Source organism: Balaenoptera acutorostrata, chromosome 3 (genome assembly GCF_949987535.1).
Source record: "Balaenoptera acutorostrata chromosome 3, mBalAcu1.1, whole genome shotgun sequence".
NCBI lineage: Eukaryota > Metazoa > Chordata > Mammalia > Artiodactyla > Balaenopteridae > Balaenoptera > Balaenoptera acutorostrata.
Genome location: NC_080066.1, coordinates 146,825,891 through 147,916,094, shown reverse-complemented (window position 1 = coordinate 147,916,094; position 1,090,204 = coordinate 146,825,891). Strand labels below are relative to the sequence as shown.

The window sequence follows — 1,090,204 nt, the reverse complement described above, 5'->3', positions numbered from 1 at the left end:
CAAATGACTATAATTAAATTAATTTTCAATCTGTTAAAGAGGTAAAATCTTAAAAATTGATTTCTTAAGCTTTTAAGGTCATCATGGACATCTTGTTTTATTGATAATGTAATTTTTCTGTAAAATTAAAACACTCTTCCTTGTCCTAATCATTCATACATTTAACAGATTTAATACCCCAAAACAACCCCACTTGCAAATTTTATTAAATTCCTTTAAATATTTTAAATGTATTTATAAGTTTTAATAATTCTTTCCGGGACATCAGACTCCCAACCCAGGAAGATTCAAATCCAAGTGGCAAAGTTTCACTCAGCACAAAGCAACTGAAATATTATAAATGTAGTAAATCACGTTCTCTGGAGCAGTTCAAAGCTGTTTACTAACAATTCTCTTACACGTCCAGAATTAAAATCACATATCTCATTTCAGTTATACATTTCAGATGAAAAACCACAAAGCTAATATATGCCAGGTTCTCTGATGTGTTCAGTCACCTTAAATTAACCCACTGGTTGTCATGATGCTTACAAAACTGCTGAACACCACCAAAGTATTAGTACTAAGAGTTTGATTTAATTCATCTGTTTACTTATTTCTAAATAGGCGATTTCAAGTCCCTTTCCTACTCATTGCTGGCTTTTGGGGTCAAAGGTTCAGGTGATAACATATAATGTACATCTAGGAAAATACCATTAAGAGGAGTCCTCTTCTAGTCTTTGAACTCTGTGGTGGGCTGAATAACGGTCCCCACAAGATGTCCATGTCCTAATCCCTGGAACCTGTGACCGTGTTACTTTACATGGCAAATGGGACTTCGCAGAGGGTAATTGAGTTAAGGTACTTAATGGGGAGGTTATTCTGGATTATCTGGGTGGGCTTTTACTAAGAGGGAGCCGGGCAGCAGTGTCAGAAGATGTGATGATGGAGGTGGAGGTTGGAATGACATGAGGCCACAAGCCAAGGAATGCGCTGTCCTCTAGAAGCTGGTAGGAGTCAAGGAGATGGACTCTCCCCTAGAGCCTCCAGAGGGAAGGAGATGGACTCTCCCCTAGAGTCTCCAGGGGTCAGCCTCCTGCTGACCCATTTTGGGTTTCTGAACTGTAAAATAATAAATTCATATTTTAAGTCACTACATTTGTGGTAATTTGTTACAGCAACAAAAGGACACTAATACTTGCTCCATTATCCAGGCCTCTGGGAAGCCTGGCTGTCTCCCTGACGCCAGTGACCCATGTTACAGGCTTCAGGCTTTGGAGAAACCACCCCCGCTTCAAAGGCCTGAACTTGCAACGTCAGCCCTGGGAGGCTGTCACAGCTACTGGACCAGAACTCCTAACCCTAAAATCGCCAGTCTGCAGAGGAGGGAGATGGAAGCTTCAAAGCTCTGAAACCCCAAAAGGGCCAGAATGACTAGGCCCAGCAGGAGGTGGGTAGGCTGATTAGCTCACCTGGTTAGTGGCACTGGCTGAGGGGCTGAAGGCTGTGGGCTTAACCCCTGATGGGGTAAATGACCTCACACGGACAAGTCTGCCCCGAGCTCATAGGCTGCTCCTTCACCCCCAGACCAGGCCAGACCTAGGGGGACAGAAGAGAGGTAACTAAACAGCAGCACTGCCACTGAAACCATTGAAGAACCTTGTCTACATGCAGTGCCCTGGAGGATGGCACTGGACAGACACCCCTCTCACACCCAGCACCGGGCAAACCTGGACATCAGAGCTGGAAGCCTACGTCGAGGCAGGGAGGGCCCAGAGATAACAGGACACTCAGACATGGTGGGATAGGGTCCTTCAGCTAAACTACAGCTCTAGAAGCCACTCTGTGACCGTGGAGGCTTTCAGAGCCCCAAGAGTGGTGGGGGAGCCCCTGTCTGAGCAAGCACAGCTAAGGTGCTGCAGTGGGACCCTTTGCTAGTGATTGGACCACCTCGCCGGCTTAGAGACAAAGGGGAAATAGGCTTCAGGGTGTGTCTAGAACCCAGGGCCTAGGCGGCAGCCCAGCTTCAGGTAGGAACTGGCCACAGCCCCCAGAAAGCCCTTGGGAAGCCAGGAGCCTGCCATCTCTCCATCTCATCTCGGCCCCTCTCTGTGTGGGAGCTTCGCTCCTCTCTCAGGCCCAGCTCTCTCTGGTCATGACCCCTGTGGTGGGAGAGGCTGACCCCACGTACCCCAGTGTTTTCCTCTACACAAGAAGCTAGTCTCAATTCCAAGATGGCAGGACCCACTTGGCCCAGCCTGGCCTGGTCTGACTCGGTGATTCCTACCAGTGGATGAGGCTGGGGCCATCAGTCAGGAGCTGGGTGGGACAGATAACTCAAAAGGCGGCCTTATAAGAGCTACCTCAGTTCATTATCAATTTTCACATCTCTGAGATTGGGATGTAGCTTATGACCAATCTCACGTTAGAATGAATGGTATCCTACCATTGCTGTCGGCAAGGTGGCAGTCATGACCTAGAGTCATTGCCTGCCCTTTTGAAGTAGGAAAGTGAGTCCTGGTTTTGTCTCAAACTTCCATTAACACCTTCTAGTAAGATCAGGCACCAGGATCAAAGCCTGCAGAAGGGGTATACAGAAAGACAATCTGGAGGTCATAGTGGCGCTCTCTCTTATGAAAAGCTGCTTTATTAATGCTATGGATTGAAATGGCGTGTGGAAAATGCACTTAAAGACTCTGACAAGGAATTCAGAAGAGTTGGACTCTGCGTTTGAGGAAGTTTTAGCAAATTTGTTTTGCTCATACTTTCTTTTTTATCTCTGCACAGGAGTGACAGATGATAAAAACGTTTAAAGTCTAAAAGAGCTCTTTCAATAAGTACATAATGCACATAAGTACAAAATAAAAGAATGATAAGAAAGCATTGTATTACAGTTTAGTTGGTTACACATTTTCTTTCTTGATGGTTTATAAAATAATGGAACATCTTCTAAACCTGACCGTATTTTAGATTCAATGAAATATGGTCCACGGAACAGATTCCCTGTCAACTCCCCAACCTTCTGGATTCTACTTTTGATGAGAGAACAAAAGAAAGATTCATCCTAAACCTACTCTATGTAATTCGGCAAGCTAAGAGATCCTCAGGCAATGTAAAACATCCATTCTTATCACAGATTACTTTAACATATGGTCTCTAATCGCCCCTCTCTAGCATCTTCCATTTCTAATTATCCTTTTTTTTCTTAGACATCTCCTTGAATCCTACTTTTCCAACAGAAAGTGCAAGAGAGATTTTGCAAACTCTTAATACCTGGGAAGATGGCTTCTGAAAGCAAGCTATTTGAAAGAGGTTTGTGAACACTTGTAAAAGGATGCAGTGATCCCTGGGGGCAGCCCGGTTCCATGAAGAGCAGGCACTGCTTGACTAACATTGTCTTCTTTTGGGGTTGGTACTGGGCTCTTCAGAAAGAGCAATATAAAGATGTCTCAGTCCTTGCTGAAATTCAGACAAGCAGCGTCTTCTCTATTCCTGGTGGGGACGATAGAGAGACCCACTGCAGTGCTAAGTGGCTGTGTAAACAAAAAGCGTGCCCAGAGTGTGCTGCCTTATGAATCTGATGACTTCTGAGAGGTTGCTATAGGCTGTAAGGACCGATTGTTGGTTCTGTTTTGTTTAAGTCCTACTGACTTGGACTCATCAAACCCACAGGTGCTATGAAGCCTATAAGGTAAATGAGAGAATTAGGATCTCAAAAGATCTCAACAGGCAATAATGATGGGAGTAATCTTATAAGGTTACATTTCATGGGAGTGCATGTAAAACCCTGAAAGTGGGTCTAAAAAAAGAAACAGGATGTGGGAGATACCCTGGAAAGGAGACCAAGAAGATCCTCAACTTAATATGAGTGAACAGTGTGGAGAAGCAGCTTCAAAGAGCTAATTTGATCTTGCGCTGGACCAATAGCTTGGAAGCTCAGAAGACGCTTGTGCTCACATTATCTGCCAATTGCAGGAGAAGCATGGAAAGCTGGTCTTTAACAGACAAAATGAAGCAATGCTGCAGTCGGGGAGAGACCTAGCCCCATGTCAGCTCAAGCCTGTGAGTGAGATGAACTGGATCCTGGTACCTCGTGACACGTTTTCCTTTTCCTGCTCTGTCCAGAACAGCCAAGCTTGGAGCCAAGGTGGGTGGGAGGAGAAAGGGGAGATGGAGAGAGAGAAAAGGATATTTTGGTTTCATACATAATCAGCCTGAGATGATTAGATGTAATACCTCATGCATGTACTCAACCCAGCGTCATTTGAGCATGATGCTCAGTAACTATTAGCTTGTGTATTTGGTTAGGACCCTTCTAGACCAAGAGCCACAAAACCCAACCCAAGCTGGTAAGGCCAGAGGGTGATTTACTGGCCTGGATAACTGAAGTGTCCAGAGGTAATGCCTGAGGCAGGGGCTTACATGCTGCCAGCAGGACCTGGTCTCTCTGGATGGACTTCATTCTCAAACATGCTGTCCTGCTTCAGTCCAGTGAGTTCACAGCACACCATCGTCTAGAGCTTTCCTTGGGGGTAAGTAACCCAAACTAAGACACAGACCATTCTTGGGGACATGCTTGGGAGAGTGACTTCACCTGAGACTCTTGAGATGGGCGCCCAGGGGCCCCATGCCTTGTCCTCATGCAGTACTAGAACACTTGGACCCGCTGGCTGCAGAAACTGTCCTTGCTGCCGCGTTGAGAAGGGAACACCAAGGGTGTGGGAAGGGGGCTGCCACCTCTCTCTGGGCTGCCTACATGTTTCTTCATGTGCAGCCAGCAGCTGGCAGGATTGGAAAATAGGGAGATTCCTGCATGCCTTGGGGAGGTGTGGGGAGTCCTGGTGGTCAGGCATGTGGGCACTCAGAAAACTGTCACTGGACGCCTGTGGGAGAGCCCAGAGTTAGGATCAAAATTCTCATTTTATAGTTCAAGGCAATGGGAAAATAGGGTTCTTTACGTAAAACTTCTCTTTATAGGTTATATTTTAGAACACATCTATTCACTAAGGGTTGCCTAGAGTAGGGTGGATGTAAATGAAATCCTAGAATGAAGCAACTAATCCAGTGTCCAGTAAGCCCCCGTTAAGGCTTCCACCTTCCCCACACTGCTACCAGAAGGCTCGTTTTTTGAAAAAGCTGTTCTTAAAATTAGCTAGGTGGATGCTGCCCTCCAGTGGCCAGATGTGTCCTTACAGCGTTACCCAGTTTGAGAGGAGCAGGGGGCAAGACCCGAGCCTGAGCCCTCACATCCTCCTTGCTTGCTTTTGCACTGCTCCCAACGGGTCCCAGCTGGGCTGTTCCTGGGATGTTGGGGGCCATGGTCTGTGCCACAGAGGGACAGCAGAAGCAACATTTAGCAGGAGAAAAACAATGACTAACACTTGTTGACACTTACTTTGTGCTGGCCCAAGTCTTAAGCAATTTCTCTGCATTTAATCGTCACACATACTATTATTATCCCCATTTTAAAAACCAGGAAACCAAGGCATAGAAACCTTAAGTTAGTGGCCAGGCTGAGATTTGAACCCAGGTCTGTCTAATCTCCAGAAACGATGTTTCATTCACTTTACTAGTGGTACTCAAACTTTGCTATGCCCAAGAATTGTTTAGGGAGTTTGTCAAAGATGCAGAATCCAGGGCTCTGTCCCCTAAGATTGTGATTGAGTGGGTCTAAGAGGAGCAAAGACAACTGGAAATCTGTCCCCGGGACATTATGGGTAGAATCTAGTAAGTAGTCCAAGCAGGGTCATGGACCACACTTTGGGAAGCATTAGATTAAGATCTCATCATTAATAGGAGGGATAATTTGTCAGGACGTAAGAAAGAACTTTATAATAGTCATATATTCTGATTCAAACTAGTGTCTACATGCCAAGCATTTTGGTAGGTGCTCACAGATGCAATCTCACTTCCTGTCCTTGGTGACTCTTGGAGGTTGATGGCCCCAATTTGCAGATGAGGATGCCAGGGTGTGAACCTCCAAGAGAGAAGAAATCCCTCCTCTCCTTTCTTCTATTTTGAGGTTCCTTTCATTGGCACTCCATCATGGTGGGTAGCCCCTGATGCCACTCCAAAATATGCCACTTCAACATAAGGATTATTTTGAACTGAAGGCAATTGAGAAGAAGAAGATACAAGAAAAGCTCTCTTCCCTTCTCCTATTTGCCTAAAAGCAGGACATAAATTTGTAAATGTATGTATCATTTGTAAATTTTGCTCTCTACCAGGAAGTCCAGAAGTTAATCATTGGCTGCAACTCTAGATCCTCAGCAACCCAGAGACAGCATCAGAGGAATCTACACACAAACCTTGCTAAAACTAGCTCTTAGCTACCATTGGCTTCCCCATATATTTGCCTTCCCACAATTTTCCACCCTAGAAACTCAGTCCTTTTCCTGTGTCTTATCACTTTTCTAAAAAAAAGTTTTTTTAACATCTTTATTGGAGTATAATTGCTTTAAAATGTTGTGTAGTTTCTGCTGTATAATAAAGTGAATTAGCTATACGTATACATATATCCCCATATCCCCTCCCTCTTACGTCTCCCTCCCACCCTCCCTATCCCACCCCTCTAGGTGGTCACAAAGCACGGAGCTGATCTCACTGTGCTATGTGGCTGCTTCCCACTAGCTATCTATTTTACATTTGGTAGTGTATATATGTCCATGCCACTCTCTCACTTTGTCCCAGCTTACCCTTACCCCTCCCCGTGTCCTCAAGTCCATTCTCTATGTCTGCATCTTTATTCCTGTCCTGTCCCTAGGTTCATCAGAAACATTTTTTGTTTTTAGATTCCATATATATGTGTTAGCATGTGATATTTGTTTTTCTCTTTCTGACTTACTTCACTCTGTATGACAGACTCTAGGTCCATCCACCTCACTACAAATAACTCAGTTTCGTTTCTTTTTATGGCTGAGTAATATTCCATTGTATATATGTGCCACATCTTCTTTATCCATTCATCTGTTGATGTACACTTAGGTTGCTTCCATGTCCTGGCTATTGTAAATAGTGCTGCAATGAACATTGTGGTACATGACTTTTTTTGAATTATGGTTTTCTCAGGGTATATGTCCAGTAGTGGGATTGCTGGGTCATATGGTAGGTAGGCCTATTTTTAATTTTTTAAGGAACCTCCATACTGTTCTCCATAGTGGCTGTATCAATTTACATTCCCACCAACAGTGCAAGAGGGTTCCCTTTTCTCCACACCCTCTCCAGCATTTATCGTTTGTAGATTTTTTGACGATGGCTATTCTGACTGGTGTGAGGTGATATCTCATTGTAATTTTGATTTGCATTTCTCTAATGATTAGTGATGTTGAGCATCCTTTCATGTGTTTCTTGGCAATCTGTATATCTTCTTTGGAGAAATGTCTGTGTAGGTCTTCTGTCCATTTTGGATTGCGTTGTTTGTTTTTTTGATATCGAGCTGCATGTCACTTCTCTAAAAATGTATTGTTCTTTTGTTAAGATGCTACACACGCCCAAGTTCTAACCACTCTTTCGAGTTACTCAACTCTGAGAGCTTCCATGTGCAAGTGGGGTGCACATGTTAAACTTCTGTTTATTTTTCTCTTGTTAATCTGTGCTTTGTTAGTATAATATACAGGGCCCCTGTACAGTGAACCTAAGAAGGGTAGAGGAAAAAAAGACTTTTTCCCCTCCCCTGCACCCCCATGGAAATCAAGCACCTTGGCATTGCTGGGGACCTTTGTGTTGCCTAGCAGGAGGCACGGAGAAAGCACAGGATGGCATCCTTGTTGAACCCAAGTTTGTGTGCCCGATACACAATGAGGCCAAACAAACCGAAATGTCGGAGTTTGGAGCAGAAAAAGGTCTATTGCAAGGACCAAGCAAGGTGAATGGGCAGCTTATGCTCAAAAGACCCAAACTCTCTGAGGGTTTTCAGGGAAGCATTTTTAAAGGTGACATTTGGGGCGAGGGCTGCAGGTGTGTGACTTTCCTCTGATTGGCTGGTGGTGAGGTGACAGGGCGGTGTTCCAGGAATCTTAATCATCAGCCTTCTGGTTCCAGCCAGTCGAGGTCTCAGCATGTAGGTACCATCCTCCACATGGGTAGGGGCCTTAGTTCCCACAGAACAACTCATAGATATATATCAGATTGTTATGTACATCCCTTGAGGAGGAACTAGGACTCTTTTATCTCCGTACTGTTGGTTCTTGCCTGCTTTTCCTTGGTTTCTGCATCCCCTCACTTCCCTAATTAGTAAGTGGCTGAATCTGCTCTTTGGAACTCAGGGAAGGTCTAGGAGACTAAAGCCTTTTTCTGCAAATGAGAAATGGAGGTTTTTGTACCTGGGAGGGCCTCACAGGATCCTGCTCAGTTTCAATCCCCCTTTTCTTTGATACTCCTCAATCCTGAGGGTACAGGGTTGGGACAAGAAAGGAAATAAAGTTTTGCATAGAGAGGGTAATCATAAACTCAGCAGAGGAACTCGGGTTTGGGAGACTGGGTTTCAATATTGTTGAGCTGACTCGCCCCACCTGCTGCCAGCAGGCTTGAGTGAGGGTTTGGTGGGCCTGCCGAGCAGCCGCCCCGGGTGTCACTAGGGTGGCATCAGTCCTGGGATCTGAAGCGGCTAGTTCCTGGGAAGGGCCTCACAGGGGAAGACGAGGTGCTGTAACAAGCGTTTTGGGAGCCAAGTCCCAGTCGCTGTGGGGCTGCTTTTCAAGGGAGCCCACAAGTGCCATCCAATCGGGACACACCCTCTGCAGTGAAGAGCTCCCACAAGGTAAACCCAGGGCTTGCACAGGAGCGGCAGGAAAACTCTGAGGCAGGCTGGGAGGAGGGAGTCCAGCTTTTCAATCTGGGCCCCGCTGCCACTGCTGTTGCTGTGCTTCCCCCAGTTGAGGCCCCTGGCCAGCCTAACAGCCGGGGAAGGGCACCCGAGGGAGTTGGGAAAGCCTGCTGGGGATGTGGCCACAGGCCTGATGTTCACGCAGGCTCAGGGCCTCAAGGGTCTTGCGGTCCCTGCCTAGACCTTCAGTTCTTTGGGCAGAAGACAGAGCCTGTGAGTCCTCTGACCCGGCTCTGTGGAGAAGGGCTGCGTGGGGAAGGGGGCTGCCTCCGTGGCTGGGCCCCGAGGGGCCGAGGGGGCAATGTGCGCCCACCCCTCCTCTGTGCCCCGGGGGTCCAGGCCCTCCAGCCAGAGAGGGCCTGGGAGTTTCTGTGAGCTGTGCGAGCCGGGAGGGGAGGCCTGCGGAAGGAGAGAGCTGGGGGCAGGGGCACTAGGTTCTCGGCTTCTGCTTCACCTGATGCACGGCCTCTGGCAGTTGCCAGAATGTGTATGTGATTTACGTGGGACCCGATTTTGGTTCGGTAACACTGGCAGCCGAGGGAGAATTCTGGGGCCACCTGGCCCTGGTGTACCAGAGGCTGGGGGTGGTGGCCACACCGGCTCTTCCTGCCCAGGCACTGGGTCCCTAAGTAGGAGCCTTGCCTGCAAGAGGATCCCCACCCCCGCCTTCGCTTTCCTACCCAGGAGGACTTCCTCCCCACCCCCAGGACCCCTCGGGCTCCCCCTCACTCCCCCTCGCCCGCCATAGCTCTCCTTTCTTTAGGGTGTGCCCTCCTCACGACCTCCTCTTTGTACCATTTGTATTACCTGATTTTTTTTTTTTTTTTACATGAAACGAGTGTTATTTTTACAATTACATATATTAAAATACTTTTCATTTGGGGAAAAGCACATATTGGGCAATCCTCAGGAAAACAGGCTAGTTCACCGGGAGCAATAATTTCATTTAAAAGGAACATGTCCTCACAGATTTTTAAGAAAATCTCCCAGAACCCAGTTTGAGAAATTCTGACTTGAAAATTTATTTTTTTTTCGACAAAGTGTTGTTTTTTTGTTTTTGTTTTTTTTAAATTAATTAATTAATTTATTTTTGGCTGTGTTGGGTCTTCGTTTCTGTGAGGGCTTTCTCTAGTTGCGGCAAGCGGGGGGCCACTCTTCATCACGTTGCACGGGCCTCTCACTATAGTGGCCTCTCTTGTTGCGGAGCACAGGCTCCAGACGCGCAGGCTCAGTAGTTGTGGCTCATGGGCCTAGTTGCTCCGCGGCATGTGGGATCTTCCCAGACCAGGGCTTGAACCCGTGTCCCCTGCATTAACAGGCAGATTCTCAACCACTGTGCCACCAGGGAAGGCCCCTGACTTGAAAATTTAAGGGCTAATTCAACTTTAAGTGTCTTTCAGTTTTGAAATATCGATATAAAAACCTCACCTTTAAAACTTGTAAAAAAATCTTAGGATTGTTTTTTACAATGAACACAAAACTTAAAAATACGCATAGGATTTTCGATTCCTGAACTTGGGAAGGTCTAAGGACCCTGATTTGAGAAAGGCTAAAGTCAGGTGTCAGGCTGATGCTGAGAGGTTTTTTTTGTTTTTTCATTTGTTTTTGGTTTTTTGGTGGTGTGGTTAAACCTTGCTCACTAAGAAATACAAAGTATTACACAAATGTAGGAGAAGAATGCATGATGGCATGGAGGAATGCCCAAAATTTAAGCCCAAAGTAGGATATAGAGGAAATTGTAGAGTCATGTAGGGGAGGAAAGATATCTTTCCTTCTACCTGTCTAAATTCTGGACTCTGAGCTGGGGGCCATGTAAAAAAAGACAGATTAACCAGAGAAAAGTGTATGCATTTATTTAATATACATTTTATGTGACCTGAGAGCCTTCGTAAGGAAAATGAAGACCTAAAGAAATGGTTAAACCTGAGCACTTTTATATTAGGTTGGATGAAGAATGGAAAGTTGTGGAGAAATATGAAAGGACAGAAGTCATGAGGGAAGTGTAGTAAACTGGGGGAAACTTAGCCAGGCCTGTTCCTTCAGATTCCTCTCTCTGTCCCTTCGTCTTCAAAGATAAGGATGCTCTTTTCCTCTGGGCATAGGGAGGGCACCTCTCACACGGGGTTCTTTTTTAACGTGCTTCAGGGGAAGGTCAGAAAGTCCTTCCTGCAGGTACAATTTCTCAAATCCTTCAGTTTGGCATGTTCAATATGCCAGGTGCCGTATTTAAGGGTAGCGTGTCCTGAACCCTGTCACTTGAAAGCACAGGCTCCAGAGCCTAGCTGCTTATGTTCAACTCCCAGGCTCTGTCCCTTCCTGTCTGTGTGACTTTGGGCAACTTAATTAATTCTCTTAACCTCCGTTTCCTCATGGGGTTTGTTAAAAGCAAGACAACAGGCCCAAAGTGGAGTCACTGATGCAAAGCTGAAACAGTGCAACTCAGATTGGGACTTGAACTCAGAGTCTTTTAACTGAGATCACACACCTGGTCTCAGGACTTAATGAAGCTCAGGTTCTTGATGTCTCGTTGCAGAAAGAATTCAGTGAGAGACAAAGTGATAGGTAAGAAGTGCATTTATTTAGAGGGAAACACTCTCCACAGACAGAGTGTGGGCCATCTCAGAAGGTGAGAGGCCCTGAAATATGGCGTGGTTAGGTTTTATGGGCTGGGTAATTTCGTAGGCTAATGAGGGGCAGGATTATTCCAAGTATTTTGGGGAAGGGGCAGAGATATCCAGGAATTGGGCCACTGCCCACTTTTTTTTTTTTTTTTTATAAACCTATGTAGGTTTTTATTTATTTATTTATTTTTGGCTGTGTTGGGTCTTCGTTTCTGTGCGAGGGCTTTCTCTAGTTGCGGCGAGTGGGGGCCACTCTTCATTGCGGTGCGCGGGCCTCCCACCATCGCGGCCTCTCTTGTTCCGGAGCACAGGCTCCAGACGCGCAGGCTCAGTAATTGTGGCTCACGGGCCCAGCCGCTCCGCGGCATTTGGGATCTTCCCAGACCAGGACTCGAACCCGTGTCCCCTGCATTAGCAGGCAGATTCTCAACCACTGCGCCCCCAGGGAAGCCCACTGCCCACTTTTTGATCTTTGATGGTTGGCCTCAGAACTGTCATGGCACTGGCAGGTGTGTCATTTAGCTAATGTATTACAATGAGTGTATAATGAGGTTCAAGGTTCACTGGAAGTCAAATCTTCCACCATCTTGGATCTAGTTAGTTCTAACCAGTTTTTGTCATGTCCTATGGCTATGTCATTCTTTTAAATGTTGTGCCCTGCCCCCTTCTCTCCTGTTTCAAAGTCGCATGTTACCAAACTGAGACTTAATTATAGTTTTGGCCTCTCCCAGAGATGGAATTTTAAACCAGTCAATCAGGAATCACCTGACCAGCACTAGGGAGGTGATCTGCCTGGTAGACCCCTGCCACCCCCTAAAGGAAAGTGATCTTGCAATAGCCAATCTGCTTTTTTGTCTGGTTTAACTTCCTTGTCCCTGCTCCCTTCTGCCTATAGAAGTCTCACTTTGTACACCTCCGCGGAGCTCCTTTCTTTCTGCTAGATGAGATGCTGCCCAGTTTGAATCAATTTTTCCTCAAATAAACTCATAAAATTTGTAATAGCTTCAGTCTATTTTTTAACAAGAGCAAATACATTCTATCCCAATATTGAGCTTATACATCAGTGAATGACTGTATACAGGAAACATACCCCAAATGTTCAGTGCTTATTTCTGAGTGGTGGTATTGTTGTCGAACTCAAGTTTGTGTGCCCGACACACACACTGGGGCCAAACAAACCAAAACATCGGAGTTTGGAGCAGAGAAAGGTTTATTGCAAGGGCCAAGCAAGGAGAATGGGAGGCTTGTGCTCAAAAGACCTAAACTCCCTGAGGGTTTTCAGGGAAGAGTTTTTTGTTTTTTGTTTTTAAAAAAATTTTTTTTGGAGTATAGTTGCTTTATAATATTGTGTTAGTTTATACTGTACAGCAAAGTGAATCAGCTATACATATACATCCATCCCCTCTTTTTTTGGATTTCCTTCTCATTTAGGTCACCACAGAGCACTGAGTAGAGTTCCCTGTGCTACACAGTGGGTTCTCTTTAGTTATCTATTTTATGCATAGTATCAATAGTGTATGTATGTCAATCCCAATCTCCCAATTCATCCCCCCCTCCCCCAGGGAAGAGTTTTTAAAGGCAACATTTGGGGTGAGGGCTGCAGGGTGTGTGACTTTCTTCTGATTGGTTGGTGGTGAGGTAACAGGGCAGTGTTCCAGGAATCTCGATCATCAGCCTTCTGGTTCCAGCCAGTCTGGGGTCTCAGCATGTAGTTACCATCCTCCTCCTGGGTGGGGGCCTTAGTTCCTGCAGAACAACTCGAAGATATGTATCAGATTGTTATGTACATCCCTTGAGGAGGAACTAGGACTCTATTTTATCTCTGCACTATTGTTTCTTGCCTGCTTTTCCTTGGTTTCTCCGTGCCCTCACTTCCCTAATTAGTACTGGTTGATTCTGCTCTTTGGAACTCAGGGAAGGTCTAGGAAACCAAAGCCTTTTTCTGCAAATGAGAAAGGGGGGCCCAGAAAGGCTTTTGTATCTGGGAGGGGCCCCTAGGGTCCTGCTCGGTTTTGGTATCATGCTGACTGTAACTATTTATACTTTTCCAACTTCTCCATTAGAAAAGACTCCTTTTAAAATAATAACTGAGTGCATGCGCGGCGGCAGCAGGGTCGGCGGGCTGGCGACTGCGGCGGTACCCGTGCGCTTGGGGTCCCGGTCGCGAAGAGGAGGAGGATGTGGCGGGTGGAGGGGAAACGGCTGCTGAAAACAAGCCGGAAGAGCGTTTCCCAAAGTGTATTCTGCGGAACTAGCACCTACTGTGTCCTCAACACCGTGCCACCTATAGAAAATGACCATGGGAACAGCAATAGTAGTCATGTAAAAATCTTTTCACGGAAAAAGCTGCTTGAATGTCTGCCGAAATGTTCAAGTTTTCCCAAAGAGAGGCACCGCTGGAACACTAATGAGGGCTCATGATACAGCCGTCCTTTTGGATTTCTTTTTAATAATGTGTGACCCTTCACCTTTGATCCCCTGACCTGCATTACCTTGGTAACCATTTCATTTTTTAATTTAATTTAATTTTTTGATTTTGGTGTACAAGCTGTAACATTTCATCTCTCAAAGTGTAACACGCTGATTTCCTTAAATAGAAATACCCCTGTGAGTGATAAATTTACAAAATGCTGTCTTCATTTTCTGTATTAAAATTCATTTCAGTTTAAAAAAATAAAATAAAATAAAATAATAACTGAAAAATATCAATTGCCTTTTCTACAGAAAGAAATAGAAAATATTGCAGGCCACCTAAATAGGGGTCACTTGTACAGTTCTTCACCCAGCAGCTGGGTTCAGAGGTAAGTGTGAGGGTTTTAGAGTCCGGCCTGCACTCAAATCCCAGCTCTGACACTTTCTCTCAATTTCCCATTTCCTGATCTCTTCTCTAAAGTGGGTGTAACAGTGAAACAGGAGGGAAGGGGGCAGAGCACAACCTTGAAAAGAATGACATAAACCCATTAGAACCAAATAAGTCCAAGATGGAGGATGCGTCAACTATCACTAGACCTTGAGTCTCAGTATAGCTTCATTGTAACACATCAGCAAGCTAAATGACACACCCACAGGCGCCATGACAGTTCTAAGGCCAACTATATAAAGGTCAAAAAGTGGGCAGTGGCCCAATTTCTGGAAATCCCTGCCCCTTCCCCAAAATAGCTGGAATACTCCTCCCACTCATTAGCCTATGAAATTACCCACCCCTATAAAAACTGACAGCCCCATACCCTGATGCCACTCTGGCCTTCTGAGATGGTCTACACTCTGTCTGTGGGGTGTGTTTCCCTCTAAATAAATCCACGTCTTACCTATCACTTTTTCTCTCACTGAATTCTTTCTACGATGAGACATCTAGAACCTGAGCTTCATTAAGTCCTGAGACCTGGTGGATAATCTCAGTTAAAAGACCGTGAGTTCAAGTCCCAGTGTGGGTTGCACAGTTTCAACAATACCTCAGTGGGGTTCCTGGGGGGATGAAGTGAGATAACCTATGTGAAACAATGTTGTATGTGGCGCTGTTTTCACTATTTATTTGCAATTTTCTCCATTAGACCAGAGGCAGGGGCTCAGAGGCCCTGGCAGTTTCTGTATGCTGGGCTGGGAGGTGGTCCCATCTGCAGAGTGGGGGCTTACACCCCACCTTGCAGCCCCAGAGGACTAATCCTAGGTGGGGACCAGAAACACTGGCCTCCAGCAGGCTCTCGTAGATTGTGTGGCCTGCTGTCTGCGGGTTCCAGGCTGGCAAGCTGGGATTCCGCCTGGAGGAGGCGCTGGGGTGGTGGGTCACCTGGGACTGTCCCTTCCCCTGACCACCCCCTTGGGTCAGCTAGATTCTGAAGGCTATGTCGTATATATAAATGTGTAACATATATACATATATGTGTGTGTATACACATGTATACTTATGTGTGTATTTATAAACACATCCCCACACATATGTGGAGAGAGAGATGGAGAGAGGGAGACTGAAAGAAACTGGGGTTACAAAATTGCCCACATTTTAAGCGTTTACATTTAACAAATGAATGCATCACAAAATCACTGCAGGATTAATTAGCATTTTAATTCAATTACCATAGGTTCTATGGTCTCGTAACGGGCCTCAGATTTTAACTGTGTGATGAACTTTCCTTTCAAATTTCATCAAAGTATCTATAAGCACAGTGATGAGGACCAAGTCCAGCCTGGCCACATAGCCCTGTGGTCTCCCTGGGCCCGTGGCCCTGGTCACATTCCTCTAATGGAGATGGACCAGACACCAGGGCTGCAGTAGAGAGTGTACATTTCTCAGTTTTTGCTGCCTCTAAAGTAGACTCAACAGCTAACAGTCCCAGCAGCCTGGCTTGCTCCTCTGGGCTGACAGCTGCAGGTACACATGTAACAGGGAAGAGCAAATCTGACTCCATGTTGGATCTGTTTCTTTGACTTTAAACTTTGCTTTTTGTTGCTTATGTTATTATAATCATACATAATGGCCTGCCTCAGGGAACCCTGCCCCTGTGCCTGAATGTTAAACTAAACTGCTTTTGTTCAGCTCACAGGGAGACAATCTGACCCGGCCCGCCTGTGAATGGCTGCAGAAAAGAAGAAATTAACACATCCCCTCCCTATGCTGGCCAAGCCAGGCAAAACTAATGGCATTTTTACTTTACTTCCTCACCTCCTCCGCCTCTCTGTCTTATGACACTGGCATCCAGACCCCAAGAAGATGGTATTTTGGGGACACTAGTCCACCATCTTCTCGGTCTGCCGGCTTTCTGAATAAAGTCGCTATTCCTTGCCTCAACACCTCGTCTCCTGATTCACTGGTCTGTCGTGCGGCGAGCAGGGTGAGCTTGGACTCAATAACAGAAGCTGCCCCCATAGTGTCTCTGTTGACCTGTGTGCTTGGCTTCCGTCCCCAGTACTTGGTGATGGGGTTTTTGTATTGCAGCCAATCTGGTCCCCTGCTGAGACTTTGTTAAGCACTTACGATAAGGCTCAAAGATCTGGGAAAATGACAAAGCATCTTGCAAAACAGCTTTGCAGTGGGAACAGGGTATTTCCTTTTAGATAGGGACTGTTTGCCTTGAGTTAAGTTACATATTGTCATGACAAAGACTTGCTCAGTTGGAGCTGAGCTCCTGGTCTGGGTGGACTGTGGCCTGGGGGACTGAGGGTCCAGTAGGGTCAGACCATCCTGCCTGGGCCAAATCCTGAGGGTACTAACCTTGGGCAAATCTTTCCACCTCTCTGAGCCTCAGTTTCCTCATCTGTAAAATGGGGTTGATGAAAGAGGAGATAATGATACATGAAGCAATCATCTGGTATGTTCCTAGTTTTTAAAGTTTCAGGCCTAATTCTCCCCAAAGAACCTTCTCTGCATGGTCACCACAACACATCTGCAGTTTGTTCCTTGAGCTGAGCCCACAGTGATTCTCAGACTTTTTTCCCCCTTTTTTCTCTTAATTGTGGTTAAATACACATAACAAAATTTACCATTTAAATTATTTTAAAGTGTAAGTTTATAAATTATTTATTTTTATTTTTATTTATTTTTGGCTGTGTTGGATCTTTATTGGTGAGCGCGGGCTTTCTCTAGTTGTGGCGAGCGGGGGCTACTCTTCGTTGTGGTGTGCGGGCTTCTCATTGCGGTGGCTTCTCATGTTGCGGAGCACGGGCTCTAGGCGTGCAGCCTTCAGTAGTTGCAGCACGTGGGCTCAGTAGTTGTGGCTCGCAGGCTCTAGAGCACAGGCTCAGTAGTTGTGGCGCATGGGCTTAGTTGCTCCGCGGCATGTGGGATCTTCCTGGACCAGGGCTCGAACCCGTGTCCCCTGCGTTGGTAGGCAGATTCTTAACCACTGCGCCACCAGGGAAGCCCTAAAGTGTATTCGTAAAGTGCTGTAGCGTTAAGTACATTTGCATTATTGCACAACCATCACCATCATCCATCTCCAAGAACTTTTTCATCTTCCCCCAACTGGAACTTTATCCATTAGACAGTAACTCCTCAGTTCTCAAGCTTTTTGGTGTCAGGGCTCCTTTACACTCTTAAAGAATTGTGAACCCGCAAACGCATTTGTTTGTATGGGTTATAGCTATCAATGTTGTTTAAACAAAATTCAACTGAGTAAATTTTAAAGATCTTATTATTCATGAATTGGGCAACAGACCATGTAGCAGGAGCTGTACAAGACAAAACATTTTATAGGCAGAAGGGAGCAGGACAAAGAAGTTATACTAGCAAAAAGTGGATTGGTTGCAGCAAGGTTACTTTCCTCTAGGGGCTGGCAGGGGTGTACCAGGCAGATCACCTCCCTAGTGGTGAGGAGGTGATTCCTGATCGACTGGTTTAAGATTCCATCTCTGGGAGAGTAATTACGCATTTAAGTCTTTTTTTTTTTTTTTTTTAAATTTTTATTTATTCATTTATTTATTCATTCATTTATGGCTGTGTTGGGTCTTTGTTTCTGTGCCAGGGCTTTCTCTAGTTGTGGCAAGCGGGGGCCACTCTTCATCGCGGTGCGCGGGCCTCTCACTATCGCGGCCTCTCTTGTTGCGGAGCACAGGCTCCAGACGCGCAGGCTCAGTAATTGTGGCTCACGGGCGTAGTTGCTCCGCGGCATGTGGGATCTTCCCAGACCAGGGCTCGAACCCGTGTCCCCTGCACTGGCAGGCAGATTCTCAACCACTGCGCCACCAGGGAAGCCCAAGTATTTAAGTCTTAATTTGGTGACATGGGGCTTAGCATAAGTGACTCCATTTTGGACCTGTTCTGTTGTTTTTAACAGTGTTTGCCATATTATAACTGAAAACTAAGAAAAATTTAAAATAGAATTTATTGATTAAAAATAACAAAGAATGTAAATATTGTCATATTTATAATGAAATACTTTTTAAGAAAAATAATTTTACCTTCCAAAGCAAAAAAAGTTAGTAGTGAGAAGATCAGTATTTTTTCTACAATTTTACAAATCTCTTTAATGTCTGGCTTAAAAGAACAGCTGGACATTCACATTTGCTTCTGCTTGCAATCTACTGCAATATTACATGTCATGCAGCCTCTGGAAAATTCTACTGTAGACCCATGAGAGAACGAGAAGGCAAAACACTAACGTCTTAGTGTTGTTATAGAAATAGTTTTGATTTCATGGATTTCCCGAAAGAGTCTCAAGAACCTCAGTAGACAGAGTAGCAGAGTCTCTGCCCTGGGGGATTTATAGTCTCCGGAAGGCAGGAGTAGGTTGGGTCCAAGGAGCCAGGGAGTCAGTGCCGACCAAAGACTCACAGGGGTGAATAAACGCCCCAGCTTCGTCAGGGCTTGGTGGGTGACTGAGTTCTGCTCCTCGCTGTCTGTGGTCCCCAGGATTGAGCTCTGCTTGCCCATGTTGGCGAAATGCCTTGTAATACCCCCTTAAATAAGTTCCTTCCCTTCCCTGCCTCACTGCTGCTGTCCGCTGAGATCACTTTTGAAATAAACCACTTCTTCCTAGATCCTTGTCTCAGGGTGTGTTTTTAGGGGGAACCCAAACCAGTGGCTCTCCCTAGGCCCATGGCCCTCATCATTCTCCTCCCACAGTGGCCTGCTAATCCATCTTTAATAACTTGCTGTTTAGGGGGGAAAAAAGGTCCTGGTTTGCTGATTTCCATGGAGTAAATCCTCCCAGCAGGGCTGAGTTCCAATACCAAGCTGACGTCACTGAGACCGTAGGGTAGAGCGGAGGTGCCCACTGCTGCTCTCCGGGCGGTGTGAGCCCGCTCCCTGGCAGCGCTGCTGCCGCCTGCAGCCCTCCACCGTGTCTGCTTCTACGCTGCATCCCCTCTGTGGTGTCCTGTCCCTTCAGCACTTAGGAGAGTGTCCACCTATTGTAGGCACAAATATTTGTTGAGCCTGTTGACTAAAAAAAAAATGCACAAACTAAAAGTTGAGAGTTATGTTTTATTCAGGGACCCTACTGAGGACTATAGCCCGGGATACAGCCTCTCAGATAGCTCGCTCTGAGGAACTGTTCCAAACAGGTAAGGGAGGAGATAGGATACACAGTTCTTGCTGAAAAACAAACAAACAAACATGTAGTAAAGATTACTGCTAATCACAAAAGCAGACATCTCAAGTTAATGATTTTAGAGATTTTCTCTGTAGGGGAAGATGCAAGAGTCTGGGCTGATTGAAATCATTCCTTTGATATGCACCTCAGCTCTCTGGGGCCAGTATCCTGTTTCTCTCCATCCCGAATTCCCATCAGGGTGCAGCTGTTGGGGGCAGCTGCAGTGGCTGGTGGCCTGGGGGCGGGCAGCCTGTTTACTGAAATGGCAGGCAGCTTTTTTTGTCCACAAGCCAAGGAGAGTAACAAGGCCACATGGTGGTACAGGTGAGAACTACTCAGGGAGGCGTGTTCTGGCAGAGGGGAAGGGGACCGGTGGGCCTGGGAGGGCTGAAGGCTGCCTAGAGGCAGCAGTCTTCCAGCAAAGATTTGAGACCCAAAGCATCGACTTCGGGTCCACGTAAACTTCAGGGCCTGGCAGGGGGAAATTGAACACACAGGCAAAGCCGGAGCCCCGAGGTGTGGGGCGTGGGCCTGGGGGGTGCTGTCAGGTCCTTGGGCGGGGGGGTGGCTGCAGCATAGAGGAGGAGAAAGGAGAGGGGTCCCTCAGACTCTTTGGGACTTGTCCCCTCGCTTCACCCTGGTTTGACCTCCAATCCTACTGGCTCCCCCAGGGCTGGAACCCAGGCAGGCCTTCCCAGTGGCCTCTTCTGTCACGGGCTGTTTTGAAAGTGGGAGCCCTGGCCTGGTCATCCTGTCAGTTTCAGTCTGCTGAGACAACTAGCAATAGTGTCTTGCCCCAAACTGCCGCCTTGTGGAGCTCCTTTAGCCTCTTTCCCCAGAATCTGGGGTGGGCGGAGGAGCAGGAGGTAGGCTTGGCCAGGAAAGCACCCAGTGAGCCTGGGAAGGCAACAGGAAACCCAAAATTAGAGCTGGGGAGGACGGGAGGTGGAGACAGGCCAGGGATGTCTGTGCTGCTGCCCCAGAGCCAGGTGAGTTGCGAGCCATGAACTAGGGCTTCCTAAGCTTCTGAGCTTGGAGCTGAACAGTAAGGATCCAAGTAGAGCTGACGGAGTAACCTACCCAGGAGAATCATCCAGGACATACACATCCAAGACAAAAATAACAACCTGGATTTGACCTTGTCCCCCTCATTTCATCTAGAAGGAGGGAGGCTAGGACAATGTGGTGGGAAACACAGAGGCATTGGGGACCAGCAAACCTGAGTGTGAATCCTGCTTTGGCTGCTTACTAGCTGTGTGACCTTGGGAAATTTACTTAACTTCTCTGAATCGCTTTCCTCATCTGTAATAAGTTGTATGATAATGAATGCTAATTGACCAACATGGTGCCTGCAACATATTCAGGGCTCAATAAATAACGTATTTCATTGAGTCTAACATGCCATCAATTTTAAGAAGCATCTTTCGAGGGGAATCCTTTCATAATGTATGTGTGCATATTGTACACTTTAAATATCTTATAATTTTATTTGTCAATTATACCTCAATAAAAAATTTTAAAGAGACATCAAAGAAAGAAATAAAAGAAGGAAAGAAAGAAAAAAGAGAGAAAGAAAGAGAGAAAGAAAAAAACTGCCAGATAAATTGACCTGCCAGCAATTGTGAGATACACTCAGATTTCAGAGGTAATAAAATATGAAAAAAAATGTACATCTTAGCTTTGATGAAATGTAGTTGTTCTTTTTTGCTTCTCATCTAAGATTTTTCTGCCCCTGGAGTATTCGAAGGGTGCTATAGCCTCTCCCCGCCTGAGTACCCCCACTGGAGAGGTCATTTCTGACCCTCTACACTCTCCGTTCCAAACTGTGCACGTGTGCTGCCCTTCCAGGGCTTGTGCTTGGGGGTCTGGGGCATGCATGTGGTTGCTGGCTGCCTTGAATGTCCATCTTGACATCCAGGAGGCTGGGCAGCCCTGCTGAGGCCACGGAAGCTGTTTTCTATCTCTCGGGTCCACTCTGCAGTTCCTGGGGCAGAGCTGAGCACACAGGGTTCTCAGAAGATGGGAGGTAAAAGTGTAGTGAACTGTGGATGAGGACAAATGAGCCCATCCCTGGCCTTGCCATGAGGTTGGCAAGGGTTGGGACTGGATCCTCTCCACCCCAGGCCCATGAAGGAAACAGGGAAACCATTGGGCTCCCCATGTTCCCCATGAGGAACTAGAGTTAGGGAGTGATTTGATAGCATTACCTGTCTCATAAGTGCCCGATTAGATCCCAGGCCAATCCTAGTGGCTTTTTTTCCCCTGTTACAAACGCTCTGTAAGGGGCTCCCGGGTGCAAAGCACTGTGAGGAGAGCAGGGGTGGAGAGATGTCAGGCTGGGTGGGATGCTACTGTGGGCCTGTTCACATCAGGGGTGGTGACTACAGGGGACCAGGGGTGGGGCCTGAGCCGTCCGTCTTGCAGCCACCAGCCTGCGTGTCCAGTGAGTGCTTGAAATGATGTAACGAGTCCAGATTGAGTTGTGCTGTCCATGTAATATACATGCTGCATTTCAAAGACTTAATATGAAAAAAAAGAATGTAAAGTATATGAATAAAGTTATTAAAATATCTCAGTAATTTTTATATTGAATACATGCTGGAATGATACTATTTTCGATATACAGGGTTTGATAAAATATGTTAAAATTAGTTTCACCTGTTTCTTTTTACTTGTTTAATGCTATTACTGGAAAATTTTAAAGCCATGTAGGTGGCCCGTGTTATATTTTCACCGGACCGCGCTGGCCTGAGAGACAAAGATAACTGCCTTCTCCGCCATCCCCAGGCCTGTGGGGCTTCTCTAAACAAGGAAGCAATGGCCTGCTGACTGGGTTCTAATATCCCTTCGGGGTCAGGTGTCCAGCCCAGAGGCCCCTGTGCCAAGGGGCCCAGGAAATCAGGGTTTACAGTGGCTTATGTTGTGTCCAGGCTCTGCCACTGCCTCTGGGCCGTGGATGTTGGCCCACGTGGCTCTCCCATCTTTCGGAGGCTGACAGGCCTGTCTGATTTCTCCTGGCTACTTCATGCAGGGGTTTAGGACCCAGTGAAACAGGCCACAGGCTCGCTCAGCCCTGCTTGAGCTGCAGCCCTGACCACTTGCACCCCAGGGCCTGACTGAGGCACTTGGGAGGCTCTGTTGCTCACCCAGACACAGGCCATGATTTGGCTCTACCGTCATTCTGTTCTGTCCAAGGTTTTTCAATCCACGACTCACGACTTGACTTCCCTTTGCCACACTCTTAAGGTAAGGCTGATGGTTATGAATCAAGAATTTGTTTCCCAAAAGTTTTTGTTGTTGTCATTTCCAGTATCTTGGCTAAATGGTTGGTGGTTTTGTTTGGGTTTGTTTTTTGTCTGCGTGGAATTTATATCTGCATTTCAAAACCTATTGACCAATTCATGGACCTACTCAATTTGCTCTGAAACCCTAACTGTGGCCCCAGGTACATGGATACCTAGAAAAATGGTTTTCTTTGAAAATTTACCAAAACTTTTTAAAAATTGAGGAGCATGTGTTTTGGACTTCGATGGACCTGATGTTCGGGCCTGGCTTTGGTGCAAACTGGGAGACTGACCTTGGGTTAGTGTCTGAATCTTAGTCTCAGTTTCCTAGTGGGTCAAACAGAGACAATAATAACGCCTCTTTTGTTGTGAAATTGAGTGAAATCATCTGTCTCAAGTGCCTGGTGCGGTGCTCTGTACATAGCAGCCGTCCAATCCATGCTGCTACCGCTGCTCTTCCTCCAGAGAAGCAGTCAGGGGCCAAGCCCCTCCCACCCCACTCACCCAAGTGTATGACCTTCATGGAGGGGACTTTGGCAAACTGTTTCCAGAGTGCTGAGATGAACGTGTCCTATGATATTCTAGACATTCCACCTCTAGATTCAATCCTAGGGAAGTTGTCAGGAGGGGCGCAAAGATATGCCAGCCTGAGGGTCACTGCAGTACTAGTTATAAAGCAAACTCTGGAAGCAGTCAAAGTGTCCAACAAGTGAGATTGGTTAAACAAATTAGAAAATCCCTATAGGATGTAACATCATACACTCACTAAAAAGCATGTTCTGGGCTTCCCTGGTGGTGCAGTGGTTAAGAATCTGTCTGCCAATGCAGGGGACATGGGTTCGAGCCCTGGTCCAGGAAGATCCCACATGCTGCGGAGCAACTAAGCCCGTGCGCCACAGCTACTGAGCCTGAGCTCTAGAGCCCGTGAGCCACAACTACTGAGCCCGCATGCCACAACTACTGAAGCCTGCATGCCTAGAGCCTGTGCTCCACAACAAGAGAAGCCACCACAATGAAAAGCCCGCGCACTGCAATGAAGAGTAGCCCCGCTCACCGCAGCTAGAGAGAGCCTGCGCGCAGCAACAAAGACCCAATGCAGCCAAAAAAAATAAATAAATAAATTAAAACCGAAACAAAAAGAACCAAAGGGCTTCCCCAGTGGCGCAGTGGTTGAGAATCTGCCTGCCAATGCAGGGGACACGGGTTCGAGCCCTGGTCTGGGAGGATCCCACACGCCGCGGAGCAACTGGGCCCGTGAGCCACAACTACTGAGCCTGCGCGTCTGGAGCCTGTGCTCCGCAACAAGAGAGGCCGCGACAGTGAGAGACCCGTGCACCGCGATGAGGAGTGGCCCCCGCTCGCCACAACTAGAGAAAGCCCTTGCACAGAAACGAAGACCCAACGCAGCCATAAATAAAAAAAAAAAAAAAAAAGAACCAAAAAAGAAGTGCAAAACTTTAAAAAATAAATAAATAAAAAGCATGTTCTTGAAGAATATTTTAAGGACATGGGAAATTTTTCATGATAAGGGAATTGATGGAAAAAATGGGACACAAAATGATCTGTAGTATGTTTATGACACTGTAAAACAGAAAATATGTATACATAAGAATAGGCTGAAAATACACCAACATATTAGCAGTTGCTGTAATTGGGTAGGATTATAGGTGATTGGAGTTTCCTTCTTTTTATATTTTTCTTTATTCAAAAATTTCTATAATAGACAGACATTATTCTGAAAATTCAGAATATTCAGAACCCCCCCCCACCCCCCGACTATGTGAGTTTGTGTTTGTGTGTGTACACGTGCTTAATCTGGGTCTTATCACACTGGAAAAAAAGAGTTTTCTTCAAATTCTATTTATGAGAAAGTAAGTGCCTGTGTATAAAACCTGTCTTTGGTGGAAAAAAATCTCTCTCTTTTCTTTAAGTTATTCATCTTTTTTCTTTTTTTAAAATCTTTTGGCCGCCGCACCACACGGCATGTGGGATCTTAGTTCCCTGACCAGGGATCGAATCCAAGCCCCCTGCCTTGGAAGCACGGAGTCTTAACCACTGGACCACCAGGGAAGTCCCTCTTTAAGTTATTAAAAAATTGAAATAATTTCTTATTCTATTTAAATTCTTGGGTCAGATGCTGCTGTGGTAACTATGGAATGATGAATGCAACTAACTATTTACTGAAAGAGCATGCATGCTCATAGTAAAAATACATATATTGTACAAAGGGTATATAATAAAAATTTCCCCTGCCCAAGAAGCAACCACTATTAAGTTTCTTATATATTCTTCCAGAATTTTTCTATGCATGTTGTCATGCAACCATCACCACAGTCCGGATATTCAGCCTGGGGCTTTGTCATTCAACATTACGATCTGGGAGATGGTTCTGTATCAGCAGGTATGGTCTCCCTCATTCTTTTTGATGGTTCTATAGCTTTCCATCGCATGGGTGTACCATCATTTATTATTTAACCAGTGCCCTCCTGGTAGTTCCCAGTGTTAAGGAGGCTGCGGAAGAAATCCCCATGCATTCTTCTTTGCACCCGTGATCGTGGATGTGTATATAGGGTTCATTACCAGTAATAGGGTTGCTGCTCTGATGCACTGAGATGTATGTACTTTTATCATTTGATAGACTGAAAATTATTTCTAATTTATGTTCCCACCTTAATGTTTTTGAGAGAGCCTATTTGTTTGAAGATGAGTTTAAGACAATCTAATAAGATAAAAGCTGCCTAGTCTAATTTGGTACAAGAAGTGGCAGAGATCATCATCAGTTAGATGTCTCAGTATATTTGTACGTGTGTGTATAGAAGTACATAATCTTTTCATTGCCTAATGTATATAGTGTGTCTGGTACTTTAAAAAAAAAACTGCTTCATTGAGGTCTGGTTGATAAACAAAAAACTGTAGATATTTAATGTATACAACTTGATGTGTTTGTGTCTGGTACTTTTTAAATCTCTCAATCCCTGGAAATCACACAATTAATATATGTGGGGGACAGTAAATTAGACATCACTATTGTGATGGGGCTTTTAAAATGAGAACAATCGGGGAGGGCCGAGCCGGGTCTGGGCTGCCGCTCGGTAGCTGTGCGGGCCTCTCCCCAGGACCTTGCTGTGAATTCTGCTTTGGGCCAGCAGGTGGCGCTTGTGCTCCCCACTGGCCACCCGGCTGTGAACTGGACTGAACAGAGTAACCCGCTGTTGCCCTGAACATTTAATTCTCAAACCTCCTGCCCCACCGCAAGGAAAACCTCGGAGGATTTTTTTCTGGGAAGAGAGATTGGCCTAACCTCTTAGGAGGAGAAATTCCGTCGCCGAGCTTGTCTGGGAAAGTAAAATCTCCTCCCGAAGTGATCTTAGGGGGAAGGAGAAAAACCAGCAAAGGCCATGCGGGAGGAGGGAGGTGGTGCTGGGCAGGGCTGGAAACTGCGGGACAGCGGTTAGGGCTCCGCGTGGGAAATGCCTCCCGTATAGGCTGGAGGGTGGTGGAGACACCGAGCAGTGCAAGATTACTTGGGGGGGTGGGGGGAGGTAGTGACCTCCCACCTGAGCTCTGCTCGGACCTCAGGCAAGCGCGGGAGACCCCTCCCCCATCCACCTACTGTGACTAAATGCCACTGGGGACACCGCTGTGACTAGATGGGCCTGGTCCCTGCTCTCACAGAGCCTGCGGTGCAGGGGATAGTGTTTGGGATGGGAGCAGAGGAGCCTTTGGTGGGGTCTCCTCCAGATGTGAGGGGGAAGGGGGCCCAGGCTGACGGGTTTAGACTCTGGACACCCTGGGGTGGGAGAGAAGATTGGAAGGATCGGGGAGCAGAGATGAGCCGAACCAGAGGGGATGGGCTGGGAGGCCCACTCAGCAGGGGAGAGAGCTGGCTACCAGGGGTCAGTGGGGGAGCCAGGAGCTCTGAGCTGGGGGGCACCCACACCAGAGTCCTGTAGGAGGAAGAGTGGGGCATTATGGCCCCCACTACAGATGAGGCTGTGCTGTGCTTGGGCACTGTGTCATGTCCTGTTTTGAACAAGAAGCCCTGATTTGGCAAAGGCTCTGATGGGGGATGAGGGGCTGGGGAGGGAGAAGAGAGAGGGGGAAGTACCCTGTCCCTGCTCTCAAAGACAGTGTGATGTCAGTGGAAAGAGAAGACAAGTGTGTGAGTGTGTGCACATGCAGACACAACAGCTGTTACCATAAGGCTGTCAGTAATTGGAACCAAAGGAAGCATCCAGATGGCCAAGGCTATGTGACCTTGGGCAAATACATAACCTCTCTATACCTCAGTTTCCTCATCTGTAAAATGGGAACAATATTAGTATCAACTTTGTAGGGCTGTTAAAAGGATTAAACACAAAACAATGCTTGTAAAGCATGTAGCACAGTCCCAGCACCTAGTAAGTATCACAAATGATTGGTGTTGCTGTCATTTATCATCATCATCATTATTATTTGTCATCTGCTGGAAGAAGAGGGGTGGGGAAGGGTAGGATATGGATGGGCACTGAGAAGACCAGTCATGGGGTGGGCAAGGCAATTGCAAGCTGGAGGGGGGAAGAGTGGAAGCAAAGGAGAAGAGGCAGGAAGTGTTGGATGATAAAAATAAAACAGTTCAGTAGTGAGTTTAATGTCCTTTATTCAAGGGAAAACAATCCATGGGTTGGGGGAGTACAGGGCCTCACAAAGGGTGGAGCACCCTTCCTGAGGGATTTGAGGCTAGAGTTTCATAGAGCATTAGAAGCGGCAAGGAGGAAACAGGGCATGGTTGGCTAAGGGGTCAGGGGTTTCCTTGTAAGGCCAGCGGGTCCTCTTTTCTAGGGCCAGGTAAGCTAGCTCCAGCTCAGTTGGAGGATTGCCATTGGTGTGTGTTAGGTTTCCTTGACAGTGAGGTGTTTCAGTAAGTGGGGCCTGATTTAGGTTTAGATTTGTGACGTGGGCCAGGCCACTGGGGCGACCTCCATGTTGTGGATCCTGATAGATGAATTATCTTTGTCAGAAGGTAACATTCAAAGTCCTTGCTACTCAAAGTGTGGTCCGAGGACCAGCAGCAGCATCACCTGGAGCTGGTTAGAGATGCAGACTTGGGCCCCAGCCCAGGCCTACTCACTCAGAAGGAGCATCTTATCAAGGCCTCCTGGTAATGTGTTTGCTTGTTGGCTTTGGAGAAGCCCAGCTCTCAGCCCCAACTCATGGGAGTAACCAGTTTGGTGGGGCAAGTTGATAGAGGACTGGAGAGATGTATGTTGGGACCTACTTCCCCCTAAATGTTTCCACATGCAAGTTGTTAACTAGGATTCAGTATTTGTTTATAGGTTTTTTTTTCCTTTGAGGTAAAACTTATATAACATGAAATGTTCATAATAACTGTCCCTTTGAATTTTCGACGAATGCATCTAATAATGAAACCAGACTCCAATCAAGATATAAAGCATTACCAGCAACTAGAAAGTTCCCCATGCCTCTTTGCAATCAATCCCTGCCCCAACCCCTAGAGGCAACTGCCATTCTGATTATTTTCCCTCCACAGATTATTTTGCCAGTTTTAGAACTCCAAATAAATAGAATCAGATGATAGGTTATCTTGTGTAATACTTTTTTCACTCAGTATAATGATTTTGATACACCCCTGTGTTGTGTGTATCAGTAATTGTCCCTGTTTATTGCTGAGCAGTGTTCTGTTGTGTAGGTATGCCACGGTCTGTATATGCGCTAGCCTATTTCTGGGTTTTTGCTTATTATGAATAAGGCTGCTAGAAACATTCCCGTACAAGTCTTTTTGTGAATGTATATCATCATTTCTCTTGGGTAAGTACCTAAGAAGTGGAATTGCTAGGTCATGGAAGAGGTGTATGTTTGGTTTTATAAGAAACCACTAGACCTTTTTCCGGAGTGGTTGTACCATTTTATACATTTACCAACAATGTATGAGTGTTCCCGTTAACATTCTAGTTAGCATTTGGTTTTGTCAGGCTTTTCAATTTCCGCTGTTCTGGTGGGTGTATAAGGTGTTATTTTATACTTCCTAATGATGACTAATGATGATGACTAATGATGTTGATTATCTTCTTTTCTGTGCTTATTGGCCATTCATATGTCTTCTTTTGAGACGTGTTTGTTCAAATCTTTTGTCTATCTTTAAATGGGGTTATTTGTCTTTTTACTACTGAGTTATATGCGTTCTTTCTATATCCTGGATACTGGTCCCTTGTCAGATATGTTTTGCAAGTATTTTCTGTGAGTGGATTTTTACAGAAATCTTGGGTATTGGATTTGGTACCAGGTGGGGCTTATGTGGGTGCAAGGCTGGAAGTTATGTGGACCACTGACTTTGGAGTTGCATGTTGCATGTCCCTCACAGGCCTGGTGTGAAGCGCAAATGAGATAACACAGGGGAAACTCCTTTGCAAAGTACAAGATAAGCGAAGATTTAACACCGACCCTTTGACCATGCGAAGAGGAAGATCCATTTCTCTGTCTTCTCCCCAGTAGTGCAGTCTCTCGGGAGCAGGAGACAGGAGAGAAAAAGCTACCCCTAGGCTGGAAACAGTCTCTCTTATTAAGATCTGAGCGGTTATAGTGCCTAAACCACAGTTCAAGCTTGGCATCACACCTCGGTTCAAATCCGGGTTCTATCTGAGTGCTTTTGTGCAAGCCTCCGTTTCATGAAAACTGGATATAATAAACACCTACCTCCCCAGGGTCACTGTGTCATCATTATTATTATTTGCAGAATGTCATGCTGAGAGGGCTGCACATGTTGTGCAGTCCTCACAATGACCTTTTGATGTAAGTCACATCACTTTTTTTTTTTTTTCCTTAGGAGATTGTGGATGAGTTATAAGATGCTCTTGGAGCCTCTAGGAGGCTGCGTACACGCTGCCCTCCTAGGAGTCCTGTCGGGGGAGTGTGGCTCTACGTGCCTGCGCCCCAAGAAGCCACCAGGGGGCGCTCGCCTCCTCTTCAGGGCCGGTGCTGAGGCCGGGCGGTTCCCTGCCCCCCACTCTGCTCCCACGTCCAAACTGACTCTGCGGCATTTTCCAATGCAGTGTAGTTTCCAGAAGGTCCCCATGTGGGGAGAGGGGGCTAACAAGCCCGAGGACCCGACGTGGAAAGGCCAGGGAGGGCAGTGCTGGTCTCTGTCCCCTTAAAGACTTCCTTGGGGCAGGGGGCTCACGCAGGGCTGCGGGCGCAGGGGAGGGAGCCAAGTTGTGGAGCAGTTTTCTGTGCACCCGGGCCCCGCCCCTTCACACGCCCATTACCTCCCTGGACTTCAAGTCTTCCCCCTCATCCCCCCCCCGCCCCTGGCGGGGGGAGGCATAGCATCTCAGGGCTGAGGGCGGTGCCTGGCCAGGCATGCCCCCGGGTCTCCTGGCTTCCTCTGTCCCCAAGGTGAGCAGTACCTGGGGTTGCTCTCCAGAGACACTTGGGCCTCCACCTGCCAGCCCCCCCGCAGAGAGCCGGCTGGGGGGATGGTAGGGGAGAGTTCCTGTGAGAGCCCTCCGGGTCACAGAATTGCCCTTGACTTGGTCCGATTGCTTTCCCTTGGGGCCTCATGGAAGGTGTCAGGGGTGGGCTCACAGACCCCTAAGCGCCCCTCCCTCCAGCTCTAAGATACTAGGGTTCACGCCCCACATGAAAACGACGGCCTCCTCCTCAACCCCTTTCTGCCACATCGTCTCCACTCCCGGGTCCATCCTGCTCCCCCCACCCCCCAGTCCGGAGCCCAAGTGGGGCCTTACCCCAGAAGCAGGGGCCCTTGGCCCTCCCTGGCCACAGCAGCGACCCCTTGGTGAATCGCTTCCATGCCAGCTTGCACCCACTCCGGTAGGCAAACAGGCCTGGGCACTGACCCTGGGGCCGGGTGGCCGCTGTCCTGGCCAGGCCTACCTGCCTGCATGAGGCAGCAGCAAGGCCCTCTTGGCCACCACCCCCTACCTGCCCCTCGGGCAGGGCCAGTGGACCTCTTGATCCTCTTTTCCTCCCAGCAGGGGTGGGCAGGTCGATACCTGGCCCAGGGTCCTCTAAAGCAATCAAGCTCTCGATGGCCTGTCGATGCCTGACCAGGCCAGCCAGTTACTTGGTCATGGAGTGTGCGTGCATGTGGCGGGCAGAGGCCCTGGGGCCCCTTGTTCTGGAGACTTGCTGTCTAGGGAGGGAGACTTGAGGGGTATTCTTTATGGTCAGCCAGCACCCGGATGGGCCACCCAGCTTCTCATAAGCCATGTTCCTTCCTGTCTTCCAGAGACCATGTGACGGAGCTGCAATTACTTTTGCCTCCTGAGCCCTTTAGCCATCCTACCGTTTGTGTACTAGTGCACCTGCACACCTGTCCACTCGCTCAGCTGCTCGGCAGCCATAGAAGTAGGTGCACTTCTTCCCTCACTCATCCCTACCTCTGTCCACTTGTCCACTCCTTGTCTGCTCACCCCCTCATCCAGCGAGTGTCTGAACAGCTCAGTTGCCAGTCCTGGTGCTGGGCACAGCCAGCAGGGAAGCTCTAAGTGATCCAGGGCAAAGCCTTTGGGGTCAGAGGGACTGGACGTGAATCCTGACTGTACCGTTTCCAGGCCACATGGAAATGGGCACATTTCTCAAACCTCTGAGCCTCAGTCTCCTCATCTGTAAAATGGGGACCCTGTGCACCTTCCTCCTCCCAGCCTGGGTGTAAAGATTGGCTTCAGGATTAATTAAAGTGCTTTAACCAGAGCCCAGGGAATGGAGTTGCAGTCACTGGGCCTCTCAGTGGCCATGTCCTGGCTGTGGGGACACCACTTGGCCTGTTCCCCATGACGGCCCCATCTGCCTCAGGATACACCTGGGACAGGTAGGGGCTCATCCCTACCTCTTGGCCAGGCCAGGCTCCCTGGGCAGGTGGCCCCCACACCTAGCCCTGAAACGGAGGGCGATAATCACCGCCTTCCCACACACCCCGTCCTCTGCCTTCTGGCCCGCAGGGCACTCTGGGGTTGCATCAGTTCAGCCAAGACACCTGGGAGAACCAGCTTGCTCCCTCCCCTTTTGCAGCCAAGGTCTCCATGACAGCTGTGGAGGGTGGGGACAGGCCTAGAGCGTCTGACCCCTGGAAGGATCATTTCCCCTCCCACCTGAGACCTATACATGGCCAGGACCTGTGAGTCCCCACCCCATTCCCTTCCTTCCACAGGCCCAGTGGGACTGTTCCCTCCAGCTGCTCTGGGGGCTCCTCTGGGGGCGGAAGGTGCTTCCTGACCTCAGAAAAGTTAGTCGAGCTAGAGGGTCAGCTGGGGCGGGCAAGGGGAGAGGGCAGGAGCACGGTTGGGGTGGGACTCTGGGTTAAGGGGGATCTCTTCCCTCTCCCCCAGACAGTCTGTCCAGGAGGCTGCACGGTACCTGGGGGAGCGTTGGGTGCCAGCCTTGTCTGGGGGAAAATGTGTAGAACTGTGGGTGTGGACTTCGGAGTGGGTCAGACCAGAAGGCAAATTCTCCACTCGCCCTGGCACCTTGGGCAAGTCACTGGTAAAAATCTTACTGGTTTAAGAAATGCATGTGATGTGCTGAGCATGTGCCCGGCACCCAGCAAGTGCCCTGCGGCTGGGGTGCTGCTGTGGGCGGCAGCCCAGCCTGGCCATTTGGGTCAGCCCAGCACCCCCATGGCAGCCTCTAGGAACGATGCGATGGAGCCCTTTTGGGGCTCTGGGTGTCCTTTCCTCCCCTCTGCCAGTCCTCAGGGGACCTTTGGGGGGGCATTTCGTGCTGGGGAAAATCCTGCATCCTGGATGGGGGTGCAGGTAGGGGCAGCGGCTAAGGAGAACAAAGCCCTCAGGCCCATGTTTTCAGCCTGATTTACTGAATGGGTGTGTGTGTCAGGGGAGGGGTTATAGTCTAGAGATGGGCGCAGCTGTGGGACGTGTGGGACCCATGCTCCAGCTGCAGCTGCCTGCTGGGTTGGGGCCCTGGCTCTGGTCTCCTTGCCCCGGGCCACGTGGTCATTGCTGGTTTTGCATAGTCCCGCTCAGTTTTAAGCTCTTGAAGGACAGGGACTATTTGTGTTTTTTTAACCTTTGTATCCTTGTTGCCGAGTAGGGTGATGGGTGCTGACCGACCGAATGAGATGAATGAATGAATGAATGGACGCTAGGTGGGCACGCGGTCAGGATAGGGTACGTGGATAGTGAATACTGCTTCCTGCTTGGGCACTGAAGAGCCCAGGTGGGCATCCCAGGCGGGCATCCCAGCGGCCTGTGCACGAGCTGCCCTGCGCCCTCCACCTGCCCTGAGGCGGGAGGGAGGCTGGCAGGCCTGGCACGTGCAGCCTCCTTGACCGAGGTCAGGGATTCCCTGTGTCCCATTCCTTGGTCCCAGCACCCGCTTTCTGTTCTGGGGTTTGTGCCTTCCTCAGAGAGGGAGCACCTTAAAGGTGGGGCCCCTGGCATAGAATGGGCGCTTAATAAACGTTTGTGCATTGAGGTATCCACTTGCTGGGTGGGCCAGCAGCTCTGCCCAAGATCATCAGCTGGCTGGGACAGTGCTCCTGACCTGGCCGGCCCACCAGGCTGCCCCAGGGCTGAGGCGCCTCACAGCCTCATGACTCAGTTGAGAAGGAGGGTTTGGGGCCCAGGAGTGCCCTGACCTGCGGTTGGCCAGGACCTGGAATTCCACTCGAGGAGGTGGCCGCTTCAGCCACGCTCTGGCCCAGCCTGGAGCAGGGTGAGTGGGAGGCCATCTCGCCCACACCTGTGAACCTGTGCTGAAAAGAGGCGGGGCCACACCGGGGGGAACCCGCATCCGTCCGCAGGGGCAGCCCTCCCCAACCCTGGGATGCAGGGCTAGGCTGGGGCCCTCTGGGGAGCGGGCCCGCGTGGCCAGGTTTCCACGGTGTGGACTCAGGCTGGATTCCAATCCTGCTCTGCCACGGACAGGCTGTGACCTTTGGGTGTTGCTTGTTTGCCCCGAGTCTGTTTCCTCGTCTGTACAATGGAGATGCTTACATACAATGGAACAGTATTCAGCCATAAAAAGAAACAGAATACTGATCTATGCTATAATGTGGGTGAACCTTGAATACAGGCTACGTGAAAGAAGCCAGGCACAAAGGTCTGGATACGTGGAGCATCCAGAATATGTAAATCCACAGAGATGGAAAGTAGACTGGTGGTTTCCAGGGGCTGGGGGAGGGGGGATGGGGAGCAACTGCTTAATGGATATGAGTTTCCTTCTGGGCTGGTGAAAATGATTTGCAACTATGTACAGGTGGGAGTGCACACTGTGCATGTGCTAAATGCCACTGAATTGTTCACTTTAAAACGGTTCGTTTTCTGTTATGTGAATCTCACCTCAGTGAAAATTATGGGGCTGCTACTGACCTTGCTAGGCGGTTGGGAGGGTTGAGAGAGATGTGAGGTGGATGTGAGGCCCTGGCGGATGTCAGGAATGGAAGCTGCGTTACCCTGGCAGCCGCAACCCTTCCTCCCTCCAATCCAGACTGCGGTCCAGCGCACAGGCCAAGGCGGAGATGAGGGCAGGCGGCTTAGGCTGGTGCATCCTTTAGCCAGAGGTAAAGGGGACTTCTGTGGCTGCTTCCACAGCTGTGGGTCAAGGGTCCTGTGCTGCAGACCCAGGTTCTAGCCTTGGATTTGCTGGGCGGCTTTGGGCTGGGCCTTCAACCTCGGTCTGTTTCGTAATCTGCCCAGACCTGCCTCTACCTGCCTTGGAAAGTGCATGTGACCACTGCGTCTGAGATGTCACCCTTGCCATATCCCTGTACCTCGCTCAACCCCTGTCTTCTTCACACTGCAGACCACTGCCAGGCAGAGTATTAGGAATATCTTGGTGCTTGTGTTTATTGTCTATCTATGCACGAGGTCCTACAGTACTAAGTGCTGTGAGGTCAGAGCTATCACCATCCCCACTTTGCAGATGAGGAAACTGAGGCTCTGGGACATGGAAGGGCCACTGTGGAGCTGGGATCTCCATCAGGCAGCCTGGCATCAGCGCCGTGGCTCGGACCCACCCTTCCCTAGGCTGCCTCCTGGCTCCGGAGCTCCTGGTCTGAGATGCAGCCTAGGGCCTGGAGTGTTCTGCCCCCTCAGCCACCCAGCTCCTCCCACTCCCAGGACCTGGGTGTCCCACACCCACTGCCCTGAAGCCTTTTTCTCAGGCTCACAACCACCCCAGCGCAGCTCCCTTTCCTGAGAACCTCTGTCATAAAGAAGGCGAGGCCCTGATCTGGCCTGTCTCTCCACCCCCAGGGCCTTCCTCACCCAAGGGAACCTTGGTTATAAATATGGGGGTCACGCCTTGCATTTGTATTAGGCACCTTTCATCTGGGGAGCTCCTGGCTAAGAGGAGGCTAATTAGCTGCTCTCTGGGAAGAGTAAGAGCTGACGTCCCAGCCCAGGCACTGGCTAACTAGGCACGGGGCTGGCCCTCTGGGGAGAAGTGGGTGTACCATCCTCACGGCACGCCTCCTACATTTCCCTTTGCTGCAAGAACTCTTCACAAGGGTCCCTTCTGTTTTAACAATAAAAGCTATCTTTTATTGAGTGCTTACTATATGCCGAGGGCTTGCTAGTCCCCTCCTGTCTACTGAACGTACCCACCTGTGCAAAGTACTGGGGGCAATTGTGAAATGATAACACCAAGGCTCCTATTATTGAACCTCACTCCTTGCCGGCAGCGGGCCAGTGCTTCATGCATGACCTCATGTAATTCCTGAGAAGCCCTTGGCGTGGGCCCTCACGTGGAATAAGTGCTTGATAAGCGGTAGCTATCACTATTCGCCTTCAGATCAACCTTATGAGGTAAGGTACAATGTTATCCTCATTTTCTCAGACGAGGAAGCTGAGGCTCAGAAAGGTTAAGCCACTTGCGGGAGATCACACAGTGAGTCAGGAGCAGAGCCAGTATTGGAACTGGATTGGTTTGACTCTGAAGCTGCAATAGTTTTCCAGATGCTCTTCTCTCCCTCCCCCCAACCTGGAGGTGATTAGCCTCCAGGCCTGACTTTGTAGAGTTGTGTGTGGGGTCACTGAGCAGGAGCTTTTTTTTCACCCATCCCTCCAGCAGTGCGCTGGTAGGCTAGGCTTGGACCAAAACACCTTGGAGATCGTCTAATACAACTCATCCCCACCCCCATTTTTCAGATGAGAAAACTGGGGAGGGATGTGACTGTGCAAGGCGACAGCCTAATGGGCAGATGCCTCCTCACCGAAGCATGAGGCATAGAGTCAGTGGAGTGGCTGGTGGTCACCTCACCCCCCTGCCATCAAACTGGCATTGATACCAAGTAACAAGCATCCTCACAATAGAGTTCCTGGCTTCCATGTGCCATCTTGCTTCCTCCCCCCTTCCCTGCCAGGAGCTGCCCCGGGGATATTTGGGTGGGATGCAGGTTCAGGCAGCTGGCTGAGAACTGAGACTGGAGTCAGGGATGGTGTCCTCCACTTACCTGCCCCGCAGGACAGTCCGGGGGGCAGGCCTCACCCCTTGTAGCACACCTCACGCATCACTGTAGTGCCTCCAGAGCAGACACACAGTAGGTACTTAAAAATGCTCACTGGAGAAACGGCTGTATCCTGGACCTGCAGTAGGGAGGAGATGAAACATCCAGTGCACGGGTGCGTAGACGGTACACCAGGTCTTCTCACCATTGCTCACCTGGATCCATCAAATGCGGCACTCCCTCAGGCCTTGGGAAGGAGCCTGGGCAGATCTGGTTCAGGAAGCAACAAGTTCATGGGTCATGGGCACTTGGCTGAGGTTCCCGCAGGTGGGACCCCATTCTTGGGCACTGAGGAGGGTGGCTAAGGGCTCAGTATCCAGGTTCCTCTGAATGTTGCCCCTTCTGAAGAGGCAGGTCTTTGGGTACCAGATGCATAGACCTGGGGACTCTGACCCTCTGCCCACCCGCTCCCCCAATCCAGCTCTCTCCCTCCAGTCTCTGCATCTCCATCCACCGTCTACAGCTTCTCACCTGCTCTACCTGCAGCCTCAGTCCCTCTCCCGGCCTCCCCAGGATCTCTTCCCCCCTCCTTCCCGCCTCAACTTAAGGGTTTCCTCGGAGAGGGAACACCTGCCGCGGCATCCCAAATCTGAAATAGTTTTCCATGTATGTATGTTCTTTGAGCATCTATGTTCAAAGTATCTATGTTTGAGTATCTATGTTCTTCATGGGAATTTGAAAACTTTTTCAAATGGAATCTTGTATTTATTTATGAGATTATCTGTTTAAACAAACCTCTCTTCTCTGTTAGAGTGGGCCCCATGAGGGTGGGATCTTGGTGGCGGTCACTTCTGGTCCTCAGTGCCCAATGGGTGGATGACAGAATCCCCAGGACAGGATGAGCCACTGAGCCAGTGGTTCTATAAACGTAGTCCCAGCAGCAGCACCTGGGAACTTGTTAGAGAGGAAATGCAAATTCTCTGACTTTGGGTGTGGGACCCAGCAATCTGGGTCTGAACCAACTAGGCACCAGGATTCCGGTGCACACAAAAATTTGAGAACCACTGGCGCAGAGGCAAGTCCCCTGCTGTTGGATCAGTGTCCACTGTGGCAAAGGGCCACCTGAGCCGCCTATAAAAGGCACTGGGGATGAGCAAGGCCACATCTTCAAATGCAGCAAGGGGAAGGAAGCCCTTCTCTAAGGAGGGACGGCCGAGTGTGCGGACATTGCGCCATCACCGGGACCCCGACCCCGGCCCACCGTGCCGTTCGGCGGACTGGCCACTGGAGGGCAGTGCGACCACGTCCATCGCGCCCCTGCCCGGCTGCTGCCGGCAGCAGCCCTCGGAGGCCTACCCGGGAGACAGCTGGGGCGGCTTCAGCCAGGAGACAAGAAAATAGAAAGGGATCGCGGCCCAGGCTGCGGCCTCGGCTCACGGGCCCCAGACGTTCTTAGAGGCCGAAGGGACCCCGCCGGCGCACATCCCCGGCCCGGTATCTCCGAGGGGGCCTCCCTGCCTCGCTCCTCCAAGGCCCGGTCTGCTGCCTGGAAGGCTGGGAGTTTGGCTCGCCTGGGGCCTGAAAGGTTCGGAGGTCCCGGAGTGCAGGACGCGCAGGGGAGGAGATGCCGTCAAGCCGCCGAGGGCAGAGCGCCAGGGGCAGGACCTTGACCGCCTCCCCAGAGGCAAAGGGCAGCCTCCCGCGTGACCCCCTCCGAAGTGCAAAACAAGGCGGCCATCTTGGCGGCGCCTTAACCCTCTCGTGGCCGGGGCCCCGGCCCAGCCAGGCCAGGGCGGGCTTGCGGTTGGAAGCTGCGATGCCACGGGGACGGCGAAGAATTTCCAAGAACTTGAAGAAAATCCTGGATCCTGGCAACTCCCTCGGGGGCGTTTGGAAACCCCATCCCGTTAGCATTAGGAGCCCGAGCCTTTGTAAGTGCATTGGACTTGTTCCAGCCCCCTGCTTTCTTCTTGCCCCGTGTTCCAAAAGAGAAAGCCAGAGGCAGCAAACAGGCAGCAAACGTCGTTCCTGGTGGTCATCAGGTGTTTGGGGCTAGCAGAGCGTCTGGAGCCCAGACGAGCGTGTATCCAAGTGTTGTATCTTGTTGCTCACAGCATAAAGGGCAGCTTCTTCACAGGCAGGCCAGCCTCCAGGCCAAGGACTGGCAGCCTGGAGCTGACTCCAAGTGGCCGCCTCCTTTCAGCCCCTCTCCACCGTGAGGACTTTAGCTGCCATTCTGAATGCCATTTGAGGAACCATAGGCCCTCCAGGCCCCACCATTCCTGTGGTCTCATATCTGATCTGGCTCACACATCCATACTGTCTCTCTGTCATTTGGGTACTTTTCAGCTTCTAGAATACCCTTTCTTCTTAGTATCATCAGCCCTTCGAGATGCAGCTTAAATATCAGCTTCACCGGGAAGCCTTCCTCCAGTTCTCCCCCTTCGTTTCCAGCAGAGCCTGTCATTTCCCTCCCTGCTCACCGGAAGCTCCCCTGGTCTCTGCTGTAGGATCTCCTGTTTTCCTCTCTGCATCCCCCGCCACTGAATCGTGGGCACCATGAAGGTAGGGACTGTGTGACGGTGGTCTTTGCGTCCCCCTTGGTGCCTCGCACGTGTAGGTCATTCAGGAAAGGGTTGCTGCAGGAGCATCATGAAATTATTGAATGGGTTTTGGTGTTGTAAACAGATGTCCCAAACACTTTGAACCTTGAGCAAAGGAACATGTAATGGTGTTTTCTTAAGCCCTGTAATGGAGTCCTTTTGTGTGTTTAATTGCTTTGTTATTTTTGGTGGAAACGGTCAGGGTGCCATAGGGACAAAATCCATGGGTCCTAGTTTGACCAGGAGGACTAAGCACTGAGCCCCAAGTGTTCTCATTGCTTCCTCTGTGTGGCCTTGGGGTTGGAGCCTGTGACATGCGATGGCCGGCAGCAGGGCAGACCCCAAGGACCAGCAAAGGAAGGTCTATGCACCTGGCTGGGCTTGAGGTCATGATTTCAGGCTGAGATCTCAGGATGAAGCAGAAAACAAAGTGCCTTGAGAGTCTTGGAGAAGGTGGAAGCTAAAGGAAGAATCCTTTCTTTTTCCTTTTAAAAGAAAAAGCCAAAGTGCCTCATGAAGGACTCCAGAAAACTCCTTTCATGCCTCACCCGCAGATGATTTGCTGAACGCTCATTAAGGGGAAAACAAAGAGGTGGTTTTGTTTATTTATTTAAGAGGAAAAATAAATGAGCTGTGACAAAACAATTTGAAACCAGGCCCCTCCGAGACCTGGGCTTTCACTTCCTTGATGGGAAGTAAAACAGAGAATCTGAATCCCCCTCCAAATAAAAGTGAAGTTAATAATCAGACAGCTCAGCCCTGGCCACATCCTGTGTCAGCTCCCTCCCTCTCTTGGCTCACTGTTTATAGCTGCAGAGCCCAGAGTCGACTTAACTCTTTCCTCCCCATCCCTCTTCATCCCGGTGAAGCCCAGCCCTGCTCTGAGGCCGGCAGGTTCCTCACACCCTCTGGTGCAGGCCTCGCCTCTGCAAGGCTGGCTCTCCCCAGTCCGCACAGGGCGGCCAGCCTGCCTCTCAGCCTCTGGCTGAGGAGTTTAACAAGCCCAGCTTAGATTTGAGTGATGTCTTCTGCTTGTCCTGCACAAAACCCAAAGTGGGCACAGGAGGGCTGCGCTGGGTACCTGCTTACCTCTCCACTGCCCCAGGGAAACACTAGCTAAACCCATTCCCACTCCAGACGCAGGGCCTGTGCTCCAGGCAGCCTCCACAGCCTGGTCGTCTCCTTGAACTGAGTTCTGATGGAAAGAAGCACAGACCTTTGGGGCTTTTGGCCTGTGCTGAGAGCAGTACTATGCACGTCTCTGAGCTGCTTTCTATGAGGACTTCACGCTCTCTTCAAATGCCTTCCCATATTGTAACCAGCCATTGTTGTAAGCAGTGATCCTAGAGAGTCATTGTTACCCTCTTTTTAAAAATATTTATTTATTTATTTTTGGCTGCGTGGGGTTTTAGTTGCTGAGCGTGCGCTTTCTCTTGTGGCGAGCGGGGGCTACTCTTCGCTGCAGTGCATGAGCTTCTCATTGGGGTGGCTTCTCTTGTTGCGGAGCACAGGCTCTAGGCGCGCGGGCTGCAGTAGTTGTGGCACGCGGGCTGTAGAGCGCAGGCTCAGTAGTTGTGGCGCACGGGCTTCGTTGCTCCGCGGCATGTGGGATCTTCCCGGACCAGGGCTTGAACTGTGTCCCCTGCATTGGCAGGCAGATTCTTAACCACTGCGCCACCAGGGAAGCCCTGTTATCCTCTTTTTACAGAACAGGAAACTGAGGCACAGAGGGTTAAGTACCTTGCCCACTATTGCAGAGCTGGGATTTGAACCCAGGCTTGTAGCTCCAAAGGTCTCACAACAGAGACTGCTCTCTTCTCTGGAGCCAGGGGGCTTTCTGAGAGCTTAGAATAATCCTGTGAATGCATTTCAAAGATCCCAAAGCCCAAGGACCTTTAGAGAACTTTCGAACTTTGTCTTGGGCTCTCCTCCTTTCTGTTTCTTTCTGGGGTGAAGGCACAGAGAACATGTGGTGGGGCCCAGTGGACAGTGGAATGAGAGAATGTGGAGCAAGTTAGGATGGGACAGACCTTTCATCCGCTTGGCAGGAGGTTCTAGAGCAAGGATCCAAAGACTTGGCGTGGCCGTTCTCTCAGCCACCAGTCTACCTTCTGCTTTTACTATCTCCCTCGTCCCTGCCAGCCCTGTAGCCCGTGGGTCCCTCACCTGAAGTCACAAACACCCTCTTCTGGCTGAAGCTGGTCTTGCAGGAAGCCACTCACCAGTTGCCTGGGGCAAGTGGCAAAGACTTCTGAACTGGCGGTGTGGGCCATCTGTCTCTCTGGGATTCTTCCCTCTGCATGCCCTGGCTCCTGAGATTTGTCTTGGAAGCTGTCTGTTGCCAGGTCACCTTTGGTGGGTCCCTCGGACCCCTGGAGGGTGTGTTGTGCTGCCCCCTGGTGTCTAGAGGCTGTGCTGCCCGCTCAGCTGCTTAGAGCTCCAGAAGCTCCCTGTCGGGGTGCTGCTGAGCACAGGGCCTGCTGTCTGTGTGTCTGTGCGCCTCGGACCCCTTGCCCCCATCTTTGGGAGTGAGCTGAGCTGCTGAAGATCTGCTTTCTTAGGATGCATTTCTCCATTCAAAGCCACAGCCCAGACTAGGCAGTGCCCTATTCCTCATTTTCTGACTCTTTCTTCATCTAGAGAGAAAACTCTGGGGGCTTCATCCCTGTTCTTCCCAGAGCAGGGGTGGCTCCTCTGGGGAGGGAAGGGGACAGCAGTGGCTTCTTTGTGATACCCAAAGGGGCCGACACTCAGCAGGTTGCCTGGCCCAAAGAGGTCCCAGAGAATGTGTGCCTTGACTCGTATTTAATTTAGATGTTTAAGTGAAGCATCTACATATCAAACAGAGCGCCCAAGCTGGGGTGGTTCCACCGTGGTCGACATTTGCCAAACAAACACCCCTCAAATCAGACCCGGCCTTTATCAGTGCTTCCAGTGCTAGGGCACTTTAGGACCATTGATCTCATTTACCCCACACTCTGGGAAATGGGGTACGTGTGATTCTCCCCACTTTACCAGATGAAGAAAGTGAGGTTAGAATACCTGCCCACTCTGCTATAGTGGCTGTCTGCTAGAAAAAAAAAAAAAGTTCATTGTGGTTTAAAATACATTGAAACCAATTAAATAATTTTCACTGAGTTCAAAAGCAGTGCAAATGGACAATAGTCCCTCTGAATGTTTTTTCTCGGCCTGGGAGGCCCTGAGGGGCAGGACGGCATTCTTGGTCCTCAGCATGTGCGAGGAGGAGGGTTTGGGGCACTTTCCTGATCCCGGAGTGGTGGTCTCCCTGTCTGTTCTCCAGCCCTTCCCAGCTCCTGGCAGGTCTCCCCACAGCCTTATCTCTTGTCCAAGAGCACATGTCCTTGGGAAGTAAATACCGTGTTGCAAGAACCAATAAGAGGAGAATCCCTGAGTTAACATTTTTTTTTCAGCTTTTATGAACTTAAAACATTATGCAAAACTTCAAACATATACGGAAGGAGACATACCCGTCACCAACATCACCAACTCGGCCAAGTTTGTCCATTTACATCACCATCTGCCTCCCCACGTCCCATATAATTTTAAAGTAATTCCAATGTATCAGGTCATATCACTTCATCTATCAGTATTTCAGTATGTATCTCTAAAAAAAAAAAAAAGAACTCATTACACTTACCCACATTGTTCTTTTTTTTTAATATATAAATTTATTTATTTATTTATTTATTTTTGGCTGTGTTGGGTCTTCGTTTCTGTGCAAGGGCTTTCTCTAGTTGCGGCGAGCGGGGGCCACTCTTCATCGCTGTGCGCGGGCCTCTCACTGTCGCGGCCTCTCTTGTTGCGGAGCACAGGCTCCAGATGTGCAGGCTCGGTAGTTGTGGCTCACGGGCCCAGTTGCTCCGCGGCATGTGGGATCTTCCCAGACCAGGGCTCGAACCCGCGTCTCCTGCATTGGCAGGCAGATTCTCAACCACTGCACCACCAGTGAAGCCCCCCACATTGTTCTTATTTCACCTAAAAATTAATAATACCACCTAAATATTACCAAGATTCATTTGCTGTTCACATTTCCAGAACATTTTTTGAACTCTTTGCCTTTCTACTTAAAAAAAAAATCGGCCCTGAAATAAGAATTTCTCAGTGTTTGGTCATATCCTTACAATAGCTCCTACAAGGACAGATTTCTGAATCTGGGCAAAAATGGCCAGTTACGAATTCTCTGAGGCCGGCGATCATTTTTAAGCTCACCCCCTGCTACCGCCCTCCGCTTGGCCAGGGCCGTGCACGTAGTCGGGGCCACGTCAGCGTGAGCGGAGTCTCACGTGAGGTTGAACACAGGGAGGGTGGGGATGCAGCACGTTGCGCTAATGCGGAAGGACTGGAGAGCAGCCCCCTGTGTCCTCCCACCCACGGTTTGAGTAGCTGTCCTTGGCTTTCCGTGCCGTGCTCCACCCGCCAGCTGCCTGGGCCTCCTAGGGGACCCTCTTCTCTCTCTTGCTTGGGATACTTGACTCTTTTCCAGTGACTCCGTGGAGCCCCACTTTGTGGGGCCTCCAGCCGTCTTGGTTTTGCCAATTTGCTGCTTAACATACAGCAACAGTTGACGGGGTGGTTCAGGGAGTGAGCTGCTCACTCATGCCAAGTGCTTTGCTCATCTGTCCTCACGGCAGCCCCAGGAGATGGGTATTGCTGTCACTGCCATTTCATAACAGACGAGACTAGGGGAGGGCAGGTAAGCGCCTTGCTGGCCTAGGAAGGGGCAGTGCTAGGATTTGAAGGGGGTCACTCAACATCGGGTGCTCTCCATTGCAGCACACTGGTTCTCAAACTTTAAGATTTGTTTAGCAAAATGCTAGGCAACTTGGCCTAGGACCAGGCACTTGCCCTCTTGAGGACAAATCTCGACAAGTTAGGATCTGCAGTCGCCATGCACTTTTCCCTGCAACATTCCCATCTTCCAGAACAGATACAGCATTACTTATTATCATACACACCCTTGTTAGAAGATTAGCTCAGTTGAATGGAATACATTTTAGGTCATTCAGCCTCTAATTTCCTGCTTTGTCTTTTTTTATGGTTAAATAATAGTTTGAGTCATAGATTACATGACTGTGACAGGTTTGAAGGTTAGGAGGGATGGGAAGAAACAGGGTTGAGTATCTAGGGCCACAACCTAGATATTAGCCCTTCTGTACATTTTGTCACATCTCTCAGTTGTTGATACTTGGAAAAATGTGACTTTCGGAATGTACAGAATCAGGGGCAGGTACTTAAGAATTCTCGAGGGAGAAGGGCTGGTGTGGGCACAGTTTCCTTTGCCTCAGTCAATCAGAGTTCAGCCCGTGTGGCTTCCCTTGGCTGAACTTTGGAGGAGCCGTCTTAGGTGGCCTGGTGAGGCTCAACCCCTGTCCATGGGGAGCCTGCCTCACCCACCGCGGACAGCCTGGGCACAAAAGCTGGGTGCTAAACTATATAAATTCACTCGCATTTTACTTCCTTTACTTCTTGATTTTGCCTTGGTTTGTTTCAGCTTTTTCCCAACTCCTGCTGCCCTAGAGAAATGGAAGAGTAGGTAGAGGTGGGTTTGATTCATTAAGGGAAATGGAAAAACCAAAGCAGACACAGAGGAGAGAGGCATTGGCGGAGTCACAGAAGAAAGGGAAGCAACAGAAGGCAGAATCAAGAGGCCAGACAGACAAAAGGAGAGGAACCAGTGTCTTCTGTAAGTGTTCATGGGGTTTATGGACACTAGGCAGTGAAGGCAAACTTCCAGAAGTTGTTTGCCCACCATGGCAGTGAGAAAACTGTGGCTATCATTAGGTCCCCTTCAGAATGTCTGGAGATGAATTTAGATCGTCAACATTGTTTCCAAAAGTTGCATTTGCTGGGACTCCTCTAGTTTTGCCTAGAGTTGGGTATACCAATCTTCCATGAGTCCCTGTTGTTCCAGGAACCGTGGGTCTGTGGATTGGGTTAGCCCTGGTCCTCTGAGAGCTCCCTGGAAGATGCAGAACTGATGACCCAGCTCCATCACACCTAACGCTTCTGCTCAGATTCTCCAGTGCGCCCTCCAGAGACAGCATGATGGAAGCCACCAGGTTCTGCAGTGAACTAGACTGGCTTTTGGCCTTGCCCCAGGAAGATCAGCCCTCACTCTGCAAAAGACCAATGGTGGGGGTGAATTGGGAGAATTGTAGGAAAAACAAGGGCAAGAAGGAAAGCTTGCTTTTCTAGGACTGTCCTTGCTCAGTGTTTGGAAGAGTCTGAAATCCACAAAAAGCAGTAAGGCTCAGAACATTCCTGACTGTGGTTGGTTGAGGGTCAAAGCAGTTGTTTTAAATTCATTGCTGTCTCTTTTTCTCTCCTGGGTCTCTATTTTTAATTTTTTTCTGGTGTTGTTTGCTTTCACGTTCTTCTTTTTTTTTCAGAGTATTCATATCTTCCCCCCTCTTCTTTTTCATTCTCAATTCTCCTTCCCACCCCACTCTGCCTTCTTAGCATAATTTTTCTTTTCTTTTGGCTTTCCTTGTTCTACATCTGGATTCCCGGATGGTTTATTTTGTCTGTTTCCTGAATTTCCCTCCTCTCCCATTTCTTATCGTTTTTTGTTGTTGTTGTTCTTGTTCCTTTTCCTTCGGCTTCAGTTCTGTCCCCTAAAGCTTTCCTCGGGCCACACAGGCTTTTAATTCTTGTTCATCTGTTTAAGCAGTGCTGGCAAGAAGCAGGCCACAGCCGGCAGGCAGAGCCACGGTGGCAGAAGAGGACCTGGGCGTCTGCAGATTCTCCCCCAGCCCCGGGGTCCTTGGAAGAGGGGCTTCCTTCTGGAGAGTGGGCTGGGGCAGTGCTGCTCTCCCTCTGTGCGGCTTGACGTCGTCTGCCAGGCCTGGGCTGAAGGTTGGGGGCAGATGGTGTTTCCTCCACGGTGTGTGGGCCTGGGCCCCACTGCTCAGGGAGGCGATGGAATCAGCCCTTCTCGGTGGACAGGTGGAGGACTCATCAGGTTCCACCCAGAAAGGCTGAGGCTCAGGGGAGGTGCCCCATGGGGAATGTATCACTTGCCAAGCTCTGTGCTGTAGGTGGGAGGCCTTGCAGCCTGGGGGCTGCCTCTGGGGGAAGTCTGGGGATCCTTTGATCCTCGGTCTCTGGCCGAAGCCAGCCTGGGCATCTGGAGCTGTCTGCTGGGGAGACTGAGGCAGTTTTCCAGTGGAAGGTCCTTCCTTCCCAACAGCCCCTCACCCCTGGCCAGTGGGCGTTTTGAGGGCCCAGGAAGAATGCAAGAAGAGGCTGATAGCTGCGAGGTGTCTTAAAGGCTCTTGGCCACTGGGAGCAACACAAACCCCATCTGTGGGAGGCCCTGAGGGTCAGGTCTGGTACCGATAGAAGCAGGTGGCACTTCTTGATGGGTGCGGTGGCAGAGAAATCCTAGAAGTTGCAGCCGCACCCCTCCTTGTGTGGAGTGGCGTGGGAGGCGGTGGGAGCGGCCTGGCCCTGCTGCCCAGCTGTCTGAGGCAAATCAACTGGAGTCCATCTGGCTGTCCTCCCTGGCCCAGGCTGGCTTCCCACCCTGGGCCGTCAATGCCATTGGGTGCTGGCTGAGTCCTTAGCGGGCCCAGCTGAGGGGTGGATGTGTCACTGCTCCGCCAGGGGCACAGCTGCAGCTGAGTTGCACCCTGGGGTGGAGGGGCCCAAGAGCGCCAGGTGGACGTCCACTGGGCTGCGCTGCCTTCGCCTAGGCCCTGTGGTGATGGTGGCCACGTGCTTCTCTGGAAGTGCCATCAAGTGCCCCCTCGCCTTCTCCACACCTTGCTCCCTTGCCGGGTCCCATCCATTCCTCCTCCTTCATCAATGCACAATCTCCGGGGCCACTTTAGAAAAGACTGTTGACTATATCAAAGCTTGAGAGAAATCTTTGCTTATTTTATATTTTGCTTATCATTTCCTTATGTTTTCTAAGCCTCCAGTCCTAGAGTCCAACTCTTGGGTCTAGCATCCCTCAAGACCCTAGAACCATAGCCCCAGGAGCCCCCAGGCCCTGATTCCTGGGCCCCGCAGAATTGGTTTATCAAGGCAGAGCCTCCCTCCTTCCCTACATAGAGGGCCAACCTAGACAGGAGGGATGATGAGGGGATAGATGATGAATTTTCTTCTAAGTTCTCCCTTCAATTCTAGAGGAGGGCTGGGGGCGAGGACCCGGCCTCTCTGATGTAGGAATTTAGGTGGGGATTAGGATCCGGCAGCCTCTTGCCCTTCCCACCTGAGCCCAAAGCACACGCTCCTTCAATCTGCGGTCTCAGTGCCGCCTCGTTCCTGCCACCTCTCTCTGCCTTCCCCCTTCCCACGCACCACGTTGTATAAATATTTACACCCCCGGGCTGGCAGGAATCTTTCTCCAGCTGCTTCGCTGGTCTCTGGGAGAGCTTGTTCTCTTACTGAACAGCTGCAGCAGATCTGGTTGCCTTTGGTCAGACAAGGGCAGGCCCTGGTTTGGGGGCCCGTGGTCCCCCTCTGGGGAGGAGGGTGCAGTTGGCGGGAGAAACTCAACTCTAAAGAGGTCACAGGGTTGTGGCAAAGACCCATCCTCTCCTCTGCTGGCTGCCTGTGTGGCGCCCCTCCGAGAGTTGTCTGGTCCCTGCTCTGGCGGGGACGGTGGGTCCTGCTTCTCACAGGGACAGCTCCTGAGGGCGGGGTCTGTGCCTCTCTGGGCTGGGTTTTGCTGGATAGGGCTGGAGGATAATTTCAAAGCAAGCTGGCTGGTGCTAGGACAAAACAGGAACTTAGTGTACCTGCAGGCACTTTACAGTTTACAAGTTAAGTGCTGTACCCTTGATCCTCGCTGAAGCAGATCCCCTGGTTTAGAGCTGGAGAATCTTCATATTGGGCTTCTCCCCACCTCCCACCCCAGGCCATCCTCCCTCCCACCAACCTACCCGGGGGCTGGGGAGTAGAGAGGACAGGTGCCTCTTTCCCCACCTAACTTGGTGACCCAGGAAGTGGGAGTTTGCCAAAGAATCAAGCTGCCATTTGTTGGGTTCCCACCGGCCTGGCACTGTGTGAGGTGCTTCCCCATATTCTCATGTAATTATTCAAGTCTTAAGCCCAGCAGATTTTTTAGCTTCCTTGTGTGTGTTTCCTCTTCCTGCCCTCAAGACAGCTGCAGCCGCGTAGCCGTGAGCTCCCAGACACAGGGCCCTGCCTTTCTCTGGTGCTTTCGGGTTCCGTGGAACCTCCAGGGGCCAGCTGGTGGACACTAGTCTCACCTAACCTGCAGTGGGTGCAGGTCACCTGCTGCCGCCTCCTCTCCCGTGCCTCAGTTTCCCCCATGTCTGTGGGAGGTAATTAACCTGTGCCCTACAGATAATTCTAAATGCAGCGCAGGGACAGGTTTTAAAAAGAGACAGGGCGGTGTCATTTAACTCCTTTTTCTGTGTTGGGGGGTTGTGACAGAAGACAGTGTTCAGGTATCGGGTACTATGAGGCATGTGTGTTTGGTGCTTGGGGAGCCTGAGGAGAAGGAAGACAGGGATAAAAAGGCCTGGATTTCACCAGGTAGTGGAGCCTCTGGGGGTGCAAATGGGTGGGGGGGGGCGGTCCTGATGGGGGCCTGGGACAGAGGCCCTAGTCTCTCCCTACACTCATACTTGTGCGAGAAAGTAGACACGTAGATTCAATCTGTCTGTCTCTCTCTGAGCTCAGACTCTTTCTGGGCCTGGGAGGAAAGCTGCTGTCAAAAAGTAAAAGGCCTGGCCCAGTGCTTGGTACTCAGTGGGTAGAGGGCCATCCCAAGGTGAGGCAGGGGAGGGGTGCGCTGGGTCTGGCCTGCCAGGTAATGTATAGAGAGGAAGGTAGGAAACCACAGCTCAGAGACGTGCTGCTGGGAGATATTCCTGTTGCTGCCTGCCTCCCCACCCCCAAAAGGTAAAAGAAAACCCAAATAAAAGTCTGACCCGGCAGATATTAATACTCCAGAGCCAGGGCTGGTGTGCAAGCAGCCGCCCCCCGCTTCCCCCTTCTGTTTCTATAAGCGGCTGAAATAAATTTAGCGAAACAACCCCACCCGTCTGAGGGCCTAAGATTTCAGAGCAGTGGGACTCTTTACTCTGAAAGCCCCTGTTTTTCAGAGCTGAGAGCTTTTTGTTTAAATTCCCTTTGAGAATGGAATGCTCTTGATCTAAAATAATTATTGTACAGCAGTCATCTATTCCTCATAGATAAATGCTTTGACACAGTATGGCTTGCTAGAAAGCCGATCTACAGATGCTGTACAGCTTAAAATAGTCAACTCGATGGGGCCACTGCCTAGTTGGACCCGTTGGGATATTTATTGTAACATTATTCTTTGCGATGTCTGTGTGTGTTCAGCCAGTCCCCTCTGTTGTCTGTCACAGGACAGTGGTTATTGCTGGCTAAGTTGCCAAAGTAGAGAATTACTTAATTTAGGGCCTACTGTGTGCTAGGCACTGTGCCGGTCGAGTTGAGAGCAGGAAGAGCCTGCTCCTGGAGCAGACATGCTGGGGGGAAGAGAGATGTCGAAAAGTAAGATGACTACAAAAACCCGGCAACTAATATCGTACTTAATAGTGAAAGATCGAATGCTTTCCCTTAAGATCGGGGTCAAGGTGAGCGTGTCCAATCTCACCACACCTATTCAACATCATAGGGGAAGTCCTAGACAAGGCAATAGGGCAAGAAAAGAAATATAATGCATATGACTGGAAAGGAAGAAGTCAAACTATTCCTATTCACAGACAACATGATTTTCTATATTAAAAAAATAAAAAACCAAAACTCAAGGAATCTACCAAAAAAACCTTCTTAAAACTAAAGTGACTTTTGTAAGATCACAGGATGCAAGGTCAATACACAAAAATCAACTGTATTTCTATAAACAAGTAATGAGAAACTGAAAACTGAAATAAAAAATTACAATACAGTTGGCCCTTGAACAACACTGGTTTGAACTGCATAGGTCCACTTATCTTTTTCAGTAGTAAATACTACAGTACTACGTGATCCGAGGTTGGTTGACTCTGCAGATGCAGAACCATGGATATGAGGAACTGCTCATATTCCAGAGAGCCAACTATAAGTTATACGTGGATTTTTGACTGTGAGGAAGGTTGGTGCCCCTAACCCCTGCATTGTTCAAGGCCCAACTCTAGTTCCAAAAAAAAAGGGAAATATTAGGTATAAATCTAACAAAATGTATATAAGATCTGTGTGCTAAACACTACAAAGCACTGATTAAAGAAATCAGAGAAGACCTAAATAGACATATCATGTTCACGGATTAAAAGACACAATAGTAAAGAAGTAAATATGTACTTCTTCCTGAATTGATCTATGGACTTAATGCAATTCCAATAAAAATCCCAGTAGGAGTTTTTTGTGGCTATAGACAAGCTGAATCTGAAATTTATATGAAAAGGCAAAAGAACTAGAATAGCTAAAACAATTTTGAAAATTAAGAATAAAGTTGGAGGAATTATACCACCTGATTTTAAGACTTACTGTAAAATTATGATAATCAAGACAGTGTGGTATTGGCGAAGAATGGACACACAGATCAACAGAAGAGAATAAAGAGACTCATACAAATGTGGCCAATTGAATTTTGGATAGGTACAAAAGCAATTCAATAGAAAAATGGTACTCTTTTCAATAAACAGTGTTGGGATTAGACTTGCATAGGCAAAAAAAATTTAACTTCAACCTAAACCATGTTATATAAAAACTAACTCCAAATGGATCTAACATAAAACTATAGAAAATCTTAATGACCTAAGGTTAGGCAAGGAGTCCTTAGATGTGTCACCAAAAGCATGATGCATAATAGATAAAACTGATAAGTTAGACCTCATCAAAATTTAAAAACTTTTGCTCTGTGAAAGATACTTTGTTCCGAGAACGAGAAGATAAGGTACAGACTGGAGAAAATATTTGCAAACCACTTATTCAACAAGAGCCTGTATCCAGAATATATAAAGAACTCTCAAAACTCAACAGTAAGAAAACAAGCAACCCAATTAAAAAGTGGGCAAAAGACTTGAACAGACATTTAACCAAAGAGGACATACAGGTGGCAAATAAGCACATGAAAAGTTGTTCAATATCATTACCTGTTAGACAAATGCAAATGAAAACCACAATGAGATACCACTACACACCTACTAGAGTGGATAAAAGAAAAAATATTGACAATTATAAGTGCTGCTAAGGATTCAGAGCAACTGGAGACTCTCATATATAGTTGTGGGAGATGCAAAATGGTATGTCCACTCTCAAATAAGGTTTGGCAGTTTAAAAAAAAAAAAAACCTTAACATACACTTAGCATACGACCGAGCAATCCCATTCCTACTTATTTAATAAGAACTTACGTTCACACAAAAATCTATACACAAGTGTTTACTGCAGCTCTATTCACAATGGCCAAAAACAGGAACTAATCCAGTGACCTTTAACAGGTGAATAAACAAATGGTGGTATACCCATACAGTGAAATACTATTCCTCAATTAAAAGGAATGAACTATTGATACATGCAACAGCATGGATAAATCTCAAAGGCATCATGCTCTGTGAATTCATATAGACTGTATGATTCCAGTTATATGGCATTCTGGAAAAGACAAAATGACAGTATAGGGAACAGATCAGTGGTTTGCCAGAGTAAGGGATGGGCAGGGTCTGACCACAAAGGGAGAGCGTGAGGGAGTTTTGTTTTTTTTTGCGGGGGGTGGTGATGGAAGTGTTCTGTTTCCTGATTGAAGTGGTGGTTACGTAAATCTATTCACACGTTTAAATTCATAGAACTGTACACCAAGTAAAGGTCAATTTTACTGTATGTTAAATAGTTAAAAAAAAACAACTCACAAATTGAAATAACTACTTTGAAGGAAATGAATATTCCATGAAGACAGAAGAGAGAAGACAGATACCTTGCCTTGATGGGGGGAGGGGCGCCAAGAATGGCTGAGGAAGTGATGCTTGAGCTGGGTACTAAAGAATGACTTAGAATTTACTTGGGGCCAAGGAAGGTCAATCAGATAGAAGAAATGGCATGTGTCAAGGCCCTGGGGCAGGAGGAAGGATGGTTCATTTTCATCTGAAACTGACTAGAGCACAGGGAGTACCTTGGAGGGGTGGGAGAGATGGTGGTGGGGAGGGGAAGGGGTATGAAAGTCAAGACTGGAGCAGTAAAAGAGTCTGATTACGCTAGACTAAGGGTTTGGTTTTTATTCTAAAAGGGATGGGTAGCAAAGGGTTTTAGGCAATTGTAATACAAGATCAGATCCAGGTTTTGAAAAAAAATTACTTGGGCTGCCGAAAAGAGGGGGTTTTGGGGGCACACAGGAATCTTGAAAAGAACATCTCAAATAGGGTTTCTCAGTCTTGGTCCTATTGACATTTTGGGCCAGATAATTTTTTGTAGTGGTGAGGGGGTGTGGGGGCTTGGCCTCTGCATTGCAGGACGTTTAGCAGCTTCCCCGGTCTCTACCTTCTAGATGCCAATAGCACTGACCTTTTCTCCTCCAGTTGTGACAGCCAAAAATGTCTCTAGACGTTGCCAAATGTTCACTGGGGTGCAAATCACCCCCAGTGGAGGACCACTGCTCTAAAACAACCAAATCCAGTGCTTCTGGCTTCATAGTAGAGTCATCTAGGGAGCTTAGAAAATACAAATGCTGGGCCTCACCTCAGACCAACTGAAACAGAATGTTTGGAGGTGGGGTGGGGCCTGGCACCTAGCATCTTCATCATTTTGAAAGCTCCCCAGATAATTCTGCTCAGAGTGATGTCTGAGCACCACCAGCCTAGTCCACCCTTTCCATCTGTATCTCAGAACACTGAAGACCAGACTAGAGAAATGACCCACTGAACTGGAGGCAGAATAGCTCCAGGATCCTATTCCTAACTCCTAGACCAGTGCTCATTCCAGTGCCTCTTAACAGCTGCACAGAACATGCCCTGGGCGAACTGTGGAAGCCCAGCCTCCTTGAGTTACCAGCTCTGGCCCTCTGAACATCCCAGTGTTAAGGCTGCCATCCCCCCTTCCTGCAGAGCCCAAGCCCTCCCTTCCTGCCACCCCTGGAACTTCTGCCAGTTCCTTCTTCTACTCCTGCTGCTAGATTCACGGTGACCAATGTGTCCGAATGGGCTCAACAGCAAGGGTTCAGTGCAAATCGAAAAAATTTACTGACCACCTACGCAGTTCTACTCATGAGTTCCAGGTAATATAGAAGCCCCGGCCCTGAGGAGTTCAAAGTCCAGTGGGGAGTAAACAGGTGATTTCCATAAAATGCTGCAGGCTGCAAGGCACCACTGGGAGAGAGGCATTTTGCCTGCTGGGGAGCTGCCTGAAGCCCCAGCAAAAGGAAGCCCCAGGGAGGGGTGTGCAGCAACCACCAGCAACTGCTAGCAGCTTGGAGTGGCTGGGGGCAAGTGGCTCTCTGAGGTAAGCACTGTCTGGAAAGGGCTTCACCTTCCTGACCATCCCAGAGGTGAAGTGACTTGCTCGAGGTTGTGCAACTGGTAACCAGCCAGCAGAGTTGGGCTTCCCATCAAAGTCTAGGTGGCTCAAAGCTCACGCGCTATCCTGTGTCTCTAGGCAGGCCCAGGCAAGGAAGGCAGGGTGGGGTGGGGTGCAGCTGTGGGCTCGCCTGAGAACTTAATGGAATAGTGGAACATCTCTGTCAGGAAAGTGTTATAACAATTGACCTAAGGAGGGTTTAGGTATCTCACTGCCAGGCAATGAGAGCCCCCAGGGCCGTGCTAGCCCTGGGGCTGGACTCTCAGTCCTAGCAGGAGGTGGTGGGCTCCCTGAGCTGTACCCCAGAAGTTCCTGACATTGTGCAGAGCTGCATTTACAGTAGACGTCAACTGCCCTCTCTTGAAGCCTGTGGCTGGTTTGGAGGATACTGGCAGCTGAGCCATGCCCACTAAGCACTACGAGGGGCTTGAGGATATTGAGAGAAAGAAGAGTCTGGCTTTTACTGGATATCAACAGGCCCCAGTGATCTAGTTTTCAGAAATATTTGTGGCAACAATCAGGTGTTTTTCAGTTGGGCAGCAGATCCCCATCACCTCATCCTGACTCACCTTGCTCTTCCCCAGGCTCTGGGCCAGTGCCCTCTCCCCCTTTCCAGGCCTCGGGGCCTGCCTTGTCCAGAGCTGGGTCTGGGGGTCACAGAGTGATCGGATCAAAGCTGTCAGTTGACCATTTCATGGACCTCTATACTGAAGAATCCTTTTGCAAAGTGAATACACCCAGAATTTGTTTCATAGTTTAATAAGGCCCCAAGAATGGTTTAGTTTACATACAATGGCTGGGCATATACAAGGGCTCAGCTAGACATGAGACTAGGCACTTTACTGGCCAATTTTAGGCAGAATTATTATCCCTATTTTAGAAGCTTTGGTCAGTGTCTTGAAAAGTCACACAGCTAGAAAATGGCAGAGCCAAGATTTGGATCCAAAACGGCCCAGCTTCAAAGTCCTGGACCACTGATTCTCAAACCTTGGTGACTGAGTCACGAGCAGGAAATTTACAAGGAATGCAGATTCCTGGCCCCACCCCAGAGCATCTGATTCACTGGGCCTGGGTCCAGGCTGAGGAATCTGCATTCCGCAAGCACTACACCTGAATCTGAACCAGGTAACTCTCCAGCAGCACTTGGCCCGTCCTCCCTCTTTCTAATCCAGGAACCCTGCCGCTGTCCCAGGGTCTCGTGTAGCAGAGGGTGGGGTCCGATCCGAAGAATTTGGGTTCTTTTGCAAATGACCTGAAGGCGGAGAGGAAGCGCAACATCGCAGGGCTCCACAATGGCAGGGCCAGGAGGGGGCTCTGGGAAAGGAGTGCCTGGAGGGCGTTGGTGACAAGGCCTGGCCCTCCAGGGGCCAGTGGCCCAGCGCCCCACACCCTCACCTGCCGCGAGGTGCGCCCAAACTGGCCGGTAAATACATCCATAGCGCTTCCCTAATTCCGAGGGCTTTCACGTTCCCCCTTCACAAAACCTAACAACCCCAAGCCAAAAATACCTGGTTAGACCCTCCTCGCAAGGGGACCGTCTCCGCGCGAGCGGGGAGGGCCCGGAAGTCGGGCCTGGGACGGCGAACCTGGCTGGCTTATCGCCTCCCGCTCGGAAGAGACCGTGCAGGTGAAGGGGAGGCCTTTCCGGGCCCGGCGCGGGCGAGGAACCCTAGGGCTGAGCGCAGGAGGCGGGGGAGGGCCGCGCACGCCTCCCGTCGGGCTTCCGGCCCGGGTCGTGGCTCGTAGCCTTTCCCGCCACTACCGGGCACCTGCCGAGCACGTCCGGGCGGGGGCAGGCCGGCTCTGGCCCTCCTCGGCCCGGCGGGACGCTGCTCCCCGGTCCGCCGCGGCGCGGATGCCGGGTCAGCGAAGGGTTAAGGAGGCCGGCTCCCTCACCCTTGGAAAGTCCCTGAAATGACGTTGCAACCCGACAATTAAAAAAAGAGTTTAATTATAGAGACAGGCTCCGGGAGCTGGAACAAACCCGGTCGGTCGGTGGGGCCGGTAAACAACTCCGGAGCGAGCGGGCCAGGCTGGACGCCGCCCGCGGAGCCCGCGCCCCTGGGAGCGGGGGAGGGGAGCGCCCTCCGGGAGTTGGGAAACGGAGGAAATTCGAGGAATCGGCGTTCTCTTTCCGGGGGTGGGGGAGGAAGACTCTTTAGCCAGACTGGGGCGCCCAGGCCGTGTCAAGGTGCTCCTGGCCGGTCCCGCAACCGCGGGGGGAAAGTGGCGCCGCCCGGAGAGGGGGACATCGGGTGCGGGTCGGGACGCGCCCTGGGCCCAGCCCGCTCCGGACCCCTTCCCCCTCGCTTTCCACCCCCACTTCTCCGCCCCTCCCTCGTCCCCCCAGCAGAGCTTCGCGAACCCTCCAGAGTTAAAGACCAACGGGCCTTTTTTTTTTTTTTGCTGGGGGAGTGGGGGAATCAAAAAACCGAAATAGCTTCACATCGGGACGCAGACAAACCTTGTGGTTTTAACGCGCACCCTACTCTGTCCTGAAATCTGGAACTCATTACCTCATCACTAAGAAACTGCACAAAACCGCTCCCCCAACCCCTCCTTCTCGAGGCGGCGAAGGGAGTGAGCAAACAGCCCTTTAAGAAAGAAACCTACATTTGAATGATTTAAATTAAGGTGGATGGAAGTTATTTCTCCTTCTGGCGCTTGCCAGATTTAAAGAAAAGCTGAAAAATGGGAGCAGGGAGAGGAAAGCAACAGGCAGCTGGACAGCAAAAGAAGAAAAGCAAGGGGCAGCAGCCGGGTTAAAAATGGGGGCCATCAATTTAAGCCAGAGGGGACAAATAAAAGCAGACCGGACTGGGGATCACATAGGTTTGTGGCTGCAGCCAAAGCTGTGTGTTTCGCGAAGGTGAAAAACAACAGGTTCCTAAAACGGTTGTGATTTGGAAGGTTTCTGGGTTTGCCCGGCCAAATTTATTGACAAATAAGAAATGCAGTAAAAATATGTGTGGGGGGGTGGTGGTGAGAGTGTGACTCCAGCGCTCTGCTCGGCCCGCCCCGACCTCTTCAAAGAAACGTGCTCATAATGGGGTGACCTAATTACATCGCAATGGAACCCGTTCTTAGCCACTCAGTGCACAGGGTTTCATAACAGACCCGGCGGCCTCGAGTGCTGGGAAGAAACGTGCGAGGGCCGAGGAGGCGGCCGGGCACGCGGGGAAACAGGAAAGAAACGCAGCGCCGCGGTTTCCACCTCGGTCTTGACTCCAGCACTCCGGCGGAGACCGAGGGGGCGGTGGGGGACACGTCAACAGTTTTTTATTTGGGTGGGTGGAGGGGCATCCGAACCTAACATTAAATAAATATATTCTTTCCAGTTTTCAAAAGAGTGATAATTCAGGGCCTTTCGGTTTCGAGGATCCCACACCCCCCTCCCCCCATCCCGCCAAAACAGCGCAGTGTGACAAGCCATATGTTCCGTTCCCGTGCGGGCGGGGGAGAAGCAACAGTAAGTTGAAAGTGTTGCCTGCCCCCATCTCTTTACCTACATTCTTAACAAAGTAACTTTTTTTCATTGTTCTGGCATCTAGGGGGTGTGCGTGTGTGTGTGTGTTGGTGGGGGAAGTTTCGGCGCGGCCCATGGTTCGGAGCGCGCGGGGAAAATCGTGCGTTGCTGGCTGTTTTTTTGGGGGGGGTGTGGGGATTAGGGGCGTTCATGAGGATTTAGGTTTTCTTTACAAAAATATTTAAAGATTGATGCGTGAAATAAATACCACAAGGAGGCCTGTTAAAACAACCCGGCAACTATACTCCAGTAAAAATTAAACAAACACCCAAACAATCCGCCCGGACGGTGGTCTTTATCGCGACGCTCTCCCACCCCTGCTCCTGCCCACACTCGGAGAGTGTCCGCTGCAAAACGAGCGCGAGTGGAGACGCGTGCGGCGCGCTAAACCGCTTGGTGCTCGCCCGCGCCAGGCCGGGTCCTCCTGGGGGGGGGCGGGAAGTCTCCCTAATCCTCCTCCCCCAACCCCCACCTTCGCCCCTGAAAAAAACAAAACCCTAGGCTTGAACGCTTTGTGCGCCCCTTATTTCCAATTTCCTCTCCCCTTGGGGTTTGCCGAGGGGAGCCGAGTGCGGAAAAGAACTCGGGAAAAGAGTTAAGTTGTGCGGCAACTTGGAGAAGTTTCAAGGGAGATCAGCTCAAGATGGGAACTGCAGCCCCGGCGCTAAGGACTGGTTTCTGCTCCCGCTTGTAAAAAGAGAAAGTCGAGCCCGCCTTTCTGCCCGACAAAAAAACAACAACACAACAACCAGAACCCCGAAGAGGGTGGAATGAGTGATGTCACAGAGCCGCGCTCGCAGGCTGACAAAAGGGGGGCGCCCCTCCCCCACTGCGGGGCGCGCGGCCCCAGAGAAGGGCGCCTGCAGCGCGGGGTAGCCAAGCGAGCGGACTCGAAACTTTTCCTCTTTAAGAAAAAAAAAGTTGTGCGCGGCTCGCAGTGGTTTTTTTTTTTTTTTTTAATTCGCCTTCTTTCCTCGTCTCCCCTCCCCCTTCTTCCTTTCGAAAGTTTCTTTTTTTTTTTTTTTTTTCCCAGAGTTTGACCGCAGGGCTGATTCAACTTCAGTGTCAATCAACTTTTTTTCCTCCTCTTCCTCATTTAAATAAGTTTAAAGCTCCTCCTCCCCCTCCGGCCCACCAAATCTGAAACTTATATAAATTGGGCTTCGCGCGCCGCAGCCCGGGAGCGTCAGAAAGGCGAGGGGCGCCGGGAGCAGGCGTGTGGGACTCCAGACCGGAGAGCCGGAGGCTGCGCCTTCCCCGCACCGGGACCTTCACGGCACACCAGATCCTCGTCCCTGCCCCGTGCGAGCGCCCAGGATGACCACCACCCTCGTGTCTGCCACCATCTTCGACTTGAGCGAAGTTTTATGCAAGGTAAACTGGGGCGGAGCGTTTGCTTTTCAAAGTCTTTTTCTTTTTTCTTTTGTCTTCTAAAAGAACCCCCGAAAGTTTAGGTCTGGGAACGCAGGGGGGAGAAGAGGAGAGGCGAGATGGTTGTTTTTTCCGCCCCAGTTTCCCCCCTCAGTTTGAAGGAATTTGACTCTCTGCTCCCCACCCTTTCAGTTTCAACAGTTCCTGGCGGGGATTACATGGGAATCCGGAGACCAGAGTTTTGGGGGGCAAAGTTTGCGTGGGGCTGTCTGGGGGACGCGGGGCATTGACTAGCATTGGGGCAAGTTTTCGGTGATTCTTTCGTCCATAATGTGCTGCTCTTGAGCCGGGTTTCGCGAGTCTGCTCGGTTTCCCTGTGCGCGCTCTGGGTGTCGCCGCTGCCGGGAGGGGTTCGAGTCTCTCCAGCCCCATTGCCGGACTGTGGGTCGGGAGGTGGGGGTCCCTCGGGGAAGTGAGTCTCGGGATGACGTTTTGCTGGGAGATTTCCCCTTCTGGTCTGGAGAGGCCGGGAATCTGCGAGAAAAGGCCAAGAGTTGTGGTTCAAAGGATGTTGCCAAACGAGTTTGCAATGGGACTTAAGTTCGTCCCAGCTCAGCCAGGCTTCCTCTGTTATAGCCGATCGTGCTGCAAACTTTGGGGTGAGAGTGGGACTCGGGTTCACCCGCTTACCTGTTTTCTGAGGGACCGCGACTCCTCGATATGGAGGGGATGGGGGGACACGACTACAAAATGCCGGTCTGAGCTCAAGGGTCTCGGCGAGGAAGGATTTAATGAGGCCCTCAAGCCGTGTAGCTTGCCAGCCGGTGTGGAAAAAAGCAAGTTTTAAATCCGGAATATTCCAGGAGTGCCGTTTAAGCGTACATAACAGAAGCCTGTGGATGTTCAAGTTCTTTGGCCCCCTCTCCCCAATTTGAAAGAGAGAAGCTGCTAGGCTACTTTTAATTGCTAAAGTGTTTTGCCTGCTTTTAAACACGTCGGGTCATGTTGCTCTCTTTTCCCAGCTTGCTTCTCCAGTCCGTGCAGCTGCCAGGGCCCCAGGGCTGCAGGGTTGGGGTGCAGGGATACCCTGGAGCTGAAGAGCAACATCAAAAAAGTTTGAATTTCAGCTTCCTTCCCTACCTGCGCATTCCCAAACTTCTGTTGCCCTGGCGGCTGCCTGAACTCTCCCGGCACTTCTTCCTTCTCTTCCTGGCTCTCCCGCTCTTTGATCTATTTCTCTTTCTCTGGCTCCCTCCCCCCGCAGGACTTTTTAAATGAACCTCATTGTTGGGAACAGGCTCTCAACTTGGTTCCTGTAATCCGCTCTGTGGGGTGGTTGCTGTTACAGATTCCCGATCCCCCGCAGCTGATCCTAAGGGACCAACTTTAGAAATCGCACAATGACACCCACATGGGCTGGGAGCCAACTCCCAGGTCCCCTGCTCACACCCTTTCCAAATCTTGGGTACAGTTTGGGCAGGTGAATAGGGTCCCATTGGAACAGAGACCTGCCTTTGGTGCCTCTGCCCCCCTCCCCCAAATCCATTATTGACTGGGAGGAGGCTGGGGGGATTTGGTGCTTTCCTTTTCCTTCCCACCTGCAGCTTTGCGTTAAAGATTAAACACTGGCGCTCTTATCCAAGCGTGCTCTTGCAGCCAGGAGACTAACTGCAAAGGCATCTTCCCAGTGGAGGGGGTGGGGTGGGCAGTGACTGGTGGGAGAGATCATTGTAGAAGGCACCTCTTCTGGGAGCACAGGGCAATGAGTTTTGTATTCGGGAATCACATCCCTCTCCCTGCCAACCCACCCCCCTGCCAATCCGGGATTTCTCTTCCTGCCCCTCCCTCTCCCCTCCCATCAGCAAGGTAAAGCAAAGGCAGTCTGGAAATCTGTTGCCAAAGGAATGGAATGCTTCTGAAGGAGGAAGTTGAGAGTCTTAGGCCAGGTTTGGGGGGAGGGCGGCGGTTAATTAGGCAGGGACTGATTAAAAGGAGACCTAGCTCATAGTCTCCTGAGGGTGGGAAACGAGAGTTTGTGAGTTGTGTGAGATATTTTCAACGCAGGCATCTATTTGGGAGGTGAAGAAGTTGGATTTCATGGATGAAAGTGGTAGCTTTGGGGACAGGATATGAGGGTGCATTCCAGGGATCGGCGTGGAGTAGGTGCATGTGTAAAACAATTTTTTCACACAGGCCAGGAATTTTGTGACTTCTTATGCCTGGGGCCAGAGTAAACCCTCTTGGCTGGTTGAATGGGAGAAAGAGGGCGAGGGGTTTGCCAGGGCAGAGGTGGGGATGGCGGGTTCCTTTGAGACGGAGCATTTCTGATCGTGGAGGGGGCTGCCCTTAGTGGGTACCCTTCTGGGCCTGGCGGATGGCCTTTGTCACTAACCGCCGTCTCTCTTCTCTCTCTCTCCTCCAGGGTAACAAGATGCTCAACTACAGTACTCCCAGTGCCGGGGGCTGCCTGCTGGACAGGAAGGCGGTGGGCACCCCTGCCGGTGGGGGCTTCCCCCGGAGGCACTCGGTCACCCTGCCCAGCTCCAAGTTCCACCAGAACCAGCTCCTCAGCAGCCTCAAGGGCGAGCCAGCTCCAGCTCTGAGCTCTCGGGACAGCCGCTTCCGAGACCGCTCCTTCTCAGAAGGGGGCGAGCGGCTGCTGCCCACCCAGAAGCAGCCGGGGAGCGGCCAGGTCAACTCCAGCCGCTACAAGACGGAGCTGTGCCGTCCCTTCGAGGAGAACGGAGCCTGTAAGTACGGCGACAAGTGCCAGTTCGCGCACGGCATCCACGAGCTCCGAAGCCTGACCCGCCACCCCAAGTACAAGACGGAGCTGTGCCGTACCTTCCACACCATCGGCTTCTGCCCGTATGGGCCCCGCTGCCACTTCATCCACAACGCTGAGGAGCGCCGTGCCCTGGCCGGGGCCCGGGACCTCTCTGCTGACCGTCCCCGCCTCCAGCATAGCTTTAGCTTTGCTGGGTTTCCCAGTGCCGCTGCCACCGCCGCTGCCACGGGGCTGCTGGACAGCCCCACGTCCATCACCCCACCCCCCATCCTGAGCACCGATGACCTCCTGGGCTCGCCCACCCTGCCCGATGGCACCAATAACCCCTTCGCCTTCTCCAGTCAGGAGCTGGCGAGCCTCTTTGCCCCTAGCATGGGGCTGCCGGGGGGTGGTTCCCCAACCACCTTCCTCTTTCGGCCCATGTCTGAGTCCCCTCACATGTTTGACTCTCCCCCCAGCCCTCAGGATTCTCTCTCGGACCAGGAGGGCTACCTGAGCAGCTCCAGCAGCAGCCACAGTGGCTCAGACTCCCCCACTTTGGACAACTCAAGACGCCTGCCCATTTTCAGCAGACTTTCCATCTCAGATGACTAAACCAGGGTAGGGAGGGACCCCCCCCCCCCACCGCCTATCCACCCCACCCCCGACCCCGCACCCACATCCCCTACCCTTCCCTCCCTACCCATCCGATTCCTGACAAACCCCTACATTAACAAGGTTAAGCTCAACCCCTTTCCCCCTGGACCTTGGAATGCCCCCTCCCTCCCCCCTCTTTAAACGCCCCTCCTCCCCAACATAAGGACAAGTCAATTTGTCAATAGCTTCTTCTGGCTAGAACCCCCCCCCCAACCTCAATTTTATAGCCCACTTACCATGCATAACAGACAAGTCCCATATTTGTCAGTAGATGCGTTTTTTTCCAGCTTAAGCCTTAAGTGCCAAATCACAAAAGAAAAAGCAGTAACAGTTTACAGAAGCAACTTAGTGCCTTGTGATCTAACTTTGTCACTGTGACTACATTACCTCTTCAGCGCCAGAGGGCACCCGTGGGCCTCCCCGGAGCCTCTGCCCAGGGGGAGGGGGAGGGGAAGGGGGGGCGGGGGAGGGGGGACTTAGAACCAGCAGCTCCCTCCACTGGCAACACAACTGCACCTTTCCTGATTCCAGTCTCCCACACACTTCCTTCTCCCCTCTCCCCAGTAACCCCCCGCACCCGCCTTGGGAGAGTTGTTGCCAGACTTGGGTTTTTGGGGAAACCTAGCTTGACATTCAAAACCTTTTTCTTCCCGACCTGAACCTCTGTTGACTAATCTTGCCTGGGTTCGTGTAGGTCTGCAGGAAGGAAGACTGCAAAAGCGGATGAAGATTGTGACATAAGTGGGACTTTGTGATTTAATTTTTTTTCTTTTGTTTTAAGTGGGGAGGAAGGGGAAGCTAGATGGACTATGAGAGACTTGATTTTGGTGCTAAAGTTCCCCAGTTCGTATGTGACATCTTAAAAGAAAAAACAAAAAAATGAGAGTAAAGCTTAAAAAAAACATGTAAGGGGTGAGCAGTTAATGGTATTCATTCCACATACAATATCTGTGTAAAACGATTTCCTGTAGAAGTAGCTTTAATGGTTTTTGCTCTAGAATACCGTAGGTCTATCCTTAGAGCACTCACGCCATGCTTTTTTCCCTGGGTTTTAAACTTCATATAACTTCAGAAATTGGAGAGCAAAAATTTTGCTTGTCACTGCACATCAATATAAAAAAGCTTATTTAACTTATCAAAACGTATTTATTGCCAAACTATGCTTTTTTTTGTTAATTTTGTTCATATTTATCGGGATGACAAATCCATAGAATATATTCTTTTATGTTAAATTATGATCTTCATATTAATCTTAAAATTTTGTGACGTGTCTTTTTCCTTTTTTTCCACAGTTTTAATATATTATTCTTCAACGACATTTTTTGTAACTTTACACTTTTTTTGGTTATTTTATTTTAAAAAAATGAAAAATTAATTTAAAAAAATGCAAAAAACTGTTGGATTATTTATTTTAGAAATTTCCCCCCTTTGTGTTGGACTGCAAATTGAGTTTCTTTCTCTTTTGGCCTTTCACAACTAGGACTGAGAATGTATGTAAAAGTTCTGTGACAGTACAGAAGGAAAACAACTTTTAATGTATAGCTTCTAAAAGGGAAAAAAAAAAAAAAAGAAACCCTTTGACTTCACGTGCCCATCTCTAGACATTCCGATTGCAGATTTGAGGTTCTGGATTCCAGGTTTTGGAGTTTTCCAATGTTAATGCAAACAGAACTGGCACACACACATTAAGATGAATGTAATTATTATTCCTCTTGCTGGTCACTACCGTCGCTTTCTATTTCTCTTTCTTTGTGTGAATTTATTTAAAAGAAAAAAAAACTTTTTGTAACGACTATTTGCAGTTTAAAAATCAATAAACCCATTTTTTCAAGAAATTGATGGTGAAACTGGTTTTGCTTGGTTTGTGGTTTTTCCCTCTGCCTGTAGGCTTGTGCTTTGTAGACGATGTAGGTGCTGGGAGGAGGAGGGGGGGGGGCATTGGTTGATTTCTCATCCTTACAGCTAAACCAATGGCTGGTTCCTTTGGTTGAGGCTGGAAGTCTGCTGAGCTTTGAGGGGGTGGGTAGAGGTTTATTGCAAAGCAGCCTGTATTTGTATTATCTGCCCTGTTGTTGGTTGTTGACAAGGGTCCAGCCTTACCTACCCTTGCAGCCTCGAAGGTTCTTCAGAGAGCTGAGGCACGGGGGCTTACTGTCTTCTCTGCCTAGCCTGTGGTCTTTAATTCCTTTGGGTAACGTTTGGGGGTGCTGAAATGGTGAAGAGGGGGATGTAGCACGTGGCATTCCAGCAAACTTGGATTTGAGTGTGTTCGTTTATTTGGGTGCTTCCAGGCTTTTTTTTTTTGGCCACGCCACCTGGCATGTGGGGTCTTAATTCCCCGACCAGGGATCAAACCCGCTCCCCCTGCACTGGAAGCGTGGAGTCTTAACCACTGGACCGCCGGGGAGGTCCCGCCAGGCTTGTTTTTTTTCCCACAGGAAATTGACCTGAAGCCCTAGCCTCATAACACTTATCGGGTGGGTATGATGAACAATTGCAGGCTCAGAGAGGAGCTTCCAGGGTGGTGAGGGGCTCAGTCACAGGGGGCTGGGAGCAGAGGTGGTTTCACTTGGACCCAACATGTGCTTCTGTATTTGGAGGACTGTTAAAAGGAAGGGGTATGAAAATGGCCAGCGTAACAGGAAGTCATCTGTTCTTGCCGCCTTAGTCTTCGTTGTACCCTTGATGCCATGCAGAATAGGTAGGCCGTCATCTTGGGAAGGGTGAGGTCTACTTGGCTAGAGGAACCCCAGCTGATCGATGTCAGGTGACCACTTAGAGGGGATGTTTTGCCTGCCAGAGAGAGGTTGGATCCTTCTGAAAATCCTGAGTCTGGTTCTTGGGAGGTTTTCTTTCCGAGGAGGCAGAGATGGATATTGTTATCTGAGGCCTAGCTGCCTTCGGTTCCTTGCACTCAGTAATTTTTGGGCAGTAAGCTGAATTTCCACTTGAATTCTACCCGGACTCTCCCGAGGCAGGCAGGTCTGCAGCAGACATCAGCTGGGCCAGGGCTATCCTTGAGGTTGGAGGAGACCTACCTTAGGCACCCTGTCGACTCTTCCTTCCCTGGCCAGCAGGTGCCTGCTGGAGGGCAGGGCCGTGAGGTAGAAAAAAGGGACTATTACCTCTTTCAGGGCAGGGGCTGGTGGTGGAAGAAGGGGGAAGAGCAGCTGTTCCTGGGTCTGGAGGAAACCTAGGCCTCCTGTCTCTTGAGGAGGGAATGAGTGTGTGTATTTGCGGTGGGTGGTGATGGTGGTGGTGGGGACACGTGAGCTTCCTCTCTGACTAAAAGCAAAAAGACATATAATAGTGCACCTTGAGCTTGTTTTCCGTAGGAGTAGTTGAGCATGTGGCAGGTATCTTTCTAATTCCCCAGCTCATGGAGACACCGGTTGGGTTCAGAGAGGGCTGAGCATATCCACTGACCAGCCCAGAATTCCCTCCATTGGAGTCAGTCCCTTGAGTGATAACAAAGATGGAAGCATTGATTCCCAGAGACCCTGGAGTGCAGACACTGGCTGAAAAGGCGAGGTGAGGTTCCCTATGGCCTGGGGAAGCTTTCTGTCCCCAGGACTTGACCCTTCACCCCACCTAAGTGTCTCCATGGGAAACTCACACAGGCTGAGATTTAGGCCGCCCAGGCCCATGCATGGTCACCACAAGAACCTGATTTTTTACCATATAGATCTTAAAGGTAGAAGAGATACCAAGGTCCAAAGCTACTTGGGAAATATAGTAGCAGAATCTTTTTAGGCCCATGCTTTTTCCAGGATATTAGGTGATGAAAGGCCTCAGCAGCAGCAGCCCTAGTCCTGCGCTCTAGGCTGGCAGGGAATCCAGGGAGACGTGAGCCCAGAGCTGGCGGGGGACCTCCATGGGCGCCTCTACAGCTGGGGGAGATGGGAGCCATGCAGAGAGAGCTGGAAGTAAGGCCTCCACAGAGGGAAGTGGGGCAGGAAAGGCCAGGCCTGCATTTGTCAGCCAGCTTCCTGGGGCATGAGGCCTACTTCCCCACCTCCTGCTCTGGACCTTGGGACATCTCTCTCTGGGGGGCCTTTACAAGGTCTGTCCTGGCTGGGCAGGACCATGGCTGTTGGCCCTGCAACTCATGGTCTGGCTTTTGGTTAAATTTCTTCCCTCGGAGCAGCTCAAAGACATGAACTCTTTTGGCCACTGAGCAATGATTTACCTTTTTAGGTCTGGAAGCCTCATTTTCGGGAGGAAGGTTGGGAGCCTGCTGTACCTCAGTGTCACTCTGGTGAAAGGAGGACATTTGGGAGAATGTGGAGGCAGACATGAGATGGGTTTTGCAGCCAACTGGATCACAAAGCACCAGTTACTGGGCAGATGGGGTCACGGCCTGAGGAAGTTTCTATGGCATGGAGGTTGGAGCCCTTCAACTTGGGTTCAAATCCCAGCTCTGCTTATGCCAGTTTGCACCTTGGGCAAATGACTCAATCTTGAATTTTTCATCTGTATCTTGAGGGGTGACTGTGAACCACAGCAATGATGGCTCTTCATCAGTGCAGGTAGTCTGAGAACTTTACGTGTGTTAACTAGTTAAATGCTCATAGTGACCCCTCAGAGGAAGTTCTGTACTACCACCATTTTACAGATGGAGAAATTGGGGTGTGGAGAAGTTCACTCATTCGTCGCACAGTTAGAAGTGTCAGGCTTTGAACCCAGGCAGGCCTGCTCCATGACTGCATTTCGCTACCATGTCATAGGCTCGCACGCTGAATGCATTTGGCATGGTCCTTAGCACATAGTAACTGCAAATCGACAGTGTTAGTTCCTGTCTCCCTTGGCCTTTGTGGAGATTTTGCAGGGGCCTGAGAGAGGACCAGTTGGATTAGATGACTCTGCACACACCCCCTCCACCGGGGGTCATGATCTCATGTCCCACAAGGCCCTGGATTGGTGCGTTTAGAGGATGGTGCCCAGGAGGAGGGCAGGCCACCCCCTTGGACTTTCTCCTTCTTTGCCTGTCATGGGGTGGCTTCTGTTAATGATTGACAGGGCAAAGGGTGCCCCAGGGCCGCCTTGGGATTTGGCCCTGTGCCCTTCTTCCCCCAGGGTCTCCCTCCCTACACGTAGCCAACCATTTAATCACATCTGGCTGGACTGCCCTAAACACTACCTGAGTTCAGTGGGCAGGGGCAGGGAAGACCAGCCAGGCTCCTCACCACCCCCTGGCTGCCTTGCAGATGGCCCTCCTCAGGCCGGCCTCTAGCAGCAAACAGGGAGTCAGAGAGTTGGGAAGCAAGGTGAAATCTTGGCCTTTTCTTGAGGTCAGGTCAGCACTGGGGGGCCCTGTGGTGACCCACCTCTTGGTGGGTAAAGCTTGGCCTACAGAGAAACCTGGCCCAAGGACTTAAAGATGCTTTTTGCAGGAGCCCCAAAGGGTTACATCTGAGTTACCACTGTGGGAAATTAGTGTCTGAGGAGCCAGGGCTGCCCACATGCTGGGCCAGGTTCCCTCCTCCTGCCCACGAGAGCCAGCTGCTGGTTGGGGGCCGAGGACGCCTCCACCACGCTGAGGCTGTTTGCAGTTGTTTCGACATATTGGCAAAGGCTGGGTCTCAAGGTACAGGGCTGTGAGTGACGACGGTACCTGCGCTATCAGGGGGACAGTGAAAAATAAATATTGGCAATGGCCAAACCTGAGGCAATTTTCTCACCACCAGAAGCCAGTCAGGTAGCTGCCCCTGACTCCTAGTGGCGCCTCAGGGAGAAGGAGCTCATGACCACATGGAACAGAGTTCATTTCTGCCCACCCCAGCACTGCAGGAGGAAGGGAGGCTCTGTTGCCCAGGTAACGAGTTGGTTTTGGAGTCAGGAACCTGGATTCAAGTTCCTGCTTGGAGTCAATTGCACTCCGAGACCTCAGGCTAAAAACTTAGTAAGCAGCTCAGGGCCCCAGTTTTCTCGTTTGCAAAATGGGATTATGATGATGATAATGATGATGATGGTGGTGATGAAGGTGAAGACAAACACCTAGTTCAGTGGATAAACAAGCTGTAGCACAGTCACACAATGGAATACTGTGCAGCTGTGTAAAAGGATAAATGACATATATACACAACAACATGGGTGAATTGCAAAAACAGAAAGTTGAGTGAAAGAAGCCTGCCACAAAAGAGCACATTTTATATGAGTTCATGTATATGAAGTTCATAAGCAGGCAAAACTGACCTGTATCGATAGAGACTTGATTAGAAGGTAGAGTATATACACATAAAAAGTTCATTGAGCTGCATATTGAAGATGTATGCACTTTACCGCATGTAAGCTACACCTCAAGAATAGAAACAGAGCTGCTATGAGTGTTAAAAAATACATATAAGGAAAAAAAAAAGAAATTCCGTACCTGGCCCGTTATAGGTACTTAATACATCGTGGCTGGTTTTTGTAATAGCAACAACCTGAAGATGGTGGTGCTGATCCCGTCCCCTTTTTATAGAAGGAGGGAATTGGCCCAGAGCAGGTGAGTAACTTGCCCAGGTGAAGTGGGATTTGAATCCCAGCAGATCAGTTCTCAAGCCTACACAGCTGCCAATGACCTGACGCTGCCCCTTGGTACCCAGGTGTTGCTTCTTTAGAAAAGCTAAACGTACAGTAATCCAGACTGGGGCAAGCTGCTAATTACTTCATGGGATCTTCCGCGTTAGAAAAGAGTTTCTCTTGGCAGATTCAAAAGAAATCTCTGGTAGCTGGTTGATGCCTCCCACGCTTTGTGTGAGGTCGAGGGAGGCCAAGCTGGGGCCTAGCTGGGCTCTGAGGGGCTGTAGAGAGGAGAGCTTGGCTGGGCGGACCAGCATACCGGGGTCACGGTCCTGGGAGTCGCCCACGTGCCCTGCCTGTCGCAGCCCGTCTCTCCCTAAGGCTGGTGGGGACTGTGCGGCCTCTCTTCCCAGGCCCTCAGGCTCAAGGGTGCGCCGTTATGGCTTCCACCTTTGCCCTCCGTTCCATTCCACTCTTTTGGGAAGTGGTTCCAGCAGCTGGGCTCTGGGAAAATGTTCTTGAATTCTGACGGAGGAAGACGCCCTGCTCAGCCAGTAGACGTGGCCACCCCAAGGCTCTGGGGGCGGGTTCTCCCAGGGCTGACCTGCAAGTGCAGCGTGTGGGAGCAGCAGCCTCGTGCTCCGGGAAGGGCCCATGGCTTGGGGTCAGGCAGCAGGGCCGAGGTGAAGGAGGTGCTCACTCCCAGGTGCCAGCGAGTGCCTCCTTACATTTTACGCCCCAGGCACCTTACTTGCTTCCCTCTCGTTCCAGCCCTATCAGGCAGGAGCCTGCATCTGTGACTCTCCTCAGCCGCTTACCAGCTGTGTGACCTTGGGTAAGTCACTTAACCTCTCTGAGACTCCTTTTCCTCTTAAAAGCAGGGGCACAGGAAGCATACTCACCCTGGCCACCTTCTAGGGCTGTGGTGAGGATCAGATGACATGGAGAGGAAGGAGCTTCCGGAGTGAAAAGACCCTGGACAAAGGTGGTTTTGAGAGCGTGGGAGCAGTTTGTAGCCCTCAGGGTGACAGAGCCCTTCTGCAGAGATGTTTCAGTGTCGTCACTTGGCGTGCTTTCCTGCCTTGGCCCACCCTCTGGATTTCCTGCCTCAAACTCATGTGTGGTGTGTATGTTGTAGGCGATTCTTTAAAATTTACATTAAAAAAAACCTACACAATTCAGCATTTGTGGAGACTGACCAAGCATGCTAGGGTCTGGGCCCAGCCTCCGTCACACGGTCTCATTTGACAGTACCTGTGAGTAAGTACTATCATTAGACCCATTTTACAGATGGGGAAAGTCAGGTTCAGGGAGAAGTCACCATTCCCAACCACCTATCATACATGACCAAGCTGGGACCCAGGTCTGTGTGACCCCAACACCCAAGCTCTCAGCCCCCATACTCGACTTGGGAGGCAGATGTCAGATGGCATTGGGGTCACTCAGCAGGTCTGGGTTCTGATATTTGCTCTCCCCTGGGGACCCACAGTTATGGAGGAGAATTTGTCTCCTCCCAGCCCATCCCTCCTTGGGATGTTTCCATCCCATCTGGTCACCCTCCCTGCAGCCCAGGGGGTCGGGGTGGTGAGCAGAGGGAAGGCTTGTTTTCTGCCTCTCTTACCAAGGGGGAATCTGAGGTACGATATGGTGATGGCAACTGTGCTGGGCTTGTCCTCCGGTGCAGCAGCTGATTGAAAACCAGGTCCTTGCCTTGGCTATGCTGCTGCATGGCTAGTGGTGGAGGGAATAATATTGTACCGCTCAGACGGGTGTCGTCCTGCCTGATGAGCGATGGGAGACCCTGGGGATGTGGGACCCTCCCCAGGGCTAAGGTGATTACTCTTTAATCAGCTACCAGCCTTCTTGTCTACCTGAAACTGGGGTCTGCTCTGGAAGGCACTGGCTGACTGCTGGAGTTGGTGTTTCTTTTTTTTTTTTTTTAATTAATTTATTTGTTATTTATTTATTTTTAGCTGCGTTGGGTCTTCGTTGCTGCGTGTGGGCTTTCTCTAGTTGTGGCGAGTGGGGGCTACTCTTCATTGCGGTGTGCGGGCTTCTCATTGCGGTGGCTTCTCTTGTTGCGGAGCACAGGCTTTAGGCGCGTGGGCTTCAGTAGTTATGGCACACGGACTCAGTAGTTGTGGCTCGCGGGCTCTAGAGCTCAGGCTCAGTAGTTGTGGTGCACGGGCTTAGTTGCTCCGTGGCATGTGGGAGCTTCCCGGACCAGGGCTTGAACCCATGTCCCCTCCATTGACAGGCGGGTTCTTAACCACTGCAGCACCAGAGAGGTCCCGGTATTTCTTTTTTTGATGCTTTCTTTTCTGAGAGATGCTGCCCATACTACTGAATTGCATTCCAGCGTTCCCCTTCCACCCAAGAAAGTCATTTATTCCTGCTAATGCGGGGGGTCAGAGGGACAAAAATGCTACGTTCTCAGAGCTCCAGCCAGCAGCAGACGCCAGCAAGGGCAGAAGAAGGAGGCCCTGCCAATCAGCTCTGCCACTGCTCAAATCCTCCCTTGCTTGCCTGAAGTGGGGGGAAGGAGGGCAGGGCCCGGGCGCTTCATTGACTGGCTTAAGACTCAGCCCCCTTTCCTCTCGTGTTACTGACCATTTCACTGCTCGGCTTATAGGCATTGCAGCCAGGCAGTTGGTTCCGTCAGATTTTTGGACTCAGATAGAAGCTGGAATAGGTTTGGCTTCGGTGTGGTCCCTGACCTTGGCTTCTCTTCCCACATTCTGCATCTTTTGGTTGGCTTTGGAGCAGGAGCTGGTCTTCCTGCACAGTGGAGGACCCCTTCCCCACTCACAACCAAGCAATGCCTGTCTCCGGCCCCTTCAGTGTGTAGTCAGATGTCTGGAAGGTCTCTGCGTTGTGGGTCCACATGAAAAGGGAGTTAGGGAGCTGGGCTTTCTCTTCTTAAACATGCATGAGAAATCACTGGAGGACTGGAAGTTTGTCCTAACACGCAGGCAAAGCTGGGAGTTATACGTTAAGTGCAACTGCCCGACCATGCCCAGCTGGTTTGGGGGCTGGAGGAGCTAAGTCCCACCCTGGCCCCACAGCTTGCTGATAGACCTGAGTGGTCATTTCTTATTTCCGGGCTTCCATTTCCTTGTCTATGAAATAAGGGGGTTGGGCCACATGAGTTCTTAGTTCTATGATTCCACGAATATCTTAGAAAGCAAAACGCGCAGAGCCAAATATCCTTTGCCATCTCGAACAATGGGGCAGCAGTGTTTGATGCTGTAAAACCCCAACTAGAGTTCTAGGCGGAAGGGAGTTAGTTGGTGTGTCTTGTTGATGATGTCGGGTGACTCACATGGACAGGTCCAGGACTCTAGAAGTTGGCTGTCTGAACCTCCTTTGAAGTGGTGGTTTGAAACCCTTTTATGAACTGGAGGTTTACTGAGAACATGTAAGTCATCTTGTTGGTATGTTGTATTTTCCCAAACACGCCATTTTAAATTAAGACATTGAAGCAACTGTCTTATTTGAGGATTGTGTTTAGCATTTGAACATGCTGTTTAACATCTCTTAGCTGACTCCTTTCTGTGACGTTCATGAGAATGAGTTACTGAAATCTGAAGTCCCAGGGAGGTAGATTTCAGCTCGGTCTAGGAAAGAACTTTTTAACAAGCTGAGCTGGCCTTTGGAGATGCTCAACTTCCTGTTGTTGGTAATGTTCAAAACAAAACCCGGTGCTTATCACCGGCCCCCTGCCCACCCCGCATGTTCTCCTGCCCCTATGCCCCCATCATGGACATTGCAGAGTGATTCCCTGACACCCTGTCCAAAGCTGCCCCCTCCTCCCCACTCTGTCATACCATCCTGGTTGGGTATTTTAACACTTGACACTTTCTTTAAGTGTCACGTTCATGTATTCTTTCATTTGTTCTCTATCACCCCACTAAACTTGGAGGTAAATCTGGCAAAGCAGGCACCTGGACTCTTGTTCACTGTTCTGCCTCCAGTGTTTCATCTCCTGGCATTTAGCAGTCACTCAACAAATACGGAATGGATAAAAGTTTGCTGTTGGTTTAGGCTTTATCACTTCCAAGTCTACAAGCCCACTGTGCTATGGGACTAGGCCCTTGTAGAGCCTGGCTGGGGAGGTTCGAAGGACCCCTGGTGTCCTGGGTTAATGAGAGTGGGGCAAGCACTGGGCATCGGATGAGGGTAGTCTCCCTCACTGGCTGTGGGTCCCTTGGGTGAGTCACCCAACCTTTCTGGGTCTTGGTTGCTTCATCTGTAGAAGGAGAGAGTTGGATTCGGTTATCTTCAAAACTCTTTCCAGCTGGCCTACCTTGTGATTCAAGTACTTTGTGTTTGCATTCACTCCTCTGTTCTCAGACTGTTTGTTCAACTCTCTTTTATTAGGGGTTCTAGGCCTATTAAAATAGAAAAAGAAATTAAGTAGCCTTGAGAAGGGAAGAGTAAATACAAGTGCAAATGGGTTGTTTTATTCTGCCTAACAAATTACAGAGAGGACAGGGAGACCCCCAAAGGGAATGGACTGTTAAATAATCGCCAGGTTAAATATAAGTAGTTCAACCCAGGCATAAAGTAACAATTGAGATTCTTTTTCTCATGTACTTTAGCCACCTAACAGTGCTCTCAGCCGCAACATACCTAATATTCTGATTTTAAATATACTTTATAAATGGAGATGGTGGAGATGGATTCTTTCTTCTCCCTGGCCTCTCTAGAAGATGGCTAGTAAGCCTGGATGATTCCATTTTACCAGTAAGAAAATTAACAGTAAGCTACTCTCAAGGACAACATTAAAACACCCCCTGCTGCAGGATTGCGCTCTATGGCTGGCATGGGCTGGCATGGAGGGCATCCAGATGGTGAATTTTTTTTTAGATGAATTTAGGACCAGCCCCTATATATTCCTCTTTCTTCGTGTACCTGGAAAAGATTTTTTCTGTAGCCTGAAGTATTATCCACATGCCACCCACAATAGCAACACATTCAGAATTACCTCTGTAATGAAGCAGTCAACGTATAGGTAGTTATTGGGTGCTAATACAGTATAAAGGTGTTATATGGTGCAAAAAGACATACAATGTGATCCTTGTTCATAAAGTTTACATTTTAGTTGGGGAGATAAGATATAAACTAATGAAACCATCAATTAACAAGACTGGATTTTGTACTTTGATAACATTGTATACTGATACAATAAAAGACAAGCTTGAGATAATTAGAGGTCAGTAGCTTGTGAGACCCTGCTGATTGGATAGTACATTTAGTGCCAGTGAGTCAGAGGAGGGAGATTGGCAAGGGCCAGCAACGGTCTGGAGAAAGGCTTGCTTGCAGCTCTACACTGGCTCTGTGGGTACGGGAGGGCCCCTGCTACTGCTCTGAGCCACAGGTCTCAAGGAGTCGAATGTGAATGGTGCCCACTGAGGCTGTGTAGGGTAGCAGCCCTGCATCATGAGGCTCAGACTGCAGAGACCTTGAGATGAGCAAAGGATGGAGAGGCCTCAATGTCACCGCCTATGGGTCTGAGTCAGCCCATGGACCCATTAAATGTACTGCACTGTGTACCAGGGGTCCCCAATCCCTGGGCCGCACAGCAGGAGGTGAGTGGCGGGCGAGTGAGTGAAGCTTCATCTGCCGCTCCCCATCACTCGCATTACCGCCTGCACCATCCCCCCCAACCCCCGTCTGTGGAAAAATTGTCTTCCACGAAACTGGTTCCCGGTGCCAAAAAGGTTGGGGACTGCTGCTTTACACAGTATTTCTAAATATTTTGAGCCAACACTTAAAAAATGAAGAGATTTAAAAAATAATAATCCAGTTGTCGGACATCTCTGGAAATATTGGGAGATCTGGCCACGTAAGACTCAAGGTCCCCTTTGGCATCAATTGTGGCATCAGTCATGTGGATCTAAGTAGCACCAGTTTCTTTTAAGATGAGGCTCGTGCTCTCCAGCCTGCCCCAGTCCCCACCACTCCCTATAAGTCCCCAGGACTGCCTGAACCTTTTCCCCCTAATGGTAGAGAAATATTTCTCTGTACTCATATTTCTATCAAGAATAAGAAAAATAAAAGCCCAATAGGGCTTTTTTTCTAAAAAAAGGCAATGAGAAGAAGCCTGTTCTTCACAGAAGTGAAGAACATGCAAACAAAGGGTGGCTATGTTGAAGGAATTTAGACCACCGGCCTCTCTCATGTACATTCCTGCTGGGCCCTGTGTTAGTGGAGTTTGTGGGAGTTTGTGGGAAACACGTCAGGTTATATAACAGAGATGCACCGCCTTAAGAAAACTAGTCCTAATAGCTGAGGTTTATTAAGGGTTCATATATATGTCTACCTTCCCAACAACCCTGTAAGATAGGTACTGCTATTTATCTCTGCCTCACAGAGGAGGAAACAGTCACAGAGAAGTTAACCAACATGTCCAAGGTCACACAGCTCCTTGAGGATGGAGACAGGATTTGGATACAAGTCTGCCTGATTCCAGAATCCATTCCCACTTCTGCTTCTTCTGTGCTGTGAGGCTCTAAGACAGATGCCCCTGGCCTGGGGGATAGATATATGGTGTGTGTGTGTGTGTGTGTGTGTGTGTGCGTGCGCGCGCGCATGCGTGCAATTTATCCTAGCACCCAGAGCAGTACTCGGTGCCTAACAGGCATCTGGTAAGTATCTTTGAATGTATGTGCTGGGCAGACGGCCCCTGAGCCCTGGGGTCTGGGGCTGTGTTTACTGAACTTGCTCCTCTGACTACAATGTCCTGTTGGGGGCTCAGATCTGATCAGAGGAACAGGCGGGGACAGCCTAGCCTGCTCTACACATTTTTCTTCCAAGTCTGGGTCTCCTCTAAGTCTTTCCTTCTCCACCACCTTCACCCTCCAGACCATGAGATGAGACAGTTGGCATATTTTCTTCACTGGAGAGTGAAGGAAAAAGCTATAACTGTTGACAAAGCCAGATGGTGGAGGAAGTGGTCCTTCAAGCCGCTGAAGCCTTGTGAGGGGCTGTGCTGCAGTGTTTGTGCGCGGGAGCAGTGGGGTGGGATAGTGGGCAGTGTCTGTGCAGCTGACTCGCAGACTGGAGTTGGGCGGTAGTAGTGGAACACAGAGGTGAGGGGCTGATAACAGAAGTGTTTCTGTGTGGATGCCCCGTCTCAGTGCCCAGGGGTCTAGTTGCTTAGAAGCAAACTCTGAGATAAGGATTTGAGTGTAAGTAGTTTATCTGAGAGGTGATCCCAGGAAACACCAAAGGGAGAGATGGAGAAGTGAGTCAGAGAAGGGAAGGCAGCCGATAAAAGGTTTGTTATCAAGTTAGTTATCCCCAGGGGTAGTTGGACCTTGATCCTCCTGGGATGCTCTGGGAGCCAGTGAACGACACATGCCTCAGACACAGCATACCCAAGGGGCAAGGGAGCTGGGGTGTTCAAACACCAACCCCTCAATGATGGGTTGAGGGCCACTTGGCACTCATGGCCTGATGTGAGGGTGGGCAGGTGGGCTCTGGTAGCAGAGATACAGGTGCTGGCAACTGGCATTTGGACAGGCATGCACTGAGATGGTGAGGGTGAGGGGATGTCGGTGGGGAGCAGTGCCAACTGCATCTGCAGCCTCCCTTCTATCCATATAGGCTGAGCATCATGTCTGGAGCCCAGGGTGCTTTGCAGAGGTACTACACCTGTCCTATATCTGTTAGTTTTTGCTACATAACAGACCTCCCCAAAATTTAGTGGCTTAAAATAGCAACCAGTTTATTTAGCTCTCAAATCAGTGGATGGGCAACTTGGGCTGGGCTTAGCTGGGTAGTTCTGGTCTCAGCTGGGCTCACTCGGCGACCAGCTGGCTGGTCTTAGATGGCCTCGTTGGGACAGCTTATCTGTTCTGCATGGCCTCTCTCCAGCAGGCTAGCTGGGGCTTATTCTCATGGCAGAGAATGAGCCGAGACAGGCAAGTGCTCTGAAGGTCTGGGCTTGGAACTGGTACAACATCACTTCCTCTACAGTCTGTTGGCCAAAGCAAGTCATTAGGCCTGCCCAGATTCAAGGGGTGGGGAAATAGACTCTACTTCTAGGTGGGAAGAGCTGGAAAGTCATACTTAGGAGGATGCGTACAGGAAGAGGAACATTTGCAGCCACTTTTGCAAACAATCTACCACATGGCCTGTGCCTCGAGGCATCTTATGTTCTGGTGGACCGTGAAAACCAGCGTGTGCTGTGCTCTTTTAGACATAGTAGGAGTCAGAAGCTGTCTGGGTCAAGTGTGGGAACACCTCTGTCCTACAATACCTCCTCTCCATAGATGCTTTCTTTTAAACACTATCCTTTCCTTTGGTCATCTGTAAGAAAGAAGTTGTTTCTGAGGGATAGCACACAGCGTCTCTGCTTACCAAGGCAGTCATTCTGCATGGGTCGGAAGAGGAGAAAAGAGCTGAGTGGCTTTGGAGAAAGGAGATGTGGTGTGCATGTACTTTTCTTTTTGGCCAGTGTCTGGACCCTTTGCCCTGTGTTTAGGGAATTCCTTCTTTCCTAGTTCTGATGGGTGGCAGCAGAGCCGGCCACTTTAGAAGGTGAAAAGACCATGTCTTCTCTTTCCTGGCCTCCCTCTGTAGCCAGGATGTGGGTGTACAACCTGGGCTTTGCTGATCAGACATGCCTGCCTCTGGGCTCAGGATAGGAACTAGTGACGCGAAGAAGTGGGATCAGTAAACTCTCTCTGGAGGTGGTCTGAATTCCTGGGGCCGTGGTGGCTGTGGAGCTAGAGGCTGAGTCCAGTGTCCAGGGGTCGTGTGCTGTTGGCACAAGCGATGGTGCCCAGTGCCCATGGTGGTGGTGTTCTCGCTAGACAAGTTCTGTGGTGTATTTTGGGGGAATTGCTTCTGGCTGCAGAGTCCCAGACTTGGTTCTCTAGCTCTCCCAGAGATTATGTGAAGTATACAGTACCCTCTTAGTGAATTTCTATTTGGTTTAAATCAGCCAGACTTTATTTCTGCTGCTTGCAGCTAAGAGCCCTAACTTGTAAGGTGTGAGTGGAGAGGGAAGCATAAGGAAAGAGGGAAGAGACTGGCCCAAAGGAGACACTGGTTCTACTTCATTATTTTGCCCGATGCTGGCTCCACTGGGAACTGTAAAGAAAACTGGGTAAATGTTTTTGAAAGCATGTGATAGTTTATTTGTTTATTTATTTTTTAAAAATAGAATTTCAGAAGGTAAAGGGTTTGCCCCTTTAAGAAGCCGATTGGAGAACCGAGGGATAACTGAGAGAGAGGCTGACCAGGAGGCACGGGGATGTTGTGTGCTTCCAGTTTGGAGCCCTGGAGCAGACACCAGCTTCTGGGATGCCCCCGTGGGAGGGGAGAGGGGGCTGTAGAGGAGACGTGAAGCACAGTCATGGATCCCAGAGTAAAAGGACCAAGGACGAAATTCATTATTTTTCTCTGAAGAGCATCCAGGGTCGGACGGGGATGTGTTGTAACAGTGAAGTAGAGTCAAGGACACATAATTTGTATTTAGTGGTTTACTTTTTTAAAGCCCTGTACTTGCTTAGCTAAATAAACAAAAAAATTTTTTTCCTTAAGATATTTTTATAGAAAAAAACATAGGTGAGTGAATCACATACGATGTTACTGCTTCCCTTGGTTTAATCACCCATTAAAGAAAGTTTACTTTTGAGCTTAAGGAAATTTGGCAGCTACTTCAAATGTAGGTGGCGTCACCAAGAGGTATTAATTCACCTCTCTACATAAAAGGCAGAAGAAATACACATACAAAAAGCTAGCCAAAGAGCTTTGACCCACTGTATAGTATGGCTCTGATGTTTACCTTGTGTGGAGTGACAGTTCTTGTCAAGACATGAATGCGGGAGCACGTGCCCAGCCATAGGTGTTTCTTGGGCTGCCTGGGGTCACACCTCCACCTTTGGGTTACCCACCTCCCCACCTTCACGGCTCATGTTCAAATGCCTCCTGCAGGTCCCTGGCCTTTTCTCCTTCTCCACCCTGCTCTGACTAAGTGACCCGAGCTGCCCTGTAGAAACCCATTGTTCTCTTTCCTCACCGTTGGGCTCAGAAGAGAGCAAATCTAGGTATGTTCCCCAAAGTCTGCAGAGCCAGACTGGGCATGGAGGAGAGAGACCCCAAGGCCAACCCACCTTAAGGGCTAGGAGATCCTCCCAGACTCAGGAGCTAAACTTCTATGTGAAGAAAGGCTGGGAAGCTCTGGCCTCATCCTCGTTCCCTGGCGGTGTGGTCTTTCTGAAAGGTGCAAACACCAATATTAAGACATCAAGTGTGCAGTGATCATAATGGAAGCCCCTCCTTCCAACCCAGGAAGCAGAAATATTCTTGCAGTATCTCTACATGGGACCAGCTGGATGTGAACTAAGCATGCAGAGCTCAAATATGCTTGGGTTAGGATTGATCTGTGTGAGTGGCCCTCACTGCAGTGCTCACCATGCCTCTTGGAAGCCGAAGGGAATTTCTTCTTGGCTTTTGGTGTCATTGACTGAGGATCTTCAAATGGTCAACCAACTCATAGCCGTGTGACTGTTGGTGTAGAAACTCTTCACCTTGAAGGGCTCTCATTTCATTGGCTCCTCACTATGGTCCCCATTTTACAGATGGAGAAATTGAGGCTTCTAGAAATCAAATGATTAGCCCAAGGTTATGGAGGTAGTAAGGGATTTATTTTTTTATTTTTTAAAAATGTATTTTTTATTTTTCATGACTATACCACATAAAATTTTTAATTAAAAAATTTTAAAAATAGTTTTTTGAGATATGATTCACATACCATATAGTTCACCCGTTTAATATGTACAATTCAATGGTTTTTAGTATATTCGCAGAGTTGTGCAACCATCACTAGAGTCAATTTTAGAACATTTTCATCATTACCCCCAAAATAAGTCCCACATCCCTTAGCCATCCGCCCTCATTCCCCCGCAAACCCTCCCAGCCCTAAGCAATAGCCAATCTACTTTTCACAAAACCAAGTCTTTTAATTCCAAATCCAATGCTATCACAATACCTCACTGTTAGTCCAGAATTTGCTCAAATATTGTATTGAAGAGAAATGACTTAGAGATTTAAGAATTGACTTCCTTCAAAATGTTACACACTTTAGGAATTGTCAAGGCATCAACTCTGTGATGGTTAATTTGATGTGTCAACTGGACTGGGCTAAAGGATGCCCAGATGGCCAGTCAAACATTTTTCTGGGTGTGTCTGTGAGGGTGTTTCCTGTAGACTGAGTAAAGATCATCCTCGCCAATGCAGGTGGGCATCGTCCAATCATTGAGGGCCTGAATAAAACAAAAAGGTGGATGAAGGACAAATTTGCTCTTTGCTTGAACTGGGATGTCCATCTTCTCCTGTCCTCAGATGTTGGCACTCCTGGTCTGAGGCCTTCGGACTCAGGCTGGAATGTACACCATGTGCCCCCCTGGTCTTAGGCTTTTGGACCTGGTCTTGGACTGGGATTGACACCGTCAGCCCCTGCGGTTCCCAAGCCTTCAGGTTTGGACTGGAACTACACCTCCAGCTTCCCTGGGCCTCATGCTTGCAGATGGCAGATGGTGGGACTTCTCAGCCTCCGTAATCACCTGAGCCAACCCCTCACCGCAAATCTCTTTCTACGCCTCTCTTCTTGTATATGGCCTATTGGTTCTGTTTCTCTAATCCAACCCCCAGTACCCCTTCCCTATCCCTCATCCAGAGACATCTCACTGCCTTCAGCCCGCACAGCTCTCTCCTTCTCCCGACAGAACACAGCCAGCGTCTGAGCAACGTCCTCCACCCCCATCACCCCCAGGAGCGGCTGGAGCCCAGTGGGGTGTCAGGGAGCTTGGGAAACCACAGGTCAACAGGCCCATCTCCCCCGGGTGTCAATTTTACTGGAAAAGTTTTTTGGGGAGAAAAATAAGACATATATCTACCTACTATGTAGTAGAAAGTACATTTGAGGACTAGTGTTTTTATCTTTCAAATTAATGCAAAGAAATTCTTGCTTTCAGTGGCTGTTTCCAGAGACAGCCCTGGATCTCCTAGAGATGGTTCAGTATCCTCAGGCTGTGGCGATTACTGTGGAAATTTAACCCCCATTATCTGAAAGGCTCATGGGGTATCTACCATATGCCTTAGGACAGTGTACCCTGCTGTTGTTTTTCTCACAAACAACATATTGTTAGGTAACTTTTCCAGTCTGTAAGTCTTATTTACCCTGATAGGTTACACCCTCCTGGAAGCTCTTGTGGTAATAACAGCAACTACCTACTACGTGCCAGGAATAGGGATGGGACCAGGGTGAGGCAAGTGAGGCATTTAGCATACAAAATTTAAGGCACGCCCCACTGCTGACCCTGCACTAGGGCAACCCTGAGAGGGAGCGCCTTGTTGAATTTTGTACTGTAGGTTCTCATCACAGGTTGAATTTTGCCTCACCCTGGATCTGCCCTGGTTAGATTCTTTACATACATTTTCTCATGCAATCTTCATGACAGCCTCATTTTACAGATGGGGAAAATCTGAAGCACATGGTGGTTAAGAAACTTGCCCAAAGCCCCACAGATGGTTCCAGCCCACCGATGGTTGACACTGACCTTATCTCCTTCAGTTTTACAAGAGCCCTGAGAAGTAGTTGGTCATGGTAGAGTATTGGTTCATGAGAGCTGATTGCTAAATTTCCAGGAATTTTGAGAGTCAGTTGTAACACACAGCCATTATTAAATAGTAAATTATACAAACTTGTAATTAATTAAATAAATTATATTAAAAGTGAATATAATAAATACCCCGCCTCATCACTTCCTAATTCTGATGCTACAGGATTGGGATGGAATCCTGGCTTTGTCACTCACCAGCTGTGCCACTTCGCTATACGGTGAGAGCTACAATGGAGTGCTGAGGCTTATGAAGAGTAGAGGATTTGGACCCAGGGCCTCTTGATTCAAGTCCCAGTTTCACACTTACTGTCTGTGTTAGTTTTCCCATCTGTAAATTAGGAGCAACTACTGTTGGTGTCAGCTTTCTCACTGGCAAATTGGAAGCAATTTACAGATGAGAACACTGACACGGAGGGTAGTGTCTGTTTATCTCTCACGTGCTTTTGAACGTTTGCTGAATACTCGCTATGTGCCAAGCATTGTTCTAAGCTCCTTGCTTATATTTTTGTATTAATGTTCCAATAACCCAATGAGATAAGTATCGTTCTCCCATTTTCAGATGGGGAAATAGCCTCAGCACAATTGAATACCTTTCTCAAGGTCACACAGCTGGTTGGTGGCAATGCCAGGAGTCCATCTCAGACGGTCCCTTGCACCTAGGGGATGCTCAATAACTGTTAATTGATCTGAACAGACAAGGGGCAGAATCCAAACCCTGCACTCAAACCCGCCCATGCTCCCTGTCCAAAGGTAAGGCAGAGGGAGCTGCTGCTTTGGAGCGAAAACCCCTTCTCTGCAGGGTGGGAAGAGGCCCTCTCCTCCCTGTGCCAGCCGGAAGCCACCTCTTCCGGGCATTCTCCAGGGCGGATACATTATAGGAAACAGCCATGAGGCCACAAGGAATAAAAACACCCGCTTCCCATGCTCCCAGCACGGTGATGGAAACCTCCAGGTTTGAGCTCCGAGACCTCTCCCTGGGTCCCAGGGGAAGCAGGCTTCCTACTAGGGTGATGCAGCCTCTGTATCCCACAGGCCTGGAAGGGTTTGACGAGAGAGGCTCTTGCTATGAGGCTTGAGGTGGCAGCGGGCCTGCAAGAGAGAGTTTGGCTTTGGGCACCAGACGAGCCTGGGTTTGAATCTCACCTCTGCCTCTTATAAGTTGGATGTCCCCAGTTAAGGTCTCTGAGCCTCAGTTTTTCCATCTGTAAAATGGGAGAATACCTACCTTATAGACTCTTATGGAATTGCGGTTTAAATATCAAAGAGAATGTGTATGAAGCATATGAGACAGCAGTGGAAGAAGGAATGGAATAAATGTTAAGTGAATGAATGCCAATAACAGATGTGTGCCAGGCACTGTGCTGGGCAAGGAGGATTCCAACAGGGGTGGATAAGAGTCCTATTTCCAGGACTCAGTGCAGAAACAGAGAAATGAACCAAGAGAGAAGGTGACAGAGGACGTGTGCTGTGGTAGCTGTGTGGGGAAATAGCAGGGAATGTGGGACGGGTCCTAACTTTCCCTGCACAGGCACTTGTTGAACAAGTAACTGCTGAGCCCTACTATGTGCCTGTGGGTATTATGGGGGATGCAGCTATGCATACGGTCCAGAAACAACACAATCCCTCTCAGAAACAAGACTAATAGGCATGAAAAGGTAAATGACAATACAAGCAATAAAAGTCTTAGAGACCAAGGTACAAGAAACCATAGAGCGAGGAACGTGGCCCTTGTCCACTTGAGAGGAACGGATGGCAGTGAGGACCCCTTGTTCAGACTTGCAGGTGGGGGGCTTCTGGGAAGACCGAGTTCTTCAATTCCACCAGGTGGAGGATGGAGGAGGGGCCTGGGTTGAGTTCGCCTTCTGCTGCCATAAAGATGCTCCGTGTGCCCCAGCTGTTTCCCTGGTCCCTGCTGCAGCCGGGCTGCGTCTCTGCCTTCACTGCTTGGGCCCAGACCTGCAGCACCACCAGAACTGTCTTGGTGGGACCACGAAGCCAAGCTGGGTATCCCCATTCATGCCCTCCTGGCCTGCTGGGGACATGTAGGGGAGGGAGTACAGGAGCTCAGGGAACAAAACAGGCACTTAAATCCTTTGCCGGGTGGGAGGTCTGGACAGGAGTTTGTCCTTTGTCGCTTAACTATCCCATCCTCCACCGGCTCCTCTTATAAGTCTCCTTCTCAGCTGAGTCAGGTTGAATCCCTGGTTGAGGAAACAGTTTCAGGAAGAGTTTGGAGGTAGTGTGAGGCTGGCAGATCAGAAAATGAGGTCCCCCCAAAACTCCCCAGTCCTGGCCCCATAAGTTCCCAGCAGGAGGGGCCTTCTTGCTTTCTCAGAGATGTAGAGTGCCTTCCTGCGGCTACCCTCCCCTTCCCTTTGTGTGAAGTGAGTTTCTCCTGCAGCACGCTGTCTGCTGTGACAGTGCTGGTGTTTGGGGACACAGTCTCTTGGCAGGTGTGCCCTTACGTTCTACCAAGAGGTACCTTTTCTCCCCACCCAGTAACAATGGACCCATAATAAGCAATAAAAAAGACAGCATGATGATATTCCACTCAGCGATCTTCTATGTCCACATGACATTAAAAAGGGACCTGTTTTTAAAATTAGAGGGTGGGGGCTTCCCTGGTGGCGCAGTGGTTGAGAATCTGCCTGCCAACGCAGGGGACACGGGTTCGAGCCCTGGTCTGGGAAGATCCCACATGCCACGGAGCAACTGGGCCCGTGAGCCACAATTACTGAGCCTGCGCGTCTGGAGCCTGTGCTCCGCAACAAGAGAGGCCGCGATGGTGAGAGGCCCGCGCACCGCGATGAAGAGTGGTCCCCACTTGCCACAACTAGAGAAAGCCCTCGCACAGAAACGAAGACCCAACACAGTCATAAATAAATAAATAAATAAATAAATAAAAGAACGTGAATTTCTAAAAAAAAAAAAAATAAAAAATAAAATAAAATAAAATTAGAGGGTGTAGGAAGAGCAGATGAAATGCCAAGTCCACTGCACAGTGTGGGGTGAGATGGTGCCCGGCACCCGCCCCCGGCCCTGCCATGTTCACACCTGTGTCTCCAGCAGCATCATTTTGTGGCCCTGCAGAGCCTGTCCTCATACGGGGGTGTGTTTCTTTACACGCATTTTCATGTTACGGATCACATTACTCTCAGAGAAGGTGACTCTTTTCGGAAGAAGCGAGCTGAACTCCGCCTGCTCCTATGTGGGGGATGGGAAGGTGGGTAGTGGAGACTGGCGATTCCAAGTGTGAGCTCTGAAGTCGGAAAGCCTGGGATTCCATCCTGACTTTGCCCCCTTGCTCCTTGCACAGCTTTGGGGAAGGCACTTGACCTCTTTGAGTCTCAATATCCTCATCTGTGAAATGTGAATAATAACAGTGCATGACCTCACGGAGGGGTTACGTGGATGACGCGAGGTCACGTGGTAAAGAGGGGAACCCAGAGCAGGAGTTCGTTTGGCGGCTTCTGGGCCACTTACTGCTGTGTGACTCTGGGAAAATCACCAGACCTCCTGAGTTTTGCTCATGTCTGCGGTACGGGTGACTCGCCCAACCCATTGTAAAGAGTTGCTGTGAGTTGGGGACAGGTCAGTGGGATCTCAGCACAATGAAGAGCCCATGGTACGTGCTTAATAAACGTTGGCTGTTATGGTGGCCATAGTGGGCTCTTGTGAGGGGGATTGCAGGAAGTCGGGTCCTGGGGTGAGGAGCAGACCCCCAGGCCAGGCAGGTGCTGCTCCCTTCATGGTCCAGCCCTCCCAGCGGCCTCCTCCCTGCTCCTTGGCTGGCATCAGCAGGGCCATCTGTCCCTCTTGGTGGGTCCATGGCCTCCAGCCACAGCAGAACGTTCATTTCACAGCCTCGTCCGTTTGGAGGCATAAACTCCCCGGCTCTGAGACTGTGCAGCCATGTCCTCTCGCGACCTGGCCACGCCTTCCTTCCTAACCAGCCCCACTACCCGGGAACACTCGGGAATCTCTTGTCTCCCGCAGATCCCCAAATGCCTCGCCCCCACCTTGTTGGAATGGTGCTTAATTAAGTGTCTGTCAATCATGGAAACCAGATACCGGATGACTGGTGAGGGCTACTCGCTCAGTCATCTTCCTCCAGGCCCATCTGGGCTGGTTTTCTCAGCTCTCAGCTATACCCGAGCTCCTGTACTGCCCATCTTCTCGTCCACTAAGGTGGTCGCACTGAGGCTGGTGACCAGCTGTTCTCTATCTCCTGGGGACAAGCAGGAAACTTCAGCTGCAGTGGACTGCCACATGTGAGAGAGGCCAGAGGGAAAACAGCCCACCAGATTGCTGGGCTGCAGTGAAACCTCCAGCCCCGGAGGTCTTCCACAAACAGGATAGAGTTTCATCTCTCTAGAATGTGTTAGGGCAGCAAGGCCTACCCTGTCCTCCCCGCCCAGATGAAATTCGTCTTCCATGAAGGCTGGGCCCCACTTCTGAGCTCCACAGAACTCTGGAGAACTCCATGAGCTACACAGAACATAGGGTACTACTCATGGCCTTGACTGTCTTGAATGAATATCTGTCTCTAGGTACGTGTTTATTTCCTTAACTCCCTCGAAGGTGAGGTCCACGTCCCATTGATACCCACACATCACTTACCACAGTGCTGCATGCTTACGAAGTATCTACTGAGAGCTTATAGCACATAAGTGGCTGCCACTAACAGGAGAGCAGAGCTTCGGAGGATGGGTCACAGGACTGGTAGGTTTTCATGGCTTAGTTTCGGGTGCTGCCTAAGAAAGGTGGGCTCCACAGTAGGGGCAAGGCAATGGGGCTCCGAGCTGGAACAGCCAGAGAACGTAGTAGCCTGGGGAGAAAGGGCTGGAGTGCAAAGAAGAGGCATTGGGACAAGGAAGACAATCGACTTAGAGCTTCGTTGAGAACCATCCCTGGAACCCCCTGCATGGCCCTTCTCTTTGTGTCAATGTGGGGTTCAGACCAGGTAGGCCTCTGCTGACCTCCAGCTGGATGGGATGGGGTACAGGGGAAGCATGAATGAGATGTGGCTTCAGGAGAGATGGGGACGCGGATGGGTGGAACCAAAACAATGAGCCCCCTGGCCAGAAGGGGCATGGGAGACAAGGCACTCAAAATGCCACGACCACAGGGCTTCCTGCGAGCCTGGGGATGTGACCAGGCTCTGTGTCCTTAAGTAGAAATTGAGCCCTGAGGTTGACAGAACCTGGGCTGACCTCATGGGGCAAAAGAGAGAATAAATAACAACAACAACAACCATGGCAATACTTTACATTTGTATGTTGCTTCATAGTGTACAAAGGGCTTTCATATCTATTAGCTCATGAACTGGGAGAGGAATTCAGTTGCCTCCACCCCATGTACTCCCAGAAGGGCCTTAACCCTGATCCTCCCATCCCTCTCCTCCCTGTTTCTGGGACCAAGAACTTGTACAGGATGTGCTGCCTCGTGCAGCTTTTGCGCAGGGTTGGAGGAGGGGATATGGCTCTGGAAGGGTGCTCCTCCTAGCAGTCCCTCTTCCTCTCCCTTCATCCTGCTCCCCTTCTCCTCCCCAGGCACATGTCCCCACACCTGGCTTACCTGGGCTCCCCTCTTCCTGTGTCTTCCAGAAGAGAGGAGCTTTAGGCTAGGAGGGGGACCAGAGCTCCCAGTACCTTGTTGACATCAACAAGGTAACCCCTGTTTATTTCCTCACCTGTCTCACCTACTGGGTCTTCCCATGGCTCTCCATCTTGTTCTGCCAATAGCTCTGCAGGTCCATCAGCCATGTGAGGCAAAGGTCAATACTGTCTGCCACACTGACTCAGGTCTCAGCCTCCTTCCTGCCAAATGGTCCAGGTGGCAACCCCAGTCCTGGCCTGGATAAATATGCCAATATTTCTCCATAAGCACACCAATCTTTCCAACTTGAGGAGTCTAGTTTCAGAAACTCCAGCCAACACCTGCAGGCTGCCCCAAACTGGCCAGGGAAGTAACAGAGTCAGAAGAAGGGTGTGTAGGATCCCAGAAGACAAATGTTTTTGACAAGGAAACTGGGACATGCACTAAAGAACAAGAACGGTTGGCCACAGGGGAAAATGGCTTCTCATGTAGAGACGGGTCAGAGTGGGCTAACACGAAACACTCTCAACTTAGAGGATAGGATGAGGAAAAGTCAGTGGGGCACAGATGAGCAGATAATACACAAATAAATTTGATGTGTATGACTTTGAACTGAAAAGACAGACACATGAGGATGTGGAGATATATATATATATATTTTATATGTATATTATTTTGAAGTACAGTTGATTTAAAATGTTGTGTTGACTTCTGCTGTACAGAAAAGTGATTCAGTTATACATATATATTCTTTTTCATATTCTTTTCTTTCATGGTTTATCACAGGATATTGAATATAGTTCCCTGTGCTATACAGGAGGACCTTGTTGTTTATCTATTTTATATATAGTAGCTGTATCTGCTAATCCCAAACTCCTAATTTATCCCTCCCTCACTGCCTTTTCCTTTGGGTAACCATAAGTTTGTTTTCTATGTCTGTGAGGCTTTTCTGTTTTGTAAATAAGTTCATTTGTATCATTTTTTAGATTCCACGTATAAGTGCTATCATATGATATTTGTCTTTCTCTGTCTGACTTCACTTAGTATGATAATCTCTAGGTCCATCCATATTGCTGCAAATGGCATTATTTCATTTTTTTTTTATGGCTGAGTAATATTACACTGTATATATGTACCACATCTTCTTTATCCATTCCTCTGTCAGACATGGATGTATTTTATAACCAGTGGATTCCCCTAGAATCTTCAGGCTAGGATCTGTAAGTGTGAGTAAGATGGTTCCACCTATTTTAAAAATGTGAGATTACAACACAGATCGACCAGACATTGTCCTTTGGGGGCCACAGAAAGAAGGTATGGGGAGCTGTGAGTGTACCAATCAGTCATAGTGAAAAGTCTCATGGGGAGGCCTGTGTTGTACAGGAAGAGTGGTGAAGGGTCCACGCAGCCTGTGGAGCATTTCATGTCATCTACTGGAATCAGCTGAGCATTTTCCCAGTGAGAGTCAATGGGGAAATAGAAAAAACACATACAGTCACCGCCACTGGGACACATCTAGTTTCCAAAACCAAGTCAGGGTGTATACGGTTATGCTGTGGTAACTACCACAAAATCTTGGTGACTCACAATAACAAAGGTCATTTTTCATTTGTCCCACAAGTCTGTTGTTTCTTGGCTGTAGGTCTGCTGAGTGGTTTTTACTCCTGGGCTGATGGAGGGACAGTGGGACTCCTTGATCTGGGACACTGATGGTTTCATAGCAGAAGGAAAAGAGACTGACGTGATGAACCACTCCCTGGTCCTTAAAACTCCAGTGACACCTGTCACATCTGCTCACATTCCATTGGCCAAAGCAAGTCACATAGCCAAACCTAAACTCCCCTGGGACAGGGAAGTGTATTCCTCCTCTAATAATAATAATAAATTCTACCCCACAGTAACAAAGTCTACCCCACAAAGGTCTTTATAGCCTGGTCTGCTTTAGGCCATTTGGGGTCCAGCCTCACCAGTTCTCATGAGGTGTAGACACCTCAGAATCTGGTTGTGGACAACTGTCTTGGGATAGAAGTATAAACCAGTCACAGGAACATAAGCTCCACAAGGGATGAGTCTTGGTCTAATTTGTTCACTGCTGTGTCCCAAGGGCCAAGAACAGGACCTTCAACATGTATTTGTTGCTGAATGAATTATAAATGGGTTTAAGATGCAATTTGAACTTTCCTGCCTCAGCCAAGGAGTATCTGTGTCCCAAACTCTGATATCTTTGGGTGTGGAGACGGATACTCTCAGAGAACCTGCAGCTCTCTGATGGAACCAGAGGAGCTGGGACTTCACGTACTGCCTTGGGATGCTGCTTTCAGCCCCTGTTTTGGTTTAGCCCAGGAGTCAGCAAGCTTTTTCTGTAGAGGGCAGATAGTAAACATTTAAGGCTTTGGAGGCCATGTCATATGGTCTCTGTCACAACTATTCAACTGTAGTAGTGCAAAAGCAGCCAGAGACAATATGTAAGTGATCAATGAGTGTGACTATGTTCCAATAAAACTTTATTTGCAAAGACAGGCTGTGGGCCAGAATGGGCTGGTGGGTTGTAGTTTGTCTACCCGTAGTCTAGCCACAAGGCTGCCTTCTGAAGCTCTTGCTTTCCCCCTTGCTTCCCCCAATGTCTTTTTCAGGGACCATTTTAGGGTCATATACGTATCATTCTCAGCTCCATAAAATGAAATGCCACAATATTGTAGTTTCGGGACCTCCTGACATCTGCTTCCAGTGTTTGTTTTCTGCTTTGGTTTATTTTGCTCCAGGGCATGTCTATCCCCTAACATCCCTGGCCTGGCTAGGTTTGGGGTCTCACTGTACTGCTGTAAGTCTCAGGTGCTCCACTCCATCGGTGCCCTCAACTGTCTTGCTTTGGGGCATGAGTCCACACTCCCTGTCTGACTTCTCCAAGGGGGCCCTGGACTATTGGGAAAGAGAAGGGCATAGGTGAGGCGGGAGGAGCTCATCTCTCCCCTCACAGTTCAGTTGGTCTGAGAAGTATAGAAATCTATTTTCTTAGGGATGTGGCGCAGATATTTTCATGTCATGGAACCTGATGCCTCGGACTCACAGATTTTTTCAGGTTGGAAGGCCTCTGGTGTAATATGACAGTTGAGAGAGTATTAGCCGGCCACCCCCTCTTTCTGGGTCAGTACCAGACTTATGTAATTAGAAGTCCAAAGAGGAGACAGGCAGACAGGCAGACCCACCCCAGCCAACAACCTTCCCCCGCAGCCTTCTAGCTAGTCATCACACAAGTTTAGAGCATGAAGAGACCTTGCAGCTAATGAACTCTCGTCCATCTGGTTCCAACTGGGTATTTGAATGGCATGAGGCCCAAAACGCAACCCTCTTGTCCTAGGTGTCAAAGCCAGAGCTTAAGACCCCATGGACACTCCACACTCTTCAGCTAACTTCCAGACAGCTGCCCACTGCCCCTCCCCATCTCCTCCTCCAAGATAAACACATCTGCGACCCCATCCTGAGGGAGCAGGGAGGGAAGGAAGGAGGGAGAAGGGAGCCTCCCCAGTGCAGACAATCAGAGACTTGGCCTTGACTTGGGTTGTTAAGATAGGACCGCCTCCCTTCTCCAGCTGGCGGGAGCAGTGACCCCAGGGAGCTCAAGCCACAGGGGAGGAGGTGGTGCTGGCCAGGGAGAAAAGATAAAGGAGAAAAGGGGAGGAGTCTGGCCAGCTCCCACCTCCTGGCTGCTGTTTCAGCCAAGTAGCTGAGCTGGAGAAAGAGAACTGATAGCAGATAAGGGTGCTTGCTTTCCTGTGGCCTTGTTTACACAAGCTTGGGTTCTTGCCGCTGGTCCCTGAGGGTGGGTGTGGAGGAGCTATGTGGGCGGAAGGCAGTGTGGGGTTCCTGGACTGAGGCTTGCTTTCAGCTGGCCAAGTCCTGAGTGGCTTATGGATCTCTCCCTTACCTCCCACTCCCAGCCCGGACTTCCTGCAGAAAGCTGGCTAGGCAAGGGCTTGAGCTGAAATACAAGGCTTTCACCTAGGAGTGGGGCTTTGCACCCCAAAAGCAGTGGGTATGGCAACTCTGCCTCTCCCCTGGCCTCCTGGGTCTCTGGGAAAGGATTTCAAGCCGCAGTAGAGCCTTATGGTAATATGCTTAAGCTAATTCAAGGGTTCCCTGCCTTACTTTTTCAGTGCTGTATTCCTCAGCCTCCCTGAAAGAAAGTCAGAACTGTACTATAGCTGGGAAGCTAAAAACAGTAGAAGAGTAATTGCTCTGTGCTAGGTGCTGTGCTAGGGAATAGGGCTAGAGCAATGAACAAAATAGACATGGTCCATGCCCTCATGGAGATCAAAAGCAATTAAGTGCCTATATGAATCATGGGCCAAGGCAGGATGTGCTGTGGAAGCACACGGCAGGGACCCAACCTTCCTGATGGTTGGGGAAGGCTTTCTGAAGGATGAGCAGGATTGTCTAGATAATCCAGAGAGGTACAGAGGAAGAGCATCCCGGACAGAGGACATACTGCAGATGAAAGCACCGAGGAAGTGAAAGAGAGTGGGGTATTTGGGAGAAAAAGAGAGTAGTGGTGTTTTGTGAGACCCAGAGGGAGAAGGAAGCAGTGGTGAGGGATGGGGCTGCAGAGACAGGCAGGGGCTGGATCATGGTGGGTGGGGGCAGAGAGAAATAAGAAGGGGCACCTGGAGGGAGGGAAAAAAAAAGGAGCAATGGTGGATTGGTTGGGATGGGAGGGGGTAGGACTCCAGGAGACTTTCCTCTACGGAGAAGTGGGAACCACAGTCAACTCTGAGATGGTCTTAGGTGGTTAACTCCCAGGGCAGAAGCCTCATCAGCCTCACCTGGTTGCCTTCCAATGTCAGTGCTCAGCAAATGCTTGTGGGTCTGGGGCTCCGTCCCATGGGTGTTCCTCTTGACCTCCACCTCATCTGTGGCCGGCATCTGTCTGGTCCCTCAGCCCAGCCTTGGATGGTTTGAGATGACGCCAGACTGGCGATGTTGCCCTGGTGGTCAACATCTCTGAAGTAGGACAGGTGGGATCCAGATTGAGGGTTGAGCTGCGCCTCATGCAGGTAGGGCCTGATTCCCCTGAAGCTGTCTGCATCTGGTTGCCATCCCCATCTTGTCCTCGTAGGGTGGCAGTTAGAAGGATCCAGTTGCTGATGGCCAACTCAACATTCTCATGCGTGTGTATTACCCCTGAGACCCCCCCCCCCCAAGGAAGTCATCCATTTGCTCTGTACTCATCCCTTCCTTCCTTCCATTCCACTCAATGGTTACTGAGTGCTTACTGACTCTGGCACCAGCCCACAGTAGATATCTTCATTGGCTCAAGCTCCATCCTTGGTCCAGGAAGTCCCAGGATAATGTTAAGTTTAAAGGGTCAGGGTACAGGCTCCAATATCAGACTGTTGGGGTTCAAATGTTCTAACTACCTCAGTGACCTGGGGGAAATCACTTTTGCACCTCAGTTTCCTCACCTGTAAAACCGGTAACAACACTGTAGTACCGATTGCATAGCCATTGGTGGGTTAAATGTGGGTGTTCTTTTATAAGACTTTATGCAATTAAGTGGTCAATGAATATTAGTTGCTACTGTTTATATACCTCAGCTGTTTACTTTGGGAACAGGAAATTGTTGGGACGGAATCCTTCTGGTATTTTTTTACTGAGAAGGTAATACAACAATATTAAAGATATCTACCCTGACAGCAACTATTTTTACCTTTGATACTCACTTTCAGTATTTATTGTGAAATCATAAAAAAAAAAAATCCAGAAGTTCATGGAATTTTATGCTTTCTTTTTATCTGCTCCTGTAACTCTGCTATACATAGATTCAGGAAATGACCACGGTGTATGCCATCACCCCCTACCCAAGTCGAGAGGTGAGAACCCTGGATTTATATTCCTGTTCCATCCCTTCTGTCTGGTGTGACTGTGGATACGTTTCGTAGCATCTTGGAACCTGTTTCTCCTCATCTGTTAAACGGAGATAATAATACCCTCCCATGGGTTATGGGAGGTAGCCCTAATGTGGGTACGTAACAGAGGATTAGTAAACGTAGTTCCCTGCCCCTCCCTCTGATTTAGTGTGGGATTCGGAAAATGGGAGGTACCAGATGCTGCCACCAGCCTGGCCCAAGCCCACTTCTGACCCCCACACAGGAGGCCCCTGACTGACCTGAGAGGCTCTGCCTTAAGGACTGGGGGTTAGCCAGCCTCTGGTTCACACTGTGATATCTCTGCAGGGAGGGGAGGGGCCTCGCCAGCTTCCCCAGATCACCTGGTCAGCTCACCCATTGGAGGGGAGCTGGGAGTGGGAGAGGGCGAGGATGAGCCCTTGGGGGCTCCATCCTCCGTGGTCAGGGTAGGCTGACGCCTGCTCGGGAGAGGGACTGTGGGATGTGTGGGCGTGTGAGTGGGGATTGCAGAGTTCAGGAAGAGCTGATGGAACCAGCCAAGCACAATGAGAGAGGAGCTTCAATAACTAAGAGAGGGGCTCATTAAATCAGGATGGTGGGAGCAACCTGGCTGAGTTACCTAAATCCCCCTCCCCTCTCCCCACCAAGAGCCTGTCTCAAATATCAGGAGAATATTATGTTAATCGCGAATAATTGCCTATGTTTGTAGAACACTTTACAAATCACAGCATTCGTTTTTATCCATTTTCTAATTTCAATGTCACACAGAGGCAGAAAGGGAGGTAATATTCCCATTTGACAGGTGAGAAAACTGAGGCTCAAAGGGACTGAGAAATTTGAGCAAGTTCACACAGCTACTGAGCTGGGGTGTAACTCCAGGCCTTGTAGTGCCATGATACCCACAACTGAAGGATGAGTAGGAGTTCTCCAGGAGCTAGTGATTTGGCGACTTGAATAATTTAGAACTTTCTTCATTAACCGTTTTTTATAAAAATGAAAGTACTATCTGGCCCTTATTCCTTTTCTGATTCATTGGTTTCTTTTCTGACTTGGGAACTGAATCCCCATGTGGAGAAGCTTTCCTGGGAACAGAGATGTATACAGTACCCTGTAACGGGAGGGATTTATGGCAGCCCTGCCAAAGGATTTTCAGAGCTTCCTGTTAATAGGTGACTAACTGAGGTTACAAAATCACACTGTCTGGACATTGGCTGTCATCAATAGGACTGGGGCCGCTCATCCATTTAGTCTGTATCTAGGAGATCACACTAATAAACTGTGAACGTGGGGCCTTGGGAAGCCCCCTTTACCTTTATGGGCCTTGGTTTCCTCATCTGTAAATGGATGAAACTTATTCTCCTCCTAACCCCACCCACCACCCCAATTACCTTAATTTGACTTTCTGTGTGCAGGTTGGTGGAGCAAACATTTCTTGAATTCTTGGACACCAGTTCGGCTCTGCTATTACCAAATGGGTGCCCTGGACCTGTCACTAAGACTCTGTGGGTTACGGTTTCCTCATTTGTGAAATGCTGGTGGTGGCTCTTTGGGGTCCTTCCAGCTCGAATGTTCTCGGCCGAAGCCATTCATCAGGGGTGGGCCAGGAAGACTGGTAGGAAACTGAGGCCTAGTGGTTTGCCTGGGTGGGTCTGAATGGAGAGACCAGTCGGGTGAGCAGGGGAGTCATAGAAGCCAGCTGAGGGGTAGGAGTCAGGGGAGAAGGCCTGAAAGGGCAGAGTTAGGAGTTGGGAGTTGTGAAGAGGGAATCAGAGTGCCTAGCTACACTCTCAGGCTTTGCTCATCCTGCTTGGCCATCTCAAAAGAGGCCCTAAGGCCCAGATCCAGCCTTGGAGGCTCGAGTCAGCTGCATGATCCCCGCTCACTGAGACAGGCCCCCTTGCTTCCCAGGCTTGCCTGGCCAGCTCTCTGCTGAATGGATCTGTCTGAGGCAGGTGAGGAGGCGAGAAACCCCTGAGCTGGACCTTGCTGTGGAGGCCAGCGTGGCCGGGCTAGCACAGGGTTCAAGCTAAGCTCTCTGGGCAAACAGTATCTTTGCTCTCTGTTGTTTGGATGCCAGCATGGAGGAAAGGCGGGGTCCATAGGCAGCCGGTGGTGTTCAGAGCGGCCCCTGCATGTTATCTCAGGGCAGGGCAATTAAGCGGGAGGGGAAGGTGGGGAGGCCTGCAGATAATGGCCAAACTGTTCACTCCAGCTGTCTGGACTCTTTCGCATCAGGGCCACTGCCTTTCTTTAAACAAGTGCCCTGGAGCTGCCTCTAGTCCAGCTGCCTTTAGAGACCTAGAAACCATCATTTTTCTTGGATCAGGATGAGGAGTGGAGGGGCCCTGTGGCTCTGGTCTCCTGGCAGATAATGGGACCTGAGTTTCAGTTCTTGCTATTAACTGTTGGCAAACCCATTCTCCCTTCTGTGACTCAGTGTCTCCACTTTTTAAAGAAGGAGAAGGGCCCCTCTGGCCACCGCTCTCCCTCTGGCTCATGAGAGTATCACGAGCATACATTAGGTCGTGTTTGTCACAGAGCAGTGGGTCCTTAGCGAGGCCCTGGGAAAATACGGAGGTTTGAGGTTCCAGAAGAGCCCAATGGTGTTATTACTCATTAAGTCCCGGCCACCACGCTGATGCCGGCAGGACGTGGTTAGCCAGGCCCAGACGGAGCAGGAAGTCAGGTGCACTCCCTTTTTTCCCCTTAGTGCAACCTCAGAAATCTGGGGCTCTCAGCCCTCAGAGTCAGCTGATACCACTTGCCCAAACAGGGTAGAGGTGAGGGCGTTGGTTTTTGCATCAGAGACCCTGGGTCTTCTTGCGAGATGACACACGGCTGCAACCAGCCTCAGAGGCCAGCCCCAGTTGAAAAATGTGACTATGGGGCCATTGGCCCTGAGAGTTCAACAGCCTCTGCGATGGGAGGGTGGGAGGTGGGACCTTGTGAAAGGTGCCTCCTGTCAGCCGGAGCCCAGTGTCTGGAACCTGGAGCTTGAAGGCAGATGCCAGTTCTGCCGCATGTCAGTCACGTGACCTGTCACGCACAAAGCTCTCTGTGCCACAATTACCATGTCTGTAAAACCAGCACCACGGTTACAATACATGCCTTGTAGGGTTGCTGCAAGAACTAAACATGATCTAGAATATTAATGGTTCCAGTGGAGAATTTGGCATGTCAAAGTGCTCAGTAAATGTTACAGAAGGGAGAGAAGATAGAGGGTGAGGTTACGATAAGCAGAGAGGGAACATTTCCTAATCTTGGGATGCCATGAAGTGAAAGCAGTTTGGGGTGCAATCCAGCGGTGACATGGCTGAAGCCATCAGTCCAGGGCTGTCTGGCCCAGGCAACAGCATTCTTTGGATAAACTTATTAAGGGAACAGAGGTTGTGGAGTAGGAGAAACTTTCCAGAAGGATCCGCCCTTCTTCCTCCAGAGCCTGCAAACAGTTTAACTCTTGAATGCCCAGAGCCCAAAGGCCTTTGGGGACAGGTGTGGGGTGAGAGGGTGGGTTCTGGTGATCAGAGCCCAAGGCCAGGTACAGAGACTTCTATTCTCCTGCAAGCTGTCTATTACATCCCCTGGAACAAATTTCTTAACCAATCATCCCTGGGCAAAGGGTGAGGCTGCAGACAGTAGGTCTTGTTGCTTCCAAGCTGTGTGACCTTGAGCATGTCACTTGACCTTTCAGAGCCACGGTTGCTCATCTGTGATGGGGTCACAATCAAGCCTTCCTAGGAGTGGTTGGGAGGATGGTGCGCATTGGCTCTGCCAGGTGAACGGAAGGGGAGGTTTCGAGGAGCAGCCTGTACTCATGTCAAGGGGCAGGACAGCTCACTACCTGATGTGAGCAGGAGGCAATTGTAGGCTCTTCTCTGTCCCAAACATGGCCTTCAGGGAACTTAGGTGAGGCCAACAGCCCAGTGTGCAAGGCTGAACAGGAAGGAAGGTGCTCAGTTAAACTCTCCAATAGCTTTTTGGTGCCGTCTTAAGAGAAATCAGTTCCTCAGTCAATTGGGCAGGTCCCAGCCCCGCTGCCTAACAGAAGGAACAAATGAGAATTAATTAGTAAACGTGGCTGTCAAACGTGGTTGGTGTTATTATTAACTTAATGTGTTTGTTTAAAAGGGGAGGCAGGCTTGCTTCAGTGCAGGCATGTAAGCTGCCAGCCAGCCAGGTTTGATGGGAAATCCTGTAGATTGTTTACACATGGGAGTTTACAGCACGCATAATTAGTTGCAGCGGCGGAAGGCCTTGGAGGCAAGGGATGAGGGGTTCTGATGATGGATTTTGCAGTCCTTCATATAAAATACAGAGATGATCCCTAAGGGGAGGAGTTATTGTACTAGGGAGAGGGTACCCCAGGGGTTTAGATGCCGCAGTCTGGAGCCAGCAGGCAGGGTGACCAAGGGGTTGGGGTTGGCTTCTTCTTCCACCAGTAGGAGAAGACTGGTGCTGAAAGACTGGTTTGTAATGAACAACCTGAGTTTTCTAAAATTTCTTTCTGTGTGCTGGGTTCCCAAAGCTTCCTAGTTCTTTCTTCTAAGGCAGAATAGAGAAGTGACCAAAAGCGTAGGCTCTGGAGCCAGACTGCTTGGATTTAAATATTGGCTTCTCTACTTATTAGCTGCATGACTTTGGTCAAGTGACTTAGCCTCACTGTGTCTCGGTTTCCTCATCTGTAGAATGGGGGTGATGATATCTTACAGGCTTAATCGTGGGGCTTGAAAAAGTTAGCATTTGTAAAGCTTTTAGACCAAAGCCTAGCACATGGGAAATGCTGTATAAAGGCCGGTTAAACAAATGAATGAGTTCTCATTGCCCTGATGCAGTGGCAGAGTGGGCTGCTTTAGTTTGCCTGTATCTCCATATCATTTCCTTCCATCCCGCCCCTGCTCCGAGCCATTTTCAACACACAGTCAAATACCAGTATGCTGGCTATGCATTTTCTTTTTAAAATTTATTTATTTATTTAATTTTTTTGGCTGCGTTGGGTCTTCGTTGTTCCAGGCGGGCTTTCTCTAGTTGCAGCAAGCGGGGGCTACTCTTCATTGCGGTGCGTGGGCAGGCTTCTCATTGCGGTAGCTTCTCTTGTTGCGGAGCATGGGCTTCAGTAGTTGTGGCACGTGGGCTTAGTTGCTCTGTGGCATGTGAGATCTTCCTGGACCAGGGCTGGAACCCGTGTCCCCTGCATTGGCAGGCAGATTCTTAACCATTGTGCCACCAGGGAAGTCCCCGGGCTATGCATTTGACATTCCATTTGTCAGCTTGTAAGTTGCCCTACCGTGAGTGTATCATGGCTCTGTGAACCAATTTTCCTCATCGGGGTCCCCAGATCCTGCCAGCTGCTGTGTTCTTTGTTCTTTGAAAGATGATTTCTCCTCAGCGGGGAGGGTGAACCCAGCCTCCACCTATACCCATCCTTGCTGTGCGTTTGCCTTCAAGTTGACTCATTACCTTGAGTCCAGGAGAGCACTGTTCTTGGGGCATGTGGGACAGGGGTGCATGGGGTGATACTGTGTCTGTTTGAGTTCTGGTTAGCATCTATAATCCCTGGAGTGCCCGTGGTTATCCTGTGGCCCTGGCTTTCCATGGTGTTAGGCCAGAGTCTTTTATGTATCAATAAAGGACATTTTATTGACTGTCTGCTCATTCCTTGCCTACTTTATTGTGATCCAACTCAATATTTTCAGTGAGAAAGATAGAACTCTGTTGAAAAGAGAGCTGGAAAAGAAAAGCTAGTATATATCAGGAATACAGATAAGTAATTGGCAACTGACTTCTCCCTGACACCTGAGCAAGCTATGTGCTTGAATGTGTGTACAGGTGTTTTGTGTGTTATCAAGAGTCTTTAAAATGTTCATATCTTTCAAAATAGTATCACTTCTGGGAAACCATCGTAAGGCAATGCTGTAAAATTTGCAATATGCTTTATGCATGAAGATGTTCTTCACACAGTTGTATATAAAAGGAGAAATTGCAAACAATGGAAGTGTGCAACATTTGGGGTAAGGTGGTATCAAACTCTGGTTACACCAATTTCAGTGGTTTTCAAGTTTTTGTAACTTGATGAGTTACCTGAGAAGCTTATTAAGCTGAGGATTCTCAGCCTCGACTCCTAGAGATTGACATAATGGGTCTGGGATGAGATCCAGAAATCTGCATTTTTAACATACGTCATGTAATTCTGGTGCAGATTTTCTGCAGTTCACATTTGAGAAAACTGATCAACTTGATGGGATATTTTGCAGTCATTTCAAATGATGTTTGCAGAGAGATTATAATAACATGCAGGAATGCTTTATAAATAAAAAAATATGTAAAACTATATATATAACTGTATTCAATTATGAAATACAACTATGTAAAACAAAGCAAAAATACACAAAAATGTAAACAAAGACGGTCTGGGGTGGTAGGGTTATAGTGATTTTCTTCTTTTTTCTACATTTTCTATATTTTCCAAAATTTCTAAAAGGGAGTATTACTTTATCATAAAAATACATAAATCCCTACTTTTAAAACAGAAATTGTCTTCTTTGGAACAAATTAAAGGGCTTCTTATTTCCTAGGATTCATATGCTGAGGGATTTCATTTTATCTGTAAATAGACCGAGGACCCTGAAGCAAAACAATGTGGGGTTCTTCATCTTCAGATGGGCCCAGATCCTTCTTGGAAGTGTTCCCACCACCTGGCTTCACCTACAGACATTTGCTAAGCTAGAGTTACCCAAGGCACATTTGTCCTCCTCACTTATTGTTGAGAGGTTCCACCTAAAGAATTCTTAGTCTAGGATAGTAGGACTGATTATTTTGTAGAGCTGGACTATCTTAATGCAGGTCTCTTGAGAATTTTTTAGATGATATTATGATTGTACAGGAAAACGAGGTCCTCTCTCAAGAATTTGGGAGGTGAGGAATACAAAATTGTTCCCTGAGAGATGCATCTATTAGTTTGCTAGGGTTGCTGTAACAAAGTACCACAGACCAGGTGGCTTAAACAACAGAAATTCATTGTCTTGGTTCTGGAGGCTGGAAGTCCAAGATCAAGGTGTCGGCAGGGTTGGTTCCTTCCCAGGGCCGTGAGGGAAGGACCTGTCCCAGGCTGCTCTCCTCGGCTTGTGGGTGGTCATCTTCTCCCTGTGTCTCCCCATCGTCTTCCTTCTGTATGTGTGTATCCAAATTCCCTCTTCTTATGAGGACACCAGTCATATTGGATTAGGACCCACCCTAATGACCTCATTTTAACTTAATAACCTCTTTAAAGATGCTATCCCCAATTTCAGTGACATTCTGAGGCACTGGTGGTCAGGATTTCGACACATGAATTTTGGGGGGACACAATTCAGCCCAAACCAATGCATTACTAAGCAACAGATGGCGGAAGACAGAGACGTGCAAAGATACCTAGTTTCAAGAGCCAGGATGGGTCCCTGATGTGTCAGATTTCACAGTCAGATTTGACTGTGTCAGCTTGAAAATGAAATGTTAGGAGACAATGTGGGTTGTTTCCACCGAGACCTGACCAGGAAGAGCCTGCTTTGGCCCAGTGGCACCTCCTGTCTGGTCCTGGTGACAGGTATGCTCCTTCACTGGGAGACAGCGCAGCAGCTTAACTTGCTTCTGACCAGATGCAGGGGTGGCTCTCTGACTTTCCAGTCATGTGATCAGGGGCTGGATCAGTAACTCCCCCATCTCCACCCCCAGCCTCCCCTATAGAAATGGAAGTAAAAAATCCTGTCCTGTCCATTTCCCAGGATGTTGGGAGATACCTTAGGGAAGGCACCGTGTAAATTGCAAAGCTCTTTCTGTCTGCAACAAGCAGACAGAGCAGTGAGCATTTCCTCTCCCCTGGCAGGAGGTGAGCGTGCATCTTTCTCTGAAAGCTTTGGGTTCAGCATACTCAGAGGAGTATGGAGCCTGGAACAGTGTTCATGGAGGTGAGGTGGCCTTGACTCTGGTCGTGGCATGTGTTGTTGACAAAACATCACTAAAGGCCTCCATACTTTCTTAAAAAAATAAAACAACCCTAATAGTAAAGTCATATATGTTCCTTATATGAAAAAAAATATAAATTTGATATAGAAAAACAACAAATAAAAGTCCCACATTCTCTACCCCATCACCCAGAGCCCCTCCCCCCAAATGACATAATATCTTCCTAATGTTTCCTATGCTTATACAAATATATATATATATACTTTTTTTTTAAAACGTAATTTGGTTCATACTGTTTGAAAACTTGTGTTTTTAACTTAATGAGCAGTTGTGGGCTTCTTTCCATGTTATATCATTTAGGTAGATCTTAACCTTATTTTTTTAAACTGCTGCGTAATATACCATAAAACAGATATACCATACATTATTTAACTATTCCTTTATTAATGGACATTTAGGTTATTTCCTGTTTTAAAAAAATGATAAAAATGGCTGCAGTGAATATCTTTGCTCATATATTGTTGAGCACTTGTGTGAATGCACCTCTGTAGGATAAAATTCTAGACATGAAATAACTGAGTCAGAGAAGGTGTGTACACATTTAACATTTTGATAGGTTTTATAATTTGTGCTCCAAAAAAGAAATATCAATTTACACTCCCTCCAGCAGTTTATGAGAATTGCTATTTCCCTACATCCTTGCCAACAATGGGTATTATGCCATTTTTGGTATGCATTCCTTAGGATGTTAAGGCTGAGTATTATTTTGAGGCTGTGTTCTTTCAATGTCTTCCCAGAGATACTTAAAATCATGATCACAAGTCCTGTTGGAGAGTAGCATCTGGGTCTAAGACCACAAGAAACTGTCAACAGATTTCCCAAGGAACCCTCTGAGCCCTGGGAGTTATTCAACGGGGACCAAGATTTTCTACCTGAAAATCTTGTGCCGACCCATGGAGAGGTTACACATCTATCTTTTCTTTTCATGTGAGAGGGGAAAAAAGAAGTGAAGATGAGTTTGAGCATCCAGCCAAATCCACTGACCTTGAAACAGTTCTCTAGTTATCTCTCTATCTGGTTATCTCATGGGCCTCATCAGTGTTTTCTGCTTCTCTAAGTCGTGCTTATAAGGGACGCCCCTATGAAAGGCTTAGAGTTGATAACTCCTCAGCAGCGGGCTTTGGACATAGCTGGCCTTGCCTGACCTCATTCACCCCTGATCTGTGAGGACCCAGTAGACGCTGGCTGCTCCCCAACCCAATAGGCAGACCAAGGGCCTCATTAGGGTACTAGCAAGTCAGGGGTCCCAAAGCAATAAGGAAAAAAAAATGCAGCTTTGATAAAATTATCCAGAACATTGTGTTTGGAAAGAGATACATCTAGAAAGAAGCAATTTTAACTTCAGCATACACGCAAGTTTTGCATTTTATGAATTTGTAGTGTCTTTATTTTGAATCACATTGCAGATGTTACCATATGTTTAGGGCTTAGGACTTCTGCAAGTTTGAACTGGTTCCTCTGGTCTCTCCCTAAAGCCCCAAGTCATGGCAGAATGATTAAGTGCACTCTGAGTCTCGGGGATTTTCCAGCCCTTCATGGAGGCCCTGCCTGCTGGGACTCTAGAGATGGGGCTTCATTTCAGTGATGTGTTCAGAATACCTGCGTCACCTGGTGGCGGAGGGAATTTCATCAGAAAGCACTTGAAGGCATCTGACAGTGTTGGTACTCAAGCAATAATTTCCTCCCCTCATTAAAGCTTATTCCATCTGAATCATGGGATTAACAGAGCAGGACTTTAAAGACTTTAAAAAAAAGTCCCTTATGGCTTTACACACAGAGTTCTAGAGGAACAAAAAGAGAGAGGTATGAAATTGAAATTTTGCTATCTTCTCCTTAGGCTGTCACATAGCCGTGCCCAAAGCAGGGTCCTTACAAATAGTTTTTTAATGAGTTGAATTGAATTGAATTGAGTCATGCTTGAATTCACCCTACCCAAGGTCAAACACGTGTAATTCATGATGCGGCAAACGCTTTGCTCCTTCCTGGAGCTTCTTAATCTCTACCATTTTCCTTGCCTGTGGAAAACTTCTATTCCAGGTTGGAGAAAGGTAAGTAAAAATGTTCATTTCCACCATTGTGCTAAGCATAGCACCTCATTTTATCTTCCCAACAGCACTAGGAGTGTTATTATTTTATAACTGAAGGCCCAGCGTTTCAACCATTTCTTCCCAGGGTCACACAAGCGACCTGGGGCAGAGCCAGGATTCAATCCAGGTCCATCTGACTGCAGCCACCTTCTCGTCTCACTGGCTGCCTCCATGGCGTCAGGCTGGCCAGAGTAAGTCCATTTCAGAAATACCAGCTCTTTACTGAATCTCAGTTTCAGGTATAAACCGAATCCCTGCCTCCCGTACCTTGTGGGTTAGCTTGGACCTTGTTCAGCCACAGAACATCAGGTGGCTCAGAGGCACCAACCACAGCTGCAGGATAAAGCTTTGTCATCCAGGGCACAGGAGCTGGGCACAGAGGGACACAGGAGCCTCCATGGTGGTCATGGTGATGCAAGTTCACAGCCGTTCTAGGGCCCGGGCTCTTCAGTGTGTCCTAATCAAGATTCTTCTTCAGCCCCTTTCTTAGGAGAGATCCACCCCCTTAATTAAGCCCCATGGCCACAGCAGCCACTTGGAGTCCATCTATTCATGTGTGTGGTGGTTCATTCATCCATCCAGTGACTCTTCATGGTGGCACCCCTCAGGCCGCCATCACTCTGGGTGCTGGGGATAGAGCAAAGGAGGGTGCTGTCCTTGCCCTCCAGGGGCTAACCAGGTAGCAGAGAGATACAACAGCCACAGAGGTATTGTATCCATCACAATTTTATAAGTGTGACAAGGAGAAGAAGGCACATAGAAACCTAGCAGCAACATTTACACTGAGACTTAGAGTGTGAGCTGAGGTTGGCCAGGCGAAGGGGTGGGAAGAGCATTTACTTCATAAACCTACCAGGCATGTCTTAGTGCTCTGCAGATACCAACTCACTTAATCCTTATAATAACAACCCTATGAACAGGATTCTATTATTCACCTCATTTCAGAGATGAGGAGACCCAGGCACAGAGAGGTTACATGACTTCTCCAAGGTCACCTAGCTAGGAAAGGTCAGAACCAGGATGCAAACTCGTCAGCATATGGATGCTTCTCCAAGCAGGGATGGGATGCGGTCGCCCCCGGAGTGAGCATAGCCAGAGAAAAGGAGGGACGCTAGGATGGAGCCTGGAATTAAGGATGACCTAGTCAGGTGGACTGAAAACAGTGGTGAGGGAGGTAGAATCAGAGACAGGCATGTTGGGAGACATGTTGGGAGAAAGAAGTTTCTAGAAGGAGGGAGTGGTCTACTGGCCCAATGGTGCTGAGAGGTGGGGAAGATGAGGACTGAGAATTGACCAATGGGTACTGTTGTAACCCTTGGCAAGAGCAGTTTCGGGGGAGTGGTGGGGAGCAAAGCCCAGTTGTAAAGGGTTCAAGAGAAGATGGGAGGAGAGAGGATAGTGACTGTGAAAATCAATTCTTTTGAGGAATTTTATTCCAAAAGGGAGAAGATAAATAAGGTGGTAGCTGAAGAGTTACCTTGTTCCAAGGGATTTCTTTCTTTCTTTTTCTTTCTTTCTTTCTTTTTTTTATAAATTTATTTATTTATTTTTGGCTGCGTTGGGTCTTCATTGCTGCGCACGGGCTTTCTCTAGTTGCGGCGAGCGGGAGCAACTCTTTGTTGCGGTGCGCGGGCTTCTTATTGCGGTTGCTTCTCTTGTTGCGGAGCACGGGCTCTAGGCGCGCGGGCTTCAATAGTTGTGGCACGTGGGCTCAGTAGTTGTGGTGCACGGGCTTAGTTCCTCCATGGCATGTGGGATCTTCCTGGACCAGGGCTTGAACCCCTGTCTCCTGAATCGGCAGGCGGATTCGTAACCACTGAGCCACCAGGGAAGTCCCCAATTTCTTTCTTTCTTTCTTTCTTTCTTTCTTTCTTTCTTTCTTTCTTTCTTTCTTTCATCTTTCTTCCTTCCTTTCTTTCTTTCTTTCTTTCTTTCTTTCTTTCTTTCTTTCTTTCTTTCTTGATGGAAAGTAGTAAAACATGTGTGTGCACTGATGGGAATGCTTCAGTAGAGGAGGAGAAACTGGGCAGGGAGAGTGCACCCAGTGCAGAGTGACACCCCTGGGCAACACGAGGGCGAGGAGTCCAGGTGGAGTGCCAAGGGATGGCCTTAGACAGGGCTGCTGCCCTGGACGTCCTCCCCCGAAAGGTTTTCAATGACGGGTCCCTGAGCAGCATCTCTGGATGGTCTGATTTTCCCTTCATATTCATTGTGATCTCAGCAGAGCCACTGAGAGCGGGAGGCAGTGTTCTTCTCCGGACACTGCAAAAGCTGAAGGGCGTCTCCGGATATTCTGTCCCCAGGTGTTACCAGCCTTTGCTTATGGTGCAGGCTGAGAGGAGGGTCCTGATGCGGGATGGGGTGGCGGTGTCAGCAGCAGGTGTGTTCCGGGAGCTGTGAGCTGACCGAGTAGGAGAGGGTCAGCTGCATCAGCTAAGGAGAGTTTTCTCAAAGGCTTGTGTGGCCCTTGCTTTTCAGGGGCCCTGGGGAGCCCTGCTGTCATGTAACATAGCATCAACTCATTGGACCAACAAGATGGATGTGAAACTGAATTCCAGCAAGTTTGCTCAAATTTATCTTAGAGTTTCTAATGCATAAAATTGGCCAGTTGGTGCCCTGGAATGATTTACCCTTTTTCAAGGCTTGAACTTAAGAAATGCACAGCCCACAGTAGACCTTAAGAAATGTTCCACCCCAGCACTTCAAAGTGTACTTTCTCAGTCTGGCTGTGTTTGACAGATAAATACAAAACAAAAAGAGGGGAGGAACTAAATTTGGAGGGCTCTGAATGCAAAATCAGGGGATTCCCCATTAGGGAAAAATTCCTCTGGTTAAAAAAAAGAATTGGGTAAATGAAGCAGAAACACCAGTGGTATAAGACACCCGGCATACCACAGGCCTAGCTACTTCATTAATCACCTTCTCATTTAAAAAAAAAAGTCTTAAAAATAATATATAGGTATATATCGCCCACCCTCCACCCAGGAGAACTTGTGTCAATTTCTCTTTTCTTCCATTTATTGTAGGTTGTATTGTAAGTCATCTTCCTGCAAAGTAATAAAATGTAAATGTGGGTTTTAGGTATGCTAATGTTTCAGGTTGGCTGAGCATGAATTCCCAGCCAGTTATGGGTCGAGGGGCCTCAGAGGAAACTGTGAGAACTGAGTGGGAGGTGGAGAAGAGAAGGGAAAACTGAAGTTCCCCATTGTTCCCGTTTGAGAAAACTGGGATTTAGGAAACCATGTGATTTGACGTGAGCTAGAGACTTTGGGGGATGTCAGGAGGGGATCTATACATTAACCTCCACAGGTAAGTTGGCTCCAAAAGGCCTGAAAGCAGCAAGCAACCCATTGGGAAAATCTTGCCAACCACAGGGTAGGAGAAAAGGAGGGACAAGCTCACCTCAAGGCAGTTCTCTACCGCTGAGAGGCTGAGCTTGAGTCCTACTGAAGATCCCTAGCAGAAAGGGGGCCAAGAGAGGGAGAAAGTAAAAGGCCGAGGTTCCCCAAGGAATGTTGTAGAACAGGACCCAAGCTGTGGTTCCCGGTGGAACGGCGTGGAACATGACCCTCCAGGTCCTTGGGATGGGAACCCATAGTTGTCCCAGCAGACATTTGGGAGACCTTCCATGAGCTCATTTTCTTTCAAACCATCTTCCAATTTTATAATGGAAATAGGTGGTGAGAGAGGGTTCATGTACAGAAATTTGTTAAAACCAAATTGATTCGGTAAAATAGGAGTGGGCTGAAGCTTCAGGGTGGGATTCATATAGAAAGCCTTCACAAAAGAATGTGACTATGTCACTAAGAATGTTTCGTATTTCTGGATGGAAAATCCAACTTTTGCTACACTTTGAAGGCAGGCTGGGCCCGGCAGGGACCCCAGGGCAGCTGGGGAGACTCCAGGATGGAGGAATAGAGGGACAGGGAGGGGTGTGTGAGGATGCTTGGGGCGGGGGGTGGGGGATGGTTGCCTAGGGGACCAGACAGTAATGAAGACCAATGGGATGGGAGAGAGGTTGTAGATCCATGATTGGCAAGTGAGAGTTTAATAATGGCCGAGAGCTTCTGCAAGCTTCAGGGAAGGTGATGTGATTCAAAGTAGTCTTAAGGAAGGTAGAAAGGTGAGAATAAGGAGAGTCTGGAAGGGGCTTCTCTCAGCCTGCAGGTGCGTGGAGAGGTTTTTGAACTGTGGTGGGAGAGACGATTGTGAAATGGGAACGGTGCTGAGAAAGAGTCATCAACTTGTTGTAAGAGGAGGTAGATGGGGAGACAAACCGGGGCAAACAGGGAAGAAGCCCAAGCCGTGCATTTGTACTGTTTGTACCGTTGCCTGTGCCTCCTATGTGCTGCCATGCTACAACCTCCCCGTGAGTTCCCAGAACCTAGCAAGGTGCCTGCACACGGATGACACTCACTAATTGTTTGTGTGATGAGTGAATGGATGAAGAAATAATAACTAAAATGTATTGAAACCTCTGCGGAAAATAATTTGGCGATTCCTCAAAAAATTAAACATAGTATTACCATAAGATCCAGCAATTCCATTTCCTGGTATTTGTATATCCAAAAGCATTGAAACAGGGACTTGAACAGATATGTGTACACCTATGTTCACAGCAGCATTATTCACAATAGCCAAAAAGTGGAAGCAGCCCAAGTGTCCATCATCAGATGAATGGATAAACAAAATGTGGTATAGATACACAATAGAATATTATTCATCCATAAATAGGAAGGAAATTCTGACACATGCTACAATGTAGACGAACCTTGAAAACATTATGCTAAGTGAAATAAACCAGGCACAAAAAGATAAATATTGTATGATTCCATTTATATGAAATATCTAGAATAGTCAAATTCGTTGAGACAGAGTAGATCAGAGTTTACCAGGGGCTGGGATGGGAGGGATGGGGAGTTGTTGCTTAATGGATAGAGAATTTCAGTTGGGCAAGATGAAAAGTTCTGAAAAGAGACAGTGGTGATGGTTATATAACAGTGTGTATGTCCTTAATGTCACTGAATTGTACACTTAAAATGGAAAAAATGGTAAATTGTATGTTACGCACAGTGCCTGGCGTTCGCTGGAGAAATGGTAGTCTCAACAGGGTCGTTGTGAGAATTAAGTGAATTAAAGCACATAGGGGCTTAGGAAAGGTTTTAGTATATTGAACATGCTCAATACATTTTGGGGGGTTACTGTGTTCATTTTACAGATGCGAACTTGAGCCTTAGAGATAAAGAGAAACACAGGTGGCCAGTGAGGTGCCTGGTGGGCTGCAAACCCAGGCCTGAGTGAACACAGAAGCCACATGGTTTCCTGACACCATGTGGTCTCTTCTAGTGCCAAGCAAGCCAACATTAGAGGGAGAATCATAGCGTGGGCAGCAGAAGTCATGCAGGAGGCATTTTTTTTTTTTTTTTTTTAATTTTTATTTATTTATTTATTTATTTATTTATTTATTTATTTATTTTTGGCTGTGCTGGGTCTCTGGTTCGTGCGAGGGCCTTCTCCAGCTGCGGCAAGCGGGGGCCACTCTTCATCGCGGTGCGGGGACCGCTCTTCATCGCGGTGCGCGGGCCCCTCACTATCGCGGCCCCTCCCGTCGCGGGGCACAGGCTCCAGAAGCGCAGGCCCAGCAGCCGTGGCTCACGGGCCCAGCCGCTCCGCGGCATGTGGGATCCTCCCAGACCAGGGCCCGAACCCGTGTCTCCTGCATTAGCAGGCAGATTCTCAACCACTGCGCCACCAGGGAAGCCCCCCAGGAGGCATTTTTAAGCACCGAATGTCTACTCAACTTTGTACTTGTTATTAAGAAGACCAGAGAATTAGAAAACACTCTTCCTGCCCTCAAAGATTTGACTTAGGTACATGGGGCTATGCAGCAGATATCAACATAAAAGGATCTCAGATTGTACAGCACCCACCCCCATGGGCTATGGCATCCAAGGGGAGAGAATTAAGGTGGGGGTGAGATTGCAGGGCAGACCTCTGGAGCCAGGGCCTCCTGGGGAGGAGTCATCGAGCACACATTACATTCTAGGTGACAGAAAAATCCCAATGTGTAAATATGAAAACTATTAATACTATTAACATGAATCACAATCCCTTGTCTGAAAGGCTGAAATCCAAATATCTCAACAATAAAAAGTTTTGTTGTTGTTAATGTGTTGCCAAATCTTATCTGGCAGCAAAGCCTGACCTGAACTGAAGAGGCTCTTTGCTGTCTTTACTTAACCCTCTCCCAGTGAACATCGACATATTTGCTGCAGAATCACAAATGTGCCTGACCATGGGGCACTGCCCTGGCACCCACCAAGGAAGGTATGTTAAGAGATGGTTATATACCATATTACCTTCTAAAATAAGAAAAGTTAGGTGCAGTAAGTCAGACAAAGAAAGACAAATACTGTATAATTTTACTTATAGGTGAACTCTAAAAAAAGAAAGAAAGGAAAGAAAGAAAGAAAGAAAGAAAGAAGAGAACACCAAACTCATAGATACAGAGAACAGATGGTGGTTACCAGAGGTGGGGAGTGGAGGTGGCAGAAATGGGTGAAAGTGGTCAAAAGATAAAAACTTCCAGTTATAAGATAAATAAATCCTGAGGATGTAATGTACAGCATGGTGACTATAGTTAACAATATTGTATTGTATATTTGAAAGTTACTAAGAGTAGATTTTAGAAGCTCTCATCACAAGAAAAAAAATTTGTAACTATGGGAGAGACATGTTAACTAAACTTATTGCAGTTGATCATGTCACAATATATACACGTATCAACTCATTAAGTTGTGCACCTAAAACTAGTACAATATTATATGTCAATTATATCTCAATTAAAAAAGAGAAAAATTATGATCTTTGGCCACAAGTATTTCAGATGAAGGATTGATAACTTGTATTCATCACATGATACACCAAGGGAACCAGGCATTTCTCCAAGTGCTTTCCCTACATTAACTCATTTCATCCTCACAGCAACCCTACAACCCAGTCCTATTATTATCCCCATTTTTCAGATGAGGAAACTGAGGCCAGAGAAGGTAAGTAGCTTACCCAATGTCAGAAACTTCTAAGTGATGACGCCTGACTTGAAGCTACAGTCTTCTTGTTTGGACAATAGCATCTTGGTGATGGCCTTGGTGGGAACAGTTTTAGAATCAAGGTGAAGGTGGAGGTCAGACTATGGAGGTCCTTGGAGAAAGGAGCTAGAGGGGAAATGGGACCCCAGGACTGGGTTATCCATTTGAGTGTTGACCAGGAGAGAAGGACTTATGAGGGTCTGAAGTGACATCCAGGTCAGGTGGGCCCAGGTGGGTAGCCAGGGTTGGGGGCTGCAGAGGGGTTGGGCTCTCAGGCTCCCCGTGGCTGAGGCTGTAATTTGGAAAACACAGGGCCCCAGGGAGCTTGGGTCCCTGAGCTTGGCCTTTAACTTGTCGCCTACTCTCAGACATAAATGGCCACTCTCAGGCCTGTAGCCATTCCCCTTTCATTTGAAAGAGGAAGCAGCCCCAGAAGGTCCCTCTTACTTACTCTCTATGGTGTGAAGAAGAGGAACCTGGCTCTGATTTGGAGTTTTTGAAGAAATCTTGCTTTGATGTGGTCCAATCCAACTTCTTCATTTGCTGGTCTGATAGGGACCACAGTGGCTCTGGCTCCTCAGGGACCGGCCAAGGGGACTCTCTCAGCCAGGGACCCCTGAAGGTGGAGTTTCCCAGCCCTGGCTCCGTGACTCCTTGGGGTACCTCCAGTTATCTCCAAGGCTACCAGAATCTTCTCAAGGCAAAACTAAAATATTTATTTACATATTGAAATAAACTTTCTGCAAAAATAGACCTACGGGAAAAAATAAGCCTATACCAACCAGTATCTTTTTGGAGAGGGGAGGGCAAAAGAGAGTTACAATCTTTTTTAAAGACGCAGTTAGGTGGTGTTAGGGGGGAAGGCCTGGATTCTAGCCTTGGCTCCATCATTTCCTCACTGTATGACTTTGGCCGTGTCTTTTAAAGTCCTAAGAAAATACAGCCGAAGATGGTCCTGCCAAGATGGTTGCTGGAGGATTAAGCAAGGTAGGGTCCATGAAGGTGCTTTGTAAATTATAAAGCACCACACAGAAGTGAGCAGATCAATGCAGCCTGACCATCACCCCTGTACAGAAAATCCTACCATTGTACCCACACTGATTCTGCTTTCCTGATGGAGGAGGATCTGATAGGCATCATTCAAGTTTACTCAATATTCATACTTCCCTTCTTTAGGACTCAATTTCCATATTAGTCAGGCTAAGCCAGGCCATGCTGAAGTGACAAATAAACCCAAAGCATCAGTAGCTTTACATGATCAAGCTTTATTTCTTGCTCTGATGAGGATGGATAGAACCTCTTCCATCTTGTAGCCATACTATTGAAGCATGCGGCCTGTAAGGTCACCACGGCAGGGGAAGAGAGAGATGGAGGAGGCATACCATCTCTTAAGAGTTTGGGCCTGGAATTGACATGTCACTTATAGTCTATTGGCCAGAATGAATCACATGATCCCTAACTAGCTTCAAGGAAGACTGGGAAATGCAGGGGGGGCACTGGATATTCTGTGAGTACAATGGACTCTACCACAGTTTCCTCATCCCTCTAATGGGAGGGCTGGACTAGATTGTCTCAGAACAGGTATCATCCCGCTCTGGGCTTCTAGGATTGTGTCCACCAGAGACCTGGAGGTTGATGACTTACGGCAAGTGATAGTACTCTGGGTTACTACACACAGCTTCCACAGGAAGAACTGTATACCACCCCCTAAAAATCAATTTCACTTTCCTCACTTTTTCTCAGATCTATCTCTAAGCTATTTTCCCTCTGCTGCTCCTCCCAAGTCCCAAATACTCCACCTTGTGAAATAAAATGGCCTTCAAGTGACCCCCTTTCAGTGCAGATGCTTTTCTTTCTGAAAGAAATGGGGCATGCTTTGAAGCAGGACATTGAGGAAGAGCCAGGTTGCTGGCAGGCTGGGACCACCTGAAACCCCGGGGCCTTGGGATCCTTTTCTTCTCACATCTCTAGAGGAATTTAGGAATAATTCTAAAGACCTCCTCCTTGCTTTCTCCTATTTCCCTCTTGATCTGTGTGTACTCACTACTCCCTTTCCCAGTCTGGGGAGATCCACACTGATCTCAGCCAAGATGGTTAAGGATGGTCTATGTGCTTTTGAATTGCACGGTGATCACTAGAAGCTGGCATAGGTTCACCAGGAACAAGCCTTGGTCCCCTTCCTTTTTTGATACAATGTCTGAATTGTCAGATCAGGAACCTGCCATAGACAGTTTTAAATTTCAACGTGGGCATTTGATAAACTCTCATGCGCTCTCAGGAGGAGGATTGCAGGTGTTCAGCTAAACCTGTGTGATGGCATCATGTCACATGCTGTTGGTCTGACCCTGTGCATGCCCCGGTTGTGATATTGGGCTTCTGGAGAATATCAGGAGACCCACCTGGAATCTCAGTTCTGTTAAAGTGTCCTAATTGTGGAAGCCTGGCCTATATTCTTCTCTGCAGGCATTTCAGAGACCCTGAATATTGCTTCTCCTTGATGACTTATTGCCACTGAGTAGCCTGACAGCAAGAACATATGCCCTGACTTGGTGAGGGACTCCCAGCTCTAAGTGCTTCTGCACCAGTATAGGCTTCCAGTGCTGTTCTAAAATACTTTGACATTCTTATTCCTTTCATCCAGAGGGGTGTCTGTGTTCTTCCCCTTGAATCTGACAGTCTTGTGACTGCTTTGATCAGTAAAGTATGGAGAAAGTAATGCTCTGTGACTTCTGAGGCTTGGTCATAAAAGGCTCTATAGCTTCTGCCTTCTGGAATATTCACTTGGAGCCCAAATGCTAGGCTATGAGACACCCAAGCCACACGGAGAAGCCACATGTCGGTCTAAGTGGGGCGGTCCCAGCTGAGCTCACTTTTGAGTCATCCTAACACCGGTCCCAGGCGTGTGAATGGAGAAGCCTCTGGATAATTCCAGCCCCCACTGCTCAGGTGACCCGCCCTTTCCCCGTCATTCACTTTCCCCAGCTGAAGCCCTCGACGTGATAAAGCAGAGGAGAGCCATCCCTACCGTGCTCTGTCCAAATTCCTGACTCACAGAATCTGAGAGCATGATAAAGTGGCTGGTGTTTTACAACGCTAAGTTTGAGCTGATTTGTTTCATAGCAACTGATAACAGGAAAACCACCGTATCCTTTTGCCATTAGCATGGAGATGGGCGGATAAATGTCAGCTTCCAGGAAGGAAGTCTCTAGCAGCAGGCTGCAGGACCCATTCCTATCCAACCTGAGGACGAAGACTTATAGGGAGCCGTACCAACAGCAACTATAAAAACATTGGAAGGATTATTTGGAAATAGTAGATGTCACACGTTAAGATAAATAGGCAGGACACTGGGGGCTGGGGTTAGCCTCCTGAAAGATCTCAACTGGCTAAGATGAACCTAAATCCTGCACTTAGGTTTTAAAACTCAAATGTAGAAGAACAGGGTGAAGTAGGGGTTAGCCAGGCAAGGGGAGGGGTTGACTATCCCAGGCAAGAGGGTACACCTGGGTGAGATGGGAAATGCTTTGGAGTAATGGAGGGAGGGCCTGTGGGTGGAACACAGAAGAACGGGGAGTGACTCAAGATGAAACTGGCCAGTGGGCAGGGTCACGTCAGACCGGGTCTCAGGAGCCATGGCAGGAAGTTGTTAAAAGGTGCTGGGACCCTGGGGTCATTTTACCCCTCATCCTCGCCCTTGGGAGCTCAGGAGTCTAATGGATCTGGCTGTTTAGCATCTTGGGCTGGCAATCCTCCTTGCAGATCCTAAAACTGAACAGAGCTACTTAAGCCAAGACAGCTTCTAAACATACAACCCAGGGACCCAAGGACAAAAACGGCTGGGTTTCCCAGGAATTTTTTCTGTTCAGGTTCAGTCCACCTATAGCACTGGACACACAGCATGCTGGAGTGACCCCATGGGGAGACTGCTGGACTGGGGGTCCTCCTGACTCCTTTCCTTGGTGAACAGTTACCCTGGCAGTGCCCATGGATTATGTTGTTGTGGGTCCACATCTCACCTTGTATAAGGAGTTCCTGAAAAGACTGGAGTGGGAGGACCCCGGATGGGGGTGAATTCCCGAGGCTACCGTGTCAGAGCCTGGTGGGATACAGGCACTGTGGACACTTCTTTTCATGCAGGGTCTGGTCTGGGTGCGGGGCCTGGAGAGGGCGAGGACGCTGCCAGCACGTGGCCCCCGGGTGGCTCAGTAGAGGGGGGTGTCACAGGTGCCAGCGGAGCACAGCGTGGGCCCTGCCCGGCCTCTCGCTCCCTCTCAGAGTTTATCAAGGGGCTGTGCTGGAGCCAGACTCAATCCTCCTCCAGGCCTACATACCAGGACTGCAGAAAAAAAACTAGAAACTCGCCGGCTAAGCAGGCAGTGGCTGTGTATGGAAAGAGAGGCCTTTCTAAACAATCTCCTGTGCTGTGTGGGTATGTTTTTCCAGGGTCAGGAGCTAAGGGTGCTTTTGGAGACTCTGAGCAACAAGGGGCAGGAGGGCCTTTCTGTGCCCTGAAATTTAGGAGGCAGAGGCCCACACTGAGACTGCTAGCTTGACCGATGCCCTCTCTCACCGGTGGCTGCCACTTGCGTGAGTCTCTTCAAAGCCAGCCTGTGGACAGGTGGCCCCCAGCCAGGGGACCACCTGTTCCTTGTGCTCAGGTGCTAGGCTTTGCAGGGCAGGTGGAGGAGAGACAACTGTGGCCACTCTTGGAGCATTTGATCACACCAGACTGAGACTTTTAATAGCATCACCTTATTTTTTAAAAAATATTTATTTATTTATTTATTTTCTGAGTATAATTGCTTTACAATGGTGTGTTAGTTTCTGCTGTATAACAAAGTGAATCAGCTATACATATACATATATCCCCATATCTCCTCCCTCCCACCCTCCCTATCCCACACCTCTAGGTGGTCACAAAGCACCGAGCTGATCTCCTCCCCGTGCTATGTATTTTTATTTTTATTGAAGTATAGTTGATTTACAAAGTTGTGTTAATTTCTGCTGTACAGCAAAGTGATTCAGTTATACATATACATATATTCTCTTAAAAAACTTTATTGAAGTATAGTTGATTGACAACATTTTGTTAATTTCTATGGTACATACATTCTTTTTTATATTCTTTTCCGTTATGGTTTATCACAGGATATTGAATATAGTGCCGTGTGCTCTACAGTAGGACCGTGTTGTTTATCCATCCTATATATACTAGTTTGCATCTGCTAATCCCAAACTCCCGATCGAGTCCTCCTCCACCCTCCCTCCCCCTCGGCAACCACAAGTCTGTTCTCTATGTCTCAGCATCATCTTCATTTAATCCTCATAGTAATCCCCCCAAATAAGTATTATTTCCATTTTGTAGATAAGGAAACTGAGACCCTACGAGGTGAAGTGGTGTACTCAGGCCAGCTTGTGAGGGGCAGAGCCAGGACACAAGCCCACAACTGCTTGACCCTAAACCAGTGCTCATAACCACCACACATACCGTCTTTCAAAATGTTATTTCAGGGGAGTCACAGAACGGCAGGTGGAAACCCCTGGGAACATGACGCTGTCTGGGGTGGTCCCGAGCAGTTAGGGATCAGGGCACAACCTCAGGGGAGGAGTGAGATGTGGAGTGATGGCCTGGCAGAGGTGCCCACCCCGCCTTCCCCACTCCCACCTGTGCCCTGCTGAGGAGCATGTGGACACCAGCTGACCAGCCCTCGGGCCTCACCCGACTGTGACTTGGCAGAGAGGGGCCTCCAGGTCCCCAAGCCGCTCAGCCTCCAGGCTGGTCAGGGCTGGAGGAGGGAGGAAACTGAAGATCTCTGTCCTGGGAGGTCTGTCACCGGGGGAGGGCAGCTGGGTCGACTGAGCTGAGAAAGGGTGGGGTGGCTGAGGGAACACTGGGGTAAGGGGCGGCCTGAAGCTTGGGGCCCGGCAGCTGAGGGCTCCATCCTGCCTCACAAAGGGCCAGGGGCTCTCTGGGAACGAAGGAGCGTTTCTTTCTCTGCAATGCTGACGTCTGGCCGCGCTCCCTTTCTGCAGCGTTACTTTCTTCTCTGACAAACAGACTGTTGTAAGTTCCTCAGGGACCTTCTTGGATATGGTGCCTGAGTAAGAAATCTCTGGGGTGGACAGAAGGGTTTGAGGGGATTTGAGAATGACTCTGTGTCTGGGTGAGAGTTTTAGGTGTGCAGCTGGATGGGAGAGAAACGTGGAAGCAAGCTGGGAAGAGACTTGAAGGCATTCCAGTCAGGAACACTTCAGGGTCCTCTCTTTCAATTCCCTGTGCAAAAAGGCATCAGGAACCTCCCTACCCGCTGATAGGGTAAGAATTCTGGAATGCTTCTTTGAGTGAAAAAGCCTGGAGCACAATACTATATATATGTGATATCATGCTACCTTGTGCAAAAGAAGAATTGAAAAGGCAAATATCTATAATTACATTTGCTTATGATTACACAAAGAAATTCTGGAAGGCTATGCAAGAACTGAATACAGATGGGCATATGGACATGAGAACTGCACAGATCGAGGGGACAAGGTGGGAGTGAGACATTATCACTTTCTCTGTTTTTATTTCTGACCACGGATTGTATTACCTATTAAAAAAAAAAAGTCCTTTTTTACTTTGACAAAAACAAAAAACAAAAAAACCAAGACCCTCTAACTCTTAGGTGCTCTCTGGGTCATTGCCTGTCACCTCCTGCCCCTATTTCCTGTTCCATTTTTGCTAACGTTACCACTGCTTCCTTTGCCTGATTTTTTTTTTTTTTTTTTTTACCATCAGTCCAATTCCAGGGCTCCTTGTTTAAAACAAAACAAACAAAGCTTTCCAGACCTCACCTCTCCTCTGTGACATTCTCCTTGTGTAGACATGCACAGTGATGGTAGCTGGTCCCCTTCCTCTCATGGGACTTAGGCTCTGAAACCTGATGGTCCAACTCTCCTGGGAAGGTAAGGCCGGCCCTGGCCTCGGCAATCTGCTCCACTCTCCAGGCACCTTCAGCACATCCTTGAACTTTCCACGTCTCTACTCCTGTGCAGGCCTCCCATTCTGTGGTCACAGCTGCGGAGGCCCACCTCAGCCATCTCGTCCATCAAGTAACCAACCCTCGCCAGCTTTCCGGTTCCTCAGGTATTTCTTGGTCCTTTCTTCACCAGGCTAAATAATCTCGATTCCCATAACTAATTCCACAACGCAGGCATCATTCCTTCTTTTGAAATCATGCCAAGCATCTCTCTTAATTTCAGAGCCTCTGTTTTAACAAGAGGCTAAGCCCTAAGTACATAGAGACCAATGAAGAGATTGCTGCAGGGTTTCTCTCCGCCTCTCTGCTTGGATCCCTATTGAACAAGCGTTCAAATCTCTTACATGTCACTGTTTTTTTGCAGTTCACGGAGTATCACTATCCCCTTTATCTCAGTCCATCAGACCTTCTTAGTGTCTTACTCTTTCCACTGATTCAGGTTAAGCTGGGCCCACTGTGGTCTTTATTTAGATCATCTTTATTATACCTGTAGGTAGATCTTATAAGCAGGCCTTGGCACTGGTTCACTTGTGGGTTTCCTTTGAAAAGGTCAGTGTGAAACAGGAAATGTGACTAAGAAAATCTTTCTCCATGAAGCCTCACTTCATTAACTGGAAAAAGGCACCCGTCCTCTCTCTGCCAATACTTACTCATGACCCAAACAGACACATTTCAAAAGAACACATAGTTCCCCAAACACTGAAACGTGCATAGTAAAGCTCATGTGTGGGGTGAGTGGTGATTTGTCAGGTTTGCCCTGTCTGGAGTCCATCCTCGTGCCAACTCGTGCTGCCTGTCACTGTTCTTCATAGAATCTGAGGATGGCCAGGGACCTGGGAGGTCTGGGAGACCTCGTGCCTGACCAAGGAGGGCAGTGGAGCTTAGGAGCTGGGACAGTCTGCAATACTCGCGTGGATAAAAGGCCGAGCCAGAATGGGAATCCGGGCCTCCTGACGCTGGCAAACAATCTAGGCTTCTGGACTGGGCTCCCTTGGGGAGGCAGTAGTTGTGCACTTGGGATTGCCTGCTTTGCAGCCTTGCTTTGGTTTCCTCATCTATAAAATAAAAAAAATAGTAGCTCTTACCTTATAGGATTAGCATGAGGTGAAAATAATGCACAGAAAACATTTAGAACATCCTTGGTGTGTGATCACTCTGTAACTGTTAGCTATTATTATTCTGATGGCTTGGTCAGCTTTCCTCCATTCTATTCAACTCAGTGAGAATTTGGCACCAACCAGGAGCTTTGCTGGGGCTGTGAAAATGGCCACATTGAAGCTCCACCTTAACCCTGGCCAGTCTCCCAATGGCCAGCATTTTGTCTCAAGAAAAGCTGCAAAAAAGAATATAGATGGTCCAATGCACAGTCAACACTGGTGGGGGCTAGGCTATGTGGCACTGAGCCCACCTCTGAGATGGCCTGGTTCAGGGCTGCTGGCAGTGCCCGGTTCTCGGAGACCTTGGGCTCAGTGTCGATTCTGGCTTGGTACCTGATACTGGGATGGGAAGTATGGATTGAGGTGCAGGAGCTTGGGGCTCCACGTACGTGGACCAGACGAAGAGAGGGAGCAGGGGATGACATGAGGGGAGCCACGGCCAGGCTCAAGGATGCTGAGCCCTGGCTTGACTCAGCCTTCTATCTGCTCTCTCAAGGCCTCTGTCTGTATGCTGGGAAATTCCTGGGGGGAGGTTAAACCCCGATCCTAAAAGGCACGTAGACACTTCTTCAGAGCTTTGAGTTGCCTCACTCTGCCCAACAGCTTTCTGAAAATGTAGTCTTGCCACACTGGAGGAAGCACGGACCAAAAGCAACGTGGGACCCTGTGTCAGCAGGATTTAATAGACGGGGAGCCAGAGCCTCAGCTGAATGCGTGAAAAGTTAACAGGGCTGAAGTTTTAATAAAATTTATTTCTCCTGCACACGTCCATACGTTATGTACCAATCTGCGTTCTTCCAACGTGAGCACGAACCTTTGATTCTATCAGCTCACATCGTCCTCTTCCCCACCTGCCTACACACCAGGGTCAGGGATCCTCTTTCAAGGAGTGAAGCAGGTATGCCCAGGTACAGACCACTTAGGTACAACACTTAGGCCTGGCTTGTGTTCATTTGCATTCTGTTGTCTGCAGAGTGACAAGAGCATTTTCTGTCTCAGCCGTTCCTGATGGAGAGACCAACAGTCCGTACTTGAATACACCTGGGTGGACATTCACTACAGCTGGTTGGCCTGCTGCAAGTGGAGCGGGTTGATGATTTCTTAGAAATTTGCTCTGAGGTCAAGTATTTCTCAATAAAATTGGAAGAAAAAGAACGCATATGATTCATAACAGACATTCAATAAATACAAACAATTACTACCTTAAAAAAATAGAAAAGAAAAAGAAATTTGCTGTTTCTAAATGGGATCAAAATAATCCTTAAATTCTTTTATGGATCCCTACCTGCGATTCATTCGTTCTTAAAACAAAATGGCAGTGGGCCAAACTTTTCATTGATTTCTAGCTGATTTGCGATGAAATTAAATTCCTGAGTAAAACGGATTTTTTGGTAAACGTAGAAGTGGGACTGCTAAGTGTTTCCATTTATTAACCTAGTATTTAAACGCATCGTGTCTTGATCTTCCTATTTTTTTACTTTGAGTTCCTTCCACTTTCCTTCCAAAGTTCCTTATGCAGATCTGGGAAGGAACAGCAGGGGGAGAAAAGCATGAGTCGGTTTGGGGGTTTGAAATGGGAAAGAGCAGACATTTCCAGTTCCCAACATCCTTATTTCCTGAATATCTTCTGAGCCCCAGAAAATGGCTCTCGGCTGCTTTGCCCGTCTTGAAGCGGCTTCCGCTTCTGCACTAGCCCCTGGGGCTCAGTCGCAGCCCCGGAGCACCCCGCTCCCAGCCTCCTGGGTATGGGTTGGGGAGCAGATGTGTGTGCAGGGGGTGGGAGCCTCACACCGCCTGTCTCTCCCAATTCATTCCCCAAAGGGAACAAAGCCTTATTTCTTTCCTCTCAGTTCCCAGGCATTTGCTGGGGAAAAACAATCCTTGGCAGCTCAGGGGTTAAAAACGAAACACAGCGAGGGGGAAAACAAGCCAGGCAGCTGCAGCGGCTCCTCAGAGCCCACTCCAGGCTCATCAGAGGCCCCAGCAACTCCTTGGAGACTTGAACCCTAGGCGATGGAATTTTCCCTTGCATGGAGGCTATTGTCCTCTGGAAAGGGCCAGGGCCAGAGGAGGGCCTGGGGAGCCCTGATCTCCCTGAGCTGCAGCCCAGGGAGCTCCTGAGAGCCCAAGGGCTCCATGCCACCCAGCTGGGCTTGGGTGAAAAGGCAACGGGGGTGCAGCTCACCCCTGCCCGCTTTGAGAAAATGGAGGGTCTGGTGGGGGGCTTCTAAAGGCCTGGGCACCAGTTGTTACCCCACTCCTCAGCCCCAACAAGCCAGTCACTGGGATGGAATAAAAGGCTTGGTTCCCTTGGCAACCGCAGGGGCTGCGGTCTTTCACAGAGTAGGAGATGGGCTTGGGGTGGGAGTGAGGGGGGCAGTGAGGGGGAGGGGGGGATGGGCAATCTGTTTACCAGCACTGTCTGAGGGACACTTTTGTAGGTTCTGGCCTGGGAAATGCAGGATACCCTAAGTGTGGGAGATGTTCTTAACTGCTTCCCAGTTTCGAGCCACAGTTGGTGGTCCGTGGTGGGAATGGAACTGTGTAGGCCTCGCATGAACTTCATGGACGGCTCAGGAGAGTTCAGCCGAGCCTACCTTCATAGGTACCAAGGCCTGGCCCTGTTTTGTAACTGGAGACCCCTGAAGTGTTGATAGATGCTCGAGCTCATAGAGAGCTATTTGTGAAGCAGAGATAGAATAACAGGCACCTGTCTCCTGGGTCTGATCTCAATGGACAAGGCAAAGCTATTTTTAATATCAAGCGAAAGAGTTGCTGAAATACGGACAAAATGCAGAACCTGGGCTGACTTTGTCTCAAGCACTAGACTTTGTGAAAGGCATTAAAAAATCTATACACATACCAAACAGATGCGTTTTGCCTCAGTGAAAACAAGTGATAAGGGCCAGGAGACCTTGACCCAGGACTTTGGGATGAGAGGTCCCAGCATGTTGTCACTAGTACAGAGGTGCATGGGAATGTTGGTGTAACCCTCCGGGGTGTTAGACCGTGAGGCCTCGCAACCTGGCATTGACAGAAAGCACCTTTCATGATGCCCTCAAAAGGGTGGCATCTATCACATGGAACAAGCAGAGTCAATAAAGTGATACGGTGGTTTAAGAAGAGACATGAATAGTATAAAGCAGCCCACTGTTCAGGACTCTGAAAATGATTTTTGAAAATGAAAACCAAAAACAAAACCCAAACCCCTATCTGGTGTAGCTGGGCAGTTCTTTTTTTTTTTTTTTAATTTATTTGTTTATTTATGTATTTATTTTTGGCTGTGTTGGGCCTTTGTTGCTGCACACAGGCTTTCTCTAGTTGCGGTGAGCGGGAGCTACTCTTCCTTTCAGTGTGCGGGCTTCTCACTGCAGTGGCTTCTCATTGCGGAGCACGAGTTCTAGGCACATGGGCTTCAGTAGTTGTGGCATGTGGGCTCAGTAGTTGTGGCTTGCAGGCTCTAGAGCGCAGGCTCAGTAGTTGTGGCACACGGGCTTAGTTGCTCCGCGGCATGTGGGATCTTCCTGCACCAGGGGACCAGGGCTCGAACCTGTGTCCCCTGCAATGGCAGGCAGATTCTTAACCACTGCGCCACCAGGGAAGTCCCCAGGGCAGTTCTTGGAGACAATGAGGACGGGGCTCATGGCTGAAGCCTTGCTGGATTCTTCTGCTTTTGCCTGAGGATCTGGGGGTGGGGAGGGGCAGGGGAGAGGTCTCTGTGCTTTCCTGAGAGAGTGGCTGGGGCCATCCCCCGTGAAGTACTTCCTCAGACACCACAGGGTCAGTCCCTTCAAAGCTCAGCTCCAGTGGGTGGGTCTCTTCTGAAAGACCTAATTTGAGGAAACCTCAAGGGTGAGCCCTCAGATGAGGAAACACCTGGGTGACAGGTTCTGGATCAGGAAATAATCCCGAGGTACCACTGCAGTTGCTTCGCATACATGACCTATGGCCAATCAGATGGCCACCTGCTTTAATAATCATCATCAAAATGATAAAGATAATAATAATAAAAAGGTCAAGGAAACACTTATCACCTAATTAATTTACGTACAGACTGGTGGGCTGGCAGAGAATAAGTCCGGGCAATGCAAGATGACAACCTATTTAGAAAATATACAGAGAGTGGAACTTGGAGGAGAGAGACTGACATGAGCTTACCTTTTGAGCACTCTTGTGTATATATAATCTCATTTTAGTTTTATGACAAGTCAAGGACGGGGGTGTGAGTGTTATTCCCATTTGTAGATGAGAAAACCGAGGCCTGGGTAGGTTAATTAACTGAAGCAGGATCTCACAGCTGAAGATGGAGAGAACTGGGCTTTTTGTTTGTTTGTTTTTTATCTCCTCCTGTTTTATTTTTCATTTTCATTTAAATTTTTTCAGCTTGATTTTCTTTTATTATTTTGAAGTATAGTTAAAATTTTAAAATAATGATTGTTTTAAAATTTAAAAAATTTAAATACCATTTTTAAAGGTTACTTTCCATTTGCAGTTATTATAAAATATTGGCTATATTCCCCGCATTGTACGATACATCCTTGAGCCCATCTTACACCCAATAGTTTGTACCTCCCACTTCCCCACCCCTATATTGCCCTTCCCCCCTCTCCCCACTGGTAACCACCAGTTTATTCTCTATATTTGTGAGTCTGCTTCTTTTTTGTTATATTCACTAGTTTGTTGTATTTTTTAGATTCCACATGTAAGTGATATCATACAGTATTTGTCTTTCTCTGACTTATTTCACTTTGCATAATGCCCTCCAAATCCATCCATGTTGCTGCACGTGGCAAAATTTCATTGTTTTTTTATGGCTGAGAAGTGTTCCATTGTGTATCTATACCATATCTTTTTTATCCATTCATCTGTTGATGAACACTTAGGTTGCTTCCATGTCTTGGCTATTGTAAATAGTGTTGCTATGAACATTGGGGTGCATGTATCTTTTCCAATTAGTGTTTTTATTTTTTTTCAGATATATACCCAGGAGTAGAACTGCTGGGTCATATGGTAGAAGAACTGGGTTTTGTATCCTATCTGATGATCTTAGAACTATATAACAGCCATTTTCAGATATGACTTCTCAGTTGAATCTCAAAACTCCTTATTAAGGCAGGAGATTATTCTCATTTACAGCCTCAGAAGCTGAAGATAGTGGAGTTTAAGTGACTTGTCCCAGTCCAAGACTCATATGTGGTAAAGCTATGACTGCTCTGGGGCTTTTCCCACAATGGCGTGAAGCCTGGTCTCATGTTCCATTCTCATGGATCTAAGAAGATTTGAATGTCTGCCGTCCATTCATTCATATACTCAGTCATTCAATTAATATTTGCTAAGTACCTCTCATGAATAAGGCATCAAGGGGAAGAGAAAACAAATTAGATTTTTTAAAAGTCCCTGTGAGTAAAAGAAGTTTTATAATCTCACTGTCCTGTGTCTGCAGTTGTGGCTGTCAGTGGAGATTTTCTGAAATCGATGTGCTGATTTGTCTCATTCAATAAGCTGATACATTCACAAAGGGAGAACTAAAACATTAAGAGCTACGGGATCACAGACACTCCCAGGGCACCTCACTCCTTAACGTGGACCGAGTAATTCAGCAAGCTTGGGATGGACTCATGGTGACACCTGAGCAGAGGTAGAGGGAAATGAGTTCCAGCCAAAGCTCCCTTGGGCGGTCCATGTTTACACAGCTCCTCAGCCTAGCCAGCATTCCTGTGTCCCCTGGTCCCCTTAGGCTCCATTGTGAGGGGCCCCTCCCACGGATAGACTTCCTCCCTATATCTGATTTCATGGTCCAGCTACTTCCTGGACAGGACCAAACACTTCTCAGATGCCTAAACTTATATCGGCCGAAGTCAGGGTATACACTGGTCATATTCCCTACTCACCCATCTGTACAGGATTACTTATTAAAGATGACTTTTCACACGGAACTACCACGGGGAAAAACTAACCCCCTAAGTGACAGGAGCCACCATAATATGTGTAGGGCAGCCAGAAGCATTTAAAGACAAGTGGGACATGGTATTGCCCATGAAGGACAGGTAGGGTCAGGCGGGCCCATGAACAAAATTTCCATCCCTGTCCATATGGCCTGACATTCATTCATTCATATGGGTCAAGGTGCAGGTATTTATTAGAGTTCAGTGTGGAGGGAAGCTAAGGAGTTTTTATAAGGAAAACGGAGACCGTAAGAGAATGCTGGGGACAGACTTTTGAAGGGAATGAGTTGATTCAAGTATTCATTCAACAAATACATACACTGGGCGCTTTCCCTAGGACCCGGTACTTGGGCTCTTGTTTATATGGTGTCTGGTGCTTAGTAGGTTCCTGTGGATTGAGGCTGGGAGCAGATTGCATAGGCTCGGGGGGTTGACCTCTAAGAGGTTAGAGGGTAGACAGGGAGGGTGAAGAACACAGGTGCTCGAATGCTGCATCCACCCCAATCTGCACGGCTCAGGTTTTGTTGCCCAAAGGCACCCAGGGGACATTGACAGGGAGGCACAGTTAACCTCTGTGATGGGAAACATTCTAAATTTTAGAGGCTCAATTAGGAAAGCTTTCACAGTCTGTATAGTAAACCCTGATGACTCCATTATTTATAAACACTGATGACTCCATTATTTATTAACTCCAAACCTTTTTAAAAAGTCTTAACATTTTGCTAACACTTGCTCAGTCTCTGCCTCTTTTTCCTTCTGCCTAACTTCCCCTCTCCAAGTAGAACTGCTGGACTTAGCAAATCAAGATACAGGACCCTCAGTTGAATTCTAATTTCAGATAAGCAACAAATAATTTTTCAGTGTAAACATGTCCCAAAGGATGCATGGGAGATACTTATGCTAAAAATATGTGTTGTTTATCTGAAATTAAAATTTAACTGGGTGTCCTATATTTTATCTGGCAACTCTGGCCCCCAGCCTTCCACCCCCAAGCCTCTTTGAATGTATTTTAATTTCCTGTCAGTACACAGTACCTCTCAGGGCGGAGTTTCAAGGTTTACTGTCCCTTGGGTGAAGCAGTGTTATGAATTGTCTTCACCCCTCCTCACTAAGTAACCCCCCTCCCAGATAGTTCAGAAAATAGTATATCTCTGCTGAGGTTATTTTCTCTTTAATGCTATTTTCTCTTTAACGCCATGTTCACGTTTGGCTTTTCAAACAGGAAAGTGCCAGGCATATCAGATAATTTTTCCACAGCTGTTTTTTATATCTCTTCCATCTTTCTGGTCACTTTTCCTCAGGTTTTTTGTTAGAGACCTCTGAATGGATAACAGCCAGTGGTACCACTAATCCAGATGTGAAGACCCAAGGGGATTCAATTTTGGTGAGAGAGTATTATCTGTGGTTTTCTCAGTTCCCTTCCTGATAATGCCCACATTAGTCAAAAGCCAATGTCTTCTGAGCACATGCAAGATTGAGAAGGATCATAGGTAGGGCAGGCCCATTTGATAGAATCCTTGAAGTTTATATATTTTGCCCTTTTTAATATTTTTTGTGTGTGATATGTGTGTGTGTGTGTTTTAGTTTGATAACAAGCCAGTAAAACAATTGAGCAATTGAGAGAATGGGGGAGGGAAGGCAGGTAAGAAAGATTATATTGTGGGGCTTCCCTGGTGGCGCAGTGGTTGAGAATCTGCCTGCTAATGCAGGAGACACGGGTTCGAGCCCTGGTCTGGGAGGATCCCACATGCCGCGGAGCGGCTGGGCCCGTGAGCCACGGCTGCTGAGCCTGCGCTTCTGGAGCCTGTGCCCCGCGACGGGAGGGGCCGCGATAGTGAAAGGCCCGCGCACCGCGATGAAGAGCGGTCCCCGCACCGCGATGAAGAGTGGCCCCCACTTGCCGCAACTGGAGAAAGCCCTCGCACGAACCAAAGACCCAGCACAGGCAAAAATAAATAAATAAATACATAAATAAATAAATAAATAAAATTTAAAAAAAAAAAAAAGATTATATTGTGGTTTTGAGGGTGCTTTCAATGTAAGAGAATAACAATGGAGATGGTGGCTGTGTTAGGAGGGTAGCATTATGATTTTTCTTCCTCTTTTCTGTTTTCCAAATGTTACATAACATAGTTCTCTAATTTAAAAGCAAAACAAAACAATTGAAAGAGTGATTAAAGCTTCCTTTTTAAAAAATGCAAGGTCTTGCTATTAAAATGACTATAAAAAGAAAACATGGCATTATAAAATTATCAAAACAGGTAAATGCTTTATAAACTTCACAAATTATTTTCTGAGTAACTGTTCCACGATTACATAGCTAGAAGGTAGTGTTGCTGGGACCAGGACTCACATTTGCCTAGTTTAAGACCCAGTCCCTTCCATAACATTACAGCAGAAATGTACCAGTTGGATCTTGTAGGAATGTATCTGTTCACAATCTCAGGAGCAAGAATCACACGGATTTCAGGACTTTGTTACTAAATTATTTCTCTACAGTTTGAATCTGACATTGCTTCCCTGCACAATGAATGATTTTCATAATATCAACTCTTTGGCACAAAATTTCTAGAGCCTATGAATGAATCAGCAGTGAAAAGTTGATTATAATAGTAGTTACTCTTTCCTGGATGCCATGTGCCAGGTACTGGTATGATATTTGAATTCATTTAACTAATTTAATCTTTGCAACCTAGGTTTTAGCCCCATTTTGTAGATGAGGAAATGGAGATTCAAGAGATATGAAGATCACACAGCTAGTAAGTCTGGAGGCTGAGATTCAGAATTAAAAGCCTAGTTAGGTGCGACATGTTTCATTGTATGCTAATCCTTTAAAAACTCAACAACCCCTGTTGAGGGCAGTGCTTTCGTCCCATGCTCTTTCTCTAAGCAGTGGGTAAACAGGTCCCACTGTTCATAAGACCAGTAAAAGAAGAGAATAAGAGGGAAGGCTTGGATTGAACCACAGTCCATGGTGTTGACTTAACCTTTTAGATGACTACAATGAAACGGAGAGGCAACTTTCTGAAGAAGCCACAAATTTCAGATCTTTCTTATGTACCCCATTAAACGGCCCCTTCCCTTAGAGTTTGTTCTGTGAAGGCTGCAGAGGAAATCGGCTTCTTCATTTCTTCCCAGGCCTTGGGAGGATCACTTTCTGTATTTTTAAAAAATTTTTATTTATTTATTTAGGCTGCGTTGGGTCTTTGCTGCTGCGTGCGGGCTTTCTCTAGTTGCGGCGAGCGGGGGCTACTCCTCTTGCAGTGCGCAGGCTTCTCATTGCAGTGGCTTCTCTTGTTGCGGAGCATGGGCTCTAAGCACTTGGGCTTCAGTAGTTGTGGCTCACGGGCTCAGTAGTTGTGGCTCACAGGCTCTAGAGCACAGGCTCAGTAGCTGTGGTGCACGGGCTTAGTTGCTCCACGGCATGTGGGATCTTCCCGGAGTAGGGATCGAACCCGTGTCCCCTGTATTGGCAGGCGGATTCTTAACCACTGCACCACCAGCGAAGTCCCACTTTCCATATTAAACTGAGCATCATACGTTCCTGAGAATGCCTCTCCCACAGATTTGTTTTGACAACCAGGAGGGAAGATGGGAGGCCTGTAGAATGGGATGCATGATAATCTAAGAGGATCTAGGAGAGCCCTTTCCAAAACAACGGTTGATTATTTCCAGCTCCCTCTCAAGCTGGGCTTCTCAGAGAGCACCATTTATCAAAGGGAGACCCGGCCCTCTAATTACCTTCACCCTTGTCAGAGGTGTGTTCAGAGGCTTCTATCACCCTGATGGTGACCTGCTAACGTCCATGCCTCTGGTCAAAGGTTTGTTTATGTATTTCATTAAATAGGGTGAGCATTTATCAACCATTATTGGTATTTCATAACCAATCCTCTTGGTGTTGTAATTAGAATTCTTTTGTATCCTCCAATTTTGACATATGATTTTTTAAAAATAGGATACTTGGGTTTCAAAATCATGCAGTTTTCCCCTTTATGTGTTTGCATGGGAATGTAAAAAGGAACTGGGGAGAGAGGTTCTCCTAGGACTTTTATGCACAATGCCTTCTTTCCAGAAAGCCCCATTTAGTGTATTTTGGCAATTGGTTTTATAATAAGTTATAGATTTCCCTTCCTTTATATCTCTGGGACAGGCATTCCTTTCTATTTTATAGGCAAGGAAATATTGCCTAAAACCTTAGTGATTTTGCTTCCTCACCAGAATAGTACTTTTATCGTTGTGTAGCAAGAATATCTACACAGATTTATTTGGTAAAGATTCTATTCAAAGGTCTTGGTACTGATTAACGATGCTTGGCCCGCTGAACAATGGGCGTAACCTGGGCTTGGTAAACCAAATAAGACCTTTGTCTTGTTTTGCTGGCTGCTCAAAATTGCCTCTACCATAAAATCATTCAGCCTCCAAGGAGAGGCCAAGATTCTTCTTGTAAAGACCTGGTGTTTATTTTCTGGCCTTGATGGGTAGTTGAATACAAGTGGGGATGCTGATAGGAAAGGCCTTAAGGACATGTGTGTGTGCTTGTGAGTCTGTGTGTGTCTCTACACACTTGTACGCATGCTCACAAGCATACTACTTCCCCCTGGGACCCAGGGTGTGGGGGATGAAATGGTGAAGCAGTTAGTTTACCTGCATATCAGGTAAGGCATGAACACAGGCTGTTTTCACCCAACTTTTGCTCTGAAGTATCCACATCCTCTTCCTCTCCCACACTGGTCGAGGCCACTTTGCCCAGGTGGATAAAACAAAGAACTGCTGCTCTAGATCCAGCAGTCTCCAGACAGAGCTATTCTGCTATCCTCATAGGTGCCTGGAAAAGAGTTAAAGTGAGCTTGAGTATGTGATTGGATTAGCATGAACCCACCCCTCTCCTGGGAAAACTACTTGGGCTTGTTGCAGATTGGGGTCAACAGTGTCACACTTATTTCCCAAAAATACTCCAACTTGCTAAAAACTTTTTTGAAAATAAAATCCTCCGATACCACAGTATATACCTTACATTTCTCAGAAGTGCTGCCTGTACCTTTGGGCAAATCCTTGAGAGTGGGTTCCCTGCCCCGATCCCTGACATGGATCTGGTTTTCAAGACAAGGGAAAGAAGCATTAGGAAGACTCCACTCCAGTGAATTGAGGCCTGACCATGGCTGTGTTTTATAATGGAGTATTTGGAAGAACTGGGAAAAAATACTCTCAGAAGGGATCAGGCTGACAGCCTTAAAATACCCAAAGGGCTCTCATGGAGAAGAGGAAATAGATTTATTCAAACTATGACTGAAGGGTGGAAGTTTCCAGAAGGAGTGTTTTGGTTCAATGTAAGGACGGGTATCTAACAGTCATCCAACAATGAATGGAAATCTTCCTCGGAGGTGCTGAGAAAGGCCCCAGTCTCAGGACCGTGCAAGCAGAGGACAGCAGGGATGTCGTAATGTGAATTCCAGAAGTAGGCGTGAGGTTCAACTGATGACCTCCACGGTTCCCTCCAGCTCTAGGATTATATGATTCTATATCTGTAGTTTTCCATTTCCCTATTAAGAAGAAATTTTCCACATTCAAAATTGTTTCAGTATTTGATAAATGTTGTGGGACGATTTCTGCTCTGTTTAACGTGGGGCTTACTCCTTTGCCCCACGGCTTAACAAGACATAAATACATCAGTGCCATTTGTCGGGCAGAGGAGATGGAAGTTTACTGCTGGAGAGGAAGGTCCTGTTTAGATGGGACCTAGTGTGGAGGGGTTGGGAATGCCATGTCTTGCCTCATACCTCTGTGTCTCTGAAATTCCTCCATCCAAAGGACCTGGGCATCTTACCACAGTTCTGGGTGGTGGACGCTGCAGAAGCTGTCTGTAGTTGGACTGCTCCTTTCACCAAATGCCTCGGCAATTCTCTCAGCATCCTCCCAATTGCCCACAATTCCATATCCTTCCCAAAGCCTGGACGATATGAATATCCTAAGGAATCTCCTGAAATTCTTACCCAACTTGAAGACAGAGTAAACTGTCTTTGAAAAATAACTGACTCTCTTTCAAGTGCTCCTTTCATTAAGCTATCATAAATAATTAAAAAGCCTTCTGTTGAAAAACTCCACTAGCCTAAACATCTATTACGTACTAGATCTGACTTTAACTTTTAAGTGGAAAGTTCTTTTGTTTAAACATGGTTAAATCTTGGCCTTGAAGTTTGGTTGATTTTTTTTTCTTTAAGAATACTCTTTCTCCATCTCTCTTGGGCTAAGGATATGTTGCAAGAGAGTTCTAGGAGCTGGAAGTAAAATACTTATTATTCAAAAATGAATAGGGACTTCCCTGGTGGTCCAGTTGTAAAGAATCCACCTTCCAATGCAGGGGACGTGGGTTCGATCCCTGGTCGGGGAACTAAGATTCCACATGCCCTGGGGCAACTAAGCCCACATGCCACAACTACTGAGCTCGCACGCCTCAGCAAGAGAGACTGCGTGCCTCAAACTGCAGAGCCCACGCGCTCTGGAGCCCGCGCGCCGCAACTAGAGAGAGAACCCTGCATGTCACAGCTAGAGAGAAGCCTGAGCGCCGCAACGAAAGATCCCACATGCTGCAACTAAAACCTGACTCAGCCAAAAAGATAAATAAAATAAATAAATAAATATTAAAAAAATGAATAAACTCACACCAACTCATTTTATATCAGTGTTCACTTTAATTAGTAGAGTGTGATCAAGGATCTGGGATATAAAGACCTCACCCTTGTTGGGGGATCCAATTCTTCAGCTCTTCCAGCAATCACCAAGGAGAGGTAAGTATTAGCTATCAGATTCCTTTAGCTAAATTTCAGACTAAAGGCAATGAACAAAGGGCTCAATGTGATTAGTGCAAATTAAAACCACCAGGAGATACCATTACACATTCATCAGAATGGCTAAAACTTAAAAAGCCTGACGTGTTCAAATACTGGTGAGGATGGAGAGCAACTTGGAACTCTCATGCACTGCTGGTGGGAGTATAAGTTGGTACAATCACTTTGGAAAACTGGCAACATCTACTAAAGCTAAAACTACCCCATGATTCAGCAATCCCACTCCTGGGGATATACCCAAGAGAAATGAGTTCATATGTCTTCCAAAAGAGATGTACGAGACTGTTTTTGAAGTTTTACTCATAATAACCCCAAATTGGAACCAACACAAATGTCTACTAATAGGAGAATGGATAAATAGATGGCAGCATATTCATACAATGGAATACTACACAGAAATAAAAAAGAACAAACAGCTGAAACAACTGATACCACAACATTTTTTGAATGAAAGAAGCTATACCCCGAAGAGTATATTCTTTATGATTCCATTTATATAAAGCTCAAGAACAGAAAAACTAATCTATGATGATGCAGAGCTGTGATTACTTTGGGTAGGGGGATAGTGACTTGGAGGTGGGACGAGGGAAATGTTCTATATCTCAGTCTGGGTGGTGTTTTTTTTTTTGCTTGTTTTGTTTTTTAATGTTTAGGCTGCACCGCACAGCATGTGGGAATCTTAGTTCCCCGACCAGGGATCGAACCTGTGTCCCGTGCAGTGGAAGCACTGGAGGTTCAGAGTCTTAACCACTGGACCGCCAGGGAAGTCCCTTGTGTGGTGGTTTTATAGGTGTATACATTTGCAAAAATCCATCCAGCTGTGCATTTAAGATTAGTGCACTTCAGAACCACAGTGGGATACCACTTCATTCACCACCGCAAGGAAGGCTAAAACAAAAAAGACAATAACAAGTGTTGGGGAGGATGGGGAAGAACTGGAGTCTTCATGCATGGTTGCTGGGATTGTAAAGAGGTTTTTTAGCAAACAGTTTGGCAGTTCCTCACAAAGGTAAACATGGAGTTACCACATGGCCAGTGATTCTACTCGTAGGTACATATCCAAGAGAATTGAAAACATATGTCCACGTAAAAATCTGTATGTGAATGTTCATAGCAGCATTATGCATGATAGCCAAAAAGTGGTAACAACCCAAACGTTCACAAGCTGACAAATGGATAAACAAAATGTGGTCTGTCTACAGAGTGGATTTTTCAAGGATAAAAAGGAATAAAGTATTGATACATGCTGCAATATGTATGAACTTTGAAAACATGCTAAGTGAAAGAAGCTGGTCACAAAAGGCCACGTATTGAATGATTCCATTTGTATGAGATGTCCAGAATCGTAGACAGAAAGTAGATTAATGGTTGCCAGGGGTTAGGGGGAGAAGGCAATGGGGAGTGACGACTGATGGGTACAGTATTTTTGGAGGAATGAAAATGTTCTTAAATTAAATAGTGGTGATGGTTGCATGATTCTGTGAATATAGTAGAAACCACTGCATTGCACACTTTAAAAGGGTGAGTTTTATGGTATGTGAATTATATCTCAGTAAAGCTGTTATTAAAAAGAGATTAATGCACTCTACTGTGTGTATTTACACCTGAGAGAGAGAGAACAGCAAAGGTGAATTCTTCAACTAAAACCAAACCAAAACAAAACAGGGGAAGGGGTGTGGGTTAAGAAGAGAAAGAAGAGAACTGATTTGCTTGAACATCTCAAAGTGCCAAGTACTCTATGTACAGCATTTCACTTAATTGTCAGAGAACTCCTGTTACATATGTATTCCCAAATTAAAGGTGAGGAAACCGTCTTCTTCAGTAATCTGCTAAGATTTCCAAAGGCAGGACTTAGGGTCCAATGTTGTTCCTCCTCCAATTTACTGCTCTCCCCCGGGTGCATTCCCACGAGGGGCTAGACTTGGCCTCGGAGCTGACTTTGTCTGGAACACTCATTTGGCAGGAGAGGACCCTGAGACCCAGACAGGTGATGTAACTTACATAAGACCCCATGGCCAGCCTGTGGCAGAGCTGGGTTAAACCCTGATGTCCCAGCATAGAATTCTTTTGTTAATAGCTAATAAAGTTAATAGCACTATACTGAGCTCCTTATTAAATAGATCCATTTGGTGCAACCATCCCAGAGAGCAGTCTGGAAGGGCCCAGTGCCGTGAGGGTGTGTCCAGCTGGGTCACGGAATCCCCTCCTGGGATTCTCACTAAGAGCAATTCTTGCACAGGTCATTAGGATATTCACTTCAGCCTTGTTTGTGGCAGGCTAGTTGTCCATCACCAAGGGAATGGATAAGTTAACTGTGGTGGGCACTTACTATGGAATACTCACAGCTCTTAGAAGTAGGGAACTACATGCACATATTATACTATACAATTATCTTAGAGCTGGAAAAAAAAAAAAAGCAGGTAGTCAAATGCTACTTAGAGCACGCCATTTGTAAATTAAAAATAGAACTCCCCACAAAATACTATCAGATATTTTACAAGGAAGTATGCATATCAAAGGCTATCTAGAAACACATTAGTATAGTGGCTATTGGGGTGGGGGGGAAAGCAGGGAGCATGGTGACACCATGAATAGAATAGTATGATAACAATTCTTTACTGCTGAGGCCTAGAAAAAAAATGAATAATAAAAAAAATAGAAGCATCAGATATTTTACAGAGACAGAAATGTGTCTCCTTTTTTAACTGACAGAGGCCTGAGTTCACCTGGAAGTGTCTAAATCAAAATCTACAAACAATGCCTTTGGAAGTAAGGAGAGGGAATTCCAAAGAGAAGAGGGTCTCTAGCTGGGGCTTGTTTTTCTGCAGATGCCTCTAGCCTTTCAAGGAGAGCTCACAGAGGGCTCTTTACTGCTTCCCACTCTGCCCTTGGCATTTCTTACACAGTTCTTCCTCGAGGCCTACAACCATACTGTCTTCCTCAGAAAGCCTACTGGCCTGGAAATGGGTTCCAAGTGAGGAAAATAAAGGCACAAAGTGGGAACATGATTTGGCCAAGGCAGGTATTACGGGCTGAACTGTGTCCAAAATAGTCCTAACTCCTCACTACCTCAGAATGTGACTATATATTTGGAGATAGGGCCTTTAAAGAGGTAATTTAGTTAAAATGAGGCCATTAGGGTGGGCCCTAATCCAATCTGACCGGTGTCTATATAGGAAAAGGAAATTTGGACACTCAGAGAGACACGGGGTGGGGAGGGGGTGCTAGGGGTGGGGGACACGCACAGAGACCATGTGAGGACACAGCAAGAAGTTAGCCATCTGCAAGCCAAGGAGAGAGGCCTCAGAAGGAACCTGCCGACACCTTGATCTTGAACTTCCAGCCTCCAGAAGTATGAGAAAATACATTTCTGTTGTTGAAGCCACGCAGATTATGGTCAGCTCTCAGTAATTCCTTTACGAGTGCCACAGGCCTGAGTAAATTTGGAAATATGTTGAATTCTGTGGGATTTTCTTGTGACAGCCCTGGCGAATGAATGCAGCAGGAATCGGCAGAGCTGGGACATAGTCTCACACATTGAAGAACAAGTCTTTGTTCTGGGCTTCCTGATTAGTGAAGTTATTCTGTAGGTCTTAGTGAGCAAATCTCGGGTCAAATTTTCCTAATCAAGACGCCCCCGTCTCTGAGGGGTTGGAAGAGCTGACTCAGGTGGGTCTCTGGCGAGAGCAAGAGGAATCCTATGAGCTCACCCAGTGCCATTCCCCTACTCTGGGCAGCAGTTAGGGAAGCCTTCCGATTGACAGGGCACCTGGCAGTTATGGGGCCCCAGGTGAGGGAGTCACCACACCTTGGGAGAGACGTTCAGCTGAAAGCGCCTCTCAACCTCCAGTAGTTCCTTCACAAGTGCTGAAGGCCTGAGTAAACACTTGTCCTCACGGGCTTTTGTAAAGACTGCTCACTCCAGCAAGCCCACTGCAGGTGTTTAAAAGCACAAGTCCCTTCTGATATCAGACCAGAGATCATTGCTCCTATATCAAGGGATGCGTGAAGGTCAACAGAGCTCAGGCACAGAGGGGCTGAGCCTGGGTCAGTCCTCGGGGCAGGGCAGCCATGCCTGTACCGTGTGTACACGTAAATGTCCCAGCGGGCAGTGGTGAGTGAGGTCACTAGTATTGCCTGTGTTCCTGCTTGTCAGTTCTTACCAGGCTTCTGGGATCCAAGGAGTTTCACTGGTAAAAGAGAAATATGTTGTGTGTCTGTGTATTTGAGGTGGGGGGGAGACCTTGTATCAGGGATTTGGGGTGTATGTATGTGATGGGAGGGTGGGGGTAAACAAAGGCAAAAAAGAAGGGAGGAGGGACAGCCCAAGCTCCATCAGCTCCCCTGAAAGGTTTGAGAACCTCCTGAAACCTGGGTTCTTTCTCAACCAGCATGTGTTGCCTAAGAGGCCGCATTGATAAGGCCCTCCTACTGCTCACAGGCAACACCCTTCCCATGCTGTTACCCTGCTGGTCCATGACAAACCAAGCCAAGTCCTGTAGGACTGAGGGCTGTCTGGGCCTGGCTGAGTCATATGTACTTGTTTGCTTGGCTGGTCCAGTTCAAACACCCGTTGAAGAAGGCGTCTCAGCTTATCCTCATTCAAGGGGGTTGCCTGCTTCCCATGCTCATTGAAGGCTCTGTGCTGGAATCCAGCCAGGCAGTCCTGGGGGTTTACAAGCTACACCTACAACTGACATAGTGTGAGACATTGGTGAACTACTTCATGCTCAAGGCTCAGTTTGCCCAACCATAAAGTGGGAGAATAATTTTGATTCCATCGGACTGTGGAGAGGAGCAAACAAAATAAAAACAGAAAATGCTCTTGGCATAGGGTGGACATTAAAAAATATTAGTTTCCTTCCTTTCACCAAAATCTCACCTGGGCAGTTTGTGCCTTTCATTCATTCATTTATTCATTTATTGAGTGCCAGCTGAATGCTGCACTTAGGCAACATGGTGACCCAGTTGTCCCTGTCTTTATGAAACGTACAGTCTAGTGGGTAAAAAGCAAAGTGAAATCAGGCGTTAGGGAGGTTTGGCATCATGTTTTCTCAGCCTTGTTCTTTGACGTCTTGTCACTTGGCCATGAGGCTAGGCATGAACTTGATGCTCAAGGGGAATTCTCTGAACCGACCTTGAGAATAAGACGGTGGTGACTCACGACGACAGGTTAGTTTCCGGCATCAGGTTAGTTTCTGGCATCAGCAAATGAAGGGCTGGGGAAGAGTTAAGGGAATCAAGCAGCTGTTACAACCACCATCGTCATCTTCTGTTTATGTGGGACTCTTCTCCCTTTGCAAGCTAAGTGCTTTATGTATGTTACTCAGTGAATTCTCACAGCTTCCTCCCGGGGCAAGGAGGAGGCAGAGATTATTAGAGATGAGGAAACAGGCACGGCCAAAAGACAACCGTCTTGCCTGAAGTCCCAGCCGGCAGAAGCACTAGACCCAGAATCGGGTTGCCCAACTTGGAGTGCATTGGCTCATACTCTGACCGTCAGGGCAACGAGGTCAGGGTGCCGTGTGTGGCTGTGGGAAGCGGGGCTGTACAGTTTGTTCTGATGCTTCCCAAATACAAGTTCTAATTTGACACTCCATTCTATTCAGGTGGCTCTGAGCATTACATCTAGGAAGACTCCAATGTCGGTCTCGTCCCTGACCTTTGATACTGTCCTTAGGAAGTAAACGTGATGGGACTTTAGAGGTAATTCAGCCCAATCCCCTTGTGTTGCGAACGAGGAAACTGAGGCCCCGAGAGATGGAACGACTCACCCGAGGCCACACAGATAGTAAGTGGCTGAGCTCGGTCTAGAACTCAGCTCTCTAGCCCAGGATTCTTTCTTCCCCCAGGAAAGTCCCCAATAGTGGCATTTGCTTTCCAGTCCCAACCCTCTCAGTCTTCATCTGCAGCCACCCCATGTTGGAGTTCCAAGCCTCTGGTTCTCCCACCAGCGCACGTCTTTGGGATTTTTCGAGGAGAACTGTTGGTCCCGAGGGCTGTCTGGAATACTAGCCACAGGATGGGTACCTGGAATTTGCAGTGAATCCTGGAGATTCAAGGGTGGGAGCCACTGCTGCTCCCATACTTGCTCTTGTCTGCAACGTCAGCCCTCTGAATCACCTCTCTCGCTGGAGTGCTGAAAGCACTTAGCACATGTGGGAATATTTTCCGATGACAGTGACTTCTTCTGCAGCATAGATAACATCTGTGTTTGTAAACTCTTTTACCTACCCGCCTTGCCCCTGTCTTCCACCATATCATCACATGATCTCGGAGGCCTCCCGTGGTCAGTCAAGTGCTGGTGTCTTGGGCAAACCTCAGTCTATGGCCTCTGTCCTCTGACTATCCTGCCTCATGTCGTGTGCCTTCTGGAGCCTCATAGACCAGCCGGACAATCTTGCTTTGCTTCTCCCTACGTGATTCCCACACTTGAAGCCCTCTGGTGCAAATGTGGGTAGATGGCCGTACGTGGAAATTAGCTATTTTTTATGTTTGTATTTTGATGTTGACTTTGTGTTTTTTAACTTTGTTTCTCTCTTGGGGTCCCGGGAGCAGGGAGTCTTCAACTTTACAGCCCCCCCGGCCTACTTCCTTGGTGCGATCGCACAGATCTCACAGACACTGCCACTGCTGGGGTAACTCTGCTGGGACTTTCTCTCCGTTCCTCCTGGAGTATAGCTGGCCTGATCCCCTCCATCCCTTAGGAGCTTGCTGTGAAGGTGGTACAGCTGCAGTTCACACAAGGCAAGAAGGGAGACGGGAAAGATCCAGATGCAGTGTGGGCAAGACATTGCCAATTCCGCTGATGCAATGAGTCCCCCGTGGCCAGAAGGTGACACTGTCTCATGACACAGCCTTGATGGGAGGCCTCCCCATGGAGACGAGGCTGAGCTGTCTCGGTAGTGAGAATGTGCCTGCATTGTGGGCCTGGGCACCGGAGGGAAAACGCACTCAGCCCGCCCTTCTCAGGCGTGAGAAATCTGCTTTGGGTGCCTGCTGAGGCTTCGTGTGCTACCTGCCCTCTTGGGGGTTATCTAGTGCTCTCTTCCTTGATTGATGCTCCAAGCGCTTTACATTTATCTCACTCATCTGCACACTCTGAGGAGTGGGGAAGAGACACGTATTATTAGGGCCATTTTACAGATAAACTGGGACGCAGAGCAGGTGTGGCACAGGGGTGGAGCTGAGAACACATGTCTGACCCTGGCTTGCAGTACATACTGTGCCCTGTCCTGTCCACATTGTCTCCTAAGCCCAAACAACAAGAAAAAAATAGCTTCAGAGGAAAAATAGCATTAGTCTTTTATCTGATGGCAAACCTAATAGGTAGACTGTAAAACAGTTCAGATGGTCACCAAATTTGGGCTATAGGTTTTTCTCTGAAGGGGAGGAAGGGGAAGGGGCTGATGGTGTCAGGATAGCCTGGGGGCTTCAGCTGTAATAGTAATGCTTTGGGGGGTTTTGTTGGTGTGAACAGGGGTGTTCTGTTTTTCTTGATTTCCTTTCTGTATCTCTTAAATATTGCACACTGAATTGAAATCATTCTAACAATACAAAAAGCATAACATTATTGTTCAGAAGGAAGGCGTTTTAACTATTATTTCCAAGACCTGGGGCATTAAGGATTGAAAGAATTGTTTAAGGAAACAAAAGGGGGTGGTGTACGGGGAATAGTTTGGCAGAGAAACAATCACGGAATTTATTATTATGAAGTCAAAAATTGAATCAGGCATCCCAGAAATATTTAATGAGGGCCTACTATGTGCCAAGCACTTTAGGGCTTTAGGTTTAAGCCCTAAAAAGTGTAACACAGTTCCTGTTCTCATGGAGTTTTGATTCTAACGAGAAACAAAAGTAAAAAAAAGTCAGTAGTCAGCAAATATTATACAAATTAGGCTGAAAACAACAGAAAGGGGTTTAGAAATAACATTTTGGGGACAAAGGCCTCTTGGAGGTAGGGATTCCCCCGTGGACCCATCTCTTGGTCCCAAAGGGCTCCTCTGTCATCTCCCACTGCACAGATTTGGGGAGCAACCCAGCTCACTCAGGGGGAATGAGGAGAGGGTGGGGGCAGAGCTAGTATGAGGAGCACCAGGGAGGCCTAGAAGCCTAAAACCAGACCAGTCTGGGTGCTGGTTCCACCCTAGGTGTGCCCAGGGCTTGTGCATTATACTCTAATGAAGGGTTGGGCCAATGGTGGTGTGTTTCTTTTCTTTTCTTTTTTTTTAATGAGGTGCTGTTTTGCATAGATAAATACTATGATTGTGATGTGGGAACCAAAAGGCAGATCATTATGCAAAAAGCACTGGCAGAGGTGAGATTATGAAACCAGTTCTGCTTCAGGCCTGCTGCCTGAGCGTGGGAACTAGGAGGTGTCTGATTGTCTGGGCCTCAACCTGGGCCAACTGGATGGAGGCGGCCCTCTCTAGCTCATCTCTTGACAGCTGGGCTGGGACAGGAAGCATTCCTCTCTACTCTTTATGTGAGATTCAGAATTATAGGAAGAGGAAGTGGAGGGGGGATGCAGGTGGCTTCCCCCCTGTGGTCCCCACATGAATGTATGGTCTGCGATTGGTGGAACCAAGACTCCGCCTTTAACATCTATTCCTGGTTGTTGTAAAATGAGATAGGGGGCTTTAGGTGCCCAGGTGAGGCTCATAGAGATGCTAGGCCTGGGAGGAGGCCGAGCACAGAGAAAGGAAGGACTTCCTTGGTTCTGAGTTTACAAGCTGACTTCTTAGCTGGGGTAGCTGGATCTCAGAAGAGGAGGTGGAGACCTGCCAAGAGATGTTGCTTGGACAGCCAGGGAGGAAAACTCAAGTAGGCTGGCGAGAGATGGAGAAGACAGCTGGGGAAGAAGAACCCGGGCTCCAGTTTCTAGGCAGAGGATGTTCCCATGATGCCTTACAAAAGGAGGCTTCATAGCTGCTAGAGTGGTCAACCAGCTAATAAACATCCTGCACGTAGTCTGTGCTTCAATGCCCCCATCTGCCTGCCTTTTGTCCTGCGGAGAGTGAGCCCTGTTGACAGCTTCCAAGAGGTCAGATGAAAGAGATAAATAAAGCCAAGGTCAGCACTGCCCAGGATGGAGACAGAGCTGCCCGCATCCCAGGTGTTGGCTGCAGCAAAGGCCGTAGTGAGAGTGCCCCCTACAGAGCACATCAACGAGAGGCAGCCTGGGGGACAGGGAACCTGAGGGGTCCAGGAGGCTACGTAAAGGCCATCTATTCATTTACTCAGTCAACAACTCTTTGTTGAGTACTTCCTAAGGCGCCAGTAAGACAAAGATCCTGTGTGCATGGAAGCAAAATCAGAATAACCACTTTATGTTACACATCTGGAGAGCAACCAGATTGTTCCTCCTGGTTTTCCCTGGTTCCTCAGCACCCTGTTACAACATCAGCTCTAAATAGGAAGTGAGAGTTGGCTAATGGTCTTCAGTACATACTGACCTCCATTTCCAACTTCTACTGGCGGAATAGCTGGGGGCAGGGCCGAGTGGGAATTGAGGGCATTGGCTCCACCCTTCCCAAGGTCTTAGAACTCAGCGGGACGATGTTACTTAGATGCTTTGGGTGGTGTGGCAAGGAGTATCAACGGTGAAATTCAATTATGCCAGGCTGCTAACGAGCTAAGTGCTGTATCTTTATTATGCATCGAATACTGGACTCATTAAGGACCTACAGTGTCTCAGGACTTCACAATACATGCTACACGAAGATCATGATGCTGTAAGAAACTCAGAACCCCTACTTGTCCAACTTCTTCAATGACCTGATCTTAAATTGATCTGTAAAACTAACTGTGATCCTTATTCCTAGGGCTCCATGAGAATGACTTAATGGAGGATTACAATATTCACGTTTCATGTCATCCTAGGAATGGCCTTTGGACCTTATTTCTACTCTGTTCTCACTGCAGGGAATGACTGTAGATTCCCACCACACCACTAGTACCAGTCCTGGAAGTGAATTGTAAGGAAATTATTCAACAGAAACCAAAAACTGCACATTTGAAGATGTTCGCTGCTGCTAAAAATTGCAAACAACTTAGCACAACAGAGATATAAAAGATTAGAGGACTAGTTGAATAAATGATAGCAAATCTGTAGGTGGTATATTACACAATCATTAGAAATGATAGTGATAATGCCTTTGCAAAATGATGGGAAATGTTTCTTATATGGTAGTAAAAGGACAAGGTAGAATGTCAGTAAGTATGTACATTCTGGTAATATGTAAAGTATGCATTCATATTGAAGATTGTTTGCAAAAAAGTTAATTGTGTTAGAATGGTGGGATACTAGGGATTTTATTATTTTATAAATCTAGTGTTAATGTTAGATGTAATTTCACAGCACTCTAAAAAAAGAAAAAAAAAATCCTGTCTTAGAATATCATAGTAACTCTTCAAGATTAGCCATTTCCCCATCACCCTAAAGTTGATTCTTAAAGTGAGGCATGGGGTCTACTGGCATCTGAGTGACCTTGGAATCATATTAAACATGCTGATTCCCGGTCCCTGCCCAACTTAGAACAAGAACCCCTGGGGCTGTAATCCAAGAATCAGCAGTTCAGCCAAGCTGCAAAATGATTCTAATGCACATTTATGTTTGAGAACCACTGTTCTAGAGGTTCTCAGAAACAAATTGTAAATAAATGACAAGAGGGAGAAGTTGATTTTCTCTCATGAGAACCAGGCTGGTTCTCTGAAAGCCAAGGTACTCAGGAATCAGTTAGCCAATTCTTTGAATTTACCAAATTTGTCAGTTTACCAAAATTGTTTTAAACAATACTCTTCTGAAATATATTCAATGAAAATGTTCTCCACGAACATCTGATTCGTTCTGCCTGTGAATGCGTTAGTAACTCTGCATCAAGAATATATTCTATTCAATTCAATAGATTCTTCTCGAGTAGATTCCTTCATAAGAAGAATGAAATATTTTCATTAAATAACATATTTTTAAAAAATGTATTCATAAGAAGAACATATTTCTGAGAACACTAAATCATTCTAGGTCTCCGAGCTTTGGACAAACTGAATATTTCTTAAATTGCTGTTAAGAAAAACATATTGAGAATATTCAAGAAGGTTTTGTGAAATTAGTGAATTCAGTGAATTCAAAGAGTTGTCACTCAACAAATTGATCCTTTGGGGTTTCATATTTGTTGAATTGATGTAGAGTCCCTCCAAAAGCCCAGGGTACTCCAGCCATGTTGAGGTTCAGGAGAGTCGGAGGTCTAGGAGGGTGAGGGCTGGGTGGCAGGCCATGGAAAGATCTGGGTGTGGGAGTTGTCTCCCCAAGGCCTTGATGGTCCCCCTTAGAGTCCTAAGGAGGCCAGTGGTGGTTCTTCCTCTGTCCACATCTGGTAGGGTCTGGAGCCTGGCAGCCATTTCATCACAGAAGACAGTATCTCTCACCACACTTTTAAAGATGTGAGACCCATTCTTTAGGGAGCTTCAAAAAGGAGGGTGACGGTTTGCAATGTAATTGGAGAAGTGGGGCCAGACTGCACTCTTAGACAAAGGAAGCCACTGTAACTCTTGCTCCCCCTCACCTAAGGTGGGAAGTCCTTTCTCCCTGGGTCACCCTGCCCCTGTGAGTACCACAGCTCTGTTGCTTGTGCCCATTCACACATGACCTCCGTTGTGGGTTTCACTCTGACAGCTTAGCAGCTAATGAAAGGAGATTGCTGACGCCAACAGCCACGCACAGCCTCAGATAACCACTGACAATGTCAGCTCACGTTTACTGAGTGCCTTCCACGTAAGTAAGAGTACTCACCAATTTCCATGCACTATCTCATTTAATTCCCACTGCAACCCTCTAAAGTAAGGAGTATTATTATCCCTGATTCACAGATGCTAAATCGTTGCTCGGGGCTTCACAGCCATTATGCAGACGATCTGAGCTTTGAAATCAGGCAGGTTGGCTCCAGAGCGTCTGTCTCCTTTGGTTAGCAAGAAACACTCCGTTTTATTACCTGGAACCCATCTGCTGCCAGTGCGGGTTTGAGGACGAATGTTAAAATGAGGAAGGAGAAGAGGAGGTAGTCTCATAGGTGGCCTGCTTTGCACTTGTTACAGATGTTCAGACTGGACCAAAGGCATTTAAATGGACTCTGGGTCTTGGGGCCAACAGCAGATGAAAGCCGGCAATTCCCTACTGAATATAGAAGGAATCAATCAATAATACAGGTCCTGAAGAACGCCACTGAGTGTCAAACACCAAAAGAGATGGAAGGCACCAGACAAGGGCTTGTGTTTTCTTTTTTGGGTTGCCAGAGAAAATACAGGATGCCCAGTTACATTTGAATTTCAGATAAACAGCAAATAAATTTTTAGTATGTCCCAATATTACATGGGATACACCTAGACTAAAAAAATTTTATTGTTGTTTATTTAAAATTCAGATTTAACTGGGAGTCCTGTATTTTTATTTGCTAAATCTGACAACCCAACTTCTTTGAGGAGACAGCTCACAACCCAGGCCGTGTGTTAATAAGGACAGAGTGAGAAGTACAGATAGTGAGGCCTTTGGAGAAGGGAGAGTTCTGGATTTAAACCCAAGGAGGTAACTCAAGCTCCTGGGTAACAGACTCAGTGGAAGGGGGCTTGTGATGGGAAGGCTTCCTGGCAGAGCTGGTTCCTAAGGATAGATGGGAAGGATCTAGAAGGGTGGAGAGGGAGGAAGGCTCGAGGCACACAGGGTGGTGGTGAGCAGATAGTGAAATATCTAGAAGAGACTTCATGCTGGAAAGGACCAGAGGTGGAAGATCAGTCTGTGGAGGGTCTTGAGTACCTTGGTAGGGATTTTGGACCATGTGCTTTGGACAAGGATGGGTAACCAATCAAAGTAGTATTTTAGGACGGTTAATTGGTCATGGCATGTAAGATTGGTGGGAATGGTCAATGCGGTGGGGAGCTAAGCATGAGGTGGTGAGAGTCTGTGGGAAAGGAAAGATGACCAGAAGGACATTCCAAAGCAATGGCCTCGTCTTTTAGGTAGGATATACAGGTGACCATCAAGAGGATAGGTGGCCTAAAGTGGCTGTCTCCAGCAAGTGGGAGATCTGGGCCTTGCTGGATGAAGAGGAGGAGAAGGAAGCCTTGGTGCAGAGTCTCAGAAGGAAGATTTTCATGTTAGAGGCACCGTCAGCAGTCTGTCACCATAGAAAGACAGACAGGCAGAGTGAGTGTCACATCTTGTTCTATTCTTCCTGCTCTCTGCAACAACCCCCCCTCCCCGGTGCTTATTAGGTTTGTATAGATTTCCATAGAAAGGCAAATCCTGCTTTAACCTCAAATAATTTGTATTAGGGATGCAATTTCAGCTTCTGGATTCTGTTGTTTTGCTTTCCTTGGAGCCAGTCTTTTAGACCATCCATTCCACTGTCAAAGGTGCCACCCACTTGGCATGTGACCCTCCTCCTCTGGGTCCTCCCACAGCTGGCACAACCCCTGTTTCTTGTAAGAGGTTTTGAGTTCCTCTAAAGAAAAGTACTTCAGCAACATGTAAGATTGCCAATCCCCAAAAGCCCGCCCCGCTGTTCTAGGTTTTCCCAGAAGAGCTACCTGGGCAAGAAAAGAGAGGTCCAGACATGTTGGAAATGGAAACTGTTCCAGGCTTTTCCTGGGACTGGGTGGGACAGGACAGACCCACAGGGACAGGGCAGGGAGGGGCTGGGCCCTGGGTACCCTGGCTCTCTCTGATCTTCTCCCTGACTTGGGGTGATTGAGGGATGGTCTTACAGCAAGGGTGACTTTTTCCAAAATGGCCTGGAGGAAAGGGGTGGCCCCAGTGGGCCAGTGCAAGATGAGGAGGGAGAACAGTAACCACCCCCCATCACTGATCACGGGGAGTGATCAGTACTCAGTGACAGCAAGGTGTTCAGACCCTGTCTCAAACACTCCATTTCTTGCCTCCTGCCCCTGGTCATGGATCAGGTGATGGTACCTTGTCCTCTTGCTGGGCAGGGCAAGGGGAGGGCCTCAGTTTCTTCCCCAGGGAACTGACCAAGGCCAGGGTATACTTGGGGTTGGTTTCTTTTTTTTTTTTTTTTTTTTTAATAAACGTGTTTATTTTATTTTATTTTATTTATTTTATTTTTTTTTTATTTTTTTAAAGAAATTCACGTTCTTTTATTTATTGATTTATTTATGACTGTGTTGGGTCTTCGTTTCTGTGCGAGGGCTTTCTCCAGTTGTGGCAAGTGGGGACCACTCTTCATCGCGGTGCGCGGGCCTCTCACCATCGCGGCCTCTCTTGTTGCGGAGCACAGGCTCCAGACACGCAGGCTCAGTAATTGTGGCTCACAGGCCCAGTTGCTCCGTGGCATGTGGGATCCTCCCAGACCAGGGCTCGAACCCGTGTCCCCTGCATTAGCAGGCAGACTCTCAACCACTGCGCCACCAGGGAAGCCCCGGGGTTGGTTTCTTGCAGGAGCAATGGCCAGCTCGCTCACACCAGGATAGCTTGACTTTGGAATCAAGGTGATTTGAACTTCAGTGGTGAGATGGGGCAGGAGGGAGGCAAAGTCAAACTGCCTGTTCTCTACATGGCCACCAGCCACTCTCCCGTGGGGGAGACTCAGAGACTCATCCCACCCTCTACCCCATGGCCCAAGGGCTAAACCTGGTGCTGCCCACCAGGGGTCCGACACCAGCCCCACAGAGCTGCGGCCTTTCCCTCTTCTTTGGGTGGCCCTGGCCTGTGCATGGACTGTGCACCCTTTCCCTGAATGCCCTTCCTCCATTGGCTTCTCTGGCTGGCGAATTCCTCCTCATCTGACAAAACTGGCTCCAAAGTCACCTCCTCTGTGAAGCCTGCTGGTTTCCTCCTCTACACCTTCTTCTTAGGGCTCTCTTATGTCCCTTTGCTGGAACTTATAAAACCTGTTGCAGTGGAAGCTTTGTGCCCCCGGGCCCCTGTGAGGCTCCAAAGGTGGCCAGCCTGGGTTCACTGCATATTTGGGGTCCAGTCTGGCTGGACTTTCAGGCCCTTGGGAGGCAGAGCCTAGCAGCCGGGGACCTGAGCTCCCTGTCAGCTCTCAGTGGCCTCCCCAGGGCTGGGCTGCTGACCAAACAGAAAGTGCCCAGGTCAGCACCCATGCACACCACCTGTGGCCTTGCCTCTGCCTCACGCCTGCCATCCCTGGCTCAGCTCAGGCACTGGAGTCTTCTGTTAGCCTCCAGACTCCTCTGCTGACCACTCCCTGGCCCAGCGCTGGCCTTTCTTGCTGAGTCAGCCCATCCGCTAATTGCCACCAGCTGGGCCAGGCTACCTTCCCAAGATGCAGCGGGCTGCCTGCTCTTGGAGGCCGACTTTGGGTGGCTCATTTACCAGGCAGTTGGCACTGCTTCTTCCAGTGGATGTTGGGGGAGACATGCCAGCCAGGCCTGGGGTGGGGGTGGGGAGTGGGGAGGAAGGCCCAGGAGAATGCAGGGAGATGGGGGATGGGCCTGTGGAGGACCAAGGGGCCCCTCTCTACTGCCCACAGCCTTCCTTTAGAGCAGCGGTTCTCACTGCGCCAGCCCCCAGCCCCGGGGCATTTGACAATGTCTGGAGGTAGTTTTGGTTGTCACAGCTGGCAGGGGGATGCTAATGGCATTGACTGTGTAGAAGTTGGAGATACTGCTAAACGTCTTACAATGCACAGAACAGTCCCTACAACAAAGGATTATCCTGGCCAAAGTGTCAACAGTGCCAACGTCGAGGAAGAAGAGAGAAGAGGCTGGGGCAGCTGGCGTGGGGAGCCTCGTGTTTGAGAGGGGGCCTCAGGTGGGCTTCCACGTGTCCAGGGATGGCTTGTTCTCAGGGCACATCTGCAGCCTTCTCTGCCCTTTGGGTCCTCGCGTGGAGCTACAGTCCTCCCTGCAGGACCGGTCCTGCTCTCACGGTCCACCCCCATCCGCGCCTCCATAACTGGGGCCGGGGGCTAATTTCTACAGCCAGAGGGTATAAATGCTGAGAAAACCTCTTACCTTCTTTTGTTCCATGTCAGCCCATGGTTTCAGATGGGCAAGGAAGCAAGGGATTCCTTACCGTTTTTCAATAAATGCTATATATAAAGGAATCCTTTTTTCTTTTATCTCTATATAATAATAGTAGTCAATACCGTGAATCAAGCGCTTATTTTGTACCAGGAACTTTCACATATGATGGTATGATATCACTGCCACAATAGCCCTATGAGATGGGTAATATTATTACTCTTTGAAGAAAAAAAAACCCAGCTGAAGTCCAGATGGGTTACTTAATTTGTCCAAGTTAAAGAGGTAGGAAGGGGCGGTGCTGAGATTGGGACCAAGTCTTTGCCCCCAGATCTGTAATTAGAACACCCCCGAAGATTTCTCCTACGGGATGTCGGTGTCACAGAGGAACCTTTTAAACGAAAAGGACCACGGGGGCTCTCGTGTCTGTCTGAACTGTGTGGGTGTGTACGGGTAGGGGTCGGCGGGAGAGACTCTTTGGGCAGGTAACCACGGAGAAGGGGGCCCCTAGGAAAGAAGAGGCTACTAGAGGACATGGCTGATCCTTGTGAGGGGATGACTAATGACCTTCCCGGGGAAGGGTACTCTTTTTCCTCCCAGGCCCATGTCCTAACCCTCGGGAAGGTGGGTCATGCTATCTAGCCCTGGAGTTGATGAAACTGACTGAAAGGAGAGACCAGAGCGTCACCCACCGCCCAGATAGCAGCCATCCGGCCTCGTCTGTCCAGGCGTCCAGGCGTCCATCCGGGGAGCTCTGGCTGGGCTGCTGGCTGCTGCCTTGGAGCTTGGAGGCGGCAGGAGACAGGCAGTAAACAGGAAATGGTTAAGTAAGAGCAGGTGGAGCATGCGGGTGCTGGACCAGGGCAGGAAATAGCTGAGCAACTGAATGGGCTCCGAAGAATGCCCTGCCCTCTTCCCCAGGGCTCTGGCAAAGGCGCTGTCCACCCACTCCTCCCTGGCCAGCACTTCAAGGCGCCCAGTCTGCCAGACCTCCACCACCCTCTTCAGATCTGCAGGGGCTGGGGAGGCGGTGCTGGGGGGAGAGGGGCCCGAGGAACAAGGGGGTCCAGCCAGAACCAATGGGACAAGGAGGAGGGAGCTGCTTCCCTCCTGGGGCCGCCAACGGGGAGGCCCATGTCCAGTGGCCCAGGTGTGAGAGGCGCAGGAGGTGGGCAGGCTCTCCGAGAACCAGAGGCCGTTTTCTTCTTTGAAAACAGGGCCCTTTGCATTGACCGGGGCTCTCGTGAATGTTACATCCCACCCTGAGTAGAGCACACAGCCAGGTGTGTGGCCTGAGGTCGGGGAGGAAGGCTGGACGCACCGGGGTTCCCTCCCTCTGCACCTCAGTGTCTCTCATCTTCAGACAGTTTTCCGTGCTCTGCCCTGGAATAAAGTCAGTGGTGCTCTCTTGACCCCTTCCTTCAGGGGGACCCAACCTATGGGCAAACAGCACTCTGCTTCGCGGGGTCCCCTTGCAAGTGAGCTTCCTTTCGCATAGCAGATGGTCTAGTTGCTCTGGCCTTGAAGCTGACACATCTCTGTCCAAGGACTCCAAGGCATCCGGGTCTGAACTCCCACCCAGGCCTCATTAGGTAGGGATTTCCACAGTGCTGGTCATCTGAGTGGTACACAGGGACACTGAGGCAGCGGTAGTCTGTCCCCAGTGCTGGCTTGTTCCCCAGCATGTGGCTTCCGGGAGCAGCAGTGCTGTAGTGGGGAGCTGATGGCCTTGACCTCTGCCCGAAGTGGGTGGTTACTGGTGGGATAAGAAGCTGTGCTCACATGTTTTCTTGACAGCAGTGGACATCAAGGGTGTCTCAATTCCCAAATAATGATAACAACCCAACTTTATTGGGTATTTGTTCTATTTATTATAGTAAGTATATAATTAAATATGCACCTATATTTATTTATTGACTCATTTAATCCCTACAGCGAACCAAAGAAGAGGCACTTTGATTGTTCCCATTTTACAGATGAGGAAACTGAGGCCCAGAGAAGGGAAGTAACTTGCCCTAGAGGTAAGGCAGCAGTGGGTTTGGGTACTCTGAATTCAGATCTGGGCAGTTGACTCCAGTCCACACTCCAGCCACAGAGCTGAATTGCTTACATGGGAACCTTTTGAGGAGGCCACACTTGTTCCCCTGGCTATTCCTAATGAGATCCCGAATCTTTAGGGGAAATTCCTTTTCTCTCAGGAGCCAGAATTTCTGAACATCCTTCCCTACTAGCTGAGGCTTCCGAGGCCTCTGACAAGAACACTGGGGGGAGGAGGAGAAAGTGGTAGACAGCTGATCACCTCTCTAGGCTGGGCTGTGAGTTTGGCATCTTCCCATTGTCACTGACATGGGGCCCTGAGGAACATGCCACCGATTCTGTTCATTCAAGAGCCATGTGTTGGCACCAACGTTGTTCCAGGTGCTGGGCTGGGCACCAGGAGAAGCCTGCTAAAGTAGACACATTGTGTGCTCCGGGGAGTTGGTGGCAGAGGAAGAGACAGTCACTTACATGTCTACAGATTGAATGTGGGATAGAGGGAGGCTTGGGGGCTAGAGCATGGAAACAGTGAGTCGGGCACTCAGCCAGCCCCGGAAGTCAGGGAAGGTGTCCTGAAGGTGAGCATGCCTTAGCTGAGCCTTGAAGGATGATCCAAGTTAACCAGGAGAAGAAAAAGGGGTGGGGTGGGGGCAGAGGCAGGGCCTGCCAGGCAGAGGTTGCAGTGCAGGCAAAGACTTGGAGGTCTGACGTTGCTGGGTAAAAGCAGAGAACATAAGCATGTCGTTCCTGCAGGCAGGGTGATAGGAGATGAGCTGGTGGGGATTGCATCACAAGGGCCGGCAAGGCCACTTCAGGGCCTTGGAGCTTTGTCCAGCCTCTGCCTCCTGGCCTGAAAGACCACAGGAAAGAGGAGGGCCTTGCAGGAACACAGTGCAACTAGGTGGACTCACATTCCCTGATTTTAAGAATCACTATCAAACTAGAGTAATCAGGACAGGAGAATTGATGAAAGGATGGACATTTATAACAGTGGAACAAAATAGAGAGTGCAGGAATATACTCACACATGCATAGTCAGTTAATTTTTGACAAAGTGCAAAGGGAATTCAATGGAGAATGGACATTCATATGCAAAAAGAAGAAAAATAAAAGAACCTTGGCCTATGACACAAAATAAATCATAGGCCTAAATGTAAAACATAAAAGTATAAAAGACAGAAACAGGAGCAAAAGTATAAAAGGAAAAAAACCTAAAAGGGTAAAAGAAGAAAACATGGGAGAAAATCTTTGTGATTTAGGTTAGGCAATGATTTCTTATACATGACACCAAAAGCACAATAAATCCATAGAAGGAAAAGCTGACAAATTGAACTTCTCGAAATTAAAAAGTTCTTTTTTTCAAAAGACACTGTTAAGAAAACGAAAAGACAAGGCATAGACCGGGAGAAGATGTTTGTAAAACCTGTATCTAACAGAGGACTTGTATCGAGAATATATAAAAAACCCTCAAAACTCGATAACAAGAAAACAATCCAGTTTTTTTTTTTTAATTGAGGATCTTGAATCAGATGCGTATGTTTGATTGATTGATTGATTGATTGATTTTGGCTGTGTTGGGTCTTCGTTTCTGTGCGAGGGCTTTCTCCAGTTGTGGCAAGCGGGGGCCACTCTTCATCGCGATGCGCGGGCCTCTCACCGTCGCGGCCTCTCTCGTTGCGGAGCACAGGCTCCAGACGTGCAGGCTCAGCAGTTGTTGCCCACGGGCCCAGCCGCTCCGCGGCATGTGGGATCTTCCCAGGCCAGGGCTCGAACCCGTGTCCCCTGCATTAGCAGGCAGACTCCCAACCACTGCGCCACCTGGGAAGCCCCCCAATCCAGTTTTTTAAATGGGCAAATACTTGAACACACACTTCACTACAGAAGAAACATGGATGGCAAATAAACACATGAAAAGATGTTTAGCATCATTAATCATTAAATTAAAATCCTAATGAGAAACCACTACATACCTTTTAGAATGGCTAAAATAAAAAAAAACACTAAAAACAAAAAACTGACAATACCGAGGACTGGGGAGGATGTGGAACAACTGGAACTCATTCATTGCTGGTGGGGATGCAAAATGGTGCAGCTCACTTTGGACAACGTTTGGCAGTTTGGTGTAAAGTTAACCATACGCTTATGACCCAGAAATCCCACACTTGGGTATTTACCAAGAGAAATGAAAACTTATGGCCATACAAAAACCTGTATGAAAATGTTTATAATAGCATTATTCATAATGGCTCAAAACTGGGAACAACCCAAATATCCTTGGATTGCTGAATGGCTAGACACACTGTTATGCCCCATATAGGGGACACTAGTGACTCAGCGATGGAAATGAACTATTGGTACATGCAAGAACACAGCCAAATCTCAAGTGCACTGGGCTAAGTGAAAGAAGGCAGACCCTGGGGGCTACATACTATATGATTCCATTCATACGAAAGGCAAAACCACAGGGAAGAAAAAACTGAAGAGTGGTTTTCAGGGGCTGGGGCTGGGGGCAGGGGTTGACTACAAAGAACACTGGAGAATTTTGGTGCGGGGATGATGGAACTGTTCTGTATCTTCATTGTGGTGGTGGTTACATGTTGAAACTCATAGAACTATATTTTTTTTAATTTTTATTTTATATTGGAGTATAGTTGATTAACAATGTTGTGTTAGTTTCAGATATACAGCAAAGTGATTCAGTTATACATGTACATGTATCTATTCTTTTTCAAGTTCTTTTCCCATTTAGGTTATTACAGAGTATTGAGCAGAGTTTTCTAAATATAGTGGTGTGTACAACATGTCAATCCTAAACTCCCAATCTATCCCTCCCCACCACCCTTCTCCCTGGTAACCGTAAGTTCGGATAGAGCTATATTTTTAAATGGATGAATTGTACTGTTTGTAAATTATATTGAAATAAACCTGACTTTAAAAAGACACAGTGTAACTAGGTTCTAGGACGAAGAGTTGGGGAGACCCACCTTGGGTCTGGTTCCTATTGCCTTTCAGCCTCCTCAGACCCCATCCCGTCCCAGAGGCCCCAGCAGGCTCTGCCAGAAATCTTGCTCCTTGTGTTCTGAGGGCCAGAAAAGGAACTGTTAGGGAGCTCCTGCATTGGCACATTGAGACCCTTCTTTTTATTAAACACAAGTACCCCTGGGAGGGTGAATAGGTTAAGTTGAGGGAGGCTGTAGCAGAACGGGGGGGAATGAGAGGGTGGGAGGAGAGAAGAGTGGAGGTGGGAGATAGCCTTCAGTGTCGTTGGTGGCACTGGGCTGTACCCGTGCATTATGGGCATGTTGGTTGGGGCCTTAGGAGCCACATGGAAGGCAGAGCCCCTGCCTCCCCCCATCATTGCCTTTGCCTTTGTATACAAAGTCCCCCCACCCCACCTGGCAACCACAGTCCCACCTCCTGGGCTTCCTCCCCCACTTCCTTCTCTGCTTCCTAGTTATCCAGTTCCAAGTACAAATTGCCCAGACAGGTTTGGGGGATTCTTTCTTTATGGCAACTAAACACTAAAGGCCTCAGCATCTTCTCTCAGGATATTTCCACTCCTCTGGGTCCTTAGGCATTTCTGTCCTGTTGGAAGTTTCCTAGCCAGGGAGGAAAGCGGAAGGCCCTGAGCAGGCACAAAGGCCCCAGGCTTCAGTGATCTTGTGTTGCAAATTATGGGATAGGAAGGTTGGTTAGGACATCTGCTTATCCCCTACAGCTGATACTTGTATTTTTTTTCTACAGCATTTTCTTCAAATGTACCATTTACCTTCCCAACACAGGACCTTTGCACATGACAAACTTTCTCTCTGAGGCTCCTCACCTTCTGAAGTTTAATTTAATCACCATTTACTGTGTCTTACTGTGTGCCTGGTGCTGAGAATGCAAAAATAAATAAGACAATAAATAAGGCTCTTTATGTGATAGACAACTTTGGCCCAAGGAGAATGGTGGTAATAGTGGTAATAATAGTAACAACAACAGCAGCACAATGGCAGGACCGTTTAAGCAGCACTTATTATGTGCTGGGCATTTATGAACACAAGGTCATTAAAAACTCAGTAGAACAACAGTTCTACAAGGTTGTCGCTATTATTACTCCCATTCTATAAGAGAGGAAGCTGAGGCTCAGAGAAGTGAAGTCATTTGCTGAGCTGGTATGTGGCAGCGTTGGAACTTGAGCCCAGGTCTCTGGGTCTCCAAAGCCACATTTACAGCCACAGCGTTATCCACTATGCCCAGAAAAGTCCCCCTCTGCCCCATGTGAAGGAAAGCCACTATCTGATTCCAACTCCAATTTGGTGGGTCCTCAATTTGATCTGCATAGAAGGAGTGAAAAACAAAGATAACATTGGTCTATCCCATAGGATGCAGGATGCGGGTTGCAGCCAGAAGTGCCAGCCCAAGACGGTGGGCAAAAGAGGGCTGGACCAGGATGCGGCAAACACTGGCCAGCCTGCCCCCACCTTCCCCCCAGGACCCTTCCCATTCATTGCATCCACAGGGAACACTTTTCTAAGGTGTGAAATACAGGACTGACTGCTCAGGGGTGACCAGAGTCCTCAGGAAGATACTCCGAGGATGAGCCTCGTTGACTCGGTGCTCTAGCACTTCATTTTTTGGATAGAGGTAAGACGTGTACTAGATGCTGAGCTCACAGCAGACCAATAAGTCATGCTCAGGCTCCCAAAGTCCTGGTTGGGCTCTGCTGTCTAGTAAACCGAAGATGATCACTCATGAATAATGCGGGTGTGATATTGTGTAACGTGAGGGTTGATGGGCTGAGGGGTGACTCACTCCTGAAGGCCTCAAATCAGACCAATGTTATTTCCTTTGGCTTCCACTGGCCCTCACCCAGACTCTCTTAAACACCTGCCTCAGTTGCTGAATCAGGGATGTGGGCTCTGGTTGGCAGTGGAGAGCTGTGACCTTACTGCAGGCCAGAGACCAGTTACAGAAAGAGGAGGAGATGAGATAATGTTACTAGAGCATAGCTTTCCTGAAGGGCTGGCGGGTCTAAGCGGGAGGAGGAGGCCTGGTCCAGGTGACAGGGCATAGATTCTGAGCCCACAGAGAGAAGGGGGGTGCAGTGTTTTGGCTGAAGCCATGAAAGTTCAGAGGGAAAGACAGAAAATACGATTCTTGAGCATGATTGGATTTTTTCTCTCCCGCTCTACCCCTCCTCTCATGAGTTGGATGGAGGAGAAGCAAAACTGGGACAGGTTAAAGGCAGCCTTTGGAAAAGTCAGGGCTTGCTGCCGGCATTGCAACTGCCTGAAAAATGCCTCCAAGCAAGACCTGACCAGGTGGAGCCTGGGGCAGCCCATGTGGGGCTTCCCATGGCCCAGGGGCATGCTGATACCCCAGAAGAGCAGAGCAGGGGGTCCCTCCTCATGGGGAAGTTCCCCGAGGGCAGGGTGGAGTCTTCCCTCCCTCCCTCCCTTCTTCCCTTCCTCACACCCTCAGCATATCCTGAGCTTCGGACAGAGTTAGCAAATGCTCACTGAAGAGAAAAAGCCCCAAAGAGGGTATGGAGGAAGGTGCTTGGGAGGGTGACTCTGGGGCAAGTCACCAGGGGCCGGAGATGCCAGTGAAATCAAGTGCGGAGTTCAAGACTTAAGAGGGACATTTGACAGACTGTGCAGGTCCAAGTGGGACGCCCCAGGCCACACACAGTCAATGCTCCTGTTTTGGTTCGGGATGGCGCCTGGCTTTAAGCCAACCCAAGATACATGACAGTTATCCAAATTATCCAGATTACATGAACACACTGTACAAAGACTGACTCCTCCTGAGACATCTAAAATTATTACTTGAATTGCACCATTTTAACCCCGGACAGCTTTGGGGGAACATATCTATTGTACGAAGTCTATTGTTTGCATGTGAAATGTGTGAATGGCAGGTTATTCAACTCCTGGATCTTGAGGAACATCATAAAGATGAGGGTTGAGAACCATGCCCTGATCTTTGTTTTGTTCCCCATCTCCTGTGACTTCAGAAGTCCCATGCCTAGGACAATGTGCTCTGCAGAGACTTCTGGATGTCTTGGGCTGCAGAAATGGGCTGCAGAAATGGGAGTCCTGCTGCGTGCGTATGGCTTGCTCGGCCTGGGCTGGGCAGTTTACCGCCTTCGCAACAGGAAGCTAAAATGATGACTGGATGGGCTTGTCTGCTACAAAGCACCAGCTCTGGTATCACAAAATGTGGCATTGGAAGGACCTTAGAGACCCTAGTCCAACCCCCTCCCAGGAGTTCCTTCTATAAAATTCCAAAGGCTGCTCTGTGGGGTCCTGGGCCATGGGCAGTATTTTCATTCTCGCTCTACATCCTCCCTGCCTCGTCTGTACATATTACCAGTCCCTGTGTAGTTTGCTCCAAACCTTTCCTGTCTCCCGCTTTCTAGGGAGAGAGAAGTTTCCCCTCGCGTGTTCTACGGACGCTCCCCAGCTCAGGAGGCAGTGATGAGTGCTTTCTGCAGCAAGGCCTCCCGGAGAAGAGCCTGTCTCTCTTCCCTGGTGCAGCAGGGTAAACAAAGTCAGGGTCTGAGCCCGTGTAGCCCTACAAAGAAGCTAGCGGTGAGGGTGAAGGGGGCGGTGGGCTAGATACAGCAGCCCTACCTCCTTCAGTCTCCTCTTTGGGTTTCACGTGCTCTGAAGCTCAGCCACAACGTCCAGATCCCTTGGCATGGTGATCACAACCTTGCCGCTGCCCTTCCGGGCTCATCTCCCCACAATTCCCTCCTCCACATTCTCTGTGCTGGCCACGCTGATCTGCCTAACACCAGCACATGTGGTGGCTTGGGGCGCCTCCATGCCTTTGCACCTGCTGTTCCCTCTGTCTGGAATATGCTTGTTTCTCTGATAAGCTCCCACTCATCTTTCAGACTCAGATCAGGTCCCCCCATCTGCAGCCTTCCCTGGATCCCCCCCACAGAGAGAGTTAGGTGAGCTCAGCTCCAGTGGCCAGCCTCTTTATGAAAGAGAGGGCTGATCTACTCACACTGTAATTAATGGTTGGCCCTGCTGTCTAATTCCCCCGTTCCAGAGTGGCCCTGTCAGGAGCTCCCGCTGCATCTGGCACAGAGCAGGCACTCCATAAAGGCCACGTGAGTGAATGAATGAATGAATGAGCAAAAGAAACAGAGATGTATCCTTTAAGGGGAAACCTGCCTCCGAGAACCTGATTCAGGATATCCTCTCCAGAGATCGCTTTTGGGTGCTGCTTCTCCTCCTGCTGTCCTCAGTGCTACTAAGTAAGGAGTTCCTCGAGATGGGTGCCACCTACCCAGCCTCCTGAAGATTTCTTCATCGCTGTTCGCCTGCGGCTTTTCTGGTTAGTGCATTGCGGGACTTGCACATTTGGTGGTGACTTAAAACCTGAGAAAGCCTGGGACTCAGATCTGGACTAAATCAGAGGAAGGACCTTACACTCTCCAGGGAGATTTGCGAGAGTCTGCTGGAGGGGTGGTGCAGCACGAACAGACAGGAAAGAAAGGTTCCGGGCTTTGGGGATGATTCCTTTGGGGGGCAGGAAATAATAAGGACAGTTTATTGAGTTGAGGTTGGGTGGAAGGGGGCGAGGTGGGGGGGGAGAGTGAGTGGCCGCATGTGCCGCTGCATGTGGGAAGGAAAGGCGTGGGCGAGGTTCCACTGAGAGGGTAGGAGGGAGCGGGAGTGTGGGTGACTCAGTGGCCCCGCTGGTAGAGCAGCTGAACAGTAAGTGCCTGCAAAGCATCCACAGTGAGAGCTGGAGAAAGGAAATGAATCAGGGAAGCACAGCGGCCAGGGTCACATTGGAGGGGCAGAATCAGTGGGGCCCGTGAGCGCCCTCCACTTGGAATGGCTAACTCGGGCCCAGAGGCTGTTCAGGACCCAAGTTAGGACCCCCAGAAAAGACTGAGGAAGCAGGGAACAGATATCAGGACTTGGACCACATCGGGAATGGTTCCGTGCACTCCCCTTTTCTTTACAGCACAGCCTTCAGAGGACATGAGAGAATTGGGGCCCAGGCTAGTCCCTGCACAATCTGGCCCCAAGCTGCTGAAGAGTGCCAGCAGCCTGTTTCCTCACCTGCCTCTGTCCCCTGGCAGTTGACATACTAATAGCCCACAGCACCCCAGGAGGGGGTGAACGGGGATCCATTTGTTTTTCCAGGGTTTGACCTCTGGGTAAAACTCTTCCCCCAAAATGTGCCGGTTTAAGTGAAATCGATAAATCAGCCCCTTTGAAATGCAGAAGCAGCTTGGGGAAGCCCCCTTTGATATGCAGCTTGGAAACGGAGCACTTAAAACCTGGGTTAATTCTCCCGCTTTATTGGAGGCAGAGAAAGGGAAGAGGAGGAAACCCAGGGCCAGTCATTAAGTCTGGGCACTTGAAAAGCCTGGGGCAGGGGCCGGGCGGCGCAAAAGGATCACGAAGGCACAGCGGCCCTGGGAAAAGCATCCCGGGCCCTGACGAACTCTAATCCCGGTTCCCACCCAGACAGATGAGACGCCAAGGGCGCTGGGGGGGAGGGGCGGGCAGGACCGGGAGAGGCTCCCGAGGATGGGGAGGCGGTTGCTATGGAGACAGAGCAGGGGCTCCGGGAAGGAGAAAGCCAAGGGCCAACTTGGCAATTTCCTGAAAGGAGCTGAGAATTCAAGTGAGTGTGTGTTCCATTCACTAGGCGGCTCCTGCTTTCAGGGGCTCGGGGGCTGCGGCCCCTCCCTGGGAGCCGAGGGGCACGGCTGTCCTGTTCTCCCCCGGGGCCCTAGTCTGGGCCCTTCATTGGAAACATCTGCTCCTCGAGGAACTCCTCCGCAAGGGGCACAGGGCCGCGGAGGAATAATGCCTGAGGGCGATTTCCAGCCACTCGACTTCCCCCATCCTATTCCCAGAAGGGAAGCAAGGCTGGGTGTGGAGACACAAGAGGCCCCAAGGCCACTTGATGCTGGTGGGATGACCTTGCATCCTGGATTTCAGGATGGTTCCCACTGTTAGCCCTACAAATGACAAGTCCAAGTTTTGTCAGGCAGAATACTCCAGTTCCGGGCCTGGGACAAGCAGCCCCAGTAACTGTACTCTGTCCTAATTCCCTGGAGCTTCTGAAGCTTGTAGCCCCTACAGCTGATGGCCAGTCCTGTCTACTCCAGACAGCCGCGTGGCCTGCCGGTGGGCAATGGGTGGGGATGAGCTGGGTGACAACTTGGTTGCGGCCTGTCCACCCTGCTCTGCTGGGTCTGTTTTTTGTTTTGTTTCGCTTTTGAGGGGGAGGCAGGTTGGGCGGAGGATGGGAGCTGAGAAAGTAGAAACTTGAGCCTCTAGAGCTTGGTGCTCCCATCCAGACAGGCGAGGGCTGGAGGACGGCTCACGAGCTCTTGCCACCTGCCACCCCTGCTCTGACCTTGCTCGGGGTGCTGAGTTCTGGGGAACGCATTAGGTGCAGCTAGACTGGGCTTCTGGCCCGCACAGGTCCTGGGTCAGGGTTCACATACACAGACCCTCAGGATAAGCTTAGCCGCCAGAGACAGGAAACTTTCCTGGGCCCCCAACACATCTGCTTCCTCGTCCCTCCTCTTGGGAATCTGGACCCCGTCTGTTTGGAGGAGCTTCACCTCCACCTGGGCCTCCCGCTCAGACACCAGCCCACCTTGGGGTGAGCAGGGCCTCAGGGGTCTGCCTGCGCCTCCCAAAGCCTTTTCCTGTGTCAGGGTCACATGCTTACGATTGCATGGCTCAGTAGTCCCAGACAAGGAGTCAACTAAACAAATCGCAGAAATAACTCCCTTCAGCTCTTTTAACTCAGGGCAAGCTGAGAGCCCCCGGAAGGCAAGGGCAAGGAAGTGATTCTTTTATCTGCCACCCCCAAGCCCTGGGAGAGGTGAGAGAAGAGGGACAGAGGACCCCCAGCAGGCCCAGCTCCCCACAGAGCTGCTGCTACCTCTCGTTCCTAACCTGTCCTTGGGGTGGCCAGGAGGAAGGAGGTTGCCCTGTACCTGCTGTATCACACCTCTCTAACCTCATTTAGCCTCCAGATTCATGAAATTAAATGCAGAGCACCTTGCCAGAGCTAAAGCAGCAGGAGCTGTGTGACACCGACCCAGCTCCATGGCCTTCTAGAAGCCCAGGGCAGAGGCACCATTTTGTTCTCTCTTCCTTTCTCCCTGATTTCAGGGAAGGTAGGGCTTGGGAAAGGGAGTGGGGAGTCAGGCTCACAAAATGCCTGCTTGGATGCAAAGTCGAGGGGGGATGAAGAAACGCGGGCAGGCCAATGGAGACACAGTCAGCAAAGGCCCCAGAAAGAAAAGATGTTGGTCGGAAAAAGGGGAGGTGCATGGGTGCAGGGTCCAGAGAGAGGAAGGCAGCGGAGAAAAGGCAGACCACATTGGCCCAGGAGTGTCAGAACCAATCCCGGGGCAAAGTGAGTGAAGGCCAAACTCAAGGTGTCTGAGGTGTTGCCGGGAAAAGATCTGTGGTGGTGGTGGAGGAGGGGTGTGTGTGTGTGTGTGTGTGTGTGTGTGTGTCTTTGAGTGTGCTGCAGAACAGGAGCCTGTACACACACACACACACACATACACACACACACAGCTATAGGGTAGGCCTGTGCCAGAAACTGCTACATTCCTCTTAACCCCAAAGCCAGCCCTCTTTCCAAAATGCTTTCTCATTATTTGCAGACACATTTTTCCTCACCGCGCTCGGCTCTTGTTTCTATATTTCTATATGCTTGCTGCAGTTGAAACCCTTTCTTCCCTGCTCTGTAATGAAACTGTAAAAACACCTGCATTTTATTAATGCTGCCTGGAATGGGGTGGGCTGGGCCCCTCTGCTCCCCCCTCCACAGCGAGCCTCCTCCCACTGCGCTCAGTGAAGCGAAGCATGTGGATTAACCCTGTGAGGCTGGGTCTCTGTCCTGGAGACATGGGTACCCATGAGGGGTGCAGCAAGTGCAGAAGATGTAGAGGTCCCCAGGGTCCCTAGACAGATGGGCAGGCGTTCTGGGAGGTCCCCTGACTCCTTACTTCCCTCACCCTAAACTTTGGCCTGTTCCTCTTATCATTGCCCCTCATTTTCTCTCTTCTGAATTCGAGGACACCATTCTGTCTTGAAAAGAATCCTTGCAAAGTTCTCAGAGAAACTCCTCAGAAGGCTGGCCCTTTAAGCATCTATTCCATCCTTTAGGAGCCAGTGGGACTAAACCATTCCAGAAAAATAGCTGCTTTTGTCTTTAAAATATTTTAAATAAGGAAAGCATACATAATATAAAAATGCCCCATAATCCTATCACCTGAGAGTTCTGCTAACATTTCTTTTAATGCAGTACATGTACATGGCTTTAAAAAAAAAAAAACATAAGAAGGGATATCACGAAACTTAAGTTTCTCTACCCTTAAACCACAGTTGCTCTTCCCAAAGGTAATGATTGCTAACAGTTTCTTGTGTAGTCTTCAGGGAAAGAATTTAGATATATGCTGACATCTTTTTTTAATTAAAAATAAGTCTAGAATTCTTGCCATATCAGCACATGGAGACCCCCTTCGTTCTTTTTAATAGCTGCATGTTAATTCGTCATATGGCTGTACCATAGCTTATTTAAGCAGTTTCCCGGTGATGGGCATGGAGGCTGCTTCCAGCTTATAGTTTTACAAACATTGTTGCGATGAGGATCTTTGGACATATGTCTTGGGTGTATATGTGTGAGTATATCTTCAGGGAAATTCTTACCAGTGCAGTGCAGGGTCAAAGGACATGTTCTTTTAACATTCTGTCTACTCTTTTTTCTAAAAAAAAGGGTTATTTCTTTTCCTGCCCTTTTTCAGTTTTTCTACCAGGCAAACTCTTAGTCATCTGTCAGAATCCAGCTCAAATTTTATCTCCTCTGTGAAGCCTTCCCAGATTGATCCAGCAACCCACTGATTCCCTCTTCCATGCTTCCTTAGCTCTCTTACCTAAGCCCGATGGTAGCTCCATTTTTTTTTTTAACATCTTTATTGGAGTATAATTGCTTTAGAGTGGTGTGTTAGTTTCTCCTTTATAACAAAGCTAATCAGCTATACATATACATATATCCCCATATCCCCTCCCTCTTGCATCTCCCTCCCACCCTCCCTATCCCACCCCTCTAGGTGGTCACAAAGCACGGAACTGATCTCCTTGTGCTATGCGGCTGCTTCCCACTAGTAGCTTTATTTTTTAAGGTGTCTATTCTCCATACAGGATTGTGATATGAGCATACTGACATCTTTTCTCCCAGGCCACAATGCTTTTTGAAGTTTTTCTTCTTGCAATTCTACTTCTGGGTATATAACCAAAAGCAATGAAAGCCAGGGAATTGAACAGATATTTGTACACCCATGTTCATAGTAACATTATTCACAATCGTCAAAACGTGAGAACAACCCAAACACCCACCACAGGTGAATAGATAAAACGTGACATATGCATACAATGGAATAGTATTCAACCTTAAAAAGGAATGTAATTCTGACACATGCTACAACACGGATCAGCCTTGAAGATGTTATGCCAAGTGAAATAAGGCAGTCATATAAAAAATGACAAATATTGTCTGGTTCCACTAATATGAGGTACCTAGAGTAGTCAAATTCATAGTGACAGAAAGCAGAATGGGGCCAGGGAGAGAGTGAAGGGGAGTCAGTGTTCAATGGGTACAGAGGTTCAGTTTGGGAAGATGAAAAATTTCTGTAGGTGAATGGTGGTAATGGTTGCATAACAACGTGAATGTACTCAATGTCACTGAACTGTAAACTTAAAAATGGTTAAAATGGTAAATTGAATGTTATGTATATGTTGCCACAATAAAAAAATTTTTTTTTCATATGAAAATGTACCATTTCAGGCTCAAAGTTCCTGGCAAGCTCTCTCCATGGGTCGATATAACCATCCCCTCACCTCAAGGCAAAGCTGACCCATCCAAGACTGGGGAGTACTTATCCTATTTTCAGATATTTCCAGGGAAGGGAGCCCAATTACAGTATTAAGCAATCTTTTCCAGTGTCTCAAAACCCCAGACATTCTTGGTACCAGACCTTTCCTGCTGCACCTGAAGTTAATTTTTCCTTGGTCAGTAAGTGCTTTGTCAGGCACTGACTCTTCATATACTTGAAGGCTCTTGTTACATTATCCCCCAGCATCAGGGCTGAGGGCACCAAGGAATAGGCTGGTGAGTGGACTTTGAGGGCCTTGTGAGTCTGCCCCTCATGCTCACTTGTCACCAGCATGATGTACCAACATTGCTGGGCTTGATTCCTAAGCAGAGTCTGGAGAACAGGACCCCTAAGCCCTGGCAGGTGAAAGAGTTCCCCCCAGCCCCTTCCCTCACCCCACTTGGAATGTGTGGAGTTTTTGGTTTTTTTGGGTTTTTTTGGCACTTAGAGCTTTTCCCTTTTGGCTCTCCATCTGCAACCTCTGTTGAAGGCTTTTCGCTGACGGGATAGAGCTCCCCAAGGGACAGGGGCTAAGTTAGTGAGTCATTTCAGCAGCCCCCTTGGACTTTCCTCCGACCAGAGACGGCCTGGCATCTTAATCAGCTGTTTGGAAGGTGTACCTGGCAAACATGTTCCCCACAGCCTGGAAGATGCTGAGTTGTCGGCTTAGAAACCTCAAAGGGTTAATGAGAGAAGAATGGGCTGAGAAAGACTTCATCACCTGGGTGCCTGTCAACCGCAGGCTTGCAAGGCCTGACGAGGCTGAGAAGTGTTGCTGGGAGGAAGTGGAGGCTTCTCTGCTGTGAGGACCTGCCCCCAGTCCTCTTCCGGGGCACAGAGGGGAGGGCGTGAAGCTACATGGCAGCCCCACGCCCAGTGACTCAGATGTCACTGTCACCACAAAGGGAAATCTGCATGGGGGTGGGCACCTCCAGAGACCTCATTCACCTGCTAATCAGGGGATGAGGACCTCCCCCCATGCTCATGTGCCAGGCCCGTCAGCCCTGGAGCATTAGCCAACGGGCTTGTGTTGACGTTTCTGATTTGAAGTCTTGGTTTATATGAAGGACCTGGCCTCAAGAAGGGCTGAGCCTTGAGGGAGACAACAGCCCTCGAGTAATTCCTGCACCTAAAGCTGAGACAAGGAAGGAGTCCCCATGGGTCAGTCCAGCAACTGGGCTTTGATGTGAGCTAGGTGATGGGCATCAACATCAACATAGTTTGTGCATCATTAAGCAGTCTTGGTCCTTTCCATGTCCCAGCGAGCTGGAATGTCTAACAGAGGGAATTCCAAATGCCCTGCTAGAATTTTCATTATGATCAGGTGGCTTGGGGCAGTCCTCTGTCTAGAAGCATTTTGGAAATGCTAGTATTAGTATTTGCGTTTTGTTTTTCTAAAAATTGCAGTGCATTTATTTTTTGTTATATTTGCTCCTATCCCAACCCTCAACCCCCAGACTCATCCACCCAAGGAGCTAGTTTCAGGAAACTCAAGAAATCATGAGCCTTTCTGGTTCCTTTCTTCATGTGAAACTTGGGCAGCCTACGTGCTGCAGCAGGTATGGAAAAGGCTGCCCAGGTTTCACATGAAGAAAGGGACCAGATCTGTGTTCTCCACCATTGAATTCCCAGTACCTTGCACATTGCAGGCATATAGAGGCTCTGACTAATAGTTGATAAATCTCTAAGGGAGGAAAAAATAGTCACAGAGCGTTCACTTGAGTGGCCTGAAATTCCATAGCAAATCAGCAGTGAAGCCGGGGAGGAGAATCTGCTCTTCCACCTCACAGGCCAGTTCTCTGCAGGAAGCTGCCAGCATCGTTTGGATGGCTTTAGGTGTTAATTAGCTCTCCCAGGGGAAGCAGCGGCCAGGGCTGGGTAGTGAAGCTCAAGACTGGCTTTGACACTGCGCCTCAGACAGGATGGGCAGGGCTCAAAGGCCCGGAAGGGCTGATTTTGGTAAAATCAGGGCCTTCCTGCAGTCAGTTGCTGGAGAAGCAATCAGGCATGGGGATTGACTCGGTACCTGGGGCTGGAGTTCCCTTGGGCTCAAATTGCCAAGCAGCCAAATTAGGACCCAGGTGGCTAGAGGTGCTCCTGGAAAGGATCTTCCCCCAGCCTGGCTCTGTGGAGCTGAAGCAGGGCTGGGATCTCTCCTCTGGGACAGGCTCCAGAGAGCCCAGAGCAAAAGCGGTACATCTGTCTGTTCCTCCCCTGTAGGCCTCTGTTCTTTTTCTTAAGGGGAAGGCGTCCTGCTTTTTTTTTTTTTTTTGTCAACTGGGTTAAGAAAGCCCATTCCCCATGGACAACTTTGATGGATCAGAATGTGAGCAGGAGGGAAATTGTGACTTTCCAAGAGTACTCTGTGCCTGGACTGACCATCCTTTGTGTCCCGGTCCTGAGAACCAGGGGACCAAGGGCGTGGCACAGAGGCAGCAACCGAACCAGGCTTTAGAACACCTTGGTTTGCTGTGCTTCCACTTCCCCACCAGGACTCTTGCATCCAGGGGTTTTGAAAAGCCAACCCGGGAAAATTCCTGAGATTGTAGGCAGTTCTGGTCCTTCCCCAGCTCCTGTTCTTCAGACTTCCCCAGAGTCAGATGTCCTGCTATACAAATTCTTATTGTTCATTCTGTGGCCCAAACAGCCTAGGGCATGGTGGAGGCCGGAGACAAGGGTGGTTTCGCTGAGGCCATCAGAAAAGCTTATGAAGCCTGCTTGGCCACTGGCTGGGCCCATGCCATGCTCACGAAACTGGTATGGGCTGCCACAGGTTCCCTGTGGGACACTTAGCTCACCCACTTAGTCTATCAGAGGCCTGGTTCAATCTCCCTGTCCTTTGCCTGTTCATTTCTCCTCTCCCCCTGGGCCTGTCCTCCTCCTCCTCGTCTCTCTTACCTTCCCTCTTCTTACTGAGCTCTCAGCACCATGTAACTGCATAGACTCTGAGACCTGGAACATCTCACAGAGCCAGCTTTTTTCAAGCTGGCTCCGTCGCTGTGAAGAGTCTGAAGGCTTTTTCTTTTAAAGATAAGTTGGAAAGGGGGTTAGAAGAGTGCTGAGAAGTTACGCCTGTTTCTTCTTTCTTTTCCTTTCCCCCTCTGGGGCTGAGAGACCAGATTTTTTTCCCTTTTTTTTTTACAGTACATTTTGGCAGGCCCCATTTTTTTCTGACAGAAAAAAAATAACAGGCATATTTTGGGCGATTACTCAACTGGGGTTCTTTGTGACAGGATATGCAGCTGCGTGACTAATGGAGCTGGCTTTCTCCTGGCTTCCTTCCCCTTTCAGAGCTCTTGTTTACTGCCCTATACAAAAAAAAAAAAAAAAAAAGCCATAAGTTACAGATTTTTATTAAAAAAAAATGCCTTGTGAGATACTCAAAAGCAATAAATCCTTTGGATAGTCCATTTCCAGGGCTGCAAACTCCCCGCCCTCTCCCACTTCTTCTTTTCAAATGTTCGAGCTCTTGACTCATGGCATGTGAATCTTCTCCCACCCCCATGTCCCTGCTTTCTTCTGAACATATGTCCAGCAGATCATCTGTGTGAGAGTGTGTGTGTGTGTGAGTGTGTGTGTGTGTGTGTGTGTTTGTGTGCGGCGAGTGGGAAGGGTGCAAGATGGAAACCATATTTTTACTGCTTAACTCAGCAATTGCTAAAGGAAAAAATAATGACTTCCAGGGGCCTCGGGACATTTTTTTTCCAAGGCCTTTGTGTTTCCATAATCTATGACAATTTTGTGGTGTAAGCAAAAGTTATTAGGAAACATGGAACTAGCTTCATGGAGAAGGGTATGTTCTTCACGGGGAGGGACTGTCTCTTTATAGAGGAAATCCACATTGGCTTTGGAATTCAGAATCCTCAGGCTTCCCATAGAACTTTTGGAAGAAACTCTCTAGCTTGTAGTGTTTGACAACTGGAACTGGCCTTTCAGTTTTTCTAGAGATCAGTCGGCTTTTTATTTCAAAATGTGTCTGGCCTGTGGATGGGAAAAGCTGACTAGCTAGTTAGGTTTGGTAGAGACAGCTTGGTGTGGATGAGTTGCAAGATTTGCGGCCACTGAGTGATGGGTTGAGCCTCAGTGTGATCTGGGGCAAGTCACTTAGTGTAAGTCTCAGTTGCTCCTATGTTAAAATTAGGATAGTGGCCCTTCTCCTCTAGGTTGCTGGCAAGAAGAGTGAGATGGTAGAAGTCCAAGGCATGGGGAGAACTGGACAGAAGTACACAGCGATCACTCATAATGCTTCCTCATCCAAAGGGCCGGATCAAGCTCTCAACAGAGGAGACAGTCTTTTTTTTTTTTTTTAATTTTATTATTTATTTATTTATTTATTTATTTATGGGTGTGTTGGGTCTTCGTTTCTGTGCGAGGGCTTTCTCTAGTTGCGGCAAGTGGGGGCCACTCTTCATCGCGGTGTGTGGGCCTCTCACTATCGCGGCCTCTCTTGTTGCAGAGCACAGGCTCCAGACGTGCAGGCTCGGTAGGTGTGGCTCACGGGCCTAGTTGCTCCGCGGCATGTGGGATCTTCCCAGACCAGGGCTCGAACCCGTGTCCCCTGCATTGGCAGGCAGATTCTCAACCACTGCGCCACCAGGGAAGCCCCGAGGAGACAGTCTTGTTCTCTGAGAACTACGATGCCAGGTGATGAACAGGAGAGAGGTTATTTACACAGCAGCCCAGGACGCAGTTCCAGGGGTGTTTTCCAGGATGGTATTGCCTTCAAGTTTACCTACTCCCTGGTCGTCTTCCACGCAGGTCTCAGAATTATAACTTTGATCACATTCCTTTTCTACCCAGGAAACTATCTCATCAAACCCAAACAAAAGGTACCACTAAATCCATCTCGCCTGCTTTTTCTTCTGTAACTAACTCACCCTTTGCATGCACTCTGTCCTAGAGAAGTGAACATGGGGCCCAGGTTCCTCTAGCTCCTGGCCCAACATTTTCCCTGGATGTCATTTGGAGGCCCACCTCCTCCTTTACCTTCTACTGCTTTTCCTGTTCCTCTCTGTTAGACCCTGCTCATTTGTCGCCTCTTAGAAGATTTCATCTAAAACTGAGCTCCTCCTAGAGTCTCCACTGATGAAGAAAGCCTTGAGTGGTTGCTCCAAACCCTCTGGCAGCCCTAGCAACGATGTTTTTCACTCCCCAGAGCTCAAGTCTAATGACCTCAGCTAAGGCAGTTGACTTGATTTCACCAGAGGGTAAACTGAGGCACCAGCCAGGGCACTAACTGGAGAGGGATTTCACAGCAAGTCCTTGACACAGACAAGAATAGAAACCCCACATCCTGATTCCAGTTTGCCTGGAGTTTAAAGAGGCACCTTAGCTTGGATATCCCAGAATAGCTCCTCCCAGGCCGACCAGCTGTGAAGTGATGTGTTGCAAGGGTTATTTTTTGCCTTGGCTTAACTCTTAAAAAAACACCCCAGACTCCTAAAATCGGCCTAAGAAAATCCATTTGTCACAATGTCATCCGCTTGCCAAGTTTAAACCTAGTATATTACATCATGAACGCCTTCAGGCCTCATTCTCAGCTTACGGTGATGCTCAGGTATCTGAATTAAGTTCAGAAATCACGGTTTATTGAAGGAAACAGATCATTAAGTCACTCCACTGGACTGAAGCCGTTGACATTGCTTATTTGGGGAAGCTGAGCATTGGATAATTTTCTCTTGATTCCTGTGGACCTGGTCTAGCTGGAGCTTTTTAATGAAGGGTGTGGCCATCAGATGGCATGAGGCCCATAGAAACTAAAAAGAAGGAGGGAAGGGACAGTGGTGTGCTGGAGCTGGCTTGCGTTAGCTGATTGTTAGATTTTCAGGAATTTTGCAAGCTGCTTGTTCAACACAGCCATTATGGCAAATTAAATTATATAAACTTATAATTAAGTAAATGATATTAAAAACAAAGGTAATCAATAGTAAAAAACAGATTACATCCTAATTATTTCACTATCCTTTGCTATTACCTACGCTCTTGAGTTATTTGCTATTACATCAATATAGTGGGAATACTACATAGTGCTATGTCCCTATGCTCCTCTTCCCAATTTCACATTCAGTAACATCACATTGGGTAGTTGGGAATTAGCCATGGTGAGACTCTTTGCACCACAGAAACTGGCACACTCTACAAATTGGGGCTTTATTGTTTTGTTGATTGTCTAGACTTAAGAAAGTGATAGAGAAAATGTTAATAAGGCAGATTAAACATAAAAGTGTGCTGCATCTGTAGCAATGACTTTGTGAATGACACAACAAATCAAGGTCATATTCTTCCAGTACTCAAAAATAACTATCAAATTCAGCAAAGAAGTCGCTCCTGATGTTGACAAATGAGTGAAGTTCTGGAATCCATCTTTATTGTTTCACTTTTGACTTACTTATGATTGTAAATGCAATTATCAACGAACATTCATGTCAGTCCCACACGTGGGAAGCCAGTGGTAAATGTTGACCATCACACTACTAGAAAAGAGTGCATCTGGATTGCTCCCTTGGGGTCCCAGAAGGAAGATCATTGTAGAACACCTACAACTGAGTAGTAAGGGGCATGTCTGAGGGACAGTGTGGAAGAGGTGATACTAACTGCTGGGTAGAGAACAACACTGATGATACAATTTAGAGCCAGCAGCAGAGACTAGCCCATCAGAACAGGAATGTGGAAAATAAACTAGATAGGCTAAATTGAAGTGTACCACTGGATACCAACAAGGTTAGATAGTAGAAAGCCATAATAACTTCTAAGTTCAAGGTGAGGATTAATACCATTTATTCACAGTGCCTTAAAGTTCTAAAGGTCTTTCCTATTCATGGGCTCATGTGACCACTGGAACAGAACTGTGAGGTAGATAGGTAAGTGAGCTATCAGCATCATACCCATTTTACAGATGGGAAACCGAGGCTACGGGTGGTTAAGTTATTGGCCCAAGGTTTCTCTTTCTACGTAAATGGCTAAGCTTGTATCGATACTTGATGGAGAAAGAGAAATAGCACAGACTTTGGGGTCAGACATACCTGGGTTAAAAACCCAACCTTATCATTTATGTAACTTTGGTAAAGTTACTTTACCTTTTGAAGTCTTGTTTGTTTTTAACTTACCAAATGGGGACGATAATGCCTAGTTCACAAGTTTGCAGCAAGGGTTGGTTTAAATAAGATAATAAGTGTAAAGGCCCTGCCACTTAGGAGGCCTAAGTCTGACCCCCGAACTGGGTCCCAGCACCAGGCCGATTTAGGCCCAAAGATCCCTGTTCTGCTTGGTGTTTTAAACGCTGTGGGTGCTCAGGACAATATGGTATATGTGAAGATATATATGAAGACGGTTTGTTACAGGGGCCAGGAGATTTCATTTGAGGTTCCCGAAACGTCATTTTCTAGCTTTGACCTTGAGCCTCGGTTTCCTCATCTGTGACACTGGGAGGAGCATGCCTGGCTCCTCCACCGGGTCACTGCCAAAGCTGAATGAGATAAAGCATTGAAAGGACGTGGCCGGTCCCGCAGGCCCATCTGTTATGAACCCCTGGGGCCTCTGGCTCCGGGTGCTCGGGGGACCACTCACTGCAGCAAGCCAACTGGGCTGATGTACCTCTGCAAGAAGAACCGGGCTCCTCTGGTGGATGCTGACCTCCCGCTGGCCTGCCGGCAAGCGGAGACACAGTCCCTGGATGCTGGGCAGAGAGGCTTGTCAGCCAATCAGTGCAGCTCAGGTGCCAAGCACATGGGAGAACACCCACAAAGCACTCTGGAGCCAGACAAAGGGCGCCTTCCCTGGCTTCATTCCTCAGTAGGGGGCTCGCCACTCCTGCCTTGCCCCAGAAGTGCCTGTGCAGGTGTGGACACGTATGCCTCCCTGGATGCTGGCTCTACCCCGATAGTGTGCATCGCAGGTGCAAACTCCACTCTCTTGCAGCTGCCTCTGCAACTGTCGGCCATGCAGCCCTAACCTCCCCGGGTCTCAGTTTCCAGAGCTGCCAAAGAGGAGCCACAGGCACCCTAAACCCCCTTCTTACTGGGAGATCTCCCAGAAGCTTAAGGATAGTTTTAGATTTGGGGGGACCTCTTTGTGACAGCCTGCCTTCCCAAACTACATGCAGCCATGTCCCTTGTTATAGCTCAGAGACTTCGGTGTCCCAAGCTGTCATCTACTGTGAGGATCTAGAGCCGGCCTGCCAGGATGGGGTGCTACCTTTCACTTACTAGCTCTGTGACCCTGGGTAAGTCACTTTAACCTGTCTGTGCCTATGTTTTCTTATCCCTAAGAGGAGGACTCACAGTCACACTTCCCTTATAGGTTGTCACATAGATGGTATGTCACTTAGATGGTAACTCACTTATGAGTTAATGTATGAGTTAACACAAATGTATGAATTCAAAATTTACATGAAAAGCACTCCAACCAGTGCCTTGCACATAGTAAGACTAATTATAAGTGATGAATCATAATATTAATTATTATTATCCATTTTCTACCCCAGTTATTATTCTGGTCCCATTTCCGTGACTTTCTCACCATAGCCTCAGGGCCTGGCCCTATCTACCCTAGATTGCTACTGCCATGAACACCCCGAGACTCGTGGAAGCAGGGGTGGAAGAGAAGTTGCCTAAAACAGGTTGGGATGGAGGACTGAGAAGGTGATGAGGCTGGGCTCAGGGAGGGTAGGGGAGAAGACAAAGGTCATAGAAACAGGATGAGGGGACAATGCCTGGGCTAGCCTCTCAGAGGCTGATGGCCCAATGCAGTAGCAGAGCATCTGTGGAATTGGTCCCATATCTAGGCTCCCCCAGCACCTGCCTTAATCTGACTTTTAGTAATGTGTGTACCACAGTGGTATAGAAAAAATTCAACTCTCCAAATACTGAGCTCGTTGAGGGAAAGTCTCATCTTTGCCTTTCTTGTGTATGGTGGGAACTCAACAAATGGCCCTTAAATTGAACTGTATTTGAAAGTTAGTGTATTCACCACACACCTCCTCCCTTGACTTAAGGTGGAAGGTTGAGATAACTGGGGCCTCTTGGTCCCAACCCCAGGCCTTTTCTCAGTGCTTCTGCTACTGTGCTGGGCCTGCAAGGGAATCCGGAATCCCTGAGACACCCAAGCGAGCTGTGAGACTCATGCCAATATGCCAAGACCTACGCCACTTCCTGCTGTCATTTCTTACCCATCCTATGGCCCTGTGTGGGATCAGTGCCAGGTGAACCCAAGAGACTTGAAATCTCCTCAAACGATATATCAGAAAAGCAAGGTCTGCCTCAGATGTTTTTAGATCCCCCCAAACTCCCTCTAGATGTTGAAAACACCCCAATCCTCAAGATATGATGTCAAGGAAGGGGAGCAGGAAAGGCCTGGCTAGTCTAACTGCTGCCCCTCTTCCTCTCCCTCCTCTGCCTCTCCTCCTGACCCGAAAGAGCTTTCTGCTGTCCCCTCCCACCTGCGGGAACTTCCGTCAGGTTGCCTACCATCTTATCTGCACTGTAGCTTACAGTAAGTTCCGTTATCAGACCTCCTGGCTCTGCTCTTGTAATGGAAAAGGAAGACTTTAAAATTTAGGATTCTTCAAGAGTCAGCGTGGACCTTGGAGGCCAGGCAGTGGCCCATCGTCACAGAAGATGTCCCCTCCACAAGAAGAAGCCATAGCACAAGGTGACTCCCAGGGAAAGGAAAATACAACAGTTTAAGATGTTCATCGGTATTGCCCCAGCATACCTACGAAATCAAACAAGTATCATGATGCTACATCTGTATAATTTGACATATCATTTCATACTTACGAATATATATTTAAAATAAATGGAAAGGGCACACAGCAAACGAAAGTGGTCTTTCTTGAATGGGAGGAATAGACATAATTTTCACCTCTTTCTTTCGGCTCAAGCATGTTTCCGATTTTTCTATAATTAACATATGTTACCTTAGAGTAAAAATAAAAAAACAAAATTGAGAATTTCTTAACATTTTATGTGAAATTTTATATAAACATGTAAGAATATATATGAATGAATGAATATTTTATATGTAAAGGATTCTATATCCCTCCTCATTTATATAATTATATATTATGGAATATATAATATAGCATAATATAATATATATTACGTACAATATACTATATACTATGCATTGGTATATATTATACTATTCATATATAGGTGACTATTCATGAAGAAATATTGGAAAGTAATACAACAAAATACTATCAATAGTTTTCCAGTTGTGTTTTTTCTGTATTTTCCAAGTTTTCTGCATTGGGCATTTATTATTTTTGTAATTAGGAGGGGAAAAAAGTGTGTGCACATGTATGTGTATGTGTGTTTTGCTTTGGTGAAAACAAAAGTTTTCAAGTTATTTTTAGATCATTATTTTTGTTTGTTTTCTGGGTACAGGATATTTGCTTTTCTTTTTCTTTTTTCCTTCACTTATATAATGTTTTTTGTTTCTTTGTGCAGTTTTTGTTTGTTTTTGGCAACTGTACATTGTTTTTTCATTTAAAAGAGAAGGAAGCAGAACTCGTATGCTTCATATCCCTCCATCATTATCACCAGTAAATCCATCTTTATCCTTCAACTAACCTAAATTTAGAGGATAAGTATTAACTAGATTTTTTCCCTTCCAGTTTTATTGAGATACAATTGACACACAGCACTGTGTAAGTTTAAGGTGTGCAGCATAATGACTTGACTTACAGACATCATGAAACGATTATCACAGTAAGTTTAGAGAACATCCAGCAACTCACATAGATACGAAAAAAAGAAATAGAAAAAAATTGTTTTCCTTGTGTTGAGAACTCTTAGGATTTACTCTCTTAATGACTTTCATATATAACATACAACAGGGTTATATATTTACCACGTTGCCGGATATCAGCTTTTCTTGGCATGAAAACAGGTACAACTTTCTTCCTGTTGGCTCGCTTCTAAAAGTCGGGCTTAGACTCTGAAGTCTAAGCAGGATCTGATGTTTCAATTTGGCCAGATCTGGCTGGTCCATAGTGCTGGTCAACATGGGGGGTGAGCATCCAGCATTGTTTACAAACAATGAAAAAACCACACAGTCGAGAATGTTCTGGACTTAATTTCCAAGCATGAGGAGCTCTGTTTTGTAGGTGCTGCCTGTCTGGGGATGGGGGTGGGGGAATGTATGGACGATGAATCCGGAACTCTTTTCACAGTCCAAAGCAAGAGAAAGGTGAAACGCTCTCCGAAGGGGGGTGATGAAGCTGCATCCTGGATGTCCAGGCCCCTGGGGAGACGAGCATGATGATCTCATGGTTATTTTCCATCCCCTATGATCTATGGGACTTCCCTAATGCTTGTGTAGCTGTTTGTAATTTGTTCTTTGGCTAGTACTTTCTAGATTGCTATGAGGGAAAACACTGATTTCTCCATTTGTATTCTGGGCCATATAAATAGTAGTTTTAGGTTCCCACCCTCTGTTTATAGATTTTCCTCTGGAAATTTTATCCAATATAAAAATGGTCTCGAGAGAAAGAAAATTCTTAAATAGGTGGCTCTAGACATTCTGGACCCTCTGGGCTCAGATGGGTTCATCTGCAAACAAGGACTTACTGTTCCTACTCCCAGCCCCGTTGCCCTTGGAGTTCTCTGAGGGCAGATAGGCCTTCCTTTCTGCCTAGAAATTTGACATTCTCTGCTGGAAGTTTCGGTGTAATGGCAAATGTCATTTTGAGGCCTCAGAATGTTTTCCACTCATCACCAATCATCCTTCCACAAAGCAGTTTTTCTTTTTTTAAACATTTTTTTTTTTTTTCCTACTTTATTTATTTATTTATTTATTTATTTTTGGCTGTGTTGGGTCTTCGGTTCGTGCGAGGGCTTTCTCTAGTTGCGGCAAGCGGGGGCCACTCTTCATCGCGGTGCGGGGACCGCTCTTCATCGCGGTGCGCGGGCCTTTCACTATCGCGGCCCCTCCCATTGCGGGGCACAGGCTCCAGACGCGCAGGCTCAGTAGTTGTGGCTCACGGGCCCAGCTGCTCCGTGGCATGTGGGATCTTCCCAGACCAGGGCTCGAACCCGTGTCCCCTGCATTAGCAGGCAGATTCTCAACCACTGCGCCACCAGGGAAGCCCCCACAAAGCAGTTTTTCAATCCTTCCCTAGCACTAGTAAGGATTGAGAAACAATAGAGGTTTCATGCTCTTGTCCAAACTGCATGGAAAGTTCCAGGGGCTACAGGAGGGAAGGATGGGGAGGAGAATAAAAACAGAACGTCAGGGTCTCAGGATGTCCAGCTTGAAATATTAGCCTCTGGGACTCACTGCTTCAAACATGTCACTGAGTCTATAAATACCGTTCTCATCACCTGGAGTTGTGAAGCTAACATTGCTCAGCTCTCTCCTTTGCATTTATGGTGCCCTTGGGTTGCAGAACACGGTTCACCCAACCACCACCTTCCATGGGCCTCTGTGGGATCCTAGGACTATCAGAGGTCAGCCTAGAAAGGAAAACCCATTACACCACTTCCCCTAAGCAGGACCACCTGGACCCACACTCAGTTTCACTGAATATTCTATCATTCTTCCAGCTGATGTATCTTTCTGATCACTTAAATTCCTTTTTGGATAACCAATCAAATCCGTAAGTATTGTCTAAGGCCCTACAGTGTTCAGAGCACTGGGGAGGTGTCCTTGGGACAAGAATTTGGGGACAAGATTGGGGACACACAGGGAGACAAAGGCCAACACATCTGAAAGAGAGAACATATGGGATGGCCATCCATGAAGAAGTAAACTGTGTAGAGTGGACAAAAAAGTACCACGAGTGGAGAAGGAGATGGGTGTGGGCTCCAGGCTTCTCTGAGGTTTGGCCAAGGGTTGGGGTTTGGCGTGAGGGCAGGCTTGGAACAGGGCCTTAGAAGATGGGCAAAATCTAGATAGATATTGTGAGCAAAGGGGATGGAAGGAGCAAGGACAGAGAGCAGGAATAAGCAGGATGTAGGGTGGGTTTGTATGTCTGGCCAAGGTGGAATTCAGGTGGGGGGAGGCCTTCAGAGCAGACTGGAGCTGTGGTGGGATGGGGTTACATCACGGAGGGCTTTAAAATCTTCTTTTTCACCGTGTTCCTGTGTGCTGTTTTCCAGATAAAGACATGTTGCCAGCAATGAATGGCTTGTGCCCAGATCTGACACTTGCCCTGGACTTCTTCCTCCTACCTCCTTCCTTATACTGGCCCACTAGTAAGCCCCCAAGCACTGACCAGCCCAGGACAAGTGGTTTGCCCAGTTACCATAGGTGCATCATGGGCAGTCCAGCCTGACTTTTCTTCATCAGGGAATTTCATTTTGCCAACAGAGCTGGACTGGGAAGAGACTGGATCAAGGGTTTGGGCTGTGTCTCCCCAGGCTACCATCTTGGGAGGGCCAGTGGCAGATGCCAGGAGCTGGCTGGCATCAGGGTGCAATCTGGTAGCCACAGAAGAGACTCTCATCCTTGGAGGGTCTGTGAGCCCACAGACAGCTGCTTGGCTTGGCTTGACTTGGCTGGGAGCATTTCAGCAGAGATGAGCGGGAAATGGATGGCTGGTTGAGAGCAGACAGTGAGAGGGGAAAAAAGGGTCTTCAGAGCTGAAATGAGATATGTGTGAGCCCCTATCTACAAAAGGGTAAGACTGGCTTTGGACAACGTTGCTGGCAAACTTGAATCAAGTTTCATTGTTGCCTGAAGCTCCAGGGGAAGATGAGGGTGGAAGGCACCTGCCAGCGCTGCTCTCCACGCGAAAGGGAAGATGAAGAGGAGCAAATGGCCGGGAGGGCCAGGTGGATGCGGTAATGAGACAGAGGATGTGAGGTCAGGATGTGAGAGGGAAAGTCACGGCTGGGGATGGCTGGGGATGGGGTGCTCCCAAGGATGGGAACTATGGCAGCAGTTCTCGGGCCTTTACCATGTCTGTGCTCCTGGCCCACTGCCCTCTACGTGGATTTGTGAGATCAAGAAGCAAAAGTAAGGGAAGAAGGATATTTCAGCAGAAATTTCCCATAAACAAAGACTTGCTCCCACCAGCAGAGGTGCAGCAGGGGGGGGGGGCACTTGCCACTCCTCCCTGCCTCAGAACCATGACTTTCTCACTCAGAGATGTCCATCTGTCCAGCCATTTCGCCAAGCCCTGGAGCCCCATGCTGATTTCCTTTGGAAGAGCCCCAGCTCCTGGGGTGACCTCAGCAGCAGCAGGGCCCACGGATGGCTCCAATTCCAAACTTCCCATCCTGGGCAAGGATCCGCCTGGTCTGTGGAAGTTAAAATAACACACTGGCTGTTTATGAGCAAGAGCCCTCAATAAAGTCATAGGGATGGTTCTCTCTGCAGCGTGTCTAATCTTCTCTGGCTGCCTTTCTGGGCCCTCGGCTCCCGATCTATTTTGGTCTGTCTCTTCTTTGACTCATTCTGGGACTTCCGTGCCATAAATCTGAGCCCCCTCCAGTGCTTGGTCCCACCAGCAGGCAGACAATTCAGAATTAGCTGTGGTCATGGTTGTCCAAACTGACAGGCAGGGAAACTGAGGCACAGCAGGCTACAGGGCCTCATCCCGCTTCCCACAGTGATGCAGCGGCACAGCTGCCAGCAAGGCCCAGGGTTCTGGCTGGGGCTTTAGCACTGGAGTTTGTGGGGAAGGCTGGGGGCCATGTGACCTGTTAGATGCTCTTACTGGGCCACACTTGGCCACAAATCCCAGGGCTGTCTGGCAAATGGGATTGCAGTGTGTGTGTGTGTGTGTGTGTGTATTTGAGGCTTGATGGTGCTGTTCGAAATCCTCCCCATGCCTGGAGTTTGACAAGCGCAGAGTAGAGGAGGACCAGAAAACCCGAAATAATGGGGATGAGAGAACAAAGAGCCTTCCCGAAGCCATGGTTCAAGTTGTGGGCAAAATATCTTCCTGTTTCTCAGGCAAACCACGCCCCCGCCACCCCCCCCCCCCCCCGCCCCCGCAAAGGGCTGGCTGGGCTGGTTTGGGCAGTCCAAGGCCAGAGCTGAAGTCCTGATTCCAACCCCTCCTGCCTCTACCAGGCCTCCCTGGGTGCAGGGCCTACATGCTCTGGAGAGGGGAGTCGTGGAGTGGGGGAGGAGGGGAGGCTGTTAGGGTTTCAGACACTTTCTAGGTGCTGCGGGGGACCTACGTATTTCCTATGTAAAGTTCAGTCTGTTTGCAATGAGGCCTCTCTTCTTTGCTTATTTCTGGAGAGATTAAAAATAGCGAAATCAGCTTAATCTGGGACTCTCTGAGATCAACAAGGCCACTGTTTCCAACAGTATGAAAATACCAAGCAGCCCCACCCACATGCATGGGTCACACGGCATGGCAGGCCTGGTAGGCTTTCTGTAATGTAGGAACTTTAAGTTGCATGAATTCTCAACAGATAAGACTGTTTTTAAACGCCAGCAAGGATATCTCCAACTAAAATGGAAAGGATTCCACACGGTTTAGGGCCTGAAGTCCTCTCTTTCTTTCCTTCTAACCGAGCTCAAAGCTGTGAAAGCCTTTTCAGGAGAGCCTACTGTGGTTCAATTACTTCACCAGTTTGAGACTTTCTGTAGGGATTTGGGCACAGAGTAGATCCTGGGCAGCTATAGACACAAGGATGCTGCTCCTGACCTGCTACCATCAGTGCAGCAGATGCCCAAGGTTGTTCCATCAGAGGTTGGGAGAGATGGTGGGGAACAGCCCCCATCTGTGAGATGGCTCCCTGAGCTGAGGAGGGCCATGGGTCAGAGGAACACTCCTTCTTGTGCTCTGCATTAGTCAACATGGGCAAGGCTGTGTTGCAGTAACAAACACACCCTCACATCTCAGTTGTTACGCCATCTGAAACTTGTGACTTCAAGGTTGTTGTAGTTGGGGAAGACAGAACAGGAGGGTTGCTGGGATGCTTTTAAGGGCCTTTCAAGTGGCTGATATCACTTCTGTCCACATCTCTTTGGCCAGAATCAGTCACATGGCTTCGACCTAACTGCAAGGGAGTCTGGGAAATGTAAGATTTGGGATGAGCAGGCATCATTGGAGGCTTTGACCTGGTATCATCAGCCATAGCACCAAAGCCTAAAGAACATCCTCAGAAAAACCTCTTACGAGGCTGTAGGCAGAGCAATACTGTGGACCGACAGGGCCTGCTGATTGCCCACCACCGTTCCCTCCTGGCGTAGGAATGTAGCTGCTTCAAGGAGACATCCTGGAGCATAACACAGGTCTGGATGCCAAGATGGAACCTAGAGCAGGTAACAGGAGAGAATAAAAAGTACCTGGCTTATAGTGTAAGTAGATGTATCCTAGACCTTCAGAAGGCAGGGTGAGGCCCTTTGGTTGAAAGCACAGGAATTTGTAGTAACTTGTGCTTATGGGGACCACAGGTCAGTTTCCCTAGCAGACCCAGGCCAGGTGAAATGTCTTCTTCATGTCTGCTTCACTTGAGGCTCTCCTACAGGCAGAACTCATGAGGCAAATGCTTTCTCCTGCTGGAGGTGCCTCATGCCAACACCCCAAGGCTGGGTTGCCTTCAACTAGGACACAGTGGTCACATCCTCAGCCACGGGGGGGCCATGGGGCAGGGCTCAAGTGCTTTTCTGGGATGGTGTTAGGAAGGGAATTCTGCAAACAGTGAAAAGTAAACCAAGGGAGATTTAATAAATAAGAGCTAATTGACATACTTTAACAGCAACAGAAGTAGTAAAGCATTCAGTCCAGACTGAACTGAGTGATCATTATGGATTTTCTATGCTGGGAACTAATAGAACTTTGACAAGAGGAAGTTATTTGTAGAGTCCACCTTGGTATTGGCTTGAGAATCCAGAGTTGAACCCTCACTGATATGTGGATGAGCCGGAAATATTGGCTCAATCTGGGTGTGATGGTTAATTTGATGTGTCAACTTGGTTAGGCTGTGGTGCCCAGCTACCTGGTCAAACACTAGTCTAGATATTTCTGTGAAGGTATTTTTTGGATGTGATTAACATTTATAATCAATTGATTTTAAGTAAAGCAGATGACCTTCCATAATGTGGGTGGGCCTCATCCAGTCAGTTGAAGGCCTTAAGAGCAAAGGCTAAGGTTTCCTGAAGAAGAAGAAGGAATTCTGTCTCCAAATTGCAACATAGAAATTCTGCCTGAGTGTCCAACCTTTGGACTCAAGACTGTAACATCAACTCTTACCTGAATCCAGGCTGCCTGCTGCCAATTAAGAAAAAACTCTCTCTTGTCTTCTATCTCTATCTCTACCTCCCATTGGTTCTGTTTCTCTAAAGAACTCCGATTAGTACAATGAGGGAGAAGTCAGATTAAATTAGAAGTCATTTCATGGATTAATAGACATTTTTATTAATTCATAAGGAAAAGGAGTAAATTATAGGGAATTACAAGTTGTAACGATATAAATGGGGGAGTTTTACTAAAGTAGCAGTATTTACTATTGCATTAAATACACAAAGTGAGGTGTAACACAGACTAAACTCAATAGAAATGGTATGGTGTTTTAGTAATTTCAGTTCTAAAGAGGTGGTGTTTGCTGGGAGAACTTCCTGTCTGGGGCTCTTCCTCTTCCTGTCTGAGTACATCCTTGTGTGTTCTCCTCACATTAAAGCATGTGATAAGCCTCTGTCTGTGCACCTGAGCCACAGACTGTGCTTGCAAATTACAGGCCTAGTGCTGGCTCTGCCTCCTTTCTTTTAGTTCCATTCAAATCATATATGTCCTTTTAAACAACAACTGTCAACTAGGGCCAGAAAATCTGCCTCAAACTGCTTTAGGAAAAGGAAATCTAATGGTCCCTGCAACCAAAAGATCCTGAGGGCTAGCATCAGACACAACTGGACTCAGGGCCAAAAGAATATGTTGTCAGGACTTGATTACTTTCCATCTCTCAGCTCTGCTCTCTGCTATGTTGGCTTCAGACTCAGTTTTCACATGACAGAAAAATAACCGCAGTTCCAGGCCCTACACCTCTCAGATTTGAGGTTCAAGGGAAAAAAGTGAGTCTCTTTCCCAGAAATCCTAGGGAAAACCTCAAGGTATCTTATTGAATCTGTTTGATCAGATGGCAGTTCCTAAACTAATCACTATGCCCAGGAGAACGGGCTCCACTGATTGGCTTAGGCCTGGGTCATGTGCTTCATCTTGAGCTGCCCTGGAATCTCATGGACCAAGAACAGAGGACAGGGTGGGGTTCCCCAAGAAGAAAAGGGGGCTTGGGTACCAGAAGAGTAGATGAATGCTGAATAGTTAAAAATGACAAATGAGAAAGCTTAAACATTCATAATCTATTTATTTATGGAAAAGCACCTCTGGGGGCAAGGCCAGCATGAAGTTGCTTTATCCTTTTTTTGACTGCCCCAGGATCTCTTTCCATTAGTGCTTGGTGCAACTGCCGCTGCCAGGGTGATGCAAGTTCTATTAGTAAAGTGTCCTTCCCTTAAGTCCCTTTCCCAACACCCAGCTCTATTTCCAGAACTTGATTATAGACATAGCTGGGGAGGAGGTGGGGGGGAGTATATTTCTGACAAAGTGATGTTTCCATTTCACACATATGACTAATAAGGAACTTGGCCAGGAATAGTTCTTTATACAGTTTTGAAAACCCTGGCCTAGACCATAAATCACTGAATGGAGCTCTATCCACATCCTTTAACTTGAAACTCAGTTTCCATCTGCCCAGTATCCTGCCTGAAGAGTGGAGGAACAGAAGAGTTGACACTGAGTCTCCAATGGTGTCATCCCACTGGGATAGCACCCGGGCCTGTGGGGAGGTCACCTTCCCATGGCATTGCCCTCAGCAGCAATCTGGGGTCAGGCAGAAACTCTGAGCTTGGTCCCTCACTCCCTTCTCCTTATGCCTTGCCAATATAAGCCTTAAAAGTCATGGAAACATCTCTGGTGTTCTAACTCAAGGGATTCCAGCAACAGAGGTCAGAGAGTGGAAGGTCACGTAGGAGTATGTGGAAGGGCAGATATCTCTGGGCAGGAAGATGCTTGCCCTTGATGTAGCCATGTGGGAGTAAGGGGCTGAAAAGACAGAAGGGCATGGCCGAGCTTGGGGCTCTCAGAAGAGAGAAACAAGGAGTGAGGTGCACTGGCTGGAAAAAGAAGTGTGTCCAGGTTGAGACTCCAGAAACCCGGCAAGCTTCCAACACAGGAGCTGGAGGATAACATGGTACGAGATGGTCCACAGGATGAGTTGACACATTGACAGCTCCATGGGAAAGGCTCAGTGGTAAAGGCTGGGGTTGGAACAGCAAATAAGCAGACCAACCCAATGTGATCAAATGCAAGCAAGACAGAGCAGGTGGAAGATTTGTTGGTAGCAAATGGATACCCTGGGGTGATGAAGGAAGGAATTGTTCTCTCTCTTCCAACAGGGAGAGCTGTATTCCTCCATCTTGGCAGAATTTCCAACTTTCACAGGGCCCAGATCTTTGGGGAAACTTGTTTCGCCCTACGCCAGCTAAAAATAGTTGGGTGAAATGTGACTGACCAGAGAACCTTTGACCTCTCTTGGGCTTAGCTTTTGGACAGAGTTAAGAGATTCTCTTCTGAGCCTTATTTTGGTAAGAACATCATTGGGGGGAGGATGGGGTGGGAGGAAACCCTGCAAGGGCAGGCGAAAGGACACCACATTTCTGGAGCTTAAACATGTAGAAATTGTGCTTTGTGGTTGGGGGACTTGAAGATCATGCCAAAAAAGGGATAGGAAAGGGGTTCAGATAGAATGTAAAAAACAGCCTCCTAGAGTATTCTTTGCTAAACCTTCTCTTGAAAATAAGTAATAGAACTGACAGCTTCTCCAGCTACTAAAATAACAACAACAAAAATGTTTATGTTTTCTTTCTCCTGTAGTGTGTGGGCAGATTACCTGAGGTCCAAAGTCCCCTGTAGCCATAACTAGTAAAACCTCGTGGCAAACTGCTAGCTCATCCTAGTGCCAAAGCAACACCCTCTATGGGTGTTGATGGATTTTCTCTTAATATAATCTAGGATAGCTCTCATTAATAGAGTGATGCACTATAATTTGATGCTAAACTCAGTGTTTTACAAATATAATCTCATCAAGTCCTTGCAATGAAATTGTGAGGAGGGATTACTGCTCCCATTTTACAGAAGAGCAAGCAGAGGCTCACGAAGCTAAATAGCTACAAAAAGAGAAAATGGTGGAGATAGAATTCAACCCCATTTGGTTAGACAACAAATTCTGTGCACTTAACCACTATGCTGTTCTCACCGACACCTACACAACCCCCCACATACCTGAACACTGTTGTCCTAAGTCTTTAAGCAACATGATTCAGAATAGGAGTGCATCCATCAGCATCCTGGCAGGAGAGAGACGGCACACTCCAAAGGGTTAATTGAGGAGAATTTAGAAATGGGAGGACTTACAGGTTGAGTAAGGTTAAAGGAAACTAACAAGACATGGTGAAGCCTTCCAGGGCTGGCAGGAGTGAGGGCCTGCATGGACAGAGGGAGAGAGGCATGAGAGAAAGTGCCTTAGGAGGGAGCTGCCCAACAGGAGCTATGGTCTTGGGTAGAGGGACAGTAGAGAGACACAGCCAAGTAGGGGCTGGTAGAGAGAAACCAGGGGGATACATACCCCTGACGTTGCCCCACCCTCTTCTCTCTTGGTGCCTCTCATTTGCTGAACCCAACTGAAGCCAGAGGGCAAGGGGACCCAGTGATGCCGTCCTCAAAGTCAGCCTCCTGGGGCACAGAGCAGGGTTGGGGGGTGCGGGGAGAAGGATGGAGAGGGGATCTGGAGGAGAGATGGACATGCCCAGCACAATGAGCTAACAAGCCTGGCTGTCTGAGGGCAGCTTCTTCTTTGGGATTCAGGGCTAATCTCTTTCATCTACAGGTAAAGGAATGTCTTCTAAAGACTTGAGAAAGAAAATGCTGGCCATTAGGAATCAGCATGGAGTCACCAAGAAAAGAGATGGTCTACCAGTTGCCCTTTTAGGGAGGGCATGGGATTCCTAAGCTGGGAGTTTATGGCATTGCAGTAGGCAGCAGAGCAGGTACCTATGGCACTCTTGAGGACAATGAGGCCTGGAAGACAACATAAATAGAGCGGCTGGGGATGTGCTGACTGGCCCTAAAACACAGATAGATGAATGTCAGCCTGGACAGACGGTCCCACCAGTGTCCCAAAGCTCTCCCATAGCCCTTACATTTCAACAGTTCCATCAGAGACTAGGAAGAACCATCAGAGATCAGGCTTACCCACTTGTGGCTAGAAGTAGTTCATACTTTGGATTAAAGAATTAAAATCTCCCCAAATCCTGACAGGGAGATTGGATGAATTCTGGCTAAATATAATATGATGAAAAATAATAGGGTTAAAGGTACATCTGGAACTTTGGGGCCAAAACAAATGGAGCTACAAAATCTCCAATGGGAGGATGTGAAAGACTTGTGGGTTTACGTTGATGGTAAGCTTGAGATGAGTCAACCTGCATGCTTACCAAGAAAACTGGTGTGATTTAAGGTGACATTAACTGAAGAAGAGCATTGAGGACAGGGAGGAATTTCTCTTACTGGACCCTTTACTGGTCCGTCCCATCTGGAAGGCCAGAGGGAGCGTCTCTTTGAAAGGAGAAGCATAAAGAAATGGTACTGCATTTGGGGAGAGGCCTGGGGATGGGGGAGGGCGTCTGAGAGAGTATCGCGTGAGGAACGTGTGAAAGAAAAGGAGCGGCAGATAAGAGAGCCAACAAGAGAGAGGTCTTCAAGGTGCCTTGTCTGTGTTGTGCAGAAAGCAAGCACCGTGCCCAGCGGCTGAAGCCTAAAGAGAGGCAGATCAGAGCTCAGCCTGCTGGCGGTCAGAGTGGGGCGTGAGCTCGTGGGCCTCTCTCCCTAGAGATGTTCCAGCCAAGGGTTGGTGCAGAGGACACTGAGGCACTGAGTGAAAAGGCGGCCTGTATTGTTTCAAAGGATCTCTGGTGAATCCAAATGCCCGGCTGCATGAGTAATGTTTGCAAACTGTACTTCCTTCCCACCAACAATCCATCAGCCGTGATCACTGATGACGGAGCACACCCAGTAACTGTTTGAGAACCTTGGGGAATGCAGGTTTCCCCAGTGGAATGGAGAGAGCCTGGGCTTTGGGGTCAGGCCGACCTGGGTTGGAGTCTCCTCTTGGCCATGTTTGGCTTGCAGACTTCAGACAATTCACTCAGCTCTTGGGTGTGGGCCCCGTGCAGGTGAGCAGAGGTCACACACTGTTCCTGTCCTCAGGGAGCCTGCTGCCCTGTCTTCTGCCCTGCAGCGCGTTGTGAGGCATACAGGGGCTAATATGGGTGGAGCCCGGGGTCAACCCAAAGTTGGTTCCCTTTTCCTTCTCTTCCTTGCAAGGAGCTCAAAGCTGCGGACGTTGGCAGGAAACCACGGGTGCCCAGAAACCTCGTGGGCCCTTATGTGAAATCTGTCCTCTTTCCTTCCCAAAGGTTGCTGAGAACCAGGCCTGCCTATCACTCCTTCCTAAGTGGCAGCCTTTCCTCCATGGCCTGTGCTCGGCTCATCCCCTCTCCACCCCCCGCCCATAACTTTTCCTTGAAGACCCTACCCATAATTTGGTGGCAGTAGGGGTGGGGAGGTGGGTGGCACTGGTAGGGCGGCCACTTTTTCTTAGCAGGCAGGGCCTCCTGTTTCTGTGCTTCTGGGTCCTGATTCTGTAGGGTTCTCAATGTCCTGGGTGGGGCGAGAAGCCTTCCAGCTTTAGAATTCACCATCAGCCTGAAAGAGCGGGTATGCCACCCATTTGCTGAGGTCTTGGAGGCGGTGCCTGGTTTCTCCCCATCCCCTGAACATTCTGTACCACACAAGCAAGTACTGTCAGGGTGGGTCTCCTTTCCTGCGTCACTGTGTCTCCCCAACCCCAGAGCAAACCCTCGAGGGCTGGGACCAGGTCATCTGATTTTCTGAATCCATCACAATGTTTAGCTCTATCTTGGGGACACAGTAGGCACCCAATAAAAGCTTGCTGCTTGATTTTTTTTCAACCTTCCTCTCACAAATCTCTTTAAGTCAAGAGAAGGAGGAGTAAACAGAAAGCGTTCATTCATTCACTTATTCAGCCAACATGCTGCAAATGTCTCAGACTCGTGATTCACAAACTAAAACTGCCCATAGGCATGCATGTCTCATGAGGCCGACAGTGAGTTTTGTTGTTGTTGTTTTGTTTTAAACTACCGCAAATATTAGGAAAAAAAACAACCCTGGAGATTTTACTCTGAATTTCTGGGCTCTCTTAAATGTTCGGCTGTCACTGAGCTGTGGCTGGCCCTCTTTAGACGGACCTTCTCCGGGTCATGGCAGTCCACCCAGCTTCACTCTTCTGGGTTCCTGCCAGCCCCCTTAGGCATCTGAGTTTCGTTTAAGAGCTACTGACATCAATAGGAATCCTATGGCATTTTGAGTTTAGAGACATCTGACTTCCTGGGTTTATTTCCTGATGCTCTGTACGATGTGCTCCTCCAACCCAATCCAGCCCAAGATTCCTTCCTCTCTTGGTGCAACCAAATCCCAATTCTCTTGGCGGGTCCCCCTGCCTCCTGTCGCTCTTGCTGACAGAACCGCTGGAAGCAGGCTGAGCATCCCTGCCCCCAGGCCTCGCCCAGTGCGCGGGCAGCACTAGGCGGGCAGGTGTGTGTCCCAGCAGGGCCCGGCTCCAGGTTGAGCCCAGAGGCCCCAGAAGCTGCTTTGCATGTGTCAGGTACCAGGCAGTGTACAGAGGCTGTGTGAGGAGACCACCCACTCCAGGGGCCACTTCTCTAGAGCCTCCTTTCAAAGACACCCTGGGAAGTGACCCTCCGCTTGGCCCGGTGCAGTGACCCGAGGTTGCCCACTCTCTGAGGGCAGTAGGGACCCTGCCGAGGGCCTGCTTCCTGCCCTCCGCAGGCCCAGATTTCAAAGCTGTCGATTCACTCTTCCTTCTCCTCCCGCCCTCCTCTCCTCCCCAACATTCTTTGCTTCTTGTTTATATTGCAGAAAACATCTGCGAGAGTAAATGACTGAGATGAAAGATCTTGGCAAAGGGCTATTTTTCTTTGCTTGGCTTAAAGGGGGACAGATGAAGACTTCAGCCTCACCCTCGCCCTCCCCAGTGTGACTCCCTCCCCCACCTCCCGGGGAGGGGAGAAATGGGATCTGAATGAAGACAGACCAGAAGGTGGCCCAGCCGGCCCCAAGTCCCCAGGCAGGGGAGGTTGTTTTTCCAGTGGAACAGGCTGGCCTGGAGGAAAAGGCCCTGGAAAGAAGCTCCGCAGGCTTCTGCTTCTGCAGCTGGTTCTGCAGCGTTTTTCCTGCCGGCTCTCCGCTCTCTGCACGCACTTGCTCCAGGCAGCACGGCCACGTCCACCGGCAGCAGACTTTGTTCTGGGTTCCGTGGCACATTATGGAGGAGAGACCACCCCACCAGCTTTCCTCCCTTATGCTTCTCTCTCTTGACGGCTCGTGCAGTTTTGCAGGGAGTGACAGCCTGGGCTTCACATCTTCTCTCCCGCCTCAAAGGAGATGTGTGATTCTGGATAAGTTAGTAATTTCTCTGATCCTCAGTTTCTCCATCTGTGAAATGGGGATAATGATACCTACTTCACACAGGATGGAACAATATAACAAAGCATGCTCCACACAAAACTGGGCACTTCATAAATACCTAGTAAATGGGGATGAGGGAGGTGGTGGTGGTAGAGATGATGACCCTACGGGAGGTGGGTGGGAGGGAAGGAGAAAGCCGATGCTGAGTCTCTAGGTGACTTTCAGGACCTCTATCTTCCCCTCTGTAGATGGAGTTGAGTTCTTTCCCTCTCCTCTTTGTAGAGGGATTGGGATTGTGAAGTAGGGGTGAGCAGATACTCTTGACACACCTGAGATGAAGGGGTGATGGGGAAACCAAGCTTCACCATTCTTAGCACCATAAGGGCCATTTCTCCTTGTGTCTTTTGGCTCCCTGGCACTTGCCAGCTCTCCTGCCTGGTCATCGTCACTAGTGGAAGGAGGTCAGGGGTCCTTGTCATCTAAATGAACCCCTGTGCCATGCACCACGAGGACAGGTCTGTCAGTGCTGGCTGGGGCTGAGTGTCCTGAGGTCTCCAGGATGCTGGCTCAGAGGCTCCCACGGGAAAAGGCAGAGGATGAGGCTGCCCTCAGAGAGTGGCTTGGGGAGCCCTTCCCACCCCATCTCACCTGCCCACCTGGCCCAGAACCACCCTCCTTTTCCACGTTGCTGACACTCCTTCTCCTGGAGTCCTGCAGTGGCCATGGGCTCCTTGGAAAGTCCAGGGTCAGATCTTAGGAAGACATCAGTATCTGGGACCGGGGTAAGGCAATTGCCACTTGGGAAAATAATGAGCAGAGTCTTACCAGGATGCACGTGGGACAGGTAAGTTTTGACGCGAGTACAGGAAAAAGAAAATTGGCACAGGTGAATGGCTTAGGAGGAAAGCAGCTGGCAGCAGAGGACCAGGGAGGGGAACTTCCTCCTAGCCTGAACACGGTCCAGCCCGGGTACAGCAGGCTCGCCAACAGAGTCCAGGGACGTTTGTTCATGGAGGACCAAGCAGGTGGACACAGAGCAGAAGGTCCGGGCTGGCAACCTGTCCCGAGGCTCCCAGACCTGCCCTGTCAAACCTTTCATGCCCCATGGAGACGTGACCTTCTCCTGTGCACAGGCCTCACTCCGTGAAGTACAGACCTCGGAGGGAGAAGGCTGGATCTGTTCCCTCCTCCCAAACTCAGATGCTGAAGCCCCCGGACTGACCCGTGCTGGGGGAGGATGTATCCTGGCCGAGGCAGCTACCAGCTCATCTCTGCGCCTATGAGCTGGCTCCCTGGGCTCGGTGCCAGGCTACTCAGAAGCCTGGTCCCCACCAGGCTCACTTAGTATCATTATTCAACCATATATTGAATAATGGGGAAACTGAGTCAGAGAAGTCCAGCAGCATGCCTCAGTCACACAGCAGTGAGTTACAGTCAGGATGTGAACCTGGTCTGGGTGGCTTCAGAGCCTCAGTGACCCCTCTGCACTAGACCAGCGCTGACCAATGGGGATGTCCCTAGCCCGGCGACTCGATTAATTCAATTAAACAAAAAGCTCAGTTCCTCAGTCACACCAGCTACATTTCAGTGCTCAATAGCCATGTACGGCTAGCAGCTGTCAGGCGGAGAGGGTACATATGGAAGCTTCCATCTTCACAGAAATTTCTATTAGGCAGAGCTGTGACTGTGCTGTGCTGACTCGCTATCCTTTTTAGCCATGTCTTCTAAACCATTTTATTCAGCTACAAACTCAGCTAGTCTCCAAACGCCTATGCCCTATGCCCCCTCCCTGCCCACCTCATCAGTCCCAGATGGGTGGGTGGTAATTATTCACTGGCTCTGGGAACGAACGGGAGCCCTGCAGAGCAGAGGGGTCAGGGGCCGGGCACTCAGCCCTGTCCTCGGGCCCCTCTGCACCTTCCTTGCTGTGTCTGTGCAGAATCAGGGCCCGGCCGATCCCTCAGGGTAGCAGGGCTGTGCAGCCTAACTCCCTCGTCCACTGAGGCAGGCTCAAAGGTCGCCCTTTCAATCCCTCAGCCCTCTGAATAGGCTCTGTGAGTGAGCTTTGTGCAGGAGCGCGGAGAAAGGGGCTCTGTCTGGGAGCCCGGGATCTGCTCTGAGCCCCGCACAGAGGCCAGCGCTGTGCAGCTCTGCCCAGAGAGGTCGGGGCCGGCGGGGGTGGGGGGCAAGGGGGGCGGCAAGCTCCAGCGTCACACATGGGCCTCCTTATTCTCACACTGGCTCGTGTGGGACGGACAGTCACCCTCAGATACCATACTGGGAAAAGGGGGAGCCGAAGAATATGAGAATTAGACAAAGCTGTACGCTTTGCCAAAGAGTCGTGTGCACAGTCTTACCTGAGTCTTGCTGCCATCCTGGGAGGCAGGTGGGACCCCCAATGACCATCTCCTTTGGTGGATTGAGATGACTGATGGGCACGGAGAAACTGGCCCCGGGTCACCCAGCTAGATGGTGGCAGAGAAGGAGGTTGCCTGAAGCCTGTTGAGCAGGTCGCCAGGTCTCTCAGAGGAACTGAGGGTCTCAGATCTGGACTCGCCCTGACCGAGCCCCTTCGCTCTGTCTAGACGCGTGGACTTCTTCCTTGGGTTCTCCATTAACCGGGGCTCCCCAAAGGCAAGGACCTTTCTCTGTTCCTTGCTAAGAGCCAGTGCCTGGACCGTGCCTGGCACTAAGAAGACCCTGAACAGACATTAGACGGATGGATGAATGGTTGGGGTTGAATGTGGCTGAATGCAGGGACAGCAGTGTCGCCTGGATCCTGTCTGCTGTGAGACAGTTAACTGCCTGGGAGAAAAAGAGCTGATGCTGGAGCTGGGAAAGTACCACCACTATTCAGCATCGTCTCTATTCCCTCCTTAACAAGACACCAGGATGGAGAGAAGACACCACTCATTTGTACAACCAGGCCCACTGACATTGGTGCTCCCCCAGGACCCCAGATCTGAGGGCCAGCCTCCAGCTCCTCTCCTGTCCCTTGGCCTTGGTGGTTGGTTGGAAGTCAGAGGCTCGGTCCCTGGGGCTGACTTCCGGTGCGGGCTAGAGCCTCACAGGCTCCCGGCAGGCAGGCAGGCCAGGGCTGGGCGGAGACTGTAAGTGGAGCAGGAGCTGCGTGTCAGAGGGGCCGGGGCTGCACGAGAAGACCTCAGCCAGGATGAAATCAATCTGCCCATCTCCCCCTACCCGCCTGCCCTCTCCCCCGACCTGCACAGGTTTGCAATTCATCCGCCGTCCTCAGATGCTGTTCCTGCTATCAGATGATGAAAATGGAGCTTCGTCTTGAAGAAAGAAAGAAGTAGCTCACTTCCCCCCTTCCGAGTCCATTCGAGCCCCCTCCCTCCCCCCCTCACCATGTGTTCCTGAAACCTGGGGCTGTTCCAAGTCCTAAATGTGCTGGAAAGTATATCCCTGAGCAGCTGCGAACCTGCTCAGGCTGCAGTGGCCCGGGGTGAATCAGAAACCAAGAGACAGGCAGGCTAACAATGCAGCCCCTTGTTCGTGCATTGAGAGAGATCACCATCAGTGCTGGGGCTCCTGGGAGCGAGGGGCAGTGAGCTCACACACACACACACACACACATTCACACACACGCATATGAACACACATACCACATACTCACCCCCACCATTTCCCTCCTGGTACCGTCCACCCACCTTGCAGAGTAGCTGCCAGGAGAGGTGCTCCGTAGCAGGCGGGAGCCCATCATGACTGGCTAGCTGGGCTAGCCTCTATCTAAGCTCCTTCTATCCCAGGCTGCTCTTTCCTTTCCCTCTAATTTAACTGGGAAGGCAGTGAGGGGAGTTGGACGGGAGGGTTTGCATGAAGCCAAATGGAGTGGGATTGTCTCAGCTTCTCACTGAGCTGGGGGACCACGAAGGACAGTGGGATGCATAGCCAAAGGGGCTTCTTGGAGCCTGAGAAGGTTTGGGGAAGACTGTTTGCAGGAACCAGACACCCTGAAAAAAAGAATTTGCAGGCAAATCTCAAAGCAGGCTGGTCACGGAGCTGGCAGCTGCTCAAGGCCGCGGTGGAGTCAGGGGCCTTTCCATCAGGCCTGATTACAACCACTCACGATCCTGGCCAACTGCAGGCATTAAGTGCCAAGTACCTATGGGGGTCCGAACCACCCACAGAAACTGCCCTATTCACACTCACCACATCCTGGTGCGGCGGGGGGAGGGGCGGCGGGTTCTCCTTCCATCGCAGATGGACAAACTGAGGCTCAGAGTCATCTGACTGCCAGGTGCTGCTGGTGACAAAACAAGAAGCTCGGTCCCTTAAACCCAATTCCTAAAGGTTGGGTTCTTTCCACCAGATACCTCCCACGAGCCTGGTCAAAAGGCAGGCGAGGAAGAAGGATTAATGTAAACACTCCCCAATGTAAACGTATTTCCAAGGCTTCATCTTTCCCTGGGAGGCGGGCACGGTGCAAACTCCAGACTGTTTCCAGGATAGAAAAAGGCCTCGATTCTAAGACTGATACAGAAGGATTCCATCCACTCTGAAACACCGGGGTCACGTCCAACTCTCTTCTCTCTCTCTGTCCCCCCCATCTGCTGTGTCTGAGACCTGCATGTTCTATCTCAGAAAGAGCTCCCAAATCCTGCCTCTTCCTTCACTTCCAAAGCACCACTGCCTTAATTCAAGCTCACATCATCTCTCCCTGAACTACCACCATAGCTTCTCCCCCTCACCATCCCATCATGCCAAAAATGCTTCTGTTCATGACGCTCCCCAGCTTAAAAGTCTTGTTTTCCCTCATCCCTAGGATCATGTGCAAGCATCTTAGCCACACAAGGCCCTTTATAAACTGGGGCCAGCCCCAATTCATCCTCATTACCTGTTCTTCCCCAGGCACCTGCCACACCAGGCACGTTGAACTGTTCTCTGATGCCCCCATGCCTTCGCAAGCGCCATTCCCTCCACCTGGAATCTCCTCCCCCCTAACGTTGTCTCTACCCAGAAAACTTGTATCCATCCTTTAGAACGCAGCTAAAAATGCCCTCTTACTCCACGTACAGTCCTCTATTTATGCATCTATTGTAAGGCTTCTTTGAACTGTAACCATCGATTTCATATTTGTCCATCCCCCGGGGGTGATTTTGCCTTCAGGGGACATTTGGCCATGTCTGGAGACGTATTTGATTGTCACAACTTTGGGGAGGATTGTCACTGGCATCTACAGGGTAGAGGCCAGGGATGCTGTTAAACGCCCTACAATGCACAGGACAGGCCCACAGCAAAGAATTATCCAGCCCCAAATATTAATAGTGCCGAGGTTGAGCCACTCTGTACTAGAATGTGTGTCTCTTGAGGTGAATTCTTATTTCTATCTTTTTACCTGCAGTGCTTGGCTTAAAGAGGTATCTAACAAATAAATGAATAGACTGACTAATAGTATTATATAATCCCCATCTCTATAGCATGTGGGTCACTTTGAGCCTGATAGTTAGAATTTAAGAAAGCTGACCAATAGCGAGTGAGTATGTTGAAAAGGATGGAATAAAATACATATTTGTATTAAAATTTGCTTTCACTGCGGAAAAGAACCTATATTATACCATTGGAGTAGATGTCAAGCTCGGCATGGACACACATCTCCACTGTAGCACCTCTTTTTTCATCAGACAGAGGCCTGTGATTGAGAAGTATCGGGTGAATTCCTCCAATACACATGCACAGCAGGGGTCAACCTGTATTAGGGCAGAGAACTCAAGGCCCAGCTTCATATCTTACTGGCGGGATACAGCTAACTTGGAGTCGGTACAGACAGAATCTATGAAAATGATTAAAGCTCTGGATGCCTAGGCCTGGTGATGAAAGGCAAAGGAATTTATATTGTTTTACCTCAAGGAAGCGATGGCTGAAGTGAGTCCTAGTGGCTATTCTTCAGTAACACAGGAGGTTTCCTAAGTGGAGGAAGTGACCAGCCACTCTTTGGAGCCCAGGACCCAAGAAGAAGCCCAGAGGGGTGTGGGGAGGGATGGAGGTGAAATGGCCCCTGGACAGAGCAAGTAAGTGAAGGGATGGCAAGGACTCTTGGGAGTTCATTGCTGAGGGTCCTAGAGGACTCTGTGTTTCCTGCCTCTTCCTTTGATTATATCCCCACTCCACTGTTAGCACTGTTGGAGATCCGGGGAGAAGGCTGGCCAGGTTCCAGGCCTTGCTTCTAGAACTATCCTTTGAACTGGGGAAGCAGGAAAAACAAGAGGAGCCTGGGAGGCAGAGGGTAGGAGTATCAGGGAGGAAAAAAAGGCGAGAAAGAAGGAGAAAGGAAAGCAAGAGCAGAGAGGCAGCTGGAGAGACATCAGGAAAATGTCAAGACCTCAGCATCTGGAAAAGAGACCGGGGGCTATATTTAGACTGCCATGACTTGCAATAATTTGTGCGAGGGGGGAAAAGGAAAATGTGAAGTTGGTGTCGTTGTGGGGAGTGAATGAGTTATAAGAGAAGAACGGCTTGATAGAGGAGAGCAGTGCACGAAGCCTCAGCCCCAGGCCCTTAGGAAAGGGCGTCTGAACAGTGCAGGCCGTCAAGAGTGAGCGATGGTGTTTACCGAGCCTAATCCAGCTCATGCCCTTGTCCCCGGACAAGCCCTGTGCTCTCCATCAAGAAGGCGGGTGCATTCCTGGGCATGCCCACGGGCCACGGCACGGAGATGTGTTGGCGAGGAGACAGGAGGCTTTCTGGAGAGTGAAGGCCGAGGCAGGGGCTCTGCATGGGGGCTCAGAGCTACGTGAGCAGCACTCTGTAAATCCTAGGAATTTGTATATATTGCCGAGGCCTTTCTCCAGCTGGATTATAAATAGAGGATTAGTTCAAAGGCAGGCAGCCTTTTAAAGAGATGGTGCCAAACGAAGCCTGCAAACCAAATACAGTAAAACCTCCTTAAGCCCCTGTTGCTTTATTCCCAATAGCACATAAGTCAAGGCAACAGCATTTCCCCGGCTAACTAAATGCCCCACTGCCCTTTAGGAAAAAGTCTAGAGGGTTCAAATGGAGCTGCAATAAAACTTCAGTTATCCAGAAAGCAACGTATTATTCTGGTTAGTGGAGCTTTCCAGCTAGCTAAAGGTTTGCCCTTTGAAACATTACATTTAAAATGTAATCATTTTGGATGGAAATCTTTCTAAAAAACAAAAAAAAAAACACTCACCTGCCTCCCAGGTTTTAAGATGGAATATGCTGATTTTAATTTAACGTTGTTGTTATGCTTAGAATAATTTTGATAAACTTTAGTCACCGTGCTGTTATTCCAGTGGGCCCCAAACCTTTGACATACGTGTGGACATTTGTCTCTATCCCGAGTCGCTTCCGATTGCTGTGCTTTGGGTGTTCCTGGGTCTACTTTTTATCAGGGAGCATGCCACTTTACTTCATGACCTAACTTTTTTTAGCTTGTTCTGGGTTGAGAAACCAGATACGCAAACTTATTAAAATTCTGTGTAAACAGAAAGTAAACAGAATATGAGTGAGGAATTTAGCCTTTTCTATTCCTATAGGATTCATCCAGTCTTTCTTAGAGGGTAATAGTTCACCTAGTTCTCTGAGGACAGTTGCTTTGAATTAGATGCTAAACCAGTATGAGCCTATGCAGATAATTTTGGCCATTTGGACGTCAGTTGGCTCGTCTCCAGGTTCTGGTCTGATTTTAGATAGTGAGGTGTCTGGGTAGCTGTGTTTTGGGTAGATGAAGCCTTACTCTCATTTGAACCCTATGTTCTCATGGCCCTTGCATTTGAGGTCAATGGATTTTTTTGCCGGCCTATATGTGAGGCTGGTAGTGTGATTAGACCCAGCACAGGAAAAAGACCACGAACAATGAATGACCCTGCCCACTTGTTCATGAATGTCTCATTTTCTACTTGCTGGAAGATGATGGGGATTTCCAGGCAGGATGCTGAGCAGAAGAGCTACATGTAGCATCAAAAAATGGAAGGACAGGACTTCCCTGGTGGTGCAGTGGTTGAGAATCTGCCTGCCAGTGCAGGGGACACGGGTTCAAGCCCTGGTCCGGGAGGATCCCACATGCCGCGGAGAAACTAGGCCCGTGAGCCACAACTACTGAGCCTTCGCGTCTGGAGCCTGTGCTCCGCAACAAGAGGGGCCGCGATAGTGAGAGGCCCGCGCACCGCGATGAAGAATGGCCCCCGCTTGCCGCAACTAGAGAAAGCCCTAGCACAGAAACGAAGACCCAGCAGAGCCATAAATAAATAAACAAATAAATATTTTTTTTAAAAAAAATGGAAGGACAGTGGCTCAAAGGAATTGGGTTGTACGTTGATTCTAGGTAGAAACTGGATATCCAAAATGGATGCAAACAGGCCAGGCCAACCTGGGAGGGCCTGAAAGTTCTTGGGTTGCTTCTGGTATCTTCTGGTTAAGCAGTGAAACTCCTTCTGTGGTTAATCAGATTTGGTGCTTTGTAAAGTCCTCAAATAGCTGATCTCCCATCAGCAAAGTTCAGACAGAGAAATTAGGCTCCACCAGGGGAAGTGACTTTCTATTCTCCCAGGCCAACAGGCCAGAGGGGACTCTCAGAGGCCCTGCAGGCCAGGCCACCGCCTCAAAGGCAGAGCTCTGTCAGGCTGCCTCGAGGCAGGAGGAATCTCACATTATTTCAAAGAGGGTCCTATGAGGTGCTATTACAACTTTCTCCTGTGTACGAGCTCAGGGTCAGACTTATTTTATTCTCATGTCAGTGTCAGATTAAGACAGTTGGTCCCTTTGCTGAAGACGTTGCTCATGGCTGGTCTGCCCACATGCTGATCTGAGGAAATGTGCCCTAAACAGCCTGCTCCAAAGCACACGACCCATCTCCCCATCTCACATGATTTGACCAGGGGTGGGCACCCACTTATTGGTGACCCACCAATGATGACCAGCGATTGGGATGGCCTGGCTCAAAAACATGAGCTAGGATAAATAAACCCTTTCAGGGGAATCTAGGATTGGAAGTAGACAGATTGGGCCAATTGGACACTGATGTTGAAAATGTGGCTGTGAAGTGGGGGCCGTGATGCTCGGCTATGAGCTGACCTTTCTGCAGTGAAGTGGCAAGCATGAGTAAGAAGTGGAGAGCAGAGGTTTGGAGAACGTGCAGAACATGAAGTCGCTAAGGGAGGGCTGGCCCAGCTCCTCACAGCTTTCTGTTCCCGTGAGTCCTGGTGACACTTGGGTTTCTGACTGTGGATTTCTATGATCTAGCTAGAGTAGGTCTCGTCTTTGCAACAGAAAGTGCTTTGTCTAAGACTGCTGCAATCTCTTTAAAACGTTCGCTCAAAAGCCAGGAGCTCGAGGCTAGATCCATCTTAATATGCCCTTCTTTAACCCAAGGAATTCCATGTGTTTAACTTTTCCTCAGAGGACCCATTTTCCAAGGCTTTAATCCTTATGATGTCTTTCTCTGATCCCTCCTAAAGATTTCCAAATTCTTCATATCCCATTGCTTTGATTGCTGCCAGGGTTGCCCCTGGTGATGGCCAAGACTGATTTTAGTGCACACTGCACCCCTGGTCATCCCCCCTAGAACTGCACTCTGCTTGATTTCCTAATAACAGAGCTGTCCGGCTGACTGACATGCAGACCTGCTTCTCCCCTAACCCGATACCCCCCCAGGGTCATCACTGTTACAAAATGTCAATGCGAGGAGGGGTTTGGCAGTTATCTAGCCTAACCCTGTCATTTTAGTAATGAGGAAACTGAGTCCCAAAGAGGCTACATAACTTGCACAAGTTCAGGCAGAGTTGAGTAACTTGCTTTTCCTGTGTGTGTGTGTGTGTGTGTGTGTGTGTGCTTTTGCAATTATTGAGCTTAATCCCACTGGCTTAAAAAATTCTTCAAGCTTCAGGGGGCATTTGGAGTTGTGCATATTCAAATTTAAATACATTATTTGTTATCCTTGGTGACTGATAGGGATGAGTGTGCAGATGGTCCACAGAACTCTGTATTCGCCATGGTGGAATGAAGCCCCCAAACATCCCACTAATACTCATCTTTTATATGACTGCTCTCAGAAGTAGGGTATGTGCAAGCTGATTTATTGGGGTAAGGGAAAAAGATTAGAATGTTTATGTTTAAAATTTTAATTTGTTGTGTTTTACAGTGTATGTATTATGGTAAATATGCACATATATGCATATAGTATATGCTTATTTGCTATAATATACACATTGTAAAACACCACATATATATATTTTATATATATATATATATATATATATATATATATATATATATTTGTGGGGTCCTCAAGTTTTTTTATTAGTAGGCATGTGCAATCAAGATTTTAACACATAGTTCAAGTTCAGAGCTGCTGCTCACAAAAGTACCATATAATATAATGTGGTAGAGATTGTCTGTATTCACCCTAATTCTGCCTCATGCAATTCCATAAACCAGCAGTACTTGTACTTCAAATGTAAAACTATATTTTTTATTTATTTTTATTAATTAATTAACTAATTAATTAACTTGGCTGTGCTGGGTCTGAGTTCTGGCATGTGGGATCTTTGCTGTGGCATGCAGGATCTAGTTATCTGACCAGGGATTGAACCTAGGCCCCCTGCCTTGGGAGCGTGGAGTCTTAACCGCTGGACCACCAGGGAAGTCTGTCCCCAAGGCTATTCTTAATGGCACAACATTAGAAATATTATCATTAAAAGTGGAGATAAAATAAGAGCTATTTAAAACTATACAGTTTTATTATATAACAGTCATTTGAAGTTTCTTCCAATGCAATAAGACATGACACAGCAGTAGGAGGTAAAAGTCCTGGAAAGGGAATGAATAACATTAAGTTTCAGTAAAACAGATTATTGTTAGACACAAATAAAAACCAACAAGTGAAGCAAATTATGTCCATTTCCTCCAATGATCTGAGAATAAATAGACAGAAGTTCCTGTATATTTAGAATTTCAATGCTGGAAGAAATCTTAAATATTTACCTGACCTGCAGAAGGTGCTCAATAAATATTTTTTGAATACATGAATGATTCAATGACATGAATAAGGTCACTTTTAAGAAAAATGGATTTTTCTTTATGTATACGATTAAGAGGTACCACAAATCATTGAGAAGGGAAGGATTTTATTCAGTGAATAGAGCTGAAACAAATTAGAGATTTGAGAGAAAAATTAATTTAGAAACTCACTGCACATCATTTCCAAATAAACTCCAAATGGTTTAAAGAGTTAAATGTAAACAAACAAACAAAAAACAGGTAAAATAACCTACACAAACTTCTAGAGGAAAATATAAGCGAAAAGATATACCTAATCTCTAAACAAGAAGGGACTCTAGACTCAAAGCAACTGGAAGAATCATGAAAAAACTAGAGGTTTGACCACATAAAATGTTTAAATGCCTTACTTTGAAAATTATGGAAGCATAATTAAAAGGCAAACAACAAGCTGGGAGAAGTATTTACAATGAAATGTGAGAGACACAAGGTTGTTATCCTTTAAGAGTTCATATAGTTTGACAAGAAAAACAAAAAGATAAATGAGCAAAGGCAGGAACACATAGTTTATACAAAAGGAAGTGCAAAAGACCAGCCTTGGGAAAGGAAGGGCCAGCTTCACTGATAATCAAAGCTTTGTGAATGATCATTTTATTCCTATCAAAGAAGCAAAGCTTTGCTAATTTTTAAATGAAATAACTCAAAGATGCCAGTTTTGTGGGGAAACAGGCATTCTTATTCACTGTTTGGAGAGAAAGAACTGGCATCACTTTACTGAAAAGACCTTTGGCCATATGCATCCAGAACCTTGAAAATGTTCATCAACTTTGATACATTAATTCTGCTCCTGGGAAACTACCTATGGTAAAGTGGCTAGATTTAGCAAATAAAAATATAGAATGCCCAGTTAAATGTGAATTTCAGGTATACAACAAGTATGTTTTACGAATAAGTTTGTCCCTGGCAATAGTTTGGGCAACTTGTACTAAAAAATCATTCATTGTTTATCTGAAATTCAAATTTAACCAGGCATCCTGTATTTTATCTGTCAATCCTTGTTTATGGAAATAATCCAAAATGCTGCAAAGATTTATGCACAAATTTTTGTTACAATTTTATTTATGATAGCAAAAATATCGAAAGAAAAGGAATCCTAAATTTCCAACAGTAGGAGAATGGGAGAGGGGTCTCTGTCTGAAGTTTTTAATGACAATACTTAACAGTAGAAGGTAAACTTAAAAAACAAGCAGGCGCTTCACACCCATTAGGATGGCTACTATCAAAAAACAAAACAAAACAAAACAGAAAATAGCAAGTGTTAGGGAGGCTGTGGAGAAAAAATGGGAAGCCTGGTGCACTGTTGGTGGGAACGTAAAACAGTCTAGCCAATGTGGAAAACAGTACGGCAGTTCCTCGAAAAATTAAAAATAGAACTAACATATGATCCAGCAATTCCACTTCTGGGTATATACCCCAAAGAATTGAAAACAAAGGTCTCAACGAGATTATTTGTACACCCATGCTTAGAGCAGCATTATTCGTAATAGCTAAAATGTGGAATAAAACAAAGTGTCTATTGACAGATGAATGGATAAGCAAAATGTGGTATGTACCTGCAATGGAATATTATTTGGCCTTAAAAAGGAAAGAAATTCTGACATGTGCTACCACATGAATGAAACTTGAGGACATTTTGCTATGTGAAATAAGCCAGTCACTAAGAGACAAATACTACATGATACCACCTATATAAGACACTTGAGTAGTCAGAGTCATAGAGACAGAAAGTACAGTGATGGTTGCCAGGGGCTCAGGGGAGGGGCAGTGGGGAGTTACTGTTTAATGGGTACAGAGTTTCAGTTTTGCAAGATGAAGAGTTCTGGAGATGGAAGGTGAGGATGGGTGCACAACAACGTGAATGTATTTAATACCACTGAACTGTACACTTAAAAATGGCTCAGGTGGGCTTCCCTGGTGGCGCAGTGGTTGAGAATCTGCCTGGCAATGCAGGGGACATGGGTTCGAGCCCTGGTCTGGGAAGCTCCCACATGCCGTGGAGCAACTGGGCCCGTGAGCCACAATTACTGAGCCTGCGCGTCTGGAGCCTGTGCCCCTCAACAAGAGAGGCCACGATAGTGAGAGGCCCGCACACCGTGATGAAGAGTGGCCCCCGCTTGCCGCAACTAGAGAAAGCCCTCGCACAGAAACGAAGACCCAACACAGCCAAAATAAATAAATAAATAATTTAAAATAAAATGGCTCCGGTGGTAATTTCTCTGTGTATTTTACCACAATAAAAAATTTTAAAACAAGTGAGGCCAAAGTTGTGGTCTCAAGTATTAATACATAGAACAATAAGCACAGGAGAGTAACACATGACATATCTAGGAGGGTCTGAACAAATGACACTCCGAGGTGAGATGGGAAATGGATGGAAAGGTGATGCCCCTTCTAACACAGCCCTGCTCTGGAGGCAAAGATTCGTGGAGGAGGACAAAGCCTCAGGGTGGTTTGTGGGCTTCAAAAAGCAGCAGCGGAAACCTGGGCCCTGTTTCCACTCGGGGCCGCAGGAAGGAGTCCTGGACTCACAGAAGATCTGCTGCAGACTGTCCCTAGATGGTGTCACAGGGAAGGATTCCGGGGTCCCTAGATGGTGTCACAGGGAAGGACTCCGGGGTCCCTAGACGGTGTCACAGGGAAGGACTCCGGGGTCCCTAGACGGTGTCACAGGGAAGGACTCCGGGGTCCCTAGACGGTGTCACAGGGAAGGACTCCGGGGTCCCTAGACGGTGTCACAGGGAAGGACTCCGGGGTCCCTAGACGGTGTCACAGGGAAGGACTCCGGGGTCCCTAGACGGTGTCACAGGGAAGGACTCCGGGGTCCCTAGACGGTGTCACAGGGAAGGACTGCGGGGTCCCTAGACGGTGTCACAGGGAAGGACTCCGGGGTCCCTAGACGGTGTCACAGGGAAGGACTCCGGGGTCCCTAGACGGTGTCACAGGGAAGGACTCCGGGGTCCCTAGACGGTGTCACAGGGAAGGACTCCGGGGTCCCTAGACGGTGTCACAGGGAAGGACTCCGGGGTCCCTAGACGGTGTCACAGGGAAGGACTCCGGGGTCCCTAGACGGTGTCACAGGGAAGGACTCCGGGGTCCCTAGACGGTGTCACAGGGAAGGACTCCGGGGTCCCTAGACGGTGTCACAGGGAAGGACTGCGGGGTCCCTAGACGGTGTCACAGGGAAGGACTCCGGGGTCCCTAGACGGTGTCACAGGGAAGGACTCCGGGGTCCCTAGACGGTGTCACAGGGAAGGACTCCGGGGTCCCTAGGGGGCAGAGAAGAGGCGGAAAGAGGTCGTTCCTGTAGCTGGGTGACCAGGAACAGGCCCTACAGTAAGGGTCCTAGGGCTCATCCTGGCACCAGAAGAAGAGCAGACCCCACGGCCCTGCAGAACCCTCCCCTGTCCCCGAGACCTTAGGGGCAACCTTCCTGTCTGAGCATTCAGTAGGCACTCATTGTGTGAACTGAGATGAACAGGTAAGTGTTTGTTGCGTGAATTAGGATGGAGCGGTGCCCAGGGCACAATCACCCTCCGAAAGCACTTCTCCACTAAGGGTCAGCCGGTCACCTCCTCCAGCAAGGCAGGGCTGGGTCTCCCCATCTAGAAATACCGCCAATGTAGCATTTATCATGCTGTATTTTAAGGATCTGCTTCTGTGGCCGTCGGCCCTACCAGAGTATAGGCCTCTTGCGTAGGAATTTTGTCTGGGTCCTTTAAATACCCAACACCTAATCGGGTTGCCTGGCTCCCAGTATGCGCACAAGAAATGTTTGTTGCACGAATTGCCAAACACTGGCACCAAACGAAGTGCTTTACACAGCAGATTACTTCTAACCCTTCCAACAGGCTTGGAAAGTAGGTAATAGCGAGGAAACTGAGGCTTAGAGAGGTTAAGTGGTTTGCTCAAGTGAAGGCGACTATGCCTGGCTGCAAACCCAGATCTTCTGACTCCAAAGCCCGTGTTCCTGCTGCGATTCCACAGCAAGTCAGTAGTGATGGGAATGTCCTACCAGGGGTCGCGCACACCTAGTTCAGGGACGTGCTCGTGGCTAGTCCTAGGGAATCATTGCCAGCTGCTTCCCTGAGCCTTGAAATCTGGCTTGGCCTGCCCCTCCCCCAGGCCTCGCAGGAGTCAAACCCAAGGGCCTCTTCCTCAGTCCCCCTTCCTTGAAGTCTCTGCGGAACTGACCCATTCTCTCTCTTTCCCCTCAAGCTGCCTCCCTTTGCTTCCTTCCCTGGCTTCTCTTCCTCCTAACTCCTAGATGTGGACACTCGGCCCTCTTCCCCCGTTTTCATTTCTGTTGCGGACATGCTCCTTCAGATCTGAGTTCCCCTTCCTTGTCCTTGTGGCCGAGATGACCTCCAGACTATCATGTTCCGAAAAGCATGGCCAGCCGGCGACTACCCATCGGGGCCCCTGCATGCGGCTGGGGCCGTGTGGCTGAGGTCTGGCCAGAGGAATTCCTGGTTCATATCAATAAACCCTGTGCCAGGTGGATGTCAATTGCAGGGTGACCGCCAGGGCCACATGCTGAAGGGGACAGAGCCTTCCTCAGCTAGGATCCTTGAATCACTGTAGCAGCAGAGCCTCACCCCTCAGCCCCGAGCCGAGTTAGCTTTATGTGAACAAGAAATAAACTTCTATGGTGTGTCTGAGGTTCAGGAGTCTGCTGCAGCAGCTAGCTAGCGTGCCTCAGCGAACTCAGAGCCCTCACTGATGTTTGTGTCCCTGGGCTCTCCCCACCCCAGAGGCTCCCCTGATCTGCTCCACCCTACACCTCATTGTCAAAGTGACCTTCCTTCAGTCTATCTGGGTAGTGTCGCTGCTTTCCCCCCAAGTCTTCAATGGCTCCCCTTTGTCTACAGACTCAAGGACAAGCCTCTGGGAGAGGCATGGAGGCTCCAAGCCCCTCCCTGCCACTTACTCTCTCTCTCTCTCTCTCTCTCTCTCTCTCTCGTTCTTGTACTCTTGTCAAATGCAAACACTCAGGGCCACCCAAATGTATACTGTCCACTCTTGTCTCTGCTTCTTCTTGCTCTCTCTCCATCTTTGTCAAAATCCTCCTACCTAAAATCCTTTCTTCTCCAAGATGGGCTTCTCGGGTCCTCCAGCCATGTGGAAGGACGCCCACAGCCCTCCGCTTGTCTCTTGAGTGGGGACCATCCTCGTGCTGCAACGCTGTGTGCCTGCTCAGCCCTGCCGCCCTCCCTCCCGCTGGACTGTGGGCTCCCGGAGCACAAGCCTGGGTCTCCACGGTGCCCACCAGGCCAGGCAGAGCCCAGGTACAAGGTGGAAGCTTGCTTCCCTACCCCTTCCCCCAACAACCCTCCATCTCTGCTGCTGGAGGGTGAGGCCGGGGATTGCAGAGTATTCACGGCCAGCTCATCCATCTTCCTCCTCCCAGCACACCCAGAGGGCTGACTGCGTGACCTTCTGCATCTGTGGATTCCTCTCTCTCCCCCTTCCCCTTTTTTTCTTTTTAAATACAGGGCCTTGGAGCTTGCTTGGAGCCCTGGCCGAGCTGGGAAGAAGTTGGCTGCTCGGTTATATTTAGGCTAGCAGAGACATCAATCTAAGGCTCTTTAAAAATAAAGTCCTGTTTCAGCTGGATCCCCAAGCATGTCCCCACCCACTCCGAACAAGCTCGTTCGCCTCCCCTGGGTCCCCAGTCTCAATGACAGCCCCCTTCACGTGGCCCTCACATGTGTGACCGTGTGTTAGAATGTCAGCGAACAGTTGCCCTCCCTGGCTCGATTCAGAGGAGGATTTCTCTCTTCTTCCAGGCTTTCCTTCACTGGGGCTTTCCTTTCCGTCTTGCAGACTTGCGAATTTCTTCCATGCCTCTTCCCTCCCAAACTAGGCAGAAGCAAATCTTGTGAATGAAGAAGATACTGCCTCCGCCAGAGTTTCTGGGTCCTGCCATTCTCTTTCCCCACAAAGCTGCCTTCACGGGGATGGGAAAAAGCAAACAGAAGACAAAGACCAAAGATTGAAGCAGAAAGCGGGGTTTGCAGTTGTGCTAGAATGTGTGATGGAGGTCTCTGAATGAACGGCCCTCCCGGGCAGCCTAGTGGGTGCTGGCGTGCGTGTGGGCGTGTGTGCAGGTGTGCACGTGTGTGTGCGCGCCTGTGCGTGCGTGTAGCACACTGCGGGTGGATGAGAGGCAGCCCATGGGAACGTTGCGGCCGACCCTTCCTAGTCCTTGACTTGGCTACCGCAGCCCTGGTTCTTTTCCATCCCCACTGATGAAACACTTCTTTATGTCTTATTCACATCCTGTCTTGACTACCACAATTGTCTCCTTGCCGGGCCCATATGTCTCTCATCACCAATGGGATCCAAATGTTGCTGACAAAATAATCTCACTGCCTTTGTGCTGCAATCACATTCCTCCACTTTCTCAAATTCTTCTCTGTCTCCCATTACTAGGGGAATCACACACACAGACCACCATCTCTCTCTGCATCTTCACACCCCTCCCTGCACCCACCCCACCCCTCTCTGCCTTTCCAAAGGGCTCGCTCTCCTCCTCTTGCTACGCCTGAGACCACAGCTCTTTGGGGGCCTGCACCACCTCCCAGCACTATTCATTCAGTCAACAAATGTTTACTGAGAGTGACAGGCATTCTCCTAGGCACTGGAGTGCAGCAAGAACCAACATGAGGACAGTCAACAAAGAAAAATGTAATAGCATGTTGAGAATTAGAAGGACTATGAAGAAAAATGAAGCAGAGAGAGGGGGCCAGAGAGCAACTCTTACACGGGGTGGTCGGGAAGGCCTCCCCACGAGGCCTGGAACCTTCTCCCCACCTTTTCTCCATGTGAGGCTCATGGTTTTAACATCCTCCTGCTTTGCCAGAGGCCTCCCCTCCCATCCTTCTCTTTGCATCATGTTTACCTTGATTTTAAGAGCAGGGGAGGCACTGGGTATAACTCAGCTGCTGCGGGAGACCTGCCACATTATTAACTCATTAGAGACTCACTATGGGCAGAAGGAACCACACACGTGCACAGGAATCACCAAACACAGACCCGGTCCTCTCTGGTTCCCTGCTCAGAACACAACTGGTCATTTAAATATGGTGTCTGAATGACTAGTAGCAGCTCTGCCCGAGTGTCCTGTCAATGTCTGACTTGTGTCTCCTCCTTCCTAGAATCAGGGTGCATCTACTGGCGTTGGTGACCCCAATCTGGCTGTCTACTCGAGCCAGGACTCCCCCCTCTTCTGACAAAGTACAGTGGAGCTCATCCATCCATTGGCATGGATGTTTGGTGCCAATCAACACCATCTTCACCTTGAAAACAGCCCAGAGGAAAAGTATCTTAGTGATAGAGGCTTCAGTGAACAAGTTTATCAGCAGCTGAAATGACTAACATTAGATACGCAGCAATAAAGATTGCTACCACTTAGGGCCTTACCAGGTGGCGTAGTGGTTGGGAATCTGCCTGCCAATGCAGGGGACACGGGTTTGAGCCCTGGTCCGGGAGGATCCCATATGCTGCGGAACAACTGAGCTCGTGCGCCACAGCTGCTGAGCCTGGGCTCTAGAGCCCGCGAGCCACAACTACTGAAGCCTGCGTTCCTGGAGCCTGTGCTCCGCAACAAGAGAAGCCACCGCAATGAGAAGACCGTGCGCCGCAACGAGGAGTAGCCCCCAGCTCGCCACAACTAGAGAAAGCCCGCGTGCAGCAACGAAGACCCAATGCATACAAAAGAAAAAAAAAAATTGCTACCACTTAAAAAAATTGTTTTGAATGTGTGTGTTTTCCTTCCTGGGAGGGGAAAGGCTAGTGGGGTAGGAAGATGGAGTCTGGGTCTTGGTTTTGAACTGGGAACAAACTTGTGGATTGCCCACCTTCCCCCAGAGCCTCTCGCTGGCAGCCAGCTCAAGGGTGACGGTCATGCTGCCTGTAACAGTCTGTCCTGGCCCTGGCTTTCTTAGTGTCATCTATCTACAGCCTCCCAGACCAACACAATAGCCACTAGCCACAGGGTCTACAGAACACACTTGGAATGTAGCTAGTCTGAATCAACACATGCTGTAACCGTAAAACACACACCAAATTTTGAAGACTAAGTACAAAAAAATGAATGTGACATACCTCACAAATCATTAGTATATTGATTACATGTTGAAATGATACTTGGGGGCTCAATAGAATGTATTATTATATTAAGTATAGTAAATAACTATTATATGATTAATCATAATTATAAATGAAACGTACTCAAAATTAATTTTACCTGTTCATTTTTACCTTTTTCATGTGGCTATTAGAAAGTATCAAACGGCACGTGGGCTTGCATTTGTGGCTTGCCTGACATTTCTATTGAAAAGCCCTGGTCAAGTATCAGATCTCTGGTTTTAAAGCATCATTTAAGGCAGTTACACTTTGTCCAATGAAAATCTTATGCAGAACTCCACTATACAAAGCAGGTAAAAGTGGAGCTGCCCAGGTGGAAGGGGGGGAGAGGAGGCTGGGGTTATATGGAGGGGGCCTGAGAGTGTGGGGGGAGCCCTATCCATTATCAGAGCCTGGTCTGCCTCATTTATTATTGGATTGGACCGTCCATTCATTTGAAATTGTGGGGGAAATACCCGGAGGAGGCCCCCATTCAATCATCCTAAGTGGAATCTGATCTTTATCTTGGGATAAACATTCCGAATGGAAGGTGAGTGCTGGGAGATAAGGAAGATAAGGAAACCATATGGCCCTGTCAGAAGGCTCCCAGGGCCTTATTCTTGAAAGGATTAATGAATCCAAAGGGGGGGGGGGGATCATCTTGGTTCTGTTTTGAGGAGGCAGAAGCCCCAAAGCCCCCAGTGGGGATGAGAACTAACTGACCCCAGGCAGGGAGAAGTCGCACTCAGAACCCTCTCTTGCCTTCCCTGGGCTCCCCCCTTCCCCGACTCTTGTCCACTCCCCTTCACAACAAAGCCCTTCAGGCTGCTGTAAATGGACCCCCAATCTCTAAACTGCACTTAGCACCCCAGGCCTGTGGAGTCGAGTTTGGGATCTGGATGCCCGCACTCTCTTGATTTGGCAAAATTTCCAGAGACTGCACCCCTGTGCACACCCGCCCCCCCCCCCGCCCGACCCCACCCCAACTGGCTGTTGGTGGCCGCCAAGGTGGGCACACAGGACAGAGGGGCTTTTCTGGCAGGGGTGGGGCTTTTGGTGGGCCTGCTGGAACTCAGGCCACGCGGCAGGGCTGAGGACCGTCTGTGGTGGGGAGGGCAGGTAATATGAGCCCCGAGAAAGGGATCTGGGGCTGAGGGGAGGCGGAGGCAGAGGCGACTGGCTTTTGAGCACGTTCTGTCCTCCCCTACGTCACGAGGCACCTCATCCTTCATTCCTCTGGCACTCCGGTCTCGCACAGCTGTTCTCTGACCCCCAACTGGAGATTGTCAAAGGCATTCAGTGTAGGGACAAAAGTGGGTGCTTGAAGCAGAGGGGGTGGCTTCAGGATGGTGTGATAGTGGTCACAGACAAGAATGAGAATAACGCAAAGCATAACCAGTATTTACGGAGGGCCGTGCCGGCGTCTCCCTTGACTGGCGCGTTAAAGCCACAAGAGCTCTATGAGGGAGGTGTCATTTTACCAAGGAGGAAACTGAGGCTCCGAGAGGCTAGGTCACTTGCCCAAGATTGCACAGCTAGTAAGAGCTGCAGCCAGGAGGCAAACCCAAGAGGCTGACCTTTGGAGCCCAAGTCGTTGATGCAGACAAGACCCGGCACACGAGTGTCATTGTCACACTGCTGTGGTCAGCGACAAGCAATTGGAAGAGACTCTCCCGTCCACGTCGCGGCCCGCCCGAGGTAACGCGGGCAGTTGTGCCTGGCTGCCAACCAAGTGAGCCTGGGCTGTGGCCTCACACCTTGCTCGGGGCAACAGCCCAAGCCCACTGTGGTCCAAAGAGCCCTGGCTGAGAAGAGGCCACCTCCTCTGCCCCAGCCCCAGCAGGGTCACATCTTAGGGAGAGGTGGGAACAACTGTCAGGGGGAGAGGAGGCCCACAGAGTTCCAGCCTCAAGCTGGCCCTGGCTGATGGCCTTGGTTTGGGGCTTTTCTGTGCTCTGAGCACATCTCAACATTTGGAGAAAAACAAGAAAGTGAACAATAGACGCTTGTGGGCTAGAGGACAGGGCCGACTTCCCCCTGGGACCCAGCGCTGTTCATAAACTGCCCCAGCTGCACTCTCAAGGCTGGGATGTCACAGGAGCCTGGCTGAATCACAGCCTTGTCCTCGCTGGGGGCCGGCGACTGGCTCCTTTTATATAGCGTTGGGAGGATGCAAATGCTGGTGCGGGGAGCCAGGCGCTGGGTGTGGGGGGTTGAGGCATGCTTTCCTGCCTGACTTTGGGAACTCACACAGAAAGGACGCATCCGAGCCCTGGCACTGTAGCTCTGCCAAGTCGCCCCCTGACTGACTTGTCTTGATCAGAGCTGTTTGCCCCACAGGAAGAGAATCAGCTTTCTATCAAGTGGACTCTGGGCTCCACCCCAGAGAGCTCGCACTCCAGAGGACTTGAAGAGTCAGTGGGACTGACCAGTGCTGAGAGCAGCTCAGCCAGCTGGCCAAGGCGGCCCGCTGGGCACCATGCTGCGTGGGGTGGGAGGTGGGCCAGTGGTGGGCTTCTCTGAGCTGCCCCCACTGCTGCTCAGGCTTTTCACACGGTTGCTTCCCACCATCACAGCCAAGGGCAGCCAGGAGAGGTGTGTTAGGCCAAGAAAGAGTCGGTGGGTGGAGAGGTGCAAACCGGAGCTCAGACCCCCTTTTCATTCATGGCCGACCCAGTGAGGCCAACCGAGGCCCAGTCAGCTAAGTTCCCTGATTGGGTGCTCCCCCATCTCTCCCCAGGACCCCAACAACCATGAGGGGTTGACACGGTGCGTCCCCATCTGGATGGCATCCCTGGAAAAGGCTGTTTCTAAAGAGGCTGTTCAGACATCACATCACAGTCTCAGACAGCCGAGAGGTGCCTGCACTCACTTGGCCGCCCTCGCTGGGAAATGCTTTGGATCAGACAGCATTTCTGGGTTGTTTTTGCCTGAGGAAAGTGGTAAGAATTCAGCAAGAATCTTATGGTTGGAGGAAAAGTGAGTGGATTTACTTAATAAAAATATTCGTAAAGAACCATGGAGGGGGGGTGGTGAGGGGAAGCGTTACAGGGCTGAGACTGAAGACACCAGTGTGGGCAAGAAGGCCCACAGATGAGGGCAACTTGGGGCAAAGGGAGAGGAATTTAGAGACAAATGGTTTGCCGTCTGGAGGAGGAAGAAAGGTTGTTTTGCTTTTTTTTTTTTAAGAGCGTGAGGAGTTCAAATGGATGTGCTAGGTCGCCCCTGCAATCACCCATGAACGGTCTGGCCTTCCCGAGGGTCTACGGGTCCTTCAGTTCCTCCCTCACTTAGCAGACACTTCCTGAGGGCCGCTGAGCCTAGATGCCGAAGCTGTGAGGGTCTCCTTGCCCTCAGAGCTCTCCCAGGCAAGCCAGTGACGGTGTGGAAAGGGCAACAGCGGAGGGTGGACACAGAGTGTGCAGTGGGAGGGCAGAAGCGAGAGCTGAGTCTTCAAGGAAGAGCCGGGAGTCAGCAGGCAGCCCGAGAGGAAGGACGGCTAATCCACACAGAGGGCATGGGCTGGGCAACTGCTGAGAGGGGGAGCATGCCCCCGCCCTCACCCCGGGGACAGCTGGGACAATGGCTGTGAAAGGAGCCCGTGCTCAAAGAAGAGGCCAGCCTCACATTCTTTGCTTTTGACTCTCACGATCTTCTGACAGCCGGGCACATGCGGGCTGCGAAAATCTCCTAGCATGAGGGCCTCTGCTGAGTTCCATCCATTCTGGCACGTCAGTTCAAGGCCTTGTTCCCAACTTTGGCGTTGGGGTGACCCCCATGGTGACCACGTCTATAGGTCACCCTCTCCTTTCATACCCAGTGCTTTCCTGAAAATCCACTGGTCTGACACGCAAGAGGCAAGCAGCCGACTTGCACGTTCTAAGGGAAGGTTCTGTTCCCAGGAAGTTAAATATTGTCAGTTTAATTAATATAATATTAAGTTAATATTTTCTGGGATTTCTAGTCTCACGGAATCTCCCTCACCCCAGCTCTGAAAATCTGCAGCTTTAGAATTCAAGAAATATGGTAAATCCCTGATCACATCCGACCTTTAGATAGACTCTTTGACAGTGTATGTTCAGAATTTCATATATACTCTCTAGTTTTATTCTTTTCCTTCCTGATTGAACACACAGTCGACTGGCTCACATCCAGCGAGCAGTTGATTGAGGCTAAATATTCCCCATATTCGGCCTGCCTAATGATTTCCATCTTTGTCTCAATTATATTAGGTTTATGAGACCTGCCCTTCTTATCACTAGCATCGGCACTTCATTTTTCCATTTTCCACTCAGTCTTATAAAATAATAAGGTCAAAATGCAATAAAATATTCAAACACTTGCACAAACACTGCTGAATGGTCAAAAGGTAACACTGCTGAAATTGAATAGTTGGCTGCCAAGCTGAGTTTCCATGTGATGGCTTGAAACGTTAGTTCATCCACCAACCTGGGAAAGCTTGAAACCAGCATTTGGCTCAAGGGCGAGGGGGTGGGATGGGGGGGTGTGGGTGGTAGAGGCCAATGCAGGATAAAAAAGAGGCTGTGCCAAAGTCAGAGGTACAAGCTCAGGGTCATCTAAAATGATCCCACCCTCTGAAGCTCAGTGGGGTATAAGTCCTGCCACCTCCTGCCCAATTGGGCAGGCACTGCCACGCAACGAGGCTGGTGATGGCTTTTCTCCGAGCAGTTCGTATGGCGTCACAGACATCCTCCAGTAAAACTTCCAACATCTCTGAGGATGCAGGTGCGTGAGGGGAGGGGGGCTATAGGGACCTCCATCCTATTTCGCAGCTGGAGAGATTCTGTACACTCATCACAGGGAGGAGTCAAGTTCTAGGTACAACTCACGGCAGGCTGGTCTGCTGGCGGGGGGAGGGGGGGAATGGGGGGAGGCTATCACCTCCGGAGATAGGGGGCTTACCGGCCAACAGAGTGGTGAAAGGACACTCAGTGTTGTTTGAAGAAATTCCTCAGCAGACTGACGAGTTCCTGGAAACAGACACCCAGGATTTCTCTGCCACTTAGCAACCCTGGCAGCAGAGCATGACTTACGTCTCTAGGCTTGTAGCTAGTGTAGTCCTTGCAAACTCAGCAGTTCTAGGGGATATACTGAGAAGCGACTCCTAGTCTCTCCTCAAAGCTACCTGAATATCAAGAATCTTTCCTCAAAGCTTCTTACTCTTGAATCAGAATACTTTACTGGGAAAGGATTTTGTGTGGAAGCAATAGGTGAAAACCTGGTCTTTTAGTCTGCATCCTGGGCGTAGGAGACTTGGCCTCCAAGCCTGCCTCTGCCTGGTCTTTCTGAGTGGCTCTGAACAATTTCCCTCATTTGCAAAATAAGACGGTTGGTTTGTATGAGCTCTTGGCTCTAACCCTCAAGGGTACTGGTGAAATGAGACAACACGTGAAATGTGAAAATTATAAAGCATGATTCTAAAAAATATATCTCAGGAAATATTTATGGTCTTCGCAGCTGAGAAATGTGACCAAGGCAATGTGAGTCCCTCCCCGAGATTCCTAACAAACCATGAAGGACGATTTGGGGGCCCCCAGTCAGGCCTAGAACAGCCACGTCAAAATTACAAAGCCCTTTGCTTCTGAATCAGATCCTCCAAGCCAGTTCCTCCTACTTCACCTGCCCTGGACACAAGGGTCACAATTTCCCTTCAAGACTCTGAGGGGTATGGGGGGCTCTGGTGACAAGCTGGGATACAAAAACCTCCTTTTGATTAAACTTAAGACCAAGCACGCTTTTCAGAATTGCTAAGGCCCACATTTTGCGTTTTGCTTTAAGTTTCCAAGACCTGGTCTGAAAGGCAGTGTTTTCCCTACCTTTAAAGAAGAAAATGGGAAAGAGAGGTGGGTTTTGTGATTGTCGTTTTTGCAAACCTCCCCTCCTCCTTCTCAGCAGGTAAACAAACACCTGATTTGGGAAGAAAAACTACCTGGGAGTCTGCAGGGAATGCCAGCAAGACAAGGGAGGGGCGGGGGTAGGGCAGGGCGAGCTCTCCAGCGAGCTGAAAGCCTACTTTTGTTTGAACCCCATCCCAACCTTCATTACCTACCCTTGGGAGGGAGAGGCCACACCAGGGAGGGTATGATTTCCCCGGAGGGGGGCGGAATACAGTATTCCTAAAACGGAGCGGGGCACCTCGAGGGCCTGAAAGCTGTGGGTGAAGACAGTCCAGGGTGATGCCCTTCCGGGAGCTCCTCCTGGGCCGCGAACTTGGAGGAAGAAGGGATCCGCCCCACCCCCTGTTCGGGTGGGTTTGCGCTGGAATGCCACGCTTTTCAAAGCGTCTGAGTGATGGCACTTTCTAAATATGTACAGCGATGGAGAGATAAGAAACCCAGCGTCTGGCTTCGAGGGTTCGAGGCCCTCCTGGCAGCCCTGGGGCTCGGGCTGGCCAGCCCCCACCCTGCTGCTCGGCTGAAACCTCAGCACCTCCTCCCGGGCCCGCTTTGGAAACGATTCTGCTCGTTCCCAGGGTCCCCAGGTCCCAATCTTTACGTCTGGGATTGGGGGAAAAAAAAAAAAAAGACGATGAGCTACCCCCGCCTCCTTCCTCTGCACCCACCCCCACGACTCAGCCCGGGTGACCCAAATGGCTGAGTCAACTTGGCGAAACAGGAGCGTCCCCAAAGGGGCGGCGGCCCCCAGCCCCCTTCGCCCCTCGCTCAGCCCCACAATGCGCCCTTGTGCCGCGCCTGCAGCCAGGCCGGGGATCTGGCGCAGGGGTGGGGCGAATAGCCGTCAGATATTTAAAACAGAGCCGAGGGAACAAAGCAGGCCTTTGTGCACCAGGCGGCCGGGAGCGGGGAGCCGCGGGCGGGCGCGCGGAGTGCTGCCCCGGCGCATGCGCGCGGCGGGCCGGGCCGGGCCGCGCTCGGGTTACCGAGAGTTTTCCACCCCGGTCCGCGGGGCCTTAGTTAACTCCTTCCCGGGCCGCTCCCCGGGGCAGGGGGAGAGAGAAGCTGGCTTTCATCTGCCGGCCGTTACACGTTTAATTGAAAAAAGAAATAGTCATTTTCCATGTTTCTATAGGAAGCACAGATCATTAAAATAAAATATACCAATTGGGAACCCAGATTTTAAATGAACAGGATTTCACGGGACGCTTGGGCCATGTAAACATCGAGGCATTTCGAAAAGACGCCTTCTTCGGGCGCTAGCGAAACCTTTTTAAAGGCCTAGTTTCTTCTGTCTTGTGTATGCTGGGTGACTGGCTGTCTCATTTTCCTGTTTACTGTCACTTGGGATTTGAAAGATATGTTGGTTATTGTCAAGACCCTGGCTTTTGTTTGGGGTTGTGGGCTGGACGATGTTTATTTTTTTTAAATAACTAAATAGAAGTGGAGTGTGCGTGGTACAAAGATAAGACTGGGTCACGAACCAAGAAATGTAATTCATCCAATCTATGCACTGGAGTTTCTGAGAGAGAGAGAGAGAAGAGAGAGAAAGAAAGATAGTAGTTATTAAACATTACGTTGTTTGAGGGGAGGATTATTGAAGAGGTCTCCCAAGTAGAATAGACTAGGAGTGACTTGGTGGGCGATGGGATGTGCAAAGTACCCCATCCGCTTTATACTGGCAATGATGCCCCCTCACCCCGCCCCCCGTCACCCCACGTCATGGAGGAGTGACAGGCAGAGGCTGGCGGAAGCTAACTGCAGGCTTAGAATTGTGAGTTATTATGCTTGAATTATCCAGATGGATGGGAAGGGCAGTCTCAGACCACCAGGTGATCCCACAGCCTTCCAAACAAGGGAGGTTAGATGGACGCCCCGTCAAAGCAAGTCAGGGGGAATGGAAGGAATCAATGGGACGTCTCATAACTTGTATGCTAGGACCCTGTGCCGTAGCCCACTCTGCTCTGCCTGTGGACACACATCTGAGGAACTAATGGCTCTTTCTCTTTCCTTCATATCTCAGTTACCAGGTGGTCACAAGAAAGCAAAGAGATTTCTATGTGAGATCATCTTGGCAACAAGCTCCCTCACCATCCTTGACCTCTGGTTCTCCAGGGAACCACTACTGGGATGTCACTGGCACCAGATTGCATCCTGTAAAGGCCATGCTGCAGCAAGGGCAGATAAAGAATCTTGTGGCAACAGTCACGTAGCAAACTCATTCTCAGATGAAGGCTCGTTAGTTAGGATGATGTAAGTGATTTTTTTTTCCATTCTGGGCCTAGGACATAGTCTAAGAATGTACCTTGGGATGTGAGGTAAGAGAACAGTGTGGGGAGGGACTTGGCCAAGTACCTTCTTCTAGACACAGGGAGAAAGTCTCTTTCCTCTTGGCTTCCTTAGCCCGGAGCTCATTTCCTCTCCCTCTTCCAGCTCAATAAGGGAATCTTATCTTTATGTAAAGGATGTTGTGGTAGACAGTTTCCAAAATGGCAGCCCTCAATCATTTCCCTCCTGGTGTTTGTGTGCTGCTTCTCACCTCTTGAAGTTGGGCTGGCCATAGACACTTGCTTGATCAACAGAATTTGGTGGGAGTGACATTATGGAACTGTTAAGTCTTGGTCATGAGAAGCCTTGCGATATCTGTCTGCTTCTCTTAGAAACTTCACGCCTGGGACACTTGCTCTAGAAACCAGCCACTATCCTGTAAGAAGTCCAGGCCACACAGAAAGGCTCTTGTCAAGAACCCTAGCTGAGCTCTCCACCAACATTCACATCTCTGCCAGCTTTGTGAATGAGTGACCGCCACTTGGCTGTCCAGCTCAGTAGAGCCTTCAGATGACTCTAGCAGGAGCCATCATTTGACTAACTGCAAGAGATCCTGAGTGAGAACCCGCCAGCTGAGCCCAGTCGGCAGAGGTGTAAGAGATAGTAATAAATTGTTTTATGCTGCTGAGTTTGAGGGTGGTCTCTTACGTAGCAATAGGTAACCGAATGGGAATGAAGTGCTGGATGGGAAGGGAAGAAAGAGGAGAGGAACTCATGATAACTCAGTCATTTCAAGGGGCTCTCATCTCAGTCTTTTCTGTCCCCCTGTGTGCCCCCAATGCCACCCTTCCTTTCTGAGCTATGCTTGGCACACAGCACACAAACCTTGCACTGCTGCTAATTGTTCCATGTGCATTTGTCTCCTCAGTGCCATGGTGGACATCCTGAGGGTAGGTTCTTATTTGATTCTTACCCTCCCTAGCACTGACAGATTTGTCAAGCTGTTCTAGTGGATAAACTTGGAGAATAACAGCATCGCAAGGTGCTTAAGTGACTTGGCTTCTGATCTCTGACATTTGATAGCTGATGTCTTATATCATGGCTGCCTGGGCCCACCTGGGAACCAGCCACACCATAGGGGAGTCTGAACCCCACCAACACTGTGGTCACTCAAGGGGAAGAGATCAAGGTCAAGAGTGTAGCTGAAAATCTCCTGCTTAAATTTGCACCTCTGGAGGCTTTGGAGCCAGGGAGAGGACACACATGATAGCTCTGGAAACCAAAGGGAGGTTACAACTGTGTGGATGGGAGAAAACCCCACAAGGCTGTGAGCCTCCAGGACTCCCCATGCCCACCTATGGACTTGTGTGTTTAAGCCATGCCAGGGTCAGTGGTGGAGATGCAGGGCTGCTTGTGTAGAACTTGGTGCCTGCTCAGGGGCCCTGCTGAGCCCAATGCAAGCTCAGAGCTTGGGAGAGAGGGAGGAGAAAGAGCAAGAGCAGCTAGGAGTTCCTTCATCCCTTCAATAAACATTCTCCTGTGGGCCCCGCCCCGCCCAGCTCCAGGCACTGGGGATGTCATAGGGAGTAAGGCAAAGTCCCTGTGCCCAGGTTAAAGAGCTTCTGGGAGCATTGTATCTCAGATACGCTTGTCACCTACTTGGTCAGTGCTTGGCTGGCAAAGAGAGTCAGGGGAACTGTGGTCTTCCCTCCTCGTTGTATCTCAGCCTTCCAACTTCATTAAAGACCTGGAAGTTCTGGTGCTTCGAGGTGGTAATGTGTATGGGCACTAAAGCCACACCATCTGAGTTCGAGTCCTGACTTCACCACTTATTCGCTGTGTGATCTTGGGCAAGTTGCTTAACCTTTCTGAACTTCGAGTTCCTCAACAACTCTCTGGGTTGTCTGGGGATTCGATGAGATCCTGCTGGCAAAGCAAGCACTCTGCTCCATGCCTGGCACCTGTAGGTGCTCATGAATTGTTGGCTCCTGTCATATGTGCTTCCCACGAGGCACAGGAAGGCTCTGGATGTGCAATAATCTGCAACATCCTGACTGAGGTAGCACGAGTGGCTTTTGCTTAGAAGAATCAAAAGGGATGATGGGGTTAGAGAAGGGAGTCTCACCTGGGAAAGAAATTGCCCAGGGTCCTGGCTGTTCCAGTCATCTGCTTCCTGAGAGGATCACACAGGACCCATACAATATTAGCCTGATTTTCCTGGCCAAGATGCTGTCACGTGTCCCGCCACCAAGGACCACTCCTGCATACTGTGAGTTTCACATGGCCTTGGGAGCCTAGGCTCCTCTTCCTGAAACCTGGGATAGGTTTATCCCCACTAATCCCCCCAGGGACCACTCACAGGGAATTGCGTGGCCCAGGAGCCATTGAGTACTTGGGGCTGTGAGGGCCCCAACTGAGCTTTGGGGGTCCCCAGAGCCTCAGGAAGCAATTTAGTTCCATCCCTTGACCCCACTTCAAGCTCCGGCCTGTGAACATGTCAGAAGGTCTAGGAGAGCTGTGATTTGCAGGCCCTGCTCCTTCCTCATCTTTCCTCTCAGGGTCCCCAGCCATAGCTCGTTTTTTGACCTCTAGGAAGACTGGGCAGATGGGCAGACCCCAAAGGAGACCATGCAGGGAAGACATTTCTGAGAGGGGGCAGCTGCCCCTGCCCAGGGTTATGAGTTATCTTTGCCATACATCCCTGCAGTGTAAAGCAGCGAGCAAGGGGGACCGCGGCCCTGTCTTCAGCGTCCATCAAGCATTTGCTGGAATCACAGTTCCTTTCCCAAGTGGTACATCGTGTTAGGCCACTGTTCAGACAGCACTGCCAGCGAATCATTCTCAGTGTGGAGTGCGTTCTCTGGTGAGAAGCCTGGCCCTCCATGGGGAGGGTCATTTTCCTGAGAAAATGCCCACTTTACCTCGTCTTACGGGGGCCTACTTCCTGACCAACAGGCTTAAGGTACGTGAAGCTAGAGCCCAATGTCTGGGAAAGATTCCAAAACGCTGGTGTTTCCAACACAGAAGGGTTATACTTAACAGTAAATCTTTACTCTCCTTAAAGTAGTTTAACAGAAAGAAGACATTCGATCCTCCTTTAGTACATCTCAATAGTTCGTTTTCACTGTCATCTGAACTCGGGACATAGAGAAATAAAACACAAAGCCTTACTGGACTTACTGGTTTATCCATCATATTCCATCACCTTCTAAGAAGGCTGCCCTATTAACATATCTAATCACTTGAGGAACACCTGGTTAGACTAGGTGGTGACAAGGGAAGGATTGGCTTATTTCCTTCCCCAGATGTAATTCTTTGTGCTCTCCACCCAGGGTCACTGCTCGCCCGCATGGCACTTATGTGCAAATTAGAAAAAGCCACCCCTTCCTCCGTGTGGATGTAACCAGGCCAGGGGACACAGCTTGGCAAGAAGAGTGAGGCCTGGATTTCAGCCCCCACCCACCCTCTTGTACAGTGAACAGCCTGTACAACTGGACATGGTGGTCCTGCCTCCACTCAATGTCACTAGCTTCAGTTTCTTTTCTCGGAGAGATGTTTGCTGCAGAGGGAGGGGGAAGAGGATGCTTACTGCTGTATGTTAGACAGGTTCCTGGAGGCCCAAGAGCAACACCTTAATGTGGGCATGTTTTGAGGTCTGGGAGAGTTTCAGGGCATTTCGCAGTAGGGCCCACTTTTCCTGGGAAAGACAACTTAGTCTTTGAAGTTAAGACAGACCTGGGGGATGGAACAGCTGGCCAGTCTGCCCATAATCCTGCTGGGAAACCTGACAACAACCAGCCCTGGATTGGCTCATTTGGATGCCTTACGGGAATTTCCAAGAACACTTCACCCTCTTCTGAGAAAGAGAGGGTAGGCCCGTGGAGCTAGTCTTCCCTCGCCTCCTCTTGAGCTTTGGTCTGTGGTTAGGACATCTGGACACAGGGAGTTTTAACCCATCTCTGCTTTCAGATCTAAATCCAATCACCTGTCAAGGGGCTGGCCTTCCCTGCTTTGATGAGTCCGTTTACGGAGTTCTCCATGGTGTGATCTGCGGGGGAGGGGGTGAGTCCGGAAGACTTCCTGTGGAATCTCAGGAGTATCATCTTCCCCAGCTGTGACCCAGCATACTCACCTCTAAAGCGGAATGACAGCATGCAGCACGTCCATAACATGAGTAGACCTCATGAGGACTCATGACTTCAAGTTCACTTAGATTGTTCTGTAAATGGATACATTAGTAGACCCAGCCCCAAATCCTGTGCAGAGCCAAGGGCTCTCAAGAAGCGTGGAGACATTTGTTCATTTCCTTGTTCATTCATTCCATAAACATTTACTGAGTATCTACCATGTGCCAGCTCTGTGCTAGGCTCGGGGTAAAGAGGCAAATGAGAAAAATACTTTCCTGCCTTCTGTTTAAATGCCATTTCCTTGGGAAGGCCTTTCCTAACCACCCCTATGTACAGCATTGTACTTAGGTTGCTCGATACATTTCTGTTCTCCCCACTAGACAGCTTCAGTAAGGGAGGGACCATGTCTACATCCATCAAATGCATCTGCACCAATCCTGGCTAAGCGTGGTCCCAAGTATTGTGTGTTGATTGAGTCCATTCGCTCTCCACCGAGTGGACCGGAAGTCAGAATGGCTCCCTCACCTGTGATACTCCTGTGTTGAGGAAATTCATCTCCTGTGGGGGGTCGAACCCCAAGCAGGGATTGCTCTGCTCCTGAGGGGGTTGGGACCAGATGATGGTTAAGGTCCTCATAGCCAGCAATTCTAGGACAGATGGGGCTCTGGAAGCCAGGACAGTAAAGGGGTAACTGGAGCGTGGGGTGCAGGCCAGGTAAGAGGCATGCTTGCAGAGCCATTGTGGGTGCCCAGGCTCTGGTCCTGCTCCCTCTTTAGGAAACAAAGCTACGAACTGAGATTTCAGCTCAGAAGAGGAGCCCTCATCAGTGGGCCTGATGCTGACATCAGCTACTCCAAACCCACACTGACCCCACAGAGGCAGGAGGAGAGAGGGGAGAGGGGGCGGGGCAGTGGCTGTGGGCCTGCCTCCTGCACCTCAGAGCTCTGGGTCTGGTTACACTCATTGCCACTGTGCACAGAACCCAGGTCACCACTGGAAGGAGATTATCTGGGCCCTGGTTTCCAACAGCACTCTTTTATTCTTGTCGGGCCACTAAATCCTAACCCTCTGTTGTTCTGTTGTCAATAGCAACAGGAAGAAAGGCAGTTTTCTCCATGTTGGGAGCTCATTTTTTTCTCCTGTAGATGGGCTATAACCAGCCCAGGGGCCCCCGCACGGAGGCTGGATACCCTGGGCGCCCCAGAGAAGCCTTAAAATCCAGACCCTGGTAGCCAGTGCGGAGGCCAGCTTAGTTCTGCCCCAGGCAAACCAGAGGTGGCTGGGGGAGGGGGACCTGTGAGCAGGAGCTATCAGCTCTTCTAGGATGGGGCTCAGTGGCCCCTCTTTAACTTTAATGGCTACACAATATCTATGGGGCTGCCTTGGGTAGGCCTAAAGCACAGGGAGTGGAGAAAAAAAAGGAGAGAAAACAGAAAAGGAACTTGAGAGTAGAAGAGAAGGGCTGGGGAGGGAATGAGAAGAGGAGAAAGGTGATGTGGAGAAGTATGGTGACACCGACAGCAGCCTTGGGCACCACTTGGGGTGTGAAGCCAAAGTGGGGTGGCCCCAGAGGCCTGGATGAAAAAAACAGGGTTTCTCTCTAGCAAGGGGGCTTCACTTCCCATCGGGAAGGAGCTGCCATCTTGGATGGGTGGGTGGATGGATGGATGGATGAATAGGACAAAGACCAGTGGGATAGGATTTGCCAGGAATTGAGTGAATTAAAAGGGGGAGAAATAGAGTCAGCAGTGAGAGAATCCAACAGTGGGTGAAGCCAGTTTCAGCAGGGACTGTCAACTACAATGTTGGTGCCAAGGGGTGGTTTGAGAAGGCCTTCTCCCCTCCATCCAGTCTCTGTCCTAAACAAACAAGAAGTCTAAGTGAAAAGTAGTGTTTACTATACAAACAGCCTGAAGCAAACCTCCCTAGACTCTGTATCACCCAGATTCCACATCTAGGTCCTCCTTTACAGAAACTCCAGAACTGCCACTAGTCAGCGGCAAGGCATTGTGTCTACTTTCCCTCCCAAATCTCTCCCCAGACCAAGTGAATGAGGCTGTGGACAGACAGGTGAGGGCCTGAAACATGATTAGAGGAGGCGGGGAAAATAAACTCCAGATTAGTTTGAGAATAGGCAGAGTTAAAGAGCCTTAAGCCCTTCAGTCACTCCTACTCGGGGATTTGGAGTATTAATTACTCTAACAATGGCAAATCATTGAGTGGATTGTCTCTTCTCTCCCTTCAGTAAAAAATGTTAAGTATAGGCTTATTCCCAGGGAAGGCCCAGTGGGAATAGTTCATTAGGATCAGGGTCAAGGGTTAGGGGGTCAAAGGGTTACACCCTCCAAGCCATGAACCAATAGTGTGGGCGGCTGGTACAGGGGCGAGCAAGGCTTCTTTCATGGAAGGTCCTTATCCTTACAGAGGGACACTGTGAGTCAGATTACAACAGCTATGTGATGGGGGCGGGTGAGAAGGGGCGTCAAGCAGAGGCTGTATGGAAGGGGTGCCATTCTAAGGGTCCTGCCACGTCAGGGCCCTACGGACTCACTCGGGAATCCCAGAGCTCCTGGATAGATCCAGTCCAACAACCTGCCTGGGTGTATTCTCAGGTAAGTCTGTGTTGCCGTTAATGTCCACAAATAACAGGAAAACATTGGCCTTTTCTCTAAAAAAAGGTGCAATGTCATGTTTAAGGCTATGTAAGACTAAGGATGAGGAGGTCTCATTCCCAAAGGAGTGTAAACCTTACCTGAAATCAGTCTTAGAGGGAAGAGGGAGAGAGAGGGACTGACCCAGGAGCAGTGGCCCCGGAGGCTTTGGCACTGAGTCCCAACGTGGGCAGAGAAAAGGTGCATTATATTTGGGGCAAGGGTCAAGTGAAACTCTAGGAAAAATGTCAGCCCTGAAGAGTGAACAGGCTTGTCATGTTAGATGCCTCAAAGGGGGCTTAAGTGTTCCTTTGATCAAGAGGAAGACACAAAAGGTGCACTATGCAGAAATAACCTCCCCAGGAAGGCAAGTGGGTATAGTGGGTTTTCACAGAAGTGGGGAAGGCCACTTCATCTTCACTCTCCCAGGACAGGAAGCTGGTGGGATGCCTGCCCGAGAGGTCGTGTGTTCACTTATAGGGTCTTCACTGGAGCTGAAGGTCTTTCACAGTAGACTGCCACCAACTCTGGCTCCTCTTGTTCGTGGATTCCTTCCGCCATACCTTTGGTGTCCATTTCTAAATCTGCTTCAGCCTGCAGGAGGCTGCAGTGCCCCGCTCTGTCTAACTTGCTTTATTGACCTTTATTGCTTTATGCACTGACTCCCTTTATAATACACTAACCTTTAAAACTCATGACTTTTCCCTCTTTATTATTTAAAACCTTGAACTTTCAACATTTTTCTTTACTCATGCTATTCATCTGTCTTTCTAGTTAAAAACTAAAAATAAGTCTTTTCCAGGAAGTATGCGTCAGGAGGGAAAAGAGCCTCCTATTTGTTTAGCCCTACTGGTCTGGGCTGAAAGCTGTGTAGCTTGTATGAACTTGACCTTGACTATGATCCCCACTTAATGGTCACGTCCATGTAAGTGGTCTTCATGTGGCCTGCTGTCTTAGCCCTCTCCAGGTTGTGTCTGTTGCTAAGAGCTGGAGGGAGGGACTTGGATGACCATACGAAGCACAGCAGCTAAGCCAGGAATTGCAGTGCGGGAATAGGGGACAGAAAAAAAGGTAAGGGATAGGGAGGGGTCGCTATTTGCCCCAGGGCTGCTGCTGTGGTGCAGCCTCCTGAATTAGGGCAAATGGATGGAGTCAGTAAAGTGATCTGCCTAAGGTCATACAATTAGTGGACAGTAGATTGCTCACATTTAGGGGAAGCATCAACAACTCTGTAGTATCAGTCAGGGTCCTGGTGGGGAAAAGACAGGGAATTTAATGAAGGGATTATTTAGCAAGGTATGGGCAGGGTTTAGGGAACTGACAAAGGATGGTGTGATACTTTTGGTTTAGTAACTTTGAGGAGGCATTACCATCCCTAAGTCTGAAGGGTCAAGAAGAAGAAATAGTTACTAGAACCCAGAGTGAGTACCTGTAAGAAGAAGGCTGCCTGACAGGACTTGCGACCTTTGGTGGAGACACAAAACTAATCCACGGTGATTGGCAGGGAAGGAACTAGGGGAATAAATAATCTTCTTGCCTTCCAACTTCCTGCTGTTACCTCCCTTTGCCTGAGCATGACTAGAGACCAGAGGTCAAGGAGCCCCAGGGATGCTATATGGACAGGTTAATCAGCTGTGGTACAGGGTAGGGTGAAGGGTGGAGGCTGGATCTGAAGGAGCACATAGAAGCTATCCAGTCACCTAAGAAAACAGGTAAGGTTTGTTCTTAGTAGCCTACACATTTTTCTCTTCCTTCTTTATTGTCATACCTGTTCCTACATGGCTGTCAGATGCTAGAGTTTTCCTGGTCCCTTTCTATACACTGGGACCCCCAGCCAAGTTATCAGTGTCTAGTTTTGGGGCCTACCCTCTCTCACTATTATTTCTTTATCAAAATCAGTTATTACAATTTCTGCTTCTAGCCATGATAAAGCAACAGGATCCAGATTTACTCTCCCACCATCAACAACTAGAAAACTAGACAAAATAAATGTACTGTGGAGTTCATAATATATGTAGAAGTAAAATTTATAAAACAAGAGCATAAAGAGCATGAGAGTATAGCTAATAAGCCAATGTTGTAGACACAATTAAATCATAAAAAAGAACTGTCAACCCAAAAGGAGGTAGGGGAAGGTGAAAAAGAGAACAAAGAACAGATGGGACAAATAGAACACAAATAGTAAGATGGCATACCTAAACCAAACATGATGTAAGTACATTATATGTACTTGTAACTAAATGCAAATTGTCCAAATACCCCAATTAAAAGGCAGAGATCACCAATTGGATTAAAAAAAAAAAGCATGTTAAATGAAACCCTTTTTAAATGTAAAAACATAAATAGTTTCAAAAAAAAAGAATGAGAAAAGATATACCATACAACAATTATAAGAAAGCTGGATAACTATATTAATAACAAAAAAAAAGATTTGAGGACAAGGAATATTACCTCTTTATCAAGAGGGACAATTTCACAATGATAAAAAGAAAAGTTTTTAAAGAAGACATAACAGTCCTAAACATGTGTGCATCCACTAATAGAGCTTCATTATTATGTGAAACAGAAACTGACCAAATTGAAGGAAGAAATAGAAAAATCCACGATTATAGTTTGGTATTTCATCATTTCTCTCTCAGGAACTGATAGAACAAATAGGCAGAAAAAATAGAAAACCTGAACAATACTGTCAACCAACTTGACCTAACTGACATTTGTAGAACACTCCACTTAACAAAAGCAGAATACATATTTTAAGTTCCCATGGGACATTCAGCAAGATAGAATACAACTGGGGCCATAAAAAAAAAAAATCTTCACAAAACAATTAAATTAGAAATAAAAAACAGAAAGATGTTTGGAAAATACTCAAATATCTGGAAGTTAAACATTATACTTTAAATAACCCATGGGTCAAAGAAGACAATGCAAAAATAACTGAAAATTATTTTTTATTGAATGAAAATGAAGGCATAATGTATCAAAGTTTATGTAATGCATCTAAATCAGTTTCAATGGAATTTTAAAAAATCTTATTTAAAACATATTTATTGAGGTATAATTTACATATTATAAAAGCTCCCTGTTTTAAGTGTACAATTCAATGACTGTAAGTAAATTTACAGAATCATGCAACTGTCACCACAATCTAGATTATCTTCTTAGAGTCCCTCAAAAACTACTGTTATGTTGCACCTGCAATCAAGTTATAATTGTCAACTTTTTTCCTTACCTATGCAAACAGCTTAACATTTAAAAAATTGAAATCTAATTCAGATAACATAAAATTCACCATTTAAAGTGTCTAATTCAGTGATTTTCTTTTTACTATATTTTACCATATTCATTATGTTGTATCACCACTATCTAATTCCAGAACATTCCTATCACCCCAAAAAGAAACCCCATACCTATTAGCAGTCAGTCCCCAAATTCTCCTCCTTCTACCCCTTGGAAATCATTAGCCTGCATTCTATTTTTCTGGATTTGCCTATTCTGGACATTTCATATAAATGAAATCTTACACTATGTGGCCTTCTGTGTCTGGCTTCTTTCATTTAGAATTCAGATGAAATTTTAATGTTTTAAATGCTTATATTAGAAAAGAAGACAGATCCATTTTTGACATACTTACCAAGAAAATTCAATAGGGATAGAATAGTCTTTTCAACAAATAGTACTGAGACAAATACATATGCATATGCAAAAGAATGAAGTTGGACCCATACTTCACACTACATACAAAAATTAACTCAAAATGGATCAAAGACCTAAGTGTAAGAGCTAAAAAATATAAATCTCATAGAAAAATATAGGTGTAAATCTTCGTGACCATCGATTAGGCAATGGTTTCTTAGCTGTGACACCAAAAACACAGGCAACAAAAGGAAAAAATAAATTGGACTTCCTCACAATTAAAAACATTTGTGCATCAAAGGATGCTATCAAGTGAAAAGACAAGTCATGGAATGGGAAAAATATTTGCAAAGTACATGTATGATAAAGAACTTGTATCCAAAATATACAAAGAACTCTTACAATGCAACAATAGAAAGATAAACATCCCACATTTTAAAAATAGGTAAAGGATTTGAATAGACATTTCTCCACAGAAGATATACAAATGGCCAATAAGTACGTGAAAAGACATACAATATTTTTAGTCATCAGGAAAATGCAAATCAAAATCACAGTGAGATACCATTTTGCACCTCCTAGTATGGCTATAATAAAAAAGACAGACAATAACAAGTGTTATAAGAATGTGAAGAGATTGGAACCCTCACATATTACTGGTGAGAATGTAAAATGGTACAGCTGCTTTGGAAAACAATTTGACAGTTCCACTAAAAGTTAAACATAGAGTTACCATATGACCCAGCAATTCCACTGCTAGGTGTGGTCCCAAGAGACCTGAAAATACATCTCCACCCACACTCATACATGAATGTTCATAGCAGCACTATTCATATTAGCCAAAAAGTAGAAACAGCTCAAATGTGCATCAACTGATGAATGGATAAACAAAATGTGGTATATCCATACAATGGAATATTATTCAGCCATTAAAAGGAATGAAATTCTCATACATGCTACAACTTGGATGAACCTTGAAAACATTATGTTAAGTGAAAGAAGCAAGACACCAAAGATCATATATTGTATAATTCCATTTTATTTATTTATTTATTTATTTATTTTCTTGACCATGCCACAAGGCATGCGAGATCTTCCCCAACCAAGGATCAAACATGTACCCCCTGCACTGGGAGCACAGAGTCTTAACCACTGGACCACCAGGGAAGTCCTAATTCCATTTATATGAAATGTAAAGAATAGGAAAATCCATAGTGACACACAGTAGATTAGTGGTTGCCAGGGGTTGGAAGGAGGGAGGAATGGGGAGTGACTGCTAATGGATATGGGATTTTTTTCTGGGTTGATGAAAATATTCTGAATAATATTAGTGATCATTATAAAACCTTGTGAATATATTAAAAACTACTGAATTATATACTTTAAAATGGTGGATTTTATGGTATGTGAATTAAAAAAAATAAGGAATCTGATAGAAATATATCAGTGTTGATACTGATAAAGACTTTATGTATGTGCTGCTCTTCTCAGGAATATCTGATTTAGCTTGACCCCTCCCCTCAAAGGCTACAGAATCTATTTTCTCAAAAAGTCTAGCTTCTAGGACCTTTGATTTTATTCTCAGCTGTGGATGCTACTGGGCTGCCCCCAAAGCCAGAAGAATCCTATAACAGACAGTGCAGGTGAACTTGTATTTTAGGGTCTATGCAAACTTTCCTGCAGTATGAGTTCTTTAAAATCCGTTGCTAATTTGTTCCCACAGCCAGGCTTGATTAAAAGGATAAAAGATGATGATGAGGTACTCCACTGTTTACAAAAAGTATTTTCATATTTGCCGCTCTTTTGATCTTAGGCATTTAAATTTAAATTAAGCATTATGACTGGCCACACAGGGGCAGGCCCTGAACTCTAGTCCCAATTTCTCTCACCCCAAAAATCTAGCCTTTCTTAGAACAACTGAAATTCATTTTTGAACAGGTCATCCAAGCCCTCCAAGAATATTACGCAGGCTTTTTGGCATTTAAACAACAGCTTCCACTGAGAATCTTCCATTGGTCTGCATTATGAAGAATGACCTCCAAAGTAGTCATGGGGAAGCCCAGAGGTTAAATGGCTTGGTCCAGAATGCTCGCCTCCTTGACTACGCTGTTTGTACTTCCATTTTCACTCCTGCAGGGCCACACCTCCCACAAATGCATGTACCTGTGAGTGCACACGTGCACACACACACACACACACAGACACACCACCCCTCTTTAGAGGTGGGAATTGAGAAGTTGGCTGCCTTCTCTCAGCAGTGCTATGACCAGAGCTGAGTCCCCACTTGTATTTCTTTTGTTCTTATTTTACTGTGGTAAAAAATGCATAACATAAAATGTACCGTTTTACCAGTTTTAAGTAAACAATTCTGTGACATTAAGTATACTCACATTGTTCACCATGCATCTCCAGCACTTTTTCATCTTCCAAACTGAAATTCCATACCCATTAAACACAAACACCCTATTCCTCCCCCACGAACCCCTGGAAACCACCATTCTACTTTCTGTCTCTATGAATTTGACTCTTCTAGGTACCTTATATAAGTAGACTCATACAATATCTGTCCTTTTACAACTTATATTTCTTGCTGGCAAAGTGGCATCTGGTTCCAGAGCTGGCCCATAGGACTGGGGGTTTGATGGGGTAACCAGCCCAGGAAATGTGATAGGAGAGACCAGAGCACAAAAACAGCCCCAGTCAGAATCAGGAGGGCTCTCTCACCACGACAACAGCTGGAAATTCTTTCTGCTCTTCTGTAAGTCGGCTGTTACAAACAGGAGCCTTTTCAAACCCAGTCCCAAACACAGGAATTTTCCCCTCATTGGTCTGTCTCCTGGGCCCCATCGAGACAGCTGCACTTCCCATGCAAGTGAAAGCATTCAACTGTGAGTGCCCGTTCCTGGGTCAGCCTGCTCCCACTTACCTTGAAAGAGGACATAAGCTCCTTCAGAGAAATGAATATTTTTCTGTTTCAAGTTACATAGAATGTAATGTGGAGGACTTTCAAAATGTCCTTTGCTGTGACTAGCAGTGGTTGATGCAATCTATGCCCTGGCAGGTTGGCATGACAATGGTATTTACTCAGCCAGGTCTTTGAAATTCACTGCAAAGATATGTCTCATGAATGATCCTTCCACCAGCTTTTGTGAAGATGAATGAACCAATTCCTTATTACTGAAAGAGAGAACCTTTCACTGGATTTGCAGTAAGGCCACAGATAGACTGAAAGCAAGGAGACGTGAAAATGAAGGTGAATCTCACAGACACTGTGATGTCTAGGCCAGATCTGGTGGTGGAGCGCTGAGTGAGTTCTGGGTGGGGATGCCCAGGCACAAAGCCATGTAATCCTTCGCCAAGTGAAAAAGCTTAGCTTTCCCCAAAGCCCCCATTTGAGAACTTCAGTGTGACTACCCAGTGTAGACAGCTACACAGATAGGTGGTACCCTACTTGACTTTTACAAAGCACACTAATTTGTTTATTTTTGGATGGTGCATTTCCTCCTAGGAGCCTACAGCTTCAGAAGTCCTCCTGTAGTGCAGACGATGCTGTTAGGAGGGCAGGAGAAGCTCTTCCCACCTCTGCAGAAGACCTGGCCACAGCAAGGGAGATTGATCATGGGTGTCAAGGGTTGGAGGGGTAGGAGAAAGATTTAGAGGAGATGAAAGAGAGATTTTTCACTGGAGACATTGTAAGACGATGATGTCCTTTACTGAAAAAGATGAGAAAGCAATTTCCCTGGAGGTTAAGGAAACAGGATTATACTCACTGTTGGATATTCAGTGTAGACCTGTGGGTGTCGGAAAAATAAGGCTGGATGACCTCTGACTGCTCCTTGGCTACACATCTGAGGCCTCTCTGTTCTGCTCCTAGTCTGTCCAGTTTAGAGGAGGAAGAGAAGAGCTGAGGACAGTTGGGTGCCCCTGTAGAGGGCGTGTGTAATCAGACATTGGGCAGCTGAGCCTGGGATTCCTAATTTCCTGAGTACTGCACCAGGAACCAGGAGATTAGGGCTGGGATTTGATTCTGCTGCCAACTAGCATCTAAAACCTGGGGCCCCTCTGGCCACAATTTTATCATCTGTGAAATGAGGGAATAGGACACGATTCAAATGCAACAAACTCTTATTAAGTATGTGTAGGCTACAAAGTTGAATAAGAACTATTCTCTGGCCTGTAGGACCACACAACCAGGGAGATGAGACACACACACATGTGTTTGGATGTGGTTGTAATAGGAAACAAACATTTCTGTAAAGGAGAATGGGGAAGGGGAGAGATTGAGTCTACCTCTGGAATCTTATAGGCTTCTTGGATGAGGTGGGCTGTGAGCTAGGCCATGAGTATGGTTGGATTAGGTGCTGACAGGTGGATATGGGAGCAAAGGAGAGGAGGCGTCTCTGGCAGGAAAACAAGTGAACAAAAAGAAGAACCTTGTAAATCAACTATACCCCAATAAAATTTTTTTAAAAAAGGACATTAAAAAAAAGAAGAACCAGCAAACTGGGTGAGGGCAGGGTGGTAAGTTCTGGGACTAGAAAGTAGGCAGCTATGACTAGAGCACAGGCGCACATCACACAGTAGGTCCTCGGTCACTATCCGCTAAGTGATAGTGGCAGCAGTGAGGATTGGGCTGGAAGGCAGGCCGGGTCTCTCCCCCGCAACCCCCCGGGGAGCCATGAGCAGTGTGGGGTTCACATGGGTTTCTGAAAGGGAGATGGGCCACTATGGTCAGCTCTGTGTTCAAGGGCAGGTGGACCACGAGAGGGGAGCCCAAATGTCCAGGGGAGACTTGATAATGGCTTGAATTTACATAGCCACATTGGGGTGGGGAGGGATATAAAAAATAGTGCAGAAGAAGATTCTGCAGGCTTCAGGAGGCCGATCAGAAGTGCAAGGAGAGGGAGAAGAAGAAGACGAGGACAATTTTGAGGGTTTTGAGCTTGGGCAATGGGGAGAGTGGAGATTCGTAAACAGAGACAGGTAATCTCAAGAAGAGAGATGGGTTTAGAGAGGAGATGACCAATTTAGTTTTGTGCAGAAAGACTCTGATATGCCCACAGGGAGTCTGTGTAGAGATGGCCGGCAGGCAGGCAGAAATGTGGAAATTTGGGGAGCTAGAGATCTGGGGCTCATGGAAGCAGTGGTTGAAGATATGGGCGGGGATGAGATAGACAGCAGGTAAAGAGCACCGGGACGGAGAGGAAAACGGGAGCCTGGCAGGAAGTAACCAGGAGGCTGAGGAGTAAGTCCCGGTGGTAGGAGGAGGGCCCGGGCATGTGAGGAGGAGGCCGCGAGGTGGCTCCTGGCCCCTGTTGTGAGGAAGGCCTGTGAAATGGCCCAGGATCAGCCAGTTGCCAAGTCCTGAGGAGAGGAAGTAGAAGCAGGTGTAAAGGACCCTATAAAGACGTTTGTAATAAAGGGAACGAGAACAAAAAGATGGTAAACTGAGAGGCAGCAGGGCCAAAGGAAGTCGTTTTAGGATAAGGAAGATGTGGCCATGCTTCTCACATGTGAATGTACATTCGGATCACAAGGAATCCTGTTAACATGCAGCTTCTGACCCAGAAATGAGGGCAGGAGAGACATGGTCTGGAAGAGATGGGAGCCCATGGTACCATCTTGGACCAGGAAAGTAAGTTAGTTGTGCAAAGGAGGCGGGGATGTCAGCTGCACTCAGACTGAGGGAAGGGTGAGGTGAAGGAGCTGTGAGGTGGGGGAAAGGAGACTGAGGGATTCCCCGTGGAAAGGCCTGGACCTTCTTGGTCAGGTGGGCAGTGAGAAATTCTATAGGCAGAAGGTAGACGTGGGGCCTGGTGGGGGGGGTGGTCTGAGGACAGTGAAAGCTCAGGGACAGTGGTCTGGCTGACTTGCTGGCCTGAGAGCAGAGCAGGACTCAGGTAAGCTGTGTAGCCAGGGTGGCAGCTGTACCCCGCCTCAGGGCCTGGAAGCTGCAGCGACTGGGCTGGTGGGGCTGAGGGTGCAGATGAGAGCCTGGTGGGAGGGCAAGCTCCTAAAGGGACATGGGGTGGGGTGCGGGTCACAAGAGACAGGGTTAGAGGGGAGAACAGGCGAAAGGAAGATGTGAAGGGGGGAGGCTGTGGTCTAAGAGCCATCAGCAGAGAAGGTCTCAGAGGTGGGTGGTTAGGGGCAAAGAAGGGGACCAGGCAGGTAAGTGGCCGAGATGGAGAAGAATGGAGGCCAGAGAGATGAGGAGCGGCCACACCACAGAGGAGGGGGAGGCTGGTCTCGTGGTAGAGTGACAGGTGATGAGGAAGAGCTGGGGCCCAACAGCACCGGCCGGGGTGGAGCCCAGGGCCTGGCCTGCGAAATTGCTGGGGAAAGCCCTTCTCCTCATTTGCAATAGCACCTGTTTGGAGGCCGGGATGGTTCCTAGAGGCAGAGGAGCCCGCCCTGTTCTCATTCCCCCTATTCCTGAGGCTCCTCGATGAGGTCTTGGGCTGGGACGCTGAGGCCTGAGTTTCACGTGTTTGCACTGTGACACGGAGGGGAGGGCGTGAGGGGGACTCCTTCAGCGGCTGACCCACAGCCCCGGGGCCTGCTCAAGGGCACTCTGCGGTCACCCAGCCACCTGCAGCCAGTCTCCTGGGCCAGGGCAGATTAAAACCCGTTCTCAGGTTAGGCCCTTAGGCGCTGAGGTTCCAGCAGGTCCCGCTTTCTCAGCTCCTGGGATCTGCACCCACCCCCTCCCCAAACTGTGAGGCCCATTGTGCAGCCGGTGAATGTCCCCTGCACACCCCCAGCCAAGGAACTCTGCTAGGACAGGCTGTCGGCACTTCCTGCCTTGGGAGGACCAGCCAGCAGCATGGCCGGACGCCCGGCTTGCAGGTTGTTCTGCTCAGTTGGATTCTCTTTCTCTCCCTGGTGAGCTTCAGCTTGTGGTTGTTTGCTCTTCATCAGCAGTTCGGGGAACCAGTGGTGTCTGGGGAGGAAAGAGGAGGGAAAGGAACTCCAGATGCTGTGCTGGTGCCTAGCCGGGCCCTGGGACCTCCCAGTCGGCCTACTCGGGCCTGTGTGGCCTCCACGGGCACACGCCCATGGCCAACCCTCAGACCCTCAGCCCTTGTCAGACAGCCCATGTGATCCTTTCCAGGCCCTTGGGACCACCGAGCTCATACCACCCCTGGCAGAAACCGCCGTGGGCTCCTTCCCTCCAAATCAGAACCAACCTTTCTTTATTCCCTCCACTAAGCCCTGGGATTTCTTTGCCTTTCAGCCCAGCTCTTCCTCCCTGTGGAGCTCTTTGCAGGAAAGGGGCGGGAGGTTGGGGGCTGGCCTTCCTTTGGCCTAGCCTCCCTGGGTGACCTATGGCCAATCCTGTGTCGCCAGCCTCGCTCTTTCTCCCCAGAGCCACAAGGGACAGCCTCTGGCCCATCCCGGGGTGTCCTCCCCTGTGTCCGTCTGTCCGTTGTCCTCGTGTTCCTTGTCCCTTCCCTGCGCCCCCTGGTTATGTGTCCACAGGAGGGGAGGAAAGCTCAAAAGGATTTCTGCAGAGACCCTGGGCAGAAGATAAATGGAATTTGCAATAAATCCAGGAGCAAAGTTGTAACTTGACTTAAAAACAAACAAAAGGGCCAGAACTGCACTTAAGCTCAGCAGAAGCTCATCTCTCAGTATAAACAGAAAAGGGCAGACGTGGGCTGCAGAGCCTCGCTCAGGCCTGGGACAGCGAGGGAGGGGTCTGGAGCGGCGGTTCGCCCACTTCCTCTGGAAGCGACGGGCTGTGGGGAAAGGTCTCTGCGGCCTCGTTAAAGGAGAGAGAAGATGCAGGCACTGCTCTTGTTTGCTAGTCGTTTTTCCATGCCTTACCATTTTGAAGAGACACTCTCAGGATTGGGCAGGAAGGTCGTTCAGGGGAAATGTTTTCTTAGCCTGTTACCGAGGCCCGGGGCTGGGCAGATAGAAGCTTGGACCCGCTGAGAGCAAAGTGAAGCGTGGGCGTGAGCTCCCAGGCCTCAGCTTGTCCTGGGACGGGAACATCGGGGAGCTTGCCTGGACCTCTCAGCTGGCTCAGAGGGCCCGGTGGCACCCCACTGGTCTTCCTTCCCTCGGGCAGTGGCCTGCTCAGCATGACCCTGGAGGGGTCTCTCTTGCTGGAGCCTCCATGCCTCGTCTAGAAGTGTTAGGCTATAATTACCACAATTACAGCACCTTGCCTTTATGTAGAATTTTTTTTTTAATTAATTAATTAATTTTTGGCTGCGTTGGGTCTTCCTTGCTGCGTGCGGGCTTTCTCTAGTTGCGGCGAGCGGGGGCTACTCTTTGTTGCGGTGCACGGGCTTCTCATTGCGGTGGCTTCTCTTGTTGCGGAACACGGGCTCTAGGTGTGTGGGCTTCCGTAGTTGTGGCGCACGGGCTCAGTACTTGTGGCTTGCGGGCTCTAGAGCGCAGGCTCAGTAGTTGTGGCGCACGGGCTTCGTTGCTCCGTGGCATGTGGGATCTTCCCGGACCAGGGATTGAACCCATGTCCCCTGCATTGGCAGGCGATTCTTAACCACTGCGCCACCAGGGAAGTCCACTGACATATAATTTTAAAGTGCTTCCACACACACCCTCTCACGTGAGGTAGAACAGATAGCATCAGCATTTTATGGGCGGGAAAACTGACACAGAGAGGAAAAGAGATCTATCCAAGGTGACAGAGCAAGTCAGCAGTTGACATAGGTGAGTGCAGTGGAAAAGGTGGGTCCTGAGGTATAGTTCCCATTCAGTTAATAACAAACTGTGTGATCTGGGGTGAGTGCCTTAATCTCTCTGGGGCACAGGCTTTCCTCTGTAAGATGCAATTCCTTCCAAAGTTTAAACAGATCGGCTGCTGTTCCCTCTAACTCTGTGGCCGGGCTTTTCAAAGTCAGGAAACACAAGGGCAACTAACAATGTGTCAAGGAGTATAAACATGGTGCATCTTTCTGGAGCCTCCTTTCTACACTTGGATATTTCTGGAGGGGAAAAACAAAGCAATTTACAAAAAACTTGTAAAACAAGATGGCTGTACTCTAGAAGAGGATGCAAAATTCAAACTTTAAAACAGGAAATATCAAGGAAATTTTGTCCCTGCTGTCTGTTTTGGTTCCACCCCCTCCCCCGCAAAGTATGTACATATTTGCACTCTCCTGCTGCCTGGGAACGGGGTGGGAGAGTTTTCTAATGGGTATTCGGGCCCCCGCCAGGCAGTGAGCTGCAGAAACCCATACTGCTGGTGAATGCGGGGAGGGGGCTGCATTCCCTTTGCTAAGGAGAGAGCTGTTCGCATCCAAGGCTTCACATTAGAATCACCTGGTGAGCTTTTGAAAAATACCGAGGCCAGGTCCCAGCTCGACCCAGTGAGCCAGAATCCTGGGTGTGTGTTTAGTGCCCCATGAGTCTGAAGAGCTTCCTGGGTGTTTCTAATATGCAGTGTGAGCTGGGCGCACTGCCTTACAGTTCAGACTTGGGAGTACAGGAGACGCAGAGGGCCCATGTCCAAGGAGGGGAAACAGTGTCAGGCAGCTTCCTCCCCTCTACCTCCCAACTGCTGCTTAGACTAGGTGAGACTGAGTTCCAGAAGCCCACACCCCCAGCTAAAGGAAAGGGCAGTGAGGTTGTGGGGTCAGGGGGAGGTGAAGAACAAGACAGAACTTTGCCGAGGGGGTAGGAAGGCTGTTCTGGGTTGGATAGTGTCCCCCTAAAATTCACATCATTCCTGGAATCTCAGAACATGAACTTATTTGGAAATAGAGTCATTGTGGATGTAATTAGTTAAGATGAGGCCGTACTGGAGTAGGCTGAACCCCTCATACAACATGACTGCTGTCCTTGTAACAAGAGGAAAGAGACACACAGGGAAAATGCCACGTGAAGATGGAGGCAGAGATTGGGGTGAGGATGTAGCTATAGACCAAGAAATGCTAGAGACTGTGGGCAACCGTCAGAAGCTGGGAGAGGGGCCTGGAACAGATCCTCCCTCAGAGCCTCCAGAAGGAGACAACCTTGCGATACCTTGTTTTCAGACTTCTAGCTTCCAGAACTGTGCGAAAATAAATGGCTGCTGTTTTAAGCCAAGCTTTACCAAGTTTGTGATACTGTTAAAGCAGCCCTAGGAAACGAGGGCAGAGCCTGATGGTAGTAAATCCTTGCTATGGACGCTGCTCCTGAGACACTTGTGACAGGGACGAGGCCTCTGCCCCAGCCAGCCTGGGGGCACGTGGGGAGCTGCCCGGTGTGGCCAGCTCCATGCCACGGATTCTGTGAGGAGGGAAGGGGACACACGGCAGCGGGTGCATTCCACCGACAAGCTGAGGGGACAGAGTAAGATGCGACCTGTCCAAAGTGTCACTCTGTGAAGGTAAAATGAGAACAAAGGAGCCAATCCCGTCATTCACTCACTCACTCACTACTTATTAATGGAGCCCTACTGTGTGCTGGGCTCTGGGAACCCAAAGGTACAGAGCCCAGAGCCAGCCCTGCCCTGCCGTCAGGGAGCTTGAACCCGAGTGAGGAGGTTGGGTCCTAAGAGTTCCTCCAGCTCTGACATTTGGTGACTAAAAGGGAGCAAAGAGGGCAGCCTGTCTGGGGGCCATCGTGCTGCCCCTGGGGCATTTTGGGGGCCACTGCTGTCTCTCTGCCTGGACAGGGCCCAGGAAGGGCTGCAGGGGGTGTGCGCCTGTTAGGATGTGGAGCTGGGCTCTGCTTTCCTCTGCAGGCCTTACTGCAGGGTCGAAGTGGTCCAGGACAAACTGCCTTCACTGGCGGGATGCTGTAGGCGGTGAGACGGGCCTCAGCGGCCACCACTAATTGTACAAAACTGAAAAATCTCAAGAACATTTTCAGCCCATTTGCACTTATCAAATATCACACTGGAAACTCCAGCAATTTGTGCAGGCTCCTGTCCAGAATGAGGGGGATTTCACACACTTGGCCTGGTGCAGGGGGAGTTTCTTGGAATGGCAGCCTCGGAGCGGCCCTGGCCTCCCAGTCTGGGTCACCCGCCTTCGCACACTAGCCTAGCTGCTCCCCGTACACCTGGTCCCACGTCCAAGGCTGCTCTCAGACTCTCCAGCCACAAGGAGTCTGCGTTCCTCGGGCTCTCCGGTTTCCCCTTCCCATCTTTGGGAGTCCCTCGCAGCCAGGGATTCTGGCAGTCTAAGAAATACAAAGTTCAGGGCCTGAGGCTGTGGATATTTTTTTGAAGCTCCAGTTCATTTGGGCTAGAGGTGAACGCTTCCCTCCCGAGACCCCAGCAGGCGGGGCCTGAAGCAAAGTTCAAGGAACAGTCGCTTCCCCCACGGTTGGGTGGTGCTACCCTGGCAAGACTCGGCCTGACAACACGCTGATAGGCGACCGGCAGGCCTGGAGGAGAGGCCCGAGGCGAGACGTGGGTACCTGGGTTCCCTGTTCTGTCCCGACAACAGTTTCACAGCAGCCATAATCTTTAACTCCCCGAAGGCTTTTATTAAAAGTTCCATGTTACCTGACACTTGAACATAATCAAAACAGAACAACCGTTAGCAGTTCACTTTACCTTTTATGACCTCATGGATTTTTACAAGGACGTCCCAGAACGCTTTCTTTTCAAAGGCTAAGTAGATATGCTGAGGGCCCCCAGAAAGTACCGAGAGCAGGACCCCGATCTCCTCATACTCATAAAGGAAAAGATGAAAGAAAAAACAGGTCCTGTTTCTTACGGTTATAAAAGTAACACATGGTCACGGAGGACACGTTGGAAGACACAGAAAAGAATAAAAAATCAAATAGAAGCCACTCACAATTCCACCCCTAGAGACCACGGTCAATGTTCTGGGGTATATATCCCCTTCCTGAGTATGAAAATACCTCTTAACATCTGCACCTTAAAAATAAAAGTGGAAACAGACTGGTACGGCAATTCACAATTTCATAACGAGGCCCTAAAATCGCAGGTAAATTTGATATAGAGATCAGTAAAAAGGAATCAAATTAATTAATCCACAAGTAATTGAGGGCCTGCTTTGTCTAAAGTACTGTGGGGATTAGAGACATCTGCTGCACGGGCCTGGCCTTGAGAAGGTGGAGGAGAAGACAAGTGACACGTAGAGTGGCTTTTGATATTTGGATCCTCAGCTCCTGGCAAAGCACACTATAGAGCTCTCACAATGGTTTGCTGCCTTGAGCTGAGGGGTGCCCATCACCAAGGCTATTCGTTATTCATTTACTCAACAAGAATTTACCTTGTATCTGCTATGAGTCAGGGGTGAAGGTGTTTAGGTTTTAGAGCAGGGGACCATTGTGATGAGAGTGACGTTTAAGAGATCTATATGTGCGCTGGCTTACCAGGTGGGTGGTGTGATGGTTAATTGTGTGTGTCAACTTGGCTAGGCCATGGTACCCAGATATTTGGTGAAACAGCAGTTTACATGTTTCTGTGAAGGTAATTTTTAGGTGAGATTAACTTTTCAATCAGTAGACTTTGAACAGAGCAGATGACCACCCATGATGTGGGTGGGCCTCGTCCAATCAGTTGAAGGCGTTAAGACAAAAGACTGAGGTTCCCTGAGGAAGAGGGAATTCTGCCTCCAGACTGCCTTCTGACTCACGCTGCAGCATCAACTCTTCCCTGTGTCTCCTGCCTGCTGGCCTGCCCTGCAGATTTCAGACTTGCCAGCCCCCATACTTGTATGACCCAATTCCATGTATATAGAGAGAGAGAAAGAGAGAGAAATAGGTATATATAACCATATAATAGGATATTATATATCCTATTTGTTCTGTTTCTCTGGAGAGCCTGACTAATACAGATGGGAATGGAGAAAGTCAGCAATAGGGGGACCAGTTCAGTCTGTCAGGATGCTGGGAATGCAGCAAAAATGGATATGTGTGTATACACATTTGTGCCTTTGTGTGTGTCATTATGTGCATGCCTACTGGGTGTGTGTGTGTCTGTGTGTGTGCCTCTGTGCATGTCCATATGTGTATGTCTGTGTCTATAACTGAGTATCTATGTGTTTGTGTATGTCTATACAAGTGTGTGTGTGTCTGTGTATTTTGCCTGAAGGTCTGTGCGGGCCTGTGTGTGTACCTGCATCTCTTTGTATGTTTGTGTGCCTCTGTGTGTGGCTATCTATGCAAGTATCTATGTATCTGTGTCTGTTGGGGGGATGTCTGCCATGGTATCCTAGAAAGGGACCTCTGTTGCTAGACTTTCAGTTGGTTCAGACAGCTTTTTGGGAGCAAGAGTGCAAGCTGGGTCTGGGAACCAGGCAGGAAGGTGGACAAGCATGTCCCGTGGTGCATGGAGCAGAAAACAGGAAGGTGGCAGGAGACTTAGGTGGGTTTGGGAACAGAATAGCCAGAGGCCAAGGTGGTGTAGAGACCAGTTCAGGGACATACACATCACACCTGCCTAGAGTCTGGAGGTTCCACCGGCCAGGGACAGGTTTTTGCAAGGACCAAGCAGGTTGGGACAACGAGGGCCTGCACTGAGGGTTGGCATTGGAGAGGGAGATCTGGAGGCTGGGCCCCCACAGGAATGGTGACAAGAAATAGGGCAATTAGGGTAGGAATTGGCTTGGGGACGATGATGACTTCAGTTTAGACTGGTTGGGTTTGAGGATACCGCAGAATAAGATTTTCAAGGGTGAGGAGGGGGTAGTGACCAGTATCATGCTCCAGAAAGGGCAAGGAAAATAAAGAATGAGAAAAAGCCATTGGGCTTGACAATTTGGTAGCCTTGGTAACCTCAGTGGAGGGGACAGAGGCTGGTGTACGGGAAGGAGGCAGTGGGTAGGCAGGATTGGTGGATAACATCTGTTGGACCCTACTATGATATGGAAATGAAAAACACCAGGATAATAAGAAGAGTGGATAGCAAAGTTGAGTGATGGGAGCCTGGTGCATATTTGAATAAAGAATGAAACTCAGTCATCAAGATATTCACCCCTGATCCCGTTAAGTACTTCCTCTGAGAGTTGGCAAACTGATATCCTTTAATCATTCCTTGTATTTATAAAGGCCTTTCTCCAAAGAACTCCAAGTGCTCAATAAACATTAATTAATTCACTCTCGCAGCCTCCTTTAGGGGAAAATTGGTGGTAGTTATCATCATTATATTTATAGGCCACAGACACTGTGGCCAAGATGAGAAAAATGCTGCCAACCAGGGTCACAAAGCTAGTCGGGGTGGGAGGTGCTGTATCTGGCTCCACCCCTTCCGCTGTTAGGCCATTCTTAAATCACCCACATCTTGCCAGGCCCCCCAAGTTGCTGGTGAAACTTGGCTATGAGACCAACTACAGAGTCTGATGCTTCAGGGGGTGACTGCAGGATAATCCCAGAGGGATTCTAAGGGCCAGCCGGCTGTGGGGCTCAGGAATGGATCTTTTGTTTGCTCAGTCCTGGACCACATGGGCATCTAGGCAGCTTTCTCTGCTGAGTCCTTAAGGGTCCCGAGCAAATGCTGAATCTAGGAAAAAACAAAATTGCCAAACTCAAGAAAGCATGCAGTTGTTCCACTTGTTTTTTGTGCGTTCCCTCACACAAGAAATTCTCTAGTGCCCTGAAGTAGGGCAATAGCCCCAATCCTTATGCTTTGGGCTGTGCAAGATCCAACCATTTGCTCAAAAGCAAAATGATCTCTAAATGAAAAGAATAATCAAGGACAGCCCACTGAGAGGGTGATTTGGTCACTTCCGGTGGTGAGTTTCGGTTTTATTGGGCCAAGAAAGGAAGAGATTCCTGAAGATCACAATGGTGGAAGTGGTCTGCAAAGCCCCCAGCTGCAGCCCCGGAGTGTGCAGACGTGGGGACCATTACCTTAAAGTCATGCTGTACTTCCGGGATTGGGCCTGCCTATGCCCGACAAGCGCTGGGACCTAGCGATACTCAGGCTCTTACCTATTGAGGATTGGCTCTTGTGGGACCAGCTAAGTGGTTCACATTCCCAGTCCAGTGTTTATGCCACTTGGGTGGACCTGGGAAATTCAAGGGGCCACCGGCTTGTTGGTCCAAAGCCAGGGTTTTATTAAGCCCTCAATCTCCTGTGATTCCACCAGGGGCCTGATCCCGGGGAGACTAGCCAAAGTGAGAAGTATTCCAAAGAGCATTCGATCGGCTTCTTTTGAGTCTTTACCTTAACCCATTGTTTGTGGAGGCCTTGCTCGTTAGTGGGAATAATTCCTTCAAAGTCACAGAAAACTGGAGGACCAGCCCTGCACAGGATCAGCTTAACTATGGTGCCTACTACAGCATGTAGTACAGCAGCATGTTTCTGCAGCATGCCATGGAACATGAATATTCACGAGGAAAGAGAGGCTAGATTAGCATAATAACACTTTCATTTTGAGGTTTCCGTTGAAGAATCCTCGGTGATTGATCAGAAATTACCAAAAACATGTCTTGTTCAGGAAATGGAATGATCAGTGTTGACTATTTGAATTGGGAGACCCAGAAGGCCCAGCCAGCCTGCAAGGCAGAGGCCTGGGACCCACAGCCAAGGCCTCATCTCTGGAGGACCAGCAGACCCCTGGGAAGGAAGAAGGTGATGTGAAGGGCTTCTGAATGGAGGAAGGACCTGGGACTTTCAGTCTTCTTTTTCTTGTCCCCATCCCTCTTTCACAGCCACGGAACAGAGAAATTCCAGCTTCTTACAATAAGGGTGAAGTGGGCCAACAGCAGAATGGGCAATCATGGTGCAGACTTACCCCATGGTCTAGGTGGCCAAGGGTGAGAATAACATTTCCATGGAGCTGACTGATAAAGGTCATGGGTGCAGGTTGAACATCGGGGGTAAGGGTGGGCTGAGGCAGGTTGTGGGAAGAGAACTGTGAAGTCGTGTCTTTCTCGGACTTTTTTTTTTTTCATTTGAAGAGAGTAAAGGGTGAGTCCTTGGGTCTTGGAGTCAGAAGGCCTGAGTTTGCACCCTGGAAGATGCCCTTTGGAAAGCTGGTCCCACTGCCTTTGGGAGCCTACAAGCCCCATGGTTCTTCTAGCAACACTGAGGCCAGTGGGCTTCCCAAAGGGGGCAGAGCCACATTTCTGCCTCGTGGCATCTCCTTTCTGCTGCAGCTGGGGAAATTATGAAATGAATTATGATATATAATGTTAGAACAGTCTGGCAGCTAGTAAGTTCTAGGTATTAGTCCCATCACCATCATCATCCTCAGCCTGGCGTTTTGGTTGGATATGGAGATTTGCCCGCACTGCCACGGCTCCTGGCAGCCTCCCTGTGTTCACAGAGTGTGGGAATGCGGCACTGGCCGGCATCCGAGGGTCAGCGCTACAGCGGGTCACAGAGCGACAGAGGGAGCGGCCAGCTCAGATAGCACGCTGGAGATGAAAGCCGCCGTGTTTGCCTTTCCAAAGTGCCGCTGTGTTCCTCAAGGCCTGCAGCTTCCTCTGCCCTGCTGGGGTTTTTTTCTTCCAAGTTCCTCTCAGTGATATCTTAAGAGGCAAACTTCCAGCACTAACAGGAGGTCTTTTGTTCTCCTTTTCTCTAAGTGGACTTTAACCCAGTTACGACAGATGAGTCACTGTAAAAACAAACAAATAATAATACTCCATTTTCCTCAAGGCTCTTCCATGCCTGCTGACAGCAAAGGGGGAACCTGACACTGCACTGGGCCTGTGGGGCTTCTCCCCGCCCTGACCTTCTGGAGGCACAGCCCAGGAGAACCTTCCAGAACACTCTGGAGCCCAGCACTGTGGAACTGTTCAGTGGGGCTCTGGCTTGTTTAGAATTTTGTCTGATTTGGGGTGGCCCAGGGGCTCCGAGGAATTCTGGTCTCAGCATGATCCTGGCTGGGGTTTACACTCCAAGATCCACCACAAACTAAATTCTGTACTTACTTCCCGTCACACTTTAGTTTCATTATATGTGATATTTTTATATGTGTTAGACACTCAATGATTTTTATCAGGAAGGACTTTGCAATAGAGTATCTTCTGCTCTATTAAAAGACTCCAGGGCATGCTCAGTACACAAGTGCAGCCTACGTTCATTCAATAAAAGTTCACTAGGCACTCAGGTAGGCACTGGGGTTACAGAGATGGTGCCCTCAGGGAGACAGATGTGTAAATAGAAGAATTCGGTGACTTCTGATACAGGTAAAAAGGCTGAGGTGCCAAGGGTGGGGTATGGTAATAAAGGAGATGACCATTCGATCTGGGAATGTTGAGAAAATCTTCTTAGAGGAGGTGGCATTTGAACCGAGTCTTGAGCCCTGAGTGCATGTTCATCAGATGCTTGGGTGAGAAGGTTACAGGCAGAGGGAGGGAGGAGCAGAACCAAAGGACTGAGACCCATGGCAAGTTTGGACCCACCCTTGGGCAAGCCCTTTCTAATCTTTGTCCAGGCATATTTGCCTACATGCTTAAGTAGAGCTGGACTCTCATTTTCCTGAGAAGGAACCGTCCCTGGATGAATAGGCCGCTGGCTTCAGGACTCTGGTCTGAGATGTCTTCTGGCTGCACTAAACATGAAGGCTTGCTTTGGGTCACCAGCCCCCTGGGCGGGCTCACTGCCGAAGAGTGGCCATGGCTCCTGATGGGTGGAGGTGTATATGTTCTCCAGAAGGCTGTCATCCACTGTCACAGCCACTGCATCCTGACTCCCTGGAGCTCAGATGCATAGTGAAACACACACATGTCTGCAATGAAAACATCACTTCAACTGCCTGGAAAACTCCTGCTCATTGTCAACGCCAACTTACAAGTCTCTTTTACTGTGAAGGGCCCCAGAAGCCGTGGGTAGAATGAGCAGCCCTTGTCTTTGTGCTCTGGGGCTTGTTCTTACGTTGTTTTAGGCTCTAACTATAATCTATTGTAGTTTCTCAGTTTCCCTGAATGCCCTCTTCCCGGGCTGTGAGCTCCTAGAGGGGACCGTTAAGTAGTGTACAATATTTGGTTCATGTACATACAAGGTGTTCAATAGATGTTTGTTAAACAGACACAGGAATGAATGAAGAGGTTTGAGTCGGTCTGTTTTGCATGGTCTGACAGTGAGCTCAACTGAAAGCTTCACCTTCATCAGCTTTGATAATAAGATAGTAGGGTCTCAGGATTTCCTACCAATAGCACTGTTTTGTGCACAAGTAGATCTCTCTTCCCCAGAAGCTACTTGCACTGGAGAATTTAGATTTAAAATCAGCAGGAGCCCGCTACGGCACTCTAGGGCAAAGGGGACCCTCGTCTATTTTTTCAAGCTGACTTCCTTGCTTTTGCAAATCCCAGGAACCGAAACAGTGAAGATCCTCTGTTTAATCTGTTGGGTTTGTGCCCCCTAAAACACAGTACTTCATATTTCTGTGTCAGTCATCTGAAAAGTGAACATCTCCCTATTTTGCGATCTGGCAAGGATAGGATAGCCTTCCTTCCATCAGGGTCGATCTAGGTCTATCTCCTTTTATTTATTTATATATATATTTGAGGATTCTTATCAAGGGCCAAGGTGGTGGAAGCCTTATTCTACAGGGAAAGTGCTCCTCAGCTGGCCCTTCCTTCAGCGGTCTCTATCTATTCTGCCATCTCTAGGTGTCCCCAGGCAATCAAGAGCAGATGACATGAAATGATTTCAGTGGTGGGGCTGAGAGGGTGTGGACACAGCCGGGCCTAGCCTCAGCTTATTTCTCTGCTTTGGGAGAACTCAGGCCCCTGCCTCAGACTTCGTCTCTTGGGGTTGGATTATAGTTTTCAAAGAATGAATAAAAAATTCCAGGAACAACCTCGGTCTCAATGACAGTAGCTGGTTAATTACTTCTGAGAAAATGGAAACCTTGGTCTCCTGATGTGTGCAATGACAGGCACAAGAGGAATTTTCCAATACAATAGGGGAATGAAATTTCCAAGGACAGGCTGACTGAGAAAAGCCACCATCTGACTCTGCCCCAGTCGGGTAATGTGGGACCCCCCGGGGTGGCGGAGTCGGCGGCGGGAATAGCGGCCGGGGAGGGCAGCAGTGTCCCCGTTACTGTAAGATCTGCCGTCCACAGGAATGGTGCCTTCAGGACAGCAGGAGTACTTGTAGTGCCGGTTCCTGTGGTGAGGAGGGAGATAGTCTAGGCCATTTTGCTTAGGACGGAGGTGGTGATGAGGAGCAGCTAAAAGCTAGGTGGGGTCTCTAAAACCTGTGGCAGAAACGGTGTGCACTAATGTCTGTCTCTGTTCGGACTTTCCCTCGGTCCCACTGTTCTCTCCTATGAACTCATTTCTTACCCCCTGCGTCCGCTCTCTGGGCCCTCCCTCCTTCACGAGAGACCCTGTCCTAGGAACTAGACACAGCAAGCAGGACTGTCTTAGCCCCTCAGTTTTGTTCTCTCCAATTCCCCTCATCATCCTTCCATAAAAGAAGCAGGGCCGTGGCTCTCCCCGCTCCTTCCCATCTCACTGGGACAGCAGGTTTTCAAAACTCCAAGGGACAGGATGCTGTAAAAAGGCCCTGGGGAAGGGATGAATCATGCTTATGTTTGAAAACCCACGGAGCAGCTGTTGAGGGTTATAATTGTCCTCTGTGAGCCCCTTTATACATATTAAAGATCCCTTGGAGAAGCTCGGCCCTGATTAGAAAAAAAAAATGATTTGGATACAATTAATTCCCAGTGTCAGGTGGAAATGAAATCTTTCCAAAGCTGTTACTGTCAGTGACTAACTCACCTTGGTGCTGTTGTTTAGCACCAAGCACTCGGCCTCCTGCTCCATCAGTATCTGTTGTGGGAAGGGCTGTGGGATTTGAATCTCCAAAATAAAATGGAGAATAGACATGGGATAAGAAACAGGAAACACATCTGTTGATTCCTCAGATAATCATTTTTTTTAAATATAAATTTTTTCCTGATTTTGGAATAATATGTATTCATGGGGGAAAATCTGAAGGATAGAGACAAATCCAAGAAAGAAAATAAAAGTCACGCCAAATCTTAATACCCAGAAACAGCACTATTAACGTTTTTATACGTATTCTTCCAGTTAAAAAATGTAAAAAATATATTTTTTCTTGCAAAACTGCTACATTCTATGCATATTGCCTTATAATCCGCTTTTCCCTTTAATGATATGTTGTGAACACTTTCCCGTGAGATTAAGCCTTCTTCTAGCCCGTAATTCTAATGACTGCCTAGTCTTCCATCATACAGATGTTCATTCAACTAATACCCTGTGGGTGAACATTTAGGTTGTGGCTATTTTTTTTTTTTTTTTTTTTTTTTTGCTATTGTAGATAACAATTCGTACATACTGGGGAGACTAACTCAGGCTGCTTCATTGTCCTGGTCATAAGTCACTTAGTCCTTCCTCAGAAGCTATTGGTCATTTGTGGGCCAGATAAACTCTATCACAGTTGACTTTCCAACCCTTGCTCAGAACACAAAGACAAACAATCTACTCAAGCTTGAGCAGCCCTGAAAGTTCTCTCAGTCCCACAGGAACACCTACCAATGTAAAAAGATAGCTGTGCTCAACTTATTTCCTCACAGATGCGTTCTTTCAGACAAAACGGGGTCCCTTAACTGGTTCCCCTTTGACTTGGTCATCTTTTCGACAGGGGAGGCAAGGTTACTCTAATAGCTGTGGAAGCTTGTAATTAGCAAGGGTAAAGCAGTAAAGGCAGCTGGGAGCATGCCTTCTGGTCTGGACCATCCATCATTTGGAATCATCTTCCATGTTTCATATTTTCAGTGTCGCTGTTCTGCTCCATTAGAGTAGATAATTGTGAGGGGAATAGCACAAAGGCCCAGGGCTCCCCTCATGCCAAGTAGTTTACACTGTGCTTGGCTTGGCCAGAGGAGAGCACTGAGCAAACTCCCAGTCGAGAATCTGGGGCAAAATCTAGGTCATTGGTTCCCAGTTCAGCTCAACTTCAAGAAACCCAAGCTGCCACGTTGGGGGGCGGGTGCCTTAGACACCTCCAGTTTCCATATCGCTGGCACTTTAGCCCAGAGGAAGCCAGAAGGGAAATGTGCTCTGAGGTGGAAGGGCAGGTGCTTCAGGACTGGGAAGCTGGGCCTCGGTGGGGCAGATCAGTGGTCATCTCCCATGCCATCGCCCCCTTTTCATCCTAGTGGCCCCATGTATCTTCAGCAGCCTTTGGATGATAAGGTCAAGAAGGAAGAAATTCTCATTTCAAGGCAAAGTCTAAGACCCTCTTGCTATCCGCTGAGGCCCCGAGGCTTCCGGAAGAGGCCAGTAGAGGAAGACTTCATGGAAGAGAATGAGTTCAAGGGGAATGTCATGGGAATGCATATGATGGTTAAACCGTGCAAAGAAGTAAGAGAAATTAAAAGTAGGTGGGGAAGAACACTAACTCACTCTCAGTTTAATGGGATTTCTGGGAGAGGAGATTGTAGTCTCTGATGCATATGAAAAGTCCTGGAGTCAGCTCTCTAAAGAGAGTGGGGCTGGGGAGCTGGGCCAATCACAAGATTCCCCTTAGGCAACATGTTTGTCCCACCTCCAAAAGGCCGTCTTTGGTTCTCAGCTGCTCTACTGTGTCGCCAGACGCCCCTGCCCAGTCTGACAGTCCCACGTCCATAAATAAAGCACCCCAGTGAGTCTTTCTTTTCCCAAGCTGCTGAGGGGTCTTCTGGGGGTTGGAAAGGATTCTTTCTGGGCCGTTCGAGCCCTGGCTGATGAGCTCAGCTGTCTCCTCTTCTAGGAAAGCAGGCAGGGCTTCTAGGAAAGATTCACTGAAACAGGACATGGCTGCCTTCCACCACCTTCCCCGGTTAGCCCCGTCTTTCTTCCAAGGCAGAGACTGAGGTTGGGGAAGTTTATAGAGAGGATGCTGGGAATATATCAATAGTCCTGTCCTGGGTGATTGAGAAACTGTGCAAAGGCAGCGGGAATCTCTCTTCGTGCCCATAATTGGATAACAGTGGTGACACTATAAATGCCAGCCCAGAGAAACGCCCCACTTCCATCCAGCCCAGCTGCTAGGCGCCTGCATCTTGGCCTCTGGTAATTGAGAAGGAAGAGCCCAATGCCTGTTTGCCAACCTGTTACACTAAGGATGTGAATTCCCTCTCTGTCCCATCAGATTTCATCTCTCCCTCTCTTTGAAGCCTACAGGAACAGTTTCTAATTGGTTCCTTCTACAGTTTTGTTCTCTCTGCCGCTGGGACAACTTGGCCCCCTATCTGGAGCCTCAGCCTGCCTCAGCCTCAAGGATCCAAAGTGATCACAGGCTGATGAGAGCTTGAGAGCCAACCACGGGCCAGGCCCTGTTCTAAGGGCGTCTCATGTATTAGTTCATTGAGTTCTCACAACTCTATGAGGTGGGCACTGTTATTAACCCCATTTTCCAGATGAGAATAGTGAGGCCCAGAGAGGCTCATTAACTTGCCCAAGGTCACACAGCTGAAGAGTAGAAGAGTGAGGATTTGAACATGGCAGCTTGGCTCTGGAGTCCTGCTCTTTAAGGCCCCACCGCAGGCAGAATAAAATGGCTCTGGTTCTATCTGTCCTGCTGCTGGTCCAGATCTGACCTTGGACCTCAGTCTGACAGCGGGATTCTGTCTTGCTCCTGTGCTTGGGTCCCTGCTTTGGAGACCTCCAGGTGTGCTCAGCTCTCTAGGATACCTTAGGATGCCCTATTTTTACCATCCCCCATTTCAAGTTCTGGAATTCCACCCTGAGCCCAATCTGCTGGTCCCGGCCATGGACCTTGCTGATACCCAGAGGATAAGATCAATGTCTTATTCAACTCTGGTGCAGTGCCTAACACACAAAAGGTGTTCAATTTACATTTGCAGAAACAAATCAATGTCAAAATGCTCTGTGCCTCAGTTTCCCCATCTGTACAGTGAGATAATAGCAAACAGAGTTTTGTGGCAATGAATTAAGTGAATCTATATAAAGCACTTGGAACAGTATCTGGCACATGGCGAGTACACTGTAAATGTAGGCAATTATTATTATCAGTGTAGATATTGTCACTACTGTATACAGGTGGACGAGCATCCTAGTGAAGACTTTGGGCTCTGGGTCAGAAGCCAGGATTATCATCCGGGTTCTGCCGCTTCTCAGATCCGTGACCGTTGACAATTGACCTAACTTTTCAATGTTTGTTTTCCCATTTGAAAAATTACATAATAATACTTGTACCCCATAGGTACCTCACAGGATTAAATGGCATAAATTTATGCTAAGTGCCTGGCACTTAGCATGTATTTAGAGAAAGATCTCCCTGAATGATAGCCAAAAAATTATTAGTATTACTATGGTGATTATTTGAAAACTGGGATGCATATGTTTACAGGATTTGGGGCCACTCAGTCCTCTCCTTGTGACAGAGACCTCCCTTTGATATTCCAGAAAGACCTGCTTGCTCCTCTCTCCCTGCGCTTGAATGCCTCCCCCCCCCCCCCCCCACACACACTGCACCTCTGCCTTCACATTTATGGTGAAATTAAGGCCTGGGGTTTTTGCTGTTCCCCTATCAGCCCATGAAATCAGAGCTTCCTGAGGCAGGGAAGGGGTTTAGTTCTTGAAGTCCTGGAAAGCATCCATTTCCTCACTCCTGGTACGGAGGGGACACGACATCACACCCATCTGGAAAGAAGGGCTTGGTCAGGTCCCTCAGGGAAGGGGACCTTAAGAGAACAGGGAGGGTGGGCTTCCATTTGACCATCTGAAAGTCACCTGTCGTCTGCATCTGTGCCTGGCTCTACACAGCTCTAGTTTCCCAGATTCCATTCCTCCAGTGGGATCCACTAGTGACAGGAGAAAAGGGAGGTGACAGGAGGGCTGTGTTGGGCATCTGGCTGGCCAATCAGCTCCACTTCCCCGGGGCTCAGGATTACAAGCCCAGTGACTGTTTGGGATCCCTAAAGATCTCCCTGGGCAGAGCCAGAGCCTCACTTGGTAGCAGGAACCCAGCGCTCCTTAGCAACGAGGGTAGAGATGCTATTGCAGATACTTGTTGTGGGGACCCTGGGGAGCAGCAGAAATGAAACAAGCAGCTCCCATCTCCCCCACTCACCTCCCCACCCCTCACATACACACCGAGGGGCAAACGCTCAGGGAAGGACAGCCAGACCAACAGGGCTGTTGATGTTGAATTGATTTTAACCACCAGCAAGATCTCTGGTTATGATATTACCATATAGTTGTTTCTGGAGAAGTGTCCACATTGGAGGGGAATTCTGGAGGGACTTACGAATGGAAAAGCCAAGGAAACAGCTCCCCTCTTCCTCTTTATCGGTGAATGTGTGACAAGTGAAGCAAACGGAAGGGGGCATCCTCAAGAGTCTGCTAGTAGCTCATGGTGGCCGTTCAGCATGCCCAGCTCAGCGGAACCGGTCTGGGGGACCATCCATCCCTTGCCCCTGCTTCCCAGGCTTCCTCCAGCCTCCATTTCCCACAGGTCTCACGTGTGTCACCCTGTTATTGGAGCCCAAGCTCATTCCACTGTGTCTGACTTCTTGGAGCAGCCTCCCTTAATCCACTGTGGAAAGGGTGTCATGACTAAGCCTCCAAAACACAAACAAACAAGAACCAGGGCTTTAACTTGCTTCAATAGGACGGAGAGAAGAGAAGGATGACGGGTGTGATGTACATGGTAACGCAATCACAGTGGGGAGAGGAGGGGACGGTGGCTGCCCAGCCCTTCTCAGGTGGGACAGTCACTGAGTGAGGACTTATGGGGCTGAGCTCAGCCGCCCACCACCATCCCTCTGGCAAGGCCCCTCATGGTGAGGGCGCCGAAGATGGGACATCCTGATGACTCCCCCACCACCACGCTCAGCAAAAGATGGTTCACCAGAGTCTGCAGTTGTTGACGGTGAGCTCAGCTCTAAACAGCCCCTGAGTGTCTATCACCAGACACTCAGGTAGAAAGGCTGCAGGGACATGGAGGAATTAAGGCGGGGTTGGACCTCTTAGACAATGGGCAACCCAGGTAAGGCAGCAGGTGGTGTCAACATACGGCACTCCAGGTAGATCTGTCTATACCCGCGGTGGGAGCCCGGAAGAGGAATCCAGCTCCACTCCTCAGTCTTGGGAGGCAATTAAGGGCTCTGAGCTCCAGGGGCCTTCAAGTGGCCTTCAGTGGAAGACTTGGAAGTCTTTCTTTGCTCTGGGAACCAGATTCTGAGACAGGTGACCCCAAGCCCTGCAGGGCAGGTGAGCGGGAACACCCCGCCATGGCAGCAAGCCGGGTGGAATTACAAGTATTGATGTGAGGAGTGGCCAGACCGGTTGCAAGCTTGTCACCTACCCATGGAAAACTGGCTCCATCATTTAACAGCTGTCACCTTGGCCCCTGGGCAGACCGGCTGCCTGGGCGGCGTGATGAGATACGGGGTCACTGTCATCTCAGCCCTCCCACCATCAGGCGGCAAAACCTTCCCAGACTCACGGAGCCTGACAGACACGAGGCCGTCCATGTCTTGCTGGAAGGACGGGCCAGAGCCCGAGGCTAGCACGAACCTTCAGAAGCAGCCTCGGGGAGGACACACTAATCAGCTGCGCCGGGGTGACCGTGCGGGGACAAGCAGGGCGTGAATGTGAGGTGCGGCTGGAGGCAGGGAGGGAGGCTCTGAATTGGGGCTCAGTCTGAAGCGAAAATAAATGCCAGTGCAACGTGGACAAAGACGCACCATGAGCGCGGCTCCGCCTGCATATGGAGCGCGTGCGTGGGCGTGCGCGTGCGTGCGTGTGTGTCACTTGAAGGACCAAGGAAAAAGGGAAAAAATGAAAAAAAAAAAATAGTCTTTTCTATCCCTGTAACCGTGAGAAAGTAAATGAAGTCCAAATTGCGTTCAGGGCTGCTGGGACAGAGGAAGAGAAGCAAGGATGGAAAAAACAGGCCATAAAGATGCCAGGGCTGCTTAAGCAGAAACATCTGTGGAAGTCATAAGACTCGGGGCCTGGTCAGGCTTCTAACAAACCCAGGAAGAGGAGAGTCTGTGCTGGATCAGGACGAGCCTCGTCCGCCCCGTGCAGGGCCCCTGGGACCAGCACGCGCACAGACGAGATACCTTCTCAAGGGCTCAGCTCCGGCCCTTGAGAGGCCGGGAGGCCCAGGTTGGGAGGGGTCTGCGGCAGTCACGGGGGCAGGGCCGTGCCAGCAGTTTTGAGCATGTATTCATTTCAAGCTTTAAACTCACTGGGGTCGTCTGGTGAGCCACAAGTCTCAACTTCTGTGGTGAAAGAAAGAAATCTGAAGGTGGGGGAGGGGAGGGTCAGTTGCTGACCTGCGTGGGAGCCGGGAGGATGGGCTTGCTGTTTGCAAATGCAGGCCACTCTCTTATTTGTGATTTTTTGGCTGAGGCCAACTGTCCAAGGCCCACCTCTTCCAACAACCACAAGAATAGCAGCTAACATGTATTGACCATATCCCTCTCTGGACCATGTTCCTTATCAGTATCACCTCATTTAATCCGCCAGCAATCCCATCATCCCCAGAATGGGTAGAGACTTGTCTGGCATCTTCAGAGAGTTTCTTCAGGCTTAATATTATCATCCCAGGAGGAAACTGAGGCTTAGCAAGATTCAGTGACTCACCTAGGTCATCAGCCAGCACATTCCAGGGAACACCCAGGGGCTGTCCTTCTCTTTTCTCCCCAGAACTAATTTGAAAAGCAACTTCAGCACCGTTGGGGAAGCAGCTCTGCAAAATGAGCCCGGCATTCAGGGAGACCTCGAGGTCCCAGCAGGCCCCATTATATTAGCCCGGGAAAGTGGAGGGAACTATAGCTACAGAATCACCAACACAGGACACGGGGGAGTAGGTTAGTACCCTCTACCCCCTCAACCACAACAGAATCCTATCGTCTCGCAAGGAAACGCAGAGATGGTAAAAGAAATGAAATCCAGACACTGTATTACCTGCTTGTGGGAAATGGTCAAAGCGCTGTTTATAAGGCTCCGTTACCAAAGTCAGAGGCTGTGTCTCCTCTTCCTAGAAGCCCCGCCTCTCAGCCTGGCCCTGCCTGTCCACATCCTCCAGCTCCTTCACCCACAGCATCCACCCTACCACAAGGGCACTCACCATCCTGATTTCACTTATGGGGAAACTGGAGATGAAACACTACGACCCTTGGCTTCAGGGTTCATGATCAGAGTTCTATAAGTCCCTCTCCCGCCTCCCCCAGAAAACGCAAAAGTGAAATAATAGCAAGACGGCTGGCTGAAGCCCCATCTTCTGGGTAGCTGGCTTGCGGAAGCCAAGGATATTACTGTTCTCTGAGCAAGCAATTTTATGCTGCTAACATTTACTAGGATTGGAGCCTACTGGTGCCAGGTCCCTGGTCACGTCAACCCTTTATGATAGACAACACCACTTCTGCTTTAAAGGGAGGAAACTGAAGCTCAGAGAGAGGGCTTCACTTACCTAAGGTCACACAGCTACTGAGTGACAGAGCTGGAATTAGAATCCACGAGGTCAGAGATGAAAGCACCCCTATGCTCTTTCCTATGTGCCAGTGTGTCTCAGACTCGAACGTGCCTCCGATCCCCTGGCCATCTTGTTAAAACGTATTCTCTGATTCAGCAGAGGCCTAAGATTCTGCCTCTGTAACCAGCTCTGGGTGATGGCCCGGCTGCAGGCCCCCGGACCACACTTTGAGGAACGAGGATCTCCATCCCAACTGCCATCCTTAACCCACGCTTATCTGTGCCATTGGGGTGGGTACGTCTCTGCCTCTTTATTACAGCTTTGCCACCAGAGTGAACTGGAAAACCACCTATGCAAGCCAGTCAGCTACGCTTAATTATTGTTAATCATTTCACTCCTCCCTGCTCCTGGGCTGACTGCTAAAAAACCGAACGTCAGCCTTGGGTGAGAAAGACCGACAGGGTCTGCTTGAGAGAGGCACAGAGTGGATGGTGGTGGAGACCAGTGGCCCCCCGGGGCCGAGATAAGACTTTGATACGATTCTGTATCTCAGGGGGAATCTATGTGATGAAATCTCCCCCGGTTGGTCTCCCACGAGCTGACAGGAATTTCCTGCTCAGAGCAGCAGAGGAACTTGGGGTTTGCTCCTCCAGGGCCAATCTCGGTGGGAAAAAGAACACAAGCGAGAAGGCAGGAGCAGCTTTTGTCTGAGCCACATGCCTTGGGTTCCTGGTTCTGCTCCATCTGTAGCCGGGGAGGGCCTTCTCTGGCTTTTTAGTTGCAGCCTCCAGGGATGGCTCTGAGTACAGATCTTTCAAGAGGGCTGGGGTGACCTGCATTCCATGGAAAGGAGGGGCTGGGAAAGGCTGGGGCTCAGGTCTGCCCAGGAGCACAAAGACAGGCTAGAAAGACAACCCAGAAAACCCAGTCCCTGCAGTCTGTCCGCTGACAGCTCTCCTTTCAACAGACATTAACCGAGGGCCGCCTGCACATGGGTGTTATGCTGACACTGGCGCGTGGCAGAGACCAGGGTTCCCTGGCTGTGGCCCTACAGAACCCACAGCTAGAGGGAGATGATTTTTAAGTAGATAAGCCAAGTTCCATGGAGTAAACGCTGAGAAGTGTCTGTGATGCTGGGGTTACAGGCTCTGGGGGCACATTCCCTCCCCGGCTGTGCCGATCACCCAGCCCGGCTCTCTCCTCTCCAAGGTGAAACCGTCACCTCTTCGGGTGGACTCGCCCACTCTCACACTGCCTTGCAAACACGGGTCTCCCGTTCTTCTCTGGCCAGCCTCCCTGACACCACCCTTTTAGAACCCACTGGACACCTTGGTGAAAACCAGAGACACACGTGGGCTCGTGCTCCCATGGGCATCTGGAACTCATCGGCACAATGACTGGCGAGGTCGTTCCTTGGGAAGTCTGCAACTGCTTGCCTTGGTCAAGAATAAAAGTGTATGTGTGGAGGGGAAAGGTCGAGTCAGACAGGGAGGAGACAAGAGTCAAGGCTGGGTGTGCAAAACGGAAGACGAACAGGAACTGGGGTGCTGCTGTAGCCTGGTTACCCCAAACTCGTTACCACCAGCCTCCAACTGGCCCCGGGGCCCATCGCCGCCCTGGGAACAGGACGATCGTGGCTCTGTCTCTCCACACCAGCCTGAGAGAGTTGGACTACAGTCTCCCCATAATTAACTTCTCTTTTGCAGGCTTGGAGGTGCAGGCTGAGGGGAGGGGGTTTGGAGGAAGGCTGATTGCAGCAGATTCACTATTAAAGGAAAGGCGTAATGCACTGAGGATGCTTTGCAGGGAGTGAGGGGATCTGCAGCAGATGAGCCATTGTCTTGGAGACGCTAATGAAAAGCAGGCCTCGCAGAGGTCCCAGAACCCCCGTGGGCTGAGTTATCTCCCCCTTCTGCAGCTCCCCTCGCCTCCTTACCAACAGCCTCAGATCAAACTCCCCGAATATTTATAAAATCTCTACCAGAAACAGAGAAAGTCAGCCACCCAGCCAGGCGTCTGCCCACGTCCTTCCGGAGCTGCTCGGGTGACACTCTCCAACGACGTGGCTCATTATTCTATTTTTCCTCCTTGTAGTGTGCAGGGCAACCAGAGCGGGAGGGAGAAAAGAAATATGTTTGCTCTGCCCTATTCTGGCTGGGTTTGAATGGGGGAGTTGACTTGGAGTTTAGGAGCCTTATTTTGGGCAGGTCACCCTGTCCCTAGCACTCCCTGCTCTTCTGCCCCCAGTCTGCTTTTCCCTTGATCCCACCCTGTGTTAAAGCTGGGCCCCTCCACCCGGTGCCTCGTTAGCTGCCTACTCAGCCCCCTTCCCCCTGGGGCCCGCCAGCCTCCTGCCTGGGAAAGTCAGAGGGGAGGCTTGCTAAGATGCTCTCCGGGCTTCCAAATTGAAAATGCGAGGGATTATGGAGACTGGCAGCAGGAGGAGCTGGCCCTCTGCCACAGTGGAGTAGGAATTGGGCTTATTCTTTCTGAATTAAAGGGGATACAGCAGGAAATCAGAGCGGGTCTGAGAAAATCTGGGTGACCTCTGGTAATCCCTTTTTTTTTTTGCTGGGCGGTTATTAAAACGGATAGTGGGCTTCCCTGGTGGCGCAGTGGTTGAGAATCTGCCTGCCAATGCAGGGGACACGGGTTTGAGCCCTGGTCTGGGAAGATCCCACATGCCGTGGAGCAACTGGGCCCGTGAGCCACAACAACTGAGCCTGCGCGTCTGGAGCCTGTGCTCCGCAACAAGAGAGGCCGCGATAGTGAGAGGCCCGCACACCGCGATGAAGAGTGGCCCCCGCTTGCTGCAACTAGAGAAAGCCCTCGCACAGAAGCGAAGACCCAACACAGCCAAAAATAAATATAAATAAATAAATTTATTTTAAAAAACCCAAAAAAACAAAAAATAGCAAGGAACTTGACAAACATGGGGTCTACAGAGGTGGGCTGCAGTTCTGGGTTCTGTCCTGCCGGTAAAGGGGAGGCACCATTTGCCCAGCTGACGAGTGTATCACATGATTGCCCCTCACGGCAGCCCCATCCTGTGGGCGACACAAAATTCCACGTAGAGGGGCAGCAGGTGGTTGTGGGGAAGTCCTGCATTGGGTTAAGAGAGTTGAGTGTAATTTTAGTGTAATTTTAGCAGCTTCAGCCTGGGTAAGTTATGAAACCTTTCTCTCTTGGTTTCCTCATCTTCAAAAAACGAGGGTTGGATGAGATGGTCTTTAAGATCTCTTCTAATCCTATGATTTCTATGGAACAAGGAACGAATACTAATGTCACATGGTATAAAGTACTACATGAATATAATTCATGGGCCAAATATGGGGTCCAGGTGGTAAACAATGCAGGTGATAAACCAGGAGAAGGATTAATGGAAGTACTGGGAACCTTTCATGGAGGTGAAATTTAAAGTGTACCTTGAAGAATGAAAGGGATTTGGACCGGAGAGAGCTGATGAGCCGGGGGTAGACGAGCAGATGTTGGGAGAAGGGGAGGAGCCAGGGGACGAAGGTGAGCTGGCTGGAGTCGAGGTAGATGCTGAGAAACACCAGAAGGTAAGGTTTCATGGAGACGGCTGGTCCAGGCAGTGGGGCAGCAGCGTGAGTGCAGGAGAGGAGAAAGGAGGCTTGCTCTAAGCGGTGTGACAGCCCCTGTTTCTCTCATCAGTGAACCTGCTTTGAGTGACTCCACCAACACCCCAGCAGTGGGAGGCGAGAGGACACTAGGGTCCGTCACTGGAGGTCAGGACCCTCAGTCATTGGCTCATACGGCCCCAAGGAGGCTTTGGGTTCTGTCTGCAGGATCTGACTCTTCAGAGAGATGTCCTTTGGTCACCTTTCTGCCAAGGAGGCCAGCCCAGTGGCACAGGCTGGTGGAGATTAGAGTTAGGGAGTGTAAGAGGAGGGAAACAAGCTCCCCACTGTGTCGGGGGCATGAGACGGTGACACCCGAATGACCCCAAGGCACGAGGTCTTGGGCAGATGCCCAGCCCAGGACAGGGAGGCGCCTGGGCACACTGAGTACTCTTCTAGGAAACATCTGGGGCTCCTCCTCAGTGGCTACCCTCACCCCTAGTGGGAACTGGGCCCCGTCCAGGGACAAGAGCGTCTCTTGCTGAGTCCCACAAGTTAGGGGTCTGCTTGCTCTCCTGCAGCCACAGTCCACCAGCCATGAGCCAGGCATCCGTGTGCTAAAGGGACACATCCCCAAAAGCCCACACAGGCCCCGTGGCCAGTCCTTGCTTCAGGACACGGACCCTGGAGTTTCCTGCCCAGTTCCCTGAGCTTAATCCCAAGGCCAGCGTGGACCTCTAACCTAAGTCTGTCCTGCCAACAAGGGTGGATCGTGCCGTGGTGTGCATACCTGTGGGCCTCAGGGATGACCACGGCGTGGGTTTGGGGGGCGTGTGTGGATCTGGAGCTTGGACATGTGGGCTGAATGTCCACAGACTTGTGCGCAGGGCCCTTCCTCGTGCCAGATGGAGCCGGGGAATGAAGCCAGCCCAGGGCCGCCTCTGCTTAGGCCACCACATTACAGTGGGGAACTCCAAGGAGTCCACGAATTCTAAATTCAAACTTGGCCTTAAGGATGTCATGAAAGTGTATTTGTCAAGGTAAGGAGAAGGGAATGTATTCTATTTAATAGTTTGTTAGCTTGATGTGGGAGCTGGCCTCTGTTGTACTCCTGCCTGGATCTCCAAATGTTAGGGGGTGGGTCTACATCTCCTAAACCATTTTATAGCCTATCCTCCAACTTACGAGGCTATTAAAGGTCATCTGGCCTCAGAAGAGCTCATCCCCTCCTGGCAGGTATGCAGGTGCCCTAGGCAAGCCTGATGGAGAAACCCAATGGACACCAGGCCTTGGTGAATCACCCGCCTCCCTGCAGCCAGTCTCAGGAGGCACAGTGACACACAGTCTCAGCCCACCAAGAGCCCCCCACTCTCCCAGGTGTGTCCCTCTGGCCTTGACCACCCATTTAGCTAGGGATCCTGTGTGGACATGCAGGGCCTCCCCTACAGGGCGGCAGAGTGGGCCCCTGGGTGATTTTGAGAGAGCCTGGATGACCTCCTTGGCTTGCCCTAATGCCTGTCTCCCATGTGCTCTGCCTCCGTTAGTGGGGCCTGAAATCTGTTTATAGGCACCAAAGCCTCTTAGTCCCTTCTGAGTCTCCTACTCTGTGCCTTTGCTCAGATCGTCTGTTGTACCCTGAATGGCCTTCCCCCACCCCATCCTAAAAACAGGCTACTCGATAAAGAAGGTCCTGGGAGCCAGGTCAAAAGACATCCATCTCTTCTCCTCTAAAAAAAACCACATTGTCATTGCAATTACTATTAGAAAAATAATTAATGCTCATGGAAAGGATTAACTATCTTCCAGAAGGGTAGAAAGTGAAACACAAAAGCTCCCTCACCTTTCTGAGGCCAAGACGCCCATCTCCAGAGATAACCATGGAAACACAGCAGTGGTGCCCCTTGTAGAACTAGTCTGTGTGCATCCAAGGCTAGACCCTCTTAGCATTCCCATCTGTTGCCGGAGATCTCCAAGGGAAGGGGATCAAGAGATGAGAACACAGCCACGCCTAGAAAGAACCTTGGGTTAGAAGGGACCGAGGGAGGCAAAGGACGGTAAGAAGGATGCAGAGATGCCAACAGGGGAGAAGCAGCGTGGCAGGGGGAGCATCATGGATACCACGAGAGAAGACAGTGGGAGGTGCGTGGCAATGGTGGCAGGGGGCTCGAGAGGGCGAGAACCAAGAACAGAATCAGCAGGGATGATTGAGGGGGCCCTTCAGGAGCAGCAGGGATGGAAAACAAACCCCGGATGTAACAGTGTCTTCTCCGTGCTGGTCACTGTGCTTCGTGCATATTAACTCATTTTATCCTGACGAGAGTCCCCATTTGCAGATGGAAACAGACGGGCAGAGCGTTAAGTATTCCAAGGTCACACAGCTAGGTCGAGGCAGGGATGGGGATTTGAGCCTGGGAGACCAACGTGTGCTGACCACTATATCCAAGGCAGACCACAGCTGGTCTTTGAGTGGGACGTGAGGATGTGGGGCAGAGCGACGGGGCCTCCACCATGTTCAGAACTGTCCACACAGTGTCCATGTCTACCACCTTCCAGAACACAGAGGGGGCTGAGAATGGAGAGGGGATGAGTCAAAAGGGGGAAATGAGAGGGTCCTGGAGCTCAGGCCCTGTTTGTCCTGGGATAGTGGGAGCCAGCAGAGGCCTCAGGGAGGGCAGGGTAGGCAGCTGCTCTGCTGGAAATCAGTGCCTCCCAGGGTGGTACCTTTCAGAAGCCCCCTTCAAAGCTCCATGCTGGCCCTACTGGGTCCTTTCCCTATCTCCCCCTTCCGCTTCCTGTCGCCACCCCCTCCCAGGCCACCTCCTCCTACTGGGGAGATTGTCTTAACAAGGTCCTTCACAGATCCCTGTGCCCTTGAGTGTGGGGGGCACGATGCCATGAGCAGTTTCTTCCTTGCGTTTTCTTCTTCTTTCATTTTTTTATGCATTCATTCATTTATAAATTGAGATAACATTGATTTATAACATTATATAAGTTTCATGTGTACAACGTGCATTTCCTTTCCTGGCTGCTCTGACAGAGGCCAGCCAGCCCCCCTTGAAAGGGATGCCCGTGGGGAACAGGAGTTGGGGTCAAGGGTTGCATCCTATGCAGCAGGCCCAGCCCTATCCAGGCTGATTGGGGCATGGCTGGTGTGTTTAGGAACAGTGTAGATAGGGTTACCAGATAAAATAAAGAATGCCAAATGCAACTGGGATTTCAGAAAACAAGGGATGATTTTTCAGCATAAGTATATCCCCAATATTTTATGGAACATACTTTTCAACTAAAAAAATCATTCACTGTTTATCTGAAATTCAAATTTCAATGGGTGTTTTCTATTTTCATTTGCGAAACCTGGCAATGCTACCCTGAAACACAAGCCCTCAGCCTGGCTCCAGGACTCAGTCAAAGAGAAGCCCAGGCCAGTGCCATGTCTTTGATCTAGTGGACCTGCTTATGTCCTTGTGCTCCCGGAATAAAAGAAATGTCTGAGTTGCCTTGGTTCATTGTCTGAGAAGCTCAAGTGCCAAGTTAAGAGGCCCCTCCTCCGGCCCACTCTGGCAGGGGGACCATATCTCCATGGGTGGTAGCCAGAGTGAGGCATAGGGGGAGCTTGGCAGTTCGGAAGCAGCTGGAGAAAGATCTTGAAGCAGAAGACTAGGGGCTGCTTCCTTGTACGAGAGGCTCTGAAGTGACTTGCCTTCAGATCCTTGAATTTTTGAGGCGAGCGAGGCCAGGTGTACAAAGGGAAATTGGGGGTGGTCTCACTGGAGAGAAGCTAAGCCTGCAACCCAGATCACTGAAGATCCCAACACTTCCCAAGAGCTAAGTCTTGGGTAGGGTGACACACAAATCTATTAGCCATTCCTCCAGTGCACTCTCCTCTCCTCCTTTCTTTCATCACCCTTTGATCTGCCATGTGTTGGAAGGTACATGTGTTGGGTACAATGTCTAAATCCAGGCCACCTTCCCTGAACTGCCTTCTGGATTTTGGTCCTGTGACCTACTCCTTCCATCTTGGCCTTGGAAGTTCATTATCAAGGACCTTTCCCTACCAATTGATATATTTTTCAAGGAGAGCTGTTATCAAAAGACATTCAAAACCTGGGGCTCAGATGTGATGCTCTGTTTGTTTTTAACTAACTGTGTAGTAGGTCATGTGTGAGGGGGACTGGTGGGTTCTGAAACCCCTATGAAGGCTGCCATGGTACACTCTCTATGGGGGGGAACATTATTCATTTTTGCTTTCTTTGCTTTCGCTTCCATTAGCAAAGAGTTCCAACAGCTGTGGCCACATTTTGCTGCGTGGGCAGCAATGTGTCTGACAACGTGTCAGCGACACACAGACACACACCACCGCATCAGGAATGTCAGTGTGCTTTTTAGGAGTTTGCCTGATGGAAATGACCCACTGGGCCAGCTTGAAATCCCACAAAGCAGAAGACACACCCAACATTCCCTCAGCTTTGAACCTACCCCCGAGGACATGTCATTCATTCATTTATTAAATACTTATGAAGCACCCACTACATGGAAGGCACTATTTGAAGTGTTGGGGATGTAGGTTTGGAGAAAATAGACAAAGTCCCTGCTCTTATTCTTGTGTGTGTGTGTGTGTGTGTGTGTGTGTGTGTGTGTGATTGTGTGTGTTGAGGGGGAGACGATTAACAAACAAACATCATCTATCTGGTGACAATAGTGCTATAGAGAAAAATACAGCAAGGAGGGGGGCAGAGAGTGTCTGGGGGTGACGAGTTTGCTTTTTTCTACAGGGAGATGACAGAAGCCTTTTCTGATAAGGTGATATTTTGGAAACCTGAAGTGAGGAACTAGCAAAGATTTAGGGGATAAAGCATTCCAGGCAGAGGGACCAGCAAGGAGAAGGGTCCTGAGGTGGGATCATGCCCATTGTGTTGGAGGAAAAGAGCAGAGGCTAGCATGCCAGGGCAGAGAGCAAACGCTAGAGGAGCCCAGGGGGGTGGGGGGGAGTAAGGCCCTATCAAGTGTCCTTGCAGGCCACTGGAAGCACACTGGTCTTCACTCTCAGTGAGGCTGGGAGCCCCCGGAACGCTTTGAGCAGAGATGTGACATGATCAGTTTATGTTTCAAAACAATCACTCTGGCTGCAGTGATGAGAACAGTTTGAAGGGAGGCACGGGAGGCTGGAAGCAGAGACCAGCACAAAGCTTTGGCCATAATCTAGGCAAGAGATGATGGTAGCTTTGACCAGTAAAGCAGCAATCGAGGTGGTCAGAGATGGTTGGATCCTGGGTTTATTTTGAAGGAATTGCCAACAGGATTTGCTGATGCCTTAGATGTGGGGTGTGAAATTCCCAGAGGAGGCAAGGAGGATTCTAAAACATTTGGCCTGGAAAATTGGAAGGATGGAGTTACCTTTTATAGATATGAGGAGACTGAAGGCGGAGCGTGTTGTGGGGATGATGAGAAGCTGGAGTTTGATTCTGGATATTTTAATCTGAACATGCCCAACAGCTATATCCCAGTGGAGATGTCAAGTAGGCAGTTAGCTATGCAGTTCTGGAATCTAGGGGAGAGGTCCAGGCCAGAGATTCAGTTCGGGAGCTGTCAGCAGATGGCTGTCGTACAAAGCTAGGAGACAACATGAGATCTTTTCGGGAGTGAATGAAGACAGAGAAGAAAAGAGGTCCGAGGGTGAAGCCCTGAGGTTCTTTTCTGCGGTACTGAAGAGCCACGCTCAGAATTCGGTGGCAAGTCAGGTCACCCACAGCAAAGGCTGGTTCTTTTTTGGGTACAGATTTTCTAAATCAGGAACAGGCTTGGGAGTGAGTGATGGCTCCAAATGGATTGCACACCTGTTCTATTGGACCTGGAGGAGGTGTTCAGGGAGATGGGCAGATCTTGGTGTCCCAATGAGATTTAAGGTGTACACAGTGGGAGAGCCTGTGAGGGCATAAAAGCCAGGCTACACAGGTAGGAGATTTTGGGTGGAGATGATCGTGTGCTGGCGACAGGCTGTGGGGCCTTGTGAACCAGAGGTATAGGCCGAGCAATGTCTAATGAAGTAGATCCCAAGAAGCTGGCTATGCTTGGGTGGGTGGGTGCTGTAGGCAGGGGTCCAGGCAGATGAGAAAAGGCAGAGAGGAACCTTTCAATGTGGTGGCTCAGGGAGTGGACTCTGCAGTCAGGCTCACCCAGGCTCACCTTGGGCGAGTTACTGAGCCGTACTATCACCAAGGAGTTAGTTAGCACTGAGCCTGCAAATGACAATCAATAAAGGTAACTGTTAGGATTGCAATGATCATTCATGATCTTAGGATACTCTGTCTATATCCAGGCCTATCCAGATAACGACTGGAGGATAGATTTAAGAAAAAGCAAGGACAACACACAGTCCCTCTAAAGACAAGAGTCCGGTTTCTAGAAATGGCTATACTGAAGGTAAAACAAGGAGGAGATTTATTTTTATGAAGTGGGGAGCAGCTCCCTTACTGAAAGAAATGCACCTTGGGAGAACCTGACTCTTGGCAAGGACACATTTTTGTCTTCAAGTGAGATAAGAAAGGGAGGAAGGGGACTTCCCTGGTAGTCCAGTGGTTAAGACTCCGTGCTCCCAATGCAGGGGGCCTGGGTTTGATCCCTGGTCAGGGAACTAGATCCCACATGCCGCAACTAAGACCCAGCACAGACAAATAAATAAATTAAAAAGAAAGGGAGGAAGGCAAGGAGACTCTCCAAAGCACAGAGCCAGATATGCAGGCACATGGGCTGACCTGGTCCCTGTGTTAGCGAAGAGGCTGATCTCAGCCGCAGGGGACCAGAGAGGGGCTGCCCAACACTCTTTTTAGAGGCGCACCCCAGGACCAGCCTCCCCTGTTTCATTTTGAGAGGAAATCTAAGGCTCGAGCAGGGAAGGAGTGGCTGATGGGCAGAAGGGCTAAGATTAGGTCCAGGTAGGCGGAAGCTGCAGAGTGGGATCTGGGCTGAGGTGTCAGGAAGGTGTGAAGAGTGGGAGGTAGGAACCCTGGCTTGTGACCTGGGATTTAGAACCTAATGGCAATGACCAGCCTGGGATTCAAATTTTTTATTCTTTTTAAGTAAAAATCAGAGGAACAATGAGTAATATCACAAGAATAATAACTTTACATTTCACCGTGGAAACATTTAGACTAAAGGCGAGAGGATTCATCCTTGGTTATTCCTTTCTGAGGCCAGGCCTTCATCTTCAAAAATGATTAAAATCACAGACAAGGTCATGATAAGATCTTGGGATGAGGAGGGACCAGGGGATTTGCTTTAGTTATCCTGCAGAGGGGAGGCCAGTTCCTTGGGTTCCCGTGACCCTGGACGTGCTAAGCTAGCATTGCCCCCCTCTCTGCTGGTCCCGTGGGTCTCCTCTGGAGTTACAGGCATCATGGAGATCAGTTTGGTTCTCTGGCTTTTAGGTTAAAGGTCAAGGCCTGAAAAGACTTGGAACCAAACTGGAAATTCTGCTTCTCTCCCCATAACTCCCTGCCAGGTTTTAAGCCCCTTCTGTTTGTACACATCTTGGAGAGGGCATTGGTCTCTCCTGCTCTGACATAGGCTCTGGCTTCTTAAGCTTGCTTTCCAGGCACTCTCAGCAAATCACAAGCAGAATGGCCCTGTTTATTCCTCTTTCATCCAGGCTGGTTTCTAAATAAGAAAAAATTAAACATTTTCTCTTGCTCTTGAAATGTCTGCATGCTGGGATCTGCTGTACTGAAGCAAGTGGTGAGCTCAGAAAAGAGCATGGATTCCGAATCAAGAGGCAGAGATCATCCAGCTCAGACCCATCGCTGACCCCTTGCTGACCTTACATCGTGCCCTTGTGCCAAATCAAAGTCCAAACCAGATCTTGCCTCCAATGCAGCCAATCCAACAATAGAGTTCAGAGGAGTACTACTGATCTACTTGTTAAGAGGCAAGTATGTCTCCTGCCCTCGAAGCTCTAAGCTCCAATACCAAGGCCTGGATTGTTCCCTGAGAGTGTTTCCCTGTGTCCCTCAGGGCTAGTCATGCCCATTGCTTTAGTGTCTCTATCCCTAAAATGACTCATTCCTCATCACCAGGTGCCATGGGAAGGATGCCAAGAGACTTGCCTTAAGACGAGGATTTTACGCTTATGCATCCTAAACCTTCCTGCAAACGTCTTAACATCTCATTCTCCAAAGCCTGGAGATCCACAAAGGATGAAACTGGCTGCCTGTTGGGCAAACAGCCCGGGCGCAGGGGTGGCTGCTGGTTTCTAGAAGTTTCTAGAATGGCCCTGGCAGTTGCTGAACCTTCCTCTTTGGGACAGTCCCAGCTCACCAAGGGTGTGTGGGGGGAAGTGGGGAGGGAGGTTATAGTGAAAGGGACAGAATCTGTGTTCTGGAATCTACCAGACTGAGGGTGGGGATTCAACCGTCAATTTCAACTTACCAAATGGGGCCCAAGACCCCAAGAAGCACCCACTGAGCTCATTTCACTCCGAATCAGCTGGACCCCAAACTTTTATAGATTCTCAGCCTGGAATCTGGTGAACTCCAGGGAGCCAGGAGCAGAGGCTTGTTATATAAGCTTTGGAGTCAGACAGACCTAAGTTTGGATTCTGGTCCCACTATTCAGAAGCTACATGAACTTGGGCAAGTCATGCAACTCCTCAGACTCAATTCCTTCATTTTCCAATTGGAGATAAAAACCACATCCTCATAGGGTTGCTGACTCAGTAGTTCTGACCGAATACCCTTGGCCGAGCAGCTCCCAGTAAGGAAAGGCATCGAGACACCTTGCCTCAATGCCTGTCTCCAAGCAGACGCCCAGTAAATGCCATCGCTTCTTGTCTAGGCCCATATCCATGGCTTCCCATTAGAGAACTAGTCATTCTTGAGAAACTTTTTGAAAGTGAAGGTCTTTTTAGTTAAAGACTTATTAAGGCAATCAGAAAAACAAAGACACATTTTTCTTCCCTCGAACCTCACAGCGGATTTGGACGAAAAGACGTCACTCACCCGCCCCTGTCTCTTTTACCCGTTGGCCCGTTTCCCCAATCCCCCCACACCCAGCAGCCTGAGACAAAAAACCCCTGGCTCAATTGGCAGGCTTTCACCTCTCTCCAAGGAGCTCTGGAGAGGACTAATGAGGTTACCACAGGTGCTGCTATGCTACTAGCCATAAAATAAATAAATAAAAATAAACTACTCTCTGTTGGAGAACAGTGATGGGGGACACAGGCTCAGAACCTGTTCCTGCGGGACTCTCAAACCACAGGGCCGTTTCAGTAACACATTCCTGTTTCCCGGCCTGGTACCCACTGACCGGGCTCTCATTAGGGCGGGCCTGCTGGATTCAACCCGGAGGCCCCGGCGCCGTGGCCTCACTCAGGCAGCCCTCTGGGTGCCACCTACACAGGCTGCTCAGGTACCAGGTGGGAGGACAGGGGCTGTCTTTGGGAAGAGATCAACAATGATTTTTCAATTTTATTATTTTAAATAATGTTCAGTAGGTGGGACAAGGTTCTGAGGGCTGAGAGCTAGACACACGTGGCCAGAGGTGGTATTGGTGAAGATGTAGCTGCTGGTCATCCCTGGCTTGTTGGAATCAGGGCGAGGGTAGGGGAAAGAGCCCTGGATTCCCTTCAACACATGAGTGAGTACCCTGCCCCGCCTACACCCCCCCCACCCCCGCAAACAAAAAACCCCAGCAGTCATTGAGAATGGAAAATTGATCCTAGCCCAAAAATACATGCCGCATGTTCTTGTTCGCCAGGTTTCGTGGCGGGAACTGAGCCCTGGAATGAAGCTAAATCTTCATCTGTGGGCTGAATGGAAGGCCTTCCACCTGGTGGCCCAGGAATGGGCAGAGGTTGGGACCTGGAATCTGGATAGTGGCTGGAGCCCCCTTGAACATCAGGGTCTTCAGGGGAGTCCTGGGGCTTCACCCGTTCATTCCACAAGTACACGCTGGAGCTTTACTCCCAGTGGGAGAGACAGATAATAAACAACAGATACATATCTCATGTGTTATTTGGTGACAATTTCATGGAGAAAAATAAGCCAGGTAAGGGGGATAGGGAGTCTTTGGAGAGGGGTGCCAGCAAAGATAGGGTGTTTCTATTCCTTATGTAGACTGTTCCCTTGAGAATGGAATGGGCCAAGATACGGGGACCGGGGAGAGCAACCAGGGAGAAGGACTAGCAAGTACAAGGGCCCTGAGGCAGGCAGGAGCCTGGCTTCCTTGAGGAATAGCAAGGAGTCCAGTGTGGCTGGAGAGGAAGAGAGAGGGATGGGGAGAGGGCAGGAGGTGTGGGCAGAGAAGGAGGAGGGCTAGATCATGTGGGCCTGTAGGCCTCTCTGAGCCTCTGGCTTTTCCTGAGTAAGATGGGAGCCACTGGAATGTTCTGAGACGAGGGGGGGGACATGATCTCATGTACGTGGATCACCCTGGTCGTTGGGAGTGGACGGTAAGTAAAGTGGAAAGAGGGTGACTATAGCAGTAATCCAGGTGAGGGATGACGGCGCTCCACGCCCTGGGTTTGAATCCTGACTCCATCTCATATGACCTATATCACTTCGGGTAAGCTACTGATATTTAATCTCTCTGTGCTTCTGTCTCCTCACCTGTGAAATGGACTAGTACCCATTCTTCACAGGGCTCTTTCTAGGGTTGCTGTGAAGATTAAATGAGGTAACACATGCACAGAGCCTGGCACGCAGTAAGCGCTCCAACATCAGCCATTATTACGCTGCGGCTGCTGTTAGTGGAACACAGGCAGTTTGGAGATGGGAAGTCAAGGTCTTCAGGGGCAAAGGGGTATCAAGGTTGAAGTCACCAACTGGAAGGTCAGTCATTGAAGCCAGGACTCACTGGGAGGTCAGGACAAACAGTGAGTCAAGGATGAGTGGACAGCCCAGCTCCAGGGGCCATGTAACAGTCTGCAAGTGGGCAGTGGAGGGCATCCCAGGAGTTATCTGGGTGCCTAACTGGGATCACGAGCTCCAGACAAGGAAACTGGGAAATATGGAGTTGGGTTCCTGGTAGACCATAATGAAGGGGCTCTTAAAGACGTCCAACTGAGGAACTACCCAGCTGCAAGGACAGCTCAAGAGTAAGCTTCAGCTTCCAACAAGGTAGGAAGCAGAGCAGTTGCTGACACAGTCCAGCTTGCAAGCTGTGAAGTCCTGGAGGCAGCTGGGCAGGGTTCATGAGGCAGGGCTGGGGCTGATGCATGGAAGACAGACTGAAAACCACTGCAGGATTGAGAGGCTCCAGGGGACCACTAGACACTTAGTGAAACCCACTAGCGTATTTGGATTAGAAATACTATCTCAAAAGGTTGACCAGATATTTTTAAATGGGTTACAAACATCTCTGCTTCTAAGCCAGAGGACACAGGACAGAAACCAAGGACTTGAAGCCAAATTTTTGTATGGAACATGACCCAGCTATGCAGCGGGGTCTGAGGGGGTGTGTGGGCTAACAAACTCCTCCAGAATGGTATGCTGTCTCGTTCTTGGGATTGTGCTTTATAGAGTCATTCTGCCAGGCAATGAGATGAAATCGATGTTTGCTTCCCGTGTCTGCCCCCCTTCTTCCCCTTAGAGACTGCTCACTCTTGTTTTTCCTTTCCCCTAATAAATGTGATTATCCAGCTCTTGGGTGAGGGTGGAGGCTGGGCAGTTGGAAGGAGAGTCTCAAAAAACAGCCAACTAACAACCAACCAACCAAACAACCGGTAACTGACCAATGAACAACCAGCCGACTAATCGATGGCAGAATAAAGGCCCCCTGGGGATGTCCGTGTCCTAATTCTTGGAACCTATGAATATGTTACCTTCCAAGGCAAAGGGGACTTAAGGTAATTAATTGGCTGGACTTAAAATAAGATTATTGTCCTGGATTATCCAGGTGGGCCCAATGTAATGAGTGTCCTTAAAAATGGAAGAGGGAGGCAGAAGAGGAGGTCAGAGCGATGAGATGTGAGAAAGACTCAACCTTCCATTGCTGGCTTTGCAGATGGAGGAAGCAGCCAGGAGCCAAGGAATGTGGGCAGCCTCTAGAAGCTGGAAAAGGCAAGGAAACAGAGTTGCCCCTGGAGCCTCCAGAGAGGAACACCACCCTGACAATACCCTGATCTTAGCCCAGTGAGATCCATGTCAGACATCTGAGCTCCAGCATTGTAAGATAAAGAATTTGTATTGTTGAAGCCACTAAATTTGTGGCAATGTGTTATAGCAGCAATGGAAAACGAACACACTAACCATGCAAACTCTCTATTCCACACGGCCAAGCCCAGTGCTGCAGCGTGCGTGGCCCTCAGCCTGTTGCTCTAGCCTTAGTTCACGAGGTCCCCTGTCCTGTGCTCTAGCCAGTCAGGGAAGCTTACTGCTCTTGAACTGTCCCTGCCTTTCTCCTCTACCAATGTTCGAGCTTCCTCCTGGAAGGGTCATTTTGTCTTACATTTGCACAGAGCTTTCAGCCTTACAAAGCACCTTGCATGACAGCGCCACGTCTGCAAAAGTTACCCTCTCACTAGATATAAAGCCTCTTTGAGGGCAGGGTTCTGGACTTAAGTATTTATCTTGGCAACCCTCATAGGGAGAAGCTTAGCTGTGGTAAAAGTGGGCACAGGATTGAAAACAAGAGGGTCAGAAGGAGGTCACAACGCGTTGCCAAGGGCACTGGCTCCACCTCCTGGCTTAGCCACAGGCCCCAGACTCAGACTCCCTGATGACAGGGCCATGCTTTTGCCCTTTTAAATGGAGTAGGGTGTTCAGTAAACAGTTGTTAGAAACATTTCTCTCAGTACCCTCCCCTGGTTTCTTTCAGGTTCTACCATGAACTCTGCCAGATGCCTTCACTCGAAGGACCTTCAGTTGAAGGACCCCTTGGAGAGAGTCTTTATTCTGGGCCCTCCCCTAATGTTGGGCTCCCCTGTAGGTCCTGCCCTGGGCTCTGCTCCAGGCAGGACAGATCCTTGGCTACTCTCTGTTCCCACAGGTGGGTGCAGGGCAGGGCGCTGCAGGGCAGAGGGACCTGGGTGTGGGGAGCCCGGGGCCACCAGGGCGGGCTTGCTCTTCCCTCTTGTGGGCTCGGCCTGTCCTGTTACTCTGGGTCACTCTAGGTAAACAGGGGAAAGAAAACAATGTCTGTCAGCTACAAAACAAACCCATCAGGAAAGGAATGTTATTGCCAGTGTTGGCAAACAAAGAAGGTGAAAACCTGTCTTTAATATCAGGCCCCAGGTATGCCCCCTGGGCCCCATGGCCCTTCTGTGAGCAGAGGCCTGGTGGCCCTTTAAAGAGAGCCCCTTTCTACTTGCCTCTCTTCCAGGGTTACTTGGCCTACTCCCTCAGCTCCTGGGTGACAGACTCGTGACTGCACAGCCAGCGGGGGGCAGAGGCTGCTGGGATCCAAGCTGCTGTTTAGCTGGGCTCCGTGGCAAACCCGGGAGCCCATGGCAGTGCGGGCTGCTGGCTGGCCCCTTTCAGCAGCGGCATTCCCATCTCCAAGGAGGCAGCCAAGTCAATACAGGACTTCAGCATCTTGCCCTCTGGGCGGGCAGAGGTGTCCCCTAGCAACTGGGGCTGTGATCTGCATATGACAGCACATTGCATCTATTCAGGACTTTCTTCCCCCTGCTTTCTTTGAAACGAGCTTGCCCTATATCCAAGTTCCCTGTGAGTCCCATACAATGAAAACAGCAGTTGACAGGTTCCCTGTAACTCGTGAAATCTGAGTGCATCCAAGGGGAGAAAGAGAGCGCTCATTACTGAAACACAAAACGAGCCCCTTTCAAGGCGAGGCTGGTTGGCCCTTCAGTTTGCTGCCGCTGACCCCGCTGCCCTTCTGAGCACAATAAGCGGAGGCAGGAGAGGGAGAGAGAGGTCTTTACTCCTTAAGTTCCCAACTGATCACCCTCCTAACCCCTCTGGGGCCTTCTTCGTCCAAACAATTCGGGTGACAGAGGTCAGGCCTCCAGCCATTCCTCCGGGGAGATCTTAGCTCTCCCTGTGGGGACTTTCCCAGGTGAAACAAAGACAAGCTCTAGAAGCCTCAAACCGACTCCTGTTGATGACGAAACAGCGGAAACAGAGAAAGGGGGAAATTAGAGGTGCCCATAATCACAACACTGGGCCGCAGTCCTTTCATCCAGCCAGGCGCCAACACCCTTTTCATACTCTGGGACCGGGCCATGCACTGTGGAAGCCCAGTCCTGTCCAAGCTCCAACATGGCAGCCAATGACTGACCTCCTAGCACAGGGCTGGGGAAAAGGAAGCCACGTAAGGGGCAGAAACTGCTCTATGTTTGCCCACGTTGGTGTTTACCAGACATTTAATATCCCCAAAAAATCAGAAGATGAGAAAGAGGAGGAAGAGAGGGCAGAGGAAGAAGAAAAGGAGGAAGAGAAAGAAGAAATTCATGAAGTAGGCCAAAACAGTGCAAGCTTTCAAAGAAAGCCTGTAGAGAACTGCAGCCCATTCCTGAGGCTATCCAGTGAGGGCTCTAGAAGACCCAACTACACTGCTTGGATGGTACACCCTATTTTGCACAAAGCAACACGGGACAGTGTAAATGAGAAAAATACACTGGGGCTCTGGGGCTTATCCCACCCCATCCTCAGAAGAGCAAGATATGGCTAAGCAGGATAGGCCTCTATTCTTCATTCCTGATTCCAGAAGCAGTTACTGAGTCAGTACACTGTCCCATTGTGCCGATGACCTGGTATAAGTTTACTTGGGGAGCACAGGCAATCATTTAAACATTGTGCTTCCGATTTTGTCATTGGGAAATAAACTGTACCACTTGCAAGTCTCTAAATATGCCATCTGCTTTCATTTTTCTATCTTCCTGCTGGAGTGCCCTCCACCCACTCACCTACCTGACAAATTCCTGCTGATTCTTCAAGCTACATAGTTAGTGCTATATTATTTATACACAGTCCTATCTTAGCACTATTCACATTGTATTATGGTGGTCTGTTTACTTGCTTTTCTGTCATGAGACTATAATTCCTTTGAGGGTAGGATCACCTTCCATCAATCATTATTGTTGGTCGTTAGCTATTTAATAATTTCCTGAACAATTGGATCATGACTAGGATAATTGTTTCTTTTTCAGGTCCTAGATTGGGTTTTATTCAATCACTAAGGACTTGTGAACAGGACTATGGCACTACATAACTCTAGGGACCTCGTTCACATGGAATGTAATGTGAATGGGGCCCCCAGAGCTATACAATATGGTGGCCCTGCTTATGGAACTCTTAGTATAGGCCAGGCACAATGGGGGAATCCAAGTATTAGGAGCTTACAGTCTAGTTAGAGAGACAGCGCTAACATGGAAGGATGCAATAAGGGCATAGTCAAGGGTGGCCCTACCTGTGGGTGTGGCAGGAGTCCTGGGAAAGGAGAGGTCTGTGTGGACTACAGCCATGGGGAAGGGCTTTGTGAAGAAAGTAGAACTTGCATTATTCACGACGAAGAAAATAGGATTAGAAAAAGAAGGTATGAAGAGCACAGAGGATTTTTAGGGCAGCAAAACTGTTCTGTATGAAACTATAATGGTTATAGTTAAACTATGTATAACTATACACATATCATTATACATTTGTCAAAACCCATAAAATGTTATAACACGAAGAGTGAACCCTAATGTAAACCGTGGACTTCGGGTGATAATGATGTGTCAATGTAGGTTCATCGATTATACCAAATGCACCCACTCTGGTGGGGGATGCTGATAGTGGAGGAAACTGTGCATGTGTGGGGACAGGGGTAAATAGGAAATCTCTGTACTTTCTGCTCAATTTTGCTGTGAATCTAAAACTGTCATTAAAAAACAATGTCCATTTAATTTAAAAAAATTTTTTTAAAGGTATGAGCCCATTTTCAAGCATGTTGAAAAAAGAGCCAGAAAAACACATGCGGAAGACAACAAACAACATGGCCTGACCATAGATGGTGGAAGGGAGTGCGCATTAGAGAGTAATGAGAACTTAGGTTGGGTAGACTAGGTGGGTAGACAGATGATGAAGAATCTTGAAAGCCAAGCAGAGAAGTTGGGACTTGATTTTGGAGAACGCAAGAGGGCCTTATAGGTTTTAGAGCTGAGAAGTGATGTACTGAAAATTATAGCTGTAGAAGCAGAGTTTGATGAGTATTAAGAGAGACTAGAACATTCTCCCAGTCATCAAGTTAGCAGGAGTTTCTCCCAGCTCAGTAGGTGTATGCTGTGATCTCATGACTATCTGTGAGCAGAGCTATGGAAGATCGGGCGGTTGATCTGAAGGCAGTGGGGAAGATCCTACAGTGCTCCTTGAGGAGGAATTTTCTAGAAATGGATCAAGATCACATTATGAGTGAAGTGTCTCACATAACATGTGAGACAGGGAGTGCTCAAGCTTGAAGGCCTGGCCTGGCTGTGCCGCTTTCTTGCTGTTTGAAATATGGCCTTGATGTTGCTTTCCTAGTGTCTAACAAGGATGATAAATAAGACAGTTCTGTGAACAATGGACCAAATTCACCTTCTTGTTTAGTCTCTGGATTTTTAGTACAGAGTTTGAGAGATGAAGATGTGGTTTTCTTTACAAGTTGCACCTTGGGAACCAGTCAGTCATTCAACAAATAGTTATAGACTCTGAGGACAAAGCAGCAAAGAAAACGGACAAACTTCCTGCCCTCCCAGAGCTAACATTCTAGGAAGAAGCTATGTAAAGTTAGCTTCTCATCAGCTGTAGAGAAGGGTAGGTCCTAGAACTGCTTAAGCAGGAGAAGCCAGGAGAGACGGGTGACAAAAACCAGGGAAATGTGAGGGGTTGGTACCATGAGAAGGGAGCAAGCTTACCTTGTTCTGGAAAAGTAGTCCTCACGTTTTCCACCCCAACATGCCCAAGGGATGCAAACAGATGCACCTCCCTCAGCAAGAGTGGCTTGTGGCCACAGTGGTACCAGAAAAGGATGGGAGAGGTGAAACACCCCTGGAGAGAAGAGGTCCAGATACTCTCCCAGCTCCATCAGGATAACGGGATGGAGTGATACACGCACGGGAGCAGTTGCTTCCTCTGAGCATTCTCCGAAAATAGCACCTTTTCAGCAAGATCTTAAAAAATAATATTGACATGAAGATGATAAGCCCATCATGAAAATACATTAGGGGGAAAGCACGAGTCAGTCTGCCTAGTATGTAATCAAAATATTAATGATCAGGCATGAGATGTAGAGAAAAGCAGGGGTGGAGGGGGTGGGGGTCAGTCTTCTTTGTGTACCTGCTCTGCCTGAGATGGAGACCTGGCTATACTGCCACCCAGCTCTCAAGAATTATTATAAAACTGGGTCAATGGATCCAAGTCACAGAGTGGCAGATTCCACCCCAGTATGAGAAAAAACTTCCCGAGGATAAAAACTTTCAAACAGTGGCTCAGACGTCAAAGTAGTGTACATCCCATCCTGGGAGAATTCAAACCCCAGGATGGTCATCTGTTAGAACAGGGATGTTGGACACCGTGGCCAGTCAGAGCCCTCCCACACTCACAATCTCAGATTCTGGTAAAGGAAAGCGGAGATCTGAAAGGTAGGAGAAGGAGTCCGAGATCAGCCTCACTAGAACCCAGAGAAAAACCTTCAGCAACAATCGTAGGAGCCCAAAGGCTGGTTCTTAAAATTGAATGTTGACAGAGTTCATTTCCTGCCAGCTCTTCATCCCACAAGGGCTTAGCAGTCATTCCTACTGCTGGGAGGCATTTTAAAGATGCCCAAAATGGAGAAGTGCGAAAGTCAAGGGAGAGACTTGCCCAGGATTAGAACACAGTGAGGTTTGCTCTCAAGGGGCTGTGTAGAAACTCAGAACAGAAGGGCCTGGCTCTGGCTTAAAGGCAGATTCCCGCTGCCCCCGGGCCCTCCTTGGCCTCCTCGGATGATTGAACAAATGGCTCTAAATCACCTAGGGCTAGAGGAAGCCTGGTCCTCACAGGAGGGCCTGAGATTGGCCCCTGATAAGGCAGCTCGTCCTGTCTGGCTCCCCGTCTGCACCCTCGCAGCTGGGCCTGCGGTGGACGCTGCCGAGTTCAAAGGCACTGCTTCCCTTGGAGTCACATCAAGGACTGAAATGAGAAAAGGGTCCTCTGACCTTCTCATAGTGAAGGATGGGACCACCTTTGTGTTTTGTGTGTGTGTGTGTGTGTGCGTGTGTGTGCTGGATTTTTCCTGTCACTATTGTGTTTTCACGCACTGGATGTAGAATATCTGAAAACAATCGTCGGAAACAGTCTTTCACCTAAGGCTAGAGCCTGGAGCCTGGCCCAGTGTGGGGAGAGGCTATGTTGCCCCAGTGGGACCCTGGTGACCCGTGTTAAGGAGGCTCGCTAGAGGGAACGGCTGGCCTTTCCCAGCCTCGGCCCCAAATACTGGTGCTCTGAGACTCCCTCCACCAACTAGGCCACGGGCTCTGATGGGAAGTACCTTCCACCCACCAGCATTCTCAACGGGAGAGGTTCACCTGAAGGCCAAACCTTATCCCCAGGCCCATAATCCACCTCCATCTCAAGGTTTACCACTTCAGCTTGAAGGCAACCTGAGAAGCAAGGCCATTCCAGGCCTGAAGTCTAGCCCTCTCCTGGGCTCTTGGGAAGGTGCCTTGTGGTCATGGCAAGCCATGTGGGGAGACGGTAGGATTTCCACCCATCTTGAGGTTAAGGCTGCTGGGTGCTGGTGGCGGGGAGCTGACGGACTCTATGGCCGTAAGTAAGAGGTGAGGGGGCCCCTCCGACCCCAGCTCAAGCTCAGGCCTGCGCCAGCCTCCTTCTCTGGGAAAGGGCAACAGGTCATACTCTCTCACACAGGCCTGCCCCATGCTGGGATGGATCGCCCAGCTCCAGAGGCCTCCCGTTAACAGAAAGCGCCACAGTAATGCTAACAGGGGCCGTCCAGGCCTCTGCGGTGTGACCTCTCCCGAAAGCAGCCAGGCTAAGCCGTGGGCCAACACCCACAGGCCGAAAAGGAGACCGGGAACACTGAGGAGGGAAAAAAGGAGAAGCATGAAGATTTGAACTGACGGATACTGGCCGGGTGAAGCCGTCTGCAGACTGTCTCAGCCATTCTCTGTCGGCCCTGAGGTTTGAAGGATCCAGAGAGAAAAAATCAGGCTCCAAACTGATTACGGCCCCAAAAGGCGCCCTCTTTTCTGCCCCAAACGCCAGGCAGAGCAAATGCTATTAATAACCCTGGCCACTCCCTGGTCCACTCAGGGTGTGCAGGGCTGGAGCTCGCTCCTTGGACACAGCCAGCTGTTCCGAACAGGTTTGGGAAAGTGATCTTTGGCACAGAATGAAAAGGGTGTGTATGTGTGTGTGTGTGTTGGGGGGGGCACCCAAGAGTCCTCCATCAGGGCCAATATTATTTTTAATTGCCGAGAATCAGCCTGTGGCTGTTCCTCAAGGCTGCAGAGCACAGGCTTGCCAAGGATCGGAAACAAGCTCCAGAGGAGGTAAGAAAGCCGGTCCCAAGGACTGTTCATTACCGAGCTGTCGTGTCTTATGGAAAATCAGGTGACGCCTCAGAGTTTATACACTCCTCTCCCCACCACCTCTCCCGCTTTCATTCCCCCCTAGAAAGGGAGCAGTGAATTTGAGCAATCTGGGAATTTTGGTTTCTGCCCTGCCCCTGAAGCATGACCGATGGCCCATTTTTCAAGCCAAATCTCACCCCTTGCAGGCAGCTGTCAGGAAACCACAGAAGGTGCTTGAAGGAGCACAAGAAATGGCTGGTTCTAATCTGGGGGAAAAAAAATGAATTAACAAGGCAGCTACTTATGGAAGAATGTTTTCTTTTCTTCAGCCTCAGCCTGCGTGTTTTCACAACATGTGTACTCTGTTACCTTGTCACTTCCCTGTTTTCTTTGGGTAAATAACTGGGCTCTGGTCTTAGGGGGGAAAAAAAGAAAGAAAGAAAATAAGCCAGGTCGGGAGGTTCTCCGGAAAGGCCCGCCTGGCTGAGCTGGAGGGGAGAACGAGCGTGCTCTGGGGATCACACAGGCGCGACGCAGACCCAGCCCAGCCCGTCCTGGATGGGGCTTTTCACTGAACTCTGCAAGTCACAGTGTGGAAGGCAGGGAAGGGAGGGAAGCCTGCTCCCTCAGCCATGGGGCTGGCAGGCCCCGAGGCTGGGGGAAATAAAGAACTCTTCTCCTTCGCCAAGTCAAATGGGAAGCCCTCTCTGAACTCAACACAGTCAACCAAGCACACTCTGGCTTTCCTCCCAGCCTCGCCTTCCCACCAGCCAGGGAGCCCCTGGGGGTGAGGGGGGTCGGCCCACGGGGCCCGGCTGTGAACCCTGCAGGACCCAGGGCCTTGCACGGGGCACAGAGGAGGGTCTTCCTCGGCAGCGACACACAGCTGGTGTCTGGATGTGGTGGCAACGGTCTCCATCTTGAAAATGCTCAGACGATTTTGAGTGTCTCTAGCAGACACGTTGCTTTGTCCTTTTTCACTTTTCTGGCCCAGGGACACTCACCTTGGACTATCTGTGCCACATACCAGATGGGCACAAAACAGCATTGCTGTCCCAGGCAGGATACCTTTTAGACATGCGCTACTGATGAGGGTGCAGGGAGGGGGGATGGCTGGTTTGTGGTTACCTGGTTATCCTGACAAAATTGAGATTTATTTATAAAGCTGTAGCGATTCTTAGATGCTCACAGCTGATCATTAGGACAAAGAGCCAATACTAACAGCGCTCCCAATACTGCAAAAGGAGTTAGTTTACCATGCGGTGCAACATGTGTGCAGGGGGAAACTGAGGCAAAGCATCCTCTGAGGCTGAGACCAGCACCAGAATTAGGCACAGAAGGATTAACTGGGTGCTGTCTGGGCCTCTGTGTTTGTGCATTTCCTTTCTGCATCTGCTCGGGAGCCTTTGATTCTAACCTTGAACTCCCTGTCTCACCTTGTAGATCACACAGCCTTCGTCAGGCAGAGGTTGGGTATTCAAACCCGGAGTTTTCAGTTGCAAAGTTCTGGCCCCCATCTGTTGAGTGCTTCCTTCAATATCACCAGGAGGGCGCACATGTCCCGCGAGGTGGGGTCACTTGGAGAGGAAGGGGGATGCCTTAGTAAGCGTTGCTTATTCCAAACTGGCACTTGCAGGGCGTCAAGGGCTTTCAGAGGGAGAGAAAGGGAAAACCGAAGGCTTTCTGGGAACAGGGGGACAAAGACATTCGTGGGCTATCCAGATCATTCATGTGGTCTTATCCTGCAAAAGGCAGCTTCGGAGATGTGCTGTGAGGCAGGGGGGCAGCTGTAAGAACAAAGGCCATAGTCCGTGTCCGTGGAGCCCTCGCTGCTCCTAGCACAGCTCAGTACATTGTACATATTATCTCATTTAATCCTCTCAATAACCCTCGGAAGTGAGTACTATTGTCCTCCTTTTCCAGAGGAGGAAACCAAGGCACAGAGACAGTACGTAGCCTGCTCAAGTTCATCCAGAGACCAGACAAGTGACCATCACCCAGACAGGGTGAGTCCAAAGCCAGTGTTTCTATTCTCCATGCTGGGCTGACTCTGGGGAGAAGCTGCAGGAGCTCCCTTCTCACAATATGGCATTTAGGAGCAGTTCCTTCATCTGGCCTGATGGCCTGTCCCACACCAGCACCTGCACTGGCAGCAGAAATGCAAGGTGTCTCGAGTCATTGGACCCATAGTGTTTCCACGCAGGGCCCCGCTGTGCTGGTCCCTGAGCAGTCATGCTTGGAGCTACCCTCCCTCCATGCAGCTCCCCAGGCCCCAGCCCGTGCCCACCTGCTTTATATTTGTGCCTCAGCGTGTGCCCTCACACTTCCGCTCTTCCACCTCGTCACCTCGTCTAAGTGCCCTGGGCGGTGCTTGACACAGTAGCGGTCCCAAGTCAGCCAGCCTGACCAAGGGTTAAGCTACATTTCTCCAAGGGTGGCCGTTGGACAACCGGCACCCGAATCCGCTAGGGTGTCTGAAGAATGCAGAGTCCCAGGCTCTGCCAGAAACCTCAGTAAGAGTCTCAGCGGTGGGGCTGGAAATCTGCATTTTTAACAAGCTCCCCAAGGGATTCCGATGCTCCCTAAAGTTTGAGGCCCACCATTTAGGCTTTTTATGAATTAGGATGTGTTGAACACCAGCCAGACGTGAAACCAAGCAGTGTCACGCTGAGCTCTGCCCCTTGTCCTTCAGAGGCTGTGGAGTGGGCACCGTGCAAAGAGCTCGGAGTTTGCCTGGGTAGAGGCACGGGTGTGCTTGAATGGGGAGGGGAGGGTGAGAGGGAGTGAGGAGCAGCGGAGGGAGGTATAGGAGGCAACGTGGAAGCTCTGCCCGTCCAGCTGAAAGTCCTGGAGAGGCGACGGCCCTGGCAAAAAATTCCCCAGCAAAGGTTCCAAGCAGAATGGCTCCAGAACCCCATTTTAAAAGGCATTCCTGAATCTGGCCATTTCCTGTGGGATGATCCCAGCAAGCAGGATGGAGGGCAAATCAGGCCCTAGGGCTTTCAGAAGGGAAGTCAGGCAGCCTGTGAAGTAGAGAGAACAGGATGGAGAGCAGGTAGGCCACCTGGGGCAGAGGAGAGGGTGTGAGGGTGAGAGCCTTCCAGGGCTGCTGAAGGTCACTTTCAAAGGCTTAGGAGAGAGGCAGCCCCTGAGAGACCCTGAGTCCCCAACTTATTAATGAAAGATAATCCCGGGCAGGCCACCGTGTCCAGAAAATGAGATTAAGCTTTTGGTCAGTCAGTTTGGAGTTTGAGAAAATGAAAAAAAAAAAAAATCCTTTATAAAATTGGAAAAGGTTTACCTCAACTCACCAACAACTCCAAAACAACTGAACACAAAGTACTTTAAACTTGGCATGAGGTAGGACCTCCATGAAAATAATTTCTCAGCTCATTTGAAGGGAAAATAGTGCTATTTTGGTGACCACCTATAATATCTGGGCATGCTCAGTAGAAGAAACTCAAGTGAAAATTTGACCGTCAGTTGGAAAAGCGGGACAAGGAGGAGATAGAGAAGGAGGTGACATGAATATGGGGAGACTTTGGGTGCATGGAGGCCGACTTCTACTTCTGGAACTGTCTGTGCCTCTGTGGACTTGGATGAGCAACTTCACATCTCTGGGTCTGGGGAGCACACAGATTAGCAGGGGAGAACGCAGCGCGGCCAGCGGAGTGGCTGCTTTTTAGCACTGGGGCCACCCGGGCAGACAGACGGCACTTCTGTCCACCCTGCATGCTTGAGTCCTCTTCACAATCCAGCCTGGGCAAACACAGACTTTTCCCACCATTTCTTCAGTGGGAAAAGCACAGGACACGGACTTAGAGCAGCTCTGCGGTCTTCTTCTTTAGGTTAATAAAATTAGGGCATTACTCAGAATTGCTCCTATGATTTGTATTTATATAGTGTCATATATTTATTTATTTACATTGTGTCATACAGCACATATACAAGTCATGAATACCTGGCATTTGTATTTATATAATGTGTTACATAGAGTGTCATATATATTTATATAGTGTCATATATATGACAGTGTAAATACAAATCAAGGGTGTTCATATACATATTACAAATACCTATTACATTATAGGTATATATAGGTAAATACCTATATATATGGGTATTTGTACGTATATATATATACACACACACACACACACAGACATATACACACGCACACACATATATGTATAGGTATTTTTGTGTGTACATAAAACACTATATATAAAGACGAATCACATATACAGACAGACAGACACACACACACACACACACAGAGTCACTGTTTGTTACCTAAGGCTTCCCAGTGAAACCACAGACAGTAAACATTTGACTCTTATTGAGGGTTGACTTGTGTCCCCCAAAAGATATACTGAAGTCTTACTTAACCTGTGACTATGACCTTATTTGTAAATAGGATCTTTGCAGTTGTAACTAAGATATAAGTTAAGATGAGCTCATACTAGAGTAGGGGGGACCCTTATTCCAACATGACTGGTGTCCTTATAAGGAGAGTAGAGACACAGAGACAGACATACACAGGAAGAAGACACAGGCACACAGGGAAGATGGCCACATGGAGATGGAGACAGACACTGGAGTGATGGAACTACAAGGACTGCCAGCAACACCTGAAACTAGGAAGCAGCAGGGAAGGATCCTTCCCGAGAGCCTTCAGGGGAGCATGGCCTTGCAGGCCCCTTAATTTCAGACTTCTGGCCTCCAGAACTGTGAGAGAAAACATTTCTGTTGTTTTAAGCCACCCAGTTAAGTACCAGTGTGTGGGACTTTGCTAGGGCCGACCTAGGAAACTAACAGGACTCCCGTTGCGCAGTAGAAGGGAAGCAAAGCCTCTGTGTTCATCAGGCTTTTACATCTGCTGAGCCCCGCCATGCCATTCTTGGCCCCTTCCTCTGGCACTCTCTCTCTCAGGGGAAGGGGTAGGGTGGAGATACATAACTGTTTCTAACTGAAACCAACATCTGACAGGTTATGAAGGCCTCATGCCCCCAACTCCTCTGTGGTGATGGCTGATGGCTAAGGGCACCTGGTCACCACCCTAAGCCCAAGCTTTGGTCACCTGGAAGTGGGGAGATGAGAGAGGATGACACTTCACCACCTTTCTCTCCCTGTCCCACACCCTCCTGGCACCAGGACAGCTTTTTTGAGAGCTTTGAGCTCTCAAAGGGTGGTAGAAATTTATGTGCCTCTAGATCAGAGTTCGGGCTGTTAGAGAGTTTTCTCTTTTCACTTTAATGGTACATAGGAATTCTCCCCAACCCCTTCAAAACAGGCACACATCTTTTTAAAATTTGCACCTTTTTTTTTTTTTTCAGACTGGTTTCCTATGGTGAAGGAAAGGCTAGGAAATGCCCAGTAAATCATCTGTCTGTCCTCACTCAATTGAGAGGCAGGAAATGCCGAGAACAGTCCCCTTACCTTTTCCACTTTGCGTATAACAAGAGCTATCAGGACCTTTTGAAGGGCAGCCCCTCTGACAGCAATATGAATTCTTCAAGGCCACTGGACTGTTTCTAGGGACCAGACCCAAAGGCAGCAGGCACATTTGGGATGCTGACTGCCTCCGCCATCAGCCCCTTCCATGGTCAGCCTCTCCCTGGGCTGGCCCTGGGAAGTGGATTCAATCAACAACGATCTAAGGGGTTCCACGTCCATGGCATGGTAGTAAGTCTGTGCAGGACACAAGGAATTTTAATCCCTAGTCCTTGTCTTTAAAGAGTTTACAATCTAGACGGTGTGACAGCTCAGTCATGAACTTCAAGATAATGACCCCATACAAGGGGGTTTATGGAAACGTCCAAGGAGAGGTTGGGTGTGTGCGGAGAGGAACAGAAGATGCTTGCCGGTGGCCAGCAAAGGCTTCTTGGAAGAGCTGAAGAAGGCTCTGGTGGAGGCATGAAGACTAGGTAGGGTCTGGGAACATGGGAAGAAGGAGAAGAAGATGCCGGAGCTCCTGAGGACAGCCTGGAACGGGGGGTGAGGGAGGCAGGGAGGCACATGGCTCCTCGGGGGACGGTGAGAAGGCCGGGGTGCATGGAGAACGCCAGGCAGGGGCAGGAAACAGGGCTGCAGAGGTGAGCACAAGCTTTCTGCCAGGGGGTAGGGGTGGGGGGTGTGTCTTGAGAGCCCGGCTGAGGATGGTGGGCTGTGGAGGGGGACAGACTGAAATTGGGCCCCAAACCTGCATAAACGGGCTGTCCCTCCCAAGAAGGTTGTCTCCCCTCGGACTCGAATTCAGAGAAAGGCCTGTCAGGCCTGATGTGGTCTCCATCACGGGCTTCCCAGTGGCCATGCGGGGGATTCTGACATGCCCTTCAGAGCAAAGCTTCCCTCAAGCCTCCTGGGGCGGTTTCTCCTCCAGTTTCCCCACTAGAATCAGCCCTCACCGCCCCCTGTCCCTCTTACTCTTTCTGGCCGCCTCCCCTCTCAGACGCCCCGCCCACACCCCGGGCACCCCCCTCACCTGGCCCCCGCCGTTCGGGGCAGGTGGGCCGCTCCTTCGGGAATTACAGGCATCTTCTCCGGCTGGGCCTGCTTTTCTCCCCGCGACCAGTTCTCTGGCTCTCCTGGGGCCACCGCCTTCCATCTGGCCCTGACTTTTAGGAACAAGGCGGGAGGGAGCTAGCTGGCTGCTCTGCTGGGAGGGTGAGGACAGCAGCGGGGCTGGGAGGCCACTGGCTCCCCGTGGGCCCTGAGTAAGGCCCCGGGAGGGAGAAGACCTCAAAAGGAGGGTAGGAAAGTCAGGCCCAAAGGTGGGGCTTTCCCGGTTGAGGTCTGTCCCCGGTACCTGAGTGGGAGTCACGAGCCTTTGTCTGCACCCGTCAGCACCGCTTCTCCAGGCCCCGGAAGGCCCCAGACACATGTGGACATTCGGTACATATGTACTGAATAAATGAAGTCGGGGTGAAGGGGTGAGTGGGTAAATGAGTAACTCAGCAGAGCCCCCGGGAAGAGGAGGGACCCTCTGCAACCCCACGGCAGGTGACGGGGTTCTGCACACTCTACCCCCAAATATGGCAACTTAGTATATGAAATATTTTAAGCTGAAGGAATCTGAGAAAACGGTGGAAGCAGGAAGGTCACTCTGACTGTTCCCCTGACCCTTCTCCCCTGAAACAGCCCATAAAACCCTCATGTGAGTGGTGCCCTCCCATACCTAGAGGTATATCTTGTCTCCGAAGACAAAGGAACACCGAGAAGAATCCTAACAAACAGGCCTTGCTGAGTTTCCCCAGTTTGCTCCTCTGACCTCGTGTTCCTTAAGCTATCCTATTCCTCCACGACTGTCCACTCTTCATCAGACCCAGCATAAAAATATCAAATCTGTTTCCTTGGGTCTTCCTTTCCTTATGAAGGCCCTCCTGTCACACAAAACTGACATTAAATAAGTGTGTATGCTTCTCTCCTGTCTTTGGCAGTTTAATTTTCAAACCCAGCCAGGGACCCTGAGAGGGTCCAGGAAAACTTTTTCCTCCCTTACACAGGTCGATGAGCAGACGTCCCAGGACTTCCAGCAGGCAGAGGAGAGGGGACCTCACTCCACCTGGGTCCCCCATGCCTGTCTCCCGTTTCCCCCGCACTGAAAACGTCCTCTGTGACCACACTTCTCAGCTGCCATTAGATGGACCAGGAGACGCTGACTGGTTTAGGGTGCGACTCACCCACTTCTCTTGAGGGCCACTGTGGGTTTTTTCCCCCGGCAATGTCCGCTTCGTGGACTGCATGTCAAGGCTTAATGTGTTATCCCTTCCAGAAATATTTTAATGTTAAGAGATGACTGTGCTGAGCGCATAGCATTTAGCAGAGGAGAAGGGAAGGAGAGAAGGGACCTCACACATACTGACTCCCTCTTATGAACTAGCACCATGCTAGTGCTCTTAAGAAGTCTTTATTTATTCTAATACCTTTACTGCTACTCATTCAACCATTCCTTTTTTGAGCACCTACTATGTTCCAGGCATGGTCTAGACTTGAGGAAACATCAGGGAAAAAAACCAGATAAAAATCCTGTCCTCATCACATTTACATTCTAGTTGAGAAAACAAACAATACACAAGAAGATGAATAGCAGGTATAAGATACTAGAAGGTGATCAATGCTATGGAGAAAAATAAAGCTGGGGAGGAGACAGGAAGTGCCAACGCTGGGGGTTGGTGGTGGGAGAGGCACAATTTAAAACAAGGTGGTCGGGGAAGGCACCACTGAGAAGGTGATATCTAAGCAAGACTTGAAGCAGCCAGGGAGTGAGCCTCGGCGACATCTGGGGGAGAAGATTACAGGTGTAGGATCTACCTGCAGAGGAGAAGGTACGATCCTGTGGCAGGAACATGCCTGGTCTGTTCAAGGCACAGGGAGGAGGCCAGTTTGGCAGGTAGAATACTAAGTCCACTCTCTAAACATGGAGACAACTAGCTTTTCCTGGTAGCTCACCTGGTTAACTCATCTTGCTAAGGAGGTCAAAGTCATAGGCTTAGGATACATTTGTTTTCCAACAAAAGTTATCTCGCAAGAAGAATGGATGATTTATCACAACTCTGTCCTTCATGCTGGTCTGGAGCCCAACTCCACTGCTGCTACCTGTCTGTTTACACAAATCACACTCTCTGAGCCTTCTGTAAAATGGGCGTATACTTAATAACGTTCACCCCAAGAGACTGTGCTACTATATTGTATAAAGCACTTTGTAAACTGAGGTGTTCTGTAGAAATTCTTCACTGTTGTTATTATTATACCATAAAGCAACTCAGGGGCTCTGTTCAGCTCACGTTGGGTCTGTAAAGCCATTTTAACAGGCAAATATAATTTCTTAGTTCTGTTTGCTAAGTTGTAAAGACTATTTTTACGTATTATTTGGGGTGGGAAAAGACTTCATGAGGCTCTCTGGCTGATCTGTCAGTCCATTTCCCAGACCTGAGATAATCCTACGATCCCCACCCTCACCCACACCCCATCTTAGCTTCTGTCTCCCAGCCTCACTGGAGTTGCGTGTCTGTGCCAATGGCCTGTATTACTAAATCCCATGGCGTGACCTCAACTGGGCTCTCAATGCTGCCAAACAGTTTTCATCCTTTGGTTAAGCCCTTGTTTGCTTCCTGCAGTGACAGCTCCAAACCCAAGTCCCCAACCCCACGTCTACTCCACTCGTTGCCGGCAGATGGCCTGGCTTTGGCCACACTAAGAGATGCAAGTTCAACAATGTGGGCTCCTCCCTGCCTGAACATTCCTTTCCACACCTCAGTCTACTCTTTACCCTTCTTTTCTAGATCCAGGGCCAACACCATCTCCCAGTGGAGGGGATAATGTCTTCCTGTGCTGGTGAGCACATCACACTTTCTATAAAAGCAATCAGAGTGAACCAAAAGGATTTATGAATGAGGAAGTTGATTGTTGTGCTGCTTATAACAGCAAAAACTGGGAAGCAGCTCTCTGCCCAGCAACAGGGAATTGTTTAAACTGATTATGGGTACAGCCATGAGATGGCAAGAAAAACTTTATAAGCAGTAAGATCCCAATTTTTCAAAGAGCCAAAAAAAAAAAAATTTTTTTTTTTTTTTAGTAACAATAAACACAAATATGTGCATAGGAGAAAAAAAGACTGGAAGGAAATACACAAAAATATAAACTGATTATCTTCAGGTGATGAGATTATGAGTGATTTTTTTTTTGCTTTTAGTACTTTATTCTGAAATTTCTACTGTAAGCAACAGTATTTTTATAATTGGAACAGAAGGCAAAAATATTATTAACGTTTCTCTGAAGAAGAGCTGCCTGTGATTCAATTCTGCTTCTTGCCCTTTAAATGCAGCCTTTCCTGGGTGGTGTCTGGTTGACAGCTGCACAGTAACTCTTGTTACATGTACGGACTAGAAGCAAAGAAAACCATAACCAATTAACATTACAGCGGGAACCGAGGCGTGCAGAATGGAAAGGACTCAACGGGAACGTGTTATTACTAATTTTTTTTTTTTTTCCACTGTGGGACAGGTGTTTAGGGGAATGCACTAAATTTGCTCCAGATAATTTATTTTTAAAAATACTTTGATTACTTCATTTTTCGCCTCTGTTTTCATGGGAACTTTTAACATGTGGAAACATTTGGTTATGGCTCTTTCATTCTAAGTCTCCTTCATCTATTTACGTGAGGCCCTACTGTGTGCCAGCCCTGGTGGTGCAAGGGGTTGTCTACCAGGGGTTCTCAACACGGGATGGTGTGGCACCCTTACCAGAGGCTTTGGAATCGTCTGGGGGGTGTTTTTTTGAGTGCCAAAATGATTGAAGGAAGGGCGCTACTGACTTACTGGGTGAGGACCAGGGTTGCCGAACAGTCTACAATACGTAGACAGTCCTGTGTTACCAAGAACTGACCTACTCCCAGTGCCAACACTCTGGGGGAGAAGAACAGAACTGGACAGTTGATGCAGACCATGTCTGGGAGGGATGGAGAGAAAGGAAGGGACAGTTGCTTCTTGGCGGCAGCCCAGCATCACCATGCTGAGATTCAGGGTTACTGGATCGCCCAGATTTTCCGACAAAGCCAGAGATGTAGATGATGATGTAAAATTTCCTGATTTTTAAAAAACACTGCACGGGCCAAACAAAACACATCTGTGGGCCAGATTTGGCCCTCGGGTTGCCAATTTGCAACCCTGTCTTAGGGAAAGACACAGTCTCTGTCTTCATAAGAGTATAACAGAGCCCTTATGAGTTCAAGTTCAAGTTCAAGAGTGGACAAACCTGGGTTCAAATTGCAGCCCTATCATTCACTACCTACGACTTCAGGCAAGTAAACATCGTCTGAACCTCACTTTCCTACTCCATAAAACAGAACTAATGGGAACACTCATTGGTCTGCTATGAAGATTAATCCTAGCAGAAGTCCCCAACACCTTGCACATGGGGAATGCTTAATAGAGTGATCATTATTATTAAGGATGTCACAGTCTAACATAAGCACCTACTGTGTACAGCACACTGTGCTAAGTGCTGAGGACTTATAAATAGGTGTGAGAGAAAGTCCTTGACCCAGAGGTGTTTTCATTCTGGAAAGAGAGAGAAACCCTGGATGTAAATATTGTGAGCCAGTCAGATATAAGAATGTGACCCACATCAGACAGTTACAGGAGACCAGAGGAGGGCATTTCTCGTGAAGGGGGTGGGGGTAGAGTCCATCCAGACGGAGGGAGAAGGGGAGGTGCAGCCCAAGCAAGGGAGACCTTATAAAATCACAGTAACAGCTGAGTGCTTACCACATGCTAGACCCGCTCTGAGTACTCCATGGGTGGTAAATATGTTTCTTTGGCCTCATAGACATGAGGGACAAGGCACGAGACGGGAAGGGTCCCCTGGAGCCAGGGCATGGGGTGCTGACTGCCGGGCCAGAGCATGGTGGAGTATCTCACTTGTTGGTGGGATAGTGGAAGCAAGGAAGTGACACATAGGAGCAGCCATCAGGGGTCGGTGAGCAAGGGATGGAGCAGAAGTGGAGACGAGGCAGCAGACTTACGGGGAGGCCCCGTGTGGGGCCCGGGAATGGGTAATGGGTGGGAGCCCTGTGAAGGGTGCTTTCTTTACCAGGACTCTGGACGGAGGAAATTTGGGAGGTGTTGAGGGATGCTGTAAAAACTGACTGCCTGGGGGATGATGGGAATTTTATAGAAGGAAAACAATGTTAAACTCTTGTCTCCTCCCACCTCCATGCTCCCCCGGCTCTCCTTCCAATACCCTCCACTAGCATGTCCGTGTTCTCTACTGACCAGATCTTGTGGTTGCAAATGCTTTCTCCTTAACTATTTTTGAAAATCTGGAAGCAACTCTTTCTTTTGCTAATGTACTGTTATTTTCAAATCTCTCCAGAAAGCCTGTGCTTAGCCTCTCTTTGTCGCCACCTCTCTAGAACACAGATCACTGCTAGGGTTGATGGCTGGGGTGTAGCAAAGCTTCCAGAGTTTTGACCCATCAGGGCTGGCTGATGTAAAATCCCATACTGCATACAAAGGAAGAGTGTGCTTAGCAAATTCTGTGAAACAATTTTTTCAGGGGGAAACTGGTAATCCACTAAAAGAACAAACTGTTTCCAAGCACTCCAACACCATTTACAGTCCAACAGGCAAAATGCTGTTTATACACAAGGCCCATCTACTTTTCAAAGTAGAGCAGGCCACACCTCTCTTAGGGAAGATTTTTGTTAGCTGTGATTCTGATTTATTCGACAGGATGGAGAGTAATAAGACTATTTGGCTGGGGATGTGTGATGCCTGAGGCTCTCTAGACCGTAACCCGAATTAGTCCAAACCAGTGTCGTTTCACGGCAGTGCATCTTTAGCATGAAAGATTCCATGAATAATAACTTACCACCCTGGCCCCATAACTGCGGTACAACTGTCGGTGGGGATCACACCCCTTAACAATCTTCCAGGAGAGGACCCCTTGCTCTGAAGTGAGTAAAATGCCGTTGTGTCCATATTTCCAGGAGGCAAAGTAAACAAATGCAAGTATGTGGTGGTCGGACCCCCTGCAGGCTAGAAGGGGGTGTCTGTCTGTAGTGTATACACAGGAAGGGAGCGGGGCCCACTGAACAGAGCTGACAGGGTCTCTTCGTGGTGCACCCTCAGAAGACATCTGAGTCCCACTTGTTCTCTTCCCAAAGCAGGACAGCCTATGTCCCCCTTCAGAGACCCCCGCCTAACTCTTCTCCTAGGTCCCACCCCACCCTGTGAAACAGATGCAGGACAGCTTGCAGTGGCAGTGTTACTAGACAGCAGTCAGAGCTGACCAGCATTCTCACAGGCTGCCTTCTCGCTGACGACAGGTTTCCTCTCCCCAGGGGTGACCAAGGGACAGCTCAGTACCTATCAGCAGGGACTGTGGTAGGATTGTGGTTCCCTCAGTAACAAAGAAATACCTATCAGACTCTTCTTTCCTTCTTCTAGAACCTTCTGTAAAAATGTATCCGGGGCACAGACGAAGCAGCAGTCATAGGCTAACGACCATGTGGCTACCGGGCCCCGTGATTTGGCTCAGGTCACTTCTCCTCGGTCAAATGGGGAGTTAGGCTCAAAGAAATCTGAGTTGGTTCCTGGGCTGAACATTCTGTGACTTGTAGACAGCGGCTCAAAAACTGGGACTGTTCCAAGTCAGACTCGGGGCCTGGGAATTAGCATTGTCCTGCTGAGGAGGTGGGACAGATGGCTGGAAGCATATCTGATGGCTTTTGAAGGACCTGACACTGGCCCTGGGCTCAAAGCTGTCTCAGCTCCCACCCTGAAGTGTCACCCTCCCAGTCACTCCCTGGGGATTTGAATCCTCCAAGGGACTGTTCAGGGGTCCTGTAATCAAATGCAAATTACGCCTTTAAGCACTAAAGGGGTGGGAGGAGGGATTCGCTGACAACCCTGGGAGCCTAGCCTAAGGCCCTTGGGAGTGACAGCCCCCCACAGGGGGAGGTCAGGAGGGAAAGAGCAGTAAAGGGAGGGAGCCCAGGAGGGGTCAGAGGCCTCCGGCGGCCCCCACTTCATCTCCAGTGTGCCCCCGAACACGGCCCTGGGTGGGGGGCTAATCCTGGGGCCGCTCACCCTTGGCATTGTCATGGCAGGCTCAGAAACTGCCCCGCCCGTGCATCGCTGTTCACTGGCTGCACTTTTGGCCCGCCCGCGCTAACCTGCAATTTTACAGGCTAGGCTCAGAACCCAGACTCATCCCCTCGCTTCCTCTCATTCCTTCCCAGGCTCAGAGAAGTCAGTACTGAACACAAGGAGAGGGAGGCCCGATGGGGCCATAGCTTGGAGAAGAAGGGCGCACAGAGAGTGGCAGGGCCAGCTAGGAACCAGCTCCAATAGAGTAAACCAAACTCTCCTCCCTGCCCCTCCCCATGCCACCCCACAACCCTTTCCAATCAGCCAGTCTAAAATTACCATTTTACAGCATCTGCAGCCAAGCTGAGCACTAAACAAGATGAATAGCCGTGACGCACGAGCTGAGTGGAAGTATGCAGCAGGGCTGGGCTGGGCTGGGCACCAGGGTGAGTGAGCCATAGGGGGTGAGCGGTGAGGTCCCAGGCAGGGTGACGAACAGGATTCACCCAGCCCTAAAGGGAGGTGGTAAAGGGACAAGGAAGCCCCAGCAATGTCAGTCTACTAGAAAAAGAGAGAGATGGAGCAATTAACAAAGAGAGAGACAGAGAGAGGGAGAGAGGTAGAGTTAGAGATAGATATAGATACAGATGGATAGATAGGTAGATAGATAGATAGGAAGATAGTTAATAGATAGATAGAATATGATGTTAACTTTACAAAGCTTCTCCCTCTCGTCCTTCTGCTTCCCTCCCTAAGAGGAAACAGTTGAGGCCTGTAAGACAGGATCCTTTAAGCTGTGTGTGTGTATGTGTGTGTGTGTGTGTGTGTGTGTGTGTGTGTGTGTGTGTGTGTTGGGGGGGGCTCCTCCACTGGAGTCTTGTTTTGGACTCTTACAGTGGGACACCCATGTCTGTGAGTCCCCTTCCCCCAAGCAGCCTTTTCCAGGGAAGCGCTGGTCAACCACACAGACTAAATGACTCTATTCATAAAAAATCCCCGAAAGCCTTGGCGATGGAGCTCTGGGAGAGACCAAGAAGGGAATGATATGAGTGTGTTCTAAGTCAGGGTGTTCCAACACTCTGTCCCAGCCTGGCCTGTTCTCTCCCTGGGAGGGAAAACGCCCAGGTAGAGAGTGGAGACTCATGACCTGCAGACGCTTCCTCAGAGAATTTCAGAGGCAGGAGGACCAGGGGAAGAGAAGAGCTAAGGAATCGAGGCGCACAGGCGTGGAGACCAGTGCGGACTCTCCCATCCCGAGGCTCACAGAAGATGCCCTGGTGCTCTAGGACTCTGAGTGAGCGGGACTCCTGGACCCCTCGCTCCTCCCTGGAGCCCGAGCATTCCCACTCTGGTCCGCTTTGTGTCCTGGGCTTCTCTTTAGGTTTTCATTCCTTTTCCACAACATTTTCAGTGACTAGAGTAAGTGTGGAGATCACTGGCCTGTACTGGCAGGCAGGAAGTGGAAGCCAGTACATGGTGGCTGGAAGGAAGGCAGGCAGAATGAGGGTCTATAGAAACAGGGTGGGCTGTGGCAGAGGATGCTGAGAAAAGAAGGTCGACACCGAGGGGAGGCTGAGATCAGCGCTAACGTGTGAAGCAGCTCCCAGAGGAAAACGTCTCCCCGAGAGAAGTGGAACCAGTTGCTGTCTGCAATCACCCTGCTAGACCCTGAACCGGACCCCAAAGTAGGGCCATTCGTTAAGCAATGGTCTAGTCCCCATGAGCCATTCTTGGTGGGAGGTGTTAAGAGGCAGAATGTGCTGGTGCTGGAGTTGTAGCTGCCCACTCAAAAATATGTCCAAGCGGAGGGCATCCTCAAATAGGCACACCATGCAGTACATGTCTAAATCTGGCCCTGCCCTCGGGGTCTGTCAGAATCAGAAAATACTGATAAACTACACGGATGTGTTTCTGGTCTTCTCAGTGGCCCAGAATTGCTAAGAGCTCCCACTTCACCATTAACGTGGGAAGAAATGGGCAGAGTTAGTCACCCAAGAGGGCAGCTCCCATTCCCTTGGCTCTGTCCTAGGTGGACCCATATTTCTCAAGTGGCCAGAAGCCCCTCCTCCCTTCTCCTCCTAACTCTTAGACCTTGCCTTCTGTCTCCTCCACGGCCTCCTCCTTCCCAGCCTCCCTTCATTATGTTTCTTCCAGGTTTGGGCTTCTGCCTTCTTTTCAAACTCTGCTCTCTTTGAGTGCCCTTACTCTCTGCTGGCTTCATTTATCACTGAAAACCTGTGACCTCAGCCCCAGCCACCTCCTGAATTGCCCGCATATATTTCCAACTGTCTGCCGAACATCTCCAGTAGGACATTCTACAGTTGTCTCAAATCACACATGTCCAAAACTGATTTCATTATCTACGCTCTCCTGCTTCCCACCACAAGCCCCTACATGAGTCCCTCCCCCATCCTTTCTCTCTCAGTCAATGATATCACCGGCCACTCAGACATCCCAATGGAAACCTTAGAGTCACCTCTGACCCCTCCCTCTCCCACATCAAGGTCTGTCAGTGTTAACTCTGATGAGTCCTTTAAATCTCTCTCCCTTCCATTTGTGCCACTGGTAGGCTCTTAGCCTCTCTGCTACTACAATCCCTCCTACGGGATCTCCCAGCCTTGAATCTCCCTCCACTTTACAAACAGGAGACAATTCTCTAAATGTAGATCAGATTCAGTAAATATTTGCTGAGGGCCCACTTTGTGCTCGGAACTGGGCACACAACTGTAAATGTGACCAGTAGGGTCCCTGTCCTCATGGGGCTCACATCCCAGTTGGGGAGCCAGCTGGGAAAAAGCACAAAACACATGAAGGAATAAAATACTTTTAAGTTGTAGTGAGTGCTCCGAGAGGGATAAATCAGGGGCTGAGGTAGGAAAAAAGGGGGGTGGGTGGGTATGTGTGCCACCACCCACATGAAGGCCTTCAAAGGCTCCTCAATACCTACAGAACAAAGTTCAGCTCCTCAGCTTGGCATCCGAGGCCCTTGCCAATGCGGCCCAATCTTTTTTCAGCTCCTCTCCCACCACCTCCTCCCTCCCCAAACCATTCCACCCTATGCTCCATATCCCATTCATCTTTGAATCCCAAGCTCCTTGTTTCTGGCAAATAGCAAGTGGGTAATAAATGCTTGGGGAATCAATGTGTGGATGAATGAATGATGGATAGGGTTCCCTTTACAGTCAGGCCCTCTCCCCTTTCTCACATCTGCTCTTTGGTGAAGCTTCTTTGCAGTGGCTCCTTCCCCTGAGTCTCCATGGTGTTTCCACTGTTTCTGCCCCAGGTACTTGTAATATTTGACTGCCTCTCCTGCTAGACTGCTAAGGCATTGAGGGAGGTCTTGGTCCATTCTGAAAAAATGCCTGGCACACAGTGGGTGCCTGCAACACGCCAGCTGAATTGACTGTGAAGAGCATGAAGCAAAGGGAAGTGATTGTTGTCCTTTGTAGAGCGTTACCTGCTGAAACAACTCTAGTGGCCAAAATATTTGGATGGAAAGAAGCAGTGTGAAGACATCCATTGCCAAGTGGACGGCCAGAGGCACACACCTCCTCTTGCTCAAGGAACAGCTTCAAAGAGCCTAACTTTGTCACTATGTCTTTGCCTTTGAAAATATTTTTGCACAACCAAAGCGGAGAACAATGAAGCAGATATATGCCGATGGAGACTGGTGCTCAAAGAGTTGCCTGTATTCATGTGAACAGAAACTCCCCTGGGTTGTGAGTTGGTTCTAGGGCTCAGTTCATCCCGTCACAGGATGTGTGAAGAACCAGCTCCATTTCCATCCTAGCAACTAGGGTACTTGTTTCTTTCCAAGGACCTTAAATGAAACCTATCTTCTCTGCTGTTCCCACATCCCATTCTTGGAACTCCCTAATCGTTACTCCCTAAGACCAGAATAATTGAACACAGGGGTCTGTTGGTCTTCGGCAAATACCTCAGAGTCCCTGGCTCCTTTGGCAGGACGGGGGGAAAGTGGACGGGGAACCAAGCATAAAAATTACGATTAAAAAATCTGATTAAAAGTAAGAATAAAAAGAAGAGGTAGATTTTCTGACTTCTTTTAGGCTTGGTGCCGGCTCTCAGAAAGGTATTGGGCATGTGCCAATCTGCCTGGCTTTCTCAAATCACTGTTGATTCATTTGAATTTCACACATGGTCACCTCATCCTCCTTTCTTTTTCAATCTCCCCAGAAAGCACCCCACCCCTGACCTGAGTATTTCGTCAGTCTTACGTCCTTAGGGACCATTTCAGATTTTTTCTTGACAGCCTTATTTTATTCACTCTGGTTCAATGTGGCCAACTCAACTGTCCTCAGCCAAGCCTCCAAAGGAAATATGATCCACTTGCTGCGTCAGATCATTTGGAAATAGATACGATTGGCTTGGAGTCACTCCATGCGGGGCTGTAAAATTGCTCTCTCTCCTTCTAAGTGGGTTGGGTCAAACCCAAACTGAGGCAAGAGGTTTCCAAGGAACACAGAGCAAAGGACTGGAGTAAGTCGTGGTGATTCAGTCAGTGGACCTCTTGCTTCTGAGTCAGTATTAACCTTCCACTGGCAGCACGTATGTGTAGACGGCCTTCATAGTCAAACAAAACAGTGAGGTCTTCAACACTGGGGTTCATGAAACATTTTACAAGAGTAGCAGGGATGCAGGCTTGGTGTGAATCTCTTCATTCAAGCCAAGCTCTAGTTTAAATTTTTGTGTTTCCAATATAAATGAAGTTTAGTTAAATTGATTTTGAGATTTATGTATCTTGTGCAAAGTTGGCAGGGTGTCTATACTTCCACTGGGCCAACTCCACAAAATACCATTGAAATTCTCACGTACATTGTCCCAAGTCTCTTTGGAATTTCAAATGGGATTAACTTATTCTTTGAATTAGTTTTGCACTGTGTCATTTTGTTCTAATCACCTGAGAGGCTGCCTAGTATAATGAAAGAGCTTAGGTTGGGAATCAGAAGACCAGGGTCAAAGTCCAAGCTATATCATTCACTGGGCAACTCCCTTAACATGCCTCAGTTGCCTCATCTACAAAATGGGAATTGTGCTACATGTTTTGCAAACCACAAAGCAACATATAAATATAGGGAGGTTTTGGCCTTGGCAGTGCCTGTGTGATTGGAAATGAAGTGCTTCTCCAGGTTCTACTGAAGTTGTGAGTGAAAACAATGTGATAGGGATATGAATGGGGGTGCTCAGATGAGCAGGACACTGACGTGTTAGAAAGCCTAGTTCCTACTGAAGCCAAATCTTTTAATCTCATTAATTAGGATTTTTATATATCTTATATTTGGGTAAGTCTTAGAAGCAAGCCATTCAATCTTGTACCCAATGGAAGAATTTTTCTCCATTTTTCTATCAAGAACATCATGGTAGTGCTTGATAATCAATAATATGCTTTTACTATTGGTACAGCCATTATGGAGAACAGTATGGATGTTCCTTAAAAAACTACACATAGAGCTACCATATGATCCTGCAGTCCCACTCCTGGGTATATATCTGGAGAAAACCATAATCCAAAAAGATACATGCACCCCAATGTTCATAGCAGCACTTTTTACGATAGCCAAGACATGGAAGCAGCCTAAATGTCCATTGACAGATGAATGGACAAAGAAGATGTGATATATATATATATATATATATATATATATATATATACACAATGGAATATTACTCAGCCATAAAAAAGAATGAAATAATGCCATTTACAGCAACATGGATGGACCTAGAGATTATCATACTAAGTGAAGTAAGCCAGACAGAGAAAGACAAATTGTTATATGAGATTGCTTATATGTGGAATCTAAAAAAAAATGATACAAATGAATTTATTTACAAAACAGAAATAGATTCACAGACATAGAAAGCAAACTTATGGTTACCCAAGGGGAAAAGGGGGGAGATAAATTAGGAGTTTGGGATTAAAATATACATACTACTATATATAAAATAGACAACTGATGGCTTCACAGGCAAATTCTATCAAACATTTAGAGAAGAGCTAACACCTATCCTTCTCAAACTCTTCCAAAAAGTTGCAGAGGGAGGAACACACCCAAATTCATTCTATGAGGCTACCATCACCCTGATACCAAAACCAGATAAAGATATTACAAAAAAAAAGAAAATTACAGACCAATAAAACTGATGAATACCAATGCAAAAATCTTCAACAAAATGCTAGCAAACAGAATCCAACAACACATTAAAAGTATCATACAACATGATCAAGTGGGATTTATCCCAGGTACGCAAGAATTCTTCAATATATGCAAATCAATCAATGTGATATACCATATTAACAAATTAAGGAATAAAAACCATATGATCATCTCAATAGATGCAGAAAAAGCTTTTGACAAAATTCAACACCATTTTATGATAAAAACTCTCCAGAAAATGGGCATAGAGGGAACCTACTTCAACATTATAAAGGCCATATATGACAAACCCACAGCAAACATCATTCTCAATGGTGAAAAACTGAAAGCATTTCCATTGAGATCAGGAACAAGGGCTTCCCTGGTGGCACAGTGGTTGAGAATCTGCCTGCCAATGCAGGGGACACGGGTTCGAGCCCTGGGCTCGGAAGATCCCACATGCCGCAGAGTAACTGGGCCCGTGAGCCACAACTACTGAGCCTGCGCGTCTGGAGCCTGTGCTCCGCAACAAGAGAGGCCACAATAGTGAGAGGCCCGTGCACCGCGATGAAGAGTGGCCCCCGCTCACTGCAACTAGAGAAAGCCCTCGCACAGAAACGAAGACCCAAAACGGCCAAAAATAAATAACTAAATTAAAAAAAAAAAAAAAGATCAGGAACAAGACAAGGATGTCCACTCTCACCACTCTTATTCAACCTAGTTTTGGAAGTCCTAGCCATGGCAATCAGAGAAGAAAAAGAAATAAAAGCAATCCAAATTGGAAAAGAAGAAGTAAAACTGTCACTGTTTGCAGATGACATGATACTATACATAAAAAATCCTAAAGATGCCACCAGAAAACTACTAGAACTAATCAGTGAATTTGGTAAGGTTGTGGAATACAAAATTAATGCACAGAAATCTCTTGCATTCCTATACAGCAACAATGAAAGATCAGAAAGAGAAATTAAGGAAACAATCCCATTTACCATTGCAACAAAAAGAATAAAATACCTAGGAATAAACCTACCTAAGGAGGCAAAAGACTTGTACTCAGAGAACTATAAATTACTGGTGAAAGAAATCAAAGATGACATAAACAGATGGAGAAATATACCATGTTCCTGGATTGGAAGAATTAATATTGTGAAAACGACTATAGTACTCAAAGCAATCTACAGGTTCAATGCAATCCCTAGCAAACTATCAGTGGCATTCTTCACAGAATTAGAACAAAAAATTTTACAGTTTGTATGGAAACACAATAGACCCTGAATAGCCAAAGCAATCTTGAGAAAGAAAAATGGAGCTGGAGGAATCAGGCTCCCTGACTTCAAACTATACCACAAAACTACAGTAATCAAGACAGTATGGTACTGGCACAAAAACAGAAATATAGATCCATGGTACAGGATAGAAAGCCCAGAGCTAAACCCACACACATATGGTCACCTAATTTATGACAAAGGAGGCAAGAACATACAATGGAGAAAAGACAGCCTCTTCAATAAGTGGTGCTGGGAAAACTGGACAGCTACATGCAAAAGAATGAAATTAGAACACTACCTAACACCATACACAAAAATATACTCAAAAGGGATTAAAGATCTAAATGTAAGACCAGACATTATAAAACTCTTAGAGGAAAACATAGGAAGAACACTCTTTGACATAAACCACAGCAAGATCTTTATTGACCCACCTCCTAGAGTAATGAAAATAAAAACAAAAATAAACAAATGGGAACTAATGAAACTTCAAAGCTTTTGCACAGCAAAGGAAACCATAAACAAGACGAAAAGGCAACCCTCAGAAAGGGAGAAAATATTTGCAAACGAAGCAACAGACAAAGGATTAATCTCCAAAATATACAAACAGCACACGGAGCTCAATACCAAAAGAACAAACAACCCAATTAAAAAATGGGTGGAAGACCTAAATAGACATTTCACAAAGAAGACACACAGATGGCCAAGAGGCATATGAAAAGATGTTCAACATCACTAATTATTAGAGAAATGCAAATCAAAACTACAATGAGGTATCACCTCACACCAGTCAGAATGGCCATCATCAAAAAATCTACAAACAATAAATGCTGGAGAGGGTGTGGAGAAAAGGGAACTCTTTTGCACTGTTGGTGGGAATGTAAATAGATACAGTCACTAAGGAGAACACTACGGAGGTTCCTTAAAAAACTAAAAATAGAACTACTATATGACCCAGCAATCCCACTACTGGGCATACACCCTGAGAAAACCATAATTCAAAAGGACACACGTACCCCAATATTCATTGCAGCACTATTTACAATAGCCAGGACATGGAAACAACCTAAATGTCCAACGACAGATGAATGGATAAAGAAGATATGGCACATATATACAGTGGAAAATTACTCAGCCATAAAAAGGAACGAAATTGGGTCACTTGTAGAGACGTGGATGGACGTAGAGTCTGTCATACAGAGTGAAGTAAGTCAGAAAGAGAAAAACCAATATCCTATATTAACGCATATATGTGGAATCTAGAAAAATGGTACAGATGAACCTATTTGCAGGGCAGGAATAGAGACGCAGACGTAGAAAATGGACATGTGGACACAGGGGGAAAGGGAGGGTGGGACAAATTGGGAGATTAGGTTTGACATAAATACACTATCATGTGTAAAATAGATAGTAGTGGGAACCTGCTGTATAGCACAGGGAGCTTGGCTCGGTGTTCTGTGACAACCTAGGTGCATGGGATGGTGGGGGGGTGGTGGGAAGGAGGTCCAAGAGGGAGGCGATATATGTATACATATAGCTGACTCACTTCATTGTACAGCAGGAACTAATACAACATTGTAGAGCAATTATACTCCAATAAAAAAAATAAAATAAAATAGATAACCAACAAGGCCTACTGTATAGCACAGGGAATTATACTCAATATCTTGTAATAACCTATAATGGAAGAGAATTTTTAAAAAGGATATATCTATCTATCTATATATCTATAGATCTATCTATAACTGAATCACTTTGCTATACATTTGAAACTAACACAACATTGTAAATCAACTACTTTTCAATAAAAATTAAAGATGAATGATATGCCTTTACTGAATGGCTTCTAGACCCCAGACTTCTAGCCTCTAGAGAAGAGGAATAAAAGATTTTTACTTCAAGGAATTCTGTATGTTGGGGAAGATGAGCTTTTAAACAGACAATCATGGAGAAAAATCTAGAAGGGGAACAGTAGAATCTCTCTAGGGAAGGGGTTAGCAAACTACGGCCCTAGGGCCAAATTCAGTCCACCTCCTATTTTTGTAAAGAAAGTTTTGTTGGAACACAGCCATGCTCATTGGTTTGTCTGTATCGTCTATGGCTACTTTTGCACTACAATGGCAGAATTGAGTAGTTGTGACAGAAACAGTAGGGCCTGCAAAACTTTTCTGGCCTTTTACAGAAAAAGTTTGCTGACCTCTGGTCTAAGGGAATCAGGTCTTTCAAAGATTTAACTTGGGTTCTCAAAGTTGAATAGGAATTAGCGAAGTAGAGAACAGGAGAAGGGCATTCTGGTTGGTTGGAACAGCAAGTACAAAGGAGTGGAGTTATTAAAGGATATTTCATGTTTAAGAAGCAATGGGAAGTCTCAGTGGTACATGACAGGGAACAATGAGAGATGAGTTTGAGAGATGGGCTGAAGTTGGACAGAGAAGGGCCCTTTAAGTCAGTGCTAATATGTTTAAAATTAATCCTGTAGACTTTTGGTCTCCAAATGGAATGTATACCCCAGAGTTTACACAAGATGATTCGTCAGGATTCAGGAAGAAATTATTAGGATTTAAACTTTATTTTCATCTAAGAAATAAGTAATTGGCTTTATAATATTTAATATACACACTGACTGGGGTGGTCACTCCATCCGTGGCATATGGCCACATGTCATGGGTGGTTCATGAGATGAAGCATTCTTTGGCAAGGTTAGGAATTGCACAGTGCAGAGGGGTCAATGATGGTGACCTCAGTCCTTCCTCTTCTGCTGGCTTTTAACAAAATATGAGCCACTGCAGTTTACATGTTCTTGGGTCATTGGATTATGGATATTATCTAGCTTAACCTAACAAAATGGACAAGGGACTAAAAATATTCTTGCATAGAAACAACAGATCAAAGATAATATTAGTAGTATAAGTATAGGTAAAAAAACAAGACTAGTAGACGGATACTTTTCTTAGAACAAGTTCTCTTCCGCCATATTCTAGCTAAAAACAATGACCAAACTTTCAGATGCAACAAGAAGTCAAGACAGAACAATTAGGAAATTCCAAGAGAACTATCAGACACATGGATTTACATCCACCATCATTTATGATGAACTTTGCCTGACATATTTACTGTGTTTTTATTAGCTAATGATAGTATGAAGAAACCATCACAGTTAGCAGGATATTTTAAGCTATTGCTCACTTCATCTTTATTTCAGCCTTTAAAAAAATTTAACTTTGTGTATGTTTTATAAAGTACACAACGTATTAGTAAAATAATACATGTATATAAGGTAAAAATAAAACTACATGTCTTGGGAGTACATACTCAAAAATTGTTTACTCTTAGAGGGTTCAATCCAAAAAGTTTGGAGACTGTTTTTTTTTTTTTTAAATTTTATTTATTTATTTATTTATTTACTTATTATTTATGTATGTATTTATTTATGGCTGTGTTGGGTCTTCGTTTCTGTGCGAGGGCTTTCTCTAGTTGTGGCAAGCGGGGGCCACTCTTCATCGCGGTGCGCGGGCCTCTCACTGTCGCGGCCTCTCTTGTTGCGGAGCACAGGCTCCAGACACGCAGGCTCAGCAATTGTGGCTCACGGGCCTAGTCGCTCCGTGGCATGTGGGATCTTCCGAGCCCAGGGCTCGAACCCGTGTCCCCTGCATTGGCAGGCAGATTCTCAACCACTGCGCCACCAGGGAAGCCCTGGAGACTGTTTTTATAGAGAATAGAGAAACAATCGAGGTCCCAATAAAGGAAGAGATGGGATTAGGTTTGTTTTGGAGAAAGATGGCATAGCCTGCCATGTGGAAGACAAGACTGGAGAGGGAAAGGCACTGCAGAGTGGCCACTTCTGGCCATTTTTAAGTGCTTGGAGATCTTGAAACAAAAGGTGTAAATATTAAGAGCTGTTATTACAAAATCCACTCTGCCAGCTCTCTGTTCTTTCAGAAATGAACAGGGTTAAGCCCAAGCAAGGCCACAAAGGATTACACTGACGATATAGCTTCGCAGTGAACAAAGTTATTTGGATGACATGGAAGCACAGAGCAGGTTTCAGGGATGAGAAAACATACCCTAAGAATACTGCATGTCATCCAGACTCAACTTTCCTCTCTGACCTATATGGGTTCCCAAGGCAAAGATTCTTTAATCATGAGGGACACAGCCACTGTTTCAGTCAGAGAGGCTATTCCCACTGCTAACAGGCATGATTAATTGATTCTGAGGGGCAGGAACATCCTATCAAGACTCTGGATGTAGTAGGTAGGATGTGGCTTCCGGGAAGGACTATGGCATTTCTCCTTGGAGAAGGGCCAGGTGGGCCCTTTACCTATCACAGCCAGGTCCCCTTAACAACCTGTTCCGTGCGACAAAGGACCAAGTTGCCAGATTTGAAGAACTTAACCTATATCCTGTCAAGTCTTTAGGAAAAGAAGCGGCTAAATTAAATTCGGCAGGATAAGGAATTCCAGGGGAAATACAGGTCAGGCAGTCCCTGAGCAAGGAACCAGCACTGGTCTTGAGGTCTAAACCTAAAAACCCTGAAACATCAAAGAGAGTTTCCTTCTCTGTGCTCCATGCAGGAGAGCATGCCCCCTTCCTTTCTGCCTTTCTCTTCAAAGCACTTGGAGGGGAAAATGAAAATAAAAACAAAACAAAAGCAACAACAACCCACTTTTTATGGCCAAAGATGGAGTTAGGAAGGAAAAAAAGCATGCTCTGGTTTTCACAACTACATCATCTGGCCCTACTCTACAAAATCTTAAATCTTATGCCTCATGTGGATTCTTCATTCCAACAATGTCTGTTTCCTTCTCTCAAACACCCCATCCAATTCCACCCTTTGCTCTTGGTTGAAATACTACTTAACTTGGAGCCCTCACAAGCCTCCATCAGCTTCATAAAGCTTCCCTCACTGCTCCTAAACTCACTCTCTCCTCTTCCTCCTGGTTAGCCAGAGTTTCACATCCAATTAGGGCCTCCTTGTGTGCTTCTGTAATCGTTTTGGGTCTCCCCAGCTGACTTTCGCTGGGGGAATGTATCATGTGTTTCAATAGCACCTAGAACCACGCTAAACCCAAGTTTACAAATACTTATTGTCTGACCATCCAGCTAATAGTGTGTGTCATTTAGAGAAAAGAGTGATCAAGCTGGAGAATAAATAACCCTCTCACTTCTCTGTGAAGAGCAAGATCTTGGGAGAGTGGCAGGTGAATTAAACTGAATAAGAGGGAGATGGATTAATGACCTCCATGGTTCGTGGGGTCAGAGCTTATCTCAATGACTTTTAAAGAGTTCTGATGACCCACACTGGTATGCAGTGGACTGCTTGAAACTAGAGCCTCAAAATGAACACAAGGAACTCAGAATTCTTCTCCTATGTTTGACCTCAGCAGATAGTTTGAATTCTCTAGATCTTGTATTAAAAACAAAACAACAAAAAAGGAACAAGACGGGATTCACTCATGACCTGGGAGCACTCTGAAGGGGCAGAGAACAGACAGATCTGTCGAGTGGATTCTGTCCGTGTTACTTCGGTACAGCTGCTGGGGTCAGATGCCAGCACAGACATGCTCTTACGAGGACACATCCTGCCAAGCTTACAGGGCCTAAAGGAAATACCAACATAGAAGACAAGCCTAACATCCTTTCTTATCGCGTCCATAAAAAACAGCAAACGCAGTAGGCTTAGCTAACAGTAGCCTAGATGATGTGGGGCCTGGTTGGAGGACATAGTTAGCATGCTTTCACCCAGATGAGGGAAGAAAGTTCCTCCTTTCTCACCCCTTCCCCAAAATTAAAACAATGAAAATCAGTTCTCATTATCCCGATAATTAAGTCCCATTCAGCCGGCTGACAGCGGCCAAAGAATGATTTTTCTGTGCTGTGCTGTGTGGTTGCCCTCCATGGCCCCATTCATGGGCCACTGTGTGCATTTAATCACCCTTAGCGGGCTGAGCTAATGAAATGCTGGGGCCTTGCCCTGCCCTGACCCTGCTGCTATTTCTATCTGAGCTCAGCACGTCCTTTGCTTGACGGTTGCAACCGAACAAGCAGATTTTTCTCTCCCATTATGGAGTGTTAAGAGCCTATGTTGGCAGCCTGTGGGGCTGAGGACCCCGCTGGAAAGCCAGTGAAGGCCCCTGGAGGTTAACTTGCAAAGCTGTTTTCCAGACTGAGAGGCGGGGTGGAGGAAGGGGTAGAGCGCTGGAGACCCAGAGGCACTGAGGTCTGTGGCCCCCACGCACAGGGGGAGGAAGGGCAGGGGGCTCCCCTGGGGCAGAAAGGGAAGATGAGTCTGGTTAGAAGTAAGGGGCCATGCAGCGGGGTGAGCTGATTTATCCTGACACACACCTGAACAAAAGCTCTTTTTCAGTTATCAAAAATCTCCCTCACTGGGGTCAAAGTGAGAAAATCCATTTTGTTTGGTTTCCAGTTCGAAGAGCCTGGTGGAAGTGCGGGATCCCTGCCGAGAGACAGACTGCTCTCTTGAAATTCCTAGCTGTTGTTTTAATGATTCCCCAAGATTCAGAAGTTAGGGAATAGGATGCTAAAATTATAGGATTTATCCATATTGAAATTTAGGGAATTACAGTTAGCTAATGAAAAACAAAAAACAATTTTCTTTGAGGGAAGTTGGAGAGAAGAGGCCCCAAATGTATAAAATGTGTTAGTATGGCGGCTTTATCTCGAAAGGACATATCTAATAAAGGATTTGAATCAGGGGTGACAAATTCAAATGCCCCCAGGGGCCAGAGAGGTCACCAAAATGAGTGAAGGGAGACTGGTGGGAACTATGGCCAATGAGAAGACACCCGCCCCATCCAGAGCAGGCAGTTGACATGCAGCCTCAGCCCCTTTCTGCCATACGGGTAGGCAGGCCCTGAATGACATGATTTTCTGTGTTTTGTTAAAAAGAAAAACCAGAAATCTCTATTCTTATATGAAATCTCCCAATTGCTAATGTTGGAAACTAATTCAATATGTTAAAAAAAAAAAAACTCAGTGTGCTAGCCAAACAAAATCTGTTAGCATACTGCAAGACCACCCCTCACATTTGCAGGGCCTGGGCCAAAAGTACAAATGGAGGTCCACGTATCACATGTCTAAATATTGAAAAGGTATAAATCAAGCTCACTAACTGTTAAAATATGTTCTGTCTGCTTACAATGAAAAAACATTCCTTCCTAATGACCTGGAAGCCAGGTGTGAATTCAGAGTTTGGGGATACCTTGGCGCTCCTTACAGAAATGGGGCAGCAGGGTGAGAGCTGGCTCCCAGTCCCCAGCCCTTATCTTCCTACCCCTGGCTCTGTCCTGCATTACCAGGGGCCTCATACACCCACATGGACACTCCAGCCCACAAGTCCAAGTTCTGGCTCTACCCCTGTATCTCAAATGGCCACTCCTTGACGGTCCCTCTAGCTTAGTGGTACCCACATCAAGAGTGCAGTCTGCCCTTGGGAGGACAGACTCAAATAGGCTTGGAGACCCAGAGTGTGGTCTAGAAGGAGGAGCATGGGCTCAGGGTGGTCACATCTCTTTGGTCCATGGGGTTAGACAAGGGCCAGAGTGAGGCCCTTTAAAACGTGGGGTTCAAGGCAGGAGCCTCCCTTATCAGATCTAAATGCAGTACTGGCATCAATTTGAGATCCCTGACTTAAATAATCAAATGCCCAGAAGTGAAGATATCTTGATTCTTGGCCTGGTTTTATGACTAACTAGCTATGTGACTGTGGGTAGGTCACAATCTTTTGATGAATCGGTTTCTACGTTAATCAAATGGGGACAAAATACCTTTTCTAACCAACTCATTTGAGAAATAAAATGAGATTATGCAGTGAAAATACTTTAAAAATAGTAACTAAATAGAGAAATAAAAAGGATAAGAAAATAATAACTGTCACAGACAACTTTTATCAAAGGGAACAGATATATGAAGATCTCACTCAAAATGTTATTAAAAAATCTATATTACCCCAAGATATGGGCTAAGTCAATAAGAATTGAAATGCCAGTACTTTTCATTGAGGGTCCTCCCTCTTTTCCAACAATTTTTTGGGATGAGCCTCTTATCACACTGATCTTAAAGGCTATTGCAGAAATAAATAAAACTGAACCAAAAACTCTGTGGATTTCAGTGATTCATGGCTCTTTACCCAAAACATAGCAACCACTTTTAATCATCATTAAAGCAGGATCTCTTTTTAGGGGCACATGTGCTCTTCCTGTGATAGTTATTCTGGAAATGTTGGGTCCTCATTTTTAATGAAAGAAAACCAGTGGGAAAAGTGGCAAAGGGAAAAGACTATTTAAAAGAGGAAGGAAATACTAAAAATTTCCATAAACATCTAAATCAATAACAAGTCAGGAATTTTATTTTTAAAGACTTAAGGAAAAATAACTTCAAACCACAGAGGGAGACAAAATTGTACAAAGGGTAACTTGGTATACGAGGAAGCATTGATGTGACAGTAAATATAAGAGTTCCTTCCAAAGAAATATTGTTTGATATTGATAATCATGCCAAAGCATACTTGGCCTGATACTCAAAGATATCTTTCTATTTAGACCAAGCCAGGACTGACTCTGAAAGCATAGCTAGAGAGGAGATAAGGTTTTTTATCTTCTTAACTACCCATGGAGGAGTTGGGAATTGTGGGAGTTAGTTGTGTTAGAATGCCTAGCAGCCATTTCCCCTGCCTAACGACACCGCTTTCTTTTGGGGGGATAATCTCTTCCCTGTAGGATACAGTCTGTGGATAGAGCTGATTATCATGAGATTTGTGATCCAAGTTAGGCCAATCAGATTCTTCCTCACTGGAATATGAGTTTTGAGCAGAGCGACAAAGAGAATGGGAATGTTAGGAATGTCATCCCGTCTGAGTGGAGTATCCTAACCAGACTTTTGTGACCCTTGTTGTGGTTCTTACTTCCTAGATTCCAGAGCTTGATTGCTTCTTGTCCGTTTTTGGGACTGGGTCTCCAGTCTTCCCTCAAGCCCGTGGGCCCCCTACATCCTTCTCTTAAACTCCCTTTGGCTTATGTTAGCCAGAGGTGTTCCTGTTACACGCAGCCAAAGAACCTTAATGGACACAAGTTATCGTGTCCGTTTATTATCATACCCAATGCACCATGGGTACTGACTTTCAGTCCAATTTATCCAGTGTTTATTGAGACTTTCCATATAACTTGACCTTCACACAAAAACAATATACAGGCTTAACACAAAAACAGTGGCACTATCCCAGGTTTCTTTTACCCAGTTACACATATTCAGTTTCTTTCTTGGTTTTCCTGAAATGCTGGAATGTTCATTTAATTTTTCACTTCATAGTATAAGTTGTTCATAAAATGGCCACCAGACTCTCAGCACTTCAAAGGGCACTCCCAGAATGAGTATGTAGTTGGAATCAGTATGACAGTGAGTCAGCCTGGTGAGCCTAAGGCCCGCTGAAAGATTGATGTGTCAATATCACATGCTTAGAAACTAGGTTCCGATGCACCTGACTGCCCTTGAACAAAGTTAGTGGAAAAGGCTGAAGGTTTGCCAGGTGGAAGGAAGAATAATGAAGATGGGAGATAAGTGGGGGGATGGGGGTGGGTAGGTGAAGATATGGAGGAAGGAAATGAAAAGGACCAGGAACTGATAGCAGAAAGTGCTTGGGTCACTGTGAGAGATGGACAAGAGTATATGACATCAGGGCCCTTATCTTGATATTTTTCTGGATGTCCACCAACCACAGGAGGTGGAGTAATTTAGAGGTTAAGAAGACAGGGGCTCTAGGGCCAAACTACAGCTAGAGTGTGTTTGAACTTCAGCTTTACCACTTGCTAACCCTATGACCTTAGTTAGGCAAGTTATTTAACCTCTCTGTGCCTCAATGCCCTGATCTGTAAAACAGGGTAATAATAACAAGACATGTAAATGCTCAGCATACTCTGACATATTAGCACTCAGCAAATATTAGCTACCATTATTTATTCAACAAATATTTATTGAGCATCTATGATGTTCCAGGTGCTGTTCTGGTCCTTGGGATACATCAGTAAACAAAATAGACAAAGATCCCTACCTTCATGAAGTTTACATGCTAGTGTGAGTGGGAGTGAGGGCAGAGAGAATTAATGATGTTGGTGCTATTATTAATATCTGACCCAATTATTATTATCTGACCCAATATCCACCTATTCCACCAAATTTTCCAGAACTCCTTTAACTCCTTATCCTCTGCTTTAAACATTCTGTTCATTTGGTGCCTTAACTGAAACCTGTTTGGCCCTGAGGATGTGATTTTTCCCATTGCACTCAAAAGAGGGTTATGCTTTTTCTCTCACTGTACACATATCCCAGAGCCTGAAGATAAAGAAGCTGATTTCCTTGGTTCCCACTGCTACTCTCGTACCCTTTCTCCTCCTCATCCTATACAAACCACAGCTATTCTTCAGACTCTGTAACTCTTCTCGCATTTTGTTGCTGTCATCAACAACCTCCCCATCACTCATTTATTGGACACTGGAACACCCAATGCATTCTCCTCCCTTTCACCCCTATTTCTGTCACCATTCTCCATGACTTTCACATCCTGAGTTCCTTGGCCCCCTCACGTCCAATGATCTGTTCTTCCACCTTCCTCAGCTACTTTAAAACGGCCATAGCCTAGACTTGTCATCACAACCTTTCAAGAGTAGATTTCATTTGTCATGTGATCTAACCACCAGTTTAATCTTTCCAGTTAACTTTTTCTAGTATTTCTCCTCCAATCAATTAAGCTCACCTGCTCATTTATTATTTGTTTTGTTTTGTTTTGCTCTGTTTTGTTCTATTTATCACCTTCTCTCATGTCTTTGTCTCTTTACCCATCATCAATTTTATGGCCCATTATTGTAAACATTGCCTACAAATACTACAAATATCCTCTACTCCTTTGCCCCTCTCTCCTCAAGCCAAACTTGTCTAGCACAACCCCAAGCTGATTAAACCCAACTAATGGAGAGAATAATATACTGAGTTGACTGATCACACTTTAAATCCATGACTACTGCAGTTCTCAGATGAGTACTCAATATTGCCCAGAAATCCTACATTGCTTCCCTAGTAAGGTCCTTCTAATTTTTCCAAGATCACTCTTCATATCTCTTCTCCCTCTCAAATCTCCAGTGATCACCTACTTTCAGCTGAAGGTCTCAACTCTTGTCTTATTGAGAAATAGAAATAATCAGACAGAAACTCTCTCATCTCCCCATAGTGACATCTGCAAAAGTATGGTGTAGTATTTGTCTTCCCTCTCATTACAACAGAAGTGTCCCTCTTCCTATTAAAGCCAAAACCCTCTACTTGGGTTTTGGAGGCCATCTTCTCTTTATGTCTCAAGGACTTTGTTCCTGAGGTCATCCCCCTCCCTTATCTGCATTATCAGTTTCTTCCACTCTACTAAGTCATTCTATCAGCATCAGCAACAAAGTGCCCAGGTATCTCTTGTCTTTAAAAATCTTCCCTTCCGATACAACATTCTACTCCAGCTACCATCCTATTCTCTGTCTCCATTCTAATTAGTTTTTCCTAGTGTATATGAAATGCTGCTGACTTTTTAGACTTTATTTTTGGAGAAGTTTTAGATTCACAGCAAAATTGATCAGAAGGTACACAGATATTCCCCTGCCTCCATATAGGCATAGTCTCTGGCATCATCAACATCTCCCGCCAGAGTGGTACATTTGTTACAATTGATGAACCCACATCGATACATCATTTATCCCTCAAAGCCCATTGTTTGCACTAGGGTTCCCTTTGGTGTTGTATAAATGCATAATGGTTTGAGTTTAGACAAATGACATGTATCCATCATTACAGTATCATATGGAACGGTTTCACTGCCCTAAAAATCCTCTGTGCTCTGCTGATTCATCCCTCTCTCCCCACTGGCCTCTGGCAATTTCTATATTGATGTTGTATTCAGCAAACCTGGTGAACTCTCTAATTATTTAAAATAACTTTCTTATACTATGGATTTTCTGTGTAAACAATCTTATTATCTTTAAGGAAAATAGCTTTGTCTCTTCCCTTTCCAATTCTTATATCTTATTTCTCTTTCTTTTCCCATTGCACTGGTACGATTTCCAGAATGGTATTGAATAATAGGGGTGATAGTAGGTATCATGATCCTTTTTTTTTCTGATTTTAATGAGAATACAGTTTAGGTTTTACCATTGAGTGTTCTGTTTATAAAGGTATTTGTTATATATTCTTTATCAAGTTAAGGAAGTTCCCTCCTATTCTTAGTTTACTGAGTTTTTGTAGCAAAGGAGCTTTGGATTCTATCTAATGACTTCCTTGCATCTGTAAAGAATCATAAACCTGTTCTATTTTAATTTATTACAGTGGCGTATTATAGTAGCAGCTTCTGATGTTGGGTAATCCTTCAATTTTTAAGATAAATTTCAACAGAAGATTTTTAAAATACACACACACACACACACACACACACCATCATCATCTCTGGTAATATTTTATTTAGGAATTTTTCATCTATATTTGTAACAGACTAATCTACAATTGTATAGCCTTAGACTTCATATCAAATTCATACTAGCCTCATAAATTGGGTAATTTCTCCTCTTTTTCTACACTCTATGATAGTTTGTATTATATAGAAGTTAGCTGTTCCTTGCTTGATTGGTAAAGCATTCCTGCAAAACCACCTAGGCCCAATGTCATTTGAGTGGAAGATTTTCAATAGTGATTCAGTTCCTTCATGGGTTTCTGACTGATTTGAATTTTCCAATTAATTATCATTGATTGAATTTTGAAAATTTATTTTTCTAAAAATTATTGATTTCATCCATTGGCCTTAAGTTGTTTATAGAGTTGTTCATAAAGTTGCTCATCCTATTTTATTCTAAATTTTCATCACAACTATATCTGTAGTTATGAGTCATGGTGCCTTTTTAATCCTTAATATCATTTATTATGTTTTTAATCTTAGTTTCTTGAGCAGTCTTATGGAGTTTTATCTGTTTAACTAGTAATTTCAAATAATCAACTTCTGGATTTGTTGATTCCATTTTTTTGTTTGCTTCTCTGTTTCTTTTCCATTAATTTCTGAACTGTATTATTTTGTTCTCTGCTTTTTTTGGACTTAATCTGTTGGTTTCCTTGCTTCTAGATTTAAATACTTAACTCCCTTATATTCACTCTATTTTTTTATTAATGATTTTTAAGATTATAAATTTCTCTCTTAAGTACTGCTTTAGCTTTGTCCTCAAGCTTTGATATATGACTTCATTGTTTCTATTTTAACATATGAGTTACTTAGGAGCCTGGTTTCCAAACATATTTTAAACTATTTTTATTGACTTTGTCTTATTTAATTCTTAGCAATTCTTAAAAATTTGTTGAGACCCCTTTTGTGGCCTATTATGTCAGTTTATGTAAATGTTCAATGTTTTCTTAAAAAAGAATATGTATCCTTTATTGTTGAATTTTGAGTAAAGGGTCAGTTTGTAGTTATATCTTTTAAGTTCTTAATAAGTGTCTTGGTAAAAATGAATTTAAATCTCCTACAATGATTGTATATTTGTAATTCTCTCAGTTTTTATTTTATATATTTCACGGTTTTGAGGTTATGTTTTTAGAGGCATGCAGGTTCATGATGATTATGTCTTCTTGATGTAGAGTTCCTTTTATCATTATGAGTTTCTCTTTATCTCCTTTAATATATATTGCCCTATATTCTATCTGTCTGTTATTGATACTCTGACCCCACCTTTCTTTTGGTTAGTATTTCCTGGTATATCATTTGCCATCTATTTATTTCTAAGTTTCTGTGTGGTTTGACCTAGGTGTGTCTTTTGAAAACAGCCCATAGCTGGATACTTTAAAAATTCTTATCTGATAATCTCTAGTTTTTAGTAGGTACATTTAATCCACTTACACTTATTGTGGTTATTATTATATTTGATTTATTTCTTCCATTTTATTTATTCTATTTATCTTCCTTCTTTGTTTCTTCATTTTTTTTCTCCTTTCTTGCCTTCTCTTATATTGATAAGGTGTTCTGTATTCCATATTTTCCTCTTTGTTGGTTTGGAAGCTATAGATTGAAGTTCTATTCAGTTTCACCTTAAAGTTTTACCATCTACATTTAATTGCAAATGTTTGAAAGCATAAAGATTTTCCGTATCTTATCCTCCTCTGAACAGGCAAAAGTCTTAGCACATTTAAACTATCTAATGAACACTCCCTCTCCCATCATATTATCTTGATTAATATTTTGTTTTAACCTTTACTTTAAACTCCAGGTTTAGTTATCTTTATAATCTGTTGAAGAGTATTTTAATCAATTTACTTCTGTGCCCACTATAAATTCTTGACTTGTATATCCTACTCAGGATTCAGTTTTCTTCATGTTATAATACATCCTTTAATGGTACTTTTAGTGAAGATCCAAGGCTGACAAACTTCATTTATTTTATTTTACTTCTAAAAATTCCTTTATTTTTAACTCACTTTAAAGTGCCAGTTTAGCTAGGTATAAAACTCTAGATTAACAATTTTTTTTCTCTTAGATCTTTGAAGATATCATCCCACTGTCTTCTGCAATCTTTTGTTGCTACTGAGGTGTCTATTATCAATGTAATTGTTGTTCCTTTACAAGTAACCTCTCTTTCTTCTGGTAACTTTCAATATTGTCTTTTTTTTTTTTTTTTAATCCTTGAGATTCTATAGTTTTGCTACAAAATATATAGATGTTGATTTATTTTTATTTATCCTGCTCAGTATTCAAAGTGCATTTTTTCAGTTAATATCTTTTCAAATGTTGATTCTTCACAATCCCCTCAAGTTTCTTCCAGAACTCTTACTAGACATAAATTGGAGCTTCTCAGTCTATCTTCCATGGCCTTAACTCTGACTCTAGGCTGCATTTTGGGTGATTTCTTAAATACTACCTTCCCATTTGCTAATCCCCTCTTCATCCATGTCCTGTCTAGAGTTTATTCTATCTAAAGATTTTACCTTTCCACTTGGTTCTTTTTATATTTACCTGTTCTTGTTTCATTTATGCCTGCTTTGTTTCACAATTTTCTTTTAAAAATAGATGTTATTCCTCTTTGAATATTTAATCACACTTAATTTAAAGTCTTTGTCAGATTGTTCTATCAATTTCTTTTGGACAAAATTCATCTAACAAATGTTAATTTTGTTGACTGTTTTTCCTGGTGTTGAATATCTTTGCTTGGATGCCAATTTGAGTGGGCTGTCCTTTTACTTTCTTTCTCCTGATCTTTTCTACCCTAGAGGTTTTATAGAGATCTCTGGTTCAGAACCAAGTGATGGCTTGAGATCTGCCTAGCCATTGGTATTTGTGATCTCTCCCTGAGTAGTGGAAGCATCCTGGTTTCTGGCTGCTGAGCTGTGACTACTTCCTCCTTCATCTAAAGGCTTACAGTTTCATGGAAGCAGTCCTAGGTAGTGTCACATGCATCTTTTTTTCAACCTCCTTTCCCTAATGAAAAAGTTCTACTTCAGTGCTTAATTTTAAGCCATGAGCCTAAATCCAGTCATCTACCATGCTTGGAGCAATTTAGTCCCTTTTACTCCACAGAAGCTTCTTGTACTGCTTCTGGATTTGAAATTCAGCCAAATACAGCTTCAGCCTTGTTTACCATTTCAACATTAATTCACGTAGAAAAAGAAAATTAGCTTCATTTGCTGAAGCTTCATTTGCTGAAGCATTTGCTGAATTATTTAGAGTTGGACAGACCAGGGTGTTAACCACAGACCCACCACTTAATAGCTGGGAGATTGGGGGAAAGTTTTCTAACTTGCTTGAGCCTGTTTTCTCATTCATCAATTAGAAATGATAATACCTACCTCATAAGATTCATGGGATAAAGTTTGAAAACAGTGTTTGGCACCCAGTAGATGCTCACAGTACATATTAGTATGATTATCAAACAATCATTTTAAAAGGTAAATATTTAGTTTCAAACAAATCCATATTTGTAGTCAGAATTTTCTTCCCACTAAATATGGGACCTGGACTCAGAGACTTTCTCTTTAGTACTCTTCATGCCCCCCTCCTGGTACTTACCAATCAAGATGCTTAGTAATATGAATTTTAGCAGGCTGATCATAGGTTCTTACAACAGATCTGGTAAAATTTCATTAATTTTATTTGTACTTTATGATTTATATCCAACTTTCAAAGTATTCTTGAGATAGTTTACAATAACAGACATGTGTACAATAAGTTAGATGAATAAGAAAAAGAGAAGTTTGAACCATAGAGGGGGAAGGGAACATAATTATAAAACCTGAGTTAATCATTACTGTAACTGAGCATTAAATTTTTTCAAGGCTTCTTGGCAGCTGAAGGCAAAAGAGAGGAAATGTGATGGGTGACATAGTTCTCAATAGCTAAAGTTTTTCTCTTAAATAGTTTAGCAAGGTTATGATGGGCTAAAGAACTTTTGGGGGTTGAGCTCCATTCAGGGTGCATGGTGCAGAAGAAGGAATTCTCTACACGAGTCTACCCCTATGGCTTTAGCAATAGGTTGAACAACTCTGGATTTGGACGGCTTAGTGCAAATATTGTATGACTGGTGCCAGGAAGCTGGGATTGATGACTTTTTAAACAGTAATGTTTTGAAAAGTTCAGATAATAAAAAAATACATATTTGTTATCGAAATTTGGAAAATACAAAAGAGTATAAAGAAAACAAAAGTATCTTCATAATCCCATTGCCTAGAAACAATCTTTATTAAAACTTCCATGAGTTTCCTTCTAGACGTTTTTCTACGTGAACATAAATTAGCTGATGACTTGTAGTTTTCTTCCAGTTAGATGACTATAAATTAGGTGGTCTTTGGCCCAAGTGGTTGTCATATTTAATAAGAAAAATATCTGCTGCTAGCCTACTGAACGCCCAATGTGCTCTTGGTATTTACAGTCCTTCTAAAACCAACAGGTACAAGGCAGTTTCTCGTGTTTGCAGAGAGGTTATGTAACTTGTCTAAACAACACCCAGTAAGAGGAGGAGCAAGAACACACGTTTGGGTGTGTCTGACTGTGCAGTGTAGTGTTTTTCTCTTACCAGGCGCTGCTTCTCTGAGACACAGGCATCTGCCTGGCTCCCGGTGCTCGCCTGGGACTCCTGGGACTCGGGGTGCCTGGGTCTGACAAGAGCTCAGCTGGCTCTTGGGCTCCAAATGGCCAGAACAGAAAGCAGAAGGAGGTTGTTCTTTCCCTCCTCTCTTTCTTCTTTTCTCCCCTTCTCCTGTATGCTGGAGGTCAAGAATCTAACTTGTCTATGTTCCCAGGTTAGCCCAGGCAGCTGTTCTGATGGGTTTAGCACTGCTAAAATATTGTAATTCAAACATCTTTTATGGGGATCAAGGTAAGAGAAAGTCAGGAATCCTGGTTCTGTTTTCAGTCTGCATGATACCAAAGAGCATGGAGCATTTTTGCCTGTCATTGTTATTACTGTGCTTTATAATTGAAGCTTTGTGCAGATGTAACTTTCTTCTCTCTTGAGCCCTTATCTGCCCAGGAACTTCTCTCTTGGGTGAGTCACAGGCTGAAGCTTCCTACAGCAGCCCCTAAGTAGCCACTAAGAGCCTGCTACCTCTGCACAGACCCAGGTCACATGGTCACCAGGACAGGCTTGTTGCCACATCCAGATGGGGCAGTTAATTGTGAGTGGTCTCTGGCCAATGCAAGCAGTGTCCTGTGGACAGGGGGTGCTTTCTGGCTGAAAACTGGCCAATCTTCTCCCTTCTCCATCACCACTACTGGGGACTGATGAGCTAAGTGTTGAAGAATCAAGAAGCCTAAATGTCGGGGCTCCTGGTTGTCCACACGGTGAGCTGAGAGCCTCTGAGTGGTGAGCTCTGAGCAACCTGGTTGAATCAGGCTGGGTTGCCAGCGGGTGTGAGTCAGCAACTGAGATGCCCTCTCTCCACTACATTTGCATAACTCTAAGCACAGGGCTTTGTCTTTCCTAACAATTACTCATCTGACCCTGGCATACCAGAGCCTGCTTCCTGAAGGAGATGTTTGTGAGAAGAAAAGTTTTCGAAGAGGATGTTACACACCTGAGCTTCCACACTCTGTGCGGTGGTAATTCATCTAAATTGCTGGAAGTAGAATACATGGCAAACCCTGAAGAAGCTGGTTTTCCCGATGTGCCAAATGACCTGCCCCTGATGTTTGGGACCCATTTAATAACAATAACAACCAGAGCACAAACAGTAATAATAACAGCAAATAACTCTTAAATAGCACTGAACATGTGACAGGCAGTAATCTAAGCACTTTACCTATATTAACTCATGTATTTCCCTCATTTTACAGATAAGACATGAAGCACAATGAATTTAAATAAGTCGCCTAATGCCACAGAGCTAGTAAGAGGCTGAGCCAGAATCCCAGGAATTCTACTTTCTTAACCCAGCTCACAAGTTTGAGTTGGATGTTCATGTGAGAGGAATAGTGGAAGATTGGAGAAAATCACAAATTTTGCAACATATAGCTTCTCAAATCCAAGGGTGGCTCAGGTTGTCCACCCACACTTAGCATATCAAGGTTCTGTCATGTTAACTCCATATTCTACATCTCAGAGAAGTTGTGGCTGGCTATTTGGAAGAGGAGAAAAAAATCCCCCAAACCTTGAGCTGGCCAGAAGTGTTTGGAATTTTGGATGCATGTGAAGCGCAGCTCACCGTAGCACCACAGGGTTTATGGACCACATTGGGGAAAAGCCCTGGCAACACTGCCCAGAAATGGAACATCCCTAGTTGAGAAGAGGCCCCATCCAGGGAAAACTCTGATGGCTGGAGTGCGCACATGTAGATTGTAATTGGCCAGGGGCGCGGTGAGAGTTTCCAGACAGTCATCGGGAAAATGCTGAGGTGGCCATCAGCGTTTTCCACCGCCAGTTCATGGACCCTGGAGGAGTTTGTTGTCTTTCACGTTGTAGCTGTCTACCAGGCCCTGGATTAGTTTTCTACGGCTGCTGTAACAAATTACCACGAATGTAGTGGCTTAAAGCAATACAAATTTATTATCTTACAGTTCAGGAGGTCAAAAGTATGACACAGCTCTCGCTGTGTTAAAATCAAGATGTTGGAAGGGCAGTGTTCCTTTCTAGAGCTTCTAGGGGAAAGTTCATTTTCTTCCTTTTCCAGCTTTAAAAGGCTGCCACATTTCTTGGCTTGTGGCCCCCTTCCACCTTCAAAGCCAGCAACGACCCAATAAAATCTTTCTCATATCACATCACTCTGATTCTTCCACTTCCCTCTTCCCCATTTAAGGACCCTGTGATTACATTGGGCCCACCTGTATAACCCAGGATGCTACTATTTTAAAGTCAACTGACTAGCAACCTTAATTTCAACTGCTTCCTTAATTCTCCTTTGCCATATAATATAACATATTCACAGGTTCCAGGGATTAGGACCGAGACATCTTTGTGAGGCCATTATTCTGCCTACCATAGGCCCCAAATGGAAAAGCTGAGAACCCCGATCATGGGCATTCACAGCCCAACTGAGAGCCTGCTAAGCAGTTGGCAGTCTCTGCTGCAAGCTGGAGAAGACTCACCGGGGGTCTACTTCAGAGAAAAGGTTGGGAAATCACATAAATGATGCTTAAAGAGCTACAGAAGCACCCATCTTCTTGAGAAGACTCAAACAACTCAAAGTCTAGAGCGTCAATATTTCTACTCCCCGTCAGAACTTAGATGTATCCAGAACATTTCTTAATCATGTGCTTTGGATCTGTTAGCGCACTTTTTTCAAAAGGAGCTTGAGCCTGTGGGCGTGTTTCGCCCGTCTCCCTTCAAGGATAGTGAGTGTAGTACTTGCAATGTGCTTATACTTCTTGGTCTTGACACAGCTCCTTCAGGAGTGTACAGGAGTGAGGCCTCTAATTCCAACATCTACCGGGTTACCTGCTCAGGGTTTACCCCAGGCATACACTTTTAGTCTGCCCAGGCTGAAAAGGTTGGATTTTTAAATTTTAAGCATCTTAATATTATTATTATTATTTAATTTTTCAGTGCTTCGAAGCCATTGCAGGATCATGGCAGTAGCTTTCTCTGTTGGTCCATTATGAGCAGTGTTAATTCCCTGTGTGATCTTGGGCAGGTTACTTGACCTCTCCTTGTCTCAGTTTCCTCATGTGCACCATCAGGATAATAATAGCACCTACCTCACAGGGCTGGAGTAAGGAGTGGATGAGTGACCACACAAAGCCCTTAAACAGTGCATGGTACTTGGTAAAGCTGTGATACATCTTGGCTGTTATGATTATCAAAAGACCTAATAAGACGTGAACCTCTTCTCTTATAGTCAGAGAGCCAGCCGTTTTGATATCTCCAGAACACTGATATTCACACAATCTTGAGTGCAGCAGACACATTCCTAAGCAAAATTCCTTTTTGTATTGCTCTACAGGAATACTGTTCCCATAAGGGCTGTTTCTTATAGTCAAAGGGAGGCCTCAAGGCCCATTTCAAGTGGGTGGATGACAGGCAGATGGAGAGCTGAGTAGCTATGCCAAGGCCAAGAGAAAGCTGCTCTTCTCAGCTTGGGATAGGGGCACAAATACAGCAGAGGAGGTTCTCTTGGGGCTCTCTGGTGCCCACAGGTTACCCGAATCCAAACTCAAAAGGGGAGCCTCCTAGGACAGTGTCACGTGGCCCTCATGGTCGGCCCAATCCTACTAATTCAAAAGGCCACCTGGACAATCTTTCTCAGGAACAGATCTTGGCCAAGACCATTCTAATCCAGCTTCAAACCTCTATGCCCCATCTCCACTTCCATCTCTGCACTTTGTGGCCCAGTGTTGAACACCACAGAATGGTCCTTGGGTTCTACAAAGAAGCATGAGTCCTCATGCTTCCCACACCACCCCAGGACCGCTTGCTGACCTCTGACCTCTGACCTCATGCCTGGTAGTCTGCTTTGCGGTAGTTACCCAGCCTACCTCCAGATGGCCAGATTCCACCACCAAGTCCAGAAGAGCTTCAGGGCTGGAGAATTTAAACCTCAAATGGCACAACGGCCACATAAATTCCTCAAATATGCACCCCAAAACAAAAGAGTCCCCCGGGGATTCAGTTTCTCTCACTAAGTTTGAGCTGAGGGAAAAACATTTTAATGGCACATAAGGAAAGCTGTCAGAGAACTGTTTTGCTCAACATCAAATGCATTCCAGGCCTTATCTAATCAGGGAGTCTTCACAGCTGATGAAGAGGCCGTTCCTGCAAATTGTTTCCGAGCCAGGGAGAAGAGCCTTGATTTTAAATACAAAATAATGGTCCTTTTGGCACAGGCAAAGTCGGTTGGCAGCTGGAGGTTTGGGGTGACCCCTGACCCTCTCCCACAGTTCCTCCTGAGTCCTGCTGCACAAAACTAAGCCATCCTCAAATCCCAGGCTCTAATTGGCTCTGGTTTGTTTTGCTTTTCTATTCTATCCAGAGCTTCAAAAGGCGCTTCCATAATTGTTTGAGGCATGAAAAAGGCAGGTTTCAGCTTTCCTAACTGGAATTGGAGGTAATTACTGTCTTGCCCACACGAGCCGGTACATGCTTCAGATCAGATGCTCCTGGGTTGTTTTATAAAGTGTAGCTTGGCCTCTGAGCCAGGAGAGGGAGGATGATGGAACCTTCCAAAGGCTTTGTTCCAGAGAGAGAAGAATCTGAACACCTCAGAAATGCCGAAGGGAGTTTCCATATTCTTCTGCAGTCACTGCAAGCTCTACCCAAGAGGTTTGGCCTGAAAAGACTGTGTCCTCGACCTCATTCTAGAAAATTCAGGAGACGTTTTTTGGTCCTCTCTCTTAAGAGACAGAAGCTGACACCTCACAGAACTCCCGTTTTGTTTGTCATCAGAAATTATGGGCTTGGCCTGGGCTGTCCTCCTGTAAAACCTCAGAACAGGGCCAAACTGAGCCAGGCATAGTACGAGCCGCCTCAGAGAACCCGACTGCGGTTCACTTTTGTACACTTAGGACAGCAAGCCCAAACACGGGGTCTCAGATTCACCTCCCTGAGTGTGGTCTGGGAAGCAAGACCCTATTTCAAACCTCAGCCTGCTGTCTCTGTGTCCACAGGCAGCTGACTCACATGGCAAATCCTCCACGCCTCCCCTATAGAATGAGGACAGTGGCCCAACCTCAGAGGGTTGCTGTGACATCTAAACAAGGTCCACCTTGTGTAAAGTCCTGGAGATAGTACCTACACCATGGTGAGTGCTCAGTTAATGCTAGCTGTTATTAGCTAACATAATCGTCAGGGGCATGGCCGTGGTGCCAAAGGGTCCACTCTGCAAATGATGGAGCTTTTCAAGACTCTAGGGATTCAGGAATGGAGGAAGAAGCGAAACTGCTGCAGGAACAATGGAAGGAAGCTGGAGGGGAGCAGAGTGATACCCCCTCCCCAAATGCCTTCCTGCCCAAGGGCATTGCCTGAAACATACGAGGTTTCCTGAAAGTGCACAGATTTGAGATTTAGTTGTGCCTTTGTTCAACGATATATCTCACTGAGAACTAGCTGGTTGAACAGCATTCACACCTCCCTGTGAACTGGTTTACTCGCTTTCATCCTAACATCTACACACTTAGCGTCTCCAAGGGGCCAAGGAGCTTGGGACTGAGGAAGAAAGAGAAAATGATAGAGTCATGAAGCACTGCCCAGGACAAGGCTAGTTGTTCAGATTCTGGGAGTTCCAGTTTAATCCACTCACTGGCCCACAGACAGCCTGCCTGGCTCATGGGAAAAGAGGAGGTGGGAGTCACATGTCCAGGGGGCCCTGAATTGCTTTTCTGACTTCTGTATTTGTGTGCCAACCACTCCTAAATGCAACTGACCGCTCTTTTCAAATGGCTTCCAGGACTCCTGCCTTCTCCTCTGCCGAAGAGAGCTCCATACGGGCAGCCCAGGGTGCAGGCCTCAGACCTCGCCTCTCCTTTTACACACCGTTCCTAAATTATCTCATCTGGGCCCTCTGATGAGGGCTCCACTCTGCTTCTGTGTTGCCAACTCCCCAGCCAAGTGCTCTCCTGATTTGGGTATTCAGTTGCCTACTGGACAAGGTATAATCATATCTTTATTTTCATACTTTTTTGTATAGTATCTGTCTCTCAATAGACTGTAAACTTCATGAGCATGAGATACGTTCTATCTTCCTCCTGTTTTTCCCTACACCCAGCCCAGTGCCTGACACATAGTAAGTCCTCACTAAATATTTGCTGAAGGGATGAGTGATTTCAAAGTGGAAATGAGGGCTTGGGTCAGGCAGAGGGTTTTTAGGCACAAGAAGGCCATAAAATCCAGCAAAAAATACTTGACATCACATCTTGTTTTCCTGAAGTAGGCTATTTGGCCACTTCTCCCTCCCACTTGATGAAGTTTCATATTTAATAAAAGCCCTGAACAGTTAGAACAAACATGTAGGCCCTGATCATGAACTTGATAAACTGCTTCGAACCTAAATGCCTGATATGGGGAGTGCCTAAATTATACTCATCAACATGGTCGACTCTCAATTTTCCATTCCAGTGGATAATCTAATAGCCAATAATCTAATAGTCTGTAATTTAATAGTTTATAACCTTGAAAGTCTTACATGTGGCTTTGGATAATGTTTCTGAATTTGCATCAGGATATAAGGAGCTCTGATGGTTTAGAAAATCACAATAATTTGAGCTCAGATGTCCAATGTCACCGTCCCAGTTGCCTATTAAGGGCACCTCTCGGCTCCAACCACATGCAGAAAAAATACTGCATTGGGCTTGGGAGGAAAACGCGTTGGTTTTTTTGGTCATCAGAATTGGGGTCCAAACTTCAGCCCTTCCACTTTACCAGCTCTGTTTTCATGTGACCTGGTCTGGTCTCTGCTTTCTCATCAATACCTACCTCCAAGAACTGTTAGGAAATGCAGTCAAGTTCTCAGAGAAAATTAATCTGAACTATTCCCTCAGGTAGATGCAAAACAGGTCAAAAGCAGAGTTGGGCCCTCTACAAAGTTTCTGTTTCACATCTGAGGAAAGAAAGATTTCTCTTTTCTTCTCTTTTTCTTTCTTCTTTAAAGGACCTTCTCTTCCAGGCCCAGTGGGCTAAAGTAAACAAGGTCCTTGCTTTATAAGTCATATCTGGAAAGCTCTTGCTAACACCTGTACAAATCTGGAAGAAAAACACTGTCCTAGGCAATCTAATACGGAAACTGACTGTGGGCCCTGTCTGGGCTCCTCTGCGTAGGTAGGGCATCCACTGATCCTATCGATGGTATGAATGGTGTGACTTTCTTCATGTTAATGCATATGTCTGGGCATTTCCTCATGTTGTCTTGGGTCCAAGTCTCAAGGTTAGAATGTGGAGACATCCTGAGATCCAAGGCAGAACCAGTCATGTTGTCAGTGGGTAGATGGGACCCCAGAGTTCCCACCTCCTTTTCCTGTCATGAAGTTTATATCTCGAGGGAAAACAGCTGTCCATGTGCAGGCCAACTGGGACTGAAGCCAGCTGTTCCTTCCAGATGCCAAAAGCCAGATGTACACCCACTCTTCTTTCCCACTCCCTAAGCCTGAAGTCTCAAACTTTATCGAATTTATTAATAACCTTGCTAAAAATGCATTTCCCCAGGCTCCCCTTCCAGAGAATCTGATTCAGTTAGTTCAGGCTGGCCAGGAAATCTGCATTTTAAATAACGATACCCCCACCCCTACCTTCTTTTCTCCCTAGGAAATTCAGATATAATTGCTCTGAGAATCATACCTTGAACAGCAATCTCTACAGTGAAGGCTGGTAAATGTGCTGGTGAATGTTTAACAACTAGTCTTGGAGGGGAGAAAGTCTGGATTGTAGCCTGTTGATTTCTGTGATGTAAATATCCCCATCATGGTCAATTCAAGCTACCAACATGACATCCTGATTTTGAAGATGGGAAAAGGTATGTGCAATCAATCCTGACAAGCTCACAGGAACTGCTTCCAGCAGGCCGCTGGATGGAAGCCTCTGGATGCCTTTGAATGGTGGTTCCTGGGCTCTGGCATAGAAAGGTCACTGTTCAGCCCACGATGTCACATCTCTTAGTTTAGTTTTGTTTTTCCCTAAATCCCTAGCTCTTTGAATGGTTTGTTTTAGTGACTGGTTCCCAGAGACCTCTAGGGGTTCCAAAGCAGAAAGAGAGGAAAGGGAGAGGGAAAGAGCTCCAGGAAAGAAATCGCAATTAGTGCGGGATGCTGGCCTCAGCCACACTGACAACCTTGTTCAACCCAGCTTTCAGCGGGGGAGGAGCTTCTCAAACACCTGCTTCTGCCTTCGTTTGATAAGCTTTCTGGTCGACTCACATAAACCTGATCTGCTGACCTGGGGGATGATGAAAAGGCTGAGTGTTGGGGACCTGAGGGGATGAAAGGGGCTGGGGGAGGACCATGGGGTGGTCATATGACCCGGGGTCGCCAGAGGCTTAAGGCTTCCCCTCTGTCGCCCTGGCTCTGGCCCCGTGTTGGAAGGTTTTGGTGATTTCCTCCCGCCCCCGACTAGGCGAACAGATGTGGAAAGGTCTCCAATTCCCAGGGCTCCGGACACAACTGCTCGTTGTTTCTCGCCCGCAGACAGGGCCTGCGATCACAGACAGAACAGCTACACAATCACTCACCAAAGAGCTGAGCCCAGTCAGGTGCGGGTTCAAACCTACTCTGCACGTCTGCAGCAAAAAGCTGAACTGAAACAGACTGAAAAATAACCCCAACCCTCCCTGTCTTGCTCTAAGTCCACTTTGCAGGAATGCTGAGGACTTCGGGAGAGGCAAGGCCAACAGCTCTTCCACGATGATAAACATCCTCATGGATGCCGTGACCTTTTGAACAAATGCAGCCTCTCGGGCCTGCTGCTTCTCTCATCCTGATCGCCGCGGTACTGACAGAGTGAGTGAGCCCTCTATCCACTTCAGGCTTGGAGCTTGAAGGACCCCACTACTCTGAAAAGGAGGCCTTCTGCAGTCCACTGAGCTTTCACTGCTCATTGGATGAAAGGGAGAGAAGAAAAGTGTTATAAAGGAAGGGGTGCAGATGTTAGCTTCCTTGTTTACCTTAATTATACCACCCTGATCATCCCAGGAATTTCTCAGAACCTAGCTTCCTCCCCCATCCACATACCTTTCATCAGTGGGGCAAACAGAAGCATAAAAATACCCTAACCTCCCTTGTATAAAGAACCTGCCTCATCTAGTCCATCCACAAGAATAAGCCGGTATCTAACAAGCCAAGGTTTCTAGCTTATGCAACAAATGGTGGCCATTACAACCTGACACAAAGACCTGGTACATGCACGTATTAGCATGTAGCACATTCACCTACAAACGCTGGAAGTGATGGAATGGCACCCATTTCCCTAAAGCGATGGGTCTCAAAGTGAGTTCTATGGACCCCTGGGGCCCCTGAGACCCTAAGAAGGCATCTGCAAGGTCAAAACTATTTCCATAATTCCAAGATGTTATTTGCCTGCTTCACTGTGTTGACATTTGGGTAAAATTGTCATATTCTTCACTGCCGCAAAGTCGCAGGACAGAAAAAAAAAAAAAAAGAGGAAACCAGTTTCACTTAAGCATGTCCACGATGAAGCAGTAAAAATTATTAGTTATATTAAATCTTGCCCAAAGTCCACATCTTCTGACTATCGTGTGTGGCAAATTGGAGAGCAAGCATAACGCACTTCTGGTGCATCCTGAGGTACAATGGTTGTTTGGAGAAAAAGCATTTGTGAGAGCGTCTAAGTTGTGAGCTGAACTAGCCACTTTCATGAAACACCATGTTTACTCGAAAGGACCAAATTACCATGGTTATTCAGACTTCGTTATTGGAGACATTTTCTCCAAAATGAACAAGCTGAACCTGTCACTTCAAGAGAGATAATTGACAGTGCTTGTTGTCAAAATCAAAGCTTTCAGGCAAAAATTAGAATTTCTGAAAACTTGTATCTGTCACAGTGAGCTTAACACCTTCTCAATACTTAGAGATGTTTCTGACGAGATCAGTGGTGATATTAACAAATGTGAATTTTTAGTTTTCATCATGAAATAGATCAAATTCAGATCCGCATAACTTAGTGAAGCAATATTTTCCAAATGACCATGCATGGTATTACAAAATCCTGCATGGGCAAAAGATCCATTCAGTGCAGCACAGACCAAACAGATTTTAATCTAACTAAGTACAAAGAGTTCATTGAGACAGTTTCAGATTCCACATTGCAACTAACCTTTAATAAACGACCATTTATCAAGTTCTGGTATAGTGTAAAGAAGAATATCCACAATTATCTAAAAAGGCTATTAAAAAATATTCCTCCCTTTTCCAGCTATGTATCCATATGACGCTGGGTTTCCTTCATAAACTTCAACCAAAACAACGTTATCACAGCTGATTGAATGCAGAAGTAGATATGAGAATCCAGCTGTCTTCTATTAAGCCAGACATTAAAGAGATTTGCAAAAATGTAAAACACTGTCATTCTTCTCATTAAAGTTTGTTCTCTTTTGTTTTGGAAAACACAGTTGTTTTTACAGTAAGACTGTGTTATTTTAAACTTTTAAACAAATTAACAAAGTTATCAATTTTTATGAATTAATAAATGTGAATTTGTTCATATAAACATATATTAAATGGATGAACAAATAATTATTAAATAGTTTTCTGTTTTAATTTTTAATATGGTAAATGATTTAAGTATCTACCACTGCATAGCAAAATACTCCCAAACCTAGTGGCTTAAAACAATAGTCACTAAACGGATAAAGAAGATGTGGTACCTATATATGCTGGAATACTACTCAGCCATAAAAAAGAATGAAATATTGCCATTTGCATCAACATGGATGGACCTAGAGATTATCATACTAAGTGAAATAAGTCAGACAGAAAGACAAATGCCACATGATATCACTTATATGTGGAATCTAAAATATGATACAAATGAACTTATCTACAAAACAGAAACAGACCCACAGACATAGAGAACAGACGAAGATGGTTCCCAAGAGGAAGGAGGGGTGGGAGAGGGATGGATTGGGAGTTTGGGATTAGCAGATACAATGCTATATATAGCATATATATATATATATAGAATGGATAAACAGCAAAGTCCTACTGTATAGCACAGGGAACTATATTCAACATCCTGTGATAAACCGTAATGGAAAAGAATATGAAAAAGAATGTGTATATGTGTATCACTGAATCACTTTGCTGTACAGCAGAAATTAAATACAACATTGTAAATCAACTATACTTCAATAAAATAAATTAAAAAAAAACACACACAATCATCACTTGTTACCCCTCAGAGTTGCTGTGGATGAGGAGTTCAGGAGTGGCTTGCCTGGGCTGTTCTGGCTCAGGGTCTCTCAAGAGGTTGTAGCCTTAAGGCTTGACTAGGGCTGGAACATCTGCTTCCAAGGTGGCTGCTCACAAGCCTGGCCAGCTGTGCTGGCTCCTGAGAGGGGCCTCAGTTCCTCTTCACGTAGGTCTCTCCCAGTGAACTCAGAATATGGTGACCGGCTTTCTCTAGAGTGGACAGTGGAAGAGACCAAGTAGAAACCTGTAGTCCCTTTTAAGGCCTAACCTCTGAAATCACACATCCTCACTTCTGCCATTTTCTGTCTGCACATAGACCAGCCCTGAATCAACACACAGGGCCATGAATGCTGGGAGGTAAGGATCACTGGGGGCTATCCTGGAGGCTGACTACCCCGGGATTTATCAACAGATACAGCCACGTAAACAGAGGCTTTTGGGGGTCCTCAACAAGTTTTAAGAGTATGAAGGAGTCCCAAAGACCACAACATGAGAGCTGAGAGCCTCAAGGAATTGATCCACATCTTAAAAGGGTAAAGAGTCTTTACTGATTCTTCTTCTCGTTCTCCTCCTTCTCCTTCCCTTCCCTCTCCCTCTCCTTCTCCTCCTTCTTCTTTGTCTCCTTACTCATAGTCATACCATCATTTAGGCAACTTCTTGTTCACTTACCCTCCATGAACTTGGGGACAGTTCCTTCTAGCTCCGTTTCTTCTGAACTTGAACTTATTGGGGGCTCCCTTATGAGTTTAACCCTCCCTGTAGCCTTGGCCTGTTGGATTGTTGCCTGGCAACGCTTGAGGCTCACGTCAGCTCTAGTCCTTCTCTGATCAGGTTCCCTGAACGGCTCGTGTCTCCAAGAGGGGGTCAGGTGGGAGAAGAAGAGCAGCTCTGGGCCAAGTGCCTAGAGGCACTGGAGAGACAGCAGTGAGCTGCACAGGCCAGGGTCCCTGCCCTCGTGGAGATGACAATTCTAGAAGTGAGGAGATAGCAAAACAATAAATACAACCAACACCAAAATGATGTACAGTCGGCCGTCTGCGGAAGAGAAACCTGCAAATATGTGGATTTCGGTATCTGTGAGGGCTCCTGGAGGGGCGACTGTTGTATGTTAGAAAGTGCTAAATGTTAAGGGGGAAAAGGCAGAGTCAGGTCAAGGGGAGTGGGAGTGCAAGGGGCGATGGGGAGAGCTTGAGATGAGCTAGGTGATTAGGGGAGCCTCAATGAGAAGGTGACATTTTAGTGAAGACTTGAAGAGGTGAGGGAACAGCTGCAGCAAAGGCCCCAATGTGGACACATATCTGGTGTGTTTGAAGGAAGCAAGGAGGCCAGGGTGATTGGAGATGAGTCAGGGAGGGGGAGAGGGGAGGGCGGAAAGGTCAGCATCAACAGGGGCAAGATCCTTCAGGGCCCCGATGGCCACTGGAAGGACTTTGGCTTTTTACTCTGGATGAGATGGGAGTCATTGTGAGCCATTTGGGGGTTTGAGGCAGAGTATGTTGAGAGTACGCTGGTAGGGCAAGTAGAAGTAGGGGGACTAGTTAGTGGGAAGTGGAAAGAGGGAGCCTGGTAGGAGGTTATCACAGTTGACCAGGGAAGAGATGGTGGTGGCTTGGACCAGGATGCCGGCAGAGGAGATGGTGAGAATTGGGTGGATTCTGGATAGGTTTTGCAAGTAGAGACAATAGGATGCCCCAGCACCTTGGAAGTGGGGTGTGAGAGAAAGTTGGGGATCAAGTATGACTCCATTTAGGTTTGGGGACTTAAATAGCCTGAGGGTTGCTATCACTCGAGAAGAGAAAGTTGCAGGTGGAACAGCTTGCAGGGAGGAGATTTACAAAGTTCCACTGGACACATTAAGTCCACGCTCTTCCCTGAGTTTTCTGTAAAAGCCCAGCTGCGCCTGATGCCCCGGGTCCCTAAGAGCAGAGGTTTCTGACTGCCTGTACAGGCCCGTCTCCTGCCTGCTTTACAGAAGACGGTAAAGAAAATCACTCACTGTGTGCAATTCAATTTAAAAGAGTGGGAGAATGTTGTTCTTGAGCCTCTCACTCTTTTTTTTCTTTGTCTTTCTTATCGGAAATGAAAGAAAACAGCCAGGGGAGATAGGATCTCAGGTCTCAAAATCCTAGCAGGTAATTTGGGAGTTGAAAACAAATCTCCCCTGAAATGTATTAAGCAGGTGAAGGGGATTCCAGCTTCAACTCTTAAACTGCACCTTCTCCTGGCCTGGCAAATAACTTCCTTCCAGCCCCAGGCAAATCCACTTCCACCCACCAAATGCCTGCAGTTAATAAACGTTAAACAACAACAAAGCCCCAAAGTAGAAAGAGGAAGACTGATTGGAGGCCAAGATACCAGAAGGGCTGCTTGAGAGCCTCTCCCTGAGGGCTGCACCCAGAGAAGGAACATTCAGGCAAAGGAAGCAGGGGCCCAGGGCTGGGGGACCCAAGACATGACTGCTTGCAGAACACCAGAGCAGGGGAATATCTGACTTGAGTCACAATGATTACATTTCTTGAGCAGACTTGCCCACTTGTTTCATTAGAACTTCATACCACTAACCGTGCTCAAACCCTTCAAGGTGGCTAAACTCTCCAGCATCCATTACTGAGCCATGATCTAAGTCATGCTTCCTGCTAAGCATGGCAGGACTGGAGATTCCAAACTCGGGTCTAGATAAGTCAGCTGAGGGTTGGCGAGGATGTTCTCAGAGGTCCAGGGAGAACTAAGAAAAATAAGGATTATGTTAGGCTGTGAGAAATTCACCCAGCATTACTTATTATTCCCATTTTAAAGATCAGAAAACTGAGGCTCAGAGAGGTTGAGTGGCCCCACAGCTGGTCAGTAGCCGAGCCTGGACAGGGATCCACACAATAAATCATGGTGACTGTCATTTGCTGGGTACCTATAAGACAGGAGAAGTACCCTGTGCTTTGTGCGTGTTAACATGTTCATTTCTCATGGGTTACTTCCTTTTCAAAGAAGTGAAACTGTCCAATAGAACTTCCTGCCATGACAGAGATGTTCTATGTCTGCACTGTCCAGTACCATGATAGTCACCCGCTCCATGTGGCTACTGAGCACTTGAAGTGTGCAGAGTGGGACTAAGGAACTGAATTTTAAATTTTATTTCATTTTAATTGATTTAAATTTAAATAGCCACACGTGGCTGGTGGCTACACTATTGGACAGTGCCGTTGTAGGAGGTTCAGTAGCATTTCCAAAAGCTTGCTAAGCAGTGAGGCAAGGGTTGCATCCCAGGGCTGACTGAACCCAAAGTCCATGCCTTTTCCTTCTTCCCTCTGCTCCCAGTAAAGTGGCCCACATTTTGCAAAGTGAAGGGCTTGGGAATGAAACCGACCAGACAGTATACAGTGAGCCAGAAATAAAGCCAGATCCCCTAAAGGCCAGGTCTGCGTTTGAGCCTGCTTCCTCTGAAGGCATCCAGAGGTCTCAACAGGCAGCCCAACTCCCCAGCTGGGGGCTCTTGAGACCCGGTATCAGCAATTTCCCAGAGCCTACCAGTGGTAACCTGGTTGACTGAGGGTTCTATGACTCACAGGTCCCAACCCTACTATTTAAACAGCAGCATTTCCTTTTTTGGGGCGTAAGACTATTTGGTAGAGAGGTAGTGAGCTCCCAGGCCCAGCCTCCCCCTGTCAAAACATGTAGCCCTCAAAGGTTTCCACTTCAGGGACCGCCCATGAGGTACAGCAACCACCTGCCAGGGGTCTGAGTGCAAACGTTTAACCTGAGCTGAGCCATCATTGCTTTGTCAGCTTCTCTATGGCTCTCTGATGTGCATCTCTGCCCCATCACTCTCCTGCTGCAAATACGTTCCAGGATGCTCAGAACGCAAGCAAAGTCTTCCTTCCCTGACCTGGCCTCTGCTTACTTCTCCAACCTTATGTACTCTTCTTGTCCCCATTGCTCACTCTGCTCCAATCTTGACTTCCTTGCTGTTCCCAATACATCAGACTGGTCCCTGTCCCAAGCCTTTGCATTTATTGTTCCTTCTACTTAGAATGCTCTTCATTCAACCCTTGCCCAAATGTCACTTCTTCAGAGAGGTCTTCCTGACTCCACTGTGTGTAAAAGTGTCCCCCTCACCCATATCTCTTCATCGTGCTTTACTTTTTTCAAGGCACTTATCACTAGTTGACGTGTGTGTGTATATATATATATATATATATATATATATATCGTTGGTTTGCTTATTGTCTGTTGCTCCCACTAAAATGTAAACAGAGTAAGGAGGGACATTGTCTTTTTTCACTCTATATCTCCAGTGTCTAGAATGGAGTCTGGCACATAGTTGCTCACTGAATATTTGCCGAATGAACCAATGAGTCAATGAATGAATGCATACATGACTGCTCAAGGCGAGTATGAGGGGGTGGGGAGGGATGGGTAGCCTCAGGCTTGGCTCGCTCTACACAGATCAGCGTGTCCATGATTTGGATGCTACACTATGAGAAACAAAGAGATTTGTTGGTTTAATTTCTTTTGCCTTGGGAAAGTTAAAGATCACAGATAATCCAGAACTCAGTGCGAAGTTCTCTGATTTATAGTCGAGGAATTATTCACACAGAGGTAAACAAGAGCAAAGGACTGGCAAGCGAACTGTAGGAGAATGATGGGGAACAGACTGAGGGACCCCTACAATCTGTACTCCTTCAACTGGCCTGGGTTCCCAACAGCACTGGCTCAAACTTGGATCCAGAGAATCTCTGACAATTGTCACTCCCAGAATCCTTTGGGCTGGTCACCCAAGTGGTGACTGCAAGTGAAGGCATCCTGGTTAAGTCCGTACTTACGTGAACGTAACGTCATCAGGCCATCTAAGAGGCACACCCAGAACGGCAGGTGTTTCCCAAGGATGCCCAGTCTCGCAAAGTTCTCCTAAAACCTGAACTTGGGGGCAGGGGGGAGATTTTCCTTTCCTTCTTTAATGTATTCCACAGAAATGGACCTCTTTTATTCCACCTCAGAAAATTCAAAGAAACAAAATTACCAGCACCTAGAAATGTCTGACACATAGGAGGTAATCAATAAACATTGAATGAATGAACAGAAATGTCTAGGCAAAGGGGAACTGTGGCCTGGTAAGGAATGGTAGAGTTGAGCAAACCCTGACAGACAGAAACCATGGGCTGGACCCCCTACTCTGGCTTCAGGCCTCAGTTTCCCTATTTGTAAAATGAAGTTCTGGGCTGGCTGGACTCGAATTTCCCTCCCAGCTCTGACACTCTGTAATTCTCTGAACACGTCTTCATAGCTTTCTTGTGGACTAGGTCTTACTACTTGTGTCCTACTGAAAGCCAGGCCTACTGCTCTGGAGACCACCCATTGTTTTTAAGCACCAGAGGTTATTTAATAGCAATTCTCCCAGAATATTTTTCATGTCCTCCATGAAAGAACGTTCTGGAAGGTAGCCATCATCAAAATAGGAAGTAAAGCCAGGCTGGGGTTCCATTTATCAGATAACGCAGGCTTAACCAAAGTTCCTGTTGCCCCATATGGTGATTCTGGGAGCTTGACCAGGTTTCAGAGGTTTCAGACTCAGAGAAGTAAGAAATCACCTCTGTGGCTTGTGGGATTTGGTACCTATTTCCCTCCTTTCCGAAGCTCAGGGCTGTGGGTACCAAGTGAAGGCTCCGGTGACTCTCCTCTCCTCCTCTCAGGGCCTCAGTGCAGTGGTCCAGCACCCAAGAGCCCCCTCCTGGAGGGGCATACTCGGAACGCACCCCACTGGCCCGAATCAGTCCCCTGTCCACTGCAGTGCTTTATTTTAAGCCACGCGTGAATTTCACCATTTCCTTCCACTCTCAGAACTGTCCCAAAGCACCAGCCAGCCCTAAAGAATTCAGACTCCTTCTCTACCTTTGCAGCTCTATTCACAGCCTTGATGTACCAAGAGGAAAAAGAACACTGGACCGAGAGTCTGAGAGCAGGAGTACAGCAGGAGGCATCTCTCTAGGCCTCAGTTTCCTCAGATGCGAGGTCAGGATGGGGTGCTGGCCGGGGGCCCTGCCTCTTCCAGCCTCGTGATCCCCGCCACCCCCACCCGGCCCCACCCCACACCGGCCCGGAGGCAGAGCCAGCTCTTTCCCGTGAGGGAGGCACAGCTTGTACCTTATGCAACTTCTAGAAAGGCAGGGGCTCTTCTTTTTCTTTTCCTTTTTACTCTAGGAAGAGAGAAACAGTTTTATGATCCCAGTAACCAATAAACATAATGAAAATCATGGTAACCATCAGCCTCATAAAACCCGAGGCAAAAGCCTCCACATTCTCAAACAAGACCCTGGGAATTCAAAGCTCTCTGAAACCATAAGTGGCCAGGGCCTTGCTGAAGGCCTCGGGATGCTGGCTGATGGCTGATGAAAGGATTTTAACGCGCCACTGAAATCCTCTTTTCCAAAATAACCACTTTGAAACCTGTTAATTACAGACACACAACCAGCCCCGGTCCCCCAACAGGACCCGGGGCTGCACCAGGGAGAGCCCAGCTCCAAGGCTGCTGGCTTCCATGGTGCTACACATGCTTTGTGTTGGGTGAATTAGCTTCAGGAAGAGAATCCAAATTAATTAAAACCACATGGCCACTCCCCTCACCCCTAGCCTCCTACCCCACCTTCTTCCCCTGGAGACAGAGGCCAGTTCAGTCTAATTTGGTCCAGTGTTTTTGTTTCCTAAAATCTGTCTTGGGCTCTGGGCCATTAATAGGTTGCAGCTGATTTTAATCTACATGAATCAGAGACCTCGCTTCTTGGGCTTTAAGGAGATTACAAATTGTGTGTCCCACAAACGGGATGGAAAGGAAAGGCCCTGGGTGGGGAGGGGGAGGGGAACAGATCCTGGAAGGCTCACAAACTCTGCTCTCCATTAAGCGGGTGGGTTTGAATGAGCCTGTGATCTGTCAAAGCTGGGGGAGGGGAGTGAAGAGGAGGTGAGGGTCTTGCCACTGTGACCCCATGGCAGGAACACAGAACCTGGGCCTGTGAAAACAGTTAAAATCAAAGATTTGGATGGACAGAGAGGTCCCTACTCACCTATTTTCAACAAATTAATTTCCCAAGGTTTTGCTGGGCACCTATCATGAGCTAAAGCAGGGGTCAGCAAACTACAGCCCACGGGCCAGATTGGGTCCACAGTCTGATTGTGTAAATAAAGTTTTATTGGAAGACAGCCATGCCCACTTGTTTACATATTTTCTATGGCTTCTTTAGTAATTGTAGCAGAGATGCTAGGACCTGTAAAGCCGAAGATATTTACTATGTGTCCCTCATAGTAAAAGTTTGTTGACCCCTCACCTAGAGAACTACTGGGCAGCCATTCCACTCACATGACAAAAGAGGACAGATTTAGGATCCACTCAACGCCCACATCATACCAAGCTCTAGGCTCCTTCCAAACATCACTCTTTTTTTTTAAAATAATTTTATTAATTAATTTATTTATTTATTTTTGGCTGTGTTGGGTCCTCATTGCTGGCTCTAGAGCACAGGCTCAGTAGACGTGGCACACGGGCTTAGTTGCTCCGTGGCATGTGGGATCTTCCCAGACCAGGGCTCGAACCCGTGTCCCCTGCGTTGGCAGGCGGATTCTTAACCACTGCGCCACCAGGGAAGCCCACCAAACATCACTCTTTAGGGAAGTGTCTTTATGCTCAATTAACCAATGGCAACAGAGAACTTGGCCAACTATCTTGCCACTCCGTTATGGGTTCAAGTACTTGCCCTGACAACCTTATACTCCCATTTCACAAATGAACACACTTCCAGCCAAGGAAGGATGTCTCGCCAGGCTGCAGTGGCCTGGAACACCCCTCCCCCGCCCCCTTCTCCTCCTCTTCTGGGAGGTGGTTATGTTGGGCCTTGAACAGAATCACAGCTCAACAGAGTGCCACACTAGCTTGCACAGAATGTCAACTCTATGTAAAGACCACCCCCCCCCCCCCCCCAGCAAACAGAAGCTGAGAGTTCCTGCAAAGGATAACGGTCTGCACCTCACCTCTCCATCTCCACTGCTGTCCCCAGGTCCCTCTTCCTTGGCAAGCTTCTCCCTGATCTTTAGGTAGTGCCTCAAAGGAGTGTAGAATTCACTGAGGAGTCATGGGTCCCAATCCTTAGGGTCCTGCTATTGTTCAGGGGTCTCCCAGTTCACTAGAGATTGTGAACTGCCTGAGGATGACAGAGGGGCGCCAGCTGAGCAGGGATGAAGTATAAAGCAAACTCCTACCATCACAAACAACTGCAGTCCTGTGCTGGACCAGGGCAAAACCTGGGAAATGCTCCCATCAGCATCTTTGGGTCCCACCATCATAGGGACTGTGTGCTCAGAAATAGCCTTAAGCAGGGCTCAGACCTTGGCCTGGAAGAGGATAAGGCACGGCTCCTCCGGTTTCTACCCTGCAGTGAGCCTCCTAGCACATTCCCTGGTTGGTACTTTTCACTTCCACCAGCACCAAGGGTTGTGGATATAACCCTCAAAGCTCTGTTTTGCCTAGACTTGGTCTCTTGATAGGATTGGGCTCTCTGCTCCATGGAACCCAACAGCCAGGAGATTTTTGCTCCTGCTTCCCTGAGTCTAGACTACAGGAAGAGCAGAGGCTCATGACTGACACATGGGCACATCAGGAACTCATGCAGGTGTTCAGGACACCTGATCTAGCAAGGTCCTGAGCTGGGCTGATGAGCGATATTGGCTCTGTTGTCTCTGGTAATGGCTTCATGGCCCTTGAACAGAAAGGAACGCACCATGGTTAATTAGCAGCCACTGAGAGTTTGTTATGAGCTGGGTGTCACAGGGATGAACAAACACCCTGGCAAGAGAGACTCTGAGAAGGTCACATGCCGAGGAGTTTGTGGAGTGCAGTGTCTCCCTACATTGAGGCATTCAGAAATGCCTGCCCATAGCACACCACAGGGTGATGGTCCACACTCCTCAGCTTGGCTGCGATGCCGGCCCGAGGACCCTCCGAGATCTGGGGCCCCCTGCAAAGAACAGAGTGCTTAAGTCAAGCACTACCCTCTGTGCCACCAAACAAAGGTGAGTCAGAATACAGCGGGATGAAAAAGCTCATAAACACTTTCTGGGGCTGGGCTCCCAAACTAAATCTCAGAGTGAAGCAAGCCAGCCGAGCTTAAAAACACATAACACACAAGAACGCCCGGCTGCTATTGGCTGAGCAGATTGGGTGCTAAAATGGCTTCAGAGCGATGAAGGAGGACAGAATTAATTTTAAGATGAGTTCAATCTTCTCTCCCTTTCAAGCATATAAGGGTGGGAACTGTGGATTAAAATTGAAAATTGATTTCACTGCTCCTTCAGAAGGCACAGGGCAGTGACTTAGCCCACCTCCACCACTCTGCTTCCCCGTCCTCTCGAAATACACTGGCCCTTGACTCACCTCTGACACCTGGAGCTTTTGCTCTAAATCATCTTTTGTGTCCTGTATAAACAAGGGCTGGTAACTAGTACAGGAAATTAGCTTCACAAGCATTGAATGTGTACCAACCTGTGGTATGGGGAGTTGCCAGGTTTTCTTCTAACTGAGGATTTTCACAGACTCTCAAAACTTTCTCTCAGCTTCCCCCCGGCACACTTGAATGCGTGCACACCCACCATTCGTGCGCACACACCCAAACGCAAAATTTCCCCTCAGTTTCCCCCAGCACGCATGAACGGAGACACACGCTCACACACAGATACCCTCGCATTCTCAAAACTTCCCCTTGGTTCTCCCACAACTAGAAACTTGAGCAGCTAGGTGTGTGGGAGCTCCCTGTCACCCTCTCAGACACACATGAAACTTTTTGCCCAGTCAGCATACCCCCAGCACATACCCCCAGGAGCTCAGAGCCAAGGATGTTTATATTCCTATGTACACACACACACACACACACACACACACACACACACACAGCCACATTCCAACTGGCTCAGTCATAGCCTTGACAGGCCTGGGTCTGCTTGCCATTGCTTCTCATTTTTCCTCTAATGGGACCTTCTTGTAACAGAGAGGTTTGCCATCCGTTTTGTAGCATTTACTGAGCCTGAGTGCTGGGAAGGTGGCTTTTTTAAAGTACACGTGACGGTAGAGCAAAAAGCAGGGACAAAGGCATCCCTTTCGATTTCCTGCCTGAGTTTCACATGCTAATAAGCAGTGTTCTGGATTGTTTAGAGAATTTCTTTATTTGCTGCCCTGTCTGAAACCAGGCTGGGAGGACAGAGGCTCAGCTGAGGAATTTCCACAAGTCCCATTGTCAAGGGGGGAGGCAAAAACTGCCATGCTGATTTATTACCTATACGGCATAATGAACCCCGGGTTACTCTGAGTCACCCTTTAGGTCTTGGTACGCCTGTGCTAATCTGTGCTGGTGGTTTTATCTTGCTTGGTCCTGATATGGCTGGAAACCCAGCGGTGGTCCTTGACCACAAGAGGGAGGATCTCTGGGCGTGTTTTGATCACCAGTGTCCAGGTAGGGGAGGGAAAGATGACCCCGTCCAGGATGGGGCAGGACATGCTCATGTCTGACTAACTACCTAACACCACCTCAGGGTCCTGCTTTGCCATCTTCCATTATTCTAGGCACAGGCTGCCTGAGGGCAAACCGTGTCCTCTGGAGGGCCTGGGTAGAAGGCACCAGCCAAATGAGCAAAGACTAATTTGGGTAGAAACTAAAGGAGATGAAAATGAGCCCTAAGTGACCACTACCCCTCTGGGAACTTCGGGGCACAAGAGCTGGATTTCCCCACCCCCGGCCCTGACAGCAGTAAATGTTGCACTACGTATGCACAGGGGACGCTGTCTTTGCACTGACTATGCAAAAGTGAAAAAAGTAGAGTTGCTCTGGTTGCAAGGGAAGGGGATGAGTTAGTTGTGTGTGCGTGTGTGTGTGTGTGTGTGTGTGTGTGTGTGTGGTCCCATCTGATCTGGCTCCATCCTGATCCTTCCCCCAGCTGTACTTCAGGGACTCTCTGAGGGGTTCCTCGGATCCCAGTTTGAAAACCACTATCACAATGCGGGCTCCTTCTCATAATAGTTGTTGAACTTGGGTACCCAAGAAAACACACAATGACAAAGAACTGCTAGAAATTTGACAACCCTTTCAAATGAGCCTGAATCTTGCATACGGTTGATTCAGGCTGCAGCCGTATTTGGTGTAGCGTACAGAGTTAGGGACCCCTTGCTGAAACTCCATGGCCCCCACAGGTCTGCAGCTCACAAATTGGGAATCACTGTACAGAAATTAGGAGAGGAGCAAGAAATAAGCCTGGGGTCCCAGATGGAGTCACGCTGTGACAGGGCTCTGGGGCCCAGAGAAGGAATTTGTGCCTGTGCTAGCTGGCCATGCAGAGCCATTAAAAAGCCATGTGCAATTATTATTATGACGATGTTATTAAAGCCAAGAAATGACATGGTTGGACATGAACCAGCAGAAAAGAATGACTCTTTTGCAATTAAGTCCCTTTCCCCCTCTCCAGCTGTCTGAGCCTCAACATCCCACGTCCACCAGGCCTTCCTGGATGAGTGTCAGCCCAGAAGTCATTTTCCTGCCTTCATCATCAGAGGTTTTTATTGCCTGGTGTGGCCCTACCCAAAGTGACGGGCCCGGCCCGGGCTTCTGTGCCCCATGAGTGTGAGCACCGGCGATGTACACAAGTGAGCACAGCCTAAATTAAAGAACGTGCCTGTGCACGAACAAAGGGGGATGTATACTGTGTGCGGGCCAAAGTGAGGCCTAATTCCTCAGCTGTGCCCCCCTCATTCCTAGCCCATCTGAGCCCTGCCCCCCAAACCTCTCAAAGAAGGACCTGGCTTTACTTGCTGAGTCAGGAAACATAGCTAGAGGTAGCACCCCACACAGGTTTGGGCAAAGTGTCTGTGCTCCCAGTTCGTCTCTGTGCTCCGTTTTGCCTTGGGGAGGACTGCTAAGGCTTTCGGTACTCAAGTCTGTCCATGCCTAACGTGTGGGCTACCGTCCACAGGCGTCCACCACCTCTAGACAGGGCTGTGAGGATGAAGATGTAATGAGAGCCTGTGAGGGCTTTGTGCTTCCTGGAAGAAAGATGGCACTGTGAGGTTTTATTATCTACCTACTCTTCTTTTTACTGGTCCATCTCCTTTCTGTTTTTCTTTTTGGGGGGTCAGTGTCAAGTTTATTAGGTATTAATTTCCGAAAAGGCCTTCTTGCACCTCAGAGCAGGGTTTTATTTGGTGCCTCCGAGAATTTTTTTCCCATAACCCAGACCCTCTAAGGATTCCTCTTGGTCAGGGTGAAGGAGGCCTGTGTGTGTTCAGCTAGTCAGTTCAGCTCAGTTTAACAAATATTTATGGAGCATTTATGAACACATACCTAGCCTTGAGAGGCAGGGCAGGACCAGAAACAGCGGGGAAGGTTATGAACTTTGGAGCCAGGCCACAGGGGGTGAGTTCTCACTCCACAGTTCCACGTACGTCCTAGGAGAGCCTCGGTCACCTCTTGGAATCTCTGTTTTGCTACTTGTAAAATGGAGAAAATCCCATCCATCTCACAGGCGAAGTCATAAAAAGGTATAGATCTCCTAGTGAGTAGTGGGTGGGTGATCAGTAATTCCCCTCTTTAGGATCCGGCCTCTGGAGACGTGGGGAGAGGAGATGCCGCTGTCCTCCATCCTGTTTCTCCTCCCTGAGGCCCTCTGTCTAGTCCTTGTTCATCCATTTTAGAAAGAAAGGTCAGCTGGTTAAACCAGAGGTTCTGGAACTTTCTCACCTCAGTTTCCCCCAGCTCTCCTGGGCAACCTACTTCCTCCATACATTCCCTCCTTCCCCCAAGTACCTCCAAGGCCTCCACACTACTATTCCCTTCCACCCTCTCTCCAAACCCATCCCCAAGAGGGAGGAGAAAAGAACCTTCCCAGTCTTTTGAGAAAGAGAACACAGTGGAGATGACTTTGCTCTGTTGCACACCCTTCAGAAAAGACCAAACTGTGGGCTCCTTGAAGTGCTAGTCCTCCAAAGGCGAGCTCCAGTCAGGAGGGAGGAGATGCGAGGCCAGGCAGGGTGGGCTGGGCTGTCCCAGAGGGACCAGTCGAGGCAGGACCAACACAGGTGCCCTCAGCCCAGATCCAGCCTAGAAGATGCCCCGAGAATGTTCCCTGGCAGACACCGCCATCCAGCCTGAGAGAAGCGCGGTAAAGGTGTCCACATAGGGCCCTGTGCCTCCCTGAAGGAGGCTTTTTGCTGTTTCTCCGTTGCCAGGGAGGAGAGCAGATGCAAGGAAACCCTCGAATAGGCACCGCAGAGGTCAATACACTTTAAATTAAGCTTCTGATGCTTACAAGGGGCCAGGCTTCCCACAAATCCCCCGATGCACAGAGCTTCGAGGTGGCGTGTTCAGTCTGTTTGTTCTTTTAGAAGTATGCCTGGGAAGCCAGCAGTTATTTGTTTCCGAAAGGTAGGAGCTCATCAGGTGGGTGGTCTCTGCATTTTCTGTGTGCTTTGATTCCCTTCCTCTTCTTTTCAGGACCACTGAGGGGTGTACTTTCCCCTCTCCCGGCAGTGCTCAGGGGGTTTGGCTGCACAGTGCATCCGTGCTGGGTTTTCCCACAGGCCCCTGCAAAGGCAGCCGGTTGTCTTCAGAAAGCCCTGGGCGGCCCCGTGGAGGGAGCGGGGCTGCAGCTGTGCCCCTCCCCCCCTTCTGCAGCAGGCTTTGATCAGGTTTTGTGGGGCTGCATGCAGCCTGACCTCCCATCTCCAGCGTCTCTCAGGTGGAAAGTTCTGTTCAGCCTGTCTGTGGCTTCAAAGGCTCTCCCTCCTTCGGGCTGGGACGAGACTGATAATGGTTCTCATTTTGTTGTCGTGTGATCTCCCAGCAGCCCCCATCTTTCCATTGACAGGCTTCTGCTTGTTTGCTTGGGCTGCTCTGGCCGAACTCAAACCACCTTTCTGGTTGAGGAAGCACATTGACACCCTCTCCCACTGAGGCTCTTCTGATGGCTCAGACGTGGCCTCCAGCCCAGACAAAGGTGACCGGGCCGCTGCAGCAGGCACCTGGTGAATCAGACTCTGGGCATCAGGGCAGGGCAGGTGTCCGAGGGGCAAAGGACTCCCTGAGCCTGCGAGTCTGTGAGCAGGAACCCTCAGCTCCGCCCTCCCTGCCTCTGTAGTCGGGGGCTGAAGGAAGGCGATGCTTTCTGCTCCAGTTCCCCACAGGAATCCAGCCATGGGGCCTGACGGCGCGAACCGCCCCATGAACCTGGGCAGAGCAGAGGAAAGGCCACAAATCCTGAAGCTGACTATGTTTCCCGAGAGCTTGAGCTATTCACTCTCTTGAGCCATAGGCACTAGGCCAGCCAAACTCGGGAAGTTCCTTTTCTGGCCTATTATTTCCAAGGGTTATGGCCTTACAGCCTCAGTTCTCAGCCCAAGGGGTAAACAACAGCTAATGCGTCCACTCCAGGGCCCTCTTCCGGCTCCCACCCCACGCCACCGCTGACCCTGGACTCGGACCTCCCAGCGCTCTGACCGGGGCGAAAGGACCAGGGCTGGATGACCACGGCGGCCGTCAGTGGGTTCCGACGGGGGTGCTGCCTCAGAGACGGCCATGCGTCTCACCACGCGGATGGGGTTAGGCTGCACGCTGCCCTTCGGTTTCCTCATATTTAACGTGAGGGTGGCCAAGGGCAACAGGAGCGGTCAGGAGAGCATCCTTCTTCCCCAGCCTGATAGCACAGGGCTCTTCCTTCCTTTTGATCGTACTCAAAACAACTCCTGCAATAGAACAATGAGGCCGGGAGGAGGCCAGAAGGAATTTATTATGCTGCTGCCCTGTGGCTCAGCCTTGCCTGACTTTATCTCGCACAGAGGTCTGCACGGGAGGAAATCTGGCAGGTCCTTGGGTTGTCTCCGTGCTCCAGCTCTCCCTCCAACAAAGAGTGCTGGAAGGACAGGGAAGCAGCTGCCGTGTTAGCCACGGCCCGGCCTAAGCCACAGCCAGAGGGGGATCAGCCTAGATCTCCTAAAACTCTGATGCGGGCGCTGTGAAAGGCACAGGGACTCCTGATGCATGGAGGCTGCCCGAGTCCCGCCAGGCAAGAGGGGGCCCCAGATGTGCTGGGCTGCTCAGGACAGGTCTTTCTAGAGCCCATCTCTCAGCTGGTTTCCTCTCTTCTTGGTCCTGGCTGGGGAAGGAGCTAAGCAGATGTGTCCTCTGTGTGTGCACTGTCCAGTTTCTCACTCGGCACAGGCCACTCGGTTAGGGGTTTCATCTCTTCCTCTAACAAGGTGAGAGAGGAGAAAGGCTTGGGGCCTTGGGGCCCAGAGGACCAAGATCGGTCTCAGTTGTGGCCGTATCTCCCCCGAATGTGGATATTTTGCCATCACTCTGCTGTTAACAGGGTCTAACCAGGTTCTCTCAGCAAACTTAATCTCAGTCATCCATCACCCAACTGTAATGCCAGTGCTGCTAATATTCAGAAAATAAACAAATCCCCTTTCATCATCCAGCTGGGTGCTGTGGGATGCTGTGGGACTCTGGACCCAATGTCTTTGTGGGGCTTGAGCCTTATTGTAATGCTGTGGATCGAGCATAGGTAGACCTGGGCTCATTTGCTGAATGACCTTGAACAGGCTATATGACCTCTCAGAACCTCAGTTTCCTCATCTGTAAGATGGGGATGTGAATACTAACCTTGTAGAATTATTTTGAGGATCAAACAAGATAATGTATGTAAACATATCTAGTATATGTTAGACTCTCTAGAAGGAGTGTGGTCATTACTACTACCACCATTTCAAACAGGTGGGAGTGTCTGATCTGATCTTCTTGAATCCTGAGTAGCCTCCTTGAGTGAGCCACGAGCCCCACACTCAGTCATAAGGAGCAAGTATGTGAGGAAAACAAGAGGAAACAGACCCACAGCACACAGTTAATGAAGTCCACCGCAGACACCAACAGCAAATCCAGGACTGAACTTGGTTTTCCAGACCTCTAGACTCTCCCGCTCTCCAGTCCCTACCTCTCTCTGGGCATCTCCACTGTATTAGATTCCCAGGGCTGCCACACAAAATGATCACAAGCCTGGTGGCTTAAACAACAGAAATTTAGGACTTCCCTGGTGGTGCAGTGGTTGGGAACCCGCCTGCCAATGCAGGGGACATGGGTTCGAGCCCTGGTCTGGGAAGATCCCACATGCTGCGAAGCAACTAAGCCCGTGCGCCACAGCTACTGAGCCTGCGCTCTAGAGCCCGTGAGCCACAGCTACTGAGCCTGAGTGCCACAACTACTGAAGCCCGTGTGCCTAGCGCCTGTGCTCCGCAACAAGAGAAGCCACCGCAATGAGAAGCCTGTGCACTGCAATGAAGAGTAGCCCCCACTCACCAGAACTGGAGAAAGCCTGCACGCAGCAACAAAGACCCAACACAGCCAAAAATAAATAAATTAATTAATTAATTTAAAAAAATTTCTTAAAAAAACAACAGAAATTCATTCTTTCACAGTTCTGGAGGCCAGAAGCCCAAAATCAAGGGGTCGGCAGGAGTGTGTTCCCTCAGGGGAGGATATGTCCTTGCCCCTGCCAGCTTCTGGTGGCTCCAGGTGTTCCTTGGCTTATGGCAGCATCACTCCAGTCTCTGCCTCCATGTTCACATGGCTTTCTCTTCTTCATGTCTCTCTCTGTGTGTCTCTTATAAAGACACTTCTCATCGGATTTAGAGCCCACCTAGGTAATCTGGGATGATCTCATCTCAAGATCTTTAACTTAATTACATCTGCAAAGACCCTTTTCCCAAAGGTCACATTCACGGGTTCCAGGGATTAGGATGTGGACATATCTTTTGGGGCGGGGGCACCATTTAGCCCACCACACCCACTAACCCTGCAAAATGTCCTGTTGGATTGTGACTAAAAAGTTAAGAGATCTCACCTGTGGCTGGGGAGGAGGCTCACTCCTCTCCAGGCTGACATCACCAGTTCTCCGTTTGACCCTAAAAAGGGAGTGTGGTCCATCTTTGAAAGATAATCTGGCCATTCATTCTTTATTTACTGGCAGGTAGTGAGGACAAGTTCCACCTGCCCTGTGAAAAACTGAGACCAACTCCCTCACGGCGTCCAGTGGCAGAGCTCAATTCAGACCTGAGTCCTGCGGTCTCCTGTTCCAAGCCCACTGCGCCTCTGAGGCTTATGAGTGAGCTGCGAAGACCTACTTCCAAATGGTGTGATGAATCTCCTTCCTGCCAAGTGTCTCAGGAAGCACTGATTCTCCCAGTGCTCAGGCCCTTCCGCTTCTCTTCTCCTTGCCATCCTGCCAAGGCCCCGCGCCCACAGAGAACACCTAGGAGACTCCGTTCCTCTCTTTTCTCAGAGGCCTCCTCTGGCCCTACTCCCCGACCCGTCTTCTCCATTTCCTCTTTCAGACCCCTCTTCAGCCATGAAGATCTGTGCCTAATAGAAAGGGTGCCGTCCCAGGTGTTCCCCAGCCTTCTCAGGAAGGCCTTCCCCCACCTAGATGGCTGAGACCTCAGCTGCCAGACTGTGAGAGAAGATTATAACTCTAGAGTACTTTTTATTCTTCCAATCAAATAATACTGATATGTAGATTTAACACAGGCCTTGGTTCCTTCTAGGTGGTTTCCAGAAAGAAACCAGTTCTGTGCCCTTTCCCTCTGAAGAGTCTAATTCAGCAGGGCTCTGTTGATGGCCTTCCTTTCTTCTCAACAGCTACTATTAATAACTCTGCTTTTGCAGCTCTCTCTTTCAAGGTATTCCCCCTATTTCTGGCTTGCAGATGTTGACGAGTGGCATGTGTAGCATTCAGCATTCACAAATGTGGGAGCTCTAAAACGCTGGATCACAAGCTAACAGAGTCCCACATGTTTACTGGCATCTGGTCAAGGGTGGAAAAGTCACTGCGACCCTACAGTCTTGAGAATAAAGTAGGAGTGAAGACAAACTGGAAAGAAGTGAAAAGAAGCCATGGTAGACAATGAAATTCTTCAGTGTGTTCCTTGTTTAGCTAAGGATAGCGCGGCAAGGAGCCAGGTAAAGTCCATTACTTTCCGAATCATCCTTCAACTTGTCTACCGAGGGCTCCACTTTCTCCGCTTTCCCTGTCCACAGGTTTGTACAGAATTTATATCTTCACATATAGACTGTGAGTTCTGTGTACACCGAAAATGGCCCTTTAGACCTGGAAGGGCCTCATACCACTTTAGAATGTGACTCCCAGAAGAATGAAATCTGACCTGTGCTCTTCCATTGCTGGTGGGAATGTAAAATGGTTCAGCCACTGTGGAAAACAGTGTGGCAGTTCCTCAAAAAGTTATACATAGAATTACTATATGATCCAGCAATTCTACTTCTAGGTATATACCCCAAAGAATTGAAAACAGGCATTCACATAAATACATGTACACACAAATTCATACCACCACTATTCACAATAGCCAAAAGGTAGAAATAGCCCAAATGTCCATCAGTGGATGAATGGATAAACAAAAGGTGGTATATCCATACAATGGAATATTACACGGCCATAAAAAGGAATGAAGTACTGATACATGCTACAATGTGGATGAACCTAAAAAACATGCTAGTGAAAGAAGCCAGCCACAAAAGGTCATGTACTATATGATTCTATTTATATAAAATATCTGGAATAGGTATATCCAGAGAGACAGAACACAGACTGGGGTCTTCTAGGAGCTGGAAGGAAGGGTGATTGGGGAGCACTGCCTAATGGGTATGGGGTTTCCTTTCAGGGTGATGAAACGGTTTTGGAACTAGAAAGAGGTGGTGCTTGCACACAACATTGTGAATGTTCTAATTGCCACTTAATTGTTCACTTTAAAATGGTTATATTATGTTAATTTCACCTTGATAAAAATTTAAAATGTGGGAAAAAAGAGAGTAAAAAAAACTCAAGGCTGACCTTTGTGTTCCAGGTACACACCCCAACCCCTGCTCTCATGCTCACTTCACGTTTCCTTCCTGGGCAGACCTGTGTGCCCATTTTCAGTGCCAGGGCACCCAATCGGCTTATGGTGCAGATTACCATCAGGCTTGCCCTTGATCCCACTTCTCAGACACATCCTCTAAAATTCCATGACTAAAGCTGAATCTACACAGTAGCAACCAAACGTTCTGGCAGAGAACAATGGGTGCAGGTGAGAACACCTTAATAGCCAGGCTCTTGTTTCCCAATATTTGGGTTTTGTGGTGGTAAAATGGATTTTCTAAGCAAGATGAATGGGCTTGTGTATTTCTGTCTTTAAGAATTTCTACAGGCTGCAAAGAAGAAAAAGAACACAAGTGGCAAGACACCGAGAAAAACACGTTTAAGGCCTGCATAAAGCCCGTCCTGGGCTCTCTTTAAAGCTCTTGTTTGTTGAAGTCATGAAGGTATAAAGTTCATGCTCCTATTATATTTGCTCCAACTTTGAGAAATACAAAGAGACCTTTTAGTTTTGTGCTTCCAGGACAGAGGCGATTTGGGACTTAGAAGAGAAAAATGCCTATAAGGAGAACTGGGGACTTCTCCATGTTAACTGGGGCAGAAAGTTGTAAGTCTGATGACTGAACTGTCATTCATTCATGCCCCCACTCACTCACTCACTCAGCATGGGCCTGCCCCGCGCCAGCAGGCAATGGGTTGGCCACTGGCTGGAGCGGCCAGAGGAGACCCAATCCCTGGCCTTGCTGCATTTGCAGCTCAGTGAGAAAGTGGGGTGGGCATATTGGGAATGTCATGCGCACATTACAAGTGCTCAAAGACAGAGGGCCATGGGAGCACTGGGAGTGACTGCCTGAGGTGATGGGAAAGGCCTCCCAGAGTTGGTGACATCTAAGCCCAGAGCTGAAGAAGACTGAAACAGGGGACGAGCATTTCAGGCAGGTAAGCACAGCAGCCGCATTGGCCCAAAGCCATGAAAACTGGTGCCTTATCTGGGGAGCACGGCATTTGGAAGGCTGGGGAGGGCTGCAGAGAGGAGGGGAGGCTGTCCAGGCAGGTCAGGGCCAGGCTGGGAAGAGCCTTGCATTTGACCTAATTCTTTCTGCTGACTTTTTCCTTATTGTAAGAACAACAGCCAAATATTTATCATAAATTATTCCCTTTAATCCTCTCAATAGCCCCTTTATACAGGTGAAGACAGTGAGTCTCAAAAAGCTTAAGCGATTACCCCAAAGAAGGCCGCACACATCACCGGGATGTATAAAGTATAGGGATATGCCCAGCATGGCTGAGCGGTTACCTCTGGAGAGGTGGGGAAGAGGATGGGTTCAGAGAGGGCGTTGGAGGCTCTAACTGCATCTGTAATCTTTCATTTCTTAAGCTGGGTGTGGGTCAAGGTTGCTTCTTATGCCTTTTTTGTATGTGTGAAATTTTCCTAATGACTTTTCAAGCCACTGGACCAGTGCATTGGGGTAGCATCTCTGTTGGAAAGCTTGCAGTGCATGGAGGCTGAGGAGCTCTTGGAAGCACTGGAGCTGCCCTTTAATGTTCCAATGCCTGCTGAGCTTCCCACTGTGTGGCATGTAAGTTGCTATGTTTTTATTCCCTTTGCCAAGGTCTCAGTGGCAACACTTGTACAGAAAAAAGAAGGACAGGGAGGCTTGACCCTCCTGGCTGTCGGGCAGATGGTTACTGGAACTGAATGTTTCCCAACTAGGGATGCAGGAGGCAAGAGGAATGAGTCCAAGCTCCATTTTGTGTCCTCAAGGACAGTTTACATGCTGCTTGATGGTCGTGCTCTGCGTTCTTTTTCAAGTGAATTTCCCTTCAGTTACACTGTTTGCTTTTCCTGTCAGAGCATCCTGCCCCTTCCAACGGCAAACCCAAGGAGGAGACCCAGCCCCTGCCTTCCTGGTGTGCACAGCTTAAAACAAGAGCCCTCTGCCCATCGGACATCCTTACCATTTCCAGCTATTGAGTGTAATCAGGTGTGCCAGGATCTGATTTCAAAGCCCAAAGCAAACGGACTCAGAGGAATCCTCTCTCCCTATTGCTCCAGTGGGAGACAAAGGAGACTGAACAAACAGGATGTGCTGAGAGCTGCACAGAGCACGGCCCCAGCAAGATGGGCGGGCGGGATGCAGGGCTGGAATAGATGGCCTGTGAGCCGGGGCACTGGCATGTGTGGTAAATCGTGCCCAGGAGAAACAAGAAGCAGGACAAGAGGAACAGACACACTGATTCATCTGACAGCCTCTCTGGATGGTTCTTGATAGTTACTCTCTTTCAGGGTCTAGGGAGTTATATAGAATCCCTGCCCTACTGGAAGATCCTGACTCTGGCCATTCACCTTACAGAGAATGTTGATATTTTAGAAATTAGAGAGAACGCACCATGTCCTGTTGGGCAGGAGAGGAGTGGAACTCAGGGATCCACAGCAAGTCAGGACTGATGTGGGCTGCAAGTGGGGAAGCCCCACTGGGTGCAGCCCAGTGTTTGGGTCCTGGTGAATCCATTTGTTTCTGTCCCTGTTTCTCTCTTTTATCCCAGACTCTGATTGCTGGGCTTGGTAACTTACCTCTAGTAAACTCTCTCAATCATTAACTTGAAAAAGAGTCCAAAATCATTTCAAAGAACAGGATATGGGCCCAGGGAAAATTTCAGTACTTCCTCCTCCCCTTCCTACTGTCTACATTTTTTTTTTTTTTTTTTTTTAAGGAATTCCTTTATTTTTATTATTTATTTATTTATTTATTTATGGCTGTGTTGGGTCTTCGTTTCTGTGCGAGGGCTTTCTCCAGTTGCGGCGAGCAGGGGCCACTCTTCATCGCGGTGCACGGGCCTCTCACTATCGCGGCCTCTCTCGTTGAGGAGCACAGCCTCCAGACGTGCAGGCTCAGTAGTTGTGGCTCACGGGCCCAGTTGCTACACGGCATGTGGGATCTTCCCAGACCAGGGCTCGAACCCGTGTCCCCTGCACTGGCAGGCGGACTCTCAACCACTGCGCCACCAGGGAAGCCCTGTCTACATTTTTATATGGGAGAAGTCAGAGATTAAAATAAATGTTCATCAAGTCCAAGGGTAGGAAGCAACTTACACTGGGAGAAAGGAGGTGCCCCTGGGGGTAGACCGACCCCCCTCACCAATGGCAGAACCTAGTATCTGCCTCCAGTGCACCATCTTTCAGAAGTACCATCACTGGTGGTTTCAGTGAAGGGTGCTTAGAGTATTGCCTACAGGCACTCCTGGTTCTGACAGTTACTGGGGGATGCACCTGGCATTTTGTGGATGAGGCAGGAAGGACAAATGTCCTCCAGGACACAGGACAGTCCCACACAACTGAAGAACTACTCTAGCCTTTTTCTAAGAGCTGGCATGGCTAAGAAAGAAAAACCCAGCTAAGAATGGGGATGTGGAAAGCACAGTGAACATGCTAGTTACAAATAATTTCTGTTTATGTAAAGAGATGACATGACTGGAGCTTTACCTTAGTGTTGCCAGAGTGGAAACTGAGTGTGGGGTCCTTGGGGGAATTCTAGCTGCATCAGATGGACTAACTAGGGCTGTGTTTTTGAAGGGGGCAGGGGGAAACCAGCAGATACCATCCAGAGTTTTCTTAAAGGGAGAGACATGAAATCCATCACTCTACTTGTAAGCAAATGACCCTCAAAAAGAATTTGAATTCTAGAGAGATTCTGAGCACAAACTTGCAATGTCTTTCAGAACCTGACTTATGATTCAAGATGAACCACTGCTAGCTCTGAGGTTACCCAGCCAGGGAGGGTGGGAAAGGCAGGCCCATTAATCAACAGGTGGCAGGAGACCCCTCCAGGTGAGACAACTGTACAAAGGGAGGACGTGAACCCAGATGGAGAAGAGAAAGCCGAGAAGAAAAGAAATACCTCTCCCCTCATCTCCTGGTGTGGCCACGAGACAGATCTGCTTGAGGGGAGCCTGGAGGGATGGTCTAACCTGAATTCTCTCTCAGAACCAGTGTGACTGGAGCTTGTCTAAGGAGAACTGAAATCCTTGCTTTGCCACTCACTAGTTGTATGACCTGAAGCAAGCTACCTAGACCTGAACCTCGGTCCCTCACTTGGAAAATGGGGTTAATAGTACCTGCCCCAGAGGGTTGTTAGGGAAATAAGTGAGCATTTATTGAGCACCTTATATGTGCCAGGCCTGGTATGAGGTACCATAGTGACAGTGGTGAGAGGGCTGACAGTTTTGTGAGATCACTTACGCAGCGAGCTGAGCGCAGACACTGCCCAGCACACGGTAGATACTCAACAAACGTCCTTAAAAATTTGTTTTCCAGTCACACAGTTATGCCGTGTGAAACAAAGGAAGGATAGACAGGTAAGGCTTGGCTGAGTGGTGAAGGTTAAGCTTAGACCTGAATGACAGCAAAGATCCAGTCCTGGGATCCTTGTCTCCCCGCTGCCCCCCAATCCCTCTACCAACCCGGCACCTGCTCGTACCGACCACTGTGCCAGGCCTTTGGACTTGACATTACATGGCGCTTTGTATCTTCAACGCTGGTTTTACATAGGCGGGAATGTCAGTAGTCTTCAAACCTCCTCGTCACAGCAAGAGTTATTCCATGGAGAGCCTGCAGGGATGGTGGAGGAGACTTTGAGGTCATATTCCCTTCAACTGGAGCAGCCCTTCTTGGTCTGTTTTATATTCTGGCCCTCTAAGAAAGATCCACCTATGTATTGAGGGTCCTTAATGTGCCTGACACTGCTCAAGGTGCTTAGGACACATCAGTGAAAAATCAAAGATGCCTGCCCTCCAGGGCTTATATTGTAGCAAGGAAGACACACACAACAAATGGTAAACATAATGAGTTACTTATTATGTTGCTTGGTGATGAGTGCTTTGGGAAAGTCAAAGTAGAGCAGGATGGGGGTAAGGAGAGTGGGCTGCAATTTAAACTGGGTAGGTCTCATGGAGAAGATGACATTTCAGCAAAAACTCAGCAGTGAGGGAGTCATGCCAATACCTGGGGAAGGAGGTGTGGGCTTCAGCTACGGGACTGTCTGGGGAAGAAGCATTCCAACAAAGCATTCTGAGGTGCAAAGGCCCTGAGGGGAGGAAGAGCACGGAGACCCAGGTGCCTGCAGCAGGTGAGCAAGGCAGGGGGCGGGGGGGGGGGACCACGAGATGGGACAGCACATGGGGCTTTAAGGACAGGGGAGGGACTTTGCTTTCAGTCTGAGTGAAAAGGGAGTCACTTCAGAGTTTTGAGCAGAGGAATAGCACGATCTGATTTGTGTTAAAGCTGGAGAACAGGTCAATGTAGTAACCCAGGTTCAGACTGCAGTGAAGGTTGGAAAACCATCCGTTCACCAACATGGTCACCCTCATGGGTCCCTTGGGCTGAAGATTGGACAGATTATTTCTGTTCCCATTTTACACACTGGGAAATTGTGACTCAGGGAGGTCACAGGGGTTCGCTGAGGTCACAGAGCTGGAAGGTGGCAGTCTGGAAATTGAAGTCCTATAGCCTCCTCTGAGTTGGTCTCGGTGGATTGCTGGGTACCAGGATCTGTCTGCTCCATGGTGTCCACGTGGCTCTCTTGTATCCTTGACGACTCTTTTGACGCAGGGAAAAAGACCATCTGGCACTACAGTAGTCCTCCCTAATCTGCGGGGGATGTGTTTCAGGACCCCCAGTGCCTGAACCATGGATAGTACTGAACTCTATATATAGCATACTTTTTCTTTCCTTATTAAGTTGAGAGCTTTCACCTTTTCGCTCGAAGGAAGCAATTTACGGCTCCTCTTTGGCCCATCCGAATTGCCAGCATCACTATTCTTCCACTTTGGGGCCATTATTAAGTAAAATAAGGGTCACATGAACACAAGCACGGTGATACAGTCAATCTGATAACCCCGAAGGTTACTAAGAGACTAATGGGCAGGTAGCGTATACAGCATAGATACGCTGGACAAAGGGATGATTCACGTCCAAGGCCGGATGGAGACGGACAGTGCAAGTTTTCATCACGCTACTCAGAGTGGCATGCAATTTAAAACTTATGAACTGTTTATTTCTGGAATTTTCCTTTTAATATTTTCTGGCCATGGTTGACCGTGGGTAGCTGAAACCATAGAACGTGAAACCACGGATAAGGGGGGACTACTGTATCTTGCTTTTCAAAATTAGTATTTTACTTAAGTTACACATTGAAAAAACCCAGTTTTCCCATAGGCTTTCAAGTTTACCTTACAAATCTTACTTTATTCTCTTAGAAATCGTAGATGCACAATAAAAGCCTGTGGGTGATGTCCTCACATTTCAAAGATCCTTTCTTGCCTGATGCCTCAACAATGCACCCAACATATTCCACCTAGTACATCCCACTTCGTACATCCTGCAGTAAATCACACCAGAAAGGAAGAGAGGGACCTGCTGGCAGCCTGGGGTGAAGGTGTCACTGGGCCAGATGGGACCGATGATGGGGGGTGGGGTCGGGGGGTGCTAGGGGGTCCAGGCCCAGAGGGCCGACTTCCCGCCAGGCCCTGTGCTGCTGAGCAGGGCACCACAGGCAGGAGATTCAAGAGGCAACTGAATGAAGGAAGAACAGGGAAATGTTTTCCCTTTGCCTATTCCCTGTCTCCCTTCTTATCCTGAGTCTGGAGAAATATTTGTGAGGGAAGAGGGGCAGGCTGATTTTGCTTCTACCATGTCGATTAACAGAGGCTCACAGGGCAACTTTGCAGCCAAGGGCCCTCCGGTCCCTCTCGCTTTCAGTCTACCAACCGCCTCCATAGTCTATCTGGGTTCCTCTACCTCTTCTCCTCGCCCCTCTGCCTCTCAGGACTCCAGTCCTCCCCTCCCTCTTCCTCCCCTCCCCTCCATTCTTTGGGCCTCTGAGCTCTCAGCACCTCCCCCCTCCACGTTTCCCTCCAAACCCCACGCTCTTTGTTGCTGAATTCAAGGTTCTCAATACAGTAAAGCTTTGATGATTTGCCTCAACTGAGGAGGAATGTCAGCTTAAATTAATGAAGGGTCTGAATAATAGAATTTTAAAGCAAAGTTCAGTTGCTTTCACGTTGTAAGGCATCCTTTCCAGGGTAGAAGCCTTTGCATTTACATGCAGTAAGAGCTAGCGCTGAGAAATGGGGCAATATGTCTTAGACACCCTTTTAAATGCTTCAACAGAAAAGAGCCCTTTATAATTGGCATATACTTTCTTTGACTCTGAGTGTTTCTGCTCCTCAAACCTTTCATTTTTAGTGACCAACGTTTCTTTTTATTACCGTGATTTTACTGGGCTTCTCACAGATCCACAGTTTCATTTCCTGAATTCTTTATGACAGAGACATTTCCACGTTGAAAGTCTCTTTAGACATTCTTAATTTTCAATTACACGAGCAATATATGAATATGTTCATGTATAAAACCTTAAAAATAACAAAAAAATAATAAAACCTTAAAATAACGGTAAATGCAAACCTTATAAATAATAAAATAATTTCTGTGTTTCAGCTTATAATGCCACTTTCCTTACGTTGGTGCTAATGTATCATCTATAACAAGCTATCCCACACAAAACCCCCTTCTTTGGGGCCCTATCTAAAAGGGAACCACCTACATCTGACTGGGTCTTACTTGCCCTATTTCCTTACTGCCTCTCTGCCACATTCCATTCCCACGTCTCTGCCAAGAATACTCACCAAGATGAATGTTAACAATTATTAAATCTAGATAAGGGTACTTGGGTGTTCATGATACTGTTTCCTCAACTCTTCTGAATGTTTAAAAATTTCATAAGAAAATAAGAAAAACTCACCAAATTCTAAGAACAGCAATACGGCCAAGTGACCCTTGGAAGAAAAGAGGACCAGTTCTAGTCGTCACTGTCTTCCTTCTTCTAGGGATTCCCATGCCTGCATTGGGCAAGGCTGAGCCTCATTTATAGGTATAGTAACAAAGGTAATGCATGGTGTATTTCTTAGCAATGTGCACACTTTTGTAAGCCCTTTCATGCATATTCCTTTCCTTTGGGGTATAGGTAAGGCAAATGTTGTCCCCATTTTACAGATGAGGCAACCAAGAGGTTTCGTGATACTGCCAAATAGTACTGGCTCACTTATTACTTTCTTACTAGGCAGCAGGCATTCTTCTAGGCATCGACGTGTATTAACTAATTTCGTCCTTATAACAACCCTGAGTTACATGTATAACTTTCCCAAGATTACAAATTTAGTAAGTAGTGGGCTGGAATATGAACCTGGCAATGTACTCATGACCCTGAGTTCTTAAACACCTACAACCTCATGTGATGACATTACAGATGTCTTTCTAGTATTCCAAGAGTGGAAATCTGGCAGCCTCCAGGGTTCATTCAGACTGTAAATGTGCTTATTTGGCCTCCACAGTATTTTATAATTGTTGAATTAGTTTCCATAATTTAAAGATTTATTTAAAGAAAAATTTCATCTGAAAATCCAGATTTCTGGCTTCCCTTGAAAAATCAGTTCTGGCGACGCTAGGCTGGCATCCCACATAGTAACAATGGGCTGGAGCTGGGTATGTGCTGCCCCTTTGGACAGGGCATACTCTTTCCACGTTGGCACAGTCCCAACTACTCCCAATTATTGCACCTGGCCTCTTTTCGCAACTCTGTTACCTGTTTAGCATGAGCATTTGAGTTTGCAACCCCTCCCTGTAAAAAACTACAACTCCAAAGAAGTGTAAGTTAATATGTGCCCTGGTGCTATCAACACACTACCTAAGTCATTTATTCATCCATCTGTCTATCCATCCAACCATCCCTTCATGGATCTATCCATCCGTCTTTTTACTCTGTCTCAGGTGCCCCAACCTAGCTTGGCCATTCTCAAACTGACAGCACAGAGTCACACCTGCCATTTCTTGACCAATATCTACTTTTCTCTCACTCAGTATTAGAAGGGTAGCATCAGAGGAGGGAAGATGATCTGTTGAGGGAAACAGCATTATGGCAGGTGTTATGGACTGAATTGTATCCCCACCCCCAAATTCATATGTTGAAGCCCTTATCCCCACTATGACGATATATGGAGATAGGGCCTTTAAAAGGAAGTAATTAAGGTTAAAGGAGGTCAGAAGAGCAGGACCCTCATCCAATAAGACTGGTGTCCTTACAAGAAGAGGAAGAGACACTAGGAGTGCACACAAAGGAAAGGCCATGTGAAGACACAGCGAGAAGGCATCCATCTGCAAACCAAGGACAGAGGTCTCAGGAGAAACCAAAGCTGCCGGCACCTTGATCTTGGACTTCTATCTTCCAGAACTGGGAGGAAATAAATTTCTGTTGTTTAAGCTCTTCTATGGTATTCTGTTATGGTAGCTTTAGCAGATGCATAGAGCAGGGGATTGTTTTCCATGTGGCCCCTGCCCACCCTTTCCACCTCCCCAGCCCCTGGCCCATTTCCTTGGCACAGGTAATCACCTAACACCTAAGGACATCTGGATTAGTTACTAAGAGAAGTGGCCAGCAATCCCAGTTAAGAAGGCCTATTATTTCTCCAGGGGTGTGAACCCCACCAACAGACAGGCTGGGAGGGTAGGGAAAGGGCTGGGAAGACGCCACTAAAGAATTCTACCAGTGGGATGTACTCAGGACATTTTGTAAACCTGAAATGTGGGAGATGTTGCCTGACATTCACAGCATAAGGAGCCTTTGGAGCTGAGATGTGGGCATGAAAAGTACTAGCAAAACTCAAGTTGGCTCAAGGAACATTAAGAGTTACTGGTCCATCCAGTTAGGTGCTTGAATTTAGCAAGCTGTTTTTGTCTGGAGAGTCTGAGTTCAGGTTAAACAGACTGATTGTCAGAATAATTACTGCAGAATTGGCTTCATCTTAAGCCTTCCTATGGGTTTCCTCCAGGTGTTCTAGTTAGAGAGGCTTATGTTATTAACACAAAGATAGGTGGTTGCTGATTAAGCCCAGAGGGGCCTAGAGAACTGGGAGAAAGCCAGACTGGCTTCTGCTCCATCTTTGCATCAACTTTCAAGCTATTAGAGTGGTAATGACTGTGGAAGGGGGATGGTTGCGTTGGAGAGAGAGGTTGGACAAACCCCAGATTGGTTCTCAGATCCCAGGGGACAGCCAATGGCAATAGGCTTCAACCCCAGACCGTAAATGAAATGAGCAGAGATCTGGAAGTGATCCAGAGGAACTGGCTCTAGAATCCCACAGCAGCAGGTTTAGAAGCACCATTGGAACCACCTTCTCTGCCATCTTAGGTTCCTAGGGAAACTCGGTAATTTTAGTCAGTAGATAAAAGTGTCAGTCATAGGACAAGGTTTGACCAATGATTTAATCAACAGTGACACACTCAGAGCTCAGGAAAGGGCAGGAAAATACAGGGTTGTTTAGATTTCCTTTTAATGAATTTCTAGCCTCATGTCCACTGAGAGGAATATGGAAATACTGAAATTTGAATGTAGATGGATTGGGTCGGGTTTTTACCACCATCTGATGAGGTATACAGGCAATGGTCTTTGATGAATAAAAGGCAAAGCTCAGTATCACAATTCAATTCTCCTCCTAGTTCTCTCGTTGATGTGTGAATTCAGACAAAGCACAATTTCTCTGACTCCGTTGAAATAGGGCAACACCACACGTGACCGGTCCTCCAAAACCATCACGAAGATTTATGAAATCTGCCAATGAAGAGCTTTGTGCATCTTGGGAGGACACTACTGGCAAAGACCTTATCTAAACAGAGTCCTTCACTTGTGTTCTAAACCTTAGTTTGAAAGTAAATTGTTTGGCACTTATTATTCAAGGGTCTGGGACCAAGGTTCCCTGAGGCCTGAGGATGGGGGCCGGGGAAAGGCAAGGGTCTGAGATGGGGACTAGGAATCCCCACAGGGGTCAGAAAAAGGTCTGGGGGATTAGCGGAGCCAGAATACGTTCCCTCTCTGCTAGGTCAGGGTTCCTCAGCGGAACTTTCCCTTGCTTCTGCTGATGTCTGGTTTTGGGGAGAGGGAAATTGCTGCAAAGATTGGGAGAAAGAGCAAAGGGACTTGGTCCTGGTGGGAATGAGATTTTCTTTAGCTATGAAAGGGTTTTATTTCCATTCCTCCTTCCATATCACACCTTCCCCAGTCTTCCTTCTATTCTCAAATACATGTTAAGACCTCTTCCTTCCCACTCACTAGTCATACACCTCCATGAGTGGGTACTTTTTTTTTTTTAATTATTTAATTTGGTTGCGCCGCGTCTCAGTTGCAGCAGGCGTGCTCCTTAGCTGTGGCTCGCGGGCTCCCCAGCTGCAGCATGTGTGCTCCTCAGCTGCAGCCAGCAGGCTCCTTAGTTGCAGCTCGCAGGCCTTTGTTGTGGCTCACCAGCTCCTTAGTTGTGGCACGCAAACTCCCAGCCGGGGCATGCATGTGGGATCCAGCTCCCCAGCCAGAGATTGAACCCCCGCCCCCTGCATTGGAAGCATGTAGCCCCAGCCAACTGCACCACCAGGGAAGTCCCTGTGATGGCGTACTTTAACAGGACGAGAAGTAGGATACTGGAGTCAGGGGTTGAGGGATGAGCAATAATGGGGGACCAGGCTGCGACAGGGGAGATCAGGTCTACAGTGATGAGAAGGGGAGGTAGAAGCAAGAGAGTGAATGAGTATCTGTGTAGCAATCCAGTTAAGGGTACAGAGAGCACACTACAGTTCATCATCTCACCCTCTCACGGGTCCCTCTAATGCAAGCTGCCTTGCCCACATCTGCTGCTGCTTAGGCAGCCATGCTTTCGGCTCCTCCTTCAGCCCACAGCGGACTGGCTGGCTAGTGACCAATGATGTTAACTGAGACAAAACAATAAGATGAGCCTATGCCAATCATATTCTCTCTTAGGAATTCTAACTAGGAAATACCAAGGAAAAAAGCCAATGGGCTTGGAGTTGAAAGGCTGAGGTGGAGAGAGAGGAGCTCAAGAGACCAGGACGAGCCACATGCCAGCTCAAGTTTTGAATAAGCAGAACTGTAGTATGTAGGGCATGTCTGCTGGGAGAGAGAGTTGCCCTGGACAGATATGCAGAGAGAAGCAGAGTCTCTAAGGTAATGAATCCCTAGGGTTGCCTTTGCTCCTCAAGGCTCTCCAATTCCAGACCACCCGTATCCTTAACAACACCTGTCCCCTTTTACCTAAGGTAACTGAGATTTTTCTCAATGGAAAGACCCAACTATAACTAACAGTTTGAACAAGTTCTGTGTAGGTAAGTTAAAATTGAATTATTATTTGAAGACATTTTCTTTGGGGAAAATGAGTAGGCTGGTTCCCTTAGCAAACATGACCTACCACCACTGTTTATTTGGAAGCATCTTGTGTACTTGAGATTAGGTTTTAGGCAGGAAATGGTGTGACCTAATTTTTCCCTTTGTTATTCTGATGTCAAGGCAGGTAAAGACTATGTTTCAGTCCTAAAGAAAGGAGATCTTGGCGTCTACAAAGAACTGGTTTGGTCTAAGAAAGGTAAGTCCTTTCTAAGTTACTAAGATTCAGGTCTACAAATCTCACTGAGGGAAGCTTTAAAACCATGAGTTTTTACCAAGTTAAAAGGAGCAGAGAGGTGTGGCAGCCATGTTGGTTCACCAGCGAGATCTCGTGAATCATTTCTCATCTCGGATTTCAGGGCTCAGGAGGGCTAAACTGGAAGGAAAACTGAGAGCAGCTCTTGTCAATACGAGACCTCATCCATTATGTCCACAGCCTCTTGGAAATGTCCCCCAGCAAGGCTGCCATCAGCACTTGACTGAAAACACATGGAAGCAGCCCACTCAGAGCAGGAATTCATTATTGGAAGAATAATAAGGGAAAGTTTTTCTTTTTCTTCTCTTTCTGATGCTGGGAAATCTGCTTTCTGGAAAAGTCGCAGGGATTAGAGGGAATTTGAATCATGTCCGGTAACAAGGGAGGGAATGGAAGCAGAAGGGCATGTTTCCAGAAGCCATTTCACACAAAGCATGATGGTCCTGGGCAACTCAAAGTGAGCTGTTCTATCTTAGACGTATTATTGAAATCGGGCCATGGCTCCCTTTAACCCATTATCTTTTCCGAGAGTGATTAGTATCAGATAGCTTCAAGGGAAAAGCACCCAGAGTTAATTGGTTTTCCCTGGCTACTCCTCTTTTTCAAAAAGGTCACCTGTGGACTAAAATGGGCTGCAAAACTATTTGGTCTTCAACTCTCAACACTACCCTGTAAGTCTTTGATAGATGCCCAGTAATCCAAGGGAAAGGCACAAGGGGTGGATGTGAAAGAAGGAGACATTTGCCAGCTCCCTGGGTCTACAGTATGCAGCAGACATTACAAGTGTTTGCCAATCTCCAGTTCTCCTTCCATTCCAAATACAGACGAGGTTCCCAACTCCAAGGACGACATGACTGCTTGGTCATGAGAGAGGTGATGTGTGTCGTTTCTTAGAGGAGGCCCTTAATTGCCAATGCTCGACCCCCTTCTCATTCTTCCCCTCCTAATGGCAAGTGTGAAGTGCATGTTGATACTGAAACGAACTATTGAATCATCACATGGAGGACAGCCTCCCAGGAGGGTCTCTCAGACATGCACAGGCCTGGTTTTAAGTCACTGAGATTTCATGGGCTTGTTTGTTTAAGCAGCAAAACCAAGTCTGTCCTGACTTATGCCCGCTATTTATTGGTCATCTCTCCTCCCAGTTCTGTTTGGAGTTCTGGAGCACCTGTGCTGCATCTGAACCTCACCCTCATTGAAATTCTGAGAAGTAGGCAATGTGCTTTCTCTCGCACTTAGGATATTCATCTGAGAAGTGTGATGGACTGCTCCCTTCATTTGAGTAAAAGTAGCCTCTGGTGAATTCTGTAGTGGAATAAAGAAGGTCCTTTCATAGCTGTAGGACAAAAGTGATGGTGATGATATTAAAACCAAAGCTTGGGAAAAAAATGACCCTCCCAAGTGGTTCTAAGACCACGATTTTTAGGACAGAATCTGATATTTTGCACTTCCTCTTGCCTTCATTCCCCTCTCCTCCATTACCTAATCCTCATCACCCAACTCCAGAATTCTCATTTGGCAATCCTGGTTTTGCAGGACAAACTTCTACAATCCTGTCTCTGAGCAGTAACTTTGCTCACAACATACAACTAAAAGTCACTAGGCATAGAGTTAGGCAATTCTGGGTTAACCCAGAAGTGTTCACTCCATGGGCTGATACGGACCACATGCTTCTGAATCTTCACCAGGACTGCAGCACATCAACAGAGTTACTAGGATGCTAGTACAATCAGGGAGACAAAAGTTGGACTTTGCGTTATATATGTATATGTACACACACACCAAGAAATTACTTCATCGCATCCAAGTTCAGTAAAAGTCATTAACAACTCAAGATGCCTCACTAGCGTTCCATGGGTGGTACCAGTTTGGCAGATTTTCAGCTCATGAATGCCACCTGTGTCTTCTTCCGTGTGAATATTCCCTGGGGGCACCTTTCCTATGCATGTCTCCTCATTTTTAATAATGGCGAAAAGAGAAGGAGACAGTGATGGACTCTCTACCATATTCTCTTCAGTCACTTCTCCCATTGGAAGATCCAACCACCAGTATTGCTCTGATGATTCTTTTATTTGGAAAATATTCACTGAATTTCTATTACGTGTACAGTATTGTGCTGAGTACTTTAGTGAGGATGACTAAGAAAGGCTGTAATAGATACGAACAGAAATACTACAGGGGTGAGTGGGGAGAGGAAGAAGCAAGACTACCTGGGTTCAAATCCACATTCCATCACTTTCTACCAAGAGACTGAACTTTTCTTGCCTCCTTCCTCATCTGCAAAGAAGGAATGATGTGAAGTCCTACCTTGTGAACCTGTGGGGAGGATCAGATAAGCAGATGCACGCACAGTGTGTGTGAGACACACAGCAGCATTGAGTATTGGCACAATGCAAAGACAGTGCTTAGGTCCTGTCCTGGCAGCATGGTTTGTGGTGAAATGCCTTGGAGTAGGAGAGCACAGGGATTGATCTGTCAATCACTGGGGGTAAAGCACTGTCTTACTGTTTCCTGGGGTCAAAAAAAAAAAAGGCCTCAAGTAGGAAGCCATTTAATCTTTGACATCTGGGATCGAGATATGTTTTCCTCGTACCTTTCTCAGACACTCCTGAGTGCCCAGTTTAATGTGTGAACTGCTTAGCTTTTCTTTCTTGGTGGACAGTGAAAGTGCAGAGAGACTGAACTAATAGTTACGGAGAACGAAATATCTTTCTCAACTTTTGTAATAGTTCCTGGCTGTTTGAAAATAGCCAATTCATATTCAAGAATTCACAGGAAATGTACATTGAATCAGCTGCAAAAACTCAGCTTGATTTTCACAAATGTTCTATTGAAGACCACAAGCTCTCCAAAGGCACCTCACTCAGAGCGAGACAAATGACCACAGTCTGGAAACTGTATCCTCCACCTCTTCCAGGTCCATCAAAATCTTTCTCGCCCTCCAATGCCCAGCGCATTGTTTGCTCTCCAGGAATACCTTCCTTGATTCACTCCAGCTGGATAAAATGTTCCTCCTTTGGCCCTTGCAGCCTGTGGCTTGGGCGTACATCTATAATGTTAACTTTATTTTATTCTGCTTTATATTATAGTTAGGAGTACACGAGTCTTTTCCATTCCTTGTAATACACATAGCCTGTTTTTTGAGCTTTGCCTTAGCATTTCGTATGTAGTCAACAAATACTGAGTTGTTAAAGGATTTTGTCATCCAACCATTCTTCACCGATTGGGTACTTACTTTGTGCACAGCACTCTGTTGGGCATTGATAGCAGACATGAGATAGGACAAGACTTGATTCTAGCATCCAAGGCATTTAAAAACCTCTGAAGGGGAGCAGATACAAAGTGATTCTACAGAGGGCAGCTTGAGTGTCACCAACAATTTGGGTAAAAGAGGTCCCAGTGCCAAAGGCTGGGAAGATCTGATGCCTGGCTTTGAAGGGGCTGAAGCCCACAGCCTTGAAGCTTTGGTTGGAAACGTCATGGAAGAAGGAGGGGGTAGGCTGGGTGCTCTGCTAGAAACGACTGAATTATCCTATGGGTCACCAATTGATTTATTTGCTAATTGACTGGCCCAGCCTTGAGCTTTGGATCTAAAGAAATCATTTCATCCTTTATTAAATACTGCAGGAATCTCACTCTTTGTTCTGCAGGGCTCTACACAATGTACCAGTGAAACTTGAATTTACACCACAATAGGTGTACCACTAATGACCTTCCAAATGCCACTAATACCATACATGTCCCGCTTCTCAGTTGGATCCGAACCTGTCAGTGAATTCTGAGCCCATCGACCTCCCTCTGACAAAAGAGCAGACCCTCATGCCCATGCCCGCCCCCAGCCTCCCCCATCTTTCCATGATTTCATTTCTGAATCAGTTACTCTTTGGAGACCCCAATTCCTTTACACCTACTCTTTTTATTTAGTGGACAATACTTCATTCGGAAATGTTCCCTCCTGTAATTACAAACCCTGTTAGTCATCCTGCTCCTCTCCCCAGGGGGATTGTGGGCTTTAATTAATTAATGTGGTTAAACCGCTTTGAGGTGCCTGGTTGAAAGGTGCTATATAAGTGCAAATTATTATTATTATGGCTGTTGCCATCCCAAGGCAGCAAAGCCTACAGCCCCAAGCATCTAGAGACCCGAACAAAGGCCTCTTCATCTTCACCTTCCCTGCTAGGTCTGAGATGGCTGGCTCAACGGTAAGGAGCGGGGGGTGCAAATCTGTTACCATCTCAACAGCAATCAACTAATTAATCCCCATTATGTTGGCTTCCGTTTCCTTCTTCCAAGCAGCCCGGTCCTGTTTCATTTCACAAATCACGCCCCCATCAGCTCTAGACAAAGGTCATAGTGTCCCTATGGCCTCTGCTGGTCTAAAGGAAAAAAAAAAAGAGAGAGAGAGAGAGGGAGAGAAAGAATGTTTGAAAAACCGTTGCTGTCATGAAATGCACTAACTTCTCACTAGCAGTCTAAATAAACCTCTCCTACCGACGGCAGTCCTCTTACACTCATACCTGTCTATTACCCAGGGAGCCAATGGCTTTGCAAACCTGAGACACCCAGAAACTCAGCACAGGTGTGGGTTAAGGCCCCACAGCCCTGGCTTGACTACCGATAGCTACAGACAAAAGGGGAGCCTTTCCGGGCTGGGTGGGAAGAGGTCATCCAGAGAAGTGGGAGCCCCTCTTCAGCTTCCTCTACTACCCCCCAGGTTTCCCCTGAGAAAGCCAGCTGCCATCTGTAGCCAGGAAGCCCTCACAAAGACCGGGGGGCCATGATTTAGATGTTTTGTGCTACACCTAGCACACCGCAGCCCTTAACAAATGCTCGGGGCTTCCACTACGATGGGAGCCATTGAAAGCAGCCCTGTGGGGGAGACTTGGCCTCTCGAGGGGGTGCTCCTGACCAAAATGCTCCTTACAAGGTTGTGCCTCAGACCCTTTGTTAGCGGGGACGTGGGTGAGCCTCAGGGGGTCATGTCTTCATCTGCCTCCATTTATCCTCCCTATTGAAGGGCTCCTTCAGGACATTGGTCAGTCTCTGTGGGAAGTGATTTGGAGAGCAACAAAAGAACTTGGGCCCTTTGGGGGGGCCTTCAGAATTCAGTAAACATCTGGACACGGAAGGCCAGGTTCTCAAGCAGTCTAGCTGGGGAGATGTCAAAAGAGAGAAAGAGCTGTGTGTGCAACGCAAGCTTTTAGTTCTGTGGCGACATTTGTTGTCGAAAAACACAGACGCCCCTGTAGGTAGATAGGAAGATTTTTCAAAAGCTCCTCTATTTGTCAGTTTTTGTGAGTGCCGTGCACTATTTGTCAGTTCTCATGGCATGTGTGAGGAAACTGAAGTTTCACATGGCTAGGGAGAAGCATGTGATGGATCTTCTGATTCTGTATGGACTCTGAATGACCCAAGGTTGCATAAGCCTGTCCTGGGAATTGTTGTTAAGCATTTCTGTTATCCTTGAGATTTGTAAAGCACTTTTTAGTCAAGGTGATTTGTTGGCTTCTCATCATGAGCACATTTTAATTGACAAAAAAAATGAAGTACCGAGGCTAAGTGATTTACACTTCATCACATGATAAACTTCAGGATCTGAACTCTTGACTCTCAATGTTCCCTTTATTGTTGAATCAATCCATTTAGACCACATTAGTCAGCATGATTCAACATTAGTCACATGGCACTAATCAGCATTCCCCAGCGTGCCCAAATCTATCCTCAAACAGCAAAAGAAACTGGCTTCTGTCAAGAGACAATGGAATGCCGTTTTCGTCAGTATTCAGGAGCTGACATCCAGTTCAAGTACCATGTCCTCTCAGGAACCTTCCTCAGTCATCCCAGATGGAATGAGTCTATTTCCTCTATCCTTTCAAATCCCATTGTTTGAACCTTGATAATAGGTGTGGCAGTTTGCTTTTGATTGCACATTTTGTTTTTGAGCTAACTAGATTGTGAGCTACTAAAAAAAAGGGACCTTTTTTTTTTTTTTCAGCCTATCTCGTCAGAGCACCATGGTTTACAAACGATAGATGTTTGAGAAATACCTGCTTAACTGAACTCACTGAAATGGAGCTCAAGTCATATTCCAGAAAGAACTCCAAGTCCTTTTGGAAGAGGTTTTCAAAGAAAATCAACAACCTGAATTGATTTAACATCTTTTGATATTATTACCTGGGCATTTTCACAAATGCAAATTGTTAACTGTTAATTGTTAAAGATAGCTAAATGGCTTCCCAGTTCTAAAAGAGGAGCGTGGATCTAGTCTAACTACAGTCCAGGCCTTGGAATAAAGTTTTTCTCTATAACCTTATTCCAACTGACATTTTGTTCCATGGCTTTTTTGTTTGTTTGTTTTTTGGGTTTTTTTGTTTTTTTAAGTGGAGACAGGAGAAAACATTTTGGAAAAAAAATGTGTTTAGTCTATGACTTTGGAACCAAATTTATACCCTGCCTTGTGCTATAAGCACTAGTAGCTCTTGTTCAAGCATCTTTCTTGAATAGTGCACAATAGCAAAACATGTACTAAGTTTTTGCTTGACAGAGATTCTGTCTTGGGAGGCGGAACAAGATTTCTGGGTGCTGATCTTTGGTGGCATTACTGACTGTGATACTCTACTCCTCTGCTCTAGACTCTGCCAAAGAAGGTCCTGATAGCATTTTAAATATATAATATTTTTTCTTTTTTTTAAGAACAGAAAAGAGTTTTATTTGAGCCAAATTGAGTACTAGGCTGGAACCCTGCTTTCCAGATAACTCTGAGAAACTGCAATATTTATGTTGCATTTCAACATCATGCAACAAGTCCAGCCCTAGGGTCTGTACTGTTGTACGCTGGGGCCTAATCTCTGCAACTGGGTTCTTCTGAAAGAAATGTGTCACTAAATATTCATCTCCTCTTCTCTCTCATGATAATAGAACTCCCGAAATTTAGGTGGGCACATGGCCACCAAGATTAACAACTACATTTTCCAGTCTTTCTTTCCATATATTGGTAGATTGGCAGAAATAATGTGTGTAACTTCTGGTTAATATCCTTAAAGGAAGGGGGTTGCCCTTTCCTCCCACCAAATCTCTACCCCACACAACTCCTGCTACCTGGATGCAGGACATGATACTGAGCTATTTTGGACCATGACAACAAGGGCAACATCCTAGGTATGATGGAGCAACAAGCTAAGAGCCGGGGCCCCTGGACCAACATGTGGGGCCAAGCTGCCATACCAGCTCTGGACTGCATTCCTCCACAGTGCTATGTGAGAAAGCAGTCAACCTCTACCTTGTACACCACTGTTAATCTAGATTGTGGTTCCACCCAGCCAAATTTATAACCCAACTATACTTAGGAAATTTCTTGAGGGATCACTGTATCAATGTGACTGTTCCATCTTAGCTTAGAATTTCAGCATTCAAGATTCAGGATGGGCCTAGAGTATCCCAACAGAGGCTCATGAAGCCTGAGAGATAGGTTGTCACAGGGGCTGCCATGATGGAAGACAAGGGGGCCCAAATTTCATTTCCGATTTTATAAAAATCTTAGGAGCCCAGGCTGAGTACTTGGGAATGCCTACAAACCCAATTTTGAGGCAGTGAACATCACTTCACCTTTCTGGAACTCAGTTCCCTCACCTGAAAATGAAGGTGATGAATGGAACGAAAAGGTCCCTTTCTGGGAGGTGTATATAGTTAACTTTAGGAGGAGTAGAATAATTTCTGTCAGTTAATCATGTAAGTATATGCATAAAGCACATGCACTGTGCAGAAGACCCCTCTAGAAGCTATGGAAACTTACACCCCAATGGCGGAGATAAAAGAGGCAGCCATAAAGAAACACAAGAAGATTGCCCATGGAAACATGATGGTGAATTTATAATTATAGGAATTGGTACACTATCTCCAGAAGAAGTGTAAATTGGTAAACCTCTTTGGAGAACAATTTGAAAGTATATAGTAAAGATAAAAATGTGCATCCTCTGACTAGCCATTCTACTTTTTGATATATACCTAGAGAAACCCTCACACCTGCGTACCAAGAAACATGGGCAACAGGATTCATTAAGTTAACAAATAATCAAAATTTTTGTCAATAGGGGAATGGATAACATGTGGTACATTCATACAATGGATATGGATACCTCAGTTAAAATGAAAGAACATGATCTATGTGTATCAACACGGATATGTTGCAAAAACATAATGCTAAGTGAAAAAAGCAAGCTGTGGAATGATGGTATAATAAACCATTTATGAAAATTTAGGATGCACTCAAAACAAATCTGATGTTTGGATTCACATATATGTAGAAAAGTTTTTCAGAATGGGGAGAAGGATATACATCAAACCCTGGAGAGCTTTTACTTCTGTGGAGGAGTGTAGGGGAGAGAAGGAATGGACTTGGGATAGGAGCAAAGGAGTTTTGAATTTTGTAAGGTTTTATCCCTGTAATTAAAAATATCTGAAATTAGGAGTTTGGGATTAACATATACACACTGCTATATATAAAATAGATAATCAACAAGGACCTACTGTATTGTATAGGGAACTATACTCAATATCTTATAATAACCTATAATGGAAAAGAATCTGAAAAAGAATATATATGTATAACTGAATCACTCTGCTGTACACCTGAAACAACACTGTAAATCAACTACACTTCGATTAAAAAAAATCTGAAATTAGGAGTTTGGGATTAACATATACACACTGCTATATATAACATAGATAAACAACAAGGACCTACTGTATTGTATAGGGAACTATACTCAATATCTTATAATAACCTATAATGGAAAAGAATCTGAAAAAGAATATATATGTATAACTGAATCACTTTGCTGTACACCTGAAACAACACTGTAAATCAACTATACTTCGATTAAAAAAAATCTGAAAAAAAAGATACAATATTAACATCTGTTAATTCTGGATGTTAGAGTCATGGGTTTGCTTTATTATTTTCTGTAATGTTCAGTATTTAAAACATGTTTTCCACATTGAAAACAAAATCTCTCCTTTGAGGCTAACAGTGAGAGGAAAAGAAAGGACCAAGGAAAGGGTCAGTGCGGGACGATGTCATGGAGGGAGGGGATGTGAAGTGAATGTTGAAAGAGAAGGAGAGACTCTGCAGATGGGAGCCCTGCCTCTCTGGCCTGGGAAGCACCTCGTGGAGGGGCGGGCAGAAGCAGCTCAGGACAATACGACAGGCCTGCTCTGCCCTCTCCTCCGTGACCTGTGCTAGCGAGTTCACTCTGCTCCACTGAATCCCAGGGCTCTCTGCCAGGCTCCCCAAAGCATGCCAGGCTGTGCCAGGTGTGGGGGTGCTATTTACCAAGCAGACACCTCCATACCTGGATGGAAACAGACTGAGATTCTTCTGGGTCACTTTGAGTCCACTGGGCAGAAACATTTAGATGGGTTACTGATTTTAACTGAAATCTGATGAAATCAGATCGTGGTATTTGGGAAAAAGAATTTTTCAATGAATCATCCAGTTGGCTCAGTGACTAAGAAAATGGGGTGGAAGAATGTAACTCCACTTTGTGACAAAGGAACAAACAGAGGAGATTAATGCCTTTCCAACATGCTTCGAAAGGTGGTCAAATAACCACTCTTGATTTTACAAGAAAGATGAGGCACATAGCTTTCCAGCTCTTAAAAAAAATCATTGTTTCTTTGTTTTCTGGTTTATTCCGAGTCCCAATACTGGGTTATAGTATAGGGACTGGTTGGAAAAACAGAAAACTAGCTTTGTTTCTAGACTTCTCTGGACCCATCTCAGGGCGCTCTGGGCTCCCCTGAGCTTCCCTAGCCCCATCCCAAGGTTTATGCTGCTCATTCAAACCTAAACTAATAAGAATAGCACCAGAATCCAGATTCAACCTGTCTTACCTGATCTTTATTTTTTTTAAACAATATAAAAGCACATAATTCTGTCCTGTTGAGAAACTAAGCCATTGTCCTCTATCCTGTTCAAAACAACTTGGTTTTCGTTTTTCAAACGCTTCCTAGATTCCTAAGGAAAAGGAGAGTGTAGGGCAAGGGAAAAGTGAACAAGGAGGAGCCCCCCTGAGCTCACCTCTGCCTTTTCCCTGGCCAACCCCTCCTAGACCATCTCCTTCTTTGCCAAGTCGGCAGGCCTTCATTGCCTGGAGCCCCATGAAAGCCAGGATGGCTCCGGGAGACCCAGGCCCTGGGTTTTCCCTTTGCTTCCTGTAGCATCAGCAACGGCCTGGCTGCTTTCAAGTAGAGAATCTTTATTCCTGGCCTTGACAAAGAGGTCCAGGGACCCCAGCTGTGCTCTGGGTGGCACAACATTTGGGGCTTGCTGGGGAAGCAAAGGACACGACCAGAACGGATCAAGTTGGAGTTCACTGTAAACGCCCCTTTCCCTTCTACAGCCATGCGGTTCTGTGAACCCACTCCATGCAAGCCGATTCCCGAAGCCAAGTCCCGCTTTTTCCTCTCCACTAGGTCCCAGCACCCCTTAGCCTCTCTCTGGGCTGGTCAAGCCTCTAAGCTTTCCCACTCAGTGAACAGTGGGATTTCATGGTGAACTCTGGGAACAAAAGGAAAAATGGATTAAAGGGATCTTCCCCGACCCCCTCCACCTTTCCCACTTCAGTTGCACAAAATAGCTGAACTTTCCCTCTGCTGGGACCTGGCCCCTCTCAGAGTCTGAACCATCAGCAAGTTGGGGGCTGTGAGATCCCTCTCCTTTGGGGCCCAAATGTTTCCAGGGTCTGGGGCCCAAGTATTTCCAGAGTCTTGGGCCCAACCAGAAGAGGAAAGGATCCCGGACCAGTGCGAGGACAGACAAAGAAGATGCAAACAGCACGGTATTACCATGGTAATAGCCTGAGCCAGGCGGCCTCCTGAAGATGCTGGAGGGTGGGTTTTCTTTCTTTTTCTTTTCTTCTTCTTTTTTTTTTTCTTGCAAAAGGAGAATAGTTCCGCTTTCTATTTTACTACAACAATAGCATGGACCGGCTCCTTCAAGTGTTTAAAAAGCAGCCTGAGAAATCTCTATACCAAGCCCCTCAGTCTCTCCAGCCTGCCGTTTTATTGTCCCTCCCATCCCAGTGAACAAAGGGGCGGGAAGGCTGTAAGGCCCCCAGTTGTCGGCTGTTCTCAGCATCCTAATCCTTGAGAACCGGGGAGGGGAATGGCCTGTGGAGCCGGTAAATCGAATGTTGTCCTCACCTTTTATTCCCTCCCTCTGCTTCTGCACTCAGGAGCTCTTCAGGTAGTATAAAACCTCCTGGTTAGCAGGCTGGTAGGAATCTTGGGGCTTGAGAAGGGGATGAAAGGCTCCCAGCGATCATTCCCACATTCACTAACAGCCCTGCTCCCCACCCAAAAAACCAGGGTAGCCCGTTTGGATTATTCTTTACTGCCACTTCAGGCTAGCTCCATTACAAAGACGGAATGTTGAGCCACAGTGGCTGGGCTGGCAGTTTCCTGTTCAGTTGGTACCACAGGAGCTGCCCTCCCTCTTCCAGCCCTTCCCCTCTCTGTCTCTATGCCCCTCAGACATGGCTTGCATACCCCCTCCCGGAGCTGTAGGTACCAACCTCCATGCCACCTCAGGACTACTGTGCCAGAGCAACCCCTCACACAAGAAAAGTTTCTTGGCCTTGATATCTGGTACCTTTCCAAGGTTATCACCCAGGGATCAAAGGTTTCTTTGCTTTAAACCTGGGGAATGGTGCAGGTGTTTTTTTAGCTCAGTCATCTGGTAAGACTGGGGGCAAAAATAAGCTTTTATGTTCTGGTTTGTGGAGATCTCAAGGGTAGAACTCTCCTGAGCTAAGTGAATGATAAGTACACCATCTCCTTGGAGAATCAGATAAAGGTGAAGTGGGAAGGCCTTTAGAGATCACCCAGGCCGATGACTGCAATCCAAGTAAGAAAAACAGTTTGCACTGCAACCTCTGTACGTAAACTCATAATGCATGTACACACACACAATCACACAAGAAATGTTTCATGAAACAGTACAATATGTGTGTTATAATATGTTATTTTCCATTCTCTATTTCTTTTTTTTTTTTTAATACTGGTCATGATTCCTTAATTTTATTTCATGACCCACCAATGGGTTGCAAAACAGTTTGCAAAGCACTGAATCAAGGTCAACATTGTCTTTTTCAAGCCAACAAAACTAGGATGCTAGAGATTTTCTCAAGAACCTACCAGAGCTGGAATGGAGATCCAAGGTGGTCTCTCTAATACAGGAGGGATCCCCATTTTTCTGAGGATCAGAGCTCCTTTTTGTTTCCCCAAAGCCTTGGGAGCACATAGCCAGAGGGGAGGGAATGCCCAGAGGTTTGCATTAAGTGGCATTGCTGACAGGGGCAGAGGGTTCTGCCACCTCCAAAACACCTCAGAGAGGAAGGTGTCGTTTCAAAAGCAAATAGGTGAGGCTCTGAAATCTCCCAGACATTTTTATTTACTGGTTGGGATTCTTGCATCATCAGACACTTTCCTGAATGTTTCTCTTTCCTGGACACCCAGCTCCAGGTCAGCCTCCTTTAGTAATCCACTTTCTCCCGTTTTCCAGCTATTTCTAATAGTCTTTCTTTGTAGCTTCTCAACGCCTACCAATTCATTGTAGTTCCAGTTTCTAAATACTTTCCCTAAACAATTTCCTCCTTCCTGTCAAAATCATGATCTTCGCAATGAGAGTCAGAGAGGCAATTCTATGTATCTTGTTCCCACAAATATTATCCAAAAGTTATCCAAATAAGACCATGCTTTCAAATGTTATTTACCAAAATGCCGAGTGATCAAGATACAGGCACCAACCATATCAAGGCTCTCCTACAAGCCATCTGGGCAGAACTGGCCCTTTTCCTCCTGAAATTATCTTGTAATCTTCCATAGAACTTCTTGAAATCTTCATCTAAAATTGCTATTTACTAGACTTCTAATCTTTTAAGAAAAGCTCTAAAAATGAAGAGCCAAAGGGCACACTGTGCACTGGGTAAACACAAGTCCAGCTTTCTGATTGCTTATTACTTATACACCCTTAGAGAGTCTGTAACAAAGGGGCCTGCTGTTTGCTTTGCTTAATCTGGTCTTAAAATCTCTGCTTCTTTGTCAGAAAACAATATTTGCAATTGTAAAAAAAATATTTACCAAGGAACTTAGATAGCATAAGTCAAAGGCTAAGAGTCAAAGGTCAGTAGTTCTTACTCCAAATTTCCCTGGACCCGAGTCCCTGCTGTGGAGCTCAGCTGCACCAAACAAACACGCTGCTTTCTGGGTCCATTAAGAAGTGGACGTTTTAGAAGGAGAGGAAAAGGAAGGCTGCAGCATGTTCCTCAGTCAGAAGCATGAACTGTCCAGCCTGCCCCACAAAAGTCCTGCTAGATCTTTGCAATGCAATGTGTCTCCGTGGGGATATTGTAAGGACTTACCCTGTTTCACAAACTTGGGAAAAATACTCAGCTTACAAAATCCTAAAGGGCAGATATTCCTCCCGTGGACGGCAATGGCAATATGCTCCTCCGTGGTTCCGGCTAGATGGGCACCTACGCATCTCCTGCGGTAGGGCCTCCTGCCTGACAGCGGGGGACAGACGTGTATCCTGAGCACCTCTGTGGGGACCCTTCTTAATCTACAAAGCTGTCTGGGACATCTGACCCTGTGGGCTAAGTTCAGTGGGGTTTGAATTTACCCCCTCCTGTTCATTGTTTTCTGCAGACCTGCCATTGGATGCCTTTCCTAACCACCCGAGGACCCAGCATCTGGGAATGATACCCCTCAATCCACTTTTCCCCCTGTTTGTTGAATTAGTTCTAGCTTGTGGCCTTGGGGGGGCTCTACCATGAGCCAGAACTCAGGCCCGTGTCACAAAGTGCAGGTCTGCAAGGCCTGGTCCCCAGCGGGACTTGAGCACAGTGGGAGGAAATGGAGTAACCAGAAGTAGCGCTCGTGAAGCCATGACGTTCCTCCACCTGCTAAGTGAGAAGGCTCTGAGGCAGGGCTGGGCCCTCCACGCTGGTGTCAGAGACCTACCTCCTGGTCCCTCACCCCATGGAACCTGCGAAGAGGACTGGGGTGGTTGCAGTTCCTAGCCTACTCGATCTGTCCCTCATTCTTGGGTTGTCTGTTAGGAAATTCTATAGTTCTCCGTAACCTCTGTCAAAGTCTTGCCACAATTGCCAGTCTCTCTTATCTTATCAGGATAAACGTCACTGGTCAATTCATCTTGGCCTTTGATTCCGTCCCAAAGGAGCTTCTATCAGGAGCACAGCAGTAATTATCACCCCGCAATGGGCAGCACTGAGCATAATCAGACTAAAGAAATGGCTTAATCCGAGAATCTTACCTTGAAGAACCAGGCCTTCCTTCTCGATGGTGTAGACAAATGTGGTGAAGGTCGCCAGAGGGGACTTGGCAATGAGAATCTGCACAGAAAGCATATTTGCTCAGGATTAGTCAAAGGAAATAGAGATGAGCCTCTATTCATTCCTATTCCCACTTTGAAACAAAGTGGGAACATGTGACTATAAACTGTGAGGTTTATTTATTGTGAAATTATTTCAGAAACAAATGAGTATTATTCCTTCAGTCAACTGATCACCTTGGAAGGCTGTACATCAATTCCAACTGTTCTACCACTGAATGCCATGTTCTTGAACCAGCTCTAGACATAAGTTTCATTATGATATCACATGTCTAAATAGCCACCTTTCTGCCCAAAGATAAATTTAGTCTGATTGTCTAATTTCATTCATAAATTTAGCTATTTTACTAAAAAAATAAAATAAAATCTACCCCTGAAAGATAAAGATTTAACATCACTGCAAATATTCAAAATGACTTGGTAAAGGCAGAGCCATGATAGGTTGCTTTGTTGGCCCCAAATTTTCACCAAGTCTGTATTCACACCCTTAGCCATGTGACTACATTCCCTCTTACATGAGGTGTAGAGTATTTCCCATGGCCCTGGACTGTGGGTTTGTTGGCCACATGACTTGCTTTGAATAACAGATTGTGCCAATTCTTAGCCTAGGCCTCAAGAAGCCTCACATAACCCCACTTGTTCTTTTATGCTTCTGCTACTGCCAGAGAGAAATATGTTCAAGATAATCTGTTATCTCATAAGGAGAATGAGAGACACCTGACCCAGAGCTAGCCAGCCAGGCCCAGCCTAAATAGCCGACCCCCAGGAGACCCACATACACGTTGGTTAAATGCTTATGACTGTATGCATGACTCTGTGATTTTGATGATGTTGTCATGAAGTATTATTGTGGTGAGAGTTTACTGCTATATCAGCCAACATAAAATATCAAAAATATTTTGAGCAATGGCATTCTCCTAAGAACACCCACTTTAAAGGGGATGGTCATTTGGTCGTTAAAAAAATTACTATCATTAACACCCCTTATCACACTTCATATGATTCCACAGAACCTCTAAGAACTGGCAGATTATTGTATTATAACATTTCTCCTGAAGGAAGATGAATATCCACTTTCCGTTTTACAAATTAACATCATCAAAAAATAGTGATAGGTTGGCACAGAGCCACTTAGGTAATCAGGGAGGCAGGGGAGAAGGAAGAAATAATTTCAAATAACCAGAAGGCTTACATGTACTATCTCAATCTATCTCAATTCAACAAACATTTACTGACTGTCAACTATGAGAAATGGTTGAAAAGAATGGTAGAAAGACCACAGGTTGAAGTCATGGAGTTTGAATCTATGCTCTTCCATTAATCAGCTCAGTGCCTATAGTGTAACATAGTATAGAGGGGAAGTGTAACTTAGCTTTTTAGCCCAAGAGATTTCAGAAAAAAAAGTGATGCTTGCCACCTATCTTTGGGAATACATATTGACTCTTCCCTTTTTTAGACTTGAATGAGTACCCCATGCCCTTGTGCCTTTCAAACAATAAATTACCCTCTTATAAAGCAAACAACCCTCCCTAGCAGATACCTTAGGCTGTTCTGTTTTAGATGCTGTCAACCTATAAAGCTGGGATGTTCTAATCACTGCTTGACTTGTGCTGTTGTCAGGTGTCCTTCTGTCTTCTTCAATACATAAGCCCTGCAGGGAGGGCTTGGCTGCTTAATAAAATCCCGGGGCCTCAGTGAAAAAGTTTTTATCATACTCAGCCATGTGTGCAGCGTGTGTAGCTGGCTTTGGAACCCTCTGAGGGTTCACGGAAATACGTAGTTGGGTAAGAATGAGTACAGACCCATGCGGCTCCAAAAACCCTGGAACTCCACAAGACAGGTGTGTGGTATTGTGAGCCATAATCCCACTTCCTGCAAATAGCCAGATTGTTTTTTCTGGAATGTTTCCTTCATATCAGACAAGCTCGACTGTAGCTACGCCCTAATGGATACACTTTCTCCTCTCTTCACCTATCCTTGCAAGGAACGTGTTCATCAATATTTTTAAATTATTTGAGGAACGTTTAAGGTATACCTAATATGTACTAGGTGTTGGGTCCCAAATCCCACTACTGTCTGGAAGTAATTTCCATTATTTGTACCATCCACCCATCTACGCATGTACTTGTTCAACCCATAAACATTTACTGGGCAACTTCCCTTGTGCTAGGCACTGTTCTAGGTGCAGGGGACATAGCAGGGGGCAAGACAGATGAGGTCCTTGCTCTCATGGAGCTGACATTCTGGTGGCAGAAGATAATACAAGGAAGCCTTTTAGGCCTTTGGGCTTTTTTTCACTTTGACCTTCTACTCTGAGCCCTTCATTCTTGGGCACTCATTCACTCATTCAGTCCGTCCATCAGCAAACATTTACTGAGTACCTACTATGGGTCAGGAGGATTCAATTTGCACTGTGTGAATTTGCACTTTTTAAAAGACTGCCATCTGAGACACACAGATATAGAGAACAAACTAGTGGTTACCATGGGGGGTGGCGCTCAGAGGGGTGGGGGGAGGGGAGGTATAAACTATTGGGTGTAAGATAGGCTCAAGGATGTACTGTACAATAGGAAAATATAGCCAATATATGGTGGGAAATATAGCCAATATTTTGTAATAACTGTAAATGGAAAGTAAACTTTAAAAGTTGTACAAAAAATACACAAAAATTAAAAAAAAGAAAAAGAAAACAGACACACAATCATAGCGTAGACCATTAATTAAACTTCCAACATTAAGACGAACAACAACAAAAAAGACTGTCATCTGTTTCTACCTCAATTTATTTCCTAGATGTGTGTTCTGAATTCTTGATGGGATTGCACAGATCAGGGGCATTTCCTCTGATTCCATACCCTTCTATTTCATAGGGCCCAGTTCAGTGTTTTGCATGTGTGGGCTCCTAAAATGACTGATGGGCATTTTCTTCACTGTTCTTCACTTTATCCCCATGCTGTATGTGTGAAGGTTTCTCCCAGTGTACAAGCGAAAATCCAGAGGCCTAGGTACTCTAAATAAAACAAGGGGGGAGAAGTTGGCTCTTGCAGCTCACTGGCCTCCCCTTACAGACCCTCTTCCCCTTCTTTTACATCCCTCCACTCAGGTACCTATTTTGCTCTGAGCAAATAAGTTGTCAGCTGATTCTCTTCAGCTCTAAAGCATAGCTGGTTTAAACCTTCCACTGTTACCCTTCCTGGTGTTTGCATTTTAATATGAGACTCTCAGAAAAGAGGAATTGATCTAAAATGGTGGAAAGTCCTACAGGATTGGGGTGGGTGGGGGGGTCCTTCCAAGGTTCCCACAGTAATGATGATGATGGAAATAACAACCAACAGACGTTATTCCTCAGAACAACCCTTTGAGGTAGGCAGCTCATTAAGTGCCGAAGACATTAAGGCAGCTCATTAAGTGCCGAAGGATTCCAGCCCAAGCCAACTAGTTCTATAGGCTGTACTTTTAACCAGCAGGATGGTAGCCCCCGATTTGTCAAGCACAGATCAATCCACTTCCATGGGATAAGACATCAAAGAGGCAGAATACATGACACCAAATAAGGGCATTTCTTCTGCAGCATGGATATGGCCCGATTCAAGACAAAGAAGGGAACCGGACAGGACATCCATGCAGGTTGATTCAGCTGTTCACAAGCTTCCTCTGTCCTTCATGTCTGAATGTCCAAATCCTACCTACTCTTTGAACCCCATAAAAATGCTACCTCTTCCAGGGCTTCCCTGGTGGCGCAGTGGTTGAGAGTCTGCCTGCTAATGCGGGGGACACGGGTTCGAGCCCTGGTCTGGGAAGATCCCACGTGCCACGGAGCGGCTGGGCCCGTGAGCCACAATTGCTGAGCCTGCGCGCCTGGAGCCTGTGCCCCGCGACGGGAGGGGCCGCGATAGAGAGAGGCCCGCGCACCGCGATGAAGAGCGGTCCCCGCACCGCGATGAAGAGTGGCCCCCGCTTGCCGCAACTGGAGAAAGCCCTCGCACGAACCGAAGACCCAACACAACCAAAAATAAATAAATAAATAAATAAATAAGAAAATCCTTAAAAAAAAAAAAAAAAAAAAATGCTACCTCTTCCAGAAAGCATATGCCAATTTCTCCAGCCTGGGGTAATGGCTCTTGAACCCACCGCACTATCTGTACCTCCCTAATAGTGCTTACTGTTCTCTCCAGCATTTTATAGTTAACGTTACTTGAATTTACTACCGTGTATTTGAAGGCAGAGACCATCATGATCATTGCTGCTCCTCCTGGTGCTACCAACCTCCAGTATAGTGCTGTATGCATAACAGAAGCTCAATTGTGAAATACAAACAAAAAAAAAATGGTGACCCTCAGAAGCTCTGACTCATACCCATTTTGAGGACTTAACTGGCACCCCATTCCCAAAGTTGGGGCACTTAGAAGATGCCATAGAAAAGAGCAGGCGGCCCAGCCAATCACTGCCAAGATTCTCAGCTTGGGCAGGACCAAAGTCAAGTCTTTGGTTTCAGCTTGCTATAGCATCACATGTTTTTCCTGGCGTGATCCCACTTCCAAGAGGCTCAGAAAGTGGAAAAGGAGCCATAGAACAGAAAGTGCTGGGCTTAGGAACCTCAGGCCTCCTCCAGGATGGTGACACCTTCTAGGGATAGTGCCTGTGTCCTTTTAAAGTATAGGTGCGACCCTCCTCTGGAGCAACCCGGCCTAGCCCTTCACCTCCACGGGTGGTCAGGAAGGCCAGTGTGGAGAAGACGGCACAAAGATGTCAGGAACCTTGGCTACAGGCTATCCTGGAGGCTGTTTTTATAGCGTTCTGGTCCTGGCAGGGTATATGAGTTTCTGCAAAAGAGCCCTGACTTGAGGAAAAAGTGAATTTTGCCTTTGTGGCCCAGGGAAGCAGACATGAATAGGCAGCCGTGCGCTGAGGGTAAGCTGGCACTGGTTCTTCCACTTTCTCTTCTCCATATCCTGTGCCAGGCAGGCTTCCTTTAACACTGCTAATGAATCCTTCCTCTCTTTTATTTCCTTCCCCTTCCCACCCATTACCCCAAATCTCATATTGGTTGGGGGCAAAGGGCAGAGTAAAATGAGCTGGCAGAAGGAAAGTGTAAGCAGAGTTTCTTCCTGTACGGGCAGGTGGTAGGCCTGGTGTTCTTTCTGTCCCTTTCTTTCTATTTACAAAACGCAGGGCCCAAAGACAATGTAATGTGTTCAGCCAAGAAAACTGGAGTGAGAAGCAGTTGAGTTGGATAGCTCAGAAATAGGACTTTGCATCCATCCACAGTTTCCTAGCTTGCTAATTTTTTAACACTATCTCAGTCTCCCCCATGATCAGCAAGATTATGTGGCCGTTGATGAACTCACCAGCGATGCTCTTGTTGAACATGTCTAATACTTTCATCTGTATGCAAGGGTCCTGCTGAGAAGCAAAGGGAGCAGACCCACTGACTCTAAAATGTCCTTCAACAGGGACCTTATTATCTCATTTCAACTGGATGCCTGGGCTAATAAAACCCATTGCTAAGCTAACCAAACCTTTCCTCTAGCTGTGCCAAATGTCTGCGACAGAAATCCTTCATGCCAGGGATTTTCCTCCTTGTCCAAGACTTAGAAAAAGGTTGTTTTCTCAGCTGCTTTGAAGCCCAGGAAGAGAGCCAGGGAGGCAAACAAGCCAGCCAGCCTTGCATCAGATAATTCAACAGGCTTTTGATAACCTCAAGTCTTCTGTCCCTTCTCCAGGTTGAGCTGAACTCTCCAAGCCAAGGGACAGAAAGGCCGGAAATGCTCCAGACAGGAAGATCTCTGTGGCTGGAAGGAGGCCACAGGATCAGGGGGGCTTGAAGTGTACTCAGTGATCCTCAAAGGAATTCCCTAGTCATTGTGTTAAGAGAGCTGGAGGGAAAGGTGGCAGAGGTCCAGGTCCCAGTCCATATCTGGATTGTATACTGATTAGAATCGGCTCCGTCACTTGGAAAATCACTCTCCATGGAACACTGAAGCCTCAGTACCAACAGCTTTGCAAGATTATTAGGGGAGAGTAGAGAATGAGTTTAACGGTGTCTAAACTGCTTTCTCAAAATAGGGGAGCAAAATCTGTAGAAGTAATACAGTGCTGGAAAATGACAGGGTGGAAAAATGAACTGTGTTTGAGCAGGCACGAACTTATTAATTTACCTACATGTGGCCTATTTCACAACTTTTCCTACAGAAACTGGGGGCAGAAATCTGAAGCTGATTTGAATCCCTTATGAAATATAATTCCAGACCCTGGGAAGATTCTCCTAGAAAGTTTGGCCCTGAGGCTACAAGATCTTATTCCCCCCCAGAGTATCATTATGCTCTTTCATAACATCTCTCCGGGTGAAAAGATTGTTTAAAAATGTTTATATAATACATTAGGTTCCCAAAGTTTATAAACTAAAAGAGCTTGTTCCTTAAAGAAAACATTAATTTCTTCAGATCAATAGGCTATTAACTTATAAATTATGGGATGGCAATAGTTCAGGGTCAGAGTGGTATTTTGAGTTTATAATTTTCCCATCATTTATTTTGAAAAATTTCAAACATGCAGCAAAATTAAAAGAATTTTATAGTGAATACCCATAAACCTATCAAGTAGATTCTACCACTAACATTTTATTATACTTGTTTTTAATCACTTATCTATTCATCCACCAACCCATCTTATTTGTTTGTTGTTGTTGCATTTTAAAGTAAATTGCAAACATCAGTGCACTTTCCCCTAGATACTTTAGCATTCATATAATTAACTATAAGCTTAATATTTGTTCATATATTTTTAAAACCATGTTAGGTTTTTTTTTTTCCAGTGAACTTTTTTTTTTTTAAAGTTTTTTCCCTTTTTTTTCAATTTTTATTTATTTATCTATTTATTTATGGCTGTGTTGGGTCCTCGTCTCTGTGCGAGGGCCCTCTCCAGCCGCGGCAAGCGGGGGGCCACTCTTCATCGCGGTGCGCGGGCCTCTCACCATCGCGGCCTCTGTTGCTGCGGAGCACAGGCTCCAGACGCGCAGGCTCAGTAATTGTGGCTCACGGGCCCAGCTGCTCCGCGGTATGTGGGATCCTCCCAGACCAGGGCTCGAACCCGTGTGCCCTGCATTGGCAGGCAGACTCTCAACCACTGCGCCACCAGGGAAGCCCCCTCCAGTGAACTTTATATGTAGTTTGAAAGAGTTAGTGATTTTTCCCCAATTATAGTAAAATCAGAGAGAATTTAGTGACTACACCTATATGGTAGTATGTAAATTTATATAGTCAAAGAATATGGATCATTAGTTCTTTCTATATTAAATATCAGCTTTATTGAGGTGAATTTACATACAATAAAATTCTTAAGATAGGTATTTAAGTTACATATTTCCCTCCAGACACCGCTTTAGTTGCATCTAATAAGTTTTGGTATGTTGTATTTTTGTTTTCATTTTCTCAAAGTATTTTCTAATTTCCCTTGTTATTTATTCTTTGACTTGTTGCTTATTTAGGAGTGACTGTGTGAGTATATGTTTAATTTGTACACATTTGAGAATTCCCCAAATTTCCCTTTGTTATTGACTATTAATTCTATTTCAGTGTGATTAGTGTGCATGGTTTTGTCCTTTTAAATTAACTGAGGCTTGTTTGGTGGCCTAATATATGGTTTATCCATGAGAATGTTCCACAAACACTTGAGAAGAATGTATATCTGCTATTGCTTGGTAGAGTGTTCTATAGATGCCTATTAGGTCTAGCTGGTTTATAGTATTGTTCAGGTCTTCTATTTCCTTGTTGATCTTCTGCATAGTTGTTCTATCCATTATTGAAAGTGGATATTGAAGTCTCCAACTATTGTTGTTGCATTGTCAATTTCTCCCTTCAATTCTGTCAGTTTTTGCTTCATATATTCTGGGGCTCAGGTGCATATATAGTTAACATTGTTATGTCTTCCCAATGGATTCGCCCTTTTATCATCATAAAATGTCCTTTTTTGTTTCCAGTAATAATTTTTGTCTTAAAGTCTATTTTGTCTAATATTAGTATAGCCACTCTAGCCCTTTTTTGGTTACTATTTGTAAAATGGTTCCTAGACCCAATTCCAAGGTGTATGCTTGTGGAGACCTTCCCACACCAACAAGCAATTCTCAGACACCAGCAGGGTGTCTAAGAACTGAACCCTGCTTCTGACATTATCTACCCAGAGATGGAATCATATTCCACAGGTAAAGGGCTCAGTCCCACAAGACTTCAGATGGCCCTCCACTTCAGATGCCAGTTGCAAGCCCAGGTTTATACCTGTGCTTCTGACTGAATGGATTCTAACTGGAGGTTCCCATGACCCTCTCCTTGTGTTCAATTAATTTTCTAGAATGGCTAACAAGACTCAGGAAAGTCCACTTACTCACTAGACTACCAATTTATTATAAAGGATATTAGAGGATACAAATCAACAACCAGATGAAGAGACATACAGGGTGAGGTCCCAAACAAAATAGCTTCTGTCCTAGTGGAGCTTGGGGCCCAGCGTGGTGGTATGTGGAAGTGTTCTTGTTCCCCAGCGTGGAAGCTCTCTGAACCCCTCTCTTCTTGGGTTTTTATGAAGGCTTAATTACATAGGCATAATTGATTAACTCATTGTCCATTGCTGACTGATTCAACTTCTAGCCCCTCTGCCCTCCCCAGAAATCAGAGGGTGGGACTGAAAGTTCCGAGCCTCTTTTCATGGTGGGTTCTCCTGGAAACCAGCGCCTATCCTTAGGTGCTTCACAAAAGTCATCTTCATTAACATAATCCCAGTTGTGGTGGAAAGGGCTTATTATAAATAACAAGACAACCATTTCACTATTATGGCTCTGAAGCATTTTCAGAAACTAAGGACAAGAGACTATTGTAACAAAAGATGCTCCTGTTGTTCTTATTGCTCAGAAAATTCCAAGGGTTTTGGAACATGTGAGTCAGGAACTATGGATGAAGACTAAATATATATGAGAAATATATTTTGGTCATCTGAATGACCAAATACATATACTTCTTATAAATCACAATATCACAGTTTGCATGGTATATAATTTCCATTCTTTTACTTTCAATTGATTTATGTCTTTGACTTTATACAGTTGGATCATGGGGGTGGGGTTTGATTGAAGTGTTGAGTCCATTTACTTTTTTTTTTTTTCAATTTTTAAAATTTTTGGCTGCATTGGGTCTTCATTGCTGCACGTGGGCTTTCTCTAGTTGCAGCGAGCGGGGGCTACTCTTCGTTGCGGTGTGTGGGCTTCTCATCGCGGTGGCTTCTCTTGTTGTAGAGCACAGGCTCTAGGCACCCAGGCTTCAGTATTTGCAGCACACGGGCTCAGTAGCTGTGGCACGCGGGCACTAAGGCTCGCAGGCTTCAGTAGTTGTGGTGCGCGCGCTTAGTTGCTCTGCGGCATGTGGGATCTTCCCAGACCAGGGATCGAACCTGCGTCCCCTACATTGGCAGGTGGATTCTTAACCACTGTACCACCAGGGAAGTCCTGAGTCCATTTACTTTTAATGTGATTATTGATAATATAGGATATATGTCTGCCATTTTGCTATGTGTTTTTCTGTGTTATCTTGTGGTTTATGTTCCTCTATTTTTCTATTTCTGACTTTTCTGTGTTAGATATTTTTCTAGTTTACCATTTTAATTCTTTTGTTTCTTTTACTACCCATTTTCTTATAGGTTGCCCTGGGGATTGCTATTAACATTTTAACTTAAAATAATCTAGTTCAGTCTGATACTACCTTAATTTAAATTGTTTACAAAAAAAAAAAACTTTGCTCCAATGTAGGTCCATTCTCTTCTCCTCCTTTGTACTACCATTGTTATGCAAATTACATCTTTATACATTAGAAGTCCACCAACATAGTTTTATATTTATTGCTTTATGCAGTTGTCTTTCATATCATATTAGAGAAAAAAAGAATTACAAAAAAAATCTCACATTGATGCTTCTATATTTACCTATATATTTACCTTTACCAGTTCTCTTTACTTTTTCAGGTGGATTCAAGTTACCCTCAGAGTCTTTTCATTTCAGCTTGAAGAACTCCTTTTAGTATTTCTCGTAGGGTAGGTGTACTAGTGACAAATTCTCAGATTTTGTATTTCTGAGACTGTCTTAATTTCTTCTTCATTTTTGAAGGATAGTTTTGTTGGATATACAATTCTTGGTTGACAGTCTTCCTTTCAGCAATTTGATTACATCTTTCCATTGCCTTCTGGCCTCCACAGTTTCTGATCAGGAGTCAGCCTATAATTTTATTGAAGATGCCTTACACATGAAGTCACTTAGTGATTAATGATTGAACTGTATTTGAATAAACAGATTTCCCTAAATGCCTTGAATCAGTAAGTCTCCCAGCTTTTGCCAATGGTCTGTGTGTGTGTTGGGGCATGCATTCAGGCAATTTAAAACTTTGTCTTAACGTTCACTTCCTGTTTACAGAGCCTCAAGGTCAGCCAGAAGTGACAGCTTAAGGTCTTCTCAGGTCTTTCTTGGGCATGAGCAAAGCTCTGGACATGTGTGTAGCCTTCTAGAGTCCGTGGTATATGTAGGACCTTTACAAAGCTCCTTGTGGACATCTTATCCCCCAATTTTTCCTTTAAAATTTTTTTTTGTCAGCCTCTTGTTAGCTCTACCTGGTAATAGGACCTTAGGCAGCCATGAAGGTAAACAATTGCTACCGATTATTTTCAACGAACATCCTGTAGGTAGGGCTATTCACACAAACCAAGTTCTGAGTCAGGTCAAATAGTGACAGTTCTCTTGGACAGGGCTTTTGGGGAGCTCCAAACCTTTCCAAGTTACAGTACAAAGCTAATGTAGTTGCGAGATGGTTGGCTTTCAAGCTTACTGCAGATCTGGGGAAAGGACGATGGAATTAGTGAAAGTTTAATGCCACAAATCTTGCTGTTCTTACAGAGATTCACCTGGATTTCTTGAATTAAAATTCGCCAGACTTTCCAAGCCTTTAATTAATTTCCAGAGTTCTGAAAAAGTTGATTTTGACAGTTTTAGTCAATGTTCTTGTTGATTTTGAGGAGCTGCAGGTTGTTTGAGTGCCTTACTCCACCATTCTATATGTTCTGTCTCCCAACACAAATTTTTAACATTCTGATTCAATACCCATCTTTATTATCTTCCCCTATTCAACCCTGCAATTCTTTTTCTGTTTTAAATATTTTCACAGTTCTAGAAAATTAATTATTTTGTTTTGTTTTTAATCAACTTAACACTTACACATAATTCAAATACTATCACTTGGTATTATCATCCACCCCTTTAATTGAACTTATGTCAGCTACCATATTTTTGATTTTCAGGAGCTCTTTCTTGTCTTATGACTATTTCTAATTCAATACAACCTATTCTTGTTTTCATATCATCTTTAACTCTCTGAGGATATTAATTATAGTTTAAGGGTCTTTTCCCCCTAAATCTTGCATTATCTCTAACTCCTCATGGTTCTTGTTTGTTTTGTTTTCCCTTTGATGTGGGAGGCACGTTCTAAAGTCTGGTGATCCTTGGTTGTTCAGTCATGTTTAAATTATATAATAGAAAATATGATTTATTCTAAAAATATAATTAGAAATACTGTGTACATGGACAACATTTGTCAATTGGTGGGATTCACTGGACACTGATGAATTTCAATACATGGAGATACCTTCTCAGAGGTGGACTGGTATCTACAGAAAAGAGTTGTTCAATCTCTTGTCCAGTTCCTACACTCTAGAAGCAGGGCAGAGAAAGGGGCTTCAGATTCACCATTTGGCAGGTGTAATCCCTTGTTTTAGCCAATGCCTCCCCTTGTCCTCTGCTTTGTTTGAAGTCCCAAGTCTGAAACGTCTCTAATTTATTTTCTCCAAAGATAAATTTTGGCCTTCAACCTGGGTTGGAGATTGGTCACCTGGCTGTCCAGCGTGAGAAAGGTGGTCCAACTATTTCCTATATTTCATGCAAAATTTTCAACCAATCTCCTGTTTTTCATCTTCTCTGCCTTCTTTGATACCTGGTGCTTCCAAGTCTCAGGAAATCTTGTAAGTGTTCTACTGTTTCGCTACACTGAAAATGCCTTGGTTTGCAGTTTCCTCTGTTATATCTTGTCAATCTTCTATCTCTTCCTGTCTTCCAATATCTTGTTGAAACCTGTTCATGTCTCAAAGAGATCTAATCTCTTTGCCCTTTTGGGTTACCATTTTTTATTATTATTAAACTGAAATAATTTCAGATAGATCATGAGAAAGGGTGGAGATAAATATGAGTGGTCAAACCTCCATATTAAAGAGGAGGCACTCTTTGTGAGCTTTAGTTCTTCGATCTCCAATCAGGTAGTGATTTGGTGGTATTATCATAATACCAGCTTTGAGGGTCAGTTACATACACACACACACATACACACATGCGTGCACATACCATACATAAAAGTACTATACACCAAAAAGCTCCTCTCAATGGTGCGCAATATAATTTTTAACTGAACTCAAATCATTCTTCCAGCGGACTGAAAAAAGGTGGCTTGGGGCCAAGTATGATCATCATTATTACAAAATGTAAGATGCTTTGAATTTAGTCAGTCATGCCTTCAAATCTTGGCTGTATGATTTGGGGCACTCTAACCTCTCTACGCCTCACTTTCCTCATCTCTAAAATGAGCACGATAATACCAGCTTCATAGGCTTACTGTGAAAATTAATGAGATGAATGAAATTAATGAAAAATATGGCATATCATAAGAACCTAAGAAACGTAAATTTCTTTCCACTGTGGTAAGGGAGCAGGTAAAAAATACAGGACAGATAGTGATTTTCTCTGTCTTGAAGGCTAGAGAGTTAGTCCCATGATCCATTTGCTTTTGCTTGCTGCCCATGTGAGAGTGTCTGTGTGTGTAAGGCTAATGTATAGTTTTATACACAGCCCACAGCACTGTAAATTTAGGTTTAAAATGAGATTTCTAACCATTACTGAAATTGTTAGTGTTACCATTTGTTAGTATTACCATGGGGTGCTGCTAAAGAAAGAAGAAATGGTTGAATTACTAGTAAGCTCATGGCCATCAAATACCACATTTATTTTTCATGTTTTTTGAAAAATCAAAAGTTAGTGTAAGTATTATTGATTGTAACTTTTAAGTAACTTTGAACAAGTATGTGCTGGTTGCACTGTCTGGATTTAGAAATTTGGAAATTTCAATCTGGCTCCAACTAAAGCAACTAAATACTGTTACAGGCAATTTCAACTGACAAAAACCTGTTCCCTTTCTCTACCATAAATCAGGTAGACCACAAAAGCATGATGCACAGGATCTCTGTCCAGATGTAAAAACTAAGTTCTCTGAGCATCCAGTGAGACAGGCCTGACTTCCCAGCACTGTCCACAGACCCATAGGAGGCAGAGCTGGACCTTCTTGTCTAGGACCGCTAGGAAATACAGCCAAGGCAACCCTGGCTCGCAAGGGTCACAGAAGGAAGGCTGCGGCTGTGTGATTATTATGGTAAAAAAGATGCCAGGAACTCAGAGGGTGTGTCTTGAATTCTGAAGCACATCCCTGTTACATCATGCTTGGGCCACACGGGATTTTCTTTAGTCTCACAGGAATTGGTTCGAGGAAGGCAACATGTTTCTATGTAAAGAGCCTGAACTCTGGGCTTGACATCTCCAAAAACAGCTGGTCAAGTGGGACTGGTTTGTGTAATGGTCCACATCCCTGGCCCTGCTCTGATGGGTGGAGAAACTATTGCTAGTGGGAATCAACACACTCTTTCTTCAGAGCATGGTCAAATTAATTCCCTCTGTTACCACAGCATTCTTACTATTTCCCTAAAGCCTTCCTCTGGTGAAAAAAAGGGCAAAGGACAAGAAGGAAACACAAGACAGGATTTCAGATGACTTTAAGGGTGTAACAGAGAGACAATAGGGTACCTTCCCTATCCTTTCCCTTAGGGCTTCAACTCAGTCTAGTTTGAACTAGTCTTTGCAACAAGCTCATTAAGATGGAAGGAAGCTGGAACTTCATATAGTAACTCTCTCTGGTGTTGTTAGGGCATAACCGGGAGCTGTCAGTTTAGTCTGAAATTCTCATTAGGATCATATATTCGGACAAAATCTGTGTCTTCATGTGGTCTCCCTGTAAAACACATACATGTTCCATCAGGCAGAGAAACTTCTCCAGAATAAGTCAGTAGATATTCTTGCCTAAAATGCAGGACACTGAAGCTGAGAATACAGATGAATATTGACCATCAAAGGGGTAGAAAACTGTCCAATACAGATGTTCTCTGGGCTGGGAAATGTGGACAGGGCCCTTTGTAGGATCCAGCAAGTCCTGGCACTGAGCCTCTAAAGGAAGGAGGTGTGGGCGTTAGTCTTCGTTGTTTGTCATCATGCTAAGGATCAGCTCTGCTCAGAATTTTTAGGTGCCTTTTAAAGTATCCTAATCCCACAAACACTTTTTATCTTTAATGTTGACTGCACTATGGAATTATTTGTGAGTTACACCAAACAACTCTCTTTTCCCCTGCCCACAATCTGAATATAGCTTTATGTTTCTCTGATTATATAAATAACACATGTTCACTGTAAACAATTCAAGCAATATAGAGTTGCGAGGAATAAAGCAAACCAGCCCCTTCCCAGAGATTCTGAGTGAGGGAACTCTTGATGTCAGGGACTACAGAGCAGAGTGTGGGGTCTAAGCTCCCTTCTCTCGCCCGGGGCCCTTTGGAGGTGGTATAGGAGGCAAGTCCAGAAGATCTGGCCTTAAAAATTCCTAAGCTCTTTCTGGTCCCACGCCTTTCCAATGTCAGCTTCAATCTGTCACCCCTCTGCTCCTGTCCCCCACCAGGCAGGGAACTGCCTTCTGGAATGGCACCCAGCAACCTTGGCTTGGCCCAATTAGGAGGTACAACAATGTGAAAAGCCTCTCCTTTGTTCCCCCAGGGTACCCATCTTAAATAACAACTCTCTATTTTTTTCATCTCCTTCCCAAGGAGTTAATCATGTTTTAGAAGTAAATGAGAGCTGTGCCTCATTACTATGGGACAAAAGCTTTCATGGGAAAGACAAGAGCCCACATACTGAAGTTTTCTTAGTGCTCAGACAGAGTTCTTCTAATACCAACGAGGAAGAATGATTAGAGGTAACTATCCTAATGACACTGCGGATTCATGTATGCACAGGCAGGCAGATTCATCCCTAGGGGAGCCAGCCAGGACTCCATAAAAACTGAGACACCAAAGAAGAAGAAAGGCAAGAAAAAAGAGAATGCAAACAAAACACAAAAACAAAAGCCAGGTCCAGAAACACAAGAGCAGAGAGACCTCAGTCCTCTTCCGCACAGCTGCAGAATCTCCATCTCACAGAAGTCATGTGACGGGGGAGTGTGATTTGGGGGACAGCATGGGGGATGGGTCTAAAGGAATCCTATTGTTCTGAGCTTGGCTTTATTCGGTGACCTGGAGCAGTTTTCTGAGCCATCTTCCCCTTTTAAAATCAGGATCAAGAGAGAGGACCAATTAAGGCGAGCCCTATTAAAAGACGTTAAAAAACAACAACTATATTTAAAGATCCATTTCAGTCCAGATTAGTAAAGAACAACTTTTATGGAGTATTTGTGTAATGTTTACTATGCTCTTTGGGGTTTCTAGATAGAAGGGGTTAGACAAGGTTAACGATGAAGCAGAGCAGGGCTACAAATACTAACAGACTGCCAGCTGTTTCTGAAGTGAAACTATTGATTGCTACTTCTCTAGCTTAGATCAAAGTTGTTTGTTTTCAATAATTGAAACCAAAAATGCTTAAATTTTTTTTGAGTTTAAGGAATGCAACATTTCATTCATGTTAATGTCATCATCCTGTTGCCTACATTTCTGTATATCCCTATCATGGAACACCATGCTGCTATGAAAAAAGATTAGTACCTATATTTACATGGAAAATTATCCATGACGTATGGATGATATTGTGAGCACAACATATTTTAATATATCATAGAAAAAGCCTAGAAGATTATATACCTCTGAAAGATTTTCCCTCCTACTCTGTATTATTCTATATTTCTTGCTTTTTTTTTTCCACAACAAGCATGCATTACTTTTACGTTTTCCGTTTCAGAATAAATAAGCAAAAACATCTTCTCCCTCATACAGGTAGGGAAAGTCAAGTTAAAGAGTGAGTGTTCTGCCACACTTAGTCAGCAATCTAGCCAGGATATACAATTTGTTGTTGCCAGAAATTTCCTGTTGAGCAGGCATAGACTCTAGCTGAATGCCACTGCAAGTAGATCATGCCAGAATGAAAATACAGGACCTAAAAAGGGCAGACACTTTGCAATTATATAAAACCATATTTAAAATAAGTGTAAGCAATGGTTGCTTAGAACCGAATGACTTATTTAATGTTACACTAATTCAACAAATATTTACTGAGTACCTCCTATGTCCTAGGTACTGAGCTGGACATTAGGGAAAACAAAGATGAACATGATGAGGTCCCTGCCCATAAGAAGCTAAATGGGCAGCTTTGAAGTAACCCAGAAAGCCTCGGGAGTCCAGAAGATGACACATGCAGAAAAACACTCACTTCCTAGTTCCTTGTCTCAGGGTGAACATCAGTCCAAGGCTTTTGTGGCATAAATCCCTGTACTTCTAGCTTCCCCAGATTAATCAGATCAATCTATAAAAGAGGGGTCCTTGTAGAGTATATGGATCGTATATCTATCTGATTTTAAAGTGAGTTTTCTCTTTCCATCAGAAAAGCAAGACCCCTTGCACATAAACCAGAAGTCCTCACCATTGAACTATCATGTTTTTAATTTCTTAAAAACCATTCTTGGCTCTCTACTATCTACTTTTCAAACTCTTTGGCAGGTCCTTCTCAACCTGGGCCAACTCACTGCCCCAGTCTCACCTCTTACCCCCTCTCCTCCTGATCACTCCCAAATTTGACTCTGCTGATTAAAGATGTCAGGCATGCCTTACCTTGGGCTGTTCTCTCTCCCTGAATGAATTTCATTAGAGCCCAGCTCAAAAGTCACCTCCTCCGTAAAGCTACCCTCACCGCCTCTCTCTGCCTCAGGAGGATCGTTGTTCCTCCCTCCCCTCTACTTTAAGAGGCCTTGATTACAGAATGACTCCCAGGCTTTTACTCAGGCCATTCCAGTTGTTAAAATACTGAAATGCTGCCATGCCATTTGGCAAATAGCTGCTGTTCCTAAGGCCCCAAGGGCTCCAGTATTTCACCAGCCCCAGGACCCGCCTACATGATCCAGTACTAAGGAGTTACTGCCTGACACAGTGGAGGGGGTGCTCCAGAAGCCCCTTCCCCCATGGTCTGGCTTCCATCCTGCCTGGTTCCTTCCTATTCAGGACCAGTTGTACAATGTTTTCACTATCCTCCTGCCCATCACACTACATTATGGTCAGTGGTTCCTAGGCTTGCCGATCCAGCTAGATTTTGAACATTATGTTTTATTCGTCTTTGCTTTTTCCAGAGCCTAGTCCAATACACAGTAGATGTTCAGTAAATGCCAGCTTGCTAAATGACCACATTTCCAAAATTATTTCTAATTTCATCTCAGTTACTTATTTGATGCCACTTTTGAACTAGAAAGAATATTTTACAGCCCATCATTAATGATTAAGTGGGACTAAACCAGAAAATGCTGTATTTTTGTCGTGGAAGAAATGACATCAAGTACTTCCATAAAGCTCAATACGTGGCAATGAAGCTATGGCTGACTAAAACCTCCATATGATTTTTAATTGCTTTTAAGTCATTATTTTTCACTTACTCTTTATCTGAACTATTTCAAAGAGCCTTATAAATCAGAAAAGCTGAATGTACGTTTCATGCTTTTTTTTCTCTCTACAGTAGTGGATGTGAATAAGGAAGGCCAAAAGGAAACCAAGGAGAGGAATAGCAAATGTAAAAGGAAGAGGAGACACCCAGGAATGGAATCATCAAGAAACGAGGCAGGGGGGCCTGAATAATCAGAACTTCTCTCTACCTAATGCGAGGATATAAACACCAATTTAATAATAATGATTCTCATTTTTAGAAATTTCTGGTCTCACATTGGTACATAACTATGAGCATCTAATGCATGTAATATTCAGTACCCTTTCTGTTGCAAGTCACACAAATGCAACTGAGACTAAACAAAAAAGGAAACCTATTGGCTCACATAACTGGAATGTTCAGGGTAAGTGACCTCAGGCACAGTTGGATCCAGGGCCTCAAACGATGACATCAGAACTTCCCCTTCTCCCCCCATGAAATCTCTTGGTTTTGTTTCCCTCTGGGTTGACTTCATTGTCATTCTCAAGTGGGTTCCCTCTGGACAGTGGCAAAGATGGCCACCAAGAGTGCCAGGCTTACATTCTACCAATTTAGCAATTCTGATTGTTCCAGCAAAGTCCTGGGTTGACTCTAAGCTGACTGCTGCAAACCATCTCTACAGAAAGGGTAGAGGATCCCTCCATTGGTCAGACCTCTAGCCAGTAGGTACAACACAGGCTGAAAATTGAAGAGAGGTGGTTCCTTATGAGAAAATCAAGGCTCAGTCACTTTAGAGTTAGATCTGAGTTTGACTGCCTTTTCCACCATTTACTAGTTGTTTTCACTTCAGAGAGGTTTTTAAACCTCTCTGAGCCTATTTCTCCAACTGTAAAATCAGGGTAATAATGCCCATTTCATAGTGTTACTGTAAAAACCCACCTCACAGTATATTATAAAGATAATGTTTGTATAGCTCTTATCATGTGCCTGTTACAAAAATGGCAGCTGTTAATGTTTATCCTCGGCATTCCCTGGGGTAGCTATAGAAAGCATAAAGGCTACCCCACAAAGGCTCTTTCCTATAGAAATGAGTAGAAAAGAAGGTGCACATCAATAACCTAGATGCAAACTGTGGCATAGAGCCTCATTTTTCAGCCCCTCTGGAGTCCACTGGCTTGATCTTGGCACTTGAACAGAAACCCCACCTCCAATTTTTTAAACTCTTCTCAGCCCAACACCACATTTGTTTTCCCTTTACTGTTCAAGTTCGGTAGAATGGGTAATCCCACTTGTTCACCAAATTAATCACTTTCTATATACCTGCTCAGGACTTTGGAAACGTCCTAATTCTAAGTTTCTCAATATAAGAATGATATAACTTGAAAATGGCCAATGCCTACTTGCAATTTCAGGTGAGTCAGCAATTAAGAATGCGAACTATACTAATTCCAATAATTTTATTATCTCTGGCCCAGTGATAAAAACTGAGCAGATAGGGATTCAGGAAAGCTGTTCAATTTTAAGATATAGCTGCAGAGTTGTACCTTAACTTAGTGGATAATAATTAAGAACAGCAACAACTAGCAATGATTTAACCTCTTTGTGCCTTAATTCCTTCATCTGTAGGATGGGGATAACAGCACATACCTTACAAAGATGTGATGACTGAATGGATAATTACATGTACCATGGTAAGCGGTTAAGCACTTAATAAATGTTAGCTGTTGTTGTTAAGCACAACTACATTGGAAACCAATAAATTGGTGATCTTACTGGTCCTTTGACAACTAAGAGATCTCATTTTGGAAGAAAGAAAGTTTAAGAGATCTGGCCAAGCTTACAGGTTTAGAGCTGTGTGAAGCTGGGAAGAGAATTCAGTGGTCTCTTCCCCTAACTCGTCCCTTGGTTGTAAGCCTTGTGGGCCAGCTCTTTAGCCTTGAAAGCAGAGTGTGAATGTGGGAAGACATCCTGTAGTTCTAGTTTGCTGTTGGCTTTGGGCTCCGTAATGAGGGTCTCTGTCTACCCCCGAACCTCGTAAACAGAGACTTGAGAGGAAAAATTTGCCAAAGTTCAGTTGCATATCAAAGAAAGCCACAGAGCCAGAGAGCTCCCTACGGACCCACATAGCCGCTTTGTCTACTGCCAAGCCATGGCCCTAATGCACGGATACGCCTGTAAGCCAAGAGCCAAAGCCACAAAGCTCCACCAGTTCATTTAGCCTTGGCATTTCAACGTGCTGAGGGATCTGTTATTTGGGTTGTTGTCTCATTGTTAAGGGGTAAAAACAGAAACATCCTTGTCATCGGAAAACTGGTTTACTAAAATCACTACCACTACCCCAACCCCACCCCAAACCCTACCGTGAGAATAGCTCCACTGCCTTGTGTGAGGAAATGGAGCAAACGCCAGCTTTTCCCCACTGGTGAACCCTGATCTCTTTGCGGCCATCCTTTCCCACGGACTGACTTGGATGGGCCACTTTCTGCATCCCAGGGTACGGGCAGCCTTGCAGCCAATGCCACCAATTTTGGATCTTGGCATGGGGTCTACTTCTGTCTCAATCCCTGCCCCTCTAAGATGAAGCACTCATGATGGCTTAGTTTCTATTCCAATAGCCCTTCAAGTCTTCCCTAACATCTTTCCCCCCAATATGTAGAAACAAAAGGATCCATAACTCCTTCCATCACTGGGATTTGCTCATTTCCTCGAATGGTGCCCCCATATCCAGTGGCTACAACTTTTCTCCCTGGATGCCATGATGTGATGAGTTCTAAAAATGTCCCCAGGGACTTCTCTGGCGGTCCAGTGGTTAAGACTCCATGCTTCCAATGCTAGGGGCGCGGGTTCGATCCCTGGTCGGGGAACTAGGATCCCACATGCTGCGTGGCACGGCCAAGAAAATTAAAAAAAAAAAGTCCCCAAATGGAAAGCTATATGGAGGACTTACACAAGAGAATGCTGAAGTTACGAATAGTAGCTTGTCATCCTTGGAGAAGTCTATTTCATTTAAGTCAACAAATACACGTTCAGCATCTTCTCTGCACTGTGCTGGGACCTTTAGGCGTGAGCCAGCCCTGTCTTCTAATTTAGCTGAACACCTAATGTGGCAGGGAAGCGTCACCTAAAACCCACGTGCAGTGAGAACCCAAAGAGCCACTTTTCCATGGTGGGTGAGAAGAATGTAAAGAAATGGCATCATCCAGGCCATGCCATAAAGGACAAGTAGGATTTCTTCAAGTGAAGGGCCTTCCAGCATGAACAAAGGAAGTAAGGCTAGAAAGTTCTAGGCACTACCACACACTGCAAAGTCTTACTGAAAGCATCTAAATTATGAGTAAAGAAAATGTACCCGGCACTAGTAATACTTCTTATCTTCAAATTCTGTTGGAGTGCTCAAAATTCATCTCCCATAGAAGAGCTTTGATTATTTGAAGCATACAGCGTTTTTTTGTGTGTGTGTTTTTTGGTTTTTTTAAATTTATGTTTTCAGACAGAAGAATGCAGTCCTTGAGAAGAAGTGACTTATGCAAGGCTGGGCAAAGGTCAGTGTCTTGAACTCTGCAAGTGGCCAGGCTGCAGCCGGATCTCAGAATTCCCATTTTCTGCCATCACCATCAGACCACACTGCCACCTAATAAAACCAACCCCATGTCTTGGTTTTGAACATTTGAAAATGGAAAGAAATGTGACAGGTCAAAATCTCAGATTCCCTTGGCTTTCTGATTACTTGCAAATCCACATAAGGCTCACATATCACTCTCTTCTCATTTTGTCAGCATCTGAATTTGTTTGGTTGTCGTGTGAGTGATGAAACCTTAAAAGCTATGTTGATGTGTGCAGCATGTGGAAAACCACTCCTAGGTTCTCTCTGCACTGGAAAGGCCAGAGGTACATGGACACATTCTTATACACCCAGACAGACCAATCCGTCCACTTGTGCACACACTCAACATCACTAGACACTCATTTAAAAAACACAGTGTACTGTGTGCTGACTTGATGGGAAGCCACAGGCTAAGTTCTCAGACACTGGCCAAAAAGAGATGGGATCCAACCCATCCCTAGACCACAGGAAAAATACTTTCGACCACAGAGCTGGCTGCAAAATATTCTTTTTGTAGGAAACAAAATGTTTCCAGCCCTGGGATTTTTTTTTTTTTTTTTTTTTTTAGGTCCTTTCACTGTTATTGAGTAGGAGAGGCGAATGCTTAAGCAAGAGGCCAAGTAAACATCTAAGGAAACCAAAACCAGGCTCCTTTGCTGGGAGAGTGGAACACAGGGTGAACGAGCAGCACACTGGACAAGCCCCAGGCCTCTCGAAGCCATGGGGGCACAGCAACCCCAGCAGCTAGTCACGTGTTTATGACCCCGGTTCCATCCCACTCCACTGCGGCTCCACTTCTTAGCTAAGTAGACTTGGACAAGCTACCTTACTTTTCCAAGCCTCCGTTCCTTAAGCGTCAAGTGTGAATATTGATAGTGCCAATATCATAGGTTACTGTAAAGAAAAAAAATGAAGCATATGTAAAAGTTGCACAATGCCCAGCACATAGTAGAGACTCAAGAAATAGGATTTGTTAAGGTTGGTTCAGGAACTCTCACAAGTCACTAAAGAACTACTGCCATGGGGCTTCCCTGGTGGCGCAGTGGTTGGGAATCTGCCTGCCAATGCGGGGGTCACGGGTTCTAGCCCTGGGCGGGGAAGATTCCGCATGCCGCAGAGCAACTAAACCTGTGCATGTTACAGCTACTGAGCCTGCGCTCTAGAGCCGGCGAGCCACGACTACTGAAGCCCACACACCTAGAGCCTGCGCTCCGCAACAAGAGAAGCCACCGCAATGAGAAGCCTGCGCAACGCAACGAAGAGTAGCCCAAGCTTGCTGCAACTAGAGAAAGCCCGCGCACAGCAACGAAGACCCAACACAGCCAAAAATAAATAAATAAATTAAAAAAAAAAAAAAAGAACTACTGCCATGGACTGTTAGAACCCAAGGATTCCTTAGAGATTAATACTCCAGCCCCGACATTTTACAAATAAGAAAACGGTCCTAGAGAGATGAAAAGGTGTGACCAAATCATCCAGTCAGTGGCAGACCCCGAGCTAAGACCCTGCATACTGGATGTAAAGGATAAAGAGAGTTAAAGTCAGTCATATGGACACCATGTGCTGTCAGTTGGCAGTGGATCGTAGATCCTAGTGTACCTAAGAATCACCTGAGCAATGTATAAAAATGCAGATATCTAGGCCCCCCCCCCAGTGCTGCTGATTTAGTCTGGGAGGGCCCAGGAATCTGAATTTTAACAAGTTCTGCTGGTGGATTCCAAGAGGTATTCCTCTGACCACTGGTCAAGAAACATTACAAGAGGAAGTCATCAGCCAAATAAATAACTGAGCAGAGTGCTAGGGTTGTATCCCATGGTTTAGCACAAACAAACAATGTGGCAAGCCCTACCATAAATAATGAAGAATATTCTCATTGTTCAAAATAGTAAATGAGGTATAGCATGGCATTGCTTCATCTTCTAGATCTATTTTACAGAAGAGGAACCTATGACTCAGAGTCATTCGCCCAAGATCACATATCTAATTAGAGACAAAGAGAGAACTTCATTCTAAAATATCATTATCTTTTTACATAATGGAGAGTCTTTTTTCTAGGTACCTAGAGGTGAAGACAGTGGGCTTATGTATGTGTGTTACAGGCTAGGATCCATGAATTAATTTTAATCACTGAGAGAACAAAAAATCATCCTAGCTTTTTGATGCGTTCAAATGGAAAAGTTCTCCCATATTATTTCTGGGGCTATTATTCGTTCCATCAGCTCCCTTGTAGGCTAAAAGAAGAAACTTGGTTAGAAGGAAGAAGTAACAATACCATACAACGCTGGACATTTCAGAGACACCAGAAGCTCTATTCACATTAGTGCACACCACCTGCTTCCTCTTCATTAAAATCCTGCTCTTCTAATATAAAACATATACCTGACCCCAAGGTCTATAAAGTTCTGTGCATCATCAAATTAACCACACAAGTATCCTAGTTATTGGTTACTGTGTTAAAGAATTTGGGAACTTCCTGGACACAGCTCAGATGAATCAGTATGGGGTTGGATTCAGAGTCATTCGAAAGGATGGCGTTTCAGCTATTCCCTGCAGTGACAGAGCACATAAGAGCTTCTTAGCTATTTCTGGGGGCTCGCCACCACAGACTAGAAATGATTACTGTCTACTTCTTGGTCCAGTATTGAAGGATCTGAGAAGGTACACAGGTATAGATCTTCCACTTCTACTTCTCTTTGATGAATGCTTTAAGACAACAATAATCCCCCAACAGAGTCCCTTCTGAAAGTTGCTAAGAAATGCAGGCAACACAGCACAGTGAAAGCCATGGCCTGTTTGCAGAAAATCAGTGATATATCCTGCAGATGGATGGTGCCCATCCTCATGAGAACTCAGAGTGCTCCAATTCATTAAGTTGGTAACAGTGGCCTTAGAAGAGATTTATTATGATTTAGATCAATCTCATAGCGATTATTACTGGCCTTAGAAGGGGATTATAGAATTCTCCTTATAGAATCAGAGGTGGAATCTGAATTAGAATCCAAATACATAGCTAACCACTTAACTATCCTGTCCCTCCTGGAGAGAATTCCGACCTTTCAGCTGCTCCTCTGCTCTGCGACATCAGTGCATTCAGACAATGCCAACTCCTCTTCCACGACGTGAACCCATTAAAGGAAGGAGCCTGCCATGCTTTCAAACAAGGGAGGGGCAGGGTCTGGATACATGTATACAGGCCCTGAAACATTTCAGCACACCTCTTTCAGAGGAGCTTCTGTTGGTTCAAACCACCAACCCCCACAAGGCATTATTTCCAGCCACTAAAATGTTTCCTGAGCTTAGACACATCTGGAAAGTTTTGGAAAATCCCACAGGAAGGAGACTGGGCCAAGAGAGCTCCTTTTCTCTTGCCATTCAGGAAGCACTGCACAAAATGTTTGCCCTCCAAGACAGACCAGTCCAGGAACCCACCTCTCAGGGCTGGAGAATCATGGTAGACAAAGGAGTCCTTTGGGGAACAGAACCAATGGAGCAATGTTTGGGGTCTTTTACTAACCATGTGCCAACCAGAGACCTCATGTAGACCATGTCAATCAATCAATCAAGGTCCCTCAGAAAAATGGGACTCACCCCAGGTGGTTTAAGAGAGATAATTTAATGTTGGGAACTAGTTACAAATGTGTTGGAAGAGCTGAAAAGAAAATAGGGGACAGTGAGGCAACCTAGAGATTAGCAACAATAAGAAGCCACCACCATCCCTAGGGCTGGAGGAACAAGGAAGAGGTGCTGTTACTAGGGCCCAGAGGATGGAGCTGCCCAACTCCAGCTCTTTGTGGAGCTGGGTCCACAAAGGGATCACGGAGAAGGAATTGGTGTCATTGCCTGCGATAGCACTGGAAGCAAAGAGAGGGAGGCAGAAAGACATGGCTTCCCCCATACCTCTGCCCTACCTCCTCCGTCCAGGGCCCCAGACTAAGCAGAATCAATGGAAAGGGAGCCTGGGAAAGGCAGATCGCACTGTCAGTTCCCTGTGGTACCAAGTAGAGCCGGGGAAAGGCAGGGAGTGGACCGAGAGCAAAGAACCAACCGACTGGCATGACCCACTAAGGCAGGGATTCCTGATTCCCAATTTGCAGATGGGAATCTTTAAAAAAACAAAACCTTGAAGCCTAAACTGGTAAATCTCCAAATTTCGTTACTGATTCCACACCCCTGGACTTGAAGATTGCCAGAATTCACTGGAGGGGGAGCTACAGCTATCCACAGGCCCTCTCCTCCCTGAGCTCAGGGGCTTGACTGCAAATCGTTTGCCCTCACATTCCCCAGCACATGTTTCCAAACTTCATTTCCCATACATTCTGATGACCACCATCTCTTTACAGAAGCCAGGGTTCTAAAAGAAGGAAACAGCACTTGAGGGTGGGGAAGAAGGGAACGGTGGGCTGGAGGCAATGGTGGGGGGTCAGTGTGGGGGAGAGAACCTTTGGACTCAAGATTCTGCACAAGAAATCCCTTCTGATCTCCAAGCTAATTCCTGATGGCAGTCACTGAGGTCTGGTGGAAGAGTGGAAATTGCCACACTGTCACATAAGCAGGGAATGGTGTGTGTGCCGAGCAAGGCCAGCTCTTGTCTCCCCGCCCCCAGGCCTGCTCATCCTCCTGGACTAGCCCAGTCAATGAGCGATAACCACATCTACTCATTTACTTACATCAGAAACAACCCCTCCTTCCAACCTCCTTCCAGATCCAATCTCTGTGCTTAAATGCTATTGATCCCGCCTCCTCACCATCTCGTCTCTTTTCCTTCTTCTCCATCTCAATGGCCACTGTTTCCATTCAGGCCCTCATTTCTTTGCATCTTATTTCAAGCCCCTCCAAACCTGTATGGCAAACTCCTGCCCAAGAGGGCCTTGTAAAGTACAAATCTGATGTCACGGCCCTGCTGGAAGTCTCTCAGTGGGGCTTCTGAGAGCCTTTGGGATCAAGTCTGATTTGCCCTACCTTTCCTTGCTTTATCTTTGTACACAGGCCCCATTTCCCCCACCCCCACCCATTGCAGAGACACCCACATACCCTCCCCAGTAGCAATAAAGAAGGACCATTTGCAGTTCTCACCTCGGGGCCTTTGTTCATACAGCTTCCTCAGCCTCCTTCCCCATCCACCTGGCAAGTACTGATACGCCTTTCAAGTCTTATTGATATCTTAAACATTATACCTTCCTCTGAATCCTTCTCTGACTACACCTTCCCTGCTGAGGATTCTGACCATTCCAATACTGATGCCCACTCTGTCTTCCGTTGACATACATATTCTCGTATGTATTTATGTCTGTCACCCTCTACTAGGTGTTTTCCCTCTGCTGCATGGATCTTCAGGGCAGGAAATCGGGCTTTATTTGACTTCATATTCCCAGCATTTGGCACACATATCTACCCAGCAAAGATCTGAAGGTAGTAAAGGAAGGAGGAGGGAGAGAAGGATGGAAGGAAAAGGGAGTGTCAAACACTTAATGGTCTAGTCTAGATAAAAATAGAAGAGTTATAAGAGGATCCACGTCTATGGTTAGAGCACACACAAAGGACTATTATTACAATTACAGGCGCTAGAAGATTTATTGCTAAAGATTTTAAGCTGTAATGTATACCATTTCTTAACTGAGGAAAAATATTAGATTTTTAGGAGAGGAAAAAAGTGACCAAGACTTCACAGATGCTATGGCCAGCGCTCAGCCAACTTGTCTCAGTGGGTTTTCTTTGAAAATACCTGGCCTTTGGACAACCACAACATGTAATGAGACCCCCTATGCACAGGGGTCCTAGAGACGAATGAAGCCTTTGGTAGAGATGTCTGCTGTTTAATAGGTTAGAGTCTGGCTCTTGGGCAGGACTAGCCTTTTGCAGGCAATGGGATCAAATGCTGACACGCTTTTAGCAGAGGCCGTCACAGGGATCTCAGAGCAAGGTCTAATGGGAAAAGGAGGAAAGAGGGGTAGAAAAAGGTAAGGTTAGTTCCAGAATGGAGCCCCAAGTAGAAAATGGAGGTCAGTCACTAAGAAGAGCCTAACATTCCATTTTAAAAAAAAGAAAAAAAAGGTTCTGATGAACCTAGGGGCAGGACAAGAATAAAGATGCAGATGTAGAGAACAGACTTGAGGACACGGGGAGGGGGAAGGGTAAGCTGGGATGAAGTGAGAGAGTAGCATTGACATATATACACTACCGAATGTAAAACAGCTAGCTAGTGGGAAGCAGCTGCACAGCACAGGGAGATCAGCTTGGTGCTTTGTGACCACCTAGAGGGGTGGGATAGGGAGGGTGGGAGGGAGACGCAAGAGGGAGGGGATATGGGGGGATATGTATACATGTGGCTGATTCACTTTGTTGTTCAGCGGAGACTGGCACAGCATTGTGGGGTAATTTTACTCCAATAAAGATGTTAAAAAAAAAAAAAAAAGAAGAGCCTAACATTCCAGTGCATGGCCAGTACAGGACTCTGTGTCTGCAGAGAATACTGTCTAAATAGCTACAAACAAGAGAGAACAACGTGGTATGAGCACAGCTGTCAAAGGGGTGAGGCCACATTGGATCTATTGAACTTGTATTTTAAGGAGGCACCTGTAAGAGAACACAGAACTGCCAGAGCATTCCCATTTCACTAGACAGTGACTGAATCTTCCTCAGGGTGCTGGGATAAAACTTCCAGAGAAGAACTGACAACTCAGGAAGGATTTAAAAGGTAAACCACGGCACTGACTACTCTGTGGGGAAAGTGACTTTGCAAGGAAAGCGAAAAGAGGCAGGTATGGCTTATATGTCATTCTGCATTATCCATGAGGGAAGGGATGTCTGCCCACCACCGTACCTCCTAGCCTGCAGGTTCTCACTGGAGGAGACCATGAACAGGTAGGCACAGATCTGTCCCCACTGTGGGCAAGAATCCACAGAGACTATCTCTTTCTGCTTTGACGATACATGGCGGAACACTGGAGCCAAATCGGAACGTGGAAAAGACCCTGGCTGGAAAGGCCAGAACTCAGAAGTTGAGAGAGCAAGGGCCAGGATGCCCTCTGAATGGATGGCGAGATTCAGAGAACCATGTCCCATGGAGCTCATTCTTCCTCAAGGGTGTTTTTCTGTTGCCACCCAGAGCCACATTGCCATAGGAAATAACTAATGATTATTTAACAGAGGTAGACAAAGCTCTCTTAAGACAATGACTCATTTCACTCTTTGAAGGGAGCATTCTACCTGGTACAACCATTGAAGGTGGCCACACCCCAGTGGCTGAATGGAGAAATGTTCAGCAATTAATTCCAAGCAGTGTGTGTGAATAATCTGACATTAACATGGGGCTCAGGACAGGATAATGGTTAAGGACAGAGGCATGTAGGGAAAAGAGTGTATATGTGTGGGGGGACCCCCTTAGAAGCTAAGTGATTCAGAGCAGTTTTTAAAAGCTCTGTAAACCTCAATATGCTCGTCTTTAAAAAGTGTACCTAGTAACACATCTCTCCCAGGGTAGTTATGAGGCTTGAACAAGAAAATGCCCACCAAGCATTTAGCACAGTAAGTGGCACAAAGGAAACTCTCAATAAATGGTCGAGTAGACCGAGCAAAGCAACCAGAAAGCCGGGGCTGTGGAGACTTCGGGTGATTCGTGCTCAACCCCTTCCAGATACACCAGATGCCTCAATTCTAACTTTTAGAGGTTTTTTATTGATGTGCCTCTTTCTGGAAGCCTGACACTCAGAGAATTCTGTTACTTCGAGTCATGGATCATAATCCCTGCTCAGCCTCTCATTGCCAAGTCTGAGTCGAGGATTCAGCAAGTAGGCAGTGGGCAGGGCCACTGTAGCTTGGCTCTCCAAAGGTGTTCTCAAAATTATAGTCCCTTTGGTAACAATAAAACAAGGGTCCAAGACTCAAGCACACATGTTCTTTGTCCTAGATGCCAGAGCTCTTAAGCACTGCCAAGCCAAGAAGTGAAATTTTCAGAAAGAGACCCTCTGTGGAAAAATCTCTGCTTCAGGCGTTTGAACTCTAAGGCAGTTGCCAGGAGCCATTGACTGATTGAAAAATCCAGGGAAGGTGACTGGTGGGTGGGTGTGGAGAGAGGAGCAACAGGCTAAGAGGAAGGTTGAGGGAAGGAAGGAATCAGCATGTCCACTGTATGGTAACTGAAAATCCCAAATTACCTAGATCAGCCGACATGGGGAAAGCTCAATGAGTTATATTGCAGCTGACAACCAATCATGCATCAGATAATGTTTAGCATACCATAAAATGTTATGGTAACACAATTGGACTTACATATATTCAAACCAAATGCTAAGGACATATTTGATTCATTTTCCCTCACACCTCCATCATGTAAATCCTTTGCTTCCCATGCCCCTACACCTAATTTCATAAGCCATTAAGATTTTGGAAGGGCCTGAACCCCACCCCACCCCGTGCACTGTTCCAATTAGGCTGAAATGCAAACCAGTACTGTACCATGCTGCGACCCTCACAGCCACAGCTGAGCCCTGGGAGAGAAGCAGAGGCCACAGGCCCAGGCTGTGCACCACCCCAGGCTGGCATACTCCCCCATCCATAGCAACCAGACAACAAATCCTCCAAGTTGGACCTGCTTAGGCCACATATGTGACAAGCTGTGCTTTTCAAATCATATACACAGACAGGGCAGGCAGCATTCTGAATCAGTCACATGCCAGGAGTCGCAAGCCAAATAACGGCAAGAGCGTGAGTAAACAGCAAGAAGCAGCCCATCATCTCCTTCCTAATGTCCCTGCCCCAGAGTGAGAAGTGTTGTTCTAATATGTAACTCAGTAAGCTTTGGAGGCAAGCTAAATGACATTCGAGATCCAGCCATCCTCACGGAAAAATCAGAGAGAAAGATAATAAGGACTATTCGTTGTAAGCCAAGAGAATCATCACTAAGTCAAGGCTTCGTTTTCTAGCATCTCACTTTATTCCTAAATTAAAAATAAATCCCTACATCTCAGAGAACATGGTATAGCCAAAAACAAAAACAAAAACACTTAAGCTCCGGAGTTACACAAATTTGGTTTCAAATCTCAATACTACTACCGGATACACATTATTTACCCTCTTAGCCCAGTTTTTCTGTTGATAAAAAGGTAGATGATGAGATCTATGCTAAAGGGCTGTCGCGGGGGTTAATGGAAAAATGCACGTGGAGTTATCAAATATGACACCCACAAAGGTAGGTACTCAGTAAAGGCTAATAACCCCCTTCCGTTCCTGGAAATTAAAGAGGCTTTAAATTAGTGTTGTCGGGAGCACTAGAATGGAGAAAGGATGCTCTTCAATACCAAACAGTGGGACTCCAAGATGGTAGAAAATGGGTCCCCCCAGGGGCTACCTCCTGCCTCCTTTCCTCTCTCTGTCCCACTCTGACTTTTCAAACTAAAGATGCAAAGACTAAAAAATATAACTACAAAGCTTCTCCCATGCTAAGAAGACCAGACACACGAAAGACCAGAGAACTCCAGTTCTCTCAAACCATTGCACACCTTTAGCCTACAAAGATAGGCAACAGGAAGCTTAAGATTCTAAGGGTGACCCTCCCTGAGCACAAATGACAGTTGCAGGAGAGTGGCAGAGAAGCCAGACTTGTTTGCAGGACTGTCTGTAAGTCATTCCACTGGGAAGTCCATGCTCATGGTGAAGTACAACTTGGAAAAAGTCACTTATTCACATGTCTGGGCCCAAGAATTTAAAATGCTGACTTTTATCTGGTAATTCATTGCAATGTGGGGTGGGATGGTGCCTTTCAAAAATATTTTTCTGCAGAGTTCTGTAGAACCTTTTTATGAACCACTGAAAGTCAGAGGGAATATAAATATCACATTGCCTGCAAACCTAGTAATTTGACTGGGTTGGGGACTTTTTTGCCCAGAGTTTTCCTACTAAAAGTCAGCAAAGTGAAAATAGCAACAGATTAGAAGTTGGGAGAATTTAATTCCAGTTCCATTTCTACTGCGTAGTAGTTGTGTGACCCTGAATAAGTCACCCCTAATTGCTCACCCCTCTGTGAAGGGACCAGAAAAGAGTGTGGGTCTGAGGACCACCCCTGTGAGAACCACTGGAAGTGCTTACCCTACCTGAGTGGTCACTGGGGGCGGGGCCTGGGAATCTTCATTGTTAACAAACACCTGGGATTCTTAATGTCACTGTAGTTGACAATCACTGGCTAAGATGATCCCTAGAGGGCATCTCAGGTGGGACACTGTCATATTCTAAATGCTTTCGTTCTAGTGAAAGTGCTGGTTCATTTGTAAATCAGTTTGTAGTTTATGTAGATATTGAATCTTTCTCTCCCCTTTGCTTTTCCTAACCAAAGATGTTGTCTCGTTTCCTTCTCACTCTTAGCTAACCAACCAAGGCTAAAATACAATATCCTGTCCAACCTTCATTTTCAAATGAGCCAAATAAATGTCAGCATCCTTGATTTCCAGGTCACTGCCTTGTCCAAGAGATCTTGTAGCTGTTTCCTATGTTGTTCCTATGTTTCGTTTGTCCCTAGCCTGACAACGAGGTCTTCAGTTTGGCTCCAAAGCCCTGCGTCTCTTCTACTTACTACAACAGCTGAGATTTCTCTAGAAATCTCTCATTCACCTATTTGCCCTGGTTTACTTAGCAAGTTAGAACTGAGAGGGTCACTGAATAAGGAGATTTGGTACCAGACAGTGTGTAAAAATAAAACTAGTCAGAGCTGGAGGAGAATGATGGAGGTGACAAAATACCTGTGAAATGAGTGGCTCATCACAGGGGAAGTCACCTAAACACTCAGTGACTGGACCACTCATCCAGCCCCTGGCGGTCAGAGACTGTGATCCTCAAAGAGAGAAATGACGACATGTACTAAGTCTTCCATAAAAACAAATATATTCAATTTACAGCAGTATTCTTTATTCACAGACACATCCTTTCTACTTTTTGATGTTAAATTACCTTTTCCTTTTTGAAATGGTGGTAACAATTAATTTTGCAACTCTAATTCATTAAAAAAAAAAAAAGACATTTAAAACTCTATGGTGGTTCCCCAACCCTTGCTTTGGTTTGATTTTTATTTTTTATTCACCTCACGTGGCTCAAAATCTCCTAGGAACATGGGCTCTCTCTCTCTCAGTAGAGGTATGTGGTCTATCACAGCCAAAACATCTGAAAGGGGCACCCCCATCAGAAGCATGGGGGCAGATGTACCCGTGCATTTTTAACTGTCAATTTCCAATGGAACCTCTTCAAGGGAAAGTTTTCTCTACTTGACCCCATTCAGAAGTAGTGATTTTTGGAGCACACTGACTTTTTTCAAAGGGAGCCCCATGGAGTTTGGGGTTTTTTTTTTTTTTTTGTAAGTGGTGGGAAAGATATTGATATTTTTATTTCGAACGTGGAGATAGAAACAGGAAGTGTGCACTTAGGTATGTGAGCTACCCTTTCTGCGTCAGAGCCTGTCTTTCTGCTCTGTGAGTCTTAGTTCACTGTATTCATTTGCTGTTACTGCATACTTTCAGCTGGAATTTCCTTAGATTTTAATACACTTACCTGGTGACCTGAAAAAAGAATCCCTTTAAAAGTCCCCCTTTTGGGCTCCCCTTTTATACATTCTCCCAGTCTCTCAATACCTGTTAGAGCACTTCTGACAGAAGAGTGTAGGCAGCAGGTTAGATTTCACACTTGAGCAGCTCCGAAAAGGGAGGGAACATATATACCCAAGGCAATGTACTTGGCTGGGATTCTCTGTTCCCTTTGCTATTTCTGCAGATATTTATGCTTAAAAAGAAATTTCTCCCACCCTGGCAGCACAGCCAAACTTCTCCTCTGGCTGGATCAAGTCACCATGAAAAAAAAAGTCTCTTTGCCTAAGACAAGCAGATGAGCTGAGGCAGAAAACAAGGGAACAAACATGATGAATGCCCTGGAACCATTTTACAAAGGTAGAGGGGTGCGTAAAACTATGGCTTACATCAGGTAAAAACATCATCTCCAAGGTCTGTTTTTGTTTCGGTGAATATGGATATATGTTTGACATTCCTGTCCCAAATCTGCCCTTCAGCTTATCTGGGAGAAAAGATTTATCATCTTTTCTTTAGTTATTCAGTCCTTCATTAAGCCTTTCAACCACAGAGAGGAGAACTTAAGACCTGTGGAAGATAGCAGCAAAGATTTCTTATCCTTCCCCTCGGCCAAAGTCCCCAGGCTCTGTTCCCTGAAAGCAGCTGCAGAACCCCCCCCCCCCCCTCGCTCTGCCTGGGTCTGTGTTTAGGCCTCTGGCTTGCTTACACAAAGGAATTCCAACTAGGATTTCAAGGGAAGCCTGGTTCCTACCCTCCCACAGCTCCCAGCAGGCTGGTTCTGCCGAAAGATATTCCTATATTCAATATTCTTATAGTATTTCTATAGAAGTATCTGCTTGAATTACAAGGTTTGATGCTAACCTTTTAAAATGACACTTACTAATACTTTAAAGGAACTCTGACACTGCAAAACTCAAATCCTATGGGGAAATGTGATTCTAAATAAGCAGTATGCCCTTCTTCCTCAAGACTGGGTTCACGTATGGCTGCAAGGAGTTCGTTTCTGCTTTCTTTTTCGTTTTCAAAAGACATGCATTGGATGTGTAAGTGTCAAGCATTTGCCTTGCCTCTGAGGGTACACAGCTAAGATTCAGTCACAGCCTTCAAGGGGCTCACAATTCAGGTTTCACAAGTGCAAGACTAGAGACAGGTACTGCATTCAACAGTGGGCAAGACTGAAGGAAGAGGGGCTGATTAGGGCTGCAGTATTACAGACTCAAACACCATCACAATAGTCACAGTGACGGTATTTGAGTCTTTTAATACACAAAATGGACACTGAGCACAGAATTACATCACCAGAAAGGAAACGCTATATACTTCTAAGATGCAAAACAACCTGGGACTTCGAGAAAAGCCTGAGAATTCAAGTAAGAATCAAGAGTTTGAGTAACAGCATTGGTCTTGTCAACAATTTACTGGGTACTTTAGGCTCTTCCCTCCAGTGTTCTGTAATTTCAGGGTACCTTCTAAGTAGAAGATGAAAATATTATTATAAAGTCTATTTAAATAAACCTCCTATATGAAAAAGTCACCTCTTTCCAATTTGTTGAAATAAGAGAGTCATAATATTTATTTCATCAAGGGGGTGTGAAGCTTAGTTGGGATTAATTTACTTCTTTACTCTTTCCAGGGCACTTAAAAATTTATATAATCCCATATGTGGTTTGTACAAACAGACTTCATGAGGATCTGATGAGAAATAGTATGAATATTTCATCAAGTTTTTTTCATCATTCTTTCAAGTATAACCACCCTCATTCTAACTTTTCCAGTCCCTCGTTACAAGGCACCTGGTTACTGTAAGAGCCACCCAAGGGAGTCCTCAGCCAATCCACTCTGCGTGCTGCTGCCTCATTCATCCCCACAGAACCTTCCTTTGCTGTAGCGCCCATCCCCTCCTCTACGCTCACTGGTACGCTTGATGCATGTACTCTTCACATGTTTGTCTATTTCCCCAGGTACACAGTGAACAACTACAGGACATCAACTTATACTTTGAATCTCTAGCATCTTACATAGTAAATGGCAGAGAAGAGCTGATTAAATAAAGGTTTGTCAAATGAATGCATACACAAACCCTCTGCTCTTCTTAGGAGGCAAACCCCAGCCTGTGTCCTCTGAACATGCGACCTGCCCTCCTGTTTCTCTTCTTCTGCCGTTCACCCTCACCCCCACATCTTCCCTGTCCTTTCTCACTCACCTAGTTTGATCTATTTAAGGCAAGAGGTTTTCAACCTTGGCTGCACAGTAGAATCACTGAGGGGAGCTTTATAAATAAAATGAACACTGACGCCTGGCCCCACCAGCAGAGATTTGGATTTACTTGGCTGGGGTGCGGCCCTGGTGTTGGTATTTTGTAAATGCCCCTGTGGGAAGTGCAGCTAGGCTTGAGAAACTATGATTTAAAGTGATACTCGGGGCTTCCCTGGTGGCGCAGTGCTTAAGAACCCGCCTGCCAATGCAGGGGACACGGGTTCAAGCCCTGGTCCGGGAAGATCCCACATGCTGCAGAGCAACTCAGCCCACGAGCCACAACTACTGAGCCTGCGCTCTAGAGCCCACGAGCCACAACAACTGAAGCCTACATGCCTAGAGCCCGTGCTCCGCAACAAGAGAAGCCATGGCAATGAGAAGCCCGCACGGTGCAACAAAGAGTAGCCCCCGCTCGTCGCAACTAGAGAAAACCCGTGCACAGCAACAAAGACTCAACGCAGCCAAAAAAAAATTATTAAAAAAAAAATAATAAATAAGTGATACTCAAGTCCCACCTTCTCCTGAAAAGATGAATGTGCCTCTGATGAGTTTACCTTCCTCTGGCTTCAACGCAGTTACTGTTTTAAACACTTATTAGATCAAATGCTGCCTGTGACAGAATCTCAGTATGAGTTTGTCCTTTAACTCACACACTGCATTTTGGTTCATCTCCCGTACCAGACCAGAAGGACCCTGAAGGCAGGAACTGTGCCTTCTACTTCTGGGCACCCCCACACCATGCACGTGGTGGACCAAAACATACTTTTGATCATTAAAAACAAAACCAAAACCAAAACACTGAAAACAAAACAAAACAACCCAGAACACCTAGTAGAGGCCATTTCAATTCTACTCTAAGGATAGGTCTTTGGTAAGAATAAAAATGTTGCAGAAAGGGTGGGGTAGGATTGAAGCAGAGGAGGGAAAGAGTAAATAAAAGTCAAATGGAAAAAAAGCTAAATTAGTCCAAAAGAAAATGTTTCCCAGCTTCTTAAGAGGGTTTTTTTGCAACCCCGAAGCAGAATAAACAAGAGAATTAACTTGGCTAGTGCCCTGATAAGGAGATTTCTTTCTTGGTTATATAATTTTACAAAGTTTCCAGGGTGTAAAGAAAATAATCACCCAGGGAGGACTCCTTACCTTGGACTATACAATTCAGCTCTCGGGTTAATCGGCTCGAAGATCTGCTCAGCTTGACCTGACCCCCTTCCAGCCCTGTGGTCTCAGACTAAGCCTCACATGCAAAAACCCTGTTGTAGGGCTCAGTGTCATAGAAAGGGGATAAAACATAATCCTTATTCCATAACCTTGATCTTTTGGTGTAGTGGCCTATGCCTGTGCATGAAAAAAGAAAAGCTATCCTGGTATCTTCCCCAAGTGGCTGGTGTTCCATGGGTCTGCCCACCCTAGAATGATCTAGGCAAACTCTCCTACTAAATTGTGTTAAAAGGAAATATTTGGTGAAATTCCCTTAAAGGGTAGCTTTAAAGTCTTGTTCACTGCACATATCCCAGAAAAGATTTATCTTCATATGGCTTCTCTACTTGATCATGAAGTAAGACCACAGGAAGGGCTCACTGAATCATTAGGTACACCCTCTGCTAAGTCGAGATAAGGTCATCAGCTAGAGATGTGTTTTCTATATCAGGGGTCCCAAACCCCTGGGACGCGGACTGGTACTGGTCCGCAGCCTGTTAGGAACCGGGCTGCACAGCAGGAGGTGAGTGGCGGGCAAGCGAGCAAAGCTTCGTCTGCCGCTCCCCATTGCTCCCCATCGCGTGCATTACTACCCGATGCGTCCTCCACCTCACCCCCAGTCCGTGGAAAGACTGTGTTCCAAGAAACTGGTCCCTGGTGCCAAAAAGGTTGGGGACTGTTATATATCAACATTTATCCTAGTTGTTGAGCCACGAATTTAACAACTGGTCCCAAAAGGCATGTCCATTTCTATAGATTAATTAAATGTATGTTCTTTTGCCTGGGGTGGCCATTTTAACACTGGTCATGTTTTACTTTAATTTCTAATTATTGTTTGAAAACATGATTCAAAGACATTTAACTCTGCTCTTGATTGATTAGTAATGATAGCAACAAGTTGTCCTTTGTAGATTAAGATAACACTGCTGACCCAGCCAATAGGATATGAGTTGATAGACTGCCACGGATCTATCCATGCTTTGCTCCCTGTTCTTCTTGTGTCTAGTGGTCTGCATTCGACCTTATGAGCCAAGAACCAAGAACCACCAAAATCCTCCAGTCACCAAAGGTACACAAAATAATAGCTTGTGTCCTACCAGCTACTTCTTGTTGACACTGACAAAATGGAAATGACCGGTTAATTTACTAAAGCAAAAGGAAAAGAAAAATGTGGCTCTTTTTATTTACTAATAAATGCTAACTTCTTTATTTACTAATAAATGCTCACTAGAATTAGGAGAACTAGGATCTGGGAACCTGGAATCCATGGTACATAGATAATAAACTGAATCATCAAATCAGTGTGGACCGTCTAAAATCAAAAACAGAGATAAACTACAAGTTTTCAAGGCGTAGGGTTAAGGATCTATGAAAATGAATGAATTCACAAGGAATTTTGCTTCCTCAAATTAGAGTTTAGGTAGTAGTGCTTGACAATCCTTAATGATACCCCTGATAGCTGCAAACAGGATTTATTTTACATGCTTTATAACTTAAGGTACAAACCAAAGGTCATTAGGTTCTACAGGAACATTTTTGAATGTGTTCCACTGAAAGAGAAGTGATGGATTTAGAACCCAGGACACTTAGATCATCAGGGAAAAGGTATCACTGAGGTAATGAGCACGCCAGGGCCTGAAAACTCAAGAATGTTCCCCTAAGTGAAAACAAGCAGCTCTATCTTCTCAGAACATGGCTGACTCAATCATCAAGCTGGAATGTTATTTACACAGTCCCAAGCAAACTAAGAAGAATCCTCTCGTCTGTAACCAAGGGCACTCAGAAAGTTATGTCTGCAACAAGCAAAGTTTTTGATGATTCCTGATTCCTTGAAAAAGAGCCAGTTTACCTAATGCAGGTAAATGTTAACAACTCCCTTCCTACCACGTTCCCCAGAAAGGACCACCAGCATGATATTTCATGCCTCTTTAATTAATAACTTGGATTTGTTATATATTTAGCAAGATGGGCAAGTCTGGGTTCTGAATTCTGCCCCATCTAACAAATCAGAATAACTACCCTGTCTTCTTCTTCCTCCCACTTGCAGGAGAGGTCGTGATGGAACCTGGTCCACACAGCAGGATAAAGTTGAGGTTAGACATCAGGAAAAATAAACTTCCTAATTATGAAACATTTTACCAAAGGGGTCAGACTGTGGTGTTCCTTTCTTTGGAGTGGGAGGGGAGATCAAGAAAGATGTAGAAAGTAACCTTTCCGGATGGAAGGGGGAATTCTCACTTGAGTCTAGGATAGACAACATAAAGAGACAGCTCTAAGAGTCATTATCCTTTTGATAATCTCTGGCATCATTCAGTACTTTAATCTACTGGTTTATAAGTTAATGCAAAAGTACCCAGGATCTGGGAAGAGTTTATCCACTTAGCAGGGTCTGTGTGGCCTAATTATTTCAAAACATACTAACCTCAAGAGAAGGCACCATCATTATTTAATTCGTACACAAATTATCTAGCCCTCAACAAATACCAGCTAAGAGAAATGATAATTCATTCACCCTTTGAGATCCCTAGGGGTGTGGACCTTGGTCACTTACAAGCTATTGGCAAACATCGGGGGGCAAGCTAACTCTCTGTTTTTGTATTTTTTTCCCTGTGGGTGACTTGTCTCCCCACTTTATTAGAACTGCTATTGAGGTAGGCAGGGAGGCTGGTTTCCTTACCCACCCTCTGACAGTGTTGGCCCAGGACAGACAGTGTGGCCAATGCTTTCAGAAGATGAACACTCAGATTGCTGGTACATCTTGTTCGCTGACCTTGACAGTCAGAGAACATTGTCAAAGCACTCACCTGTCTTCTCCCTGAATCAAGGTACTGGAGAATCAGCCGGGTGTTCACACTGTGACTCCAGGTGTTTCCTAGTGCAGCTGTCACACAGCTGGATCCAGAAGTGCCTGAAACGAAACAGGGCAAAACCATGATTATGGACACCCTATCTTGTCACAGTGTTTCACATAAACAAAAGTCCAGTCATTGCTCATTGCTCGGAGAGTACGCGGGAGCCCAGGTTGTTACCACAAAAGTTGATGAAGGAGAGAAGGAAGAGAGGGGTTAAGGAATATGAGACTAAAAAGAAAAGCCAGCATGGGTTTCCTTCAGCCTCAATGAAAGTAACCACCACTGGGCTCAGAGATAACAGAGTTATATATCAATAAGAGGTTGCATTGCAAGGAAGCTTGGAGCCATTGCGAATAATAAATCAAGCCACTCAACATCCATGGCAGAAAAGCATAACCCTACTACATAGAATAAGAGCCAGTTATGAAATAGTCTTAGTTTAATAGAGTTGTTAAGACTTTTTCAGCTTGATAAGAGTCTTAATTCAATTTTCCTTATCAATATGGAAATGGTGGCATATGTATATAAAATTCCTATGCCTTTCCAACCGCGGAACGTACACGCACCCAGAAGAGGAATCTGGAAGATCTCACCATTTCATATCTAATCTGTATTAGACATTCTTATCCCAAGAGAAACATTCTTTTACTTTCTAAGACTTTCCTATAAGGGGGAGGATCTGAAGTAAACATTATCTGAGTTTCTAGTCTACACCAAGTTGTACTTCAGCTGCTCTCTGACATCTCCAGAGCTTCACTGATGTCTCTTGACATCACCAGGAGGAACCCATTCCTGCACTCCTCCTGTTCTTCTGCCTTAGAGGCAGGCTCGCAAGTCCCACCACTTAGAAGCCAGCCCCCACTATCATATGTAGCACATCCTGAGGTCTCCTCCAAACTCCTGTGCTCACTTTGGCCCTGGGCCATGAGATGAGTCTTAGCCTAAGGGGGCATAGTGGGATTTGTAGTTTGCCTTGTATCCTCAAGATGCCATCTCTTTCCAATGAGGAGACCAAGTACCAAAAGGCTGAAGTCCACTGAATCAGCTAAAACAAAATGAGGCCTTGAGTTTCTCATTTGTTGCCTGCTCAGGGCATCATCTGATATTCACCCCTCTGTGTGGAATAGGAATTCTTCTTTTCTGGGTCAGCATCTTTCAGGGTGGCCTCCCAACTCTGCATGGTCTTAAGCTCCTGGGATCAAATAGAGCAACAGATGAATGGAGTTCAGTGGTTCTAGGCTGGAGGTGATTCTGTGGGTCATGTCTAGGTGGGAGTGCTATGGCATCTAGAGGGTAGAGGCCAGGAATGCTGCTAAACATCCTATGATGCACAGGCCAGTCCACACAACAAAGAATTATCCAGCCCCAGACAAAATAGCGCCGACGGTGAGAACCCATGGGATAGCGAAAAACAACCATATGTTTTCTCTGGTTCAGGCAGGTGTGGGAACGAACTGGATGGCATCAACATCCAGGGCCTCAACAAGCCTGGGGATTTCAGAGTGAGGGAGAATTTAGCGAAGGAAAGAATAAAATTTAGGGTGACCTTGGCTCATCATGCACACAATTCAAAACACACACGAATTAATTTGAAAACATATCATCTAGACTGTGCTGATCTGATCACACTGCTCCCCTAAAATCCTTCCACAGTCCTTGTGCCTGAGGATAAAATACTAACTTCTGAACTAGGTGTTCTGAATGCTTTGTCATCTGCATCTGCATCTCTCTCTGGCCCCATTTCTCTCAATGGATGGTCCCGTAACCTCCTGACTTCTCTGTCCCCATCCTCCTTGACCTGATAAAGCTTCCCCCTCTTCCGGCATCCAATGTACTGGCTTCTTCTGCTTCTCCTTGTATCAACCATGTTGAGTATTCCTTTTCCTTCTCCGCTTTTCTTCTCCCTCTCCCCTTAGTTGTGGGTGGACCTCAAGGAGCTGGCCATGGCCAGTTTTTTCCCTAACACCCACCTGCCTTCAGTGGCTGGGAAGGTAATGTACATTAATAAAGAGGCCAGGTGTCTGCATCTTAACACGTAGAAAGTCTTCACTACCCCAAACAGATGTACTCTCTTCCATTTTTCTTGAAATACATGACCCTCTCAGTCTGTCTTTCATTTCCCCCTTTTTGATAGAGACATATAACAGAAAAGTATTTTCTGCTTTAAGAAAACCAACACTGCAAGGGCAGTGGCCACTGATGTTCCTTTTTCTTGCATTTTTACCAAACAGCTTTGTCGAGATAATTCACATGTTGTACAATCCAGCCATTTAAAGTGTACAGTTCAATGGTTTTTACTGTATTGAGAGTTGATCAACCATCACTACAATCAACTCTGGAACATTTCATCACCCCCCAAGAAACTCCATATCCCTTAGCCATAAGCCTCCAGCCCCTCTTTCCTGCCCTGCAGCCCTAGGCAATCATTAATCCACTTTTTGTCGAAATATTAAGTGTTAGGAGATGACGGGGAGTAGTGGAGACTGTGGTAAATTAGACAATTCACCCATGATCTCAAGGGGACAGCCCCTGTTCAGCTCCAGCTGTTGTTGTCACATGGCAATATGAGTTCACGGTTAGCCACATCTTTTGATCTTTTAATTTTTAAAATCAACACTTGAAGTACAATCTTCTGATTGGAAAATGTTGGCTTATTTTAAAAAATTTTAAAAACACGTAAATAAACATGCTGATGAGCCACATATGACTCATTCTCACCAAGCTTGCAATGTCTGCTCCACATGGCATGTCCTCACTGTTGACAAGGATGACACCCCCAGGTGGATGATTTCTAAGCCTTTGTCTCAACCTTCCACTTAACCTCAGCGCCTGTCCCCCATTTTCAACCACGAGATCTTCCTGCCTGACATAATGAATTTGGGCACCATAAATTCAGTATCTTCAAATTGAGCTCATCCCTTCCTGTATAAACTTACTCCTCCTTCTTTGGCCTTCCAGTTAATCTGGCTTGAAACCTCAGTTCCATTTAAAAATTTCTCCCTCTCCTGTGCTTCTCAATTCCAAGAAACTGTGAAGACGGATTGATTTCACTGTAAAGTCTCACTTACATCCATTCATCCCACCCCAACCTAGATCAGACCCACATTAGCTTTCCCCTGGGGATGGCTGCTGTCACTTTCTCGCTCTCTCCATGCTCCTGTCAGTTTCTCCCTACGGAAGCATCCTCTATTCTACTGCCCGATTAATCTCCCCAAGCACACACCTAAGCGTGCTGCCCTGCCACTTATGATCAGCATGCTCAAAAACTTTTGGCGGCTCCCAAGTGCCTTTAAAGAGTTCTAAATTCCTAAGACTGGCATTCTTGCAGCTGTGCCCGACCTGCCTCTCCACACCTCTTCCCTCCATCCCACTTCATAAAGACTCTGCTCCAATTTAATCACTCCTTCCTCGTGCCGCCTCCACACCTGAATGCCTCTATGCCCATGCATTGTCTTCAATACCACTTCTGACACGCCACCTCCCTGATCGTCACAGAAATAATGCCTTCCTCCTCCAAATGCCCATAATGCTTAGTTTACTCTCTCACATTACTGCCATTTTTTATCCTGTGGTATATTATTTGCGTGCTTTTCTGACCATCCCTAATGTATATTTTAAGAGGGCCAAATCCATGTCTGATTTATGGTAGTATGCCTGAATCACGAGGTCTGAGACCCAGAGGATGCTTCATAAATAGTGGTTAAAGAGTCAATAAGTTATTCTTACTAAACTTTGAACCATGGTGTATATTTGTTTTAGCAGCAGATTTACATTCTTAATTCTACCTTGCTTAAGCCAAAATTAATAGATTTACATTTTTCAAGCAAACTCTAGAAACTTGTTGCTTCGATGTCCACTAAGTGATAGCATGAAGTGAGCCTGAGTTTAAAAGTTTGCCAAGAAAGAGCTACATGTGAATAATTAGGAGTTGCTAATTAGTTAAGCGCTCAAAAAAATTGGTGGTGATACGACTGTAGGTGCACTTCCCAGGCCTAGAAGATGTTTATAGGGGTCAGAGCCACAATTGACCAGTAGTGGCTATTTAAAGAATTCCATGTGCCTAAACCAATGAAAACAGTATTAAAAAAAAGTACCCACATGCTTGGCTGCTTGTCAGACAGGTAAGCTGGGGTTCTTAACCACGGGCCATGAGTGAAAATAACCAGGGAAAAGTTTTCAATGGAAACCTTAAGTGGGCAAGCTTGAGGAGATACATCTTCAGGAGTGCTTACAAACGTTAAGCCACCACCAGAGCAATAACAGCAGGGCCTTGAAAGTTAAATGATAAGGAAAAACAATATTTTTAAAGTGCTATAAGCTAGGCACTAGGTAAGCCTTTTAAATAAGGAGGGCTTACATCTTATTTGAGCTTCATATCTTAGGTACATCTTTTTTGATCCTCACAACCACCCTATGAGGTAGGTGATATCATCATCCCTATTGACAGGCCAAGGCTATAGGAGATTAAGTAATTCTCCCAAGGTCACATGGTTGGTTAATGATAGAGCAAGGATTCGAAACCAGGCTGAGTCTTTTTTTTTTTTGAAGTATAGTTGGTTTACAATGTTGTGTTAGTTTCAGGTGTACAGCAAGTGATCAAGTGATTCAGTTATGTGTGTATTCTTTTTCAGATTCTTTTCCCTTATAGGTTATTACAAAATATTGAGTAGTGTTCCCTATGCTATACAGGTCCTTGTTGGTTATCTATTTTATATATAGTAGCATGTATATGACTGGGTCTTAACCACTACTCCAATTAGCCTTCTCCAGGCTCATGTCAAATAGCTGGCTACTCTGCCAACCCGGGGTGGGAGTGGGGAGGGGTGGGCAGCTGGGAAGGGCCTGAAGAGCCCAGAGGCCCATCTCTGGGAAGACACTGATGGAAGTATGTTGTGAGCATCTTATCAACTCATCTGAACTCTGTGTGTCACTCAGGCTCTACACTCGGCTTCCTTTGTTCTGATATACAGTGATAACCCAGGGCAAGGGGTTTCCAGAAAGACGATGCATGCTCTGGCTTGGCAAGTTATTTAACCTCGCTCAACTGGCCCAGCCACTGGATTCATGTAAATCAGATGGCCTGAAACTGACCCTCTCTGGTTGGAGGCTTAAAAAAATCTGGGCAGGATTGAAAAATATTTTCACTTAATAGGGCTTTGAATATGGAAAAACAATTGAAGGGTGGTTATAGGTGGTGGAATGGCTTGAGAAAGGATGTGGGGAAGCTGTCAGTTACTATAAATTTGTAACTTTATTTTCAACTAGAAAACTCAGTGGTCCCTAATGTCTTTTGACTTTTAAGCATTCCTATGTGAGGCTGGCATAAATGATTATTAATGCTGTTTATGGGAAATTTAAGGTAGAAGGAATCTGCTTACTGGCTTTTCAGGAAAGGTGATTTCCTGCCCAATGACCTAATTGGTCAAGAAATAGATAAGTGAATCTTTTCTATGCTCATTTTAAGCAGAAGGAATAAAAATTGGGGCATTCTCTCCCTCTCTCCTTTTTGATGACTGTGATATTTAGATCTGCCAAGGCAGTATGACTTCATTGTACTGGAATTTGGTTGATTCCAATACAAATTTAAAAAATCAAGTAAGTGAACTGGGTTTTGAAAATATTTTCAACATTGGGGATTTTTCACTGTCACAGGATTGAGCTTGTAGAAGTATCTGCTTAAGCCACAGAGAGAAAATCTAATTTATTTACACTGAAGTCAGGTCTCTCTAAAAAAGACAGGGGGAATATTCATACTCTACTCTCTCAGAGACCCTTTTAGGTAAGTCAAAGCATGTTCTCTTTCTGTAATTGCTTACCCATCTGTAAAACATGAATAATAATTCTTGCCTCCAGGCAACCAAAGGTTCTTGGTGACCCTTAGATGAAGATACTTGATATGTATGAATGACAGGAACAATGATAATCAAACACTGAAGATGAAATTCTAGGGAGAAAAAAAGTTTAATCATCACCTTCTACATTTTTTTATTCTTCTAGTAATGAGTCAGGCTAGTAAAGCTCAGGAATGAAGTGGTTAAAACAACAGGATTTGGATTCTGGAATATCTTTCATGACTACTATCTTTCGATCCAATTCCCTACTCCTTTGGAGTGGGAGTTGGTTATGAAGACAAATTTCTTACAAGGCAAGAAGCTCTCTCTCTGCTCTGTACACAGGGCGTAGTTCTTGTGCAATCAGACTGGAGGAGGATAATCAGGTTGCTATGCAGCCTTGATTTCCAAAAAGGTAATGGGCCTCTGGTACCAACCAGTGTCAGTATTCAGAAGGGGGCTGTTGGGGAGCTTTCAGTGAGGAAGCTCTTTCTCTGAAAACATTTCAATTTATGACTCCTGTGCTAATAAGCATTTCTGGGAGGTCAAATTGAATCTCCAGTACATAACATAAAAGTGTGCCCTGCAGCAAAAGGGTCAACTTTAAAAGACTAGACTTTTCCATGTTAAAAAAAAAAAAAAAAAAAGTGTAAACAAAGCAGTGATTCCCAGAATAGGAACAGAGGGGAAGGAGAAGTTCATGGCTTAAGAGGGCTTAAGGGATATTCTGGACATTCGGTCCCTCCTTCCCCTTTAGATGAAAGACAACTTATTGAGACTAGAAAGAGGAAATTTTAAAAAACGAAAAAGAATTAAAATACTTACAAATGATTTCAGTACTGAAATAAGTTCGGGGAAAGGGACGGTATGTTACCATTGGAGTTGACATTCTCCTTCTGATCTCTCATCCTCACATCCTGAAGCGTGTTCTATACAATGCATGATAGCATATGGCCGGCTGCTGGATGGAAGACAGGACCCTGGAGCTCTATTTCTGACTTAGCTGTGGGCTTTTAATGAGACCAGGTGGGAGAAGAGAGTGATGTAACAGAGAACATCAGGGCAGGCCTTAGTAACGACCGGTTACTTCAGTTCTCTGAGCCTCAGTTTCCTCATCATGACCAGAAGGGGTTGTTCAAAATTCTCTCAAAAGTTCCCGCCTTTTCTAAAAACTTTGAATCTACGGTATTTTAATGATAAGAAATTAGTTCCTCATTCTGGACCTCACTTTTTCCAGGAAGTTTGAGAACGCTCTACTCCATGTGCTGTCTTTGAATGTCTGTGCCCTTACCCAGCACCCATTTAAGCCTGAAGAGAGTGCAGACGCGGGGTCCTTTTCCTAAGAACAGATTTCTCTCCAAATTAGGGATTTTCTTAGCCAATCCTACCTCCTAAAACCTTTTCATGGGTAAACATGTGTTGGCCAGTGGCCAAGTCCCAGCAAACACAACTTCATAAGAAGAAAGCTTAAAGATGGGAGTCTGAGTGAAAGAGTAGGGATTAGAAAGGGATTACCATTTATTAAATTCAGTTTCTCCTGTTTAAAACCAGGCCCATGGCAGTTGCTGATCTTCAGCATACTGTTTTTTTGGTTGTTGTTGGGTCATTCATTTGAACTGAGGAAGTGACTGAGAATCTTGTTTAGCCCCAATAGAAAGATGAAGTAGGGAAATATTTAGGTCTGCTTTTTCCCAAGTTTCTCAAGGTAGCCTAAGTTACTTCTGCTGGTGGATCATCAGCTCTTTTTCTATTTGATGTGGAAAGCCAGAATTTCAGCGACCCACATTGAAGAGACTGACAATCAAAAGGGAGGAAGACTGCCAAGAAGAGGGTATTCGAGAATAAGGATTCAAGATGACCTACAAGATCCATGAGGCCACAGGGCAAAGGTATCATATAAAAGTGATTGAGACAGGCTCGGACATCTATCCACCAGCAAAATTAATTTCCTTGGGGGCCTGTGCTTCACTAACTGAACCTGTGAAACAGCTGTATTGAGCAACGTACTCTACTTCCTTGGGTCTTTAAAACTGACAATGGTCTGTAGGTCAAGTTCCAACGGAAGTGATGTTTCTGACCTAGCTCTATAAATAGAGTACTGGAAAAAACCCATCAGCTGCAAATGGCCCAGCGACCACACGCTATCTATTAAGTAAGTAACCACAGTATCTGTGCTGCCATTTTAGATGAGAAAAAAATTTCTCTTGTTATTTATAATCTTCTGAGCCTTGAGATTCTCAAAATACTTTAAAGCTATTAGTCTTCTTTTAGATTTACAAATAAAGGATCTGAGGCATAAAACCACACAATAACTGCCTCAACAGTATCTGTCCACTGAGGAAGGCCTTCGGCCTGAGGAAAGAACAAGGCTGCTTCACTGTGGGAAAGCACAAGATTTCAGTCCCAGTGTCTCTTGGCTACAGGTGAAAGAGGTGATTGCCGTCCAGTCTCTCCTTGCACAGCACACGCAGGCTGGTCCAAGTTTTAATAAAACTCATTACTGAGGAAGGTGAGAAATGTGAAGAAGGCAAGAAAAGGTGGGGTGATCAGAACCTTTGCAATGCAAGAATTAGAGACGGAGCGAACCTCCACAGCAGAAGGTAGAAGTAGAGTTAAGCTAATTACTAGGATAAAGACTGGTTGTGCATCAGCACAAACGACTCAAACAACTCCACTGGGTTTTGTGTGGGGAGAAAATACTTTAAGTTTCCCATAGTCTCAGAGTGGACACGTAGGTTATCCTCCAACCAGGACGCTTTTGAAAATGAAGCAGGGACATTTTAATAAGTATATTGGGATAACAAAGATAAATTGGGACTGTTCTGGGCAAGCCAAGACGTATGGTCACCCTACAGAGATATCTTGTAGGAAATGTCCAGAAATCGGGGTGAGGACGCTCACCTTACAAAAAACTGATCATTCTGGAACCCATCTCATTTACCAACCAAAAGTTCTCTGCGGGCTACTGCATAGGACTTCGTGGCTATGTTTGCAGTGACAATCGTGAAGGTCCTTAAAGACAGCTAGGGAAACATAGGTTTGAGTAGAACAGAACTAGGGTGTCTGAATAGAAAGGAGCAATCTCCCCCCACCCAGCTCAGCTTCCAACATTTCCCGGGAGTCCAGGCCCCTGAACCCTTTCTCCAATAACACGGCTTTCCTCCTGCTACCCTCCATTTAAGGAAAAAAAAGAAAATCCTGAACAGTGGCCTGTAGTTAGGTCTCCTGACCCTTTGAAAAGAACTTTTTAATTAAAAATAAATTCACTCACTCAAGAAAACACATACTATCCTTAAGTAAATGCTGGCAAAATAAAACAAAGAAAATAAAAACCCAAACATTTAAGAAAAGCTGAGGCATTTTCTTTTTAATTTAGGCTTCATTCAGTGTCAGCCAGGAAGATGCTTATGTGAAATGGGTTTTCTTCCACAGCAATGTGTCTTACCTGCTTGCTGTAAATCAGTGAATTCCTAAAATCGTGCCAATCAGCCATCTTGGTATGAGCTTTGCTTTTCTACTCTCATTGTAGAATCTGAGAATGCCAGAGCTGGATTCTAGTAAGTCTTGTGTATTATATCTGGTCATCATCTCATTTTTTGACCATTTGATTTTTTTTTTTTTCAGGTGACTTTTTTTCCTGGCTGAAGCAGAAGGAATACAGCCAACTTATCCTGATTTCAGATTGTTTATAGTCCTGGCTGCTGGGGAAAAAATCACCCTCAGATGTGTGCATTGCCTTTGGAGAAAGCTAGGAAGGGTAAAAAGTGGCATTTTTTTTTTTTTTAACATTGGCATTTATATAGTCTTTAAACTGTTTTTATTTGTTATTACCTTATTTATTTTGTTTGTTTTTAAACTGGCATATCTTTTATCGGTCACTCTTCCTGGGGAAATTTAAACTACAGTGAAGTAATATTTGGTAGCTTTACATAGCCAAGGAATTAGTCTGGACAATGAATAAGCCAGGTGACAGCCCATTTGACTAAAGACCAGAGGGACACACTAACAGTCACAGGGTTTGCCTTTGGGAAATCAGCTTCCAAGGCAAACCCAGGACCAGGAGACGGGCGCCTTTCCCAAGGCCTCGACTGATGCAGAATCCGGACCAGGTAAGTCTGCTTTTGCTTCAGGCTGACACTGGATCACTGGCTCTTTGCAAGTAATAAGGACAGAAGGGGAAAAGAAATGCTGTTGTTTATCAGGAAATATGTGCTTGAAAAACATTTCTGTGAAAACAGCAGTGGCTTAAAAAAAATCATTAATGCAGAACGACATTTCAACTAAATACAATGTCTAACCCTGGACTGGATCTTGGATCAGGAAAGAAAAAAAAAATTGCCATGAAGGACATTATTAGGACACCTGGCAAAGTTTGAATATGGCTGGTATATTAGATAATGGTATTATATCAACATTAATTTCCTGGGTGAGATCATTATATTGTGGTTATGTCAGAGAAGTTCTTGTTCTTAGGAGATAAGTGCTGAAGTATTTGGAAATGAAGGGTCATGATGTTTAAACTTACTCTCAAATGGTTCAGCAAAGATAACAATAATAAATTAATATTATAAAAAATAAATTGACAACAATAATATGAGAGAGACCAAACAAATGTGGCAAAATGTTAACAATCTAGGGGAAGGGTATGTAGGAGTTCATTGTACTTTCCTTGGAACTTTTCTGTAGCTTTGAACTCTTTTTCTACCAAAAAGAAAAAGAAAAAAGAAAAAAGAAAGAAAGAAAAACAAATTAGTGTGAAGATATAGGTTGGCCAACCCTAAGAGATGACTTGGGCCAGTGATATAGAATCAGGACACAGGACTGGCTGGAGAAAGAACTAGGGCATTGTTTCCCATGTGTGTTTATGCATCAGAATCACCCAAACCAGGTAAACCTGTTTTAAAAATGCAGAATCCTTGTCCCCATACCAAACCTAATGAGTCAGGATCTCTGAGGAGTGATGCCCAGAAGTCTGCATTTTCAAAATGCTCTCCCAGATCACCTGTGTGTATATATTAAAGTTTGAAAAAAAATCACATGTTAGGCATCTGTTGTTTTGCTTGTAACTGTAGGCGTCTTTGCAGGTAATGGACGTCATGGATGCATTTGTATTAGAAAATCTCCACCTAGCATCTTGTGATGTAGATCTGCATCCTTTTCATCATGGAAGACATCATTCTGGGGAATGCCCTTTGGCCTATTTCCCAAGGAGGTAGAGAAGAGATGTAAATGCACTTTAGAAACGCCGTAATTCATCTGGTTAGAATGGTTGTCAAAGGGGTCACCCAAAACCCTAATTCAGAAGGTGGAGGAGGGGCAGCTGACAGCCTGGGGCATGAAACAGGACAGGGCTAGTGATGGGACCCAGGCAGGCAGAGACCCTCAGTAAGGTCCTCAGACAGGCTCCTTGACCAGCATTTCTTCTAGACACCAAGCATAGCTCAGCTTTCACAGTTCAAGCTTCCCTTTGTTTCTTCAGTGAGAACAGGAACAGAAAGTAAAGAGAATGAAGTGGGACAGGAGACAGACTCCCTGAGGTGCTTTGAAAACTCCAGAGTATATAAGAGCATCCGATGAATCCAAGTTAAAGTGCATTAATAAATACTGCTTCCCTCAAACTTGCAACATTGGTGTAATCATTATTCCCATATCATAGACAAAGAAGTTACTTGACTACTGAAACCCACCTAGTCAGGGGCAGAGCTGGGGCCCGAGCCCAGGCATTCTAAGACTTCCTGCTGCCCCAGCTGTCTCCCTTTTGGCATCCAGAGCACATCATCGTGGAGAATGCTTTTAATTATCACCTTGCCCAGAGTGCGAAGATTTACTGGTATGCTTTCCTCCGGCCCCATCTTAAGCACCCCTTTGGGAAGTAGAGTGATCATGATAGGAATCAGGGTATTTTCATGGGTGGAAGGGAATGGAATGCTGGCGTCACACATGTTTGTTGCCCCTGAAGGCTCTGAGAAGGGGGCGGGGGGACGTAGACTGTTGAATAGTTAGTGAGGCAATCCCAGCATCCTTAGCACCCTGAGTTTTAGACAAGAACCCAAAGGTTCTTTGGGTTTATTTCCCACACTGGTGAATTCAGCCTGGCTGCCGAGTTCCTTCAGTTCAGCCTGTGTTTCCCTGACATCTGGAGCTGGGCTTCCTGAGTCAAGGCTAGGACAGAAGCAGCCGCACTTCTCCCTTTTTGGGGGGTGTGCACACACGCACAGGCACACACGCGTGCGTGCACGAGGGCTATCCCCATGACCATCATGCCAACATAAGGCTCAAAATAAATTGGGGCCATAGAGGAAGGGAAAATCCCATTTGTGACAGGAATTCATAGTGGTCCCAGATCACAAGTTGTAAGGTCCGAACAATGTGCAGATGGCCAGGGTATGGGGGATCTTAGGCAATGGGGGTTGACCTTGCTTTAACTTCCTCAAGTGTTCCTTCAAGAGAGTGTCCCAATCCCTGGTGGCAAAGTCTTTCAGGCAGCAGCCTCATGGCGCGAGAGGGAACTGATGAACCAAATGTGCTGATGCTAACAGGATTATTTTAATCGGAGGAACTGGTTTTGGTGGCAGCAGGCAGTCAGTCTACATCTTCAAAACAAGAGTTCTTAAGCAAAGCAATTTCCTTCTTCCTTGAAGGCCACTATTTATCTACAGGACAGAACTATGGGTTTACTGAAAATGACCAGATTCAGCAAAGCGACCAAGACTATTGACTAGGTGTAATCTGTCCCCCATCTCAGATGTCACCTGATAGAAGACATTACAGTAAAGAACTACGAGGTAACATTTTGGGGATAAGTAGTAATTTCTGGGCAGTACGCTCAATACCTTATATACATTATCTCTATCAGGGAGATGCCATTATCACACCAATTTTCTAGGGAAGAAAGTTGAGCTACAGAGAAAGGTTACTCAGCAAGTGGCAGAGCAAGAATTTGAACCCAGACGTCTGACTAGTCACTTCAGCCATTTAGAAAGTACTACAAGAATGACCATTCATTTCCCTCTCTGGGAGGGAAAACTCATAAAGCGCCCTCACCCTGTTTTCTAGATATTCCACTCATTTTCTTTTCCTCATTAAACTACAATAGTCAACGTCTTATTCAGAGTCATCTGTACCTGTCTAGAAAAGCATATTTGATTAGTGTTCTCTCCCTATTGTTGGGAAACTCTTAGTCATATGACAGGTTTCTAGAAATTGATTCCAAAGAAAAATAAATCTCCAGATTCTGTAGCTTTTCAACTGAAAATATGTAAAATAACCTTAGTTGCCAAAATCATGACTGGCTTTCCTTCTGTGACTATAATCTCCACATCTGGCTCACCTTCTTTGCCAGAAGAACATGATTACATGTCTTTTTTATATCTTAGGATGTTTCTATATTTTATGACATTTCTAAGTGGAAGTGCTATGTTAATCGTCATTACAATCCCACTGATAATTGCATTAGTTCTTTTATCAATGTTAACTCCACAGTGAAAAATAAAGCAGCAGAAGGTAAATGTCAGATGGTCAGAACAGCCCCACAGGAAGCCAGTTAGCCCATTTTTCTCATCTGTAATATAGTTGTGGGATGTGAAGCGAGATAGCAACCACAATTATCGTTTACATGTACCTACTATGTGCCAGACATGACTCCAGATGCTTTACATGATAAAAATCTCTTGACCATCTCAACAGTATGAAGTTGGATACTATTATTGCCCTCACTTTACAGATGATGATACTGTGCCCACATCTGTATGTGCTGGTGAGTGGTGGAGACAGGATTCAAACCCTGACAGTGGCCCTAGAGCCTGTGTTCCAGCCTTGCCCATGATTCTGACAGGCAGCCTGGGCTAGGAGTCCTTGTTCTAGCTGATTCCCCATGTCAGCAGTTGAGTCTGACCCCAGCAGTGGATTATTCTAACATCCATAGCCAAGGATGCCCATAAAATTTTCATGACATTACCATAGACTCATCTTGTTTATGAAACAGCATCATGGTACAAATAGAAGAGTCAGGTATTAAGCGTTTTTTTAAGTAAAAGATTTTATCATCATTGTTCTTAAGGAAAGTGACATGCCTAAGGTCACATGCTTAGTCACAGGTCAAGAATGGTACAAACACCCCTTCACAGGTCCTGGAACCTCAGGACCTACTGCTTCTCTTAAACAGCATCACGGCCTCCTGCCTGATCCAGCATCTCTGTAAGTGGACACAGCTCTGTGCAGGACTGTGGGAATCACTGTACCTGCTTCGCAGCAGCCCTACCTCTAAATTAAAAACAGCACAACAGCAACAACAAAATAAGAATAAAATAAATGGCGGAAAGACCTCTAGGGTATAAAAATCTCCTTCAACTGATCATCAAGTTCCTTCTTGAAAGAGGCAAGTGCCTGCCAGCAGGAACCTAAAACTCATTATTATTCTGTATTTTCTTTCTGCATGACTGAAAAGTTTTTCTATCCTCCCACTCCCATCCCTATCAAAAGAATACCACCCCCACCCAAGACAATCACAAAGTTTAAAAGTAGCTAACTCGCACTTCAAAAAAAGTTTTTAAATAAAAACTCCAAAACCCACAGTGGTTGTAAAACAGCTTTGTGTGGAAGAAGGGCAAGTTTTCTCTTAGGAGAGGCTCATTTCATAGGGTTGGGCAAAGAGAGAGATCAGGGGGGCAAGGGTGGGAACGCAGAAGAAGGGGAGGCGGGAGAGGAGGAGATAAAGGAGGAGGAATCGCTGGCTTTAAAAAGCAACATTGTCCAGAGAGGTGAAAGGGAACAGATGGCCGTGGAGAATGTGGCCCTCAAAGCCCCGAAGAAAGAGGCGATGCTGACAGATCTTGCTGTTTCCCATTGATGCCTGAATGTTCTAGTGTGGGGAGCCGAGGCCAGTGAGGGGGACAGACCTCTGTTCCCAGCGGCTCGCTGGGGCACTGGCGCTGAGGATCACTGAGAAAAAGAACAGGCAGGGGGGCGGGGAGGGCAAGCAGCTGTGGCCACAGAGGGAAGGACAGTGGGGGCGTGTGGGTTTCCATAGCCTTCTCTTTTGGCCCGGCCGGGAAAGGTCAGCCCAGTGCTGGTCTTTGCCCTGGCAGAGGTGAAGGAAAGGACAGCGGCTGGGGCCCAATGTCACAGTATCCTCCCCCGCAAAGGCATGTCTGGGACCAAATAGATCCCTTGGGAGAGGGAAATGAAGAAAATATTCCAAATGCTTTATGGAGGATTGAAACATTCAAACTACAATAAACAAGAAATTTGGGTCTATGAAAGAGGTAGAGAATCCTGCCAAGTAAATCTCATATTATTTCATGGAGTCTCAGGGCAGAGAAGTGATCTGCTGAGGAAACACAGCAGGAGTTGGTGGCAGACTCAGGAAGGAGTCCAGAGGTCTGAGTCTGCCTCTAAAGAGGTGCCAAATTCAAAGTGGGGCTTTGCTGGACACAAGGGGATGACAGGAGGGGCACAGGGGCCTCTGGCGCCCAGGGTGTGTTCATGTGTGTTCACGTGTGTGTGTGAGACAGGCACCTTGATGCTGGAGGATGTAACTGGAGACTCACAAGTCACCACAGAGCGACACTGGTACAGGCACCCCTGGCATCCTGGGAGGGGAAAGCCCGACAGTCAGCCCCTGCAGACGGAGGCCTGGAGAATTGGTTAAGAAGGGTAAGGGTTTGCGGAAGCAGCAATTGCAAAGAGGCCTATAAAGTTCAGGGGACAAAGATGCGTCGGTGTCATTTCCTTAATGTAACTTTGATCAGGGAAATTACTGTTTCAAATGACCTCTTGAACTCTCCATACATCCTCGAGAGGATGATGATAAAATTCAGCCCTGCTCCCATCCAATGAGGAGAGAGCCACATTCTTCTTGGCTCTCTGTCCAGTTGGCTCCCCAGAGAGCTGCACAAGCTCAAAACATTTCTCTGGTTTGGATTTGCCTCTCTCTTCTTCCCTGACCCAGAAAATGAGAGAGAACTGAACTCAGGCCTGAGTGTCTTGAGACAGTGGGGCATGAGTTTGGAGAAACGGACCAGAATCATCATTTGGAAACATTCCTACAGGTCTCAGGCTCCCATAAACATCTCTCATCTAACCCTCAGTGGAAGTAAGAGAAGTTAAAAGGTGGCTCTAAATACATTTAGTGACCTGGCATGTTTATCTTTACCTGGGTTAGGTCTCCGTTTCCCCAGGAAAGAGGAGGCGGCAACGGCCGTCAAGCCCCACATTTTGTGCTGTGCGTACATCCGAGTTACTGAGAAAATTCCCATGGATCAGCGTAGTAAAAAAAAGATCAACCATGATGAAGACCTTGCCTTTTTATTTCCCTGCTCCATCCAAATTGCTCCCCAGGCGCTTTTAGATTTAGAAGCTCCACTAATCAACCTTATAAACAGCAGCCCAGCCACTGCATAGAAATTACTTTGTATAGTTCCTAAGTGAAATTACCCCCGGGGATAGAAGATGCCCAAGGCTTTAACAATTGCGACAGAACACAGCCTCAGTATGAGAAAAGGAGACAAGTACACTTTGACATCCCAATTGAAACTCCAGGCTGAATCTGACATAGAAGAATGTAATTACCTTTCCTAGTTTGACGGTACACTAAAGAAACGGGAGAAGTGGAATACCTATTAGGTCCCCACTAATCCTCCTCCTAAATTCAAAGCAGGGTTAGTCACTGGAATTCATTTCTGGGTATTCTTACTCTCCACTATTGTTAAACAGCTCAATTGATAAGTGCTTGCAGCTAATAATGCTTTCTACTGAGCTCACCCCTCCTCTTTCCCAGCTGCTCAAAGCACTTTACAAATATCACCTCATTATTCTTTATAACACTCAAGTGAGCCTGATAGGTGGAAAGGTTCATTATCTTCTCCTTACCAATAGGGTAAACAGACAAAGGAAGAAGCAACTCGTTTGAGCCAACAAAGCAGAGACAGAACTAAAACTCGGCCATCCTCCTGACTCTACCTGTGTACATGTCCTGTGGCAGCCTGGAAAGCTGTTCTGCTGACCCGGCAGGATTTTCTAGCTGTGGACTGTGCTGTAATCGACAGGTCCACAGAACTGGGGCACTGACTGGAGGGTAAAGGACAGGAGTCACTGGAGAAGCCCCACATGAGTGGCCTTAACTGGTTGGGACAGGTCACTTCACCTCTGAGTCTCAGTGTCCTCCTCAGGAAAAGGAGGGGTTTCCATTAGAGGATCTTAAGGTCCCTTCCAGCTCTTTAGATAATGCGTGAAGTGAGAGTTTCAGAAGAGGGCTTCTATTTTTCACCAGCCCCTTGTGACAATCTGAGTTTCAGTTTGCTTATCGGCCTGAAATAGTATCCTTGTCTCTTGGCCGAGTCCCTGTGTCATCCAATGTCCACCCAAATGACAGTGGGGATCAAATCAGTCTGTGTGAGATGGGAAGTGAGAGAGGTAGTCCTGGGACATCAAGGCCAAGGACTAAAGAGATGGAGGGAGGCAGGGAACAGAAAGAAGACTGGAAAGGTCATAAAAAGAAGAATCGGCAAACAACATTTTGAACTCTGCCCGGGGCCTTACCTAGGGACACTCCTTACATTCCAAGGAACCTATGACAAGTCCTTCAAAATTTAAGAAGGCTCCAAAGAAAGAGCATTTGCTTTGGTCTTTCTAAATACAGGGTTCACTTGCCAACCCTAAAAGCCATGTGAACAATGCTCCAATGTACCCTGTAGTGGTGGTTTTCCATTTAAACAGAATTTCATTTTAATGAAATAACATTGGTGTGCCTTCAAGTTAATTAAAACAGGATTTTACAGGTGGCTTCATAGCTTATAATTTGTGTTGCTTGAGCCAGATATGCCTAAGCCCTTAGGAAATCAGAAGCATTTGATCTCTCTGATCTTTTACACTTTCTTTTCCTGAATGATGCTTTGATACTCTCTGTTTGCCACAAAGAGAGTTGGAGAGAGAGGACATTTAGTAAAATCAACATTTGTTTGCAGGAGAAACAGCCCTCACAACCAGAATAATGACCTTGGAAAGAGTCTTGGGTGATGGGCTGATTACAATGACTGGATATAAAGGACTGACTGTGTAGTCGCCAGAAAGAAACACATTTCTGTAATATCTCAGTTGTTTCTATTGGCCTGGCCTTCCTTGCATTCATCATGGGAACTGAGTCAACAAGTTTGCTTGCTTTTATTTCACTGATTACAGTGCATTTTTTTTTTTTTCTCCACATACAGGGAAAAAAGAGTAAAGAACAAATGAAAGTCAGAGGCTTGACAATCCAAAAAAAAATGGGTATAATTTTATTTATCTTCAAGTCCAGCTGCAAAAGCAACTAGTTGCAAGCTTTATTCCATCTGCTCTCTCTGAGGACCTCAGCCTGACCTTGTGGAACCTTCTTTCTGGGAAGTTAAAGAATTTCCAGGATTAGCTGAAGTCCTGAGGCCGCCAACTGTGACAACCTACAAAGTCCTCTTAGGTAATGGATTCAGACCCCACTTCTGCTCAAGGCCAAGATGGTCCCTGATGAGTTGGAAATATTCTAATTTCCTAGACCATAACGCAAATTAACCCCAGAAGAATTTCAGAAGGGCAAGTTCAACATGTCTGCATACTAAAGACTCAACAACTGATGTATCTGTGACAACAGATATGTAATTGAACTTGAAAAGCAAGAATTAAGAGGTCATCAGAAACAAGTTTAAAAAAGAATACCGGAAGGAAGGAAGGAGGGAGGGAGGGAGGGAGGGAGGGAAGGAAGGAAGGAAGGAAGGAAGCAAGGAAGGAAAAGGAAGGGGGGGGGGAAGAGAGAGAGACAGAAAGAAAGATTTATAAATTTAATAATAATGATCTCCACCACCTGATTCTGGAAGAAGGCATTTTCTGAACATCTCCTGAACTGAACTTTTGAATTCTCCAGGAGAAGGTCAAATTTCCAATGCTGATCAGATAAAATGCCAAATTTCTCTCACCATTATAATCCCAAGGCGAGGAAAGGGGAAGAATGAATTAATATTTTTAGTTTATCGTCAAATGGCCCAGAGAAGAGTAAGGCTTTAGATCCTACCAAGGATTGTACTAGTTTAATGTAGCCTAGAGGTCACCCTAATCACTCCTCTGACACTGTCTTTCCCTGTATCTCCTAAACAGTACAGATATCTGGGTAGTTAATAGAACGGCTTCCAACTCGATTCTGTGACTAACTCATTCTGTGACTTCCTTAGGCCTCAATTTCTCTATTTGAAAAATGGAGTAGGATTAGAGGGTCTCTAACATCCCCTCCATCTCTAATATGCCCTACTACTATTGTATCTCTGCATAGATTGGCTCCAGCATTTTCCCCAGCCCACTGTATTTTCTACCTTTTAAGTTTTATCTAGTGCTGGTCCCTATAGGTCCCTTACAGTGTCTGAGGAGTCTCAGGTCATGAATTCAGGCTTTACTGGCCAACAGGAATATTTATTTCTCTTCACTCCTACAGAAGAAAGTTAAAGTCAGAATACTAGTGTTCCAGGTGACCTCACTTAGGAAAACCCACTGGCATATGCCAACAGATACAATCCAAAATGGGAAAGGATGAAGACCCAAGTGGGGAGATTTATCATGTAAACCAAAACTACTACAGGGTAAGCTCTCAGTGTGAACATCTAGGAAATCAATGGGTAGCTTTTAAAATAACTGACTAGAACTTCAAGGCTCAGATGTTTCCACTACCCAAGATTTGCAGTCTAGTTTATGACCCAGCTCAGCAACTATCTCCACAATGATGGGTTTCCACAATGTTAGTTGAGGAAATTTTAAGAATAGTCAGCAACTCCAAGGAATTTTTCATTCAAGAACATTCAGCAATATGTAAGTATTATTTCTTATGATCCCAAACAGGTGTGTCAATGAAGTTCTCCATTTGAGCAATAAGGAACATTTTATAGACTTGTCTCAGGTAAGAGAGTAAGCTAGGAGTTGAACAGAGACTCTAATAAACCACTCACAGAATTATCTGGATTCTGAATGGGTTACATGTTATCAGAAAACCTGGATTTAAAATGGTAGAGAGAAATTTAGAAGATTCATTGAGAAACAAGAGGTCCAACTCCATCTTGAGTATCGGATTTCCCTGGTGACTCACCATCCATTTGCTTACTACCTTTATTCAGAAGTCTTCTGGAAGCCTGACCAGGATGGATCAAATCCAGATCTATCAAAATGACTAATACAGATAACAATGTGTGCTCCTGATTTTTTTTAAACGTAAGTTTCCATTTTTCTATATTACCTTTCAGGTCAATTCAGAATGCAGCCTCCTTAAGATAGACCAACAGTTAGGATACTTTGGTAGAGCTGATATATTAAACAAAAAAGCAAATTGCAAAGTAGTATGTGCACTATGGTCTAATTTTTTTTTTTTTTTGAGAATGGATTTGGAAGGGACTTTTTTTTTTTTTAAAGGAAACGCTACTTATTTATTTATTTATTTATTTATTTTGGCTGTGTTGGGTCTTCGTTTCTGTGCGAGGGCTTTCTCTAGTTGCGGCAAGTGGGGGCCACTCTTCATCGCGGTGCGCGGGCCTCTCATTATCGCGGCCTCTCTTGTTGCGGAGCACAGGCTCCAGATGCGCAGGCTCAGTAGCTGTGGCTCACGGGCCTAGTGGCTCCGCGGCATGTGGGATCTTCCCAGACCAGGGCTCGAACCCATGTCCCCTGCATTGGCAGGCAGATTCTCAACCACTGCGCCACCAGGGAAGCCCTGGTCTAATTTTTGAAAAAAAATTTACATAAGTACTTATGTGTGTAGAAATGTGGATAGAATTATAAACACTGATATTTTACATTATCTTACTGGAAGGGCATTATAAGTTTTATTTTCTTTTTTGGTTATCTATATTTTCTATTGGTTCATACAGCAACATGGAAAAATTTTATAAATATAATGTTGAGCAAAAGACAGCATTACCAAAGAAAACCTACTATGTGATTCTGTTTATATGAAGTTGAAATACAGGCAAAACTAATCTATGTTTGTAGAAATCTGGATAGTGGTTACCTTTGGTGGGGGGTTCAGGGTAGTGATAGAAATGGGGAGCTTCTAGGGTATACTGATGTTCTGTTTTTTAATCTGGCGCTGGTTACACATGTGTGTTTGCTGGAAAAGTTCACGGAGTTGTACACTTACAATGTGTACACTTTTTTATTTGCGTTATGCTGCATTTTTAAAGTTACTTAAATGAAAACCAAACCAAACCAAACCTGCATCTAGAGGCTTCCTCACACATACTGTCAAAAAGTCTAGAGAAACGACTATTACTTTTGGGTGGGGAGAGAGATGTCAAACTGTGCTTTCAGTCGTACAACAGTCTCCTTTGGGTGGTGGCGACCACAAGGAGGAGACTACATTATCTCCAGAGCTCCATCTCTGAGAAGGGGGCTCTGGAATCAGGCTCCGTGAAAGCAGGAAGAGAAACACAAAATTATGTTCATGGGAGGGTCCTGATTTGTGCGTATCAGTGTCCTTCACATCTCTCTGGACAACACTGTGTTGATGGTGACTCTGGAAATCCAGGTCTTCATTTGACTCAGCCTCACTGTAAGGCTTGTTGAATCAGCCTGGACCAGATGCGACCACATCGGGAGGTGCACGTCCTGCACCGAGCGTGCATTCATAAAAACAAGCAAAAGTGGCTACCTTTGCTAGAAGAGAGGCTCTGTGAAGGCCAGGACTTTGTATCCCCAGTGCCTAATGCAAGTCCTGGCACAGAATAGACACTCAATAAATATTTTTGAAGTGAGTGAGTGTATAAATCCACTTTCAAAAAGAAGAGACTGTTACAGCTCAAGCAGAAGTTACCATGAATGGTAAACGGAAAGGAAAAAGATGCAGTAGGATGATATATATTTAATGATTTGTGTCTCTGCTTGCCCTTCAGTGTTCCTCAAGTAAAGCCAAGTCAGGAATGGGGAGATCTGTGTTGCTGTAGATTTTTGGTAAAACCATTTAGAAAAGCACCGTCCAATAAAAATGTGACGTAGCCCACAAATGTAATTTAAAATTTTCTATGTGTATATGTGTAGCTGATTCACTTTGTTATAAAGCAGAAACTAACACACCATTGTGAAGCAATTATACTTCAATAAAGATGTTAAAAAAAAAATTATAGATCGCCAAAATTGGCTCAACTAGAAAAAAAAATTTTTTTCTAATAGCCACATTAAAAAAAAAGAAAAAGGTGAAATAAATGTGAATAATATATTTTATTTAGTACAACATATCCAAAACATTATCATGTCAACATGTAATCAACATGAAAAGTAAGATATTTTACATTATTTTCCCTGATACTAAGTCTTTGAAATCCAGTGTGTATTTCACGCTTATAGTACATTTCAGGTGCTTAATAGCCACATGTATCTAGTGACTATTGTATCAACAGTGCAGGTCTAGGGGGATATCCATTTGGTGGAAGTTCTTTTAGAAAAGATGAACAGGGTGTGTGTGTGTGTGTGTGTGTGTGTGTAAGAGTGCTTGAGAGAGAGAGAAAGAGAGAGAGAGAGACTGACTGACTTGTTAACACTGGTCCCATTTGTTCCTGAAGTCAGCTATGTCCCAGTCCTTAGCTTCTATAGATATGCCAGTATCCTTATGAGAATTTCCACTTTCTGCTTATGCTACTTCAAGTATGGTTTCTGTCACATGCAATAAAAAGAGGCTTAACTCATAAATATAGAGAAAACACGCCCATGGGTGCATCCTGCTTTAAAGGCAAAACATCTGTCAAACAGTTGACACTAAATCAGCATTGTTGAATTTATAAATCAAGAAATAAAGGCATTAACAAAAATTCCATTCTGAAAGTTTTTTTCTGTTACTTGCTGTAGGTTGCACCATCAATTTGTACATCACTTTTGAGAACAAATGAACCAAAGTCTTGTTCTAGCTTGAAGTACTCCAGGTGCATTTTAACTGTAAATTCTGAATCAAACAGGAGTTTAATAAGGTGCAGGCGCTACAAGTTACCTGGATACTATCCATCTGAGACTGCTGCAATGTAAAAGAAATGAAAAGAACAGCCTTTCTATCAGCCAACATCCCTCCTGCTTCATCTCAGGGTTTGTCTTCCTGCCAACACACATTTATTTCTGTGTGTCTTTGGTTAAACATGGAACTGGAGTTTGAGGGGAACGGGTCAATAGTTTAACTTCACTGAGGAAAAAGCAGCCACCATCCCTGATTACCATCGCCTAAATTGCTTTGTGATTTAAATGCCATAAATAATTTTGGTATCTCAGTACTGTTTTTCATTCTGCTATAGGTCCAGACCTGAACGGGAGAGATGATATCAGTGTACAGTTTCAGCTCGATTCCAGCTTTCCCATGTCACAAACCACTCTTTGGGCATCCTAATAGAATATGTGGTCCATGTTCCTGGGATATCACTGCAGGCAATTAGTGCCAGCAAGGTGGAAAGGCAGGACTAAATGAGAGGCTAAAACAATCACCTTCCCATTGCTTGATGCGAAGCCCTCCTGGGATGAGAAGAGAGAGAATCCCCTAAAGAGAAGTTCTGGACTGGCTTTCAAAATGTCTAATGCTAAAGGCACATGCAATTCAGGGAGACTGGAGGAGATGGTAAAGGCCGAAGGGGTACTTGGCAGTATCAAGGCAGAGAGTCAGAAAGGACCAAAAAGAGCAAGCTCTCCGTCATCTGCTGCTGCTAAAATTCCTCGATGAGCCCCACAGGGACTGAATGTGGGAGGAATCCTGCAGAATTAGCTGTAACTCCCGCCATCCCGAGAGGTGTGAGCTATTTAGTGCCAAGGAGAGGAATGGGGAATGGTATGTTATTGCTACATTCATGTGAGTCATAGGCTTGTAAATGCTTTATATCCTGCATAGATCATTCATCATTTGAGCTGGGAACTTAACCCAACTGTCTATGGAGCTGTTCCTGATTTGCCCTGGTTGAAAGGGTTAAGCAGGTCAGAGAATACTTAACCTCTAATATTCGAATTTTCTGCTCATGATGAGTGGGAGAGACACTTAGCAGACGGAGCCCCCGGCAGGAAAGCAGTGCTCCTGGTTTCTGCCAAGAGCTTATGCGTGGCCTTATGTAAGTCCCTGCTTTTATCTCAAAGTTTTTATTTGCAAAGAAAGGGGCAACTAAAACTTCCAGAGTACACTGCCCTAAATGTTGATAAGAGCACATCTGAAGAACCTGCAAATTCTGCGGAGAATGCTGAGGAAATAGAGCAGATTAAGGGACCACCTTAAGTGACCACAGTAAGTGGCTAAAAGCACAGACTCTGGGGCTGAGCTCTGGGTTTCAATTCTGGCTCTGCTACTTATTAGCTGTTTGCCTTTGGACAAACTACTTAATCTCTCAGTGTCTCAGTTTCCTCATCTGTAAATCAGAGATAGTAATAGTACCTACCTCATAGGTACCATTAAATGAGTTCATATACGTTAAATGCCTAGACCAGTGTCTGGCAGTATTAGTAAATTTCACTACTAACAAGTACAGCATACTTTCATTTTTAGAGCTGGAAAAGACTTCACAAAATATTTAGTCCTTCTCAGAAAACACCCTTTCACAGATGAAAAAACCAAGGGCCAGAGAGGTCAAAATAAGTGAATAGGGATGATTTGCGTATCCCAACCAGCTTGTCAGAGACGATGACACTCCTGAACAACTATTTGCAGAAAATGCCGAGTCATCACTGGATGTTCTTAATGCTAGACTAGGACCAGAAGTAAGACATGTCCTCCTGGACATTGTCCTCGGGGACAAATTAGGCCTTACTCGTTCTTAGCTGCCGGATGGGCTCTTGTGCCCTTCAGCATTTTAAGAAAGGATGGAAGAGCATTTGGCCGATGGTATGTAGTGGTCAGCCTGAAACTGCAGTTGCCTTGAGGAGGTGCTAGGATGCTAGTGGATGAAAGGCCGAAATCTATCACACTGGCTCTAAGAGTCTTTTGGAAGAATGAGTCAAGTCCAGAGGCTTCCATTCCTGTTCTGTGGGCTGAGGGGAGGCTTCACCTCGAGGTGATGCAGCAGTGAAGGGTGCAGGCCTGGCAAGCTGCCCACTGCGGGAGGCGGTGGCCCAGCTGATGGGAGAGTCAGGCTGAGCAGTCCCACTACTCCCAGGAGACCTGGAGCAAGCTCATAGCCAGGGGAAGTGAGGATTAACACAATGTGGTGTCCGAGCTAATGAGTGAGCAAAACAGAGACAGATGGCAATTGCAGTAACTTAACTCTCCCATCTCTGCTTGCAATGCACTCCCACTAGCTTCTCCTCTGTCCTCATGCTATCTAACTCTGCCCGGCCCTCTCGGTCCATCTCGGCAGATCACGGTCACAGAGAAACCATCCTGCATGAAAAAAAAGCTGTAACACTGCCTTCTAAATATAACCATCAACCACAGGTGGGGTGTAGTGGCGAGGGCGAGGTCTTTCAGACAACTTTGGAGAGATACTGACCTTTGGTTCTAGAGGAAAAACAAAGTTAATTTTATTGAATTCTTGTTATTTTATACTTGACATATAATTCCTCATAACAACTGCTTAAAAGGCACACAGTTGCATATGAGAATGCTTATAAAGGGGCATAATTTATTACTTGGGGATGAAAACAAGAAAAGGGAACTTTTATTCTCAACCTGAAATAAGTTTCCTTTAGTCAGAAGTACAGTCTGCGGAACAGTTTCCTTCACAGGCATTTATCACATGTGATCGACAATGTTCGTGCAGGCTTAGACCAGACCTTGCCACTTTGGGAGGCAAACAACTGCTTTACAAGTTATTTACTACTCTGTACCTCTTTTAGGGATTTGCTTTTTTCTGCTTCTTTTTCAATGGTCATTGTTTCCAGGTGGTGTTACTGTGTCCGCTGCTCAGAGACTCACCTGGCACTGAGGATAGCCCGGACTGAGCCATACTGGAAAATCCTGCCTCCTACTTTGAAAACTGGTTCATTTTACAATAATCTCTTTAATAATAAAATTCCAGTATGTAAACAACAGAAGATCTTCAGAATGAAAAAGAAGTTTAAAAAAAAAATCCCTGACTTATGCGTTTTGGTAAACGTCACCCCCTCCTCCTATTCTGCCTATTTATTTCATTCAATAAGGTAATAAGAAACTTAAAAGAAAAATTAAGTTAAACTTCATTGATGCAAATGGGTTTCACTTTTGCAAAGTGAAAAAGCTGACTCATGAGAAGAAACTTCAGTGGTCACTGAATTATTCAATAGACCATGCACCTAAATAGGGATATTGAGAAAGAGGCCTGTAAGCAGGTTTCTCACTCCTGCCCATATCCCCAAACTTTCCCACCCAGTGACCCTCTGGGGGCTACCTGCTCACCTTTGTCTTCTTAGAACAGGGCCTTGGGACTGACACAGTAAAAGTGATCAGCTGTAACTCTCTGCAGCTTGTCAGCCAGCAGGGTCAACTTTAGACCAATGGAATTCTGGGGAAATACTTATATTAGACCCTTGATCATATGCCTGATAATCAGAGGCAGCAAAATATGCTGGTGGAGACCTTGAACACGGCGTACAGAAAGTAACACTCTGAGGGAACCAAATACAACCTTTTTGGAAGTGGTACTTCATAGTGGAACACACTTTCCAACCCTAAGGGTCAGCTGTCTTTCATGGGAAGTAACTAGATACAACCTCCTTGTAAAAAGAGGAGGATATCCTGAAGAAGTGAAACTGGTAAGTGATCAGCATCTAGTTCAGTTACATTTCCTGCATTGTACACTATAGGGTTTCTCAGCCTCAGCACTGCTGGCATTTTGGGCTGGATAAGTCTTGCTTGTGGGGGCTGTCTTGTATATTGTAGGATATTTAATGGCATCCTCCAGAAGCATCCCCCTCCAGTTGTTATAAACAAAATGACCTCAGACATTGCAAAACATCCCCTGGGGTGGCAACATTACCCCTGGTTGAGAATAACTGGTATACTAGTATACATGGTACAGCTAAAAATTCTGAAAAAGCTTGAATGGGAGACAGTATAAACTTATGGCTGATGCTTTGAAAAGTTAAATAATCAGCTTGTAATATATATTTTTATCTTGCTTAATAAGAATTCAACTCTTAAGCAGCCAAAGAGAATGAAATACTGAAGGAGAACCAGCACCAAATGACAAGAGGCATTGAGTGCTTCCAATGGGTAGACATTTAAGAGCAAATTAAGAATTAACTGCTTTTTGAAATAGAAGGAATCCAAATCAGAAAAGAAGTAAAGCTGTCACTGTTTGCAGATGACATGATACTATACATAGTGAATCCTAAAGATGCTACCAGAAAACTACTAAAGCTAAACAATGAATTTGGTAAAGTAGCATGATACAAAATTAATGCACAGAAATCTCTTGCATTCCTATACACTAATGATGAAAAATCTGAAAGTGAAATTAAGAAAACACTCCCATTTACCATTGTAACAAAAAGAATAAAATATCTAGGAATAAACCTGCCTAAGGAGATGAAAGACCTGTATGCAGAAAATTATAATACACTGATGAAAGAAATTAAAGATGATACAAATAGATGGAGAGATATACCATGTTCTTGGATTGGAAAAATCAACATTGTGAAAATGACTATACTACTCAAAGCAATCTACAGATTCAATGCAATCCCTATCAAACTACCATTGGCATTTTTCACAGAACTAGAACAAAAAATTTCACAATTTGTATGGAAACACAAAAGACCCCGAATAGCCAAAGCAATCTTGAGAAGGAAAAACTGAGCTGGAGGAATCAGGCTCCCTGACTTCAGACTATACTACAAAGCTATAGTAATCAAGACAGTATGGTGCTGGCACAAAAACAGAAATATAGATCAACAGAACAGGATAGAAAGCCCAGAGATAAACCCACGCACATATGGTCACCTTATCTTTGATAAAGGAGGCAAGAATATACAATGGAGAAAAGACAGCCTCTTCAACAAGTGGTGCTGGGAAAACTGGATAGCTACATGTAAAAGAATGAAATTAGAACACTCCCTAACACCATACACAAAAATAAATTCAACATGGATTAAAGACCTAAATGTAAGGCCAGACACTATCAAACTCTTAGAGGAAAACATAGGCAGAACACTCTATGACATAAATCACAGCAAGATCCTTTTTGACCCACTTCCTAGAGAAATGGAAATAAAAACAAAAATAAACAAATGGGACCTAATGAAACTTAAAAGCTTTTGCACAGCAAAGGAGACCATAAACAAGACCAAAAGACAACCCTCAGAATGGGAGAAAATATTTGCAAATGAAGCAACTGACAAAGGATTAATCTCCAAAATTTACAAGCAGCTCATGCAGCTCAATATCAAAAAAACAAACAACCCAATCCAAAAATGGGCAGAAGACCTAAATAGACATTTCTCCAAAGAAGATATACAGATTGCCAACAAACACATGAAAGAATGCTCAACATCATTAATCATTAGAGAAATGCAAAAACTACAATGAGATATCTCACACCGGTCAGAAGGGCCATCATCAAAAAATTAACAAACAATAAATGCTGGAGAGGGTGTGGAGAAAAGGGAACCCTCTTGCACTGTTGGTGGGAATGTAAATTGATACAGCCACTATGGAGAACAGTATGGAGGGTCCTTAAAAAACTAAAAATAGAACTACCATACAACCCAGCAATCCAAGTACTGGGCATATACCCTGAGAAAACCATAATTCAAAGAGAGTCATGTACCAAAATATTCATTGCAGCTCTATTTACAATAGCCAGGACATGGAAGCAACCTAAGTGTCCATGAACAGATGAATGGATAAAGAAGATGTGGCACATATATACAATGGAATATTACTCAGCCATAAAAAGAAACGAAATTGAGTTATTTGTAGTGAGGTGGATGGACCTAGAGTCTGTCATACAGAGTGAAGTAAGTCAGAAAGAGAAAAACAAATACCATATGCTAACACATATATATATGGAATCTAAAAAAAGAAAAAAAGGTCATGAAGAACCTAGGGGCAAGACAGGAATAAAGACACAGACCTACTAGAGAATGGACTTGAGGACACGGGGAGGGGGAAGGGTAAGCTGGGACAAAGTGAGAGAGTGGCATGGACATATATACACTACCAAACGTAAAATAGATAGCTAGTGGGAAGCAGCCGCATAGCACAGGGAGATCAGCTCCATGCTTTGTGACCACCTAGAGGGGTGGGATAGGGAGGGTTGGAGGGAGGGAGGGAGACACAAGAGGGAAGAGATATGGGGACATATATATATGTATAACTGATTCACTTTGTTATAAAGCAGAAACTAACAAACCATTGTAAAGCAATTATACTCCAATAAAGATGTTTAAAAAAAAAAAAAAGAATTAACTGCTTTTTTTCCCAGTTGGTTTCTTATCTGGAAAGAAGAATCAGAGTAAACTAAAGGAATCTAAGGAATATAAACAAGGCCATCTGGTGTCAGAAAGTACAGTGGTCTGAGTCTAAAGACCAAAAGGGCTAGGCCCAGTTGAGCCAGAAAAAGCCACGTGACACTGTGCTGGTAATTTAACAAGAGGTTCACTTTTTCCACTTGTCCCCAAGAGTCCTTTCAAGTTTTAACCATGTCACCTTCATATCCTAGGAAGCTATCAAAATACCATCAGTAGGATATGTCTTTAAAGTGGTTTTTAGAGTAACCAGGATACATTTATGCTGGTCCAATCAGTGAGATGGCTGGTCCAAGTTAAAGCCAGATAAGGGAATACAACCTTGAAATCTTAATTTCATTCACATGGGTGAGCAAATCAACTATACTGAGCAGCATTCAAAGAGTATTAAGTTCTGAGTCCTTGTGGGACTAGACATAGCAGAGTGCCTGACAAAGTGTCATCTGCAGTAGCTATTCATTCATTAGTGAATGAATGAAGAAATGGTTTTAGAACCTAATTATAGGGAAACTCTACTCTATGGCATTTAAACAGAAAATTCACCATGATCAACTTAAGGGAATTAGAAAATAAAACAGTATTGCTTTAAGTGAAGCTCACATTAGCAAAATTCTTCTAAAGAATAGGTAAAAATATATTTCCCAGGGATGACTATCTGGTGAAGTGGAAAGACTAGCTAAGTAGCTGTGTGATCCTAAAAGTCACTTACTGTCAATGGAACTTGGTTTCCTCATCCAAAATAAGAAATCACTTCCAGCAGCTACATTTGGCAATTGACAGGATGAAGAAAAGAGAATATTTAGGAAAATTAGAAAAAGTGAAGGATTTAACATAAACATAAAAATGATTTCATGGCTTAGGTTCTGTTCTTTTAACTTAGAAGCCTATCAGTGGATGTTGGCTAAACTCACTCTGTTGATCAGATCTAACTTAAAATGATTGAAGTGCTCACCTCATTTATTTTTACAAGACTGAAGGTTGCCTCTTGTGGGTTTCCACAAACACGGCCTCAACGGAGGGAGAATTAGAACACAGCTTTCCTTCTGCAACCCAAGTATTCTAACCTAACACCGAGAACCCTGAGATCAGCAAAAGATATGGGATTATGTTTTCACTGAAGTGACACTGGAGGGGTGGTACCAACCCAGCTTCTGATGAGTTATGGCAAAGACATAGCCCAGAGACTTGGCTTTTCTCGGTTTCTTTTTTAACTGATGACTCTCGCCGTGACTGTAAAAGCCAGTGATCCCTACTGCATACCCCACTCCATCTCTCTGTGGGGAATTATAATGTGATTAAATACTCTTAATTATACACACACACACTGACATCCTGAGGAAACTGATGAAAACTACCTGGCAGAAAGCATAGGTGTATATTAACTCTAACCGTCTGGGGCCTGCTGGGGCACTAACCACAATCCTTGGCTTTTACTCCTTAAGTGAGATGTCATTCCGAGACCATGCGTGTGGTCAGTAAATCATGTGTGTTTCAGTTTCGTTGGGTGACTATGCTCTGCAATTTCACTCTGGTGCCCTCACATCCTTAGCTTTTCAATATGACCCACAACCCCTGTCAGAGAGGAATAATTGGGAGGGAAAGTAGCCTCCTTATTGGCCAGCCACAGCCAGACAACTACACACAGTTCCCAGAAGCTACTTAGAAGCACGCTTTAGCACAAGAACATCTCCAGAACCCTGGGGCTCTGAGAAAGAGGCAATTTAAGAAAATGACAGCAAAATAAAAGACTGGAATTTCAGGAAGTGGTTCCAGGAACAATGAGTATATAAAAAATGAAGTGGAATCACTTTTTCCAGGCAATCCACTTTCACAGACAATGCAATCATATGACAATAACTAGCGTTTATGAGTATGTGAGTGCACACTATATGTTTATAGATACCACAGCAGCCGCCAACAGCAGAAGAGGGTGAGTAGATCCCTGTGTGACCAGGAGCCTCCCTCTTCAGCCTGCTATAACTTCACCACACCCGCGGGAGCCTAGCTTACCAGCCCAGCGAGAGCTTCCTTGATTGAAACGTGATGTCCCTGGTCACTAACAGTTCTCTTGGGAAGTAACGGGAAAGCAGCCAAACCACACTATGGAAGGAGCAGACAAAACATCTCTCCCCTTTCCATTCAGACATTTCCTGACCACAGAAACTGTCTTCTGCTCTCCATCCTCACCTTCTAACTTGGTTACATTGATCTGCCTTTCCACGTACTCTTCACATGTCCCCATCATTTCTCTCCTCTCCATATGGTGGGAGTTGATTATTTCAGTCAACTCCAGGCAAAGTGACACCATTTCCCATATCCACTTTGAGGCCTAGGAAACCGATCACAGGCAGGAAGGTAGATAAAGCCAGAAAGGGGATTTCCTCTGCTGGCCTACCAGTGCCCCTTTCTCAGTAGTTCCCTGTTCTTCTCCCTTTAGAGCACTTGGCAGTCTTTGAGCAAATCTGATTGACTGAGAACTTAAAAAAAATGTTGGAAAGAATCTGTGCAGAAAAAATTATCTCTAATGCATGAATTTTTATCAGAAGGATGATTTTTTTAGGTTTGTTCATCTATTCACTCATCATCCAATAAATATTTATTGAGTAATTTCTAAGTACCAGGAACTGGGCTGGGTAAGACCAGCTAGGTCTTTTAGTAAATAACGTCATGTGAATTATGTCAGGCTGAACAAGCCTGGCAATATTAGTCTATCCTTGAATGAGAAGCTCCACTTAGGATTTCCTGGAACAAACCACAGTGGAATAAATAGCACAATATGGCAAATAACAGCTACCCAGTATATATCTGTTGCTATTATTGGATGAAGAAGCATCACTGGGAAGAACAAGTAAACTGAGTCAAAAGATATGAGGTCTCTCTGGGCCTCAGTGTCTTCATCTGTAAAATGGGGCTCCCACTACTTGTTCATTTACAAAACAAGATTGCACTGAGAATCAAAAGAGATAACCTACATGAAAGAAGGCATTTTGTATACTGTGAAAGTGGAAGGCATATATAAATTACAGCTGTGATTGCGCAGTCTTGAGGTCATGGATGAGTGGCTCATCTCTTCACTTCAACCAACACAGAAGACTTTCTAGAGGAAGGTGGTCTCAACCAGGTCAGTTACCAATAAATTGACTCATCTGAGTCTTAAAGGGAAAGGGAAACAGCTATTGGGAGAAACATGCTCTTATGAATTAATATATAGTGATCGAAAACAGGGAATATTTCAGTTATGAAAACCAAAGAAGCCCATATGCTAAAAGACTCAAACATATTGGGGTGGTCCAAAAGTAATTAGGTCGAGTAGGATGAGGGTCAGAAAGTTAAAGCTAATATTTTGTCCCACCTCGCTATCCAATTTATGAGTATATGGAAATAGTCCAGTGTTTCTCAAAGTGGAATGAGATATGGCCTCCTTCGAAAGGAGAAAAATCATTTGAGACACCCAAAACACATTTAAAAACCTCTAGGAGACCTTAGTCTGAGTTTCAGAATCACCAACTTAAGAAACTTAAGATTTACTTTTTGAAAAGGTCTTTTAATTGCAAAGCATTGTCTTTATAATAATAAAAAAAAATCCTTAAAATAAAAACAAAAAATTAAAAACCCTACAGAACATGCAGACCCCAAGTTTGCAGAGCCCCCAATTTGAGAAATCTTGATTTTTCTCTCACCCCTTCTTTTTATGGATGAAGGAACTTGAGCCTGTGAGGACACAGTGACTCCCCTAAGCCACACAGATGGCTATTAGCAAAAGCAAGCCAGAAGCCCAGGTCACCTGATTTCTAGAGCAAAGCCTTTTCCGTCTTTATACAAGCCCTCCTCTGTTTGTGGCAGAGCTCACTATGTGCTCCAGACAGATACTGGTATTGTCTTAGACCAGAGGAAGGGAAGCAAATGGAGGAGAGAAGGTTTGAAAGGGAGGTGATGTGGGTGTGACTGATGCAGAACGTCATTGCAGCTGGGCCAGCAATTTGTAAGGCCCAAATTACAATTACAATTCTTTCATGTAGGTTATCTCTTTTGATTACCTTGGAGGTATTTCCAAGGAGAGATTCTTTTGCTCCCCACTGAAACAAAGAAACTTTGGGTAGAAAACACAAACAGTTTTAACAGCAGTAGCATTTCTGCCGAACAAGTTTGGGCAGAAATGTAGGAAGAATACGGTCTCAAACTAAAAACCGGAGAGGAACTGCGGAAGGTATGAGGTTATAATTCAGGGTGGCCAATTTAATCAGCTCATATTCATTAAACACCCACATACACATGGCGCTTTACAACGAACCCCTTTCCTCACTCTGAAGCATCCATGGGCCTGTTTTAAATGGGCCACCCTGTACATGTTGGGAATCTGGCCAAGGTGTTAAGGCAACTGCTTCCCTTCCTAGGAAAAATGGGGTAGATTTTTAGACAACCACAAGTAAAGGTTAAGGCTTCTAGTTTTACATCCCATCTGAAAGCTGGGAAAGACTTAGAGAATCTGTTTTCCAACAATCTGTTTGCAAAACTCAGTAATACATTAAACCTTTCCATTTCAGACCAGTAACATCCTATACCATCTGCATTCCCAGACTTTACCCTGCAATTTCCCTGGAAGCATTCCTCCTCCTTATTGGAATTGAACTCAAGTGCTTTATGAATATTTCCACATAATGACTGAATCATTACGGTCCTTGAGTTATGTATAATTAGCCAATCAATGATTTTGGTCACTTCCGGCCTTTGCATAATGAACTTGTTGTGTATGTTCTTACCTCTGCCTGTTTAAACTGCCAAGAATATTTTCAGCCTTACTGATTTATCAAGTAACTTTTGATCATTGCAATCTGATGAGAGGACTGAGGATTGGGCCCGCTGCCTTGACCCTCCCCTGGAGCTGGGCCTAACAAGCTTCTGGTATCAGGTGGTCTCTGAATATCCGGGGAGCAATGCCGCACAAGCCATCCCATTTGGGTCCCTGCCCAGCTGTGTTGGCAGGTGCTGTGACTTTTCCAAGATATCTCTGATCGTTCCAAACATTGTGACCCACATGAGAGGGCATCAGATTATCAGGAAAGACTAAAAAAAACTGCCCTGACATCAGAGCATTCTCCAATAACTCTCATTCTTACATGATGATATCCACCACAAGACCCCAGGAAGCTCAGGACAAGACGCGAGGCATTCTAATTACAGCTTATAATACAAAGGACACAGTAGGTGCTCAATTGACCATTGCTGGCTGATCGTTTGTTTTTAGTTTTTAATTTGGTTTTGTTTCAGCGGGTGGTTTAGGAAAGTGAGATGGGTTCAAGAGGTAGTAGATACAAAAGGAGAAACAGGATGGTTTGTTTGCAGTGGCTCTGCCTGTCTACAGAGACACGAGCAGGGAAAAACAGGTAGTTTTCAAGGCAGTTAGGTGAACAATCATAAGAGCTGTAAAGTATTAAGGCTACTTAAAAACACTCACTTTTTACAAAATCCTTAGGTGGTCCTGACAACTCTGCCTTGGGTATGCATGGAATAAACAGCAGGTGGCTTATTTGGCATGTCCCCCTAGTTCAGGAGTTAGTCTGCGGCCCTTGAATCCCTAGGAGTCCTCTAGCTTAAGAAATAGAACCTTATCAACATTCTGAAAGCCTCTTGTGTAGTCCTCTCCAATAGCACCATCTTTTCTCCCACCCAGAGTTAACCTTTATTCTAAGCTTGGTGATTTTCAGTCAAGCTATCATCAACACATCAAAAATCCTATCAACTTTACACAGGATAAGGCTTCCCAAGCCAATATAAGGGACAAATTTATTTTCACTGGAATTAAATCAGATAATTTATTAATTCCCCTAGCAAATGCTTCTCGAATGTCCACTATGTGTCAGGTAAAGACTTCGGCACTGAGAAAACAGCTGTGCACAAGATGGGTGTGGGCCCTGTGCTTGTGGAGCCTACAGTGTAAACAAACAAATAGTTACAAAAGTAATTAGTTAGTTATAATTGTGAAAAGAGCTCTGTGGGTGAGGTCAAGGGCACTCTGTGAGGTATAACTTGAGTGGTCACAGGGTCTGCGAAGGTGGCCCTAAGAAAGCACCACGAAGATCTGAGCCAGAAGAAGATGCAGCATAATGACACTAGGTATCAACAAGAAAACAGAATCATTATTTAACCCGTGATGGTTTGTTTACTAGACCCAAACCTTCGAAATGCTGGGTCCATAAAGAGAAATATAATAAATAGTGAAGAGTTTAGGAACCACTGTTCCAGACTGACCCACTAGCCACAGAAGCTGGGACGGGGGAAAGAGAGTGTTAGGAAAATTCAACTTTACCACCGCACACAAGAAGATTAAAGAGGATCCTTGCACCCCGGCTCCTGAGGTGCCATTTCCCAAGATCGAGCGGGAGGCAGGTCTCAGGTCTAAATAGGATAGCGCTAAGTTTCAGTTGTTGAAGCAGTTACATCTCTACTAACCTTTACACACCATGATTGTGTCAGTTTTTCCGAGCAGGAGAAATGGATGGAAAGCCAGGCCACATCTTAACAGGGCCCTGGTGAGCTAATGGGTGTGATTATTTCATTGTCTCGGATTCACGCCAGCCCAGGCTCATCAGATACAGGCACAATCCAGGAGAAACATGACCTCACTTTTGACATGGGACAGCGCACTCAGATGCCAGTAGGAATTTAGCGATCCCTCAGCGTAGGTAAAACTGAGCTCTTCACAGTTCCAGCTAATGAGAAGCATACCAAAGTCACCTAAAACAGTGAAGCTAATATTGACATTAACATACTAGATACTGTGAGGGTAGCGGAAGCCAGGAAAACTTCTGAGACCATCTGTGCTAAGTGTGTCACATCCATAATAAGGGGTGTATTTAAGATAAACTGCCATCTCTTTAAATGATTAAGTACCAGATTCATGAAAAGCTATAGCCCCACCAGGACCACAGGGTCATTAAGAGGTTGGGGCTGCAAAGGTGAGAATCTCAAAATTTTAGTTGTGCCACAAATTGTCCACTGACTTGCAAAATCTTTGCCAGGGTGACTTCTGCACCTCAGTTTTCCCAATGATAGAAAAGCAATTTTATCACTGAGCTCGCACAACTGTGAGGAGAACAAGGGCTCTGCAATCAGAAACATACCTGCATTCACTGATTCATTTTCAGAACCTTCTCATTATATCATGAAGACCCCGAGAAGTATAAGACAAGGCTTGATTCATTCTAACTGCAGCTTACAGCAGGTTCAATCACTATTCATTCAATAAACTTTTCTTGAGCATCTACTATGTGCTAGAGTCAGAGCCTGTACTAGACACTAGGGATATAACAGGGACTAAAAACAGACTCGCTCCCTGCTCCAATAGAGTTTAGTGTTTGCTGAAGGAAAGTGCCAGGATTGACTCTTAACTCCTTTGTGAGCTGTGGCACTGGGTAACTTAGTTAATTTGTTAAGTTTCATTTCCTCATCTGAAATGAAGATAATATAACCTGTCTGGTATGTGAACATGCCTAAAATTACATCTGATACATATAAGGTGTCCAATAAATGTTGGTTCTTTCCTTCCTTTATCCAAATCACAAAGAAGACAATAATGTTTAGAGTTTCAATAAAAGATGTTTCACAAATGCAAATAACCAAGCCCTTATTATCATTGACAATTTAATAAGCAATGAGGTGTAGTGGAAAGATCTCTGGCTTTGGAAACAGAGACAGCAGAGTTAATTACTGACTCTTTCACTTACTGGATATGTGGTCTTGAGCAGACTATTTAAACCTCTCTGGGCCTCCATGTCCTTATCTGTAAAGTGGCAATGATAGAGCAGTTTTGAGGATTAAATAAGATGATAAATGCAACATGCCTACATTAATCAATAAGCCGTGGCAAATAATTGGGTGATTAGCAAGTAATGAAGACACACACACACACACACACACACACACACACACACGCCTGTCTCAAAGGAACCGGTTTGATTTAATTACTATAGTACTATTTGTATGTACTTTTTTTCATTTACTTCATTTATTCATGGAGCAACAAAAATATAGATTAAAAGAATATATCATTAACCATAAGAATGTAGTACATCACAGCAGGATTCCTGGGAGAAGCAATGAAAAGTGCCATAAAAAGGTAATATCACCAACTTAAAGTGGGAAGAAAGTTCTGTTTGGCTCTCATGTTGCCATTCTTTCAGGAGCTCCAGAACTTCTTCATCATCCACAAGCCCAGCTTTTTCATTTTCTAGTTATCAGAATACCAAGCAAGGATCTTAGAATATAATAATTTTACTTAACCCCAGCATACTGACAGCATTTGAGCAGAATTCCATTATCTGTCAGGGAATATTCTAGATATATACCATCTGGGAAGTCCTCTAGTCATTATTCTCCTTTCCTAAGCTCTCACTGTTGGGTCTGTAGTACACGCAGATATGAGTCAAGAGCTCTTTCACAAATATGAAAGAGGCATAATGTGAATGTGGAATGATGATACACTTAGTTCATTTGGTAAGTGTCTCTAAGAAACCCAGTAAGGGACAGAATGAACTGGGTCAGCCTTGCCCCTGGGAGAGCTGGGTAACATGCCTTGAGCCCCACGACTTCAGCCAAGTGGGGCAACTAGGAAGGAGGCAAAGGCTCTGATAACCTCCCAGCTCCACACACCCTATTGGAGGGATATAAACAGGGGAAGGGGAGTCCTCGGAGGCGGTTCACTTGACCACCAGCATTTTACCCCTTCTTTATAAATCCCACTTCCCTAGCTCACAGAGCGGACAGCCACTTAGGGGAGTCATATCGTTTTTCTGAGCTCTCTCTCTGTTGAGTAAATTACCAAGTCTAGACCTGGTATTCATTTTCTCATGAAATCATTAAGGAATCAAAGGCAGTAGTGGTAAAGTATAAAGATTATCTGACTATTTCATGTGTTCTCCAGTCTCCAACATTCCCTTCCCTCTCTCCACTTTCTGTTGACCATCTCATGTTTTATTTCACAGAGAAAAGTGAAGCCATAAGAAGAGAACTACCTCATCCTCATCCTCACCAAATCTACTTACGTGCTTGCACTTATACTCATGTAGTCGTCCTTCTTCTCTGCTCCTGTGGATAAATAGTCCTGCTTCAACCTAAGTCCAGCCCATCCATGTGGACCTGTATCCCATCCCTTCTTACATCCTCCAGGTCTTGGCACTTACTAGTGGTGATCCTTTTTTCTATCCAGCATTATCCCATTTTCTCTTTCTACTAATCATGTACATCAATACGAAAATACAAAATAAAAACACCTTTGACTTCTCCAGTTACCACTCCATTTCCTTGTTTTTATTCATAGCAAAACACCTTTAAAAAGTTGTCCGTGCTGTTTTTACTTCCTTACCTCTGATTCTCTCTTTAACCTACTCCAGTCAGGCTTAAATCCCCAACACTCCGCTGACACCACTCTTACCAAGCTCACCATTGACTGTATCCTGCCAAATCCAAGGGTCAATTCTCAGTCATTGTCTTACTTGGTCTCTCAGCAGCACTGGGTCTAGTCCCTTCCTTCTGGAAATACTTGCTTCACTTGGTTTCCAGAAAAATCACACTCTCATGGATTCTCCCCACCTTACCATCCCTGCTCTCCCAGTCTTGTTTATGGATTTCTCCTTGTCTTCACTTCCCGTGTTGCTGTACCTCTGAGATCAGTCCTTAGGCCTCTTCCCACGTCCAGTTCAGCCTATTCCCCTGAGCTCCAGACTCATATATTCAGCTGCCTACTTGACATCTCCACTTGCATATTTATTAGACATTTCAAACTCAACTTTTCCAGGACAGAAATCCCTACCCTACTCCTGTCCACACCAATCTTCTCTTTCCTCCAGCATTCCTAGATTTTTTTGGCCTAAATAATATGGAACTCCACAGGAAAAAAATAACAGCATTCTGAGTTATCTAGGCCTCCAAACCTAGATGCAATTCTTGATTTTTTTTTTTATTCACACTTTACCTCCAATCTATTTGCAGGTCTTGTAAACAGTTTCTTCAAAATTTATCCTGAATCTAACCACCCCTTCACCACCACCACCCAGTCCAAGCCATATAATTTTTCACCTAAATTAGTGACATGTTTCCTGACCGGTCCCCCACCTTCTACTCTGGCTCCCTTATAGTCTATATTCCACAGAGCAGGACCAATGATCTTTCTAAAATGTAACTGTACATCATGCTTAGAATATAATCCAAACTCCTTACCTTGCTTTACATACCCTAGCCCATGCTCACCTCTCTATCCAGCTTACCAGCTTTACCAGGTTGTTGCAAATATAAAACTAGATACCCTAAGGAACTTTAAAATTATTGGATGCCATAAGTAGACAATGTTGTTGATGCTATGGTTATTATTGGATCGGTTGACCTCTGGTAAAGAGTTTTAAATATGTCTTCTAAACATAAACTGTAAGTCCTGCCAATGGCTGTATATTATTACAAACAGATTGTGTAACAGGCAGATCCTTTCATTCTTGTTAATAGGTTCAGTCATTACCCTCCTGCTATATATTTAACTTTGTCTTTTTCCCTTTCTGGATGTGGGTTGTCCCTTGCAGGAAACAGCAGCTGTGTCACTAACCCTGGACATGGTCCAAGGCCATTTCCATATCCTGTGGGAGAACCATCCCCTCAAAGTTTGTTTTTGCAGCACAAAGTAGAAGAAAGATCATTTTAAAAAAATATACGTTGTACACAGCACTTTTTGTCCTAAGTGACTTCTGTGTGACCCAGAGGGATGACTAGGTTGCAGTCTCCAATTCTGCAGCTTGTACTGAGCTAGTCATTACGATTATTCCATCCATTACTTAAATTCAATAGGCTCTGGAATGGAATCGAGAAGCCAGAAATAATGTATAATGACTCGGGAGGGAAAATGAAGGATGTGGCACCCATTTAAAGAACAGGAGGAGTTTATGGAATAGGAAAATCATTGACTGAGTTGCACTAAAATTCTAAAGCCAAGCAGCTAGCACTTCTTCCCCTGAGAAGGGCAGAACTCCAATTTCACGTTTTACCCAAGAAGGAACAATGGCATGACCAGGTGAGAACCTTAGTGGACATGGCAATGCTTTGTGGATCACCAATACTACTTCCTGAGTGTTTTAATTTTCTTAGGAAGGTTTTCCATAACTCAATTCAATGGACTCCATCTATGCAAGAGCTGGTGTGCTGAAGTGCAACATGCCAAATCTGATACAACGCCAAGAAAATCCTGATGGTGGCTTCCTAAATGGGTTTCTAAACTTTACAAATAGCCAAACCCATTGGCCCTAGGCTATTTGCCTTAAGTGACTTTTACTTTTAGATGAAAAGTCAACAAACACATGAACAATCTGGGGATTCAAGCAATGAGCCCAATGAGTGATATCAATATGCAACCACGTCTCATCTCCCAAGAGGGATGAATCACTGGCCTCTTTAGGACAAGCCAGTGGGGCTGCAGGGAGGAGAGCTGGGTACTGGCTTCACTGTACAGCCAAGGGACTCAGGAGGCTGTCGCTTTCTGTGGTTGCCATCTCACTGTGCACAGAGGGAAAAAAATACAATAACCCTCAAAAAAGAAAACAACTAACAGATTCTAGCAACAGCTACTCTGAAGATGAAAATCCCAACTTGATTTTGCCGCCACACTTCAGATGTTTGTCATCTATTTCATCTAGCTTTCTACAGACTTTCCCTTCCAATTCTTAGGTTGCAAATCTTTCTTATAAATTCACTGCTCTTTTTCATTTCTTCATGCAGAAGCCGAGTGTTCCCTACTTTGGGAGGGAGGCATGACTTTCTTATATTAGGACTTTAGAGGATTTATCTCATGCACCCCTTTAGGGATAATGTATAGATGCTCATGTAGCAGCCTTGATAACATATATGCAGCCCATGTACCACTCCCCACTATAGAGCCCACGGGAGCTGCTACTAAGCAGTTACAATGCAGCCGTCCAATCAGCCACTACTGATCTTTTGAATGGAAGATGGAACCTATTTGCCACCTCTGGCTGGAAGCACCCAGGTATTGTAGGGAAAAAAGAATGAAATGAACCTACTTTATAGAAGGAAAAACACAGTCTGTGACAAAACCAAAACAAATATGAAAGAATTCAAGTATTTTGCTTTTATTCCTGTAGGTGGACATAAGCCCAAAGATTTAGCTAAGGGGGCGGGAGTATCGATAAGAGGCAGACATAGGCTTTGCCAAGTGCTGGCTGTGGGATTCTGAGGATTTCTTTAACTTCTCTGAAGGTGTTCACTCATTTGTGATTATACAGATAAAACAGTTGCCTCATAGGTTTCTATTCAAATTATAGGAGAAAAATGAAAATAAATACTTGGGTTATGACTAAAGTTATTTCCTTTTCTGATTAGCTTTCTGCTGTTTTATTTCTTAGAAGCAACACTACCCTGATTTGGTAGTATTTCTTTGGTAAAAAAAAAAAAAAAACAACCACCTTTAAATTGAATTAGCAATAAATAAATAGCAGGATTCTGCAAACTCTTCTGGCATCCAGACAGATCTATAGCCATTAATGTAAGAATCAATTCTAGACTGTTCCCCCATGAGTTCTTCTATGTGGGTGCCAGAGGTATCAGAATGTCTATACCCTTAAAGATATATTTCGAAACAATATATTTTTCAGAAGTTTTCACTTCTTTCCCCCTTTCTACCTAAGTTGTGGCTCCAACAGTTTGCCTCTACCACTAATAATCCAACTTCCTCAGGACCCAACAAGACCCCTCTTGATCCTTCTCCAAGAGGAGAATGACAATTTGGGCCTCCATCTCTAATCTGGGCCAGATCACTCATCAACTTGGCCTTGATGCATAACCTTTTCCAGTGTTGAACCCTGTGCCTAGAATACTCTTCTCCATTTTTCTACCTCCTGGACTCTCCTCTTGTCACCTTTAGCCCTCTCTGGACCTCCCCATTCCTAAGAAGTAATTGCTCCCTGCTCGTGTGTTCCTTCAGTCCTTATGAACCTGTATTTCAAACATCTGTTCATGGGTCTTGCTGTACTTTATGCTTTTTTATATTCTCAAGTCTGGTATATAGTAGGCATTAAATAAATATCGAGTAAGCAAATTAATGAATAAATTAACAAATTAATTTTTTTTTTAAGTTTTCAGCTTCTCAAATGGCTCCTTACAACTCACACAAAAGCATATAGGTCTGTGGTAAGTCTTGGAATTCACTGACTCAACTGGAAGAAACAGGAAGATGGTGAGCTTCCCATTCTATGGATACATGTACTTTAGTCTAGATAATTAAATGATGACCAAGGAAGTGAATACCAAGCACAATTTGAAATAATATTATCGTCATCATCTCTTAGTTCCAGTAATACAGCTCATGAATAGTTTTATTAAGTGGCTGTTTTGTAGAGGCTTTCAGGTTGCCTGCTCATGAGACTGGACCATACACAATAACATAGATATCACAGCAGTCTGCAGTCCCTTCCTGCCTTTTATAAACAGCACTTTGATATGCTCTGGAAAAAATCTGTTCTTATGTCCTAAAGCTCCTGAGAGTGAAATGTTACAGTTGGAAGCCGCCTGGAGCTCATTTATACACTGAAGTTATTAATCCTCTTCTTATATGTTTGATATAAGCCCTAGGGCACTTGGGAGGGTGATCCAATTACCCAATTCAGAGAATTGCCCTTTTCTTTCAATCAAGTTCAGAGCTCTGAAATTTTGTTCCACCAATGACTTTTTGTTTCAGTCAAACAAGGTCACAGAAGAGGCCAATATCTGCCAAGGCCAACAGGGGTTTCATTTACATGCCCACTAATGCGAGCAACATAAGAACCTCTTGAGAGCATTAAACTAGGGTGTGGGACAACAAGCCTGTTATTTATTTACCAGCTCCTGAAGCCACCAGGGCCAGTTTCTAGCTACTCAACATTTTGGGTTACCATTTTGGACTTAATCAAACTCATCTTCTGTGCAGCTAGAAGATGCAGTGGGATTTGCCAGGAGGCAAGGAACCTCTGGGGAGATGTTGAGATGAGCCTGGAGGGAAGGCTGCATGAGTCCAGGCAGACCAGGAACAATCTGCATGTTCTTAGAGTCGAACATTTCCAAAGGTAGCTTGTTAAGGACCCAAGATTGGGTGTTCTTTTGCCATTCATCGCCTGCTACAGCTCTTATATTAGTGACTTTAATTTATTTATTTTTGTTGTTTCCTTTGCAATGAATACTAAAGCACGGGTTGGTCTAGCTTTAGCTAAGACTGGAACACTTCCATCATGGCCAGAGAAAAGATGGTCTGGCCAATGTCCTATTACAGTAAGAGAGAGACTTTGGCTCTCTTTAGGGAATTGTCTGTGGTGTGTTTGTTATTTGAAGTTAATGAACAGTTGAGAATAAGCATTTAACAGATGGTCCAGCAAAATAAGGCAATATGTCAATCCATTTATCAGAACTTCCAGGACTCCCACTTTAGAATTTGTGAACAATTAAAATGACACTAGGGTTGTTAAGAGTTAATCTTAGGAATGTTTATTAACCTCAAGGATAAATAGTTATCGAAAAAATATGTTTCTTCAATTTACCAAAAAGTGATACCAGTCTTTGAATTGTTCTGTGTTTGCAATAGAGCAATCAACAGAAACATCTGGAAAACTCTCCTTCCTGCTTGAGTATTTCACAAATGTATTAAAATTATCACTGGAAAAAAGTCAGGAAATGAAAAGGTAAGGGAAAAAATATTATATTCTTCTAGTGGCCCAGTCATAAAGCCAACAGTTTTTGGGTCTGATGTGGCCAAGAGGTGATAAAATTTTGTAAACAGTTGGAAATATGACATACAAAGTAAAGGAAGAAAAGATAGTTTTAAAATATAATAATTTAAACAGCCATACGGTTTCTGATAATACATTCAGCTCAGACGAGAGAATGTCCCGATTGCCTTTTTTTTTTTTTTTTTTTTTGTTGGGGGGACAAGGAGAAACAATTTGTAGATCACATTGATTAATGATCTGGAAACGAAAGCATCTGGGTTTTAATCTTAAGCTTTGAAATTAATTCATCATGTGGTTTTGGGAAAGACTTTAATCTGCCTAACCTCAGTTTCTCCAGATGAAATATCTAGATTATATGATGCAACATAATTCACCAGATAAAAAGCCTTTACAAATAATAGCACACGCACACGTAAGCTCTAAGGGTAAGCGACCTTCAACAGTCTGAAGACCTAAAACACTGGAGAGCATAAGACAGATAGGACAGAACCTTGTTTTCCAGTGGTGTGGGGTGAAATCAGGGTATGGGGAGAAATAACCTCACATCTTTCCTCATTAAACAGCTAACTCAGGCACAGAACCTGACTTCTCTTTATCCCAGATTTCACATACAGGCCCTTTTCTTTCCACATACTCCCCTGAAGCTCTGGCATTAAAGCTGATGGTCTGTTCTGAGGTGGGCCACAAAGCACTGTTTCCTCCCGCCCTACTTTCACTCTGCTGTGAATCGCAGCCTTAGCTACCCAGTCCCAGGCACTTTCTGCGGGCCCGGAATAGGATCAGAAATGTACGGAGCACTAAGCCTCTGAGGTGTTCACCCCAGAGCAGCCTCGCCACAGTCGAGGGCAGTCAGATGCCAGCACGGAGCCCTGGGCATCTCTGTCCCAACACCTGCCAATTCCTGCCTAAAACTATCCAAAGAACGCTGGGGTCTAAGGAGCGGGAGTGGGAAAAGGGTAACTGGCAGAAGGGAAAATACGATCCTGGTCTCAAAACAGCAATAAAAATAAAATTAAACCCTAACACACACACACACACACACACACACACACACACACACACACACAAGATTCTTTATGTCTTCAATTGAAGTTGCCTGCGTCCTTCACACTGGAACTCTGAGCAAGAGGATTTTCTGAAAAAAAAAAAAAAAAAAGAAACCGCACACACAACAGACTTTACTGCTCCCTTGAAGGGGCTTATTTAAGGCAAAACAAGGCCTCCCATCATTCCTGTGAGAGATCATTGTCCCCCTGGTTGCCACAGCGCCCTGTAAGGCTGTGGGAAACAAATGACCTCAGAGGCACTGCAGTGTGTGTCACTGCGAAAGAAAAGAGAAGCGAGGGGGCTGGGGGAGGGAGGGTGGCCTCCTGCGAGCGGAGCCCTCCAGGCCCGGCCATCCTCCAATGACAGCCCTGCAGGCGCAGCAGGAATGAGGCTTGTGGGCCCCAGGAGTCTCCATCCAGCCAGTAACGGGATTAGGCTCCCATTCCCCAGAAGCAAAGCGTCTTTCTGCATGCCCCGCTGCTCACCCTGGTCAAGCCGGCCCCTAATTGGCCTTCCCCACAAAGTGCCCGACGATTGTTAGTGTCTCACTCTTGTTTAATGGGTGTCTTGAGTCACGAGAGGGCTCTTCTGGGGTCTGTGGGCAGCGAGTGGTAGCAGAGGGAGGGGAGGGGAGAAGGGAGCAAGGATGAGTGGGGAGGGCTGGGAGCCGGGAATTGCACCAACAAGGGCAGTCCTGAGAGGGAAGAAGACAACGGGGCGGAGAAAGAGTTAGGATGAGCCTGATGGTGAGGCAGAGCCGAAGCACATGCTGAACAGACATTCACTCTGCCACATGCTGCCGGTTCCTGAGAAGGAAGCCCACTGCTTCGCTGTCCCCACTCCGAGCACGTGCATGAGAACAGGCAGGCAGCCTGGCCAGAAGCGGGCCTCTCCGCAGCACAGTGCCCTCTCGCAGACGCTATAACATCATCGATTTTACCTTTTCTTTGGGCACCTCTGTGATTTCCATCTTATACGTGGGCACACAGAAGCACACAGTGAAGGGCAGGCTCTGAGCCTTACCAGGTTGGTGCCTCTACCTTCAACACACACACACACACACACACACACACACACACACACACACACACACACACACACACACACACCACCACCACCACCACCACCACCACCACCACCACCACCACCACCACCACCACCACCACCACCACCACCACCACCACCACCAGCATCACCAGCCTGTTTCCAGCTCTGCCTGGTGGGTTACGAGGCTGGTGGAAACACCGCGGTAGAGCGTCTTCTTAAACGCTCGGAGATGACACCAGCCCCGGCCCTCTGCCCCTGACCCCACTACTTGAACCACAGAGCGATGGTGGTCACGGGGTGACGAGCAGAATGAGACAGGAGGACGGAAACGGGCACAGGCGAGGAGAGTCCAGCACACTGCAGCCAGGGAGCCTCCCGAGGCCCAGCCTGCACCCTTGAACATGGTCTGTCCCTACACCGAGGAATATTCAGAAAACACAGATAGGCAGAAAAAATGAAAAAAAAAATATATCAGTGCACACACACACGCACACACGTGTATGTATACACATAAATGTATGGTTTATGTATAAGATTCCTTTTATATATGTGTGATTTCCTATGGAAATATGTAGTGTCTAGGTGTATACATTGCTTTTTACTGTTTAATCACCTACGTTAATTCTACCCTCTGCACAGGACCAGTTTCTGAAAAAGAGCTGCAAAAATTGTCCTTATCCATAGAATTTGTTTTAGCCTTTAGCAATAGGAAGACATGGTATTTTGCAGGCTCAAGAGTAACACGAGTGACTATGAAAAATAATTTTGTACCAAAAAATCTTTCCTCACAAAACAGATTCAACTGTGGTAATGAGGGGTTTCGCGCCAAACTGGCAACTGGGAAATACTGGTTTGCAGAGGCTGGGTTTGGTGCATGGGGTTCTGCCCATTTTGAGCTGTTTACCAGGAACACATACAACTCTGGGTTACCCACCCTCCTCCTGGTAGTGCCTGAGATTGTGCAAAAACACCAGAGGCAGTGCCTCTCACAAATACACTCACTCCCCTGAAAATACACATTCGAGAAAGGAATGAGAAGGAATTAAACAGATCACATTTCTATTATGTTTCTTTTAGGCCTGGTGCTTACTTTTTCATAATCAGAGTAGTGATGATTATGAAAGAGTATAGACTCTAGAAGCAGAAACTTGAACCTGAGCTCCGCAACTTAATCTCTTTCTTGTCTCCATCTCCTCACCTGTAAGAAGAGCTGGCGATAGCACCTATGTCATCAGATTATAAGAATTAAATGAGTTAATATATGAAAAATCCTTGAAAAAGTGCTTGACACATAGTAACAAATATTAATCGCTATAATAATTATTAATATTAATTAATGTATTTCCCTTTTCTCACTCTCTTTTAGGAACTTTAGTACCCTAGTCACGGAATAATAAAAATGACAAGAGCTAACCTTTACATTTTTTGAGAATTCACCATGCACCAGGCACTAGTGGTCTTATATGTATGTAATTCTTACAACAATTCCATGAGGGAAGTTTGTAGGCATCTTCTTAAGGCTTCTGATAGAGGCACTGTATTAGTTTGAACCATACAATATGACCAATCTTCAACTGACTTTGAGCTTCATTTAATTTAGCCTAATTTCCTTTAGGTGACAAGGAAGACTTCAGGGCAACAAAGACCAGTTCAAGGAAAGATACACGAGACAAGGACCAGGAAGCTACCCCTTCAATCCATCCCCACCCCCCCAGAGCTAAAATGTGAAGAGAGGGTATGACTCTTAGGGGTAAAACAGGAGACAAGATGATATTAGGTGTAGAAGAAGAGAGACTAAAGGTCAAGGGAACCAAGTGTAAGGGGCCAAGTGTAAAAGCTGTGTTTCCTGAAATTCCTGGAAAGATCTCCCCAGGCCCGGGAAGCCATTTCATGGCCATGTGTTCAATCAATAGATATTTATTGAGCATCTACTAAGAGACCCGGAAATAGAGTGGAAATGAGTTAAGACCTGGATTCCAACTTGGTTTCAGTTATTTGTTAGCTAAGTGACCCTGGCTGAGTTTCTTAACTTCTAAGCCTCAATTTTCTCATCTGTAAAATGAAGATGATGCCACCTATGATGCAGGGTTATTGGGAGGATTAGAGGCAATGCATGTGCGAAGTACCTAGCACAAGGCACATGCCCAATAAAGAGCAAGTATTACTGTCACCACTCCTGCTGCTAATACGAACACACTGCTGCCCCTAGTACCACAGGCACTGCGATAGACACCTGAGGGTGGGTCCTGCTTTCAAGGCCGTCAGCCAGTGGAAGGAAGGCTCTGTGCATTTAGGGCAGCTGTGGATGTCCAGGAGGACTTCAGCAGCCAAGGCTGGGGAGAAAGCTTCCAGGAGACGGAGTGGCACCTGCAGAGGTGGAGAAGCCCAAAAGGCAGCTCAGCCTAGGAGTGTGTTTTGGGGGAGAAGGAGTGAGGAGGAATAAGAGAAGGCCTAGAAGGGAGGTTGGAAAATGAGTAAGTGCGTTTTCTCTTTCGAAAACGAGCAAGCCTAGAAAAATTTTAGGAGCTTCTTTCAAGTGCCAAAGAATTTTTCTTTTGGACCGTTTGAGGGTTTTCTGTTCGAGACCCAGGAGACTAGCTCAGCTGACCAGGGTTCCCCTGTAGCCGACAAACACGGAGAAAGGTCAAAAGTAAACAAGCAAAAAAGTCCCCAGGCCAAAGGCAAACCAGAGGATTTTTTTTTTTTCCTCCGTCTTCTAGTCTCAGAAAGGACTGGTCTCCAAGTCTCTACTTCAAACAAAAAGAACAGACAGTTCTAGCTTCTAAATACTGGCAGAGAAGAATAACTACTCTTTTTAGAGAGAGAAAACACACCACCCACCACACACAACTTAGCAGCATTCAAAATGATTTCTTTGAGTTAGCCAAGAGGAGCCTTCAAAAGGTGAAGAAAAAACTCGCAGATACGCATGGCTTCTGAGGGAGGTAATCGTCCACAAGGAGTTGCTGGGTCCTGCCTGCAGCAGCAGACTGGCCCGGCTGCCCGGCCCCCCATGTGTTTTCAGGCAGCAGCAGTTTGTGTTTACCACTCACCGCCTTGAAGCAAGACGAGAGGGGACTTGGTTTCTTCATTCTCCCCCAGTGATGGCCATTCTCCTTTTCCCCAACCAATCCCCCACCCTCGCTCTGCCCTCTCTCCCAACAACAAAAACACCCTGCCTGCCCATGAGCTAAAGGAATCCAATCACCCAGAAAGGGAGACTTTATGAGCTTTCTGGGGGCTCTGGGCGGATGGAAGGGATTAAAGCGAGGTGTGCTTTATGCCTTTTGTCGTTTACTCTCCCACTGCCCCATGGAGTAGCTAATTCCCCACCCTCGGACAGGTCTGCCTGTTCCTCTTGGTGGGTTCTGTTTTTCCCTCCTCCCACCGTGGTTTTTCGTGAGTTGAGGGGAGGGTGCAGTAAAACTTCATTGCAGATGCATCATAAAATTTGGAGAGGCAGGCCTATGGCATCGGCGAGCAGGTGAGGTACAATTGGCTGTTGCAGCGGCTCCTCTGCAGGGTGGTATGAATTTGGAGAGGTTTCCAAGAATTCTGTTACTACTTGCCGACCCGCAGCAGAGGGGCACAGCCCTGTCCCACCTTACTCCATGGCATAGTTCATCATAAAATAGAATACTCTGAAAATAGCTTTCTAATGGTTTTTAAAAATTTCTTTACTATAGGCTTTCATATCGTGCCATCTAACTGAAGAATAATTTATAGCCCACGTCCTGCATTCCATGGACCAACCAGAGCATAACCCTCCCAGAGTTTGCAGACTGGACTAAACAAGCCTGTCACCATAGGAAAAATACAAACAGGCAATAAACACACAAAAGATGCTCAATCTCTCTAGCAATCGAGGTAAAGCAAATGCAATCAACAGCGAGATATTTTCATGTGAGATTCACAAAGACTGAAAAAAATTACAACCCCCCCCCCAGTACAGGCATGCAAATCAATACCTTCCTCACAGGTAGTGTGGCAGTTCATATAAAAATAGAAACATGCATATGATCCATCAGTATCACTTCAGGAATGTATCTTAAGGAGATGATTAGACAAGTTTGGAAATCTGTGTGAAAAAGGACGTTCATTACAATGTTTTTTTATGATAGTAAAAGCTACAGAAAAAACCTAAATGACCAACAATTGGGAAACACATAAATGGGTTATAGCACAGCTATGTAATGGAATATTATATTATCTATAGCCACTTTAATTAATAGGGTTGTTCTTTATTTATAAATGTTCAACTGACTTGGAGGATAATGGAGCTAAACTACCACTCAGTAAGATTCGTCTTAATGTTTTCTTTATGCAATCCGAAGAGTTAAATCAAACAAAGAAAAAAAAAAAAAGTTGTGTCTCCAAAAATAGACAAAGTAAGAAATGGCATGTAAAAACATATTTGCACTGGTCTCACCAAAGCAGGAGCACCAGCTCTACTATTCCTGAGCAAGGTCACCCCTCCAGTGACAAGACACAGTCCCCTTCACTGTACACCACGGTCCCCTCCACAGTCAGAGAGCTCACTCCCTTCACTGGAATTTTTCCTAAATGCTGAAAGGTACTGAGATACTACTCTAACACTGGGACATCTTCTCCTCTTACAGAAAAGGAAACTGAGTCACACTGCAACCACGTGGCTTACACAAAGGCATTTTAGACCTTAAAGCTTGATACGAGGTTCCGGATTCAAAATTCAGTCCTGAATCCGCCACTGAGTTTTCCTTTTCTTCCTCGAATCAAGAGTGATTCCAGAGGCTGGCCGACAGCTTCCCGAAGACTAACCTGATTCGTCTTCCCTTCCAGACAGCGTAAGGTTTTCAGGCTTTCTGAGTGCCCAGGAGCAACAAACTTCATTTTTCTATTTTAAAACATTACTGGAAGATGCAGAAGTTCTTATAATAAGCAGGTTACCTATGTAGTGCCAAAAATAGTAGTGACTATGGCTCTTTTTCTAATCTTATTACTTTACAAGTAGTCTCTTTGTCAAGAAAACATTACCACTATAGTCAACAATTCTAAATCTTTCATGGAAGTGGTGATGAGAAAGGATCACATGTTTGTTTGTTTAACGTCATGGGTGGGTCTTATATTGAGTACAGGTGATTTAAGTGCATCCCTTAGAAACCCACAGGCTTGGGTTACCCCATGAGGTTACTCCAGCTGGGTGGCCTGAGCTGCCCAGAAGCCTCATAATAGAAGCACGGCTATGTGGACACAGGGAAGGTCTTCCTGAACCATTTCCCCAAAGTGGCAACTTTTCAGAAACATTTTAAGTGAAGGGTTGACAATTCTGTGCTCCCCTCCCCCTCCTGCAACAACCAGACAACAATGGTCCAGGCCGGCCCCCCTGAACACCCTACTCTATGTTCTGTTCTAACCTGGTTTCACCTCTGCCTCCAAATTTTTATCCTCTCTGCTGTTGACCCCCATAGCTGCTTGGAAACCCACTTTTCTCAACCCTGGTCTTCGTTCTCATCTTGCTCAAGTGCCAGTCTGAATCTCCCATGGGTAGACCTGGTAGTGGAGGGAGGAAGGGACAGGAGAAAAGGTAGGCACGTCTCTGCGGCAGCACCCTGACCCAGTTCCAGCATCCCACACGCATCCTCCCCTCCACTACCCCATCCCCTACACCGGCATCCTTAGAGGCCCAGCCCAGCTGCTGGGACAAAAATACCAAGAAAGCTGGTCTGCTGGCTCACTAAAATGCAGATAAAGGTGATTTCAATCCTTTGTAAATCCATCATCAGCACCAAGACATCACTCTCTCTTTCTCTTTGGGGTTAAATAGGGTGGCCATAATTTACCTTCTAAACTTTTTAAAGGGAAAGGAGGTGCTACTGGCAATTATGGCAAGCCACCAGGTGTAAACCACGACTGACCTCAGAAACTGGGTTAGGCGTCTGAGGAAAACAACACAAAATAAGGAGAGGCGAGGAAAGAGGCCCAGAGGGGGCTGTTTTGCTCTTAACCTGCTTTGTGACATTGCTAGTCATAAAAACCCTCAGAAACTTCCAAAGAGCTATGTGCTTGCTTCAGGAACTAGAAGGAAGAGGAAACATTTTACGACTATACTCTGCAGGCTAAACATGGGGAAAAAGCCTGCCATCCCACCTTCCCCATTATATCCCTCCCCCTGACCCCACCAGATTTCCTATCTGCTGGTGGTAAAAGCAAGGGACACATGCAGGCCAACACTGGGGATTCTCGGAAAAGATGACAAAGGGGTGAATGGATTCAGGTGCAGACCTAGAAGAGCCTCAGGGAGCTTGCCCTTGTAGGAGTCCTAGAATCCCCTGGAGCTCCTTCTCTGAAGCCCAAACCCCTCCTGATAACAACAAGGTGGACAGTCCTGTCTCTCGGTGCCTGGCAAGTGGGATGGGAGGAGAGTAGGGAAGAGTTCCCAGACGCGTACCCAGGGCAGCAGTGAGGGAACTCTGTCCTGGTACCCCAAGGTCCTCATGAACATAACGTCTCATAGAAAGGACCCTGGTCCATTAGGGTCACTGACGGCATCAGCCTAGGAACCTAGGGGCTTCGCTGGGGAACAGTGTTTGACAAACATCTTCTCTTCACAGAACTCTTAGAGTCCACCCACTTGTAAGCTGGAAGGGTTAGGAGGGGCCCCTCCTCGTGGGAAAGGGGGTGCCTGGTCATTTCCTAGGTTCCTGTCAGGTCTCCAAGTGTGTCCATATGAGGCACAAGAGCTAGCCATGGGACCAAAAACTCACCTTGGAATCCTCACAAGTGACACTTCGCAGTCACAGAAATACAGCACCACATACTTGTGCAGGCCCTCTTCCTACTCTGTGCTCTCCCCTCTCCCAACCTCATTCATTAATTCATTCTACCATTCATTCATTTAATTACATTTATTTATCCGCACTCATGGTTCAATTATCATCTACAAGGAGATGACTCTCAAATGTGTCTCTCCAGCCCAGACCTTTTTGCTGAGATCCAGACTCCTGTATCTTCCTGGTGTGTCTTCTCAGGGTCTTACAGGCATCTCAAACTCAACGTCTGTAAGGCCAAGCTCATCTTCAGCCCTCAAAATCATTCCCTTCTCTTCATCTCACCACCATTACCCCAGTGCAGACAACCAGCATATCGCCCCTGGCAAATTGGATCTGCCTCCCAGCAAAACTCGCAGGCCCCTCTCTAAACCCGTAATTTAGTCTCTGCACTGCAGCCAGAGTGATCTTTCCAAAAAACACATCCCGTCATCCTGCTCGTTGCTCGAAGAAAGTCAATAGCTTCCCTTTGCTCTTAGAACAAAGGCAAGAGCCTCACTCTGCTCCCTGACTTTCCGGGGGCCGCATCTAACGCCACACATGTCCTCACTCTCACAGTCTCTTGCATGTGCTGTGTACACTCCAACTTCATGCAATGCCCTCCTCCCATCGATGCCTACTTGATACCCTGAGAAGTGTGTTGAATTCTCCTGCAACGCTCTCCCAGCCAACACAGCCCTCTCCTTGGAGGTAAGGGTCACAGCTGTAACCTGTCATTTACTTTGGGCCCCTTGATCCGTGGCTGTCCCCTCCTCCAGACTGTAAGCTTTGTGCGCACAGGGGCCACGTCTGTTTGGTTTACCACAGGCCTTCACTAAATAATTACTGAATAAAGGAAAGAGAGAAGGAAGGAAGCCTGGGCAGGGCTCAGCCCCACACTCCTTGAACACGTTCTGAACTTTTCTACTTTCGGAATTTTGTTCATGCTGTTCCCTTAGTCTAGCAGATTCTCCCTCCTGCTGGTTAAAACCTGATTTCTCACTAAAAGCCCCGTTTAAATGTTACTATCCGGTATCTGCCCTTCATTTCTGGCATTCTTGCAATCTGGTCCTGATTAGGGTGATTCATATACACAGTCACCTTTTGAGAGGGTCCACGTCTTACTGGTCTCTATATCCCATCACCACCCCTGTCACCGACCTCTGGGCTTAGGACAGCGCCTTCCACAAGTTTACTGAAAAGAACTGGATTCAGCAGAGACACTATTAATAAGGTTGGAGCCATGAAGGAAGGATTCCTCTTCTAGAGTCAGAGACACCATGTTGCATGGTCCCACTGCTGCCCAGTGCCATCCTATTTAAGACTTTATTGAAGCTGTACTGGGAGTTCCGCTAAACTTTCTTTTAAAAAAAGTCAAACAGATGCAATCCTACCTTCTAATATCCCACTGTCTAAAATAGAGAATGATAATACGCCAAATGCTTAAATGGAAGCATGACAGTTAAGTGTGTTCTGTGGACTTGATGAATGGAGATGGAGGGAGTGAGATCCCTGGGGCAACCATCACCTCCCCTTCACTAAATCAGGGAAACCGTCTATCTTCACTTAATTCTATTTTCTTAACACGAGCCTAAAGAAAACTTGTTTTACTTTATCCGTCTGTCTCATGGTTGCCACAATATAATTTTCAAATGAAATTTCTAAATGCAGACCACACACGATATTTCAGTGGACCTAACATTGATTTATGCTAAGACTGGGGGGGAGGGAGATACTCTGGAGAAAGATGCTTAGCCAGCAGTTTTCTGACTGCCAGACTTGCTTGCTCGGCTGTAGCAGCATGCAGATGTAGTTTAGTGTCTCAATTACTTTTGGATTCGGCCCATTCAAGGCTTATATCATCTATACTATACCAAGTAGGCATGAAAGTCAAAACCGTGATTCCTCAGACAACCATGGTGATAGAATATAAATTAAAAGGCCCCTGCTTGCTTAGCCTTCATCTGAAAACATCAGAATGCAATTTGTTGGACAGATTCTATAATCTGCAGATGAAGGCAGTTATAGGGCTCAAGTTTATCCAGCGTTAACAAGCCCTAATAGTCTAGTTCAGCTCAGACATAACAAACGGAAATGGCTTTAAATTATCCTTCCCTAGAGACATGATTTCATAAGAGAACAAACTCTATATGCGCACAGAGAGATTTCCAATGTAAACATGTGGTGGAAGCTAAAAGCTGCAGCCGGGTTTCAAGCCTGGATATGCCAATGGAAGGGTATTTGATTTCAAAGACACCGATTTCCTCCCAGTGCAAGAGCATGCATGCGTTTTTTGCTGACTACACTTTGAACTGCAGAATACACACAAGCTTGCATATATGTGTAATTTTATAGTTTTCTTTCTAGCTAGGATATTAATAGATTTTACTGAGCCTTTTCCATGCATAAGTATGACTGGGATACAGATGCTTAAGGGATAGAGTTCCCCATGGAAAACACAAGGCTCACTCATCACCTAGGCTGTCTGAAATGCAGACTAGCCTCTGAGGCTTTGGGAAATGCGAGGTAAGCAACTTGGCTCTTCCACGTTCAAGTGGGACATCAACCCAGCTCCTTCTGAATATGAAAAAGTGAGGAAAGGAGAATTCCCTGGCATTCTACAGAGAATAGAACATCCTAGCTTGTTCCTCTTGGACTAGTCAGGACTAAAAAGCCTAAGACCAAAATTTTTTAATGATAATCATCCAATGTCCATTTGGCCTATGGGCCAAATGAGGTCTGCCTCCTTTTTTTTGTATGGCTCATGAGCTAAGGATAATTTTTACATTTTTAAATCGTTGGGAAAAAAGACAAAGGAAAAACAATATTTTGCGACATGGAAATTATATGAAATTCAGATGTCAGTGTTCATGAATAAAGTTTTATTGGAACACAGCCATGCCCATTTCTTCGTGTACTATCTATTGCTGCTTCCACACTGCAGTGGCAGAGTTGAGTAGCAGTAACAGAGACCACATGATGTGCAATGAAAAGCCTAAAACTTTTATCTGGCCCTTTACAGAAAAGGTTTGTTGATCCCAGATCTAAGCCATGAAACAAAGGCAATATTCATCTTCAATTGCTTTTTTTTTGTGGGAGGGGGGATTGTTTTTTAACCAACCTATGCATTATGCCTAGGAACTCATAAGTGAGCAAAATATTCTTTGTGCAAGAATCCACTTATCCAAAGTTGAAAGCCTTTGTACAGTTTCCCCCCAAGAAACCACAAGTAAGAAATCTTAATTTTTATTTAAAAATTCTTGAATTTGAGAATATTTTATGACTCTGGTCCAGTGGGCACCAGCTTAAAACCTCTCATTTAGAACATGACCATACTTTGGACTCATCACTTCTCAGCCATTATAAGCTATAAGAAAACAGTCTGTGCTTTGCCAAGTATTTTATATTTTTATACAATTAAAAAATAAAAGTAGTCTACATTTCTCATCAGAACCTATCACAGAAGGTATATTCGTTTTAGTGACGTTAATAAGTTTGGACTATAAACTCTTTGAGGAATGTTCTTTTTACTTAACTTTCGTCTGTTCCCTCCCACAGCATGAGCCATGCAATGGTCACGTAGTAAATCCTTGCTGACTTTACCAACAGTCTTTGCTTCTCAGCTTCTCTCTTGTCCTGTTGGCTTTCAGAGGCTGGATGGAATTTTGAGCCAATTCCTTTATTCTATCCCTACGCTGGGGAGATGCATATTTAAACTACTCCAGAAAGATGAGGCTCTTGAAAGCTTTAAAGTCCCCTCTCAATCCACATAGATATTTTCTGCTTGGATCTCCATGCAATCTTTCTGTGTGTGGGTGTTTGTAAGATAAAGACCAAAAGTGGCCAACAGCCCTTTGAACCCTACAAGGAACAAAGGCTGCCAACATCAGTAGCTGAAATTACTGTAGGCAGAGCCTGCTGCCTTTCACAAGGCTGCTTCTTAAAGCCAAATCTTTACAACACAGGCCCCCTCCCCAACCATTTTGGGGGAGCAGCTAATTCCATATTCTCAAAGCTACAGGAAGTAAAGGAATACTGCTAATAAAAATTCCTGAACTGCTCTTCTTTCATGCATATAAACATGCATTTAGTCAACAAACATTTATGGGACATTGCTAAAGTGTCAGACAACAAAAGGATCATAACTTGGACTTAGTCCCCAGGATCTTTTCAGTCTACTGGAGGCAGACTGTTGCAGACAATTTATGAAAAAGAGAAAAAAAAGTTAAGGATTATAGGACACAGAAGGAGACACATGGAAGAGAGCGCTTGATTTTTCCTGAGGGTGAGATGTCAAAAAGACTTCAGAGAGGAAGTGGCACTTGGGTTGAGCCTTGAAAGCTGAGCTGGTTTGGGGGCAGGAGGAGACTGGAAGGGGTAAATTATAGGCAGAAGAGCAGCAAAAGCAACCTCAAATGTGAATGAGCCTAGCCTGGAAGAGGTACTCTGAGTACTTCACAATGGCTCTAGTGTATGTGTTTTGGAGAAGGAGGGGTAATGGAGAAATGAGGCTGAGAGAGAAACCATTCAGAGCCATGGCTGGAGAACTCGGCAGTTGCCAGAGCCCTGAGGTCCCTGTACGTAGGCTAAGGAGTTTGAACTAAATCCTAGAGACAGTAAAGAGATGCTGAGGGATTTCAAATATAAGAGTAATACAATCACACTGTTGCCTTAGAAGGAACACTTTGGCCACAGTCGGAAAAGGGAATGAAGGACTATAAAGGGAAATGCTGGGCAGGTCCAGGAGAGAGAATATTCAAGGCGTGAACTTAGACACGGGATGTAGGGCTAGATATGAAAGGTATCAAGGAGAAAATCTTGATGATAGAGTGGATAGCCGGGGGGAGGGGCACAGAGAAGACAAGAACTCTGAGTTGATTCCAGGTTTTTGGTTTGGTGATGGGGTAGCTGGTAGAGCTTTTCACCATAAGGAGGAATAGAGGATGAGAAATAGGATCTCTTTTGCTCAAAAACAACGACACCAAAAGGAATCAGGGCCTTCCTGATTATAATCTAGGCTAGGAAACCACATAAATGAAGTTGCACTTCAGGGTGTCTCGGAAAATCCTTTTTCTGTCCTTGTGGCTTTTGAATGTCATGGTTTAGATTAGCATGCCAAAGATGAAGCCACCTTACATTTGTTTTGGAAAAAGATGGGATATAAATAATATATAAAATACCAAGATATTTATTTTTTAATCCATTCTCTGCACATATCTAAAGACAAACACAGGATCTTTCTAAACTCTTTTGTGAGGTTTGAGGGGACCATTAAATTATACACTCTTTCCACACCTGAATTCTGAACCCATCAAAAGAAACAGAGGAGGTGAAAGACATGGCTTGGGTGAATAGCAACTGTGGGCTTCCCCCGAAGTGGATTAGGCAGTGGCTCCCATGACTCTGTGGCTGGTGGAGGACCATACCTGAATGTGAGACGTTCCTTCCTTATCCCAGACTCACCAATCAGCTGAGCCATTCCACTTTCCGTGCGGAGGAGTGATGAGGAAAAAGAGAGAGGCCAAGAGTGGCTCAGAGAAAACCCTCCTTCATGGAGAGTAACAACTTTCCCCCAATGCCCTAGTCTAGCAAACTTTTTTATTATTATTATTTTCCTAATGTAAGCAGTACATACGATAGAATCCAATTCCATTTAAAAAATATCAGGTGGCTTCTGTGTCCCAGGCACTGAGCTAGGCATTGGAGATAAATAGATAAAAGACAAAGTTCTTTCTTCAAATGTTCACACCCTATTTCAGGAAGATAGATCTGTAGAAGAAAGATAACCAAGTAACGGAGCAGAGGGCTAAGCAAAATATTTACAAGCAAAGAGGAAGTAATAATTAGTTGTAACCTTGGGTCACTGGAGAGAATATTAAAAAGCACCTCAGGGCTTCCCTGGTGGCGCAGTGGTTGAGAATCTGCCTGCCAATGCAGGGGACACGGGTTCGAGCCCTGGTCTGGAAAGATGCCACATGCCGCGGAGCAACTGGGCCCGTGAGCCACAACTACTGAGCCTGCGCGTCTGGAGCCTGTGCTCCGCAACAAGAGAGGCCGCGATGGTGAGAGGCCCACGCACCGCGATGAAGAGTGGCCCCCGCTTGCCACAACTAGAGGAAACCCTAGCACAGAAACGAAGACCCAACACAGCCATAAATAAATTTTAAAAAATAAAAAATAAAAAATAAAAAATTTAAAAAAAAAGCACCTCAAATTTTTTCCTTTCACTACTTATAGTATTTCAAGCTATCATTTATTTTTCATTAGTGAAGGCCTTTTTTTTTTTTTTTTTTTTTGTGCCAAGGATGTGAAAGTGCCTGACAGGCAATTGTGTAATGTATGGGTCGACATCTGTTCTTTCTGCCAACTCAACACGCCTTCTCCCATTTCTGGTAACAGAAGCCTCTCTTTCCTTTAGGGAACTGCCCAGCCCCACCTTTAGGGCCCTTGCTTTCCTGCCTAGGGGGTAGGCAAGTGATCTAGTGGGCCAACTGGATTCTTTTGAGGGATGCTGACTTAAAGGCAGAAAGAAAAAGGACCTCATGCTTTTCGAGATCCTAAGTGATAAGGACCGGGGAAGCTGCTTTGTCATCATGTGGCAAAACCTGCTGAGAATAAAACCATCAGGAGAAAGGCAGAGCAGAGAGGTGGAAATATCAGTAGAAACAATGACAACATCGTTGGAAACCCAGTTAGCTCCACCCCTTAGATTTCCCAATTAATTACCCAATAGATTCCATTGGATCTGCTACTTACAGCCAAGACCCCCGGATAACAGTTTTTATCATAAGCTTACAAATTACATGGAAACATTACTTACAGATTGTTTTTATTGTACCCTTGACCGAAGATGTTAAAGTTGAGACTTCCGCAAAGCTTTATGAAGACGCTTACTGCTTTAATGCTGTAAGATATGCTCCAGGAATTGCCAGTTATTCTACAAATGACATAGGGTCATCTAATGATGAAGCTACTCTGATACAGTAACATTTATCAACTATCACTTTCAGTTTTAAGTTTTCCTATTATATCATACTTATAACTCAGCCTTCACTAATACAAGTGTTGATGATTTATTTGATCCACTGTGAATTTTTTTTGCATTACCATCTACTGAAATACAGTCACCTTGGTTCTTGTTGCCCTTTAAAGAGACCAAATTCATTTTCAGTTCTAATTTAGTCATTAATATTCCGCTCTATCTTAACATTCTATCTGCTTAGTTCATCTTAGTGATGTCTGCAATATTAAGTCACCAAGGTATGTGGAAATCGTTGCTTCACACCTTCCCTGAAGGTGAAAACATCAGCAAAATTAGAATTTTTAATTCTAATTAAATGGCTGACCCTCTGTTAACTCAGCAGTAAAACAGAGACAGTGAACCCTATTTCCTTGTTCTTACCCTGTAAAAATGAAATGGGACAAGTGGAAGCATGTGGAGATCTCTGAACACCAAAGGTAGGAGTGTTATCCACTGCATTTGTATTTTACTTCCCCTACCAAATTCTGTTCTCATAGAGAGCCAAGCATCATGGGCCTCTGTGACTATCCCATATATGCAAGATGGTGGTAAGATGATTAAAAGAGGACAGAATAAAACCTTACCTACTTTCCTTGGTAGCTTATTCCAGTGTTTCAGTACTACCAGGAAGTTATTTCTAATAAATATTTCTAAGTAAATACTACTGGTAAAATACTATTGAATACTAATCCTTTGCCAGGCACTATGTTTTATTCCTTCTAAAAGCATTTCTTCTTTTTTAACCCTTGTGTAGACAAAGAAAAAGCAGTAGCCTTTTCTGTAAAAATTATAAGGTCACACCTCAGCACTGTCTGCAATAAACTACCTCAATGCCTTTAAGCATTCTTTATTTTGATGATGAAAATTATATATATTATAGAAAATGACTGTGCCATTCAATTGCTGTCTTACTCTACCACTATTCAACTTTTACTACTTGGGAGAAGCAGATTTCCCAAGGCTCTAATTTTCTCAACATTTAAACTGATACGTATTTATAAAAGGGAGAACTAGGAACAGAGGACAGCGCATTCAAGGTTTGCCTCAGTGACATCTGCAAAGTTAAATCACCCCGATATGTGGAAATTGTTGCATCTCAACTTCCTTAAATGTGAAAATATTGGCAATAAAGCTGAAATCAAAAATAAAGTTATTTGGTATGATGGAGAATAAGAATATGGCAAGTAGATAAATATTTTGAGATATCTGAACAGCCTTCAGTCTGAACTCACACAGGGGTGGACCCTTGACAGCCATGTTTGAACCATGTTATCTGATTGGTAAGGGCAGACGTATCACCTGTGCTAGGCCAATCCGATGTTCTCGTAGGAATTTAGATTGAGAGGTGCCAGTCAGCCTAGACTGGTCAGCTGAACTGAGGACACGTAACTGGGTACTGAGGAGGCTACCATGCTGGGACATGTGCTTACTTAGCAGTGAAAGAGGCCAGCTGAGAAAGAGAAAAAGGAGGAAGCAGATATACAGAGATAAGCAGAGCTCTGAGTCCACAAGGTTCTGAAGGGAGATGGGCAAACACGGATGCAGCTGGGGAGCAGGGACTAGTTTACCTGGGGCCTTGTCAGTGCTCCAGTTCCAGGCTCAGGTCTCTTAAGAAGCCCAGATAGATCTCATGCCCTTGGGTTCTGCAAGACTCTCCTGCTTTCTTGTGGTAGATTTCTCTTTTTTTTTGTTTGGGTGGGTTTCAACTATTCATAAACAAAAGACAGTGGTTCGCAGCTCTGGTTGAGCATCAGAATGCCCTAAAGAGGTTTCTGAAAACCCAAATAGCCCTGCTCTGTTCCCAACAGGTCTGATTCAGCAGGTCTGGGATAGAACCCAGGCACGGGAAATTTTTTAAAACCTCAACCTAAGAACTATGGTTCATGGAATGGCAACCAGTACATAGCAGAAAGCTGGGCATCAAAAGAAAGTGGACACTCCAGACCCAGACAACAATGGCAAAAGGGGAAGGAATAACCATAGGATGCAAGAGTGCACATCACTTCCACAAAGCTGCATGCTGTAAATGACTCATCTTAGCGTGTACTTCCACACTGAACAAACTCTGGGCAACTTCAGTCATCAGTCATGAAAGGGGTTTAAGGTTCCAAGGATTCAAAGTACTTCAGGTTTGCTTCACGTAACAATAAACTATCCCCTGCAGCTTTAAATCTAAATCATTTTGGTATCGGGAAGCATCAAATCTTAAGAAAACATTATTTAGGTAGACAATTATAGGTTGTGATGGGCTAGGCAAGGCACAAATGAAAATAAGATGTGGGTGTGCAAAAGAGGTAAGTAAGTGGGAATTTGGTATAGAAATTCTCCCCTGCACAGGGAGAAACTGAGTCCAAAAGTTGACTGTGTTCATCTGACAGCAAGATTAACACCCAAATTATGGAATAAATTAGTAAGTATAACTACAAATGAAATCACCCTCATAACTTTGACAAAGGAATTTATCTCAGGTTTAGAGACTAGATCTTGTCTGAGATAGATGACAAAGATTATTGTAATATTTGTCAAATTTCTTTTTCAACAACTATAAAGAAGTTTATAATATTCTTCTCTATAAAAATCCATCTTTTAAGAACTACATTCTTTGGTTAAGAGGCACTGGTAACAAATAAAAATATGGTTAGCTCTCCTGCAAACCCTGGGAATGAATTCTCCACCAGGGAATGCATTGATGTCTGAAAGGTACACAAGGATTCATACACAACAACAGGAGTTTCAATAAACTGATACAGAGAAAGAGAATCTGATTTAGGACTTAGAAACCTCCTCCGTATAATAGGTACAAACTTGGCAGTGAGTAGAACTCCGGCATCATCTTCCATTAAAGTTCAAGGCACTTCTGTCAAAATGACTGTAGGAATTGCAGGTGTGTGTGTGTGTGTGTGTGTGTGTGTGTGTGTGTGTGTGTGTGTGTGTGTTACATCCTCCATGAAAAACCTCAAGAACCTGCTGGTAATTGATTCGAGAGCACCATGATAACTTGGGCATTGGACAATAAGACCCTTCAAGGAATGAGTCCTCTACTGTGGTCACTTCATTGCTTAGTATCCCCAAGCTATAGCCCCATGTGTACCAAAAGGGAGGGATAAGTGTTGAGTGAAATGCAGTGAAAAGAAAATATAATCACTACCACTCCTTTATGACACTATTCTGGACAAATAAATGATCTTACCTTTTTGAATTCTGCTTTCTTAACTCCAAACTGAGACTTATCCAAGTCAAATACAAAGGAAGATACTAATGACAGCTTTGAGAGTTAGGTGTGTGGTTTAAGGCAAAAGATGGCAGAACCGTAATTAAATATCCAGTTTCCTCAATAGTTTGTTCTACAAATGATGTAATAATAATAGCTAACATTTGTTGAACACATATATCAGACACCATCCTCACAGATTACATTTTTAACTCTTTTAACCCTCATTCTGGCCCCTGAAATCGGTTCTATTAATACGCTCACATTTACAGTGACACAGAAGGGTTAAATTACAGCCAAGGTAAAATATCTGGAAGTGACAGAGCCAGGCAAGACCCAGGCAACTGCCACTTCTGATAAACCCCTTCACCTCTAAGCTTTACTGCTTCATATTCTGTAGTGACCGCACAGAGTTTTCACTTTTCTCCTTCTAGTCTCTTCAAGTATTGCTGGCCCGATGGCCATTTCTGTAACACCAAACCCGCAGTAGGTACCTGCTTGTCCACAGTGAAGGCTCTGAAGAAAGGATCTGCAGAGCTTCCATTAATTCCCATATGTCAAACTTTTGTTACTGGAAAACCAGTAGTCACAGATTCTGTCCTTACTCTACCTTTAATTAGCTGGTGATTTTGAACAAGACTCTCAAGGCCTCAATTTCCTCATTTAAGTAAAAGAATTATATGAAATGATCCCTGAGGCTATTTTCCAGCTCTACAAAATGTTATGATGAAAAGAAAAAGATTCTAGGCCTCTTCTACAACTCCCCATGTTGGCAGGCCTTATAAGCATCTCTAGGCAGGAAAATCAGTCGTGGTGAAACCTGTTGGTATCATAAAGGAAAGCTGATGTGCTTCAGGACAGGAAAGATGCACATCAGAAAACCACTGAAGGACTAAAATATGCTGATTGGACTAGTCAAATGCCTGGATGGCTCTCTTCTTTTTTTTTAACTTTGAAAAAATTTTAAATACAGAAAATTACACAGAGAAAAATACAACAAACAACACTTCCTATATTTTCTTCAGTTTTTTTTTTTCTTTGTTGTCTTGTATGTTTAAAAATATATCATGGGCTTCCCTGGTGGCACAGTGGTTGGGAGTCTGCCTGCCAATGCAGGGGACACGGGTTCGAGCCCTGGTCTGGGAGGATCCCACATGCCGCGGAGCAACTGGGCCCGTGAGCCGCAACTACTGAGCCTGTGCGTCTGGAGCCTGTGCTCCGCAACAAGAGAGGCCGCGATAGTGAGAAGCCCGCGCACCGCAATGAAGAGTGGCCCCCGCTCGCCGCAACTAGAGAAAGCCCTCGCACAGAAACGAAGACCCAACACAGCCAAAAATAAATAAATAAATTAATTAATTAATTTAAAAATATATATATATCATGTTGGGGACTTCCCAGGTGGTGCAGTGGGTAAGACTCTGTGCTCCCAAGGCAGGGGGCCCAGGTTTGATCCCTGGTCGGGGAACTAGATCCCACTTGCGTGCTGCAACTAAGAGTTTGAATGCCGCCAACTAAGAGTCTGCATGCCGCAAGTAAGAAGCCCGCATGCCGGAACTGAAAAAGATCCTGCGTGCTGCAAGTAGGACCCGGCACTGCATTAATTAATTAATTAATTAATTAATTAATTTTAAAAATATATCATATTGAAGTACCACAATCGCTTTTCCTTCTCCAGGTGACAACCATTATCAAGAATTTGGTATTCATACTTCTAGTCTTTTTAAAATAAATATAGTCTTTTTGGGGTACATAATCTTATCAGTGAAGCATAGAGTATCTGTAAGGCACAAATTTAGAATTGTATTCATTGGGTTGCAGTGTTTGTGCCTTTTTACATCTAACTTGATGCTGCCAGATTGTTCTTCAAAGTGACTGTTCCAATTTACTCTCCCATTAGCAATGGGAATTCTTGTTTCCACACACGCTCACCAACATTTAGGAGTTTTCTGTTTTATTTTTGATTTTTGGTTCTTGGTTTTGGTGGGGTTTTTTGCTTGCCTGTTTGTTTGTTGCCAAACTGATGGGTAAGAGTGGTATCTCATTTTTGTATTAATTTTTGTTTCCTTAATGACTTGGAAAGTTGAACACTCAGGTTTCTTCTAAAAACTGCCAGTTTGTAGCCTTTGCCCATTTTTCTATTGGGTTGTCATTTTCTTATTTATTTAGAGAATATGAATAAGCCTAACTTCTTAAGGCTAGAGGGTCATAAGTTACAGACTAGTTTGGGAGCCACTGGTCGGCCCTGATTGGGCAAAGGGGCCACCCAATCTGGGGGCAGGCTTTGTAGCAGAGCCTGTATCCAACAGCAGAAAGAGTGAGATCATGCCATTCAGGAACCAGCTAACTAGTTACTCATCTGAGTGGGTAGGTTGTAGACAGGGCTCTTGGGATCTTTTTCATTTGCTTGGCCATTGGTCTGTTCATTCTGCTACTCTACACCTCTATTTCCTAGGCAGTAAGAAGGAGAAATCTATACCAGCCTTTTCATGATCTCTCATAGACTGAAGAAGAAAAAGGCCTGGACTCTCTTACGCTTTCTAAAGACAGGGTTCACGTAGATGAGACAATCTGAAAATGCTTCTTCTCAGCTTACAAAACGTTTAAGGAAAGAGCAGATTAAACTAAACTGAAATGGAATTTTTAAAAAGGCATTTAGCTTTATTTCTCTGCACCTTCTGAGAAACTGGAGGAAATATTTTTGCTTGCTTTGCCCTGGGGTTAAGTAGAGACAGCCTAGTGTTAGAAATACAACAGACGTAAAGTCTCCTCCTCTGTGAGGTGACTGGATATGTGGCACAAGCTCCTTCCCCAAGACAACTTAGACCTTGGAACATGTGGGCACCAGGCTGCTCCGCGGCGCTGTCCCCAACTTCCTCCGTGGAGAAGAGCCATGCACCCTACAGACGTTTAGAAAGAAAACAATGTTATGAAAGGGAGCTTAGTCTCTTTGGATTTTCCTGAAATAATGATCTCGTGTCAAGCCTTGACTGTTAAAATGAATTGTATTTTGATTAATGACCTTTATGCTGTTAAAAAAATAAATGACCAAAGTGTGTGTTTATGTATGCAGAGAGGTATATTCTACGTGTCTGTGTGTGTGTCTCCTTTGTTTGTGTGTGTATACCCAGAGTGAAAGAGCCAGCTGTTTTAGCCATTTATATTTGAGGGGGTTGGGGGGGGGTCATACAGTAAGTTCTGTTGAAAGGAGATGATGGGAGAGAATCTGATACCCTGAATCTTTCAACAAGACAGAGGTCAGAGGGCAAGTGTGGAAATAAACTTAGAAACTAGCTTCTTGTTTCTAAATCAGTTTTTCAAAAAGTCAACCTAAAATGTGAACTCCTTTTGGTAGCTAGGTTTCGTTGCTGTTGTTGTTAGGAGGTGTTTGGTTTGTTTGCTTGTTTGGTTTTGTTTCTCAGTTGATTCTTCCTACAAAATTCAATCGGGAAATGAGTATAGGTGGGGGATTGTGAGGTCCTGTTCTATCAAAATCACCAGCTTCAGCAAACTCTTCCCCCAATCCTTTCAACAACAGGTTTGCAGACTTGCTATTCTTCTCTCTTCCCAGTTATTCCCTGTAACCTGAAAACTACAGATCTAGACATTATCATTTGAATTTATTTAGAATTACTGACCGTGAAGTCAGTCAACCTCTGCTTGTTAAGAGATTCACTTAAAGATTGGAAAGCCTCCTGTATAAATGACTTGTAAGTGACCATGTGGGCTCTGTGAAGAGGAAATGACTGCTGCTGTGTAATATGCAGAGACTGTAACCTCTAAGCAATGTGGCCAAGGGAACTGCAGAACCCGACAATGGACCTAATTAGTAGATATGTAGATGCGTGAAAAGTATAGTCAGAGGGAGCTTGAACTTGTACAAAGCACCCTAAGTCGCCACATAGCAGAACGTAATGTAGTGGCCCAAAAAAGTACAGAAGAAAGTGGAGCGACATATGACCTTTACTTTTTTTCTAACCTTAACTTTTAAAATAAGTCTAGATCCAGCAAAGCAGTAGTAATGCCAAAGCTATTGTTCTTTAGAATAGCTTTTCCATGTGTAAAACTAGAATTGTTTCCCTAAGTAAAATCCATTTTCCTGAGTCTTGGTTTGAAGTCTCTGAATCTCAAATTAGACTAGTAAAGTTACAGTAGGAAATAAGCCAGAGACATACCAGAGCCAACATTACATGCTCCTGACTCAACATGGACCCATACACTTAACTCTACCCCTCCAAAAATACTGGCACCAGTGCCAAGCTATCCCATGATTTGTCTCATTTCTATAGTTACTGCAGAAACAAATTATCATTTGCTTTCTAACAGAGAAAGTGAAGGAGCAGAAAACAGAAATCCTAGGCTTTATCCTTACTTGACCACTAGGTTTCTTTTTTCTGTCGTGCTGTTTGTCCATACACAACATTTGCTTCTTCACAGGCATGTTATGAGCGTTAGAAGTAACTCCTGGGCAGACCTATATTTAAACTAAACCAGCCAATTTTGTTCATGTTACCTTTTAAGATATGCACCAAGCAGTTTCGCAACTCTTTTGATAAGCAAATTCTCGACCTAGTAATCACAGAATCTTAGTGAAGAGGAATATTAAAGTTCATCTAGTCCAACTTCTTACCCAGTACAGGAATCCTATCTGCTTGAAAAATCCTTCTTTTATACAAATGAAATGTCTAAGGCAATTTTCTCTTCATATATTCAGTGGAGGAGGAAAACATCGGCCAACTTTTCCATTATAAGAACTCTTTCTAGACTTAAATACCATTTATTCTCTCCCGTCAATCTTCCTTTCTTTAGGTAAATAGCCCACTTTCATCGTTCTTCAGAGATCAGATTTTCCATGCTTTTAATCAGTTCAATTGCTTTCCACATCCTCTCAAAATGCAGAAGCCCAAGCTGGGCATGTAACTGAATGACAGCTTTGCCACTAAGTGTCTCATTAATACTGAGTATGGTGACTCAGTTTTCAGGCCATGCTCCTGTTAATACAGCCCAGCATCATGTTAGATTTTAAAGTATGCTTAAAAACAAAAAACAAAAAATATATATATATACACATGTATGTATGTACATGTGTGTATATATATATATATATGTGATTGATTTTTTACTTTGACCTCTTTAACTCTGTTATTAAAAAAAATACTTTTAGCATTAACTTGTTTAAAAGTGAAAAGTCCTCAAATCACTTAGAACGTGTTTGTCCTAAGGTAAAACCCAGCCCTCACAGGATTTAAACATATTTAATCACAGATGACACACATAGCTGGTGATACACCTTATTACCAGTCCCAAGTCCACTCCTGGAATTCCTGAATTTCATACGTGTATCATCATGTTCTCTGGAAAAGTAACAACACTCTGTGTAGTTCTCTGGGCCCTGAAGCTCAAGTTGACCATAATCTCTTTTTAGTAGCTTATGGCCTCCCTGGGGCTGGGGTCCCAGAAAGTGCTGAATTCTCAGATGTGTGGATGTTTTACTCAGGAGTCCAGGTTGTAAATGACAGAGTGCCAACTCAAATTGTCATCATGGGCAAAACAACAGGTAGGGCCTATTAGTCGGTCACATTACCAAAGGAGCTGGACCCAAGTGCTTAAATGATGATTGGAAGCTATCTTTCTCCATCTTCCAGCTCTGTGTTCCAGCGCATTGGCATTCTTAGGCAGGCTCCCCCTAAATGGTGGCTACAGGCTTACATAATACCAGTTGAGGGACCCTAGCAGACAGAAGGGACTCCTCTTTTCTGGTAGTTCCAGCCAAACTCTTGTGGTAGATTCTCATGTCTTGGGTCACATATTTATTCCTAAACCAATCACCGAAACTCTGCTTGGTCTGATCCAAGTTCAGAGCCAACCTCTAGCGCTGGAGGGTGGCATCAACTTCATGCAAACCACATAGATGGAGATTAGGATGGGGTAGTTCCCCAAAGGAAAACTGAGGTGCTGTTTCCAAAAGAAGGGGGAAGGGAAGCGTGGCAGGGGGAGAACACAATGCTCCTCTATTCATAGCCCTTCAGTGTCTCCCCATGGCTTTCAGGGAGGCCACAAATGGCGTGGTCTGTGACACATAGAATGGAATCGATAAAGACTTGAAGAATGAGTCCACTGGCTGGCAGTCTGGTCCCTTTGTGACCACTGGCCCAAGACCTCAAACACTTAAGGACGACAGGAGCATCGCTCAGCAATGCACCAGAGAAAATGCTTGCTGGGCTGGAATGGTTGGGGGTGGTGGTGAAGGGTTAGGGTTGAGAAGATACAGTCCTTTCTGTGTAATTTCAGGGAGGGCAACCCCAGAATTAGAGAAATCGCTCCCACGCATCTAAGAAGCAGCATACACTGAAAGCCTATAATGAGAATTCCTTTAGCATTTCTTTGATCCCTGGTTCAGTGAAGTTCTGATCAAAATTTTGCAGTGACTTTAGGCCAGCTGAGTAAAATACTCAGGGTGGCCACAGAAACAAGGCTGGATAAAGAAGTATGAGGTATATGGGAAGGGAGGAAGAAACAAGGGGCTCCACAGGGAAGTGAGTGCCTATGGGGCTCTTCGCAGAGACAGGATAGCTGTTCTAGGAAACTGCCTACCTTTTGAAAGTGATGTAAGGGGTTTCTTGCTGAATATCATAGTAAAATGAAAGCCCATCAGTGAATAATCAGAAGATAAGATCCTATTCTAATACTGTGCTGAAATGTGCCACAATCATATTTACTACGGCACAGTGATTAACTTTTAAATTCCAGTTTATTTTGCCATTCCAGTTTATAGTCATAGATATGCCTTTGCAATTATGCCTTGATATTTGTGACTATTTTATACTGTGTTTTAATAATACCTTCTTAGAAGATTACTATCCACTCACAGTAGTTAGAACTTGAAATAATTACAGTCTGTTCACCTTTGGTGCCTTGTTGAGTCTTAAGTTAATTATAAAAATATTTGTAAGTAATAAAAATAACCGCATTGGGTAATATGGGCATTGGTATTGAAAGCAAAAGAAAACCAGGAAATTTAGTTAGATTCCCAAAGGAGTCTTTGTCTGAGAAAGGTTTGGGAAGCACCATGCTAGATGTCTCCAAATGTCCTATACTCTTGGCCTAAGCACAGAAGGAGAAAGCAGTAGAGAGAAAAAGAGAGAGGAAATGGAACGACTCTCTTTGTAAAAAGGAAAATCTCTGAAAAATAGCATTTTTATTCTCTGTGTGCTCTGGAGGAAAACAGGCTTATACACAACTTCCCCTTTAAATTAAAAAAAAAAGGCTGAACTAGTATGACACTGAGAAAACTAACTGAGACCATCAAACTGATGGTGTAATAAATATGGCAGAAATATTTTATAACCTTATTAAAAATCTAGCTGGCCAAAACAGATAAAATTGAAATACACACGCTTACCTCTAAAATCAAACTTGCAAACCTGTTTGCCGGCTGTCTTCCTGTGTGTCCCTCCAGATTTTCTCTCCATCCTTCTCCACCTTGCTCTCTGCTTTGGCACCTGACCTGTGTGGACCACATCAACGGGACCCTTTCCTGGGTTTGGCCACTGGAGAGCACCAGCAGGAGACTGGAGGGGGCAGAGCGGCCTTGGGCTGTGGGTTGCCCTCACCTCCTGAAGGTTTCAGATCCCCACCCCCCCACTCCGGGGCGGCCTTCTCTGTCTCCTGTTTCCAGAATCCAGCCCGTCCCCTCGTCCTCTCAGGTCTAGGGGTACTAATGGAGCCCCACTATTATTCGCCCTGGCAGACCTGCACAAGCCCCTGACCACTCCACTGAAAGTACTCCTTTTATTATTCAAGTCTCCTGAATGATTCTAATGAAAGTCATCTCTTGATGGGATCCTGGCTGATACAACCTGTAATGTATTCAAGTTGAAGAAAAAGTAATTCGGTTGTAGAAAAAGTTCTAATGGCAACCTGTGCCTTGTTTTATTTCTAGTCCTAACATTTACTAGTATTTTTATGAGAGTTGAATGCAGACCAAGCCAAGGCATAAGGAGGTTTATGACCAAAAAAGCCTTCAGTCCTCTACCGGTGACCTGGCACAGAACAGAGTGTGGAGCAAGGACTGCTCAGCTTTCAGCATGCTGACATGACCCTGCTGCCTCCTCCCCACTGCCCTCAAAGTTCCTACCTCGTCCTTCATCCTTCGACCTGTCTGTCACCTTTCCTTTCCATTGGGTAGCAGTGGGGCAAACAGCACTGACTGTAATAGCATTCAGGACAGTACTAAGCACACAGTGAGTTCACTTGGGGAGACAAGTCTTATTTATTCATGAGCCATAAAATTATTAAATTAGTGTTTAGTAAAAGATGAAAGGAAATTGCTAGAACCTCAAGCACCTCAACAGCAGGAACCATGTCCCAGTTATGTGTCTGGGCCCCAGACCTAGCACAGTACCTGACACTCAGTAGGAGCCCATTAAAACACTTACCAGACAAACTAGAGTGTTCCGTTCTCAGGGACAGTAGGATGGCAAGTGCCATGGGAAGCCACACTTGTGTGTCTTGAGTGTACATTTCCACCGTGTGCACAAGTTCCCTCTCACTCTCCTTATCAGGACATCATCAACGTCTTCCGCAGTGGTATCTAACCTATTTTGGGTCATGGACTTCCCCCTTGGAGAATCTGATGAAAGCAATATACCTGCTCTAACACCAACAGATAAATATAGGTCAAAGACTACAGGTAGAAAAAAAGAAATACTCTTAGTCAAGATGGTCCATACGATCCTAAAGCAGACACGCTGCCTGTGTAGAAAAAGGGCAGGGCACAGGGTACTCCCCGAGGGATCTAAGAAGGCGCATTCTAGTCCAGACTTCACAGGAATATAACCTCGAGGGACTAACTTTCTTTATTCAAACCCCGGCGTCTGATAATGAATACCTGTGGTGCTGGTGGTTGATGAAGGCGATAGCTCTCAGCATGGGCCGGGCACTGTGTTAAGTGCTGTGCTTACCTTAACTCTTAAGGTAGCCCTTACTGCATCTTCATCACGCAGGTACTACTACTGTCCTCATTTTAAAGATGAAGATGTTGAGACCCAGGGAGGTTTGGCAGACTGCTCAAAGTCATACAAGTAGTTAGCGACGAGGCCAAGATTAGAACCCAGGCAGTCCCAATCAAATTCTTATACTCTTAACCAGTCTGCTACTGCGCCCTCACTAACAAGCGAATACTTGCTCTTGACTACCTTGTCTCACTAATGGAACTTTACTAGCACCCATCTGTTGAGCACCTACTGGAGCGAGAGGCATTGTGTTAGCTGCTATGGGAGGCTCAGAGATGCATACGACAGAGTTTTCTCTGGAGGCGTAAGTGCCAGGAAAAGGGATGGGTAATGTCTCATTGACATTAACAAGGCCATATGGCATAGGCAAGGAATAACTGGGGCAGAGCATGAGAGCCAGGGAGGTAAAGCACTGAGTGGGTGGGTCAAAAGCAGCCTGAGAGGTGATATAAACTTCCAGGGAAAAGGAAACTTGAACAGGAATTCAGAGAGTCTGAAAAAATTATGGGTAGGAATGAAAATGTAAAGCAACTGGTAATAAAGACATTCACACTCTAGAAGGAGTAAGTCTGTTTAACATTAATCTGTAACATGAAGCACAGAAGATTACATCTTAAATATATTATTTGCATGATATAAAAGGAAAACAGTATAAAGAGGTTTTTAATCTCATTAGAAGATACCACTTGAAAGCAGGAAAGTTCGGAATGAGGCATGTGCACACTGATCCCAGTGTCAGCTTGGGAATGTCTGAGATCAGAGCATCCAAAATGGACCAGTCCTGGTTCTGGGTCTCGCTGTGTGCCAGGCTCTGTGCCGGGTGTTAGAGACAAAGAGATGAACAGGATAGGGGACCTACCCTCAAGGGGCAGACTATTTGTTGGGAAAACCAAACTGCTTTGTGATTTACTATAAAAACTTTGTGATGCACATGATAACAGGGGGACGAACAAAGAGTCTATACGCTGAGGCCTGGAAGGTTCACAAGAGTCATCCCTGGTCAGACGTGCAGACTGGGAGCAGCTGTTTTATTCAGGCTACCTGGGCTCAGATGGTCCATTCTAGCACTATCTGGGTGGACTTTAGAACATAAAACAAGAGACTATTTGAGAACCATCAAAACAGCACTGTAAGTAAACTACACACAGTTTACTATTTTGCACGTATCAAATGAAGTACAGTGTGTGCAGCTGTGGGTGTGGTTTTATTTATGGTCCTGAAAGAGGTTAGTAAACTCTTCCAGCCATTGGTGACTGGAGGTGTCTGTACTTGCTCCTTTTCTCAGCTGCTTCCCCTGCTACACCTGGCTGGCTTTGTAGCTTTGGAAGACTCACAATGGCCTACCCTGGTCAGTAGGGTCTCTGGACTCCTTCTGCAAGTTCTCTTAATATCTGCATTCCGCAGCTGGAAGTCAAGCTTGAAGTCTCAGAAGAATGTGTCTGCTCCTGCTCTGCTCTCCGGTGTAGAGCTTTTGTGCATCACTTCCTCTGATGGTTTCTCCAGTGCTTTCTTGTTTGTCCTGTGCCTCTTCCCTGGCAGACCTCCCAGTTCTCTGAGGAACGTCACCCTTAGCTGCCAAGGCCTCGGACTCAATGCCCAATGAAGTCACAAGTTGGGGCTCAGCCCAGTATCTGGCGCATAATAAGAACTCAGTAAATGTTTGCTGAAGAATGAAGACACAAACGAAGGCAGGCTCACGCCTCTGGGCCTCTAAGGGACCCTGCCCTCGGCTGCACAGGCAACAATGCTCAGCTGCCACAGATGGACGGACCGTCCAGCCCCTTAGCTAGTCCCAGCCTCACCCTGGACACTCCACCCCTCCCATCTGCTCCCACTCCCAGATCCCCTGGTCTCCCTGGGTGTTCCTGTCTTTGGGTCAGGAAGCCTATTTATCTTGTCCTTGGACTCTCCTTGGAGGAAAAACAGCTTCTGGTCTGAGGGCTGCTGGGAAGACTGCCCCCTAGAAACAGCAGATGTTTTCCTCTCTGAACTCTTGCTTTCCTTTTGGAAATTCTCACAGTTGCCGTATCTACTAGTCAAGGTTATTAAAACCATACATCTACAAACATCAAACGCTGCCCACAAATGGGGAAAAAACACATAGCACTTTTTCATTCTTCCAACTGTCTTTGCCAACTGTCTTTCTACCATGTGAGAGCTACGTGGCCACGTGAGTTAGTGTAAATATATTTATAAAAGGGTGGACATACATACCATTGTGCTGGAGTGGCAGAATTTACTTTTAGAAAACAGTTTTCCTCGTATAATTTTATTTATCCATCCACCAAAAATCACACAGGATATGAGTAATAGCACCCCGCTGATTTATTTTTTTAGAGACGGCCACGAATGGTTATGCCAACTTCTCGGTTTCGCTCCAACCTATACACCTCTTAGCAGTGGTGCTGTGATTTTTCCCGACCCTGTGTTTAGTCCTTTTCCCACTAGGCCTGCAAAGTTGGAACATTTTCAGAGGCAGCCCACTGCATTATAAACAGTACATTTTAACTGTCCCTTTTTGCCCAAACTTTTTCAAGGTGCTAATTAAAAGCGTTCCTGGTAATTGTGCAAAGCCACTGCCTCTAGCCCTCTGCTCGCAGGTACTTCTCCTTTTGTCCATCCCACATTTGAATCCCAGCACACTGCCCCCAACATCCCAACCTCACAGTGGCTTTGTCTGCCCTGGCCCACACTGGAGGCTCCCATCGTCTTAACACAAAGCAGGGAGGCACTGGCCTTTCAACAGAACATATCCATGAGGCCTAGAGGCAAGATTCATCTAGGTGCCGCTTGGCTCTAGGCCAACCGTTTCCTAGTCTGCAAAAGCTCAAATCAGCCGATCAAAACATTTATAGAGTACCATTTATGTAAAAGGCATGAAGAATGGTACACAACCATCAGAAATGTAGTCCTCACCCCTCAGAAGCAGCTCGTGATCCAGAAGAGAAGAAAGGCTTTGCACTTAAATAGATACCCAAAACTACTGGGCCATACATGCTGACAGCCAACATGAGGTAAAGGCAGCAAGGGCAACTGGATACATGTGGAAGGGATGGGGAAGGGAACTGAATGGGAAGTTGGAATGGGAAATAGTCAATCAGTCTGGCCAAAATGCAGGTGAGAAGAGGTACATTAAGACCAGATTGTCAAAGTCCTTGAGTGAAATTATGGAGTGTGTTAGGTTGCCGTCCTTGGGTTTATTTTAGATCTCTAAGGTGTCAAAAGAAGCTGAATACACTTATTCAGGCATGAATCAAAAGAAGGACATTCTTATTACTTTCTGCCTTGTTATATTTCCTTATTTAATATAGTGCTTACTATGTGCTAAGCCCTATTCTAAGGGATTTATAAATATTAATTCACTGAATACTCACAGCAATGCTATAAGTCAGAATAATTATTTTGTCCTTTTTACAGTTGGGGAAACAAAAATACAGAATTTAGGAGATGTGCTCAAGGCCTATACCTGTGCCACCGGAAGAGCAGGTGATGGACCAAATGCTTCTGCTGAGCCCCTCAAAGAGGCAAATGAGATACCATGGACAGAGACTAATCAATAACATCTTCCCAGAACTTCTTTTGAAATATTCTAAGGCTATCACTTTCTGAATTGTTCCTGAAAGCCCCCATGCACCAGCATTCCATCACCCAAAAGGAGGGAAACAAAATGTTTGCAAGTTTACCAAGTGTAGAAATTGACTAAGTTATACCTGAAGTGGGGAGAGGGGTTACAAAAGAACAGAGGAAGGTCAGGAGGGAGAATAGAGGAGGGAGTGCCTGGGGCTGCCCTTAGTCTCCATGGAGAATAGAACAAGGTTCTTTTTCTCAGCTGTGGAGGGCTAAGGAAGAAGATTGTAACATTATGCCCCTCACCTCTGCTGTTTTTCCTAGCGTCCCATTTTTTGTTTTAAATTTCCTTTGAGGGTTAGGTGGCCTTGGTTTTGAAAACTATGAGGAGCTAGTGGTTAAAGGAAACAGGAACACCGAGAAATGTAGCACGACGGGGAAAGGAGACAGATGATGAGAGTACAGAGGAAGAGAAAAGTGAAGGCCCATTGCACTACTCCAGGGGAACAGAAGGATGGGAGATAGGTTGAGAGTCAGAGGAGGAAGGCTGGGGTAGCTTTTCACCAGAAAGAGTCAGTGTTGGAGCGTGACCCTGTGAAAGAAATTCTTCCAGACCCTTGAGTCCATAACCCACAGTTTGAGAAATGCCACTGGGTAGACCACACCCACAGAGATATTTTACACTTAACAACCAGGCCAGAGCAGATGATAGGAACAGAATGGCCAACTTCATGGATTTTCCCAGCTGGAACAAGTAAAACTTTTTACTTGATGAGCTCAAAATGCTGACAACTCATTTCATATAAGGAGTGAACCAGGAGGAGCACATGTTGGTTCAAGAAGAAAATGGTATCTGGCGGTATATTTTTGCTACTTCTTTACCAAGAGGAGAGCTGGGAGGAGGGAGTGGGTGGGGAACAGAGGGCCCTGCCTTTGGCAGGAGAGTTGGCTGAGCACTACAGCAGCTCTTCAGAGTTAGACAAATGGCCATTTTGGAACAATCATGTGATTCCTATGTAAGCTCATCTTGGAGCTGTTAGCTATTTACAGTCTCATGCTTGACAGTCTCTTCAGGCTCTTTAAAGATATTAAAATGATGACACATTTTAAAATGTTGGGCTTTTTTTTCCCCGATTGGTTTAATCATTCTCATGTAAAATAGGAAGCATCCAAAGTTAACATCTTCCAGTGCCCAGCTTTCTGTGTCTATTCCACTGGTGCACGACACATATGGACAAAGATGATTTAGGGCCAATTCCAGCTAGTAAGGAACAAGGAGAGAAAGGGCTCATATTCCAATATCAAGTCAAACTGGGGACTGGGGAGGGAAGAATGGGGATCTAAGGGTACCACGTGTGGTAGCACAGTGGTTAAGCAGTGGGGTTTTAGAGTCAGACTGACCTGAATGCTAATCCCAGCTCTGCCTTTCAACGGCTCTGTGACCTGCAGCAAGTTACTTCATCTCTTTGGGCCTTCATTACCTCAGCTGTAAAATGGAGACAACAGTACCCATCTCATAGGGCTGGTTGTTAGGAGGCAATATGAACTCACGTAGGTAGATGTTGGTAATGTAGGTAAAGCAGTGGCACATATTAGGCGCTCAGTAAATAATAGCCATCATTATTCTCACATGTCTAGTCAGACCCCACTTCACTAGGCCTGGTAGGAATTTTGTAGAAGCAAAAATTCAAGAGGGTCCAGAGCTACCCTAAGGAGGTCAAGCACTTTGGATTTAAAAGGGAGCTCCAGTTCTGATTTGATCATCTGAGTTAAAGCTGGAACAAAGAAGCCATCCAGGTGGCCTACCAAGTATGACTTTGACCTACAGTAGACCTAGGAGGGCCACTCCCAACAGAAATGGATCCACAGAGCAACACAAACACAAAGAAATGAAGAAGGACTCCCTTCACCTTTGTATGATTGACCTGATTCTGTTTTCAGTTTTATCTCATATATTGTTTTGTTTGGGTTCAAAACTGAGAGCTACTTTCAGTAATCGTGAAAGCTCCCAGTCTCCTTGGGTGACATTTTTATTGTGGAAGTAACATAGGGTTGCCAGATCTAGCAAATTAAAATATGGGATGCCCAGTTAAATTTAAATTTCTGATAAACAACAGATTTTTTTTTGGTGTTAATATGTCCCAGTGCAGTATTTGGGATGGACTTACACTAAAAAGTTATGTTGTTTAGCTAAAATGTGAATTTAACTGGACATCCTGTAGTTTATCTGGCAACCCTAAACAGCAGCCAAGAAATTGCCCTTTCTAACCTGCAGACTGGCAAAGCAAAGTTACCTCCCATCCATAATTGGTACTAGATTGGAAAATACAGGAAAAAAAAAAAAAAACCCACCACCAAAACCCCAAAACCCCACAGTTTCTAGGGCTGTTACTTCTCAGCAAATATAGTACTAAATTTACAGACTTTTAAAAAAATATCATTTCCCCAACCAGAGATTTTTTTTTTAAAGCATCTCAGTCTAGAGAAACAAACAAACAAACAAACAAACAATGGGAGGGGACTTCCCTTGTGATGGCATGTGAATAATTATTGGCTGACTGACGTTTAAGACATGACACTTGCAAGAGTACTGACCTCTTGCTTTTTTAGCTTTTTCTAGCAAGGCCAATAGGATGAGTTATGTCCTTCCAAAAATCTCTCTTCTTTATTCTTCATGAAAAAAAAAAATACACATACAGAAATTATATTTCCCCAAATGAAGCAGCATTTTCTTTGGCAGGTTCAATGCCACAAAATACTACGAAATTAATCTTTGGGGCCTAAACGGCACTGCCCAACAGTGCTGGCCATTGTCTCTAGCTACAGCTGCAGCCTGGCTATTCACACTGACCCCAGAGAGAGGTCGGCCATGTCGTGAACAAGGCCACACAGTAGGTGGACCATCCATACAAACAAACAAATACAAAACTCCCCCTTCCTTGGTTATATCAAAGCCAACTGAGTTCTCTCCTTCCTGATTGAAAGCCAACAAGATTTCTTACTTTGCAAAATATCCCCAAACAACCCCAGGTTCAAGGTCCTTAGCAACTCAAATTTAGAAAGAGGTTTACTCAGTGGAGCCCTGGGAATTTTAAGCAAGTGGTACCATTCTTCCTCATTTTTTTTCTTCTTAGACTTCCAGTCTACTTCCTAAGTCTACTCAGGTCCAGCAATGACTCCTTCAAAAGTTAGGACCCAATGTTTCCAGGAGTTGTTTTTTTAATCTTCTTGCAAGTGTTGCATGAAACTTCTGGGCCAGGGTGCGTGGCCAGGTGGGACTGGACAAACACATGAAACTTGGTCTGGTTCACCAACCCGGCACCAGAATGTACTGGTCAAAGAAGTGCTTTTTAAATCACGGGAACCACTAGTGAGAAGTCATTGGTGCTTTGATGGTGGCCACGTGATGAATCATGAAAGAAGAAACTGAAGCAGAAAACTAATCATCATAAACCCTTGGCAGAGAGCCTACATAAGGGCCAGAATGAAATGAACCACTTCTCTAGGAAGCCTTCCTTGATACAGTCAAGGGAAGGCAGAGCTTCTGATTCACTTGATTTCCCTGTTTCTGACACAGATATATAGAAATAGTTCATACTGTAGGACATGAGTATCAATCCATCTTGGATTGCTCACTGTTCTCAGAATACATCCTAAGCTTCCCTACCGCTGAGCCTTTGCTTGCATTTTTCTTCTGGACTGCTTCCCAACTCTCACCATGCCTGCTGAAATCCTACTTATGGGTTAAAATTCAGATGTTGAACTTTTTGAGCCTCTTAAGTAGCCTTTGGGCTACTTCTTCTAAGAAGGCTTCCCTGAAATGGCCTCTCTTTTGCCTCTAAATTCCTAGCGTGTTCTGTTCTTTTCACTTATATGCAGTCATTACCATCTTATTGGAAGTACCGATGGACTTGTTTCCACACCAGTTATAATGCTCCCTGAAAACAGGGACCAGATCTCACAGAGCCTTGTCCAAATGGAGCAGGGGGCAGGTACTCAATCTATGTTAGGAGGATTGATGTAATTATTAACTATGTCTTTGATTTCTTAGTAATATCTTCTCTAGGAAATCTTTGCCGGTGACCTTTCTGATACTGCACAGCACTTAACTCTATCACAGAACTTATGACATCATATTGAAATTATCTATTTAAATATAAGCCACACGACAAGCTGTTAAGGTAGAAACCTTGTTTCACTCATCTATATGTCTGCAGTGCCTAACACAGTACCTGAAGATGGGAGGGCAAGTAAATAAATACTGGATGAGATGTTCAAAGTGGACTATAAGCCCTTTGTGGGAAGGGTACCTACATTCTTATCTTCTGCACCTTCGCTTTATAATCAACAAACATTCATTGATGTCGACATGCGAGGTAGGTTCTGTAGCAAACAGCTGCTCAGTTCTTTCAAGTAGGTCATACCATTTGATGAGTAAAAATATGGAAAATCTTTCTAAATATAAATGCTAATCTCAAGGCTTCATGTACTTGGAGAAACTTGAGACTTAGTTGTCTCAAATGTCTTCCTGGGTGGCCCTCTTCCTTAGCCCAAGATAGCCTCAAAACTTTATTTTTGCACTTCAGCATGACCTGCATTCCAATTATGATCATTATTTGGCATTTTCAAAATAAGTCCAACTAAAGTTCTAAAACTAGATTGTGGTGATGGTAATATAACTCTCTAAATTTACTAAAAATCATTGAATTGTATATTTACGATGGGTGAATTTATGGTATGTAAATTATACCCCGGTAAATCTGTAAAAAAAAAATTAACTTAGACTACTCCACAAGGAAAACATCTTCTTCTTCATTTTGACCTCCAGGGTCTACCATAGTACCAGATAGTGTGGCTGTTCCTTGTTAGACAGGAGGTGCATCCACGCTAGCAGGGGAGATCAGGCAGGTCACCAAATGTCAACAGCTCTGCAGAGGTCACCACAAAGGTGCTGTTGTTCTATCTCACAGCCGAGAAGGAAAGGAGAGTCACCATGGAATATCTACTCTCTCTTGCATCCCTAATTAGAAACATGTGGAAGAGGGCCCACCCACGGGTCAACTCAGTGAGAAAGGCCCCGTTTCTTCTGCCTAATGCTGCATGTTGGTTGAAGTCAGACCTCTCCCTGGGCCTGCCATGGGAATGGTTTCAAATTATAGAAGTATCTCCAAAGGCCACCATCAAAGCACCAATGGATTTTCACTAGTGGCTCCCCGTGATCTGAAAAACACTTCCTTGACCAGCACATAATTAGTGCCAGGTTGGTAAACTGGAACCAGTTCCATTGATTTGTCCAGTTCCACCTGGCCATAAGCCTGTTGCACCCTGGCCCAGATTATACACTGCTCGGACCCCCGTGGGTAGGTGCAATGCAGCTCTTAACAAAATTTAAAAGTTCCGGGCGGCACCTTGGCAAGACAGATCACACAGATGTCTGCATTCTTTCTTGTCATCCATCTAAGCTGAACTTAATACTTTGGTTCTTTCCATTTTACAGATGGAGACTATAGGACCAGTATCCAAACTGTCTCAATGAGACATCAAGAAAATGAGTAAGAGATTACATAAACTCTATTTGTTAATGCCCTAAAGAAAATGCCAGATTAGTCTAAGATGTTATTTATTGTAATGCTCCCCAAAGAGAAATGCCTCTGTTCTCATTCAGAAAATGAACATTCACTTTTCTTCAAACTCTGAGAGACAGTTACTTGTTTTAGTAGAAGAAAATCCATATTTACTCAGCATGAATAAAACTAAAGTTTTACTTTGGGTCCAAAGAGCTACAAATGCTGACAGACCTAATTATTTAAACACACTAAAATGGTCTTTTTTTAAACATAGGGAGCATTACACGCAAAGACTGTTGTGCTGGCCCAACATGGGGTCTTCTGCAAAGATCAGATCGTCCAAGAGGCCTGCTTTGATCTGACCAGAGACTGGTATTTAATCTCCTATGTGGAAGAAAGCCATAGTTCTTAGCTTAATTACGCAGCCACAGATCTGCTGCCAAGCTGCTCCAAGTCTCCCTTCCTAATGTAAAATAAAATGGCATTTACTTCAAACCATGTGGTAGAGCCAGCTTGTGTCAGAGAATATGCATTCCTTCTCCACTCATTTACAGATACATAAAAGGTTAGTGCATCATTCATGTGCGTTGAGAGCAACGATCAGTCTATACTGCATCACTTCTTCTAAATTTGCCAGACAGAGGACTAGGGACTGACCGTGGGTGATTCTTGGAAAGAAAGTGTGAAAACTAGAGGGAGTTAATTTTACGTGTGAAGAGTTATCTTCTTGGTTGAGATGTAACACCTAAAATGAGACACAGACTGAAAATTCTTCTGGTGGAACTCACACAAAGTGCCATTAGCTGGTGTTCTATAGAAAACCAACTGGGTTCCGGCAACTGGATGACGGTTTTAATAGGTGGGGAGAGGGAGTCATATTTAGAACCCATGATTCCAGTTACACTGGTCACATGCTCTACAGGAAAGTCGCCACTGTTGCCTGTCATAGGGACCATAGGGTCAAAACTTGGACTCGCTGGATGATCTTGAATGAATTTCTGACCCTCCCTGGGTCTCTGCTGCCTCAACTATTAAAACACAAATAAACATACCCACCTGCTTTGGTGTGAAATGAGGTTGCATCACCTTTTTGGCTCCATAAGCAAGACGTGTCTTGTTAGTATCACACTGCTCTGTGGAATTGACAGTGTGGAAGCTTTGGGCTTCCAACATATGAATGAATGCCAGTAACCAAATGACCAGCAGCCAAATATGAAATGAGAGTCTCTGAAAAGAAGCAAGCATTTCAGGTCTGCCTTTCAAGAAGCTGCAGCCACACCCAACTACCTGGGTCTACACGGAAGTGACTTAACACTGTTTGGCTGAATTTCTTTGGCTGGCCAGTGCCTCACTGACCCCCTCCGAAAGAGGTGTGCACAGGATGAGGGATCTGAATGAGTGCACAGGGGTCAGAGGGCTGGGGAGCAGCGACAGAGGGGACACAGCGGAGTAGGAGTAAACTGGGCGGTGGAACTGTCCTTTGATCAAATGCTTGTTTTCCTCTAGGCAGAATGATTACAGGGAATTTGCTGTCAGTGCTTTTGGACTAATTTCTCCAGACACTTCTCTGAAGAGTGCAGGACTCTGATCAAACCCTCCCCAAATCAGCAGTTGAGGAGGTGGAAGGAGGCATTTCAAAAGCTGGTGATGTACACAGAATTCTTAGTCGGAAGCTAGATTCACTCTGCCGGCATACAGCACTTGCTAGACCCTAATCTTTGGCTGCCAGGCCTGGAGGGGCTACAGCAATCAGAGGCCACAGGGGTCTTCATGCTCCTGGCTTCCTGCTCCTTGATTTCAGAGTAGCCAAGGGGAAAAGGAGAAGACCAGTCACTAGGAATCCCAGTACCGAACAATCCTACCTATTGTCCCACCATCCCGTATGCTTCCTATCAGCAAAACCATTTACAGCACTCCAGACCTATCCCTGGCCCCAATCTCGTTGACTGTCACTCAGCCTAGGGTGGTTCTAGGGAAACTGCAGGCCAAAAATGAAGGATGCCTTTGTTTTCATCTCTATGATAGGATGGCATGTGGTCCTGAGTGCCAAGGTACTAAGATAAGAGGGGTGCTCAAAATGCCCAGATGGCTGGAGAATGAAAACCCGGAGAACAGAGCCAAGTTTGCACAGCAGACAAGGGCCACTGTGGCCGGGGCTGAAGTGGAGTCCGTGGAGGCCACAGGCAGCAGCGGAACTAAAGGGAAGCCATCCCCCGACTCAGCTGGTGGGAGTTGGGCAGCTTCCCAGCTGGAAGGGGCTCTCAAACACATCCCTGTAAGCCACCCATGAAAGACAGAGATGCCTTAAAAACAACAAACAAAAGGAGCTGCTAATCAAGAGGAACTTTAGACTTAAGAACGGGATTCAGTCATCCTTCCAGAAAGATGCATGTCTGGGCCAAGGCCCAAGAGCATGACATACAGCTGCTGTCCTCCTCTCTGGGGCCCAAGTTTGGAGGCACTGAAAGGAGAAGAGATTCACAAAGGAGGCAGATGGGAAGGCCCCCATACACATGCAATGCAGTTTCCACACAGAGTATTAGAATTCACCAGGTATAAGCAATCACAGTTGTAATCGGCTGATCGGAACTGAACTAGTGTTTGGAATAGGAAATCAGCAAAGACCACAAAACTCGTATCATTCCCTTTCCTCTAAACTTTGAAAGTTATAGCCATCTGGTGGTTGACGCACAGTGCTGGAAATCTTGGAACCGCCCCAGGTTCTGACTCCTCAAGACACCCCAAGCAAGGGCTTTTTCTCTGGTTGGTAAAACAAAGGTGTTTTGTATATATAGCCCAAATGGCCTCAATTCTTCTCTTCCAAGCTTACTACTTATAACCAGGCTATTTTGTTAACAATGGCTGCTCCCTCCATTTCTTCCCTAACACTTTCAGTACCCTCCCAATTGCTTTTAGCAATATTTTATCTTCCGCGGATTCTTCAGATAGAAAGGCTATGACATTATCACGTGACTCAAACAAAACAAGACAGTGGAAAACAGAAACAGTAAAAGCTTGATAATGATGCTGGCAAAATCCATAAACGGTGGAAAGGAACTGCTAATAAGACATTTTAGTTTAACTGGGCTTTGAGAACCATTTTTATAGAGTTGGGCTTTTTTTTTTCCTGAGAAGTCCAGCTGCCTTGGTTCAGGGAAAAGAGCGGTGTAACTGTTGCCTCGGCCACCAGACAACAGGTTGAAGACTGAAGGACCTCATAATCTGTGGAGACCCATCCTTCCTACCAACCTTGCCTTGACAGCTGGATGGGGCAGAGATGGAGCAAGAGAGTCTTCTCCCGCTAGACCTTCGTCTGCAACATGTTTTAAACTGAAGACAGCAGGGAAGCAGAACGATGGATTGGTTCTATCTTCTGCTTTAAACTTACAGGGATACAAAGCAACTGACAGGCTCCAGGGAACTGTATTTTGCTCCTCCCACTTATTTAGGTAGCATCCAAGCAGATGGAATGAATCAATCTTCATAATCAGAAACAGCTGCTGTTTATAACTCAGCCTTGGGTGCAACACCTTTCACCAGCACATTTTGTTTTAAACACCACATTTCTCCTCCACGATGCTGCTCTTCTATAGGAACCTGGGCTTTTGTGGACGAACAGCACTTAGTAACACCCACCAATGGACAAAATAATATTTGTTTGATTTCTACAACAGGAGTTGAAACAATAGAACTGAGTTTCGGTGGGTTGACTTGCTGCATTATAATATGTTTGGGGCCAATATCCAGTTACCTTCTTTTTTCATCCTGCCCTCCCTCCAAATGACATCAACATCCATGTGTAGAGTCTTCTAAACAGCACTGGTGCTATTTTAAGTATGGTAACAGTGGGGGGACAAGATGATCTTGAGCTGAGATAGCATAAGGATTGCAATAGGAACAGGATACCCTTTGAAAAGAGAATGCAAGCTCTTCCTAAGAGCAAGAATTCAGGATGTCCTAGGTCACTGCTGGTTGCATTGTCATTTATCACTGGCTGCAGGACATAGTGACCAGATTTCCTGGAAGTAGAAAAAGGCTTTTTTCCTGAATTTTCTCTTGACGTAAACCATTATCTGTTTGCAAGAGATGAGGGGAAAAAAGGCATACACGTATGTTGGAACCTCCAGCCTTTAAAACAGTCATTACCTGCTTCCCAAATGGCCTACTTATTAAGTCTCATTTTTTTATTTTGCAATTATTTCCTCTTCAGAAAAAGCTGCCTATGGGTAGTCCGTTAAAATTGATTTTGTCTGACTTCTTTCTTGAACAGGCCTCCTCGCTGTTCCTCCAACACGCCAGGCATGGCGCTACCCCAGGGCCTTTGCACATGCTGTGCCCTCCACCTGGGTTGCTGTTCCCCCAGATGTCCCCATGGTTCCTTCTTTCACCTCTGGGTCTCTGCTCTAATGTCACCTTCTCCGTGAGGCCTTCTCTGACTACCCTAGTAAATTGCAACCCTGCCACACAGGGTTCATTTAACTTTTAACACACTCCTATAGTTGAATATTAAAACAAAACAATAGCAAGTAGTGAGCATATTATGATTACAGTCCTTCACTCGATCACTCCTGCAAGTAAAATGCCAGCACTGAGTGTCAGTCGCTGGCCCCATTAAGACCTCTGACACTGAACACCACCCCGAGGATGACGTTCATCACCCTCATATGCTTCTCCACTGTAACGGCGCCGTCCTTCCTGATATGGATCAAAGTCCATTTTTTTTCTGTTTTACTGGATTACATGTTGGGCTGCAATTAACAGAGTTGACGTGGCACCAACACTACTCTGCCTTCCTCCACACTCACAGAAACTTTCTGGACACTGAGTTCCATCCATACAAAGATGAGGTGTACGGGTTGGAAAAGTGGGAGATGAGGAGGTAAGACGCAAGGGAAGAAAGGCCACTCTCTAAAGAGGTTCATCTCCAATATACTGTCTGAAGAGAGACGGGGCTCCCTGCTGGGAGGACAACGTGGCCGAAAACATCTCTTGACTGCAGTGTCTTGGGAAAGCCTCCGAGAAAGGAAGTGAAATGGCTCGCAATGGGGTTAAGGGAGAAAACACCAGAGAACAGGGTGGAACCTGATTCAAATAAGCAAGGCTGCTCACCACTCTGTAGAGTTTATTTTTGTTTTCAGACAAATTAGCTTTCCTTAGAGAGAAAGGTGACCTGCTTTTTCGAAAGAGTGCCCTCTTCCCTCTCACATGCAGCCGACTGGTCCTACCTCAAGTACCCAGGCCTACAACAGGCCTGACATCAGTATGGCGTTCTCCTCCAGTAACGCTGTAATCACATCTGTCATGCAGTTTTCTGGCTTTGTGGCTTCATAAAAAGCACAGGCACAGAGGACAAAAAAGTAGAATATTTAAAAATTCATCAGGTGATAAAAGGAAATCAGCTTTGGGTACCTGAGGGGGAAATAGCCCACAAAGTTTTGATGTGATCCTTTCCATCCTGAAGTTAACAGGGTATCTGATCTTACTTCTACCCAAAGGAAGATGCCAGAGGAGGAAGAATTTTATGCAGGAGACGTGTGGGCATCCTCATAAGACTTTACTGATTCAAAACTAATTTACTGGGGCTTCCCTGGTGGCGCAGTGGTTGAGAATCTGCCTGCCAATGCAGGGGACACGGGTTCGGGCCCTGGTCTGGGAGGATCCCACATGCCGCGGAGCGGCTGGGCCCGTGAGCCACAATTACTGAGCCTGCGCGTCTGGAGCCTGTGCTCCGCAACGAGAGAGGCTGCGATAATGAGAGGCCCGCGCACCACGATGAAGAGTGGCCCCCCTTGCCGCAACTGGGGAAGGCCCTCGCACAGAAACGAGGACCCGTCGGGCATGGCTGTGTTAGCCATAAATAAGTAAATAAATAAATAAATAAATAAAAATTAAACTTAAAAAAAAAAGTGACAGCTCTTATTTAGGAGGCAGGAATTTAAAAAAAAAAACTAATTTACTTTTATGGTCTTGAATTATAGAAAACAGGAATATAAACGAAAGAATGTCCATGTGTGACAATGGCTCCAAACTAACATAAAATATAGCAAAGTCAAATAACACCTTACAAAACATCTTCCATATTCATCAAATTATGTTTCCCTGTGATTGACATACATCATCCTGGTAAGTCTAAAAACAGTCCTTATACAACACTATGACATTCTATTGAAATTCTCTAAGCATCATAGGTAGAATAACCATATCCCACGATTATCCATTCTTTTGGTTGGAGGAACTAACTCTGTTAGTGTCCAATACCAGCGGCTCTGTGTCCAGTCCCTCACCACATCTCCAGCAGAGATCCTGACCCTACCATTAGCTGGAATGTTTTATAGCAAACAATACTGCATTGAAAGATGCTTCTTTAGCAGGATTTAATAAAAATGATTACTATCTTTATTAATATTGTTGTTGTTGTTAGGAAAATACTGTGTAATGTTCCAAGAGCAAACTGAGAACTCCATGCCCCTAGCATGGAGTGGCCTAGAGCAGCAAATCTCCAGGCACCTTTATCCACCCTCAGATTTTCATCTCCAAACATAATAAAAGTTAAATCTAGCAGGAACTGTTTGGCTTTATGATCTTGGAAGATACACTGTTGCTTAATGTCCAGCTGTATTCATCTTCTGCCCTTTGCCTCTCTCTACTTCTCTGTGATTCTTCTTTCTCCCGATTGGAAAATAAATGTTCTTTACCCTTGGGCCTGCCATTTTCTGCTCCAGGGCCCTGAATCGTGATGCTGGTGATGAGCGGTGACCTCTCTGTGGCTCATTTCACTGCCAGTACCGGTGCCAGTGACTTGGCTTCTACTTCAATAACTGGAAAGTGGGCAGCAGACACCACATTTGCTGAGGGTGCTGTGCCTCGCAAGCTTCCTCATTAGGCAGATGAAACAGAGCTGCCTTTCTCGGTGGAGAACATGAGCTATCTTATGCCCTCTTAGTGAATGAAGGGTCTTGCTGTAAGAATAGCTTTCCCAGTCCATTAGCAAGACGGTTCACTAAATAACCTGTTAACGTTTCTAAGAACTAAATGCGGAACACCAATCTTCAAGGGGCACAGGAACATCATAAAATAGAGTGACGCTGCCTCAAAGATATGTTCATAGGCCTCACAGTGAAATAAGTGGTGTCAGGATATAACGGCGAGGATTTTTTCCCTGTCTTATAAGCGCCTCCCCTCTTAATATTGTCTGTGAGCTGAGATCAATGGCAGCTTTTCCAATAGAAAGTGCATTTGGTTTCAATTCACTTTCCTAACAACAGAGGCTAACCCTTAGCAAGATGGAGAACATTAAGCTCCATTGTTCAGGCTGAGGATGGCTTACTTGGGTGGCAGGAAGCAGAACAGTCTTTTCTCTGGAGAAGAAAATGCCTGTGGGTAGCAAACCTTATTCCCAAACAGCTTTTTTTTTTTTTTTTCCTGTATGACAGTGAAAGAAAATCAAAGAAATCAATGAATAATCTCTAATCACAGAACTGGAAGGGGACCTCAAAAAATCATCATCTGACTCTGCCTCTCCTAGAAGGTTTTGTTTCTTAAATAATTATATAAACCCCGAGGCATTGTGATTTAATAAGGTCTAAGGGCACAGCAAAGTATTTCATAAATTATTTTAGTAAGCCCCTCATGGAGCCTTTTATTATCTTAAATAATGAGAAAATGAATGAGATTCTTTAGGATTTGGCAGCTTTTAAAATTTTAGATGGTGGTGAGCGGAAAAGGTAGGAATAGTATCCAAGTTGTGTTCTTGTGGCAAAAGAAAATACCTGTGCCCCTGGTTCATGTCTCAAATAACCAGAAACTCACTCTCCATGATTGTAATTACTCAGAAACACCCTGCCAGTTACATTCTCTTTTCTCTCACTGACAGAAAGAATGGCACATTGGATAGGCTAATACAATGGAAGAATTCTTTTTTTTTTTTTTTTTCATGTAATGTCTGAAACATTTATATTAACATATTTCCATACATATTTTACAATGGAAGAATTCTGATGCACGAAATGTCCTGATGAAGGGTCCTTCAGGAAAAAACAAAAAACAAACAAACAAAAAAACCACCCAAATGGCGAATTATGTAATTCTACCCTTGAGTTATTTAGAAAATGGTAGGGGGAAAAATACCATCCACTGTCTGTTCCTCGAGCACCTCCTATCAAGGGCTCTAGCCATTTAAAAACATGTTTCCTGGCTTCAGACTGGCTATAAATAAATTTAATAAGCATGAAAAAAAATCACTGCATCATTTACAGTTCTCTCTCAACTCCAGCTGACAAAAATCCACTCCAGATGTTTGTTTTGCAAGAACAACAGCATGAGGGTGAACTTCAATCTCAAGCATGAGAGCCCCAGAAGAAGAGGAAGTGTTTCAAGACAAAAGGACGGCAAGGTGGGCGGGGAGGGTGTGGAAAAACCTCGCTTGATACCGATTTCACAGAAACACGGTAATGAACTTATTTTGTGTGTAAGAAATCCAGTTTATTAGACTTTCCCCTGTCTCCTCACCCCTTTCAAAGCCGCAGGGCCTTGGCTGGTGAAGCCTGAAATGGATGTTTCATAACCTTTGCTTTTAAATTAAACAAATGACCTCAGATTTTGGAGAGGTTGTTGACTCAGGAGAAAGTATGCCATTAAAAGTGTGCCAGAAACAGATTTAATTGGTACAAGTCCCAGAAAGTGTTCGAAAGAGCACAGGCTTCCCGCATATAGATTTCAGGGAAATTACTCAAAGGCCGCACAGCTTTGTCAGAATTGGAGATGTGAAACAAGGCAGCTGAAAGACTCCGTATCAAAAGGGTAAATTCAATTCAGGAGATATTCATCTGATTACCTACGCCAGGCCGTGAATCGGATATGCTCCATTGTGCGCTCACGTTCAACCTGGACGGCTGGAGGAGCCAATGGCTTCCTTTTCCCTAACATATAATTAAGTTTTAAGAGACGATCGAGTTACAGATACAATGTTTTAAGAAATATTTCATTCAGGAGTGGCATTTACAGTGCTTGCCTGTTGCAAGAGACATTGTTCACTTTACTTCCTTGAGCCACGCTGGAGAGTGTGGGGATCAGGGCCTGGGGGCTTGGTGTTTGCGTTTCAGGCTACAATAAATGCTCTCTGTGCACCTGCCTGCAGGAAAAACCAGTCCAGCCGCCTCCTAAGACAAAAGGGCCCTGTATTAAGTGCTGAAAACCCAGACGTGAACTGACCCTGGCAAATTCCAGCTAGAAAAAAAAAAAAAATCAATATTTTCGTCCCGTCCGAGAGAAGCTGTCATGTAGGTTTCTGGATTTCCTTTCCCATCACCACTGAGTCTGAACAATGGTGACCTGTCAACAGAAGTCACCTCCTTTCTCATGAGTCTCCTTGCATTTCTAGATTCCTTTCCTGATGGCGAAATCCATAGCCCAGCACACCATCATCTGTCCTCCAGAAATCAGCACACACTCTCCCGCTCTTTCTCCGCCAGGCTCTTCCCACTGGAATCTTATTTGGGTCATTAAGGACATGCAAGTACATCCTCCCAAAGAGACAGCATTACTGACTTAACGTGTTTTTAAAGATTTCCCGAACACACACTTTCCACAAATTCCAGGTACATTTAATGGCAAGGATGTTTATCAGTAGGGCAGGCAAAAGATCAAGATTAGAGTTCCTCCATGCCCAGCATGGTTCCTGATGCCAGTTGGTCAAAGGCCATACTGGGTCATGCAAACCAATGACTTCTCCTGGGAGAGCTGTTCAGCTTGGGCTTGTTCTAATTCGTGTCTGGAATCAATCATGCTAGTCTCAGCTGATCTGTGCATTCTCATGAAGCAAAGAGATTTCTCACAAAATTTGAAATGCAACCAGGTGAGGCATGGGCAGTTTTACCCCGGGTCACAAATGAATAAACTAAGAAGGGCAAGGTGATTGCCTCAACTTGAGAGTGTAGCTTGGTTACAAAACCAGAAAAGGATCCATGAATTGTAACCTCCTACTTCTCTAAGCCAATCCTGAGTAGAGGGCAAGATGAATTAAGTAGTGATTTTGATAATTATTTAAAACTGCCATAGATAGTAAGGCTTTGGCTGCAAACCATTTCTGAATATATTTGGTGATAGAGAGCTAAACTTTAAAGGGTTAACAGCTTGCTCAAAGTTGCTTCAACAGCTTCTCCAAAATCTTGCCCCAAGGGGTGGGAAAACCAGATGATCAGCACAGGAAAGCCAGGTTCCCTAACAGGACCATTCCAGCGGGATGTGCTCAATTGTTTGTGTCTGGAGAGCACATAGGAACCAAGGGCAGTTTATCTGATTTGGTGCTCATTAAACAGCTGCCCCAGAAAAACAGCCACCCACCACAGGTGCTAAGCTACATGAAGCTACCCTGGCCAGCTTGGCAAGTTCTCAGTAAGTGTGGGGCTGATTTACAGCCTACCACTTCGCAAGTGGGTCTAACCCCATGGTGGAGGTTGGTTGTTGACTGATATAGAGGGCCCTACACACACTGTGATTCAGGACAGATTGATCAGGGAGTCCACTGTCTTTATGCCCTGATATCTTAAGATGGTGGCCCAAGCCACCACAAGATCACAATGATCTCGCCTTTCCTTGATTGCCTCTGACATAAAAAAATCTGTCTCCCTCAACCTGGCAATTCTCTAGGTGCTGGGCTGTAGTGTGACTTTAGCTGTTTCATGCGTGTGGGCCTCATTTTTCTTATCTTTTCCTGTTCTATCCACTGTAGTACAACACATACAGCCAGTTTAGACGTAAGGTTTAGCTCATTACAGTATGTAGGAATTCTAGGGTTCCAACCAGATAAGGCTGCCAAAAATGAGATTTAGCCTTTATGTTCCAGAGGGCAGAGGCCAAGCCTGATACTGTTCTTGTTACCCCAGAACCCCCAGCAAGCATTTCATATTATACATGTTCCATTTTGAATGAATGCACGATTGAAAGACTAGACCAATTCTCAAGTTTGAGAAGTTAAGTGACTTGCTCAACATAACACAGAGGGTTTGCGGCAGGGCTGGCCCTTGAACACAGGTCTCCTAATTCCAAATGTAGTGCTTTATCTACTATTAAAACACACTGCTTCTCTAATGTCCATTTGTAAGGAGATTTCAGGGGGCGTACAACCTCTCGCCACCCCCTTCCATGCCAGCCATAATAGACCTCCCACAGGTCTCCCGTGGTATCCTGCCTCTTGTCCATTACATGGGCTTTTCCCTTGGCCCGGAGCACCTTTCCCTCCTTTTCCTCCTCTTGGGAACTGCTACTGATCCTTCAAGATCCAACTCAAGTGTCTCCTCACTGAAAAGCCTTCTGAGAACACTCCCAGCCCCAAACCAGGGCTCCTATGTGCTTCCCCAGCAAAATCCCGACCCTAGAGCATCATAGCACACTCTGTATACACACATACCATGATTCCCCAACCACCTGACTGTGAGCTTTCCAAACAGCAGAGCCTTAGCTTCTGTCCCTGTATCCCTAGCCATCTGTCTAGCACAGGACCCAGTAGAGAGTCCTAATAAACACCTTTATGGTAAATCAGACTAAAGTACTTCACTCGCCACTCTTGTGTGAATGTGGGAGATTCCTCTTTCCAAAGCAGAGCTGTTGAGCCCCTGTTCTTTCCTCTCTGACACTTTCCCTGCACTGCCTACTGTTATTCATCAATACAGTCAGTGCAGGCACATAGTTAAGGCTGACTGCACTTGGTAGGAATTTTAAAGCATACGTGATATATCGGTGAGAAAGATCACAATGGCAGTTTCATGCTTCTTTTAGGTGAGTACAGGTCTAAAGCTTTAAATCATTCTTTGATTGTCTCTCTTGTAGCTGTAGGTGCCTCATTCGTTCATCAAATATTTAAGGAGTAACTACTATTATCAGGCACTATTCCTGGCTCTAGAGATCCAGCAGTGAACGAAAGAGACACAGATGCCTCTCCTCAGGGAGCTTACATTGTAACGACCCTAAGACAAGATTTTCTTGCTGATTTACCTTAATTTTGGACTATCATGTCAAAGTGCAAGCTATTTCCCTTGGTTCCAGTTGGGTCTCTGAAGGAGCAAGGCGGTTCTGCCTGGCTGGGCTTTGGCTCCCACCTGGGGCTCTGGCAGCCACTTATTCACTAATGTTGGTTTCCTGAGCTCTACCTTTAAAGATGTCAATGATCTATTCTATCTCTGGTCTAGTGGTCTCTTGGGGGAATGTTCTCCTTGTCACTCAACTCAGAAACAATTTATTTTGGTGCTTTTCCAGCCTCATTTATCTATACATTATATTTATTTATTCATTTATTTTTATTGAAGTATAGTTGATTTACAATGTTGTGTTAGTTTTGGGTGTACAGCAAAGTGATTCCGTTATATATACATATATATCTATTTTTTTCAGATTCTTTTCCCTTATAGGTTATTACAAAATATTGAGTATAGTTCCCTGTGCTATACAGTAGGTCCCTGCCAGTTATATATTTTATATAAAGTAGTGTGCATATACTACACTACTACTATACAGTGTGTAGTAGTACAAACTGTAGTAGTGTGTACTACTACACTACAAATTCCTAATTTATCCCTCCCCGCATACTATATTTAAAAACAAAACAAAGTTTGTCTCCTTAATGCCTGGCCCCCTGGGGTGTCATCCATCCTCTATAGCTGGAAGTAATACTCCTGGGAAACTTAGTTTCTCTTAGCTGCTGTTATGGGCCTATTAGATAGAAGGATGGCTGAGAAAAATCAACATCAGAACCTAAAAAGGCCTCAATGTCTTCTATTAAAACATAAGAAGCCCTCACACACACACACACACACACACACACACACACTTGCATTTCATCCGTAAAACTCAGACCCTCTCCTGAAGGTAGGGAGTAGTTTTGCTCCAGCATATTGTAAATTATGGAGAGGATGTAACTGATAGATACAGAGTTCTTCCTGCACACACTTCAGTTACCAGCTGCCATCTTGGCTTCTCTGCCTTATCTTCTCTTAAGCAGAGGTAAATGATGGCTGACCACAGGACAGACATATAGTCTGTGCTAACGGGCCTGCCATATGACCCGCTAGAGGAGGCGACTTATACACAGGTAAGCTTAGGCCTCATATCTCACCGGATAATAACTGTTTAGAGTAGGAAGTGAATTCTGAATAAACAGAAGAGACCTCTCTCCACCCTGAAGAGAAACTCTAGGGCTGACTGTGGGCATAACAAAAATTAGATCAAAGAGGAGCCAGAACTGGAACTAGAAAGAAAATGTTTTCAAATGTTTAAAAAGAAAAACAGGGCTTCCCTGGTGGCGCAGTGGTTGAGAATCTGCCTGCTAATGCAGGGGACACGGGTTCGACCCCTGGTCTGGGAAGATCCCACATGCCGCGGAGCAACTGGGCCCGTGAGCCACGATTACGCGCTCCTGCGCATCTGGAGCCTGTGCTCCGCAACAAGAGAGGCCGCGATAGTGAGAGGCCCGCACACCGCGATGAAGAGTGGCCCCCGTTTGCCACAACTAGAGAAAGCCCTCGCACGGAAACGAAGACCCAACACAGCCATAAATAAATAAATAAATAAATTTAAAAAATAATCTGTTTGTACTTAAAGAAAAATAATATGTTGGCTTGAAGGCACGGACTAGCAATAGGGAGGTAATACCAAAAATCTGATCTAGAAGAAGATGATTTTGAGAATGGATGTGACTGGAGGGACTGACAAAGGTACACAGACCTCTGTGTTTACTAGCAAACTAATTAAAAATACTTGCTCAGTTGGACACAGTTGTTTAACTAGATGTTATAGTGGGGCACTCACTCCATAGGTACACCCTTCTAAAGGAATCTTATAAGGGGAAAATGCCCCTTATCCATGGACCCTACTGAAAGGATAGGTGTACTGGCCAGGTTTTTTATCATACGACTTCTTGGCATTGGCTGATTAGACCAAAATATAACCCAGCCACGGAATTAGCAAGTGTGAAAAGGTAAATTGGGCCGATCAGCTTATAAGGTCAACATTCAGTGCCATGGAAAGCTGAGGCAGATATGAGAAAAATGAAGAGAATGACCTAAGTTTAAACCTTTCCAATTTCCATGTAATCTGGCTGTACTTTACTTCCTATTTGCACAAAGCCATGAGAATGCCAACTTATCCTTACAAAAGAACTCAGTGGATGAAAATGTAAGTTCTGGAGCCAGACTCTCTGGGTTGGAATCCTGGCTCTGCCCGTAATTGTGTTGCTTTCTAGGACTCAGTTCCTTCATCTAGAAAATGGGATAATGATTACCATCTGCCTTAGAGGGTTGTTGTGAGTATTAAATGTGATAGAGGATGTACAATGCCAGGCACATGATATACGGTCCATAAATGTTAGCTACAGTTATAAGTAGGCCTGACTTTTTTTAAGCAAACTTGAGTGGCTTTCTGTTTCTTGCTACCAAAACAGCCCTGAAACAGTCTAGTAAATACTCTCTCCCAGACATGAGACAGAGCCTGCAGAAAACACCGCTGGTGACCCAGTGGAGGCAGGTGGCCGCCGTGAGTCTGATGGTATCCCTTCTACATGCCTATCCCCTCTCTTAGGGTATTACCTCCTTGAGAGCTCAGATGGAGACATATTCATCTTGGTGGTATTCCTATGCCTAACATGGACAAGAGACTCAATGAATAAAGAGTGGTTCTCAAAGTGTGGTCCCCAGAACAGCAGTATTAACAACTCCTGAGAATTTGTTAGAATTGCAAATCCTCTGGCCCCTCCCAAGACTGACTGAAACTCTGGGAGCGGGAGCCTAGCAAGGTGTGTATTGATAACCCCTCCAGGTGATTTTGATGCATGCTGAAGTTTGAGAACCACTGGGATGAGGGTTCTGTTGGGGAAACACTACCACCCCATATCCTTGACTGAAGAACAGCCCTACTCTATCTAGGGAGATCATTCACCTTTGAGCATGTGGCTTAGGAAGAGATGCACATGGAACTATAAGGGAGGAAGGAGAAACGCTCCCAGCCAGTCGAATAGGTCTCATCAATCATGTTGATCAAGGAAATGACATGTTACCAATGGCTCATCCTCACATTCTTCTCACAGAGGCTTCAGGAAAAATCATCGACTCCCTAACATGGCACGCCAGATGTCCATGATCCACACTGCTGACTTCTCAAGTCCCACCCCCTGCATTCCCATACGTGCCCCCTACACTCCCAGTCATAAGGAATGACTGGTAGTTCTTCAAATGACCATGCCCTTGCCACCATATCTTTAGTAATGATGTATCCTCTATCTAGAACATCATTTCTTCCATCTCTGTATCCTTAGCACTAAGTGTAGTTCCTGGTGCATAATGGGTATCCCATTTCCCTAAATATTTGATGAGTTCATTGTCTCCTTACCTCCCATATCCCCATCCCTAAGCCATCTTACACATCTCATCTCGACAGCCTTCAGAGTACATATTATGATCATTCTATCACAAAACCTTAATTCAGTCTGGCATTCAAAGTCTGGCCCCGATCTACTTCCAAATTTATTGCGCATGACCTCCTATATTTACCCTAAAACCCCAGGCAAATGGGGCTCCTTTGCTGCCTTCCCAACATATGCTACATTTCCCTACAACACAGATCCTGTTATTTACTGAGTACCCTCTAGCAACTAGGGGATACAGGGGTGATCAAGACAAAGTCCTTGACCTTGAGAAGATGATATGAAAGCAAAGGAGGCAGACCATAAACTCATAAACAAATAAACTTATAAAATCAGGTAGTGATAAGGGCAATGAAGAAAATCAAGTAGGCTTAGGGGATAGAGAAGGCTGGGATGGAGGTAGTGGTTTCATCTCAGATAGAGAGGTGACGGAAGACCTCTCTGAGAAGATGACACTTGAGTGAGACTGAAGGTAGTGAGGCAACAGGTCAAGGGGAGTTCTGGACAAGCGCTCCAGTCAGTGGGAAGAGCAAGTGTGAAAGACCAGAGGCAGAAAGCCCAGAGCCTAAGGAACAAGGGAGTGGGCTGTACAGCTGGAACAGGTTTGAAGAGGAGGATAAAGATAGGAGATAAGGGCAGAAAAGGCCTATTTTGAACTTAATGCCTTAGTTCTCAGCATTTCCTGACCTTTCCTCTGCCTATTGAAATCCTATCTATCCCTCAAGGCCTATCTCTTACACCTTCCTCCCTGGACCCTTCAGATCTCCCCTTGCTGAAAGAGAAGTTCCCTTCTTCCTGAATCCCGGAGACTTTGGTCCATACCATACTTGTCTAAAGCACTGCACACATTCTACCTAATACTGTTCTTCTTTAGAATGATTCTCAAACTGCACCATAAATATCTTGAGGGCAGGGACCGTATCTTGCTCATTTCTGGATTTCCGGTAACATTAACATAATGCATATAGTAGAGGCTCCACAACTCATGAAATCATCAGGCTGGAAGGCACTTAAAGGTCTCCTCATCTAGCCAAAAAGTGTTTTTTTTGGAGGGACCATAGCTCTAAAACTATGCAGGAATAGTTGGAAATATGCAGGAATGCAGCTAATGCACAGGAAAAGTCAGTCTGACTGAATAAAATACAGTTTAATATAGTTTTATCGAGTGACTTATCAGAAGAAGGAAGAAAAGCAAAGCCCTCAGAGACATCCAAACCTAGGTCGGAGCTCAGCTGGACTGTCATTGGGCCAGACCACCTTGCCAGACCTTGTTACAATCCTCCCCAAATCCTAGTAAACATCACCAATGCATTCTGAAAGTCTTTCCTGCCACATAACAACACAAACTAAGTTATCCCCTGGCGCCACTCCTAGAAACCAGCCATTCTTTACTTTATGATTGCTGACCTGGACGCCTCTCATCTTTGGTATAGAATTCTCTTCGATGATGTAAACAAGGATCTCTTCTCAGAGAATCCTTTGGATTTGAAGACCTCCGGGTTCACACCCCCTCTTGGCATCCCATTCTCTGGGCTTCCAGCCCTGCCACCTCTGTAGTTGAAGCAACTGGCAAAACTGGCTTTGGTGTTCTCGTTCCTTCTGCCTTCATGACACTGAGATGTGAACAGGAACATGTGTAGACCTGGGAAATGAGCCAGTAAATCCTAAATAGTGAAGAGGTCTGAGGGTGAGGGGAAAAGACTTTCAAAACAGCTAACCCTGCCCTCCCACGAACCGCCTCAAAGACCGCTTCCCGAAGAAAACTTCTGGCTCTCATCTCATTTGATCTTAATGCACCTCCTGCTTCAAATGTGTCTCTCTGGCAAACTCTCACTAGCAAAACAGAACTCCTGACCAAGAAATGCTTCCTGGTGCTTGACTTCACTGTTCCTTTCTCCTTTTGATCCCTTGGCCGTGGTTCTATTGCCCGCTGGCCTCTCGGCTGAAAATCCTCAACAAGTTCCTCTCCCTTGTGAGATCCACAGCTTTTCAGATGTTTGTGGGCTGTGCCCATTCCCTGCTCAACTCTAGTGGCCCGCACCTCACATAACATTTAGGCTTTCTTTAGGTAAATGCTACAGGGTTTGGGTGGTATTTCAATCTTCTACGCTTTTTCTATAAATTAGGCCTTTCATGGCATCTGAACCGTTGCGGGAAGTGGTATATACCCAGCTAAGGGCCATGGATTCTTAAATACTAGGGGGAGTGGGGCACGGGTAGGTGTGTATCCCCTTGTGAATAGAAGCATGTGAAGTTGTGTGTGTTGATATGTGTCTGTGGCTTTGGAATCAAAAACTGAAAGGTCACTAGGACACAAGTATTTTTATCCCAAACTCCCTCCTAAGAGGCAGCAGTGTGCAAATCTAGGATCTCACGGGAGGGGCTCTGGCTTCTGTTCCCGGCATCACCACCTCTCACTTGCTGTGTGGCCTTTGGGCAACTCCCTTCTCGCCTTCATGCTTCACTTGCTTGAGGTGGATTAAATGATTCATCACATTAAGACATTTTTAAATACTATGGAAATGCTAATGTTCACAATGTTGATCATCATTGTTAATATTAACCTTGAAGTCACATGGTGACATTTCATGTTTTCAAAGCACTAATTGTAACCAACCTGCACCATGCCCCCAAGAGGTGGATTTTTACAGCTGCTCCGCCCACACTCATTTGCACAGGGTCCTACCCAAACCAATGAACATTTAGTTTGAGGTTGGGCTATGCAGGGCTTTGGAGCCAAAGTGTGGACAGAGTCCTGCTAACTTGACCAAACTACCCCAAAGTTTGTGGTTAATGGATTACAAATTTGGGTAATGCTGGACAATAAATTACAACTATAATAATAAAGCTGAAAGTACACACAATTTAAGCAGAAACACCAGTGTTTTTTATCGGAAATGAAAGAAACCATTGATCATAGCAACTGTCTGAGATTAGCAGGGAGCCACATTTTCAAACATCCTGCAGTAAATCCAGAGCAGATCCAGCTGGAAAGCAAGAGTGGAAATAAAACTTGAAAATTCACACCACGCTTTGAAGTCTGCCTCTTTCACAACCATGAGTCCCTGATTCGTCCCAACCATTCTGAGCTCTTCTTGCTTGTTGAATTTATTTTAAAAGAGACACAAGCCACGCACTTGCATATAATCTATCAAATGGACTCCAGCTTTTTGCAGGGATGGTTTGTTAGGGAATATGAATCCCAAAATACCTTCTCTTACACATGAAATCAGCCATCAGTTCTACTGGAATAGAAAGGCTTCCGATACTAAAACTAGAAACCATTCTTGGTTCTAGTAAATACTACTTTTTCCTCTTGTGTTCTTTCCTTGACCCATCCAGGCACTTTTAATTTTTAGTTTTTTAAGGCTATCATCTACCAAAAACTATTACTACAGATAAAAGGATATTAAGTGCCACCCTAGGCTCCTAAAATGGGCGCGTCACCACGCTGAAGTGCCTGCTATCCCAGTAAATTATCTGAGGAAGGATAGCCAATGATCTAGGTTGAACGAAGCTTCGATCTTGCACAGGGCCCACTGTCACCGCACGTCAGTCTCACCTACCAACTGTGCCTGGGTGGACGGGGGCTCAGCCAGTCCTTTCTGCTCAAATCCCGGGTGACCTGAGAATAGGACCTGGTGTCTTAGGCCAGCTGGACTGTTAGATCCTTTCTCTACCGATCACTAGAGGCAAAGAGGCGTTCTCTATGACTGAGATCCCATCATCCTTGGCATCTTCGATGACCACCAGGAAGAAATGTCAAGGGCATCTAAGAAACATGTCCTTGGTCACAGAACAGTCACAATAACCTAGTAAGTAACCAGACACTGAACTTCATAATAACCTACATGCCTGAGTTTCTGTCAACAGAGCAAAACACCGAAGAAGAAAATAGTTTGACACACGGTGCCTGGTCAAGAACAATGTAGATCATAAAGTCAAAAATCCTGATTTCTGCCCTTGGGTTCACAATATAACTTTGGTCAATTTGCATAAGTCTCAGCCGGTCCATTCCCCCACATGAAGAAAAGAATGTTTGTGAAAGGCATGCTGAAAACTGACAAGCACACTTGCACATATGAGGAGTTATTTTAACTAAATAGGAAAAATTCCATTTGCCCTCTCATGCCTTCCCAGGACACAAAGCTTATGGGTAGGAGCAATGTCGGGAGAGTCCTCTGGTGCCCACTTCTCCCTTCTTTGGCTCTCCCAACTGGGAGCTGAATAATTCACTGGGGGAATGAATCCTCGAAGGGAATCAGACCGTGGACCCTAGCAGTGAACGTGGGTCTACATAATCCAAGCAACAACCCAGGCACAAATTTAATAAGGAAAAAAAGCCCCAGCAACACAAAAACAAAGAACTCTCAACTTTACAAACACTGGGAGGGCAACAGCTGGTCAGCCGAGATTAAAGGAGCGTGAGAGAACACCTCCCCATCTCCTGCCTTCTCCTCCCCCGTCGAGGTCCCCGCAGCCAGCCAGGGCTCGCTTTTACAGCCCTGTGCAGATGACCTTGTTCCAGCTAAGATAGGAACTCTTTTGATCTCAGCAGGGGGATGCTCTGGGCCTGCAGCTGGCAGATATTAATAGTACAGGATCCGCTGGTGTGGAAGAGATCTCTCAGTTGGGCCAGGTCACTCGTATCCCCTGCTCTGAGTCAGAGAAGAAGGAACTTCATTTCCCCGCATCAGCCCCTGCTGGGTACTTCTCTCGGGTCAACTCAGATCATTTTCTCACTGGCTGCTCTCGGTCGCTTGTTCTCACCCCGCAACTGTTTTCAAGGGAGCGCTCTTTAAGCCATGCCCTCTGCTCTTGCAGCTGAAATCTATTACAGGACAGGGTGAGCCTTGGGCTCAGCCCATCACAGTGTTTCTCACTCTCACCGGCTTGCACACACTTCTCGTGTACATGTTTGTGTGGCAGAGAGGTAGAGAGAGCAAGAGACAGACAGGCAAGCCCAGAAGTGTTCACAGAGAGAGAGAGAGAGACAGCAGTGTGGGGAGAGGGGGCTGTTAGAGGTATGCCGATGTATCAGTGCTAAGATTTCCGAGGATCCTTTCCATTATGTTTAATCTAGGACGACAAGGTCACTCTTCCCACCCTGTAAATCAGAATTTTAAAACCCCATCACCGAGTGAACACTCCCGACCTTCAGACCCACATCACAATCTTACAGAGTTAGAGCTAGAAAAGACTTCAGCCATCTTATATTCAACCAATCTGTCATTTAACAGAAAAAACTGAGGCCCAAAGTGATTAAAAGAGCTGCCCAAGATCACAGAGTTAAAAACACAAGGGCAAAGCTGATGATACAACGCATGCGTACAACAACAACAGAGAGATTTATACATTTTAATCATAGCAACATTAACAACCACTGCAGTATATTTGAATAGGTATAAGTGTTCTAAGAAATTTTTTTTTTTTCATTCACTGGTAAGGAACTTCATTATAGGTTTCAGAAAAAAAAATTCTATACTCTTTATCTGCTTAGCTATGGAAGGAAAAGATCTAGAAAACTCAATTGCTTCCATTCTCCCTTGGGTTTCATAATAAGAAAAAGTTGTCTATGGATGAGCTGGTAGCTCTCCCTTGGCCATGAACAGGACTTTGCCATTTTTTTGAAGCGGTTACACTGTAGCCACAAAGCAATTTCCTTTATATCTGTTTTGCTCCTCTTCTTTGTTTGAGATAAACCAGGAAGCCAGGACAAAGAAAAGTACTCTTACTTATTGGTTTTCAGATAAGGAAACAAGATATTCTCATCTGGTCTCCTCCTTGGAACTGAATAAATGTGTATGTGTGTAATACTTATAATAATAATTTTTAATCACGTTCATAGGTCTTTATGTGACTCTCATGGTTCACTGTTGTTACAAAGCATTTACTATGGTATTGGTTCAGCATTTATTTACTGCCTACTATGTGCCTAGAACTTTGCTGGTCACTCAGGCGCAACATGGATACAAAAAGAATACAAGAGAGCCTGTGGCCTTAATCTGGTGGGGAAACCATGAAAAGTTAATTTTTTTTTTTTTTTTAATCTTTTCTGTCTATTGCTGATCTGGTAGAAGGACCACAGAGGAAGAAGAGAGAGTGAGACCAAGGCAGACTGGAACAGGCAAGGAGGTTTTGTGGAAGAGGTGGTCTTTTTTTTTTGAATTTTATTTTATTTATTTTTTATACAGCAAGTTCTTATTAGTTATCCATTTTATACATATTAGTGTATATATGTCAACCCCAATCTCCCAGTTCATCACACCACCAACCCCACCACCACCATTTTCCCCCCTTGGTGTCAATACGTGAAGAGGTGGTCTTTAAATAAACCTCGAAGGATTGGGGGGATTTGGGAAGAAAATAAGAGGTAGAAGTGAAAAAGGGAAATGCTGTTCTAACAGGGTGAGCTGCTGTCTGCAGAGGCACGGAGCCAGGGCTCAGGAGAGCAGGCAGAAGGTCAGCATACTTGCTGGAGGAGTTTCACAGAGGGTGAAGAGGAAAGAAAGGACAAAGAGTTAAGAAGCATCAACTTAATCTAGCGTATTTTTAGGGAAACTGATCCACACAAGAGAAAAGAAAAAAACCCTGATTTTCAGCATTTGCTGATTTCCATGGTGTAAATACTTCCACCCTGGTTGACTGCAAGCTAACAAGCCACAAATTCCTGAATATTTTAAAATCAGCTTGTTGATTTTTGCCCATTCTCAGGAAATGGGCTAAAACAATTTCAAGGTTCCTGAGTAGGAGAGTGACACAGTGACACAGTGAAGCCAGAAATGGGGAAGTTTAATTTGGTAGTGTAAGATGCATGTGGTAGAGGCTGGAGTTGGGAAGGCCATTTTGCAATTTATTAACATAATCCAAGTGTGAGTTTTTAATAAGTCAGCTGATCACAATACAACTTACAAAAAAGAGGGGACAGATATATTTGGAAAGGACAACCAAGTAGACTTGATGATGAAAGAAGTGTCTGGAGGGAACGAAAATTGACGATTCAGCTTTTCAGCGGGAAAAACAATGCATCACTGAGTGTGGAAATAGGGTACACAGAGCACTCTACCGTTGTTATAAATAAGTAATTCGTGTTCACTCTGAAAAACACTGCTGAGAAGCAGGGATGTGGTCCTTGCAATTTTTGAGACCATAAACCAAGGCCAATCCATGGAAAACCACCTGGGCAGTTAGGAGCCTTGCTAGCCCTAGAGGTCCCATATATTCCATCACGAATAATTCTCAGAAAATGGAAAGTGCAGAGGGGCCTGGAACAGCTATGCTCATCCACCCAGGCCCACCGCATTCTGCCCTGAAAGAAATCAGACTACAACTAGCAGAACTCAGAAATGTCAAGTAAGAACTTTCAGTAAAACTAGAAACCACCCACTGGCTCAGTGGTGTAATTCCCCTAGCTACATAAACCAGAGCCAGTCTGACCTTTGCTAGCATGGGAGGGTGGAGAAAATTTTGCAGATTTACCAACGTGGCTAGTTTTTCTTAATCCTTCTGTAAAGCTGATTGGGAACGCCACATCTCCAGTACATGATCCTGGTGTAAACTTTTAGCCAGTCCAAAAGTACCCAGCACAAACAAAAGGTTAAATTGCTGTGGGACCATGGGTAAAGCCAACATTTGAGCATCAGTCTCAAAAACAAAGTCATTTAGCAGTTCACCAGCCCTCATACTGAGGGACCCAAAAGAACCTACAGAGGAGTGACGAGCCTTAGGTGGAGGTGATAGACGCCTGTGAAGATGATTCACTCAGGTGAGAAAGGAAGCTCACTTATAGAGACAGAGCAAACACACTCTCCAAATATAAGGGATCAGATGCCAGGAAAGGTGGCCAAGCCTATATCGCCAGGCTCCGGCTGGGTTCACTGGCCAGGGCCTGTTAGCTGTGTGTCTCAGTTCTCAGCAGAAGGCAGAGAGGCGGTGGTGGAGCTGTATGTCAGTGTCAAGTTTCAGCCCCTCTAAGACAGATCCCTTACCTTCAGACAGGGACAAATCATCAGCTGGAGACACCAGGTCTGCCTGAGAAGCTAGGGCTCCACTCAGATGGGTTGTAATTTGATTCGTCAAGATAACCTGTGAACAGACAAGGAGAAGGCGGAGGGAAGGGAGAGGAGAGAAGACCAAATTAATTATTAGAGCTATCAAAAGGCTGTGGTTTAGGGGAAGACTGATAAGTACGCAGGTAGGAAAACCCCAGCTCTGACTTTCATCAGTTTTATCTTTAGGCCAGAACTATCTGGCAAAGCCTCTAGGTCACTCAAATCACAGAAGACCGAGGAAACAGAGTGACTTTTTTCAGAGCTTAAACCACTAATCAATTCTTTCTAAATGTTGAGTAAATTGGGACAGAGAAGTGTCGCCATATTACCTGAATAATAGAAGGCCAACCAGAGAATTAAGATGAATACGTGCACATTTTATCATTTTTAAATTATATTCACAACATACAATATGACTAGCACCGAAGAAAAGCAATAATTTAACATCTGGATGCCTGGGGCTTCTTCCCTTGTTAACTAGAAAGTCAGAATTTTATTTCCAAATTTGTGAAATTAGAATAAAATTCATCTCTAAAGGAATAGCACTCTTCTTCTTTTCAGTAAGTCGAATTCTAACAAAAGAATTCCAAAGTCTCACTATGTATTTAAAACACAAATTAATAGAATCCAACCTATACAAAATAAAGTTCATAACATTTAACATTCCTAGAAAGGACTGTAAAATTACCTAATCCACATGATTTATTTCCACACAATATTTTCACATGTGGTTCCATCAAGAAATTATTCTTTTCCTTAAAAATCCTCATTTATAAAATTTACTCTATTGTTTAGAAACCTAAAGGAAGAACAAAACACAGATTCTCTCCTGGAAAACCGCAGCAAGACTAACGTCACAATCATTTCCCAAGATTTGAGGTGTTCCCATCGTGGGCATCTTGGTGAACCATCTTGGTACCTCAGAGGAAACGTAACTTCTGAAAAACTAGGCATTTGGTACCTGGAATATGCAACTAGCCAAATCGTCGTGGTCTGTCCCAAGGGTCAGCTATGGTTTTGCTGCCACCCTGATTGGAGCAGAAATGGAAATTGTCTCCATTCTTTATTGTCCAGCTTTTCAGCCACACCTCTGTCACTGTCTCTTGAATGGACCAATGACACGTTATAAATCCTATGCCAATGGCAGCTTAATTGGGGGCTGAGAGGGGAGCACGATGGCAGGGTCAGGTAAAGAAATGAAGTACTCTATTAACAAAGACAGCCTGTCCAAGGTCTTTGTGTGTCAACTAGGCTCGTGTGAATCCCCAGCTACTCTGCAGCGATGACCGGATATTGCAGTATTCCACTGAGTATTTGCTAATCCTATCCTTCCTATTCTTTTGTATTGCTCATTTTCATCTGGACTGGTAAGAATCACATATGATAAGTCTTTCAATTAAAATGGCTGGAAATGGCCAAATAATAGCCTGCTCTTATTCAGGAGCCAGAATAAGGAATTATGTTCATTTTCCTCTTTATTATATAGGGTACAGGCTTTGGAGTTCAATAAAACTGGGTTCAAATTCTGACTGTGACACTGTGAACTTTGGGAAAGTTACTTGAATCTTTGAGCTTCATCTATTCATAGGTAAAATAACACCTATCTTATAGAACTGTTATGAGAATTGGATGAGATAATCAATGTAAGGTATTTAATATAGTGTCTGGCACATGATAAATATCCAGTAAATGTAAGCCATTGTCGTTGCTATTATTTCCTTCAGAAGAATGTTATATAGGTTAATAAATTACTAATAAAGTATATGCCACATGCTTCAGATAATTGGATCTAACAACAGAACATGAAATCACAATTTTCTACATCAGGATATACTTCAGTACCTGATCATTTCCACCGGTCTCAGTCCTTCCTAAGCTTTACTTAGTTGCAAAGAATTTGTGTAAAAATCTCAGTAAGAAAACGATAGTAATTATTTAAAGCAAGGCCAGTAAGAAACCGGCATTGTTTTGAGAATACCACGTGATTTTTCTACCAGTGAAGAAAATAATGTATCTGTCATAGTTTTAAAAAAAAAAAAAAAAGTGAAGCTTCAGGAGATCTAGACATGTAAGCTCTATTTTGGGGGGAATTCTTCTAAAAGGTGGTTTGGTGAAAATGACGAGAACACTAGTGATATAGTAACAGTAATGAGAAAAATAATTATTGAATACCAACCATGCAAAGCATGTCACCATGTACACAGGGGAAAATAAAGAGGTGAAGGCTCTGTGTGCCTTCTCTAGAAACTTGCAAGTTAAAAGATAAGACATTTACTAAGATATTCAGACCACTTTTTCTCAATTGTATCGTTATTTCCCTGGTCCTACAATGGAAACTTATACTGAGATGATGGCTTTATTGTACATAGCTAATAAGATGATACCCTGCTGAGCCTAAAACCAAACTACATATGTGCCTCCAAAGATACCCACCCCCAGTGCCACTTCCAATTGCAAGAGTAGATGGAGAAGAAACCATTTGCACTCTCCAATGGCAAAAGAACAAGCTCCTAAGTGGTTTTGCTAATAATCCACTCCCTTTTTATTGAGTCTGAAAGCCAAATTGCTGAAGGGATACATAGCAACCAAACTCAGGGGGTTGCTCTTGCTGAATTATTGTGATTTTCTAAATCTGTGGTCAGCAAAATGATAAAATGGAAATATTTCCAAATAGCATTGATTACAAATAATCATGACTTGGGCAGAAGCCTATAGATGTGTTGTCCTCTGAGGCAAACTGGAGACGTGAAAACTACACTCCTAAAATAACTTATCAAATACTATTACACGTTATAAACAGAGTCTTAACGCTATCTGCTTTCCGAAAATGAGTTCTGACTGACACTTTAGAGGGTCTTTCGGGCTGCTTTGCTCCACTGGAAAGATGAAGGCTTCCGACACTTGGTACTAAATTTGTGCAAGAGCAGTGTGCACAATGATTAGGCTGAGGGCTTTGGAGTCAAACAAACATGAGTTCAGATCCTGGGTTCCACCACTTACTAACTATGTGATGTTGAGCAAGTTTCACAACTCTCTGGGTATAATTCTTAACTCACAGGGTTTTGAGGATTGAACTGGATAAAGCATATAAAGTCCTGAGCATAGTGCCTGGCCAATGGGAAATGCTTAAATGTTAACCTCCATCATTGTCGTTGCTGATTTTACACCTTGCTTGTTTAGAAAGAAAACCCATGCCTGATTCCCTTTTGTACAACATATAGTACACTGATGACAAAGAACAAATATTTGCCGGTGATATGCTCAAAACGCATAAAAATTTAATTGAAAGTGCATGCTATTTTTGCCATTTCTCTAAAAGTATGACTTATTAAAAACATACAGGGGCTTCCCTGGTGGCGCAGTGGTTGAGAATCTGCCTGCCAATGCAGGGGACACGGGTTCGAGCCCTGGTTTGGGAAGATCCCACATGCTGCGGAGCAACTAGGCCTGTGAGCCACAATTACCGAGCCTGCGCATCTGGAGCCTGTGCTCCACAACAAGAGAGGCCGCGATGGTGAGACGCCCGCGCACCGCGATGAAGAGTGGCCCCCGCTTGCTGCAACTAGAGAAAGCCCTCGCACAGAAACGAAGACCCAATACAGCCATAAATAAATAAATAAATAAATAAATAAATAAATAAATCCCATTTTTAAAAAAACATACAACACACCCCATCCCCCTTCCTGCTACTACCATCAATTTCAAATCCAAAGGCTAGAGTGAGATTCTTGGACTAAGGGGAAATTTTGCTTTTGTTTTTTTGATGGTAGTGATTACATCTTTACATCTGAAGCCAGGAGAAAATGGAATTCAGCTTAGTTTACTCTTCAGGCAAGAGAAGACCATCTACCTACTGAGGGGAAACAGGCGGCCCTCTACACTGGGCTTTGTTTGCAACTTTGTATATGGGGAGACCACTTACTCCCAGGGCTTCCTTGCAAAGCCGGCAGGTTGTAGGATGCTTCAGGTACACATGAATAGGAAATGACTCCTCATATCATGTCACATATACCTTGAGTCTCATTTTTAGTGCTCCCCTCCCAAGGGAAAATGGGGGGGGGGATCCTACGTTTGCCCCTGGGTTCTAAGTTTCCCTTGCATCATTCAACTTCCCTAAATGCATCCTACTTGACCCTTCTGTGTACTGCAGTTCAACACCTAAGCTCAGTTCAAGGGAACAATGAAGCTCTCAAAGAAGAAGAAACTTCAGAGTACAGATTCATAAATAACCGAATAGGCCCTACCTTCAGAGAGAGCAGGGCTTCTCTTATAAGCTAGAGAGGAGATGGGAAAACAGGAAGCAGTTAAAGACCAGAAGAACTAGTAAGGCAGATGGTTGGGAATGAATGTCATTTTGGTCAGAAGGCAGAAGGTCCTGGGGATGAAAACCTAGCCAACACACAAACAAACAAAAACATATGACTCTTTCCCACTAAGTATCAAAAAGGCAGCTTCCGAAAGCAAATAGCTAGAGGTTAAGGGGGAAGGAGCAGAATACACTGGTCGGAAGAAGCGTCAGCCTCCAGGGTCAGGGGACTGGTGAGCTGGAGTCCACTGACCAATTGAGCCTGACTCTCCACTGATCTCTGTGTTCATTGTGGACCACCTGCCTTCAGCTGGTACATCTTTCTTCAGCTACGCTAGGACCAGACTAATTTAGGCTATACCCACACCCCATGCATGCCTCCTGCTCCTGGTCCAAAATAAATCCTGCCTTAAGGGGCCTCTGTATGCGTCTAGTCTGATCTACCCTACATTGAAGTATTAAAGAAGAATCTCTGTTGGGAGCTCCATGAGCAGCCACTTAGTATATTCCAGCCCAGTGGAAAATGGTGGAGAGAAGAGAAAGTGGGACAGCCCTGGAGAAATCAAAGTGGGGAACTGTCAGGCCTAAGGGTCCAGCTTTTGATAAAGAGCCTCCTTTTATTTGACCCGTGAGAGGTGACAAAGAGGGAGTTTGTGGTCAATCAGGAATAGAATAAGTTGGAATGGGATATCTGGCCCTGTTCGGTCAGCAGAAGAGAGATTCATGGTCAACAAAACAATAACTCAATATTTATAAGTCAGATTCTTTTAAGGACCTAAGAATATGGTACATGCCCTCATTCAGCTTTCTGTGGGGGCAGATGAGAGGCAGATTTTATAATCCCCGCCTTCCAGGGAGTGAACTAGAGTCATCTGCCTGAGATTAATAGTCTAGATAAGAAAGCGGGTCTGCAGGCCTCCCTGCCCACTCTCCCTCCTAAGACAGCACTGGGCAGAGGAGAGGAGAGCCAGGAACTCTCACCCAGAGCCACGGGCAGGTCCAGGCCTCGATGCCCTGGTCTCCAGAACTCAATCTAATGTAAGTAACGAACAAAGGGATCTAACACCTAGAAATACATTAAAAGATTATGAAAATGTTACATTGTAACAAGCCCAATCTTGTGACAAGAGTCCTTTCATACTCTGACGTTCATAAATAACCATAAACCAAGTAGCTTCAGCTTCTACGAAAGTGTCAAGCATTTGAGGCAATCCTAGCTGAATTCTGCCAGTCTTTTTAGTGGCTTTCGGTGGCTTCAGATGCATGTGGCTTGTCACTTCCGAAACCCATAGGAGGCTTGAAAACTAAAGCTCTTCATGTCCTTGGTGCGACAGAGTTTAAGGATTCCTGGGCTAGAGGAATCACGAGGCAACCTCAGGCATCTCGGGGGCATTTTTATGCCCAGAAGGACGTCTGCTTTCTCCTCCCTCCTGCCCATTCCCTGCTAGAAACCTGCTACAGCCTAACACAGAGAATCAGAGAAGTCTCAAGACCACTTTAACTAGGCCTGAAGGGCTAGGTGCGGTGATTGTCCTGATACTCACAGCTCCCAAGGAAACAGGCAGCCCACTGGATAACCTGGCCAGGCAGAGGAAGTTGAGTGACAGAGAGAGACCTCAGGGCTGCCTCTGCCCGCAAACTGCCTACCTGCTGTCAAATCTAGCACTCTCAGATTGACAGGGCTCTGAACTGTAATGGAACAGAACTTTTTGTAAAAGAATATACATGTATGCACATATATAGATGTATAACCGAATCGCTTTGCTGTACACCTGAAACTAACACAATATTGTAAATCAACTACACTTCAATGAAAAAAAATAAAGTGACTGTAACCAAACCTTTCTCCAAATACGAAAAAAACCAATATGACAGGGCTCTGCTTTTCATAGGTTTTGAAGGCATAGTTATTATTATTGGGTTGGCCAAAAAGTTTGTTCGGATTTTTCCGTAAGATCTTATTTTTATACCAATATTATTTCAGTATAAAAAAACGATCTATCTGCTTAAGGTACACTTTTTTAAAATGTTACTTTTGGTATCTAAAATGATCCTAATTGCCAGGTACGAGAGTGATGGAGCCTTTCTATCTAAACACAGGCCTTGAATAAGTCAGAAATTCTGAGTTTTAATCCTGGTTCGGTTAAGGGTTACTGAATGTCTTGCTCTTAAGGAGACAGAGGCCGGAATTTTCCTGTGAGAAATTGGTAAGGTTCATTGAGTCCTTTCATCACCAAGGCTTGAGAGAAAGGCCCTGGAGTGGTTTTCACCATCCTCTCCTCATGCTTCCCAACCATGACGGTGTCTGCCCCAACCCATCTGCTGAATAGGAGCCGGGAGTCGGAGGGAAATGGGGGATGGGGAGAAGAAAACAGGCGAGGGCGAGAGGCAGAGGTAGAAGGCCAAGAAGAGCGAGAGGGGTGCTCTGGGTGCAGTGTGGGAACAGGGTAACTCCCCCCAAAAGCAGGTGTAGACAGCTATACTCGCAGACTCACACCTCTCCCCTGACTATTCCCCACCTCCTCCCTTCCGGTCACTTCCAGCTTTGAAAGGAAATATCCAATATTTGAGGAAAAGTCAGACCAAATATTTTGGAGTCTGAGTATCACAAATCTGGTTTTCCTATTCACTGGCTTAGTTTTGCCAAGCTCTGGAAAATTATAAATCATTCCATTATGAAAAAAAAAACCGTTTTTCTTTAGCTTCAGCCCTCTCTATATCAACTGTCAGCTCTAGAATAAAGAACTGATAGGGGTTTAGTATTCCAGCCTGCTATTGCCATCTTGAAGGTCTGCGTGACAACTGTTTTCTCGGAAAATCTGAAAGGCTATGGGGGATTTTCCTTTCAAAATATTTGTGGTAAAAGGGCCAAACTTCAATTTGGCTTGAAGAAAACATTATTGTGGAAGTTAGGAAGCCTGCCTTTTATTTCTGGCTCTGTCACTAACCTGCTGTGCAATTTTGGGAAAGGCTCCTAACCTCTCCGTACCTAAAAGTGAGTCCATAAAAGACATGAAGAAAATGAGTGTATTATGACCATAAAGGTAGCAGCCCTCTATGAAAAATGTTTCAAACCACATTAGTATTAGTGTTGTACTTAAAATTCCACCACTATCATTGATTCTCATCATGTCCAACCTTAGGAAATCCATCCTACATAGAACCAACTGGCAGTGCCTGAGGAAGATAGGAGGGGAAAAAAGAATAAGGGAGATAACTTTAAATAATTTTGTGTTTATGGTGAGGATACTTTCAATCTTGATAAAATCCACACCTCTTATAACAGACCTGAAGAAACAAACCTCTGTTGTAGATTTCATTGTGAAAGTCACAGGTAAAGCTAGTAGGAGAGTCCTTAAAGAAGATATTGGCCCAGTATGAGGCAACATAGATGGAGGAAGAGAAAAGAATCTCCTCGGCTTTGCACAAATACACACTCACTCAATCACAAAGGGATGGATGATAATACTGCTTCCACCTCATTGTAGCCATTGCCTCGGCCACCGTTTAGAGACAATGCATTGAGGTAGAACTGTGTCTGCCATTTTGGCCAAAAGAAACACACAAGCAAACAGCGCGGCACCACAGGGTGGCTTTCTCCTTGGCCTACTTCTCCCGGGGTACGCATGCAAGAGGATGTAGTGGAAACCCTGGGCCGGCAGCTATTGTGCCGTAGATGTAGGCGTGAAGCGCTCAGGTTCCACTGGCCCCAGTGGGGCTGAGGTTAACACGTGCTGGTTCCGGGCCTCAGATGGGGTGACAGCTGTAATGGGGCCACAAACAGCAGGCTGGTGTGCTGTTTCCACCGTCAACCCAACCTCGGCGGCATCCTGCCAGTGATGTGAGGCCCACTGCAGGAAACAACACGCACCACTGGTGAACTGCGACCGTGCACTCACAGTGGCTTCAAATGGTGCATACTCCAACTGTGGGCAGTTCTGCAGTTAGCACGGGGACAAAAAAGTCTCTGGTCAGCCAGGGCTTGGAAAAGAACAAGGCCAATTGTCAGATGACTCTGAGGTTCACGGACATGGAAGAAACCTTCCTACCAGCCTTCACTGCACTGTACCTTTCCCGTGGCCGAGTGGCTTCTGTGTACAGTTTGTTTGGTTGTCTTCGCCCACACCCTTACTGCCCACTGAGCCCCACGAAAAGGCAGGGGAGGTGAATTTCCAGCAACCCCCTGAGTTTCTGCTGACCTTTTTAGGTGTTTTTGTTACTTGGTGGTGCTTTCTATTCACGTGTACGCCTGGCCTCTGGGGATTCCCCTCCCTTTGATTTGCAAAGAGGATTAGAAAGACACAGCTTTGTGATCTGTCCATCACAGACGGCTGCTATTAACTGATTTCCCCTCCTTAGACTCATTCGAGACCAAGAAAACACTTCTGTTGAGTCACTTGCTCCCTGGGAATCTGAAAATACGGTTCTCGGGGGAGTCCAGCCTGATAAACACCGACCTGGCTACTCTCCAGCCCCACCACACTGTTAGTGGCTCACAGGAGGGCGGAGCTGAAGCCCAGAGGGGCCTCTGAGAAACCTCCGAAGGGGGATGCGCCAACAGCGGTCTGACTCCTTGTTTCTCTATTTCACGGAGGCAAATGGCAGCCTAACCAAGGGCTCTCCAAACTCAGTCACTGGATGTGTGCATTCAACTCTATCTCCAGAGTGAATCTGTGGCATAAAATGGGAGCAAAGGTCACTCACTATCTGTTCAAAAGGAGGTCAAAAGGTCTGCCTAGGAACAAATTTCCAAGGCAGCAACCTCATCAGATATGCTCTTGAACAAAACTATTTATTTGACGTCCTCAAGGAAGGGACATTGTGTAAGGTGTTATTTAAAAACAAAAGGTGGGGGGAGGTTGGGAGCTGAAGCAATGTTGTCTAGGTCTATACTTAAATACATGATATCAATAAGGGCAAACAATAATCAACTTCGATTAAACAGAGTCAACATAGGAGAGACACAAGAAGAATAGGCCCAGAACAAATACATTAAAACGGCTAAATATTTACATGGTGAGTAGGAACGGACTTCCTTCCATGGCAATGCCCTTGGAGTGGAGGTCTCCCATCATGGCCACTAACAAGCCAACTACCGATCAGAGGCTATAGGCCCATAAAACAGATACCCTGGCCAAGGGCAGATCACACTCAGTGCCAGATGACAAATAGGTTTGCAGTCTCCAGTACCCACTCTGGTGGCTTGGGACTGGCCACCTGGAGCACCGACCCAAGAGGAAATGTGAGATGGTGTCAGACCTCCGAGTTGCTACAGAGGATGGTGAGGCACATGTGCTGCTAAACTTGCCCAATATCACGTGAGTGCCATCCTGAATTCCTTCCTTCCTCACTTTCAGTTGTTCACCTATCATCACGTTCACCTCTCATCTGACGTCATTAACAAGAACGATCATGCCATTTTCCACGAGTATGATACTTTATATTTTTCAGAGTTTGTTCACAGAATGGTCTTAGCTGACCCTAACTACGTAGTGAGGGAAGCTGAAAAATAACTGAGGCACCTGTTGTGTGTTAGAAGGGTGGGCTCTGCAGTCAAACCTCCTGGGTTTCTATCTCAGTTCTACCACCTACTGGCTGGATAGTTTCATCAGGTAGGATACTTAATCTCTCTCTGCCTTTCTTCAACTCTGTAATTGGGACAACAATCATAGCTATTGTGGGGATAAATGAGTTGGCATATAAAGCACTTAAGACAGTGCCTAATACCTAACAGGTGCCTAATAAATATTAGCTCTTTATTCTATCCACTTCAGTTTTCCCAGTGAAAAAATTGAGGCTTGAGACCTCTATATTCTATCTCTGTATTTCTCGTGGTTTGCTCACTCGGGCTAAGTGCCCCAGTCTGAAATATCCTCCTTTACTCTTCTTTAAGTTTCCACCTTTCCGGGGCCAGTTCAAATCTTACCTCTTCCATGAAATCTTTCCTAACTATGCTGGCTGCCACTGACTTCTCAGTTCTGGATATTCCCACTCTAGAATCAGTACCAAGTAATTCAGTACGAGAATTTTTCTCTAGTTATGTCATCTGTGTTATTCTTATCTTTCTACCTACAGTGTAAATGTTATGAGATTTTATGTGTTTCTAAAGGAGGGAAGGGAGAAGGGGGGAAACTAACATCTACTGAGCACTTCCTATGTATCAGACCCTGTACCAAGTACTTTACATACATTAGCTCATTTCATCCTCACACCTCAGTGGAGTAAACATTATTATCTTCGTTTTGAAGATGAGGAAACTGAGGTTTACAGAAGTTGAGCAATTTTCTCAGACCAAATAGCACGTAGAAGAGCCGGATTCAAACCAGATCTGTCTGGCCCTGTAGCCTACACTGGTTCTACCACATAAAAGGCTCTCAACGTGAAAACTCACAGCCTTGTGGATCTGTGTTGATTAATTTCTTCAGAGCAAGGCATTTGCTGACATCAGACTGACCAAGTTCTGTGCTGTTTAATGCAAAATCACATGTAAAGGAAAACTGTTCAAAACATTTAAGAATAAGACAAACTTTCAGTAGCAAGAAGAAACCAGTTGACTGTTAGATTGCTGTCTGGTAGAGTTGGAAACATTGAGTCTTCAGGCCAGGGAGGAACCATGCTCTAGCAGGTATGGCAAGAGAAAGGACACAGAGTCCTGGAGTCTATTTCTGTCTTGGCCACTAACCACTTGGCTAATATTTTCACTTCTGCTAAAATGCGATGACAAGAGTTTCAGAAGAAAGGTTGCCACATAAGAGCAGAATAAGAACAGGCAGTTAGCTGGTTAAAAGTGGTAGAGCCACAAACAACATCGGGATCTAGAATAGGAGTTCACAGCTGGGACAAATTCCATTTAGGCATTTGTCTTTCCAGCTTCACTTCAACTCTTAGAGAGCAGCACTGGGTATGGAGCAATCCTTAAATCTAAATGATAATAGTATCTATGGTTTGTTTTTTTTTTTTACTTTCTTCATTTTTTTAAAAAATTGAAGTATAGTTGACTGACAATGTTGTGTTAGTTTCTGGTGTACAGCAAAGTGATTCAGTTATATACATATTCTTTTCTGGATTCTTTTCCATTATAGTTTATGTTTTTAAAGACCCTACAAGGGCTATCTTTAGTTTACTGAGGATCCATGTGAGTCATTCAAGAAGTTTGTTAGGGCTTCCCCGGTGGCACAGTGGTTGAGAGTCTGCCTGCCAATGCAGGGGACACGGGTTCGAGCCCTGGTCCGGGAAGATCCCACATGCCGCGGAGCAACTAGGCCCGTGCACCACAACTACTGAGCCTGCGCTCTAGAGCCCAAGAGCCACAACTACTGAGCCCGTGTGCCACAACTACTGAAGCCCGCGTGCCTAGAGCCCATGCTCTGCAACAAGAGAAGCCACCGTAATAAGAAGCCCGCGCACCACAACAAAGAGTAGCCCCCGCTCGCTGCAACTAGAGAAAGCCCACACACAGCAATGAAGACCCAATGCAGCCAAAAATAAATAATTAAAAACAAAAAAAGAAGTTTGTTATTTTCCTACTTGAAATGATGTTTGCATCTATTTTCAGACTGGTTACTCCATGCCAGGGTGGTACTAAGTGAGAAACAACGAACTGATTCTTAACATGTTTGGTAATCAATTCATGAAGTGTATTAGTGCCTCTGCATCCTGGAGGCCCCAGTTTTACGGTGAGGACACAGCTGGGATGGAGGTAGTAGGGGCAGAGGTTTGTTCTGGGTCTTTGAAGTCATCCAGCCAAGAGGCTAGGCCTGAAAGGACTGGTGACCTCGGCAGGTTTGTGGCTATTCCTGCAGCCCTTTAAGGTGCATCATGATCCTTTTGCAAAGAAGGACACAGGACCTGTGGGTGGTGGCTGTCATTTCCATGTATCTGGAGTCCCACTGAATTCAGGATCCTGGAGCTGTGGGCGAGTCTTGTGGAAGACTTCCTGCTCCCATCAAGGCCTGGGAGGGATCACTGCTGAGAACGCGGGCCCAGGAATGGGAGGCCAAGCAAGCTCTCTTCTGTCTGGTTATTGACAACACAGTGTTCCTTCTCATGGACTCCTCCTGCCCTCCCCAGGACCACACTGAAATGACTAAACCTGCCGTCGCTCCAGTGAATCCACTCAAATAAATAAGTCAATCCTCTTTAAGTTTGTGGTCTCAACTCCTTGTTGGTTTATTGCAAAATTAAAGGGCACACAGAGTAGAACCATCAATCAGTAACCAGCAGAGGAATAAGCTCTTTGTGGAATGTACTGAGAAGCAGGAAAGAAGACGGAAAAAAAAATGAAAAGAAACCTCATGAAATGGTCATTTGTTAGGAGAACAGAGGGGGAAAAAAAAAATCCACATTTCACATGCAGCATAATTTAGGAAAAGTCTTATTAAAGGTTTCCTATCTCGCCAGGAGAGCAAGCACAGGAACGCAAACAAAAATCCCTCAAAATGATCTGCCATTTATTAGTGCTGGTTTCTTGTGGGTTTTGCTGTATTCCATAGACACAGCCAGAGATCATGGGGACGAGAGGCTGGAACAGTGACTCAGCAGGCTCAGGACCGGGGAAGGAGAGGAGATATTACTACTGTTTATTATAAAACAAACAAACAAATACAAACGGTCTCCCTCAGCCCTTTCACCCCAACCTGACCTTCCCTTAGCACCCTATTATTTAAAGTAAAAGCACCTAGTACCAAGCCTTATTTGGAATTTTTAATAAATGCTATTTGATGAAGGTAAAAACTGAAGAGCAATATATAGTCCAGGGCTGAGTCCCCACTGGGTTCCAAATACCTCACTCAATGCCCTATTTACATAACCTCCTCAGTCCTCATTGCAACCCTATGAGGTAGGTGACATTATTCTTCCACCTTAAGGATAAATGTACTTAATAACGTGCCTAGCTTACAGCAAGCAGCTATGCCTATGTGACTCCAAAACCACTCTTGCAACCAGATACATCAAATTCAAGCATGACACCAAGAAAACTATTATGGCATTCTAAATCCTGCAGGAAGAGATGAAATCGGTAGTATTGGAAACAGCATAAAGGTAACTCACCAGTCCTATGTCTACCTTGCACATTTTCTACTCCAGGTAAGTTCCTTCTCCAGACAACTAGTATCGATATTCTTGCCCATTTCACAGGAGAGGAAAGCAAGGTGCCAAGAGGTGTAGGGAATTGCTTACGCTAATAAAAAGAAGAGCCATTAGACCATAACATGGCTTTGATTCTCACCCATGGCAAAATGTAGCTTTTGAAATAACTTGTTAATGGGGAAGAATTCTTTATAAAATCTCATCTCCTTACCAACTGGTGATAAGGTAGGTATTACATCTCTTTCCACATCAGAGAGGAGAAGTGAGTGGCCTATAGTTTACAGCATATAAATGGACCCAAACCCAGGTCTGCTGACTCCAAATCCCATGCTCTTTACATTCCTTGACCCTGATAGGGAGCACACCTCGCAAAGAGAGGCAGACTGATGGTAAAGGAATGACAACCATGAGAAAGCTGGGTCTCAGTGTCTTTCTGAAACAAGTATGAGCTGCTTGTGAAGTTGTGATGCCCAGTCCAATGGGATCTTGGCTTCACTTCTTTTCTCTACAGAGGTGACTATCTTATATAGTGTTAGAGCCTCTATGCTCTCTCTGAGGGTAGTCCTCCATTACTAATGAGAGGCTCATTATAAGTGCTGGTTATGGTTTATCAGAAGTGGTCCCATTCATTAATTCAGCCAAGGAGTTCCCAAGAGAGGACAGCGGAAGCAAGAGAAAGCCATATCTGGGACTAGGTAGGTTCAGGGCAAGACTGCAAGGAGGTTAAAGAATAAAGTATATAATTAGGGCATCCCACCGCAGGCCTCACCATCTTCTATCTGATCTAGGTACCCCATGGACTTTGTGCACTCATCCTTCCCAGCACAGCTAGAGTGGAAACCCTCCCAGACCTCCTTGCCCTGGCCTGCACTACCTTGCAGGGCTTTGAGAGCCCAAGACCCCACCCCTGTACCATCTACCATTGCTCATAAATCTATACAGCCCTTTCTTCCCTCTTTCTAAAGAACTAAATCTTAAATAAGTCTTAGGTGACTTTGGCTACAGATCTTCAAGTTACCAGGTAGGGCCCCTAGTGACATACCTACCAATGGCTCTAAAGCAATGGCTCTGAAGTGGTACAGGTGGGTCTTGAATCTCCAAGCTCCATGTTAATTCCTCTACACATTCTTTCCTTCCCTCTTCTGAAATAAAAAATCTGGCTCTACATCAGACTGACAGATTCCCCTACAGATCTCTGAAGCATAGTTGAAGTATAAGCTGGATATCTGACAAAATAAGATTACTCAAGTAATTTATTTAATTATTAAAATTTAAAATGTTAATAAAATGTTTCTTAAATACCAACTATGGTCCAAACAAAAAGATAAGACTGATATTTTCCTGTTAAAAAGGAGAAGTAACATGAGTAGGTGAACAAACTAGAATGAAAGGGAGCAAATAAATAATCCTTGTCATGAGAAGGATGAAAAGAGAGAGCTACAGGAGTCTAGAAGATGTGGAGAGATGACTTCTCACTGGGGGACTCAGGGAAAGTGTCATTTGATCTGGGTCTTGAAAGATGGGCATCATTTAGTCATTGAAAGTTATGTAAAAGGTTATTCCAAATGGCAGAAGAGGCCCCAGTATTGTAAAAATTTGGATCTGCAGAATATTTCAGAGGAGGGCCTTAAACTCTGGAATACAGGAGTCACTCAAAAGGTAACCAATCTGCATCTTTCTACAATAACAGACCAGACATTTACACCAGGAATTCATCTGTCTTTAAAAGGAGATCTTTGAAAAAATGGAAACAGGCCCCTCAGCCAAGAGACACTGGAGAAAACTTCCCCTCATCATGAAGCTTCTGAGGTCTGCACATCCCGACCTTTCAGGAAGGAGATGCAAGGTGTCTCCACAGTATCATCCTGCCACTGAACTTGGTTCCTACAGGACAGGTTCTTGCAGTAAAGAAATAATACCGTTTGTCAGTCGAGAGAGTCAAGGGCATGTGTGTATGTGTGTGTACGTGTGTGTATATGTGTGTGTGTGTGTGTGTGTGTGTGTTTCAAACTGTAGAGCTAAGTTCCAAACTGTATTTAGAAGCTAAATTCTGCTAAAACACATCAAAGGGTATCAGGCCCCATTACAGAGGAAAGGAAAAGCCCTAAATTCATATGCAACGGGGTTTAGGAAAAATCTTTATGAAAGACTTCTTAGCAAACTAGTGGAGTAAAAACTAAAACAAAACAATAACCAAAAAGTCCTCAAATGACTGTGTGTCATCAGAGTCTGTCCTGGTAGTTTCCCTCCAATTCCCTCACAGGCAGAAGAGACCCCATTAGATTTCAGAGTTTTCCTACCCTGGAGAAAAAAGGCATTATGAGCCAAAGCAGAGTCCTCTGATTTGTTCCACTTCTTTAAAAAAAAACAAAACTATCTTTTTCCTGCCAGTTACTTTTCACTATGACTGACAAAGTTTTCCACTTTTCTGTTTATGTTTTCTAAGCCAACAGCAAAGCTCCACTAAGGTTCAAATAAAAACAGTAACCAATACAACATATAAGCATATTGCTTTCATGAAAATTTAGTCACTTATTTGATAGTACATGAGGGTCACAGAGAAGTCCCCCTGACCCCAACCTAGACTTGGAAATAAGGCAAATAAGATGACCCTCTGGGGTTAAACTACGTAATCAGCACTTCTTGGCTCAAAGCAGAATCACACAACAAAAGGATAGGTTATGTGCTCCATAAAATAATGGATCTAGGCAATAATCATCAATGGATGTTCATCAGGTGAACCACTAGGTCAAAAGTTGATAGGGAACTTGGCAATGGAATGATCAGAGTACCATCATCTGAATACACTGATCTATTTAATCACCATTAAAGGTGGTACAACCAGACATTATTGCCTTACGATGATAAAATAGGAAGTATACAGCACTACCTATAGAATATTTTTGCCTAAAAAAATCTAAATCCTAATCTAATAACCACTAGTTTATGAGATATCGAAGAACAAGTTAAACAGCACCATGACGAAGCCATCAGCCAATCACTAGAACGTGCGGCATTCTACATCCAATTTCTCCAACAAATCAATGTCACAAATAAAGCGGGGGGTGGGGGGGTGGTGCAGTGCTGTAGATTATAAGTAAGGAAATATAACAACCAAATACAATTTGTAGACCTTATTTAGATCTTTATTCAAACTAAACAACTATAAAAGGACATCTTTGAGACAATCAGGGACATTTGAATATGGGCTGGGTAGTAGAGGATATTAATGAATTGTTCATTTTGCTAGGTGTGCTGAAGGCATAGCAGTTATGGTTTCCAATGCCCTTACCAATGTAAAGAGGGAGAGTGGGTGGAGAAATATGTTCTGGAGACAAAATTAAAAATACATACCAGGGAAGGAAGGAGGGAGGAAGGAAAAAAGGAAGGGAGGAAGGAAACATAATAATGGTACATTGTAGTAGCTCGCCATGAATACTTACATTGTCACAATAACGTAAGTGTTAAATATGGTTTTAACTAAATATTAAGATATAACCATACTGGAAAGAGGGGAAGAGTGAATAAGTGCTCAATGGTCATTTCCACAGACATCATCTTCAATGGAAAAATCAGAAATAGAAATTCAAGTATATCGTTTAGAAATATGGAGGTAACTAGCAGAATCAACAAGGAAGGAAGGAAACACAATCATGGTACAATGATTTGAAAGTGGCTGCTTCCAGAAAGTAAGAATCAAAGGGGAGAAGCGGACGTCGGGCAGGGACATGCTGTTTTTCAGTATAAGGACTATATGATTATTAGATTTATAAAACTATATGCATGTTGTACCTTGATGAAAGACAAAATATAAATTAAAACATACATCAGAATGACATGGGGAGGAAGTTCATCAGTCAAAAATTAATATAAAGGATAGTGAGAGGCAGAAGACCTAAATAGTCATTTCACCAAAGAAGACATACAGATGACCAACAGGCACATGAAAAGATGCTCAACATCACTAATTATTAGAGAAATGCACATCAAAATTACAGTGAGGTATCACCTCACACCAGTCAGAATGGCCATCATCAAAAAGTCTACAAACAATAAATGCTGGAGAGGGTGTGGAGAAAAGGGAACCCTCTTGCACTGTTGGTGGGAATGTAAATTGGTGCAGCCACTATGGAGAACAGTATGGAGGTTCCTCTAGAAACTAAAGATAGAACTACCATATGATCCAGCAATCCCGCTCCTGGGCATATACCCTGAGAAAACTCGAATTCGAAAAGATACATGCACCCCATTGTTCATAGCAGCACTATTTACAATAGCTAAGACATGGAAGCAACCTAAATGTCCATGGACAGACGAATGGATAAAGAAGATGTGGTGCATATATACAATGAAATACTACTCGGCCATAAAAAGAATGAAATAATGCCATTTGCAGCAACATGGATGGACCTAGAGATTATCATATTAAGTAAAGTTAAGTCAGACAGAGAAAGGCAAATATCATATGATATCACTTACATGTGGAATCTAAAAAAAATGATACAAATGAACTTATTTACAAAACAGAAATCTACTCACAGACATAGAAAACAAACTTATGGTTACCAGAGGGGATCGTGGGAGGTAGAGGGAGAGAGAGAAATTAGGAGTTTGAGATTAGCAGATACAAACTACTATACAAAACATAAGTAAACAAGGACCTACTGAATAGCACAGGGAACTATACTCAGTATCTTGTAATAACCTATAATGGAAAAGAATCTGAAAAAGAATATGCGTGTGTGTGTGTGTGTGTTATATGTGTGTGTGTGTGTAACTGAATCACTTTGCTGTACACTTGAACCTAACACAACATTGTAAATTAACTATACTTCGATTAAAAAAAAAAGGATAGTCAGAGAAACAAATGGCGGCAGCACTGATTCCAAACCCAACTAGGGCTGCCAGGGGCCCCAGTGCGTGCGACTCCCGGAAGCACACAGATCACCTGACAGGGAGAGCCGGACTATGGAGATGGGTGCAGCAAGCTAACAGTTCCTGATACCATAACCAGCTGAATCACTTAACCCCTTTATGATCAATTCTGTACTCATCAAGTAACCTTCCAATAATTCGTTTTCTCATTTAACTTGCCTTGAAGGAGAAACATGCTAGCTAGACAGGCGTGCCTCTCCAATGCACAGAACAGCTTTCTTTTTCATTTTAAAATGAATAATTTGGCATTCTGCTTTTATAACTCAGTCCCTGTGAGCTCTGGGCCCGAGAACAGGGCCACGTCCTCCTGAGTGTGATAAGCTCTGGGTCGAAACTCGGGCCGAGGCCAGACAAGCAGGTAAAGCCCACCTTGCCAGACTGCCTGACTCTGGCTAGCAGCCCCCTCCCCCAGGAGCTGCCCCAGCTTCAGGGTCCTCACCACACTACCTTGAGCTCTTTCATACCAACCCAGTTAACCCCTATTATTTCCCTACATTAAACTAAACAATGGAGAGGCACCCGTGTTTGGCCACTTCCAGGAAGATGTAGTGGACCCCTGTGGCTCTGTTCAAGCAAATATATTCTTCATCAGGTGCTTTCGGGACCCCACAGGGCACTAGGGGCAGAAGCTGAAGTCCCAGAACTTTCTAAATAAAGGAATGCTCATAAACTTAAAATAGTAGTAGAATATTTCAACATTTTTTATAAAGAAACATAATAATAAACATTACTGAGTACTTTTAAAGTGCCCTCATATGTAATAGCTCATTCAATCCTCGCAAAACCCTGTGGTGTGAAAACATTCTATTTTTATTTCCCTGTACTCGTTAATTTACAACAGTGGAGAATAAGACACAGTGAGTCTTATTCTCCACTTGAATAATTTGGCCAGGGTCACCTGGCAAGATGAAGCATGGATTCCCATCTGGGTCGTACAGCTGGAGGGTTTGGTTGAGGTGAAGTGTCTTGCTGAGACTCACACCACAAATGAGGAGCAGAGCTGGGAAAAGGCATCTCTCACAGAAGCAAGTAGAAGCTGACAGAACCCTGGAGACATCATCATCTCCCAAAACCACGGCTACTGGAGCCAATGCCATTAGCTGTGAATGAGCTGACTCAACACCCAAGTTACATAAAGTCCCCCCAGTGATCAGTGGGTGGAGAAGAGACCCTGCGGCAACTGAATCCAAGAATTCAAAAATAACCCCTGAACTCAAAACTGAATTGATTACAGGACAAAGAAGGGAGTACGGCACATAAAAACTGTTCACTGTTCCATTTTTAAGTTGAAACAATCACGTCACAAAGATGACAGGCATTTGCTTTACTCCCCCTGGAGAAAGGGAATGCAAAGAAAACAGCAACATCAATTTAGGAGAGTCCCAAGCTTCTAACAATAGCGCTCTTTTCTCAAACCTACCATTTATTGAGCAGTTACTTTGTGCAAGCAATGAGGCTAACTTGACAAACATTATTATCCCCATCCTCCAAATAGCTCAAGTTAATGGATCCCTTACTGAGTTTCACATGGATTACCTCCCGACCACTATCCTACGAGGTAGGCCAGAGTATTATATCCATTTGACATGTGAAGAAAGTGAGCTTAGAGAGTTTACAAAAATTGCACAAGGTACTGGGAGAGCCAAAACCTGAAGGTAAAGCCCAGACCCCAGATCTACTGGAATGCAAAGCCTTGCCTCTTAACCGTCATGTCATGTTGCCTCTTTATCTCTTCTGATCTTTACAACACACCTCCAAGGTTAGTGCCATAATCCTTACTTTACAGATGAGAAAACTGAGGCTCAGAGAGGTTAAGTCACTTTCTGAAGACCAACACTGGTAAGTGGCAAAGCTGGGGTTCAAATCCAGGATCATTTGACTCCAAAGCCCAAGCTCTTCATCACGACATTGTATCATCTCTCCTTTCACTGGGATGTCAGCTCATTCATACAAGGACTATGTATCAAGGGCTTAACTACACACTAGGCACTGTTCTAGGCTCTTAGGATACACTGTGAATAAAACAGCGGGAAATCCTGGCCCCTGGGCGGCCTATATTCTGGCAGTGGGAGGCAGACAATGAACACAGTAAGTGGTAAAGAGTACAGCATGTCCAAAAGTGGTCATTTCTGGGGGATACAAACCAGAGTAAAGGGGACCTAGTATAAAGTGTGCAACAGTTGTGATTTTAAACAGAGTGGGCAAGAGAGGCTTCATGGGAAAGCAGAAATATGGACTTGAAGACGCTGAGGGCAGCAGGCATGTGGACATCGGTCAGTTCTCTATCTCCTCAGCAGAAATCTTAAAGAGAAATCCTCTAGCCCTTTACCATCTTATCTCATGTGGAAATGCCAAGAAAGCAGAAAAGTTCAAAAGCCAAGGGCCTTTGCTTTGCCCCCTAACTTGCCGAAAGTGCATACTGCAAGGTGTCAAGCAAACACGCACACAGCTCACCCACTACTACAGATGGAAATAGTAAGGCGGGGTGACTGTGCATAGGCAAGGGGGAAAGAAGGGGTGCTAAATGTTTTACCTATCAAGAATTAGCTCCCGGGCTTCCCTGGTGGCGCAGCGGTTGGGGCTCTGCCTGCCAGTGCAGGGGACGCGGGTTCGAGCCCTGGTCTGGGAGGATCCCACATGCCGCGGAGCGACTGGGCCCGTGAGCCACAATTGCTGAGCCTGCGCGTCTGGAGCCTGTGCTCCGCAACGAGAGAGGCCGCGATGGTGAGAGGCCCACGCAACGCGATGAAGAGTGGTCCCCGCTTGCCACAACTGGAGAAAGCCCTCGCACAGAAACGAAGACCCAACACAGCACTCACTCACTCAATCAATCAATAAGAACGTGAATTTCTTAAAAAAAAAAAAAAAAAAGAATTAGCTCCCAAAGTAAGCGGCCTTCCCCAGGCAATCTGGGTGATGTCTTTGTCAAGCTCTCAGCCTACAGATGTTAGCATTATACAACTATTCCCATAAAACTGCTCTGCATAGCAGCCAAAGACTAGCTGAACCCCTGTGACCTAAATGTGATATCTCCAGCAAAACCAACAAGACAAGCTACATCACACTTTCCATGAGTACACAAGGCCTAGGCCATCCTGCTGTAAGAGTTTATTACAGGGCTAGGGTCACCCGGGAGTTCAGCCTATGTCTGTGGGAAGTTACAGAGATAAGCTCTTAATCCAAATAAAAAAAGAATTCCTCTATTAGGAAAATCCTGAAACGCTATCCTTCTATTCCAGAATTTCTAATAAGAACGAGCTAAAGCTAGGCACTCAATTTTGGTACTTGACCTCCCCTATGAATGGTCCCTGGTTGAACTGTCTTCCCCTTCAGTTCATAAGCACTTTTCTTTGGCCGTATCTGAGGATACAGCAGTATATACCCTATATTTCTCCTGTATTGGGCTAGATCACAGGGCATCTCACAAAGTAGGGGAAATGAAGTAGCTTTGTAATGGAAGTTAAGACTGAAAAGTTATTACCAGACTTAATGTTAGTAAAGTCTTACAGACTATTTGAAATTTATTTCTAGTTTTTATTTCCTTGTTGACCAATGGAAAAAGAGAGTCGTTCTAGAACAGCTGTTCCAATTGGCAGCTGTGCATGACCAGAAGCTTCAAATCAAGTGAGCAGCTAAACCCAGGGCCCTGATCAAGGACCTGTACTACAGCCTGAGATCACACCACTTTCCACTATGCAGGTTCTGCAAAAGAAATGAGAGAGGGAGAGAGAGAGAGAGAGAGAAGGAAAAGCGAAGAGAGGTAAATAACTTCAGATTCCATCCGTCACTGTTATATGTTCACGGAGCCCCACTGTGTGACAGGCATTGTTCTAAGAGCGATGACGGAGAGCAGGACTAATGAAGCCTCCATCTGCCCTGTGGAGGGAGTGCCCAGGCTAGTCAGGGTCCAGCAATATACACGGAAACCAGGAGATGAGCCAGACAATTTCAGATATGATGAGCGACATAAGGGAAAAAAAATACTGCGTGGGGGGCTATGGATGGGAGGGTCAGGGTAGGCCTGTCTGAGAGAGGGCACTTGGGCTGCAATCTGAGTGGTGACTCAGGTGGCATAGAGTTCAGGGCAGAGAGTCCCAGGCAGAAGAGATGAGTGCTAAGGTCCTGAGGCAGAAACCAACTTGGAGTGCTCTGAGAACCCAAAGAAGACCTGTGTGGCTGGAGGTTAGTGAGTGAAGAGAGAGGTCGGAGGGGTGGGCAAGGTCGACTCTGGCAGCATCTTGGAGGCCAGCACAAAGGCTTTGGCTTTGGATTTAAGGGTGGTGGAAGGCCACTGGCGGGTTTAAACTAGGGGATTGACATGATCTGGTTTATGTTTTAAAGTGTGCTGATTCTGAGGAATTAAACCTTCAACACTGAATCCCCCTTGCAGATTTTGTGTTCTGTGAAACCCACTTTAAATATTCATGAGGGTTCAATCCCTCTTGTTTGAAAGAAAGGGAGGGAGAGAGGGAGAGAGCGAGGAAGGAAGGAAGGGAGGAAGGAAGGGGAAAGGAAGGAAAAATATCCACTAAGGCTCCTCTTCTTCAGGCTGCTAAGAGTTGAGAGAGGTGTAGGGACTGAAACACAAGGTCTCAGAAACACAGCGCAGTAGGAGAAAGAGCCATTAAGGGTCTAGACTGGAGCTAGGGGCGTGCTCTCACAGCCCCATCTTCTCAGGGGGGCCAGAGGGTGAGACCTGAGAGGAGAAGGTGTCTGATCACACTGCTCCAACATAATCTTAACAGTAGTGATGGCCCTGAAGCAGAATATTTCTAGCCGGAAAGACTTTCAAAGAATTCCAGCTCATCCAAGGCAGAATGTAGTCCCATTCTATCAGTCAGCAAGTCCTTACTACATCTCTACCAAATGCAGGGTAGGAACAGAAAAAGATGAAAAAGTGAACATTGTGTAAATTACAGACGCAGTGCCTTTGAGGATTAGAAAATCTCATAGGGAAGCTAGGAGAGAAGTGGGAAAAGATCTACAGTGGTACAGAGCTACTTTCACATATAGGTAGATACTTAAAGGCAAAGCTCAAAACCAGTCTTTGGATTCCTGGTCCATCACTGTCTCAGATGAATGAACTCACAAGGCCCATGGTTTATAATTCTAATTGTAATGAGATGGGATCAGACATTCTTGAGGAATCTGTAACTCCTCCTGCTACTGCCCCAAGAAGACAAAGGTCATCCATAAACAGCCACTTGGTTTAATCCACTTCAGCAAATGCAATCTCTTCCAACCCACCATCGGTTTCGCTTCCCTATGGGGAAGCTACAAAATGTACATGGGAGGAAGTGAGAGTGACCAGCTGGTGATCATTTGTCTTTTGTGAAAATGCACAATCTACACGTGATACATAAGCATACACAGAGGCAAATGGCAGCATGGTGTGCGTGGCTGCGAGGGAGGGTTTGTGCACACACATATACGTTCTAACAGATCATCCAAGAAAAATAAGCAAGACCTAAATACGTCTACAGAGCGTCTAAAGTGATCTCTCCCAGAGAGGGAAGATAAAATTGGCCTGCTTTCTCTGGCCAACAGGGAATGCAATTCTCTTGTTGCTGCCCACGGAGAAATGTTAGAACTCAATCAGAGGCTTAATTTTATACGTTAGTCTCTACTCTCCACTCAAACAGTTTCCAATGAAAATGGCATTTAGGTCACATCTTTAAAACAACAGCGATTTATAACAGTAGTTGATAGTCTACAATGAAGCCTCTGGCACATGACTTGACATCTGAAGAGTTCAGTTTTATCTGTGTGAGATGGGAACTGTAAAACTGACACGCCAGAGTCAGGCCAGTGGGAGTGTGCACATGAAATAAATTGCTTAGTTTATTATGAGAAAGCATTGTGAACACAGCAAAAATATGAATATTTTTATCTGATATTCATACCTAATGTGATATATATGATTAATCTGATGTTAACTCAGATATATCAGCTGAGTTATAATCCTCTATGGTCAACTAGAGAGACATGAGACTGAATTCTAGGCCCTTGAGCCAACTATTTCAAAGGCAGTTTCCTCGACAACCGTAGGGGGGACTCGCCTTCATGGGTCTGTACAGGCACGACAGGAGCGCTGGCATGGAAACTCCTCTATAAAATGGCTCATATCTAGAAATGTCATCCTTTTGATTCACATTAATATTGGCTAAATAATCCATCAAATCCTTACTTAATTCTCATCTATTATCTCTCTGGATTTTTATAGCAACCTTCTGAGGTATAGAGAAAAGTTGTTATTATCCTTATTAATATGATAAAACTGAGGCTCGGAGAAATTACTGGAATTGTACTTTCTAAAGGAGGAAGGATTCTAATCCTAGATTTTGACAATGGCCAACTATCATCATTTCTGCAAAACATCATTACCCAGCAAAATATAAATTAAAATGAACTTTAGCAAAACTATAGTATCAGAAGGCAAATAAGTGTTTGCCTGAGGCTGGGGGCTGACTGACTGCAAGGGAACATGAGGGAACTTTGGGGGGTGATGGAAGTGTGGTTATTAGGTGTACATATTTGCCAAAACTCATCAAACTATACACTTTATTGTATATAAATTAAAAAATTTTAAATCTGATGTTAATATAATCTCCCAATCTTACTTTCCATAAACAAGAGCAATTATTGCCCTTTATTATTCTCTTTCTACTGCCTTTGTCTAGAAGAGTAATTATCTCCTTTGAATTTCCCAGTGGTAAACATGTTCTGTCGTCATTTCCTTGATGTCAAATGCAGTGACATGCTAGGTTTGCACAGGGGAATTTTTTTTTTTTTTCATATAATACCATTTGTATTTGCCTTACCTTGGTTGCCTAAATTGAGGTATGTTTTTAATATTTGTGGTTGTCACAGTGTTTCTATGATTAGGGCTCATCTGGGGATCTGAATCAGCTGGATTGTTCACATTTGGAGTTCAAAACCAAAAGAACAAACATTTCCAAAGAGCAAAAAAAGTTAATGTCTTTCCTGAGAGCACAATACACTTCCCCTTTCCAAATTGCCTTTTACCTAGCCGAAGAGCATACAGGGTCATTGGAGGCAACACAATCCCACTACTGGGCATATACCCTGAGAAAACCATAATTCAAAAAGAGTCATATACCAAAATGTTCATTGCAGCTCTATTTACAATAGGCAGGACATGGAAGCAACCTAAGTGTCCATCATCGGATGAATGGATAAAGAAGATGTGGCACATATATGCAATGGAATATGACTCAGCCATAAAAAGAAATGAAATGGAGGTATTTATAGTGAGGTGGATGGACCTAGAGTCTGCCACACAGAGTGAAGTAAGTCAGAAAGAGAAAAACAAATACAGTATGCTAACACATATATATGGAATCTAAGGGAAAAAAAAAAAAGGTCATGAAGAACCTAGTGGCAAGACGGGAATAAAGACACAGACCTACTAGAGAATGGACTTGAGGATATGGGGAGGGGGAGGGGTAAGATGTGACAGGGTGAGAGAGTGGCATGGACATATATACACTGCCAAATGTAAAATAGATAGCTAGTGGGAAGCAGCCGCATAGCACAGGGAGATCAGCTCGGTGCTTTGTGACCACCTAGAGGGGTGGGATAGGGAGGGTGGGAGGGAGGGAGATGCAAGAGGGAAGAGATATGGGGACATATGTATATGTATAACTGATTCACTTTGTTATAAAGCAGAAACTAACACACCATTGTAAAGCAATTACACTCCAATAAAGATGTTTAAAAAAAAAAAAAAAAAGAGGCAGACTCACAAGTCTACTCTTCAGGGTAAGGGCACCTAGTGAGAACTCAAGGTTTTGGTCTCCTGCTTTGGAGCTGATTCAGAATTCTGATTCTGTCTTCCTAGAAGATGGGTCCTCTATCTCTGCAGCTCTTCACAATATATCGAACTACATAAATAAATGGTTTGCTGATGTTTTTGATCAAATGGTTGCTGATTTACATATTTTCACAGCACCTTACAAAGTGCTTTCATACTTATTAGTGCACTTGAGGCAACAACTTGTGAAGTCGGTGCTATTATTAATCCTATTTCACAGAGATATCAAAGTCACTGGGAATATATGCAATTTGTCAAAAGACACTCAGCTCTTAAGCGGTGGAGTTAGAATTTTGTTTCATAGCCTGTCCTCTGTTCATTTATACCACATTGCCTCTGATAGCTTCACTTAGATCAAAAAGCCATCCCCCTTCCAGAGAAGGAAGTATCTAAGGCCTATTTCCGAAAGTGCAGACATTGATCACTTTTGCTAGACAAGGACTTCCTCATGAGTAGGGAAAGAGATAAAGAATAAACATGATGGGATCATCCATCCACCATCTACAAACTCAGTGCATACACTTTATCCCATTTGGTGGCACTACATCGCATTCACTGTGCATTTCCCATGTCACTATACTTATAATCCATATTTTGCTGAGCATAATCATATTCATCCCTCAAAACACTAGCCATCCACTCCCTCCTCTGCAAGTATTTCCCTGATCTTCCAGAGGGAATTATTTTCTTTCTCTACTTGATTCATCCCAATAGAATAGCACTTACTATCTTATTCTGCATGGTTAATTATTTTCATCCCAGTCTGTCCTACTGGTCTGGGAGTACCTTAAGAACAAGGACCATGGCTCAATCACCTCTGTGCCGTTGGCACAGCACCTGATACACGGCAGATCCTGATGAAATGATTGCTGAAGACTCACTATGGGTCCTAACAATTATTTGTGATATTCTTAGCCATAAATGAGTGATGAATCTTAACAGACCAAACTTTACCAAGGCCAAATCACTGTCCCAGAGACACAGTAACTCTACCATTATAACCCTACCTCCAAATCCAATTTAAGAATTCCATTTTACCACTGATAAAAGTTATCACAGGTGTCTAGTTCATAAGGGTCTATTCACTCCAGACATCAGGGTAATAGGAAGCCCTATCAGTAAAATGAACTGGATACAGGATAGGAAGCTGAAATCCAAGACTATCCCACTCATTCCAGGACATCTGGTCACTTGGCCAGGGTTCTACCCAATCCACTTGACCTAGATTTTCTCATTTATTTCACACCAAACCCCCGTGGTAAGTATATGCTATCATAAAGGTAAAGTTCAGAGAGATAAAAGTCTTCAGACTATTTTTATTCCATGTTCTTCCCAGTATTCAGCCTCCAAACACATACCTTCAATTTGAGATAAGTAATATCCAGACCAGGCAGATGAGAAGTGGTAAATGAGGTTAAAATGCAAAGCAAACTGCTCTCTCTCTTTTCCTGCCATCCACTTTCCTTGAATCCTGAAAGCTTCTGACATCTTATTCAGTACTCTGAAATCCCCCCAAACTAGATGCAACTAACCTCTTCTCTGTCTGAACTAGCTCCTGGCCTCAGTCTCCTGCCCCTGACAACTGTCTCAAGGCTCCATTAAAGTTCCAATAACCAACTTATATCCACTTTCCCTTTCCTCTCTTTCCTAGTCTCTGAAAAGGCAAATACCCTATTGAGATGCCTCCTGTACCTCTAGCATTCCTCACAAATTGGTAAGGTCCCTGCTATTCCATAGTATTAATTATTGGCTCATCCAAAATCTTCTCACAAACCCCTGGCCATCCAAAATACTACCTACTCCCTACTCAGAAACTTTCTCTTCTTTTCTACTCTGGTAAATTCTATCTCTACGACTGTAAACCTCTGATATATGCCAGAAGTCTGGTTCCATCCCTGCAAGTCATCCCTAGTCTTGGAACTCCTAGAGGATTAGGAACCTTTTCGGCATTCAGATTTCCTTTTGGGTGGTCCCAAAGGGGCTAGGCACGTTGACCAATATGACAACCCTACCACAGATTACCAGGAGAACATGGCTAAGTCATAACAGTCCTACTAATTTAGGAGCTATGGTCATGGGTAAACACAATCCTCACCTGTACTCTAAGCAACATGCCCAGGTCCCTAGAGCTCTATCCACTGTTTTCAGTGAATTTGGATGAAGTGGCAAGGAAGGTCATGAATTAGAGGGTGTGTCTGCAGAGCCATCTCAAAGGTTTGGCAAAGTGGGACAAAGGCCCACCCCTGTGTTTTGGGAGCCTTGGCTGTTCCCCAGAAGAGAAGTATAAATCAGTGAGAAGACAAACACCCAAAAGGTGAAATTTACATAGAAAATAAATTTGCTGCTGACGTCTCTTTGCATAATGCTTTTTGACATCCCTTTTACGTATTATACATTGTTTATGATTTTTGCTTTCTGGTTTCTGATGATCAAGGCTGCCATTAGTGCTCATTTGAACCAGATGTTTTCCACAAGAAAATGTCAGATGAGGGGTAAGGACTAGACCCATTATGAAAGAACGTAGGCCTTACAACTTCCCTCCTCTAGGAGACTGCAGATTTGACTCCACTTTCCGAATTGAAAGCCTGACATATTCTTTTTTGCTTATGGTAAAATGTAGTTTTGTGTCTTCAAATAAGAACTAATTGTCAGGAAAAGAAAAACATTGTGATATATATTAATCTTTGCTGTATATGTAACCAATATTAATGCAATAAATCTAAAATGTAAAATTAGAATTAAGTATTCATAATGAATATTATTATAACATAAGATTGAAGTTCAAAAACCTTACTTAAATTTTGGTTGAAAATACGTTGTTAACGTCACTGGGACTGTCCATCCTGTGAGCCCTCATTCCGTTCCATCCCTTCTCAGGGACCATTTGCTTCCTTGCCCTCTTTTCAGTTCTTGGGTCCTCCCTGGCTTCTGTGAAACCAGAAATTCCATCTTTCTGCATGTAAGCTGGTTAGATTTGGGTTTTTATCACTTGTAACAAAGAGTCCTGACTAAAATGTTGTATTATGCATTAGAATTTTTAATGTGCAGACTCTCCTGGTAGAGCAGTTTGTTTCATAGGCAATCTGCAAAAACTGTGGGAAAGTGCTTGCAGACACTGTTACCTTCAACCCTCACAACTGAGGCTCAGATACTTGCTCAAATATGAATGGCTCTCTACTTGATGATCTGTGGTGACCTAGATGGGAGGGAAATCTAAAAAAGGGTGGATATACGTATACGTGTGGCTGATTCACTTTGCTGTACAGCAGAAACTGACATAACATTGTGAAGCAACTATACTCCAAGAAAAATTTTTTTAAAAAGGAAAAAAAATGAAAGGCTAAGAGTCCTGGGGAGGATTCCAGCCCAGGCTGATAAGACTCAGAATTCCATCGACCTCCTCAAGGCATGGGTGAGGGGGGCGAGTGAAAATTCCACAGCAGGGGACCTGAATATAAGTTTCAACTGCACTTTAGTAAAAAGCTTAGGTGGTGCACTGGGATAGGTTGTTTATCTTTCCTCTACCAAATCTGAAAGTTTTGTGCATCTGAATAAACAGATGTGGCCTTGGGGTTTGGGAAGGGTTGGGAAGGGAGTGGGGAGAGGTGCTGGTGGTGGGGGGCAGCCTGGGATATGGGCTGCAAATGTCATACAAGTTTGACCTTCACTCCGCTCCACCCGCAGGATCTCAGGTCCCCCCTCTAACACTGCCTCAGCCATGAAACAATGAAAGGCAGAACTTGCTCCTAAAACCTCAGACCCCAAATCCTCCTGCTTCCTTGTGTCTTCTTTCCAACACTGCTGCTTTTTCCTCCCACTCTGTCTGCCAAGGCACAAATACACATGTGCATACAGACACACACACACAAACACACACGCACACACACACACACAGCAACCCTCACATGGAACAGTGTACTGTAAGTGTTATCTTAAGGTGAAGGGCTTCTAGGGAAAAGCGGTGATGCCACCCAGCAGGGGTTACTCCGCACAGCTAGGATAGCTCTGAGCCCTGCACTCACTGGAAAGAACAGTCTCACCCAGGGACCACCAGTCAGCCCCCTTCCCTGCCTGACCCTGGAATCCCTGGCCCGCCACCTCCTGCCTCAGAGTCCCTTGCTCTGCTCTCTCTTCTGTTTGAATCTCCTAAGTTCCTTCTACCTCATCCCTTTGCTACTCACAAAGCCCAATATCAATCTTATACCTGTTTGGGGGTAAGGGGTGAATATAAGTCCCTTATCCCAAAGTCTCCTTTGCTTTGGGATAAGGAGGATTTTTTAAATATCCAACACAGAGGGTCATATGTTACCCAGGGATGGCCCTCTAAAGTTGGCATGTAAGGCAAAATTTACACAGTCAAAATTACCCCGGAAAATCCCTTAAACCTGCCAGTAAAGAATATAGGGTTTTGCAGTTACGACACTGCACAGTAATATGTGTATACAGTAATATGCATAGCATATAATTAAAATTACTCGTGCAAAATACAGTTCTGCAGTATTTTTAATTATATACACAAAAGAGAGCGCAAAGTTGAACTTGAATAAATTAACTGGGACGCTGATGCCACCTCTGTATCTTTCACCCCAACTCCCACAGGCTTTTCGCACACTTCTAAATAGGCTTAAGGGCTCCATTTACATGAAAAGACAGACAGCTCCGGGAACCTTTGAGGCCTTCTCTTAAGATACACAATCACCACAAAAGAAAAAGGGAGAGCATTCTTTCACACAGATCTCTTTTCCTGTTTTTGCCTTGTGGCAGGAACAAAAGAAGATTTCTGAAAGAGAAAGCCAGTAAGAACTGCAGGCAGTAACTTCTACACCAGGCTGTGAAAGATGCCTGGTTTCAGAATGCTTCCTGGAGCTGCAACATCCACAGCACGCAGCCTTGAGGGAATGCAAGGGTCTTCGGACCAATTGGTCTAAGGTCTCTGAAGGATGCACCAGCCTTAAGAGAAAATCAATTCTAAGAAACCAGGCAGAATGAATTGCAAAGGGCATTCGAGCTGAAATGTGAGGTAAAACAAATGCTACCTGAGACACCTGAGGATGAATGGAAGATGAATAATTTTTGCATAAGTGCTTATGGTTTTTAAAGAACTCATTCTCCACGTATATCTTTAAATATAGTGTCAGTAATTGTTTATGTCAGCTGTTGAATGCTCTTATAAATGTGAGAAAATAAGCTTATCCTATATCATTATCCCCACTATCCTCCTCTCCTCCCCACTTATTTCCCCTCCCCACATTCATACACACAATGTCTCAGTCACTCAAGCTTGTTCCTACCCCAGGGCCTTTGCACCAGCTATTTCTGTCTGTCTTGAATACGTTCTCCTCAGTTCTCCCCATGACTGGATCCTCCTCATCATTTCTGTCTCAGCTCAAGTTGTCTCCTCAGAGAGGACTTCTCTAACCACTATGGCAACCAGTCTCTCTACACACACTCACCATCCCCTGTTATCACTTACCCTGGTTTTATTTACCTTGTCACATTTATCCTATCGGAAAATATCTCATATAATTGTTATTTTGCTTATTGCCTGAATCCCTCCATTGGAATGTAAGCTCCTTGAAGACAGAAACTCTGTCTTGTTCACCATTCTCTCCTCAATACCTAGTTCATGCCTGGCTCAGTGCAGGTGCCCAATAAATATCTGATGAGAGAATAAATGAATCTCAGGCAAAACAGTCATAAAGCTATGGCCATACAGCCTTAGCCCTACTGCTCGGACCACAGCATCATGGCCAGGGCACCATGCCTAACTGGTACCTGCTACCTTAAGTACTAGGAAGAGGCCAAGAGGGAAGATAGAGCTTTAAGAGATCAACTTGCAAGCCTAAAGTTATAGATAGCCAAGAATTAGCATAGGATTGATTGGTTTGAGGCTTCTCTATATACCATCTTCCCTCTCTGCCTACTGAAAAGAGGGGAGAGGTATCAGAGATACAGAACCATCACCCACCAGGAATATCAGGTATATCCCTGTCTGATATCTCCAACAGGACCAAGTCCCTCTACCATGAACTAAAACCCAGACTCCTTCTACATGGCCCAGCCAGACTGAGTAAGAACACAGGGTTCCAATTTACAGTTCTGTGGGGGAAGCAAGCATGGTCATGGCATAACCATTAGATTCATGATGATTTCTTCCTTGACCAAGAGAATATACCCACTTCCTTTCACAGTACCTGTTGAAATTCAAGTCCACAGAACTCTACCAAGCACACTGTAGACCCGACACTGCACAAAGTACATTGCTACAGAGGGTACTGACAGGAGAAAGAGTCAGCAAGCTCAGTACCAACAACTTTACTGTGGGAGACATAAGACAAACATAGCAACATACAAGGCTGACTGGAAGTACCAGAAGAGGCCCAGAGGGTACTCGCTTTGAGAATCACTTACTGCTGCAACAAATAATCCACTCAGAAGACAATATGCAGAAACCTGAGGGAACCAATAATAATAAATGTATGTGTCTCTTATAATCAGAGCTATGAAAGACACTGAATAGCTAACTGGAGAATCAAGGATACAACAGCACAACAGTAACCAATTACGATGAATGGGGGATCAAACAAATACTTGCCCCAGTATCTTCTAAGGTGTCAGGCATCATCCTAGTTATCCCAGTTATGTCTACATGGGTATTTAATTCTTATAATAACCAAGTAGGGTAGAAATTCAATTTTATCCTTTCTTTTACACATGAAATAATTGGAGCTCAGAGAGCTGCAATTAAAAAAAACATGGGGCTTCCCTGGTGGTGCAGCGGTTGAGAATCTGCCTGTCAATGCAGGGGACACGGGTTCGAGCCCTGGTCTGGGAAGATCCCACATGCCGCGCAGCAACTAGGCCGGTGAGCCACAACTACTGAGCCTGTGCGTCTGGAGCCTGTGCTCCGCAACAAGAGAGGCCACGACAGTGAGAGGCCCGCGCACCGCGATGAAGAGTGGCCCCCGCTTGCCCCAACTAGAGAAAGCCTTCGCACAGAAACGAAGACCCAACACAGCCAAAAATAAATATAAATAAATAAAAAAAACATGAAGGGGACATGTCAAGATTGGAACCCAAATCTTGAGACCTAGCAGCCAGTCCTCTTTTTACTTCCCCACAATCATTACCTTGATCAAGATCTCACAGAACCTATCTTTGTGAGACAGAAAACCACACATCAAATGAGTTTTCCAAAGCCAGTGTTTTTGGTGAAAACGACATAAACCTCCAAATTAAAAACAAACAAACAAAGGATGTAATTCAGGAAAGCTATAGATCCCAGAAGGCAATTTCTTCTCCAGATGGCATAGAAATAATGACACCAGTTTTGAGCTATATCATTTATTTTTCAGAAATGTTTGGTACAAATATCCACTGGAAAATATCTAACCTGAAATAAAGAAGACTAAAATAAATATAAACACTGGTTGCTTACCAAAATTTTCTAGGATGACTAAGAGAATTTACTTTATAAAATGTGTTGCCAGCTTCTTTGAATAGACCTGACCTAATGTAAAAAATATACATTAGTGGTGCTCTGTGTATGTATCCACCATAGACCTGTGCTTATCCGTGGTCTGCTATCCATTTTGCTTTGGAATCATATGAAACCGTGGCCATTTATAACCACATTGTCAGATTACAACTGGCATTGCATGCTTAACCTTGCCAATTCTTCCTCAATCACTAAAAAAAGGCAACCCCCTTATGTTAAATCACATGGGGTGACCCCAACAAAGGCCTTTAAAGCGCTTTATCTGTGCTCTGAGAGTTTTTTAGTCATCCTCCTTTTCTTTGCATTTTGTTCAGTTTTTTCAAAATAGCAAGAGAACGGATAGGCCCAATGGGATAAAGGTTGAGTGGAAGCGACCTGCATGCTGATGCACTGCATCGCCACAACTTCCTGAAATCCTGATGCTTCTTCTACATGTGATTTCCAACATTTAAAAATTCATTCACATGCATCTAAAAGCAACACTATGATTTCCTTGAGAAAATCAAGAATTTTAGTAAGGCATTGTAATCAAATAATTTCTAGGAGCAGTAGATGTGAAAGAGAAGTGAAGGAAAAATCCCATACTTTGAATAATTTCACTGATGACAGCTCAAGAAGATGTTCATTTAGCACTTTCTACCCCTTTTTTTGAAAAGAGACTCTTTTGTAATTCAATTCACTTCATTCAGCAAATATTTATAGAGCACCTTCTATGTGACAGGCTCTGTTTTAGGGGTTAAGATTATAGCAATAGCTAAAACAAAGTCCCTGCCTCGTGGAGCTTACATTGTAGTAGGGTACATGGTGTTGGTGTGTAGGTTGAAGAAATGACAAGTAGGCAAGTGCAGCTGTAGTCAACACGGAAATCCAATCAAAACAATGGCAGACCATGTAAAACCTTGGGGCCCATGGTGAGGATTTTGGATTATACTCAGATGGATGAAAAGCCACTGGAGGGTTTTGAGCAGCAGAGTAATTGGACATGATTTATACTTAGAAAGAACACCCTGGCTGCTGCACAGAGAATAGATTTAAGAGGGCAAAGGTAGAAACTGGGAATCTAGGCTATTACAAGTTGCTTAGATCACTAATGATGGTGACTTGACAGCATGGTAGAGGTGGAGGAGGTGAGAAGAGGACAGGTTCAGGCCTTATTTTGAAAGCAGAGTTGACAAACTTGCTGATAGATTCAATGGGAGTGAGGAAAATGCAATCAAGAATGACTCCAAGGTTCCTGGCCTGGGCGACTGGGTAAATGGTGTGCCATTAACTGAGATCATAAAGATTATCAAAGAAGCAGCTTTGGGGAGAAATCAAGAGCTCTGTTTTAAATATATCAAGTTTGAATGCCTGCTAGACATACAAGTGGCAATGTCAAGAGGCATTTTGGTATGTGAGTGTAGAACCAAGGCATTCAGAGTTGGAATCATCATCGGTGTATGTATAGCTGATATTTAAAGCCATGGGACAGGTACAAGCAAAGATAGAAATGTAAAGAAGTTGCTCATAGATTGGAAGAATTAACATTGTTAAAATGTCTAAACTACCTACAGCAATCTACAAACTCAACAAAATCCCTATCAAAATTCCAATGGCATTTTTCACAGAAACAGAACAAATAATCCTAAAATCTGTGTGGAACCACAAAAGACCTCGAATAGCCAAAGCAATCTTGAGAAAGAAGAACAAAGCTGGAGGCATCATACTCCCTGATTTCAAACTATATTACAAAGCTATAATAATCAAAACAGTATAGTATTGGCATAAAAAGCCACATGGAACAGAATAGACAGACCAGAAATAAACCCATGCATATATGGTTAATTAATTTATGACAAAGGAGCCAAGAATATACAATGGGGTAAGGGCAGTCTCTTAAATAAATGGTGTCGGGAAAACTGGACAGCCACCTGCAAAAGAATGAAACTGGACCCCTATCTTACACCAAATACAAAAAAATTAACTGAAAATGGTTTAAAGACTTGAATATAATACCTGAAACTGCAAAATATATGCATAAGCTCCCTGACACCAGTCTTGACAATGATTTTTGGATTTGACACCAGAAACAAAGGCAACGAAAGCAAAAATAAACAAGTGGAACTACAGCAAACTAAAAAGCTTCTGCAGAGCAAAGGAAACTGTCAACAAAATGAAAAGGCAGCCTACTGAATGGGAGAAAATATTTGCAAGTCATATATCTGATAAGGGGTTAATATTTAAAATATATAAAAAACTCATACCACTCAATAGCTGAAACAAACAAACAGACAATCTGATTAAAAAATGAGCAGAGGATCTGAATAGACATTTTTCCAAAGAAGATATACAGATGGCCAGCAGGTACACGAATAGGTGCTCAACATCATTAATCATCAGGGAAATGAAAATCAAAACCACAATGAGGTATCACCTCACACCTGCTAGAATGGCCATCATCAAAAAGACAAGATAACAAGTATTGCTGAGGATGTAGAGAAAAGGGAACTCTTGTGCACTGCTGGTGGGAATGTAAATTGGTGCAGCCACTATGGAAACAGTATGGAGGTTCGTCAAAAAATTAAAACAGAACTAGCATATGATCCAGCAATTCCACTTCTAGGTATTTACCTGAAGAAAATGAAAACACCAACTCAAAAGGACACATGCATCCCCAAGTTCACTGCAGCATTATTTACAACAGCCAAGATATGGAAACGGTTGACCTAAGTGTCCATCAATGAATAGATAAAGAAAATGTGGTTGTATAATGTATATACAATGGAATATTATTCAGCCATTAAAAAAATGAAATTTCATTTGCAACAACTTGGATGCACCTAAAGTGAAATAAGTCAGACAGAGAAAGACAAATACTGTATGACCTCACTTATACGTGGAATCTGAAACAACAACAACAAAACAAAAACAGAAGGACCTCCCCTCCCCAGCTCATCAGAGAACAGATTGGTGGTTGCCAGAGCCAACTGGTGGGGGGTGAAATAGGTAAAGGGGGTCAAAAGGTACAAACTTCCAGTTATAAAATTAATAAGCCATGGGGCTGTAATGCACAGCATGGGGATTATAGTTAAAAATACTGTATTATATATTTGAAAGTTGCTAAGAGAGTAGATCTTAAAAGTTCTAATCACAAGAAAAAAAAATTTGTAACTACGTATGGTGACCAATGTTAACTAGACTTACTGTAGTGATCATTTTGCAATATATACAAATATTAAATCATTACACTGTAGACCTGAAACTAATATGTTATATGTTAATTATACCTCTATTTTTTAAAAAGTTCTCATCAGAAGAAAAAAATTGTAAGTATGTGTGGTGATGAATGTTAACTAAACTTACTGTGGTAATCATTTTGAAATGTATACATGTATCAAATCATTATATAGTACACCCAAAACTAACACAATGTTATATATCAATAATATCTCAATTTAAAACAAGGAGGTTAAAAATATGCTCATGTTTTCAAATTAACTGTACTGGACAAATCGCAGATTTGGTGTGCTTTTTTTTTTTAATATTTACGATGGAAAGGACATTATAGATCATCTAGACCAATGCCTTCATTTTTATAGATGTGGAAGCTAAGGCCTAAATTCATTACACATACAGACAAGTTCTTTTCACTTGTTAGAAATGTTAGTTTCTTCCTAAGCTGTTGAGTTTGGGGAGATTATTACAGCATACCATTACCACCAAGACCCAACTAGCTCTCCAAACTAATTATAACTTAAAAAGGAAAAAGTATGCTCAACACAATCAACGATTGGTTCCAAAATGTCATCTTATGGTATACTGACACAATGGAGTACTATGCAGTTGGAAAAAAGGAGGAAAATCTCTGTGAACTGATATGAAATGACTGAAGGATACATTAACTAAGAAAAAGTACAGAAGAGTATCTATAGAATGCTACATTTTTGTGTAAGAAAGAAGAAGAAACAAGAAATATAAAAGTATCTGTTCAAATAAGAAATATATATACACACATATCTGCAAAAAAGAAACAAAAAAGGAAAAATGAAAAATTAAGACCCAAGACGTGAGCTTGAAAGAGAAGGCGGAGCCAGCAAAGGAGGCAGAGAAGAGCAGCAATTGGGAAGGAGGAGAAGGAGAAGAAGAAAGAAGAAGAAGGAGAAGAAGAAAGAAGAAGAAGGAGAAGAGGAAGAAGGAGGAGGAGGGGAGAGGGAGGGGAAGTTGGAGGAGAAGCAGCAGCAGCGTGATGTCCCAGAAACCAAGCCAAGTAAAGAAAATGAATCAAGGATCAACTATGTCAGATGCTACTGAGAATGCGTGAAAGGTGAAAACTGAGAACTGGCTATTGGAGTCAACAAAGCAAAGATCGTTAGTAACCTTGGCAAGACTGGTTTCAGTGGGAGGGTGGGAACAAGAGCCTAATCAGAGTGGGATGAGAAGAGAATTGATGGTGAAGTGAAGACAGTGAGTGAGGATTTAGATGCATCCTTTGAGTTGGAGGAAACAAAGGGTAGCCAGAGGGGAAATGTGAACTCTACGGTAGATTTTCAAGATGAGAGTTATTCCAGCTTTAATGCTGATAGGAAGTGGAGAGAGAGAAATAAAGGCGGAAAGAAAGGTGTGAGGTGTTCAAGGAGGTGAGAGTGAGTGGGATCCAGTGCACGAGTTGAGGGCTGGCCTTAGACAGGACGAAGGAGAATATGGGTGTAGGTAGAGTTGACAGGGTTGTTAGTGGAAAGATGAGAAACGATCTCTTCTGATTGCTTCCATTTTCTCAGTGAAATTAGAGAAAAGTTCCTCAGGGCAGAGTAGAGAGGAAGTATCAGAAGTTAGAGAAAGGAGAAATTGTGAAATGGTTATTTCAGAGAGGGGATAATAGAACTGCTGAGCAGGACTGAAGGCATTCAAGTAAAGATTATGAATATACATTTAGACAGTATGTGTTTTTCTTCAGTGAAAGCACAGTGGACAAAGAGTTAGCTTTAATTAGTATAGAGGTCTTCCTAAGGGTATGAGTATAATGAAAGGCAAGAAAGGAAAAGAAGTTGAGGGAATATACAAAGTTGTGACTATCACAATGGACCATGGACTCAGTTTGGGGATCTTCATGTGATCAAAGTGTTTTTGGAGTGGGGATAATAGAATAAATGAGCTATAAATACAGGAGGTGGTGGTCAGAGAAAAGGATACTTGAAGTCACGACTGTGGAAGAGGGGATGGTGTAACCGGTAATATCAGGTGTAAGGTAAGCCCATCAGAATGGGTTGCTGAAGTAGGATGGAAGAATACATCCTTGCGGGGAGGGAGTCACCCTGGGAAGGTAGAATGTTGGACAGATTATCTACATGGGTAATGAGGTCATCAAGAATGATTATAGGGACTTCCCTGGTAGCTTAGTGGTTAAGCGTCTGCCTGCCAATGAAGGGGACACGGGTTCAAGCCCTGGTCTGGGAAGATCCCACATGCCGCGGAGCAACTAAGCCCGTGCGCCACAACTACTGAGCCTGTGCTCTAGAGCCCGCGAGCCGTAACTACTGAGCCCACGTGCCACAACTACTGAGCCCACATGCCACAACTACTGAAGCCCATGCGCCTAGAGCCCGTGCTCCACGACGAGAAGCCACCACAATGAGAAGCCCATGCACCACAATGAAGAGTGGCTGCCGCTTGCTGCAACTAGAGAAAGCCCGCTCAAAGCAACGAAGACCCAACGCAGCCAGAAAATAAATTTAAAATAAATAAATAAATGTAAAAATAAAAATAATAATAATTAAAAAAAAGAATGATTATAGGGAAATGAAGTTAGGAGCCTAGCAGAGACCAGGAAGTTGATCAATGACTTTAGCTTAGAAATGGATATTTCATAGGTCTGATTTACTCCAGCTTAGGTTCTGTATTTTTTTCCCTCTTTAATTAGAGCCTAACTCTTGCTTCCAAGTGAAACCCAGCGTCTCAATATGGGTCTAGATATCAGTAATTAAAAACAAATCCATAGTGCCTGAATAAGTAACAATAATCTGTTTCGTGTCCCTACGCTAGACACTTTGATCTTGGCCTACCACAAGCAGGTCTCCTTCTAAGGGAGACCACCTATCAACAGTCCTTTCTGCAGTGTTGGTACAAGGTCCATCCCCGCCCCCCTCCCTCACATTCTCTGATATAAACAAATGAAATTCTCTGTAAGTTTTTGTGCAAATGTAGCCTCTAAATGGCATCCTTCCTCACCTTCCTCCAACCATGTTGCTTCTCCCATGGCCTCCTATGTAAAATTCTAGTTTCCACTGCTGAGGTGGTCATTTTTTAGACCAGGTTTACTCATTCCCAGTCAAAGTTGACTAGAGCAGAATTAAGCAACTGAGTCAAGGGCAAAAAATGAGGGGCGAATTTGACAGTGGGCGGTGGGTCGGGAAGAAGCTTCTCGGACTGCAGCTGAGACGCATCAGTAGATGGGGCTCCCTGAGCTCCTCTGCTGAAGTCTACCTTCCAGTACCGGACTCCATGAAGCTCCACACTGTCATGGCTCCTGTTCTTGAATTTCCAGGGGATTCTTCTTTCCTTGCAGCAAATCTTCTTTTCATTTGGGCTAGCTTCAGTGGATCTTTATTCCTCACAACCATACAAGTCTAATTCCAACAGTACCAGTATGAGAAGGAGGGAGAATAATGCTCTCTAGTAAACCGTCTCATGGGGATGATCATGAACTACCTTAAAAAAGCAGGCAACTTGTGGCACAGCCTTGAGTGAGAATATGGTGAGAAAGGTGCCTTCATTGTTTGACACCACACACACACACACACACACAGAGACAATCTGACATCACGGTCTACATTGTAAACTCTATCCTTGAGATGACATAGTTTTCTAAAATAAGTTATATTTTGAAGGAACCATAGAAATCATTATCAGTAATACATACACATACACTTACACACATATGCTGTTTTATTAGTCAGTGACCCTAGGGCTTTTAAGTTTTATTAACACAAGACACAAAGCCCATGGGAACTTCCCAGGGTCACAGTAATTTTATTACTGACTAAAGAGATATGTTTCTGGGATGAGAAAAAAACAAAGAATCAAAACCAACAACTGGTTTCAAATCCTACTATCCATGTCATCTCACACAATTCATGTTTCTGAATCTCAGATACCTCACCATTAAAAGGGGAGTAGTAATAACTTTCTCCCAGGGTTTTACAGATATTTAAATGAAATAAACTATACTAAACATTTAGCACCATGTCTGGCACATAGAAAGTATTAAAAAAAATCAGTTTCCATCATTTAGTTTGAATATTCTCATCTTCCTCATAATAATAAATCTACTCATTAATCAAAAGCATGAACTATCTATTGTTTTTATTTTTAAAGCACCATTTTATTTTTATTTTTTTCAGACATTATATACCTCCAGATTCTAAGTAAGGACTCTTACTGCATATTAAGTGCTCAACGCATAAATCAGGAGATAATTTATTTTATTACTTTTTGATTTTCTGCTTTTCCAGGTGATAGAGAAGACTTTTTTTTAAATACATATATATTGATATATAACATATATATATATCTATATATATATATATATATCTGAATCACTTTGTTGTATACCTGAAACTAACACAACATTGTAAATCAACTGTATGTCAATAAATAAATAAATAAATCTGCAAAAAAATATACACAGGGACTTCCCTGTTGGCGCAGTGGTTAAGAATCGCCTGCCAATGCCGGGGACAAGGGTTCGAGCCCTGGTCTGGGAAGATCCCACTTGCCGCGGAGCAACTAAGCCTGTGTGCCACAACTATTGAGCCTGCACTCCAGAGCCCACAAGCCACAACTACTGAAGCCCATGCACCTAGAGCCCGTGCTCCGTTAACAAGAGAAGCCACCACAATGAGAAGCCCGCGCACCGCAACGAAGAGTAGCCCCCGCTCGCCGCAACTAGAGAAAGCCACGCACAGCAACAAAGAACCAAAGCAGCCAAAAGTAAATAAATAAAATAAATTTTAAAAACAAACAAACATAAAAACTCTAATATATTCATATAATAAACTTTAGGATTTTATAATACTGTTAAATGTTAAAAAGATTACCAATCCCACTACCTTAACAAATCAACTGTTTTCATTTATCCACACTCCATCCTGATACATATATACACGTTTACAATTTTATATTCTGCTTTTATTGCTTACCATTATACAAAAGTTCTTACCAATGCAAAGTCTTCAAAATCATCATTTAATTTTAAATTGTTATCAATTAATATAAGCACAGTGTATTAAGGTAACTAGTCGTTCTTCCACTGTTAGACACTGAGGGTGTTTTTCCCTTCATAAATAATGCTGCAATTAATTTGATTAGTACACCGGTCATTTTGTAATTTTTTTTTTCAATTTCAGATTTTATTCCTTTTCCCTAGAACCTGTATCCCCAGCAGTAAAATGTTAAAATAAGAACTTTGTTCTTAGAAATACTGATTACTTATGATCTCTTTAGTATTCTTTATATGAATAAAACCAGATTTAAATGGATGACTTTAGTATTTCTCTGACTCAATTTGATCACTTCCTGTGCCCAAAGTTTAACTTTTTGTACCAACTGTCAGATCTATAGAAGTTTAGCAGCAAGAGAGACTGGTGATGGATTAAGACTGTAGGAAAGGCTCGTGAAGGAGATGGGCCTTGACCCAGGCCTTAGAAACATAGTAGGAACTAACCTCAGAGAAGAGGGACTCTACAGATAAGGAAAGCAGCTTGAGAGAAAATACCAAAGTATAATGATGAAGCAGTGTGACTCACAGAGCTATTTCCCTGAGAGCCGCAGAGGTATCTCTGGCGAACAGCTGCAACAAGCCTGAATAAGAGGAGAAGGATCTGAAAGCCAGACGTAAAAACTGAGACTTCCCAAACTGAAATTAATTCAGGGTCCTAGTCATCAAATCAGATGAAACATTTAAATGCACTTTTCGCTAAGTCTTTTCTGGGGGTGACTTCAGATACCCAAATCGACCTGGCAGAATGAAGAGAAGCTTCTTACTCCTTTCCACAGAGAACGCTTAGCAGACATCAGATGGTGAGGGACATGACAGAAATGGCCAGCGAAATGGCAACCAACACTGGCCAGGACAGGTAACAATGATGCTATAACTCCAGTTACACGAACTATAACTCCAGTGACCAGTCCTCAAATTCAATGCCCAAATAGGGTAAATCTGTATCCATTCGTCAAATTCAGTGTGTCACCTGACCAAATCTAGTCAGAGGTAAGGTGTAGCACATATTTCTTTGGTTGACCACAGTATAATATCCTGGATCCAGATGAACTTTCTTTGCACAGTATTTATTATTCTAATAAACCAAATGGAATGTTTAGAGATGACTGGAGCAATCTGATTGGCAAACTTACAGGGCATTAATTCTTCCAATGTGACCTGGTGCATAAAAAGTGAAACTATAGCACTCATGTAAACAATCCATCTGCCTTATTTCCCTCCCCCAGGCACCTCAAATTTTCAGCTTATGTTAGCTGTAAGACGAGCTAATGTTTTTAGTGTAGAAAAATGGCATTATCCCAAACAGAACTTACTTTAAGAAAAAGAGGAAAAATTCTATAGCCATACAGATTGTATCGGTAGGTACCCACGACCAATGACTAAGATGAATCACTATTACATTTCAGCAGATAGGTGAGACCATGGCATGAGCATCTCAGAAACTAAATACTAACTTATTCCAGGCATCAAAAGTTCCACTTTAAGTGGAAAACTGTGTTTTAACTTTTGCCCCTTAAATATGTACACTTTTGAACTGATCCCAAAGAAATGACTGCAAATCAATAATACAGTCTAATTGTCTCATTCTTTCAAAACAGGTCCCTCCCTTCGGGTACTTTGAAAATTAAAAGTGAATGATTGTCTTATGAGGCAAACAACTTATCAAAGGAGTTGGATAAGTCAAATATGAAAGCAGGACTTGGACTTACGGGGCCAGAACCAAGAGACAGAGGCTCTTTCCAGGGGTCAAACAAACCAGGTAGGTGCCCTTTAAGGTCGATTCTTAATTATCTCCAGGTAATTACCTCACACTTATTTTTGGCAAGTCTTGCTTTCAACCTCTTGCTGATGTTATTAACTCTTCCTATCAACTCCTTTTCCCCACTGTCTTTGAATTCATTCTTAGACCTAAAAGAGGAAACATTTTTTGAAACAAGCTGAAACACAAACTCCTTAAGATATTAATATTTTTAGAGAGGAGAGAGAGAAAAAGGAAGAAAAAGAAAGGGAGGAGGAGCCAAATGAAGGAGGAAGAGAAAGATAAATGAAAAAGAAAGAGAATAGGGAAGAAATGAGAGGTACTAAGTGAAAAGGAGGGAGGGAGAAGGGGGAAGGAGAGGGAAGAGAAGAAATAGTTCTATTTAGGATGATAAAGAGAATATTTCCAGAAGTGGAAGAATCAAGACAATAGAGAGGGATATGCTGGACTGTTTTCCAGCTCCTCCCAAACCACCTCTTTATCACTCAGTACCTAAGGAGTATTTATAAAGCTCAATGGTATGCCTTGCGTTTAAACAGACGAGGGCTCTTCACAATGTTTATGCCATGATCCCTTTGGTGGTTTGATGAAACCTAAGGACCCCTTCTCAGAAAAATGTTTCCAAGTGCATAAAATAAAATACATAGGATCATAAAGGAAACCAATTTTATGGAAATCCAGTTTTCAAAATAATTTTTGAATATATAAAATATTAATAAATGTGCTTCTTAATCCATTAAATAGCAAAATCTAGTGGTGGGTCTAATATAATTACTATAATGTCAAAGTAGTGTTAAGTGTAAAGAATATTTCAAGATATTTGGAGCAACTGAAATGTAATTTAATATCTGTAGTTTAAAATCACAGTTTCTGCTAATACTACTGTGGTTTGTTGTCTACATTCAAAATTGAAGAAACGCTCAATTTCATTAAAAGGTTGGTGAAAATGGAGATGTAATTTTTTTTCTTACCCAAGTTCATAGATATCCAGAACTCAGGGAGAAGAGGGGTCCACTGACCCTAGGATACAAATCTCTTATCCTATTCTTATATACAGAGTAAAAACAACTGGAAGAGTTAGTCTCTTTCATTTTATGAAACTTTTAATCTAGCAGCGACATACGATTCCACAAAATTATACAGACCAGAGCTGCTGAGGAAACCAACAACTCTGAAGAAATATAACTGAAGAAACAGCATGAAGCAGCACTAATTATAAAGGCTTCTTGGAAAAGGCAAATTCTTTACAAATTCTTAAAGAAGTGCTAACACACTGGGGACATTAACTAATTGAAAAAATTAAATATGAGCCCCAGCTCACACTACACATCAAGGTAAGATCCGGACAAACTAGAATCAAATATAATTAAAACTATTCAAAACACTAGGAGAAAATATGGGTGTTCTTCTTTTCTGTTTTTAGTGATTGTTGAGACACAGCAAGATTTAGCAGAGTATTTGAGGCTAAATAAATATACCCTTTGAAACATATGGTGATACAGTGAAGTAGGGAAGAGTGTGGGCCCCCAGGCCAGATGGGCTGGGTTTATGCCACTTCCATCTATATGACTTTCTGGGCCTTAATTTCCTCATCAGTGAAACAGCGATAGCATTACCTACCTCACTGGTTTGTTATAAAGAGTAAATATATACAAATTTATACATATGAAACTGTTGACATGATAGCTAAGTGCTGAAAAACATGTCTATTATTATTATTACAGCTTCTTTTAAGGTCCTTTTAAGCCTAAAAGAAACTATAAAGGAAAATACTGATATATTTGATTACACAAAAATGTAAGACTTTTATATATCAATGGTTCCATAAACAAAATTAAAAGGTAAATGAAAAACTAAGGAAAATAACTGAAATAAACATAAGAGACAAAAGATTAATGACCTTACTACAAAAAGAGTCCTTACAAATCAATATAAAAACACACATTAACATCCCAATAGAAAAATGGATAAAAGACCTAAACAGACAACTCAAAAAGACAAAATACATCATGTAGAGAATTTGTTCAAAAGAGGATTTAATAAGAGAAAATACCGAAGGTAAACTGTTAAGTAGAAAAAAATTGGACCAAAACTACACATAGCATCCTATCAACTTTATAAATACTCACACAAATGCATTGAAAAGAGCATGAAATAAATAAACCAGAACGTTAAAAGCATCTCTAGATAGAGGATTATGAGTAAGTGATTTTTATTTTCTTCTTTTTATTTTTCTGCCTTTGTGAATGAAGAGTTTGACCACATTTACAATGAGAAACATTCCTTTTTAATAGAAAAAGAACAGAACACTGCAGCATTCATTGGAATAGTGAAAAATTAGGAGCCATCTAAATGCCCATCAATAACAAATGGGTTTAAAACATACATAATATGTATGCATATAGTCAACTGACTTCATAAGCAGCTGTTATAAAAGAATGAAGTACATTTTTCTGCAGTTTTTACATAAAAGGAAACAAGTTGCAAAACAGTTAAGTATAACCCCGTTAAAAATACTGTGTATATTTCGCCATTATTTGCCAAAAGATGTGTGTGTGTGTGTGTGTGTACGTGTGTGAGAGAGAGAGATGAAAGGAGGAGTGGTGAAGGAGAAGCAGGAGAAAAGATTTGGGTCTGAGGGGGTGTACTGAATTTCCAGAAGCTAAGATAGGACCATATTTAAATGTAAATTCAAAAATACATATCCAAGCTAGATTCACATCATTTTATATGGCTCCTATTTCTCCATAATATAATTTCTCAAGCCCTACATTTGAGTCCATACACAGACAATTTCCCAGGAAAACCAGGACCTAATCATTCTCTGAAGCTCAAAGTGTCCACAGCTAAAATATAATAAGCAATGCTTTTTTTTACACTGTATTTTGCTGTTTTCAAGTTTTAGCTGCTTGGCTATAGGTATACTCAATTCCTTCAGGCTGTAGAAAGAAGAATTTGAGCTCTTTCTCTTTTGTAGAAGCTGCAAAAGACCCCTTAGAAATGAGTCTCCAAAAGGAAGGCTATTGGCTATGAAAGACACTCCTTTTAAATTCTCAATAAAAACCAGTTCCTTCCTGAACCTTCCAGGTTATGAAGGCTTCCCCAAATGACAGACAGGTCCATCTTTATGTGGGTGAATCCGAGGTAACATGGCTGAGTGAGAACTGTATTGGGTTACAACAGACACTTCCTATAACATTAGAAAATGGAGAATTTGTACATACAATGTATTAGCATTTCATCTTTAAACAACACTATTCTTTCTCACTGTCAAAAACAGTATTTCAGGGCTTCCCTGGTGGCACAGTGGTTAAGAATCTGCCTGCCAGTGCAGGGGACACGGGTTCGAGCCCTGGTCCAGGAAGATCCCACATGCCACGGAGCAACAAAGCCCGTGCGCCACAACTACTAAGCCTGCGCTCTAGAGCCCGCGAGCCACAAGTTCTGAGCCCGCATGCCACAACTACTGAAGCCCGCACGCCTAGAACCCGTGCTCCACAACAAGAGAAGCCACCGCAATGACACGCCCACGAAGCCCATGCACCACAACGAAGAGTAGACCCCGCTCGCCGCAACCAGAGAAAGCACACGCACAGCAACGAAGACCCAATGCAGCCAAAAATAAATAAATAAAATAAATACATTTAAAAACAAAACAAAACAGTATCTCACACTTTTATAAGGGCTGAGCTGCAAAAGTACAGAACTAAAGTCTGAAAAGAATTCAGTACGGCAATAAGCAAAGTGGTTGGGCGCGGCAGACAAGGAGGCAACTGAGGTTAGCTTGTGTACGTGGAGGAACAGGTGTGACACTTACAGGACACTTCAGAGAATAGAGCCCATCACAGGAAAGTCTCTTCTTAAAACTATTGCCTTTATTTTGTTTTCCTAAACATTAGAGCCAAATGACAACGCTTCCACATTCCTCCGAAAGCTTCAACAGGTTTTAAGCTATTTACTAGCATTTAAAAGAGAAAAAGCCGGGGCCCTCTCCCCTTCTGTAGCTACACTCCCCTTTAAAAAAACAACACACCCTTGGCTCTTTCACCTTATGCTTTTAAGAAGGAATTTTAATGGGATGGAGCTTCTCGAGGTGCACAAACTTAGGAGGGAGGAGCACAATAGTAAATTACACCTTGCAAAGATTCTGAGCCCACTGGCCACTGCCAGTGATGTTAAGTCCATAAACAAAATCTGTCTTTAAGAAAGAAAAAAAGGTCCTCCTTGAAAGGTGCAACAGAGAGAAGATGAATCACTTCTTGTATTCAGGGTCTGTCATACAAGAACCAAGGACTTGTCAATGACTCCAAACAGCAGGGCCGTGACAACTAGTCAAAGGCAAACTTGTTTTGTCCCGCATCTCTCTCTTCTCTGGAAGCATTTTCCTCCCAATTAATGTAAGTTATGAGGCTGCACTGGAGAGCTCAATAAACTGACACTCAAGAACATTAGCTGGCTTTTTTATGCTGAAAACCAAGGGAAACTGATATCTCTGGCTTGTGTCCATGACGGGGGAGGTGCCAGAACCTCTGGTCACACTTTGCTACAGCCCTGCCACTGCACTGGGGCTGGGCCCCCAGCTCACCTCTCCCATCTTGTTTTGCCAATATTCTCTCCCTTCCTGTGACTGTCCCCTACTCCTCAGCTCTACTCCCCTGCTTTCTTACTGTTAGATCCCAGCCCCTCAGGTCTCTGGTTTTGAGATGTCATTTAAATGTAGGTCTAAGGCCCTCAGTGAATGCTGGTCATCCTAAGGTTATGAGCAACTTTGGGCACCACCCAAAACGCCTGTTGCCAGAGAATCTGGGAGAAGATTTGGCCTATTTTGGGTAAGGTTTTTCTCCCTATGGACAGAAATAATAAAACCATGACCACTGTGTTTTTTCATTCTGTAAATACAAATCCAGAGAATTCTGTAAGATTTGAAAACATCTAATTAAAGGATTTGACTGAATTTTGGTTGTTTCTCTTATAAGTAAACTCTATAGCTCTATACCTTGAGCATTATAATGAGAAAATTAAGTGTCTTGACTCAGAAGCAAATATGGAAACAAGCTGTGACTCATTTTTACCACTGTTCTATTCCAGAAACTTAAAAGCATGGCCTGCTTAGTGAGGATCCACATAAACACGCAGAGACACATTTGCTGTAGTCCTAAGAGCAGAAGATATCAATTAATTAGTGGGTGTGAGAATAAAGACAAGACAAATGATGGGGGGAGAGGGGGTAGCAAGGAGTGACAAAAACAGCAGAACTATCATAAATAAATAATTCAGAATGGATGCTCAGTACAAAAGTGGGAGCAAAGCCAGGCTATAGTTCTGAGACTGCATCTAGGGTTATTTTGAGCAACACATTTATTCACTAAAGCACCAAAGCAGCTATTAGAGGAAACAATAAAGAGGTCCCTTCCCCCTGGAAATCTGAGTCCTGCTTTGGAATTTTTATGACATTTCATTCTTAACAAACAAGAAGGTCTCACAACCCTCTTCTAGGTTCAAAGCATCCCTATGGTGGTGGCCTGTGATTGACACCCTTGGTCTGATTTATATGTTGTTTCAGGTATTCTCAGAAGTCATACAGTTTATTCTTTATGAAAGAATGGCAGCTCTGGCAGGCAAACAAATATACAAAACCTCCATATCCCTAAGCTACAGGCTTACCCTGATTCCTGTGACTCACCTGGGTCACTTTAACAAGGAGCCTTCATGGCACCAGTGCCTTCTCTGAAAAATTAGGATATTACCAGCACCCTCAGCTATCAACTAAAAAAAAAAACACCCTGAGATTCCCAGCTGGAAAGTAGAGCAGGGTATGGTGAAAGTACGTGGGTAGACTATAGTCCAGTTGGTCTTTGTTTCGTGCAACAAGTGGGTTCCTAAAAAGTCAAGGTTTGAATACTCTTTTTCTTCACTTTTGTAAATGGAATCATTTACAATTCACATCAGGAACTTGCTATTTAATAAAATCCGACTGTGGTTCCAGTTGTAAAGTAAAGAATGCTTTTATAATTAAAATAAAATCTTTCTGCTTCATCAATTTTATACATTCAGACTTGGCTTTATTGGAGTGCCTTAAGGTAGAGTATTCTCAGAGTATTCTCACTAGACTTAGATATGTATTGTTTTGTTTTAATGATATTCTTCTCCTTTTCAGCGAAAACCCAAAGAAGTATTCCTGTGCCCCAAGCTCATCCTCTTTACAACATGAAAGGACAAAACCGGTGCTGCAGCTTCGTTTAGCTTAGTGTGTCCTGTGGCATGTGAGGCATCTAGAGCAACAGACACTTTGGGAGAGCTGAGACACTGGCAAACCATTAAGGAAAAAAAACTGGAGGCAATGTCCCACAGACCATGCAGCAGTATTTCTAAACCAGCTGAAGAGCTGAACCACAATCAGGCTGCTCTTTCAAAACAAAAACCCTTCTGTATACCTGAGTTCGTGAGGGCAGCATTTTCAAGCTGGCCCAGCTTGGCCACTGCTGGCCCTTGGCCACAGCCGCTGACACCACTCAGGACAAGGGCTCAGGTGCCTTTTCCCCAGACCTCCATGACCCACCGGCACACAGGGGCAAGAGTGCCAGCGCCACTGGGTGCATCCATCCAGATCTGCCATTTCAAAGCAGCTGCCTGCAGGCCTTGTCTGCATGGATGCAATGGGGCAGAAAAAGTAAAATGCTGGGGAGCTGGAAGAAAAAAGAAAGAGGGAAACCTTGCAGACAGTATGTTGGAAGCATATGTTTTAGAATCACTGCAGCCAGCTCCCTGTCAAGAAAATATTGGCCAGGTTGGTTGGTCCAATCTCATGCAGCGACAGATGGTTTATGCCTCACCATTCGGGTCCCTGCTCCGAGAGTAGCAAGAGACAAAGGATATCGTGCTTTGTGGTGTAGTTATTCTGCCACCTAGTGTTACACGTGAAAACAAATCACATCTTTAAAAATAGATGCTGTGTTAAAAGAGTCAAGAACCTTGCTAAATTGCATTTTTTTTCTTTCTTAAAAAGAACATCCTTCATTTATGCTGGCATCCTGGGGAGGGATCACCAACAGTCACAAATAGTCCTTTTCTCATCTGAATGGAAAGCCAGAGAGCATCACGTCTGAAGTTTAGGATGTGAAGGCGAAATAAATATAACCTCAAAAACCCATTTTAATGATTTTTAAAAGCCCTAGTCCCTCCATGTAAGGTAAATACCACGAATAGAATAATGCAAACCAGGACGTGAAGCCACCTGCACCTGGGCAGGGAAAGTGTAGCCACTGCAGTTTCTGTCCTAGAGAAAAGAAAACAGGGATTGCTCCATAAGGCGTTATCGCCTGTGTAACTAATGCGCCAGGAGGTCATGAAACGAGTTGCGGGCTTAGAGTGAAAACCTGAGTTTGAGTCCCAACTCAGCACCTAACCTGTGCTGGGTGAGTCACTGTATCGCTGAGCTTTGCTTTTGTTTTCTCGAAAACAGCTGTACTTATGTCTATTCTCCCTACTTTCACAAAACTGTCCCCAGGATCAGTTTGATAACGTATGTGAAGGCATTTTGTCAACGATAAAGCACTGTGGAGACCACTTCCCCACTCTGTCATACCCTTCCTTGGTTTATGGCATCGCCTATATGTATGGAGCCCTCCGTGTGAAGGGCTTGTATAACCAACTTGTGTTTATTCTCAAATAAGTGCTTTTACGGTTAAAAGAAGTATTAAATAAGAAAATGTTCAAATAGTTCATGCAGCAGAGGAAAATAGCCCCCTCCCACTACACTAGTGAAGAATTAGCAATATAGTTTAAAATCCGGTTACTCCAAATGTATCTCCTTAAAATTACATTCCCTTGAGAATGATAAGGCTATCTTGATCAGCTGTTTCTACTAAATTTGATATATTCGTCTATGTTCTTAAAGTTATAGAGAATCTGAACTGAAATTTCCTTCTTGTGGGTGGAGCTTTCGTTGTGATAATAAACCAGGCATCAGGAAACTTAAGAGCTTTTCATTTCTGTTCCCGTACTCACTTAACTGTGTAACTTCAGGCACGTTGCTTAAGGTTCTCAATTTCAGTTTCTGAACGTGCAAGAAGTAAGGGGCAAACTAAACCACTCCTCCCAGTTCAACGATGAAAAAGCTGTTCTGCTTTTGACAGTGAAATTCCAAGAAAATTCAAAGCTCATGGTAGACTAGCTACAATGTAATCTTCAGAAAAATCCTAAAAGCTGTGTAAGTTTTCAGTCACAGGATACAAAAGACAGCCTTAGGCGAGAGGGCCGCTGTGGAATGGGTGTGTTTGTGCCCTCTACCAGGATCTCTTAAAGCTGCTCAGAAACCACCGTGGGCTAAAACAAACAGGCTGCAAGAAACGCTTACCCAGCCACCTACCTGGGCTTTCAAAGTTCCAAAGAAAGACTTTGCTTCCATTTAGCTCCGAAAACACCCTTTGCTCTTTTTAGTAATATATTTAACAACGCCAAGAAAAGAGTTCTATTTATCCAGATTTCCTCTCTCCCTACCAATGTCAACATTAACAGGGAGGACGGCAAAAACAGCCTGGAGTTTTCACGATGTGAACATCAGACCGAAGTCACACGGCAGAGAGGCCCGGTTTGGAACATGATTGCCAATAGAGGATACAACTCATGCCTAGAAAAACCCAGCAGTTGATTTCTGTTTCAGAAATCCCAACCACACTACGTTTACAGGCTCTTCTTCCCGTATGGAAGCACCTTATTTTAAATATTCCAGATTCCCTCTCCCTTAGGAGGATGTCACTGCCTAGTCTTGTAAAAATGCTCAGCTTTTGCTCATTCCCCCCAGTCTCCCCAGCTGCTATGTCTGTGTACATCCTGGCACACTTGGGCCAGGAAGATTAGCTCTTTCCCTTCCCCCATCTACTGGAACTTCTACCCCGTGTATCAAAAGGATTTTTTCAGGCCTTTCCAATACTCTGCTGGAGGCCATGGAGACAGATCTAATCAGGGTTCTCATCAATCTTTCTCTGCTGGCCAAACAGAGCCAGGAGGCTAAACGGAAACGTGCTGGATTCTTTTTTCTCCCTCAAGACACACTTCTGTCCAGAGAGTTAGGACCCACTGTGTGTTTCTGGGAGCTAACATTTTCCTGGGGAAAGTTCAGGGATTTCACATTTGCCCCAAACCAAATACACACGAAATTTTAAGTCTTAAATTCCACAGAGCCTTTTAAAAGGAGGGGCCTAGCCTCTCCTTGGCTTTTAACAAGCCTGAAGGCTTGTGGTAGCTCATTCATTTTGGCAGTTTCCCAGAACAGCTGACATACTGAAAATAAGCACGCTGCTGTCCCCTCTCCGTAAGGCCCCATACCACCTCCCCTCCCCCACCCGCTCCCTGATATCCACCACTCCTCACACACTCAGACCCAGAAGAGTAGATACACGCTTAAAATAACACATAGGTAAACACCATCTCTGCCCCATTGCTCAGAGTTTAGTATCGATCTTGAACGTTCCCGGTTTGGGATTTCAAATGTAAATCATCATTGGTCTAAATCAGACTGTGGAATTAAACCCCTATTTAATATGTGAGAGCAGGAATTCACCTTTTGGGGAGATGTGTCTAACGCCAAAAGTCTCCTTGGAGAGATGCCTCCATACACTTCCAAACTGCCTCTATGTCTCTGTTCTTCTTGGTAAGCAACAGGAAGACACATGGGGTAACTTTGTTGCACAATTTGAGTCAAGTATTTGAGGCATATCCCCTCTGTGATTGGGAACCCTTGGCAGAAAGCTGATTTGGGAGAAGGATGTAAGCAGCATCACACACTAGTAAATCACACGAATGCTATAAAATCTGAACAATGGGCTTCAAGTAGGAACCCAGGTCCCCCATGCAAGGCACCCTGCCATGTATTATAAAATACATCAGGTATCTGATCAACCACAGCTGGACGACGACTTGACTCAGAACATAGCAGCAGCTCCAGTTCCCCAAACGGGCAAAGGGAGATAGGCAACCAGTTTGTAAAGCCTTTCAGTAAGAACTACTTTCTTAGAAGCATTAAATTTATAGCCACCCCAGTTTGCTGGACCCTACCCTGGCTGGGGCTCCTTGAGATCACGATACAAGTGGGATTAAGACCCCTACGACCAGGACTGGGCCTGACTGGCCTAGAGAGGATGGAGGAGAAAGTGAGGACGGAGGTCATGGTTTTGCCCAGGTGTTTTCACCTTGGTGTCATTCGACACATCTCAGCTCTTTTGTGTTAGGACATTCATCTACCCAAATGTTAGAAGATTATTTTCTTTATGAAGTATGCTGATTAATTGCCAAGGCAACACCTGTGCATCCTCTTTTTTTTTTTTGCTATGGGAAGCATTTTAGGAAATCCATGTACAAGACTGCCTGGAGATCACCCACCCAGTGGCTTGGAATGCAGTGTGACCAAAGGCATTTCCAGAGAGCTCACAGGGCACAATGGCCATGCATGGGTGGATTTGCTGGATGGATTAGACAAACCAACCGCAACCTTTCCATCTTTTGTTTCCATCCCTTCCAGTAGATTGGCCTTGTTACCAATACTGATGCCAAGACAAGCAATTGCTTGCAACAAAGAATTGTTGTTAACCTCTACCCCCTGCTTCATTCACCCTAATTATTCTCTAACAATACAGTGGTTTCAAAAAGCCTCCAACTGTCCAGCAGACACTATGGGCCAGAGGAATCACTGAACACAAGCAGCATATCAATAAAAGACAATACTGAAGCAGCTTCTCTCTGGGTATTTGCCCCATCTTCTGTGAGACAATGGGAGAGAGAGCTCAGGGAATAAAAAGGAAGTTCTGCCCTGCAGATCTTTTGTTTGTCTGCCAGTGCTGTATCTGTTCCAAGTTCTTGGGCGTATCCTTTACCACTCCCAAATACAGGAAAAAGCCTCCATTTCCTAGGAAATGCAGCTTCTGTGTTTCTGATGAATTCTTATTGTAGCCAAATCAGACTTCAATGAGGATTCCGGTTCAGATTTTTTTTTTTTCTTCTAAGGTCAAGTGCATCTCATGTACAGAGAGATGTGGGCCACTGAGCTAATGCATAACAACATTATAGCAACATAAATAGTTCTTTCCGTAACATTTTAGATGGCAGCATAGAGCCCACCAACAGATCAGCATTTTGTTTGGTTTTGTTTTTTGTTTTTTTAAACAGATAACATGGGTTGACAGAGTAACTGAATAGCAAAATAAGAGATTGGAAGCAGGCCATCGCGAAAGGAAACCTGTTTAAGAAATTGAAATTGATATAATAATCCTGGAGGTTTCCAAACAGGGAGAAAATAAAGTCAGCAGAAAATTAAATGAGAGGAAGCCTCTGTTGATTACAAATCAACATATAATTAGATTGGGATGCACCCATGGTGATGAAATGCCGAAGGAAATAAAAGGTCAGTTGTTTCCAATACTCAATGCTGTCAGTCCCGTGTTTAAGGAGAACAGACCCACACAGTAAGCCAGAGTCTCAAAGATATCCCAGAATAAAGGGGATTCATTATGGTCTGTTTGAGTCATCGAGTAGTGTGTGTCCATATGTAAATGGAACATGGGACCTGGAATGTGTATCGTGTGTCAATTACTGTAGAGCAATTGAAGAAATAAAAACCAAGGCTCCAAACCATGCCCACTGCAGAGCTATAAATAAGTGAACAAAGGGAAACTAAATTCCCCCAAGGAAGAAAAAGGCCTGATCAAAAGCAATCAGCAAGCTCTAGACCTCAGGAAATACAAAATAACCCCAACTATGACAATTTAATAGTGATGTTGCTCAATACTTCTTACATGCTAGATGACCTAGCCAAAAAGATAAACTATTAAAAATACGCAATAATATACAGAAAGTTGCTGTTTGCCTAAAGGTTTGCATAATATAAGGATATTTATAACTGGAAGGCCCTCAAATGCCAAGGCACAGGGTGAGGGAACCAGAGAAACTTCAGAGGTAAGGTATGGCCAGGCTGAGACAAACTGGTCTGTCATCTGTGTACACAGTCAACCCAAGCAGGGGGGATCCTGGGGACAGGGCAGACACCACCAGGTCATTTAATCCCGATAATAACACAATAAGTGTTGTCAGATAGGGAAACTGAGGGAGTGTGTGCCCAAGGTCGCACAGCTCAGAAGTTTTCGGGGTGAGGTACAAATTCAGTCAGTCTGACTCCAGAATTTGTGAAGAGAGAGACAGAATTGGGCAGGAGAATCATGTAATGGTCTTTTGAACAGTAGGGACAAAAAACAAGGGCTGGACTGCCTGGGGTAGGGTAGCGGGGAGCAGGCAGAGACTACAAGTTTTTAAAAAATAAAATCTGAGAACCAAAAGAATTTAAATTAAAATGGAAATTATATTTATTCGATTGAGCCAAAATGATGAAACCAAATATTTTATTATGACATCATGATTGACAATTTTAAAAGAGCGTAAATAAGTTTTTCTCATAACAAAGGAAGAAAGAAAGAAAAGAAACTTTAAAAAAGAGAGATTCTCTTGTTGCGGAGCACAGGCTCTAGGTGCACGGGCTTTAGTAGTTGTGGCATGCGGGCTCAGTAGTTGTGGCTCGTGGGCTCTAGAGAGCAGGCTCAGTAGTGGCACACGGGCGTAGTTGCTCCGCGGCATGTGGGATCTTCCCAGACCAGGGCTCGAACCCGTGTCCCCTGCATTGGCAGGCAGACTCTTAACCACTGTGCCACCAGGGAAGTCCCAGTGATAAACATTCTAAGATAGCAAGCTCACCGGAATTGCTTGTCTCAGCAGACATGTCACAAATGAATTGGGTTTTCTTTTAGTTTCGTGAGATAATATATACAAAGTGACCAGCACAGTGCCTGAGGCCACGCAAATGCTAGTTCCTCTCCTTTTCCTTCTGAGCTTCCCACCCTAGCCAACAAAAAGATAAGATAAGCTCTCTTTCTCTGAAAGCTTAAGTTGGAGAAATATAAAATAATTCCCTAAATCTTCACAAAGAAAAACATCAAGGCAAGTTCCTATGGGTTAAAGTCCTGGAGTTCCGGCATTACCTATAAGTGAGTTGGGATGGGTATGGGAATACAGCCTGTTTTCTTGAGAAGTAAATGAAGCAGGGATGTGAACAAATATCAGGCCACACGAAAACAAGAGGCCGTTTGTACGCTGGACACTTTATCTTACTCTACTAGTGACTCACCAGAAAGAGCAAGTTCCTGTGCTTTAGTTAGAGAAATAATCATCCTTTATCACCATATTTCCTCCTAGCAATCGATGAGTAAAGCACTTCTAATGAAAGATTAGGTAAGTGAAAAGTATTGATTATACCTATGCTATAGAAAAAGTACACTGGACACTCGAGCTTTAAATCACAGTGGCTGGGGGAGAAAGGCTTACACTGCCAGTGCACACCATCTTCTTTTTCTCTCCCTTCTCCCTGACAGGACAATCACCAGAAGTTCCTGTCTATTGTCTGTCCTTCCCTAAAGTGCTTGTGTGTGGAAGTGTGGAGTTGAGGCTGTTAAAGGCTTCCAGATCCTGGGGTGAAAGGTGCTGTTTTAAGTCATCCCACTCATTACAGATGTAATAGGCCTGGGCTGTGGCTCTAAATATATACAACGAGGTCTGTTCAGACATGAAGGAAGGAAAAGATCCAAGGCAGTCTTTATTATTGCAGATATAACACCCCGGGTAATAAGGGTGCCCTGTAAAAACCGCTGTTGCTGATAAAGAGGGGCTGGGGGCTCCTGGACAATTTCAGTGTCACACTTAGTGAAAAGGTCTCTTTGCTCCAGATGCCTACATGGACTTTCTCGTGGTCAGACGGTGGCCTTCCAGGTAGACTAAGTAAAAATACGGAATAGTTGTGGACCAGAACAATGTGGCCAATGGAGCTTTCTCACATCCAATCTAAGATCTTTCATTTTTTTACTCAGATATTGCATTACAATTAGGGTGGCCAAATTTTCTCAACTTAAAAACCTTGTCAGTAAAGTATATTTAAGGCAACAGTGGAACAGAATATTTGAAATGAGATTGTTGGAACATCTGATAATTATATCAGATTCTGCTGGACAAAGAGGCCTCATGTGGTTCTTTTGGCTGGTGGTGATACAAAGGAGGCTTTAGAGTCTCAGAACTGGATCAGTACCACTGGGCTGGGCTGTTGGGATGGGTGGGTGGAAATGGGAAAGAGCGAAAGAAGAGAGAGGGCAGTGAACAAAAGAAGAGAGTGGTGAGTTGATGAAAACATATCAAAGACAGGCACCTGGGACTCAGTGGAAAAAAAAGAAAAAGGAAAAAAAAAAAAAAAAGGACTCCAAAATATAGCTTCTTGAGGAAAACGAGAACCTGAGTCTAGAGGAGGACCACTGCTTCTTCCCTTGGAAGGTCAGTGTTTAAGTCTGTTAGGGCTGCTGTAATCAAGTCCATTAACTGGGTGGCTTATAACAGAAATTTATTTTTCACAGTTCTGGAGGCTAGGAAGTCCAAGATCAGGGTGCTATCATGGTCAGGTTCTGGTGACGACCCTCTTCTGGAATTCAGACTGCTGCTTTCTCATCGCATCCTCAGGTGGTGGAAGGAGCAAGAGAGCTCTCTGGGGTCTCCTTAATACGGGCACTAATCCCATTCACGAGGGCGCCACAGATCATAACCAGGGAAAACACTGCAATACATGATGTGGTCTGACCATGAGAACTGAGACCAAGCTGAAAGTTCCAGTGATGAGGAAGGGTTAGCATGATCTATCAGCAACATTTCCTTGTAAAAATTAATACATTCTATTTTGTAAAAAAAAAAAAAAGTTTTTAAAAAAATTTTATTTTATGTATTTTTTTATACAGCAGGTTCTCATTAGTTATCCATTTTATACGTATTAGTGTATACATGTCAATCCCAATCTCCCAATTCATCACACCCCCCCACCCCCCACCGCTTTCCCCCTTTGGTGTCCATACGTTTGTTCTCTACATCTTTGTCTCTATTTCTGCCCTGCAAACTGGTTCATCTGTACCATTTTTCTAGGCTCCACATATATGCGTTAATATACAATATTTGTTTTTCTCTTTCTGACTTACTTCACTCTGTATCACAGTCTCTAGATTTCTTAAAATCAAAACCATAATGAAATAACACTTCACACCAACTAGGATGGCTACAAGATGGACAATAAAAGTTCTGGTGAGGATGTGGAGAAACTGGAGCCCTTATACATTGCCGGTGGGGATGTAAAATGGTGCAGTCACTTTGTAAAACAATGTGGCAGTTCCTCAAAAAGTTAAAACATAGCATTAAGATAAGACCCAACATTTCCACTCCTAGGTATATTCCCAAGAGAAATGAAAACACATGTCATTGTAAAAACTTGTATACTAAAGTTCATTAACGCCATTATTTATAATAGCTAAAAAGTAGAACCAACCCAAAGCCATAGAGACAAAGTAGATTAGTGGTTGCCTAGGTGTAGGGGAAGGAATAGGGAGTGACTGCTAATGGGTACAGAATCTCTTTCAGGGATGAAAAGGTTCTAAAACTCGATAATGGCAATAGTTGCACAACTATAAACCAAAAAAATACTGAATTGTGTACTTCAAATGGGTGAATTTTATGGTAAGTGAATTATATCTCAGTAAAATATTTTTGAAACATAATGCTAATTTGTAAGTTTTCTAAGTAATGTTGCTGGTAGAGCCTACAAAGAAAAACCTACAGAAGTGAGGCATGAAACATACGATTGAGGTGCATCGAGTATAACAAAAAAAGAGAGTGGTGGGGGCCTTGGCAAATGGGAGAGACATACCTGCTCTAAAGCCGGCGGCAGCTCTGCAAGTCTAACCAATCATCAACCAGCAAGAATGTAGCCCAGGGGCTTCCCTGGTGGCACAGTGGTTGGGAATCTGCCTGCCAATGCAGGGGACACAGGTTCGATCCCTGGTCCGGGAAGTTCCCACATGCCGCAGAGCAACTGAGCCCGCATGCCACAACTACTGAAGCCCATGTGCCTAGAGCCCGTGCTCCACAACAAAAGAAGCCACCGCAATGAGAAGCCCGCGCACCGCAACAAAGAGTAGCCCCCACTCACCGCAACTAGAGAAAGCCTGCACGCAGCAATGAAGACCCAATGCAGCCAAAAATAAAATACATAAATTTAAAAAAAAAAAAAAAAGAATGTAGCCCAATGTTGCCAGATCTTCCAATTTTCAAGAGAAGTCGGAAACCTGGATTTTTATATGATGCTATCTCTCAACTTGTTAATACTGAAACAGAGTTCGTATTTTCTTAAAGGCATCACTGAGTTAAGTAACATGTGTCTCTGGGCCAGAGAGGATTCCATGATGGCCAGCTTGTGACCTTCGATCAACACATGCACCTTCCTTTGCTGTTAGCAAAGCTGATTGCATTCAAGGAGCTCAGAAGCCTTTATATATTAAGTAACCTCCACAACTTGGGACAATTGAACGAGTTGACAAATATTTATCATAGATCTCTTGGGTGTAAGGCACTGGAAGTCAGGGGCAGTGTGAAACAAGAGCATACGTCCTGGTCAGTCAATTGTCATCACAAATGGAAAGCGTGGCATTTGTGAGGGAGGTGGTTCCAGAAGCCTGCATGAGACAGTTATGCCCATGGCACTAAAACCAGGCTCCTGAGTTCCGGTACACTGCTGGGCCCCATCATGTGAGCCTTAAAACTGAATTCGTTTATTTTTTCATTGCTTCAGAGAACAGGAGGAAACAGACTCAGAGTTTCTCAATGTGCTTATGAGCTTCCATTCAAGATGCAGCTCATTCTTCCAGAGTCAGAAGGGAATAGACACTTGAATCCAGGTGCTCTGTAGGCTGGAGATTTAAATCCCTGAGTGGGCTCAAAAGCAGAAACATTTTTTCCAATAATCTTCTTCTGAAGAAATTTCCCAGGACAGGGAGCTTTGAGGCAGATACATCCCTGCTCATAATTGAAAGAGCAGGTGAATAAAAGGGGGAGGGGTCAGCTGATGTGATGAAGGGTCATACAGGTGTCCTTGAAAATGGGCAAGTCCTGGAGAATCAATTTGTGTGCTTTCTCAGAGATTTAAGGAACAGATTGTTACAATTAGTTCAGGGTCTGCATACAAATGACACTCCTTTTGTGTGGATGTCTGCAAATCTCTATAGGGCCAGCAGTCATTTGGAATCCAGGTCAGCCAGGGAAAGCTGAGTGGGAACATGTGTTTCTGTGTCTCCAAGAACGACTCCCCAACTCCTTCCCAAAGCAGCACATGCAGATAATGGCCTATATGGGGTCAGTGTCCTGCTAGCCTTTCACTGAGCTTCCAACCTCATTAAAAAAATTTATTAGTCATGCGTAAGAAAATAATAGAATCCAAAGTGTGTTCTGCCATAGAAACAACCAACATGGTTAAAACACCCAGCTAGTGATTCCAAAAACTCTCCCTATACAGCATGAATAGATTCCTGATCCATAATCTAAACAGAATACACGCTCTACTGTTCTCAGCCCCCTTCCTCTTCGGCTTCATTGATCTAATCAGTTTCAAGTACTTCACCTCTCACTAGCGCCTTCATTTCAACTCAAAGTGGCACAAAGGAACCTCATCACTCCCCAAGGCTGGTTTTCCTCCTAATTTTTCATTAAAAGCATCATGATCCACCCAGAGATCTGAGTCCCTAATCTGGGGCATCATCCAAACATCAACCTCTGTATCCAACCTGGCATTACAGTCTGCCCGTTTGACTCCCATGATGCATCTCATATCTATCCCCTCACCTTTGCCCCTACTGCTACCGAGTCCAAGCTCCCTCTGCTTGCCGCATGACAGGCCAATAAATCCGGAGACAAGGCGTTGAGGCAAGGACTCTGACTTACTATTCGGAAAGCCGGCAGACCGGGAAGATGGTGGACTAATGTCTCCAAAAACCCATCTTATCAGGGTTTGGGTGCCAGTTTCTTTTATAGAACAGAGAGGGGGAAGAGGTGGGGAAGTAGAGTAGAAAGGCCATAAGTTTTGCAAATATCTCCTGGAATAGCCAGCCTCAGGGAGGGGATGTGTTGATTTCTTCTTTCTTGCAGCCATTCACAGGTGGACAGGGTCAGGATGTTTCCCCGAACAAAGGCACTTTGGTTTAACATTCAGGCAGAAGGGCAGGGTTGCCTGCTTCAAACACATGAATGAGCCAATGGCCTCTGGCCATAGCCCATATACTAGCCTCTGAGGACAGAAACTTAAATGTTTTTGGCGCTATCTCCTAGGTTTTTCTATAGACCAACATCATGCCAACTGATCTATACAGCCCCTCCAGTACCTACAGCTATTTTCTAGAGGCTTGAATGAGTCAGGAGAAGAAAATGATTAATCAACTTGGAGAGATTTGAAAGCTGGAAGAGAGCCATCCTGTGAGTAAAACCTCGGAGCTATGGGGCTGCAGCCATTGGAAAGTTAGGGGATTTCCATGGTTGAAAACATTTGGCCACCTTGCTATGGTCCTCTGACCTTGCAATAAAGACAGAACAGACTTAGCTGGGTGATTTACCTCTGACAGTATCCTATGTCTGCTGCCTTTGGCTGTTCGCTCTGACTTGACAAAACCAAAGTTATTCCCCCAGAGGCTTATGACTTTGGAACTGGCTCAGAAAATTCCCTCTGCTTTTTCCTCCCAATGGATATCATTTTCAGTCCTTGGCTTCACTTTTATGTATAGTGAGGCTTAAATGAAAAGTGTACATAAAGCATCTAGCTCAATACTTGGCAAACATTAGGTGGGTCTACTCTTTTTTAGGCCACGTTGGTCTCCCAACACTCAGGGTAGATAGAACCACAGTGCTTTTCTTTTTTGAAAACCTGGCAATACCATTTAAAATCACTTTTCCCGCTTAAGATTTGTATCACTTGCCAGTGTTCCTCATTTCATCTATTCAAATTCTTCCAATCTTTTTATAGGGGACTTGCTTTCTGAAGTTACATTTTTTTAAAGATGCTACTCTAATATTATCCAGCTTTTATTTCCCTAAAGTACTAGAGACATTGCATCTGAGTAGTATAATTGCATGTTGCCTGTTTGTTGTTTAACATGTAAGGTTTTATTGATGCAAGAAGAGCTTCTTGAATTTCTGATCTGTTTGTCTCCCCTAGTATGTCTCTACTTCCATTTTCTTGCCCTTTCACATTATGTACACTGACTGCCCTCTTTCTTCTTTCTTTCATTTAAACATATGATCACTTGGATTTTATTACCATTTACTGCCATCTCTTTCTTGGTTCTGCTTTCTGTTCTATCACTGCGTTCATAACACATTCTTTGTGTCTGCTATCAAAAATGTGTCAGCAGGATCTACTAATGCCTGATGGTTTACCAATCTCTTATGTTTCTCTCTTTACCATCATCTATTTTCCTTACATAACTTCTTAGAACCACGTCCATTAACTTAATAAAGAAAGAAATTTTGGCAAAGCTTTCTGCTTAATTCTCTTCCCTGACAGAAAAAAATCCAAGTACCTCTCCATTCAACAAACTAACTGCTTGAGCATCGTCATACATCTCATATATACATACAAACACATATATGCAAACTTTCACTAACAGGGTTCTCATCCATTGATTCATGGTTCACAAGGCACTTGTTGAGCAATGCTAGCTGCTGCTTTTCACTGTGTTGCACTGGAGAGAGGGCCTGGGGGATTTTGCCTTTTGGCCCACAGATCAGTAAACACATTTGGGATTAACATTGGAGAGATAAGAAATTCGGGAGTAGGGCCCTAGAACATTGATTTTGGAGGAGAACAGAAGGGAATTTCAGGAAAAGGAATAGAAGTTATGAACTGTCAGACCAAATAAGGAAAAGAAAGGGAGAGATGAAATAGGGTTAGAGAAAGGAAGAGTCAGAAAACACAAGATTCGAGGAAGGAAAATGGAGTGGCTAAGGAAAAGAAAGAAATCAGGAACAGAGGCAACGAGAGAAGAAAAAGGTGGCACGCAGCTGGCCATTCACTTGAAAAAGAAAGCATGAAGGAAAATATTTAGCAATAAGTAAATACAGATGAGGAAACATTCCAAGTCAATGTGTCACCCTCATTTTAAAACCCCCTTTGTTATTATAATCTACTATCCACAATACAGCTTCTTGTTAGAAATCCCTCAGCCTATAGAAACAGAAATATCTGTCCCGCTGATGCTTTTGAAGTCAGTTACTCTCATCAAATCCCGCAAAGACTCAAATCCTGTCAATCGACACAACTCAAAAATGAGAAAATAACTAACTGGGATGTTCTTCTGACAGTTACTTCTAATAACTGGCCTTAATTTTGGCCTTCCATATGTGATAATGATGATGATGGTGATTTTTATCACAAAGAATGTTTAAAATTCATTTTGCTCCAGGCAACTACAATGACCAAAGACGCCTCTTGCTAATTACTGATTTAAATCCTAAAAGTATATTGGAGACAAAAGGGCATGAAAATTACAGCCAAGCACTCCTAAACTGGGTAGGTATCTGTATGGCAACTCCTAAGAAACAGAAATACCTGCATAGCTGCCCATTTCTTTGGCTCTAAGGCTGAATCTATTCCTACTCTGTACAAATTTGTAGAAGACATCTGTTTCTTTGAACCTCCCTTTCTTTTGGTGGGAACACCGTGGTTTGGGGAACTATCCTGACCTTCACTGTAGGCGGTGCTGGTGGGACTGTCATTCCAGGTGCAGGTGATTACCCTAGCCAAGGGGTGGGCTTATAACCCAAGCCAGCCAATCAGGCTCTCTCCTGGGAATCTGAATAATTAGCTGAACAGTAAAGAACAGAAAATATCTGGAATGGATTCATCCCAGAAGTGGCATTATGATGTGTCTACTGGTTCCAGTTTCCTGTATTACTAGAGCTGCCTTGCTCTGCTTTTCCTTCAATTCTATGACCTACTCCATATCCATTCAAAATTTGTTTTTTTTTCCTTTAAATTAGCCAGAGTTAGCTTCTGTTGCTTATAATCAAAAACTCTCAAATAATACAATCCACATTACATTGAATCAAAAAGTCATCTGGGGTTTCCCTGGTGGCGCAGTGGTTAAGAATCTGCCTGCCAATGCAGGGGACATGGGTTCGAGCCCTGGTCCGGGAAGATCCCACATGCCGCGGAGCAACTAAGCCCGTGAACCACAACTACTGAGGCTGTGCTCCGGAGCCTGCAAGCCACAACTACTGAGCCCACGTGCCTAGAGCCCATGCTCCGCGACAAAAGAAGTCACCGCAATGAGAAGCCTGCGCACCGCAATGAAAAGTAGCCCCTGCTCGCTACAACTAGAGAAAGCCCGCACGCAGCAATGAAGACCCAACGCAGTCAAAAAACAAAAAAAAGGTCATCTGTGTAAGACTGTCCTACAGTTTGATGCCTTTTGTAACCTCTCAACTGACTACAGGCCTGTTCTCTGTGCCTTCTCAGTCCTGGAAACCCAGCTGAGAGAGTTTAACTTGTTCTGAGGAGCAGGGGCAGAATGCAGTGATATGGTAGAAATGAGATGACTTACTTCAGCCTAGTCAAAAGTTGAAATGTTAATATGAGATGAAGCTGTAGCCTGGCTTCTGATGGCACCAGAAACTGGTCACGACCATTCTGTCAAACCCTTAGCCATTCATTTAGAGATGAGGCAATCTAGAGAGCTGCAGCGGGGTGGACACAGGGGGGTGTTGTTACAAAGATACAGATCTACAACACAGCTCTGATCCTGGCCCCAGACTGAAGGCTTGTCTAACCAAGAAGGCATGGCAAGCCCCCCACTGGAGCTGGGATACTTGCCCTGTGGGTTACAGCTTTCAGGGCCAGCCTCTTTGGAGACAGGGTGACTGACCAGCTGAAAAGGGAGCACTGCCCATCATATGCCAAGGACCTTGCAAGAATGTAAGTGAGCCTAGGACTAGAGACTGGGGCCTAGTTACTGCCAATACCCTGGAGACTGCTCTACTCTGAAACTAACTGTGAGCAGATTAACCCAGATTTTATTGCAGCTGTCTACTCCATGGGGTCATTTCTTTCTGAGCCTGCGATACATAAGACCTTGGAAATGGCAATTCCTGCCAGAAGTGGAGATGAGGAAGCCAGAGGCATCTTACATAATGTCATGCTCTTACCTACAGTGAGAATTGTCCAGAAGTCTCAAACATTATTTCATCATCTTGGTTCTTATCGCATACTGTTCCAAAATGCAATGCATTGCTCATCTTATCCACAAAGGCCCCTCCAGGGAAGAGTTTTATAAGAAATCCGAAATGCAGGGGGCTTCCCTGGTGGCACAGTGGTTAAGAATCCGTCTGCCAATGCAGGGGACCACGGGTTCGAGCCCTGGTCCGGGAAGATCCCACATGCCGCGGAGCAACTAAGCCCGTGCGCACAACTACTGAGCCTGCACTCGAGAGCCCGCGAGCCACAACTACTGAAGCCCGGGAGCCTAGAGCCTGTGCTCTGCAACCAGAGAAGCCACCGCAATGAGAAGCCCGCACACTGCAATGAAGAGTAGCTCCCACTCGCCGCAACTAGAGAAAGCCCACTCACAGCAACGAAGACCCAACGCGGCCAAAAATAATGAATTAATTAATTAAAAAAGAAACCCTAAATGCCAGTAGTTCCATAGGTGGGCCAACATTACAATTAGGCCAATAGTGACTAGGTCTGCAGCTTCTAGCCATTAAAACATGTTAACTTGACCAGCATGACAACTATAAGTTAATATAAAAGATTTGAATATAATTCAACTTAATGTAAGAGGAGAATAATTACTTCTCAGAAGTCTATAGGCATTTACTTACAAAAGATCTTTCCACTTATAAACTTTCCAAAATATAAAGCTATGTCTCAGTCAACTTAGCTCATCAGCGAAAGATGTTATTAGCTGTTGCACGAATAGTATCTTTTGGGGCCTCAGAACAAGTAGACTTTTGGAACTTATCTGTTTATAAGTTAAGAATTTCTGTAGTATTTTCAGAAAACATTAGGTTTTCTTTCCAAATCTCCTAGTTTCTGGGATTCCAGATGAGTCGCTGAAAAAAAAAAATCGTACTTTATTCCCACGTTCACAGCCTACAGAAAGCTGCAAAAGCTGAGACTCGGAAGGGACTTTAGCAATCATTTAGATTAAATTCCATCATTTTGCAAAGGTCAAACTGCACGTGTGGGCCAGTCAAGAAGTAGTTACTTGACATAAGTCACACGGCTGGTCAGTGGCTGGCTAAACTGCGAGCACAGATTATCTGACTTAAGTCCAGAGCTTGTTTCACTATATCAAGTGCTTTAAAACAAAGCTACTAGATTCTCATTCATTCATCCATCCTATTCAACACCAATTTATGAAACACATCTGATATGCCAGGAGCTGTTATATGTAGGCACAAAATGATAAATAGAATTAAGTTCCTTTAAAAAAAAAATCCAAAAAAGTCACTTTCTAAAAGTGCCTCTCAGTGTTCTAGTACATTTTCACACTGTGGTAAAAGCGAGAGAATTGAGACAAAAGATGAAAGAAGGTTGTACAGTCCTAACAACAATAATGATTCAACATCAATTAATCAGTGTGTGAATTATTTTGCCAGCAATAGGGACCATTTTCACTAAGCTAATAAGTAAGGCCTAGAAACCATTATGACCTCTACTCCTGGCCCAAGGTGACACCTCCAGTCCTGCCTAGGATGGCAAAAAGGGAGCTATGGTGAAAAATATCATGGACTTTGGGCTTTGGAACTAGAGGGGCCTAGGTTTCAAAATTCTGGCTCTGCCAATTAATAGTTTGTGAACTTGGATAAGTTACCCTCCTTTAGTCTCAATTTTTTCATCTCTAAAGTGGGGACAAAACCACTTACTCTAGATGGTTACCGTAAAAATTGTTATATGCAAGTCATTTAGCTCAGTGCTGGCACAGAGTAGGCCTTTACTACATAATACTATGATTATTACCACTAATAATAATAATTAATGGCATAATAATATGATCTGTAGAACAATTCTATAGGAATGAAACTAAATATGTGAATAGCCAGCAGACATGTTTTGCAACCTTTACATAGGCATGCCCACCATACTTAAAGGAAAGTTTTCTCCAATTAAACATTAGAGCACGGATTGAACTTAGGTTGGTCAGACTATAGAAGCTGAACACGTGACCACTCTGTACACTGTCTCCAAACAGAAATACCCTCTAGTAGACCAACCCTCAGGAAGAAAGCACAATTTCACTGAGAAGACCTGGGAGGGGTCTGGTCTCCTCAGAACTAAGTTGAAGGGACCATTGCAGAAGAGGTGAGGGTAGTGTTGCTGCCTTGGAAATCAGAACTGTTAAAACGTATTGAGCGTTAACACTTACAGCTTTCTCGGTAATAATCATAGCTTCACTTGTATTGTTTCATTTAATCGTTACAACAACCCTCTGAGGTGGAGGTGTCAGTATTATCCCTTTTTCACAGAAGGCTTTTCACAGAAGGCTTGGTGAGGGGCAGAGTAGGGATTTAAACCCAGGGAACCTTCAGACTGAAGGACTGGCTCCGAGGGGAGGAGAGGTACACCCCTGGTGTTTTAGAACCTCGTCCTGGGAGTTGGGAAAGTTCCACCTACGTCTCAGCCATGCTGAGGTCCATATCAGAGGGTCTGAGAGGAGAGGAAAAAAAAGGGAAGGGACTGTCTGAAAAAAGGCAGGGGAGTCCTACTGCCTTCTCAGTCAAAGCCAGAAGCCTTGGAGGATGTGTATCTCTACCTCCTGATACTCGGCCTCCGACTGACTTGGGATAAGGAGGCATTACTGTACCGTGAAAGGTACCTTCGTGCCTGGAAAAATCCCAAAGCTGCCTGCAACACTTTTTCTTTGAATTAAAAATCCTTGAAGACTCTGTCAAAGTTCCGTTCTGTATGGCCAGCACCTAGTACAGTGCCTACCATGTTAATGGGGCACAGTAAACATTTCTGAAAGGAAAAAGGGAAGTGAAGGTTAAGAAAAACTAGAAAGGATTCTCAAACACTTTATCAGAGCATGGTTATCAGAGGCCTAGCTCAGTAAAAGAACACTGGCCTGGGAGTCAGGAGATTTGGGTCCTACCCAGCTCTAAAACCAGATGTATGAAACTGATGAGTCACTTACTCTCTCTGGCCCTCAGTTGGCTCATCCATAAAATGGGTTGGATAAGATGATCTATGAAGGAGATAATATGTAAAGGAGTCGTGTTCAATGGCTGGCCCAGAAGAAGCTTTTAACATAGGTTTACTGATATGATGCTTTCCATCTTTTAAACTCCATTCTGTCATTTAACTTGGCTCCCTCATCTTACATATGAGGAAACTAAAGCATGGAAAAGTTAAGTGGCAGTACAAGGTTACCCAATTAACTTAAATACACCCAAGACAACAATCAAGTTCCCTCGAGTCTCAGCCTGGTACCCTTTCTTCTACTCACACTGCACACTGCTTCCTGACTTGATTGGTATACTTGTGTCTCTCCTGCTATCCATGAAGCTGTTGAAAATAATGTTACATGATTGATGGTATTCAAGGAAGCCATCAAATCCATGCCATTGTCTTTGAGCAAGACTCATTTTAAAATGCCTAAAGAGAACAGTATATATATACATACATATATATACATTTCTTTAACCCTCAGAGATGGAAATTCTAGTACATTTCTCAGTAGTCTACTCCAATTTTGCTTGTTAGTAAATACTTCCTTTTGTCTATCCCCAATCCTTCCTGCTGCAGTTTAAGCTTCTTGTGTTATCCTCAGGTGAGATGGAAAACACAGGTCATTATGTTCTGCTAAGCATGTTTATGGACGCAAAGATTGCTATTAAATTGCCCTTTATCCTCCTTTCTTTCCAAGGTGACTAATCCCAGTTTCTTTAAATTCTCTCATACTTCTTCTTTCCCAATCCTTTAATCACCTTTGTGGCTGAATTCTCAGCCACCTTGAGACTCAACCCCTCCCCGTTAATTACAAACCACAGAACTGGGCACAATTTCCTACTACGGTTCTGAATATTAACTAGCAAGCTGATTGTGTCATAGTTCCTACCAGAAGGTTCTCTAAATTCGCATTCCAAGATCATGCTTCGGTTTTAAAAACTATAGCAACCTAATTTAGGCTGAAAGTAGATTATTTGCAGCTTCTTCATAGCAAACTTAAACTTGAATCTCCCAACTCTCAACACATTCCTATCTACTCTCCTCCAAGGCAGTTAGGGAGAACTACTTTAAGAAGAATCCAGGTAAAACATAAGTAAGGAAGTAAATGAGCTGAACAGGAATCCTAAAATGTGTATCGAATGTCAATATAAGTAGATTTGGGTTTTGTGCATCACTGTACATTAATACAGATAGTTCAGTGGCATCTAAGAAGTAATGAGTTGCCGAAGCACAATTTACTTATCATGTATTGTTCCTACAGTGTTTTCTGTTTCTTTGTACAATTTTTCTAAATTCACAATAATTTAGAACAAATTTTTTTTCTAAATTGCACAATGGTACGTCTAAATGTTTTTTCTTTAACAAACATACTTAGCTCCTATGTGTTTTCTATATGTGCCATTGAGGCTCAAAAAAAAAATAACTTTTTAAGATGCCTTTTGTTGTTTACATTAAGAATTAAGATCATGGTAGTATAAAGTTAGCAATCTCCTGAGCCATATATTAATATCAACTTAGTGAATATTTTTCAGATACCTACTATGCACACACTAGGTACTTAGAGAGTGGAGCAGAATATGAACAAAGCATAATATAAACCTGGAAGGTTTTCCAGAGGAGATGACATTTAAGTTGAACATTGAGGAATGAGCAGGATTTTGACACGACACTCAAGCTGAAGGAACGTCCGCCAAGCAAAGGAAGGCAGAACGGCATCACTGATACAGCTAATGAGACACTAGCCAAGGAAGCCACTGGGAAAGAACAGAATTGGATTCTGGAGAGATGCTATTTTTACAGTAATTCTTCCAACTAAAAGTCGTCCAAGTGACATTCACACAGTCATGCCACTTCAGCGTGATCTCAGTTAGTTAGTAAATAACTAATTGACACAACAGGCTTCGTGCAGGATGGAGACTGTGTAAAAGGAGGCAGTTTAAAAGGCCAGGCAATCCAGGGAAACAAAGCCATTTGCTTTTTATGGTTTAAATAATTTCACCCGCTACGGTTTCACAATCTTTCTTCATTCCACACTGGGATCAGTTTGGTCCCACTTGGCAAGCATGGGACTTCTTTGTCTGTGCATGTGTGCTTCTCAGCAAGAAGAAGAAGAACAAAAAAATGTGGCTGAGGTTGATCTGTAATTTTTCACTGTGGCTTTGAATCATGGATGATATCAGCACAGCTCCAGAAATTGGGTTTGTCAGTTAAGCCTCCCTCCCTGCCGGCTAAGCCCCAGAGCACGAAACATAAACCATAAAGAAACAATGGCAGGGCTCATGGGTTATTTATTGTTGTTCTCCAAATACATCTCGGTGATAGAATGGAAAATGGTCAACTGGGAATCCAAACTATATTCTCATCGAGGCCAAGATAATTTCTTAGGGTAGGCTTTTCTTTTCTTTCTTTCCTTCCTTTTTTTATCTTTCATTTTTGAAAATTTGTTAACAAAGGAGAAGGAAAATGGTTGAGAAATGTCTGAGAATGGTTTGGCAGGATGGAGTGTGTGGCTTAACTAGCCAGAAGGAAGGAATTTTGAGTGTATCAAGGCAGAATTCTCAATCCATATCCGCTTTACAATTACACATGCCTGTGGGTTTGCGCTAATCTCATCAATAAATTGAGGGAGTTAGAGCCCTGGACGGGAGTTGGTGAACTTGGAGGACGTGTATGGATACTACACGTATGTGATCGTAGGCACACGTGTTTGTGTGTGTCCTTTCATTAAGGAAAAGCTATAGAAAAAAATACCAATTCATTAGACATTTATTAAAAACATGTATATCCTGGATCAGACCTTGGGCTAGGAGGGCTAATAGTAGTGAGAAAAGGACCCTGTCTTGGAGGGGATCCTGAACCAGAAGGAGAAAGAGGAAAGTAAACATATTCAGTTGGATGGGGGGAGAGGGGGAGTTCCTAGGCCCCCAAATTGTGACTTAGGCAACTATGTGGACAATGATTTTCCACTAACAAAAATAGGAAAAACGTGAGAGATGGTCATTTTGGAAAGAAAGACTAACAGTCCAGACCTAGGCATCCTGAGCTACAGGTAGCTCCACAACATCTAGTAGATTTCCAGCAAACACGTGGACACGTGAGCCTGGAGCTTAGGAGGGAAGTCTGGTCTAGAGGTAGTGATCTGATACTGGTCGGGGTGTGGGTGGATTCCGCAAGCATAAATGAGAGATCTCCCAGCGAGAATGCACAGTGAGAAGAGAACCAAGGATGACTGTGATTCAACAAACCCCCCTTGGGTGACCACTCTGTGTAGTCATTTTATGAGGTACTTTCAGGCATAGAGGCAAAGATGGGAGTTCTGGCCCTCGAGGAGATTACTTTTACAGGTATTTGAGTAAGACAAATTTCTTTCTTGACATCAGTGGTACCTCCTCTACATTCACCCCCAAAATTTACCAAAGTGACACAGAAAATATTGTTTGATACTTTCTATGCCTTCCCAGTACATTTTCCTAAGTTTTTCATTTTGTTCTTAAATTTAGGATTATCAATTGTCAGTTTTCTCTCTGCCATTAGAACACTAAGCTCCTTGAAGTCAGAGGCCACTGTACCATGTATTTCTTTTTTAAGTTCTCAAGACTCTACATGAGAATAATAACTATCACTTATTGAGCACATCCAGGCATTATTTGGAAGGGCTTTAAAGACGTTATTTCATCTAAACATCACAACAACCGTACAAGGTTGGTGTTACTACTCCAGTTCATAGATGCAACAATTAGGATACAACTGCTGGCAAACAGCATAACCAAGACACAAAGCCAAATGTATCTCATGTTCACAGGAGTAAATCCATGCTCTTTTAAAAGTCCTCATGCTGGGACTTCTCTCGTGGCACAGTGGTTAAGAATCCATCTGCCAATGCAGGGTACACAGGTTCGAGCCCTGGTCCGGGAAGATCCCACATGTTACGGGGCAACTAAGCCCGTGAGCCACAACTACTGAGCCTGCACTCTAGAGCCTGTGAGCCACAACTACTGAGCCCGCGTGCCACAACTACGGAAGCCCACACACCTAGAGCCTGTGGTCTACAACAAGAGCAGCCACCGCAATGAGAAGCCCACGCAACGCAATGAAGAGTAGCCCCCACTCACCACAACTGGAGAAAGCCTGCGTGCAGCAATGAAGACCCAACATAGCCAAAAATAAATAAATGTATAAAAAAAATATAGAAGTCCTCATGCTGTCTCTATGTGTCCAGTCCTCATGAAGAGAGAACAAATGATACCATCAGTGAAAGGAGGTAGGTTTTGTAGTAACTGAGGATCTGCCATCAAACACCCTCATCCACCCCTACCTACTCCCAGAACTAGTGAGTTAGCATGCTTTGAGAAGCACTACGACTATTTAGTAAATGTCCAAACTTTTCAGGAATGAAAACCTGACAAATGAGAAGGGGTTGTTGTATCCATCACATAATGAACACGTCTATTAAAAAAAAAATGAAACAAGTAACGTTTGATGCAGGTTCTGCAGGCTGGCCTTGGGTCTTTTCTTCAGTTTGTAGATAATACTGTGTTGGGCAGTAAAATGAGGGATTCAGAAGAATCTTATAAAATTGAAGAATAAAGAATTGAAAAGCTAAATAAGATTCAAAAACTCAAATTTGACAGAGTATCCTGAGGGAGGATTAGAATATTTGACATTAATATAACTGAGTTTAACAACCAAGTGAGAACAAGCAAAATATGGTATATCCATGCAATGGAATATTATTCAGCCATAAAAGGAATGAGGTCCTGACTCATCCTACAGCATGCATGAACCTTGAAAACATTATGCTGAAAGAAAAAAGCCAGACACAAAAGGCAACATACATTTTTATATGAAATGTCTAGAATTTGCAAATTCACAGACACGGAAAATCAGTTAGTGATTGCCAGCAGCTGGGGGGAGGGGGAATGCAGTGTGACTGCTCATGGGCACTGACTGGGTTTCATTTTTGGAGGCATGAAAATGTTCTAGAATTAGATAGTAATGACAGTTGTTCAATCCAGTGAACATACTAAAAAGCCACTGAATTGTATACTTTAAACGGGCGAATTTTATGGTATGTGAATTATAGTTTAATTAAAAATTTCAAGTTAAAAAATCAAGCAAGCAGACTTCCTTGGCAGTCCAGTGGTTCAGAATCCACACTTCCACTGCAAGGGCCAGGGGTTTGATCCCTGGTTGGGGAACTAAGATCCTGTGTGCCGCGCAGTACAGCCAAAACAAAATCAAGCAAGCAATGAGACTCATAAGAAGAAGTACTTAGGAATCACAAAACAATGTTCTTTTTATTAAAGGATTGGCCAGACCCTATGGACTATAGCATCAAGTGCTGGGATCCAGATGGTTTACAGGACAGCCACAAAGTTGATTAGGCTTGAAAAATAAGACTTATATGGAATACCAAAGATATGGGAGTGATTCTACCTAAAAATCCGAAGTCAAAGGGGGTGATTTAATAACAGTTTCTTCAAGTATATAAGGATTCTTAAGCAGAGAATAGTAACCCACTGCTTTCCATCTCCTCTGAAGATAGAGCAGAAGAAAGAGGGCTCAAAAGATAATAAAGGGACTCAGGACAGACACAAGAAAGAGTCTCCGTAGAGTGAGAGTTTAACAAAGGGCAAGGTTACTAAAAGAGGCTGTGGGCTCTCTACCACCTCTGAAGATCTCTAAAATAAGGGCAGAGGCTTCAGGACTTTGAGAATGTTTTCAAAGCCACGTCTGTGAATCTGTCATCATGCTACTCTAGAGGACACCCTTTCTGTTTTAAGGTAACTGAGAGGGAAAGATGGAAAGACATGTTATGGACTAGATGAAGTCCAGCCGGGTTTATGTTAAAGTAAATTTATTTAGGATAATTCCAAGTTCCTATTGTTTTCCTTCATAAGTCATCCTTATGGGAGGAAAATAAAAATTATCAAATTCTCCTGCTCCAAATGAACTCAGAAGCTCTGATACACAAGATTCAGGTGTTCTGTCAACAACAAGCCCATACTGGGAGTTTTAGCGACTTAGAAGTTCCCTTTCTCTTTATTAATCTTTCCAGAATTTTGTAGTTTTTCCCATCTTTCCAGAATTTGGTAGTTCTTCCCTAATTCTGAAAGTATCTCTGCTATCAGCCTTTTATCCACCTAACCAGTCTGTCAGACTGTTGGAATTTTCCCATTGCCCTGTCGCCAGACTTTGTGCTTCACTGAACCCCTTCTGCTCCCCTCCATGACAACTGCGTAATCTACCATGTCTAGTAGTGCCAGGTTAGAATATCGATATTCCAAGTTCTGCCTTGATAATATATATATACCCCGTCATCTAATACATCATATTTTCATATTAAAAATTCCACAAAATCAAGCTTTTGGATTATATTAGTTATCTACTTTTTCAATACAGAACTATTAATTTTCTGAAATAATTAGGGAAACTTTTCACAGATCTTAACTGTATGATTTTTATCTCTAAAGAGAGACTGATATACTGATGTCATAATTATACACTTGAAGTTTCCGCTCTTGATTAAAAGATCACTCCACATCAATAGCACTCATGCTCAGGTAATAGCAAAATTAAGTCATCACTTACAAACTGGCATACCTTCCAATAAGCACATATTTCCTTAGTGTCCATCCTCAGAGTATCACAAATATTACTGGCAGCCACTATTACAAAATGTACTGCCAACTGCCAGTGATAACAAAAAGTAGACATCTCACCTTACTGTAGCCAGAATCAAAGTTAGACCAGAAATGAATCAGGAAATATTAATCTTTTCCTTAACCCCTAGCACTAACTTGGAATTGAGATGGGGGTAATGGGATAACATCAAATAATCTTTACAAGTCAGAACAGAACAGGTCTTAAAGTTGTTTTTGGCTCCATTGCCTCTGGGTCGGCTCCTGAGACAGAAGTCAAGCTGTGACTTACAGGGTTATATTAATTTTCCTTATGCTGCTTACTTTTAGTAGCATAGTTTCCACATACTCTAATTTCTTGTTTTCAGTGTTGTATGACATGTCTTGTAAACAGTGTGAAGTTGGTTTAACTGTACAACATTAAAGTTATATCCCCACTAGGTCTACAATCTAAAGACCTGCCACTTACAGATAAGGAGTAGTTCTGACCTCTGGGAACTACTGAGAATTATGGAGAAATCCAACAAGGCCCTCTTACTTTTTGAGACTAACCTTCAACAAGAAGGCTTTGCTAATTTCTACATAGCTGTCCTTTCAAAATTAGGTAGACACACACTTTACAGTCCAGACCCTGAGTCTTCCATGACTTCCTCTGTTTTAGAGAAACATTCTTCTGCATAGGGGCCCAACTCTCTGCACCACATTTGGTAGGTCCCTCCATAGTCATAGTTTCATAGTCTCTGTCCTCCACAGAGACTATGAAAACGAGGTTTATGTCAAATTTAATTTAGCCCAGAGCCACACAGTCCCACCAGTTAAAAAATCTTGTGAATATCGCTTTCCGGCAGGGATTGTATATTTCCAGAGTTCAGAACAGATCCCAGCAGTGCTTGGGACAGTGTGTCCACCTGTTAATACAGCCGTTCTTGTGTTCTTCATGGGTTATGGTGTCAACCCCCAATCAGTCTGATGGAAGCTGAACCCACTTCCCCTATCTTGCACAGCCCTATCATAGAACACTGACTGACTAAAATAGCAGTTATGTTCTCGATCAAGGGACCTTTTACAAAGTATCCTTCTCCGTAAAGGAGCCACTCTCTCTATATTAATCAACCACAAATGATATACCTTTACACTGTGCAGGATTAAGCTCTCTGAAATCTCCACTGAGATTCACGGCTGGAGGTTTTTAGGAAGGAGGAATGAAGAATGGTCGGAAAGCAGCAATGAGGAAACAGATGAAACCTACCCCACATCCAGGGCTCATGGTAGGAGACTGTGGAAAATAACCGCCACCACTTAAGAGGGCGGCACGCTTAGACGCATGAGAGGCAAAGTTCTCCTAGAGTTAGAAGGTGAAAGGAATGTTCCAAGAAGAGGCTGAGGATATAGGATATTTTGCTGATGTCAGATTCTGAATTCTAGAGACACAGGACTTGGTGCGGGGAGAGATGTGGAAGAGAGAAATCAGAGTTTGGGAGGTAAAGGGTTTCCTACAAGTTGGGCTTCTTGTGACATCTAAACAGTGATCAAAGTACAATGAGATCAGATCTGCATTATTGGAGGCAGAGACTGATGACTAGGCTGAGAATGGGGTCAGAGAGGGGTGATTACCTGGGTTCCCCTTGACCCCTGATAATGGAGTGACCAGTGAAGTCCAGTGAAGGAAGATCTTATCCAAGTACATATACTCGTCTTGATTCCTGATGATGCAGGAGGTGATACATAAATCCATATGACAGAGGAATATGCTATACATTTAAAAGTTTTTCTATGTAATTTTAAATCTAATTAATTCTATGGTAACAAATTAAAAGGTGAAGAAACAGCTAGGATAATGGATGTTAGGTGGCATTCTTTAAGAAGATTTTGACAGCCTCATTTGGGAAACATTTTGGGGAGTCAAGAATTCTTCATGGCTTTTGGAAAATTGATATAGGTATGTTTGATATGATGCCCTCTTAAACTTTTCTAAGACACCACGGTACAATTCACCTCGGGAAAGTTATAAAATCTCCTTGAGATTCAGTTCCCTTATCTGTCAAGTGGTTAGAAGTGGGGAAAAAAACTAATAACACCTATCTCCTAGGGCTGTCATGAGGATTAAATGATGTAATAAGTAAATAAATAAATAAATAATGCAAGCACAGCACCTACCACAGAGTACATGCCCAGTAAACACTTAATTACCTTTTTCATTTGTTCTTTACAACAAACCCAGGAGTCAAGTGTTATCTCCATTTTAAAATGCAGAAATAGATTTGTAGTGAGATTCAGTAACTTAATTTAAGGTGTCTCTTTTAGGAAAAGGCTGAGCTGGGATTTTTAACACTGTTTACACTGATGCCAAAGGTCGGTCTAAGCTCGTTCTGCTAAACCTATTGTCTCTCCTATTTGTTTTTCTACTACAGTTAATATCAGAACTTATTTCCCCCAAATTGGTTGAAAAACATACTGCCTCTGTAAACGCCAAACCTAGTAAAACAGGTGTACCTAGCGCAGGACCACATGTGAATAGCTATCACACAAGAACCACCTGCATTAAATGATGGTGATAGTGATGGTGAAAAGTAATAGACAATGAAGAGACCATTAGGCACTTAAAAATCCCCTAAGAGCCTGAGATTCTCTTTGGTTCTGAGTGAGTTCCTCTATGTTATAAGGGCAAAATTTGGCTCAGCTTTCATTTGTTTCCTCTTTATATACTGAAAAGAACCAATGTTAATGAAAACCAGTGAATCAGCTGCAGTATATACATAGTAGAAAATGTGCTGAGCAGTCTAAAGACATAGATTCTGGCCTGGCCGAGGCCACTGGGCAGCCAGATGGCCTTGGGCAGGTTCATAACCTCTCTGGTGGTAATAATCTATCGATTAAGAGCCTGGATTTCAGAAGCAAAAACCCTAGGTTTGATTCTGGTTCTTCTGCTTTCTACTGTGTGACCTTGAGCAAGTCACTCTCTGAGCCACAGCTTCCCCATCTCAAAATGGAGATGATAATACCTAATTTACAGAACTATTACTGCAAAAATTAAATAAACTATTGCAGGCAGTTAGCACACAGTTGGTTTTCAGAAAATATCTAATTGTTACCACCACTAATCTCTTGGTTTCACGTTCTCTGTTTCTGGCATGGGGCAATAATATCTGTCTTGTCTCCTCTGTTCGACCTTCCAGACAGTATTGTTTGTGATGATTATCATGGGTGAAATAGCATTTGGGAAAATGTAAAAGACCATGTAAGAATGTGGGGTTATTATGAGGATAACTCAAGAGAGAACTGAATATACTATCTCTGACATTTGAGGTGACAGGGATGATTAATCTTGAAATTTTTTGAAAATGATAACTAAGTCCTAAAGGTCCTAAATATCTAGCTGAGAAAAATAAAGTGTTCTTCAGGTTCTCAGAACTCCAAGGTCTTTCTTCCGTAATATATTTGGAACCCCTAAAGGATCATTTAATTCATTGTATAAATGCAAAACAACAAAGTTGAAATAAAGGGAAAGGTGGTTTCACAGATAGCACACAAAACTGGGAAATTGTTACTATAGCACAATGCAACAAATTGAGTCCTGGGGGAAGGATACAAGTTATATTTGCTGCATGTGGATATCAGAGGCCAGAAGCTGGCCTCTTTTATTCCGTTAAGTGTCATGTGCATAAATTTCTAGATGGTCATTCCCTTTAATTCAAAACTCTGGTGAACAAACAGTTGGAGCAAAGCCACATGCAAAACATGACCAGCCATAACACTCAGAACATCGGCCATCTCTCATTGCTCAAACTCAGCCCTTAAACAACTGACTTGCTTAACTCAGAGTTGTTGTTCTATGTGTGTTATAACTGATCTCAGAGAATCTTAGGGAGGGGGCTTTAGAAGTCATCTAGCTCCCACACCTCCCCTTGCTGGCAGAGTCGTCTTCACACAATTCCATAAAGGGGCTGGACAGTTCAGGGACAAGAGTGTCCCACTAACTTGGTTGGCCCTGGAGTCACAGTTGACCAGTACTAGGGCTAACACAATTCCCTTGCCCTGAGGTTTCCCTGAGGGGCCTTCTGTTAGAGTAACATTCTGGTCTTTTTTGCAGCCCTGTTGAAGGATTCCAAGAAGGATTTTTGGGCAGACGTGAAATAGGCTCCCTTCTCTCTCATTCAGAGTATGGAAGACACTGTTCTTTTTTTTTAAGCAAGTACATGACAGTATTGACTTTCACTGAGTTACCCATCAACAAACATCCCTAAAACTTCTCCTCATTACTTGCTATCAAACCAAGCTCCCACCTTCCTTTTAGGACTTATAATATTTTGCTAACCTAAGTGTGGAACTTTACATTGACCTCTGTATTTAAAATTTAGACTCACTGGCTCTGATAGCTTATTACAGTGGTTAAGAGCATAGGCTTAGGTGTCAGACAACTGGTCCCTGTTCCAGCTGTGCCTCTTTGGCTGGGGGACTTGAGTAAATAACTTAATATCTCTATGCTTCTATATCGTCCTATCAAATGGAATATTAATAGTATAGACCTCAGAGGATCATTGTGAGGATTAAATGAGGTAATCCACATAACACATTTAGCACTCGGCCTGCCACATAGTAAATGCTCAATAAATGTATTTGTGGTTGTTACTAGCAAACCCATCCCATCAACCTACACAGATCTTTTTTTTTTTTTTTTTTTTTTTTTTTTTTTTTTTTATTTTTGGCTGTGCTGGGTCTTCGGTTCGTGCGAGGGCTTTCTCTAGCTGCGGCAAGTGGGGGCCACTCTTCATCGCGGCGCGGGGACCGCTCTTCATCGCGGTGCGCGGGCCTTTCACTATCGCGGCCCCTCCCGTTGCGGGGCACAGGCTCCAGACGCGCAGGCTCAGTAGTCGTGGCTCACGGGCTTAGCTGCTCCGCGGCATGTGGGATCCTCCCAGACCAGGGCTCGAACCCGTGTCCCCTGCATTGGCAGGCAGACTCTCAACCACTGCGCCACCAGGGAAGCCCAACACACAGATCTTTTTAAATCCGGTCTCTCTTCTTGGATGTGTTAGCCTTCTCTTTCAACTTTCAGGCAACCATATATTACACAAGCACGTCTTTTCTGTTTCCATCAAAGTTCTAAGTGAGAAAGTTGGACAGAATAGTATCAGCAAACATTCCTTACCGTGATGATCTCCTTCCAGATGGACATCAGTGCATCATCAATCAGCTCAAAAACCACTTGGTTACATTTGTTCAACCAGCTATGAGTCTACTTAATTAACCCAACTAGACAACAAGAATATAATAAAAATTTCTGCCAAACTCCTCCCAGAAATAAAAGTCCATTCTATGACATTCCCATAACTAATCAGATGAACTGTGAAAGAAGGCAATAGGAATGCTTTGCTTTAATAAGCTCATATTGTCTTTTAATAATCATCACAAGGTATCATTTGCCTTGGTGGTGGTGATGAGAGCAGCTATATGTAAGGCTCTGGGCCAAGCATTTTACATAGACTATCTAATTTCATCCTCAAGACAACCCTTTGAGGTTGGGATTATGACTCTCTCTTTCCCTTTTTACAGAGAAGGAAAGAGACTTAGTTCATACATTTTATAAATGGCTGATCAAGCATTCAAACCCAAATCAGACTCTAGAGACCAAACTTCTATCCAAGGGCATATGATCTCTCTTTTGTACTAAGTGGCACCCTAAGGTTACATAAACTATACAGCTAGGGTCCAGTTCCAGCCTTGCAGGCCCAGAAACTTGACATTGTCAGTATCCCAGAGTTGACGAGGCTTAAATCTCACACCTCGCCCTAACCAAGTTCATAATAAACTGGCGCAGCAAACCAGAATGCCAATTTACTGATTTACAGTAGTGATGTATCTATCACACAGACTAGATACTCATAACATTCTGACCAGAGCATTTTCCCCTTCAGACAGTTCTACCTACAGAGGCAAACTATAATCATGAGGTATCAGAAAGAGGAGTTTGCTATAGGACTTGAATACTGAATTGAATTTCCTACAGAGGAGGACTCTTGCTAGGGGAACTGAAACTTTGAAGACTCCCATTCCTATAGACATTACTGGGGGCACAGGGCACAACCAGTATTCACTTTGGGTGCTTCTGATGTTGACTAGCTTCCTTTCTGACACATCACATCTGTGTTTTACTCATGTTTATGACAGTCTTTGGCCTAGAGACCATCACTCCCTTTAGGTGACTTTCCACAACTCTGCTCTGCTCCATTCTCTGAAGGATGGACATATATATATAAATATAAATATATAAATATATAAATATATATATATATATATATATATATATATATATATATATATATATATATATATAAATTTACTTCCCAACCAAGTCCTTGAGTAACCCCCATATCTAGTCTATGCTCTATAATATAATTAGCTCTGGCCTAAAGCCTTTGACTCAGTTAAGAAAACTAGGCGCTCTCCTAATATCCTTTTTATTTTCATTTTTAGTACAGAAATAGGATTTGAGATGTTCTTTTTCCTATATTCTCCAAACAGTGGTTTCACTGGGGAAAGGGTATAGAGAAAGGGCAATGTGATCAGAGAGAAGAGAAAGAAAAAGGATTACTAACTTATTCTTTATATAGCTCTGTGTTATTTTATTTTTTATAAAATGCATGCGTTACTTTAATGGTTAAAAATTCCAGTGCTTTACAAAAATAAAAGTTACGTAATCCAATAATATTGATATAAATCTTCTCTGCAGTATACCTTCACTGGTTGTCTAGTTTACTCTTAAACACCTCCAGTAATGGAAACTCACAGACTCTTAAGGCAATTCATCCCGTCTATGGACAGCTCCGTTAGAACAATCTTCATATTATTAAGTTCAAAATCTGTCTCTGTGTAGCTTCTGCCCATGGCATTGGCTCTATCTCTTGGGCCCCAAAGGACACATCTCATCCTACTTCCCCTTAGACACTTAGAGGACTCACGCCAGCTTAGATACTAAGCAAAGCATAACCCTACTTGCTTGGCTTTTCTTCTGGGCTAAATATTTTCTAGGGTTTATGAGAAAGGTGCTGAAAGATAATAGAAAGACATATGCTATGCATTTTTTCTAGACTATGATTCCTGAGATTGAGCCAGAACACCCTGGGTCCTCGAGAGTCTGTCATGGATGGGTTTACTGCCTTGTTATAACGCTCTCACTGAGAGAAGAAAGCAGGTAGCCAGACACTAATAAGGGCTCCAAACCACAGTACATGGAAAGGGTCCTGTGCACAGGCAGTCAGCCCCTGGAACTAAAAATGGAAGTAGCCCTACATGCAAACAAATCAGAGTCACTAGGCACCGGGGGAGGAGGGGAGGAGGAAAGGTCATAGAGAATGTTCTGGGTTAGGCCACTTGTTGATATTAGACATTCCTACCTAGGAAATGCACCATAAGCACTGCTCTCATTCTGACCACAGCGCATTAGTCAGAAAACAGACTTCTCAGAGAGAAGATCAAGGAGGACAATGCAAATTTTTAAGTGTGGGAACATCACTGACACTGAACTGAAGCTTGAGAACTTGAAAGTGAAAGTGACTGGAAATGAAGTGAAAGCGTTTGCTGGTAAAGAATGGAATGTGAAAATGAAATAACATTTTAAATGGAGCACACGTCTCATTGCCTTTCATTTTACTCTGTGACTCAAACTGGGAATTTCTCTAACACATACAGAATCCTGTCTGGTAGAGTGACCTACCTACTCTATCCTGACAACCTTATCATAAATATCTGGGGAATAACTCACTCCACGTCATTGTGATAATGATCACAAGCACATTTCTTTGCTTCTGCAGAGTGCTATGGAGATGACAAAGCACTTTCCCATTTTCTCATTTAACCCTCACACAAACTCTGTGAGGTAGAGATGATTGTCTGTTACAGGTAAGGAAACTGCTTTAAATTCAGGGTTTTTTTCTGTGATACTACAGCAGCGGGGGCTGCTACCACAGTCCACCCAGACTTCACCGAAGGCAACCAAGACACAAATGATGATCACTCCACTACGCTTAATTAGTCCGAGGCCTAGTCAACCAAATAAGCAAGCCTGGTTTCTGCAATGATTCGTGTCTATGTACACTACGCTGAGTTACCATCCCTAACATCTTTAAAATAAAACACACATAGACCAGATATAAGATAGTCCTATCGGGGGCTTCCCTGGTGGTGCAGTGGTTGAGAATCTGCCTGCCAGTGCAGGGGATACGGGTTCGAGCCCTGGTCCGGGAAGATCCCACATGCCGCGGAGCAACTAGGCCCGTGAGCCACAACTACTGAGCCTGCGCGTCTGGAGCCTGTGCTCCGCAACAAGAGAGGCCACGATAGTGAGAGGCCCGCGCACCGCGATGAAGAGTGGCCCCCACTTGCCGCAACTAGAGAAAGCCCTAGCACAGAAACGAAGACCCAACATAACAATCAATCAATCAATCAATAAATAAATCTTTAAAAAAAAAAAAAAAAAGATAGTCCTATCTATTTGGCCCTGGTGTATTTGATACTGCTACATAAATACTGGTCACTTTTATTTGCTTCAGGCATGCATCTAAAACCTGTAGTTCCACTGTTACCTGGTCTCAACTTTTCTAGCTAGAGACCTATTCTAAAGGTGTTCCTAGAGTGTGTTTCACTCAGATTAATATAGCCTGATAAAATTTCAGTGCCAAATAAGGAGAAAGATCATGTGCTACATTCCCTGGAGGTATATTACACCCTGGCAAGCAGCTTCCTGCAATACCCATTTAAAAAGATTAGCAGGAGGAAGAAAACCAAGGTTACAATAAAAGAGTCATTACTAAAAGTTCTCAGGATAATTCCTTTCTTTGAAGTCTAAACGCAGCATCTTCTAACATGATGGTAGTTAAGGCATGAGTATCCAAAGGGCAGTAAATCCCTGAGGGTATTGAATATTTTTCAATCATTTTCTCAACAGTAGATTTAAAGGGGATTTTCACATTTTTCAGACCTAAATATTCTTCTTTCTCCTGACTTCAGTTCTTTCAAATGTTGAAGAAAAATGAAATGAACAAGACAACAAAGAAAAAATTTTAAATTCTCTTGGAAAACCTCATCTTTTTGAAAGGAATCTTAGTGGGAGGGACAACTTCCCCCGAGGGAGTATCAGTGAAGCTGTGAAAATACAAGGCCCTGGGAACCAAAGAGGTCGCCCATCAAAGGCCACTCAGAGACAGTCAGCAGTGGCTTACTGCACACTTGGTCACTACCCTCAACTCAGGAGGGACAAAGAGCAGTTCTCAAATGCCCTCGTTCACCTCACAGTGCCTAGCACGGTGCCTGGCTCACACAGCGTTCTGTAAATATTTGTTGACTAAAATCAGAAAAAATGGAAACAGGTTCCCCTATGTCCCAAAGTTTTAGACGTTAGCATACTAAAGTAGAATTGTTCGCGACTGGAAGAAAGGAGAAAGAAATACGATTTTGAATCTAATGTCTGTGAGTCTTGTAATGTGAAGGATGAGAAAATCCTCCTGGTCCATCAGAGCCCCCAAAGTGGATCACCCATCACGAAGGAAGAAAGGGCTTCCGCGAAGCGCTAAAACCTAGAAAATATCTTCAACCACTCAACAAAACAGAACTTCACCTCACGAGAAGCCTATCAAAGATCTCCACAGATTCCACTCAACTCAGAAAAGACAGTACTTTCAGATTGCCCACAGGGCTTGCTTGTGGGTGCTGGCCACCAAACTGTTGCTAAGCACAGTATGACTCTATTACGGGACAGCTTGTCACCACACAGATTTGGTACACAACATCTAGAGTATAACGCACAACCCCAGAGAGGTTCTGCTGTTGAATAGAGATGCTATGATGTATGGTATAGCTGCAGACCTGGGAGGAGGGTCAACTGGCCTGAATTCAAGCTCTACTACCTTCCAGCTGTAGGGCCACGGACACATTATTTCACCTGTCTGAGCCTTGGTGTTTTCATCTGGAAAGTGAGAGGCTTAAAGCAGTTGACCTCAAAGATACTTTCTGGCTTCTAGCACTTCTACCACTCCATGACTCTGTGAAGAAACACAACTAAAATTAAACCCTTTATTGCTTACATGCCATGGAAGAAAACAGGTTGATGCATCAACAGGTCACAGAGACATGGGTCCCATGAGCAAAAAGCTCAGGCCTTTCTGTGGCTGAAAGGAATGAGAAGAATATTTTGGCTTTCAGAATGGGCAAAGATTTGGTTTGGACCTCTGTCTAAAAAGACAGCATGTCTCAGCAGTAGAAATGGTGCCAGTAGCCACAGGCTAGGTCACTGCCTTTGGTGAGGGAGGCCCAGCATGCAGAACACAAATTTCTTAATTACCATGACTATAACCTTTACCACACCTTGTTTTTCTTGGGGGCTCTCCTGGTCAGGTAATCTGAGTTAGATTCAACCCAATTTATGAATTTTGAGACTTTTCCCACTGTAGGTAAAATTACATGCTATTTTAAGAAACCTCTTGGGGGATGAGGAAATATGTTGTTTTTCTTTTAAATATTATACTGTATAACGATTCCAAATGCTAACTGAGCTTTTAAAGAAAAACATGAGTTCCCTAAAAATAGCCTGTCTACAATGCCTCTCAGATTTGGTCACTTTATACACAGAACATACTTGCTTCGCATGTAATTAGAAACAAAATAATATTTGGTGAACATATCTGAAAGGTTGAGGAAAACTAAATGTAAATGTCCCCCAAACATTAATCAAATATTAATTAGCCTGAGCTACATGGCTACTTTAAAGTTGTACTCTCAAAAAATCTCAAATGAGCTCTAGTTTTAAAAATCTTTGGTAATAAGATATCAAATCCAAAGGCCTAGGTTCAGTCTTCAATTTTCTCTGACCATTTTTAAGTAGCTGACTACTAAAAATCTTTCCAGTCTTGACCATTATAACTCTACTTAGTACTGGCTTCTCCTTCTTTTGTGACTTCATTTTCTATATCTCCTTTCCTGAGCTATTCTTATTTGGCTCCTCCTCCTACTATAACTTCTTCATGTAGCTTAAAATTCAGTGGCCATCCTCTGCTCCCTCTTTCAGTATCTTTCTCTCACAGTCTCACCTTTGGATTTGGCAAACTCTACTTATGCCTTACTCTGTGTGGATGACACCATAATCTTAATCACTAAGCTTGACCCTTTCCTGTGAGTTTCCATTTTCTGTCTTCCCCACTGCATGTTGGACTTCTTTACCTTTTTACCTTATCATTATATCAAACTGGAAGTCACAGAAAACTGAATCAAGCAAGAAAGAACCCTGTGGGAATGAACTAAAATCAGAAGTGTCAGAATGAATTCACAATTTCTAAAATATGTATATGGATGTATGTGTGGGTGTGTATGTATATATTTCTCAGCTCTGTCCACTGAAGGGCCAAGAATCAAAGATACCACAGTAGCAATGAGCATACCTATTCCCGGAATTTAGTCTCTAATACGATTTCCACTAAAAAAAGAACTGGGGATTCTTGGAGAAATGTGCAATTTGAGGACTAGGAAGGGATAGGTACAAGAGGAGCCTAAGATAAGTTATTATGCCAAAAAGTAAGGAAGTAAGTATTAAAAAAAAGAAAGGAAAAAAAGAAAAAGAATGATGGGGATATGACACAAGAATACATTGGCTAAATCTGGGACAATGTGAGCACCAAAGTAATTCAGTACAGTATTAACCACTTCACTGAAAAAAACCAGGACTCCATCAACCCAAACAGGTAAGGGATGGATGGAGGAAGAAATGGATGGATAAATAGATGAGGAAAAGAGAGAGCTCTCTTGCTCACAGGAAAATGTCTAGTGATGACTGGTAAATGTGGAGGGAATATGAGAGTTGGAAAATCATGATTTTGCAACTACCTTAAAAAGCTTGAGAGACTTCCCTGGTGGCGCAGTGGTTAAGAATCCGCCTGCCAATGCAGGGGACACGGGTTCAAGCCCTGGTCCAAGAAGATCTCACATGCCGCGGAGCAACTAAGCCCATGCACCACAACTACTGAGCCTGCGAGCCATAACTACTGAGCCCATGTGCCACAACTACTGAAGCCTGTGCGCTCTAGGGCCCACGTGCCACAACTACTGAGCCCGTGTGCTGCAACTACTGAAGCCCGCGCGCCTAGAGCCCATGCTCTGCAGCAGGAGAAGCCACCGCAGTGAGAGGCCCGTGCACCGCAACGAAGAGTAGCCACCGCTCGCCACAACTAGAGAAAGCCCGCACACAGCAACGAAGACCCAACGCAGTCAAAAAAAAAAAAAAAAAGCTTGAATTACGCAAGAATCATTAATGGACACTAAATCTGGGTGAACAATGAGGAGTAAGATATTTGCTTCCTACTGACTGCTTAGTGCTAATAAGGGAGAAAGAGTACCTATATAGAGAAAAATTTAATACTACCGTGACCTGGTGATCAAAATTTATATCACCAGTGAGGGGCAGATGGACATTATGTGTCTCCAGACATGATAACCTGAGAAGGAAAAAACACCACCTGGCTGACAAGGCATAAGCTGAATCTAAGAATGAGGAAACATCAGACAAATTTTTTTTAAAAAGTGGGGGAGGGCAGGGGGGGGTGGGGGGAGTGTAGCAGTGGACAGACAGACCATATTCTTCAAAATGTCAGTCATAAAAGAAAAAGAAAGGCTGTGAATATGTTCCAGTTCCAGATTAAAGGAGACTAAAGAGAAATGACAACTAACTGCAATACCTAAACCTAGACTTTTTTCCTGTGCTAGAGGGAAAAAAAAAATGCTATAAAGGACACTATTACATTACTGGGTTAAGTGACAAAACTGAAATATAAATGATAGTGTAGATAAAAGTATATAATCAAATTTACTAAAGTAGATAACTCTTTACAATAGTTATGTAAGAGAACATCCACTTTCTTTGAAATATACACTCAAGTATTTGGGGGTAAAGGATCAAGATGAATGTATCAGAAAAATATTATGTATATGTACACAGACAATCGATAGATAGATAAATAGAATAACTTATAAAGCAAATGTGATCAAATATTAGCAATAGATGAATCTGGGTAAACGTATTTGAGTACATTATTTTTACTTCGCAACTTTTCTGCACTTCCAAATAAAAAGTAAAAAACCAAAACACGGGACTTTCCTGGTGGCGCAGTGGTTAAGGGTCCACCTGCCAATGCAGGGGACACGGATTCGAGCCCTGGTCTGGGAAGATGCCACATGCTACGGAGCAGCTGGGCCTGTGAGCCACAACTGCTGAGCCTGCATTCTGGAGCCCGTGGGCCACAACTACTGAGCCTGCATACCACAACTACTGAAGCCCACCCACCTGGAGCCCGTGCTCCTCAACAGGAGAGGCCACTGCAATGAGAAGCCGGTGCACTGCATCGAACAGGGGCCCCCACTCGCCTCAACTAGAGAAAGCCCACATGCAGCAACAAAGACCCAACACAGCCAAAAATAGATTAATTAATCAATTAAAAAAAAAACACAAAAAGCAACAAATCAACCAACCTGGATTGAAAACCATTTATCCCTACTTCGAAGACAGTGATCTCTGTCTTCTGTTGACTTTATTTCCCCAAGCAAGCTTAAAATATTGCATTTTTCCTCAACACTCTTCTCTCCTCCCACCTCTCAGAGCCATTTCACTACATACTGCCTATTCACCCTTCATAATGTTTCACATCCATCCTTTTTTTTTTTTTTTAACATCTTTACTGGAGTATAATTGCTTTACAATGGTGTGTTAGTTTCTGCTTTATAACAAAGTGAATCAGTTATACATATACATATATCCCCATATCTCTTCCCTCTTGCAACTCGCTGCCTCCCACCCTCCCTATCCCACCCCCCTGGGTGGTCACAAAGCACCGAGCTGATCTCCCTGTGCTATGCGGCTGCTTCCCACTAGCTGTCTATTTTACGTTTGGTAGTTTATATATGTCCATGACGCTCTTTCACTTTGTCCCAGCTTACCCTTCCCCCTCCCCGTATCCTCAAGTCCATTCTCTAGTAGGTCTGTATCTTTATTCCCATCTTGCCCCTAGGTTCTTCTGATCATTTTTTTTCTTTTTTTCTTTTTTTTTTTTAGATTCCATATATATGTGTTAGCATACGGTATTTGTTTTTCTCTTTCTGACTTATTTCACTCTGTATGACAGTCTCTAAGTCCATCCACCTCACTACAAATAACTCAGTTTCGTTCCCTGTTATGGCTGAGTAATATTCCATTGTGTATATGTGCCACATCTTCTTTATCCATTCATCTGTTGATGGACACTTAGGTTGCTTCAATGTCCTAGCTATTGTAAATAGAGCTGCAATGAACATTTTGGTACATGCCTCTCTTTGAATTATGGTTTTCTCAGGGTATAGGCCCAGTAGTAGGATTGCTGGGTCGTATGGTAGTTCTATTTGTAGTCTTTTAAGGAACCTCCATACTGTTCTCCATAGTGGCTGTATCAATTTACATTCCCACCAACAGTGCAAGAGGGTTCCCTTTTCTTTTTCTCCACACCCTCTTCAGAATTTATCGTTTGCAGATTTTTTGATGATGGCCATTTTGACCGGTGTGAGATAATATCTCATTGTAGTTTTGATTTGCATTTCTCTAATGATTAATGATGTTGAGCATTCTTTCATGTGTTTGTTGGCAATCTCTATATCTTCTTTGGAGAAATGTCTATTTAGGTCTTCTGGCCATTTTTGGATTGGGTTGTTTGTTTTTTTGATATTGAGCTGCATGACCTGCTTGTAAATTTTGGAGATTAATCCTTTGTCAGTTGCTTCATTTGCAAATGTTTTCTCCCATTCTGAGAGTTGTCTTTTGGTCTTGTTTATGGTTTCCTTTGCTGTGCAAAAGCTTTTAAGTTTCATTAGGTCCCATTTGTTTACTTTTGTTTTTATTTCCATTTCTCGAGGAGCTGGGTCAAAAAGGATCTTGCTGTGATTTATGTCATGTCATAGAGTGTTCTGCCTATGTTTTCCTCTAAGAGATTGATGGTGTCTGGCCTTACATTTAGGTCTTTAATCCATTTTGAGTTTATTTTTGTGTATGGTGTTAGGGAGTGTTCTAATTTCATTCTTTTACATGTAGCTGTCCAGTTTTCCCAGCACCACTTATTGAAGAGGCTGTCTTTTCTCCACTGTATATTCTTGCCTCCTTTATCAAAGATAAGGTGACCATATGTGCGTGGGTTTATCTCTGGGCTTTCTATCCTGTTCCATTGATCTGTATTTCTGTTTTTGTGCCACTACCATTCTGTCGTGATTACTGTAGCTTTGTAGTATAGTCTGAAGTCCAGCAGCCTGATTCCTCCAGCTCCGTTTTTCCTTCTCAAGATTGCTTTGGCTATTCGGGGTCTTTTGTGTTTCCATACAAATTGTGAAACTTTTTGTTCTAGTTCTGTGAAAAATGCCAGTGGTAGTTTGATAGGGATTGCACTGAATCTGTAGGTTGCTTTGGGTAGTAGAGTCATTTTCACAATGTTGATTCTTCCAATCCAAGAACGTGGTATATCTCTCCATCTATTTGTATCATCTTTAATTTCTTTCATCATGGTCTTATAATTTTCTGCATATAGATCTTTTGTCTCCTTAGGTAGGGTTATTCCTAGATATTTTATTCTTTTTGTTGCAATGGTAAATGGGAGTGTTTTCTTAATTTCACTTTCAGATTTGTCATCATTAGTGTATAGGAATGCAAGAGATTTCTGTGCATTAATTTTGTATCCTGCTACTTTACCAAATTCATTGATTGGCTCTAGTAGTTTTCTTGTAGCATCTTCAGGATTCTCTATGTATAGTATCATGTCATCTGCAAACAGTGACAACTTTACTTCTTCTTTTCCGATTTGGATTCCTTTTATTTCTTTTTCTTCTCTGATTGCTGTGGCTAAGACTTCCAAAACTATGTTGAATAATGGTGGTGAGAGTGGGCAACCTTGTCTTGTTCCTGATCTTAGTGGAAATGGTTTCAGTTTTTCACCACTGAGGATGATGTTGGCTGTGGGTTTGTCATATATGGCCTTTATTATGTTGAGGAAAGTTCCCTCTATGCCTACTTTCTGCAGGGCTTTTATCATAAATGGGTGTTGAATTTTGTCGAAAGCTTTCTCTACATCTATTGAGATGATCATATGGTTTTTTCTCCTTCAATTTGTTAATACGGCCTATCACGTTGATTGATTTGCATATATTGAAGAATCCTTGCATTCCTGGGATAAACCCCACTTGATCATAGTGTATGATCCTTTTAATGTGCTGTTCGATTCTGTTTGCTGGAATTTCTTGAGGATTTTTGCATCTTTGTTCATCAGTGATATTGGCCTGTAGTTTTCTTTCTTTGTGACATCTTTGTCTGGTTTTGGTATCAGAGTGATGGTGGCCTTGTAGAATGAGTTTGGGAGTGTTCCTCCCTCTGCTACATTTTGGAAGAGTTTGAGAAGGATAGGTGTTAGCTCTTCTCTAAATGTTTGATAGAATTCGCCTGTGAAGCCATCTGGTCCTGGGCTTTTGTTTGTTGGAAGATTTTTAATGACAGTTTCAATTTCAGTGCTTGTGATTGGTCTGTTCATATTTTCTATTTCTTCCTGGTTCAGTCTCGGAAGGGTGTGCATTTCTAAAAATTTGTCCATTCTTCCAGGTTGTCCATTTTATTGGCATATAGTTGCTTGTAGTAATCTCTCATGATCCTTTGTATTTCTGCAGTGTCAGTTGTTACTTCTCCTTTTTCATTTCTAATTCTATTGATTTGAGTCTTCTCCCTTTTTTTCTTGATAAGTCTGGCTCATGGTTTATCAATTTTCTTTATCTTCTCAATGAACCAGCCTTTAGTTTTACTGATCTTTGCTATCGTTTCCATCATTTCTTTTTCATTTATTTCTGATCTGATCTTTATGATTTCTTTCCTTCTGCTAACTTTGGGGTTTTTTTGTTCTTCTTTCTCTAATTGCTTTAGGTGTTAAGGTTAGGTTGTTTATTTGAGATGTTTCTTGTTTCTTAAGGTAGGACTGTATTGCTCTAAACTTCCCTCTTAGAACTGCTTTTGCTGCATCCCATAGGGTTTGGGTCGTTGTGTTTTCATTGCCATTTGTTTCTAGGTATCTTTTGATTTCCTCTTTGATTTCTTCAGTGATCTCTTGGTTATTAAGTAGTGTGTTGTTTAGCCTCCATGTGTTTGTATTTCTTATAGATTTTTTCCTGTAATTGATATGTAGTCTCATAGCATTGTGGTCGGAAAAGATATTTGATACGATTTCAATTTTCTTAAATTTACCAAGGCTTGATTTGTGACCCAAGATATGATCTATCCTGGAGAATGTTCCATGAGCACTTGAGAAGAATGTGTATTCTGTTGTTTTTGGATGGAATGTCCTATAAATATCAATTAAGTCCAACTTGTTTAATGTATCATTTAAAGCTTGTGTTTCCTTATTTATTTTCATTTTGGATGATCTGTCCATTGGTGAAAGTGGGGTGTTAAAGTCCCCTACTATGATTGTGTTACTGTCAATTTCCCCTTTTATGGCTGTTAGTATTTGCCTTATGTATTGAGGCGCTCCAATGTTGGGTGCATAAATATTTAGAATTGTTATATCTTCTTCTTGGATTGATCCCTTGATCATTATGTAGTGTCCTTCTTTGTCTCTTTTAATAGTCTTTATTTTAAAGTCTATTTTGTCTGATATGAGAATTGCTACTCCAGCTTTCTTTTGATTTCCATTTGCATGGAATATCTTTTTCCATCCCCTCACTTTCAGTCTGTATGTGTCCCTAGGTCTGAAGTGGGTCTCTTGTAGACAGCATATATACGGGTCTTCTTTTTGTATCCATTCAGCCAGTCTATGTCTTTTGGTTGGAGCATTTAATCCATTTACATTTAAGGTAATTATCGATATGTATGTTCCTATTACCATTTTCTTAATTCTTTTGGGTTTATTATTGTAGGTCTTTTCCTTCTCTTGTGTTTCCTGCCTAGAGAAGTTCCTTCAGCATTTGTTGTAAAGCTGGTTTGGTGGTGCTGAATTCTCTTAGCTTTTGCTTGTCTGTAAAGGTTTTAATTTCTCCATCAAATCTGAATGAGATCCTTGCTGGGTAGAGTAATCTTGGTTGTATATTTTTCTCCTTGATCACTTTAAATATGTCCTGCCACTCCCTTCTGGCTTGCAGAGTTTCTGCTGGAAGATCAGCTGTTAACCTTATGGGGATTTCCTTATGTGTTATTTGTTGTTTTTCCCTTGCTGCTTTTAATATTTTTTCTTTGTATTTAATTTTTGATAGTTTGATTAATATGTGTCTTGGCGTGTTTCTCCTTGGATTTATCCTGTATGGGACTCTCTGTGCTTCCTGGACTTGATTAACTATTTCCTTTCCCGTACTAGGGAAGTTTTCAACTATAATCTCTTCAAATATTTTCTCAGTCCCTTTCTTTTTCTCTTCTTCTTCTGGGACCTCTATAATTCGAATACTGGTGCGTTTAATGTTGTCCCAGAGGTCTCTGAGACTGTCCTCAGTTCTTTTCATTCTTTTTTCTTTATTCTGCTCTGCAGTAGTTATTTCCACTATTTTATATTCCAGGTCACTTACCTGTTCTTCTGCCTCAGTTATCCTGCTATTGCTCCCTTCTAGAGAATTTTTAATTTCATTCATTGTGTTGTTCATCACTGTTTGTTTGCTCTTTAGTTCTTCTAGGTCCTTGTTAAACGTTTCTTGTATTTTCTTCATTCTATTTCCAAGATTTTGGATCCTCTTTACTATCATTATTCTGAATTCTTTTCCAGGTAGACTGCCTATTTCCTCTTCATTTGTTAGGTCTGGTGGGTTTTTGCCTTGCTCCTTCATCTGCTGTGTGTTTCTCTGTCTTCTCATTTTGCTTATCTTACTGTGTTTGGGGTCTCCTTTTCGCAGGCTGCAGGTTCATCGTTTCCGTTGTTTTTGGTGTCTGTCCCCAGTGGCTAAGGTTGGTTCAGTGGGTTGTGTAGGCTTCCTGGTGGAGGGGACTAGTGCCTGTGTTCTGGTGGATGAAGCTGGATCTTATCTTTCTGGTGGGTAGGTCCACGTCTGGTGGTGTGTTTTGGGGTGTCTGTAGCCTTATTATGATTTTAGGCAGCCTCTGTGCTAATGGATGGGGTTGTGTTCCTGTCTTGCTAGTTGTTTGGCATAGGGTGTCCTTCACTGTAGCTTGCTGGTCATTGACTGGAGTTGGGTCTTGGCGTTGAGAGGGAGATCTCTGGGAGATTTTTGCCATTGCATATTATGTGGAGCTGGGAGGTCTCTTGTGGACCAGTGTCCTGAACTTGGCTCTCCCACCTCAGTGGCACAGCCCTGACGCTGGCTGGAGCACCAAGAGCCTGTCCTCCGCACGGCTCAGAATAAAAGGGAGAAAAAAAAGAAATAAAGAAAGGAAGAGGAAGATAAAAGAAAATAAAATGAAGTAAAATAAAATAAAGTTATTAAAATAAAAAATAATTATTAAGAAAAAAAATTTTTTAAGTAATAAAACAAAAATGGACAGACAGAACCCTAGGACAGGTGGTAAAAGCAAAGCTATACAGACAAAATCACACAGAGAAGCATACACATACACACTCACAAAAAGAGAAAAAGGGAAAAATATATATATATCGTTGCTCCCAAAGTCCACCTACTCAATTTGGGATGATTCATTGTCTATTCAGGTATTCCACAGATTCAGGGTACATCAAGTTGATTGTGGAGATTTAATCCGCTGCTCCTGAGGCTGCTGGGAGAAATTTCCCTTTCTCTTCTTTGTTCGCACAGCTCCCGGGGTTCAGCTTTGGATTTGTCCCCGCCTCTGCGTGTAGGTCGCCTGAGGGCATCTGTTTTTTGCTCAGACAGGATGGGGTTAAAGCACCAGCTGATTTAGGGGCTCTGGCTCACTCAGGCCAGGGGAGGGAGGGGTACGGATGCAGGGCGAGCCTGCAGCGGCAGAGGCCGGTGTGACGTTGCACCAGCCTGAGGCACGCCGTGCGTTCTCCCGGGGAAGTTGTCCCTGGATCACGGGACCCTGGCAGTGGCGGGCTGCACAGGCTCCTGGGAGGGGCGGTGTGGACAGTGACCTGTGCTTGCACACAGGTTTCTTGGTGGCTGCAGCAGCAGCCTTAGCATCTCATGCCCGTCTCTGGGGTCCGCGCTGATAGCCGCGGCTCGCGCCCGTCTCTGGCGCTCCTTTAAGCGGTGCTCTGAATCCCCTCTCCTCGCGCACCAGGAAACAAAGAGGCAAGAAAAAGTCTCTTGCCTCTTTGGCAGCTCCAGACATTTTCCCGGACTCCCTCCTGGCTAGCCGTGGTGCACTTGCCCCCTTCAGGCTGTGTTCACGCAGCCAACCCCAGTCCTCTCCCTGGGATCCCACCGAAGCCGGAGCCTCAGCTCCCAGCCCCCGCCCACCCTGGCAGGTGAGCAGACAAGCCTCTCGGGCTGGTGAGTGCTGCTCAGCACCGAGCCTCCGTGCGGGAATCTCTCCGCTTTGCCCTCCGCACCCCTGTGGCTGCGCTCTCCTCCGTGGCTCCGAGGCTTCCCCCCTCCGCCACCCGCAGTCTCCGCCCGCGAAGGGCCTTCCTAGTGTGTGGAAACCTTTCCTCCTTCACAGCTCCCTCCCACTGGTGCAGGTCCCATCCCTATTCTTTTGTCTCTGTTTTTTCTGTTTTCTTTTGCCCTATCCAGGTATGTGGGGAGTTTCTTGCCTTTTGGGAGGTCTGAGGTCTTCTGCCAGCGTTCAGTAGGTGTTCTGCAGGAGTTGTTCCACATGTAGATGTATTTCTGATGTATCTGTGGGGAGGAAGGTGATCTCCACGTCTTACTCTTCTGCCATCTTGAAGCTCCTCCCATCCCTTCTTTTGAATTCTTACAACTACCTTATTTCAAACATCTACCATTTTACAATAATGTATTGCTGCAATCTGCAGATTCGTCACTCCAACCCTAGGCTCTCTACCCTGAAACATCTTATACTGGGTTGGCCAAAAAGTTCATTTGAGTTTTTCTGTAATATCTTATAAAAAAACACAAACGAACTTTTTGGCCAACCCAACACTTATTTATCATATTTGTCTCCCAACAATATTACTTTCATGCTGTCACTCATCGACTCAAATTTTCACAGTGGACTCTACATGGCCTCATATAAATGAATAAATCAATCAAAAATAAGTGCTTAACTTCTTAGCCTAACTTCTTAGCCTAACTTAAAAAAAATTAATTGCATTTTGTTGGTAGAAGAGAGTTGAAAACATCAAAGAGCACAAAGAAGAAAGTCAAAGTAACTCACAGTCTCAGAACATACACATAACTACTGCTAACAGTTTGTTGTGTATCTTCTCTGATTTTTTCCCATGTAAGAAGTATAAACACCTTACAAAATCTGGATCATAATGTACATTCTATTTTATAACCTACATTTTCCACTCCTCCCTATACCATGAGTATTTCCCCATTTGAATAAATATATTTTTTTAAAGATTTAATTTTATTTTTGGCTGTGTTGGGTTTTTGTTGCTGCGTGCAGGCTTTCTCTAGTTACGGCAAGTGGGTGCTACCCTTCGTTGCAGTGCGCGGGCTTCTCCTTGCGGTGGCTTCTCTTGTTTCGGAGCACGGGCTCTAGGCACGTGAGCTTCAGTAGTTGCAGCACGCAGGCTCAGTAGTTGTGGCATGTGAGCTGTAGAGCGCAGGCTCAGTAGTTGTGGTGCACGGAGTTACTTGCTCCGTGGCGTGTGGGACCTTCCCGGACCAGGGATCGAACCCGTGTCCCTGCATTAGCAGGTGGATTCTTATCCACTGCGCCACCAGGGAAATCCCTGAATAAATATTTTTATACAATATGATTTTAATATCTGTAGAGCATTCCATTCTATACTTATAATCTTCTTTAATCAGTTCTCTGAGGCTTTTTTCCCCAATTTTTCATTCTTATAAATAGCACAAATAAAAATATTTGTATAAACATATTTGTACTCATTTCTTAATGATCTCCTTAGGATGAATGGCTGTTTTTTTAAAACTTAAATTGAATCATATCATCCACTACTTAATGAATACAAAACACACTATGAGCTCTTTGGCTCCTATGCTTTTACTCCCTTTCTCTTGTTGCCTTCGTGACTCCTCTGTGCCAATCCAAACCAGAAACAGGCAACAAATCTTAAATGTCCATGTATCAGAAGTCCTCAAAAAATGGTTTTGGAATAACTAGCGTCCTATTTATTCTCCTAATCCTCGCTCAAGTCTCCCGTCTTCCTTAGGACCTTCCCTATAAATACTGCAGGCCACAGTTATCACTCCTTCCTGCTAACCACTGACACAAAAAAGATGGGGTACATTTTCTCTCATTGACAAGCAGATAACAAGTACCTGCATCTCCACTTGGCAGGTAGGAGAAACATGACATGAAAAGGTAATTTAATTGCCAACAGTCTGGTTCTGAGTCTCTGAGTCTGACTCTGTGCCCTAAAATGAGCCCCGAGAAGAGTGTTCCCTGGAAAATTTTCTGTGATACTAAATCCGCCCCTGTTAGGCCCTAAATGTCTGATGAAAGCACGTGCTGACTGGGTTAGCTTAAAATTAAAACCAAATGGCTTTTAAATTAATTACCTGCATGAGTACTTCAGGTTAATGAATTCTCTTTCCAAAACTATCACTAAGATTCAAGAACTGTCCTTTTCATTGCTTTCAGGTAGATCTATTTTTCTAGAACTGCACTAAAAGGTCTGAGAGGGGACTTTATAGAAACTGCTTTAATAAATAGATGCAAATGATTTATATTTATAAGATCAATACATTATATATTAATAGGAACTTCTGAAGTGTATGCAAGTGCTTGAGAAAAGATTTTTCTCTTAAATAGTTTCAATATGAAACTTCCTAATGTGATTGCATTTTTTTATGATTGCATTTTAAAAACAGATTCGTGAGTAAATAGAATAGCAATGAAGATCCAATATTTAAGCAAAGCAGTCAGGACTACTTTGGAGTAAAATTTTAATCCTACCATAGCTTCTGGAAATCCAGCTACTGCCTTTATGCATTTATAGAGAAAATCAATGTTTTATTTTACCAAGTTCCTTCAAGTAAAATTTTAAGCATATGTTAACTAAGTCATGGGCAAAACCATCACCAGAGCTGCCTTTGAGGCTGATAAAAGGAAGGGCCTCTGAGGATTAAGTTAGAAAACACACTTGCAAAATTTGGTTCCTCAGCCTTTTTTTTGTCAAGTTAAGAATTTTCTGTAGTAAAGCTTTATGCACACTATTTACAGTTTTAAAACAAAAAGTTAATGGGTAACACTTGAAATAAAAACAATGACATAGCACTGTCCATTGCCCTCTCCAAGATGGACAAGTTCCATCAAAGGGAGGTTAGAAGGAAGTAGTTAATATCGCTGTAGTAATCCCCAAATCAAAGCCTCCATTCTGACGGCCCGTGTTCTCAGGCTCCCTCATGCTGGACACTGAGATTGGTTTCATGGACAAGGAAGGTGGCACAAAAGAAATGATTAAAAACAACTAGAAGGGGCTTCCCTGGTGGCGCAGTGGTTGGGAGTCTGCCTGCTAGTGCAGGGGACACGGGTTCGAGCCCTGGTCTGGGAGGATCCCACGTGCCGCGGAGCGGCTGGGCCCGTGAGCCACACCTACTGAGCCTGCGCGTCTGGAGCCTGTGCTCCGCAACGAGAGAGGCCCGCGCATCGCGATGAAGAGTGGCCCCCGCTTGCCACAACTGGAGAAAGCCCTCGCACAGAAACGAAGACCCAACACAGCCAAAATCAATCAATCAATCAATCAATCAAACATACGCATCTGATTCAAGATCCTCATTAAAAAAAAAAAAAAAAAAAAAAAAAAACAACTAGAAGACGATTACTCCTTTGTGACTCCTGTCTGAGAGCCTGAAATCTGAGCAGAATTCATCTCAGCTTTTCTAATGAATTCCTCTGCTGCTGTTATGCGGTTAATTCTCCACGTTTTTTACTACTCTGATTATTAAAAAAAAAAAGAAAAGAAAAAGGAAAAGGAGCCAGCCAATAGAAACATCAAAGGGTACTCCCACTTCTGTGGCCTTCAGATATTTTCCAGAGCGGGACTGTGGGGACAAAGGGGATGGTGGGGGAGGGGGAGTTGCTCTGTGTCCCTCTGGGAGAGACAATGAGCCAATCTGCTACGCGACGGCACAGAGCAAGTAGGCGGCATGTTTCACATCCCTAGGCAGCAAAGGTTCTCTCAGCAAGGCTAAGGGATGGTCCCTCGGCTGAGCCAAGACAGACCCCGGCTTCCCCTGCACTGCGGTGTGCGGAGGATGAGAGCTGGGCCCTCCCTAAAGAGAGCCTGAGTGGCAGACATCCTGCACTGGGCCTCAGACCAAAACACTGAAGGGGGTGGCGGGATGGAATGGGGGAGGGACGACAAAGGCAAATGGAGAAACTTAAAACCAGCACAACTTTTCATTTCCTGAACCTAAAGCAAATAACTGTTTGTGGTATTCACTGGAGCTGGAGTTTTTTCTTCTTTTGCCAAGCCTGTAGACTCCACAAGCGACTGAAGGCAATGTTGGTCTGAAGTTAGTAAGAGGAGACTGAATGGGAATAAACGTAAAAACCTATTACATGGATACAAGAAAGAAAACTATTACATGCTTAAGGTCAGGATGGGAGAGTGACCAGGCTGAACGAGAGTTCATGTGAAAAAGATCTAGGGGGTTTTAGTTGACTGTGAACATTATGTGAGCCAACAGTGTGACCTGGCTGCTGAAAAATCCAATGCGATTTAAGGCCAGATTAGCAGAAGTATAGTGTTCAGAGTAAGAAAAAAAATAGTCTCCCTGCACTGGTCCAGACACAGCTGGAGTGCCGTCTCCATTCTGGATGCTGTGTTTTAAAGCATACATGGAAAAACCTAGAACATATGAGGAGTGTCACACGAAGAGAAAGGGTATGGAAATCCTGTCACATGAGGAATAACTGGAGAAACCAAAACTGTTTCAACTGGGAAAAAAGAACATCAGGTGAGCTATCTGCAAATAGCTGGAGAGTTGTTTTGTGAAGAAAGAGCAAACTTATCTCCATGACTCCAAAGGGCAGACAAATGGGCAGAAAAATAACTCACGATAATAAAACATTTTCTAACAATTCAAACTGTTCCAAAATGGAACAGGCTGTTTTGTGTAAGAGTTACTTCTCCACCACTGAAAGGGTTCAAGGTCTAATGAGCACCTGTCAGGGATGTTATAATTGAGTGTTCCAGCATTCAATGGGAGACTGGTCTCAATGCCTCGTTAGAGTCTTTCAGACTTTAAGATTCTGAGCCTAGGGACTTCCCTGGTGGTCCAGTGTGTAAGACTCAGTGCTCCCAATGCAGGGGACCTGAGTTCAATCCCTGGTTGGGAACCAGATTCTGCATGCATGCCTCAAAAGAAGTCCGCATGCACCAACTAAGAGCCCGCATGCCCCAACAAAGATCCCGCGTGCCACAACTAAGACCTGGTGCAGCCAAAATAAATAAATAAATAAATAAATACTTTTAAAAAAAAGATTCTGAGCCTAAGAACTACATAATGAGACATAAATAACATTCCAAAGAAAAGGCACATATCATTTAGTTGTCATTCCACAATACCACTATAGTTTCTTGAGTTTGTATTACGAGTAAATATGGAAAACCTTGCTCCAGTTACTCTTAAACTAAAGGAACCATTATTTATAGGAATTCAAGCATTCTAATACCCTTTCTAACTTTTTTTAACTCTTTTGCCTTCTAGATAGCTTGTCTTCAGACACACCACATGCCAAAAAAAGCCAAACCCTTGAGAGCAGGGTCTATGACTTATTCACCTTTGCACTCCTAGGGCCAAGCACAGAGCTTGACACAAAGTAGGTGCTCAAAAATATTTGCTAACCATGCTGGGACTGTCCGAGGTGCTGTGGATGGAGCAATAAACAAAACAGGCCTGGCCTTAGCTGTCATGGAATTTACAATCTAGGAGGAGCCATCAATATTAAACAAAAAGCCAAACAAAGGAATACACAATCATAAAACTATAACAAATATAATAAATAAAAAGTAAAGAAGAAGATGAGGGATTATAAGAGGAAATCTAATTTTCTTAAGGGAGTGATCTTTACACAGAGTCCTGGAGGAGAATGGGAGTAGTGGCCGGGTGAAGACCAGGGGAAGGAAGACTACTCCAGGGAGAGGAAAGAACACATGTAAAGGTGCTGAGAGATGGGAAAGACTGAGGGGAAGCAGAGGTGGGATCATGCAGGACCTCGTGGACCACACTTTTATTTCCACGTTTCATCCTAAATGCAACAGGAAGCCAATGAAAGATTTTAAGCAGGGAAATGGTATAAAACCATCACGCTGCCTACTGTGTTGAAAAGGATCAGAACAGTGTATTTCAACCCATTAGTGGATCATGAAGTGAATCTGGTTGATCATGCCCAGCATGAAAAAAAGAAAAAAACAGAATTTTAAAAATATATCAAACTGTGTCATACAGAGTATAGATTAAGTATTATTCTATGACTCTTTTGTTTCAGAGTTACTTATAAAAACACAGCACACAGACATATGTGTACTGGGGGCATCATGAATGTATTTTTTCTTGTGAGTCACAGTCAAAAAATGTTGAAAGCCTCTAATGAGAAGGAATTAAGGGCAAAAACTGGGAGACCAGTTAGGAGGTGAATGGAGCAGTCAAGAGGGTAAATAAGTTGAGAAGTGGACAGATTTAACACATATCCTGGAGATAGACATCAAAAGGACTTGGGGATCATTTGTATTTCAAGGGCAAATGAAAAGTAATGTCAAGAATGACTCAGGTTTCTATTATCTATTAACTTGAAAAAATGAACAAATGAGTGAAGGGAAAAATGAGTAAGTGAAGATGGCACAGTAAACCTAGCTAAAATTCATTGTTTTCTTCATACTTACCTATAGAAAAAAGTCTATCCTAACTACTCAAAACAGTAAAAACTCCCCTGCCCACCCTCGGTTTCTTCAGTCTCCGATGAGCTTTTTAGTGACAAGGCCCATTTCTTCTTCAGCTTTATATTCCTGACAAGTAGTACATGCTCAGTAATTATATGCTGAATGAGTTAATGAATGGAGTAAAATAAAAATGAAAAAATAGTCTTATAGGAAAATGAAATGTCCTGTTTCTTAAAGTCAAGGAAGAGCAAATCAACTTGATAGATCTTTCTAATAAGTTGCCACTTATTAATGAAAAGTCACATTTTACAAAACTAAAGGAAAAATCTCTTTAACTGTTATCATACTAAAAACACTCTTACTCCTTCAACCGCAGAGCACTAATCAATCTTCAGGAGTCCTCTTCTACCACATGGTCATACCACACTGTCATACCTCCTTCTCACTCTGTTTGCCAGTGTGCAAGAGACTCAAAGTTCTAAATTCACAGCCTCAACATTACCTTGATTACTCCCATATACTTGGTAGAGAGCAGGTGTAATCCTCAGTTTAAAAGAAAGTAAATGAGTCATGGAGAATATCCAAGAAATCTAAAGCCAACTAGCAGAAGAATCTACAGCAATCCATCCCTTGCCTTCTGGTTTGTAGTTAGCCATGTGGCACTTTGATGACACCCTGCCTAACTAACACCGTGCTTTGTTGATCTTGGTACATATGGGCTGCTTATTAAATTTCCTCTCCATCAGGGGCAGACATGGTGTCTTCTATTTTTAGTATACTGTCCATGATGCTTAGCAGTCCTGAACATAGTAGACACTTAACGTTTCTTGACTGGACTACCAGTAAGATTAAAATGGAGATCTCCTGACTTAGAGGTTGTTACACTAGACCCTGCTCCCTTCGTGAAGCTGTGCTGGTCTTGCATGCAAGTTTTATCTCCCAGTCTTCCATTACAAAATAGCAATTGCTCTTTCCAAAGTGAAAAACATTTTCCTTTGTAAGTTACACATGCAGCTGTGATGTTGAAATGTCCCTCAAGTAAAGATTTTTATCTGTGCTGCAAAGGGGGAAAGTGTAGCTCATAAGCTTAATTCTTTAAACAAATCCAGTAACTCTGTTCCTTAGGTCCCAGACAGCCCTCTTGGCGTGTTTGTTTGTTTTAATGTCCCACACTGTTTCCCCCAAGTTCCTGTAGTAGTTTGTCCAGTGCAAGTGATCACACTAAGACAGATTGTTGTTGGTGCAATGAATACAATTCCTATTATCTCTTACAGCTAACATGCTATCCCACACAAAAAGAGCATTGAAAAGGTAGGTACAAGCAGAGAGGAAGCCCAGAGTTACGAGGCTTGAAGGAGGCCTAAACAAACATGTTCAGTTAGAAAACCTCATTCCTCAGCACCCTTGCCTTAACCTGATTTGGTTAAAACAGACTGGAGGCAGATATCACCTCCGGTTCTGTCCAACTAGCCATCTTGAGTTTTAGGTATCTTAGAAAAATGCATATCTGTTATGTCATACTCTGTCACTGAAAACTTGAGGTATTTCTTTTAAGAACAATACTATTGTAAAGAGAATTTTGAATTTGATCTAGAGTTTTACTCTCTGTCTCTTAGCCCTTCCTCAGAGCAGTTCTGAGAAATCGAAGTATCATTGTTTCCATATGTTGATGAGAAAACAAGAGATGCACACAACTTTGTGCCCAGCCAATCATTTGGATGCTGCCTGAAGATAGAGTCCTGGTCCTCAAGAAGTTTGCCTCTCCTAGAGGAGGAAAATGTGTACAAAATCGATTAAAACACAAGGCAGAGTGAAATAAGTGCTTCAATTACAGGTCAAATAAAATGGTACAACGAGCAGCATTTAAGTCCAAGTGGAAAGCAGAGGGCAGAATTTAATGATGGAAGGAGTATTTGAGCCTTCTTGAAGGATGTCAAATATTGTAGAAGATAACAGAACACAAGTCTGCAATAATGAGAGAGACTGGGACCTGGACCTGGGACCCTTTGCTGCAGTCCTTGCACCTGGACAAATGTGTCCTCAAGCAACAAAATACAAAGAAACTATAAGGGACTAAAATTAACTGCATACATGGGCAGTTGGGGCAAATTGCGGATAACAAGATACAAAAAGACCAAAAACCCAACTGCCACTTCTGAAGAGCCGGGGGCAAAAGCAGGGTACTGTGCATGCCCCCTGCACATACCACCACCAGAGGGAGGGGCAAACCACCTAAGCCACGCCTCCAGCCTGACCCCTGGACCCGCCCCTACCCTTACCCCATATAAGGAACCAGCTCGCCCCCCCATCAGGGAACGAGTGAGCAAGGGAACCTGTTACTTGTTCTCGCTCCCTCCTGCTGCAGCAGGAGCCCCAATAAAGCTTTGACTGAATTTCTTGTCTGGCCTCTTATCAATCGCTATTGATTAAGGAGGCCAAGAACCCTGGTCAGTAACAGTAACAGCATAATCCAAGCCACACAGGTGTGTAAGTGTATGCTGTACTCAGGGAACCACACAAAACCAATATGGCTGGAGCAAGGGCTCACAAGGGAGCATCAACTGAAGAGTAAAAGCTCACATGAATGAAATCCACAAGAAGCTACCAGTAAAAAACAAATGTGATTTTAAAGTTTAGAAACATTTTGAGTACCTCGAAGAAAAAGCAGCTACACCAGCCTTAGTATTACAAATCCCATTTAGGATGAAGCTGACAAATCAACAAATCTGAAGACATAACCTATTATTCAATTCTTAGATTTAAAAAATCCATTCACATAAATGATCAATTAGAAAATTCTTTCATAAAATGATCCTATCCAAATTCCTGGATATGACCCCCTCTTTTAACAAGGGAAACGCACAAGATGAATTCTCATAAAATAAGGTAGGATATAAAAGTTTAAAAGAGAGAGCGAGAGAGAGAGGGAGAGACTGACATCTAAGTTCTCAACCATTAGGTTGGGGAGGCAGTTAAGAAGAGCTGCCTGGAGAGATCTGGTCTGTTTACATTAACATCAGCTGAAATATATGGTTAAAAACAGACAACCTGAATCCTGGATAGCAAAATCTGCTTTCAGAGAACCAATATATAATTTTGGTGGCTGACATTTAAGAACTAATCAAGCTTTTTTTGTTTTTTTGTTTTTTTTTTAAATTATTTATTTATTTATTTATTGCTGTGTTGGGTTTTTTTCGTTTCTATGCGAGGGCTTTCTCTAGTTGCGGCAAGTGGGGGCCACTCTTCATCGCGGTGCGCGGGCCTCTCACTATAGTGGCCTCTCTTGTTGCGGAGCACAGGCTCCAGACGCGCAGGCTCAGTAATTGCGGCTCACGGGCCTAGTTGCTCCGCGGCATGTGGGATCTTCCCAGACCAGGGCTCGAACCCGTGTCCCCTGCATTGGCAGGCAGACTCTCAACCACTGCGCCACCAGGGAAGCCCAAGAACTAATCAAGTTTGGGACCAATTGAAAGGAATAGTCTGGAGAGCACTGGCTTAGTGTCCTATTGGTCATTAACTGAAACATAAAGTTTATAATATGATCATTTAAATTCAGAACAGCAAAGTCTTTTTTCCAAGAGGAAAAATATACAATATTCAATAACTTTTGCAAGTCAACACAAAGTCCTCTTCTTTTCACAATGAAAGATGATGGAGCGTCCAAAAGGAAGAACTCATGAAAGGCTCCTTTCAAACAGTGGCCCTTGCTGTGTCCTCTTGGTTCAGGGCTCATAAATAAAAGGACACAACAGCTGCAACTTATGATTAACCACGGTATAGTATTTCAAACAGTGAATAACATTATAGTTATTGCAACCAACAAAACTCCTTATATTGGTTCAACACATGACCTTGGTTTTTGTCTGGCCTGTAGGTGACCTGAATTGAAGAGAGATGTCTGGGTTGAAATTTAACTCGGTGTCTGAAAAGCTATGTCACATGGCTGGAAAGTCAGTAATGTTGCAATTTCAGGAACCCCTGCTCCTCTCAATGTGATTGGACGGTGTAAAGGTGAATCTGAGAAGAGCAGTGAAAAATAAAGGTAATTGGTCAGTCTAGGACAGCCCTTGAATAATGTCCAAACATTTGCGAACAGTCTGAGTAAACCACTCATGTTATTCTTAAACAACCAAGGTAACTTTACTGCCCGCCATGGGCAAGTGCCCTCTAGATTAACGTGGTAAACAATTCCTGAGTGATTAATGACATAAACTCGTTCTCCGCCCTTTACTGAGGGCAGAACTCTTAAGGAGAGCTGGAAAAGGCTTTACCTCTTGATTTATAGGTTAAGACCAAAGCAATCTGAGTTTTCTCTGAGTATGAGAATCTATGCTTGAGTAAGACCTGGGCTCTCAAAAGAGAGACCACATAAGACAAGGAAGAAAGGATCTTCCATTATCTCATTCCCCAGAAAGTATACTCTGAGAAGCTGCTGGTGTCCCCTCAGTCTTAGATAGGTCAAGACCTGATTCTAAGAACTATTTTCCCCCTGCCCATAACAGATGAAAACTAAAGGAGAGCCTGACTTTTCTCATTTCAACTGGTAAGTAGTCATGCCACTTAGTTCTTAGTTTCTTATCATAGGATCAAATTACCTTTTACTGGGTTGTCCTATTAAGTGGCCTGATCACGTAATAACTTCAAACTCTGTTACACAGAAACTCAAGTTTCCATAAAGCAGATCTATGGCCTCCATAAAACCATAATCAAGGCACATATGATTAATTTTTGTCTGTTTATCATAACCAGTTCACGTCTTAACACAATTTAAGATTTAAGCAATTGCATTTCTGTTCCCAACTCTGCCAACAAATCACTCAATCCCTCTAAAGATGAACAATAACATTTATCTAATACAGATACATTCTTTTTGTATATTTCAAAAAGCCTGCAGTAATATAGCATTAACTAAAAGTATCTGGACAATTAATATTGAGAACTAAGGAGATACATATTTCCCAGGATAGAAGAGTTTGTATGAATCTTCCAATCATTATTACTAATAAAATATATGATACAAACTTATTTACAAAATGGGAACAGACTCCTAGACATAGAAAACAAACTTATGGTTACCAAAGGGGAAAGGTGGAGGGGGGGAGATAAATTAGAGAGTAACATATACACACTACTATATATAAAATAGATAAACAACAAGGACCTACTGTATATAGCACAGGGAACTCTACTCAAAATTCTGTAATAACCTATATGGGAAAAGAATGTGAAAAAGAATATATATATATGTGTGTGTATATATATATATATATATATATATATATATACACATACATATACACACACACACACACTTTATTCAGTATATTCAGTGAATCACTTTGCTGTATACCTGAAACTAACACAACACTGTAAATCAACTATACTTCAATAAAAAAAATTTTTTTAAAGAAATATATGACATTAACACAAAGAACTTAAAATTCATTAGTCATCATTTAAATTAATGGGATAAATTGCTAGCTTCTAGAAAGATTATGGATTACGATCTTGAACAATACTGAGCATAGAATAGATCTTAAATGGACACTGGCTAAATTGAGCCAATTAGCCACAGGGAGTAAAAATTAATTTTTTAAGAATAGAGAGTTGAGATAAAATTTTAATCTGAACTTGTCATCTTTGTGTCCCCAGAGTACAGAGTACCTTGAACATAAAATAGGCATCAACAATGACAATGTGAATGAATGAGCTAACTGGTTGCTTAATTAATTAATGGAAGAAGGGCAGTCGTATAATAAAACTAAGACAGGCTGAGAAGGGAGAAAGTCATCTCGGTCCATAAGGACAGAAGAAAAAACATGCCCATTTGGTGCTATTATTTACCTATTTCTATATATACTTTTCAAAGAAGAGTTTATAATCTGAATCAATACAAAGTATTATTTCAGCCTGGATTTTTCTAGCACAGAAAAGGTACCTGGGCCAGCCTCATTTTAAATAGGGAAGTGTGTTTATTTCCTTGGAGAGCCTAATGTAAATTAAAGGAATTGATTTCAGGATCATTTTTCAAGGATGACTACTAAACCCTTTTGTTAAATTACTCTGAGCAAGTTTTCTGATATTTAGCTTTAAAAAACATACATAAATACCATCTCCTTTAATATGTCAGCAACTCTTAGTGGGAAAAGTAATTTTGAAATTAAACATCCATTTCCATTACTTAAGCAATCTAAACCTAGATTTAGGAATTTAAGGGAAGGGTCAGCTGCTTTTTACTACACAGAATAAATAATAAAGAAAAGGCAGTTTGAACCTAACCATATCTCTTTGCTAATACCTCAAGTCTTAAGATTTATAGTTTCTAGTAAAACTTTATCAAATGGGTAGATAAATGGATGAAATTTGTTTTTGTTCATGGATCCATAATTGCCACTGAGGAAACCAACACTATTTTAGGTTATATCTCTTAACCTTTGAGGCTAGTGGCAAGGTAGTAAACAAATATACTTGGTTTCACAGTCTTAAAAAAACAAACAAACCACCCTTCCCGTAAAGAAATCAGCACTACATGGACTGAGGAAATTATAGTTGTCACTAATTCACTCAAGCACTTACTGAGTATCTCTGGAGATAAAGAATGAATAAAATGTGGCTCCTAAATTCTGAAGGCTCACAGGCCAGGTATGAATTCAGACAGATGAGGTAAGTTATACTCTAGCATCAGAACCACCAAAATAGAAGTGGAGAAGAGAGAGGAGTTCCTTACTCTGCCTAGGAAGTCTAGCAAAGCCTCAGCAAAGAACTGATGAGCACCAAGCAAAGAAGCTAGCAAAACACATCCCAGCAGAGGGTAAGTCAATGCAAAGACACAAAGGTGAGAGACAGCAAGAAATGCAGTGTGTGAAGCACACGTACATGGAATGGGATGCCGGGAGTTGAGACTGGAGAGATGGGCCAAGAAAATTTGACATATCAAGCTAATGAATCTGGATTCTATCCTGTAGAGGAGAAGTCGAGAGATGTTTTTAAATAGGAGAGTGGCTGGATCAGATGTTATTTCTTGGTGGATAACTCATTCTGTCTTTCCAGGGCAGATCAACATCACCCTTAAATTTGATTAATTTTCACAAGCCCTGTGCTGGAAAGAATGCCAGGACGGGGGTGGGGTGGGGGTGGGAGTTACTTTTATGAAGTCTTTAATTCAAGACTCACACTATCAATAAAACAATCACAAGTAATAGTTTGGCCAATATGACTGCAGGGCCATGGCCAAACTGAAAAAGCTCTTGCTTTAAAAAAGGTTGCTTTTCTTTATTTTGTTTTTTTAAATCACCCTCCAGCTCTCTTGTTTTTCACTTTGTAAGGTATTTACCATCCAAATCAGGGTCTAAAGGACTCTGAAAAAATATGAGAAAAGTAAGGAAACTGGTATCAAAAATCCTCCTATGAAATATGTCCAAGATGTAATGATGTAATACAAGAAAAAAAAAGTACAAAACAGTATGCAAGAGAGAAACACATTTTTGTTCAGAAAATGCATAGTAAATACATTCATATATGCATTGAAGAAATGTGAAGGACTGTATACAAACCTGCTATCAGCAGTTAAGTCTAAGATAATGGGGGACTTTTTCTTTTTCTCCATAATATAATTCCTAAAGGTCCGAATTTTATGAGTATGTTTGACTTTTACAAACAGAAAAACCATTGAAGGATCAATGTGATTTAAATAAAGTCTTTAGCCGGTGGCCTATAATCACAAAGGTTGTGGGAAGCCAGAAAACTGAACTAAAGCGCTTCCAAGTGACAGTCGCCTTTAACAAAGAGGTTTGCCACATTTCTATGTGGTCAACATAACATATCAAAGGCAGGGTTTCCAGATTAGCAGGCAATCCTCATCTATCTCCACACTTTATTCAAGAACATGGTGTAATTCCTTGGTAAGATAATTTTTTCCCTGTGGACATTAAAATGATGATTTTTAATACTGATTAATTTACTGTCAGTCTGTACAAGCAGCAAATAATTTTTAGTTTTTGTCTTTGTGAGAAACATATATTCATGTTGGGCCTATAGAATTTCTTCCTCTTGGAGGAGTAATAAACTGAAATGGTGAATTGAAGAGATTCAAGATGTCTGCATGTGTTCCATTTACCCTGCACAGAAACTCTGAATTTTTAAGGCTAAGTCTAACGTGCCTGCAATAACCTGCCAGAAATACCTTATTATATAGTTAGTCTTCATTTTTCAAAGTGTGCTCTTACACCTTGTGTCATGGGATTCTCATAACTCTGTGAGGTAGTTGGAGCTGGAATTTATCTCCATCTTTTTTGTTCATGATTTTTACATTTGAAGAGATATTGAGCTTGCAAGGGGGCAGTAAATAGAAAAGGAATGCCTTCCCAGTGCATAAAATTTGGAGAAAAAAAACCAGTAAAAAACTAAAACAGAACCAAACCAAACGAAAACTCATTCATAGTCTTACCACCAGACATAACATTGTTACTCCTTGGTTGTACAGGTTTCCAATATTTCTTCTCTGTATTCTATTAAGCCCATTTTAAAATGAGGAAATTTTCACATGGCTAATGAGAGTTTAAGCTACGGCTGAAACCCATGAACACTTTCCATCACACCAGGAAGCTCCTTCCTTCCTACCAACCTTTCCCTCTTTCAAAATGCCCAAGCATTATAAAGAAGAAAGCTTCAGAAACACAGATTCTGATATGTTCATATTTTGTTTCTATCTATGTACTCAGTAAACTTACCAATGGTCTTTGGAAATAAACACCTCTAGTATAAAAATGACTGTTGAACTCAATGATCTCTAAAATTCTCTTTAACTCTGAAACAATTCTAATCTTCTCTGAATGAAAAGTGGCCAGAGGGCAGGGTCAAGAATCTGAGTCAGAAGGATATAAGATGAGGGCAAGTTAAGTAAGTCAAAATCCCTTAAGCAAGGTGTTAACCAAACTAGAATCAAAATCACCAATGTCATAAGTTGGAACAAGTGTCAGTCGAGGAAAGAAATACAAGTCCAGAAGGATGAGGCTGAACCAACAAATATACCTGTCAGAGATGGCTGGTTGATCACAGAGCCTGTTTCCTCTTCTTCCTGGACAACAGTACGTCACATTTTCTAGTTGTCCTTACGTTCAGTACGGCCATGTTAAGTCCAAGCCAATGGAATATGGATGGGACTGATCTGAGACACTTCCAGGCTTGGCCCCTAAAAACCTCCCATTTGCAATTCTTCATATTCTTTTTTCTTCCAAAGTGACCTTGGAAGTCGTTTGTTGAAAATGGTTAAGCTACAAAGTGGAAGGAATTTCTCCTTGGAGAAGAGCTTCCCACCAATTAAAAACATCTAATTAAATTTGATGAGAGCAAGAAATAAATTTGTATTCATTCAGTCATTGAGATTTGGGGGTTTATGTATGACAACAATTAGTGTTAGGTGACAAATCAGCCAGTCCCTGTGGGCAAGGCCAGAAAGACCCTGACATAGTCATGGATCAGCCTGTCTTCCTCAATCTAGGGCCATTAACTGCTGACCAGGCTTTGATAGGCAAATGCCAACAGCACGTTGAATTACTTCTTGTCAGTGAACTCTTACTCTGAATTTCACACAGGTTGAGAAAGTCAAACGACAGATGGAATCATACATGTGTTATAAGCAAATCATGAAAAGATGCAACAAAATCCAAATGTCTACTCAAGTTTTGAGAAGACTTTGATAGCATTTTATGGTAGGAAAAACATAATTAAAACAAATTATAACATACAGATTTTCCAATCAGATATGCACAAGGGAGAAAGGGAAGGTGTTATGAATTACATGCTTGTGTCCCCCCAAAATTCACATATTGAAACCCTAATTCCCAGAGTGATGGTATTTGAAGATGGGGCCTTTGGGAGGTAATTAGGTCATGAGGGTAGAGCCCTCATGATGGGATTAGTGTCCTTACCAGAAGAGACACAAGAGAGCTTTCTTCTCTTCCTACTGGCCATGTGAGGATAGAGCAAGAAGGTGGTTAAGACAGAGGGAAAGTAAAACTAATATTTATAGAAAGTCTACTATATCCTAGAAGCTTTCACGTATGTATTCTTAGTTAATCCTCACAACAAATCTGTGTGGTACTTATCGTTATTCTCATTTTTACAAAAGAAGAAGCTGAGGATCATGGCAATTAAGTAATCAACCGAAAGTCACGCATCCAGGAAGTGGTAGGGCCCGCATGAAGGTCTAATCTGCCTCACTGCAAAGCTCATGTTCTTTTCACTGTATTCTTGCTATCTTGATATTTGCATGCATCTCAAGGGATCTGCAAAAGTTTCCCTGACCCTAATACACTTCTTGGATGGCCCCAAAGGTGACAGCCCCATGTCTCACCAGTCTAGGTGCAGTCGGAGAGTCAACACTCTTTAAATCTCCAAGAAACAAAGAGGCAAAGGCCTCAACATTTACCCTGGGAGGTGGCCACTTAGAACATGCTTGGAGAAGGCACTTAAAACTCTTCTCTACAGTGGATGTTTCTTCCAGCTTCTGGCAGGTAGTGAGAAGATTAACATCTCTGGCTCAATTTTACCACATGAACGTTCATGTGAGCGCATGCACACGTTAGCCACCTGCACTTCAAGTCACCTGACCTTCAAGCCGGATCACCCATCATCAGAAACTGGCATACACCAAGAGGACATATGAAAAAGAATCCAAATTAAATGGGGATATTAAAATATTTACAGAACTTACATATTCCCTGTTCAAGAAAACCCTGCTGCCCTCAAATCTACAAACACATTTGTTATAATATGTGAAAGCATTACATTTGGAGATAAAATTAAAACCAACATGCTGATCTGAGCTAGTGGGCAACAGACTGAAATGCTTACAGCAGTCAAAACTGGAAAAAGGAAATCACAGACTTACTCGGTACCCTTCATAGCTCTTAATTTAGCTTTGGAAAAAATCTCTCCTAAAGGAGAACTTCTAAATGGAAGCCACAAGATGGCCTGAATAATGGCAGCGGTTTGTAAGGGGGGCCAACATCCCATGAAAGCACAGGGACCACACAATAGACACAGGGCTTCTCAAGTCCCTTTTCACTTCAACCACTATATCATCACGACAAAATACCTCAGACTGCTCTAGGGCTTGAAATTCTTAATCTATAATGCACATATAATTATATTCTTTAGGAAGGTATTGGATCTAAATGAAAAAAATAAACGTACTGTTTAAAGTCAATTGTACTTATTAGCCATATAAGATTGGAGAACTGGATGCCTGATTTTAACTCAGAGTTTTTCCAGTGACTCACTGTGTAATTCTGAGGACACAGTCCTTTGATCTTTAGTTCCTTAGCCCTTAACCAGAGAGTTTTAAATTGTGGGCCCCCCCTGCCAATCCTTCTGGAGGCACCCTTTCCAGCTTCTTTTGCCCTCAGATGAAAGGATCTATAGACGTGGAAAATTGTTGTTTGGTGATTTCCTATATCCCCCTTTCTAGTGTTTCAGCCATTCTCCGTTTACATCTGAGGGACACTGCAGAGAAATCACTGCTGTGCACAATTGAAGCCACAGGCTTAAAATTTCACTGTTGGAGGGGCAGGCCGAGAAGGAACAAGTCTGGCTTTAACACCACAAATATCTCCGATTACCAAATGTGGGCCGACAAAATACAAAAAAACAAGGAGAGAGAGAAAGGCCCTTGGTATTCTTCAAAGCTTCCCTTGTGGGATGAAAGTTCTTCTTTGAGGCTTCCAAGGCAGAAAGCCTAGGCAGCCTGCACACCTGGAGTGCATTAGTGGGCCCTGGACTTGAGGTGAAACAGGCTGAATTTCATCTAGACGTTTCCCACAATCCATTCTCATGAAAGCTCCCAATAATTTACCAGCTTAGGAACAGGGGATGGTATTCATGGAGCGCTGAACCCCGGGATTACCTTCCAGAGTCTCTGGATAAACCCCACTGCTCATCTATGTAAACACACTTTCATCTTGATTACCTTTAGCTCAAGGAGAGTTTCATTTTGTTTGCTGTGGCACAGGGTCAAGACCAAAACCCACCCTCAAATCATTCTCATACCTCTCCCAGAAGCCTTTCAAAGAGCATCCAAATGTTGATGTAACTAATGAACGAGTTTTCACCTTAGGCTGTGTGCTCACCTAAATACAAAACACCCCATGCCTGTGCTGTTTGCCTCCCTTTCCTCACCAGCCGCATGGAGGTGATGCTGGCTTGTCTTGCCAGCTCCCCATCTTAGTGCTCCAAACATCTATGGACAAGAAGTCTCACTGTAGCCCCTAGGAAGGATCCAACCTCCCCATGGTGGTCGTATGGCTGCTCTTGCCCAGAAAAACCCTTTTGTCTTTCCACATTTCCCCATCTCTTTTCCTTACCTCTTGAAGTATATAATTCAGCATAAGGGCTCACCTAGCCACTATGATTACTCTATTATTCTATGCACCTGCTCCCTAAGGTAACTCTCCCCACTCCCACCTACTTAAAGAAGAAATAGAGCATAAGGCCGGGGCTCTGGAGCTAGACATTCTAGTTTTGCATTCTGGCTCTGCAATTCATGGCCTGTATGCCCTTGGAAAAGTTACTTAGCCCCTCTTTGCTTCAGTTTCCTTATTTGTAAGATGATGACAATGATGGCAGCTACCTCATAGAGTCGTAAAGATCAAATATATGATACAAACAGCTCATATGCACTCAATAACAGCAAAAAAAACAACAACAACCTAATCGAAAAATGGGCAGAAGACCTAAATAGACATTTCTCCAAAGAAGACATACAGATGGCCAATAGGCACATGAAAAGATGCTCAACATCATTAATTATTAGAGAAATGCAAATTAAAACTACAATGAGGTAACACCTCACACTGGTCAGAATGGCCATCACTAAAAAGTCTACAAATAATAAATGTTGGAGAGGCTGTGAAGAAAAGGGAACCCTCTTACACTGTTGGTGGGAATGTAAATTGGTGCAGTCACTATGGAAAACAGTGTGGAGAGTTACCATATGATCCAGCAAACCCACTCCTGGGCATATATCCAGACAAAACTCTAATTTGAAAAGATGCATGCACCCCTATGTTCATAGCAGCACTATTTACAATAGCCAAGACATGGAAACAACCTAAATGTCTATCAACAGATGAATGGATAAACACACACACACAATGGACTATTACTCAGCCATAAAAAAGAATAAAATAATGCTATTTGCAGCAACATGGATGGACCTAGAGATTACTGTACTAAGCAAAGTAAGTCAGAAAGAGAAAGATAAATACCATATGATATTGCTCATATGTGGAATCTAAAATACAACACAAATGAACATATCTATGAAACAGAAACAGACTCATAGACATAGAGAACAGACTTGTGGTTGCCAAGAGGGAGGAGGGATGGGGGAGGGATGGATTGGGAGTTTGGGATTAGCAGATGCAAGCTAGTATATATAGGATGGATAAATAACAAGGTCCTACTGTATAGTACAGGGAACTACATTCAATATTCTGTGACAAACCATAATGGAAAAGAATATGAAAAAGAATATATATATATGTATAACTGAATCACTTTGCTGTACAACAGAAATTAACACAACATTGTAAATTAACTATACTTCAATATAATTTTTTTTAAAAAAATGATCAAATATATGATCTTAGTGCCTGAAATGCTGGAAAGCATGATGATGATCATGATGATACTCCCATTACCAATACTGAGTACTTTCCTTAAAAAGAGTATTCCTCTGACTGGTCCTCTCTAACAGTACAGCCTCACTATCAGTGGGCAGGACGAGATGCTACTCCCAGAGCACATCGAGCAAGGGCAAGTGGAGGCACTTGAAGCATGCTATAGGATAAACAAGTTTGGGCAAAATATTACTCAAGGGCAAAATAAAGATGATTGAGGTGGAGCTCTCAAAACACTCTGTACTCCATCAAACTAAATGCTCTAAAAATGTAGGTGATGGTTCAGAATCTACCCAAAGTTGGGATATTTTAAGGTGACAGGTGCTGAAACTCCTTTCCTTGACCGTTAGGATGACTATTTGAGTCAGGCAATGCTCTGGCCTATACATGTTCTTCAGGACTGAGAAACTGTTGGTACCAAAGGCCCAGCTCTAGTCACAGAATGCCAGGGAGCAATACACACATAGACACTTTCTACCATTTGCACAGGAACCAACTGTCTTGAAGTAAGACCTGAACTGGCTGGAGTCCTAGCTTTTTGTGGCGCCTTGTAAGCCATCTGTGTCTTCAGCACGACGTTGGCATAACACGCCTATGGTGTGCAGGATGTGTTGTCTGTTTACCCATGTCACAGACTAGCACTCTAACACATGAGCCCTTTGGCAGTATTACTCCCAACACATACGATAATAATGTAGCATAATATTTTTCAAGTTGCCCACCTCTCTAAATTGTTATCAATAGAGAAGTCCTTTGAAAAAAATATTCCAGGTACCATAGAGTAAATAGTATCAATTTCTGTGTGTGCCATGGCATAGAAAGGTTGTGAAGCATTGCTCTAGACTAATATCAGAAAGAAACCTACCACTCAATGAGCTCCAAACATTTATTGAGAACCTAGTAAGTACAAGTCATGTGATACTAGGCCTTTACTATTCTGCACTTCGATTTCCTATCTGTAGGTCAGAGAAAAAATAAATATATCTAGCCCTTTGGATTGACCTGAGGGTAATATTAGCTATAAGTGCTCTGAGCTTTTTAGGTAAAGAAAAAAAAAATTGAATTTAAATATTTATTTTTAATTTGCTGAATGAAATGTGTCTTATCCCCAAACAGATTCTTGACAAGAAACAAAAAAGATAACAGAGCCTCATCCTAAAAACAAAGCCTGTAATCCAGGGATTATATATGAAGAGTATCTACCACATTCTAGTGTAACAAGGAAATCACATACCAATAAACAGTAATGTAACAGTAAAAGGAATGCTCACACATACTGGAAGCAGCTCCTTTATCTTCAAAGGAAAAATATTAATGAAAGAAGAAGGAGTTTTTTTTTTTTTTTAATTTTATTTATTATTTATTTATTTATTTATTTATTTATTTTTGGCTGTGCTGGGTCTTCGGTTCGTGCGAGGGCTTTCTCTAGTTGCGGCAAGTGGGGGCCACTCTTCATCGCGGTGCGGGGACCGCTCTTCATCGCGGTGCGCGGGCCTTTCACTATCGCGGCCCCTCCCGTTGCGGGGCACAGGCTCCAGACGCGCAGGCTCAGCAGCTGTGGCTCACGGGCCCAGCTGCTCCGTGGCATGTGGGATCTTCCCAGACCAGGGCTCGAACCCGTGTCTCCTGCATTAGCAGGCAGATTCTCAACCACTGCGCCACCAGGGAAGCCCAAGAAGGAGTTTTAGTGTACTCTGCAGGAAGGTGGCACTGATCTCGTCTGCTTCTATGTCAAAATGCCAATATAGAAACACACGCCCACAATACTTTGACAGCCGAACACTTGGCATTCTCTGTGATTCAGAACAGAGCAACATTTTTATCTACGCATTTCCTTCAAGTGTTTCCTATTTCAGCTTCTTCAACAAAACCAAATATGTTGCTTGAGTTCTGACCTCAAAGAATCCTGTCTTGAGTCTGCCTAGAAAAAGTGGGGCAAGATGATTTTTTTTACAACCCAAACAACATCAATTGCCAGCCACACGAAACAGGGGCAATGAAATGGATGTGTTAGTGTGGAGAGGAGGGCTTTCACGGTGCTTTACTGAGAACTCCCTTCTCTCTTGACCTTACATCCTGCCAATTTCCAATATGCTAGTTACAGGCCAGGACTGGGAAGAAATCACTACCTTCCAGATGCAGCCTAAAAGTTCCTTGGTTAACTTATAGGAATAAGAGAACATCAAAAAGCCTGACCTTCAAACTTTTAACAAAGAAGGATTTGGGAAGGAATGTGATTCAATAAGCTGTTTACTTGGATGATTGAAATCTTAATCCAGTCTCCAATGCCAGCTTCTCATGTGATTATGGTCAAGCACTAACCCCATTTCTTCATTCATGAGACAGAGAGTAGAGGCAGGGAGACGATGACAGAAAAAAGACAGTATGTATAGCACACTGCAACATGGAAAGTGGTATACAACTAAACTACCACTAAAGCAGGTAAAATAATAACAGTCTCTCCTACAGCTTCAGAAAGCATATTTCAATTAATTGGGTCAGCAGGAAAGAATTTTATTTAGAATTTTGATAAATGAGTCCAAGGTCAAATACTAAAAAAAGCTACTTATCAATTAATTAATTCTAGGTCTTTGCTTTGCAAAGAGATATGGGTTTCTGGTTTATACTTGCTCTTGTCAAAACAGCCTCAGGGCAGGAAAGGAGGGTGAGAAAGGAAAGAGAAGGCCGTGATTACTGCAAAATGAAGAAGGCAGCAGAGTCACCAGCTCAACGTTAGAAAAGGGCATTATGAATGAATGCAGTGCCGAGATGATCTGGTATTCTACCCACTTGGATGAGCTGCCTCTTTCAGGCAATGCCAAAGTCATGTGCACTGAGCTGTTAAAGATACCTGAGTAGGAAAATGTTCTCCAGCAAGGTAACTTCCTTTAAAGTATACTCAGCACCTGGATATCTGGTTATCTCAACAGTGACTCAACAAACAGTAGACAGGACAAGGTGAAAGGTTACTCAAAGGTCAGAAGATCTGAACCTCTTGGCTGGAGAGTTCAATTCTTTTAACCCTTGGGAGGCTTTCTTTTTTTTTTTTTTAATTAATTAATTAATTTATTTATTTTTGGCTGTGTTGGGTCTTCGTTTCTGTGCGAGGGCTTTCTCTAGTTGTGGCAAGTGGGGGCCACTCTTCATCGCGGTGTGCGGGCCTCTCACTATCGCGGCCCCTCCTGTTGCGGAGCACAGGCTCCAGACGCGCAGGCTCAGTAGTTGTGGCTCACGGGCCCAGTTGCTCCGCGGCATGTGGGATCTTCCCAGACCAGGGCTCGAACCCGTGTCCCCTGCATTGGCAGGCAGATTCTCAACCACTGCGCCACCAGGGAAGCCCTGGGAGGCTTTCTTAAAGCAATCTTATTTGTATGTGTTGCCAGGAGTTTCAGCTCATTTTTTTTTTAAAGCTTCATTGTTTTTTATTTCCATTTCTTCCCCCCACCTCTCTCTCTGTCCCCTTTTGCTTCCCTCCTCCCCCTCTCCCTCCTCCTCCTCCTTTCTCTCTTTCCTTTTCTCTCTCTCTCTCAAATCAATTTAGAATTGCTTGGAGAAACTTCAATGATAATGCCCAAATCAAAACGGTTTTATATATTTTCTCCTTATGAATGGACTTCAGTGCAATCCTAGTGAGAGAAAAGATAACTGCTTGCGATTAACTGCATGTTTTTAAGGAAAAGTCCATTGAAGAAACCTAGTTAAACTTGAAAAATGGATTTTGGTAGATGGGAATCAGTAAGGCATATGTAATTAGATTACTCTGGTACTGGCCAGCAACAAGGATCATTCTAAAAAACAAGATCATTCTGAAAAAACAAGATCATTCTCTAAAAACAAGAACCTAGGTGCCTTTATGTGCACACACCCATTTAAACAGAGGCAGCTGCTGTCTTTCTGGCATCCAGGAAAAGATGGTACTTTTAAAAGTTTCCAGGAGAAACATCAGTGAGTATGTCTGTGTACAGCACTCTGTGCTGTTTGGCCTTGAAAGTAGATGTGGCAATGTACACTCAGTGGCATTCTAGAGTCTGGAAGAAAAACCTTTCACAGAAACAAGCCTGAATGCTCAATATTATCTTTCTTGGCGTTCTGGTAGTTACACCTTGGGAAAATCTCCTTTGCTCATTTCGTGACGTGCCTCAACTGTGGATGGCAAACTTGATGACAATATTAGGAACAAAGTGATTCAGAACAGATCTCTAGTAAAAAACAGAACTCAAGTCTTGGCACAGTGCAGTTGATTAATATGCTCTGGGCCCATGAAATACATACTCTTGCTGCTAATTGAAACAATCCAGCAGCCTTCTCTGGTAGTTACCTGGGTGTTATCGTTCTGTTATCCTACCCTGTTTTGGCACTGTTATAACTATTTCAAGGTTGGTTACCATTTGATTCCCAGAATCTGTATATTCATGGTCCAAAGTTTGCCTTTTTGTATTTAAAATGGATGTGTTCAGAAGTCTTCAATATGAAACATTAACAAGTGTAAATTCATGCAATGTTCATCCTCTCTGGAGACCAAAGGTCTTTATTGATGCTATTTTGTTTTAGTTTTTAATGCTTATTCTACCCCTGAATGACAGACATTATGATCCTCACTATCCTCATGGACAAATCATCCAAGGATAATTGAGTTGCTTGAGGTAAAGGCAGTGGTGAAGCTGAGAAGTGAAATCTGAATTTCCTAATTCACTATTTCAGCACTAGATTGTATTACCTTATTTTTAGAAATGACAAAGTATTTGAGAGCTAAGAGTGCAGGTTTTGGAACTAGCTGGACCTGTGTTTGAATTCCTTTTCCACTATTTACTGTTGTGGATCTTGGATAAGTGACTTAACCTCTTATGTCTCACTTTCCACCCTTCATGCAAAGCCCCAGAAAAGTAGATAAGTGTGAGTTGATGTGTTTCCCAAGACGCATACACCTAAGAGACAAAATCTGCCTCCTCCTTATCTTCTAGTGTTAAGAATTAGATAGATTGGTAAGTCGACACACACCCAGAACTCAGCTAATAGAACACAGCACCCAAATAGGGTCCCAGATCAGCAGGAGGAGCCAGCAGATTAGAGCACATGGCTGACGATTTCCTAATGCCTGCAGTAAGCAGGCTGCTATATCAGTTACTGCAATAGAAGAGCAAAGGAAGGAAAAATAGGCAACACCTCAATGACAGATATTGCAAATTATTTGTAACTATTCTAAAAAGTGAATATGTAGTCGAGAAATCATGAAGCCATTGTCTTTGAACTGTCAGATTTTCAGATGAGGAAGTAGAGGAACAAAGAGGTTCACCCAAGAGAATTCATACAATAAGTAGTAGTAGAAAGATTTGAACCCAGGTCAGACTGATCCATACATTTTCTACCAATACTGTGAATTTACTAGAAGATGATGACCCAATGTGTAAATGTTAACTGAGAACTTATCTCAGCCACCTGGAATTTAAACAGACACTGTAAATTCCAGAACTTGAATTTGACTTGGGAACCATTTTATGGCCCTACTGGTGAGGCACTGGCACACTTAGTATCATGCCCCAGTACTGATTTAGACAGAAAAGCATCACAGAGTGAGTCAGTAATAGCTCATCCGATACAACCCAAAATAGGTGTTTCTTAGTTACTTTCCATGTAAAGATTACTGCTGTCAGCTATGTTTATAAGGTATGATGAGCTCATCCCAAACACAGGTGGGAGGGCCATGAACAAGTGCACATACCAAGTCTTTATAAGCTATGCCTACAATGAAGAAAGTGGAAATAATCAGTCTGATGCATTTAATACTTAAATTACCCTGCATGACCGATGAAACTCAAATACTGTGCCTCTTGGTATGCTTCATTTCTATTATAAACATACCAACTACATTTAAGTTCAGCAAAAGCATCTTGACATCTCCCTCACCACTGACAGCAAAAGGATGAAAAAGGAGTTTGAGGTTGTGAGCCTCCATTGAGGAGGGGGGAAAAAAAAAACATGGGGGAAGAAAGAAATGAAATGACAAAATACAGTAAATTAGTATACACAAAGATCATGTATTTTTAACTAAATCAGTCTGTTGCTTTGTTTCATTCTTAGTTGAATCTTTCAGGAAAATCCTGATCACCAGGATTCAAAATATGGCTGGAGAAAGGGAGAGAACCAGTATTTGCAAGGATTATTAAACTAAAAACTGAGATGTAGATTATAATACCACTGAGCTCACCATCTATAGCATTAAATTTTCTTGTGTAATGCAGGATTAATCAACACGAGGTTTAATTAACTCATTCTATTCACTGCAAGTTCAAACAGATGGGTCAGAACAGATGTGTAGGTCTCATTTAGAAGGTGACATTTAAGTAAAGACTGGAAGGGGGTGAGGGAGTTACTTATGTGTATATCAGGAAGGACAGCATTTTAGTCACTAACCTTGATCCAACCCAAAGCCCCTAACCTTGGCCCCACTGGATGGAGTCTGACCACATGCTCTTGGCTGTACTCCAGCATTGTTCTGTATTTCCAGCATAGCTTGCCTTAGGCTCGTATGCTTTATTTTTAAATAGCTTCCATTAAAGGGTTCATAACACTAAATCTAAGTTGCTCTGATCTTAGCCCGGGGTCACTGAGGCCCATCAAGATTATATATCATTGTCTTAGTCAAACTGATGTATTTTTTCTTTCTCATTGTTGTTCTTTATTTCTTAACTATCCTGGACCCTAAAATCTACCAGAAAGTAGAACTCAAGATTATATATCGTTGTCTTAGTCAAACTGATGTATTTTTTCTTTCTCATTGTTGTTCTTTATTTCTTAACTATCCTGGACCCTAAAATCTACCAGAAAGTAGAACTCACCAGCACCTCCACCAGAGTCTACATGTGCAGAGTAGTAACTAATATAGGCAGAGCAAAAACAAATAACAAAATATGTAAAAGTCATTAGGAAGATATGGGGAGGAGTAGGAATTAATAGGAGCTGCTAATCACCTATGTAGTCAATGCTAAACTGGAAACATCATGATGAAATAATCTAAGACTCGGGCTAGTCAGTGCCATAATTACAAAGACGCCCTGCAGAGTAAGTTGAGGTTTCAGTGGCTAGGACTTTCCCCATCACAGACCAATATGTGGCCACAGATGTCAATATAATAACGTATGTCGGAGCATTTTGTATATTTTACCCACCTTAAGACTTCACTCTTTCAATGCTATGTGTTATTCCTTGAGTAAATATTTATCTATGTTGTCTAGTGGTTACAGCCCAAGGAAAGAAGCCAGGAAACAGGGATAACACCCCATATTCTGCTACTGCTCTTCAATAGGACAACGTGAGAGTCATTTCTCCTCTTAGGTCGCTCTACTAAGGAACTGAGACAGTCTATGCCCCTCGACCAAGTTCTAGAGACCTTTACACAAAATTACTCATATGCCACTGCTTGCCCTGCTCGCCCTGCCACAGCTGTTTACCCTCACCGTTGTACTGTACACAATCAGGATGTTACTTAAGAGTGCTCTTAAAAGAACACATGGTGTGTGGCTGACAGGGTCTTGGTGCTCCGGCCGGGTGTCAGGCCTGGGCCTCTGAGGTGGGAGAGCCAAGTTCAGGACCCTGGTCCACCAGAGACCTCCCGGCTCCACGTAATATCAAACGGCGAAAGCTCTCCCAGAGATCTCCATCCCAACGCTAAGACCAGCTCCACTCAATGACCAGCAAGCTACAGTGCTGGACACCCTATGCAAAGCAAGACAGGAACACCACCCCACCCATTGGCAGAGAGGCTGCCTAAAATCATAATAAGGTCACAGACACCCCAAAACACACCACCGGATGCGGTCCTGACACCAGAAAGACAAGATACAGCCTCATCCACCAGAACACAGGCACCAGTCCCCTCCACCAGGAAGCCTACACAACCCACTGAACCAACCTTAGCCACTGGGGGCAGACACCAAAGACAATGGGAACTATGAACCTGCAGCCTGTGAAAAGGAGACCCCAAACACAGTAAGTTAAGCAAAATAAAAAGACAGAGAAACACACAGCAGATGAAGGAGCAAGGCAAAAACCCACCAGACCTAACAAATGAAGAGGAAATAGGCAGTCTACCTGAAAAAGAATTCAGAATAATGATAGTAAAGAGGATCCAAAATCTTGGAAATAGAATGAAGAAAATACAAGAAACGTTTAACAAGGACCTAGAAGAACTAAAGAGCAAACAAACAGTGATGAACAACACAATAAATTAAATTAAAAATTCTCTAGAAGGAATCAATAGCAGAATAACTGAGGCAGAAGAACGGATAAGTGACCTGGAAGATAAAAGAGTGGAAATAACTACTGCAGAGCAGAATAAAGATAAAAGAATGAAAAGAATTGAGGACAGTCTCAGAGACCCCTGGGGCAACATTAAATGCACCAACATTCGAATTATAGGGGTCCCAGAAGAAGAAGAGAAAAAGAAAGGGACTGAGAAAATATTTGAAGAGATTATAGTTGAAAACTTCACTAATATGGGAAAGGAAATAGTTAATCAAGTCCAGGAAGTGTAGAGTCCCATACAGGATAAATCCAAGGAGAAACATGCCAAGACACATATTAATCAAACTATCAAAAATTAAATACAAAGAAAAAATATTAAAAGCAGCAAGGGAAAAGCAACAAATAACATACAAGGGAATCCCCATAAGGTTGACAGCTGATCTTTCAGCAGAAACTCTGCAAGCCAGAAGGGAGTGGCAGGGCGTATTTAAAGTGATGAAAGGGAAAAACCTACAACCAAGATTACTCTACCCAGCAAGGATCTCATTCAGATTCAACGGAAAATAAAAACCTTTACAGACAAGCAAAAGCTAATAGAATTCAGCACCACCAAACCAGCTTTACAACAAATGCTGAAGGAACTTCTCTAGGCAGGAAACACAAGAGAAGGAAAAGACATACATTAACAAACCCAAAACAATTAAGAAAATGGTAATAGGAACACACATATCGATAATTACCTTAAATGTAAATGGATTAAATGCTCCAACCAAAAGACAAAGACAGGCTGAATGGATACAAAAACAAGACCCATATATATGCTGTCTACAAGAGACCCACTTCAGACCTAGGGACACATACAGACTAAAAGTGAGGGGATGGAAAAAGATATTCTATGCAAATGGAAATCAAAAGAAAGCTGGAGTAGCAATTCTCATATCAGACAAAATAGACTTTAAAATAAAGACTATTACAGGAGACAAAGAAGGACACTACATAATGATCAAGGGATCAATCCAAGAAGAAGGTATAACAATTCTAAATATTTATGCACTCAACATTGGAGCGCCTCAATACATAAGGCAAATGCTAACAGCCATAAAAGGGGAAATCGACAGTAACACAATCATAGTAGGGGACTTTAACACCCTACTTACACCAATGGACAGATCATCCAAAATGAAAATAAATAAGGAAACACAAGCTTTAAATGATACATTAAACAAGATGGACTTAATTGATATTTATAGGACATTCTATCCAAAAACAGCAGATTGCACTTTCTTCTCAAGTGCTCATGAACATTCTCCAGGATAGATCATATCTTGGGTCACAAATCAAGCCTTCGTAAATTTAAGAAAATTGAAATCGTATCAAGTATCTTTTCCAACCACAACGCTATGAGACTACATATCAATTACAGGAAAAAATCTGTAAAAAATACAAACACATGGAGGCTAAACAATACACTATTAAATAACCAAGAGATCACTGAAGAAATCAAAGAGGAAATCAAGAAATACCTAAAAACAAATGACAATGAAAACAATGACGACCTAACACCTAGAGGATGCAGCAAAAGCAATTCTAAGAGGGAAGTTTATAGCAATACAATCCTACCTCAAGAAACAAGAAACATCTCAAATAAACAACCTAACCTTACACCAAAAGCAATTAGAGAAAGAAGAACAAAAAATATCCAAAGTTAGCAGAAGGAAAGAAATCAAAAAGATCAGATCAGAAATAAATGAAAAATAAATGAAGGAAACTATAGCAAAGATCAATAAAACTAAAGGCTGGTTCATTGACAAGATAAACAAAATTGATAAACCATTAACCAGACTCATCAAGAAAAAAAGGGAGAAGACTCAAATCAATAGAATTAGACATGAAAAAGGAGAAGTAACAACTGAAACTGCAGAAATACAAAGGATCATGAGAGATTACTACAATCAACTATATGCCAATAAAATGGACAACCTGGAAGAAATGGACAAATTCTTAGAAAAGCACAACCTTCCGAGACTGAACCAGGAAGAAATAGAAAATATGAACAGACCAATCACAAGCACTGAAATTGAGACTGTGATTAAAAATCTTCCAAGAAACAAAAGCCCAGGACCAGATGGCATCACAGGCAAATTCTATCAAACATTTAGAGAAAAGCTAACACCTATCCTTCTCAAACTCTTCCAAAATGTAGCAGAGGGAGAAACACTCCCAAACTCATTCTACGAGGCCACCATCACCCTGATACCAAAACTAGACAAAGATGTCAGAAAGAAAGAAAAACACAGGCCAATATCACTGATGAACATAGATGCAAAAATCCTCAACAAAATACTAGCAAACAGAATCCAGCAGCACATGCAAAGGATCATACACCATGATCAAGTGGGATTTATCCCAGGAATGCAAGGATTCTTCAGTATACACAAATCAATCAATGTGATACACCATATTAACAAATTGAAGAAGAAAAACCATATGATTATCTCATAGATGCAGAAAAAGCTTTTGACAAAATTCAACGCCCATTTATGATAAAAAGCCTCCAGAAAGTAGGCATAGAGGAAACTTACCTCAACGTAATAAAGGTCATATATGACAAGCCCACAGCCAACATCATTCTCTATGGTGAAAAACTGAAACCATTTCCTCTAAGATCAGGAACAAGACAAGGCTGTCCACTCTCACCTCTATTATTCAACATACTTTTGGAAGTTTTAGCCACAGCAATCAGAGAAGAAAAAGAAATAAAAGGAATCCAAATCGGAAAAGAAGTAAAGCTGTCACGGTTTGCAGATGACATGATACTATACATAGAGAATCCTGAAGATGCTACAAGAAAACTACTAGAGCCAATCAATGAATTTGGTAAAGTAGCAGGATACAAAATTAATGCACAGAAATCTCTTGCGTTCCTATACACTAATGATGACAAATCTGAAAGTGAAATTAAGAAAACACTCCCATTTACCATTGCAACAAAAAGAATAAAATATCTAGGAATAACCCTATCTAAGGAGACAAAAGACCTATATGCAGAAAATTATAAGACCATGATGAAAGAAATTAAAGATGATACAAATAGATGGAGAGATATACCACGTTCTTGGATTGGAAGAATCAACATTGTGAAAATGACTCTACTACCCAAAGCAATCTACAGATTCAATGCAATCCCTATCAAACTACCACTGGCATTTTTCACAGAACTAAAACAAAAAATTTCACAATTTGTATGGAAACACAAAAGACCCCGAGTAGCCAAAGCAATCTTGAGAAGGAAAAACGGAGCTGGAGGAATCAGGCTGCTGGACTTCAGACTATACTACAAAGCTACAGTAATCACGACAGAATGGTACTGGCACAAAAACAGAAATATAGATCAATGGAACAGGATAGAAAGCCCAGAAATAAACCCACGCACATATGGTCACCTTATCTTTGATAAAGGAGGCCAGAGTATACAGTGGAGAAAAGACAGCCTCTTCAGTAAGTGGTGCTGGGAAAACTGGACAGCTACATGTAAAAGAATGAAATTAGAACACTCCCTAACTCCAGACACAAAAATAAACTCAAAATGGATTAAAGACCTAAATGTAAGGCCAGACAGTATAAAACTATTAGAGGAAAACATAGGCAGAACACTCTATGAAATAAATAACAGCAAGATCCTTTTAGACCCACCCTCTAGAGAAATGGAAATAAGAACAAAAATAAACAAATGGGACCTAATGAAACTTCAAAGCTTTTGCACAGCAAAGGAAACCATAAACAAGACCAAAAGACAACTCTCAGAATGGGAGAAAACATTTGCAAATGAAGCAACTGACAAAGGATTAATCTCCAAAATTTACAAGCAGCTCATGCAGCTCAATATCAAAAAAAAAAAACAACCCAATCCAAAAATGGGCAGAAGACCTAAACAGACATTTCTCCAAAGAAGATATACAGATTGTCAACAAACACATGAAAGAATGCTCAACATCACTAATCATTAGAGAAATGCAAATCAAAACTACAATGAGATATCATCTCACACCGGTCAAAATGGCCATCATCAAAAAATCTACAAAGAATAAATGCTGGAGAGGGTGTGGAGAAAAAGGAACCCTCTTGCACTGTTGGTGGGAATGTAAATTGATACAGCCACTATGGAGAACAGTATGGAGGTTCCTTAAAAAACTAAAAATAGAATTACCATATGATCCAGCAATCCCACTACTGGGCCTATACCCTGAGAAAACCATAATTCAAAGAGAGTCATGTACCAAAATGTTCATTGCAGCTCTATGTACAATAGCCAGGACACTGAAGCAACCTAAGTGTCCACTGACAGATGAATGGATAAAGAAGATGTGGCACATATATACAATGGAATATTACTCAGCCATAAAAAGAAACGAAATTGAGTTATTTGTAGTGAGGTGGATGGACCTAGAGTCTGTCATACAGAGTGAAGTAAGTCAGAAAGAGAAAAACAAATACTGTATGCTAACACATATATATGGAATCTAAAACAAACAAACAAAAAATGGTTGTGAAGAACCTAGAGGCAGGACAGGAATAAAGACACAGACATAGAGAATGGACTTGAGGACACCGGGGGGGGGAAGGGTAAGCTGGGACGAAGTGAGAGAGTGGCATGGACATATATACACTACCAAATGTAAAATAGATAGCTAGTGGGAAGCAGCTGCATAGCACAGGGAGATCAGCTCAGTGCTTTGTGACCACCTAGAGGGGTGGGATAGGGAGGGTGGGAGGGAGATGCAAGAGGGAGGGGATATGGGGATATGGGGATATATGTATACATATAGCTGATTCACTTTGTTATACAGTAGAAACTAACATAACATTGTAAAGCAATTATACTCCAATAAAGATGTTTAAAAAAATTACTCATATTCCATGTGATTCTTATCCCACAAAAGGTGCCCAAACCCCGGAATCTAAATCAGTGAGTAATCACTCTGTTCTTGTCACCTCTGGGCTTCTGATTAGGTCTTCCTGTTCACAGAAGGAAAATTTACAGCCCAAAGGTTATCCCCCAGGTCTCATTGCACCTACTGACTACTGTCGTGGAGAATAAAGTTTTGGTTCTAAGGTCGAGTTTCTCCCACAGACAGTATAACAAAATAGCAATCAGCTCTTTGCAAAGAATGCAGAGAATATAACTCTATCTTTAAGTCTGACCTGGGCTTCAGTAGCAACAGATCAAACACAAAAACTTATTAACTACAAATGATTCAAGCCAGGCTACTTGGCTTTATAAATAAGAAACAAATACATGACTCAATGAATTAGACACTGAGCTAAGTATATAAGAGTGTACACCCATTTGAATTCTGCCACTGACTTGTTGGGGAACTTTTTTTGGCAAGTCAAAACTTCCCTGACTTCAACTTCCTCATCTGTAAACTTTTTTTAAATGATATTTTACTATAACTGGGTTTTCACAAGCAATAAACTTAAAAATGCCTTTGAAAAATGCAAATGCCTACAGCTGTATAATCAGTCACCTCATCTTCAGAATAAAACAAAGGCCCCACTCCTGATCCAGATGGCCCTACACTCAATAATAAGAGACCTTGGAGATTTGGCTCAGAAATGAGTAAACAGACTACAATACAGGAAGGGCAAGCTACTAGGGAGGGAGGCCAATGCAGGTTAATCAGTAACAGGATTAAGTGTCTTATTTCTCTTTCATAACATAAGCTTGACTAGCTGGAAACATACCCAGCCAAGCACAAAAAGCCATCAGTGGTTAAAAGGAAATAATTGAATGAGAAAGGAACCATGGTTCAGGTCACATCATTTGAATTCTCTTAAATTCTTCCTTTAAGGGTCTTTCTTCACTTGAAATTTGTAAGAGATCAATTCAACCTGGATACATAGAGATTCAATTATTTTTCTTATTTATACAAACTCACATATTGTATGATTGAGCTCCCATAAGTTTATAAATTTTAGAGGAAAAGTTTGGCAACAGTTCTCAAGCCTGATCTCAGCTTCTTGCTATGTGACTTAGACAAGTCTCTTAATCTAGCTAAGCTTCTTAGTCCCCCAATTTAGAAAAAAGAAATTATGAAGTGAGCCCTGGCTAAGGAAGGCACAAGCCCATTAGCCCCTTGGCTCCTTTCCTTATAATATGTTTGTACTTTGCAATGTGATCAGAGGTCAAGTCAGTGAGGACAGGACAAATACACATGTAATAAGTTAAGAATGTAATGACAGCAAAACATACAAGACCCACATCCTCCTCTCAACAACTGACCAAGCATTTCCTTACCCCTTCTGAATGAGAACTGGACAATTTAAGGGAGAAGGGAAGGTACAAATTGAAACTGGAGACCAAACAGAATGTAATAGAAAGAAGTATAGTAAAATTGGCTGGTGGGTATACAAATTTAAATGAGGTTATAATACAGAGATGTTCAAGTTTTAAATATTTTCATCAGCCTAAGAATATGAGATATGATGAATAAGATGAAAGGTAATCACTGCCTAAAACACTGCATTTAATTTTTTCTTTAGAAAATTATAAAACAAAAATTTCTAGTAAATAAAACTTTAATCCTTTTCTCCTACTCTACTCTAGAAATGCCTTATTTCCCTTTCATACTGTCAGGCTCCAGAGTTACAAGTAACAAAATGATAAAGGATCAAATAAGGTAGAACCTCTTAGGAAAAAGAGAACCTATTATATAAAGACATGAACTCAGTCAGGCTGAGAACCTGTCTACCTCTTCACACAGAAAAGCAAAAGACTTTTGCTACTTGCTGCAGTGTGGAAGAGGAGCTAATTTGTATGTTGACCTAAAACTCTCCCTGAGCAGGTGGGGCTTGCTCTTTTAATGACTCCTGATGAAAATTCATTTTGTTCTACCCAAAGGCTAAAACCAAGACACAAAGCTTTTATTTTGGGAAACCTTGGTCTAAAACTCAATGAAGGCATTATTCTCTACACTTTTTTTTTCTTTTACTTAAACCCTTTATGCTCAGAAATGAGAATAAAAGTTTTCAGTCTTTCCAAAATGCAACTTTCTATTTACAATTGTGAAAAACAGACACAACCTAAATGTAAACATCTAGAAGAACAGTTATGCAAATTATGTTACAATGAAAGAATTTATTATGTGGCCATTAGAAGTCTGTTTACAAAAAAATTTTTAATAGGATGAGAAAATGTTCATGACAAAATGGTAAGTGGAAATACTATATAAAACTATGTAAACTATGTAAAAATTTAAATAGGTAAAATAAGATGAAGCAAATGTAACAAAATGTTATTAACAGTAGACATTTAAGGGTGGGGTTTTAGGTAATTAATTTTTTATTAATTAAAAAATTATCTCAGCTTTACTGAGATATAATTCACATACCATACAATTTACCCACTGAAAAAATTTCAATGGTTTTTAAAATATTCACTGAGTTGTACAATCATTACCGCAATCAATTTTAGAACATTTTTATCACTTCAAAAAGAAATCCTGTACCCTTTAGCTATTATCCACAAGCCCACCCACTCCCATCCCTAAGCAGCCACTAATCTAATTTCTGTCTTATAGATTTCACTGTTCTGGACATTTCACACAAATGGAATCATATAATGTGTGGTCTTTGGTCAATAGCTTCTTTCACTTAGCATAATGCTTTCAAGATTCATCGACGTTGTAACATGTATCAGTACTTCTCTTTATCATCAAATAATATTCCATTGTATGGACATGCCACGTTTCGTTTATTCCTTCATCCATTGATGGATATTTAAGGTATTTCCACTTTTGGGGTATTACAAATAATGATGCTATGAACATTTGTGTACAACTTATTTTCAATTAACCTAAGCATACACCTAGGAGCAGATGGGTCTATTTTTTTTTTTTTTTTAAATCAAATTCATTAGTGGTTTTTTTTTTTTTTTAAACAGATCTTAAATTTTATTTATTTATTTATTTATTTATTTATTTATTTATTTATTTTTGGCTGTGCTGGGTCTTCGGTTCGTGCGAGGGCTTTCTCTAGTTGCGGCAAGTGGGGGCCACTCTTCATCGCGGTGCGGGGACCGCTCTTCATCGCGGTGCGCGGGCCTTTCACTATCGCGGCCCCTCCCGTTGCGGGGCACAGGCTCCAGACGCGCAGGCTCAGCAGCTGTGGCTCACGGGCCCAGCTGCTCCGTGGCATGTGGGATCTTCCCAGACCAGGGCTCGAACCCGTGTCTCCTGCATTAGCAGGCAGATTCTCAACCACTGCGCCACCAGGGAAGCCCAGATGGGTCTATTTTTAAAACATTTTTGTGCTCCCAAATTTTATATTACAAGGTATTTATAATTCTTTTATTATTAAAGAAAAATAGTAACAAAAAGATATCCTCTTGATTTCAATTCTCCCATGGGCCAGGACTTCGCCTGCCCAATCTTTCATTCTCTCCAAAACCCAAGCCAGACGTTTTGTAGTTAATTATCTAAAATGTTTTCAATGAATGCTTGCTCTCAATTGGACCCTGTACTAGGCAAATTAGAGGATGTGAAAGAAATAGGAAATGAGGTCTTTGCTTTCAAGAAAGGAATGCTGCTAAACTCTAGAGAGAATGCTTGGGAGGGAAAATCACTAACATTAACCTAGGAAATAGAGGAATATGGCATATTCAAGCGGGGTGGGTTCCATCCTGCACTGGAGAGTGAACCATTCCATTGCTCAACACAAAACTAAAGAGTTCTCTCATCTACCTCTGTTTTAACAAAGAAGCCTGAAAACTGAACTTCACCATCATTGTAACCCTCTGTAAGAAAGCCATTTTCCTAATGAAGAACCTAAGGCAGGGAGATAGTTAAAAGGCTCTTTTCATCACAGCTAAGTATTACCTGCTTTTTTTTATGTGCACGCACACATACATACAAACAAGATTTGTTTCCGTTTAGGAAACGCTGTGTTGGCAGGGCCGTGTAAGCAAGTGGAGAAACAGCATTGCCGTAAGATGAACGGTCCACCTAGGACCACCAGTTCAAAATGTGCCCATCAGTTCAAAATGTGTCCTGCCCTCGTGTATATGTGTATCACTAATCACCTCTCAGACCACCTGGGCCACAAGAGCGTTCAGGCAGTGAGGACTCAGCAATATCCATAGAAAGAGTTGTTTGTGATACAAGATATCACACTGAGGGAGGGGATTAACTTCTTAAAATGTAATATGCTATTTTAAATATATTTAAAAGTTCTGAAAAATAATAAACACCCATATAATCAACTTAAGATATAAAACAATGAGGTATATTTTAAGGAATAGATAAATGGAAAAATCAAATTATGCAAAGTTAGTGACCAATAATAGAATAAGAAGGTTATACCCATCAACAAGAGGTCTAAGCCTAGGGTAAAACGCTTTGAGTGCAGAAAATTGGAATCAGGCCCTAAACAATAAAATGAAACCAGGTCATTTTAAGATAATATAACTTGTCCCAAATATGACTCTGGCCTGGGCGCTCCCTTGCCCTCCTTCACTGCAGACTCCTCTGAAACCATGCTTCTCCCAGGGTACCAGATGAATCATCTATTAGAAGAATGAAGAAAACAGTCTCAGATGAAAAAGAACAGAGACCAAAATTCATGAAGCGTCCTGTGCACGCTGGAGTCTTCAGGGAACAGGGGCTGTATAAACCGCTGTGATAGTGATTAGGAAAACAAAGCAGCGAGGATAATCCCTCCTGAAAACTGAAACAGCAACGTGCCAGGAATGAAAGGCTTTGGTGGAGGTACGCCCATGTCCTAGAACTGGAATAAAGGCAGGTTTTAAAGGGCAAGTCTGAAATACACTTGCTGAACATGACCTGCCTTGCTAAGCCTGGTTCTTGTCATGGCTATTATGCCCTCAATTTCATGAACATCATGTTCACTTGGAAAGAAAAAAAACTTGTTTTAGTAGTAATTGCACATCAATACGAGAGTCCTATTATTTCTATTAAGTTAATTAACCTATTTTTGAAAAGTATACAAAATAGGTCACTTAAGTGGGTGTGACCTTCCCCAGTGAACTATGCTTTTAAACTGTCTCCAGCTATTAAGATTTATAGTTGCCTTTATCAACATCTTAGCTGGAAAAAGCTGGCTGAGTGAAAGGCATGCAGCACCAGGCAAAAACAGTGTTGGTCCCTATCAATCAGCCTATTATAACTTAACGATATTTAGATGATATGATTAGATTTTCAAATTGAATGCTGTTTAATCTAAATTCCAGAGTGCTTGTGTAATCATGCCATATTTTTAAGGCTCAGGCAAACAGTCTGAAGGAGAGAATTTGTAGCTGATATCTATAAATACAATGTTCTTCCTAGATTGCTAAGGAAGAAAATTGCTTTACCATGGTATACGTATGTAGGCAAAAACTACTTCTAAATTTTCACCGCTGTCATCATCAAAAGCTTAAAAGGGACTTTGCAGAACTGAGCACCATGCTAGGCAATACACAACAGTTTTGCCTTGCATTTTGGTCCTGGTCAGATGGCATAAAATCCTAGAGGTCCATTTCTATTAAACATTAAATTTAATTCCATTTACAAAGTGATAATGTTCTTTCGAGCCTCTTCCCATCCAAGTGTCTCTGGTTCCATGATCATGTGGCCCACCCCAAGAAGGGATACTTGTGCTGTAACTAATAACATTCACTGCCAAGATGATGAAAGACATTTCCAAGCTCTCACATTCTAACAAAACGGTCTCATTGTTGGAGAAATGCAGATCACAAAAAACATCAAGTCTCCCAAGTGTGATAAGCTTCTTAGAATCTGTGAGCTCCAACATTATACATAAGAAATATGAAGTCTTCCCATGTTGAGACCTCAACTGAAAAACAGTGAATTGTGTCAAAGTCACAGAGCAGCAGTCCAGTCTAACTCATTTTTAACCCCCCACTAGTGATCTACCAGGCACTCAGAAACCATCTTAATAATTAATGAATGTGTAGAAGCTGTCTCTTTAACACCTCCAGAAGAAAGTCCACGCTTCTTAGTCTTTGAAGCTTCAGCCTCTGTTCCTACATTCATTTCTCCTCAAATACAGATCTTCTTCTGTGCTTCACTCTAAGAGAAGTGAGTTATTGGCTGTTTCCCACTTACTCTGTTTTTTCCTCCGAATTCATGTCTTCGTTTGTATTATTCCTTTTGCAGGAAGGTTTTCTGATCTCCTTGTGTTCAAAACCTACCCACACTTTATGAGTTTAGCTGTGACATCCTACACATACTTCAGAGGTTTATGCCCTGTGAAATGGATGTAAAGGGGTTCTGGACTCAAAGGTAGAGGGTGGGGCTGGAGGAGGTAATTGAATTGAACTGAAGTGGAAGATTTAAGTAAGAGTCTACATCCTGGGAGAGACAACATCCCCACCTCTAGCCTCTTTCCCTCCTTTAGCTCCCTAAACTCTGACAACCAGCTGTTTAACCCTCAAAAAGAAAACTGCTAAAGTCCTCCCTGGACAAAAAGATGAGCTGTAGAGAAAAGACATACAGTTGCAGACATTTGAAGGTCCACCCACAGAACAGTGGGGTCTGTGCCAAAAACCTTCTAATGAAGACACCAATCAATAAAACTGGCCATATACCTAGAGCACCTGTGTGTGTGGGATACACACGTGAGCATGCCCACACATGTGCATGCACCTCTTACTCTTCAACATGAATGGACTGCCAAAGAACATCAGATTTTTGAAAGAAAGCCTCTGACATGAGAGACAAAGAGCAAATCATAGTCCCACCAGTGTTACCTGTGTCATAAAAATAGTTTGTGTTTCCCAATGAAACAACTATATTAAAGATGTTTAAAGGACACTTCTGGGGATATTAAGGATATGATTTTCAATATTTAGCATCTTATACTTTGATAAGATCGGGATGATTATCAATATAATGATGACAGAAACTTCTATGTACCTTTTATTAAAGTTAAAATGTAGTTTACTAAAGAAGTAGTGAATTAAGAAATATAAATTTGGTATATTTATGTTCAGATAGTGTCCATCCTAGGCCCAATGTCACATCTAACCAAACTCCCTGTGCTTGACCAAGTCTCCAAATTATCTTCCATCTTCTCTGTCCATACTACTTCTTCCCAATTTAGAAATCAGAACTCTTATTTCCTCAGAATTCTGATAAGCTGGCATGGAGAAAGTGATCTGCTTGATTAATGTATCCTGAGGTATTTAATGCCTAATAGATTTGTGTCTCCTTCTAAGGCAAGGGGCTAAGGAAAAGAGGATGTTAGGCTAAGCGGACCTGGGCTCAGCCCTAGCTTGTGCATGACAATGGAATGACCTTAGGCAGATGAGTGAATTGCTTTGAAGTTACATTTCTTTACCTCTAAAATATATATGATAAAAATCTATCTAATAAGGTTGTTTTCAAAACTAAATAAGACAATGCTTATGGAAGGACTTGGCAACAATGTATAAAGTCCTAAAGAGGGCAGGGAGTGTAGGTGGAATATCAGAAGACCATAAATGAGTCTTCAAGGTGAAAATTTCAGACTATGAAGTCTCTGGGTAGGTATAAGGGTTACGGGAGCATTCATGTTGGTCCTTCAATCATACAAGAAAAGAGCAAGTCTACCTATCAAATCTTAATCTGGTTACTTTTAAGGGCCATTTCCATGCAACACTGAAAAGGGAGTGGAATTTGAGCACAGAGATATGGTCATAGGACTTTACTTCATCCATCCATGCATACATTCAACCATCTATCCATCCATCCATCAACCAGGTCCTACCTCTGTGCCAGCCACTCAGCTGGACATGGAAATACAAAATTGGACAAGATACAATCCCTCCAGTAATCAAGTAGGAAGAAAAGGAAATATACAAAACAAGTGCCATAGGTTTCATAGTAACGATATAAAAAGTATGCACAGGGTATGATGAGACAAGAGTAATCAACTCCACTTGAGTCACAAGAGACTTTGTGCTGAAATTGGGGTTTTAAAAAATCAATAGGTATTCATCAAAGAAGTGGATGGAGAAACTGTTGAGTGTTCAACAACATGTATGTTCAGGAACCCACAAACTTTCAACGTGGCTGAAGCATAGGCCAATGAGGATTCAAAGCCAGAAACAAGGCAAAGATCATTAACACAATGATAATCAATATAAGGAGTTTAAATCTTCTCTTGTAGGAACACAAGAAGCCACTGCCAAATTTTTTTAAGTGAGAAATTAATACTTTTATGACTTGCATTTTGGGAAGGTTAATCTGGAAATGGTATGAGAATAGACTGCAGTTGGGTAAGTCTGGTGGCAAGAAGATAACTGCAGTCATCCAGCGACAGAGGAACGGGGATGGAGGTGTGAGTAGGGAATTTTCTCTAAGGCCTTTCAGCTATTTCTTTTATGTACCATGTTTACCAAATTAAGTGGATTATTCTATAGCATGCAAAACTAAAAAAAATTTATCAAGTACTTACAATCTCAAGTATAAAGCCAATGCAAAAGACAATATACCTTGGTTAAAGAGAGTTGGTGTTGATCATTACTAAAAAAAGAAAGTTTAATGAGGGAGACAAGATGATACAGAGAGCTGGCATGAGACTGGAGCCCTACACCACCAGGTCACCAGTACAAATCCAGTCCAGGCCTGGTATGACTGGAAGTTACTTTGAAATAATAGTGCTTTGTTGGCTAGTGTGAAATAACTGGTCTGTTTCATGCCAGTTCTCACAAGACAAGCATCTACATCACAAAATAAATAGCACTTCTGACCCTAATAGGACTCTGTCCAAGAGAAAAATTCTGGATGAATAAAGTCTGAATTTCTGCCTACCTACCCCCCTCTCCACCCTAAAAGCTGACCCCCTTCCCACTGTTCCATCCAAATCAATAACCTCTAGATGTCTGTTATCTCTATCCGGCAAAGCCTGCATGCCACTGTGCAGTCCTACTTTCTTTCTAAGATGAACCACAGAGAGTTCCAGGTTTACACACGACATTAACTGGTGCAAGGTTCCCGATGCGTTACTAATGGGACAAAAGAATAAATTTCATTTTAAAGTTATTTTCAAATCTTCCTACTGAAGGACATCTGAAAGTACTTAAGAAACACACTATATCCCTAGTGGTTGGAAGAAAGAAAGGAAAAAGAAAAAAAAAACAACAACTCTGTCTTGCTCTATAAATGTTATTGAAAATACCATGCGATTAATGCTATTTATATGGCATTGAGCTAAACTCCAAAGGTAACACTTAACCACTCTCTGTTTACCAAGTTAATCCACCAGATTTGTTTACTTTGTCTGATTTACTGAGACAAATACGTTGAGTGTCTGAAATGTTTTATCTGGCCCTGGGAAAGGAAAACTAAAGGAGTGTTGTGCTTTTATTAATAGATAAGTGCAAACAGGCCCTATCCTATCAAATGAACAGCTAGGACCTTTGGCCACTGTTTACTGAAAATAAAATTAGCCTTGGCTGGCAGGTACTTATCAGATCTGAGAATAATTAACTACCCACATCTGGTACATGTTACTGAAAATGCTAGTGGGAGCCATTAACTTTGGTAAGGGTTATTTTTCCTGAACAGCTAACATCCCCCTAACATACCATCGGAATGCACCCTTTTCTTCCCAGACACGTTCATGGCAGCACCAAAAGCAGTTCCACCAGCTGTTTCCTCACTTCAACTCAACAGAAAAACAGTTCTAGAAATCCAGAAGAAATTACTGAGACCTGGCTGCTTCCCACCACACTCCACAACACTCACCAATGGGATCACCTGCCGCAACAAAACTGGAGCTTTGCAAACAAACGAGGGTCATTTTAAGTTAATCAATAATAACACTTTGTACTTTAAGCTTTCTGTTTTGTCTTGTTTTTCTCAAAGGACTTCAAGGAACATCACCAATGTAGAGTATAGCTTTCACAATTCAAAAGGAGAGCCTAGGAACCAACATCCCTTACAGCTAGTCAGTTGAAAAGGCAGTAATCAAATTCAGGTACATTGTCCCTAGTTCATTTCTTTTCTATACTAACAATCTCTTTACCAGGTAAGAGTTTTCACAATTTTATTAAAGGAAAGGAAATGCTCTAAGGCATTCATATAAATAGCAATGCAAAATAAATCATTTTACATTTATGTCACAGAAACTAGAGGCAGGAAACTCAAGGTCTCTGCAATTAGCTTGCTGTGAAATTCTAAACAAGTCAGATGACTTGTTTAGTCAAGTGATCTCTCTCTCTTCTCTCTGCTCTGTAAAACTGGGAATACCAACCTACACCACAAAGCTGTGAGGAGGAGTAAACTTCTGACAGCACCAGGAAAACACATGTCAGTGGAGAGAGAAGAAATTCCAAATCTCCAGGAACATTTCTTCTCAAGGAAAACAGCAGGACTATACTAATAAATCATAACATTTTACCCAGCACCATTTATCAAGGTAATTTCCCAAAATGTTTTGTAGACATGTAATTATTACCCCTTCTACTGTGCCAAGGGAACTTGCATTCTAGAGACTAAGACCTTGGGTGGTTTGAAGATCAGCAGTTGCCTTATTTCCAAGGAAACCGCAAATTGGATTTTATTAACAATGAATGGATGGCCTTTCTGTACACACATACCTTACTAAAATATGCTAGGTGGGTAGACATCAGACACTTCAGTAGGTGAGGACACGAACTGAGAAATGGGGCGGTCTAGGGATATGGAGCTACTAAATAAGGCTTGGAACACAGAAGGAGGTAGGATTTATATGCATGGAGGAAATATAATAAAGGGGAGGGGAGTGAGGCCAGTAGAAAACAGAAGAAACGAAAGCAATCGGTAGGACTAGGTAGTGTGGTCAGGTAAAGAATGAAGCCAAGCCAGTGGGGATGACAGGCATAAGCTGAAGGGACCTCAAGTGATTAAGAGAGACAGGAGGAGGGTCTCCCATGTGACACATCAAGGCAAGGAGGAATTATCTGGTTGAAATCAGAGAAAACGTTGTTGATTTGGTTTGGGTCCAGTGAAGCTGAAAACAGTCAGAGAGAGAAATGGACTTGTAATTCTGTGCACGCACAGAATTAACACTGAACATAACACTGAAGAAACATAACACTGAAAAATTACTTGGGTAAAACTGGCAAAGTTAGAAAATGTTAAGTCCAAAATCTTCCAATTCCAATAATAAATTTGATTTGCTAGATTGTGGAAGATTTCTCTTGTCAATGCCTTCTGTAGTATCCCTCTAATCATTCAATCATTCTACTGGAATACTATGTGTGGTGTGACTAGCACAGCTTTCCTAGGATTATTCAGATTTGCACAGTCCAGAAACCACTCACAGTCTGAAGGAGGTGGACTGTTCAAACTATTTTCCTGTCATTAAACAAGCAGGTTGATTTCTCTGAAGTGTCAAACCCCATAACTAGCAGCTATAATATATTAAATGCACTCTTCTGCCTTCATTAATCTTTCACAAAGGACAGGCTTATAGGAAAAAAAATGCTGTACATTTTCTAGTACATTAAACCTCCTATTAGCATCAGAATTTTAAAAAATGCTTTGGCTGAGAGGTTCAAAAATAATTTCCTCTGGTATAGAATCTTCTATTTGAAATGTTTAAAAGGCTTCTGAGATAAACTTATATATTTGTTTCAAAAGCATTCAGTATTCATGGAAGCAACGTAAGTGGTCCCTCCATAGATGAATGGAAAGATGATGTGGTGTATACACACACACACACACACACACACACACACACACACACAACGGACTATTACTCAGCCATAAAAAAGAATGAAATCTTGCCATTTGTGACAACTCGGATGGATCTAGAGGGTACCTACTAAATGAAATAAGTCAGATGTCTTATATGTGGAAATATGACCTCATTTACATGTGGAATCTAAAAAACAAAAGGAAAACAGACTCATAGATACAGAGAAGAAACAGGTGGTTGCCAGAGGGGAGGGTGCAGGGGAGATGGGCAAAATAAGTGAAGGGATTTAAGAGGTACCAACTTCCAGTTATAAAATAAATAAGTCACAGGGATTTTTAATATACAGTATAAGGAATATCATCAATAATACTGTAAAAACTTTGTATAGGGACAGATGGTTACTAGACTTATCGTGGTGATCATTTCATAATGTATTTAAATGTTAAATCACTATGCTGTACACCTGAAACTACAATAATATTGTATATCAACTGTATTGGAACTTAAAAAAAAAAAGGAAACTAATAAATATACCCAACAAACCCTCTTAGAACTAATAAGTGAGTTCTAGCAAGGTCAAAGGATATAAGATAAACAATCAAAAATCATTTCTATATACTAGCATGAACATAGGGACACTGAAATTAAATTAAAAATAGACTTGCTATATGATCCAGCAATCCCACTTCTGTGTATATATCTGAAGGAAATGAAATTAGTATCTGGGCGAGATATCTGCATTCCCAGGTTCATGGCAGCATTATTCACAACAGCCAAGATATCGAAACAACCTAAATGTTGAGAATAAATAAAGAAAATTTAATACAGAAGCCATAGAAAAGGAAGAAAATCCCGCCATTTGTGACAACATGGATGAATGTGGAAGACATTATGCTAAGTGAAATAAGCCAGACAGAGAAAGAAAAATACTGTATTATCTCACCAATACGTGGAATTTTAAAAAAAGGAAAGTCAAACTCAGAGAAGCAGAGAGTAGAATCGTGGTTGCCAGGGGTTGGGGTGGGGGGAAGAAGTGGGGAGATGCTGGTCAAAGGCTACAAACTTTCAGTTATAAGATGAATTAAGTTCTGGGAATCTAATGTACAGCATGGTGACTATAGTTAATAATACTGTACTGTATACTTAAAATTTGCTGAGAATAGATTTTAAGCCTTCTCACCACACACACAAAAAAGGTAACTATGTGACGTGATGGATGTGTTAATTAACTTAATTGTGGTAATCATTTCACAATGTATACATATACCAAATCATGATGTTGTATACTTTAAACACATACAATTTTACTTGTCAATTATACCTCAATAAAACTAGGAAAAATACTATTTATAACCACTAAAATAAATGAAATACTTAGGTATAAATCGAACAAAACATGACAGTACTTGTATGCTGAAAACTACTCAAAACTGATGAAAGAAATCAAATAAGATAAAATAAATGGAGATATATATTGTGAAAAAAAATTTTAATAAAAGCATTCAGTATTTGATTTAAAATATCCTTAGATTTATATTTTAAGGAAATTGTATATGGCTTTGGAATAAAAAAAATTATGCCTGAGAATTTAGCTAAAGCCTATATAAAACAATTTTTTTTAAAAAGGAATGTATTAAATGTGCTATTTCAATTTACCCATTAATCAAGAGAACTCAATATTCTAATAGTGGTTGTTATGAAAATAAATCAAAGTCTCCCTGAATTGAAAGGTTACTTAATTATACCTAGATGTTGGAATTCTTTCAATCTTGCTCTGTATTACATCTTTCTTTCAAAATTTTTGTTAATAGTAATAGGCTGGAAATGGAACCTTATTATAAAGCACGGTTTCTAAACCTTAGCACTATTGGCATTTTAGACTGGGTAATTCTTCACGTGAGGGGTTGTCCTGTGCACTGTAGGATGTTTAACAGCATCCTTGGGTTCCACCCAGTAGTACCCCTTCAACCTCTCTGCACAGTTCTGACAACCAAAAAATGTCCCCAGACATTGCCAAATTTCCTCTGGAGGCAAAATCACCCCAGCTGAAAACAACTGCTAGAAAGAAATGGCAACCACCATAGTTTCATTTAGGAGAAGGAGCATAGTATTCCGGGGATACAACAAGGTGTGAAGTAAAGAGGATGGGCTTTAGAGTTAGGCAGATTGGAATCAAAATTAAGACTCTATCACTCATTAGAGTGTAGCCTTATGAAAATCAACTTAATTAAGCCTCAACTTCCTCATTAATGAAATGGGTATAACGACATCCTAGTAGACATTTGTCTTTGCCCTCCAGCATACATTTTGGGGAGCAGGGGTTAAGAAGTCTTCTCTTCCTTTAGGGGAAACAGCTTTTCCACCCTCAGTCTATCTCCTGCTCCAAGGTTGAGCATATGAAGCTGGCTTAGCCAGTGAAATAACTGCATGCCCGGGGCATTAATTAATAGTTCAAGGATAGGTATGTGACCCATGCTGGGCCAATTATACTCAACTCTGAGGCTTTTTGCTGGAGAAAGAGGAAAGATTCATTCCCTTTCTCCTGAAGTTGTTAAGCTAGTAAGACCATAAGCCTGGAGCTTCTGTGTGGGAAAAACCAACCCAGTGGAAAACAGATTCAAGAGATGTAGAGAAACCAAGCCCTGATGAAACGATTTGTAATACCTGAAGTCAGATCTACCCCTTATGTTCTTCAGTTATGTTAGCTAATGAATTCCCTTTTAACTTAAGCCAGTGTTGAGTTGGGTTTTATCACTTGGAACTGCAAGAGTCCTAACCTGTAAGTTACCTATCTCAAACGCTTGTTGAAAAGACCAAGTAAAACGATGAACACAATAAGGCTATAAAGAGCTTCCTTCTTCTGGCTCTCAATTTATAGAAATCAATACAAACACAATTACGTAAGACCTCAAAACACAATGCAGTCAAGGATCAAACAACAGAACCCATGACTTGGCTTTGAGTTCTTTTCAATAAACTGGTAGACATTCTAAAAGAGCTTAAATTCATGGAGCCAAAAGTTACTATGCATTAAGTTACCTACTATGATGTCAATGAATGGCACATGCAAATTCTGGTATGTTTTCTTTGTTGCCATCATTTTTAGGTGGCCAACAGTAAGGGTTTGCTTTGAGTATAAAGGTTCCATAGCTTGATTTTTTTTTTTTTTAAACTACCAAGAGACTGAAAGAAGGATTAAATAGTGGATTAAATCAAAATAACAAGGATGGGACTAGGTTGAATCTAGTGAGACACCTACCTCAGATGTAAAACTCAGTATTCAAGGTAGAAGCAAGGTAAATAATATTTTAAAACACGATTTTAAAAATCAAAATTAATGCCAAAAATTCACGATGAAGAAAACATCACAATTTTAAATAAAGGCAGGGTCAGTATCACCAATTTCTCCTTTTGCCCCAGGCTCCAAAATGGCTCAGCATGGCATTCCAGAACAGTAAAATCTCTAAGCTATAAAAAGCAGAGGCATATCTAGTGTTCACAAACAACATCAAGGACTTAAATGCACTTGAGAGGCAACCTAGTTAAGAACTCTGAATTGAAAGCTAAGAAACTCGAGTTCAAGTTCCAGCTCTGCCAGTACTAAGTTACGTAACTGAGCAAATTACTTGGCCGTTCTAATATTTAGTTTTTTCACACATACACTGAAAGGGCCATACCAAGTGATTATCAAGATTTTTCTTAACTCTAAAGTTCTATGATTACATTCTAAGTTAATTTCCTTTGATGTCTAAAAACAAATGAATACCGAGTATGTTGCATTTTCAGTCCAGCATTTGTGTTATCTAGGAGCTTATGAAATGACAAGCTCTAACCATTCAAGTCTACCAGTGAAAATAACCCAGGTTGAGGGTGATTTTTGTTTGTTTGTTTAATGAGTGCTCTCACATGTTTCAAATGCCATTTGATTATAAGATCCTACAATGGGGAGGTCAGCCGCTTTCCATTGCGGGTATGGGGTAGCAAGGTTGATCTGTGTCTCTAAAAGCCAAAATAATTCACATGGCCGCCCACTGACAAGTCTACTGAAGCATAAAGTAATCGGGTTAATAAGTGACTGCTTATAATTCCCAACAATTTCCAGAAATAGGAGAATGAAAACTTAAAATCAACAACAACAAAGAGAAGGTGACGAGTATCTGGAACAGGAGTAAGAAAAAAAAAGTAATCTATTAATTCTTAAAAAATAGTATATTACATTAAAAGTGATAAGAGTAGCAAGTGACTCAGAAAGCACTGGAAATAGAATATAAACACCAAATATGAAAAACTAAAATGCCTGTGCTCTGGTCCATGCATGTAAGTATTTTTTTCCAATTTTTTGCTGAACCCTAAGAAATAAAGAATTCTCCATGCCTATGAGATAAACGAACTCAGTAGCTTTTGAAAAGGACTTTGTAAATAAAAACAGGGGCTATTCTTTCTTTTAAATCAATCTTAAACTTTTTATTATGCAAAATTTCAAACACAGACAAGGTATACAGGATAGTATAATGATAGTATAATGATAGTATATAGTTAATATACCCATTAACAGCTTCAATAATTATCAACTCATGGCCAATGTTATTGGCTATACTCTCACTAATTTCCCCCAATTCTCATAAAGGGATATTCCTTTTAAGCCCCAAAATAAACAAATCTTTTGGGGCTTCAGTTTCCTTGTTTGTAAAATGCAAGCAATTATACTCACCTCCTTACCTACTATAAATGAAGTTATAAAAAACAACCAAACCTTTTGAGTCTCTCCTAACACTTTCTATGGTATCTGAACATAAGAAATAACAAGACAGAAAATGGAATCAACTTTTGTTTAAACAAGTCTTCCTTTTAAGCAGCTCAAAGTGCTTTGGAAAAATTTGTCTTTCATTCTCCCAGCACCTCTGTGTGGCAAATGAAAGTATTATTATTCACCTTCAGCAGATACAGAAACTAAAGAAAAAGGAAATGATTCAAGTCAGATCAAATGAAGAATCAACAGTAGGGGGAAAAATGAATCTAAATTTTCTGACTCCTCATGTTCTGTCATTACAATATGCCACTTCTATCATTACTCTGACATATGTAGATGAAAATAATTGTTTTCTCTAAATGAAATGAACTTACACTCTATTACGGAGTTTGCACATTTAAGACAGCAGTGCCATATAATATGTAGGCATTCAAATATACTGAGTGACTTTAAAGCTCACCTTGCAGAGTCATACAAGAGCACAATCCTTAATTATTTGGCTCAGCCTACTTAAAGAAGACAGTAAGAAGTAAAGGAAGGAAACTAAATATACCTGTGGTTCCCTGGAATTGAACAATTATAGCTGGCCATTTCACAGGTTTGAAATCTAAAATATTTTCTTGGCAGATGTAAACATTACTTCAGTGTTACAGTAGAGAATTATACCATTTGGGCCCAGTCCACAGTGCCACAGGCATGGATGATGCAACTTCCAATTCAGTTATAGAGTAGTTTTAGAGCACTTACCAAGTCATTATAACTTCATATATTTCAGACATTTTCCTTCCAATTCATACAACAGCTCCTGTTCATTGCATTTGGTCAAGGAAGGTTGGGATGGGATGTGGGGAAGGAAAAAAGTCTGTGGGAAGGGTGTGATGAGAATAGTCTGCCATGAGCTAGGTGTTCCTTAAATGTTGCCTATTATTCACCTCATGGAATACATCAGGGCACAGGCTCTTTCTCTTCCTGTGGTCTCAAGAATAGCCAGCTGCGGCCTGAGTAATGTCTTCTAGGATCATCACAGCAGAGATCACAACTACTTAAACATTCAAATGAATAGTTTAAAAGTTTATATAATTCGTCTCCAATGATTTCTCTCCAACTTTGAAAATAAGATTAGAGGCCATGACCTACCCAATACCTGACTCCCTAATACTTTTTGACAAGCCAGCTATAAAGCAACCAACCAACAAACAGGTTTAAATTGTATTTTTAACACAATCACTTGTGATTGCTGTTATTATTGTTTTAATTTAGGATGTAGAGCTCATGTGGAAGGCAGAAAACAGAATGAGGATATAATAGAAAGGATAGTGAACTGTCAGTCAAGCAACCTAGGTTTCCATCTTATATCTGCACTAACTAGCTCTGTTGGGCAAGGCTGACATGTTGAGGATAGCAGTTTTCTCATCTGTCAGATGAAATACATGGTCCAAGTGATTTCTAAATTTAGTTTTAAAATTCTCAGACTACCTAATTCCATACATTTTATTCTATTACTTCCATGTAATGTCCCATTTTTCATAATGCCACGCCTTTGCTATAACATGCTTTAAAATGTTTATCATCCCTCTATTGATTAGCTTATAGAAAAACAGTTTAAATCTGGAACAGAGAAAAAGAAGCATCATATTAAATGAACTCTTAATAACTCTCTTTTATAGGTATAGGTTTAAAAAATAATAATAGTAAGATTTTCTAGTTCTCCAAATCCCACCTAATCAGGCCATTTTCTGAGATTCAGAAATGGCAGTTTATAAAAGGATAACATAGATGTCTGGGCCAGCACCTGGCACATTAACAGATGTTAGAGAAATATGCGTGTACCTAACGTCTCCCCCTCTATCCCCATTTTCCCAAAACTACCACCTCCACTACCAAAAGTAAGTCTTTTATAAACTGCAACACCCTCTTTGAATCAGAGGTGCTATGGAACCAGACTGAGGACTCAATTGTGAATAAGAGTTTATACCTTTATGTAAGAGTTCCAAATCGTACCAGAAAAAAAAAAAAAAAAAAAAAATATATATATATATATATATATATAACAAAATTTCTGTTTTCAAATTATCAAGAATAGCCTTGGGTACATTATTAATAAAAGGAAATTTGTAAATAAATGGAAATCATCATAATAATTATAGTTCAAACATATTTTATATTTTCCCAAACAATTCATGAGAAAATGTCACTCAGCATGCAATGATTCTATTATAGGGAAATTAAATATTCATAAACATAGAATTTATAGTTAAAAAAAAAAAAACCCTAAGCCTTTTGGGAATACTACATGCACAATTTGCCAAACGAAGACCCAAGCAGAGCAAGATATGTGGTTTTGAGTTTCATAAATGCCAAGAGAAATAGTTTTTCTAAAATGCTTTCTTGACTTAAAACATTAATCCACCTAAAAAGCTGCTAACTAGATAAGGGGAGACCAGCAATAAAAAGCTAGCAATAACAATGTTATAGAAAAATATTCTGGAATTTTTGAACTTGAAATACACAAGCCTTTCTCTGTGGAGATGAACTCCTTCCATTCTCCAAGGGCTCTGTCAACATCACCAACCTCAAACACTTGGCTCACACAAAAAATGTGATGACGCAGGAAATTGTCTGGAAACAAACAAACAAACAAAAAAAGCATTCTCTCTCCCTGGAACCAGAGCTGCCCCAGTAGAGCAGGCAAGCAGCCAGAATGTCAGGGCTTTATTTTAAAGTCTGTTTAATTGTTCCATTCCAATTCAACAGTCCAAGCCCCTTTTCTAAGTACAAGATAGGAAAAAAAAAGAAAAAAGAAAAAAGAAAAAAAGATCTTACAAGATATTATCTAGTTCTTACTTCACTAGCCCCTATTGAAGAAACCCTAAGTGCTAATTAGCCACATAAACTGTGCAGATGAACTCCAAATCTTTGTGCTACTAGTCTTAGAAGGGTCTCTCTGCCCTGAGGGCCAAGTCAATCTGAAACTCACACATGCAAATTGCACCCAAGATTCACAATTGCATTCTAATTACTGCTGTTTATCCATGAACTTTCCTACTTTTCAAACTGTCTATAAAAGGAGAAAGCAGTTACAGCAAGTACCTTATCACATTCTAGTTGGATTTTTGCAAACATTTATTGACTTGGCTGACATTATAGAGGCTGTAAGAACAGACAGAAGATAACCTACGTTTCTCTAGCATTTTGGTATTTTTTTCTGCTTCTTTTCTTGCCAAAAATCAATTGGCTTCCCAGTAAAGCACAAATAAAGTGAATAAACAAAACCAAATATCTCACAGCTATTTACTGATATAAAGAAATTAAAATAATACTGTACTATGATACCAACTCAATTCACTCGGCATCATTTCCTTTTTACATAGTATGTTCTATGAAACGTATAATTCTAGTAGCTTGTGTATGTCTTTCCCCCTCAAATTCAATAATCTACCCATTGATGTGATCAACCATTTGTACAAGGAATTTTGTTATGTAAATGTCTGTGATGCATGTAAGTGGATGAAAAAATAATGATAATTCTGAGATTAATTCTCTTTCCAAATTCTCAATTTATGAGGAAACATCATGGGTATTTCAGTTAGAGACTCCTTGTCTTGCTATTGGTCATTTCTATAACCACCATTGAAAACTTAAAAGAAGCTTTTTCTCTTCTGACCAAGATGGAGTAACAGGATCAAATTTACCCTACCACCTAAAACAACCAAACAAATATTTTTAAGACAAAACATATGAAACAACTTTTTTTCCCCAAGATACTGGACATCAGGCAATGAAAGACAGTGATCCCTTAGAGATGGAAAAAATGAGGAGTGCTCTATGACTGCCCCAGCTTACTAATAATTTCTAGGCTGTGATGCAGGGAGAGGAAACCCAGATGGAGTCCACTCAAGTTGAGGAGATGGAACCTAGGACTGGGAAGAACAAGGCAGCTAGAGTTCACATGAGAGATCTGTGGAGTCTCCCTCAAATACTCAGCAGAGTACTGATTAGTACATGCATGTGAGGAAATTACTTGAGGCTGGAGAAAGAAAGATTTGATAGAAGTAAAGAGAAGAGTGCCTGGCACTCACACAAAGCCAGGAGTAATGCCTATCCTCATCAACCAGAATGGAAACATCATAAATCATGGAGCACTGAGTACAGTATACAGAAGGATCTTGCCTTGATAGTGGAGAATAATTATCTTTAAACCAAATGGTTCTGGTCCTGCCAAAAAAAAACAAAAACAAAAACTTAAAAGCAATATCCAAAAGGATCAAACTGTTTCCAAATAATTCAACTACATCCCAAAACAAAGCTTAATATTTATAGGAGTACAAAAATATACAGCACCCAAGAAGGTAAAATTCACAATGTCTGGCATCCAATCAAATATAACCAGACATAGATAGAAGAAGCAAAGTGAGACCCACAATAAGGAGAAAACTCAATCACTGAAATGGACTCAGAGCTGACATAGATGCTAGAATGAGTAGACAACGATATTAAAATAGTTATTATAACTATATTCCATATGTTTGAAAAGTTAGAGATAGCAAAAAGACCCAAAATCAAACTTTTAGAGATAAACACTATAATATATGAGATGACAAATACACTGGATGGAATTAATGGTAGATTACACATTGGAGAACTTGAAGACACAACAATAGAAACTAGTAAACATAGAAATAGACAAAAACAATTAATGAACTTGAAGCTACAGCAATAGAAACTATCTAAAATGAAACAGAAAACAATCAGCCAAATGAAAAGAGCATCAGTGAGCTATGGGACAACTTCAGGTGATTTACTATATGTGTAATAGGAGTCTCCAAGAAGGAGGATAGAAGAAAAAGAGAAGAAAAAACTTTTGAAAAAATAATGGTCAGGACTTTCCCAAATTTGATGAAAACTATAACTCTTCATATGAAGAAGCTCAACAAATCCCAAGCATAAAAAACATGAGAAAATTACATGAAGGTACATCATAATTAAGTTGCTCAAACCAGTGAAAGGAAAAAAACTTAAAAGGAACAAGAGAAAAAGATGCATTATATACAGAGAAACAAAGATAAGTGCAGTTTCTAGTTGGAAACAATGAAAATGGAAACACAGTAGCGCAACTTCAAAAAACTGAAAGAAAAAACTGTCAACCGAGGATTCTATTCCCAGCAAAACTATCTTCCAAAAAACAAAGGTAAAATAAGGAGCTCTTTAGACATACAAAAGCTGAAAAAATTCATCATCAGCTTACCTACACTACAAGAAATAATACAGTAAGTCCTTTAGGCAGAAGGAAAATAACATCAGATGGAAATCTGGATCTATACAAAGGAATAAAGAACAATGGAAATGGTACCTAGTAGGTAAATATATAAGATATTTTATTATTTAAATATATTTTAAAGACAACTGGCTGCTTAAACAAAACTTTATTGTGTGATTCATAACATGTATAACATGTAAAAGTAAAATATATGACAACTACTATACAGCTACTGTAACATTCTTATACTATATGTAAAGTGGTATAATGGCAGTTAAAGATAGGCTGTGATAAGTTAAAGATGTATACTATAAATTCCAAAACAACTAAAGTTATAGCTAACAAGACAATCAAGGATGTAAAATGGAATCATAAAAAATACTTAATCCAAAGGAAGACAGGATACAAGGTTAATGTACGAAAGTCAATTGCTTCCTTACATACCAGCAATGAACAATTAGAATTTGAAATTAGAAACACAACACCATTTATCTTGGCACAGAGAGAGAGAGAGAGAGAGAGAGACAGAGAGAGAGAGAGAGAAATACTTAGGTGTAAACCTAACAAAGTATATACAAATCTATAGGAGGAAACTATAAAACTCTGATGAAAGAACTCAAAGAAGATCTAAATAAATGGAGAGATAGTCCATGGATAGGAAGACCCAATATTCTCAAAATGCTGATTCTTCCCAACTCGATCTATAGATTCAATGCAATTCCAATCAAAATCCCCATAAATTACTTAATGGATATGGACAAACTGATTCTAAAGCTTATATGGAAAGGCAAAAGACCCATAGTAGCCCACACAATATTGAAGAAAAACAAAGATGGAGGACCAAAACTACCTGACTTCAAGACTTACTATAAAGCTACAGTAATCTAGGGAGTGTGCTATCAGTGAAAGAACGGATAACTAGATCAATGGAAAAGAGTAGAGAGTTCATAACTCACATATAGTTAACTGAATTTTGACAAAGGAGCCAAAGGCAATTCAACGTAGAAGGATCGTCTTTTTAACAAATGGTGCTGGAACAACTGGACATCCACATTAAAAAGACAAAAAATAATTTAGACACTTACCTTACACCCTTCACAAAAATTAACTCAAAATGGATGATAGAACTAAATATAAAACACAAAACTATAAAACTCTAGACAATAACACAGGAGAAAAGTTAGGTGACTTTGGGCGTGGCCATGAGTTTCTGGATATAACAGCAAAAGCACTCTCCATGAAAGAAAAAATTGTCAAGCTGGACTTCATTAAAATTAAAAACTTCTTAGCAAAAGACACTGTTAAGAGAATGAAAAGACAAGCCACAGACTGAAAGAAAATCTTTGCAAAACACGTACTGGATACAGGACTTGTATCCAAAATATACAAGGGACTCAAGGGACTCTAAAAACTCTTAAACAATCTGATTTAAAAATGGGTAAAAGATCTTAATAGACATCTCACCAAATAAGACATACAGATGACAAATAAGTATTTTAAAAGATGCTCAACCTCATATGTCATTAGGGACTTGAAAATTAAAATAATAATGAGATACCACTAAACATCTATTAGAATGGCTAAGATTCAAAGCACCAACATTATTAAATGCCGGCAAGCATGTGGAACAACAGGAACTCTACTTCATTGCTGGGGAAATGCAAAAGGGTACAGCCACTTTGGAAGACAGTTTGTTTCTTACAAAGCTAAACATGCACCATCCTATAATCTAGCCATTCTACTCTCAGGTATTTATCCATGAAAAAAGAAAGCATACCTCTATTCAATGACTTGTAGTCAAATGTTCATAGTAGCTTTATTTATAATATTCATAAGCTGGAAAGAACCCAAAATATCCATCAATAGGTGACTGGATAAGTAAATTGTGTTATATGCATACAATGGAATACTACTTAACAATAAAAACCAATAAAATAATGATAGATGCAACACCATGGATGAATCTCAAAATAATTAAGCTGAGTGAAAAAGCTAGACCAAAGAGAGTTTACCCTGTATGATTCTATTTATATAAGACTCTAGAAAATGCAAACTAATCTATAGTGACAAAAACAGATGAGTGGTTTGCTTGAGGAGGGTAAGGTGGGGAAGGATGGGAGAGATGGATTAAAACAGCTACATAGAAACTTTTGGGGATGATGGACATGTTTATTATCTTGATTGTGGTGATGACTTCATGGGTGTATACATATGTTAAACCTTATCAAATTGTATTAAATATGTGCTCTTTACTGGATGTCAATTATGACTCAATAAAGCTGTTAAAAATTTTTAAAGCTCCCATTTTTAGTCTCCTGTTTGACTCTTTAGCCACAGTAATTACTTCCTGTTGTGTTGTCTGTCTCCACAATAGTCAGTTGTTTAAAATATAAAGTACTTCCTCATTCACCATTAAATAAAAAATATTTAATGAAAACCTAATGTATGTAAGTCAGTGGACTGGGCAATTGAAGGGGATACAATTGGACAATACAGGGATAGATGTCAGGTGACAAGGGATAAGCAATACTGATGATGATGAAGTGTAGTTAATTTTACCAGAGTATAAAAAGCCTCAGAGAATGATTAAACAGGAAGGTAAATTTTAGGTCACGCAGAACTCTTCCAGAAAAGTCTTAAAAAATGGTAAGGTTAACATGTCAGAATTTCACGAATACAGAAGAAGTCAAACACAAGTTCTTAAAATTAAATTCTTTTATAATCTTCTCATTTATTAAACTGCAATATATTAAATCTCAAGGAAAGGACATAATATTAGGGAGGAGCTAATTCTAAACAGTGGATTATAGGACACATTTACTCATACTATGTCTTCTGTGTGAAAATTATGGAAACAATTTAGTCCCAGTACCATCTAATTGAACTACTTCTCCTGAGTTTATAGACTTCAGTTGATTGTTCTAAAATTTATCAGCTTTGGCACTCTCCCCTCAAGGGTCAGGAATCTCTGGCTGTTATGCCTCAAGTGGAATAAGTCTCCTGGAGAAATTCTTTTGCTACCACAACTATTTCAGTGTGGTTCTAAGTGGTGAGTCCCAATGCTTGCCAAATTCCTCTGGTTTGATCCCATCTGAATGAACCCAAAATTTAGCAAAATAGCACCTTCTACTTCCTGGTCATATTCAATTATCCAATATTCCTCCAAACTCACGCCTACTTTTATCTTTAAGAAACTGCTGGCCTAAGGCTCGTAACCTAATATATAACAGCGGGTAGGAACAGGCACAAGGAATATCCATTCCACTCTCCACCGCTGCTGCACTCTTTAACTTTCACCTTACTGAAAAAGCGACCAAGGAAAGAAAAGTCTATGTATCTAACCATAGTTATGGACCAAATTACATGAACTTGAAAGTGCCTTAGCAATTAAGGGTTCCATATGGAGGAAAGCACATAGTGCCTCTTTCTAGTTGCACTTAACTTCTGTCTAAAATCTAAGCCAAAGCTCTTTCTCCCAAGCCCTCTCTTTATTAGAGAAGCGAAATTCTTTCTGTCTAGTTTCTCAAGGTCCTTCCATCCACTTTAAGCTTAAGTGCATTCCAGTCAGCCAACGACATCTATGCAATCTGAGAGGCCCACAACTGAAATTCCCCTGAATCACTCCTTCTGAAGCTTCCAAACTTTCTTTTGTTGCTTCTGGCCTTTGCTAATTCAATCTTAGCTTTTGTTTCCTAACTCATTCCTCCTCCCCATGCTATTGGGTTCAACAACATAGTTCTACTTCCTTTTAACAGAACAATCTTGGGCCCTTTTATGATGAACACAAGATAACTTCAACCTATACTCCAAACAGGTACATATAATTTCACATCGAAGCTGTTCATCACACAAAGAGTTTCAGAATAACACTAAATATCTCAAGCTTCTCAAAAATATGAATTTAACATTCTATGTAGATTATATTCTAGATTTATATCCTAGTGTTTAGCTAAATGAAAACCAGGGGCCAAACCCAAGTATACTCCAGATGTCTTCCTAGGGTGAGTTCAACATGTACAAAAATTTTTGGACAAGATACACTGTAGCTAAGTACAGATGAAAGCTATAAAGAAAAGGGAAATGCATGAATCACTGTCACGGTATAAATAACTTTCAGGAATTCATTTCCGGACAACTCACTCCATTCATATTTTACTGCTAACTTTAGGAGAATACAATTGAACAAGAACGGCTCAGAATAGCTAATTATAAAATACCTATTTTAAATTATTATTTATATATATGAGATAATATTTCCTATGATCAGTAGATTTTTTATAATAATAATAATAATTTGTTGAACACAATATGTATAACAGGCACATTATACAGATCATATAGTGCAATACTCATAATAACCCTAAAGTATTCTTATTATTATTCCCATATTACAGAGGAAGAAACAGAGTCCCTAAAAGCTTTAGTTACTTGCCCAATTTACCCTGCCAGTAGGTGGCAGAACAAGATATTCAAACCCAAATCTCTCTGGCTCCAAAACCTCTGCCCTTTCCAGTAAGATGCACTTCCTGCCTGTTGAAGTAGCTATTACTAGTCTAGTGCTTTGGAAAATTCCTGACACATGGAGTCTGGAGTAGTATAGTGGAAAAACACTTGTGAGCCTAAGCTCTGGCAGGTATGTGACCTTGGCCTAATCCTGTTACTTTTGTAGGCTCTTTTTTCATCTATAAAATGAAGCTTGGGTAGTTAACATCTAAGGACCCTTCCAGTACTAATGCTTTATCAAACTATGATTCTATGAATTATAGACAATGCAAAAAATGTGGACTGGGAGAAAGGATGAGTGACAGAAGGGTTAACTGGGCATTAGAAACAATATAGCCAAGTAAGTCCAGGATTGAGATAAAACAGCAGAATTGAAAGAAAAAATGGCTTGGTAGTATTATATTCCCAGCACGAATAAAAAGACTTTATATAGTACCTATAAAGTTAAACAGTATCCTATCACCAAAGAATTTTATCAAATAGACTCACCTATTTGAATTTAACATCAATTAAAATTTAAATTCTTTGAAATAAAATACAAAATTCATACAGATAGGAGAAACCATCAGACAAACCCAAACACAGACACACCTTGAGTTTTTTTTCACCAGGCTCTGAGAACTATGTGAGGTTCCTCTTATATAAACAGGAGCGTGTCGTGCCACAACTACTGAAGCCCGTGCGCCTAGAGCCCGTGCTCTGCAACAAGAGAAGCCACCACAATGAGAAGCCCGCGCACTGCAACAAAGAGTAGCTCCCACTTGCCACAACTAGAGAAAGCCCGCGCGTAGCAACGAAGACCCAACGCAGCCAAAAACAAATATAGATAAATAAATAAATTTATTTAAAAAAACAAAGGAAAACAGGAGTGTGTGCACTGCTAGGTAGAAGGCAAGGTAGTTGATGCAGTTTCCAGAAAGAGGGGCAGAGAACAACCCACTGTACCTAAAAAGGCTCTCTTCATCAGCCAAAAACAATGACTGGGTGGGAGTTTTGTTCTGCTTTCAATATTCAGGCCAGCAAGGTCAGTCTGTGCACACTGGAATGATTTAAAACCTTCATAATAACATGGCTTCTCCTTATATTCAGCCAAGATTCTTCAAGCAGATTTCCTGATTCTTGCTCAGCTTTCTAATATGATGAGAACCAAGTGTCTCTTTGTTCGGTTACCATCACTAAGAGCCAATATGAGATGTATGCAGACAAGCTCCATGGGAAAACCTCACATGCCAGAGGTGAAAGGACACCGAAGCTAGCTCTCCATCTAGAGGCTGGATGGACAGCGAATGACCAAGAGCTCTCTGGGCCTTGGGAGACCTAATGGCTTGGGATATACTGTCAGAGATGAGAAGGGGTCAAGTTTCTAGGCTTGTAAGCTCTGGTTATCCATCTTAAGCTCTCCCAATAGATAAATACGTTTTATGTGGAAAAAAGAAGAAGATGAGCAGCCTGGCAAAAGAACCTAAGACAAACCAAATCTTCCACAGGACGTTCTCAGACTAAAAGGCTGAGGAATGTAGAGGGGGGATAAACTCCCCAAAGAGGGAGGAGAGGGAAAAAAATTAAAGCCATCAGTTCTGACATTTGCCAAGGAAGGAGAGTGAGAACACTCCTCAAACTGCCTATAAACCAGGTAAAAGTGACTGTTGGTTCGGACAGAGTCCACACACCCTAACAACGCCCCACTGCCAAGGCCACCACCCCTGGGCCTCCACTGAAAATTGCAGCTGCTTGCCAAAGCCCAGAAAGCAACAGGCAGAATATAGTGACAGCTGGAAGGAAGGGGATTAGGCAAGGACTTGGCATAAATAGGAGTGCAGCCAAAATGCACAAATATGAAGAGAGAGCGACAATTTTCCTGTGTGGTATGGGGGTAGTTCAAAATAAGAGTGAGCCAAAGTTCTGGCCTTGATTGCCTGGAGGCTTTGGCAGTCTCAGCCTTTCTCATGGCAGACGGGCCAGGAAATGAAGCTTTCAGCTGTCTGCTTCAATGTTCTCCTTGCTGTCACCGTTTTCGTGTTCGGCCCCTGGCTCATTTGCATTTTCTTCTTCTTTTGGGGATTAGCGCATACGGGTAGACAAAATCCATTTTGGTTACTCAAGACTGTCATTTCCTCCCACACCTTACTTGTCAACTAAGAACATCAAGAACATGAAATCCTGACAGAGTACAAAACAAACTATAGAATTAGATGATCTGCAAGGGGCCTTTGAGACCTTCTAATCCAGCCTGATTTTACAGATGGGGAAATTTAAGAGTAGCAAAGGGAAGTAAGGTGATCTGCTGAAATCACACTAATATTTAGAGAGTAGCAAAGTCAGGACAAATATCCAGCTCTCCCATTCCCATCCAGCCAGTGCCCTGTCCAAAAAAATCAGTGTTCCTTTAGGACTCTATCTCAGACAAAATACTACTATTCCCCCACCAAACCCTTTTTAAATGAGGACTTGATAAGAATTGCGACATATTCTCTCTTTCCTGATCAAGAATTCACACATAAGTTTGGTAAATAATTATACAAAATGTTAGGTCTTAAGGAAAAGAAAGAGACTTGGAGACTCATATAACTAACAGCACTCAGAGAAAAGACTCAACCTAAAACCAAGCAGAATGCTTTTATTTCCTTTGTTTTAGGAGACAGATCCAAAAACAGAAACAAATGGGACCTAATTAAACGTAAAAGCTTTTGCACAGCAAAGGAAACCATCAACAAAACAAAAAGAGAACCTACTGAATGGGAGAAGATATTTGCAAATGATATGACTGATAAGGGATTACTATCCAACATATATAAACAGCTCACACAACTCAACATAAAAAACAAACAAACCCATACAACCCAATTTAAAAATGGGCAGAAGACCTGAATAGACATTTTTCTGAAGAGGAAATGCAGGTGGCCAAGAGGCACATGAAAAGATGGTCAACATTGTTAATCATCAGGGAAATGCAAATCAAAACCACAATGAGTTATCCCTCACAACTGTAAGAATGGCCATCATCAAAAAGAACACAAGGGGCTTCCCTGGTGGCGCAGTGGTTGAGAATCTGCCTGCCAATGCAGGGGACATGGGTTCGAGCCCTGGTCTGGGAGGATCCCACGTGGCGCGGAGCGACTGGGCCCGTGAGCCACAACTGCTGAGCCTGCGCGTCTGGAGCCTGTGCTCCGCAACAAGAGAGGCCGCAACGGTGAGAGGCCCGCGCACCGCGATGAAGGGTGGTCCCCGCTTGCCGCAACTAGAGAAAGCCCTCACACAGAAACGAAGACCCAACACAGCCATAAATAAATAAATAAATAAATAAAATTAAAAAAAAAAAAAAAAAGAACACAAGGAACAAACGTTGGCAAGGATGCAGAAAAAAGGGAACCCTCGTACACTGTTGGTGGGAATGTAAATTGGTGTAGCCACTGTGGAAAACGGAATGGAAGTTTCTCAAAAAACTAAAAATAGAACTACCATATGACCCAGCAATTCCACTCCTGGGTATATATCTGAAAACAAAACAAAACAAACAAACAAACAAAAATCCCACTAATTCGAAAAAATACATGCACCTCAATGTTCATAGTAGCATTATTTACAATTGCCAAGATATGGAAGCAACTTAAGTGTCCATCAAACAGATGAGTGGATAAAGAAGATGTGGTATGTATGTATGTTTGTGTGTGTGTATATATATACATATATATATATGTGTGTGTATATATATATATATATATATATATATATATATAATGGAATTTTTCCCTTTTTGCCAAAAGAAATAACTTCTGATATTGAGAAATATCACATTCTCAGAAAAAGGTAACCAACCTTTAAGGGCTTAAAAGATTCCTACTCTGAAAAGGAGTTTATGAGTGTGGAGAGATAGGTGGAAATATGGCCCCTTGGCATCCACAGGGGATTGGTTCCAGGACACCCCGCATAGACAGCAAAATCCTCAGACGCTCAAGTCCCCTACATAAAATGCCCCAGTACAGTTGGCTCTCCGTATCCACAGGTTCCACATCCACGGATATGCAGGGCCCACTGTATATTGGTTTATACATAAGGTCATAACAAAGCAATCTCTAATTGTGGTTTCTTCCACTAAAAATTTTCTTTTCAGTACTATGGAAACCATGTTAAAATATGACATTAAAAAATGAAAACAAAAATACTTCACCTCCCTTTGCTGCATCTACTGCAAGAATGAAGCCAGTTCTCAACAATCAGACTCTCGACATTCTGGAAATGTCAACATCACCCTGAAGGGATGCATAGTTACTGTGAAGGGCCCCAGAGGCACCCTGCGGAGGGACTTCAATCACATCAATGTAGATCTCAGTCGTCTTGGAAGGAAAAAGAAGAGGCTCTGGGTTGACATACAGTGGGGAAACAAAGGACTGGCCACGATGGGCACTATCTATAGTTGTGTAAAGAACATGAGCAAGGGCGTTACACTGGGGGTCGTTACAAGGTGAAGTCTATGTGTGCTCACCTCCCCATCAATATCCTCATTCAGAATAGGTCTCTCATTGAACTCTAAAATGTCCTGGGTGGAATAAACATCCACAGGGTATCTCAAGCCCAGAAAAATGAGTTAATTCTTGAAGGAAACTATATTGAACTTGTGTCAAATTCAGCTGCTTTGATTTAGCAAGTCACAATAGTTAAAAATATCAGAAAAATTGGGGGAATGATATCTATGTCTTCTAAAAAGGAATAGTTCAACAGGCTGATGAATAAGATCTAAAAGTTGTCCAGCTATGGAAACAAGATGTTGGATAATTCCTAAGACCTGTTTGTGATATTTTAAAGATGCAATAAATACCCTCTATTTTGGGGAGGCAGGTGGGGCACTGGACACTTCACTAAATAGTTAAATTAGCGAACTCTTCCTTCCTTCTATACATTTTCATTTAACAGATACTCTAGTGCTTACCCTTTACCAAGTACTATTCAATTCTGGGAATAAGGAAATTAAAGACAGTACTTCTGACATAAAGGCATGCAAAGTTAACTGGGGGAAACCAAAATGTCAATGGCATGACCAGAGTAGTACTTCCAGTAATAAAGGTTACTTAGAAAGCACATGGGAGGGGTGCCAGGCCAGCCTGGGAAGGTCCAGGAAGGCTAATTGAAGAAGGTGACACCTGAGATGAGGATAAAGAAGAATTGGCAGGTTAAAAAAATAAAAGTAATGAGTTCTATTATTCTTCATGTTTTTTTTTTAAATCTAACATTGTTTCATATGAGAATTTGATCTATTACATAAAACTTTGGAAGGAAAAAAAATGACATCATTACTGTTATGTCAAAATATCAATAATATTATTTAACAAAAAGTACCAGAACACATTATATATCGAAAGACAAAGACACACACACAAAAAACAAACACACAACAGTGTACATCAACTATACCTCAATTAAAAAAAACAATAATGTTAATGTAACACCCAAACATGAGAGAACGTGGTAACTTTTCAGAGCTGTCACAGGAGCTCATCTATGCATATTTATAAACAGCACTAACTGTGGGCAAGGCATTCTGCTGGGTGCTGTAGTAGATGAGATAATGAATAAAGATGGTCTCTCTCACAGGGAATTTATCACCTCAATTTACCAGCATGTTCCTTCAGGAGAGAGAAAGGTCTAGAACAGCAGTTCTCAAACCTTTTCCACCTGGGACCAATTTATACTCTTAAAAACTATTAAGGACTCATACAGCTTTTATTTATGAGGGATATGTTGACCATATCAGAAGTTAAAACTGATGATCCCAAACTCCCATTCCTTCCTTTCCCTACCCCATCCCTCCTTGGCAACCACAAGTCTGTTATCTATATCTGTGAGTCTGTTTTTGTTTCCTAGATATGTTGATTTGCATCGTATTTTGGATTCCATATATAACTGATATAATATGGTATTTGTCTTTCTCTTTCTGATTTACTTTGCTTAGTATGATAATCTCTAGTTTGGGATTAGCAGCGGCAAATTATTATATATAGTATGGATAAACAACAAGGTCCTACTGTATAGCACAGGGAACTATATTCAATATTCTGTGACAGGGCTTCCCTGGTGGCGCAGTGGTTAAGAGTCTGCCTGCCAATGCGGGGGACACGGGTTCGAGCCCTGGTCTGGGAAGATCCCACATACCGCAGAGCAACTAGGCCCGTGAGCCACAGCTGCTGAGCCTGCGCGTCTGGAGCCTGTGCTCCACAACAAAAGAGGCCACGATAGTGAGAGGCCCGCGCACTGCGATGAAGAGTGTCCCCCGCTTGCCGCAACTGGAGAAAGCCCTCGCACAGAAACGAAGACCCAACACACCCAAAAATAAATAAATAAATTTATAAAAAAAATATATATATATTCTGTGACAAACCATAATGGAAAAGAATATGAAAAAGAATATATATATATGTGTATGTATAATGACTCACTTTGCTGTACAGAAGAAATTAACCCAACACTGTAAATCAACTATGCTTCAATAAAATTTTAAAAAACTAAAAAAAAGAAATTAAAACAATAATTTTTAAGTATTTGTTGATTTGTTTAAAAGTAACACTAATAAACCTATAACCTCAACATAAATAATGTATTTTTATGAAAAATAGTTGTATTTTCTAAAATGAAAAAACTTAGTGAGACAAGTGCCACTGTTTTACAGTCTGGCCAATCTCTTTAATGTCTGGCTTAATACATTCCAATATCTGGTTCTTCATTAATCTGGCTCTTCATTACAATATCATACTTCACATGTCCTCTAGAAAACTCCACTGTACACTTGTGAGAAAATGAGAATGAAAAAGGCAAATAATGCCTTAATATTATGATGAAAAAAGTTCACCCTCACAGATCTCTTGAAAGGATCTCTGGGGACCCTCAGGTATCTCATCACATTTTAAGAACCACTGGTCTATGGCAATAAAAGTCATATTCAAAACTGGGTAAATAAAGACTATGAGTTCAAGTTTACTCTACTTGAGGTTTTAACTAAGGGGAAATCTTGCAGTAAGAGTTCCCTATCTAGGCCACTAATTCTAAGAGTGAACTTGTTTTCTTGGAACTGAGACAACCCAGGTTGCATGAATGGGTCCACTCTCTCTGGCATTGTGAAGACTGCCTCCTCAAAGGGCTTGGGCTGGGTGGGTCTTAGCAGTGATGGAGGTGACCATATTCCTGCTTTGCTTGAGACAGTCCAGCTTTATTCCCATTGCGCCAGAGTAATTATTAGTAGAGCCCCTTCACTCTCCAAAGTATCCAGTTTGGACGGTAAGTTATATGGTCACCTTGACAATGCCTTGCACAAGCATTCTGCTTCTTCCCACCTTGTGGACAGGTCTAAAAGAAGCCATGCTGGTTTTGGTTTACATAATAATATTCCTCTAACCTCTCCCCTAAAAAAAAAAAAAGCCAATCATGGGAGAAAATTCCTCCCGATCTCTTGGTTTCTATGTCTTCTTTTCCTTTCTTAAACTGTTGACAACAACCATTCTCAACAACTCTATACGACAGCACGTGCTGCTTGTTCTCTTGCTATGCACCTAGTTCAGTGTTTGAACTACAGGGTGTCACTTTGCCCAACTATTTCAAATTGGTTGGAATATAACCTATTGATCAAGGGCTACAAATTAACCAGACTGGGTTAACCGCTAGGCTAATAAAACACTAGGCAAAACCTAGCACACAGATTCACCCCATCACCAGAAATGGAGGCAGCTCAGTAAGACAAGAGACTTCTTTGAAAAAGTATTAAATCTCCCAGGCCTAATCCTGTGAGCATGGCAGGGGGTATGAAGAGGAATGGAAAAGAAGTGTCGTAAATTCTGAATAGTGAACCTTGAAAGTGACGTGGATTTGGCTTTGCATACTCGAGTGGCAGAGAAACCTCAGCAGTTATCCAGTGCTTTTAGAGAGCAGGGTAAAATTATAAGAACATTTTTATGAGTTGTGGCTGGCAAGCCCTAGCCTGTTAAAACTCTTTAAAAACCAATGCCTTGGTGGAGGTAACATTTACTGTTTACTGTAGCTCTGGTTGTTAGGGGTTACTGCTAAGGTCCCAGTTTTCCATGACATCAGCAGCATTCCAAGGGAAGTGTGTGTCAGTGACTTTCAGTAATGACTCCGTTTTCCAAATGTTCAAAGCTTCTGCCAAGCTGCCCTACACCTGCACACCAGCTGAGTTAGAGGAAAAGGAAAAGCAAGATGGATTAAGTGGGATTTTTGTCTGGGTTCCTTAATGAGACTAAAGGCTTTCTTCTTTCAGTGTTTGCTTTGGTGTAATAAATGGATGCCAGTGCCTTGAGGAGTGACATGACTCATCCTTACCTTTTCATAAACCAATCAGACTATCTCTCACAACTTCTCGCTATCTTATTCTGGACTAGCCTTTCGAGACTTTTCTTCTGCCGGAAAAGTTTAGGGCTTAGTGAGGAGATCAGCACGGCATGCCAACGCTCTGGGAGGGATTCCGAGGGAGGCAGCTGCTGCTCCCCAAATTAGCAGGAAACAGAAGCAGTGAAGAGACATTACTGCGTAGCTGCTAAAAGGATCACCTGGCTTTCAACGTTTCAAACCAGACGTGTCCTCTCAAGGCAGCAGCAGACCTCATTCCAGAGTCTGTCCTCACCAAAACAAGCATCTGGTTAACTTCATGCAAGGGTGCCTACTGCCCACTCAAGAGGCTTGTGACCGGTGCTGTGGCCAGTACTAATTGTGTACTTATATAAGACAGACCTTTTTTCCAAAAGGCTTGAAGCGTTTTTTCGGCGTTAAACTCATCAGTGTTCATGACAACCCTCTGAGAGGTGGCAAAATATTAGTTCAGGTGTGAGAAAATGGGGGATGGGGTTGAGGAGAATTAAGTCCTCTGCCAAGAGTAAGGCAGGAGAAGATCTCCCAGAGCCCCAGCCCCACACCTTTATGCCTGTGGTAACTGGCCCCTCTCCAGGCTTGCTCCAGTCTGCGCAGGCTAACCTGCTCTTTTGTCTCCGTCAAAGGGGTTGTGGAATACAAAATTTGTTGTTAACGAGGCAGAGCTTGGAAGCTAGCAAAGGAAAACAAGAACAATTTTATGTAAAGACACAGAGGAATATCCTCTTAAGGGTTTTGGTAAGAATGATTTAAGCATTCAATATCTGCTTCTATGAATGACACAAGGTAGAGGATTCAATCTTTCTGTACCTCAGTTTCCTCACCTATAAAATCTAAAAATATATATATATACATATATATATACACACAGACACACACATATATACACACACACACACACACACACATACCGTTAAAAATACCAGAGATGTTTAGAAATTTTAATAATTAATGTTTTAAACTACATAGAGATCTTTAAGGGGGGGGGAATCTCTGAAATGCTAAAAGGTGCCCTCTTTTATAGTATATTGCACAGTTCTAGAGGAAATTCCTTTAATTACTGGTATATCTGTTCTTAGGAAATAGGAATAAATTCATACGCTTTCAAGTGATTCTTAAAATAAAAGTCTCTACAATTTAAAAAAATAATCATCACCTTTATCTTTGCAGAAACAACAAGGATTTTATTTTAAGCTGTAGGGGTGGCATTCTCTGTGGTTTAGGGTAGCCACAGATAACATAACACTCACAAAAATGTCTGTGTCTCGTAATTTCTCTTAGACTTCATTAAAAAGAATTCAAACATGAAAAAATACTAAAAGAATCATTCTCATTCAACCGTAGATTGCCTGTGAAGACTGGAAAACACAAGTTTTGGGTTCAGTCCCTGGATTAAACTATAAAAGTCTGTCCAGTGTAATCTCACGTTGAGTCCTGAGCCTGTTTCCTTGAATAATTTTTAAAGAGGGAATTTTACAATTATGGCTTGTTAGCAAGAGACTGAGCTATTACCAATTAGAAAACAAGTCTTTCAGTAAACTTCCTGGTGCACAGAATGAACAGTTATCTCTGAGGCTAAATTCCACAAGTCATTTTCATAAATAAGTACATATATATAAATTAGGAAGAGGGGGTGTGGCATGGGGTACACCTAAAATGCTTAAATTCTAAGAAAAAAGAATTGAAAAAAAAGAAGTTTCTTTTCTTCCTGAAGATAAAAGATGTAATGAGTGACTAATTCCCCTCAGTAAAGTTCCTTTGGTAATTGCCCTATTCTAAGCCACACTAATTTTGCTAGGAGCCTTTACTGTTAAAAGATGTTGTTTTACGATGTTAAGCTACACACAAAAGCCATGTAAGAAAATGGCAAAATATGCTTCCGATTTTGTTACATTACCAACCTATACTTATCCAGAAATTCTAACTGCCAAGTGTCTTTTACCTAACACAGACTGCATCTTTCACCACCCTCCCTTCCCCATATAAAGTAACGTCATTAAGAGTGGAAAACTGGGAATAAAAACCTGAGCCCTGGAAAAAAATACTAAATGGGAATCTGCCTCCAGCTCTGCAAATTTTCAAACCTGTCCTGGCCTCTCGGGTCTGGAAGCTAGACTTCTGTGCCCAGAATATGGCTGGATGAGGAAGGCAGTCTCAAATCACACCCTGAGGGCTAGGAACAGAACACACACTCCATACAGACCTCTAAAGAGGTTCAGGGGCTTGTGTGACAGAGGAGCCTTTTTTAATTGGCCCTTGGTGATGTCATGCCCATGTCTCCAGGGCCCAGGAAATGCACCATGACTAATGGAGCGTCTCATTTGTGAATACACATTCCATCTCAGAGGAGCAGCAGCAGGCAGAGTTTCAAGGCAACGAAGACCCAGTTAGAGAATGCCAGTCAGCCGCGCACAGAGGGCCTTCAGTTGTCCTGAAATAGACTGCTCTTGTTCACCGCCTCGGAAAACCCTACAACTACCTGTATCCCTGTGGCCTGTGTAGGATAGTAGCCCTAAAACTGGGTTGTTTTGTCGTGTATTTTTTTTTGGCTGTGTTGGGTCTTCATTGCTGCATGCAGGCTTTCTCTAGTTGTGGCGAGCGGGGGCTACTCTTGGTTGCGGTGCGCAGGCTTCTCATTGCAGTGGTTTCTCGTTGCGGAACACGGGCTCTAGGCGCATGGGCTTCAGTAGCTGTGGCTCGCGGGCTCTAGAGCACAGGCTCAGTAGTTGTGGCGCACGGGCTTAGTTGCTCTGTGGCATGTGGTATCTTCCCGAACCAGGGCTTGAACCCGTGTCCCCTGCACTGGCAGGCAGATTCTTAACCACTGCACCACCAGGGAAGTCCTTAGGGTTGTTTTGTCTTTTAAGTTACTCTCTTTAGGGAAAGAAAAATGGTCACTGTAATAGGGCACACACCCTTCCAGATTTCTTTCAGCAAACCTGTGTAAAGGACAAGATGATACAAATGGCCATATGGTCTCTGTTGAAACACTCATTTCTGCCCTTGCAGTGCAAAAACAGCCATAGACAATACATAAATGAATAAACATGGCTGGGTTGCAATAACACGTGATTTACAAAAATAGGCAGCAGGCTGATTTGGCTCACTGGCCGTGGTCTGCTGACCTCTGTATTAAAGAGTGGACCACTCCTTCCTCTGCCACATACTCGGACCAAAGTACTCTCAAATAAGGGTGCAGTTACAGGAAAGGATGTGAAGGAGTTTCCACAATATACCTGTGATAGCTACCCTATCTAGAACCTAAAGACAGTTTACAGAGAGGCAACCTAGCCTGTGGTTTCAGAACGTAGGCTCTGCAGTCAAATGACTAGGTTACAAATTCTGACTTTGCTACTTCTGCATTTAAAGCCTTGGACAAGGTACATTATTCCTATGAGCCTTGGTTTCTTCATCTGCAAAACTGGGTTCCAAACTGTTCCTACTCAGTAGGGTTAATACAAAACTTCAATGAGATAATATGTGAATAAAGCTTAGCCTAGTGCCTAGGATACTGGAGTGCCCAATAATTACCTGCCACTATTGCTAGATTTTTTCTAAGTAATCATAATTACTACTCTTGACTGCAGTAGGCCAAAGTGAAGAGGCAGATTACCACAAATGCTAGTACACCGTGAACTTCTTTCCAATTCCATTAATATCTATTAATGCTATCATCATCTTTAGTAGCTACATAGAATTTCACAGGGAATGAATGCACCATAGCTGAACCAAATGCCAATTGTTCAACATCCATTTACTGTCTTTTTGCCATTATAAACAACAGTATGATGAACATCTTTAAACATGCACCTGTGAACACTTCTTCGAATTCTGATCCTTGGGGCAAAAAGGTTTGCACGTTTTAAAGAACTTGAAATTATTCTGCAAATTGGCTCTCCAGAAGAGTTATAATAATTCCTATTTCCAACAGCACTGAAAGAGAGGATCTGTTTCCTAAGATTCTTGACAATACAACTACTTTGTTTCACCACTAAGACCCAGAGAGGTTAAATGAAAAACCTAAGAAAAAACTAAGACCCAGAGAGGTTAAATGACTTGCTCAATTTTAATGAAGAATGCTTAATGTTTCCTTTGGCCTACAACTTTATAAAGCATTTCATAATTATTCTGATAATAGCTAATCTTTCCAGAATCCATATAATTAATTATTATTATTAATAATGCCATTTTATGGTTAAGAGAGCTGGAGCCCAGAAGTTGACTTAAGTAGCCAAAGTTCTCCAGATAAGGCAAAGGATACAAAAGAACATGATCAAAATAGAAATAAACTTCATCCTATTATCAGGTCACTATTACCAGGCTCACTATAACATCTCAGGCAAAATTTAATTTTCATTCAGGAAACTATTCACGGGAACTAATTTAATTTTCCTTTCTTGTGGCAAATAGCTAATCCAGAGACTTTTTTTTCTTTGCTGTTAAATTAAATAAGCCTATAAAACCAAATGTCCTTTTCTCAGAAGAAAAACTTAAAACCTCTGAGCTTTTGACAAGACAGTCACAGATCTAGGCATTTGTTAAGGCTATTTTCTTCACTCTACCTATTACCTTGCTTTTTTTCTTCTTAACACTTACCACAATTTGAAATATATTAGTTATTTGTCTGTAACAACTAAGTTCCATTAAAACAGGAACTTGCTTACTAGTCTTAGTCTTGTTTATTATCTTTTCAGTACCTAGAATACTACGTGGGGCATAGCAAGTAACTGATAAAGATTTACTGGAGGTATAAATCCTCCCAGGTGCCATCTATGTATTTCCCTGGCTGTACAACCTACAAGGTAGGCAGGCAGGCTTTGGCATTATATATTAATAAGAGTTGTCATTCCCTATTTACAACACTGCAAAAAACAAACAAACAGAAACACCAAAAAACAAAAAACAGCTTCCTAATGGAGAAGAGCAGCCTGTCTCTCACCTGCAGAGTTTGTAGCCAGTTATATCCCAATCCAACCCCCATTATCAGTGGGACCATGCCACATGCTGTCATACCACGATCTCCCACCTTACCCTTTCACCTAGGAGATGCTGCTACTGTTAGCCCGTGCAAGTGTGTGCACTTGTTTTATTTATTTGGTTGGTTTGTCTTCAAAAGAGCCTCCTTGGTGGTGGGTCACTAATTAGAAAGTTTTAAAAAACAAATGCACCACCTGTTGACTGTTTTATTGAAAGATGTACTGAATGTCATAGTTGACGACCCAACATCCATTCTGTCTCAAATGACTGATCTACCCCTATGTGGCCCAATATGGCATCCACTAGCCATATATGGTTGAATTTGAATTAATTTTAAATATTCAGTTCCTCATTGGCACTAGCCACATTTTCATTGCTCAAAAACTGCCATATGTGGTTAGTGGTTACTGTACTAGACAGCACAAATATAGAGTATTTCCATCACTTACAGAAAGTTCTGTTGGACAGCATGGAGTCTAGTCAAACATGGTAATGACATTCTCCTTGCCTGTATCTGATTTTAAAATGGGCACGTAAGGGGGCGCCTTCAAGATGGCAGAGGAGTAAGACATGGAGATCACCTTCCTCCCCACAAATACATCAAAACTACATCTACATGTGGAACAACTCCTACAGAACACCTACTGAATGCTGGCAGAAGACCTCAGACTTCCCAAAAGGCAGGAAACTCCCCACGTACCTGGGCAGGGCAAAAGAAAAAAGGAAAAACAGAGACAAAAGAATAGGGACGGGACCTGCACCAGTGGGAGGGAGCAGTGAAGGAGGAAAAGTTTCCACACACTAGGAAGCCCCTTCACTGGCGGAGACGGCGGGGTGGCGGGGGGGAAGCTTTGGAGCCATGGAGGAGAGCGCAGCAACAGGGGTGCAGAGGGCAAAGCGGAGAGATTCCCGCACAGAGGCTCGGCGCCCACCAGCACTCACCAGCCCAAGACGCTTGTCTGCTCCCCCACCAGGGTGGGGTGGGGCTGGGAGCTGAGGCTCTGGCTTCGGAGGTCAGACCCCAGGGAGAGGACTGGGGTTGGATGCGTGAACACAGCCTGAAGGGGGCTAGTGTGCCACAGCTAGCCGGGAGGGAGTCCGGGAAAAAGTCTGGACCTGCCTAAGAGGCAAGAGACCATTGTTGCGGGGTGCATGAGGACAGGGGATTCAGAACACTGCCTAAACGAACTCCAGAGATGGGCGCAAGCCGCGGCTACCAGTGCAGACCCCAGAGACAGGCATGAAATAATAAGTCTGCTGCTGCAGCCACCAAGAAGCCTGTGTGCAAGCACAGGTCACTATCCACACCTCCCCTCCCAGGAGCCTGTGCAGCATGCCACTGCCAGGGTCCTGTGATCCAGGGACAGCTCCCCTGGAGAATACACAGCACCTCAGGCTGTTACAACATCACGCCAGACTCTGCCGCCACAGGCACGCCTCGCATTCTGTACTGCTCCCTCCCCTATGCCTGAGTGAGCCAGAGCCCCCACATCAGCCGCTCCTTTAACTCCCTCCTGTCTGGGCGGGGAACAGATGCCGTCAGGTGACCTACATGCAGAGGCGGGGCCAAATCAAAGCTGAACCCCGGGAGTTGTGCGAACAAAGAAGAGAAAGGGAAATCTCTCCCAGCAGCCTCAGGAGCAGCGGATTAAATCTCCACAATCAGCTTGATGTACCCTGCATCTGTGGAATACCTGAATAGACAACGAATCATCCCAAAATTGAGGTGGTGGACTTTGGGAGCAACTGTAGACTTGGGGTTTGCTTTCTGCATCTGATTAGTTTCTGGTTTTATGTTTATCTTAGTTTAGTATTTAGAATTTATTATAATTGGAAGATTTGTTTATTGATGTGGTTGCTCTCTGCCTTTTTAAATTTTTTATATATATATTTTTTTTTTTCTTCCTTTTTCTCTTTTTGTGAATGTGTATGTGTATGCTTCTTTGTATGATTTTGTCTGTATAGGTTTGCTTTCGCCATTTGTCCTAGGGTTCTGACTGTCTATTTTTTGTGTTTTTTGTTTTCTTTTTTTTTGGTATAGTTTTTAGCGCTTGTTATCATTGGAGTATTTGTTTATTGGTTTGGTTGCTCTCTTCTTTCTTTTTTTTAATTGTATTTTATTTTTTTATTTTTAGCAATTTTTTTCTATTTTAATAACTTTATTTTATTTTACTTATCTTTCTCTCTCTCTCTTTCTTTCTTTTCCTCCCTTTTCTTCTGAGCCATGGCTGACAGGATCTTGGTGCTCTGGCTGGGGGTCCAGCCTGAGCCTCTGAAGTGGGAGACCGAGTTAAGGACACTGCTCCACCGGATACCTCTTGGCCCCACGTAATATCAAACAGCGAAAGCTCTCCCTGAGATCTCCATCTGAATGCTAAGACCCAGCTACACTCAACGACCAGCAAGCTACAGTGCTGTGCACCTTGTGCCAAACAACTAGCAAGACAGGAACACAAACCCACCCATTAGCAGAGAGGCTGCCTAAAATCATAGTAAGGTCAAAAACACCCCAAAACACACCACCAGACGCGGTCCTGCCCACCAGAAAGACAAGATCCAGCCTCATCCTCCAGAACACAGGCACTAGTCCCCTCCACCAGGAAGACTACACAATCCACTGAACCAACCTTACCCACTGGGAACAGACACCAAAAACAGTGGGAACTATGAACCTGCAGCTGGCAAAAAGGAGACCCCAAACACAGTAAGTTAAGCAAAATGAGAAGACAGAGAAATACACAGCAGATAAAGAACCAAGGTAAAAACCCACCAGACCAAACAAATGAAGAGGAAATAGGCAGTCTACCTGAAAAAGAATTCAGAGTAACGATCGTAAAGATGATCCAAAATCTTAGAAATAGATTGGAGAAAATACAAAAAACGTTTAACAAGTACCTAGAAGAACTAAAGAGCAAACAAACAACCAACATAATAAATGAAATTTAAAATTCTCTACAAGGAATCAATAGCAGAATAACTGAGGCAGAAGAACGGATAAGTGACCTGGGAGATAAAATAGTGGAAATAACTACTGCAGAGCAGAATAAAGAAAAAAGAATGAAAAGAATTGAGGACAGTCTCAGAGACCTCTGGGACAACATTAAACACACCAACATTTGAATTATAAGAGTCCCAGAAGAACAAGAGAAAAAGAAAGGGACAGAGAAAATATCTGAAGAGATTATAGTCGAAAACTTCCCTAATATGGGTAAAGAAATAATCAATCAAGCCCAGGAAGCACAGACACTCCCATACAGGATAAATCGAAGGAGAAACACACAAAGACACATATTAATCAAACTATCAAAAATTAAATACAATAAAAAATATTAAAAGCAGCAAGGGAAAGGCAAAAATTAACATACAAGGGAATCCCCATAAGGTTTACAGCTGATCTTTCAGCAGAAACTCTGCAAGCCAGAAGGGAGTGGCAGGACATATTTAAAGTGATGAAAGGGAAAAACCTACAACCAAGATTACTCTACCCAGCAAAGATCTCATTCATATTTGATGGAGAAATAAAAATCTTTACAGGTAAGCAAAAGCTAAGAGAATTCAGCACCACCAAACCAGCTTTACAACAAGTGCTAAAGGAATTTCTTTGGGCAGGAAACACAAGAGAAGGAAAAGGCTTACAAGAACAAACCCAAAACAGTTAAGAAAATGGTAATAGGAACATACATATCGATAACTACCTTAAATGTAAATGGATTAAATGCTCCAACCAAAAGACATAGACAGGCTGAATGGATACAAAAACAAGACCCATACATATGCTGTCTACAAGAGATGCACTTCAGACCTAGGGACACACACAGACTGAAAGTGAGGGGATGGAAAAAGATATTCCATGCAAATGGAAATCAAAAGAAAGCTGGAGTAGCAATTCTCATATCAGACAAAATAGACTTTAAAATAAAGACTATTACAAGAGACAAAGAAGGACACTACATAATGATCAAGGGATCAATCCAAGAAGAAGATATAACAATTCTAAATATTTATGCACTCAACATCGGAGCACCTCAATACATAAGGCAAATGCTAACAGCCATAAAAGGGGAAATCAACAGTAACGCAACCATAGTAGGGGACTTTAACACCCCACTTTCACCAATGGACAGATCATCCAAAATGAAAATAAATAAGGAAACACAAGCTTTAAATGATACATTAAACAAGATGGACTTAATTGATATTCATAGGACATTCCATCCAAAAACAGCAGATTGCACTTTCTTCTCAAGTGCTCATGGAACATTCTCCAGGATAGATCATATCTTGGGTCACAAATCAAGCCTTGGTAAATTTAAGAAAATTGAAATCGTATCAAGTATCTTTTCCGACCACAACGCTATGAGACTACATATCAATTACAGGAAAAAATCTGTAAAAAATACAAACACATGGAGGCTAAACAATACACTACTAAATAACCAAGAGATCACTGAAGAAATCAAAGAGGAGAGCAAAAAATACCTAGAAATAAATGACAATGAAAACACGACAACCTAACACCTATGGGACGCAGCAAAAGCAGTTCTAAGACGGAAGTTTATAGCAATACGATCCTACATCAAGAAGCAAGAAACATCTCAAATAAACAACCTAACCGTACACCTAAAGCAATTAGAGAAAGAACAAAAAATCCCCAAAGTTAGCAGAAGGAAAGAAATCAAAAAGAGCAGATCAGAAATAAATGAAAAAGAAATGATGGAAACAATAGCAAAGATCAATAAAACTAAAAGCTAGTTCCATGAGAAGATAAACAAAATTGATAAACCATTAGCCAGACTCATCAAGAAAAAAAGAGAGAAGACTCAAATCAACAGAATTAGAAATGAAAAAGGAGAGGTAACAACTGAAACTGCAGAAAGACAAAGGATCATGAGAGATTACTACAAGCAACTATATGCCAATAAAATGGACAACCTAGAAGAAATGGACAAATTCTAAGAAAAGCACAACCTTCCGAGACTGAACCAGGAAGAAATAGAAAATATAAACAGACATCACAAGCACTGAAATTGAAACATTGATTAAAAATCTTCCAACAAACAAAATTCCAAGACCAGGTGGCTTCACAGGCGAATTCTATCAAGCATTTAGAGAAGAGCTAACATCTATCCTTCTCAAACTCTTCCAAAATATAGCAGAGGGAGGAACACTCCCAAACTCATTCTACGAGGCCACCATCACCCTGATACCAAAAGTAGACAAAGATGTCAGAAAGAAAGACACAGGCCAATATCACTGATGAACATAGATGCAAAAATCCTCAACAAAATACTAGCAAACAGAATCCAACAGCACATGCAAAGGATCATACACCATGATCAAGTGGGGTTTATCCCAGGAATGCAAGGATTCTTCAATATACGCAAATCAATCAACGTGATACACCATATAAACAAACTGAAGGAGAAAAACCATATGATCATCTCAATAGATGCAGAAAAAACTTTCGACAAAATTCAACACTGATTTATGACAAAAACCCTCCAGAAAGCAGTCATAGAGGAAACTTACCTCAACACAATAAAAGCCATATATGACAAACCCACAGCCAATATCGTTCTCAGTGGTGAAAAACTGAAACCATTTCCACTAAGATGAGGAACAAGACAAGGTTGCCCACTCTCACCACTATTATTCAACATAGTTTTGCAAGTTTTAGCCACAGCAATCAGAGAAGAAAAAGAAATCAAAGGAATCCAAATCAGAAAAGAAGTAAAACTGTCACTGTTTGCAGATGACATGACACTATACATAGAGAATCCTAAAGATGCTACCAGAAAACTACTAGAGCTAATCAATGAATTTGGTAAAGTTGCAGGATACAAAATTAATGCACAGAAATCTCTTGCATTCCTCTACACTAATGATGAACAATCTGAAAGAGAAATTAAGGAAATGCTCCTATTTACCATTGCATCAAAAAGTATAAAATACCTAGGAATAAACCTACCTAAGGAGACAAAAGACCTGCATGCAGAAAACTGTAAGACACTGATGAAAGAAATTAAAGATGATACCAACAGATGGAGAGATATACCATGTCCTTGGCTTGGAAGAATCAATATTGTGAAAATGACTCTACTACCCAAAGCAATCTACAGACTCAATGCAACCCCTATCAAACTGCCAATGGCATTTTTCACAGAACTAGAACAAAAAATTTCACAATTTGCATGGAAACACAAAAGACCCCGAATAGCCAAAGCAATCCTGAGAAAGAAAAACAGAGCTGGAGGAGTCAGGCTCTCTGACTTCAGACTATACTACAAAGCTACAGTAATCAAGACAGTATGGTGCTGGCACAAAAACAGAAATATAGATCAATGGAACAGGATAGAAAGCCCAGAGATAAACCCACACACATATGGTCACCTTATATTTCATAAAGGAGGCAAGACTACACAATGGAGAAAAGACAGCCTCTTCAATAAGTGGTGTTGGGAAAACTGGAGAGCTGCAAGTAAAAGAATGAAATTAGAACACTCCCTAACACCATACACAAAAATAAACTCAAAATGGATTTGAGACCTAAATGTAAGGCCAGACACTATAAAACCCTCAGAGCAAAACATAGGCAGAACACTCTATGACATAAATCACAGCAAGATCCTTTTTGAACCACCTCCTAGAGAAATGGAAATAAAACAAAAATAAACATATGGGACTTAACGAAACTTCAAAGCTTTTGCACAGCAAAGGAAACCATAAACAAGACCAAAAGACAACCCTCAGAATGGGAGAAAATATTTGCAAATGAAGCTACTGACAAAGGATTAATCTCCAAGATTTACAAGCAGGTCATGTAGCTCAATATCAAAAAAACAAACAACCCAATCCAAAAATGGCCAGAAGACCTAAATAGACATTTCTCCAAAGAAGATATACAGATTGCCAACAAACACATGAAAGGATGCTCAACATCACTAATCATTAGAGAAATGCAAATCAAAACTACAATGAGGTATCACCTCACACCGGTCAGAATGGCCATCATCAAAAAATCTACAAACAAAAAATGCTGGAGAGGGTGTGGAGAAAAGGGAACCCTCTTGCACTGTTGGTGGGAATGTAAATTGATAGAGTCGCTATGGAGAACAGTATGGAGGTTCCTCAAAAAACTAAAAATAGAACTACCATATGACTCAGCAATCCCACTACTGGGCATATACCCTGAGAAAACCATAATTCAAAAAGAGTCATGTACCACAATGTTCATTGCAGCTCTATTTACAATAGCCAGGACATAGAAGCAACTTAAGTGTCCATCGACAGATGAATGGATAAAGAAGATGTGGCACATATATACAATGGAATATTACTCAGCCATAAAAAGAAATGAAATTGAGTTGTTTGTAGTGAGGTGGATGGACTTAGAGACTGTCATACAGAGTGAAGTAAGTCAAAAGAGAAAAATAAATACCACATGCTAAAATATATATATGGAATCTAAAAAAAAAAAATGGGGCATGGCAGCAATAAAGATGCAGACATACAGAATGGACTTGAGGACATGGGGAGGGGGAAGGGTAAGCTGGGACGAAGTGCGAGAGTGGCATGGACATATATACACTACCAAATGTAGCCGCATAGCACAGGGAGATCAGCTCGGTGCTTGCGTCCACCTAGAGGGGTGGGATAAGGATGGTGGGAGAGAGACACAAGAGGGAGGAGATATGGGGATGTATGTATGTGTATAGCTGATTCACTTTGTTATACAGCAGAAACTAACACACCATTGTAAAGAAATTATACCCCAATAAAGATGTTAAAAAAAAAATGGTCACATAACAGAATTCTGGTCAGTAAAACATACGGGGAAGTCTGTCAAGTGGCTTTTCTGAAAGGTTTCCTTATTCCTAAAAAAAGTTGCACAAGGGAGGGTCTCTGCTGTCTTTGGATATTGTTGCTTTAGATTGTGATAGAAATGCTACAGCCGCTTTGTGAACATGAGGAGAGCTAGTCTGAGACCAAAGCCTCCCCACTAAATGGCAGAGTAGAGTAATGGATGGAATATGAGTTCTTAATGAAATCAGTGAGTCGCTGAATTGTTACCAAGTCTGTATTCTCATCATGTGAAATGACAAGATGGTAACTTTCCTTTTGTTAAATCACTTGGAGTTGAAGTTATGTAACTTATAGACAAATACAACCTAATAAAGAGTTTTATTTGTATTTTTGTATTACTTTGTAATAAAAAAAGTTCTAATCAGTCAATGACTATTACAAATCTACAAGAACTCTCCACTTTGATGTAGGTTCCAAAGTTCAGCTATAACAATGCTAAAGAATATCGTCTCTCACAGATGTGAGCATATTAGTTTCTTTCTCCCTCTGTTCTTAATTCTATTTATCCTATCACTTTGTTATCCTATTGAATAACAAAGAATTTAACTCAAAATTAAAATCTCAACTCAGAATGTTTCTTAACCAATTTTGATTTTTTAACTAACACATTTTAGATGCTATTTTAGAATTTTCTCTATGTTTGAGCAATTTACATTTAACCCAGACTACAAATAGGTCAGCCAGTTTACAGATTGGAAAAGTGTCTCATTTATACCATAAAACTAACATGGAATCACAGTTATTATAAATTACACAAGATCAAATTTTTTAAAAACATGGCCTATGCAAAAGGTATTTGATTAACCAGTTAATTCAAATGGCTGGGCTTCATTTTATAGAATAAGGTGAATGGGAGCCTTTGAGGTCTCATATTTAGAATCCTCAATCACTTTTAAGATAACTTAAGTCTCTGCCAAAAATTTCCTTAATTGGCAAGAAAGTAACTAAATATGAGGATTATCCTCCTCATAACATATTTTCATGTGTATGCTTGTATTACTTGTTTGGCTTGGTTTTCATTTTAATGGAATGCAACCACTCCCAAAGCATTAAAATCATTCACTGAAATTTGGACACACTATTGTGGATGAGTAAGAAAGATTCTGTAACAAGAAATGGGAAATAAGGATGTTTAATTGAATCAGTGAAACACTGACGGGCAACACAAGTCTACAGTAAGAACGAAAATGTAAACTCCATGAGGGCAGCACCTATATGTCTATCCTGTTCCCCATTATAACCCTGATGTATTGGTAGGTGCTGCAGTATTTTAGACTGAACAAATGGACTGCCCAAAGGAAAACCCAAAAGACAAACATGTATAAGCAAAGCAATATGGAATGTGGCTGCCCTTCCTGGTGTGTTTGGGATTGTGTGGAGAGGAAAATAGTAGTAATGTGAGGTGTCTTTATTTGCAAAGTCAGTGGTACAAGTAGAATCACGTGTCCTCTTTCCAGTCTGTAATATCTTGCTGAAATTCAAAATGAAACTACCTCCATAAAGAAGCTGAATTTTCTTTGTCTTCATTAATTAAAATACCACTAAAGAGAAAAAAATAGGTTTTAGAATAGAGTCAAACACACAGGCATTACACTACATTTGAACACCATATGCTAAATGATTTTACTTGTTCTAAATTTAACCATGTCTCAGCAGAAAAAGGAGAAGGTGGAGCAGGTAATTTGGCAATTTAAAATTCTTTAGATCAATCACAAACATGAAAAATCTACTCCTTCATTATTTAAAATAGAATCATCTTCAACAAAATTTAAAACTTTTTCTCTCTGCAAAAGACCATGTTAAGAGGATGAAAGAACAATTTACAGCCTGGTAGAAAATATCTGTAAACCACATATCTAACAAAGGACTTGTATCCAGACTATGAAGAGAATTCTCAAAATTCAACATTAAAAAAACAAGCAATTCAATTAGAAAATAAGGAAAAAAGATGTGCACAGACATTCCAGCAAAGAAGATACACAAATGGCAAGTAAGCACATAAAAAGATGTTCAATATCATTAGTCACTAGAAAAATATAAATTTAAACCACAATGAAATTAACTATACACCTATCAAAATGGATAAAATAAAAATTTGTGATAACACCAATTGCTGAAGAGGATACAAAGAAACTAGAAGACTCAAACTTTGCTGGGGGGAATGTAAAATGGAATAGCAACTCTGGGAATAGTTTGACTGTTCCTTTTAAAACTAAAAACAGATTTAACAAACAACCCAGATATGCACTCTTAGACACATATCTTAGAGAAATGAAAACAATTTCATTTGGAAACTTGTACATGAATGTTCATAGCAGCTTTATTCATAATAGCCTCCAAATGGAAACTATCCAAATAGCCTTAAAAGGGTGAATAGTTAAACAAGCTATGGTACATCCATACCATAGAATAATACTCAGCAATAACAAGGTGTGAATTATATATCCACACAACAACGTGGACAAACCTTAAGGAAATTATGCTGAGTGAAAAAAGTCCATCTCAAAAGGACACATACAGCATGATTCCATTTATATAACATTTATGAAATAACATAATTATAGATGTGGAGAACAGGTTAGTGGTTGCCAGAGGTTAGGGACTGGGGGACGGTATGGGTGTGGCTATGGAGATCCTTGTGGTAATGGTACAGTTAGATATTTTGATGGCGGTTAAACAAAGCTACACATGTGATTAAACTGCAGAATTACATACATACACACACAGACAAATGAGTGCATATATAACAACTGGTGAAAAGTAAGTTCAATGGATTTTACCAAAGCAAGTTTCCTGGTTTTGGTATTGTACTAGAGTCATGCAAGATATTAACATTAGGGGAGGCTGGGTGAAGGGCACAGGAGACTTCCCTGGACATTTCGTTGCACTTTCCTGTGAATCTATAATTATTTCAAAATAAAAAGTTTTTTCAAATCATCTTAAAACAAATAATTCAGAGGGCAGACAGCAGAAGCAAGAAGAACTACAATCCTGCAACCTGTGGAACAAAAACCACATTCACAGAAAGATAGACAAGATGAAAAGGCAGAGGGCTATGTACCAGATGAAGGAACAAGATAACACCCCAGAAAAACAACTAAATGAAGTGGAGATAGGCAACCTTCCAGAAAAAGAATTCAGAATAATGATAGTGAAGATGATCCAGGACCTCGGAAAAAGAATGGAGGCAAAGATTGAGAAGATGCAAGAAATGTTTAACAAAGACCTAGAAGAATTAAAGAACAAAAAAACAGAGATGAACAATACAATAACTGAAATGAAAACTACACTAGAAGGAATCAATAGCAGAATAACTGAGGCAGAAGAACGCATAAGTGACCTGGAAGACAGAATGGTGGAATTCACTGCTGCAGAACAGAATAAAGAAAAAAGAATGAAAAGAAATGAAGACAGCCTGAGACCTCTGGGACAACATTAAACGCAACAACATTCGCATTATAGGGGTCTCAGAAGGAGAAGAGAGAGAGAAAGGACCAGAGAAAATATTTGAAGAGATTATAGTCGAAAACTTCCCTAACATGGGAAAGGAAATAGCCACCCAAGTCCAGGAAGCGCAGAGAGTCCCATACAGGATAAACCCAAGGAGAAACATGCAAAGACACATAGTAATCAAATTAGCAAAAATTAAAGACAAAGAAAAATTATTGAAAGCAGCAAGGGAAAAATGACAAATAACATACAAGGGAACGCCCATAAGGTTAACAGCTGATTTCTCAGCAGAAACTCTACAAGCCAGAAGGGAGTGGCATGATACACTTAAAGTGACGAAAGGGAAGAACCTACAACCAAGATTACTCTGCCCGGCAAGGATCTCATTCAGATTCGATGGAGAAATCAAAAGCTTTACAGACAAGCAAAAGCTAATAGAATTCAGCACCACCAAACCAGCTTTACAACAAATGCTAAAGGAACTTCTCTAAGTGGGAAACAGAAGAGAAGAAAAGAACCTACAAAAACAAACCCAAAACAATTAAGAAAATGGTCATAGGAACATACATATCAATAATTACCTTAAACGTGAATGGATTAAATGCTCCAACCAAAAGACACAGGCTTGCTGAATGGATACAAAAACAAGACCCATATATATGCTGTTTACAAGAGACCCACTTCAGACCTAGGGACACAAACAGACTGAAAGTGAGGGGATGGAAAAAGATACTCCATGCAAATGGAAATCAAAAGAAAGCTGGAGTAGCAATACTCATATCAGATAAAATAGACTTTAAAATAAAGAATGTTGCAAGAGACAAGGAAGGACACTACATAATGATCAAGGGATCAATCCAAAAAGAAGATATAACAATTGTAAATATTTATGCACCCGACATAGGAGCACCTCAATACATAAGGCAACTGCTAACAGCTATAAAAGAGGAAATCGACAGCAACACAGTAATAGTGGGGGACTTTAACACCTCACTTACACCAATGGACAGATCATCCAAAATGAAAATAAATAAGGAAACAGAAGCTGTAAATGACACAATAGACCAGATAGAGTTGATATTTTTAGGACATTCTATCCAAAAACAGCAGATTACACTTTCTTCTCAAGTGCGCACGGAACATTCTCCAGGATAGATCACATCTTGGGTCACAAATCAAGCCTCAGTAAATTTAACAAAATTGAAATCACATCAAACATCTTTTCTGACCACAAAGCTATGAGATTAGAAATCAATTACAGGGAAAAAAACATAATAAACACAAACACACGGAGGCTAAACAATACGCTACTAAATAACCAAGATATCACTGAAGAAATCAAAGGGGAAATCAAAAAATACCTAGAGACAAATGACAATGAAAACACGACGATCCAAAACCTATGGGATGCAGCAAAAGCAGTTCTAAGAGGGAAGTTTATAGCAGTACAAGCTTACCTCAAGAAACAGGAAAAATCTCAAATAAACAATCTAACCTTACACCTAAAGCAATTAGAGAAAGAAGAACAAAAAAAACCCAAAGTTAGCAGAAGGAAAGAAATCATAAAGATCAGAGCAGAAATAAATGAAATAGAAACAAAGAAAACAATAGCAAAGATCAATAAAACTAAAAGCTGGTTCTTTGAGAAGATAAACAAAATTGATAAACCATTAGCCAGACTCATCAAGAAAAAGAGGGAGAGGACTCAAATTAATAAAATTAGAAACGAAAAAGGAGAAGTTACAACAGACACCGCAGAAATACAAAGCATCCTAAGAGACTACTGCAAGCAACTCTATGCCAACAAAATGGACAACCTGGAAGAAATGGACAAATTCTTAGAAAGGTATAACCTTCCAAGACTGAACCAGGAAGAAATAGAAAATATGAACAGACCAATCACAAGTAATGAAATTGAAACTGTGATTAAAAATCTTCCAACCAACAGAAGTCCAGGACCAGATGGCTTCACAGGTGAATTCTATCAAACATTTAGAGAAGAGCTAACACCCATCCTTCTCAAACTCTTCCCTAAAATTGCAGAGGAAGGAACACTCCCAAACTCATTCTATGAGGCCACCATCACCCTGATACCAAAACCAGACAAAGGCACTACAAAAAAGGAAAATTACAGACCAATATCACTGATGAATATAGATGCAAAAATCCTCAACAAAATACTAGCAAAGAGAGTCCAACAACACATTAAAAGGATAATACACCATGATCAAGTGGGATTTATCCCAGGGATGCAAGGATTCTTCAATATACGCAAATCAATCAACGTGATACACCATATTAACAAATTGAAGAAGAAAAACCATATGATCATCTCAATAGATGCAGAAAAAGCTTTTGACAAAATTGCACACCCATTTATGATAAAAACTCTCCAGAAAGTGGGCACAGAGGGAGCCTACCTCAACATAATAAAGGCCATATACGACAAACCCACAGCAAACATCATTCTTTTTTTTTTTTTAATTAATTTATTTATTTATGGCTGTGTTGGGTCTTCGTTTCTATGCAAGGGCTTTCTCTAGTTGCGGCGAGCGGGGGCCACTCTTCATCGCGGTGTGCGGGTCTCTCACTATCGCGGCCTCTCCCGTTGCGGAGCACAGGCTCCAGACGCGCAGGCTCAGTAGTTGTGGCGCACGGGCCTAGTTGCTCCGTGGCATGTGGGATCTTCCCAGACCAGGGCTCGAACCCGTGTCCCCTGCATTAGCAGGCAGATTCTCAACCACTGTGCCACCAGGGAAGCCCTCAAACATCATTCTTAATGGTGAAAAACTGAAAGCATTTCCTCTAAGATCAGGAACAAGACAAGGATGTCCACTCTCACCACTATTATTCAACATAGCTTTGGAAGTCCTAGCCACAGAAATCAGAGAAGAAAAAGAAATAAAAAGAATACAGGGCTTCCCTGGTGGCGCAGTGGTTGAGAATCTGCCTGCCAATGCAGGGGACACGGGTTCAAGCCCTGATCTGGGAAGATCCCACGTGCCGCGGAGCAACTGGGCCCATGAGCCAAAACTGCTGAGCCTGCGCGTCTGGAGCCCGTGCTCCACAATAGGAAAGGCCGCGATAGTGAGAGGCCCGCGCACCGCGATGAAGAGTGGCCCCAGCTTGCCACAACTAGAGAAAGCCCTCGCACAGAAACGAAGACCCAACACAGCCAAAAATAAATTTTTTTTTTTTTTTTTTTTTTAATTTTTATTTTTGGCTGTGTTGGGTCTTCGGTTCGTGCGAGGGCTTTCTCTGGTTACGGCAAGCGGGGGCCACTCTTCATCGCGGTGCGGGGACCGCTCTTCATCGCGGTGCGCGGGCCTCTCACTATCGCGGCCCCTCCCGTTGCGGGGCACAGGCTCCAGACGCGCAGGCTCAGTAGTTGTGGCTCACGGGCCCAGCCGCTCCGCGGCATGCGGGATCTTCCCAGACCAGGGCTCGAACCCGTGTCCCCTGCATTAGCAGGCAGACTCTCAACCACTGCGCCACCAGGGAAGCCCCCAAAAATAAATTAAAAAAAAAAAAAAAAAAAAAAAGAATACAAATTGGAAAAGAAGAGGTAAAACTGTCACTGTTTGCAGACGACATGATACATAGAGAATCCTAAAAATGCCACCAGAAAACTACTAGAGCTAATCAATGAATTTGGTAAAGTTGCAGGATACAAAATTAATGCACAGAAATCTCTTGCATTCCTATACACTAATGATGAAAAATCTGAAAGAGAAATTAAGGAAACACTCTCATTTACCATTGCAACAAAAAGAATAAAATACCTAGGAATAAACCTACCTAGGGAGACAAAAGACCTGTATGCAGAAAACTATAAGACACTGATGAAAGAAATTAAAGACGATACCAACAGATGGAGAGATATACCATCTTCTTGGCTTGGAAGAATCAATATTGTGAAAATGACTATACTACCCAAAGCAATCTACAGATTCAATGCAATCCCTATGAAATCACCAATGGCATTTTTCACAGAACTAGAACAAAAAATTTCACAATTTGTATGGAAACACAAAAGACCCCCAATAGCCAAAGCAGTCTTGAGGGAAAATAACGGAGCTGGAGGAATCAGAATCCCTGACTTCAGACTATACTACAAAGCTACAGTAATCAAGACAATATGGTACTGGCACAAAAACAGAAACATGGATCAATGGAACAAGATAGAAAGCCCAGAGATAAACCCACGCACCTATGGTCAACTAATCTATGACAAAGGAGGCAAGGATATACAATGGAGAAAAGACAGTCTCTTCAATAAGTGGTGCTGGGAAAACTGGACAGCTACATGTAAAAGAATGAAATTAGAACACTCCCTAACACCATACACAAAAATAAACTCAAAATGGATTCTAGACTTAAATGTAAGACCGGACACTATATAACTCTTAGAGGAAAACATAGGAAGAACACTCTTTGACATAAATCACAGCAAGATCTTTTTTGATCCACCTCCTAGAGTAATGGAAATAAAAAGAAAAATAAACAAATGGGACCTAATGAAACTGCAAAGCTTTTGCACAGCAAAGGAAACCATAAACAAGACGAAAAGACAACCCTCAGAATGGGAGAAAATATTTGCAAACGAATCAATGGACAAAGGATTAATCTCCAAAATACATAAAAAGCTCATGCAGCTCAATATTAAAGAAACAAACAACCCAATCCAAAAATGGGCAGATCTAAAGAGACATTTCTCCAAAGAAGATATACAGATGACCAAGAAGCACATGAAAAGTTGCTCAACATCACTAATTATTAGAGAAATGCAAATCAAAACTACAATGAGGTATCACCTCACACCAGTCAGAATGGGCATCATCAGAAAATCTACAAACAACAAATGCTGGAGAGGGTGTGGAGAAAAGGGAACCCTCTTGCACTGTTGGTGGGAATGTAAATTGATACAGCCACTATGGAGAACAATATGGAGGGTCCTTAAAAAACTAAAAATAGAATTACCATATGATCCAGCAATCCCACTACTGGGCATATACCCAGAGAAAACCATAATTCAAAAAGACACATGCACCCCAATGTTCATTGCAGCACTATTTACAATAGCCAGGTCATGGAAGCAACCTAAATGCCCAGCAACAGAAGAATGCATAAAGAAGAGTGGTACATATGTACAATGGAATATTACTCAGCCATAAAAAGGAACGAAATTGAGTCATTTGTTGAGACGTGGATGGATCTAGAGACTGTCATACAGAGTGAAGTAAGTCAGAAAGAGAAAAAGAAATATCATATATTAACGCATGTATGTGGAACCTAGAAAAATGTTACAGATGAACCGGTTTGCAGGGCAGAAGTTGAGACACAGATGTAGAGAACAAATGTATGGACACCAAGGGGGGAAAGCCACGGGGGGGTGGGGATTGTGGTGTGCTGAATTGGGCGATTGGGATTGACATGTATACACTGATGTGTATAAAACTGACGACTAATAAGAACCTCCTGTATAAAAAAATTAATAAAATAAAATTCAAAAATTAAAAAAAAACAAATAATTCAAATTTAATAGTGTTCTATCCCTTTGAAGATAATTTATGTGATTTTAAGTCCCTAAGTTCCATTTTTTTTTTAAGTATACATGACCCCTCCACTGGACATTCATTTTTAAATAATAAAATATTTTCTTCTGCTCTCAAACTAAAAAAAAAAAAAAAAGCTGGGTAAATGTTCCCTGGTTTCCAACTAGAATAACTGTTGAGTGGTAATACACAGAAAAAGAAACTTTCATGTACAACCCAAAACTAATATATGCCTGCCTTATTTAGAAAGCAGCTGGAATCTTTGTATCTCCAAGTTGGAAAGAACTTAGGGTTCTAAGTTCTCAGAGCTTAGGGTTCTAAGAATTCCAGTTCAAATTTCCACCAACGTAAGAATCCTTTCTGTAATATCTCTGACTGATCCAACCTTTGTTTGAACATGTACAGGGACGGAGCAATGGATACTTATTGTCTTACCTGCCCACCACATTCCTTTCTGACAAAAGCATCCCTTTTTATTCTGTGGTGAACTGCTCTTCTCAGTTGTGGTTCTACCAACAGCCAAATTTCTCCTGTACTCCAGAGTTCAGTCCAGAGAAGGTACCTGAACCAAACTGAGTATTCGGTCCCTTAGCCCTAGCTGATTTGCCCAGAGTTGGACACCTGGCCCAAGCTGGACCAGAGCCTAGTCCCAAAATTTTTCTCAAATGTGATAGAGAAAGAGAGTTTCTCTGCAGCATTGTGAGATGTGAAACTCAGGCACTCTTAGCAACCATGTTTCATACAACGTACATGAGAGAGAGTCTGCAAAGAAAAAAAAATTAAGCCAAAACTCAGAGAGAAGCAGTGATGGGAGAAACAGAAGTAGGGCCAGATGCATTTGAGTCCCTTGTTCTAGTTGTTTCTGAGACCCAGTGGGATGTCTGCCCTTCCCACAGTTTGGCTGGTCAATCCTTCCCTTGTTCACATGAGATAGTCCTAGTATTTTTCTAATAATTTTCTCATTTTACCAAGCTAGTGCAAGTCAAATTTCTGCTGCATGCAACCAAAAGAATCCTAATAAAAATGAGAGGTCCATAACCTCACACTGCAGCCTGTTAATACCTCTAATTGTTAGAAGGTTTTTCCTCAAGTTGAAATACAGTAAGACCCCCTTGACATTCTAACCATTGCCCTACTTCTGTACCAAGTCTCACCTCTTTTCCAAATATTCAAAGATCATGATCACATAACCTGTTGTGGACATTTGTTACTTTTTGACAAATGTTACTTTTTGACATTTGTTACTTTTTGACATATAGCATACCCTTTCCCTGTTATTTCAATAATAGCACCCCAATTCTTTGTGGGAAATTACCTCTCCCCTACAGAATATAGCCTGGTGGGACTGTGAGTCAAGGTATCCTGCCTTCCTCTAGCCAAAGAGTGAGCACATGGCCCAAGCTAGACACCCTAGTTTTGAATCTTGACAAAAATGCTGAAGGTTGCTGAGGCACGATCACTCTGCGGTGAAACCCTGCAGAATATGACCACCAGGTTTACTGAGACCTCTGCTGTGGGGCCCATTTTTTCTAAGCCTGATTCTTCCACCTTCTCTTTGAGTCTGTAAACTCCTTGATACTCTTCCAATGAGGTACGTTATTGTTTAACTAGTTTATGCAATCAAAGAATCCTAACTGAAACATACCCCCAAAATTCTTTTTAGACTACGTAACTCCAGTTTGTTAAACTGTACTATTTCATGCGACTTGACTTCCAATCTCTAACTTGAATGATGCCCTCCTAAGTAAAGTCATTTATCAAAATATTTCCAAACAGTCAAACAAAAGGTGGCCTGATCTTAGCAGAGATAGGGATAATATGTCCACCTTTGGTCTGGACATGTGCTTATGTAAATGTGGCTTATGTAAAAGTCCATGTCACAAGTGTATGACACTGATGGCAGACTTTGTGTTTATAGGGAACTAAAATTTTAGGTCTTTTTCATACTAAATTCTATAAAATTAAATATTTCCTGCCCTAAATTATATAGTTGACTTTTAAAAATCTGAGTAACATTTCAGCTTGTTGGGTTTATGTAGCTCATTCCAGTTTAGTCTACAAAGGTTTACTATCACCAATGTTCTGACATGGTTGTCACTGACTGTAGGAAAGAACTGACATAAAGACTGAGTTTTATTCTCCGGCAATGTGAGCCTATCCTGAGTTAACAAAGGAATGAACTAAGAATAGTCCTATTATCAATGTTTACTAAAGGAATTTAAGAATTCTATATTTGGATATTTGAGTTATATTAAAAAAATCAGCTAATTAAATGTGTATTAAAGGACCTCTGGGCCATTGATATCCCTTCTCCTAAGGGATAAAGAAACAAAATTAGGAAAACAGAAATAAAACACACACATACACAATCAGGCATATAGACCAGGCATTAAAAACTAGTAGATCACAAAGCTTTAGTTGTTAATTCTTAACCATTCGTAACTGCCATGCACCCCTCCTCCCTGACGTTGGCAGGAATTTCCAAGGGAAATGAAGTGAAGCTGCCACTGTTTTACCTTTTATCATTTTATTTTCAGTATCCCACTTTGGTTCAGAAACTTTATATCGCTCAGCAATCTCAAGGAGATGTTGGGGAGACCAGCTAAAGAAAAACCAGTGGACATTTTGTCTGAATTTCTGAGAACTTTTCCATTTTAATTTTAATCATGGCTTTAGTCTAAGATATGCTAGTTTGAAGAACAAGTACAGTTGTAAAGCAGGAGATAGGGATGATGCCTAGGAAAGTAGGCAGGCTGCCCAGTCTGCTCCCTAACCCTGGTTTCCATTTTGGTGAGTTTATTTTCACCCAGGATCTGAATCTCTGCTAATCAGTCTCAAAACCCAATCTATTGGGGCTTCCCTGGTGGCGCAGTGGTTGAGAATCTGCCTGCTAATGCAGGGGACACGGGTTCGAGCCCTGGTCTGGGAAGATCCCACATGCCACGGAGCAGCTGGGCCCGTGAGCCACAATTGCTGAGCCTGCGCGTCTGGAGCCTGTGCCCCGCGACGGGAGGGGCCGCGATAGAGAAAGGCCCGCGCACCGCGATGAAGAGCGGTCCCCGCACCGCGATGAAGAGTGGCCCCCGCTTGCCGCAACTGGAGAAAGCCCTCGCACGAACCGAAGACCCAGCACAGCCAAAAATAAAATAAATAAATAAATAAATAAATAAGAAAATCCTTAAAAAAAAAAAAAAAAAAAAAAAAAAAAAACCCAATCTATTAAACACAGTAAGAATGGGACCTTATACGAAGAGGAGATTCACATTAAATAAGTTCACAGGAGCTGACAGATGTAAGCAGGATACTGATTTATTAATCTCCTGAGAGAAATCAAGCACTACCTAGACCAGGAGCATTTGAGTCCGCCAGTCTAGCATAGTTTCTCCCTTGAAGGCATCCTCTATGAACATGACAGTGACCACCAGGTGCTGAGAGCAGCCCCCAACTCTGGCTAGAGCTGCCAGCAAAAAAACAGGACTTCAGTACCATTACTTCAAGGGAATGATTTCTGCCAGTTAACAGGAATGAGCTTGGAAAAGGACCCTGAGCTCCAGGTGAGAATGTTGTCAGTCAACACCTTGATTTCGGCCTGAACAGAGAACTCAGCCATGCTGTCCCCTATTTCTGACCTACAGCACTGTGAGCTAATAGACAAGTGTTGTTTTAGGCTACTAAGTTTGTTAACAGTTTAGTAGTTTGTTACACAAATATAGAAAACTAATACACCTATAGACCCGTGATTCTCAAAATGTAGTTCCCCAACCAGCATCACTATCATCTAGGCACTTGTTAGAAATGCAAATTCTTGGGCCATGGGAATGTGGGGGGGTAGGGCCCGCAAATCTGTATTTTAACAAGCCCTCCAGCTAATTCTGAAGTGCACTACAGTTTGGGAACCACTGAAGTACATGATGCTTAAGGCACAGGTAACCTTTACCTTGTGATAGACCTTGTCTAGGCTTCAATAGCTGGCCAACACATTTTCTGACTGATACACTCTTTCTCTGGGATGTTAACACATGCTATTTAGATTTGCAGTCATCTTTTTTTGCTTTGGCATAATACTCTTTAAGACTTTTGTATAAACATCCACTGGGAGCCAGTACTTCTTGATTTCTAGTTTAACCTCTAAGGAAAAACCTCACTTCCCTCATTAACTGAGAGGTACCTTACTGTCGTTCCCCTATGGTATCTACATTGTACCTACTGTCTAGCTCTCTAGTGAAAGAATAATGTAGTGTATTTAAATCTTTACATCTTGGCTGTGTGTTTTACATTTTAGCCACCCAAAACTCTCAACTCATACAACTCTGATGGTCAATTTCAGCAATAAGGGCCTGGAAGTGAGCATCTTGCCTCACTAGATAAAGAAAACCTATAAGGCACAGTAGAAAGGGTCTTGGACAAGCTGTCAAAAGACTCAGGTTCCAGTTTAGGCTCTACCATGGTGTAATCTTAAGAAGTCAGTTAACATCCAGAGCCTTTATTTCCTCATCTGTAAAATGAAGAGCTCAAAATGGGTGGTCTCTAAGGTCTCCTGCAGCTAAATCACTGTGTGGTTTTCTCATTCACAGATCATTCCTCCAGAAGCAAGACCAGTGCCCATGATGATAAAAAAAAGATATAAAGTAGTAAATGATACTGCAAGTGGCTTAGTTTACATAATATGCCACAGGAAGTAGAAAAGATTAGATATCTTTCCATCTCTAGGAAGCTATCTTTGGGAATAAAGAAAAATTGATTTCAGTAATACATTAACTTTTAAAATTAGAGGGGTATCAAAATTAGGTTGAGAGTCTAAATTAAAATTATTTAATGCCACTTTAAAAGTGATAACTTACTAGGAGTTGTGTATTTAATACCAATTCATTTCATGTGAGAATAGGCAGAGCAGGATCTGTAAGCCCTTTATTAACGAAACCTGCATTTCTGTCAGATTCAATCTGAAAATTACAGAAAATCTGACTGCTGAGAAACTTTACTCTTATGATCTAACTGACTGCTCCTCACATTACCTTTTCTGAAAGTCTGTTTCTCTGGGTGAGAATCTAAGACAGAAATAGGGAAACAAATAGGATTAAGCTTCTAAAGGAATGAAGCTTAATTTTCTAAAAAAGGAATCTGGGAACAACCAACACCAGACCCATATTCTAGCTTTTAAATGCCACCCATCTTTGCAAAGTTTCAACATTTATCTTAAAAGCCATTTGGCCCAGTGAGTCTTCCCAAGCAATCAAGAGAACTTTTTTTTTTTTTTTTTTAATTATTTTATTTTGGCTGTGTTGGGTCTTCGTTGCAGTGTGTGTGCTTCTCATTGCCGTGGCGTCTCTTGTTGCAGAGCACGGGCTCTAGAGCGCAGGCTCAGTAGTTGTGGCGCACGGGCTTAGTTGCTCTGCAGCATGTGGGATCTTCCCGGGCCAGGGATTGAACCTGTGTCACCTGCGTTGGCAGGCAGATTCTTAACCGCTGCGCCACCAGGGAAGTCCCAAGAGAACTTTCACTTGAAAATTAAGATAAAGAATTTATATAGGTTTTTCTAATTGGGTCATATTCTTTTTTTTTAAAATTTTTATTTATTTATTTATTTTTTTGGGCTGTGTTGGGTCTTCGTTTCTGCACAAGGGCTTTCTCTAGTTGCGGCGAGTGGGGGCCACTCTTCATCGCAGTGCGCGGGCCTCTTATTGTGACGGAGCACAAGCTCCAGATGCGCAGGCTCAGTAGTTGTGGCTCACGGGCCTAGTTGCTCCACAGCATGTGGGATCTTCCCAGACCAGGGCTCGAACCCGTGTCCCCTACATTGGCAGGCAGATTCTCAACCACTGCGCCACCAGGGAAGCCCCGTCATATTCATTTTTACATTCAATTTAATAGATATTTATTGATCATCTACCATACTTTTCCGGCTCTATGCTAGGAACCTGGGGATAAGGGGCACGGTCACCACACCCAGGGAGTGCACATTCCTGGGAGAGACAGACTAATTAACAGGCAATTCTATCAGTAGATACAATGAAAACTCAAAAATTCAAGTCTAAATCTGGTTATGGATCAGACAAAAAGACAGAAATCAATTCTATTTAACCTTCTAAGAGATAATAGATTATCATCTCTGGATTTTAAAGTAAGAATTAAAAGCAACATATCCTTCTTGTCTTGATGATATGAACATAAAGCAGAATACTTCTTGAGTACGTACGGTTCTCCAGGGACAAAAAGCACTAAAGCGTGTGCATGTATTGTAATGTGAAACTTTTATTTATGCCTTATTATTATTATGCAGTACAGCTGATTTTGGTAAATGAGCCCCTATCTTTCCCATTTCATATAACTCAAGGTCACTGTTCACTAAGTCCAACATTCATTCAGTAGAAATTTAATGAGTACTCTCTGTGTCCCAACACTGCTAGGCCCTGGGGAAATACAGATGGAGGGTGTAGTCGTGTCCCCATGGAGTATGCAATCTAATAGAAGAAACAGCTATACAAGCAAGTCACTGGAATAGTGTGTGAGCAGTGCTTTTTTTTTTTTTTTAATTTTATTTATTTATTTATTTATGGCTGTGTTGGGTCTTCGTTTCTGTGCGAGGGCTTTCTCTAGTTGCGGCAAGTGGGGGCCACTCTTCATCGCGGTGCGCGGGCCTCTCACCATCGCGGCCTCTCGTCGTGGAGCACAGGCTCCAGACGCGCAGGCTCAGCAATTGTGGCTCACGGGCCGAGTTGCTCCGCGGCATGTGGGATCCTCCCAGACCAGGGCTCGAACCCGTGTCCCCTGCATTGGCAGGCAGACTCCCAACCACTGCGCCACCAGGGAAGCCCGAGCAGTGCTTTTAAGAGCACATAATCCTAGCAGAGATGAGGGAGTTAACAGACCTTCTTAGAGGAAGAAATCAATCAGGTGGGTTGGGGCCGGTGCCTGATCTATGTCTACAATCAACAGTCTGGATTTAACAGTTGGAGGAATACAAAATGAGTAAGACAAAATTCCTACCCTGATTTCAATGGTGGATGGGGAGAGAAACGAAAAAAACCTAATTAGAGGCAGATTGAGATAGGAGATAAGCACTTTTTTGTAAGTGGAAAATGCTTTGGAAAAGCAGAGCAGGGATGACTGCTTTCTTTTCAACAAGGGCAATGAAGAAGGCTACATAAAGGAGGTGGTATTTGTGGCGGTTCACTGGCTTATACTCTAGAAGGTTCTATTTATACTGGGACACATAAATTGCTTCAGTTCTGAAGAGGTGCTTTTAGATTTTCCCTTACTTACTTTAAAGTCTTTACAGAGAAACTGCAATAAGCAAATATATTTTCTGCAGAAAGAATCCACCCAAACACCTTGACATTCTCATTCCACATATTTCACACATGGTATCTTTTATGTCTGGGAAAGTAGGCTAGGAAATGGTTCAAATACCCAAGGGCCTCAAAACATATACGTTGGAAAGCGTACCTAATTTCCAAAAAAGGTCAAACTGCAGAAGAACCCACTGTGATTGGAAAACAAGCTGTTCACTTCTGGGTATAGACAAATGGTGCAGTTTAGGCATAAAGGAAGCTAAAAAGCGCCTCTGCTGCCAAGAGGGTCCTTGCACAGCCTCTGCTCCAGTCCAGCAGCGATCTCACACTGATCAGAGGTATCACAATGTAAAACCCATTTGGGAGGTGGGGAGGTAGTTACAGTTTTGTATAGTTGTTCAAAGGAGTAGAATACTTCTGACTGATGCTTCTAATCTTTGCTGACAGTGATTTAGGACTAGAAGACTTGACAACAGAATAATCCATAAAGAAGAAAAGTAATTCTGCATCTTGAATGTGAGATGTTTTTTTGGCCTACACAAGAACTAAATGGCTCCCCCAGAAAAATAATATGCACAACAGAACCAAGGTAGTGAAAGTGATCAGAAAATTAGTCCATACAAACCAAGAGCTAAGTATGAATATTTAAAAACTGATAACAAGAATGATGATTCTTTTTTGTTACTATGGGAAAAAAACATCATTAGCCCAAAGAAACTGCATGGCTATAACACAGATGTATATAATTCAAACTCCATTTCATTACAATTATTGCAGCCAAGTAATTCATGTCAGATCTAGCACCATGAGAAAACATCAGGTTGAGTAAGAGCTCCCTTCAACATAAATACTGATAGTCATTATGAAGATCAGGTATGGAGATGTCTTGTTTTTTGACTTCACAGGTATCATTTCAGGAACTCCTTAATAAACTCTGTTTTCATGTGATCCCTGTGGGACCTTGGTACCTTGTTATATTTAATATACTTCTAAATAACACCATGAGAATGGGCTTTGATGCAACTCCAGTTCTCGGAAAAGAGCCTACCATCAAATTTCATAGCAGATTACATGATAGCTAAAGATCAACTGTCTGATCACCCAAAAAGGGATTTACCATTAAAAAATACATCTCTGAAATATCTAAATGATTACAATATCTCCAGAAATGAGGCACTCTGTCTTTCCCACTCATATCTAATCCTCTTGGCAATCGAATTGACCAAAGTCAAACTGCACCGATTAACCCTGCAAACCTGGATGTGTACACCGTAACCAAAGTGCTCTGCACTGCTCACATATAAGCTCAGCTTACAGGCATTGGAATTGTATTCATGACGCCCCAGTTGTAAGGGTTATCAGAGTAAGTTCACATTTTGAGGAGCATAGGGCACTGAGAATTACACAGCCAGCTACTTACAAACGGCTACATGTGCTTTTTCCATTGCATCTTTTCTTCCAGCTCTCATGGAAACAAGCACTGCCACAGCCCCTTGATGAGCCAGCAGAGCCCAGTCATCTGGCAACCATGACTGGTCTCTCTGGCATCTGAGAAGAACATCAGCTAAAGAAAACGAGAGGATTAAAAAAAGAAGTGAACACAGAAAATTCATTTTTCACCCCCTTAAATTCTGCAGTCCCACTTGCCTGACTCTAAATTAATTTTCTTTTGAATGCTGTATAAATGGATTCTAGAGCCCTATCCAATTTTCAGACCTCTTTGTTATGTGCCTAGTATAGGGCTCAGTAATGTCACTGCTGGCATGAGTGCACTGTAAAGCTTGTGACTCGCTGATATAATATTTTAAATAAGGATACATTTCTCATCCAATATGATATTATGTGGGAAAACTTAGCTTTTGTCACCTGGTTTCTCATGAGAGCTTGAGAAAGTTATATAATCTTTCAACGGTATCTTTATGTCATTATGAGAAAAAGAAAATCTGTCTTCTTTTTATTAACAACTGATGAGACCTATTCATTATTCAAAATGAACCAAAACAATCTGCAAATTCAGTGACATCAAGGAGGTAGTTCACTGTTTTACTTTAGGAAAAACTCATATATGGCCTCGAAGAATAGAGATGTCACAATGAAATACCTAAGTGCAAAATCACACCATCTTGTATATAAAAGTCCTTTTTGTCTAGCTAGAAGCTTGAAACTACCCAAAGTCTCATTAATCTACCACCCTCTGAATAAGAAAGGTACCAACATAATTGCTCCTCCGTTAGGAATACACAGGCTTGAGGTCAAAGTGTATGAAACTGCTTACTCAGTGTTACCCAGCAGCTCCATTGTAGGAATGGAAAAATAAGGCTGGACCTGCACTGTTGGATGGGATTATGAGTTTACATTCCCTCCTTCCATTTAAGGACATTTCCAAAATGATGGCTCCAATCTTTATATGTGCTTATCACACAATGTGCTACCACTATAAAATTAAATTTCTTTTTAAAAAATGGGGAAAGAGTTCTACCCCCCAAACATCTATTTGCCAGATGATTTAAACAGCACATCATAGGTCTCTGACCTATAGACCACTAATCACAAGAGCCTAGGGAGCTAATGCATCATGTTGGAATATTAGCTCCTACAGAAACATAGTCAAATCAGAGCAGGGCCAACCAGGCTTTTATCCTGCTAAGGGAAACAAATGAAATTCCACACAGTTTCCTGTGCATGTAGGTCTTTTCAATAACAGTCTGAAATGCAACCATGAATTGATATCATCTCACGTTTAAAAAGACTAATAAATTCACGACATTTACATGGTTAATTTTATTTTTTGGAACAGGCAAAGCCAGAACGTGATATAAAATATAAAGGGACTTGCAGTGAAAAGAGAGTCTCTTTCTTTTCCTGTTTCCCAAGCATCAATTCCCTCCCTAAAAACAATCTTATAAAGATAAGCTATGTACTTGTGTTAATTTATACAAATGGTAGCACATTAGACTTACTGTTCTCACTTTGCTTCATTTACTTAATATATCTTGGATTTTGTTCTGTTACCACTGTAGAACTTCCTCATTCTTTTAAAAAGTTGCATAGCATATTCTATGGTATACCATATTATATTTAATCAGTCCCCAACTGATGGACATTTAAGTTGTTTCCAAACCTCTGGTATTACAAATGATGATGCAATAACTACACTTACGTCAGTCATTTTGCTCAGATGAAAGTACAAATGCAAGAAAATTCCTAAGAGTGGAATTACTTAGTCAAAGGATACATGCATTTAAGTTTTTTTTATAGACTGTCCATTACAGAAGTTGTTTATCATTCCACCAGAAGTATGAGACCAACTGCTTTCTCAAACCCTTGACAATCCAGTTTTGATCAAACTTCTTTACCTTCTTCTTTATCTCCATGGCGTGTGGGATCTTCCTGGACCAGGGATCAAACCTGTGTCCTCTGCACTGGCAAGCGGATTCTTAACCACTGCACCACCAGGGAAGTCCAACATCATAGTCTTTAAATTATAGTTCAGTATTTTTATTAAAAAGATGGACTAGCTCCATCTCAATACTCTTCTTCCTCAGCATTTGTCATTATGCATTCTTATCTTTATACGCTTTTCAGTTGAGTCACTTGGGTTTTCCAGATATGCAATTATATCAGCTAGAAAGTATGGTTAACACTTCTCCTTTCTAATTTTTTTTTTTAACCTCTAATTGTTTTCTTGTAAGACTACTTTGGCCAGTATCTCTATAACAACATTAAGGAATAATGGGAATAGAGGTATTCATTGTCTTAATAACATTATGGAAATGCTTTTGGTGTTTCCCTATTAAGCAAGATGTTGGCCTCTCAAATGAGATATATACATACATATATGAAAAAAATGTCTTTACATGAAAGACAATATAGTATAGTAGTTAAAAGCACAAACTCTGCAACTAAATTCTTCTACATATAAACTATGTGGTCCTGAGTAAATAAGTTACTTAACTTCTTTGTGCCTTTGGAGATAATATTATTGCTTCGTAGGGATTTTGGAAGAATTACTTGTCAGAACTCATAAAGTGCTTGGAAAAGTACCTAGAATGTAGTAAGCATTCATATTGCAGATGCTTGTGAGGACTACCAATCCAGGGACATTACCAAAACAGAAACTTCTTCATATCAAATTTTAATCTGCAGGTTTCCAGGCCACATAAATGGTTTAAATTTCTAGCCCTAAACCTACATTAGCCAGGTTTTGGTTAGAAATTCTCACAAGGGCAGAGATCTTTGTTGCCCAGTGTCTAGCCACTCAAATATTTGTTGAATGAAGAATGAATGAATGACTGGAGATGCCCCCACCCCCAGTGCCTTTTGTTTTTTCTTGATCCATCCAGAGCCATGGCTGAGAAGGACAGGTCTCCTGCTTTAGGATGAGTTTTTTTTCTAGTTTACCCATTGACAGTATCACCCTTAGGGAGTCTGAGCTATAAGAACCATTTAATCTCTTATCTTGTTTGAGCCCCAGCTTTGTGTTCTATCCCCCCAACTCTGAGTGAGTCATGTGTCCACTAGAACCCAGGCTCTAGTTCACTAAGGACTGGTAGCTGCTCTCAGGAGAAAACCCTTGCAAGTTTTTTCCTTCGGAAAAGTTTTCTTTCTCCAGTCGTTTCTGGCCTACAGTTATCTCTCTTACTTTATCTCCAGCTGAACTGTGCTTTAAGAAGATAGATTTTATATTTTAACCAGAATTTTCAGGTGTAAAGTATTCATCTTCTATTATATTGCTGGAAGTAGAATTCTCTATAACCACTTATTTAAAGTGGTATAATATAAAAATTGATGTGGAAAAATGGGTTATAAGAAAGTTAGTGTCCCTGAGTTCACGACATTATCTTTTACCCCATGGAAGTTATAGCTTTCTTTTGTGTGTTCCAAATTAGAATACTTTTTATTATTATCTCATAGATGAATAACACTAGCTATAACTTACTGAGTACTACTGTGTACCAGGCATTTCACATATATTATCTCTAATCATTACACTAACTTTGCAACTATGCCCTATTAGCCTTATTTTAAAAATAAAGAAACTAAAAGTCAGAGCATTTATGAAACTTTTCCAATGATTCAAGGTAGTAAGAAGTTGTAGTAGATACGTATTACGGCACCTGCCTACCCACATGCTTCTAAGAGACATCATTTCACCCTGTTGAGGGGTAACAGTCAAAGTTTATGCCATATGACTCTACCCACAAGTCCCAACCAAGTGGATGAAAGGTACTAACTTGACCTAGGATCCACAATCCATAGGTTGGTCAGTGCCCTCTTACCAATCTAAAAACGGATTAGGTCCAATCAGATTCTCCCTCTTCTATATGAACTTTGCCAGTAGTAGGTTACCCCTAATGCTCAAACTTTCCCTTTAAAAGTAAGTGTTAGGAAAAACAAAAAGTCAAGAAGTTCTAAATGGTGAGATTCTTGAGAACAAGTGACAAAGGGCTACATTTTTCAGCCCTCTGCCCCATTTATCTTTGTAAATACAATGTTTCTTATTTAAATAAGAATTACAGCCTAACTGGAAGTGCTGTAGGTAAGGAACTATACAATAACTTCTCCTATAAGATTATTCTACTTCTTTATTAAACTGCAAATATTTATGAGACCAGAGGAAACAGGGAAAAGAGCCACTATTTGTTTAAAATTTCCCTGCTTGGAATTGCTTAACTTTAAAGCACTTGTACAGTATTGACATAGCGCCTTATTGCACTAGAAGAAGCTAAAGCCACTTGTATCACTGCAAAAAAATGTATTTATTCCCTTGTATTATTACTAATTAATTCATTCCTTTATTCCATAAATACATATTTGTTGAGCACCTACTGTGCTCTCAGAATTGTACTGGGTGTAAGGGGTATATTGGCGAACAAAACAAACTTGGTTCTTGCCTTCAAAGACATCAAGTGAATAATTGGACAAATAATTACTAATTATAGTAGCAAAAAGTACTACAAAAGGGAAATAAGATATCTAATAGAAAGACTAGAGAATGAGGAACTAACATAAAAAAATTAATAGTACAAATAAATTTTAGTCATTATGGGTACAAAGTTCTACATAAAACATTAGCAAAAAGAATCCAGTGGTACCTTGAAAGAATAATCACTATGACCAAATGGAGTTCATACTAGGAATGTAAGGATAGTTCAGTATTAAGAAATCTATTAATATAATTTACCATATTAGAACATCAATAGAAAAATTACATAATCATGTCTTTACATGATGAGAGGCATTTTATAAAATTCACCATTCTTAATTAAATAAGATTTTGTATTTTTATTGACTACTTACTACATTCCAAGCTCTTTTCTAAGCACTTTATGAGTTCTCACTCATCTAATCCTTCCCAAAACCCCATGAGGCAATAATATTATGGTCAGATCATACAAGGACTAATAGGTCTTGCTAAAGATTTTGGATGGTATCCTATAAACAATTGGAAATCACTGAAAGGGTTAAACAGAAGTATGGTGTGGTCAGAGTTACATTTTGAAAAGATCACTCTGTATAATATGAAGGTGCAGGAGCAGATATAGGGCAACCAATTAGAAAGCTATTAGAGTAGGTCCAGTGATTAACAGAAACATTAGAGCCAAGTTAAGAAACTGGGAAATTATTAAGAAGTTAAACTTGGGGAGAGCTACAAAGAGTTACTGAATAGAGAGATGATACATATAAGAGGTATTTTAGGTGAATTGGAAGGGGGTAGGGAATTATAGTTAGAGAGACCAGTTAGAAAACTACTGTGATAGATAAGGCATGAGGTTGTGAGAGGCTGAACTAAGGTGACAGCAGAGGAAATGGAAAGGAAGGCAGAGAAACAAGAGGCTCTGAGGATCATGAAAAAATCCAGAGCTCGATATACACCTGGCACCATGGTATCGGACAGGTCTCTTGCCTTCATGCACTGTGAGCTCCTTTACGTCCAAGCATGTCTTACTTTTCTTTTTACTTCAGCAATCAGCACAAATTTTGCACATGGTAGGTCACAACAAATCAAATATTGACAAGACAGTGACAGAGACAGATATTTAGGGAATTACATTCAGAGTCTATTGCTCTTCTTTTCAGGGGGAGTACTTTCTTTTAAATGTTCTCATTGGGAACTGTCACAGATTATAAGAGACTAAGGAGATGTGACAACTAAATGCAGTGTGGGATCCTGGATTGTATCCTGAAGCAGAAAAAGTATATTAGTAGGGAAAACTGGAGAAATTTCAATAATGTCTATAGATTAGCAAATAGTATTTTATCAATGTCAATTTCCTGATTTTGATAACTGTACTATACTTAAGTTAGACGCTAACATTAGGGGAAGCTGGGTGAAGGATAATGAGAACTCCATAGTGTTTTGTAACTTCATAAGTCTAAGTCATTTTTTTTAAGTTAAAAAATTAATAAATACCCTTGCTAATGGCAAATCTTTATTTTTTTGAAGTATAGAACTGATTTTGAAAACAAAAAAGACAAGAAAAATTAGTGCAGAACAAAGACTGGTGAAAAGGTCAGTAATCTATCTGGGTAATAAATTTCTTGGTAGGCGAGGGGTTGATTAAAAAAACATGGTGTGACTTTAAGTAAATATGAGACTGTTTTCTTTTATAGTTCATAAATGGCTTCTAAAGGCAATTCAAAAGGACAAGGTCTAAAAATATTTTTTGCAATGACAGCATTGTTGAATTAGTGTAAAGAGTGGCTACGCTGAAGAATGGCATTCATTTAAACAGTGTACCTTAAGGTATATTTATTCCAAAAAGTCACTGTTCGTTACCTTATGGTCACACCTCAAGGTGCTGAAGCAGTTTCTGTGCACTTAGTAAGTGAAAGAAAAGTTAATTGAATGCAGTAATTTATCATGTCTCCCGCTTTCTAACACAAGAGGCTGAGTGATTTTCTAATCTCTTCTGTTATGGAAGTTCTTCTCGTTTTACCTTTTTGAGGTTATGAGAAAATTTATTGCTCTTTAGCAGAAATTTGCTATTCTTTGGGGGGAAAAGGAAAGTACAAAGAGAAACAGAGTGAGCGAGAGAGTGATATACAGGAAGCGTGTGGTCAGCAAGGTCAGCTCTCCTGGGTCATCCCTCAGTTGGTCTCACAGTGTATTCTATCAAGGTCAACACTGAGCATCCCCTGGACATATTCACCAATATGTTGGTCATGACATATGCAACATTTTATGGAGAATTTACTGGGTTGGCCAAAAAGTTTGTTAGGGTTTTTCTGTAAGCATTTACGGAAAAACCCGAAAGAACTTTCTGGCCAACCCAATATAACTAGGGACCTTAACCATGAGTTAATAAGCTCAAAAATTTCATTCATTAGAATTTCTGTTGGAAGGCCTTTCAGCCACATGACCAAAATATGAAATAATATGTAAAATTATATAAATATCTAAACAATTACCCAAATAGGCACTATGCCCAAGTCTACAACAAAACAGAAGCATTTTATTTCTTTATTTCCCTAAAGGAGTAAGATGGTATAGGATATAGGCCCAAGCCTTAGAATCAATGTCCTAATTTCTCTTCCTCTTTGCCACTTAACTTGCCTATATTTTGCCTGTCTTGCTTATAAAACAGATGTAATAACATTGTTACCTTCCAGGGGACTTATGTAAGTTAATGAATATGGCTGTAAAACATTTTGCAAACATGAAGTGTTACATAAATACTTACTAATTCCTTGAATGTGCTCATTATATTGCCTGCTTTGAACCTTAATATTTGCTTATAACTCTACACTCCAAATTTCCCCAAGGAAGAAATTCCAACTTTACTTGCCTGTGGCTTTATAGACATCTCTTTATATAAGCAAAGTCCAATTTCTTAGGATGCAGAACCAGGAACAAACACAACTAACGAAAAGCCAAGCAGTATTCACAGATGCTCTAAGCCTGTGAATGCACCTCAGTAATAGCTAAGCACATTCACTCAACGTTTCCAGTTGGGGAATGTAAGAGAAATATAATGATTTAGGGAGTTAGATAGTAAAAATTAAAAGTTCACAATATAATCTCATGACTCTCAAATGCTCTGCTTAAACAGAAGACCATATTCTCTCACTATTCAAAGGTCAGAATTCTATAAAGGCTAAAAGAAAATTTTATATCTGAACAAGATTTGAATCATTTAGCCTCTGTTGCTCTAGTTTTACATATTTTCTTAATGAATCCCTTCAAATTACTGCCACTCATGCTCTACTGAGCCAGTCCGAAACTATTACTCACTTGAAAACACAGTACCATACTAAAAATTACTAAGATGATTAAATGAGATAGTACATGAGATATAAGTATAGTATCTGTTCTGTAGTATGCACTCAATAAATAGTACTTACAAAAATGATTTGTAATTAATAATTAATTCTGACAAATCAATTGATGTCCAATAAAATTGATTTTATGGACGACTTAGGGAAATACCAATATTTCTACTTGTTCTGTACATTAAACACATGACAATGAAACACAAGTTAATAAATATTTAGCCCATATTTTGATAAGTAACTCATCACAATGAGAGTAACAAGATTAAGAAAACAAATACTCTTGAAGTAACAATTTTAACATGTTGATATATTATGAAATAGAACACAGAAACCATCATATATAACTGCACAAATTTAATGACAAAAGGTTATGTATATCCCTCACAAGCTTAATTGAAAGAGTGACTATCATACTAAGCTGGTAGATAAGAGAAGTACTGTCATTCAACTGTGTGACACTCAGATTGCATAGCTGAAGGATTATTATAGCAAGTCAGTATGCAATCTACATAAATGGATCAGCATAAAACAAATGGTCTTCCAATATTGTAACTTGGAACAATTTCTATTATGTAACAGAGAAACAGTCCAACTCTACTTTAATAAATTCAGATATAAAACAAAAAAAATATAAAGAGTATGTCATTCAATGAGGCTGAAGGGTTTGCCATAACTCAGAACTAACAAGGATCACAAGTATTTAGGACAAAATAGTAAAACAAGCATGGATGCTGCAATTCCTAGGACATCAGTGAGTCCACAGAGAAGAAAAACTATATATATACCGAATGTGGAAAAACTCTCACCAAAAGATCGAGAGTTCTTTCATACCAGAAAACTCTTACTGGAGAGAAACTCTATGTACTGAATGTTGGCAGGTCTACAGAGAGAAGTCAGAGCTGACTTATTCATCAGAAGATTCACACTGCAAATAAACCTCATGGATGTACTATCTGTGGGAAATCTTTTGCTGGGAAATCACACGTTCAATTGCATCATTTAATTCATACAGGTGAAAGACCTATGTATGAACTGACTGCGGGAAGCTCAACCTCAAAATGCTCATCCTTAAAATAAAGCCTGTCAATACAGCGACTGTGCTTAAGGGTTCCATCCAGTTACCCTCATGACCAGATATGAGTTCTAATATGCATCAAAGCAGCCATACATGAGAAAAAAAAATCACTTTTTTTGGAAAGTGATCAAGCCTTCTCACAGCAATCAGATCTAATAATAAAATTGAGGCTCTAGGCTGCAAAGAGCCTTAGAATATGTTACATGTGAGAAAGCCTTGAACAAAAAGCTGCTCGCACTGTTTGAGTGAGAACTCATTCCCAAGAGAACCTCGAATGATGCCTGGCTGAAGGAACCTTTCCTAATGGGCACCTGTCTCACTATCACACCCTTCTGCTCACAGTATTAGGAAGAGCTTTCCCACAGAATGCACTAAAATTTCCATTTCTTTAAGTATTATTGACGTTATTAGCAAATTGTAGTTCTTCATCTATGAAGCCCTTTTCAAAGCTATTTTTCTTATGAGTTTTCTTTAATTGATTTGTACAATTCTGAATATATTATGGATACTAGTCACTCATTTGTTATGCATGGCAAAAATTTTATTCCAGCTTTTGTTACAGTATCATTTACAATAGGGACAATGTTGATTAAGTTACAAACAATGGTTTGCCTCCAAGAAAGCTAAAAGCAGCTAATGCAAATTCTGGTGAGAATTAATAAAATCAGTAAACCAGCTGAATATATTTTAAACATAAATATGCTATTCTACCCAGTAGAATCTATAAATATTTTCAGGCAAAAATTAGACAGCATAGGTCAAAATCTTAATGACAGTTTAGAGAACTTTAAGACAGTCAACCTTAAAAGCATGTCTTTGTTAATTCAGGGAAAATATTGCCTGATCACATAAGGTAAGTAGTCTTTATGTCAGGGGTTTATTAAATTTGTAAGGAAGAAAATGATGATGACATGCCCACTAAACATGCACTATATTCTTAATACCTTTTTACTGAAGTCTCACTTCTGAGTGTTAATTGCACTGGCCTCAAAAGCATCTGGCGGGGCTTGCCTTGGGTGACTGAAGAAGACCGTCTCCTGGAGCTGGGGAGCTTGGGGAGCTGCCACCGCTTTTCCCTCTGAATAGAGCTCAACAGAACCAGCTGGGACACAGCTGCATCCCAGCTGTCAGCTTTGATTTCTTATGGCTACACTAAAAACAATCACTCCAGCTTGATCACATGATAATTCAATCTATATTACTACAGCTAAGACAACATTAAAAATTAAAATGTGCCCAGAATTCGGAAAGACTATCTGCATAAAGAATTATATTTGTGGCTGTGTCATGTATCCCTATGCACATTTTGTCATCTCATCTGAGGTCAGGTAGACAAAAGCGCTGATCATATTTTGTGGAGGGAAAAAAATATCACATTGGCCAGATGAAGAAGGAGAGAAATACACTATTAAAACTATTATTGACATAAATGCCATTAACAGCAAGTAATTATCATATCAACACTCAGAAAAACACTTTCCTCACAGCTCATCAGACCATAAGCTCTCAAGAGCAGGGGACATAGTTCACCAATTTTTCTAACATCAGTCCTAGCACAGTACCTGGCACATAGCAGGTGCTCAATAAACATTTTCTGAATGAATAAGAAGGGAAACTGGCACAGAATATATAAGGTAATTTATACAAACAGTTAAATCTCCCTTAACTAGGTAACAATGAGACAAGTCTGATGATTTAATTCTTTCTGTGATACAGAGAAAATAAGAGGTAGACTATTCCTAACTTCCATAGACTGTCCATTTGAGCATTCACAGAATGAGTGCCCAAAATCTTCCTGATCAAAAAGAGGAATGTTTTTGGTATCTACTCTGGAGCTTAACCAGGAGAAAAAGGAAGAAAGCATTCAGAGGAGTTAACAGAAGCAGTTCCAGAACTAAGAAGCAAATATTCTCACCAACAAAATCACTGGTAAGCTCACAGCTTACTTTCAATAATGACATCTGCTTCAGGAAATGTCTTTGGAAAGATGGGGATCTTTGCTGGTGCCTCTGAGCTGGTGCCTGCCCCACTTACTTGGTAGAAGTAGTACTGAGTGTAGGAGCTGTAATGTGATCACTGGGAGGCCATTTACTCACTCACGTAGATTATATGTAAATTATATCAGAGAAGTAGAGAAAATAATCAAGATGTACTTCTTTTGCTAGCACTTTTCTCCTGGTCAGAGAAAATGCTGAACCTAAAGTAGTGACTACTGCCAGCCAGAATGGCTATCACCCAAAAACAACACAAATAACAACTGTTGGCGAGGATGTGGAGAAAAGGGAACCCTCCTACACTCTTGGTGGGAATGTAAGTTGGTGCAGCCACTATGGAAAACAGTGAGCAGGTTTCTCAAAGAAACTAAAGAAACATACACCCCAATGTTCATAGCAGCACTATTTACAATTGCCAAGATATGGAAGCAACTCTAAGTGTCTATCAACAGATGATGAATGGATTAAGAAGATGTGGTGTGTGTGTGTATATATATATATACATACACACACACATGCAAGAAAATACCACTCAGCCATAAAAAAAGAATGAAATCTTGCCATTTGCAACAACATGGATGGCCTTGGAGGGTATCATGCTAAGTGAAGTAAGTCAGACAGAGAAAGACAACTACTGTATGATATCATTTATATGTAGACTCTAAAAAACACAACAAACTAGTGAATATAACAAGAGAGAAACAGACTCACAGACACAGAGAACAAATTAGTGATTACCAGTGGGGAGAGGGAAGGAGGGAGAGACAATATAGAGGTAGGGGATTAAGAGGGCACCAACAATTATGTACAAAATAAGCTACACAGGCATATTGTACAACACAGAGAATATAGCCAATATTTTATAATAACTATAAATGGAGCATAACCTTTAAAAATTGTGAATCGCTATATTGTACAGCTGTAACTTATATACTATTGTACATCAACAATATTTCAATTAAGTAAATAAATATAAAGTAGTGACTACTGGCATTTTAATCTTTTGTTCTTATTTCCAAATGTAGCTTTATAAATGGGGAACTATGGGATTCCCAGGATGTTCTTGTGACTCAGTTTGAAAATATGTCCACGTGCTTAGTTGGCGAGACCAGATATGGTACCATTTCCTAGTCTCCTGGAGACCTGGGTTCAGATACTCCAGGAACAATAATTGGATCTACACTGTGACAAGGCTGGTAGATATGGAGGGAGAGCTGTAGACGTGCACGCTATGAATCAAGGGATTCCTTAACCTCAGCCAAGCGGGTGACCGTGCACTTGTGTTCTGAATCATAAAAAATAAGGAAGGTGCTGAGGGGACAGCAAGCATGATCTCAAAAGAAGGCAGCTGAGATAGGACCTCCACGAATTATGGACGACCATTGTTAAACGGAGTTGAAAACATAAAAATTCAACGTTAGGAGAGGCTCCAGAGACTAAAGCTGTATGAGTGCAACATTATCCTAGGACTCCTAACGTCGAATGCTAAGTGAATTTCCTGAATGAGCTTATGCTGTGGATAGGTGATACTTCAACAGTACGACCCCAAAGGTTTTTAAAAAATTCCTTTAAAGACAGTTCCATGTGTAGCACTGTATCTGCCGCTGGAGGGCCCAGCAGAGATCCTACTATGAGCTACCATCTAGCACGAAGATTGGAAGACAGTAGAGTGAAGTTTTTTGTCAGAAGCAGGGTTTTAGGGTAAGACCCAGGAACACATATCCAAACGAGGAGAAATGAGGTCTTGGGGGCAGGGAGGAACATCACACAGGTAACATAACTTGAACGCTTTGAAAGTACAAAGTAAAATCACAAATCAAAGGCTTAATAACATCACAGTTCTTATCACCACAGGTGACCATCTGCTTTGAGTCTGTTATGGGATGTAATTGCTCCCTACTTGCTAGCAGCAGCCATTTTAGGAGACCCCGGCAGCACCTCTGGCAACCTGCCCAAGGTGGTCCTTCCTCTTTTGCATTTTGGCAGAAAGAGAGAAGTTCTGGGTAAAGGAAGTGGTTTGGTGAACATTCCTGGATCTGCAATTTAACCAAAACGAAAGTACTCAGAATGGCATTGTAGTGGGGTTGTGCTGTATTTACTTCTCAGAAAAGAAAGAACTGCCGCACACTTGATGTATGGAAAGCAGACACCTACTCACCAAGAGCAAATAATAATTTAAGATGAATGAACTTAAAAGACATGCAACAGCACAACCACAAGAGAGCTTTTGTGTATGTAAATTTGCTTGCTTTTTAAACCACTGATATCCTGTTTCTGAAAACTTATTCCTAGCCTCTATTCTTCCCTAATAGAACCCAATCAGTTTCTGACAGCTCTTTCCCAAACAGCTGTCTTTCATTTAATTTCATTTAGTGTGCAAACCGTTTCAAGTTGCATGCACAAGCATACTGTGAAGAATTCATTTTCTCTAGTTTCCTGGCGACGATAAAAGAATTTAATAAAAAAAAAAAAAAAAAAGTTGAACTTTGGCCTGAAATGTTGCTGTCCTGCCGAAATGGTGAATTACACAAGTGGAAGTGATCCAAAGGTTATTCCGTCTACCCCCTACCAGCAAAAGAGCCTAAACAGATCCTTTCATGTAATTATCTTACTTGTCCTTTTAAAATCTTGTAAGAAGAATTCTACATTCTCACTAAATAAATTTGGTCCAGACCTTGATAATTTGAAGAATGAACTTTCCTAGGGATAAGTGTGGGGGCGGGAGGATTTAGGACTCACAAACTGGAACAAGTCAGAATACAGAATTAAAAAACAAGTATGATCCTAGAATGTATATAACGGAGAAGATCAGGAAAGACTTTTGTAAAGGAAGCTTAGTTCTTGAAGGAAAGGGACACGACATTGCATAATGGTTTAAAGCATGTAATTCAGAGTTTAATAGCCATGGATTCAAATTCTACCAATGCTATTCTAAGAAAATTCTCTTATCTTCAAAATGGGTATTAACAATAACATTTATTGAGTTCTTGCTATATTTCAGGCACTATTCTAAGTGCTTTACATTCACTAACTTATAGAGAAACGCTTATATTACAGAGCTGTATAGATTAAATAAAACAATGTACTTAAAAGTGCTTAGCACAATTTTTGTATTCAATAAATGGTAATAATTATTATTCCCACTTTTGCTCATGAAAACCTAAACTGACCATCAACAAGACTTCAGCATCCAAAGTCCTAAAAAAAGAAATTAAAGTAAGTGATGCCACTTTGCTCCCTCCCTAATTCCCTTCCATCCAATGTAGGAAACAACCTTGAGGCAGACGTGAGAAAGGAAATTCAGTTTTGTCCATTTACCAAAGTAATAATGGTAAGAAGAGGGGATTATGGGATAGTGTGAACACCTTCCAATTCCTTTCAGCAGTTAAGAACTTCCTCGTCCTCCACTTCTTTTCAGCCCCCTCATGCTCATTGCATCATTCTCTGAGTTTCTAACCCACCAGGATTTTGAACACAAAAGGGAGCCTCAAAGAACAGGCCTGCTGCCCTTTGTCCACAGCCCTGCTCCACCTGAAACTTCCACCTTTCACAGAAGACACACTAAACTTACTTTTCCAATTTCTCAGTAGCTCCTGAATGTAATGGTTCTTGGGAATGGCAGATGTCTAGTTATGAACTTCAGCAGAATTTGGACTTCGGAGACTCCAACCTATTAATAACACTTAAGTGTCAGCATCTCTCCGGGTAGTAAAATCAGACATCTATGTTCAATTCGAGCACAACTTGAACTCAAGGGAGCTATAACTCAAGGGTGACTATGAAGCCACTTGTCTAAGAGATTTTTTTCCCTATTTGGGAGAGAAATATTTAGTGTAAAGTAGAGAAGAATGACTTGCTTCAGATTGAGGGTGAACATATTCAAAATCTACCTGACATGATAATAGGAAAAAATAAGTGAGAAAACTGAATTAACCTTGCTTAAGGAAAGCAATTTAAAAAATTTTAAAGCACAATTCCCCTGATTGTGAAAACCCATAAACTTTGGAATGAGTTCTCTCTTTTAAGAGGTTTTTAAAATTAAGATTGTTAATTTCTTAGGGTGCTTTTAGCTAAAGCATTCCGTTAGGAAGAAGAGGGTGGATGATATCTCAAGATTCCATTTAACACCAAGATGATGTAATAACTAAAATGCATTTTTAGCATGAAACCATATATTTGTTTAGAAATTTAGGTGAACAAATAGTCATTATTCAAGGAACCCACTCCTGCCACCTTTAAAGGTTGAATGATCTATTCTAGTTTAAGCAAAATGGATCACTATTAATCAAGGCTCAAAACTGCTTTGAAAAACAGAAAATAAAAAAATTTTTTAAAAATATGCCAACTGCCCATGGTACCACTGAAACCAACAACTATAAGGTTAGTCAGGAATTAAGGGAGCTAAATTTGGAGGTTGCTATCACTTGAATTGGGCAGAAAGACTAAATGGCAAAGAGGGAAAGTTGCTGATGGGTAGGACCAATGTATGAGAGAGTTGATTAAAATTAACAATTCAAATGCAGCTGGCAACTGAAGCTTTACAGAATTCTTTCCATGTATGCCAATGACTTGGCAGGCAGGCTATGGCTACAGGGATACTCAGCACTCAATTTGACAAGATTCTAAAACACAATCTATTTTAAAAGGGAAGACCAGAAATGAAATTGGTGATGCCAGTGCCTCCTGTTATCAAGTACTGCCGCCCACTCTTTCCAGTCCCGCTTACATTACCATCACCAACAAGTATGCCGGGGCCAGACACCACATTCAGAACCATGGCTCCTTGCTGTCTACACTCCAGGCCCCAAATCACTGGTTTCTTTATCCAATCACCCTGCAAAAGGGGAAATATTATCTAGCAACTACAGCAGAGGATCCCCAGACACACCCTGCGGATATGCATTGGGAACATCAATGGAAAAGAACTGTCCCCCAGCAAAAATTTTTATCTTCTCTTTCTGCCAGGCTCCTTATTTCTCTCAGAAAACTCTGCTTCCTGTTACAGAATGCTCTGGGTAGGACACTCACCCTTCTCACCAGCACCATGCCAGAACATCAAGAAATCAAACCTACTTCAATTCCATGTTTACAAAAGAAAGAGACATGTACAAATTCATACCATAAGCTGGGCTCACAGCCACATTATAAAAGTCATATTCCACCTGCCTGCATTTTATCAAACCATGAATCATTTCTACACTGACCCCCCCCCAAGACTCTTGTGTTCTGGCCAGGGAGCATTTCAAGTGTGTGGCCATCAAGTGCCATGAATAACAGAGAAAGGAGTAAAAGCAGTTTCTAAATCAAATCCTGAAAATAAACATGTTTCCAAGCGATGTAATTACAACAATATGCCACTCTTGGTTTGAAAAATAATATAACATTAAGGTTTTTTAAAAAGGGATCAAGAAGGAAGTATAAACAAAAATGGCATCATACTGTTCTGTATCAGTTTTTGCCTATACATAATAAGGCTAGCTGGTATAAGGTAAGGCAACAGACAGACAAAGTAGACTGAAGGTCCTCATGGATAATAAAAGTCTAGGTTACACTATACTCACATTGAAATAACCAAACACAAACAGATAATCCAAATTGAACCCAAACTCCCAAAACCAAAGTAACAGGGTTTTTTAAAAAAAATACATGTAACAGTTTTATTGAGAAATAACTCACATACTGTAAAATTTACTCTTTTACAATTCAGTGTTTTTTTAGTTATACTCACAGAGTTGTGCCACCGTCATCAATACCTAAGTCCAAAACATTTTCATTACCTCCCAGAAAAACTCATTAGTAGTCGCTCCCCATTTTTCTTTCTATCTAGACCCTAGCAACCACTAATCTATTTTCTTAAGTCTAATCCACTGATCTATATTTCTATCTTATGCCAGCACCACATTATCTGGATTACTATAGCTTTGCGATTAAGTTCTGAAGTTGGAAAGTTGAGTCTTCCAACTTTGTTCTTCTTTTTAAGATTACTTTGGCTATTCTGAGTCAAAATGAATTTTAGGATCAGTTGAGGTTTTCATAGAGATTGTATTAAATTTGTAGAACAATTTGTGGAATATTTCCATCTTAACTATTGAGTCTTCTAATCCATAAACATGAGATATCGTTCCATTGTTTAGGCTTCTTTCATTTCTTTCTGCAATGTTTTGTAGCTTTCAGTGTAAAAATCTTAAAGTTTTTTTGGTTAAATTTATTCCTAAGTATTGTACCCTTTTTGATGCTTAAAGTATTGGGTTTGAGTGTCTCTTCTAGCTTTCTTGAAGCACCAAGGTTAAAAAGGAATAATTATGTCTATAATCAAGCATGTTCAAACCAATGCTGGATGTTTATAAACATATTTAACGAAGAAGGAAATAGTACTGATTATCATGAGGCAGTAGCATGGAGCAGAATGCAGACTGGAATCAAATAAGACAGGTTCAAACTAAACCTTGGTCACTTATAGGTTACAGAATGCTGGAAAATTTGTTTTCCTTCTCTAGCCTTGTCTTTCTCATTTATAAAATTAAGACAATATCTACCTTGTACAATTTTATGTAGATTAGAAACAATATATGATACATTACCTTCTTAAGGGCTTTTTTGGTCTTAATCACTACTATATCATTAGCCCCTAGATTAATGCCTGGGGCATAAAAAGTACTCAAATATTTGCGAAATGAATGAACAAAATGTCTAAAGTAGTATCTAGCAAAAATCAGGGCTTAATAAATAGCAACAATAGTTATTATCATCATTACCATGAGATTATCGACATGAGCAAAAATAACTTAATGCGCCAATGAAGTAACAAGTAAACCAAATCATAATGGTACCAAAACCTAAAAGAAGTGGAAATACAAATAAATTTAGCCAGAGGCAATGCAAATCTGATAAGAACGAAAGTAAACTTTAACAACTCCAATGTGGCAGTTCATCTTTAACTTTTGCTTACAGTTGGTCCTCCACATCAGCAGGTTTGATATCAGAAGTTCCGTGTCCTTGGATTCAACTAATAGGGCACTGAAAATATTTGAAAAGAATCCAGAAAGTTCCATAAAGCAAAACTTGAATTTGCCAAGAACTGGCAACTATTCACATAGTGTTTACATTGTATTTGCAACTATATAATAGCATTTACATTGTATTAGGTATCATAAGTAATCTAGAGATAATTTAAAGTATACGGGAGGATGTGCATAGGTAATATACAAAGTGTATGCCATTTTATACAAGGGACCTGACCATCCGTGGATTTTGGTATCCATGGGGGTCCTGGAACCAATCTCCCTAGGATACAAAGGGACCACTGTACTTGCTACTGTTGAATATGGGTAAGGCTAGAAAACATTGATCCAGATAGGGGGAAATGTTCAAGGTTTGATAGAACAACTGAAAATAAAAAACCTACCACGTCTATATTATACTGATTATAATAATATAAATATATTAACAGTGCTAAGAAGGTACTCCAATTTTTCAAAAATAGAAATGGAATGTTCCTTTAGGTTCTCATTTTCTGTAAAGTTCATTTTTTTTCAAAAAGAAAAAAAGTAGAAAAGATAAAAAGAAAAGGAACCCCACAAATATGCCAGGCTAGAAACATCTGGTTTCTGGGTTCTTATGGTTTCTCAAAAGTTCATAGAAGCATCTGTAAAAATAGGAAAAGAAGACAAAAACCAATGTTCAAACCAAAATTCAAGTCCAGTTGCCATATGCAGCTTCTAAAAATGCCTTCTAATGTTTCAACAGACTTTTTCATTTCCTGTAGTTTTATCTTGTAAGAGGATTAAGAGAGAGCTACTGTTTTGCATTTAAGACATGGCAATATGACTGTGAGACACTCTAAACTTGGCACTCATCATTACTAACTGGTTTGAAAACCAATTTTTTTCCCACCTCTATTTCATTCCCATAGCTGCAAATCAAACGAAGATAATTCTAGAAACTGTTACAGATAGGATAAAGAATAAGATCTTCAAAGGACCAAATAAATAGAAGCTTTATAATCCTGTCATTAACACTGCTAAACCTTGCCTCTATGCTTTTAAAAGGCTGCTTGTTCCATCGCACAAAAGTAGCTGCTCTCATTGATAGATAGGATTTAAAAGACCTTTAATAAAAGCAAAAAGTTTACTTATAATTTCAAATAATACTTTAAGGTTAAATAAAATATTTGGAGTCTGGAATTAAATTACAGATATTATTATTCTGGTAAACATTCTCTGATGATTTGAAAGTCTTCCTTTTGTCCTTTGAAAAATAATAAGGCCAATTTAAAAAAACTTAAACCATGCATGGATTTAGTAAAAAAAAAAAAAAAAAAGTTAGCAAACGAAAGTATAAAATAAATGTAAAATTCTTCCTCTCTTACCCGCAAACCCATAGCCCTGCTCCTCAGAAGAAACCATTGTTAACCATTTCTTATTAACAACCTGAAATTTTCCATTTGTTGGCCATGTATAACCAATCATACATACACAAAAGAAATTTCAAGTCTACTATTGACAAACATAAACCATCTTCTTTACTGCAAAATAAAATTATGCACGTATCTAAATTTTTTTCATTATCAGTGCATGACTATAACACAGTAATTAGAGAACCTAGGAGCTTGAAGCAACTATGAAGAGCATTTACCTGAAGAGCATTTATCCTTGTTTTAGAGTTCAGGAAACAAACTCACTTAATTAGGTAACTTGTGCAAAGTTAGTTAACTGCCAGAGCTATTCCTAATTTTTAGTACTTGGAAGCTCTGGTATTTTGTTCCTTGTAATTTTAAAGATATTGCTATTCCTATTAGACCTTAGAACATCTTTCTCAAATGGGGGGAAAAAATTCCTGGCGTTTAAAGGTGAAGAAGGCACAAACTTAAAGTCTTTCCCACTGTTTCAACCTTTTACTGCATCAGGAGGATTTCATTTAGTTTCATCCAAAACAACGGTTCTGCCTCCTGGGCAGACTCAACAGTCCTATTCGTATCTGTAGTCTTAAGTAAACATGTAAAAATAAAGTATAAACCTTATGAATTTAGCTAACTCCTTTACTGTGTAAGCTCAGTAAAATGATGGATTTGATTTTCTCAGTTGAAAGCCCTAGACTTCCGAGAGCCCCTACCTGTACCCTGAGTAATAAACAAATAACGGTATCTCATCAAGGAGCTCGAGAGGCAAAGTTCTTGGTTTCATCAGAAGTGAATGAAATCTATCATGGATTCCTTGTAATCCACTTACAAGAATCATGTGGGCCAATATTCACCCAATTGGTATGTGAGCAGAGACATGATGTCAACAGTCTAGAGATAACCCTGTTCCAAAGCCACTGTGTTTATAGCAAGACTCCACAGTGTTGAAAAGTACTTTAGTGAATGACTGCTAGCAGAATACGCAGTGGAGTGGGGAGATTAGATAACTGAGTTTTAAGACACAGAATTCGGTTTTGGTCACACCGTGTGTGTGACCCTAGGCCTATCTTCTAAGTGCTTTGTTTCTCAGTTTACCTGCTTTTTTAATCGGTCACAAAAGTATTTATAGGTTTGGGGAGGGGGGTGGGTTTCCAAGAGTTTTGCAAACAAAGGCCTTGCTCAGAGAACCAAAAAATACACTGTGTTTCTTGAGTTCCTTTAATTAAAGCAACAACAACAAAATAGAAGCAGCTGTTTGCCTTCCCGCGTATCTCTGAAAGTTTCTATAGAAGCCAGAATCTCCATTGTCTATTATCTATTATATAATCTTTTTGCTGATTCTTTGTACCTTTCAAAAACACACAGAAATAGAAACTGCCCCTTAAGCCTGACCTGGCACTAAATACTAAAACTTCTGTAGACTGTTAGCAGTAAAAATGCCAAATAAAAATCTCCTGGATATACTCTCTCACTCTTGCGTATGTTGTTACCTTGAGTTTCTGGGATTCGTCTCTAACATAAACAGTACTTTGGTCACACTGAAGGAGGTTACCTCTGCCCTTCTGAAAATTGTGACTGGGTGAGTTCTATTCCCTAAAACAAAGACAGAAGGAGGATAGGCCAGGCTAGCCACAACTAATGCTGACAACCAGTGGTACTGGCGACTAATACTGACAAATGCCAACTATCTCTTCTAATAGGGAACAAAATATTGAACCTGCAAAATTCCCTACATTTCTACAGGAGTAATTAACTATATTTTTCATCCATAAAGCACTTTTCTTTTGAGGAATTATTTGATACTACTGCCTTTTTAAATTAATTTTTTAAAAATTTGTTTGTTCTCTGCCAGAAGTGGTCTGCTGGAAGTAGTCAATAATATATTTTCTCCTCCTTTACTCTAGTCAGAGCAAGGATCCTTCCTCTTCAGCCTATCCTCTAAGAAAATCTCAAAAAGCTTTCCTTCCTCAATTTGTACTAGCATTTTAAATCAACTTTGCACACTGGGAAAAGAGAATGAGAAAGTGCTGTAGGTTGTGGAGACATAAAATGTTGTAATAATAGTCACAGTAACCCAAACTATATTCATGGGAGTCATAGTTTAGAATCTCAATTATTGGCACTTAATAATGTAATTATTACCTTTGGTTTTGTTCTTCACCTGCTGGTTGACTAACTTTGTGCTACTTCATTTTATTTTTTTAATTACCATATTTGCCACAGCAGGAAGAGAAACACAACAAATTGAAACTTAACATGGTCATCTATTTTCTATTTGCTCTCGGAGAAGGTTTGATGGAAAAAAGAGATTGAATATGAGGTTTTGAATTATACGAAAATTCATTCAATTATTTCATTAATTATTCTATATAAATCAATAAAGTAAACTGCTATAGTTCTCTCCACTGTATGTAATACTGAACTCTAAGCAGCTCAAAAGGTATGCATCGACATAGGAAAAAAAAAAAGAGAGGGGTGCGGTCAGGATCTGGGTGGAGTCCTTGTGTATTTACTTGCCATCTGACGGTCCCTAAGCAAGCCACTTGACTTCTCTGGGCTTCCATTTCCTCTTTACAAAATGGCAGGGGTGGGCCAAATGATCTCTAAAGCTTACAAGTCTATGAATTATTTTTAACCAGTTAAATATCCATAGCCCCTCTGAGGTAGGTCAAACTCAAGTAAAAATTATTCATAAAGATTTAAAAAAAGAAAAAAAGTAAGGCACAACGGAGGGATGAGGGACCAGGGTCCAAACCCAGTAAACAGAGAAGCTGAGTACCACCTGGCCTTGACGTAATATCCTGAACTTGGAACATGGCCCATATTGAAAGCCCATGAACTTTTCCTGAAAAAAATTACAGACTTTCAAAAATAAACCTTTGGGTGACAGGCCAGAGTTTTTACATATCCCACAAGCAAACGATCATCCAATATGATTTATAAAATAGCTTTGAAAGGCATTTTTTTTTTAAATTATTATTATTATTATTATTATTATTATTATTATTTTATTTATTTATTTTTTTTATGGCTGTGTTGGGTCTTCGTTTCTGTGCAAGGGCTTTCTCTAGTTGTGGCAAGCGGGGGCCACTCTTCATCGTGGTGCGCGGGCCTCTCACTCTCGCGGCCTCTCTTGTTGCGGAGCACAAGCTCCAGACGCGCAGGCTCAGTAATTGTGGCTCACGGGCCCAGTTGCTCCGTGGCATGTGGGATCTTCCCAGACCAGGGCCCGAACCTGTGTCCCCTGCATTGGCAGGCAGACTCCCAACCACTGCGCCACCAGGGAAGCCCTGAAAGGCATTTTTTAAAGAAATTTGTATTTGATCACTTTGCCTCTACAGTTCAGGTAGTTAGGAATACACTTCTATCTCCTTCCTTCCCTATCAAACTCACACATGTTTACAAGGGCTGGCTCTAATCCGAGCATGAACGAGGTCATGAGACAAGAGTGTGATCAGGAAGAAAGTCAGTAAGAACGTCTCCCATCCTGTGAAATTTTAGCTCCTATCCAGGCACTCCCTCTCACCCCACACTCCTCTCGTAAAACGTGGTATTTATTTATCTTTGACTCTCCTCAAGGGTACCCGGAGAAGCCTGTCGAGTGAGCTGCCACCTTCCAGATTTAATCGGTTTTCCTCAGTTGTTGGGCAGCTCTAAACGCAGAAACCAAAAACTCTTCCGCTCGATTGGGTGTTCTCAATACAAGAGCTGGCACAGCCTCACACAAACTGCATCAAGCGGAACAATAACAATATTAAGTTCCCTCCTATCACAATGGCCCTAGTGTTATTTGGTTGGGTTGTCATTCCACCTGTCAGCTGCCACCAGGGGACAACAAATTTGCAAATTTACACAGTTTTCTTTGGAATGTTCTTTCTTTTTTTCTCTCTGGACTCTACGTTTCTGGAGCTCCTATTCTTCAAGGGCATGGAGACTTATTTAAAGAGAGATTTTTTTACAACTTAACTGGAAGGGTGCCCTGCTTACAAATGCGAAACTGCCACAGAGCAGACTTAACTTACGCAGTAAGCAGGTCACAAAGTAAGGAATAAATTCCAAAATTGTGATGTCTTAGATACGGAGAACAAACTTGGGGTTACCAGTGAGGAGAGGGAAGTGGGGAGGGGCGAGATAGCGGTATGGGATTACGAGACAAACTACTATGTATAAAATAAATAGGCAACAAAGATATATTGTACAGCACAGGGAAATATACTCATTATTTTGTAATAACTCTAAATGGAGTACAATTTATAAAAATATAAAATCAATGTGTTGTACACCTGAAACTAACATAACATTGTAAACCACCCATACTTCAATTTTTTAAAAATTGTGATTTCTTGTCTTAGTGAGGCAAAACGATCTAAAAATGTTTTATCTAGGATTGTGGGCTACATTGGGGGTCTGGACAAAGGAAATGGTAGTATCTACATGTAGATACTGTAGGTTACAGTAAGGGAATTTTATGGACATACACAATTCGTGTCAACTCAAAGGCAGAAATATCTAAGACACTTTCACACAACCCTGAACACCATGATTAAATATGGCTAGGTTGAGGATCTGCCCCCTGAATCAGTATCCTACTGTGTTAGGAGCTCCAAAATAATAAAAATCTAGGGGTTCTCCTTCTGGAGAAAAGAGTAGGAAGTGACAAGCAGTTAGGGAGAACAAAGGGACTTTCCCATGGTGGGATTTTTCAATTTCAGAAAATCAAGCAATTAAAGAAAGGTATGATATGTAATACTGAAAAAGAACACACTGCACAGTTAAACAATAAACAGTGTTGTTCACTGTTGTCCCCAGGGCCCCTAGAACAGGGCCTCGTACTCAGAAATGTTATTCTCTCTGCCTAGAACCACACTTCCCCACACCACCACCAGAGCCACATGGTTCCTCTCTCTTCATTCAGGTCTCTGCTCAAAGGTTTCCTCTCTAGACATGCCTTGCTTGACGGTATGCTCTAGAATCTCCATATCCCTCTTCATTTTCCTTATAACACTTAACACTACCCAACACTGTACATCTATGTGCTAATTTTATAATTGACTGTGTAGGAACTGTTCACTGCAGTATCCCCAGCCTCTCAATATCTGATATGTAGTAAGTACTCAATAAATAGTTACTGAAAAAATGGTTACATTGGATGATAACCTACAGACTTATTCTATTCCATATTCAGTCAGTAAGTCAGGCAACTACTGGTTATTCACTAAATGTTGGACACTGTCTAGGAGTAAAGAGCCCATATTAAGAAAAGGCCCCTAGATAAGGAAGTCATGGTAACAGTTTAATGTGGGATGTGCCACGTGCTGGGCATAAAGGAATATGAGGGCAATGAGAAGAAACATCTAATTCAGACTGGCAGAGTCAGTCACGTTCTCCAGGGAACCTATAGTTAGGTTCTGCAGCATGAACAGCATGTGGGAGGAGATGGAACACACAGTCACACGATGAAACTACAAGGTCAGTAGAGAGAAATGTAGGAGGTAACAACACATTAAAAGGATCAGAAACCATGATCAAGTGGGATTTATCCCAGGGATGCAAGGATTCTTCAATATACGCAAATCAATCAATGTGGTACACCATATTAACAAATTGAAGAATAAAAACCATATGATCATCTCAACAGATGCAGAAAAAGCTTTCCACAAAATTCAACACCCATTTCTGATAAAAACTCTCCAGAAAGTGGGCACAGAGGGAACCTACCTCAACATCATAAAGGCCATATACAACAAACCCACAGCAAACATCATTCTCCATGGTGAAAAACTGAAAGCATTTCTTCTAAGATCAGGAACAAGACAAGGATGTCCACTCTCACCACTATTATTCAACATAGCTTTGGAAGTCCTAGCCACGGCAATCAGAGAAGAAAAAGAAATAAAAGGAATACAAATTGGAAAAGAAGAAGTAAAACTGTCACTGTTTACAGATGACATGATACCTAGAGAATCCTATAGATGCCACCAGAAAACTACTAGACCTAATCAATGAATTTGGTAAAGTTGCAGGATACAAAATTAATGCACAGAAATCTCTTGCATTCCTATACACTAATGATGAAAAATCTGAAGGAGAAATTAAGGAAACACTCCCATTTACCATTGCAACAAAAAGAATAAAATACCAAGGAATAAACTTACCTAGGGAGACAAAAGACCTGTATGCAGAAAACTATAAGACACTGTTGAAAGAAATTAAAGATGATACCAACAGATGGAGAGATATACCATGTACTTGGATTGGAAGAATCAATATTGTGAAAATGACTATACTACCCAAACCAATCTACAGATTCAATGCAATCCCTATCAAATTACCAATGGCATTTTTTTATGGAACTAGAGTAAAAAATCTTAAAATTTGTATGGAGACACAAAAGACCCCGAATAGCCAAAGCAGTCTTGAGGGAAAAAAACGGAGCTGGAGGAATCAGATTTCCTGACTTGAGACTATACTACAAAGCTACAGTAATCAAGACAATGTGGTACTGGCACAAAATCAGAAACATAGATCAATGGAACAAGATAGAAAGCCCAGAGATTAACCTACACACCTATGGTCAACTAATCTATGACAAAGGAGGCAAGGATATACAATGGAGAAAAGACAGTCTCTTCAATAAGTGGTGCTGGGAAGACTGGACAGCTACCTGTAAAAGAATGAAATTAGAACACTCTCTAACACCATACACAAAAATAAACTCAAAATGGATTCAAGACCTAAATGTAAGACCAGACACTATAAAGCTCTTAGAGGAAAACACAGGAAGAACACTCTTTGGCATAAATCACAGCAAGACCTTTTTTGATCCACCTCCTAGAGTAATGGAAATAAAAGCAAAAATAAACAAATGGGACCTAATGAAACTTCAAAGCTTTTGCACAGCAAAGGAAACCATAAACAAGACGAAAAGACAACCCTCAGAATGGGAGAAAATATTTGCAAACGAATCAATGGACAAAGGATTAATCTCCAAAATATATAAAGAGCTCATGCAGCTCAATATTAAAAAAACAAACAACCCAATCCAAAAATGGGCAGAAGACCTAAACAGACATTTCTCCAAAGAAGACATACAGATGGCCAAGAAGCACATGTAAAGCTGCTCAACATCACTAATTATTAGAGAAATGCAAATCAAAACTACAATGAGGTATCACCTCACACCAGTTAGAATGGACGTCGCCAGAAAATCTACAAACAACAAATGCTGGAGAGGGTGTGGAGAAAAGGGAGCCCTCTTGCACTGTTGGTGGGAATGTAAATTGATACAGTCACTATGGAGAACAGTATGGAGGGTCCTTAAAAAACTAAAAATAGAATTACCATATGACCCAGCAATCCCACTACCGGGCATATACCCAGAGAAAACCATAATTCAAAAAGACACATGCACCCCAATGTTCATTGCAGCACTATTTACAATAGCCAGGTCATGGAAGCAACCTAAATGCCCATCAACAGACGAATGGATAAAGAAGATGTGGTACATATATACAATGGAATATTACTCAGCCATAAAAAGGAACAAAACTGGGTCATTTGTTGGACCTGGATGGATCTAGAGACTGTCATACAGAGTGAAGTAAGTCAGAAAGAGAAAAACAATTATCGTATATTAACGCATATATGTGGAACCTAGAAAAATGGTACAGATGAACCGGTTTGCAGGGCAGAAATTGAGACACAGATGTAGAGAACAAACGTATGGACACCAAGGGGGGAAAGCGGCAGGGGGGTGGGGGTGGTGGTGTGATGAATTGGGCGATTGGGATTGACATGTATACACCGATGTGTATAAAATTGATGACTAATAAGAACCTGCTGTATAAAAAATAAATAAAATAAAATTCAAAAATAAAAAAAAAAAAGATGCAGGGGACTTAGCATGAAGGGGCTTGATACTAAACCAAACCTAATCCTGGAAGCTGGAAGGAGTCACTGAAGGTGACTCAGAAACAGAAGAGTGACAGGATTTGATTTGCATTTTAGGAATATCACTCTGACGACATTAGGAAGGGCCAGGATAAAGGCAGGAAGGTAGGATCTTGCAGTAGTCCAGACAGAAGCAATGAAATGAAGACAATTCATTCATCCATTTCTTCGTTTCTTTAACCAAAAATTTGGAGTGCCTGCTTAGGAAAGGCTATGTGCAAGGCACTGGAATTGGTAAAAAGCAATGGGCCTGGAAAAGAGCCAGCTTAAAAGCTGTGAAGTAGGTAAACATAAAGAACTGAGTGACTGATTAGAGGAGTCTAATACAACTGCCACATGTATATGATTTGGGTGACGAGGTACAGAGTAATACCAGTCACCAAATTAGGAAATGGAATGGGGAATGGGGAGGGGGAAACGGTGGAGGTAACTTTATTGGGGAGGGGAATTATATGTGAAGTTTCAGGCAATCTGAAGTAGCAGTTGAACATCCAATTAGAGATGTCCATTAGGCAACAGACAGGGAATTCATTGCCCTCATGAGAACAAGCTGAAAAAAATCATTCTGTTCTCTATATAAACTCTCAAAACCTTCTATAATAGCACTCCTCTGAGATTCCAAATTTCCCTACTCTTATCTTCAGATGAAAAAAATCAAATTAGTTAAATTTATTTATGTTTTCATAAAAATTTATACTTTTACTAAAAACATGGACTTAGAGAAATACAAATTACAAGATTAATTTGTCTAAAAAAATAACTCTTTATGTTGACAGTCAACAATGAAAAGCACCACTGAAATTCTAACTAGTCTGCTAATCAAGGGAGAAATCTGTAACAAACAATGGAAAATTAGAAGGCGATGAAAGAATGGAGGAAACAAATGAGAAAGATGAACGTGTACACATGACATTTCCTAGCAGGAATATGACAGAACTGTCAAGTCAGGAAAACTTACATATGATATTATATATTTTTGGCACCAATGAAATGATTTGTGACAGTTTATGAAAATACACTCAATACAAACAAATAAGAAACACGAAATCAAAGAGGAACACAGGAAAATAATGCTAGGAGTAAGATTAGCACACAAATGCATATTGTTTATTCCCCCACAGCTATTAGAAATGATCTGCAAGCTTGGCTCTAACCCCCTTAAAGAAGAAAATATAATCAAATATAAGATTCATAATGGCCACAAGATTTTTTTTTTTTTAGAAAATGAATCAGTGTTTCCTGACCCTGAGGTCTGGGAGGAATTTCATCTCTAGGTCCTCTTAAAGATGATGGGGTGTGGTGTACTGAGGCCTCCTCAAAAACTCCATCACTGACAGATAGTCAATTTCATCCCACTGTTTGATACAACAGCCATCACTGAAGGCCCATGATTTAATACCAATCTTCTACAAGCAGATTTTTGAGCAACTGGACAACAGAGAGTTCAAAGTTCTAATCTCTAAAAGGAATCTGAATACAGACTTTCTGTGATGCAACTTAAAGATGTCCACCTCTTTTAGCAACAGTGGGAGCAGAGGGTAGGGTTAATGTCCTCTTTCAAAATTAAGGAGCCTAATGAAGACACCACACTCTACACAAATATGGATTTTGAAGATGGCCTATGAAAAATATAATGCAGTCAGGTAGAAAAAAGACAAGCTTTGGAGTTATGCTTAGCTTCAAATCCTGGTTCTGTTCCTTATGGCTGTATGACCCTAGAAAAATCACTTCCACTTTCTGAATCTGTTTCCTTTATCTATAGTACGCAGGTTGTAATGAGGAACAAATGAGATAAAAAATAGAGTGCTAGTATAATGAGTATGCAGACGTAAAATGAATGAGGGGGCATGGGACAGAGTACCAACAGAACTAATACAGAAAACAAAAACAAAAACAAAAAACCCACAACCAGATGTAGTTATTTAAGAGCATTTTTCTTCCTTACAGGCATCTTACTTATGAATCACAACACTTAAAATATTTTATTTTTATTTTCCTTCAATTAACCTTTTTTGGCTAGTCACCTAACCTACTTTCTGGTTACCCCTCTAAATTATATTCACCCTATCCCCAAACCACTGGGTTAATAACACTTCTCAGCCCAGAATACACTATTACTATCTATGCAAGGCCCCTCTCTTGAGTTTATTTTCATTTATTGGTTTTTTTCCCCTTTATCTCTAATCCCCATTCTGTCCTACTCCTACATAAGCAAACACTTAATTGTCTGGTTCTATCTTTGGATATGGGTTGTTTACTTGAAAAACATAAAGTTTTGTCCTGTGTATATACATGTTTAAATGTTTTCATAAGTGGTAATGTACTATGCATCCATAGCCTTTTTTTGTTTTTCACTGAATCCTCTCTTCAAACTGCATCCATGATACAGTATGGCCCTTTAGTTCATGCCAAACTGCTGCATCATGTTCCAAAGTATGAATCTGCTGTCTCAAACAATGCCACTATATTCAAAAGTGACCTCTAGATGAATTAAAGCTTAAAAGTAACGTGGCTAACAGAAAAAAGTGTCAGAGAGCAACCCTGTGGCCTTGGATCCTCAAAGCATAGACTGTAAAATTAAAATATACGTAATTTTTTGCATATATTTGCCAAACTCAAAATTAAGGTCTATATCAACATGAAACCTTAAATCAAGTCATGATAGTAAAAAGCCAAATAACTAACTAGTATATAAAGAAATGCTCAACTTCATTAGTAATCAGAGAAATGTAAATTAAAATGAAATATCACTTCACACCCATCAGTTTGGAAAAATGAGAAAGTCTAAACATAGCAAATCTTGGCAAGGATGTGGGGAAGCAGGAGCATTCATCTACTGTTGGTGGGATACAGACGGGTGCAGCCTTTCTGGGAAGCAATCTGGGAGTACATAGGGATGTTCAGAATGTGTATTCTCGATGACCCTGCAATCCTACCCCTGAGTACATACCCTGGAGAGTCCAAAGATGTTCCTATACTGCTGTCTGTGGTAGCAGGAAGGGACAATCCACTTCTTTTTTATGCAATATAAAATTGTGTAGACCCAGACTATGAAAATATTTCTCTCTTATCTCTATAAATTTTTTAAACAAAGAGTCTATCCAAAACTTTCTGTAGAAAATTAGAGCACGTCTGCAAACCTGAAGTACAAAACAAAAACAGCATCTCACATTTCCAAATGTATATTATTTTCCTGTAGACTCCAAGGGGATTTTTCTTAAATTACTGAATACTCTCTATAAATGAAGGCTCTAAATATCTCATACAGTCTGAATATTATCATTTAAATGTAATAACCATGAACTTTGAGATTTAAAGAATTTAGAACAATTTGGACTTCCCTGGTGGCGCAGTGGTTAAGAATCCACCTGCCAATGCAGGGGACGCGGGTTCGAGCCCTGGTCCAGGAAGATCCCACATGCCGCGGCGCAACTAAGCCCGTGTGCCACAACTACTGAGCCTGCGCTCTAGAGCCTGCGAGTCACAACTACTGAAGCCCGTGCTCCGCAACAAGAGAAGCCACCGCAATGAGAGGCCTGTGCACTGCAATGAAGAGTAGCCCCTGCTCGCTGCAACTAAAACAAACAAACAAAACAAACAAACAAAAAAAATTTAGAACAATTTATTAGAACTGCAAATCTTACCCTGTTATTGCAGTGATGATGTGACAACAATCAAAGGATAAGAAAGTTGAGCTCTACTCAAGGCTCTAATGGTCATTTAATAACAAAAGGTCCCTTATTTTTATTTTCCCACACTGCCTTAAAATAAGTACAGTAATCAGTTCCCAAGAATTATAGCATATTAACACGGGAAGTTGAACAAGGCACAATGCTTTGAGTACCCCAAGTGCTTTAAAGAAAGGTTTGATGGACACCGTTCATGTTAGTGTCACATTTTATTACAAAGTTCACGAACACATGTGGCTCTGGTATCAGGGAGAGTTCTCCAGGTGACTGGGTTTTTAATAAGACAAGAACTGGGTCACTCTGGAAGGTTAGGAAAAACAACTTGAATTATAAATATATAACTCAGTTTTCTATAGCATCTCTAAGTTTTCACACCCTTTCCCAAACTTCCTATATAAATCTGAAATGATATCACTTGGGGCATAAAAGCTCACAAATATCTGCTGCCTACAGTTCTCACAAGAAACTACAGTCCCGACTGTGCTTTAAATACAAAAGATTTTCGCCCAGGGCCTGCATTTTCACACACACATAAACATTTACCTGACACAGAGGCTACCAAAAGAACCACATTCAGAGGAAGGGGAGGAAGCTGGGGGGTGGGACGGGCTCTTGGCAAGGATGGCAATTTGAGAGGCCCTGGCAGATTGGGACGTATGGCTTTTTTCCATCCAGAGGTCGTCTGAAGCACAGTATTTTATTTTCATAGTAGGGTACTGAGTTCTGAGATCTCCGATACACCCCAGGGAACCAGCAAAAGCTAGTCTCAGCACTGTGCCCGTCCCCACCGGCACCAGGTCGCTAATGAAGGTGAGGGGCTGTGAGTGCACCCAAATAAAACACAGCAAAAGGAGAAAAAGAACTCCGAGCTGGGCCCATTCCTTTTATTCCAGGGGAGCAACCTTTTCTGTACTGAGTGACTAATGAGTCCTGAACAGGAGTGGGAACAAATCACACAGTGCGCTACCAGGAGGGACAACACGGGTCGGCCTTTGTGTTCTGTGGCCGGTTCAGTTTTCAGAGCATTTCCCAGCAAGGACCAAAAGCAAGCTGCACAAAGGAAACAGAGCAGTTAGATACTTGAACTGTGTCCTGGGTGCTTCAGTCTGGAGTGACGGTGAGGGTGGGGAGGAGGATAGAGGCGAGGGGGTCCAAGGGAATCAAATAAGGATGGCTTTATCTGAAAAGTTCATAAAAACATTTTCTTCCCAGAGCTGTTATTTTGAACTTTATCTTTTCTAAGGGACATGAGCTCCAATCCCTCAGCAGACTTTTAAAGGGAGAACAGAAATAAAGCCTAAGAAGGAATTTTATTTTTCCATCCTCACCACTTAATTAGAAGGGCCTTTACAGTGTTCAAGGTTTTAATTGCCTTCTCCCCCTCCCTGACCTCCTTCTTCAGTGACACCCATACAGCAACTGAGCCAGAGCCAAACAGTATCTGAAGCTTCTCTGAAGGAGGAAGAACACCAGCACAGGGACCCGAGACACCATTTCTCTCCCTTCCTTCCTCTAGCTCTCTCCTCCCTCCCACCCCCCCTCCACCCCCGCCCCTCCTCCTATCTCTCTCTCTCTCTCTCTCTCTTTTCTCTCTTGCACGAAAACATCTGATAGCTTTTCTGGTGCACAAGAAGCTTTCCCGGCATGACTGATAGCAGCAAATGCTGCAACACGAGAAAGTTCCCAATAATCTGAAGAAAAGCAAGAAGAGGAAAAAGAGAGGGGAAAGGGAATTACTAAACAAAAGAAAAGAGGGGTTGAAAAGGCTAAGTCTATTAAAAAAAAACAACAACATCTAACTGAGCTGCATTAATAGAAAATAATCAGGACCCAATAAAAATTTGATTTACTTCCACAGACTTTTAAAATCTAGAATGTTACCTCTTTTCTCCTTATTTACTATGTAAATAAACATGAAGCCCAATAAAAGATATTTTCAGTTGGCCCAGGATTACTTCTGTAATCTTCTGTCCCTACCAAAACTTAGACCAAGGACATCACCATTAATCTCTCTTAGATCCATGGAAAAATAAGATCCTTGATTTTTGATTTGGAATTCTAACAAATTCAGAGTGTGCTCGCTAAGGGTCCTATAATAGTAAATAATAACTTATTTTTAAATAATTAAAAACAATATCAGCTTCTATTTAAGATCAACAAAGTGCTGATATATATGCATGACTTCTAATTAACCGTGATGCAAGTTAGACATCACCAGGAATTATTATCATGAGGATACTACAAAGTAAATGACTTGCTCAAGGCCACATAAGCTTAGTCAATGATAGAGCCAGGATTTGAATCCATTTTTTTTTTCTGGCTCCAAAGCCTACCCTCTTTCTATTAAACCACAGGAGAAAATGAGCTATAATAAACCCTTCAACACTTGAACGGTATCATTTTTTAAACTTAGTACTATAATAACCCAGAGTTTTCTACAATCAACAATCTATCATGTAGATTAGTAATAATAAAGAATCATAATACGAATGACATATTTGTTAATTAAAGTAGACTGGCTGTAGGTGATCTCCAGGTTGTACTTCAACACCTGGGTAAGTCTTCAGAGGCGTTCAAAGCACCCTGATACTCTGCTTATTTAGACAATAATTGGACACCAAGCCCTAACCTAACCCATAGGTTCGGAGTCCAATTCTAGAACATGCCTGCTACCCAAAATAAAGAGTCGTTAAATGAACCTCTGGGAATCAATGTACCCTAGGGAATTTAGAAATGGTATGGACTTTGCCAGGAGTCTCTTAATGCCTCTGTCACTCTGAGCCTTCAGGAAGCCCCAGAAGAATCATTCCCTAAAAAGGCCCCGTAGACTGGAAACTAATCCCAGAAGAATATGAACACTCTCAATCACTAACGACATCTCTCCAGTTTGCAGGGTTACCCTATCTAAGATTAGTCCCTCTCCCTGTGCTCTGGACCTACCCCATCTCAAGTTGATCCCATCCTCATTTTCTCCTCTCCTGCATCAGCTTCTATGTCTCCATTGTCCCCTTCCTATCAGCATTTAAACGTGCTCAAGCCCACATGCCCTCTCCCAGTCCATACCACCCTTCACATACTATTTCCAGTCTCTTCTTTATAGCCAAAATACATCAAAGCATGACCTACACATGCTGATTCCATCCATTTACTCTCACTTACTCTTTAACCAAATCTCCTGAACTCTTGCAACCACCAGTCTACCAAAAAGGTTCTCAAAAAGTCACCCATGCTTTTCAGTTGTAAAATTCAATGGTCTTCTCAGTCTTTATCTTATTTGACCTCTTAGTTGAATTCAAAACCATTAAACACTCCCTTATCTTGGAAATGTTCTCTTCTCTTCCATAAACTATACACTCCTGATTTTCCTCATACTTCTCCAGCCCCTCCTCTTCAGTTCCTTGAGCAAACATATCTCCCAGAATGTTGCTTCTCCCTATAGGCCCTCTCCTTGGGAAATTTCATCTGTTTCCCTGATTTCAATCACACCAGCTACACCCTGAAGAACACAAAATCTATATATCTAGGCTAAACTTGCCTCCATTCCTAGAAATGTAAACACCATCCAAAGAATGGGGGATAGAACACGGAACAAAATAGTTCTCAAGTTCATTGTCTAGCTCATCCTCTTGGATGTCTCAAAGGCACCTTCAACTGAAAGTGTCACAAGGTGAAATCAATATCTGCTCCCACTCTACCAAAAAGCCCATTCTTCCAACTCTATTCCTCTTCTTAGTGAATGCCAACACTCTTCACCCTTTTAACTATGCCAGAAACCTGGGAATTATTCTTGACTCCTTCCTTTCTCCAATCATCAAATCCTAATGTTTTTACCTCCTAAATATCTCTGTATAAAATCTCTTCTCATCATCCCAGCTCACTACCCAAATCCAGGCAACCATCATTTCTCACCTATATTTCACCCAACAGCTTCTTAACTGGTCTACCTGCAGGCTTACTACCCACCAATTCACTACATATAGCCACAAGAACCGCACAGCAGCACACATGTCACCAACACTGAAAGCGGCATGTAGCAGGGGCTCAATATAGTTTTGCTGAGTGAACGAATCGATCAATTGACCAACCAATTAATCAACCAATTCAGAACCCAAGAGCTAGCTTTAATGTTTCTCGAAAATTGCCCCAAAATTGAATGGTGGTCTTAGGAAAAATATATATATTGCCCCCAAATTTGTGTCTTTGTGTTGCTTTGCTGCTCCAGATCACAAATACTGGGGAAGTGCATCAGACAGTTGAATACTGTGTGGGATCCACTTTTAAACCTGCTGTGTAGAATCAACATGTATGTCTATAGTAGTGGTTCTCAGTTGGGGACAGTTTTGTCCCCCAGGGCAGGGGACCGGAGGGTTTCCTACAGGCATCTGGTGGGTTGAAGCCAGAGCTGCTGTTAAATCTTCTGCAACGTACAGAAGAGGCCCCCACAACAAGGAATTATCCAGTCCAAAATGTCAATGTCAAAAACAAGGTAGTACCAGAGTAACACTATTTCCAAATGCCACAATATTAGGATTTCACAAGATAATAAACACATTTATTCCTCTGTAGAATGAGATATAACACAGTCCACTTTCTAAAGTAAAAGTTAATGGATTTCTCCAATCAAAAAAAAAATGGAGATAAAATTTAAATAATGGGTTAGCATTTCAGCTCTGAGAATAAAAAATATTTACAACAAGTTCTAATAAAATTTATTCTTTTCTTTATTGAAAGCTCCTTTCTTTCTCTATTCACAACCCAAAAAAACACAATAACAAAATACTCCAATGTGCAAATGCACACGCACAATGTTTTATCATTGATTTTCATCATGACTTTTGGAAACAAAAAGACTGTTTCTCCTTCACATCCCCTCTCTACCTCCTCTGCTCTACTTAACCAATCATAACATAGTTAGGAGGTATGTTTTATTATCTCTTGTACTTGATGATGTGCTTCCTATTCCTAAGATAAAAATAAATAAGTGGAATTCTTTACATTTCTCTCAGGAAACAAAGACAAAAACAAAAAACCTAACTCAAGATGCTTCACTTGCATGACTGGAAACTGTTTTTTCTTTTTACAATCAAGAAATAAGAAATATTTTCCATTTCTATCTTAATCGAATAACCATCAAACCAATGCCAATATATAACAATTCAAATGGCTTTATTTCTATTGTCTTTCCCAGATACCACATTTTTAAGATATGATGTTTTCTGCACAAAATCAGAGTAAGCTAAGAGACCAGCAGTTATGATTCAATGAGTGAAAAATTTAGGGGAAAAGTGGTTCAATCTAGTGATTAAATATTGAAACCTCCATTGCTGGCTGTGACAATATTTATTTTTTGTGCTTCATATGATACCGTCAAGATTTAGAATAATGTACATAGATCAACAAACCTGCTCACTGATTTGCTGTCTAAATACTATATCTGATTACTACCTTAAGAGTTTTGATCATCAAATGTCCCAGCTGTAGCCCTAACAGATGTAGACTGAAATAATGTATGAAGACCTTAAAATCAAACAGTAAAACTGTTCTGATTTTCTATACTCATCTCACCCTAAGAGCTTAGATGGTTCCCATTTTCTTAGCCTGCCTTATCAATGATACATTTTTCATTAACACTATTTGAGTCTCACCAAATAAGGGCTGTTCCCTCTAACTGAAACACAGAATATGTCATAGTAATTGAAATCACAGATTAGTAATTGGAACTTTCTAGTTTGCCAATAGGCGCTGTGACCCTGCACTTGTATAGCCTAAGGATTCCAATAAATAGGTTTTATCATAGGTGAATACCCTAGGGAAAGAGACTAGAACTAGACAGTTTAGCAGTGTGTACATTTACCTGGATGTCTATATACAAACACCAAATGTGTCAGAATAAATAGCTCTCAGTTCCTGGCACAAATATCTAGGCCCTGACAAAAGCAGGAAATGAATTCAGAAGTGAAAAATAAGCAGAAAGCAGTATTAATCACTGTTAGTGAAAATAAAAGATTGGCAACACCCTAAATGTCCATTAGTAGGAGCCTAGGTTAAATAAGACTACAATGCACCCATACAACAGACACCATGAGACCACAAGAACAAGAAAGCTTTTTCCAGACCAACATGAAATGATTTTCAAGATACGCTGTTAAATGAAAATAAGCAAGAGTGGAATAGTAGTAAGCATTTCTGTGAAAAGGAAAATTCTTTTGTTACATATAAATATAAATATGTAATATATATATACATACACATGTATATCTTCTATATGTATAAAATATTTATGGAAAGAAATGTAGGAAACTAGTAACAGAAGCTGTGCTTCAGAGAGACTAATATGGTGGTTTGGGGACTTCCCTGGTGGTCCAGTGGTAAGGAATCCACCTTCCAAGGCAGGGGACCCGGGTTCGATCCCTGGTTGGGGAACTAAGATCCCACATGCCGTGGGGCAACTAAGCCCGTGCACCACAACTACTGAGCTCGCATGCCTCAACTAGAGAGCCCTCGTGCCGCAAAGCACAGAGCCCACGCGCTCTGGAGCCCACGCACCACAACTAGAGAAGAGAAAAACCCACACGCCACAACTAGAGAGAATCCCGCACCAAAATGAAAGATCCCACATTCCTCAACAAAGATCCTGCATGCCGCAACTAAGACCAGACACAGCCAAAAACATTAAGAAAATAATAAAATAAATAAATAAAATAAATAAATATTTAATATGGTGGTTTGGGGACAAGAGTGAGCAAAAGACTTCTATATACTGCTGTGTACCTCTGGAATTTTGAACCAGGTGAATGTATTTCCTATTCCAAAATAAATAAAACTGAAATATTTTTAAAAAAATCTTATTTGACATTGTAAATCAACTATACACCAATAAAAATTAATTTAAAAAGTAAATAAAATAAACTAGATAACCAACAAGGACCTACTGTAAAAAAAAATTTTTTTTAATCTTATTTGCCAAAACAATGCATAATTGTCCATCAGGGGAAAAAAAATTACGTATCACTCTCTAAATGAGTAAATTCTGTTAATATGTAGGTCAATGTGTACCTCAACATTCCATTAACATGGCACTGGTAAGAGCTCCTAAAAAAACAGTAATTAAGTTTTAAAAAAAAAACCCTCTATGGCAGCTTTTTCCTCAATAACCTTCTCTTCAAATCAATATAGTACTTGCAATGAAAAAGAGGCAGCATTAAGTTTTAATTAGTGACTACTGATGAAGCTTATTTTCCTTAATTGTGAAAAAGGAAAAAAAATGAGATGTTTTTGCCTACCTTATTTATCTATCATTAGGAAATACCTATAAATACAGAAATAAGTTTTGACACAAGTGGTTTTAAATTTAAGTGCCAAAAAATAGGATTCTGCCCTAGCTCCTCTCTTTCTAAAAAAATACCTATGTTATTTCATGATGTGACTGTGCAACCTAGACACATGTCCTGGGGCCACAGCTAACAGAAAGTTGAGTATGCTCTATGGAGCTGGGCCACAGCCCTGCCCACACATTCTAGGAACAGGCTCAAGAAGCATTTGAATCTTTGGCCACCTTCTAACAAAGAAAAACAAATTCAGTATCAGTTATGCCAACCCAAAACCTGTGATCTCTGGAAGACACTCTTAAATAGTAGTAAACAATGACATCTTTTAGGCGTCTTATTATAATGCAAAATTTTTAAAAATCTGTAAGAGCCCTAGTAAAGTGATACAGGTTTATAATTGTTAACTCCTGACTTCAAAATCTGTCAGGACAAGATCATTTTTTCCAGGTCATGTTAGTGCTAAAAATTTTGGGTCTTCAACCAAGTATTTGCTCCCACTGGCCTTCATAAATCACATCAGGGCCAGGATTTTTGCACAGCCTTATAAATGGTAGCCATTACTCTGGCTCTAACCTTCAGTGAAATTCCATCAATTAATAGTTTGTGTCTAAGTTTCAATGCTCTCTTTTTCAAAAATTATAATTATGCCGAAATTTAACTGTTAATAGTTTATCTGTAATTGATAGTGACACCAGATATTGACTACTAAACTATTTTTCTTTTTCTCAATCAGTATCAAGCAGACCAGGCACATATGTGTTGAGGATTGCGGTAAAACATCTGTTCTTCAGATGAGAAATCAAACTTTTCAGTTAATACTCTTGAAGAGACCATCAAACTCAACCCTTGGCCATACCACTGTTTCATAAATGATCATCTAGGTTAAAAGAAAAGAAGGTATCTGAGTAGACCAGAGAGGCTTTCAGAAAAGGCTGAAACACTCACCTTGGAACTGATCAGCACTTCAGGTTGGGGACATCCCCTCTTATTATACCCTTCACTGGTCTGGGTCCTGGGTTTTGATAGACACTCCAAAACAAAATGCAGCTATTCAAACATTTGCCCATGTCTGAAAAGTATCTTGAGTACTCAATGCATTATGAAATGTGATTAACATGCTTTGATTTTGAAAAATCCCAGAGAAAGAAAAGAATGTAAATAAAAGAATGGAAAATATATATACAACTGGACATTATGAATTAGAAGTACAGACAGAAAATATACAAATAAGATTAAGTTGATACATCTGGGGAAGGAACACTAGCCCATTCCTTAAATTCTCTATGAAGTAAATGGGAAGCAACTGTTTTTATTCTCATTTTGCAAATAGGAAAATCAGGCATGAAGCAGAAAAGTAACAATGTGGAGAAAAAGAAGTTACAGGTTTACAGAAGTAATGATTGAGTAAGAACACTAAGGCTAAGTCGCCTGATGCCATGTTCTAATCTTTCCTTATGAAAGAAGGACCCCGTTTGTTTTTCCTACCTGTCCTTCAGGAAACTTGTGAACTACCTAATAACCACAAGGTAATATATACAAGGATCACTTTCATGCATACAGAATATAATTTTAGCCAGGTGTAAAAGAAGGGGGAGAAAGAAAAGACATGGTCCTTGATTTCTAGGGGTGTGTGTGTGTGTGTGTGTGTGTGAGAAAGAGAGGCAGGGGGAGATGGAGAGAGAGGGAGAGTGAGAAACACACCCGAAATCTTTTTGGAAACAGAAAGGAATGCATAAAATTCATTTTAAAGTAGATGGCATAGATGTAGTCTAATGTAATGGACAATGAGAAAAAAATATACACGTTAAAAAAAACTTTTGCCTTTTTGTCTTTTATATTGTTAATGCATTTTGACTAAATATTCAGAGAGCACTGGGTGCAGCAGTGACAAAATAAAAATCAACTAAAAGATTTAGATTTCATTGAGAGAGGCAGGCTCATTCTAATTCTAAAATATTTACTTACATTGTTAGTAATATTCTATGCTGCAACTAATAATGAAAATACTGCTATGGTACCCTCCGCTTTCTTGAACATATCGGAGTTTAGGCAGAAGAAAATGCTAAACATTGCTATCAAGTAGAACTTAAGGTCTCTGTAGGATTGATGTACATTTTTTTTAAACAGTCACAAATATTATAAAAATCAATGGAACCATAAGCTTCTAAGCATATTTTGACTACAATTTAGGCATAATTTGCCAAGACCACATGAAACTTAAAAAGTAGAGCGAGTAATAATTTATCTGCAGAAGCTTTAACTGAACATATGCTCTTAAGTGTTCCTTTCCTGAAATTATACTGGCAGAGTGGAGAGTTAACAATATATGAACAATGGGAAACAACTTTTTAAAAGGCACACTAGGCTCTAAAAGATAAAATGATTATTTAGAAAAAATAGTCTCTGAGATACATCCATGGCAAAGTTGGTTAGGTTCTAAGACGACACAGGTTCCCAGAAGGTATAGTATGTTAACTCCTTTGTACCATGAAAATTTGGATAGCCATTTAAAATAAATCCAGGATTTTAAATAGACCAAGATATAGTTAAATATAGGGTCTCGATAAAACCAATGGCCTATTCAAGTGGAAATCAAATACCTTTTACATTATAGCTAAAGTTCACCTTTGAGGAAACATCCAAACAATTTGCTAGGTCTGCTACTAATTATCTTTATAAGGTTTTAATGTGACTTTCCACCTAGAAAACCTTCACCATCTTTATTTAGGAAGAAAAAAAAAAGGCTAACGCTGAGAATCTAACACATATGTCGCATTATTTTTAGTTTATCATCTCCTGTCGATAAACTATTCCACTGGTAGAAAGAATAAGAGCTGAATGTAAAACAGAAATGATAACCTTTCACACACTGTAAACCTAAATGCAGCTTAAACACAGACAGGAAATAATACAATATTCTTAGTCATTCAACTGAAATAAGTACATACCCTTAAAATAATGCACATAAGGATTAGAAATAATATGCATAATCCTTCATATAATATCTGCACGTCATGTGTATGTTATGTTATATATGTGGCATATCGAGGTACTGGGTAGCTCACAGACACTTAAAACATTTGTAAGCTTCCTCCTCATGTACAAAGAGGAGTAAGCACACATTTTACTATGATATATTCCTAGCAATGTAAGATATACAACTCATATTTTTGTTTGTTTGATGTGAAGAAATTGGGTGTTTTGTGTTTTTGAAGTCTTTTAGAATTGTCCTACACAAATGTTACGTGTGGATATCTAGAAAAAAGCAAATGTTTTAATATTCAACTTGAAACCGTTTTTCAGTTTATAGCGAGCTTTTCAACATAATCAGTAGGTTAATCCTTCCAAAGTGAAACCTAAGCAAGATGACCTATTAAATAACAAACAGTCTACTGCACAGAGTGATTATAAATACTGATGGCAGGGACCATATCTTATATTTCTACATTCTGCCCATCACCTAGCATGGTGCCTTGCATATAATATTTATATAATAAATACTTGTCCGAAGTAGACTTCAACAGTCCAAATCCTAGCCCTATTTCTACCACTGACATTTTGGGAAATGTAATAAATAACTTTTGGAGTGTCTAGCCCACAACTTATTCCATCTCTTCTCTTAGAGCTATTAACTACCATCCAGAGGAGAAAGCCCAGGACTACCACCATTTTAACTTTCTATTATATGACCTTTACCCCTTGCCTATAGCTGATTGCATCAAGGGTAGACTCATAACACAAACCAAGGCAATCAGAGTGTCTCATTTGAGAATATGAAATTAGAGGCACATAAACTGGTATTTGGAAGCTAAACATGTCAATGGCAGAGTATTAAAACAAGGGTTCAGCTGAGTTTCTCAGAGCTATCTTAGCTCTTTTATTCTGAAGTCTAGCTGTACAAATATTCCTTGAACTCTGAGAGGTCCCTTATATTCCTAAAGGAAATTTTCACTTTCATGTAATAAGTAATAGAAATGAACTAAAGTTTGTTTAAGCAAGAATCTGCTGCAACACATGAAAAAATATTAGATGTATTCTTCAAGTAAGAGAGGTCCTTAGATGTGTTAGTTCAAACTTTCTCCCAATCAGGAATTACTCTGACAGCCCCCTAAGAAGTAGCTCATGCTAACTACTTTTGAACAGAAAAAGTCAGGTCTAATTGTCAGGTCCCTTTTTAGAAGTAACCAAAAATCTGCATTCCTATAACTTTGATCCACTGGTCCTACTCTGCCTTCTACAGAAATTGGGTTTATTCTGCTTTCCATGTGCCAATTTTTTAGCTTTTTGAAGAAAGACGCCCTATTACTCCCTTATATTCACTCTCCTTCAGGTTAAACTTCTCCGGCTCACTCATTTTTTAAAACTGAAGTACAGTTGACATATAATATTATATTAGTCATTCATTCTTACCTGTAGTTGGTAAGACACTTGATAAAATACTTATCAGAATAAGATACTTGATTTCTGTCTATGGCTACTGAGATGCGACTACTAAAAAAACTGTACTTTCAGCTCCCCCATCTGTGAAGAAAAGGCATGGAAAAAGTGCCTCTATGCCCAGAGAACATTTCTTGTATAGAGAAGTAATATCATCCCAGTTAGAGATAAGGAAACTGACACATAGAAGCCCAATTTCAAACAACCAATATTTCCCTCAGTAGTTCCTTCCATATCACCAGGTGCATCCAGTGGTAGCAAAATTGTCAAAATCAACTCCTCCAGAACTCTGGAAATCAACCAAAAGGCTTGCAACAATCGAGGAGTTACCATATGACCCAGCTATTCCACACCTAGCTAAAAACCCAAGGGAACTGAAAACACGTCCATACAAAACTTGTGAACAAATATTCATAGCAGCATTATTCATAACAGCCAAAAAGTGGAAACAGCCCAAATGTCTATCAAGTGATGAATGAATAAATAAAATGTGATATATCCACACAGTGTAATATTATTTGGCAATGAAAAGAAATAACGCACTGATACACATTAAAACGTGGATGACCATTATGCTAAGTGAAAGAGACTAGTCACAAAAGGTCACATATTGTATGACTCCATTTGTATGAAATATCCAGAATGGGCAAATCCATACAGACAGAAAATAGATTAGTGGTTGCCAGGGGCTGGAAAGTGGGAGAAATGGGTGGGGGCAGGGGGTAGGGAATGACTACTAATGGGTACAGGGTTTCTTCATGGGGTGAAGAAAATATTCTAAAATTAGATATAGGTGCTGGTTGTGCAACTCTGCAAACCACAAAATTGTAAATACTAAGTGTTATACAAAGTTGTTATTTTAAAAAGAGTTTTCACTGATCTAAAAATTGCTCCTGCATTTTCTCACCTCTGTTTCTTTGATCATGTCTTCCCTCTGCCTGGAATGCATTCCCTTTCATTTCTAACTATTGAAATCAGACCCATTCTCTAAGGGCCCACCTAAATGCCACCCTTTCCACAATCTTTTCTGATCCCCCCCAGAGAGATTTTTTTCCTTTTCCTTTGAACTTCAGGAATACTTAATCATTCTTTTTTTGGGGGGGGTGGGGTATTTATTTATTTATTTATTTATGGCTGTGTTGGGCCTTCGTTTCTGTGCGAGGGCTTTCTCTAGTTGCGGCAAGTGGGGGCCACTCTTCATCGCGGTGCGCGGACCTCTCATTATCGCGGCCTCTCTTGTTGCGGAGCACAGGCTCCAGACGCGCAGGCTCAGTAGTTGTGGCTCACGGGCCTAGTTGCTCCGCGGCATGTGGGATCTTCCCAGACCAGGGCTCGAACCCGTGTCCCCTGCATTGGCAGGCAGATTCTCAACCACTGAGCCACCAGGGAAGCCCCTTAATCATTCTTTTTTTTTTTTTAGATTTATTTATTTATTGATTGATTGATTGGGTCTTTGTTTCTATGCGAGGGCTTTCTCTAGATGCAGCAAGCGGGGGCCACTCTTCATTGCGGTGCGCGGGCCTCTCACTACCGTGGCCTCTCTTGTTGCGGAGCACAGGCTCCAGACGCGCAGGCTCAGTAGTTGTGGCTCACGGGCCTAGTCGCTCCGCGGCATGTGGGATCTTCCCAGACCAGGGCTCGAACCCGTGTCCCCTGCACTAGCAGGCAGACTCCCAACCACTGCGCCACCAGGGAAGCCCAATCATTCTTTTATGTCACCTTAAATGTGTTAACTTTATCAGTTCTTTGTGAACATCTCTTATATCTTCCCTATCAGATATTAAGATCCCTGAGGGCAGGGATCATGCCTTTTCAGATACTCCGAGTGCACAGTACTTTGGTCTGCACCTAGAAGGTTTTCTTACAATGTTTGGTGAATGAGCATGCTCTGCCATGTGAGTAAAATATATTAAATCACCTTTGTGCAACAGTCTAATGATTTTTCCTTTTTTTTTTCCTGTCTGGTTTCTATTTGGGAATGTGCAATACACTGCTTGAAGAATTAATCATCTGAAAATCTTAATGTCATGTTTCACATCAAATGTGATCTCAAAATTCTATATTATAATCAGTCTTGTTTTAAATGCTTTTCCCTTAATTAAAACTCTGTACCCTCCTACACTGTTGATGGGAATGTAGATTGGTGCAGCCACTATGGAAAACAGTATGGAGGTTCCTTTAAAAACTAAAAATAGAGTTACCATATGATCCAGCAATCCCACTCCTGGGCATATACCTGGAAAACACAAAAACTCTAATTCGAAAAGATACATGTACCCCAGTGTTCACAGCAGCACTATTTACAAAAGCCAAGATATGGAAACAACCCAAGTGCCCATCAACAGACAACTGGCTTACAAGGATGTGGTACACATAAACAATGGACTATTTCTCAGCCATAAAAAAGAATGAAATATTGCCATTTTCATCAACATGAATGGACCTAGAGAATACTATACGTAATGAAGTCAGACAGAGAAAGACAAATATTATATGCTATCAGTTATATGTGGAATCTTATAAATAATACAAATGAATCTACATACAAAACAGAAATAACGCACACATATAGAAAACAAACTTATGGTTACCAAAGGGGAAGAGGGGAGAATAAATTAGGAGTATGAGATTAACAGATACAAACTACAATACATAAAATAGATAAGCAACAAGGATTTACTATATAGCACTGGAACTATATTCAATATCTTATAATAACCTACAATGAAAAATAATCTGAAAAAAATATATATATATAACTGAATCACTTTGTTGGACACCTGATACTAACACAATATTGTAAATCAACTATACTTCCAAAAAAAAAAAAGAATATAAGATGAGATCATTTTGGATTTGGGGTGGGCTCTACAGCCAACAACCAGTGTCCATATAAAAGAAAGGAGAGGGAAATTTTGAGACACAGAAAGACAGGGAGAAAGCCATCTGAAGACAGAGATCAGCTGTGACTGGAGTTATGAAGCTACAAGCCAAGGAATGCCAAGGACTACCAGCTGTCACAAGAAGCTAGGAGCGAACCATGGAGCTGATTTTCTCTCAGAGCTTCCAGAAGGAATCAACCCTGCCAACACACTGATTTTGAAATTCTGGGCTCCAGAACTGTGAGAAAATAAATTTCTGTTGTTTTAGGCCAAAACAAAGCAAAACAAACAAACAAAAGTGAAAACACTATATATTTCTTTCTAGAAAAATAGAAAAGCAGGAAAAGCAAAAAGAATTTTTAAAGTATTTATCATGCTATCCATCCAGCAGAAAGACTAACATTTTTCTGTATCCCTTCCATACTTTATTTCAGGCATTATCAACATGGTTTGAGATCTCAACTGTATATACAATCTTGTAAAATGTCCCCTAAATTATGTTTCCTCATACTATTAAAAATTCTTTGCAAACATGATATCCTCTCCTCTAATTGAACCATCATCCTCCTTAACTCTCATAAACATTAGGTTGCTTTCAAAATTTCACAATTATGAATATGACAATGAATGCTTTTCTATATTTCTGATTATTCTTTTGGAATATACTACAAGTCAATAGACTGATCTCACCAGGTCAAAGGAAGAAACTGTCTTTAGAAAATAACATCCATTAGAATATTATAAAAATTGCACGTGATCTCTGAAAAAATTTTTTTAATACAGAAAATATAAAATAAAAATCACTCATAACCCATTGGTATATGTCTTTCAAGTCTTCGCTCTCAAATATATGAAATCATGTTGTATGTAGTTTATTTTCCTGTCTTATTTATCACTATAACATAAGCATATGAAAACATTATTAAAATTTTTATAAACATTTTAATGACTTCATAATACTGTATAATATTGTATAAATACACAACATATTTAATCCCTGTGAAATATTTGGATTGTTTTCTATTTTTAATTTTAAATAATAAGGCAGTAAATATCTTTATATATAAATATTTATATATATATGATTATTTCTTTAAGGTAGATTTTCTATTAATCCTGATGTTAATAAAAAAAAAAGAAGTTTATGGACAATTTCAAAACTCCTGATATTATGACACCAAGTTACAGTCCAGAGAAGCTCTACCATTTTAAACCCCCAATCAGAGGTCTATGAGTGTGCCCGTATCACACACAGCATTAGGCATTATCTTTAAACAAAACTAAATAACTAAATTTTAAGTATGCCTTCGAAATATACGACTTTATTATTTTTCTATTTAAATTTTTTGTATTAATAAACTATTAATATTTTAACACAAATCTATTAATCTTTTATTTCTTCCATTGCTCTTATGCTTAGGAAATTCTCTACTGAGGTTCACATCAACACTTACTGATATTTTCTTCTAGCTTTTTTTTTAGTGCTATACCTGTTTCTTAGGAAATATTCAATTGAGATACAATACCTATTTCAAAAAATATATATATGTGCTGAAAACTGACAAAATCAGAGCCAACCTTGGAATGAAGCTTGAAGGAATCTCACATGCTCTGCTACAGCAATATCAAGACAAAATAAAGTCAAGTGTCACTTTACTTGTTAATAACACTACAAACAAAAGGAAATTTCATTCAAAAAAGGAAAATGTAAACTCTGAAGAGAAAAATAAAGGAAAGGAGAACAGAAAGAGGAGAAAAGGAAAGCTTTTGTAATATTAAAGTTTCAAGACAATTGAAATGACCTTCATTTTCAATAAACTTACAATATAGACTTTCCATCTATAAAATAGACATTGGAGGAAACTACTTTTTAAAGAGTATTTGAGGCCTGGAATGTAAGGAATATAATATCCTGGTTGTTAAGAGGATATCATATCAGATAGTGGCATCTACTGGCAAATGATAATATTGTAACCAAACTCTAGTAGACATTATAAATATCCAGAAAGTGTGTCTGTGTGATATTTTATCTTATATTTTTACAAAGATATAAATAATCTTATATTTTAAAATATCCAAGATTTCTATATCTAGCATTGCTTATTGATCTCTGGCTGCTGTTATCACATGACTGCTCTCCATCTCACATGGTAAGATTCCATGAGGTAGTGAAGCCATCTGGTCCTGGACTTTTGTTTGTTGGGAGGTTTTGATTACAGATTCAATCTCCTTACTAGTAATTGGTCTGTTCAGATTTTCTATTTCTTCATGATTCATGGCAGGTTGTGTTTCTAGGAATTTATCCATTTCTTCTAGGTTGTCCAATTTGCTATTTTAGCCTCTTTTGTGAATCATTTGTAGAAGAGAATATTTGCCTTTGATGATAAATAATTTCTCTCTTAATGTAGGTGGTAAAGGATATACACTAATACTGTTATCAGCACATCAGCAAGTATATCAGAATTCTTAAATACTCTAATCATACATAAGTACACAAATAAATCAATAATCACTCATCCTCCAAGGGATTTATTAAGGAGAAAACACTTCCAAAGTGATTTTACAAGGCCAGCATTACCCTGATACCAAAACCAGACAAGGACACTACAAGAAAATTACACTCCAATATCTCTAATGAACCATATGCAAAAAATCTTCAACAAAATATTAGCAAACTGAATCAACAATACATTAAAAGGATGACACACCATGATCAAGTGGAATTTACTTCAGGGATGCAAGGATGGTTGGTTCAACATCTGCAAATCAATCTATGTGATAGACCACATTAACAAAATAAAGGATAAAAATCATAGGATCATCTCAATAGATGCAGAAAAAGCTTTTCACAAAATTTAACATCCATTCATGGCAAAAACTCTCCAGAAAGTGGGTAGAGGGAAGGTACCTCAGCATAATAAAGGCTATGTATAACAAGCCCACAGCTAACACCATACCCAATGGTAAAAAGCTGAAAGCTTTTCCTCTAAGATCAGGAACAAGACAAGGATGCCCACTCTTGCCACTCTTAGTAAACATAGTACTGGAAGTCTTAGTCAGAGCAATTAGACAAGAAAGAGAAATAAAAGGCATCCAAACTGGAAAGGAATAAAACTGTCTCTATTTTCAGATGACATGATACTATATATAGAAAACCCTAAACACTCCACCAAAAAACTGTTAGAACTGAATCAACAAACTCAGTAAAGTTGCAGGATACACACCTCACACCAGTCAGAATGGCCATCATCAAAAAATCTACAAACTATAAATGCTGGAGAGGGTGTGGAGAAAAGGGAACCCTCTTGCACTGTTGGTGGGAATGTAAATTGATACAGCCACTATGGAGAACAGTATGGAGGTTCCTCAAAAAACTAAAAATAGAACTACCATACGACCCAGCAATCCCACTACTGGGCATATACCCTGAGAAAACCATAATTCAAAAAGAGTCATGTGCCAGGGCTTCCCTGGTGGCGCAGTGGTTAAGAATCCACCTGCCAATGCAGGGGACACGGGTTCGAGCCCTGGTGCAGGAAGATCCCACATGCTGCGGAGCAACTAAGCCCGTGCGCCACAACTACTGAGCCTGTGCTCTAGAGCCCGCCAGCCACAACTACTGAAGACCACATGCCACAACTACTGAAGCCTGTGCGCCTAGAGCCCGTGCTCCACAACAAGAGAAGCCACCACAATGAGAAGCCCGCGCACCGTAACGAAGAGTAGCCCCCGCTCGCCACAACTAGAGAAAGCCGTACACAGCAACAAAGACCCAATGCGGCCAAAAAAACAAATAATAAATAAATAAATAAATAAATTTTTAAAAAATAATTTAAAAAAAAGAGTCATGTGCCACAATGTTCATTGCAGCTCTATTTACAATAGCCGGGACGTGGAAGCAACCTAAGTGTCCATCGACAGATGAATGGGTAAAGAAGATGTGGCACATATATACAATGGAATGTTACTTAGCCATAAAAAGAAACGAAATTGAGTTATTTGTAGTGAGGTGGATGGACCTAGAGTCTGTCATACAGAATGAAGTAAGTCAGAAAGAGAAAAACAAATACCGTATGCTAACACATATATATGGAATCTAAAAAATATATATATGGTTCTGAAGACCTAGGGACAGGACAGGAATAAAGACGCAGACGTAGAGAATGGACTTGAGGACATGGGGAGGGGGAACGGTAAGCTGGGACAAAGTAAGAGAGTGGCGTGGACTTATATATACTATCAAATGTAAAATAGAGAGCTAGTGGAAAGCAGCTGCATAGCACAGGGAGATCAGCTCAGTGCTTTGTGACCACCTAGAGGGGTGGGAGGGAGATGCAAGAGGGAGGAGATATAGGAATATATGTATATGTATAGCTGATTCACTTTGTTATAAAGCAGAAACTAACACACCATTGTAAAGCAATTACACTCCAATAAAGATGTTAAAAAAAAAAGTTGCAGGATACAAAATCAATATATTCAAGATGGAAAGGACATTAGTGATCACCTAGACCAATGCCTTCATATTTATAGATGTAGAAACTAAGGCCCAAAATTATTACATATTTAGATAAGTTCTTTTCACTTATTAGGAATGTTAGTTTATTCCTAAACTGTTGAGTTTGGGGAAATTATTACAATATATTACTACCACCATGACCTAACTAGCTCTCCAAACTGATTAAAACTTAAAGAGGAAAAAGTTCCCTCCGTACAATTAAAGGTTGGTTCAAAAATGTCGTCTTGTGGTATATTGACACAATGGAGCATTATGCAGTTGGAAAATAAAAGAATGAGGAAAATCTCTTTGAACTGATATGGAATGATATAAGGATATATTATTAAGAAAAAAATACATAAGAGTATCTATGGTATGCTACATTTTTGTGTAAGAAAGAAGAGGAAACAAGAAATATAGAAGTATCTGTTCAAATAAGAAATATATACATATCTGCAAAAAGAAACACCAGAAGAATGAACAAGAAATGAGAGAGATTAGATACTTACATGTGGGTGGGTAGAAAAGATGCAGAATGGAAATGACATAGAAGGAATTGGAGGTGATGTTTCTCTGAGTATACCTTTTTGTACAGTTCTGAGTTTTGGAAACATGTTGATGTTTTACACATGCACACACAAACAATAAGAATGACAGAAGACTCAAAAATGAAATATAAACAGAACAAGTGAACCGAACTTGTATTTCAAATGAATAATACAACCACACTTGATGGAGGAAAGCAGGGGGACACAGAATGGAAAACTAATCCAAGTAACTTTTGAACACAGTTATTTGCACTATAATAAATACAACAATATTTATTAGGCTAAAAGCAAAGCACTCTAAAATACTGTATACAGTTAGTAGGATTCCTTTTTGTGGACATATGGGTTAGTAATTCTGAAACTGCTTTCTTTGTATTCTAGGATTGAGTAAATAAGTAAATATATTGAAGATAATGGATCCAATTTCTCACTGTCAAAGAAGGGAGCTAAAAATACAGAAAGGAGGAATAATAAAATGAACTCTGTGATACTGAATTGGAATGGAAGTTATCCATATGAACTCATAGTTTTTCATAGGAGTAGATAAGGAGAAAATATCATTTCTGTGGTACTACTGCCCAAAATGCATAATCTGAATCTAATCATAAGGAATCATTAGACAATCTCAAAATGATACACTTTTAATAAAATAACAGGCCTGTACTTATCAAATATGTTAATGTAGTGGAAGACAAGGATGACTAATAAAGTGCCCAAGAGTAAAGATTAAGAGACATGGCAACTGAATGCAACACATTATCAGGGATTTTAATTTGCTATAAAGGCTATTATTGAAACAACTGGAAGAATCTGAATAAGGTCTATAGACTAGATAATAGTAATATATCAATGTTTATTTCCTGCTTTTAATAACTGTATCATGGTTATATAAGAGATTGTCCTTCTTTTTAGGAATATATATGGAAGCATTTAAGGATAAAGGGACATCATGTCTTCAGTTCCAAAATGGTTCAGAAATATAAAGATGTGTGTGTGTGTGTGTGTAAAGCAACTGTGGTAAACGTTAACATTTGGAAAATTTAAGTGAAGGGTATTATTCTAGAATTCTTTCTAGTATTTTTCCAATTTTACTGAAATATGTCCAAATAAAAAGTTAAAAAGTTAGTCCTATTCACTGCTTTAACCTTAATGCCTAGAACCTGGAACAGAGCTGGTATCCAATTAATATTTGCTCAACAGATGAACCTCACTCGTAAGTTATAAAACTCTACATTCAAGTTAGAAAGAAGGAACAGAGCTTGGAACCTCATTAGGAATCAAATTTCTACACCCTTCCCCCATGATTACAAATACATCAGACACACAGAAGAATGGATCACTGAAAGGAAGAACTATAGTTTCTACTCTATAAAAAACATTTGTCCTGCTTTTGATATATGTGTATGTGAACAATCTACCAGCCTAAATACTGATATCACACACAGCACACACACATCAATCTGATCTCAGAGTAAAGTAAGAACACTTACCAACAGATAATATTAGAGTATTTCTCAGATACAGTGAACTCTTGGAGAAAACTAAGGATTTAAGACAATCTGAGGGATCTAGGGACCCTAATTAGAGTTACTCAAGATAATAGATTCAGGTATTTAAGGAAATTAGGAATGAAAGGTGCTTTTTAAGAATCCAACAGGTTCTTTCTTCTTGACCAGAAAGGTTCAACTTCGGTATACAAGGACTTCTGATGGTACAGCCCAGAGTTAAATAAGCCTTACCTGGAGGGGAATAATCACTTCTAGAACAACCATTCTATCTTCTCATTCTCAGTCTCTATAATTAACTCATTCATTCCATTACTTACCCAGGCAATTTACATTTATTGAGCACTTACTTCATGCCGGGTCCTATGCTACCATTCTGGTTACCCAAAAACATAGAAGTCAGAAATAGGGTATAAAGATATTTCAAAAAGACAGATTCTGCTTGATTCATACATTCTTTCATTCCAAAGAACAAAGCAGAGACAGGTGGACAAGTTATTCATGTCAAAAATTTGCCTAGGCATTCCTAATAAGTTGATCATACTCCTAATTTTCCAAAATACATTTCAAGAGCCTATTCTTTCATACATATAACTCAACCTTTCAGAGCCATTCAGGGGAAAGTAACCTTTTTTTTTTTTTTTTGCAAAAACTACATTCTAAAGATCTAAAATAAAAAGCAAAACTCCAGCTCCCTAATTCTACTAGGACCGTTTATTAGAAAACCGATCAGCATTTAAATGGCAGCACCCACAGCTCAATTAAATAACAAGGCAAATAAACATTCTTTCCAACTGAATGGGCTGTAGAACCACTCCCTTTTGCTACGGAAGGAGATCAAGCTTATAGGTAGGTTAAATTAAATGTGGTTACCTATAAAACTAATGGGTGATAAGACAGAAAAAAAAGCAGAAGGCAGTTATGTGTCCATATGACAGGGAGGCAGGGAAGTGAGACAGAGAAAAGGAAGACACCAAGAGAGAAAAAGAGTAAAGAAATCTAGAAATGACTAGAGTTGATGAAGCAGGAGTTAGGAGTAATGACAGAAAAGACTGAATGGGGGGAGTGATTCTAGTTAGTGGTAATGAGGCCAGCTGCAGAGTTCGTTCTGTCCTCTCACTCGATGGCAAGTTAGTTAATCCCTCTTAAGGGTAAATTTTCCCATCAGTCAAAAGAAACAAAATATTTAAATTCCATCTCAGGTACACTGCACAGTGCCTGGCACACAGAATATGTTGGATATATGAAATTTTAATTATTACTATTATTGCTAATTAATTAATAGCAGGAGCTGAAGAAATATACCTTGATGGTGTTACCCAAGTCGGACCTAAGAAGAAAATTTAAGAGATTTCTGGTATAGAATTCCCCAGATGTCACAGTGTGCTTATCACTTATTTCCTCAAGCTGTTATAGTTAATGTCCTAATTGCCATAGAGACTGAAGCAGAGAGAAATGCAGAAAAAACAGATCTTTCTGTCATGTTCAAAAAAGTTGGAGTCTGTAGCTTGATTGTAATTTGTGTACCATTTACATCTCAAAATGCCTTACACCTCAAGTAAGTTTTCTTAGTTTTTAAAGCTAATGAGTTGATCCCTTTGTAGGTCCCCTAAAAACAGCTGTCAAAAAAGAAAAATATACTTGTCAAATATAAATGACAAATGTGAAAAAATGTTCAGTCTCTTTAGTAAACAAAGAGTCCACTGGGAATTAGATCAGTAAAGTCTATTGTTAGTAGCACAATAATGGGCACCCTTGTGGCAAAGGCCTTAAAAATGTGAAAATCCATCTAGCAATTTTACTTCTAGGTTTTTATTTCATAGAAACAATCAGGGTCGTTCACAAGAATTTATCCACAGGATGCTCCCCACAACGTATTTATAATAGCAAAAAAATATTCAAAACAAAGAAATAACCTAAACTTAAAATAAACGATTTAAATGATAGTAGGGGACTTTCCTGGCGGTCAAGTGGTTAAGACTCCGCACTTCCACTGCAGGGGGCAAAGGTTTGATCCCTGGTCAGGGAACTAAGATCCCGCATGCCTAACGGTGCGGCCAAAAAAAAAAAAAAAAGATAGCAGCCGTTAAAAGCCATGTTGTAGAAGAATTTAGCAGCACAGAAAAAAATGTTCAATATATATTTATATTTTAAAAATTGTAAGTAGCTTATCTTTTTTCACAAGCTTATTGGTTCTTTTCACACATTACTTTTTCCATATAAACTTTAACATTATTTTCTCCATTTTTTAAGAAAACCAGAATTCCAGAAATCTGGTAACTTTTTCCCTTTCAGTTTACCCTTAAGGATTTTTGAGATTTTTGACACTGCTATGAATAGAACAATAATTATTTTTTTTAGCTAGTTATTTAATGGTATAGAGAAAAGCTATTAAGACACATATATATTTAGTATCTAGTCATCTAATCAGATTTTTCCCTTATTAATTCAAATTCCTTGTTAATATTTCTTCTGGAGTTAGACATAAAGCAATTCTTTTGGAAGGATTTTCTTAATATATAATTAAGGGGAAAGGCAAAATCCCAATAACTGTATATAATATGATCCCACTTTGGCAAAATACGCTCTCCTCCCCATATGTAACACTATATTCCCCCATATATATATATATATCATTATACATATTATATTTGTATATGATTGTTTTTTTGGATGCACCGCATGGCATGAGGGATCTTAGTTCCCCGACAAGGGATTGAAGCCGTGCCCCCTGCAGTGGAAGTACAGAGTCTTAACCACTGGACCACCAGGGAAGTCCCTGTATTTGTATATGATTAAATGAGCTTGGTGAATGCTTAGACTTATAGCTTGTTAACATGGATGCCCAAAGAGATAGTAAGAAAAGGGGGAAAAAGATTAACTTCCTTCTCCAAAAACATATACATTTTTGTAAAGATATTCATGAAAAGCAGCATGGCACTTGTGTCAATGTGTGTATAAATAGAAATGCCTGAACAGATAGTCACCAAAATGTTCATGATAGGCTTCTTACAGTGATGGGATTTCAGGTTCTTTTTATGTAGGATTCAAAAATGTTTTACATGAAAATAATTATACAATATTGTGTAAGAAAAAACAAGCTCTTTTCACTATAGACTAAAATATGATACATACTAGAGCATGCTGGTATATTGATGAGTCTTTCAAAAGAAAAAAGAGAAATTTAATGGAAGGGAGAGGAGATAATAGTCCAGTGATCTGAATGATCAAGGAGGGGTGATAGGAACAAAGCTGGAGAAGAAAAAAAAAAACAGAATAAGCTTTTAAAGGGTTCCTGCTTTACCATGATGATGAAGAAAAGGAAACACATTCATTCTTTCTTTTTTTTTTTTTTTAATTTATTTTTGTCTGTGTTGGGTCTTTGTTGCTGCGCGGGGGCTTTCTCTAGTTGCGGCGAGGAGGGGCTACTCCTCGTTGCGGTGTGCAGGCTTCTCACTGCAGTGGCTTCGCTTGTTGTGGAGCACGAGCTCTAGGCAAGCGGGCTTCAGTAGTTGTGGCTCGCGGGCTCTAGAGTGCAGGCTCAGTAGTTGTGGCGCATGGGCTTAGTTGCTCTGCGGCGTGTGGGATCTTCCCAGACCAGGGATCGAACCTGTGTCCCCTGCATTGGCAGGCAGATTCTTATCCACTGCGTCACCAGGGAAGCCCTCATTCAATTTTTATTATGGTTGATGAGAAGTTTATAACTTCCATAATAACATGATTTTATCTATATGATACTGCCTATAGAGGAAGTACAGAAAAAGGAAACACTTAGGAAAATTGAATTAGGAAACACTTAATAGAAGAAATAGAATTTGAGGATAAGATTTGGGCAAATTTTAAAGAGAACTAAGGATTTTCTAGACCTGTGGGAAAAAAAGACAATCAAAGGGATACAGGCTAAAATGCACACCTGTGGACCGCAAAGGAAGTTTCATGTGGGAATGGGAAATCAAATTGCCCAGTAGGCGGTGGTCAGATTAGAGAGGGCTTTGGCAGACAAGCTGAGAAATTTAGGCCTGATGCTCAAGGCATTCTTGAGCAGAGGAATGACAGAAGAGAAATGTTTTAGAAAGATAAATCTGGAGATGGTATGTAAGAGGGTGAGTAATGAGGCAAGAAGCAAAAGGGCTGTTTAGGAGGCTGATGAAGTAATGAAGGCCTGGATTACTCTCTTGGCTATGGTGATAGATACAGAGGGGCAAACCCAAGAGATACTCGGATGGACTGTTTGCAAACTCTTGCTATAAAATCTCAAAGTCTTAATAGCAATTCCAAGGAGATCTTGGGCTCTAGGAACTACAGACCACTTGGACCCAGGAAATCTGGAGTTGTCTGGAATCCAAAAGGAGAAGGAGAGGGCAAGGAGTGCCTCTGAGAAGGAAAGATGAATAGGCCTTGGGTGTTGGCAGAGGAACAGGGGCACTTATTCAGAGAGGTAGTCTGGAACAAGCATCAGTGCAACCTCTAGGAACTCTGATGTGTCCTGGCACCTTAGAGGTAAGTGGGGCCTGGCCCAGGGTCTGAGTAGCAGCTCAATCAGCTAACAGAATGTCCAAGTTACTGACTGCTTAACTCAGTTCTATCATATAAGCTCTATGGAGGCTGATCTTAACTTCCTATTAAATGCATAAAGAATGCTTACTCACTAGGTAGCTATCTAAACATTATAAAATTCAGTTACTCCCCTGTATACTTCATCCAGGCTTTAGAGGAGTGAACACCCAACAAATATGGCCATATCATTTTCAAAGCAGCCTTTCTTCTGATAAGACTTTTTCACAATTTAGAACTTGTTCACACATTAAACACGGCAGATAAGACTTCAGTTAAAAAACATTTTATCCTTTAAAAGAAAAAAACCCCTTTTCCTTCCCTCCAAAATAAAACCTCAAGAAGAAAGAGAGACAGAGGAAGAGAAAGGAGGAGAAAATGAAAAGAACAGATAAATGATGTCTAGCTTTCTTTCCTATTTTCTGCATTCTCTCCATACAGTGAAGCCCACTTAAAGAAGCAGACTCATTTATAGACGTTCCCTGAAACACAACCTCAAGGCATAATAATACCTATACTCATAGTGTTCATGAAAGGAGATAATATTTGTAAAATGCTTAACACGTGCCTGGGACATTGTAATGAGAACAAAAAACAGTGGTCAACAAGACCAACAGCAGGCCAAGACAGTGTTTATTCAACATGGGCAAAGGATCTGAATAGACATTTTCCATAGAAGATATTCAAATGGCCAACAAGTATACGAAAAGATGCTCGACATCACTAATCATCAGGGAAAGGCAAATCAAAACCACAATGAGGTATCACCTCACACCCGTTAGAATGGCTACTATTAAAAAGACAAGAGATAACAAGTGCCGAAGAGGATGGAAGAAAAGGGAACTTTTTAAAAATTTTATTGAAGTATAGTTGATTTACAATGTTGTATTTAATGTCTGCTTTACAATAAAGTGACTCAGTTATACATATATATTCTTTTTCATATTCTTTTCCATTAAGGTTTATCACAGGATATTGAATATAGTTCCCTGTGCTATACAGTAGGACCTTGTTGTTTATCCACCCTATATATACTAGTTTGCATCTGCTAATCCCAAACTTCCAATCCTTCCCTCCCCCACCCCCTGCTTGGCAACCACAAGTCTGTTCTCTATATCTGTGACTCTGTTTTTGTTTCATAGATATGTTCATTTGTGTTGTATTTTAGATTCCACATGTAAGTGACATCATATGGTATTTGTCTTTCTCTTTCTGACTTAATTCACTTAATATGATAATCCCTAGGTCCATCCATGTTGCTGCAAATGGCATTATTTTTTTCTTTTTAATGGCTGAGTAATATTCCATTGTATATATGTACAACATCTTCATTATCCATTCATCTGTCGATGGACATTTAGGTTGCTTCCATGTCTTGGCTATTGTAAATAGTGCTGCTATGAACATAGGGGTGTGTGTATCTTTTCAAATTATAGTTTTGTCTGGGTATATGCCCAGGAGTGGGATTGCTGGATCATATGGCAACTCTATTTTTAGTTTATTGAGGAACCTCCATACTGCTTTCCACAGTGGCTGCACTGATTTACATTCCCACCAAGAGTGTAAGAGGGTTCAAGAAAAGGGAACTTTACTACACTGTTAGTAAGAATGCAAATTAGTGCAGCCACTATGGAAAACAGTATGGAGGTTCCTGAAAAATTAAAATAGAACTGCCATATGATTCAGAAATTTTACTTCAGGGTATATATCCAAAGGAAATGAAATCACTATCTCAAAGAGATAGCTGCACCACAATGTTCATTGCAGCATTATTTACAATAGCCAAGATATGGAAATAATCTGTGTCCATCAACAAATGAATGGAGAAAGAAAATGTGATACACACACAAACATACACACACACAATGGAATATTATTCAGCCATTAAAAACAAAAAAGGAAATCCTGCCATTTACAGCAACATGGAAACATGGATGGACCTTGAGGGCATTACACTAGGTGAATTAAGTCAGATAGAGAAAGACAAATTCTGTATGATAACACTTACATGTGGAATCTAAAAAAAATGAACTCAGAGAAACATAGCAGATTGGTGGCTGCCAGGGTCTGGGTGGGTGGAGGGTGTGCATATGGTTAAAGGGTACCAACTTCCAGTTTTAAGGTTAATAAATTCTGAAGATGTAATGTACAGCCTGGTGACCATAGTTAACAAACCTGTATTGTATATTTGAAAGTTGCTAGGAGAATAGATCTTAAAAGTTCTCACCACAAAAACAAAACAAAACAAAAACAAACAAACAAAAACTAACTCTGTGAGGTGATGGATATACTAACTAACCTTATCATGGTAATCCCTTCACAATACTATATACATATATCAAACCATTACACTGTACACTTTAAACTTAACACAATGTTATATTAAGTCAATTATATTTCAATAAAGGTGGAAAAACTAAATTGCACTAATAAAGTCATGCAACCATGAAAAAAAGTCACTATCTCCAGGTGGGTGGCGTTACATGGTTACCCTCCTTTATTTTTCTCATTCTTTTCAAATTTCTCACAACAGGCACATATTTCTTTTATAATCATAATGTGAAAATACCTAGTATTAACAGGATTTTGCATAGAAGTCAGAGAGGGTTTTACTTCCTCTGGCAAGCAGAGACTGATAGAATTTTGTCATCTCCCTCTGTTGAATACCTTGGCTCCCTTAACAAAACCAAACTCTTCTCATAAACTTTATTTTCCTTCTTCTTATTCCCTCTGCTTCTTTAAAAGTTGTCTACCTGCTATTCTTTCGTTTGCTTTCTGATTTTAAGGAATCAAAATTTTATATGTACTATGTATAAAAAAGATGAACAAGGACCTACTGTATAGCGTAGGGAACTATATTCAATATCTTTAATTACCTATAATGGAAAAGAATATATATATATATATATATATATATATATATATATATATATATATATATATATATCTGAGTCACTTTGCTGTACACTTGAAACTAACACAACATTCGTAAACGAACTATACTTCAGTTAAAAAAAAAATTATATGCATAAAAGATAAATAGGGGCCTCCCTGGTGGTGCAGTGGTTAAGAATACGCCTGCCAATGCAGGAGACCAGGGTTCGAGCCCTGGTCCGGGAAGATCCTACATGCCGCAGAGCAACTAAGCCCACGTGCCACAACTACTGAGCTTGTGCTCTAGAACCCCTGAGCCACAACTACTGAAGCCCTTGCGCCTGGAGCCCGTGCTCCACAACAAGAGAAGTCAACGCAATGAGAAGCCTGTGCACTGCAATGAAGAGCAGCCCTCGCTCGCCACAACTAGAAGAAAGCCCGTGCGCAGCAACGAAGACCCAATACAGCCAAAAATAAATAAATAAAGTTAAAAAAAATTTTTAAAAATTAAAAAATAAAAAGCACTGGAATGATAGACACCAATAAATAAATAAATAAATAAAAATTGGCTCTGAAGAAGCTTACTTCTAAATAGAAATCTTTTTTATGCAGATCATGACATATTATATAGTAAAAGCCTCCTACAGTGAGTACATGATGTGAAATGGCCTCTTAATATGGTAGAAACACAGGAGATGTTAGAATTTAAAAATCCCTAGAATCCTATTATCCTATACCTTATATATTATAAACACTATACTAAAATGGAAGATCTTTCATCTAATGAGCTTAAATTGGACCACAGCATAATTCTATATGGTTTGTAGAGAAGTATCAATAATTAATCCCATTTTATACTGAAAACCACAAAGTTTATAGATGGCTTTAAATGTTTTTTAGAAGCAATATTCCAAATGGCTACAAGATGTACAAGCTCTTCCACAGAACCTTTTTTTCTACAATGAAATACAGTATTCTGCAATTTCCAGAGGAGGAAGCCAGGGTTTCCAGTAGTGCTGCTATTAAATCTAAGAAGAAAAAACTAAGAAGAATTGAGAAAATAGTTTAAATATTTAAATTTTTAAAATCTAATCATTTTAAACCCTAAACAAATCTATAAAGCTTTTCTTTTTTAAGCAGGTAAAACGTCATTCATGACAGCTTGCATATCTCGCTCTCTATTACAGGTTGAATGTATTCCCCCCAAAATTCATATGTTGAAGCCCTACTCCCCCCATGTGATGGTATTTGGAGGTGGGGTCTTTGGGAGGTAATTAGGTTAGATTAAGTCACGAAGGTGGGATCTTCATGATGGGATTAGTGCCTTTACAAGAAGAGGGCCACAGAGGTCCTACTCTCTCTCCACACACAAGCACTGAGGAAAGGCCAGATGAATACAGAGCAGGAAGGCAGCTGTCTACAAGCTAGGAAGAGAGCGCTCACCAAGAAGTGAATCTGCAGGTACCTTGACCTTGGGCTTCCCAGCCTCCAGAAATATAAGAAATAAGTATCTGTTGTTTAAACCACCTGGTCTGTGGTATTTTGTTATAGCAGCCTAGGCTAAATAAGATGCTCTCTTTTCTCCTATCCCATATTACACCCTGGCTTGTCCTCCAGTCACTAATTAATACCTACTGTAGAACAGTAGTAAATACAGAGGTAAGGTATTTTCACATTATTGTTTCACATACTTATTCACGAGAACGCTTTGCTTCTTGATTTTAATTTCAAATGCAGACTGCAGAACATTTTATTCTTCTCTCTAAAAAAATTAAACTTGTATAAACTAAATTACTTCTTACTTACATGATCCTCATTGGTTTTTGTTTCCTATGGTTAATGGATTTTTGGCAGAAAATATTGTTTACCACTCCTGCATAACATATTACGATACAGAATTAATTTATCTTCCCTCATACTCAAAAATTAACAGAATTAAAATCAGTAACAATTTTGTATTCAGCCTCTACTATGTAAAAGGCACTGTGGGAGATAAGAAGTATAAAGCAAGAGCTGCCCTTAAAACGTTTACTTATATTCTCTATTGTCCAAATATAAGGTATGCTCTCAACAATGCAACAAATCATTTCGATTTTCTAAAAAGTAATAGTATCGAATGGGTGGGATCCATCTTCTCCTCTCAATTTCACACAAATCCTCCCTGCTAGAACAGACTGTAAGTAGGCAAAAAGTAAAATGTCACAATGTTCCCGCTGGTCATTAATAAGCACCCACTAATTAGATTATAACCAGTAAGAAAGGGTAGGAAGGAGGAACAAGAAAAGAAGGGTAGAGAAAGAGAAGAGAAAAAAAGAAAAAGGAAAAGGTTGTCTTCAGCAAATTGTCTGTTTTAAGGTCATCAGGACCAAAGTTTAAGAAGAAAAACATGACTTTTTATTTACACTGAAAGGAACACTTACAATTACTTAAAGTTGGCCCAAATAAAAAATTTTAGACCTACATCAGTGTGGTTCTCTATAGACCACCTAATAATCTCACCAGTTAAACCAGTACCAGGATAAAACCAAGGATTCAAAACAGATTTTCCTCCTTCTTTGGCATTTTAAGCAGTTTGAAGAACATATGGAATAAGGGAGAGAAGAAACCCATCAACACTAGCTCAACCGCACGTCCATAGCCTCCTGCACCCCACTATCTGAAGCAAATAAAAGAGTCTATATGATTCTGTCCCCTCCTAACACCAGTTAGCAGAATTCATAACTAAAATTTCCTGACATTTCCTACCAGTTAGTTTTAAAATAATTTGAACGTGAAGACATCCACATCAATTTGTTTGAAATGCTTTTTCCTTCTCCTGTTAGATGATTATTTGCATTGCTGTTTTCTCAAGGAGACAGTGAGTAGTCATTCAAGTTGCTGGCACTGCTGTTTCTGGGCCAATTATAAAAGATAGGAAGCTGGCGATAGACAAGAAGAAGCTTGTTTTTATCATCATGCTTTGCTGCAACCCAATGGGCAGTAAGAAGTTCAGTGACATTTAGCCATGTCCTTTCTCTGTTCTTTAAAGAGTTTATGGCTTAGTCCTCATTTGTAAAGTCTCAGCATGCTTCCTTGTTTTACAAGCTTTTCTACAAACTGTAATGGAAAAGCTAGCTCATGGCACCTTATATAACTTTAGTCCTCCCCAGGGGTTTTGTCATTCCTGGTAATTTGGCTTTAGAACCCAAAATCTACCCTATGCTTAGTCTCCTTGGGTTGTTGTTTTAATTCCAGCTTATTTCTCCAGAAGAGGGTTGCTCTCTCTACTTATTTGTTGAAAACCTTTTTTTTTTCTTTAACATTAATTTTCAAATTAAGAGTTGGCACAAGGTTGCAGATCAGGTCTGCAACTTTTGTAAAGATTTGCAGATCAAGCCAGGGAAGTGATAAACAAATTTAGAAACCACTACTTAAAGATTCCAAGTTCCAAATCTTACTGAAAATATTTGGAGCTTGAATTCCATTTCTATCCTCATCTAAGAAAATGCTGGTACTAAAAAAGCTGTCTGTAAAGCTCCTAATATTTGTCAGTCATCAAGTATCTTTTCCAAAACAGCATTCTGATCGGTACAATGCAAATGAATCACCAATAAAGCAATTAAATTCCACCCAGGATATTCCTGTACTAAAATTCAAAGGAAAATGCTTGGCAAAATGCATCTTAGGATCTGCCAAACCCCAAACATTTGAAAACAAATAGTAACTCTAGGATGCTTTGCCAAGCCCCAAAAACCCAATGGCCACCCCTCTTTGAGAATGTCTGCATGTTTCTGAACATCTACTTAGGCTTCATATTCTAAGCCCTTAAGTGTCAAAGGTCAAGAACCACCAACCGGAGAATTAATAAAACTGAAGCTCTAGGTAAATAAACTTCAAACTCCAAAGGTCTGTCAGATAGATTTACACACAGTTCGTCTGTTGAGAGAAGATTTTTTTTTTTCCCCATTCAAGGAGCATTTTAGCCTCAGGATTACCTTTCATTCAGCAAGGATCACCTACATTCTAACTCTTGTGGTTATTAGAGCAAATCATGGGGTGTTGAGAACTTGGCTTCCTCCATCTTAATAAAACAGTTCAAGTCCTAGAGGCAGTTAATCCCTGGAAGGCTTTGTGATCCCATCCCCTGACATGTTTGATAAATATGGAAATTGTAAAATGTTCTGACTTGTTAAAATTTTTTCAGCCTGCTTAACGTGCTCTTTGGCCTTCACATGCACAAAGTGCTGACTTGGCATGCCTGGGAGCTTCCATTACCTTCTCTATTGTGTATACACTGACAACCCCTGAAGCGTAAATAAGTCACACTTCACAAAGAAATGTTTACTCTACACTCTAAGAGGGACTCTCCTTTTCTCAAGGAAATAAGAAAATGACAAAGGGGAAGGAAGAAGGGTGTATACCCAAAAAATGTGCCAGAAAGGAGAAAAACAAAACAAAAAACCTCAAGTCTAAATGACTACAAAGCTGAAGAGCATTAAAAAAAATCTGGGTTGGGATAGGTGTGTCTACAGTTGGCTGATAAACAAATCTTTCAGAGTCTGAAATTACTACGGTAAGAAACAACTATTCCTCTTTGTTTCTCCCCTTACAATATGTAACGAATAGTACAGTTTTCTTTCAGTGCCTCTTATAATTCAAGTGAGTCAACTCCCTTTTAACAGTATCAAAGTTAAGAAAATGAAATACTATTGTGACGTGTATCTGGCCACCAGTGAACAAGAAGGCAAGGTCTGACCTCATGATAGATCCAACTTCTACTCATCTCAATTAACTAGTCGTCTTGGAGACTGAATGAGCAACTACATAAATACCAAGACAGAAGGCCTGTAACTGTACAAACTGGCTGCGGTGTCTAAAAACCCTGCAGACTCCTCCAGGCATAGGATTCACGGGGAAATTCTATGAAAAAAACACAAAGACAATAAGCTGATGAAATACTGATGACACACTGGGATACTTCAAAATTTATAGCCAGTTATGCTCATCAGTCACAGCCATTCCTGATATTCCCAGAACCAACCATCAAATTCCCAACACTTTGACCACTTCCAGAAGATTGTCTTAATAGGGTCTCCTGAGGCTGTTGCTTGTATTAAAACTTCCAATTGTGCGAGTAACGGCAAGAGTGAGATGCATGGCAGAATGGAAACAGAGGCCTCACAAATGCAGAGGGTAAGCACAGCTTACTGCAAAGAAAAGCCAGCAATAAAATAGCTAAGTGGCAGAGAGCAGCAGGCAGAAGGAAAGAAGCCAAGAGTCAGGATGGTATACATACTATTACAACCATCCAAGAATAATTGAAAATTAGTTGTAGCTGTGCAGACAGTGCTCAGGGCCTAAGCAGTTTTGGGGTAGGCAGGAAAAAAATGACCAGGCCATTTCAAAGGGCAAGAACTTGATCTGGGGATTCTGGGGAAGGAAACCAGGAGAAAAGAGTGAAAATGTTGACCTCTCAGCCTAGCCTTGATACCTCAATTAAGGAAAAAAGGAAAGCAAACAAAAGATGACTTTAGGAGAGAAAAATAACCAAAATGATTAAGAATACTATTTCCTACCTTTCCATCGATAACCAAGTTTCTCAAAAACCAGTTGTATCTCAGAGCAGCAGGGCATGAAGGAAATAATACTGCAGAGAGAAAAGGAGACCAGCCAAATCAACGGCCGAAGCATCCATCTTCTTCTCTTACAGTAGGCAGACCGCACAGGAGTCTGGATCAAGGCTTCTCACATCTTAACGTCCATGAGAATCACCTGGGAATCTCGTTAAACTTCAGATTCTGATTAATTAGGTCTGGAGCTGGGCCAGAGCTTTTGCGTTTCCAACAAGCTCCCAGGTGATGTTGATACTGCTGGTCTACAAATCCTACTGTGGGTAGCAAGGGTTAGTATGGATCTTGGTCAAGTAAATTTTGGCTCAACTCATGACTCTGGACAAGTTAGTTAACATCTCTAATTTCTCAGTTTCTGCACTTATTAAATAGAGATAGCAATGCCTACCTCATAAAGTTGACATGAGGAGTAAACAAAACTATTTGGCCTAATGCCTAGTTATTACCACCAGAAGCATATTTCCCAAAGTGTGGTACACATACCATTGGTGGTACAAGGACAAACTTTTAAAAATTGTAACTGTTAGGCAATATTTTAATAAGTATTAGAAAAAAATAACTTAAAACTCAAGATAATTACCTTAAACTCAAGATTTCATGGGTAATGTCACCTAGGATAAAGCTATGTTAAAAGGAAAAAGTCAATTTTAAAAATTACTAAGTAAATAAAGGTACAAGAGATACATGGATATGACAAAAATGATGAGGGTGATACTCAACTGACTGAAGTTGAAACATCAATTAAAATAGGGTTACTAAGTTTCTGAAGGCAGGGGCTTGACCAGATTACCCCATCATAAGGAGCAGGTGTGTAATAGAGTTCTGAATGTATTTCAAAACCTTCTGGTCACTCAAGGCTTAGAAACTGAACTTTAACCATATGATATTCTTACCCACATTTACTTGTGTGAATTGCATATGCTATCATGGATCATCAGACTATCCATAAGGCTTAGGAAAACAAATTCCGTTGAGTAAAGCCATTTCCCCCTGATATGTAAATCTAAACAACCTCCCAACAGTGGGTTAAATAATAGAATTATGTCTCCAAGGAAGGAAAGCTACAATTTCATAAATCCAGTATTAAGACGTTTCTCTTTTCCCACAGAATTTTTGTAACACCATTCGAAGGTAATTTGTGGTCACAGGGATGGGTGTGGATGACTGAACAAATGAATTTGTCATAGCCTTTAACAATAACCTTAAGAGCAAAGAGAGGAAAAGTCATAGATGAGTTGGAAAAGAGGCAGCATGTTTGTGAGTAGCATGGTTTTCAGAAGAGAACTATAAAAGGCTTCCTGATGTATTTAGCATCTGATGTCTGGTATACTTGGAGCAATATATCATTCTTACAATTCTGCTTAGTTGGTTGAGGGTTTTGTTCAAGTTAATGAGAAAAAGGAACATGAACACAGACATATATCAGAACTTCACTCATTCATTTCTCCATGGAGTGAACCACTTCTTTGCTGGATCGGATAATAGCTTCAAATACTGGAAAAATATTTTCTCAAGTTTTTTGTGCTATTCAAAATATAGTGGCTATAGACATGACACACTTTCAAGTTTAATCTACATTATTAACGCTTTATCGCTTTCTTAAGTCTAGACAATTAACAAAACAATAAATCAAGTCCTGATTTGTTGTGTTTGCTAATTTCCATGGGGTTAGTACCTCTTTTGTGGCTGATTTCAAGTTACCAACATGACGTCAGTGAACAACAGAGCTGGAAAAAGTGTTCAGTAGTATACACCATTATACAGTATTTCCAATGCAGATAAAATAGGCACAAATGACTTCAAGAGCATTGATAACAGTAAAATGTAGTAAAAATAATTATGAAGTGATGAGTTTTGAGTACTTATTTTTTGTTTTTAATATAATTTATTTTAATGATAAGTTTATATAGTTTAATTTTTACTGATAACCAGCTCAGAAAATTTCTGAAAATTTAATAGTTTGTTGTCAGGAGCTGGTAGGGGCTGGATCCTGCCCACCACTGGTCTCGAATTACATCCCACACATTGTTGCTATTCCACCAGGTTTACAAACAACTTTTCAGTTTTCCAAGTTAAAAATCTCTTGGAGAAAGATGATGAATTTTGTGTGTTAAAGAGACAACAACAACAAAAAAAAACAAAAATAAATAAAAATTGCAATACTGCAATTTGTATCTTTTATGTAGTCAAGTTTGTAGTTAACAACAGAAAACATATGAAACATTTATACACCCAGAGCCTTTAGGAAATCAAGTAATAAAAGCACCTTTGCATCTTGGGGGAAAGAAATGTAGGCAGAAGATATTTGTTTGGGTAAAAAAGGACATGGAGATAAGAATAAAGATGTTTGCATCAATTTCCACATTTAAAACTGGTCAGAAAGACTTGATTTCCTAAGGGAACAGAAAGTAAAAGAAATAGCTCCTTATAAGTGAATCATAAGGATTCTTTCCATAGACAAAAAAGCAACCACAATATAAATGCTTTAGATGCCATCATTACATGGCAATACTAACTTTTCAATTTGTAAAGATAAAAGGGAAAATGTTAAGGAAATCCAAAGCCATTTCACTAATCCCTATAGCCAAAGTAAACCAGTGAGAGAATGAGAGAACTTATTCCACGAAATGGTCATTTATGATGTTAACTAGCACTTTTAAAGACTTTAAAAAATAGCTCTGCATTGCCTGGTGAATCTTTGAAAAACTAAAAGCAGTTAAGTAGCTCTCAATCCTTTAGAAAAGTTCAATTAACCAGTTTCACACTAAAAGGGTAAATTTTCACATTAAAAGGGTGAAAATTCACTGCCTTCCCTTTCATGGAAAGTATGTGTAAATTACTTTCCAAAACTGAGCATAATATCCTATGGAATTGTTTACTTCAAAAAGTAAGTCTTCAAAGCTGAGGGAAATGTACAGCACACATATTGTTTATCTCTACAAGATGGAGCATATGGAAAAATTTATGACTGTCAAGTGTTATTACACTGCAAAACAAACGTGGAAGTACACAATACACAATAGGGATAAATATAGTGAGACTCGTTCACAAATTGGAGATGCTGGAGGCACATGGAAAAGTTTACAAAAATTGCAATGTTTAAGAGATCAGGAGGACAGCGGTGCTAACCCGGCTTTACAAAAAGATCATATGCAATAGATTCCACTGTTCCTTCTGAATTATAACACAGGTTTAGGCATGCAGGTTAATTTGAGAAGCAGCCCTTAAAGAAAAGGAAAGAAGAAAAACAATTCCTGTCTTGTGTTAAAAATTCCAAATAAGCATTATTGATACTAAAAAAGAAAAGCGTGGGGTGTGTAAAACAATTAAAATCATAAATTTAATAAGCCTTGAGTGGTAAAATACTCAAATGAAAACATAGTTGAAAAATTATTTTAACAAAATATTTATTATAAGCATACGATTTCATTTTTAAAAACTTTAATGCACAGTAATATAAGTTGCTGAGTTAGGGTAATTTTAAAGTGTAATCCATTTTTGCAATGACTTTCAGGGAAAAAAGCAAAAAGGGGGAAAAGGCACTAAACCTACATTTTAAAATGTAAAAATTTGCAGTTATCTCCCCAAATCCTCTCTTTCAATGTGGTCTAGTATTGGAATATACATTATTTCAAAGGTCTAATTTTCACACATAAAGCTTTAATTAAAAAAAATAATAATAATTTCCCTAAAATTTCTCAGTATCAGCAGTGCCCTAAAGAAAAATTCTTTCTGAGTATAAAGACAGAAGAGTACTCGCAGGGAAATAAAAGCACTCTGTGTTCAAAGCTCACATGAACTAAAGGCAGAGGCTGAACTAAGGTTTGGAAGTACTTTCTATTTTCTTTAGTCCCCTAGTCATTACTTTAACAGGCAAAGAATAACTAAACAGCAAAACTCGTTGACGGAAGCACATACTTTCCACACACTCTAAGTGTCAAAGGCCTGTTTAGAGAAAGGCCAAACAATCTACTGCATCTTAGATGCAAGGGCCAGAATTAGGAGATGTTTCTGACTAAGGAGTCTATTTCTGCCTCTACTATGGCCTCATTTTATAACCTTAGTGAAGAGATTTATCTGTTCCTCACTTGACTTCAAAAATAAAGATGGAGGCACGTAAACTCTACTTAGCTCCCTAGAATATTGTGAGACTACAATAAATAATGTCCATAAAAGCTTTGATCTCTTCAGGAAAAAAATGATTTCTGACATAGGCAGGAGAGGTTTTAGAGGTTCCTGAGAAACTAGTGCTAAGTCAAGGTGGAACACGAGGAACAGATAAACCACAGATCACTAGAAAATGCCTGTTAACCCTTCTTATTTATTTTCCAGGTAAAAAAGGTCTTTGAAACTAAGCCCATAAACTGCCATCTAGATCATATCCAATTTCCACTTCCATTACATCCACTTATGCCATCACTACAAATTATAACATCTGAACAGATAAGAGACAGCTATAGTAACTAAACTTATGACTAGAAAAGCAGAGGAGAAATCAGAGTGCTTGATTTCTAGGCCTGGCTCCTCCTGACATTAAAAAAATGAAGAATTAGAAAGTGGGAAAAAAAAAAAGATTTCATGCCTCTTTTTAGTCCCATCTGCCCCTCTCATGAGAAGTCATCAGTATGGCTGCCAAGATTTCTTGGTAGAAAGATGATTTTTTAAGATGAAACAACTGTATTTAATTGAACCTTACTTTCTGGATATATGCCAGTATTTGCATTTAAATTATTAAGGTACTGGGGCACAATGGTTTCAATTGAATCTTCTCTATAAACTCTCTCTCATGTGTTTAATGCATATCATTTCTATTTTTTTAACTACTGAGCATATAGCGATGGCAACAGTTTACTTTTTCTTCCTTAGAAGTTCCATTCACAATAGCCGCACACTTCAAATGCCAGGTACTTGCTAACAGGCCATATAACAAGACAGCAGCATTTGAAGATTTACAATGTGAAATGAAATCATACAGAGTAAAAAAGGAGAGAATAACTGAGTGCATAAACAATCTTAGCAAAAATTCTACACCTTAACATAATCTGTGTTTGTTCCATTGACCACAATTCTAATCCTTAGGGTTTGAAATCTACCATATAACCAATCTTTAATCATTATAATCTTCTAGGAAAGAGCAGTAGATCACTTTTAACTTCTTTTACCATTAACTAATTCTGTTATTTTCTTTGTATTCCAAGGATACCTAAATGTGGTGTTAGGTTTTGTTATAAATCTTAGTTTATGTCATTAATAAATTGGTATCATGGTCAGGAACAATAGGGCAATAATAGTAATAGACCTTTGAAGGCTGTACCTACTTTTTTATGCTCTGAAACAGGAGGCACAGCTCTACTGGGTGAATCAGACCATAAACATAAAATGTCATATTTTTTCTCCCTCAGTTTCAAACTCATTTAATCTCTCTAAGCATCAGAAAATGCAGTTTGCTTAAGACTAAACGGCAAGTAAATCACAGAACAGGGATTTGAGCCCAAGTCCCTCTTGCTTCAAATGTCTGTGTTCTTTCCATTATGCCCTGGGGCCTCTTACCAGGGGACAGTATTTTCTATACTACCAGAGGAAGGCATGGTCCTCTCAGCATCCAGAATATCAGCGGAAGCTCCTGCTGGCCCAAACCTTCCTACCACAATCAAGCAGAAGGAAATAGTGAGAGGGGGAGAATCCTGATTGCTGTTCCCTATCTAACTCTGGATATATTTTTCCCACAGAGTTAACTTAATAAATGGCAGCTGGAATCCACCTTCCGGAGTGCTGGAGTAGCAATGAGGTAAGCTTTCCTTGCATATTGGTACTCAACAAGAGGAGATTAATGTTATATTTTCTTATTTTTGTGTCCCACCCAAGAATATAACTCAGAATGCGTTAATTTGTGAGAAAGTAATTCTTCACTTTTTAAAGACTTGAATTAATTTTCCTTGAATTAGTTGACATTTACACAGAGTATCTGAGCATGTACATAAAACAAAAACAACTCATTTTCTGAACACTTTAAAACTGACATCCTGCTAACCTTCCTAAGACAAACACCTTAAGTTATTTTTTTAAAAGATAAGGAAAGGGCTTGCCTGGTGGTGCACTGGTTGAGAATCTGCCTGCCAATGCAGGGGACACGGGTTCGAGCCCTGGTCTGGGAAGATCCCATATGCCGCGGAGCAACTGGGCCCGTGAGCCACAATTACTGAGCCTGCGCGTCTGGAGCCTGTGCTCCACAACAAGAAAGGCCGCGACAGTGAGAGGCCCGCGCACCGCGATGAAGAGTGGCCCCCACTTGCCACAACTAGAGAAAGCCCTCGCACAGAAACGAAGACCCAACGCAGCCATAGATAAATAAATAAATAAATAAATAAAAGAGAAAAAAAAAAAAGCCGCCTCCTCAGCCTTGCCTTATTAAAAAAAAAAAAAAAAGATAAGGAAAAAAGAAAAAAAAGACTCTGGAAATAAGAGATAAAATGATGAAATCCATGAATATAAATTCTTGACAGTTTAACTTATATAAGTAAAAGAACTGAGTAAATTAAATTATCAGAATCCAAAAGAACCAGAGATCATATTGCAACCAAGCAGCAGACCTAAACCCAAAATGGATTTAGAATATATTTAACATTGGAGGCGCAAAGTTAATTCCTTTGTCATATCCTCTTCTTGCTTCTGCTTGAAATCCAAGGCACATGGGGTGAATTTGCTTAATCTGCAACATTAGGAATCCCAAACTCTTCAGAGGAGCCCTCCAGGCTCTCTGGGTACAGACAATTGCCAGAGCAGAATCTGAAAAATATGGAACAGCTTACTCTTTCTCCCTAAAGGACTTTTTCGTAACTAACTAGACTAATCTTCCTCTGAGGGATTTTAAAACAACAGATTTACCTTTTTTGCTAAAAGTGATATCTAGGTCTGCCTGAAACTGTGCACAAGGGACATCCATTAAATTACCTCTAGTTAATGATAATTTTGTATCAAATGGGGTTATACAAATAAACTATCTTCCTAACATTCCTGTTATAGACTTAAGAAGGCAAATAATCCTGACTGGTCTAAAAACAAAAGTCTAATCTGTTCTGGGAAAAGAGTTCTGACAAATCCTAATTCCAACAGTATGAAAGGCCCAGTAATGACAAGATTAGGAATATTTCCCTGTAAAATTTTCCTAATTACGTTTTTGATCCAAGATGCACTAAAAAATGAACAAAAGCTGCTCCAAACTACATTATCAAACAAACAGTCAAAGAGTTGGTACTCATATTAGTAAGGTAGTAAGGCAAGGAAAACTAATATATAGTGATCTGTTTGTTTTCTCAGATTTAAAAAAAAAAGGACTTCTTCTTTAGGAACAATAAAAACACAATCAGTATCAACTACCTTCCATAATGAAGCTTTCATAAATAACCTTGAAGACAATGTGTCTTAGCTAGCAGGTTCTAGTCACCCATGTCTTTCTAGAGCATTCATTTTTCCTTGTCAGGGATGATTCAGCTCCATAGCCTACTTAGACCCAAGGTTGACTGGGAAGGAGAGGGTCATTAATCCAGCAACAGGTTCCCCCTTTGCAGTCTCCACGCATGCAAACAGCCTGTGGAGGGGCTATGAAGAGCCAAAAAGTCTAAGCCACAGCCCTATGTCCTCCTAGTGCTTTCTATTTAGCTTGTTGGAGAACAAGACAGTTCAGTGGGCTTCACTATCTTCTCAAATGCACCATTAGAAGACTACATGATTTAGACTCAACATCTAGTTGAAAAACTTCACAAAATTGTCCATGGAAATGTCATCCAAATACAGCTGTAAGACTGAATGAAAGTTGGCAGACGTCCTGATGTTAAGTGGCATTTTACACTCAAAAGCATCCAAATGGATGGAAAAAAAATGGTGTTTGTAGTATAGAATAAAAACAAACATTAAAAGATTTTAAAATAAGGGAATGTGTGAAGATAGAAAAATAAGAGCATGTGTTGAAAAGCAGTCTTATTATTTTCCACATTTATTTATGTTTAAAGATATATTCAAAGCTAAATACAGGAATACCATATGTAGCTCTAAACACTAACAAATGTTGTGACATAGGATGGTTTTTCTCCTCACTGAATTAATTATTTACCAACAACATTTAATAAAATTTTGCTGAGTGTCTACTATAGGCCAGGCACTCTACTAGGAAATACACTGATGAGCAAACAGCACATGGTTCCTGCCTTCAGGGATCGTGAGAGGAGACAAGGAACTTTCATATGTAACAAACACTATGATGATATAATGATATGGAACAGACCACAGGGACACCAACCCTGCGGGAAGGCCCATCTGAGGAAGTAAAATGTAGGTTGAGAACAGAGGCTTAAGCAGGAAAGAGGAATGATGAAAGAGGCGGTGGAACAGTATGTGAAAGACCTGAACAAAGTGGAAAGAAATTAAATTCAACAGGGCTAGGGCATGGACAATGGGAACCATGGTGCAAGATAAAGCTGAAGAAATAAGTAGGATCTGATCAAGAAGGGCTTGGCCCTAAGGATTATAAGAAGTCGCTGGAATGTTTAGAAAAGGGAATAATATTATCAGCTTTGCGTTTTTTAGAAGATCACTCTATCTACAGTGTGGAGTATGGAATAGTGTGGTACAGGAATGAATGACAGAAAGCTGTTATCACAATTTTTTGGGAGATGATAGCTCTTTGGACTGGAATGATGGCATCTAAGGAAAAAGAGATGTAGAAAAATTGAAGAGCTCTTTAGGAGGTAAAATTATCAGAATTCTGCTTGGTGATGGAATGTAGGGAAGGAAGAAGAAGAAGGGGACAAGGCTACCTCCCAGGTTTCTGACTTGAACCGCTGGGAGATGTAGTCACTGGAGGCAGAACAGGTTTGGAGAGGGAAGGGTGGGAAAGTAATGAGATATCAGGATTGGGAATAAAATCTGAAATGTTTGGAAAGCCAGACTGGAGTGGGTTCCAAAATGAGCAGGAGGTAAAAACTGGAGAAGAGGTGTGATGGGGAAGAGAAAAATAGAGTGCTAAATATGTAGTTGAAATAGGACAATTTTTAAAGATGAGCTTAATAAATTTAGAAGCCAGTAGAAAGGGAGGTAATAATAATAATACAGAAGTAATAATAATAATACAAAGACCTTTCTTTTGAGTGCTTAATTTGTTCCGACCACAAAGCTTATAGCACTTTAAAAATAAAAATATTCAATCTTTCAATCTTCACAACAACCCTATGACATAGGTATTATTATCCCCAACTAACACACAAGGAAGCTGAGGATGAGAGATATTATATAATTTGCCCAAAATTTCACAGCAACAGACCTCAACTTTGAATCCAAGTATGTCTGATTACAAAGCCCATGCTCATAATCACCATGCTACACACAGGATTTAAGAGAGAGACAGGATTAAGAAAAATCAAGACCCCTCTAAGGTGGAAAAGGATAGGCCCCGGACTTTAGGAAATGAGGGAAACCTTTTTTCATAACAGAAGGGACAAAGGAAAAAAAAAAAACATGTGGAAAGCTTTACTTTTTTTTAATTTCTATTTTTATTATTATTATTTTTAACATCTTTATTGGAGTATAATTGCTTTAAAATGGTGTGTTAGTTTCTGCTGTATAACAAAGTGAATCAGCTATACATATACATATATCCCCATATCCCCTCCCTCTTGCGTCTCCCTCCCACCCTCCCTATCCCACCCCTCTAGGTGGTCACAAAGCACCGAGCTGATCTCCCTGTGCTATGTGGCTGCTTCCCACTAGCGATCTGTTTTACATTTGGTAGTGTATATATGTCCATGCCACTCTCTCACTTCGTCCCAGCTTACCCTTCCCCCTCCCCATGTCCTCAAGTCCATTCTCTACGTCTGCGTGAAAGGTTTACTTCTAATGGCAGATGAGGAACGAGTTTTCCATTGGAAGATTTCTATCTTTCCTATTGACTTGGAAGTAGTCATTTGCTGAGGATCAAGACAGAATGAATGAGTAAGATGTTTGAGAAGAGTAGAAAATAATTGAAATTGTCCTTCATTCATTGAACAAAATGCATTGGGTACTATTCTAGGCACCGGGGTCATAGTAGTAAAAAAAGAGATGAAGTTACCAGTTCATATGATCCTTAAATTTAAGCAGGGGAACACATAAAATAAACAAGATAATTTCATATTGTGATATGCTAATGGAGGAAATTAAGCAGGGTAATGGGGCTGAGAGAGCTTAGGGAGAACTGTTTTATATGAGGGGCTCAGGGGGACACAAGCTGGGACCAGCAGGAGAAGCCCCAGGTGAAGTATATTGTCATGCAGAATGGAGGAGAGAGTTATTTAGGGAATGACACAAGTTTGCTGGGTAATGCTGAGAGGACAGATGAGGTGAGGGCCCTGTATTTATGGAGACATTAATCTGCCTCACTCTATATTTTTCTCCAACTGAACTCAGCAGCTCAGGAGCAATGGCAGAAAAAGCTCAGAGTCACCCACAGTTAGGAATATACCAAGCAGACATGACTGATAATGGGGCCCAGGAGTTCAGTAAGCTGACAAGAGATAAGTTAGAGTTATGGTCCATGGACCCTGAAGTGAAGAGAAAGGAGAGTGAAGAATGCATCCCATATAATTGCAAGTCCTTATAAGGCTGAAGATGTGGTGGATTAGCTGGAAAGATAAGGAAATTATGGCCAGAGAGGAAAACATCTGAATTTCAGAAGAGAGAAAGAAAAAGGTATCAAAGATGTGATTTTAAAAAAAGATGAAGAGACAAAGGAATTGGAAGAAGAATAATGGGAGAAATGGAGGTACAAATACAAGAAGATGGAGAGTAAAGTAGAGGGACTGGGGGACAATGATAGCCCAGAAAAGAAATACGAGTTGGTTTAGCTGAGTAGCAAAAGCATCCTCAAAGAAGCAGAGTATTTTAGAGCAGATGAGGAAATGGTGGTCTAAAAGAGGTAGGGGGAGCTTAGGAAGACAATGACCCTGTGAATGTGAAAGTGTGGGAAAATGATGGGTATCCTCTCAAAAGAGGTGTAGAAAAAATAGCATCTCAGGAGAGACCCAGACCTCAAGTCAGGAGGAACCTTCCTAAGAGTGGCTTACCAATGCTGAAATTTCAGACATGCCTGCCATCACTGGCATCTGATCCTTGTGTGAAGGAACCAATTCTCAGGGTGCAATATTCTCCATCTATGTTTCTCTTTTGCCCTGATTCCTCTAATATGACATTAACATAGTAGGGCAGAAATCCAAGAAAACCACTAGTCCGGAATAAACATCCTTTTAGACAATTAAAAAAAAAAATTTATACTTGGAAAAAAAAGAAAGCAAAGCTGCCATGTTGACATCAGAACAGTAAAGCAGTGTATTTAGAGAGTCATTTGAACAAGGCAGACACAGTTTAAGGACCCAGGGGAGGTTTTCAGTTTCCACCATCTGGTTATTTCCCCAAGTCCTCTGCCATGCATCACAAAGCTCTCTGTGAATCCACTTAAAAAGGAAAGGGCTAACACTCCTTTTTATTTCCTTAACACTGCCCTCAATAAAAGGTGGTGTTATCCAAAGGATAAAATAAATATTCAGCCACAAGATTCACAGGGCAAAACTATATTTACTTATATGGAAAGGTGTTCTTTTTCATTGTTGAACATAAAAAGTAGGTTATAAAATAAGATATTGAGTACAAGCTCATTTATGCAAACAATAAATGTTTTTTTATTGCGGTAAAATATGCATAACATAAAACTTACCATTTAACCATTTTCAAATGTACAGTTCAGTGACATTAAATACACTCACACTGTTGTGCAACCGTCGTTACCATCCATCTCCCGAACTTTTTCATCTTCCCAAACTTAAATTCTGTACACGTCACGTAAAACAATGAATTTTTACATATGAACACAGAAAAAGTCTGAATGGATACACTCTAAAAATGTTAATAGCGGATAGTGCAATTATAAGTGGTTTTCTTTTCTATGTTTTAGTCCTCTATATTTTCTGATTTTTTTCTAAAAGGAACTGCATCTCTACTGTACTTTTTTAAAGTAATTTTTAATGATTCTTTAAAAGACATTAAAGTTCAAACATTAAAAAAGAAAAGAAAAACAGGATTAGAGGCGATGCTCATTACCTTCTTTAGATCCGTACTAGTAACTAAAGTATATTCCATGAGTGATCTCAAGCAACTCAAATTTTCTATGTATCTTTTAGAAATACATATTTTTATAATTTAGGACTACATATTTTTTAAAAAGTCAATGCATTATCAGTTGCCTAATAAACAGAACAATACTTGAAAATAAAAATGATTACTGCAGTATAGAAAGCTAATTATCCCCCGCTGCCCATTTTCTCCCTTCTTCCTAGTAATAAGAACCCCAATTCTTAGCTGGGTACACTGATGTCCAACCAAAAGACAATATTTCCTGGTTGTTGCTCCTGGAGTTATGGCCATGTGACTAAATTTTAGCCAAAGAGGAAGTGCTATGTGCAACTTCCCAGAAGTGCCCTTGAAGGGAAGGAGTGCACTCAAAGAGTTTGCTTCTTCCCCCCCCCTCTCTCTTTCTACCCCCAGCCCTAACCATGTGAGGCCACATGCAATCCAGGAAAAGGAACTGAATTGGCCGGCACCTTGATCTTCAACTTTTGAGCCTCCAGAACTGTGAGAAAATTAATTTCTCATGTTTAAGCACCTGATCTATGGTGTTTTGTTATAGCAGCCCAAGCAGACTAATATACAGTCATTCACTCAGTTGTTACTGATTACCTGATAACTAATTTATTGAATACCTACTATATGCCACGAACATTACATACTTTACCGCTAACCCTCTCAGTAACCCCACAAACTAGAGATCATTATATTCACTTTGGTGATAAGAAGCCTGAGGCCCAAAGAATAATTACCCGAGGTCCCATAGCTGGGAAGTGAAAAGTCAGATTTACTTACTCTAAAGTTCATTACCTATCATACCCCATGGCCCACATATCTCTGCATCAAGGAGTTTATGGTATTTTAGAAAGACAATCCAGACAAATAAAAAGCTGAGTAATTCAAAAGGTTAATAAGGTTAGCACATGACAAAAACACAGAAATAATAAGAAGTACTAGGAGTTCCTAGGAGGGAGAGTTCAAGAGATCATGAAATGCTTCAATTTCTCCCCCATAAAAATATAGAGAATTACATTAAACCAAATCCTTGTTGAAACCCATCCAAACCAAGTAAATAAAGTGGTAAGAGACATTACAACCTTGGAACAAAGGTAAAATCTTAATAGAACTTGCTTTGACATTTAAATTAGTACCTTTAAAAGTCACCAAAAAAGCATTTTCCTGCTACAAGGTATGCCACAGGTGATTTGCTTCATCACATCTTCATCTTTAGGAGAAAAAAATTACACAGAAGCTTAGCTTTTCTAAATTGTCTACTATAGTTAACCAGTCATTGACTAAAAAGGGACAGGGAAAATAGTTAAAACCATTTTCTGGAAGTGTGTGAAATTAGATTATCTGCTTTTATTTAAAGATAATTTGAAAAAGTCTGAGAAATTCTTTCACAAAAGAAGAGCTATAAATGGTCAAATAAGTTTTTAACAATGCATAGATTAGACAGGAATGTGGGACACATAGAACCCAGCATCATTTTGGAACAATATGTCTTCAACTTTCTTAAAGTGATAGTTAGCTACTTAACTACTAAGCAGCCTTTCTAAATCGGTAATTCCGAAGTTAACGCTTTTAACGTAGGATAATTTTACAAAAATTCAAAATCTTCCATGGAAATCTATGATAACCTGTACATGAAATCCAGGGGGAAAAACAAATCCAGTATTGATCTATAAAAACCTAATTCAATTTGTATGTTCTATTGGTTGTTAGAAAAAAATATTTAATGTCTAAATCTGGAAAGATGTATCTTGATAATGCTTTTAATTCAACACAAAATTAGAGGTATTATTTAGAATTTGGTTTTGTGACAAAGATGATATTATGTTTTCATTATAAATATAAAATATGCTCATTACTGGAAATTTGTAAAATGAAGAAAAGGATAAAGAACACAGCCATGTCCTCACCACTAACAGTTCCTTCTAATTAACATATTTTTATATTTTTAAAAAATTTTGATAATTCTATATAGATTAGATATTCAGCATTTTTTTCTTTTTCACTTCAACATATGGCATTTTTCTATGTTGTTATTAAACCAACAACATAAGTCGCTTTTAATTCTAGGAAACATTCCAATAAATTTTCTTAACCACAATTCACTTTAAACAATTAGGTTGCTTTCTGTTATGCTAATAATGCCAAGATAAATATCTTTGTGTTTTTTCCAATTCACAGATAATTTCCTTAGCCTAAATTCTAGCAGTGAAATTACTAGCCAAAGTCATACAATCAGTAAATAGCAAGGCCTGGGTAGAGAGATGTGGTAGAGTTCACAAGTGCTTATTGCTAAACTTTCAGGAATTTCCTAAGCCAGTTGTTAAATACAGAGATCATTAAAAATTAAATTTTGTAAATGTATAATTAAATAAATTTTAAATAAAACAAATACTCAAAATTCATCATTTTTCATTGTGTTACTACATTTTACTGCTATCCTGGCTCAGAGCTGTTAACGTCTACTGCATCTATATTGTGGGGACACTACTATATAATGGTATTCTACTGCACATCTCTGCCATCAACATTCAGTGATGTCATGTTGTAGCATGCATTTGGCCATAGTGGGAGTATTCATACCATGGAAATTGGAAAATGGTACAAATGGGGCTTTTTACCCTCCTAGAGAATCCAGAGAATTAGCCTGATAATTCAGATGGTGAGCTATACATGTATCTTATTTATTTCGCCCTCAAACTGTGTATTTTTCAACCTATCTACACCTTTTAAAAGCCCTCAAAAAGATGGAAGCAGAGACTGACATCTAAGCATTTTAATCAGTTTTACTACTTGAGCCACTTGGTAAATGTTTATAAAGTATTTTTGAAGAGTACTGTGTTGAGTGGCTGTCGGTGATACAGAAATGTTGAAGTCTTCAAGTAAAAAATGATAAATACCATGAGATAAAAATGATACAGAGATGCAAAGAAAGGAGAGATTATGTCCTGAAGAATTTTAAAAGGTCCACAAAAGAGAACATTTTCAGATGAATAAATAGTGCCATAGAAAAGTAAAATGATTAAGGCTATCAAAAACTCCATCCTCTTCCTTTTCAGAGCACTTTTTTTTTTTTTTTTTTAAATATGGAACGCTTCACGAATTTGCGTGTCATCCTTGCGCAGGGGCCATGCTAATCTTCTCTGTATCGTTCCAATTTTAGTATATGTGCTGCCGAAGCGAGCACTCAGAGCACTTTTATATAACTGCTTTATAACATATCACTCCCCTCATCCTACGTTATAATGACTATTATATACCTCTGCTCCACTATACTACTCATACCTTCAGAGCAGAGCTTCCTTTATCTTTTTATCCCCATCATAGTAGATGTTCAATAAATGTTTCTTTAATGAGTGAGTGAGTGAAAGAATGGATTAATGAATAAGAGCTGACATTTATGAGTTTACAATGTGCTAAGCACTGTCCTAAGCACTTTACATATATTAAATCATTTAATTTTCACTACAACACTATGAGGTAGGTTCTGTCTTGACCAATGAGAGAACTCAGCCATTACACATACAATGAAACTGAATCACGAAGATCACGCAGATGGCAGAAGAGCTAGAATATAAATGCAGTCAGTCTAAGTCTAGAGCCCCTGTTTTTTGCCACTACAGCATACCACATCTCAGATTAATGAATGAGCAACAGGACAGCTCCTTTTTGCATTCATTCTTACTACTTCAAAGTCTAAATAAATAAATAAATAATGCATGCTTCTATATTACATATTCCACTCAATGTCATCAGTTCATTCATATTCAGAGTAGTACTGGTCTCTCTCTTAGCTCTCTAAATTTAAAAAAATAAAATAAGTGAGTCTTAGATTTGGCAAGTTTTGATATGCAAATTTCTACATGTACTCCTAATCAAATATCTGTTTTAAAAGAACACCCCAAATTTTCCAATTAGAAAGAAATTTAAATATTCCCCCCAAAATGTTAGACACTTCATTTGAGTTTTGATAATCTAACAAAGCTAACCTTTTCTTATCTGCATACTTTATACTTGATATACATGTGTGTGTGTGTGTGTGTGTGTGTGTGTGTGTGTGGGGAGAGACTAGGAGATATAGTGTTAACTGTGTCACAAATGAACCAGGGTGAAAGTCACTTTGGCCCACCTTTAAAACATCACTACTGAATTCTGAGGGACAAAAAAGACTGAAAAGCTATAAACAACTTGGTCAGAGACTGTTAAATCTCCAAGGCAAAAATCTATCAAAAGATGTTAAAAAACAAAAACAAAAAACCACACAAAACAAAAAAACCCAAGGGCTTGAAATATGTCCAACAAACACTCATAGTGTTAATGGAAAAAAGAGAAAGGGGAGGAGGACTCTTTCTCCCTGATAAAACGCCTTCATGACAATGGAGACTGAAAGGTCACTGACTTTACCAACAAAAGGGTGTGATTTCAACAGCAATGAAGGTAAAGATAGCAATTAGGTAAGATTATCACACCTAGACCAAGATATTGTATTGATTTTCATAAAAGGACACAGAATCAATCTATCATTCAAGTTTGGTAAGTTAGTACACAATTGTTGTCAGAGTATTATTCATACTTATTCATTTGAAACCTGCTTCATGAAGAAATCCCAACTTATTTACCATAGCCCAGCTCTAAGAATATGTAAGGATGGAATCTTGGAGGCTTGACCACTGCACTCATTTAAAAAATTACCTACTAGAAACTATGCTTCTCTTAAATGCATTCTAATGCAAGAAATAGAAGTGTGCATTTGAAATATTTTTAAATCTTTAAATAAATAATACTATGCAAGTTTTTAAAAAATCACAGTAACTTCTTTATTATCCATCAAGGTCAGAGAATGTTGTATTCCAGTTAATCCAATATTCTGATTCAGTTTCTTCATCTGTAAAATAAGACTATTATGAATTATATGAATTAATATTTGTAAAGTACTTAGTGTCTGGCATATTGATTAAATCCTATATAAGTGATTGTTAAATAAATAAAATGATATAATTATAGTAAACTGTATTTCCAAAAATGTCCTCAGCCTTTTTTCTGGTCCCACATGCTCTTCCAGAACCCTGCCACTCCCTATCAAAAGGTGGAGTCTTTTTTCTCCCCTTGAACTTGGTGGACTTGTGACTGTTCTGAACATCAAAGAAGGAAAGAAATGATGTTCTGTAATTCCCAAGGCTATGTCATAGAAAGGATACAGCTTCTGCCTGGCTCTCTCTTTTTGGAATGCATGCTCTGGGGAACCCAGATAGCGCACTTAAAGAAGGCCAAACTAATCCATTTGGAGAGATCACAAGCAGAGACCCATATGGAGAGGAATTGGAGCCTTCCTAGCCAAAAGCCAGCAACAACTGCCAGAATGAATGAGTCTTCAGATGATTCCAGTTCCCAGCCTTTGAAGTTTTCCAGCTTCAGACATTGTGGAACAAAGAGAGAAGCCATCCTGCTGTGCCCTGTCCAAACTCCTGATCCACAGAATCTGTGAGCATAATAACCTATTTTTTCACACCACTAAATTTTGGGGTAATTTGTTACACAGCCATAGGACCAGGAACAATAAAACCACTACACTTAAGATTTGCATTTCAACTAAAATCAAAAAGATTTTAAAGTGGCTTATAAAATTAAATATAATGCAAACAGGGCCCAGATAAAACAGAACAGAGACTCATAAAACAAAGCAGAAACAACTGTCAGGCATTCAACACAGTATTATAACAACATTGATAGATAACAGTTTTCTTCCATGTGTGAGGCACTGCAAGGAGCCATGAGTCAATGCTCCTAATAGCCCTAGAAGGCTACTGGTATTATCTCTATTTTACATACCACATGCAAATCAGAAATAAAATACCCTAAAACTAAAACTATGGAAAACATATTTTCCATACTTTCATCTTGCTTTGTTGATTCAGATGGCACTTTTTGGATCCTTGTAATGGATCATCACCATGACTATTGCTAATCTATACTAGTAGGAGTTGGCAAACTTTTTCTTAAAGGGCCAGATGAACATTTTAGTCTCTGAAGGTTATATGTAGTCTTTGCTGCATATTCTTCGTTTGTTTGTTATAGCCCTTTAAAAATGTAAAACCATTCTTAGACTGTGCTCACCACAAAAACATTCTGTGGGCTGGCCCTTGGGCCATAGTTTGCCCGACAGACCACTATAGGGAAATGTTGAATACTAGAAGTTTAAATTAATAAACCCATTTTTATTATAATACTTATAATGGCATCTACAGTTATACTAAATTAAGAAAACATCGTTTCTGGCTCCAGCCTACTATTATCCACTGAAACCACAGCTTCCATGAACTGCTGGTAAGTGAAAATGTAGCTCCAAACATCCATAATTTCCATTATAATAAATGTCTATTCATAATTGACATTCACCAACACTGAAAAGGTCTGGAAGACTGTCTGAAAGAAATGATCTCTCTAGGGTCTAACTGCTTTTCCAGGCATCTACATGGATATCTCTTTGTTTGTTTATTGAGATAGCCCAGTGTGACTGATAAAACACTGAATACTTCTAACCTCTAGTGTCAATCCTTTACAAGAAAATGTTTATTATTCTTGGCAGGAAATGATGGAAACTGGTGAGAAATAGCCAGACTACCTTCACATGTAAGTGAACTGGAATTTTTAGGGAACAGTTCTCCCTAGTAAATTTGTCTACACAGAGCTTAATCAACCAAATTTACAACTGTTAACAGGTTGTGCCTCTGTATTCCCAAACATATAAATAAACTTCTTAATCAGAATGGAAACAGGTTCAAGGTCCAGTTGTTTAAACTGGAATTGGTACAGCCAGGACCCAACTGCAGTTAAAGTGACTGTTAAGGAGAATCATAATCTTAGTAGAAAAGTTGTTTTCCAGTTTCTTCAAAGCTACAAAGATACTGCTTGACAAATACTTCTGTGATCACCTAAAACCAAAGTTATCTGATCTCATCTAAAATGCCCAATCTAATGCCAAATCAAACACACTAATTTTCAAGTTGAAGTTCCAAATTAGGAAGAAGCTAATTACTTAAATTCAAATTGGAAGGGGAAAGATTTTTAAGTGCCTATAAATCAAAAGGCCCATAGAAACTGGAATGAGTACTGGAGTGAGGAAATGAAATCACATGTATAAAAAGTTTTATTCATTTTACTTAGGAATGCGAAAGTAAATAAAGTTTAAGTAAATAAAAAGCAGTAAGTATAGGTTCAAAGACAGCCCTTTTTACAGACTAAGAATAGATAGCTGAACACTAGTAACTAAGGTGTTGGCCATGTCATGATAATAGAAACAATTTATCTTGCTGAATTAATTAGTTAAAACAGTCATCAAGAAAAGTAACCAAACCAATCACCAAAAAGGTACAGCCAATTTACACCCTTCCATTTTTGAAAATCCCTGGAAAATTAGAAGTGTTATTTCACGGCATCTGATATTTTTATTATTGTGTTTAACACTCTACATTTCTTTCACCAAAAGATCATCCAAAAGACAAAGAAATATAAATTTCTTTGTATTGAGTACAAACAAAACAGAGCAGCTAACCATACAGAAAAAAACTATCACCCATAAAAATAGCACTTTTGAGCCTATATTACTACACAACTGACAAATTCTATTTATTATAAGTTGAGCTTAAACAATGCTATATCCTGTTTGAAACCTCAATTTTATGATAGATACTCAAATGCTATATCTGCCAAATTCTACTTTTCCTCAAATTATTCCAATATGACTTCAAACTAACTGTCCACAGTAGAAGCTGATGAGAAGAAATAGCTCAGGTATATACATTTTCAAAGTTCTGGGAAGGGATCCTATAACATTTAAAATAATGACATTTAAGCACAAGTATCTATTTATAAGCATCTGAATTCTTCTGACAAAGGAAATATTTTTATACTGACAAAACCGAGCCCATTACTCTAAAACCTTACATATTTGTCAGAAAAGCAGGGAGAAATTTGGTCTGAATAAATAAAATGAATAAATGATTCAGGATCCCAAACAACTCTCAGCTTCTCCAATGAAGCTGTAGGTCTGATGACCCAAGGTTTCAATGACCTTTTTCTCTGAACTTCTACGCATCTATGGAATAATCACATGGCCAAGCAATTAATTATATATCGATTTCTATTGTTTTCAAGACATTTCTTACGTTGTTTTAGTCTTTAAAATCTTTTGAACCTCAAAGCCATCTAAACACATCAGTAAGCAATTCTTAAGAACTTACTTCCTTTAAAACTTTCCCTAGTGCTGTGGAAAGGTATGTTCCAATTAAATATAAAAATGTTTGAATATCAAGTTAAGGATTTGCACTTAATGCATAGATCATGGGAAGCCACTGAATTAAAGTGGAATGGTAACAGCAATATCTGAAGAAGAGTAATCTAGATATCTTGTACAGGTCGGATTAGAAGGTTGAAAGACTGAAGGAAAAACAAAATAAAATTAAGAAACTATTCAATTGTCCACAAAATAGGTGGCTGGTGCCTGAGCTAAAGTGGTGGGAAGGAAAGTAGAAGTGGGCATAGAAACAGATAAATAGATAGAGGGAGCCTAAAAATGGTCACAAACTGGTAATTTCTTAAGTCTGAGAATAAGATAGAAAGCATGGTCAAAGATGATTAGTTTCAGTCCAGCAAACATTTACGGAGAACCTACTTTGTACAAGGCATTCAAAAATGATGAAAATGAAGTTTGATCATAATCAATACTATAATATAGGTATAAACAACATATTATCATAGTCCAGAGGATGACACAATCAATCTTGAGTAGAATTTTGGGAAGACCAACATTTTAAGCCTGACTGTTAGAATAATGATACTTATGCCAAATGTTGTCTATTCGTTCTTCAAAATGTACTTTAATCCACTTCCCTTAAATCTCTTTCTACAAAGTCCAAGCACAGGTCTTCTTTTACCTGTAATACTTCATTAGACTCCCAGCATCAAACATGCTCTCTCACCCAGCTGCTCCTCAGTATAGCAAATCAAGTTAATTACCAAGTTTTAGCAGACTGCTTTCCTCCTGCTACTCTCTTACTACTCTAAAGGAGAGGACTTTGGTGACTTTCAGTGATTTTGAGGATCAATCTGTTGCTGCCCAAACAGTCACTTCTTTAAAGCCTCTCATCCTACTTTTCATCTGAGCTCTTCTCATTTTGGTCATAAGAGTTTTACATTCCTTTTTATCCAGGTTAAAGCGATGGATGTATCCTCATTGTAAAGGTGGTTTGAGGAGCACATGACTTATGAGTCAGAAAATGTGAGATTGCATACTGGCTCTACCACCTCCTGGTTATATGATATTGGACAAGTCCGTCTGCACTCTTATTTCTGTACCTGAAGAAACAGAGCCAACCTCACAGGGATATTTTGAGGATTTATGTGAAGTTTTCATCAAGTGAGAAGAGACAGGACATAAACTTCGGTAAATATGAAGATGATTATAGATCCATATTAAGTAAAGTCAATTCTTTACCTAATGAGTAAGGGTTCAGAGCCTAGATCAGGGATTGGCTAGTCCAAGTTTCTGACTCCATTTGTTTTGGCATGCCAGGCTAATGGGGCAGGGTAGAGAGCCACATTAGATAATTTTTAATCTATATCCATGTAGTGATGTCCCAATACTCCTGAAGCTTTTGGCTTTGTATCTCTATCCAATCCAAATAAATTGAAGTTTTCATCTACAGAGAAAAACCAAAGTCTAACTGACCTTTTTAAGCTTGATTAGTGTAGAATTTCCAATAACTGCTCCCCACTCTGTTTTGTTTTTTTAAATTAATTAATTAATTTATTTATTTTGGGGTGTGTTGGGTCTTCGTTTCTGCCTGAGGGCTTTCTCCAGCTGCGGCAAGCAGGGGCCACTCCGCATCGCGGTGCGCGGGCCTCTCACTATCTCGGCCTCTCCCGTTGCGGAGCACAGGCTCCAGACGCGCAGGCTCAGCAATTGTGGCTCACGGGCCGAGTTGCTCCGCGGCATGTGGGATCTTCCCAGACCAGGGATCGAACCTGTGTCCCCTGCATTGGCAGGCAGATTCTCAACCACTGCGCCACCAGGGAAGCCCCCCACTCTGTTTTTAAAAACATTTGTAGTTTGGGAAATGTAGACTCTTTTTAATTCACTACTCTCTTCTTCTATGTAAAGGTTCTGCTCAAGTCCTCTATCCAATCATGTGTTAACTGTGTAAAACAATGCTGTGCAACAGAACTTTCTGCAATAGATATGTTCCATATCTGCACTATCCAATATAGCAGTCACTGGCCACCTGTGGCTATTGAGCACCTGTAATGCAGCTAGTGCATCTGGAGAATTAATATTTTACTTTAATCTTAATTAATTTATATTTAAATGGCCACAGGTGTCCACCGGCTACCATTTTGGACAGCTCAGGTCTATTGCATGTGTGCCAGAGACATACCCATTGAACTTGTAAAATCTACTGACAAGGCTGAGCCACAGTGTCCATTCCACCCCAATCATAAAAATTCTGCTGCTGCTCTTCAGAGTCCAGAGCTAGTTCCCATACGTGTACCTGCATAACCATGGTTTCTGTCATTGCTCATGGTGTTCCCTCTGCTTAGAACACCCCTCCCCTCACTGTTATGCCAAGCAAATTCCCATTCATCTTTCAAAGCCAGTTCAAATGTTACTGTCCCCAAGAGCCTCCTTTAAATTTTTTTGAGAGTAACACAGCAGTGAAAAGAGCCATAGCTGAAGAAAAAGGCAGATTAAAGTTTGAATCCCAGATTAAAGTTTGGCCCTTACTAGCCAGCAATTACTATACCTTGAACAAATCTTGAGCCTCAATTTTCTTATCTATAAAATAGTAAAAAAAAAAAAAATACTACTTTTGCAAATTTGTTGTAAGAATTAGAAATTCGGAGCAGAATTACATTATGGCTAGCATTTATTAAACATCTACTTGTATCAGTCATTATGGAAGTACAACACGTGAATTTTTTCATTTCACTGATAGCAACCCTATAAAGTAAGCAATATCCCTTTACCTATGCATCCATATATTCAGCACTTTTATGCACTTATTCATTCAACAAAACATTTGAGAGCCTAATGTGCCTGGTGAGAAACTGAGGATCAAGGAGTAAACAAAAAAAGTCCTAGCACTCAGAGATCTTATATTCTAGTGGAAAATATAGACAATAAGCAAGAAAACAGACAGATATATAACATCAGTAGTGTTAAGTGTTAATGGAGACAAATAAGGCAAGATAAATAGAGAATAATGGAGGATGCTATTTTATTGATGAGGTTGTCTAGCAAGGCCCCTCCACAGAGGTGATACTTGGGCAGCGGACTAACTAAAGCATGAGGATGAGCTATGTGCAAACATGTAGAAATAATGCTCCCAGGAGAAGGAACAACAATTTACTGAGAGCTATTACGTAGTAGATCCTATGCTAGATGCTGGCAATACATGAGTGAACCAGGATTTTACATTATTGTAAATAAATGAACAAAACCATAATGCCTTAGAAGTGACAAGTTCAATGAAGAAAAGGGAAAGATATAAGCAAATAGAGAGTGATGGAAGGAAGCACTGTTATTTCTACTTTAGAGATGAGGATGCTGAGAGGTTAAATAACAAGCTGATAAACTATAAAGCAGGCATTTAAACCCATAAAGTAGCTCATTCTTTCAATTACTATACCATTCTCTCCTGCCTATACTATAAAGTCTCCACTGGGAACTACAGAATGGCAAAAATCATGGTCCATTCTTTGCTATACCCCTAATACCAGTACAATGATACACAGGAGATGCAAAATAAGGTTGAATTAACTAAGATTTCCACTCTAGATGTAACATGAAAACTCCACTGTAATTAAAGAGACCATGACTCTAAAACCAGGAAGATGCCTCTCCTTATTTAGGGAAATCCCATTAACATATTCACAACAATAAATAAAATATAACATTTAGGTTCTGGAAGGAGGTTAGAGTGAGAGAGAAATAGTCAAATGGGCCTAGTGCTTATTACTGCAACACGGAACTACTTGTATGGGCTTGGCAAAGGGTGGGATGGGAGACTGTAATAAATGGGGGAAGAATAACAAAGTTAAGGAATAACAAAGCTATCATCACACAGATGTTAACCGAACTGGTGACAAGTTAGCAATATATATCAGGCTTATTGACACTATTTGCCCAAGTATTTTCTTCATTGTAAAACCTTAAGATTTAGAATACTTCAAGTTTCAAAGCTGCTTCCTATCACTTAGCAAACTAGTTCACAACCATCAGCACTTTAACTCATAAACCGAAGGAAGAAAATCCTAGGGCCATGTGAACAAATTCTCACCATGCCATAATAACCTGTTTAATCTATGTGAAAACATCTTATTCGTAATCATTGTACTTCTTTCCTAATTAAAAAGCAATATATATCTATTCTTGAAAATCTGGAAAATTCAGAACTATCTAAAGGAGAAAATATTACCCAAAGATAACTGCTGTCAATGAGATGGGGTATTTATTTCCAATATAAAGAGGTGTCTATTTTTATATATGTGTATGTGTGTACATGTTTAATAGTTGTTGTGGGGGTGATTGTTGTTTTTTATGGAACTGTTATACTTTTTTACATAGCTCTGTATATTGCTATTTTTCATTTAACATTAACATTACTTGAAGAGCAATTTGCCCACATTTAAAAATACTAATTTTAATAATTGTAAAATATTCTACTGTATGTAATTAACCATCTCTCTGTTGTTGATTCCAAATTTATGCCATTAAAGTTGATGTTGGGATGAACATCACTGTACTTAATCTGTATTAAAAATAATGATTATTTTCTTAGAATAAATTCCAAGCAGTAGAACTACTGGTTTAAATTATACAGATATATTATACCAAATTTTATAAGCGTTGTCAAATGTCTTTGACAAGGCAACGCCAACTTACATTTCTGCTACTGAGTTATGAGGCTTTCCATTCCATACTTGCCCACAAAAGGCATCATATTTTTTGAAAATATGTAAGGCAAAAAATAACGTCACTATTCTAATTTGCATTTATTTTATCAATGAAGCTAAATATTTTTTTTCTATTACAAGTTGTATTTCTTCTGTGAATTCTTTTTAAAAATATATTATTTGGACATTTTCTGTTGGGGTTAGCACTTTTTTCTATCATTGATTTTTAAGAACACTTTATATATAGAGAGAGATTTGCCCTTTATCAACATACATGTTACAAATATTTCTACCTCTTTGTTGTCGGCCTTTAAAGTTTTTCTAATGTAGAGATGTTTAAGTTTTTCATGTAGTCATATTTATCAGCACTTTGTTATTAATCTGCTCCATTTAATTTATGCTGGAAAAGTCCTTATTACCTTTCTCTTAAAATTGGGTTGGAGCTACTGAAAACTATTTACACCTAGAAAATCTACTGATGAAATTCCAGCAATATGAGGGAATAATCCAACCTAGAACTCTCCAACCACTCACACAGATGTACAGTTACTCTCTCTTCAATCAAAATATATAGAAATATTAAATAAGATACACAAAGGTTTTTGGTTTAAAAACACAGATGAGTTTCAAATGAATAAAGGGAAATCCCCCAAATGCAAGATGTAAAACAAGAAAGTCAGAGGACAACAATATAGCTGTCCCTGTCCCTCAGTATTGGTGGGAGACTAGCTCCAGGAGGGAGCGCCCACCCCGCCCCAATACCAAAAACCTGTGGACAGAAATTTTGATTCATAGTTGGTTAAATCCACGGATGCAAAATCAATGGATAGGAAGCGCTGACTGTATTACACTTCCATGATGAAGTTTATTCCTAAGTATTTTATTCTTTTTCTTTCTATTATAAATAGAATTCTTTTCTTAATTTCATTTTCACATTTCATGGCTAGTATATAGAAACACAACTGATTTGGGTACATTGATCTTGTATCATGCAACCTTGGAGAACTCATCTGTTATATCAAATAGGTTTTATTTTTCATTTGGGGGAATTCTTTATGGGGGGTTATATATATAAGATCACGCTATCTGCAAATAGAGAAAGTTCTAGTTCTTCCTTTCCCATCTGGTTGTCTTTTCTTTGTATTGCCTAATTGCCCTGGCTAGAACCTCCAGCACAATGTCAAATGAAGTGGCAAGAGCCATTACTGAAAGAATTTAAAGATCTTAAAAAAAATAGGAAAGATGTTCATGGACTTGAATACTTGATATTGTTAAGATACCAGTACTCCCCTAAGATTCAATACAATCTTTATCAAAATTCCAGTTGTTTTTTTTAAAAAACAGAAATGGACAAGCTAATCCTAAAAATCATACAAAAATGCAAACGACCCAGAATAGCCAAAACAATCTCGAGAAAGAACAAAGGAAGAGGACTTGCTTCCCGATTTCAAAATATACTAAAAAGTTATAGTAATCAAGACTGTGTGATGCTGATATAAGGAGAGCCATATAGAACAAAGGAAAAAACTTAAGAATCTAGAAATAAACCCATAGATCTATGGTCAACAAGAGTGCCAAGACCATTCAATGAGGAAAAAATAGTGTTTTTAACAAATAGTTCTGAGATTGGATATCCACATGCAAAAGAATGAAATTGGACCCTTACCCGACACCATGTACAAAAACTCTCAAAATGGATGAAAGACCTAAATGTAAAAACTACAACTATAAACACAGAGTAAATCTTTGCAACTCAGATTTGGTAATGGATTCTTAAATATGATACCCAAAACACAAACAACAAAAGAAAAAAATAGATAAATTAGAATTCATTAAAAGTTTTAAAAGTTTGCTTCAAAAGACACTATCTAACAAATGAACATATTTACAAAACAGAGACGGACTCACAGACTTAGAGAATGAACTTATGGTTACCGCGGTGGGGGGAAGGGCGGAGGGAAGGGATAGTTAGGGACTTTGGGATTGACATGTACACCTTGCTGTATTTAAAAAGGATAACCAACAAGGACCTACTGTACAGCACAGGGAACTCTGCTCAATGTTATGTGGCAGCCTGGATGGGAGGGGAGTCTGGGGAAGAACGGATACATGTATATGTATGGCTGAGTCACTTTGCTGTGCACCTGAAACTATCACAACATTGTTAATCGGCTATACTCCAATATAAAAAATATATAAAAAATAAACAAATAAAAAATAAGTAGAAAAAAATTATGTTATATTGATCAAAGTTTCTTTGCATAAACTACATCTTTAAAATAATTCTTCTAAATAATGGGACTACTTTTCTAATAAATTGGAGTAGTGGTTACCACTAGGGAGGAGCAGTGGCTGAAAGGGCACACAATGAAGACTTCTGGAGTGCTGGTAATTTTTAATTTCTTAATCTGGATTCTGGTTACATGGATTTGTTCAGTTTGTGAAAATTCATTGAGCTACACGTTTATGATTTGTACACTTTTCCATATGTGTGTTATACTCCAATTTTTAAAAAATTTAAGACAAAACAAAAAATCTCCCACCTAAAAACTCCACACTAGGTACAGAGGGTACAAAATAAGTTTACCGTATCTTCAGGGAAGAAATAAATCCTATGTTATATAAATGTTTAAAGATAATAGAAAATGAGGAAAAGCTACCAAGCTTACCCTATGATCTAGAAGGTAGGTATAATACTAGAAAGAAAAATCCCACGGTAGTCCTTAACAAAATATTAAAGAAAGAAACCTAGGAATATATTATTTTTATATAACCAAATAGACGTTGGGGATATAAGAATGGTTTAACACTAGAAAATCCATTAACATATTTTACTACATTAATAAAAGAGAAAATCCATATGATTTATCTCAGTAGACACAGAAAAAACATTTGTAAAATTCTATACTGATTCACTACTTTAAAAATTGTCCACCAATTCAGCAACAAAAAGAAACTTTCTAACATGAAAAATGATACATTAGAAGAAGTCTCTTTAAATCTGGAACAAAATAAGGTCCCACTATCACCATTTCCATTCAAGAATAAAGAAGTATGAGATTTGAAAAGGAAAGAATTGCCATTGCATAGGATATGATTCTCTCCCTGGAAAATCCAAGAAAATCTACAAGTCATTTTAATAAGCAAGTAAAGCAAGTTTGCTAGATTCAAAATCTATATTTAAAATCAATTTTCTGAGGCAATTGCCAATTTGACTGTCCATACTCCCATTTTTAAAACACTCTTAAAAACTTTTATTAGAATAAATCTAATAAAAGAGGTGTAAGTTCTTTGGGGATAAAACTCTATAATATTACTGAAGAAGGCCTAAATAAATAGAGAAAAAAACATTTTCATGAGTGAGAAAATTCACTGTTATAAATATGTAAATTCTCCCCACTTAAGTTAGGAACTCAATATAATCCTAGTACAAACACAAGAGGATTTTTGGTGAAAACATCACAGAGAAGGAGAGGGATAGACTTCCAAATGACTGGTATCAGAGACGGAGGCAAAGGACTTGAGGAAATCAAGATTTCAAGGGTGATATCTGACTTTTGTTTTTCCTATTTCTGATCTTTTCATTTTCAGGGATGACAGCTCTTCTCCATGAGCCTTTATGGTTTTTTTGGCTGCTCTGCACAGCATGTGGGATCTTAGTTCCCCAACCAGGGATCGAACCCATGCCCCATGCAGTGGAAGTGCGGACCCTTAACCACTGGACAGCCAGGAAGTCCCAAGCCTTATTTTTTCTAAAACATTCCAGAGCTTCAAAAACCAAACCAAACTATATTAGAATAAATACCTAAAGGTCAGATAAAAGTTACCTACTGGAGAAGTGAAGCAAACTCAATCCAGGAAGCCATCTGATTCTTAATAGACAGTATAAAAAATAATAATTTACAACAAACAAACAAAAACCTGATTAGGACAAATCTTAACCTCAGTGAAATAAAGTTTAAAATCCTCTTTAAACTTAAGTTTATGTTTATGATCCCTCACCAAGAGAAATGTAAATTATTTATACAGTTTTCTAAGCCCTTTAGTATTCTTACTAAATGTGAACACAGAAAGACATACCAGAGTCTTAGAAAGATCTTTTTAGTACTTTCATATTACCAATCACTTAGAAAACCTAGACAATCAATGTTTGCAGGATGAGAAAGAAGAAAAATGGAAGTAACCCAAGAAAACAGATAATAGAGAAAAACAATTTAGCAAACTTGGAAACTTGGGGACATGCTCTGGAGTTTAATATTAATGAAATGATCAGCTTAGAATATCAACTTAAAGTAGTTTTGAAAAGTGGTTAGGAAAATATCAGCCCACAGGAATTTTCCACAGGCCTGCCCAAATTTATTAGTCATGGCAGTAAATAGGAATGGACTAAGGAAGTATACTTGTACTACGGGTTAGATTTTCTGTTTGTCCTTTTTGATTCATTTTTACTTTCCTACTACTAGGAATTTTTTTTTTTTTTCTTTTTAAGATCCAAACTGCTTTTCTTAAGGCTCTGGACTACCCTAACTTTCATAAGTATATTTGCAAGCTTCCCTGCCTTTTACTCCTTTAAGCCCTTACTCATTTGGTTCCATAAAAGTAGAATGTCCTTAGAACACATCTAACATATATCAAAATCCTACTTGACCTTCAAGGCACAATTTAAACATCATTTCTTCCCTCAAGAATTCTACGGTAATAATTTCTGTTCCTGCATCCTACATTTATTCTAAGAAGAAAAAAACTACCACTTCATGAGCCTCTACTACACGTTCTATAAAAGAATTTCATTTTAATCTTCTTAACAGTGGTACAAAGTACTATTCTCTCCATTCTGCAGAATGGGAAACTAAGGCTATGAGAGGTTACACAGCACAATAATGTCATGGATATGAGATTCAAATGAAGCCTGTCTGATTTCAAAGTCCATGGTCTTTATATAATTTCATGCTGCCTCTATTATAGCCTTCACCATAGACTGAGTTATGATGAGTTGTTTGTATGTCAGTCCACCCTCATAGGTTACGAGATCTTTGAAGGCAAAGGCCCTATCCTATTTAGGTTTGAATATTCCTATCCTGGCACAGTGTCTATTATGTAGTACATACAGCACTCTAGTAGTGCTAGAAATAATATGAAGAAATTAATACAACGTTCACTTTTCTCATATAATTAGCTCTCGTATGACCTCATGACAATAAAAAATAAGTACCTGGTTTCCAGCCATAGCAGTAACTGGGACCAGAGCTGTCCCCCTATTATAAGCAATGAGAAACCTGGATAAAATATACAAAAGAATTATTGTTACACCTTGGACAAAAGTCAGTATAGGACTGGATCCCTAAGCTAAGGGAAATGACCAAGGTAAGCTCCCAAATTACCCAGGATGTCTGTCTGGAAGCATTTTCTGGAATGCAACACAGTGAGTGATAACCCAAACAGAGTATAGACATCTTGCTGAGTTGTGCTGAACAGAGTTCAGAATTTCTAGAGGAGGAAGGGGATGGAATCTGCAGGACAGAGTACTAAAGAGGAGGCAGCTATGCAGAGAAAAGTTTGAAAAATCTATATAGGGGTCTTCTTGAGACTCTGGGTGAAAACTAAGCTGCACATGCACAGAATAAATGCCACAAAGACAAGCAAAGTTCAATGAGTGGTAATCTAAATAACATCCAGAATTCATACAAGGCTGTGAAATATTTTGACCAGCTAAAGTACAGGTCTTGATGAATACCTAGAGCATTGCATAGAGACTCCAGAAGGGTACCTAGTAGCTCTAGAGTAGCACTTCTTAAAAGTTAGAATGCATCAAAAAACTAGGAGGGTTAGTTAAAACACAGACTGTTAAGCATCACCCCCACAGTTTTTGATTTAGTGATTCTGGAGCAAAGTTCTAGAATCCACATTTCTAACAATTTCTCACATGATACTGATGCTGTTTGTTCAGATACCATATTTTGAGAACCACTGCCCTAGAGGAAAGACAACTCTAGACACACTCCAACCCAGGTCAAAAGAACTGATCCAAAATTAACTCAAACAACTGGCTATAACTAAGTCTAATAAACTCTTGATAGAAAGACAATAAAATTCTGCATTTGACAAAATAACATTCACAGTGTCCAGCATCTAATAAAAATTATCAGACACGCAAGGAAGCAAGAGAATGAGACCCATAAATGAGAAAAATTAGTAAATAAAACAGCTATGTGAATGACAAAGATACAGAAATAGATAAATACTGCAAAATAACTAAAATTATTTATTGCGTGGATATAAAGGGAAACATAAAAATACTGAGAGAGACAAGCCTCTTAGATAGTCTCATCCACCAGAGGGCAAACAGCAGAAGCAAGAAAAACTACAATTCTGCAGCCTGAGGAATGAAAACCACATTCACAGAAAGACAGACAAAATGAAAAGGCAGAGGACTATGTACCAGATAAAGGAACAAGATAAAAACCCCAGAAAAACAACTAAATGAAGTAGAAACAGACAACCTTCCAGAAAAAGAATTCAGAATAATGATAGTGAAGATGATCCATGACATCGGAAAAAGAATGGAGGCAAAATTCAAGAAGATGCAAGAAATGTTTAATGAAGACCTAGAAGAATTAAAGAACAAAAAAACAGAGATGAACAATATGATAACTGAAATGAAAAATACACTAGAATGAATCAATAGCAGAATAACTAAGGCAGAAGAACGGATAAGTAACCTGGAAGACAAAATGGTGGAATTCACTGCTGTGGAAGAGAATACAGAAAAAAGAATGAGAAGAAATGAAGACAGACTAAGAGACCTCTGGGACAACATTAAGTGCAACAACATTCACATTATAAGGGTCCCAGAAGGAGAGGAGAGAGAGAAGGACCAGAGAAAATATTTGAAGGGATTATACTCGAAAACTTCCCGACCATGGGAAAGGAAATAGCCACCCAAGTCCAGGAAGCACAGAGAGTCCCAGGCAGGATAAACTCAAGGAGAAACACACCAAGACACATAGTAATTAAATTGACAAAAAATAAAAACAAAGAAAAATTATTAAAAGCAACAAGGGATGAAAGGGAAGAACCTACAACCAAGATTGTTCTACCTGGCAAGGATCTCATTCAAATTTAACAGAGAAATCAAAAGCTTTACAGACGGGCTTCCCTGGTGGTGCAGTGGTTGAGAGTCTGCCTGCCGGTGCGGGGCACACGGGTTCGAGCCCTGGTCTGGGAGGATCCCACGTGCCGTGGAGCGGCTAGGCCCGTGAACCACAACTGCTGAGCCTGCGCGTCTGGGGCCTGTGCTCCGCAACGGGAGAGGCGGCGATGGTGAGAGGCCCGCGCGCCGCGTTGAGGAGTGGCCCCCACTTGCCGCAACTGGGGAGAGCCCTCGCACAGAAACGAAGACCCAACACTGCCATAAATAAATAAATAAATAAAATTAAAAAAAAAAAAATAGGACCTGGCACGCAGTAGGTTCTCAATAAATGCTAAATAAATAAATAAATAAAATGTAAGATCATTTATAAAAAAAAAAAAAAAAAGCTTTACAGACAAGCAAAAGCTAAGAGAATTCAGCACCACCAAACCAGCTCTACAACAAATGCTAAAGGATCTTCTCTAAGTGGGAAACACAAGAGAAGAAAAGGGCCTACAAAAACAAATGCATAACAATTAAGAAAATGGTATTAGGAACATACATATTGATAAGTAACTTAAATGTGAATGGATTGAACGGTGCAACCAAAAGACACAGGCTTGCTGAATGGCTACAAAGACAAGACCCATATATATGCTGTCTAGAAGAGATCCACTTCAGACATAGGGACACATACAGACTGAAAGTGAGGGGATGGAAAAAGATATTCCATGCAAAGGGAAATCAAAAGAAAGCTGGAGTAGCAATACTCATATCAGATAAAATAGACTTTAAAATAAAGAATGTTACAAGAGACAAGGAAGGACACCACATAATGATCAAGGGATCAATCCAAGAAGAAGATACAACAATCATAAATATATATACACCCAACATAGGAGCACCTCAATACATAAGGCAACTGCTAACAGCTATAAAAGAGGAAATCGACAGTAACACAATAATAGTGGGGGACTTTAACACCTCACTTACACCAATGGACAGATCATCCAGACAGAAAATTAATAAGGAAACACATGCTTTAAATGACACAATAGGCCAGATAGATTTAATTGATATTTATAGGACATTCAATCCGAAAACAGCAGATTACACTTTCTTCTCAAGTGCACATGGAACATTCTCCAGGATAGATCACATCTTGGGTCACAAATCAAGCCTCAGTAAATTCAGGAAAATTGAAATCCTATCAAGCATCTTTTCCGACCACAGAACTATGAGATTAGAAATCAATTACTGGGAAAAAAAAACGTAAGAAACACAAACATATGGAGGAAAAACAATACGTTACTAATTAACCAAGAGTTCACTGAAGAAATCAAAGAGGAAATCAAAAAATACCTAGAGACAAATGACAACGAAAACACGATGATCCAAAACCTATGAGATGCAGCAAAAGCAGGTCTAAGAGAGAATTTTATAGCAATACAGTGGTACCTCAAGAAACAAGAAAATTCTCAAATAAACAATCTAACCTTACACCTAAAGGAACTAGAGAAAGAAGAACAAACAAAACCCAAAGTTAGTAAAAGGAAAGAAATCATAAAGATTAGAGCAGAAATAAATGAAATAGAAACAAAGAAAACAAGAGCAAAGATCAATAAAACTAAAAGCTGGTTCTTTGAGAAGATAAGCAAAATTGATAAACCATTAGCCAGACTCATCAAGAAAAAGAGGGAGAGGACTCAAATCAATAAAATTAGAAATGAGAAAAGAGAAGTTACAAGAGACAGAAATACAAAGCATCCTAAGAGACTACTTCAAGCAACTATATGCCAATAAAATGGACAACCTGGAAGAAATGAACAAATTCTTAGAAAGGTATAACCTCCCAAGACTGAACCAGGATTTTCAAATAGAAAATATGAACAGACCAATCACAAGTAATGAAATTGAAACTGTCATTAAAAATCTTCCAACAAAGTCCAGGACCAGATGGCTTCACAGGTGAATTCTATCAAACATTTATTTTTTTATTTATTTATTTATTTTATAAATTTATTTATTTTATTTACTTTATTTTTGGCTGCTTTGGATCTTCGTTGCTGCGTGTGGGCTTTCTCTAGTTGCAGCAAGTGGGGGCTACTCTTCACTGCAATGCACGTGCTTCTCATTGCAGTGGCTTCTATTGCTAGGGAACACGGACTCTACGTGCGCGGCCTTCAGTAGTTGTGGCTTGCGGGTACACTAGTTGTGGCTTGTGGGCTCTAGAGCGCAGGCTCTGTAGCTGTGGCGCATGGACTTAGTTGCTCCGCGGCATGTGGGATCTACCTGGGTCAGGGCTCAAACCCGTATCCCCCGCACTGGCAGGCAGATTCTTAACCACTGTGCCACCAGGGAAGCCCCTGTCAAACATTTAGAGAAGAGCTAACACCCATCCTTCTCAAACTCTTTGAAAAAATTGCAGAGGAAGGAACATTCCCAAACTTGTTCTACGAGCCACCATCACCCTGATACCAACACCAGGCAGAGATACTACAAAAAAAGAAAATTACAGACCAATATCACTGATGAATACAGATGCAAAAATCCTCAACAAAATACTAGCAAACAGAATCCAACAACACATTAAAAGGATCATACACCATGATCAAGTGGGATTTATCCCAGGGATGCAAGGATTCTTCAATATATGCAAATCAATCAATGTGATACACCATATTAACAAATTGAAGAATAAAAACCATATGATCATCTCAATAGATGCAGAAAAAGCTTTTGACAAAATTCAACACCCATTTACAATAAAAACTCTCCAGAAAGTGGGCATAGAGGTAACCTACCTCAACATAATAAAGGCCATATACGACAAACCCACAGCAAACATCATTCTCAATGGTGAAAAACTGAAAGCATTTCCTCTAAGATCAGGAACAAGACAGGATGTCTACTCTCACCACTATTATTCAACATAGTTTTGGAAGTCCTAGCCACAGCAATCAGAGAAGAAAAAGAAATAAAAGGAATCCAAATTGGAAAAGAAGAAGTAAAACTGTCACTGTTTGCAGATGACATGATACATAGAGAATCCTAAAAATGCCACCAGAAAATTACTAGAGCTAATCAATGAATTTGGTAAAGTTGCAGGATACAAAATTAATGCACAGAAATCTCTTGCATTCCTATACACTAATGATGAAAAGTCTGAAAGAGAAAGTAAGGAAACACTCCCATTTACCATTGCAACAAAAAGAATAAAATACCTAGGAAGAAACCTACCTAGGGAGACAAAAGACCTGTATGCAGAAAACTGTAAGACACTGAAGAAAGAAATTAAAGATGACACAAACAGATGGAGAGATATACCATGTTCTTGGATTGGAAGAATCAATATTGTGAAAATGGCTGTACTTCCCAAAGCAATCTACAGATTCAATGCAATCCCTATCAAATTACCAATGGCATTTTTTACAGAACCAGAACAAAAAATCTTAAAATTTGTATGGAGACACAAAAGACCCCGAATAGCCAAAGCAATATTGAGGGGAAAAAACGGAGCTGGAGGAATCAGACTCCCTGCCTTCAGACTGTACTACAAAGCTACAGTAATCAAGACACTATCGTACTGGCACAAAAACAGAAATATAGATCAATGGAACAGGACAGGAAGCCCAGAGATAAACCCACGCACCTGTGGTCAACTTATCTATGACAAAGGAGGCAAGGATATATAATGGAGAAAAGACAGTCTCTTCAATAAGTGGTGCTGGGAAAACTGGACAGCTATCTGTAAAAGAATGAAATTAGAACACTCCCTAACACCATACACAAAAAAAAACCCTCAAAATGGATTAAAAATGTAAGACTGGACACTATAAAACTCTTAGAGGAAAACATAGGAAGAACACTCTTTGATATATATCACAGCAAGATATATATCACAGCAAGATCTTTTTTGATCCACCTCCTACAGTAATGGAAATAAAAACAAAAACAAACAAATGGGACCTAATGAAACTTAAAACCTTTTGCAAAGCAAAGGAAACCACAAACAAGACGAAAAGACAATCCTCAGAATGGGAGAAAATATTTGCAAACGAATCGAGGAACAAAGGATTAATCTCCAAAATATATAAACAGCTCATACAGCTCAATATTAAGAAAACAAACAACCCAATCAGAAAATGGGCAGAAGACCTAAATAGACATCTCTCCAAAGAATACATACAGATCGCCAACAAGCACATGAAAGGATGCTCAACATCACTAATCATTAGAGAAATTCAAATCAAAACGACAATGAGGTATCACCTCATACCGGTTAGAATGGGCATCATCAGAAAATCTACAAACAACAAATGCTGTAGAGGGTGTGGAGAAAGGAGAACCTTCTTGCACTGTTGGTGGGAAGGTAAATTGATACAACCACTATGGAGAACAGTATGGAGGTTCCTTAAAAAACTAAAAATAGAATTACCATATGACCCAGCAATCGCACTACTGGGCATATACCCTGAGAAAACCATAATTCAAAAAGACACATGCACCCCAATGTTCATTGCAGCACTATTTACAACAGCCAGGTCATGGAAGCAACCTAAATGCCCATCGACAGACGAATGGATAAAGAAGATGTGGTACATATATACAATGGAATATTACTCAGCCATAAAAAGGAACAAAATTGGGTCATTTGTAGAGATGTGGATGGACCTAGAGACTGTCATACAGAGTGAAGTAAGTCAGAAAGAGAAAAACAAATATCATGTATTAACACATATATGTGGAATCTAGGAAAATGGTACAGATGAACCCGTTTTCAAGGCAGAAATAGAGACACAGATGTAGAGAACAAACGCATGGACACCAAGGGGGGAAAGTTGGGGGGGGTGGTGGTGGTGGGATGAATTGGGAGATTGGGATTGACATATATACACTAATATGTATAAAACAGATAACTGATAAGAACCTGCTCTATAAAAAAATTAATAAAATAAAATTGAAAAAAAGTAAAAAAATAAAAACCTGCTGTATAAAAAAGTAAATTAAATAAAATTCAAAAATTCAAAAAAAAAAAAAAAGAAATGTTAAAGAATATTCATCAGGATAAAGTTAAATGATGCCAGATGAAAACCTGGATCTATATAAAGGAACAAAGAACACCAGAAAAGTTAAATATGTAACATTTATTATTAATATTTAGTTTCAATACTTAATATTTACTAATAAATACTGAATGATTTATAAATTATTTTATTATATTAAATCTTTTTATAAATTAAACTTTAATAAATTTATAAAATGAATTGAATTTAAATATTAGTGTTTAATGTTAAAGTAAACATAAAAGACTTTTTTCTTCATTTATTTAATTCCTTCAAAGACTGTTTAAAGCAAAAAAGTTACCTTTTAACAAGCAATTGTTTGGTACCACTATGTATCACACATTATGAAAGAATCTAGGGATATAGAGACGAATCAGAAATAATATTTGCCCTCAAGAAGCTTATTAGGGGGACTTCCCTGGTGGTCCGGTGGTTAAGACTTCGCCTTCCACCCGCACTTGCAGGGGGTGCGGGTTCGATCCCTGGTCGGGGAGCTAAGATCCCACATGCCTCACGACTAAAAAACCAAAACAGAAAACTGAAGCAATATTGTAGCAAATTCAATAAAGACTTTAAAAATGGTCCACATCAAAAAAAAAAAAAATCTTTGGAAAAAAAAAAAGCTTATGAGGAAGAAAGACAGATAACCAAATATGTTTATATATACCCAATAATCTAAAGATATTTGAGAAAAGTATGTAGTTGCTATATTGGGGCAAGGAAGGAAAGGGTCAATTCTGCTTGGAGGTAAGTTCTACAGAAAAGCCTTCACCAAAGGTGATGCCAGAGTTAAGATTTGAAAGATATACAGATTTTCGATAAGTGAATTTGAGGATGAAGGCAGGAAAACGCAGTGTATTCCGGAAAGAGAAGAGGCATGAGATAGTGTGAGTCAGTAAATAATTCAGTAAGGCTGAAGCAGAAGATAGAAAGGGAACAGAGGTGAGACTAGAGAAATAGAGATGATAGATCATAAAAATCCATATCATGGAAAGGAGTATGGATTTCAAAGACAACTGGGAGTACCTGATAAATTTTTAATTGCAGACTAACATTTTCTTTGTGTTTTTGTGTCTTCGTATTTTTGTTCCTTTGTTTTAAAGAGCACTTTGATAACAGAGATAGTAGGAAAAGGATAAGGTATATGGAAAGGGCTGGGGACAGGGTTGGAAATATGGATACTGAACAACATATATACACAGAGGATATTGTATAACTTAGGAAATGACTAAGGAAACCTTAACTAAGGGGGTGATGAATCACTCTCTTCTCCTTGATATACTTCCTTCACTTGTCTTCCAGGACACCACACTTGACTTCCCTGTTACCTCACTGGTTGCTTCTTCTCAGTCTCCTTTGTCAATTCCCTTTCTTACCCCATCTCACCCAAACCTAGACTGCTTAGTGTCGAAGAGCACTGTGCTCAGTTCTTGTCCCTTTTCCCTATCTACTCATTCTTCCAGGGCGTTCATATAGTCTTTGGTTTTAAATACCATATATTTGCATCCGACTCTCAAATTTATTTCCACTGAATTCCGAACTCACATATCTGACCATCGACTCAGTACCTTCACTTGGATTTCAAATAGACGTCTCAAAGTTAACAAGTCCAACAATTCAGGGTCTATTGTTCCCTTCTAAACCTCTTCCACCCATAGCACTTCCATCTCAGTTGATGGGAAATACAGTTACTCAGAACAACAGCATCAACAACAAAAACCCCTTAGATTTATCTTGACTCTTTCTGTTATGCCCAATATCTAATCTATTAGAAACTCCTGTTGTCTCTGTCTTCTAAACATCCAGAATCCAACCTCATCTCACCACCTCCACTTACCACTAACCACTCCGTCCAAGCTACCTTCTTTTCTTGATTAAAATATTCCAACGACCTCCTAACTGGTCTCTCTGCTTCAACCCTTGCTCACACAATCCACTCTCAGCCCAGCAATCAAAGTGACTCTTTTAAAATATAAATCAGGTGTCTCTCCTCTACTCAATGCATCCCTCCACCCAATGTCCAACAAAGGCCCTACACGAACTGACCATTGTTAGCTCTATAATCTCATTTCCCATGGCTCTTCCCCTTGCTGTCTTGTACTCCAGATGTACTGGCTTCCTTGGTGGTCCCTGAACTCACCAAGCATGCTTACAGCCTTTGCACTGGCTTCTTCCCTCTATCTGGAAAGCTTTTCCCCAGATATTCTCGTGGCTCATTCCTTTACCTCCTTCAGGTTTATGCTCAGATTTCATCTTCTCAGTGAGGTCTACACAGACCACCACTTTTAAATCACAACTCTTTCCACACCCGCACAGTCCCAAACCCCCATCCTATCCTACTTTTTTTTTTTCATGGCATTAACACCTTCTAAAATACTATACAATTCACTTAACTCTTAGATCTAGTCTGTATTATCTGTCTTCACCACAAGCTTCATGAAGGCAGGAATCTTTTTTTTATTATTCATCGATACATCTCAATCAACTAGAACAGAGTCTAGCACATATATTGCTAACAAAGTATTCCTTAAATGAATAAATTGTATCAGTGACGTGGAGAAGGCAGATAAGAGAAAGGTGAAGAATATGTAATTAGCAGGATTTGGCCATCAGTAGTATTTGGAGGGTAAATGACAAAAAGAAGTGTGAGTTAGGGCTTCCCTGGTGGCGCAGTGGTTGAGAATCTGCCTGCCAATGCAGGGGACACGGGTTCGAGCCCTGGTCTGGGAAGATCCCACATGCCGCGGAGCAACTGGGCCCGTGAGCCACAATTACTGAGCCTGCGCGTCTGGAACCTGTGCTCCGCAACAAGAGAGGCCGCAATAGTGAGAGGCCCGCGCACCGCGATGAAGAGTGGCCCCCACTTGCCACAACTAGAGAAAGCCCTCGCACAAGAAACGAAGATCCAACACAGCCATAAATAAATAAATAAATAAAAGTTAAAAAAAAAAAAAAGCATGAATGTTTAAAAAAAAAAAAAAAAGAAGTGTGAGTTGACATTCATATGTCTAAAATGGGACAGAGGAAGCAAGAACAAATTTGTGAGGAAAAGATGCTAAGTTCAGGGACTTCCCTGGTGGCGCAGTGGTTAAGAATCTGCCTGCCAATGCAGGGGACATGGGTTCGAGTCCTGGTCCGGGAGGATCCCACATGCCGCGGAGCAACTAAGCCCGTGTGCCACAACTACTGAGCCTGTGCTCTAGAGCCTGCGAGCCACAGCTACTGAAGCCCATGCGCCTAGAGCCCGTGTTCCGCAACAAGAGAAGCCACTGTAATGAGAAGTCCGCGCACCACAACGAAGAGTAGCCCCTGCTTGCCACAACTAGAGAAAGCCTGTGTGCAGCAACGAAGACCCAACGCAGCCAAAAATAAATAAATTTATTAAAAAAAAAAAAAAAGATGCTAAGTTCAGTTTTGGACATGTGGAGTAAATGACTTAGTTATATCCTCTACTAAGTTTGTCTCACAGTCCAAATCCTGAAGGTCAAAGCCAGAAATCCTTAATCTGGTCACCAGTCTGTTTTGGTGGAGCCCATTTTTTTGTTTTTGTTTTTCATTTCTTTGCAACTTTTTTTTTTTTTAATGTAAAGGGAACACTTTTATTTAGCTAACCTTTTGAAATACCTTTGAAAGTTCTCTTTTTAATTGTGGTAAGGTACATATTACAAAAAATTTACCATCTTAACCATTTATAAGTATACAGTTCAGCAGTGTTAGGTATATTCACGTTGTACAACCAATCTCTAGAACTTTCTCGTCTTGGAAAACTGAAACTCTGTCCCCATTAAACAACTTCCCACTACCACCTCCCCCACCCCTTAGCAACCACCATTCTACTTTCTGTCTCTATGAGTTTGGCTACTCTAGGTACCTCATATAAGTGGAATCATATACTATTTGTCTTTACTACTGTCTTATTACACTCAGCGTTATGTCCTCAAGGTTCATCCATATTGTAACATGTATCAGAATATCCTTCCTTTTTAAGGCTGAATAATGTTCCATTGTATGTATATACCACATTTTGTTTACCCATTCATCTGTTGATGGACATCTGGGTAGATTCCATCTTCTGGCTATTGTAAACAATGTTGTTATGAACATGAGTATATAAATATCTTTTCCATTTCTCTGCAATCTTGAGATGATTATGGGAAATGTTAGAGAAGACCATAAGTTGGGGATAGGAAGACAGATTGGTGGGAGCTAACATTTCACCAAAGAATCCTGGAAAACTTCAGAGAAAGACAACATGGCAGTAACAATAGTCTTAGACATGTATAGATGACTTGAAGATCAACCAGTGGGGACCCCTCTCTGACTTAAACACCACTTGGCTATATAGTCACACAGAAGAGGACTTGCTTCTCATTTTATATTTCTAATTATAAAACTAGATACCACTAATCTACCTTACCTGGGTGTGATAATGATTTATAAGCTAACATTGGTAGGTGTACTTTTATGATGAAAGACAGAGTAACCATCTTATATTAAAATAAATTAAGGATAAAACTTGGCAGCATAACCAGTGAATATGTTCAACTATTAACTTATCCTGCAGGCAATGCCTTTGTTGGCTTAATATTTCAAAAGCTTTCTTTTTTCAAGATCATTCTTGTCTACCTAGCAGTAATGCACACTGAATTAAAACTAGCTAAAAACATTTAGCCAAGAGAGCAAGAAAGACTTTTTTCTTAAAGAATAGTATTTAGTATTTTTAAGCCCCTTATATGGTATTTTATTTTTCCTTTCAAAGAGCAACATGGATATGAACAGTCCAAAGAAGAAAATATACAAAATACTGATGCTAAATGAAGAGAACCCTGAAAAACCAAGTTCCACCTGAGAATCCAGTTTCAAAGCAATGTTCATACTAATGATGTACACAAAATTGTGATTTTTGTATGAATACATATAATCCAGAGTTAACTTCAGGATTTTCCAGAGTTCCTTTTATACTTTTTTTTTTTTCCCCACACCACATGGCTTGTAGGATATGGGATGTGGGATCTTAGTTCCCCAACCAGCGATTGAACCCGGGCCCTTGGCAGTGAGATCGTGAAGTCCTAACCACTGGACCACCAGGGGATTCCCTATACTTTTCTTTGTAGTTTATTATCATCAAAAAATAAAAAATAAGGAGTGATACTTGTTTATTACTTTAAATGAAAGTATTTCTTGGCAACTTATAAGAAACAGAGCCTATTAACAGTTGTCTGATGAGAGAAATTGTAGTATATATCAGCTTCCTATCACCTAGCAAAGTGCCCAGCACTTACCAGGTGGTCAAAAAATATTATAAATGAATGAATGAGTAAAAGAACAAATGAGAGAACAAACCAGTGAACTTGGTTATTCTGATGTGTCTGCATGTATTCATTTCATAGTACTATCTTCTAATAGCTGCCATATGATCATCTGGGTTTTGGTGCTAATAAAAATGTATCAGATATATAAATAAAGTTTCCTAGAAACATTATTTTCCCTTCTAAACTCTTATGTTAAGTCCTTTTAATTTCAGAAAGATATTTTATGAGTGAACAGACAAGAAAAAGCTCCTTGCAAAAGCAACAGGCATGTTTTGATAATAACCTATACAGATGATTCCTGCTTCACCATTTATGGTCAAAGACATTCTCTGCTTCTTAGCCAAATGACAGGAAGCAAAACTGGCTGTAAACAAATGGGGAACACACCAACAAAGAAAAGTCAGGCTGCGTCTCAGAAATCAACTAGTTTTATTGCTTATAGGATGAATAAATGTCTTCTGTTACCACAGGCCTAGAAAATAATTTGGCAGCACCCTGGAAAACTCACTGCTTAATTCCCAGTGCAGCCCATTCCATTGTTTTGGACACCCCTAAGGATCAGAAAACTCTTCTTTATACGGAGCCAAAATCGATCTCCATACAACATACAACCATTGGTTATCATTTTATGTTGTGGAGCCTCACAGTCTCATGCTAACCTCTCTTCTATAGGATTGCCCATCAAAGATTAGATGGCGGGGCTTCCCTGGTGGCGCAGTGGTTGAGAATCTGCCTGCCAATGCAGGGGACACGGGTTCGAGCCCTGGTCTGGGAAGATCCCACATGCCGCGGAGCGACTAGGTCCGTGAGCCACAATTGCTGAGCCTGCGCGTCTGGAGCCTGTGTTCCGCAACAAGAGAGGCCGCGATAGTGAGGGGCCCGCACACCGCGATGAAGAGTGGCCCCCACTTGCCACAACTGGAGAAAGCCCTCGCACAGAAACGAAGACCCAACACAGCCATAAATAAATAAATAAATAAATAATTTAAAAAAAAAAAGATTAGATGGCTATTACGACCTCTTATGAGCTAACATCCCTTCTTTAGCTTGCTTATATGAAAAATATCTTTATTATTTTAGCCATTTTCTCCTGGGTGTGCTTGAATCTGTCACTCTTTAAGTGTTAATAATCTTTAAAAAAAAGAATAATCTGATGCACCTAGAATAAAGCAGGACTATCACCAACCCTATTCTAGACATTCTATTAATGTAGCCTAAGATCATACTGTGTTTTTTGTAAAGGAAGATAATAAAGTTGTTCACATTGAGTTTTCTGTTAACTTAAGGATGTCAAGTCTTTGTTTTCTACCCCTACATCTAAGCCATTTCTCCCCCATTCTGTAATACAGAGTATTATATATTACATTATAAATTTGTTTTCAGTAAATTTTATCTTCTTGGTCAAGCCCATCATCCCTTTTTGATTCCCGTCGCTATCATCTAGTAATTATAGCCATTCTTCTCCAATTGTGTATTATCTACAAATTTGATCAGTGAGCCAGCTATACTTTCTTTTAACTCTTTGTTTATATATAACATGAAGCTGAAGACAAGATTCCTGTAGTATCCCAGAGTCTTCCTTTCCTGTTAACACCCTTTCAGATAATTGTTCAACCAGTTACATATCAACATAACTGTATTATCATATCTCTCCCGCCCATCTTGCCTACAATATCATGATGGACCATACCAAAAAGCTGTATAAAATTCAGACACTTACATTGTGTGATTAATAGTCTAATAACCTGCTAAAGGACAATGAATTTAGGTTAATCTACCATAACATTTTTTTATAAAATCAGGTTGGCTCCTTAGAGATCAACATTTTTCCTTCTGAGTCCTGATCTGCTAAATCATCTAACCTGGAATTTTATTGAGGACTCATGTCAGACTCACCACCTGCACAGAACAAGAAAGAGAGAGAACCCACAGATGTTGTTGCCTTCGCCTCAGTGATCTGTCCTCTCTCTTTTCCCCCCTCATCCTTCTGTCTGCAGCTCCATCTTAAGGGATCCTGACCAAGCTGCAGACAGAAGCAGAGGGAAAAAAGACACCAACAACGAGTTTTCCAGATTTAAGTGCCCACCCAGCTCCAGTTCCTAACTGCCTTTCCCATGCTCTTTTTACCAATAAAGAGGAGCAGTCGTTATCTACTGCTTTGATTTACCTGTACTACTTTTCTTCTCCATTAGTATATGGTATACAGTTACCTACCTGGAAATGGTTTATATTAAGACTTCACCTTTCCACTCTCTCTAAAAAGAAACAAATTCTAAAATCTTAACATAGCAATAGACTGTGAGCAAAGAAGAGAGTAGCATGAGATGCAGCTATACAATTATACCATTCTGGTTTCGCTTTTCACTCTGCCACCTACTTAGTACAAATTATATGTATTTATAGCCTTTAGCTTTAAAAAAAATCCCAAAGTACTCACAAATAAAACATACTATGATCCTTTAGTAAAAAAAAAAAAAAAAAAACTACAAAAAAACCAAACTCAAATCAAAGTACCAATGCTTCGTTCCTAGGCAGTAAATAATCATACCCAATTGCTATGTGTGACAGATCAGAATTTAAAGTAATGAATCTTACAGTCAATTAAAAAATGAAGAAAAAATACAATTCATTTGTCCTACAAAGATAACTCTAGCATTTGTTAAGAAGCTTCATAACTTCAACCATTAATCCTGTCTTTTAAATCTTTCATGTCTATGTTTGGAAAATATTTCTGAAATTGCAATTCACTTAAATATCTATTGAGTGAATTTATATTTATAAAAATATAAAAAATAAATAAATAGTAAAAATTTATATTTATAAAATTCTACTATGGACCTATCATCATGCATGTTTCTAGAGGGTCCTAACCATAGTTAGGGAAAAGTTTCTTAAAACAGAAGATGTCTTTTAAGCAAGTAAAATATTGTCATATGACAAAGATACGCAAAATTCAGGATAAAAACACATAGACTATTATGCTCCCTAATTATATTATCCAAATAGCCCCTGGACTTGAAGGATTTTGTTTGTTTATTCATTTTTGCTTTTGTTTTTTGCCTGATTGTCCCATTAGGAACATTGGCAAAACTGATGAAACAATGTTAAGAATCAAATCACTATAACTGGCTACCATTTGAAAAGAAAGAATCATTTTGTAATCTCCTCTGGAGAATTAAAATCCAGTTCAAACTCTTATAGACATTTCATAAGCAGGGCATATAACTGCCTAAATTGGGAAAAATCCAGGGCTCGGCATGTAAATGCAAGCAAGCAAAACAGGCAATTTCAAAGAAAGACCTCATACCCTCAAGGCTAAGGTGATGGCATAACACAGGAAATTTCAAATGGAAGTTCTCTTGACAATTGTGGCCTTAGAGTGGGGTTTCCCACCAATCCATTGCCCCCACCCAGCAAAATGAAAAAGTCACTGTAGGTTTTTTTTTTAAGTATCTCATTTCCATATCAAAATGCAAGGTCAGAAACCGTTAAATCATGCAATATTTTACAAAAATCTTTCTTTTGAAAATGTGTTGGGAATTTCTATTTTATTCTGCATTATGTCTATCACAGACATCATAGAATAGTATAATTACAGAATTTCAGAGTTGAAACCTGGGATATTGTTATCGGGGGTTTTTTAGAGCACAAGTCACCCATTCTCCTTACTTGGCCTGCAGTAAACCTTTCTCTGCTCCAAACTCTTGACATTTCGGTTTATTTGGCCTCACTGTGCATCAGGTACACGAACTTGTATTCAGTAACAATTTCACCCAGTCAAAGGCTTTCATTTTTCAAAGGCCCAGAGAACTTAAGTGATTTGCCTGAAGTCAAGCAGCCAGTTAGTGGATAGATCAGGAATTAATAACCATACATAATTCTGTTACCTTTATAAAATAAGACACTGAGTCCAATAGAGTACACTGATAATCCTTATTTTACAGGAAAGACACTTTGCCTGGCAGCCAAATATTTTACATTTTAAGCGCCTGCTAATTCAGAAATTTAATAGTTTTCACTTAAACAAAACTAAAACATACCTCTGCAAACCCATAACTACTGAAAAATGCGTGCTCAAGTTATTATATAGTGCAAACTACATTTTACAATCCACATTATAATAGTCTAAGTGTACAGTAAGCAACTATCATCACATATAATTAAAGATAAACTCATTGTGTCAAAACAGAAGATCAAAGCACTTTTAATCCTGCAGGAGCCATCATTTTCAATGGCCTGTTCCTTGATCATGCCTTTAATTCATACAATTCAGTGAATAACAGGACCTCTCTTCCTGCTGCAGTAGATATCAGCCTCAAAAAACTCAGTTTTTAAAAAAATTGACAAATATATGAAATATTCCCAAGTCATGTCTATGAAAAGATTAGTGCATCACCAGTTTTCTATTAAATCTGATCCTGGAAAAAATAGATAAGATGTTTTTCATTCTCTAAATCAGATTTTGATCTAAGCATACATTTTTCAGTTACAGGAAGAGTTTTTGGCTTCACACTGTGGCAAGAAAGTAGAGCATATGAATTACCTGGTATTTCCTGTTTGTCGGCTGTTGTTGGGTTTTCTTGGTTTGTTTGTTTGCTTTGTATTGTTGTGCTTTTAATACCTTCCAAGGCAATGAAACACTACCTGCTACCTGAGCAATTCAATAAGAAAGAACCAAGGATAATATCACTTGGCATTAGACAAAAAACTCCCACTTCAGTCATTTCACTCCTCTAAACTTTGGCTGAACCACACTGACTGTTATTTCTCTGAGGAAGCGGCTGCCAAGTTATGCACAGGCACATACACACAGACGAACCACAATATGGAGAAGGTCAGCCGTTACTCCTAAGAATATCTTCACTAAAGTATGTGCTGAGTAATGAGGAGTTATTCAGTAAGTTCAGATAAATGTAGAGTTAGAATAGGCCTTCAGAGATAAATAATCAACTGAGACAATAATTGCCCCAGATGATAGTTATGAAAGTCAATACTAAGAAAACCAGTATATTAAATGTTAATTATCAAAAGAAGAGAAAACCATGTTCTAAGACTTCCTGAAAGCCTACCGATTTAAAAATCCTAAATAATCCTAAATAATAAATTCAAGCTTACTATAGACATTTACAAATAATTGATGGGTTTTGGGGAAATCAGCCTCTAAAAGGCTACAATGCATCTTCTCAGATGCTGATTTTAAAATGGAAAACTTTTAACTTGTGCCTGCCTTGACACTTTGGATGAGTCATTTTCTTATAACTTTGCTTAGGTGATAATGAAAGGATAATTAAGGATAATAAATACCTTTTCTTGACAACCTTAAGATACTTCCAATCTTGAGAAACATATTTTTATGTCTAAGAGTTTTCATTCTAGTTTCACTTCCCACTGAAATACCAGAACAGGGACTTCCCTGGTGCTGCAGTGTTTACGAATCCGCCTGCCAATGCAGGGGACACAGATTCGAGCCCTGGTCCGGGAAGATCCCACATGCCGCGGAGCAACTAAGTCTGTGCGCCACAACTACTGAGCCTGCGCTCTAGAGCCCGCAAGCCACAACCACTGAAGCCCGCACGCCTAGAGCCCGTGCTCCGCAACAAGAGAAGCCACCGCAATGAGAAGCCCGCGCACCACAACAAAGAGCAGCCCCCGCTTGCCGCAAAGAGAGAAAGCCAGCGTGCAGCAACAAAGACCCAATGCAGCCAAAAAAAAAAAAAAAAAAAAATACCATAACAGATGCAAATGCTATTTTGGAACTGTGTATATGGAAGAGGTCAAACATTATTGCAAAGGGTTTCCTCAGAGGAATGATGAAAAGAAATACATCAATGAGTACAGGATTCACAGTGTTCTGAGCATGCCCCATATTATGTTACACTTTGTAGTAGCCAATTTCCTTCAAGACTCAATAAAACATAATGCCTCTATTGTTACCATGGCATTCTTTTACATCCTTAATTACTGAGAGTTAATTAATCTGTTATATCCTTCTCTGTATGTTTTAAAGCATCCTTTTAACCTATAGAATATGAAAGAACTTTTGGTTTGTGAATATTTGCAACATTTATTATAGGCAAAGTATTATATGTGATTGGAAGTGTGAAGAACAAATATGAACAGGATGAATCATCACTGTCTCGGAGGAACTTACAATCTAGCTTAGAAAAGAAGACTCACACATGAGCACACAGTACGTGTGCACACACACACAGAGAATTAAACTACAAAAAAGAAAAAACCAAGGTATAGTGGAAACGGTTACACAAACGCAAAAGAAACATTCCACAAAACTGAGGGCCTATACTCCTTAAAAATGTCAGTGTCATGAAAGACAAAGAAAATTTAAAAGACTGCTCTAGTGAAGAAAACTAAAAGGACACGACAAAAAAAAAAAAAAAAAATCCTATCCTCCAATCCTCGGATTGGGGGAAAAACAGCTTATAAAGGTCATACTGGGACAATATGCAAAATCTGAATATGCACCATATACTAGATAATAATCCAGTATTGAATTTGTGGCTATGTAAGAGAGTGTCTTTGTTCTTAACAGACACATGCTAAAGTATTTATGTTGAATGGTCACAACCTCTGCAATTTACTACCAAATGGTTCTGAACAAAAGTATAATGATATGTATGTATATATGTATTTAAGAGAGAAAGAGGAAATGTGGCACAATGTTAACAGTGGATAAAACTATGTGAATGGCATATGGGAATTCATTATACCATACTTGTAACTTTTCTGTATGCTTGAAATATTTTTTAATAACATTTTTAACTCAATGAACATTTAAGCTACAAAAGACCCTAGAAATTATCTAACCCAATCCTAGACCTAACTTTACAAATGAAGAAACAGACCCGACAATTAGAGATATATTATCAGCGGTGGTCCCCGAACTTTTTGGTGTATGCTCCATCAGTAACACATTTTGGGCATGTACTCCCATCCCCATTATATGTATTTTAATTATTTTATGTCTTCTGTTTGGATAATAATTTATAATGTACATTATAACACATATACACAAAAAAAAATAAAAATTAACCAGGATGAGATTTAAAATAATTGTAAAGTTCTAATATTTTCTTCCTGTAGCACAGTGGAACATCCAGGGCATCCTCCCCCCCTGCCCCTACCTTGGTGATAAATGGCACAGACCACCCTAAGCACAAAAGAGGCATATATAACATGTATGAATAGAATGTCACGAAAGGTTTGACTTATGTGGCACCTGAAGCACTGCAGGGCTTAGATGGGTAAATACTAAAGAGGAGAGAAAAGCAGAGGGTCCAGCTGAACAAAGATAGACAAAAGGCAAAGGACAATAGAAATCACAGAAACTTTGGCAATTCATACAGAGGCACAGTGACACAAAGAGATAAAAGATAGGAAGATACATAAGATTCAGGAAGATACATAAGTCATTAGTAAATTACTCATCAGGACTTAGCTATAACTTTCGAGAACCAAACTAAATCTTTAAAAAAAAAGCTAGCTCCAGGCTTCCCTGGTGGCGCAGTGGTTGAGAATCTGCCTGCCAATGCAGGGGACACGGGTTCGAGCCCTGGTCTGGGAGGATCCCACATGCCGCGGAGCGGCTGGGCCCGTGAGCCACAATTACTGAGCCTGCGCGTCTGGAGCCTTTGCTCCACAACAAGAGAGGCCGCGATAGTAAGAGGCCCGCGCACCGCGATGAAGAGTGGCCCCTGCTTGCCACAACTAGAGAAAGCCCTCGCACAGAAACGAAGACCCAACACAGCCAAAAATTAAATAAATAAATAAATAAATAAAGGAGTTCCTTTAAAAAAAAAACAAAAAACCTAGCTCCGCCTAAATTTTTTAATTGCCTAAATTATATAACTATAGAACTAAGTTCTTTTCCGTCCATCAAGGTGATTTTCCATCAAGATATACCTAACACTTGTCAGCACAGGCCAGTTATTTTGCCGTTGTTATTTCAATGTTATTTCAGCCAAATTGTCAGCTCCAAAATATTAAAAAATCAAATAGTTGATATGATATGCTTATTACTATAAACGAGAACTTAAAAAAAAAAAAACCTGAAGACAAGTAGCTCTGTAGGCTTATCTTAGACAAATCATTGCAGAGCTTTAAAATCAAGTTTAAGTACCTCTTAAACATCGTTATATACAGAAAGTAAAAATCATGCATCCCTAGTGTCTGCTCCTTGGTAATTTGGTGATAGTTTGCAGTGAGAAAACACTAATAAATTTGTATATATTTTGTGCACTGTTACATGTTAGTGCTGAGCTGTCCAAGCGTTGTCACTGAACCTTACCAAAAACTCATTTTCTTTCACTCAGACCAATGTTGATATAAGTTGGCTGACATAAAATTCCTCCCCCACCTTTTTTTTTTAAATAAAGAGACCAATGAGATTTGATCTCACTTTCATAATGGAAAAATTAAGCACAAATATATGAAATAAAAAGAGAATCCTAACACTCTGATGGATTTAGACTCTATTTTAACCACTATATTTCTTGGTTCTCATTCCTCACTTGTGATAAAATGCAATAAATTCCCTCCCCAAATTACTTTGTTGGGACTTCCCTGGTGGCACAGTGGTTAAAAATCCACCTGCCAATGCAGGGGATACAGGTTCGAGCCCTGGTCCAGGAAGATCCCACATGCCGCGGAGCAACTAAGCCCGTGCGCCACAACTACTGAGCCTGTGCTCTACAGCCCGTGAGCCACAGCTACTGAAGCCCATGCGCCTAGAGCCTGTGCTCCACAACAAGAGAAGCCACCTCAATGAGAAGCCCATGCACCACAACGAAGAGTAGCCCCCACTCACCCCAACTAGAGAAAGCCCGCGTGCAGCAACGAAGACCCAATGCAGCCAAAAATAAATTAATTCTTTTAAAAAAATTATTTTGTAAATTAGTTACTTAAGCAATACCATGTAATAGTTCTACATGGTTTCTCTGGATCCATTCCCTATCTTAGTAATAAGTTAAAGAGAACACACTGAAAAGAAGAATCAAAATATAAGACTTCAGGACTTCCCTGGTGGCACAGTGGTTAAGAATCCGCCTGCCAATGCAGGAGACACGGGTTCTAGCCCTGGTCCAGGAAGATCCCACATGCCGTGGAGCAACTAAGCCTGTGTGCCACAACTACTGAGCCCGTGTGCCACAACTATTGAAGCCTGCACGCCTAGAGCCTGTGCTCTGCAACAAGAGAAGCCACGGCAATGAGAAGCCTGCACACCGCAACGAAGAATAGCCCCCGCTCGCCACAACTAGAGAAAGCCTGTGCACAGCAACAAAGACCCAACACAGCCAAAAATAAATAAATAAAATGAATAAATTTATTTAAAAAAATAAATAAATAAGACTTCATCAAGAAAGTGAAAGAAGAAAAATATTGAGGGCTTCCCTGGTGGCTCAGTGGTTGAGAATCTGCCTGCCAATGCAGGGGACACGGGTTCAAGCCCTGGTCTGGGAAGATCCCACATGCCGTGGAGCAACTGGGCCTGTGAGCCACAATTACTGAGCCTGTGCTTCTGGAGCCTGTGCTCCGCGACAAGAGAGGCCGCGATAGTGAGAGGCCCGCGCACCGCAATGAAGAGTGGCCCCCGCTTGCCACAACTAGAGAAAGCCCTCACACAGAAACGAAGACCCAACACAGCCATAAATAAATAAAAAACAAATTAAAAAAATTTTAAAAAAAGAAAAATATTGATATTTAGACAAAGATTGAGATGGTCCACCAGAATTTAAAACTAAAGCTTGCTGTTCCTTTTTTTATTATTATCATTGTAGCTATACAGATCTTCTATGCAGAATGAAAGATGAGTGCTGGATGGTCAGGGTATAATAATTCCCTTTATATGATGGTCTTCTTTGATAACATTCTAGCAACTCTGTAAAACTAAATATGGTAGGTGACATGTGGGTCTCTTCAATAATGTATATGTTTATAAATATATATATTTGTTTATATATTATTTATAATATGCTAATGTATATGTTAAATGATGTTGCTTTTGCTGCTAAATTGCACCTTTAACACCTCTTTACAATATTTTTTCTTTTTTTTAAATTGATATAATTTTATTGACCTATAAAATACTACACATATTCAAAGAGTACAATTTGATAGACTTTGAGTCATGTATGCAAAACCATTACCACAATTAAGATAGTGAAAATAGGGCTTCCCTGGTGGCGCAGTGGTTGAGAATCTGCCTGCTAATGCAGGGGACACGGGTTCGAGCCCTGGTCTGGGAAGATCCCACATGCCACGGAGCAGCTGGGCCTGTGAGCCACAACTACTGAGCCTGCGCGTCTGGAGCCTGTGCCCCGCAATGGGAGGGGCTGCGATAGTGAAAGGCCCGCGCACCGCGATGAAGAGCGGTCCCCGCACCGCGATGAAGAGTGGCCCCCACTTGCCGCAACTAGAGAAAGCCCTCGCACGAACCGAAGACCCAACACAGCCAAAAATAAATAAATAAATAAATACAATTAAAAAAAAAAAAAAAAGATAGTGAAAATATTAATAACCCTCAAAAGTTTCCTTGTGCCTCTTTGTAATTCTTCCTCTTCCCCTGCCCCTCATCCCTAGGTAACCAGTGATCTGCTGTCAATATAGAATAGTTTTCATTTTCTAGAATTTTAAACAAGTGAAATAACAGTATATACTTTTTTGGCGGGGGAGTGAAGGTCTACCTTCTTTCACTCAGCATAATTATTTTGAGATCTATGCATGTTGTTGCAATATGCCAGTAATTAATTTCTTTTTATTGCTGAGTAGTAATCTCTTGCATAGATATACTACAGTTTTTTTATCCATTCACTTGTTGATGGACATGTGGGTGATTTCCAGTTTTGGGCATTACAAATAAGGCTGCTATGATATTCATGTACAAGTCATCTTTGTATGGAAATATGCTTTTAATTCTCCTGGGTAAAAAGCTAAGTAGAATGGGTGGATTGAATGATAGGTGTATGTTTAACATTTAAGAAACTGCTAGAGAATAGAGTGGCAGTTACCAGGGGCTGAGGGATGAGGGAAATTGGGAGATACTGGTCAAAGGTACAAACTTCCAGTTAAAAGGTTAACAAGATCTAATGTACTGCATGGTGATTACAGCTAATTATACTATATTATATACTTGAAAGTTGCTAAGAAAGTAGATATTAAATGTTCTCACCACAAAAAAGAATTGGTAATTATGTGACAGAATAGAAATGTTAGCTGATGCTATGGTGGTAATCATTCTGTGGTATGTAAATCAACATATACACCTTACATTTACACAGTGTTAAGTATCAATTATATCTCAATAAAGCTGGAAAAAAGAAACTGCTAAACTGTTTTTCAAAGTGATTGCATAATTTTATGTTCCCACCAGCAGGGCATGAGAGTTCCAGTTCCTCCACATCCTCACCAACACTTGGTATGGTCGATCTTTAAAATTTTAGCCATACCAATAGGTATGGTATATCATTGTTGTTTTAATTTGCATTTCCCTAATAACTGATGATGTTTAGTTTCTTTTCATGTTCTTATTTGTCATCCATATGTCTTCCTTGGTAAAATATCTGTTTAAATCTTTTTTTTTTTTTAAATTTTATTTATTTATTTTTGGCTGTGTTGGGTCTTCGTTTCTGTGCGAGGGCTTTCTCCAGCTGCGGCAAGCGGGGGCCACTCTTCATCGCGGTGCGCGGACCTCCCACCGTCGCGGCCTCTCCCGCTGTGGAGCACAGGCTCCAGACGCGCAGGCTCAGCCATTGTGGCTCACGGGCCCAGTTGCTCCGTGGCATGTGGGATCTTCCCAGACCAGGGCTCGAACCCGTGTCCCCTGCATTGGCAGGCAGACTCCCAACCACTGCGCCACCAGGGAAGCCCCTGTTTAAATCTTTTGTCTCATTTTTTTGTTGCATTGTTTGTTTTCTTATTACTGAGTTTTGAGAGTTCTTTGTATTTTCTGAGTATAAGTCCTTTATCATACATAGGTCCCACAAATATTACCTCCTAGTCTGTGGCTTGTCTTTTCACTCTCTTTTGAAGACCAAAATTTTTTTATTTTGATGAAGTCCAATTTATCAATTTGTTCTTTTATGGATCGTGCATTTGGAATTGTGTATAAGAAACCTTTACCTAACTCAAGATAAAGATTTTTCTCTGTTTTCCTTTACAGTTTTAGGTTTTACATGTAAGTCTATGATCCCTTTTGAGTTAATATTTTATATGGTATGATAGGAATCATTCTTTAATATGGATATTCAACTATTTTAGCATCATCTTTTTAAAAGATTGGCCTGTCTCCAGTTAGTTAAACTTTTGTCAAAATGCAGTTGTTCAATTATGTGTGGATCAGTTCCATTGATTTGTTTCTCTATCTTTATGCCAATACCACATCGTCTTATTTGTTCTAGGTTTATAAGTCTTTTTTTTTTTTTTTTTTTTTTTTTTTAAAGGATTTTCTTATTTATTTATTTATTTATTTATTTATTTATTTTTGGCTGTGTTGGGTCTTCGGTTCGTGCGAGGGCTTTCTCCAGTTGCGGCAAGCGGGGGCCACTCTTCATCGCGGTGCGGGGACCGCTCTTCATCGCGGTGCGTGGGCCTTTCTCTATCGCGGCCCCTCCCGTCGCGGGGCACAGGCTCCAGACGCGCAGGCTCAGCAATTGTGGCTCACGGGCCCAGCTGCTCCGTGGCATGTGGGATCTTCCCAGACCAGGGCTCGAACCCGTGTCCCCTGCATTAGCAGGCAGATTCTCAACCACTGCGCCACCAGGGAAGCCCTATAAGTCTTTTTTTTAACATATAAATTTATTTATTTATTTATTTTTGGCTGTGTTGGGTCTTCATTGCTGCTCACGGGCTTTCTTTAGTTGCGGTGAGTGGGGGCTACTCTTTGTTGTGGTGTGCGGGCTTCTCATTGAGGTGGCTTCTCGTTGCAGAGCATGGGCTCTAGGCACGCAGGCTTCAGTAGTTGTGGCGCGTGGGCTTATTTGCTCCACAGCGTGTAGGATCTTCTCAGACCAGGGCTCGAACCCGTGTCCCCTGCATTTGCAGGCAGGCAGATTCTTAACCACTGCGCCACCAGGGAAGCCCTAGGTTTATAAGTCTTGAAGTCAAGCAGTGTTACTCCCTAACACCATACACAAAAATAAACTCAAAATGGATTATGGACCTAAATGTAAGACTGGACACTATAAAACTCTAAGAGTAAAACATAGGAAGAAAACTCTTTGACATAAATCACAGCAAGATCTTTTTTGATTCACCTCCTAGAGTAATGGAAATAAAAACAAAAATAAACAAATGGGACCTAATGAAACTTAAAACCTTTTGCAAAGCAAAGGAAACCACAAACAAGATGAAAAGACAACCCTCAGAATGGGAGAAAATATTTGCAAACGAATCAATGGACAAAGGATTAATCTCCAAAATATATAAACAGCTCATGCAGCTCAATATTAAAAAAAACAAACAACCCAGAAAATGGGCAGAAGACCTAAACAGACATCTCTCCAAAGAAGATATACAGATGGCCAAGAGACACATGAAAAGCTTCTCAACATCACTAATTATTACAGAAATGCAAATCAAAACTACAATGAGGTATCACCTCACACCATTTAGTATGGGCATCGTCAGAAAATCTACAAACAACAAATGCTGGAGAGGGTGTGGAGAAAAGGGAACCCTCTTGCACTGTTGGTGGGAATGTAAACTGATACAGCCACTATGGAGAACAGTATGGAGGGTCCTTAAAAAACTAAAAATAGAGTTACCATATGACCCAGCAATCCCACTACCGGGCATATACCCAGAGAAAACCACAATTCAAAAAGACACATGCACCCCAATGTTCATTGCAGCACTATTTACAATAGCCAGGTCATGGAAACAACCTAAATGCCCATCGACAGACGAATGGATAAAGAAGATGTGATACATATATACAATGGAATATTACTCAGCCATAAAAAGGAACGAAATTGGGTCATTTTTAGAGACGTGGACGGATCTAGAGACTATCATGCAGAGTGAAGTAAGTCGGAAAGAGAAAAACAAATACCGTATATTAACGCATATATGTGGAACCTAGAAAAATGGTACAGATGAACCGGTTTGCAGGGCAGAAACAGAGACACAGATGTAGAGAACAAACGTATGGACACCAAGGGGGGAAAGTGGCGGGGGTGGTGGTGGCAGGATGAATTGGGAGATCGGGATTGACATGTATACACGAATATGTATAAAAGAGATAACTAATAAGAACTTGCTGTAAAAAAAATAAAATAAAATTCAAAAATTCAAATAAAAAATATGAAATCAAGCAGTGTTAGTCCTCGAACTTTATCTCCTTTTTCAAAGTAACAATAATATGAATTGCACCAAAAAATATTTTTTTGGTGCAAGACACTGCAGTGATAAAAATGAAATAATAGAATTTCTATTTATAACCACATGAACCTCAGACCAATTTCTTTACTTAAAAGATAAAACCATCAATTCTAAAAACCAAGCAATAAATCTTTATAAAGAAGACAAAGTACAGTCTCCTACAGCCTTCAGTAGGATTTATTTTATAGTCTTTAGTATATATATAGCACTGTTCCGGTACCATCATTCAGCTCTTCTATTTGATAATTTATGCAATTTAAGCAAATAGCCACAATTTTTAACTGATAACCTGTAGTAACAGAATATATATATTTTATATCCATTATTTGCTCATAAGTGTATTAGAATCCAGTCAAAAGAAATAGCAGGCCATATTTCTATCACACTGATATCCACTTGAAAAGGAAAGAACACACATACAACAACAAGAAAATCTTCAATAAATCAACTATATATAACAGAGCAGGAGCTTGGCTGAAAAGTACTGTGGAAGAAACAGGGCCAGATGGGATTGCTAGGAAGCCTCCATAAAGGAAATTGTAAGTCAGGTCTTGACAGAAATATTGGTGAGATTAGTATAAATGAGATCAGTTGATAGGAAAAGGCATAAAGTTATTTAAGAAAGATTATCCTACAGCACCAGGTAGGATAGGTTAAAAGGGAGAATGACGAATGTTAGGGAGCTCAATGAGAAGACTATTGCTATAATCCAGGCATGTGGTGCTGGGGACCAAGACCAGAGTGGTGGCTATTGAAATAAAGGCCTTCAGATAAACAAAGAATCTCAAACTTAAAGTACTTAGTTATTTTAAATGTCCAAATCTGTTAGAAATCGAAGTCTAATACTATATTTTAACTGTATTTAAATATTTTAGAACCATATACAAGTCAAAAATGCATCTTTAACAATTTACTTTTGTGGAGCAAAAAAACTCTCCACACTCATCTTGGACAGTAGAGAAGCCTCAGGGCTGCAAAGTTGTTTACAGTGAACTCTGAGGGGCTGCCATTGCCAAATCTGCCCACGTTGTAGCTTCGTGTTTATGAAACAGCAAGTCAATAAAGTACATTTTTCTTTTTTTCTGCTTCAGCAAAATAAGTAGACTAGCTTTTAGCATATGGAAGCATTTTCATATAGCAAGTTCCGGGGCAGGGGGGTTGGATAATTTGCAAATGCCATCAAATGAAATGTGTACTCTCAAATGAGGCTGATTAGGCAAGGTTTCATGTGGCAAAAGTTGTATTCAATAAGCCTTCTCCTTTTAGCAAGAAGTGAATGTTCAAATTTCTATAAAATGCAGCAGAGTGATCAAGGAAGATACAGACTAAGCAAAAACCATGAAATTTAAGGACATCATTGGTGATTTTCAGAAAAGCACTTTTGAGTGTTGAGAACTGAAATTCAAACAAATTTGTTTTATTTTTATTTAAAATTCCTTTTAGAAATATTAAAGTGGTGACAACAGGAACAAGGCAGAGTAGGGAAGTGTTTGGAAAGGGCAGTGAGTCGTTTGAGGACTACACTCATCTCTCTTCCTGACACTTTTCTTGTGTCTCTGCCCGTCCTCACTCTCTCCCTCCTCCCACTTCTTTATCTTTTACCTTTAATCATAGCTGGAGGTAGTGCTTTAGGTAGGGAAGGGGTATACATGAAGAAGTACGGGATGAGAAAAGAAGAAAACTAAAAGACGTAATAGAGCTAATATCACTGGATTGGCATTTATGAGGAGGCCCTGAGAGGTGCAGGGAAACTAGAGGAAGGAATACAGAGGCAAGATGTATGAATCAAGGTGATATGGGCAGTAACCAGGTAAATTCACAACTGATATTCTTTATCTTCTCCAGGAAACATAGCCAAAAGTTATTAGCTATACAGATAAAAGGCCAGAATCAAGAGCTTTAACGTTTTCAACTTCCTTAATTTCTCTAATTCAAATATTCCAGTGCTAAAGACAGGAATCTTGGCTGAAACACCTACACGAGCAAATAACAAGGGAAAAAAAGTTTTTGTATAAACATCAGTAATTTAGCCACAGGGAAACCAAAAATGTGCAAATAATAACCTAAATCACAGACTTGATATTATAAATAATCCTAAAATACAAACCTAAAAAGAATTTGAGATGGTTGTAATGAAAATTTTAACATTCTTCTTATATTCTAACCATGACCAAATACCCTACCTATGGCTTTGGAGGGAAGTAACAAAGAGGAACAGAAAGGCAGAGAAAGAGGGAAGTAAAAAAATAAGAGCATACAAGGGAATATTGATAGAAACTAATAATGTGAATAGAATTCTATCTTAGCAAAAGCACAGAACTAAAAGCTACCAAAAGAACTGGAGCTTTACTTCCCACTGGCTCTCAGGCCTCATTCTCCAAGGTTGGTGCAAAATTATACTGAGTATTAGGGAACACAATTAGCCCTGACTATATTTTCAGGCCATATGTGTTCTTATATTTTGATTAATATTATTATCTAACTTTAACTTTTCTAGATGAAAGAGAAGATGCTGACATAAAATTTCAATTATTACCCTTTCTTTGTGAATCAAATCCATGAAACTTTCAAGACAGAGAAGATAAAAGTAAATTCCTTGTTCTACTTATCTACGCCAAAGGGGTTGGCTAGGCCCATAGCTGAAGCAGACTAGGGATCAGAGACCTTGAACTGCTTGCTACTTAATACCTGTTCTCTCCAGGCAACTGAAACTTTCGCTTTGATAGTTCAAGACTAAAAGCCAGTTTTGATTATTGGCCAGAGGGAATGTTTTTTAAATTAATCACTTCATACAGCAATGCTTCTTTTCAGGAAAATGATGAAATGTAGTTCCAAACTGTCCTGAAGTCCCAGTTCATCCTCATTTATTGCTCTGGGAGTTAAAATTCATTCAGCGGCATTGCAAAGAGGATTTTTTACAGGTGAGTCAAGTTTTCTAATTCTCAATCAACCAACATGTGCTTACAGACTCAGTACACTAGAGACTCAAGAGATGAAAGAATTTTGCTTTCTGATAATTGGAATTCTAGTTGGGAAGGGAAATTAACTCAAACTAAAGATAAAGAAGTACACTGTTTGGTATTGAGCATTAAGTAACAGAAATTCAAAGATTAAAAACTAGGGTGGGCCAGAAAAGTCCAAAATGACTTTATGGAAAAGGTGGAAAGAACATATTTAGATTTGAGAGAGAATCAATAAAATTTGGGAGAAAACCAGTAATAAAGGCAACAAAAAAGTAAAATTGAACATAGTATTAGGGATGGGGTTGGGGGTTGATGTATGAGGTACATGTATAAGGTATAAATGTATAAGGTATAAATAACCAGTTTAACTAAAGTAGGTGTTTGTTAAGAAACATGGTTAAATAAATAGGGTGAGGCTCATACATGGAATGCTTTGAATACCAAGAAGACCAATACAAACTTAAAGTTAGTCCAATGAGAGTCACAACTGGTTACTGATCAGAGAAGCAGCAGCATGAATTTCTTTAGAAAGGCTGGTTTAACAGCAACATGGAGATAAAGACTGGAAGCCAACAAAGAAGTAGGTGGAGTCATTTAGGTGTGAAGTGATGAGAACCTCAACTAGAATAATAGCATCCATTTATGAAACATCAACAGTATTTGTTGAATGTCTGAATGTTTATCATGTGCATGTGAATAACACAGATATGGTATTACTGGCTCACAGAAACAGTCAGATAATGAATGTTCATTGCTTTAAGCCACTAAATTTTAAGGTAATTTGTTATAACAATAGATAACTACTCTAGAAGTGAAGCCAGCAAAAGGGACACCAAGGAAGGTTAGAAAGGCAGGAGGGAAATCAGAAAATAGACTGCCATTGAAAACCAAGGGGTGAGGGGAGTTTCAAGTAGCAGATAGGTAGATAGGGTCAGAAGTAAAAGAAGAATACAGGATGATGAAAGGTTAAAAAAAATGTTACTAAACTTGGTGTAGTTCACAACTAATTAAAGTGAGATAATATACAAGAAAATGCTTAGAATAAAAGGTGATCAGGGCTTCCCTGGTGGCGCAGTGGTTGAGAATCTGCCTGCTAATGCAGGGGACACGGGTTCGAGTCCTGGTCTCGGAAGATCCCACATGCCGCAGAGCAACTAGGCCTGTGAGCCACAACTACTGAGCCTGAGCGTCTGGAGCCTGTGCTCCGCAACAAGAGAGGCCGCGATAGTGAGAGGCCCGTGCACCACGATGAAGAGTGGCCCCCGCTTGCCACAACTAGAGAAAGCCCTCGCACAGAAACAAAGACCCAACACAGCCAAAAATAAATAAATAAATTTTAAAAATAATAATAACAAATGTTCAAGTACAATTGGTGTCTTAAAAAAAAAAAGGTGATCAAATTGTTACTTTCTTCCTTATGAAGACAATGATAGGGAAGTAGTGCAGGCAGCTGATAGACACCACAAACTTAATTTATATTCCTAAGTCTATGGGTCAACTAGTAATTGATTAAATGCCTAGTGAAAGGTATGCCTCATATACAGTAGTATTTTTTGAAATACACTTCCATTTTGACCTAACATCCTAACTTTAGTCCTATACTTTCCCCGAACAAAATATGAAGCTTTGAATTTACTCAAACCTCCATCACATCACCTACCATTTGGTGCTATAAAGTATTATTCATTTATTTTTTTGGCCACGCAGCTTGCACTCTTAGTTCCCTGACCAGGGATTGAACCCAAGCCCTTGGCAGTAAAAGCTTGGAGTCCTAACCACTGCACCACCAGGGAATTCCCTATAAATTATTATTTACATGTTTGCCATCCCTTCTACATGTAAATCCCTCCAAAGTAGGGACTTGTAGCTTATTGATCAGTGAAGGCCCAGTACCTAGAACAATACCTAATCCATAGCAGATGTTCAGTTGCTAATTGAAAATTACTGGATGTAGTAGAAAGACAATGTCTTTACAAACATATTCATACATCATTTTGAAGGAATTAAGATTTTTCTTCTATTTGTGTTGGACAGTATCTCTTCACTATAATTGCCTACCTAGCACTGTCCCATTCTCCCACCTTAGAAAACTAGTTGAGGTCTTTCTATCATGTATGTTCTCTTCTGCATCTATATATTTTTCAGATTTCATCTCTAATATTAAAAAGACATTTAACTGTCCTCTTACCATCCAAGTTAGTAATACGCCATGACCTAAACTGAGTATTTTGCTCAGAAAATGCATTCCCAGAAAATAAAATAATCATTAAAAACAGAAAGATGAGTGGGGACTTCCCTGGTGGTGCAGTGGTTAAGAATCTGCCTGCCAATGCAGAGGACACGGGTTCAATCCCTGGTCCAGGAAGATCCCACGTGCTGCGAAGCAACTAAGCCCATGTGCCACAACTACTGAGCCTGCGTGCCACAACTACTGAAGCCCTAGCACCTAGAGCCCGTGCTCGGCAACAAGAGAAGCAACCGCAATGAGAAGCCCACACACCGCAACACAGAGCAGCCTCCACTCACAACTAGAGAAAGCCCGCATGCAGCCAAAAATTTTAAAAAATAATAATAATAGCAATGAAAACACATTTATTAAAAAAAAAAGATGAGTGAAGAACAAGTTAGTATCAATTGTTAGACACTGTTCATATAAGTGGTTCCTGTGTCAGTTTTTGCATGAGTCCCTTAAGTTTCAATTTCTATAAATTCTGAAGAACTTACAAATTCTTCATTTCTGTAAATTCAACTGCATTTCAGACTCAATCCTAACTCAACTCTAACTGAAACCTCCATCTCAATTATACTGAACAATCCTAAATCCATATTCTTTCCTGTCCTTTCTTCCCAGGTCATTCCAAATGTTGGTGTAGAATGTCAAAATATTTATTTAGGTGTATCAAAATCTAAAATTCCATATTCCCTTGCTTTCAAATTGATAATTGCCTGAATGAAGTAATTAAGAGGCTATTTTTAGGAGAAACTTAAATTGAAGCAGAAGAAATAAGAAAATGAGGTGAACTTATTAAAAAATTAACATTTAAAATAAACATTAGATGTTTACTATTTAAGTCAATTTAAAGAGCAAACCAACTAAATTTTTAACTTTTAAAATGGTCCTGATAACACAAAATTAATCTATAACTTTGCCCCTTAAAATAGAAATAGGCTACTACCAATCTTAAGGAGTCTTAATCAGGACAAATTCTTACATTGAAATTGTTTGTGGGCAATCATGCAGAACAGCTGCCACCCAGGATGACTAAAATAACACAAATTAGATGTAATTGAGTTAAAGGACCACACCAGGTTTGTAATTCAATTTGTCCTTTGTGGTTTGGTTTTGGGGTTTTTTTTCCCCCTCCAGCAAACCACAATTTGAAAACTTCATCAAATGGGAAGTACAAAGGAATAGGAATATATAATGCAAATATTTAGCATGAACAATTTACATAAAATCTACTTTAACAGTTTAGACAAAGTTTTTTGTAAAAGTCTGAATGCAACAAGCACTTACTTCGGCTTTCTTAGAGGGTCTTATTCACTAAAACTTCTTACTGCCAATTTCTCACTCTATCATAATTTATCCTAGATATGAAGTGAGTTTTGTTTTGATCTAGTTTCCTAACTTTGCACACTATTTACCTAGAACTACACAGTAAATCGCAGGTTAGATTTAAGGCCACTTACAGAGTTCAGTCAAAATCCTTAGGGTCATTAATAAGAGTCAAGGGTAGAGCCAGAATTTTTACCACAGTGGACATTTCAGCAGCCTCAGATATGGTTGATTATACACTGCTGATAGATGTGGCTAATTACATTGTCATCACTATGTTGATAATTTTGATTTCTGTGGATCTAGCCAGCATAGACCTGTCCCTAGAAGAATGTTTGATAAAATGTTTTGAAACTAACTAATCCCAAACCCTGGTTTGGGATCTACTCATTCAAGGCAATTTGATCACTGAGGGATTTTTAAGGAAAAGAGTTAGGCTTAGAAATCTAGTGTTGCCTCTCACCATGCCGTTTCCATTAGAAGTCATGGATTTGAAGTAAAATTTGAGGTGAAGAATTTTCCAAATGAGTAGGTTGCACAATCAGCTCTCAATTCATGCCATGATAATAGTTTCACATAAAGCCAAAGGGTCTGATGTAATTAACAGGTTTCATTTCAGAAAATCCTATTTACCAAGATTTCTCTGATAATTATGGTTTAAGCAGAACACAGCAATAGAAGTGTGTATCAACTTGATAACCAACCAGAAAACAAACTTCCCTTTTTTTGAGATTGATTACCTGTGAAGTATTTGGACTCTTGCATGTATTAAAAAGCCATTTTGCTTTGAGAAGAAAACATATGAAAATTTTACTGGGACAAACTCTTGCTTTTTACTCTGGCAGATACAGACATGAAAGGCACCTGGCCCAGTAATTCCTCCTTGCATAACACTCCAGAACACCACAAGCCTAACCCCTCTAAAGCTTAGGTTCTTCCCAGCTTTCCTGAGACTCTAAAACCGCACCCAACAAGCTTAAGCTTCTTAGGTTGTTCAGCCAGTAGAGTTATCAATCATGTCAGATGAAGAGGGAAAACGATTTTTTTAAACCGTATTTTAACAATGTTGGTATCAGGAATACACACTTTTTCTAAATTAAGAGAGTTAGCTATTCAGTCTTCTGCCTGCTACCTGACACCACCTGAGGCGTACTATAAATCTTCCCGAAAGACAAGGCAAAGAAGTACTACTGGCTAATTATAGGGGTTTCATGTATAAACCAGATGCTGGATATAAAATGGTTAAGACTGTTGCCAGCTAGAACATGCAGAAGGCACTCAAACTATCTTGGGAGCCTAATCTTTACTTTTATGCCAAAAAAAAAAAGTGGTTCCAGTCTTAAACGTGGAAGAATGCACTAATGTGCAATGCTATCTTTTATCTTAAATCCACTCACAGGGAAAGTCATTTCCACAAATTTAAAAGGTTTGCCTGCACTGACTTAAATATATCTCAAATTATATAGCCATTATCATTTTACAGATGGAGAAATGTTAAGATTATATTGTAGGGGGTGGAGGAGGGATAAATTAGGAGTTTGAGATTAGCAGATACAAACTACTATATACAAAATAGACAAACAACAAGGTCCTACTGTATAGCACCAGGAACTATACTCAATATCCTGTAATACACCATAATGGAAAAGAACATGAAAAGGAATATATATATGTATAATAATCACTTTACTAGACACCAGAAACTAACATAACATTGTAAATCAATTATACTTCAATAAAAAATTAAAATTAAAAAAATTAGAAAATTTTAAAAAAGATTATATTGAAGTTAGAGAATAAATATCCAACTTTTTCCACCAAGGCAGAATGACCACAGCTATACAACATATAGCACACAACAGTCACACAGATCAAAAAATGTCCAAGAGATAGCCTGGGATACATCAAGTACTGTGCATTCTTCAAGACACCTCAAATCCTATCTACTACAGTTCATTTTCCTCTCTCCATTATCCAAGTTTCCTATAATGCTATTAAATTGCCTTTATTTTAATAGTAATTTATTTTCAAGTACAAAACTACTATTTAAGTTTGCAGGCAAAGAAAGGAAAAACAACAGAAACACAAAGCATGTCAGTGGTATCCTAACTGCCCTTCTGGGTTACTTGACTGATTTGAATTCTAAAGTTCAAGAGGAATCAAAAACAGTAACTTTTTTTTTTTACCTGCAAATCCATATTTCAAGACCAACACTACTAAGTCTACAAACAGAAAGAAAACATGTTCTACTGACATAAGTATAGCAAACTTAAATTTGGAACTATCCAGACATCAGCCATCTTTTTAAATTCATATGAAAGTACTGAATAAGGAAACAGACCCTTCCTTCCATTATTAGTTCAAAATGTCTTGCCTCAACTGAGACGGGTCTGAAACATTCCAGAGTAGTTTACCTACTGAGTTATAAACATGACCATTCCATTTCAGCATAGGTTACATGTAGAACAAGTTTCATATGTGTTTATAAATACTTTGATTGTGAAACATATACTTTAAAAATTGTAATCTTAATTTTTTACATCATAACAGAATAGTCTCCAGATGCAGAAATGACACAGCAAAACACTGCTAGACTTCATGCAATCAAGTGTCAGTTTTGTTCACCAGTCGGACATTAAGCTTTGAAAGACTTCTCACACCCCCTGGGGTGACATCAATTTGGAAAGAAGTACAATGAGAAAAAAAATGCATTACTTTAAACTCTTTCCTCAAATAAATATCTCCTTTTGTCTACAATTGTTTTTTCTTTAAAGAGGAAGTTTACTGGTGTCTGCATCAACCAAAAGAACAACGGGTATTTTTCAAGGAGGTTAAAAGTTTCTTAGAGGTTTTTATAACAAAAAACAACCAATCACAAGAAAGTGAAAAGTGGAATTTAGACAGAGAACCTAACACAATAACTCCACAGAAAGGATAAGAATTCAAGGAAAGTGGCAAATTTTACATATGACTTTCTATTCCAAGGTTATGTAAATGAGAGAACTCATGGAGAATATTTCAACAAATATAACCAAAAAAAAAAAAAAAACTTAACTATAAGGTGGGTCACTAACTTTTGTAAAAGGCAGCAAAAAGATTCAGAACATTAGCGTTGGAAAGAACTGTATACATCAAGATCAGCTCCTATTGACTTCCTTGGTGGCGCAGTGGTCAAGAATCCACCTGCCAATGCAGGGGACACAAGTTCGAACCCTGGTCCAGGAAGATCCCACATGCCGCAGAGCAACTAAGCCCGTGCGCCACAACTACTGAGCCTGTGTGCTGCAACTACTGAAGCCCGCGTGCCTAGAGCCCATGCTCCGCAATAAGAGAAGCCACTGCAATGAGAAGCCTGCGCACCGCAACAAAGAGTAGCCCTTGCTCGCCGCAGCTAGAGAAAGCCCACACGCAGCAACGAAGACCCAACACAGCAAAAAAAAAAAAAAAAAAAAATCAGCTCCTACAATGTTACAAACCTTTACTTTTATATTAGTTTTCAGCATTGTTCTATCTAACACAGAAAACTTTTCCTTAGCCTAGGAGAAATGATAAAAACTTTCGGTGACCTATTTTGGGTCCTTCTCTCACTTTTAAGAGCTCTCTCAAATAATGGAATAACCCACCCTAGTGCTGGCGTTAATTTATGCAGAATCTTTACCAAGGAGCACAAAATAACTGGCAGTGGTTATCTTTATTATTTCACAAAACATCCCTGGGTAAGTTAAGAGTGAGAAATAATCTACTCAATGTTACACATGGGAAATTTTAAGAGCAAGGAGTGACCTGCAATCACAAAGTGAGTCAGTGATGGGCTGGGACTGATTCCCCCATTCCTGACTCCTAACTCTTTGTTCCTGATATATGGTGGTACCTCTAAATCTTTAAACACTCAAAAGCATATAATAAGTGCAAACATCTGAGGAATACTTTCTCAGAATCTCCCATTCACTTTGACTTGACTTAGTCCTACATTTCTTAGCTTTATACAAGAAAAAAGAAAATCAGATACTAATAGTCCAATCTAATTAAGCCTAGAGCTTGGTGGTAATAATAAAGGACAGTTATCAAGTCCTTTGAGTGGTTTACTTTGAAGATTAAATGATCACTATAAATATTCTTCAAGGAACAGTGACAAACAGCAAGTTTCATCTATTTCAATATTATTAAATTACTTATATTTACTTATATTACTTTATATTATATTTATATTTAAATTACTTATATTTACAACCTAAATCAAACAAAGTTTCATTTTATCAGAATGCATTCTCTGAAATAAAACTATTACTTAAAAGAATCCTAGAGCTCTAAAAGGCCTAAAAAAATCATCAAACCCCCTCAATTTACAGATTTCAAATTTGCTCCTTGGATTAATTTGGGAATTTAAATTAAGTGCTAAACAGAAGCAATTGAGGAGGGAGGACTTAAGCATATGGAAAAGGGAAAACCAGATGTACACATACCACAAAGAGCCCTGGGTACATTTAATTTTCAGCAATAGTTGGGGAGGTGGGGTAGGGGAAAGGGAGGGGAGAGGGTGTTAATGTCAGTGATATCCTTTGAACTGAGTCCAACAGTGTTTCTAAGACAGTCTAAGTTTTAAGTAAAACATTCCTTCCCCCAGCCAGCAATTACAAGCTTCTTCCTTATTTAATGGGCATCAGAAATTATACTTGCTTGCTATAATTTTTTTCTCTTTTACCTTCTAATTGTCCATATGAGATTACAAGAGAAGAGGAAAATTCAAGCTAGTCCTAAACATGATACCATGTTCTACCATGTGGTAGAAGCTGAAAAAGTGTGGTAAATCATCATCTGTATGTGCTAATATAAAAAGATCTCCAGGATAAATTGTAGAATCTAGAAAGGAAGTTTGACCAATGAGAGGCAATACGTATGATACTATTTTTGTGGGGAAAGCATGCACAAACACCCAAACACAAAGCACTATATGTCTTTCATAAGCCTATTTATCTACCCATACATCTGTCTTTAAGTCAACACACATAAAAAGGTTTGCTTTGGGACTTCCCTAGTGGTCCAGTGGTTAAGAATCTGCCTTCCAATGCAGGGGACACAGGTTCGATCCCTGGTCGGGGAACTAAGATCCCACATGCCACGGGGCAACTAAGCCCGCGCACTCTAGAGCCCATGCGCCACAACCAGAGAGCCTGTGCACTGAAGCCCGTGCACTGCAACTAGAGAGCCTGAGCACCACAACTACTGAGCCCGTGTGCCACAACTAGACAGCCCGCACACTGCAACTACTGAGCCCACGCTCTGGAGCCCATGCATCACAACTAGAGAGAAGCACGCACACTGCAACAAAGAGTCCGCGCGCTGCAATGAAAGATCCCACATGCCGCAACGAAGATCTCGTGTGCTGCAACTAAGACCTGATGCAGCCAAATACATAAATAAATATTTAAAAAAAAAAAAAGGTTTGCTTTGAAGGATAGATACCAAACTGAAAATAGTCATCATTTTCTGGTGTTGGTGGGGAGGTGACCGGGATTGGGGATTGGGACAGTCAAGAAAGAGTATTCTGTGTGTATGGAGCAAGGAACAGTATGATCAAAAGTACAAGGAGATGGCAAGCTCAGGAAACTATGAGGAAGCTGGTGGGACAAGAGTAAATGTATATGTGTGTTTGGTAACAGAGGTGGGGGGAGGAGGAAATGTGGCAGAAAATGAGGCGAGAATAAGTAGATTGGGGCCAGACTATGAAGCCCTTACATGACAAGCTAAGGAGTTTAGACTTTATCCCTTGAAGGTAATGGAGGCCGATCAAAGGTTTTTACGCCAGAGAATGATATGATTAGATTTGTCTTTAGAGATTTGACAGCAATGTGGAGGATGGACTGGAAAATGGAAAGCCTGAAAGTAGATAAGCAGCTCTCCTAAGAATTGAAATGAAAGATGAAAAGGGCCTAAACAAGGGCAATGGCTATGAGAATGAAGAAGAGGAAACAAACATATTCAAAAGCGATTTTGGAGATAGAAGAGACAGGACTTGTGGATAGATTGGTGGGGAGCCTAACAGAACATAAGGACTCAAGATGGATGTGATGTTTCTAGCTGAGAGGATGGGGAGCCACTAAAGAAGAGAGAGAATACAGGAAGGGAGGGGGTATTTAGAGAGTGTGTGGAAAAATAAGATTGGGATTTGTTGAACTACGTGCTAGGCTATCAACTCTCAGCAAGCTCCAAAAGGATAAGGATCTCATTTGCTAATTGTCTCTGAGCTGTACCTAGTGCAACGCCATGTGCATTTAATTCAAGTTTGTGAGGATGGTGCTAATGCTAACCTATCCCAGGATAATTGAGACTTGACAATATTTAAGATAGCTCTTCAAAGTGCCTGTGTGGAAAGGAAATATGAGACAAGGTGGTTTGTTTTACTTTCCTGTCAAATTTCTTCTTTAGTCATTTCCAAAATAAATTTCCAATAATAATAGGGCTTTTAACAAGAAGTCTATTACTAAGAGCAGCCTGCGGCAGACCATAATACCGCTCAGACTTTACATTCCACACATTCCAATAATCAAGTCACCTCACCTTTAATTCTCTTTCTTGTTCAGGAACCTGTAGTACCACTTAAGATTCTAAAACCTGCCACACCCAATAGTCAAACATAATCAGAGCCATTTAAACAATTTGATAAAAAAACAAAAAACTGAAGTTTTATTTGGAAAACCTTAAGGGGGAGGGATATAGAAAAAAAACACCATTTGTTCTGGTTAATGTTGTGCAATGTTTTCTGGGGTTTGCCTGGTAGGCATGTTGAAATCATAACTAAATAAATCAACTCCGGCAACACAAAGAAACAATATTGCCTCCCCCCTTGGACGCCTGAAGGAAAAATGGCATCTTCTCCATAATGTGCACACACTTTGGAGCTGTTTTGTTTTTAATCCTCTGCCAAGTGAAATTTTAGTTTTATTTTAATCTCAGTAACCACAGTAAATTACAAATCTTTGACAAGTAAATGCTTTCTTCCTTACCAAAATCCCACTCACTTTCCTTTCTAACTTCTGGAACTTCAGAGTTCAATAAATGCCTGCACTGCTGATCTTTTTTTCATGAGGAAGAAAATAAATACACTATAAATTAAGTGTATTTCCTGACATTTACAAGTTAGTCTACATGTGAAATAGGTTAAGATAAAATTGTATCTTTCCTGCCCATCTTTTAAAATATATATATATTCACATGTACTGTAGGGGAAAGAACAGCATAGAAAGTCAGCAGATCTGGGCTGAAGTCTCATACATTTCAGCGGGCTGTGTAATGTTAGTAAAGCAACTTAAATTTGGTTTCTTTGTATCTAAAATCAGGGAAATAGATGAAATGGTTTTCAAAGGCCCCTCCCTTTCACCTTAAAATTCTGATTCTTAAGATCATGGCTATTGCTTGATTTTTCTTTTTTTAATACATGAAAAGCAGTCACTCAAGAAAAAAAAAAATTCCTAAGAAACAAACTAATTTTTGTGGTAAAATGGAATAAACCTCAGAAATTACCTAATCCGTACAGCTTTGAAACTATATTCCAAGTTATAAATTTTTTTATTTATTGAAAAGATTCTACTGTGTAAAGAAAAAGATTGGAAACTACTAACCTAATCCAACTCTATAATTACAAATGAAGAAACTGCGATCAAGATCGGAAGAAGAAATACAACACATCCATAAAAATACTGTGAGCTGTTAAACATCATGACAAGAGGAAAAGGGTCATGATAAATTTTTTTTAAATGAGGGTATTAAATTCTATATTTGAAAAACTGTATATAAGTATAAATCCATTTTTCAGGGTAATAAATTCATTGTGTCATTTTCACTAAAACATTCTCACTATCAATATTCAAATAATACAAAATATACAATGAAAAATGCAACAAATGATCCAAAATCTCACCATTGAGATATATTCAGTATTAAGATTTAGTGAATATCACTCCAGACAATTACTCACGTATACAGATGGATAGATGGATTAACAAAAATAAATTTATTATTTCTAGGATAAAAGTATACTCACTTTTAAAAATAAAAATATATCAATTTTAATTTTACTTGAAAGTAACAGAAGCTAAAACAAAACGGAAGAAAGTTTAAACCTTAGATAATTGCTTCTTCACTCAAAAAACATTAATTGTAAAAAATCCATGTTTATGAAAAATGATAAAAAACCATAGAGGAGATTAATATTACTTTAAAACTATATTAAATTTTAGACTATATTGACTGAATTGTTGCTACGAAAGATAAGGAGATTAATAATTTCCATTTCCCTTCCACCTACCTCCCAATTGTTTTTTTTTAATTAATTAATTTATTTTGGCTGTGTCAGGTCTTAGTTGCAGCAGGCAGGATCTTTCGTTGCGGAGCGAGGGCTCTTCATTGCAGCGCACGGGCTTCTCTCTAGCAGTGGAACATGGGCTCTAGAGCACGTGGGCTCAGTAGCTATGGCACAGGCTCTCTAGTTGTGGTGCACAGGCTCCAGAACACGCGGGCTCAGTAGTTGCGGCACGCGGGCTTAGTTGCCCCGCAGCATGTGGGATCTTAGTTCCCCCACCAGGGTTTGACCGGCGTCTCCTGCATTGGAAGGTGGATTCTTAACCACTGGACCACCAGGGAAGTCCCCCAATTTTTGTTTTACTTTGCCACGATGTATAATGTTCACGTTCATATTCTGTTCTGTTACCACAGTTTTTACAGTTTCTAAATCTGAGATTTATATATAAACGTATTTAATATTCAAAACCAGTTTTTATTTTGACTCATCTCTTGGTTGGCTAAATTTTAACAAGTAGGTTTTCCAGAAAGATCCCACAGTTGCTGTATTCTCAGGGTTCTTTCACATTTGAGGATTATATATATGCCTGCTGCCTTTATTCTTCAACAACTTGGCTAGATACAATGTTCTTAGTCATACTTTCTTGAATCTGAACTTTGTTGACACAGCTTCTCTAGTATTGCACTTTGTTGTGGAGAAGTCTGAGACCAGTCTAATTTTCTCCCTTGCAGGTGACTTTTGCTTTTGTGTGAATGACTGAAGAAGTCTTTCTCCAGGAACAACCAGGATATGAGTTGATACTGATTCTTCTTTACCAATTTCAGTATCCAATGTGTATTTTTGATCTGCAGATTCAGTTGTTCATTTCAGTGAAGTTTTGCTGTATCAATTCTCTAAATACTTTTTTAGTTCCATTTGTTGAGTCCTCTAACTCACAGACACCAGTAATCTTTTCCTTGACTCACCTTTGTGTCATATCTTTCATTGTTAACCAATTTGCTTCAATCTTTCACCCCTGTTTTTACTGTGATTGTTTCAAGCTTTTGCTCCAAACCATTAAATTTTCAGCCATCTCTATTCTATTCCTTACTGGTTCTCACTTATTAGTTTTTTAATGGTGCTGTTCTACTCCTTAATTTGTTTCCGTAGCTCTACAATCTCACTTTTCATCAATATGAGTGCATTTTTTAAAGTGTATTTATTATTTTTATTATGTATATTGTGTTTGATTTATGTGTGTGTGTATACATGTTACACATGTAAGATAAAGCCCAAAAGACTACAGACAAAAAATTTTTTTTTTTAAGGTTTGCTTTTTTTTTTTTTAATTTATTTATTTATGTTTGTGTTGGGTCTTCGTTTCTGTGCGAGGGCTTTCTCTAGTTACGGCAAGCAGGGGCCACTCTTCATCGCGGTGCGCGGGCCTTCTCACCATCACGTCCTCTCTCGTTGCGGAGCACAGGCTCTAGACGCGCAGGCTCAGTAATTATGGCTCACGGGCCCAGCCACTCCGCGGCATGCGGGATCCTCCCAGACCAGGGCTCAAACCCGTGTCCCCGGCATTAGCAGGCAGATTCTCAACCACTGCGCCACCAGGGAAGCCCCAGACAAAATTTTAATAGCTTTCTGTTGTAGTCAGTGATTTTTTTTTTTTTTTTTTTTTTTTTTTTTAATCTCAGTCTTTATTAACTCATGTATGTGACCTAGCGAGTTAGCACATTGGACTGAGAGCAGACACGGGAGAGATTTGAACCTGGGGACCCTAGAGGCAAAAGAAATCAGACATAAGCCTCATGACAGACAGAAGAAATTCTCCACTTTTTAACCTCTTTGTTAAAATTCTATGATTTAACCTATTTGTTTTTTTTTTTTCCACACACACACACTGTATTTTATTTTTATAAGAGATAAATAGACTGACACCAAGCATTGTACATGGATGACCACAACAAAAGCAACAATGATTGCAATTACCAAACATGAAACACACTCATACTATGTCATAATATTGACATTCAGTCCAGTAATCCTCCACTGTAACAGCTCCTTTACTTTGCAGTGAAAATTGATTTGTATATTGTTTGCCTCTGAGTCCTTGTGGGATTTTTTTTTTTAATTCAGACAGAAAGTCACAAAAATTATACTCATCCTCATCAGTTCACTCAGTCCCATGTAATTAATTTTTTTTTCATCTTGATCTTTTGTTAGCACTTTTATGAGTTCATCAGTTTTTCATTAGAGTTCTGAAAATGCTTATTCATTCAGTTCAGCAGTACAGTCAGTTACCAGAAACCTGTACTTGTCAGAGTCTTTTCCATGAATTTCTTGAAGATGAAACCCTTTTATAGGAACATATTTGCAAAAGCATCAGAGTACACCCAGAACTGTCTGTAAATGACAGAAGACTTAAAAATGACCATGGTTAAAGATTTGATGAAAGTTCATAATAATGCAGTTGACAAGAAAATTAGTTATTTCTGAGATATACATTTTAAAGTAATAACTAGGATTATTACTTATAACCTTATACCAGAACATATAAGATTTTTAGAAGTTTCCTATAATGTCTGAAACATTTATATTAACATATTTCCATACAAATACAAATATAAGATTTTTAGAAATTTCATGTAATGTCTGAAACATTTATATTAACATATTTCCATACATATTTCCATACAAATACAAATATAAGATTTTTAGAAATTTCATGTAATGTCTGAAACATTTATATTAGCATATTTCCATACAAATAACCCAATGAAAGTTTAGTATTAGTTGTTTTGTTTGTTTTTTTATACTGCAGGTTCTTATTAGGCATCAGTTTTATACACATCAGTGTATACATGTCAATCCCAATCGCCCAATTCAGCACACCACCATCCCCACCTCACCGCAGTTTTCCCCCCTTGGTGTCCATATGTCCATTCTCTACATCTGTGTCTCAACTTCTGCCCTGCAAACTGGCTCATCTGTACCATTTTTCTAGGTTCCACATACATGCATTAATATACGATATTTGTTTTTCTCTTTCTGACTTACTTCACTCTGTATGACAGTCTCTAGATCCATCCACTTCTCAACAAATGACTCAATTTCGTTCCTTTTTATGGCTGAGTAATATTCCATTGTATATATGTACCACAGCTTCTTTATCCATTCGTCTGTTGATGGGCATTTAGGTTGCTTCCATGACCTGGCTATTGTAAATAGTGCTGCAATGAACATTCGGGTGCATGTGTCCTTTTGAATTACGGTTTTCTCTGGGTATATGCCCAGTAGTGGGATTGCTGGGTCATATGGTAATTCTATTTTTAGTTTTTTAAGGAACCTCCATATTGTTCTCCATAGTGGCTGTATCAATTTACATTACCACCAACAGTGCAAGAGGGTTCCCTTTTCTCCACACCCTCTCCAGCATTTGTTGTTTGTAGATTTTCTGATGATGCCCATTCTGACAGGAGTGAGGTGATACCTCATTGTAGTTTTGATTTGAATTTCTCTAATAATTAGTGATGTTGAGCATCTTTTCATGTGCTTTGTGGCCGTCTGTATGTCTTCTTTGGAGAAATGTCTATTTAGGTCTTCTGCCCGTTTTTGGATTGGGGTGTTTGTTTCTTTGATATTGAGCTGAATGAGCTGTTTATATATTTTGGAGATTAATCCTTTGTCAGTTGATTCATTTGCAAATATTTTCTCCCATTCTGAGGGTTGTCTTTTCGTCTTGTTTATGGTTTCCTTTGCTGTGCAAAAGCTTTGAAGTTTCATTAGGTCCCACTTGTTTATTTTTGTTTTTATTTCCATTACTCTAGGAGGTGGATCAAAAAAGATCTTGCTGTGATTTATGTCAAAGAGTGTTCTTCCTATGTTTTCCTCTAAGAGTTTTATAGTGTCCAGTCTTATATTTCAGTCTCTAATCCATTTTGAGTTTATTTTTGTGTATGGTGTTAGGGAGTATTCTAATTTCATTCTTTTACATGTAGCTGTCCAGTTTTCCCAGCACCACTTATTGAAGAGACTGTCTTTTCTCCATTGTATATCTTTGCCTCCTTTGTCATAGATTAGTTGACCATAGGTGCGTGGGTTAATCTCTGGGCTTTCTATCTTGTTCCATTGATCTATGTTTCTGTTTTTGTGCCAGTACCATATTGTCTTGATTACTGTAGCTTTGTAGTATAGTCTGAAGTCAGGGAGTCTGATTCCTCCAGCTCCATTTTTTTGCCTCAAGACTGCTTTGGCTATTCGGGGTCTTTTGTGTCTCCATACAAATTTTAAGATGATTTGTTCTAGCTCCGTAAAAAATGCCATTGGTAATTTGATAGGGATTGCATTGAATCTGTAGATTGCTTTGGGTAGTATACTCATTTTCACAATGTTGATTCTTCCAATCCAAGAACATGGTATATCTCTCCATCTGTTGGTATCATCTTTAATTTCTTTCATCAGTGTCTTATAGTTTTCTGCATACAGGTCTTTTGTCTCCCTAGGTAGGTTTATTCCTAGGTATTTTATTCTTTTTGTTGCAATGGTAAATGGGAATGTTTCCATAATTTCTCTTTCAGATTTTTCATCATTAGTGTATAGGAATGCAAGAGATTTCTGTGCATTCATTTTGTATCCTGCAACTTTACCATATTCATTAATTAGCTCTAGCAGTTTTCTGGTGGCAGTTTTAGGATTCTCTATGTATAGTATCATGTCATCCGCAAACAGTGACAGTTTTACTTCTTCTTTTCCAATTTGTATTCCTTTTATTTCTTTTTCTTCTCTGATTGCCGTGGCTAGGACTTCCAGAACTATGTTGAATAATAGTGGTGAGAGTGGACATCCTTGTCTCGTTCCTGATCTTAGAGGAAATGCTTTCAGTTTTTCACCATTGAGAATGATGTTTGCTGTGGGTTTGTCATATATGGCCTTTATTATGTTGAGGTAGGTTCCCTGTATGCCCACTTTCTGGAGAGTTTTTATCATAAATGGGTGTTGAATTTTGTCAAAAGCTTTTTCTGCATCTATTGAGATGATCATATGGTTTTTATTCTTCAATTTGTTAATATGGTGTGTCACATTGATTGATTTGCGTATATTGAAGAATCCTTGCATCCCTGGGATAAATCCCACTTGATCATGGTGTATGATCCTTTTAATGTGTTGTTGGATTCTGTTTGCTAGTATTTTGTTGAGGATTTTTGCATCTATATTCATCAGTGATATTGGTCTGTAATTTTCTTTTTTTGTAGTATCTTTGTCTGGTTTTGGTATCAGGGTGATGGTGGCCTCATAGAATGAGTTTGGGAGTGTTCCTTCTTCTGCAATTTTTTGGAAGAGTTTGAGAAGGACCGGTGTTAGCTCTTCTCTAAATGTTTGATAGAATTCACCTGTGAAGCCATCTGGTCCTGGACTTTTGTTTGTTGGAAGATTTTTAATCACAGTTTCAATTTCATTACTTGTGATTGGTCTGTTCATATTTTCTGTTTCTTCCTGATTCAGTCTTGGAAGGTTATACCTTTCTAAGAATTTGTCCATTTCTTCCAGGTTGTCCATTTTATTGGCATAAAGTTGCTTGTAGTAGTCTCTTAGGATGTTTTGTATTTCTGCGGTGTCTGTTGTAACTTCTCCTTTTTCGTTTCTGATTTTATTGATTTGAGTCCTCTCCCTCTTTTTCTTGATGAGTCTGGCTAATGGCTTATCAATTTTGTTTATCTTCTCAAAGAACCAACTTTTAGTTTTATTGATCTTTGCTATTGTTTTCTTTGTTTCTATTTCATTTATTTCTGCTCTGATCTTTATGATTTCTTTCCTTCTGCTAACTTTGGGTTTTGTTTGTTCTTCTTTCTCTAGTTCCTTTAGGTGTAAGGTTAGATTGTTTACTTGAGATTTTTCTTGTTTCTTTAGGTAGGCTTGTATAGCTATAAACTTCCCTCTTAGAACCGCTTTTGCTGCGTCCCATAGGTTTTGGGTCGTCGTATTTTCATTGTCATTTGTCTCTAGGTATTTTTTTATTTCCTGTTTGATTTCTTCAGTGATCTCTTGGTTATTTAGTAACGTATTGTTTAGCCTCCATGTGTTTGTCTTTTTTACGTTTTTTTCCCTGTAATTCATTTCTAATCTCATAGCGTTGTGGTCAGAAAAGATGCTTGATATGATTTCAATTTTCTTAAATTTACTGAGGCTTGATTTGTGACCCAAGATGTGATCTATCCTGGAGAATGTTCCGTGCGCACTTGAGAAGAACGTGTAATCTGCCGTTTTTGGATGGAATGTCCTATATATATCAATTAAATCTATCTGGTCTATTGTGTCATTTAAAGCTTCTGTTTCCTTATTTATTTTCATTTTGGATGATCTGTCCATTGGTGTAAGTGAGGTGTTAAAGTCCCCCACTATTATTGTGTTACTGTCGATTTCCTCTTTTATAGCTGTTAGCAGTTGCCTTATGTATTGAGGTGCTCCTATGTTGGGTGCATATATATTTATAATTGTTATATCTTCTTCTTGGATTGATCCCTGGATCATTATGTAGTGTCCTTCCTTGTCTCTTGTAACATTCTTTATTTTAAAGTCTATTTTATCTGATATGAGTATAGCTACTCCAGCTTTCTTTTGATTTCCATTTGCATGGAATATCTTTTTCCATCCCCTCACTTTCAGTCGGTATGTGTCCCTAGGTCTGAAGTGGGTCTCTTGTAGACAGCATATATATGGGTCTTGTTTTTGTATCCATTCAGCCAGTCTATGTCTTTTGGTTGGGGCATTTAATCCATTCACATTTAAGGTAATTATCGATATGTATGTTCCTATGACCATTTTCTTAATTGTTTTGGGTTTGTTTTTGTAGGTCCTTTTCTTCTCTTGTGTTTCCCACTTAGAGAAGTTCCTTTAGCATTTGTTGTAGCGCTGGTTTGGTGGTGCTGAATTCTCTTAGCTTTTGCTTGTCTGTAAAGCTTTTGATTTCTCCATCGAATCTGAATGAGATCCTTGCCGGGTAGAGTAATCTTGGTTGTAGGTTCTTCCCTTTCATCACTTTAAGTATATCATGCCACTCCCTTCTGGCTTGCAGAGTTTCTGCTGAGAAATCAGCTGTTAACCTTATGGGAGTTCCCTTGTATGTTATTTGTCGTTTTTCCCTTGCTGCTTTCAGTAATTTTTCTTTGTCTTTAATTTTTGCCACTTTGATTACTATGTGTCTCGGCGTGTTTCTCCTTCGGTTTATTCTGTATGGGACTCTCTGCGCTTCCTGGACTTGGGTGGCTATTTCCTTTCCCATGTTAGGGAAGTTTTCGACTATAATCTCTTCAAATATTTTCTCTGGTCCTTTCTCTCTCTCTTCTCCTTCTGGGACCCCTATAATGCGAATGTTGTTGCGTTTAATGTTGTCCCAGAGGTCTCTTAGGCTGTCTTCATTTCTTTTCATTCTTTTTTCTTTAGTCTGTTCTGCAGCGGTGAATTCCACCATTCTGTCTTCCAGGTCACTTATCCGTTCTTCTGCCTCAGTTATTCTGCTATTGTTTCCTTCTAGTGTAGTTTTCATTTCAGTTATTGTATTGGTCATCTCTGATTGTTTGTTCTTTAATTCTTCTAGGTCTTTGTTAATCATTTCTTGCATCTTCTCAATCTTTGCCTCCATTCTTTTTCCGAGGTCCTGGATCATCTTCAGTATCATTATTCTGAATTCTTTTTCTGGAAGGTTGCCTATCTCCACTTCATTTAGTTGTTTTTCTGGGGTTTTTTCTTGTTCCTTCATCTGGTACATAGCCCTCTGCCTTTTCATCTTCTCTGTCTTTCTGTAACTGTGGTTTTTGGACCACAGGCTGCAGGATTGTAGTTTTTCTTGCTTCTGTTGTCTGCCCTCTGGTGGTTGAGGCTATCTAAGAGGCTTGATGGGAGGCTCTGGTGGTGGGTAGAGCTGACTGTTGCTGTGGCGGTCAGAGCTCAGTAAAACCTTAATCCACTTGACTGTTGATGGGTGGGGCTGGGTTCCCTCCCTGTTGCTGTGGCGGTCAGAGCTCAGTAAAACCTTAATCCACTTGACTGTTGATGGGTGGGGCTGGGTTCCCTCCCTGTTGGTTGTTTTGCCTGAGGCAACCCAACACTGGAGCCTACCCGTGCTCTTTGGTGGGGTTAATGGCAGACTCTGGCAGGGCTCACGCCAAGGAGAACTTCCCAGGACCTCTGCTGCCAGTGTCCTTATCCCCACGGTGAAACAGAGCCACCACTTGCCTCGGCAGGAGACCCCCCAACACCAGCAGGTACGTCTGGTTCAGTCTCCCCCAGGGTCACTGCTCCTTCCCCTGGGTCCCGATGCACACATTACTTTGTGTGTGCCCTCCAAGAGTGGGGTCTCTGTTTCCCCCAGTCCTGTCACAGTCCTGCAATCAATTCCCACTAGACTTCAAAGTCTGATTCTCTAGGAATTCCTCCTCCCGTTGCCGGACCCCCAGGTTGGGAAGTCTGACGTGGGGCTCAGAACCTTCACTCCAGTGGGTGGACTTCTGTGGTATAAGTGTTCGCCAGTCTGTGAGTCACCCACCCAGCAGTTATGGGATTTGATTTTACTCTGATTGCGCCCCTCCTACCGTCTCACTGTGGCTTCTCCTCTGTCCTTGGACATGGGGTATCCTCCTTGGTGAAGTCCAGGGTCTTCCTGTCAATGATTGTCCAGCAGCCAGTTGTGATTCTGGAGCTCTCGCAAGAGGGAGTGAGTGCACGTCCTTCTACTCCGCCATCTTGGTTAATCTCCAGTCAGTGATTTTTATTTCATTTTTGCCTACCTTAATTTCCTAATTTTTTTCACAATGAACATATCTGTTACTTGTACACTGATACTGAGAGACACACATACATATACAGCTTATATAGCTATAACTTAGATAGCTATAAGTATTTTTCCCCCATTATTTATTTATTTATTTATAACAACTTTATTGGAGCATAACTGCTTTACAATGGTGTGTCAGTTTCTGCTTTATAACAAAGTGAATCAGCTATACATATACATATATCCCCATATCTCCTCCCTCTTGCATCTCCCTCCCACCCTCCCTATTCCACCCCTCTAGCTGGTCACAAAGCACCGAGCTGATCTCCCTGTGCTATGTGGCTGCTTCCCACTAGCTATCTGTTTTACATTTGGTAGTATATATATGTCCATGCCACTCTCTCACTTCGTCCCAGCTTACCCTTCCCCCCCCCCATGTCCTCAAGTCCATTCTCTATGTCTGCGTCTTTATTCCTGTACTACCCCTAGGTTCTTCATAACCTTTTTTTTTTTTTTTTTTAGATTCCATATACATATGTTAGCATAAGGTATTTGTTTTTCTCTTCCTGACTTACTTCACTCTGTATGACAGACTCTAGGTCCATCCATCTCACTACAAATAACTTAATTTCGTTTCTTTTTATGGCTGAGTAATATTCCATTGTATATATGTGCCACATATTCTTTATCCATTCATCTGTCGATGGACACTTAGGTTGCTTCCATGTCCTGGTTATTGTAAATAGAGCTGCAATGAACATCGTGAATTATGGTTTTCTCAGGGTATACACCCAGTAGTGAGATTGCTGGGTCGTATGGTAGTTCTATTTTTAGTTTTTTAAGGAACCTCCATACTGTTCTCCATAGTGGCTGTATCAATTTATATTCCCACAGTGCAAGAGGGTTCCGTTTTCTCCACACCCTCTCCAGCATTTACTGTTTGCAGATTTTTTGATGATGGCCATTCTGACCAGTGTGAGGTGATACCTCATTGTAGTTTTGATTTGAATTTCTCTAATGATTAGTGATGTTGAGCATCCTTTCATGTGCTTGTTGGCGATCTGTATGTCTTCTTTGGAGAAATATCTATTTAGGTCTTCTGCCCATTTTTGGATTGGGTTGTTTGTTTTTTTGATATTGAGCTATAAGTTTTAAGAGAACTGAAGTACCCAGCTAAGGATTAACAATCTTTATGCCAATGATTCAAAATGTATAACTTTCCAAGAATAATGTTCTTCCTCAAGCTGATTAGTGGCAGTCTTTGAAAAATAGTAAACTAAGCTGTGCCAGTATTCTGATCACCAGCACACGATCTGTCTCAGACACAGATACACAGCACATGTGAGTGAAAACCTCTCCTTTTTTCCTAACTGATCTTGTTCTTCTGTTTCAGAGGTTAAGCACGTATAGACCTCAGATGATTTCTCCATCAAAACTGTATCTATGCAGCCAAAAATAAATAAATAAAATAAATAAATATATTAAAAACAAAAAAAAACTGTATCTAGACAAGGAAATTCCTTTCAGAGTCTGATAAATTGTTGATTAATATGTCCAGGCTCCATCCAGTGTTCTTGAAAATATATTTCTCTTAAATGTACTTCCTCTTAGATATATTGTGGATATACTGATATACCTATACTCTGATGCTTTCAAATTCCTAAAATCTGGGGTCAGGGTCCTGGAATAAAAGCCTAACTGTAGGCTCTTATGAAACGTTGAACTGAAGAAAACAAGAACTTTCGCTGATAACTAAGAAAACAAATGTGATTTATGCAAATTAATCATTAAAGACTTGAATGTTTTTTAGGAAGAAATGAAATGATGTCATGAAAAGATCAAGTGAAATGCAATCAAACCATTCCTGAATTTGAGTATCAGCTCCTACGAAGCTATGTGACTTTTTGTTTGTTTGTTTGTTTTTTAATATTTTCTTGGCCGTGCTGTGTCGCATGTGGGATCTTAGTTCCCTGAACAGGGATCAAACCCATGCCCCTTGCATTGGAAGCATGGAGTCGTAACTACTGGACCACCAGGGAAGTCCTGAAGCTGTGTGACTTTGAATAAACCACTTAACTTCTCTGAACTTGATTCTTCATCTGCTGAGATGAATAGTATATTTAAATACTTCATATAGAATATTAATTTTATATTTGTATATTTCAAAAAAGTTTGTAAAGTGATTTTACAAAGAAAGTCTTATTCTTGGAAGGAATAGGCAAATTATAATTGATAAAGAAAAGTTTCAGATGTCAAAAAATATATATATACGAGAAAGAAGATATAGCATAACTTTTGACTGTTTTATAAATGAATCATTAATCATCTAATAACACTTACAGATACATGAGCACACTTATTCCTGGGCTATCTTTATTTTTCAATGCTAACATAAATTTCAAAAGTAAGTATTGCTCAAAGGAACCCAAGAGAATCAAACAGAAACCTTCTGAAAGTCTAAAAATCATAATCTAAATTTCAGGATTAATAACATTGATTCCTCTGATAAGATTTATTTTACACACATAAACCTCAATAAAATATAGAATAAAAAATAAAAATGAAGAATCTAGAAATGAAATAGAAGAAATGTCACTTATAATAGATTAATAAAGTTATGTAAAAAACTGACTACAATAAAAGATGTAGCAAGTAACCCTTAAAGGTTCCCTGAAATATATAATAGAAAAATTCATGATAAATCTAGAGAAAGAGCAGAAAAGGCAAGGTAAGGGGGAAAAGAAAGTTTTTAAGGAAATTTTTAAAGGTACCTTAAGAGTCTAGGAAGTTTCTTTTTAGTGTCTGGAATATTCTAACAAGACTAAACTTAATAGTTGTATCCACATAATGCTTTTGGATGCCTAGTTTTATAATTTAGTGATGCAAGTTTAAAAAAAGATAGACAATTTGAAGGAGGATACACTAGTAAAATTTGTTTTTACTCAAACAAGAGTTGGAGGATCTTCAAAAAGTACTGAGACCTTGTTCACTTGGCTCCACCTCCATTTCATCAAACTTACATTCAACCTTCCAACACTATTCCAGAAGGCTGTCCCAAATAAGAATAGGGATGAAAATAAAGAGGATTTTTTTTTTCACTTAGCTTTTATCTGAATTTTCTGTTTACTGTATTCAGCCTTGATTCCATACCAAGTTTATTTGACAAGCACTGGTGGTAAAACTAGACACCAAATTTTCCTTCATGAAAACCAATGTGGGTGGCTTCTCTGTATTTTTCATCTTTTTACAAGAGGGTACCTCTTGGTGGTGGCATAAGACCTCATATAGCTGTGTGAGACATTCTGCTACCCAGCCTGACTAGGCATTTAACAGTTAATTTCACCTCTGTGTTCTACTGGATTAATTGTTATCAGAAGATTTGACCAATCTGAAGAAAGGAAAGAAAAGAAATACATAAAATCATCATTATCAATTGAAAATAAAGCTTCATGTACAGAGCTCTATGCTAAGCATTATGCAAAATAAATAGACATGATCCCTGCCTTCCAGAAGCCTCCATGTTAGAGCAGATGATGTCGACACAGTCAGATAAACAGACTTTCACAATGTAGAACAGAGACGTGATGGCTGCCAGTAGGGCAGAAATAAATCAACAACAGCTAAATATTTACCAAAAGTGAGAGATTTATTATGTGTAATGTATTTTGTATAATACATAGAATAATCTCTGGAATTGGTGAAGGCTGAGTAAAAGATACAATTCTTTTGTGTCCTGATCCTACTCCATCTCTGACTCCTTGTGTAACCTTAGGTTTTGAACTTACAGTGACTATTTTATTGCCCTATAAAAATAAAATAATAGCATTTAAATTTCTTCCTGGTTGCATACACTGTAAGTGCACAGACTCATGAAAATAGAATATAGAAAATTCTATTATGATTTCTAATGAAGTGAATCAGGATAGAAATTCAATTTTTAGATACCTTATCAAAAATATTCTCACATAAATACATTTCATGATACCAAGTTAACCATTTGGGACATGAGCTTTTGAGATGGTTGATCTGAACTTTTGATTAGAGACAGGGAATCTGAGTGTTATAAATGGTACTGTTATTCCCCATCAAATATTACCTGTCCTATTTCTTTTAAACTTGTTCTGGCCATCTTTCTCTCTTTGTTCCTTCTTTCCTCCAATTTCTTTTTACCTCTTCTGTCTTCCTCTAACTGTAGGATCTACAAATATAAGATAGATATAAGAAGCTCCCCAACAGTGAGAGGGACCAGGGACCTTTTTCTCCTTTCAGAAAAGGAAGGAGCCTGTTTTCAAAAATAGTTTAAATATATCGTAAAAAGAAAGACTCTGAATTAAGAGATCTTAGAGATTATGTGGGCCCCAGTCACAGTGAACATCTTTCTGTCCCTCCAGTGTGCCATGTTCTTTTACATCCAGGTGTTTTACACTTCTGGGATCATCCTTTCACTCACTCTCCGCAGCTTAGCCAAGCCAATGCCTATTGACCTTTCCCCAGAGGTAAACCTTGAGTTTTGCTTCTGTACTTTTCCTTATATACGTTCACAGCCTCTTGAATTTCTCCTCCCATGGTAGCACTTATCACATCCTATTTTATCCACCTGTTAATTTATCTCTATCCTCCACAAGATTGAAAAGTCCATGTGGGCAGGAACTAGGACTTTTCTTTATCATCTAGCTCTAGCCCAACACCTGGCACGTGGCAGGCATTTAATGAAGGTTTATTGAAGAGATGAATGACTAAGCCAATCACCTGACCAAAACAATTAAAATATGTTCTAGACCTCTAGAGCAGCACTGCCCAATAGAGCTCTCTTCAACAGTGGAAATGTTCACTATCTGTGCTGTCCAGAATAATAGCCACAAATCATATGTGGCTGCTAAGCACTTGGAATGTTACTAGTGTGACTGAATTTTTTATTTTATTTAATTTTCATTCATTTTAATAGCCACATGTGGCTAGTGGTTAATATACTGGACAGTGTAGCTCTAGAATCACAATGGGAATATAAAATATTATGCACGATTTGGTTTGCTTATATTGTTTAATATATTGAACATTAAAGCATAGTTTGCTCAAACAATTAAAATTTCCAAGGTGAAATTTCTCTTAAAAGAGTGCGCACGTTTTGCAGGCACGAATTTTATCTTGTTCATCATCATCTTATATATAGTAGGTATTTAAAAACACTGTTTAGTTGAAATGGATGGAGATACCAACTGCTAAAACTTAAACTTATTTTCTTTCCAGTTTAAGAATAGCAAGTAATTCTAAAAATCAGACAACCACCATTAATGTACAACAAGAAAAAGAAAGATGTTATGTTATCCGGACTGAGTGTCCTCCACAAGCAGCTACCTAAAGTCTTTACTTTCAGAAAAGGAACTAAGGAAAGAAGGTCCCTTAATATGTCCCATATCTCCAGCTCTGTTCCATCTTTGCTCATGTTATTTTCTTTGCCAAAAGCCTCTTATCCCAATCCCATCTTCATCTGTCCGAATTCTGTATGTACTATATTGTCTAGTTCATGTGCCCCTCCTTCATGAAGCATTCACCTTGACAAAAAAGGATGGGATCTGGGAGTCCTCTTAGATGATTCAATTCTGCTTTGTTCTATAGATGTTTGTCAAGTTCATTAAACACAATGAATGTTGGCCACATAGAATTTAATGTCTCACTTTTCTGAACTACCACCAATATCTATATGTAGTATTTCCATTTTTATCATGACAAATTCAGAAAATTAAAAGTCTTCTTGGATGAGTCAAACATCTTTTACACATCAAGCTATTTCTTGATTTGGTGTATTTCCAAACCTAGAGAAATATCTTTCATATGAAACAGAAGAAATCATAAACAAGAGGACTCAGACACTGTGCCATGCAAAACCATGCCACTGAGTGACAGAAAAGATATGCTTGGCGAAATCCCAAGCTACATTCCTAGAACAAGTCCCTGAAGAAATTCTGTTCCCTTATAACACTTGAAAGAGCCATCAAGTCCTAAGTGTATATTGCTTTTTTGTGATCCACCCATAAGCAGTAACAGTACCATCATCATCTATATTTCTGGATCCAAGATATGTGCATCAGCGTGAATTAGCTGACAATAAAATTCTTCACATTTCTGAGTGTAAACTTTCATGGAACTTTCTTCTGTCCTTTTAAGTAAAAAACAAAAAACCCACATAAATCTTACTAAAGAAAGGCAAGAGATAAGATTATCCTCAATTGTGTCCTCAGTGAAACTCAACGACTTATCTCATCTTAACTATTTCTCACTGCAACCACTCCACATCTTTTCTCCTCTCTCCCTTCTCCTCATTCCTGGCAAATGGATTTTCCTTCTTTAATGAGATGTCTGAGGTCACATGGTATATCTTCCCTCAGCATTTGTCCTCTCTACCAGGGAGCTCCCCTACCTTCATCCATCTTTTGTCCTTTCTCCTCTGATTTCTAAATATTCCCTCCCAATGCCAATACCTCAATGCATACTCTTGATCTCCTTCTTTCCAGACTCCTCCAAGATCTGTCAGTCTGTAATGAACCCTCTCCTCCCCAGTACCTTCTCTCTCCTTCTCCAAAGGCTCCCTTACCTCTGCCTACAAATATGTTCATTTTCCCATTAAAAAAAAAAAAAAAAAGTCTTCTTTTCATCCTAGTGCTCCTATCTCTCTACTCTCATTCATGTCCTGAAAGAGTACTTTACAACAGTTAACTCCATTCTTTATAATGTACTTATTCTTTAACTTCCTGGATTCTTCCACCCGTATCATTGTACTAAAACTATCTTCTCAAGGCCATCTGTGACCTCAAAACCACTAAACCTAGTGGTCTTGTCTTAGTCCTCATCTACTTCCTCCTCCGTGGAGCACGTGATACTACTGACTAAATTCTAAAATTCTTTCACCTCTTGGTTTCCAAGTCACACACTGATCTAGAGAACAAACATGAGAGCCAGCCTCTACACCTACAAAATGCCTACCAGCCTTCCCTCACTCATAAGATACAGGAAAAGAAGCAAGAGACTCACACTGGGTCTGTCCCAAGTGGGGAATTAAGCACATAGAATCTCACCTATCAGGTGAGCTCAGGCATGGTATATAGTCTTGGCACTCAGAATGGAAGCCTCTGATTCTTATACCCTCCTGTTGATTATCGGTCGTAATAGCTCCTCCTGTGATGTCTCAATAAAAAGAACAATGGAATTAAGTTGTGTTAGAGGGCTACTGTAACTGATATCCCAGAAATTCTGGGGGTTCTTCTTTGGCAGAAAGACCATTCACTGCACAGTGAAAAGTCTTTGGGGGAGTGCAGTAGGGACCACAGGGACAGTCAAACTGCAGTGACTGCAGTAAAACAGGGTCACACAGCCTAAGAGGGACCTTTTAATAGCACAGCGTCCTGATCTTTTCCTCCCCTCTTTGACCACTCTTGCTAACTTCTTTTCTTCTATTCAAACCCCCAAAGGTAAGTATTTCTTAAGGCTTCATCTTTCATCTTCTCTTCTCTTCCTGTTTCTTTCTCTCTCTTACCATTTTTATGTGCCCCTACCCATTCATTTCAAGCATTTAACTAATCTTTTTTTTTTCCTCAACCACTGTCTTAACGAATCTTAATTCCCCAAACCAGCTCCTCCGCCTAATATTCCTCTTCTGTTAATGGCAACACCAATGCCCTATTTATCCAGACGCAAATCGTCCTTGAATTCTCTCTTTTCCTTTACTTCCCACACACAGTCACAGCTCCGTTCTGCTGATTCTACCTACCAAATATTTCTCCTTTCTTTTCCTTTCCTACTGCCACACCTTATGCCAGGCCCTGATTATTTTTCATGTGGGCCTCTGCAATAACCTCTTAATTTCAATTCTCAGTTCTAGTTTCTCCCTACACCACTGTATCCTTCCAGTTAATTATCCTAAAGCACAGCCATTAGCTCCTGTCCCGTCACTGCTAAAAAGTTTTCATGGACTCCTCACTGCCTAGAGAATAAAGTCCAAAATTCTTCAGTTCACTTTTAAAACCTTCCGTACCCTGGCTCCAAGCTTTATTTCCCATTTTGTCTCCTACTACTCTCGTCCATGAAACCTATACTTCACCCTCCCTCAGCTACTCCCTGTTCCTAAATACGTCCCACATCTTCACCTCTGCTCCATCTTTGCTCATGCTTCTTTCTTTGCCAAAAGCCTAACTCCTACCCCAATCCCATCTTAAATTGTCCAAATTCTATACATACAACAACATCCGGTTCACATGTCCTCCTTCGTGAAGCATTCGTCTTGACAAAAGGATGTAATCTGTCTTGTCTATAGAGTCCTCTTGGATGGTTCATTCTGCTTTGTTCTGTAGATGTTTGCATATGTATGCTCTCTCCCTCACTAGATAATAAGTTCTCTGAGACAGAAACAATATCATAATCCTCTTGTTCTTTCTGAAATGCTCAGCATTGTATCCTATAGTAGACGTGTCTAGAATATGCACTGAATTAATGAAGTCTCACAAACAGCTGATGTAATTGCAGACACTCAGTTTAGGATGCCAAAGAACATCTGATTCAGAAATAGTTTTGTGTTGAAAAAACAATTTTTGCTTTTAGAATCCTCAGAGAACTCTGAAGTCACACTCTGCCAAAAATCCCATTACATGCAGTGTTCCTGACAATATTAGATACCTTAATATCTTAAACTATTTCTATTTCTTGAAAAGCTCCTTTCCTTCTTCTACCTCCTGCTCCTCCTTCTTAAAAACTTTTCACAGGACACCTTTACCTCACCTCATGAAGTTTAATATAAGGCTGTGATGTCGCTTTTTCTTTTTCCTTGAAGACAGCAGCTATACCATTGGTCCTTCCTCAAAAAATGTTTTTGGACAAGGCCAAACTTCAAGATGTCATTTAGGAACAAGTTTAGACCATACCTTATTGCAGTGATATGTTACTATTTTTTACAAGTGCTCTGGCTCTGTTCATATACAGTCAGAATATAGGGCAAGGTTTAATATTATTTCTCCCAATATATCTGATCATTCGTTAATATTACAGAAATACTTCATTCATTCTTCCATGCATAGACTTCATATGCTTAAAATCTCAACCAGGTATGCATTTTGTTTTGACAATGATACTTTCAAGAGTTTGGACAACTTTTTTTAAACGTCCAGTTATCATTTTCTCTATAAATGAAGCCAGGGAGAACTTTCTACCTTTGGTTTGGGCAATATTTGGTTACCTATCGAGAGGACTGTTGAATCTTTTGTAATGCTACTGGTATTATAGTATCAACAAAAATTAAAGTAGCAAAAAAATTAAAGTCATTCTGGAATTAAAACACTGGAAAGAGTGACTAATATTTTATTCATTCTGGCCTTCATTTATCCTAATGAAGAACTTGTTTTTAATACCTATATATTAGTTTTACCATTCTAATAGCGTTTGTAAATACCTATTGCTTTTACCAACATTTGTAAATCACATGGGATTATTTGCTCAAAAGAACATGAGGTGCAGAAATGTTTCCATACGCTACAAAATGGTTCCATCACTTTAATAAGACAAGGGGAAAAATGTGGTTTATTTTGCAAATAAACACCAAGCTATAGAAGGTGCCCTTATGAGAATGAGGTACCTTCAGGGTTAACTATAAACAACTTTGCAGCTACATGAGATCACCTCATAAAACAACAGAGTGGTATAAAGTCAATTATGATTTACATTAGTTTAAAAAAATGCTACTATGGTTAAAATATAATTTAATATTCTAAATTCAGATAGGCTTGAACTCTCACCTATTGATAAAGAGGCCCGCTCTTTTGTGACTCCTGCGATCACATGATCAAGAGGAAACAGCTTTCAACTTTCCAATTTCAAAACTTTTGACCATTCTTACTCCTCTCTGTCTAAACCTTTTAAACCAAGAGGACAATAAGCTTTAGGGGGATAAAAAGGATGCTACATTAAAGGCTGAAGTTAGTTAATAAGTAATTTTTCAATTTCTATTCTTCTAAAGATGTTCATTAAAATTTCATTTAACAATAATAGCACACTACCATAGAAGAAAGAAAAAGAACAAAAGCCCTCTGATAACACACTGATATTGTTATTACAAACCTCACCCAACTCCAGACCAAATGAGTAATAGTATATTTCAATGGATACCAAACCACAGGCTACCAACTAGGCAAATTTACTGTAGGCAAATTTGCTACCAGAACAAAATATTATAACACTGCATGTTAAATATCACTTATCTCCAGACCCCAATTCCTGTTACAAGAGATACGTACTTTTTCTACTCTGTCCCAGAAGGCATCCAGAGTTCATTGCCTATTTGTAGGCAATAGGGAGACAACATTGCTATGACCAAAGAAGTAAAATGTCCCCTAACCAGAACTCAACCTTGCGTGATTCTAGAACCAACCAAGCCTCATGAGAGTCTGTTTTTCAAAAGGGTCATATCTACAATGTTCCTGTAAACTACAACAAATTACTCTGAGCCTATGTATAGCTAGACTCTAGTATACAGTGGGAATAATAACATATATGTCCAATTTAGCACTTAATCTAAATACATCTCCAAAAGACAGAGCTTTTCCTTAACAGAAAGAACTATTTACCTAATTTTGTCACAGTGGCCATACTTATTTATGATCAGTATTCATTCCTTTTTTTTTTTTTTTTTTAAGTTTTTGGCCACCCTGCGGCATGTGGGATCTTAGTTCCCTGACTAGGGATCGAATCCACACCCCCTGCATTGGAAGCGCAGAGTCTTAACCACTGGACCACCAGGGAAGTCCCAGTATTCATTTCTGAAAAATATCATGTTTCCTGTAGTCGTAAATGTTTGCTGCGCTATGTAAAGTTCTCTAAAATAGGAGAGTAAAGAGTGTTTCTTAAATATCTTATTGAAGACATTGTTCTCCAGGCAGTAGGTTTTTCCATTTTTATATATACACCAGTACACTAGGTAACTTAAGTGTTAAACATCAGTGACCACCTGATACATACACAAATGAAGATAAAGTTTTTTGTTTAAGACCAAATATTTGCCTTTGTACAAAAAGTCTTAAGCCTGAATGTTCTTAAGTTGAGTTAAGCCTTGTTTCCCAAGTAATTTGCTTCAAACAAAACATCTTCGTGGGCTTCCCCGGTGACGCAGTGGTTGAGAATCTGCCTGCCAATGCAGGGGACACGGGTTCGAGCCCTGGTCTGGGAAGATCCCACATGCCGCGGAGCAACTAGGCCCATGAGCCACAACTACTGAGCCTGCGCATCTGGAGCCTGTGCTCCACAACAAGAGAGGCCGCGACAGTGAGAGGCCCGCACACAGTGATGAAGAGAGGCCCCCGCTCGCCACAACTAGAGAAAGCCCTCGCACAGAAACGAAGACCCAACACAGCCAAAAATAAAAAAAAAAAAAAAAAACCATCCTCGTTCCAAAAAAGATCTGTATATTAATCAATAATTCTAAAAGTCACAATACTAATGTGACTCTTTCATAAGGAATTCTGAATATGGAAACAGCAAGTATTTTTGGAAACTAAAGGAAAAACAAAGAAAACATAGATAAAGACAAATAATTAATGGAACACCAACCATGGGCCAGACAATAAAATGAGAGTTAAGGATACAGGCAAATAAAACACAGTCCTTGCCCTCATGAAGCTTACAATCGATTTAACCACATTATTTTTCTCACATCAAAAGAGCTATCCATATTACCATATCCATGAATGAAAGATAAACATGCCTTACAGGAAATTCTCTCTTAACTACTGAGATAATGTGTTCCCTTAAACAAGAGGCTTTTTGTCTTTGGGTGATTTTATGCTGTATATTCAGTCATGGAGATATATAATACATATGTTACTACTACTGATGATGATGATGATGATGGCGAAGACAGCAATAGCTAATACTTGTTAAGCATTTGTTAAATCCCAGATACTACACTAAGCACTGCATTTATAATTTAGTCTAATCTTCACCATACCCTATTTGATAGGTACTATTATTATACATGACTGTACTAGAATTAAAAGATCACTGATCAAAAAATTATTAGATCAAAATAAAAGACTTAAATATATCACATTAAGAAATCTAATTTTACTTCTTGATTCATCTGTCTGGAACCACAGGTAAGAGTTTAATCAGAAATACATAACTGTAAGTTACAACTACCTGCTCTTCAGCAAAGTATACACAAAGGTTAGGACAAGAGAGGTGATAGGGAAGAGAGAAGAAATAGGGGGCTTCCCAGGTGGCACAGCGGATAAGAATCTGCCTGCCAATGCAGGGGACACAGGTTCGATCCCTGGTCCGGGAAGATCCCACATGCTGCGGAGCAACAAAGCCCGTGCGCCACAACTACTGAGCCTGTGCTCTAGAGCCTGCGAGCCACAACTACTGAAGCCCACGTGCCTAGAGCCCGTGCTCCGCAACAAGAGAAGCCACCACAATGAGAAGCCCACGCACCGCAATGAAGAGTAGCCCCCGCTCACCGCAACTAGAGAAAGCCCGCGCCTAGCAACGAAGACCCAATGCAGCCAAAAATAAATAAAATTAATTATTATATTTAAAAAAAAGAGAGAGAAGAAATATACACATCTCCTACCCCCTTAAACCTGTATCAAAAAAAAAATCAAATTGTATTATCAAACAACTTATACCAGAGACTTTTATCTGATCTAAAGGAACTTCTTTCACCTGTGATAAAATTTAAGATTTAGGAATTAATTTCTTCAGTTATTTATTCCACTGAGAAGATCTAACAACTCTTTTCCCACTCCTATTCCCTTTCTATTTCATTTTCTAAAAATAACCATTCATTTGACTAAAAGACTATATTAGAAAGAAGCATTTTCAAATTCCCTGAAAGGTATCCCTCCACTGAAATCAAGATACCCTACTGAGAGTTGAGAGTTCCAAAACTCCACAGTTAAACACATACCTTCAAATCCCAAATTCACTCAGACTCTCAAAACTACTATCCCTAAAGGAACAAAACAGCCCTTCCTTCTCCAAGATGCTATTTGGGAAGATACTTCTCTTTTCATCACTCTGAACTGCAGTGAATCTAGCAGACTCCTTTGGGTAGAGTCCTAATTATAATAATCCTTAACTTTTTAAGGGTCATAGAACTCTTTAAGTATCTTGTGAAGGCTATGGAGTTTCTTCCCAGAGTAATGTTCCTAAGTACTTACACAAAAAATGTTATACAATTTCAGGAGTTCTGAAGACTTACTGAAGCCCAGGTATGGGCCTCAATTTAAAACTCTTGGTCTATGTTTCCTCATCAACTACATACTTTTTTCTAGCATAGGAGCTTGGGATCATATGTGAAAATAATAGAGTGAAACTTTTGGAAAAAGAAATCAATTAAAAGAAAAATGTTAAATGTCCCAGGTGGAAGGGGTACTTAGCAATTTTGGGTATCACTAGCCTGGTTGTACATCAAAAGGTTTCACGAAATGGTATAAGTGAAACCATCTAGAAGTTACCATGGTCTTACTGTGCACAAACTACATTATTCTCTCAGACTCTCACTGACATTTTCTTGCTTTATACATTTTAATACCATTTAACCAATGGAAAATTTTGACATTCTAGTACACTCGCATTTTCCTTACTCTTCCTGATCCTTATCTGGAAGACAGTTTAGCTTATGTTGCTTTTTATTGTCGATTTTATGGTTTAACTGTAAAGAGTTGGAGAGAGAAGAGAGGTCTTGCTCTTCCCTTGGCTAGAATGAGTATACCTAAATAAGTATTTTAATATAGCAATACATTCAAGCCTAGGTATGGGTCTTTCTCTTTGGTAAAAGGGCTCCCTGATCTACCTAAAAATCACAGTGACTCTGATGTACATTTTTGCATCTCCATGAACTATTCCCAATCTTGTAGACTTCAAAGAGATGCTATCAAATATCTAACAATCTGCAAGGTCCATAAGGGAAAGGCCCCAGTCAGTGTTGGTCACTATACTATGCCCAGTACTTAGCAAGCCTGACACACAGTAGTTGCTCAAAAAATACACCTATAGTGCACTGATGAAACTCTTGAAGCAGCTACTACTTCTACCACTAAGTATGTGAGCTCGGCAAGTTACTAAACATCTCTGAGACAGTTTATTTATCTAAAAAAAAAGAGAATAACAATCCTCATAGAGTTATTGCTAGGATTAAGTAAGATCAAGTACATAAAGCATAGTATGGTAGTAACAAAAGTACTATAATTATCCTTTAATGGAGACCTACACTTTCAGGCCTATTAGAATGAATATAGCTGAATTTTTAAATATGACTACATTACAAATGGATGTGATTCAAAGTAATTTTATGACCACATTTTTATTAAATAAATAAATAAATAATAATAAAGGGCCCAAAAAAAACTAGGAAAAGAAATATTAAATACAGAGACAGGGTGGGGGGGGGGACAATCTCAAAAATAAGGCAATGTTTTGAAAGAAAATAACTTCCTTATATGTTTGTGGCTTAAAACACAACTAACATTTTCCAAGTGACAAACCTGGCACAAACATAGCAACTGGGAGATTTATTTTTGCTAAAATTATTATCCAGCTTTGTCAAAAAAAAAAATTCTTTCTTCTTAAAGGCACATACTCTAAGATGAAATTTGCCTTGGTGGTGAAAAATTTTTAAAAGCCCATTAAAATGTGCTTTACTTTTTCCTTCTAGTGCCAGTTTCTTTAAAAACTAAGTCTAAAGCGCCATCTACTGTGTCTGTTAGGATCACATCACTTTTGCTCATTTTATCAGAGTGGGGCAGAAATGCAAAATGTAGTAAAGGTAGAATCTGTTACTTTAAAATCCTATTCCGAAGAAATTAAAGAGGGTGTGCTTTTTTTCCCCATTATATATTTTTATACAATATACTTAGTGTAAATGCCTACCTACCTACACACACACACATACACACACACACTCATATCTGAGCAATCATTTTTCCTGCTTCCTTTTCACTTTCTTCTTTAGTAGGCCTGAACTCATTATAAGAAGAAATCACAGTAGGGACCAAATACTTACTTCTGTAATTAGAAGAACAAGTGATAATAGTAGTAAAGTTTGACTGAGGGCTTACTGTGTGCTAAATAGTGTTTTAAGTGCTTTTCACTCAATATCTCATGTAATCTTCACAATAATCCTTTGAGGTGTCATTAGTTTTATCTCCATTTTACAGATAAGGAAATTGAGGCACAGAGAAGTTATTAAAACTTTGCCCAAGGTAACACAACTAGTAAGTGACCAAACTATGATTTGAATCCAGACATTCTAGGTCCAGAACCCATCTTTTAACCATGATATCAAGCTTTCTATTACTATTGGTAGGTTCATATAATGATTAATCAGACTTCAGTCATCAGAACTCCATAGGACAAACTCCATATCATGCTTTATTTCAATACATTTTAGCATCATTCTATCTTTAAGCTTTTTTTGTATACATCTATTTTTTAGGAGGTGTTATTTTTATGCAAAGAAGAACTTGTTAAAATACCTGGGCTCTATTCCAGAGATTCTGATTCAATATGTCTGAGCTGAAATTCGAAAGCTTTGTCAAATTTGACACAGCCAGTCTGGGGCCCAGCACTTAGGACTGTGGAGCTTTAAGACATTTTCTTCTTGGGCTATCCATCTGCTTTTAGATTAGAAGTTCTCCTGACTTCTATTTTATGAGTTTAAACACAGAGAACTATGAAGGCAAAACTCTGTCATAAATTTAAATGTGTGGGTGGATTTTGTGTTTTACTGACTTTCAAGATAGGGAAGCATAAGACTGATAAGTGGAAATTCTTAATTTTAATAATCTTAGAAGAAAGCTTCCCTGGTGGCGCAGTGGTTAAGAATCTGCCTGCCAATGCAGGGGACATGGGTTTGAGCCCTGGTCCAGGAAGATCCCACATGCCGCGGAGCAACTAAGCCCGTACGCCACAACTACTGAGCCCGTGCGCCTAGAGCCCGTGCTCTGCAACAAGAGAAGCCACCGCAATGAGCAGCCCGTGCACCACAACGAAGAGTAGTCCCGGCTCACCGCAACTAGAGAAAGCCCGCGCACAGCAACAAAGACCCAACGCAGCCAAAAATAATAAATAAAATAAATAAATTTTAAAAAACAATAATAATCTTAGAAGAGTAAGGAAGAAATGAAGTAAGCCTCCCTAGCTGCTTTTAGTACACAAACTCTTTTCTGACCTTCCAAATAACTTATTCTCTGTACCAGTGCTTTTCAAAAGTTACTCCACGGATTCTCATCAAGGGGGAAAAGAGAAGACAAAAATTCAACAGCATTCCCATCCTGCCCTCGTTTAATCCAAATACAGTTTCCATAGATAAAGTCTGAAAACCACTGACTTACTCCACTGACACGGGTGCAACTGACTGCTGTTTGTTTCACATGGATATACTGGCATGGCAGAAAAAGAAATCTTGAGGTAAGGGGCTGTGTCTTTATTCTTCTCAAGTAAATGGATGGATAGATGGATGGATGGATGGATGGATGGATAGATGGATGGATGGATGTAGATGGCCAGCCCACAGCTCCTGTACTGGGAGCTGAACTTATTCTACTGAACTTATTCTAAAGGGAAGCCTGCCATTTGCAACAACATGGATGAAACTGGAGGACATTGGGCTAAGTGAAACATGCCAGATAGAGAAAGATAAATACTGTATGATCTCACTCATATATGGAATATAAAAAAGTCAGACTCACAGAGAGTAGAATAGTGGTTAGTCAGGGCTAGGTGGGGAAAATGGAGAGATGCTCATCAAAGGGTACAACCTTCAGTTATAAGATGAATGAGTTCTGGGGATCTAATGTACAGCATGATGACTATAGTTAATGATATGGTATTGTATACTTGAAATTTGCTAGGAAAGTAAATCTTAGGTGTTCTCAACACAGAAAAATATAATAACTATGTGAGACGATGAGTGTGTTAATTAACTTGATTGTGGTAATCATTTCACATATGATTCTGGAAGTCCTCCAGAAAATTTTGAAGCAATTAAAAAAAAATTAGTTTCACTACTATAATTTATATTTTAAATTTATCTAGTTTGATCATTCATCTTATTCACTTGTTTCTAAATGACCATTAGCTATATCAAAAATCGAAAATAGGGGCTTCCCTGGTGGCGCAGCGGTTAAGAATCTGCCTGCCAATGCAGGGGACACGGGTTCAAGCCCTCGTCTGGGAAGATCCCACATGCCACGGAGCAACTAAGCCCGTGCACCACAACTACTGAGCCTGTGCTCTAGAACCTGCGAGCCACACTACTGAGCCCGCGTGCTGCAACTACTGAGGCCCACGCACCTAGAGCCCGTGCTCCGCAACAAGAGAAGTCACCACAATGAGAAGCCCGCGCGCAGCAACAAAGACCCAATGCAGCCAAAAATAAATTAATTAATTTTTTTTTAAAATCGAAAATAACCTAAAAAATGAAGACCTTCCACCACAGAAAATAGTCAAAAGGATGTACTAGGAGCTATTCCCCAAAAGAGGAGCATGCATAAAATGAGTATACAATCTTCCATGACTATTTTGAGGGAAACAGCACTTATTTGGATATAGTACTGCTGGCATTAGCAAAGAAAGAAACTCAGATACCATATCTTTAAATCACTACACTTTATAATTACAACTATTACCATAGGAGTTTTCATTTTCTATATACCAAAATGTTCTTTGTCCTAAATCTTCTTTCATGAGAGGAATCAAAGCCAACTCCTTTATAGGGACCCCACAGTCTTCCTCTTGGAGGACTTGGCAGGCTTCATAACTTCAATGTATTGACATTACTCCTGCTACATAAACCTTCACTTCAAGTTTGGTGTGTCTGCTACCACATTGCCCAATTCTTCCACTCTTCCAAATACTGTGAAGAAGCTTCCCAGAAATCCCTGTTTGGATCAGCAAAAACAATTTGGTGTCATCAGCAGATTTCACCATTTCCTTTTGGAGTCATTAAAACGTTAAACAAGCATGATCTTGGTATCAACCCTTGGAGCTACCACTATTAACCTCTCTCCAGCTGAAGTCAAGCCATTCTCGGCTATGTTGTGATTCCCATCATAGGACCAGGATGTGTTTATATGCTAAAAGCTTAAACTCTTCTGGATTTTTTTTTTTAACTGAAAGTTGCAAAATGCATTACGAAAGTAAAGGGGAAAAAGTTCCCAAAGTAAAGGCCAAAGAAACCAGCAAAGAGAAACAGCTCCTACTTGAGTAGTCTTATCCAAGCACTCAAACCACTTCATATTCAACTCATTCTAAAACCTCAACCAAAGTTTGACCTTTGCCCTCCAACTATTTACTTCTTTTATAATCATATGATAAACCTTATTAAGCACATTTGAAAATTCTACATGAATTTTAACTAGCAGGTCCAACTTATTAGCTTTTCCCCCTCTTTATTACATTTGAAGGGAAAAAAGCAAACAGTCCTTACTCAGAAAGTGAAAAAGCAAACAACTTCCTCCTCAGTCAGGTCTGTACTCTGACCAAGAGAAATCACTCTTTCTTTTATTCAAGTGCAAATCTGTTTGAAGCTTTCATTCTGCTTTCCCAGCCTGCTCTCTGCAGCTGCATAAAAGATGAGACATGGGAATGAAAGAAAACTAGATTGGAGCCAAAAAGCAATACTGTCCATATGCAAACTCACTCAAAGAGCTGCAAGGCTTCGGTACATCCCCTCTCACTTTTTCCATTCTAGCAGAACCCTAGCCAAAAAGAGGAGGTACTGTACTATACCTGTCCAATCCTGTTGAAAACAACTTCTCATGCGTAATCAGGGGAAAGATAAAGTTACTAGCGCCCCCGCCCCGCCCCGCTCCCAGTCCTGACACAGCCCCTGAGGTGTTCTCAGGATCAACCTTTAGCTCTAAACTAGATGGAATGAAGCAGGATCAAGGGAATGACTGGAAAGATCCTCACAGGTCATCCGCATCTTAAGATGCCTGTGGAGCAAGAGAGTGGCAAAGGCACAGAAGCAATAAACAGAATTTACTTCACCTGTCTTACCCCATGCAAAATCAAGGCAAAATCTTCCCCTCCCAAAAGGCTAAATCTGCTGTAGACTTTCGGAAAGTCTGGCAGCGCATTAGCCTACATGCAAGGGTGTCAGGTAACCATAATCCCAGCAAACTACTCAGGCCAACAGTGAAGCAGGCAACTGAAAAAGTTCACCATCAATATCAAACTCTGCCGGATCAGGACGGTATTCTCAAGGGTTTTTACTCAGATGTCATTATAACTCCATGTTATTTTTAATACTGTTCTTTGGATTTTGCCCCACAGAGAATTTCCAAGTCACAAGAGGATCATGAACAATGTCCAGATGTATAAAATGCAAAAATACTTCCCTCCCACTTGTGGATTCCAAGATAAACACCACAAGAAGCACGTGTGACTAAACTCAGAGCCCATTCCAAATTAAATAATGCATCATGTGCACAGTGTAGGGCTTAAAAAACAAAACTGCACAAATATTCTACACGGTTCATAAGCCAGACTTGAGCAAGCACATGACCACATTGTAAAAAGGAAACATGAATTGGAGAGTAGGGGTAAAGGGTGAGGAAAGTCTCAGACATGACCTTTCCCAGAAAATTGGTGCTACTTTCAGTGAACACTTGTATAATATGGGACATAGATGAAAGAAGAAATAGTATTCTTCCTTGTTTTTTTTCTGCTGATGGCTCTCAATTCTAAAACAACCCAGCAAATAGGAAAACCCTACAAATATTTCAAAATCCCTAGCTAAGCCATGCACAAACATCATTAAATACACACACACACACACACACACACAGAGGTAATGAATACTTAAATGTCTGGCTGGCCAGTCCAGACAGAATCCTTTTGACCTATAAACTGTTTTCTACAGGGAGTACATGGAACCTTAGGGAGCACAGAAACAGGGCATTCAAGTCATGTTAAAAAAACTTCTACATTATTTTTATTATATTTCAAAAAATTAAGTAAAGTAAAAAAACAGATGGATGGGTGAATAGATACTAAACAGACAGAGAAAGTTTGGCTGAGTTCAGTTTTTCTCGAATTTATCCTAAGTAAATGCTTCTAATAAATTAAGACTGGGAAATGTTCACTGAAATATCTTGATTTTTTAAAATTATGTAGCATTTAATAGATACAGAAGAATATGTATGTTATGTAGGTTATGAAGTGTAATGATAAAAATAGATACCTATGAACCCATCACCCAATTTATGAATTAGAATAGTCCCAATCCCAATGAAGTTATACATGGGCTCCTCCTGGATCCCATCTTTCTGCCTCCCTCCCAATGATCATCAATATTCTGAATTGTGCATTTATTTTATTCTTGCCTTTAAAAAAATAATTTTTTCCACAGCTGATGTATTTGTTAATCCCCCTTTGTGTATGCTTCCACATTGGGGAGAAAAAAAAAAGAGTAAAGTCCTTACCTCAATGTATTTTTTTTTTTTTAAGTATCTACCTGTTTGCCTATCTTCCCCCAAATGTAAGTACCTCAGGATCAGGAATTATGTCTCTAACTTCCCAGTACCTAACAAAGTAATAGGCACGGAATAAGTGCTAAATAATTATTTTTCAACTAATCTTTCAAATTAGAGCCCAAATGCCTTAAATGTTTCACAGTCAGAGCTGATCAACAACAATAAATATTGCTCCTTTAATCATTGCCTTTCTTCTATGACAGATATCCTATCCCCTGGAACCCAGGACCAAGGTTATCAATTATCTCCCTAGACTCCAAATCAATATAACAGTCACTATATCACCTCATCACACACTAGATAAAATCTTAGGTGGTACTGAAATTGTCAAATGAGACTATTCCTCTAGGGTCACAGAGTGCTGACTCCTTAGTCTGGGAGAGCACATTATCAGGCACGAAAGTTTAACATAATAGTATTTGAGCTACACTTAACCAGAAATGCCAATGGGACATGGAAGTGTCAACTGTTTTCTACTCAAAGACAGTGTCATCTACAAAGCAAACCATACAAAAATTGATGGAGAAGTCCCCGCTATTTGACAGCAAAGAGTTTCCCAACCACCTTAGACATTACATACTCAACACAAGTGTTTTGGGGGCTGTGTTCTTAAGGATAAACCTACACCTTCAATTATGTCACCATTATGCAGTATATTTGATTACAAATTTGTCCACCAGCCCAGAAGAGCAAAAGTGACAGTTAATGCCATTCTGGATTCAAAACTATATGGTGCGACCTCCCCCAAAAGTGTTAGTGTTAGAAAACTTCTCTGACTCATCTCTTCTTTCTGAACAAGGCACAGATTAAGAAGATCCAAAATATCTTTCTGGGGGTAGAGAGGAATCAGGAGAAAATGTGCCAGAAGAACTTAAGCCAGTCATAAGACATCAATGTAAAGGATCTTTCTAAAGAGACAACTGTACTGTTATTCCAAAAGATTTAACAGTTACACTTTAGAAAGCAAAGTTTGGGGAACTGTTCACATAAACAAGTGTCACCTATAGTCTGAAATTCACGCTCATATTGTAAAATATTAAAATTTTAAAAAATTAAAAAGCACTGTAGCACATGCCAAGCTACTTTACAAAACCCAAACCTTTTCACATAATACAGCTGAGAAGTCTTGGTCAAAAATCCATAATAACCTGCTGTATAAAAAATAAATAAATTCAAAAAGAAAAAAAAAATCCATAATGGTTTTAATAGGCCATTCCAGGAAAAAAATTCGGGACATTGAACATCATTCTCAGAAGGCTCTTAGTATTCTATTTCAAACACTCAATGCAAAAAAGAAAAAAAAAATCACTCATCTGTGCCTATCATTTGCCACATATGACCATTTTTAAATTTATCTCAGTCAACTTTAAAAATATCTTCACTGGGCTTCCCTGGTGGCACAGTGGTTAAGAATCCTCCTGCCAATGCAGGGGACAAGGGTTCGAGCCCTGGCCCGGGAAGATCCCACATGCTGCAGAGCAACTAAGCCCACACACAACTACTGAGCCTGCACTCTAGAGCCCGCGAGCCACAACTACTGAGCCCGCGTGCCACAAATACTGAAGCCCACGTGCCTAGGGCCCGTGCTCTGCAACAAGAGAAGCCACCGCAATGAGAAGCCCACCCACCGCACCAAAGAGTAGCCCCCGCTCACGGCAACTAGAGAAAGCCGTGCACAGCAACGAAGAACCAAAGAAGCCAATAATAAATAAATAAAATAAATAAATTTATTTTAAAAATATATATATCTTCATTATTACCACCGCACTTTGATATCAAGCTGAAGGTGTGGTAAGGGGACCAAGATGTTCTCGAATGGACCACTGGGAAAGACTGGCCAAAAAGATGGGCAAGTGATCACAACCATCTCAGTGTGCCACTCCACGTTCATCAGAGCAGTCCACTTGCCCAATTACTAATAGAAAAACACGACAGAGACCCTCCATTTTCTCCACCATCTAAATTAGAAGTTTTGTAGCCAAAGGGCAACTCTCACTCTATCTAAAGTCAAAGAAAGACAACAGCTTGTAGCGCTATGATGTTGATCAATTGTGAGGACATTTCTCTGATAGTGATTTGACTAAAGTAGAACTACTGCCATCCCTGCTGGAACCAGTTGGCCCTTTATTGGTTTTTGTTTTGTTTTTAGCTATATCTCTAAAAACATACATTGGCTGAACCACAAAAGAGGGAAACAACTATTCTCTTCTCACTATCCCAACCCCTAGCATTTCTCTACTAGTTTGTAACTAGGATAAGACAAAGACAGCAGGAAGAGGGTATGTTATATGCTAGAAGACATTATGTTTCACTCTTAGTAGTTTAGCTCTTTTTTGGCTTCCTATAATTGCGTTCCATACTGATTTAGGGAACAGCCTTGGGTATCAGTATAAGACAACTGTCAACACCTTGTTCATCCCCTTCACGGCAACCTACCTGATATAACAAGTAAACACACTGCAATAAATCTATACCACCTTCTATGGTGGTAAATCTAAACCACCTTGCTTCAAAGAAGCAAGAAAGTGAAGAGACATAATGGGAGAAAATATCTGAAAATCAAGTATCTGATACGGGATTTATATCCAGAATATATAATGAGCTTTTACAATTCAATAACAAAAAGACAAACAGTCCAATTTAAAACATGCAAAGGATTTCAATAGACCTTTCTCCAAAGAAGATACACAAGTGGTTAATGAGCACATGAAAAGGTTCTCAGTATCTTTAGCAGTTAGGGAAACGCAAATCAAAACCACAGTGAGAGGGCTTCCCTGGTGGCACAGTGGTTAAGAATCCACCTGCCAATGCAGGAGACACGGGTTTGAGCCCTGGTCCAGGAAGATCCCACATGCTACGGAGCAACTAAGCCTGTGTGCCACAACTACTGAGCCTGCGCTCTAGAGCCCGCAAGCCACAACTACTAAGCTCGTGTGCCTAAAGTCCATGCTCCACAACAAGAGAAGCCACCACAATGAGAAGCCCGCACACCGCAACGAAGAGTAACCCCTGCTCACCACAACTAGAGAAAAGCCTGCGTGCAGCAACGAAGACCCAATGCAACCAAAATTAATTAATTAATTAATTTAAAAAAAAAACCTAAACGGTGAGATACCACTTCGCACCCACTACTAGGATGGTGGTAATTAAAATTAAAAAAAAAAAAGACAAGGGTTGGCAAAGACATAGAGAAATTGGAACCCTCATTCACTGCTGATGAGATTGCAAAATGGTAAAGCCACTTTGAAAAAACAGTTTGGCAGCTCCTCAAAATGATAAACGTACAGTTACCATATGACCCAGCAATTCTACTCCTAGGTATATAACCAAGAGAAAGGAAAACACATGTCTACACAAAAACTTGTACGTGAATGCTCATAACTGCATTATTCATAATATCCAAAAAGTGGAAACAAATCAAATGTCCAGCAACTGATGAATGGATAAACAAAATGAGGTCTATTCATACCATGGCATATTATTTGGCAATGAAAAGGAATGAAGTGCTGATAACATGCTACAACACAGATAAACTTTGAAAATATCATGATAAGTGAAAGAAGCCAGTCACAAAGACCATATCTTATATGACTCCATCTTTATGAAATTTCCAGCATAAGAAAATCCATAGAGACAGAAAACGGTACGTAATTACCATGGGCTGGGGGAGGGGGAAATGGAGAGTGACTGTTACTAGGTATGGGGTTTCTTTGGGGGGTGATGAAAATGTTTTGGAGTTAGTGGTGACAGCTGCACAAATCTGTGAATATGCTTAAAAAAAACATACTGAATTATCTACCCTTAAAAGGGTGAACTGTATGATATGTGAATTATATCTCAATAAAACTGTTTAAAAAGCATTTGTTATTTGAAGGGTTTCTGTAACATGTTCTTTATAAAATAGCAAGCATTTTGAGATCTATAATGATACATCTATTTTGTGATATGTATTCTTGAGTTAAAGCTCTGGCATTCAATAAATAGATGTTGATCTACTGACATTGACTTCTGGGGGCAGTAGAATTCACCCGCAGTGAAATCCGTCTTCCTATCTTTTACTCCTATACTCAACCCCGACTTAGTTCCAACGTACATCTTTGTAACATGAAGTCCACAGCAGGTCCTAGAGCCTGAAGTAGTTAATAATAGGTGCCATCAGTCCCTATTACGTTAGAAATAAAAAAATTAGAAAACTACAGGTGGGCTATTTATCCAAGGTCAAGCAACAGAATCCAACATTAAAATTTAAGAGTTGTATTTACAGAATTGGCATTACAAATCCATCTCTATCTTAATGACTGGTGTATCATTTGGTTATCTTTGAAAGTGTACTTCATCTTATACTTCAAAGTAATTGTCTACACACTCTCTCATGTATGTGAAAAGTGTTAAAGGCAGGTCTTGCTGGTATATCCAAAAATTAACTCTTTCAGAAAGGTGTCCTATTAGGAAGCTATCTTTTACCAAGTACACTATAAGTAATAAGATTTATTCATTCTTTCAACCAAAATTTATTGAGCACTCACACCTGCCAAACACTGGGATTACATGAATGAATTAAATTAGACACAGACTCTACCATAAAAGAATTCACTGTTATGGAGAAACACAGAATGCCTTGTAAACAGGCAATGGCAGCAGCGTGCTATAGTTGATGAGGAAGTATGGTGCTGTCAGGAAAGTGTTCAAAATCAGAAGCCTGAATTCTACAAAGAGCCAGGAAGGCTGTAGACTCTAATCAGGAGATGGCTTGCTGAGGTCCCTATCTGAACCTATCATTCACTCAACACATTTAGACCCCGACCCCTGCATACCCGTTAATAAGAGCCAAATAATGAACTGCATGCTCTGGATTCCTGAATTACTAGCCCTAGAGGAGCTAATTTTCAAATATTTTAATAAGAATACTTTTTTGAATTCTAGGAAAGGTTTTCTCTGGTAGGGGATTGAAATAGAGGATATGAAACAAACAGAACTAAAATTTAAAAGTATTCTTTTCCATATTATTTAACATCCTCTACAAAGAAAGGGTCAAGATTTTAAGTTCAGATATCTTAAGCTCCCTTTACCTGTAAAATCTCAGAGGGTAGGGAGAACGTCTTGTTTACCACGGTATCCTCAGCTGACTCTCATTAAATGCGTATCAAATAAATGAATAAACAAGGAAATATTGATAAATCAGCAACAAATGGCATAGGAGCCACTTTCCTGAGGTAATTACTGATGGTATTTGACAACCTCCTTCACACTATACCTGTTTACTTTCTCCTTTTCTCTCTTCTTGCCCTCCTACTCCTTTTTCTCTTTTTATCATGATCTCTTCCTTTCTTCCTTTCTCTTTTATTTTAAACCTGTGTCTTAGGACTGGCACCAGCTGTTCTCACTGGCCATTGCTTTGCTAGATTGACCCTAGTGGTAGTAAGGGAGTACTTGTATTTTCTAGTTATAAAGCACCACCTAGTGGTCTAAGCTCCCTTTATCCAGAAAGTACCACATAATAAAACTGAAAAACCTGAAAGTTAACTAAGAAATATCAACGAATTCCAGTTCTTCTGTTGTGCCAGTTTGGTCTTCTGGCAGCACCAGATACACTGAACCCATGTCTTTATATCTACAATTAAGTTGTCAGAAGTTACTGATGTTGATACTATACAAACATTCATAGTCATGAGTATATTTACTTTGTTTCTTACCCTAAAGCAGACAAATTCAATTCTGGTAGAATCAGCAAAGATATAATTCCTTTGAGATCTTTTATTTAAATTACACTTTAAACACTATAAAATCAAATCTGATTATATATTCCTCTGCAAAAACGTTTCCTAAACTTACCTGATTATAATCTAACAAGATATTAAGTGGCATTTGTCCTACTGTCCCTGAATCAGTGACAAGGGCCCACAGCTGAGAGCAAGAGGCAGTAAATGCCCAAATCAGGAAAAGCACCGAAAATTATGTCCAGATCTCTCCCCCAAGGTTTGCTAAGGAGTAGCAAAACCAGCTGGTGCATTCAACCAACCCTCCCAAAGACAGAACTAAGGCAAGGTAAGGGAGAGCCTGGAAGTCTGGCCTCGTGGGAGTGGCATCATCAACTACGCGGCCACCTCAAGAGAATTGGTCATAGAGACTGGGAGGCGAAGATGTCTGCAAGGAGAGACTGGCAGCTTGATTCCAAGTGGGCTGCTTGCTGAGCTGCAGAACCTGTAAGCACTTGAACTAGAGAGATATGTAGCTAACTGTCTGGAGATTCTTTTTTTTTTTTTTTTTTTTTTATTTATTTATTTTTGGCTGCGTTTGGTCTTCGCTGCTGCGCGCGGGCTTTCTCTCTAGTTGCAGTGAGCGGGGGCTACTCTTCGTTGCAGTGCGCGGGCTTCTCATTGCGGTGGCTTCTCTTGTTGCGAAGCACGGGCTCTACGCGATCGGGCTTCAGTAGTTGTGGCGCGTGGGCTCAGTAGTTGTGGCTCGTGGGCTCTAGAGCGCAGGCTCAGTAGTTGTGGTGCATGGGCTTAGTTGCTCCGCGGCATGTGGGATTTTCCCAGACCAGGGCTCGAACCCGTGGTCCCCTGCATTGGCAGGCGGATTCTTAACCACTGAGCCACCAGGGAAGTCCCTGTCTGGAGATTCTTGAAAGAAGAGCACTAGCTAGAGTAGTCCATGCCCAAAGCCCAAACCCCAAAAAAGGACTGTAGAGAATACAGCTTGCCTGGTAAGAAAAGGACTGGGGCCCTTGGGGGGCACATAAGAGAGCTTTATCGGTTCCAATGCCCCCAAGTTCAGAAGCATGAAGTAAAAGAAGGATGGGGAAAGGGGATGCCCAGGAGTACACCTACCCTGTGAAGAACACACTGCTAACACGGACCAGTGCAGGAAGCCACGGTTACCCTTCTCTGTGGGGGTCCTCACTGACAGAATGAATGAAGTTGGACATCTATAATCATCTATACTAAGATCACAGCCCTGGTAGAGACCACCAGTATCTGGCAGAACTAGAAGATTTAGAACACTGCCCTCCACTAACCACTCCGAAAACCTCTAATTCCCTTATTCACTTATTCTGCTGCCAAAGAGGACCTGGATCTTGAAAACACAGTATCCCTGAGTTGGACCACAAGGAGTCTGAGTCACAGCTCTAGCCTGCACTGGGAGAATGTATTTCCCAAAGTTATACATACATATATACATGCATACTCCTACACACACACACACACACACACACAGGAAAGTTGTGGTGTGTGCTCTTGCTTGAAGTCACCTAGACTAGAAATTTTGGGAAACAATACTTGCTTATATCCTAATAAATTGGACTTGTTCAATAAATTGGTTACAGTAAGAACTAGCAGGGCACTGGCTAAAAAGAGATTCCCAGCCCTCCTCTGAGGATGCTGATTTTCCAGGTCTGGGGTAAGCTTTAGGGGTTTTTTTGTTTTGTTTTGCTCTAACTTTCTACGTGATTCTTATGATCACACAAATTTGAGAAACACTGTCCTGGGAGGAAGTGATTAAATGTCTGAGTATGGCACCCCTGCTCTACGTGACGGCACTCACGTGTTTCCCAAGCCCTTCCTCTTCCTCTAGGCCACAAACAAATAAAAATGTTTGCCATTTCCACAAATAGTACTACATCTCCATGTCTGTCTTCTTTTTTTTTTTTTTTAATTATTATTTATTTATTTATTTATGGCTGTGTTGGGTCTTCGTTTCTGTGCGAGGGCTTTCTCTAGCTGTGGCAAGCGGGGGCCACTCTTCATCGCGGTGAGCGGGCCTCTCACTATCGCGGCCTCTTGTTGCGGAGCACAGGCTCCAGACGCGCAGGCTCAGTAGTTGTGGCTCGCGGGCCCAGTTGCTCCGCGGCATGTGGGATCCTCCCAGACCAGGGCTCGAACCCGTGTCCCCTGCATTGGCAGGCAGACTCTCAACCACTGTGCCACCAGGGAAGCCCATGTCTGTCTTCTTAATCCATACTTTTCTTGGGATGACCTTCTCTCTTTATACATTTGGTAAATATCATTTACCGCACTTCTAACCCTCTATTTTATTACATTTACTTGTTTATAAGTTAAATTTCTTTCTTTGGGACCAAGAATTATCAGACGGCAGGAATAATGTCCTAACTTGCCCGGTATTCTCAGGACCTCGCACAGAGCCTGACATATGGCAGGTGCTCTATCAGTGTTTGTTCAGTGAATTAACTTATGTTCCCAAACCATATATTATAGGATGACCATTTATTATAGGAATTTAACTACCATAAAATCTTACTTGATATTAAAACTTTAAAGTGATAACCTTCATTTAGATTATCTTTTTCTCCCCTTGCAGTTTTTCTTTATGTACTCGCTCCATTTATCTGTACAGTATATATATTAACTGACCAAGTGAGAAATTAGATAAGACATAAATATCATTCCATATTTATATGTGAGAAATATTGATGTGACACAAAACTGCTACATTTTTTATTATGGCCAAAGTGTACCAAGAAAAATGCAAAGTCTAGGCCAAATAGGTTTATAATTAATTAAGAAGTATTCTTTGAACAGTGCAATTTGAATTTGCTTGTAATCAATCTCCAACTACAAAATAACTTTAGAGTGAAGAATTCCACACACAAAAAAGTTCATTATTATATTGGGAAAACACTACCTTATTGGCATAAGTCAATGGGGTATAAGCCATCTTGGGAGGATAAAATAATTATAATTTATTGATTATAATTTAATAATTATAATTTATTATAATTTAATTATAATATAGAAATTTTAGTTGCTTTCTATTCCTAAATTAACAACTGAAAGTTTTTTCCCTTGCACTATTCCACACTCATTTTATTTATTATTTATTTATTATGTTTATTTTTGGCTGTGTTGGGTCTTCGTTTTTGTGTGAGGGCTTTCTCCAGTTGCGGCGAGTGGGGGCCACTCTTCATCGCGGTGCGCGGGCCTGTCACTATCGCGGCCTCTCTTGTTGCGGAGCAGAGGCTCCAGACGCTCAGGCTCAGTAGTTGTGGCTCACGGGCCCAGTTGCTCCGCGGCACGTGGGATCTTCCCAGACCAGGGCTCGAACCCGTGTCCCCTGCATTGGCAGGCAGATTCTCAACCACTGCACCACCAGGGAAGCCCCACACTCATTTTAAAAACAAGACGTTCTTGGACTTCCCTGACAGTCCAGTGGTTAGGGCTCCTCGCTTCCAATGCAAGGGGTGCGGGTTCAATCCCTGGTTGGGGAACTAAGATCCCACATGCTGCATGGTGCAGCCAAAAATAATAATAATAATAATAAATAAAAACAAGACATTTTTATAAATATACAGTGCCATACATACAAAAATAAAATAAATAAAATAAACATATATACATATATTTTAAATTCTTTAAACTAACAACAATAGTTTCCCCCTGCCCATCCCCTGAAAAAGAAAAAAGAAAAAAGTTTCTTTTCTAGAGTGTGGAACGATTTTTCAGCTAACCCAACAGTTAGCCCCAAGCTGTTGGTTTGACAGTTCAATTACAGATGCTGAAGGAGCTAAATACTAGATTTCTAAACCTACATTCCAACTATGGGTGGTCTAGGAGCAGAGTACTAAGCTTTCCAAACCTTCACAGAATACAGTAATTACCCACTTACTTGTGTGTACGCCATACTACAGTGTAAGCTCCTTTAAGTTGGGAACAGTTTATTCCCTAACTCTCTGAAAGAGCTATGAAACTCCTTCAGAATAGTCAAACACATCATATGTCAGTTCAATCTTCTTCTTAGAGACATCTTCCCTGGATCTTACATCCTCCTGCCCCAACTGTACTTACTGATCATCTCTAGACCTGCTACTCAGCTGTCATCCTGCTTTATTTCATCATCATTCTAGGAATTTCCTTTATGTCTCTCTAGTGTTATATCCCATTTTCCTGGGTTTCATGTTGTCTTTTTTCTTTCATGTCTCTTTCATGTCTTACCTCTCTTTTTGATCCTTCAATAGCTTTCTGAGAAAGGATGTATAGGAGATAAATTTTTTGAGACCCTGCATTTAGAAAATATTGTTATTTTATCCTCATAACTGACTGATTATTTGGCTGGACATAGAAATCTATGTTTGTAATCATTTTCCCTCAGAACCTTAAAGGCATTGCTCCATTGTCTACTTGCTTCTTGTGTTACTTTTGAAAAGTCTGACATTCTGCTAACTTCTGTTCCTTTCTTTGTGACTTGTTTTTCCTCTCTGGTGCTCTAAAATGTCTTGGTAATATGTCTCTCCCCCGCCTCCCTCACCTCCAACCATTCATAGTGCTGAGCACTTTCCGTTTAGAAACTCTTGTCCTTCAGTTCTGGAAATTTTTCTTATCTTGTTTCACTGATAATTTCTTCCTTTCGTTTTCTTTGGTCTGTGTCTCAGAAAGTCCCATTAGAAAGGAGTTAGACCTCCTAAATGGATTCTCTATGATTTTTAATATTTCTCTAATATTTTTGCATCTCTCTGACTTTTATTTTCTGGGATATTTCCTCAGTCTTCCAATCTATTATTTTTAGAAGTTCTGCTATTATATTCTATGAGCTCTTTGCCCCTGAATATCCCCGTTGCAACTTCTTATTCTTGTTTCATGTAGCAATATATTCTCTGATCTCACACAGAAAATTATGTCAGGTACCGTACTAAGTGATTTATATTCACCATATTGAATCATCACAAGCACCCTATGGGTGTATGTCTTTTTCCCTATGTGGGTGCCTAACAGACATCTCAAACTCAACATACAGAACTGAACTCCTGATCTTCCCCCTAAAATTTGCTCTACCCAAAGTCTTCCTCTTGTCAGTTAATAACAATTCCATCCACCCAGTTCTTCAGGCCAAATGCCTAGGCTACTTTTTTTGTTTCACACAACATATCTAAGCCATCAGAAAATCCTGTTGGCTGAACCTCCAAAATGTATACAGAATTCAACCATTCTTCACCATCTTCATTTCTACAACTAAGTCACCATCATCTCTCACCTAGGTTACTATGAAAGCTTCCTAACAATTCTCTCTGCTTTTTTCCTTAACCCCCTATAGTCTGCTCTCCAGGCGGCAACCAGAGTGAGCATTTTAAAACCTCATTTAAAACTTCACTCAAATGTCACCTTCTCAATGATGTCAACCCTGGCAACCCTAATTCTGCACCTGCTCTCTTCCCTAATCCATTTCTCTAAGCCCTGCTCTGCTTTTTCTTTTCTTACAGCAATTACTATTTTTAACACATAATTTCTCTCTCTTGCTTCTCCCCCCACTAGAATATAGGCTGCAGAAAGGAAGAGACCTTCATTGTTTTGTTTACTGATGCATCCCCAGCACATAGAAGAGTAATTAATAATAAATGTGTTGAATGAATGAATGACTTTTATATGTAAGAGAAGTAAGGCCCACAAAGGTTAACTTGTCTAAGGACAGACAGCCAAAACATGAAAGACCTGGTTAGAATTCTTGTTGGCCTGGTGCCAAAGTCTACATGTTTAAGTTAGACTGCCCCTTGTCCATGTCTACGATTAAAATGAGGTGAATCCTCTAGAGACTTCCAAGCTTTGCACGTTTTTTTCTTATATTTCCAACAAAGGAACAAATATAACCCTTTGTATAAATTCTGAGGGAGAGTGTTTATGCAAATGTGTGAAGCTGTAGAAGTGATGGCATTTAACTCAATAAAAGCCAGCAGATTAAACAAGACTGGAAATTTCTTTCAGCCCTTCAACTACCTAGATGGGAACAAGGTTGCCAGAGGAACATCTAAGTAGGAATCTCTGACCTCCTGGTAGGATATGTACTGCTTCCTCCCACTTTTACTTAGCAAGGCATGCCTTTGATGTACATACTATATGACTTTATCCAGGATTTTCCAACCTTTCTTCCAAAGATTTACTTTAAACACATGCTATTATGTATTTTAACTGGACTATTGAAAAGTTTTTGGCTGCTTCCTCTATTCCTATTCAAACATCTAAATTGCATATTCTCCTTAAATAAGAGCTAGGGAGGGAAAAAGCCTCAGGCTCCAAGAGGAAATATTACTTTTTTGTATTGGCAGGCTTAGAAAGGAAGGATAGAGACTTATACATGTCGTAACTTTATAGACGATACTAACAAAGAGAATCAGTACCGTGGTACAAGTATGTCATTTGATAAATATTCTCTGTGTTATGTAAGAAAGACACACTTTACCCCCTCAAGTTAAGAGGAAAGCTGGGAGGAGGCCTTTTATTCATCTCTGGCAGTAGGTCTGGGAGGCAGGACTAAAGTTGCAGGAAAACAGGACTGTTGTGCTTATTTTCACATTCACTACTTACCTGATGTCATTTCCCTCCCAGCAAGTATGATAGAATCCAATAAAGCTACAGGAATCAGTTCTGGAAAAAAACAGTAAGCTATTGCCAAAGCAGGGGAGAAAGTAAGCAGTAAGGTGTCTATTTCCAAAGAATTCATTCAGGCACTTTCCTTTCTCCAAAATACCACAATTTTTTCATTCACCATTAAACTCAAGTCCATCCAGTAAACTTTACTCAGTGCAGCAAACAGTTGCTGTTTTTTGCCTGACCGTCATTTAATCCTCCTTTCTTCTGGTAAATATACCCCATTTCTTTTGAAAAACTACCCCTCCAGATTCTCAGACCAGGTGTTTTGGGAGGAGCCTGCATCCCCACCAGTAGGAGTGGAGTGTACCATCCAGGTCCAGCAGGAGCAGCAAACCCTCCCGCCACCATGGGCATATGATGGGGCTAGTCCGGTCAGAATGAACCCCAAGGACGTGTACAGGAGCTAGGAGGAAGTGAAGGCATAAATCTAAAGCTGTTTTGCCAAAAGTAGACCCTGAGAATGAGGGTAACACTGAAGAAAGTAGAACAGAAAGATCAAGAGAAAGAAGGCTGACTCCTGATGAAATCATTTGAGCCCTCTGGATTAAATCTCACTTGAAGCTAGACAATGTATGTGTGTGTGTGTGTGTACACGTGTAAATATGCACATATATATATATTCTAATATAAGGCATTTACGAGTAATATAAGGCACTCAACAAACATTAACAACGATTGCTATAAGGAGTGCTGAAAATCATACTTGATTTCTGGAAAAACTGGAAGTTCAGAAATGAGGCAAAGATCAATTTTCAGGGTTACAACCATATAAGTAACTATTTTATTCACTCAAGCTGCCAGCAAAGTCCAGGAATATAGTAGAGGCAGAGTGGATACAATATTTCTAGAATTATTTCTACTATCTTATTGTGCAGACATTCAGCCTTAGATTAATTAACCAAGTGAATGGTGAAATGTGTTACCATTAAAAACAGCATCCTCTTTCCCACTGAGCAGTTTTATTGATCATTCCAAAGCCTTTTCCTTTCTCACTTGCTTCTTACTTCCATCCACTTCAACTTCATTTCCTCTGTCTACTTAGACCTTCCCAGCACTAAGTTAAAAATTCCAGTAGTCTTACTATATCAAAATTAAAGCATCATTCATTAACTTGCTAAAATAATACATACCTTAGTCCTAAAGCCAGCATCTTATTTAATAAAGAAACACTAGGGATGTACCCACTACAATCAAATGCAAGGCAAGGATACCCACTATCACCACTACTATTCAACATTGACTGAAAGTATTAGCCAGTGAAATAGGCTATACTTATGAGAGGGAACTAGCCCTACCAAACACTAGAACATAAAACAAAACCTCTATAATTAAAACATGCAGATTGCCTTGAACTGTGATCCTGCCTAGGTTTCTCTCGTGGGCTTCTAGTTCTCCTGACCTGAGTTTTTACATTTTTTTTTAAGTTTAAAAAAAAAAAGCAGTAGCAGCACACGAATAGACAGAACACGAAATAGAGTCCAAAATCAGACCCACATACATATAGAAACTTAGTAATGATAAAGGTGGTATCTCAAATCACTAGAACAAAGATGGATTTTATAAATAAATAAATAAATAAATGGTGGTGGAACAACTGTTTAGCCATTTGGAAAAAGATAAAACTAGATCCATACAACAAATCATTCACACAAATCCCAAAGGATCAGAGATCAAAATGTAAAAAATGAAACTATAGTCAATTCTTGGTATTCATGGCAATTATGTTCTACAAAGTCTCTGCAAACACTGAATTCGCAAATACTGAATCATTGCTCCTAGGTGAAACACAGCGTTAGGTTCCTACAAGCCTCTGGTCACACATAATATTTTCAACAACTGATCAACACATAACTTGTTTTATGTGTGTTTTTTGTTCAAAGACACCTTATTTAATACATGTTGTTGATTCATTAACACTGAACACACTGCCACAGCACTATAACTCATGCCTAAATGAAGCTTATCTAATACACATATTTTCTCCCTAAGGTACATCACAGTCTTCTTGTGCTTAACTGAAGTGCTGAGGACACACCACTTCAGCACTATGCTTTGGGGCCATTTTAAACAGTAAAATCACCAACAAAAAGCACAAAACTATGAAAAGGACACCGTTTACAATATGAGAGCTGAAAGAAGGTAGAGCATCACCTTGACTGACCTCAGCTGGGACCATGATCACTGGGTGACTCAAATTTTTTGCCACTCTGTATATATCTGCAAATGACTGCAAGAGCACCAAGAGTATTAATTTGGGGTTACAAATAAATTTTAGTGAAGAGGCAATTTTACAAATACAGAATCCACAAACAATGAAGATCACCTGTATGTACATACTTCAAGAAAACACAAGTGGCTTCCTCTTTAACCTCAGTATAGGGAAAGGCTTTGTAACTATGACTCAAATTCTGGATATACTTAAAAGAAAATATGTTTATATATGACTACATAAGAATAAAAAACTTATGCATGGCAAAAAAATGTACAAAAGTCAAAAGAAAACAGAGAAAGTATTTGTAAAATACATCACAGATAAAAGGCTAATAATCACTAATAAATTTTTAAACCCTTAAGAATTAAGGGAAAGAAGTCCAAACACCCCAAAGAAATATGTGCAAAAAATCAATAATTTACACAAAAAGATATAAAAATGACCTTTAAACCTAAGAAAAGATGTTCACCTTTTCTCATAATAAGAAAAATGCACTGAGATACCATTTCTTAGCTATCAGATAAGCAAAATTAACAAGTATATCATACCATGCTGCTATTCTTATATACATTGCTGGTGGAAATGCAAATTAGTACAACTCTCACGGAAAATTTGGCAATTACTAACAAAATTACATGTGAGTTTACCTTTTGACCGAACAATTCCACTTCTAGGAATTGACCATGAAGATATACTTCCAACAGTACTAACATCCATAAGCACAAGGTTATTCACTGCAGCACTGTTTATCATTGTCAAGTACTAGAAAATAACCTAAATATCTACATATAGAAGAGTGGCTGAATAAACTAACAAACTATGGCATATCCACACAATGGACTTCAATGTAACTGTAAAAAAGAATGAGAAAGATGTCTGTGAACTGATACAGAGTTATTTGCAGGTTATAATACTAAGCAGAAAAAGCAAAGTATAAAAGAATAACTATATATTGTACAAATCCATTTATATAACATATTCAGAATAGGCAAATTCATAGAGACAGATAACAAATTAGTAGTTGCTAAGGGCTGGGAGGACAGGAGAGTGGAAAATGACTGCTAATGGGTATGGTGTTTCTTTTGGGGGTAATAAAAATGTTCTAGACTTAGTGGTGATGGTTGCAAAAGGGTAAAAATTATTCTATGTGAATGACACCTCAATAAAAAATTTTTAAAGAGTATCTATAGTATGCTACGTTATGTAGAAGAAATAGGGGGAAGAACATCTGCATGCATATGCTTTTATGCAAAGAGAAACACAGGAGGGATAAACCGGAAACTTAACGAGATTTTTTATCTACTGGAGGTAGGTGGAACGGGATGGAATGATGAGCAAGTGGAAATGGGATAGAAGAAACGGGGGCGTGACTTTTCTTTGTGTATACTTCTAACTTCTGTATACTTCTAACTTTTAGAACTATGTTAAAAATAAATGCAGCGGGAATTCCATAGCCGTCCAGTGGTTAAGACTCGGCACTTTCACAGCCATGGACCCGGCTTCGATCCCTGGTCAGGGAACTAAGATCCCGTAAGCCGCCTGGTGCAACCAGAAAAAATTTTTTTAATTTTTAAAACATAAATGCAGAAATAAAATCAAGCAGGGTGGGGGGAAAACCCTAAAATGGTATATTAACAGAACTATTTTTCAAATGTATAACATAATCACACTGGGGTGGGAGCGGGGGGAGGGGGTAAAGCATGAACCAAAGTAGCTTTTAAACACAATATTAGAGTTACAGTCCCTGCTTAAAGATTCTTTTAAGTACAAACAAATTGTAAATTCTAAATAGTAGGGAGTTTTCCCCCAGGGGTTTAGGTTAGCATTTCTGAAACACTTTGTGTATTCTGTGATTGAGTAAATAAGTAAATATACTATGGAAAATGAGAGTCAGGTTTCCCACCATTGGAGAAGGGATTTACAAATGCAGAAAGGGAGAAGAAAATCATGAACCTGTGATGCTGGAGTAGAACTGGCAGTATCAGTATGAAGTCAGGATTTTACACAGATAGAAGTAGATAAAGATGTAAACATAAATGTAGAAATAGATGCATATGTGCACGTACACACATGCTGGCACGCGTGCGCGCACATACACCCACACACACACACACACACTTTTTTCCCCTAGTTATGTCTGCTAAAAGGACCTAGAATCAATGAGCATACCAATTACCCAGATTTTGGTTTCTAAATACTACTTTTTTTTTTTTTGGCTGCGTCAGGTCTTAGTTGCAGCATGCGGGATCTTTCATTGAGGCACGCAGGCTTCTCTCAAGTTGTGGCATGAGGGTTTTCTCTCTCTAGTTGTGGCGCATGGGCTCCACAGCGCGTGGGCTCTGTAGTTTGTGGCACGCGGGATCTCTCGTTGACGCGCACGAGCTCAGTAGTTGTGGCGCGCGGGCTTAGTTGCCCCGCAGCATGTGGGGTCTTAGTTCCCCAACCAGGGATCGAACCTGCATCCCCTGAATTTTAAGGTGGATGGATTTGTTACCACTGGACCACCAGGGAAGTCCCTCTAAATACTATTTTCTATTAAAAGAAGCAAGAATTGATTCTAAGCCTGGGAAAGTATGGGTTGGCCAAAAAGTTCGTTCAGGTTTTTCCATAAGATGTTCCGGAAGACTCCAAACAAACTTTTTGGCCAACCCAATACAAGATGAGCATTGGAACATCATTTTATGTTAGAAGGAAAGTACTCAAAGAATGATGAGGATTTGTCAGAAGGACATACAAGCGAGCTAGATAAGGTTTCCACTGGCCAAATCTGGGACAATTTCAGAATCGGAATAAATAACAGTAATGGTTTACAGATCACTGAATAAAAAAAAAAATTCATGAGTTCATGCTTATAAAAATAAATACATAGATAAATAAACAGAAAAAAAGGAAACCTCTTCCTTACAGTGGAAAGCCCATTAATAAATGTAGATAAAATGATAGTATTAGAAAATCACTATTTGACAACCATCATAGTAATAATTGATTCAGGCAAGAAGCATCAATGGATGCTAAAATAATGAAAGCTTGAGGAGTAACAGAATATTTATAACCTCAAAGTTATCTCCTCATAAGACACTTTAATTCCAAAGGGGAAAATCGTAAATTTACAGTAGAAAACCTGGCAGATACTTCCTAAACAAAGTGATTAAAGTTAACACCAACAGTAATAGAACAAATCAATATCATGCACATTCTGTTATGATACACTGAAAAGAATACGCATCACTTCTGTGGTATCTTGTCAAAAAGACTATTTCTGGCTTCCCTGGTGGTGCAGTGGTTGAGAATCTGCCTTCCAATTCAAGGGACACGGGTTCGAGCCCTGGTCTGGGAAGATCCCACATGCCGGGGAGCAACTGGGTCCATGAGCCACAACTACTGAGCCTGTGCATCTGGAGCCTGTGCTCCGCAACAAGAGAGGCCACGACAGTGAGAGGCCCGCGCACTGTGATGAAGAGTGGCCCCTGCTCGCCACAACTAGAGAAAGCCTTCACACAGAAACTAAGACCCAACGGAGCCAAAAATAAATAAATAAATAAATAAATAAATTTATTTTTTAAAAAAAGACTATTTCTTACATCTATTTGTGTGAAAACTCAGACTAAAGGACATTCTACTATTTAGGTGCATATTTAGTAAAGAGACATGCATACTTAGGTAAAGAGGCATCGCACACATATAGGTGAAGGAACAAAACACACAAGCAATCATACTTAAACTCTCATTAAAAACTTATCTATCGGGGCTTCCCTGGTGGCGCAGTGGTTGAGAGTCTGCCTGCCAATGCAGGGGACATGGATTCGAGCCCTGGTCTGGGAAGATCCCACATGCTGCAGAGCAACTAGGCCTGTGAGCCACAATTACTGAGCCTGCGCCTCTGGAGCCTGTGCTCCGCAACGAGAGAGGCCGCGATAATGAGAGGCCCGCGCACTGCAATGAAGAGTGGCCCCGCTCGCCGCAACTAGAGAAAGCCCTCGCACAGAAACGAAGACCCAACACAGCCAAAAATAAATAAATAATTTTAAAAAAATAAAAAACTTATCTATCGATGATTATCACTTAAATCAATCATTTTTTTCTGGGGGTCACAAAATGATGATCTTCTATTTCTATCATTTCTTCCATATTTATTAGCTGGAATTCTTCTGTAAAGGGCTACTTGATTTCCCTGAAGTAGAGCTAATACAGAAGATAGGGTAAATGCTGAATTCTTTCCTTTAAATTGCCAATTTTCAGACTAAGGAATTAGTGCCCTAGTTTCTCCAATGGTTCCCAGTGAGATGTTGGGTATTTCTCCTTTTATCATTATGATATATATTATTTTATGTATTAAATGTGTTTCAATCAATTGTGTAGGGTGTTCTGTTTTGTTTTTGAGACTCAAATTTTCTCATCTTTGGCCAATAGGAGCCACTCATGCATTTGAAGTTGAGTTTTAGACACAAAGAATTTGAAGAGCTTATGAGACATCCATTGGTTCCGAAACAGGAGACCAAAAAAAAGAAAAATACTATAGAAGTATAATTCTTATTCCTAAGGCATCCTAACCACCATACAGAGGTGCCTGAGAGGATTTTTTAGTACAAATTAAGATTTTAAAATTAATATATTCACTAAACATTTACTTCATCTGTCTGGATTTTTTTTCTTTTCTTCTGTTTACATTATGATGATTAATGTGTCCCAGTCTATTAGACAAGGTTCCTACCCTCAATGAGCTTAGTAGGAAAGATACCATAACTGTTTATCTTACATGCCAGGGGACAAATACAGGTCAGGACAAACATATCGCAGAATAAAATTAGTGTTACAGAAATAGAAATAAGGGATTATATCCAGCTCGAGTCATCTTAAAAGAATTATTTAAGTCAGAACCAAAAGTAGATTTTGATATGCCAGGGAATTGGAGGAAAGGCATGGGGTGTGTGGTGGGGAGAGCCAGTGCAGGGAAGGGCATATTAGGAGTGATGAAGAGGAAGGAAAATGCAAGGCGATTTGAGGGCAAGGTGAAGGGAGTAGACTATTTATAAGAATAGCACTATCTAAAAGAACTTTCTACAAAGTGGACATGTTCTATATCTGTGCTGTCCAGTGCAGTAGTCACCAGTCACATGCAGCCGCTGAGACTAAAGAACTGAATTTTTAGCTTTATTTAAGTTTATTTAACTTAAAATGAATAGCCACCTGTGGCTAGTGCTTACCATACTAGACAACACACTATTAGAATAAAAACTCAGAACAGGTACTTTTTTTCTGTTGAATAAACAAATGAATGAACAAATGAATGCATGATTGAATGCACACTCAAATGAATATTCCAAAGGGTATAGTATCTTAGGAAAATATGGGACACAAAGTTGGAAAAGTATGTTAGAGCCAGATTATAGATGGCTTTGAACACAAACTAAAGAGTTTGAACTTTATTTGAAAGGTAATTTTAAAAAATCACTGGGCTTCCCGGGTGGCGCAGTGGTTGAGAGTCTGCCTGCCAGTGCAGGGGACGCGGGTTCGAGCCCTGGTCTGGGAAGATCCCACATGCCGTGGAGCGGCTGGGCCCGTGAGCCACAATTACTGAGCCTGCGCATCTGGAGCCTGTGCTCTGCAACAAGAGGCCACGATAGTGGGAGGCCCGCGCACCGTGATGAGGAGTGGCCCCCGCTTGCCGCAACTAGAGAAAGCCCTCACACAGAGACGAAGACCTAACACAGCCATAAATAAATAAATAAAATTAAAAAAAAAAATAAAAATGGATACCATTTAAAAAAAAAAAATCACTGACATTTTCTTAATAAGAGAAGCATAATAATTGTTTCAGGATAAGTAACCTGGCAGTAGTGAGCAGGCAGTATTGACAGGACAAAATCTGGAAAAAAAGAGAGGTGGGTAGCCTAGGTTAGAGATTCTCAAACTTTTTGATTTCAAGGTCCTGTATTACTTTTCTAGGCTATCCTAACAAAGTACCGCAAATGGGGTGGCTTAACACAACAGAAAGATATTCTCACAATTCTGGAGGCTAGAAGTCTGAAATCAAGGTATCAGCAGGGTCACACTCCTTTGAAGCTTCTAAAGAAGAATGCTTGCCTCTTTCTAGCTTTGGTGGCTCCTGGTAATCCTAGGTGTTCCTTGGCTTATAGCTGCATCACTCCAATCTCTGCCTCTGTCTTCACGTGGCATTCTTCCTTATAGATCTCCTCTGTGTCTCTGTATTCAAATCTCCTTCTTCCTTCTCTTATAAAGACACCAGTAATTGGATTTAGGGCCCACCCTAATCCACCATATCCTCATTTTAACTTGAATACGTCTGCTGAGATCCTGTCTCCAAATAAAGGACCAGGGATTACAACTTGAACATATCCTTTTGGGGAATACTCAACCCACTACAGACCCTGTTACACGCTTAAAAATTAATGCGGTTCCCAAGGAGCTTTTTTATATGTTGATATTTACCATGTTAGATATTGATATCTACCATATTAGAAATTAAAACTAAGTGCTTAAGTGCCTATCTACTCATTTATTTTAAGACAATAATAATAAACTCATTGCATTTTAACTTAACACATTTTTTATGAACAATAAATGTATTTTCCAAAAAAATTTGTGAAGAGTGGCACTGTTTTATATGTCTGTAAATCACAATCAAAGATGGCTAGATTCTCACATATACTTCTGCAATCTGTTACAATGCATAGTTTTGGTTAACATATCTGAAGATAATCTGGCCTCAGATATGTAGTTGGAAAAAGAAGTGTTTCAATAGCTTTTACAGATAATTATAGATATGCTTCCTTGATAGTACACCAAAGCTCAACAAGTGGTCATTTTTTAAAGGCAAATCAAAACCACAATGAGATATCACCTCACACCTGTAAGAATGGCTATCATCAAAAAGAACACAAATAACAAATGTTGTAAAGATGTTAAAAAAAATAGCAAATGTTGGTGAGGATGTAGAGAAAAGGTTAGCTGCTACTTGAACTACTGTCAGTGAACTTTTGGGGCTCTGTTGCATTGGTCATGTGGAATATATTGGTTATCTTTCCAATGTCAACACATTTCAAACACCATCAATCTCATCAGAAAAGTCTTCAAGTATTGGGAAGTTTTTTCCACATTTTCATTTTTGTTTGGAAGCTTAAATTTTACCACTAGCAATAATAAAATTCTGTTTGTTCATTTTTGGAAAAACTTCTGCCAGATATCAAAGTCTTGATATCAGAATGCACACATGCATTGTCAAATAGAGTAATAATAAAACATGTACTCAAGCAGTAAGATTTAATGAAATTAATAATTTTCACTGATTCATTAAGGACATTCTTAAGCAAAACTAGATTTCTTTCACAAGTGTGTAGCAGTGAAGAATGCAATGATTACTAACATAGTTTGGCAGTACTGTCTTAATTTGAGTAAAGCACTACAAATTTACCCTTGACTGTTTTTTCACCATCAGTGCAAAGCCAGGACAATGAAAAAGGCAAATAACATCTTAGTACAACTATGAAAATATTGATAGTTATGACTTTGCATACTCCTGAGAGACTCCCAGGGACACCCACCCTACCCTGGGGAGCCCCAGATCGAACTTTGAGGACCACTGCCCTAGGTAAGTGGTTCTCAACTTTGAGGTGTGTCAGTTTCACCTGTGACCTCAAATTAATGAATCAAATCTATTTGTACATTGACAAAGCACCATTAGATGAATCTTAGGTGCACCAAAGGTTGATAACTACTGGCCTAGATGATACAGTGATAGATAAAACTAGGCTTTATAGAAGTGGGAATGAACAGTAGGAGACAGCAAGAAAATCTATTAAGAACGAAAAGACTTTACAGATTGATAAAATGTGAGAATATGAAGAAAATCAACATATCAAAGGTTTTGAGTCTTGATTACTGAAAAAAAATGGTGATACCATTAAGAGAATGAGAGAAGTCAGGAGAAGCTTATCAAGGAACTAAAGCAATAGGAAGGAAGATGAATTACCTTTTTCATGCTCTTCCGGATTAGAATTAATCCCCTCTTCCTCTACATTTGTATCTCTATCTTGAAATTTTACTTCATTTAAAAATGTTACTTTATCTCTCATTGTATTACAGTGCACTGTTTACATGTCAGTCTCCCACTCAGTAGAAATCAAACTCCTTGAGGATCCGAATGAGCTTGGGTGCACCAGTCCTGGGCTCTAACTATATGATCTTGGGAGTGTTACTTACTCCCTCTAGCCTCAATTTTATCATGTCTAAAATGGGGATAAAATGGTCTACCTTTTAGAGTAAGTCTAAGGATCAGAGATAAATTTTCATAGTAACTAACATAATGCCTAACACAGTAAAAACTCAGCAAAGAACAATAATAAAATCAATTGGCATAGTGGTATTACCATTAAAAGTACTCCTTTTAGAGCTAACAACCTTCTGATTAAATACAGACCTTTGCTAGTTCTCACTGTAAAGCATACCAGATACCATTCATCCTCAATTAATTACAGAAATGATCAACTAATTTGTGAATTGAATTATCCAATTTATCCTGCCACAGGCTCATTAAGGCCTCTAGAAAAATGGACAAAGAAGAAGTATAATTTTATAATCTGTTTTGCTTTTTTGGAATGCTGCATCTCATTCTGCACAAAAAGTGGAAGAAAAAAAAATTCTAAAATAAAATTCCTAGATTGCTAGTGGATTTAATTTACTCATGCTATCTTTAACCCTCATATATACCAATAATTTACATTTTACAGCAGGGGGACAAAATTATTTTCTCTATTCATGTAACTGAAACATACATCTGGTCTAAAAAGCAGCAGTTTGCAAGAAGAACTCCCCAGAGGTTAATGGGTTAATGGTTCTGGAAGAGAAATGCAGTACAAAACTCTAACTAGTTGAAATAGGAATGGGACTGAGGAGAGAACGGGAAGGGGTAATCCTAGGGGAGGTAAGATGCAACTCCCCAAGCTGGCTTTCAGCCAGCACAGCTAAGCGCACATCTCCTGACTTGCCAAAAATAACATTAGGGTCTTTGTGACCACAAGTAGCAAGGACTTTAGTTTTAGGTTTCATCTAAAAATAACTATAAAAACAACCCAAAAAACCCATACATCAGTCAAAGTGTGATGAGAATTTTTTAAACTCTGTATCATGATCCAGTAAATGCTCTTTCTATTACAATCAGAAATGGTGCCTCCCCCAACCCCATTATTTCTACATGGCATGCCTGGAGGAGGCTGTAGCTCCTTTGAGAAAAAACTCTACAATGTCATAGTAGGATGCTTTCATTGGTAAGTAAACAAAAACTCAATTCAAAGTGGGTTAAAATAACACTTCTCCAGCTTTTGTGTGCATCTGAATCATCTGGAGAGCCCATTACAATGGAGGTTCTGCTTCAGCAAGACTAGGGCAGGGCCTGAAATTCTTCATTCCCAGCAAGCTCACAGGTGATGCTGATGCTGCCAGTCCACGGACCACAGTTTCCATACCAGGGATTTAAACCATAAAGAAATACATAGGTTAACATATCTGGAAACCCAGAGATAAGACTGTTCTATAATGTCATCAAGAACCCATAGCTTGGGACTTCCCGGGTGGCACAGTGGTTAAGACTCTGCACTCCCAATGCAGGGGGCCCGGGTTCAATCCCTGGTCAGGGAACTAGATCCCACATGCATGCCGCAACTGAGAGTTCACATGCCACAACTAAGGAGCCCACGAGCCGCAACTAAGGAGCCCGCCTGCTGCAACTAAGACCCAACACAACCAAATAAATATTTTTTTTTAAAAAAAGAACCCATAGCTTATCTATCTCTCTGAGATACCATCCAAAATGTCAGCTTCATCTTAAGGTTGGCTCCACCTTCTTGGGTACAGTATGGAAGATAACAGTAATCAGGGCTACATGTTTCCTTGGTAATGTTCCACAGAAGATACAGAGTGGCTTCCCATGGATCTCTCGTAAGAGCAGGGAAGAACAGCCCCAAAGCTTAAAAAACTTTCCTTGCACCCTATTTGCAAGGATTAGGTCATGTGCTCATCCCTGAACCACCAAGCGGCAAAGTAACCTTTGGACCAACCAGGCCCACCCCTGAACTGAGGTGGAATCAGCTTTCCTGATGCTTATTGGTTACATGGAAGTAGAGGAATCCTGAAAAAATCATGGGTCCGTTAGGAAGGAAGAAAGAGGAACAGATGCTTAGTAGGCTATAAACAACATCCAATATAAATAAATATTTTCCTCCCTCATCCCATCAATGTTATCATTTGGTTCTGAATCCAGTGCATCAACTTTTCCAGCTGTTAGAAATCTCACTGGACTGGGACATCTTCAAAATCTTTACTGCCTTTTGTAGGATGGCTTTCAAAGCTCTTTCACCTATTAGAATTCATATTACAGTATAACTATAAAAATAATTTCAAAATACTTATCAATCTAAAATGACAAAGAAGTTTATTACTACAGAATGCATAAGATTATAGCATAATAAGAATAATAATGGCAATAGGATATACAGTAGCCTAGCAGTAACGTAGGAAATAAATTCATAATGTGGGATATATAAATGAATAAATGAATGGATAGAGAAATGTGAGCTTTGGTCTCAAATCTATCAATCTTTCCATGGAAGCAAGGCTTCCTCCTAGGGTGAATTACATGGTATGTAAATTATAACTCAATAAAACTGTTTTAAAAAAAAAAACACTTCCCTTTAATAACACAGAGCAACAATTTGTGGAGAAAACTGTCTAAAAAAGACTTACCCACATATGTCACAAATGCCAAACAACTACTATTTAGTTTAAACAAAAATCAGGGTCACAAAAACTGCGTCAGAGGTCTCTGAAAGCAATACCAAAAATGTGGGCTGTGTGATCTGACCCTCAATGTTGCTCTGCCTCGCAGAACTTCTAGACTCAGGAAATGTAATATTCTCTAGAAGAAACACTCTTTGCTAGTAAACAGAAAGCAAAGGCTGGAGTCAACTATATGGGCTCAAAGCTTGCACAACAGTTGCTCCTAAGAAAAACTTGGCAAACATCTCAGTCATAATATACTAACAGATGAGACTTTTTTTTAAAACTACTAATACTAAAGGAATGTGATCATTTTACAGGTTGGGCTTACTATTTCATAAAGGATTCTATCTTGTATTCGGCACTAACATTATAAAGGGAGAACTATTAGTTCAAAATCAGACCTATGATGTACAATATAAATTATTATACAAAGCTATCTTCAGATGTGGGTCAATGATATTCAGCTTGAATTCTAATTGGTACCTAATTCAAGTCACTACATAAATCTGGCACTACACAAATCTAGTGAAAGAGAAAAATTTTAAGGGTATTATTTTTCACAATAGCCAAGGTATAGAAACAACCTAAGTGTCAACCAATGAATGAATATTATTCAGTCAAAAGAAAGAGGGAAATTCTGTCATATGCAATAACATGGATTAATCTGGAGGACATTATGCTAAGTGAAAAAAGGCAGATACAGAAAGATAAGTACTGTATGACCTCACTTATATGTGGAATCTTTAAAAAAAAAAACAAAAGGCAAACTCAGAGAAACAGAGAGTAGAATGGTGATTAGCAGGGGCTGGAGTGGGGGAAATGAGCAAACGTTAGTCAAGGAGTACAAGCCTTTGACGAATAAGTTCTGGGCATCTAACTACCTACAAAATGAAAAAGAAATGTCTCTGCCCTTCAAGGGCCTCCTTAATCTAGTTATTACTTCCCCTTTAACCTAATTTCCCACCCTTAGTAAAAACTGCTGCTCCAAGTAAGCTGATTAATTTACGGAAGTTTAAAAGAAAATTTACACTTTTTTTGCTTTTATGTATTTGCTCATTCCATTCGTAATACTTGAATTGCTTCCCTAATCCTAACTGTCCAAATTTTACCTGTCTAGCCCAAGTTCCATCTCTCCCTTTAAGTCAGCCCTAACAAGCCCTCCAGGTGATTTCTATGCACACTCAATATTGACAACCATTAAGATCTCGGGATTATGATTGGCTATTAAAAAACTGAAAACCTCTCTACAGCACTTTAAGTGAATAGGTATTTATTTGTGTAATATAAGAAAATGTCTGAAAGCAGACAGTCCAGGGCTGACATCCAATGATGTCAACATCCTTAGTGTACTGGTTTGTCACATCATGAGCACAGATGATTGCTGCTCCTTCAAGGCAGGAAGAAGGGACAAGCAACAAAGGACCATGCCAGAAATATCACTTCCCTTTTATCTGGAAAGTAAAAGCTTCCTTAGAAGCTTCCCCTTCCCTACTAATAAGTCTTCACTTAAATGTGGTGGCAAACTGTATTTCCCAAAGGTGGCCACACCATCATATGTATCCCAGCCCACGTGTTCTTTTTACAATGTGATAGGTACTTCTCCAACTGAGAAGTCATATTCTCTCCCTTTGAATCTGAAAGGGGGACTTGTGATAGTTTTGACCAACAGAGTACAGCAGAAGTGACAATATGTGACTTCTGAGGCACCATCATAAGAAGAATACAGCTTCCATCTGTGGGGCTCTCTCTCTCTCAGGAAACTCTGAGGACCCAGAAACCACGATGAGACCACGTGTGAATGTTCCAGCTGGGCTTGCAGCAAACACAAGCATTAACTTCCAAACAACAGGAAGGAGTATTTTCACATCAGTACAACCCCAGCCCCCAGTCTTTGAGTCTTCTAGCTGCGGCCTCAGAAATCGTGGAACAGAGACAAGTGGTCACCACTGGTTTTATATGAATTCTTGACCCACAGGAGAAATAATAAATGATATTTGTTGTTTTAAGTCACTACATTTTGGAATAATTTATTAAGCAGCAATAGAGAACTAAAACAGATATGATTGGCCAGAACTGGGTCACATGACCATCTTCAGCTGCAAAGAACCTGGGAAATCAGGGAACATGATTGCCATGAACTTAGCTAAGGTGGACACACTGCCACCAAAACATAATCGGGGTCCATTAACAATGGGAGGATGAAAATAAGTACTGGGTAGGCAACTAACAGTACATGCCACAACCACTTGGTTAGTACTCATTACCTACTACCTCATACTATACTGACATTTTCTTAAATATGTGTCTTACATCCACTTAGTAGAATATAAGAGTCTTGAAGGCAAAGACTATTTCATTACAAAATGCCTTAATCGGTAGTTACCTTAAAACTATTAGCTATTTAACTTCTGAAGGGAAATATTTAGGTTATACTTTAGAAAGAACTTCTAGGTCCTAGAAACTGTGAGGTTCTGAAACAAATGCACAGAAAAGGTTTTATAATTTTTTTCTGGAGTTTTTTTTTTTCAGAATAATTTCTCTGGGAAAATGATGGTGTGACTGAACAATGGAATAAGCTTTGACAATGCCCTGCAGTATACAGACAAATATCAACTGACCCCAGAGTTAGACTGAGTCATCACAATGGTGTCTGGAAATCCTGTACAAAGCTGACCAATACAGGCACTAGCTCAGCCTTTTATAGAGATAAACATTGATGCAGGCTAATTAACAACTGCAGGGTACTTTGTAAACATAAAGTGCTAAATATTTATTTTTAAATAATCACACAGATTTAGCAATAAATGATAAACTTACTCTTAGTGGAACAGTAACACTACTGTAGTTCCTAGAAATGACACTAGCCCCCAAGTACTCCTGACCGCTCATGGTTTTCATCGAGTCTCTATTTCTTTAAACAATGAGAAGAGTAATATAGAAATCAGATGTTACTGCAATTTAATTTAAAAATAAATCTTAACACTAGTCAGAAAACATTCCAAAACTTTTATTTTAGCTAAACAGAAATGTCACCTAAATTTAAACAACTCTGATTCATCATTCTAATAACTAAAGCTGAAAACAGCCACTTCAGTTGGTTATGAAAATATCAACTAGTACTCACATAGTGCTTCAGAATTTACAAAGTCCTTTCATAGAGAGATAGATAGCTCTTCCTATAAAATTATTATATATGAGTGCTTTGTTAACTGTAAAACTCTCTATAAGTTAGTAATTTAGCAATATGTATTTACTATTATTCATCTACTACAGTATTAGTAATAATATTACTATCATTAGTAATAATAAAATTAAGGCTTATGAGGCAAGAACTTTTATGCCCTTTCTATAGATAAGGATACTGAGGCTGAGGAAGGAGAACTGACCGGTCCATAATCACACAGTTGAAATACATTCGGTACTTAAACTCATATCTTCTGACTTGAAATTCTGGGGTACTTTCTACTGCATCTTGCTATTTCTATAAAATGTTTACTTCTTCAAAGCATGATTCCCAAAGATGGGAAGAGAAAAGTGAAAGGAGAGGTCTATTGTTGAACAGAGAACTGTCATTTCTAAGGCTGTAGAGCAGGCCAATCTCATGTCATTGGACAACCCAGTAAACTAAGCTAAAGATCACAAAGAAAAACAAAAGAGAGATTCATTACAATATAGTCTAAGAAATGAAACCAACTGCAGTAACTTTAAACTAGGAGCATTAAAAAAAAAAAAAACTTTTCACATTGTAACATTTTCAGAATTGCTTTAAAATACTGCACTTTGGTTATCATAACTATAAGCATCACTTTATTCCAGTTCAAGTCAAAACTGTCCCTCCCTCAAATATATACACTAAAGATCCTTTGAGTCATGATGCTTATAAAAACTACCTTAAGTTGTAAGTTCCTAGGAACTTTTAATTAAATTCATGAACACCTAATTTTACGGGACACATCTGGAAATGCCATGAAACTGAAATGTCTCCTGTCCGGTCACAGCACACATTAAGTCTTCATTACACCTCAAAGCAAAATCTTAGGAGGCTGTCTGTACTTCAGATGTTCCCTAAGAGAGGTCCAAAGTACAAGTGTTTAGGAATTATTTTCCTAAGAGAGCATACTTACCACAGGATTTAAGCTATGACTGGCCAATTCCAGCTGGAAAATATAGAAACCCAACAAGTCTTTAGCACATTCACTAGCAGATAAAAGGCATTAATCATACTCAACATACATGTACAATTTATATGCAGTGGAAAAGCAATCAAAACTGCAAGTATTCAAATATTTCTTTTACTTGAAATACCAATACGACTAACAGAGAAGCACTTCTACCATTACACTTCCAAACAACAGTCAAAGCATTACGCAAAGTGTGAGACTTCCCATTGAAAAAGGCCTGGAAGAAAGAATTCTGAGTATTGAACAGATTTTAGTATTAAAATAAGAGGTAAGGGAGCAAAATAATTTTGACAACTGCATTAGGAAGCAAAGTTCCACTGGAAATAAAAACATGTGCGTTGGAATCAGACATATCTGAGTTCAAATCCTACCCTTTCCACTTACCTAGCCGTGTGATTCTGGGAAAGTTATTTAACCCTTACAAACCTCAATTTCTTCAACTATAAAACAGGAATAATATAACCTACCTCATAAAGTTATTTAACATATTAAATGAAAAATGTTTGAAATGTACTCACTACAGTACCTGGAACAAAGTAAGTACTCGATAAGGTGCAGCTATTTATAATTTACAGCCTTTCAAGTATTTCAAGATGATTTAAATAAACCAGACCAATTTCAACAACTACGTACTTTTGCCAGTAAAACAATACAAACTGAGATACTAAATAAGGTCCTTGATCTTAAAAGGGACTTCAAAACCCAAACATTTATGATCAAGTTTTAAAAGAAGCTTAGGTTTTCAAACCATTAATGGTAAGAACGAGAACAGTTGTTCTCCTTCTACCCACATATATTTATTTTTCTCTCCTATAACAATCAAAATAGTATTAGGGATTAAAGAGCTAACATTTGATTTACTGTTTTACTTTTAATAAGACATTTCCCAGCAGAGACTGAATCAACATTAAGAGAATCAAAACAAATAAGAGGGCTTTCCTGGTGGTGCAGTGGTTAAGAATCTGCTGCCAATGCAGGGGACACGGGTTCAAGCCCTGGGCCGGGAAGCTCTCACATGCCGCGGAGCAACTAAGCCCATGCACCACAACTACTGAGCCTGCACTCTAGAGCCCATGAGCCACAACTACTGAGCCCACGTGCCACAACTACTGAAGCCCCCAGTACTGAGCCTGTGCTCCGCAACGAGAGAAGCCACCACAATGAGAAGCCCGCGCACCACAACGACGAGTAGCCCCCGCTTGTGGCACCTAGAGAAAGCCCATGAACAGCAATGAAGACCCAATGTAGCCAAATAAATAAATTTTTTAAAAAAAATCAATTATACTTAAAAAAACAAAAGAAATACCTAACTTTTAATATCCTCTATTTTAAATTATTTTAGTTGTATTGGAAGACAGGTAAAACCTTTAAACTACAGCTGTTATGTGTTTACATAGACTCAAATGTTTGGAAAATTTCCTTAAATCTTATAAAGTCAATTAAATGCCTACTTTAATTCTTATACTCAATAAAGGAAAACATTCTAACTGCAATAATTAAAGTTGTTTTCTGTTTTAAGACTAAAACTTTGCCTAGGACTTCTAACTCTATTAAAATTATAAACTATCTGAGAAATAAAGTTACTGGCTAAACAAACTGATGAAAAACAGAAATGATAAAACTAGAAGCTTCCAAAAAGAAGTCAAGATTTAGGATGTCAAAGAATTAAACTTCTCAAAGAATTAAGTTCAAAAAAAAAAAGAATAAAAAAAAATTTTTTTAATACAAAGTTGTTTTTTTTAACATCTTTATTGTAGTATAATTGCTTCACAATATTCTGTTAGTTTCTCCTGTATAACAAAGTGAATCAGCTGTATGTATACATATATCCCCATATCACCTCCCTCTTGTGTCTCCCTCCCTCCCTCCCTATCCCACCCCTCTAGGTGGTCACAAGCACCGAGCTAATCTCCCTGTGCTATGTGGCTGCTTCCCACTAGCTATCTATTTTACATTTGGTAGTGTATATATGTCCATGCCACTCTCTCACTTCGTCCCAGCTTACCCTTCCCCCTCCCTGTGTCCTCAAGTCCATTCTCTACGTCTGCATCTTTATTCCTGTCCTGCCCCTAGGTTCTTCAGAACCATTTTTTTTAGATTCCATATATATGTGTTAGCATACGGTATTTGTTTTTCTCTTTCTGACTTACTTCACTCTGTATGACAGACAAAAATATGGAACATTTCACGAATTTGTGTGTCATCCTTGCGCAGGGGCCATGCTAATCTTCTCTGTATCGTTCCAATTTTAGTATATGTGCTGCCGAAGCGAGCACTAATACAAAGTTTTTAAAAGTGTAAAATTAAAACACTAACAACATATCAACATGTATGTACTTGGAAGTTAAGTGGAATTAACTCAATGAACACATTCAAGATAGACAAAGGACATACAATAATATGAACCAAAGAAATAATTTTTGTCTTTAAAAAACACAAGAGAGTATCCTTTGAGCAACCTCTCATATAGCCAAGACTGTATTTCAAATTGTTTATTTGAATTTAATTAAACAGTGAGCTGTTAGTACTCCATTAAACTCAAGATCCCATTTCTCTACAATGCTCTCCTTTGATAAGTTAAAAATCATAAAATAGAATATCATCCAATATTATTAAACTTCTAAATAAGGCATTAGAGTTATAGTATATACAGAGCACTAATGTTAAATTCCCACCTTGACGATCACAGCTCTTTGTATAAAATCTTGATTGATGATGTCTCACAGAAGTTCATATATCATATTAAATTAAAGGTACAGAGCTTTCAAATTATGAACAAATCAATTTTAAAGGAGAAGGAAAGGGATGGGGGAGAGATCAAAGTTTAGTTTCCAAGTATCTTTTCACTTTTTATAAAGAATGTTAGAATGTTTTCCCTTTAGGTATTGTAAGAACGCAAGTAGGCACTTAATTAAATATGCATTTCATAAATTGCATGACTAGAAAAAGTGATACAGTCATTCTACAAATATATACTGGACACTTAATCTAAGACACTATTCAATATGGATACTATTCTATATAAGCAGCTCTAAAGGATACATAAAAATAGCTCTGTTTTCAGGGAGCTTCCTAATATAACTAAGGAGCTCAGACATGAACATACAAAAATTTAAGTAACACTGCAAAGCAATAAATGATTAAAGTTCCAATTAAGAAGTTACGACCATATGTACTACAAAAGAAGATAGAATTGACTGAGGCTAAAACCTGTGTGTAGAATCAATTGGTATCTAAAAATCAAGTGACACAAAAATCTCAGAAAAGAGAGAAAACTTGAGAGCTCAGACATGAAAGAAGAGTAAAGTTTAGAAAGGGAGAGATGAAAGAGAAGGACATCCACAGCTAGAATAAACATAGGGTGACAGGGATAGACCAGCAGCCAGCACCAAAGAGAAAGGTAGGAGGAGTAGGTTGGAACTATATGAAAGCGAACTTTGAATATCCTATCAGGAACTTAGACTGAATCATTCAACAAATACTGATTGGTGTAACTATTCTGTGCCACGTACCATCCTACATGCAAAGGATACAAGTGTGAACAGAGCAGCTAAGCTCTCTGCCCTCATAGGGATGATAGTCTAGTAGATTTATTCCATAAAAAAGATGGTGCCATGAAATGCTTTTAATCAGAGGATGAGATCAGAGATATACTTTGGGAAAATTATGTAGGTACCTAGACAGAAAAAGAGATAGGCAGACCAATTAACACATTGCAATAATAATCCAAGAGAGAAGTAGCAAGTGATAGTATTCAATTATGCAAATACTTCTTGAGCAGTCTTGGATAAAACACCTCATTTCTCTGCATCTCTGTTCTGACTTGAGAATTGAAGTTTGCCACTCAGCCACAACCTTAAGATTCTCAACTGGAAAATTCTACAAACACATCAAGCCACCCTGTAATATATGCAAAGTAACACTAAAATCTAAGAGCTGCAACTTGCTTTCATCTCTAGCTTTTTCCTACCAACTCAACTTTGGAATTATGCTTATACTTTATCAGTTTAACGACTATCTGTCTCCAAAAAGAACACTCTCTTTCTGAATGAGAATGGACAGTAAGGGTCAAGGTTAGACGCAACAGAATTTAGCTGGAGCCTATGAAGATGTATGCTACCTCCCTTTATTTCTCTCTGTGTGATCTGCAGTCCCAAGTAAAGGACAGAGAAGGGGGTACCAAGGTATTTACAAATCTGTTAGAAACAGAAAAAGAACAGTAGACAAGGTACTTATTTCATTCTCCATTATACCACAGAAAGCTATCTGTCTCCTACAATTAACTTATTTATAGATGCCGTAAGGGCAAAGACTATGTTTTATTCATCATTATGATCTCATAGTGCCTAGCACAGAGTTTTGTACACATTGTTGAGAGTGGAATTAAGAAGAGTGACTGACAACCCACTGGAGTTAAAGTTCTGAGCCCCACATCAGGCTTCCAAACCTGTGGGTCCGGCAACGGGAGGAGGAATTCTTAGAGAATCAGACTTTGAAGGCTAGTGGGATTTGATTGCAGGACTTCAACAGGACTGGGGTAAACAGAGACTCCACTCTTGGAGGGCATACACAAAGTATTGTGTGCATCAGGACCCAGGGGAAGGAGCAGTGACCCCACGGAGACTGAACCAGACGTACCTGCTAGTGTTGGGGGTTCTCCTGCAGAGGCAGGGGGTGGCTGTGGCTCACCGTGTAGACAAGGAAACTGGCAGCAGAAGTTCTGGGAAGTACTCCTTGGCGTGAGCCCTCCCAGAGTCTGCCATTAGCCCCACCAAAGAGCCCGGAGAAGGCTCCAGTGTTGGGTTGCCTCAGGCCAAACAACCAACAGTGAGGGGACCCAGCCCCACCCATCAGGAGGCAAGCAGATTACAGTTTTACTGAGCTCTGCCCACCAGAGCAACAGCCAGTTCTACCCACCACCACTCCCTCCAATCAGGAAACCTGCACAAGCCTCTTAGATAGCCTCATCCACCAGAGGGCAGACAGCAGAAGCAAGAAGAACTACAATCCTGCAGCCTGTGGAACAAAAACCACATTCATAGAAAGATGAATGAAAATGAAAAGGCAGAGGGCTATGTACCAGATGAAGGAACAAGATAAAAATCCCAGAAAAACAACTAAAAGAAGTGGAGATAGACAACCTTCCAGAAAAAGAATTAAGAATAATGATAGTGAAGATGATCCAGGACCTCGGAAAAAGAATGGAGGCAAAGATCGAGAAGATGAAAGAAATGTTTAACAAAGACCTAGAAGAATTAAAGAACAAACAAACAGAGATGAACAATACAATAACTGAAATGAAAACTACACTAGAAGGAATCAATAGCAGAATAACTGAGGGAGAAGAACGGATAAGTGACCTGGAAGACAGAATGCTGGAATTCACTGCTGCAGAACAGACTAAAGAAAAAAGAATGAAAAGAAATGAAGACAGCTTAAGAGACCTCTGGGACAACATTAAACGCAACAACATTCACATTATAGGGGTCCCAGAAGGAGAAGACACAGAGAAAGGACGAGAGAAAATATTTGAAGAGATTATAGTCGAAAACTTCCCTAACATGGGGAAGGAAATAGCCACCCAAGTCCAGGAAGCACAAAGAGTCCCATACAGGATAAACCCAAGGAGAAGCACGCTGAGACACACAGTAATCAAATTGGCAAAAATTAAAGACAAAGAAAAATTATTGAAAGCAGCAAGGGAAAAATGACAAATAACATACAAGGGAACTCCCATAAGGTTAACAACTGATTTCTCAGCGGAAACTCTACAAGCCAGAAGGGAGTGGCATGATATACTTAAAGTGATGAAAGGAAAAAACCTACAATGAAGATTACTCTACCTGGCAAGGATCCCATTCAAATTCCACGGAGAAATCAAAAGCTTTACAGACAAGCAAAAGCTAAGAGAATTCAGCACCACCAAACCAGCTCTACAACAAATGCTAAACGAACTTTCTAAGTGGGAAACACAATACAAAAAAACGACCAACAAAAACAAACCCAAACGATTAAGAAAATGGCCATAGGAACATACATATCAATAATTACCTTAAACGCGAATGGATTAAATGCTCCAACCAAAAGACACAGGCTTGCTGAATGGATACAAAAACAAGACCCATCTATATGCTGTCTAGAAGAGACCCACTTCAGACCTAGGGACACATACAGACTGAAAGTGGGGGATGGAAAAAGATATTTCATGCAAATGGAAATCAAAAGAAAGCTGGAGTAGCAATACTCATAACAGATAAAATAGAATTTAAAATAAAGAATGTTACAAGAGACAAGGAGGGACACTACATAATGATCAAGGGATCAATCCAAGAAGAAGATATAACAATTATAAATATATATGCACCCGACATAGGAGCACCTCAATACATAAAGCAACTGCTAACAGCTATAAAAGAGGAAATCGACAGTGACACAATAATAGTGGGGGACTTTAACACCTCACTTACACCAATGGACAGATCATCCAAACAGAAAATTAATAAGGAAACACAGCTTTAAATGACACAATAGACCAGATAGATTTAATTAACATTTATAAGACATTCCATCCAAAAACAGCAGATTACACTTGCTTCTCAAGTGTGCATGCAACATTCTCCAGGATAGATCACATCTTGGGTCACAAATCAAGCCTCAGTAAATTTAACAAAATTGAAATCATATCAAGCATCTTTTCTGACCACAATGCTATGAGATTAGAAAACAATTACAGGGAAAAAAATGTAAAAAACACAAACACATGGAGGATAAAAAATACGTTACTATATAACCAAGCAATCACTGAAGAAATCAAAGAGGAAATCAAAAAATACCTAGAGACAAATGACAATGAAAATACGACGATCCATAACCTATGGGATGAAGCAAAAGCAGTTCTAAGAGGGAAGTTTATAGCTATACAAGCCTACCCCAAGAAAGAAGAAAAATGTCAAATAAACAATCTAACGTTACACCTAAAGGAACTAGAGAAAGAAGAAAAACAAAACCCAAAGTTAGCAGAAGGAAAGAAATCATTAAGATCAGAGCAGAAATAAATGAAATACAAACAAGGAAAACTATAGCAAAGATCAAAAATGTTGGTTCTTTGAGAAGATAAGCAAAATTGATAAACCATTAGCCAGACTTATCAAGAAAAAGAGGGAGAGGAACTCAAATCAATAAAATTAGAAATGAAAAAGAAGTTACAACAGACACCACAGAAATACAAAGCATCCTAAGAGACTACTACAAGCAACTCTATGCCAATAAAATGGACAACCTGGAAGAAATGGACAAATTCTTAGAAAGGTATAACCTCCCAAGACTGAACCAGGAAGAAATAGAAAATACGAACAGACCAATCACAAGTAATGAAATTGAAACTGTGATTAAAAATCTTCCAACAAACAAAAGCCCAGGACCAGATGGCTTCACAGGTGAATTCTATCAAACATTTAGAGAAGAGCTTACACCTATCCTTCTCAAACTCTTACAAAAAATTGCAGAGGAAGGCACACTCCCAAACTCATTCTATGAGACCACCATCACCCTGATACCAAAACCAGGAAAAGATACTACAAAAAAAGAAAATTACAGAGCAATATCACTGATGAATATAGATGCAAAAATCCTCAACAAAATACTAGCAAACAGAATCCAACAACACATTAAAAGGATCATACACCATGATCAAGTGAGATTTATCCCAGGGATGCAAGGATTCTTCAATATACACAAATCAATCAATGTGATACACCATATTAACAAATTAAAGAATAAAAACCATATGATCATCTCAAGAGACGCAGAAAAAGCTTTTGACAAAATTCAACACCCATTTATGATAAAAACTCTCCAGAAAGTGGGCATAGAGGGAACCTACCTCAACATAATAAAGGCCATATACAACAAACCCACAGCAAACATCATTCTCAATGGTGAAAACCTGAAAGCATTTCCTCTAAGATCAGGAACAAGACAAGGATGTCCACTCTCACCACTCTTATTTAACATAGTTTTGGAAGTCCTAGCCACGGCAATCAGAGAAGTAAAAGAAATAAAAGGATTACAAATTAGGAAAGAGGAAGTAAAACTGTCACTGTTTGCAGATGACATGATACTATACATAGAGAATCCTAAAGATGCCACCAGAAAACTACTAGAGCTAATCAATGCATCTGGTAAAGTTGCAGGATACAAAAGTAATGCACAGAAATCTCTTGCATTCCTATACACTAATGATGAAAAATCTGAAAGAGAAATTAAGGAAACACTCCCATTTACCGCTGCAACAAAAATAATAAAATACCTAGGAAAAAACCTACCTAGGGAGACAAAAGACCTGTATGCTGAAAACTATAAGACACGGATGAAAGAAATTAAAGATGATACCAACAGATGGAGAGATATACCATGTTCTTGGATTGGAAGAATCATTATTGTGAAAATGACTATACTACTCAAAGCAATCTACAGATTCAGTGCAATCCCTATCAAATTACCAATGGCATTTTTTACGGAACTAGAACAAAAAATCTTAAAATTTGTATGGAGACACAAAAGACCCCAAATAGCCAAAGCAGTCTTGAGGGAAAGAAACGGAGCTGGAGGAATCAGACTCCCTGACTTCAGACTATACTACAAAGCTACAGTAATCAAGACAATATGGTACTGGCACAAAAACAAACATAGATCAATGGAACAAGATAGAAAGCCCAGAGATAAACCCATGCACCTATGGTCAACTAATCTATGACAAAGGAGGCAAGGATATACAATGGAGAAAAGAGAGTCTCTTCAATAAGTGCTGCTGGGAAAACTGGACAGCTACATGTAAAAGAATGAAATTAGAACACTCCCTAACACCATACACAAAAATAAACTCAAAATGGATTTGAGACCTAAATGTAAGACCGGACACTATAAAACTCTCAGAGGAAAACATAGGAAGAACACTCTTTGACATAAATCACAGCAAGATCTTTTTTGATCCACCTTCTAGAGTAATGGAAATAAAAACAAAAATAAACAAATGGGACCTAATGAAACTTCAAAGCTTTTGCACAGCAAAGGAAACCATAAACAAGACGAAAAGACAATCCTCAAAATGGGAAAAAATATTTGCAAACGAATCAACAGACAAAGGATTAATCTCCAAAATATATAGACACCTCATGCAGCTCAATAGTAAAGAAACAAACAACCCAATCCAAAAATGGGCAGAAGACCTAAATAGACATTTCTCCTAAGAAGACATACAGATGGCCAAGAGACACATCAAAAGCTGCTCAACATCACTAATTATTAGAGAAATGCAAATCAAAACTACAATGAGGTATCACCTCACACCAGTTAGAATGGGCATCATCAGAAAATCTACAAGCAACAAATGCTGGAGAGGGTGTGGAGAAAAGGCAACCCTCCTGCACTATTGGTGGGAATGTAAATTGATACAGCCACTATGGAGAACAATATGGAGGTTCCTTAAAAAACTAAAAATAGAATTACCATATGACCCAGCAATCCCACTACTGGGCATATACCCAGAGAAAACCATAATTCAAAAAGACACATGCACCCCAATGTTCACTGCAGCACTATTTACAATAGCCAGGTCATGGAAGCAACCTAAATGCCCATCGACAGACGAATGGATAAAGAAGATGTGGTACATATATACAATGGAATATTACTCAGCCATAAAAAGGAACGAAATTGGGTCATTTTTAGAGACGTGGATGGATCTAGAGACTGTCATACAGAGTGAAGTAAGTCAGAAAGAGAAAAACAAATATCGTATATTAACGCATATATGTGGAACCTGGAAAAATGGTACAGATGAACCGGTCTGCAGGACAGAAATTGAGACACAAATGTAGAGAACAAACGTATGGTCACCAAGGGGGGAAAGTGGTGGGGGGTGGGAGTGGTGGTGGGATGAATTGGAAGATTGGGATTGACATGTATACACTGATGTGTATAAAATTGATGACTAATAAGGACCTGCTGTATAAAAAAATAAATTAAATTAAATTCAAAAAAGAAAAAAACCTTAAATTACATGCTTACACTGAATTCATCTCACAAATACAATGCTGAGCAAAAGAAACCAGACACAGAAAAAGTATTAACTAAATGATTCCATTTATTAAATTTCAAAGATACATAGAACTCACCTCTGGTGTTGTAAGAAGTCAGGATATTGGTTACCCTTGATTAGAAGGGGGACATGAGGGCTTCTGGGGTAATGGTCCGTTTCTTTATCTAGTGCTGACTATACAAATGTGCTCACTTTGTGAACATTTATTGACATATACATTTATAATTTGTGTACTTTTCTGTATTAGTATTATGTTTCAATAAAGTCTGTGTTAAAAAGATTAAAAAAAAAAAAAGAAGAGTGACTGAGATCCAAAGAATAAGTGAGTGAACCAAGTATAGGAGGGTTAGGCAGTAACAGCAACCAACAACAAAACAGCTAGAAGGGGATACAGCCGTAAGACATGATTTTTCCTTTTGAGGAGCTTGCAGCCTTCTGAGGAAAAACAAAAAAAAAACAGGAGGAGAGAGATAAAATATACCAAGCACCTGGAATGAGGTAACTACTAAAGTTAATGATTAATGGCTACCTCTTACTGAATGTGTCAAACATTGTACAAAGAACATTACAGACATTGTCTCATTTAATCCTCACACCCCTATGAGTCAGATATTATTATCCCCATTTTTCAAATGGGAAACTAAGAGTTCGAACTAGGATAAATAACTTACTCAAGGTCATAAAACTAGCAAACAATGAAGCTATGATTCAAACCCACACCTAACTCCAAAGCCAGTACTCTTAACCACCCAGAACCAGGGTAGATAGCATTGAAGATGATGGGAATTAATCTGATGATGGTACTTAATATATATTGAAAATGGAGCCAGATAGATTTGCTGAAAGATGAAGAGCAGCATTTAAATTGAAGAGGTATTAGGTAATATCTACAGGACCAGACAACTAAATGGAAGAGATCCAGTGCATCAAATAGAAGTCCTCTTCCAGCCCCTGTTTTCCTTCTCCAAATGCAACCAATGGAGTTTCTTAATGAGCTTCCAGAGCCAATTTATGAACATAAAAGCACCCCAACACACTCTCTTTTTTTAACTTTTTATTTTGAAATAATTTTAGATTCACCAAATAGTTGCGAAAAGAGTACAGGGAGTTCCAATACGCTCTTCACCCAGCTTCTCCTAATGTTAACATCTTATATAATCATAGTACAATGATCAAAACCAATAAATTAAGGTTGATGCAATACTAATAACTAAATTTTGCCAGTTTTGAGCAATTAAGTTAAGCTCCCATAAACATTCTTGCACCTATCTATTGATGCCCCTGCGTGTCAGGGGTCTCTAACACCACTTTCTGGCTCAATGATTCACTGAAAGGACTCACAGGACTCAGAAAAGCTCTTACACTCAGTTATGGTTTAGTACAGCAAAATGATACAGATTGATATAAGCAAAGAGGAAAAGGAGGATGAGCAAAGCCCAGGAGAAACCAGGTACCAGTTTCCAAGTGTCATCCCACAGTGGAGTTGCATGGACGTGTTTAATTCTCCCAGCAATGATGTGTGACAACACATGTGAAGCAAAGTCAACCAGGAAAGCTCACCCAAGTTCTGGTGTCCAGAGTTTTTACTGGGAGTCAGTCACATACTATGCAGGGCCTGCATGACTGACCTTAGCTACTGAGATTCTAGTCCCCAGAGCCAAATAGGCGTTCTCCATAAATCACATTGTTTGCATAAACTACCTGATTCAACTGGTATTGTGTGGACCAAGGCATCAGGCATACAAAAACACTCTTATTAAGCAGAATATTCCAAAGGCTCTGAGTTCATTTCCCAGGAGCTGGCAGTCCTGAAGATAAGACTTCCTTGGGAATATGCTGGGTTTGAGCAACCCATCCCAGCTGAGTTAATACTTTCCTACACAACCTGTGAATACATTTCTGGGTTATCTCATTCATTTTAACAACACAGTATTCCATTGTATGGATGTTCCACCATTAATTTAGCCAATCACCCACTCATTAATCTTAAGTTGTTTCTAGCTTTTTGCTCTAGTCAACAATAAAAACAGGGACTTGGGACTTCCCTGGTGGCACAGTGGTTAAGAATCCGCCTGCCAATGCAGGGGACACGGGTTCAAGCCCTGGTCCAGGAAGATCCCACATGCCGCGAAGCAACTAAGCCCGTGCGCCACAACTACTGAGCCTGTGCTCTAGAGCCCACAAGCCACAACTACTGAGCCCACATGCCACAACTACTGAAGCCCATGCGCCTAGAGCCCGTGCTCCCCAACAAGAGAAGCCACCGCAATGAGAAGCCTATGCACCGCAAGGAAGAGTAGCCCCCACTCGCCACAACTAGAGAAAGCCCGCGCACAGCAACGAAGACCCAACGCAATCAAAAATAAATAAATAAATAAATTTATTGTTTTAAAAAACCAATAAAAACAAAGTTTTATAAATTATAAAGAGCCACACAAAGGAAAGATATAATTTTTCTAGAATTATTCTCACTAACTAATGAAATAAAATAAAGGTTTAGTCTAGTCTATGAGTTTCAGCCATCTGAATGAATATAGGGTATCTTTAAGGATAATCTGACTTCAAATGTGAGTTAGCAAACACAAGGCACTTATGAAAAACAAAAAAAAATGTAAAAGACTTTTCTTACCTCATAGAATTCCCACAGTGTTTGCTTTCAGTAATTAATATGAAAGTAATTAAAGTAAACCAAAAATTATATGATTTCTGAAAAATCATACAGTAACATTACACAACAATAAAATGTAACTCTAGAGTTTTAATGGCTTAGTTACATATATCTAGAGTGTAGGGTTTCTATTTCACAATTAGAGAAACTTCATTAGGCTTTCACAGAAATGCAAGTCCTGAATTTTTATATTTATGACGAGAATAAATGTTAAAATTGGGTTCATACATACCTTTTTCCTCGATCTCACAAGTCATAAACATTCTATTACAATTTTGTAATTAACAAAACTTTAATTATTTTAAACGCATTGGCCTAGCTTCCTATTTTTTTAAATTTTCAATATTTATTAGTATCTAAGATAAGTCATAATCCTATAAGTTAAACCCACTTTGCATGATGGGACAGCTAAAAGTAAAAGAAAAGAAATTCTGGCCCATATGAAATCTACCATTAAACTGAGAAAAAAAATATTTTTATGCTTTTGTCAAATAATAATAAAAAGTTTAACCTTGTAATATTTGCCTCAAAACAAAAACAAATAGTTTCCACTTGCCAAAGATTTTAAACCCTTATGTCCTTAAAATATGATAATAGGGAATATACATTTTAATTCATTTTTCTAAACAGCTTTAAATATTTTATGAGCATTAATATTTCAAAAGAAATCACATTATGCAATAAATTAGAGCAGTGCATTTTCTCAAAAAAACATACAATCAATAACACAGACAGAAACAAGAGAAAATCAAGAACACAGATGGCAACAAGAGAAAAACCTGTCAAAACCACATCTCAGTAAAATAATTTGGATTTTAACAACTTTCAATGAAAATAAGACTTCCTTCTTAGAATGTTTAAATAGTATATTCAAATTTTTCTTGATATACCAGTTTTCTAAATATTGGTAACTGGTACTAGTTCCCTTACAACAGAAAACATTTGTACAATATCAAGAAATGAAGGTAAAAGAAGATAGAGGGGAAAGAGACAGGAAACTTCAGTGCTACTCATATACCAACAACTGAAGTTACCGTGTTGAAAACTCTCTGAAACAGTAAAAATTTAGATCTTGGCATTTTGTGCACTTTTCTGGTATTTGTACGGGCCTGTTCAAGATACATTGGAAGCATTTTCAAAGAAGCACCACCATCATTCTGTAGATCTCAGAAAAAAAGAGAATCCTACTGTAGGAAAAAATCTCAGAACTGGCACCCAAAAGATCTTACATTCTACCCATTCATCTGCCCTCTCCTATGCTAAAAATAGGAGAACAAGTAAGGTCACCTCTCGGCCTCAGTGTCATCTATAAAATGAAGGAGCTAATCTAAATGATCTTTAGACCTTAAGGTCTAAAGGTCTTTTTTAGCAAGAAAATCTCATTATTTTAACCTGATACATAATTAACAATATGTATAATAACTGTTTTGTATGATATTTAGAAATCAATTATAACAAGCAACATAAATAACCATACCACAATTTATTTTATACAGGTAATATTTAAATTCTTCTCTTACGTTATTTTCATTAATTATAAATGGTTTTAGAGCCTACTATTTTTTCTAATACTAGCATGGACACACTTTAAAAAGACAAAGGTCTTCTATAATGGAAAAGAATCTGAAAAAGAATATATACATATATGTATATGTATAACTGAATCACTTTGCTGTACACTTGAAACAAACAAAACATTGTCAATTAACTATACTTCAATTTAAAAAAAAAAAAAAGACAAAGGTTTTTCATCCTACATCCCAATAGCAGAGTGTCCCTTAAACTTCCCCCACAAAATTCAGGAAAAAACTTCTACGAGACTAGTACAACTGTGCTTCTCAAACTGTAGTCGGTGAACATATTCAAAGTTTTGTAAATTGTCTCTGAGAATTTTTAAATTTTATATTTCCATTTCAATGATAGCCTCAAAATATTAGTATAGGCATTTTATAATTAAAAACTGCCAACAGATATTAATGTATATTTTCAATCAAGTGATGTCAAGTGGTATAACTTTAATTGTCAGAGACTAATAAGAAAAAAGTAATGGCAGAATTCAAACGTAAATGCATTCATGCCCAGGTAAGGGCCAAATGATGTTACCCTTCCCAAACAGAAGAAGGTTTTGTAGTAGTTCAAAGTTGAGTCATCACATGAACTACAGTAAATACACACACACACACACACACACACACACACACACACACGCACACATATAATTCAAAAGAAGCTATGCTATAAGTTATTTATATTGCAAGTGATCATTTAATTTAGCAAATGATCATCTATAACATTAGAATAATTACTTTGAATAGTATTGTTTATTCAATACAACCCATTTTTATGGTTTCATAAGTATGATTTAATATGAAGAGTTATTAGCTAGTTTTATAATTCTTTTTTTTTTTTAATAGATACAAATCTGTAGCTATTTATAGTGGACTTAGGGTTTTCAAGGACTGATCTTTAGATGTTGACATTTGAACATCTGCTTTTTTTTTTTTTTTCAAAGTTTAGGGCTGCTCTGTTTATTTATTTATTTATTTATGGCTGTGTTGGGTCTTCGTTTCTGTGCGAGGGCTTTCTCTAGTTGTGGCAAGAGGGGACCACTCTTCATCGCGGTGCGCGGGCCTCTCACTATCGCGGCCTCTCCTGGTGCGGAGCACAGGCTCCAGACGCGCAGGCTCAGTAACTGTGGCTCACGGGCCCAGCCGCTCTGTGGCATGTGGTATCTTCCCAGACCAGGGCTCGAACCCGTGTCCCCTGCATTAGCAGGCAGAGTCTCAACCACTGCACCACCAGGGAAGCCCCTATAATTCTATATATTTCTGTGATATTATAATAAATCTGAAGTCAGAAATGGGGGTTAAGAGCATATCACTTGCATTTAAAAGGGGCCAATGCCTTAAACTAGTTTGAGAAAACACTGCTTTATGAGCAGACTGCTCTTGTATCTTTCCTCCAAATTCCTTAATCTACCAGTAGCGCCAGCCCTGGGTCCACGGCTAGAGAGAAAAGAGAAGGGTCCAGATCAGGGGATGGCAAATTGGGGCCCATGGCCCTCTATCTGGTTTTGTAAACAAGGTTTTATTGAACTATAACCATACCCATTCGTTTACAAATTGTTTATGGCTACTTTTATGCTACCATGGCTGAGTTGAGTAGTTACCACAGAGACATTAGGGCCCACAAAGCCTAAAATATTACTATCTGGCTCTTCACAGAAGTTTACTGACCTTTGGCACAGTTAGTTAACAGGGCAAAATGAGTATGGGCTCACTGGCATCTGAAAGTCCTGGAGCAAACAAGTGGGAAACAAAGTATTACTGTTTCTAGAAGGAAATAAGACAATAAGATTCTCTGATTTGTAAAAGGAAGGTGTTAAATATTAGATATAAGGGCTCCTTACAGCTTTTTTTATTTGTTAAGCTGTATATGAGGCTCTGTGCTAAGTATATTTAATTCAAAAGAACAACCAATTACTACTATAAGGGAAATACTTTTTTTTTTTAAGTACTATCCTCTTTTCCAAGGATCTACTGAAAAATGGGCACTATCCCACTGTTTTAAAGTTGGGCATTACTGGACTTCCCTGGTAGCACAGTGGTTAAGAATCCACCTGCCAATGCAGGGGACACGGGTTTCATTCCTGGTCCGGGAAGGTCCCACATGCCGCAGAGCAACTAAGCCTGTGTGCCACAACTACTGAGCTCGAGCGCCACAACTACTGAAGCCCACGTGCTTAGAGCCTGTGCTCCGCAACAAGAGAAGCCACCACAATGAGCCCACGCACTGCAACAAAGAGTAGCCCCCGTTTGTCTCAACTAGAGAAAGCCCATGTGCAGCAACACAGACCCAACGCAGCCAAAAATAAAATAAATAAATAAATTTATTTTAAAAATAAATAAATAAAAATAAAGTTGGGCATTATTACTCTCACTTTACACATTAGGAAACTGAAAAACAGAAAAGTAATTAAGTTATAGTTATACAGGTAGTAAATGGAGGAGTCTGAATTCTAACCCAGATCTGTTTGGGTTGTTTCTGGTGTTTGGTGATTATGAATTACACTACTAAAAACATTTTCAGATTTTTGCATGATATATATCATTTATTAGGGTAAAAAAAAATACCTAGGAGAAAGATTGCTCGGTCATATAGTTAAAGTAGATGTTTAACTTTACAAGAAACTGTCAAAATGTTTTCCAAGGTGGCAATACCATCTAGCATTTCCGTCAGCATGTAGGAGAATTCGAGCTGCTCCGTATCCATGTATCCTTGTCAGTACTTGGTATTGTCAGGGTTTTTGCTTTTGTTTTTTGAACCATTCTAATAGGTGTATAGTAGTATTTAATTGTGATTTTACTTTGCATTTCCCTAATGACTAATAATTTTGAGCACTTATTTGCCACCTGTATATCTTCTTTGCTGAAGTGTTTATCCAAATCTTTTGCCCATTTTTTTGCCCATTTTTAAAATTAGATTGTTACTGAGTTTTCATAGTCCTTTATATTTCTAGTTACCAGTCCTTTAACATACGAGTTGCACAAATATTATCTCCCAGTCTGTGGCTTGTTTTTTCATCTTCTTAAGTATCTTCAAAGAATAGAAATGTTAATTTTTTATGGTTCTTTTTTTTTTTAATAAATTTATTTTTGGCTGCATTGGGCCTTCATTGCTGTGTGTGGGCTTTCTCTAGTTGTGGCGAGCAGGGGCTACTCTTCATTGCGGTGTGCGGACCTCTCACTGTGGTGGCTTCTCTTGTTACAGAGCACGGGCTCTAGGCGCGTGGGATTCAGTAGTTGTGGCACGTGGGCTCAGTAGTTGTGGCTCACGGGCTCTGGAGCACAGGCTCAGTAGTTGTGGTGCACAGGCTTAGTTGCTCTGCGGCATGTGGGATCTTCCCGGACCAGGGCTCGAACCCGTGTCCCCTGCATCGGCAGGCGAATTCTTAACCACTGCGCCACCAGGGAAATCCCTGGTGCATATTTTTTTTAATTAATTAATTTATTTATTTTTATTTATGGCTGTGTTGGGTCTTCGTTTCTGTGCGAGGGCTTTCTCTAGTTGTGGCAAGTGGGGGCCACTCTTCATCGCGGTGCGCGGGCCTCTCATTATCGCGGCCTCTCTTGTTGCGGAGCACAGGCTCCAGACGCGCAGGCTCAGTAGTTGTGGCTCACGGGCCTAGTTGCTCCGCGGCATGTGGGATCTTCCCAGACCAGGGCTCAAACCCGTGTCCCCTGCATTGGCAGGCAGATTCTCAACCACTGTGCCACCAGGGAAGCCCCCCTGGTGCATATTTTTAATGTCATTTAAAAAATCTTTGCCTGGCCCAAGGCCACAAATATTTTCTCCCATTTTTTTTTCCAGAAGTTTTATAGTTTTAGGTTTTATGTTACAGTGTGTAAACCATTTTGAGTTGGGTTTCTATAATAGTGCAAGTCAAGATTTGTTTGTTTTTTACATATGGATATCCAATGGTTCTAGCACAATTTGTTGACAAACTATCCCTTTTCCATTGAATGACCTTAGCATCTTTGTTCAAAATTAACTGACTGTAAATCTATGGATTTATTTCTGCACTCTCTATTCTGTTCCATTGATCTGGTGTCAATCCTATCACCAATACAACACTGTCTTAATTATTGTGGCTTTCTAGTAGGTCTTAAAATCAGGGAGTGTGAGTCTTCTAACTATACTTTCCTTTTGATAAATTGTTCTAACTGTTCTCTATCTTTTGCTTTTCTACATAAATTTCACAGTCAGATTGTTGATTTCTACCCAAAAGCCTACTGGGATTTCGATTGGGATTGTGTATTGAATACATAGAGCAATTTGGAGAGGATTAACATCTTGACACTGGTGAGTCTTCAGTCCATGAGCATGGTATGTTTTCATTTATTTAGGTCTACTTTGAGTTCTCTCATCAATGCTTTATAGTTTTCAGTATAAAAATCTGACATATATTTTGTTTCATTTATCACCAAGATTTCATGGTTTTGGTATTCTTATTAATGGTACAGGTTTTCAATTTCAGTTTCTAATTGTTCACCACTAGCATATAGAGAAACAATTAATTTCTATATATCAATTCTCATATCCTGTAATCTTGCTAAAATCACTTGTTAAATCTAGTAGCTTTTTGGGTAAAATCTTTGGGATTTTCTACCAAACATATCATATTGTCTATGAATAAAGATAGTCTTATTTCTTCTTTTCTAATCTAAATACAGGTATACTTAAATTCTTTTTCTTGCCATATCACACTGGCTAGAGTCTACAATACACTGTTGATTAGAAATGGCAAGAATAGGCCATCTCTGCCTTATTCCCAATCTTAGGAAGAAAGAATTCAATATTTCACCATTAAGTATGATGTTAGCTGTAGTTTTTTAGTAGATGCCCTTTATCAGGTTGAGAAAGTTCCCTTCTACTCCTGGTTTGCTCAGAGTTTTCATCATGAATAGCTAATGAATTTTGTCAATTGTTTTTCCTTCCTACATCTACTGAGATGATCCTTTTTTTTAATGTGTTGCTGTAGTAAATTTTATATTTTAATGTTGCATTCAAAATCAATGAAGCATTCCTGAAATAAGCTGTACTTGGTCATGATGTAGTTATCTTTTTTATTTATTGCTGAATTTAATTTGTTAATATATTTTAAGGATTTGTGTATTTATGTTCATGAGGAACACCACTCTGTAGTTTTCTTATAAATTTTCTGGAAGGTTTGTATAGAATTGACATTATTTCTCCCTTAAATGTTTGATAGATTTTACCAGTAAAGACTTTGGACCTAGCATTTTCTTTGTGAGATTTTTAATTACAGATTCAACTTCTTTAACAGATATAGGACTATCCAGGTTATCTCTTTCTTCCTCAGTAAGCTTTGATAGTTTGTGTCTTTCAAAGAATCTGTCCATTTCATCTAAGTTATCAAACTTACTGAAATGAAGTTGCTCATAACATTCCCTTATTATTCATTTAATATTTGTAGGACCTTCAGTGATATCCCCTCTTTCATTCTTGATACTGCTAATTTGTTTTTCTCTTGGTCAGTCTGGGGACAGTTTTATCAATTTTATTAATCTTTGCAAAGAACTAGCTTTCTATTTCATTGATTCTTTTCTCTATTGTTTCCCATTTTTAATTTCATGGATTCATGCTTTTTTATCTTTATTATTTCCTTCCTTCTGCTTATTTTGGGTTTTATTTGTTCTTCTTCTTGTATTTTTTACAAGCTTAGATCACTGATTTGAAAACTTTCTTCTTTTCCAGTATAAGCATTTAATTAAATAAACTTCCCTCTAAGCACTGATTTAGCTGCAATCCACAAATTTTGATATGTTGTATTTTCATTTTTATTTACTTCAAAATATTTTCTAAGTTCTCTTGTGATTTATTCTCTGACTCATGGGTTATTCAGAAGTGTTTTTGTTTAATTTCCAAATATCTGTGGATTTTCCAGACATGTTTCTGTTATCAATTTCTAGTTTAATTCTCTTGGGGTCAAAAAACACACTTTGTATGATTTCTATCTTTTAAATATGTTGAGATTTATTGTATGTCCCCAAATATGGTCTATATTGGTGAATATCTCATGTGTACCAGAAAGGAATACGTATTCTGCAGGCATTTGAATGGAATGTTTTGTAAATACCGATTAGATGAAGTTGACTGATTATGTTATCCAAGTCTTCTGACTTTCTGCCCATTAATTCCATCAATTACTGAGAAAGGATGTTGAAATCTCCACACACGCAGGCATACTTGCATACAAACACACATATAATCGTCTTCCATATCCATGGGTTCCATATCTGTGGATTCAACCAACCATGGATCAAAAATTCTCACTTGGAGAATTTTTTTTTCTAATCTATGATACATTTTATTTTTTTATTTTTTATTAATTTTTATTGGAGTATAGTTGCTTTACAATGCTGTGTTTACTCGGAGAATTTTTGATGCAAAACCCTGGACACAAAACCCACGGATAAGGAGGACCACCATTTTATATAAGGGACTTGAACATCTGCAGATCTTGGTATCTGCAGGGGTCCTGGAAGCAAGCCTCTGCAGATACTGAGGGACAACTGTACATACCATACACAAACATATACAAAATGTGACCATCAAAATTAAATACAAATTATATTTTAAGCTTTTTTCCCACATTTTAAAAGCACTGAAAGTTCACTGTAGAGAAATATTTAAATTCAATGAAGTACTCAACCCACAGCCAAGTTGGTTTTACTCTTTACTCTCATTTGAATGAAGATAACTAGAGTGTATCAAAATGCCAGGCATCCTGGCCCTATCCACCATCTCAGATCCACAGCCAAAGAACAGGCTGGAATGCTTGGCTTTCTACCCAATCTTCAGAGGCCATCAGACATTCACTTACCACAGTTTTACTAAACTGAGATAAATCTCTTCTAATTCCTGGCTCTGTGACACTATCTAGATCTCTAAAGCCTTTTCCAAGTTTAAGAATCTTAAGAATTCTTTTTCTTCCTATAAGACACCAGTGTGAACTGAGTCCAGCTCCCATATAATAAGATTCTGCCATCTAAAGTTACATTTTATTACTATTATAAATAGCAAACAATATTAAAGATAGGATCAAAGTAGAGATAAAAGCAAATAATAAAATTTAAGTTCAGTATAAACATACATAAGATTAAATCAAGTCTAAGAAGAAAAGCAGTATCTAAATTCATACATTCAAAAACATTTACTGAGTGCCTACTATGCGTTAGGCACTATTCCTGGTACTGAGAATAAAGCCATGAACAAAGTAGACAGAATCCTTTTAACCGTACTATGGGGTGGTGGGGACACACAAACAATAAACATAAATATATAATGCTAGAGGGTGAAAACTATGATGGAGGAACATAAAGCATAATAAGAGACATGGAGAGGCAGGGAGTGTGGTTAATACTTATATGGTCAGGGAAGCCCTCACATAACAGGAGACAATATGGATAATGGATATAGAGGAGGGATATTCCAGGCTGAGGAACAGCAAACACTTCTTGGGGCAGGAATGTTTGTTGGCACGTTTAAGTACCAGGAAGCGTAAGGTTTGCTAATTTGAAAGGTATAATGAACCAGAAAACAACACACCTTTTAAGGCATTTACTTCCATATGAAGCCACCTATTCAAAGTATAGCATAAAAGCTTAAAAGTTTATGATTTTCCATTTAAGTGAGGTAATTAGGCTAGGAAAATTCTGAGATTTCCTAAAGGAAGTATTTTTCAAAAGCCTTCTAAAACCAATACTGATTTGTCAGAAAAACCAATACCATACTGTGTTACATGAGTACATGTTATATTCTGCATTTACCTCTGAACAGAAAAACAAAAGCAAAGACAGAAGGATATGGGGATACTAAGTACCTATTCTTTCAAAGGGTTCTATTAAAAACAAAGAAAAGCAGAGCCCCTTTCTCACTCAGGAAAATAAATAATCACCTCAGAAAAAACTGAAACACATTAGCCTACAATTACAAGTTAAAAGCAAACAGGGACTTCCCTGGTGGCGCAGTGGATAAGACTCTGCGCTCCCAATGCAGGAGGCCCAGGTTCCATCCCTGGTCAGGGAACTAGATCCCACATGCGTGCTGCAACTAAGAGTTCGCATGCCGCAACTAAGGAGCCCTCCTGCCACAACTAATAAGACCCGGCGCAAACAAATAAATATTTTAAATAAATAAAAACAAACAAATATAACTTTTAAAAAGCGAATTTTCATATTTTACACAAGATTAAGTCAGACAACAATATGAATAAAATAAACATATATACTTAACTTTTCCACTCAGTCAAGTAACTCTATAAAATATTTTTAAATTCCCTTATTCTCCTTGACCAGGGAAAATATGGATTTGAATTTGTCCTTTTAAGCAACCATAATAAAATTTAAAAGATAAGCATCATCCAAGATAAGCTTTACAGCACTCTATTCACCGGGAATTATACCATATAATCCAAAATATGAATTTAAAAGCCATTAAAACATGTAGAACTTTTTGAATGCCATATTTTCTCCCTCGACTTCTTGCTTAGGTTTATAAATCTCAAAGGCTATGTGGTAGTTTCCACTAACAGTACATATTCTCTATGTTACAAAGATCCAAGGTTTTAATTTTCCAAACAAATCTAAAAATTATAAAATCATCACTAAATTTCATCTCAGTTTAAGGAATTTTCCTATCTTCTGTTGAGATGATGCATGGCTAAAATTGAAAAGCCTGACAATGCTAAATGTTGGAGAGACTTCAGAGCAAGTTGCACTCTTCCACACACTGCTAATGGGAATATAACTTAGTACTCATGTATGCCTTGTAGCTTACCCACCACAAACCCTTGCAATACACCTCATCTTCAGATTTCCTGATCACAATTCCCACTACTGAAAGTCATGCCAAGAGTAATTTTTCAAGTTTTCTTTACTTACGCTTTCATTACTATCACTCCAAACACCCTAAAAAATCAACCTCTGGCTTTTGAAGCAAACCAAATCCTATGGTGTACAAAACAGCACTGAACACAACAACATCTAAACCTTAAATACTTATAAAACTGACAACTTCTGCCATAAAAAAAAAAAAAGCTGTATAGAAATAGACACAGGCAATTTCATGGAGTTTTAATACTTATTACTTATCTCAGTGTGATAAAAGTAATACAAAAACATGCACAAAGACTAAACAATGAGAGAGAAGAAAAGTACTGACTATAGGAACTTTGGAAAACAATATTTAAATCTTCTTAGGCTCAAATTGTGAAAAGGACGAAATAATCTCAAGAGATGAACAAATTTTAGAAGATGGTGGTATTTGCTATAGCAATTAGACTGTGCTACCATTAAAAAGTCATGTTTTAATTTCCTTTTAATTATATTATTTTATGTTATAAGTTAGTGAAAATATAAAAGAAAGGAAAAAAAGAAAGAAAGAGGAAAAAAAGAGAAAAAGAAAAACTTACTGGGATTGAAAATTCCTCAGCCAAATACTTCAAAGAGGCTGCTTCTCTTGCCAAGAACTTGTTCCTTTCTCTCATGTTGCCCTGAAGTTGTGTATCAAACTCCTTTCTTACCACAGAAGCAACAGAGTCGATAATCACAAGTTTAACTCCTTTTGAAATAATTTCTTCTTCCAAGGATTCAATCCTGTAAAAGCAGAATTTATAAAACAGTGGATAAATTTAAGGTATAATTTAAAAAAATAAACATGGAAGCGTTAACTACCTTTAAAACAACAAATTATTCTTCCCTAAGTTACAGTAATTATTGCAGATAGTCAATAAACATACATTATTTTCAGCTCTTCTATATATATTGCACTCTTTTGGAAATAGGCCAAAATGTTTTCATTTAGCTTCACTCCTTGGTTTCCTTTTTTTTTTTTTTTTTTAAGTTATACAATTTTTATTTATTTATTTATTTATTTATGGCTGTGTTGGGTCTTCGTTTCTGTGCGAGGGCTTTCTCTAGTTGCGGCAAGTGGGGGCCACTCTTCATCGCAGTGCGCGGGCCTTTCATTATTGCGGCCTCTCTTGTTGCGGAGCACAGGCTCCAGACGCGCAGGCTCAGTAATTGTGGCTCACGGGCCCAGTTGCTCCGCGGCATGTGGGATCTTCCCAGACCAGGGCTCGAACCCGTGTCCCCTGCATTGGCAGGCAGATTCTCAACCACTGCGCCACCAGGGAAGCCCCCCTTTTTTTTTTTTAAATCAAACATTTACCTAATCTACCTCAAATGTGAAACGTGTCGATATTTATTTCTCTTCTGACAATTGGTATCAGCTCAAATGTAGATTTTACTGCTTATCCACTTTTCTTTTAAATTTATTTATTTATTTATTTATTTATTTATTTATTTATTTTGGCTGCGTTGGGTCTTTGTTTCTGTGCGAGGGCTTTCTCTAGTTGCAGCGGGGGCCACTCTTTATCGCAGTGCGTGGGCCTCTCACTGTCGCGGCCTCTCTTGTTGCGAGCACAGGCTCCAGACGCGCAGGCTCAGTAGCTGTGGCTCACGGGCCCAGTTGCTCGGCGGCATGTGGGATCTTCCCCAACCAGGGCTCAAACTCGTGTCCCCTGCATTGGCAGGCAGATTCTCAACCACTGTGCCACCAGGGTAGCCCCCTTGGTTTTCTTATGATACTGCTAAAGCTCCAGTTTAGAGCAAAACTGCTTGCTGTAGCCAGGCTCCAAAATGCTCCCCATTTACTCCCACCTCCTGGTATTCACATCCTTGTGGAGTCCCCTCCCACACTGTACCAGGGTTGTCCTGTGGACCAACAGCATATGACAAAATGACAGTACACCGTTTCTGAGAGTAGGTTGTAAAAGACTACAGCATCCATCTTGGGCTCTTTCTTACTTGCCCACTCTCTCTCAGAGCACTGGCTCTGGCGGAGGCAAGATACCATTGTGGACCAAAAATGTCGCCTGCCACATCAGTAAACAAAGGATGTTGAGGCCATCAAGCCATCAGCCACTGCAGCTGCCCTGACTGTGCACCCTGAGGGAATTCAGGATAGAGAAAAGCAAGATACTGGCCCTAGACAGTTAAGGTGCATATCAAAGGAATGATTTCAATGAGCCCAGACTCTTGCATCTTCCCATACATAGAAAAGTGCTAAATTCATTAACTCAAGATGTTTGTTTTTTCTCTAATTAACAGTTATTTTCTGATGTTCCAACTACCTTGTTTTTGTTGCAAAACCTCCTATATCCTGGCTTCTCCCTTACCTCTTTGGAGCAGTCCCTCAGAGCTATCTGAGAGGCTGCCTCCTGGGCTTAAGTCCTCAGTATGTCTGCTGAATAAAACATAATTCTCAACTTTTAGGTTGTGTGCTTTTTTTTTTTCAGTCAACAACATGCTGTAAGCAGCCCTATGGAGAGACCCACATAGTGAGAACTAGAGGCCTCTCCAGGAAGAAAAGGAGGCCTTCCAGCAACTACATGAATGATTCTGGAATTCTCTAAGATTCTCCAGCCTCAAGCGACCCTTGAGATGACTACAACCCTGGCCAACAGCTTAACTGCAAGCTCTTGAGCAACCCTGAGCCAGAAATACTCAGCTAAGCCATTCCCAGATACCTAACCCTCAAAAACTATGTGAGGGCTTCCCTGGTGGCGCAGTGGTTGAGAATCCGCCTGCTAATGCAGGGGACATGGGTTCAAGCCCTGGTCTGGGAAGATCCCACATGCCGCGGAGCAACTAAACCCATGAGCCACAGCTACTGAGCCTGCGCGTCTGGAGCCTGTGCTCCGCAACAGGAGAGGCCGCGACAGTGAGAGGCCTGCGCACCGCAATGAAGAGTGGCCCCCGCTTGCCACAACTAGAGAAAGCCCTCGCACAGAAACAAAGACCCAACACAGCCATAAATAAATAAATAAACAAATAAATTAAAAAAAAAAAAAAAAAAAAAAAACTATGTGAGATAACAGATGTTTACTGTTTTAAGCTGCTAAACTTTGGGGTAATTTGTTAATGGAACAGTAGATAATATATCACTTAATTAGTTAAATCTAAAACATTTTATTCATTTAAAATATTTTTCATTTTTAAAGAAATACTTCAACCAATAGTAGTAAATAAAGAACACTGAAATAATCATTTCTCATAATCCTAATATGTAGGGACTTTTTTTTACTCAGAAGCTGAAAACATGAAAAACAAAAAATAAACCTTCAAAGTATTACTAAAATACCAAAATCTAAGACAGCATACCTTTGTAGAACTTCATCACAGCTGAGTTCCCGATAAAGATGAACTTTACTGCTTGTCAAAAGTAATTTTTCTTCAGTGTTAAAATATCTGGGAAAACGAGATTCTGCTATCTCAACCAGTCTGTGGAGGAAAAAATAGCACAAGCAAAAACAGTCAATATTTTTTTGCCATTTGCAGCAACATGAATGGAGGGCATTATGCTAAGTGAAATGAGTCAGACAGAGAAAGATGAATACTGTATGATATCACCTATATGTAGAATCTAAAAAAATACAACTAACTAGTGAATATAACAAAAAAGAGGCAGACTCATAGATACAGAGAACAAACTAATGGTTACCAGTGGGGAGGGGAGGGGCAATATAGGGTTTGGGGGTGTGGGAGGTTCAAACTACTGGGTTTAAGATAGGCTCGAGGGTGTATTGTACAACATGGGGAATGTAGCCAATATTTTGTAATAACTAAATGGAAAGTAACCTTTAAAAATTGTACCAGGGCTTCCCTGGTGGCGCAGTGGTTGGGAGTCTGCCTGCTAATGCAGGGGACACGGGTTCGAGCCCTGGTCTGGGAAGATCCCACATGCCGTGGAGCGGCTGGGCCCGTGAGCCACAACTACTGAGCCTGCGCGTCTGGAGCCTGTGCCCCGCAACGGGAGGGGCCGTGATAGTGAAAGGCCCGCGCACCGCGATGAAGAGCGGTCTCCGCACCGCGATGAAGAGTGGCCCCCGCTTGCCGCAACTAGAGAAAGCCCTCGCACGAACCGAAGACCCAACACAGCCAAAAATAAATAAATAAATAAATAAATAAATAAATAAAGTAGCTATAAAATAAATAAATAAATAAAGAAAGAAAAAAAAAGAAAACTTTAAAAAATAAAAAATAAAAAAAAAATTGTACCAAAAAATTAAAATACATAAATAAATAAATAGTCAATATTTAAGGCCACATAAATTTTACTTAGAAAACTCATAAGCCATAAGTAACACTGGAAAAAAAGCCTTATCAATAGAGCAGGTATTAAACAAAAAAGAGCAGGTGTAAGCAAAATGGCTTCATATACAATTATGGAATGTAAGCCCTCGTTTGTAAGCACTAAAAGAGATTACCAGTCAGAGCACAAGCCTAGCAAGGGCTTTTAATCTCATCTAATGCTGAGCAAGCAATATCTCTGAGGTTTAACATAAAAATATATGGTTTTTTACAAATGAAAATTTGACTAGCACCATATGTTTAGTAAATAAGAAAAATGCTTTCATTTTCAGAAATGAAATATATTTGAATATAGAATATTATCATTCTAATAATCAGATATCAGTAAATCTCCAAGTCTCAGACCAGAAAAATATGTTTTCTCAATTAAAACTTAAATACATACAAAATAAGTGCTATCCAATAGTTCCTTGGTAAACAGGAAACTATTTTCTAAACAAATGGATGTGTCCAATATTTCCTTAGTAAACAAAAAATTATTTTCTAAACACTGAATTCCGACCTCAAAGCTAGATCTAATGCATGGGGTAGGCCGAGCATTAGAGAGTGACAAGTTGAAACAGATGCAACTATAATCATTACTAATACAGGACATGGAGTGGTACTAGAAATTTCAAATATTTCTGGCTAAAAATACAAAAATGTAAATCTTTGAGTGTAATTGTCTCCTATTTAAAATGATACTTTATCAGCCCCATACTTAACCATCCAAGGGTGACTGGGAGGAAGGACAATAAATACTAAAACCATCCTATATTTTATGTTCCATTTAACAACACAAAAGTATAACAGAAGAGTGTTTTCATTTCTAAATAGTTAATGAGCTCCAAAAAGAGGCTGAGAATGTTAAAGAGAGAAAATAAGTTCCTCACATATGCCATACTCAGAAATGAAAGAGAAACTCTAAAACAGGAAAGAAAAAAAATAAAACTAGTTAATAACATTCTTTAAAAAGTATATTTTGAACAATTTGAAAAGAAAAGGAATCATTGGTTTGAACAGGAAGAGGAAAAATTACTTTAGGAGTAAGGAATAGTACCGAAAGTTGTGTAAAAAGTTGAGTACAGAATGGATCAAATGACCATTCAGGAAAAGTACTTGAGAGAGGGAGGCATAGGGACTGGAAAAAAAGGAGGAAATGAGGTAAGTGATGAAAGCAAGAAGAAATGAGATGACACTGGCAAAGCAGAATGGGCAAATTTTGAGAGTCTGGGGAAAATGTGTAAATTTCTTGATTAGGGCAACTATTTGCTGAGTTTAGTGCTAGTCAGAGAAGTCAGATAAAAAGCTCTGACACTTGGAACCTGCTGATTTTTAATAGGATAGGGATGGTGACACCTGCCAGAAACATGGAAGTTTTTCAAAATTTGGATACCCAGTCGCATTAGGAACCAGATTGAGAGTACCTAAGTCATTGGCAACAACAACTGAACAGCTGACAGGCGATAATAATTTTCTGAATCTAACACTAGGCTGGATTTCAACCAGCGGCTTGATGGTCAAAGGCTCTGGAAACTATTTCTGCTCTCTCGTTCCATTAAAGGCACCTCAGAAGGAGGGTGGTCAATGTGTGGACCTGAACTAACCTTATCCACAGTTACCATGCTGAATACCTGTATCAAATGGATATTTACATACAAATATGCTGTCATTTTCTATAAGTTTCTCCAAATGTTTTTTATTTTAGAAAAAGTATCTAAAAATATATAAATCAAAACCCAAATACAAATGTAGTATTCTATATGCCTCACATTAATCGTAGAATTTCTTATGACAATCTTCACCACAAAGATCTTTTTTGGTTACAGCAAGCAAAAGAAAAGATCTTATGTTTTCCTTCCAGACATTAATTACATAAAATTTGAAAGCAGTGCCATCTAGTGGACATCTTTTTTTTTAACGTGCTCTTTTCAAAAGAGGCATTTAAGATTCATTCATTCAATATTTGAGGACCTATTATATGTGAGGCACCATTCTAGGAGCTAAGGATACAGCTATGAACAACAACAACAAAACAAAACAAAAAAATCCTTCCCTCATGGAACTTACATGCTACTGAGAAAGACAAACAAATATATATTAACATGTCGGATAATATGTGCTTTAAAGAAAAGTGAATCAGGTTAAGGGAACAGATTGTGACAGACAGAAGTAAGAGCTATTTCATGGAGGGTAGTCTGGGAAAGCCTCTTTAATATGGTGACATTTGAGCAAAGGTTTAAGGGAGATGAGAAAGTGAACCATGTGGCTATCCAGTGAAACAGCACACAGGAAGAGAGAATTACAGCAAGTGCAAAAGTCCAGATGTGGGAAGATGCCTGGGGTGTTGGAGGAATAACAAGGAGGCTTGTAGTAGCTGGAACACAGGAACCAAGAGGCGGAATAAAAGGAAATAAGGTGAGAGAGCTAGCCAGGGGCCAAGATCACATGAGATTTTTACGTTTGTGGGTTTTGGGGGGTTTTTTTTTAGATTTCATTTAGTAAAATGCGAAACCTAGGATCAGGACCGACATGATCCAACTTCTTTTCTTTTCTTAAAGAATCACTCTAGCTACCAAACGTAGAAGAGGCTACGGAGGGGCGAGGGTGACAGCAAGATCAGCTAGTGCTGTCGTCCAGATAGAGATGATGACTTGACCTAGAGAACAGTTCAGGTGATTAGAAATAACTGCACTCCAGATACAGTTCCATAGAGGATCGAAGGGATTTCTTGACTAATCGGATGAGCAGCTGGAGAAATGGAATTATCATTCACTAAAGTGGAGAAGACTGGATTCAGATCAAGGTTTTTGTTATAAGTTCCTCCTGTTACTTCACAGCTCTTTTATAAAAGGAAAGAAAAGCTTTACGTTAGTGACCACGTGCCAACTTGAAACCAAACACATGCTTAATGTAAAAAAAAAAAAAAAAAGTTTTCCAAAATTCTAGTTGAAATCTAGCATCATAAATGTGCTGAAATATAAGTTTATGGTTTCTCAAAGCTTCATGTAATACTCTCCTGTTCATTAATTCAATATGTACTTGCTCAGTACTGTGGTATTACAAAGTATAATAACGTGAATCTATTAGTTCCTTACAGATTCCAGAATATTCCAATGTTTTGTTTTAGTGATAATAAGTACTTATGACTAATTTTCATTTTCTATCATAAAAACTCTTCAGGATCTCCCTCGCCACTAATTCACCTCGATTCACAAATGATAGAACAGCTGGAACTGAACTAAGAAAAACCTACTCAGACTCATGAAACCATCTCAAAAAATGGTAAAAGGGAATTTATCTCCCCTGTTGTTTGCCCCCTGGGTTAAAGATCTGGATTTGTACCAACTAGCAAGTAGGTAAATGGTCCTAAGACCACACTGGTATTGCCTTCAGAATCAGCCAAAGTCATGCTGGGCACTACCACTACATGCCTCTCCCTGATACACTGGTTCAGAAAGAGTGATACTCTAGGTAGTTTGGTAGGAATTAAAGGGCACTGGCTGTAGGGTACTTGGCACCCTCAGAAATGACATTAATACCAAGTACAAAACTTCCTTCAGATCTAAGCTTGGCCATTGCTTCCACATGGTACCAACACAACATATACCTCTCCTTTGTATACTTAGTTATAATAGTTATAATTTTACAATTTTGTGGTTACTTGATTTTCTTCCTCCCCTGTTGGACTACATCTTTCTTCCTAGTTTTCAAAGCTCTTCTGATTTCATGATATCTCAGGAATGCCTACTTCTGCCGCTTACAATTCCAATTCTATGTCCCACCTCCCCAAGTCTCCACCTTCCAGGGTCCTGGGTCCCATCTCCTGTTTCCCCAGATCCCTCCGTCCTCCTCATACACATATCCACTTGCAGTTCTAAGATTGCTTTATTTTCCTTTATCCATTTTATTTCTCCCAAAGTTTTATTTCAAAAATTTCTATTACTACTACCATCCATATTACCTCCTTTTTTATTCTTAACCTCCAGTTCCATCTTTTTCTAATTATCCCCAATAGGGATAATATAGTATTCATTCAATTCATGTATACTGGAATTTTCATGGCTGCCAAAATTTCCATAGACAGGTCACTAACCTATTTATCCATATTCTCAAGGTATGTACAGCATATAGCATCTAAGACTATATGAGACCCTAAGCATAAGTCCAATAGGTAAAACAAATAAAAACAGACTTTTCCTGAATCAATCAGAAGAAGGAGATCCAGAACTCTGCCTGTTTAGCATTCCCTTCTCCCCAAGGCAGTCCCTGAGTACCTGAGGGTTTAGCACCAGATTATACTATTATCTAATTATTAAGCAGTATGGAAATACAATTGCAGCCTGTGATGAACAAGCATGATTAACATACTTCTCAAAAATATGTAAAAATGAGCTAGCTAGTGTAGTGCTTTAAAAAAATATATAACTAACCATTCCAAAGTGCTTTTAAGTATATCACCCTCAAGGTTTTCTTTTTTCTTTTTTTTTTTCTTTCTTTCTTTCTTTCTTTCTTTATTTTTGGGCTGTGTTGGGTCTTCGTTGATGCGTGCAGGCTTTCTCTAGTTGCAGCAAGCGGGAGCTACTCTTCGTTGTGGTGCACGGGCTTCTCATTGCAGTCGCTTCTCTTGTTGTGGAGCACGGGCTCTAGGCGTGCGGGCTTCAGTAGTTGTGGCTGGTGGGCTCTAGAGTTCAGGCTCAGTAGTTGTGGCATACGGGCTTAGTTGCTCCGCGGCATGTGGAATCTTCCCGGACCAGGACTCAAACCCGTGTCTCCTGCATTGGCAGGCGGACTCTTAACCACTGCGTCAGCAAGGAAGTCCTTTCTTTTTTTTTAATACATTTTAAACTTCACTTATTTTTATTTATTCTTCCTCTGTTTTTTTCCTCCTTCTTGATAAAAAGATATCTAGCAACTTATTGACAGAAATTATTTTCCACTTTTTTCACTTACCCTAAATTCTCTATATGTTAATCCTTTAATCTTCCTTCATGTTAATCCTTCAATTCACTTTCACATTTGTGTTTTTCTTTTTTAACTGATTTTTTAAAATTCATTTATTTTTTAAATTTATTTTTGGCTGCGTTGGGTCTTCATTGCAGTGCACGGGCTTCTCACTGCGGTGGCTTCTCTTGTTGTGGAGCACAGGCTCTCGGAATGTGGGCTTCGGTGGTTGCAGCACGTGGGTTCAGTAGTTGTGGAACGCGGGCTTAGTTGCTCCGCAACCCGTGGGATCTTCCCAGACCAAGGCTCGAACCCGTGTCCCCTGCAATGGCAGGCGGATTCTTAACCACTGTGCCACCAGGGAAGCCCTCATTTGTGCTTTTCGGAGAGCTTGTTTGAAGGACAAAATGGAGACAATTATCCATCCATACATACATACATACAGAAAGCTAAAGCATATTCCTTTTTGGGTCTTATATTTTCCTGCTTTATCTTTTATCTAAGTCCAAAATCTATCCCAGTTGTGGCAGACACTATTAATTACCTACCAATATCCATTCCCACTTCTTCCTTGCTATGGGAACCCCAATTTTACTCAGGCAATTATGTTAACCAGCCCCATCACACTTGTTACAAATATGTTTTACCCTCACTTTTCCATCCTCCCTTGCATGTAGGGGTGACCAAGTGAGAAATCTGCAGGATTCCAGAGCGTGAAAAGAAAATCAGCAGAGGGGAGGAGGCGGCTACTCTGAAAAGTATATTTTCCTGATAAAAGATATAATTGGTTCTTTCTCTTCTCACTGACTCGAGCACAGAATGGATATTATGCTCAAAATGTACCAGCCCTAGGTCTCTATCATCACTGAGAGACAGAACCAGTGCCAGCAACCACCTACTCAGGTCTTCCTGTTATGGGGAAAAATATAAACCTCTTGTTTTTTAAGCCGCTGTTCTTTGTGTATCCAGTTGCTTGCAGGAGAAAGCTTTCCTAACTGATTGACCAACCTTCCCCAGTAACTCCAAATAGGGATCAAACAATATTGTAACAACACAAATGAAATGTGACCAAGCATCACAGAGCCAGCTCCATGCTCTGAGCTGCCATGACAAACTCCAGAAGGCACTATAAGAACACCAAGTCTGGCATCTACACAAAAGAGCAGAGGGACCTTTGATTCCACCTGACCCTAGCACCAGATGATCACACTTTTCAAGCGTTGTGGAGAATAGACTAGAAAAATAAAAACAATATACATCTCAACCCTTGTCTTCAAATGACCTTCATAAGAGTTCCTTGTGAATTATGCAACATAATTCAAACAAAAGGGACAAAAATTTTACCACTCCATTTTCCAGCCTGCCTCTAATGCAAGTACTAAGTAATATGTACATAGGCAGGAAAAGATAATGAAGGAAAATAATTAATACAGAGAATGCAAAAAGTAGCCAATTAGACTAAATGCAAAGACAAAGAAAAACAAACAAAAATCTCCACAAATTAATACGGAAAATGTAGACTAGTCACCTGCTACTGGATTTCACCTAATTCACTGATAGGTTTTTAACCTACTCTGAACTGTAATACTGATAACAATGAAATAATGCAACAGTTTAAGAAGACATTGTAAACTCAGCTTTGAAACTGGTGCAAAAAAAGCAAGAATCTGAACTGATGAGGATGAGTATAATTTTTGTGACTTGCTGTCTGAATTAAAAAAAAATAAAAAATCCCACAAGGACTCAGAGGCAAAGAATATACAAATCAATTTTCACTGCAAAGTAAAGGAGCTGTTACAGTGGAGGATTACTGGACTGAATGTCAATATTATGACATAGTATGAGTGTGTTTCATGTTTCGTAATTGCAATCATTGTTGCTTTTGTTGTGGTCATCCATGTACAATGCTTGGTGTCAGTCTATTTATCTCTTGTAAAAATAAAATACAGTGTGTGTGTGTGGAAAAAAAAAAAAAAAGCAAGAATCTAATTACAGTGAACTAAACTGCTGTTATCAGAATAACCTTAATCCTTCAATTCTTTAAGCAAATGCCCCAGGACCTTTGTAAGAGCTATTTATACATTAGCTATTTATTACCTAATTGGCTATTTAATACCTTCTTGGCTTATGAGTTGAAATCTAGTCATTGGCATTTTAAAGAGTACCTTTCACCTGGACAACCTGAGTGAGCCAATGTCTTTACCAGATTTAGCATCAAATATATTTGTATCAGCTTTAATATCAAATATGTTCCAACGTTCAGATTTCCAGCGGTGTCACATGTTTATGCTTCTGTTTTTGTTTTTTTTTTTACCATTTGTTAAAGATCCAAATAAGTTTATCACATTACAATTGATCACTATGTCTTTTTCCCAGCTTTACTGAGATATAATTGACATATAACATTGTTTAAGTTTAAGGTGTACAATGTGATGTGAGCAATACATCTTTTTGTTAAGCTCAATTTTTTTTTATTGAAGTATAATTGCTTTACAATGTTATGTTAGTTTCTGCTGTACAATGAAGTGAATCAGCTATACGTATACATATATCCCCTCTCTCGGACCTCCCTCCCACCCATCCCACCCATCTAGGTCATCACAGAGCACCAAGCTGACCTCCCTGTGCTATACAGCAGGTTCCAACTAGCTATCTAGTTTACACATGGTAGTGTATATATGTCTATCCTAATCTCCCAGTTCATCCCACCCTCCCCTTCCCCCCTGTGCCCACATGTCCATTCTCTATGTCTGCGTCTCTATTCCTGCCCTGCAAAGAGGTTCATCTGTACCATTTTTCTAAATTCCACATATATGCGTTAATATACGATATTTGTTTTTCTCTTTCTGACTTACTTCACTCTGTATGACAGACTCTAGGTCCATTTACATCTCTACAAATGACCCAATTTCATTCCTCTTTATGGCTGAGTAATACTGTTGGTGGGAATGTAAACTGATACAGCCACTATAGAGAACAGTATGGAGGTTCCTTAAAAAACTGAAAATAGAACTACCATATGACCCAGCACTCCCACTACTGGGCATATATCCTGAGAAAACTATAATTCAAAAAGACACATGCACCCCAATGTTCTTTGCAGCATTATTTACAATAGCCAGGACATGGAAGCAACCTAAATGTCCTCGATACATCTTTTAAGTCTCTTTTAATCCAAAAGTTTATCCTCCAAATCTTTTTTTTTAATCCTACAAATTGTTGTTTGTTGTTTTCCACAGTTTGGATTTTCTGATTACATCCCTCGGGTGTAGTTTCACGTGTTGCTCTCTTCTCTGTATATGTTGTAAACTGGTCGTTGGATCTGAAAGCTTGATCACTTTCTGGTTTGATTATTCTTCCATCAGCAAGTACCACAATGACTGGTTGCCTTTTTGTGATGCTAGCACACTTTTCTGTTTATGAACTGTTTTTATTCACGACACTTCTGACACCAAATGTGTGGGTTTTCTATACTAAGCAATTTTCCAGTTCCCTATGGACACCAACTGGGTGTCCTACAAGTCAATTCAATTCTAACACTAACTACTAGGAGTTAACTCAGACACCGCAGGTTAAAGTCTCAGACTCACAAGACTGCCCCCACTTCAGACATCAATCACAAGTCCCAGGCCTCTGGTACTTCAGACCAACCAGCTATAAATCGGGAGTACCATCCCCCCCAGCACCTCAATGTGTTCACCAACCCAGAAGCTCTCCAAACCCTATCAGTTAGAGGGATTTGTGGAGACTCCATTACATGGGCATGATTAATTAAATGGGAATGCTGATTGATCCATTTCTAGTCCCTCTTCCCTCCTCAGAGGTTGGGGAGGTAGGGCTGAAAGTTCAACCCTATAATTACCTGACCAGTTCCTCTGGCTACCAGCCCCCTTCAGATGCAATCTAGGGACCCACCAAGAGTCATCTCGTTAGCATAAACTCAGGTATGGTTGGAAAGGGGCTAATTACGAATAACAAATTATGCTCCTCTCAGCTCTATCACTCAGGAAATTCCAAAGGTTTTAGAAGTTTGTTTGTCAGTAACCAGGATGACAACAAAATATGTATGTATTATATCACAATATTCAGTTCTTAGATCACTAGATTATTAGGGTTTATAATTTGGTTATATTGTATCATTCCTTCATCATTTATTATTGGAATACTTCTATAAAAGAGACATTTGTTACTTAGTAATACAAATTCGTAATTTGTTACTTAGTAATACAGTTCGTATTGAAAAGAGAATAAATGCTTGATTTCCTTTTTTTTTTTTTAACTTATTTTCAAAATAATAAGTTGCTTCTCCAGAATTCTCCAATGGTAATCAATTTGTTGCTTTTCATTTTATTTATTTATTTATTTATTTATTTATTTATTTATTCATTTATTTTTGGCTGCGTTGGGTCTTCGATGCTGCGCATGGGCTTTCTCTAGTTGTGGAGAGCGGGGGCTACTCTTCATTGTGGTGCACAGGCTTCTCATTGCAGTGGCTTCTCTTGTTGTGGAGCACAGGCTCTAGGCATGCAGGTGTCTGTAGTTGTGGCATGCGGGCTCAGTAGTTGTGGTTCATGGGCTCCAGAGTGCAGGCTCAGTAGGTGTGGTGCACGGGCTTAGTTGCTCCACGGTATGTGGGATCTTCCCGGATCAGGGCTCAAACCCACGACCCCTGCATTGACAGGTGGATTCTCAACCACTGTGCCACCAGGGAAGTCCTGCTTTCCATTTCTTAATATTATAGACTCATGAATTTAAACATATTCCATGTGTTTCAATCAACTTCTATTATTGTTCTACTGGTGCTCAATTTGTTTCATCTTTGGCCAGTGGGAGCTCTTCAGGTTGACTCCAGAGTCCTTCTGACACTCCCGTAGCTAGTCGTTGATAGCTTTCTTGCTATCAGATAAGATGTCTCAGACTCAACTTAAAAACCTCCTAATACTCTGGTTTCTCTTCAGACTGAATAAATCTTTTGCCTTTTACTAAAACAAACAAACAAACAAACATTTCTGCTCCATAGCTAGAATCAGCCATTCCCCCATGGAACCCTCATTCCTTTTAGTAGGATATGGTATCTGGATTCCATGATCTGAGAGCAATTCCTTCAATTCCTGTCAATTCCTTCATTTATCAAACATTTTCTGAGCAGTTAGTATGTGTCAGTCATAGGATTTGGCTTTCAAGATACAAAGATATAACACAAACTCAAAGAGCTGACAAACCAGTGGCATATACATAGAAAGAATAGATAATCAAGACATGTAGAACAAAGCAAATAAGCTCTAGGCAAAATAATCCATTTGGAATTTATCTGGTCAGGTAATACACTTTGATCTTTGTAGTACTCTTAGAGAGAAATAAGTAAGATTCACTGTGATATAACTAGAGAAAGACCCAAAGAACTATACCTATACTATACCTTGGCTAAGAAAACAGAATTGAATCATTCTCTAGATATATAAAGCACTGCTACTTATGAACGTCAATCAGAGCAGGGGAAGAGGAGATCAGACTTATCTTCAGGTATACAGAGTTACACAAATGACTGAATGCCTTTCTCATAGAATGTTAAAATAAAGGTCCTTGCCAAACTAAGGAAATCTTTTCTTTCTAAGAATACATATACTGACCATCAGTGTGTTTCTTGCATTTAATACCATACTATTCCAAAGATTAAAGTAAAATATTTCTCAAGCAAAAAATGTTTTGAAAATTGCAATTTTTCCATTCACTAATATTTTACTTCCAACTAGAAATTACTTACAAAGCAGCTTACCTTTTGTCTGTCTTATTAACTTTCCCTCTTCTCCATTTTCTACTTACATACCTCTCTCTGTTTCTTAAACTTGTTTCTTCCTGACATTCTGCAAAACACAGCTTATTCAGGAACCCCACTCAAACCAATAAGGGATAGAAAAGGCAAAGAGAAATTGCTGCCTGTGTCAATTTTAAAAGGAAAATTCCTTTAAAACAGTATCTAACACTCTGTATTCTCAAAAATAAAAAATGTTAACTTGTTTGTAAATGTTACATGCTGTATATAAATTACAAAAATTATAATGAAAAATAATAAAATCTCCCACCTTTCAGCACTAAATGCTGACTCTGTGTCAATGTACACAACAGCTCCTTCTAATCCTCCCATGCTGGTAGGTAATGTAGCCAAAATGCTCATCATTATACAAAACTGCGTTTTTCCACAACCTGGTGGACCTGTAATCTAAAAAAAAAAAAAAAAAAAATTGTTATTTGTATAAACATGACAATCTAATCAAAGCAAAATCCTTTTAAGAACTTGCCACATATACAGTCCAACTAACCTGGGTTCCCAGAGAGAACATTCTAATACGCCCCTTGTATGTAATAAATTAACCTCTCCCCTATGCATCTGAACTGGTACTTAGTTATGCACCATCCTTGGGAGAAATGAGAAAATAGTCACCCAGACCATCCTCTGTGTTCTGTAGTTCAGATGAAAAACTGGTTGAGAAAGCCTTGAGGATTCATTTATAAATTCACAACTTGGAGTTCTATACCTCTTCCTCATTAAGACATTTATAGAAAGTTCTTGAAAATATTTAAGAGGCTTTAATAATTGGTTTAGCATTTGTTATAAATTGGCCTTTCAAAACAATTTTGTACTAGTCCCATTAAAAGGTACTTTGATCTTTATTCTTAAAAGTATTTAGGAGTAAAAGGTATTGATATATACAATTTAATTTCAAATGAATCAGAAAAAAAGTGTATGTGTCTCTGTGTGTGTCTGTGTAGAAGAGAGATAAAGCAAATAAAACAAAATTCAATAATTACTGAATCTAGGTGATTCATACTTTGAAGTGTATATTTTAAAATTTTAGTTGGTGGAAAGCTATTTTGAGATTATAAAATTCGAAAACAAGAGGGTATAGATGGAAAAGAATAGGACGTTAATCACAGGCATATTTGAGTCCAACAGGAAGTAGTTAACAAAAATTAATTTGAAAATATTAAAAATATTCCCTTTAACACGCTATTTGTCATACTGGCTGTGGCATACAAATTTTAAGAACCAAAACACTATCCCTTTTGTGAGGATAACACTAATGAACAATTTTTCACAATAGGAAGAAGGGAAAAGAAGAGGAGGAAAGGAGAGAAGAAAATCTCAGGTAAAGATGAACAAAAGTCCAAGCTAAGACTGAGACACACTAGATCTGAAGAAACTGTCTCAGATATACTATGAAGCCGGAAGAAATAAGAAGGGATGACCCAGGAGTCTAAATCATGGAGGCCAATGGTTCTCAAACATGAGTGAACATTAGAATCACCTGGCAAGCTCATTAACCAGCATTTCTGGTTAACAATAGGTCTGAAATAGGGCCTAATAATTTACATTTCTAGTAAGTTGACACTGATGCTGCTCTACATTTGAGAACCACTGTTTTTGGAATTTAGAGTAAGGGTACACTTCATTTATCAAAGCTTAACATTAAAAAAAACAAAGGCTCACAAGCTAGAAACCATGTGCTGATTTATAATCTCTAAAACAATGATTTAGACTTTTAGGATAAATAATTGCTGCTAGTAATAACAGTGTGCCAGATCATGAGTGATCAGTGAAAACTCCAAAGTTCTTTGATTACATACTCCAACAAACAAACCGAAAAAAATAAAATAAAAATTTTAGTATGAACCTCCAATATATTGCATATGTATTATATATATACTATTTTACTAATACATTCTATGCAGTATAAAACCACATAAAATAGGGATTAAAAAATAAAGATTACAAGCATTTAAAAATAGTTTCATATCTTGTTTTAATTCTAAAATACAATACAAATCAATAGTTTCATAACATATATTAGTTGTACAGATCTTTTCACTCTCATAAAAACTTATTAGCACTTTTAGTGGAGCAAAGATAATAATGAAAATAAATGAAACTATGTATGCTGTTTTTTAAATATTGATTTAAATATTTTGTAATTCAGTAACTGAAATGTCAGTTCCTAAGTTTTGCTTACTTCAGTACTTAACTGCAATGGCTCAATTACAGTTGAGAAGGTGATAATTGCAAAACTGCAAGGATTGAAATTAAAGAAATACATGATTTGTTGTACTTAGGAAATCATTATTTTTTTAATACCTTTTTCAATTATCAAAAGTTTCTGTTGAACTCTGGCTAATAAATTTCCATCTTCCCTCATATCAATTAATTATTCTTGTAAACTAATCAAAAGATATTGACTTTTAACATTTTTAACAACTGGTTTCACAATCAAAGGAAACTATTTGGAAGATTTCTTAACAGTATAGAAAATATTAAAGTTTTTTAAAGTGTGCAGATAGTAAAGTTTTCACAAGCTACACATCTTTGATGACAAAAATCCCATGATAAAAGAAACATTTCCGGGGCTTCCCTGGTGGCGCAGTGGTTGAGAATCTGCCTGCCAATGCAGGGGACACGGGTTCGAGCCCTGGTCTGGGAGGATCCCACATGGCGTGGAGCAACTAGGCCCGTGAGCCACAGCTACTGAGCCTGCGTGTCTGGGGCCTGTGCTCGCAACAAGAGAGGCCGCGACAGTGAGAGGCCCGCGCACCGCGATGAAAGTGGCCCCCGCTCTCCGCAACTGGAGAAAGCCCTTGCACAGAAACGAAGACCCAACACAGCCAAAAATAAATAAATAAATAAATGAATTTATTTATTTAAAAAAGAAACATTTCCAAGCAATGATTTGAAAAACACTCTGTATTTTGATCTCTGTCTTTTAAGAAGCAGTTACTTTCGCACTCATTGTAAAAATATCCTTTACTTTGAAGGGATGGAATAAGAGTGTTCCATTGGTTGCTTGCTTGCTTGATTTTCAGTCTGCTAGGTGGCATATTACATAGCCACTTGTTATACAAAAAGTGTCAGCAAATTTGACATATCTTGCCTTTTCATTTTAAAAAAGTTTCACTCAAAAAACAAAAAAAGTTTCACCCATCTTTAAATTCAACAGTCTTTTACAATCTTTGCTGTAAAATAACCACAGAAGCTCTTGTGATTCAAATGACTTTCATGGTCACTCCTCATCTCATTACAGACTATACTACAAAGAGTCAATACTTTACCAGTCAGGTTTTTATAAAAATTGTACCATCCTGAAGCACTCTTCACACATCTGACATCAGCTTCTGTGTTGCTATAGACTGCCTAAGGATGATGTAACCGAAAAATTCAGAGTTTTACAGAGAACATTCGTATACCCACCACCTAGACTCTGCAACTGCCATTTTATTGTTACTATACTATAGTACAGTATACTACTACACTATACTATCCATCAATCCATCCTTCTATCCATTCATCAGTCCATCTTAGATGTTTTTAAATGCATTTCAAAGTAAGTCAAAGACATAAATATACTTTCACCTAACAGTTCAGTGTGTATATAATTAACCTGAGTTTAATGTGTATGATTTTTTTTTCTTTTAAGGTAAATTTTACACACAATGAAATGCCCAAATCTTGAGTGTATCATTTGATGAGTTTCAGCAAATGTATATACATATGCAATCTAAACCCCTGTCAAAGTCGGAACATTAACATTACTACCAGGAAATTCCCTCATAAACATTGCTTTATATTCAAGAAGTCATTTATTTTTGAGAATATATCTTCCTTGATACATCTTTACTTTTGTGGCCCAAAACTAATTTAGTTCATGTATTTCATTACTGAAACAGAATCTAGCTTATTAATACGATAATCTGAGCCCTGTTAGAAACTTCTGTACTTTTATTATATAGCATCTTTCCACAATGAATAACGTTTTAATTCTTGATGCTTATCATCAGCAATGATTTCCATCTGAAAGTATTTATTCGCAAAAGAATCCATTTAAGTTGTTGCCATGTTGTTTCCTATGTCTTATTTCATCCACTTTACTGTAACAGGACAGGAAGAACAAGAGTGTCCCTGACAGTATTAACAATGTATTGCATTTGATCTTTTGCTCTTAAGAAAACCCAAAAGAGGCTTTTAAATATCTATTATTAATTTTAGTGAAATTTTTCTAGATATTGAATATGTATCACATGACTTTAAATGTCACTGAAAAACCTGTGGAGATTTGTCTTCCTGTGATGTGTTTCTTAACTATGATGGCTTCCTACTATCATTTGCCAGTATTTCAAGGAACAAAATAACAGAGGAAGTTTCACTGTTAACAATAATGGATACGATTCCATATATCAAACTGTTTTCTTTATAATTTCAAATATTTTGGATGTCTTCACAGATGAGATTAGACTGTCATTGATTTTTACTTCATTAATTGTAGGAGAGTCATCAGCTCTGACTTTTATGTACATGTGGTTCACTTCTGCTCACATTATTAGTATTGCCTTCAATATATAGTTTCTTTGCAGGAATCTGTTTATGCCATTTGTCTGCTTTGTGAGGTATGATTTAGTTAAATCAATAAATCCACCTAACTAGGTACATGCAGAACTATAATTCATCCCAATATGTTGAAAATAAAGATACAATCAAGGTGCCCCTGTCAACCTTCTGTATCCTTTCCTCATGGACTATACCTGACACATGACAGTCAAACATACAGACCAAGTGAGGATGCCAGTGTCAATCCACTTATTAAATATCAATAAAGGTTTATTTCATGTTTTAAACTGAAATACAAATAAAAGTTCTAATATCTTCTTCCCACAACCCAATGGGCCATCTTACATACTGTCCTTTGGAGACTGGTAGTTTTGAAGAGCCCAAAACACTTTTCATGGACCTTTTATCATCATCAAGGACAACATGGATCAAATTAATCACCAGACATCAGAGCAAAGGAAACTTCTATCAATAATAGTTGAAAGGGGATCTTGAAAATGAGAAATGATGACTCTTCAGAGTGCTAACTAACGGAGGAACAAAGGACTTCCTTTCTATACGTAGTATCTACATGCCCGGTTTTAGATATGTTCTAAGATTCAATGAGCTTAAACCCATGAAATGCTTTGTGATTTTTAGTGGAAAGGTGAAACAAGCCCCCAATTTAAAAACATTTTTTAAGATGTTATATATGAATATATTCAGGAAAGTATCAAATACCATGATACTGTGTTCTTATTATTCCATCTTCAAAGAAAACATGTAAAAAAAAATCTGAAGTTGAACAAATGTAACTGGTATTTTACCTGCATCATTATTTTTATGTACTGATTCAGTACAGTCTTGAGAAAAGTAGAATATCACATGAATAACATAAGATTTCTGGGTTCATTTGGTTTTTGTATGCTTGCTTTACTTTGCATTCAAATTTGGATATTAACATTTTCTTTAAACTATAATAACTGATTTCTAATTCTTTAGCAACCTCAGATCATTTTCATATATTTTTCCTCTCTAACCTCAAAAAAATATGCTATATGCAATTTTTATGGGCTGGCTGGAGTTAAATTTCATTATTTTTTCAGGTTTACTTAGTGGGTTAAAACATTTCAACATTAATAATTTTTAGCTTCAGATAGTTTAGCTCTGACTTCTAGCAGCCAAACCACAAAATTTCAAATTGTGTTCAGTTCCCAGGTTCAGCTCCAATGGTGGTTAGAAAGAGAGAACATGCCAAACCAGAATAGTCTAAGTGATTTGCTTCTTGGAAACTCAGAGTGAATACAGCATTTACACACGGAAGACACCAGTAAAATACAATTAGCTTCATAGAGTTAGAGCCTGAGTTTCAACAATCCTGCATGAGAAATGTAAAAGAACAGAAAGAAAACAACTGGTAGTGCAAATCACTAGAATATCAACAAGGAAGCAAATATTAGCAATTGCCTTAAAGGGGGAAGAGAATTATTACCAAGAAAAGAAAGTCTAATTATATTAAAGTGAAAATGAAGCCTAGTCATTTTAGTCTTAAAAAAGATTCACTGGTAGAGATGAATGTGAAACCTGGACCTATTGGGGCCTAAAATCTTACCTAGTAACTCTTCCCCACATTCAAAATAGGGGCATAAGGATGGGGCAATCCACCAAGCCAATACTTTGCAGAGAAAATTTAAGGACTGCCTGGTTCTGATCTGAGAAAAGAGCACGTGGAAACGTCATAGCATCTTTTTAATGGCCCCCTTCCCCCAGCATCTAACTACCCGTCTCCATGTGCTCTACTATTATGTATAAATACGATTAGGTCTTCAGACCTACAGAATTCTTTTTAAGAGTCACTCTCTGAATCCTAAAACAAACAGACAAAGAAACAAAAAGCAAACAATCTCAGAAAGGTTGGGTAGCTCTTTGCCTTGTGAAAGAAATCTTCATCTTAAATTACTTTATATCAACAAGTGGAAGATTTCATATCTTAAATTCTGTCCACCACTCCCTCTTACTCAATACTGACAACTGCTGTTTTTAAAGTAAATGGGAAGGGAAGGAAAAAAAGAAGGGAGGGGAACAGAACAGAAAAAAAAGCAAGAGGACATGGAAATGACAAGTACCACAAGCTTCACGGTAAAAAAAAAAAAAAAAAAATCAAACTGTCAAGAGGTATAATAATTTATTTAACAATCATATAATATGTGCCATATAAAAGACTTTATGAAACCTTTATGGAGAAAGAGGTTCATTTCTAAATCAGGAAATGAGTGAAGAATTAGGAATAATGATTCAATCAACCACATAAGCTAAACTCCTGTACTAGGACAAAGGCCTGGTTGTCCTGCCTTTCAAAACACTGGGCAGGATAAACAAATCCCATCAGCAGACCACATTCAAGGAACGCTGATTAGAAATCTCTCCCTAGTTTTCCTACTGCTGTTGCTGCACGTGGAGCCGACCAGAATCTGACTGCAGCTTGAAGGAGATGAGACCCACCCTGGCCAACCTGCAGACCCATGAGCAAGAAAAATTACTGTTTGCTGTTGTTGTAAGCAGACTTGAGCAGCCAAAATTGACTGATAAAGCATTTATGTTTTATACTTCACTGTTGATACATTTCTATATATGCCAAGGCCCTTGTGGACACTTGAATTTACAAGCCCTGACTTATTGTCTCCTGTGATCTTTAGACCACAGCCCACCCTGCCAACTAAAAAGAAGCAGAACTGAAATATTTAACTGTTCTGAGGAAAAGTTAGGAAGCCGAAACAGGACTCTGGCGTCCTGCCTCTACCTTTTTGGGACAGTAGGATGGTCACTTCCAAAGCAAAACTGCCCTACTCAAGAAGGACACCTGGTCTCCTTAAATCATGAACAAAGCATAGAAATGACTCAGGAAACACAAATAATGTAGACACGTGCTACATTGTTTCTCATTATTTACAGCAAGGATCTGGGTGTAATCATTACTCTTAAATGTCGTAAAGATTTGGCAGTGCTTCACAGGTTTACCCTTCCAGAGGTACTCTCCAAACAAGACATGCAGATGCTACATCTCTTTTCGCTGACATGAGTTTGGACCAGTACTCTAGTCCTGTAATCTCTGGATTACAGTATGAAAATACCTTTTTTAATGATCCCTTTATAATATTTATTTTATTTATTTATTTATTTCTGGCTGTGTTGGGTCTTCGTTTCTGTGCGAGGGCTTTCTCCAGTTGCGGCAAGCGGGGGCCACTCTTCATCGCGATGCGCGGGCCTCTCACTATCGCGGCCTCTCCCGTTGCGGAGCACAGGCTCCAGACGCGCAGGCTCAGTAATTGTGGCTCACGGGCCCAGTCGCTCCGCGGCATGTGGGATCCTCCCAGACCAGGGCTCGAACCCGTGTCCCCTGCATTGGCAGGCAGATTCTCAACCACTGCGCCACCAGGGAAGCCCTAATGATCCCTTTAAATACAACCTTTAATTTTACCTAATCACATCAGCATCTTTGTCATGCACTCTCAGCAGGGATGACAGTGACCCCAAAGGCAAAACTTGGTTTTGATTGGGGAGGAGGGATTTTACTCTTTTTCCATATAAAGCACAGATCCACATACAGTACATAAACAGATATACAGTATATCTATGGTACTAAAATCTCGTGGGGGGTGGGGGTTTATTAGGGGAAAAAGTGTCTAAAAAGCTCCTTAGGGGGTGATAATGAAAAAAAGATTGAGAAACACTGATCTGATCTGTATTACCTCATGTGAGAAGGCTACCATTACATGGTCTGATCTCCACATAATGCAAACATTTAAAGTTTAAACTTTAAACATATCTTTACTACCAATACTGTTATAATAGATGCAGAATTATCTGCTTATATATTCCATAAGTGAGGAATTTGATGTCCTCTGAGAATGAGACAAAGCCCTGTAGCTCACTTCCATTAGTGATTCAGCAGAGTTGGTTTCTCTTTGATTTCTCCTCTGCTGCTTTGCCTTTGGCATGAGTAGCACTTCTCTAATTCCACTTTTAATCTTGGTGCTGTAACTGAACATACACAGATTCAGTGCAGTTCACATAAATCAAAACTGATGATAAATAAATTAGGGTGTTTTGAAGTCAGAGTCAGGAAAGAGCAGCTATAAAAGTGACAGCAGAATGTTTCCAGATTTATTCTTACTCCCTCAAGTCATCTCCAGGCCTAGTCTAAGTTTACTCAACTAGATGCCTTACCTCTTACCTTCACCAGATCTAACTTCTATCTGATATCCAGCACTCCAGGTTTGAACTTTTCACCAGAAACAAAGATCGTGCAATGCAATTTAGTTAGACATCTCCACTGAGACCTGTATGAGTTATTGCTATGTAACAAATGACCACAAACCTAGCAGCTTTAAAACAACACCCGTTTATTATCTGACAGTTCTGTAGGTCAGTGAGCCACTTTGGAGGCATCTCCTCTAGCTCCAGTCAAGTTTTCAGATAATGGCAGCCTCAGCCAATATCTTAACTGTAATCTCATGAGAGACCAGAACCAAAAACAGCCAGCTAAGCTGCTTCTGAATTCCTGACTCACAGAAATTGTGTGAGATAATAAGCATTTATTAATGTTTCTAGCCACGAAGTTTTGGAATGATTTGTTAAACAGCAGTATGTAACCACAATTATATAAATAAATATGTAGATATAGATATATAGAATCAGAGATATTCAACTTTAAAACTTGTAAGAAAAAAACTTCTAAAATAAAAGAATCACTGATGTTTATTAATAAAAAATCAATGAAGTAGAAAAATCATATTCCTTAAATGTACTATATTGAAAAACAAATGGCATACAAACGAAAGTAAATATTGTACCATGAAAGAATAATAACATTAAAAGTTCCTCAAGTTTGGCTTATTCAAAGACCAAAGAGGAGAGTGTAGGAGAGACAGCAAGAACCAAAACATTATAGCAAACAAGTACTAAAGAAGTGCTAAAAAATAAATAAATGAAAACAAATTCATTCATTCAATTAATATTTATTATGTACCTTCTACCTGTGCTAATACTGTGGATGTAATAAGAAGAAGAAGAAGATAATCCCTGCCCACTTGGAATTTATTCTCCAATGAGGAAGACATACATTAACTAATCACACAAACAGTAAACCTTTAACGGTGACAAGTGCTACACAGAAGAACCATAGTACATGGTTCAGTTCTCCAGTAATACACAATTCTAAATCTGTTAATTTAAACATAATAAAATAGGCTCAAAATATACAAAATAATAGAACTACAAGTAAATTTGTTAACAATATAACAGAGTATTTTAATAATCCTCTCTGAATTAGTATCAGGTCAGGTTGAGAAAAAAAATCAGCAAAGACAAAGAAGAGTTGAACAACCCAAATTACAAGCTTAATTTAATGGCCGCAGGCAGAACACACAATCAGAGAATAATCATTCTTCTCATGGACACACGGGACACTTACAAAAGTTGATCACATATTAATCCTTAAAACAAGTTTCAGGGACTTTCCTGGTGGCACAGTGGTTAAGACTCCATGCTCCCAATGCAGGGCGCATGGGTTTGATCCCTAGTCAGGGAACTAGATCCCACATGCATGCCACAACTAAGAGTTCGCATGCCACAACTAAGGAACCGGTGAGCCGCAACTAAGGAGCCCTTGAGCCACAACTAAGGAGCCTGTCTGCCACAAATAAGGAGCCCATCTGCCACAACTAAGGAGCCCGCCTGCTGCAACTAAGACCCGGAGCTACAAAATAAAAATAAATAAATAAATAAATATTAAAAAACAACAACAACAACAAGAAGTCTCAGAAAATTTCTGAGACTCAATATCACACAAAATTCTCTGACCAAAATGCAATTAGGTTGACAATCTAATTAAAATGTGAAAGGTAAATTTTTAATTAAATAATTCAGATATTCAAACATTCCAAAAAAACATGAGTTAAACAAGTAATCATAATGGAAAATTTTAAATACTATTAGAACTAAATAAAAATGAAAATACTTTATCACAAAAAAGAATGCAGCAAGAAAAATTCATAGCCTTACAAGCTCAGAGTAAAAAGAAGAAAAACTGAAAATTAATTAATTAAATGTGTAATTTAAGAAGTTGGGGGGTGGTGATAAGAATCCCAGAAAAAACAATTAGATAGAGGGAGATAATAAGAAAATACCAGAAATCATGGAAGTAGAAGACAAGGAAAACCAACAAAGAACCAAAACAAAAAGCACAGTTCTTTGAAAAGACTATAAAATACTCAAACCTTTGACCAGATCTTTTTAAAAGGAAGGGAAAGAGAAGACAAAGTCAATAATATTAGGAATGAAAAGGGTGGGTAGAACCACATATAAAACCAGATTTAAAGACAAGGAGAATACAGTGAAAACTTTTATGACAATAAATTTTCAAACTTAAAGAAAATGGGCAAATTCCTAAAAATATCATTCACCAAAACTACTTGAAAGAAATAAAAAACCTGAATAGTCCTTTAATCATTAAAATAATTTATTTAATTGTGTTAATTTTCCCACAAGTACCAAGATCAGACAATTTTTCAGGCAAGTTCTACCAAATTTTCAAGAAACAATTCTCAACTTATACAAACCATTACAGAATATAAAAAAAGAGGAGATATTCCACAATTCACTTTACCACTTAATTCAAAATAGATCACACAAAAATTAACTCAAAATAGATCACAGACTACATGTAAAACCTAAATATAAAACTCTAGAAGAGGGCTTCCTTGGTGGCGCAGTGGTTGAGAATCTGCCTGCTAATGCAGGGGACACGGGTTCGAGCCCTGGTCTGGGAAGATCCCACATGCCGCGGAGCAACTAGGCCCGTGAGCCACAATTACTGAGCCTGCGCGTCTGGAGCCTGTGCTCCGCAACAAGAGAGGCCGCGATAGTGAGAGGCCCGCGCACCGCGATGAAGAGTGGCCCCCGCTTGCCGCAACTGGAGAAAGCCCTAGCACAGAAACGAAGACCCAACATAGCAATCAATCAGCTAATCAATAAATAAATCTTTAAAAAAAAAAAAAAAAAAAAAAAAAAAAAAACTCTAGAAGAAAACAGCAAAAACGTGTGTCCTTGGCTGGACAAAAAATTCATAGAGGTGACACCAAAGTACAATCTTTAAAAGAAAAAACTGACAGATTAAACTACAAAATTAAAAACTTCACAAGTTACCGTTGAGAAAATGAGGAGAGAAGGCACAGAATGGAAGAAAATAACTTCAAATTATATATCTGATAAAGGACTTGTATCCAGAATATACAAAGAACTCACAACTCAATAACAAAAAACAAACAAGCAATTAAAAAATAGGCAAAAGATTTGAACAGATATTTCATTTAAAAAAACACAGAAATGGTTAATAAGTACATGAATAGGTGTTCATATCATTAGTCATTAGGAAAACACAAATTAAAACCACAATGAATACCACTAACACTCACTAGAACAGCTAAAATCAAAAAGATAAACAATACTAAGTGTTGGTGAGGATGTGGAAAAACAAACCATCATGAATTGCTAGTGAAAATGTAAAATGTCACAGCCACTTTGGAAAGCAGTCTGGCAGTTTCTTAAAAAGCTAAACATGCACCTAGCGTATGATCTAGCCATTCCACTCCTAGGAATCTACGCAAGAGAAGTAAAAACCTATGTCCACACAAAGACATGTTTGTGAATTTTCATAACAGCATTACTCCTAATAGATAAAAACTGTAAACAATCCAAGTACCCATCAACTGATGGTTGGACAAACAAAATGTGTTACAGCCATAGCATGGAATACTATTAATACTACTCAACAATTAAAAAGAACAAACTGCTAATACATGTTAAAAAATGAATGAACCTCAAAAACATCATTCTATGTGAAAAAAACCAAAAACAAAAGTGACATATTATTTGATTCCATTTATATGAAATGTTTAGAAAAGGCAAATATATAGACAAAAGGTAGATCTCTAGATGCCTAGGGATGAGGATTGGAGTGGGGATTAACTATAATTGGGCATGAAGGAATGTTTTAGGATGATGGGACATGTTGTAAAACTCGATTGTGGTGATGATTTGCTATGAATTCACTAATATAATCAAATTACACAGTTACAGAGGTTGAATTTTAGAGTATTTAAATTGTACCTTAATAAAATTATTTTTGGGCAAAAGCAAGAAGAACTACAATTCTGCAGCCTGTGGAAGGAAAACCACATTCACAGAAAGACAGACAAAATGAAAACACAGAGGACTATGTACCAGATGAAGGAACAAGATAAAACGCCAGAAAAACAACTAAATGAAGTGGAGATAGGCGATCTTCCAGAAAAAGAATTCAGAATAATGATAGTGAAGATGATCCAAGATCTCGGAAAAAGAACGGATGCAGGGCTTCCCTGCTGGCACAGCGGTTAAGAATCTGCCTGCCAATGCAGGGGACACGGGTTCGAGCCCTGGTCCAGGAAGATTCCACATGCCACAGAGCAACTAAGCTTGTGTGCCACAACTACTGAGCCTGTGCTCTAGAGCCCATGAGCCACAACTGCTGAAGCCCATGCGCCTAGAGCCTGTGCTCTGCAACAAGAGAAGCCACCGCAATGAGAAGCCTGCACACCTCAACGAAGAGTAGCCCCCGCTCACAGGAACTAGAGAAAGCCCACGTGCAGCAACAAAGACCCAACAGAGACAAAAATAAATAAACTAAATAAAATAAATTTAAAAAAAAACTAATGGAGGCAAAGATCGAGAAGATACAAGAAATGTTTAACAAAGACCTAGAAGAATTAAAGAACAAACAAACAGAGATGAACAATACTATAACTGAAATGAAAACTACACTAGAAGGAATCAATAGCAGAATAACTGAGGGAGAAGAACGGATAAGTGACCTGGAAGACAGAATGGTGGAATTCACTGCTGCAGAACAGAATAAAGAAAAAACAATGAAAAGAAATGAAGACAGCCTAAGAGACCGCCGGGACAACATTAAACGCAACAACATCGCATTATAGGGGTCCCAGAGGGAGAAGAGAGAGAGAAAGGACCTGAGAAAATCTTTGAAGAGATTATAGTTGAAAACTTCCCTAACATGGGAAAGGAAATAGCCACCCAAGTCCAGGAAGCACAAAGAGTCCCATACAGGATAAACCCAAGGAGAAACATGCCGAATTGTAATCAAATTAGCAAAAATTAAAGACAAAGACAAATTATTGAAAGCAGCAAGGGAACAACGACAAATAACATACAAGGGAACTCCCATAAGGTTAACAGCTGATTTCTCAGCAGAAATTCTACAAGCCAGAAGGGAGTAGCAAGATATATTTAAAGTGATGAAAAGGAAGAACCTACAACCGAGATTACTCTACCTGGCAAAGATCTCATTCAGATTCGATGGAGAAATCAAAAGCTTTACAGATAAGCAAAAGCTAAGAGAATTCAGCACCACCAAACCAGCTCTACAACAAATGCTAAAGGAACTTCTCTAAGTGGGAAACACAAGAGAAGAAAAGGACCAACAAAAACAAACCCAAAACGATTAAGAAAATGGTCATAGGAACATATATATCGATAATTACCTTAAACGTGAATGGATTAAATGCTCCAACCAAAAGACACAGGCTCGCTCAATGGATAAAAAAAAAAGACCCATATATATGCTATCTAAAAGAGACCCACTTCACACCTAGGGACACATACAGACTGAAAGTAAGGGGATGGAAAAAGATATTCCATGCAAAGGGAAATCAAAAGAAACTTGGAATAGTAATACTCATATCAGATAAAATAGACTTTAAAATAAAGAATGTTGGGCTTCCCTGGTGGCGCAGTGGTTGAGAATCTGCCTGCTAATGCAGGAGACACGGGTTTGAGCCCTGGTCTGGGAAGATCCCACATGCCACGGAGCGGCTGGGCCCGTGAGCCACAGCTGCTGAGCCTGCGCGTCTGGAGCCTGTGCCCCGCAACGGGAGGGGCCGCAATAGTGAAAGGCCCGCACACCGCGATGAAGAGCGGTCCCAGCACCGCGATGAAGAGTGGCCCCCACTTGCCGCAACTAGAGAAAGCCCTCGCACGAACCGAAGACCCAGCACAGCCAAAAATAAATAAATAAATAAATAAATAAATAAATAAATAAAATTAAAAAAATAAATAAATAAAGGATGTTACAAGAGACAAGGAAGGACACTACATAATGATCAATGGATCAATCTGAGAAGAGATTATAACAATTATAGATATATATGCACCCAACATAGGAGCACCTCAATACATAAGGCAACTGCTAACAGCTATAAAAGAGGAAATTGACAGTAACACAGTAATAGTGGGGGACTTTAACACCTCACTTACACCAATGGACAGATCATCCAGACAGAAAATTAATAGGGAAACACAGGCTTTAAATGACACAATAGACCAGATAGATTTAATTGATTTTCTTTCTTTTTTTTATGGAGCATTTTCATTTATTAAACTTTTTTTGAAGTATAAAAAACAACATACAGAAAGTGTAAAAATCATAATAGAATTAAATGAATTTTCAAAAACCGAACCCAGTCAACTCAGATCAAGGAATGTCAATGACTTCTGTTCACTACCACACTCTCCTCTAAAAACCATTATCTTGACGAATATGAATTAATTTTTTTCACATTTTATTTTATTTTTTTTGATTACCAAAGCAAATAAAATCTGCAATAAAAGTACATGTACAATAGATACTAAATATCATTAAATTATTATATAATTTAGACAGTAAATATGGTCTTTTTTGCTTCTTTCCAAAAAAATACATTTGATCACATTTTTTTTAAACAGCAGGTTCTTATTAGTCATCAATTTTATACACATCAGTGTATACATGTCAATCCCAATCGCCCAATTCATCACACCCCCACCCCCACCCCCCCCGCGGCTTTCCCCCCTTGGTGTCCATATGTTTATTCTCTACATCTGTGTCTCAATTTCTGCCCTGCAAACCAGTTCATCTGTACCATTTTTCTAGGTTCCACATATATGCGTTAATATACGATATTTGTTTTTCTCTTTCTGACTTACGTCACTCTCTGTGACAGTCTCTAGATCCATCCACGTCTCTACAAATGACCCAATTTCGTTCCTTTTTATGGCTGACTAATATTCCATTGTATATATGTACCACATCTTCTTTATCCACTCGTCTCCCGATGGGGATTTAGGTTGCTTCCATGACCTGGCTATTGTAAATAGTGCTGCAATGAACATTGGGGTGCATGTGTCTTTTTGAATTATGGTTTTCTCTGGGTATATGCCCAGTAGTGGGATTACTGGATCATATGGTAACTCTATTTTTAGTTTTTTAAGGAACCTCCATACTGTTCTCCATAGTGGCTGTATCAGTTTACATTCCCACCAAAAGTGCAAGAGGGTTCCCTTTTCTCCACACCCTCTCCACCATTTGTTGTTTGTAGATTTTCTGATGATGCCCATTCTAACTGGTGTGAGGTGATACCTCATTGTAGTTTTGATTTGCATTTCTCTAATACTTACTGATGTTGAGCAGCTTTTCATGTGCTTCTTGGCCATCTGTATGTCTTCTTAGGAGAAATGTCTATTTAGGTCTTCTGCCCATTTTTGGATTGGGTTGTTTGTTTTTTTAATATTGAGCTGCATGAGCTGTTTATATACTGTGGAGATTAATCCTTTGTCCGTTGATTCGTTTGCAAATATTTTCTCCCATTCGGAGGGTTGTCTTTTCATCTTGTTTATGGTTTCCTTTGCTGTGCAAAAGCTTTGAAGTTTCATTAGGTCCCATTTGTTTATTTTTCTTTTTATTTCCATTACTCTAGGAGGTGGATCAAAAAAGATCTTGCTGTGATTTATGTCAAAGAGTGTTCTTCCTATGTTTTCCTCTAAGAGTTTTATAGCGTCTGGTCTTACATTTAGGTCTCGAATCCATTTTGAGTTTATTTTTGTGTATGGTGTTAGGGAGTGTTCTAATTTCATTCTTTTACAGGTAGCTGTCCAGTTTTCCCAGCACCACTTATTGAAGAGACTGTCTTTTCTCCATTGTATATCCTTGCCTCCTTTGTCATAAATTAGTTGACCATGGGTGCATGGGTTTATCTCTGGGCTTTCTATCTTGTTCCATTGAGCTATGTTTCTGGTTTTGTGCCAGTACCATATTGTCTTGATTACTGTAGCTTTGTAGTATAGTCTGAAGTCAGGGAGTCTGATTCCTCCAGCTCCATTTCTTTCCCTCAAGACTGCTTTAGCTATTTGGGGTCTTTTGTGTCTCCATACAAATTTTAAGATTTTTTGTTCTGGTTCCATAAAAAATGCCATTGGTAATTTGAAAGGGATTGCATTGAATCTGTAGATTGCTTTGGGTAATATAGTCATTTTCACAATATTGATTCTTCCAATCCAAGAACATGGTATATCTCTCCATCTGTTGGTATCATCTTTAATTTCTTTCATCAGTGTCTTATAGTTTTCAGCATACAGGTCTTTTCTCTCCCTAGGTATTTTATTATTTTTGTTGCAGTGCTACATGGGAGTGTTTCCTTAATTTCTCTTTCAGATTTTTCATCCTTAGTGTATAGGAATGCAAGAGATTTCTGTGCATTAATTTTGTATCCTACAACTTTACCAAATTCATTGATTAGCTCTAGTAGTTTTCTGGTGGCATCTTTAGGATTCTCTATGTATAGTATCATGTCATTTGCAAACAGTGACAGTTTTACTTCTTCTTTTCCAATTTGTACTCCTTTTATTTCTTTTTCTTCTCTGATTGCCGTGGCTAGGACTTCCAAAACTATGTTGAATAACAGTCGTGAGAGTGGAGGACATCCTTGTCTTATTCCTGATATAGAGGTAATGCTTTCAATTTTTCACCATTGAGAATGATGTTTCCTGTGGGTTTGTCGTATATGTCCTTTATTATGTTGAGGTAGGCTCCCTCTATGCCCACTTTCTGGAGAGTTTTTATCATAAATGGGTGTTGAATTTTGTCAAAAGCTTTTTCTGCATCTATTGAGATGATCATATGGTTTTTCTTTTTCAATTTGTTAATATGGTGTATCACTTTGATTGATTTGCATATATAGAAGATTCCTTGCATCCCTGGGATAAATCCCACTTGATCATGGTGCATGATCCTTTTAATGTATTGTTGGATTCTGTTTGCTAGTATTTTGCTGAGGACTTTTGCATCTACATTCATCAGTGATATTGGTCTGTAATTTTCTTTTTTTGTAGTATCTTTGTCTGGTTTTGGTATCAGGGTGATGGTGGCCTCATAAAATGAGTTTGGGAGTGTTCCTTCCTCTGCAAGTTTTTGGAAGAGTTTGAGAAGGATGGGTGTTAGCTCTTCTCTAAATGCTTGATAGAATTCACCTGTGAAGCCATCTGGCCCTGGACTTTTGTTTGTTGGAAGATTTTTAATCACAGTTTCAATTTCATTACTTGTGACTGGTCTGTTCATATTTTCTATTTCTTCCTGGTTCAGTCTTGGGAGGTTATACCTTTCTAAAAATTTGTCCATTTCTTCCAGGTTGTCCATTTTGTTGGCATAGAGTTCCTTGTAGTAGTCTCTTAGGATGCTTTGTATTTCTGCGGTGTCTGTTGTAACTTCTCCTTTTTCATTTCTAATTTTATTGATTTGAGTCCTCTCCCTCTTTTTCTTGATGAGTCTGGCTAATGGTTTATCAATTTTGCTTATCTTCTCAAAGAACCAGCTTTTAGTATTATTGATCTTTGCTATTGTTTTCCTTGTTTCTATTTCATTTATTTCTGCTCTGATCTTTAAGATTTCTTTCCTTCTGCTAACTTTGGGTTTTGTTTTTCTTCTTTCTCTAGTTCCTTTAGGTGTAAGGTTAGAATATTTATTTGAGATTTTTCTTTTTTCTTCACGTAGGCGTGTATAGCTATAAACTTCCCTCTTAGAACTGCTTTTACTGTATCTCATAGGTTTTGGATGTCGTGTTTTCATTGTCATTTCTCTCTAGGTATTTTTTGATTTCCTCTGATTTCTTCAGTGATTGCCTGGTTATTTAGTAACGTAGTGTTTAGCCTCCATGGGTTTGTGTTTTTTACGTTTTTTCCCCTGTAATTCACTTCTATTCTCAAAGCGTTGTGCTCAGAAAAGATGCTTGATATGATTTCAATTTTCTTAAATTTACTGAGGCTTTATTTGTGACCCAAGATGTGATCTATCCTGGAGAATGTTCCATGCACACTTGAGAAGAAAGTGTAATCTGCTATTTTTGGATGGAATGTCCTATAAATATCAATTAAATCTATCTGGTCTATCCTGTCATTTAAAGCTTCTGTTTCCTTATTTATTTTCATTTTAGATCATCTGTCCATTGGTGTAAGTGAGGTATTAAAGTCCTCCACTATTATCGTGTTACTGTCGATTTCCTCTTTTATAGCTGTTAGCAGTTGCCTTATGTATTGAGGTGCTCCTATGTTGGGTGCATATATATTTATAATTGTTATATCTTCTTCTTGGATTGATCCCTGGATCATTATGTGGTGTCCTTCCTTGTCTCTTGTAACATTCTTTATTTTAAAGTCTATTTCATATGATATGAGTATTGCTACTCCAGCTTTCTTCTGATTTCCATTTGCATGGAATATTTTTTAGATCCCCTCACTTTCAGGCTCTATGTGTCCCTAGGTCTGAAGTGGGTCTCTTCTACACAGCATATATATGGGTCTTGTTTTTGTACCATTCAGCAAGCCTGTGTCTTTTGGTTGCAGCGTTTAATCCATTCACGTTTAAGGTAATTATCAATATGTATGTTCCTATGACCATTTTCTTAATTGTTTTGGGTTTGTTTTTGTAGGTCCTTTTCTTCTCTTGTGTTTCCCGCTTAGAGAAGTTCCTTTAGCATTTGTTGTAGCGCTGGTTTGGTGGTGCTGAATTCTCTTAGCTTTTGCTTGTCTGTAAAGCTTTTGATTTCTCCATCGAATCTGAATGAGATCCTTGCCAGGTAGAGTAATCTTGGTTGTAGGTTCTTCCCTTTCATCACTTTAAGTATATCATGCCACTCCCTTCTGGCTTGTAGAGTTTCTGCTGAAAAATCAGCTGTTAACCTTATGGGAGTTCCTTTGTATGTTATTTGTCATTTTTCCCTTGCTGCTTTCAATAATTTGTCTTTGTCTTTAATTTTTGCCAATTTGATTACTATGTGTCTCGGCGTGTTTCTCCTTGGGTTTATCCTATATGGAACTCACTGCACTTCCTGGACTTGGGTGGCTATTTCCTTTCCCATGTTAGGGAAGTTTTCAACTATAATCTCTTCAAAGATTTTCTCAGGTCCTTTCTCTCTCTCTTCTCCCTCTGGGACCCCTATAATGCGAATGTTGTTGCATTTAATGTTGTCCCAGAGGTCTCTTAGGCTGTCTTCATTTCTTTTCATTCTTTTTTCTTTATTCTGTTCTGCAGCAGTAAATTCCACCATTCGTCTTCCAGGTCACTTATCCATTCTTCTCCCTCAGTTATTCTGCTATTGATTCCTTATAGTGTAGTTTTCATTTCACTTACTGTATTCTTCATCTCTGTTTGTTTGTTTTTTAATTCTTCTAGGTGTTTGTTAAACATTTTTTGCATCTTCTTGATCTTTGCCTCCATTCTTTGTCCGAGGTCCTGGATCATCTTCACTATCATTATTCTGAATTCTTTTTCTGGAAGGTTGCCTATCTCCACTTCATTTAGTTGTTTTTCTGGGGTTTTTATCTTGTTCCTTCATCTGGTACATAGCCCTCTGCCTTTTCATCTTGTCTATCTTTCTGTGAATGTGGTTTTTGTTCTACAGGCTGCAGGATTGTAGTTCTTCTTGCTTCTGCTGTCTGCCCTCTGGTGGATGAGGCTATCTAAGAGGCTTGTGCAGGTTTCCTGATGGGAGGGACTGGTGGTGGGTAGATCTGTTTGTTGCTCTGGTGGGCAGAGCTCAGTAAAACTTTAATCCACTTGACTGCTGATGGGTGGGGCTGGGTTCCCCACCTGTTGGTTGCTTGGCCTGAGGCAACCCAACACTGGAGCCTACCTGGGCTCTTTGGTGGGGCTAATGGCAGACTCTGGGAGGGCTCACGCCAAGGAGGACTTCCCAGAACTTCTGCTGCCAGTGTCCTTGTCCCCACGGTGAGCAACAGCCACCCCTGGCCTCTGCAGGAAACCCTCCAACACTAGCAGTTAAGTCTGGTTCAGTCTCCCCTGGGTTCACTGCTCCTTCCCCTTGGTCCCGATGCACACACTACTCTGTGTGTGCCCTCCAAGAGTGGAGTATCTGTTTCCCCCAGTCCTGTCGAAGTCCTGCAATCAAATCCCACTAGCCTTCAAAGTCTGATTCTCTAGGAATTCCTCCTCCCATTGCCAGACACCCAGGTTGGGAAGCCTGACATGTGGCTCAGAACCTTCACTCCAGTGGGTGGACTTCTGTGGTATAAGTGTTCTCCAGTCTGTGAGTCACCCACCCAGCAGTTATGGGATTTGTTTTTGCTGTGATTGCACCCCTCCTACTGTCTCATTGTGGCTTCTCCTTTGTCTTTGGATGTGGGGTATCTTTTTTGGTGAGTTCCAGTGTCTTCCTGTCGATGATTGTCCAGCAGCTAGTTGTGATTCTGGTGTTCTCACAAGAAGGAGTGAGAGCACATCCTTCTACTCCGCCATCTTGGTTCAGGCCTTCGGTTTAATTGATATTTATAGGACATTCTATCCAAAAACAGCAGATTACACTTTCATCTCAAGTGCACACAGAACATTCTCCAGGACTGATCACATCTTGGGTCACAAATCAAGCCTTGGTAAATTTAAGAAAACTGAAATCACATCAAGCATCTTTTCCGACCACAAAACTATGAGATTAGAAATCAATTACAGGGAAAAAAACATAAAAAACACAAACACACAGAGGATAAACAATACGTTACTAAATAACCGAGAGATCACTGAGGAAATCAAAGAGGAAATCAAAAAATACGTAGAGACAAATGAAAATAAAAACACAACAATCCAAAACCTATGGGATGCAGCAAAAGCAGTTCTAAGAGGGAAGTTTATAGCTATACAAGCCTACCTCAAGAAACAAGAAAAATCTCAAATAAACGATCTAACCTTACACCTAAAGGAACTAGAGAAAGAAGAACAAAGAAAACCGAAAGTTAGTAGAAGGAAAGAAATCATAAAGATTACAGCAGAAATAAACGAAATAGAAACAAAGAAAACAATAGCAAAGATCAATAAAACTAAAAGCTGGTTCTTTGAGAAGATAAACAAAATTGATAAACCATTAGCCAGATTCATCAAGAGAAAGACAGAGAGGACTCAAATCAATAAAATTAGAAATGAAAAAGGAGAAGCTACAACAGACACTGCAGAAATACAAAGCATCCTAAGAGACTACTACAAGCAACTCTATGCCAATAAAATGGACAACCTGGAAGAAATGGACAAATTCTTAGAAAGGTATAACCTTCCAAGACTGAACCAGGAAGAAATAGAAAATATGAACAGACCAATCACAAGTAATGAAATTGAAACTGTGATTAAAAATCTTCCAACAAACAAAGTGCAGGACCAGATGGCTTCACAGGTGAATTCTATCAAGCATTTAGAGAAGAGCTAACACCCATCCTTCTCAAACTCTTCCAAAAACTTGCAGAGGAAGGAACACTCCCAAACTCATTTTATGAGACCACCATCACCCTGATACCAAAACCAGACAAAGATACTACAAAAAAAAGAAAATTACAGACCAATATCACTGATGAATATAGATGCAAAAATCCTCAACAAAATACTAGCAAACAGAATCCAACAACACATTAAAAGGATCATACACCATGACCAAGTGGGATTTATCCCAGGGATGTAAGGATTCTTCAATATTTGCAAATCAATCAATGTGATACACCAAATCAGCAAATTGAAGAATAAAAACCATATGATCATCTCAAGAGATGCAGAAAAAGCTTTTGACAAAATTCAACACCCATTTATGATAAAAACTCTCCAGAAAGTGGGCATAGAGGGAACCTACTTCAACATAATAAAGACCATATACAACAAACCCACAGCAAACATCATTCTCAATGGTGAAAAACTGGAAGCATTTCCTCTAAGATCAGGAACAAGACAAGGATGTCCACTCTCACCATTACTATTCAACATAGTTTTGGAAGTCCTAGACACGGCAATCAGAGAAGAAAAAGAAACAATAGGAATACAAATTGGAAAAGAAGAAGTAAAACTGTCACTGTTTGCAGATGACATGATACTATACATAGAGAATCCTAAAGATGCCACCAGAAAACTACTAGAGCTAATCAATGCATCTGGTAAAGTTGCAGGATACAGAAGTAATGCACAGAAATCTCTTGCATTCCTATACACTAACAACGAAAGATCAGAAAGAGAAATTAAGGAAACACTCCCATTTACCATTGCAACAAAAAGAATAAAATACCTAGGAATATACCTACCTAAGGAGGTAAAAGACCCGTACTCAGAAAACTATAAGACACTGATGAAAGAAATCAAAGATGACACAAACAGATGGAGAGATACACCATGTTCTTGGGTTGGAAGAATCAAACTTGTGAAAATGACTGTACTACCCAAAGCAATCTACAGATTCAATGCAATCCCTATCAAATTACCAGTGGCATTTTTTACAGAACTAGAACAAAAAAATCTATAAACTTGTATGGAGACACAAAAGACCCCGAATAGCCAAAGCAGTCTTGAGGGAAAAAAACGGAGCTGGAGGAATCAGACTTCCTGACTTCAGACTATACTACAAAGCTACAGGAAGCAAGACAACATGGTACTGGTGCAAAAACAGAAATACAGATCAATGGAACAGGATAGAAAGCCCAGAGATAAACCCACGTACCTATGGTCAACTAATCTATGACAAAGGAGGCAAGGATATACAATGGAGAAAAGACAGTCTCTTCAATAAGTGGTGCTGGGAAAACTGGACAGCTACCTGTAAAAGAATGAAATTAGAACACTCCCTAACACCATACACAAAAATAAACTCAAAATGGATTTGAGACCTAAATGTAAGACCAGACACTATAAAACTCTTAGAGGAAAACATAGGAAGAACACTCTTTGACATAAATCACAGCAAGATCTTTTTTGATCCATGGCCTAGAATAATGGAAATAAAAACAAAAATAAACAAATGGGATCTAATGAAACTTCAAAGCTTTTGCAAAGCAAAGGAAACTACAAAGAAGACAAAAAGACAACCCTCAGAGTGGGAGAAAATATTTGCAAACTAATCAACGGACAAAGGATTAATTGCCAAAGTATATAAACAGCTCATGCAGCTCAATATTTAAAAAACAAACAACCCAATCCAAAAATGGGCAGAAGATCTAAACAGACATTTCTCCAAAGAAGACATACAGATGGCCAGGAAGCATATGAAAAGCTGCTCAACATCACTAATCATTAGAGAAATGCAAATCAAAACTACAATGAGGTATCACCTCATACCAGTTAGAATGGGCATCATCAGAAAATCTACAAACAACAAATGCTGGAGAGGGTGTGGTGAAAAGGGAACCCTCTTGCACTGTTGGTGGAAATGTAAACTGATACAGCCACTATGGAGAACAGTATGGAGGTTCCCTAAAAAACTAAATATAGAATTACCATATGCCCCAGCAATCCCACTACTGGGCATATACCCAGAGAAAACCATAATTCAAAAAGACACATGCACCCCAATGTTCATTGCAGCACTATTTACAATAGCCAGGTCATGGAAGCAACCTAAATCCCCATCAGGAGACGAGTGGATAAAGAAGATGTGGTACATATATACAATGGAATATTACTCAGCCATAAAAAGGAACAAAACTGGGTCATTTGTAGAGACGTGGATGGATCTAGAGACTGTCATGCAGAGTGAAGTAAGTCAGAATGAGAAAAACAAATATTGTATATTAATGCATATATGTGGAGACTAGAAAAATGGTACAGATGAACTGGTTTGCAGGGCAGAAATTGAGACACAGATGTAGAGAACAAACGTATGGACACCAAGAGGGGAATACGGCGGAGGGGTGGGGGTGGTGGTGTAATGAATTGGGAGATTGGGATTGACATGTATACACTGATATGTATAAAATAGGTAACTAATAACAACCTGCTGTATAAAAAAATAAAATAAAATAAAATAATTTTTTTAAATATCCGAATGATTTATAAAAAGATATTCCAGCTCATTAGTAATCAGGAAAATGAAAACTAAGGTCACAAAGATGGGCAGAAACTGAGAAATTAGGTAATACCAAGGCAAGAAGACGTGGAGCAAGAGGTATTCGTGCACTTTGCTCATAGCAATGTAAACAGGCATAACCACTCTGGAGAACAATTTGTCCTGATTTTGCAAAGTTACCTATGTGCATATTCTATAATAACCAGCAAATCAGTGCAAGGCAGATACCCTAGACAGGAGCCAGCTAGTAAATATTTTAGGCTTTGCAAACCATGAGGTCGGTCATAACTAACGCAACTCTGCCTTGTATCTCAAAAACAGCCACAGACAAAATGTAAACAAATGAACATAGTTGTGTTACAATAAAACTTTATTTATAAAAAACAGGCAGCTGGCCAGATTTGACCACTGGGCAGTAGTTTGCCAATCTCTGCCCTAGAGAAATACCTGTACATGTGATCCAGGAGACATGTACAACAGTTTTTACAGGACTTGTTTATATTAGCAGTAAACTGCTAATATTTGGAAACAACGCAAATGTTCACTCACAGGAGAAGGGATAAATAAACTGTGGCCATATTTTCAAAATGGAGTATGACACAGCAGTGAAAGTGAATTATACTCTTGCTACTTGCAACATGGATAAATCTTAGAAAATAATATTAAGTGGAAAAATCAATTCATAGAAGAGATATGATTTAATCACCAATATATGGTGTAATAGAGCTCAAAAATAAGCAAAACTAAATAAAATGCTACATTTCCTATGTATATGGGTGATAAAGGAAAACTATAGGTATTGGTAACCATTGGGGAAAAAAAGTATAGCAATGGTAGCATCACTATGCTGTACACCTGACACTAATATAATATTGTAAATCAACTATAGTTCAATTTTTAAAAAATAGTATAGCAATGGTGCAAATTCAGGATCCAAGTTACCTCCCAACAGAAGGCCAAAGATGGGATCAGGGAGGAGCCCACAGTTGGTTTCAATGATTTTAGTATTGTTCTGCGTTTTATATTGGGTCACAGGCTCATAAATGTTCATAACTTACACATGCAGAATGTATTTAATCTTGTATACATAAGATAGATATTAAGTTTTTGTTTTTAATACAAGGTCAACAAATACTCCCTGTTCTCAGCTGAAAAATCCCAAAAAGATTGCAGAGGCGACCTGTAGCTGAAACAGAAAGTAGAGAACTTGCCTCTAATAAGCAATCAGGGTATTTATATTCCATGTCAGCCAATCAGATGATGAAAAAACATCTAATGGCTTGTAACTATCTCTTGGATTCAGAAAGAATTGATAAAAGCTACATGAAAAAGTATTGAAAACTATTCCAAAACTTAAAAAATAAGAAAGTATTTGTTGGTTAATCTTCCCGAAGTTTTGCTATTTAAATAAGTAAGTTTATAACTGTGGATCACAATTACTATAAAGCCTCTTTCTTTTTTTTTTAAATAAACCTATTTCAGCAAAGGTCCAACTAGATCACAAAAAGATTATGTAAGATAGGATTCTGGCACCATCTGGTGGCAGTGCCCTGCAACAGCACATGCTAATTTCTATTAAAGGTTAATTCACTTATTCATTCATTTACCTACTATCCAATAGGCATCTACTAGGCATAGCACACACACATTTTAAAATCTTTCTTGGTGGGCTTCCCTGGTGGCACAGTGGTTAAGAATCCGCTTGCAAATGCAGGGGACACGGTTCGAGCCCTGGTCCGGGAAGATCCCATATGCTGCAGAGTAACTAAGCCCGTGCGCCACAACTACTGCACCTGGACTCTAGAGCCACAACTGCTGAGTCCGTGAGCCACAACTACTGAGCCCGTGTGCCACAACTACTGAAGCCCGCATGCCTAGAGCCTGTACTCCACAACAAGAGAAGCCACCACAATGAGAAGCCCGCACACTGCAACAAAGAGTAGCCCCCGCTCACCACAACCAGAGAAAAGCCCGCGCGCAGCAACGAAGACCCAATACAGCCAAAAATAAAATAAATAAAAAACTTAAAAAAAAAAAACTTTATAAAAAAAAATCTTTCTTGCTTGGAAGACCGGAAATAAAATAATGTATACTATCTAAAACAGGTTCCCTACTTTCAAGGGAAAATATCTACAGTTAAATTTATGCCTATCAGAATATAAGCGTCTACTCTTGTTAAAAGTTTGTTTCAAGCATCTATTCCTCTAGAACTCTCAGGCAAGAAGTCCCTCAGGAGTGTACTGGTAAACACAGTCTATGGAGTCACCACACGAGGACCAGTAAGCACATGAATGCAGTTTTCAAGGAAAAGAACTGTTGTGGTTTTAAAATACCCTCAAATTCCTGACACTTCTTTCAAAAGGTAGAGTCTAATTTCCCTTTCCCTGAATGTGGGCTGGACTTAATTACCCGCTTCTAAAGAAGAGAAAGTGGCAGAAGTGACGGTGTATAACTTCCAAAGCTAAATCATCAAAGGAATAGCCATTTCCATCTTGCCTGAGGGAGTCAGACATCATGCCATGAGGAGACTCAAGCAACCTGTGGAGAGTCCTCTGGGGAGGAATCGTGACCTCCCGCCAACAACCGGCACCAAGCTGCCCCCTCGCATCCTTCGCCAACATCACTGAGCTAAGCCACTCCCAAAGAAATGGAAATCAATGTTTATTGTTGTTTAAGCCACTTAGTTTGGGGGTAATTTGTTATGCAACAATATATAACTAATACAATGACCTATTACTTCCTAGAACCAAATTTTATCTTTTTTTTAAAATAATTTTATTTATTTATTTGTTTGTTTGTTTGTTTGTTTATTGCTGTGTTGGCTCTTTGTCTCTGTGCGAGGGCTTTCTCTAGTTGTAGCAAGCGGGGGCCACTCTTCATCGCGGTGCGCGGGCCTCTCACTATCGTGGCCTCTCTTGTTGCGGAGCACAGGCTCCAGACGCGCAGGCTCAGTAATTGCGGCTCACGGGCCCAGTTGCTCCGCAGCATGTGGGATCTTCCCAGACCAGGGCACGAACCTGTGTCCCCTGCATTGGCAGGCAGATTCTCGACCACTGCGCCACCAGGGAAGCCCCAAATTTTATCTTTAACAGGAAGTAAAAATAGCTCACTTCAGTTTAATACTATAATTTGCCCGCATGTTAATAAAATTTCAAATTTTCCTTCCTAATACACTAAGTAGTGATCCTTTTCTAATTCCCCCAAATTGTTACATATTATTTCATAATATTCATCACTTTCTAATTCAAAGAAACAGCAACCCAAGCAGATTTCAGTCAGTCAGCAAGGATTTTTTGGACCATCTTCCTTTTGATGTACTGTACTAGTATTGTACTAGGGACTGAGTGGAGAACCATGCCCTTGAGGTGCTTATAATTTAATTTAGATGAATATTCCCAAAATAATTTATGTTTTTAGTTAACCTTTTTCTCCTGGCTCTGAAGGTTCTAAGTCAATGGAAGAAGGTTTGGAAAGTTTCTTTTTTACCTCTGTGAGGGATCCACAAGCTACACCACCATGCAGGGCTTCATCTAAAGCAGAGAGGGTTGTAGATAAAAATGCTGGTGATGGAGCAGCAGACCTCTGTGTCTTTATCTCATAAGCCTGAACAAAGAAGAGATTAAGTTATTTTCAACCTCCATATTTATTCAAAAACATAAGTCAACTCCAAACTCAAATTTTAGCAATTGGAACCCCAATCCCCTTTTTTTCCCTCTACTATTTATTTATTCAACAACTATTTACTCTGTGCTGGGACTGTGCTAGATTTGGGGGCTGTGATATAAAAGACAGAGCCCCTGCCCCAAAGTACTTATAGCCAACTAGGGACTATGAAGTTAGGACTAGAAACTAAGCAATTACAATACACTTAAATAAGAGATACTGTGATAGGGCAAGTGGAGACCTGGAGAGAGTATACCTGATCTGGATTTTGTGATATAGGAAGGCTTCAAGGGAGATCTGGACGTCTGAGCTAAAACCTGAAATGACTGTTAGACAGGCAAAGGGAACGTGCATGTTCCTGCCAAAGAGACAAGAATGTACGAAGAAAGGTCAAGAAGCAAGAAAGAAAGGAAATGGAAACTCACAAAAACTACAAAAAACAAAAAGAGTTCATTTAGAACGGCTGAAAGAAGGCGCGAGGTCGTGGTGTGGCAAGCAATGAGGCTGGAGAAATAAGCAGGGGCCGAATCAGGAAGAGTGTTGCTGAAGTGTGGCGTGTAGGCTGAGAGCAACAGGGAGTGACACGGCCAAGCTACCATTTCAAACCAAGGTTGCTTTGCGAAGAACAGCTTGAAGGTGGATGGGGTAGACTAAGAAATGGCCTCCCAAAAGACAGCCACATCAAATCCTTGGAACCTGTGAATATTACCTTATTTGGAAAAAAGGTCTTTGCAGATGTGGTTAACATGATTACATACCCACCAGCAATGTGTAAGAACACTTGCCTCTCTGCAATCTCTAACATTAAAAATTACTACTATTATATTAAGTTGCCCAAAACTGAAGTCAAGCCACAGAACTGAAATCTTTCATTCCTCCATTCATTCAAAAAATATGAATTAATTGCCAACTGCATGCCATATACTATGATAAGCTCTGGGAATACAGTGGTAACCCAAACAGACCTAGTTTCTACCCACCTAAAGTTTACAATTTAATAAGTCTAGGTCTCAAATCCAAGGCTCTTCTGCTCCTATGAGGACGTAGGAAGACCAGTATATTAATACTTATGAGCCATAAATGTGCCCACTCTTGTCTAATCTCACCTATTGAGTTCTTAGATTAGTTAAACCATGGATTGCCACAGAGTTTTTTAAAGGCTACATTCACACACATAAAATAACTAGAAAAGCTACAGTAAAGGCATGTGCCTTTCATCTGATTTAGAAATACCTAAGTATTGCCTACAGTCTATCAGGCAACATAGGTGGGCATGGGGACACTTTACAGACATGTAAAGGCAGCCCAATCTGTTAACATTAAAGTACTTCCTTTGCAACTGTAAATGTAATTACTAGAATAATAGATCTCGTGACTCAAAAAACTACTAAAATGAACTAATAGAACAAGACTTCAGAAATAATAGTGTGTACATAAGTGAGACAGAGGGACACTGCGATATGACACACCACCAGTTTTCTTCTACCTTGGAGGCTGCTTCTTAGACTCATCTGATCTTGAAATGTTGGCTGGATTCGGGACTTGGTCTTGGGCACACTTACATTCTTACTGTACATACCTTGTAGGCAATCTCTCACCCATTTTCACGGCTTTGACTACCATGTTCACACCAATGACTCCCCAATGCACGCTTCTAGTGCAGACCCCTCCTTCAAGCTCAAAGTCCACATATTTAACTGCCTACTTTGCATCTCTACTCAATGTTTCACAAGCACCAAAAATTCGACAGGTACTAACGAATTCATGATCTGCCTCCCTCAAACCTGATCCTCTTCCAATATTCCTCATCTCAGGAAACGGTACCACCCAATCTTTCAAAGCAAAATCAAGGAATCATCTCGGACACTTTCCTGTACCTCACCACCACCCACAGCCAAATCATCACCGAATCCTATTCATTCTACCTCCTAAGTATCTCTCACGATAACTGACATTATACCATTGGCATCAGTACCACACTAATAGTCCATGTCACAATCTGTCTGTAATACAGTCATAGATACCTAACTAGCCTTCACAAATATTTTCTTGTTCCTTTTCAATCACTTGTCTATGTTTAAAGACTGAGTTTTTAAAAACACGTATTGGATTACTCCCTTTGAAGATTTGTCACTGCTTTCAGAATAAAGTCCAAAATCCTTAACGTGGTCTGCAGGCCCCAGTGACCTGACCCCTGCTTGCTTCTCCAGCTTCATCTCTTGCCACTCTCTTCCTTGCCGCTACGTTCATTCACACTGGCCTGACTTTCTTACCATACAAGCACCATTCTCCTGCTCTTCTCAGGGGCTTTGCATTTCCCAGTCACAGTGCCTGCAAACTCTTCCCTGCTCCCTCCCTTCCCAACTCCTTTGTCCATCTCTCTCCTATTCATCCTTCAGGTTTTAGCTGAAGTATCGCTTCCTTGAGGGAGCCCTTCCTAAGGACCCCTAAACTAAGTAATGTCCCTGTTATTCAGTTTCTAAGCTCTTTGTACTTTTCTTTGATAGGACTTGTCATTACTACAATTAACTAATCATTTATATAATTATTTGTTTACTGTCTGACTGTTCCCACTAGACTGTAAGCTACATGAGGGCAGGAACTTTATCAGTCATCTTCACTATAATATCCCCAGTACCTGACAGATCCGTGGCTGGCACTCGATAAATATTGGTTGAAGGAATAAATGATTGAATAAATAAATTAACAAAAAAAGCTTTGTGAGGGAATGAACTAAGGCTAAGCCAATATTTAAGACAGGATTCAAATCTAAAGAATTTTACAAGAGTAATCTACAACGAAGGAGAAAGATGGCTCTTTGAACTGGCATTTGGAATGGTAGTGACATTGTAGCTGAAAGTGGTGATGGAAGTGGAGACTAAAGGTGAAATTCCTACCCACAATCTCTTACTTGATTATCTAACTAGGAATATGCCATAGGTATTGACCAAATAGAATGACAGATGTCAAACCAAAATGTTGTCTTGGTGATTTACAACCTTCAAAATAGTGACAAGTTAACTTGAGCCTCGTCACGGAATCATAAGATACTATTTTAACTCTCTCACTTCTCCCATAAAACAAAGTGAGCTGTTCAAAGATACCAGATCAATGACAAAGCTAAGATTACTGCCCATCTCTAACTCCAATTCTAATTCTCCTTCTGACTATTTTGCCTTTAATGTATTTTCCTTAGATAAGAGCTAAATCTGAACAAAAGAAAATCCTCAATTTGTTCATTGTTTTCAAAGTTTCAAATGACACAAATATTCCTTCCTTCCTCCTTCACAGAGTTAGACCCTCTTTATTGCTTGGTGGTTACCAAATTTCAATATAAGGTAGTAAGGTAAGTAATTTACAACCCACATAAACAAATACATTTGCAAAACACCAGACAGACTTTTAGGCAACTCTTATTCTGGGAAAACAAGATATTTTCTACCATGCACTAAACCTACATTTTGAAAAGTTAAAGTCATGAGACAGAAAGTATGAAATAATAGTACAGCCTGATGAGGGCTTATTACAAAACTCTTTTACTCTTCTCAGGAGTGAGGATAAGTTTTCAAGTATTACTCATTCAATCAGTAAGAGAGTATAAGTCCAACAGGTGTACTTTATGATGCACAGTAAGTAATGATGATAAAAGTTAGTATTACAGAGACAGGAGCATTCTAAAATTAATAGTATATTATACTTTAACCATGAGGTTCACAAATTCTACCCAAACAAACAAAAGAGAAAGGTGACCTTTTGAAATATCACTACCAGCTACAGAGAAAAAAAAATCCTATTACCCTCTCATTCCCATAATTAGGAACTGTCTCCCATGAGCTTATAAACTACATAAATTTCTTACATATATTCTCATTAGAGGACTAACTCTATGCTGTGAGGGTTGGTATTTTTGAGGTGCTCATCTCTATTTTTGCTTTTGCCTCATCGCCCAAAAGATTTTAAACAAAATACAGAATCATTTCAAAATAAAAATCAAATCATAATTCTAAAATATATACATACCGTTTGCATCTGTGGGGCACAGGCCCTGCTGACCACACACAAAAGTTCATGGACACCTTGATAACTAAGGCCAGTCATCTTCATAAGCTCCAGTGGGGAAAGACATAGAAAGTCCTAAAAAATATAAAGAAAATATTTTAAATATATATGTGCAACAAAGATACTGGAATTAAAAGGAAACTTTCAACTGACACTATCCATGTGTAAATAAAGCAGAATTTATTGTAGATCAGGGACTTCGCTGGTGGTCCAGTGGTTAAGACTCCACGCTCCCAATGCAGGGGGCCTGGGTTCAATTCCTGGTCAGGGAACTAGATCCCACATGCCACAACTAAGACCCGGCACAGCCAAATAAATCCAAAAGAATTTAAAAAAAAAACAAAAACAAAATTTATTATAGATCAAAGATTTATATGTTTCTTATAGTATTTTCCCCCTAAATAGCCCTTAACTAAAAGATATGATGATATAATCTTATCCTCTAATTATCCACCTTGGAATATACCAGAGGACACACCAAGTAACAATACATAGCAGCAGAATCCAACTCAGGTGTATGTTGGCGCTGCCCTTGTGCCTGAAAGAGTTTGGGCACAAACAGATGACCAGAAAGAGTCAGGCTGAAATGAGTTTCTTCAAATGACAATGAAAACATGATGACCCAAAACCTATGGGATGCAGCAAAAGAAGTTCTAAGAGGGACGTTTATAGCAATACAATCCTACCTCAAGAAACAAGAAAAATCTCAAATAAACAACCTAACCTTACACCTAAAGCACTTCGAGAAAGAAGAACAAAAAAACCCTAAAGTCAGCAGAAGGAAGGAAGTCATAAAGATCAGATCAGAAATAAATGAAAAAGAAATAAAGGAAACAATAGCAAAGATCAATAAAACTAAAAGATGGTTCTTTGAGAAGATAAACAAAATTGATAAACCATTAGCCAGACTCATCAAGAAAAAAAAGGGAGAAGACTCAAACCATAGAAATTAGAAATGAAAAAGGAGAAGTAACAACTGACACTGTAGAAATACAAAGGATCATGAGAGATTACTACAAGCAACTATATGCCCAAAAAATGGACAACCTGGAAGAAATGGACAAACTCTTAGAAAAGCACAACCTTCTGAGACTGAACCAGGAAGAAATAGAAAATATAAACAGACCAATAACAAGCACTGAAATTGAGACTGTGATTAAAAATCTTCCAACAAACAAAACCTCAGGACCAGACGGCTTCACAGGTGAATTCTATCAATCATTTAGAGAAGAGCTAACACCTATCCTTCTCAAACTCTTCCAAAGTATTGCAGAGGGAGGAACACTCCCCAACTCATTCTACGAGGCCACCATCATCCTGATACCAAAACCAGACAAAGATGTCACAAAGAAAGAAAACTACAGGCCAATATCACTGATAAACATAGATGCAAAAATTCTCAACAAAATACTAGCAAACAGGATCCAACAGCACATTAAAAGGATCATACACCATGATCAAGTGGGGTTTATCCCTGGGATGCAAGGATTCTTCAATATACACAAATCAATCAATGTGATACACCATATTAACAAATTGAAGGAGGAAAACCATATGATCATCTCAATAGATGCAGAAAAAGCTTTCAACAAAATTCAACACCCATTTACAATAAAAACTCTCCAGAAAGTAGGCATGGAGGGAACTTACCTCAACATAATAAAGGCCGTATATGACAAACCCATAGCCAACATTGTTCTCAGTGGTGAAAAACTGAAACCATTTCCACTAAGATCAGGAACAACAAAAGGTTGTCCACTCTCACCACTATTATTCAACATAGTTTTGGAATTTTTAGCCACAGCAATCAGAGAAGAAAAAGAAATCAAAGGAATCCAAATCGGAAAAGAAGAAGTAAAGCTGTCACTGTTTGCAGACAATATGACACTATACATAGAGAATCCTAAAGATGCCACCAGAAAACTACTAGAGCTAATCAATGAATTTGGTAAAGTAGCAGGATACAAAATTAATGCACAGAAATCTCTTGCATTCCTATACACTAATGATGAAAAATCTGAAAGAGAAATTAAGGAAACACTCCCATTTACCACTGCAACAAAAAGAATAAAATACCTAGGAATAAACCTACCTAAGGAGACAAAAGACCTGTATGCAGAAAACTATAAGACACTGATGAAAGAAATTAAAGATGATACAAACAGATGGAGAGATAGACCACGTTCTTGGATTGGAAGAATCAACATGGTGAAAATGACTATATTACCCAAAGCAATCTACAGACTCAATGCAATCCCTATCAAACTACCAATGGCATTTTTCACAGAACTAGAACAAAAAAATTTCACAATTTGTATGGAAACACAAAAGACCCCGAATAGCCAAAGCAATCTTGAGAAAGAAAAATGGAGCTGGAGGAATCAGGCTGTTGGACTTCAGACTATACTACAAAGCTACAGTAATCACAACAGAATGGTACTGGCACAAAAACAGAAATATAGATCAATGGAACAGGATGGAAAGCCCAGAGATAAACCCACGCACATATGGTCACCTTATTTTTGGTAAAGGAGGCAAGAGTATACAATGGAGAAAAGACAGCCTTTTCAATAAGTGGTGCTGGGAAAACTGGACAGCTACATGTAAAAGAATGAAATTAGAACACTCCCTAACACCATACACAAAAATAAACTCAAAATGGATTAAAGACCTAAATGTAAGGCCAGACACTATAAAACTCCTAGAGCAAAACATAGGCAGAACACTCTATGACATAAATCACAGCAAGATCCTTTTTGACCCATCTCCTAGAGAAATGGAAATAAAAACAAAAATAAACAAATGGGACCTAATGAAACTTAAAAGCTTTTGCACAGCAAGGGAAACCATAAACAAGATGAAAAGACAACCCTCAGAATGGGAGAAAATATTTGCAAATGAAGCAACTGACAAAGGATTAATCTCCAAAATTTACAAGCAGCTCATGCAGCTCAATATCAAAAAAACAAAGAACCCAATCCAAAAATGGACACAAGACCTAAATAGACATTTCTCCAAAGAAGATATACAGAATGCCAACAAACACATGAAAGAATGCTCAACATCACTAATCATTAGAGAAATGCAAATCAAAACTACAATGAGGTATCACCTCACACCAATTAGAATGGGCATCATCAGAAAATCTACAAACAACAAATGCTGGAGAGGGTGTGGAGAAAAGGGAACTCTTTTGCACTGTTGGTGGGAATGTAAATTGATACAGCCACTATGGAGAACAGTATGGAGGTTCCTTAACAAACTAAAAACAGAATTACCATATGACCCAGCAATCCCACTACTGGGCATATACCCAGAGAAAACCATAATTCAAAAAGACACATGGGGGCTTCCCTGGTGGCGCAGTGGTTGAGAGTCTGCCTGCCGATGCAGGGGACACGGGTTCGAGCCCTGGTCTGGGAAGATCCCACATGCCGCGGAGCAACTAGGCCCGTGAGCCACAACTACTGAGCCTGCACGTCTGGAGCCTGTGCCCTGAAATAAGAGAGGCCACGATAGTGAGAGGCCCGCGCACCGCGATGAAGAGTGGCCCCCACCTGCCACAACTGGAGAAAGCCCTCGCACAGAAACGAAGACCCAACACAGCCAAAAATAAATAAATAAATAAATAATAATTAAAAAAAAAAAAAAGACACATGCACCCCAATGTTCATTGCAGCACTATTTACAATAGCCAGGACATGGGAACAACCTAAGTGCCCAAAAACAGATGAACGGATAAAGAAGATGTGGCACATATATACAATGGAATATTACTCAGCCATAAAACGAAACGAAATTGAGTTATTTGTAGTGAAGTGGATGGACCTAGAGTCTGTCATACAGAGTGAAGTAAGTCAGAGAGAAAAACAGATATCATATGCTAACACATATATATGGAATCTAAAAAAAAGGTTCTGAAGAACCTAGGGGCAGGACAGGAATAAAGATGCAGACGTAGAGATTGGACTTGAGGACACGGGGAGGGGAAAGGGTAAGCTGGAATGAAGTGAGAGAGTGACATGGACTTATATATACTACCAAATGTAAAACAGATAGCTAGTGGGAAGCAGCTGCATAGCACAGGGAGATCAGTTCGGTGCTTTGTGACTGCCTGGAGGGGTGGGATGAGGAGGGTGGGGGAGAGGCGCAGGAGGGGGTAGATATGGGGATGTGTGTGTATGTATAGCTAATTCACTTTGTTGTAAGGCAGAAACTAGCACACCACTGTAAAGCAATTATACTCCAATAAAGATGTTAAAATAAATAAATACAAGTTTGTACTACTTAAAAAAAAATGAATTTCTTCCTAAGCTATGAAATCATTCAGAGGAAGTATTTAATAATTGAAAGAAAATAAAAGCGACTATGGAGGGACTTCCCTAGTGGCTCAGTGGTTAAGAATCTGCCTGCCAATGCAGGGGACATGGGTTCGATCCCTGGTCCAGGAAGATCCCACATGCCGCAGAGCAACTAAGCCAGCATGCCACAGCTACTGAAGCCCACGCAACCTAGAGCCCATGCGCCACGACTACTGAAGCCCGCATGCTCTAGGGCCCGCATGCCGCAACTACTGAAGCCTGGGCGCCTAGAGCCCGTGCTCCAGAACAAGAGAAGCCACCACAATGAGAAGCCTGCGCACCACAACGAAGAGTAGCCCCCGCTTGCTGCAACTAGAGAAAGCCCGCGCACAGCAACGAAGACCTAATGCGGCCAAATAAATAAATAAATAAAACTGACTACGGAATGAAATGTTAAATTTCATACTTTTAAGAGTGTTTCAAAGTATGAACATCAGGATTATAAAATGCATAACAGAGGAAGCACAGACATCATTAACACATAAAGCAATTTTTTAAAAATTGCAGCACGCTCTGAAAGTCTGTCTTATTAAGGATTAAATCCTAACAGAAAACCTTAAATCTTATTTAGCCTCCTAAGAGGGATTTGCTTTACTCTTTTGCTTAAATATACAACATCTGCTTTATATATTTCTCTCACTCCATCAATAGAAAAATAATCCTAACTACTAATTTTTCTTGCTTTCAAGAGAAATTACCCATTTTTAATACTGTCTCCTCATTTGAGTCGTATTTCTCATGTAACTGCAAAATTTCTTTTATGAGGACAAAACTTCTCTAGAATCCCAAATAAACGGCGCAGGTGTACTTCACCTGCTATGAGCATTCTCCCCACCCAACCCCACCCAAAATGCAAAAATCTTGAATTTGGATAAATGAAATCACATTTGGAAATACAAGCTAAGTGGTTTGTTATTTAAAATTAGCAAGCACCATATTTATCTTTTCTTATAAACCTAAATGTTCATATTTCAGGTGTAATTAAGAGTTATTGGGCTTCCCTGGTGGCGCAGTGGTTGAGAATCTGCCTGCTAATGCAGGGGATACGGGTTCGAGCCCTGGTCTGGGAAGATCCCACATGCCGTGGAGCAACTAGGCCCGTGAGCCACAACTACTGAGCCTGCGCGTCTGGAGCCTGTGCTCGGCAACAAGAGAGGTCGCGACAGTGACAGGCCCGCGCACCGCGATGAAGAGTGGCCCCCGCTTGCCACAACTAGAGAAAGCCCTTGCACAGAAACGAAGACCCAACACAGCCAAAAATAAATAAATTAATAAATTAATTTTTTAAAAAAAGTAACAAATGTTCAAGTACAACTGGTGTCTTTAAAAAAAAAAAACAAAAGAGTTATTTAGGTACACAAGATTAATCTGTGGGACTTCCCTGGCAGTCCAGTAGTTAGGACTTCACCTTCCACTACAGGGGGTGCGGGTTCGATCCCTGGTCAGGGAGCTAGGATCCCATATGCCTCATGGCCAAGAGGCCAAGACATAAAGCAGAAGCAATGTTGTAACAAATTCAATAAAGACTTTGGAAATGGTCCACATCATAAGAAAAAAGAAAAAGAAAAAAGAAAAGATTAATTTGTACTTAAAGTTTCTCACTGAAAAAAATTAAATAAATTTTACCTGGCAGGTAACAATCTGATGTCTGTTCAGACGGTCACACAGCTCTTGTGATAAACCCACTCGTCTTAGTTTCTTGCTACCCATGGCTTCAGATGCAGCAAGATAAAGAAGAACCTTGAAAAAAAGCTAAAAAATAGCATAAGCAACAGTAGATGGGCTATCGAAAACACTCTACAAAATAAAAAATCCTTCAAGCGTCTCCATATACAAAATGAAACGTATGGTATTTAAAATATTACTGATAAAATAAAGGAAGGCAATAAAATCTTTCCAAATATTTTAAACAGGGGAGACAACCGTTTGTCAAACATGCACACACAGAAACAAGACAATATAAGAATGTGCAATTCACACAATTCTTTAAAACTTATTACACAAATATAATAACTCCGTTTCACATTTATATAGCATCTTAAGATTTTCAGTGCATTTATAAACTTTATTTGGATGTGTAATTAATACACACATTTCCAAACAGCACTCCCAGAAAGTCTTTACTTTCATTGCACTGTAACAATAATAAATTTATTGACCACCTACTGTATACCAGGCACTGTTCCAAAGCTTTACATCAATTATCACATTTAAGCTTCTCAACAGCCCTATAAGGAAGATTGATCACTGATCTCATTTTTACATATGAGAAACTAAACCCTGGAAAGGTTAGCCATTCCACTGTTACCAGAAAAAGTAAATGGTAGATCCAGAATTCGAACCCAGGAAGTCTGACTCTTAGGCCTAGCCTCTTAACCAGTATACTGTACTACAAGTCTGTAATCATATTTAAACTCTCTTTTTTCTATGAATCAGAACAAATCTTCTGAATCAAATGAGATTTTATTATTTCAGGTGTTATTTACAAACTGAAATTGTTTTTTTGTTATACTAGCTGCTCACATCCCCACATGCAATTAAATTTCACTCTTCTGGTTGAACCCTGTGAGGGCTAAATGAGGCTCATGATATATTTGTCTTCAGAGCGTTAGAATAGAATCACTCTGATTCCCTTAATAACTCATGCAAAGGAGAAGCTGTGTATCTCACTCAGATGGCAAAATATCCTCTGAATAGAGTAGAAATAGGAACTCTTCATTGTTCCAGGGGATAAAACAATACAATTATCAGAAAAAGAGTCACATTTTGGAACAAAAATATATACTGAGAATGTAGATATTTATTTCCAATACCATGGCCCAAATTTCTACTTAACATCTATATTCTCGGATCAGATTAACACTCTCTTCCTCTCTCCCGCTCTCTCTCCTTCTCTCTGTCTCACACACACACACATCCTTCCCACAAACACAAAATACATCCCTCTCATTTCACTCAAAGGGAATTTGTCAGTATTGGTTTCTGTCTCTCAGATAGAAAGTTTACCAAGTGACATCTGCTGTATCATTGCCTAGGGTCTTCACAGATCAGGTAGCTCTGGGCAATGACACAATTTATACTGATAAATTCAATCAAAAAGGAGAACTGTAAACCCCAAACTACCTGGAATACTTTAACAATGACCAACTCTGCTACCTCTGCCTGAGTAGGACCACTCCCATCACTTGCCTAGACTATTGCATACAGCCTCTGGTCACTCCCTGCCTCACAAAACAAACAAACAAAAACATTCATTTGTTCCTTCCACAGATGCTTCTTAAGCACACACTCTGCTGAGCTTCTACGGCACAAGAATCATCTAAGTATATTTCCTCCCCTTTGGGAACTCACAGTAAAAGACGAAAAGAGATATATACACAAATAATTACAGTCATGCAGCAAGTATTGTCACTGGAATATAAATGACCTGTGGAAGCAGAGAGGAATAAGCACCAAACTGACCTGCAAGTCACAATCCTGTCAGAGGTAGCCTCCTAAAAATTTGCTCCAATCCTGTCACTCTCATCCTTTAAAACCACCCATGGGACCATGAGACCACAGGGTAAATTCCACACTTTTTATGATGGCCTATAGCCTCTTCATAAACTGGTCCCTCACTTCCCTCTCATTTATATATCAGACTGCAAAGCCCACATTCTGGCCTTTCTGGCAAAATCACTTGCCTCCCAGTATCTTAGTTTCTTCATCTGAAAAACAAGCGTCATTCAAATATCCACTTCATAGGAATGCAGTGAAGGTTAAAGGATGTGGACGGTGCCTGGCTCCGTAGTGCTCAAGGTTAGGGATTATGATCAATTCCTTCAGGAAAACAGCATTAGTTGCCTCACGTGAACTGCCTTCCGGCGGTAACGTTGGTAGGTTACACAAGCGCCTCCCTGCCTCCCTGACTTTCCTCCACAAAGACTTCCCGCCACTTAGGCTCTTCCTCTCCAATGTTCTCATTACACTGTGTACACATTTGTTCGATAATCTTCCTAACGTATTGTTATGGCTTGCATGTTTGTTTTTTTCCACCAGAAACCGTAAATTCCTGCTCTGCGTGTGTGTGCACGAGCATGTAACTGAGGGTGTGAGGGAAGATGTTCAATCCTGGAAACTGAATCCTCTCCTCATCAAGCAAAAAAATATCCACATGTTAGATGGTCAATGGAAACTGTGAATTAACAAATAATAGCTAATATTTCTTGAGCCCTTATTAGGTGCCACTGTTCCAAGAGCTTCAGATGTTTTACCCCATTTTACAGACTAATATTGAGGCATTGAGTTGAAAAACTTGAGCGAAGTATAACAACTAGCGCATGGTGGAGTAAGCATTCGAACCCAGGGATCTGACTCCATATTCCACGCTATTAAATACCTCTTCTTCAACACCATCTGAAGAGGGTCAGACACTAAACTTCCCTTAATGACGGGCTCCCCTACCTAGACCTCAAACTGCCCACAAGTGGGAAGACGGGTGGACATCAAGAGGCGAAAACATCACCCCAGAATCCCCTAGCAATAACTTTTCCCAACAAGGTGCAGCTTCCAAGCGTCCCCCACAAAGGAAAGCCAGACGCCTAAGATCTGCGGCGGGGCTCAAGTTAAGAGCCTTATGGACCTAAGGGGGCGTGCCCTGCACCCAAGAGTGACTCTCCGCTCCCCCGATATCAACAACACTGGCCCAGAAAGGGAGCAGGAAATAATGAGCGCACCCCAATTCCCCAAACCGCCCCCCACATGAAACTTTCCAGTACCGGGTCTGCAGCATCCAACTTTCAAAGTTTCCCCTACCCCTCACACAGTTCCCCGCGGAAAAGGACGCAAAGCAACAAACAAAGCACTGGTTGGGTCGTCACCCTGGCGAACTATCCAATATAAGGTAGACACAGGCCCAGGTCGGCTCCGCTGCTTGCTGGGAATTGTAGTTCACATTCTGTAATAAGTCTATGAGTCCCAACTTCTCAATATAGTGATTATCAAAATCCGGTGGAGGAACATCAGCAAGGAGAATATGAGCCAGGAAAAAAACTTGCTTGTAATTTTTTCTCTTCTTTCTTTTGTCACTTCATTTAAAAACTGATAAATGGACCAGAGAGACATGTTAGTTTTCTGGGAATAGATGAGAATCCACCAATCATCGAAGAGCTTTTGGTTTGTTTTGGTTTGCTTATTTTCACCACACTTTGGTGGTGAAATAGTTTGGAAAACGCTGAATGAAATTGCTCAAACCGAAAACATGTAATGGGGAAACGTGGGAGTCTATAGTTGAAAAACACCAAGGAAACCAAACAGAAGGTTCAGTATAAAAGCAGCTGTGATTAGCAAACTAGTAAACCGTTACTTTAAGACTTGGTTTCAGATTATTATATTTGAGAAAGTCTTTTGCTCATTCTTTGCTCTCATCTCTCCGTGCATACCTCTATCTTATGATTTAGCCCACTGCATCCTAATTATTGACCTGCACTCCCTCACTAGACTGTGATCTCCTTGAGGACAAGGACCGTATCTTTTTCAGCTTCTAAAGTAGGCCCTAGCACACAGCTCAATTAACGGTTGTGGGGTAAATGAGCAAATAAATGAATGGAGTTAAGCAGAAGAAACTGGGAATTCAGAACGTAGGGTTCTGGGATTATAAGGGAGCCCAAGTGGATGGAACAATAATGGAGGAGGGCCTAAATTTCCTTGCTCTGGGTATCCCCAAAGCGTGGCAAAGCAGTGTCACTGGTTGGCGCTCAGTAAACGCTAACTTCAAACTAGGGAGAAAAGAGAACAAAAGAAAAAAAATCAAGGCACACAACGATTCCTGCCACTTGCTCCACCGAAAGCAAAACGGAAGGTGTCAAGCGCAGGATCTGTCAAAACTGTGAGCGGTGGTCCTAAAGCAGGTAGCTGATACCTCTTTCCTAGCTTCCTCTAACGCGGAGGTGGAGTCACGTGACCCAAACAAATATGGCGCTTTATTTGCATCTTTCCTCGATTGACCAATTAGAGTAGCTGCTGTCAGTCGTCATCTTCTCCCGCCCTCAACCTTCTGAACGGGATTTGTCACCTGACTCAGCTCAAACATGGCTGCGCTGGAAGCTCTGCTGATTTGGGCGCCGGGAGCAGGTGAGTGTAATGTGCCCCAGAGAAGGCGGGAGCGCTCTCCACGACCCCGGTAGGGAGCGTCCCTGAGCCCCAATCCCAACTGCCCTCCAGTTCTGAAACAGATTCCTCTCCTGATCTTCAATCCTCTGCCTTAAAAGAGGGCTCAAACTAGGGAGGTTCCTGCTGAATTTCTCATCCGTAAGCAGGCGACCACCTGGGGATTTGGAGCCGGATTAGGCATAAAGTTCAGGAGGAAATACGGAAGTGGAGTTTCAGGTCTGCGCCGCGGGCTAATATGACGATTAATATTCGTTAAATATTGGATGCGCCTAGAGAGATGGGATCCACCCCTTGGGGAAAGGTGGAACTTCCCAAAAGAGACAGTAACCTGTCAAATCAAATTTACAACGTTAATTAGAAAAGTAAGCCCCGCCTTTCCTAGTGCGGCTAGTACTGGCTAGTTTGTCTAAATATAGTTCCTTCCTTTTCTTCTGACTCGGGTATGTGTTGTTTCTAGGAGGTACTCCACGAATGAGAAAATTGACAATGTGTTTTGCGTAATTCATCTCTTTCTATCTCCCTGCACTCTGTGCTGGGAAAATGCATCATCCATCTGGAGAAGAGGAAACTGCTTCTCAGAAGCAGCTTTTTGGATTTTTCTGTGAATGCCTTCGGAGAGGAGAATGGGAGTTGGCACAGGCATGTGTACCTCAGCTACACGAGGCCCAAGGGGATATCCCAAAAAATGTGGAAGATATACTTCAGGCGCTGGTCATGTGTCCCAGTCAGCTGAGGTAAGGGAACTCTGTCTTCCTGCTAGGCAGTCACAGGGCGGGAGACACAAGGTTCAATACTTGAGCTCTGGTCCATGTACCTCACTCAATCACCTCTGAAGAATTAACAAAGGTAGAGTGTATTTCACATGTTCTGAAATTTTACCTCTATAGTACATGCCTATTTATTACTTAATCAGTTTGGCTTTGAATTATCATCTGGAGCGGTATTTAAGCCTGGAACCACCATTTCTTGTTTATTATCATTAAAGTAGATAGTGCAACTACGTGGAAAAGCATTTTCTTTACCCCCAAAAGAGCAAACCTGCTCCCTTCTTGCTTGTGAAATTGAAAATATTGTTGTAGCTTTAACAAAGGACCAGAAGTGAATTCACTTAAAGCTTTTTATTTTGAAATAATTAAGCATAGACTCACAAGAAGTGCAAAAACAATACAAAGAGTACCCTTTCCCCAACTTCCTCCAATTGTGACATCTTATATAACTATAGTAAATATCAAAACCAAGAAATTGACACTGGTACTGTTAACTAGACTACAGCCCTTATTCAGTTTTCACCATTTTTTAAATCTGCATTCATTTTTTTTTTTTGGCCGCGCCTCAGGGCTTGCGGGATCCTATTAGGGGCCAAACCCATGCACCCTGCTGCATTGGAAGTGCAGAGTCCCAAGCACTGGTCTGCCAGGGAAGTCCCAATCTGCATTCACCTTTATGTGTGTAGTTCTGTGTATCTTTATCCATTCTTAGACTCATATAACTACCAGTATAATCAAGGTACAGAACTATTTCATCACCACAAAATAATTCCCTTGCTCCCTGGGAATACCTCTTTGTACATTGATCCCTCCTTGTCCCCTGGCAACCAATGTTCTCTATCTGAATTTTGAATGAAGTTCTTCCTGGCAGTGCTATTAACAATTAGTGGTATAGGAGTTAAACATTCAGTCTCTCCCTCACTTTTCCTTACTCCGGCAGTTATTTATGAAAAAGTACTGTATTAGCACATATAGAATGGAGATTTACATGATTCTTTTCTTTCTTTGTTTTTTCCCTTAAATTTGGATTCTAGCCAATTGCTGTCTAATTTAAATTACTAACTTCAAAGAAAGGCTTATGAATTCCTATAATCCTGTTTCTGGCATAGAGTTAAAAATAAATTTTTATGAAGTTCCTTTTTTCTTTGACTATTTGATTCTGTTTTCAGGATTTCAAGTTTTCTGTTTCAGATAGCTTTGCTCTTATGGTTTTCTGTGTAATATTAGTTTGTTTTAAAGACTAGATAGGGAGGTGGAGGTAGAATTGTGACTTTTTTTTTTAATGAAAGCTGCTAGTTCTGTTCTGGTTCTCGTTTTATTGATCTGTCATATACATTCAAAAATTTCTCAGGACAATGTCTTGCCGGTTCAGGTTTAAAACACTGAGTAGTGAAATCTAAATCTTGGATCACAAAAGAGAAAAGGTCAGTAGAGACTCTTTGTTTAGAAATTTTTTCTTTTTACATTTTTCAGATGTGGACAGGATATCAACCCTCAAAGATTAGCCTGGGTCTGGCTTCTTGTACTGGAAAAATGGTTGGCCCTGGAAAAGGTAAGTTTACATTTAAAATTTTTGCCCAAGACCAAGACTGAAAAGAACCTGGAAGGATTTATGAAATTTCCCTTTTGTCTGTTACTTCCTTTATTTTGAGGTTTGTCATATTCCTTTCTCAGTATTGACAGTGAGAATGGCCTAAGTATTTATTGCTCTCTTTACCTAAATTCATTTATTAATTCACTAACTTACATTGGCATTAATTCACTAACCTACCATCTGAGGTGATACTATTGTGTTAAATACTATTGTGAGTCTTGTGCCCAAACAGAACTTTGCAGAACTCAGTGAAAGTGGCAAGATAGTGAATAAAGTCTAATCCTCATAATACTCAAGTAATGGAGAATGGGCTGAGCTGAAACTTGGTTGTTCATCCAAAAATCTTATTTTAACTAGTCCAGTACAGTGAAATCTTATAGATTTAAACGTCATTAATTAATAATTTAACAACTCACATGAATTGAAATAAAAGTTACCAAATATGAAAACAAAGGGAGCAAATTAATAGTGAAAGAAAGCTTGTAAGGAAGGGTTTTTTGTTTTTTATTTTTTTAAGAAAAATTACCATTCAAAGCACTTTTAGAAATATGTGTTAATTATCAGAAATCGATATCCATTAAAAAAAATTCTCAGGCAATTTTGTATTAAACCTGAGACTTTAAGATTTAAGTGAGGAACCTCTGACTCAGAAAAGAAATGACTGGCCCAGGGTCACACCATAAAGTTAGTTGGCAAAATTGGAGCTGGAACCAATGTATTCTGCCTTCGAGTCATCAGTCCTCTGCTTTTTCCACCTCAACAATATTTTTAGCCTACATAGACTTAAAATTAAGAAACCATAAATTCTTTTTTTAAAATTTTTATTTATTTATTTATTTATTTTTGGCTGCCTTGGGTCTTTGTTGCTGCACACAGGCTTTCTCTAGTTGCAGTGAGCTGGGGCTACTCTTCGTTGCGGTGCACAGGCTTCTCATTGCGGTGGCTTCTCTTGTTGCAGAACACAGGCTCTAGGCATGCAGGCTTCAGTAGTTGTGGCACGTGGGCTCAGTAGTTGTGGCTCGTGGGCTCTAGAGCGCAAGCTCAATAGTTGTGGCACACGGGCTTAGTTGCTCCGTTGCATGTGGGATCTTCCCAGACCAGGGCTCGAATCCGTGCCCCCTGCGTTGGCAGGCAGATTCTTAACCACTGCACCACCAGGTAAGCCGCAAGAAACCATAAACTCTATTTTGTAAGTGTCCATAATTTAGCCTAATTTTCTTCTTAACTTCTCTCAGTCATCAGAATGAATTTTGTCTTTAGTTCTGCTTTGGCCTGACACCGTTCTTCACATAGCTGTCAAAAAGCACCAGAAGTTACTAATCTAAATGTATTTATTATCCAGGCTTTTGGTGATGGTCTAGCAAAGAGAAATGATAAAAAGATCAGCAGGAGAGGGAAGGAAAAGAAGCAAAACTGAAAAATAATCAACCCCAGGTTGTTTAAGAGTTGGCTGTAGTTTCAGATCTAAAAGAGACATCTTCAGCTAAAATATTTAATAGTATCTTCAAAGAGAAAAGAAAAAAATTAACAAATGTTATTGTTACTGACCAAGGAGCTTTTCAGTACAAACATGGAATTTGTCAAGCCAGATGAACTTTTGCCTCAGCAGAGGGTATTTGTTTACTTTATGGCTGATTGGTGGTTGTTAAATTTCTGGACAGTTGGTCAACCAGATCAGGAGGTGGATTTCACTTCCCTGGTTCCTTTTCACAGACTAAGAGTTGTTTTTCCCAGAATTGAAGATCATTTGGTCCTTAAAGCTTCAGTACCTCAGTTATTTAAACAGTCGTGGGAATGTTTTAAATTTTATACAAGGACCTCAGAGAGTTTTAAAACTTAATACAAGGACCAAGACTTCAAATGCGTTCTTGAGGTAGTTCTACAAAGCCAGAACTGGACTTCATCTTCTAGGGACTTGGCCTTCCTGGACTGGCCTTCATCTTCTAGGGACTTGCTGGCTGCTCCTGCTCCAGTCTCCCACCTGCTGCCAAAAGCTCCTTTTGAATTATTCGTTGAAACTGATTCCATTTTCCCTTTCCTTCATCCATTTTTGCCTTATGCCCTTTTATCTTTTATCATGTGAACAGCATGATGTCCACAGCATGCTGCTTCTAATAAAGGAAAAATAGAAACAACTCCCATGTCCACAATCCAAGACTGATTAATCTACTTGTAAAATACCATGGCACTATTAAAATTACGTGGTAAATGAATTTTCAGTGACATGGAAGGATGTTTATATTCTGCTAAGTGAAAAAAAAAAAATTTTAGAAAACAGTATGTTTGTTATGCATGCATATATGCATATGTAGAAAATGGTCTGAATACCCTTAGAACACAGTTGTAACTATAGTTATCCTTCAGTGGAAAGATTTGGGGTGTGTGTGTGTTGTGTATGTGTGTTTTCATTTGCCTGTTTGTATTCTCTGCTTTTTCTGCATTGAACATGCCTTGCTTTTATAGTAAGAAAATCTGTGCTTAGAAACATTGGGCAAATTCTTGCCTGTTTTAGGAATGTTAGTTGTCTATGACCCTGCATATGCATAAAGTAATTTCACCAGTAAAAAAAGATACAAGCTAGCCAGTCTTTAGGATTTTAATGAAAGTCCTAAAATCTTAACCAGTTCTTTTATTAAGGGTCTGCTGTCTGGGCTTATCTATTCATTCCTCTTAGTCCTTGATAGAATCACTAACTTTCAGCTTGCCAGAATGAATTTTCTCTACACCTTCCAATCATTAGCATTATATAAGCATTCAGATGGCATGATTTACAGGTGTCTCTAACTTAAAAGAGTGCTTGTCAGAATTAGTCCCAGACTTTCATCTCATTTGTATTTGTGTCTGGAGAAAGAGGGACTATCATTTTAGTTTTAAGGACCAGGTGAAGGGCAGTTATTGTGAAACAAGCAGGTGCAGGAAGAGTCAGAGGCTTTCTCTTCCTTTATACATTAGTCTCTGATGTCCTGTCTCATTAACAAATAATGGGGTCACTTTTTCCTTTTCATGCTTGAAATGATTAGAAAATACTTCCTAACCATTTCATCATTACTGAAGATTATTTTTAAAAACATCCTGATGCCATAGTTTTTTTTGATTTAGCAGTATAATGAGATTTTTAAAAACACATGAAAATATGGCATATAGTACCTGGCACATAATAAGTGTTTCATAAACATTAGATCTCTCCCCCTTTACTTTTATCTTCCAACTAAAACTGAATACCAAAAACGGGTTTAGGCCAAAAGAGGATCATGTGGGCCATTCCATCCCAGCTTACCCATAACTGGGTGTTTTGGACACTGCAAGGGAGAGTCTTGGAGAAGGACTTCAAGTTAGAGGAAAAAAATCACATGAAATAAGCAAGCCTTGGCATTTGAGGCTAAACAGTGTGGGATTTAAGTGTTAGTATTTAAGAGGAGTATGTGTTCAGTTCAGCTGTTTCCGTTTATAAAGAAAAGTGTCTGAAGACATACCCAGGAATTTAATGGTCAGAAGTACTTTATCTTAGAGAAAACAGCAGAAATAAGATGAACCGGAAAGAAGTATTTACTTATAATTGTCAGCTAAAGCATATGCTTAATCTCTATGCTTCCTTCTTATGATTCTTCTAGAAGTTACTTCCAGCTGGTTTCCGGAGAAAACTTGAGTTTCTTTTATTGTCAGAAGACCTCCCAGGTGACATACCAGAGGACATCCTCAAGGTGAGAGAGGGCCCTGGATCTGTCTGCCCAGGTTTGCAGTCACTCAACAAATTCAGCTTTCAGGGATCCAGCAGAAACAGGTCACCAAGATGTTGGCAGTTCTCTGTTCTCAGGCAAGACCAGGCTAGGTGGAGGCCCCTTGAGGGGAATTTAGAGATAGGGGAAACTTATCTGATTGTAGAATTCTTAGAGGTAGCTTGGCCAGAAGTACTAATTATAGCTGAGGATTAATTTTTTTTTTCATTTCATGTAAAAGGAATACCTAACTTGGTTTTAAACTAGGTGTTTAAATTTTTCACCAGAATGTGGCAGGGAATATAAAGGGAGAAAGGAACTAGTTTGTATTTGCTGAATACCTTTTCTGTAACAGGTGCACTGAATGTGTTATAGCTAATCCTTACAACCACCTTCTGGGAGCAGATTCACAGTCTTAACTAGATCTATACTTAAGTGCCTGAGGGATGGTCTGAGGCTCAATACTTATTTTCTTCATGACCCAGCCACCAGCTAACTGAAGACATATTCACAATAGGATTTAAGGTAGGGACTTTCACTTGTATTAGGTCAAGGACTCATGGTCCTGTGACCATCTTGGAGGCAGTTAATGAACAGGTATCCCTGAGCACCACCCACAGGAATGGTGCTGAAGTGTGGGAAATAACCTACCAAACAAATTATAGGCTACAGAGATCTTGCCTTTTAAAGGCTTGCCATCTAGTTGGGGAGGAAGGAAATACACACATGGCACAATTAGGTACTAAGCCATATGGTACTAATTTTAAGAACATTGAAAGCCCAATAAAGAGGGAGAATTGTGTGAGTTGGAGGTACTAGGGAAGGTTTTAGGGAAGGATGAAGAATGGGCTGTATCCAAAATCTTGGTTGGGATTTAGATCAGGGGTTAAAAACTGGTCTGTAGTGTTCTTTTAAAAATTGAATTTAGATGCCTTGAGCTGGGCATAGTGTCTTATTCCCATCTGTTACCTGGTCTATGAGTTTGCAGTCCCTGATTTAGATTGACAATGCACATTTCAGAGGCAATGGGGGTGGGGGTGACTAGCTTGAGCATGGAGGCCTTGGGCAAATCTCTCTTTGCCTCAGCCCCCTGATTTGAGGACACCTTCAAAATGAGGATAATAGTAGTGTCTTCTTCCTAAGGTGGTTGTAAGTATTAATTTAATTTTTCTGTGTAAAGGACCTGGCACATACTAACTACTACAGAAGTATTTGCTATTGCTACTATTGTATATACACACGTGCATATATATACACTGAAAAGAGGAAAACATGAAGACATGTAAGTGATAACATTCTGGACATACCGCCCCTCCCTCTCTTCATCCTCTATTTAGGAGCTGTACATGGTCTTAGCACAAGATGCAGCAGACCCTGTGCTTGATGGAAATCAGAGGCAAGAGAGCTGGCCCCCTTGGCTCAGCTCAGAAGCTGTCTCTCTGCTCTGGGATCTCCTGCGGGAGGCCCCTCAGCCCACGCAGGCCCTGCTGGAGCTCCTGCTTGGGGAGGAAGACAGCACGGGCCTCCAAGGCTGGCCCCTGCAGAAGGCGCTGGTGGACCTCATTCGAAAGGCACTGCGAGCTTTGTGGGCACCTGCCAGCGGGCACCCAGGGGCAGTCGATGCCATCTACGGAGCCCTGCGGACTCTGCGCTGCCCTGCAGAGCCGCTCGGGGCTGAGCTGCGTCTCCTGTGTGAGGAACTGCTGGAGGCCAGCAGGTCGGAGGCGAGTCCCCTGCGGGAGGAGCGGCTGCTCGGCTGCCTGCTGCACAAGGCCGGGCGGGGCCTGGTGTCCCTGTATGGCCACACCTATGCGGAGAAGGCCCCAGAAAAGCCACCGACGCCCACACCCTCGGGAAAAGGTGTGTTCCCTGCACTGCTTCTCTAATTCCACTCTGCCCAACCCCTCTGACTCCCTCTAGCCTGCTCCCTTCTGTGTTGTTCAGGAAACCTAATGGGAGAAGCTAAGCAAAAATGGGCAAGATGTTCTTCTGTGAAAGCACAGCTTTCATAGCTTAAGAAGGAGTGATGGAGAAAAAAAATGAAGTAATAGTCATAGCAGAAAAGAACTTTTCAGAAACTACTGAGAGAAGTAAAGAGTCTTTAAGATAGAAGTGTAGAAAACCTGGTTTAACTTTTTAAAAGAGTGAACTCTCATATCAATTGGTTTTTCAAATGGGCTTTACCTTAGGAAAGAAGAGTCCAGTTCCCCAGTGACCCCATCTGGTTTGATTTTTCAGTCTCACCGGCTCATCTAGATCCTGAGCGGGCAATGCTAGCCTTGTTCTCCAACCCTGACCCAGCCCAGGCTTGGAAATTGGCCTATTTCTACTGCCTGAGCAACAGCAAGCACTTCCTCGAGCAGATCCTGGTAAGTCAAACTCAGTGCTTCTCCACCACTCAAGTACCCAGGGACTCTCTCCAGGCTTCTTCACTCCTCCTTTCTCTTGCACTCATTTATCCAACACAAAGCAGTTTAATTAGCAGTGAGTCGTCTAGTTTGTGTCCATCCTACAGTTCCGGAAGGCTCTGAGAACCAGTATCATTCATAATTAGAACTGCCAGCATTTTGTGTCAGTCCTTGGGCAGGCACTGAAATGTTGGATACATGTAAGCTTTCTGGAGGGTGCGAGGAAGAAAAGACAGTGGCAGCGATATGTTGCCTAGCTGACAGGGGACTCTAATTACTTTAACCTTCTCCTTCCAGATTGCAACTGAGCTTTAGTTTAATTCAACAGCTATTTATTTTTTTAATATTTATTTATTGTATTTTTTTTTTTTTTTTTTTGGCTGTGTCAGGTCTTAGTTGCGGCACACAGGATCTTTCGTTGTGACACGGGTTCTTCGTCGTGGCGCACAGGCTTCTCTCTAGTTGTGGCGTGCAGGTTTTCTCTCTCTAGTTGTGGTGCACGGGCTCCAGGGCACGTGGGCTCTGTAGTTGTGATGCGTGGGCTCCAGAGCGTGTGGGCTCTGTAGTTTGTGGCACGCAGGCTCTCTAGTTGAGGCACATGAGCTCATAGTTGTGGCGCGTGGGCTTAGTTGCTCCACGGCACGTGGGATCTTAGTTACCCAACCAGGGATGGAACCCACGTCCCCCGCATTGGAAGGGGGATTCTTTACCACTGGACCACCAGGGCAGTTCTTCAACAGCTATTTATTAACCTCATTCTATGTACTATGTACTATGCTAGGATCTGGGGATACAACAGAAGTCAATCCCTGCCTTCTAGTAGCTTACAGTCTAGTGTTTTCGTAAACACTTTTTATTCAACTGGCCACTTCTGTCATTGTCAGAAACCTCCCTTCTATACTGAAAAGCTTCTTACCCTGATTAGCAGCAAGTCCCTAGAGCTGCCTCTAGCAGCCTCCTTTGGCTTCCAGGTGACAGCACTCACCCTGTTGAAGGAGGAAGACTTCCCAAGTCTTGGCTGCCTGCTAGATAGAGAATTCAGCCCTCTCAGTCGACTGCTCGTGCTCCTGGGCTGGACACACTGCCAGAGCCTAGCGTCAGCCAAGAGGCTGCTCCAGACACTCCACAGGACCCAGGTAACTCTCACTCTGCAGCCCAAGCTGCTCCGGAAATGAGTGTGGTGGCACTTTGGGCTGAGGCAGAATGCAGGGTCCTGAAGTCGGTCACATCTCTGACCTCAGGTGCTTGAGTCAGCATCTCTTTCTTCTCCCGTATCAACACAGGACCAAGGCTGTGATAAGCTCCTCAGGGATGCCTGTGATGGGCTGTGGGCTCACCTGGAGGTCCTGGAGTGGTGTGTGCAGCAGAGCAGGTACGACCCTGCACAGCCAGCCCCCTTCCCACCATTGGGCACACTTGACCCATGCTCTGCACGTGTGGCCATTTCAAGACATCTTCCCTGTAAATGGTTTAAGTTGACAGTGTTGACCAGCAACAAATAATTGTTCCAGCTATTAAACCACGAAAGAAACATAAGTAGTGATTATCTTCACCATAGCCATAAGGTCATAACTAGAGGATAATTTAAGGATGACAGTGATCACAAGAACAAAACCTCACATCTCCTGAGCACTTACTATACACCAGGCATTGCTCTAAGCCCTTTACGTGATGATTTCACTTAAGCTTGACAGTAATCCTGTGAGGTAAACACCAATATTATCCTCATTTTAAAGGTGGGGCACCTGAAGCCCACAGGTGTTAAATAACATGCCCAAAGTCACACAGCTAGTGAGTGTGGTCCACATTCTTAGCCACGTGTTATCTTGGATCACATTTTTATTCAACAACTGCCTCTTGAAATGTGTGCGCGGCCCTGTGTTTTCCTGATAACTTAGCCTTGGGTCTTCCCTAGGTCTAGGTTCTTATTTTGTTCTTCACCCACCTCACCAGCACTTCTGAAGTCGAGTAGGCCGCTGGGGGAAGTAGCAAGGGGCCCTGACTCAAAGAAAAGCAGAGAAGCTCATGTCAGCTCTCAGCTAGGAAAATTACAGAAATTAGGAAGCTTAATCTGTGGGCCCTTTCTAGACCCTGCTGAGAACAGAGGCCCTTCCTAGGTCCTTACTAGACAAGTAAAGCCAGCTTGATGAATGTCCTTCCCTAGGGGTAAATAAATGCTATCCTCTATCATAGACCAACTGAAATTTAGTGTTTGGGGAAGTGAAACCTGTGGTGTTACAGGCCAAAGAGAAAGAATAAGAGGGAATGGAGACTGGTCTTTCTCAAAGCAATTATATAAACTGCCTCCCCTTCCATCCTCCCAACTTTCCCTTTCAGCAACCCTATACCAAAGAGAGATCTCTTGTGTCACTTACATGGTGGAGAAAGCCACTCAGTGCTCTACTCTCTCCATCACCTTACAAACCTTCCAGCCCTCAGGGAGGAAGATGTCCTCAAGCTCCTACAGAAGGTGCCAGCCAAGGACCCCCAGCAAGAGCATGGTGAGTTGGCGATGGAGTGACCTGGGCAAGGTTCCTTCTTAGGACAATCTTGCAGATGTTTCTTACAGCACAAGATTTATCTAGATGTGATTGCTGGGATCTATCAAGATGGGTGGTCCAGCAGGTACCCTCTAAATTAGTGCTGTTTGCCACAATCAGATTACAAGATGTAGGGACATCTTCCCCTTTCTTGGTGAGGCTTGGGAATCCTATGAGAACAATTCCATAGGAACCTTTGTCCTCATGGATCCAGCTCAGGAACCATGAGCATACCCTCATTTCACTGAAACAGAATTAGGAACTGCCCTCTGAATTCACAGCATTGTCATTGGCAGTATTTATGCAAATTCTTGGTGAGTCTCTCCATGCTTCATAAGCTTTCTTACAGCACATTTTGTGCCTTCCTTCCCTCCCATATCTTCTTCATAGTCTATTGAACAGGTAAAGAGCCTTTCTTCTAGAAGATTCTTTTTTTGAGTCTTTTTTTAGAGTTTTTCTTTTAGAAGAAAGACTTGCCTGAAACAGTAACAAAGCCTTGTTTTAACCTTAGATCTTTGCTTAAAATTCAAGTCCCCATTAACAAACTCACTCTTTTTGCTCTCAAAAATCATATGATAGTGTGGTCACAACCTATTACACAGGCCAGGGACCTTACTTTTGAGAGAAACAAACATTCTCATATGGCAGTAGATGTCTGTCAGCCTAGATATTGCTTTGATTTACTTTTTTACAGGACCTACCACTAATTGTAAAACTAGTGTTACTACATTCTATATTTTTTTGGAAAGGTAGACAGCTTGTTTAGCAGATTTCCTAAAAGAACTGGGAACTCTCTGTTTTCTACATACAAGTACAAAAGGCTTCTGAAGAAGTGTTTGAAATCTATCCCTGATGACCCACCAGAACACACTTAGAACTTGAACTTGGAAAAGGCAAAAGAGGAGTGATAATAGGGCTGGGACTAGGGTGAGGCAAGAGAGGCATCTGGGGCAAAAATGTAAGGAGCCACTCCCTCTCAGCGTGCTTGCAAGTCCTGGCTCTGGGCAATAATGCCATGAAGAGGTCAAGGCCATAGAACAATACTGACTTTGTTCTGCTTATTACCCTGACCTTGGCAAGGCCAAGCTTCTAAGAAGTAATCACTAGGAAACCTATACATAAAGGGGCTTGTTGCAGCACTGTAGTAGCAAAGCATCCCTAACTATTCCAATGTCCTGCCCTTGAGGAATATGCGTAGACAAGGGATTCATTCAGTAGAACTATATGCAGCCAGCAGAGATTTAGTTTGTAAAGAAACATAATCAAATGCTTATGCTCTAAAGGATTTTTAAGAAGTAGAAAAATTAAATAGTATATAAAATGTTACACTCAAACACATACACATGTACACAAAACTATTAAAGGGGTTAAACTAGAATGTAGCAGTGGTTGTGTTTAGCTGGTAGGCTTATGGGTGGTATTTTTTTCTTCTTTTTGCTTTATTACATTTAATGTTTTTTCTTTGAACAGGTTATACTTTTGCTATGATAAGAATTAGGGGTAGATTAAGATGTTTAGAGATTCTGTAAAGATGGTAACCTTCCTTCCTCCTAAGTTCAAAACAAATTTTTAATGAAAAATTATAAATTATTAAACAAGTGTACAGACTCTCAACAGAGTTTATGTTTTTTCTCATGACGTCTGCTTCAGGGCTTTCCTAAAAATATCAAGTTTTTTTTTTTTTTAAATGCCGTGTTACCTTTGCTCTCTTATTTCTCAATCTAAATACATTTTAAGCCTGCCTCTTGGGTAATGTGGCATTCGAAAGGTAGACCAAACATGTACTTCAAGTTTTATTTTTTTAAAAAAGGAAAAACAAGTATTTTAAGAAATGTAAGGGAAAGACTTGTTAAATAGCCATGGGGCCTAGGTTGAACAGACATGTAGAGGGGAGGTTGGTGGGGAAAAGGAAACCGAGAGACTGAAAGTTGTTTAACAGAAAAAAAGGCCTGGAAGGGACGCAGATCACACTGCCAGAAAGGAGAGAGGGTGAGAACACCTAGGGGACTAGCAGTGTGGCAACTCTTTGCTTCAGCCATACATGCAGCCCCTGCCTGAAAGAAGCATCTCTGGGACTTCCCTGGTGGCGCAGTGGTTAAGAATCTGCCTGCCAATGCAGGGAACACGGGTTCGAGCCCTGGTCTGGGAAGATCCCACATGCCGCGGAGCAACTAAGCCCGTGTGCTACAACTACTGAGCCTGCGCTCTAGAGCCCACGAGCCACAACTACTGAGCCTGCACGCCTAGAGCCCGTGCTCCACAACAAGAGAAGCCACCGCAGTGAGAAGCCCATGCACTGCGACGAGGAGTGGCCCCCGCTCCAGCAACTAGAGAAAGCCTGCGCGCAGCAACGAAGACCCAATGCAGCCAAAAATAAAATAAATTAAAAAAAAAAAAAAAAAGCATCTCTGAAGTTCTGCCTGTTTCTCTCTATAATTCAGATTCAACTGACGCCACGGTCCCTGTGCACCTGAGCCGCTGTCAGAACCTGACACTCTACCGGAGCTTCTGTGCCATGAAGTATGCCATCTATGCCCTCTGTGTGAACTCACACCGGCACTCCCAGTGCCAGGAATGCAAAGACGGACCCTCTGAGGACCTGGCCGCGGCTGCAGAGCCAGTGAACGATTCTCTCTCCTCCCCAGGTGCAGCGCCGCCCCCCACCCCTTCCCTGGTGGGAGCTGGGAACAACCTGTCCCAGCAGGTTCTTTGTGTGGGAACCCTTTGCCACCAGGGCTGGGAGGTGGCCTTGGTTTTATTATGCCCACGAATAATTTCATCCATTTATCAGCCTCTGTGAATCAAAGGGACATGGAGAAAGCAAGTGATCTGCATAAGTTCTAACAGAGCCTGAGCACCTAGTACAGTGTTTTCCAAATGCTTCTTTTTTTTATACTCCAGTCCACAGTAGATAGCATTTCACATCACTCCAGTTTGCACCTAGGTATATAATTTGTGCTTTCATGTGTATGTGTATATGTGTGTATGTGATGCGTAAACTGAAATAAGTTTTAAGAAACATTACTTACCCTTCCAAACAGAGCACACTCCTGATTATTTTTCTGTTTTATTTCATTTTTTCAAATGCAGCCGTCTAAGTCAGTGTCATGGGTCACAGCCTACAGTTTGAAAGAACCTTCTGTCCTATTAGCTCTCATTTTTCTTAAAAACTTATAACTCCTTACCTTGCCTGCTGTGACTGGTGGTCAAGTATCTCTCCCTTGCAGCTTTGGAATAGACCTTCACCTCTGAGCATGGTCATTTTCTTAAGAGATCTGGGTAGGCTGTGATCACCTGTAGTATAACAACGAGTGCAAACAGGAATTGAGGAATAAGGAGTCTCCAGGCTGCCTTCATTCTAGGAACTGAAATATGGAGTGCTTCTCAGAGATGAGGAGTAATGTAATTGTAAAAAGCAGAAACAAAATAATGAGTGTTCACTGAACTGTACTTTTAGTTAAGGGAGCAAAATCTTTCTACAAATCATGAAAAGACATGGCTCAATAGCCTCTTAGTCTTCTGACTGTAACCACAGTTCTCTGAGTCACTACAAAGAAAGAAATGAGTTAAACTTGGGAGAATGTTTGAGTCTGGCGAGTACTGTTTCTAATGTTTGCATTTTCTCTCTTCTCTTTCTCTGGCCTCTTCTTTTATACATGCGTCTTCAGGTGCTTCAGATCTCTTTTCAACATACCTGGCCAGGTGTCAGCAGTATCTGTGCAGTGTTCCTGACTCTCTGTGCCTGGAACTTCTAGAAAACGTCTTCTCATTGCTCCTCGTCACCTCTGCTGATCTCCACCCAGAGCCTCACCTGCCCGAGGACTACGCTGAGGATGATGACGCTGAGGGGAAGGGCCCGTTGGGTTTGAGGTCCCCGTCAGAGAGCCCTCAGCACGTAGCACAGCCTGAGAGGAGGTCAGAACACGGTTCCCTGGGGGCCTCCAGGAGCCTGGCCTACACAGTTCCAAGCTGTCTGAAGGCAGAGCCAAAAGACAGTTCCCCAGAGCCTCACAGGCACAGCTTTTTGGACCTAAAGCACTTTACTAGCGGTGTCAGTGGGTTCCTGGCTGATGAATATGTAATGGGGGCCTTCCTTAGGCTGCTCCAGGAGCAGCTGGATGAGCTAAGCAGCCGCAGCCCCCCCGAGAAGCCAAAGCTGCTTGAAGGCCAGAGTGGCTTGGGCAGCAGCAGCAGAGACGGACTGCAGAGCCGCCTGCACCAGTTCTCCAAGGTTCTCTCTGAGGCCCAGTGGAGGTACAAGGTGGTGACCAGCAACCAGGGCTCAGGTGAGAGGAGATAACAGAAAGGGAGGAGGGAGAAAAGTCTCGGGAATGTGGGACAGCTAGGAGTGCACGAAGTCACACTAGTTCGGGGCATATCTCCATGGCCACCTGTGTCAGAACTCCGGGGTACCGCTCAGCGTCGCACAGGCCAGTCCAGATCTTCCCCTACGTGTTACCCCAGGAGGTGGGTCAAATCAAAACTGATCACTTTCAGAAGGGGGAGGGGCAACATAGGAGTAGGGGAGTAAGAGGTACAAACTATTAGATATAAAATAAGCTACAAGGATATATTGTACAACACAGGGAGTATAGCCAATATTTTATAACTTTAAATGGAGTATAGCCTTTAAGAATTGTGAATCGCGATATTGTACACCTGTAACGTATAATATTGTACAGCAACAGTACTTCAATTAAAAAAAAAATTGATCACCCTCCCGTATGACCCACTGGGTTTGCTGTTTCAGAGGAGCAGCCCTCCCGAAGATACCGGCCCATCGCCACATGGCACCCCCGTCTCCGCCGGGGTCGTCGGACAAGAAGGAGCCGGGCAGGTAATCTGAAGAACTCTCTCCATGCCTCCTTCCCACAAGCGGCCAATGGTATAGTGCCACTTGTCTAATATTCTTCAAGATAAAGCAGTTCTTAAAGTACCTTAACACTAATGATAAAGATAAGATCTTAAAGTATCTTAAAGCAATTCACCTTTAAGATAAGGTCCAAACAAAAGTGATCTAAGATTATCCTAATCCCACTCCCCCAAAGTAACCCTTGCTAATAGTTTTCTTCGAAAAATTCTCCATGAAATACAAGCATGTATATCATTTTAGATATACAGATGCATCATACTACATATAGAGAACTGCAACTTTCTTTTTTATTTATATCCTCTTACATACATAAACGTATCATACTCTATATTGAGAACTCACTTCTCTTCACTTATTTTAAAGGCTGCTTAGTAGTCCATTGTCATATGTACCCTTTTGTGGGCATTTAAATTGTTTCCAGTTTTTTACTATTATAAACAATGCTACAGTAAACGACCTTGTACGTATGTCTGTGCATACCTGTGTGAGTATATCTATAGGATAAGTCCCTAGCAGTATAATATAGAAGGTCAAAGTATACATGGGTATAAAATACAGGTATAACAAATTGCCCCAAAAAAAGGTGGACCAATTTACATTCCCATCACCTGTATGTAAGTGCCTATTTGCATATACATTCATCAAAAATGAGTAGTATCAAAAAAAAAAAAAAAATGAGTAGTATCAGGTTTCTGTTTAGTCTTTGCCAGTATGATTAATATAGTAATAGTGTGTCATTGTTTTAATACTAATTTTTAGTTTGAGATTGAATGTCTTTTCATATATTTATTGGCCATTTATATTTTTCAGTCTAAGGTACATATTTTCTGTTGGGTTTGTCTTTCTTGTTGAATTGTAAGAAGCTCTTTATACCTTAAGGAAAATATTCTGTCATTTTGTGCTACAAGTTTTGCTCCATTTTGTCTTTTGACTTTGATTATGAGTTTCTCTAAAGGAGTTTTAACACAGAAGCATTATACAGAAGTATTACATTTTTAGATAATCAAATTTCCGTTATGGTTTTTGGTAGTTTTTAAATAATAAACAGAGAGTTCATAAAGAGTTTCCTGTGTGCTAAAAAAATACTAGGTTTCTTGAGGGAGCTGAATGAGGCATAAACCAGGACTTTGCCTTCAAGGAATTTATAATTTACCTGCATAGACAGTATACATGAAAAACTTAAACTGCCCGGAGGCACGGCCTGAAAACAGAAGAGATCTCATGGAAGGGGAGGGCAGCATAGTCTACAAAGGCAGAGAAACCGGTTTTCTGAAAGAGTTGACTTTTGAATCAAGCTCAGAAGAATGAGTAGGCTTTAGCTAAGTGGCAACAAGAGACATGAACATGCTGACTGGGGTGGAGACTACCATGAGAGAAACATGGAAAACTTAAAGGCTGAGCCCCTTAAGTTGCTCAGTTGATTGGTTTGAGTCAGTTTTCATCCACCTGACCCATCCAGCCCAGAATGCACAATCCATCTTCTCTTTTCCTACAGCTGTAGGAAAGCAGGTGTTGAGAAGAAGATGCTTTTTCTCCAGGACTTTCAATATCATGGTCTTTTTTTTTTTTAATAAATTTATTTATTTATTTGGCTGTGTTGGGTCTTTGTTGCTGCACATGGGCTTTCTCTAGTTGCAGCGAGCAGGAGCTACTCTTCGTTGCAGTGCGTGGGCTTCTCTAGTTGTGGCTCAGTAGTTGTGGTTCGCGGGCTCTAGAGCGCAGGCTCAGTAGTTGTGGTGCATGGGCTTAGTTGCTCCGCGGCATGTGGGATCTTCCCAGACCAGGGCTCAAACCCGTGTCCCTGGTATTGACAGGCGGATTCTTAACCACTGCGCCGCCAGGGAAGTCCCAATGTCATGGTCTTTGATCAGCCTGGCCTTATATTTTGGTTCCCTACTTTTTCAACTATGAGGACAACTTTTTCTATGTCAGAAAATGTTGTGACCCTCTTTGGCACCCTACTGGTTCCATGTCATAATAGTTGTGCTTTGATTTTTTTTTCAGACTATTGACAGTGCTTAGTGAGCAATGGGGGTCGCTGACCCCTAGAAGTAACTTGAAAGCTCTTGGGGCTCTGAGAACCAGAGACTGGAAACCACTGGTATAAGCTACTATCCAAATGAGCATTGGGACAATATTAAGCCCACCCCTGTACCTTTGGTCTGTAGGAATTTGCATTTTACTGTGGAAGGAGCCACTGGTGTAGTAGCTACCCATTATCTTCTCACTCTACCCAGATCTCAGCTTTCAAGCCAACTTCTCACTTTCTACACTGTAAGGCACTGATGGTTGATTTTTTCTCTTTCCTCTTAATACCTCTAGATGGCCGGGACAGAGGGTCCAACCCATCCCTGGAAAGTACAAGTAGTGAGCTGAGCACAAGTACTTCAGGTATGGGAGTCCCAACCAGTTGCCAACTTCCAGCAGCTTTGCCCTGATACAGAGTTGCCATACACCACGGTGTGAAAACCTGGACTGAGCAGTTCATGCTTGTGTTCAGTGGGGAAAGGGCTATTTCACTATCAGCTGAGTTACCCATCAGTAGAGAGAAACAGAGGTGAATACCCAAGGAAGGTTGTTGGTACATAAGTCTTATATTCAAAGATGATAACATATTAACAGATACACACTACCATATATAAAATAGACAAACAACAAGGATATACTGTATAGCACAGGGAACTATATTCAATTTCTAATAATAACCAATAATGGAAAAGAATCAAAAAAAAAGAATATATATAAATAAATATATATATATAACTGAATCACTTTGCTGTACACCTGAAACTAACAATATTGTAAGTCAACTATACTTCAACTTAAAAAAAAAGAAAGAAAGAAAAAGATGATAGCATAGGTATGCGCTTCATTTGAGGAAAATTCAAGATCCATTTACAGACCTTTTAGAGAAGGACTTTGAGAAGATAGGAGTTTGGCAGCAGGTGACAGAATAGTTTTTCCTCAATTTCTATCCCTTCTTTGGCCCCCGACGTTCTTGTGTCCCGACAGAGGGAAGTCTGAGCGCTGCATCTGGGAAGAATGAGCTGGATGGCCGGTTGCAGCCTCAACCTCAAAGTTCACTCATCCGCATGATGTTCTCCCCACCTGAGTCACTGCTGGCATCCTGCATCCTCCGGGGGAACTTCGCAGAAGCCCATCAGGTGAGGCGGGTACTTGTGCAGCAGGTGTTAGGAGCCTAGGCTCTACTTTGTCACAGTAAAGAACGCTAAGGTAGCCCTTTGCCGTCTAGGACCCGTGGGGCCTCAGGTAAAGCCAGATGCTTGTGCAAGCAGAGCCAGTCGGGCGCACCTGAGGGGCCACGTCTAGCAGGAGAAGCAGGAGGGAGTTTCCATGTATGGAGCCTGATCTTGAGCACTGTGGATTTCAAGATCCAGAAGGAGGAGACTTAAGCTGTTGAATCATCTGTTTGTATTCAGAACATAAAACACTTTTTTAACAAGATAAAAGAAAATATTCGGCCACAGTCAAGACGTTGAAATATTTTTGTTTCTTTCCTTGTAGTCCTTCTCTGAACACATATGTGGTTTTATATAGTTAGAAATCACTATGCAGACAATTTTTAATAATAAATAGAATGCCAGTTTAACATACAGGAAGTGTAGGGAGCTAGCAAATTAGAATGTTGTGTAGGGAAAAGTGCAGGGAGTAGAAACCAGAAACACTCTACTCCCTCTGAGCTTTGACGTCTTCATCTGAAACTTGGAGTTAAATATCATACCTGCTTGTGCTACCTCTTGGAATGTTAAGCGGATTATGTGCAAGCTGTGAGAGATACAAGAATCCTCTGCTATTGTTTAAATTTAAAAGCATAAAAGCCCACTCTTCTAGTTTTTAAAACTCTCTTGGTATATTTATGACGCTTGCACTGGTCCCTTAACACATAGGTCAGAATTCTTCTTTCACGTGAGTTTACTTGTTGAGGAATAAATCATGGAAACATCTAGGTGATTTGATAATTTTTACTTAACTTCCTCTGACACATTTTAGATCCTGTACTTTAATGATAATGATAATTCTATCCCTCTGGGGAGGATAGGACCCTCACCAGCCTTTCTGACACCCAAACCAAGAGGAAGTCAGTTGCGAGCCCCCTGATGCTTTACCGCTAAATGTCCTCACTTCCTCTTCCTTTCCTGGGGCTCTGATCTTTTCTTTTTTTCATTTTTCTTTTTTAATAAAAGGTTTTATTTTTAAACCTGGTTACACAGCAAGTTGTGCATATTTATAAGAAAATACCAAAAAGTATTAACCAGAAAATAAAATTACTTTTAACCTATTGTCCAGAACAACCAATACTAAAGATAAAAGCATATTTTTGCCAGTGTTTTTCCAAGATGTATGTGACTTTTATATAGAGCCAAGATCATTTTGAATCTAAAACTTCGTGCCTTTTTTACATTATAATATAAGCATTTGCCTAGTAACTGATTTTAGTGATCTTATGATAGTCTGATCTAGTAGCTGCATTTGACCATTCCCTGTTAACTCACATTTATTTTCAACCTGGTAATAGTTGTAGTAAATAGTGTCAAGATTATCACCTTTATACATTGACTTTTGAATTATTTCCTTAAGCAAGTTTTTCATAAAAACGACTGAGTCAAAGAATATAAACATTTTTAAAGCTCTGTAGACTGCCAAATTGCTTTTCAAAAAGCTTGTGACAGTTCATTCCACCACCACCCACCGAGGGTTTATTTTTACACTTTGTCATTATGGTAGATGCAAGGTAGTATTAATGTTAAATTCCCTGAATTACTGGGAAGGGAAAACATTTTTTACCTGTGTATTAGTCCTGTGTATTTTCTCTTTGAAATTGTCCACATCTTTTGCCTGTTTTCTGCTGGGGCTTCAGTGGCCCTCTTGCTGACTTTTACGAGTCATTTCTACATTTGACCTACTCTTTGAATGTCCAGTGTTCTTCCAGCCCCACAAAGCACATGTCTCAGGGCCAGAGTCTGATGACTAGCAAGACCTCAGATCTGTAGACACTCTCCACCTCAGCGGGCCTGCCGCAAGCCACACTCCTTCCTCTCCTGTGGCAGGTGGTGTTCACATTCAACCTGAAGTCCTCGCCCAGCTCCGGGGAGCTGCTGTTCATGGAGCGCTACCAGGAGGTCATCCAGGAGCTGGCCCGAGTAGAGCACAAGATCGAAAACCAGAACTCGGACGGGGGTAGTGGTACCATCCGAAGAACAGGCAGCGGCCGCTCAACTCTGCAGGCCATTGGCAGCGCTGCAGCCGCAGGTCCGGCTTCCCTGTTGCCAGGTGGTGAGGGAGCTGCGGGAGGAGGGTATGGGGGAAAAACCACCCAAATCAGAGGCTCAGCATGAAGGTGAGCAGAAACCTAGAGAAGGACGCTTGCCTTGAAGAACAGCGGTCCTGACACCTCCAGAGTCATTTTCTAGCTGTGCCTAACCTCGCCGACCACGGTGGTCACTTACCTGCCCCTCGAGCTCCTCCATTAAGCTTGTCCTACGTGACTTAAACTGAAGAGTGTGAATGCAGTTTCCACCATGTGTGTTGATGGCCATTAATCTTGGGATTTGGGGAATTGATTATTTTCTTCCCATGTAATCATTCAGGGATAAAGCATATTATTCTACTTTTCTAGCAAGTGAAGAAGTTGTATCTAACACCTGTGGCCTGGGATTCACAGATGTCAATTCCCACCCTTGGCTGCACTGCAGAAAGGGCTCATCCTTTCATTATTTCTTGAAAGTGGAAACTTGTCCCATATTTTTACATCTCTTGCTGGTCTAGGCTCTGTATATCAAGTTACCATCACTTGTTGCTCCTTCTATAAGCTCCCAGAGATTTTCTTTACAAATTCAAAAGAATATATGCGTATCCTTTTTGTTTTTAATATAAATGGGCTCTTCCAACAAGTACTATTTTCTACCTTGCTCTTTTAGTGATGTATTTTAGAGATCTTTGCTGATGAGCACACACAGATCTACCTCACTTCACCCTACTTTTAGATCCCATTTGGAAGAAGTCCTCACTCCTCTCCACCTTTTTGAGTTTCTCTTGGTCTTTCTTTCCATGCCATTGTTTTGATGCCGTAGGAGTGGGCTGTAATGATGGTCTTGATATGCATTGATGGTATACTGTGCAGAAGGACCTCAGACATTTTTTAAATAACTACTTTTCAAAATAAAAGTGCTAGTGAGAGTCATTTTAACCTCTTGCCTTGTATCCCACTGCTGGGTGTCCAGGGATGGTATTTTACTCCATCTCTGATGTGACCGACAAGCTGCTCAGCACCTCGGGAGACCCCATCCCCACACTCCAGGAGGACTTCTGGATAAGCAGTAGCCCGGTGGAGCCCACTGCCCCCCTGAGAGAGGTTCTGGAAGACCTCAGCCCCCCCGCCATGGCTGCATTTGACCTGGCTTGCTCTCAGTGCCAGCTCTGGAAAACTGGCAAGCAGCTCTTGGAAACCGCTGAGCGGCGCCTGAACAGCAGCCTTGAGAGTCGGGGTGAGTGTGCTGCTTTTGCTTGATCCCTTAATTCTCAAATGAGGAGATGGGGTTCTGAGATGCTTGATAATCGTGCAAGAAGAAAGTTATCGGGAAAAGAGGAATGGGGAGAAAGGATTATTAGTTCATTTCCTCATGTCCGGTCTGGCAACTTAAATATAGTTTACTGAGAGTCTCGCCTTCTTAACAGATATAGCAAATCCAGTCATTTGGGGAAATTCTCTTCTGGTTTATAGATAAATTCAAGGAAGAAATATACATTCAAAAATGGTACCAATGGAATTTGTGCCCTTAAACTGCATACCTCCTCCAGAGTGAATCCCACTTAACCTAAAACCTGAGTCTGAAGCTTGTAAACCAGGTATAAGGGAAAATTTAGTGGATCACAGTTGGAGGGAGGATTGTACCTTGAGGTTAATAATATCCCAGAATGTGTATATGGAACTCTTGGAGGAATGAAGGTAGAGGAATGTGAAGAAAGAATTAGGCAAAGTTCCACTCCCCACCCATCCTTGATACACACACCCAGCATTGGAAGGACTGACCAGGGAGAGAGAAAGAAACATGTTCTCTCTGAGTAATATGGAGGGAGGAATGTTGAATAGATATGATATGAATAGCCTGCCTTAGGTTCAGTGATTCGATGGGTGAACTCACAGGACTCAGCATATAGTCATACTCATGGCTACGAATTATTTCATCAAAAGGACACAAAGCAAAATTAGCAAAGGGGAAAGGTTCATGGGGTAAAGTCCGGAGGAAATCAGACACAAGCTTCCAAGAGTCCTCTCCCACTGGAGTCACACGGGATGTGCTTAACTCCTCCAGCAATGAGTTGTGACAACAAACAAGTGGGAAGTGTTGTCTACCAGAAGCTCATTAGTGAGCCAGTGCCCAAGGTTTTTATTAGGAGCTGGTGACAGAGGGACCCTCTGCCCAGCATGTACCAAAATTCCAGGCTCTCAGGAGGAAGGCAGGTGTTCAGCATAAACCACATTGTACAAACAGTTTAGGCACAATCAGTCGCTCTCATCATTTAGGGAAAGTTTTATATCAGTGTAGGAGACCGTTTACCAGTCAAGTTCACAGACACCAAGCAGGGACCAACCTTGCAAGCAGCCCTTTCTAAGGATAGCAGTCTCAGTCCTGCTGTGTTAACTGTATTCTGCACACCCTTCCAAATCACTTCTGAGCTGTTGATTTAAAAGTCCTGTAACGTTGACATAGTCCTTCTAGGAAAGTATGCCGTGGCATACACAATGCTGTTTTTATCAAACAATTTCCCTCTCCCTCATCTAGTACTTATATTCTAAAATGAATGGAGATATTATCCAAGCTGTTAATAATATTCAGGCTGATTGATTTCATGCCAATCAATCAGGAATTAATTTAGTACCTACTGCATTTCCAGATTATCCCAAGTATATGGGAGTACAGGAGAGGTATAAGGAATAATCTCTTTCCATAAAGTTATTTATAGTTTAGTCAGGGTGTCAAGATACAGATAAGATCCCAGCTCAAGTTCTCGGCTGAAGGAAGTACCAAGGCAAATGCACAAGAAGTGCCTGATCAGCTTGGGACAGCGATTCCCTAGGAATGCCAGAGCTTCTGCGTCTGCTGCTGTGGACAGCTGAGGCATCTTGCCAGAGGTAGCCCTGGAACAGCAGGCATGCAATAAGCCAGGTATGCTGGTTGTCATGAAAACTGGCACAGCGTATGTTTCTTCCTCAATACTGGAGAAGATAAAACTTCACAGGTAAATACAGGACCGAGTGTCAATCTCTGAAAGTTCCTTATATTTTTCTGCATTCCTTCTCGATTCATCCTGTTTCCAGGTCGCCGGCTAGACCACGTATTCCTCGGTGCTGATGGCATTCGAGGTTTTCCAGGCGTTCTTCAGCAGATCAGTAAGATTCTCAATTACCCACTTCTGTCAGCCGGACAAATCAAATCAGGTGAGCTGCTTTACTACCCCTTTGTAATCTCCCGGCCTCGGAACATGAGGTCAGCATCAGACCTCACTTTTTCTTTCTCATTTGCTCTCCGTAGAGAGTGTAGAGGAAAAGGGGGGAGGTCCCCCACGGTGCAGCATTGCTGAGCTGCTTCAGATGTGCTGGCCCAGCCTCACCGAGGACTGTGTCGCCAGCCACGCTACCCTCGCCCAGCAGCTGGAGCAGATCCTTCAGTCACTGAGAGAAGCACTGGAGCTGCCAGGTACAGGCCTGACTGCATGGGAGCAGATGAGGTTGAAATGGGGAGAGGACGCAGTGGAACGGGAAAGAGTACTTTGGACTGAGGACTCAGAAGTGCGCCCTACCAGCCCTCTAGTTAACCAGGGCCTGTCTCATAACTAATTCCACCTGTTTCCCCACCTCCTAAGTGAAGGGCTGCTTAGCACTCCATTAGCTGGCACGTTTTTCTCATTCCTTATGAGAGATATACCCAGAAGGGACTGCGTAAACATTGATTAACCCTTCCGCAAAAGAGTGCTGTGAGCTTCACAGAGCTGTTCCACCCGAGACATGGGTGAAAATGGAACTCTCCACCCTGATTTCTCCAGACTCAAAGCTCTTCCTGGCTGAGAATCACTTGTATAAGCAACCAACTTAGGATTTTATAACTGCCTTGTCAGCATAGCTGCCAGCCTATAGGATGTCCCACGCAGTGTACAGCGGCCCAGTTCCCATATTGTTTGGAAACTGACCCAAAGCCAGATGCACAGACTCAACACTACATGCCTTCTCCTTTCATAACTCCTCCCAGAGCCCAGGAGTACTCCACTCACCTCCCTGGTGGAGCAGGTGGCCGAGAAAGCTCTGGAGGCAGAGGCCCACCCTGTGTATATCCAGACTCAGCTCCTCCAGAAGAACCTGGGCAAACAGATGCCAGCAGGCGGCAGGCAGACTGACTACATGGGCACCTTCTTCAGGTACTGCAGCACGCTGGCTGCTGTTCTCCTGCGGAGTTTGAGCTCTGAGCCTGGTGAGTAGCAAAGAAGAGAAAATAGAGTCAGGACTGGCCCACCGGTGTTTAGGGGCAAGGAAGAGGAAGGCGCACACTGAAGAGGCTCTGGGTACAGCAGTAGCCGAGGACACTACATGTGAGGTCCTCTCTTACTCACCTCTGTGTTTTATTTACCTTTGTCTCCTTGATGCCTCGTACAATGGTACAGCACCTGAGAGTATTCAATACGTTTTGATGGCATTAATGACTCAAAAATACCTCTCCCAGATCTTCGATCTGTTGTGGATATGAGGACCCACCAGGGGAATTAAGTCTCTGATTCGAGTGCCAGATTCTTACTCAAGTCCGCAGAGCGAGTATTACCTACACTTCAGTCATATCGAAGGGAGCAGGATCAGCTGTTTGTGGCTAGGCCTGCTCCCTGAAGTTTGTCTGTAGTTGGAAGTCTTTAGAACAGTGGTAAGGCGTAGATAAACCTGTGGTCAGCATCCTGTCAAGAATACCTTTTACCTAGAAAAATATCAACAGAAGGGCTTTCCACGTAGTTTTGTGTTTTTTTTAAATTTTTTTTCTATTTCTTTATTTATTTCTTTATTATTTTTGGGGGGCTGTGTTGGGTCTTCGTTGCTGCACGCGGGCTTTCTCTAGTTGCGGCGGGCGAGCGGGGGCTACTCTTTGTTGTGGTGCGCGGGCTTCTCATTGTGATGGCTTCTCTTGTTGTGGAAGCACGGGCTCTAGGGGCACAGGCTTCAGTAGTTGCAGCACGCAGGCTCAGTAGTTGTGGCTTGTGGGCTCTAGAGCACAGGCTCAGTAGTTGTGGTGCACAGGCTTAGTTGCTCCACAGCATGTGGGATCTTCCCGGACCAGGGCACGAACCCGTGTCCCCTGCACTGGCAGGTGGATTCTTAACCAATGCGCCACAAGGGAAGCCCTCCATGTAGTTTTGGCACTACTTTTTTATTGATTCTAGAAAACAGCGCTGTGAATGTTGCAATCAGTGGTGCAAAGATCACTTTCTTTACTTTTGCAGATCACGTAGAGGTCAAGGTAGGAAACCCCTTTGTTCTCCTGCAACAGAGCTCTTCCCAACTGGTGTCACACCTCCTGCTTGAGCGACAAGTTCCCCCAGAGAGGTAGGAGCCAGGCCTGGACCTTCCTAATTGTTCATCAAGGAAACCAAGGGCTCAGTGGGGCTGTGTTTGAGTTCAATACAGGAAGTTGAGATTTCTTCCAGACTTTTCCCTTAATTTGCATTTACTCTTATACAAGCTACATTAAAATTCAGTGTGCCTCGTTTCTTTCTCTCTCTCCACCTCTAATGTTTATATTGCAAGTATAAAATTAAGGGGTGACTCTTCACTTATGAGTAAGCAAAAATCCAAAACTTTGATAACACGTTAGTTGGCGAGACTGTAGGAAAACAAGCATTCTCACAGATTGCCAGCAGGATATAAATTAGTCCAGCCCCTGTGGGAAGGCAGTTTGTCCATATCCACTAAAATGACAAACCACGTTTTTGACCTAGCAGTCCACCTTGGGGAATTTATCCTTTATTATAAGTATGAAAAATGCTGTATGTACCAAGTCATTTTATTATAGCTTTGTATGGCATAGCCATTGTCCGCTAATAGGAGACTGGTTAAATTCAGTTTCTTCCACATAATGGAATGCTATATAGCTGTGAAAACAGAATGAGGGGCCTCTCTGTAGAGGGATATGGACAGATCTCCCAGATGTGTTATTAAGTAAAAAAGCAAGGGGCAGAGAATTGGGTCTAATAGGCTGCCTTTTGAGTTAAAAAGAGAGGGGGTGGGGGAACAATTAGAGAGTCTACATTTACATTTGCTTGTTTACACATAAAGAAATTCTGAGATTGGGTGATGGTGCCCAGGCACTGAGGCCTTACATGCCCTCTGCTTCTCTCCCTCCAGGCTGGCAGCCCTTCTGGCCCGGGAGGGTCTCAGCCTGAGTGTGCCACAGGTCATTGTCAGCTGCTGCTGTGAGCCCCTTGCCCTTTGCTCTTCCCGTCAGAGCCAGCAGACATCATCCCTTCTGACCCAGCTGGGCATCCTGACCCAGCTGCATACCTCCCACTGCCTGGAGGACCTCCCGCTTTCTACACTGAGCTCCTCAAAGCCAACTGAGAATCCCACGCTGGAGAGAAAGCCCCCCTCCTCCCCGAGGGATTCAGCAGGCCCAGCCCTCACCTCCTCTGCCTTGGCCTTCCTTAAGTCCCGCTCGAAGCTGCTGGCTACCGTGGCCTGTCTGGGGGCTTCCCAGGGGTCAAAGATCACCAAGCCCGGCTTGTCTTGGAAGGAGCTTCGTGGCCGCAGGGAGGTGCCTCTGACTGCAGAGCAGGTAGCCCGGGAGTGTGAGCGCCTCCTGGAACAGTTCCCTATGCTTGAGGCCTCCCTCCTAGCTGCCTGGGAGCCCCTACGAGGGTCCTCCAAGCAGGGGCAGAGTCTGGCAGCGAGTCTCTGTGGCCGGGCCAGTCTCTCTACCGTCCTCCTGGGCCTGCATTCTCCCATAGCCCTGGATGTGCTCACCGAGGCCTTCGAGGAAGCCCTGGTGGCCAGAGATTGGCACCGGGCCCTTCAGCTCACTGAAGTGTACGGGCGAGATGTGGACGACTTGAGCGGCATACAGGATGCGGTCCTGAGCTGTGCTGCGGCAGGTGGTGAGCAGAAAGCCATGCCTCCCTCCTTCACCAGTGGTAATAGTATTGGGCATTCACTGAGTGGATCACCGCATCTGACGCTCACAGTAACTCTAGAGAAAGGTGCCACCATAATCTCATGATACTGAGAGGCGAACGAGGCTCAGAGGGTAGGAAACTGCCCAGGATAGTCAGTGGTAGAGCAGAGCTTAGAGCCCAAGTCCATCGAACTTTAGGACAGGCACTCATAACCAATATTCTCAACCCTGCAAGGCAGAATCGTTGTGAAAGTCTATAAACTACAAATATCAGAACCCTGTTTCCAGAAGCCCGTGATAGGGTTCAGGCAAGTGTTTGCTTTAAAGTAGGGGTCAGGAAAGTTTTTCTGTAAAGGGCTTTATAGGCTATACAGGCTCGGTTGCAACTACTTGGCTCTGCCATCATAGCATGAAAACAGCCATAGACAATACATAAACGAGTGAGCGTGGCTGTATTCTAATAAAACTTTATTTATAAAAACAGACTCTGGGCCTGTTTGACAGCTCCCCAGGAGACTTTGATGTGTACCCAGAGTTGAGAGCAATGACCTACAGCCCTCCACTAGGGGGAGCAAGAGCTGGGCGGGCTGTGGGGAGTGGCTTCTGGGCAGGGGCTCGGCTGCCCTGTGGAAAGGAGAAAAATCTTTCCTTTTTCTTCCTCTCCTTTCTCCTTTTCTCCCTCTCTTCAGAAAGTCCCGTGACTATGATTACATTTGCATAAAGAGAAACGGTATAGTATTTCTCCTATAGTGTTCCAAGTGTAAAAACTAATTCAGGTCAGAAGGATCTTCAGGATCCTCCAAGCTCCTGTTTTGTGAAATTGAACAAAGCCCTTCTCTTAAGAAGTAACCTGGACCCTTGAGCTCCGGCATCAGGCTTGCTGAGCATCTTTTTGTCTTGTAGTCAAAGAAGGTTGGCGGTACCTGTTTGCTGTGAAGGATGCATCTCTGAGAAGTCGGCTCACACTGCAGTTTGTGGACCGGTGGCCCCTGGAGTCGTGCCTGGAGATCCTGGCCTACTGCATTTCAGACACAGCTCTCCAAGATGGGCTGGAGTGTGAGCTACAGAGAAAGCTAGCAGAGCTGCTGGTGTATCAGAAGGTATAGGATTCGGCATCAAGAGAAAGGAAATAGGCTTCTCACCTTATTACCAACTCCAGCCTATTCTCATGTGATGGTGGATTTTAAGAAGCAGAAAATCTGGGCCTGGCTTCTGCTCTGTATCTTGCTTCTTTCTGCTCTGTATCTGGCTTACGTTCTTAGGTGAAGAGCGAGGGAACCTCTATCTGGTTCCTATTTTATTTACTCCTATAATTTTAAATAGGTACATGTCAGACAAGGATTAAAAATTCATAATAAAATTAACACTGGAATGATGCTTTACAGTCCACCATGCCTTTTTCATATGTACAGGCACACCTTTTCTTTACTGCATTTTGCTTTATTGGCACCTTGCAGATACTATGTTTTTTACAAATTGAAGGTTTGTGGCAACCCTGCATTAAGTAAGTCTCTTGGCACCATTTTTCCAACAGCACTTAACTCACTTCATGTCTTTGTGTCACATTTTGATAATTCTCACGGTATTTCAAACTTTTTCATTATTATTATATTTGTTATGGTGAGCTGTGATCAGTGAACTCTTTTTTATAACTATTTTTAAAGATTTATTTATCATTTATTTATTTTATTTATTTTTGGCTGTGTTGGGTCTTAGTTGCGGCACGCAGGATCTTTTGTTGCAGTGCGCGGGCTCTTCATTGTGGTGCATGGGCTTCTCTCTAGTGGTGGTGTGCGGGTTCTTTTCTTCTCTAGTTGTGGCACGAAGGCTCCAGAGCGCATGGGCTCTGTAGTTTGCAGCACGTGGGCTCTAGTTGAGGCACACGAACTCAGTAGTTGTGGCATGCAGGCTTAGTTGCCCCACGGCACGTGGGATCTTAGTTCCCTGACCAGGGATCGAACCCGCGTCCCCTGCATTGGAAGGCGGATTCTTTACCACTGGACCACCGGGGAAGTCACTGTGATCAGTGAACTCTGATGTTGCTATTGCAAAAACATTATGACTAGATGAATGCTCAAATTAATTGCTAAAACTAATTTTTTAGCAATAAAATATTTAATTAAGGCATGTACATTTTTTGTAGGCAATGCTATTGCACAATTTATAGACTACGTTATAATGTAAACATAACTTTATTTGCACTGGGAAACCAAAAAATTCGTGTGACTCACTTTATTATAATATTCACTTTATTGTGGTGGTCTGGAACTGAACCCACAGCATCCCCAAGGTATCCCTGTATATTTGAACTCTCTGTATGTTTTTTGTATATTGTATCTTGTTGTTCAAGAGTTTTTATAGAATTTAATCTCTATTATGTCTTCTTTAAAGATTGTTTTAAACTTCAGCTAAATTTCAAGAGCCATTTTGAAAGGGATGCATGAGAGTGACAGTTTCACAGTGAAAGATTCTTGGATATATGTGTCATATTCAAGATCAAGAGGCTCAGGAAGACAGATTTCGATGGTACAGCTACATAACAAGTATACATATATGCTAATTTTTCCATGTGTGCTTGGAACCGAACAGAGCCCAGAGCCCAACCAGGGAAAGTGAAAGTGGCAGGTGAAAAAGATTTTCTTTCCACTCTTCCATAGCAGTTTTCATGCAGAGCTAAAATGCTGCATGAAAGGTGATCCCACAGAGCATTCAGGACAGAAGAATAACCTGTCTAGAGTTTTGAGCTGGAGGGGCAGGGGACAAGTGACTCCAGAAGACTGAACAAGCTGCAAAGCACAGAAGCCTCTGAGAATTGTCCTCCAAGTGAAAGGCCCCAATCCTGGCCTCCCCACACAGCCTTTGCTCCCTGATTATACTTGCTGGATAGGTTCTCTCACCTCTCCAAACACTCTTTGTCCCGTTCGTTCTAATCCCTCCTCTCTCCTGGCAAGTTCTGACAGCCTGACTTTGGGACAGAGACCTGGGGATGGCCCATCCCTGGAAACTCCAATGACTTGTTCCTGAGCAGAGAAATTGCAGTGTGGTTTGATAGCTTTTTCTGTCTTTCCTTAGATCCTAGGTTTGCAGGCTACCCCCATGTGGTGTGACTGGCAGACCCTGAGGAACTGTTGTGTCGAGGACCCATCAACTGTCATGAATGTGATTCTAGAAGCCAAGGTACCATTTTCCTGGGTACTATTCCCCTTCCTCCTCTTTCCAGAGTTGCTGTGCCTTAGCTGGTTATGTAGACCTCTTTCCACGTATCAAGGTTCACATTTTTTTCTATGACTACATAACACTTTTTTTTTCTCTTTTGTGTGTGTGAAACTTACCAACATACGTAGAAGAATAGAGAATAATACAGTTGACACTTTTGTACTATCACCCTTGTTTTCATACGCAAGATTTCCTACACTGTTTACGGTAGGTACAGAATGTATACCTGGCAGTGGAATTGCTGGATCATGAGGCATGCGCGTCCTCACCTTTTCTAAAATGTTACAACGTTGCTCTTCAGATCCGTCGTCCTGTCCCTGTTCTCCCACCCACAGTTCCTGTTGTTCCATCTTCTTAGCAACTTTGGCATTGTCCAGCTTTTCACGTTTTTTGCCAATAAGATGGTATGTCATTATGGTGTTAATTTACATTTCCATGATTACTAATGACCTTGATTATCTTTTCATGTGTTTATTGGACATTTGAGTGCTAAGGAGACTATTTTTTACCCTTTAAGGAGCTGATATACCATAGTTCAAAATGTAGATGTATTTATTCAGATGTTCATTCATCCGGGAAACCTTTATTCACTGTCTGTTATTTACCACTGTGCTAGATGGTGTTGCAACAAAGATAATTAAGCTTAGTCCTTGCCCTTGTGCAGCTCACATTTTGGGAAAGGAGGGAGCAGGGCGGGGCAATGCGAGACACACCCCTGGGTGATTGCGATATACCAAGTGACCGAAGTAAGCCCAGACTATGGTGGGAGCACAGCCAGGTGCCTAAGACAGCCTAAGAAACAAGGAAGCATCCTGAAGAAGGTGGCCCCAGGCAGAGTTGTGGGGAGGGCCTTCCAGATGCCATCATATTAGAATACACGGACAAAGCTCTGGGAAGCTTTAATCCAGAGTTCACAAATTTGGTGTTGGAGGTGGGGAGTAACAAGGGGTGATATCAATGGAATCCAACCCCAGCATGTTTGTTTGGCCCATGTAGTATTGCTCTGCAGAATTTTTAGTTTTTCAAATTGATTTCGTTGCCAACATTGTAAAATAGGGAATTTTTTTAATTAAAAAAATTTTTTTGGCATTTTTAAAAGTCTGTCACCACTGGGCCTGCACATTCATATGGCAACAGTCAGAGCTGAATAGGCACTGTCTCCTTTGGACAGTCTTCTCGGTCTTCCCCACTTCCTTAGTATCTTCCCAGGGCTGACACCAAGTGTCAGTAGCTGTATGTCATCTGTTTCTTTTTTATAGTAGAACTAAAAGAAAAAGGACATCCTGAACAGTCAGCCTACTTGGATCATTTTCATAACTTACCTTGCCACTCTAGTCCTTTATGATCCCACTTTAATCCCACGGTGAAGTTCCCATCAGCACTTCCCAAACCTTCCTGGGGCTTTAGCAGACTCAAGACTGCTGAGAAAAATCAGGCAAGAGCTGGATGAGTGACAAGGCCAGGAATTTAAAGGGATTGAAGGCATGTGTGTTTCCTTCCAGGAGTATGAGCTGTGTGAGGAGTGGGGCTGCCTATACCCCATTCCAAGAGAACATTTAATCAACCTACATCAAAAGCATCTTCTCCACCTTCTAGAAAGAGGAGATCATGAAAAGGCTCTGCAAGTAAGCCTCCAACTCTTCCCAGTTTTCTTTTGGCAGGGGACGCGAAGGTTAGTCAAATCAGGTGGCTCTGTTCCTGCTGGATCCCATGCAAAGTATTCTCAGTCTCAGATCTGCCCCTCCATGTCCTTCAGGAGCTGTCCTTCAGGAGTCATCTTCCCTATAGGTGCCTAGCCCTGCATTAGGTGCCAGATGGGCAGCTGGGTCCAAGACTCTGCTGATCTCTGGTCCTGTCAAAGCCATCATTTGTGAAGCTTCGGGGGTGGTGAAAAAATGAGTGCAGAGAAGGGGTTAATCCACAGTGACTAAACCTAAAGGTTCTGTTCTCAAACAAAACAAGGCTGGACTAAGAGTTCTTCTGCAGGTCTCAGCTTTCTCCTCTACCTTCCTCCTGCAACAGCTCCTGCGAAGAATTCCTGACCTCACCATGTGCCTTGAGGTCACAGAGCAGTCCCTCGACCAGCACTGTAGCTTGGCCACTTCTCACTTCTTGGCCAACTACCTCACCACCCACTTCTATGGAGAACTGACCGCTGACCGACGCCGTGAAATCCAAGCACTGTACATGGGATCCAAGGTCAGGAGGAGAAGGGGGTGTTGGGAAAGCATGCCTGAGGGAGGGACTGCTGGCCCAGCTCCCACTTCAGAACTTGCCCTTCCAGGCACCTGCCATCCTTGACCTGTGGTGTATAAAATCTTGACCCTAACAGCCCACCACATCCCTTAGGACTTCCCGTTCTCTTACTGCTCTGCCTCCAAAATGAATTTTACTGTCCTCTTAAGTTCTCTTTATGCTTTCCTTGGCATATGCTCTACCAGGGTTTCTCAATTCTGACCATGAATTAGAATCACCTGGACTTTCTAAAAATAGCAGTAGTTAATCTCCACCCTAGAGTAATTAAAACTGAACCTCTTGGGACAGGGCCTGCCTATCTTCCAAAAGGATTCTGATTCGAGGATTTAAAACTACTGCTTTAAATCCTTAAAAGTACTTTGTGCTAAAGGAAAAGGGTTAATTGTCTAGGCAATGAGATAAGTCTTCACCTTTGAGGTGTAACCTTGGAGACACTAATAGAAGAAATTATAAGCTAGAAAAAGTAATCCAGTGAAAGAGAGTTTGGGGAGAGATAAGGCCTTCTAGCTCTCTAATAATGATTCTGATTGAAAGTCATATATACTGCCCCCTGAGTGTAGAACTCGCCCCATGAATAGAATGAGTGCTGGGAGAGCCATGAATATGACCACTAGCCCACTTGCTAAGAGTTCAACTAGGTAAAATGATTCTAAAGAGGGTACACCTTTTTTTTGGGGGGGGGGGATGCACTGTACCTAAATAGAATCTTTGAAAATTGGCAATGAGCAGAGCCAGTGAATGTATTTCAAGCCCAGTGATAACAACCTCCAGGAGGAATTTAGAGCCATCACTCACCTGTAGAACACTGGAGGTGCCAGGTTTAGTCCACCTTAGTGGGCTAAAGCCTCAAATGGACAGAATGGTGGCTTTAAGGATCAGGCAGAGGTCAACCATGCCTGGTTGGTCTAGGCCAGGGGTCAGGAGACCACCACCTGTGGGCCAAATCCAGTCCTCTGCCTGCATTTATAAATCAGGTTTTATTGGCACACAAGCCGTGTACATTCATTTACCAGTTGAGTAGTTGCCACAAAGACCTTATGGCCAATGAAGCCTAAAATATTTACTATCTAAACCTTTACAGAAAAAGTTTGCCAGCCCCTCTTCTTGATCGCCACCTGGAGGATTTAGAGAGGGGTCCAGCCTTGCCTCCTAAGAGACTCCTAGCCAGTTTCAGTAGTTGACCAAGTGCCATGTGGTCCCAGATACCCTTCCCCCTTCCCAGTAAGAATCTTGGCTTTCTTCTGAAATTCGTGTCCTGTTTTCTTCACTCTGTGGCTCTGCCCCACACCCAGGTCCTGCTAACCCTGCCCGAGCAGCACCGGGCCAGCTACTCCCACTTGTCCTCTAACCCCCTGCTCATGCTGGAGCAGCTGCTCATGAACATGAAAGTGGATTGGGCCACCATGGCCGTGCAGACTCTGCACCAGCTGCTGGCTGGCCGGGAGATTGGCTTCACCATGGACGAGGTGGACTCGCTGCTTTCCAGATACGCAGGAAAAGCCCTGGACTTTCTGTACCCTCTGCGGGAGAAACGCTCAGGTAACTGCCAGCATCCTCGATGGGGGTTCTACATGGAGAAGGAGATACCATGCTACATCCTTAGTTTTCATTTTTCCTCTTTATAATTTTGAGTTGATTGAAAGTGAAAGGATACATTTCAGGAGAGATAGCTCTTTTATATAGGAGAGATCTCAGTCTTGGAGGAAGTGGCAGGATAACCAGAATGAAAGGATGGTAGATAACCACCACGTGCATAATAATATAAAGGTTCGGGGAACAAAACATGCTGGGGGGTACTTCCCTGGTGGCGCAGTGGTTAAGAATCCGCGTGCCAATGCAGGGGATACAGGTTTAATCCCTGGTCTGGGAAGATCCCACATGCTGCAGAGCAACTAAGCCCGTGCGCCACAACTACTGAGCCTGCGTTCGAGAGCCCACGAGCCACAACTACTGAGTCCGCATGCCACAACTACTGAAGCCCGCACGCCTAGAGCCCATGCTCCGCAACAAGAGAAGCCACTGCAATGAGAAGCCCGCGCACCGCAACGAAGAGTAGCCCCCACTCGCCGCAACTAGAGAAAGCCCATGTGCAGCAATGAAGACCCAATGCAGCCAAAAATAAATAAAAACAAAAACAGAAAAATATGCTGGGGGTGGTCTCTGTCTGGCCTTGGTGCACTGGGCTCCTAAGTGCCATCATTTTGTATTGAGGGTATGCGCTATTCCCAGGATCACATCAGATGTCACTAGTGTGTGAACTGACTCAGCCTCTTCTAGAATGAAAAAAATGAAATAAATGGGGGCTGATGTTCCCAGCCAGCTTTTTTTTTCTTACTCCCTACCCTCCAGGACCACCATTTAAATGTCTTCTACTTCCTCCTGGGCATCCTTAGATTTATTTTGTAAAATCCTAGTGTCTACTTCATTTATCTCACATGTCTAACATAGTTTGTTTATTGAGGCATTTAAGAAGCATGCTTGCTGTCGTCTTAGAAGTACCTCTGCCATTCTTTGCATACCTAGTAGAGTCATGGGATGACAGTCAGCAAAACCAACAGGGCTTTGAACTAAATGCCTAGCACAGCAAGTAAGGATGTTTATGATAGAACAATCTGTCAACATTTTCCCTCCCTACAGATTCTGTGATTCACCTCCAGGAAATTGTCAGTCCGGCTTCAGACCTCAAGACCTTGTCTAGGTCACCATCAGCGGAGTTCTCTTCTGTTGCTGCTCCTGGTAAGGACAGGTTCTGAGAGTTACCCATTTTTCAGTTCAATCTTGCCTTACTCTGATTTTCTGATTCTTTTGCTTCTTTTTTCATTTCCAGTCACAACATTCTTATTAATTGTTTTTCTTGATTCATTCCAGCTTTTTGTATCCCAGAAAATTCAAGATACAATCGATTCTTATTATTTGCAGTAGTATATCTATGAAGGCTCCACAAACACTGAATTAGCAAATACTAAACCATTGCTCCTAGGGAAAATATGCATGCACGTGTGTGTGTATACATGTGTGGACATGTATACACACACACACACACACACACACACACATTTCACATACATTATAATCTCAAACTGAAAGCAATTCATCCCAGTAGATTCTATTTATTTTACGAAAGAGAAAAAGAGGTTCAGGGTGTTAAAGTGACTTGCCTGAAGCCACCCCATTAATGAGTGCCTAATGAGCCTTTGGGATTCAAACCCTGTCCAACTAGCCCCAGAGTGGAGCTTCTTACACTACCCTGCTGCACTGTCCCCTACCATCTGCATCCTCTGGTCATCTCTGTATGAGAGCTGAGATAAGAAAGCAAAACATTGCCTTGTTCAACCCCAGATGAGAAGCTGTATACCAGGCAACTCAAATTATTCACCACTCTGTGCATGTCTGCAAAAGCAATGCAAATATTGATTTTGAGGTTACAAACAAATTTTAGCGAGGAGGCAACTTCACAAATACGGACTCTACTAATAAGGAGCATCGACTTATTTAGTCCTCATGTTCATTCTGACCCTGTCCTGCAGGTAGTTATTTATGTCTGTCACCCACACAGGGTGCAAGGTCCTTGAAGGCCTCTGCCATGTCTTGGTCACCCCTTTTCACCACCCCTCTTCTCCCACAGTCTCCTGACTTTTGCGCAATGGCCTATACTCAGAAGCAGCTCAGCAAGTGTTTGTTTTGCCAGCAGTTAGGAGAGCAGGCTTCTGGGGAGAGGTCGACAGCCCCTCTTCTTCTGGGTGCTGCGAAGAGTCACTGTGTTTTCCAGTTCTCTTTTTCTGTGACCTGCCAACATCGTTCTGCTAGTTGACAAGAAATATATCTCCTTAGATATCATAAAACAAAGACCGTGGCATTTCGTGGCCATGCTTTGAGAATTAGCCATGCTTCACAACAATCAGCAGACCTGACAGAAGGGCTCAGACGTACAGGGATATGAGCAGCTTCACAAATCTGCATAAGGCAGCCTGAGCAGCTTTGGTTTACTTAATTTTTTTAACTTTTTATTACAGAAAATTTCCAGTACACGAAAGTAGAGAGACCAGTGTAATGAAGTGTCACATACCTATTACCCGGCTGCAATGTTTATCATCTCAGTATGACCATTCTTGTTTCATCTTTACCCCTGTCCCTCTACTGGATTATTTTGAAACAAATCCTAGATAACATACCATTTTGTTTATAAATAAAACAGTATATATCTCTAAAAGGTAAGGACATTTATAAAACAAAACCATAACATCATTCTCATACCTAAAACCAAATTAATGATTCCTTATTATTATCAACTATCCAGTCACTATTCAGATTTTCGCAGTTGTCTCATGAAGATTTTTTTTTAGAATTGGTCTTTCTAGAATCAAGATGTACATAATGTCCACACATGGCATTTGGCTAAACTCTCTCTTAAATCTCTTTTTTTTTTTTTAAAGTTTTACTTGATTTTTATTTATTTATTTATTTATTTATTTATTTTTGGCTGTGTTGGGTCTTCGGTTCGTGCGAGGGCTTTCTCCAGTTGCGGCAAGCGGGGGCCACTCTTCATCGCGGTGCGGGGACCGCTCTTCATCGCGGTGCGCGGGCCTTTCTCTATCGCGGCCCCTCCCGTCGCGGGGCACAGGCTCCAGACGCGCAGGCTCAGCAATTGTGGCTCACGGGCCCAGATGCTCCGCGGCATGCGGGATCCTCCCAGACCAGGGCTCGAACCCGTGTCCCCTGCATTAGCAGGCAGACTCTCAACCACTGCGCCACCAGGGAAGCCCCTTAAATCTCTTTTAATCAATAGGTTCCCCTACCTCTTTTCCTCTACCTCTTTTTATTTGTGGAGGAAACTGTGTCATTTGTCCTTTAGAGCTTCCCACACACTGGATTTTGCTGATTGTCACCCCATGGCAATCTGGGTCTCCGTCCCCTGTGTTTTCCAGTACACTGCTAGATAGATCTAGAAGCTTGATTTGATTCAGGCTTAATATTTTTTGGTTAGTATATTTGATAGGTGGTCGTGTGCCTTCCATCAGGAGACGCACAATGCTCTTTTTGCAGTCAGCCATCGATGATCAATAACTGGATCTATGATATCAGTAGGGGTTCGTAAAGTGGTACAGTTCTAACTCTCTCATCCCTTCTTTGTTTATTAGCTGGACTACTGATCACCTTTTACTCTGACTTCTGGCTTTGACTCCCAGGTGTCTCCATTGTGCATTCCCCCAGTCCGAGGGAGAGGAGCTTCCCACAAAGTCAGCCGCCAATGGAGTTTGTGCCCCCAGCAACGCCCCCTGCCAGGCACCAGTGGGTACCGGATGAGAGTGAGAGCACCTGCATGGTCTGCTGCAGGGAGCGCTTCACCATGGTAAGCAGTGTCTGTCTCCGGCTTTACCTGCAGGAGAAATTAAAGGAAAGCTGTACTTCCTGAGCCTGAGTTTATAGTCACCTCCTGTCCCCAGGAGGGCATGGGTATGTTCAGAAGAACTAACTACCAGATCTAAGGCTCTGGGTTTATCTTTGACCTAACCAGAATATATTTTCTGAATTTAGACAGATGGTAGACACCCTCAAGGAGCCTTAAATTCTAAAATCTCTGCCATTCTCATGAAATAAATAAAAAGAGCCAGAGTGGTATTGCACGGGAGGAGTCACCAAATGCCGGGGCATCTCGTTTCTAGCTCCTGTGTCTTTCGCAAAAAGACGGGTGACCTGGTAATGGTTTTATGTGCTGGCGCCAGGTGACCTCAGTTCTAATACCGGCACTGCCTCTTACTAGCAATGTGACTATTAACTTTCTCAGTCTCAGCTGCTCACTTGTAAACTAGGGATGATAAGTTATTTGGCTCCTGGAGCTATGAACACTAACTACAGTAACAAATGTTACCACGCTGAACCCAGTACCTGACTGGCACAACAGCTCCACCGATTAAAAGGATGGTGATGTAATTTCTCTGTGTCTGTTTCCTCCTCGTGTATAAAAGCGGTGTAATATATCTATCAACCTCTTATGATGAAATAAGGCAGTATTTGTAAAAGCATCTTGAAAAAAGGACACTTTTTCATCATCATCAATGCCATGTAGACATGTGATCCTCATTGGCTGAGAAAGTCACTTCTTCCCCACTGCTTTTTGCGGTGTCTTCACATGTTTCCTCCACAGACAGGTAAGACTTGTCAGGAGCTGTTGAAAAACTGTCCATGACTTGGACATCTTAACCCATCAGATGAGAGAGATCTTTAAATGTCAGCTTCTTGAAGGCAAGGACTAGTTTGTTCTTTCTCAATAGAGGCCCAAGCACATGGTATTGTTAGTAAGTCACAGGTGGCTAATTCCAAGGATAAGTGGATTGACGGGTGCTCACAGGTCCTGCAGTCTCACCTTCTCTTCCTCCTCCTTCTCTTCTTGATGACACTCCTCAGTTTAACAGGCGTCATCACTGTCGCCGCTGTGGTCGGCTAGTGTGCAGTTCCTGCTCCACTAAGAAAACGGTGGTGGAAGGCTGCAGAGAGAACCCTACTCGCGTGTGTGACCAGTGCTATAGTTACTTCAACAAAGAGTGAGTGTCCTGCAGCGGGACCGCTGCTGCTATTGACCACTGCACCCTCCCCCGGGTCCTGACACTCCTAGGAGTCTCATTATGGAAAGCGTCTCAAATCTGAGCAATTACAAAAAGTTTTCATTTCACATTCACACTGAAATGCCATTAACTCTACAGTGTAATGTTTGACACTGGTCAGAGAGACTTCTAAGAGAGGACGTAGGGGTGAGTAGAAGCAGAGATCAGAGGTCTTACATGATGTTCTCTCTGGGATCAGGACACTTAGTTCTTCGGCCTGTCCCCTAACTGAGGCCATTGGCCTGTCCCCTAACTGAGGCCATGGGCCTGTCCCCTAACTGAGGCCATGGATCTTAGTTTTCCAACAACCTCACCTCTTTTCCAGCCACTCTTGCTTCAGTTGGTCTCAGCTGGACTCCAAAAGACACGTTCAGCTACTGAATGTTGGGGCCTCACTTGCATCAGCTCTCACTGAGCTCGTCATTCTGGCTTGTTATCCACAACTAGAAGAGCCCACACACTTTCCTGTGTACAGTTCAGCTGAGAACAAGCCTCAGAAACTGCTCATGCCTCTGGCAAGACAGGTCAAGACTGTGTTTGCCAGCCCAGTATTGCTCAATCTTTTCCACTACTTCTAGCAGCAAAGGAGGGTGGAACTAAGACTCCTAGAGCATGTGGGAATATGAGCCAAAGCAGCCATCCAAGAGCAAAATTACTTTGACTTCTTCATGTTTTACTAACAGACTTAAAGGGATTTTACATTCTGCCCAATAGCTCAACAGCATTTTCATGTTTCTTTTACTATGAACATTTTTTTAACATTATTTACCATGGTGATTACTGACCTGATAGGAAGGAAGACATGCCGCGTTCATACCACAGTTTCTGTGACCCTGGCGTACCACTGCCTCCCTCTGCGTGGGGGACAGGGAAATTACCCATTTATCATACTGCTGAGATTTGAAATGAGCAGTTGGTATCAGTGAGGATTCTTTCATTCGGCAATCACTGAGCAATAATCACTTTGCCCTCGAGGAGCCCCCATTTTAGTGGGGAGACAGCCAAAACACAGACCACAGAGCCCTTGGGTAAGTGCAGTGTGGAGACACACCCAGCTTAGCCCAGTGATCAGGAGGGTTTTCTAGAGGTGTGGCACTTGGACTGAGCCTTAGAGGATGAGAAGTTGGTAGGAAAAGAAGCTGAAACAGAGCATGCCCAAAAGTGGGAGTAACAACTGCAAAGGTAGGGGCAGGAGAAAATGTGGGTCCTTTGAGGAAGTGTAAATAGGTAGGTGATGGGCTAAGGTTCTGGACTCAGAGGCTGGCAGCTGAGCTGGGAGGACTTAGGGAATGGCACAAAGGCTTGGAGCTTGCTCTTTGACAGCATGGGCTGGGGTTGACCAGAAGGCTTCTCATGCAGGTGCTAGACTTGGGCTCTGGCTGTGACATTGGAATTTAGTGGTTGGTGGCACCAACTGAACTTGATCAGAGCCCGTAGCAGTGTGGGGAGGACTTTTATGGGTTGAGCAGAGGTCATGGGTGGTAGGAGATGGTCTCAAGAGGCAGCCAAGCCATAAGGAGCTTTGTCTGCTAAACTGCAAATGTGGAATATTTTACCCTGAGGAGCTATCAAAGAATTTTAAGCAGAAGCATGACCAGATTTGCATTTTTGAAAGCTTGCTGTAGCTACAAAGTAGAGAATAGCTTGGTAGACTCAAGGAGACCAATTGGGAAGCTATTGCAAAGGCTCTAGCATTAAATGATGAGGGCCCTCTCTGAGGCAGGGATGAGGAGAGGGATGGGGACATTTAAACAAGTATTTTAAATGGAACGGGCAAGAAGTGGTAAGTGGTTGGCTGTGACAGGTGAGGGAGAGAAAAGAGTTTTGGATGATTCCCTGATAATCTCACTCGAGTAACAGTAAAGGTCAGTGCTATACACTAAGCTCAAAACAAAGAGCACGAGGAGGGATTCAGGCATTTCACTTTTTCTTTCTCTGTTTCCAGTGCGCCAGAGGAGAATCCAGGACAACCAGGAGGTAAGGCTGAATCACATTCCCTGTGACTTTTTTTTTTTTTTTCTTTTGCCGCACCACCCCAGCTTGTGGGATCTTTAGTTCCCCAAACAGGGATTGAACCCACACCCTCGGCAGTGAAAGCGTGGAGTCCTAACCACTGGACCACCAGGGAATTCCCTCCCTGTGACTTTTTGTCTCTATGCTCAAGTTGGCTCTTCCTTCAGCATATCTGCTGTAACTGACACCCTCAGTGGCAACTCGGTCCAACAGGTTGACCAAAGAAAATTCTTGGCATTTCTGTCAGGCTATTTCCCTTAAGGTTTGTCATCATATTAACCTATCATACTGGCCCATTAGCTTCCAGCATCGAGAAGGCCAGCAGCCAAAGAATTTGGTCCTTAACTTTTAGTAGCTTATTTCTCTTTCTTCCCCCACCCCTAGGTTTCCCTTCACCACCATCCTGCCTTCCAATGCTCCCTCCTTCCCCTCGGTAATCACTATTAATAGTTTGGGCAGGTTAGTTTTTAGAGTAGCCAGTGGCTCATCCCTCCATTTGGGAAGCATGCACCATTCATAGTTTCTCGTGTGAAGCAACAAGTTTGTGTGACAAACATTGTAACACTCATTCCAGGTCTGTGCCTGGAGAAGAAAGTTTGAGGTACCCAAGGTGGTCTCCTAAAGGAAATAAAAGGGACCAAAAGGAGAGGAAGGGCCCTAAGATATCAGGCAGGGATCTGCCTGCAGCTCGTGGCTCCCTGGGCTGGGCTAGACTGGACTGCCGGCCAGTGAATGACACATGAACGGCATTTGTCTTCTCAGCACCAGACAGCCCCAAGAGCGAAAGCCCTCCATACTCAGCTGTGGTGAGAGTCCCCAAAGCAGCTGAGGTGGAATGGATTTTGGATCTGAATGAGGAGGAAAATGAGCTGGTGCGGAGTGAATTTTACTATGAGCAGGTAATAGCAATAAAATGTGACGGTCATTTGAGTTTCCTTATGATGTGTAGTAGCATGGCAGGAAACGCAGAGTTGGGCAAACACAAGCAGGCCTTCAGTTGCTCACAGTGTAATATCATGGGAGCTAAGACAAGTAAACCAGTTAAAGCAGAAAATGAGGAACAGCTTGAGAAATACACAAGAGGAAATCAGGAAAGGCTTCGTGGAAGAGGTAGCATTTAAGAGGAGCCTTGGAAGTGCAGTAGGAGTTTGACAAGCAGAAGTTTGGGTGTCCTGAGTGGAGTGAGGATAGGAGAAGGACAAAGAGTTCCAAACTCAAACATCCAAGCGAAGGCACAGTATCAAAAATGATTGGGGAATTAGAAGTGGTTTAATTTGGAGAGAACATAGGGTGTTAATAGAGAGGCAGGAAAGGTAGGGTTGAAATAGGCTATTTATGTGTAGGGCCTTGCACTCTGCAGTAAGATATATGTACTTGGTAGGCATCAGGGCCATGGAAGGTTTCAGAGTGTGCTTTAGGAATATTAATTTAGCAGCACTGTTTCCAGTGGCTTGAAACAAAGACTTCTTCAGGTAGCCAGACAAGCAAGATGACTATTGTCCAAGCCAGCATTAAGGAGCACCTGCGCTAGTGGGACAGTAGACTAAAAAAGAAGGGCACCTACAGACATTCCCAAGAAGTAGGTAACACATGGACACAGCTGCCTTCCTCCCAGTAAGGAGACGAAAACCTAGCAGCCAGAACTTTGCCAGTGCTACTTAGAACTTCTGAAGTATGTTTAGCTCTACTTCTGCTTTGCTGTGGGATTTTTGGCTCCTTCCCTCAGGGTTTTTCAAGCTTTGTGAAACGGGAAGAATAATTCCTCCCTCTCAGCTACACTTGAAGACTTGCTTTGTTCCAGGAACTCACAGTGTGCTTCTCTCCTCTTCCACCTGGGCCAGGCCCCCAGTGCCTCCTTGTGTATCGCCATCCTGAATCTGCACCAGGACAGCGTTGCCTGCGGCCACCAGCTGATTGAGCACTGCTGCAGGCTGTCCCAGGGGCTCACCAACCCGGAGGTGGATGCGGGGCTGCTCACAGACATCATGAAGCAGCTGCTGTTCAGCGCCAAGATGATGTTCGTCAAGGCGGGCCGGAGCCAGGACCTGGCTCTTTGTGACAGGTAAGTGGAAATGAGTCTGTCTTCTTTTTCATGGTGGTCATGTCTATCCAGCTTCTTTTTCTGACCCTACTGTGGGTTTTCACCTCCCAGTCCTCTGACAAGACATGCTGAACTGTTTTGCATCTCCATTTGACGTTGATGAAATGCTGTTACCAGATCACAAGCAGTCTTCCTCACCCTACGTTGACAGCCTGTGTTCTTCTCTTTCCCTGAGTGGATCATCAAAGCAGGTTCTCTAGCTATAGCGTCTTTCTTTTCCAGTTGGAAAGAAAGACTTTGGTTTATTTGTAATGAAAATCAGTTTTGGAGAGCACCTTTAGTTTCCGTGGAACTTGCTAGCTTTTAAAGGAGATGTGTCCTCTACCCTAGTCTTGACCAAATTCAGACTGTGGCCTCAGGGAGTTCTGGGTAACAGATCTATCAAGCACCCTGCGGACTGGTCTATCCCTATGTCCCAGGGAGGAATGTGAGTCATAAGGTAGAAGTTTCTATGGAAAAGCGAGGATTAGGCCCCAGCTCCCTACACAACCTGCTCTGCCTCCATTCATTAACCTGACAGTGAAAACTCCCAATTCCCGGCTTACCCACCCAGATGTGTGACTCACGTTGTGCATTCCCAGCTCTCAGTCCTAGCCAGATTTGAGAGCAAAGAGCATAATTTTCTTTGATGTGTCAGTGCTTCAGGCACTTGCCCAGAGTACTGGCCTGCAAACTCACCAGATAACAGAGAGTGCAGTGGCTCTCAGCTTCACCGCTTCCTAGCTCTGTAACCTTAGAGTCTGTTAACCACTCTGGGCCTTGGTTTCCTCCTCTAGAAAATGGGGGTGATAATGATACTTATTTCATATGGCTGTAAAGTGAGAGTACTGTATCCATATAAAGAGCTAAGAACTGAGCCTGTGTACTCCAAAAATGTTAGTTTTATTATTCTTATTAACAAAAACCAGAAGGTTGAGAAAGGCAGAAGGAGGTGGGACAGAAAGTGGAAGGAAATATAAAGGAGTTAATTTCACTTATATCAAGAGGCAAAAGATTCTATGTCATTTTTCAAGTTGACAAATGAAAAATGAGCTGTATAATATGTTAAATACAATTTTTTTTAATAACCATGAAAAGAACCAAAACTCTACCAATTTATCGGAAATGGAGGAGAAGGGAAGGAAAGAACAGAAACCATTTTATATAGCAAAAGGAAGAATTTAAGGCAAAAATAAAGATATATCTAAATATTTCTCAACTATCAGAAATGTAAATGAGATAATATCTTATTAACAGAAAAGGATACTTAGATGGGGGCTGGAGAACAAATCTAACAGCAAGTCCTATGCTTCCTTCAAAATCTAATATAGATGGAGGAAATATCCACGTTGGGCTAAGGGAGCAGAAATTAAGGAAGTCCTTGCTTCAGTGGGATTCTCACCCATCCCCAGGTGCCATGGGCTTCTCTGACACTTAATAGCAGTGGTTTCAAATTACACATTCTTTCTCCCCAGCCCTGGAATCGGTACACTCACCCTAGGGAATCGCTGCGCTTGTGCCCAGTTGCGGATGATAGTAGATTCATCTCTCATGTGTGTTTAGAACTCCTGGTTTGCAGAGTATTTTTCCGCTGTTTTTAACTCATACCTTCTTCTGTAGACAAATAAATAAATGTTTAAAAACAAAACTCACACCACCTGTTACACACGTCCAATACATTATGATACCAAATTTGCTTTTACACACTATACTCTCCCCTGCCCATCCCCACTAGGTTGAGAATCACTGATGTACTAAATCCCTTTCCAGGGAAATCAGTGGGCAAGTCAGGATCCGCAGGGGGTTTTGATAGAATTATGATACAAGATTCAAGAACCTTGAGTGTAGGCCTGTCTCAGGCAGGGCTAAACAGAATGATCCCAGACAGCTCTCTGGGCTCCGTTGTTATAAGGTTTTTGCGATCACCAGGTGTCAGGAATAAGATCAAAGGCAGCAGTCCTAGTAACAAGAGTCCATCCTTAACCCAGAGAAAGGATGTCAAGTCCAGGGCACTCGAATCTGAGGCCCTTGCCCAGCAGCACCTCCAGAGGACGGTAGTGATGTGACCTCTGTACTGACAGGGAGTGCTGGCTGCCGATACAGTCCATATACGCTCTCCCAAGCAAGCAGGGTTCCAGAGAACCAAAAAGAAACGGGTAGCTTGCGAGCTCCCAGCATTCAGTATAAAGGCCTTGCCTCAAAATAGGAGACCTGAGTGTCCCGGAGCGTCCGTACTCCATGTATTGATAGCTAACGTTTGATGAGTGCCTACAAAGCTCTAGACACCATCCTAAGCTCTTTTCCTTCGGTTATTTCATTTTATCCTTAAAACTCCCTGTTATTCTATCCATTTTACAGCTGAGTAAATTGAGGCTGAGAAAGGTTAACTAACTTGCCCAAGGTCATAGAGCCGCTAAGTGATAGAGTTGAGTTTCCGAGAGTCTGACTCCAGAGTCTTTTCTCCCGTGTACCTCACAATTCTCATGATCACATTTCACATTGGAAATGAAATAGAAAACCTTTAAGCAGCACCTGTTCTTGGGATGACCCTGGGGAGCCTCACTGCCTTGCCCTTTTCCTCCCTGTAGCTACATCAGCAAGGTAGATGTGCTGAATATTTTAGTTGCTGCTGCCTATCGCCACGTGCCATCTCTGGATCAGATCTTGCAACCAGCCGCAGTAACCAGGCTAAGGAACCAGCTTTTGGAAGCTGAGTACTACCAACTGGGCGTTGAGGTGAGGCACAGACAAAGCTGACATCTACCCCAACGAGTTACCTCCTCTAGTTGCCCTTGGCCATGGGGAGTGTCTAGGGCATGTCCAGTTTGCCAGTGTGAGAGTAATGGCAGGTGGGGTGGTAGGGAGGGAAATGATTGACACCAAGGGGATACAATCGGTCTTTGGGACCGACATCAAGGGGATAGAATCGGTCTTTGGGACCGACACCAAGGGGATAGAATCGGTCTTTGGGACCAACACCAAGGGGATAGAATTGGTCTTTGGGACCGACATCAAGGGGATAGAATCGGTCTTTGGGACCCTCAGGCATGGCTGTGGGTGCCTCTCCCTAAAAGGAGCAGTTTTTCCTCCAGGTCTCCACAAAGACTGGCCTTGATACCACCGGGGCATGGCACGCTTGGGGCATGGCCTGCCTCAAAGCTGGGAACCTCGCCGCCGCACGGGAGAAGTTTAGTCGCTGTCTGAAGCCCCCTCTCGACCTCAATCAGCTGAGTCATGGCTCAAGACTGGTGCAGGATGTGGTTGAGTACCTGGAGTCCACAGCGAGGCCACTTCTATCCGTGGTAAGAGCACAGCAGGCAGAGGGTGGGCTCCAGGGCCAGGGGGAGGCCCAGGAGCAGTAACGGCCTGGGGAAAGTATCAGCTTCCATTCAGCTGACAGTGGCAGCCCTGGCTCAGAGCTGTCAGGTTTGGATTTCGTTCTTTCCATTATATATGGTTAGGTAAGTCATAAAGAGTCAAATTTCAAAAAAAAAAAAGAAAACTAATTTTAAGACAATGAAAATCACATATAATCCCATACCCAGACTTAAGCAATATTTAGATTTTAGTGAATTTTCTTTGTTATGTTTTTGATTTAATTGGTGTTATACAGTTTATAATATATAGAATTTTATATCCTGCCTGTTTTCTACCCTTAAAACTATGTAATAGTGAGCACTTTTCCACATTGTTAAATATTCTTTGAAAACAGTATTTCCAGCGGCTGCTGAGAACTCCCTGAGTTCCACTGTTCCCTCACACTCTGTCCTCTCTTGGCAGCAAGATGATGATTACTTGGCCACCTTGAAAGAGCTGGAAGCTACCCTTCGGACCCAGAGCCTCTCTCTGGAGGTGATTCCTGAAGGGAAGATCATGAACAACACCTACTACCAAGAATGCCTCTTCTACCTGCATAACTACAGCACCAACCTGGCCATCATCAACTTCTACGTGAGGCACAGCTGCCTGCGGGAAGCCCTGCTGCACCTCCTTCACAAGGTGGGACTTGCAGACATGGCTCTCACACGGCAGTGCCTGCTTTGCCCACTTGGCTTGGCCCATCCAGTTTTCATGGAGGCAATAACCCCCCTTAACCTTACCCCAGGGTTGAGCTATGAGATCATCTCTGGCAAAGTCAGGTCCAAATGGCAAATTCTAGGGAATTCCCTGGTGGTCCAGTGGTTAGGACTCCACACTTTCACTGCCGAGGGCCCGGGTTCAATCCCTGGTCGGGGAACTAGGAACCTGTAAGCCACATGGTGCAGCCAGAAAAACAAAACAAAACAAAACACAAATGGCAAATTCTATCTGCACAAATCATGATCTGATGAGTGTGCGAAAGTCTTAACCTGGATCCCAGATTGCCCTTCTGACTGGCAGTGACAAATTTCATCCCTTCTTCCAGAACATTTAGCAGAACCAAGTAATAGCTGACAGCATGGTCTCTGGAATGAGATGCTTGGTATAAGTGGTGTGACCTTGAGCAAATTGCCTAACCTCTCTGTTTCCACACACTTCCCACCTGCTCTGGGCTGCGTCCTGCTGCTGACCCCAATGCTCATCCACTCAGGGTTGTTACCACAAAGGCCAGGAAGCACCCATGAGCCAGATCCTAAATTTGGGCCACAAGTATCTCATAGAAGGAGAGTGTGCCCTCCTTTTTTTCCTCTGACATCCTCTGCCCTCCTCCCACAGGGGGCAAAGGCACTCCTGAAGTGCATTATTTCTTTGGAGCCATTGTTAAGCCAAGTCAGGACTCTGTTTCACCATGACTCTTTGGCCTTCTCTTTTTTATCTGAAAGTCCCATGAAATTTTTCTGAGAAATTGACTGATTAGTACCAAATTTCATACAAAATTAAAGGAGCTTGAGGTATGCTTTAATTCCAATCTGCTGCCTTCATCCAAAATGGCAGCTATTGAAAGTTTACAAATAGGCATATCTTCTAGGATTTCTCCAACTGAGTCAACAGTACAGAGTCGTGGTAACCATACCCCTAGAGGACAGCGAAAGGGAAATGTTTTCACTACTGCCTTAGCTACTGTGTCTTAACCGGGTATCAAGAATATTGTAAAAGTTATATTATTTGGCGTTTAATTGCTAACCTGTTTCCTTTTCCTCAGTTTCCAAAAGAGTTTTGAGGTAAAGCTACTTCACCTCACCCAGTTCTGTTTCTTCTAACTGATGACCACTCCAGAGGGTTAAGCTGCTTACTTACTTATTTCAGTATAAGCTGACGACAGCATTGCCCCTGCTTTACATTAGTCAGAGCTAGGAAAGAAGGCTTCTTTTTATCTCCTGTAATCACAACTACCCTTGAACTGAAGTATCTTACCTTCTCAAGCAGGTGGGGAACAACAGAATAAAACATTGTGAAAATTACGACTGAATGCCTAAAGCATGGAAGATGTGGTGTTTCTAGCCTCATTCCCTGCCTTTTCACCCCTTACCCACCACACTGCCCCAGAGTGAGCTTTCTAAAACATAGTACATGTTATTTATGTTATTCTTAATTCATGTTATTCCTCTCTCTAAAAGGCCTTCGGTGGATCCCCATGGCCACAAGATGAAGTCCAAATTCCTTAGCATGAATGCAGGACCCAACAGTATCAGGCCCCCTTATTTCTCCAGTTTATTTTCACTGCAAATCCTATCTATGCTCTATATTCCAGACTTGGCAAACTACTTAAATTTTCCTGGTTGTCATGCCCTTTCTTACTTCCATGAGTCTGCATTGCTGTCTCCCCATACCTAGAATGCCCTGCCCCTCCTTGTTTTCTTGGAAAACTCCTGTTTATCCTTCCAGACCCTCTGTATTGAGCATTCACCTCTTCCTATAAACCATCACTATACCTAGAACATAACTCTGTTATTGCATTTATCCCAATGGATTGCTACTATTTGTTTACAATTGTGTCTTCGCATCTGGAGCAAGAAGGCCCATATTTACCTTACCTGGTGTCTTCAGGCACCTAGCCTAGTGCCAGTTATGAATGAATGAGTGGATAGATGAATGGATGAAATGGAAGTTCTTTTTTTTTTGGCTGTGTTGGGTCTTCCTTTCGTTGCTGCACGCAGGCTTTCTCTAGTTGCGGCAAGCAGGGGCTACTCTTCGTTGCGGCGAGCGGGCTTCTCATTGCGGTGCCTTCTCTTGTTGCGGAGCACGGGCTCTAGGCATGCGGTCTTCAGTAGTTGTGGCTCGCGGGCTCTAGAGCACAGGCTCAGTAGTTGCGGCGTACAGGCTTAGTTACTCCATGGCAGGTGGGATCTTCCTGGACCAGGGATTGAACCCGTGTCCCCTGCATTGGCAGGCGGATTCTTAACCACTGTGCCACCAGGGAGGTCCCAAAATGGAAATTCTTAAGGGGTTGAATAGCCAAATGGTTTTCTTTTCTATGACTGTGGAATGGGGGTTTATGACTCACGGTCTCTGAACCACAGATGAACTTCAGAAGTGAGCAGATTAGTATGTGTTTGCACTTTCCTGATGAGTTGGTCTATGATATTTATCATTTATTCATTCATCCAAGAAATAGTTATTAAATAGCCAAGGAGTATTCTTCACAACAGTGAAGAAAAAAAAGGCAGACAAAAATAGCTGCTCTTTAAAACTTACATTATAGTAGGGAGAGAGACAATAAACAAGATAATCAGATACATAGTGTAGGTGACGAGTAATAAGAAGAGTAAAGTGGGGGAGAGGGAAGGGACGGATTGTGTAATTTTAGGCAGGGTGCCCAGGACAGATGACATCTGAGTAAAGGCCTAAAGTAGGTGGGGAATGAACTGTGCAGATTGTGGAGGAAGCACGGTCCAGGTGGAGGGAGTAGCAAGGGCAAAGGCCAGGGCAGCTTGAGCAGAGTAAGCTGGGGAAAGGGTGGTAGCAGATAAGGTCAGAAAGCTAACAGGGCCTAGATCATTTAGAGCCTTGTAGACATTATGAGGACTTGGGCTTTGTGCTGAGTGAGAAGGAAAACCATTGGAAGATTTTGAGCAGAGAAGTAACATGATCTGACTTATGTTTTAACCAAATCATTCAGGTTGATTGGTTGGCATTAGTCAAAAAAGAGGCAGGAGTGGAAGATGGTAGACCAGGGAGGAGGCCATTGCAATCATCCAGGCAAGTGGTGATGATGACTTGGGCCAGGATGGTACATGGAGGTGGTGAGAAGTGGTCAGCTACGTACAGATTCTGTATGTATTTTGAGGTGTAGCCAAAAGAATTTGCTAATGACTTTTATGTTTTGGTGTAAGAGAAATATGGCTAAGGTTTTTGGCCTGAACAAATAGAAGAACAAAAGTGCCATCTGAGAAGGGGAAGACTGCAGAAAGAGCAGATTGGGAAGAAACAATCAAGAGTGCAGTTTTATATCAATATGTATTGTTCTCTAGATACCAAAGAGGACTTTTTGCGTCGGCAGTTGGGTATAAGTTAGGTATACAATTCTGGAGTTCAGAAAGAATAAACAGGCTGGGAATAGAGATTTAGACATAATCAGCAGATAGATAAATTTAAAGCCCTAAGACTTATGAAATCAAAAGAGTGAGTAAAGAAGAGAGAACAGGGACTTCTCTGGTGGCACAGTGGTTAAGAATCCACCTGCCCTTGCAGGGGACACAGGTTCGAGCCCTGGTCCAGGAAGATCCCACATGCCACGGAGCAACTAAGCCCATGCGAGGCACCAGTACTGAGACCGGGTGCTGCAACTACTGAAGCCTGCGCACCTAGAGCCCGTGCTTCACAGCAAGAGAAGCCACCACAGTGAGAAGCCTGCGCACCCATCGAAGAGTAGACCCCGCTCGCCACAACTAGAGAGAAAGCCCACGCGCAGCCAAAAAACCCAATGCAGCCAAAATAAAGAAAAGAGAACAGCTCCCTCCTAAGCCCTGGAGAGATTAGGAGGAATCAGCAAAGGAGACCGAGAAGGCATAGCCAGAGAAGTAGAAAGAAAACCTGGTGGGGGTGGTATCCTGGGGGCCAAATAAAGAAAATTTTTCAAGGAGGAAGCCATCAGCTGTATCAAAAGCTGTTGACAGAGCAGATGGAAAACAAGGACTAAGAATTTTAGATTTAACAACATAGAGGTCATTGGTGACCTAAGGGGCAGTTGCAATGGAGTTGTAGGTGCAAAAGCTAGATGTGAGTGAGTTCAGGAGACAGTCACCGGAGAGGAACTGGAGACAGGGAGTGCAGATAACTCTGTCGAGGAGCTTTTCTGTACGGAGAAGGAGAGAAGGGGAGCAGTCACCCGAGCGGGATTCTCAAAGGGTTCTATCTGTGATGTGCAAAAAGATAAGATGCACCACTGTGGGAGGATGCTGAAGGGCTGTGAGTGGAAGGAAACTCAGAATGGGTCCCAGACAGTGCCAGAACCAGGCTCAAGACTTCTGACTTTTCGCTTTGCCCTGCTCCAGGAGAGTCCCCCAGAAATCTTCATAGAAGGCATTTTCCAGCCAAGCTATAAAAGTGGGAAGCTACACGTTTTAGAAAACTTGCTAGAATCCATTGATCCAACCTTGGAAAGCTGGGGAAAGTACTTGATTGCCACCTGCCAACATTTACAGAAGAAGAACTACTACCACATTCTGTATGAGCTACAGCAGTTTATGAAGGTAACAGCAGCCCCATCCTGCCTTCTACCTCTGTCCCTGTTGGCCTGCCACGTGGGGAGACCGTGCAGGATGAGGGAACAAGACTGTCGTTTTTGCTCCTGGCCTTGCTCCTTGACTAAGCCTACAGCAAATCCATGTTACTCTCTAGCATTCTTACATAATATCAGGATTTCCATTCTCATCCTAAAGAGGCAGACTTTAATCTTGTCAGTAATAGCATTCTTCAGAATTCAGGGAATGTAAAGATAAAAAAGAGGGATATGGTAGTTTCAAGATAAACATGGGGCATGAATGCAGAATTCATAAGGAATGAAGGAGAAATAAGTGTTTTTAGAGAAGATGCATGAAAGGAGAGGGGTCATGTTTCTTCCAATCTGTCTGAGGGTGGCCAACACTAAATCACAGAGAAATTGGCTTATTCAACGCCAGAGTAAAAGTGAAGGCAAGTCGAATGGAGAATCAGAAGTCTCCTTTTTAAAGATCTCTTTTGTGGTGGAATAACATCCTACCTAAGGTCCCAGCCAGTCAGTTCACTTTTGGATCTCTTGGGCCTCTGAGGGAAAGGGTGCTGGCAGCCAGGCTTCACGGGGGGAAATCAGATCAGAATTCTCCTCGCACCCCCACCCTCCAAATCTCCTTTGACCTGAACATTCATTTTCCTCTTCCAGGACCACATCCGGGCCGCCATGACCTGTATTCGGTTCTTCAGTCACAAAGCAAAGACATATACGGAGCTGGGAGAGAAGCTCTCTTGGCTGCTTAAGGCCAAGGACCACCTGAAGATCTACCTCCAAGAAACCTCCCGCCGTACTGGAAGGAAGAAAACCACCTTCTTCCGAAAGAAGATGACGGCAGCTGATGTGTCAAGGTAACTTGGGGTTCAGGGAACAGTTGGGGTGGGGCAGAAAGGCTGGTCTGTCGGTGATGCAGCTGCTCTTGCCCATCTCTGAACTCTTGGGAAGCAAACACATACACGCACACACCTAACAGGAATCATTCTTGGATGACAGTGTCCGGTACAAGCCTGGAAAGCCGCCAGAGGAGCTTGTAGGTGAAGAGGAAGGTAGGGGAGGGGCGGGGACCGGGATCACATGTGACAGTCAGACTAAGCCCCTACCCCTTACAAGAGGCAAAAGAGGTCCTGGGTGATCTGGCCCCTGCCTGCATCTTCATCTTACCTCATGCTACTCTCTCCTTTCTTGTGGCGCTTCAGGCGCCCTGGCCTCCGGGGGGTTCCTCAGCACCCCAAGTCCTTCCCTCCTCTCAGCGTTTTTGCTGAGAACACAACATCTGAAGTAAATGCTCCACCGCTACTGTTTATCCCTTCACGGTCCCAATCGCTAGATACTTGATGTGTCTGTCTGTTATCCACCTCTCCTCTGGCCTCTGAACTCTGGAGGGCAGGGTTCATGTCTCTCTCGACCACTGTTGTTGTTAGTAGCACACCGTGCTCCATAAACACTCATCAGCCACTTTTGTCTTGTCGTAACTGCTCAGAGAGTATTTTGGATCTCTTTTCTCTCCACATCCTTTCTTCTGCCTTTTCCGTTGCCATCCTATTATGATTTCTCAGTCACCTGGCCCTAGTTACTCCTGAGGCCCCTCCTGAGGCTAGACTGTGCATCTCCTGTCACTGTAGGCACATGAACACACTTCAGCTGCAGATGGAAGTGACCAGGTTCTTACATCGCTGCGAAAGTGCTGGGACCTCTCAGATCACCCCCTTGCCTCTGCCAACCCTGTTTGGAAACAACCACATGAAAATGGATGTTGCCTGCAAGGTATGCACGATGCGTCAGACCTCCGGCAGGCTGTTCTCTTTCAGAGTGCCTATCACACTTGTAATCGTGTAGTTATCATTATTTCAGTCATTCGTTTGATCGCTGCCTCCCCGATGGAATGAGAGCCCCGGAAGGCTGGAGATTGAGTCCGTTTTGATTACTCTTGTATCGCTAGTGCCTGCTCTCAGTAGAGTCTCCACAAATATTTGTTGAATAAATGAATGAATGAGGGCCTCGTTCTTGACTGAGGGGCTGCTCCAGTAATTCTTGCTTCTTTAAGCATGTTTCCCTCTCATTTTCAGGTCATGCTAGGAGGGAAAAATGTAGAAGATGGTTTTGGAATTGCATTCCGTGTTCTGCAGGTATGACTCAGATTACTCAGGATTATACCGAGGGCGATCAGCACATGACCACAGTTCTGTGAGAGATCATTCTTCAGAAAATTTTTATCCCAAGGAAAGCAGATTTACACGTACATCAAGGATGAAATCAACAAGAGGGCTGTTACAGAACTTGGTCAAATTCAAGACCGTAGGCCACTTTGCCAAAAGCCAAGCAACCAATGACGAGTTCATCAAAAGCTATCAAATAACTACCTGATATGAGGTCTAGGAGAGTTCCACACAGCTGTCCTCATTGCGGGGGAGCGTGGCTGGAGGAGGTGGCAGAGGGGCTGCGGTGTGGGGGTCCTATTCAGTGGGAGGGGCCACTGGCAGCAACAGCTGCCCCTCCATCCTTCTGCCCATGAGCCGGCTCGAGGCATACATTTTCTGTTGCTTGTGATAAGAGGACATGGGTACAACTGTGGCTCTGGAGCAGAGGATGGAGCAGGGCGCCAAAACCATGAAAAGCCAGACCACTCCCCACCACACAGTGACACACAGGCACCCTGAGACCCATCACCCTCCAGGCAGACATGGTCTTCACGCACTGTGCACCTAAAGGATCAAAGACAACAAACAATCTGACAGCTTTCTTTCTTCCCACCCATTTTCCATGTTGGACAAAGACCCCAAGGCAACAAAATGTTTATCTGGTAGTTTCTAGCAAATCAGTCTTTTGGTGAATTGGTCTGTTTCCTAACACCAAGGCATCTCTTAACAGAGCACCAAGTGTCCAGGGCAGCCAGTATCAGCCCCCGACATCCGTTGTCCAAGAGAAAGGTGACTCGTTAGAGAGAGAATGAACTGGTCTTGGGCATTTGATTAGAATATTTTCAGAAAGTGACACGGCAGCAAGTGAGATGTACCAGTGTAGATATCAAAGTTACGATTTTTATGGATGCTTCCTAAATGTCTGCCGAACTCCAAAAGAGGAACTTTTTGCTGATTGTTTGTTTATGTATGTTCTCTATTGGGACTACAGTCTTGTCTACCCCAAGCCCAGTGGGAGCTCTGTAAATGTCACCTTCCTTCCCGCCATTGGTGTCCCTGCCTCCCTACACCCATCACCCCATGTTCTGTTCTAGGACTTCCAGCTGGACGCTGCCGCAACCTACTGCAAAGCCGCCCGGCAGTTGGTGGAGAGGGAGAAGTACAGTGAGATCCGACAGCTGCTCAAATGTGTCAGCGAGTCAGGCATGGCGGCCAAAAGTGACGGGGACACCATCCTCCTCAACTGCTTGGAAGCGTTCAAGAGAATTCCACCCCAGGTGTGCTCACCTCTAGACCTCTCAGCTCCTCTATTTCAGTGTCTTCACATCCCCCTCTTTATTTTTCTTTTCCCCATACTGTACCTGAAACTCTACAAGATCCCTCTGTCTTTCTGACCCCTCTGTAATGATGGCCTCACTAATCAACCCTTCCCTGGAAAGACAATTCATGGTGATAACCACTATATCCATAGGCCGTCTCTCAGCATCCCATTGTCTGATGCTGTTGGCACCCAGAAGTGTCTGTGGACCGACAGAGTTGAGTTTCTCCCTGTGATTGTAGAGGAGGTCATAGTGGGCCTGCAGGTGGCCTTTGAAGCACGTCGCCTGCAAAACTGTCCCCCGATGGCTTCCTACTGGGGTGAACAAAGCCACATCCTTTCTTTTTTTTTTTTAATAAATTTATTTTATTTTATTTATTTTATTTTTGGCTGCATTGGGTCTTCGTTGCTGCGCATGGGCTTTTCTCTGGTTCTGGCAAGCGGGAGCTACTCTTCTTTGTGGTGCGTGGGCTTCTCATTGCAGTGGCTTCTCTTGTTGCAGAGCACAGGCTCTAGGCGTGCGGGCTTCAGTAGTTATGGCTCACAGGCTCTAGAGTGTAGGCTCAGTAGTTGTGGCGCACAGGCTTAGTTGCTCCGCAGCATGTGGGATCTTTCCAGACCAGGACTCGAACCCGTGTTCCCTGCATTGGCAGGCGGATTCTTAACCACTGCGCCACCAGGGAAGCCCCACATCCTCTCTTGAAAGCCAAGGACAGGTCTCTTGTTTGCTGTTGCTTCTCAGATTCCCAAGCTTAGTGTTATCATTAGCTTTCCTCTGTTGCTCTTATAGCAGGAGTTGAGTTTGGGTTTTGTGGGTTTTTTGGCCATGCCACGTGGCTTGTGGGATCTTAGTTCCCCGACCAGTGATTGAACCCAGGCCCTCAGCAGTGAAAGCATGGGGTCCTAACCTTTGGACCGCCAGGGAATTCCCAGGAGATGAGTTTGTAGAGAAGGGTCAGGCAGGCATCCCCACCCTGAGTCAGAACGGCTGGGCTGAGGCTGGGTTGGGCCCCGGCTCCCACGCTGGGGACCCCTCTATCTCATGACTACTGTGTCTCTGTTCTGCACAGGAGCTGGAGGGCCTGATCCAGGCGATAAACAGTGATGACAACAAGGTGAGCGGAACTGTCTCCATACCCAGTAACGCTCGGGAACAGCACTTTGGACTTGCCTTTTCACCTTTATCCTTTGCTCGCTACCATTCAACCTGTATCTCGGCCTCTTTGTTACCAGAGGTGGGGCTGAGACCCAGATAGGGGCGTAGAAGGGAGGGAATAGGTGGGGAACATGAGAAACCTGACCACATGAGCCTTTGCCCTCGCATTTCTTTATCCCCCAAGACACATATGTCCTAGGCTGCTCTCAACTCTCCATTTCCTATGGAGGTTTTCTCTCAGAGCCCTAGGAAATCCTCACTTTCATCTTCAGATTGACTCACTGAATGAGGTTCTCAGAGTGAGCAAGCATCTCTTTATCCTGGAGGAACAAGGGTACCCTCTACAGTAAGGAAAAAACCCACCCAACCCTTTGACCAACAATGTCTATTGGTGCCTCAGTCTCCAGAACAGGCCTTGCCCCTGAGGCCTGCAAGCTCTTCCTGTTGAGTAGGAAATCGGTGAACCTTTGTGAAGGGTCCCAGCTGCACCTGTTTGTGGCTCACCGCAGGTTCAATCCACCTGCCATCTGGAGGAAGGCCCACAGGCCAAGAGAGGCAGGAGAAAACCAAGCCAGCCTGCCCCGGCCACTAGCAGCGGAATGATCTGGCAGCTGAGTCCCTTGTGAAGAAAACTAATGTTAGGCAAACAGCTTCTTATGCAACCACATTGCTGCTCCCCCTGGCGGTATTGCTAATCCCTGGACTGAATTTGCAGGGCATTTTTCGTTTGAGGGTTTAGGAAGAACCTGTTCATAACATTTCTTCACTTAATTCTGCAATATCCTGATGAGATCCTGTGGAAAGGATGGAATTCTGACATCCTGAAATGTGGAAAATTACTTTTCTAGAATCCAAATGAGAACCCGACAGCCAGGCCAGACACCCAGGTTTCTAGATTCTCCGACTATGGTTCTTTTCGAAGCTTTCAGTGATCCGCCTGCTCTGTAGGGCAGAGACTTTGTGCCTGGGAAAGATGGACACTGAAAGCTATACCGTCGTTGTTACTTTTTCAGGTTTTTCCTGGCAGCAGCTGTTCTAACACACTTACGTGATCTCAGGTCACACGTTCAGTTTCTATTCCAGACTTTCTGGAAAAATGCCCTCCTCCTCTAGGTAGGAACTTTGCCTGCCAACTTGCGATATTCTGTTTAACGTACACTGGTGCCAAGCGGAGCTGAGGGCCTGGGTGAAGCGAATGTCCTAGGGCAGCAGGTAGATAACCATACTGCAGGACTTGATCACTTCAGTGAGCTCAGACATGTCAGAACATGTCTTCTAGCTGTAGGCGATTATCTATAATTGAGCTTAGGAAAGGAAGACTTTAGTGACCAAGGTAAAAAAAGAAGATGGAGCATTGAAACATCAAGAGAGAAGAGTCCCCTCCAACCACCAGAAGGACTGTCACGGCAGAAAGGCAGCTGCCACCGGGAGTTCTGAGGCAACTCGCCTGGGCCTTGCTGTTCGCTGGCCTGGAACCCTGGCTAACCAGGGGGGTGCTGGTGAGGTCGTGGCCAGGGAAGGCAGGGGCTCTCGTCTCCACCCAGCTGGGCATTCCTGAGCTGGAGGGTGTCCTGAATGTAGGAAACTGAGGTGCCTCTGTGCCAAACTGCAAGTCAGATCAACCTGGGATCACACCTTATTTAGAGTTTTTCTAATTGTGTGTCTGCGTTTTTCTTCCCCACATTTCCTGTTAAAAGATCTTTAATTCAGCAGGTCAGAAACAGAAAATAGAGAAAGGGGCTCTGTGTGCCCATTGTAGGGGGCAGGTATGATGGCTCGTTCATTCACTCATTCACTTCATGCATATTCATTGAACACCTGCATGCCAGACCCTGTGCTAGGCACCAGGAATGGTTAGAAAAAGCGGACACTATTCCTGCCATCCTAGCCAAGGAGGCAGTCATCAGTCAAGTCATCAGCCAAATAACTACAGAACCACAGTATGTCGGCAGTGAGGCCAGGAGGAAGCTGGAGAGCCCAGGAGAGAGGAGGGCCTTGGAGGGAGTGGATAGAGGCCAGACCCTGCCTGCCTACCTTCTTTTTGAAATTCTTAGCTTATTTGTAATAACTTTTTACACTATAAAATAACACAGTGTAATATTTAAAGAGTGGCCGTAATGTAATAAAAGGCAAGAACCCAGTTATTGATTGGTAGGTGAGAAGTGGTATCTCATCTGCTTAAGCTCTCTGTGTGCCTGTTGGTGACTTGTCAGTGACGGTTTCTTTCCCGCTCTTTCTTACACCCAACTGGCAGGTTCAGGCCTACCTGACGTGTTGCAAGCTGCGTTCTGCCTACTTGATCGCTGTGAAGCAAGAACACTCACGGGCCGCGGTCCTCATCCAGCAGGTGCAGCAGGCCGCCAAGAGCAGTGGGGACGCAGTAGTGCAAGACATCTGCTCCCAGTGGCTTCTGACAAGCCACAGCCGGGGTGCCCACGGCTCGGGCTCCAGGAAGTGACCCTGGGCTGCGGGGCCTGACAACTGTGGGAGGGGAGTGATGGGCATGCTTCCAGCTCTTTCCTCCTGTGGGACGGGACTTCCCTGGCTCCACCCCAGGTGGGAAAGAGCTGGAATTGGACCCGACTTGCCATCCTGGGCAAAGACAGGACCTTTCACGCAAGTGCCATGTTTCTGTAAAATTGTGGAGTGTGTGTGTGTGTCTGGAGATGGCCAGTTCTTTCTACCTCAGAGTGAGTGTGTGTGTGTGTGTGTGCACGCTCGTTTCGCTCATGTTTACGCCCAGGCATTTCTGAACAAATGAAACTCTCCCCCCACTGCAAAGAGGCACTTTACTTTAGACTTCTGCCGGTCTGAAAACCTTCCCCGCGTTTTTGGTTCTTAACCCGGGTCCACCCTGTTTGTACACAGTTCCCTCTGTGTGGAGACGTTCCAGTAGCTCCTTGTGACTAGAAGGGTTTTAACAGAGAATTATAGAGCAGCATCAAAAGGATTGCCTCTTTTTCCCTCCTTCCCTTCCCCAAACTCAGAGATGGCTTTAGGGCAGGTGCTTCCTGTGGTATAAAACCATTCTGAGTGTCTCTCCTCTCACGAGCGCAAGAGTTACCATGAATCTTTGGAAGGTGGTCTGAACAGAAAGGTCCTCAGGTGCTGGCATCTGAAAGCTGTGGCCACCCGTACACGTGATGGGGTCTGGAGCCCTACACGTGGGCAGGAGGGGTGCCATCACGTTTATCCACGGGGAGAGAAGAGGGAACCTCTCCAAACAGGATTGCAGGACAGTTGTTTACAAGCAAAGAACTGGCCTTTGTCAATATCCCTGCTGCAAAGTGAGAGAAAGTAGCTTCCTCTTTGAGAGTCTGGGGAGAGAAACAGTAGCCAAGACCCTGGGACTGAATGGCTAGACTTTGCCTGTTTGAGTTACAGGCCTATTTGTGCCCCTTAAATTGGTTAGGAAATCACTTCCTCTTCCCTCCTGCTTCTCTTCAGTCTCTTCGGAACAGAAGGATGGACATTCAGAGACCCAAGGTCATTGAGAAGGCAGTGCACTTCTTTGTCTTAACAAAGGGAGTCACAGGTTCACTTTGAAGCTGGGCCAGCGGACAAGAATTAAACAAGGGCGGCTTCCCTGGTGGCGCAGTGGTTAAGAATCCTTGCCTGCCAATGCAGGGGACACAGGTTCGAGCCCTGGTCCGGGAAGATCCCACATGCCACGGAGCAGCTAAGCCCATGCGCCACAACTACTGAGCCTGCGCCCTAGAGCCCGCAAGCCACAACTACTGAAGCCTGCACGCCTACAGCCCATGCTCTGCAACAAGAGAAGCCACTGCAATGAGAAGCCCATGCACCGCAATGAAGAGTAGTCCCCGCTCGCCGCAACTGGAGAAAACCTGTGCACAGCAACAAAGACCCAACTCAGCCATAAATAAATAAATAAATAAATAAATTTTTTTTTAACAAAAAAGAACTAAACAAGGGGATGATGAAATAGGTCATGTCCAGTTGGGCAACTAGGTGAAGTGCTCCTTTAATAAGCATTGGTCTGTCTTCCCACCGGAGATGTGACAGCATTTTGGAAAAGGTCTGCCATAGTCCATGACTTGGATTTGCAGATGAGGGGTGTGAGGAAAGCTCCGCAGCTGCGAGCCTCCCACCAGCCAGAGCTCAGCCCGTTGATCTCACGTTTGCTGCTGAGAGAAATGGGAGCTAGAAGCCAAAGTCACTATCTCTGGTGCTTAGAAACCCTGTGGATTTCCCTCTGAACCAGGTTTTTTTAATAGTAAAATAAACAACTGTAAGAGCATCTGTCAGATTCAAAGTTTTGGTCCTCTTAGAGAGGGGAGAGGCTGAAAAGAAAATACTAGACCCCTTTATGGGGAAGTGTGACAAGTGGCTTTTCCTTCTTTGAGTCATAGAATGCATCTGTCTCCCAGAAAACATCATTTCCTGGCATCTGCTTGCCCTTCTGAGTCTGCCCTTTTTGCACTGAACATAAGCACTTTATATAAATGGGTTGCAAATCTTACAGCCCTTAATTTGGGATGTTAAGACCAGATTTTCCTGACTCTCTCCTCAACTAGTTGAACTATAAAATAGGCAACCATTGACTAGACTGACGTAAGATGAGGCTAAAGGCTTTTGGGCATCAGGCTGTGGTCTCCAACAAAAAACAAAATAAACTAATGGACACGTCAAAGGGTTGAATGTTTTACTACAAGCAAGTCTTAATAAATTGTCTGTCCTACAAGTTCTTGGCTTCATGGCTCCTTTGTGCTGTCTTGCTCTTATCCTTCCCTTCCTTCGTGCCTTGTGTTCTGTGTGGAGAGAAAAGGTGAGTGGGAAACATGAGATGGCCTTCAGCTCCTGAACTTCTCTAAATGATTCCCATCATAACTCAGGACTCTGGTTAGGATTTATCTCAAGATTCCTAATATGTTAAAAACTGTTAGTGTACTCTCTGCCACCAGGAAACTGTTTTGCTTCATTCAGAGTGGTGGACGGAGGTAGGTTATACATTCATCAGGTATAGAAGGCAAATGAGAAGTCCCTCCCACCCCTGTCCCCTTAGCCCAGTGCCCTCCCAGAGGCCACCAGGGTGACCAGTTTCTAACGTATAGTTCCAGAGCTATTTTATGCATAAAGAAGCAGTAACGCCTAAAGTATTTCGTGGTGAAGATACACCATAATTATTTAACCAGTCTCTGTTGATGGGCATTTTAGGTTGTTGCCATCTTTACCTCAACAGATGATGCTGCAGGGAATCGTCTCGAATACCCTAGGTCAGAGGATATGTGCATTTGGTAAATATTGTCAGTTGCCTTCCAAAGAGGTCATGGCAATTCACTCTCCCGCCAGCACTGTAGGACAGTGCCTGCTTTCCCACAGTTATCAAACTTTGTAGATCTTTGCCAGTCTGAGAATGAAAAATGGAACTCTGAAGTTTTTTTTTCAAGCTGTTAATTCTACGTATCTTTTTAATAGCAACCAAACTGTGACTCTTTGAAACCAGGTGTAGGGTCTTTGGGGAAAGTAGAACTCAAGTTGGGCTTAGATAGTTTTCTTGCCACCCTCTGACAGCACGCGTGTGCAGTATGATACTTGAACCATGGACAGTAGCATTGCTGCCATTATCACCTTTCCCCCGAAACCTGATCTCATCCAATTTCTCATTTAAAAAAATAAACAAAACTTCAAAAACAAACACAACAAACAAAAAGTAATGATGAAAGTAGACCTGAAAACCACCTGTTTGGGATCTGGCACAAAGACGCGTCACAACAAAGGAAATTGGAACACCCAACCTAAACCTAGGATAGAGGACACTATGTTTAGAAACCTGAGACGTTCCAAATTTACCAGATATCTTTGGCTGGAGCTTAAGTGAAGTAGATCAAATGCTGTCAGACTTTTCATACTCAAGCAACCAAATATCAATAGTCACAGTTACCCTGAGGGAAATGGCCTGTTCTGGGTCATCATCCTCTCTTCCACAGTAATGATGTTGACTAACCCATCCTTGAAACCTCCAATTCTACAATAAATTTATTCAACATCTGGTTTACTGAAGGGCTTCTTTGGTGGAGTGCTTTCCTGCTCCCTATTTCTTCACATTCTTATTTCTGCTTGGAACTCTTTAACCACCTCCGCTACCCCAACCCTCCAGTCTTCTGTTGTTAAAACCCTTTCGTCAAGCCCCCTTCAAGTACCTTTTCTACAAATTATTTGCTGCTCTGGCTATACTTCCTCTTCATCCCACTGAAGGGCTAAAATTCTTCAAGGTCTTATCCATTCTCTCTTGACACTCTTATACTCTCCCATACAATCCCATAGCTTCAGCAATCATCTTGATTGGCTGAGTTCCAAGTCAAATTTCTCCCCCTTAACTTTTTTCCACAGCAGATCCACCTTTTGATTGCTTCCTGGAACTCACCCAGATGGCTGACCTGCCTGCCTCTAAAAATAGTAGCATGTCCAAAACGGAACACATCCTATTCCACCCACAAACCTAATCTTCCTGTGTCAGTGAATATTAGTATCAATTAATTAATGTTATTATTACTATTGTGCATGCTGCCTGGGTTAGAAACCTCAGGGGTTCTCTGTATTGACTTTCTGTTCCCTTCTCAATCAACAAACATTCAAGTACCTACCATGCATATATCCAGTTGAAAGCCAAATCCTTTCATCCTACTTTCCCAGTCAGAAGACACTGGCCCTTCCACTGCATCACCTTACTTCAGGTGCTTGTCACTCTCTCCCCTGACTGTTGCAGAAGCCTCTTTTCTTCACCTCAAACACCTATCCAAAAGTTGGTCCTCCTACCAACTCCATATTAACAAACAATACTTCTAGAAGAATAAACAACTCTATCATCTTCAGGCATAGGAAATCTTTCTAAGCAGATACAAACCCAAGGATCCTTGAAACATTTAATTGTCATTATTGTAGTTAAAATGCCCATAACAACAACAACAACAAAATGACCATTTTAACCATTTTTAAGTGTACAGTTCAGTAGCATTAAATACATTCACATTGTTGTGCAGCCATCACCACTGTCCCTCTCCAGAACTTTTTCATCTTCCCAAACTGAAATTCTGTACCCATTAAGCACTAACTCTTTGTCCGTCCCCCCACTGCCGCCAGCCCCTGGTAACCACCGTAAGGAATTTGACCTTTGTTTGTCATATATGTTGCAAACATGTTTTTCTAGGTTTTGATGGTCCTTTTATTTTTGTTACAGTGTACTTTATTTATTTTATTTATTTATTATTTATTTTTATTTATTAATTAATTTTTTTGCCTGCCTTGCGTCTTTGTTGCTGCGCGCGGGCTTTCTCTAGTTGCAGCGAGCAGGAGCTACTCTTCGTTGCGGTGCATGGGCTTCTCACTGCAGTGGCTTTTCTTGTTGTGAAGCACGGGCTCTAGGCGCACGGGCTTCAGTAGTTGTGGCTTGAAGGCTCTAGAGCTCAGGCTCAGTAGTTGTGGCACATGGGCGTAGTTGCTCCGCGGCATGTGGGATCTTCCCAGACCAGGGCTGGAACCTGTGTCCCCTTCATTGGCAGGCGGATTCTTTTTTTTTTTTTTTAAAGAAATTCACGGTCCTTTATTTATTTATTTATTTATTTATTTATTTATGGCTGTGTTGGGTCTTCGTTTCTGAGCGAGGGCTTTCTCTAGTTGTGGCAAGCGGGGGCCACTCTTCATCGCGGTGTGCGGGCCTCTCACTATCGCGGCCCCTCCCGTTGCGGGGCACAGGCTCCAGACACGCAGGCTCAGTAATTGTGGCTCACGGGCCTAGTTGCTCCGTGGCACGTGGGATCTTCCCAGACCAGGGCTCGAACCCGTGTCCCCTGCATTGGCAGGCGGACTCTCAACCACTGCGCCACCAGGGAAGCCCCAGGCGGATTCTTAACCACTGCACCACCAGGGAAGCCCTGTTACAGTGTATTTTAAAAACTCATGAGCAATACATTAGATTACATAAAAATTGTCTTTTCATTATGCTAAGTGAAATAAGCCAGATACAACAGGACAAATAATAAATAATATATTATTCCATTTACATAAGGCACCTGCATCAATTCTATCAGTACTTCAGGGCCCTTTTCAAATGGCACTTCTGCTGAGAACACTTTTGTTTTCTGGTTCCCCTCTTCCTTCTCTGCTCCCACCCCGTGGATGTGGACTCTTACTCCTTTAACCCTTCTGTGTCTCTTAAAACTCCCCTATTGTGCCTTCCTGACAGTCATTTTTTTACTTGTCCTTTTGTTACCTCATAGACCACAAGCTCCTCGAAGGCAAGGATCATCTCTTGCTCACCTTTTGAGTTCAGCCACAAATTACTTGCACATTATTTACCAGTAAATAAAGATTTTTGAATTAAACTATAAAGAATATAGCATGTCCTGAGCCAGAAATAGTTGAGAAAGTGAAACATTTTAAAGTTATCTGTTCAAGAGTCTTTTTCCAGACTGTAAGCTGGTCAAATGACTATAAGTTCAAATGCCTTATTTATATCCCCAGGACTGAGCCTGGCACATGATGGGCTGTGCCCAGCTAAAAAATTTAGCTGAATTTTTTAATTGGATTGAACTAATGGAAGTAGTTCATTTAAGGAAACTACCAGTATAGAAGTCATTTCCTTAGAGAGAAAAACATTCTTTGCTTGTAGGGAAAATGGGCAAGATTGAACATGTTTAAAGAAAAGCTGAGAAGATACTTTTCACTTCTGTGTTGATATTTTAAGAACCTTTGTGCTGAGGGAAAAAATCCAATATAGTAGTTACTCCAATTTAATGGAAATAGGAACTCAATGAATAGAAATTTGACTCCCACTATCTTTTTAAAAGTAAATTATTGAACTGTTCCTAAATCACCTGCATCAGACAGCACCTACAAAGAACTATGTATTTTTTAGAGCTAGAAGTGATCGTAGAAGACATTGACTACATCCCCTATTTTATTTTTTGTTCACTTATTTATTCAACAAATATTAAGGTTATATTGTGAGCTGTATGCTGGAGTTTACAGAGTCATAGCAGATGCCCGGTCTCATGTATTAAATATTGAGAGGATGTCCAGGGTGTAAATGAGAGCTCATGGGAGGAGTACTGAATACAGACTGGAGGGAGGCCAGTGAAGGCTTCCCAGCAGACATGATGCTCAGGATACAAGTAGCGGGAGAAAAGGGTCCAGAGACAACAGAGTATCTAACGGAGAGAAATCAAAGAAATCGCATCAGGCTGGAGCCTGGTCAGCATGCTGTGACCAGGTTATGTGGGGTCTCGTAAGCTTGTTAAGGAGTTTGGGATTTAACCCATTGGATAATAGAAGGACACCAAAATGTTCTAAGCAAGAGAGTGACGTGACGTGACAAATTTCAAGGTCACTTTGGCTGCAGAATGGAGCACAGGTTAGTCAGGGGGAAAAGTAGAAGCAGAGATGTTACCAAGTTTGGGTAGTAGTTGAGGCTTCCTGTAGCCCTCAGAATAAAGTCCAAATTCGGACTTCCTTGGCAGTCCAGTGGTTAAGACTCCAAGCTCCCAACACAGGGGGCGTGGGTTCCATCCCTAGTCGGGGAAGACCCTGCATGCCGTGTGGCATGGCCAAAAAATAATAATAATAATAATAAAGTCCAAATTCTCACCAGAGCTCATAAGGCCCCTCCTTACTGGATCCCTACCTACCTCTCATTTCTCACCTTCCACCCCCAACTCCCTTCTTTCAGCTTCTCAAGATGTGATATATGCTTTGCCCCCTCTGAGCCTGCTGCCTGGACCACTTTTTACCTTCTCTTCACCTAGTGAACAAGTCTTGTTAAGCGCATGCTACTTGGTTTAGGACATCTTCTCAGATGTCTTCCCTCCACCCCAGACTAGCATGGGCATTTCTGCCGCGTGTCCTTGTAGTGAGGGCCGAAACAGGATCTCTCTGGCTCACTTCCTACCGCCCATGCTTGCAACAATCCTGGCACAAAGTGTGTGTTTTTTTTAAATAAATGAATGATCTAATGGTGGCGTGAGGGTATCTACAATTTAAGGGGCAAGTAGAGGAAGAAGAACCTGCAAAGAAGTCCCAGAAGGAGGAGGAGAACCAGAAGAATGCAGGTCACAGAAGCCAAGGGAGCAAGTGTGGACCTCTAGCTTCCATATGGCTCTACTTGCAAACCACCCCCAAAGAGCCAAGGAGGGCAACAAATAGAAACGTGAACTTCAACTTTGATGAAAGAAGGAGACAAATGTTAAGAGAAATTCTCAACATGAAGATTAAACAATGGATGGAGTGACACGTACTGTGGAAAGAGGCAAGGAAGAAAATATGAGTGGGATATAGACAAGTTTGCTGGTTTGGTAGCACAAAGTTGAGGGAGTTAAGACTGATGGCTTCCCAGTTCTCCGTGAAATCAGAGGAGAAATCAGCTGTTAATAGTTCAAGGGAGCTGTTAGGTGGAGTGGCTTGAGAATATGGAGAGGACGTGAACCTCTCCATATTGTAACCTAAGAGGCATTTTCACTATGAAGTTTTTGAAGCTTACTTGGGCCCCTGTGAGTTAAGGGACTTGCTGGAAGTTGTATTCTAGGTGGGGAGGGGAAGCCAGGTTGCTTTCAGAAGGCATTTTTATGCAAGCATTGCTGTCAAATTACCTAAAGAGATCTCAGAAGATCTTGAATTGCCACGGCTCTAATTACTTTTGGTTGGGGGTGGGGGGGAGTGGGTTTCTTCATTCTAAATCAATGTCCAATTTTGTACCTAATTTTGTAACTGTAATTTTGTATTCTTCTTTTAAAGATGACCCCGTGAATTGTATAAGCTTCCTTGGTTCCATTCTTGACTGGAAGAACAGGTGATCAGGCAGCACTGAAAGCCCAGTTGACACTGAGGACCAGTGATTGATGGTGGCTCCAGTCTGCCAGGTTGACTGGTTTTCTCCAGCAGAAAATAAAGTAGAAATCAGAGTTGGATTCTTCTAGCCTTTGTTAGACGGGATGATAATGGCACAGGGAATTGACAAGAGAGAAAGCTGGGGGAGCAGAAGGTTTTGGTTGGAGTGGGATGTTGGAAGTTAAGATATCTGAGAAGCAGCAAGTTCATGTGATGACAAAGTGCCCAGGTGTGGTCCTTGTCATGGGAATGGGAGACGAAGAGGGGTGGAGGAAAAAGTCAGTGCTGAGGAGATCAGGGAACTGAGTCTGAGTGGACACGCAGGACACTTCCAAATACTAGTGCTTTGGGCAACATATACATACCCACTGTTCTCTTGGTCTTCCTACAGTACCATGTTGTTATTTGAGTTGATATATTTGCTGTCTAATCATACTCTCTCAGATACTTTATGAGGCAAAATTCTATTGTGTTCAGTAAACACTCGGCCTTTCTTTCACGCCAGATCGACATTAAACCTCCATGGTAGACATGGGCCCTGGCACATGAAAGGGGCCTCTTTTCTGGGAATTCCCAGGGCTGGAGGTCCAAACACCCATGTCAGGACTGAACTATAGAAGGGCTCCTTTCCTCAGTCATGCACTTTTAAAAGCCCTACATTTCACAAGCATGGACAAGAAAATAGTAAATATATTTAAGAATATGTGGACATCTCTTTTACTTAGGCTCTGGTGCGCAGTTCTGACATAATACAACCTGATACCCTGGACATCGGCTCCCATGACTAACACTGTTTAAGCCCCAGGGGAACGCACCTTGACTGCATCCAAATACTCTCAAGGTGTGTAGATTGTGCTGCTGCTTCTGAGTGCAGGGAGAATTTGAAGAGAGGAAGCAGCTGGGGAAAAGACAATTAATTAACTTGTCAAATTCTTTCTCAGCATGATCGTAATGGAGACTTGCATTAAAATGAGTATCATTTTCATGTAGTAGTGCTGAGTGTCTATTTTCTTGTCTCTCCATATTTCAATATGTATGCGTTTGCAACACGTATAATGGAGGCTACAAAATAATTAATTTATATTACTTTTTTTTTAATTAATTAATTTATTTATTTAGGCTGCGTTGGGTCTTTGTTGCTGAGAGCAGGCTTTCTCTGGTTGTGGCGAGCGGGGGCTACTCTTCGTTCCAGTGTGCGGGCTTCTCGTTGCAGTGGCTTCTCTTGTTGCAGAGCACGGGCTCTAGGCGCACGGGCTTCAGTAGTTGCAGCACGTGGGCTCAGTAGTTGTGGCTCGCGGGCTCTAGAGCGCAGGCTCAGTAGTTGTGGTGCACGGGCTTAGTTGCTCCGCGGCATGTGGGATCTTCCCGGACCAGGGCTCGAACCTGTGTTCCCTGCATTGGCAGGCGGATTCTTAACCACTGTGCCACCAGGGAAGCCCCTATATTACTTTTAAATTGATAGACATGTAGGTGTAGAGGAAACATGCAAGAAGTACGATATCCATTGTTTACATTGGTGGTTAAAGGGACATTGAACACTAGAATCATGAATAGTTTTATTTTTATAAAAATTCACAGAAATAATTAAATTTTTAAAAACTAAAAAAATTAGTTTATTTAAATAATTTTGATTTAAAATGTTGATATTCATCTCTATAATGTTTTATATTTTGCCTTTTAATTTTGATAGATAATTTAAATATTTTAGAAGAAAAATAGACATTTTAAAATAATTTTTTAATTTCTTTAATTTACATTTTTATGAAAATATATTTAAATTGCACATACTTTGAATACAAGTACATTTTGTATTTTTTTTAATCTTTAGTTAAATAACTACTGCCATTAGAACACAAAATATTGGATGATTAAAACAACGTAATTAGTGATTTTATTGAGCTGAAAGCCATGTGAAGCAGAGCTACCTTCCCACTCCGATCCCTGCATTGTACTCTGACAAGAGCAAGAAGTAAACTTTTTTGCATTAAGCCACTAAAATTTAGCATTGTTTGTTACAGCAGTTAATCTATCTTCTATCAGAACAAGTTGTACATCCTATTTTCTGATCTTCTCAGCTGATTGTTTTGGCTAAGAGATATCATATATCCATATGTAGAAAAAATAGGTTGTACATATAGATTAAAATTTGGATGAATACCTGTGAATGTATAACAGCTATTAAGACTCTGTACTAGGATGTTAGATCAGTTATCACTGTGGATACTGAAATTAATGAAAGATGACAGATCTTTGGGGTGGAGAAAAATATAATGAAACAGATAAGGAAATTGAAGGTGATGAAAGTAGGTCAGGAAGACATCTGCCTTGGATCCGCAGTGATGATGGAAAAAAGTAGGTTTAAAAAATGGTAGAATATCAGCAATTTTATATGGCTCAACATAATACTATTGTGTCAGTTAGGACGTAGAGTTCAACAATAAGGACCATTTATCGTGTTATGTAACAAGTCTTAAGGGAGGGCAATCCAGTCTTGGCTAATTCGGTGACTCACTGCTTTATCGTCAGCGACCCAGGTTCTTTCTATCTTTCCCTCTACTATCTTCAGCATGTGAGTTTGGTCTTTGGGCCAGCTCAGCTCCACTCGTGACTCAAGATAATTGTGGTAGATTCAGATGTCATATTCAGCCATGACAATGTCCAACAGAAGAAAACAGAAAATTTCTTCCTGTGTCTCACTTTTTAGTCATTGAGGAAGCCCTCTCCCAGAAGCTTCCATACCCCATGATTGAGGCACATGCTTTTTCCATAACGAATCAATCACTTGCAAGGGAAATGTGCCCACCATGATTGCCTTGTATCAGCAGTTCACAGCCCCAGCTGCACATTAAAATCATCCAGGACTTCCCAAAACTTTGCCCAAGAACAGAATAGTTAAACATGAATCTGAGGTAAGACCTAGGCATTGGCATTTTATTTTATTTTTTAAAATAAATTTATTTATTTATTTTTGGCTGCATTGGGTCTTCGTTGTTTGGTCTTCGTTGCTGCGCACGAGCTTTCTGTAGTAACTGCGAGCAGGGTCTACTCTTCAGTGCGGTGCGTGGGCTTCTCACTGCTGTGGACTCTTGTTGCAGAGCTCGGGCTCTAGGCGTGCGGGCTTCAGTAGTTGTGGCACTCAGCCTCAGTAGTTGTGGCACACGGGCTTAGTTGCTCCGCAGCATGTGGGATCTTCCCGGACCAGGACTCAAACCTGTGTCCCCTGCATTGGCAGGCAGATTCTCAACCACTGCGCCACCAGGGAAGTCCCAAGGCATTTTATATGTTTTAAAATACAGCTAGGGTTGAGAGCACTTCAATAGGTTAATCAGGGCCACAGTGACAGTGGTAGCCAACAGCAACTGCTGAAACTACTAATTTTTAATTTCCAAGTGAAATATGAAAATATTCTTATTTTTTTAAATTGAAATATTATTTCCCATAATTCTTCTCAAGGGCAACCTCTCTTGTGTGTTCATTGTATATAGTTTCTGACCTTTTTCTGTGCTGTTACATACTTATATATGTACCCATAGAAAATATATGGTATCATGTTAGATGTGTGTAATTTTTAAATATAAATCTCATCACCTGCACATATTCATCATTCTGCAACTCATCAATTTATATAAATATATATGTGTGTGTGTGTGTGTGTGTGTGTGTGTGTATAATCATTTTTTTGGACTAATTACCCCAAATACAAGTGTACTACTTCATTGTGTGATTATACCAAAGATTATTTCGTTTTCTCCAATTGATGGACTTTTAGGTTGTTTCCAATTTTTTTCTAATACAAGCAATGCCTCCTTACACACACATAGTAATGTTATTGCAGATATTAAGAAGTAGATCTCTGGGTAGAATTGGCATCACCATTTCTTCCACTCATACCAGCAGTGTATAAAAATATCTATTTCCTAGACTTTTGCCAAAATTTGTTAAGCTCTCTAATTTTTCACAATCTACTCGTTGAAAAATCACATCTTGTTTTGATTTGTAGTTCCCTGATCATTACTAAGGTGTATTGACCATTTTTATTTCTTCTGCAAATTTCCTGTTTATATCTTTTGCAAAGTGTTCTGTTGGGTACTATGTCTTGTTCTTCCTGAGAGGTAAAAGTTCTTTATATAATGTGATTACTACTCTTTTCTCTGATCTATCTATCAGTGTAACAGATGCTGTGGGGTGCCAACCAGCTTCTTCATTTCAGAAACGATGCACCCATTCCCCCAGATGCTGGGAACGTAGGTAGCTGACAGCTCACAGCTGAGTCTCTCTCTAGAACTTGCCTTCACCCAGGTCATGCCCCCTTCGTGGAAGCTGCCCACATCCACTGACTGGTCAATGTGGGGAATAAAAGTCAACCTCCTTTCCTCAATTCAGGATGACTCAGTTCCAGAGCTCCCTGTGGGATCAGGATCATCTAAGCCTTTGTGTGACTGCACCACAGTTCCACTTTGCCCTTTGCCCAATCCTACTTCCATCACTCCCCCTTAGGTATTGATCCCAAGAGAACTCCCCACAAACTCCCTGTGTGCAAATGTCCATCTCAGAGTCTATTTCCCAGGATACCTGACCTGAATTACAAGAATACCCATCAACATCACGACTTTTAACTTAATTTTTGGTGTGTTTTTTAGTTGTATCCCTCTTTTCCTGTATGCTTTTTGCTTTTCATATCTCAAAAGGACCTTCCCTCTTCTAAGGTCTTTAACATATACTCCTATATTTTCTTCTAATACTTTTACTTTTTTTTTTGGCTGCATTGGGTCTTCGTTGCAGCGAGCAGGAGCTACTCTTCATTGTGGTGCGCAGCCTTCTCATCACGGTGGCTTCTCTTGTTGTGGAGCATGGACTCTAGGCATGCAGGCTTCAGCAGTTGTGGTACGTGGGCTCAGTAGTTGTGGCTCGTGGGTTCTAGAGTGCAGGCTCAGTAGTTGTGGCGCACGGGCTTCGTTGCTCCGTGGCAAGTGGGATCTTCCCGGACTGGGGCTCGAACCCGTGTCCCCTGCATTGGCAGGTGGATTCTTAACCACTGCACCACCAGGGAAGTCCCTGGATAGCTATTTGTTCAACATCATTTATTGAACAGTCCACGTTTTTCTCCCTGATTTGAAATGCAACCTCTACAGCTGTCACATTCTCACATGACTCTTCCCCCCTTTACCATAGCTGAATGCTTCCTAGTGAGCATCAGACCCAAGCCAAACCTGAGATTCTTTAAATACTAAAAATAGAAAATAGCTGCAGGGCCTCTTCAATGGTAAAAACCACAAGGTGTAAAGCTTGAGAGTTTTCAACAGCCAAGTGTCTTGCCACTTACTCTGAAATGAAGCCCACATCCAGAGAAAGGCACATATATAGGAATGTGGTGATTCTTGATTCCTGAGTTCTAGTTATTTCTGAGATCTATCCCTACCCTTTCCCACTTTTCAGTTTCAACCCTTCTTTGAATTTATGAGCAAAATATTCCATGGTTTTTTGGCCTAAGATTGCTCAAAGTGGGTGTCTATCTTGTAAAAGAGGCCAAACACACAAGGTAGGTCCTCCAGGGCTTGAAGGCATGGTGACACATAGCACAGACTTGAATTGGACAAGGACCAAGTGCCAGCTAAGGTAATCTGTGGCAGCTAGTCATCCCTTAGGTAATCTGTGGTCTGGAACTGTTTGCTTCTCAATTTTCATATGTCTCTTTGATTTCCTTTCCCTTTAGTTTCCCAGACAAGTTTTATTTTTAAGAAATGTAAGCCAATCTCAGTGGAGCCAAAGGGAAAGATTTTCCTCACCTGGACTAGGCTAGCTGAGAGTCTCAAAGCATAACAGAAACCAGGAATAGTGAAGGCAGTGACCTGGGGCAGCTGGAGAGACACCTAGGAACAGAGAAATCCGTGGTGACTGTCATTCCTGTGCCTTCATCCATGATTTTGTCTCCTGTATTGTAAGGAGCACTCTTCCAGGAAGCCAGGAAGCCTGGAAGCCATATCCATAGCACAAACAGACTGGAAGGAAAATGGCTCTGTGGTCGTGGGAGAATCTAAGGAGCAGAGATGGGAAGGTGGAAGGGTGACTCAGCCACTGGATTCCCAGCCTTGTCTGTGCTGAGCCAAGGCCTTTCCCTTGTGTGGTGGTGACCTTGGGGCAAGTCTCTTCAGGAAACATAGCAAGAGGCCAAGGCTGGTACTTATTACTTGCCCAAGCTGAATATATGAGACAACATTTTCGGTGCTGGGCAGGGAGCTACACAGAAGCAAGATGAAGCCTGAGCATGAGAGGATTCCAAAAGAGGAGTAGTGCTGAGGGAGGCTGCCTCATGGGAGCACCCGAAGGCCACGAGCAATGACGGAGTCTGGAATCTGAACAAGGGAGAAAGGGAAACAATGATTGCTTGATAGCCGGAAAATACCAACAAAATGTGAAATCAATACCCACACCTCTTTGGGTTTTTTTGTTTGTTTTGTTTTCTGTTTTTTTGCATTCTTTGCTTCTCAGCTCTCCCATAGTTGGCATCACTACTTTTAGGTATAAACGCATCCGAAAATTTGATAGGAGAGAAAACTTCCAATTTAAAATATTTTCCCTGGCCAAATAATATTTCATAGACTCCTTTCAATGAGAAGCAGCATAGCATTGTGGTCAGGAGTAACCACCTCCAGCCTGTACCTCCTTGAACTGGTTAAGCTGTGCCACTTGCCTAGGATGGCAGGAAAGGAGGCATGTTTCAAGTAGAGCCATTCTTCAGGAAGTGAGGGGATCTACAGTATGGAAGTTATGACTAGGGAAGCAGAACTGGGGCAATTTCTGTGTTTTCCAGAGACCAGGGTTAGGTGATAATGCAGGGAACGCCATCTTCCCCAACTCCCGCCCTAAAACTCAAGAGGAAGTATTTCTCTACCAAACACCATGACCTTAAGGTCAGCCATCATCTTACAAAGTTCCTAAGGCCATTAGGCTGTCCTTCCCTCTTGGGTGTCAGATTCCCACTCAGATTGCTTTCATCTGCCTCCCCAAGTTAGATGGGCCCCTTCTAGCATTTACAGGCTCTGAGGATTCTATATTCAAGCTTCTGTCTTGGTCCTGAGTCCTAGGCCCTGCTCGGTTGCCATTCCCCAGCCCCTGTACTCCAGACTGAGGCTCTCAGCCCCCCTGCCCCCAGCAATTGGCCCCAAGCTCTCTGAGTCTCTTAGAAAACGTACAAAGAGGTTTTTCAAATTTCAGACTTCAGGTATTTGATACAAGTCAAGAATCGGATGAACTTCATTAAGCCAATCATACTAGCAAGTAATCTGGCAAACAAAAAAGTGTAAAATGTAATAGCCCAAAGGATTCCAAACACACAAACTCTAAGGATTCCATATATTTTAAAGAACAATCTTTTGAATGTTGTTAGCATTCTGTTCTCTGAAAATAATGTTCCAGAGAGAGAAGATTCCAATTTGATAAAAATGACTATACTTGTTTTTGTTTTTTAATTTTATTTATTAAACTACAGTTGATTTAAAATGTTGTGTTAGGGCTTCCCTGGTGGCGCAGTGGTTAAGAATCTGCCTGCCAATGCAGGGGACACGGGTTCGAGCCCTGGCCCGGGAAGATCCCACATGCTGCAGAGCAACTAAGCCCGTGTGCCACAACTACTGAGCCTGCGCTCTAGAGCCCATGACCCACAACTACTGAGCCCGTGTGTCACAACTACTGAAGCCCACGCGCCTAGAGCCCGTGCTCCGCAACAAGAGAAGCCACCGCAATGAGAAGCCCACGCACTGCAACAAAGAGTAGACCCTGCTCGCCGCAACTAGAGAAAGCCCGTGTGCAGCAACAAAGACCCAACACAGCCAAAAATAAAATAAATAAATTTTAAAAATAAAATAGAATAAAATACCTACCCGACCCCCAAAAAAATGTCATGGGAAAAATAGATGAAACAAGATTGACAAAATGTTAACAACGTTGAAGCTGGGTGACAGGTAGGTACGTGGGGTTTTTCATGATACTATTTGCTTTACTTTCATCTATTTGAAAATTTCCAGAGTAAAATGGTTTTTTGTTTGTTTTTTAAGTCTACTTGCTATGGAAGGAAAGGGAATTTTTGTCACCACGTGCCCTTTGGATGCTTTCAAACTGGAAGCAATAACATAACTTCTTGGGTCAATTGGCTAAAAGATTTGGCATGTCTCTCTGCTTTTCTTGGAGACCTGCAGCACTTAAGGCGAGAAACAGGTCACCCACCCAAGGCCACAGCAGAGGAGAGCAGGGAGGCCAAAAGAGAAAAGAGCTATGATTTTAGGCAGAGGGTTTATCAGAGCTTGGTTTTTCTGCATCCGTGTATCAAATTAAATGAAGTCCTCTACTACCTCTGGGCTTAACCTATAGTGAAGTTCAGCATCTGTTTAATTTGTCACTCCTATCACTTCTTAGATAATCAAATATGAGAGCTGGAAGAAACTGGAGAAAATACTCAACTGAACCATCTTATTCTGCACCCAGAGGAGATATTATAAGAAGGTTATGGGTGGCTGGGTAGGGTGAGATAGTACTCATTAAACTTGGTTTCAGGACTTCCCTGGTGGTCCAGCGGTTGAGACTCTGTGCCCCCAATGTAGGGGGCCCAGGTTTGATCTCCAGTGAGGGAACTAGATCCCACATGCTGCAACTAAAGATCCCGCACGCCACAACAAAGATCCCACACGTGGCAACAAAGACCCGGTGCAGCCAAATAAATAAATAAATATTAAAACAAAACAAAACAAAAACAACAACTTGGTTTCATTTCTCTCTTGCTACCCTGAGAGAATAAATAAGGTAATAAGGTGAATGTGCAGTCTTTATTTTCTCTAAAAATTGAGGTAAAAGGGAACTCTTTAGAAAAAGAAACCATCTACATTGAAAATGGGAAGGTCCAAACTTACACAATATGTTAATTATATCTCAGTAAAGCTGAAAAAATCTGTTTTTAATTTTTTAAAAAGTACTGGAAAAAGAAAACAGGAAGGTCCAGCTTCACATCATGGCTCCAGGATGCTCAGAGGAAGGAACTAAAATCGGCCAAGGTTGAGCCAAGATTTTCCTGAGTTGGTCCAGACCCCAGATTAATGCTTCAAAGAGGAAAGAGATCAGTCAAGAGTTTCTGAGTCTATAGTCCCTGGAAGGAAGTGACGTCAATGCTCCTGTCACCTCAGCTGAGCATGCTAGCTGGTCTCGGTGAGGAAATTGACCCAATTTCCCAGGTTCTTCTGCCATCCCCGTGCCCAGCCTGGCATCTGCCCAGTCCTCCTGGCCCGAGAGGGTGGCCGACTCTGCAAGTCTTGGAGAAGAATACTCTGTAGGTGTGACTGCCTCGTGCCATGAGCCAGCCTCACGAGAGGATTGGGTGTGCGAAGATTTCTAGAAGGGTCAGGAGTATCAGAGCAGGGCAGGATTCGCAACAGCAGCCAGCCAGGACAATCCTGCAGGGTGGACCTTCTCCTCGGTCCCCTTTCCTTATGTTGTAGACTGGGCCTGATACAGCTGTGCCTATTCCACTAACTCTACTCCCACCGGATTCCCAGCAGCTCGCAGCTGACGTTCCACAAGCGCTCAGCCGTTTTGTTATTCCGGGCCCTTGGAGACACCCAAGTCTTCTTGCAGTCACTGGAGGGCACAGAAAGGGGGTGAACATCCAGGAGTGAAAATGGACAGTCTGGAAAAGTTTATGTCCTCTTCCTCAGAATATATTTCTAAATGTGTAATAAAATACATTAGATAAAAAGAAACTAACTGTATTGAAATGCAGTTTTAAAATATTTCCTTTTCTTTTTTGTATTGACTTTTTAAAAATTTTAGTTTTATTGGAGTGTAGTTGATTTTCAATGTTGTGTTAGTTTCAGGTGTACCTCAAAGTGACTCAGTTATACATATACATATATTCATTCTCTTTTAGATTCTTTGCTCATATAGGTTATCACAGAATATTGAGTAGAGTTCCCCATGATATACAGTAAGTCCTTGAGGGTTATCTATCTTATATATAGTATAAAATATTTTAAAAACAATGTGTGGGATAGTAATGTGTTCTATTAGAAGAGCTAGCACTGGGTCTAATCACCACCAGATTTCAAAGTATTGACGAGCAGAAGTGACATCCTGAGGTGTCTGCAACAATTGCCGTGTGACATGAAATTATTTATAGTTTTCTTGGGGACAAAGTCACGGGTATCACTACTACTGCGGTTCACTTCCTACATTCATAGTCAAAGGAAATCGCAAATTTCAGATGGAGGTTAGTGAAACTAAAGATGAAATTATCTTTCCATCCAGGTTCGAAGACCCCTTAAATTCTATCCACAGACCCCTTGTGCCCCATGAACCCCTGACTAAGCACCCGTTTTGTTTTCGGATGAGCAGGTGAGGGGGGCTGGGGCAGAGCACAGTGTTCATGGTGTTTTTCTTTAAATAGAAGTTTTGGACTTCCCTGGTGGCGCAGTGGTTAAGAATCCTCCTGCCAATGCAGGGGACACGGGTTCCAGCCCTGGTCCGGGAAGATCCCACATGCCGTGGAGCAACTAAGCCCATGCACCACAACTACAGAGCTTGCACTCTAGAGCCTGCGAGCCACAACTACTGAAGCCCACACACCTAGAGCCCGTGCTCCACAACAAGAGAAGCCACCGCAATGAAGCCTGTGCGCTGCAATGAAGAGTAGCCCCCAGTCGCCGCAACTAGAGAAAGCCCACGCACAGCAACGAAGACCCAACACAGCCAAAAATAAATTTTAAAAATTTAAAAATTAATTAATTAAAAAAAAAACTGGGATCATACTGTACCTAGTTTGGGGAGGATACCTTTCTCTTGTTAAAAATGTACAATTTTAATTTTACAAGTAATGAATTAATATATAATCTTTAAAATTTATTTTTAAATAATAAAGGAATACCTAGAGTAAAAGGTTAAAATCCTCCTTCACAGTGTCCCCCGCCCCCCGACTCTTCCTCAAACTCCCTGGAAGTAACTACTACTTATATTTTGCTGTGTATCCTTTCAGACTGTTTTCTATGCATTTACAGTGAATAATTATATAGTTCTATATTTCAGTTTTTTCTCATAATATTATATCACTAACATTTTCCCATTAATTGAATATTATTTGAAAATACTTTTTTTTTTAATACAATTATTTATTTATTTATTTATTTATTTATGGCTGTGTTGGGTCTTCGTTTCTGTGCGAGGGCTTTCTCTAGTTGCGGCAAGTGGGGGCCACTCTTCATCGCGGTGCGCGGGCCTTTCATTATTGCGGCCTCTCCTGTTGCAGAGCACAGGCTCCAGACGCGCAGGCTCAGTAATTGTGGCTCACGGGCCTAGTTGCTCCGCAGCATGTGGGATCTTCCCAGACCAGGGCTCGAACCCGTGTCCCCTGCATTGGCAGGCAGATTCTCAACCACTGCGCCACCAGGGAAGCCCTGAAAATACTTTTATATAGTGACTGTATTACATTTTATCACATGATTAAGGCAGTGATGTTAAACACCCAGACTCCAGGGTGGCATTGTCTAGTAGAAATATGATGCGAACCACAAATGTGAACCACATGTGTAATTTTAAATTTCCTAATAGAAATTTTAAAGTATTTTTTGAACAGTGAAATGAAATAGGGGAAATTAATTTTAGTAGTATATTTTATTTAACCCAACATAGCCAAATTATTTCAGCATGTAATCAATGTAAAAATTATTAATGAGATATTTTACATTTCTGTTTTTCACCCTATGTCTTCAAAATCTGGTGTACATTTTACACGTACAGTATGTCCCAGATTGGACTAGCCATATCTCAAGTGCTCAGTAGCCATATATGGCTAGTGGCAACCATGCTGAACAGCACGGCTCTAGAGCCAGACTGCCTGGGTTTAAATCCCAGGCCTACCACTTATAAACTATATGACCCTGAGCAAGCTAATTATTCTGTGCCTCAGTTTCTTCATCTGTAAAATGGGGACAATAATACGATTTACCTTTCAGAGTTATGATGATTATATGAATTAATACACGTAAAACTTAGAAGAGTGCCAAACATGTTGTAAGAGCTCAAGCAACATTAGCTATGATCATTTATCCATTCCCCTATTGTTGGACACTGAGGCTATTTTCAATGCTTCACTTAATAAATGGTCTACCAATGAACCATCATGAACAAAGTGGGACAGAAAAGCAGACTGGGCTGGATCAAGTCATGGAATGGAAAGAGATGTAATCTGGGCTTCCCTATATTCCCAGACTCTGATTGCCCATTGAGTTTGTGATAAACCTCAACACCAAAATGTCTATTTTTATGTTCCAACAGATAGTGCCAGTCTTCGCAGCTTTGGGAGACAGAGTTCACACTAGGGACAGGTGACTTTGCCCTGGAGTTTCTTGCTATGTGTCATTTAAAAATTCATGAAGGAAGTCAGCCAAAAGCTTCAAGGAAGAGAAAAAGGCTCTACAAAGGCTTACCTGGAAGTGTGGCACACAGGTTTGAAACAGAGCCATAAAACCAACTCTTGCCATGTTTCAAATGTAAGTTTCCTTAGAAAAGTAACGGCATTTGGTCTACTGGCCCAACGTGAACCTGGATTCCCCCATCAGGCAGAAACTTGGCCACTGGAGGTGCAAAGCCCAGGGAGTCCTACGCCTCACTGTGCACACAGGTGATGGGGAGAACGCATGCGGTCTCTGCGCACCTGAAGTACTTGCCGCTCAGGGGCTCCAAGCCCTCAGCCAGGGCGCAGTGCAGGCTGGTCTGGGCCCCCTCCCTCGCCGTCTTGAGGAAGGGGGAGAAGAGCCGCCAGAGCAGGCACAGCAGGAAGGAGTGTCGGACCAGTTCGGAGCGGACGATGCCTGGGTGCACTGCGTAGGTGGTGACCCCCGTGCCTAGGGCAAAGAGGGCACAGTCAGACCAGAGACACACTCCGAGGCCAGGGAAACAGCTATCTCCTGCAGCAACATGCACGAGTGAGAAGAAGGGACTTGGGAAACAGAACCCCAGTGTTCAGAAGACACCACCTCTAGCCAGGTAGAATCTCATGAGTAATTAATTGATTTTATCCAGAAAGATCTAGAGCCTTCTCAGCCTCCTATGCTCCAAAAGGAATGCTTGGTTGACCATCCTTCTATTTTAATGTCATCTTAATCTTTGGCTTAAATGGTATCTTTGGAATTTCTATTGGAGGGTCTTAGGGGCAGCAATTCTGTTAGAAGGTAGGAAGCTAGGACCTTGTTGTGAATTGCGTTTGCCAGGCAAGCACATATTATGAGGTGTAGATTGAGGGGTGTTGATGGAAATGATGAGAGTTAACATGCCCCCAAGACACCCTTGCTGCCTCCACTATTTTTAGTACTTATTACGTACAAGGGCAGTGCTACATGTTTTATGTGTTAACTCATTTGACTCTCAAAGAGGTTCATGAGGTAGGTAATATTAAGAAGCCCATTTACAGCTGAGGAAACTGAGTTCTCATCACAGACAGGTTAAGTAAATTGCCCAAGGTCACACCTAGCTGGTTGCAGGGCCAAGGTCTGAACCTCGATGTAGAGTAAAGAGCATAGACTTCTGAGCTAGATTGCCTGGATTTGTATCCTGGCTCGCCTCGGAATTAATATATCTTGCTCGGGCAAGTTTCTTAAGATACCTGTGCCTACCTCTTCTTTTGTAGGGAGGGGAAAAATAATAGCACCTACCTCATAGGAATAGTGTATTAACACTATTACACAGATAGACACAGATAGTATATGGTACACACAAACTCTCAATTATCGTTGTCATTATTAGTATTCATTTAAATGATTACCCTATTCTCCTACTTTCCGCATTCTGATGGTAAATACCATTTCCCCCAAACTCTGGCTTATTCACTGTAGCAAATGGTCCTCCAGATTCACAGATGTCAGTGTCAGAAGCTCAGCAAAAACTCCAGGGGAGCACAGAATCATAGGATCAAGAGTGGCCTCACCTCATTTTCCAGTTGAGGGGATGAAGTCAAGGGAGGTTAAAGGGACATGTTTGTATACACACGTGGCTACTATGTGGTAGAGCAAGAACTCAGACCCAAGTATCTGAAACCCTGACTCCAGGCAGCGAGTGGCAGCTCTGTAGCTCAGCTCACGCTGTAAACCTCAGCAAATGGCACAGAGAAGGAAGCACCCTGGTTTAAAGCAGAGTCCCCACATTCCAGTCCTCACTCCTTCACTTGCCATATAATCTTGAGCTGGCCGCTTCTTTAGACCTCGGTTTGGACCCATAAAATAGTGGAAACAATACCTACTCTGCCTGTTGCAAGAGGTTGTTGTGAAAAATCAGATGAGATGATAAATATGAAATAAGATGTGACAAAACACATAAGGTTTATAGGTTCCTGACCTCTGTTCAGTTTTAAGCTTCCCAAGGGCAAGGACTCTGTTTTTACTCTGTTTTACAACCTCATTCTCCTTAGTGCACAGAGCTGCCACTGAAATGTGCACGTTTGACATCCTGAATTCAGAAGTTTCTGTGAACCTCTAATCTGGACTGAAGCCCCTGCTTTTGCTGTCTTAACCCTGGCCCTTTCTCTAGACTTACCTTGGAGCCTCTTGGCCAGCTCACGAGTAAAGAGCACATTGGCCAGCTTGCTGTGGCAATAAGCAAAACCCCGGTTGTAGGACTTCTCACCCTGGAGGTCATGGAAGCGAATCTTGCCAGCGAGGTGGACCACTGATGACAGGTTCACCACCCGTGCAGGAGCGGACTCCTTCAGCTGCCCCAGGAGCAAGTGGGTGAGAAGGAAGTGGCCTGTGAGGAGAGCCAGCAGGGGAGATTGAAGAGTGCGATGGCAGCCTGGGCTCGGGGTGTGGGAGCTGATGTGTGACAGGGCTTCATCACTAGCTCACTATCTTCTGGGTGTGAACATTTTGATACCATGAGTAACTTAGTGCTAATGGGCAGTCAGTCTGAGTTAGTGGAGTCCTCAAGGCAAGGGCCAGAGCTGGACTACAGGTAAGGCAATATATACGTAATCTGTTGTTATTTGTTCCTCTGCCCTTGCCCCGGTCAGGAGCAACTGCTGGCTTCTGACATCCCCCATCTGGTTATGCTCACACAACTGTGGGCATGTACAGAAGGAAGGATGGAATCGTCAGGGAAAATAACATTTGCAGAGGATCAGAGAACCTGTTCTGTGATCCCCTCACTAGAGCCATTGCCTCGAGCTCTGAACACTAGCCTCTCTCATGCCTCAAGTCCTCAAGGTCTGCCTCCACGATGGACCAACCCTTGCTTGCTTGGTCCTCAGTTATGGATATGACCCCCCCCTCCAGCCAAACACAGACTTCTGCACCCCCACTTCTGACCCTGCTTGGCAGGTCTTGCATTACCACAGTCCCATTCAAGAAGGACCTTCTTCTTCCTGGGATCTCCTAAGTTTGGGGGTTTCTTAACAGTATGAGTAGGAGGAGCTCTGTTTTTTGTACTGGTTAGGAGAAGATAGTGAAAGAAAAACCAATATCTCCAGTCTAGTAGAATCTTGGTCTCTATGAGGACCAGTGGAGATTCTCAGCACTGGTACAGGGTCATCTCCCTACAGAGAACATGATGGCATATGTCTCGCTTTTTACTCACTCTAAGATACTCACCCAGGTGGTTGACTCCCAGGTGGGTTTCAAAGCCATCAGCTGTCTTGGAATATGGGCACATCATCACTCCTGCATTGTTGATCAGAATATGAAGCTGCTTTTCCTCTAAAGAGCACAACCAAGGAGACCATGTGGTTAGCAAGGAGTCAGCTAGCTGCCAGTCCTGAGTGTTTGTTCCTTGCCTTTGGACCTATCTCAGTGATATTCAGTAGCCACTGTCATTGCGTTTCTAATTTTTTTTATATATATAAATTTATTTATTTATTTATTTATTTATTTATTTATTTATTTATTTTTGGCTACGTTGGGTCTTTGTTGCTGCGCACGGGCTTTCTCTAGTTGCGGCGAGTTGGGGCTACTCTTCGTTGCAGTGCGCGGGCTTCTCGTTGTGGTGGCTTCTCTTGTTGCAGAGCACGGGCTCTAGGTGCATAGGCTTCAGTAGTTGTGGCACACAGGCTTAGTTGCTCCGCAGCATGTGGGATCTTCCTGGACCAGGGCTCGAACCCGTGTCCCCTGCATTGGCAGGCGGATTCTTAACCACTGCACCACCAGGGAAGTCCTGGGTTTCTAATTTTAGTTGCTGTTATCTTCCTGGACACCATTCATTCATTCATCCATTCATTCAGCAAATGTGTACTTAGTACTGACTCTGAGCTGGGCTGGGCACTGGGCATACAGTGGTAAAATAAGACAGACATGGTTCCTGTCCCTCATGGATTTCATAGTCCTTGATAGAAGATGGTCATTTTCCAAGATACAGAAGAATATTGGCAGCAGCACAACTTCCTCTTGTGCCTATGTCCACAGAAGTTTGATTCTCAGGATGAAAGAAGAGGGTGGCATCGGGGCCACACCTCGATGCCAAGGTACAAGCCCAGACAGGGAGCTGTCACCTCCAGCATTCCCACCGCTGAGGCAAGAAGATGATAAGGATCCCGCCCAGCCTGTCCACCCGCCATCCCCGTGCCAATTCCCTGCCCTGCTGGTTCGTGTGGCAGAACCTGTGCAGTGGAAGCCATGATGGGTCTGATGTAAGGGTCAGAGTTGGTCCAGGGTGGAGCAGCCACTCCCACACCCAGCTTCCTGCCTCTCTAGCCAACCCCCAGGGCCTCACCTGCCCGGAAGCCCTCAGCAAAGGCTCGGATGGATTTGGTATCAGATAGGTCCAGTTTCCGTACCAGCACCTGGGAGTTCTTTGTATCAGCTCGGATTTCACTGGCAGCAGACTCCCCCTTCAGTACATCTCGGCAGGCAATGTATACTCGGGCTCCTGGGGCCAAAACAAACAGACAGCAATGTGTTCAGACCCTGGGCTGAAGAAGAGTCTAGTAAGTGAGTTTGGGACTGGTGGACAGAGCATTCCCCGCATCATCCCTAAAGCAGTGAGTGGCTAAATTGCCGCTTCCAGATTCTCCTTGCTATCAGCTTAACCCCAGGCTGGGAACCCTGGTGTTTACACCCTGATATTTAACAAGGCTTAGGATCTCCTTTTAGAATAACTGACCTGACCAATATTATACACGGACATCATTGTTTTCCTTACTTTATATAATAGGGAAGGAGCAGGAAGGAAGGAAAGTTTAAGCCACAGAGTAAGTTGGTGTCACAGCTGGACTTGAATCCCAGGTTCCTTGAGTTCCTGGCCAGAACTTCTAAGCCCAGGAGGAAAGATAAGGGAACGTGAGTAGAGTTTCTAGTGAGAAAGGCAGGAGGTGCTGCCCTGTGGAAACGGAAAGGAAGGACTTGCCTCTGCGAGCAAGCTCTCTGGCTGTCTCCTTGCCAATGCCTGTGTTGGCACCGGTGATCACCACCACCTTCCCGGGAAGCTGCATGTTTGTTCCACAGACCCCACCAGCAAAGAACTTCCTACAGGCAAGAGAAACAAAACATTTATGCACCATCCTTTCCAATCCCAGACTGAGATACATAAAATCCACCCAGCCTCAAAGAGGGATTTCTTTTCGTTGTTGTCAGGAGACTTAAAGAAGCTAATCTTCAGGGGACAGCGTCTTCCCAGTGGGCAAGGCAGTCTCCTGCTTATCAGCTCAGGTTGGGAGGTCACGTGCCCGGAAGCTACAAATGATCATCTGGGCAAATAGAATAAGTTCTCTTGAGCCAGGGCCAATGGTTCCTTGTTAAACAACAAAGATACCTCACTCTTATCTCTAGAGGTTCCCGGAGGTCATCTTCCTTCTCTATCCTGCCCTAAGAACATGAGGGGGATGGGCATCAGTGGAATCAGTGGTCCTGAGCCCTCACCTTCAATAAGCATCAATGGTGAGTAACTGATGAACAGCACCTCCAGGGTCCCATATAGAAATACGGCTCTTGGGCTGCCTCTCCAGTTTTAGAGAGCTAGAATATTCTGCCATCCCACTAGAGATTTCATACTCGCCATCAATGCACAGAGGGAAAACCTCCCTTGTTCAGACCTCTGTGCAGAGAGCATCCTTTTACATAGAGTTGACTTGATAAGTTCCCAAAAATAGGACGGGAGGAAGTAAAACTAACATTACCTGAGCATCATCCAGCTGCCAAGCACTAGGCTAGGCATTTTCCAAGGGAATTTAATTCTCTCAACCACTCTGTTATTATCCCCACATTACAGTGGAGAAAGCTGAGGCTCAGGGAAGTTCAAGTCACTTGCTAATGATGGCAAAACTGGAACCCAAACCCAGGTTTCTATGGCGGGACCTAGAGCAACACTCTGTCTCTGATATGTCCATTTAACCTTCTTTATCTTCAACAATTTAAAAGTTCTCTACTCATAACACACATTTCTTTGACATCTCCAGAAATCCCACACAGAAGAGCCAACCCAAAACGTTAGTTGAGGGTAGTCTCAAAGGGAAGAGAGTTTGTTCCCCCCCCCCAGATGCCTGGTACTTAACAATTGAGTCCCTCGGCAATGACCACCCACCGTAACGCAGCAGGGCCACCTTGACTAGGGACAGTGAAGAAAGGGAGACCTTCAGAGGAACCCAAGGGAATAGAGTGAAAGAGCAAGGACTCCCCCATAAGATGTCTGTCAAGCTACTTAACAGTCATCCACTCAGCCTTCCAATAGCATCAGAATTCAAACCCGCCCCTCGTCTCCCAGCCCCAGGTGCTTCCTTCTCGTTTTCCACCACGGTATTCATAGCTACTTCCTTCCTTCCTGCTTTTCCTGCCTTGACTTTCTCTCCCTTGGCCTCCATCCCTTTCTCTTCCTTCTGCAGCTAAGAACTCATCTTCTTACAAGCTCTGTGGCTCCCAATTCAGGGCTTTGTAAACTATTGAATGAGTTACTGAATTAAGACAAACCTGATGGATGGAGCTGTCACATACAGGAAAGAAAGGAAGGAGGTGAGCAGTCCTAAGAAAACCAGCATCTTTTCAACTTCTTTAGTTGCTGCTGCTTTACCAAGAACAACTTTGACTCCAACTCTGGCTCGGGGTCCTCCTGGTCTGGCTCCAACTCTTGGCTGCTTCTTGCTGCTTCTCTTTCCTCCAGCTCCTCTCGCTCCTGGGTGTTCAGCAACAGCCTGGCTCTAAGCGTAGCCCAGAATCCTATTTAAATCCGAGAGCTGTCAGAGCACAGCCTGCTGGGAGATGTAGTCCCGGGAGAGAAGGTTGGAGAAAAGAGCAGAGCCTCACACTTATTGGCAAAGAGAATGAGGGGAGATGGAGAACTGCCCCTAACTTTCCCACCCTCAGTCATTTCTCTTATCTGGGGAATGTGTTCCCTCCACCACCCTCACCTCCACTCCTGCAAAATAGAATATATTTAACTTTAGCAGCAGACCCCATGATACTTGAAATACAGTGTGATTAAAATAGAAAGACAAGGAAGAACCCCCCAGAAGAGAGGTGAGAGAATTCAGGAGAGTGTTTCCCTTGGTGGGGAAGGGGTAGAGACTGGGGCGGGGTATGTTGGGATCTCCTGGGGGGGCTGGTAGTGTTCTGTTCTTTGGGGAGGGTTGCTATTACACAGGTGTGCTCACCTTGTGAAAATTCACTGAGTCACACACTTGATTTGTGCACTTGACTGTGTTTTATGTTCTGTTTCAATGAAGTTAACACACACATGTATTGTACATGCCAAAGAAAAGGTATAGTGTTTCAGTGCATGGGCTCTTAGCGTGGACTTCCTGGTTCAAATCTCAGCTGAACTGCTTACCAGATGGGTGGCCCTGGGCAGGTTACTAAACCTCTCTGTTAACTCACTTTCCTCACTTGCATAATGGCATGATAAAATATACACCTACCTTTTTAAGTAGTAAATTAAATAGGTAGGAAATTTGAGATGGAGACTAGCACATAGTAGACACTGTATAAGAGTTGGCTGGGGGCTTCCCTGGTGGCGCAGTGGTTGAGAATCTGCCTGCCGATTCAGGGGACACGGGTTCGAGTCCTGGTCTGGGAGGATCCCATATGCCGCAGAGCAACTGGGCCCGTGAGCCACAATTACTGAGCCTGCGCGTCTGGAGCCTGTGCTCCGCAACAAGAGAGGCCGCGATAGTGAGAGGCCCACGCACCGCGATGAAGAGTGGCCCCCGCTTGCCACAACTAGAGAAAGCCCTCTCAGAGAAATGAAGACCCAACACAGCCATAAATAAAATAAATAAATTAATTTAAAAAAAAAAAAGAGTTGGCTGTTCAGGGACTTCTCTGGTGGCACAGTGGTTAAGAATCCACCCGCCAATGCAGGGGACACCTGTTCAAGCCCTGGTCTGGGAAGATCCCACATGCCGTGGAGCAGCTAAGCCTTTGTGCCACAACTACTGAGCTACTGAGCCTGCGCTCTAGAGCCCATGAGCCACAACTACTGAAGCCCACGCACCACAACTACTGAGGCCCGGGCGCCTAGATCCCATGCTCCGCAACAAGAGAAGCCACTGCAATGAGAAGCCCGTGCACCGCCAAGAAGACCCAAAGAAGCCAAAACATAAATAAATTAAAAAAAAAGAAAAAGAAAAAGAGTTGGCTGTTTGAGCTTCCCTGGTGGTCCAGTGGTTGACTCCGCACCTCCACTGCAGGGGGCACATTTTCCTTGGTCAGGGAACTAAGATCCCGCATGCTATGCAGCAAGGCCAAAAAAAAAAAAAAAAATAGAGTTGGCTGTTATGATTAGCTGTATTGATTTCTGTCCTACTTGCTTTATTCAAGGGTTTAGTGTAGAAAAGGGAAGGGTAATGAATGCAGGTGATGTTTCAGTTGAATGCTATTAAAGATGAGGGGAAAGACGAGAAACAAACCAAGCAGAAACTCTCAGCACCCTCTGGAGGTGTGTGAGGGGATGGGAGGAGGATATGTAGGGTTCACAGCCTTTGCTCACTCAGTATTCCTCTCCTGGACAGGACTCCAAGAGTCATGCCCCAGATCTGCTCCTTCCTGCAAAGCTAGAGGAGGCTCCAAGAGACACGAGTGATGAAAGAAGACTCCTGTGGCAGGCAGGTGCTCACTCCTTCATTCATTGATTCATCCATCCATTTAACATACACTTACTGAGCATTTCCTGGTTCCATTCCTGCCCCTTGCAAATCCCAAGAACCTGATGAACAGAACAAGGAGTAGTCAGATCATTCCCAAGGGGAATCCCTCTTGACTCCCAGGTTGCCTCTCCCATCTCTTCCCGCTTCTCCTGCTCTGGGTCCAGTTCACTGCAGCAGTGTCAGCTGCAAATACTGCAAAGTCCCAGAAGCCCCTGAGGGGAACTTTCTGCTGGTGCTCCCCAATGCCTGCCTCCTAGTGGATGTCTGCTGGGCCAACATGGTCCTGCTGATTGGACAGAGTACTTTTCTCCAATACCTGGTGACACTGGGTCTACAACATCTCTTAGATTATATGTGAAAACAAGATCTGTGGGTGTTTTATTTGAGTCCTCCCTACCCCATGTAATCAGAGCTGAGGTCAACCAGTGAAACAGACACAATGCCATATGATGTGAGGGAAAGTACATCTAATAACCTCAAATCTGAGTACCTTTGTACTAAAGTCCTGTAGGCTCCCTATCACTATTGAATCAAATTCAAGAGCCCCTGCACCTGTGGAGATGATACTCAATTTATCTTGAGCTTGTCTGCGAGGCAGAGAGCCCTAAAGAACAGCATGTAGTGCTCTGGAGCAGCATAGAAAAGATATTCGAAGGAAGATAAGGCATCTAGAATTACGGAAACACACAAATAGTTTGCTGAAAACACATGTTATTAAATATTAGAATCCAAAGACCACCATCAGGTGATTGATTAGTCCTGCCAAATGTTAAACGACATTACAAAACTATAATAATTTAAATAGTGTGGTACAAGCAGGTGAATAGTCAGACAAATCAATAGAACAGAATGGAAAGCCAAGACATAGACCCAAATACAGATGGAAATAGAGATATGATAAAAACACTGTTTCAAATCAGTGGGGGTTAGTGGTGGAGACGGAGTATTTAATAAAGTATTATAATACCTAGGTATCCAGTTGGGAAAAAGTAAACTTGATCCTTACCTTACTCTTTTTTTTTTTTTTTAATAGAAAGTCTTTATTTATTTATTTATTTATGGCTGTGTTGGGTCTTCGTTTCTGTGCGAGGGCTTTCTCTAGTTGTGGCAAGTGGGGGCCATCTCTTCATCGCGGTGCGCGGGCTTCTCACTATCACGGCCTCTCTTGTTGCGGAGCACAGGCTCCAGATGCGCAGGCTCAGTAATTGTGGCTCACGGGCCCAGTTGCTCCGTGGTATGTGGGATCTTCCCAGACCAGGGCTCGAACCCGTGTCCCCTGCATTGGCAGGCAGATTCTCAACCACTGCGCCACCAGGGAAGCCCCTTACCTTACTCTTTACACCAAAATTTGAAATAGGTCAAAGATATAAATGTGAAAAATGAAACCATTAAAGTATTAGGAAAAACCATTGAACAATTTTTTAAATGATTTTAGAGTGATAATACCTAATAATAACAAGATAGGAAACACATGTTTTGCAGACAAGAGTTTAATTTATTTAGTGTATAAAGAACTCTTAAAAATCACTAAGAAAAAGAATAAACAATGCAATTGAAATCACAGTTTACAGAAAAGAAAATACAAGTGATTCTTTAACCTCACTCATAATAAGAAAGAGGCAAATGAAAATTACACAGGGAGCTGGGGACTTCCCTGGTGATCCAGTGGCTAAGACTCCACACTCCCAATGTAGGGGGCCTGGGTTCCATCCCTAGTCAGGGAACTAGATCCCACATGCATGCTGCAACTAAGAGTTTGCATGCCGCAACTAAAGATCCCGCATGCCACAATGAAGATCCCGCATGTGGCAACAAAGATTCCGTGTGCCGCAACTAAGACCCGGCACAGCCTAAATGAGTAAAAATAAATAAGTAAATATTTTTTTTAAATTACACTGGGAGCCACTCTTCACTTAATTGACAAAGATCAAAAAGGTTATATAACATGGTCCACTGGTGAGAATGTGAATAAATAATGATGAAATGCTACTGGGAGAATTGATTGTTACAGTCTCCAGAGAGAAGTGTGGCAACATCTAATTAATCAAAACACATGCCTGTTGACCTAGACATTCCACTTTCTTGTTTTTGTAAGGTTGTCATGCAGTACTGTGTGTAATAGCAAAAGTTTGGAAACCTTCCAAATGTCCAAATGTCCATAGCTATACAATGGATACTATACAGCTGTAACAAAGAATACTTTTTTTAACATATGGTCATGGAACAATCTTTGAGAATATTAGGTAAAAAGACAAGGAGCAGAGCAGTGTCCATAATATGCTACTATTTGTTTAAAAAATGGAGGGACTATATGGACATATTTATTTGGTATGCATAGACTATCTCAGAAAAGATAACAAGAAGTAGATAACAATGGTTGCTTCTAGGAGGACGGGGGACAGGAATAGGTGGAGGCTTTTCACTGAATGTTCCCTTTTGTACCTTGTGAACTCATAACCTCTGGCTTATTAAAAATTAAAGTTTTGAGCAAAACAAACAAGATCACTTTGAAACAACTTACTTGTTTATTTTTGTTAAATTAACCATTGCAATATCACAAAACAAAGCTACTTCTCAAACCAGTATTGAGACATTCTTAAACATGTGTTGCTATATAAGCAAAACTATCATCTTGACCTGCTTCATCATTGGAATCAACACCAAAAGGATCACAGACCAATCTGATATCTGTTTTTTAGGGACTTCAATCTTCTATGTGATAGAAAGAGATGAAAACATCAGGAGAACCAGTGCAGGAACAGACCTAAAATTCAGCTATGAGGAAGCATTCACCACCTGTAACACCTCTTCCTGACACTGATAAATCACAGGTCAGAAGGTAAGCCATCCTTGAAGGGTGTGCTATGAAGAGATCACATGATACGAAGCTGGGAAGCTGCTCTACGATTTGAATTTTGGTCTGAATTCAAATGGGGTCATACTGCACTGGCCACGTGGTTATCCTTGCCCTGGTTACTCTTGGAAGAAGCCCCTTACAAATTAGAGCAGGAGGAAGAATGATAAACCTCTACTTCTCTCCCTCCCTTCACCTAGTCTTAGAATCACAGATTCTGGAATCTAGGCAGAGAAGTAGAAGGTCCCAAATCCAACCTTCCTACCACAAACTGCCTGCCACCCCCCTAAAAGTGTTTATGTAGTACCACATAGATATTTCTATTTCCAGCCATGAGGGACTTGCTGCCTCTTCCCATGTCCCTACCCCTGACTTGACCCAAGTGGAAGCACAGTTTTTATATTTGTTTTACCCAGTAATAATGGTTGTTCCTTTTTTCCAATTTATTTTTTTTAATATATGTGCTGCCGAAGCGAGCACCGATTGTTCCTTTTTCTCGATTTTAAAAGGTGAAATAAACTCATTATCCTTCTCAAAAAAAAAGTTTACTGATAGTATGTAACGTCTATTGATTTTCCACCTATTGGTCAGGGACACTTACCGACAGCGGGTACTATTGACATTTGGGGCCAGAGAATTCTTGTAAGGGGTTGTCCTGTACTTTGGAGGGTGCTTAGCAGTGTCCCTGGCCTCTATACATACATGCCAGTAGCACTACTCCCCCCCGTGACAACCAAAACGTCTCCAGACATTGCCAACTGTCCACTGGGGGGCAAAACTACCCCATTTGAGAACCACTGCCCTCCAAGAGGTAGGGCCTTCAGGATAACAGGATGATACAACTTCAGTATGTGTATTCTTGGAAAGGATTAGAGCCCAGTAATGTTTTGCTTTGTATCCTGTGCCTTTGACTCAGCTGGAGTCTAACGAAGCAAACCTGCTTACTGCCCAGGATCAGTTATTAGTACCTTTCCAGGGCCTAGGGGTGCTGGCTATCTCCTAAACTTTTGGCCTTCCTCCCAGCTTAATTCTGATAACTCCGTTAGTCTGCCATGGCTGGGACCTGTGCACCCCTAATGAGGGAACTTTCTGGGGTGATGGAAATGTTCTACATCTTGCGATCTATGCATTTGTTGAAACTCAGTGAATACACGCTTAAGATTTGTGCATTTCACTGTATTTCACCCAGCACCACCAAATAAATAAATCAAATAGATATTTAAAATAAAAAAAGGATATATTGTACAACACAGTGAATATAGCCGATATTTTATAACTATAAATGGAATATAACTTTTAAAAATTGTGAATCACTATATTGTACACCTGTAACATATAATATTGTACATCAACTGTACTTGAATAAAAGAAAAAATAAAATTAAAAAAATCTAATTGCCACAAAGATCACAAAGTCCAGAAAATTATATTTTTATTAACTAACTGCCTGACATGCTTAATGATATTTTTTCTCATTTTTTTGGCTGCATAGTTCTGATGGCCTCTTGCTGTGACAATGATTTTGTAAATATAATTTTCCATAGACAGAATTAAAAGATAATTCAGCCTTACTTCTATCATGGATGATCAAATTTGTTTGAAAAAAGTTTTATTTTTAAGGGTTACAGAAAAGTTGCAAAAATAGTACTGAAAGATCCCATGTACCCTTCATACAGCTTCCCCTAATGTTAACATCTTAAATAATTTTAGTACAATGATTAAAACTAGGAAATTAACATTTGTATAATAATATTAAGTAAACTGAAGGCCTTATTTTATTTTCACCAGTTTCCCCACTAATGTTCTATTTCTTGAACAGGATCTAATTCAGGACCCTACACTGCATTTAGTTGTTAGGTACAATGGCACGTTTGAAGAGTACTGGCCAGTTATTTTGTAGAATGCCTCTAAATTTGGGTTTTCTGATGTTTTCTCATGCTTAGATTGAGGTTTTATTCAAATTTGTTTTGAATTATTGATAGTTGCATAAATTATGTGCTTTCATACACAGTCACGTACACTTGTGGTTTGTAGTATTGCCGCCCTACAAACGGAAATTCTGATCAATTATTTTTCATGTATTCACACCAAAAAAACAAGAAAAAATGGTACATTTGTAATTGTATATGCTGCATTATTGAATAATTTCCATTTTGACTAGGCATTGATGAGAACAAAACAGTCCACATTCCACTTACCTTTTACACTTCTGATGATTGGAAGAATTTTCCACTGATTAGCTTCTAGCTCCATACATTTCAAATCTTATTACTGGTGTCCTATCCACATACTTACAGTGCTGGGCACCATCGGACCACATTCATACTATGATATGACATCTGGCTCCTGTACACCCACCCCTAACAATCAACGTGGAGATTTCTTTTCAGAGCAGTGAAAAGCAAAACATAAGTTTAAGGTCTCAGCAATTCACTCTGCCACATTTATTTTAACAATCCTTGGTCACTGTGTTACATTTTAATGATAAGATGTAATCGAATGTTAGTGAAATCATCCCATCTTTTGATTTTACATAAAGTTGGCTTAGATCCCTTCCCTATATCTATTGGGAAGACCAACAATCAATCTCCCGAAGATTTCTGTGAATTCACACATTGTGTGATTTTTCCAAGATTTGGGAAAATAGAGGGGGTTTATAATTCAGCAACGTAAATGACTTAATACTAAACTTTAAACAGGCCTGTTCTTAAAGTCCTTTGGTTACCTTGACACTGAAAAATTTTCACTGGTTACTTTTATCTATAAACTCTAGCTCCTGACATGTTTCTTACTAATACTACTCTTCCTTTCTTCCTCCCCACCCTCTCTTCTTCTTCTCCTCCCTCTCCTCCCACTCCTCCTCCTCCTTTTTGTTTTCTTGAGGCATAACTGACAAATAAAATTGTAAGATTTTTAAAATTTTATTTTATTGAAGTATAGTTGATTTAAAGTGTTGTGTTAGTTTCAAGTATACAGCACAGATATTGTTATACAAACCCACACACATATGTGTGTTGTGTATATATATATGTATATATATATTCTTTTTCAGATTCTTTTCCCTTACAGGTTATTACAAAATATTGAGTATAGTTCCCTGTGTATACAGTAGGTCCTTGTTGGTTATCTATTTTATATACAGTAGTGTGAAAATTGTAAGATATTTAAAGTATGCAATGTGATGATTTGTTAACTCTCTTCTTTAGGGAGTCTTATCTTTGTTCCTTTTTGACTATTCACCCAAACCCCCAAATTCCTTTATCTTCTCATTCGAGGCAGTTTAGCTATTTCTTTATTAACCTGTCTCCATTGGGTACCTGTTGCCTTCCTAAAGGTGTTATAAATGTTTTTTTCCCAAACCAAGAGAGTTATCACCTCCAAGAGAAGCTATATTTTCCAGTTTTTAAGTGTCTTTTCATCCTACTTCTTACCTAGAGTAAATAGTAATAAAACAAAATTTGTACCACTTTGTAACCATGATGCATAGCAAGAGGGAGGAGAGCATGAGAGTTAGACCCACAGGTTGCGGGGCCAGATTTCCTGGGTCAAAATCCTGACTTTCCTCAACAATAAAAAGATAAATAACCCAACTGAAAATGGGCAAAGGATCAGAGTGGACATTTCTCCAAGGATACGTACCTAAAAATAAAATGGCCAACAAGTACATGGAAAGATGTTCAGCATCATTAGTAATCAGAGGAATGCAAATCAAAACAACAAAGAGATACTACTTCATACCCACTTGGATGACTAAAATCAATACACAGATGATAACAAGTATTGGCAAGGATGTAGAGAAACTGGCAACATACACTGCTGATACGAATGTAAAATAGCTTCTTTGGCAAACAGTCTGGTAGTTCCTCAAACAATTAAACATAGTGTTAATATATGATCTAGCAATTTCATTCCTAGGTACATCTACAAAATAAATAAAAATATGTATCTACACAGAGACTTGTTCACAAATGTTTATAGTAGCATTATTCATAATGGCCCAAAAGTGGAAATAACCTAAACTGTGTATCAACTGATGAACGGATTAAGAAAATATGGAATGTCCGTACAATGAATTATTGCTCAGCCATAAAAAGGAATAAAGCACTAATATGTACTACAATGTGGAAGAATCTTCAAAACATTATGCTATGTGAAGAAGCCAGACACAAACAGCTACATATTGTATGATTCCATTTTTATGAAATCTCTAAAGGCAGACCCATAGAGAGAGAAAGTAGATTAGTTGCTGGCAGTAGCTGAGAGGAAGGAATAGGGAGTGATTGGCAAAGGGTATAAAGTTTATTTTGGGGATGATGAAAATGTTATGAAATTAGACAGTGGTAATGATTGTACAGCCTTGTGAATATAATAAAAACCACTTAATTGTATACTTTAAAAGGATGAATATTGTCGTATGTTAATTACAGCTCAATAAAAATTAATTGATATTAAAATTTTTTAAACAATGCCCTCACACATATTTTGAATGATAATGATTTCAGTAATTTTACAGAAATACCAAAAGAATAATTTCACTTGTAAAATATCCTTCTAGATTCTGAGCAAGAGCACAGTTTAAAGATGGCATACACTGTGGTTGCTGGGAAGGGGGTGCGGTGTGTGAGGAGGGTTGGATTGGGAATTGTGGAACTAGCAGATGTAAACTGTTATATATAGAATGGATAAACAACAAGGTCCTATTGTATAGCATAGGGAACTATATTCAATATCCTGTAATAAACCATAATGGAAAAGAAAAAATAAATAAAGATGGCATACATTCTCTTGGTCTCTTGACAACTGGAGAGGTAGGTCTATGTGCCCCTCCTCTCTTTGAATCTTGGTGGGCTCTGTGTGACTGTGGTGTGACTTCTCTGACCAATAGACTACACGGAAGTGATGTTGTGTCAGTTTCCAAGCCCAGACGTTAAGAAATTTTCTGTCTCTTAAATATCATTCCTTGAGTTCTGTCATTTTGGGAGAAGTTGAACAAGCCTGCTGGAAAGACCATGGAGAGGCCCTGAGTCTATGTGGAGAGGGAGAGTGGTCCCCCTGAGTTCAGCTTCTAGCTGTCCTCCCGAGATTCAAGACATGTGAGGGGAAGCCTTCTTGAACCAACCCAGACATCATCTGGATTACTCCATGGATTACCCCGTGGAGTAATTCAGTCAACACCACATGGAGGGGAAGAAAAACCTAGCTGAACTCTGCCTGAGTTCTGACCCACAGATCATGAACATTATGAAATAAATTCTATTTAATCTTTATGTGTGGGTGGATTGTAACATATATAGTGTGTTATGAAACTATAGATAACTGAAAAAACAACTTAAGAGAACTGTCCTGGAGAATTCTTGCTAAGCCTGTATCTGCAAAATAATTTCCTTAAGCAATAGAAAGTAATAGATAACCTTACTAATGAAATCTTACTCTGTATGGATTTATCTTTTAAATGAAAGCTTGGAAGAGACAAAGAAAATGACATGCCATAGATCAGTTCTATCCTGAACCCCGTATGTTGACTGGGTCATCTCCAAACATTGACTGAGCATGATAATGGAGCAAATTAATGAATATGCATGTTAGACAACTTTGCTGTTAACCATTGATTTGTCATGGCAGCGACCTCCCCAGGAGCATGGTTTTCTCTAACAGCACCCGTGAGATTGGATGTAGGCATAAAGAAGGGTGGTGTCATTCACTAGATTCAAGGCACACACAGGGAGAGGCCAGGACAGCCAAAGGCAGAGGTCTGGCAGGTAGCTGGAAATATAGGTCTGGAGCTCAGAGAAGTGTGGGCGGGAGAAATTGGTTTATTGAGCATTACAATTTGTTTGGGAGGACAGCAGCTGGGCATAAATCCAATTATCTCTTTCCGCCTAAAACCTTTCACAGGCTTGATTTCAGGATAAAGTTCGAACTCTAGCTTGGCACACAGGCCCTTCATGATCTGAACGTTGCCTGTCTCTGACCTGATCTACCATCCCTCACCCATCCCCACCCTTTGATCTAGACTCATTCCCGTTCTTAGAACACTGTGAGCTCCATCACACCATGTGCCTTCAAACCCATACCTGGTATGCTTTGATCACCCCTCCACCCCATCTACTGGCTCACTTGGCTCAACTGCCCCTCCTCCTGGCCTCTCGACTACCCCTTTCCTTCATCGGCTGGAGTTTTGTTTGCCTTCCCCTAGGCGTGCTCCACTTCACTACTTGCAAATGCCCTGTGCTATTTGTACAACAGCCCTTATCACAGTGCATCCACACTGACAGTTTTCTTGGTTGTTGAAAGAACAAACATACCACACTGCACACAGGGTTGCTAAGTGAACATTCCCAAACATAAACCCATTGGTCTTCTCCCTGACCCAAGCCCACAATCCTCTCCCCTCCACACTTCTCACCGGAATTCCATTTTCATGAATAAGAAACACCCTCACATCTTCAGCCTTTGTATCTCTAATGTACCCCCAATTCTCAGCCTCAGCTGAGAACTGGCTGTGTTCTGTGGACACCTCTTGGCCTGCAGTTTCTGAAGTGGAGGCTCGTTATTCTCCCGTATCCCACATGCCTCAGCTTCCCGGGGGCAGGGTATCACTGTCCTCTCCACAGCCCACCCCCACTTCCAGACCCTTCCTCCATCCTGACATGAAACGCCTGCTCCTTTGAGCCCCAAGTCATGAGGCTCCTCCTCTCTGACCCTGTCCTGGATTTACTTCCCTCCCATGTCTCTTTTTTCACAGATGATTTTGGTGCCTGCTTCTCAGCCTTCCCATCCTAACACTGCCATCGTCCAGGTGACTTCATTATCTTCATAGGTGTGCCAGCAACTCCCTGGACCCTCAGGCCCTTGACCTCCTCCTCATCAGAAACCTCCTCTACCTCATTCCACCCCTCAGCCTGTCAACACCTGGAACCATCCACCTCTAAAATCCTGCATTCAGACAACCCCACCACAGCACCTCCTATTCATCTAGCTCTCTTGTGGCACAAATCCCAACGTAGCAGTTATTTAACCCCAGGAGGACCTCCAGACCACTATAAGGCCCTGCTGTCATCACTTCCTTTTTTATCCAACTGAGATTTCATACTCATCACTTCAATCATTCCCTTACCAACATCCTCAGCCCCCTGACCCCCTTGTCTTTCTGCCCTAAGAGCGTGAAAACCCCAACTCTGGATGAACCCATGCGTTGGTCCTCTTTGTGCAGCTGGCTGATGAGAGCTGCTAGAGACAAATCATGTCACCTTGCATGTTGATGCCATTATAAGTACATAGTCACCAACGTCACCCAGGGTTTCCAATGAAACTGTCCATCTTTTTTTATTTCCCTAATTGCCACCAACCTAATCTCCACAAAGATTATTTCAAACCTTCACTATCCCTCTTAAACTCCTTGCCTCGATTTCAACATGTATCCTGACCTCTTAACACACACACACACACACACACACAAATAGGGACCACCAGAAGGAATATTCTGCTACCAAGTTTAGAAGTCTATTTGAATTCATGCTCATCATATTTTCCTTTCCTCCTGAAGTGAATTTGTCTCTAGCCCATCATCTCCTGCTTTCTCAGGGACCTTACTCTATCATTTATCTCCTATCTCCCCTTTATCTTTAACTTTTTCCTCTGTGCTCTTTAAAAATGCTCCTACCAGGGAATTCCCTGGTGGTCCAGTGGTTAGGACTCCGCACTCTCACTACCGAAGGCCCGGGTTCAACCCCTGGTCAGGGAACTAATCCCACAAGCCGCGCAGTGTGGCCAAAAAAATAAAATTAAATAAATAAAAATGCTCCTACCATCCCACCTCCTCTTCCTGATACTAAACTCTTTTCTCCTCCCCAGCCTGAAAACGTTGGCTACATTTTCTCACAGCCTCCTCCAATCAGGCTCCCACCCCACCACTTCTCTGAAGCTGTTCTCCCCAAAGTCACCAATGACTGATACAGTGCTGAATCTAGTGGACACATCTCAGTTCTTTGTTGCCTGACTTCTCAGTAGCATGGCACACTTGATCAATACCTACTTCTATTTTTCACAGTTTTATTGAGGTATAATTTATATGCACATGTTAAAAGTATACAATTTGATGAGTTTTCACATTACCATACACTCATCACACAGTCTATCACCACCGTCAAGACAATGAACATGTCCATCACCCCAAAAGTTTCCTCGTTCCCCTTGGTAAAACCCTCCCATTCCTCTCCACTTCCCCCCATCCCCGGGAAGCCACTGGTCTGCTTTCTATCACCACAGTCTATAACCTACAGTTTGCGTTTTCTAGGATTTTACATAAATGGAATCATTTTGGCCTGGCTTCTTTTACTCAACATAGTTACTTTGAGATTCCTTCAGGCTGTTGAGTGCATTGAAAGTCTATTCCTTCTTATTGCTGAGTAGTATTCATTGTGTGGATGTATTACAATTTGTTTATCCATTCACCTGTTGATGGACACTTGGGTTGTTTCCTATTTTTTTATTATAACACAGAGTCTATGATCATTCACATACAAGTCTTTGAATGAATAAACTTCCATTTCTCTTGGGAAATTACCTAAGAGTCATATGATAGATGTATGTTTAACTCCCATTTAACTATTTGAGAATTTGCCAAACTGTTTTCCAAGGTAGTTGTATCATTTTGCATTCTCAGAAGGAGTGTATGAGAGTTCCAGTTGCTCCACATTCTCATCAATACTTGATATGGTCAGTCTTTTTTATTTTAGCCATTATAGTAGGTATGTAGTGGCATTTTATTGTGATTTTAATCTGTATTTCCCTAAGGACTAATGATATTGAGCACTTTAAAAATGTACTCATTTGCCATCTATATATCTTTTCTTCCTTCCTTCCGTTCTTTCCTTCTTTCTTTCTTTCTTTCTTCCTTCCTTTCTTTCATTTTTGGCTGTGTCTGGTCTTAGCTGTGGCACACGGGATCTTTGTTGCGGCGCACGAGCTCTTCGTTGTGGTGCGTGGGCTTCTCTCTCTAGTTGCGGCACGTGGGCTCAGTAGTTGCAGTGCTCGGGCTCAGTAGTTGTGGCACACAGGCTCTCTAGTTGTGACTCGCCGGCTTAGTTGCCCTTCAGCATGTGGGATCCTAGTTCCCCGACCAGGGATGGAACCCCCACCTCCTGCATTGTAAGGAGGATTTTTAACCACTGGACCACCAGGGAAGTCCCTATATATCTTCTTTGTTGAAGTATCTGTTCAAATCACTTGACCATTTAAAAAATTGGGTTGTTTTCTTAATCTTGAGTTTGGGGAGTTTTAAAAATATATATTCTGACTACAAGTCCTTTATCAGATATGTGACTTGCAAATATTTTCTCCCAGTCTTTAGTTTTCAAAGAACAGAAGTTATTAATTTGGATGAAGTCTAACTTAATTTGTTCTTCTATGGATCATGCTTTTGGTGTTGTACCCACTTCTTTAAATGCCTTTATAATGCATTCTATTACACCACATCCTCTGGGTTCCCTCTGGTGCCAGTTATCAATTTATTGCCTTTCAGCTCCAATTCATCCTTTTTGCCTGCTTTATGAGAGTGGAAAATGACCATTCTATTTTCTATATTCTCTTCTTTGGCATCTGGCACGATATTAAGCTTTGTCAATAGATGGCACTGGAGAGACACTGCGGAAGGAAAGGGGCTTGCTTTCTGGTTCTGTTGTGCTAGCTCTGCAGGCTTCTGCAGCAGGCTTGGCTCCCGCAGTGCCAGGCTCCTGTGGTCCACGCAGCTTCTGCACCATCAAGTGCTTGGCCCCATCAGCATTCAGTGGCCAGCAGCCTCCCCCAGCAACCCTCCCCTCAGGTGGTTTTGTAGCAGAGTGCCTCCAGTGAGACACTTCCCTGTGGACAGCTTTCCCTAGCACAGTGGATTTCCAGCAAATTTCAGTGGTGCAGCAGACAGTGACTTCTCTGCCATTCAGTGTGCTATACTCTCCAGCAAGCCCTGGGCTTCAGTCTGGGAGTAGAAGGGGTCTTTTCCTAGGGAGCTCCATCTCAGCCCCAGGTAGGGGCTATTATATATTATATTATGTTGTATTATTTATAGTATATCTGCTATTAAAAATTTAAATTATATCTATTTTTTATTTTATCTGTTCTTTTAGCCTTTAGAGTTCTTTTTTTGGGGGGGGGGCCATGCCACACAGCTTGTGGGATCTTAGTTCCCCAACCAGGGATTGAACCCTGGCCCTTGGCAGTGAAAGCGGGGAGTCCTAACCACTGGACTGCCAGGGAATTCCCTAGAGTTCTCTTTACTTCTTACTAGCACACTGGTTGGCAAACTGTGACCCACAGGCCAAATTCAGTCCACTGCCTGTTTGTGTAAATAAAGTTTTATTGGAACACAGCCATGCTCATTCGTTTACATACCGTCTATGGCTGTTTTCATGTTACGGTAGCAGAGTTGGTAGCTGCAACAGAGATGGCCCCCAAAGCCGAAAATATTTACTTTTCTTTATAAGAAAAGTTTAATCACTCCTGTACAAGCCAGTTCCTCATCATTCCAATCCTCTGTTATGGTTAATAATTCTTCATATTAAAATTTTCCTGTTCAAATTTACTGTGTGGTTTCTCTAACCTGCTCAGACCCAAGCTAATACATCTCCAACCTCTCTGTCCCCTTTTCACAGTCCATTTTCAGTCTTACCTTTCTCTACCTATCCCATAATTTGAGTGCTCCTCAAGGTCCTCCTCTGCACTTTCTCTAACTTCCTCTCCAAGTGACTCTTCTGTTTACTCATCTTCAGTCATCAATTTTGTGGAATTAACTAAAGAAACCTCAGCTATAATTGGAGTGGGACAGCCCTATATGGGGAGCTCTCATGCCCAGTCATGCATCATCAATTACTCCAAACAGGAAGAGATGTTTGCCTACATCTCCCACAGGAAAGTGTTGCCTACATCACTATCCAGCAGGAAGAAGAAAACTCTCCACTGCATACAGTCCGGCCAATCAGACTTTAGCAGCCCAACCAATGAGAAGCCTCCATACTTTGGATTCCCAGCTTTCTCCAATGGACTCTTTGATTATCACAGCCCCTCCCAACCACCCCCCCTTTTGCTATAAAAGCAAGCTTCCCTTCCTTGTTCTCTGGATTTGCCCATGGGCCACCATAGTTTGTATATCTTGAATTGCGGGTTCCTATGGCTATTTCTGAATAAACTCGCTTTTGCTTGTAAATAACTCCCTATTACATTATTAAAATTGACAGGCTTAACCAATTGTTTTTAATCTGGGTTCTATGGATGCAATTGCATGCAAATTTTGTGTAGATGCCCAAATGTGCATGTGTATAAGAAGAAGTTCTCCAGCCTCATCTTTTGGCAACACGGCTCAGTAGTTAAGGGCACAGACCATGGATACAACATGCTTAAGTCTGAATCCCAGCTCTGCCACTATGTCCTGGGCTAACGTATTTAACCTTGTTGTTGTTTCAGTTTCCTTTTCTGTGAAATAGGGAAAATCATAGTACCTACCTCATAGAGTTGTTATGAGAATCAAGGTGGTTAATAGATATAAGGCACTTGGGCAAGGCCTGGCACATAATAAGCACTATATAAGCACTGGTTGTTATTGCCATTTCTGGCACTGCCCCTAGCCCCTGTGCCTCTACTAGACCAGTGTTTTCCATTGTTCTAGTGGCCCCTGTTTTAACTCTGCACCATCGAGTGCACTCACTCAAGTCCTCTGCTCAGAGCACTCTTGCCTATATGTTGCTTGCCCACTAACTCCTGGCCTTCCTCAGGCCTCAGCTCACATGTTATTTCCTTAAAGAAGCCTTCCTGATTTCCAGACCAGGAAAGGTCTCCTGCTATGACCTCCTAAAGATTTCTCTATTTTCCCTCATAACCCTCATCACAATTTATTCACAGTGATCACTTGTTTTTTTGTTTTTGTTTGTTTGTTTTTAAATTTATTTATTTTTGGCTGCATCGGGTCTTTGTTGCTGTGCGCGGGCTTTCTCTAGTTGTGGCGAGCGGGGGCTACTCTTCGTTGCGGTGCACGGGCTTCTCCTTGTGGTGGCTCCTCTTGTGGAGCACAGGCTCTAGGCGGGCGGGCTTCAGTAGTTGTGGCACGTGGGCTTCAGTAGTTGTGGCACGTGGGCTTCAGTAGTTGTGGCACACGGACTCAGTAGTTGTGGCTTGCAGGCTCTAGAGCACAGGCTCAGTAGTTGTGGCTCACGGGCTTAGTTGCTCCGCAGCATGTGGGATCTTCCCGGACCAGGGCTCGAACGCGTGTCCCCTGCATTGGCAGGCAGATTCTTAACCACTGCACCACCAGGGAAGCCCTGATCACTTGTTGCAGAGGTAATTTCTCCCTGGCTCCTTGCTGGACCTCAGCACAGTGCCTAGTACATTGTAGGAATACCATAAACATTTGTCAAATAAATGAGTGAATGAATAAGGAACAAAACATGGGAAAGGCTTTTAATACAGGTGTAAAACTCTATTCAAATATTAGGTAACCCAATAATGAGCATGTGACAAAATCTGATGACTTATTTAATATAATGTTAAATCAGTAGAAATTTGTATTGTGTGAAGGAAACCCTCTCCTCTCCAATTGCTATAAAATATATTGGTTCAAATTGAGCTTGGAATATGTGTCTTTCAATCAAATGGAAATGAATTATCCAGAAGAACCAGAATACATTACTGTGTGCAGTCAGGGACCACAGACAGATAATGACTTAAAACATTCCCCACCTTCACCCCCAAGGAAACGAGACATAGTCCTTAGAGGGCAGACTGAAAGGAGTGACTGACCAGGGAAGCTGCTTGTTCCCAGAGAGTTTCCATGGCTTTAATTCAAGACAGGATTAAATACTTTCATGAGTAGGCAAAACCAACTGTGCTAATCTGAGAAATCCATTGCTACCCTGGGAGTTAATATAACTAACCCAAGTCATCAAGAAAACTATATTCTATCATCAATTAACACTCAAACACCAGGAAAATTATGATATTATACTTTATATTTCATTATAATTCCACAAAGACACAATAAAATGATTCTCCCGGTAGTGTCTTCAGGGACCGATTGCTTCTGCTTCTTTGCGTGAAGGAATCCCTAAGGAGGAAAGATTCCCCCCTCCCCCCCAACTGTCAGACTCCAACCGCTCCTCTTTTGTGCAATCAGCCTTAGAACATTTCCCAGACGCCAATATTTGACCTCCAGGAGAAACATGCGGTAACCGCCTACCCATAATTGGGGAAAACTGAACCAGGG

At 42.8% G+C, this 1,090,204-nt stretch overlaps 5 protein-coding genes, 2 non-coding genes and 1 pseudogene across 12 annotated transcripts; 4 read left to right on the top strand and 4 right to left on the bottom strand.

Annotated features, from left to right (window-relative positions):
• The first annotated feature begins 13,602 nt into the window (after positions 1 to 13,602).
• On the top strand, positions 13,603 to 13,845 carry LOC130707468 (calmodulin-binding transcription activator 1-like). Its single transcript, XM_057541907.1, has one exon. The coding sequence runs from the start codon at positions 13,603 to 13,605 to the stop codon at positions 13,843 to 13,845; it is 243 nt and encodes an 80-aa protein (XP_057397890.1).
• Positions 13,846 to 57,956: 44,111 nt separating this feature from the next.
• ZFP36L1 (ZFP36 ring finger protein like 1) lies at positions 57,957 to 63,427 on the top strand. The gene is made up of 2 exons (XM_007184346.3): positions 57,957 to 58,171; positions 60,591 to 63,427. The coding sequence occupies exons 1-2, from the start codon at positions 58,115 to 58,117 to the stop codon at positions 61,548 to 61,550; spliced, it is 1,017 nt and encodes a 338-aa protein (XP_007184408.3). The 5' UTR covers positions 57,957 to 58,114; the 3' UTR covers positions 61,551 to 63,427.
• A 167,045-nt stretch (positions 63,428 to 230,472) lies between these two features.
• On the bottom strand, positions 230,473 to 983,381 carry RAD51B (RAD51 paralog B). 4 transcript variants are annotated; one of them, XM_057544525.1, is made up of 12 exons: positions 983,310 to 983,381; positions 980,179 to 980,304; positions 974,153 to 974,266; positions 969,956 to 970,072; positions 941,959 to 942,095; positions 929,963 to 930,082; positions 927,211 to 927,394; positions 513,126 to 513,222; positions 408,450 to 408,553; positions 369,165 to 369,243; positions 365,675 to 365,761; positions 356,951 to 359,205 (listed from the first exon to the last, which is right to left on the bottom strand). In XM_057544525.1, exons 2-12 carry the CDS (start codon positions 980,260 to 980,262, stop codon positions 359,189 to 359,191), a joined length of 1,140 nt encoding a protein of 379 aa, XP_057400508.1. In that variant the 5' UTR covers positions 980,263 to 980,304; positions 983,310 to 983,381; the 3' UTR covers positions 356,951 to 359,188. The 4 variants fall into 4 exon arrangements, with proteins under 4 accessions (XP_057400510.1, XP_057400509.1, XP_057400508.1 ...); XM_057544527.1 differs by lacking the exons at positions 356,951 to 359,205; positions 365,675 to 365,761 and adding an exon at positions 230,473 to 230,574; XM_057544526.1 differs by lacking the exons at positions 356,951 to 359,205; positions 365,675 to 365,761 and adding an exon at positions 346,778 to 346,904.
• On the top strand, positions 672,857 to 673,393 carry LOC103010007 (60S ribosomal protein L9-like; annotated as a pseudogene).
• LOC114238194 (U6 spliceosomal RNA) lies at positions 788,023 to 788,129 on the bottom strand. Its single transcript, XR_003623606.2, has one exon. It is a non-coding gene; the product is annotated as a U6 spliceosomal RNA (small nuclear RNA).
• On the bottom strand, positions 905,617 to 905,723 carry LOC114238192 (U6 spliceosomal RNA). Its single transcript, XR_003623604.1, has one exon. It is a non-coding gene; the product is annotated as a U6 spliceosomal RNA (small nuclear RNA).
• A 1,190-nt stretch (positions 983,382 to 984,571) lies between the features above and the next one.
• Positions 984,572 to 1,046,877, top strand: ZFYVE26 (zinc finger FYVE-type containing 26). 3 transcript variants are annotated; one of them, XM_007184344.2, is made up of 42 exons: positions 984,572 to 984,663; positions 985,160 to 985,436; positions 986,943 to 987,021; positions 990,675 to 990,764; positions 992,117 to 992,639; positions 993,018 to 993,148; positions 994,159 to 994,323; positions 994,471 to 994,559; positions 995,525 to 995,688; positions 998,169 to 998,372; positions 999,396 to 1,000,013; positions 1,000,478 to 1,000,564; positions 1,002,923 to 1,002,991; positions 1,003,613 to 1,003,764; positions 1,005,670 to 1,005,871; positions 1,006,843 to 1,007,106; positions 1,008,942 to 1,009,061; positions 1,009,156 to 1,009,320; positions 1,009,870 to 1,010,088; positions 1,011,101 to 1,011,203; positions 1,012,002 to 1,012,747; positions 1,013,668 to 1,013,864; positions 1,015,837 to 1,015,941; positions 1,017,483 to 1,017,605; positions 1,018,003 to 1,018,179; positions 1,019,529 to 1,019,775; positions 1,020,874 to 1,020,972; positions 1,023,423 to 1,023,586; positions 1,024,642 to 1,024,778; positions 1,026,784 to 1,026,815; positions 1,027,614 to 1,027,750; positions 1,028,693 to 1,028,913; positions 1,031,520 to 1,031,667; positions 1,032,024 to 1,032,233; positions 1,032,712 to 1,032,930; positions 1,037,346 to 1,037,543; positions 1,038,212 to 1,038,411; positions 1,039,183 to 1,039,324; positions 1,039,627 to 1,039,686; positions 1,040,793 to 1,040,975; positions 1,042,087 to 1,042,131; positions 1,044,427 to 1,046,877. In XM_007184344.2, exons 2-42 carry the CDS (start codon positions 985,243 to 985,245, stop codon positions 1,044,628 to 1,044,630), a joined length of 7,632 nt encoding a protein of 2,543 aa, XP_007184406.2. In that variant the 5' UTR covers positions 984,572 to 984,663; positions 985,160 to 985,242; the 3' UTR covers positions 1,044,631 to 1,046,877. The 3 variants fall into 3 exon arrangements, with proteins under 3 accessions (XP_007184406.2, XP_057399404.1, XP_057399403.1); XM_057543420.1 differs by lacking the exons at positions 984,572 to 984,663; positions 985,160 to 985,436; positions 986,943 to 987,021; ... (1 more) ...; positions 992,117 to 992,639; positions 993,018 to 993,148 and having other exon boundaries at positions 994,185 to 994,323; positions 995,620 to 995,688; XM_057543421.1 differs by lacking the exons at positions 984,572 to 984,663; positions 985,160 to 985,436; positions 986,943 to 987,021; ... (3 more) ...; positions 994,471 to 994,559; positions 995,525 to 995,688 and having other exon boundaries at positions 993,041 to 993,148.
• A 15,041-nt stretch (positions 1,046,878 to 1,061,918) lies between these two features.
• On the bottom strand, positions 1,061,919 to 1,072,109 carry RDH12 (retinol dehydrogenase 12). The gene is made up of 7 exons (XM_007184343.2): positions 1,071,932 to 1,072,109; positions 1,070,376 to 1,070,494; positions 1,069,743 to 1,069,898; positions 1,068,629 to 1,068,733; positions 1,067,580 to 1,067,789; positions 1,065,706 to 1,065,895; positions 1,061,919 to 1,062,638 (listed from the first exon to the last, which is right to left on the bottom strand). The coding sequence occupies exons 1-7, from the start codon at positions 1,071,997 to 1,071,999 to the stop codon at positions 1,062,536 to 1,062,538; spliced, it is 951 nt and encodes a 316-aa protein (XP_007184405.1). The 5' UTR covers positions 1,072,000 to 1,072,109; the 3' UTR covers positions 1,061,919 to 1,062,535.
• Between the last annotated feature and the right edge of the window lie 18,095 nt (positions 1,072,110 to 1,090,204).

Bases quoted from the DNA above. Each gene is read 5' to 3' on its own strand.
- LOC130707468 (XM_057541907.1), top strand. From the start codon at position 13,603: ATGTGGCGGGTGGAGGGGAAACGGCTGCTGAAAACAAGCCGGAAGAGC.
- RAD51B (XM_057544525.1), bottom strand. From the start codon at position 980,262: ATGGGTAGCAAGAAACTAAGACGAGTGGGTTTATCACAAGAGCTGTGT. The intron at 970,073-974,152 runs GTATGTATATAT...TTCTTTGTTCAG, and splicing joins GTGCCCCACAGATGCAAACG to GCTTATGAGATAAAGACACA. The intron at 927,395-929,962 runs GTATGCTGTCTT...CTGCTTTTACAG, and splicing joins TGTGATGAAGTTCTACAAAG to GATTGAATCCTTGGAAGAAG.
- ZFP36L1 (XM_007184346.3), top strand. From the start codon at position 58,115: ATGACCACCACCCTCGTGTCTGCCACCATCTTCGACTTGAGCGAAGTT. The intron at 58,172-60,590 runs GTAAACTGGGGC...TCTCTCCTCCAG, and splicing joins TGAGCGAAGTTTTATGCAAG to GGTAACAAGATGCTCAACTA.
- ZFYVE26 (XM_007184344.2), top strand. From the start codon at position 985,243: ATGCATCATCCATCTGGAGAAGAGGAAACTGCTTCTCAGAAGCAGCTT. The intron at 995,689-998,168 runs GTGAGTTGGCGA...TCTATAATTCAG, and splicing joins GGACCCCCAGCAAGAGCATG to ATTCAACTGACGCCACGGTC. The intron at 1,037,544-1,038,211 runs GTAACAGCAGCC...TTCCTCTTCCAG, and splicing joins AGCTACAGCAGTTTATGAAG to GACCACATCCGGGCCGCCAT.
- RDH12 (XM_007184343.2), bottom strand. From the start codon at position 1,071,999: ATGCTGGTTTTCTTAGGACTGCTCACCTCCTTCCTTTCTTTCCTGTAT. The intron at 1,070,495-1,071,931 runs GTTTGTCTTAAT...TCTTGCCTGTAG, and splicing joins GTGACAGCTCCATCCATCAG to GAAGTTCTTTGCTGGTGGGG. The intron at 1,062,639-1,065,705 runs GTGCGCAGAGAC...TGTGCCCTCCAG, and splicing joins CTGAGCGGCAAGTACTTCAG to TGACTGCAAGAAGACTTGGG.